At 41.6% G+C, this 1,153,433-nt stretch overlaps 2 protein-coding genes and 1 pseudogene across 12 annotated transcripts; 2 read left to right on the top strand and 1 right to left on the bottom strand.

The window, feature by feature from the left end:
- The first annotated feature begins 203,289 nt into the window (after positions 1–203,289).
- LOC112445275 (uncharacterized) lies at positions 203,290–203,445 on the top strand (annotated as a pseudogene).
- Positions 203,446–273,279: 69,834 nt separating this feature from the next.
- LOC784285 (pre-rRNA-processing protein TSR2 homolog) lies at positions 273,280–279,483 on the top strand. The gene is made up of 2 exons (XM_059883820.1): positions 273,280–273,319; positions 278,918–279,483. The coding sequence occupies exons 1-2, from the start codon at positions 273,280–273,282 to the stop codon at positions 279,442–279,444; spliced, it is 567 nt and encodes a 188-aa protein (XP_059739803.1). The 3' UTR covers positions 279,445–279,483.
- A 52,092-nt stretch (positions 279,484–331,575) lies between these two features.
- Positions 331,576–865,889, bottom strand: AFF2 (ALF transcription elongation factor 2). 11 transcript variants are annotated; one of them, XM_024988036.2, is made up of 23 exons: positions 784,966–788,460; positions 695,610–695,730; positions 694,338–694,483; positions 686,488–687,351; positions 593,685–593,780; positions 538,631–538,675; positions 505,535–505,621; positions 499,703–499,739; positions 499,382–499,415; positions 454,769–454,865; positions 433,827–433,864; positions 372,633–372,792; positions 369,830–370,837; positions 368,288–368,409; positions 363,630–363,852; positions 359,255–359,526; positions 358,616–358,679; positions 355,589–355,725; positions 351,391–351,462; positions 349,681–349,774; positions 346,861–346,913; positions 340,457–340,647; positions 331,576–336,192 (listed from the first exon to the last, which is right to left on the bottom strand). In XM_024988036.2, the coding sequence occupies exons 4-23, from the start codon at positions 687,289–687,291 to the stop codon at positions 336,071–336,073; spliced, it is 3,756 nt and encodes a 1,251-aa protein (XP_024843804.1). In that variant the 5' UTR covers positions 687,292–687,351; positions 694,338–694,483; positions 695,610–695,730; positions 784,966–788,460; the 3' UTR covers positions 331,576–336,070. The 11 variants fall into 11 exon arrangements, with proteins under 11 accessions (XP_024843804.1, XP_024843800.1, XP_024843801.1 ...); XM_024988032.2 differs by lacking the exons at positions 694,338–694,483; positions 784,966–788,460 and adding an exon at positions 865,576–865,889 and having other exon boundaries at positions 695,598–695,730; XM_024988033.2 differs by lacking the exons at positions 694,338–694,483; positions 784,966–788,460 and adding an exon at positions 865,576–865,886.
- Between the last annotated feature and the right edge of the window lie 287,544 nt (positions 865,890–1,153,433).

The raw sequence follows: 1,153,433 nt of genomic DNA, 5'->3' as shown, positions 1-1,153,433 counted from the left end.
ATGTGAGCACGTGATGCTGTTTCCTGGAGGACAAAGCCTGAAAACTTGGTGTGTCCTTTCTCTCTCATGACTGCTAATCCATGTGGCTATTTCTACAAAGGTTAACACCAAGACTGCTGCTCAGCCCAGCCTTGACCTTCATATTGTCTGTGCTGCCGTCTCCAAACATTTGGATGCATAACCACTTCCTTGGGTTTCCTGCTCCTTCTGCACCCCAGTCCAGTTCACACAGTTCTGATCTTTGCAAAAGGCAAATCTGGTCATGTCACCATTTGTACATCCCTCACAGGCTTTCCTGGTGGCTCAGTCAGTAAAGAATCCACCTACAGTTCAGGAGACCTGGATTCGATCCCTGGGTGGGAAATCCCCTGGAGAAGGGCATGGAAATTCACCCCAGTATTCTTGCCTGGGGAATCCCATGTACAGAGGAACCTGGCAGGGTACAGTCAATAGGGTTGCAAAGAGTCGGACACGACTTAGTGACTAAACCACCACCACCACCTCCAAATGTGTCAATGGCTTCCCAGTGAAATGAGGGCAAGCAGAAAATGATTTAACCTGGCCTTTCTTTAGGCCCTTCATGGTTTTGTCCCTACAGACAGGCCTCCAGGTCCTGATGCCTCCTCCTCTGTCTTCAGGGCCAGCTGGACCCTCACCTCCCAAGAGCCTTCTTCCCTGCTGCCTCTGACTGGGCCAGGTGGCATCATGCCCATCCGACTCCTTCATAGCCCTCAGCTCACTTGTACTTTCACTCTTGCTTTGGGACTGATTTCATTTATATCTGTTTCCCCAGGAAGCTCCATGGGGGCACAGAGTATCCATTTTGTACTCTTATCTCCCAGTGCCTAGTACATGGTAATATATACAACAAATATTTGTGGGATAAATGAGTACCTATGAAGTATTAACATAATTCTAAATGATTAAAATGTAGAAATGGAATTTCCAGGTCAAGGTGTGTGTGGAGGACATTTGTCATGATTTTGGCCACCAACATCACCATCCTGTGGGGCTCTACTTTTGGGTGGAAGGCATAGCCCACTTGCCATTGTGGAGGCACAAAATGTTGGGTGCCAACCTTCCCTGTGGCTCCCTCGTGTCTAGAGAGCAGGTGTGTGACATCAACCCAGCTAGGCAGACACCCTCCCCCCATTTGGCCGTAGGAGGTGATGGTGGCGCAGCACACAGGCTCTGCACCCACAGCAGGCAAGTGGCGGCCACCAATACCTGACTATTTTGTAGTGCAATTTTGGCTATGGTCGTGGCAGCTGCCTGCTCACGTATGTCCCTACCTGAGCCTGAGACTGCAGCCTCCCCTGGGACCCTGTGAGTTACTCCATAGCCTTAAGAAAAAAAAAAGCCAACATCTTTTCTGCTTTCAAGCAACCAGGACTCCTGACTCGTATAAGGTATGCATGTGACAATCTGGAAGCTGATTCCAAACTGGCCTCTGAAGGAAGGCCCAAATTTGCACTCCCATCAGCAGGGCAGTGCACCAAGCTGATCCCTCTCCTCAGGTACACTTTCTGTCACTTTGCAATGACCTTGTTCTCAGGAAAGGGGCATTCCCTATTCATTTCCCTATGTTAAGCCTCTAACCCAGTGCCTGGCACACTTTAGGCACACTCATGTTTGTGAATTCCCATCTCTTTCAGAATTTTCCACAGTTTATTGTGATCCACACAGTCAAAGGCTTTGGCATAGTCAATAAAGCACAAATAAGTGTTTTCTGGAACTCTCTTGCTTTTTTGATGATCCAACAGATGTTGGCAATTTGATCTCTGGTTCCTCTGCCTTTTCTAAAACCAGCTTGAACATCTGGAAGTTCACGGTGCACATATTGGTGAAGCCTGGCTTGGAGAATTTTGAGCATTACTTTACTAGCATGTGAGATGAGTGCAATCGTGTGGTAGTTTGAGCATTGTTTGGCATTGTCTTTCTTTGGGATTGGAATGAAATTAAAAGATGCTTTCTCCTTGGAAGGAAAGTTATGACCAACCTAGACAGTGTATTAAAAAGCAGAGACATTAGTCAACAAAGGTCCATCTAGTCAAGGCTATGGTTTTTCCAGTGGTCATATATGGATGTGAGACTTGGACCATAAAGAAAGCTGAGTACCGAAGAATTGATGCTTTTGAACTGTGGTGTTGGAGAAGACTCTTGAGAGTCCCTTGGACTGCAAGGAGATCCAACCAGTCCATTCTAAAGGAGATCAGTCCTGGGTGTTCATTGGAAGGACTGATGTTGAAGCTGAAACTCCAATATTTTGGCCACCTGATGCGAAGAGCTGACTCATTTGTAAAGACCCTGATGCTGGGAAAGATTGAGAGCAGGAGGAGAAGGGGCCGACAGAGGATGAGATGGTTGGATAGCATCACCAACTCATTGGACATGGGTTTGGGTGGACTCTGGGAATTGGTGATGGATAGGGAGGCCTGGCGTGCTGTGGTTCATGGGGTCATAGAGTCAGACACGACTGAGCGACTGAACTGAACTGATGTTTGTGAAATGAATGAACAAAAGGAATTAAAAAAAACAATTTGAAGAAGACTAAAGGCATCTTGGGGCTCCTCAGGTGGTGCTAGGGGTAAAGGATCCTCTTGCAGTGTGGGAGACTCAGGAGATGCAGGTTCAATCCCTGGGTAGGAAAGATCCCCTGGAGCAGGAAATGGCAACCCAGTTCAGTATTCTTGCCGGGATTACCTCATGGACAGAGGAGCCCAAAGAGTCGACAGGACTGAGCAACTGAGCAGACACACATGCACAAAGGCTCCAGTGCATTAAGAGACACTAGACTTGGGAGGACGCCCAGGCAGCTCGTTATTCCATGAGGGGGTGCTGAAGCGCAGAGCCTGGCAGCCTCTGGGCCAAGGACTCGCAGGTGCCCCAGGGGGCAGGCCTCGGACCCAGGTTCACACACTTCTCCCACCACCTGTGATCCAGTTCTCCGTAGCCCCCCTGCAGGGGCTGCTGCAAGGGTATCAGCTCCTTTCCTTGGGTCTCCCCACCGAGGAGGTAGATTTCAGCTGAAGTGATGTGCAAACGAGCCGGCTCAAAGCTGTGGCGCTGCCAGAATATCACACTGTGAAAGGGGAAAGGCTGGTGACCACCCGTTCGGAAAAGTGCCTTTGTATGTACCTGGAAGATTCACGTGTATGTGTGCATGTGTGTGTTTAAGGATCAAGAGCCGGCCCCTCTATGGCCATATTTTTCATTTCCCTTTATTCTTTGTATTGCTTTCAAATCAAAAGGAAGCTGCAGCAGAGAACCCTTTGCCCCGAGCTGCATATATGAAAATGAACAAGGTTCTGGGAGTCGTGTGTTTTCAATAATGGATCGGCGGTGCAGCCCTTGCTCGGAAATGAAGCGAGACTGTTGCTAGGTTGGAGGTAAGAGGCAAGGGGTGGGGTGGGAGTCCTCATTCCATTGGTTTTACTTTTCCCACATCCTCCAGCTAGCTCTTTAAGTATCACCAACTGGTAGAATAAGAATCAATTCCGAGGCCAGTCTTCTCTCTATTTAAATGATTTTTTTTGACGTTTCCGTCATCAGGGCTTGATAGTTAAAGAAGATTCACAAAGCCGAGTCCATTTGGAAGAGAACGACTGTAAAACTGGGTCAGCAGACGCGTTCCACGTTGGCACGCAAGATGAAATATAACCTTGGTCGGGTCGGAGCTTCACAGCCACAGGCAAGAGCTTTGTTTCCACGTGGCGCACTTGGATTTGTGCCTTTCGGCTGCGATCCTCCCACGCATCCCGGCCCCGGAGGTGTCTCGCCTACAGCACTTGCGAGGCCGGCCTCGCGTTCTGGCCGGCGGTGGAGACCGACTGCGGTTCCTCGATCGACCACTGGAGGCCACTGTGGCACCAAGAACGCGCGGAGGGCGCGCAGTTGGCGGAGCGAGAGTCCCTTAGGAGGACTGGCACACTCACGCACCAACAGTTCTTGAATTCTAGTCCAGGATTTAAAAGATGGTGTTATGAATTAACAAGAAGAAAAGACTCGGCAGATGAAGTGCGGGTCTCAGCTTCCCTGGGGTTGTTTTCTAGCTACTTTCTAACTTATTTTCCCTCTCTGGGACTGGGTCTCATCTGCATCCCACGAGATGCATCCTTTCTGTATGGTGAAAACGCCCTCCAGAAATGACACAAGGGGAAGAAAAACCGCGGCTGCAGCCTGTAGTATTTTATCCCCCAGTACTTTTGCAAAGCAGGATATTTTACTGTTTCTCCAGCAACCATTTTGGCGGCAGGTGCCAGCCACCAAGTGGGCTGCAGGAGTAGCACTACCTGATAAATCCAAGATGCCCGGTTAACTATGAATTTCAGATGAACAGTGAATACGTGGCTTACTATCAGTACGTCCCACATGTCACATGGGTCACGCTTACCTAAACAATGATTTGTTGTTTACCAGAAATTCCAATTTGACTGGGCATCTGGGATTATGATTTGCCCATTCTGCCCACCCTCCACTGGCAGGATGACTCCGGTGGGGTAGCAGTGAGCTGCCCTGAGGGGACTTAGAGCCTGGGAGTAGTTAGGGCTGAAACCAGGCACTGAGAGTTCTAGTCCAAGCTGAGCAGTGATGAGCACCACGTGGTCATTCAGAGAACATATAGGTCCTTAGACCACCTAGCAGACGGGAGTCTCAATGAGCAGAAACAACTAGAGGTATTGGTTGACTTTTCTCTTTTTGTTTACTGCCCTCGATTTAACACCTACACAGAGACACCAGTTTCAGGGGACTTTATTCTGAGCTCAACCGAGTTCAACCACTGATCACCCAGTTATGGCTCCGGTAGGCCCTGTGCACACAGGATGCACTGCTACAGGCCCTGCCTCTGGCATGGACACCCCACAGTGCAAGAACCAGCACTGATGTAAACCTGGGTGGCCTGAGAAGGAGGCGAAACCTGCCAAGGGGCGATTGCCTGGTATTACAGGAAGCAACAGCAGGCATTTTGAACATGGGGCTCCTGAGATCACTGGGGTCCCAGCACATTCCTGCTCACATCTCCAGACTCTTCACAAGGCTGTCCCATCTGACTGGAGGGGTCCAGGACTCAGTGGGGATGTGCCATGACAGAATTTTTGTCTTCTGGTTTTGGCAAGTACATCAGATTCCCAAGGAGCACCCTGTCTCTGGACCCCTCTTTTGGTTGGCTTGAGCCTTTAGATATCTAAGCAGAAACCCTGGGAAGGTCCAGAAGAGCCCACACAGATCAGGGTTGATCCCATTCTACCACGTGGAGGCTGAATGACCTTGTGCAAGCTATGCCCCCTCCAACGTGTCACACCCCCCCTCCCCATCGCCCAACTCCTGGCAGTGTCTGGCCTCTTTTTCCAAGCTCCATGAGATCAGGGACCCTCTTGAAATTGAGGAATCTGCGCATTCCAAGCTGCGACTGCTGGCATAGGAATAGTAAGAGGGAAAGGGGTCTCTGGTCAGAGGATACTTTTGCAAAAAAAAAAGCTAGGTAATAAAATTACTCTAAGTATTAAGGTCTATGGCAGTTATTTGAAACATTTCTTCATTGTTTGTCTGGAGGTTAGGGACTGTGTTTCCATTTCTACCCTCCCAGTACTGACACTGAAACCCTGACCCTGACCCTGCCCACGACCTATGGGGTGACCTGGGACAGATCTCCTTCCTGGGCCTGGGTCACCCCATCTGGGGCTGATCCTGCCCAGCTGTCACCTTCAAGAGTCCTGTGAAAGGCCAGCTCTTCTCCCCACAAGAGCTGTGTTTACTATGAGCAACAACATGATCTCTGGGGTTTATTTTCCTTCTTTATAAACTAGGGTTGGATGAGTTTAGCCTCAAACCAAACTCTCTCTCTCTCTCTCTCTCTCACACACACACACACACACACACTTCCTGACTTCCTGGGGCCACAGGGTCCAGGGCTGGCCTGACACCAGGTCAGCCTGCAGCTTGAGGGCCACTTCCAGGATGGGCTCCCAGCCTGGGAGAGGCTTTCTGGCAGAAAAGGTGGGGTCACAGGGTTATCTTTTGGGTCCTCAGCTCCAGAGGCCAGCCCCTGATCTAGACAGCCCAATTGCCCGCTTCCCTGCCTATCCAGTCTTCAGACCTGCTGCTACAGATTTCTCTCATCTTATTTGGCTTTGCTCTTTTTGAACTTGTTTTGTTCTCACGAGTGGGTCATTGTACATTTCGCTCACTGGAATATCAGATCCAGAAAACAGAGACCTTGTGGTATCTCCTTTACCATGCCTTCTCACAGTCAGCACTCAGATCAGGGCCTCGAGGGTGCTTGAGGAGTATTGGGTTGGCCAAGAAGTTTGTTCAGGTTTTTCCATAAGATGTAACAGAAAAATCTGAAAAAACTTTCTTGATATTTGTTGCATCAATTTTTGATCACTGTCTGAAAGCTTATAAGAGAAACCATGGCAGATGTGAACAGACCTGATTTGAGAGTGAATTCTGAGTCCCCTACCCCCAACTAGCTGTGTGGTCTTCAGATCAGATCAGATCAGTCGCTCAGTCGTGTCCGACTCTTTGCAACCCCATGAATCGCAGCACACCAGGCCTCCCTGTCCATCACCAACTCCCGGAGTTCACCCAGACTCACATCCATCGAGTCAGTGATGCCATCCAGCCATCTCATCCTCTGTCGTCCCCTTCTCCTCCTGCCCCCAATCCCTCCCAGCATCAGAGTCTTTTCCAATGAGTCAACTCTTCGCATGAGGTAGCCAAAGTACTGGAGTTTCAGCTTCAGCATCATTCCTTCCAAAGAAATCCCAGGGCTGATCTCCTTCAGAATGGACTGGTTGGATCTCCTTAGGTAAGTGCATTAACCTCTCTGAGCCTTAGTCACTTCATGTGTAAAATGGGATGATACATCTTCCTGTCTTACTGGGTTGCTTCCAGGATTTGCTCAGACCACTGACGTGTACAGACTTTCCAAACCCAAAGCCTTAGAGAGGTTCTGCTACTGTGACATCACCCGGCACGTGGACAGTCCTTGACACCATGTGCGTCAGCTTGGGGGTTGGTGGCCATGCTGACACTTGGACCCTGGTCTCCTAATCTTTCATCCAGGTGGCTTTTGGTTCACTGCTCATGGTCTCATCAACGTGACCTTGACAAACTATGTATATGTACCCAGGTAGGAGAACAGCTGAATGGTTTTCCCACTGGGAACAGGGAGCCTCAACTGGTGCTGATCAAAGCAGGTCAGACAGGGGCCAGTAAGGGCTCAGAGGCCCGGCCTTGTTTGCTAAAGTATTTCCTCTCATGGAAGGTTCCTGCTGTCCTCATCATCATGTCCCCCTGGATCTGCCGCTAGAGCCCTTTCATTTTCTTCTTTTCCTCTTTATGTGCTGCAGCTGTGTGTGCTGCCCACCTACAGCCTGGATGGGGGAGGGGCCAGCTGTTTCCACACATACCTGCATCTTCCAGGAGTGGCCCAGACCACGTGGGCAGTCTTGTCTCAGGGGGAAGTTGGAAGATTCTCTGCTGGGCCAGGGGTCCCTGCACCAGCCCCCTTTGTTTTGCTGCTCTTAACTCCCTAGGGTTTGCCATCTCTGCTGAGTTTACCTTGTGAATCAACTTGCCCAAATCTGTGGCCTTAGAGTCCATGACAAGAGAAGTTGAAGCATCTGTAAGCACTTGGGCAAATATTTGAACGAGCTCTAGGCTCATGAGTGAGGACTTGAGAAGAATAGGATCAGCTCTGTGATACCAGTTTGTTCTTTTCTTAGCTCTCCTAAAGGCCACAGGAGGGGGAACCTTGGAAATAACTCTCTGTGTTTGTTCCTTCCTGAGTTGCTTTTCTCAGCCCATCAGTGTACAGTACCACCTCTTCCTGTCAGGTCCACACTAGAACCCCACTCTGCATGGACTGTCAAATCTGGGCTCTGGGTGTGCTAAGTCGCTCAGTTGTGTCAGACTCTTTGTGACTCCAAGGACTATAGCCTGCCAGGCTCCTCTGTCCATGGGATTCTCCAGGCAAGAATACTGGAGTGGGTTGCCGTGCCCTCCTCCAGGGGATCTTCCCAACCCAGGGGTTGAATCTCCATCTCTTGCATCTCCTTGCGTTGGCAGACAGGTTCTTTACCATGAGTGCCATCTGGGCTCTGGGAATGTTACTTCATCACAGTTCAGTGTCCTGGGCATGGGTATTCAGGGGGGAATATCAGGAAATGGAGTAGGTTTGAATGGGCATATAAGTGTGTGGTGGGGGTAGGCAGGGTAGGATGGGGCTGGAAGGCACCATTGACTCCAGTTTCAAGTTGCTGATGAGGCATCAGAGGCAGGGAGAACTAGTCAGACTCTGCCAGCTGCTGCCAAAGTCAGAAAGCACGGCCATGTGTTTCAGAGAGGTTCTGAATGCTGTCTGAAGAGGGATGGTGAACAGTCTCTTCTTGTACACCAGGCCCTACCGACTGCAAAAGGCTGTCCAGAGTGAAGCTTGAGAAAGTTTCTGAAGATGCGACTGGGCCTAGAGGAAAAGATCAACTCATAGTGTCTGCAGGGAAACAGGAAGAGGTGGGCTAAGCAAGCATTTACCAAATCTTCATAAGTTGAAACAATGCAAATGAGGAGATGGGGTTGCTTGTCTGAGCTCTACATCAAAAAATTTTATGGCTTTACTAAGTCACTTAGTTCTGTTTATCTATCCAAATATATATATATATATGTGTGTGTGTGTATACATATGGATATAGCTATAGATTTATGATGTATTTTAAGGATTTGGGGGCTGGAAAGTCTGAAATCTGCAGGACAGGACAGCAGGTCAGAAATGCAGGGAAGAATTTTTGTTGGAACTCAAGTCTGAAGGCCATCCAGAGCAGAGTTCCTTACTCCTTAGGGGAACCTCAATCTTTTATTCTTAACACCTTCAACTGATTGAATAAGGCCCACTGACATGGGGGGTACAATCTGCTTTGCTCAAGGTCTACTGAGTTAAATGTTAGTTACATCTAAATAATACCTTCATAGAAAATGTAAAGTGGTGTTTGACCAAACAACTGAGCACCATGGCCTAGCCAAGTTGACATATAAAATTAACCATTAGAGAAGTGATCTCAGAAAACATCTACAGAGGAATAAAAAGAGGATACAGGGAAGGAAAGCAGCCACCAAAGGGTATGTTATGAAGTCAGTTATCACTGAACAATGGGAGCTTAATCCTTCTGGAGTTCTCTAGGTTTTAGAGTAGAACACCTGTCTCCAAGCGGTGCAGCCCATGAGGTGAAGGACTAGGTCATTCATATACCGACTCCCACCAGTCATGGGTTCAGAGTTGCTCCCAGCATAGGGTGAATTCATCATCCTTCAGGCCTGCCCCATGGGCAGGTGGAGCAGACGCTAGTGGTCAGAGACAGTGCCCAGGCAAAGCAACTGGCAGCTGGAGGCAGGGCCAGTGTGCATGAGGGCTGAGGGACAAAGAATAGAACCCTGAAAATGTCTACAAAACCAGAGAAAATAATAGTCACATTCTCAATCACCTTAAGTGAGAGTTTATAACAGTAAAATGAGAAAATAGAAATGAAAGTACTGGAATTTTAGTCTTTATGAACGAGGTACCAATATAATTAATAATTTAATTTAAAAGCTAGAAGTTTCAATTTACCTAAATCTATTATTCCTTGAATATTCCATTTAGTCAAGATTTTACTGACAGATGCCATGTCAGGCTAATTCCTATTCATCCTTCTGATCTCAGAGAGAATGTCTTATTTACTCTGTCCCTTCTGGGTAGGTCAGGTCCCATGTGATATACTCTCAAACCACCCTATTCTTTTCCTTCAGAGCACTTCCCAGCCTGGAAGAAGGAACCATCCCTCTCTCTCTCTCTCTCTTTTTATGCTACTGATACCCCATTACCTAAGAGAGTACCTGAAGCATAGTAGGTACTCAATAATTATTTGATGAAAAAAATGAAGAGGATATAGTGGAAAACCTTTCTTGGAATCCATTATGGATCAGCAATTGTTGTAAAATAAGTTCATTCAATAACTCAGACCAGGATCAGAAGTTATCTTTGAGAACTCGCTTTAATGAAGAGACACTAAGGACTTCTTATCAACATGGCAATTGTTGATTAGTAAATGGGTAGTCTTAAAGTTCTCCAGTGAAGTCCAAAGCTTAGACTTCTTAACTCCAAAGAAATTAAAGCCCACAATTTCTTCTAATTTCTGAGTCTTCTTGATCTCAGCCACAGGCTTTCTTCAGCAGCTGCTGCCTAGCTGCCTTCCCCTGGAGTGGATATTGTTCCTTGGAAGTTGAATTAACCTCTCGTGTGCTCTGCTTTTAAGAATGCCACAACTGTGGCCATGCTGGTCTTCTCAGCATACACTGAGTTGGCCACACCAGGGTAAAGAATTGGTCTTTGTTCCAAGTGCAGCTCATCCTTTGAAATGTTTTAAGAAGGAGATCGACACAGTGATTGATATGAATTTTACACAGATCCTTTAGACTACGGAGTGGAGTGTAATTGGAAGGGGAGTTGAGACAGATGGAAGGAAGACCGGTCGGCAGACTTGAAGAGGTGAGGCTGGAGTGGATGACAAGATGGTGGTAGTGGCAATAGAGGAAGTGGAGGAATGGGTTTAAAGATATTGGGGAGTAAAATCAGCAGAATTGATTTGATATGCAGGATAAAAGAAAGTTCTCTTTTTCATGCAATGACTATGCAGTGCTTTTTCTTTTTCTTCCTTCCCTCCCTCCTTCTTCCCTCTCTCCCTTCCTTCCTTTGCTTCCATGCTTTCATTAATTCTTTCATTGAAAAACATTTACTGAATGCTGCCTGCTGCTGCTGAGTCACTTCAGCCGTGTCCGACTCTGTGTGACTCCATAGATGGCAGCCCACCAGGATGCCCCATCCCTGGGATTCTCCAGGCAAGAACAATGGAGTGGGTTGCCATTTCCTTCTCCAATGCATGAAAGTGAAAAGTGAAAGTGAAGTCGCTCAGTCATGTCCGACCCTCAGCGACCCCATGGACTGCAGCCTTCCAGGCTCCTCCATCCATGGGATTTTCCAGGCAAGAGTACTGGAGTGGGGTGCCATTGCCTACATTGACTCGATTTTTCCTGAACTGTGCTCTGTACAGCAGGGAGATAGAAAGAAGTATCTTCTCTCAGGAAACTCTATCCAGTTGAAGACGCTTGTAACAGTTTCAGACAACTATGTGGTCATAATAATGTCTACCATGTGCTGACTCCTCTGTACTGTGCCAGGCACTTGACATATTCAGTAGGACTTTGGCATTTAGGGGTATATATATTTTATGTCGTTTCAATGACTGTTTCCGAATATGTCAGCATTTGGAACTCTAATGGAGGCACTGGGAGGTTGGTAAATGGAAAGGAGGCTAGCCCAGGATCCAGCATCTGCAGGTTCACATGGTTTTGCCCTTCTCTACCCATCCCTGCCCACAGAAAAGCTCTAATTAAGGATTCAAAAATGCCCATTAAATTTCCCAGTGATACCTCTTTTTTCTGGGGACTCTATGACTCTATGTGTTGCAGTCATCTTTGAACCCTGATTCTGTGATGGCAAGTCTTCTGGGAGTCATAAGTATTCATCATCACCTCTGACTTTCTACTTGTCCCTAGTGGGAGACCAGGATCATGAAAACACTCTTGTGCAGGGAGTGACTGTGATTCACTGGGCAGGAGGAGAGGACCGGATCCCCTCCTTTATCCTAAGCACACCCTGCAGATATTTCACTACTGGAAAAAAGAATGAGGAGGTTTCATTCCCACAGGCTCCACACGGACTTGAGACCATTGTTCTGGCCCCCTAACAATAATGGACTCCTTCTTTGGAGTCTGGACCCCAACTGGCCCAGCTGCTAAGACTTCTGGTGCCCTCATCTTTCCCTTAGCCTCCTCTCAGCTCCCCTTTCTCCCTTCCTCTCTCAATGCACTGAAACCTTGATATTTAGAAATTGTCTGAGTAATGAACTTTGGTAACAACCAGCCTCGGGTAGAATCAACCCAGTGACCTCAAGGGGAAAGAATTTTTTTAAGTGACTTTTTTCTTTTATGTTTTCAAAGGAACAAGTACTGGACTTTTCATTTCACACATCACAAATTTACATCTTCAAAAGCAGGGAAACGTCAACACCTCGGAAAAATGGAGTGGAAAATCTGTGGACATCTGCTTGCGTGGAGTGGCAGTGATCACAGAACTGTGATCTTCTGGACCAGGGCATGACTAGGCTTCAGGGCCTATGACCTAACTTAGAGCCATCTTCAAGCTTCTTAGCTTCGTATAACACGCAAGGCCAGGCATCACATTCCCTGAATTAGGCTGCTCGTGAAACCAGAACCTTATTTCTATAGAAAGTCAACAATGAAGCTGTTGTGTTTGACTCGAGTTAGACAGGCTCAGAGGAGCTCCACTTCCCACGGTGGGGTAGCACGTTCAATGGGGCCTTCATCTCCAGTGCAGCCCACGGAGATGGGAGTCAGAATTTTCAGGTATTTCCTGAGGGCCCCTGTCACAGTTCCCTCTCAACGTGTGCATTCATGGCCAGGTCATTTATCCTGCCTGCCACCTTGGGCTGATGAAAATGTTACTTTGACTTATGGCTTGAGCACTTCCTCAGAAAGTTGTGGACCCCGAGTGAGTTCCACTCTGGACTTTCTTCATGGAAAGGTTTTCATTGTTTATAGTCTGTGAATTTTGGCTGGCGGCCAAGGCCCAAGCCAGAGGAAGGCATTCTCTGTGGGATTTTGCCTGCATCCACCACTATGATAAATATGTGACGTTATTATCAGTATATTTGACTTTCTATAAATGCTTTCTTTGTCTGAGAGGAAATGTGTGTGGTTTGCAAGTTCATACATTGTCCTCTGCTGTTCACTGGTCATCACAGATTCATTTAATTGTTAGGAAATTACTGCAAAAAAAGATTACTGCAAAAAGATTACCTCTTTTTGAGCTCAGATACATCACATGGTGAAGAACACCCAGACCTTTTTGGATTAAGAAAAGCTATTCTTCCAGTAGACCTCTCATATAATTCCTAGAAGATGAGTCCATTGTGCTAAGACCCAGAAGTATAGAAAAGACAAACTTTCTGTGGAGTGAGGCTTGGTAGCAAATAATAGAATTATTATTTACTTTGAAGACAATTGTTTTTTGGGATTGTAACTGAGAGAAGTGATAGAATCTTTTCTGACAGTTTTTAGGACTAAAAGACATGGTCCCGCCTGGTATGGTTTAGGCATTGTGTTGTTGCAGTTTAGGGGGAGGCAGTGATGCTGTCTGGGAAAGATCCCTTGAAGGAGGAAATGGCAACCCAATCCAGTCCTCTTGCCTCGAGAATCTCATGGACAGAGGAGTCTGGCAGGCTACAGTCCCTAGGGTCGCAGAGAGTCAGACATGACTTAAGCAACTTAGCATGCACTGATGCTGTCTAGATACCTATGTGCCATCTAGGGGGATGGCTAGTGGTGGTGGGGTTCCTCAAGAGCAGCTTCTTGGTTGGGTCACCCCATTATAGAGAAGTGATTTTTTAAAAGCTTACTATTACTAGTTTCTTATAAAGGGCCCAACTCAGAAATAGCCAAATGAAAGAGATGCATAGGGTAAGGTATTATTGGTGTAGGGTGTGGCATGGACCTTCTATATTCTCTCTGGGCAAGCCATCTCCCCAGCACCTACATGTGTTCATCAACTGGGAAGCAACAGATGTGTTTTTTAAATCAGTTTTTTTTTTTTTTTTAACTTTCTGGCCGCACTGTGTGCCATGTAGGATATTAGTTCCCTGACCAGGGATTGAACCTATGCCCTTGCAGTGGAAGCATGGATTCATAACCACTGGACCCCCAGGGATGTCTCAAGAAGTGGTTTTGACCCTTTTTTGAGTCATGGGCCACTTTGGGAATCTGAAAGAATTTTTTTTTTTTTTTTTTTTTACTTTATATCACTACATGCTCATATGCACCTGTGTACACATTTATACATGTAACTTTATGGAATTCCTTGAACTCCTAAAGACCTCTCCTAAAAGGACATGAACCCTACATGTAGCCTACAGTTGCTGCAGTCTAGTTCTCAGTCTGAAGCTGTCACATCAGGGTGCCAGAAATGAGGACAGACTTATGCAAACTGAAATATCAGCAAGAAGTCAAAGAATCTATAATGGCATTTCCGTCTTTATAATAACCAGTGTTTTTGTGTCTCCTTCTTGGTATCCAGAGACCTGAGGAGCAGAATCATTATGCCAAATATTGCTTGGAGAGGTGGGTGGCTTGGGGTGGGCATTTTATTCCAGCACTGAGGGACCATGCTGCTCTGTTCCTGTCTTGAGCAAAGACCATCTCTTTACCAAGCTCAGATACAGGATCTCTGTCCTTCCAATGGTGCTGGATATACATGACAATCTGCACTTCTTTGAACTTGATTTTCCAGGCTGATAAGTCCCCTCGATGGATTCATTTATTCTTTAGAAATTTCCTGTTTCCTGGAACCCTGGAGCCATGTGTGTTGTCCAACTAAAGGATGCCCACAGTCTTAGCTTCAAGATCACAGGTATGGAAAGTTCATGAGAGCTGAGGATGGAGCCCATCCCTTGTGTTCATTGGCTTTAGCTGTTCTAGGTGCTTACAAGAAAACTGGAAGGAGCTCCTGACAATTTGATGTGGTTTGTGGCCTTCGTGTTTCCTTTGTGTCTACCTCAGCCCTGCAGTAGAGTTGCACTTGGGACAGGACAGGACAGCAGCCTGTGTGGTCAGGGAGGCTGTGATCTACCATTTTCCCCAGATGACTGATTCAGAGCACATGTATGCCTATTTTAATGTGGTGTGTTTGTACTGCAGACCATATTTCCAGCTACTTTGCCAAAAATCCATCTGAACAGTGTGCCCCACTGGCTTCCATATTTGAAGATCCAAGGGGCCTGCAAAATGAAATAGTTGAATGCCAACTTTGGGGGTTGCATAGCCTCCTGAAACACTGATGTTTGGGTATTCTTTGATATCCAAAAATACCTTCATTGACTCTTGTAACCTATGATGGTAGAAGGATGCCTTTCTAAGCCCACATAAAGACTCCCTTGGCCTTTTCTGAACCCTTAAGGGGCAAGGTTATTTTGGCATACAAGGGCACCTGGGAGAATTGGTCTAGTAGCAATGCCTGAGAAGGGAACCACCAGCCAAGGCTTTTATTCATCAGTAGGTGAGCTGGCCATCTGGAAAGATGATGAGTATCTTAGAACAGTTATTACCTCCCTGTCAAAACCTTGACATTTGAGCCAGGGCCTAATATTTCTAACAATAAGAGCAAAATGTTGCAGACTAATGACTGGTCCTGGAGAAGAAGGAGTATCGCGGCACAGAGCACTTGTCCCTGAGGCACTGCCTTGTATTTTCATTCTGTAGACTAGCCTTACACCTCATAAATCTGTCAGTCTTTTCAAATAAACTTTCTGTTTGTGTTGGGCAAACAATTTCCAGCATTTTATCAGAATGACCTGGCAAACTGGTGAGTCAAGGAAGATTGTATTCCATGCTGAAATGAGGAGAATAAATGAGTTTTTATCTTAACTGATCATTTCTTTGCTACCTCTAATGCTGCACACCTATTAAAAAGCTAGTGTCACATTTCCTTCAGATTGGAGAATTTAAGTTGAATCTTCTCATTTGGATTGCCATCTGGTGTGCTACTAACAGTCTCAGGGAGTAAGAGGCCATCTGTTAATACTTTTTCCAGGAAGCTTTTTATAGAGCAGTGACGTGGCAACTCTCAAAAACACATTGTAATGACTTACAAGATTTTGGCTATCTGTACAAGTTTAGGCTGATATTTTGTTTCTACCAACAGTATTTTCTTCCACAGAAGAGAGACAGAGGAATCAGTAAATATAGTACATTTTCATGCAAAAAAATGTTTATCCCTGATATGTGGAGAGCCATAAGGCTACCAAGTTATCAGTCTTATGGAATTTTAAAAGGAGGATTGTAAATATATACACAGAAGTGATAATAATGATGATGATGATATTGATAGTCATTGAACATTCACCATCTTCCACCCACTGTGCCAAGTGCTTTAAATCCATTGTCTTCTTTTCTCCTTACGAGAACCCTGAGAGGGGGAAGGTCGAAGATGGCAGAGGAATAGGACGGGGAGACTACTTTCTCTCCCACAAATTCATCAAAGGATTATCTGAACACTGAACAAATACCACAAAACAACTTCTGAATGCTGGTGGAGGATACCAGGCACCCAGAAAGCAGCCCATTGTCTTCGAAAGGAGGTAGGACAGAATATAAAAGAAAAAAGAGAGACAAAAGAGTTGGGGATGGAGACTCATCCTGGGAAGGGAGTCATAAAACAGGAGAAGTTCCCAAACACTGGGAAACCCTCTTACCAGCAGGTCTGTGGGGAGTTCTGGAATCTCAGATGGCAACATAACTGGGAGGAAAAAATAAATAAATAAAACCCACAGATTACGTGCCTAACTGCAACTCCCAGCAGAGAAGTAGCCCAGACGCTTGCGTCTGCCACCAGCAAGTGGGGGCTGAACAGGGAGGCACAGCTGCATTGCTTAGGGTAAGGACCAGGCCCGAATGTCCTGAGGACAACCTGAGGGAGCTAATGTGAGATAGCAACCCAAACTGTGGGATAGCCAAAGAGAGACAGGGAAAAAAAAAAAGGAAAGAGAGAGAGAGAACTTTGCTGTGAAAAGCTGTAACCTAAGACACTGCTGGCCTGCTCACAGAACAAAGGACTGAGTGAATACCAAGGAGAGCTAGCCAGCAGCAGACTGGCCCATCCACTGCCTGCTGGAGGCAGGCGGGCGACAGCCAGAGCTGGAAGGCAAGGGGCAAACTCGGCCCCAGAGACGGCATCCTCTACCAAACTGCGAGCAGGCTCCCAGTTGCTAACCAAGTCTTCCTAGGATCCTGGACAGTAGACATACGCCAGGAGCGTCACAGCCAGAGATCAGCTCCCCAGAGGAGACACAGGGCACACCTCAGACGGCGCTCCTGCTGCTCACCCAGGAAACTGAGTGACCCGGACAGGGGAAGTGATAAGACGCACCACACCTGGGGACAGTGCACTTGCCAAGCACCTGGTCACCTAAGCTGCTCAGACCTGGGAAGGGCACAAAATGCAAGCCCAGCCGAGTCTGTGCCCTTGTGGAGTACCCGAGAACCTGAACCTGAGCAGCACAGACCTGGTATGTGCACACAACCCAGGCCCCGCCTTAGACAGTTTCCCTGCAGAGCAACCTGGAGCCTGAGCAATGTAGACTGGGAAAGAACACATGCCGTGAGCGGTGGCAAATCCAGTGTGGCCCAGACACTGTGAGCACTCCCCACATATGCCAGTGACATTGGTTTGCAGTGTTCCTCCCTCCCTGCAGCACAATTGAACAAGTGAACCAAAATAAATGAACAACTTCGCCCTCTTGTGCCAGGGTGGAAGTTAGATACTGAAAGTGAAAGTGAAGTAGCTCAGTCGTGTCCGACTCTTTGCAACCCCAATGGACTGTAGCCTACCAGGCTCCTCTGTCCATGGGATTTTCCAGGCAATAGTACTGGAGTGGGTTGCCATTTCCTTCTCTAGGGGATCTTCCCAACCCAGGGACTGAACCTGGGTCTCCCGCATTGTAGACAGATGCTTTTTTAGATACTGAAGAGATTTGCAAACAGAGGAAGCCAAAATAAACAAAGAAGAGGCTTTGGAAGTGACAGGTGCAACAGATTAAAATCCTGTAGTTAGCACTGGCTACATTGGAAGGGACATATAGACCTTGAGAAGAAGTATAAGCTGGAACAAGGAACTATCTGAAACTGAACTGACCCCACACTGCCCTCAACAGCCCAGAGAAACTCCTAGATATATTTTACTCTTATCATTTTTAATTTTTTTTTAATTTTTAACTTCTTTATTACTCTAATTTTCATTTTTAAAACCTATTACCTTGCAAAAAAAAGACCCTATTTTTATTTTTTATTTTTTTTCCCAGAAAATACTTTATTTATTTATTTTTTTATCCTCTTTATTTTTTTTATTTTATTTTTTAAACTTTACATAATTGTATTAGTTTTGCCAAATATCGAAATGAATCCGCCACAGGTATACATGTGTTCCCCATCCTGAACCCTCCTCCCTCCTCCCTCCCCATACCATCCCTAAAGACCCTATTTTTAAAGTAAATGTCATATTTTATAACTTTTATTTTATATTTCATATTTCATATTTTTCATATATTTTCATAATATTTCATATTTTATAACTTTTCTGATTTTGTTTTATTTTTTTAATATTGTATTTTTGAAAGTCTAACCTCTACTCTAGATTTTTAATCTTTGCTTTTTGGTATTTGTTATCAATTCTGTACCTTTAAGAATCCAATCTTCAGTACCCATTTTTACTTAGGAGTGTGATTACTGGCTTGATTGCTCTCTTCCCTTTTGACTCTCCTTTTTCTCTCCCAGGTCACCTCTATCTCCTCCCTACCCCCTCTCTTCTCTACTTAACTCTGTGAAGCTCTTTGGGTGTTCTGGGCTGTGGAGAACACTTAGGGAACTGATCACAGGCTACATTGGTCTCTCTCCTTTTGACACCCTCTCCTCTCCTCCTGGTCACCTCTATCTCCTTCCTCCCTCTTCTTTTCTCTGTGGAACTCCGTGAACCTCTGAGTGTTCCTGACTGTGGAGAGTAAATAGGGAACTGATTACTAGCTAGATTGCTTTCTCCCCTTTTGAATCCCCCTCTTCTCCTCCTGGTCACCTCTATCTCCCTCCTCCCTCTTCTCTTCTCCATGTAACTCTATGACCCTCTCTGGGTGAGCCCCACTATGGAGAATCTTTTCACCATTAACATTTTATCATCAGTGCTTTATGGATGGAGAAGTCTTTAGGCTACTGTAGGAATAAGACTGAAAGCCAGAGGCAGGAGGCTTAAATCCCAAACTTGATAACACCAGAAAACTCCTGACTCCGGGGAAGATTAACTGACAAGAGTTCATCCAAAAGCCTCCATACCTACACTGAAATCAAGCTCCACACAAGAGCCAACAAGTTTGAGAACAAGTCATACCAAACTAATTCTCTAACAAAGCAGAAACAAAACCATAAGCACAAAAATACAGGAGGCCAAAAGTCACACCAAACCCATAGACACCTCAAAACTCACTACTGGACACTTCATTGCACTCCAGAGTGAAGAGATCCAGCTCCACCCACTAGAACACCACAAGCTTTCCTAACCAGGAAACCTTGACAAGCCATTCATCCAACCCCACCCACAGGGAGGAACCTCCACAATAAAGAGGGACCACAAACTTCCAGCATACAGAAAAGCCACCCCAAATACCGTAGCCTAAACAAGATGAAAAGGCAGAGAAATATTCAGCAGGTAAAGGAACTGATAAAAGCCCACCAAACCAAACAAAAGAGGAGGAGATAGGGAGTCTAACTGAAAAAGAATTCAGAATAATGATAGTAAAAATGATACAATCTTGAAAACAAAATGGAGTTACAGATAAATAGTTTGGAGACAAGGATTGAGAAGATGGAAGAAAAGTTTAACAAGGACCTAGAAGAAATAAAAAGAGTCAATCAATAAAGAATAATGCAATAACTGAGATCAAAAACTCTCTGGAGGGAACCAACAATAGAATAACTAAGGCAGAAGATAGGATAAGTGAGGTAGAAGATAGAATGGTGAAAATAAATGAAGCAGAGAGGAAAAAAGAAAAAAGAATTAAAAGAAATAAGGACAAACTCAGAGACCTCTGGGACAATGTTAAACGCCCCAACATTCAAATCATAAGAATCCCAGAAGAAGAAGACAAAAAGAAAAGCCATAAGAAAATACTTGAGGAGATAATAGTTGAAAACTTCCCCAAAAATGGGGAAGGAAATAGCCATCCAAGTCCAAGAAACCCAGGGAGTCCCAAACAGGATAAACCCAAGGCAAAACACCCCAAGACATATATTAATCAAATTAACAAAGATCAAACACAAAGAACAAATATTAAAAGCAGCAAGGGAAAAACAATAAATAACTCACAAGGGGATCCCCATAAGGCTAACAGCGGACCTTTCCATAGAAACTCTTCAAGTCAGAAGGGGATGGCAGGACATATTTAAAGTGATGAAAGAGAAAAACCTACAACCCAGATTACTGTACCCAGCAAGGATCTCATTCAAATATGAAGGAGAAATCAAAAGCTTTACAGACAAGCAAAAGCTCAGAGAATTCAGCACCACCAAACCAGCTCTTCAACAAATGCTAAAGGGTCTTCTCTAGACAGGAAACAGAGAAAAGGTTTATAAACTCAAACCCAAAACAATAAAGTAAATGGCAATGGGATCATACATTTCAGTAATTACCTTAAATGTAAATGGGTTGAATGCCCCAACCAAAAGACAAAGACTGGCTGAATGGATACAAACCAAGACCCCTATATATGTTGTCTACAAGAGACCCACCTCAAAACAAGGGTCACCTACAGACTGAAAGTGAAGGGCTGGAAAAAGATATTCCATGCAAATAGAGACCACAAGAGAGCAGGAGTAGCAATACTTATATCAGATAAAATAGACTTTGAAATAATGGCCATGAAAAGAGACAAAGAAGGACACTACATAATGATCAAAGGATCAATCCAAGAAGAAGATATAACAATATATGCACCCATCATAGGAGCACCACAATATGTAAGGCAAATGCTAACAAGTATGAAAGCTGAAATTAACAATAACACAATAATAGTGGGAGACTTTAATACCCCACTCACACCTATGGATAGATCAACTAAACAGAAAATTAGCAAGGAAAGACAAAGTTAAACAATACAATGGACCAGTTAGACCTAATTGATATCTAAAGGACATTTCACCCCAAAACAATGAATTTCACCTTTTCTCAAGTGCACACAGAACCTTCTCCAGGATAGATCACATCCTGGGCCATAAATCTAGCCTTGGTAAATTCAGAAAAATTGAAATCATCTCAAGCATCTTTTCCGATCACAATGCAGTAAGATTAGATGTCAACTACAGGAAAAAAAAAAACTATTAATAATAAAAACATATGGAGGCTAAACAACACACTTATGAATAACCAACAAATCACAGAAGAAATCAAAAAAGAAATCAAAATATGCATAGAAACGAATGAAAATTAAGACACAACAACCCCAAACCCATGGGATTCAGTAAAAGCAGTGCTAAGGGGAAGGTTCATAGCAATATAAGCTTACGTCAAGAAACAGAAGAGAAATCAAATAAATAACCTAAAACAACTAGTAAAAGAAGAAATGAAGCACCCCAGGGTTAGTAGAAGGAAAGAAATCATAAAAATTAGGGCAGAAATAAATGCAAAAGAAACAAAGGAGACCATAGCCGAAATCAACAAAGGTAAAACCTGGTTCTTTGAGAAGATATATAAAATAGACAAACCACTAGCCAGACTCATCAAGAAACAAAGGGAGAATAATCAATTCAACAAAATTAGAAATGAAAATGGAGAAATCACAACAGATGACACAGAAATACAAAGGATCATAAGGGACTACTATCAGCAGCTATATGCCAATAAAATGGACAACTTGGAAGAAATGGACAAACTCTTAGAAAAGTATAACTTTCCAAAACTGAACCAGGAAGAAATAGAAAATCTTAACAGACCCATCACAAGCACGGAAATCGAAACTGTTATCAGAAATCTTCCAACAAACAAAAGCCCAAGACCAGATGGCTTCACAGCTGAATACCAAAAATTTAGAGAAGAGCTAACACCTATCCTACTCAAACTCTTCCAGAAAATTGCAGAGGAAGGTAAACTTCCAAACTCATTTTATGAGGCCACCATCACCCTAATACCAAAACCAGTCAAAGATGCCACAAAAAAAGAAAACTACAGGCCAATATCACTGATGAACATAGATGCAAAAATCCTTAACAAAATTCTAGCAAACAGAATCCAACAACATATTAAAAAGATCATACATCATGACCAAGTGGGCTTTATCCCGGGACACAAGGATTCTTAAATATTCTCAAATCAGTCAATGTGATACATCACAGTAACAAATTGAAACATAAAAACCATATGATTATCTCAATAGATGCAGAGAAAGCCGTCGACAAAATTCAACATCCATTTATGATAAAAACCCTCCAGAAAGCAGGCATAGAAGGAACATACCTCAACACAATAAAAGCCATATATGATAAACCCGTGAGTTTGAGTGAACTCCAGGAGTTGGTGATGGACAGGGAGGCCTGGCGTGCTGCAATTCATGGGGTCGCAAAGAGTTGGACACGACTGAGCAACTGAACTGAACTGAACTGATGATAAACCCATGGCAAACATTATCCTCAATGGTGAAAAATTGAAAGCATTTCCCCTAAAGTCAGGAACAAGACAAAGGTGCCCTATTCAACATAGTTTTTGAAGTTTTAGCCACAGCAGTCAGAGAAGAGAAAGAAATAAAAGGAATCCAGATTGAAAAAGGAGAAGTAAACCTTTCACTGTTTGCAGATGACATGATCCTCTACATAGAAAACCCTAAAGACTCTATCAGAAAACTCTAGAGCTAATCAATGAATACAGTAAAGTTGCAGGATATAAAATCAACACACAAAAACTCCTTGCATTCCTATACACTAACAATGAGAAAACAGAGAGAGAAATTAAGGAAACAATTCCACTCACCATTGCAATGAAAAGAATAAAATACTTAGGAATAAATCTTCCTACAGAAACAAAAGACATATATATATATATATATATATATATATATATATATATAACTATAAAACACCGATGAAAGAAATCAAAGAGGACACAAATAGATGGAGAAATATACCATGCTCATAGATTGGAAGAATCAATATAGTGAAAATGAGTACACTACCCAAAGCAATCTATATACTCAGTGCAATCCCTATCAAGCTACCAACGGCATTTTTCAGAGAACTAGAACAAATAATTTCACAATTTGTATGGAAATTGAAAAAACCTCGAATAGCCAAAGCAATTTTGAGAAAGAAGAATGGACCTGGAGGAATCAACCTGCCTGACTTCAGTCTATACTACAAAGCTACAGTCATCAGGAAAGGATGGTATTGGCACAAAGACAACAATACAGAGCAATGGAACAAGATAGAAAGCCCAGAGATAGATCCACGCACCTATGGACACCTTATCTTTGACAAAGGAGGCAAGAATATACAATAGAGAAAACACAATCTCTTTAACCAGTGGTGCTGGGAAAACGGGTCAACCACTTGTAAAAGAATGAAACTAGAACACTTTCTAACACCATACACAAAAATAAACTCAAAATGGATTAAAGATCTAAACGTAAGACCAGAAACTATAAAACTCCTAGAGGAAAACAGGCAAAACACTCTCCGACATACATCACAGTAGGATCCTCTATGACCCACCTCCCAGCATATTGGAAATAAAAGCAAAAATAAACAAATAGGACCTAATTAAACTTAAAAGCTTTTGCACAATGAAGGAAACTATAAGCAAGGTGAAAAGACAGCCTTCAGAATGGGAGAAAATAATAAGAAATGAAGCAACTGACGAAGAATTAATCTCAAAAATATACAAGCCACTCCTGCAGCTTAATTCCAGAAAAGTAAGCAAGTCAATCAAAAAATGGGCCAAAGAACTAACAAACATTTCTCCAATGAAGACATACAGATGGCTAACAAACACATGAAAAGATGCTCAATACCACTCATTATCAGAGAAATGCAAACCAAAATCACAATGAGGTACCATCTCACACTGGTCCGAATGGCTGCTATCAAAAAGTCTACAAACAATAAATGCTGGAGAGGGTGCGGAGAAAAAGGAACCCTCTTACACTGTCGGTGGGAATGCAAACTAGTACAGCCCCTATGGAGAACAGTGTGGATATTCCTTTAAAAACTGGAAATGATATATCTTGTGACCATGTATAACATATAGCAGCTTTATGACAGTAGATAAATTGCTCATTCAGTTAATGTTTCCTGAAACTAAGTTTCCTTGTTTGTAAAGCAAGAATATTAATATCTATTTTACAGTGTTTCATGATGTCATTGTGAAAAATAAATATCATTAAAACATCTTGCACCATGTTTGACACCATGAAAAAAAAAAAAAAAAAACTGGAAATAGAACTGCCATATGACCCAGCAATGCCACTGCTGGGCATACACACCAAGGAAACTAGAATTGAAAGAGACATGTGTACCCTAATGTTCATTGCAGCACTGTTTACAATAGCCAGGACATGGAAGCAATGTAGATGTCCATTGGCAGATGAATGGATAAGAAAGCCATGGTACATTTATACAATGGAATATTACTCAGCTATTAAAAGAATAAAGCATTTTAATCAGTTCTAATGGTGTGGATGAAATTGGAGCCTATTATACAGAGTGAAGTAAGTCAGAAAGAAAAACACCAATAAGGTATATTAACACATATATATGGAATTTAGAAAGATGGTAATGATGACCCTATATGCAAGACAGCAAAAGAGACACAGATATAAAGAACAGACTTTTGGACTCTGTGGGAGAAGGTGAGGGTGGGATGATTTGAGAGAATAGCATTGAAACATGTATATTATCTGTGAAATAGATCACCAGTCCAGGTTCAATGCATGAGACAGGGTGCTCAGAGCTGGTGCACTGGGATGACCCTGAGGATGGGATAGGGAGGAAGGTGGGAGGGAGGGTCAGGATGGGGAACTCATGTACATCCATGGCTGATTCATGTGAATGTATGGCAAAAACCACCACAATATTGTAAAGTAATTAGCCTCCAATTAAAATAAAGAAAAAAAATAAATGCAAGAAAAGATTAAAAAAATAAAGAGAAAGGAAACACACACACACACACACACACACACACACACACAAAACCCCTGAGAAATAGTTGCCATTACTATTCAATTTACAAGATGAAAAAGAATTTGTGCTTGGAGACATTAATGACTGACCCATGGCACAGAATAAATAGAAATATCCAGGACTTGAATACGGTTTTCTTATTTTTTTAGGCTCCAAAGTCTGTGCTATTAATTACTAGCTCTTCTTTCTCATTCTCCTGTGAAAGTTAGACCAGTGTCATTTTTGTAACTGGCTAGATAACAGCAACTCAACTTTCTATTACAAGAAATAAAGGTTTAGATAAATTGATCCAAGACATCTGATGGTTTGGATTAATAACTGTATGGGTCAGCATGGGTTAGGTTTTGATGCAGTTACATATAAGCCTCAAACCTCAGGGGTTTAGCATAAAAACAGATTTGTTGCCCATGTGCCTTGCCTGACAGCTCACAGGAACTTGGCTCTATCCCTGTACAGGCATCTGTGATCACAATGGCACTAGTATCTTCTTACTTCCTTGCACATTTCATTGGCCAAAGCAATGACTTTGTCAACCCCAATGGGAAGTTCAGTTCAGATCAGTCGCTCAGTTGTGTCTGACTCTTTGCGACCCCATGGACTGCAGCACGCCAGCCTTCCCAGTCCATCACCAACTCCTGGAGCTTCCAATAAGAAGATACAACTTAAATTCTCCAAAGGTGTCGAGTAATTTCAGTCCTACTACATGTGTGCCTAGAAGCTTGATTTCTAGCCCTTTGTTCACTGAGTGCTTCTCAATTTGAGACTGAACCCTCAAATTAGAACCCTCCTGCCAATGCAGGAGATGCAAGAGACTTGGGTTTGATCCCTGGGTTGGGAAGATGGCCTAGAGGAGGAAATGCCTACCCACTCCAGTATTCTTGCCTGGAGAATCCCATGGTCAGAGGAGCCTGGCAGGCTCTAGTCCATGGGGACATAAAGAGTCAGACATGACTGAGTGACTGAGCACACACAAGGATACATTTGTATTGGTTGGACAACAGTGTATTTCCATTTTCCACCTAATGTCATTAATTGTTCCTTAGGGATCACACTTTGTCTGAACCAGCCCCCTTTCTCTTTTGAATGTATATCCTATAAACGTCAGAGGATATCTAAATACACAAAAAGACAGTATCTTTTCCATCCAATTGGAGTTTACTTCAAAGATGGCTTCAAATCATATGATTTAATTTTTTGTTATTAATAATATCACAGTATTTAAATTTCAACTATGTATAAAATGTTTTGCTCTAGATTCCCAGTATATTCAGAAGAGACTTTCTTTTTGCATTTCAGATAAGCCAGTGGTGGTGATATCAATGTCATGACCAAGTTTAAAAGACAACTTGAGGGGCAGTTGGGACAAGGCTCAGGTGTCCCTTTGTGTTCATCAGGCCACAGTGGGGAGATGTCCACAGGGACAATTTTTAGGCAAGTCAGCTTGTCCTTGTTAGACAGTATGACTTCTGGAGGATTGGAAAAGTAAGCATTAATATTTAAAATATCTGGGTTTTTTTTTTTTGGTAATGCCACAGGGCATGCAAGATCTTATTTCCCTCACAAGCATGGAGTCTTAACCGCTGGACCACCAAGGAAGTCCCTAAAAAAATCTGTTTTATTTTATTTTTGTTATATTTTATTTTACATCTACTGTTTATGTCTTAAATCCTTCATTGGGGTCTGATTGGCATTAAAAGCTGTATATATCAATATTTAATATAAATAACTTGATGAGTTTGGAGACAAGTATACACCCATGAAACCATTACCACAATCTATGTCATAAACATATCTGTTACCTCCAAAAGTTTTCTACCACCATCTTTATTTATTTATTTATTTTTTTTTGTGATAAGAACACTTAACAAAAGATCTATCTTCTTAGCAGATTTTAAGTATATAATATAGTACAGTCAGCTTCTGGAACAGTGAGAAATGAATGTTTGTTGTTTAAGCCATCTAGTTTATGGTACTTTGTTATAGCATCCTGAACTGAGACAATATCGTGTTTTCTTTATCCATTCATCCTAATGGGTGTGAGGTGACACCTCTCTGTGGTATGGATCTACTTTTCCCTGGTGATAAGTGATGTTGAACACCTTTTCATGTGCCTCTTGGTCATCTGTATGTTTTCTTTGGAGAAATGTCTATTTAAGTTCTTTGCCCAGTTTTTAACTGAATTATTTGTGGGTTTTTTTTTTTTTTTTTTTTGCTATTGAGTTTTGAGTTCCTTCTATATTTTGCATATTAACTGTTTATCAGATACATGGTTTGCAAATATTTTCTCCCATTCTGTAGGTTGTCTTTTCACTGTATTGTTTCCTTTGCTGTGCAAAGGCTTTTTAGTTTGATGTAATCCTACTTGTTTATTTTGCTTTAGTTGCATGGGCTTTTGATGTCCTAGCCAAGAAAATCATTGCTGAGACCAATGCAAAGAAGCTCTTTCCCTGTGTTTTCTTTTAGGAGTTCTACAGTTTCAGGTCTTGTTGTTGTTCAGTTGCTAAGTTATGTCCGACTCTGCGACTCCATGGGCTGCAGCGTACCAGGCTTCTCTGTCCCTCACCATCTTCCAAAGTTTGCCCAAGTTCATGTCCGTTGAATTGGTGATGCCATCTAACCATCTCATCCTCTGTTCAGGTCTTACATTTAAGTATTTAATCCATGTTGACTTTACTTTTGTGTATGGTGCAATAGAAGGATCTAATTTCATTCTTTTGCATGTAGATATCCATTTTCCCCAGCATCATTTATTAAAGATACTATCCTTTCTCCATGTGTATTCTTAGCACCCTCTGGAAGATCAGTTGACTATGTAGTTGTGGATTTATTTCTGGCTTCCTTATTCTGTTTCATTGGTTTATATATCTGTTTTTATAGCCATGTGATACTGTTTTGATTACTGTAGCTTGTCATATATTATGAAATCAGAAGGTGTGTTGCATCCAGCTTTGTTCCTCTTGCTCATAATTGTTTGGGCTATGCGTAGTCTTTGGTGTTTCCATATGAATTTTAGGATTGTTTTTTTCTATCTCTGTAAAAATTGCTATTAGGATTTTAATAGTGATTGCACTGAATCTGTATATGGCTTTGGATTACATGGACATTTTAGTCCATGAACACGAGATATTGTTCCATTTATTTGTATCTGCTCTAATTTCTGTCATCAGTATTTTATAGTTTTCAGTATACAAGCCATTTGCCTCCTTGGTTAAGTGTACTCCTAAGTCTTTTATTCTTTTTTGATTACAAAAGTAATACAGGTTCATTGTTAAAATTTAGGCAAAAAAAGTTGTAAAAAGGAAAAATCACTAATGATTACCAGTGAGATCCCATTAAAATAATAATCACTTTCAATGTTTAGAAAGAAACATAGTTCTTTTATATGCTCTTCTAACTACCCCCACCCTCATAACAAAGCAGTCCCCCTTTGTGTTCTAGAGTGCTGTGCTGTGTTTAGTCACTCAGTTGTGTCCAACTCTTTGTGACCCCATAGACTATAGAAGCCAGGCTCCTCTGTCCATGGGGACTCTCCATGCAAGGATACTGGAGTGGGTTTCCATGCCCTCTTCCAGGGGATCTTCCCAACCCAGGAATTGAACTGAGGTCTCCTGCTTTGCAGGCGGATTCTTTACCAGTTGAGATACCAGGGAAGCCCATGTGCTAGAGTATTAACCCGTAATATTTCTTCAAGATACTTACTGAAATCTGTAGTTGTGTATTTATTTGTGTATTTGTATGTCAAATACATCTGCTGCAGCAGTGTCAATGGCACAGATCAAGTTTATGGCTGAGTAGTATTCCATTGTACATATATACCATATCTTCTTTATCCATTCATTTGTCTATTGGCACCTAGGTTGCTTCCATGTCTTGGCTATTATAAGTAGTGCTGCTGTGAACATTGGAGGTGCATGTATCTTTTCAAATTAGGGTTTTTGTCTTTTCCAGATATATGCCCAGGAATGGGATTGCTGGATTGTATGGCAACTTTAGTTTTTTAAGGAAACCTCCATACTGTTCTCCACAATGGGGGCTCCAGTTTACATTCCCAGTAACAGTGTAGGAGGGTTCCTTTTCCTCCACACCCTTTGCAGCATTTCTTATTTGTAGACTTTTTGATGGGGCTTCCCAAGTGGCTCAGTGGTAAAGAATCCACCCGCCAAGAAGAGATGCAGGTTTGATCCCTGGGTCAGGAAGATCCCCTGGTGAAGGAAATGGCAACCCACTGCAGTATTCTTGCCTGGGAAATCCCATGGACAGAGGAGCCTTGTGGGCTACAGTCCATGGGGTCTCAAAGAGTTGGACATAGGGACTAAACAACAAAAAATAGCAACAGACTTTTTGACAATGGCCGTTCTGACCAGCATGAGGCGGTGTCTCATTCTAAATTTGACTTGCATTTTTTCTAATAATCAGCAATGTTGGGCATCTTTTCATGTGCCTGTTGTCCATATGTATGTTTTCTTTGGAGAAATGCTCTGGCAATGTGGGTTCTTTTGTGGGTCAATATAAATTTTAGGATTATTTGTTCTAGTTCTGTTTAAAAAAATGTCATGGGTATTTTGATAGAGATTGCATCAAATCTGTGGATTTCTTTGTGTAGTATGGACAAACTAAGAATATTGAGTCTGCCAATGTAAGGACACGAGATATCTTTCCATTTCTTTGAATCACCTTCAATTTCCTTCATCAATGTTTTCAATCTTTCACCTCCTTGGTTAAGTTGATTCCTAGGTATTTTACTGATATTTTATTTTTTGATGCTTTTTTTTTTTTCAAAGTAACTATCTTCTTGAGGCAATTGTAAATGGGATTTTTTTTTTTTGGTTTCTCTGTCTGCTATTTCACTATTAATGTATAGAAATGCAACAGAGAGCCTTCCCTGGCAGTCCAGTGATTTAGACCTTGTACTTCCAATGCAGGAGACACAGGTTTGACCATTGTTAGGGAACTAAGATCTCACATAGTGCTGGACATGGCAAAAAAAATTTTATCAGATTTCTGAATATTACTCTTGTATCCTGTATTCTTTGCTGAATTTATTAGCTCTAATAGTTTTGGGGTGGAAACTTTAGGATTCTCTCTTTATTCTGTCCAAGTCTTTTTTCCTGCTTATTTGTAAGCTCTCTTTACATATTAAGGTTACTGATCCTTGTCTTTCACATATATTACAGTTTTTCACCAAATTTGTTACTTCTCTTATTATTATTTATGGTCTTGTTGAGGTAAATAGATTTAAAACTTCAATGTAGTCAAAACTACCACTCTTTTCCTTTATAGCTTCTACCAACTTATGCTTTAAGAATTATTCCTTCCCCTGGGATTAAATAGTCACAGATGGTGACTGCAGCCATGAAATTAAAAGACACTTACTCCTTGGAAGGGAAGTTTTGACCAACGTAGATAGCATATTGAAAAGAAGAGACATTAGTTTGCCAACAAAGGTCCGTCTAGTCAAGGCTATGGTTTTTCCAGTAGTCATGTATGGATGTGAGAGTTGGACTGTGAAGAAAGCTGAGTGCCGAAGAATTGATGCTTTTGAACTGTGGTGTTGGAGAAGACTCTTGAGAGTCCCTTGGACTGCAAGGAGATCCAACCAGTACATTCTAAAGGAGATCAGCCCTGGGTGTTCTTTGGAAGGAATGACACTAAAGCTGAAACTCCAGTACTTTGACTACCTCATGTGAAGAGTTGACTTATTGGAAAAGACACTGATGCTGGGAGGGATTGGGGGCAGGAGGAGAAGGGGACGGCAGAGGATGAGATGGCTGGATGGCATCACTGACTTGATGGACGTGAGTCTGTGTGAACTCCGGGAGTTGGTGATGGACAGGGAGGCCTGGTGTGCTGTGATTCATGGGGTCACAAAGAGTCGGACACGACTGAGCGAATGAACTGAACTGAATGCTGTGTAGCTTGTTTTCCCCTAATGGTTAAATAGTTCACATTTAACTATTTATTTCATAGGATATTTATAATGGTGTAGAGGAGGAACAATAATTTTCCCTCTACCCTTCTAGATTATTGACGGAGACTCTCCTGCAATACAAAACAGATTAAAAGGAGAAAAACAAGCAATTTTAATTACGTATGCACATGTTTATATACAGGAGCCCTAGAAAGATATGAGTCTCAGAAAGGCAGCCAGGCACTTCAGGCTTATGTACCATCCTGGGCTAAGGAAAGGGACACTGCTCTGGGGCTTCAAAGGGGAAGAAGGCCACTCACAGGAAGGTGTGAAGAGGAAATCTATAGTGAATAGAAATTTCCCTGCCATGTAGGAAAGTGTCTCAGATGAAAATAATAATCTTTGGTAACAGCTCTCTTCCTGGCTCAGACTGCTTTCTAATGTAAATGTCTCTACAAAAGGGTAGCTGCTACTCTGCTTTCAGAACTTTTCATGTGTCTGCAGTTTCTGAAAATAATCAGCTCAAAATAATCCTCAACAAAGAGTCACATTTTGGGGTGGCATATTCTTCTGTTCTTCAATGGCATATAGTGTAGGACATTGATTCACTTTATTTTTCCCCATTTTTAACTGATTCTACCAACTCCGTCCAAACTCCTTACTAGCTTAGATTTCAAATCCCTCTTGCTAAAATCTCAATTTATTCCTAATATTCTAAAAGTTTTACTTGTGAACTGTGAGTTTCTTTTAAAATTGTATTTTCCAACTTGTAATTGCAGACATATGGGATACTCTAAATCCTATACATTTGTTTTGTAACCACCTCATTGAATTCTCTTGAGTTCTTATAGTTGATTCTCCTGAATTTCTAAGTAGAGTATGATAACATCTGCAAATATGACCATTTTGTCTCCTTCTTTCCAGTATTACCTTCATTTTTCTTGCTTTGCTATTTGTATATCTATGAATAATTATACAGAATTGGGATTATACAGAACACAAAATTTACATACATGGCATATCTTCATTTAATATAGTGTGAACATTTCCTCATTGGTACCTTATTACTTTAAGAAAACCCTAAGTTTAATACTTGCATAAAATTTCTATTGTATGATATACAATATGATTTTAAAACTTTGAGAGGGCTTTTTCAATTTATTTAACTTTTGACTTTGAAATAATTTCAGATGTACAAAAATTTGCAAAATAGTACAAAGGATTCTCATATTCCCTCCATCCAGTTTCCTCAAATGTTAGCATCTTACATAATTATAGTAAAAGTGTCAAAACCAGAAATTAGCACTGATGCAATATTATTAAGCAATCTACATATCTTATACAGATGCTTCAATTGTTACATTAATATTTTCCTTTTTTGGTGTGAATGAATGAACATGTGTGCATGCTCAGTCATGTCTGACTCTTTGCAACCCTATGAACTGTAGCCCACCAGTCTCCTCTGTCCATGGGACTCTCCAGCTAAGAATGCTGGAATGGGTTGCCATGCCCTCCTCCAGGGGATCTTCCTGACTAAAGGGTCGAACCCCCTCTCTCCTGCATTGCAGAAGATTATTTATCACTGGACCATTGGGGTTTTTCTTTTTCGGTCTAGGATCCAATCCAAGATCACACATGGCATGAAGTGTTCATGTCTCCCTCGTCTTCTATAATCTGGGATGGTCCTTTAATCTTTATTTTCACTGTTTCTGAAACTTTGAAGAAAACTATCCACTTCTTTTGTAGAATGTCGTTGAATTTGGGTTTGTCTGAGGTTTCCTTTATTAAACTCGTATTTTGCATTTGGGGCAAGAATATGCAGAAGTGATATTGTGCCCTTTTAGGGCATCATATCCGGAGAAGGCAATGGCACCCCACTCCAGTACTCCTGCCTGGAAAATCCCATGGATGGAGGAGCCTGGAAGGCTGCAGTCCATGGGGTCACTGAGGGTCGGACACGACTGAGCGACTTCACTTTCACTTTTCACTTTCATGCATTGGAGAAGGAAATGGCAACCCACTCCAGTGTTCTTGCCTGGAGAATCTCAGGGACGGGGGAGCCTGGTGGGCTGCCATCTATGGGGTCACACAGAGTCGGACACGACTGAAGTGACTTAGCAGCAGCGGCAGCAGGGCATCATATCAGGAGGTGGATGATGGTGTTATGTCCCATGCTGATCATGTTAACTTTGATCATTGTTTGCTAGCTTTTTTCACTGTAAAGTTTCTTCTTTTCCCTTAGTAATTCTAAGTATCTTCTGGTAAAATATTTGAGACCATGTAAATATTCTGTTGTTCATCATACTTTAATGTACTAATTTTAGCATCTGCTATTGATTCTTCTTGAAAACTGTGATGTTTGCCAAATGGTGATTTTCTATTTTCATTATTCTGCCTATATTTATGAGTTGAAACAGCTTTTCTTTCTACCTCATTTATTTATTCAATCAAGTATTAATTATTTTATACTTTGTGTTGTACTCCAATACTACTTTATTTTGTTGCTAAGATTGTTCCAACTTTAACCATTGACTCCTGTTTCAGGTTGGCTCTTAAATTCCTTTGGCATGTCTTCATGCTTTTATTCCTCGAACAGTTGCTACTTTCTCGTATATAAGATGCTTCAGGCACATCTTGTATATTTACTGCACCAGTCCATTTCTCCAAAAAGAATGATATTCAGAAATCAAGATGTGGGCACTAAGTGTGGTCATTGCCATTCAGGTCATTGCTTCCAGGTCTTCTCAGTAGACAGAGCTAGAAAGTTCACATGTGTATACACAGACACACATATATACACATTCAGATGTATATTGTATGTCCTATTAAGGATGTATCTTTATAATCACACTTTATTAAGAATGATTATTAAGAACTCATGTGGATTTTAACATGCCCTCTTAACATCTATCAGAATGGTCATATGGCTTTGATTCTGATGTGATGAATACTAATCATAGAATTTTCTAATGAATATCTAAGATAAAACCTACCTGGTCTTAGTAAACTAGTCTTAAAAAATTATTATTTTTCAGGAATTGCTTTGCTGATATTTCTTTTAGAATTTATGCTTCTATATTCACAAATTAGATTTTTAGTTCTCATTTTTGGTGGTTTGTTAGGTTTGGATATAAAAGTTAAGGTGGTTATATTATTTTCCAATGGTTGCCGTAATAGGTTATCACAAACTGGGTGGCTTGAAACAACAGAAATTTATTGTCCCACAGTTCAGAAGGCTGGAAATCTGAAATGAAGGTGTAGATATGGTTGGTTCCTTCTAGAGGCTCTATGAGGGAATTGGTTCTATGCATCTCTCTGTTAGCTTCCGGGGGTTGTCAGTGATTCTTGGCATTTCTTGACTTGCAGACGCATCACTCCACTCTCTGCCTTCATCTCCAGGTGGCTTTCCCCGTGTGTCTCTCTGTGTCCTCTTGTCTTCTCATAAGGACAGCCATTGCATTTAGGACTCACACTAAATCCAGAATGGTTTCATCTTGAGATCCTTAACTAATTATAACTGCAAAAACTCTATTCCCAGATAAAATCACAGTCTGAGGTTCCGAGTGAACATGAATTGGGGCTGGTGTGTGGGAGGGTGCAGCACTATTCAACCTACTACAATGGCCCAGGAAGGTTAAGCGGATAAAATCTTTTATTTTATTTTTCTGCAACTTGGAACCAGAGTTTCCTTGTAGTCATGGTAGCCTAAAAGCTAGGTGTGAGGTTCTTACGCACAACATTTCTCACTTTAAATCACTGATGCTTGCATTTACCGTAGTCTAATCTTTGGCATTCTTTTGCTGTTTAGACTATTTAGTGCCTCAACCATCTTCATAGCTTTTCCCTTGGTTAATTGTATTTTCTCATCTATAAATCTATAAATCACATGTAATCATGTCATTCAACAGTGTTTCTGTTAATCAATGCAGCAGGGTATGTGTATAATATAGAGAGATAAGATTATAAACATTGGCATCTGGCAATAAGCTGACATCTGGTGTGGAGTACCACCAGATACTTCTTATTAATTGATTTATCTTTATAATTGATTTATGCATACTACATAAATACCACTTTTATTTTTATTAAAAAATTAACCATACATTTGTGATGGCTTTAATATGGATTAAACTCTAATCAGCTCACATCATATTAAAGAGCTGCCATTCTCACCATATGCCATAGAAAGGCAGCCTCAACTGTTAGTCCTGCTAGTGTCTCCAGAGGGGCCATTCAAACTCGCAAGATGAGTTGAATTTCAATGGGCATATAAAGTCTTCTGCCAGACCTAGGGAATAACCGAAGATGCCAAGAAGATCAAAGAGTAGGGGTCTGGCAGGATCTGCAAGGAGCCTGTGTGACAGATGGGGAGGTGGGAAGGAGAGTCAGTGGGCAAGGTCATTCTGTGCGGGAAGGGAGTGCAAGCCCCACTTTCTCTTGTCAAGACCACTTGAATGGCCAAAATCTTTTCTGCCCTCAGTTTGGTTTCTATCCAGCCTCGTTTGCAACACCAGTGAGGCTTCCTTCACACCCCGACTTCCTACCAGAGCATCAGGTCCCAGTTTGTAGCCTTAGCTCTGAACTAAGAAATACAGGAGAGAAACATATGATAGTTAGAGGCTCATCTGGCCAGTAGGGTTATTTAATCCAACCTCACCCAAGCCCTTCCAAACACAAGAGAACCAGTCAAGATTGGGAAACTGAGTCATGTGCTTTCTTTGGACACCCTCATCTCCACTTTTTAAATAAATACATGGTAGGTGATCAATTCACGTTCAGTGAGATTTGCTTTATAGTTCTTGGCACAAAGCTGAGCATGCAGGAATAACCGGCCACCATTTTCTCGAATACCCTACTACCTACCGGTCACCTACCTGAGTTATCCCTCTTAATCCTCACAATGATATCAGATGACACCAACCTCTGAAGTTGCTGTGAGCATTACAAGATAGAATCCATGTAAATCACTTACCATAGTAAATAGCTATTAAGAGACTAATTTTATAGGTGAAGAAATGGAAGACCGGAAAGGTTAACAACTTGTCCAAAGTCATACAGTTAGGAAATCATAGAATTCAAATGGTAGCATGACTTTATCAGGCTCAAAGCCCAGGTCCCCACTGTCCTATGCTAGAGGGAGTTTAGTTAACTGCTATGAAATAAAGAGCCTCTTTAAAGGCTGTCCATCCAGGAGCTCACTGAACTGGTTATCTGGCTACACAATTTTACTAGGGAATTTAATACTTACTTAAAACCACTAAAAATTACTATGGTAAAGTTTCACAGTTTCTGGAGAAAAGGTGATTTCATTTTGGCACAGAGGGAGAAGTAGGGGAGAGGCAAAGAGATGGAGGAGAAGAGAAGCAGAAGCCTGCACTGGCTTGCCATGTGCCTGTTTTTCAAATTAGACATTCTTCCATCAGAGTAGTTTGGTGTGTCCTTCTAGGCAGATTTCCATTGCTTGGAAAAGACACAAAAGCTTTTGTTCATCATGAAAAAACTTTCTCCTTCCCACCTACAGTAATTGCCAAGAATGAGCTCTGTTACAGTCATTGTAAAGAAGAATGATGGCCTGTCCCTGCCTAATGCCACGTCTTAGAATCAGGACCAGCTTGAGACACTGCAAAAGCAGCAGTCTCCTGTGTGGGTCAGCGGTGCTGTGGTTTGAGTAGCCTTTTAGATCACTTCTCTCCAGGGAAGGTCCAGAATGCTTCAGCCACTAGAAACAATTGTGTGCTTTTTAAAAGGGCCACACACTCCCTTGTGTTTTGGATGCAAAATCTGAACCCTAGAGAGAAGGGAGAATTTGGTCCATGTTATGCAGTAAGGGTGGCAGAAACGAGGCTTCAACCCGGATCTTCTCACTTCAGTGGGGAAATTGAACCTAATCCAGCCTTACTGAGGAATGCTGAAGAAGGCAACTAGTCATATGTGCTAGATTAACTGTCAGGGGAAACTGGTAAAGAATTGTGAAGAACAAATGTCAAAGGTAGCCTGATAATTATGACAAACTATATCAGAGAAACTACTGTCGAAGTAACAATTGAGGTAAATTCGGTATGCGCTGCTTACTAAAAGTAGGGTGGTGAATAGTGACTATAGCCTTACTTCCATGTCAACAAATATAAACATCCACTGTAATTTGGAGCTGCTTTCTAGCTCCCTGCATGCGTTCAAGGTTTTTGCTTTGCTCAACCATTACAATCAGCTCAGTGTACACTGCGGAATCGGTGTCTTTGGGTCTTGACTTTTTTCTCTTCTTTTCCTCCAACACTTCCAGGCCAGCAAACCGCACTGCAGAGGGCCTTTTCACTTCTTGCCTGTTTGCTATTAAGGACCCAAGAGTTTTTTTTTCAGGTAGTGAGGGAGTAGTCCTATTGACAGAAATAAAACAAACTCATCTTCCCCCATTTCCCCGAGCTCTACCGTTCTCTCTGTCCAGTTGTCTGTGAATTGGGAACAATATAGCTGTTTGATCAAGGTGTCTGCCATCCCTGGCTGGGTTACTGGACAACCTTCCCCCATACAAGGATTTTTGGAGGTCGGAACAAGGATGTATGGGCACCAATGTATGTGTGGTAGGCTGAAAAATGGCTCCTTGAGACATCAGGCCCTAACTGCAGGGACCTGGAAATGTTACCTTCTTTGAAGACAGAGTCTGTGCAGATGTGATGGAGTTATGGATCTTGAGATGAAGACATTATCCTGGATTACCTGAATGGCTCTAAATGTAGTCCCATGTATCCTTATCAGAGGCTTGAACAACCTAAAGGAAAGTAGTGTGAACCAACTGAGTAGGGAATACTGGCCAAAGGACCAGTATTTGCAGGGGAAGATCATGGCTTCAGCTTAGGAGAAGACTGATGGAGCTTGAGTTGCCTATTAGAGGTCCAGGTAGAGGTGGTAAGTAGGGAACTGGATCTTGGGCAGAGGTCCATCTGTGTGCCATTGAAAGGGTTAGGCATTGATGAAATCACTCTGGGGAGGAAGTGTAGACTGAGGAAAGAGAGCTCAGAAGCAGCCTCTGGAGTACTCCAATACTGGCTTAGGAAAGCAAAAAAAAAAAAAAAAAAATGCTTTTAAAAATGCTAAAAATAATAGCAGCTAATCTTTATTAAGGACTTCCCTGATGGCTCAGATGGTAAAGAATCCGTCTGCAATGCAGGAGACCTGGGTTCGATCCCTGGGTTAGCAAGATCCCCTGGAGAAGGGAAAGGCTACTCACTCCAGTATTCTGGCCTGGAGAATTCCATGGACAGAGAAGCCTAGTGGGCTATTAGAAATTAATTTGTACAGAGCCCTGTTGTAAAGGTTTTACTTGTTTTTTGTTTAATTAATTAATTTATTTGTTTCTGTTGTTAGTTGAGGTATGTGGCATCCTTCTAGTTGCAGCCTGTGAACTCTTGGTTGCAGCATGTGGGATCTAGTTCCCCAACCAGGGATGGAACCCAGGCCTCCTGCACTGGGAGTGCGGAGTCTCAGCCACTGGATCAACAGGGAAGTCCCATGGTTTTTGACTGCTGAAAGCTTTCAAGCCTCATTCATCCTTCTTTCCCTTTGGCCTGGTGTCTGAGCAAGTCTGGTGATCCGTCCTGGTGTGCATGTGTTTTAAGTTGCTTCAGTCATGTCCAATGTGACCCCATGGACTGTCGCCTGCCAGGCTCCTCTGTCCATGGGATTCTCCAGGCCAGAATACTGGAGTGGGTTGCCATGCCCTTCTCCAGGACTGTCCTGGCACCACTGGGAATTTCAAACCATGAAAGGCCCAGCCCCCCTCCCCACAAATACCCATTGCAGCTCCATCCCCTCACCACAATAAATACCTGAAGCCATCCACCACCACCTCACTGCTATTTTGCCCTAAACTGAACCTCAACTATTCACCTTGGGGAATCCAGTAAGGAAATTGTGGTGCCATTACTGAAAGATGGAGGGATGGATGCTTAATCTTCTCTTGTAAATGATAATCTGGTTTGCAATAGAACCCTAACATATTACCATTGACTTAAATGATCCATTTCCACCCTGCTTATCCAGTGCTGTCTCCGACCCCTCCTTTCCTCTTCCTTGTTCTTGCTGCTCTTTAGACAATCTAAGCTCATTTCTGCCTTGCCATTTTTATCATCTGTTCCCTCTGCCTGAAATGCTTCTCCCTCTGCCCCTGTCTTTGTGTGGCTTCCTCATTCTCTTCATTCACCTCTCAACTCAAAGGTTATCTGTTGACAGATGCTTTCTCTGGCCACCCTAACTCCAGTGCTATTTTGTCTTTATAGTCACTTTGTTACTCTGTCTTCCAAGTCATTTTCATTATTTGATGATATATCACAGGGAACTCTGCTCAATGTTATGTGGCATTTCCATTATGCCTATGTGCTTACTTCTGACTATCCTTCTTCCTTGATAGAATGCAAATCCCCCTGGATTTTGGACATGTACACACTGCTGTATTTAAAATGGAAAACCACAATCACAGAAAACTAACCAACCTGATCACATGGATCACGGCCTTGTCTAACTCAATGAAACTATGAGCCATGCCATGTAGGGCCACCCAAGACAGACAGGTCATGGTGGAAAATGTGGTCCACTGGAGAAGGGAATAGCAAGCCACTTCAGTATTTTTGCCTTGAGAACCCCATGAACAGTATGAAAAGGCCAAAAGATATGACACTGAACAACAGCAACAATCCATTTTCACCCAAACTCCTCTCCCATTCAAGCTGCCACATTACATTGAGCAGAGTTCCCTGTGCTATACAGTAGGTCCACGTTCAGTTCAGCCACTCAGTCGTGTCCGACTCTTTTCAACCACATGGACTGCAGCATGCCAGGCTTCCCTGTCCTTCACCATCTCCTGGAGCTTGCTCAAACTCATGTCCATTGAGTCCGTGATGCCTTCCAACCATCTCATCCTCTGTCGTCCTTCTCTTCCATCTTGTCCATCATCCATTTTGTCCTTCTCCTGCCTTCAATCTTTCCCAGTATCAGCATCTTTTCCAGTGAGTCAGCACTTCGCATCATGTGGCCAAAGTATCGGAGCTTCAGCTTCAGCAGCAGTCCTTCCAATGAATATTCAAGGTTGGTTTCCTTTAGGATTGACTGGTTTGATCAGTCCCTTTGCTGTGCACCTGAAACTATCACACCATTGTTAATTGGTTATACCCCAATACAAAATAAAAAGTTTTAAAAAAAGTAAATCCCACCGGATCAGGGACCATGTTTGTTTCATTCATCACAATAGTCCCAACATCCAACATAGGGCTTTGCACACAGTAGAACCTTACAAAGTGTTTCTTAAAATAATAAGGAATTTAAAAACTGCAGATTTACTGAAATGAATTTTCTGTATCATACGACATCACATTTTTGGACACAGAGCAATGGAAGGGAAGATGAGTGGCGAACAGAACCCCAAAGAGAGAAAAATAGTAGGAAGTTGGGAGCTTGATGATAATCATTCTGTGAAGTAACAGTATTAGAATGTCCAGGAATCCATGAAGAACAGAAATCAGTGCTGTGAACGGAACCTAAGGAAGCCATTCTCTGACATGCTGTGGTCCAATACATTCTGTCTGTCATCATTTTCACACACTCATGTTCAGTCCTATCTCCATCTCTCTCTCCGTCATATTGCTGCATCTAATAGGGAGCTCACTGAGGCCCTGGCAGCTATATATTTCTTTGTTCCTTAAAGCACCTGCATTACTGTGCATGGGACTATTCCAATTCCTCTGCATCTTCAAAATCTCTCCAGTTTGTGCCAGTCTATACTATGCTGCTGGGTGTCAGCATGCCCAGAAATCTTGGTCACCATCCCTCTCTTGGAAGCATCTGTCTTCTGAAAGCTTCTACCACAACAGAATTCTAGTGTCTATGGCAATCTCTGAAATGATTACTGGGGCATGGCTCAGAGGCTCCAGCCAAGCTGAGAAAGGCAACCCAAGAAGGTGAGTGACAGATGACAGATTGCTGCTGCTGAGTTGGTCTTGAGTTCTGGGCCAGACCTTGGTGCTGAGTGAATGAGTATCAGGTGTCCCCATCTGCACCAAAGGAATGGCGACACATATGCACACTAATCCATGGGCTGTCCAGAGCTGAATGTCCACCTGCATCGGCTACCTTCCCATCAGCTGCTTGCTCAGGCGTGGGTAAACAGAGTGGCTGGCTCTGCTCAAAGCAGACAGGTCATGGTGAAGGTGGGAGAGTGCTGGGCTCTCTGTACTGAAAGGGACTTCAAGCTACCTACAGAACAGCTACCACACAGTGTCTTGGTGTTCACCATCCATTTAAAGGGACATTTATCTTTTCATTCAGTGTTTATTACATTCACAACTTTTAATCACACATTGTTTTATTACCTATTGTGGCCTTATTATGAGTATATATTTTTATTATTTTTGTGTTGCTGCACAGGCACTTTTTGTTACACGTAATTTGTAAGCCTATCATTGTGAAGGCTGTGTGATATTCTATCTATTCATAGAATTGTGGTTTCAACCAAGGGCAATATTGTCCCCTAAGAGATATCTGGCAATATCTGGAGATATTATTTTAATTGAAGCATAATTGACACTTAACATTATATTAGTTTTGGTGTATAATATAATGATCCAATATTTGTATACACTGCAAAGTGATTACCACAATTAGTATAATTACTAGCCATCACCACACAAAGTTATGGCATTTTTTTTTCTTTTCTTTTTCCTTGTGAGGAGGACTTTTAAGATTTAATATCTTAGCAACTTTAAAATATGTAAAACAGCATTATTAACTATAGCCACTATGCTGTACATGACATCTATTTTATAACAAAGTTGGTACTTAAAAATTATTTATTTATTTTGAAAATTTGATATATTTAAAATATTAAAAAAGTTTTTTTGGGTTGCACTGCAAGGCATGTGAGGTCTTAGTTCCCAGATCAGGAATTGAACCTGTGCCTCTTGTAGTGAAAGCATGGACCACCAGGGAAGTCCTAGAAGTTTGTATCTTTTGAAAGGGGTGAAGGGGGTCAGTTATGAAATAAAAAGGCATCACTTTTGGATGCAAACAGTGAGGAGAACCTGGGGCCAGGAAACCTTTACTCCAGAATAGCTTTCCCACTGTCCTAGCGAGAGGGTCTGGGAGCCCCCTGGACAGCCCTGGTAAACCACAGGTCTACGGATGAGGTTGTTGGGAGGCAGGTTGTAATCTGATAGGGGAAGACAAGGCAGGGAAGTGGAGGTATATAGTACCCATTGTTGCTAGGGCCCAGACTGAGTAATTCCCTTTGAGGTTGCTGTCCCACTTTGCCTTGATGGAAATGAATTGTTATGGTCATCCTATTGGCACAAGCTGCACGTTTCCATTTTCAGGGTTGAATAGTAGCACCATGATGTGTGATCACTCACCTAGAGCCAGACATTCTGGAATATGAAGTGAAGTGGGCCTTAAGCATCGCTATGAACAAAGCTAGTGGAGGTGATGGAATTCCAGTGGAACTATTCCAAATCCTAAAAAATGATGCTGTGAAAGTGCTCCACTCAATATGCCAGCAAATTTGGAAAACTCAGCAGTGGCTACACGACTGGAAAGGGTCAGTTTTCATTCCAATCCCAAAGAAAGGCAATGCCAAAAAATGTTAAAACTACCACATAATTACACTCATCTAACACGCGAGCAAAATAATGCTCAAAATTCTCCAAACTGGCTTCAACAGTACGTGAACCGTGAACTTCCAGATGTTCAAGCTGGATTTAGAAAAGGCAGAGGAACCAGAGATCAAATTGCCAACATCCGTTGGATCATGGAAAAAGCAAGAGAACTCCAGAAAAAAAATCTATTTCTGCTTTATTGACTATGCCAAAGCCTTTGACTGTGTGGATCACCACAAACTGTGGAAAATTCATAAAGAGATGAGAATACCAGACCACCTGACCTGCCTCCTGAGAAATCTGTATGCAGGTCAAGAAACAACAGTTAGAGCAGACATGGAACAACAGACTGGTTCCAAATCAGGATTTGGATTAAGTCAAAGCTGTATATTGTCACTTTGCTTATTTAACTTATATGCAGAGTATATCATGCTAAATACCAGGTTGGATGAAGCACAAGCTGGAATCAAGATTACCAGGAGAAATATCAATAGCCTCAGATATGCAGATGATACAACCCTTATGGCAGAAAGCAAAGAAGAACTAAAGAGCCTCTTGATGAAAGTGAAAGAGGAGAGTGAAAAAGGTGGCTTAAAACTCAACATTTAGGAAACTAAGATCATAGCATCTGTTCCCATCACTTCATGGCAAGTAGGTGGGGAAACAATGGAAACAGTGAGAGACTTTTTATTTCTTTGGGCTCCAAAACCATTGCAGATGGTGACTGCAGCTATGAAATTAAAAGAGACTTGCTCCTTGGAAGAAAAGCTATGACAAACATAGACAGCATATTAAAAAAACAGAGACATTGCCAACAAAGTTCAGTCTAGTCAAAGCTATGGTTTTACCAGTGGTCATGTATGAATGTGAAAGTTGGACCATAAAAAAGGGTGAGCACCAAAGAATTGATGCTTTTCAACTGTGGTGTTGGAGAAGACTCTTGAGAGTCCCTCGGACTGCAAGGAGATCCAAGCAGTCTCCTTGGAGATTCTTTAGGATCAGTCCATCCTAAAGAAAATCAGTCCTGAGTATTCATCGGAAGGACTGATGCTGAAGCTGAAGCTCCAATATTTTGGCCACCTGGTGCAAAGAACTGACTCCTTAGAGAAGACCCTGATGCTGGGAAAGAAAGAAGGCAGGAGGAGAAGAGGACGACAGAGGATGAGATGGTTGGATGGCATCACTGACTCAAGTGAATTTGAGTAAACTCTGGGAGTTGGTAATGGACAGGGATGCCTGGCATGCTGTAGTCCATGGGGTCACAAAGAGTCAGACACTACTGAGTGACTGAACTGACTGACTGACTGAGGAGCTCCATGGAGGAGCAAGACTGCCAGTGGGCACATCTCTCGGACCACTGACCATTAATCTCCTCCTGTCTTTTTCCCCCTGAGGGTTTGGCAGACTTGGTATCACACTGTGACCTATGTAGAAAGAGCCCCACACTGGTCCCTGAGCTTCAGATGGCCTCACTTTGAGGAGGAGACAGTGGGATCAAGGAGATGTGACCACACAGAGCAGGTGGCCACCTTCTAGATTACACAGTAGATAGATACCTGGGAAGCGGGAATTCCTTGCCTAAATGGCCACAAGCCCATCTCCAGAGCCTTCACATTCTCCTTTTTGGTGTCTGTCTTCCCAGGGACACACATGTCATTTATGTGTATACCAGTGTGCCTGAGTGGTGGCCAGGAGGTAGCCTTTGGCTATTCGGGGCAAATGGGGATAGAATTTAGAAGCATGAGCTAGTAAGTGCCCATGAGCATGTGTAGAGTGAGGAGTGAGCCAGAGTGAGAATGGAAGGGACTAGGTGGTGGGTCAGTTGCTAGGGGCTGGTATTCTACACTGAAGTGTAGAACTTTGAGTCAGAGAATTTAACATTTGAACCTGGCTTTCCAGGTTGTCTTGAGGGTGTATTTGTTGAGGTAGAAGGATGGGATATTTGGTTATTGCAAAGCTTTCAGAAGGAAACAGGAGAAAATCTTCATGACCTCTGGTTAGGCAAAGATTGCTTAGATATGATTTTTAAAAAAGCAAGCATAATCTGTAAAAGACAAAAGTTACAAATTGGACCTTATCAAAACTAAAAGCTTATGCACTTTAGAAAAAGTTATTTAAAAAAGTAAAGATAGCTTACAGAATTAGAGACAATATTGGCTGATATTATGTCTGATAAGGAACTTGTACCCAAAATACAAACAGGACTCTTACAATTCAGTAATAATAAGACAAACCAATTGATTCAATTAAAAATTCAACATAGAACATTTATGAATGAATAAAGAGTCAGACTCGACTGAGTGACTAACACTACTGCTAATAGTAAGCACACAAGAAGGTATTCAACATCATTAGTCATTCAGTTCAGTTCAGTCGCTCAGTCGTGTCCAACTTTTTGCAACCCTATGAATCGCAGCAAGCCAGGCCTCCCTGTCCATCACCAACTCCCAGAGTTTACCCAGACTCACGTCCATCGAGTCAGTGATGCCATCCAGCCATCTCATCCTCTGTCGTCCCCTTCTCCTCCTGCCCCCAATCCCTCCCAACATCAGAGTCTTTTCCAATCAGTCAACTCTTCACATGAGGTGGCCAAAGTACTGGAGTTTCAGCTTTAGCATCATTCCTCCCAAAGAAATCCCAGGGCTGATCTCCTTCAGAATGGACTGGTTAGATCTCCTTGCAGTCCAAGGGACTCTCAAGAGTCTTCTCCAACACCACAGTTCAAAAGCATCAATTCTTCAGCACACAGCTTTCTTCACAGTCCAACTCTCACATCCATACATGACCACTGGAAAAACCATAGCCTTGACTAGATGGACCTTTGTTGGCAAAGTAATGTCTCTGCTTTTCAATATGCTATCTAGGTTGGTCATAACTTTCCTTCCAAGGAGTAAGCGTCTTTTAATTTCATGGCTGCAAACACAATCTGCAGTGATTTTGGAGCCCAAAAATATAAAGTCTGACATTGTTTCCACTGTTTCCCCATCTATTTCCCATGAAGTGATGGGACCAGATGCCATGATCTTCGTTTTCTTGATGTTGAGCTTTAAGACAACTTTTTCACTCTCCACTTTCACTTTCATCAAGAGGCTTTTGAGTTCCTCTTCACTTTCTGCCATTAGGGTGGTGTCATCTGCATGTCTGAGGTTATTGATATTTTTCCCGGCAATCTTGATTCCAGCTTGTGGTTCTTCCAGCCCAGCGTTTCTCATGATGTACTCTGCATGTAAGTTAAATAAGCAGGGTGACAATATACAGCCTGGATGTTCTCCTTTTCCTATTTGGAACCAGTCTGTTGTTCCATGTCCAGTTCTAACTGTTGCTTCCTGACCAGCATATAGATTTCTCAAAAGGCACATCAGGTGGTCTGGTATTCCCATCTCTTTCAGAATTTTCCACAGTTTATTGTGATCCACACAGTCAAAGGCTTTGACATAGTCAATAAAGCAGAAATAGATGTTTTTCTGGAAATTTCTTGCTTTTTCGATGATCCAGCGGATGTTGGCAATTTGATCTCTGGTTCCTCTGCCTTTTCTAAAACCAGCTTGAACATCAGGAAGTTCACGGTTCACATATTGCTGAAGCCTGGCTTGGAGAATTTTGAGCATTACTTTACTAGCATGTGAGATGAGTGCAATTGTGCGGTTGTTTGAGCATTCTTTGGCATTGCCTTTCTTTGGGACTGGAATGAAAACTGACCTTTTCCAGTCCTGTGGCCACTGTTGAGTTTTCCAATTTTGCTGGCATATTGAGTGCAGCACTTTCACAGCATCATCTTTCAGGATTTGAAAGAGCTCAACTGGAATTCCATCACCTCCACTAGTTTTGTTCGTAGTGATGCTTTCTAAGGCCCACTGGACTTCACATTCCAGGATGTCTGGCTCTAGGTCAGTGAGGGGAAAGTAAATCAAAACATAATGATATATACTTCACACACACTAGGATGGCTATAATTTTTTTAAATGGAAAATAGCATGTTGATGAGGATGTGGAGAAATTGGAACCTCCATACACTGTTGGTGGGAATATAAAGTGGTCCAGCCGCTTTGGAAAACAGTGTGGCAGTTCCTCAGAAGGTTAAACAAAGACCCAGCAATTCCACTCCTAAGTATATACCCAAAAGAATTGAAAGTAAACAAAAACTTGTACGCAAACATTCACAACAGCATTATTCACAATATATGACAAGTGAAAACAACCTAAATATCCATCAACTGATGGATAAACAAAAGGTTGTATAGCCATACAACTGGATATTATTCCTCCATAAAAAAGAGTGAAATACCAGTGTGTGCTCTGACATGGATGAACCTTGAAAGCACGATGCTAGGTGAAAAGTCAGTCACAAAATGCTACATACTGCGTGATTCCATTTATATGAAATATCCAGAACAGGTAAATCCATGAAGACAGAAAGTAGATTAGTGATTGTTTAAGTTTAGGGGAAGGTTGGCATAAGTAGTGACTGACCAGGCCAGAGAGCTCTCTTTGCAGTGGAAGAGATGGTCTAACACTGGAGAGTGGTGATGGTTGCAAAAATATAAATTTGCTAAAAATCATTGAATTGTACATTTAAAATGGAGGATTTTATAGTATTTAAATTACATTTCAATGAAGCTGTTAAAAAAATAAACCCTGAAACCACAGGCCTGCCTAGAATGCGGTAAAATTGAGGAACAGAGGCCTTGCTGCCCAGCAGTTCACAACTTAGAATCTCTAATTCTAATACTAATCTCATTTTTTTTGTTTGTTTGTTTTCTGTGAGTTGCTCATGATAATCTAGATTTCTTCCCAAACTGTATGAAATAAGCTTGGAACAGCTTCTGATGGTAGAAGTCTTTACTTATAAAAAACTAATAAACTGCCCTTGGCCCACCTCTTTGCATCATTATAAACCACACAAGCCCTACAAACAGCTGAACTTCTGCTTGTAATGTGTATAAGTGATGAGGTATGAGGCCTTGGTATGACAACAGTATTTTTAAAGTTTTGCCTTTGTTTTCTTGCTTGCAGTATTCATGATATGGAGCTGGCAATGGGGGTGTTTTATGTATGTGATAAATCTCCATCTATACTGCCCCTCCAGAATGTTTATTTCTTGCCATCACCCGGACAGTCTAGGCAATCTATGTGCTATGTGCGTGTGCTAAGTTGCTTCAGTCGTGTCTGACTCTTTGCCACCCTATGGACCTTAGCCCATAAGGCTCCTCTATCCAAGGGATTGTCCAGGCAAGAATAATGAAATGGGTTGCCATGCCCTCCTCCAGGGATTCTTCCTGACCCAGGGATTGAACCTATGTCTCTTTACATCTCCTGCATTGTCAGGCTGGTTCTTTACCACTAGTGCCACCTGGGAAGCCCAAGCAATGTATAGCATAATTGTATCCTACCATGAAGCTCTCAGCAACACGTTAATGCAGAGCTTCTGAATGCTTAATGCAGTCATTGTTGTTGTTCAGTAGCTCAGCCGTGTCTGACTGCAGCATGCCAGGCTTCCCTGTCCTTCACCATCTCCTGGAGATTGCTGAAGCTCATGTCCGTTGAGTCAGAGATGCCATCCAACTATCTCATCCTCTGTCATCCCCTTCTCCTCCCACCCTCAGTCTTTCCCAGCATCAGGGTCATTCCTAATGAGTTGGCTCTTTGCATCAGGTGGCCAAAGTATTGGAGCTTCAGTTTCAGCATTAGTGAATATCCAGGATTGATTTACTGTAAGATTGACTGGTTTGATCTTCTTGCAAATTTGAATTAATGAAATTAAAATCTCACTTCTTCAGTCTTGCCACATTTCAAGTGCTCGATGGCCACATGTAGCTATAGGCTTCCATAACTGACAGTGTAGATATAGACCATTTTCATCTTTACAGAAAGTTCTTTGAAACAGGGCTATTAATCAAGGATAATAAGAAAAAATATTGTGTCTGGTCCTGCCTCTTTATCCTATAAACAGGGAAACAAACATACCTGTTGAGGAGATAGGATTTTATGAGATTAAATCTGGGCCAAGACATTGTGGATATGCATGTAGCTCCTGGCACTTGCCTAGATTGAATCCTTACACTCAGGCTGTTATCCTCGAGTTCTCAAATCTGACTGTTCCTTAGAATCATCTGGAGAGATTTTCACAGAGACTGAGACAGAACAGTGTTTGAGTGTCTCCTGTGGAGGTACAGGTTAACCTCAGACTGCTTCAGGGGCAGGGACTCTGGGTGCAGTAGACCTGGGTATAGCATAAGCCCTCTTGAAGGAGGTTGCCATTAACCCTACCATTCAGTTCAATCTCTCAGCTGTGTCTGACTCTTTGTGACCCCATGGACTGCAGCACACAAGGCTTCCCTGTCCATCACCAACTCCTGTAGCTTGCTCAGACTCATGTCTGTCGAGTTGGTGATGACATCCAACCATCTCACCCTCTGTCGTCCCCTTCTCCTCCTGCCTTCAATCTTTCCCAGCAACAGGGTCTTTTCAAATAAGTCAGTTCTTTGCATCAGATGGCCAAAGTATTGGAGTTTCAGCTTCAACATCAGTGCTTCCAATGAATATACAGGACTGATTTCCTTTAGGATGGACTGGTTGGATCTCCCTGAAGTCCAAGGGAATCTCAAGAGTCCTCTCCAACACCACAGTTCAAAAATCAATTCTTCAACACTCTGCTTTCTTTGTAGTCCAACTCTCACATCCATACATGACTATTGGAAAAACCATAGCCTTGACTAGATGGACCTTTGTTGGCAAAGTAATGTCTCTGCTTTTTAATATGCTGTCTAGGTTGGTCATAACTTTTCTTCCAGGGAGTAAGCATCTTTTAATTTAATGGCTAAAGTCACCATCTGCAGGGTGAGAATACACAGCCTTGATGCATTCCTTTCCCTATTTGGAACCAGTCTGTTGTTCCATGTCCAGTATTAACTGTTGCTTCTTGACCTGCGTGAAGACTTCTCAGGAGGTAGGTCAGGTCATCTGCTATTCCCATCTCTTTAAGAATTTTCCACAGTTTGTTGTGATCCACACAGTCAAAGGGTTTGACATAGTCAATAAAGCAGAAACAGATGTTTTTCTGGAACTCTCTTGCTTTTTTGATAATACAAAGGATGTTGGCAATTTGATCTCTGGTTCCTCTGCTTTTTCTAAATCCAGCTTGAACATCTGGAAGTTCACGGGTCATGTATTGTTGAACCCTGGCTTGGAGAATTTTGAGCATTACTTTGCTAGCATGTGAGATGAGTGCAATTGTGTGGGAGTTTGAGCATTCTTTGGTGTTGCCTTTCTTTGGGATTGGAATGAAAACTGACCTTTTCCAGTCCTGTGGCCATGGCTGAGTTTTCCAAATTTGCTGGCATATTGAGTGGAGCACTTTCACAGCATCATCTTTCAGGATTTGAAATAGCTCAACTGAAATTCCATCAGTTCCACTAGCTTTGTTCATAGTGATGCTTCCTAAGGCCCACTTGACTTTGCTTTCCAGGATTTCTGGCTCTAGGTGAGTGATCATACAGTCATGATCATCTGGGTTGTGAAGATCTTTTTTTGTATAGTTCTTATATCTTTTGCTTCTGTTAGGTCCATACTATTTCTGTATTGTGCCCATCTTTGCATGAAATGTTCCCTTGGTATCTAATTTTCTTGAAGAGATCTCTAGTCTTTCCCATTCTATTGTTTTCCTCTATGTCTTTGCACTGATCACTGAGGAAGTCTTTCTTATCTCTCCTTGCTATTCTTTCAAACTCTGCATTCAAATGGGTATATATTTCCTTTTCTCCATCGCTTTCCGCTTCTCTTCTTTTCACAACTATTTGTAAGGCCTCCTCAGACAGCCGATTTGCTTTTTTCCATTTCTTTTTCTTGGGGATGGTCTTGACCCCTATCTCCTGTACAATGTCACGAACCTCTGTCCATAGTTCATCTAGCACTCTGTCTATCAGATCTAGTCCCCTGAATCTATTTCTCACTTCCACTGTATAATCATAAGGGATTTGATTCAGGTCATACATGAATGGTGTAGTGGTTTTCCCTACTTTCTTCAATTTAAGTCTGAATTTGGCAATAAGGAGTTCATGATCTGAGTCACAGTCAGATTCCAGTCTTGATTTTGCTGACTGCTTTGCTGGCTGCAAAGAATATAATCAATCTGATTTTGGTATTGACCATCTGGTGATGTCCATGTGTAGAGTTTTCTCTTGTGTTGTTGGGAAAGGGTGTTGAAAGGCAGAGACATTTCTTTGCCAACAAAGGTCAGTCTAGTCAAAGCTATGGTTTTTCCAGTAGTCATGTGTGGATATCAAAGTTGGACTATAAAGAAAGCTGAGCACTGAAGAAGTGATGCTTTTGAACTGTGGTATTAGAGAAGACTCTTGAGAGTCCTTTGGACTGCAAGCAGATCCAATCAGTCTATCCTCAAGGAAATCAGTCCTGAATGTTCATTGGAAGGACTAATGCTAAATCTGAAACTCCAGTACTTTGGCCACCTGATGTGAACAACTGACTGTTTTGAGAAGACCCTGATGTTGGGAAAGATTGAAGGCAGGAGGAGAAGAGGGCGCCAGAGGATGAGATGGTTGGATGGTGTCACTGACGTGATGGACATGACTTTGAGTAGGTTCCAGCAGTTGTTGATGGACAGGGAAGCCTGGTGTGCTGCAGTCCATGGGATCACAAAGAGTCAGACACGACTGAGTGACTGAACTGATCTGAACTGAATGCTCTGGTCACAAAGCTGACCAAGTAAAGCAGACTTTCTGGGGAGTTAGATCAGGCATCAGGTTTTTTATGTACTTATTTATTTATGTCTACCCTAGGTCTTTGTTGCTGCATGTGGGCTTTCTCTAGTTGGAGTGAATGGGGGCTACTCTCTAGTTGTGATGTTCAGGCCTCTTATTGCTGTGGACTCTCTTGTCGTGGAGCATGGGCTCTAGGGCGCATGGGCTCAGTAGTAGTGGTGTTTATCCTTTATCATATTCTGATTATCAATACCATTAGGTTTAAATCTGTCATTTTCTATTTGTTTTCTATTTGTCCTATCTGTTCTTCGTTTCTCTTTTTCTGCCTTCTTTTTGGATGAACTGAGTGTTTTTTTATATTTCCATTTTATCTCCCTGGCTGGCTTAAAAGCTCTAACTCTTAGTTTTATTATTCAGTGTTTCTTGTAAAGTTTATGATATACATTTTGTGCTTATCACAATATGTCTTCAAGTGATATTATACTGTTTCCAATTGTTGGGGTCCTTTAATGGACCGGAACCTGGTGGTCCGGAGTTGACAATAAGAAAGTGAAAGAAGGAAAGAGGCTAATATTCCCTGAGTTATGCAGTTGGCCTTCACGCTCTAGGGAATCAGCCAGTTAGAACTGGACATGGAACAACAGACTGGTTCCAAATACGAAAAGGAGTACGTCAAGGCTGTATATTGTTGCCCTGCTTATTTAACTTATATGCAGAGTACATCGTGAGAAACACTGGGCTGGAAGAAGCACAAGCTGGAATCAAGATTGCTGGGAGAAAGATCAATAACCTCAGATATGCAGATGACACCACCCTTATGGCAGAAAGTGAAGAGGAACTCAAAAGCCTCTTGATGAAAGTGAAAGTGGAGAGTGAAAAAGTTGGCTTAAAGCTCAACATTCAGAAAACGAAGATCATGGCATCTGGTCCCATCACTTCATGGGAAATAGATGGGGAAACAGTGGAAACAGTGTCAGACTTTATATTTTGGGGCTCCAAAATCACTGCAGATGGTGTTTGCAGCCATGAAATTAAAAGACGCTTACTCCTTGGAAGGAAAGTTATGACCAACCTAGATAGCATATTGAAAAGCAGAGACATTACTTTGCCAACAAAGGTCCATCTAGTCAAGGCTATGGTTTTTCCAGTGGTCATGTATGGATGTGAGAGTTGGACTGTGAAGAAGGTTGAGCATCGAAGAATTGATGCTTTTGAACTGTGGTGTTGGAGAAGACTCTTGAGAGTCCCTTGGACTGCAAGGAGATCCAACCAGTCCATTCTGAAGGAGATTGGCCCTGGGATTTCTTTGGAAGGAATGATGCTAAAGCTGAAACTCCAGTACTTTGGCCACCTCATGTGAAGAGCTGACTCATTGGAAAAGTCTCTGATGCTGGGAGGGATTGGGGGCAGGAGGAGAAGGAGACAACAGAGGATGAGATGGCTGGATGGCATCACTGACTCGATGGACTTGAGTCTGAGTGAGCTCTGGGTGTTGGTGATGGACAGGGAGGCCTGGTGTGCAGAGATTCATGGGGTTGCAAAGAGTCGGACACGACTGAGTGACTGAACTGAACTGAACTGAAAGAGGGTCGTAGTATTCCCTGGTGGCTCAGAGGGTAAAGCGTCTGCCTGCAATGCAGGAGACCTGGGTTCGATCCCTGGGTCAGGAAGATCCCCTCCAGAAGGAAATGGCAACCCACTCCAGTACTCTTGCCTGGAAAATCCCATGGACAGAGAAGCCTAGCAGACTATAGTCCATGGAATCGCAAAGAGTCGGACACGACTGAGTGACTTCACTTTTCACTTTAACGAGGGTCTAATCCAATTTATATCACCTAAGAGTTTCTGAAAATCATTTAAGGTTATCAGTACAAATCTGAGTTAGTTAGGGAGTAATATGTTGTCTATTAACAACAAATTCTAAGTAATTATAAGGTGTAGAGGTTTAAATTTTTTCAGGGGCAGTAATTAATCCAGAGTTTTTTAAGCATTGTTGAGCTATATCAAACATGTGTTGAGTTTCTAAAACAGACAGAGCCGAAAAAAATATATCATCCATATAATGGATAACAAGAAAGTCAGGAAAATTGTTTTCTCACAGGCTCAAGGGCTTTAGCTACGTAGTACTGACACATGGTAGGAGAATTCATTGTTCCTTAAGGCAATATAGTCCATTGGTATCATTTATGAGGACCAATAAGATTATGATAAGGGGGAGAGAAAGCGAATCTCTCTCGGTCTAAAGGGTTTAGAGGTATATTAAAAAAGCAATCTTGCAAATCAATAATAATAATGTCTGTTAAGAGACGCCATTTGTTAGATTTCTTTTCATAACAAAAATAGGAGAGTTCCAAGGACAGCAAGATTCCTCGATGTGTTTCAATTCTAATTGTGTATCTATAAGTTCTTTAATGTATATCTGAATTTGCCATTGCATAGGTAAATCCCATCCTATTAAATTAAGGGGTGAATCTATCACATAATGTTTTAATGTTGCAGGTTGGCCTTCTGGTCCCTCATATGGGTAGATTTGAACACTTTGATAAACTTCTTGTACTTTGGTTTGAGAAATTTCTGGAATTTGGCAAGAGATTTTTTGTATAGGCCAGGATTTGGGCCATAAATGTTTGCATATAATAGTAATATCAGATCCAGTATCGAGGAGACCAGAAAATCTTTTACCATTAATTTTGATATTTATATTTGGTTGGGCATATTCAGATACCGATGATGTCATAAAGATTGTTTTTGATCTGTACTGCCTAATCCACCTGTCTGTACATCATTAGAGGAGTTAATAGAAATATAGGGTAAAAGAAATAATTGACCTATTTTGTCCCCCCTTTTGAATTGCCATAAAATCTTAGATGACATCATAATTTGAATTTCTCCTTTATAATCTGAATCGATTACTCCAGGGTGAACAGTAATTTCTTTAGAAGTCAAACTAGATCGGCGGAGTAAAAGACCAAAGGTTTGTAGGGGCAGACTTTTGGAGGTTTTTTATTAGCTTTCTTAGGGCAATCTCTTTTTAAATGGTTCTTATCCCTGCATGTAAAACATCCCTCATTTCCCTTTTTAAAGGAAGCAGCCATTGTTTCAGCTGGCATTTGCATTTTTTGAGTTTCTGATCCTAGATTGCGACAAGCCTTCAAATAATCAATTATAGTCCCTGACTCACAAACTGGAGCGATACCCTTTTGACATTCCTGATTTGCATTTTCATAAGTAAGTGATTTCTCTAGTTGCCTTTTAGCTTCTTTTCTGATTACAGTAAGGGAAATAGCAGTTTCTAATCTAGCTAAAAAAATCAGCATGTTTCATTGCTGCTGCTGCTGCTAAGTCGCTTCAGTCATGTCCGACTCTGTGTGACCCCATAGACAGCAGCCCTCCAGGCTCCCCTGTCCCTGGGATTCTCCAGGCAAGAACACTGGAGTGGGGTGGCATTTCCTTCTCCAATGCATGAAAGTGAAAATTGAAAGTGAAGTTGCTCAGTCCTGTCCGACTCTTAGCGACCCCATGGACTGCAGCCTACCAGGCTCCTCCGTCCATGGGATTTTCCAGGCAAGAGTACTGGAGTGGGGTACCATTGCCTTCCTTGGTAATATTTTAGTGTAGCTAAATAGTAGCTAACTGTAGGTTCCCCTTGAGGAGTAATTCTATCCCAAGCTTCAAAGGCCACTGTTTTTAATTGTTCATGCAACAAAGGAGGGCATTGTATTTGAGCGTCTATAGCATCAAATTGTCCAGTGCCAGTTAACATTTCAAAAGTAATTTGGTTTTGGGGAGTGCCAGCTCGAGCATTTTTGTTAGCATGATCTCTGGCTATGTCTTGAAACCACATTGTCCATTGAAGATATTCTCCTGGTTTAAGGAGAGCTTTTATTAAAGTTCACCAATCATAGGGAATAAAGGTTCCAATAGAAGACACCATAGCATTTAGAATTTCTCTAGTAAAAGATGAATGTGGGCCTACATAGTTACAGGCTTTTTTATTTGTTGCCTGTGAAAAAAGTTAATACCTTCATATTGAGGTATTATTTGCCCTTGAGTATTAGCATTTCTTAAAACTGGGAAGGCGGAAAAATCATCGGCTCCAGAGACTTGTGATTGCAAAGCCAGCGATTCCAAGAGCCTCTGTCGTGAAGGAGAGTGAGTAGGTAGCAATTTTTTGCAAATATGAGTTTGTGCTAAGGACTTATCATTATCATCCAGAAAAGTATTGCCAGTTTTGGTGTCAAAAAGTGTCTCAGGAGAGTTGTCAGAATCATTAAGTTCTAGAAAAAGAGAGACTTTTGGATTCACGCCTTTTGGCAGAGGAGGAGCATTTGGAGCAGCCGGGGCAGGGCTTGTAGAAAATTCTGAAATATTTTATGTTGTTCTAATTGGGCCTTTTGTAAAGTTTCATCATCTAATTCATATTCATGTAATAAGCGTTCTGTCTGTTGTCGAATATCGGGAGGGCTAGAATTGCCTTGAAATGGCAGAATTTCAGCTATAATGAGAGCCCACAGGGGCCAGAAATCAATTGGAATATTTTTTCCCCGTCTGGCGGCTCGTTCAACATTCTCTTTGACCTGGTGCCAAATTTCTAAATTAAAAATGCCTTCATCAGGAAACCAGGGATAATGTTCAACTGTTGTTTGAAGGCAAGCCTCTACTCGTTGGCGCGAAACTGAAAGTCCCTGAACTGTAAATAGATGATGAAGTAAAGTAGAAAAGTGAGGGGGCTTTCCAGCCATTTGACCCATGTCCTTGTACTTAGCAGCCTCAACAGGCCCTGAGTCACTCCGTCTGAAGTGCCGCATATACCAGGCCCCTGTTCTGGGCGCCACTTGTTGGGATCCTTTAATGGACTGGAACCTGGTGGTCCAGAGTTGACGATAAGAAAGTGAAAGAAGGAAAGAGGCTAATACTCCCTGGGTTACGCAGCCAGCATCAGCCAGAAATAGAAAGAGAGAGAGAGAGAGAAGGAAGGACACGGGGACACAAGTCTCTGGTGGAACAAGGGTGCTTTATTGAATTCTGTGTGAGTGTATATACCGTCTTACAAGGTAGCTTCTTCAGATAAAGATCAAAAGACCAAACTTTACAAGTTACTAAAGAAACAAGGAGCAATAGAGGCCATAAGGCCAAAAGGCAATCCATATCAAAAGAGGGTCGTAGATACTGCCTTTCACCATATGGAAGTATTGGAGTTTCAGCTCTAGCATCAGCCCTTCCAATGAATACCCAGGACTGATCTCCTTTAGGATGGAGTGGTTGGACCTCCTTGCAGTCCAAGGGACTGACTCTCAAGAGTCTTCTCCAACTGACTGGCTGACTGACCATATGGAAAGGCTAATGAAGGAAATCCTATACAAGCATCCCATTTCTATGATCTTAGTCCTGGGAGTGGCTTGCCACTCCTCTCGCTTCTGACAGGAACTGATAAGGAATAGAGGGCTCAAGAGAGATAGGAAACAGCACACAGGAATCCTACTGTCAAACATTCCCTGACATCCAATACATATGAGGATCATACAGGAGTATCCTTCAATTTCTCCCCTCCTGACCTTAGTGCTATAATTGTCATACATTATACTTCTACATATATTATAAATCCCCCAGTACAATATTGCTGTTTTTCCTCTTTAAAACAGTCCATTATCTTTTCAACATCTTTACTTATATGTATTCATATACCATATAATTTACCTATGCTTGCTTTATCTATATCACTCATTTGGAAAGAACTCACAGTTTCCTGATATGCTACCTCATGTACCTAGCTGCTCTCTGTCTTTAGGGTAATCACACATTTAATAAGGGTTGTCATTGACTTGTCTTGAAAGCAGAGATCCATGACTTGAATCTTGAATTTTGGATGTGTATTAGATAAAAAAGTTTAACGTTGGAAGACCTCAGTGCAAATCTGTTTGTCTAGCTTATTGGCTGAAGCTTTGTCAAGTCCATTCTCTAAGTCACTTTTGTAATACAGCACCAATAATAAGAAAAATGCCTAGAACAGTTACCAAATTCCCAGACCTTCTCTGTAGCTGCTTCACACGTTTTTCAGGACACTGTTTCTGAAGGAGTCATGAAGTGCTTCATTCTCAGATCAATATTAAGTTTAATAATCACCACCTATTTATTTTCTGTGCTTTCTTAAATAGCTCTAAGGGGCCAAGTCAAGGCACCTCATTTTATTGAGCTTTGCTTTATTGAGCTTCACGGATACTGCATTTGTGTGTGTGTGTGTGTGTGTTTACAAATTGAAGGTTTGTGGCAACTGTGCACTGAGCAAGTCTATCAGCACCATTTTTCCAGCTCTATTTGCTGACTTCATGTCACATTTTGATAATTCTAGCAATATTTCAAATCCTCCGCCAGCAAGAAGATCAGTACATGCTGAAGTCTCAGATGTTGGTTAGCATTTTTTAGCAATAAACTATTTTTAGTTAAGGTATGTGCATTATTTTTTTAGACATAATGCTATTCCACACTTAATAAGCTATAGTATAGTGTTAATGTAACTTTTTTTTGCACTGGGAAACCAAAAAATTTGTGTGACTCACTTTATTGTGATATTTTCTTTATTGCAGTAGTTGGGACCAGACCCACAATACCTCTGAGGTCTGCCTGTGCAGGCTTGAAGATAATTTGTAGCTAAGTGAGCAGGCTGCTTCATCAAAGCCTCCTTAGTGGGAAAGTGGCTGCTAAAAATCTACAAAAAAAAAAAAAAATGAATTCTTACTTTCCATCTGGGAAATACCTATACCCCAGTGGGTCTATAAATTCCTTGTCATTATTATTATTCAGCTTAATCTGAAGCCACTCACTAGCTTTCCTCCCTTCAGATTTTTGCCATCTGGGCTGTCAGCATTTCCTCCAAAAGATTAGCAATCTATTAGTGTGCAGAAAGAATTTATAAATATGTGAGAACTGTGTTTCCCTGGGTTAAATGGGTGACAGTATGTTCCTGTACCTTATCCTTTGCTGCTTCCAGAAGCATCATAATTTCCTGAAATACAACCAGCACGTGCAAGCTCAATGAGCAAATAAAATCTTTCTTTGGTGGTTTTCTAGGACTGGTGTAGGAGGAAAAGCTAGATTTGCTGGTAGATGAGTTTGTGAGAGATGCTTTTGTAATGCCCTGAATAGAAGGCTTGAGGCCAAGTACGTAATTGAACAAAGCTCACTCCAACACTACTGTGTTAGTAAGAGCACATGATCCTTTCTGAGTGAGTTTACAACTGCAGGGCCATTAGGTGGCCATAGTTCCTCTAAGTACTAATGGTAATGGAACATGCTGGCCCACATCTTAGCCACACTGGGGACAGTTATGCCAGGAACACTGCTCACTACTCAACATCATATGGACTATCTTTCTGGACAATGCTGCTCAAGTTAGCAAACAGTCAGCTTGGAAGTTATTCTTCTGAGACTTATTAGCTGCTGGTCTTCCAGCCAAATGGCTTTGTCATGTGTGCACAGAGCACTTTAAAAAGGAAGAGCGCAAGGCACTTGGGAGATTCAGCCTGATTATCTTGCTGCCAGTCGCTTCAAACCCAAACATTAGTTTGTGCCATATCCAGCTCGAGGTGGCTTAGACTTTTTTCGGCAGAACACAGAGGATATTCCATGTTGCATCTTCAGGGGGAGCCATGACAATCTGCAGGGCCTGGGAATAGGATATACCCAGACTGTGTCACAGGCCTATAATTTTCCCAAACATTTGTCCTCCACCCAGCAACCCTGATTCTCCCAAGCTTACGATCTACAGTGGAGATCTTTACAAAAAGCAAGGTGAAGGTCCTGTACCCTCTCAGCTTCATGGAATGGAGGAAGCATTGCAGGAGCCCAGAGAAGACTTGGGTTGGTTCTCAGCAAAGGGGTAAGTAGAAGACTTGGTCTCCAGGTCTCAACCATGGTCACACTTTATCTTATTTCTTCCCTTCCTACTGTCCATACTCCTGGTCTGTTGTCTCACTCAGCAAGGAAAGCCTCCATCATGATTCTAAATCAGTGATGTGAAGGGAGAGAAGAAACCTGCCTTGTGAAGATCTCAGGCAATTTGGAATCAAGTTTCTTGTTATAAATGACAGAAACCTTCCTTCCTAGTAGAAGCATACAAGAGAATTTATTGGAAGGATACTGAGGGAGCTCCTAGAATCAGTGCAAGAACTGCAGGAACCAAGGCAAACCAGGAAACTTCAGGGATTGAAACTGGAGACTTGATAGCCTTGTGTGCCTATATGCTCCTGTGGTCCCTCTCTCTCTCTCTCTCTCTCTCTCTCTCTCACACACACACACACACACACATCTCTGCTTATTTCTTTCCAGCTCCAAACTTTGCTGTTGCAGACGAGCTTTCTTTATCTGGCAGAGAACATGGCTTCTAGCATCCCTGGATTTACAAAATCCCAGCTCGGAGACCCCAGAGGAAAGAGAAAACATCTTTGTTCTCTTGTCAGTGTTTAAACATCCCTAAGGAAGGATTCTGACTTTGAACATAATCCTAGGATTTTAGTTGGCCACAACTTGGCATAACATGACATGCAGCCAATGAAAATGAGACTATTATCAGAGCTGCAATAGTATAAGCAGACTGTCTAAATCAAAACACGTGATGGATTCAAAATCTTCTCTAGTTTTATTTTTAAGAGAATGGGTATTGAGTTTATGAGCCTTCTGAAGATCTGGAAACCATGAATTATGAGGTCATTTTGAAGAAGATGGGGATGATTTATGCAGAGGAGAGAAGGCTCCGGTAGGGTTAAGGTAGTGAGGGATATGAAAACTGTGTCTGTGTGATGGAGAGGAATGAGATTTAATGGATGCTATGGAAAGTGGAATTACCGTCAGTCCCCTACACAAAAATGAATTCCATTCTGAGAGCACGTAAGTCCAATTTGTTCTAGGTCCAACAAAGTTAGCCTAGGTACCCAACTAACACAATCCACTATATAGTACTGTACTGTAATAGGTTTGTAACACTGTTCACATGAATAATACATAAACAAACTCAAAAAATAGAGAAAACATGCTAAGTTTTACAGTATAGTACCTTGAAAAGTACAGTAGCATAATTAGACATCAGGCATCAAGTGAACAGGCAAGAAGAGCTACTGACTGGAGGAGGGAGACGAGGTGGGAGATGGTGGAGCTGAAGGATCACCAGCAACAGGAGATGGAGGGCAAGGTGTAATTTCACTCACACCTGATGTGGATGGTTCAGGTTCTGGTTCCTTGCTGGATTTAATTCTATTTATCCTCTTGAAAAAACGATCCAGTGTTTTCTGAGTAGTAGCTCTTTTTTCATCATAAATGACGTGGTAGCATTTGCAGACTGCATTCTGATCAGCTGCTGCAAACTTTGTGTACCGTTCTACATTCAGGTCCTTTGCCTCAAAAACTACTAGAGTGGGTTTCCATGCCCTCTTAGAGCAGTCAACACATGGAGCTGACAACCTTAGCCTGTAAAGGAAGTTTCAGATCTCCTGACAGGATGATGAGGCCTAGATTCTGAATTTTCACTTCTTTTAAATAGTATCTCTTTTTGAAAGGGTCAGAGTGTGCCTGGCAGGTATTCTCTTCTAGTGGCATCAGCCCCTTCACACTTGGCTGGTTTTGCCCAGACAGTGGAACCACTGCACTAATTGGATGTTATCTATTTTGCCACAGTAGGAAGTAACATAAACAATCTTCAGATTTTCACTGGTGAGAGTATTTTTGTTGTTGTTGTTTTGGTCTTCTCTTTGGAAAATCTCTATGGCTGCACCATTTGGCTATTTGAAGCTTTTGCATGCACTGTAAACACCATCTGTCATAACCCAGGACAGACACACTTCGTGGAATTAGGAATAGAAGCCTGGGTTACAGCTGGATGTGACTTCCTCTGTAGGACTGACATGGTGAATGGGGCATTTGTGGTTCATCTGAGCTTTTGTGTTCATCAATTCAAGATCTCTCTTGCCTGCTGTGAAGATACTGCCTATTTGATTATAAAACTTGCCTTGGAGAAAGCAAGTAGCTGTTTGTTAGTGTATGAGGAAGTCCAACCTGGGAGCTATTTCAAGAGGCCTAAGGAGAGTTCCTTGGTCAAGAAGTCTAGCTCTAGGTGTAGGAGGTGTGGCTCTCTCTCTGTCTCCTTCATCAATATTCTCCAGAGGGGCCTTGTGGGCCCATCAAGCTGGCAGACTCCCCATCTCCCCAACTGGCCATGATAAGCTCTTGGCCTCTCTATCGCAATCTCACCTTGCATGCACATGATCACTGCAGCATCTCAAGCAGGGAAGACTCTACAGTGCAAAGGACTGAGGGCTCCTTTGTTCCTGTACCCCAGGGCCCAGTATTCAGGGTGGCCAAGAGGGTCCTGAGCATCAAGCAGGCAATGAGGGCCTGGAGTGCCTATTCTCTACCAGGCCCTTTGCTACCTGGGGACTAAGGATATGACTAAGCAACACTGAGACACAATTCCACCCCTCCTGGAGTGGACAGTCTAGCTGGGGAGATGCACTGTAAATAATGAACAAACTGAGACATGATCACAAGTTGTGATGTGTTCTTGGAATAAAATTAATTTGCATGACTGTAGAGAATTGTGGGTGGGATGGGGTACCTACTCAAAACAGGTTGCTGTCACCTGTTAGAAGAGATGATATACAAGCTGAGACCTAAAGGATGTGAAGGAGGTAGCCAGTCGAAACTCAGGAAAAGTACTTCAGACAAGTACTGGTCCCCCACTATTATGCCCAGAAATCTTCCTGCTAGAGAGAGATGTACCGAGAGGCTGTGAAGATATGCCCTTGACTTTCAAGGAGAGGCTAGGGCCCATGGTGCAGGTGTTTGCATGCTAAGTCATTTCAGTTGTATCCAACTATTTGCAGCCATGTGGATTGTAGCCCACCAGGCTCTTCTGTACATGGGATTCTCCAGACAAGAATACTGGAGTGGGTTGCAGTGCCCTCCTCTAGGGGATATTCCCAACCCAGGGATGGAACCTGAGTCTCTTACGTCTCCTCCATTGGCAGGCGGGTTCTTTACCACTAGCGCCACCTGGGAAGCCCCCAAAGTACAGGATTTCAGTTAAAATGCTTAGTAGCCTGTGGGCGGAGATGATGAGGGTTTACAGCTGTGCCTTGCTCTGTGCTACTTCACAGGCATATTGTCCTGTGGTCTATGAGGTCTCAGCTCAAATGAGGCCAAAGACATTGATATGGGCAGGTGTCTCCTATTAGTTATGTAAACAGGATTGCACTTGGTGCCCCTTAAGGGCTTGATAGCTCTAAAACCTTTAAGGACTTCAAGGGTCCCTCAGTTTTGCTCTTGATGGTATCTCCACACTGATTCCTGGTAGAGCAAAATTCATCTGGCCAACAGATTTGGCAACATACCAACATCCACAGGAATTTCACATTGGGAAAATATAAGGAAAATAATTCTATTTATGTGCACCTTGCAGAGTGGTCCAAACAGGAAATTTGGAAGCTATCCAATGGCTAACAAAAAGTATTGGATTAATTTAAAATGGTAGTTAGTAATAATAATGATACTGACCAGGGTTCTTGGCCTGCCCCAACCAATAGAAATTGACTAGAAGCCAGGCAAGAAATTCAGGCAAGGCTTTATTGGGTCGCCTGCTGCAGCATGGGGGCCAAAAACAAGTAACAGGTTCCCTTGTTTGCTTCCTGAAGCAGAGTGAGTTGGTTCCTTAAATGGGGTGAGGGTAGGGGTGTATCCAGGGGTCAGGCTGGAGGGGTGGCTTACATGGTTTGCCCATCCCTTTGGTGGTGTTGAGTGCAGGAACATGCTTTTGCTCCCAATCCTTCAGAAATGGCAGTTGGGTTTTTTGATCTTTTTGTATCTTATGGTCCATAATTTGATCCAACTGTGCGTGCATGCATGTGCTAAGTTGCTTCAGCCGTGTCCGACTCTTTGCAACCCCACAGGCTTCTCTGTCTATGGAATTCTCCAGGCAAAAATACTTGCCATTTCCTCTTCCAGGGAATCTTCCTGACCTAGAGATTCAACCTGTGCCTCTTATGTCTCCTGCACTGGCAGGCAGGTTCTTTACCACTAGAGCCACATGGGCAGCCCCTGCTCACACTGTACCTGCATGCAGTTTTTAGTTCTTTGTAGTTTCTTTGTGTTTTGTTGCTCAAGGAGTTGTTTGTCCAGGTTCAAGCACAGGAGTAAAGTGTCTCAATATCAACTAACATGTACTGTGGAATTACTACCAGCACAGTCCGAAGTGTTTTATGGTATTAGCTCATTAGGCCTCTAAGCAGCCATGGTGATGGGTACTATGCTATTGTCATCCCTTGTTTATAGAGAAGGAGGCTAAAGTTCAGACTGATTCACTTGTGCAAGACTATAGGCCAGGAAGTAACAGAGGTACAATTTCACCCCAGCTCCATCTGACCCCAAAGTCAGTGCTCTTAACTACTTGCATTGTACCTTTTGTCTCCATCACATCCACGTCACAGACTGTTATGTGCTTCTCAAAATGATGGTTGCAACATGTAGAGATGCTTATAACTACGTGTGAAAGAGGCAAGATATGAAATTGTAGATATGACCGATCATAACCATGCCAAGCAAATAGCACTTATTTATAACCCAAAAGGCAGAAAGGATTATACCAATGTTAACACTGGTCATTCAGGGATGGAAACACTCAATTTTCCTTTTATCCTCCTCTGTATTTTCCACATTTTCTGTAATGAGCATTTATGAGTTGTGATATAAATGAATGTGTCTGCTATTGAGCTTGTCATTGAACAGGAGAGCAGCAAAGGAAACCCCCTTCCTCTTTTCCCACTAAATTTGTCTCCATTCCATTTGCCTTTGGCCCATAGGTTGTTTATAGTAAGCATAGGAAAGGAAGAGAAGTGAAGGAGCTGCTTCAAATGTTTGACTTTAACTCCTCGCAGGAGGAAGTGATAACTTCTTGCCCGAGTCTTGGAAGAAAAGAGTTTGGTGACAAAAGAATCCTATGGTTTTATATAGTCAGATGGGGAAAAATAATGTTGTTGCCTTTGCTTCCTCTCCACCTCTTTTCCCCAATGAGAATCTGAAGAGTCGAGAGCTTAAATTGAGATGTACCATCATTTAGATTTGGCGGATGAAATCACATGACTCTAGACTTTCCTGGAAAAGAAAGTTTCCTTTGATTAGAGTCAGAAAGCCCTTAGTCCTTCATCTGTGCAGTGATTTACAGAATGAAAATGAAAGTCAGGTGGGCAATTTTTTTGGTTCTTTGATGGTTCTTGTTTAAACACCCAATACCCGTTTCAGAACTTTTAACACTCACTTTGTAGGTTGAAATGGCCTCTCATCTGCTGTGAATCCTAAATTAGCAGGCATGCGGCTGACCAAGATTTGAGTGAGCATGATTACTTTGAGTAAATATTCTGCCTTCATGTTTGATTTCTTATTAAACGGTGTTTCAGAAGCTCTTGCTATACAATGTCCCTATTCATAAGTGTTGTAGTTTATTTTTTAAAATTTCAGTGTTGCAACCTATGTGTCTCTGTGTGCATGTGTGTGTGTGCATGCGTGTGTGCGTGTGTGTGTATTAGTTAAGAGGACTCTTTATATCTAGGAAGTAACATCTTTCTACCATCTCAGTTAAGAATTTTTTCCCCTTGCCAAATGTTTTTTCAGACAGATTGACAAGAGTTACTTTAAAGGTATGAATAATCCTGGTCCTGAAAAAAGCAGGGCAATTTCTTCTCTAGAGTGAAAGAGAGGCAAGTTGAAGGATATTGAGTCACCTAAGACCAGGCTGTCAAGATGTGACTGGCTTGAGTGCCTGGATTTTGGTATTTGAAATCTTTTTGTTTGAAATACCGACTCACCATGCAGAAGCTGTCTCTGTGAAATGGATCTCCCAAATGATGGCAGGAACAGCTTTTTCCTAATTATGAGATGCAGCCAGGCTGTCCATGGGATGACAAAGTAGGCCTGCATCAGCCAGGATGTGTGTCAGGGGAACAGGGGGTGTCTTTGGGTCACTTGGATAATGAGCACTTTGCTCTGGGCTAATGGAGTGACTCTAAGGCCAGGGCAGGATTTAGACGCTTCCGGTCAGGCCCACTGCCATTTGCAGGACCACTGTGTTGCATCCTTGCTGGACCCTGTGCTTGGAGCTCACACCCCCAATTTCACCTGGCTCAGGCAAGGGTGGGGCTTTTCTTGTGCTTCCATGGATCCGTCTGGGAAGATCCCTATGAGACCACCTCCTGTGCCCCACAAGATAGAAACAGGCTGGATTTGCCTGAGAAAGAACATGGTGGATCCATGGCAGAGTGGAGACTGAGCCTCCCAGTCTTATATCTGTTCTCTGAGGCAAGTGTAAGTGTGTATTTCAGGGCTAGGCAGGCAGCTCCTAGGGCCTTGGCCATTCCAGTGCTGGTGGTCAGTATCAGATATCCTGCAGGGACTGACTTTCCACATTCTGATCAGTGAGAGTGAATGTCTGGGCTTCCAGGGCACGATTCTTTCTCTCTCAGCCTTTTGTCCCAGTGGGAGGGGGCTTTGGCGGCCTTGTGAAGTGCAAAGAACTTTCTCCCCTTCCTGCCTTCCCCTACCCACCCCCACCACTGCCAGAGTCCTAACGGACCTCCTGCCATTCTGCCTCACTGAGCATCCTCGAGAATTTCCCATCCACTCCCAGCAGGATGAGGGAGGCTTCCTTGTGAGTGCAATGCTTCTCTCTGTTGCTGCTTGATTCCAACCTCCTTTTATATTTTTAAGAACAGAGGTGGAAGGGACATCAAGAATTGCTTTAATCTAATGAAAACTACCCACCCTCCCAGGGTCCTCCTCTCTCAGCAGCAAAATTTTCCCTAGTTCTTCTTTTTACATTTTTACTGTTTCCAATAAATCCAGAATTCTCTGGTAACAGGTAAAGGTAATTGTAGTAATCACACATTTAATCTGTAATTTAAATTTCTGCTTTCAGGCTTTGCCTTTCTTCTCTGTGAGGTTTTTGTTGTTGTTGTTTTGTGGTTCACTCAAGCCTGATCAGAGAAGGAAATGGCAACCCAGTCCAGTATCCTTGCCTGGGAAATCCCATGGACAGAGGAGCTTGGTGGGCTATAGTCCATGGGGTTGCAGAGAGTTGGACACAACTGAGTGACTAAAGACCACATGCACCCAAGCCCAATCTTCTTGGTTTTGGTCAGGTGATATTTTGACTATGAGGGATTTCAAGTGGTTGTGTGGTTGAGAAGGGAATATGCAAAGCAATCGGTGATGCTGCCTGAGTCACGATTGACATATTTTTCCCTTTCCTAACTTTAAACCTGCAGTTTCAGATTGACAGTGTTAATATTCTTCTGTCTGCTGCCTCCTGGCCTTGTATGGATTGGCTGTGAGGCTGTGTGATGTGCTGTCTGGGCTGCGGATTAGAGGGCCCAGGTTTTCATCTCTAATGCTTTCCTTATGTTTACAGACCTCAACAGTATCTGTGTACAGAGGCACGTATGCGGGTGCCGGGAACTTCTGTCTCCCGGGTGACTGGAGGAGGCAGCTGTGAGCCGCAGAACAGTTTCCAAAATAATAGAGAAACTCAAATGGTTGTTACCTGAGTTTTAAAAACTCTCCCATTCAAGTGAAGTTTCCATCATTAGATGGCCTACCTGGGAAGGCAGATGCGCAGTTCCAAGGGAAATGATCCCACAGAGTTCTGGAATGTTAGTGATGGAAGGAGCCATAGCAGAACGTTTAGGCAGCAAACTCTTCAAGGCATCACGTAGATGGCCAGGTACAGTTGGTGGGGAGGGGGTGCTGCTGGGGATACAGTGAGGGGCAAGCATCCTCCAGTCCAATCCCCTCTCTTGGTGAATAGGCCCCTCAGTTCCCCAGAGGAGGGCACTTGCTTGAAGTCACACAGCAAGTGTGCAGCAGGGCTTGGCTGGAACACAAAACCCCCGGTGCCTAGGCCTTTTATGTCTTAACTCTGCTACTGCTCCTGGCTGTGCTATGGCCATGGTTAAAGTCCCCCAAGTGATCTGAGCATATGCCCCCCATCTCCCCATCTCTCATCATAAAAACTACAGCTTCCATGCCATGCAGATAGATGGCTCTGGGTACCAGTCACCTGAGGGCGTGCTATAGGTCTGCAACTTTGAGTGTGTATCTAAGTCCATAGATCTTCAAAAGAGATGTGTAAAGTCTTCAAAGGAGAGACTAGGAAGGACCTGACAGGGCTCACTCAGGGCTTCAGCTTCCCTGGTGGCTCAGATGGTAAAGAATCTGCCTGCAATGTGGGAGACCTGGGTTTGATCCCTGGGTTGGGAAGATCCCCTGAATAAGGGCATAGCAACCCACTCCAGTGTTCTTGCCTGGAGAGTCCCCATGGACAGAGGAGCCTGGCCAGCTACAGTCCATGGGGTCACAAAGAGTTGTACACGACTGAGCGACTAAACACAGTACAGGGCTCACTCAAGGACAGTCAGCAAGACTCTTTTCCTGTGCTTCCATTGGCCACAGCCCAGCTTAGTGGCCAAGAGGCCACTTTGAGTCACCTGGCCTGTTAATGTCGAGTCTTCAGGATCTTACACGTGGAAAACACTCTAAGTTTGGGCAGAATTGAGCTAATGGGTAAGAGGAGCACTTCAGAGGAAGATGGTGCAATCACTGAATAAAAGGGGCTGGTTACTACTGAGCTTCTGGACCATGAACTTTTGCCCGTGGGCAGGTGGTTTCAGTAACCTGGTTCCAGAAAGCTGGTGCTCCCTACCCTCCCTTTGCTGAGTTGTTTTGAGCATGGATGTGCTCTGTCACATCAGACACTGAGCTGAAGGCTGTTGGGATTAGCAAGCTGCCACATTAGCACATCTTTCTCTTTTCAGAGCAGTGTGTGCCAGTCATTGTGATGGGCAGCAAGACAGTGTTCATTGTGAATTAATTATTAGTTGTCAACTCCGATACTTTGTGGAACTAAGAAGATGCAGGCAGGTTGTAGAATTCCTGCTTGAAAGATACCACAACAACATTGTTTAGAGCAAATGAAACACACTCCATTATCAGAGTCTGCAGAGAGCCTTTCACACTTTGCCTCTGCTGAGAATTCACATCGTCATGGTTGGCTCCTTGCATAATAGCAGGCCAAGAAATGGGATAATTTCATTGTCCATATGTCTCTGAAATGTCTGAAAAAGTATTGTGTTTTCTAAAGAGAAAAGACCCACAAAGGGATGACTTGGGCCTACTGTCCACTTCTAGTTTGGAAGGGTGACCTTGAGAGGTTCAAGACAAGCTTTTTCAAGACGGATTTGGTCCTCATCTATACATACACTGACTAAGTGAACTTTGAAGCTTATGGTGAACTGTCTTGTGAAATGGAACTCTCATCTGACCTGCTGCTGCTATCAACACACCTGTTTTGTTGATTTGATTTTTCCTATGTTCCCATTTAAGGGAGGCACATTTATAGCAAGTGAAGTGACTTTGACACTTGGGTAAATGGGCTTTGCTGACAAGAGATGGAGTGTCTTAGTGGAATTTAGTCTTGGGCAAAGGTCTTTATGAATCAGAGCCCCAGAATTACTATGGTCTCTTGTCTGGGGCCATTTTAGCAGCTTGTGGGTGACATCTGTGGACTTCCCAGATGCTTGCTTTGCAGTTCAAAAAGGAGATTACTTGGGACTTAAACTCTTAGGCCTGGTTTGACATATAACAAAGTAAGAGATTTACTAGAGCGTTGTGGGAGGAAACATTGAATGGCCATATGTGTGGGGATTTAGAGGTGATTCCTTTCCTTTTAGCTTGCTTTCTCTGTTATTTCCTAGAAGGTTTGAGAATCATGCCCATTTCTTGGCCATCATGGCTTTTGATGAGTGATCTCCCTGGCTGGTGGACCAGAGGTCTACATGCTAGAAGTTTTCATGCCTCTAGGGTTGAAAGCCACACTTATAGGATCTTTCCTCAGTGAAATAGAAAACTCTTGAGCCTTGCCACTCAAATGTGGTCTGGGAATCATGGAATCAGCATACTCTGGGAGTTTGTCTGAAATACAGGCTCTCAGGCCCCATCCCAGGGGCACTGAATCAGAATCTGCCTTTGAACAAGATACTGTAGACTCGTTTTGTTCTTGAGAAGCCTGGATTTAGTGATTAAGAGTTTGGGATTTTGGTCTTGGACAGGCTTGGGTTCAAATTCTGGATCTGCTACTTATTTAATGAGATGTCCTTGAGTATATTAATTGCCTGCTATGAGCCTCACCTGTGAAATTGAAACAGGGGTAATAAGAGTACGTGTCCTGTGAGGCATAGGTGATGTCTGCATGATTAATTCCATGTAAAGCACTGAGCATGGGGCCTGGTACAGTGCAAGCCCCAAACAGGGTGGGGGTGGCATGGCTGGAACTGTGGTTGAAGAAGAATTGACTGGTCCTTTCTCAAGGGATGTTTGATTTCTAGGAATGAACTCTGCCCTAAGGAGCCTCTGGTCCTTCCAGTCCAGGAGGAGGTAGTAGAAATTCTCTTTCAGCCAAGGGCAGAGGAAGGAAGTTTCAAGGCACCAAGCACAGTGATGAAGGAAAACACCTTGTGATTCCTCCACTGATTAGGCACGGGCCGAGAAGAGACAGAAGTACCAGTGGACCACGGCTGCAGCACAAGGGGATTGAGCCTTCACCTCAGCACTGGGGGAAGGGAAGCTCTGCAAAGAGCAGATGATAACCTGGATTATTTTCCTAAGGCTGGACCCAATGAGACTCTGAGCTCCCAGTCAAGCTAGAAGATGGGGTCCTGGCTTCAGATGTGGTGAATTGAAAATCATCGCTGATCTTGGAGGAACAAGATATCACCCTGAGTCTTGCTCTCTGATGGGAAAGGCCATGTCAGATTGTGTGTATTGGGGTGACTGTGAGTTTTATACAACTTAGGCAGCCTGTCTGCTGAGAGGTGGGGTTGTGCTCCTATCTTTCTCTAGAAAAATGGTGTAGATGAACTTATTTGCAGAGCAGAAATAGAGACACAGATGTAGAGAACAAATGTATGGACTGCAAGGGGGGAAGTGGAAGGTGGGATAAAATAGGAGATACGGATCCACACAGTGGTAAAGAACCCGCCTGCTAATGCAGGAGATGCAGGAGACCTGGGTTCGATCCCTGGGTCAGGAAGATCCCCTGGAGAAGGAAACGGCAACCAACTCCAGTATTCCTGCCTGGAGAATCTCATGGACAGAGGAGCCTGGCAGCCTACAGTCCATGGGGTCACAAAAGGGTCAGATGTGACTTAACGACTAAATAGCAACAACATGGGTGAGTTAGCTGATGACATTTGAATTCCTATTTCCTGTTGTTTCTGAGGATTCCTGTCCTTTCCAGGCCTTAGATTTTTATCTAAAACATAGGTTTTTGAGGGAGGCTTGATTGTATTCTTTGCAGCCAAAGATGGAGAAGCTCTATACAGTCAGCAAAAACAAGACCAGGAGCTGACTGTGGCTCAGACCATGAACTCCTTGTTGACAAATTCAGACTGAAATTGAAAAAAGTAGGCAAAACCACTAGACCACTCAGGTATGACCTAAATCAAATCCCTTATGATTATACATTGGAAATGAGAAATAGATTTAAGGGCCTAGATCTGATAGAGTGCCTGATGAACTGTGGACTGAGGTTCATGACATTGTACAGGAGACAGGGATCAAGACCATTCCCATAGAAAAGAAATGCAAAAAAGCCAAATGGCTGTCTGGGGAGGCCTTACAAATAGCTGTGAAAAGAAGAGAAGTGAAAAGCAAAGGAGAAAAGGAAAGATATAAACATCTGAATGCAGAGTTCCAAAGAATAGCAAGAAGAGATAAGAAAGCCTTCTTCAGCGATCAATGCAAAGAAATAGAGGAAAACAACAGAATGGGAAAGACTAGGGATCTCTTCAAGAAAATCAGAGATAACAAAGGAATATTTCATGCAAAGATGAGCTCGATAAAGGACAGAAATGGTATGGACCTAACAGAAGCAGAAGATATTAAGAAGAGATGGCAAGAATACACAGAAGAACTGTACAAAAAAGATCTTCATGACCCAGATAATCACGATGGTGTGATCACTGACCTAGAGCCAGACATCCTGGAATGTGAAGTCAAGTGGGCCTTAGAAAGCATCACCATGAACAAAGCTAGTGGACGTGATGGAATTCCAGTTGAGCTATTCCAAATCCTGAAAGATGATGCTGTGAAAGTGCTACACTCAATATGCCAGCAAATTTGGAAAACTCAGCAGTGACCACAGGACTGGAAAAGGTCAGTTTTCACTCCAATCCCAAAGAAAGGCAATGCCAAAGAATGCTCAAACTACCACACAATTGCACTCATCTCACACGCTAGTAAAATAATGCTCAAAATTCTCCAAGCCAGGCTTCAGCAATATGTGAACCATGAACTTCCTGATGTTCAAGCTGCTTTTAGAAAAGGCAGAGGAACCAGAGATCAAATTGCCAACATCCGCTGGATCATGGAAAAAGCAAGAGAGTTCCAGAAAAACATCTATTTCTGCTTTATTGACTATGCCAAAGCCTTTGACTGTGTGGATCACAATCAACTGTGGAAAATTCTGAAAGAGATGGGAATACCAGACCACCTGATCTGCCTCTTGAGAAATCTGTATGCAGGTCAGGAAGCAACAGTTAGAACTGGACATGGAACAACAGACTGGTTCCAAATAGGAAAAGGAGTACGTCAAGGCTGTATATTGTCACCCTGCTTATTTAACTTATATGCAGAGTACATCATGAGAAACGCTGGACTGGAAGAAACACATGCTGGAATCAAGATTGCCAGGAGAAATATCAATAACCTCAGATATGCAGATGACACCACCCTTATGGCAGAAAGTGAAGAGGAACTCAAAAGCCTCTTGATGAAAGTGAAAGTGGAGAGAGAAAAAGTTGGCTTAAAGCTCAGCATTCAGAAAACAAAGATCATGGCATCCAGTCTCACCATTTCATGGGAAATAGATGGGGAAACAGTGGAAACAGTGTCAGACTTTATTTTTCTGGGCTCCAAAATCACTGCAGATGGTGACTGCAGCCATGAAATTGAAAGACGCTTACTCCTTGGAAGGAAAGTTATGACCAACCTAGACAGCATATTCAAAAGCAGAGACATTACTTTGCCAACAAAGGTCCGTCTAGTCAAGGCTATGGCTTTTCCTGTGGTCATGTATGGATGTGAGACTTGGACTGTGAAGAAGGCTGAGCACCGAAGAACTGATGCTTTTGAACTGTGGTGTTGGAGAAGACTCTTGAGAGTCCCTTGGACTGCAAGGAGATCCAACCAGTCCATTCTGAAGGAGATCAGCCCTGGGATTTCTTTGGAAGGAATGATGCTAAAGCTGAAACTCTAGTACTTTGGCCACCTCATGCGAAGAGTTGACTCATTGGAAAAGACTCTGATGCTGGGAGGGATTGGGGGCAGGAGGAGAAGGGGACGACAGAGGATGAGATGGCTGGATGGCATCACTGACTCAATGGACGTGAGTCTGAGTGAACTCCGGGAGTTGGTGATGGACAGGGAGGCCTGGCGTGCTGCATTTCATGGGGTCGCAAAGAGTCGGACACGACTAAGTGACTGATCTGATCTGATCTAGGCTAGATTAATATTGATTTCTGTCACTTGCAACCAAAAGATTCCTGAGCAATGGAGGTGGCCACAGATCTATTCTATGACTTCTGGAAAATACCTAAAGAATGAAGCATGTAACTGAATAGCTGAAAGTCCAAGGATACCTATGAAGAATAGCTACTGCCTCAGAGTACAGGGGACCCAGGCAAGTATCTTCTTGATCATTAACTGAAGGTATTAGATAAACAGGCAACTTGCTGCTGCTGTTGCTGCTAAGTCGCTTCAGTCGTGTCTGACTCTGTGCGACCCCATAAACGGCAGCCCACCAGGCTCCCCCATCCCTGGGATTCTCCAGGCAAGAATACTGGAGTGGGTTGCCATTTCCTTGTCCAATGCATGAAAGTGAAAAGTGAAAATGAAGTCGCTCAGTCGTGCCCGACTCTTAGCAAGCCCATGGACTGCAGCCTACCAGGCTCCTCCGTCCATGGGATTTTCCAGGCAAGAGTACTGGAGTCGGTTGCCACTGCCTTCTCCAACAGGCAACTTAGGTGTCCTGCAAATCAAAAGGATGAGCTGTATTTCCTATAGCCTCCTCCGAAAGAATGGAGGGGTCATGATGTTTGAATTCAGCTCTGCCAATTCCTGGTCATGTGGCCCTCAGTAAGCCACTTCCTCTCTGAACCTTGGTTTCCTCATCTGTTAAGTGAATGGTGATAGTACTTCTTTTATAGGAGCTTTCTGCAGCTAAATAAGGCAGGACACAGGAAAGCATCTAGCATTGTGCCCTCAGCTCTGTAGAAACTCAATGAATATTGATTTTCTTCCATCCATTATTTCCCTGATTGAATGCCATCAAGGAGGCTGTCCTGCCTCTTCTTAAAGAGTGTCTGATGGGGCTATTTATCTATAGAGGCAAACTTCCGAATTTAATCGACAAGTAGCCATCTTCTTTCAGCTGTCCTGTTTGTAATCATTTCCTTCTTTCCTGGTATTTTCCCTGCCCCTCATCACAGAGAATTTCTCATCATGTCTGGATTCCTTTTAGACTTAAAAAAAAGCCTGACATGGGAGTTATTTTTTATGTTGAAGTCTTGCCTCTCCTGGCCAGAGTGATCTTAGAAAGACGACCTTGGTAATGAAGATGTTGTGGATTAAAATCTGCTTTCAAGGTGGGGCTCTCTTTGTTCAAGTGTCTGCATGGTGTTTCTCCTTCGCGGAGATGAAGGATAAAAGAAAAATAAAATCACCAGGCATTTTTGTTTAACTATGCCATTGTAGTTTTATAGTAGTTTTATTACCAGAATGTATTTAGATATGAGGATTCTGAGAAGGCTGTGAAATATATTCTAAAGCTTTGGGGGCAGGCACGTGCTCTGAGCTGGTTACTTCGTGTCTGTCTCAGGAGAATTATCTGCCAGGCTGCAGATTCTGACAGAAGGCGCTCTGCCTTTTATAGTCCTGCTCTCTGAAGAGAGAGGTGGAGGAGGAGAAGATTCTGGAAAGTCTCTTGCAGAAGCCCAGCAGAGCTCTGTGTTGCTTTCAAAAGATGTTTCCAACTCCTTTTCTTGCTATTAAAACTACCTGTAAGCCAAGCGGCCTGCATAAAATGAGGGAAAAGGAAATGAAATCCGTTAATCTTGCAAGACAGATATTTATTATCTGAAAGCCAAGTGACACCTTCAAATTGTGGCCTCACATTCTGCAGAGCGAAAGGCTGATGCCTGGGGGAGCTTCTTTCTGATAGGGGGCTGCACCTGCCTCCTGAAAGAGGACTGGCCTCAGCCAAATGTCATCTCCACGAATACTGGCCCAAAGTTGCAGTTGCTGAAGTTACTGTTGATTAAAGATCCATGATAAATGTCACAGCTATAAGATCAGAGCCCTGAATCTCAGAAGCCAGTCTCTTGTGAGATGTCACAGGAGTGTCACCCACTCCCTTGGAGTACTGATCTCTGGTCTGGGCGAGGCAGTGAGTACACAGGGTATGCGGGAGGTAGTGCCAAGTAGGGGAGGGAGCACTGGAGATGGAGTCTGTGGCTACTAGCAATTTGTAAATCACAGAGAGTGCAAACAGCCTCTGTTTCTCAGCACAGAATCATGCATTCTGGACTTAAATGAGCTGAGTTCAAATCCCAGCTCCACTGCTCATCAACTATGAGATCTTGTGCAGTTTACTCAACCTCTCTGCCTTAGTTTCCTCTTCTGTAACAAGAGAATAACAATAGTATCTACTTCAAAGGATTGTGATACAGAGTCAATGAGTTCATACTTGTAAAAGATCTGGGGCAGCCTCTGGTACAAAGTGAGCATCTTATTCACTGTCTGCCAATTAAATGTCTTCCTTGTTCTCCTGCTTTTTTCATACCAAGTCTGTTCTCAGCACGTTGGAGATAGAGACACTGAGGTTCAGAGAGATGAGAGGATTGGTCCAAGGTCATCCACCTCATCAAGGCCAGCTTGAGCTCTGAAATACAGGCCTCTGAACCTGTCCTCGGAGAAGGCAATGGCACCCTACTCCAGTACTTTGCCTGGAAAATCCCATGGATGGAGGAGCCTGGTAGGCTGCAGTCCATGGGGTCGCTAGGAGTCCGACACGACTGAGCGACTTCTCTTTCACTTTTCACTTTCATGCATTGGAAAAGGAAATGGCAACCCACTCCAGTGTTCTTGCCTGGAGAATCCCAGGGACGGGGGAGCCTGGTGGCTGCTGTCTGTGGGATCACACAGAGTCGGACATGACTGAAGTGATTTAGCAGTAGCAGATCCTGTCCTGTGCCCTCCCAGCCCGCACCTGCCACTCTGCAGTCCTCAGTGCGAGGCTGGGTGAGGTAAGCCTGCAGGAAAGGGGCTTGTAAGTGAAGTCACTGTGTTCAACGTTAGGATCTATTAGAACTCTGTGCTTATCACATGCGGCTGCTTGAAGAGATCTGGGCCATTGGATAGTAAGACTATTCAGATATGAACATCTCACAACATTCCATTTTCTTGAAAGCTGCACCCGAGTCTACGGAAGTTCTAAGAATGACTTCAGCACTGAGGGCTGTTTGTGTTACTACACCGAGGATGGGGAGGCCTAGGAGGAAGAGCTGGAGACAGAAAGCAGAGACTCTTGAATAGAGCCTAGCTGCAAAGCCTTGGCTGCTGTGTGGCGGTGGCTGCACTGAGGGAAGGTCCAAGTTTGAAGGAAGAGGGCTCTCTTGGGATGCGGGTTGCAAACCTGAGAAGGACTTATGGTTAATCTTTGCATTTGAAGGGCTGAATGGGACATCCAAGACTGCTTGGTTCAATTTCCCTCTATCCCCAGGGAGGCATCCAGCCCCTGAGAGATGGAGCACGGTCCAAGGACCCTCGGCAGTACCTCCATGTTCCTCAAGTGACTTTCTTAAGGTGAGTTGGTTCCCTGGGACCCATGGATGAGAGGGTCTAGGCTCCTTGGTAGTTTTAGTTCTTATTGTCATCCAGTCAAGAGTCTTTTAATGTCTTTCCCTAGAACCTTCACAGCTTTGGGAGTGTAGGAGAGCACTCCCACAGCCAATCAACCCAGAGATCATGATGTATCAGCATAGAAGCTTAGCGGTGTGGACCAGGCCCCATGTATTCAACCAAGTGCCAGCTTGTTTGGTCTTTGGTTAGCTGGCAGGCCAATCGCAATGACACTCTTTGTGTTCCTTTGAGCCACACATTTTCTTTTCAAAACATCACCATACTGTTTGAGAAAAGGCAATAACTCTAAGTGTGGCAAACATTAACAATGGTTCTGTATGTTTTTGGAAAGTTCTGTCTCCTTCCTGGTCTGGGCAGAGGCCAACTAGAAGGAGCTGTCATCTCAAAGCTGGCTAATGACTGGGAAAGACAGCCTGGAAGTTGCTAGAAGGCAGTCTGTGGTGGCAGTTGGGCCCCCCCTCGCACTGGCCTGTGGAGTAGTGCCAATGCTCCCCAGGGCGTGGGATTGGTCCTTGCAAACAGCCAGCAAATAGGGCAGAAAGGAGTCCCGGGAAGCCTGAAGTGTTGCATCACAAAGGCTGCATCTGCCTGCTCGTTCACTGTTCCCTAGAACTAACTCACCCTCCTCCACAGGACTCAAGGATATTTCTGGAAGACAAAGCACATCACAAGCAGTCCGGAACCCATCCGTCTTAAGGTAGAAGGGCCCATAGAGGCTGGCCTGCTCCGACTTGCAGGCAGAACTGGGGCTGCCTACTGCAGTTTTGCAGGTGGTATTCCTTATCCAAAAAGTTGCCTTCCTTTGGGTTACATGCCTTTTAACTTGGCCTCTCGACCACTCACCACCCCCCTCCCTGGGATGTGCACCTGCTCTCAAGATAGAGTCTCCCACAGAACAGACAAGAACAAAATCCAGTCCACTCAGGCTTGAGAAATCCCAGGGATGCTGGGGAGAGTTGGGACCTCCTTTTAGGTCACTCTTCCAAGAATCAGTTCTCTTTGGCCAAATCCTGGTCCTGCAGGCCTGTGCACCTGGGTACCAGGGCCTGGAAGGAGCTTTGCTGAGGGGAGGTCTAGAGGAGGTCGCAGGGTGGCAACTCAGTGAGAGGCCCCTGGGGTGAGAAATAGACCAGCAGCCTCTCTAGGTTTGGTGGCCAGCAGATTCAGAACCAGGACATGGCAGGGACATGCTCTGAAGATAAGAAAGAGGGCTCAGATGGGAACAAGGACAGAAAGTGTTCAGGAGGGAAATGCTGTGCTCTTTCTTGACTGGTCAGAAGTCACTTAATGGATTGAAACCAAATCTGGGCTTTATACTCAGAGGCCTGAATAACAGTGTATTTATTCTATGGACTTATATCCTCCATCTGCTACTTACTGTGTGATCCTGGAGAAATTACTTAACCTCTCTGTGCCTCTGTTCCTTCCTTTGTAGAATGTGGTCATCATGAGCACTAAGTGAAGTAATCCATGGAGCGTTTCTAGCACAGAGTGGGTGCAGAGTCTGAGTTCAATACATCTTAGCTGCTGCTCCTGTCATTTGTTACTCCCATGAAGTTTCTGTCACTAGTATCAATGTCTGCCATTCAACAACAATCTTGCCTTTGGCTTCTCTGAGTCTTCTCTTGGTTCTGCATCCTAGTTTCCTTCATTCTTCATCTGACATGATTTCCAGCTCATTCCTCATCCAAATTATGCTCTCCTCCCTCCCTCCCTTCTTTTCTTTTCTGTGCCCGCCCATGAGATTAGGTGCTGGACCCAGGGCAGTGAGACTGGCAAACTTGACCACTGGTGGTGAGGTAATAGGGCAGGGCTCTACGAATCTTAGGCTCAGACTGAAGCTGTTGTCCTCTTTCTGGGTGGGGCCTTAGTTCCTGCAGACAAACTCAAAGGTACTGTTACGTACATATCCCTTGATGAGGAGCCAGCTCCTGCTTTAATCACTGTACTATTATTTCTTGATTGCTCCCCCTTTGTTTCTGCTTCCTATCCCTTCCGTGGTTAGCAGCTGTTTGAATTGGCTGGAAGCTGAGGCCTTTTTCCTAGAAGCCAGAAAAGGGGGACACAAAAAGGCTTTGGGACCCAGGAGGACCACACAGGGTCCCACTGGATTTCAAAGCCTTCACATCACCAGAGGATCATCTAAGAGAGAGTTAACATTTCTTTGTTATCGAAAAAAGCAGGGAAGATCTAGAGGGCAGGGAGGGGACTAGTGCCTGAAAGCAACGAAAAACTTACTGAGGGGTCCAAAGAGCCAACAACCTTCTTTAGGGAGAAGTGAGTTTCTTGAATTGGAGGAATGCAAGCAGGGCCTGGACTAGCCCCTCACCTCTTTAATATTTATTTATTTGGCTGCACTGGGTCTTAGTTGTGGCACTTGTGAACTCTAAATAAGTTGTAGCATGTGTGATCAGGTTTCCTTACCAGGGATGGAACCCTGCATTGGGAGCTCGGAGTCTTAGCCACTGGACTCCCAGGGAAGTCCCTGGACTAGCCCTTGACAATGATGTTGCAGAAGGAATTCAAATATCAGAGGGCACAGCACTGGCTGATCTGAAAAGCTCACCTACCTCACCCCTTTCTCTAGACTTCTTGTTGCTCATTCAATAGCTGGTGTTCTTGTGAGTGCAAATGATGTGTGAAGTTAACTTCTGATCTTTTCTGGCACAGTGCAAAGTTGTGCAAGGCTTAAGGAAATACTTAGCTCCACCTAGCAAGCCTTTCCCAAGTCAGTATTGGGGAAAAAAATAACTCCATTAGAAGTGCTAAATGAGGACCATAATGAGATATCCAGAGTCTTGCCAAGTGAATTTAATCGCTTTCTGATCCCAACAGCCACACAATTCAACTCTTTCTTAGCATAATTAAGCAAGTGACAATGAGGATACTATTCTAAGACACGGTAATGAGATGCCGAGGGGCCTAAATTCAGCTGGAGGGGAATTCCTATTAAATATTTATTAGATATGCAAGTTCTTTAATAGAAAAAATAGAAAAGGAAATTTAGTTAAGTGAGGTCCATTTCCTTTGAAATTAAACTGTTAAAAACAGAAGCTGCCAGGTCACTTGCAGGCATCTTCATCATAAAACTTCTTAGGTGAGAGGAAGCCACAGAAAAGGTGACTTAATTAGGAAATGATGGAAATTGTTGGCTGTGGAGTAAAGAAGGAAGAAGTAATGAGATAGTGGAGTGGGGTAGGAGTGTGGTGTCCAGACTTGTGTTTGAATATGAGCTTGGAAATCACTGCTGCTGCTGCTGCTGCTGCTGCTAAATCGCTTCAGTCGTGTCCGACTCTGTGCAACCCCATGGACGGCAGCCCACCAGGCTCCCCTGTGTATACACATGTGGGTGTGCATCCATGTGTGTGTGTGTGAGAGAGAGAGAGATTGGGAGAGAGAAAGTGCAAGGTCAGATGGAGTGCTTTACGGTTAAGGTTTGATCCCTGGGTTGGGAAGATCCCCTGGAGAAGGAAATGGCAACCCGCTCCAGTATTTTTGCCTAGAGAATCACATGGACAGAGGAGCCTGGCGGGCTACAGTCCTTAGGGTCGTACAGAGTCAGACACGACTGAAGTGACTTAGCACCGACAGTTAAGTGCAGTTTCCTGCTCTGTAAAATGGGTTTGTTCATATCTGCCTCACAAGGTTATTCATAGGACTAAGAGTGATACTGATTGTGAAAGTGCCTTAGAATCTGGAAAGCTCTGGAAAACATCTGGGTCATTGACTCTGAATCTCTGCAAGAGAATTTCCTGGGGTGCTAGCAAGCTTCTAGCAAGTTCAAGCCCCTTCTCTGGTTGTAGCTCCCAGGAGAAAGATCAAATTGGCTGGAAGACTGGCTGTACATTGATTTTTTTTCTACCAAGCAAGAGTTAACTTTGCACACCCGCAAGGATCAAAGTCCCACATTTCTCCAGGGAATGTGACTCAGTATGCAAATAACATGCAGGCTCCAGGCCCCACCGGGAAGGGGACTGCAATTACCTGCCTCACCTATATGAGAGGCGGACTAGGGTGGGGCTTCACTCAGGTCAGCCCTTAGGAGGCCTGTGTGAGCATGCACAGACCTGTGTTTCAGATTAGTCTTCATCTTCAGAACAGAGAAGCTCTTTCAGAAAAGTTTATCTTCCTTGTTTTAGGAATAAGGGCTTCTGCTGAGAAGCTTTAGGTCTCTGGAGACAGGAGTCAGCGTGGTAGAAGGACACTGAAGGTCTAGCCAGGTGAGGGTCACATGCCTCTCAGCACCAGAGAGCAGGAGGTCCCAGGAAGCAGATTTTTCTAATGATGGCAGCTCCCTTGCTTACAGGAGGATCCACTCCTGACAGAACCCCCGCCATCTCTCCTCTCTCTACCACTAAACTTCTTGATCTTAAAAACATGGAAAATTAAAAATATACAAAGTATAATAGTTTGATAAACCACCATACACCCAGCTCCCTTGCTTACAGGAGGATCCACTCCTGACAGGAACCCTGCCATCTCTCTTCTCTCTACCACTAAACTTCTTGATCTTAAAAACATGGAAAATTAAAAATATACAAAGTAGAATAGTTTGATAAACCACCATACACCCATACATCCAACTTTGACAATTATCAACTCAAAGTCAGTTTTATTGCATCTCTGGCCCCATCTATTTCCTCCTTCCTGTATTATTTTAAAGCAAATCCCAGACTTCATGAATCAAGTAGTCCATAAACATTTCAGTATGTATCTCTAAATACATGAAATACTTTTATAACAACCAAAATACCATTATCAAATATAAATAGTGCCGTAATCTCTTAATACAATCGAGTAGCTCTTCACTGTTCAAATTTCCAGTTATACATAAGTGTGTGTACATGTGTGCACACATGTGTGTACATGCATGCACACACACACACACACACACACTACAGTTTGAATCAGGATCCAAATGAACTCCAAATTATCACAATCAGTTAAGGTTAATATGTCTTTTAGAACTTCTTAAAATTGTGGGAACCCTCTTCTTTTATCCCCCCCCCATAATTTATTTGCTAAAGAAACCAAGATGTTTTCCTGTAGAGAGTTTCACAATCTGGACTTAGCTGATTGACTCTCCTCTGCCCTTAGTGTTTCTTATGAATTGGTAGTTGTATTTCCAGGCTTGATCTGATGCAAATTTAATTTGGGAGCAGCAAAAATGATGTCATAGATGATGTTGGTCACCCCACATCCTCTCCAGGTGCCTACTTATTTCTTGGTGATGCTAGCAGTTCTTATTGTTCAATACCTAGATACATTGCTTCATTACCAATTGTGCAGTGGTATTATTCTAACTCTAATGACTTCATTTACTGGTTACAATACTTCTTTTTTTAAAAAAATTTTATTGGAGTATAGTTGATTTACAACGTTGTGTTAGTTTCACATGTACAGCAAAGTGATTCAGTTATACATATATTCATTCTTTTTCAAATTCTTTTCTCATGTAAGTTATCACAGAATATTGAATAGAGTTCCCTGTGCTATACAGTCGGTCTTCATTGTTTATCTATCTTACATATAGCTACAATATTTCTATAAAGAGAAATTTCTCTCATCTACTATTTGGTTTCCCAGTGGTTTAGTCCATAGAGAAATGTGGAATTAATACCCAATTCTTTCTCTAATTATCAATTTCCAAAATAATAAATTGGCTCCCTTTCATGGTACTAAAGTGACTAAGTAGATTTTTTTAATAAAGAAATTGTGAGTTTAAATATATTTTAAGTCCATTGCAGTCATTATTATTATTAAAAAATTTTTAATTTATATCAGAGTAAAGTTGATTTACAATGTTGTGTTAGTTTCTTTAAAGGCTTCCCTGATAGCTCAGTTGGTAAAGAATCTGCCTGCAATGCAGGAGACCCTGGTTTGATTCCTGGGTCAGGGAGATCCACTGGAGAAGGGATAGGCTACCCACTCCAGTATTCTTGGGCTTCCCTTATAGCTCAGCTGGTAAAGAGTCTTCCTGCAATGCGGGAGACCTGGGTTCGATTTTCCCATATAGGTTATTATAGAATATAATTTCTCTCTGCCACCAACTACACACACAATTATAGTTCCCTGTGCTACAAACTAGGTCCTTGTTTTTATCTATTTTATGTATTGTAGTGTGTATCTGTTAACCCCAAACGCTTACTCTTCCCACCACCTTTCCCCCCTGGTAATCGTAAGTTTGCCAAACCATGAAAGTCATTATTTTTTGATATTCAAAGTAGCCCATCTTTGGCCAGTAGAAGCCTCTTTAAGTTGGTTTCCTGGGTTCTTTGGCCCTGATCCCTGTAGCTTTTGATTGTTTCCTTTTTCTCAAATAGAACAATGTTCTCCAGATTCATCTTGTACATCTTCTGCCCCAGAGCTAAAACCAGCCATTTGTCCAGGAAGCCCTTGTTCCTTTTAGTGATAAATGATATTTCAAGACTACAATCTGCATTTTAAGGATGCCCCATTGCTACTGGGATTGTCATTCTTTCTAGAGCTTTTCAGCAGAAGAGTTGCTATGCTAAATGCTAAGTCACTTCAGTCGTGTTCGACTCTGCGTGACCCCATAGATGGCAGCCCACCAGGCTCCCCCCTCCCCAGGATTCTCCAGGCAAGAACACTGGAGTGGGTTACCATTTCCTTCTCCAATGCATGAGATTGAAAAGTGAAAGTGAAGTCACTCAGTCGTATCCGACTCTTAGCGACCCATTGGACTGCAGCCTACCATGCTCCTCCGCCCATGGGATTTTCCAAGCATGAGTACTGGAGTACTCTTGCCTTCTTCCAGCAGAAGATTTAGGAAGTGTATTACTATTATTTTTAATTAATTTATTGCTGCACCCAGGCTTTCTCTAGTTGTTGTAAGTGGGGTCTTCTCTCTAGTTGCTCTGTGCAGACTTCACATTGCTGTGGCTTCTCTTGTTGCAGAGCGCAGGCTCTAGGGCAAGGGCTCAGTGGTTGCTGGGCTTAGTTGCCCTTTGGCATGTGGAATCTTCCTAGACCAGGGATGGAAGTTGTTTCCCCTGCATTGGCAGGCAGATTCTTAACCACTGGACCACCAGGGAAGTCCGAAAGTGTATCATTTAAAGTAAAATATAGCACGAGTTCATAATGATACTTCCAATTTAAATTCAGAACTACAGAGCATTTATGTAACATCTTCTATTAATATCTTACATCTACATCTCCTTTTTTATATACTAAGAATCCCAGGTTTCAAGGCCACTGGGGATAATACAATTAAAATATCACACAACTACTTTTTCAGTTTATCTCATCATGCAAACAAAACTGTCTCAGAATAACAATACTAATGCTACCTCCGCAATATGATCTTTATAAATAATTTACATATTTTTTATAATTCTTGTACTTACAGCAAATCTCACTAGGGATCTACTATCAAATGACTGTGTTTAAAAGTCATTGGAAATAATTTCTCTCCGCCACCAACTACACACACACAATTGGGTTCATCTATTTCATTTTGCTTTCAGTTTGGGAATTTCTAGTTTGTGGAGTTATTAATGTTCTTTTATGATTATGTGATATGGTTACATGATTCCAAAGTCAAGTCTGTAAGCCAATACATATTCAAATGATCTAGCTTCTATCCTTGCCCCTTTCATCCTGTTTCCTCTTCAACTTATAGGCAACCATTAAAAATAAAATCTTAAGGCTCATCCTTCCATTTATTAATGTTTTAACCTGAGAATATTCATCTGGATGAGCTTCCCAGGTGGCACTAGTGGTAAAGAATCCACCTGCCAATGAGGTGACATAACAGAAGCAGGTTCGATCCCTGAATGGAGAAGATGCCCTGGAGGAGGAGATAGCAACCCACTCCAGTATTCTTGCCTGGAGAACCCCATGGACAGAAGAGCTTGGCCATGGGGTTGCAAAGAGTCAGACACGACTGAGTACACACCCGCACACATTCATATACATATGTCTTTTTTTTTGGTTACACTGGGCAGCCTGGGGATCTTAGTTTCCCAACCCCGAATTAACCCAGAACCTTGGCAGTGAAAGTGTTGAGTCCTGACCACTGGATAGCCAGGGGATTCCCCATATATGTGTATCTTCACATCGCTCCTTTCTCGCAAAAAAGATAACGTGATATGAACCTTTTCTACACCTTGCTTTTTTTCCACTTAAAAATAGGTCCTGGAAATCACTTTATAGTATCTTCTCATTTGTTTAACAGCTCTGTGAGTCCTTCGTGTGGGTGCACCATTGTTTGTTCAACCAATCCTCTATCGAGGAACATTTGGGCTGTTGCCAGTCTTTGCTTTTACAAATTGTTCTGCATCAAATAGCTCTGTGTATATGCATTTTCATATTTCTTGCCAGTGTATCTATGGGTTAGATTCCTAGGATTGGTATTGTCAGGTCAAAAGGTAAACACACACATATTTTTGTTAAATATTGCCACATTTCTCTCCATCAGTTCAGTTCAGTTCAATCGCTCAGTCGTGTCCAACTCTTTGCAACCCCATGAATCGCAGCATGCCAGGCCTCCCTGTCCATCACCAACTCCCAGAATTCACTCAGACTCACATCCATCGAGTCAGTGATGCCATCCAGCCATCTCATCCTCTGCCGTCCCCTTCTCCTCCTGTCCCCAATCCCTCCCAGTATCAGAGTGTTTTCCAATGAGTCAACTCTTCGCATGAGGTGGCCAAAGTACTAGAGTTTCAGCTTTAGCATCATTCCTTCCAAAGAACTCCCAGGGCTGATTTCCTTCAGAATGGACTGGTTGGATCTCCTTGGAGTCCAAGGGACTCTCAAGAGTCTTCTCCAACACCACAGTTCAAAAGCATAGATTCTTCGGTGCTCAGCTTTCTTCACAGTCCAACTCTCACATCCATACATGACCACTGGAAAAACCATAGCCTTGACTAGACAGACCTTTGTTGGCAAAGTAATGTCTCTGCTTTTCAATATGCTATCTAGGTTGGTCATAAGTTTCCTTCCAAGCAGTAAGCGTCTTTTAATTTCATAATTTTACATCCCTGCCAGCAAGGTCAATAGCATGTACATTTTTGTTTAGTGGCTGTAATTTAGCCTTGCCTGCTTTTTCTGTTGTTGAAAAACCAGTCACAAGTGTTGATAGTGAAAGACAGGAGAGAAGGAATGATTTGACGTACAGACTCTGGAGTTGAACTGCCTGCATTCCAAACCTTGGCTCTGCTACTTAGTAGCTATGTGTTCTTCAGCAAATTACTCAACCTCTCTGTGCCTGAATTTTCTTATCTGTGAAATGGGGATGTGAGGAAAACTTCTTGAAAGGGTTGTTCTGGTTGATCACATTAAAGCTTTAAGCAAACAAGTGAAACCTTTTGTCCTCTGCCTGGCCAAATAGATATTAGTTACATGTTTAACACTCCTTGTAAGAATTCTGAGGTGGGTATCATCAGCTCCTGTGTAGAGCTGAGAACTCAGGCACAGAAATGAAATCATTTGTCCTTGGTCACACAGATAGAAGAGGGGAACTGAGACTCAGGCCTGTCTCCCCCCGCAATCCATGCTACTGGGCAATGTCACACTGCTGGCTTCCTGTAAAGGCCTGGTCTGGGAGGAGCTGGGGCACAGGAAGCCAGGGATAGTCCAGGCTCCAACCCGCTTCCAGCAGCTGTCTTGGGTACCACCACAGCAGTCTTCCAGGCCTGCCATGCTCCCTGCTCCTCACTCTGGGGCTCAGTTGGCCACATTTCTGCCATCTCTTAAAGATCCAGTGGGCTGTTGTGAGCAGGCACCCAATGAAGAGTGAAGACTGAACTTGGTTTTCCTGGCACCCCCTCCCCTCTGTCTCCTCACGAGAAGCCATTTTAACCCTTAATGAGGGGAGAACTTCCTCCCCTTAGGCCTTTGCCCACCTGATTTTCCAAAAGTTAGCAGAGCTCTCTAGATTTCAGGCTTTCCTGGTGGCTCAGCTCCTAAAGCTCTGCCTGCAATGCGGGAGACCCAGGTTTGATCCCCTGGAGAAGGAAATGGCAACCCACTCCAGTACTCTTGCCTGGAAAATTCCATGCACACAGGAGCCTGGTAGGCTACAGTCCATGGGGTCACAGAGAGTCAGACACGACCAAGCGACTTCACTTTCACTTTTCTTTTCTCTAGATTTCACCTCTCCTCTCTGGTACTCCTACCACACAGCTACCCCATGTCCCCTGACCCTCTTGCCTGGCTTGATCCCAAGGTGACCTGGAGGCTTGCATGCTCAGTAAATATTTTTTCTTTGAGTACACATGCAAGAGAAAGTGTGGTGGATGGTGAAAATTTTTCTGTGTGTAATTGACAAACAATGCTCTGAGTGATAGGCAAGTTGTGGCTCCCCATAGGGGTGACAATTTGCTCCTTGCTGCATGGTTTTCAGGCCGGGCAGCCCAACTGTGCTTGGTGGGTGCACCAAGCAAGCCTTTCCCCAGGTGTGGGTAACTGAGACAAGACAGGAATTTAATGCATAACTCACTTTTTATTATTAAAAATGTTTTGTGGAGGACTTACACAAATCATGAACATACCCACAAATCTCTGTGATCTTTCATCTCCTACCAGAAGCAGGTCCAGATTTGGAAGACCTGAAGCTTACCAAATTTGTGTGACTCTCTTTAAGTAAAGCAACTTGAATCACAAATGCAAAATTCGGTACAAAATTCAGCTTTTATTTAGAAAGGAAAATAAATCACAGAAATCACAAATTTGGAAGGCTGACAAATACCACAGACATCATAAAATCCAGAAAAGTAGCACAATATTTTTATTAAGCAACTGTCTGACATATTCTTTAATCACTTGTGCATATGACAATTTTATAGTATTCTCTATGGAGAGACTTGGAAGATAATTTTTCTTTCCTCTATCATTATTGGTTGGAATTTGTTTCATATCATTTTTAGTTTAAAAATCCTTTTTTTCCCTCCCAGCTTCACAACCCTTTGTTGGTAGTTCATCTAATTACGGATTGTTTCTATTGTCAAATTTAGGAAAATCTTTCTTGCTCTCTTTGAATCTGTATGTAAGATTTGAAAAAATTTTCCAAAGACTAACCTTCTGACTAGGTGCACTATAGCCCTGATTGTTTTCCACTACTGCCCACTTTTGGTACAAACTGCTATAGGATGTGTGCCCAGACAACATGACTTCTGTACCATTATGTCATGGCTTCACGTGAGTCAGCCTAGTGGATGGTACAGACGTTCCACAAGTCATTCCTACAGCGAGATGCTTAGGGATAATGTAACTCGTCATGGAAGTAACTGCAAACCCCATAAATATATCTTCAGTTCAGTTCAGTCGCTCAGTCATGTCCGACTCTTTGTGACCCCATGAATCGCAGCACGCCAGGCCTCCCTGTCCATCACCAACTCCCGGAGTTCACTCATACTCACGTCCATTGAGTCAGTGATGCCATCCAGCCTCTCATCCTCTGCCGTCCCCTTCTCCTCCTGCCCCCAATCCCTCCCAGTATCAGGGTCTTTCCCAATGAGTCAACTCTTTGCATGAGGTGGCCAAAGTACTGGAGTTTCAGCTTTAGCATCATTCCTTCCAAAGAAATCCCAGGGCTGATCTCCTTCAGAATGGACTGGTTGGATCTCCTTGCAGTCCAAGGGACTCTCAAGAGTCTTCTCCAACACCACAGTTCAAAAGCATTAATTCTTTGGTGCTCAGCCTTCTTCACAGTCCAACTCTCATATCCATACATGACCACAGGAAAAACCATAGCCTTGACTAGATGGACTTTGTTGGCAAAGTAATGTCTCTGCTTTTCAATATGCTATCTAGGTTGGTCATAACTTTCCCTCCAAGGAGTAAGTATCTTTTAATTTCATGGCTGCAATCACTATCTGCAGTGATTTTGGAGCCTCCAAAAATAAAGTCTGACACTGTTTCCACTGTTTCCCCATCTATTTCCCATGAAGTGATGGGACCGGATGCCATGATCTTCGTTTTCTGAATGTTGAGCTTTAAGCCAACTTTTTCTGTCTCCACTTTCACTTTCATCAAGAAGCTTTTTAGTTCCTCTTCACTTTCTGCCATAAGGGTGGTGTCATCTGCATATCTGAGGTTATTGATATTTCTCCCGGCAATTTTGATTCCAGCGTGTGTTTCTTCCAGTCCAGCGTTTCTCATGATGTACTCTGCATAGAAGTTAAATAAGCAGGGTGACAATATACAGCCTTGACGTACTCCTTTTCCTATTTGGAACCAGTCTGTTGTTCCATGTTCAGTTCTAACTGTTGCTTCCTGACCTGCATATAGGTTTCTCAAGAGGCAGGTCAGGTGTTCTGGTATTCCCATCTCTTTTAGAATTTTCCACAGTTGATTGTGATCCACACAGTCAAAGGCTTTGGCATAGTCAATAAAGCAGAAATAGATGTTTCTCTGGAACTCTCTTGCTTTTTCAATGATCCAGCGGATGTTGGCAATTTGGTCTCTGGTTCCTCTGCCTTTTCTAAAACCAGCTTGAGCATCAGGAAGTTCGTGGTTCACATATTGCTGAAGCCTGGCTTGGAGAATTTTGAGCATTACTTTACTAGCATGTGAGATGAGTGCAATTGTGCGGTAGTTTGAGCATTCTTTGCCATTGCCTTTCTTTGGGAAACTCAAAATTGATCTAACCTAAGTCAACTTCCTCTAGCTCACTCCCCAAAATGTGTGAGGCCATTCCAATGCCACCTGACACAAGGGGAAAGGGGGGTGACAAGAAAGTCAGAGGAGAAAAGAGCAGTAGGCTTAACCAGCTGTCATGAAAAATCTTACTTTTGCGAATTTAACAAAACATATGGCCTTGTGAACACATTGTAATGACCCTGTGCACACACACCTCTTCTCCATCCTGTCAATCTCTGGGTCCCTAGAACTCATACAAGGCATGTCAAATTGTTTTTGTTGTTGTTGTTGTTTTAATTTTTCGGCCGCACCACATGGTATGTGGGATCTTAGTTACCTGACCAGGGATCGAAACCATGCACGCTGCAATGGGCGTGTAGCATCTTAACCAGTGGACCTCCAGGGAAATCTTTTTGAATGAATGCTTTCAACTTCTGACCTAATATGTTTCATGGACCAAGATTTAAAGAAATTAAAAGCTTTCTTCTATCAGTGATTTTCTATTAATATCTTGAAGACCTTGGGCATTTTATTAGGGATAAATGTTAGCCTCATGCTTCAGGGTGGAGACTAGGGTTCAGTAATCAAGCACACAGGGTGTACAATTCAAAGAGGCACTAGATGTCTCACTCTCATCCCACTAGTCCCAGTCTGGTCGCAGGCTTCACCTCTTCTAGAAGGCTCCTTGGGGTAGTGAAAATATTTAGTTAATATTGAAAATAGAGTGTGAGTCCTTACCATGTAGCCAAATGGCAACCTTTTTACTGAGAGAACCTATAGGAACATAGTGTTCTTTGTACCATAAGGGACAACATTCTGGATATGAGTACTGGAAATGTATATAGCACACAGAAGACTAACACCATTCGTGGCTAAGACTCCAGGCCCAGGCATCAGCCCAAAGGCAGAATGAAGAGCACATTTAATCCTCTCACCACAAAGGCATGAATGAGCTTCTCAGCCTGAGTTCAGAGCTCTCCTAGATGGATGGGGAAAGTGCTGTACCCTCCTCTCCAACATGGTGGAAAAGGCGTGAGAGTGCAGAAGGGAGAAGTGAGAAGTTAAGAAGGTTGCTGTATGACAGGGTAGTACTGGGATGGCCCCTGTGTTTTACATTCCTGGCTGCAAAGAAGTTGTGATCACCAAGGAGTCAATGCCAAAGTTCCCTCCATAACCTCTGATGATCATCATGTCACTAGAGGAGGGAAACTTTATATATGGATTCTCATTTTCTGGGTTCCTGGAATTACTCTTAAATTTTCAAATATGCTAGAACCAACCCAAAATGCATTTCACTTTTCTTTCCTTGTTAAACAATACAGGGAATTCCCTGGCAGTCTAGTGGTTAGGACTTGGCACTTTCACTGCCATGACCCTGGGCTCAATTCCTGGCCGAGGAACTAAGATCCCACAAGCCTCCTGGCATGACAAAATAAAAAGTTAATTAAAAAATACACACTCACTGGATATAATGTGTTAATAAAGCGTGAAGAAGGAAGAAAAACTACTCATGATTTTATCACTCAGACATAACCATAGGTAATATTATGGTGCATTTTATTCCAGAATGTTTTGGATACATAGCCAACCTGCACATGCATGCATGGAATCCAATTGATTTGTATACCACTTCTTTGACTAACTATATTTCGACCATCTCCACATATCATGAGATTAAATGTGATTTTTAGCAGCAATGTACTATTCTTATGTATGGAGGTACCACAATCTAATCTTCTGTTGTTGAGAGTATAAGATCTTTTCACATTTTAATTTGTTTATCTAATAGATTCCTTAGACTAGATTCCTAGAAGTCACCTTTGACTGTGTCAAAGGTCATGAGCATTTTTAGGGCTCATAAATAAATAGGTACTCTTATCATTCCCATTATACAGATGAGGAAAATAGGAACAGAGACATTTAACAACTTGCTACAGGTCACACAGCAAGTAAAAGGTAGAGCCAGAATTCAAATTGAAGTAGTCTGACACCAAAGCAACCACTGCATTGTGGAAGGGTATTGACTTTGTGTTATAGTGGCTACAGGTATTTTTACCCTCTGTCATTTGTGTCTTAAATTTTGCTGGTGATATTTTTATATGGAGATTTTAAATACATATCTGTGGGCAAATTTATTAATATTTTTGCTTTATGTTTCTTTTTTTCATGTTTATAAAATCTATAATATCTCCATCCTATGAGCTGGTAAATATTTACCCATTTTGATGGACTATTTGATAGCTTTCTTTTAAAACTTGACTCTTTAACTGATGGGAATATTCTTGAATGGAAGAGGTGAGGCAAAAAAGTTTTCATTTGTTAGTAGTTATTTGATATTCTGCCACCGTTATCAAATCCTGAGTGTAGAATAGAGATGGTAATGATCTCTATTCCATAGGATCATTGTTAGATAAAGTGAAAAAAAAAATTTAAACATGCACACACACAAAGTTAAAAAATTAAACAAACACCCAACAGGAATTAATTCTCTTTCTCCAAATCAGTCTGCCCTACTCAGAAAAGGTTTCTATGGCAATCATATATTTACATGCCTCTCTTCTGTACTTGCTTCCTTGTCTAGAGAAAAGAAGGGTCCTTATCTAGTTTTGCAGTCTTGAGAATTTTCTGATTTCTCCTTGAAACATTTTATGAGCAGTTTGAAACAATTTGAATAAAGTTGACTTCTTTGAAAGAGTTATGTGCTTCATAAAGAGCCAGTACTTTTGCTACTTTGTCTGGGGGATGATATTTAAAACATTGATTCATTTATGATGATGAATTCACCTATTGAATTAAAGAAATCAGTGTGTTCCAATTTGTTACCCTAATTATTTTGGTGGAAAAAAAGATTGACTTTGTATTTATCTGTTTCTTCCGTTTTGTGAGTATTATACTGTGGAGTGACCATAATTCCAGTGGGTATGTCACTTGAATAATCACAAACACGATGGTCTAAATAATGGTGGCATCCTCAATACTTCCCTCTACTTCAACACATCACTACGTTCTGTTGGTTCCACCGCCACAATATAACCTCTATCCATCTGTTTTTCTCCCACTGTTCCTACCCTGGTCAAGTCACTATCATTCCTTTTGGACCACAGCCCCTGCTGGCCCCCTGCTTCCATCACTGACCCCAAGCAATTCATTCTGCATGCAGCAGCCTGGGGTGAGCCTTTTCATATGCAAGCCACATCTTGTCATTCCTCTATTGAAAACCTGGCACTGGTCCTACATGTCAGTGTTTAATCTTAAGAGTGTGGTCCTTGGACTACCTGCAGAAGAATCACTTGAGATATTTTTTTGTTTAAATATGAATATCTGGGCCTTGCCCAAGACCTACTAACTGAATCGCTGTGGGTGGAGCCCACGGAATCCTATTTTAAATAAGCGTCTTGAGTTAGTCAGTTCCCAAAGAGATCCAAGTCCTTTCCAAGAACCCCTAGATGCCAGCGACCTTGACTTTTTCCTGTCATCTCCCTGCTGGATCTAAGAAAGGGCCTGGCACAGAAGAGATGCTTAGGCTCTCTGGGTTGAATGGCCAGGCTGGGGGGTACAGATGTGTGCATATTTGAACGAAAGCTTGAGGCAGGGTTCCAGACAGGGATGTTCGATTTGCTTTGATATTTGAGATCTTTCCAACTCTGCCTTTCCTTCTACCTACCATTACTCCTGCCACCCCTTCCTCCCTCCCACACAGCCCTAGGTCTGCCTGGCCTGACTGATTCTGGAATCCTTGATTCCCATAAGCCTTATGTACGGGTTTTCCATTACTGTATAACATACGACCACAAACTGAACAGCTTAAACTGACACATGTTTATTATCTCCTGGTTTCTGTGGATCAGGAGTCTGAGCACAGCTTAGTTGGAGCCTCTGATCAGAGTCTTACAGGCTGAAATCAAGGTCAAGGCTGAGAGCTCTTTTAGTGGTTTGACTGGGAAAGAATCAGCTCCCAAGCATCAAGATGTGGGCAGAATTAATTTCGTCATTGCTGTTGAGCTGAGAGCCTGAGCTTTTTGCTGACCATAAGCCAGAGGCCACCTGAAGTTCTTGCTGTGTGGTTTCTTTAACATGGCTGCTTCCTTTATCAGGGCTTCTGTGGTGGCTCAGATGGTGAAGAATCAGCCTGAAGTACAGGAGACCCAGGTTTGATCCCTGGGTTGGGAAGATCCCCTGGAGAAAGAAATGGCAACCCACTCCAGTATTCTTGCCTGGAGAATCCCATGGACAGAGGAGCCTGGTGGGTTATTGTCCATGGGGTTGCAGAGTCAGACACAACTGAATGACTAAGACTTTCACTTTCTTTTATCAAGGAGAATCCTCCTTCCAGTCTGGTGAGTTGGAGTCTTACATAACAAGATAACTGTGGGAGTGACCTTTGGCATATTCCATAGGTTGGAAGCAAGTCATACGTACTACCCATGCTCAGAGCAAGCAAAGTAGGCAAAGACATGAATACCAGGAATTGGAAGAAGCATTGGAGGTTACCTTGGAGTTTGTCTGCCACACCCTTGTCGTTGCATTGCCATTGGCCCAGGGACTCCTTCAGAGAAGGCTGTCTCTTCTGGCCCCACATCAGCATTAGTGAGATTTTCAGCCATCTTGTCCTGAGACATTGCCTCTTCACATTCTAAGACTTCCACCAGGATGTGCGGTCACGGTGGGTCCAGTACCTTAGGCCCATCTAGGTCTAGCTCCTCTGGGTTGGTGACTGCATTGTGCTACCAGCTCTGCCCCTCTGGAACACATTAACCCAGGTGAAGTCAGTAGCCTTCCACACAAGGTGATTGGGAGGTGTATGCGGGGAGCCCAGGTTCACATATATGCATATGTATATATGTGCCTGCTGCTAGTTAAAGCAGTCCTGGGCTCAGGGGCTACTGAGATCTTGTACTTGGGTGTGGTCCAACTGGAAGAGTTCTAAGAAGCTGAGGATTGAGGGGAAGCCTTGATTTCAACTTATGGAGGAACGCGGAGCTAATAAAAAGCCAGAGAAAATAGTCTAGAAGGCTGCCAAACTGGGGCCCCAAGGCCAGCAGAGATGGGGTGCAGAGCCTGATGTGGAGTACTGAGTGGGAAGCAATGGGTGATGTCATAATACACAAAGGACCTGCAGGATGATGGCCCTGTTGCTCAGATATGATGAGTGAATCTTTTAAACATTTAATTTTACATTTTCATGTCAAGTATCTTGACTAAATGAATTGCCTTTAGACACACAGTGTATGTAGGAATCTGATGTTCTGTACAATCTAAGCTTGGGTTCAGGTCAGATTGTGTTCTTGACTCGACAAGAAATGTAGAATAAAATAGCACTAAAAGCAAATGATCTTGTTTTCTGGAACAAGTGCCTCTTTGAAGGGCCATCCGGCCATCATTCTGTTCAGGTAAAGATTGTTCAACTTGTTCTCTCTTGATAGATCATCTCGCGGAGTCACTGGGTTAAACATTGAGCCTTGCACAGTCTGATTTTTGAAACCTCTTCTACTTTCTCCTTAGTGGGCCTCCAGATGGGCTGGCAGTTGGCCAAATCAGCTTCAGAGGGCAGATAGTCTAAAATGCCTGTATGCACTTGAATGTTTCAAAGGTCTTTAAAAGAATCAGTGAACAGTGTGTTAAGCAAAGACAAGCACTTGGGCGCGTCACCAGTGTCTTGTTCTGCAAGCTCTATTAACTGAGTCATGTAGGCCCAGGCTGGGAAACCTGATTTTGAAACCATGAAGATGTCAGAGGTTTGGGCTGCTTATTGGCAGTGACGGGGAGGCTTCCACAACACAATTAGCATCATTTTTAAAGAATAAGCCCTTGGTCTGCAACCTTGAGGGGCAGCATCTTTTCACATGATGCTGTTTGAGCTTCCACTGACCAGTTCAGATGCCTTTCTGACTGAGAATGACATTTTACCTCAAATAGTGCTGCCAATTGCCAGGCCAGGGAGGGAGTACTCTCCATGTTTGAGTGGAAAGGGTTTTCCTGCTGGAATAGAGAAGAAATAGATGCCAGGCAGGCAGAGGGTCCTCCTCCATCACCCAAGCCCTATCTCAGTGGAGAGTGGTCTCCTGCATTGAGGTCCTCAACCCAGAATCTGAGAGTCATCCTTGACACCTGTGTCTTCCTGGTTTCCTGCAGTCAATCCACCACTCAGCTCTGGAGAGTCTGTCCTCTAAATAACTTTCCCCTAGTCCAACTTCCTTCCTCCTCTCTGCCCAGCCATCATTGTCTCCTCTCCTCGGGACAAGAGTCTGGTTTCCCAGTTGGCTCCATTAATCACTTTTAATCTGTTCTCCATTTAGTGGCTCCGGGGACCTCTTAATGCATATCTGATTGGTCTCTTTCTCTTTGCTTAAAACCTTACAGTCTTTCTATGATCTTTGGGCTACATCTTCAAATCCTCAATACCACCTCCATGGTCTCTTTTGTGTCTGACAGCCTCACGGTGGGCCATCTCCCCCTTTACTGTCTGCTGTCCAGTCCCACAAGCTGCCTTGGGATTCGTCAGAAGATGTGTCTTCCTTTCTGCTTCTGGGCCTGCCTTCTCACGTGACTCTTTTGCATGAATACCCCTTCTACTCTTTTTTATCTAGTTATCGCTCATCGAGCCTTAGAAGTGTTACTCGAATGTCACTTTGTCTAGGAAGCCTGTGTGATCCTCCTCCGAGATGAGGTTCATCTTGGCTGCTGTTGGGTCTCCTGGCAGCGAGTGCTGGTGCGTCATAGCACTAATCACCAGGGTAGCTATGTCATTAATTGGGCTATTAATTGTGTAATGACAGTCTCCCTCTATAGAGCATTGGCTGGGAAGACAGAGGACACGTTGTCTTGCTTGCTTGGTCAGCCTGGCACCAAGAACAGGACCAGTGAGTGTGTGATCTTCAGCAAATTACTTAACCTTTCTGAGATTTTTCACTTGCAAAATCGACTGTTCTCAGGATTGAGTGAAAACATAGTTCACATAATTAGCCCATGATGGTTATTCAACAAATATCAGTGTTTTCTCTGAACAGGGTCAGAATCCTGGGAATTGATCACTGGAAATTCTATCAACCTGGTTAAACATTTCAAAATTCATCCTGCTAACAAAATGCAGTGTTATTTGGATGGGCCAGTGTCACTTGGAGTGCTGGATTAGGAATGTCTCCCTCTAGCCCTGCCACCGCCCCCAGAGTACAACTGAGCAATGCATGCACGCATCCATCCATTTCCTGAACAAATATTTATGGAGTGCCTCCTATCAGTGAGGTGTTGGTGCTATTAGAGCAACCAATATTGTCTGTGACCTCTTACAGCTTATAGTTAGCTCCCCTCAATGATTTTGCTTTCTTTTTCTATTTTGTAAGAAATTGGCTGTGATGCCTTTTCTTTTTGTGTTTTGGGGTTTTTTTGGCCACACCATGCAGCATGCAGGATCTTAGTTCCTTGGCCAGGGATCAAACCTGTGTCCCATGCATTAGAAGCACAGAGTCTTAACCATGGGGTCAGTAACAGAGTCTCAACTGTTGGATCTTGTTTTCATGTCACCAAATAAATGGCTTGACTCTTCTGGATCTGTCCTGAGACAGCCCTAGCTGTGGCTTGTGACATGGTGTGGGGGACACTTCAGCTCTCCTATTTCTGTCAAAGCTATTTTCGTCTCCAGATAAACTTGCACTGGGATTTTAAAACTCTATCCACTGTTGTTCTTCTTCGTTTCCTATCTCCATCTTGTGCCCCGTACCCTGGTCCTCTTCTGAAGCACACCCGAGATTGCCTTCTTTCTTATGATGTGTTGGCAGATAGGATGCATGTCTTCATCCTTAGAACAACAATTATTTGCGGAATGTTAGGAAGATAAAAGAAAAGATGGGAAAGGCAAAGGAGAAAAGGAAAGATATACCGATTTGAATGCAGAGTTCCAAAGAATAGCAAGAAGAGATAAGAAAGACTTCCTCAGTGATCAATGCCAAGAAATAGAGGAAAACAATAGAATGGGAAAGACCAGAGATCTCTTCAAGAAAATTGGAGATACCAAGGGAATATTTCATGCAAAGTTGGGCACAATAAAGGACAGAAATGGTATGGACCTAAAGAAGCAGACGATATTAACAAGAGGTGGCAAGATGACAAAGAAGAACTATACAAAAAAGATCTTCATGACCTAGATAATCCCGATGATGTGATTACTCACCTAGAGCCAGACATCCTGGAAGGTGAAGTCAAATGGGCCTTAGAAAACATCACTATGAACAAAGCTAGTGGAGGTGATGGAATTCCAGCTGAACTATTTCAAATCCTGGAAGATGATGCTGTGAAAGTGCTGCACTCAATATGCCAGTAAATTTGGAAAACTCAGCAGTGGCCACAGGACTGGAAAAGGTCAGTTTTCATTCCAATCTCAAAGGAAGGCAATGCCAAAGAATGCTCAAACTACTGCACAACTGCACTCATCTCACAGTCTAGCAAAGTAATGCTCAAAATTCTCCAAGCCAGGCTTCAACCGTACATAAATCGTGAACTTCCAGATGTTCAAGCTGGTTTTAGAAAAGGCAGAGCAACCAGAGATCAAATTGCCAATATCCGTTGGATCATCGAAAATGCAAGAGAGTTCTAGAAAAACACCTACATCTGTTTTATTGACTATGCCAAAGCCTTTGACTGTGTGGACCACAAGAAACTGTGGAAAATTCTTAAGAAGATGGGAATATCAGACCACCTGACCTACCTCCTGAGAAATCTGTATGCAGGTCAAGAAGCAACAGTTAGAACTGGACATGGAACAACAAACTGGTTCCAAATTGGGAAAGGAATACGTCAAGGCTGTATATTGTCACCCTAACTATTTAACTTATATGCAGAGTACATCATTAGGAATGATGGGCTGGATGAAGCACAAGCTGGAATCAAGATGGCCAGGAGAAATATCAATAACTTCAGATATGCAGATGACACCACCCTTTGGCAGAAAGCAAAGAAGAACTAAAGAGCCTCTTGATGAAAGTAAAAGAAGAGAGTGAAAAAGTTGGCTTAAAATTCAACATTCAGAAAACTAAGATCATGGCATCTGGTCCCATCTCTTCATAGCAAATAGATGGGGAAACAATGGAAACAGTGACAAACTTTATGTTTTTGTGCTCCAAAATCAGTGTAGATGGTGACTACAGCCATGAAATTAAAAGACACTTGCTCCTTGGAAGAAAAGTTACAATAAACCTAGATAGTATATTAAAAAGCAGAGACATTACTTTACCACCAGAGGTCCGTCTAGTCCAGGTTGTGGTTTTTCCAGTGGTCATGTATGGATGTGAGACTTGGACCATAAACAAAGCAGAGTGCTGAAGAATTGATGCTTTTGTACCGTGGTGTTGGAGAAGACTCTTGAGAGTCTCTTGGACTGCAAGGAGATCCAACCAGTCCATTCTAAAGGAGATCAGTCCTGAATATTCATTGGAAGAACTGATGCTAAAGCTGAAACTCCAATACTTTGGCCACCTGATGCAAAGAACTGACTCATTTGAGAAGACCCTGATGCTGGGAAAGATTGAAGGCGGGAAGAGAAGGGGTCAACAGAGGATGAGATGGTTGGATGGCATGGACTCGATGGACATGAGTTTGAGTAAGCTCTGGGGGTTGGCAGTGGACGTGGAAGCCCAATGTGCTGCAGTCCATGGGGTCTCAAAGAGTCGGACATGACTGAGTGGCCTAACTGAACTGAGGAAGATAAGGCATCTGGTGGGCGAAACATGTCCTCTAGGGTACTGAAAGCTGCTCTGTTTGCTTTCATTCCTTACCCTGTTTCCAAGTGGGCAGCATGGCTTTGGTTCTGAAGCCTGTTTGCATTTCATGGTGATTTGCGTTCCCGACTCTTTGCAACCCCGTGGACTAAACAGTCCATGGAATTCTCCAGGCCAGAATACTGGAGTGGGTAGCTGTTCCCTTCTCCAAGGGATCTTCCCAATCCAGGCATCAAACTGAGGTCTCCTACATTGCAGGGGTGTTCTTTACCAGCTGAGCCACAAGGAAAGCCCATTAAAGACACAGAGCTATTGGAATATGAGAGAAACTTACAACTACAAGGAACCAGAGTTCTCTCCCTTGGTAATTTTCAAGAATGTGGATTTATGACATTTTTGGGTGGATCAAGATCCCTTGACTAAGAAACACACATACAGAAAACTGCTTCACTGAACAACTCACACCATTGTGTAGATCCAGGCTTGTGTGAGCCGCCTTGGGTCCACGTCAGCTGGATGGAACCCCCCTCACCCTGAGTCCCCCGAAATTGTGGACCAGGCCGGTTTGCAAAATCTGTCAGCCATTAGTCCCTTGCAGAATCATCTGACTGTGAGGAAAGGAAGAAACTTGTCAGTACCCCATTTATTTATTTTGGAAGGAGGTAACAGAGCACCCATGTGTGTGTCTGGGTTGGAGTTCATTGGTTTTGAGGGGGAAACCTTTCCTGTGGGGGAAGAGCCCCATTCCTCCTCTTTTCAGAAATGTGGGGGCCTCTCCTGTGACAGAGTCAGTTTCCTAGCTTTGCCTCTAATGGAGTGAGCAGATTGCAGGAAGAATGCGATGCTGCTCAGTAAATTTAATGACTTTATGAAGATAAATGTTTCCCTTCCGAGGCTCCTTCTTGTCAGAATACATTTAATACCACCATTCCTTTGAGAACTAAATTCCTGTAGCACTTTGCAGCATATTAACATGTTTTTCTCACCACATGAAATTGCACTTCAAGCAAGAAATAATAATGTTTCTGCCTCCCCTTGTACATTTTTATTACTGCCAATGAATAGGAGTAAATTAACTATTATGGCTAACATTATTCACGGGGACAAATTCCTAACTCATTTTACAGAGAATAATAAATAACAGAATGAATAAGATGCCTTTAATTTCACATGTGAATTATCAAAGATTCCTCAGACTAGTGGAAGAGAGGCCGTCTTGTTTATACACAAAATATCAGTATCCAGCCAGTGCTGAGCATCACGATGTGTGTCACCTAAGAGTCACCTTCTTGTGGCTACACACATAACCAGGCCGCCCCAGGTTCCTGAGCTGGGGAAGCCAAATTCCTAGTCATCGCTCATCCTCAGCTACCTAACGCACACTCTAATTGTACACTCAAACAACTATATTTAGCTTTTACAAAATCGAGTTCCCATGTCTATCCAGGCATTTATCACTTCATTCCATAGGCAACATAAAGACTGGGCATATCTGGTTTCCATTAAGGACATTGCAAGGCAAATTCCACTCAAATGGAAACTGCTGAAGTCCTGGCCAGTGGCTCTTTCATTCTGAACTGCCTTCCACAGCCCAAATTCCAGTACAGTGACACAATTTGAACGCCTCCTATAGCTTGTTCTAATGGGATTTTTGCTGTACCGTAAATTGTCAAGAACCTGAGAGGTACAAGCAAGCAGGATAATAGGGGACAGAACAGCATACACACCCTTCTGGAATATCACTCCACTTAATGGCCTTCCCAGCTCTCTGTGGCTGCACTGCCGCAACTGTGCTATCTTGGCCAGACCTCTATTGAGCAGGGACCATGTTTGGGTGCAGAATACCAATGTGAGGGATTGCCAATATCCTGGAGAGAATACATGCTGCCTGGTATCCTTGGTTATTGGCCTAAAGGGGCCACAGGCAGAATGTCTGCAGGGGTGGGGGTGGGCCTGCAGGAAAAGAGGGTGGGCCTGATGGAGAGGAGGGCAGGCTTCAGAGTTCCACCAGCCAGGCATATGCCAGAAGTAGATGTAGGGAGGTGGGAAAAGGCAGGAACACTTGTGCAGGGAGTGAGGACTCATCATTTCCATTTGGCCTGTGTCATCTTCATGCATACCATGAATTCAGATCTTCCCCTAAAAACATGAACTTTCTGGACCGAAGTGCAGAACTTTGCACTAAATTGATTAAGCTTCTTCTTCAGAGTTTCAGTTTAGCAATTCTTCCTTTCAAATGAGCATGTGTCCTTATACTTTTCAACATATGGGGTTGACCAAAAATTTCGTTCCAGTTTTTCCTTAACTAACATGGTAGAATTCATTACAATTGTGGGTGCATAGGTTATAATTCATTGTAATTGTGAGTGCACAGTACACTCAACTGCACTGTGAAGTATAGAATTGGCCACATATTCTTTTTGGAAAATTGGAAGCAAATTTTGCCTTTTCTATTCTTTTGGTGTCATTTCTAGTCTTTTGGGAGAACTACCTCAAGGATTGACAGACTACAACTATTTCCTCTCTATCTTGGCCAGTTGCCAGGTCAGGAGATAGGAACTTATTTAGAATAACTTACAGGGGCCCTTTGGTAAAATGCATATATTTCTGATTATAAAGTCACTGAATAAAATTTGGAAAACACAATAAAATAAGGAAAACGTTAAATCACCAGTGACGCTAACTCCCTGAGGTCCCTTTGTTACCATATTTGTCTGTGTTCTTTCAGTATTTTTCTGGCACATACAGATGTATCATGCTTGTATAAATGGGTGCATTTTTCTAGTTATTCCCATAGGATACATCTTAGAAATAAGTAGAAATATTGACTGAAACAGTATAGATTTTTAAGACTTTTTACATCACTTGTCAAATTGCCATTCAGAGAAGTCTTACTGGTTAGTACTTTGACATTATCATTGCAATACATTTATTCCTGCCCCTCTGTCAATTGTGTGTATTCTCATGCTTAAAATCTTTGTCAATGTGATAAACAAAAAAGAAACATTGGTGTCTCATTTTCATTTTGCATTTCTCTGATTGCAAGTCTCATGGGGCATTTTAATGTTTACTGTAGGATGTATGTGTTGTCATTGTCTATTTGTGCCATTTGTCTCTTTTGTGATTTTTTCTTATTGATTTATGAGAGCTTTTTGTATATTAAGGATACACAGTCTTGTCTTATTTGTTGGAATATTTAGTTTTTCATTTGCTTCAGATTCTTCTGTAAAATAGGGATGGTTCTATGTATTTTACAAGGCTGATTTGATGGCTAGCCATCATGAGTAATGTCCCTCACACAATGTCTGGGATGGTGGATGCTCAGCATGGGCTAGCTATTACTGTTGTTGCCATGGATTAGATTTGTAATCCACACTGTATAGGTATGGATGTTTGGGCATTTTCCCCACAGCCCAGGTCTCTATACAGGAAGCTGTGACACTGAAACTGCCAGCAGACAAGCAAAGAGCCCCATCAACTTCTTCCTACAGGGCTATTCATCAGGGAGGCTGACTTTAAGGGATGGCTTCAGCTGGAGAACACAGATCTTGGTGCCAACAAAAGGATCTGCAGAAGAGGCACAGCATGCCTATGGAGTAGATGCTGTCACCACTCCTACTTGACTACAGAGGAAACTCAAGCACAGGGAACTCAGGCACCTCCTCAGCATCACACAGTAGCTGAAGCCAAGTGTATGACATCTCAGAAACCAGCTACGGGAACTTGCTCTCTGTGCTGAGGATTTCTCAGCCATAAAATGAAGAGGCTTTAGTAGGCAATCTCTGAGACCCTTGGAACTCCAGCAGTCCTTATTTCTGAAGAGCATCCGTGAGTACAGCCCTGATTCATTAGCCATAAAATTCATTGTATTGATTCACAGTTGCCCAAGGGCATTTTGTGTCCTTGCAACTCTTGCTTCTGTTACTTATGTTGCCAGTGCCAAGGGGGTTGGGAGACACAGGAACAAACTTCCTTATTTTGGATTTGATTCCTCATAAAAATCTGTTCTATAATACAAAGTGCAGATACTACCTCATAGGCTCACCTAACTCAACATGTACCAACTGCACTCAGCTTATCTTCTGGCCCCAGAGCTATTCCTTCTGAAAGAGCATCTTGGCTCCCCATCTCAGCATTTCTCGTAGTTTGTAATTATGCCTGTCTTGGTGGTGTTATTTGCTTGATGTCTGTCTTTTCTGGGATTTCTGCCCATCAGGAGGTGAAAAGTGGTCCCTCAGTGTAACTGTGCATTTTGACCCTGCCTTTATACACAATGCTCCATGCAATATTGTACTTGTTGATTTAGTTCTCTATCTCTGGCCAAAGACTGTGAACTCCTTGAGGACAGGGCATGTTATACACTGAATGTGTCCCCACCACCACCACCTCAATGCATATGCTGAAGCCCTAACCCCTAATGTGATGGTATTTGGAGAGATTGCATAGAGGAGGTAATTAGGTTTAAATGAGGTCCTGAGGGTGGGACCCTCATGATGGGGTTAGTGCCCTTACAAGGAGAGACACCAAAGAGCTTGCTCTCTCTTTCCACAGGTATACACTGAGGACAGGTAACATGAACACCCTGTGAGATGGCAATTGTCTATAAGCCAGGAAGAGGATGCTTATCAGAACTGGACTGTGCAAGACCCCTGATCTTGGACTTCCAGCTTCTAAAACTGTGAGAAAATGGTTTATGGTATTTTGCTGTGACAGTCTGAGCTGGCTGACATAGGGCACCTTTTCCTTGTCTTTGGCCTTCAGTTCCCAGTACAAAATAGCTGCTCAGTATTTTTTTAACTGACATCAAGTAGACGCTCAGTAAAAAGTAGGTGCTTAAGGAAGGATTGGCTAGCTGAGAATCCTAGCCATACTTCAGGTTAGAGCTGACATCCCAATCCCCCTCAATACCAACAGAGCAGCCATGGTCCCTTCCTCTCAGCATACCTGTCATACATGATACTGAGAAAGCTTGACTCTGGACTGATTTCCCTTCTCCAGGCTCCTGCTGGGTAAGTGTGAGAACCACTTCCCAACATGAAAGTGGCCAGGAGCCAAAATTGATAACAAAACATCAGACTATGTTAGACCTCTCAACAGCTTGTTGTAGCAATTATCCTCCCTACTGTAAGAGCAATCCGAGTCTCCCAGAAAGAAGTCAAGGGTTCTAGAAAGAGACACTCTTGTCAAAGACAGGGTTACCAAAGATCCTCCTGAGAGTGCCCTGGTTTGGATGTCCCCTAAATTATGTCCAGCTCAAATGAGGACACAAACCTCTTCCCACAGTTTCTTGTGGCACAGCTGAGGCAGCCTGCAGTCTTCAAGACAACAGAACACCAAGAGAGCATGGCTAGGATGCCTTACCACATGCAGGCTCAGGAGAATCCCAAGTGGCTGGTTCTCCTTTGCCCTTTAGCCCAGGATCCTTCAGCTCCAGCATGTCACCATAGAGAGTGCCATCAGATTTCTGACTGCAGTTGAGTGGCTCACTCAACAGATAGACCATATCCTGCCCCAGCCTGGAATGTGCCATTTTTCCAAGCAGCTGTGATGCCTTTGAATGGGGAATTTAAACCAATGTCTGGGGCCTAGGTGAACTCCCTGCTACTAGGACAGCTATGTTTCTAGGAAGTACACATGCCCTTTGCATCCCCGACCCCACCGTTTAATTTTAAGTTGCAACTTGATCCTGATACCTTGAATTTCAATCCAATCTCCCCATATTTATATCTCTTTCTTCCAGAGTGAGAACTGTGGTTTCCAACAATGTCAAGATATTTACCCATTTGATTAATGCACTACAAGTAGTTTTGGAGTTGTTGCACACATTCTATTATCCACAACAGGCCTACTCAATTGAATTTCAGCTTCATTGAGAACAGAGGCACCACATCATTAGTGCTAGATGAGGGTAGAATTCTCAGTTTACTGTTGGGTCTTTTTTGACACCCAGGGTGCGTGGGGATTCTTTTTTTAAACACATTTATTTTTAATTGGAGGATAATTGCTTTACACTGTAGTGTTGGTTTCTGTCATATGTTAACATGAATTAGTCATAGGTATACATATGTCCTCTCCTTCCTGAACCTCCTTCTCACCCCATCCCACCCCTTTAGGTTGTCACAGAGCAGTGGGTTTGAGCTCCCTGTGTCATACAGCAAATACTCACCAACTGTCTATTTTACATATGGTAATATATATGTTTCAAGGCTAATCTCTGTATTTGTCCCACCCTCTCCTTCCCCTGGGTGGGGGGGTTCTTCCTACTACTGGGTGAGGGTAGAAGTTCATGCTCTCCACTTGGTCTTCACTAATTCACCTCTGGTTGGGTGGGGAAGGAAGGTGCTATTACCACTCGGCACCTGGCACAGAGGGTGGGGCTGATTCCTATTCCTATCCAGAGGATGTGAGAATCCTGGCAAGGAGTGAGTGGGAGGAATCCCTTTTTACCGCAGGGCAGGGTTGGAGTTCTGGTCACACCTCCCCCAATGTTCCTACTCCCACCATGTGGGGGTAGCCTTGTGTATTAATCAGGGTTCTCCAGAGGAAAAGCACCAATTACATGTGTGTGTATCTATATGAGGAGGTTTATTATAAGGAATTGGTTCATATGACTATGGGGGCCAACAAATCTGCTTTGGGAAAGCCTACTCTTCTTCACCCCTTTTCTCCACAGCTCCTGGGATCAGCGAGCCAAGCCAGTTTCTTGCACACTGAGGCTGCTGCCAAGGGAGGTCACAGGGCAGGCCTTTGTCCTATATCCTGTCAGGCAGGAGTAGGAAAATTAGAAGTGAGAAGCTCATGACACTGAGGGTCAGGCTTGTCTGTGGTTGAGATGAATTATAGTTGTGTCAGGGCAGTCTCACATGAAATACTCTTTTAGGCTTTGTGAGGAAGGCAGGTTGAAAAAAATTTTTTTAATTTAATATCACTCATCACATCTAAAGGTTTGAATGGAAAATACTTGGGGCTGAAATGCCTATTAAAACTTTAAATATCACTTGGGGCCTGGCAGACATGGCCTGTACCACCAAAAACCCCACAAAGGTTCTTCAGGGTCCCCAGCCTGGCTTTGCCACCCTTGGCTTTGATCTTTGCTCAAGGGAGTTGAGTCATTTTCTTAGAAGTTCCCAAGTGAGAAGAGATACTTATAGGATCAACTCTAACCTCTTTAACATGGTGCAGATGGACCTTGAATGGTCCAAACTTGGCCTCTCTCACTCAGTACTCCAGCTAGTAGAACACACTCCTAGTTCAAGAGATTGCTGGCTCTGAGTCTCTCCTCCCATAACCTCTTTTGCCTGGAGCTACCCTCCCTCCTCTGATGGCTGTCCACCTGGTCAATGGCCACACCTGGGAATGGTCCATCTTCAGTAGAACCTGCTCCCTTGGAGCCCCACACAGAGTTTTCTCCCAGTGTTTCCTCTGCTTTCGTTCCCTGAGGTCTCAAGGGAATGTTCCTTGAGGGTGGGGATTGTCACTGCTTTATCCTTAGAGTTCTAGTGACTGGCATGAGGTGGGATCATGTGGATGAGGACAGGAGGCTCAGCCTTGGAGATTTGGAAAGGAAAACAAAAGGAATCACAGGTGTAGCACAAGCACTGTGTCAGTAGTTTTTGCCAGTGCAATTTTCTTTTGCTAAGTGTGATTTCAGACTCTAAAATGTCAACAGCTAAACATCACATCATTTGGATCAGCAGGATTGATCCATCATGAACAAGACTGGTTGGTTTCCCTCTTTTTCAGAGAAATCTTCCTGGGGAGAGCTGCTTGGGGGACTTAGTCATGTCCTCTAAGGATCAATAGCTTGCCAATTTTGTTCTGTACAGCAGTGTCAAGCACTTTTAAACCACTTCCACTAGTATTATTAGATCTTTCTGAGTCAAATATTTTTTGTAGTACTGCAGTACTGTAGTACTGTCCTCTTAATGCAGCCAGGCCTTTTTTTTCCCCTTGAATTTTTTTCTTTGACTCCTGGATTAGTATCAGACATGCTCATCCTTTGGCCTGTACTCATCCATACACTTCCTGTTCCCAGGGTCTTTTCCATCCTGTAACATCCTGTCACATCTGGACCAGATAGGACTCTTTCCAGTTGATCTAGTTCAGACTTTTCCCAGCTTTATTGAGATATAGTGGGCATATTTTAGGTGAATTTGAAATATACAATGGGTTGATTTGATATACTTAGATATTTCATACTTTTAGTAACTCAGTGACATCACATCCCATCTTAGATATTTCATACTTCTGGTAACTCAGTGATATCACATCCCATCATTACCACCCTTTTTGCAATGAGAACACTGAATATCTACTCATTTAGCAACTTTCAAATATATGAGACAGTACAAGCTACTGTCTTGACCACAGAGCTTCCTCTGTTTGAGAGATCCTACTTCTCCCTGTCCACATGGCAAAATCCTTAAGCCTTCAGGTTTCAACTTTTTCATCATGCTTCTTAAAGCATCTCTTATCTCCTCATTCTTGCTTCAGTGTTCTTTGTTTGTGGTCCTATATGCCACTCTTTTCCAGTACTGAGCTACTGCTATCTTTTGGACTGATGCTGAAGCTCCAATACTTTGGCCACATGATACAAAGAGCTGACTCATTGGAAAAGACCCTGATGCAGGGAAAGATTGAAGATAGGAGCAGAAGGGGGCAGCAGAGGATGAGATGTTTGGATGGCATCACCAACTAAATGGACATGAGTTTGAGCAAACTCCAGGAGATAGTGCAGGATAGGGAATCCTGGTATGCTGCAGTTTATGGGTTGCAAAGAGTCAGACAAGACTGAGTGAATGAAAAACAAAGAACCATTAATATGAGATCTGTCCTCCTAACAAAATTCTCAGTGTACAATACAGTATTGTTACCTATAGGCACAATATTGTACAGCAGAGCCCCAGAACGTATTCATCTAGCATAACTGAAAGTTGATACACATTGGATAGATCTGCCATCTTGAAAAATGCTAGTTGATTTGCCTGTCTCATCTTGAATACATCTTGAGTTTCTTGGGGACAAGGGCTATATTTTATTCACCACTGTACCCTCAATGCTGGGCAGAATTTGGTACTGGGTAGCTGCTATCATCAGGATTCAACTGGAGAAGCAGAAGCTAAGTAAGATGTGTATGTGTGTGCGTGTGTGTGTGTGTGTATCTCACAACTATACTATATATTAATATCTTATATACAGTAGTATACAGGGAATTGACTTATGTGGTTGTCCAGGCTGGTTAAGCATGTCTGTAGGGCAGGCAGGCAGGAAGGGGAAATCACAAGCCAGCTGGAGCTGCACAGGCCCTGGCTGAAGCTTGTTATCCTCAGGCTGCAGTCAAAGGGGACAATCCTGGGCAGGTTGAAGCCTTGTGAACAGGAGCTGTTTGATGTCTCTGCCTCAGGGAAGGCGTAAAGCTTCTTTTAAGAGCTTCCTGGATTAGGCCAGGCCCACCTAGCATAATCTCCCTTGGGTTAATTTACATCTACTCAGTATGGAATTTAATCACATCTGAAAATCCCCTTCATGGTTGTACCTATATTAGTGTTTGATTGACTAACTGGGAACTACACTTGAGCCTAACTAAATTGATGTACCAAAATGCTGTCAGAGTGCTCAATAGATGATTCTGGAAGTAAAGGAAGACTGGTTGAGGTCAGTACAGGGGAACAAAAAGGTGTTGAAGTCACTGCAGCCAGCAGAAGAAAATCAGAGTCCATGGAATCATTGCTGACAGTGCATGGCTGTTTACAGCTCTGTGTGGAGGACCAACTGAAGGCCAGGTTCCTAATCCATCTTTGCGGCTTCCAGGGCCAGGCCACATCTGATCAGCTTCTCTGCGTGCTCTGTGTGCCACAGGCAGGCCGGACTCAGGCCCACATCTCCCTATTTCTGCTGCTTTGCTTTTGGTCTGTTGTTTCTCTGTTTGCCTCCTGTCTCTGCCAACCCATACGCTCCCTTTGGGTCCTTCAAGGTCTTTGTTTAGAACTTTTTCCCAGTTAGAGAAGACTGCAGTCCTCAAGGGAGCCCTGGCCTAGGGCATCAGGCCTCCAGCAGTGCCAGCCCCCAAGGTCTGTCTCGTGTTTCTGTGTGGCCTCGCTTTCTCATCCATGTTGAACTGAAGGCTCCACAGATCCTGGCAGCTTTGAATTAATACAAAGAGTTTCAAATAAAGCATCCTTATTTCTTAAGCTACTGGATTCTGTAGCCCATGTTCAGAGGAAAGAAAATTTGTCTTCTAATTAGGCTTTAATGAATTGGACTTGACCTTTGAGCTCTGTTTTCAACCTTGAGAGCAGGCCATGAATGTGTAAATTCCAAGGCTTGATTTAATAATAAAAATCACTTCTGTTTGTCTCACATTTTTACAGCTTTCAAATTATAATGCCTTCTCCTCTCTCACTTGAGCTGGGGGCAGGGGGGTGGGCTCTCCCATCTTACAGATGAAGAAACTGAGAATTGGAGTGGTCCAGGCCTCTGTTCGGGATCACTGAACTTGTCGAAGGAAATCAGTGACTCCAGGCGGGATCTCCTGGCTCCTGTTCCAGCTTTCTCGGAGGAGGATGGGGAGCACGCCGGTGGGGAGATAGCACTGAGCACTGGCTGGCGAATGTAGCCAGGGTTTGGGTTTCGGGGTTTCCTGTTGCCCCTGCTCTGTGTCCTCACCTCCCACACCAACCTTCCTGGCAGCAGGGTGTTTTCCCAATATTCACTGGGACACGGTGACACATCTTCCAATATTTGCCCAAACCAATCTGCTTGTGTTTTGTCACAGCAGTGGCTCGAATGTGCCTGTGGCAACTTTCTTTTCTATTCTTGGCTCTTGTCATAAATTATTTGACATGTTTTCTTACAAAATAGTTAGACTGGTCTGTAGAAGCTGGAGCAGTAAAAGATAAAAATGATGGCTTTGGTCACCAGACTGTTAACAGCACTTCAGGATCGAGGAGCCCTTTTCCATTCTTCATTTTCTTTCCAGTGCTGGGTGTCTGATGATCTGCTTTTGAGTCTGCAGTGATACTTGGGACAAATAATGGGGAAAGGACTGTGGTTCTCTCAGCCATAGAGTCAGTCCCTGCTGGGCGGCTCATCCTGGGACAGGCTTGTCTCTGTGGCTGTCATTGCACTTTTCAACCCATGGAAGCTCCTTTATTTTCCTTCTGACCTTGCAGAATCCTTGCCAACCTTTCAGCCATGTGTCACCTTCTCTGGGGAACCTGCTCAGATTACTCAGTCCTTGCTGAGTCACCAGGGGAACCACCTGCCTGCATGCACAATGGATGGAGCCCTTTACTCTCCCTGGGTCTGCTCATGTTCCCATGAGAGAGGCAGGGCTGCCAACTTCTTGCCCATTGTACAGTCAAGGGGCCTGGGGCCCAGGGAGGTGACATTTTTTTTTCAGGGTCACAAAGGTGGTGTAAGTGGTAGGATCTAAATGATTTCTGCTCTCCATAGCCCCTTCCCTGCCCTCATCATAGCTGTGTAAGGCCAATCACAAGAAGGCTTGTGGGCATTGATTGCTGTGCTTCTGGTGTCCACCTTGGGTGCTGTGCCCAACACTAGGGTGCCTGCTGGTGAAGTCTTTGCTCACAGGCTGAGTATTTTTGGATTTCTTTCCACGAGCTCTTCCCATGTCACTCTCCCTTCACCATTAGATGGTCCACCAAGAGCATTTCACACATGGGTGGACTCAGGGCTGCCATGTCCTTCAGAGAGCTTGAGGGCAACCCCTTCATGTCCTTGGAAGAACATAGTCACAGAGTGGGAGGATGAATTTCCAAGGATTACTCAGTCAGGCTGGGATGTGAACCCAGATTCTGGCACTTTCCTCAACACTGTCCGCCCTCATAATTAGAGACAATCTCCTCTCCTTTTAATTGCTAATCGTGTGTAAGTGAGGTCAAAGGGACTAGACTGTATGCTTTGTATTTACTCATTTATTTTTAGTCAATTGCTGATTTATCTATGTAACATTTTATTTTGTATTGGGGAATAGCCGATTAACAATGCTGTGACAGTTTCAGGAGAACAGTGAAGGGACTAAGCCATGTATATACATGTATCCCTTCTCCCCCAAACTCTCCTCCCTTCCAGCCTGCCGCATAACAGTCTAAACCGGTAGGCTTTTAAAAGATGGGATCCAGATCACAATTTTCACCCTGGAAATTAGTTATCCAGCGCTGAGTCACTAAGTTTAGTGGCTTCACATGACTATGGTGTATTATTTCTCACAGCTCTGCAAGTTGACTGCGTGATTTTTTGCAGATCTTCCTTGGGCTCCCTCATGGGGTTGGATTTAACTGGTAGATGGGCCAGGGGCTGGCCACAATGCTGGGGTGAATGATTGTGACTGGTCCCTGGGCCTCTTCACATGTTCTGTTGCTAAAAGATGTCCTTTTCATTATTGGGGACTGGAATGCAAAAGCAGGATGTCAAGAAACACCTGGAGTAACAGGCAAATTTGGCCTTGGAATACGGAATAAAGCAGGACAGAGACTAATAGAGTTTTGCCAAGAAAATGCACTGGTCATAGCAAATACCCTCTTCCAACAACACAAGAGAAAACTCTACACATGGACATCACCAGATGGTCAACACTGAAATCAGATTGATTATATTCTTTGCAGCCAAAGATGGAGAAGCTCTATACAGTCAACAAAAACAAGACCAGGAGCTGACTGTGGCTCAGATCATGAACTCCCTATTGCCAAATTCAGACTTAAATTGAAGAAAGTAGGGAAAACCACTAGACCATTCAGGTATTACCTAAATCAAATCCCTTATGATTATATATTGGAAGTGAGAAATAGATTTAAGGGCCTAGATCTGATAGATAGAGTGCCTGATGAACTATGGACGGAGGTTCATGACATTGTACAGGAGACAGGGATCAAGACCATCCCCATGGAAAAGAAACACAAAAAAGCAAAATGGCTGTCTGGGGAGGCCTTACAAATAGCTGTGAAATGAAGAGAAGTGAAAGGTAAAGGAGAAAAGGAAAAATATAAACATCTGAATGCAGAGTTCTAAAGAATAGCAAGAAGAGATAAGAAAGCCTTCCTCAGCGATCAATGCAAAGAAATAGAGGAAAACAACAGAATGGGAAAGACTAGAGATCTCTTCAAGAAATTTAGAGATACCAAGGGAACATTTCATGCAAAGATGGGCTCGAAAGGACAGAAATGGTATGAACCTAACAGAAGCAGAAGATATTGAGAAGAGGTGGCAAGAATACACAGAAGAACTGTACAAAAAAGGTCTTCACAACCCAGATAACCATAATGGTGTGATCACTGACCTAGAGCCAGACATCCTGGAATGTGAAGTCAAGTGGGCCTTAGAAAGCATCACTACAAACAAAGCTAGTGGAGGTGATGGAATTCCAGTTGAGCTATTTCAAATCCTGAAAGATGATGCTGTGAAAGTGCTACACTCAATATGCCAGCAAATTTGGAAAGCTCAGCAGTGGCCACAGGACTGGAAAAGGTCAGTTTTCATTCCAATCCCAAAGAAAGGCAATGCCAAAGAATGCTCAAACTACCGCACAATTGCACTCATTTCACATGCTAGTAAACTAATGCTCAAAATTCTCCAAGCTAGGCTTCAGCAATATATGAACCGTGAACTTCCTGATGTTCAAGCTGGTTTTAGAAAAGGCAGAGGAACCAGAGATCAAATTGCCAACATCCGCTGGATCATGGAAAAAGCAAGAGAGTTCCAGAAAAAACATCTATTTCTGCTTTCTTGACTATGCCAAAGCCTTTGACTGTGTGGATCACAATAAACTGTGGAAAATTCTGAAAGAGATGGGAATACCAGACCACCTGACCTGCCTATTGAGAAATCTGTATGCAGGTCAGGAAGCAACATTTAGAACTGGGCATGGACCAACAGACTGGTTCCAAATAGGAAAAGGAGTACGTCAAGGCTGTATATTGTCACCCTGCTTATTTAACTTCTATGCAGAGTACATCATAAGAAACGCTGGACTGGAAGAAGCACGAGCTGGAATCAAGATTGCCAGGAGAAATATCAATAACCTCAGATATGCAGATGACACCACCCTTATGGCAGAAAGTGAAGAGGAACTCAAAAGCCTCTTGATGAAAGTGAAAGTGGAGAGTGAAAAAGTTGGCTTAAAGCTCAACATTCAGAAAACGAAGATCATGGCATCTGGTCCCATCACTTCATGGGAAATAGATGGGGAAACAGTGGAAACAGAGTCAGACTTTATTTTTTTGGTGCTCCAAAATCACTGCAGATGGTGACTGCAGCCATGAAATTAAAAGACGCTTACTCCTTGGAAGGAAAGTTATGACCAACCTAGACAGCATATTGAAAAGCAGAGACATTACTTTGTCAACAAAGTCCATCTAGTCAAGGCTATGGTTTTTCCAGTGGTCGTGTATGGATATGAGAGTTGGACTGTGAAGAAGGCTGAGCACCAAAGAATGGATGCTTTTGAACTGTGGTGTTGAAGAAGACTCTTGAGAGTCCCTTGGACTGCAAGGAGATCCAACCAGTCCATTCTGAAGGAGATCAGCCCTGGGATTTCTTTGGAAGGAATGATGCTACAGCTGAAACTCCAGTACTTTGGCCACCTCATGCGAGGAGTTGACTCATTGGAAAAGACTCTGATGCTGGGAGGGATTGGGGGCAGGAGGAGAAGGGGACGACAGAGGATGAGATGGCTGGATGGCATCACTGACTCGATGGACGTGAGTCTGAGTGAACTCCAGGAGTTGGTGATGGACAGGGAGGCCTGGCGTGCTGCGATTCATGGGGTTGCAAAGAGTCGGACACGACTGAGCTACTCAACTGAATTGAACTGTCCTAACATGGTGCTAAATTAAAACTTCCGGGCCTAAGCTCTGATGTCAGTGCCACTTTTACCACATTCTTTTGGGCAAAAGCAAGTCACAGGCTATTCCAGGCACAAGGAATGGGGCAAATCAACTCGACTTGTTGATGGGAGGAGGGGCATGTGTTTACAGGAATGAGAAAAATTATTTGCAACCTTTTTTTTTTCCCAGAAAATCTACCACAGAGGGTATTCAATGACTGTCGGTGAACCCCTTGGTTAGGGATGTGGGTAAGGGTCAGGCAGACAAAGAGAATTAGTGAAGTTATTGATGAATGAACCAGACAGCAATATGACTTGGCATATGGGAGAAGACAAGAGTTGAGTTGTGACAGTTTGGTTGGACCAGATCATGTTGGCCTAGTGGGCCCCATGGAAGAACTCAGGCTTTCTTTTGAAGACTGTAGGGTTGAAGGAGTACTTCAAGCAGTTCAGTTCACTCGCTCAGTCATGTCTGACTCTTTGTGACCCCATGGACTATAGCACGCCGGGCTTCCCTGTCCATCACCAACTCCTGGAGCTTGCTCAAACTCATGTCCATCGAGTCAGTGATGCCGTCAAACCATCTCATCTTTTGTCATCCCTTTCTCCTCCTGCCTTCAATCTTTGCCAGCATCAAGGTCTTTTCTAAGGAGTCCATTTTTGCATCAAGTGGCCAAAGTATTGGAATTTCAGCTTCAGCATCAGTCCTTCCAATGAATATGCAGGACTGATTTCCTTTTGGATTGACTGGTTGGATCTCCTTGCAGACCAAGGGACTCTCAAGAGTCTTCTCCAACACAACAGTTCAAAACCATCAACTCTTCAGCAATCAGTTTTCTTTATAGTCTTGCTCTCAAATCCATACATGACTACTGGAAAAACTATAGCTTTAACTAGATGGACCTTTGTCAGCAAAGTAATGTCTCTGCTTTTTAATATGTTGTCTAGGTTGGTCATAGCTTTTCTTCCAAGGAGCAAGCGTCTTTTAATTTCATGGCTTCAGTTACCATCTGCAGTGATTTTGGAGCTCAGGAAAATAAAAAGTGTGTCACTGTTTTCATTGTTTCCGCATCTATTTGCCATGAAGTGATGGGACTGGATGCCATGATCTTCATTTTTTGAATGTTGAGTTTTAAGACAGCTTTTTCACTCTCCTCTTTCATCAAAAGGCTCTTCAGTTCCTCTTCACTTTCTGCCATAAGGGTGATGTCATCTACATATGTGAGGTTATTGATATTTCTCCCGGCAATCTTGATTCCAGCTTGTGCTTCATCCTGCCTGGCATTTTGCATGATGTAGTCTGCATATAAGTTAAATAAGCAGGGTGACAATATACAGCCTTGACATACTCTTTTTCCAATTTCGAAACAGTCTGTTGTTCCATGTCCAGTTCTAACTGTTGCTTCTTGATCTGCATACAGATTTCTTGGAGGCAGGTAAGGTGGTCTAATATTCCCATCTCTAAAAATTTTTCCACAGTTTGTTGTGATCCATACTGTCAAAGGCTTTGGTGCATTCAGTAAAGCATAAGTTGATGTTTTTCTGGAATTCTCTTGATTTTTTTTTGATTCAATGGATGTTCGCAATTTCATCTCTGGTTCTCTGCCTTTTCTAAATCCAACTTGAACATCTGGAAGTTCTTGGTTCACATACTGTTGAAACCTTGCTTAGAGAATTTTGAGCATTACTTTCTGATCCTGAGTTGTCTTAGCTTCTTCAAGCAGGGCATGGGCATAATAAGGTATACATTTTATTTTTGATACATTTGTGTTCTAGCCAGATGTCCCTGGTAATAGAGTAGGATGAAGAGGGACAGAGCACAGGGATATCAGCTAGGAGGTTGGTATGGTGACCAGTAGAGAAGTGGTGAGTGTTTGATTTATGGCAATAGCAGAGGAAAAGGAGAGATGGCTAACTTAGACGATATTAGGGAAGTAGTCCTACTTTGAAAATATTTTGTAAACTTGCACTTGCCCCCAAATCAGACTGGATAATTCATGAGGGATGATTGACTGGGAGGCAGGAAGTCTGGTCTCTTCACTTGACTCCTTTTCCATACTATTACTATGAGAGCCTTCTGTCAAACCTTTCACTCAGTTATTTCAAAACTCATTCACGAGGAAGGCATGGTGCAGCCACTTCATACCTTGCCTGCCTCTCAGGGTATTCCTGCACTAATGTTCAGGGGCAAAAGCCCAGGCTCTGGGTCTGTACACCTTTTTACTCTGTGTTTAACATGTCTTCACTGATTCCTTTTAAAGAAGAAAAGTGACTTTTACAAGAATAGTAGCTAAAAGTGACTCCATGTTTGTCCTTTCCTGAGTCTTCTGAGGATGATTTATCACAGTTCTGCCAGCCAGACTTGTATCCATGCTGGTGACACAGGAAAAGTGATTGAAAGTCATCTAGTCCAATCCATTTTCTTTTTAAAATTTTGCTTTTTAATTGAAGTGTAGTTGATTTACAAAGTTCTCTTAGTTTCCTGTGTACAGCAAAGTGATTCAGTTATATATATATATGTATGTATCTATTGTTTTTTAGATTCTTTTCCATTATGGGTTATTACAAGATATTGAATATAGTTCTCTGTGCTAAACAGTAGGACCTTGTTATCTATTTTACAGCTGCTAATCCCAAGCTCCTGATTTATCCCTTCTTCCCCCTTCCCCTTCAGTAAACATGTTTGTTTTCTATGTCTGTGAGTCTGTTTCTGTTTTGTAAATAAGTTCATCATATCTTTTTTTTAGTTTCCACTTATAAGTGATATCATACGATATTTATTTTTCTCTGTCTGACTTACTTCCCTTAGTATGAGAATCTCTAGGTCCATCCATGTTGCTGCAAATGGCATTATTTCATTCTATTTTATGGCTGAGTAATACTCCATTGTGTGTGTGTGTGTGTGTGTGTGTGTGTGTGTGTGTGTGTGCTTTTTTATCCATTCATCTGTTGATGGACCTTTAGGTTGCTTCCATGTCTTGACTATTATAAATAGTGCTGCTATGAACACTGGGATGCATGTATCTTTTCAAATCAGAGTTTTCATATTTTCCAGATATATGCCCAGGAGTGGGAATGCTGGGTCATATGGTAGTTCTATTTTTATTTTTTAAGGAAGTTCCATAATGGCTACACCCATCTACATTCACATCAACAGTGGAGGAGGGTAGTCCAATCCATTTATTTTTGAGGTTGGGTATACTGAAGAGGGGATTGGACAGGAAACTGGAGGAAGAGTGTCATATGGGCAGTTCACAGAGGCCCCAGAGCCACACTCTGGGAGGCAAAGCAATGACTCCATGTCTTCCTAAGCAATGAAAAGTTGTCCTCTTCCCTCTGTGCTGCTCCATGCCTTGCACCAGGCCAGAGCATTCAGACATTTATTAAACTGCAGAATGAGCAAAGTCTTCTGGGAGAAAAGCCCCCTGTCCAGATGAATGGGCTCTCAGGTGACCTGGCCTTGAGATGACTCTCACTCTTGAGAATGCCACCTTCACAGATTTCTGTGAAACAAGCATTGACGATGGGTGGAAGGAAAGCGGGAAAGTAGGCAAGAAAAATATTTGCATCTGCTACATTTGTCACACAAATCATGAGGCCTTTATGTCTAAAGGGAGATCAGAACCCTGTTTACAGAACAACTGTCAAGGAGTGGAATGATTTAAGCACAGAGGCATCTGGTTTATTTTATGTTTGGTGTTTTCCTGTAAGATTTGTAGTCATTGGGAATGATGGGTGTGCCAAAGCCTGGGAAAGGAAGAGAAAGCCCTCAGATCTCCAGAGACTACTGAAAGAATGATGGAAAGGCAACCGCAAGGTGCGGTGCTGGCTCTATCTGGATGATGCTGATCATCACCGACATCATGAGCAACTACCGTGCGCTGGCCTTTGAGCTCAGCTCTTGATGTGGATGATCTCATTCAGTTTTCTCTACAGTTCGGTTAAGTAGTCATGTTAGCTTCCCTGTCTTACAGATGAGTGGTGAAATAATTACCCCCAGAACACATCAGTGGAAAGACACAGAACTGGGATTCAGAAATCTGAAGTGAAAGGGGTTGGATGCCTCTGTATTCCTAGACAACATTTTACTAACCCAACCCCTTGGCAGTGTTCAGTAACACGGATCTGAGACCTATTTCCACTACAGAGAAGCTGTGTGATCAAGGGAAGGTAGCTTAACCTCTCTGAGTTTCAGGTACCTCACCACTAAACTGGAGTTAAAAATTCCTGCCCTCCCCCTTTGCAGGATGAGCATAAGACTACAATTAAGCCAATTAAAAGCATTTGGGATTGGCCAAGTACCATATGTGTGGCAACTAGGAGAGCTGATTATTGGCTTAGGACTCTGTGAAATCCTCAAGAGGAGGGGCCAGGCAGGCGCCCAGGAGCTTACAGCCCCTACTGGGCACAGCTGGTGTAGAGCAGGGAGCTGCCAGATGCGGGGGTAGGGGTGGGGGTGGGTGGGGGGTCCTTGGAGACCATGTGGTCTCAGCCCTCATTGTACAGGTGAGACCAACAGAGCCCAAGGAGAGGAGGGACTTTGCTTAAGGTCACATGGCAGATGCTTTTCATTTACCTTTCTCCAATATGTACTATTTAATTTCAGCTTGGCATCGCACAGTTCCTGTCTCACTGAACTCCTCCTTTGCATGATAATCAGTTCCGCAAATTTTTACAGTGTAAACTGAAAGATAAATGGTCGTGGCATTTGTTAATACTGTAAACACCATTTGTTGGCAAACGATAAGCTTTATTGATACCCCTAATGTATGTATTAGCAAGAACAATGCACCATAAAATGTTAACATCTGCCAACGCAGTGCAAACAATTACAAGTAACTTTCATTTAATGCAGAAATTATGCAATCACAAAAGGTATGCCTGCAAATTAATGTGACATGGAGCCAGGTTTATGCATTGAGAGGCATAAACAATAATTTTATACAGCAAGCCAGGAAAAGTTCTTTTAAGCATCTTTGTCAAAAATGACTCCCTGACACCATATACAGGGGAAAGTCTGGGAATTGAGATGGTTATTAAATCTGACCTTGATCAGATTTTTATTATGTCAGAAAAAAAATGGTTCTTAAGAGAGAGAGTTGTCATGGGATTAGAGTCCATCTACAGCAAGATGTTTCCATGGCAACAAATCAAACACCATTTCCTCTGACTCCAGTCTCCTGCTTCAGAAGTATGAACTTAGCATTGAATAATTAGAGTGAGACACAGCAGTGTTGTGTAAAGACAAAAAACAGAAGAATCAATCTGGAGGCAGTGAATTATTTTAAAATGGCAATTAACCCCATCACAGTGACTATCTGCAGCTCACGCTGGCCATGACAGGTCCCACGTAGATATTTGGTTTTACAAATTGAAAGCATAATTTTTTGTCACACACAACCTTAAAAAAAACCAAAGCCAAACCATAATTCTACCGAAATTAATGAAGTCTGAAAGTTATGGTGAAGGCCATAATAGAAATTCAGAGCTGCCTCCGAGTCTGCAGTCGGTGGTAGCATGCCAGATGCTACCTTACCTGAATTCTCCCCATGTTGGAGGGATCTGAAAACATACTTGATACCAGTGCGTGGTTAGTGTCCCACAACCAATGAGCTATCTAAATTCATAGGCTCCGATGTCACACTCCTAAAATCTTAGTGGAAAGTTAACCTGGTGCACACAAAGCCACTTAGAACTTAGGGAGATACCTATGCCTTTTAGCTTCTTGGTTGGCTTGCCGTATCATGAACTAATTGCGTTAAGGGCATATTGTTCTTCCAAAGAAAATGTATCTCAGGAGCCAATCTGGTAGATGGCATCTGAGGTTCACTGCCAGGCTGTGTTTTTCCCCAGATGTTTTCCATTTCTTCCGGAAATGTTTCCTACCCACAGGGAGAGATGAGAATCTGAGATCTGCATCCGAGTCAGGATGCAAGTTGTAATGAGTGAATTCATCAACGCAGCACATCCATTCCAACCCCGTCTGTTTCTATAATGGGTCTCTGGGCTGGGGGCTCTAGCTGCTCCTTCAACACACTTTGACTCAATCCTAAAACTTTCTTATCCTCATTTATAGGTCACACCCAAGTCCTTGCTGTCAGGGACCAATCCCCTTCCCGTCCCCCACCCTGTAGCACCGTAGCACCCCGCCTCCATCACCCATTATGTTGTTTCTTAGCTGTGTGCAGGAGAGGGAAATTTTCCTGTAGATAATTTCTACATCCAGAGGAAAGGTTTTGTGTACTCATCTAGAAAACCACCAACTCTGAGAGGACCAGAAAGGGCCTTGATGAGAAACTTGTGGTCTTGATTCAAAGGCAGAACTCAGCCTGTCTTAAGGCAGTTCTTTGCATTTTCCTTGTTTTTCTCTATTTCCAGGATGCCTTGTTGTTACCTCTTTATTGTGCAAACTTGGGCTGGCCGCTTTGGGTTGGGAAGCATGCGAGAGCCCTGGAAACTTACTTCCAAAGATAGGAAGCCGGGGTGGGGGAGGGTGGAGTGAGGAATCCAGAAGCAGGCCCATTCATTCATTTTTTCATTCCCAGTTATTCATTGTTTCATCCCCAGTTATTCATTCATTGGATAAACACATATTATGTGCTCTCAGATAGGAAGCACCCCAAGGTGTTAATCCAGAGAAGAGGATGAATCATGGAGCCAGGATGCCCAAGCATGGCTTCTTAGCAACCCCCCATCCCCTGGCTCTATTTGGAGGGTGATGCAGACTCATCCTCATGAAGGAACATTCCCTCCCTCCATGTCTCCTAGGGTGGAAGTGCTGGGTGGGCTTGTCAATGAAGTTAGATGTGAGATGAAACAGGAGAGGCGTTTCCCAATTTACATGACTATGAAGCCTAGTCCCTCATCCTCCACAGGTTTGGAAAGGAGCCCTGGCCAATAGTTCCTCAGGGTGGTCTGTACGGAGTCAGATGGCTACTATTAGTCAATTATTGCACAGATAGAAGCCCCAAAGAGTGCAGACATCAGTTTAAATCCTGGTGCTGTCTCTCGCTGGCTGTGTGACTCAGGGTGAGTTACTTCGCTTCTCTGAGTCTCAGTTGCTACAGTTGTAAAATGGTGTTAATATCTGCCTCACTGGATTGTTGCCAAGAGCATAGGAGATAAAATATTAAGGTATTCAGTGTGGGACCATACAGCTCAATACATGTCAATAGAATGCCAGTCAATGAATTGGTTGTCAACTGCATTTTCTGGTTAGATCTTAAAATAAGGATGACCGTGAGGAATTTCTGATGATGAATCTACCAGAGGCATTATTTAAAAGCCAATGTAAATGGGTAGCTTATAAAAATGCATTATGCTAGCATGACATCTCAGTTCTCTAAAACATTTTGTGGCTGAGAAAGTTAAGATAAACATTATTCCCATGTTCCCTTTTCAATTCCCTTTATAGCATGAAATCTCTTACATGCAAATTGGTAGATACTTTCAAAAATGGGACAGTGACTCACTTAGGTGCTTGACCTCACGCATTTGAAGGGCCTCCCGATTTCTTTTATTCCAGGACAACTTAAAAGCCATCTCTGTTAATGGTGCAATAGTTACTCTAGGTCTATTCTAATGCCTTTAATAACAGTTGGCAGTTAGAGAGGTGACAAATGCAAGTGTCCCCAGACAAATTGTGTGTCGTGGGTCTTGCTGAGGGAACATTTACAAAGGTTGCTTTTTCGTCAAATGGCTCACTGACAAGCATCCTGGCACAGGGTCGATGACTCCCTTGGGGAAGAGGACACACCTCTGTAGAACACGCTGTTCTCTTGGGACTACTGTGAGTGCCAAGCATCTGAGGGCCCCTTCTCCTGGGTGACAAGCAGCCCTGGTCCTCTGCCGTGTGCCAACTCTCAGCACCTAAAGGGCTGGGACACTGGCCTCCATGGACCCTTCCTCACTCACCTTTTAGGGTTCCAAACTCAGCTCTGCTGTTACCTGTGCAGTAGCCAATCAAGAAGGAGAAAATGGAAAACTCCTCCCACCCCACCCCCATACCAGCCCTGCCCCTGAACCCCAATAACTGGAGTGGTTCCAGCCAAGATCATGCTCTGCTGGACATGACCACATTCAGAAGTCCCTCTTATGGCCTCCATGTCAGAGTCTGGACTTGAAGTCTGCTGTCCCGTCCACCTCCCAGCCAAGCAGAAACAGGAGTGAGCTGCGGGTGACAGGTTTCCAAGGGCAGACTGCCAAAAAGTAGGCGGCCACACCTGACAGAATAGGTGGCGACTCAGTAACTGCACAAAACTTGTTCTTCAATACAACACTGAAGTGCCACCCCCCCCAACCAAGAGCCTCTTGTGTGGAGTAAGGTGGGTCTCTAGAAGGCCCCTGCAGACAGCACCCAGTGCCCAGCTGGTGAGGGGATAAAGGTTACCAACTTCCTGGTAAGATCAGTAAGCTGACATGCTGGATGGAAGGGAATTGGCAGAAAGAAGACTGGGCCTGGCCGCGTCATGAGCACGGAGTTCTTATAAAATGCTGGAAACTGGGGAGCGAGTTCTAGGTCTGCCTCTAATGCACTATGTGACTGTGGGTAAGTCCCTTCTCTTTGTGCTGCCAGTTCTCCTTTAGAAAGCCTTTGGGGTTCATATAACTTCACTGATCATTGCTGACCTCTGACCTTTGGCTATACTTGCTACTAGGGATTGCATTGTGTCCTCTGTCAATTCATATGTTGGAGTCCTAACCCCCAATATCTCAGAATGTGACCTTATTTGGAATTAAAATCCTTGTAGTTGTGATAAAGTTCAGATGAAGGCATCAGGGTGGTCTCTAAGCTAGTACGACTGGTGTCCTAACAAGAAGGGGAATTTGAACATGGAGATCGGCTTGCAAGTAGGAAGATGGAATGTGAAGATGAAGGCACAGACCATGATTATCCTGGCTGACACCTTGATCTTAGACTTCTGGCATTCAGAACTGAGACATTTCCATTGTTTCAGCCACTGAATTTGTGGAACTTTGTTAGGACAGTCCCAAGACACGAACCCTCCACAGCCTACGATACAGCCCAGACGATCTCCAATGGTCCTGCCATTCCTGAAGATCCGAGTCCCCTTTAAGGGTATGTGCTGCTCCTATCTCCTGAGGGCCCCACACAGGGCTGTGTTCCTTGGTCTGGTATTTGAATTTGGTGTCATTCCAGTCCTGCCCAATTGTTGCCAGGTGTGTGGCAATTGATGCAATCACTTTACTGTATAGCAGAAATTAACACAACATTGTAAATCCACTATATGTTAATTAAAAAGAAAGCACTCCCAGGAGCAGGCACGCTGAAGTGCCCTAACATGTTAGCTCTTCCCTAAAGGAGAGGTGTGTGTGTGTGTGTGGATGTGTGGTCATATACAAGCACACAGTGGGTTGTGAAGGAGAGTGGTTACAGTGCCTGACACACAGTGGGTGTTTAGTTTCTGATGCTGTTAGCAATCCCTCCCCTCACCCTTCCACAGGTCTTGAAAGCTTCATCTCTCCAGGGAGGGCATATTCATACAGGGTTCAGATGCTGCCTTAGAGTCCTTCTCAACATAGCACTGTTGGCAGATACCCCAGTCATTCAGAACCAGAGTAAGGTGAATCCCTTCAGCTGTTCCTGATGAGGCGGATCACTAGGTCGCCCACTAGCCTAAACAGTCAGGACTCCTGCTTGGGGACAGTCCAGGGTATCAGGCCTGGACAAACCTCTGGTTTTGCTCAGTCATTGGAGGCCTCTGTGAACCCTTCCCCAACCTGCAGGGAGTGGTTTGTGGGGTGTGGGGCTGAAAAGCAGGCCCAGGAGACTGTGTGATGAGGCAGGCTGCTCCCCACTGCCCACCCCTCCTACCAGAAGAGCCACCCAGAAAGATGATCTCATCAAATAAAAGAAAAAAATGATCCCTCCATTCCTCTTAAATGAGTGTTTATATGATTTGGGGTAACGAGAGCAATAATGATTATATTGCTCCAATAATAAAAATTGAGGAGCCTCGTGCATCTGAGCTGACCATATGGGAAGCATCAGGCCTGGCAGCAGGGGCACCGACTGAAGAGCTGCCACGTGGTGAGCACAGTCAGGGTGGAGGAGTCCCCCCCGCCCGTGCCTTCTGGGGACCATCCTGGCTCTGGCTGCTCTCAGGAGACCTCATGATTTCACTAAGATCTTCTTCAAGCCAACAAAACCAGATAGAGGCTCTTGACCATATCCCCATGCACACCTCTCTTGGCACAACCCTGGGATGGCCTTCAGAGTCGGGGATGACCTGGGGATGCAGGAAGCTATGGTCAGCAGCTGGCCTCTGCCTCCAACAGGACCAGGCTTGATCTGTTCCTTTCCCAGCAACTGAGGACTCTCGCCAGCCTGGGAGCCTGTGCACGCTGGGGGTGGAGCTTCCTGAAGGACCGCCCCCACGCTCTTCTCACTGCTTTCCATCAGAATCTCACTTGTCTACAAGGTCGCAGGTGACATTTCCTCAAGCTACCTTTCCTGGAACCATCTCTCACCACCTCCCTATCCCATCTAAACTAAGTTCACCCTGTGCTTTTTGGAACTCTCTTGAAGAGCTCAGCAAGTCCTTTTGGACATTCAGAACTGCTGGGGGCCCAACTGTTCATTATACTGTGAGCAGCTTGGGGGCAAATATCCTGCTTCCTGTCTCCAGAGTTCTCCAGGGGCTGAGTTTTCATTTCTGAGCTTGGCTGTCCCAACCCTGGCTCAACAAGGTGGGCTGAAGTGGGGTCCTTACTGGCCTTGCACTTCCCACCCTGTTGCCTGGTGTGAAGGCACCCAGGAAGGAGAGGCCCCAGGACTTTCTTAGGCCTGGTAATCTCAGCAAGGTCCAAGATGCTATCTGATCTAATAAATAATAGAACTCTAGTTTTAGAAGGGTCTCAGAAAGCAAGGGCTTCCCTGGTGGTTCAGATGGTAAAGAATCTGCCTGCAGTTCGGGAGACCTGGGTTCAATCCCTGGGTTGGGAAGATCCCCTGGAGGAAGGCGTGGCAACCCACTCCAGTATCCTTGCCTGGAAAATCCCCATGGATAGAGGAGCCTGGTGGGCTACAGTCCATAGTGTCAAAAAGAGTTGGACACAAATGAGCGACTAAGCACAGCAGAAAGCAAGCCGTGTTACTGCTTATGTTTGAAGTAAGGGAACAGAGAGGGGGCTGTGACTTGTCCAGGGTCATACAGCAAAGTCATGGTAGGAACAGGAAGAAAAGCAGGTCCCCTGATGCTGTGTCCACTGCGTGGTACGTTCTGCCATATCCCTTAGCCAGTACCCATGGCCTAGAGGCCTGTGCACTGGACATGGGTGTGTCTGGGAAAAGGGCTTGGCGATTTCTGCATTCTGCATGTAAAGTTTTTAGAAAGCCATTTATTATGATTCGTAATTGATTAATGTAGAATGCCCTTTCAGTATGTGAAGTGAAATTGCTATAAATAATTCACCAGATTCTCCATTTGACTGAGTATGTAAATTGTTAAAGGCGAGATTCGCGAGCAGAATGGCAAACTCCTCCTGGTGGAAATTCTCTGAATGATGGTTGTCTGTGTTGATGAGAGTGTGGTCAGAATGGTCCAGGGATTGTGCAAATGGGAAAAATGTCCTGGGGGTTGCTTTGCCTGTCATTTGCTGACTGACAGGCTCACTCCTCCCCTTCTTCATTCATTTTTTCATCCATGATGCATGTGCTGAGTGCCTATGCGTCCACGATGCATAGGCCAGGCCTCCCTGTCCTTTGAAATCCTGCTTCCCCTCAGCAGGGGAAATTCTGTCAGGCTATGGAATGGGATTTGTTCCCTCATTTGTTCCCTCAGTCACTGCAGTTCCCTCAGAATCATCCCTGTGAAAGACAAAGTTTTGTCCTTAGAAGTGGCCATGGCAGCGTCATTTGTAAAAATGGTATATGGAAGTTAACGACATAGGGCTGCCAAATCACTCAGGGCCCATCACTGATGCAGCAATTAAAACAGCCGACTGTGAAGACAATTAAGAAGCATGTAAAATGCTTGTGATCAGTGAAAAAAAAAAGCCTTCTCTAAAGCAGGGTTGTCTAGACAGCATTCTACCCATGTAAAACTGAGTACCTGTGAACAGGGGCTGGAAAGAGGTTACTCAAAATGGAAGTGATGATTTTGTTGTGGGAGGAGTGGTCCTGAATCCTTCTGTGTTCCTAACTCCATGAGATGTCACTTAATTGGTTTTATTTATTCACTTACAGGGAAACAAAGCCCGCTGTCTGCAGTCAAGGCGCTGTGCTGCAGCTCTGGTCTGCTGCCAGCAGATGGAGATGGCCTGCTTTCTGTTTTCTGGCAGTCAGGCTATCAGCAGAAAAGGCTTGGTTTCAGCCTGAAGTTCCTGCAGATTCTCTGCATTTTTATTCAAATATCTAACCATGACTGCTCCAGCACCCGGGGAGCCCTGGAAGTTATTTCTGATCCTGTTATTTGCCTTCCAGGGAGCAGATCCAGGTTTTATAAGGCCAGAAGCTTATAGAATTTGGGGGACCTCTTTGAGAAAAATAATTCAAAATCATTAATACAAAATCAAGTGGAAGGCCTTGAAAGGGGGTCCCCGCAAATAAGGACTGTTTTGCTGAATCTTCAGTAGCTTCCCAATCAATCCCCCGAAGATCACTGCTTTCCCCCAGTCCATCTTGCCTGGGGAGTAAGGGCACTGCCTGAGGGGAAACCACGAGTTTCTTGGGGGGGGGCAGGGTTGGTCATGTCTTCATTTCCATCATTGTCTTTCTTCTTATTAGTACAACACACAGTGTCTGGTAGATCCTCAGTGATGGCAGATTATAGGAAAAGAAGCAGAAACACGATCTAGGAGGAAGTCTGGAGCTCAAACCCACTTTGGGGGAAGGGGAAGCTTGAAAATGATGCTTCTCTATTCTGTTCTTCTGAGGACATGTGCTGGACATGGGTGGCAATGGTCAGAAGGGCTGCTCTGTGGGTTGGATCTTTTCCTTCCTACCCATCAACTACCTGGTCCAACTCATGTCTGGGTCCCAGAAGGTCTGGATTATGTATTCTTGTTTATGTATAGTTTAACCCCTGGAAGACCCCTTCAGTATGAAATAGATAAAGGAAGCATTTCCTTTCAATTCTCCTATAGGCAGAATTATACCCATGATTCACCTAGATTGCCCTGTCTCATTTCCTTCCTGTATTTTATATACAAGTAAGTCCCAGTCTTCCATAATACAAGGATTCAGTGGTTGGCTACTTTGTTCTTACTTTTCTGACCATAGCAATAGTCAATCCCTTGTTATACCCATGGTACCTCTTTCTGGCCTCATATCACTGCTTATTCTGGCCTATGGTAATTCAACCAGCATTGGTCTCTGATCCCAATAATTTTTATAAGTTGTCCCTAGGGATAACTATACACTGAATAGGCTTCCCCATTGTCTTGCCCTCCTCACTATATTATTTTGGTTAGGCTAGGCTTCAGTAGTAAATAAACCCACACATCTAATGGCTGAACACATGAAAATTTATTTCTTGCTCATGTAACAATCCAGGATGGTCCCAGATTGGCAGGTAGCTCTGTTTCACTTTGCCACTTAGAGGCCCAGGCTGAAGGAGGCTCTGCCTTCTCTAGTATGTGATTTTTAGTCTCTCCAAGGTTATCTCCAGCTTAATCAGACAGAAGGAAGAAGGCATAGAAGAGTGCAGGTTGGGGGATTTTAATAGGCAAAGCCTACAATTGGCATACTTTGCTTCGACTCAAATTCCATTGGCTAAATCTCAATCACATGGTCACATATAATTGCAAGAGATGCTGGGAAATGTAGTCTTCTTGTGTATTTAAGAAGAAGAAATCGATTCTGGTGAACAGTCTTTGCCACACCATGTACAGCACAGCAGGTATAGGTTGAGCAGTCTAGATTCCTTCCAGACATTAATTTAAAGATATTGGAATAAAAAGGTCTTTGCTTCTCTCTGAAGCCAAATTAGGGGGAAAAAAGAATAAGAAACAAAAATGAAAACTCTGTTTATGTTGAATTGGAAACACCTGTAATCCTGAACCACAAAAATAAGACAGTATGTCATACACAGTGAACATTGGCTTGAAGTGATGGGGACACCGATAGAGGACACATGCCTTTCCAGATCTTGGGAAGAGCTGACAGAGCACAGAGCTCTCCAAAGTAGACAGTCTACTCTGTGGGCAAATCCAACAGCTCTTTACTTGGAACAATAAGATTGGAGTGCATGTTTGACTACAGGAGCCTCCTCAGCCCTCTTGGATACTTTAAAATGGTAGAGACGTTAGTGGAAATGACTGAGAAAACTCACAGATGTCCCATCTTTGTAGATGTACGGTGTGTGGAGGAAAACTTGGTGGGTATTAAGCAACTCAATGGCAGCCATCTTTATTTGGTGTGTGTGTGAGCTAAAAACAAAGAACAGTTAAACCACCTCTTGATCATTCACTATCACACACAACACACATCTACACACCACTCCCCCCATCTTCTCCCACAAGACCATAAACTGTAAAGGACTTTACTGGGAATCAGGGGATTTTCTGCTAACCCAGAACATTGTCCTGGCTCCGCCCCCCCCCCCACAATTCCATTCAAATATCTGTTCTAGGGAGATTTCTGCTCACTTGAGCAGAATTCTGCTCATTTGACCAATAATGGAAAAGGAACCAAGAGATCCACACAAAATATTACAAAATGGTGGAAAATAATAGGACAAAAAGGCAAACTAAGCCTACATAGTATGAGCATTTTGATACGGAGCTGATGAAAATCATGAATATATAGTTGTCTAAGAATACAAATAACGTAACAAAAAGTCCTATGTGAAATAAAACCTCAATGCAGAGGTGTAAGGAATCAGGAAAGGCAGCAGAAGGAGATTAAAATTGAGCTGACTGTATTTAGGGCACAAAGTGGAAAAGAAAACTAAAATCAGAAACTATACCTGCCTTGCAAATAGACAAAAGGATATGGATGGCAGCCTTGAGACAACTGAGCAAAATGAAGTGGAAAATTTTTTAAGTGATTAGAGAAAAATTGTAGATATGGAAGACAGGCAAAGAGAAACAACATAAGCACAAATGTTTTCTTGAAGAGAAAACCGAGAAAAAATGAGAAAATTTTCAAAGATGTAATTTTTAAGTCTTTCCTGATATTAAAGAAGATTTGCATCTAAACTGTGACAGGACACAGGGAAACTTAAGGAAAAAACAAGATTAGCATATAACCATAGTCTGGTAAAATTTCTTGAATTACAAGATAAAGGGAAAAAAATCCCATGGGCACCCAGGTAAAAATGATCAAATTACTTATAACAATAAAATAAAATGCACAATTTGGCTTTAGACTTATTGAACATTAGATGACAGTGAAGGAATGCTTACAGAATCTTCAGGAGAAGACAATATGACCCAGTAATATTTACCAGCTAAATTGCCTTTCAGTTATATTGGCAAAAGGCAAGTATTTCCAAATATGCAAGAACCCAGGTATATAGTTCTCATGAACACTTTTTTGAAGAAACTAGTAAAAGATGAAATTAAACCAAAAATGAAGGGTAGAAGCTGTGGCAAAAACAAAAGTAAAACTGTGGATAAAGATTATAACAATTAAGGGAATTACCATTAAAGACAAAATGTCAATGTAGCCAAACATCATAATGGAGAAATACTAAAATAATCAACAAAAGTTAGGGGATATAAGGGAAGGGAAAGTGATTTTGTACATATAACTTAGCTTTCTTATTTTTCATAATAGAGGCTGAAAATATTTTTAAGAGTGACAATTAAAATTTAAAAAATATAAATATTTAAACAAATAAAGCTAACTACTAAAAGAACTAGAAGAAGAACTAAGATAAATAGCATACACCACAAAATTGAGATGGAGGGGAGGGGAAGTTAGAAATAGAGGTATATTCATTTAGTTTATTACTGTTATTGAAGAGTAAATAGATACTAGCTAAATAAATAGAAGATTACATATATAAAATTATTCTTACAGACTTTCACTAGAATTAGAAAGAGACCATACACCTTTGAAAATAACAGAAGGAAATACCATACCAAACAAAGCAGAAATTCAGTTTTTAAAGTTGTAACACTTATAGCAAACATATCGACTATGTTAATACACAGAATAAGTGATTCTCATATTGAACTGACAAAGCAAGGCCCCGTTAAATACTGACTACAGGATACTTACCTAAATGGATTGACTCTGAAAAAAGTAAGCAAAGGCATATAAGACAAATGAAAATTAAAGGAGAGCAAGACATCTGAAAATTACTATTAGGCAAGTATTAGACAAGGTTGAATTCAAGGAAAAACAAGACAAAGAAGGGCAGAATACAATACATAATGAAAGTCTAAAAGCAATGAATATCTATGCATTAAGTAACATGTCATCAAAAGTTATAAAACAAAATGTAGAGGAATACAAAGCAAATTAGAAACACTTACAGAGTAGGGGTTTTAAATTTAGCTTCATTATTCCATGACAAATAGTCAAAAAATAAGTAATTGTAGAGGACTTCACCAAATTTATAAGGTGTATTATTAAACTCAAGTTTTAAATCTACCTGATTAATGGTTAATCAATAGGTAGATTGATTCTATATTCTGAAATTAGAGAATATATCTTCTTTTCAAGGGCCCTTGGACTACTCACAAAAACTGATTGTATATTTATATTACAGAGGAAGCCTTGATACCAAAAAAGATGCTAGATTGTCTGTTGCTCACTTGGCATCACCCTCAGCCCTTGGATGCAAAGGGACTACATTTCTCAGAATCACCTGCCCTGCAAGTGTTCCAGGGTAGAGTTGGCCAAATGAGAGACACTCTCCTGAGATTTAGGAGACCAAAGGGAAGCAGAGATCAATTGTCTCTGGAAATAGTACAATCAGACACAGGGACAAATGAAAGATTCATGGTGGCTGCTTATTGATAGTCTGAGAACTATCACTTCTTTTGCTGCAGGGGAGGAGTTTTTTCAGAGATTCTTGAGAATTTCAACAGCTTCCAAATAGGAATTTGAGCAGGGAAAGGCAACCCACCTCAGTATTCTGGCCTGGAGAATTCCAAGGACTGTATAGTCCATGAGGTCTCAAAGACTCGAACACAACTGAATGAATTTCACTCACTCACTCACTTCCATGTTTAAGACTTGGATCTTCGGTATCTGCTTCCTGGACCTTCCAACTGCAGATTTTACTGCAGACTGCACTAACAACTTTCCCCAAATTTAAATAAGCCCAGATTCCTACATTAATTCAAATAATTCAAATTAATCTTTAGTCAAATGTATCGATCTTTTGCATAATGAATAGTTGTTGGCTACCCAGAATTAATTTTTGTTTCATTCAGTAATAGGCCCTAATTTTCATTTGGAATCCACCCTTACCCCTTGTAGTAGTATTGCAATAATAACTCATAAAATCCAAATAATTCCAAATTAAAACAAACCCAGATTTCTAAAGTAACACTCCTGGGATGTTTCAGTGGCTCTGTTTTTCTGAGTGAACCCAGATTCCTAAACACAAAAGAAAATTAAAATCAGTGTGTCATGTGAATATAGATATAAAAATTCTAAGTAAAATGCTAGCAAATGGAATTAATATTTGCAGATGTTATACCTGGAAAACCTGAGAAAAACACTGCAAAGCTATTAAAAAGTAAAAACACTTAATAAGATGTTATTGTTATTCTTCAGTTGCTAAATCGTGTCCAACTCTTTGTGACCCCATGGACCATAGACCACCAGGCTCCTCTGTCCCTGGGATTCTCCAGGCAAGAATACTGGAGTGGGTTGTCATTCCCTTCTCCAAAAAATCTTCATGACCTAGGGCTCAAACTTGGGTCTCCTGCAGTGCAGGCAGATTCTTTACCACTGAGCCACCAGGGAAGCCCATAAAACTAATGTACAAATATTAATAGCTTTCCTTTACTCAAACAACAGCCAGATTAAAAATATAGAGCAGAAGTCAACAAACTTTCTCCTGTAAATGATCAAATAGTAAATATGTTTGACTTTGTGGGGCATATGGCCTCTGTTGCTGCTGCTGCTAAGTCGCTTCAGTCGTGTCCAACTCTGTGCGACCCCATAGACGGCAGCCCACTAGGCTCTCCCGTCCCTGGGATTCTCCAGGCAAGAACACTGGAGTGGGTTGCCATTTCCTTCTCCAATAGATGAAAGTGAAAAGTGAAAGTGAAGCCGCTCAGTCGTGTCCAACTCTTAGCGACCCCAGGGACTACAGCCCACCAGGCTCCGCCGTCCATGGGATTTTCCAGGCAAGAGTACTGGAGTGGGGTGTCACTGCCTTCTCCAATGGCCTCTGTTATGACTACTCAGTTCTGCCACTGTAATGCAAACACAGCTGTAGAAAACATGCAAGTGAATGGGTACGGCTATTTAAACATTATTGTAAGACTTTATTTGCAAAACAGCAAGTGGGTTGGATTTAGCCTGCGGGCCACAGTTTGTCTATCTCTGATGCATCAATAGAACAAGGAGAGAAAAGACAAACTAGAAATCATCCAAAAAAGGATATTAAAGGAAAAAACAAGAATAAACTTAACAAGAAATATGCAATGTTTATATGAGGAAAAACGAGGGACATAGCAGAAGATGGGAATATATGGAAAGACATATCCTGGCATTGTATAGAATGACTCAATACTACAAAGATGTCAAATCGCCCTATGTTAATATATAGATTCAATGCAACTTTTGAGGCATAAAATCAATTTAAATAAACAATATCTTCAATATTTAATAGTGTTTTAGAAAAACCTAGACATGGCAAAAAGTAATAAGAAAAAGCAGGTCTCTGCCAAAAGCAAAACCAAAAGTAAAAAGACATTGGAGGAAAGAATTGGGTGGGCTGAAAGCCAAGTGGCAGCAGCAGGATAGAAAGGCAACATCTAGCCTCTCATAGATCCATAGAAATGGAATGCACTTTCACACACTTGGAGGAAAACTGTTCTGTTAGGCTTATGGCCAAAGAAACACTGCTCAGGTGCTTAAAAGTTCACCTAAGATGCTGTATCACTCCCCAAGTTAAAAAGATGTAATAGCGGCCACCAGAAACATCAGCCTAAGGTGGTCTTGGATGAGGAGACACTGTAAGTTCATCCTAGGGCAATAATAATAATAATAATAATAATAATAGATTAACAGCACTTTAAAAAATAATATATTTATCTATAATTTGGTCTTAGTTGCAACACGTCAGATCTTCATTGTGCTGTGTGGGCTTAGTTGCCTCACAGCATGTGGGATCTTAGTTCCTCGACCAGGGATCAAACCTGTGTCCCCTGCATTACAAAGTAGATTCTTAACCATTGGACCACCAGGGAAATCCCTCAATAGCACTTTTAAAGCATTTTTTGCAGGCCCTTGGTGGTTTAGATATGTTAACACACTTAATACCTCATAATAACTCTATGAAGTGACCATTATTATACATCGGGTAGGAAAATGGTGACAGTGAATAAAAGAGTTAAAGGAAAGGTATATAAAGTTTGTGGAGAAGGCGATGGCACCCCATTCCAGTCCTCTTGCCTGGAAAATCCCATGGACGGCGGAGCCTGGTGGGCTGCAGTCCACGGGGTCACAAAGAGTCAGACACGACTGAGGGACTTCACTTTCACTTTTCACTTTCATGCATTGGAGAAGGAGATGGCAACCCACTACACTGTTCTTGCCTGGTGAATCCCAGGGACGGGGGAGCCTGGTGGGCTGCCGTCTACGGGGTCGCATAGAGTCGGACATGACTGAAGCGACTTAGCACACATGCATGCAATGTAGATATCTGATCATGAAGTTGCTTATCTCTATTGTTTATATATGAAGGAGGTAAGGAGTATGGCAAAGTAGAATCTCAGTCCCGTAGGCCCCCCTGCAAGCAGCTGGACTCAGGGTAATTTAGGCAGCCTGCTGTAAAGTTTAATCTCCTGTTCGGAGAAGGACATGCAACTGGAAGGCAGCAGCTGAACCCTGGCAGCACCTGAGGTTACATGCTTGTCTCAAAACAGTCCCTGTTGTGAGGAAAGCAGGTACCAGGGGATGTCATGATTGACATGGCCAAGTCTGATTATATCCAGGAGGCTTTAGGCTTCTAAGCCATGCATACTGCAAGAGTAGAGAGGGGTGGATCCCAAATGAAAATTGTGGCTTATTACTGGATGAAGCAAAAATCAATTCTGGATAGGCCAACAAAAACTATCTGTTATGCAAAAGACTGACAAATGTGCCTAAGTAAATATTAATCTCTGCAAGGAGATCAAACCAGTCAATCTTAAAGGAAATCAGTCCTGAATATTCATTGGAAGGATTGATGCTAAAGCTGAAGCTCCAATACTTTGGCCAGCTGATGTGAAGAACTGACTCGTTGGAAAAGACCCTGATGCTGGGAAAGATTGAAGGCAGGAGGAGAAAGGAATGACAGAGGATGAGATGGTTGTATGGCATCACTGACACCATGGACATGAGTTTGAGCAAGCTCTGGGAGTTGGTGATGGACAGGGAGACCTGGTGTATGGCAGTCCATGGGGTTGAAAAGAGTCAGAAATGACTAAGCAACTGAACTGAACTAAAATGTTAATGAGTTCTACATAGAAAAATATAAGCAAAGTTGAAATATAAATGATAAATGGGGAGTAATAAATTCTAAAGTATGTGGGTGATGAAGTAATCTCATTAATATATAAAGAGTGCCTGTAAATCAACAAGATAAACCTGTCACTCTTCTGCTAAAACCTCCCAGTTTCACCCCATCTTACTCAAAGTCCTTATAATAACCTGCAAGGCTACTTGACCTGTCATGTGTCCCCATTCATCTACTGCTCCCCTCCACTTTCTCATTCTGCTTTGGCCATACTTGCCTCTTCATTCTCCTCCAACAATTCTTACCTCAGGCTTTGCTTCTCCCTTAGTCCATTCTAAAGGAGATCAGCCCTGGGATTTCTTTGGAAGGAATGATTCTAAAGCTGAAACTCTAGTACTTTGGCCACCTCATGCGAAGAGTTGACTCTTTGGAAAAGACTCTGATGCTGGGAGGGATTGGGGGCAGGAGGAGAAGGGGACGACAGAGGATGAGATGGCTGGATGGCATCACTGACTTGATGGACGTGAGTCTGAGTGAACTCCGGGAGTTGGTGATGGACGGGGAGGCCTGGCATGCTGCGATTCATGGGGTCACAAAGAGTCAGACACGACTGAGCGGCCGAACTGAACTGAACTGAATTAGCCTGTAATGCTTTTCTCTCAGATGTCTGTGTAGCTCACTCCTTCATCTTTAAGATTCCACTCAAGTGGCACCTTCTTGATAAAGACCTCCATGTCCATCACATTTACAAATTGTAACCTTCCCACTCCACATTCCCCACCTTTCTTACCCTGATTTATTTCTCTCCATGGTTTTTATGTATAAATGTGAGAGTTGTACTATAAAGAAAGCTGAGCACCGAAGAATTGATGCGTTTGAACTGTGGTATTGGAGAAGTTTCTTGAGAGTCCCTTAGACTACAAGGAGATCCAACCAGTCCATCCTAAAGGAAATCAGTCCTGAATACTCATTGGAAGGACTGATCCTGAAGCTGAAGCTCCAATACTTTAGCCACCTGATGCAAAGAACCAACTCATTTGAAAAGACCCTGATGCTGGGAAAGATTGAAGGCAGGAGGAGAAGGGGACAACAGAGGACGAGATGGTTGTATGGCATCACCGACTCAATGGACATGAGTTTGAGTAAACTCTGGGAGTTGATGATGGACAGGGAAGCCTGGCGTGCTGCAGTCCATGGGGTCGCAAAGAGTTGGACATGACTGAGCGACTGAACTGAACTGAATTGATGGTTCTTATCATCAGACTGTGTTGCTAATGCTTTGTTATCTGTTTCCTACCACTATATGTCACTGCTGTGTCCTCAGTGCCTAGAAAAGTGTTTGGCACGCAATAGGAACTCAGTGAATATTTCTTAAATGAAAGGATGTGAACTGACAGTTCATAGAAATGGAAAGCAGATGAATTTTACTTTTAAGTGTGTATATAGAGCTGTTGCCGGAGAAGGCAATGGCACCCCACTCCAGTACTCTTGCCTGGCAAATCCCATGGACGGAGGAGCCTGGTAGGCTGCAGTCCATGAGGTCGCTAAGAGTCGGACACGACTGAGCGACTTCACTTTCACTTTTCACTTTCATGCATTGGAGAAGGAAATGGCAACCCACTCCAGTGTTCTTGCCTGGAGAATCCCAGGGATGGGGGAGCCTGGTGGGCTGCAGTCCATGGGGTCGCTAAGAGTCGGACACAACTGAGCGACTTCACTTTCACTTTTCACTTTCATGCATTGGAGAAGGAAATGGCAACCCACTCCAGTGTTCTTGCCTGGAGAATCCCAGGGACAGGGGAGCCTGGTGGGCTGCCGTCTATGGGGTCGCACAGAGTCGGACACGACTGAAGCGACTTAGCAGCAGCAGCAGCAGCAGAGCTGTTGCATTGTTTCTAGTAGTGCTGTGGATTTCCACAGGATATATGTACTGGAGTTTATTTAACTGGTCCCCTACTGAGGAACATTTATGTTGCTTCCCATAGTGTGCGATTACAGATACTGCTGCATTGTAGGAAGATGGTAATCTTCTCAGCAAATGTTGTTGGAACAAGTGGATATTCAAATGCAAAAAACCTGAACCTTCACCACTACCTCACCATCAGCAGAAACTGACTTTAAATGAATTACATACCTAAATGTCAAACCTAAAACTTAAAAACTTCTTGAAGAAATTAAAGGAGAAAATGTGACTATGGCTTGGGCAAAAATAATTTTAGGTATGACACCCAAAGCACAAGCCGTAGGAAAACCAAATAATGTGGACTTTGTCAAAATTAAATATTTCAGCTCTTTGAAAGGTACTATTAATGAATGAAAAGACAAGGCACAGAAAATATTTGCAGAGCACATATCTGACAGAGGCCTTCTATCCAGAATACATAGGTAACTCTCAAAAGTGTATAGTAGGAAGATGAAAGCCCTCTCCTGGTAGCCTGGCACCTTCAGGGACTGAAGCTTGTGTTCTAGAGATCTGCTGCAAACAGTTACATCATTCATTCATGTAGCAAACATTTGCTGAGTGTCTACTCTGGGCCAGACTTTATTCAAGCACAAGGGATACATCAGTACACAAAACGATCATGGAGCACTCATTCTTGTGGGAAGAGGTTGGAGCAGTATAGTTGTAATCTAGTTAGACTTAAGTCATCCAGATAATTGCATCTTCAGTTAACATTTTCCACTGCCTGACAAGACAGGAGCCTCAGTAACATGAGGTTTCCTTTCAAGTTGTGGGCATCCTTAGGCATCTGAAGTCAGTCTTTCCTCTGTCCTCGTGTATTAGAAGGATTTGATAGTATACACCCCTTAAGTCTAGTCCTCAGAACCACTGTCTGTCAAGCCAAGCAAAATTCAAGCACCTTCAATTTAGGGTACAACATGTGAATCTACTTTAGTGTGCTTAAAAATTTAAGGGTAACATGGTTCATGCACATCCATATTTTGCCAGATTTATTCCACACTCTACAGTCAAGGATGAATATCAGGTCATGGGATTTGGAACTTGAATCCTTCACTGGGAATTCTTTAATACAGCCTTGCCTGTTCTTGACGTCAGGCAGTGCCATCTTAGATTGCTCTCCTAAAGATCAAGGTCCCTTCAGTTGAGCCTCTTTTACTCATCTTGAGCCCAACTGATGTGTCATTTCTGGAAGTTGAAACATCTCATTATTTGTCTTAGTACTCATCAGAAGCCAAGAGATCCCCAAGGGAAATATGCTACCCTAGGGGAAAATAGATGGTAACGGCCTCTGGTTTTCTGTAGGTGTTGGCATATGGTACTTGTGTGGTTAAAGTCTGTAGTTCGAACAGCCCCCAACTAGCACTTTAGAAAATTTAGATTTATTCCAATTATTACTAATTACTACATGCATGCTTCCTGAGTCTGTGTATCCAAGAACGGACAAATCATCCTTCCTGTTGACTTCCACTGCCCCCTCAGGAGAATTCAGTCTGATGGACACACAGCAAATACATGTGAAGGCTCCACACTTCAATTAAGCCACTGGTCCAACCCATCTAATCCCTGCAAAGGGCAAATTTTTGACATTCCAGAGGAGACTGGGAGTGGTGATGCAAGAAGATTTTAAAGATCTCCAGTAGCCAGTGAATGCCTACCCAGCTTATGGAGCCAGGGTAGCTGTATGCTGTACAGGCTGCTTCACTGGACTAGTGCATCTGTCAGTGTAGGGAACCCCCATGCGGCACTCATACATCACTGTGATGCAGAGGAACTACCTGATGCTAAAATAGCATCTGCTCTCATCACTTCTGGCCCTTTATGGTCCCTTCTACTTCTTTATAGTAAGTCTTATTGCCTGCCATATTGTTTGATTTTGATAGTTAATTTATTTATAAATTAACTCACTCAGAGCTCACTTCCTTAGGAGCAGGGACTTTTTTCTGCTCGCTGATGTCTTTCCACTCTTTAGCACAGTGCCTGGCCCATAGTAAATGCTCAGTAAATATTCTTGAAGGAAGAAAGAATGGAAGGAAGGGAGTGAGCGAGAGAGAAGGGGGGAGGGATGGAGAGAAGGAGGAAGGCACAGATCCTTTCCACTGTGAGGGTGCTCAATCTCTTCACTTCTGACAAAGCTGGCTTCATGGACCAAAGGCCAGAATTTGGCCCATGGAGTTGCCAAGTCCCTGCTTGAGCCCCTTGCCTTAGAATTTCTCAGAAGCTCCTCCCCTTTGGTGCCAGGCAGTGGCAAGGGATTGCTGCTCCATTGTGCAGATGAGCAAAAACATGTCATATGGTGAAAGAGGACCTCACTCCTTGAGCTTTCTGCAGGTGACTCCCCAGTGGCTATGAAGGGAGAATGTCTATCATTCTAAAAAACTCTCTCTTTCCCATGCTGCATTTCTTCCCTTATTAACTCTCCAATGCTTTGAGTTGGGTCTGCCCCCACTGTGAGCTCTCAGAAGATGTTGACTGACTAGCTAAATTATGCTATTGATGTGGCTTAATTAATACTAATGACTTATCATGAGAATTACAGATATGTACCCATGTCTAGGAAGTGTCAGTGACAAGAGAATTAAGGTGTCAGTTCTCATAAAACATGAGCAAAAATCTCTTCAGGGTAATTGGAGACAGTTACCTTCTCTCCTAGCAAAAATGCCCTTGAATTGTGTTGGCACATCCTTGCAAATCTTGACTCTCTAGTCTTCTTAGGTTTGGAATGAGCATGGTAATATTGAAACTCCACATTCCACACTACCACACAGTTCTCTGTGAAAGGATAACAAGAAGGATGTGGATCCAGGTGGCAAGAGTACTTGTGTTCAGGAGTGTGTTGAGCAGCACTGTGGAATGGTTGGCAGTGCAACTGAGCAGCCATGGGTAATATATATCCAGACAGAGGAATGTATAGATTAGCATCCGGGGGTTAATTTCACTCTGCAGATAATTAACATGTCCTTATTTTGGAAATAAATGCTTCTGCAGTTAAAAATAAATGTATTTAATTAGTAAAAGCGTTTAGTTCTGAAGTGGGAAGTGAATGTACTAATGGAATAAATGGTTGTATAAACATTTTATATTCCTAACCCAAGTTAAATGCATCTCCTTCAAGCTATATATGTGGGAGGTGGATCTTAAGTTGTGAGAACTCATTGCCATCAGGCTTCATGGCATGTTCCTCGTGCCAAACTGAAGGTCAGGATTGCCCAATTTGTCTGAGTCCCTGTTCCAAGTCAGTGACATCATTCTGGCCTGGTTGAAGGTTGAGTCATCCCATGTGGTCAAGGTCATGTTGCTCTCTCCAGAGGTAACCTCCCTCCCTAGCTGCCTATTGGACATGTGCACCCAGCTGGCTGCTGAGACTTCCGGTACAAACGGGTCAGGACAGGTCTCTGCAGCCCTGTTGCCCCCAAGCCCCTCCAACCACACAACCCCCAACTCCACAGGGCTCTTCCTCCATTCATCATTTCCTGTCCTGGCTCTTTGTAAAGCTTAAGTCACGTCTGACTGGACTCTTGCCTCCCACAGTCAAATCAAGCCCATCTTCCACAGTTCACCACCATCTCCTTGACATCCGGACCTGCCTCTACCCTGTCACTACTGCTCCAGCTCTGTTAAGTCCATCTCCTAAATGTCTCCTCAGTCATCATCTGTCCGCTTTCCCCCATGTCTTTTAAATTTTTTTTAAATTTACTTAGGGCTGCACAGGGTCTTCATTATCGTGTGGGCTTTTCTCAAGTTCCAGTGAGCGGTGGCACTCTCCAGTTAACATGTGTGGACTTCTCATCGCGGTGGCTTCTCTTACAGAGCACAAGTGCTAGAGCTCAGGCTTACTTGCCCTGAGGCATGTGGGATCTTCCCAGACCAGGGAGCGAACCCATGTACCCTGCATTGGCAGGTGGACTCTTAACCAGTGGACCAGAAGGAAGTTCCTCCCCATGTCCTTAACTATGGTGGTCTCCTCTTTGTCCCTCTGTGCCTAAATCTTGCCTTCTGGTCTGCTCTCCACATGGTTTCCTGACCCAGAGTTGATCGTGCCACACTCCTGCCTGAATTCTTTCATAGACTACTCTCCCCCTCCCATCAGTATTAAGCCCCCACCTTATGGTTGAGCCCAATGTCTCACACCTTTCCAGCATGTATCTCCAGACAAACAGCTTCCTACTGTAGCCTGCAGAAATTTCCACGCTCTTCACCATCAGTGCCTTTGCTCAGACCATTGCTTTGTCCTAGGATGATGAGTTCCTTGGGCCTCTAACCTTGATTCATGGGAGGGGCTGTGGGTGAGTGTGGCCATGGATCCCAAAAGAAATTGCTCTTCCCTACCCTATTCCTTCCCCTACAAGAGCAGTGTTTAGCCTCTGGGGACTCCTCCTGTGGATGAGTCTATGAATATGTGGAGGGGGTGCTCTTCTCTTCCTGAAGCTCTCCTTGGACTTGGCTTATAAACTGGTCTTTTCTTTTATACTTGCTCCCAGACCCCAGAGTTCCTAAGAGCACCCCAGGGTGAATATCCTGCTGTGAGGTCTACTTCCTGAGTTGGCTTTGGGCTAAAGGTTTCCTTCTTACCCCAGATTCTGTCCTGGTGGTAATAGGAGAATGAGGCAGTTCTGCCTGTCCTCAACCCACAGCAGAGGAACATTAGATAAGAGAACCCCTGAGTTCTGCCTCCTCTTTTTCTGTGTGATGGAAATAACCTGAGCCTCCCTGCTGGGGATCCCACATCATATGCACACAAGCCATCTGCGCACACACAGCAGCACACCTGCACATGGCTGCATGCACACACAGCCACTCCTCTGCCCTGGACCTGGGCTGAAGACAGCAGGATCCATTGAGGTACAGACCACAGGAAGGTTCTGAGGAGTCGTTATCATGCACCTTGCAATCAGAGCTCGGGTGGGCAAGCAAGAACAGAAGTCTTTGAGATCCAGCAGAATCAGACACTTGCACTGCTGGAGAGTGCCTGCCTCTGGATCAGGGACAAGGCCCAGCCAGGATCCCTGGATCCAGTAGAGTTCATTTATTTTATAAATATTTATGGAGCACCATGGAGAAGGCAATGACAACCCACTCCAGTATTCTTGCCTAGATAATTCCATGCACAGAGGAGCCTGGTAGGCTGCTATCCACAGGGTCACAGAGAGTCAGACACAACTGAAGCGACTTAGCATGCCTGCATGCATTGGAGGAAATGGCAACCCACTCCAGTGTTCTTGCCTGGAGAATCCCAGGGATGAGGGAGCCTGGTGGGCTGCCGTCTCTGGGGTCACACAGAGTTGGACATGACTGAAGCGACTTAGCAGCAGCAGCAGTATGGAGCACCAACTACTTACCAGACACTATTCAATCTAGGCAATGAGGGCAAAACTATGACAATGACAGGTGTGATCTTCCATGTCACTTATATTCTTGTGGAAATAAGAAACACAAGTCAATTGCCAAGTCCTGTTAGTCTGCCTCATAATAGCTCTGAAGTCTACCCATTCCGCTCCCTTATGCTGCTGGTCCTTTGGTTCATGGTCTCATCATCCTTATTCATTCAACAAATATTTATTTGGGACCTCAGAGTGCCAGCAGTGTGCAAAACAGACAAGTCATGTTTCCTAGACTTAGAGTCTAGTCAAGGGAGACAGATACCAGCAGGTGACTTCACAGGGTAGATCTTCTCAGATAACAGTCTGTCCAGGGAAACTTGAAGACTAGAAGGAGAAGGAGAGCAAGGTCAGTTCTTCAGTGTCAGTTGATGACCAGGAGAGGCTTGCCATGAGCTGAGTCTTGACAGATGAAGGGATATCCTCTAGGTGAACAGAAAAGTGGGCCCTTTAGGTTCAGGGAGCAGGAGGGGCAAACACACAGGGACAGGGCACAGTCTGGGGTATTCAGGGAACTGCCAGTACTTTAGTGCAGCTAAAAGATCAAGGTGGCTGATGGGTATGGCCACAGCCATGAAAAAGACTGAGCCAGAACTCGGCTGGTTGCCCTGGAGGGATTTACAGGAGGGATTGCTGAATGAGGCCAGCAAGGTGAAGAAAAGTATACACAATATGGTCTCAGTTTTGTAAAACAATGACCAACTGACCCAAATGTATTTATTTGAGCCTGTGTGTGCATGTGTGTCTGTGTGCACATTTATCCAAAATGATTATGTGAGCATGTAGAAAAATATGGAAAGGCATGGTCCTGCTTGACAGGTGTTATAGAGGATGAGGCAGAAGTGAGTATGTGATGGCAGAGGGAGAAGAGTAATGCAAAAAGGGAAAGTGATATTAAATGAGTGAATAATGCCATGCATTCACTTATGAATAAGTGAATGAGTGGATCATAGATTGAAATGACAGGAGTCATAGGAATCTGGCTTCCTGAGTTCAGTGAACAAGAGTCCACCCTGGGGTGGGAGTGGGCTGGTACCAATAGTCTAGCCGTGAACCTGAAGGTCTTTGCCGGGGTCCAGGGACCTAAGATTTGGGATAAGTCCAGGCTTTTTCCAGAAGCCAGAGGAAGGCCAAGGCTCACAAACACCTATTGGTAACCAACAGGAGTCAGTATTGTGTGACAGCTGACACATGTTTGCATTGGGATCATTTTGGATTGGAGTCCTTGCTTTGCCTCTTATGAGCTGAGTGACACTGAGTCAGGAACTCAGCCCCTCAGTACACTTCTCCATTGCTTCAGTTACAGATTAGAGATCAAATTATCACCTCCCTCATGGGTTGTTGTGATGACTGAATGAGTAAATGTATGTACATTGTTTTGGATGGTGCCCGGCATATAGTAATCACTCCATAAATGTTACCTAATAACTATGGCAGCAAGAATCATTTCAGAGTTGAGAGTGCTTACTCTGAAGAATACTGGAACTTTACATTGCAATTAGACTCAGAAGAAGGGGAAGGAAAATAGTATTTACTCAATGCATACTGTATGCCAGGTAGTAATACTTCTCCTCATAGAATTTTCAGGACAGTTCTCTTGAGATTATGTCCACTACACAGGTGTGGGCACTGAGGCTCAGCGAGGGGAAGTAACTGGGCTGCAGTTACCCAGCCAGCAAGTGGCAGTGCTGCCACTGAATCTCAGTTCATCTGATTCTGAGGTCCTCTCTTCATGGACTTCATCCTTATACAAATGGTATCCAAACTCACAAGTCCAGCTCTAAGTCAGGATAGACCTTGACAGTGATGAGGACACTTGAGCTGGGGAATGATTGGCCAATGGGGAATGGGTGCCTTCCTGAGGCATTGACTATCTCCTCTATTACCCGCTTTGGGGACTTGGACTCAAAGCTAGAGCTGCTTTCTCAAAAAAATATCCATTCCAGCAGAAGTACATGACAGCGTGTGGACTGCTTCAGGGATCTGTAACACTCTTGAAGCCAGTCCCCAGACAGGTAAAAAATTATTGCTGGGTGGGGAAAGAACCCTGTGGCTTTAGAGGCCTCCTAAGCCTTCTCCTTGAGGCTTTCTTCTTTCTAGTCACCTGCTAGCAACCCAGTATTTCAAAGAGGGAGACTTCAGAAGTGATCCAACCCCCTTTAGTTTACGGGTGTAGAAACTGAGGCCTGCCGCCTGAGAGGAGTGATGCGCACCAGCCTGCACGGACCATTACCTGGCATTTTGCAAATGCTGTACCTGCACAGACTCCGGAGAAGGCAATGGCACCCCACTGCAGTACTCTTGCCTGGAAAATCCCATGGATGGTGGAGCCTGGTAGGCTGCAGTCCATGGGGTCACTAAGAGTTGGACACGACTAAGCGACTTCCCTTTCACTTTTCACTTTCATGCATTGGAGAAGGAATGCATGGCATTCCCACTCCAGTGTTCTTGCCTGGAGAATCCCAGGGATGGGGGAGCCTGGTGAGCTGCCGTCTCTGGGGTCGCACAGAGTTGGACACGACTGAAGCGACTTAGCCGCAGCACAGACTCACTTGATCCTTTTTATGTATTTTTAAAAAGGAGTTAATTTTATTTATTTATTTTGACTTTGCTGCAAGTTATGTGTGATCTCCATTCCTGGACAAGGGATCAAATCTATGTCCCCTTCATTGGAAGGCAGATTCTTAATCACTGGATTGCCAGGGAAGTCCTTTGCTTAATTGTCCTTAGACTCTGGGTTCCCATCTGGCTCTGCCAATTTACTACCTGTGTGGGTAAATGACGAAATCTTCACAAGCCTTGGTTTTATTCAACTGTAATCTGAGGATAACTCCCAGGGCCGTTGTGAGGATTGAGATACTATGCCTGTGTCTGGGCAGGTGATGGCCTAAAGATGCTACATCCTGCTCTGTTCCCTGTCGACTGGTTCTCTTTGATGGGATGGAATGTCACCCACAACAGAGTGAACACATCCAGGCCCACAGTGGGGGGGCCTTTGAGGATCTGATTTGGGAGCAGCACCAGGGATACTCACATTTCTAGATACCCACGGTTCATGGGACCTTTGGCAAGGTGCATACAGGATGAAAAGGCTTTGTCTTCCAGAGCTTTATCCTGATAGTGGAGCAGATAGAGGTAGTCATGTAGGGACCACAGAGGGAAGGGTCTGTAGAAAAATTCAGGGAAACAGCTATGAGACCCCAAAAGGTGGGGCTGGGCAGTGAAGGCCAGAGAGCTTCAGAAATCAGATGTGAGCCAATCCCAGTATTGAGCAAAATGTATGATGGGAAAATCCCAGTAGAATCAACAGTTCTGTGCTCTAGCCAGTAAAGCTGATGGCAACCCTGGCTGTCTTTGAGATGCTGTCCTTCCACCGGCCCAGCCTTCCCTGAGCCACACAGATGACTTCCAGTGCCCCACCCACTTTGCACTCACGAGTTGCCTAATGGCTGATTACTCTCTGCCTCGTGGCACAGCCAGGGAAAAGGGCAAGCAGAGTATGGGATTGCGGCCCAGCTGGGTTCTTTGTTGACAATTTGTGGCTACTGCTTCATCACTAGAGGCCCCTGTGTGTCTAGGGATGCCATGAGGAATGCACTGGTGGAGTAGGGGGGAAAGGCAGCTCCACCTTTCCCACAGCTAGGTTGCTGTGGAGGTGAGAACACTAAGAGCTAAGGAGTTGTGCTCACTTTGCGCGCAGAGTCTTCCCCAGCCAGCAGTCCTGGTGCTGGAGCCTCCCACGCAGGCCTCGGCGGGGCTGGCCATGTGACCCCAGCAGGGCTGTCGGATCAGCTCACCCCCCCCAAACCCCTGGTCCTCCCCTCTCGCATCCAGTGCTGAAGTGAAGGCTCTCTGGGAAGCCAAGCTCCCAGCTAGCAGAGGTCATTTTAAAATAACCTGCAGAAGTCCTTTGAAGACATCGCTGTCATGGCAGATAAAGGAAACTTAGGGGCTACAGCATGCCTGGATTTTTAAAAAGCATCTGACAGTGTTGGGCTTGGAGATGAATGGGCAACATGGGTAATGGGGAAGGCTGGTAGGTGGTGTGAGGGCTGAATTAAAAATAGCACCTGGCCCTTTTGTAAGTGTGTCTTTGAAGGGTCTCTCCTACAAAATGCCAATGGCTACACTCAGTTTCTCTCAAGCCAGACTCGTCCATGAGCCCATTTATTTCTTGCCAACAGAACTTCAGCCTATTCAACCCAGCTTCAGGGCTGGCTCCATAACCCTGACCTTGGAAAGGGCACCCCCGGGCACAGCATTTTGGACTCCCAGCTAAGACTCCTCCCATGCAGGGCTCCTGCTTCTGTGTTCTCCTTCACCTTAACTATTGAATACAGTAGCGCAATAGGGATGCAATATGATGTCAAGCCTATGTATAACCACGCCCTCCCAAGATCTAATTAACACCTGGCAACTGATGCTCACTGTGGCAGCAAGTCTCAAGGGCCACAGGGACTGAGGGCACTGGAAAGACCCCTTCCACGTGATTGCACTTGTCCTCCAGTATCTCCTGTTTGAGAAGCGTGGCTGTCACTGACAGAGTGCCGAACTGGTGGTGGGAGAGCAGGGTTTGGGTTGTGTCCCATCATTTGCTAGGAGTGTGGCCTTGAACATATTACCTCCCTTCTCTCCACCTGGTTTCCTGATCTGTGGGGTGATGACTTCTGTGATTCCTCTCACTCCGAAGCTCTATGATTCCATCCTGACATTTCTTTCTGGACCTACCTGCATAAGAATCACCTGTGGGTAGAAACAAGCAGATCCCTAGGTCCCTGGCCAGGCTCCTGACTCAGCATCTGAGGGCAGAGCTGGGGAACCTACACACCTAACAAATTGCCCAAGGATTCACAAGTTCTGCAGAATTGGAGAACCACTCTGCCCTTGCAGCAATGTGGTGCTTTGTAACCTTTTGGGCAAGGAAATCTCTGTAATGTGAAGACCTCCTGGGGTGCTGCACCGCACCTCCTTGTGTAATGTAGAAGTATATTCACAGGTAGATTGCTAGCTACAGTGGGTTCTGTTGCTTTATTGCCTGTGAAAGTGGGGCTTGGCCTCCCTGGCTGGGTGTTGTGGGTTAATAGAGTGCCTACCTACTGGGCATGTCTTTGTTCCCTTCATGCTTCCATCTTTTTCTTAAATTGAAGTATAGTTGATTTACAGTGTTGTGTTAATTATTGCTGTACAGCAAAGTGACTCAGTTATACACACACACACACACACACACACACACATACACACACATGCATGCACATGCATATACATTCTTTTTCATATTCTTTTCCATATGGCTTATCCCAGGATATTGATTATAGTTCCCTGTGTGATAGAGTAGGACCTTGTTGTCATGCTTCCATCTTTAAAGGCCAGCTGTGACCTTTGGTTTCCATGTAGATGTCTACTCATTGTGCATGGAAAAGGGATTTTGGGAAAGGCCTGGGCTGTTAGTGAGGTTCTTAGAAAGCCGTGAAGAAGGGAGCAAGCTGGAGAGAGAGTCACCAATGAAGGCTGAGGGTTCCTGGGAGGGGAGCCTCTTCTGATTTACTTCTTTTCTTTGCTCCCTTGCATGGTACTTGGTGCAAGGTGGGTGCTCACAGTGTGTTTGTTGAATGAGTGACCATATACACCATCATCACCCATACACTCACGCACATACACACTTTTTCATCCATTCAAGTTCTTGCTGCATGCCAGATGTTTCCAGGCCCTTTAAGAGCCACCCATGTCCTCCTTGGTGTGTGTGGGTCTCAAGTGAAGTGCCCTCCTTCCCTTCCTCCTCCCAGGAAACACGTGACGCCTTTACTGGGCATCCCAGGTTGGGGGAGGGGATGAGGGGCTGCAGCCATGGGAGCCCACCCTCTGCTCTCACTGTCCTCTCCCATCCTTTCAACTCAGGGGTGGCAGATGACCCCAAGTTTCCCCTTCGATGCCTCGAGATGCCAGGAGACAGCAAGTGACTTCTGCTGTTCTTCTATTTATATTTTTAATTACAAGTAACTGGGGACAGAGTGAAACATTTTAGCAATTTAATCTTAGTGTAAAATCGTGTATTTTCACTTCATTAACTAAAAGGGAAATCAAATGGCTTATCAAAGGTTGAGCTTCCCATTGCATACGAGTCTGAGATTCCTGAAGCAGGATTTGTAACATCTATAAAAGGCCCTTGGCTGTCTCTGGGGACCACCGGCTTTATCATGCTGACTGCAGCATCATCCAATGTCATTTGGACATGGAGTTGGGCGGGTGCACTGGTGGCAGTCAGCCCTGCCTGCTGGCTGGGCTCCTGAAGCTGGTGGCATCAAATCTCTTTTGAGTCACAGAGAAGCAAGCAGAGGCTCCAGCTGTGTATTAAGTATCTACAGAGGCAGAACAATATCACCCCACAACCTAGTGGCTTCACACCATGAACAACTGTTATCTCACAGTTTGTTTGGGTTAGGAGTCAGGGTAAAACTTAGCTGGGAGCCACTAACTTGAGGCCTTTTAAAAAGTTGCCGTCATGATTGCTACAGTCACTTCCAGCTTTGACTAAGGGGGCCAGTGATCCTCTTCTCCGCTCACTCACATGGACCTCTCCAAATGGCTGTGTCCTGGCAGGGCAGCTGCCTTCCCCAGGAGGAGTGACCCAAGAGAGAGTGAGAGAGTATGAGAACTTAAAGAAAAGAAAACCACGATGGAAACTAGACTGTCAATGATCTAATCTCAGAAGTTACATGCCATCACTTCTGCCACATTCTGCTCTGTTAGAAGTAAGTCGTTGGGTCCAGCCCAAATCTAGGATGAGGGTATTATTCAAGGGACATGAATACCATGAGGAGGGACCACTGGGTGATATCTAAGAGGCCACCTTCCATACCACTTTCTGCCATTTGCAAGGGGACCTGGGAATAGAAGTTATCATCGAAGACGGAGGAGTAATTGACACCCTCTTCAGACCTTCCTTCAAACAGTCTCCTTCTTTTCTTCTTGTCAGGACTTCTCTTCACCTCCAAAACATTCTCACAGGGTGCCTCACCAATTTACGGTGGAAACAAATCACCTTAAAAATTTTGACCTCTTGAGAAACTCAGTTGTGCAGGTAGTGTCTGGTGATGAAAACTGACAGAGGTCTCAGTGTCTCAGTGTGACAAAGTGTGCAGCAGTCCTTAAAAAGCATAGTCCCTAGAGATGGGAGGATAGAGGATGGGAGAACCATCAAGGCTGACCAAGAGCCACTATTGGAGTTTTGTGAGAAAGAGGAGAGAAATGGGGTGAGTAGTGACCACAACGAGCAGGTTTCAGATGGAAAGGTAGAAAGATGACTCGGGGTATTTTGTTGCATATGCTATAGTAGGAATTTTCCTCCTTGTCCCCTCTACTCTCTCCAGCCTTCTCCAGGGTCCCTTAGGAAAGTTCTGCCTTACTCCTCAAAGCATTCTGGAGTTGGGTATGTTATTCGTTCACTGAAACACTGGGCTGAGCTTAGCCTCAGAGTAAGCCAGTTTCCTTCCAGTTACAGATTTCTTTGCTTTCAGGATATGCCTTGAGGAGCAGATCTTAGTCATCACTCCACCCCCTTGATATGGCCCAGTCTTGGCAAACCTGGACTGGGTATCATAGACTGGGGAATGTTTGTGGGGTCAGACCATACACTCATATCCACATCTTTCTATGGAACATCTAGCAGGTACCAGAAACAGTGAAAGGCTAGAGGGGAAGCAAACAACACAAAACAGCTCTTGTCTCCTAGGGATGGAAGACAGTGGACAGAGGAGCTAAGACACGATGACATAACAAGAACACAACATAATATAGCATGTACAGGAAGGGTTAGGAGATGGTGTGAGGGTTGAGCCAGGAGTAGCATGACTTGTGGCTGTGGGTGGGGAGAATGTGAGACTTACTGGAAGCTGGACTTGCAGATGTCAAGGGAGCAGGATTCAAAATCAGTGTAGAGACAGACACAAGCATATTATTGTGGGAAGCTGGGATCTTCCCAGCTTGGGAGGCTTGGGGTCCACACTCAACTGTAATGGGGGGAAGGGTAGAGGTGGCAGCATCAGTTTGAACTTCTATCCAGAAAGCTTTGAAAGCCACACAAGGGAGCTTCACAAGTCTTCAGAGGGATTTAATAGGTCCATTGTGCTTTGCTCGGGTATATGTCTGGCAGCTGTCTGTTGAGGGGGGTGGCTAGAGGTTTGGTCATAATCTGGGTTAGTGGGACTAGACTCCTGGATCAGGAGAGTGGTCAGGGATGTGGACAGGAAGGACTGGGTGCAAGAAGCAAAGCAACTGCTGACTCCCTGGGGTTTGGTAACAGGTGAATTCAGGAGGAAGGAGGAGGCCTAACTGGCAGGCTTGAAGCCAGGATTGCTGGGAAAAGGTGACTGGAGACAAACACAGGGAGCGCTAATTAGAAGGCCTGGGGGCTGGCCAGCTTTGTGAGGATGGTGCCGAGGATGCTGTTGGCTGATCTAGCAAATGCAAAACCAGGTATCCAGTTAAATTTGCTTTTCAGATAAACATTAAATAAGCTTTTTGTATGTAGAAGTATAAGCCATACAGTATTTGAGATAAGCATAACTGTCATGTATGTATACTCAAAATTTATTCTTCATTTGTCTGAAATTCATATTCAGCCTCCTGCCTTTTGCCTGCAGCCCTAGCTGAGCAGCCCTGTCACCTGGGGATCAGGCTTGGCTTCCTGCCGTGCTTCTTTCTGGAGAGGAGGTCAAGCAGCAATGGTTAACTGTGTGGGCCCTGGAGTTAGAGCATCTGAATTTGAATCCGCTATCTGCTGCTTATTACCTGTGTGACCTCATGAAGTGACTCAGCCTCCCTGAAAGCTCATGTAGGAACTGGGGAGAATGAGTCCTATCTTGACCACCTACCAGGGCAATTGTGGGGGCCAAATGAGGCAGCAGCGTGTGGTAGCACTTTGAAAACCATGTGGCATCTCGAGGCAGTGTGATGGTCCCCGTGTGGGTTGGCTATGGATTGGAGAAGTAGGCTGAAGAAGATGAATACTTTGGCCTCATTAAGAAACCTGCTGGCTGGTGTGGGATTTGGGGCTCTAATTAATTCTAAATATCAAATACTGAGTGGCAGCTTTTTCTTTCTTCTTTCTGGAAGCTGGGGGAGGGGAGGAGAGGGGAGCAGACTGGCACTGTCCACGCACTCCCACCTCTGAGACTTCATCACGTCTGAGGGAGAAATATTCTCCAAATAGCTTGTGCTTCATTTCCCTGAAGCTGTCACACAGCTGAGACCAGAGCTCCAGGTAGTCCCAGGTACCTGTGTCATTGTCACACTGCCATTCCCCGAATCCATTTCTGCTCCTCAGCTGCCTAACTCTGGCAGGGGGAGGGACCAGGAGCCTGAATTCAGAGTGCATCTCTCCAAAGGGGTGGGGCCTTAGAGGCAGGCAGGGTTGTCAGAACACAGGGATGAGACAGGCACTCAAACCGATCACAGCCTGGCACTTGAATAGAATTCCAGGGAAAGGGCATATTATCAGAAAGCAGAGGGGTGGCAGGTATAAGCACAGAAAGTGTGTGTGTGTAATTGTGATTTTCCTCCAAAGCTTAACAACCAAGTCAGGGCAATGTGAAAGACAGAGCCAAGGCAAATGATGGCAATTCTCATTCCTTTTATTGCTTGAGCTGTGCAGTGGTCACGGCAAAACCAACCACAAAACAAAGCCACAAAGTACAGAACTCCACAGCCTGTTGGCAGATGCAAAGATTCCCTATGTCAAAATGCTAGGACCCTAGACGTGGTCAGATGGCTGTGTGTGTGGAGGGAGGGGCCATTTGTTTCTTGCAATGAATTCAGGAAGGAATTTTTCCTCTTTTGGCAATACAATGCTGTCCCTGCTCTTTAGATTAACCTTGAAATCTGGTATGGGCAGAATTATGATTCCTCACCCCTCAATCTTATGTTGAGATCCTAATCCCCAGTAGTTCAAATAGTGACTGTATTTGGAAATAGGGCCTCTGAAGCAATGATTAAGATAAAGTGAGATCAAGGAGAGAGGCCTCAAAAGAAACCAAAATTGCCACCACCCTGATCCTGGACATGGATGGATCCAGCCTCCAGAACTGTGAGAAGATAAATGTCTCCAGTTTAAGCCCCCCAGTCTGTGGGCCTTTGCTCTGACAACCCGATCAAACTAATACAGGACTATCCCTGGCTGTTGTTAGTACAGTTGTGTCCCATACAGTTATTCGGGGCTTACAGGGATGTACTGGTCAGAACTTTGCAGCGTCTCAAACCACTAGATAAAGACTGGGCATCTTCTTGGCACCATAATTTTATTTAGAAATTTCAAGGGAAATGGTTTAGATTTAAAACCCCTACGAGCGTATCTTATAGCAGAATGTCAAAATTTCACATGAATATTTAAGACATGGTGAGTTACCATGAGTTTGATGGTACACTGACTCGATGGACATGAGTTTGGGCAGGCTCCGGGAGTTGGTGATGGACAGGGAAGCCTTGCAAAGAGTCAGACACGACTGAGTGACTGAACTGAAATGAGTTACCCTAAACAAACTTGCTGTTTGCTTCTGGAAAAATATTAAGATTTAAATCATGGAAAAGCTTTTAAGCCAGTGTTAAATGTTGCTGTTCAGTGGCTCAGTCATATCTGACTCTTTGCTACCCCATTGACTGTAGCATGCCAGTCTTTCCTGTCCTTTACTATCTCCCAGAATTTGCTCAAACTCATGTCCATTGAGTCAGTGATGCCATCCAATCATCTCATCCTCTGTTGCCCCCTTCTCATCCTGCCCTCAACCTTTCCCAGCATCAGGGTGTTTTCCAATGAATCAGCTATTTGCATCAGGTGACCAAAGTATTGGAGTTTCAGTATCAGTCCTTCCAATGAATATTCAGGGCTAATTTCCTTTAGGATTGACTGGTTTGATTTTGCTATCCAAGAGTCTTCTCCAACACCACAATTCAAAGCATCAATTTTTCAGTGCCCAGGCTTCTTTGTGGTCCTACACTCACATCTGTGGATGACTACTGAAAAAACCATAGCTTTGACTAGACGGATCTTTCTTGGCAAAGTGATGCCTCTGCTTTTTAATACGCTATCTAGGCTTATCATAGCTTCCCTTCCAATGAGCAAACGTCTTTTAATTTCATGGCTACAGTCACCATTCGCAGTGATTTTGAAGCCCAAGGGGGAAAAAAAAAAACCTGTCACTGCTTCTGCTTTTTCCTCTTGCATTTTCCATGAAATGATGGGTTTGGATGCCATGATCTTAGTTTTTTGAATGTTGAGTTTCAAGGAAGCTTTTTCACTTTCTTCTTTCACTGTCATTAAGAGGCTCTCCCTCTCCCTTTTCACTTTCTGCCATTAGAGTGGTTTCATCTGCATAGCATGGCTCATAGCTTCATTGAGCTACACAAGCCCCTCCACGATGACAAGACTGTGATCCCTGAAGGAACAGTGTTAGGTGACTAGGTGATGAGGATGTAATGAAAGGTTTTGATCAGGGAATCTGACCTGGATTGTTTCTGTTCTGCAATATTCTAGGTATGTGCTTGCTTCTTAGACAACATTTAATCAAGACACCAGTAATTTAAAACCCACAACTCCTACCTGAGATCAGGAATGGTTAAGGTAGGGTATGAGGGTGGGAGAGGAATTAGGCAGAATGTTTAGCTGTTTATTTTTTTATTGGATTTCTTGTTGGTACCTGTGATGGTTAATTTTATATGTCAACTTGACCAGGCTAAGGGATTTTCAGTTAGCTAGTAAAACATGATTTCTGAGTGTGTCCACAAAGGTGTCTCTTTTGGAAGACTAGTATTTGAATCAGTGGACTTGAGAAAAGAAGATCACCCTCAACAATGCATGAGGACATCATCCAATCCTTTGAAGGCCTGACTAGAACAAAAACTCAGAGGAAGAATGAATTCAGTCTCTATGCTTGAGCATAGATACATTGAGGAAACATTGAAACATTGAGGAAACACAGAAATGTTGAGGAAGCATGCATCGTTTCCTGTCATTGGACATAGGTGCTTCCAGTTCTCAGGCTTTTGGACTCAGACCATGACTTCATTGGTTTTTTTTTTTTTTTTTAATGTCAAGATTTTCCATCAGAAATAATCCACTTTACAAATGAATTGTCTTTATTTTTTCTCTTTTAGTTAATTAAATTTTAATTGAAGGATAATTGCTTTACAGAATTTTGTTGTTTTCTGTCAGACCTCAACATGAATCAGCCATAGGTATACATATATCCCCTTCCTTTTGAACTTCCTTCCCAACTCCCTCCCCATCCCACCCCTCTAGGTTGATACAGAGCCCCTGTTTGAGTTTCCTGAGCCATACAGCAAATTCCCATTGGCTATCTGTTTTACATATGGTAATGTAAGTTTCCATGTTATGAAAGAGTAACATCATCTTCTTGATTTTCAGGCTCTTTGCACTCAGACTGGATGACACCACCAGGTTTCCTTGATCTTCAGCTTGCAGACAGCAGATCATGGGACTTCTTGGCCTCCTGTAACAGTGTGACACAGCTCTTACTTTATATAACTATATATATATATATATAGTTATATGCTATTGATTCTGTTTCTCCAGAGAACTCTAACACAGTGCCCATGGTTGTAGAAGATGGTAAGTTATAGCAGAGAGTATGGCAAAGATGGATTGGATACTCACCACTTCTGCTTTCTCTCCCTGGACACAGAGGAAGACTACATTTCTCAGGCAACTTTGTGGTTACCTTGGGGCATATGACCAGGTTCTGGCCAACAGTATGTGGGCAGAAGTGACAGTGTGGCATTTCTAAGCGTGGCCATAAAGTTTCCTGGACAACTGTCCACGTTCTCCTTGCCCCTTGTTTAGAGATCGTGGAAGCTCTCTGTTGAAGACTGCAGCATCACAAGATGGAATTAACCTTGATCTCTGGATCACTATGTGGAAAAGCACCACCAATGAAAACTGCCCAGTCCACATTTGATATTGATGTCAATGAGGGATTCATCTTTACTGTGTTAAACGGCTGAGATTCAGGGGTTGAATGTCTCAGCAGCTAGTTCTACCTGTCCTGAGCAATACAGGAACAGAGAGCTTTGATGATTCATCAAATAATTATTGAATGTCCATTATATTCCACCTACCATGTTAAGTGCTACTGCTGCTGCTCAGTCGCTTCAGTTGTGCTGACTCATTGCGACCCTATGGACTGTAGCCTGCCAGGCTCCTCTGTCCATGGGATTTTCTAGGCAAGAATATTGGAGTGGGTTGCCATGTCCTCCTCCAGAGGGTCTTTCCAACCCAGGAATCGAACCTGCATCTCTTACATCTCCTGCATTGACAGGTGGAGTCTTTACCACTAGCACCACCTGGGAAGCCCATGCTAAGTGCTAGGAATGAGCCAATCAGACATGATCCCTGCACTCTGAATGTCCAGTTCCACGATTGCACAGGTATAAATAAAATTTCAACTGTGGTAAGTGATAAAACAGAAAGGTACATGGCTTGGTGAGAATGTATAATAAAGGGGTTTGATCTGTTCTGTTGGGGAGGGGACTAAGGATGACAGTGACAGCTGACGTGTCTGGAGGATGTGTAGGCATTACCTAGGGTAAGGAAGAGGGAAGTGCTTTCCAGGCAGAAGGAGCAAATAGCTTGTGTGTCAAACTGAAAGGAGGCCAGAGGGGTTGATTCTTTGGTAATTTTTAGCTAGAGTAAACTGCTCATTAGTCAAAAACTTGCTCATTTGATTCTTTTAATAGCATCCCTTCTTCATCATTAGGGATGAGCTGCAGGAATGCCTTCATCCACATTTCTTATTTACCAGAGATTCTAAGACAGAGAAAAACAAATGTCGTGAGAGGGAACTTTCTGAATGGATCCCTTGGCATAATCAGGGTTCCATTTTAATGATAAACATGAGCTTCTCATTTGAAGCTATTGTAGTTTATCACATCAGAGCCAAGGATTATTGACACTAAAACCTCAACAAGGTGTCACAATCTGCTTGGGGACCCCTTAATCCATGGGATATTGATACCACTGACCATAACAACTTCTTCAGAGGGGAAATAAAATAACTGTATGATATTGCTGTGGCACAATAAAAATGGAAGTTGTAAATTTGACAATGTGAAATAGTTTATTTTCTTTTTTATAGAACAGATGTTGTCTGACCTAGAAGAAGGAATAATATTATAGGAATTGTGATCAGTCTGAAGTAAAAAAAGGGATGTCTAAAAATAAAATACAAATAGCAGCTGCTTGAATTGTCTTCCTAATATATCACAGTTGACAGCTCTTACTTTTTCATTTGAGTTGGGATTTGCAAGGAGGTGTTTGGTTGGGAAGATTGTTTCAGGAGGGCATCCACCATGTGTGGCGCATGGCCCCTTCTGGCACCAAGAGGCCTCATAGTCACAGGACATCTCTGAAGGTCTGGCATTAAACCCTGGAACCGAAAGCAGTCTCAGATCTGTGAATCAGAGACTCTCAAGAGCCCACATCTTTTGCCATGGCATGCCCTGGCTTTCTTTCTCTTTCTCTTCCCTCCTGACCACTGATTTTGATGACACACTGACATGTAGATTTCCATTTTTACACATGGCCCCTATTCTCTACCACCATCTTATTTCTTCTTCACTAGAGGATCTCAGGGAAAACTGGAAAGAGGAAGAAAATGTAATTATGAAACCACTATAGTTTGAGAACCATGGAGAAACCTTTCAATTTATGGTTTTGTTCCATTGAAACTTGCTATTAGTTACAGACAAATAACAGCTATTGGTTTACTCACAAGATAATGCAAGCCTGTCTTGTTTTGGTCTCCTCCAGCTGAATCTACTTTAGGAACATCACCTTTGGGCTCTGACTTGCTCTCTTTCCTGGGATTATCTTTATTGGAACTATCAACATGGAACCACATGGTGTGATTCTGGGTCCTATCCTTCAGCCCACAGGAACTAGCTATTCCTTGAGGACACAATTCATGACACCCTCAAGCTCCTGTCAGTTAGGTCTCCCTCCACAATGGTTACCCAGACCATGGCTTCCCTGGCTCCAGTAATGATCTGTTCCCTTGAGTCCTGCTACTGGCCTTGGCTTCCTTGGACCTCTTTGTAGCAGCAATCTCTTGATCCATATCTGAACTTGCTTTTCCTCCTAAACCCTTCCCCCAGTCTCTCACTTCAGCCCTATGGAATACACACACCCAGCCCTGTTTCTTTTCCTCCACCCAACATGTCTTGCTGAATACAGCTCCTAAACATCTGTCTACTTTCCTTCCATTCCCTGCTATCTCTACCTCAGTTCAGGCCTCCATTATCTATTGATGTTGTTCAGTCACTAAGTCAAGTCCAACTCTTTGCGACCCCATGGACTGCAGAATGCCAGGCTTCTCTGTCCTTCACTATCTCTTGGAGTTTGCACAAACTCATGTCCATTGAGTTGGTGATGTTATCTAACCTTCTTGTCTCTTTACTTGGACTATTTCAACAATCTTCCCATGTTGGTAGAGTATTTCCTCCTTTAATCCATCCTCTGCTCTTTCTGGAAGCCAGAGGGGTCTTTCTAGAATGAAAATCTAACCAGCTACTTCCTTGATTGAAACAACTATCCATTACTGCAATGATAATTCAAACTTTTAAATGGGGTTTCTTGATCAGGCTCTGGCCTGTTTCTCCAGCCTCATTTTTTGTTTCTTCCTCCTCAGTCAGACTAGACTTGGCTCTCAAAGCAGACTAAACTTCATTAGGTCCCCATAATGTGTCTTGTTCTTATTCATCTCCAGGCCTTTGACCATGTGCTTCCCTTTGCCTGCAATCTCCATTCCCCTTCATCTGACACAGTGTTGTTGTTTTCTCTGATCTCATCCTAGATGCCACTCTCCCCATTTTAAGTGTTGGCTTAGCATCTTACCTATCTTGATTAGCATACTGATCATGATTAATTTGGGGCTTTCCTAGTGGCTCAGATGGTAAAGAATCTGCTTGCAGTGTGAGAGACCTGGGTTCAGTCCTTGGGTTGGGAAGATCCCTTGGAGAAGGGAAATGGGTACCCACTCCAGTATTCTTGCCTGGAAAATTCCATGGACAGAGGAGCCTGGTGGGCTACAGTCCACGGGGTTGCAAAGAGTCAGACACAACTGAGCGACTTTCACAATGAATTTAATTGGGCTGTATGTATCTCTTCCTGCTACTTTGTGATCTCTTTGAAGTCCAATGCCACATCTTCCATGCTATATTCACGGTCCCTTACATCATTTCTTCCCACAAGGAGATCACAGAGTTGCCTGCTACTTTGGGTACAGCAAATGTTTGTAACATAAATGGAGGAATGACAACTGAGGAGCAACTTCCAGGCATGACAATTGGATGCCCCTGTCCAGTGCCCTGGTGCTTCTTTTTCCTTCCTGTAGATGATAACATGGGTCCACAGGCAAGTTCTGCATTGCAGAAATTGGGAGGTCTGGTTGCCTTGCTGTTGGCAAAAGGCATGGGGATCCTTTTGGAAGTTCATATATTTCCACTAGGAAGTCTTGACAAACAGCCTGTGCTCTGCTGTAGTTGACATTAAAGAAGACCAGCAAGCCATTTTTTAGATGCCAGAGCAGCTGAAATTCAGATCACGGTAGAACAGATACCATCCATTTTTATTTTTATACAAATGTGCTGAATTCCATCCCTTTCTCTGGGCTGCTCTGTCACAGGGGAATTCATGATGTTCACTGGCCATTTATTTGTCTCTGGCCTTGCTGTTCCCAGAGGGAGGCACGTCCTTTGGATTGATGGCACAATTGCTGCAAAGGGTACTATTTTCAAGTAATATCAGGAGGCTTTTGTATTCTGTGGCTCAGTGAAACCAGGGAGATGCAGCTTTGGTTACAGAGGGAAGGAAGCTTTGATGATTGCTAAGCAAACCCCAAGTAATCCTGCAGCCTCCTGCTAGGATGGAAGGTTGGGATTGGAACAGAGCCAGAGGGCGACTCTATTTGTTAGGTCCTGACCGCCTTGATGCCACAGATATTTCCTGAATATCTGTTATGTGTCATTATGTCCTGTTCTCAGGAAGCCCCTTAGTCTTTACAATATGCCTTTTCAACCCATCTCTCCCTCCCCCAAAAGAAGGTTTATTTTCTCTTCCTTCTTCCAGCAGAATTGGCAACCAGAGGACCCTTCTGAGCACTCTACAATTTGGGACAATCACAATAGGTCCCTAGGGTAGCTGGAACCCAGTAAAGTTGATGGGAAAGTGGCACTGCCAGCTGCCTGGGAACCTGTGAAGGGAATAGCAACATACTGACCCTTTTCACAGCTGCTGGAGATCACATACTCTCTCTCTGCACCCATGGCCAGGGTTCATGGCTCCAGGTGGGATTTCCCTGAGGACTTTGCATGGGCTGCTAAGGAGAAGCTTCCACCGGCTGTTCCCCACTCTAAAGTGCTTGCTGACTTGTGCCTGTGTCTGTGAGTGGGAGGGAATCCTAGAAATTCTGAATTCAAGCAAATTCAGATTAAACAGGTTCCTTTCAAATTGTGTATGGTTTATGCCAAACAAAACTTGAATTCATTCCTGGAAGAATGATTTGACTGTTTTCTTCTGTGTCCACTTGTACTGTATTTCATCTGATTTATTCTTACCAATGCTCTGTATTTTTAACCTTTTAGCCTCTTTAGTGGAGTTACAAGACCAGTCTGTATCAAAAAAAGGAAACTGAGTTTCCTGTTTGTTCATTCTGCACTCATTCATTCACAAATGTTTGTTGAACCCCTTTTGTGTGTCAGGCACAGGCAGAGAGGTGATAAGAGTCAAGGTCCCTATCCTCAAAGATCTTGCATTTTTTGTGGGGGAAATAGATAATCAATAGTCATGGTAATAAATGTAAAATTGCAGTGATGACAAGTTCTGGTCCAAGGATCAGGAAGGGCTCTCAGAGGAAGTACTTTCATGATCAAATCTCTTAAATCCTCCAGGATCTTCCTCTAGGTAGCCAGAGATGCTAGGACTGGCCTCAAGGACAATTGCACGGAGACAGAGTTCAGTTTTACAGACAACATCACTGCTCTTGGCAAACGAGGGGAATGGCCATGTGGCGAGTTTGTGGAGTAGCTTACAGCAGGTGTCAGCTTCATTTTAAGTATACATTCCCCATTTGACATTCCATCTGATAACAACTTGAGCCAAACTTTTGGGAGTATATTCCCTGTGAAAAAGTGAGTATCTATGGTGCTCACTTCCACCCTCAACTGGTAACAACATTCCTAAATTTCCTGGCTTCTAATTTAGCAGGCTTTCAACTTGGCCTCTCCATGGAGGCCACAAGACATAGTGGAAAGAAAAAAAAAATTTAATTAGGCAGGTCTGGATTCACATTTTGGTTCTGCTTCCAAGTGTGATCTCGAGCAAATTTCTTAACTTCTCTGAGTTTCAGTTTCCTCATGTGTTTACAGTTCAGTGATTTTTATTGAGTTTACTGTGTTGCACCACCATCACTATAACAGTTTTAGAACATTTTCATCACATTTTCCTCATCTATTAAAGGACATGAATAATACTATTAATATCAATAGGTTTTTATAAGGATGAAATGAGATCTTTATAAAAATAGATACTTCTGTGTTTGTAACACAGAAAATGTTTTAAAAGAATGGTATAGAAGGTGACTTCAGCAAAATACCAGAATAAGAAAATCTAAAACTCTGCCACTTGAGAAAAAGAATGAAAAAAGGCAGTACTATGAGAATCAACATTGGAAATATGCAAGTTAAATGATTTCATCAACCCAGGGGAACACTTATTTTTAAAAGTACACAACTGAATCTCAGTAATAGCAGCAAGCTTTATGATATTTTCATTGACTCTAGTCCAACCCAAAACCACCCATTGCAGAGATAGTCTTGAAATTAACAGTCCATATTCCTGATTCTAGAGGGAGCAGAATGTCATTATTTCATCTGTCTGGTGGTTCCTTGGAAGATCTACTCAAAAGCTTTCTGTTTATTTTACCTGACTCAGAAGTTATCCAGTGCTAAATTTGCTACCCTGGAACATATATCAAAAACACTTACAGGCAAATATTTTTGTCTCTGCTGCTTGAGGCAATTGGTAACAACTGGGACAAACACTAGACTAACCAAAAATGTTTGGGGGAAAGGCTGGGGGTTGAGATGTCTATAAGTGTTATATAAAGCTCCCCAAATTGATATCATCCAGTTTTAGCAAAAGGAAGAAAAATGAACAGGGCCTCAGAGACCTGTGGGCCACCATCAAGTCTACCAACATTTGCATAACAAGAGTCCCAGAAGAAAAGGAGCGAGACAAAGGAGCAAAAAGAACATCTAAGGAAATAATGACTGAAAAAATGCCCAGTTTTTGGAAAAACATTCACCTGTACATCCAAAAAGCTCAACAAATTCTAAGTAGACTAAACTTAATTAAATTGGATGCATCATAATCAAATTGTTGAAAGACAAAGATAAAATCTTGAAAGTGGCAAGAGAGAAGTGACTCCTCAAATATAAGGAAGCCTCAATAAAATTAATAGTTGATTTCTCACCAGAAACTATGTGGGGCCAGAAGACAGTGGGATGAAATAGTCAAGGTGCAAAAAGAAAAAAGTCTTTCAACCAAGGATTCTATATCTGGGAAAACATTGTTGAAAGAAATTTAAGAAGACCTAAATAAATGGAAAGACAATCCATGCTGATGGATTAGAAGACATTAATAATATGATTAAAATGACAATACTCCCCATATTAATGTAAAGATTCAATGCAATCTCTACTAAATCTATCTACTAATCTCATCTATCACAGAAATTGACAAGCTGATCCTAAAATTCTTATGGAAACGTAAGTGAACATCGATAGCCAAAGCAACATTGTAAGAGAAGTACAAAGTTGGAGAACTCACATTTCCTGATTTGAAAACTTACTACAATGTGTAAGTAATCAAGACAGTGTGGTAGTAAGTATAGAGACAGACATAAAGATCAATGGAAGAGAATCAGGAGTTCAGAAATAAACCCTTACAGTTACGGTCAATTGATATTTGGCAAGGATGGCAAGAAAATTCAATGGTGAAAAATAGTCTTTTAAAGAAATGGGACAACTGGATATCCAGTTGGGAAAAGAATGAATGTATCTGTACTTCACACCATATACAAATATTTACTCAAAATCTATCAAAAACCTAAATATAAAAGCTAAGCACACTATGAAGAAAGTGAAAAGGTAATCCACATAATAGAAGACAATATTTGCCAACCATATGCTTATAAGGGATTTGTATCCAGAACAAAATTTTGTAATAAAAAGACAAATAGCCAAATTAGCAAATAGACATATTAATCTTAGTAGATATTTCTTCAAAGGAGATATGAAAATGATCAAGAAATACATGAAAAGATGCTCACCATCATTAGGGAAACACAAATCAAAACTACAATGAGATATCACTTAACACTCTCTAGGAAGGCTATCATTTTTTTAAAAAAGGAAAGTGCAAGCATTGGCAAGGATGTGTAGAAATTGGAATCCTTATACACTGCTGGTGGCTGTGTAAAATGATGCAGCTGCTGTGGAAATCCGTTTGGCAGTTCCTCAAAGAGTTAAACATAAACCAGCAATTTGACTCCTAGGTATATATCCAAGAGAAATGAAAACATATGTCTGCACAAAACTTGCATGCAAATATTTAGATTACCATTATCCATAAAAGTCCAACTACTCAAATGTTCATACAGTGGAATATTATTCAGCCATAAAAGCATTAAGTACTGACACAGCTACAACATGGATGAACCCTGAAAACATTACGCTGAGTGAAAGGAGCCAAACACAAAATCCACATATTGCATGATTCCCATTTACGTTAAACATCCACAATAAGCAAATCCATAGAGACAGAAGGTACATTAGTGCTTGCCAGGGCATGGGGGTATAGGGAGGGGAATAGGAAGTGACTGCTAACAGGTAAGGGTTTTTTTTGAGGTGGGGTAATGGAAATGTTCTGGAATTGGATTGTGATAATGGTTGTACAACATTTTGAACATACCAAAAAACGCACATTGAATTGTGCATTTTAAATGGTGAGTGTTATGTTATATGAATTTTATAGACTTTATTTTTTATTTAAATTTTATATTCATGGAAAACTGAGCAAAAGTACAGAGATTTCCCATATAGTCCCTGTCCCCCACCCCCTAAAACATACAACCTCCTCCAGTATCAGCATCCTGTACCAGAGATGTACATTTGTTATAATTGATGAACCTACACTGACACATCATAATCACTCAGTCTCAGAGTCTATAGTCTATAGTGGAACCCATATCTCCTATAGTTTATAGTAGGGTTCACTCCTGGTGTACATTCCATGGGTTCCAACAAATGTTAATGACATGTCCCATCATTAACAGAGCATAGAGAATGGTTTTACCATGCTACAAATCTGTGCTCTGCTGATTTGTCCCTCCCTAGCCTCTAATCCCTGACAATAGCTGTTTTACTATCTACATAGTTTTGTCTTTTCTAGAACGTTATACAGTTGAAACCATATAGTATGTAGTCTTTTCAGATAGGCTTCGTTCACTTAGTAAGCCATGTGAATTTTTTCTCAATAAGAAGTTGCCCAGAAAAAGGGGTGGGACAAATCATAGTAATGCCATGATGTTGGTGGTAGTTATTATTGCAAAAACTCCTCAAGGAAAAGAAACTAGAAATAATTTTTCACTCAACATTTGTTGACTTACTACAATATGCATGGAATAATATATTCAAATATAAATAAGGCAAGATGGCTCAAGGCACTTAGTTTAGTAGGTGAGAGAGGCACATAAAGAGAAAATTAAATTATCAGTTAGTCATTCAGCAAATATTTCTTGGATGCCTCCTAAATGCCAAACCACGTATAGTGTGGCAAGTGTGGTCACGGGATGTCCATCGGGGCATGTGAGCCGAGCGTTGGGGGAGAAGACAGCACCCTGGTCAAATTCACCCAGGGGTGGGGTCAGTGTAAACATGACACTCTGGAAGGGTTAAGGACATACTGGATGGAGCAAGTCTGAAACAGTGGGTCAGGATGGAGAGGGTACATGAGGATACTTAACCCAGAAAAGAGAAGGCTCGGTGAGAACTAATTGCTTTTCACTAAGTATCTGATCCCCAGTGAGCAAGGAGCAGTCTTAAGGGGTCAGGCTCATGGGGCCAAGGTGAGGCACTGGGAATAGGTGTGATGTGTCGTTCTGGTGGATGGGCAAGGATCCGAGGGGCTGTACTATAAGGAGAGGGCCAAGGTCAAAGCAGAAAATAAGTCTAAAACAGGGCAACAGCTTCAGGGCCAAGACAGGAACAGAAGTTGAAATTCAAAACCAAACAAGGGTGAAACCCAGAGTGGGTGAGGAGAAGGATTTGCGAGTAGGGGAAGCAAAGTGACTCCACGATCTGGAGACAAATTACCTTCATTTGAGTTTCATAGCAAGTTCAGCCACTTGCTAGCTTAATGACCTCGAGCAATTCACTTCACTCCTCTGTACCTCAGTTTCTCCAACTGGAGATAGCAATGAAAGAAAGTGAAAGTGTTAGTCTCTCAGTTGTGTCCGAGTCTGTGACCCCATCTACTGTACCTTGCCAGGCTCCTCTGTCCATGGAGTTCTCCAGGTAAGAATACTGGAGATAGTTGCCATTCCCTTTTCCAGGGACTGACCCAGGGATAGAACCCACATCTCCTGCATTGCAGGCAGCCTGTGCCTGACAGGAAGACACAGCTTGGAGAATGGAGTCAAGGAGAGCCCAGGGGTTGCCATTTAACCACAAATTTCTCTCCTCCTCTCCTAACAGTTCTACCAATAGAACTTTCTTTGGATGTCCAAGCCCCTCTCAGAATGTAAATCCATTTCATCAAGTCCTTCTAGAATCTGAAGATTACTGATGAAATTGGAGTTGCAACAGGGGCAACAGTGACTAGTAGGAGGGTCTGTAACTGTGGTGGATCCAGAGGAATGCTTCCCACCAAGGCTACACAATGGAAACACCTGGAGCTTTTGTACTATATGAATGCCTGGGTCTCACCTCCATAGATTCAGAATTAACTGTTGGTGTGGATTCTGGCCATAGGCCTGTTTTCAAAAGTTCCCCAGTTGATTCTATTGTGTAGCCCGGGTTGAGGACCACTCAGCTAAAGATAATGGCAAAGCAAGAGCAAGTGGTCTAGACCAAGTAGTCAACCTGGGAAACTTAAGTAGTCTCCATTTCTTTCAGTTCACCACTTTAACATATGATATGCATGACACCATCCAGAGCAGTGACCCAAGCAGCCTGGATGCATGGGCTGGCAAGTACCACCAAGCTTCAGATACACAAGAGCCTCTGACTGTGGAGGTATGGGCTTTCCCTGGGCAATGTCTGCTGCAGAGAGCCAGGAGCCTTGCTGGGTGCTTCCATGCAGATAGTGGTTTACAGGATTAGCTCTTTGAGTGAGTAAATAATGAATTTGTAATGTTAATTTGGAAAAGGATTTGTTTTGCTGAATTCATTTATTTTGGGTTATTTGCCTTAAGAATGTTGGAATGTGTTTATAACAAAGAAGACTAGATCTTAACCCCCTTTTAATTTATTAGGCATATAATTGTTTTGGGTGGTCAAACAAAGCTTGATTACCTGATGTGGTATAATGTGGCCATAATCTGATTGCCACAATCTCTACAAATGGTGATGTGATATATGTGTGCAACCATCAGCTACCAATCTTCTAAACATGAGCAAATGGACAACAGCAGGATTTTAGCTTCCAATCTACAAAAGCATAAAGTGTACCAACTTTCTAAGCCAAGGAAAAAGCAACACATGACTTGCCAAGATTCACAAAATTGACACTCTGTGCTGTCTATAAAATTATGTTAAGATTAGCCTGTAGTCTTCAAAATCTGAGATGATAACCCATCTGAAAATTGCCACTGGTGGCTCTTGGAAAAAATAAATGTTTGCCATATGGCTGAGGGTGCCTTGCCAATTTACTATAAATTTCCCAGTCAAGGAGGCAGATGAACCACTAAAGTCCCCTCAACCATCTCAGTAAGAGCTCAGCTTGTCAAGACATGGAATTGCTTAGGACCAGGCTACTTCTGTGATGGAATTATCCTTGAGTGTGGCTGTCATGCACAGCAATTATAACGTGGGGAGCTGAGAGAGCACTTAATCTTAGAGAAGATGTGCAGTGTGGGTATGTAAGGTCATGACCTGGCTCCTGTTTCTGGATCTTCCCACCTGTGTCTCTATATATGAATTTGGAGCTCCCCTTTCTTCCATCCAGCAACTGTTATGAAGTGCCCACTAAATGCAAGGTATTGAAGATTCAAAGATGAGTGTAATATGGTCATTGTGTTTGAAGCCCTCATAGTGCAGCAGTAAGTTTAGGTATATAGATCAATGTAATAGAATAGAGTCTAGAACTTGACACCCTTATATACTGTTCTCCACCACTAATGTTTTACCTTGTAGAGAATGTCACATAAATGGATATACCTTTAAGATTCATCCACAGTGCTTTTAAGATTCATCCAAATTGGCACTTATATCAGCAATTGATTCCTTTCTGTGGTTGAGTAGTATTCCACTGTATGGATGTCTTGCAATTTGTTTAGCTTTTCACTTGCTAAGGGACATTTGGATTGTTTTCATTTTATGACGATTATAAATAAAGCTGCTTTAAGCATCAATATACATGCTTTCATAAGGATTTAAAATCTAATTTCTCTGGGGAAAAATGCCCAAGAGTGCTATAGGTGGATCATATGGTTCGTACATAATTTGACTTTATTTTAAAAAGCTGCCAAACTGTGTTGCAGAGTAGCCATACCATTTTTTAATATAAATGTATTTATTTTAATTGGAGGTTAATTACTTTACAATATTGTATTGGTTTTGCCATACATCAACATGAATCCGCCACAGGTATACACGTGTTCCCCATCCCAAAACCCCCTCCCTCCCCGTACCATCTCATTTTTTAATGCCCTCCAATGATGTGGAAGAGTTCCAGTTGCTCAGCATGTTCTCTGTCAGTATTTTTTTGTTTGAGACATCCTGATAGGTATGTAGTGATGACTCATGGCTTTAATTTGCATTTCCCTGATGGCTGGTGATGCTGAACATCTTTCCATGTGCACATTTATCATTCATATATCCTGTTTGGTCAAGTGCTTGTTCAGATCTTTTACCCATTTTCTAATTGAATTGTTTGTTTTCATGTGGTTGAATTTCTTTCTATGTTTTCAGTGTAAGTCCTTTATCAGGTATGTGATTTGAAAAATATTTATCCCAGTCTTTAGATTCTTTTCATTTTCCAAGCTTTCATTTTTGGTGAAATCCAATTTGTCAACACTTCCTTTATGGTGTCATGCCCAAGAATCTGTTTCTTAATTTTAGGTTACAGAATTTTTTTTCCTGTGTTTTCTTCTAAACATTTTATAATATTAAGTTTTACATTTAGACTGATGTTCCATTTAATTTTTTTTAATAAAATGTGGTTTAGGGAGATTGAGATATTTAGACTTTGTGGGGAGTGGGATAGGGTTGTTCATTCTGTTTTGCTTGCCTCCACATGACCAAAGTTTCTAATACCCTTTGTTGAAAAGATAACCTTTCCTCTGTCAAAAATCAGTTGAACACATTTGTGAGGGTCATTTTCTGGACTTTTTTCAGGTCCATTGATCTATGTGTCTATCCCTCTGCCAATATTACTGTCTTAATTGCTGTATTATAGCTATAAAATAAGTGTATATATATATATATATAGTAAGTATATAGATATAGTTCTGACTATTTTAGTTCCTCTTGCTTTTTCATATAAATTCTATAATCAGCTTGCCTATCTCTACAAAAAGCCTTTCTGAGATATTTATTGGAATTGCACTAAATCTGTAAAATAATTTTGGGAGAACACACATTGTTATTGTTAGTATGTAGAGTCTTCCAATCCATGAACATAGTTTGTCTCTCCATTTATTTAGGTTGTCTTATGTTTTTCTATCAGTGTTTATAATTTTCAACATACTATTCTGGACATGTTTTGTCAAATTTATACCTACATACTTCATTAAGCTGTTATAAATGGTATAAGTTTAAAATTTGGGTTCCTAAATGTTCGTTGCTAGTATGTAGAAATATGGCAGAGTTTTGTGTGTTGACCTCGTATCCTGTGCCTTTGATGAATTCACCTAATAGTTCTAGGAGGGTTTTGGGGTAGATTCCTTGGAATTTTCTGTGTAAGCAATCACATCATCTGCAAATAGGGTTGATTTTATTCCTTCTTTTCAATCTGCATGCCCTTTAGTTCTTTTTCTTTATTGCACTAAATCTTTCAGTATGGTGTTGGATAGGAGTGGTAGAAGCAGACATTCTTGCCTTATGCCCAACCTTAAGGGGAAAGCATTCGGTCTTCCTGGAGAAGGAAACGGCAACCCACGCCAGTATTCTTGCCTGGAGAATTCCATGGACAGAGGAGCCTGGCAGGCTGCAGTCCATGGGAATGAAAAGAGTCCGACATGATTGAGTGACTTTCACTTTCATTTCACTTATTCTGTCTTCTACTGGTGTGCTGTTAACCGTAAGTATTTTTATGGTTGCCCTTTATCAGATCAGGAAGTTTCTATCACAAATGTATGCTGGAGTTTGTCAAGTGATTCCCTTGCATCTATTGAAAGAATCATGCCATTTTTTTTTCTTTAGGGTGTTAATATTGTGGATTTTATCCAGAGATTATTGATTATTGAACCAACTTTGCGATTTCAGGATAAATCCCACTTGCTTGCAACATTATTACTTTTACATATTGCTGAGTTTGACTTGCTAATATTTTGTTGAGAAATTTTGCATTCATGAAGAATATTAGGCTGTATTTTCTCATAATTACTTTCAGCCTCATAAAATGAATTGGGAAGTATTTCCTTCTCTTCTAATTTTGGGAAGAGATTATATAAAATGGGCTTTATATCTTCTATAAGTATTTGGTAGAAGTCATCAAAGAATCCATCAAGGACTACTGATTTCCTTGGGGGAAGTTTTTAAAATGCAGGTTCAATTTCTTTCATAGATATAGTGCTATTTTGATTACATATTTTATATTTGATGAGTTTTGGTAGACTGTAATTTTCAAGGATTGATTCATTTTGTCTAAGTGTTTATGGGGTTGTCAATTCAAGAATGCTGAAGTGGTTTCCCATTCCTTTTTCCTGTGGACCACATTTTGGAATGTTCAATCTACCAAACAATTGACTCATTACATATGCTAGAAAAGTAATGCTCAAAATTCTCCAAGCTAGGCTACAACAGTACGTGAGCTTAGAACTTCCAGATGTTCAAGCTCGATTTAGAAAAGGCAGAGGAACTGGAGATCAAATTGCCAACATCCATTGGATTGTAGAAAAAGCGAGGGAATTCCAGAAAAACATCTACTTCTGCTTCATCGACTACATGAAAGACTTTGACTGTGTGGATCACAACAAACTGTGGAAAATTATTGAAGACATACCAGATAGCAGACCACCTCACCTGCCTCCTGCAAAACCTGTATGTGGGTCAAGAAGCTACAGTTAGAATTGGACATGGAATAACAGACTGGTTCCAAATTGGGAAAGGAGTATGTCAAGGCTGTATATTGTCACCCCGCCTATTTAACTTCTATGCAGAGTACATCATGTGAAATGCTGGGCTGGATGACGCGCAAGCTGGAATCAAGATTGCTGGGAGACATATCAATAACCTCAGATATGCAGATGACACCACCCTTATGGCAGAAAGCAAAGAGGAACTAAAGAGCCTCTTGATGAAGGTGGAAGAGGAGAGTGGAAAAGCTGGCTTAAAACTTAACATTCAAAAAACTAAGACCATGGTTTCCAGTCCCATCAGTTCAATTCAGTTCAGTTGCTCAGTCGTGTCCGACTCTTTGCGACTCCATGAATCGCAGCACACCAGGCCTCCCTGTCCATCACCAACTCCCGGAGTTCACTCAGACTCATGTCCATTGAGTCAGTGATGCCATCCAGCCATCTCACCCTCTGTCATCCCCTTCTCCTCCTGCCCCCAATCCCTCCCAGCATCAGAGTCTTTTCCAATGAGTCAACTCTTCACATGAGGTGGCCAAAGTACTGGAGTTTCAGCTTTAGAATCATTTCTTCCAAAGAAATCCCAGGGCTGATCTCCTTCAGAATGGACTGATTGGATCTCCTTGCAGTCCAAGGGACTCTCAAGAGTCTTCTTCAACACTACAGTTCAAAAGCATCAATTCTTCGGTGCTCAGCCTTCTTCACAGTCCAACTCTCACATCCATACATGACCACAGGAAAAAACATAGCATTGACTAGACGGACCTTTGTTGGCAAAGTAACGTCTCTGCTTTTGAAGATGCTATCTAGATTGGTCATAACTTTCCTTCCAAGAAGTAAGCGTCTTTTAATTTCATGGCTGCAGTCACCATCTGCAGTGATTTTGGAGCCCAAAAAGATACAGTCTGACACTGTTTCCACTGTTTTGCCATCTATTTCCCATGAAGTGATGGGACCGGATGCCATGATCTTCGTTTTCTGAATGTTGAGCTTTAAGCCAACTTTTTCACTCTCCACTTTCACTTTCATCAAGAGGCTTTTGAGTTCCTCTTCACTTTCTGCCATAAGGGTGGTGTCATCTGCATATCTGAGGTTATTGATATTTCTCCCGGCAATCTTGATTCCAGCTTGTGTTTCTTCCAGTCCAGCGTTTTTCATGATGTACTCTGCTCACTTCATGGCAAATAGATGTGGAAACGGTGGAAACAGTGACAGACTTTGTTTTCTTGGGCTCCAAAATCACTGTAAACAGTGACTGCAGCCATGAAATTAAAAGATGCTTGCTCCTTGGAAGAAAAGTTATGACCAACCTAGACAACATATTAAGAAGCAGAAACATTACTTTGCCAACAAAGGTCCATCTAGTCAAATCCATACATGATTTTTCCAGTAGTCATGTATAGATGTGAGAGTTGGACTATAAAGAAAGCTGAGCATGGAAGAATTGATGCTTTTGAGCTGTGGTGTTGGAGAAGACTCTTGAGAGTCCCTTGAGCTGCAAGGAGATCCAACTAGTCCATCCTAAAGGAAATCAGTCCTGAATATTCATTGGAAGCACTGATGCTGAAGCTGAAAATCCAATACTTTGGCCACCTGATGCAAAGAACGGATTAATTTGAAAAGACCCTGATGCTGGGAAAGATTGAAGGAGAGAGGAGAAGGGGATGACAGAGAATGAAATAGTTGGATGGTATCACTAACTCAATGGACATGAGTTTGAGTAAACTCCAGGAGTTGGTGATGGACAGAGAAGCCCGGCGTGCTGCAGTCCATGGGATTGCAAAGAGTCGGACATGACTGAGTGACTGAACTGAACTGAACTGAGGCTCGCTCAGGGCTTCCATGCTCTGGTGTCTTGCTGTCTTTCTGACTTCATTGGCCACCACTCTCTTCCTCATTGCCTCCACTGAAACCATGCTTGCCTCTGCTGTTCCTCAAATAAGCTGATCCTCCCCTTGCCTCAGGGCCTTAGCAAGTGCTTTTTCCTTTGCCTAGAATCCTCTTTCTTCTGGTTTCTCTTCCCCTCCTTCATGAAAGTGAAAGTTGCTCGTCGTGTCTGACTCTTTGCAATCCTATGGACTATACAGTTCATGGAATTCTCCAGGCCAGAATACTGGTGTGGGTAGCCTTTCTCTTCTCCAAATGATCTTCCCAACCCAGGGATCAAACCCATGTCTCCCATACTGCAGGAAATTCTTTACCATCTGAGCCACAAGGGAAGCCCACCTTCATGGTTTTCCTCAAATGTTACCCTCTTAGGGAGGACTTGCCTGCCCATCATGTTTAAATTTATAATCCTTCTCTCTCCCAAACCTTTATTTCCCTTCTCTGCATTATTCTTTCTAATAGTAGTTTTCACCAAGTAACATACAATGTAATGACTTGTTTACTACATTTAATTGTCTGCCCATACCCCCACTGGAATGTAAACTCTCAAGCAGGCAAGGATCTTCATTTTGATCTTCAGTGTATTCCAAGCACCTATCAAAATGCCTGATTCTTGAAAAATATTTGTTGAATAATGAATGGATGAATGAATTCCTTTTACTACTCTTTGATGCCTCAGCAAAAATAACATTTGTTTGTAATAAAACCTACTATTTATTGAGGGTCTTCCACTCAGATGCTGTATGTGTTTCATCTTATTTAACTATCCAAATATATCTGAAAGATAGGCTGTATCATGTGTATTTTACAGAGGAAGAAGACTGCTACTAGAGAGAATACAAAAGGAGAGAGAGGTTAATGGCAACGATTTGTTGAACATGTGCTACTAAGTATCAGCTATTATCCCAATAGCTTACCATGTTCTAACTCAATTAATCCTCCTAAAACTCTAAGTGTTATTATTTTTATCATTTTGCCAATGAGAAAACTGAACCATAGTGATTTTGAATGACATGCCTAGGGTTACACCACTGCTTCAAAGTGGCCTTGGGGTTTGAACACCGCCAATGGACTTCAGGGCCCAGGCTCTTCTCTTGTATGCCCTAGTGTAATCTCAAGAAATGAGAATCAAAGATAATGATGCCTAAGTTTCTGGCTGTTGCAGTTGGGGATATGTTGATGTTACTACAGAGGTGGACGTGGCTTTGAGAGGAATCCAATTGGAGTAAGAAAAAAATCAAGTGTAGTTTGGCCCATTCAAAGATGTTTATGAGATGTTCATGATGATATTCATGAGACCTCCCAGGGGAGATGTAAAGACAGCAGTAGACTGGAGACATCAATTTGGAAACCATGTGCATAGAGCTGGTATTTAAAGCCATAGGGATGGATGTAATCATGGTCCCTTGTGTGTCTGTGGTATGCACACATGTGTTGTAGCTAAAGGCTGCCTGGGAAAGAAAGAATCTATCCCAAATGTATGAATGAAGCTGTCCTTGGAGATGAGTCCAAGCCCAGCTTTCATGGGATCCCCTAGCTACCACCATGCTGAGCTGGAGATGGATCGTCTTTCTGTCAGCATTGAAAAGCACCTCCCCTTCTTTCCAGCCATCTCTCAGAACCTCTAGTTTCAATTATCTGCGTTACAGTTCCTGTCAAAACCCAGAGGAAGCCATTGATATTCAAGAGTGCCAGTTTTAGGGAATTCCTCCAATGTTTCAAAGCTGTATCCCTATATCATTCCAGAACTCCAGGAAGCTACAGACCTGGTCTCTATCACTCTGTCCCCCAGTGGAATTGCCTTCACAGAACTATAGCTTAACATTATACATTTGGGTTTTCCTGAGGGTCCACATAATAGATAGCATATGTGGACTATTGGTTCATTTCTTGGGTAAAAAGTTCTGTTAAATATACCATCCATTATGTGACTCAAGTTCCCTTAAGCAAAGACCTAGGCAACAAATTTTTCTGAAAGTTCTGAAATGAGAAACAGGTTGTCTACTTGTTTTTGTGAGCTGCTCGAGGTCCTCTAGGCCATCACCTGTTTATCTTCACCTTATCTCTCAGGAACCCCAGAGTTTAATTGGTGCTCATTTTAAATGGTTTCTCTTCATCTAGGTCAGGAGTCACAAACTGGGACCCAAATATTGCATATAGATGATTAACATTCAGCTAGCTTTGTATTTAAAAACAATCACATGGCTTTGGGGATGAATATATCTACATGTAGAATATATATATACATTTAAGAACCTCTCAATTGTCTTAAATGTATCCTGATTTGCACATCTATGCTGCCTGCCTGGTGCCTGTAGAATTTGCAGCCTCTGACCCAGATCTTTCCATGTCATCATTTTTCCTCCCCTCAATTCCTTATTAATACCTGGCCCTTCTAATTCATAGCTCTTGTTTAAAATTTTTTCATTTCATTGTATTGCCACTCAAATATTGTGTTTAGGTTGCCTAAAATCCTTCTGGAGAAGTAGATTACCAAAGGACAAAGCAAGGGAGGAATAAACTGGGAGTTTGGTATTAACATATATACACTACTAGATGTTGGTGTTGTTCAGTCGCTAAGTCATGTCTGACTCTTTGCAACCCCATGGACTGCAGCACTCCAGGCTTCCCTGACCTTCACTATATCCCAGAGTTTGCTCAAAATCATGTCCATTTGGTCGATGATGCCATCCAACCATCTTATCTTCTATTGTCCTCTTCTCCTTCTGCCCTCAATCTTTCCCAGCATCAGGGTCTTTTCCCATGAGTTGGCGTATTCAATTGGGTGGCCAAGCTATTGGAGCTTCAGCATCAGTCCTTCCAATGAATAATCAGGCTTGATTTCCTCTAGGATTGACTGGTTTGATCTCCTTGCAGTCCAAGGGACTCTCAAGAGTCTTCTACTGTGCATAAAATAGATAATCAACAAAGACCTACTGTATAGCACAGGGAGCTCTACTCAGTACTCTGTAATAACCTATATGAGAAAAGAATCTGAAAAAGAATTGATGTATGTATATGTTTAACTGAACCACTTTGCTGTACTCCTAAAACTAACACAATTTTATAAACCAGCTATGCATATGCTGTGTGCTTAGTCATTCAGTTGTGCCTGACTCTTTGCAACCTCATGGACTATAGTCCTCCAGGCTGCTCTGTCCATGGGGATTCTCCAGGCAAGAATACTGGAGTAGGTTGCCATGCCCTCCTCCACGGGATCTTTCCAGCCCAGGGATCGAACCCAGGTCTCCCACATTGCAGGTGGATTCTTTACCATCTGAGCTACCAGGGAAACCCAAGAATACTGGAATTTGTAGGCTATCACTTCTCCAGGGGATCTTCCTGACCCAGGAATCAAACTGGGGTCTCCTGCATTGCAGGTGGATTCTTTACCAGCTGAGCTACCAGGGAAGCCCTAAATCAGCTATACTCCAATATAAAATAAAAATTTAGAAAACTCAAACTTTGTTTACATTTCCACATACATTTTCATTTCCAAGGCTAATTATTTGAGGGATTGCTTCCATCTCATCACCACGTGAAACTGTGTTGGAATTCCCATAAAGGCTCAGCCAACAAGCACTTTCAGAGCTCACATGGTTCAGGGTTGCCAAAGAACTGAAGGAAATGTGGGGGGCCCATTCCTTGGGAGGATGACAGAGACGTGAAATGGAGGTAGTTTAGTTGAAAGGGCATTTCTCTTAAGGATCCTATTATGAAACTGGAGGGTGAATATTAAGATTTATTAGTTAGACTAAGACCCTGTGCCTTCTGAAAGATGGTCAGCTGATGACAATATTGATAGGTCCTGTGTCTAGGTGGGTCATCTCACTTTTGTCCCCTGGACTTTTTTGCAACTGTGTTCAGTGCTAAGCTGGGTATCCAGGTTGGACTCTCTGCTCCTCTTTTCCTCTATGAACATTTTTCTACCTTGTCTTAAAGGGCAAGAACATGGAAAGCTGCCATCAAATTAGTGAACTTTGTGAAGTGGGTAGTAAATAGCCTGTGGATTAGGAGGCTCAAAGAAGGATTTACAATGATTTGTGAGTCATTGATCTCGCCTCTTTTCAGTTAGCAAGGATCAATCAGGGATTTCTTTACAACATGTGTCCCACCCACTTCACACATGCTTTTGAGGTGGCCAGGTCTGAACAGCTCAGCGGCAGCAGGGATGTTGGGGACTATGGAGTCTAACTCCCACCTAGTGTCTGAATACCTGGCTATTTTCATCTTGCTTCTGTTGGAATGCCTCAAATGATAGAGAATTCACTACCTCATGAAGTGTGGATTCCAGTGTTGCACTTCTTTAAATGTTGAGTGTCTCTTCTGTTAAATTAAGATCTAAGTGATATAATGGAAAGAACACTGGCCAGTGTAGAGGACAGAACTGAAGTCAAGATTCAGTCTCCCCTTGCCTAACTCTTGGCAAATCCCATTGTCTCTCCAAGGCCCAGTTTTACCAGTCTTAGAGAATAATTGCACTTCTTCATGGCATGGGCCTGAGTATTCAAGGAGACCATATAAGTGTATGTCCATTGTGTGGGACAGTAAAGGAGTTCAATAATACTTGGTTTAGACTCTGCATTTCCAATGCAGACAGTGCAGTTTCAATCCTAGGTCAGAGAACTAAGATCCACATGCCATGTGGCGCAGCCAATAAATAAATAAAACATAAAATCTTTACATGTAGTTTGAGCTTTTCCTCTGGGACTCTGGTGTTTACATACAATCCCTTCTCCTTGTGATGTCCCCACTAATAAACTAAACACACTGACAGCACACCCATCTGGAACCATCACCCCACTAGCTGAAACCCTGGCCATCCTGAAAGGCTTTCCTATGCTGTGAGTTCAGACCCTTCCTTTCTCTGATTGACCTTCTCTGGACTTGGTCTACTTTGGCACAGCAACCCTAAAAGCGTGGGACCCAGCCAGGGTCCCCATATGTCATGCAGAAAAGCTTACCCACTAGCCAGAGTCTGTCAGCTCCAGCCCCAGGTCTAGCTAGCTTAGGAGCCCATGCTTCCACAGAGCCCCTCTCTCCTTGTTGAAAAGCTCTTCAGTCATATTATGGCCTGATGGCAAAGATGGCCTGCAGCCTCCAGGGATAGACCGCTTGCCAGCCTATCTTTAATTTTAATACTTCAATTATCCTCTAGTGCCTCTTTATGGCTGCCATCACTTTCTGCTAATTTCTTGATTATTCTGCCCAGTCAGTAGTAGAGCCAATCTTCTTCCGTGTTCCCAATTTTCATATCCTTTAACTGTAATTAGCCTTTATCAGACTCTAGATACTTCTCATCAGAATCCAGTCTTTAAATAGCAGACCTATTGGGGAATGAGGGGCTCGGGTTCTAAGCAGCCCTGATATGGAGGCCCTGTGGAAACCTGGCTGATTCTGTGCCAGTCACTCCTTACAAAAGGTGTGAGGTTGGTGGAAATATCTGAGACTAGGGGCCAGGCTACTTTCCTCTGACGTTGGCTGGTTGGGTAGCCTTAGGTCAAAAAATATCTCTCTCTGTACAACCTGCCTTACCTGTTTTAAGATTTTCTATGAAGACAAAACTGAATTCACTGATGGAGAAATGTTTTGAAAAGCACAAGTTCTGAATTTATTCCAGGCTTGTATTACCATTAATGATCACCAGCGAGCATCTGATGGGCTGTCTGTGAGTGCGGCTAGGATGTTTGTTCATATATGGGCCACTAGGCATGAGGCTGGGGCCTCAACTGGTCTGAATCTACTGGTGCTGCTGTGGGTCTAGGGTTCCAGGCACAGCCTTTTTGGTGAGGGCTTACCCATTCAGCCTTTACCTTACCAAGCCTACCTCACCAGTGTGTTTGAGATCTAATCTTTCCTATCCATACTATTGTTAACCTGCCACTGGCTTTAACCAGGGCACAGCCACTTCTACTCTATCCAGAACCTGAACTCCAAGGGTTCCCCTCCCATTGTTGGGACTCCATTTCTCTGACTGCTTCATCAGTAGTCAGCACCTTCTCTCTGATTTCCTCATATCCTGACCCATCCTGCACCTAACATACATCTCAATGTTCATGATATATCAAGACACATCCAGAAATGATGTGTAAGCAGATATTTGGAGCTTCCATGGCCCAGTCAAGATGACACTTGAAATTAGCCATCACAAGTCCACTCCTTGTCAACCTGGCACCTATACACATCTTTGTAAACCATACTTAATCTTCAAATGAATAAAATATTAAGGTTGTCATTCTGTTTTCCATGATACAACTATCCTGCACACAAGTGAACATGTGTCAAGTCCTTTCCCAGAAGAGGAGGTAAAGTCCTTGAGTGATGTGTACTGTCCTTCACACACTGTCACTGAAATACTATGATGGAAAATTACAACAATGGTGACCTGTGCAAGCCAGAGCTTTCACGTGACATCTAGTACTATGCAGTGCTTTATGCTCTACCAAAGGTTTTTGCTCACATGTGAAACAACATCTAGTCCACTTCAGAATGAGCTAGAATGCCAACTTCTAGAGAAGGCGTTTAGTGATGTGAATGCCAAATTTTCTTTGCCTTTTGATAAGCTGGATAAGATCCTATTAGAAGCTTCCTATAGGAACCAACAGATGCTGTGCTGAAGATTGTGCAAAGCAGAAGCACAATGCTCCCTGGGGATGGGTTACACTCACCTCAAATCAGACCGATAACAAATGAAATTTATTTCAGTGACCAAACTCAGGGTCTCTGGATCTCAGGAGGGCTGGTGGGAGATGGGTATACAAACAAATGGACTACAACGTGCAGGTCTGTGTACCCTTTAATTTTCTAACTCTTTGTTTCAATATTATCTTATCAAAGCTGATCCCTTTGTGACTGGCCTTGCTGTTGTCATGTTTTACATTGTCTTAAACCTAGCTATTGTAAAATTCTGAGAGATCAAAAAAGTGGCAGATCCTAATACTATAGGGAAAAAATGAGCCCCTGGCTCAGATGGTGTGTTTGAAAGGGTATTCTAGGGCCTTAGCTCTTGGAGTTTCACAACTGGGCTTCTAACCCAGCTTTTATGTTAGTGAGGGCCTCATCTACCTAGGTTTCTATGGAAATGTGGCCAGTTTCCCCATCCAGAGTCTGGTTTGGAGCAGATTATGTGTCTAGAATGTCCATGCCTTAGTTGATAAGATTGAGGCTAGTGTCAAGTTGCCATGGCAGAGCCCTCAGCTTGCAGAGCTGGTAGTCCACCCTGGCGATCCCTTTGCCTTCAACCCAGAGATTCATAAGGTCCAGTGGTGTTTTCAGATCTCCAGGTAATTCTGAGCATTCTTGGATCCTGAAAAATGATGCATGTTCCATATTCTTCCCCAGAATCCTTTATTTATGCCAAGTGCAATTCTTGGTACAGCAAAGGGAACATTATTATACAATTAGATTTTTCTGTGCTCCTTTTGTGGTTGGTAACATACACAATTTCTCCTTTAGCCCAGATTTAAACTCTACCTTAATTTACACATTATTGAAAACATTACAAAGCATAAATCAGTTCAATTTTTGAAAGTTCCTGTATGATATTTTGAGAGCAACCAAATTCCCCTGCTTGTCTGGACTCTTTCCCACCACCTGCCCCAGCTCGTGGCAGGCTAAATAACTGTGGAGAAAAAGCAGATTTTCAGCTGCGGCTCAGATTACCCTGTCACCCTTCCTGCGTGGCAGACAGATCCCTGCTGACATAGAGAATGAAGACAAGAAAATTACTTCATTATAGTGTGTCCTGATCAATTACAAACGTCTAGGAGTTGGGTCTGTCCATCTGCTGCTCTGAACTGGCCCTGGATGTAGTTCTGGGTTATGAAAACAAGGGTTGTGTTGCCTTAGCCCCCAGGAAGGAGTAACCGAGAGGTTTTCATATTCCCAACTGGGGTTGCAACGCTGTGGCATGTTCCTGTTGGAGTCAATGTGTTCAAGCTGGACAGCTTTTAGAAATTGAATTTACCCTTTTCTTTCCAAAGATCCAGAGGAGGGAGGGCAAGTGGCATGCTCAAGGTAACAGCATAAAATGGTATTGGAGTTAAGTCTAGAACACAAAGAATGCATCAGGTCTCAAATATTATACCCTCAAGAGATGGCAATTGATGTTTAATTTTACCAGTAACCACTTCCTTTTGCTCCCTTCCGGAGTCCAGGGTCCTCAGTAGCACTCACCTCCTTCATAATGTCTGAGAGCTCTAAGCATGCAGGAGCCTGGCTTCCTGGTTTATGCCAGTTGTCCCCAGGTCATTCTTCATACTGTCAAGCACCTTCTAGCCCTGGATGTATGTTTGTTCACTTAATTTTCACAGCAACCCAGTTATCTTCACCAGTGCTTAGAGAGGTGACATAACTTACCCTAAGTCACACAGATATTAGATTATTATTACCTAAGAGCCAGGTGTGGTTCAGAGAGTTACATTTCAAATGTTAGAAAGAGAATATATTGCACTATTTTGTGTATTACCTAATACTAGGGCAGCACCCCGTCATCAAACAAGTGATGCTTCTGCAGTAAAATGTGTGAATATTCACATTATGTGGGATAGATGAAGATTATGACTCTCCCTGGCCTCAAGTTCAAGTTGGGTTTTGCTTTAGTTATAAACATTCCATGCTTGGATCTATTTAAAACTGTATGGTGCAGACAGGCAAGTGAGGACTGGGGTTGCTGTTCTCAGCATAGCTCTCACTGTTTCCTCTCCCATTTGTCCCTACAGCTAGCTGCTTGAGTCAGGGCCACCATCACTTCTCACCTGAGTGTTGCAATATCCTGTCCTCAGACCACAAAGGTGACAATGAGGAGACTTCTAGAAAGTAGGAGACTTGCTGGTATCACAAGGGCCTCTCTGGTCTTTGAGTATGTTGAGTCAGTCCCTCATATCCAGGCTTTCCCAGGCTCTATGCTCTTCCCTTAGAGAATCATTCTTCCTGTATCCCAGGATGTCAGTTGCCAAGCATGTGTTTCATCACTGGACAAAAATAGGCCATCAACTTAGCCACTGTCTGATTCAGTTTGCTCTTAGGTCATTGAATTGCATTCACCAGCTTCAAGTGAGATGGATCTGTACCACAAACAGCTACAGGGTGAAGGGAGCTGGGTCATAGTCGTGTGGCTTGGTGAGTCATGAAACACATCAAAAGGCCCTGGCTGTGTGGAAGAGAAACCTTTGCAGAACTCAGCACCTGTGATCTGAGACCGGTGTCCACAACTCTGAATTCAACAGCATGGTGGTGTCTTCCTGGATACTGCCATCTTTGGCCTTCTGAAGCTGAAAGTGTGATTCCTCTTGCTGACAGTATGAGTGGCTTAGGTAAAAATGATTCTTCACACGGGGAGAGCACTGTCCAGAGCACAAAGACTGTCTCTTCATAGCGGCATGTGATTCTCACATCAGCCCTGAGATGGGCATAGGCTTTGGCAACCTCCCTGCAGACAGCTTTGGGGTACACTCAAAAATACTGTATTATCTGTAGAGGAAAAACATTAAACTGCCACACACGCTAAGTCACTTCAGTCATGTCTGACTCTTTGTGTCCCTGTGGACTATAGGCTCCTCTGTCCATGGGATTCTCCAGGCAAAGATACTGGAGCTGATTGCCATTTCCTCCTCCAGGGGATCTTCCTTATCCACGGATCAAACCCGGGTCTCCTGCATTTCAGGCAGATTCTTTACCATTGAGCCACTGGGGAAGCCCTAAACTGCCATACCTAAATTCTTCTATTTTTCAGTTAGTACACTAGTAGTTTAGTACTTAAATTATTTCCTGAAGAAGACCTACTAAATTGGGAAAATTCAAAGTATGGTTGTGCAGTGGTTATGTTTTGATGGTAGATGAATTGATGTGGGTATTAAAAGATTATAAATAAATCACAATTATTATTATAGAGATGACAAAAAATAAACATCTATAAACTGATAAAGTGAAATTGTGTGCAAAAATACTCTTATTTCATTTATTTATTTGGCCATATGGTGTGGCTTGTGGGATCTTAGTTTCCTGACCAGGGACTGAATCTGAGCCCTTGGCAGTGGAATAGTGGAGTCCTAACCACTGGACCACCAAGGAAGTCCCCCCACATGCTTCTATTTTACACAGAGTGAAAACCAATGAAAACCTAAATACAAAGTCAATAGCCACAAAGAGCTAAGTTTTCCTGAGCAGGCTACACAAGAAGAAATATAAATCTATGATGAGGAAATGTACATAGAAGTTTGACTTAACAGGTGAAGCAGATATAATATAAAAGTATTGCAACATTTAAAGCATTTTATATATTCAAAAACAAGAGTATAGTTTAAATAAATGCAATTTATTATATCTCAATTATACCACAATTACAAGACACGAAAAGGAAATTATAGCAACGGTCAATAATCCATAGAAGCTCCCTGGGGACACTTCAGTAGGAGTGGACCATTCTAGTAGGTGCAATTAACACATGACACTCCAGCCTTCAAGGCAGCCCAAGGATGCCTGGACATGAGCTATCCGCCACTTATAAATGACATCCTCTGCAACCCATGGCATTTGAGCTCTCCAGAAATTTTTTCTGAGGACACAGTAATTCATCTAAAGCCTTTGCACTCAACTGTATTGCACTTTTATTTACTGAATTCGGCTGCACTGGGTCTTTGTTGCAGTGTTCAGGCTCCCCTAGGAGTGTGCAGGCTCAGTAGTTGTGGTGTGGGCTTCTCTAGTTGCATATGCGATCTTAGGAATTGAACCTGTGTCTGCTGCATTGGCGGAGAAGGCAACGGCACACCACTCCAGTACTCTTGCCTAGAAAATCCATGAATGGAGGAGCCTGGTAGGCTGCAATTCATGGGGTAGCTAAGAGTCGGACACGACTGAACGACTTCACTTTCACTTTTCTCTTTTATGCATTGGAGAAGGAAATGGCAACCCACTCCAGTATTCTTGCCTGGAGAATCCCAGGGATGGCAGAGCCTGGTGGGCTGCCATCTATGGGGTTGCACAGAGTCGGACACGACTGAAGCGACTTAACTTAGGTGCTGCATTGGAAGACAGATTCTTTACCACTGGACCATCAGGGAAGTCCCACCTATATTGCTTTGATTTGTGGTTTAAGACATGTGTCAGGGCAGGACTATGACAGTGTGTTAGGGCATAAGCCTGTCACAATGTCTTTCTTGCATACTGTAAGTACTCAATCACCATTTCTTTTTCTTTTTGCTTGGAAAGAGAGTTGAAATGTTTCAATGTTTGCTCATTTAAAGCCATTCATATTTTACTTCATAAAATAACAAACTAACCTACCAAGGTTACATCATTTTTACTTTTAGGGTTAATCAATGTCACTGGATTAGTTTTTAAAATATTTTTCCCTCTGATCACAGGAATGTCAGCCCTTTCAAATGTTTTCAGTGTTTCCTCAGACTGACACCTCAAAATTTACAGTTTATACCATCCTGTCATTTGCTTTTGATGAAATGACTACAAAAAATAAAATAGAAAGGATTGCTGTATTGTTTTTTACTGAAACCAAAGAAATGGATTTCTTTGGCAAGCAGAAATCTATTACTGATGCATTCATTCATTTTGTACTTTTCTTCCCCAGGAGAGTCACTGGGGACCCTAGATTCTGTGCAGACTTCCCCTACCTGTTAATGACTTGTTCCAGAAGTTTGAGCATCTGAACCATAACAGAAAATACCACAACCCAACCAAGGAGAGGAATAGCTATTTCCTGTTCTCATGGAAATCTACTGCTATGGCTCATTCCCTCATCACTTTCTCCCTGAGCCTCAGTGCGGAAAGGGGTAAGGAACAGAATTCAGTGTGAAACTAATTTGGGTTCTGATACCTGCTCCTCCACTTGCTCATTATGTGATCTGAACTGAGTTCTGAATGTCTTGACATGTCAGTTTCCATCCAAGTACAATGGGGTTTATATTGGTAAAGACTGTGGGCTTACATGAAATAAACTTGTGTGGAGAACGTGGCCTTGTGCCTGGTGCTAATGGTGGGTGCTGTTGTTGGCGGGACAAAGAAGGTCATGTTGAATTTGTCTAGTTAGGCCTCTTGGCCAATGGATAGGGCTGGACTGTGTAAACATCTGCGTGGGCAAGTTAATTTCCAGTAGTGTGAAATTGCTGGGCCAGAGGGTATGTGAGTTTTTAATTGCTATAGGTAAGTGCCACACTGATCCCTAGAAAGATGGCATCTCTTTACACTTTCACTAACTCTGTGTGAGAGGCCTGCTTCCACCTGGCTGCACCAGCATGGAGTATAACAGAGCCTTGTGTTTTGCTGATCCACTAAGCAGAAAATGATATTGTATGGCTTTGAGGTACATTTCTGTGTTTGTTCGGGAAACCGAGTGTATTTTCTTGGTCCCACATTAAGAGAACCATTCATTTGAGTACTCTGGTTGTATTCAGATGCCGCTCTACTGGGTTAAGTGTGGGGGATGCTAGACCAAGGTTGTCTTTGGGGCAGGGCAGCTGTGTGTGCCTGGGGACCTCAAAGGCCCATAACAAAACTATTTCCCACCTAGTCAGGCTGAGTGTGTCACAGCCTGTGCCAGCTCTCCTGTCTTTGGTCCTGGGGGGAAGGTGGGGAAGTAAGGGAGAATTTGAAATTACTCAGCTGAGAAGTCACAGAAATGGACTCAATTCTCATCTCTGCCATTTACTTGGCATGGGATTGTGGGCAAACCACCCATGCTTTCTTAACAAAGTCATGAGGGCAGAAAGGGGCTAGGGCATCTCCTTTCTACCTAGGGCTGTCAGATAAAATACATGATGTCTACTTAAATTTGGATTTCAACTAAACAATAAATAATTTTTTAGTGTAAGTTTGTCCCATATAATATGTTTTATTTCCTTCTTTTTTCCTTTTTTTTTTTTTTTTTTTGCTAAGTTTGGAAACCCAAGCTATAGCACCATTTCTGTGTATACTTTTTGTATCCTCATTTCAGTCTCTCTGAGCCTCAGTCTTCTCCTCTGGAAAACGGGACTAATAACATGAGCCCTGAAGCCCTCAAGGGAATATTGTAGGGGTCAGATGTGTTGATGCACATGACACTGGCAAATTATAAATATCAGGTGGCCTTACCAGGATTTATATATGGTGTAGTATATGCTATAGTATCCAGCAGAGCTGGCATTAGAGAGGGGCTCCTGCAGTGACAACACCCCTTGCTCCCTTTGTCCTCACCAAACAATATATAGGAAGTGTTTGGGAAAAGTATGGATTGTATCTCGTTGACTATGGTATGTATCTCCAATACAAACACAATAGAGTTTCATATTTTACACTAAATAAGCACTTGGGTTTAAATATAACTCTTTCTGTTAAATCGATATTTTAAAAAAATGTCGGCATGGGATAATTATTTTCCCTAAAGAGCACCAGGAATCCATTGCAGCCTCCTTCCTGCTGAACAGTGTAGAGTAATAAAAGGTCTATCACCCTCAGAATGCTTATTACGGTGACAAATCACTAGGAGAAGGGGAAAATGATTTAGTATCTGCTCAACTCCGTTTATTCAGATCCTGCACATTCCAAATCTGAGGCACACAGTCCTGGTTGGAGGGCAAGTGGGAAGCAATGGTTTGGGCGGAAAGGTACTGGGTCAGTTTTCCACCTGGATATCGTTTTCAAATTGTAGCCGAGCAATTAAATTTTTTATTACCAAAGTTTGATCGCCTCCCTCCTGCCACCTAACTCTCCCCAAATAGCAATTCTCTTGTCTTCTCATCGAAGCGAGCTGTGCTATAACTTTAAGAGCATGAAAGCGAACGTGGGGAGGAGGTCAGTGTGCAGGGCACCCAGCAGGTTTGATGTGTCAGTGGATAAATGATGGGACCACATCTGGAACAGTTTGGTGAATAAATAAAATGTGAAACCTCATATATCACTACCCACCTTCCAATCTGTAAGGGAAAGAGCAAATACATTCTCTAATGACCTTGTAAAGCACATAAAAAGTATTGAATAAACTCTAGAAATTTTGTGGCTCAAAGTGTCCATATTATATAATGAATTGAAGAGTGGGAAAATCCTTGAAATATCAGATGAGCCTTCCTCATAAAGTGCTGCTTTAGTTTATGTGTTATTTACTAGTCCACACTTGCAGAGCACTGAATAATGTAATTTAGATTTTAACTTGGTGTCATAGAAACACTCTTCTTGCAGAGATGTTCCCAGAGGAGTTTTTATATCTACACCTAGGGAAGATTCTTCTAGATTTTTATGGCTTTGTCTGCTACAAGATTCTGTCATCTACAGTCCTCATTAATTGGTGCATATTTCCAGTGCCATTAGCTTTAGGAAAACTTTGGGACAACACAGGTACAGGAAATTCCATCTGACAAATATTCATCAGAACTGAGGTGCCCCTCAGGACAGGTTTGAAAGGGGGAGGAGGCCGGAGGTGACATGTCTTGGCTCTGTCAAGGATCCATCACACATATCTGCCTAATATTAGACAGCAACCGGTAAGCACATGGCGTCCTGACCCCTGCCCCAGGAGACCTAGATTCTAGTCTTGATCTTGCCCCTAACTTTCTGTGTAACCTCAGACAAGCCTCTTCTCTCCCCACTTCTACTTTTTCATCTGTAAAATAAATGAGGGTGGCCCTAGTGCTCACCAAGGGCCCTCCCAGCTCTGGCATTTCTCGACTCTGATTTGTCAGGTGGGACAGGCAGCAGCTGTCTGACCAACAGGTAAGTGTGACCATGGTACTGAGAGACACACGGGCAGGTGAAGCCCTTTTGAGATTCTTTCAGTGACCATAAAAGAAAAGACTGTCTGAGTCAAATCTTGGGCATCTCTGTCATTTTTAAGTATCACATGCTCCCAGGCAGTTCTGTGGGTAGATCTAGCAATTCAGAGCCACAGTCATCTTTCAGTTAATATTGTTAATGAAGGCAGGGTTGCTCTGGAGGATCTGACCGAACTTTACATGTGTTGGCCCAGTGCTATTGTCTCACACCTGGTCTGAGGACGTGGGAGGCCAGTTGCCCTCCCTTCTCCTTCCCCAGCCCAGGATTTTGGGTCACTCTCCTGCAGAAAGTGTGCCTGGTTGTGGCTGACCACTCCAGAAGCCTGGCTCAGGCCCTTGAAGGAGAACCTGACTTGCTCTCTTTTTTTCTCTCATTCTCTGTCCCACTCCCATTCTTCTCTCTGTCCCACTAGGATGCCTGATCTGGGGGAAAGCTTCTGACTTGCAGGTCTCTTCTGGGCTGTTGAAGAAGGATTTGCTAATGTGATAATGAAACCCTTGGTCATGACTCCGAGTGGCTTTCTCTTTTGCACGTATTGAACACATCTGCAAATAATCAGTTAAGGATGCAATTAGACAGTTGTTTCTCCAAATGACAGATGGTCCACTCACTCCTATAATTGTACCAGCAGTTGAGTATTTACAGGTGTATTCTGGACATTTCCCATCAGACTGCCGTAGGAACCACAGATAGATATATCCAGAGAGAAAGTTTGGTGGGAACCTTTAAATGGCCCATCCCTTAATTACTCTGTTGCTCTTATTCTGTGCTTCCAATTGGAAAATTCCTATCTGAATTGCCCTAGGACTCTGGGCATGTCTCTAGACAGACATCTTAGGATTTGGAAGAGAACCCCATCTACTAGTGAGACAGGACTAGTGTGGCTGTCTTTTTTCTCAGCACCATCGTAAAAGTGCAATAACCTGGAGCTGTTGGGCCACATGGAGACTCTTGGTGAGAGAGCCAAGTCCAAGTGCTAACTCTGCTCCTGCTGTCCATGTGAACTTGGGCAAGGCAAGTGACTTTATCGCTTTGTCTATCTAAAGTGGAGACAGAGTCAGGCAGATTAATTAGGGTGATGTTTATAACATGTCTAAAGTGTGAAATGCTCCTCTAGTACTTTATGTACAGCCACTCCTTTACAGAAACTGTTGCTACATCCTCACTTACCCTGTGGGAATTTCTCTCATAGGAAAATTAGACTGTTTTCTGTCCAGATGAGGAAATAATGTATATAAAAGCAGATCCTGCTATAATAGGAATCCATGTGTTGGTTGAATGCATGAAAAAAGCATTACTTCTTGGATTAAAAATAAATATTGGAAGATGAGGGAAGATGACAGACAATGCACATTTTTCACAGTTTTACCTTCCCCCCTGAGGAATGCACCCCATTATCTCCCAGTATGACCAATTGCAGTGTGCACAAACTCAGTGAAAGGGAAGGGAGGGGGCAGTAAGGGACAGGGTGATGGTGCCAGTGAGAAGCATTCTTCAAGTACCAGAGTTAGGTGCATTCTCCCCACTCACTCTCAATGTCCAACCTTGGTGAGGAGGTTTTACAGGGCATAGACTGAACTGTATTTGTTATTATTTTTTAAATTTTATTTTATTATAATTTATAATGTGTTAATTTCTGCTGTACAACAAACTTACTCAGATATATGGAATTCTCCAGGCACAAATACTAGATTGGGTAGTCTTTCCCTTATCCAGGGGATCTTCCTGATCCAAGGTTTGAACTTAGGTCTCCTGCATAGCAGGCAGATTCTTTTCCATCTGAGCCACCAGGATGCCCATAAGATACATTATTTTACATATCCTTTTTCATTATGGCTTCAGTTCAGTTCAGTCACTCAGTTGTGTCCAACTCTTTGTGACCCCATGGACTGCAGCACGCCAGGCTTCCCTGTCCATCAGCAACTCCTGAAGCTTGTTCCAACTCATGTCCATCGAATCAGTGATGCCATCCAATCATCTATCTCATCCTCTGTCATCCCCTTCTTCTCTTGCCTCCAATCTTTATTATGGCTTATCACAGGATATTGGATGTAGTTCTCTGTGCTGTACACTAGGCCCTTGTTGCTTACCTATTTTATATATAGTAATGTGTATCTGTTAATCTCAAACTCCTAATTTATCCCTCCCCACCTTTCCTCTTTGGTAACTGTAAGTTTGTTTTCTATGTCTTTTGATCTATTTTTGTTTTGTATCATTTGTGTCATATTTTAGATTTCACGTATAAGTGATATCATATGATAATCTCTAGGTCCATCCATGGTGTTAACTGCAAATGGCATTATTTCATTCTTTTTTAAGGCTGAGTAATATTCCATTTTATATATGTATCACATCTGCTTTATCCATTCATCTGTTGATGGACATTTAGTTTGTTTCTATTCACCAGTTGTTTTGAAATAATGCTCTTTGCAGAAGTCCAGGGACAATCATTTCTTGCTAGAATGAAGAATCAGGTTTTGCCTTTTTCTGGCCCATTGAGGGGCAGATCTCAGTCTACACAGGCTGACACTGCAGCCCAGGAGATCATGTAGCAAACCTCCTGTGGGATTACTTAGAAGGGACTGGATTTGTGGCTATGGCTTGGTGTTGATGGATGGCATGATTTTAGTTCCTCCAGCATGAGTGCCGCTCCTTCCTTGAGTCAAGCCTGTGAGCAGCATGCTATTACAGAACAGCTCTGAGTTGTGCTACTCTTGTGATGAGTTTGTATTAAACTGTTCAGCCTTGGAGGTTAGCCTTTCTGGGACCAACAGTGCCATTTATTGTGAGGCATAAGGTCTTAGTGTTTCCCAGGTGGCACTAGTGATAAAGAACCTAACTGCTAATGCAGGAAACACAGGAGATGCAGGTTCAATTCCTGGGTCAGGAAGATCCCCTGTAGAAGGAATGGCAACCCACTCTAGTTTTCTTGCCTGGAGAATCCCATGGACAGAGGAGCCTGGTGGGCTATGTCCATAGGGTCACAAAGAGTCAGACACAGCTGAAGTGACTTAGCATGCAGGAGGTCTTAACCTGGTTGTGCCCTGGCCCCTCAGTGGTCTGCTGAAGCCTATAGTTTCAGAAAGGTCTTTAAATGTATAAAATACAGGAGATTAAAAAAGGAAGCAATAATGCTGAAACATATTTATAAAATGTTTTAACACACTGTGATACAGTAGCATATGTACTTCTTTATCAAGGATTTTTGAACAATGACCGTAATTTTAGAGGGGAAATAGCTATCAAATTACATGAGTGATGATTTGATTTGTGGAATTTTTTTTGAAGGGATAGCAAAAGATTTAGTGACTTGTTTTTAGATAGAAGAATGCCCTGTAAGATCATAATGGGTAATGAGCTGCCTCATTCCCAGATCCTGGAAACAGGGATTCTCATTTGTTAAAAACACACACAGACACAAAAATACAAGAAAATACAAATATCTAATACAGAAATTCCAATTCAGTTATTGCAATGCCGACCTAAGAAGAGGGACCAAGGTAAGCCAAGGACCTTTTGCTTTCATGTCTTCTTGGCTTTCAAAAGCCTCAGGATGTACCAGTGATTTGCGGTGCCTCCTTCCATTGCAGTGCAGAGTTACCAGAGATCATGAACTCCTCGCTTCAGGAGTCCCAGACAGATTGCACATTGCCTATATTTCCAGATGGATTGCTAAGGCTTACAGTTTATAGGTTCCCCCCATCCCCTCAGTCCAGAAGAAAGACCCCTTTAATCTTAGCACAGCCATTCCTACCACCATCACCGTGCCCACCACAGTCATCATCCTCATCTCCATCATCATTCCCACCACCATGACCATCCCCACCTCCATCATCATCCCCACCACCATGACCATCCCTGCCTCCATCATCATCCCCACCACCATCACTATCACTGAACCGCCACTGGAATATAAACTGCTGCTATGTTCATCCTCAGGGCCAGACCATGTTAAGTCTTTCTTTCTCCTAGCAGCTCCTCAGTTTACTATTTGGCAGAAAAAAATAGCATCTTCTGGAGCTCCTGGATTGTCAGCACAAGAAGAGAGTGCTTTGTGCCCACTCACATTTCTCACAGCAGCCAAGGCATGGACTGAAATATGAACATTCAAATCAAGTCTCTTTTGCTCTCTTCAAAAGTGTGGCTGGGGAAGGAGAAGGATTATGCTCCTGAGAATCATCCCTTTTAGGCTGTATTACAGTAGAAACATTGTCCTGGTCAGGGGCCTGTTTCTAAAATATTCCCAGGACTTTAAATTTTGAAACAGAAAAATGTGAAAGAAAGTTTCCTGTTATAGTTGGCCAAGGCAAACACATGGCCAGGCCCTCAGAAACTAGAAATCACACGATCATACAGACGGACTCAAGGGGATCACCACAGACCCTAAATGGAAAACTGCTTGCTCATGCAGAATGTGAGACTATGGAAAGCAAATGTGGTACCTTCCCCCAACACCTCCTGACCTCCCTGATTGGGAAGATTTATTAAAGCATCAGGCAGGGAAACACAAAATTGCCTTTAGGGACCAGCTAATTTCATGTTTTTGTTGCTGGTAAATAAGTCCATGCTAGATATATGTACCCATCGTGTCTATGGAAGTTTCATTGGTAGGAAGAAACACCAGTTCTTTAAAATGTTTAGGAGACTTCTGTGTCAAGTCCACTCTTTCTCACTATGTCTGGGCATCTGAGGTGTCTGAAGAGGTCTCCAGAGTCTAGGGCCTGTTTGAAATGACCTTGAGAAAGTCTTGCATGAGAGGACCTGGTCAAGTATTTGTTGTCATCCAGAAAGGGGTCAGTGACAGAAAAGTAGTCGTTTCCCATCATGTCAGCAATCAGGCCATTCGAGGAATGACCTTCCTCCCTCCCCAAGCCCAATCCCATATCGACCTGTAGCCTCTGGCTGGGCCATTTTGGAGAACTTTGCTTGGCCCACAAAGAAGAGATGTCTGTGGGACTATCACCATCACTCTGTTGATGAGATTTCTTCTGGTTCTTGCCTAATGGTAGACTCCTCAAATCTACTATGCTCAGTTCAAAAGTCACATTCTTCCTTATTGGTCCTGGACCAGTAAGATATGCCTCACTGGGCCAGACTGATGGCCTTCCCAGCCCCTGATTTCTTTTGTTTAAAAAAAAAAAAAGCCAAATTATTTTTTAACTGAAGTATGGTTGATTTACAATGTTGTGTTAGTTTCAGGTGTACAGAAAAGTGATTCAGTTATTTATATGTGTGTGTGTATTCTTTTTCAGACTCTTTTCCCTTATAGATTCTTACAGAGTATTGTGTAGAGTTCCCTGTGTTATACAATAGATCCTTGTTGATTATCTATTTTAAGTATAATAGTGTGTATGTGTTAATCCCAAACTCCTAATTCATCCCTCCCCCACTTTCCCCTTTAGTACCATAAATTTGTTTTCTATCTGTGGGCCTATTTCTATTACAGTTCATTTGCATTTTTTTTAGATTCTGTATACAAGCAATATCTTATGGTATTTCTCTTTCTCTGACTTACTTCACTTAGTCTGGTAATTCCCAAATACATCCATGTTGCTGCACATGGAATTATACCATTCTTTTTCTTGGCTGAGAAGTATTCCATTGTATATATGTACCACATCTTCTTTATCCATTCATCTGTTGATGGACATTTGGGTTGTTTCATGTTTTGGCTATTGTAAATAGTGCTGCAGTGAACATTGAGGTGCATGTATCTTTTCAAATTATGGTTTTTCTATGGACATATGCCCAGGAATGAGAATGCAGGATCATATGGTAGTTCTTTTTTTAGTTTTCTAAGGATCTTCTATACTGTTCTCCATAACCAGCCCCTAATTTCTGACATGAGTACCATGTGGGTCCAGGGTTGCTGAAAATTTGTAGATTTTATAATACACCATCCTAGTGGATGCTCTTCCTTTAGTAGATAGCAAAGATTATATATTTTTTAGAATAATTTTCTAACTTAAGTAAGTAAAATGTCTAGTGAAAAGAGTGCCTTTTTTCATGTTTACATAAAGGCTAGCAGAAGCCTTGGGGTGGATCATCCCCCATAATGCAACTGTGTATCCAAGCTGCCTATCAAACCGTATGACACTACAATGAAAAGGATTTATCTGCAGGGAAATCAGAGGCCTAGCCGGGACAAGAGAGGTGCCCAAAGTTGCACAGCAGAGCTGGAGTTGGCACCCTAACCTGTCTCCCTGTCCTCTACCCTTTCCACTGTACCCATTCAGTACCTCTCACCAGTGCCTGTACTCTAGCCCTTCAGTGTGGTGGATCTGTACCAGGGAAATGTGGATCATAGACTTGACCACAAACTAGATTTTTTCACGATTTAAGACCCTGAGCCAGTGCACTGGTGGAGGGAAAACAGGAGGCTGGCACAGGGTGGAGTCAGACCATATCCTAAGAACAAAGGGGCTGCTTTGAAGAGTTTTTTGCACAGAGATGACACTGTCTGGTTGGCCTATGATTGCTTCTGCTCCCGTTACCTCTTCCATGTGTCACAGCAGAGGGAACCAGGCTGAGCATGGACCTGTCCTGAGCTTATTTGATTGTTGGCACCTTCATCCTATGGGCCCACTTCCATATGTTATGACCAACAAATTCCTGACCCACTTGCCATCTGAGTTTCTTCCCATTCCCAGGAGAGGCCACTTGCCTCCACTCCCCCTGCTCTGTCCTAATGAGGCAGCTTACAAAAGGCCTCTTTCCCTGTGAATGAATTGTGATTCCTCTTGCACTGCCTCTTCTCCTTGAGCGTTTCCTACCCAAAACGAAGCTTGGTTCTGGCCTCTTTTTCGTCCGATGGCTCCTCTAACTCTGGCTAGTCTCAGACCTGCCTCCAGGTGAAGCCTCAGAGAGCACTGATTCCATCTTTATATGCCTTGTGACTTGTCAGCCTGGAACATTTTGCCATTGTTCCCACACCCAATTAGACTATTTTGAATTGTAACCTCTGCAGACCAAGACTTTGGCTTTTTGTCCTTGAAAGTTGTGTTTACATCTATTCCTATCTCTAAATGACTGCTCCCAGCCACAGACACAGCAGTTCCCACACTTACATTGAAAAATCGCTGTCCAAGCCCCTCTCTGTTTCTCTCCTGACTCTGCAGGGGCACAAGGCACCCTTGATGGGTCCTGAGGCTCTGGCTTGTGAAAGCCTTACTGGCTGCAAGGCTGACTTTGGCCAATTATGTTCTCAGAAGAACGTTTTTTAGCCCTTAGTGAAGTGAAAGTCACTTAGCTGTGTGCGACTCTTTGCGACCCCACGGACTATACAGTCCATGGAATTCTCCAGGCCAGAATACTGGAGTGGGTAGCCTTTCCTTCTCCAGGGGATCTTCCCAACCCAAAAATAGAACCCAGGTCCCCCACATTGCAGGCGAATTCTTTACCAGCTGAGCCACAAGGGAAGCCCAAGAACACTGGAGTGGGTAGCATATCCCTTCTCCAGCGGATCTTCCCAGCCCAGGAATTGAACCGGGGTCTCCTGCATTGCAGGCAGATTCTTTACCAGGTGAGCCACAAGGGAAACCCTTACAGACCTCTAAGTTAGAGTTTAACATTTCCTATTGATGTACAAAGAAAACAAACCATTAAACGATGCTCATTGTTATCTATTTATATAGTGAAACTTCAGGAATAGACACACCACCCAAGAGGGGAGAAATGGCTTGATGCGTTTTGGCACATCCACTTAAGAGAGCACACTACCTTAAAAAATGATGATAGTGATGGTGTAGAAAGAGGCAAGCAAGTCCACAGTAAGTGTAAGTGGCAAGCAATGAACTTCTGTGTGTGACTATCATAGCTGGGAAAGGTTTGTATGCCTGTGGGGAAGATCTGGAAGATAATATAAAAGGCAAAAACAATTATAACCAAAGTACCCAGTAACCTACAGTTATGAGGTACTTTTATGCACATTATTTTATCAAATGCTCACAACAACACTGGGAGGTCAGTCTTCTTCTGCTTATTCTGCAGCTGCACAGTGCATTTCTAGGAAGTGGCAGGTTCAGGACTCAAAATCTAATTGTCTTCTGGCTATAGAATTCTCTTTTATTCCTTTTGCTGGTGGAATCACAGGAGAATTATTTTGCTTTTGATTTCCGTAATGTTATTGATGCAACAATAGTCACAATAAGTTTATACCTGGAGAAAAAGGAAATCAGGGACATCCTTCATCAAAGAATTCAGTGAGTGTAACCCAGCAACCATGACTAGGAGAACATTTTGTGAACTTTGTTTTTTCCCCCATGTTGCATGTTTCTTATCCACTACCCCCCCCCCAAATCTATTTGTTATAGTGATGAGCAGAGAAGCCCTTACTTAAGAAAGGAAGGAAGGAAGGAAAGGAGAAAGGAAAGATGGAAGGAAGGCCCAAGGGAAGGAAAAAAAGAAGAAAAAATGTAAGAACTTGTAGCTTACAGGTTTATAACCAGGCTCACTTCCTAGCCATGTGACTTGCTGTAGGTTATATGGGGAGGTGGCAATGGAGCTAGGGTAAAAAGCACCTTTAAAATAAGTGATTTGAAGAAAACCCTAAAGACTATCCTTTTTCAAACTTTAGAAAATAACATTTTATGTAGAAAATATATCAATGTAAACCACTCAGAAGCCATCTCTATCTTGGGGGTATAATGTACAGCACGGTGACTATAGTTAATAATACCGTATTATATTTTAAAGCAGACAGCTAAAAATTCTCCAAGCCAGGCTTCAACATTATGTGAACTGTGAACTTCCAGATGTTCAAGCTGGATTTAGAAAAGGCAGAAGAACCAGAGATCAAATTGCCAACATCCGTTGGATCATTGAAAAAACAAGAGAGTTCCAGAAAAACATCTACTTCTGCTTTATTGACTATGCCAAAGCCTTTGACTGAGTGGACCACAACAAACTCTGGAAAATTCTTAAAGAAATGGGAATACCAGACCACCTGACACGCCTCTTGAGAAATCTGTATGCAGTTCAGGAAGCAACAGTTAGAACTGGACATGGAACAACAGACTAGTTCCAAATAGGGAAAGGAATACATCAAGGCTGTATATTGTCACTCTACTTATTTAACTTATATTCAGAGTACATCATGAGAAATGCTAGACTGGATGAAGCACAAGGTGGAGTCAAGATTGCCAGGAGAAATATCAATAACCTCAGATATGCAGATGACACCACCCTTACGGCAGAAAATGAAGAGGAACTTAAAAGCCTCTTGATGAAAGTGAAAGAGGAGAGTGAAAAAAGTGGCTTAAAGCTCAACATTCAGAAAACGAAGATCATGGCATCTGGTCCCATCACTTCATGGCAAATAGATGGGGAAACAGTGGAAACAGTTAGAGGCTTTATTTTGGGGGTGCTCCAAAATCCCTGCAGATAGTGTCTGCATCCATGAAATTAAAAGACGTTTGCTCCTTGGAGGGAAAGTTATGACAAACCTAGACAGCATATTAAAAAGCGAGATATTACTTTGCTGACAAAAGTCCATCTAGTCAAAGCCATATTTTTTCCAGTAGTCATGTATGGATGTGAGAGTTGGACTATAAAGAAAGCTGAGCACCGAAGAATTGAGGCTTTTGAACTGTGGTGTTGGAAAAGACTCTTGAGAGTCCCTTGGACTGCAAGGAGATCCAACCAGTCCATCCTAAAGGGAATCAGTCCTGAATATTCATTGGAAGGACTGATGCTGAAGCTGAAACTCCAATACTTTGGCCACCTGATGTGAAGAACTGACTCATTTGAAAAGACACTGATGCTGGGAAAGATTGAAGGTGGGAGGAGAAGCAGATGACAGAGAATGAGATGATTAGATGGCATTACCAATTCAGTGGACATGAGTTTGAGTAAACTCCGGGAGTTGGCGATGGACAGAGAGAGCTGGTGTGCTGCAGTCCATGGGATCACAAAGAGTCAGATATGACTGAGCAACTGAACTGACCTGAAGACAGTAAATCTTCAAAGTTATCACAAGAAAAGACTATAAATCTGCATGGTGATGGATGCTAACATGTTGGTCATTTTGCAACATATACAAATATTGAATCATTATATTTTATGCTTGAAACTAATGTAAATATTATATTAATTATACTTCAATAAAAAGAAATTCATGAGTCAAAATTTATATATCCTTTCAGCAGCCTTATCAGCTTCCCTGATAGCTCAGTTGGTAAAGAATCCACCTGCTATGCAGTAGACCCTGGTTCGATTCCTGGGTTGGAAAGATCTGCTGGAGAGGGATAGGCTACCCACCCCAGTATTCTTGGGCTTCCCTTGTGGTGCAGCTGATAAAGAATCTGCCCGTAATGTGGGAGACCTGGGTTTGATCCCTGGGTTGGCAAGATCCCCTGGAAAAGGGACAGGCTACCCATCCAGTGTTCTGGCCTGGAAAATTCAATGGACTGTATAGTCCACGAGGTCACAAAGAATTGGACATGACTGAGTGACTTTCACTTTCACTTTCACCAGCTTGATACCTAATAACATGTAATAAAATTGAATCCACTTTATTAAAAAGAAGACTGTCTAGATTCGCAATTGGAGACCTCTTAATTTCATTTGAAAAACTTATTAATTTGTCTAAGTAAACAAAATGCCAAGTAGAAAAGGAGACCTTTTCCTATTTGACTCAGCATCATAGCTCTTTTTGCCCCTGCACAGAATGGCCTCAGACTGCATGATTCTCCTTTTCTTTGACTGCCAGTTGCATAATAGGGTGCAGATGCCAAGCACAGACTGGTGCTCAGATTATTCCTCTTTCAGAATTCAGTTCTGAAACTTTCTCATTGTGCATTTTTGGGGAATTCATCTAATCTCTCTAAGTCTCAAATTCATTGTCCCTTAAAAGGTACGGTGATAGAAGATGATGGAATAAAAAGCCCCAGACTTTGTTCCCATACAGAGATGCCAACCTTACAACAATATCTGATCCAAAAATCCTTTATGAGAATTCCAGAAATCAGCTAAGACATTGCAGTACCTTCAGGCAAACACGAATCCAAGAACAGTCACATTAAAATCAGTGAGAAAATCCACAGCATTTAATCAGAGAAAATACCTAACTTATAGCTTCTCCCTTGAGAGGGAAAGAGAAAAGTGCGTCTGATGTTCCAGCTTTTGGGAGAGCTGCCTGAGGGACTGGTTTCTGATTTGTCTGACTCAGAGCAACGATGGAGAACTGGCATACTTTGGATGTCTGAGAGCTTCTAAGAACAGAGGGCTCAGTGGCTTGTTGCCCCAACAGAGAACCTGCAGTACTGCACACAAACACTAGAGGCAGCAAGGGATTATGAGCTTCTAGAAAGGAAACATGCTAACCTAACTGGGAAATTTCATACAATTGTTAGATAAGAGGCATCCCCAGAAAAAGATTGAGAGACATATGGAATCTCTCCATGCTGATGGCTGAAATTCTTCCCCTGTGTGAAGCCAGTCCATAAAGACCTGGAGAGTTGGCTGTTTTTTCAAAATGTACAAATTCCAACAAAAGAAAAAAAAAATGAGGTATATAAAGAGACAGGTAAACATAGCCCAATCCAAGAAACACAATAAATCCCCAGAAAATGACCCTAAAGAAAGAAATCTATGAATAACCTAACAAAGAGGTAAAAATAATCAATCTTAAGGAAACAATGAATTATAAGAGGTCATAGAAAGACAGTTGAATGAAATCAGGAAAATGATGCATGAACAAAATGAAAAAATCAGCAAAGAGATAGAAATTATTTAAAAAGTAATAAATAGAAATTATTGAGCTGAAGAATACAATAATTGAACTGAAATTTCACCAGAGGGATTTAATAAAACTTGATCAATCATAAGAAAGAACCAGCAAGCTCGAAGACAAGTCATTTGAAATTATCAAGTCAGAGGAACATAATGAAAATGGAATGAAGTGTAAAAAGCCCAAGGAACTTATGTGACACTATCAAATTGGTTAATACATACATTAAGGCAATCCAGGAGGAAGAGAGAAAGAGAAAGGAACAGAAAGCTTATTTGAAATAATGGCTGAATATTTCCCCAAATTTAAAAACAGAATTATTGCAAGATAATTGCTTTACAATATTGTGCACATTTCTCAAATGTGAAAATGGAAATGAACATCTAAATTTTAAAAAGTCAAAGGACTGCAAAGTAGGATGGACACAAAGAGGCCTACACCAAGACACATTATAACCAAACTGTCAACGTCACAAAGAAATAATCTTGAAAGCAGCAAGATAAAAGTGACTCATCACGTACAAGGAAGCTCCCATAAGATTGTTAGGGAATTTCTTGACAGAAATATTACAGGCCAGAAGGGAGTGAAGAGGCATTTTCAAAATGCTGAAAGGAAAAAAACGATGCTAGCCATGAATATCATATCCATCAACAGTGCCCCTCAGAAATGAAGGAGAAATAAAGATATCCATTCTTCCCAGATAAAAGCTGAGAGTCTATTATACCTAGAACTGCCTTACAAGAAATGCTAAATGGAGTCTTCCAAGTTGAAACAGAAGGATGCTAGCTAGAGAGCAAAAAGCATACAGAAATACAAAACTCTCTGGTAAAAGTAAACACATAGGCAAATACAGAATCCTGTAATCATATAGTAATGGTGCCTAAACTACTTTTAATCCTTGTGTAGAATTTAAATTATAAAAGTATAAAATAGCTATAATCATAAATACATGCTAATGGTGTTGAACAGAAGCAATTTCATAGAGCATCAACATCATACAATACATTCTGTGACTCTGGTGGATCAGGACAAGATCAAAACTACTTGTAATCAAATCTGAGCACAGGCAGAAACAAGAGCATTGTTCAAACTACTAAATGGACTGAACATCTCACTATCCTGGGGGACGTGAATAACTGCTGCTTAAAAAAAATTTACAGCCTTAGCCTCATTCTGTTTTTCCCACCTTCTAGATAAATATTATTATTCTCAGTCATAAAATTACCCCAGTTTACTGATAGCATCCAATTCACAGCAGAGTCCACTTCTTTGAACCCTTCCCAAAATTACCTACTGAAATCAGAAATGTTATAACGACCGCTATCTGTCTCTTATGTTACATCACACAGATCCCTATGGTATGTGATCACCTCATTGCAAAGAGTCAATAACGCTGATTTCTTTAACTGTGGATGTGCTCCTGATGGTCTCTATTAGAGGAAATCAACAGGATTGACCCTGCCAGGGGCAGCAGTTCAGAGGTGTCTCTAATGACAGTGTATTTCATTGAAACCTACCTCCTCCTCAAAGTCTTTCTGGATTTACCCAGTCGGAAACAATCTCTTCCTGCCCCACCCCCACCCCACAGCATTGTTGCAGGGTACTCCATTGTCACTCTGGTCTCATTCTCCCTGGAATATATTCTGGGAGACATCAGAGCCTTATGGGTGTTATAATCCCAGGATTCTGGGTTCAAATTCTAGAACTTCCCTGCATGAGCTGTGACCTTGGGCAAGGTACTACATCTGTCAAACCTCACTTGCTTCTGCTATTAAGTGAAGAAAATGATCATGCCTAACTTGTTTGTGTTGTGAGCATTCATGAGATAATGTGCACAAAGCATTTCAGCAGTGCCTGCACACAGTAAATATTAAATGAATTGAAGCTGCTATTAGTATGTTTACTTACACAGAATTCTTCATTCCTGAAGATTTTTAGACTCACGGGTTAAGGGGACTGAGATCAGGAATCATGCTCTTCAGGTTGATCTAAGGCTGTAGAGACTCCCACCAATGGGTTCCTCGCCTCATTAGACAACTTCCATTTGCCCTAATCTCCACAATGGTAGAGGTATTGCTGATGCCTCTGTAATATAGAGCCTTAACTGGCCTTGGCTTTGTGTGGGGTAATTGCAAGGCCAAATGTACTGATCTTGACCTTGCTTAACCCTTCCTTAGCTTCTTTCCTTTCTCCCAGGCTTCCTTACCAGACTCTCAATTATTTTGTCTTTCTCTTTATCTCCCCTTTCTTTTGCCTTCTGCTGGTTTCCTCTTTTCTGTTCTCTTTCTTTCACATTATTGTCAGTAGGAATGACCCCTGATTCAGATGCACTGGAACTAAAACTAACACTGATGCTAAAAAGACACAATGAATTTGCATTACCTAGATTGGTATATGAAGGGTTAGATTTGGGAGAGGTAGCTGTGTACAAAGCTGGATGAAATAAGTCCTCAAAAGTGGTTTAAGCATAGTGCCATGGGAGGTCAAAGGAAGGAATGTGAGGTGCAGTTCATGGTGGCTACATAGAGAAGGCAGTCATTGAACAAGCTGGTAGAGGAACAGAAGAGGCCAGAAAGAAGTCTTTGGAAGGCTTTTGCAACAGTCAAATCAAAAAGTGTTGAGAGACTTAGGGAAGTGAGTGCAGGTAGGAATGGAAAGGAGAAGATAGATGAGAGGCTTGAGGTACAGAGTCCACAGAATATAGTATCATGCTGGATGGGCTCGAGCCTAAAACTGAGCTCTGAGATCAAATGCTATGAGGTCTATACCTCTCATAAGTTGGGTGCCCTTGGGCATGTTACTTCCCCTCTGGTGCCTCAGTTTTCTTATCTGCAAAATGGGGACAATAAATGTCTACTTCATAAGACTGCTATGAAAACTAGATTTGAGGAAACATTCTCTTTTCTTATCTTTCAATGTGATAATTCTGTCAAAAGTATATTGATATTGTTACCAGGACAACAAAGTTAGGGGCAATGATTGCAGCAGTTGGAGGTCTCAGGCTGCTTGAAACACAGGATCAGTCTGGAAAGTTCTCACTCAGTGGAGGCATTCCTGTCCTTGTGGGAGACCTTCATGGAGCATCTTCACCCCAGGGCTGTGGAGGATGCTAAAAATCTTGGAACAGGACTCCAGCAACTGGCCATACCCAGCCTGAGGCCCAAGGAAGGTTTCAGCCTGGAAACAATTCTGTCTGTGGAAATGAGGGGAGGGTTCATTTCTGCAGTGGCATCTTATGACAGAGCTCCCTAATCAACCCATCTCCTCACATTCTCTAACTCTGAAAGGACAACATTCACACATGATACTTAAAAAAAAAAAAAAAAAGCCTTTAGAACTATTAAGTGGCAACAGAGCATGCGCCTTCTTTATTCTGAGTTCCTTTTCCTGCATGACTAATTGGGACTTGAGAGAAGCATGGGGCAGCACACCTGTTTCATCTGCTGTGATCTCTGCTCCCCAGAGATTGTGTTCACTGTGCGTGAAGAGGAGAAATATGGAAATTGGCATGAGCAACTGCTTATCATTCCTCTCCCCGAATCAGGTCTAGCCCCAACCTAGGAAAGGATATGCTGAAATTCATTAGTGCTGGTTTTTAAGAGGGAGTAGCAAATAGGTTGTTTTAAATTGTTATGACCTGGGGCTCCAATGCCTTCCAAATATTGTGAAATATCCACAAAAAATAATAATAATTAATAACTAGAACCCACCACCTACATTATGCCATGGAACATTGCCTGTAACTTAGAGGCTCCTGTATTCCCTGTCCCTCCACCTCCACCCCAGAAGTAACCTTTCTCTTAAATTTTCTATCTGTCATTCTTTTGCTCTTTTTCATTTTTGCATTTGTACACTGGCACTCTAACCAGTGTATTGTTTAAATTTTAGATTTTTTTATTAAGATAACATTCATTTATAACTATAATGGGCTTCCCAGGTGGCACAGTGGCAAAGAATCTGCCTGCCAACACATGAGATGCAAGAGACTCAGGGTCAATCCCTGGGTCAGGAAGATTTCCTGGAGTAGGAAATGGCAATCCACTCCAGTATTCTTGCCTGGAAAATTCCTGGGCTGGCTACAGTTCATGGGGAGGAGGAGCAAATGCGCAAAGGATCTATTGAGGGAATGCCTAGGAAGGGAAAAGGGGAAAGAGCAGAGAGGTGTAAGCAGAGAGAGCCTTCAGACCTCAATGTTGCTCTGGACTCTGTGAAAGGAGAGAAAGGAAGAGAACTGAGTAGGAAGAGTCTCAGACCGATGAGGTTTTCCTGTATCAACTCCACAGTTAGAGATGTCCTGCCTCTAAACAGGGATGATCCACCGCTAGTACCCCTGTAATGCTCAGCCATCGGCCATGTTGTCTGCAGCAGGCTGTCCTGAAGGGAGGATGAATGGCACACTTCTGTGGTTGCCACAGTCATTGGCTGCACCAATTTATGCTCCCACCAGTGGATGAGAATTCCTATTTCTCTACAATCTTGTTGACAGTGTTGTCAGACTTTTTAATATTTACCAATGGTTTAATATTTACCAATCTCTACATATGTGAGAGAGATGCTTATGGGTCATTTATATTTAATCTTCTGTAAACTGCCTATTCAGTTCTTTTCCCCATTTTTAACCTATTAGGTTGTGTGTATTTTTATGATTGATTTGTAAGAGTCTTTTATATATTTTGGATATGAAGTACTTGTATGTAATAGCAGTTATAAACATTTATAGATAGATATCATTAGGTAGATGTTTTTCTACCTTCTTTACTGAACCAAAGATCTTAATTTATGTATTTATTAGTTGATTTCTTTATAATTTGTGCCTTTTGTAAGTTGTTTGAAAATTTCCCTACTCTGAGGTTGTAAAGATATCTGTCAATATTGTTGTCAAAAGTTTACATTGTTTTACAGTTTGAAAAAACTAAGATCATGGCATCTGGTCCCATCACTTCATAGCAAATAGATGGGGAAATAATGACAGACTTTATTTTCTTAGGCTCCAAAAATCACTGCAGGTGATGACTACAGCCATGAAATTAATAGATGCTTGCTCCTTGGAGGAAAGGTATGACAAACCTAGACAGCATATTACAAAGCAGAGACATTACTTTGCCAACAAAGGTCCATCTAGTCAAAGCTATGGTTTTTCCAGTAGTCATGTATAGATGTGAGAGTTGGACCATAAAGAAGGCTGAGAGCTGAAGAATTGATGCTTTTGAACTGTGGTGTTGGAAAAGACTCTTGAGAGTCCCTTGGACTGCAAAGAAATCAAACCAGTCAATCCTAAAGGAAATTGATCCTGAACATTCATTGGAAGGACTGATGCAGAAGCTGAAACTCCAATACTTTGGCCACCTGCTACAAAGAGCTGACTCATTAGAAAAGACACTGATGTATAGAACAGTCTTTTGGACTCTGTGGGAGAGGGAGAGGGTGGGATGATTTGGGAGAATGGCATTGAAATATGTATAATATCATATATGAAATGAGTCACCAGTCCAGGTTCGATGCATGATACTGGATGCTTGGGGCTGGTGCACTGGGACGACCCAGAGGGATGGTATGGGGAGGGAGGAGGAGGAGGGTTCAGGATGGGGAACACATGTATACCTGTGGCGGATTCTTTGATATATGGCAAAACCAATACAATATTGTAAAGTTAAAAAACAAAATTAAAAAAAAAAAAGAAAAGACCCTGATTCTGGGAAAGATTGAAGGATGGAGGAGAAGGGGATACAGAGGATGAGATGGTTGGATGGCATCACCGACTCAATGGACATGAGCTTGAGCAAGCTCCAAGAGTTGGTGATGGACAGGGAGGCCTGGCGTGTTTCAGTCCATGGGGTCTCAAAGAGTTGGACTACTGAGTGACCGAACAACAACGGTTTACAAGCAAGTCGTTATTACTTCACTTGGAATTGATGTTTTAGTATGCTGAGATAAGGATCTAATTTTACATTTTTATTTATTTGAATAGCTAATTTGTCTGTAATAGTTGTTTAATGATATTTTTCCCAGTGGTCTGCAATGAAAATTCAGTCACATATCATTTTAACCTATGTGTAAGTTGATTCCTGGCATATCTGCTGTGTTCCACTAGTATATTTGCTTATCTTATCACTTCTTGGCCTTTTGGTTAAGATCAGGTGTAGTATATTTGCTTAAACTGGGGCCAATACTAAACTTATTTTTTATAGTGTAGATTAAAATTCGATCTTGATATCAGGTAAGTCTCCCTACCTTGTTCTTCTTTAGGAGTGTATTGACTATTTTAAGATATTTGCTCTTTTCATATAAAATTTAGAATCAATTTAACTTCCTCTGGGAAAAATCAGAAATTTTATTGGAATCACCTTGAATCCATACACATTTGATCAAAACTGCATTAAGTTCTTTGCAAATCTCTTTAATGTCTGGTTTAATAACAGATAGTTTGTCATAACTGCTTTTGTATTCAATCTGTTGCATTATATTGTTTTGGCTGAAGTATCTATAAAAGAAATCTGGCCTCACACAGATACATAGTTGGAAAACTGATGTATATTCTAATAGCTTTTTTATGTAAATGTGGATATTCTTTTATATTTTACCAAACTCAAGTTGTAGTTTCTTAAAATTTAAAATGTGTACTCTGAAACCATATTAATGAATCTTTCATATTCAATTATATCCATTGATCACACCAACAGTGCACAAGGTTTTCCTTTTCTCTACTGCCTCACTTAAACTTGTTATATGTTGTCTTTTTGATAATAGCCATTTGACAGGTGTGAAGTGATATCTCATTGTGGTTTTGATTTGAATTTCCCTGGTGATTAGTGATGAACATCTTTTCATGTGCCTATTGGCCATCTGTATGTCTTCTTTGAAAAAATGTCTATTCAGGTCCTCTGCCCATTTTTTATTCAGATTGTTTTGTTGACATTGATTTGTATGAGTTCTTTATACATTTTGACTATTAACAACTTATCAAACACATCAGTTGCAAATATCTTTTCCCATTCAGTAGGCTGCTTTTTGTCTTGTTAAAATCTAAATTAATAAAGGTGGAAGACTACAACACCTAGAGGTGTATATGAATAACATGTTTCATATATTTCTGTTTCTAATTTTCACACTTCCTTTACTAGAGTTTTACTAGATACAGTTCAAGATTGTGGCTCTGTAATATCTTCAGTATTCTGTTTAGTTGATTAAGGTAAGAATGATATAATTTAACTTATAGACAAGTAGATAATGTTATTAAAGCTAATTTTACAGACCAGTATTTTTACCCAGATAAAAGTTCACCTTTTAGGGTAAGGGAGAGATAAATTAGGAGTTTGGGATTAACAGATACAAACTGCTATATACAAAGTAGATAGCAATGACCTAGTGTATGGCACAGGGAACTATAATCAATATCCTGTAATAAACCATAATGGATAAGAACATGAAAAAGAATATATATATATATATATATATATATATATATATATATATATATATGACGGATTCACTGTGTTGTACACCAGAAACTAAGACAACATTGTAAATCAACTGTAGTTCAATAATAATAAAGAGTTCTCATTTTAGACAGAATTTTGCTGACAATGCTGCTCATACTATGGGATAAGTACTATAACTGTCTCTATTTTATAGATTAGAAGATTAAGGCACAGATATCTTAAATAACTTACCTAAGATAACACAGCTAGTAAGTAGCAGAGCCAAAAATTGAAGTCAGACAATCTGGCTTTGGCATTCACGATTTAACCATGATGCCTTCACAGCAGGCTTCCCAGATGGTGCTAGTGGTAAGGAACCTGCCTGCTAATGCAGGAGACATAAGAGACATGGGTTCAATCCCTGGGTCTGGAAGATCCCCTGGAGGAGGGCATGGCAATCCACTCCAGTATTCTTGCCTGGAAAACCCCATGGACAGAGGAGCCTGGTGGGTTACAGTCCATGGGTTACAGAGAGTTGGACACAACTAAAGCAACTGAGCATGTTCTTCACAGCTACTTCATCTAGTTCCACAACCTAAGCCACAGCAGAAATTATATTGGCCTAGAAGAGTTTCAAAGTGCCATCAGCCATACAAAGCACTCATTCATGTTCTTTGAATAAGTTCTGAGGATCTATTATGCAGCATGGTGACTACAGTTCACAATACTATATTGTGTACATGAGAGTAACTCTTACCTGTTCTCACCAAAAACAAAACTAAAATTCACACTAAATACACGAGGTGATGGAGGTATTAACCTTACTGTGGTATCATTTTGCAATATTCACATGTATCAAATAATCACGTTTTGCACCTTATACTTTGACATTATATGCCAATGGTACTTCAATAAAGCTGGGAAGAAAGTAGAATGGAGTAACTTATAGAGAGTAATGATTTAAATTTGAGTTGTTTTCTCAAAGTTCCTCAGAGCTGTGGCAAAATGCTCATAGAGAAATGGCATAAGGAGAGATGGCCTTCTTTTCCTGGGGCTGACAGTATTTACATACAAGGCTTTTTGGAGATTTCCCAGGTCCACTTGGTTTTCCAACTAGTTGTTTTCATCGCTGATGATTCCACGTAGGCTCTGCAAGGACAACGGCTGTGCCCATTTCCTGGACTGCCCGTGGATGTTTACTGCATGGAGTGAGAAATGACTTTTGCTGTGATAGTTTCTCTGGTGCCTCTGGCATAGGACAACACCTTTCCATAGACCCATAAATTCAGGAAGAAGGCAGCCTCTCTTAGAATTCTGAGTTACTTCCAAACTAGGGAAACTGAAGGAAGGATCACAAAATTGCCTACAAAGCAGCGCCTCATGAGTTGCAATGATAATAAAGAGCAATGACTCAGCAGACCGCAACCCACACACAAAGGCATAGAGGCCCCTGGCAGGGCTCCTCAGAGGGCGGGCCTGGCTCTGGGACCCACAGGGAAGATCCAAATTGGCCTTAGGATATTTTCTGGTAGATTTTGGCTTGAACCTACTCCATGTGACACCCTTGTTCTGTTGTATATGCAACATCAGGATATAGAAGACGGAACAGACAAGCCCTAATCTTTCAAGTGTGCCTGTTTCCGAATGCCATGACAACCAGCCCAGGAAAACATTTACCCTTTCTCACACTGTTTCCCGAAGTGTGCAGGTGATTTACCACTGACAACACTCCTATTGAAGCCTATGCTTTTTCTGGCCAACATGTTTGAAAGCTGCATTGAGTCACTGCCCTGGATCTGGTCCCCTGCAAACACTCTCTGAGATGAATCAAATATCGGTGGACTCTAAGCCATGGATTTTTGTTCCACTGTGCCAGCGTGGTACTTCACAAATTATAAGGTCAAATCCATTTATCAGCTGATTCTAATGATTTTGGTAGATGCTCGTCCTACTAAGCATGAGAAAACTATGTGAGCTTTTATAGTCAGGTGAGAAACTAGTGTTCCAAAGAAGTGAACTTCATACTTCTGGAAACTAGAGATTTTCAGACAGATTTTGCTCCTTTGGGGTTTGCTATTGGAGATGTATTGACAAGAATTGTTTCAATTACACGATACAGGCACTGCACCATGAGACCTGCTTTGTGATAAGTTTTCAAGAATCAGAGGGCTAAGGTTGTAATATGGTGGTAGCTTCCTCTCAATGCCAGAATATTCTTATGGCAGGGGATTCAGAGCCTCCCTGGGAGTAGATTGGGAACTGGGCTTCAGTATCAGTGGTTTTCAATTGTGGGAGAGGTTCAAAAGGAAGAAGCTACCAGTTACTGAGCTCCTACTACATGCCAGGCGTGATGCTAGGCCCCTTATGTGTATAATATTATTCAATTTAGATCTTAAATTGACACCACAAGGTAGATATTATTTTCCTTATTTAATTACTGCTTTTAAAACAAGTGATAATCCATCACAACAGGCTAAATTTATTCTTATATTTTTGCTTTCAGTTAAGTTTTAAAATATTTATGTATTTATCTGGCTGTGGCAGGTCTTAGTTGTGGCACACAGCATCTTCAGTCTTCATTTGGGCAAGCAGGACTTTTACTCGTAGCACATAAATTCTTAGTTGTGGCATGTGGGAACTAGTTCCCTGGCCAGGGATCAAACCTGAGCCCCCTGCTTTGGGAGTGCAGAGTCTTAGCTGCTGGACCACTAGGGAAGTCCCTAGTTAATTTTTAAATTGAAGTATAGTTGATTTACAATGTTGGGCTAGTTTCTGGTGTACAGCTGATTCAGTGTTACAATATGTGTGTGTGTGTGTGTGTGTGTGTGTGTATCTATATCTTTCTTCATATTCTTTTCCATTATGGTTTATGATAAGATATTGAAAATTCTGTCTCTGTGCTATATAGTAGGAATTTGTTGTTTATCTATTTTATGTATAGTAATTTGTATCTTCTAATCCCAAACTCCTAATTTATCCCTCCCTACCCTCGTTCCTGGAGTAATGGACAAATTTGGCCTTGGGGTACAGAATGAAGCAGGACAAAGGCTAAAAGAGTTTTGCCAAGAGAATGCACTGGTCATAGCAAACACCCTCTTTCAACAACACAAGAGAAGACTCCACACATGGACATCACCAGATGGTCAATACCGAAATCAGATTGATTATATTCTTTGCAGCCAAAGATGGAGAAGCTCTATACAGCCAGCAAAAACAAGACTGGAGGCTGACTATGGCTCAGATCATGAACTCCTTATTGCCATATTCAGACTTAAATTGAAGAAAGTAGGGAAAACCACTAGACCATTCAGGTATGACCCAAAATCAAATCCCTTATGACTATACAGTGGAAGTGAGAAGTAGATTCAAGGGATTAGATCTGCTAGACAGAGTGCCCAAAGAACTATGGACAGAGGTTCATGACATTGTACAGGAGGCAGTGATCAAGACCATCCCCAAGAAAAAGAAATGTAAAAAGGCAAAATTGTTGTCTGAGGAGGCCATACAGACAGCTATGAAAAGAAGAGAAGTGAAAGGCGAAGGAGAAATGGAAAGACATACCCATTTGAATGCAGAGTTCCAAACACTAGCAAGGAGAGATAAGAAAGCCTTCCTCAGTGATCAGTGCAAAGAAATAGAGGAAAACAATAGAATGGGAAAGACTAGAGATCTCTTCAAGAAAATTAGAGATACCAGGGGAAAATTTTTATGCAAAGATAGGCACAATAAAGGACAGAAATGGTATAGACCTAACAGAAGCAGAAAATATTAATAAGAGGTGGTAAGAATAGACAGAACAACTATATAAAAAAGATCTTCATGACCCAGATAATCAAGATGGTGTGATGACTCACCTAGAGCCAGACATCCTGGAATGTGAAGTCAAGTGGGCTTTAGGAAGCATCACTATGAACAAAGCTAGTGGAGGTGATGGAATTCCAGTTGAGCTATTTCAAATCCTGAAAGATGATGCTGTGAAAGCGCTGCACTCAATATGCTGGCAAATTTGAAAACTCAGCAGTGGCCACAGGACTGGAAAAGGTCAGTTTTCATTTCAGTTCCAAAGAAAGGAAATGCCAAAGAATGGTCAAATTACTGCACAATTGCACTCATCTCACACGCTAGTAAAGCAATGCTCAAAATTGTCCAAGCCAGACTTCAAAAGTATGTGAATGATGAACTTCCAGATGTTCAAGCTGGATTTAGAAAAGGCAGAGGAGCCAGAGATCAAATTGCCAACATCTGTTGGATCATTGAGAAAGCAAGAGAGTTCTAGAAAAACATCTACTTCTGCTTTATTGACTATGCCAAAGACTTTGATTGTGTGGATCACCACAAGCTGTGGAAAATTCTGAAAGAGATGGGACTACCAGACCACCTGACCTGCCTCCTGAAAAATCTATAGGCAGGTCAAGAAGCAACAGTTATAACTGGACATGGAACAACAGACTGGTTCTAAATTGGGAAAGGAGTACATTAAGGCTGTATATTGTCACCCTGCTTATTTGACTTATATGCAGAGTACATCATGAGAAATACCAGGCTGGATGAAACACAAGCTGGAATCAAGATTGCCAGGAGAAATATCAATAACCTCAGATATGCAGATGACACCACCCTTATGGCAAAAAGTGAAGAAGATCTACAGAGCCTCTTGATGAAAGTGAAAGAGGAGAGTGAAATTTTGGCTTAAAACTCAACATTCAGAAAACTAAGATCATGGCATCTGGTCCCATCACTTCATGGCAAATAGATGGGGAAACAATGGAAACAGTGACAGACTTTATTTCTTGGGGGGGGGGGCTCCAAAATCAGTGCAGATGGTGACTGCATCCATGAAATTAAAAGACGCTTGCTCCTTGGAAGAAAAGTTATGATCAACCTAGACAGCTTATTAAAAAGCAGAGACATTACTTTGCCAGCAAAGTTCCGTCTAGTCAAAGCTGTGGTTTTTCCAGTAGTCATGTATGGATGTGAGAGTTGGACTATTAAGAAAGCTGAATGCTGAAGAACTGATGCTTTTGAACTGTGGTGTTGGAGAAGACTCGTGAGAGTCCCTTGGACTGCATGGAAATCCAACCAGTCCATCCTAATGGGAATCGGTCCTGAATATTCATTGGAAGGACTGATGCTGAAGCTGAAACTCCAATACTTTGGCCACCTGATGCGAAGAACTGACTCATTTCAAAAGACCCTGATGCTGGGAAAGATTGAAGGCAGGAGGAGAAGGGGACAACAGAGGATGAGATGGTTGGATGGCATCACTGACTCAATGGACATGAGTTTGAGTAAGCTCCAGGAGTGGTGATGGACAGGGAGGCCTGGCGTGCTGCAGTCTATGGGGTCACAAAGAGTCGGACATGACTGAGCAACTTAACTGAAATGGACTGAACTGAACCCTCTTTTCCCTTTGATACCTTAAGTTTGTTTTCTATGTCTGTGAACCTATTTTTTTTTGTAAATAAGTTAATTTGTATAATATTTTACATTCTATATGCAAATGATATCATAAGATATTTGTCTTTCTCCGCCTGAGTATACACCTATTAGAATGGCCAAAATCTAAAACACTGATAACACCAAATGCCTGTGAGGATGTGGAGCAATAGGAACTCTCTTTCTTTGCTGGTAAGAATGCAAAATGCATCTTTGGAAGACAGTTTGGTACTTTTCTACAAAACTAAATATAATCTTATTTAGAAACCCAGCAGTTTGCTTCTCAGATATTTGGAAGCTTCTGTTCACATGAAAACCTGCACAGGGATGTTTATAACAGCTTTATTCATAATTGCTAAAACTTGGAAGCAACCATGATGTCCTTTAGGAAGTGGATGGATCCTGTGGTCCATTGAGGTGATGCAATGTTATTTTGTGCCAAAAAGGAATGCGTTATCAAGACATGAAAAGGCATAGATGAAAACTAAGTGATATGAGATGATTTGGAGAGGCTATAAACTGTGTGATTCCAACTATATGACATTCTTTAAAAGGCAAAACTATGGAGACATTATAAGATCAGTGGTGTCAAGAATTAGGGAGGGAGGGATGAATAGGAAGATCACAGAAGATTTGCAGCGTAGTGAAACTCTTCTTTGTGATACCTATGATAGTGGATACGTGTCATTTTACGTTTGTCAAACTGCATAGAAGGTACAACACCAAGAGTGAACCCTAATGCAGTCCATGGACTCTGAGTGATAGTGTTGTGTCAGCATAGGTTCACTGATTGTAACAAATGTACCACGTCGTTTGGGAGTTTAATAGTGTAGGGAGTTGGGAGTGTATGTAGGCAGGGAGTATATGAGAACTCTGTGCTTTCTACTTGATTTTGCTGTGAACTGTAAACTGTTCTAAAATATAAAATAAATTCAAAAAAAGATTATAGTGAAACAATAAATGAGACAAGAGGGCAGGAAATTTAAGAAACCTCCCCATGTTTACACAGTAAGTATTGTTTAGAAGTCAAACTACTAGTAAAGATCATGGAATGCTCTTAATTCATGTAAGGTCTGAGCCTGCTGGCCTGCATTCTGGCTTCAACATGGGGAGAAGGGTCTGTGAACTAATCAAGATTCTTCAAAAAGTTGTGTAAAAATATATGTTCATTGTTCTGGAGAGAATCCACCTAGCTTTCATAAAAATTCCCCAAAAGTTAAGAATCACATTGAACTCATGATATGGGGAATAGCTCCATGGATAAAGGCAGGAAGCCAACTTTGGAAACTATTGAGTATAATCAGTTTGAGAGTAATGGTTACAACATGTTCCAACCTGTCTAGGTTAGGAATGCTTAGAAAAGTAGAAGTGTATTATTCGTGTTTGCAGCTGGAGCAGCACACTATAAGATGAGAACTTCCTAAGGTTGATATTTTCAGGGCAAATTATATTCTCTGAATATACAAGAGCTTCTTATGTGGTCATTGGAGACATTACTTTGAGAAATTCAAGTTAGATTTGTTAGAGAAGAAAAGGATGTTAAAATTCCACATCTTTTAATGTACACAAGAGACAGTGATTCTGAGAGATGAAGAAGAGCTTGTCCATCAAGCAAGTTAGTAGCTGAGTCAGAAATTAACCAAGGTCTCTCACCTCCCAGGCTAATATTCTTTTCAGAGAGGTAACTTCTCTCACCCATTATATATTACTTCTCTGACCAATTATATCCAAATGCTTATTGGATATTTCTATTCAGATACTCCTCTCAGGCAGTTCACACACAGCACACCTAAAACCAAACTCATCATTACCCTTCTGCACCTCTCAACACATCCTCTGTTAACTTCCATCTCCACTCTCCCTTGTCCCCACAATCCCTCAAGCTGCTGCCAAATCTCTCTGCTATCCTTATGTTCCAGTTATCTATTGCTTCATAACAAATATCTCAAGATAGTGGCTTAACATAACAACATTTATTTTGCTCATAAGTATGCAGTTTGAGTAGGGTTCTGCTCTATTTGGCCTCAGCCAATTGCCTCTAAAGCTGGAGGCTGAAATCATCAGAGGGCCTATTCACTCACAATGTCTTGCAGTTGCCCACAAGTAGCCTTTCCATGTGACCACATGGCTTACTCACATCATGCTGGCTGAGTTCCAAGAGCAAGCATCCCAAGAGAGGGATGGAATGGGCAGGTGGAAATCATATTGCCTTTTAGGACCTGGCCTACATTGTGAAGGCAGTAACAAAAGCCTGACAGGTTCAGAAAGAGGGGAAATACACTCCACCTGTCGGTAGGGGAGAAGCAATGTCCTGCAAGAGCATATAGTCCAAAATATTGGTAAATTATTTTGAGATCATTCTTCAAGGCACTAGTGTCTGAGAGCTACTTCCTATTTTGGGATTTGGAGACTACTTGTTTAGTTTTCCAGAGCTCAAAAACAAAAGTGTGTGGTGTTAGTATTACAGAATGGCAGTGCTAATCTGATTTCCTCATTTTTCTCCATAAGATCTAATGATATACCCGCTAGAATGTCAAAGAACCTTACATATACTATAACGTCTAAGTTACATAGTACCAGTACCATATAATCATACCAGTATCACACCATATGATACCAGTACCATATTATAATCACTACTACCAGGTGGAGTAGAGTAGAAGAAAAGTTTGATTATACATACATCTAGAGTCTCTTATAGCCCTGAGATTCTCCAATTTGTGGAGTGAGCAAATGGCTTTTGGTCCATCAATTTTCACAATTTTAGTTCAATCAGAAAAATACTTTATTGAATCAAGTGTATTAAAGTAGGTATCAATCTCACTCTAGCTGCTCAGAATCTTTCAGATTTCTTTCAAATTGGAAAATAACTATCTATACTGCTGCTGCTCTAGATAAACTTAATCATCTCCAAAAGTTTGGTGAAGGCTCCCCAAAGCACTGGAGCTATGATTCAGCGAAGGTCCAGAGAAGGAAACTGAGCAAAGTGACCCAGTTTCTTTCCAGGTTCCAGAGGGAAGCCATTCCCTAGCCATGCGTTCCTCAACTTTAGTACATGCCAGGGAGATGGTCTTTAGCAGATTACATTCCATTTGTGCAAATTCCCCACACTATGAAGTCCACAAGGGAAGACTGGTAGGTCGACAATTATTTTGATCTCTGTTTTTCGTAAGGACTTGACTCTTGGAACGTCAGTCCATTAGTAGTGCTGCTAGAGACTTAAACAGCTCAAGGATCATTGAAATTTAGATTGCATATTTATCTAAAGTATCTCTCCAAAACTTTGTAAAGATGGAAAAGAGCAACAACTGGGTAGCAAAGGTCAATTTGTAAAACACTATGACACTGACTGGTTCAAGCTAATTTTCTGAGCTATTAAAATCTCTGTTAATGGAATTTTTATTTAAATAGGAGTTTAATATTATGGATTGACTCCCTCCCTTGCTCCTAATCTCCCACCACACCCCCACCTTCATCCCAAACAGAGACATACACCCTCCTGCCTCACAAAGACTGAAATTGATTAGTTGAGCCCTGCAAATAAATACATTAACCACATTAGGGCCAACTTAAAGAAACAGTGTTTCTCAAAGTGCAGGCCTCAGACCACTAATGGGTCCCTGATGGTCTCCCTCAAGTGGTTCTGAGAGAGTATCATAGTTTTATGGAAAAGGCAATGAAATTAATTCATTCACATATATTCCCAAGATTAAAAATATAAGATCAATTATAATGGTCACAGAAATTCTTTAATGTTCCTAAAGATCATTAAAGTCTTAAGGGACAGAATTATCAGCTTGCCTTGCCTAATCATTCAGTTACAAGATGGCTGTTTGCTTTTGTATGTTATTTCCTGGATGTTATATTTTTTGTTGTTTCCGTTGTTTATTGTGCTCATATGTCCTCAATTCAAAAAACTGAATCAATGACTCTAAATGGTCCAATGAAGTATAAAAGAACTCAAGAAAATAGTAATACACATATAACTAAAAATAGTGTAAACTTAGTGAGCAGGACTCAATTACAAATATAGACTGTGTATCTGTGTGTTCTGTAACAAGTAAATGTGTGATTTTGCTTTTCACATAAGCAGCCAAAAAAAAAAGAGAAAAGTGTGACTAGGAAATATGCTGATGACTAAGTTTAAAAATAAAACTTTGCATGAGGGTTTGCATAAAGGTATCACAGCTTTTGCGTCCTTTTTTAACAAATCACACAATATTGAATATTTCCAATGCAAGTATATTATAATGCTTTTTTAGTAACAAATTAATATTTTTTCATTAAAGCAAAGAATATGCCAAACTAAAGGTGCATTATTCAAGGATTTCCACCTTATAGCAGAATCAGGATGTGACAGAGGCTCCTAGAGGTCATTCAGATCCGTGTTCCCCTTTCATTTGCAGAAAGAGAAATTGATGTGTTAATTGGGTACATGGACAATCAGAATAAATACACAAGTGCTCAGTTTCTTTGAAGCCATGTATCATGTGACTGAATTTTAGCCAATGGGATTTGAGGGAAAGTGATGCATGCAACTTTTAGGGTGTATTTTTAAAGGGACACCTTTCATCTCTTGCCTGAGATGTGGATGTGGTGGTGAGCCATCTTGGACCATCTAGGTGAGGCCAACACTTGAGAGAAGGCAGGATAATAGGCTAGGAGGAGCCTTGATCTCTGGATGACTCGCTGAAACAGAGCCTCCGGGGCAATCTTGAGCCTTCTAAAAGTCCAGACTATTATATGAGATAGAAGTCAACTACTACTCTGTTGAAGCCTCTGTTAATTTTAGTCTTTATTTCATGGAGTTAAGCACATACTCAGACTTAATACCCAGGTATAGGCTATTTGATTGCCCAGAAGATTGCAGTAGCAGCTGCAAATTTAATGACAAATATTCTGTTTAGACAGAAAGAATAAAAAAGGTGTTAAACAACACTGTTGGATATTACAAAACATCAACTGCAAACAAAAGGAAGAGCAATTACTATCACGTGTACCTGAAAGCAGGCATTTCACACTATACTTAAATGAAACCACTGATTTAGAGCATAAATCAACTCTTGGCATATGTGTGGGGCATATATGATTGTTGCATTCAATGATTTTTATTATTGTTCTGTTTATCACTGCCAACCCAGAGTACAGAAGGAGAGTGTTTTTTCTTCATTTAGTTAGTGATTATTTTGTGAGTGATGATTTTAACTGGGGAAAACAGTGCATCTGGGTGAGTCTTGGTAGAGAATCTGTGATGTGTACAGCAAGGAAGGGTGTTGGAAAACAAAGAAATTAAAGGTTGTGCCTGAACACCCGAGCAGATTTATTCATGGAAAACAACTGATGGTTAACAACCTGTTTCCTGATTGTGTCTCAGTTTTTAAAGGAAGTGTGACGATCAGAAATATGATCAAAACATGGCCTTGGATTTCACTTCCTTCTTGACTATTGTGAGATGAATTAAGCAGTGAATTCAAGACACTGCTTTTCTAAGTTGAAGTATGATGGCTGTCAAGGGACAAGATGCTACATGTGTTAAAGAATGTATATGTATGTATAACTGAGTCACTTTGCTGTACAGCAGAAATTAACACAACACTGTAAATCAACTATACTTCAATTTTAAAGTAAAGATGCTACATGTGTTTTTGCAACAAAGGATGGGCTCTCTTCAAGACACAAAAACAACGCCAGTGAAGACCATTCTGACTTTGAGAGACCTGCTCAAGTGGGGCATTTTAGTGATCGGTTCTTTAACTAGAAGAGTCTGAATTGACCCCCTTCAAGGTGAAGTTGGCATGATGTTTTGTATGAAGATTAACATCCAGAAATTCCTTAAAGCAATTGTATAGCACAGAGAACTCAGCTCAGTGCTCTGTGATGACCTAGATGGGTAGAAGGGAGATTCAAGAGGGAGGGGATATATGTATATGTATAGCTGATTCACAATGTTATACAGCAGAAACTAACAAAACACTGTAAAGCAATAATATTCCAATAAACTTTAAAAAAATCTTATCAGAATTTTAAAAAATTATTATTTTTATTTTTTTATTGGAGGATAATTGTTGTACAATATCATGTTGCAAAGAGTTGGACACGACTGAGCGACTGATCTGATCTGATCTGATCTGATGATGTTGGCCTCTGCCATACATCAATATGAATCAGACAAGGTATACATATGTCCCCTCCCTCCTGAACCCTCCTCCCATCTCCCAACCCATCCCATTAGAATTTTGATGAGAACTGAACAAAATATGTAGACTAGTTTCAGGAAAATTCACATCTTTATAATGTTCACTTTTTCTTTCCAGGAACATGGTACATCTTTCTTTCCATCATGTCATATTTGTACTTTATTTTTGCATACTTATCTAAATATAAGTAGGAAGTTATACAACTAACTATAGTGTTGGATAAGACTCTTGAGAGTCCCTTGGACTGCGAGGAGACCAAATCAGTCCATCCTAAAGGAAATCAGTCCTGAATATTCATTGGAAGGACTGATGCTGAAGCTAAAGCTCCAATACTTTGGCCACCTCATGCGAAGAGTTGACCCATTGTAAAAGACCCTGTTGCTGGGAAAGATTGAAGGCGAGAGGAGAAGGGGACAACAGAAGATGAGATGGTTGGATGGCATCACCTACTCAATGGACATGAGTTTGAGTAAGCTCCAGGAGTTGATGATGGACAGGGAAGCCTGGCGTGCTGCAGTCCATGGGGTCACAAAGAGTCGGACATGACCGAGTGACTGAACTGAAATGATGGACTATAATCCCTGTACTGTATTACTTATTTTGCTGAACTACAGCATCAAGAATTTCAAAAGTGACTGTGGATTGAAATCTTTCTGAGTCCAAGTATGCCTGGAAATTATTTTACCTTTCTGCATCAAAGCTTATTTGGCTAGGGATAAGATTCAAACTAATTTTCATTTTCATTATCTCATTATCCTCTAACTTCCAACATTATTGATGAGAAGTCTGATGTGAATCTGATTCTTGTTCTTTTGTGTGTACTCTCTGACAGCTTTTAGGGTTTTTTATTTATCTTTGGGATTCTGAAATTTCACCAGGACACATCTAAGTGAGTGTTTTTTTCATTCATTCTCTCTGATACTTGGTAGTCCTTTGTATCACTAAAGCGTCATGTCTGTCTTTAGCTCTGTGAAAATTTCTTCCATTATTTCTTTATTCTTTTCCCTCTGTCATCTCTCTCATATCTTTTTCTAGAATTGTTATTGGAAACAGTTGCCCAGTTAATTACCCCAAGAGTTATCCTGGAGCCCCTCCAGCTACTTCTGTCTATTGTCTGTGAGCTTGGAATGATCTCATGTGCATATATTGGCTTTAGTTTCAGTCCAATCTGCTTTTTATCTTCCAGAGATTCCTGAACATTTCTGGTCTCCTGATGGCAATCTTTCTTGTTTATCAGCACTGCTTTACATTTATTACCTTCCTATAAAACATATTCTTCTGTACTTTCTAATGATGTTAGGCAGAAAGGGTTGAAGAAGTATGTTCTTAATCTGCTATCTTGAGCCAAGCCTCCACTTTATTTTTGTCTTATTGTAGAGGATATGATTTATGTTGGCTCACGACCTTTGGAGAACTAGGCAGTTTTAAAATAACAAATACATAAACATAAGTAAACAGCATAGAAATTATCAAGATATTGCCTGTTCATTTTCCACTAACCCCTGAAACTTTGAAAGCAGCTGGTTCTGTGTTATATTGTGAACTGTCTGGGGGCTTGTGTCCCAAACCATAGGGGCTCCAGAGGAGGGATATGGTGATCTCTGTGTGGCAGAAGATTATTCCAGATTCCTCAAGCCCACAAGTGGGAGGAAGAGGTAGATTATAAGACTCACCCATCAAGGGATGACATCTATTTGTTTCATTGGTATATTACTTGTCCCAGAGCCATATCTATTGCTCAAAAACTGAGTGGAAAAAAGCACTCATTGCCCAGCAAGAAGGTACCAGTTATGCCTTCATGCTTCTCTTTTCCTGCTCCTCTTTTTATTTTAATGTGGTCAATTGGTTTCTTTTATTTTTTATTTTATTGAAGTATAGTTGATTTGCATCCTTTCTTGCTCTTATATTGATGCCAGAAGGAGAATTTGACCAGTAAGACCCTGCGGATGGGTTTCCCAGGTGGTGCTAGTGGAAAGGAACCCACCTGCCAATGCAGGAGACAAAAGAGATGCAGTTTGATCCCTGGGTCAGGAAGAGCCCCTGGAGGATACATGGCAACCCACTCCAGTATTCTTGCCTGGAGAATCCACATGGACAGAGGAACCTGGTGGGCTACAGTCCATAGGGTCGCAAAGAGTCGGACACGACTGAAGTGACTTAGCATGCACACACCCTGTGAATACAATCTCAGAGGCAGCCGTGTGTGAATTCCTCTTCCAGCAGTAGTCAGGGTACTTCCCCTATCCAATGGCAAAAAACAAGAGCTAAACACTCACTTAGTGCTTACTCTGTGTCACCTTGTGAGTGCTTTATATGTGTAACCTCATTTTATGTTTACAACAATCTTCTCAGGCAGGTGTGATGCTCTTCAGTTTACAGATGAGAAAACTGGAGGTTGGGAGCATTAAGTTGTCCGTGTTCATATGGCAGGAGAGCTTGGATTCGAACCTAGACATTTGGGTTTTGAGATCCATATGTGGAACCAGTATGCCACCCTGCCTCCACGTCGGATCATTTTTAGTACCCTTTCTCCACCTGATCTTTTAAAATGTCTTGAAGCCTGTCTGTGGAGCAATGACCTTGATTCCAGAGTCTCTTGGGGCATGGCTTGGAGGTGCTCACCCTGGTCTTCTATTAGCCAATTCCAAGAAGTCAAGACACCGAGTCAGATCTGAGCCAATGCACTGTGGCCCAATGCAATGTTCCCTCCAACGAAGCTGTCTTGCATGAAATATTATGGAGATCTGGTTGTAAATTCTCCTCATAAAAATCTGCAATAAATGGAAACAATTTCTGAAGTTATTATTAGTAAGGAAAAGTCATTGAATCTGTGTTGCACTATCCTTTAGAAATGATATGATACCTCTGTTTATTGATTTATGGGCCACACATTTGTGCATAAACGATTTTTTAACTCTGTCACATACCTCATAAAATGAGCAGGACCAATTTACAAATGATGTAACAGTCTCTCTTCTCCCAGAGGAGCTTTCTCCTTCCTGCCTGACAGACTCAGTGCCTTAAACCCAGCAGCCCATCTCTTAAGCATTCATTGTTGGCTGTGATTATTTTTTCAGGATTGTGCTCATCACTTTTAACCATATTTATAAGGAGCGAGATATTATATTAAACCAGTGGATTGATGCAGTATTTAGATTAAAAACATTCCATTTTTGGCTCCACTTTGCCATGTTTCAGCCAAGTATACATATATCTATGAAATGCAGTTTAGATTTTCATTCACTTCTTGCTGGTTTTCTGCTAATTCATTTTCCCTTTGCTTTGTAGAAGATTCCCTTCTGTCTGGACATTTTCAACTCTTGAGAATTCCAGTAATATATGCTCTAAGAGAGGCAAATAATCCCACAGATGAGTCAGGTAGTCACATTCAAGGACAACAATCTGTTAGAAGTTAGCACAGTGTGTGTTGTAAGGATGCCATCTTGGCCAACGCATGATAGAGGAACAACTAACTTCATGTTTTAATGATCTGAAAGGGCTGTTCCTGTGCACAGCCCTGTTCCTTAGATTTACAGATTGGAAACTGGGGAGGGAAATGTGTCTTGCCTGGAAAAGGTTAAAATAGATTTGTAACCAAAGAGATATGTCTAAGGGAGATTTTTTTTTTTTCCTTTGAGACTTAAATAAGCTAAAAAAAAAAACCTGCCCTTCACTTAGATGGATTGAGTCCAGGTTTTCCCTTTTTAAAAAATAATTGAAACTGGAGACCCCCACCTCTAAGAGCAAAGGTCTGCTCTGAGGAGTTCTGTGTATGCGAGATCAGGTTTCCCTTGCAAACAGGATTGGATTGGAAACCAGCCTGAACCGACCTCCCATCCCCACCTCACCCTGCCCCCAACCTGGAAATGAACCCAGGGAATCACTTCAAAGTCTCAAATCTTCAGTGTAACTAAAGTACAATAGCCCTCCCCCCACCAAAAAAAGTGGGCTATCTCTAACACTCTTAGAAACTGAGCTAGCTCCAGCTGGCTGGAAGCTACATTTGTTGGGACTAAATATAAGGAGAATAATATGAGTTACAACTCAAAGGAAAATTTTACACGTGGGCTTCTTGAGTGTATAGCTTTCGTCTATATTGATCTGACTAACGATTATCCACTTTGCAAAAGAAGTAGCAGATTTTACTCAGCAGGATGGGGGAAGGGCAAACCTACTCTAAATGGAACCTACAGATCCTTCATGTGTGTCTGTGTGCGCATGTGTGTGTTGGGGTGGGCGATGTGTGTGGAGGGTGGGCAGGATAGGGATAGTGCGATTTGAGTTAAATCTCTTGCAATCATTTTCAACTTGACAACAAGATAACATATCCCTGAAGAGCCTTGAATATCAGCAGAAGCTAATTATACAGTGGATGGGCTGGGGCCACTCTGTCTTATCATCTCTCTCTGCAAACTCTGCATTTTAAAAGTCTTCCAACCAACACAAAGACTACCTAGCACACTACTGCTACTCAAAAGCCACTCCAGTGATGAATCTCCTGAGGGACACCTTCTGCTACCTCCTACCCCCCATCTCTCACCCCCACCACACACAACAGGCTTCATGATTACTCATGTTGTCAGCATCTGGAAGGCAAGTGAACATCTTCCAAGATGAAACAGGTCTTGGGGTTTTGGTTGCATAAGTGAATTGTTAAGTGACTTTGTCTTTTCAATCCACATGCCTAAGATGTAAATGCAATAAAGACATTTGTCTGCCAAGTCAGACTCCAGTCTTCTCATACCCACTGCTCCCAGAGACTTCAGGGTAGCTATGTGTGTTCTTGAGAACAGAAATGTTTTCTTGTTCCTAATTTTTTATTAATTTGCTTTCAAAAGCTTGAATTTCTGATTCAGGGCCTAGAAGTCTTAACAAGAAAAGTACAAAAGGCAGTGGAAATATGAATCCGTGTTTCCACCACACAGAACAAAAAGATTCAGGTTGAAACTGACTCAAAGTGGAATCCCATTTGAAAGTAGAATTTGCAGTAGGTACCAATGGCCTTTGAGTATCTGTGGGGAATTAATTTTTTTTCCAAGTTACAAATAAGGGGTTCTTTGGATAAACAAAGATTTGAGGGAAAACATACTGAAACTGCTGTCAATCCGAGACAAAAATATTCAGAGTGGTAATGAGAGACATTTGGAAGAAATAGCATTGCAGATCTGAGTGCTTGATTTTAAGGAAGCAATCTATTTTTTTTTTTTCTCAAAGAAAACCTTTTGAACTTTCAGAACTCCATTCATTTGTGTTGATCCAATTTTTCAAGGCTAAAAAGGCCATCTGGGTGAAATTGACACTCGTTTTTGGGCATACATTACATGTTAGAACCAGATTACTGTTTTCCTGAACCCTCTCCACTGTTTCTTCCTCACTGATGAGTCATTACATTGGGAGTTGCCACCTCAGGTCACCCGAGAAAGTCTCCATAGATCACTGTGGCTGGAATCTGTCACTTTTGACTGGCCCTTGTTTTGAAGTCTGGGATCTGGTGTTAGGGATGTCGGCGCCTGTTGATCTTTCTGCTGGAAGTCCTGGCATGGACTACTTGTTTAGCTTTTAGAGCCTTTTGGTTGATTAGACAGAGTGATTAAATCTCCCGGATATGTTCACTTACATTTAATGTTCTCGGACATTAATTTTAATGCTCTCTAAATGACTTGGCTTGAAAAGGTGTTAAGTGACCTAAATGGATAGAAAACAGCTCAGGAACCTCAAACAGGCTTTCCCCTTGACTTGGTTGGGGGAGTTTCTGAACCAGAGACCTAGTGGGGAGAAGTCATCAGTATATTTTTCCATCTCTTCTTACTGGCAGGAGGCTACTGGTTACTTGGTTTATGGGAAGGTTGTGAGTGAGCATGGCGTGATATGAAAGGGGAAACTGATTGCCAAACGGGCAAGCTTCAATCGCAGTGCATCCCTCAGACATTATTGAGAGAAACATTTCATTTCTGAAGATAAATCTGGTTTAACTACTAAAAAACAAAGCAATTTCCCCAAAGAGAAGTCATTCTGTACGTGGCTATTTCTTTTCTCTGCTGACCCCAAAGAAGGCAACAATTTTTAATCTCCCAAAACAGCACGGTTTCTGTGACTTGCCTTTCAGAATCAAGTATTTCATATTCAGCTCGCATCTCTGGGCCAGTTGTACCTGAAAATCACATCTGAAGAGGAAAATGTCAATTGACCCTTAATAATTGGCATTAGCTAAAAAATGATTTCTAATCTATGGTGACTCTACTGCCTAGAGTTCTCATTAGATCACCATCAATACATATTAAACTGTGTGTTAAAATCAAGATCATCCAAAAAATATTTTAGTTCTTATTTAATGGCATTTGAATCATTGTCACATGTGATAAAAGAATGAGGGTTGTGTGATTCAGCTAATGACATCTTAACTAATTTGAAAAAATCTTACAAAAGAATTCCCAGCTAATGATGATGGACTTGCTTCGTTTTGATAAGTAAAACTGTTGTCAGAAAAAGTTAATAGAGAAATTCTGTTTCAAAGTTACACTCTGTTGATTTTATATAAGCACGTCTTAAGTTTTCTAAAATCTATGTTACATAAAATGACATTTGGAGGACAAATTATGGGTCTTTTGGTTTAAAAAGCATTCACTGGGTAGCCACTCGGGACGGTTACCAGAGATGCTGACAGGGAGAGGACAGAATTATGGAGACTAGTGCAGCCAGCAGGCAGGCACATGAATAGCAATGCTTTAAGATAGAAAAGATACATGCAATAGGGGGAGTGTATACAAAGTGTTAGGGACACATAGAGAAGGAGAAGTTTCATTCTATGGTGGAGATAACATTAGAGGTTGGTATGAACCAGAATAAGATGGCAGGGAGCCCAAAGGACAAGGGAGGAAGTTACAGGAGTGACCAGTTTGAACAAAAGTGTGAAGACATGAAAATTGATGATCTATGTTATAAAAGAAGGTGCTGTGATACAAAGCTGAATAAGTAGCTTGGGGGTCAATTGTAGGACAATGCTGGATGTTGGCTGATGTGACAGTTGAATGTTACTCTTCCAGCCCTGCAGGCATACAGTCAAATAGTTAAAGTCAAGGAATGTGATGCGTCTATAATACTAGGCCCAATGTGGTCAGTTGGGGGAGCTGGAATGAAAGAGGGAAGTAAGGCTGGCAAAAGAGAAGGGAGGCTAGTGGGGTCGGCGGGTGGTAGGGATTAATGGAAATGTATTACCAAATTCAGACTTAAATTGAGGAAAGTATGGAAAATGACTAAACCATTCAGGTATGACCTAAATCCAATCCTTTATGATTATACAGTGGAAGTGAGAAATAGATTTAAGGGCCTAGATCTGATAGATAGAGTGCCTGATGAGCTATGGATTGAGGTTCGAGACAAGGATCAAGACCGTCCCCATGGAAAAGAAATGCAAAAAAGCAAAATGGCTGTCTGGGGAGGCCTTACAAATAGCTGTGAAAAGAAGAGAAGCAAAAAGCAAAGAGAAAAGGAAAGATATAAGCATCTGAATGCAGAGTTCCAAAGAATAGCAAGAAGAGATAAGAAAGCCTTCCTCAGAGATCAATGCAAAGAAATAGAGGAAAATAACAGAATGGGAAAGACTAGAGATCTCTTCAAGAAAATTAGAGATACCAAGGGGACATTTCATGCAAAGATGGGCTCGATAAAGGACAGAAATGGTATGGACCTAACAGAAGCAGAAGACATTAAGAAGAGGTGGCAAGAATACACAGACGAACTGTACAAAAAAGATCTTCACAACCCAGATAATCATGATGGTGTGATCACTGACCTAGAGCCAGACATCCTGGAATGTGAAGTCAAGTGGGCCTTAGAAAACATCACTATGAACAAGCTAGTGGAGGTGATGGAATTCCAGTTGAGCTATTTCAATCCTGAAAGATGATGCTGTGAAAGTGCTCCACTCAATATGCCAGCAAATTTGGAAAACTCAGCAGTGGCCACAGGACTGGAAAAGATCAGTTTTCATTCCAATCCCAAAGAAAGGCAATGCCAAAGAATGCTCAAACTACCACACGATTGCACTCATCTCACATGCTAGTAAAGTAATGCTCAAAATTCTCCAAGCCAGGCTTCAGCAATACGTGAACCATGTACTTCCTGATGTTCAAGCTGCTTTTAGAAAAGGCAGAGGAACCAGAGATCAAATTGTCAACATCCGCCGTATCATGGAAAAAGCAAGAGAGTTCCAGAAAAACATCTATTGCTGCTTTCTTGACTATGCCAAAGCCTTTGACTGTGTGGATCACAATCAACTGTGGAAAATTCTGAAAGAGATGGGAATACCAGACCACCTGACCTGCCTCTTGAGAAATTTGTATGCAGGTCAGGAAGCAACAGTTAGAACTGGACATGGAACAACAGACTGGTTCCAAATACGAAAAGGAGTACGTCAAGGCTGTATATTGTCACCCTGCTTATTTAACTTCTATGCAGAGTACATCATGAAAAACGCTGGACTGGAACAACTACAAGCCGGAATCAAGATTGCCGGGAGAAATATCAATAACCTCAGATATGCAGATGACACCACCCTTATGGCAGAAAGTGAAGAGGAACTAAAAAGCCTCTTGATGAAAGTGAAAGAGGAGAGTGAAAAAGTTGGCTTAAAGCTCAACATTCAGAAAACGAAGATCATGGCATCTGGTCCCATCACTTCATGGGAAATAGATGGGGAAACAGTGGAAACAGTGTCAGACTTTATATTTTTGGGCTCCAAAATCACTGCAGATGGTGATTGCAGCCATGAAATTAAAAGACGCTTACTGCTTGGAAGAAAAGTTATGACCAACCTAGATAGCATATTTAAAAGCAGAGACATTACTTTGCCAACTAAGGTCCGTCTAGTCAAGGCTATGGTTTTTCCTGTGGTCATGTATGGATGTGAGAGTTGGACTGTGAAGAAGGCTGAGCACTGAAGAATCTATGCTTTTGAACTGTGGCGTTGGAGAAGACTCTTGAGAGTCCCTTGGACTGCAAGGAGATCCAACCAGTCCATTCTGAAGGAGATCAGCCCTGGGATTTCTTTGGAAGGAATGATGCTAAAGCTGAAACTCCAGTACTTTGGCCACCTCATGCGAAGAGTTGACTCATTGGAAAAGACTCTGATGCTGGGAGGGATTGGGGGCAGGAGGAGAAGGGGACGACAGAGGATGAGATGGCTGGATGGCATCACTGACTCCATGAACGTGAGTCTGAGCGAACTCCGGGAGTTGGTGATGGACAGGGAGGCCTGGCGTGCTGCGATTCATGGGGTCGCAAAGAGTCAGACACGACTGAGTGACTGAGCTGAACTGAACTGAACTTGGTTTTGGTTTTTTTCTTTGTTTATTGAAGTATAGGTGATTTACAAAGTTGCATTATTTTCAAGTGTACCACAAAGTGATTCATACATATATAAACAATCTTTTTCAGATTCTTTCCCCTTACAGGTTGTTACAAACTATTGAGTAGAGCTCCCTATGCTATACAGCAGGTCCTTGTTGTTTATCTATTTTATGTATAATAGTGTGTATATCTTTATCTTTTTTATGTGTGCATATGTTAATCCCAAACTCCTAATTTATCTCCCACCCCTCTCCCCTTTGATAACCATAAGTTTGTTTTCTATGTCTGTGAGTCAGTTTCCAATTTGTATGTAGATTCATTTGTATCATTTTTTTTTAGATTCCACATATAAATATTAGAATTATTTGTCTCTATCTGTCTGACTTACTTCACTTAGTATGATACTCTCTAGGCCCATCCATGTTGCTACAAATGACATTATTTCATTCTTTTTAATGGCTAAATAATATTCTACTATATATATGTACCATGCCTTCTTTATCCATTCCTCTGTCAATGGACATATATGTTGTTTCCATGTCTTAGCTATTGTAAACATTGCTGCTATGAACATTGGGATGCATGAATCTTTTCAAATTATGATTTTCTCTAGATACAAATCCAGGGGTGGGGGGGTGGGGAATTTAGACAAAAGAAGCAGGTGCCTGACATTTGTATGGTGAATGATCAGCACAGATACTCATCCATCCATCAACCTAGGTGATGGCCATGTGCCTTGTATGTGCCATGCACTGGACTCGAAGCTGCAGAAGTAGAGGAGAGTAATAAAACAGTGCCCCTAGCCCTCAGGGGCTCACAGAGTGTGAGACAAAGACATAAACAATCCATTCCCATGCAAAGGGGTCAGTGCTGGGCTCTGGGGCCTGTAAAGGTGGCAGCAAGGAGGGCTGCCTTGGGGCAGAAACATGAGCTGGATCTCATCTCTGTGAAAATCAAAGGTTTGCCAAGGATCACAGTGTTTACAAAGAGGAGCCTCCAAACCACCTTAAGTGAAAATCACAGTATATGTGGCCCTGCAGAGTCGGGACTGTGTAAGGGAAGGAGAGGGGCTTCGAGGAGCTTCAGGTAGGATGGGCTCAAAGATGAGATGGAACTGAATGGGGAGGAGAGGCTGGGCATTGTAATAAGGAAGCCAGAAAGCAGAGAATATATCTTTCCTTTCTTCTCAGGGCAAGAAGCATCTGACCAGATATTACCAATATCTATTTTGAAGGCTTGGAGTGAAGGATCATGGAATCCATAGTTATTTAAAAAATTTTTTTCATTGTGATAAAATATACATAACATAAAATTTGGCATCTTAACTATTTTAAGTGTACATTTGAGAAATATTAAATTCATTCACTTTGTTATGCAACCATTACCACCATCCACCCTGTAACTCTTTTCATCTTGTAAAATTGAAACTCTACACCCATTAAACAATAATTCCCAATTCTCCACTACCCCAAGCCCCTGGCAATCACCATTATACTTTCTGTCCTTATGACTTTGACTACTGTAAATAGCTCATTCAAGTGGAATCACACAGTATTTGTATTTTATGACTGGCTTATTTCACCTAGCATGATGTCCTCAGCGTTCATCCATCTTGTAGCATGTGTCAGAATTTCCCTTTTTAAGGCTGAATAATATTCCATTGTGTGGATGGACCACATCTTGTTCATCCATTCATTGGTCAATAGATACAGATTACTTCTGCATTTTAGCTATTATGAATAATGCTGCTATGAACCTGATCATACAAACACTTTTTCAAGACAGTTGTCCATTCTTTTGGGTATATACCACAAAGCGGAATTGCTGGATCGTATGGTAATTCTATTTTTAATATTTTGAGGAACTGCTATACTGCTTTACATAGCAACTGTACGATTGCCACCAAGAGTGCATAGGGGTTCTAATTTCTCCAAATCCCCATCAATACATTGTTTTATGATATTTTGATAGTAGCGTCCTTAGGGTGTAAGGTGGTATCTCACTGTGGTTTTGATTTTCATTTTCCTGATGATTAGTGATGTTGAGCAGTTTTTCATGTTATTGGCTATTTGGATATCCTCGGGAAAATGTCTATTCCAGTCCTTTGCCCATTTTTGAATCAAGTTGTTTGGAATTTTGTGGTTGAGTTTTAGGGGTTATCTACATAGTCCAGATACTAGTCTCTTATAATATATATGATTGCAGATATTCTCTCATATTCTGTGGATGGCCTTTTTATTCTTTGGACAGTTTTTTGATGCACGTGCTTGCATGCTAAGTTGCTCATTTGTGTCCAACTCTTTGTGACCCCGTGGACTGTAGCCCACCAGGCTCCTCTGTCCATGGGATTCTCCAGGCAAGAATACTGGAATGGGTTGCCATGCCCTCCTCCCGAGTATCTTTCCAACCCAGATCTCTTATGTCTCCTGCACTGGCAGGTGGGTTCTTTACCACTAGTGCCACCTGCGAAGCCCTTTTGATGCACAAAACTATAATCTCACAAAGTCCAGTTTGTCTATGTTTGTTGATGTCATTGTTACCTGTGCTTTTGGTATCATATCCAAAAAATCATTGCCAAATCCAATATTGTGAAGCTTTTGTTTTGTCTGAGGTCTGACATTTAGGTCCTTGATCCATTTTGAGTTCATTTTTGTATCTGTTTTAGGTAAGAATCCAATTTCGTTCTTCTGCAAGTGGATAGTCAGCTTTCCCAGCACCATTTGTTGAAAAAGGAGGCCATGACTAGTGTCATTAATTGTTAAAATGGATTTGAACCAGTCATGACCCCCACCTGTTTCTGTATACTTTGGAAGAACAAAAGAGGGAGCACATTTCTCAACCCATCCCAATCCATGTGACTAAAAAGAAATGACCCTGACAAGATTTGAGTAACTCACAAAGATGGTTTGCGGAAGACATTCTGAACACAACACCCTGCTTTTTTCAGGTTACCCATCACAGCCCTTGGACCTTCTGTGTTCTCTTCTTTCCCCAGCACTCCTGCAGAGCTCCTGCAGCTCTCCCCATGGGGAATTGCTGTCCATCTCTGCTCAATGTTTGTCTGCAGTCCTAACTAATTGCTAGTGGCAGGTCTGAGATTGGGCTTTGATTGCCTAGAAACGTGTCAGTTACTTGATGAAGCAGGAGGAATTAACCCTTGAGTGTCTGTAGCCTGGCCATCAGGAATGTGTGTAGGAACCACCCTCATATCTGTTGGTGAGCGCAGCCACAAGGCTTCACCTCTTGCAGCCCCTACCATTGACATAGATTAAAACTGGGGTGTCAATTGAAGCTCTAGTGAAGGGGACTCTCAGGGGTTGAGGCTGAGGCCTGTTGAAATAAAGGGAGGTAATCTCCAAGATGTCAAACAAGCCCATGTGTGTAGAAAGGTCACTGCTGTTTTTTACTGGTGTCACCCCAAAGACACAGTCCTCAAATAACAATTTTTGTGAAATGGAATGAAAACTTTACTTCTTTTCTTGACAATTAATAAGGATAATTGCTTGCTAAGTAAAATGCACAAGCCAGTTGTTAGACTGCAGCATCAACTTTCAAATTGCACTCAGCACTCTCCACTCAAGACACTTGATAGGGTTTAAATAAACAGTAAAAAATAGGGTGCTCAAATAACATGCTTTTTGTAGTAGATGAAGGTAACCATAGCCTGTCCTTCCAGCAGCACACAAGTCTTGGGTTTGGCGTCCTGCTGCATCATGTAGCTCAGCAATAAAATAATGACAAATCAACAGTTCCTATCCATTGAGCACCTACTAAGCTTATACAGTAAAATAGAAAGGCATGATTTTACTTAATTGTTTCAGCAGCCTTCAAGGTAGACATTCTTCTTTCTCCTTTTTACAATGGGGGGAAATGAGAAGAGAGAAGTAACTTGTCTGCATTCACACTGCCAGCACATCCAGGTCTCACTGCACTATCCTAGGCTGCCATGGAACTGTGTGACTAGAGACAGACCAGCCTGACAGTTAAGGACCATATGCTCATGGCCTACTCCTTGCTCTATGTCTCACCTTCTATAGTGATGGCCTTTTAGATGTTTCACCCCTTCCTGATCTGGCTTTTTGCAAAATTAATCCTCCCTAGAATAGAGAGTAGAGTTAGAAGAGGACATGAGGAAGACCTTGGGGATCCAGGTAGCCTTCTATTTCTTGACCTGGATGGAGTTCACTTTGAAATCCATCAGTTCTTATAATTTTGTATGTATGTCATTTTTGTTTAGTTGCTCAGTTTGTCTGACTTTTTGCAACCCCGTGGACTGTAGCCCACCAGGCTACTCTGTTTGGGATTTCCCAGGCAAGAATACTGGAGTCGGTTGCCATTTCCTTCTCCCAGGGATCTTCCTGACCCAGGGATCGAACCTTCGTCTCCTACATTGACAGGTGAGTTATTTACCACTGAGCCACCAGGGAAGCCCCTTTGTATGTATATTGTACTTTAAAAAAATCTTACCCTATTTTCCTCTGATTTCTGTCTCTTTGATTCACACTTTGAATCGATCATTCAGTTTCCTGCTAGCTGGCCAGGAGAAAGGTTCTATGACAAAGTAGCAAGAGACTGGATGCTACATGGCCAAGTGGCCCACACGTAGATCAATCTGGAACTTCTGTTGAGTATTGTGTGCTTTAAATTATTGAAATAAATTAAGCTGTCCCTACAATGTGGCCCTATCACAAACTGGTCTTTTGCATCAAATCCAAATGATTTACTCCAAGCCCTGGATGTGCTCTGGTCAGACCTATGAGCAAAGCCTTATCATTTGTATGAAGTGGCTTCTAAAACAGAAAATTGGCTCTTTGGGATACTTCATAGCACATCTCACTTAGAAAAGGTCAGAAAGCAACTTACTGCATTGATTTACCCCAGGACCAAAGTCAGATAAAAGTTTATGTAAGGGTAAGAGTGTTTCTCTCCTCACTCTTCATTTCCCAAAGGGTATGGAGCAGTGCAATGAATTCCTTTGGCCCCACGGAACTCCCAGGGCACATTAGCAAAAGGGTGGTGGTAACTGATCCTCTGATGTTTGTTGAATATCACATATGTGCTTGGGCTTCCCAGGTGGCTCACTGGTAAAGAATCTGCCTGTAATGTAGGAGACCTGGGTTCAATCCCTGGATTGGGAAGATCTCCTGGACAAGGAAATGGCAACCCACTCCAGTATTCTTGTGTGGAAAATTCCATGGACAGAGGAGCCTGGTGGGCTAGAGTTAACAGCGTTGCAACAAGTTGGACTTGACTGAGCAATTGAGTGCACACACACAGTGTTAGTCACTCAGTCATGTCCGATTCTTTGCGACCCTGTGGACTGTAGCTTGCCAGTCTCCTCAGTCCATGGAATTCTCTAGGCAAGAATACTGGAATGGGTTGCCATTCCCTTCTCCAGTGGATCTTCCTGACTCAGGGATTGAACCCAGGTCTCCTGCATTGCAGGCAGATTCTTTACCATCTGAGCCACAATATTTGCTTAGCAAATATATTCTCCTCTTGGTCCTGGCTAAGTAAGCACATTTATGTCCATTTCACAGATCATGAAAATGAAAACCAGAGCAAGAAAGTAGTTCACCAAGAACGTGTGAGTTGAAGGTGGCAGAACATAGTTTAAAACTTAGCCTATGGTATTATATACCCAAATCACTTAGAGGGAGGATATAGGTAGATGAATTGAGTCAAATAACTAATTATCATTCAAATTAAAATTTGTCTCTCTTAATGCAAATTAAAAACTACAATGAGGTACCATCTCACACTCACACATTACAGTCAGAATGGTCATCCTTTAAAAGTCTAAAAATAACATGCTGAAGAGCATGTGGAGAAAAGGGAACCCTCCTACATGGCTTGTGAGAATGTAACTTTATATAACCACTATGGAGAACAGTATGGAGGTTACTCAAAAAAGTAAAAATAGAGTTGCCCTATGATCCAGCAATCCACTCATGGGCATATATCCTATGTTCACAGCAGCACAAAAATTGACAGTTGCCAAGACATGGAGACAACCTAAATGTCCATCAAAAGATGAATGGATATAGAAGATGGTATACATATATGCATGCATACATACGTGGACTTTCTGGGTGGCTCAGCAGTAATCTGCCTGCAATGCAGGAGATACAGAAGATGTGGGTTTGATATCTGGATCGAGATCCCCTGGAGGAGGGCATGGCAACGTTCTCCAGTATTCTTGCCTGGAGAATCCCATGGACAAAGGAGCCTGGCAGGCTATAGTCCATAGGGTCGAAAAGAGTCAGACACAACTAAAGGGACTTAGCATGCATGCACACACACACATATGCACAATGGGATATTACTCAGCCATACAAAAGAATGAAATAATGTCATTTGAAACAACATGGATAGACCTAGAGATTATTACACTAAGTGAAGGGAGTCAGAAAGACAAATATCCTGTGATATCACTTATATATGAAATGTAAAATATGACGCAAGTGAACCTATCTGCAAAACAGAAACAGACCCACAGACATAGAGAACAGACTTGTAGTTGCCAAGGGGGAGGGGATGGGAGAGGATGGTTTGGGAGTTTGGGGTTAACAGATGCAAACTAGTATATACAGACTGGATTAACAATAAGGTCCTACTGTATAACACAGGGAACTGTATTTAATATTCTGTGATAAACCATCATGGAAAAGAATAGGAAAAAGAATGTGTATGTATGTATATATATATATATATGTGTGTGTGTGTGTGTATATATATATATAGCTAATGTATAACTAAATCACTTTGTTGTATGGTAGAAATGAACACAACATGGTAAATCAACTATTGTTGCTGTTCAGTTGCTCAGTCGTGTCCGACTCTTTGCGACCCCATGGACTGCAGCATCCCAAACTTCCCTGTCCTTCATTGTCTCCTGGAACTTGCTCAAACTCATGCCCATTGAGTCAGTGAAGCTATCTAACCATATACTTCAACTTAAAAAAAATGAAAAGGAAAAGAAAAGAATCTGTCTCTCTTGTCAAAAAGAAACTTTGACCACATTTGTTTTGCATATTGACAAGCAGAAATTATAAAGACTTGGAATTGGAGGATTTAGCTCCTGACTCTGCCCCACACTGTGGAACCTTGGATAAGTCCTTTTATCATTTTAAGCCTCAATTTCTTTATCTGTAAAATAGGGATAGCAAAGCCTACCTATCTCACAGGGTTTTTAAGAAGATCATATGATATAGGACAGTGTTTTAAAATAAAATAATGTTGTTGTATGTGAAGGAGGAATGATGGGAATACAAACTAAACAGTGACAGCACACAACAGGGGCAAACAGCAAGTATTTCGGGGGGAGGGTCAGAAGAGGGAGCAACCACATCTGGATGTGGAATACAGAAGACTTCCTGGGGGAACCAACCTTTGAATGGAGTCTTGAAGGATGGAAGAGATGTGAATATGCAGCACTGGGTTGGGGGCTGGATGTGAAAGAGGGAAGGATGAGCTTAAGCAGCAAGTTAAGGCTTGGAAATCCTGTGATGTGTATGGGGAACAGCAAGCAGCTTAGTTTGGATGGAAGAGATACTACATGAAGCGGGGGATGATAACAGCAAAATATTGATACAGAAAGGTGGTGCTTTTGAGCTGTCTAGACTCCCGTGAAGGATGATTTTGAATGCCAGGACAAGGCAGTAGGGCTTTTTTTGTTTTTAATTGCAAACTAATTGAAACCTTTGAAGGTTTTGCCATGGAAGTGGTGTGAGTAAGGAGGCCTGTGCATAGGGCTGTATTTCAGGAGAGGCACTCAGCCATCGTGTGGTGAGTGGCAGCACAGATTCAACCATTGGGTAGAATGGCAGGGGTGCAGGGACACTCAGGGAGATCACTACAGTATCCCACCAGGGGGTGATGCTGACTGGAACAGCCACAGAAGATGGAGCAGCCAGTAACATCTATACAGCTTAGAAACAAGATGAGATGCAGAGAACAAAGAATAGGAAGGAGCCAAAGATGGTTCAATGCCTGGGGCCAGATGAACAAGCAGGGTGATGATGCGATGGTCTTTAGTACATAAGAGACTTCAGACCCACTGCTAGTGTCTGGAGAACTGAGCCTCCCAGTCTGGGCACGCGGGTGAAATTGCTTCTACTACTACACGGGGACAAATACGTAAAAAATCACTTAAGCTTGGGTTGAATAAAACCTCTGTAAGCAGAGCTTCTCCATTTTATGGTTGTTAATAACATAGTCACAATTCCATCTATCAAAATAGCTCCCAATAATATATTTATATGTTAGTCACTCAGTTGTGTCCAACTCTTTGCGATCTCATGGACTGTAGCCTGCCAGACTCCTCTGTCCATGGGATTTTCCAGGCAAGGATACTAAGTGGGTTGCCATTTCCTTCTCCAATCTGCAAATCACAAGTTCCAGCATGAGTGATACTGTAGCTTGCTGCTACACAGCCCGCTGCTCTCTGGGGGTTAATACGCTGTGAAGACACTTCTGCATCTTTAAACGAACGAAACACATTTCCTCAGACCTCTGGCCTTGTCTCAGTCCCACTGTTAATATCATAGACTCAGCCAAATGCTATCAGAGAAGTATGATTTATACATGAAATATATTGTCAGAAATGGTTGGGAAAAAATGCATGAGGGAAAGGGGCATTTCATTTGTCTTCATGTAGCTGTTTAAAATCAGCGAGAGTAGCAAGATGACTGGATTCTTCAATAAACCTTTGAGAAAGCATTAGGAAACTGACATGACATCTCTTGATGGACCATTACTACCTGCTTCGGATGCCAAGTACTTTCATCCACTCCAAAGGTATATTAGATTAACGAGGCAGGAAAGGTGGACCTGGGAAATAAAAGCATCATCTAAGCATGGCTTTTATTCTTTGTTAATCATCCCCTTTTTCTTTTTTCTCCTTTCCATTTCAAAAGTTGCTCTGGGCAGAGTGAAGCCTGCTGGAGTTTCAGGAATAAAAAACCCATGCTATTGGTTCCCCCTGGGTCTCCCTGATTTTCCCCCCTCCTCCCAGGCCGAGTGATGACAGTTTGAAGTTTGTTGTTGGGTGGCTTCTCCCAGGTGCTTTCCTCCTTCCAACATCCCCTTTTTGCTGAGCTTCAAATGGGTAAATGAGGAGTCAGTGGGCATGTTGTGTTGTTGAAATAGAAACAATGGCTTTTCAAAGGCATGCCACCGAGGTTTGGAAGGTGGCTGAGGGGCATTTCCGGGACCAAGGATATTTCAGCAGTGTGTGGCGAGGGGCTCTGTTCAACAGACCTTGGGCAGCATTCAGGAGACTTTCAACTCCAAACTTTGGCATTTATTTCATGTTAAAGGGGGCAAGAAAAGAAATCGGGAGCATTCTTCAGACGCGAGTCACCAGGAACCCTGCCTGTCTTCTGCACGGAAGCCTGTGTTAATCCGTACAAAATTGATTTATGTCACTGTCGGTGATGTGCTCATGTGGAGACCAGAGAGAACCCCATCGAGATGAAGGACTGCTCTTCATGCTGCATTTGGATGAAGAACTTAACACCAGAATTGCCCTGCTCTTCTCCCCCTCTCCTTTCTTCTGGGAAAGACACATTTCTGGTGTGTTACAGAATAGTGTTTGCTTAATGATGCCCTTAATGAAAATCCTTGATCAATGATCATTTGTGGGCTTCTCATACAGGAAGCTTGAAAAGCACAATCATTTAGCTAGTAACTATTTTCTCAGGCAAAAGGGGGGAAAATCAATGCTTCAGGTCTGGTGAATATGACAGAAAGCTATGGATGGATGAATGCTAGCTAGACAAAAGCTGCTCATGAGGATGGGTGAGGGGGTGTAAACCAAAGTGATCATTGGCCAAGCAGAGATGAAAAATAGTAAGAGTGAATGCCAGTGTAAACAAATGAGTGAAATGCAATGAGAGAGGAAATAAAGAGTGGATTGGGCAGCAAGGGCATACGCACTGAAATCAACAAGTTGGGAGACAAAACAGGAAAAAGCACAATGTGGAGATCAAAACCGAAATTAAATTGTCTATAAAGGAAGACAGCAAAACAAGGTAAATGGTCATTAAGTCATCAGACACTTGGCAGGCAGGAATTCAATCAGGAATTCAGTGGGGAGGGAATGCTGTGGCAGGGGAAGGGCTGCAGGAGAAATCCCTCCTCTAACCCCCACGTGACAGGCAGGGACCTCAAGAAAGGAGGAGGGAGTCATCTCCAGCACACAGTCCACCAGAGACTCCGAGGGGTGAAGGAGTGGCCAAGAGGTCTGCAGCCAAGCAGAGCATCCTCCACTTTTTGTGAATAAAACCCAAGACCCTTTAGGTCAACACATAGTCTGCTGGTCCTCCCACCCCTACCTTACCTCTAAAATTGTGTATATGTTTTCATGAGTCCAGAAGGCTCCAGTAACTTTGCATTCTGCAGTTTGCAATAGAAAGCCCATGGGTTCCCCACTCCCCACCTTTTAAATGTTCAATTATAATATTTAAAGTTGTTGTTGTTCAACTGCTCAGTGATGTCCGACTCTTTGTGACTCCCATGGACTGCAGCACGCCGGGCTTCCCTGTCCTTCACTGTCTCTGGGAGTTTGTTCAAACTCGTGTCCATTGAGTCAATGATGCCATCGATGATGCCATAATATTTAGAGTGCCTTTTCAAATTCCACAACTCCAGAATCTGACATGCCCCCACCTTGGGGGAATGTAGCCCCTAGTCCTCACTGAGAGTCAACGACCTAGTGTATCTTTGAATAGATCCTAAGAGCCAATTAACATGAATCTTTAAAGACAGATTCTTAGAGTTATCAATATCCTTAGTATAACATTTCCCTTTAAAAATGGAGAAACTGAGGCCCATGGTGATGTCTAAGCTCAGACTTGCAGTTAAAGGCTGAATCCTGAGCCCCAATTGGCTATTTCTGCCTCTTTTCATTAATTTCCAATTCACCTTGGGGTGAGTTGAAATATAACTGGGCTTGATCTGGAAATAACAAATCAGTTAAGCCAAAAAATCTTGTTGCCTAAATTATAGAAGAAGATATGGCATCTGTCTGCTTCAGGATCTCAGTGTAACACAGAAGCTGGGCCTCTCACCTGGCACAGAAACTAGCACATTCTAAAAGTGCAGAAGATACCTAGTGAATAAATGATGGATAAATTCAGAAGTGATCATGAGCAAGCTGCCTGGTTTAGCACATGGCTCACGGTACCCTCTTTCTTGGGTGAGCCTCAGTTTTCTAGTTGGTTCAGAAAGAGCAATGGTGTTCCATCTCAAGCAGTCCTTGTGAGGATCAAATGCATGTGGAAGTGATTTGTAAACAGGGGAATGAGAATATTATACAGAAGAGCCCTGTGAATTTGTTTGATAAGAAGCCCAGAGAACAGAAATAAAGTCCCCTCCTCCTCCCCCACCAAATGGAATTATACAAATCCTCTTCCCACTGTGAGTTCCCTTCAAGCAAAATTGTACCGTACCTAGCTTTATCTCTGTATACTTACCCATAAATCCGTGTGAGTAGATGTGAGTCATTCCCGATAGAGGTGGGGAATGTAGGGAGAATGGAGCTTATGGGGTAGGGAATGAAACGGGAGAGTTAGAACTATGGAAAACAGCTCTAAAATGTGAAGCAAAAATTTAAAGGCAAAGATATCAAAATGAACCACAGTCCCTCACATCTTGATAACACCATGCCTAACATGATATTTACATGATAATTTTCTAAAGTGTTAGTCCTCTTGAAAAGAAAAAGCAAAAAGGGGAGAAATGAACCTTTGAAGAATTAGGCAAAATAAGAATAGACAAGCACAGTTACCTGTAATTAAACTGAAGTATGGTGTGAATGAGCTATTCTTCTTCCTTTAGCCTAGACATATTTATTTAATTACACACATGCCTATATTAAAATACTAGTGTGTGGCATTTGCAAGGCAAGCATATAATAATTATGGCTTGGTTTGCAACAAAGCATTGGTTTGATGACAAAGGGAAGAGAAATTAACATGTGCTTTGAGGTGGGTGTTGGGAGCTTGGGCAAGACCCAAAATGTGGAAGTAAACCACATGACTTTAATCAATGAAAGTTCTTGAATGGAGAACTAGACATAAAAATACAATTACCTCCTCCATATCACGTATAACACAGCAGCACAAATGTAGAAACCTTTAATTGGCAATGCTGGGAGACTGAGATCCATGGAATTTCCAGTTAGTAAAGGTTGGTGTGTGTAAATGAATTGGCCAGTCTCATGTCTCTCATTTGTGTTGCATAAATTCCTGTTGAGATCTTTATTTAGTGGTCTGTCTTAACTGCTTTATTTTTGTGAAAGCAGAAAGTAATGGTAAGGGTCTTTCATTGCTACTTTGGTTCCTTGAGACTGTTTTAGGATAGCATCTGTCAACCAGTAACCTCAAAAAAGAACCCACCATCATAATAATCTGCTGATCAAGCAAAGTCTGATGTAATGTAGGTTATGCAGTGCAGAGGCATGATTAAGATTGGACATAGTTTGTGATATATTAATAGTTTGGAACTGGTAGACATAGTGAGGTGAGAGTTTTGAAGCAAGCCTTGAAGAATAACAATCATATAAGTTTATTGAAAGACCTATCTTTTTGAGAAGGGAAAATCCTCCAGTGAGGATTACTTGAGTATTCTTTTGTTCAAATAAATGAATTTTAAACCCTTGAAACATTCAAAAAGCTATATTTAATTTCATCTTCCTGGATAAGAATTTCATGGAAAGTAAATCATGTTCTTAATCCAGTTAAACTGTATGCCTATAGGTAGTTTCAGTTCTCCAGTGGCTGAATTGAGGCTGAGAGTCTTGGTTTCAGGTAAGATGAAGTCACCACACTCCACCCTGTCTCTCCTATTGACTGTAGCTATAAAATTTAGACATAATACATGGGTCAGCTATTTTAGGGTTTTGTAAATAGTCTCCTGTCATTCCATGGAGCAGTGACCCAGAGCACTACTCAGTTTCAGCAAGGAGAACATATCCCCTGACCGTCCCCCTTTTTATAGAGCAGACATGAAGGAGTAGTCTTGTCCATGGAGGGGATGCTACACAAGACACTGAGCAACAGGCAAACTGGAGTTGGGGTGCCAATGGTTTACAGGAGTTTTCTGGGACTGCTAGCTGCCCAAAGGAATATTACAATCTCCACTGCAGGAGTAAAGAAGATACCAGTCTCATGGAAACCTAGTTTTGGTACAGTCCCTTCCCTTCCAGGAGAAGAGGGAGCCCTCATCCCCGGGTAGTTCATTCTTTGGGCAACGGAGGGTGAACTATTAAGGTCATAGTCTGATAGTTCTGCTCCTTGCACTTCAGGGGCTACCACAGTGGCCTAGACCAGGGATTAACCAACTTTTTCATAAACGGCCAAACAGAAAAGAGTTTTGGCTTTGTAAGCTATATGGGCTCTGTCACAACTATGTAATTCTGCTCTTGTAGCCTGAGAGCAGTCTTCAGCAATATCTAAACAATTCATAAACAAATGACTATCTGTATAGTCATTCCACTAAAACTGTATATACAGAAATAGATGGGGGGCCAAATTTGGTCCATGGCCATAGTTTGCTGATCTCTGGTCTAGGCAAGAGATTATGTTGCCAATTTACTTTTGACAACAGTGCAAAAACAATTAAGTGCAGGAAGAATAGCCTTTTCAATAAATGGTGCTGGAGCAATTGGACATACATAGGCAAAACAATAAACTTTGACTTAATTTTTCTACTTTATATAAAAATTAACTGGAATGTATCATAGATCTAAATGTAAAACCTAAAACGGCAAAAGCTTTGAAAAAAAAAAAAAGAAAAATTGGACTGAATTTAGGCAAAAAATTCTTCGACACAACACCAAAAACACAATCCCCAAAAGAAAAAAATGATAAATCAGACTTCATCAAAATTAAACATTGTTGCTTTGTCAAAGGCCCTGTCAAGATAATAAAAAGGCAATCACAGACTGGGAGAAAATATTTTTAAAACACATATCTGACTAAGGATTTGTATGCAGAATACATATTGAATTCTCAAAACTCAACATTAAGGAAACAACTTAATTGGGGAAAAAATGGGCAAAATACTTCAACAGAAACATCACCAGTGAAGATATATAGATAGAAAGTAAGAACATGAAAAGATTATCAACATCATCAGGCATTAGTAAAATATAAATAATAAAAATATATATAAATAATAATGTTTACAAACCTATTAAATGACTAAAATGAAAAAAAAATTAACAATATGAAGTACTGGCAAGAATGCAGAAACACTGGAACTCTTATGTATTGCTGATGGAAATGCAAAATTGTAGGGTCAACACTGAAAAACAGGCAATTTCTATATAGTTAAACATATACTTTCCATATGGTTCAGCAATAACCTTTCCCTAGAGAAGTGAAAAGTTATGTTTACACAGCACCTCACATCAGTAAGAATGGCTATCATCAAAAAATCTACAAATAAATGATGGAGAGGGTGTGGAGAAAAGAGAACCCTCTTGCACTGTTGGTGGGAATGTAAACTGATAAATTTAATAGTCACTATGGAAGACAGTATGGAGATCACTTAAAAAACTAGAAATAAAACTATTATATGCGGAACACATGTATACCTGTGGCGGATTCATTTTGATATTTGGCAAAACTAATACAATTATGTAAAGTTTAAAAATAAAAAAAATAAATAAATAAATAAAAACTACTATATGATCCAACAATCCCACTACTGGCCATAAACCCTGAGGAAACCAAAATTGAAAAAAAAAAAACACATGTACCCCAATGTTCATTGCAGTACTATTTACAATAGCTAGGACATGGAAGCGACCTAAATGTCCATGAATAGTTGAATGGATAAAGAAGCTGTGGTACATATATGCAATGGAATATTACTCAGCCATAAAAAGAACACATTTGAGTCAGTTCTAATGAGGTGGATGCATATAGAGCCTATTATACCGAGTGAAGTAAGTCAGAAAGAGAAAAACAAATATCGTCTATTAACACATATATATGGAATCTAGAAAGATGGCACTGATGAACCTACTTGCAGGGCAGCAGTGGAGATGCAGACACAGAGAACAGACTTGTGGACACAGGGGAATGGAGAAGCTGGGACGAATGGAGAGAGTAGCATAGAAACATATACACTACCATATGTAACATAGATATCCAGTAGGAATTCGCTGTATGATTCAGGGAACTCAAACCAGGGCTCTGTGACAACTTAGAGGAGTGGGAGGTGGGAGGGAGGTTCAAGAAGAAGGTGACATATGTATGCCTATGGATGATTCATGTTGATGTATGGCAGAAAACAATGCAATATTGTAAAGCAGTTATTCTTCAATTAAAAATAAATAAATTTTAAAAACCCAACCAAACAAAAAAGTTCTCTTCATGCATCACACATGACCTGCACATGAATGTTTGAATCCATTCATAATCACTTGGGTAGTCAACTGGAAACATAAACTAGTCCTTCAGTGGGTAATTGAAAGAAATTGTAGTACACATACACACTGGAATATCACAAAGCCATAAAAAGGGAAGATCCATTGATACACACAACTTGGATGAATGGCAAAGGCATGCCAAGTGACAGAAGCCAGTTTCAAAAAGATTGTATGTTGTGTGAGTCCATTTATATGACAGTCTTGAAAAGATAAAACTGTAGTTGTAGAGAACAGATCAGTGGTTGCCAGGGTCTAGTGTCAGGGGAGTGTCATTATAAAGGGATAGCAGGAGTGAGAGGAGCTTTATGTAGTGATAGAATTGTTCTGTGTCCTGATTGTGCTGGTAGTTACATGAATTTTTATGTGTGTTAAGGTCTTCCCTGGTGGCTCAGTCGGTAGAGTCTGCCTGCAATGCGGGAGACCCAGGTTCAATCCCTGGGTTGGGAAAGTCCCCTGGAGAAGGAAATGGCAACCCACTCCAGTATTCTTGCCTGGAGAATTCCATGGACAGAAGAGCCTGGTGGGCTACAATCCATCAGGTCGCAAAGAGTCAGACACGACTGAGTGACTAACACTTTAACTTTCATATGTGTGTTAAGATTCACATAATTCAGTTCAGTTGCTCCGTCATGTCCCAGTCTTTGTGATCCCATGGACTGCAGCATGCCAGGCTTCCATGTCTGTCACCAGCTCCCAGAGCTTGCTCAAACTCTTGTCCATTTCACATAACTATACACCCTCAAAGTCAATTTGACTTTAACTTAAAATAAGCATCTTCCCTGGTGGCTCAGATGGTAAAGCGTCTGCCTACAATGCGGGAGACCCAGATTTGATCCCTGGGTTGGGAAGATACTCTGGAGAAGGAAATGGCAACCCACTCCAGCACTCTTGCCTGGAAAATCCCATGGACGGAGGAGCATGGTAGGCTACAGTCCATGGGGTGACAAAGAGTCGGACATGACTGAGCGACTTTACTTTTTTTTGTGATTCAACCTATAAAGCATGTTAATGCTTGTATGATGATTTTTTAAATAAATAAATTTATTTATTTCTTTTTGGCTGTCCTGGGTCTTTGTTGCTGCAAGGGTTTTTTTAGTTTCAGAGAGTGGGAGCTACTCTGCAGTTGTGGTGCATGGGCTTGTCATTACGCTGGCTTCTCTTGTTGCGGAGCATGAGCTCTAGGGCCAGTGGGCTTCATTAGTTGCATCCCCTGGGCTCTACAGCACAGGCTCAGTAGTCATGATGAAGGAGGAAACAGACAGAGCTGGACTCCATCTTAGGCCAGGCTGCGAACATTAGGCTACACGCACGGTCACCCTCCCAATGGACTCTGAATTTTGTGCCCAGTGTCTATAGAAATGGCATACCAATGGAAAACCGGACCCCTGGATAAAAGAGCCTCAGGACTTGTACTTGGACTCTCCGTTGCCTAAAAGAATATGCCAATTATCTCTGTAACAGAACAAAGTGGTAAATTCCATTATGTTTATTGGGATATGACCACAGGCCTGTTGACAAATATCCACTGTTTATCTAGTCTTGTGACACATGAATCATGGGTTAACTTTGATCGTATCTCCCTTTTACCTTGTCCAGACTAGTTTCAAGGAATTTGGGGAGGTGGGTTTGAGCAAGTAAAGGTTTTCACAAAAACTGGTCGGGGTCTTTGGCTAAAAGGAGACTCTGCCTTGCACCCACCAGTATAACAAACTGCATTCCACTATCTGCATTGTCCTTCTGAGTGAATTTGTTTCCTGGAACGTGTGGCTACAACAGTGACACACGGGCTTAGTTGCCCTGTGGCATGTAGGATCTTCCAGGACCAGGGATCGAACCCTTGTCCCCTGAATTGGCAGGCTGATTCTTCATTACTGAGCAACCAGAGAATTCCCTATATGATCATTATTGCTATAATATATCTCAATTGCTTTTGTTAGCAAGCAATTTCCAAGTTAATAATTTTTAAAATAACAATAGCCAAGACCTTTGGGATGTTTTCAATAAAATTGGGAGGAAAAAAAAAAGTGAAAGTGAAAGTCACTCAGTCGTGTCCGACTCTTTGCAGCCCCATGGATATATAGTTCATGGAATTCTCCAGGCCAGAATGCTGGAGTAGGTAGCCATTCCCTTCTCCAAAGGATAGAACCCAGGTCTCCCACACTGTGGGCAGATTCTTCACCAACTGAGCCACAAGGGAAACCCAAGAATACTGAAGTGGGTAGCCTATCCTTTCTTTAGTGGATCTTCCTGACCTAGGAATCGAACCAGGGTCTCCTGCATTGCAGGCAGATGCTCTACAAGCTGAGCTACCAGGGAAGCCCTGTAAAAATTTGGAGAGATTCTACAAAAAGAAAAATCAAAGTAATTGAGTCTGAAGGAGGTTGAGTAACTTACCCAGCTGCCACTTCCTTCCCAGGCATTTTGTTGCTATCACTGAAACTGAGCAGGACCCTGTGGGACTCCTGGGCACAAAGCCCTTTCTGTGTCCCCCTTTTCTTGTTTGTAGGGAATAGCCTTCAGCCTCCAAGAGCATCCCTGAGTTCCAAAGGGCAGATCTGAACTATCCTAATCAGGGAAGGGAGAGAATGCAGAGACAAGGGAGGAGCAGTCAAGAAACAATAATGCAATCTTGGGCAGGGTCCTGGTTCCACCTCAAGGGAAACACCTAAAGATATCTTTTGTGCTCTTTATAGAACTAAAAACCCCGATAAATGGAAAATGTCAGCATTCTATTCCAGAAAACCTTGATAAGCTCATCAGGAGACCAACTGAGGGCAGATTAAAGGAGTGCAGGCCCTGATCGTTATCAGCAACCCCACCCTTGAAAATTTCAATAAAACTCCTCATCATGTCCCCATCAGGTTGGGACACACAGTTTTGAGGGGCACTGTGTCCCTCTTTGCCTGGCAAAGCAATAAAGCCATTCTTTTCTACTTCACCCAAATCTGTCTCTGAGATTCAATTTGGCACCTGTGCACAGAGGCTGGGTTTTCGGCATCACGAGGCACAATGTCTCCCCAGCATTAAGGGTCAGGTAGCACACCAGTTAGTTACCTGGGCAGGAACTTGGCCAATTTGTTGCAGGGATCAAGCTTTCCTGCACAGCATGCTAGTTCACCCCTCCACCCTTGAGAAACTCAGTACCTTCCTTTCCCCTGCTGACAGCCCTGACTGAATACATCCCTTGAATCACCCAGTGAACACACTTTTACAGCAGTGATTGCTTGCTACTCCAAGGAGAAAAAAAAATCTCTTAGAGCTCATTTTAGAGCAAATTAATAACATCAACAATAATAATTACTAATAGACATTGCTATTCTTTTACATCAAATTATATTTTGCTATAAACCAGACCTAAAATATGACTTTCTCTTCTAGTGAAAGTCTTAATTAAAATGATGCATTTTAATATACTTTGCTATAAGATATAAATTATGTCTCCTCCATTCTTGGATTCTTCCCTTTAACCATCTTTGCTGTGCAGCGTTAAGGAAGAAGAAAACTGGTGATTAATAAAGGTGAGAACAGGTGGCCACATTACTTCTAAAAGATCAGTAGTGTCATAATTTCTTAATTATTATTATACTCTGTAAAGGGTTTTAAATACGTGATGATATATTTCTGTCTTCTACTTCTGGCACCCTCTGCTCCTGGCATTCCATTTCTTTTGGAATAATAATTAATGAGAAAGGAGGTGGAGTTGTACATTTTATTCCTCTGGTTTGCGTCTCTGAAGTAACCTTCCTGTCACATTTGCTATGCAAATGCACCGGAGCTGCCTGTATTTTCAGCAATATGGGAGGCTGAATCTCCGAATGACTTGAAGTACTTTTTTGGAATTAACATTTTATTCCTGAAAGCAGAATTTTCCATATGTCTTTCAAAGAAGCAGATGAAAGCTGCATAATTGCTCTGTTTTCATGAAGGTGAATGAACCAGTGAAACATTGAAAGTCTCAGACAATGGAGGGAAAAAAATCAACTTGTCTTTTCCTCTGGAGCTGGTGTCTGTGAAAGGGTACTCCACATACGATTAGCTACGGAGTACCTGCTATCTCAATAACCACCCACTTAGTTGGATAAGTGTCCCGCCTGTCCAGATAAGGCCTGCGCTTGATTAAGGAAAAATCATTCCTTGTAAATACTGGCCTGTGCAGCCAATCAAATGTGGAGTCAGACTGTCTATTATAGATCTGTCAATCTTGTCTGTTTGCTTATTAAAGTTTCTTTGGCAAACCCAGTGGGCTCCCTTTGGTATGCTAAGTAGTCCTAAAGGATGCTTACATCTTGGAGTGAAGTTACAGGCCTTTGAATGACTCTAGGAGAGTGGATGGTCTTCCCCAATTTACCATTTTGTTCCAAAAGTTTGTTTGTAAGTCAGTTGCTTGAAACTGGAGAAGCATTTTTCCCATGGAAACAATGTTACAAATGATGAGAAGGTTCACAGGCCAGTGGGTAAAAGCCTATTTAACGCAGAATATGGCTGGATTATAGGGCCCATAGCACTAGGGAGCCAGGCGCCATTAAAATAATTGTTTTCATGGGAAAATGTGCTCCCCAAGCTATTTGTGGATGCTGGGAGCAACTCCTCAGCTCTTTCTAGCCTCTGGCAGCTGGAGCCTAAACTCCCCAGTCCCTCTTTCCTTCAGCTGGAAGGTGGAAAGTCCTGGAGGGAATCAAAGAGAAGGGGCATGGGAGGTTCAGGGGCTTCCACAACAAAGTTCTATGATAGATTGGGTGGCCAGATGAGTAAATAAAGATTTGGGGTGTCTAGTTAAAGTCTACTTTCAGATAAACAATGAATACTTTTTCATATGTGTTCTGTGCAAGATTTGGGACATTGTTACACTTTAAAAAGTATTTGTTATTCATCTGAAATGTCAATTTATCCTGAGTTTTATATTTTATCTCACAACCCTAGGTAAGGATCACAAGCTTGGTGTGTTGCCATGGCTGCAAGGATGCTGGAACAGAAAGGCAGGGGTTTAAGAAGGAAGAAGGGAATCTTCAGAGGTCAAGGAATGCCTCTTCAGAAGCAGTAGAATGCTGCGGTTCCATAGAAGGGAACATTGCGGATAACTCAAGTTTATAGGCTTCAGCTCAAGAATGCTTTTATTTGATCTCTTTCTGTTGGAAATGTTTCTAAAGCATAGTACATGCTTCCTTGCCCTCTTAAAAGGATGAATATAAATTCATCTTGATGATTTCAGAGTTACATTATGACCTTGGGAAAATTATTTAACCCTTCTGTGCCTCAAATTCCTCATCTGTAAATGAGGATATTAATATTACCTTCCTCATTGTTTTGTTATGTGGGCTAAATCTCTTAATCTGTGTAAAGGGTTTTCAATGGTGTTTTCTGGGTATTGTTTATTGTTATTTTATTGTCTTCTAATTTACCTACAACCAGCAAAGCACTCAGTGGAATTTTTTGCCTGAGAAGTACATAGTCCCAGATAACTTTTTCCTTCTCTCTCTGTCTCTCTGTCTCTCAACAGTGCCATTTTCAATGCCATGGATAGACCTAGACACAGTCTTACAGAGTGAAGCAAGTCAGAAAGACATGTATCACTTCCTTTAATTTGTATATTAATTGTTGCTTTTCTCTTTGTGTACAGGCCTTAATGCTGCTAAGTTGATGCCTTACTTTGTATAACTGATCACATGAAAGCCTGAAGTTTGCTCTGGCTTCCCACAGAGTATAGAACAAGTAGAGAGATATATAATAATTTACCCCAAGCATTTCATAATGTAAATGCTCCTCAGATTTTATATTTTTTTATATTTTATAATGTAAATGTTCACTTTATAGCAGACCCCCTATAGAAGGTAGCCTTCCAAGATAACCCCTCTCCTGTGATCCCCCCATTCTGGTATTGACGACTTTGTATAGTCATTCCCTTTAATTTGAGGGTGAGCTGGACCTGATAACTCACTTATCATTTGTAGAATGGGGTTAATGTGATTAGGTATCATTCCCAAGATTAGATTACAGAAGACCATGACTTCTGTCTTGCTAGCATTCTCTCTTGCTCAGTCACTGCATCACCCTGAGGAAAGCCAGTCGCCTTGTTGTGAGCCACCCTAGGAAGGAGCCCATGTGACAAAGAACCAAGGGAAGTCTCTGGCCATTAGTCTGGGAGGAATTGAATCCCATCAGTAACCTCTTGAATAAACTTGATCCAACCTCAGTCAAGCTTTAAAATGCCTGCAGTACTGATTGGAACTTGGTGACAGACTCTGTGCCAGAAGACCCCAGGAATAAGCCATGCCCTTATTCCTGGCTCACAGAAACTTAGAAATAATGTGTGCTATTTTAAGACATTAACTTTTAGAGTTATTTGTTTATACAGCAATAGATATAATGTACTCCCATGTATGTATATTCTACAATTAATCTTTTACTATACTTACTTTATCACTATACTTGTATATTCACCTATCTATCTATCCTTCTACTCATCCATCAATTCATCATGTATGGTTTGTTGTTGATGATGATGACTGTATACATAGCTATTTTCACTTCTAGATTTATGGCTGTGTTCCAGATGCCTGAGGGTGAACACTGACCTTTGGATAATTAAAATAATAGAGGGTTTGATTCTTCCTAAACTCTAGGTCAAGGACTTCCCTGGTGGCTCAGTGGTAAAGATTCCACCTGCCAATGCAGGAGATGTGGGTTTGATCCCTGGGTCAGGAAGATCCCCTGGAGGAGGGCATGGCAACCCTTCCTAGTATTCTTGCCTAGAGAATCCGATGGACAGAGTAGCCTGGTGGGCTGTGGTCCATGGGGATCACAAGAGTTGGACATGACTAAAGTGACTGAGCACACACACATGTATACACTATGGGTCAAATGCTAATAGTCCCATAACCCAGGGGCATTATCCAATAATTTAACCTTGAAAATGAGGCTTTTGCTGCCAAGCCATGTTTCCCACTCTGCCTTGTGAAACTTTATATAATCTATTCATTTATTTATTAATCTTTCAACATTCCATATTAAGATGTGGCCATCTTTCAGTGCTTCAGCCAAAATATCCGTTCTCTCATTCTGTTCCAATTACTACTACTGCATAGTAAACTACCCTAACCAACCTATGAAACAACAACCATTCATTATTTGTGCTCATGGAGTCTGTGGGTCAAGGACCTGGACAGGACACAGTGAGGATTGTTCCACATTTTCTAGAGCCTTAGCTGGGAAGACTCATATGACCAGGGAGACTTGAATAGCTGATGAGGAACTGGAATTACCTGGAAGGTTGTTCACTCACACATCTAACACCTGGGCTATGATGTCTTCGAGGGTAGATGCAGCTGGGACAGGTGACTAGAGCACCTACATGTGAACTGCAACTCATCATATGACAGCTGTTTTCTGAGAAGGAACATCCCAGGATGGAGCTTTCAACGAAAGCAACTATTTCAAAAGAGGGAAGATCCCCTGGAGAAGGAATGGCAACCCACTCCATTATTCTTGTCTGGAGAATTCTTTGGACAGAGGCAACAATAGTCCAGGGGGTTGTAAAGAGTCCGACATGACTGAGCAACTAATGCTTTCACTTTCAGGCAGAATCTACATGGCCTTTTATGAACTGGTCTTAGAACACAGTGTCACTTCTTCCATACTCTCTAATTGTCAAAGAAGTCACAGGCCCACCCACACTTAAAGGGAGCATGGACTCCATATCTCAATGGGAAGAGCGTAAAACAATTCACAGCCATATTTTACCACTGTCTTAATTTCCCTTGACAGTTTTTTTTTTTTTTTTTTTTTTGCCCACTAGTAAGATATCTTGGAAGACTGTCTGCCAAAATGGTTCACACACCACTTTTAGACAATCACAGGAAACAACAGTTGACTCAGTAAACAATGTAATTTCCAAACTGCAGCTGTTATATGATACTTGAGAAAATCGACAGAAGTAACTGATGACTCATTTGCAAATTTAGGGGAATAAAACTTGTTGACATTACAGAACATGTTGCCGTCTCTTTCTTGACTGTGAAGAAAGCCACAGCTGAAACACAGAAAACTGTGTTTTGAATCATATTTCTATGGGACCTTAAAGTGTATATGTACATAATAGTCTCGCTATGACCTCAGGCTTCTCTTTTCGATCCTAAATCTGCTCATTCAATGGCTTGACCCACGTCCACTTATTCAAGTAGTCCCTTCAAAAACATTTGTTGTAGAGAACAGAATTGTGGTTGCCAAGGGGGAGAGGAGTGGGGGAGGGATGGAGTGGGAGTTTTGGGGTTAGCAGATGCAAACTATTATATACACAATGTGTAACCAATAATGTCCTACTGTATAGCACAGGGAGCTATATTCAATATCCCATAATAAGCCATAAGGGAAAAGAATATGAAAAAGAATGTATGCACACACATAGGTATATATATATATATATATATATATATATATATATATATATATATATTTGAATCACTTTGGTGTATGCAGAAATTAACATTGTAAATATACTGTGAAAGTGAAAGTCACTCAGTCATGTCTCTTTGCTACCCCATGGACTAAACAGTCCCTGGAATTCTCCAGGCAGAATACTAGAGTGGGTAGCCATTCCCTTCTCCAGGGGATCTTCCTAACACAGGGATCGAACCCAGGTCTCCCATATTGCAGGCAGATTTTTTACCAGCTAAGCCACCAGGGAAGCCCACTATACTTTATAAGTCCAATACAAACAGAAAGGCAGTGGACAAGTAAAATATCTGATATATACAACGAGAATATATACTAAGTATGAAGGAAAAGGCCAGGACATTCTAAGAGATAATGGGGAGACCTGCTTAAATAAGATGGTCAAAGAAGTCTTTTCTGGGGTGGAGACATTGAAGGTGAGCTCTGAAGAATTAGAGTGGAAGGGTCAAGTGAAAAGTGGAAGAGAGACAGAGTAAACAAATTCTCATAGGTCCTTTATAATGGACAAAAGATAATGGTACTGAATGAAGTATAAGCTAGGGTAAGAAGTTTGCAAGGTTTTAAGTCAGAAACAGAATATTTCTTTCCATATCAGTAAACAAGGATGTCAGTCATGAAGGATTATAGCTCTCCAAAGTGAGCCAGAGAGCCTGAGAAAATTCAAGAAAGAATAGAGTATCTGTCATCTAGCAGCCATCAGAGTGCAGCCACTCCCTGTGGAGAGCCCTGAGGAAACTCAGGATGTGAAAACATAGGAAACTGGCCCCAGATAGCTGAGGTGCATATCAAAGGAATGATTTCAGTGAGCCTAGACTCTTACACAACTTTTCTTTAATTAACAATAATCTTTTGACATTCAGACTACCTGCCCTTTGTTGCAAAAGTCCTATATATCCTAGCTCTCCCCTTGCCTTCTCAGAGCAGTTTCCCAGAGATCTGAAACACTGTCTCCTAAGGTGCAGTCCTCATTCTGCCCCAAATAAAACTTAACTTGCAGTTCTCACATTGTGCATTTTTTTTTTCAACATAAGCAAGGGAGTGATATAATCTGATTTCTATTTTTCAGTGATCACTGTCTGCAGTATGCATAATTGAGTAGAAGCAGTAAGGGTGAACACATTGCTTGCCTCTTCACTTTTAATGAGGTCTTTTCATATGGCTCAAACAGTAAAGAATCTTCCTGCAAAGCAGGAGACCCAGGTTCAATCCCTGGGTCAGGAAGATCCCCTGGAGAGGGGAATGGATACCCACCCCACTATTCTTGCCTGTACAGTTCCATGGACAGAGGATCTTGGTGGGCTACATACTATGGGGTCGCAAAGAGTCAGACGTGACTGAGTGACTTACACTTTCACTTCATTTTTCATAAAAATCAGTTTACTGTGTTCCAACTTATCTTTTCCTTGATTGTTTAGTGCTTTTTGTATCCCATTTTTAATTATTTTGAATTCTCAGTCTATGAAGATATACTCCAATATTAATTTCTAAAAGCTTTATTATTTGCCTTCACATTTAACTCTATGACACACTAATAATTGACTTCTGTGCATAAATGAGGGACAGGCCCAATTTCATTTTTCTTTTCAAATATGATATAGAAAAATCCTCCCATATTGTTCTTTTCAATTCATATTCTTGGCCGTATGCCTTTTCATATGCATTTAGAATCACCATGTCAGGTTCTACACCTCCTCCCCACATACAACCCTTTGTTGAATAGAATTGGCACTGAATCTACAGATTGTTTTGGAGAATTAATTAATTAATACATTTGTAATGTAGAATCTTTCATTCCATGAACATGGAATATCTCCCCATCTGTTTCCATATTCTTCAATTTATCACAATATTATTTTACAGTTATCTGTACAGATGACTTGTATTTTTTGTCAGATTATTCTTACATTTTGTATAACTTTAATGATTTTTTGGAGAGTTATGTTTTATTTGGAGGGAATTTTTAGGAACTTCAAGCCTGAGAGCATCTCAAGTAACCCTGAGAGAACTACTCTGAGGAGGCAAGCAGGGAGCAAGGATATATAGGAGTTTGCAACAAAGGACAAGTAGTCTGAACATCAAAAAATTATTGTGAAATAAAGGGAAATCAGATATCCCAAATTAAGGAATTTAGTGCTTTACTATGTATGGGAAGATGCAAGAGTTTAGCTCACTGAAATCATTCCTTTGATATGTACCTCAGCTATCTGGGGCCACTATCCTGTGTTTTCCCCAGTGAAGGGGACCTCAGTTACCTTTGGGGACTAAAAATTTTGCCTCACGTTGGGATCACCTGAGGATTGTTTTAAAAAAAAATTCTCATGCCTGGCACTGACTTTTAGGCTTTCTGATTAAATTACTTTCGTCACTATTCCTGATCATTAGCTCATTCATACCTCGAAGTCTTTGCACTTGCTGGGTCATCTGACTGTAATACTTTCCCCAGATCTTCACAGGGCTGGCTCCATTGCCAAATTCTCTGTTCTGTTCAAAAGCCATATCTTCATAGACACTTTCCTTGACCGCTCTCTCCAAAAATGGCGCCTCTACCACCAGCCTCACTTACTGTGTCATTCACTGACCCCTCACCCTGATTCATTTTGTTTCATGGTGCTTATTAACCTAGGATATTATATAGCTGTGGTTTTTTACCTGTCTCCTGACTAGACTGCAGGCTCCTTGAGGGCAGGATCTTTGCCCAATTTGTATCCCCTGTACTAGGTTGGGTAACTAGCTTCTAGAAAGCTAATAACATATGCCACCCTGATGCCTGCTTCAGTGGGGATTTATCATCATTACTGCCATGTTATTTATGCATACCCTTGAATGTCATGCAAACTACAGGATGAGATTATAAATTAGTGTTCTGTGCCTGGGGTTAATGGATGTTCTTGGTCTCCCTCCATCAATCCTATTCTTCATCCCAGCACTGAGAGTCCCACTCCTCCTCCCTTTGGCCTTCAGGCCAAACATTTCTCTAAAGGATATTGATGTAGATCAGAGTTCCTTTAGGAGTCGTGGAAGTGAAAGTCACTCAGTCATGTCTGACTCTTTGTGACCCCATGAACTATACAATCCATGGAAATTTCCAGGCCAGAATACTAGAATGGGTAGCCTTCTCCAGGGGATCTTCACAACCCAGGGACTGAACCCAGGTGTCCTGCATTGTAGGCAGATTCTTTACCAGCTGAGCCACCAGGGAAGGCCATAGGAGTCATATCCATAACTAAATGTTGACACGCAACCTGATTAAATTCTGAGTAATTGAGCAATTCCAGTCTAGGATCTCTTCTTCCAGTGCTTGCATGCTAGATTTTTTTTTCTACAAAAGACAGTAGTAGCCCTTGACTAAGATCTGCTTAGTGGAATCTAATTTTTATTGCATCCCCAGCCCCTGCTTGAGGAGGGTAGGATACATGCCAGTTCTCCTAACTACCATGATACCATACATGATTTCTCATGTTTAGGAGATGAGGCAAGTTATATAGGTTTTTTTTCCAATTGTCATGTCAGGAACTAGAAGAAAACAGACACTTATTGAGTATCTTGTCTGTGCCAGGCATTGTGCCAGATGATTTTACACATGTTATTCATCTACTTTTCAAAACCAACTGGAAGTTAGAAGTTCATTTCACAGGTGAAATGACTTGCTGCAAGTTTCCCAGCTAAGAAGTATTTTCTCAACTTGGATCTAGTATAATTAGGTTCTAATGAATATTTTTGAATGATTGACAGAGGAGTGGAGGTGGGATGAGAGTCTGGGCCCAACAAAAACCTAACCTCAGACTCTGTTCAGCTAGAGAAATGGCTGGAGAAACCCCAGGGTCACAGAGGCAATGGCATGAAGGAGGCCTGTGATCATTTATGTTGTCCATCCTAACTTGGCAGTAATTATACATTTTTTGCAAAAGTTGATTGAGAAAATACAGAATGACAATAAACTACTTCAGACTCAGTTCTATTTTGAAACAAATGTATGTTTTATTTATTATAATAGTACTATAGACAGTTGTTGGAGGAGGAAATGGCAACCCACTTCAGTGTTCTTGCCTGGAGAATCCAAGGGATGGCGGGCCCTGGTGGGCTGCCTTCTATGGGGTCGCACAGAGTCGGACACGACTGAAGCGACTTAGCAGCAGCAGCAGCAGCATAGACAGTTGAAAATGTGTGATATGTATGTAATAGTGATCAAATTATTAATAGCCTTCACGTATGCTGACTCCTGGGTACATATGATTGTTTATCTCTATTACATGGATGAGGGAACTGGCAGGGCAAAGTGAGGAACCTGCTAAAATATCAGAACTGAGATTGAACTCAGGGGTCCAGCTTCAAGGCCATGCTCTTGACCACCTAGTATAGTACCTTTATGAAGCGCATGTGTGATGTATTCAGTCCAGGATTGATGCCCACTTTCCATGCTGAACCCTCTGCATTAACACCAAAGACCCACAGTTTTGCAGGTTGGGAAACAGTGGTCTCGAGTCCAGGCCAATGAATCTACTTCTCTCGTGCATCTCCAGTCACCGCCCTCTGCCACTTCCTCTGGGCCCAGCACAGTATCAGGCACACACATAGTATGTGCCAGTGTGTGGGGGATGATGCACAAGGGGACAGAATCATGAATGACAGACATGAGCTCAGTCAAGTAATCCTTTCCAGCTAGGAAATGTGGGACCATCCTCAGCAAACCCTAGCCATCTCAGCTAGAAGCTGCCTGGAAATCAGCTGGCTGCAGTCTCAGTAGAACTTGGAGATCCACGGGTGAAGTCCAAAGTCTGGGCTCTGCACTTTATTCCCAATCTTCTCTTACAGCAGCACCTCCCCCTGGAGCCTGCAGGGGTCCACGTTGCACTTGAGTTGTGTTTGAAAGCGTAGGTGATTCAAGCGGCCTTTCTCCATGCTTCTACACTTCTAATCTGCCTCGTTTAAGGGGAAGAATGATATCTTCTAACCAATCATGAAAAGTAGGGGAAGATGGCAGGGTAGTGGGATCCATGCCCCTGACTCTTCTGGTTCGGGGAATATCATCTGCTATAACATGAAATTTATCCTCTTAAAATGCTCATTGAACACTACATTATTGTCTTCCATGGCATGACAATGGACAGCTGATCCAGAGTTTTGTTATGCTGCATGACTGAAACTCTGTTGCACAACAACCCATTTCCCATCCCCCAAGCTCTACTCCCCCAAGTAGAATGGCATCCACCATTCTACTTTCTATTTCTGTGAGTTTGACTACTTTAGGTCCCTCATAGAAGTAGAATCATGCAGTATTTGTCCTTCTGTGACTGAATTACTTCACTCAACATGATGTGTACTGTGCTAAGTCACTTCAGTCATGTCTGACTCTTTTGCACCCCCATGGACTCTAGCCCACCAGGCTCCTCTGTTCACAGGATTTCCCAGGAAAGAATACTGGAGTAGGGTGCCCTTTCCTTCTCCAAGGGATCTTCCCCATCCAGAAGTCAAACACGCATCTCTTGCATCTCCTGCATTGGCAGGCGGGTTCTTTACCACTAGTGCCACCTGGGAAGCCCCATTTCACTCAGCATAATGGCCTTCAATTTAATCCATGTTGTCACATAGGATAGGCTTTTATTTTTTAAGGCTGAACAATATTCCATTTTATGTATAGACCATTTAAAAAAAATCCATTCATCAATTGATAGATATTTAAGTTGTTTCCACCTCTTGGCTATTGTGAATAATGCTGCAGTGGACATGGGAGCATAAATATCTCTTTGAGAGCCTGTGTTGAATTCTTTTGGCTATATACCCAGTAGCGGCATTGCTGGCTCTCACGACAGCTTATTTCTCATTATGAAGGGAGTCTCCATACTACTTTCTATAATGGCTTTACAAATTTACATCCTTAGCAACCATGTATAAAGTTTTCAATTTTCCACATCCTTGCCAACTCTTGTTATTTTCTGGGTTTTTGAGTTTATTTGTTGATTTTTAAAATAATGACCCTAGTGCTAGTGGTAAAGAATGTGCCTGCCAATGCAGTAGACATAAGAGATGTGGGTTTGGAGAAGGGCATGACAAGCCACTCCAGTATTCTCACCTGGAAAAATTTCACGGACAGAGGAGCCTAGTGGGCAACAGTTCATGGTGTCACAAAGAGTCAGACTGAGCAACTGAACATAGCACAAAATAATGACCATACTAGGAAGTGTGGTTCAGTCTTATTATATTTTTTGCCTACTGCATTTTTGCATATTGCAGGAGTGGGGCAAGATCCTTAGAGGCAAGAGAGACAAAGTACCATGGGGGACACCACATGATTTCGTGGCTTTTTTGTCTTTGAAAGGGATTTGTGTTTACTTTTCTGCCTTCCCAGTGTGGACCATATTTGTTTGTACTGTGACCTTATTCCTGATAAGGAATAGAATAAGAATCAATTGCCTTCCGGAGATTCATGCACTTATGGGAACTGGTCTCTCTGATGAGAGAAAGCTGTGTTGAGGGTTGGAAAAAACTGGCCCAACTTGCCTCAGAGATTGCTCTCTGATGACTGATATTGGACTGTATTTTCAGTTAAATGGGCCTCCTCCTGTTGGTGAGAAATGGTGACAATAGTGGTTCACAAACCAGGTTCAAGGCTCCAACAACTGAAAATGGGCTCTTTCCTTTTCTTTCACATGAAAAGTCAACCACTCCTGTGAATGCGCCTCTCTGACTACAAGCCATAAATGAAGGAGCCTGATTCATAAATGAAGGACTGTTTCATAAATGAAGGACTGATTCATCCAGCACTCCCAGGAGCACTGTCACTGGTCAGAATTGAAATGCCCGCCAGAGACAATACTACCAATGGTCACCACTGCCAAGCCCACTGTCACGGTGCTTCAGCTCTAGACACTGGTGGAGGGGGGGTCGGGAGGTGGGGGAGAGGGACAACAAAATCCATTCTCTTCCAAATTTCAGATGTTCCTGCTCAACTCATTAAGAGAAATGCTGAAATAGAAGCAGACATGGGAATTCTAGTATGAGCTAGTGCTTTTGTGCCAGGAGCCACATAAGAAGCAGGACTCTCAAGCTACTCCTTCACCTTGGAAGAGGCTTAGCGGAGGACACAGTGCAGAGGGAGCTGCTCCAGGGGAAGTGTCCGGCAGGTGCAAACTGTGCATTTCTGTAATTGGATCACTTTCGACTTACAACAGGAAATAGAGAACATGGCTTCTGTTCTGCATGGCAGGTGAGAGCTCCAATCTGTTAGAAAATGAAAAGTATGAAAGGAGTAGCTGTGGGTACCCTGAACATCACCCTCAAGAGCGTGTGGTCATTAGAGTCTGAAATCTGCTTTCTCCTATCCCAAAGGCTGTTAGGATGGATGGTGAGAAATGGGCTTTCCAAAAAGGGCAAAGCACTTCCATGTGGCTTGAACTGCACATGGGTGAGTCCAGGGCAGTTTCATCTGGGGTCCCCACAGCCTTGATGCTTTTGGAGTCTGACTTGCTTATTTTGCTCCTTCCCTTTCCTCAGGTTAAAATGTGTGAGTATTGAGGCGAAATTTCATTCAGATGTAGCTGAATCATTTAGTATGATAAAAAGGTCTAAGGGCCTTTTGACATCGTGATAATTGACAAAACCTTCACTAGCCCCTTTTTTCTGACTCAGAAGCAGAGCCACCACTGCTTCGGCTTCATTTCCGAAGTTTGAAGTCCAGAGTCTTCGAGGAGCACAACTCTGGCAGGAAGTTCATATTGTCCCCTTATAGGGCTGCCCTGGGTTTCAAGATATGGGTTCAATCGGTGAGGGAAGAAACACATTTCAGATACATTAGGAGGCCCCAACAGCTGGCATCCTGGTTTTGCATGCCTGCCAGATTGGGGAAAACAATAGAATGGGAAAGACTAGAGTTCTCTTTAAAAGACTTGGAGATTCCAAGTGAATATTTCATACAAAGATAGGCACAATAAAGGACAAAAACAGCAGGGACCTAACAGAAGCAGATGAGATTAAGAAGAGGTGGCAAGAATACACAGAAGAACTGTACAAAAAGTTCTTAATGACCAAGATAACCACAACTGTGTGGTCACTCACCTAGAACCGACACCTTGTAGTGTGAAGTCAAGTGGGCCTTAGAAAGCATTACTGCAAACAAAACTAGTAGAGGTGATAGAACTCCAACTGAGCTATTGTAAATCCTAAAACATGATGCTGTGAAAGTGCTGCACTCAATATGCCAGCAAATTTGGAAAACTCAGGAGTGGCCACAGGACTGGAAAAGCTCAGTTTTCATTCCAATCCCAAAGAAAGGCAATGCCAAAGAATTTTCAAATTGCCACACAATTGCACTCATTTCACATGCTAGCAAAGTAAAGGTCAAGTCCTTCAAGCTAGGCTTCAGCAATATGTAAAACGAGAACTTCCAGATATACAAGCTGGATTTAGTAAAAGTCAGAGGAACCAGAGATCAAACTGCCAACATCCATTGTATCATAGAAAAAGCAAGGGAATTCCAGAAAAACACCTACTTCTGCTTCATTGATTCCACTAAAGCCTTTGACTGTGTGGATCACAACAAACTATGGAAAATTCTTAATGAGATGAGAATACCAGACCACCTTACCTGCCTCCTGAGGAACCTGTTTGCAGGTCAAGAAGCAACAGTTAGAAGTGGACATGGAACAATGGACTGGTTCCAAATTGGGAAAAGTATGTCAAGGCTCTATATTGTCACTCTGCTTATTTAACTTATATGCAGAGTACATCATATGAAATACTGGGCTGGATCACTCACAAGCTGGAATCAAGATTGTCAGGAGAAATAATAACCTCAGATATGCAGATGATACCACTTTAATGGCAGAAAGTAAAGAGGAACTAAAGAGCCTCTTGATGAAAATGAAAGAGGAGAGTGAAAAAGCTGGCTTAAACTCAGCATTCAAAAAACTAAGATCATGGCATCCAGTCCCATCACTTACTGCAAATACAAAGGGAAAAAGTGGAAACAGTGGCTGATTTTATTTTCTGGGCTCCAAAATCACTGCAGACGGTGATTGCAGCCATAAAATTAAAAGATGTTTGCTCCTTGGAAATAAAGCTATGACAAACCTAGGCAGTGTGTTAAAAAGCAGAGACATCACTTTGCTGACAAAGGTCCATCTAGTCAAAGCTATGGTTTTTTCCGGTACTCATATATGGATATGAGAGTTGGACCATAAAGAAGACTGAGCACTGAAGGATTGATGCTTTCGATTTGTGGTTCTGGAGAAGACTCTTGTGAGTCCCTTGGACAGCAAGGAGATCAAGCCAGTCAATACTAAAGTAAGTTAACCCTGAATATTCATTGGAAGGACTGATGCTGAGGTTGAACCTCCAGTAATTTAGCAACCTGTTGTGAAGAGCCGACTCACTGGAAAAGACCCTGATGCTGGGAAAGATTGAGGGCAGGAGGAAAAGATGGTGATGGAGTATGAGATGGTTGGATAGCATCACCCACTCAGTGGACATGAGTTCAAGCAAACTCCGGGAAATAGTGAAGGAAATGACACGCCGCAGTTGATGTGTTGCAACTTACCAACTGAACAACAAGAACAACAACCACAGGCATAACAGAAGGAAAGGTTTGTGTGCTTGAAGACTTAGCAGTAGGAGCCATCTAGAATGAAACACTGAGTGTCCATCAATGTATACAAAGGATAATACACCAAGATCAAGTGGAGTTTGTACCAGGAATGCAGGGTTGGTTTAACATTTGAAAATCAATGTAATTCATGTCATTAACAAGCTATAAATTAAATGAATATGATCATATCAATAGATGAAGAAAGAGTATTTGACAATATACAATGCACGTTCCTTGGGCATTCCTGGTGGCTCAGTGGTGATGAATGTGCCTGCCAATGCAGGAGAGGGAGGTTCGATCCCAGGGTCAGGATGATCCCCTGGAGAAGGAAGTAGCAATCCACTCCAGTATTCTTGCCTGGTAAATCCCATGGACAGAGGAGCCTGGTGGTCTGAAGAGCAGGGGGTCAAAAAAGAATCAACCATGACTAAGCAACAAGCAAACATTCCTCACAGAAACTCTTAAGAAACCAGAAATAGATGAGAAAATTCTCAGCCTAAACAAAGGAAAACAAAAAGCCTTAGACACTAGAGCTGAATTATAAAGGTTTTAGGCAATAAAATCTCTCCCAACAGTAAACAGTGTATTCCACACAAGAGAGAGGAGTAATTTTTAATACCCATTCAATAGAACAATTTTCTATTTATAATTCACAAAATAAAGGAAATAATAATGTCCAGAAAATAAACATAGTATAAAATCTATTGATCATTTTATATCTAATTATAATCTGTAAATGTGTAAGGGAATTTTTAAGAAAAAATACCTGAAAAGATACAGTTTAAGCAGCCCCAATTAATATGATTTTATTTTCTTTGTTCCATAGTCTCAAAATAACTGACAATTAATGAATTTCACTATAAAGCATATTTTTCAACATCAGCAAGATATTTATGTTCAAATACAAGAAGATGTTTTACTTTTCAAGCTCAAAAATTTTGTACCTTGCAGTGAGTACTTTGTTTCACTGATTTAGACATAAATAAAAGCACATTGTGTGTCTTTACCTTGACAATCTTTATGGTATCACTGTGTATTTAGAATCAACTGTTTGAACGTGGGGTGTCTCTTAGTACCTTCCCTCAGGGACTGCAGGCTGTGCAGGAAGTGGTCTCAAGGCCTTTCAAACTATTAAGGATGCTCTGTGGAATGGAGCAGTGGTAACCATGGCGGCCTGTGTTGATGGCAGCCATCTAACAGGGACTTATCTTAACTAACTCCCTCATAGAAGATAATGAATTTTTAAAGATAACTACTAAAACTGTGGTTGTATGAAATTATATATATATATATATACACACACACACACATATATATATACACACACACATATACACATACACATATATATACTAAAATTTAGTACCTTGTGAATAATACATAAAATATTAAAACGTGACATAAATGACAACAAACTTTAAAATTTAAACCAACAAAATTTGGTTTTGCAGAGGAAAAGTATTTAATTACTGACATTATTTTAGAATACTGGATTATGGAGATGGTAATTAAAACAGAAACAGCTTTGATTTGGTTTTATTCTTGTAATAAAACTCTTCATGGGCAATGAACCCCAGTATTGCCTGCACTGGATGTGGATCACTCCCCCTGCCCCACCTGTGGGTGTCCACTGCTTCATTCTAAATTCCTTAGCTGCTGCTAAGTCACTTCAGTCGTGTCCGACTATGTGCGACCCCATAGACGGCAGCCCGCCAGGCTCCCCCATCCCTGGGATTCTCCAGGCAAGAACACTGGAGTGGGTTGGCATTTCCTTCTCCAATGCATGAAAGTGAAAAGTGAAAGCGAAGTCGCTCAGTCGTGTCCAACCCTCAGCGACCCCATGGACTGCAGCCTACCAGGCTCCTCCATCCATGGGATTTTCCAGGCAAGAGTCCTGGAGTGGGGTGCCACTGCCTTCTCCGAAATTCCTTAGCAAAAAAGGGCCTAATCAATGTTGGCTTTGTGACCTCCAAAAACCCCACTATTTTCCTTCCTTTCTTCCCTCCTTCCTCCCCCTTCTTTCTTTCCTTTTCTTTCTTATTATACAATTGTTAAAGTTTATCTTCCACTTATAGTTATTACAAAATACCGGCTCTATTTCCCATGTTGCAGAATACATCCTTAAGCTCATCTTACACCTAACATTTTGTGCCTCCCACTCCCCTACCTTTATATTGTCCCTCCCCCTCCCCCTCCCCTCTGGTAACCAGTAGATTGTTATCTTTATCTCTGAGTCTCCATTTTTGTTATATTTTCTATTTTATTGTATTTTTAGGTTCTATGAGTGACATCATAGAGTATTTGCCTTTCTCTAAGTTACTCTACTTAGTATTATACCCTCCATGTTGTTGAAAAGGGCATTATTTCATTATTTTTATGGCTGAGTAGTATTCCATAGGTCTTTCTTGGTGGCTCAGTGGCAAAGAATCTGCCTGTCAAGCAGGAGATGTGGGTTCAATCCCTAGGTAAGGAAGATCCCTTGGAGAAGGAAATAGCAACCCACTGGAGTATTCTTGCCTGGAAAATTCCATGGACAGAGGAGCCTGGATGGGGTCACAAAGAGTGGGACATAACTTAGTAACTGGACAACAATGAGTGCCCCATAGTACATATATGCCACATCTTTATCCATTCATCTATTATATGATGGACATTTAGGTTGCTTCCATGTCTTGGTGAATGGTGTGCTTCAAGGAACATTGGGGTACATGTGTCTTTTGAATTAATGTTGTGGGTTTTTTAAAAATATATAACCAAAGTGAAATTGCTAGGTCATGTGCTGTTCTATTTTTAGTGTTTTAAGAAATCTCCATACTTAAAACCACCATTATTTTACTCATAAGGACTATCTTTCAGTAAGCAAGATTGAGTTTTTGAGGCTGTTAGTTGCTGACATCATATCTTGAGGTGTAATAGCACTACTATAAGGTAGGTGCCCTAGGAGCAACTACTTTGTATGCCTTTTTAGGAAATGGCACTGCCACCCCACACATGACACGGCTCCCCAGCTAAGTTCCCACCTCTGCACTCTCACACAGAAACACCAAGTCCTCTGCCTCTTCTCCCATAGTAAGTTTATCTTTGGGGCTCAGTCTGGACCCAGTTCTTCCCCCTACTTTCTGGCTAACTGGACCTTCTGGTCCCATCTCCAACTCCACAGGACCCATCTCCCTCCCTCCTCACACACATGCCTTCCCTGCCCTCTCTGCGCCACACTATCTATCAGAGAGCTCAGAGACATACATAATTTAACAGCAGGTTGATTTTATTTACTTTTCCTCATTAATGCTGCTGTTGGTATAAGTTTCAATGTCTGTACTGTTGGTCATTTCTTAATGGTGAGACTTCTGAAGATTTCTGAGGTCTTTAGCCATGCTCTGAGGTCCCTGGCTGCCCACTGGTCCAGCTGGATCGGCAGGGGTCTCCATGATCTCTGGGACCTCCTCCAGTTTGTTCTGATTCAGCTCTTCGTTCACCTTGGAACACTGGCTACAGAACTTTGAACCTCTGATTTTAAGTTTCTTTGAGGTGGCAGTTTTTTGAGAAGCTTTGTTGGCCACTTTTTCTTGAATGTAGTTATTCATCTTCACGGTTGCCCTGGTCACCTGGAGAAAACAAGAGAGGGAGCACAGAATGGCATTGGTTTAGGGAAGAGGGTGAAGATGGATGGGAATGACAGCTTCAGGAGAATGGGTGTGGGCAGAGAAGGGGTATGTGCCAGGCAAGGACAGGGGAGGGGGTCTTATGGGATGGTGTCAATGGGCAAGAGGAGCTTGGGTGGATTCAGCTCGCCTTGACACTTCCTTTGGACCTCAGTTGACAGGAGGTCTTCATCTTTTTGTCCTGGGTGTCTGGAGTTGGCTGCTCCATAACCTCTCCAGAACTTTGTGGCTTCCCAGTCACCTTGGTCATTTTGAAGTCTCCCAGTGGTCTTCTGCAGAGCCCCTGAGCACCCCTATACATATATACTCCTCCCCAGAGGGCCACACCCTTATGCTTTATGAGGTCAGCAAGTCATTTCCCCAGTCAATGGTGGCCCTGGGTGAGCCTTGACATCACAAAGCCCCATCTTGACACCTCTAGGGGAGGATGGAGAGCAACTCAGACATTTTGGTGGGAGAAATGAGGCATTTTTAATGCCCCTAAAGAGCCCTCCAAACTCACCTGCCATCCTCATCTCTCTAAGTCAACTCTGATGTGTCACATGGCAGGGAGAGTGTGTCTCCTCCAAACCTTGCCTCACAGCCACACTATTCAGAGTTTCATTCTGTTCTCTCACCTTTCACCATTATCTAGTTTTTAATATCTTGCCTAAAATCCTTCCATGGTAATTAGGCTGTATTTAAGTGTCTGTGGAAATGAGAATCACTCCACTTTTCTTGTACAAGGTGGCCTTAATGCACCTTTAAGAATTTAATTCTGGGCCACCTACCAGAAACCTTTTCCATCCCACCTCCTTCTCTCAGTGTTCACATAGCTCTCCTCAGTTTTCTAGTTTCCAGTCTAAAACCCCTGTCTTCAGGCTGTGAGACTGTACTGAATACACTTGCTTTTGCTCCATTTGCATCTGTCTTGTTTCAAGTCTAGGAGTCATGGTCACTTCACTAGGGGTACTACCCAGGCTTGGGTTTTAACAGGGTGATGGGGATGAGGCAGATAAATGCATGCTTCAGGTTGTTCTGGGTGATCCCATTCAGGAAATGACAACCTGAGACTGATTAGCATTCCCAGGAAGGGGTGGAGCTTGCCCAGAGGTGTGTGAGCCTCGTGTGCAAAGGTTTTCTCAACATGTGCCTGCACAAATCTCTTTTCTCACCTTGTTTTCCTGCTGGCAGCTCCATTGGAGCTTACCTCACGGTTGAGACCATGGGGGAATTCATTTCCATGAATAGCTAACACAAGCTTCCAGCTTCTTGGAGGAAACACTGAGTAATCATGTCCTGCCCATCTAGTTCCCAAAGTCTCTCTTTAAGGTTGTTGGCTCTGGAGGAAAGGGGAATGAGTTTGTGTGCTTCACCATACTCCTTGTGTTCCTAATTGGCTAGCAGGGTCAGCCAGCCTGAGGTGTGCCCGTGGGGACAGTTTTTTGGCTTAGTGGGACTTCCTGGGTTTCCTGTGAAGTGCTCACTTCCTAGTATCCACTGGTTGCTTATTCATGCAGGATGAATCACAGTGTCTAAAATTTAAGAGGTAGAACAAAGCACACCAAAAACAAGCCCAAATGATGACTCTTAAAATCTTTAGAACAAGGAACCTAAAACCTGATAGAAAAATATGAAAAACATACAAGCCACAACAGTTTATAAGAAAAATGTAGCACTGACCTTTAACTTTATTAAGAAATGTTTAAAAGACATGAGCAGCCAATTCACAAGAAAGGTATGGAACTAGCCCCTAACCACATTAGAAAGATATTTAATCTCAGTAAGGTAAGAAAAATCAAATTAAAATTCCCTTGAAAAATCAAACTGACCCAGAAGTGGCCTATATTTTAGAATTTGCAGACAGAGACATTAAAATACTTGGAATAATTCTGTTTTGTATGTTCTAAAGTTAAATAGAACAGTATGAAAAGGCAAAATGATAGGATACTGAAAGAGGAACTCCCCAGGTCAGTAGGTGCCCAATATGCTACTGATATAGATCAGTAGAGATCAGTGGAGAAATAACTCCAGAAAGAATGAAGGGATGGAGCCAAAGCAAAAAGAATACCCAGCTGTGGATGTGACTGGTGATAGAAGCAAGGTCCGATGCTGTAAAGAGCAATATTGCATAGGAACCTGGAATGTCAGGTCCATGAATCAAGGCAAATTGGAAGTGGTCAAACAGGAGATGGCAAAAGTGAATGTCGACATTCTAGGAATCAGCGAACTAAAATGGACTGGAATGGGTGAATTTAACTCAGATGACCATTATGTCTACTACTGCGGGCAGGAATCCCTCAGAAGAAATGGAGTAGCCATCATGGTCAACAAAAGAGTCCGAAATGCAGTACTTGGATGCAATCTCAAAAAAGACAGAATGATCTCTGTTCGTTTCCAAGGCAAATCACTCAATATCACAGTAATCTAAGTCTATGCCCCAACCAGTAACGCTGAAGAAGCTGAAGTTGAATGGTTCTATGAAGACCTACAAGACCTTTTAGAACTAACACCCAAGAAAGATGTCGTTTTCATTATAGGGGACTGGAATGCAAAAGTAGAAAGTCAAGAAACACCTGGAGTAACAGGCAAATTTGGCCTTGGAATACGGAATGAAGCAGGGCAAAGACTAATAGAGTTTTGCCAAGAGAACGCACTGGTCATAGCAAACACCATCTTCCAACAACTCAGGAGAAGACTCTACACATGGACATCACCAGATGGTCAACACCAAAATCAGATTGATTATGTTCTTTGCAGCCAAAGATGGAGAAGCTCTATACAGTCAACAAAAACAAGACTGGAAGCTGACTGTGGCTCAGATCATGAACTCCTTATTGCCAAATTCAGACTTAAATTGAAGAAAGTAGGGAAAACCACTAGACCATTCAGGTATGACCTAAACCAAATCCCTTATGATTATACAGTGGAAGTGAGAAATAGATTTAATGGCCTAGATCTGATAGAGTGCCTGATGAACTATGGAATGAGGTTCGTGACATTGTACAGGAGACAGGGATCAAGACCATCCCCATGGAAAAGAAATGCAGAAAATGGCTGTCTGGGGAGGCCTTACAAATAGCTATGAAAAGAAGAGAAGCGAAAAGCAAAGGAGAAAAGGAAAAATATAAGCATCTGAATGCAGAGTTCCAAAGAATGGCAAGAAGAGATAGGAAAGCCTTCCTCAGTGATCAATGCAAAGAAATAGAGGAAAATAACAGAATGGGAAAGACTAGAGATCTCTTCAAGAAAATTAGAGATACCAAGGGAACATTTCATGCAAAGATGGGCTGGATAAAGGACAGAAATGATATGGACCTAACAGAAGCAGAAGATTTTAAGAAGAGGTGGTATTTAAAAAAAAAAAAGAAGAGGTGGCAAGAATACACAGAAGAACTGTACAAAAAAGATCTTCACGACACAGATAATCACAATGGTCTGATCACTCACCGAGAGCCAGACATCCTGGAATGTGAAGTCCAGTGGGCCTTAGAAAGCATCACTATGAACAAAGCTAGTGGAGGTGATGGAATTTCAGTTGAGCTCCTTCAAATCCTGAAAGATGATGCTGTGAAAGTGCTCCACTCAATATGCCAGCAAATTTGGAAGACTCAGCAGTGGCCACAGGACTGGAAAAGGTCAGTTTTCATTCCAATCCCAAAGAAAGGCAATGCCAAAGAATGCTCAAACTACCGCACAATTGCACTCATCTCACATGCTAGTAAAGTAATGCTCAAAATTCTCCAAGCCAGGCTTCAGCAATACGTGAACCATGAACTTCCTGATGTTCAAGCTGGTTTTAGAAAAGGCAGAAGAACCAGAGATCAAATTGCCAACATCCACTGGATCATGGAAAAAGCAAGAGAGTTCCAGAAAAACATCTATTTCTGCTTTATTGACTATGCCAAAGCCTTTGACTGTGTGGATCACAATAAACTGTCGAAAATTCTGAAAGAGATGGGAATACCAGACCACCTGATCTGCCTCTTGAGAAATCTGTATGCAGGTCAGGAAGCAACAGTTAGAACTGAACATGGAACAACAGACTGGTTCCAAATAGGAAAAGGAGTTCGTCAAGGCTGTATATTGTCACCCTGGTTACTTAACTTATATGCAGAGTACATCATGAGAAACGCTGGACTGGAAGAAACACAAGCTGGAATCAAGATTGTGGGGAGAAATATCAATAACCTCAGATATGCAGATGACACCACCCTTATGGCAGAAAGTGAAGAGGAACTAAAAAGCCTCTTGATGAAAGTGAAAGTGGAGAGTGAAAAAGTTGGCTTAAAGCTCAACATTCAGAAAACGAAGATCATGGCATCTGGTCCCATCACTTCATGGGAAATAGATGGGGAAACAGTGGAAACAGTGTCAGACTTTATTTTTTGGGTCTCCAATATCACTGCAGATAGTGATTGCAGCCATGAAATTAAAAGACGCTTACTCCTTGGAAGGAAAGTTATGACCAACCTAGACAGCATATTCAAAAGCAGAGACATTACTTTACCAACAAAGGTCCATCTAGTCAAGGCTATGATTTTTCCTGTGGTCATGTATGGATGTGAGAGTTGGACTGTGAAGAAAGCTGTGTGCCGAAGAATTGATGCTTTTGAACTGTGGTGTTGGAGAAGACTCTTGAGAGTCCCTTGGACTGCAAGGAGATCCAGCCAGCCCATTCTGAAGGAGATCAGCCCTGGGATTTTTTTGGAGGGAATGATGCTGAAGCTGAAACTCCAGTACTTTGGCCACCTCATGCAAAGAGCTGACTCATTGGAAAAGACTGATGCTGGGAGGGATTGGGGGCAGAAGGAGAAGGGGACGACAGAGGATGAGATGGCTGGATGGCATCACTGACTCGATGGACTTGAGTCTGGGTGAACTCCGGGAGTTGTGATGGACAGGGAGGCCTGGCGTGCTGAGATTCATGGGGTCGCAAAGAGTCAGACACGACTGAGCGACTGGACTGAACTGAACTGAACTGAACTGAAAGTTAAATAGAAACCTGAAAACCATAAAGTAGACCTAAATTGATCTTATAGATATGAAAGCTGTCACGTCAGTTGACAAAAACAGTGGATAGAATAGATGACAGATTAAACAGGGAAGCTGGTGTAAACTGTGCACTTGAAGAGGTGGCAGTAGAATGTGTCCAGAATGAAGCACTAAGTCCATCAATATATACAAAGTATGACACACCATGATATATTGAGTTTTGTCCCCCAACCCCCAAGAATGCAGGATTGGTTAAACATTTGAAAATCATTCTGTGTAGTTCATCTTACTAAAGAACTAAATAGGTACTGAAGCTGAGCTCCAATATTTAGACCAATTGATGTGAAGAAGTGACTCATTAGAAAATGCCTTGATCCAGTGAAAGATTGAATGTAGAAAGAGAAGGGGATGACAAATGCTGAGATGGTTGGATGGCACCAGCCATGGACATGCATTTTAGTAACTCTGGAAGTTGGTAATATATTGGGAAGCCTGGCATGCTGCAGTCCCTGGGGTCGTAAAGAATTGGACATGACTGAGAGACTGAACAGAAATGAACAAAAAGAACTAAAAATGAAAAGCTGTAGGGTCATCACAATAAATGCAGAAAAATAATTTGATAAAGTCTAACATCTTCCTCTATTGGGAAGATCTGCTGGAGAAGGGATAGGCTACCCTCTCCAGTATTCCTGGTCTTCCCTGGTGGCTCATATGGTAAAGAATCTGCCTGCCATGCGGGAGATCTGGGTTCAATTCCTGGACTGGGAAGATCCTCTGGTGGAGGCATGGCAACCCACTCTAGTATTCTTGCCTGGAGAATCCCCATGGACAGAGGAGCCTGGCGGGCTACAGTCCATGGGGTCACAAAGAGTTTGACATGACTAAGTGACTGAGCACATTGTGTATAAAAACTCTCAGAAAACTAGAAACAGAAAACCTCCTCAAACTGATGAAGATAATAAACAGTATAACTAACATCACACTTACCAGGGACCAGGCTTGATCACTCAAGAGCTTTTGTGCAGCAGAGTTTTATTAAAGTGGGAGAGAACAGAGAAATCTTCTGACATAGACATCAGAAGGGGGACAAAGAGTGCCCCACTGCTACTCTTAGAAAAGGGAGTTATATACTTTTTCAATTGGTTATTACAATAAATCAAAAGGATGTCTCAAGGATGTAAAAGATCTTACTGGATCCACTCACACAATTTACATTTTAAGATGACAGGATTAGAACTAACAATAGAAAGATCTTACCAGACACACTCCCACAGTATACAAGTTTTAAGATAACAAGATTAGTCAGAAGGTTTTTGTTAAGGAGAAACATATCCTTGAGCAAGATACAAAGCAATGCAGAAAAAAAAAAATGTTTGTCCTTTTCTCCTCCTTGAGAGCCTCAGACTCCTTTCTACTTCTCGAGGGCCCTGGGCCTCTTTCTCCTCCTTGGGGATCCTGGACTTCTTATCAACCTACCTAGGAATTGACTCTCTCATTCCCCCCTTTTCTTTTAGGAGAATTATTTTACCAAGGGAGAGGGGCATTGTTTTCATTCCATAATTACTTCCTGCTGCTGAGGGGCATTGTCCCTAAATTTTTGAAGCAACATATTCTTCTAACCCTCATATTGAGGATCTCTGATTCAGGGGTCCCAAATAATAGTTGAAGGAGGCTGTAGCACTCATAGGAACTTGAACAACCATTTGTAACTTAGAAGCTTTCAAACGGTTAGAAACAAATCCCGTTATACAGTTACAGATGTAAGGTGAAATAGTCATTAAACCAAGTTAAAATATAATCAAAATTAAAAGTTACATTATGTCCATAGTTACATCAGTCCATCTTAGGACTGTTAGATGTCATCAGATCAAGAAGAGACGTCACATTTGATTGGTGTTGGTGAAGGTATATGCAGAGTTGAAGAAAGTCCTTCCCTTGAAGCAGAGAAACCCTCCATGTGAAACCTTTAATTGATGATGAGGGGAGCACTCCGAAGACCCAGCAATTAGACCAATTATGGAATGCAGCATAAGAATGAGCCTATGACAGGAAGGCATTGTCTTGAATGTCAAATGGCAGACTCAGGACTTTTGGAGTCAGCAGATGCAGGCCCACATAGATTATCAGGTCTATTTGAAAAGTAAAAGGTGAATGCATAGAGGATAAAGACATGAAATAACATTGTTTTAGTTTTGGTCAGGGTGCCAGCTTTTAACTCAAGTGTGGTGCACCCAGGAATCAATTCCTGGCACCTTGACAGCTGTGGGAGAAGAAAGAATAAACTGGTAAGGGCCTTCCCAGAGGGCCTTAAAAGATTGCCCTCCAGATCCCAATGTTTTTATCAGGACCTTGGTGCCTGTCTCAAACAGCAGCTTGTTTGACTCAAAGGCTGGGTCAGGAGTTAGCCTCCTGGGAATGTCTATTGAAAAGCTAAAAGTTTAGTCACATAGTTAATTTCAAGGCTTCAGGATCTATGAAGGATCTATGATATCTATGACAATATCTGTGCACAAAAACGGTCTACCATAGAGACAATCCCTTCTTAGGAACAGTTCAAGCCCTTGTTAGAGCTATGGGTAAAACTTTAAACCAACTGTCTTGTGTTTCCTGAGTTAGCTTACACAGATGCCTCTTAATAATGTCATTAGCCTTTTCAACCCTTTCTGAAGATTGGGGTCTCCAGAAACAGTGTAAGTGATATTTTATTCCTAGAGCTTTTGACACCCCTTGAGTTACAGTAACTTTAAAGAAAGAGCATTGTTGCTCTGAACTTTAGAGTTTAAGATCCCATTCATGAGAAGTCAGTACAGTAAGATTTTGTCCATTAGTAAACTTATGAGCTTTAGGCATTAGCAAAACAATAGCAGCGATTTCCCTTAAGAAATGTGGCCATAGCCTTTTTTCACTAAAACTAAACTCCGATCCTGTGGGCAAGCTCAAAGTTGGAGCCTGCAAGTGAGCAGTTTGAAGAGTCTTAAAAGCCTTTTGAGTCTTGGGGGACCAAACCAGCTTGTTGGTTTGGCCCTGCTGAGTTTCAGTTATAAGTTTATATAAAAGCCAGGCAAGTTCCCCATAACCCAGAATCCAAATGCAGCAATAGCCTGTGATCCCCAAAATCCTCTCAATTGTCTTAAAGTCATATTTGGCTTGTTTAGGAATTTCAGACAATAAAGTATAAGGATTAGGCACCTATTATTTGTATATCTTGAGCAAGTCTTCATTTATCATTTGACTTTTTCACACCCAAAATAGGAGTGTTGGATGGATTATTACAGGAAATTAATAGCCCCTGTTCCTTTAAATTTTAAATGATGGATTTTAACCCTTAACCTCAGGATTTAATGGATACTGCTTTTGATGTGAAAATAGGTGAGGGTCATTGAGCTTGATAATGATAGACACAGCATTTTGTGTTCTACCCAGTTTTTCCATCAGTCCACACTCTAGGATTTACATTTTGTTCAATTAAGGGGAGAGAAAGAGCAGGCTCCATATTCATGAAAACAGAGGCCTGGACCTTGCTCAGTGTATCCCTCCCCAGAAGGGGTGAGGTAGACTCTGGCATGATTAGAAACTCAAGAAAGTAGTACAGAGTCCTAGTTGCAGCTTAAAGGACAACTAAAATAATAACATTTGACTCATCCAGACAGTCCCATTATAGTAGTGGATTGGAAAGAAAGCAGACCAGGGGCTTCAGTGAGCACAGAGAAAGTTACTCCAGTGTCCAAAAGAAATTGACTGATTGGTACCCCCTCCACAGTAATTAAAACCCAGGGTTCCTCAAGTGTAATTAGGATGGGAGGTTGTTGTGGGGACCCTGGGGCACCTTCAGTCCCAATTGTCTTGAGAGTCTGACCCCTGGGGCCTACACCTTGGAGGGCAGTCTCTTCTCCAATATGGTCCTTTGCAGACCAGACAAGGAGCTGGGGCATCTTAGATGCCTGAAGGCAATCCCACTTGAGATGCCCATCCTTTCCACAGTAATAACAAGTCCATCCCTTTTCACCTGGCTTCCTCTGGATATTTTTCCTCAGGCTGTTTCAGAGCAGGTCAAACAGCCATTGTTGGGGCTTCAGTCTATTGCCTGGTTATTTATTTATTTATTTATTTTTTGGCTCTTATTTTCCTCCTCATATTCTCTACCATAATATAGTATCTGAGCTAGCTGCAACAGTTTTTCTAAAGACTGATTTGGTCTGATGCCTGTTTTAGTAGCTTACAGCAGATATCTGGAGCCGACTGAGTGAGAAATCTATCTTTCAAGATTATTTTTCCCTCTGACTTTCAGAATCAACGTCAGTAAACTTATGGAGAGCCTCCCATAGTCTATATAGGAATTTACCAGGAGTTTCCTTCTTTCCCTGTTCTATGTCAGCCAATTTAGCATAGTTTAAAGTCTTAGCACGTGCTTGCTTAGGTCCTTCAAGAATACATCCAGCAAACCGGCTCTGTTATTGAAACTGTTTGGCTCCCAGTAAGAAGGAGGGCTATTTCATGTTCCCTTTTTTCCTTGCCTCACGCTTAAGTCATTCATCTCCAAAAGCATTTCAGTTAGTTCAGTCACTCAGTCGTGTCTGACTTTTTGTGACCCCATGGAATGCAGCACACCAGGCTTCCCTGTCCATCACCAACACCAAAAAGAGTAGCTTCCCCTAAAACTTGAGTTTTTGAGTCAGGAATCAGCGTCTGCCCCAAGGCATACATTACATTTCTCCAAGAAAGGTCATAAAGTAAAATTAGTTCCATAAAGGCTTCTATGAACTTTTCTGGATCCTCTAGATAGTGTTGACCACAATTGGTACTCCTTGCATTTCTACCAAGACCGAGGCAACCCCTCCTGAAAGGGTGCCCCTATTCTCAGCCTGTTCAGTTGGGAACCCCAAATACAGGGTCAAAGTAAGAGGACAGGAGGCAGCTGCTGTAGGTTTCATACTCAAATCTGTACCCTTAGGACATAAGTCTGGCATGTCTTGCAGAGAGATAAAGAGCAACACATATGGCACTTCTATCCATTTCTCTTGTTTTCTACAGAACCGATCTAATTGTAAAACAGTATTATAATTAAGAGACCCTTCAGCTGGCCAGTGTTTCCCGTCTCACAAAGGATATTGTGGCCATTCAGTATCACAGAATATCAGGCATGTCTTTTTAAGTTCGGAGGATCAAACTTGTCCCAGTTTTTTAAAAATACTTTTTAAAGGATTGGTTCTGGAACTTGTAGCTCCCGTCTGTAAGAGAGAAAAAAGTGGCATCCACAGCCATGGCTTCTTTCCACTGGAGGTGTCCCTCTCTGCTTTAGATGGGGGTGTAGACAGACTTTCCACCAAAGCTTTCCTTCCCTGGCCAGACTTAGTCTTTCCCTAACCGACGCAGGCACCTTACTCATCCCTCCTGGTTCTACCACTGAGGAAGGGTGGAGATGCATCAAGGTAGACCTGATGGCATCCCAGATTGATTTTCAGTTCCTTACCACCACGACCTTTGTTTAATTTGCCCTTTTCTTCTGATGCCACTCAGGTTGGCACAGAGTAGATTTCCAGAATGTTTCCCAAGCTAGGACTACTAGGGGAAGCATCCATCTTACATGTGCCCATGCACATTCCTGAGTACCGTCCTGACCATAGTAGAAGTGGTGAGTCATAAAGGGGTGAACAACAACCAAGATGTCCCTTATGAGTGTCACCACAGCAGTATATATGAGGTCAGCCAGTGAGGAAAAAGTGATTTTTGTCCTCAAGCTACTAGGGTCAATGCTTCCAGTTCATTTCCACAGCTTTCACAAAAGAAATATCTAAAAAGTTGAGACAGAGGCCATTCAAGAGCTTTCTCTGGTCTGTTAAGAGCTAGCACTACCAAAGGAAGAAGCCCACTGCACTTGCAATCTAACCAGGTCCTGCAGTTCCCTATCTGTGTCCTCAAAAACCTCATGGTTACCAGCGATGCTTGTATCCACACAGATCAGAAGCACAGCCATGACAAAGACTCACTTTTAGGTTGCTGGCCCTTGAAGCAGGCAGCCAAGAGATGGACCTCTAGCCTGAGAGACGTTCCTGGAGCTAGAGCCCCGCCTCACTCCCAAACGTGCTCTTGTAACTTTTGGCTCCTAGCAAGGCTAGGCACTTCTATACAAGGGGTCTAAGTAAAAGTATACAGTAACTTCATGGATCACAAGTCCCTTGGAAGTCTATGATCTGACAGAGTAGGTTAGTAGTTCTAATTCCCCACGCAATTATGAAATGGTCAAACAGACCAGGAAAAGGTGATCAAGAAAATAAAGTTTGGACCACACACTTTGCCCATTTCTGGCCACTCCCTTCACAGGGACCTTGGGTGTCTCTTGGCATTGGCAGGTCCATATAAACCCCTGACAAGGCTCCCCTTTTGGGGGCTGCCTTCAGTCATTACAAGGCACCTCAAAACCGCAGAACAGGACTCATCAATTGCTTCACGCAGGGCATGTCATTCATTCACACAAGCACACCAAAGAGTTAGTAAAGTAAAGCAGAAAACGTATATACTGAGAAATCAGGGAGGCTAGAGCTCTGAACGTTCTTACCTTGTCCTGAAGATCCCAGACGAGCCCCCAAGAAGATAGATTATGGAGAGTGATGTCAGATTCGTGATCTCCAAAGAAGAAGATTTAGCTTTAGGTCCAGGGACCAGACTTGACCACTCAAGAGCTTCTGTGTAACAGAGTTTTATTAAAGTGCAAGAGGACAGAGAGAGCTTCTGACATAGACATCAGAAGGGAGACAAAGAGTGCCCCACTCGCTACTCTTAGAAAAGGGAGTTATATACTTTTTCAATTGGTTATTACAATAAATCAAAAGGATGTCTCAAGATTGTAAAGATCTAGACCCACTCTCACAATTTACATTTTAATATGATAGGATTAAAACTAACAATAGAAAGATCTTACCAGACCCACTCCTGCAGTATACAAGTTTTAAGATAACAAGGTTAGTCAGAAGGTTCTTGTTTAAGAGAAACATATCCTTGAGAAGGATACATTGTTATATTAACTAAGACAAAGCAATGTAGAAAAAAATGTTTGTCCTTTTCTCTTCCTTGAGAACCTGGATCCCTTTTTCCTCCTTGGGGACCCTGAACTTCTTATCAACCTTCCTAGGAATTGACTCTCTAAGTAGAAGACTGAGTGCTTTTCTTCTAAGATCAAAATAACAAAAAGGTGTCCACTCTCATTGTACTGAATTTCTGTCCCTGAAATCATATTAGAAAATGTATGAGAAGTTATCCAGTTTGGAAAAAAATTAAACCGTTTTTATTTGCAGGCGACATCAGTGTAGAATACCCAATGAAATCTACAACAACAACAAATAACAAAAACTAAGAAGTAATTTAAGCAATGTTGCAAGATATACAGTTGATATATGAAATCCAATTAATTATTTTCTATATAGTAGGATAGACAATTGAAAATTAAAATAAAATAGTAACATTAACAATAACATTTAAGTATGAAAAACTTAAGAATCTGGTAAATATATATGAAAGGCAACAATGCAAAAAAATGGACAAAAGATTTGGACAGGAAATTCACTAAATAAAGATATACAGATGACAACTAAGCACTGCACACCAAGATGATGGCTCTAGTGAGAACAGACAAGAACAAGTGTGATGAAGATGTGAAAAAATTTGAACTTTCATACACCATTTATGGGAATACAAAATAGTATAGCCCTGGTGGAAAACACTTTGGAAGTTGCTTAAAAAGTTAAACATTGGGTTACTATATGACCCAGCAATCCCACTCCTAGGTATACACCAAAAAGAATGAAAAAAATGTTTATCCAAGGACTTGAACGTGAATGTTTATAACAGTCCTCTTTCTAATAGTCAAAAAGTTGAAGCAACTCAAATGTCCACCAACTGGTGATCAAATAAATAAAACGTGCAATGTAATATTATTTGACCATAAAATGAACGGAGCTCTGATACATGCTATAACGTGCTATACCTCTGAAATGATTGTGTTAATTAAAAGAAGCCAGGCACAAAAGGCTGCATATTGCATTATTCTGTTCATATAAATGAATATGTCCAAGATTAGGTAATTCTCTAAAGACAGAAAATAGAGTAGTGGATGTGAAGGGCCAGATGAAAGGAGAAATGGAAAATGTCTGCCAACTGTATAGCGTTTCCCACTGGAGTGATGAAAATATTCTAGAATATGGTAGCGGTTATGGTTATGTAACCTATGCATAAATTACAAATCAATGAATTGTACATTTTAACTGGTAAATTCATGGTACATGGACAACATGTCAATAAATAAAAAGCTAAAAAATCTCACTAAACTTGACTTCTATGTCCAGGAAAATTACCCTTCAAAAATAAAGGAGAAATAGATATTGTCATATGAACAAAAAATAAGACAATTTACTCTTAACAGTTATCTTGTCTGTAAGAAATGTTAAAATAAGTTATTTCCACCGGATAAGATGATATTAAACAGAAACTATGAGTTAAGAAAGAAAAAGTGTCATAAAATAAATAAATAAATGAAAGTAAAATAAAATGAAGCATTTTTCTTATTCTTAATTGGTAAAAGATAAATGCTTGTTTGGGCTTCTCCATTTTTACTTTTCACTGATTATGAATCTTCATAATTAAAGTCAGTTTCCTGTACACAACATATATTTTGGCTCAGCAGTAAAGAATCCACCTGCAATGTAGGGGCTGTAGCATACTTGAGCTCCATCTCTGTGTCAGGAAGATCCTCTGGAGGAAAGCATGGCAACCCACTCCAGTATTCTTGCCTAGAGAGTCCCACAGACAGAAGAGCCTGGAGGACTACAATCCATAGGGTCACAAAGAGTTGGACATGGTTGAAGTGTCTTAATGCGCATGCACAAATGTTCGTTTAAAGCAATTACAGCATCAATTGTTTATAACAAATGAATAAGTATATGGCTGCAATATCACAAAACAAAGAATGAAAGAACTAAGAATACTCCACTAATTTTATGAGAATTGATATAATGTCATTTGAGGGTTCAGTTCAGTTGCTCAGTCGTGTCCAACTCTTTGAGACCCCATGGACTGCAGGATGCCAGGCCTCCCTGTTCCTCACCACTCCCGGAGTTTACTCAAACTCATGTCCATTGAGTCAGTGATGCCATCCAACCATTTCATCCTCTGTGGTCCCCTTCTCCTTCTGCCTTCAATCTTTTCCAGCATCAGGGTCTTTTCAAAGAAGTCAGTTCTTTGCATCAGGTGGCCAAAGTATTAGTGTTTCAGCTTTAGCATCAGTCCTTCCACTGAATATTCAGGACTGATTTCCTTTAGGATGGACTGGTTGGATCTCCTTGCAGCCCAAGGGATTCTCAAGAGTCTTTTCCAACACCACAGTTCAAAACCATCAGTTCTTCAGCACTCAGCTTTCTTTATAGTCCAACTCTCACATCTGTACATGACTACTGGAAAAACCATAGCTTTGACTAGACAGACCTTTGCTGGCAAAGTAATGTCTCTACTTTTTAATATACTGTTTAGGTTGGTCATAACTTTCCTTTCAAGGAGTAAGCGTCTTTTAAGTTCATGGCTGCAGTCACCATCTGCAGTGATTTTGGAGCCCAAAAATATAAAGTCTGACACTGTTTCCACTGTTTCCCCATCTATTTCCCATGAAGTGATGGGACCAGATGCCATGATCTTCGTTTTCTGAATGTTGAGCTTTAAGCCAACTTTTTCACTCTCCTCTTTCACTTTCATCAAGAGGCTTTTTAGTTCCTCTTCACTTTCTGCCATAAGGGTGGTGTCCTCTGCATATCTGAAGTTATTGATATTTCTCCCAGCAATCTTGATTCCAGTTTGTGTTTCATCCAGCCCAGCTGATATACTCTACATAAAAGTATAGTGCATATATGTAAAGCACATCTACATATAAGTACAGTACATATATGTATAGTACACCTACATACATGATTTACTCTACATATAAGTTAAATAAGCAAGGTGCCAATATACTGTGTTGACATACTCCTTTTCTTATATGGAACCAGTCTGTTGTTCCATGTCCAGTCTATTGTTCCAATTGAGGGTGGGCATATATTATTTTAAAATGTATATTGTAAGTCATATTTTAACACTAAAATTTTAAAAAAATGAAATACATGTTTTTTTTAATCAGAAAAGGATCTAAACTATAATCATAAAAAATGTTCAATTAAAATAGGAGAAACAAGAAAGAGACAGAAAGAATCAAAGAAAAAATTGAAAGTAATGAATAGAAAGCAGTCACAAAGATGATAGATCATTAATTACTCTAAATGTGAATTCTCTACCTATACCAGTCCAAGGCAGAGATTGTCAGAATGGATAGGACACAACAATAGCAACAACAAAACACAAAACCAAAGTACATGCTGTGTACAAGAAACCCACTTTAATTATGAAGATTCATAGTCAGTGAAAAGTAAAGATGGAGAAAACAACATCATGCCAACACTAATCAAAAGAAAGCTGGAGGGCTATCTTAAATTTAGACAAAGCATACTTCAAAATAAAAAAGATTAACAGGGGATAATGAGGGACATTATATAATGGTAAACAAGTTACTTTTACAAAGACACATAGCAGTCCTTAACATTTATGTACCTAACAACAGAGCATCAAAATCCATGAAGCAAAATGATAGAACTTGAAGGAGAAATAGTCCACCATTACAGTTGGAGATTTCAACTCCTGTGTCATTAATTGATAGATCCAGCAAGCAGAAAATCAATAAAGATATGGATGGCCTGAAGGGTACTATCAATCAACTTGATCTAAGTGACATTTATAGCATAATCCATCCAACAACAGAATAGACATTCTTCGGAGGTTCACATGAAACATTCACCAAGGCAGACTACATTCTAGGTCATAAAACATACCTTAAGAAATCTAAAAGAATAGAAATCATACAAAGTATATTCTCTGACAAAACTGTAATTAAACTACAAATCAATAAAAGAAAGAGGGCTGGAAAATCCCCATGTTTGGAAATTAAAATACACGCTTCTAAATAAACCATGGGGCAAAGAACAAGTCTCAACATATTGAACTAAATGAGAATGAAAATACAACCTATCAAACTTTGTGATAGAGTTAAAATAATATTTAGAGGGACATTTATAGAATTACATGCAAATATTAGAAAAGAAGAATGATCTAAAATTAATAACCCATTTCTATTTTAAGAAATAAAGAAAGAGGCTCTTAGGGACTGCGGTCTGCACATCGCTGGAGGCCTGGCCCACCTTGCAGATCGCTGTGGAGAATGGCTTTGTGCACAGCTGGGAGAAGGCTGAATGGCTGGGGAGTGCAGTGGAGGAGTACTTCTTCCACAATGCTGACTTGGAGCTAGATGAGGTGAAGGACTTCCTCAGGGAGCTAATGAAAAATGAGTTTAATACAGTTGTGGGGGGTGGGAGTCTGCCCCAGGTGAGTCAGCAGCTACAGACCATGTTCCACCACTTCCAGAGGAGTGATAGGGCTGCTCTGAAGGTGATGGCCTCTCTCATCACGCAAAGAAAGTGTAAGGTCAGAGTCAATGGACTGACTACAGCCAGAGAGACTGATGAGGATGATGGTGCAAATAGCATGAAGGAGATGGAGATTGCAGCTATGAAATATGGGGCAGCTACAGATGGGATCTGCCCACAGCCTGAACACTTTGGTCCAGACTCCCAGACTATTAAGGAAGAGGATAAAGTGGAGGATGGCCAGACCAGAGAAAGAAATGAGTAGGGCTGGAAACGGTCTGGGTCCTTGTTTGCTTGGGACTTGTTTGTAGGGTTTTTGTTGGAGGGTTGCAGACCTCTGTACTGGTTATCTCATCTCCATTCTCACCCCATTCCCTCATCCAGCTTCTTCCAGGGGGGCAGAAGAATCCAAGGGTCCTTGGTCTTGGGGTTATCTGAGTGATAAGATCTGGTTTCCTAGCAAAGTGTCTCTTGGGTGCAGTTAGTGTGAAGAAGGAGGGATGAGTGCTATGGCAGTGACTGGGGGAGAAGCTAATAACTGGTAGGCAGGGGAATAGTAGGCAGGGGAATGTGTGAAAGGAGAGGACCAGAAGGAGAACCAGTGTTCCTGCTGGGTAAGGCATGGTGAGATGAGCTTGCAAATGGAAGAGAGATTAGTTGAAGATGCAAACCAAAGTAGTTGTGGCACCTCTCCCTCTCCCCTCCTCCCAATCCCCCACCCTCACACAGAGCAGCTCTATGCTCCTGCCCAGAAATTGGAACCTCCCAGGAATGTTCCCTTCCTGCAGCCCAGTATCCAGATCTGGGTTCCTTTAGGATGTCTAAGTCCTTGCCTAGGTAGTGGCCTCAAGGTCCCTTGGCTTTGTTTTGTCTCCTCCAACCTGTTTTCAAATGCCTCATCCCATCAAAGTCCAGGGCTGAGACTTAAGACCTCAATAAATAATGCCTTATTGTATTTAAAAAAAAGAAATAGGGAAAGAACAACAAATTAAACTAAAGTAAGCAGAAGAAAGGGAATAATAAAAAAATAAGTCAGAAATCCATGAAATTGAAAACAGAAAAATATTAGGGAAAATCAAGAATGCTAAAAGGTGCTTCTTTGAAAAGGTGAATAAAATTGATAATTTTCTAGTCAGTCTAATGAATACAAGTAAGAGAGACCCAAATTACCAATATCAGGAATTTTAAAAAAGTTCATCAGTACTGACCCCATGGATATTAAAAAGATAGTACAGGAAAGCTGTGAACAACTGTACAGCCACACAAAGTTAATAACTTAGATAAAATGAACCAATTTTTTGGAAGGCACAAATTATGAATATTAACTCAATGAGAAACAGATAACCTGAAAGTATTATATTCATTAAAATAAATTGAATTAGTACTTGAAAACCTTCCAAAAATAAAGAACACCTGGTCCAGATGCTTATCCTTGTATGTTCTGTCAAAAACTTGAGGAAGACTTAATACCAATTTGACAATATCTCTTCCAGAAAATAAAAGAGGGAACACTTCACAATGCATCTTATGAGGTAAGCATTGCCCTAATATCAAAATAATAAGACATTTCAAGATAAGAAAACCATATACTACCATTTCTCATGAACATAGATGTAAAAATTCTCAATAAAATACTAGCAAATTGAATCCAACAATACATAAAGAGATTGTAATGGATTGTAACTAGGTGGAGTTCATTCCTAGAATGTACAGCTGTTTTAACATTAATAAATCAATCAGTTCAAGTCAGCATATTAACAGATTGAATAAGAAAGGCAATGTGATTATTAATGTATGCAGACAATGCATATGACAAAGTTCTACATACTTTTTGATAAAAACTCTCAAAAGTCTAGAACTAGAAGGGAATTTTATTATCATAATAAAGTGTATATATATATATATATGTATATGTATATATATATATATATGAAAAACCTATAGCTAAATGATACTCAATGGAGAATGACTGGATCCTTTCTCCCTAAGATAAGCAATAAACAAGGATGTCCTCTCTCACCACTCCTATTCAACATTGTACTGGAAGTTCTAATTAGGTCAATAAAATGAGACCAAGGAATAAAATGTGTAGAGACTGGAGAGCAATAATTCCTTCATTCAAAGATATATGATTGTCTATAGGAAACCACAAATACTTCACAAAATACCCCTGAAACTAATGAGTGAATATATGAAGATGGCAGGGTACAACTCAATATACAGAAGTCAAATGCTTTCCTATATGCCAGCAATGAAAAATTCACATTAGATTTTATAGGAAAACAGTACTTATAATAGCACCCCAAAATGACATACTAAGGTATTATTAGTTTAATAAAGTATGTGTGGGATCTGTGCACAGAAACAATAAAATACTGATAAAAGAAATCAAGCTAGATCTAAAGAAATTGAGAGCTAGTTCATGTTAATGGATTATAGGACAATATTGTAATGAGACCAGTTCTTTTCAATTTGATCTGTAGGTTCAGCATAATCCAAATTAAATACCTAGCAAGGCTTTCTTCAGGGAAGGTTTTAGATATTGTCAAGGTAATTCTAAAACTTACACAGCAAGCAAAAGACCTATAGTAGCCAACACAATCCTGAAAAAGAAGAACATGATCCATGAAATGAAACGTGAATAACTTTGACTTTTTTACTGACATTAAAATATTTTGCTCTGTAAAATACACTCTTAGGAAAATCCAAAGTTATAACTTGTATCCAAAATACACAAAGAACTATTAAAGATCTGACCCAATACCTCACCAAAGAAGGCATAGAGATAGCAAATAAGTATGTGAAAAGAGACCCAATATCATCGGTCATTACGGAGTTGTAAATCAAAACAACGAGATACCACTAACACATCTTAGCATGGCTGAAATCCAAAAAACTAACAATTCCAATTGCCAGTGAGGATGCAAAGCAATAGAAACTCTCATTCATTGCTGCAGGGAATGGAAAGTGGGACAGCCACTTTGACAGTTTGGCAGTCCTTTGGAAAGTGGACTTACCTGGTGGCTCAGACAGTAAAGTGTCTGCCTACAGTGTGGGAGAGCCAGGTTCAATCCCTGGGTCAGGAAGATCTCCTGCAGAAGGAAATGGCAACCCACTCCAGTATTCTTGCCTGGAAAATCCCATGGATGGAGTAACCTGGTAGGCTACAGTCCATGGGGTCACAGTCAGACACGACTGAGTGACTTCACTCACTCACTTGGAAAGCTGAATATACTTTTATCATACAATCCACCAATGGTGCTCCTAGATATTTACCCAACTGATTTGAAACCTTATTTTACACAAAAACCTGTACACACATGTTTATTCATAATCAGTCAGATACAGTTTATTTATGGAATGTATGAATATTTATTCATAATCATATGAATAAAGCAGCTTTATTCATAATCCCCCCAAACTGAAAACAACCTAGATGTTATTTGGGAGGCAAATGGATCAACAAACTGTGGTACAGCCAGCAATAAAATGCAATTCAATGATAAAAAGGAATGTGCTATGAAGTAAACTAGTCTGCAAAGGATACACACTGTATGATTCAATTTCCATGACATTCAGAAAAAGACAAGAGACACACAATAGCTGAGTAGTTGTCAGAAGTTTGGGGAGGAGGTGACACTGAATAGGTGAAGCACAGGGGATGTCTTATCTTAGGCTCGTGTAACTATTCTATGGTACAGTAGTGGTGGATACACAGCAATGTGTGTTTGTCAAAATCCACAGAACCAGACAGCACAAAGTATGAATCTTTTTTTTAAATTGATTGGTAGATCACAAACCCCAACTGGCAGACTGTGACGAAATAACAGTATTACAAATGTACAAAATACCTGCACTGAAGTGGGTAAGGGATAAGGGTGCTGACCTAAGTAACTTTGGAAATGAGTGGAAGTGTTAAGTCTAAAGACAAAAAGAACTGTACACAGCACTGTGTTCTAGTTGAAGTCGTTTCCCATTATGTGAGTTAACAATTCTCAAATCCCTGTTCATGTATAATGTGTTTAAAAAAATAATAAATGAACAGCATATGGTATGAGCCATATTTCTCAGTGTTTGAGTGAGAGGATACAGACAACCAAGGAAGGAAGGCTGGAATGAACCCCCTGGCCCTGGAATAGAGTCAGAGACAATAGTGCAAACTCATGTTTAGCTTGATATAGATATGGATGGAGATACATGCACAGATCGACAGATAAATAACTACAGATATATTAATATGTATATACACAGGTTCATATGTATAGATATACTACGTGCCTCTCTCCACTAGAGAGACAGACTAGAAGCAATGACACCTTCATAGTAATAAGCAAACCAGAATTTAGTTTCTAATTCCATTGTCCAAAGAAAGAAACCAGGGTTCCTTTGAGAAATGGCAGATTCCAGGGCAAGGGAAGGAAATATGTAAGACTGGCCTGGAGCATCTTGTAGGGCTATAAAGTAAGGAGATGCTCAAAAATACAAAAGGATCGGGACATGTCAAAGTGACATAGGAGCCAACCTGAAAAAGCTCCCAATGGCCAAAACTGAAACTAAACAATGCAATAAGTAAGGGAATATTAGATTATAACTCAAAACATTAAATAATCATTCAAGAGTCTATACTGACATAAATAAATGATTGAATCAAAAATTAAATGAAAGAGAACAAATCTCCCTTACAGAAGAAGTCCAATATTTTATATAGTTACTACCCTCACAGGGAAGTAGAGCATCACTCGCCATCCCTTAACTGTAGGCTATGTATGGCGACTTCCTTCCAATGAGGACAATATGAAGAAGAGGAAAGCAGTGGAGAAACCTGATGAACACTACCTCGGCCAGGTGACTGGGGTCAAAGTCAACAGTGAAAAGTCATGTTGATAATATGTTCTGTTGGTATGCTGAAATGCAAAATTATACTTTGCCTCTGTGATCTTCCTCCCCAAAGCTCATAAGCCCTGTCTAATCTTCTGAAAAATATCAGATAAATCCCAGCTGAGTATCTTTTGACAAAATACCTGATCAGCTCTCTATAAAACTGTCAATGTCACCAAAACAAGGAAAGTCTGCAAAACTATAACAGTCAAGAGACACCTAAGGAGTCATGACAACTGCACCTAATCCTATAGGGCTTCTGAGTCAGAAAAAGGACATTGAGTAAAAACTTGGGAAAATCTGATTAAAATATGGGCCTCAGTGATAATAATGCATCAGTAATGGTTCATGAGTTGTGATAAATGTACTAATGTAAGACATTAACAATTGGAGAAAACTGACGTGGAATACAAAAGAACTGTTTGTACTATCTTTATAATCTTTCTGTAAATCTGTAACTATTCTAAAGTTAAAATTTAATTTAAAACAAAAAATAAGGTATAACTGTGTTCCATTTGTTCCTAAGTAGCTCCTGTGTGCTGTGCTCAGTTGCTTAGTCATGTCTGAGGCTTTGTGACCCCACAGACTGTAGCCCGCTTGGCTCCTCTGTCCATGGGATTATGTCAGGCAAGAATACTACAGTGAGTTCCCATTTCCTCCTCCAGAGGATCTTCCCAATCCAAGGATCAAACCAGTGTCTCTTATGTCTCCTGCATTGGCTTTACTATTGAGACACCTGGGAAGCCCAGAACACCTATGCTGCTGCTGCTGCTGCTGCTGCTGCTAAGTCACTTCAGCCATGTCCGACTCTGTGCAACCCCATAGACGGCAGCCCACCAGGCTCCCCTGTCTCTGGGATTCTCCAGGCAAGAACATTGGAGTGGGTTGCCATTTCCTTCTCCAATGCATGAAAGTGAAAAGTGAAAGGGAAGTCGCTCAGTCGTGGCTGACCCTCAGCAACCCCATGGACTGTAGCCTACCAGGCTCCTCCATCCATGGGATTTTCCAGGCAAGAGTATTGGAGTGGGGGAACACCTATAATCTCACCCATTTTAAAGGTGAGACTACCAAGGCTTCTCAAGGTAAACTGAGTAGCCCAATATCATAGAGATTTGTACATGAGAAATTAAACCTTCAAAGCACACCCCAGTTTTCCTTTCTCTACCTTAATTACAGGAACCAGGTCATAGAGAAATGCTATGATTTTGTAACTCCTGTTTGGTTTGCATATTTGGATTATGAAGTTGATGGTTCTGCTTTTGTGATTTTTTTTTTTTCTTTCTGGGTTTCATAATCTGGAGGTTTTCTGACAGATAAAACTTGAAGAGACGACAATAAAGTAAAGATCATTGTTTTGCACAAGATGAAATCTGTATCCTTCTTCTCGGGGGAGAGAACAGAATGGTGACATGATCGCTTCCAGGCTGGCTCAGAACCAAGAAGCAGGAGGCAGAGGCTACTCTCTTGGACCAGCCTGGGCCACTGTCCAGCCAGAAGATGCATCCAGCTCCAAAATTCTCTTCTTCTCACATCTTCCCATTCAATATAGTCTTTTCCAAGGGAAAGGGAGTTCATGGCCCCAAAGATTCTCTGCATTCCATATATTGACTATTTCCACTTCTCTCCCCTCTGGGAGTGAGTTGAGATGGGATGCAGGGTGGAGAGGTGGAGAAAGGGGCAAGTGTCTCTTTTTTCCTTCCCTCAGGAGACAGCAGAGTCAGCGTGACCACAACACCCTTGTCCTCCTCGTTCAAATTTCCTATGGCACTAAATGTAAGTGCACCTTCAAATCGCCCCTATTTACAGAAGACAAACTGAGGTTCGATGGTGTGAAATGACTTGTCCAAGGTCACACAACTAATAAGAGGGACAGAATTAAGGATGGGCCTAGAGAATATACTAGCAGATGGGCAGAGGGAAGTTGAAGTAAAAATACATGCCTTTTCTCTCCATTTCCTCAATAAAGTAGGAACACAAGAGGAAATAACTGTCATCATGAGGTTTGGGTTGACGAGGCAGCCAGCTTGTGTAAAATGCCAGACACCCGAGAGTGTCCTTGTCAGGTATGTGTGCAAGTGATGTAGAGTGCAGGTCCAAATCAGATACTTCAGGGCAATAGAACTTCTGTCCCTAGTTTGAAAGAGACAGGCAGAAGGAAATCATATAAACCAGTTGTGTGACAAAGCCACCAGTTGATTGTCTGATATTTTTCACTTTTCCAGTGATTCTCTTGGCACTGATATAGACAGCCTGAGGTCAGGCCCCCAGGTCTGTAATTACACAGGCCACAAAGTCGGTGCTTTCCTTAATTACACAGGAAATGAAAGATAGGCGGATTTTTTATTTTTTCAACCTGAATTATACAGTGTGAACTGCCAAAATGTGCAAGACAATGCCAGTCCTCTGGACTTGGCAGCCTGGATTTGTGTGTGTGAGTTGCAGCGCCTTGATCAACTCCTGCACTGAGCCTACCTGGGAATTACTGCCTCCCCTTCCCCTGCTAGCCAGTTTGTAATGTGAAATATTTTATTACCTAAATGCTTTTTGAGGGCAAATACGTTACTTCCCTGTGTTGAAAATGCAATTGATCTCCTGCTGAACATCAGCCATAACATTTAACTGCCCTGAAATCCTGATTCAATGAAAGCTTAGTAATTTGACTTAAAAGGCGATTATGGCATCTCAACTGAGTTTTGCATCCTCTTCCCTCTATACAAATTACATTGCCATTGAGTAGGCATTTAAAGGGAAGTTAAAAATGTCCATCCATGCAGAAACAATTTCTCAACTCAGGAAGGAAGAGCTATTAGGTAGCCAGATTGTCTCATGGGCCCCAAACACTGAAGGGCCTAAGTATGACAGCCCGTCAGAGCCAACTAGATGAGCTTCTCACCTTGCTGCTGGGCCTTGGCCAATGAGGATCTTAATGACCACCATGGTGATCAAAAGAGTAGAAGTCCTTCCTAAGTTCACTGAATTGAGTAAGCCGTGGTGTTCTTTCCAGATGCGTTGGTAGTGAGGTGGATCTCCTAAGAAAATCAACACCAACAAAAATGATGGAGCTCTGTGAAAGGCAGAATAATGGCCCCCAAAGTTATCTATGTCCTAAATCCAAGACCTGTGAATATGTTACCTTACATGGCTGAAGGGAATTTGCAAATATGAATAAAGTTAAAGACCTTGAGATGGGGAGATGATCCTGGACTGGCTTGACTCCAATCACAAGTCCTTAAAAGCAGAGAATATTTTCTGACTGTAGTCAGCAAGAGATGTCACAATGGAAGAAGGGTCAGAGAGATGCAATATTGTTGACTTTGAAGACTGACGAAGGAGCCATAAGCCAAGGAGTGCAGACAGTCTCTAGAAGCTAAAAAGAGCAAGGAAACAGATGCTCCTCCAGAGCCTCTGGAGAGGAGCACAGCCCTGCTAATACCTCTATCTTAGCCCAATGAGACCCATGTGAGACTTCTGGCCCCCACAACTGGAGGATAATAAATTTCTGTTGGTTTAAGCCACTAAACTTCTGCTAATTTGTTCCAGCAGTCATATAAACCAGTACAAGCTCAGCTATTGATCAACAAAGACCTGGTCAGGAAGCTTATTCTCCCTACTAGAGGACAATAATGATGCATCAAGGGATAGTCTGTGCCTTTCTAACCAGTAGAAATGAATTCTAGAATGAGTAAAGCGGAGTTCAAGCCAACCATCAGGATTTTGTGAAACAGACACACATCCAGTCAGTTGTTTGGACATTGGACCGTCTGAGCCCACACAACTTTCCAAAGCTCACTGGTCCCTTGCCCAGGCAGTTTCTAAGGCAGATATACCTCCAATAACAGGAAAGGAAAACTAATATCAGGAGAGGGAGAGGAGGCAAAACAAAGAGGTGCTACCAAATGTTTTTGGCTCAATTCAGACTATTTGAGTTTGAAACCCCCTTTAAATATACATTTTGAGTTTTAATGGCTTAATCTAAAAATGTAGTCTCATAATATGCATCTTTTATTCTCCCTGAGCATATTATCTAATACCTGCATTTCAAATTGCCCTAAGTGGTTGACATGCATACACATGTACATACACACACACAATCACACACACACACATATAATCACTCACATATGCCAATGTGCCAAACCGGGTAAAAGCAATCTTGAGCTTCATTCTGTGAAGAACAGAACACGAATGTAAGCAGTCACCCAGAGCATGGGTTTAACGGACACTGTCATTTTCTCCAATTTTGCCCAAATGAGGTTTTCTTTTTTACAAAAATATCATGTTAGAAGCTCTTTCTTAAGATGTTTGTATGTGCGGTTGGATTATTCATTCTCTATTCACAGAGCCATCCTAATCTACTGTGTAACAAGAGTCTAAAAGCTAATCAATAATGGAACACAGCTCTGCCTATGGAAGTACCCGTGGCTCCTCCGAGAGGAAGCTACACCAGAGAGTCAGCCTCCGAGGGCAGTTCCAACTTTATGTTTATTTTATGATGACTCAACTCCATGTGTAATTCTTTGTATTGTCACTTCCAATTATTTTTGGAACAAAAACACCAGGGAAACGAGTTACTCATTTCAAAAAGTGCATTCATATTTGATAAATAGCTTACAGATTAGAGAGAAGATGTTTACTGAAACCAGGATTCAAAGAGCTTTTCCTGGGGATCAGGCTGACTCGCTAGATAAAGGATGACAAAGCTGCATCACCCAGATCGTCTGAAGCTATTATCTCAGGACTGTGATGACTTTCTCGTGAAGGCAGTTCCCTGGGAAATAGCATTATGACAATAAGGCTTTCAGGGGGTTCTGGCCAGAGGCGAGACCCTGGGAGGCCTGCAGCCATCCCCCAACTTCCTGTTCAGCATCTCTGGTGATAGAGGGGTCAGGGCCTCACCAACTTCCACCTTTATTGTCTCATCCTTCAGTGCCTGGCTGCCCCTAGCATCATGCACCTCTGTTCCTGAGTCCTCAGTTCCTCTCCCATTTCCAATTCAAGCCACAGCAGAGATTTGGGAACCAAGGCATTATTTCTCTGTGCCCTATAAAGGTAGAAACGAAAACCCTCTTCTTACTTACACGCTTCTATTGGTATATTTAGCTATTGGATTGTCTCAGCCTGTTCGGGCTGCTATAACCAAATACCACAGATTGGATGCTTTATAAATAGCAGAATGTTATTTCTCAGGGTTCTGGAGACAGGGTGTCCAAGATCAGTGTGCCACATGGTCATGTTCTGGTGAGAGCCTTCTTCTGAGTTACAGACATTGGACCTGCTTTTCCTCATGCGAAGGAAGGGGTGAGGGATCTCTGCTCAGCTTCTTTTATAAGGGCACTAATCTTTTTAAAGGGCTCCATCCTCGTGATCTAATCACTTCCCAAGAGTCCAACCTCTTAATACCATTACCTTGGTGGTTAGGATTTCAACATATGAACTTGGGGAAGACACAAGCATTTGGACCATAGTGTGAATTATTTACCATAAAACTTTGCTAAAAAAATAGCATGCTTCATTCATTCACTCACTTGTTCACCTGGCCTACATATACTTTCTCAGTGTTATTTTCTATGCTGGGATATAGACCAGATGATGGGGTTCCACCTCATTTACATAACTCATTTCCCCAAAAATAATGCTTCTCCTGTTTGTGGTGTTTTTTTTTTTTTAATCTTAATCTCTGTTGACCTCAGTTCACAAGCAGAGGGCAGTTTGTCTGGACTGGGAAGATGACTTAGCAGCATCTCCTACATCAGGGTTATTTTGCTGATTGAGAAACTGAGTAGCTACAGGAACCTCATTCCAGCTGCGGTCTAGAGAAGGATTGCTGGAAGACTTGACCTCTTTGAGCATCTACTTCATAGGGCTGTTTGTGAGCATTAAGTGAGTAAATACACATTAAGTACTTAGAATTATTCCTGACTTGGAACAAATGCTTTGGGAATGAAAGATACTATTTAAAATTTTGAAAACTTGGGACTTCCGTGGTGGTCTAGTGGTTAAGACTCCATGACATGGGCCCTGGGTTCGATCTCTGGTCAGGGAAATTAAGATCCTACATGCTGAAATAAATAATTAAGACCTGGTCTATTCCAAGTGCAGCCTGGAGCCAAACAGCTGCCCAACAGGTCTGAGGAATCCTAGTAATTTTTTGAGGAGGGACTAAGCTCTAGCAGGCGAGGAAGGGTTTCTGTCTGTGGTGGTCTGGCCATTCAAGGCTGATCTAGAAACACCTGCATTGGCTCTAGGATGGAGACCTTGGCTTTTAGGTCTTTCTATTGCTGACACCAAGCCCTGCAGCTTGGCAAATGCTGTGGCAATGTTGAGGAGTCATGTGGGTTGACTCAGCTCAGTTCAGTCACTCAGTCGTGTCCAACTCTTTCCCCCCCTCAGGCTTCCCTGTCCATCACCAACTCCTGGAGCTTGCTCAAACTCATGTCCATCGAGTTGGTGTTGCCATCCCACCATCTCATCCTCTGTCATCCCCTTATCCTTCTGCCTTCAGTCTTTACCAGTATCAGGGTCTGTTTTAATGAGTCAGTTCTTCACATCAGGTGACCAAAGTATTGGAGTTTCAGCTTCAGCATCAGTCCTTCCAATGAACATTCAGGACTGGTTTCTTTCAGGATTGACTGGTTGGATCTCCTTGTGGTCCAAGGGACAGAGGAACCTGGAGGCCTACGGTCTATGTAATTGCAAAAGAGTTGCAGATGACTGAGCAATTTGAGCACACATACACAAAATATATTAAGGATGTAATGGTACTATGCTAAGTGCTTCACATGTACAACCCATCAATCTTCACAAAAACTTTGTGAGCCTGGTCCTCTTATTCATATTTTACTGATAAGGAAATTGAAACGCAGAGGAAAATTATTTTTCTAATCACATGCTACTATTAGGTAGAACAGAGAAGGCAATGGCACCCCACTCCAGTACTCTTGCCTGAAAAATCCCATGGATGGAGGAGCCTGGTAGGCTCCAGTCCATGGGGTCGCTAAGAGTCCGACATGACTGAGCGACTTCACTTTCACTTTTCACTTTCATGCATTGGAGAAGGAAATGGCAACCCACTCCAGTGTTCATGCCTGGAGAATCCCAGGGACAGGGGAGCCTGGTGGGCTGCCATCTCTGGGGTCCCACAGAGTCGGACACGACTGAGGCGACTTAGCAGCAGCAGCAGCAGCATTAGGTAGAAAGGGTTGAAATTTGAATCTGGAGTTTTTGGACTCCAGAAGCCATCCCATCATTATCTTTCCCAATGAGACTACATTCTTCCTGAGAGCAGGAGCTCAATCAGAGATTTTCTCAAGATCCCCACCCTACTCAAGTGAGTCCAAGGTGACTGACAGCCTGGTCAGCCAGAAACCTTCCAACACTCGGTTCACCCCCAAGACCTCTTGACTGGATGCTGGTAGGGATCAAGCTGGAGTCAAGTGCTGGGAGATCCCAGTCTTCACTCCATGGGGTGGTTTTTTGCCTTTTTAATGGCTTTGATTGTTTTACATGCATCACAGATTGTAGGTACCTCTTTCCAATTTAAATGGGAAGATGATTGGTTCCATGTTTGAAGCCTGTTACAAGACTGGTGATCTTTATCTCATCCAGGATAAATACCGTTATGGTTATTGAACCCATCGATCATTAAGGTGTAGCTGAGTCTTCTTGACTGAACAGGTGGCATGTTATGTTACTAATAACGTGTTAATATGGGGGAAAAAAAAACTTTTAGCTACAAAAGAAGGGCAAAGTGGGAGTCACTTGTGGATTCCTGGTGAATTTGGCTGCCATTTCATGCTAAGCTTAGAAATCAAGGTAGCATCAGTGTGAACACAAGTCCCTTAGCAATCAGCAATACTGTAGACATCACTTCAGAATGGTTTTGTATTCAATCAGAATTGCAGCACAGTGCCATGGTTTATAGTGTACTTCTAAAAAATTGTAAGAAACACATTAACATAAAATTTACCATCTTAACCATGTGAAAGTAGGCAGTTCAGTAGTGTTATGTATATTCACGATATCTAAAGCAATCTCCAGAACTTTTGCATATTGCAAAGCTGAGACTCTATTCCAATGCTGTAGCCACTCCACATTCCCCCCACCCCCAGCCACTGGCAACCACCATGCTTCTGTCTCCATGAATTTGACTACTCCAACTACTTCAAATTAGCAGAATCATACAGTCTTTGTCTGTGACTGCCTTATTTCACTGAGCATAGTGTTCTCAAGTTTCATCCTTGTTGTACCATGTGACAGAATTTTCTACTTTTTTGAGGCTGAATCATAGTATACTGTGCATATACACTGCATTTTGTGTGTCTGTTGGTCCTCTGATGCACACTTGTTGCTTCCACCTCTTGTGTATTGTAAATAATTCTCCTATGAACACAGATGTGCAAATATCTCTTTAAGATATTGCTTTCAATTCTTTTGGGTATATACCCAAAGGTGGACTTGCTGGATGATAGGGAAATTCTCTGGTTAATTTTTTGAGGAACTGCTGTAGCATATTCCATAGCATTGACACCAGTTTATATTCTGCCCCTTAGGGGTTACATTTTCTCCATATCTTCACTAACACATGTTATTTCCTATTTTTTCATAGTAGCTCTCCTAATGGGTATGAGGATATTTAAGCATTTTAAATTTCTTTTTTTTTCTGTAATAATTTCTTAACATATGAAATGTGGACTACTTTACAGAATTTCATCAAAATACTGAGGGACAATATACCCTGTGTGTGTGTCAGCAGTACCTCTGGGAGACTTGGTCTGCTTACTCTGGAGGAAAGCCCCAGTAGTTGTTGTTTTAAGTTATTTTAATCTTTACCTCTAATGCAAAAGTCTCCTTCTCTTTTTTAAAAAAATTATTTATTTATTGGAGTATAGTTGATTTACAATGTTGTGTTAATTTCATGTATACAGCAAAGTGATTCAGATATATATATATATATATATTCCATATGGCTTATCACAGAATATTGAATATACTTCCCTTTGCTGTAAAGTAGGATGTTATTGTTTATGCACTTTATATCTAATAGTTTATATCTTTTAATCCAAAACTCTTAATTTATCCTTTCCCTGTTTCCCCTTTGGTAACCATAAGCTTGTTTTCTAAGTCTATGAGTCTGTTTCTGTCTTGTAAATAAGTTCATTTGCATCATTTTCTAGATTCCACATATAAGCAATATAATATAATATTTGTCCTTGGCTTACTTCACTTAGTATAATAATCTATAGGTCCACCCATGTTGCTGTAGGTGGCATTATTTTTTTTTTTTTTGGTGGCTGAGGAATATTCCATTGTATATATAGACTACATCTTTATCCATTCTTCTGTCTGTGGACATAGAAATCTCCTCTTCTTTGATGCTCTCTGTAAACACTGCAAGGGGAGCGGTAACTGGCCCCTGGCTATGTGGCATCATATTGCTGTTAGTCGTCTACATGTCTGTCTCTCTTCTCTAGCTTCTGAGCAGTGTGAGGTAAGGTGGCTATTTTTCTAACACCTACTAGATCTGAGCCCTTTGCTCTAATTCACCTCAGGGCCTGCTTAGCTCTGCGCTGTTTCTGGGTGTGTGTCCACACAGTGTAGCAGTTATACATGTGGGCTCTGGAGCCAGACTGCCTGGGCTTGAATCCCAGCTCTATTATGATTTGCTTTGTGACCTTGGACAAGCTACTACCACTCTCTGGGCCTCAATTTTCTCATATGTTAAATGAGGATAATAGTATCAATCCCATAGCCTTGTTATGAGAAGTACATTAGCTGCCATGTGTAACATGCTTAGAACAATCCCAGGACATCACAGATACTCACATTTGTCAGCTGTTATTGTAGCTGTAAGGAGCCATCACTGTGTTCCATTCCAATCCAGTGGTCTGAGTCCTGGTAGCTGTGTTCTGCCCTGATTCCCTGGGTCTATCCTTAGAAAAGGTGGATTCTTAGATGATAAGTAGGTAGTGGCCTTGTGGAAGGCAGCAAAGGGTAAGGGGACATGAGCTCTCTTTAAACTGGCATTTCTGAGTCTCCTGGTTAGAGTCGTCTCTCTGAGCTACTACTCCTGGGTGCTTGCTGAGATTGTTTTTGTGGGGATTGTAGGTGGGCTGGGAACTAAGATGGGACAGGGCCAAGATACTCTCCAGAGAATAAAACAAAAGTTGCAAGATAAATGTCTAGATTCCTAGCCTAGTTTTGTTAATTTCCCCATTGCTATTCTTGAGTCCTTAATAAAGTCCTATAAAGTCTTATGTAAATGCGCCAGCCATGTCTCTGTTGCGGGCAAAGTCCCATGTCTACACTCAAGCCAGAATGATGGATAACAGGACAGGCCCACTGCCACCATCATGCCCACTCTCAGCCTCCAACAAGGCCAATGTATGAGCCACATCAGGAAACCATCAGAAGGTCAGATGATGAATGGGGCTTTTGGGTTTCAGTTCAGGGTAAGGTATAGCTTGGAGAGTCAATGTTTTCACTTGAAGGGTCTCCCTCTCGTGTGAGGCTTGTCTTAGTCAGCTCAGGCTGCTCTGAGAAAAATATCATACAATGGGTGGGCTTAAACAACCCAATTATATGTTTCATAGTTCTGGAAGCTGGAAATCCAAGATCAGGGTGCCATGATGGTTGCTTCTGGTGCGAGCCCTCTTCTTGTTTATAGATGGCTATCTTCTTATTGTATCTTCACAGGGAAAAGACAAGGGCTGGTTGTCTCCTCAGTGTCTCTCCTTGTAAGGGCTCTAATCTCATCCTGAGGGCTCCACCCTCATGACCTAATTGACTCCCAAAGGCCCCACCTCCGATACCATTATGTTGGGGATTAGGGCTTCAGCATATGAATTTGGGAGGAATACAGTCAGTTTATAACAGGGATTGCCAGCCTGGAAGGATGTAAATTTTATATTGTTAAAGAAAGTAGCAATTTCCTTAAAGAAGTCAGAGCCATCAGTACAAGTTTATGAATACAATTTCATTTATAACTATTCAATCTTATGGTGGCAAGACTGATCTTTAAGACTGGCTGGTCTGCCCCTCATTTCCTAGTCAGAAATGAAGGCTCAAAGAAGAGAAGCCTTACTCCCAGGCCCAAAGCTAGAGACAGTAGAGCTGGGAGGAGGACCCAGGCTCTTACACACTTTCTACTCTACCTAGATCTGTCCCAGGCTCCCCAAAGAAGTCACAGCAGGAAAGTCAGTTGACATCATCTTGGCCAAGTATTCCTAGCTGGGGACACATGCAGTTCAGGAGCTGCGGCTCCCAGAATTTTTGTGAAGACACTACTCCTTTCCATGGACATTTATCTTTGAGTGTAGATTAAATAATAAAGACATTTAAAGTGTTTAAAAATCTAGTTTTTTAATTAAAGTATCCTTATTTTTTTTGCTGATTCTGTTGCCCTGCAGGCATCCTATTTCCCCACATCCAGATTCACTAATTTGAGCAGTGATTTTGGCATTAGGGGAAGAGGCAGAGACAGTCTACATCTGCACGAAACACATCACATTATACCTGGAGCCCCATACTAATAACAGGGAACATTTCTTGAGGCCTTCTGACGTGGCAGGCACATAGGATTTTACCCGGATGAATTCATTTAATTCTCATGACAACTGTCTATGTGGGAGGTGAGTCAGGTTTCCGCCTTTTGCAGATGAGGAAACTGAGACACACAGAACATAGGTAACTTGCCCTAAATTCACACAAGTGCTGACAGTGCGTATCATAAATTCTTAATAACATGCTCTATTCTTACATGATTATTATGATTATTACTGTTGCTGAAAGTTTTGAAGTAAGATGTTGAATCTGAAGGATTGTTTAGACACTGCATCCAGGCCCTCACTTTCCTGATGGAGAAACAGATCCAGGAAAGGGAATGGGGTGAGGGCATGGAAGTGGGGCTCGTGACTCTAAGATGGCACCATGAGCTTTCCCACCCACGACTGCCTCAGGTCGAAGGACAATTCAACATGAGGCATTTTAAAGTCACTTTACCTACCTCCTCCCTTGCTCGTCAAGAGCAGCGTCTGAGGACTGAGGCTGGGTGAAAATGTGCTTTTCAAAACTACTCCACAAGACTGCTGGAATGACTGTATCAGGAAACCCTTGGAAATGAGAGTGGAAAAGACGTTTTTGTTCACTCTTCCATGAGTAAGAGAAACAGTGACCATAACTCAGATCATACCAGGAAGATTTAGTATCACATTCGTTTTTTCCAGAGTCCTTTAGTTTTTTAAATCTCCTTAATTTCAGGACCTTTTCCCCACTGGCCCCTGACCATCAGCTCTGTGATTTGAATGGAGTCCACTCTGAGGCCTGGCACCCTCAGGGAAGAGCAGCTCCTCTTTGCAAATGTGGATCATCACACAGAATGCAAAGCAGTTGAAGATTAAGAAAATTTAGTGGGAGTCTTGGGAGCTTTCTGAACTTTTGAGGATTTATCCAACATGAACTTTTACTCTTTTTTCCAGTTCATCCTCAGCTAATAGAAATAAACCAGTGAGTGAAAGTCTCTCAGTCATGTCTGACTCTTTGTGCCCCTATGCACTATAGGAATTCCCCCATGAAATTCTCCAGGCTGGAATACTGGAGTGGGTAGCCTTTCCCTTCTCCAGGGGATCTTCCCAACCCAGGAATCGAACCCAGGTCTCCCTCATTGCAGGCGAATTCTTTACCAGCTGAACCACAAGGGAACCCCATAATCTCTGTAGACAATACCTTTCTGGCGAGCTGACCTCCCTCCCTCAATGCATGCAAACACACTGCACTTTCAGGTTGCAGAAAGTGCTCTCATTTTAGAGACGAGGAAAAAGCAATGTGCTTTGAGGGACAGCATGAAGGTCGGATTCTAAACTCTGGGTCAGCCTCAGACACAGGATACACCTCACCTTGGGACACATTTCCCTAAGCCAAGGTCGTACCAGGATGGGAAGAGCCCTGTGCTTTCTCCAAACACTACAAAGGATCAAGGTGATGCTGCCCAGGTATGAAGGCCTGGGTTCCCATCTCAGATCCATCACTTTCTAGCTGAGTCACTTAACTTCTAGGAGTCCCTGTTTTGTATAAAACAATCTTTACACTACTAATAAGATGACCACTAATAATAAAAGCCCAGTAGTGAATATTAGTTGAGTGCTTATCCTGAGTTGAGGATTTTTGTTTTTCTCAAAACTTTTCCTGGGCTGTATCATTGAATATTCCCTGCAATTCAATGAGCAAGGTAATGTTAAGTTGAATCATACAAAATTACCATTATTTGACCATTTCTGACCTACAAAAATACAATTTCATAGAATTAACCTAATACAGCCTATTTTACAGATGAAAAAACTGAGGCATATAAAAGCTAAGTAACTTGGACCCCAAATTCAAGAGTTATAGAGGTAGTAAGAAATGATATCTACCTCTCAAGCTTGTCTTAAGGATTAGGTGAGATGATGCATGTAAATCACCCAGCACAATGCCTAACCAGGTTAATTGCTCAATAAATAATAGCTACTATTATTGATCAATCTCTGCTGAGGCCAGGGTCAGCTACCTAACTTGCAATACCCAGAACAATTTAAAACTTGAGGCCCCTTGTTCAAAAGTCAGGTTAAGGTGCCATTAAAGTAACAAAAATATAAAACTTATTTCCTTTCTCCCACCATCTCTCTGGACCTATACTGGTGATCTTTATTTATTCTTTAATGTCACATTCACTTGATACTTGTGAGGCAAGTATAGACCCTTGAAGGTGCCGTGAGGGCACACAATGCCCAGCTGCCAGATTCTTTCTCCCACCTAGCTGGCAGATGTCCACACAGGGCCCTGGCCTGGGGCTTGAGGGCAGGAAGTCAAGCTGGGCATTTCTCTTTGCCACCCAATCACCACTCCACCTCCATGGCATACAGGAGACTTCCACTCCAGGACAGACTCAATCCCTGGCTCAAGGCAGATACAGGCTCACCTCTGCCTACTTGCTGAATATATTGTGATGCTGCCAGCCTGGAGTGGGGACTGTAGCTGCCACATCCCACCCTGACACTACATAGTACATGCATGCCTAGTTCTGCCCTTCCCCCTGCCTACTCCCAGCTCCAGCTGGGGATAAAAGGCAGGAGTGGTTTCTGGGAGGGGCATGGAGGGAGAGGCCAGGTGGTGCCCAGGAGGACCAGGGCCCCAGAAGCAGGGAGGTGAATGAGGGATGGGAGGTGAGGTGAGGTGAGGTGAGGCTCCCAGGTTTACTAGCCCACCAGACTTCACTTACGAAATGTAAAGTCAGAGATGAACTGATTTAGAATTTCAAGACAGTGGCCAGAGAACATTAAGCCAAGCCCAGAGCCCTTCTCAACTCAGATGCGTGGGCAGCTACCCAGAGTCCCAGCCCATGGGTCTGGATTCCAGGCCAAACCCCCTCCCCCATTACCTCCACCTGGCTACTCCAGGCTTCTAACATCTCCTCAAGCATAGACCAAAATGACGCTGTGAATTTTGGTGAGATGTAAACTCTTATTTCTTCTGTCATTCCTGTGACAAATAATAAAACCCTCTACTTTGCATTTCCAAACTATAGGAAAGAGTGTCACTCCTCTCTATGGGAATGACTCCTGGGCCCTTCAGCAGGCCTCATTCTAGCTCCCTATTGGAAAGATGGGCAATGCAGAGGCTCACAGAAAAGGCACTGTGGAGTTTCGCTAGTTAAAATGGTTGAAGCACTTTGAAGATCTAATGTGCTACATTAATTCTACATTCCATTATTACTAATAAATGCTCAACCTTCGCACATCGGAATATCTGGAAAGGGACATTTGATTCATGATGAGTCAAGAGTGATTTAAAATGTTGACCCTAGCTCTAAGCATAGCCAGAGTTTTATGTGCATCATATAATGCAATAATTGCTATGGTAACTGCTCATTTATATTAATTAGAGGAGTAAATAGAGTTCCGTAATATATATTCCAGACTAATGCCGAGAGCATAAGTAAGATCTCCCCATTGAAAGGTTTAATTGATGCACTTGCCTTGTAGGAAAATTTGCTTTTTTTTTTCCTTCATAGGTATATTTAGCCCATTTAAAGCAATTTTCTTTTATTCTCCATCTCCCTTCTGCCTTGCACTGCCTCTGGGATTCCAAGGCAATTAGCCATTTGTGTGGAGAAAAAGAAGGCTTAATGTGCAGCAATCCTGAGATATTTTTGCTCTGTGAGCACTGGAGACATTTCATGAGTAAATAACAGGAACCGATCCTTCTGAAGCCTTGGCCATTGGAGCAAATCTTCTAAGCATGAAGCGCTTAAAAATTTACACCTAAGTCATCAGGTGATCCTAAGCCTGAAATTGGAAAGACGATAGGTGAGGCCTATTCTCTGCTCCAGTTCATTTGATTCTCAAATTTATCAGGAGGAAAATGGGAAACCTGAACTACAATAGGACATCACCTGCACGCATTTCTCAAGAGGATCTCTGTATGGCTGTGATGAGCAGAGCTCCCCAGTCTGAGTGGTACAATATAACACAGGTCTGGGTTTTGCTCCTACTGTGTGTTCACCAGGGGTCAGCAGAGTTCCTATACTGGTCACAGCCTTTCTGAGACTCAGGACAATGGAGGTCTCATCTCAGCATGAGATCTCATCATAACCTCAGTAAGAGGAGAATTCAGCAAATTTCACCCAGAAGTGGCAAGTTAACTGGCACTCATATCGCATGGGCCAATAAAGTCACATAACCAAACCTAGCTTCAAAAGAGGGCTTCCCTGGTGGCTCAGCTGGTAAAGAATCTGCCTGCAATGCAAGAGACCTGAGTTCGATCCCTGGGTTGGGAAGATCCCCTGGAGAAGGGAAAGGCTACCCACAGTATTCTGGCATGGAGAATTCCATGGACTGTATGGTCCATGGTGTCACAAAGAGTAGGATATGACTGAGCTTCAAAAGAGGGTAGGGAAGTGTTGGAGGAGGATAAAAAGGGATCATACCGTATTCAACAACTCTATCCCTCAGGATTCTAGAAAGATAAAGGTAGTTTTTAAATTTTGCTTTTCTTTCATATTTGAAGAAATATCTTTATTGTTATTATTAAAAACATGTCATAATGCTAAAAACTTACGAAAACACAGAAAAAGAAAGAAAACAAAAATCACCAATAATCACATGATAAGCACTTGTAGGCATTTGAAAATCTCTCTTCACCCTTTGTCTTGTTTTGTTTTGCTCTGTTTTTCTTCTTTTCCTGAATCTAAAACAACATGAACTTCACTGAGCATTCTCATGTCTCTACTTTTTGGTCTTAGTTTGGTTTGTCCTCTGGCCTCTCCATAGGCCTCTCTCACTCAGACCATGTTGATTTCTTCCTGTTTTCCTCTTGATCAACCTGGAAGGAAAAAGCCCTCAGTGAAATATCTATAAATAAGCAAAACTTTAGCTGATATTTACCAGTGTTTATGGAATAATTGTCTGAGATTTTACATCAAAGGCCTCCAACTCTTTCTTATGACTTCCCAAAGCCCCTTCCAGGAAGGAAGTGTGGGAGGGAGAAGCTCTACCATGAGTGTTGGTGGAAGCCTCTCTTATTTCTTACGTGAAAAAAACATGTTTTTATCTTACGTTTAGACTTAAATGCTATACCAGTTTATCTTGATATGAACTCTTGTTATAGTGAATGATTTTGCTTACTCCCAGGCTATAAACTTTTAAAACATATTAACTTCTCATTGACTTTTTTTTTTTTTCTGGATTAAAATTTTTATTTTATTAAAAAAAAATGAGGTATAGTTTATTCATAATTTTATATAAGTTTCATGTGTACAACATAGTGATTAACAACTTTTAAAGACTATATAGTTACTATAAAATATTGGCTATACTCCCTGAGCTGTACAATATATATTTGTAGCTAATTTTATACCTTGTACTTTATATCTCTTAATGCCCTACCTCTGTCTAGCATTTGTTCCCCTTTCTTCTTCTCACTGTTAACCACTAATTTGTTTTATATATCTGTGAAATCTGTTTTGTTGTATTCTCTAGTTTATTTTTTACATTCCACATATAAGTGATAACATGTGCATTTTTCTTTCTCTGACTTATTTGTCCAAGCATAAAACCCTCCAAGTCCATCCATGTTTCTACAAATGGCAAATTTTCATTCCTTTTCATTGACATTTTAAAAATTAATGTTATTGGAGTATAGTTGCTTTACAATGTTGTATTAGTTTTTGCTGTACTGCAAAATCAATCAGCCATACATAGACATGTATCCCCTCCTTTTTGAACTTTCTTCCCATTCAGGTCACCACAGAGCACTGAGTAGAGTTCCCGGTGCTATACAGTAGGTTATCATTAATTATCTATTTTATACATAGTAGTGTATTTATGTAAATTCCAGTCTCCCAGTTCTTCCGACCTCCTTTCCCCCTTTATATCCACACATTTGTTCTCTATGTCTGTGTCTCTCTTTTTGCTTTATAAATAGGATCATCTATACCATTTTTCTAGATTTCATATATATGTGTTAATATACGATATTTCTTTTTCTCTTTCTGACTTACTCCACTCCATATGACACTCCATAGCCCACCAGCCTCCTCTGTCCATGGGATTCTCCAGGCAAGAATACTGGAGTGGGTTGCCATTTCCTACTTCAAAGTATCCTCCTGACCCAGGGATCAAACGCACTTCTGCGGCTCCTGCATTGGCAGGTGGATTCTTTTCCACTAGCACCACCTACACTTGGTTTATTCAAATCAGAATCCAAATACATTATAAATTTATACTAATATTGCAATTCAAACTCAGGATTATAGGTTTTATACTTTTTAAAAAAGTATGTTTCTATTACTGCTGTCTTGTACAGAAAATCCCAATTGCTAATGACATTGACATAAGTTCTTACTTGCTTTATAACCTATTGATAGATAAATGTATAATAGATTCAGAAGAATAATACCAATTTAAAAAAAAATTCATTTATTTTTGGCTCCATTGGGTCTTAGTTGCAGCATGTGGGCTTCTCTCTAGTTGCGATGTGCAACATTTAAGATCTCACTTCCTTGACCAGGGATTGAATCCATGTTCCCTGCATTGCAAGGTGGATTTTTAACTACTAGACCACCAAGGAAATCTTCAATGAAACCAGTTTGTCAATTACCAATATGATAACTGAAGACAGTACAAGAAGTTTTTTGTTTGTTTGCTTGTTTTGCTGTTCTGGGGGTTTGGGGTTTGGTTGTGTGTTTTTTTGTTGTTCTTGTTTGGTTAGGTTTTTTTTTTTTTTTTGATCCTAGAGTATATCCCACTAGGGATGAACAGTGAAATTACTGCCACTTGGAACAATTCCATTCTGTGTGTTTCTGCCACCGACTCAATAACACAGTTCATTTGTTCAAGTTCATTTTCAGTTTATAGGAATGGTTTTCGTTTTCAGTTTCATTTAATTTTGCCTTATAATTAAATTTAAATTATAAATTTTCAAAAAATTTATATCATTCCATTCAATATGCAATCTGAATATATAAGTCCAAGAGGTATGACTTTTATCTCTTTACTCTCATCCTGTGTCCCCTCTTTCCCTATAAGGGGCCATTTGAAAAACATTATGATTATTTTTTGTGAGCTATAGTTGATGTACAATGTTATATAAATTATAGGTATACAATACAGTGATTCACAATGTTTGAAAGTTATACATCATTTATAGTTATTATAAAATACTGGCTGTGCTGTACAAATACATCCTTGTAGCTTATATATTTTATACATTTGTTGTTGTTGTTCAGTCACTCATTCACGTCTGACTTTTTGCGACCCCATGGACTGCATGCTGCACACCAGGCTTCCCTGTCCTTCACTATCTCCTGGAGTTTGCTCAAATTCATGTCCATTGAGTCAGTGATGCCATCCAACTATCTATCCTCTATCACCCCCTTCTCTTCCTGCCTTCAGTATTTCCCAGCATCAGGGTCTTTTCCAATGAATCAACTCTTCACATCAGGTGGCCAAAGTATTGGAGCTTCAGCTTCAGCATCAGTCCTTCCAATGAATATTCGGTGTTGATTTCCTTTAGGATGGACTGGATTGATCTCCTTTGCTGTCCAAGGGACTCTTAAGAGTCTTCTCCAACACCACAGTTCAAAAGCATCAATTCTTCAGCACTCAGCCTTCCTTATGGTCCAACTCTTACATCTGTATATGACTACTGGAAAAACCATAGGTTTGATGATATGGACCTTTGCTGGCAAAGTAATGTCTCTGCTTTTTAATATGCTGTCTAGGTTTGTCATAGCTTTTCTTTCAAGGAGCAGAGATCTTTTAATTTCATGACTGCAGTCACCATCTGCAGTGATTTGGGAGCCCAAGAAAATAAAGTCTGTCACTATTTCCATTTCTTCCCCATCTATTTGCCATGAAGTGATGGGCCAGATGCCATGATCTTAGTACAATTTTATACACAATACATTGTATCTCTTAACTCCTTACCCCTATATTTCCCCTACCTACTTCCTTCTCCCCACTGGTAAACACTAGTTTGTTCTCTATATTCATGAGTCTGTTTCTTTCTGTTGTATTTACTAGTTTGTTTTATTTTATAGATTCTACATATAAGTATCATACAATATTTATCTTTCTCTACCTCACTTATTTCACTTAGCATCAGTTCAGTTCAGTTCAGTCACTCAGTCGTGTCCGACTCTTTGCGACCCCATGAACAGCAGCACGCCAGGCCTCCCTGTCCATCACCAACTCCTGGAGTTCACTCAGACTCACGTCCATCGAGTCAGTGATGCCATCCAGCCATCTCATCCTCTGTCGTCCCCTTCTCCTCCTGCCCCCAATCCCTCCCAGTATCAGAGTCCTTTCCAATGAGTCAACTCTTCGCATGAGGTGGCCAAAGTACTGGAGTTTCAGCTTCAGCATCATTCCCTCCGAAGAAATCCCAGGGCTGATCTCCTTCAGAATGGACTGGTTGGATCTCCTTGCAGTCCAAGGGACTCTCAAGAGTCTTCTCCAACACCACAGTTCAAAAGCATCAATTCTTCGGTGCTCAGCTTTCTTCACAGTCCAACTCTCACATCCATACATGACCACAGGAAAAACCATAGCCTTGACTAGACGGACCTTTGTTGCCAAAGTATTGTCTCTGCTTTTGAATATGCTATCTAGGTTGGTCATAACTTTCCTTCCAAGGAATAAGAGTCTTTTAATTTAATGGCTACAGTCACCATGTGCAGTGATTTTAGAGCCCCCTAAAATAAAGTTTGACACTGTTGCCACATCCATGTTGTTGCAAATGACAAATTTTCATTTTTTTTTTTAATCTTTTTTTCTCTGTGCTGACTTTTAGACGGGTTCTTCAGTGTTATCCTCCAGGTTACTAATTTGCTGTTTGACTCTTACCTCTTTCCCATCTATTGAGTTTTATTTTAGTCTCCATATAAGTGCCTCTCTGTCTCTGTCTCTGTCTTTGTATCTGTCCCTCTTTCTATATGTATTTTCTATATATATTCATATATCATTTCTATTTCTAATGTATAAATATTTTATTTCTCCATATATCTTTTTCATAATTTGTTGTTCATTTTATCAGTTACTCTTCCCTTTCTCTTTCTGTTGTTGTCATTTAGTCACTAAGTCATGTCCAAGTCTTTGCGAACCCATGGTCTGTAGCCCTCCAGGCTCCACAGTCCTTCGGATTTCCCAGGCCAGAATACTGGAACAGGGATCTTCCTAAACCAGGGATTGAACCCCTGTATCTTGTATTGCAGGCAGATTCTTTACCACTGACCACCAGGGAAGCCCTTTCTCTCTTAGAGGACTAGAAACATACTTATTTGAAAGTCCCCATCTCATGATTTTGCACTTGCCTCCATCCAGGCTCCCAGGCCCAGAGTCTAGCATAGGGCTCCCCTCTCGTCTGTGATACTGGGACTATTGCAGGTCCAACCATAAGACCATGAGCATCCTGGCCCAAGACTTGGATGAGTAGTTTATTCTGCTTCTCTGCCTGGATGTTTGGTGCAGCTTTATATAAGCGGTAGCTGCAGGTACAGTGAATCATTGGTTTCAACCTCTTTTCTCAAGCAGAAAGCCTTGCTCCTTTTCTATATTGTGTGCTGTATTCCTGTACTCATGACCCATCAGGTAGTGAACTCCTAGACACTTCTGGTTGCTTTCAAAACCAGTGCCCTGTGGACCCTTCTGGACACTTCATCCCTGCTCACTACTTTTTCTATACCATTTTAAGTCCAGAGATGTTATTTTGTTTTGGAGTGTGGCGATATATTCTTTTATATTTTCTCTCTATGTGTCATTTCACATTGGTGTGTGTGCAGAATGGGACAGGAAAGGATGATGTGGCCAGACATCTGAAAGTATGAACTTACAATGGCATCTCCAAATTTTTCTTGGCAAAAATACTCTTGCATTATCATTTTTTGTATAATGGTGAATCAGTGTTTTCTATCTTTTTTTATAATCTGCTATATACTGAACATTTCCATGTGCCATTAAATATTCTACAACAGCACACTTCTATTCATGCTGCTCAAACTGGATTGTTCTTATCTGCATGTATATCCCCTGCTAGACTATGATACCTGAGGCTTCGATGAGGCTTTGTTCATCTCTTTCTGTATCCCCAGGGCCTATCACAGAGCAGGCCTCAGGGAATAGGTATTGAATGAATGAACGAGTCAATGAATGTGAACTTTAACTCAATGTGTGCACTTCAAGTTAGACTTATTGTGTAATTGCTTACAGGGATGTTCAAGCATGGATAGCTGAGACTATTCCAGGCAAGGGGACTAGTGATATATTTAGAAGATGAAAACTCAGTTGGTGATGAAGGTGTTACTTTTCATGCTGTCTCTCTTTGTCTTGCTCATATAACTCCATCATTTAGCTCTGTAGTGTTTCTTGGACTCTGATAGCTGTTGTTGTTGTTTGGTTGCTGTTCTGTCACTAAGTCGTGTTGGTTTCTTTGGAACTCGATGGACTGGAGCACTTCAGGCTTCCCTGTCCTTCACTATCACCTGGAGTTTGCACAAATTCATGTTCATTGAGTCAATGATGCCATCCAACTGTCTTATCCTCTGTTGCCTCCTTCTCCTCCTCCTTCAATCTTTTCCAGCATTGTGGTAATGCATCCTAAGGCCCACTTGAATTCACACTCCAGGATGTCTGGCTCTTGGTAAATGACCACACCATCATGGTTATCTGGATCATTAAGACCTTTTTTGTATAGTTATTCTGTGTATTCTTGCCACCTTTTCTTAATATCTTCTGTTTCTGTTAGGTCCTTGACATTTCTGTCCTTTAATGTGCCCATCTTTGTATAAAATGTTCCCTTGGTATCTCCAGTTTTCTTGAAGAGATCTCTGGTCTTTCCCATTGTATTGTTTTCCTATTTCCTTGCATTGTTCATTTAAAGAAGACTTTAAAAAAATCTGCCCTTGCTATTCTCTGGAACTTTACATTCAGTTGGGTATATCTTTTCCCTTTCTCCTTTGCTTTTTGCTTCTCTTCTTTTTTCAGATATCTGTAAGGCCTCCTCACACAACCACTTTGCCTTCTTTCATTTCTTTGTCTTTTGGATGGTTTGGTCACCACCTCTTGTACAATGTTATGAACCTCTGTTCACAGTTCTTCAGACGTTCTGTCTACCAGATCTAATCCCTTGACTCTATTTGTCACATCCACTGTACAATCATAATGGATTTGATTTAGGTAATATCGATTGGCATACTAGTGGTGTACTATTGGTTTTCCCTACTTTCTTCTATTTAAGTCTGAATTTTGCAATAAGGAGCTGATGATATGAGCCACAGGTAGCTCCATGTTTTGCTTTTGCTGACTATATAGAGTCCATCTCCATACAGAGTCCAAGTTCTCCATCTTTGGCTACAAAGAATATAATCAATATGATTTTGGTATTGACCATCTGGTGATGTCCATGTGTAGAGTTGTCTCTTGTATTGTTAGAAAAGAGTGTTTGTTATGACCAGTGTGTTCTCTTGACAAAACTCTGTTAGCCTTTGCCCTGCTTCATTTTGTACTCCAAGGCCAAACTTGCCTGTTATTCTAGGTATGTCTTGATGTCTTACTTTTGCCTTCTAATCTCCTGTGATGAAAAGTACATCTTTTTTGGTGTTAGCTCTAGAAAGTCTTGTAGGTCTTCATAGAATCAGTCAACTTCAACTTCTTCAGCATCAGTGGTTGGAGCATAGACTTGGACCACTGTGATGTTGAATGGTTTACCTTGGAAATGAACTGAGATCATTCTGCTGTTTTTAAGATTGCACCCAAGTACTGCATTTTGGACTCTTTTGTTGACAATGAAGGTTATGCCATTTCTTCTAAGGGATTCTTGTCCATCAGTCCGTTCAGTCGCTCAGTCATGTCTGACTCTTTGTGACCCCATGAACTGCAGCATGCCAGGCTTCCCTGTCCATCATCAACTCTCGGAGCTTACTCATACTCATGTCCATCAAGTCAGTGATGCCATCCAACCATCTCATCCTCTGTCGTCCCCTTCTCCTCCTACTTTCAATCTTTCCAAACCATCAGGGTCTTTTCCAGTGAGTTGGTTCTTCGCATCAGGTGGCCAAAGTATTGGAGTTTCAACTTCAACATCAGTCCTTCTAATGAATATTCAGGACTGATTTCCTTTAGGATGGACAGGTTGGATCTCCTTGCAGTCCAAGGGATTCTCAAGAGTCTTCTCCAGCACCACAGTTCAAAAGCTTCAATTCTTCACCACTCAACTTTCTTTATAATCCAACTCTCACATCCATATATAACTACTGGAAAAACCTTAGCTTTGACTAGATGGATCTTTGTTGGCAAAGCAATGGCTCTGTTTTTTAATATGTTGTCTAAGTTGATCATAGCTTTCCTTCCAAGGAACAGGCGTCTTTTAATTTCATGGCTGTAGTCACTATCTGCAGTGATTTTGGAACACCCCCAAATAAAGTCTCTCACTGTTTCCGTTGTTTCCCTATTTGCCATGAAGTGATGGGACCAAATGCCATGATCTTAGCTTTCTAAATATTGAGTTTTAAGCCAACTTTTTCACTCTCCTCTTTCACTTTCATCAAGAGGATCTTTAGTTCTTCACTTTCTGCCATAAGGGTGGTGTCATCTGCATGTCTGAGATTATTGACATTTCTCCAAGCAATCTTGATTTCAGCTTGTGCTTCATCCAGCCTGGAATTTTGCATGATGTACTCTGCATGTAAGTTAAATAAGCAGGGTGTCAATATGCAGCCTTGACATACTTCTTTCCTGATTTGGAAACAGTCTATTGTTCCATGTCCAGTTCTAACTGTTGCTTCTTGACCTGTATACAGATTTCTCAGGAGGCAGGTCAGGTGGTGTGGTATTCCCATCTTTTAAAGAATTTTCCACAGTTTGTTGTGATCCACAGAGTTTTGTTTGTTGTGATCCAAGCCAGGCTTCATCGGTACATGAACAGTGAACTTCCAGATGGTCAAGCTGGATTTAGAAAAGGCAGAGGAACCAGAGAGCAAATTGCCAACATCTGTTGGATCATCAAAAAAGCAAGAGAGTTCCAGAAAAACATCTACTTCTCCTTTATTGACTATGCCAAAGCCTTTGACTGTGTGGATCACAACAAACTATGGAAAAATTCTTGCCCATAATAGTAGATATAATGGCCATCTGAATTAAATTCGCTTATTCTGGTTCATTTTAGTTCACTGATTCCTAAAATGTCAGTGTTCACTCTTGCCATCTCCTATTTGACCATGTCCAATTTACCTTGATTCCTGAACCTACCCTTCCAGGTCCCGATGCAATATTGCTCTTTATAGCATGGGACTTTACTTTGACCACCAGACATGTTCAGTGTTGTTTCTGCTTTGACCCAGCCTCTTTATTCTTTCTGAAGCTCTTAGTAATTGTCCTCTGCTCTTCCACAGTGGCATATTGGACACCTGTAGACCTAAGGGGCTCTTCTTCCAGTATCACTTTTTTTTTTTTTTTTTTTGCCTTTTCATACTATTCATGGGGTTCTTGACACAAGAATGCTGGAGTGGTTTGCCATTCCCTTCTCCAGTGGACCACATTTTGTCAGAACTCTCCACCATGACCTATCTGTCTTGAGTGGCCCTGTAAGGCATGGCTCATAGTTTCATTAAGTTACACAAGGCTGTGATCTATATGATCATTTCAGTTAGCTTTCTGTGATTGTGGTTTTTGTTCTGGAGGATGTGGTATCATAGTTCTTGGGTCTTCTGTCTGCCCTCTGATGGGTGAGGATAAGAGGCTTGTGCAAGCTTCCTGATGGGGGGTACTGGCTGTGGGGGAAATGGGTCTTGCTCTAGTGGGTAGAGCCATGCTCAGTAAATCTTTGTTCCAGTTGTCTGCTGACAGATGGGCCTGTGCTCCCTCCCTGTTGTTTGGCCTGAGATGACCCAGTCCTGGAGTCTACAGGCTCTAGGGTATGGCTAGTGGCGACCTCCAAGAGAACTTATGCCAACATGTGCCTCCCAGGCCTGTTGTTGCCAGTGTTCTCATCCTCACAGCAGGTCACTGCTGACCTCCTCCTCTGCAGGATACCCTCAGTCATGGGTAGGTCTGGATCAGTCTCTTGTGAGGTCACTCCTCCTTTCACCTGGGTCTTGGTGTGCACAAAGTTTCATCCTCCGAGAGTGTCTGTTTCCCACAGTCCTGTGGAAATTCTGTAATCAAATCCTGCTGTCCTTCAAATTCAGATTCCCTGGGGGTTCCCAGTCCCTTTGCCAGATCCCCAAGTTGGGAAGTCTGATGTGGGAGCCTAGAAGCTTCGCAACAGTGCAATAATTTCTTTGGTATTATTGTCCTCCAGTTTGTGGGTCTCCCACTCGGTGAGTATGGCATTTGATTTTAATGTGATTGTGCTCATCCTGCCATCTCATTGCAGCTTCTCCTTTGTCCTTAGATGAGGGGTATCTTTTTCTGGTGGGTCTTAACGTCCTCTTGTCAATGATTGTTTAACAGCTAGTTGCAATTTTGATGGTCTTGCAGGAGAAGATGAGCACATGTCCTTCTACTCCGCCATCTTGGTAGTCCTCTGATAGCTGGGTGACCACAAAAGCAACAATAACACTTGCTGAAGATTCCCAAGGTTGGAGTAAAGCCAGGACATTTCCTTTTGGGATGAGTTCTTGTGTTAAAACAGCTAACAATGAATTGTCCTTTCTTGTTTTCTAAGGCAATCATGCTATGGCTGGAAATCCCAGAGTTCATACCTGGGGCCCTCTTGACAGCTACTTTCTGACTAAGACTTTAAAGTTCTTAAAGATTCCCAATTTAATTTCAGATTCTTAATGATCTTCATGGTCTTTTTCCCCATTACAAGTGTGTATCCCTGTAAATCTGGAAGCTGCTCAGCATGGATGCTGTCAACCACTAAAAATGTCAATATGTTTCAAATAAGTATTGTAGTATCTTGTAAAAGTCTGTTCTTCATGAAAATCCCCCATTAAATCAATATCATCCATTATTAGAGTCTATCTGCTGTATTTCACAGACAAATGGTTACTATGAAGGGCCAAGAAATCATGTAGTCAATCAAAGCTTTGCCTACGAAAATCAGGGAATGCAAATCAACCTCAGTACCTCTCTCCATCTGTTTCTTTGGCCTCAGAGTTAATCGCTCATTGTTCTAGATCCTCTGTTTCTGAAATAGTTCCTGAACTTTGGGGGAATTTTGTGGAGAACTGAGACTCTGCTATCTGAACTTAGAAGAGCAAAGTCAGTTTTTCACTGTACAGCTAGAGATGCAAACAAGCTAAAAGACAGACCTACCACTCCTGCTAATCCTTCTTCCCTGAGCTGTGACATCCAGGGATTTGGTATTTTCACCTACCTCAGTGCTGTTGCATCTCAAGCTGCAGCAGCCTTAATGAGGTCACTAGTTATCACGATGCTAGAAGACACACTTGGAGAACTTTAACACTGTATCATGCCCATTGTAAAGGTAAGACATATAAACTTGGGCTGTACATTTTGGGTAACACTTGGTTCTCTAACAAACAACACCCCCCCGCCCAATGTCAACAGTTTAACACAATCAGTGTTTCTCATTCCAGTAACAGTGCACCATGCACATTGCTGACGGGCAGCTCAGTCGCTTCCAACTCTTTGCAACCATATGGACTGTAGCCCCACCAGGCTCCTCTGTCCATGGAATTTCCCAGGGAAGAATACAGGAGTGGGTTGCCATGCCCTCCTTCAGGGGATCTTCCTGACCCAGGGATTGAATCTGCATCTCTTATGTCTCCTCCATTGGCAGGTGGGTTCTTTACAACTAGCACTACCTGGTAACCCAGAACCTTTCTATCTTGTGGCTATGCTACAGCTAAGACCTCAGACAACTCTCCTTCCAGCTGACAGAAGTGGAAATAAAAGTTTCACAAGTCCTACCTGCTCTTTACCCAGCTTGGTCTGGAAACAACTGACTCCCATTCCATTCATTCCATTGATGGGAACTGGTCTAACCCCACGTAGATGTAAGGAGAGCTTTAAATCCAGTCTTGTGTTGTAATCCCTCCCTCAGACATGAATGAGCATGTCATCTGTGCCAGTTCCCATCCCTCAGGAGATCATCTAATTAGGAGCACTTTCTGACATTTTTTAAGATCCCCTTCCTGTGCGTGGGACTAGCCAGGGCCAGCAGTGCCCCCTAACCATGGTATCCCAGGCCTGGGATAAGTCCTTGGTGGTTCTGATCACTACAAACGCCTTCCTTGAAATGTCTTAGTCCCCTTCCAGGGACCAGTCAAATGGGCAGTTCCATCTGAGAAGGGCACTGTGATTCTGGACGGAGACCCAGGCCGGTCCCAGTCCTCATTTCTTATTTCTGTGCACCCTTCAATGATTTCACTATGGTACCCTCACTCTGGATTGTAGGGGCAACCAGAGGCCCCAAGAAGCTCCTGGACTCATATCCATGGGTCGTGTTGTGTGACATTTCTTTCACAGCATTGTGCAAGATTGGGTTGTGATAATTATGTGACATGCTGGCTTGATGTGACTCTCATTTGTGACTGACACAAGATGAATTCAGGGCTCTGGGCTCTTGTCCATCCACCACCAACCATTGGGCTTGAGTTGAATGTGTGAGTCTGTTTATGGGCCCTTGATCATCTCCAGTCTGTAGCAGCTGGGCAGGAGGTAGTAGCAGGAGTGCTGATGTGTCCTCTTGTCACCAGGATACCATCCCTTCTGTGAGTCTGTGACATTTGTGAAGAACTCATATGGAGGTGATGGTTGCCTCATTTCTCCATGGGCCCTTCTGATAAATGTTCTCTTTCATTTACAATCATTTGATGATGTCACGTTCATTCCTTACATAAATGGGACCACTGTTCTTGCTCTAAAGATAGTATCCTCAGCTGTCCTCTCTTCTGGTGGTGGTATGTGGAATGCAGGGTGTGTTCAACATGGAGAAAGTTCCCATTCTAGGAATGCAGTGATTACATCCTGGAGAGCTCAAGAGAGGACATAGTTGGAAGATGTGCTGTTCTCCATTTACATTACAAAATTCAAAGAACAAATTGACCAGAAAACGACTTATCATTTACACTTTCCTACATAGTCTGGGGAAGGCTTGTGTTTGTGGTCATCGTCCATGAATCATAGTCACCATGTCTGAGAGTCAGTTCAGAGATGGTGTCCACAGGTGGCCTGATGGATCATGGCAGCATCACCATGAATGGTGTAGCCAGCATTGAGCTGATGACATCAGGGACCTGCAGAGCCATGGCATGTGAGTAACAACAGCAATACTTCCTTTTCTTCTTAGTGGGAGATGTTGAATTATCCATGCACCATGCCCTAGACAATAAGGAACACGAAGAGGTGGTTCCTGGACATGAACAGGAAGACATGAAGCCTGAACCCTACATGGACCCCACATGTACTGACAGGACAACAAGCACACAGGGAACTCCTTCTTCTCTCCCCATTGTCCTAAATCTTAAGCACCAGTTCACTATACTTTGAACAGTGATTCAAAGGCCCATGAAGTTTGTTGTACCTGTTTTTCATCAAACTGTTTGTGTAGAGAGGAGTCCAGCATCGGCCAAGCTGGGGAGAAGGTCTCCCACATCAGATATGACCCCCGTATTCCCCAACACCCACATTGGCTGTGCCGGCTTACATGAAGCTCAGAACAGGGGGAAACCTCCTAGCAGGTCGCCATGTCTCCTGCCCATGGTTCCTGCTTCTTGTGCGACCTCTGTGATCTCCCTTTGAGACATGGAATTTGTTCTCATGGTGGCTTTCCTGTCTGAGGCTCTCTGGAGAGAGGCTCCTTGAGGATCCTTCCAACCCACCCTTCAGGTGCAGCCTCTCTGCCTGAGGGGCCTCCCTTGCCTTCTCCTCTGTCACTCAGATTTCATTAGGCCAGCATCACCAGTAAGTGCACATGAAAGAAATGACCTTGCCAAGAAAAAGAGTGGAGTTTTCATTTTCTCAACCAAGTTCCCATTTAGTGAGCGCTTTTAGGACCACTGCTAGTCGTTGAGCGTGAATCAAGCCAGTGGCCCTAAAATGTACTGCTCCTGCTGCTGCTGCTAAATTGCTTCAGTTGTGTCCGACTCTGTGCAACCCCAAAGATGGCAGCCCACCAGGCTCCCCCATCCTTGGGATTCTCCAGGCAAGAACACTGGAGTGGGTTTCCATTTCCTTCTCCAATGCATGAAAGTGAAAAGTGAAAGTGAAGTCACTCAGTCGTGTCCAACTCCTAGCGACCCCATGGACTGCAGCCTACCAGGCTCCTCTGTCCATGGGATTTTCCAGGCAAGAGTACTGGAGTGGGTTGCCATTGCCTTCTCTGCCTAAAATGTACTAGGAGTGTTTATATTCTTCACTATGCACTTGCAGTTAGCAAAAAAAAAAAAAAAAAAAGCAGTTTCACTTAAGAATGTCCTTGATAAAGTAGAAAAACAATTACTAATCTTATGAAAGCTCAAACCTTGAGTCTGTGTCTGGCAGGAACTCTGTAAAGCCATCATTATGTGGCGTGGTACCATTGTTGACTCAAAGTAAATAACTTGTGCTATTGAGCTATGAGCTAAACAGGCTGGCTTTCATTTTTTCATGGAACTTTATTTTTTCTTTTTTCTTGACAGAATGAGGGACAGACCATGGTTATATAGAGTTGGGCATTTAGTAGATATCTTCCTGGAAATGAACAAAGTGAGCCTGTCACTTTAGGGAAAACAACTGGTACTCACCTTTTTCCAATGATAATATCTGAAATTTCCAGCAAAAATCAGAAGTTTGGAAAACTTGGATTCACCACTGTGAGCTTGATGGTTTCCAGGACTTAGACTCTCCCCATCAGATTGGTAGTGCTATTAACAAAAGTGACCTGTAGGTATCGCATGGCAGAAGGGGTCACCATTTGGAAGATGGGCATAAGTCAGGGCACCAGTGTTTTCCAAGTGACCCGTGCGCAACATTACAACATCATGATGGCTCAAAAGACCTATTCAAAGTGAAAGAGAGACCAGTGGATTTTAACACGGCAGAGTGTAATTTTTTTTTATCACTGTGGTTTCAGATCTGTATTGTTACTAACTTTTCCAAAACTCTTCCTGTTGTTGACATTCTCATGTTGTAGCAGAGAAGAATATCCACGATTATCTGAAAATCTATTTAAATAGCTCTTACTTTTCCAAATGCATATCTGTGTGTATTTTCCTCTTAGACTTCAACTAGAACAACATATTTTAACAGATTCAGTGCAGAAGGAGAATATTAAAAGTTTGCAAGACTGTAAAATATTATAACTCTTCTCTTGTCGCCAAGTTGTTTTTATTTTGGAAAATAGAGTTATTCTTCTTAAAAAAGATGTTATTTATGTTACCAGGTACAGAGTTTCTTTTATTTTAAAATGAATTAACACATTAATATTTTTTAATCTCAGCTTTAATATTTAATAATAGATGATGCTGGATGTAACACACATAATGCACATAAAAAACTACAAACTCTTTGGGGGTCCTCAATAATTTTGAAGAATATAAAAAGGTCCCATGTTAGGAAAAAGCTTGAGATCTACTGTTGGAGAGGAAGGAGTGAGCCGTTAAAACCCACAGATCACTTAGCACAGGTGGTGTGGGAACCTCTTGTCTGCCTCTGCTTGAGGAGGGCAGCCTGTTGCATTCATTTCTGTGTCCTCCACATTTGGCATAGCACCTAGCACATAGAGGGCATCCTGTGACTGTTGAGGTCATGGAGAAATAAGTGGAGAAAACACTGGAGAGCTTCAGAGAAGACGGAGGCTGAGAAGTCTGGCAGATCATGAAGTCAGGCCTGGATGGGACTCACCAATGAGCCTGTACCTGAAGCCCCAGTCCAGCTCCTTGACACGTGTTGCCTATGCCTTTGGCTTCTCTCAGGCTGATCCCACTGGCCAGGTTGAGTCATAGATACCCTGGGAAGGACTGTCACAGAATGATGAAACCTCATCTGATGTGCTTTGCTTGGCTCTGTAGCAATGACACAATTCAAAGGGAAATGGGCATCATCTGGTTGCTGCCACCATACTCACCAGGTTCACACAGGATCTGCATGGACACATGCCTCTGAGTGGAACCCACTCGGCAACAGACAAGGCTTGACATTGTGCCAGGGTGACTTATTTAATTGCTTCTGGCCTGAATTTACCTGCATCATGCATGCTCTGTAATGACCACTGTCATGTGCAACAGGCCAAATACATTAATCAAGTTCCCACGTAGACAAGCTAAGGACCCCAGCCATTCCTGCCACATAGGTGTAGAAAGGTTGCCACCCTGAAAAGGTCTTTCATGGTTTGGCTGGGCCAGAGCCTAGCACCCCAGACAATAGAAATTTTTTAATTAGACAGAAATGTCTCAATATATTTTAAAATATTAATGCAGAGCCATAAAAGCTTTGGTGCATTTGGAATTTGGGCAATTGTTTGATGGGGCAGCAGCTGAAGTCTGCCCAACGCCCATAGGAACTGGATCATTGAGAAATATGCCCCTAGCTTTCTAGGCCAGAGAGCAGCTGCCAGGTCTGTCCTGTTCCTGCATATTCTTCCAACCGACTGCTTCCAAATTAGCCTACGTATGTGCTTTTTAATATCCTCCCCACCATGAACTTCCTGCCTTATAATCTTAACATCTTCCCTATGAGGAAGACCTTCAATTTTTCCGCCCCTCACCTTGGACTCACTGGGTGCTAATAAGCTCCCAGAAACTCTCATGGGGATTGGTTTTCTGCCTGACCCCTCTGTGGTCCCCAAACCCCTCTCTTGGCATGAGCTGGTCCTTTATTGGCCATTGTTTTATTTGTTTGTGGAAGGACCTTGATGGCTTTTGCACGTCCCTCTGTAGTAAACCAGGCCGGAGTGGAAAGGACCAGAGACTTGGGTGTGCTGGTTTTGGCTGTTGGGACTTGTGGGGGAGGGGTACAGCAACCCTGAGCTTCCCAGGCCTCATACAGAACTTCCTCCCAGGGAGATTTGGGGCCCTGCAAGGCCAGTGGTTTATGATATCATTTGGTATTTAAGCGGGACGTGATAGCCTGTTTGTGGGTGATCTTTTTGGGAAGCTTAGCTTTCTCTTTCAAAAAATAAGTGTGGCTCCGAGAAAGGAGGTATTAACTAGACAGAGGAAACAGTAGGAGATTTTCAGGTAAGAGTCCCTTTCAGAGCATCAACTCTGGGCAAGGCCTTGTGCTAACTGCCAGGAAGAAGGAGATGGGGGACATAAAAGTGTTGCATTTGCCAGGCAGAGATGGAGGGCTGGGCATTTCAGGTCAGGAGAATAATGTGGTCAAAGAGGATATTTTCTTTGGAAAGTGGAAAGTGGTTGGGTATGGCTGGAGTGGAGTGCATGTCTGAGGGACAGCTTGGGGAGGTGGGTGATGAGAGCTGAGATCAGTGGAAGACTCAGCTGGAATATTTTGTTCTAAGCTGTGTGGACCCACATGCACTGCCTTCCCTTCTGGTATCATGGCTGGACCATCGGTTCTCCCGTCCAGCACACAGCTCCCACTTTTCCGATCTATCCCCTCTCCTACCATCCTCAATGCCTGCTTTAGCAGCACTGACAACAGCATTAGAGAAGCCAGCTGAGATTGTCCTCTGCCTGTCTTTGTCACCTGAACAGAATCTCCACGACCTTCACTATGTCATTTTGTTTGGTTGTTCAACAATGTTGTGTTAGTTTCAAGTGTATAGCGAAGTGATTCAGTCATATATATATATATATACACACACACATGCATCTGCTCTTTTTCATATTATTTTCCCATTTAGGTTATTACAGAATATTGAGCAGCATTCCTTGTTGGTTATCTAAATATAGCAGTGTGTATATGTCAATTGCAAACTCCCAGTTTATCCCTGCCCCCACTTATCCTCTGGTAGCCATGTTTGTTTTCTACATCAGTGACTCTACTTCTGTTTTGTATATAAGTTCATTTGTACCCTTTTACAATTTTTCTACATATAACAAATATCATAGGATATTTGTCTTTCTGTGTCTGAGTTACTTCACTCAGTATGGCAATCCCTAGGTCCATCCATGTTGCTGCAAATGGCATTATTTTGTTCATTTTCATGACTGAGTACTATTCCATTGTATATATGTACCACATTTTCTTTATCCATTCCTCTGTCAATGAACACTTAGGTGGCCTCCATGTCTTGACTATTGTGAATAGTGCTGCTATGAACATTGGGGTTCATGTGTGTTTTAGATTAGAGTTTTGTCTAGATATATGCCCAAGAGTGGGATTGCTGGGTCATATGGTAGTTCTATTTTTAGTTTTTTAAGGAACGTTCACACTGTTCTCCACAGTCACTGTTCATTTTGTCTTTTTGTTTGCAGTGATCTATTCTCAACACCTAGATAACTCAAAGTGCTAAGAAAGCACTCAACCAATGGTTTCTGAATTAAGTTAATAACTGTTCAACAAAAGCCATTGTCAAACACCTTTGAGAATTTGAGGGTTAACCATAAATCATCCCTTTCCCCTGGTAGCTCAGCTGGTAAAGAATCCACCTGCAATGCAGGAGACCCTGGTTTGATTCCTGGGTTGGGAAGATCCCCTGGAGAAAGAATAGGGTACCCACTCCAGTATTTTGGGGCTTCCCTGGTGACTCAGACAGTAAAGAATTCACCTGCAATGTGGGAGACCTGGCTTTAGTCCCTGAGTTGGGAAGATCTCCTGGAGGAGGGCATGGCAACCCACTCCAGTATTCTTGCCTGAAGAATCCCCATGGACAGAGAAGCCTGGCGGGCTACAGTCCATAGAGTCACAAAGAGTTGGCCATGACTGAGTGACTAAGCATATCCCTCTTCCAGGGAATTTGAAGAGTCTTTAATATGCTAACATGCAAGTGAGATATGATGGTGGCTTGAACCAGAGTGGAGGCAGTGGACGTGGAGACAGGAAGTGGTATTGGAGGTAGAGTTCATAGGACTTACTGATGCATTAGACGTCAATGTTTATGGCAAGGGGAAAATGCAAGATAACATGTGTGTGCATGTGTGCACGTGTGTGTGTCTGTGCATCTGTGAGTTCCTGAGTTGATTGCTGGTCTATTCAATGAAGCTCTAAAGGAGCTGGTAATTGGTTGGACAAAATGGGGGGAAAACAGCTGGAGAGCAAGGCAAGGGCCAGGTTCTCCAGGCTTTGTCAGGTCATGCTTAGGCTTCTGGACTTTATCTTGGGCTAATGGGGAGTCTGTGAAGGATTTGAAGTGGGGAATGGTATAATCAGATTTGCATGTTAGAAAGATGCCTCTGTTGTAGTTCTGAAAATCACAGCCTCTGCATTGTGCCATGACCACTCTATTGGGAGAGAAAATGTAACTGTGATACAGTGCTGGTGTGAGCCTGGACCACTGGGGAGTGTGGGTATTGAACTCATGAGGGGTCCAGTCATTCAGAGGGACCGGGGTTCAGTTGTACTAGTGGCTGGGTGGAGGGGTGAGGCTGGCCAGATGTGCATACATCTTCCAGCTGCAGACGTCAGAGCTGGGTGAGCACTTAAGATACATCCGTTCCAACCCCCTTCATCTGTCAACAGGGAAACTGAAGTTCAGGAACTATGCATAGTTGGACTGTACGACTGCACAAGGGGAAGAGGACAGCCCAGCAAGGAGGAAGATGGGAAGGCCACCCAGAGTGTCCGGAGATCTGCTTTAGACCTCTCGCTGCTCCGAACTCCCTGGGCCTCAGTTTCCCTATCTGAGCAATGAGAGGCTTGGGCTGGGATTCAAATGCACCATGTGGTCCTTGGCTCCTCATCCAGGTTCACCTTCCCCAGTCCCCACTTGTCACCCTGCCCACGATGATGGGCAAGGGTGAGGTTTCCAGGACAACAGGTTCAGACTGTCTCCTTCAGGATCCCATGGACCACCAGGAGCATCCAAGAAAAGCAACCAGATCCAAGCCCTGGGAATGCAATGAGGTGGAAAAAATAAGTCCTACCTGCTCCAAAATTTACACCTGAGCAAAAAGAAAATTTTATCCAAACAGCAAAGCTGCTAGGCTGCAAGTTTAATAAGCTATTAAACAGCACCATCTGAAACCTGCAATCAAAGCAAAAACACTGTAAAATAAATCAAGAGAGATAAGAAAAGATTTCACATTGTTAAAAGTTTATGCTATTTCTGACTTCCTTAAATGTTACCATTAACCTGGGAGTTAATCAGAGTTTTTCATTTACCCATTGTTCAGAGCCATAATGATCACTTTAACAGGGTAAATAAAAAGATCTAAAGAAGCAATAAACTCGAGTGTCACAAGTGGCAATCATCTACCTTGCCACGCTCCTGCAGTACAAAGCGTTGCACAGCTGGAAACAAATGATTCCTCGGAACACTGTAAATAACCTCCAAGCCCACTCCTAATTAAAGTGAAGCTCCACTTTCTCATGGGCATTGAATCTATGAACCAATTAAGGAAATATCATTTCTTTCCTGAAAGGGCTGTTTCCCTCCTTCCCTTCCTCCCTCCCTCTCTCTCTTCAACCCCCTCTTTATCTCCTCTCTCACTTGCTCTTTCTCTCTCTAAAGACTTTCCACCAAATAGCTGGCCCCCTGATGTTCCCATACTGTAGTAATGAGACATCCCTGCTTTAAGCAAATTTTGCACCTGTAACCTGCAGAAATATAGCCGTAGCATTTGAAAAATTACCTCCATGCTGCACAGTGCCATGAAAATTTATCTTTGAGATGATTTTATTGCATGGTTACCCTAGGCAATTAAATCAATAAATCTTAACTGTCAGGAAGGTTGGCCCCATGCCAGAAATAAATGAAATGCGCGAAATCAGTAAATAAAAGGTTCCTGACAACTCATTCCAGAAATTATTTAGCAGTTGGGGTGGTGGTGGGGTGGTGGCTTCTGTCTCACTCCCCAGCCTTTATTGACATGCTTTCTGAGAAATGATTATGCTAACAAACAACAATGGCTCCACTACAAAGAAGTCAGAGTTTGCTGGGCCATAAATTATAGGCCCTGAAAGGTAGGAAGGAAATACAGCCACATGGGCAGAGGTGGTGGGCCAGGCCCCGGCTGGGTTGGGGACAGGTCCAGGGAGCAGCTGGCTTCCTGATTCCCCAAGGAGGCCCTAGCCCTGTCTCTCCACCTCTGCTGCTACAGCCTCATCCCACTGGCCCTTGCCCTGATGGGAGATGCCCTCTTCTGCAGGAGCTCAACTTGCTTGTCCTGACTTGTCACCCTGTACCACCTGTGGTCTGCTAGCAATCTATCGGTCTAAGCAGGTTTACCCTTGTGGGTAAGGTTTGTCTGCTGGTCCCAGAACCAATCCCAAACCCAATCCCACATGTGAGTGTAGTGGTGGTGCAGGGTGTAGGATGTCTCTGTTAATGATCATATACTTAGGAGTGATTTCTCCTGTGTTATACCCTTTAAATGGGTTCAATACTGGGAGATATCTTTTTGACCACCCTCCCTCTTTTCCAGATGAGAAAACTGAGACTTGGAAAGGTTAAGTGATATGTTCAAGACAACTTGGCAAGCAGCAGAGGGGTGATTCCGATCCATGTCAACCTCATAACTCTGAATCATGACACCTCTGCTGTGCATAAGAGCAGGTCTCATGGACCCAAGTTGCTGAGAATGGAAGCCAGTGTCTGGACACTCCCATTTTCGCCTCAGCTTTCAGGCTTTTTTCTCATCTCAATTTCCCTTCCCTGGTGATAGATGCAATCAATGAAAGGTCCTTCGGGGGTGCCCTCACAGAGGAGACAAGTGCTAAATGGCACTGTTGTGTGGACTGTGAAGCTGATGGGCATGTTTGAGGGCCATCTAAGAGCCTGAGCAGAGCCCGTGGCAAGTCCTACCACAGTTCTACCCAGTCCTCTGTCCCACAGTTGACCACTAGTTCCCACAGTGGGCTAGGGAGGCAGAGGCTGGGCCTTGGGGAGCATTCTTGAGGAAGAGAATGGACTCAGGAGGATTGTGTCGAACTGGGAATGAGGTGGGCACTTCCCCAAGGGATGAGGGCTAAGCCCATTGAAAAGAAAGCCCACAGAACCCACACGGGAGACAGCGTTGCAAGAACACAGCTCCAGAGGGGATGCAGAGCCCAAGGGAAAGGGACAGAAGTGTGCAGGAACTTGAGACAGAGGCTCGGAGGAATAAGGCCTGGCCCCTTGGTGAGTCTATCTGGGGAGTACAGCTCAGCTCTTCTGGGAGGGCCTGGGAAGCAGGGGCCAGGAAGGCAAGTTGCCCCTGACGAGTTCCCAGGCCAAGAAACCTCCAATTATCCTAGGGCAGCTGCAGCTGTAGTCAAAAGGAAAGGCCGCTTGGGCTGCATGTCTCGCATGGAGACCCTGAGGCCCCTGCGGGAGTTGCAAGGTGCTAAAGCCAGTATACCACATCATCATTATGCAGCCCCTGGAAGGGGAGGTGGCATCGGATGTGGATATTTCCCCCCTGCTTTCAGGCTGGTTCTCCTCTTTGAGCTTCAGCTAATGTGAATCTCTTTTTATAATTGCTGGCAAGTTCCCAGGGCAGATCATTCCCCATCAGCACATCATGAGAACCAAGGTGGTTATTTTCAAATTAATGGTTTGAAGCAAAACAGGGGCATTGTTTTTGAACTGGGGGCTGAGAGATGGCAAAGGTACAGTGTCTAATAACTAAGTGCAAACTCTGCAATGACAGCCACAGGATTTCAAAATAATAATAATAATTTGCATTTGATAGCACTTTTCTTCCAACTAATGAGCTTAACACAATTAATTCATTAATTTGTTATGCTCCTCTAAGTAGCACAGAAGTAAGGCTTGCTTGAATAGTTTTCTGCTTGGAGAAACTAAGGCAGAGAGAAAAGGCCTACATGGATGGCAGGGTCTGAGTTCCAGAAGCTCCAGGTCCACTGCTCCAGAGGTCATGGGGAGGGCGAAGAGTTCACTGAGCAGGAGGTGGTCTTCTGGGGCCCAAGAGATGTGTGGTGGGTGGGAGGCTAAGACAGCCCCCCCAGACCCCCTCCTACAGTGTGCATGCCCTTTGGAAGCTCCCTTGAGTGCTCAAGTGAGTGCTAAGTCATTTCAGTTGTGTGATCCCATGGACTGTAACCCACCAGGCTCCTCTCCCCATGGGATTCTCCAGGCAAGAATGATTGAACCCATGTCTTTTATGTCTCCTGCATTGGCAGGTGTTTTTTTTTTTTTTTTTTTTTTTTTTACCACTAGTGCCACCCTTGAGGGTGGGCCCAAATCAAAAATCAGATTCTCTGGGGGTGGACCCCAGGAATTGGTAAGCCATCCAACCCAGTCAAGGTTGAGGTGCCTCTGCCCAGAGGGCTGGAGATGAGCTGGGCCCTAAGTCCAGAGCCTATGCAGAGTCTCCCTACCCCACAGGCTGGAGGGTGGTGGCTGGGGGGTGCAGACAGTAGGGTGCGAGCTAGGCCTGAGTGATCAGGGGCTCCAGGGTTGTCTAGGCCACCCTTGAGGGGAGCTGGCTCTTTCCCAGTGAGAGCTCTGCTTCAGGATGTGTTTGGTGGCTGGTGCAGGACTCGGTTCAGTGAGTCGAGGCCAAGACTGGGCCAGTTTAGGGGGTGTCTGGGGTGCTAGGAGGCTATCAGGAGGGGACCCCATGTGGAGTCTACCACCACTCCCTGTCACTTGATCCTTCAGGATTCTTTCTGCCACCTGGATGTAGTGAGTTCAAGGGATTGGCGGGGGGTTGGGAGGCAGGTGGGGATGAGGGCTTGGGGGGTGGGGGCCTGTGAGTGAGGAAGAAGACACGGCCACCAGGTAGCAGTAGCTCACAGCAGGCTTCATCTCAGGGCCCCTCTGGCACGTTTTTGTGTGGGGGTGAGGTGTCCCTCATAGGATGAGACCTTCCGGAGGCTTCCAGCTTCCACTCAGGATCGGAAGAAAACAACAGAATTCCCAGGAGGTGGTCAGAGTGTGGGTGGAAGTATCTCAGTGATGTGCTCAGTGCCTTGGGGTCTTTAAAGCCCCGGGGTTCTCCTTATCCAGGGCAATCCGATGTTGGGCAGTTTCTAGGCTCTGTAAAGCATGCTCTCCAAAGGGAAAAATGTGCTTCTCTGGGCTCTACCTGAAACAAATGGATGTGTAAAATGTTTGAGCTTTTCATCAGCGGGCTTTTGAGCTAACCAGTTTCAGCCAACAGAACCTCAATGAGGGACGCTCTCCTCCTGCTCCCTGGATTATGCTGTGTCCTCAAAGTCAGGAATTCTGAGAGAATCTCAGCTCACCACCCATCAGCCTCTGCCCAGGTCCAGCCCTGCCCAGGACAGTGTTTCCAGAGAGGTGCAGCCGCCCCTTCTCGGGCTAACCTCACATCTCTGGGTCACTGCAGGGTCTGTCTTATTTGGGAAATGAGAATATGTTCAAGTGAACTGTGGTCGGAACTATCTGGGAAATTCCTGGAGAGTTACAAAAGCGGGGGACACATTCCCTTTCCTGGAGAAGAGGACTCTGAGCTTGGGTTCCTACTGGATGTTTTCTCTAGGGCACTACAGTCACCATCACCTTCTATTCCCTCTTAACTCTCAAATTCTTCTTCCCCCACCCCAAGGAAGTGGGTAGAATGAAGGGTGGAGAGCCGCCACTAGAAAGACAGGGCTCGAAGGTCATTTCCTGCCTTCCACTTGCCTCCTGGTCCTATGAGTCTCAGTCCCAGTAGACCCCCAGTTCACAAGCCACACAGAATCCATCCCACGTTCCAAGGGCCTGGAGAATGCATGTCACTTTCCAAGGTCCATACCTGAAACTTATGGGCAAAATTCCCCTTAAGAAATTACGTAGATCCTACTTGTATCACAGCTAAAGATTTTAGATTTTATTTCCTTTACTAAAAAGGGGGACAGGGGACAAAATCGCCCACTAAGCCTGAAAGGTGTTTCCTGGAGAAACTCACAAATCTCAACATATTCTTGGACCAAAGCAAGAGTCTCAGTGCTTCCTGCCTCCACTCTATGCCTGTGTGGAACATTCTGCCACATCTACCCAGTTGTGGCACAGCCCCAGCCAGCGAGGCAACCAGGTGGTTGCCCCATTAACACCCTCAGGGGTGAAGTTTGCTGACCTTGATAATGGCAGCATGTTGGGGGAAATTCTTTTGGGCAACACAGTCCTCAGAGTTGCCAGGAGGGGATGTAGGATGAGAAACACCTACATTGACGACAGCTTGCTTATCTCTGGAAAGTGGGGAGAATATTGATATTATCAACTCCATTTTGTAGAGGAAGGAAGTGGGGCATAGACAGGTTAAGAGTTTCCTTTATCAGGCAGTAAGAGCCTGACCTAAAAATCCTCTTTCAAAGCCCAGGACACTTGCTCCCCAGGGATGTTCTGCCTCCCTTCTGTGCATACGGGTCACAGGAGTTAAGCCACACCAGGTCTGCCTTCCAAGAGGACTGATTTAAAGCTCAGACAGCCAAAGACCTAATCATGACCCCAACCAGAGCGTCCAGCTGGCTGACAAGATGGTGCTCTCTCTTCTATTTGCTACTTCCAGGCATAAGGAGTCCCATCTCACCACCTCTCTCCTGAGTTGCTGTCTCCAGCCAGGTCCTGATCTCAGTCTTCATGGAATGAGGCATTTCTGGAAGACTGGCCCCAAGGCCTCTCCTTTAGAGTCCTCTGACTCTAAAGGATAGTAAGAAGCAGTAGATGGTAATGGTTAAGATCAAGGGCTTTGGGGCCGTACTGTCCAAATTCTGATTGTGTGACATTATGCAAGCTGCTTAATCTTGTACCTCTGTCTTATCATCTATGGAACAGGAATATAATAGTATTGATACTTATCTCATAGGGTCATTAGAGGATTACATAAGTTAATATAAGAAAGTGCTAGAACAGGGCCCAGCACACAGTAACCACTACATAAACTGATCAGTTAGCATAATCCCAGTACTCCAATTTTGAAAAATGTCCCTCTGCCTTTTTCTTCCTGGGTCTTCTCTGCATGCAGGCTCACATTTACCTAGGCATGATTATAATTTATGACATCTGTTTTTTCGAGTGAAGGCGAAAACAACTTGGTTGCTCAAGAACAAATTTATACTGTTTAGCTCTATTTACTCAGATTAAACATTTCTTCATTATCTCCTAAGAACAATGCTCATATTTACCGACATTGTGGACTTCAAATTATGGAAAGAATTTGGAATGCTTGGTGATAGTGTTACAAGCTTCAGTTTCAGCCACAGTTAGCTACAGCAGTGTTCTTACCTGGATTATTTCAGCAGGGTCAGAATATCCAGCCACGCCAAGTGCATTTCACTGGCTCACAGGAAGTTCAACTCAGCTGGTTGTTAATTTCATGTTCACATACAAGTGCTTTGTGCCGTGTAGTGTCTTAGCATTGCAGTTGCTCATTTTGCATGCCTAGGGAAGAGATTCTTTATAAATGAAAATTCTAGGTAGCTGAAACATCCTTGGCACTGCCTGGAAAATGTTAAACATTTTGAAGGTAATAGTTCTAAATGTTTGGCTCTCCTGCCTTAGTAAAAAGGATATACGTAAAATAATTGAACTTTTTCCTGATGACTTGACATCATTATTGTCACCTAAAATGATTGCTTATGCTGCCCTCCCAGGCCAGTGACTGCACGCCTCCACCAGAAATGGCCATAGTCATTGGCTGTGCTTTTAAGTGAGTCTAGCTTTATAATTTAAAAACCATTGCAATTATGACTTTATATTTTGCAAGCCTTTTTGTGCTGTGTACTAGGAACTCAGATAACTAAACACTTGATCATGTTCTCTTCAATGGGCTTTGAATGCTAGACCAAGGGTCTCTCGTCAAATGAATTGGCTTTGTGAGAGTTATTCTCTTTCTGGCTCTGTTTTAAAGCTGTTGAGGTAATTGGATGGGGGGTTGACTATGCCTTAGAACACAAAAGGAGTGGTAATTTGGTACTTATGGCTGGAAAGTCTGTAAGCAGAATCATCTACATGTCTGATATGAGATTTTCATAAAAATTTTATTTTGCATTTTTCAATAATTCAATGCATTGGCAGTATAGTTAATGCCTCTATGAGAAAAACCAACGCGCCAGCTTAGCTAATATAATTTTTACAGAGACATCATGTTGGAAAACAACAAAACTACATGAAAACGTTTGTACACAGAGTTACTGTACTGAGAACAAAGCACCAACAAAATGCCTGTGCGCCACACATTTGAAATGCAAAGCAACACAGGCAGATACAGTTTCCTTCACATAAAGCACATGAAACCAGTTTTGAGGAACCAGGTACCATTTCATTCATTGCTTGATGTTTGAACAGTTACCTTAGTCGATACAGAACATCAGAACTGACTGAAATTCTGATGAGATGAGCATGCTTGTTAAGAACAGTGACAGTCAGTGAATCTGCAATGAGTATGAATATTAGAAATCTGCACCCAAGAAAAAGTGATTCAAAAGCTGAATTGGATTTTGGTAAAACAAAGGAGGTGCTTTGTGAGTGACCATCAAATTTTTATGGCCACTTGGGGTGCCCCCAGTGTGAAAAGGGTCTTTCACTAGGGGTAGAACCTCTCAGGAACCAGGCCAGGCTATTTCTGATGGTTCTGCTCATCTACTGACATGGAGGGAGCCCAGGCCAGGACACTAGCCTCAGGGAACTGAGCTGCAGCTCAAGGGCAAGTTCACACCAACCTTAAGGGCTCAACTCAGCTCAAATGCTGCAGCCTGCATCTTTCTGCCTCCCTGTGTATCTTGGCCTTTGGTTTTGTCTTGGAAACTTAGCTGGATTTGAACAGAGCCTCTTGAGCTTCCCTAGTGATTTGGACGGTAAAGAATCCATCAGCAACATATAAGATGGGGGAGACGTGGGTTCGATCCCTGGGTCAGGAAGATCCCCTGGAGAAGGAAATGGCACCCCACTCCAGTATTCTTGCCTGGGAAATCCCATGGACAGAGGAGCCTGGCAGGCTACAGTCCATGGGGTCTCAAAGAGTCAGACAGGACTGAATGACTTTCACTTTCACTTTTTTCCCCTCACAAAGGCCAATGGAATCCATGCAGTTGAGCCATAACACCATGATAATAGCTTCCGAGGGAACAGGAGTTTATATTTCAAATAGCCTTCACATAGCAATGGAGCCATGGCCTTCCTGGAACTGTACAACAATGTTTTTCAAGAAGAAAAAGCTAAAATCCCATGAAGAACAGCAAGCCAGACGTGTTGCACATGTGTGCCCCCCCCCACCCACACACAGACACAGATGACATGTTCTATGTGGGCAACTCTGGCTAGCCACAATTGTCCAGTGACACAGTGCTGGTGAGCCACCCCCCCCCCACACACACACAAAGCATATGATGACAATTAAATTCCCTTTTGTATCCTGGTTACTCAATAAATATTTCCATGACACTTAAATATACAAACTTTCTGTTTAAAATATGCATGAAAATGTCTTCTTATTTTCAAGAAGGAGAGAAAGTTTTATAGAGTCACATCTTCATTTACAACATGTGGGGGGATTATCTCTCTGGTTTTTATATACAGGCTAATATGAATGTGAGGAGATACTTCAAATGAGCACACAAGACAGGAATATGCCTCTAAGATACAAAGCAAACACACACGCTATAGACCAGGCAGAAGACACCCCTGATAAGTCTCGGGCGTATTTTTCAAGTTTCAGTCAAATGAGTACTGGAAAAACATGGAGTCATTTGTTAAACTGCATTCGGTCTCAAACGATGTTAGAAAAGTGCCCTTTGGTTCTTCAGTGTGGGGCGTGGAAGGGCCACAGGGATAGGGAACATTCCTCTTTGAAAACCCATCAATGTCTGCTTAGACTCAGACTTCATTCCTGGCCTGATCTGATGCAGATTTGCAAAAGACTCCAGATTTAAATATTTTAACAAGGGAAGGAGAGGGGAGAGAGAAAGAGAGGGAAAGACAGGAGAAATACACAGTACGGTCAAAATATTTCTTCAGTCAATAATAACAAACCCCTTCAAAATAAAAAAAAAAAAAAAAAGGAAAAAGAGGAAGAAAAAAAAAGAAAAAGATGAACCTAAAATAAAACCACCTTGACTGAAGAGTTCTGGGAAATTTCTGGAACAGAAATTTGTGCTTCACATTTATCATGGTTACAGCAACATCTGAAAATGTTTGCCATCGCCAGGCCTCCAGCTAAAGTTCATTGAAAAATCCTGATGTAAAGTGTCTCATCTGCCTGCAGCCACTGCACTTGCTCCAAAATGGCATCGTCAAGGTCACAACACTGCTCCACAAGGTTCTACAACCGGACAAATGAATTCAACAGATGAGTATACTGCCATATGATAATGCAGTTGTTATAGTATCACGGTTTCAGAATACAGCATGCCTCTCCAGGTGGCATGTTTGAAATCAGAACACTTATTTTTATTAATCTGTTATGTCTTAAAAGAAAGAACAAGTTACAGTTGAGAAGCTCACATTGAATTCAACTATTCGTTTAGAGACAGAAAGAGCCCAAGCAGGAAAGTGAAAGCCAGAGCCAGATAAGCAAGACAGAGAGAGACAAGGAACAGCCACAGCCACCACGATCACCAGCACAGAACAGAACAGAAACCAGTCTCTTCTTGGAGGAGCCTATGGATATGGCAGTCAGCCCATCAAGTGTGTTCAGGGGAAGAATCAGAGGGATCTTCTGATCCCCAGGGGCATTCTGAGCACAGTAGCTCCACCAGGCTCACTTTTAAATGGTTTATTTTATCCAAAGACAACACTACATCAAACCATTTTTAGAAGCATTATTTATTCTGAGTAAAACAGGAATAAAAACAGCTATTTGTGGAATTGAACAAATGTGGGGGATTTCATCTCAGATGTTTCCCTTTCTAAAATACCCAGAGAGTAGAGTCATCCAGGAAGAAAACTACTTGACAAACTGTCTTGAGGCAGAATCAATCTCATTTGTAATATTTGTGGGTGAATATGATTGATTCATGAGGATGGTTTTGAAATAGAAAATCACCAGATGATGATGAAGACATTTCTAGCTCTCTGTCTCCATGCAAACTGGTCCATGGCCTTGGGGGACACCAAGTCCCCGTGTGAGTGTGACAGCAATTAACCAGACCCAGATGGGACCATACCCAGTCAGGACAAATGTTGCAGGAATACCATGAGGGGCTTGAAGAACCCCCTGCTCAACCATGTTATCATGCTGGTCACAGAAAGAACTGCAGAGGCAAGGGAGATAGAGAGGGGCCGGAAAGAATGCATAAAAGATACGGGTATCCTTCAGGGCTAACACTTGACTGTGGACACAGGCCCAGACAGATCATGGAAATGTTTAAAGAAAAATAGGATTTTACAGCAAGTTCTTCAACCTTTCCAGATACAAACCTCTTATTAACTGTAGAAGATTCATGGGACCAGGAGAACAGGTCCTTTGAGACTTTCTGTTCTATTCTCAATTGATTTATGATGAGGTCTAATTTGAAAAAAAAAAGATTTTGTGTGTGTGTGTGTTTTTAACAAAAACCTCGTTGTCTTAGAAAAATACACTGCACTTTATGTCTTCTTGTTTGTGTCACTGCTTTCTTTATATTGGGTAGAAAAGGGAATTGTTTTGCTTTGGATGATAATTTCTAAATATTAATCATGGAACTGATCCAGGAGACATTTTAGTTTTATTTCAGAGCAAGGATAGTAAATAGATACTTTAAATTAAAACATATGCTAAATAACTTCAATTACTAATAGCAAAAGCAAAAACCTTCTGAACAACAGGGAGATGGGAGAATTACTGAGTTGCCATATAGTAAGAAAACAACACAGTGCATTTTGAATTGTGCTTTCTCCACAGAGGGCCTAATGTTTTCTAACTAGATGAAGGCTGTCATTAGTAGGAGCAATAGTAAATCATTTATCCAAGTGACAGTTACAAGTTTGAAGTACTTACTTGGGCATTTTAATAATAATAAAATGATAATAATGCAATAATAACAATACTCACCTATCTTTATTTTTAACCAACCATGACAGTTTTCTAAGCGCTTATTTCACTTCCATTTTACCTTGCAGATGTGGAGACGACCCACATACTCCTGCCAATGCATCTGTGCTTTGGGCTCAAGAGGGCTTCATTCTCTCCAGCTTAAAACCCACACCTCCAGGGTCTCATCATAGACTATCCACATTTCCTAGAAGATTGACCCATATTTGAAAATGATGTAATAGTTTGTCATTAAAGTGTGTGTGTGTGTGCACAGAACATAAGTGTGAACTCTGAGACCCTTTGATTGGCTGCAATCAGTTCTGTGTCAGAGCTGGTTTGCCTGGTCTCCCAACTTCACGTCTATCTCTTTCCAACTCTGTGTTCAGTGACGTGGCTGGAAATAGGCTATGGTGGGAGCGGTTACACCATGGTGATTAGCAAATGCTACAAATCAACTGCTTTCTGTTCTTAGAGAGCTTGTTAAACGTTTAAGCAATGGATCACTGGTAGCATGTTGAGCAGATCAAAGGAGAAGCTAACTCTGGATCTGGGCAACATGATACCAATTCAGCCTCTTTGGGGGTTTCCCCAAGGCTGCTTCCTGCCCAAGGGCTCCTCTCCCATTGATGTCGTAAGTACTGCAGAACCACAGAAGGGCACCAGCATCTGGGGTAGGGGGGGCATTTGGCTGGCCTTGTGCACCCTGCTGGACCCTAGGCTCTGAGATGTTTCCCCTATTCAGAGATACAAGGGTGATGCAGGCCAGAACTGAACAGGTTGCAGTTCTGATTAAGCGCCTGATCCGGCAGCTGGCTTCATGCTGCAGAGGCTGGAGAATAATGATACCCTCAGTAGGAGCACACTAGTCCCAGCTACAAGCATCCACAGGGACATTCTTTCTTCACGAGGGTTCCCAGTTGGTCTGCACGTGGCACCTGACCAGCAAGTGCTGGTGGGCCCTGGGGGTGCTCCCTGCAGCATTGAGCCAGGGGCCTGGCAGCAGGCTTCCTGTGTTCCCCCTTCCCTCCTCAAAGTCTGGTACAAAACGAAGAGCCAACAAAATTGAGGTCACTGGCAAAAGAGTTTGAAATTTTGAATGATTTTTATTAAACACCATTAGTCTACACTGCACAGTTAATGAAACAGCAAAGCTCCAATCTCTTAGAACGATGATTGATCATGGATCGGAACAGCAGTTCTGTGTCCCCTAAACCCATGGTGAGCCTGATGGAGTCATTACCATCTCAGGTCAGAAGCAGAAAGGGGCAAGAACTGCAGCCTGGTCTGGAAGGGCTTCCCTACCCTCTAACCCCCACCCCACCCCCTCAGCCCTCCCCACAATGCAATTTTCTTTGAGTTGATGGATTACAGACGGAAACATGATGCTCTTGGGAAAGGGGGCTTCTAGGCTTGTGAGGAGGAGAACGGAAAAGGAATTCATACTTTTTCTTTCCCCGAAAATATCACATGGTAGGATTGACGTCTGAGACCAGCCTGTCCGATTAGCCTCCTGCCAGGGTCATTGCTGATTATCAATACACAGATGCCAGTTCTGTTGTTGGAGTTTGCGAACACCAAAGAGCAAATGAATCAGAGTTTCATTATGAGAATAAGGCTGTGCGAGTGGAAATGAGAACAACAACAGCAACAACAACAACAACAACGATAACGACGACGAAGAAGAATTTAGTCCGCCAGTCGCACAATAGAGCAAGCGACAACGGGCTCCATATTTTTTCCCCACAGAACTGAATCTGGGGGCGTGGAATCGACCCATCCATTCAATGCTGTGTAGCGCTAGTGTCTCGCCACACGTTTTCTCAATGGGGAGGGTGATGCTTCTCTAAGCAAGCAGTTCATTGCCTTACTGAGTAGTCCTACCCAGTGATCCAGTTTGGTGTCTCCCACCTGCCAGCTCGTGCAGGTGAATTTTATCATGTCTATTGCGAAATATGTGAGGACTCCACCCCCACATCTACATAGATTCTGCCTTCAGAAATGCTTTCCAACTTCAACCTCTGGGATGCAAATTTCAATAAAACACAATCCAAATTAAATAACTTTGAGAAAGATATTGAGAGGACAAGTATCTTCCCAATGAAGACGCAGTACAATACACCTAGTAAGGTGCTATTCAAAGGAAAATTCATCCATTTGGAAACTCAACAAAACACATTTCAGCCAATGGTTTCAAATTGAGCAACTTGGTTATCGACCAGAGATTTGAATCATTTAATGTCATTACATGGAAAAAAGGCATCCCAACCTCAAGTCTTTGAAAAGTTAGCAGCAGCTAATCTGCTTTTCCAATTCTGTTATCCAAATAGAAAACTACTAGCATTTTCCCAATGAGATTATTAAGTAATTAACAGTCTACAGGCTGGCTAACAACATGCTCACGGCTAAATTCTACCCCGAGGAACACACTAGTATACTCTTTTCAAATTAATCCTACCTACTGAACTCAGACAGTAATATGACAAAACCACTAAAAAATCCAAGGTTAATTAAAATACAAAGCCAAGCCAATATCATAACATAAACTTGTCAAACTCTCTGTGGTTGGAGCTTGGGTGACAAGTGAAGGCATAGTGGTGGCCCTATGTGGGTCCCGTTTGCAGGGCTGAGATCCTTTTGTGAACTTGCTCGCTCGGTGGAGCTGCCCATTTCTTTGCCCATGACCCTAACTCCATGTGCTTTCTGTGAGATGTGTCTCATCAAGCCTCCATCACAGTCTGAAGCAGGATCTCTCACCACCATCCACATGTCTCATATCTCTCCCACAAACTGGTATACTGAAGAGGTTTACTTGACAAAATATTATTTCAGTCCCTCAAAATGCTGCACACCTACAACACACATCACCATTTACAACGTGATGAAAAGAGTGCCTAGAAAACAGCAACAATCCTTAATCAGGAAACTGAAAGATGTCTCATCTCCAGGGAGAGGAAGGCAATTCATCCTCCATGTTTAATTGGTTTCTGCTTTACAAATGGGTCTGCTAAATAATCAGGTGGTGATCCTGAGCTTGCCTGTCAGGTTTGATCATCGTGCTGCTGATCTGGACACACTTTACACTCAGCCACCAGAGATGACACGTCAGGCAGCAGGCAGGCTGCTCTGCTGTCTCCCTGTTGTGTGTCAGGTAGGTAGAACGACTCACTGAAACTAGAGATACGAGTCTTTCATTCATGAGGCAATATACTTGTATCCCCAGGAAACTGTCCCTGTCTAGTTCCTGGAGGTTGAATTTCAAGAAGAATCTACTCATAAATCCATGATGGTCTAGGATCATGGCTAGATTGAACATGCAAGTCAGACCAGTGGGCTTCATTATATAGTCATAGTTCGGCACTCCACCTGGTAAGCCGTGGGAAACAAACAGAGACCTTGAGTCACTGCAGAGCCATCAGCTTCATCTGTGTAAGTGACACCCACTTTGGGTATCTGGAGTCGTTCATAGGATCATGCTCCTCACTTAAGAGGTTCAGAAAAGATTTCTTTTGGGTTGCATCGGTCAGTGTGTGTCTGTGTGTGTTAGGGTTGATGCTGAGACTGCCAACGTCCAGCTCAACCACACTGGGGGCATGAAAAGTGCGGGGTCAGCTGCTTGGATGCTCCCAGCTGTCGTCTTCACAACGTGGCCTCAGCCACTGGAAAACAACGTCCACAGCCCTTATAATACCACAAAGGGCCTTCAGCTCAAAGATGACCAGAGCGGAGCTCAAATCTGGCTCTTTTGCAACTGGGGATAATAGCTAACCTTGACAGTGAGAGTGTAGAGGGGATCCTTTGCTATTCCTATCACTTGCATGACTTGCTTTCAAAAATCATACAAGTTTGCATCTTTGATGGGCATGTATCTATTATTTATCTGGTCATAACTCAGTGAAAAGAATCCAATAATTCAGCTGATGAAAGGCTACATGGAATTAGATACCAGCAGGTAATTACAAGGAACTAACTAATGTATGGATAGTTTTTACCATGTGTGTGGGATTCTTCTAGTGGGTTGGAACCCCAAAGATGATATTTACATTGTGATGTTTAGGGACACAAAATGAATGTAGAGGATCATAAGGGGTGGGAATAGTCTCAAGTGACTCTGGAATATCTCCAAATCAATGGAACTGTTCCCCATCTTCAGAGCTCTTTTAAAACCACCCTAGGGTGAAGCACTACCCCAGCTCATTTTTTGTTAAAAGACTAGCTACAACTTAAGAGAGTTTGGAATTTTCATTGGGATTTTCATGGAAATGATTCAAGATAATATAGACGAATAAAATCAGTGATTGTATTTCAGTCAAAAGCTAATGAGCCAAAATCAAAAGAAACAAAAGAAAAAGGTAGAAGAAAACAGAAAGAAGCCAAAAGAAATTCTGTAAAATAGCAAATGTGATAATAATTGGGGAAGTCCATATTTTAAAGCCATTAGGAAGCAAACTGTATATGACTACTTCTAGTAGTGAGAACTTGACTTTGGTTTCCAGAGATTTGAGCAAAACACAGTTAAAAAAAAAAAAAGTCCTGCCAGTTATGGACCCACCAATCAACTGCAAAAGAGGCAGATGTGTGCATTCCCTGGACAGTTGCCAGAGCCCTCTCATCTCTCGTCTCTAAACTGGGTTGTAGCATCTAGGCTACTAGGGCATGCACCACTGAACTGCCCTTCAAAGGAGAGCTTTACACAAAGAGAATCACGGGTGAGGATTTACGCTTCAAATCATGGAGTTCAAAACGACTTATGCCAGCTGATGCCTTAAAGTTGTTGATATAAATGTTGCCACTCCTTCTCATCCTTGACATTTTTCAAATAGAGAGTCAGGAAAGGGATACTAACTAAAAACTCCTCTGGCTGCATGCCAGAGTACCGTTCCAGAGTGGCATTGCTGTGCTCATGAATTTTCTTAACACTCTTAACTTTCCGATGTTGCTAAAATATCTAACCAGTGGGTTTCAACAATGAAAATTCTCATCTGAAAACTGAGTCTGTGGGAATCACAAAAGTTTAACAACGGATACTGAAATACGTTCTTATCTGGACAGAACAGCACAGTTTGGGGAATGGCTACTGCTGAAAATTTGAATCTTTGCAGGTCCTCTGTGTCTGCGTTCATACATAGACATATACATGACATATGACATATATATATATATATATATATACACACACACATACACACACACACACATATATGTATATATATATATATATGACATTTTGTTTCACTTCTCAGGAACCTGTTCTCACAATTGCTTTCCATTCTTTCTTTTGGGTAGTGTGGGCCTAAAAAAATACTGTAGGGACTGTCATTCCATCAAGCACAAAACGATGGTGGGATCTGTGAAATGCATAGAAAATACAGAAAAATGACTAAGTGATAAAAGATACACTGCTCTGAAGGTGTAGTGTCCACTTACAATGACTTCTGTTTTTCACAGATATCAAAAGAAGCATCAAAACATACATAATCAAAGAGAACTTTCCCAAATGAGTGGAGTTCCACCAGTGCCCATCGGCGCTCTGGTAGAGGTAGCGTGATGGGTGGCAAGGCTGGAGATGGGGGCACAGCCACTACAACAAGTGGGCGTCGATGCGCAGCCAGCACAGTCCCTGGCGAACGTAGCGGACGAGATTGGTCATGCTGCTGTGCTGCGTCAGGGGCCCCATCAACGTGTCCAGATCGCCAAAGAATTCTGAAAATCAGAGCAGACCTTAGTCAGGCCTTTAAATGACAGCAGGGCCATAAGCAGCACCCCAAGCACACGGGCATTGGATGAGTTATTCTTGGTTCATTCATTCATTCATTAGACATCAATTTCCAGAGTACCTACAAGGTGATCCAAACTTCATATGGATATTAAGCACTATGGTTTTAATCTTTTGTTAGCTCCCCAAACTCCATAGCATAAATCATGTCTGTATTACTGTGATTAAGAAAACACAAATTCACTCAAATCTGTTAATTCATAGTAAGTTTTTTCAAATTACTATACATTTTTTTAGACTGTGACCTCTAAAAATACAGTACAATCCTGTGGAGGTTTGTGAGATACACACACATATATCACAATATGCATATATTACACATAAAATATATTTGCCTATATATTTACATATATGTTTATAGAAACATATATAATATTTATAATTGAAAATCTACACATAAAGTTATATATCTAAATATATTTTATAAAAATATTGAATTTATATTTTTATATATTATAACTTTATAGTTAGAAAGATGTCTTTATACAGAAAATGGTATATGATACCAAGCTGTTTCTCATTCTGTGTGTTATGCAATTGAAAATACTCTCTTTTCCTTTTGTCTAAATGAAGTAACTTCACTGATGTTTCTTGGCTTGATGTAGATATAACCAGTGAGCCTCGACCAGCATTAGCACCATCGGTATCTAAGGCCAAGTCACTGTCTAGGAGGCATCTGACTTGGTTCGTCTTATTCCTTTAGGGAAAGAAAATAACCTGTAAGGATCTGTCACACAGCATGTCCCCTGGCCCCCTGGGACATGGATGGTAAGAGTGCCTTGCTGATTCCCCCGCCAGCTGACTCAGGCAAGGAACAGCACTGAGCACCCCCTGCCACTAAGCAGTGGGACCAGAGTCTCAGCCTGTCTGCTTTGGGGTAGGGTGGGGGGAGTATATTGGAAAAATTCTTTGATGTTCAGAAACCAGCTAGGCTTCCCCTTTGTATGTCTGAATTGATTGGACTGACACTGTATTGATCTCCATAAGAAGCAGGCTCTTGTTCATGACAAAATGGCTCCTATGCTGGCTGGGGGTGAGGTATCTTTGCGGAGGGAGAGGGAGGAGGTGTTGGAGACTACCCTAAAGTGGTTGGGATGCTCTCCTGCCTTCCTGTAAAGCAATTTCCATGCATGGATTATGTGTGCTTGATTGCTCAGCAGATGGTGTTTCACTAAACAATGCATTGATTTTTCATGTTATATATAACATATGGGCTCCTTCTCCATGTATCAGGTTCATTTGATTATGTGATACTGTTTAACCTGTACTATGCAATAAAAGTAATTTCTGCTGATAAAGGAGTGAATTATTTTGGGCACTGAAAATACCGTCTTCTGTAATACAATATTAAGGGAAATGTTAAAGGATCCAGTTGCTGTTGAATGAATGTGAATGAGATGCCCCTTGGGTATTCTGCACACAGCCCATGGTGGCATTCTTAACTAAGTACCCAGGTCACCACTTTAATAAGTGCTTCAAGTTGGCAGCTGGGAAGATAGGGAACTGGGCTTCTAGAACAAAGGCCAGAGGGCAGAATCAGCCCTATTGGCCCATCTTCTGCAATGAGCCATCTGCAGCTATACAGGCACACAGACAGGGGGCAGGGGTGGAGACCTTCCACTGGAACAGCCAACCTCAGCAATTTCTACTGCATGACTGGGTGGGAAAAGGTGCACATACATGGTGGTCTCTGGGGGGAGGAGAGTTTCACTCAAAAAGGAAGCGCCTCAGTTTCCACATATCTATGGGGACAAGACAGATGTGGGAAGTCCTTCACTCTGAGCAGCTCAGAAATGACAAAGTGTGTGAAACTCAAGGCCGCAAAAAGAAGATTCTAAACTAGGTCCTCTGTCCAGGCCCCTGAACAGCCTCTGGACCATGCCGGCAGGGTGCAGTGCGTTTATGCTGGTGGAGTGACAGAATCATGTTGACTCAGTACGCAGGGACTTGAACAACTCCCTGACACAGGTGCTGAAGACAAGATGAGTACCATCTCAATCAAACATCAGCCCAGCCACTACAGTGCTCCTGGAAAGTTCTGTAGTAAATTTAGAAGGAGTTACTTTACCAGATTTGAAAATGTATGCAATTATGAAGGAAATCCATAAATATTGAACTGCCCTCCAGTTGCCAGTGCAACATAAGACACAGAAGAGTGGAGGAAGATAATCTAGGCAAGACTTGAGATGCTTATGCCTTCATGAGCAATTCTAGAACTCGTGGATTGGCCTACTTGTCTGGGCCAGTTGTCTTTGGATTTTCAGAAGCTGAGGGAAAGTTAAGAACTGTCTCTTACTCAGATAACTGAGAACTCACTGAAGGTTTCTGAGGATGCATTATTAATTCTGCCCTCTAGATGGGCAGTGCATCCTGTAAGTTAACAGCTCAGACTCTGAAATCTGATAGTTCTTCATTCAATTTATGCTTTTAATATGATGAGCTGTGATATCATGGGTGAATTTCTGAACCTCATTGAGCCTCAGTTTCTACATCTAGGAAATGGGGATAAATGAGATGACAAATGATAAAACAGAGTACAGCGCCTGGTATGTAGAAACTGCTGCATGAACACACAGAAACAACACATGCAAATAACCCCAGGACTCTGTTAATAGTTGGGTCGAGGGTTTAAGTCCCAAATTATGGAATATGCTTTGATAGCCACAGAATCTGAATTATATGTCATCATATGGAATAAGGAAAGAGAAAGAAATATTTCTGGGATTTCTACCTTGCACCTGATATTTTATGCTAGCTGATTGACAAATCTTGTTTTATTCCACCCATCTCTTATCATCCTTGTGGGTAGTTTCATTGTCATCCTGTCTTCATTATATCCATTATAGAAATGGAAGCTCAGGAGTAGCTCACGGATTTCAGTAACTGTCTGAGATCACCCAGCCAGTAACTGACATGATTCAAGCTTAAATGATAAGGCTTCAAAATCTGCACCCTTTCTAGTTCTGTGGGACTGTTCCCCCACCTGCTGAGTGATCCCACAGTAGAGATGCAGCCCGGAGAAGGGGCCAGTAACTCATAGGAACTTCCCTCTGCATCTCAGTGGCCTGCAGCTCCAGCCTGATTCCATGAAATCCCTGTTACTGCCTGGGACCCAAGCCCACTCCATGCAGCTTGTACCATGTCATGTCCTGGCAGGAGCCACCAGGGTGTGTGGGCCATGAATTTTTTGTCTGTATCTGGCCAGATGTTTCTGTTGCTCTAAAACTCGGCTACTCTTTGCAATCTGATCTGAAAGACCCACATCTGTCCCCACCTTAACTACAGTGGGTCTTTTGCTAACTGCTGCTCCAGAATCATCAACGTCCACTGAATGGCCAGGGCCAAAGTATGGTTTCTTTGAACTTACTATCTTCATTAGGATAGTGAGACTTCAGGGTGAACCTGGGTGGCAGCTAGGGTCACAGATGCAGCATGAGTGGTGGAGGACCACTGACTCAGCCTCTGGTGAAGCAGGGTCCTCCCTGCATTTGTTTTGCAGCAAACCTCATGTGTTCTTATGAATGGGGCCTTAATCCTTCATTCAAAGTGTCAGTGGGTGAAAAACACTAGCTGAGCCTTGATGCTGGTTTCTGAATGCAAGCCACATTATCAAGTGCCCTGGAACTGATGATTATTATCTTCAATAATTAAAAAAATATATATTTTGGCTGCACCATGCAGCATGTGGGATCTAGTTCCCTGACCAGGGATTGAACCTGGGCCCCTTGCACTGGAAGCTCAGAGTCTGAACCACTGGACCCCCAGGGAAGTCCCTGGAGCTGATGAATACAATGAAGATAGAAGGCTGTGGTGCTACCTCACTTCTCTTAAAGAAAAAAAAAGCCAATAGTATCTTGATCCCAATTAATTTGCAAATCATTCTTTTTTGCTTTGCTTTGTTTCTCTATGTTGATCCTTATCATTGAGTGAAAATCTGGAAAAGACATTTGACAATACATCATAATTCATGTGACTTTAAGTTTTAAAGGAGAACTTGAGTCTAGATCTTTTCACTCTCTTCACAAAAACTGGTCACTGAGTCAACCCTGATCTCACCCTCTCTTCCCTCATCTAGCCTTAGAAATTAGACCAACAGAAAGAGAAGGTCATCATGAGAAACTCAAGCCCTTCAAAGCAGGTTGAATCCACCATGGCCCGAGAGCAACCAGGTGAACAGATCAGCATACTTACCTTTGTTCTCTCTTGTCAGTTTGTCAGCCATGTCCCAGTGTTCATAGCCCCGTAACACATTGCTCGTGATGTTGACGTGGCTGGCGGCCATGTGGTGAATGCGCTGTGGGATGGTGACTGGGCCGTTGTTACAGTTCCCCATTGTGTTGATGGGAGAGACGTTGTTGAGAGACACTGGGGATGGAGTATTCCTGGGGGATGGGAAGAGACAGGCCTTGTTAGGCTGCTAGGGGAGAGTGACAATAGCATTTGAGCCCTGCCTCATACTGGGACCTTTTGAGGACGTGATTTGCCACAGTGAGGTTTGGCATGATGAACACCTATGAAGCTTGCTCTCGCATCCCACCAGCTCTTCTCAGAGGACATCCTACAGCTTTCACCCACACAGTAGTTTTCCCTCTCCCCACTGTTTCTGCTTCATCAGACCAACCCACCCAGGGCTACAGTGCCAGGCTGTAGAAAGAGCCATCCTTCTCCTTTTCTAACTTTAAACACAGAAGTCTGACTGCCTTTGGCAACCATTGATGACTCTGTGCATGTTGCTACTTTGTTTTAAAATACCAGAGAGAGAGCTGGGTGAATCTTTCTCTGGCATTAATTCTACCCACAAATGTAGCTCTTACTTTGAATACATATAACAAGTCTTTTGATGTTCCAGAGAAAGAATCAGCTCAGAGTTATGATGCTTTCTCTACCTGCTGCCAGAATGGATATTGGCACTTAGAAAAACTTGATGTGCTATATTGGTCTGTTATCAAAATGTTTTGTGGAAACCACAGTGACAGTTTGCTCCAAATACAGTCACCACAATAAGCAAAGTATGATCCTTAAAAGGCCCCCAAGGAGCAGTAGTAGGGAAGCTGGAAATAAGTAAGATTCTAAATATCACTTTAGGATTCTTTAAGACCTGCTACAGGATGGCTGTTAATTGCTGACAGTTCACCTGCAGACTGGGTTATAAAGAAATGTCTTGGGAATTCCTACTTTGGGCAGTATCATTGTTTGGAGATAGATTTTTGTTTAATTCTTTAATATCAGTAACAAGAAGTCACCTGCTGGCTGCACTTTGCATGGAGGGCGAGGACTTAGGTCATGGACAGTCCCAAAGGCTGGGTTGCTGCCTGTGCCTACCAGCCAGGTCAATATACATCTCTGCTCTCCCCATCTTCTTTCAAACCTGGCTTTGAATGCCCAGTAAAATGCACTTTATTATGATTGATCATTTGGGGGAGTAACAGAAATGGGAGAAAGCTGTTTCTGGGACTCCTTCTTCCTCCAAACACACTACTCCCATCATCAGGAACCTTCTCTCACTCTCCCTCCACTTTACCAGCCACTTGTTGCCAACTACATTCCAGGGTGGCTGTATTCCTCAGAGCCAACCTGCTCCTAGAATACATGTGCACCCTGACAGGCACCCATAGAAGATTTGGGGGAACAGCTACCCCCATGTACCAAAATGCTGAAGTGGGGATGACTCAATCTGGGAGCAATTGAACTGATATGGTCACATGAGATTCACACAGGCTGTCCATCATGACAGCTTTGGTCCACTTCTACAAACAGAGTATATCTTCTGGTATATTCTAGTATGAGGGTTAAAGTGAATCCCCACAATTGCTCTGCACTTGTGTGATGTAAGAGGGTGTGAAGGTTTGCCTGCTCTGTTTATAACTTCTGAGATGTGTGATACTTCATGATGGAAAGATTTATTTTCAAGGTAGGGTGGGGACAGAGGGATAGTTAAACTCAGGGACCTGGGCACAGAAGGTTAACACAAAAGCAGTGAATGCTGGATTTTTTTTTTTCATGGCAGGTTGGAAATGCTATTATCTAGTCTCTCTCCTCAGAGAAGGCAATGGCACCCCACTCCAGTACTCTTGCCTGGAAAATCCCATGGATGGAGAAGCCTGGTAGGCTGCAGTCCATGGGGTCTCAAAGACTCGGACACGACTGAGCGACTTCACTTTCATGCATTGGAGAAGGAAATGGCAACCCACTCCAGTGTTCTTGCCTAGAGAATCCCAGGGACGGGGGAGCCTGGTGGGCTGCTGTCTATGGGGTTGCACAGAGTCGGACACAACTGAAGCGACTTAGCAGCAGCAGCAGTCTCTCCCCTGTCCCCACCCCAGTGGTGCTCAATAATCCTTAAATGTCAATTTACAGCAAGAAAGGAAAATGTCCTCATTTATAATCTCTAGAGAAGATCACAAACATTGAGACGGGGACCATGTGGTGCTTGAAAAGTTCTGGAATCCCAGGGACTGAGACTCCAGCCTGGGGCTCCTGAGCCCCTCCCCTTGCTGGAGCCTTCATGGACTGCAAGAAAAGGCTAGATTCAATGATTTCCAACTATGCCCAGAAATCTCAAGGGGAAACACATCACCTCTGTTTACCTCATATTTCCTGAAAAGGCCTTTTCAGTTTATAACATTGAGGAGCTGGTGAGGGGCTTTCTTTCCTTTCCACTTGGTGCTTTCTTTTAAATAATCAGTGGTGGAGGCGAGGAGAATGAGGGCATGGTTTGCCTTTGGTCATGACTGACCTGACATGAGGCTCTGTGAGCTGATCTGGTGTGGAGAATGCCTGAACTCCCAGAACACCACATCATACACGTGAAATCCACCAATCAAAGCCTGCCTAAGACAGTGCTCCTCTGGCTGGAAGGGCTGTTGCAGTACTCCTCTTAGTGTGCCTTCAGCTCCATCTTGGTTCTCCCCACAGCTGGGGCTTCATTCTTGAGTTCTCCCTCTGTGGATCTGCTTCAGATTTTATGCTTTTCTTCATGTCCACGGCACATGGCCATAAGTGTGCACACACCAGCACAGGTTTCCACCACCCACAGCAGGAGCAGTCTAGATTCCCACCATCCTCTCTTGCCTTCCAGCCACACTCGCCCCCTGCTGCCCCTGGTAGTCACTAGCCACGCCCCTATCTAAGAAGGTGGTGGTGTCTGGCTGCTTGGAATGCACTTCCCCCAGGGATCTGCATAGCTCATTCTCTCATCATCCTTCCCTAATGTCCCTATTGAGGATCCTCCTCCCCCAAGCCAAGCAGCCCTTTCTCTTCCCCTTCCTTGTTTTAATTTCCTCTAAGACATTTATCATTTAGCATATGCATTCTTTTTCTACTGTCTTTTTCTTCTGAAAGAATGTGAAATAGACAGGAATTGTCTATTTCATCCAGTGCCATTCCCAGCATATAGAACAGTGCCTGGTATACATAACATGTACTTAATACCAGTGAGATAAGTGAATGGAGTGCCTTCCAGTGATCTCTCTGTTATTATATGGTATCCACTATGTATGAGGTGCTCTGGAGAGGGAAGAAAAATAATGTAGAGCAGCACACGGATAGGGGATAAATACTTTGGTAAAATGCCTGGCAGAGTGTCTCATACACAGTAGGCAGGCAACAAATCTTTGATGAATTAAAGAATGAGCAATTCCTTATTGAAAAGAGCAAAGAGTCTAATGGGGAGAAGAATCCATTAATTTCTGGCAAACTAGGATAAGTGCCAAAAGTGACGTGTAGACCAAGAGCTGTGGGAGTTCTAGGGGGAAGATCACTTATGTCTCCCAACTTAAAAAGGTAATAATGATAACAAAGCATGGCAGTGGCAACAACTGCTATTTGTTAAAGTTGCTGTGCACCAAGCATGGTGCTCTGGGCTTCACTGATTATTATCTCTAAGCCTCATGACAACTCTGTGGGTGAGTTTCTGCTGTCACTGTTTCACAGATGACAAGAGGGCTCAGAAAAGATCACTTCCTTTTTTGAGAGCCACACAGCAGATGGCCAAAGAGCTGCGATTTGAAAGGTCTGTTTTCCTGCAAAGTCCATTTTCCTTCCATTCCGCTAACTTACCTCCAAGTCCTACCTTCCCTCTACTAGGTTTCCCTTGATGTGGGTGTCCACCTCGAGCTCACCCTTGAGTCCATGTTGGCTTGTTCCTACTACTCTCCCTGGGCTCTTCCCATGTTTGCACAGGCATAGCCCTCCCTAAGCTTGGGGAGAAGTTTTGCTTGATAGAAATGTTCCCTCCAGTGACAACCAAAACTCTTTGCAGTCCTTTTATTGGCCAATGTCCCCAACAAGGGGAGATATCTCTTCTCTTCAGACCCTTTCGATATAGCACCCAAGGCCTCCAGTGTACAGAAACAGCTCTTCTAAAGGCCTCAAATGGCCTTGTTCTTTCCTCCTTCCATAGCCTTCTTTTTTATTCTCTCTGCCTGACATCTGGGACTGCTGCCCCTCCCTTTTTTAGTGTCTCCACGATGTGGTTACCATGACTCTCTATTGGGACTGAAAGCACTGGTGCACCCCGTTTCTGCATGGCCTGTGAGCTACAAATGTTTTGAAAAGATGAACATATGCAATCAATTTGATGAATGAGAACGCTACATTTGAACCCCAAGAACACAAAATTCTATTTTTCCAAAATTCCTTTCTTCTCCTTAACAAACTTGTATTCTAAAACTGCTATTATATTCTGAATTTCATCAGTAAGATTTTTGTGGAAACTTGTTTTATCTCATATTCTTTTTACGTAACAACCTCAGTTTTTTTCTGGACTGGCAAAGCCCCAAATGTGTATTATCTGGCTCTCTGCAGCAAAAATTTGCTGACCCTTGCTCTATCTCGAGTAGGTTTTTCTTCTTCTTCCAACTTATTCTTTGCACTGTCTTCACAGTCAGGGTCAGGGGAGGCTTCTTCTGGAAGGATCATGAGAGGTCTGGTGTGGGGCCAACCATCCTCATCCACTGGGGGATGCAAGTTATAGTGCTGCTAGCAGGCAAAGAAGCCCTCCTTGGCCACCCAGGGAGGCCCAAGATCTCTTTTTCTTGGGTGTCCACAGAACTTTGTTCAGATCTGTCCCCTCCTGCCACTGGACCACGTGCTTCTGGAGTACACGGAGCCTATGGCATTCAGTGCATCCCCAGCCTCTCATAGGGAAATGCACCCAAAGTATGTGCTGAATGAATGGGCTGTAACCCCTGGGCAACCGTTTTGAGTTGCCTCATTCAAAAGCTCTCTGACCTACCAAAAGGAGTGTGCTTTCTTCAGATAGAAGCTGCTTTAAAAAATCATTTCAGGAGGCTTTTAATGTGACTTCACAAGCTTAGAATGTGTTTGAGTTCTTTCTGCAGAATTAAAAAACTTTTTCCCAGTGATTCTTGAATGGGTGCTTACCTGAATTTGCCCTTGCTTTACTCCGTGTTCAGAGAAAACAGCTTTCTCTGGGCCTGTGGTCTCGCTTTTGTCCGTCAATATAAGAGAGAGACCTAATTCAACAATTTAAACGGTACTTCCTTTCAATAGAGTAATTGAGTTGGCGCATAGTTTTTAATGGATCTGTTCCCTCATTCTGAATGTTTTTTATGATCTTAGAGTTCACAGTTTCACTCCTTTGGGAGTGTGCTTTGTAGATATTTATAAAGCGGCAAAGGAGACTATTTCACTGTTCAAGAAAGTGTTTTGATCAGAGACATAAGAATTTTGAAGTGGTGAAAAATGGGGGGAAAAGCAGCTCTTTTCAAAAGAATACATCTACTGGTGGAAAGTGGGCTTGCAGTGGTCAGAGAGGTATTGGACTCAGGAGAAACGAATGCTCAGGTAAGTGTGGGCACATAGCTAGTTCAGGGCTGAGACAGAACTAGGATTCTGAATTGCCCTCTGAAAAGGAACCTCTCTTCAGAGGAGGCTCCGATGTCATTGGGTCTGGCCTTTCATTGCAGAGAGAAAGGGCTCTCTTAACTTTTATCCTTGGAATTGAGGGCAGCCTTGGGCCTGGGTCAACTGGTTTACCAGCTCCCACCCTGCTGCTGGAGGCCTCAGCTCCTCCAAGCAGATACGGCTCTAAGGACAGTTGTGGAGTGGGTGAGTTCATTGAGCCTCAGGCCGGCAGTATAGTAGATGCTTTTATATTTTAGGGCAGAGTATTTTAGTATTAATATAAAAATCATCATGAAGGCTCAGATAATTGGCTGACGAAGTGCCTTCACATTTTCAGCACTATTATGCCTTCGGTTTTATTAAAGCACTTACCATATATCAATGAATATTTCATTGGTCTTTCATTACTGAGTGAATCATTGAAAAATCACTTCAGTGGAGGTAACTCTACCCTGCCTCCCCGAAATGGCATGGTGCTTGCCATCTCATTAACTGATATTTTTATGGCCGTCATTTGGCTTAAAGATCAAATAGTGAAAGAAATTTGGAATCACATCATGTTAAAATTTTCTGTCCTACCATTAGCAGAAACCTGACTAGAATTCTGTGTGCACCCAAATTACTGTAATCTCAGAATTAACCTTTGTGCCTGGCTTGTCAATACCAAATATTTGGGGTCTATTCAATCACTAATTTTCATGAAAAAGCAATTTTCAGAAGATACTTACTTTCCATTGCCTACCCATGGAGATGGTATCTGAGCGACTTTTGAAGCATTTTGCTAAAAGAGAGAAACAGAGAGGGAAATGAGGACATCTATTTTGTGTTTTATTAATTCAGAAACAGATGGAAGTGTGATTTAGAGTACATTAATATTGATTGCAGCATTTTGGGATGCCTCCTGTTTCGTTAGCAGAGCTGGGATGTATGTGCACGTCAGCACACCACGATGCACACTCGATGAAAATAGCTGGTTAGGATAATTAGTGGGCTCCAATCAGGACCGTGAAAGTCACTTGATGAAAGATCTTATATACTAAAAGGCCCAGTGAAATCAGACTCAGTTCTCCAAGAAGTGGTTTAATTATCCTCATCTGAAATTTATTCTGCAAAACAAGCTCTTCAGAGTACAGACAAGCTTTTCACCTTTAGCTCCAGTTGCAAACTTTTTCCCTGGGATGCAAGTTGGCTTATCATTTCTAAAATCCCAGGAACTGGCCAGAACCAAGCAGCAGAACCAAGCAGCCAGAACCAAGAACCACACACTGTGTGTGTGTCTATGTATCACCTGGATTTGCCATCATCACGTACATATCCTCATGGCTGATGGTTTTCCCTGTTGAGCAGTGTAACCGGCTCAGGGCTGCCCTGAAGTGGAATGCTAAACCTTCTTTTCCCTCTGATGGGCCGGTTTAAAGAATGGGCCTCCTTGAAAAGGGAACCCTCCTACACTGCTGGTGGAAATGTAAATTGGTGCAGCCACTATGGAGAACAGTATGGAGGTGCCTCAAAAAACTAAGAATAGAATGGCCATATGATCCAGCAATCCCATTTTGGGGCATATATCAGGAAGAACATCTAATTTGAAAAGATACATCCATCCCTATATTCACAGCAGCACTATTTGCAGTAGTCAAGACATGGAAACACACCTAAATGTTTGTTGACAGAGGAATGAATAAAGAAGATGTGGTACATATATACAATGAACTATTGCTGCCACTGGCAGCAACATGGATGGACCTAGGGATCAACATCATACTAAGTGAAGTAAGTCAGAAAGAGAAAAACAAACACCATATCACATCTCTTATATGTGGAATCTAAAATGACACAAATGAACATATCTAAGGACTAGAAATAGACTCACAGACATAGTGAATAGACTTGTGGTTGTCAAGGGGGAGGGAGTTGGGGAAGAGAAGGAATAGGAGTTTGGAATTAGCAGAGGTAAACTATTATAAATAGGACGGATAAACAACGAGGTCCTACTGTTTAGCACAGGGAACTATATTCAATATCCTCCTATAAACCAGAATGGAAAAAGAACATGAAAAAGAATGTATATGTGTGTATAACTGAATCACTTTGCTGTGCAGCAGAAATTAACACAACACTGCATATCAACTATACTTCAACACAATCCATTTTAAGAAAAGAATGGGCCTCCTCTTTTTTCATGGCTGTACACTTGTGGAGCATGGGAAATCCTGACACTCAGCACCGCCTCACTAGAAAAAGATCAACTCATTAGAATGACCTCAGCAGGTGGGAGCTTCCCGTTTTGAACCTCAAAGAAGCTCAACGCTCTGCCAGAGGAGTGAGTTACTTAACATCAGTTTGGTATTTTGCAGTGCACTGAACACTGCGCAGAACAGGCCACAGAGAATGGAGGCCAGGGCTGTGGCTCAGAGTGCCCTCAAAGGACCAGCATCAGCATCACTCAGGAACTTGTTCAAATGCCCATTCTTAGGACCTGTCCCGGACCACCAGCGTCAAGACGCCTTTCCAGAGCCCAGGTGGAGACTGTAAACACATGGTCAAGGGCAGCTGCTGCATTTGACTGCATTCACAAGCACTAGCTTTATCATGGCCACACCACATGAGAGCTGCTCTTTTCCTAACTGAGTGGGCATTCCCGCATAATCGTGCACCCCTACCCACTGGCTTTGAATGTCTGAGGTAAGGTCAGGATTTGATTCATTTCAAACAACTGCTTTGATGCAACTGAGCCATGTCAGCTGACGCACTTGGCAAAAAATAATATGACTAAATAAATAAAATTATCCTTTTCTTTCAAGACCTGCCCAATAGCAACCTTGAGCCCTCAACTCTAACACATGATCAGCAATGACGGGTGGAAGGAAGCAGCAGAAGGTCCACGGAGCCTCAGCCAATGACACCCGACATGGTTGCCAGGCCCAGCTCCAGGCTTGCCGTTTTTATCTGGGCTTGTTCCCACGTCTTGGCATTGCATCTTGTGGTTCAAATATTTCATTTTTCTTGCAAATCAAAAACACCAGCTCCCTGAGTGGATGAGTTTGTTTATTTATTGTTGGTTTATTTTGACAGCCAAAGTTATCAGTTGTCTTCAACTGCAACCACTATGTTCAACACTCCCCATGGCCAAAGGGCCCCTGGGGGTGTGGCTGTGCCCTCAGAGCCTAGGGTGGCTGTGGTGACTGCTCTCACTGCTGAGAAATTTCTAGGCTGGCATGTCATGTAACATGAGCCATGTTCTGCAGGCAGTCCACAGTGCAGGCAGAAGGGATCACCATCCTGACTAGACCCAGGAAGGCGCCCAGGCTCACTTGTTCACTCCAGAGCATCATCAGGGGATTGAACTATGGTACCTTCTCTCCCTGGAACTGGATCAAACCCAAGCTCTCTGCTGAGCTCCAAAGGAGAGGTGAGACGGCCATGGCCAGCCAGGATGCAGAAAGTTCAGCCTTCAGCTGTGACAACCGTGACATTTCATAACATGCCTGCCATGTCTCATTAGTGATTTAATCACCCAGGACCTATAAATTACACAAAGTACATATTACCTTAAAATATTCCATCAGTGATCTGGAGTACTTCATGGCATGGTCCTTCTTCAGTTTGAACATCCTCAGGTAGAGAAGTGACAGGCATCTGTAGCTGTGATGATGGGGAAAGGAGCACATTAATGCCAACACTTCCTCAGACCTATTCATTAAAAAACAGCTCCCATCTGCAGCACCTCTCCTATGGTTACCGAGGAACATAAGTGAAAAAAAGAAATTTTTTTAAAAAGAAGGAATAAGCATAGTACAGGGAACTATATTCAACATCATGTGATAAACTGTAAACCATAATGGCAAAGAATATGGAAGAGAATATATATGTATAACTGAGTCACACAAACTGGAATCAAGATTGCGGGAGAGATATAAATAACCTCAGATAAACAGATGACACCACCCTTAGGGCAGAAAGTGAAGAAGAACTAAAGACCCTGTTGATGAACGTCAAAGAGGAGAGTGAAAAAGTTGGCTTAAAACTCAACATTCAGAAAACTAAGATCATGGCACCCAGTCCCATCACTTCATGGCAAATAGATGGGGAAACAATGAAAACAGTGAGAGACTTCATTTGCTTGGGGTCCAAAATCACTGCAGATGGTGACTGAAGTCATGAAATTAAAGACATTTGTTCCTTGGAAGACAAGCTAAGACAAACCTAGACACCATATTAAAAAGCAGAGACATTACTTTGTTGACAAAGGTCCGTTTAGTCAAACTATTTTTTTTCCAGTAGTTATATATGGATGTGAGAGTTGGACCATAAAAAAGTTGAGTGTGGAGAACTGATGCTTTTGAACTCTGGTGTTGGAGAAGACTCTTGAGGGTCCCTTGGACTGCAAGGAGATCAAACTTGTCAATCCTAAAGGAAATCAGTCCTGAATATTTATTGGAAGGACTGATGCTGAAGTTGAAACTCCAAAACTTTGGCCACCTGATCTGAAGAACTGACTCCTTAGAAAAGACCCTGATGGTGGGAAAGATTGAAGGCAGGACGAGAAGGGGACGACAGAGGATGAGATGGTTGGATGGCATCACCAACTCGATGGACATGAGTTTGAACAAGCTCTGGGAGTTGGTGTTGGACAAGGAAACCTGGCATGCTGCAGTCCATGGGGTCACAAAGAGTCGGACACAACTGAGCTTCTGAACTGTACTGAACTGTCACTTTGCTGTACACTAGAAATTAACACACCAGTGTATATCAATTATATTTCAGTAACATTTTAAAAAAAAGAAAAAGAGAGTTCACAAAAGATGGAAAAAGGAGGCAGAAGGTCAAAGTCAGGGAGACATGTTAAGATACATTGCTGACTTCTTGATGGAGGAAGAGGCCCTAAGCCCAGGAATGCAGACCTCCTCTGGAAAAGGCGGAAGTGGATTCTCCCTAGAGCCTCTGGGAGGGAAGCAGCCATGTTGATGCCCTGAGTTTAGCCTAGTGAAACACACTTCAGACTTCTGACCTTCAGAACTGCAAGAAAATAAATTTATGTGGCTTTATTTTTTTAAAAAAGAAAGGATAAGCATTAAAATTCCATCTTGATAAGAGTATAAATGTGGAGATTAGATGTTTAGTCAGCAACTGAAGAAATCCATTAGTTAATTTTTCAGAGTTTAGCAGAAAACAGGAATAATGATTTAAGCAGCTTAAGTTGAGTTTTCAAATTTTTTGCGACATTTCAGCTATTTCCTGGTCACCTCCATGAGACTTACCATAGTACAGCCAGCTTTTTGTCCCCATCTGAAGCCAGGGGGCTTGCAAAATTCTTCAGCCTCATGGCATACCTTTGAAGAGAAAGGACAAGCTCAAATGGAATCTGTCTGACTGTTCATAAAGCCCCAACACCATTGGTATTGTCATCACTTGAATGAGCTAGGCCCACATTGGTTCTGGCAGGAGGACTGAGAAGGCCATGTGGGCACAAGAGTGCTTTCCTGAAAACATTCACAAAATGATGACCACAGGTGTGTCACAATAGCACTGATGTGACCAATGGAAGCTCGCTCTGGAGAAGCCAGTTAAATTTAGAGCCCATGCTCTAGAACAGTGCTGTGGAATTACTGTGGGTTTCACCTGTGTATAAATGCTGGAAAAATAATGTTTCTAAGAATACTCCAGCTAAACAACATTATTATCTTTCCACGAGAGATGGACACAAATGTCAGTCTCAGTTGAATTTTTGACACCTGCGGTAAACAATCACACAATGATGTCTGACACGAGCATGGCGAGGCCTCCGACACAGTTATAGAGGGCATTTCTAATGGCTCAGGTGTGGAATATATTCCTGTAGGAAGTGGTTTTGTTTTTTTAAGGGTGGTCAATTTCACAGCAGGTGAAGGTCTGAGCACCCCTAATTTATGGTGCTTGCATATTTTGTCTTTCCATTTTCTTTAATAGTTAGCATTCCACACCAGGGCAATCAAAGGTTGAATAGTTCCCATTTTTGTTCTTTGAGCTGAGCACATTCCATTCTGGGCATTTAGACTCTTGAAAATCAATTCATTGCATAAAATCATTGTCTGAGCTTTAATGCAATTTCACAGGAACTCGTGGTGGAATAAGTAGCAGAGTTTACTGTTGCAGAAGGAAGCTGAAGATGTTCAGGCAGCCTGGACTAGCTCTTCATCATGACAAGGCATTGGTGAGCCCACACTTTCAGCAGCCTCCCTAGAACACCATGCCCCCTATCACCCCGCTCTCCCTATTACTGCCACAGTTCTGTCCAATGAACATTTTCTGACAAAAGGACTCATGCACTTGCTGTGGGTTCCTCCTGTTGTTGCCATATTAAGCAAAAAGGGTTTTTATGGCATCATAAATCTGTGTTTGACAGCTGGATCACTTAAATGTCAGTCATTCTGGATCACTTAAATGCCAGTCGTTGTGATGCCCCACTTGTTTTCACAAGTATATTTCTACTGCAGATTCCCAAGGCTGAGAGCAACCAAAATTACTTCACTGAAAAACATAGGGTGCTCTACCATTAAGGAGAGTATAGTAAAAATCTCTTCGGCATAAAATTTGCTACTAAAAACTATGTTCTTATTACAGTCACCCTCTAATTGCAGCCACTGTTGAAACGCCTTGATAGTGGAGTTCCAATTGCTTACATGGGCAAGAAGACTTAGTTGCCTCAGTTCATTTTATTCCCAACTGAAATTTCTCTCCAAAGAAAATTATACACACACATACACTAGGCAGAAAATATATAATTCTATATATAGAGGGCACATAAAGGATTGCACATAGAACTGGTGAAATTTGGGGATAAAAGACCTGATGACATCTGAGCAAGGTGGATGGAATGTACCAATGTCTGTGTCCTCCATGATCTTGGACTAGAGCTATGCTGGACAGTACCATGAGGGGATATGGGGGGAGAGGGACACATGAACTTCCCGTATCATTTCTTACAACTGCATGTGAATCTACAATGATCTGAAAAGATAGTTTCAAAAGACTGCCTTTAAAGTGAATGTCTCTAAGTTATCCACTGAGTTTTACCAGGTTCCACTGAAAATATACCCTATGGGGGGAGTAAACTCTCATATCATGGAAAAAACCTGCTTGGAGAAAAAGAAAAGAAATTGTAAATAATAAAAAGGGAAAGGAAGTGTTTTCTAAAGGAAATAAATATTACTCAGTGATTCACATTGTATTTTTACCAAAAATGAACTGTGAGGTTTTGCTTTTCTATTCTGAGTGCATGTGTAAGAAAAATATGTGTGTGTGTGTGTGTGTGTATATATATATATATATATATATATATATATATATATATATATATATAACTGTAATTGGGGGTGAAGTTATGGGTGTTATTTCACCCCCAATTACAGTTATGATCTTGTTTCCCTTCCAAGTTGGTCCACATGCAGAAGCATGCTTTTTGTGGTCAGAAATGTAGTGAGTCTATAACTCATAAACATTTTCATGCAGCTACATGGTCTCCATCACTGCTGCATTTCAATGGCTGCAAATTATTCTGTTGAGAGTACTGTGATGTAATTAATTACCCTTCTGTTATCGATGATTTGCTTTGCTTCAAATTGGGTGCTATAACATAGGCCAAACTGAACACTCTATGGATAACTCATTCTCCTCTTACAATTCTTTTCGTCAGTACGGGAAGTTCAGATTTCTAGAATTAGTGGCTTCAAAGATATGAATGCTCACTTCTATAGGTTTTCCCACACGATGCCAAATTGCCCTCAATTTACAAGGATCAATTTCCATTCCCACCATCAGCATGGTAGAGGTCCACTTCACCATAATTTTGTGTGTGTGCTAACATTGTGCTTTAGTGGTTAATTCGTGCCCAACTCTTGTGACCCCATGGACTGTAGCCTGCCAGGCTCCTCTGTCCCTGGGATTCTCCAGGCAAGAATACTGGAGTGGGTTGCCATGCCCTTCTCCGCGGGATCTTCCCAACCCAGGAATTAAACCCCGGACTCCTACATTGCATGCAGATTCTTTTATCAACTGAGCTACAAGGGAAGCCTGTGCTAACATTTTTACATTTCCTTGTTAATTTAAAAGTGCCTTAAATTGTGTTTGGGGATGAATAGAAGGTGAAGCTTTTCTTCTTGTTTATTCATTAAAGTTTCCCTTCCATTTTGATTCCTCATTTTTTCCCAGTATTTTTATCTTGTACATCTTTGAAAATTGCAGGCAGTCTTGGATAGACACTGAGAAATCAATTTCCCCTTAAAAGCTACAAATGGCGGTGGCAGCTTTCACATAAAGTAAGTCTGAGAGATACTTTATATGCTTGTCAGAGCAGCGAAAAGCAAAGATGGCTGCCTGGCGTGGCAGAGTAAGGCTGGAACTTTCCTCATCCTTTCCCTACTTCGGCGGCTTTAGCTAAATCTTATGAGTCTACGTAATCATAGTTTTTGTTGTTTTTTCCTTCTTTATAATGGTTCCCATTCTTTTGATCTTTTCAAGTGCTTTCCTCAGAAAATATGCATGCTTCAGTCTGATGCCTGTCTGAAGGTTTAGGTACAATTGTCTTCAGATTTGTAACAGTTTATTGCAGATGCAAGAACACAATAAAAAGCAGGCCTGGCATTATCAGCTAATCGAGCCAGAGGTGCCTGGGATATAAGGGCCTATCATGTGAAGAACTGCTAAGTCAAAAACCATGATGTTGTCCATCCAGCAAATGACGGTGAGTGCTTATCCACTATTCAGAGGTGGATGAAATTCTTTTCACAAATACCTACAGATTACAGGAAGGCACTCAAATGCGTATCATTTCTTCTCCTTTCCCTTCTTACAGGAATTTTTTGATTGCCCACAAACTCCACTGCACCAAGACCAACAGTCCAGAAAATTTCATTCAAAATGCAAATGAAACCAATAATCTCTGCTGTTAATACACCATTCCCTAGTGTCAGCCTCTTCTAGGCTTCCCTGCTACCAGCTTGACTGTCCCTCAAATTCTAGATGCCTGGAAAGTCTATTCCACCCCTGATGTTGGAACAGTGCCCCTCTCTTTTTCATAACAGAGGCAGAAATTCTTAGAAAACATGATTTATAACAGAAATCCCAACAGGACTGCTTTCTGTGAATTATGAAACTGTGCTTTGAAAAGACAAGGGCCCGCTTGACACCATGAAATGATGATCCTTTATTTCCACCCACTACCTTTCCATTTTATGAATATCGCAAATTATAACACTCACATTAGAACCTCTGAAGGGGATAACTGATAAAAAGCAGTGTCCATCAGTTATAAATTTTCCATGACATGAATCAAATGGCAAAAACTAATTATGGTAACTTCTGAGAAGAAGGTGCCTTGGATGAATCATTACTAGGTGGAAAAGATATTTTTCAAAAACACAGTAGCTTCTAATTATGAGTGGAGAGAGCTTAGGAAGAAGGTAGCAGAAAAGCATGAACCTGAGGAGTTCCACAGTCTCGGAGTACATGGTGTATGGAGACTTGGCTTCCAGAGGGTCTCTCTCCATCGCGTTGCCACATTCAGTGAAGGACAGGGCTGCATCCGCGTAATTCACGGCTTTGCCAAATTTCTCGAACTGAAACAGGAAGAAGACTCATCATCATGACAGTTCCTCTTCTCTCCTTCATCGAAAGCAGTGGTGCTCAATCCTGGGAAACTTCACACCCCTCCCCCAGGGAACATTTGGCAATGTCTGGAGACCTCTTTGGTTGTCCCCATTAGCGATAGGGGGCATCTAGTGGACAGAGGCTGGAGATGCTGCTAAACATCTGCAATGCCCAGGACAGCTCCCATTGTGGAGAAGTGCCTGGCTCAATAGTGCCAAGGTCGAGATATGGTGGGGGCAATTAGGAATTTGTCTCGACAAGGATGTAACTTATTTCAGGTTCTGTTGTCATGACATGGAGGCTGGGTGAGAAGAGAAAACTGTAGCCAAGGTATCATGTCTTTGTGGTATTCCTATTTTTGTTATCTTTTTGGTGGAGCAGAATTCAAATCACTGCCTTGACTAGTTTCTATTGACCACATTTACTAGACTGGTCATCGTAATGTCCTTAGAACAGGGATCCCCAACCTCCAGGATCTAATGCCTGATGATCTGAGGTGCAGCTGATGTAATACTAATAGACATAAAGTGCACAATCAATGAAATGTGCTTGAGTCATCCTGAAACCATCCCTGCCCCCCTCCCCATTCCAGTCTGTGCAAAAATTGTCTTCCAGGAAACCGGCCCCTGGTGCCAAAAAGGTTGTGGATCGCTGGTCTAGACAAAGTTTGCAGTGAAACTCCACTTTTTACAAGCTTCCTGGACAACTAACACATCTAGTCTTTCCTTGGAACTCTAGCATAGCATGTCAACCCCATCCCCAGGAGAAGAGTAACAAATGGATGCTACTGTCATGAAAAATGGGAAGCTGCAGTGTGACTGGTGACAATAATCACATCACTTTCATTGTAAATGATGGTCTGAAGTAGTGAGTCAAAAAGCTCCCAAATATAGCACTACTAAATATTTTAGTTTAGTAAAATTTTATTGCAAAAGGTTTTAGCCCTGATAATGGTCACGATTAAACTGACTTAGACATACTGATTTCTTTTTTATGTGTAATGAATATTATATATGACAGTTTTATAGTGAGTATTTTATAACAGTATTTAACATTTTCAATTTTTGATAGCTGGATGGAAGAATTTCACTAATATGGAATTTTATGTGAAAGAACCAATAGAATGCAGATTGACCAATTTTAATTTTCTTATATACCTTTTATCAAAATATTTTCTATGCAACTGTGAAGGTTTCAATTCTCAAAACAGCAGAGTAGCTGTCTCTAGCAAAGGATTAAGTACAACTATAAAATGATGAGTTACAAGTCTTGCAGAATCTCTTGCTGTAAATGACTCTTTTTACAATAAATGTTCTTCCCCTTTTATGTACTGCAGGAATTTGGTGCTTTCCTTTCTGTAAGCTGTTGTGGAAAAACATCAGTTTCAGCCCAATTCAAACTGATTTTATGAAAACCTTTGTGTATATATGCAAGTTATCTCCTTCTTCTCTTGCCTTACAAGATAACTTCCTCAGGTCATCCAACTCTGATTGGCTCTCTCCTGTGGAAATTAAGGAAGCCAAAGGAAATCTGGAAATCAGGAAATCTACATCCTGATTTTTGAAACTGACTTTTCATTCACAAACCCATAGCTGGAAGGATCCTTAAAAACCACCTGGTCCAAATCCCTATTTTTCCAAAAGGAAAAACTGAAGTCCAGAGAGAGGACTATATGGGCCATAGTGCTAATGAGTGGCTGAGTCACACCCTCTTCTGGGCCTCGGTTTCCTTATTTATAACTGAGGGGCTTGAACTCCGAAGAAGTGTCTAACTCTGGTATAGATGTAAGACTGGCACAGACATCTTCCTCTGAATGAGTATTGCTCAACCTTCCCCTCCCCCCATTATCATTCCCTCCCCCCTCCCCTACCACTCAGTGAATTTTTTTAGACTTTTTTTCCCACACACCCCATTGAGATTTTAATACTAAAGATATACCAATTATCTCCTTATGTACTGTGGCCCTTGAGAGGGCAGTGGATGGTGGCCACTCACAAGTGATGGTGCAGAAACCATTGTGGTCCTTCATTATAGCCCTCCCAGAGGCAAGCAGCACGGGGCAGCCAAGTCTTGGCTGGACACAATGCAATGATGGAGGATATGATTTTTTTTAACCCAATGGAATTGAACAGACATCTTAAATTATGCTGGGCTTTAGTTGAAGGTGGGGATTCTGAATTCAGGGTCTTCTCTAGGGCAGTGGTTCTCAACACTGGCTGTACTTGGGAATCACCTGGGAGTTTTGACACTCACATCTGGTCCCACTCTCAGAAATTCTGATTCCATTTCTCTGGGGTGTGGCCTGAGCATGAGGGCTATTTTAAAGCTCCCCAAGTGACTGTAACACACACGATTGAGACCCTCTGTTAGGTTGCTTAGTCAATCAAATAGCTCTCTGTGCCTGGTTTCTCCTGGTCTAGGTACCCACCACCCTTGGAGGCAGCAGGGCCAAGTGTCCTGGGAAATCCAGAAACCAGAACATACTTTCTCTGTGCAGGGCCCTAGGTTATCTAATGCAGCAAGCAGTCAAGTTTTTTCTACAGACCTGAATTTCCCAAAGCCAATGCTTGAGGCACTTAACCAGCTCTCAGCAACTCTCTCCCTGCCTACACCAGTTTGGAGTTCATTAGAAACCATGGGAGCACCCACCTTCTCCAGGGCAGTTTCAAAAGTCATTTCAAATTCAATTGAAAGGTAGCATAAGCCTCGGCACCTCTGAAGTTGGAACAAGGGGAAGAAGAGTGGGAAAACCAAGAATGGCAGGGCAACATGGCGCCAAGAACTTGGGGACTCTGCACCAGGCTAAGGAATTAACCAGCTCCAATCTCCCTATGTCAGAGCAGCAATAAGGAAACCTACCAGTGCATCAGCTTTGTGCTTCAGCTTCTTAGCCTCTTGCATGTAATAATCAGCATTGTGAACCCTAAACAAACGAAATGAGCTCATTCAGAAAGCAATGTTTCATCTTTTCATTAAAAGACTGAATTGTCATACTTTGGGGGGCTATAAATCCATTCCTATACAATGCCTTGAACAGGGCTGATGGATGCTTGTCACGCATATAATAACCAAGCTTGAAATAATCCAGTGAGTGAGATCAGTTCCTAATGGCCCATTAGGATAAATACCTACATCCTCCAACCCAACCACTCAAGTTGCCCAAACAGATCCAATGGAATCTAGCTGTAATTCTCTTTGTTGGCACACAGTTCTACCTGAGGACATGGGTAAGCAAGGAGGACTAAGCAACCTAGGATTCAGCACCTGCCTTTGGAAACAGTAACAGAGCTCTGTGTTTAAAATCAGCCAATGACATTTCTAGGTGGGGATAAGGATGTATGTGAGGAGGAGGAATATACTTTTAAGGCTATACGAGCTGCACAGCTGCAGCTAAGGTCTTATTTCAGGTGACATATGCATGGTGCTCGAAAAGCCATACTGCCCCCACCCCCATCCACTGCTCCCCAACTGGGTCCAGAGAATCTGGGGACAACATACGAGTCATCAAAAGTGAGCTTGGGTCTCCGGACATTGGTGGTGCTGGTGGACAGAAGGGGCAGGGCCGCCCACGATGTCATCTCCAGGTGACTGCTATCCATGAGGCCAGTGGTGATGGCGGAGGTGGTGGTGGAAATGGTTGTGGTAGTGGTTGTGGTAGTGGCCGTGGCAGTGGCTGTGGCAGTGCTGGTGACAATGGCAGTGGCAGTGGCAGAGGCGATAGCAGTGTTGGTGACAGTGCCAGGGGCTGCCTTTTTTGGAGTGTCTCCCTCCTGGGAAAAAGGAGGACAAAGAGTTTCCATTAGGTTCAGATTTTTAGAGTATGTTTTCATAAATGCTTTGCATGTCAATCACCCTAGGAAACAAGGCGAGAGAAAAGACAACAATGCACATGGCTTGAGGATACACAGGTGATCCTGGTATATGTCATGAACTCTGGCAGTCACCAGCTTTTCTACGATGACACCGAACACCAAGCCTCTTGTTACTCTGCAAAATGCCAGATCTAGTGCAGCAAACCAGTCATCCCTGGGCCATGAACAAATAAACCAGGGTTCTTCCCACCATGCCTTCCATCTGAGCTGCTCTGCTTTAATCATATTTAGATATTGAAGTTCCGTAAATTATTTCAAAACAGAATCATGCTCCTGAAACTTTTTGAAAACCACTGCTCGATTTCATCTCATATTTCTCCCTCTCCATTACCCTCACCCAATCCATTACAAAGTCCTATTCACTCCCTCTCTCCAGTGTCTCTTACATCTGTCCCTTCGTCCTCTGACACCTCAAAGGGCAGGCTCTCATGACTTCAGACCTGACTTCACCCTTCCCAGCTCCCTTCCACGAACCTGTCACCACACTGAACTCATTGTGATTTCTCCACTGTCCTGCTTTGGTTCCCTTGAAGCCTTAGGGTAGAAAAAGCCTCCTCCTCATTACTTTCTTTCACCTTGCTATAATGTATTGTATTTTTCATTTTTAAAATAGAAGTAAAATACACATAATATCCAATCTACCATCTCAACCATTTTAAAATATCCAGTTCAGTAGTGTTAAGCACATTTACATTGTCCTCCAACCAATCTCCAGGACTCTGAAAAGCTGTAACTTTGTGCCCATTAGACCATAACTCTCCATTGCCATCTCCCCAGGCCCTGGCAACCACCCTTCTAATTTCTGTCTTTGAAAATCTGACTCCTTGAGTTACCACATGCAAATGGAATCATACACTATTTGTCTGTGACTGGCTGATTTCATCTAGCATGACATCCTCAAAGCTCAAGGTTGTAGCACATGGCAGAATTTCCTTCCTTTTTAAGACTGGGTAAGATTCCACTGTGAATTTAAACCGTACACTGTTTAACCACTTCCCTTCATTTCTAAACCCTCCTTATCTCTCTTAATACTCTCAGTTCAACCCAGATCAACAAATGCCTTCTCAGGAAAACTGCCTATGTCTATGGCTGGAAGTGCTTTAAACCTTTCTTGTCCCTTTAGAGATGGGTCCTTTTGAAGAAGGAAATGTCAACCCACTGCAGTATTCTTGCCTGGGAAATCCCATGGACACAGGCTCCTGGTAGGCTACAGTCCCTAAGGTCACAAAGAGTCGGACACCACAGTACAGACAAGGAGGTGGGAGAGGTGTGTCTCAAGCCTCCCCTAAGACACCAATCAGCAGCTATTTTGTATCTAAGTTCATCGAGCATGTTTCATTGTTCACCTTAGAGTGAGAGCCCTTTCAGCGCTGGGGCCATCTCTGATTTGTGACACACACCCCGACACACCCTGTCCCATCACCCCACTGCCCAGTGTGCTCAGTGATTTGCTGACTGCAGGCCTACCGGCCTTAATCAAAAGGGTCACTTTTCAGCTAAAAGTCAAATGTGAACATTTCTTATATCCATGGAAGTCTCATCTTTTCCACTTCATCCCAAACCTCCAAATTATCAAAATTCTCACCATGATGAGCTCATTATGATAACTGTGCTGAGAGACTGCACATTTAAAAGTGGTTATGATGGATATTGAGAAAATTGTTTCAAGTCCATCACAGATTTTATTCAACCCAAACGCATAAAAACTAAGAGCTTTCTGAACTCCTAAGCCAGCTCCACACTTCTATTGCTAATGCCCGAGGGCCCAGACCGAACAGCAGGCCAGCCCCAGTGAGAGCGCCATGTGTTTCTATGACCAAGATAGGTGACAAGAACCTTGAAACACCACGTCCACCACACAAATGGCACTGATGTCAGTCCTGGCACTTCTGACTGGAAATGACTGCGTTCAGCCACAATCATCTAAGTCATATAAATACGTCCTCTGTTGACCCTCACCCATCCACTGAGTCAATAAACAGGACTTCATGGTTACATGGAACAGAGAAGACTCTAATAGTGCAAAATGGAAAACACTTTTGGAACTGGAAGAAGCTGTATAGATCACCTAGTCAAATCTACTCATTTCATGGACTCAGAGAGGTGTCATAATTTGCTCAAGGTCACAGAACAGATTTGTTGCAGTGTTAGCACTATGTTTCAAGCAAGTCTCTTAATTTCCACAGTCTCTCAGATTGCAGGCCATGGCCAAAGAAGACATAAGGAGTACTAAGTCATATCATGGAGAATTCTAGTGATTTCCTTAAGAAAATGATCCATTTCTAGGTTTTCTAGGTGCAAATGTAATCATATTTATCAGATTTTCCCAGTAGTTTTGAGAGCTTTCAGAAATGCCTTTGCAGATCCTCTTATTACCATTGTCATAAGAACATACATGTTAAGCACCTAATTATTTGTGACCATGTACTAGGTGCTATATGAACAGAATTGCCTAGATAGGTAGGGCATGTGTCCTCCAAAAGCTTGCAGTAGAAAAAGCCTCAGTTGAAGTTTATCACATTAATTATATTCAGTATGAAAAACAGGACTGATTTCGTAATTATTGCTTAGAATAGATGGCTTCATTCCTAACACTGTAACTCAGCATCTTTAAATGTGAATGCAAATATAATCTGGGCACACATACATCCAAATTTCATTTGGAAAATCACAACTTTATAATAGAGCCATTTCTTTATATCACCAATAATATTTACCTAGGTATGTATGTCATCTAGTTATCTCAGATGATGCAGGACCATAAATTGTGGTCCTTAAAGCTCAGAGGCCTCATGGCTTTTCATGAAGTGTTAAATGGGTGCTTTTGGTTCAGGGGCTACCAGATTGGTGCTAGACATTTGAAAACTCATTGATTTTCACTTGTTTGCTTTTTATATTACATTTGAAGGATCTTGAACTGCAAGGAGATCCAACAAGTCCATCCTAAAGGAAATCAGTCCTGAATGTTCATTGGAAGGACTGATGTTGAAGCTGAAACTCCGATACTTTGGCCACCTGATGCGAAGAGCTGACTCATTTGAAAAGACCCTGATGCTGGGAAAGATTGAGGGCAAGAGGAGAAGGGGACGACAGAGGATGAGATGGTTGGATGGCATCACCGACTTAATGGACGTGAGTTTGAGTAAACTCTGGGAGTTGGTGATGGACAGGGAGGCCTGGTGTGCTGCAGTCCATGGGGTCGCAAAGAGTTGGACATGACTGAGTGACTGAACTGAAGGATCAAGTGCGTACGTATTTGCATATACATGCATCTACACGAAAAGGCAGATAGATTTGCCATTAATATTCACTAGTGACACTATCACTCATGGTTTCCATGGTTCATGTACATATACCTGGGGCAGATAAAAATACATTGTGTATGAATGTGAAAAGGGATACAAATTCTCAATCATTTATGCTAATCAGGCAGCAGTGCAGAAAATCCAAAGGACAGGAAAATCCTTTAGTCGGGCTTAGAGAACCACAATTGTGTGATTTTAGCCACAGATTTGCCTTTTAAACTCCATCCTTTTGAGTCATTATTTTAAAACACAATTCATATCAGCCAAGTTGGGTGTGGAAAGACATTAACTTGGAGTTCCAGCACCAGTTCCCTCACCTTGAGCAATTCCATCCATTTGGCCTTTCACTAAAGATTCTGTGCCTGCCATGTGCTGTGGTCAGCATTGTGTAAGTGTCCCCCAGCCCCAAGATCTGAAGGGATTGGACCAAAGGATGTCTGAGGCCCTGAATCTCTGCATAATCATCTGTTTGGAGAAGTAAGACTGGAATGAAAAATTCATTTGAAGTTAACAGAATCAAGATTGGAACTAATGGAGAGTTTGTGTATTTGTGTACACACACACTTATATTAATATTTTCTCTCTGCCCCTTCCTTCCACCCCCCTGCAACATCTCCATGAGGTCAAGTTGACTTAGATAAGCTGGGTCAACTTGTTTCTACCTGACAATGAGAAGATTCCTTCTATGATGCTTACGTTTACAGCTATCCCTTTGAAAGTAGCACAGAATTTGCCTTCATTCCTCTTAGGTTTGGTCGAGGTGATCTGTCCAATCAAAGGAATGGTTTTGTCTCGACTGAAGGGACCATTATTGCCGCTGATGTTCCTGCGACGTGGAGGGTCCTCTGGCAGTGGGGAAAGTGGAGGAGGAAACAGCTTTTCTTCTTTTCTTCTATTTGCTCTCCTGGATGAATTATTTCTGTGTAAACAGAAAGTACAGGGTGTCAGAAAACTCTGTCTCTATTCTGATCTTTTGCATGATGCTGCTACGTTTAGCTAAAGTAATATGTTGGTTGATGGTCCTTTACCTGGGGTGGAGTATATAGAAAATGCGTAGACACATAGATGTCTATAGAGAGGTGGCCCTCCCTAGAGATTGAGCCATAGATAAATGCAAAAATCTAAGAATAAGCACGGGTCTTTGAAACAGAACTCCATGATAAATGGAAATGTCTAATGGTGTGTTGCCCCAGTGTGATATTTGCAACCTTTCAAGATTACTGTTAATTAGATTTTTATGGAAAATCCAATGCAGACTTTAATCCCATCATTTTTTAGGATGGTTCCTACTTATTCTGCTCTAGGACTTAACTGCACAGTCACACAATAAATGGTACAATAAACAATTAGTGGAAGGATATTTTCTTAAGAAATACAGTACTTAGACATTACCCAGAAATAAATAATGCACTAAATACTTCTGGGACACACTGGAAATTGTATATTCCAACTGTTCTACTGGAGGCATAATGAGCCCCTGACCTTAAGTTGTTATACTGAAGTACTGATGTACTCCGCTTTACAAAACTCCATTTGAAAAATATTTTGTCATTTTGCCACAAAATATATGTGGTCCTAGAAGTGCTCCCATGCTTCCAAACTGATTTATCTGCCCATTAAACGGGCATCATCAAATAAACTGAGACTTCAAATAAAACAGAACAACTAAAACCTTATGCTAGCTGCTTAACATGGTAATTGGGCCATGGATTTTTATTTTAGTTACTGTCTTCGACTAATCAATGAAGATTACTTGAATTTTAATCTTTTCTTAGACAACTAATATTGCACTGTGCAGCCATTTACTTTTCATGATTATTGACTAAAATTTTCAATAGCAAATTAAGTCAACAAGAATTTATGTTTTCCTCTTGGTCAATTTCAGTCAGTGTCTAGAAATATAGATTTACAATATCTCAAAGCAACAAATCAAAGATGAACAAGCACTCAAGTGTTTTGATTTCCTGAAATGGTAGACACCAATGCAATCCCCTCATTCCACTTCTGCTGTGTTGCCCAAATTTGCCAGTTGTAATAATATTTGCTATCTTCTCTGTCTTCTGTTTCATAAACACAGTCCTATGTCAATTTCTGTCAGGCAGCCAAATTTTTAGAAAATTCACTGTTTCTGTCATTATTTTAATGGATTAAAATTAATTACAAAGTATTTGTCAGTGGATTTTTAAAATTGCTTTGACATGGAGAACCATTTTAACATAATGATGAAGCCTGATGAAAATAATGGTGAAAATACAGGTTAGGATGCTTTTTGACGAAGATGCTCCAGCAACATCAGACCACACTGAGTATAATCGTTACAGAGGAATTGCACTTTGGAGAATTTACATGGAAAGAAGTCAAGTATTGCTGTGGCATCTATGGGAGTGACTGGTTCCTTACCTATGACCACTTGACCACTCCTGGCCTACCTGAACTGCTGGAGAAGGGGATGGGGGCTGCAAGGGGAAGAGCTGTTCCCTAGAGGCAGTCAACCTGCCACTGGCCATAGTCATTGGGCTAGGTCCTCCCATCTGCCACTGTACACAGTACGTCATACACAGTACAGTACATTTGGTGCAGTGGCCACTGTCATCTGGCCCCCTTTCCTTCTGCATGATAGCGACCTGGAACCATGAGGCCTTTAATAACTTCCTGGGTGAAAGATACCCAGGGGGTATTTTCTAGGGACTACTCTGTTCATTATGACTTCTTACTATAAGGGCATCTTTTGTATAGGCCAGAAGAGGACAGAAGGAAAAAAGAGTATCCCCTTTCATGCCTCAGAGGCTCTTATGATGGTTCCAACTCCAAAGAAGGGAAAAGGAATGCATCAGTGCCCTTCTAGGTGATGATGGGAAACCCTAGTTGTCAGGCTGGCGTAGCATCCTTCGCTAGGTTTAAAACGCTCATTGTGAAAGTGAATTTTGTATCATGAAAATTTCCAAGGATTTGAAAGGTCAACAAAGCACCAAGGAGCAGAGAAAACTCAAGGAGAGGGCTCCAAGGAGAAGAGCTCCAAGAGGCCTGTTCTGGTTTCCTTCTCCCTCAAATCTCGAAATTTTCCCATATAAGAACCCAATTCAGGTCCTTCCTGAATGGTAAAGGCTACTAGGTAAACATTGCTCTCCTAGACAGAAAGATCATAAGGACCATGAGGTGAAACACCGTTTTATGAGAACATATTTGGATTAAACATTTGCCTAATACTCAATCATCTGTCTTCTATGAAATGGGGAACGAGAGGGATTACTGGGTCATTGAAGCAGGCTTGTAATGGGGACTGATGGTGTGGCAATATCCCACAGCCCTCTAGCTCTTCCTTGTGCCTTTTGGTGGCCTGGCCCAAAGAGATGAGAGCCTGGGAACCGAGGAGGTACCACCATGTCTGTCCTGTGCTGTGCTTAGTCTCTCAGTCCTGTCCAACTCTTTGCCACCCCATGGGCTATAGCCTGCTCAGCTCCTCCATCCATGGGGATTCTCCAGACAAGAACAGTAGAGTGTGTTGCCATGCCCTCCTCCAGGGGATCTTCTTGACCAGGGATTGAACCCAGGTCTCCCTCATTGCTGGTGGATTCTTTACCACTGAGCCACCAGGGAGGCCCAAGAATACTGGAGTGGGTAGCCTATCCCTTCTCCAGGGGGTCTTCCCAACCCAGGAATCGAACAAATAGGGGTTTTATGCATTCCAGGTAGATGCTATACTGTCTGAGCCCCCAGGGAAGCCCACCACCATGCCTGGAAGCAGGGAAATAGGCTTCTTTCCCAATGGTTAAACACCATCCTTCCAGGGCCCTCCTACTTTCCAAGGAGGAACCTAAAATGACATCCTTGTAGTGGTGGTACCTCCTCAATAAGAGGGCTGGCTTGCTCTACTAGAAGAGTGTCTAGTTCTGAGAACTCCAAGTATCTGAAGGGATCAGTTCAGTTCAGTTCAGTTGCTCAGTCATGTCCGACTCTTTGCAACCCCATGAATCACAGCACGCCAGGCCTCCCTGTCCATCACCAACTCCTGGAGTTCACTCAGACTCACGTCCACCTTTCATATCAAATTATACCGTGGAATATAAATGCATGTCACAAAGAGCTATGGGTCCTCAGGGAGACAGCAGCCTGGGACCAAATCTGGGCTGGCAGGTCCTGGCAGCCCATGACCAAATTTCCTTAGTTTATCGAGCAGATCTAGTGGTCATTGATCTTTTCTTACCTTTCATCTCTAAACAACAAGGATCCAAACAAATGTAAACTGATAACTTATTTCCAACATCTTATCTGTGGCAGACCGATGCCCTGTCACTGATGTTAAACAGTAATCTGTGAAATCCATTGTTAGCAGCAGTTAGCCAGATTGCCTCTCCACTCTGGGCTGCTAATAGGTTCCAAAACTGGTCGTTGATGGAAGTTACCTCTAATGCTGAGTGAATTTATGACAATAATTATCTAAACAGAATAGTTCCAGGAGCTGACATGTTTGTTAGGGAGGGCTTCCCTGGTGGCTCAGACAATAAAGAATCTGCTTGCAATGAGGGAGACTTGGGTTTGATTCCTGGGTTGGGAAGATCCCCTGGAGAAGGGAATAACTACCCACTAGATTGTTAGGGAAGTGATGTGTGAAAGACAGAAGAACTCTGTCACCATGCTTGGTAGGGAAGGCTGGAGTCCTGTAAGTGAGTAGGGGACAAGGAGGCCTCCTGCCTGACTGGCACCTTCTGCAAAGAGACAGACAGGAGAAGAGCTGCCAGCTGATTGGCATTAATTTGTCCACCCCGAGCTGGCTTTTCCCAGCACAGAACTGCCTGGGGGTGTGGGGCACTCCTAGACAGCTCATGTCCCTGGCCTCCCCAGACATGTCATCCCCTTGGCCTCTGAGGAGTTCAGGACAAACTTGCTGGTCCTCAAGCTTCATATGAGCACTATGATTTGACAGCAAAGAGGAAGCCTCTGCTGTGTCATTCTGTTGAGGCCAAGGGAGATGGTTTCATCCCTATCAGAACTGGAAGTTGCCCAGAGGGAGGTGATTTGGCTCAAGGGGCAGGTGTCCTTTAAATTGGTTTACTTCCTTTTACCCTTCACTCAGTGCTAAAAGTCCACTTTGGCCGATTTTGGCCATCCATCTGAGTTGGAGTAAAGAAATGTTGCTAAAAAGCTCAAGTGGTCACCCAAACCTTGCAGCCTGAAGGCCACCGTTTATCCCACCTGTGTTAGGCTGGTGGCCAGAGACAGCTGTCAGGACAAAACTGAATGACTTCTGTTTCTTACCTAACATTCTTTTGGGATAGGACTCCCTACCCTCAAGGGTTCATTTGAGATTTCTTAGAAGTCCAAACCAGCAAAGTATAGAATCAGGGCAAACTCACTCTTTAGTGCTGGGAGGCTTCTGGGGGGGAGCTGGCGAGATGCAAGGTGGCAGCAGGCAGATGGTGGCTGCCTCCTCCAGGCGCTGCTTCTTCTCAGGGATTTTCCCTGCAACTTCTGTTGGCTTTAACAGGAAAAAAAGAATACACAAAGTTTGAAATCCATGGAACAGGTAGACATTTTAAAACAATAAGCAAGGGAGACAGTGTGCTTCTGTTTTAAGTCCTAGATTAGGTAGGAGCCTTAAAAGTACACCTTTGATCAGATGGAAAACTGATACATCTTGCCCCGCCTACTCCAACCAAGAAGCTGGCATCAGAGAGGGTGAAGCTGTGATGTCACCCTCTGATCGGGGGGCACAGAGATCTCATACCAGAAGTAAAGAGAATCTATCATTTTCAGACACTTCCAGCAACAATACCCCCACAAATGAGTAGTTTAGAAACCAACACTGCAATTCTAACATGGCATAAGTCCTGTCCAAGCAACATGGGGGTTGGGGGTAACACACAAAGGTCACGTGTACAACCAACAGTACGCAAGGAAATTAACCATGTGCAAGGCACACCTTTGGACCTTCATGTATTGGTTCTGAAGGTACACTTTTACTCCTAGTTGCACTGCTGTCATCACTAAGAGCAGGGAAACAGTGATAGGGCAAGGGCCCCAGACTTTGTTCCCTATTTTGGAATACTCTCATTAGTTAAGGTGGCACCACAGCTCAGAGATAAAACCACCTGTGAATCTTTAAAGCTGAACGATGACTTAAATCATCATTGCAGGAGTTCCCAAGGCAGCTTATTCAAAATATTACTCAAGAATCACCATGAGATGATGTTATGCTAAAAATGTACTGTGACACCCAGAGATGCATGCAATGAACCTACTGGATACAAACTCAGTTCCCCAGATAGATGTGCAATGGAAAAGGCCATTCTGGGTTTCACCTTCTGATTACATTTGTAGCCTGGGAATCCAACCCAAATGTCCTGCAGGAGAGATTATCATGAGTCAAGCCAACCACACAGGTCAGGGGGCCAAGCAGGCTGGACAGAACCTGTGTCTAGTAGGAGCCAGGGTAATCAAAATGGAACTGGGTGGCAGGGATGTTTGTATGTAGAAATTAACAAGGCCTAGAGGATGCATTTGACCTTATGAGTCCTGGGTGCCCTGCTGCTGCCGGCAGGAGACTGTAGAATAGTGACCTATGAATCCGGGAAGCAGGAGCAGCTTAAATAGCCAACCTGACAGACTGGCTGCCTGGGGAAGGAGACTTCATATTCTTTGTTGCTACACATCATAATCCCTCAAGTGCCATACTGGAAATTCTTGACATTGGTTATAAAACCATGATTATCTCTAACACTTCCTCCCTGGTCATCTCAAATACTACATTCCCCAGGGAAAGTATTAATATCTGTGCTTTCACCAAAGACTGCAATCCACTGCCTCCAGCCTGCTGGAAACGGAGACTCAAGATCAAAGTAGCCCAGACAGCCACTGCTCCCGATCACGTGGCTGGCCAGAGTGGGTGGACGGCTTACCTTGTGCTTACGCTTGCCCTTGGGGGCGGCTTTCTCTGCAGGCACCGCAGCCGTCTGCCGCTTGGGCTTTGAGGCTGTCTCCTTGTGGTCTAGCTTGGCTGACGTTGCCTGGAGTGAGTTCTGGCCAGGCACTCGAGACAGTAGGTCAAGGTCAATCTTCACCCAGAGATTTTTCAGATTCTCCTGATCTCGGACAGGAGATAGAACCTCAGTTTGTGTGACAGGGACCGGTGACTGAGTAGGTTCCTCACTCGGGACTGGTGGGTTGTTGCCATTGCCACTGCTGAGAAAGCTGCTGAGGGTCAGGCTGGCCCCTCCGGCTTCCTTGGATTTGGTCGTGTTGCCCCCTGGAGCCATGCATGGAGGCAGGACTTTGATCTGCAGGGGCTCTTCCTGATCCGTGTTGGAATCAGATGTAGACGAATCGGTCTCAATGAATTCCCGGGACTTTGGAACCGTCTTGCCAGGCCCTCGGTACTTTTTCTTCTCGGGAGCCAAGGGGATGCTGGCCCTCGGTTCTTTCCTGGGAACCGGCTTGTGGGCAACGGCTTTGCTGCGCCCTCTAGGGAGGTCAGGAAGCTCCCCGCTTTCCTTTTCTTTGGGAGTGCTGCTGGTGATATTTGGTTTGGGCCAGGTAAATTCCTCAACGCTGGTGTTCTTCTCGACCCTTTTGGGCTGTTTTTTCCCAATTGTCCTTTGAGATGCTGTCTCAACAGTTGTGGACAACTTATGCTTCAGAGCCTTTGTTTCTGGAGTTTTCAGGGTGGGTCGTGGACGGGCTTTCTCCCTGATAAGACCAAGGAGAGGCCTCTCTTTGGGTTCAGGCAGGACCTGGCTGGGGTTTGCCTTCACCTTGACCTGGACTTCCATTGGCTGAATGACTGGAGGAGGCACAGAAATCGTCTCCATGGGTGTTTCATTTTGGCCACAAATAAAAGATTTGTTTTGAGAAGTCACTTTGTTAAGCCATTTGTCCAACTGCCACTTGTTAGTGGAGGGCGGCTCAGGCTGTGGAGTGAGAAACGGTGGCAAGAATGAATGTCACCTTTGGGAAGAAGTCAGGAGGACCTTCAGTGTACTGACTGTTGCCTGGTAAAAGCTTTGGCTGTCAAGTGACCATTCACACATTTAGAAACATACGTGAAATTCATATCTATCACATTCCCTAGACAGCCAAATACTTTACAAAGTGGCTCCACTATACAAAGTTCCACTCTTTTTCTGAAACTATCCCCTACTCTGGCCAGCAAGGAAAGAATTTTTCACAGAGAGTTTTTCCAGAGAGTGGGTAGAGAGCTGGGGAGGGAAACCAGTTCCCAAAATCTTTTGGTGGGGCTCATTACTCAGCCTCTCACCATGAGGCTGAGAGAATGATCTCTGGTTCTGAAAAGAAATGTGAGTGTGCCTCAAATGTAATTCAAAAGGAAAGTCTTTCTCTGCTAAAGTGTCAGGGCCTCCTATACGATGTTGTAATTTGCTGCAAAAAGAAGAGGCCTTTTGTATTTTTACTGAAGGATGAAAAGATTTGACTTCCAAAAAAACCACTGCACTTTCCTTGGTGTATGGGCAATAATCAGTTTATGTGGACATGCTTGCAGACATTAGCATCTGCTGTTAAGCCATGGAAATGATGCGTACAATTCAGGTGCTTGATTCCCAAATCTGAATTCTGCCTGTTGAACTAAAAGAGCCATCATTTTTTATTAGAACTGCTCTGTTTTTTGCAAGCCATCAGTTGAGGCTTATGGCACCAGCCAATAGAGGATGACAGAATTCAAAACGTTTTGAGTAGCCATGATTCCAACCGGCACAGAGCAGTGGCGGGTAAGGGTCGAGGCCATTGGAGCAGCTGCTACTGTTGGCAGCAGAGCTCGAGGTTAGGGGCCCCAACTCTCGTAGCGCACACCCTGGTTTCAGCCCTTCCTGTGAGATTATGGGAAAGTTCTTTCTTACCTTCTCAGAACCTTATTCTTTCATCTATAAAATGGTATAATGATAGCCAGGACCCCATAGGGTTGTCATGAGCATGAAATGAGAAAATGCAAGTCACGAGCTTCTCATGGAGCCTGGCACATGATCCACATTCACGAAGCGTGGGCTCTTACAAACAGCAGTAATGTCACTGTGGCATCTTCTTCTGTTATTCTTTTCTGACTATTGACAAACAATGTGTCCAGAGCCATTGAGGGATCAGCTTGCTGTACGAGGTGCCGGCTCAGGAGAACTGAGAGGCTGGCAGTCAAAGAAGATGGAGGGGAAAGGCATGGCTTTGATCTCAAAATTATAATTTTGGTGTTTTGTGGGGCTATGTTAAATGTTTTCATGAATTACCATTGAGTACATTTGAAAACTATTCTTTGAAAAAAAAAAAAAAAAAAAAACCTGTGACCTTTCAACCATCACACTTCTTGGATCTTACTTGCCCAGTGACAATTCATCACTTCAACTTAGAGGAAGGGGTGGTGTCCCCAGACCTAGAAGTGGGTCTTGACTTGCTTCGTTGGTTCTCTCGAAAGGGAAGTTTTGAGCTCAGTGATCACTATTCCAGTATAATAGTAATGGGGAAGCTCAAGGCTCAGAGTAGCTGAGTGAGTCACATGGCACATCAGTCACATGGCAAGAAATCTCCGTTAGAAACTTTACAAAGACATGTGTTAGAAGAAAAAAGCCCTATCAAATACCTGAGTGCTTTTCTGAAGTATTTAGTGTGCCGAAGTCATGACTGTGCTGGAATGTTATTATTATCGCATTATTGTGTGTGCATGTCGGGGGTGCTGTGTCGGGGCCCTGGCTCCTCACCCACCTCTGGAGTGGTCACTCGCGGCGCCTCATTGGCTTCGCTGTCAGTGGTGCTGCTTTCAGTGTCTGAGTCAGACTCTGAGCTGCTCTCTGAGTCACTGGAGCTGCCGGATCCCCCACTGGTGGGCGCTGCAGGTGGGGGTTGGGGCGTGGCCAAGAGTGGGCTGAAAGGAAAATGACACCATTGATTGCCTCTTTTACTCCCAAACTGGCTGGAAAAGAGTCCAGGTGGGCATGAAGACTGATCATCTGTGAGGGCCAGGCGGAGTGGAGTGTGCCGTTCCATTTCACAGATGGGAACTATGAGGCTCAGGAGGCCCAGGGAGTGACCCACAGTCCCAAGTTGTTTTTTTTTCCTTTCTTTTTCTGTTAAGATACATTTTCAGTTGCTATCTTGTTCAGAAATCCCCAGATTTGTATAGGGGCTCTGATCTTAGTTATACGTGCAGTACAGTCCTCTCAGTAAGAAGGGGTGAGTTGAATCCTCACTTTTGTCATAGAAAACTGAGGTTCAGAGGAGGGGGGTTCTTGCTGCAGCCTCACAGCTAGATAGAGGTGTGAAACTGGGAGCATAGCCTCCCAGCTCCCTCAAAGGGCAGGGTTGAGTAAAGTCACTGGCAGCCAGGTGCCCAGTGCCCAGCCCCAAGGTGAGCAGGGCTGACTGTGTTACCATGGAGATGAGAGGGCACACTGCACAGCCTCCTCCACCGGAATTTCTGTAACCTCTTCAGACAACTCCAACTAGGAAGTATGATCATACAGGACCAACCATCTCTAATGGCTGATTTTAAATCTGTAAAGCTGACCAAGCAAAGCACAAGGAAATTGACACCATTTGCCACTCTGTCTTTATTGATAATCCATGTTCTTCCTTACTAATCGTTTGCCCTCTGTGCCCCATAACAAATCAACCTCAGCTGTCTCTTGGCACTTTGGGGTATGTCACTGCCTTTCTGTCCTTTTGCTCATCATCTTTGGGGGCTAGTTTTCCTGTTTTTGCTCTGACATGGGGTTCTAAAGTCGAGGGAGGGTTCTCATCTGCCTCTGTCTCATCAGCTCAGGCTCCTCTTTGGAGAGAAGTTTAAATCACAGAGAGGGGTGGCCTGGGGGCCAGAGCATCTTTGCTACAGTGCTGGACTGGTCCTCCTACCTGTCTGGCTGGCTGTCTGAACCTCACTGCCTCTCAGACTCCCAGCTCCTTGCCTGGCTTTTCCCAGAAAACCCAGTCCTGGCCCTGGAGGACACCTGGTCTTGTGGCTCCACCTGCAAGTTTTGGCAGAGAGGGACTCCAAGGGCCCTCCTGTGGCCAAGACTCTGGAATCACAGACCATTATTCCTCACCTGCCCCGACTTCATCCTCTTACCAAAGCCTCATTTTCAACATAATAGCTCTTGCCTTGGAAGGCAGAGGATCCCTTTCAAACCAGCATGGGCGCCTCGTCCAACTCGGAGAGCCTTTTCCTTACATGTGCCTCGTGCCCCCGAAGACGGCCCCTTTCGTCTCCCAGGTAGCTATTCTCTTTCATATAGCCAAAGCTCCTTTTAAAAGGCTATCTGCTAAGTAAATGCTATCTGCAAGTACATTCGTCTGCCAAATACACCAAGTAATTAGGAGAAGCAGAAGAAACAGGGGCCTACACCCCCTGGGAAAGTGTGTGTGTATGTGTGTATGTGTGTGTGTGAGAGAGAGAGAGAGAGACAGTGGGGCCAGGGATCTATATATACAACTCAGTGTGCCTCGTTCTCTGTATTCCTTTGCAGTATAATGAATCCATATTTAAGAAAAGTACCCTCTAAATCTAATCAATTGTTTTTGTCTTTGATTACTAACTAAAGACTGAGGCAACAGATTTAAGTCAGACTAATCCAGAGGCTTGCTAACTTGACCTCAATTCCCCCCAAGTAAAGTTTCAGATACAGCATAGAGCATTGGCAATACTGAGACTCCTAGCTGGTGGATTGACAGTTAAGATCTAATGTGTACTCCCATATTTATGATTTTCAAATGAAAAGACTGTTTCCTACTTTTGTTTCCTATCTATGCATTAAATTCTGGCTTGTGTGTGTCTATGTGTTTGTATACAAGTGTTCCTTATCCAAAGACTTTTGGAAGCAAGATGAATTTTTATATTTAGATTTTTAATTAAACAAGTCATATGGTAGCTATACCACATCTATAATACCCCCCAGTGGATTCAGGGTAGCATCCTTTAATAAAACTCATTAATACTGCTGCAGTTAACAGTCACAGTCATAAAAACTTGAAATTAATACCTGCACAACAGTTTAGGTCAGGTTTTGTCATCAAATGGCTCAAAGTCACTGAAAACAACAGTTGTCCAAATCTTCTGAATTTCAGAATTGTGATTAAGAGATTGTAGACATGGACAGAAATCACATATGAAAAAAATTAACTATTTTTATGAGTAAATATAGATATACAGACACAGATACAAAATAAAGATGACTTGAAACCTAAGCGTAACCTTGACTGAGAACCAGTGAAATGAGGCCTGAAATTATTTTCCCTAAGTCTTCTTACAGGTAAATGTATTGCCGTGTTCTCAGGAAGGATCCTACGGCCAGTCAACGTTGACAATGACCACTCAGGGGAAACAAGTATAGAAAGAACAGGGAGAGGTACACGAGTTTTTCATACTCACACTGATGGACATAAATACTTGGGGATGAGGGGGGCGGTGGACTTGAATTCAGAGAGGACACCATGAGAACTCAAGTTGGGGGTGAAGGACTTCAGCATCTTAATGAGAAAGAATTGCTTTCTCCGGGCAGTTGCACAGTTGGAAACAAGGAAGAGTCAGCATTGGTGGGAGGAAATGGCATTGCTTAAAATGGAAGTAAAACTGCCCTCCGCAGTACATTCCTCTGCCTCCACTATCCATCTGCTCTTCCCATGGTTGGTGGACAATCTGGCTGCACCCAGCCTGCTAAGGGACATAGGGCACACCTCTGAGTCTGACCCTCACTTCCTGTGGGCCCACCTTGCACCCAGCTGGGGCCCCTCCGAGGGCCAAAAAGTGAGTACAAATCCAAAACACTGTCTTCACAAGCAGGACAAACCTCAATATCAGGATTGACTGAGGACCACATTCTTGTCTAGAATCCACTGTGGAGATTTCAAGTTAGCAAATCATTACCATATTTCACTTTCAGTTCTTCCCTGAAGCACGTTAGCTGTTCAGTTAGTTAAATTCCCACTTTTGCTACATTTACTTTCATGTGTCACTAATTTATTTTTCAAATGTATATTAAACTGGCTATGAGCAACACTAGGAAACACAACTCTTGATTCCGCTGAGAAGATGAAGGACGAATGTGCAATTTCCATATTCTTCATTTATCAAACTGCAGTAGAATTATTTCCCATACACCATTTACTCTTGTATTTTAATAAACTGCTTTTAAAAAGAATGCTAGTGGTTACAACAAAGATAATAGATGATATCAAAAATCATTAACATTTAATATATTAAACTATCTACTCTATAGTCTGTAAATATTAAAAGTGTACTCTGTGACTTCACCCTGAATGTAATAAAACTGCTCAAAGGACAAATGTGGACAACTTCAAAGTGAACTGTTCAACCTTTTCAAAGATCAGATTTTGCTACTGTGTTCACTGGGGTGAGCAGTCTGTACCAAGTGTAGCGTAGCCTCATTTTAATCCTAACCCCATTCAGTAGGTCTTCATGGTCATGGGCCAGACTAAGGGCAAAGAAGTTGGCTTAGCAAGTCAATGATCCTAGTGGGGAAGTCCAGGGTGAGGGAAGGGGATCAAAAAGCAGGCCAGTGAGGGAGAAGTTTGGGAAGCCTTTAAGATGCCTCCTCCAGACAGCATTGACCCTGGTGTGGAAGGCTTGTGAGCACCAGGGGAACAGATGTCAGTCTCTCTAAGCTTATACTGACCGAGCCTCTTCTGCAATAAAAGGCTGAATATGTGATACTATAAGATAGTCTGGAAGCCATATGAAGGAACAGGGACTTCTTTGCCTGGAGAAGATTCTGGGGCAGGGAGGAGGGTAGTTCATGTGACAACAGTCTTTAAAAACTGGAAGGTCTGTTCAGTAAGGGAGTGGGCTAGCTCTGAAGGCCTTCCAAGGTAAAACTAGGATCAATGAGTTTGAGATGTAGCCAGGAAAGTTCTCACTTCAACATCAGAAAAGCCTTAAAAAATCTACAGTTGGCCACAGGAAGAAGCCATTGCTTTGTAGGCCTATGAGCTTGATACCTTTAGGTGAACAGATAGCTGGCAATTAAGATTCCTATTATTGATCTACAATGGAGTTCAGTGATCTTTAAAGTGTCTTCCAACTCAAAGATTATGATCCTCATGAAACAAAAATGTGTAGGGGATTTTAGGGGAGACTGTTTGGACCTTAGAGAAAATTGTGAGGAGACCTTTGCCCAGTCATCTCATTAAGGCAGGTCTGAAATGACCTACTCTTGGCAACACGGCTCTTATATGAACCACAGAAGATTAAAGCTGCCTTTCTGCAGGGCTATTTCATAAATCAGACTTTTCACTAATTCAGATTAACAGCCTACAGAAAACCAAACATCTGCACCAGTGCTATCTGACTCGATTCTTAATTTCACTGTAAATTCCTCTCTCAGGAGATAAACAGGGATGATAAATTGGCCATTCTGCTCAATCAAGCTGCATGGGCATCAGAAAGGAAAGGTTCCAGAAGGGGTAATGACTTTCTAAGTGGAAACATATACAGGAAGGATTTGACAAGCAAGTCCACAGGGTATGGATCTTGGCAGCATATTTTACAAGACCCCGTAATTGCCAAAGAGACATAGCATGAGATGCTTGATGGGGGACTCTTGTATTAAACCCTTGTCTTTGGTTGAGACTTGTAAAAATTTCATCAATGTGACCCTTTTCTGGTTTTATGGAGATCAAATGTCTATCTACAAGATAATTTGAAATGCTTCTTTACTTGATTCCTTCATTAAGTTGGAAAGGTTTGGCCCTGGGGCAAAGGAATCAACATTTTTACCTGATCTTTCCTCTCTTCCTCCTTTTCCTCTTTGAACTCTAGGTCTAAAAACTGAAACAATCTATTGGATTTACCACAGTAGGCCACTAGGGGTAGACACTCTGAGCCCTGAGCCTGTTCCAGTCAGAGGATGGGAGGAATTTATTTTGGTCTGAGTTAGTTAGTAGCTTTGAAATCTACCCCACCCACCCCAGAAAATCCATTCAGCTCAGTTGTCCAATAGAAACTGTGAGTGAAGTGAAGTGAAAGTTGCTCAGTCGTGTCCAACTCTTTGCTACCCCATGGACTATATAGTCCATGGAATTCTCCAGGCCAGAATACTGGAGTGGGTAGCCTATCCCTTCTCTAGGGGATCTTCCCAACCCAGGGATTGAACCTGGGTCTCCTGCATTGCAGGCAGATTCTTCACCAGCTGAGCCACCGGCTGGGGGTGGGGGCGGGTAGGCAGAAGCATAATACATAAGACAGACAAAACCAGGTTTGCTCTATTTCTCCCAGCAGCTTTTCCTCCTCCCTGGATGGCCCCTCAGCACACTTTGAAAATAAAAGACTGCATATACCAATATTCTCACAAGCAACTCAGGATCAAGTATGTTCTGTGTTAATGCAATGATGCTACTGATGAGCAGATTACCATCCACTTGTAATTGAAGCTACACTCTGGCATGGCTCTGAGGAGATAATCTTTGTCCAGTGAGTGTGTACACTGGGAATTTGTCCTTTTGTCTGATTCTGGTGTTTGAAATTGAGTCTGCTCAATTTACTTGCAAAACATAAGGTGATGTACACCTATCCACCCACATTCATTTTCATGGGCGAGTTACCATATGTGATATAGATTAAAGCCCTGACTGACTGAAGAGATCTGTGGTTGGTGAAAATGATGATCAAAGATGTCCACACTCCAATCTGGAACCTGTGAACATGATACCCCATGTGGAAAAAGAGGTTTTGCAGATACAAATACATTCAGGATCTTGAGATGGGGATATGGTCCTGGATCATTTAGATGACCCCAGTGTTATCCCAGGATCTCTGGGAACCAGAGCTTGGTGTAAGGAAGGCTCTAGTAGATTACTGCCACAGCAATGGGCAATCAAAGTGGTTACAGCTTCCCAGGAAGCTGCAAGTTGACCATTTGAAATTTTCATGATAATCAGAAATGAGTAGCTCCTCACATTTTTTAATCACCAGCAGTTAGGTATTTCTCCTAACTTACCTGGCATCTTACTTCCTTTCTGAGACCATAATGCTGAGTGATTTTGGCAATGGCTTTTCAGAGTTACATTTGACTCACAATCTATCATGGCTTTCTTACCCTTTTGATGGACTGACTAGACTCAGCTCTTGTCTTCTTTTCCTGCCTGTGCCTTTTCTCCCATCTTCAGTCACATATGTAAATAGCTACATTTTCCCTATTGGTTTTAAAGAGGTAGCTTTAGTTAATTTAGAGGAGCATGAGATTGGGAGTCAGATGATCTTTTTTGAATGTCACCTTGGATACTTTATTTTTGTGTGACCTTAGACTAAGCACTTGCCTGGAAAATCCCATGGACGGAGGAGCCTGCTAGGCTGCAGTCCATGGAGTCGCGAAGAGTCGGATACAACTGAGCGACTTCACTTTCACTTTTCACTTCCATACATTGGAGAAGGAAACAGCAACCCACTCCAGTGTTCTTGCCTGGAGAATCCCAGGGATGGCAGAGCCTGGTGGGCTGCCGTCTATGGGGTCGCACAAAGTTGGACACGACTGAAGCGACTTAGCAGCAGCAGCAGCAGCAGACTAAGCACTTAACACAAGCATCTCAGTTTCCTCATTTGTAAAATGGGGTAATATATCACATAGGCTTATAAGAGGACCAAGCTAGGAAATTTAGGTGAGAGAACTCTATTAACAAGTACTTCTCAAACTTTAATGTACATTAGAATCACCTGGAGATCTCCTGCACGTGAAGATTTTAGTTACAGAGGCCTGGAATGGGTCCTGAGTTCTGAATTTCTAACACATTCCCAGGTGCTACAGATGGTCCTGGTCAGTGAACCACACTGAGAGGACCAAGGGTACAGAGGCTATTCAGATATAAACTGCTGACAAAAAATAAGTTGGTGATCTGGACTGGAAACTAATGGCTAAAATACAGTTTTGAGATCAACTGTGGATTTTTCCTCCATAATTATTCTGCCCTTCTTTAGCAACAAAGAAAGTTGACTGCCTTATATCACTTTGAATCTAACCTGATCAAGTTGAAGCTCTCTTTGGGCAATTATTCCTGAACAGGTTTTATCAGAATCCTTCTAATAAGCACTGACTTCAACTTATAATTTTCCTGAGACTACTTGCCTGCACCTGTACTTGACCAAGTACATAATTCTTTCCTCCAAATGTGTCCCAAGGGTCACCAGGGCTTGCCACTGTCCCCGCCAAGTGTCAAGGTGGTATTAGAGTACATTCATGGTCATGGCTGGGGCCCTAAGCATGATTCATAATGGCTAATAGAGATGGAGGTGTTGGAATTCCAGCTAAGCTATTAAAAATCCTAAAAGATGATGCTGTGAAAGTGCTGCACTCAATATACCAGCAAACTTGGAAAACTCAGCTGTGGCCACAGGACTGGAAAAGGTCAGTTTTCATTCCAATTTCAAAGAAAGGCAATGCCAAAGAATGTTCAATTGCACTCATCTTATACTCTAGCAAAGTAATGCTCAAAATTCTCCAACCAAGGCTTCAACAGTACATGAACCAAGAATTTCCAGATGTTCAAGGTGGATTTAGAAAAGGTAGAGGAACCAGAGATCAAATTTCCAACATCTGTTGGATCACAGAAAAAACAAGAGAGTTCTAGAAAAAAAAATCTACTTCTGCTTTATTGACTACACCAAAGCCTTTGACTGTGTGAATCACAACAAACTGTGGAAAACTCTTCAAGAGATGGTAATTCCAGACCACCTTACCTGGCTCCTGAGACATCTGTATGCAGGTCAAGAAGCAACAATTAGAACTGGGCATGGAACAACAGACTGGTTGCAAATTGGGAAAGGAGTACATCAAGGCTGTATAATGTCACACTGCTTATTTAACTTATATGCAGAGTACATCAAGCAAAATACTGGGCTGGATGAAGCACAAGCCAGAATCAAGATTTCTGGGAGAAATATAAATAACCTCAGATACATAGATGATACCACCCTTATGTCAGAAAGCAAAAAGGAACTAAAGAGCCTCTTGATGAAGTCAAAGAGGAGAGTGAAAAAGTTGGCTTAAAACTCAACATTCATCCACCTCATTAGAATTGATTCAAATGTATTCTTTTTAATGGCTGATTAATACTCCATTGTGTATATGTACCACAGCTTTCTTATCCATTCATCTGCTGATGGACATCTAGGTTGCTTCCATGTCCTGGCTATTATAAACAGTGCTGTGATGAACCTTGGGGTACATGTGTCTCTTTCAATTCTGGTTTCCTTGGTGTGTATGCCCAGCAGTGGGATTGCTGAGTCATAAGGCAGTTCTAATTCCAGTTTTTTAAGGAATCTCCACACTGTTCTCCGTAGTGGCTGTGCTAGTTTGCATTCCCCTCAACAGTGTAAGAGGGTTCCCTTTTCTCCACACCCTCTCCAGCATTTATTGCTTGTAGACTTTTGGATAGCAGACATTCTGACTGGCATGAAATGGTACCTCATAGTGGTTTTGATTTGCATTTCTCTGATAATGAGTGATGTTGAGCATCTTTTCACGTGTTTGTTAGCCATCTGTATGTCTTCTTTGGAGAAATGTCTGTTTAGTTCTTTGGAGGTGGATGAAACTGGAGCCTATTATACAGAGTGAAGTAAGCCAGAAAGAAAAACACCAATACAGTATCAGTTCAGTTCAGTTCAGTCTCTCGGTCGTGTCCGACTCTTTGCGACCCCATGAATCGCAGCATGCCAGGCCTCCCTGTCCATCACCATCTCCCGGAGTTCACTCAAACTCACGTCCATCGAGTCGGTGATGCCATCCAGCCATCTCATCCTCTGTCATCCCCTTTTCCTCCTGCCCCCAATCCCTCCCAGCATCAGAGTCTTTTCAAATGAGTCAACTCTTTGCATGAGGTGGCCAAAATACTGGAGTTTCAGCTTTAGCATCATTCCTTCTAAAGAACATCCAGGGCTGAACTCCTTTAGAATGGACTGGTTGGATCTCCTTGCAGTCCAAGGGACTCTCAAGAGTCTTCTCCAACACCACAGTTCAAAAGCATCAATTCTTCAGCACTCAGCTTTCTTCACAGTCCAACTCTCGCATCCATACATGACCACTGGAAAAACCATAGCCTTGACTAGACGAACCTTTGTTGGCAAAGTAATGTCTCTGCTTTTCAATATGCTATCTAGGTTGGTCATAACTTTTTTTCCAAGGAGTCCAATACAGTATACTAACGCATATATATGGAATTTAGAAAGATGGTAACGATAACACTGTATGCAAGACAGCAAAAGAGACACAGATGTATAGAACAGTCTTTTGGACTCTGTGGGAGAGGGAGAGGGTGGGATGATTTGGGAGAATGGCATTGAAACATGTATAATATCATATATGAAACGAATCGCCAGTCCAGGTTTGATGCATGAAACAGAATGCTTGGGGCTGGTGCACAGGGATGACCCAGAGGGATGGTATGGGGAGGGAGGTGGGAGGGGGGATCAGGATGGGGAACACGTGTATACCCGTGGCAGATTCATGTTGATGTATGGCAAAACCAATACAATATTGTAAAGTAAAAAAAAAAAAACTCAACATTCAAAAAATGAAGATCATGGCATCTGGTCCCATCACTTCATGGCAAATAGATGGGGAAACAATGGAAACAGTGACAGAGTTTATTTTCTTGGGCTCCAAAATCACTGCAGATGGTGACTGCAGCCATGAAATTAAGAGACACTTGCTCCTTGGAAGAAAAGCTATGACAAACCTAGACAGCATGGTAAAAAGCAAACATTACTTTGCCAACAAAGGTATGTCTAGTCAAAGCTATGATTTTTCCAGTGGTCATGTATGGATGCGAGAGTTGGACTGTAAAGAAAGCTGAGCGCTGAAGAATTGATGCTTTTGAGCTGTGGTGTTGGAGAAGACTCTTGAGAGTCCCTTGGACTGCAAGGAGATCCAACCGGTCAATCCTAAAGGAAATCATTCCTGAATGTTCATTGGAAGGTCTGATGCTGAAGCTGAAACTCCAATACTTTGGCCACCTGCTGCAAAGAGCTGACTCATTTGAAAAGACCCTGATGCTGGGAAAGATTGAAGGCAGGAGGATAAGGGTACAACAGAGGATGAGATGGTTGGATGGCATCACCGACTCAACGGACCTGAGTTTGAGCAAGCTCCGGGAGTTGGTGATGGACAGAGAAGCCTGGCGTGCTGCAGTCCATGGGGTCGCAAAGAGTCACACATGACTGAGTGCCTGAATTGAACTGAACCAAATAGAGATGGAGCATGCGCGATGCACCAGGAAGCAAGTTCAGCACCTTTCCTGCATCTCCTCTTTCAGTCCTCACAACAGTTCCCCCTGAGTCCAATGCTCTTACTACTCCATCTTATGGCTGAAAATACTGAGACTTAGTACCAACAATATCAAGCTGAAAAATAGATTTAAGGATACTTTCAAAGGAATGGAAAAAGCCAAGGTGTCTGGATCCCACCTCACTGCAGTATGAAATGATATGGCAGTGTGGAGGGGGCCAGTGTGTTCCCAGCAAGGCTGGCCAGTGCTGGCTAATAAGCCATTTATGTCTTATTTTTTTGTCTATTCAGTTGCTAAGCCATGTCCAACTCTTTGCAACCCGATGGACTGCAGCACACCAGGCTCCTCTGTCCTTCACGATATCTTCCAGAGTTTGCTCAAACTCATGTCCACTGAGTCAGTGATGCCATCCAACCGTCTCATCTTCTGTCATCCCCTTCTCTTCTTGCCCTCAGTCTTTTTCAGCATCAGGATCTTTTCCAATGTCTTGAGAACATCACAACTTGCATTAGGGAAAATAAAGCAGTATTCAAATTTTTCTAGAAATAATTAAAAGTCATCCTGACTTCTTTGCTATTGGTCAGAGCTGTTTCAACAAACAGCAAGCAGATGGGGGAAAAATCAATACAGACAAGTATTTTTTGCCTTTAAAGTCTATTTTTTAAAATGGGGGCAAGAGACAGAATGAAGGTAAGCAAGTGGATGGAACTTGGACTCCCACGACCCTGTCTCCAGCAAAGCAGAGAATGAAAGGTTGACAGCTCACCTTCATAAGAAGCCCAGGGACGGTCAGAAGTCAGGAATCCATAACAAAGTCAAAGCCTTCCCATTAGAACTCCCTCAGTTACAAATCCTAGGTGGAGCAGGGAAGTATTATGACTGGGTGACTTAAACCCAGAAGCTGCTTCTCTGTAGGAATCTCCCCATTGTGTCTATGGGAGTGGTCTGGAGATGGAGCCCAACTTCCATCAGAGCCCCAGCCATGGGCAGTCTGAGTCCCTAGAGGAGTACAAAGCAGGCTGCTGAGAGGCTCAGAGCTGCGTTTTCTTTGCTTGAGTTTTTTTTTTTTTTTTTTTTTCTGTTGCCCATAATACTCAGAGCTGCCTCACAACTGGGAAAGCAGGCATCCCTCTTCCAATACCCCTAGACTACATTTCTTCTTTGATGTCTCTCAATGCCAATCACCAATCATCAGTATTGTCTGCTCCCCTTCACATCTGATTTGTTACCTGATATATCAGAGACACTTGATTGGAGGGTAGGCTTTTAAGGCCAGAGGCTTCATCAACCACACACAAACTCTGTACGATGTTTGGTATGCCTAAGACCCCCTAGAATATAGCCATAAAGAGGTCTTCTCCACGCCCCTCTGGGAGAACTGTCCCTGGGTGCACCCACTGCCTATGGTCCCAATAAGCAGTCATCATTGTATCAACCAGACCAAATAACTTTTAATTGCAGAGCACTTGATAATATTCCAGTATTTTCACTCCTATGACCTCATTTGATTGCTACAAGAACATTGGACAGGGACAGAGGGAGAGATGGAATAGGTATCCTCCTACTTTACCCATAATGCTCCAGGACCTTTTAGCCAAAGTCATGAGGCTGGGCTCTGAGTGAGGGAGGGGGGGATGATTTCTTCAGGCTACTGGGACTCTTTCTTAAACTGCAAGTCTAGCTTGAGGAATGGAAAAGAATACAGGAACCAGTACAAAATCCACCCTGTAATCATACCAAAAGGCAACCAGAATGCAGAATTAATCCCAAATGCTTTCTTTAAGTGACCTAATGAGATGCGTTGCAAGAATTCAGTGTTCAAAACACTGAAGGCCATCCACCTGTAGGCTAAGAAAACCTTGTTGCATTTGACTCCTTCAAATGTCAAAACTCACTGAGTCTAGAGGAAAATGTTTCCAGTTTACAGATGATAACTATTTCCACACAGAGTAGTAGTTTGTAAAGATTAAATAGGGGAAATGTAAGTGACTTTTATGCTTCACATCCTTGTGTTTATTCAAAACTTGTATTTGTCTTTAAATAGGTAATAAACATGGTACTGAATTCAAAAGCTACAGTAAGGGATACAATGGAAAGTACATCTTCTGCCCCTCTACTGTCATGTTATACAATTTCCCAATGTTCTCCACTATTATCAGTTTCTTATGTTTCCTCCAATAACGAAGTGAAGTGTTAGTAGCTCAGTCATATCCAACTCTTTGCAACCCCATGGACTGTAGCCTGCTAGGCCTCTCTGTCCATGAAATTCTCCAGGCAAGAATACTGGAGTGGGTTGTCATTTTCTCCTCCAGGGGTCTTCTCAACCCATGGGTTGAAGCCAGGTCTCCTGCATTGCAGGCAGATTCTTTAACCTGGATCTCCTACATTGCAGGCAGATTCATAATATTCTATGAATATTGCTAGGTATGCTTTTCAATGAAAGTATTTTAAATTATAAAAGTAGAGCTTTCCTCATGGTCCAGTGGTTAAGAATCCACCTGCCAAAGCAGGGGACATAGATTTGATCCCTGGTCCAGGAAGATCTCACATGCTGTAGGGCAACTAAGCCCATGTGCTCCAACTACTGAGCCTGTGCTCTAGAGCCTGGGAGCCACAACTACTGAGCCCACACAACACAGCTACTGAAGCCCGAACTCTGCACCAAGAGAAGCCACCACAATAAGAAGCCTGCACCCTGCAACTAGAAAGTGGCCCCAACTTGACGAAACTAGAAAAAGCCCGCACAGCAACAAAGACCCAGCACAGCCCAAAAAATAAATAAATAATAAAAGTTATTCCTAAAAAATAAAATTCCTGTATATGGGATGATAGGGCATTCGATGAATGGCATTCCAAGTCATATATACAATTTATAAAATAAAACTTCTACAGTTTCGTTACTGAATGTGCCTTCATTCTTATGTCTGAAATATACACATGAGCATTGCAGGACCTAAGTGAAAGGCAAAAATTGCAGCTTGGAAAATTGTGGTGTCATATCCTAGTGTGAAGAAGAGGCAGGAATGTAGCCCAGAGCCGTGAGGGGCAGAAGCTGCTCTGGGTGAGACCAGGCTGCAGGTTCCACATGAGGAAACAGTTCGCCGACTGTTCTCCACCAGGACACTGCTTCAAGGTGTGGTCAACACGCGATGGAGCCATTTCCTCACACCTAGAAACTTGTATAGGCCCAGCAATCAGGCTTTGTAGCTCTTTGTCCCAATTGCCATCAACAACCCTTGTCCCGCCTACTCCCTGCTGCAAATCAGATGTTCTTGCCATACTTTTCACTCCATGTTAGACTGAAAGCTTTGATTGTTTTGTACTTGGTCCCATTGACAATATACAGCTTGAGATCTCCTGGTTTCAGAATTTGCCATGACCTCCTGGTGAGGAGATGCAGTTTTTTTTCCTATAGGATTTTCAGAGCTCTTTTTCCATTACCCCTCTACTTTAGGACAAGTCTTTATTTCTTTCTCTTTATTTCCCATGCCTTTGTTTACCCTGTCTATTCTGCCTAGAATGACACTTTTTCTTTCTCTTTTGTTTCCTTAAATCATCTTTTAAGCTCATATTCAAATACCATGGATCTTCTCTATGACTTTAATTCTCCCAGATATTTCCCTGTTTTGATTTCTTTTCACTAACTTCATCACAGTTTATCACTTAATTATTTTCAAATTATGACACTGTGCTAACATTTTGCCTGCTAACCTAAAATTGCACATGCCTTGATGGCTGGGGCAAGACTATACCATCACTCTGTGTATCCCTAGGCTGACTGGCAAAGTAACTTGTATATACTCTTCTTGTTATGAAAAAACACTCTGAATGGCCTCACAATGAACAGAAAATTAGCACAAACAAGATCACCTGGTAAAGAACAACACGTAATTATGAAATGTCTATGGACAGCTGACTCTCAAAAGAAGTCATACTTGGGCCAGCCCACCCAACATCAAAACATCCTGATCAGAATTAATTTGATGAACATAAGCAAATAGGTTGCCCGATGATGGATTTGTAACCTTTCAATTGGTTGGATGGCTGTTAGCCCAACCTTTCCTTCAGCTTCAGTTCCACTGATAAAATATAACATATTTGACTGGACATGTGTGCATGCTCTGTCACTCAGTCGTGCCTGACTCTTTGTGACCCCATGGACTGTAGCCCTCCAGGCACCTCTGTCCATCGGATTCTCCAGGCAAGAATACTGGAGTGGGGTGTCATGCCCTTTTCCAGGGGATCTTCCCGACCCAGGGATTGAACCCTCATTTCCTGCTTGGCAAGTGGATTGTTTACCACTGCGCCATTTGGATAGACAGTTTCAATGTAATTGGTATCTTGAGCAATAGCTGTCAATGGGGTGCAGAGTGCAATGTACATGCATGAACATAAGAAATAAATGATGTGGCTCTTACTGAAAATGAATGCTATCTATACACAGACTTTCCCACTTTTAATTAAAATGGTGATTCCGTTATTCTGATTTGTCTGAAACGTGAGCTACCCTCATCATATCATTTTGATACATTAACCAGCCTGGTCTACACTGTGCATGATATTAACTCCCTTTCTAGTTGATGGTTTTTCTAGTGGCATAATTAATTTCCTCATGGAAGAAAAAGTATTCAATCAATTTGGGATTAAATTTGAGGTTGAAGGACTTTCACAAAAGACAGAACTAAATCTCCTAGCCCACATGCATTGCTAATTATGACATACTCACATTAAGAACAAGAAGGTGTTCACTTCCCATGATAAATGGGCCTGAAAATCATCCCCAGCATTTACAATAAATCACAAAGATCATTAATAAACAGGCAGGGAGAAAAAAAGACAGTTTCTACAAGAATTCACTCCCATTCTTTGCCTAAGACTATCAATGTCATGTTTAAAGCTGACATCTTAAATCTTCTCTACAGAAGCCCTCTAAGTCAAAAAGCCCAGCTATTTTAAACAGAATTTCCTATGCCTGTTATTTTGAATGACAGCAAAGGAAATACTGGATCTTTAATCCTGTAATGCTATCTGCCTGAAAATCTTGCCTTCCAGCTAACAGTCTCCCTTCTCATCAAGGCTAAATTAAAGGAGGTCAAGTGTAAATGAGAGAAGAAGAGGGGCCCACACTTTCTTCATACTCTGGGAGCTCCTTTGATCTTAAGCCTAACATGCTTTTGACGCCAAGAGGAAAAGTCTGATCATGGCCACCAGAAATAAGATAGCTAAGTACAGGCAGCCTTATTCAACATAGATTCCTGTATGTGGAATGGCAGGGTTTACACTTGAATCTAGATCAATGGCAGTAAGAACAGCAATCCTGTATGACAAACGAACCCAGAGCCACTTAAAAGCTGACCTAGAAAGAAATGGAAACAAATGTAGGCATTTCTCCAAGAACTTGCAGGATCTGTAATAATGACAGACTAGTAATAACAAGGTCAGGGTGTTTGGTTTTGTCATTAAGAGGAATTTGTCATGTGGAGGAACTTGTCATGCAGAGGAATTTGGGACATTTAGCCATTCTGAAGAAGGCAGAATCTAGAATAAAAAGGATTAAACAGACAATTAAAAATACATTCAGAAATTAAGCAAGTTACATTTGTGGTCATGTGAAAACCCGGGAATCTGCCTATCCTGAGAGCATGTCAGTAGCAAGTCAGCATTATACAGGGTCCCTACCAGCTAAGCCCAAACAAGTGTACATCTTAGGAATTACAGTGAAGAAAGGCATCACAAGGTGGGGTTGGGGGCCGGGGTTTTAAATGTCCAAAGCATGAAAAATATGCTCACTTACAAACCACATGAGATGTGTACTTTTAGTGAGATATGTTCTCTAGCCTGATGTCAAATTCCACCAGCCTGCATTACTTGGGCTTTATAATGACAAGACCTATATATACTACTCTGCTGGCTGGAAACTTGGGCAAAAATTTGGTGGGCAAGTATATGCTAAAAATGTTCCCTTTGACTACAATTATATTTCACTATGTATTTCAGACAACTATGCCTACATTCAAGGTATGTTAATGATAGAGAATGTGTGTACCCAAGTGTGAATGTGTGTACATGCCTGTGACTGCGTGGATGCATCTATTGGCTAAAATCCAAGATGGCTGATACCAAGACAAGTAAAATAATTTCAGCATGAATTAAGTTAGTTGCCTAAGGGATCCTCAGATGGCACTAGTGGTAAAGAACCCGCCTACCAGTGCAGGAGATGTGGGTTCCCTGGGTCAGGAAGATCCCCTGGAGAAGGAAACAGCAACCCACTACAGTATTCTTGCCTGGGAAATCCCATGGACAGAGAAGCCTGGTGAGTTACAGTACATAGGGATGCAAAGAGTAAGACATGACTGAAACAACTTTGCATGCACACCTAAAAAACAATATTGAGAGAAATACCATTCTTCAAATGAGGTGCACAATGTTGATTTTAAAAGTAGTGCTGCTATTAATTGGCTAAGAACAGAAATGTTGACTTCTGTAGCACACACTGGGCATTAAGTCATCGAATAAAGAAGATACTGTTGTTGTTCATTGTTTACATTAATATTCATGTGGGTTCTAGCCATGTTTTGATAGCATGCACAAATGTATATTCACATGTATGGAAAGTCAAATACTATTAAGGTTCTCATCATATATGCAAAAATTAGTTGTAGAAATAAGAATGTATAAAGGCAAAAAGTCCAAAAGAACTGAACTGGTGGCTATTTTTCTATGTGTCAAATGACTCATTAAATATTCAAGGTAAATGTCAACTCTTTCAGTTAGCCATGAAACTCATGAAAAGTGGTATGCTTCCAATATATGGAAACAACTGAAGTGTTCATTGACAGATGAGTGTTTAAAGAAAATGTGTTATCTATTTTGTTGTTGTTCAGTCGTTGTGTCTGACTCTTTGCAATCCCATGGACTGTAGCACACCAAGCTACAGTCTATCAATCAATCTATCTAACGGATAGGAATATTATTCAGCCTTAAAAAAGTGGGAAATCCTGCCATTTGCAACAACATGAATAAACTTGGAGGATGTTATGCCAAGTGAATAAACCAGACACAAACAAAAATACTACATATTCTCACTTATATATGGAATCTAAAGAAAAAATCCAATTCATAGTAATGGAGCATAGAATGGTAGTTTCCAGGAGCTGGAAGGTAGGTGAAAAATTGGTCAAAAGGTATAAACCTTCAGTTATATGATGAATATGTTCTGGAGACCTAATGTGCATCATGGTGGCTCTAGTTAACGATACTGCATTGTATACTTGCAACTTGCCAAGAGAGTAGATCTCAAGCATTTTCACCACAAGAAAAGGTTATCAGATGAGGTGATGGATGTGTTTGTTAGCTTGATTGTGCCAATCATTTCACAATGTATGTGCATATGAAAACCTCACATTGTGTACCTTAAATATATACAATTTTTATTTGTCCATCAGAGTTCAGTAAAGCTGGGGGAAAAACTGATAAGCTTCCGATTGGTCATAGGACAATGATAAATTCCTGATGCTGGAGCTATGGTTTCTGTAGAAGCAACCTACTCTTCCAGGAGTATAAATGATCCAGTATAGACCTAGGATTTGATGACATCTTTGATATTTTCAGTAATTAAACAAATCTTGTCAAGAAAAAATACCAAAGTATAGCATTACTTTTTTCCTTATTTCTTCTTTCCCCTCCTCCTCCTTCTCTCTTTCTGGCATCTTACTTGTAAAAGTCTCAATATTCATAATACTGTTCATTTTTAATGGTCCTTTATTTCTGAATTGTATTACAAAAGGACCTGACGAAGTTCACTTATAGAAATGTTTCCAGAATATTTTTTAAAATTATTTGAGTCAGAATGGGAGAATTTTTTCCCCCAATTCCTTCTAAATATCATGTTTGCCTATAGAAGGAGGTGTACTAAGTCACTTCAATCATATCTGACTCTTTGCAACCCCATGGACTATAACCTGCCAGGCTTATCTGTCCATGGGATTCTCCAGGGAAGAATACTGGAGTGGGTTGCCATTTCCTTCTCTGGGGAATCTTCCTGACCCAGGGATCTAACCTGCATCTCTTAAGTCTCCTGCATTGGCAGGTGGGTTCTTTACCACTAGCGCCACCTGCGAAGCCCTATAACAGGAGAATACTATGCAAAAGAACAACTCAAAATTTAAAAGTTTTTTAACATTTCTATTTCAAATAGTTCTTAGTTGACTCCAACCTAGAATGAGCAGGGAGAAAGAATCCAACCTCCTATAATTTGCATATTATGAATGTCGTTTGAGAAGGGCAAGAAAGGGCATGGCATCAACTGCAACATGAAGAGATGTTAATCACTGCTTTTCTTGCTGTGCTTTTGCTTTAGAGGTTGGAAGCACAGCCTGTGTTAATTGTGTTTCCAAATTGTACACGGATCTGCAAGAGGAGACCAAAGCCACTTTTGCTCCATGATTTTACTTTCCTTTAATATGATGGTTTATACACTGTAGTTTATTCATGTATTGGTCTGATGCTTTTTATGAGTTGTGATTCAACATAGGTTCCTTTCGAGTATGGTGTTTTATAAAGATATGGAGAATGTAATATAAGTCTGATACAATTATGGTTATGTGCCACACAAGACAATACTGTAAATATGAGGAGAGTCTAAAAAGCTGCTTAGCAAAATGATCTTAATATACAAGGCAGTGTGAAAATGTAAGAGGAATCTATAATGACAATGAAGATTAGCCATTTGCTCTCTAACCTTATTTACAGAAGCAATCAGAGGTATTCAGGTCGAGTTAATGACCCTGTCTCCAATTAATTCAATTGTCTACAAACAACACTGGTGCAGTGGCTCTCTTCAAGTCTGCCGCACAGTCTCAGAGGGAATACATAAGACTCCATTAAAAGTGACAATAATAATGCATTTATTACTGAAACGCTATTGTATTATAAATAAATTCCTCATGTTAAATTATGCTCCATGCTTTAACAGAAATTCAATTACTGAAATAATAAAAAGATGGTGTATTTGCCAAGTGCTTGGACTATAATCTGGCTGCTTTAGTTACCAGCGGTTGGCTGTTTTGCAATTTTTCCTTCATAGACTATTTCTTTTGAATAAATGCCAGACTTTTTCATACACATTTTATGAACAAGTTGCAAAATGAAATTTTGAGCTTTTGAATCCAATTATGAAAGACATAACTAAATCTATTATTGAAAAAAAAATCTAGTAAGCCCTTTCTGCCGTTGTTCAGAACTGTCTGGTAATTGAGGTAAGCACAGGTGCTGCTCATTATGGACCATTGTGCACCATCTGAATTCTGGGAACTGTAGAATTCAGATGGTTTCAACTCTGTTTGTGTGAATAACAAACAGGCCTGATTCTGCACTTGTTTGTACAAGCTTGTACACAGCTCATTTGGGACTTCGAAGACACCTGCTTACCCTTTGAAGCCAAAACAGTATCATTTATGTTCTGGCTATCCTTTCCATGACAATTTTGCAAAAGCAACAGATTTTGCCTGCTCCCTTCCTTCCCACCATCCCCTCCACCATGCAGTAACTTCAACACACCCTTATCTTCAGTGATAGAAAAATGAGTAGAGTTAAGCTATGGTGATTATCCAATAACAAGAGAAGACACAGAGCTGTATGACATGGGCAGAGGGAAACAAAAACCCAGCTTTTCTCATGAAAGAGCTTTGACAAACCAACTGTCTCAGATGCATGGGGGATACGGTTTATTTATATTTAGGACAGGAGATCTTTTTCCCCTTTCTTTTGCCCTTCCTCTGGGTTCTCACATTTGTCTTGCTAATGTCTTATCTCTTTGTGTTTTTTTTTTTTTCAGCTTTATTGAGATATAAGTGACATAACATCATGGAAGTTTGAGGTGTATAACATGGTGAGATGGATGTAACAGAGGTGTGTAACAGAGGATGAGATGGTTGGATGGCCTCACCGACTCAATGCACACGAGTCTGAGCAACCTCTGGGAGATGGTAAAGGACAGGGAATCCTGGTGTGCTGCAGTCCATGGGATTGGAAAGAGTTGGACACGACTGAATGACTGAACAACAACAACATGGTTATTTGGTATGTGCATATATTGTGAAATGACGACCACACTAGGATTAGTTAACACCTCCATCACTCCATCAGCTCACAGAATTACAATGTGTGTGTGTGTGTGTGTTTGTGTGTGTTGAGGACATTTAAGATCTGCTCTATGTGTCATCTTCAGATGGGTCATCTGAAAGCAGAGAACCTTATAACACAGAGACTTGTTCCCTGGTCTCAGAATGCAAAGGGAAAATGACTTTTACCTATGGTCTCTTCCCCTGTACCCCAGGGACACAGGCCAGGAGGCATCAGTTAAGTTGGCTCCCCTGAGGACAATGGAGCCTGCACTGCAATCCTGAGCTTCTGAGTGACGTCACATGCCCACCTGAATATCCCAGCCCTGCAGTAGCTTTTCGGTGCTATAACTAACTTTAATTATCCAATGACTTGGCATTGTCTCATTTCACTGAGGTCTTACCTGCTGTAAAGATAACACCCAGAAAATAATGTAGTAACAAAGCAGTAGTTCTGCTGTACAGCAGAAAACAAATCTAGATTATCCTTCTCTACAACTCGCACTCCACCCAAAGTGACTACTCATAAAAGATGACATTCTAAAACTCCATGTTTTAATGTCACAAATTGGGTGAAAGACATAAACTTAAAGATCTCATGAAACCCCAAATGGGGCTTGCTCATCCAGACCGTTGCAGGCCTGAAAGGTGAATGAACAGAAAATTCCAGAATGGTTTCTGTTCCCCTGGGTTCATCAACAGTATCCTGTACATGGTTCCTTTTCCATGGCTGCCTTAGAAAGGGGAGGGAGTGGGGAAGTCAGGGGCAGGGTGGGCGGCGACCAGCACAGTAGAAGAACAAATTCAACAATCTTAATTCCTCATAGACTTTCTCATTTATGTTGAAATTCCAGTGTGCTGAACAATAAGAAATACACATCTGTTAAAAAAAAATCTCATGTTTGTCAATCCTTATGCTGGGAGTTTGATTTCATATAAGCATAGGAAATAATTGAAGATGGAGGGAATGAAAAATAAAATCAAGAGAAGAAATTATGGATGCAAGTTTTTAGGCTCAAAAGGTCTACTAGAAGACATACCAATTCACTCACAGTGTTTATAGAATCTGGAATGTAATTCTTCCACTTTAGCAAACACTCACACTCCAAGGTCCTAGAGGAGTCCAGTGCTGAAGCAGAGTAGGCAACCCATGTCCGTTGGCAAAAGCATAATGGCATATTATTCAATGTACGGCTACCTTGACTCTTTGTTACACGTTTATTTACCTTGTCCATTGGGCAAAGTTTCAGTCATGACCATGCTTAATAAAGCCAATCAAAGAAGTGATCAGCCAAAGTAAGTTCCTACATGTCAGATATGAAATATGCCTAATGTGGTGTGACAGTGGTCCACAGAAGGTGCCTTGGAACCTTACCTGTTTGTTCCCTTATCATTATCACAGAAAGTGCAAGAGAAAGCTCTGCAGGAATATCAATAATTTGGAAACCCTCATAGACAATATTCCACTGTGTGTCTCATTTGCACTTTAAAAAAAGCTGCCCTCCAGACCTTATGTACTTTTAAGATTTATCTGAAAGATACATGAAGAAGACTTCCAGCCAAAAAAAAAAAAAAAATGTACATGTTTAATGGAATTAGATCTCTAGGCAAGAAAATGTCAAAAGAAAAGGGGAAATATTAAAGCGAATGTGAGGTACTCCTTTCCACAGCTTTCCTGCTTTGATAAATATCTTCTGGGATGTCATTTACTAGAAAGTCATGATTTTACAAAACAGGGGAGAAAAAAAGCTAGAGTATAAAATATACTCTCTTTATTGCTGAAGTAAGTTGCTATATTCACATTTCTCTCTGAAATCTGCTTTTGTCAGCCAGAGGCCTTGATATTTGCCTTTATATCTGCCTTTTTATCATTCATATTGAAAACATGGCAATTATGGTGAAATACTCAAATTGCAGGCAAGCTTCTGATTACATGGCAGGGACATGGACGCTGTGCTTCCTCCTTTCCTTTCCTTACGCCTTCCTCTAGGGGGAGTTGAATTCACCTGCAACTGAAGATCAGAGTTGGGGTGGGGCTCTGCTGAGAGGGCTGCGGGAAAGTCCGGGAGACTTGCTCTGGAGAATAGAGATCACCATAAGCATCACTCCTGAAAATGAGCTACTGAAATAGAGAAGAATGGCAGGAATGTGAAATCTGGGCTAAGAACTGTCTAAAAACGCATGGATTCTTAATACACATATAATTTCAAATGAGAATAAAAGATGAAGTGCATTGTTAATCTATTAATAACCCATAGCTTACAAAAAGAAAGTCTCAAATATAACTTCAGAATAGGGGAGATTTCTCTCTCTTCTGAGTTTGGTGCCTGAGTGCAAGAGCTATACACGTTGTTAGGATCTGATGCATATACGTCTTTTGTCTAACATGCTCTTACTACCAAAATCTTTTATTACTCTTACCACCCAGATTTTATGTCATAATGATAAGACTCCTAGTATTTCATTTTATCCAGTTCTTAATATGTACCATGACTTGTCCAGGATCTCATAGCCAGTAAGTGGCTAGGAGGAAACAATCCCACTTTTTGGTTGTTTTTCTGTTTGTTCGACCAGAACACAGTGTGAAAAGTTTTGCTCTATTTTAGCCAATCTTCTATCCATATGTGTACTTTCAGACAGATCTATTGGAAAACAAGTACTAAATTATTTAAATGCATGCTTTCATAAACTTATCTGCAGCCTTCTTTAATGACAACCGAAAAGGCATAATGTTTAGGAATAGCAATGATGAAGATGATGGTGGTGGTGGTGATAGCAGTGATGATGCTGATGGTGGTGGTGGTGGTGATGATGACTATTTGTTACACTCATATTCTGTTCCAGGCCTCATGCCAAGCACTTTTCATGAAATCTCAATCCTCACAACAGCTTTATGGTATACATACTGTTATCTTCATTTTACAGGTGAGAACACTGAGGCTTACAGAGGTGAAGCAAGTTGCTCCCAGATTTGAATGAGGGTCTTTCTGATTCCAAAGGCTGTGATCTTTTGCAAAACACTATACTGAATTGACTTGGGGTTAATTTCAATATGTAATTTAAGTAAAATAACTATCACCATCATTTATATTTCTGGTTTTGTAAATGCTCAGTTTGAAGAGGCAAATGGCCTTCTAATAAAATTTCATAATAACAGCAGAATCATAGTATCATAGAATCATACTGCTATAAAGGATCCTGGGAATTCGTAATCCATGTCTCTCTGAATTCTCAGAAGAGAAACTGAGGCCAATTATTAGTATGTTAAGTGAACTGAAGGTCATATGGGTGAGTCAATGAACATCCCAAATCCCCATCTTGAAAAAATCATCTGGGGCCATTCTATTTTGATGGTAGGCAGGAGCTGATGACTACAGACAACCCAGAGAGAAAAAATACTTTATTTAAAACAAGCAGCTATTTTATTTTGAAAGCTGGTCAGTGATCAGTCACAAACCAGGCACTTGACTGACTCAAACATATAAAAACATAACAGTGACAACATGATGTGTGTAGCTGTATGTGTGGGTATGTGCTTAAAACAGAGAATCTGATTCCACAGGTTTGGGGGTGACCTCATATCTAGATTTCTTAACAAGCTTCATAGGTAATTCTGTTGTATGTCTAAATTGAACAGCGACTGGCTTTAGAGAAATGTCCTTATTTCTTGGGGGGCATTTCTCCTTTAGTATCAGTATTAGAAAGATAATAAGCAACTAACATTCTTCTAGTCTTGTATTATAAAAATTATTCACATATTTCTATCTGGTTTACCATGTTGTTAAACATGATTACAATGATTTATAAATAGCAATAGCATTTTTTGCAACTGCTCAGAGTAAAAACATTGGAATCACAGGCTAAAAATTGTGGATTAATTCTTGACTTGTATATTTTTTTTATATCTCCATTCAATCAAACTGTTGACGAATCTGATGTGTTGTTTCAAAATATATCTCTAAATTCACCCACTCTTTTTAACCCTCACCACCATTACCCTGCTCCAAGCCACCATCATTCTTACCTAGATTATGACAATAGTCTCCTTACAGAATGTTCCCTTTCTTTCCACTCCTGACTCCCATAGTCACTCCTCAATAGCCACAGTGTGATCATGTTATGACATAAATCAGATTGCTCCTAGACTGAAAATCTTCCAGTGCCTTCCAACTCAGAGTCAAAGCCAAAGCCTTTCCAAGGGCTACCTGCTCTTGTACAATGGCTCCCAGTGAACACTTCAACCTCATTCTCACTCTGCTTCAACGGAACTATCTTCTTTACCGTTTTGAGGGACACCAGATACCCTCCTGTCTCAGGGCCTTTGCATGTGCTATTGCTCTTTTCCCCAAATCTCTGTGGGTTCATTGTCTTGTTTCCTTTAGATCTTTGTTCAGATGCCAGCTCTCTGTGGGGCCTTCCCTGACCACCCCATTTAAACCTACAACTCAACTCCATCCCTCTCGAGAAAAGCACTCTCCCCTGATTTCTCTCAGTAGCACTTATCACCTTCCAACATGTTTTTTATCACAATATATTGATGTCATATTGTGTCTGTTTATACCCAATAGAATGTCAACTCAATAAGGACAGAGCTTTGGATTGTTTTTGTTCCCTGCTGTGCCTCCAGCTCTTACAACACTGTGTGGCATCTAGGAGGTGTTCTGTAAATATTTGATGCTTGAATACATGTGAATCAATGTGTGTGTGTGTGTGTGTGTGTGTGTGTGTGTGTGTGTGTATGTGCATGCTAAGTCACTTCAGTCCTGTCTGACTCTTTTGCAACCCCATGGACTGTAGCCCCCCAGGCTCCCCTGTCCATGGGATTCTCCACGCAAGAATACTGGAGTGGGGTGTCATGCCGTCTTCCAGGGGATCTTCTCGACCCAGGGATTGAACGCATATGTCCTATGTCTCCTACATTGGCAGGCAGGTTCTTTACCACTAGCACCACCTGTGAATCAATGTAAGTGTGTGTTTTGTGAATTAGGTAAGGTTGGTGGATTCAATGACTGACACAGGAATGAATGCCTGCTTAGTGAGCAACTATGCTATGCTAGGGGCTGAGTACCTAACACAGTAACTGTAACCCTCACAGCAATTCTCTGAAGAGATGGGACCCAGTTGAACCCAACTGGAGGGAGAGGATGTATGAGTTTGATGTTGCAGGGCAGGCAGGGAAGGTTCATCAGAATGTATGCAGATGGATCCAGCTTCCAAGACACCAAGACTCAGGTAGCTTGAGTAACCTTGCCTGAGATCACACGGTTAATCATTGGAAGAGCTCCTGTTCAACTCCAGGTTGGCCTGACTCCAGAGCTCTGACTAATATGCAGAAGGGAGAAATAAAGAGAGTGGAAGGTGCCCACATGGCTCATTCATTCCACACCTAAAAAAGAGTGAGCTGCCCCAAGAAACCTAGAGTACCATGCTAAGTCTTCAGTCGTCCAACTCTTCGTGACACCATGGACTGTAGCCCATCAGGCTCCTCTATCCATGGGATTCTTCAGGCAAGTATACTAGCGTGGTTGCCATACCTTTCTCCAGGGGAATCTTCCCGACCCAGGGATTGAACAGGCATCTCTTATGTCTCCTGCATTGGCAGGCGTATCTTTACCACTAGTGCCATCTGGGAAGCCCAAGAAACCAAGAGCAGCCCTTGCTTGTTTCTAATCTGGAAAATTCCCAGGAGTTGAAGTGGCCTCCAACCATACCCAATCTAGAACTATGCTACCTTCAGTCCCATGGGATTCATCCTCAAAAGTAAACCTAAAATCATAGCATGCACATGGAAGTTTAGAGAACTGCACTTGGAGAATGTCTCATCTGTTCCTTTGGCTTTACAGCAGAATAAACTGGGGCCCAGAGAGGGGAGGCAAGGGGGAAGATTTGGTGGGAGATGGCTGGTCTCTTGGCTTCCAGTGGTGTCTACTATATATTCGCCATACTGAGGCTGACCATGGTCCGAGTCGTGTTTCTTGACCTCAGCCATAGCAGTAGCAGCAGCAAAGAAGACAGAAATAAAGCCCCACTTACACATAAATAGCAAACAAATGACACAAATGATTGGGTTTAAGGATGAACACACTGTGATCACGTCTCCTTTCCTTTTGAAGTGGATCTTGCCCATAACAGTGTTTGGGCTAGTCCTCTGGTGCTTAGCCAGTCCAAAGACTCTACTCTCTCTTTGAGAAAGAGAACCCCACCCCCACTCCAAGTATGATACAGTACTTGGAGCAGGATAAAACCACTCATTTCACCCTTCTTTTTCTTAATGATCCCAAAGGAAAATAAGATAATTTGTCTTCGTCTTTCTGAGTCATGTTAATAAATTTATTTCAACAAAATTACTCATTATAGATGATAAAAGTGGTGCGAGATGTGGAAATTAGAAGATGCTAGTGTGGTGTGATTTGTTTTTCTAATGACTAAGGCCACCAATTAATTGGAGAAGTACTATTTATAACTGTACCACTCTGATAAATGGATTATAGTGACTATTAAAATTTTCACATTTTCCCCCTTTGTACTCTAAGAAGCAGAGCTATTGTTTAAAATATCAGTGCACTGCTGTAGGCATCGACTGTGAAATAATTCGGTATTGACAATGCAAGTCACAACCATGGCTTGTGTATGAATTTTCAAATTCTCCTATTAGCACAACCACTTGGAAAATGCACGTAGTCTTCAAGGAAATGAATGAAACCCATTACTCAGAGGCATTTGCAGTTTGCAAAAATTTCACTCATCCTAAGAGTCCCCATTTGAAGTCAGCCAGCCACAGCTGCCGAAATAGCACTGCTTCAGTGGCCAGGGGACAGGAAGTGCTGGGTTATTTAAACCTCCAACATCCATAGATAGGTTACTCACAAGATGACAGGCATTTTTCCAATTCCACTAGGCAGGGGCCTCAAAGAGTCTTTGCTTTATTTGTGACGTATGTATATGGGTTGGGACCAATGCAATTGAAATCCACAGGTTATAACACCAGGGGTGAATGGGATGGAGGACAGAGAGGGTGACTTGCAGGCGTGGCACTAATTGGCCCTGGCTACTTGAGGATTGATGCTTTTGAACTGTGGTGCTGGAGAAGACTCTTGTGAGTCCCTTGGACTGCAAGGAGATCCAACCAGTCCATCTTAAAGGAGATCAGTCCTGAGTGTTCATTGGAAGGACTGATGTTGAAGCTGAAACTACAATACTTTGGCCACCTGATGTGAAGAGCTGACTCATTTGAAAAGACCCTGATGCTGGGAAAGATTGAGGACAGGAAGAGAAGGGGATGACAGAGGATGAGATAGTTGGATGGCATCACTGACTCAATGGACATGAGTTTGGGTAAACTCTGGGAGTTGGTGATGGACAGGGAGGCCTGGCATGCTGCGGTTCATGGGGTCACAAAGAGTCAGATATGACTGGATGACTGAACTGAACTGAACTTGAGGCAAACTGGTTTCCACGCTGCAGAAGGAATGCCAGGACATCCGACTCCACACAGGTCACAACAGACTCTCTGCTAGCCCCTGAGTACCTCTTTTCCAGCATAGAGATGGCAAGGGTCCTGCGTGACTGCCATCTCCATCCTTGCCGAGAGCTGCTGGTGTGGATAAAGGTGAGAAGTTCCCAGATGGTCAAGGGACTTTCCCTAATGTCCCTTGGAAGCCGGGACATGTTGAGGCCCAGTGTGTTATCCATCTTCCCAGTCAACATGAGATGAGAATGAGAATAATCTCATGTTAGTTTATAGCTTCTTAGAGTTTACACATCATTTGGACAAATAACATTATTTCTTGTTCCTTGAAGTATCCTTGTGAAGGAGTCAGTGCAGAGATTATACCCCCATTTACCAATGAACAAACTGATGGTCCTGAATGAAACTAGACTAGTTCAAGACCACAGAGCTAGTACAAAGCAGTGTGAGGATGGCCTGGGTCTGTCAGATACTTGGCTTCTTGTGGCAGAGCTCTGATGGAGGTGGTGATGCTGTGTGGCACAACCGGGCAAGGTGTGCTGGCTTCATGCTTTTAAGTGGTCCAGGCAGTGGATGCCCACCCACTTCGTGAACTTGGGCTTGACCCATTGGGTAGGGCCTGGCAGATGCTGGCTATGAGCTCTGGCTGGAAACTTCCAGAAGGCTTCTGGACTACCTATGAATCTGGGCCTTTTTCCATCTTTGGTTTTGCAGGCAAGGAAAGGGGATAACACCCACTGGACCCCAGATTCTGGACTGGCCTCCAGTCCAGTGCAGACTAGAGAGCCATCTGCAGAGAGCACCCTTTAGTCACAGGATCAGGCTGACCAGACATTGGTCAGATGAAAATAAAGACCTGCATAGACTGGCAAAGCATTAGCTTATAATCGACAGTGAATCATAAAGATTCATGTTGAATAACTTGCAAATGTAATCTAATTAGTTTTCTTTACTGTTTGGAGAGATTAATTTAGAGCCAGCACAAGAAATGCAGAATACTACATAACCAGGAGATCTTTTGGCTTCTATCTCCAGTCTGGGAGAACTTGAAGATTAAATCTCAGTGTGGCAATATCAAGAGTGACCAAAGTAGCAAGATGTGTAAGGTATGTGGCTCTGGCCATCAAGTGGAGGAAAAGCCTAGTGTCCTGGTAAGACCCCAAGTGGGTAACCCAAGCAAATTTGGGTTGGATTCTCAACTACTATGAATTAACCTTCTAAACCTCAGCTTTTTCCTATGAAGGAAGAGGACAGACTCTTGCAGAGTTGCTGAGCTAATGAGAGATGAGGCATATAAATGTGTCATGCCCAGCAGTTGCTCAGCATAGACAGCAGTATGCCTGTGATGTGGGAGGCCCGGGTTTGATCCCTGGGTCAGGAAGACCCCCTGGAGGAGGGTATGGCAACCCACTCCAATATTCTTGCCTGGAGAATCCCATGGACAGAGGAGCATGGCAGGTTACAGTCACAAAGAGTTAGACATGACCAAGTGACTACACTTTCACTTTCACAGCTGGGATTACTTTCTAAGGCGAGCTATGTCTGCAGAGTCTGACACAATGGACAAGGCCAGCTGTCTGACAGTAGGAAATACCCAGGACAGCCTGCCTCTGCACGCCATCTTACAATCTTAGAGTCTCTACTAGCTCCCAAAAGCAGATCCACACTTTTATATACTCATTACACAACTACTCATCCATCATTTGTAAAACTGTTTTTGAAAGATGTAAATGAAACATCCTGAGATGATGCCCAAATTTGTTCCCAACAAATGTTCTAGGGTGGCAACTTCCCATTCTGTGGCTAAATGAACCCAAGAAGCACTAATTGCTTTGAAGTTAATAAAGACTTTATTGGCTTCAAATAATTGGTGTTTGTTTGGCTGCTATGATTATAGCTACACACTCTCTCCGTAATGTAAGCTGGCAGAAGTTTCTACCTTTTACAAGTTTTAAATCCCAATACAATTGACAGAAAAGGCTATAACCACAAATTGGTTTGCAATTTTCCTCTTTCTTCCCAGCAAGTCCTGTATGGTTATATTATGAACCTTGCTTCACACAAACTGCTTGTGACTTTTATGGCCCTTGTGTGATCTAAATGGCTATCTCATAAGATATTCCATTGCCGCTTCTTTTTCAATTGCTTTTACTGTGAAATGCCCTTGTGGAGAGTTCCAGGGACCATTTCACACTCTTATGGTATTGATTTGCTAAATCTGATGATAAGTTTATATTTAAGATACAGTATTGTATATTAACAGAGTGGGAAGCTTATGAAAAACAGAGCCAAAGCTTCCATGGAGGAGATGTTGGATACCATTTCTATGTTCTAGGATACACAGAAAATCTCTAATCATCTTGGCATTCATCTCATAAACTCAGCACATGGAAATACTGCCCGAAAAATGACAATTTGGTCTACTTAGTCATTCTTTCTCTAATGCTGTTACATTCAAATGAGGTGCAATTTAACTGGGAAGATAGAAAAACACTGTAACATCATTTGTTCAGTCTACTAAAGTAGGAAGCTTTGCAGGGCTTTTGTTATAAACATTTCTCATGACCCTCCATGAAAGAAGCCAACATCTGGCTGGGATGTGGAACACGAGGTTGACTGAATAGCTGTCTGGTGCTCAAAATAATAACCAAATGCAAGAGACTAGTCGGTGGCCTCGCACCTCTAGTCCAGCCTTCAGTTATTTCTGCCTTTGTTCTACAGACAGTGTGATGAGAGCAAGGCTGAGTTTCAGTCCTGGAGCAAGAGGAAAGGAAAGACTCTGAGGAAATGGGTAAGAGTGGGAAGGCAGGCAGAGAGGAAAAAGAAAGAGAAAACATAATACAAGAGAGAAAGGGGAGAGAAGAAAGTAGAAAGGGAAGGATGATTTGTGGTAATAGAGTCCTTTATTTAAATAGGAAAATTATGAAGCTTATTGGCCTGGCTGCTCTAAGGTCTCTGCCAAGACATATTTCCTATCTTGAACCCTGCCTCAGCTGCACTCTCTCTCTCTAAAGAATTCTCCAGACATTGCATTAGTAGTTATTAATAAATGTCTATGTTCAAGGTCCCAATTTCTCTTCCTTCCAGAATCTATTAGCTCTCTGGATAAATTGAAAAGTGTAAGTCTCAAGCCTACCATTAAAAAAAAAAAAACCCTCAGCATTACTCAAAGTGGCACCAAAAGGTAAACCGATGACTAGAATTCATTAAAAAAAAAAAAAAAAACAACAACTCAAACACATCACTAAAGAAAATGAGACCTTAGGGCTCAGGGTTGGAGAATATTAAATTATCAGGGAAGAAACAGAACTGTGAGGAGGGCACCAACTGATTGCTTTGTACAATTTTCAATCAGAGCATCAGGGGAGAACACTTTACTTTACATGTGACATCAAGTTTTTTATTCTAAGAGGTCACCCCAATAGATCCACCAATAAGCTTCCATTTGAGCAGCAAAAATCAATGAATATGGATTGAAGTGGTATGCAAGATTCAGTCGCTGGGAAAATGGCAAGGAGGTCATTGCAATTGGGGAAGGCTTTGATGTGGGAATGAGTGTATTGCAGCAAACACCAGCAAGATGGACTCTACCCCATCTCCTCTATAATTATGAGCTATAAATTCCACTCTGTGTTCTCCATATGCTACATCTTCATTTAGAAACCACAGCCACTTCCATCTCAGCTCTTCAATGAAACTGATTTCCCCATAGATCCTCAACAAGAATGACTCATGAACTTGAGAGACTTCCCTTTCTATTTTGCATAGGAAAGGTGATGTGACTTGAGGGGTTGTCTACCTTCTGAATTACACTATCGGTCAGCTGGTGCCCATAGTAGGGAGCTCATGCAACCACTGTGAAGCAGAGTGGGAGAATTTCTACTCACTGTTTTCATCTCAGAAGAGACCAAATAAAAAGACTTGTCAGGCTTTGATGTGGTGAGGCTGCTTTTGGCAAAGGACACCAACACATACTTTGTTATTTTCTTTTATGCCATAGCAAGTTTAGAACAAAAATGGAACTTTCAGTCCAGCCTTGATGCTTCCCTAGCCCTGATCTTACTCTTTACATAAAGGCACAGTTCATGGGAAGCAGGAGAACTGCAAGACAAGGCAAGGAAAATACTAGAAACATCTGACCCATTGAACTGTAGCATCTTTTGTAGCAAGTGCACTAAGAAACCGCATCCAGCAGCTTCAGCAGATGTTTAGCCAGCACTTACCATATATCAGGGATTTTTATCAGCATGATAAGGGGCATTATCTTATTTTAGAAATAAGGAAACAAAGCCTGAGAAAAGTTAAGAAAATCACTCAAGGCCAAGTCCGGAGCTCTTACCACTGAACCTGAACCCAGCTGGTAGGCTTTCCAATAGAGGGATGAACATCACAGCAGACACTTGCATAGCTAACTATTCCAAGAATGCATATCAACTCACTTAATCTCCATCACAGCCTATGAAGCAGGTCCTACCATTATTCCCATTTTATAGATGAGGAAAGGGAGGCAAAGAGAGGTGTAGCCATTTGCCCAAAGCTACCCAGTGGGGAGGGCTTCCCCAGTGGCTCAGTGGTAAAGAAGTCACCTGTAATGCAGGAGACCTGTTTGATCCCTGGGTCGGGAAGATGCCCTGGAGGAGGGTACGGCAACACACTCCAGTATCCTTGCCTGGAGAATCCCATGGACAGAGGCAGGCTGTCCATCCCGGATGGAAGGCTACAGTCCATAGAGTCGCAAAGAGTTGGACATGACTAAAGAGAGTGAGCATGCATGCACACACCCAGTGGGGAAGGAACAGAATTAAGTTTTGAACCCAGACTTCAAACTTCTTTAGACTATGCCTTGGGTTCTTTGAAAAGCCTTGCAGAGGGTCTGCACTTCTGAGGCTAGGGCCAGTAGCCAGTACTTTGCTGTGAAGGTGACCTATTAGCATCCCTTAAGACAAATGTGTGTGTATGTGTGTGTGTATCCTAAAGGCTGAGATCAACTTCACTATTTATTTTATCCATTCATCCAAACAAACATTAAATGTCTACCTTGTGCTAGGCATTTACTCTTCATAAATTGGTTCAAAAAAAAAGGTCAAACTATTTTTCCAATTTTTCTAATTTTTTCTAAAATTTAGAGATGATAACACTGTGTCCTTAGGATGGTATCTTTAAAATTCGGGATGAAACAACTAGATATCCTCAAATTTATCCCTGTGGCTGTCCACTGACAGGAAACTACACATTAGCAGAAAGGATCCATAGATTAGACAGGATGAAAGCTGCCTGGAGCCTTACAGCCCAGCAGGTGCTTCTCTCATTGGAGTCAAGAGAAAATGGAGGCTAACCAGACAGCTACTCTTAAAAGCTAATTGCTAAAATAATTCCATCTAATAGTATGCAGATTCCATGTGGACCTACTTTTTATCACTGTCTGTGGAAGGGTTATGTCTGGATGTGTGTGCAAGTGTCTTGTTATATGCATTTACTTATTGAATAAATCTTGCTGAGCTCTTTATTGATACTCACCCTATGAAGAACCTTCTGGTAAAATCTGAGAGGGGTGAAGAGCACAGAAATTAGAACTCAACAGAAGCAATGCAACTCCACGTTACCCAAGGGTTGCTGGAACTGGCAGGATTTGTGGGGGAGGTTTGGTTTCATCCTAACATTAAAAAATTATTCTCTATTACACTTGGGTTGACATCTATCCAGAACTGGACGCTTCTGTGTATCTGAGCTCCCCTCCTCCACCCCACAACAGAACTCCACTGGCCAGGGACTGGCATCCTCACTTCAGCCTCTGCTTCAGGGTTGAGCAGAGTAGAAACTCAACACATTTCAATTCCAGTCCAAGAATCATGCAGAATGCTTTCCTGGGAGAGGTTCTAATTGTCCAAGTTATCTCCATTTGCAGAATCCCATAAAAATCTAGCATTGCTGATCTAGATAGCATGAGATGCAGGTAAGAACCTGAAGCTAAACAGCTTTGCTTCAGTGACAGAAAATTCATGTTTGCTGAAAGTACGTACACATGCATACACAAATATACACACCATGGATTTTTCTGTAGGTCGCATTGTAGTCTCTTTTCATTAGCTGGAAGGTTTAATCACTATCTTTGATAATTAATTACGTCCCTGAAACAAATCAAAGTGCAGACAGTAAAAGGGTTTCACATTTTGAGTTCCCATAGTCACCACTCTACTAAGAGGATTTGAGACTCATCCATCTATATAAAGGTGAGATTCAATTCACTTTTTATAGAAAAATCTAAAATTTGGTGGTCGTTTCTAATGTTATTATCTCTGTCAATAGAACTGAAGTCTTCAATGTAACTAGGCCCCATGTATCTGCCAACAACTGCCAAAGTCTCAGCTGTGGCTCCATTTTGACCTATTCTACCTTTTCACAAAAGAAAAACAGCCCCAGAGAATCCCCCTTCACTTTCTTTTCTGTAAGAACTACTACACATGAACAGTTGTCTTACTTTTAAGGTCTAGACATTCACCAACCTGATAAACACATGCAATCAGATAAGCTTTTGGTTGGATTTAAAATGCAATTTGGGTACACTGTGGATTTCCTGGCAGAAAAGAAAACTCTTCTAAGTAAAGGGTATATATGTCCTACAAAGCAAACAAACCTGTGTTTTCTTAGGAATTAAAGGATTTTTCGAGTCCCTAGGCTCTCTCTGTGGGACCGTGTTCAACTCGGCTAATGCATGCTGCGATTTTTAACATGCCTATATTTTAACTATCATGCATGCTTTGTTTTTACTTACTAGTGACTTAGATATGCTTTGCTGTGTTTCTGTTCCCAAATTTTAGCATGCAGTAGTACAGTTTACTATTCCTGTACTTACATCTCATATCCTAAAGCTGACCCTAGAGGTAATATTGAAGAATGGCATCTTTAGTGAAACCACCTTGTAACAAGGTACTATTACTAGCTCAGAGACAAAACTTCTTGTGCCAAGCATATGATGTACAAAAGTAAATGATTTTAATCCCCCAATCAACAAAGTCCGATAAAAGCAATCTCTAATTGCATCAAACTATAATTTAGTCTATTACATGTAGACCATCATAGTATAGATTTGGTTTTGAGGCATCAATTCCCTATAGTTGTTGTTATGTGAATGGTATTATTTGTTTGGTTATCTGAAAAATGTCTCTGTACTTTATAAGGGGCACCTGTGTAACAATGAGCATGGTGAGGGCCAAAGGACATTCATACATGGAGAGTGCCAGCCGATTGCTTGTTTTGGCTCCAAAATCTGCCAGTGAAATCTGGCAGAGCCATGTGCTTCCCATAATAAACTTGCTCTACCACCCGTGGCTATTGGATTCCCCACAAGCCAATGAGCTCTTTTGAGTTTGAAGCAAGAGAATATACCTTGGCAGAGAGGAAGCATCACAATGAATAATGAATGAGCTCTCCCCATTGCTGGTGAGGAGGGAGGGGGGATGGGAGGGGTTCCTCACTTTGAGGGGCAGGCAGAAAATTGGAGAACAGGGACGGTAAGTGGGAAATGACTTAGACTCCAGTGTTGATGTTTTGCTGAGAACATCCTAATCACCAAGGACAGAGCAGGGATGTCTGCGTGCTCATTAATAAACAGCACTGAGGTATCTAAACCCCCTAGGCAAAGTCATTCTTGTATCTGAAAAGACAAAGGGAGGGAAAAGAGGGTCCTTAGATATGAACTACAGCTTCCCACATGGCTCAGTGGTAAAGAATCTGCCTGCCAATGCAGGAGATGCAGATTCAATCCTTGGGTCAGAAAGATCCCCTGGAGAAGGAAATGGCAACCCACTCCAGTATTCTTGCCTGGAGAATCCCACGGACAGAGGAGCCGGGCAGGCTACAGTCCATGAGGTTGCAGAGTCGGATACGACTGAGCACACATGCATGCACAGATATGAACTTCTTTTTACTTTTTCTTGTTTTTCCATAAAATATAAGAGAGTAAGATGAAACAGATTCATCGAATTCCCCCAAACTGAAACTAAACTCCAAGAGGACCAAATGGTGTGGCATTTGAATTAGTCTTTAGCCACAAATTAGCACCTCTTAAGAGCTTCATGCTTTTGAGCCATTGATTTTTGATAAATCCTGATTAGCAAATGTGAGAACAGATGTAGGTGTGCCAGATGGTTTTCCCAGACTTACTCAGGTCTAACTGCTAGACTTTGGGCCAACTAAAGCTGAGAAAATTAAAGAAATAATTTATTCTCTTTTTCCTGACTCTAGGGATGGTTCTCGTTGTGCCCACTAGTTCAGGTGTTGTGTGCGATGCCATCCATTTGGAAGAGAAACACTTATGCAACTTCCAGGCCAAAAGAAATATACCAAGGGAAGGAAAACAAAAAATAGTTTCAAAAAATTAAAATACGCTGGAAAACAGGGAAAATACCAATTATCAGCTCTCCGAGATTTTATGAGAAAATGTTTGATTCCTTTGAGCCAAACAGTGTTTACAGTTGCAGCAATGAAAATTCTAATTTTGTGCTCTAATGAACACAAAACGATCCACACTCAACCTTGGCAAAACTTATAATGACTGTGTAATTGAAGTGACTTTGTCATATTAAAATATTTCATAAAATTATAGAAAAATGCCAAGAAGTAAGAACACGGATGGGGAAGCCTTGGATATGTGATACAATAGCAATATCCACCCCACCCCCATTTTATAAGTAGAATGAACAGTTTATAGGATTGAAGAATGCATTTCATACTTCACATGAGTTTATCAGCCCATAAAATGTTAGATCCACATAATTTTATTATATTTTTAAACATAGCAAGTAATACTTTCTTTTGTTGCAAAGTCTCTCAATATACTATAAATGCTATTAATTCCTCCTTGCTATACATTTGGAATGTAGGGAAGGGAAGATTTTTTTTTTCTCATGGTATTCCCTAGTTAGAGTCAGCTAGTGGTTCTCGTCCACAATGGAGGCTGTGGGGACTTGCAGTTTCCAGCATAGTTGGAAGAGAAATCCAAATCACAGTGATTCATGAGTGTAAACACACAGGCTTGGAGAGGTCCTTGATTACTCCCTAGTTCACAGACAACTGAATAGATATGAGGCCTGATTCCCAATCCCCTTCTCTTAGGGTTCTTGGATTCAGAATTGGACATAACCATTTCTGCACTGCTAAGGCTTCTGTCTTTGTGTCACATGTGCAAAGTCTAAATACCTACTCTTTGGTTTAGCTTTTAAAACTGAAACTGTTTATACAAGTAAAATGAGTTAAAACAATGTGTAATTGGGATCCACAATAGCAAAAAAAAAAAAAAAAACAAACCCTTGAAAAAGAACAAATTGGGAGGAACCACACTTTCCAATTTCAAAACCTACTACGAAGCTATAGTAATCAAGATAGTGTGGTACTGGAATAAGGATAGCTATATAGATCAATGGACCAGAAATCGTCCAGAAATAAACTCTCATAATTATGTCTTTTCAACAAATAGGGCTGAGACAATTGTGTTTCTACATGCAAAATAATGAATTTGGACCTCTTACCTCACACCATATATAAAAATCAAATCAAAACGGATTCAAGACATAAAAATAAGACCAAAAACTCAAAACTCTTAGAAAAAAATCAGAGGTGAAAACCTTCACCACCTTGGGTTAGACAATGGGTTCTCAGATATGAGACCAAAAGCACAGGAAACAAAAGAGAAAAAATCGGTAAGTTAGATTTCAAAAAAATTAGAAACTTTTGTGCTTCAAAAGACATCATTAAAAAGTTAAAGGACAACACACAGAGTAGAAGAAAAGTGTTGCAAATCATATATGATAAGGGACTGGTATTGAAAGTATGTTTTAAAAAAAGAAAACATATAAACAATTATCACAGTTTGATAACAAAAAGACAGGATCTGAATAGGTATCTCTACAGAGAAAATATAGAATTGGCCAATAGACACATGAAAAAATGCTTAACATCATTAGCCATCAGGAAAATGCAAATCAAAACCATAGAGAGATTACACGTCACACCAGCTCAGATGACAATAAACAAAAGGCAGATAATAACTGTAGAAAATAGTCTAGCAGGTTCTCAAAAGTTCCTCTGTCCATGGAATTTCCCAGGCAAGAATACTGGAGTGGGTTGCCATTTCCTTCTCCAGAGGATCTTCCTGAACCAGGGATGGAACTCAGGTCTCCTGCATTGTACGCAGATGCTTTACCGTTTGAGCCACCAGGGAAGCCTTGACAATAAACAAAAGGCAGATAATAACAAATATTGGTAATTGTGTCAAGAAATTACAGGCCTCATACACTGCTAGTAAGAATGTAAATGATGCAGCGACTGTAGAAAATAGTCTAGCAGGTTCTCAAAAGGCTAATCATAGAATTACCATACGATTCAGCATTTCCATTCCTAGGTATACACCTAAAAGAATGACTACACAAAAACTTGAGCATCAATGTTCATAGCAGCACTATTCACAACAGCCATAAAGGTGACAGCAATCCAAATGTCCCTAAACTGATGGCGGGACAAACATGATGTGGTCTATCATCTACTGATAAAATGGAATATTAAACAGCCATAAGCAAGGTCTGATGCTGTAAAGAGCAATATTGCCTAGGAACTTGGAATGTTAGGTCCATGAATCAAGGCAAATTGGAAGTGGTCAAACAGGAGATGGCAAGAATGAACGTTGACATTCTAGGAATCAGCGAACTAAGATGGACTGGAATGGGTGAATTTAACCTAGATGACCATTATATCTACTACTGTGGGCAGGAATCCCTTAGAAGAAATGGAGTAGCCATCATAGTCAACAAAAGAGTCTGAAATGCAGTACTTGGATGCAATCTCAAAAACGACAGAATGATCTCTGTCCATTTCCAAGGCAAACCATTTAATATCACAGTAACCCAAGTCTATGCCACAACCAGTAATGCTGAAGAAGCTGAAGTTGAACGGTCCTAGGAAGACCTACAAGACCTAGAACTAACACCCAAATAAGATGTCCTTTTCATTATATGGGACTGGAATGCAAAAGTAAGAAGTCAAGAAACACCAGGAGTAACAGGCAAATTTGGCCTTGGAGCACAGAATGAAGCAGGACAAAGGCAAATAGAGTTTTGCCAAGAGAATGCACTGGTCATAGCAAACACCCTCTTCAAACAACACAAGAGAAGACGCTACGCATGGACATCACCAGATGGTCAACACTGAAATCAGATTGATTATATTCTTTGCAGCCAAAGGTGGAGAAATTCTATACAATCAGCAAAAACAAGACCAGGAGCTGACTGTGGCTCAGACCATGAACTTCTTATTGCCAAATTCAGACTTAAATTGAAGAAAGTGGGGAAAACCACTAGACCATTCAGGTATGGCCTAAATCAAATCCCTTATGATTATACAGTGGAAGTGAGAAATAGATTTAAGGGACTAGATCTGATAGATAAGAGTGCCTGATGAACTATGGATGGAGGTTCGTGACATTGTACAGGAGACAGGGATCAAGAACATCCCCAAGAAAAAGAAATGCAAAAAAGCAAAATGGCTGTCTGAGGCATCCTTACAAATAGCTGTGAAAAGAAGAGAAGTGAAAAGCTAAGGAGGAAAGGAAACATATACCCATTTGAATGCAGAGTTCTAAAGAATAGCAAGGAGAGATAAGAAAGCCCTCCTCAGTGATCAATGCAAAGAAATAGAGGAAAACAATAGAATGGGAAAGACTAGAGATCTCTTCAAGAAAATTAGAGATACCAAAGGAACATTTCAGGCAAAGATGGGCTCAATAAAGGCCAGAAATGGTATGGACCTAACAGAAGCAGAAGATATTAAGAAGAGGTGGCAAGAATACACAGAAGAACTGTACAAAAAAATTCTTCACGACCAAGATAATCACGATGGTGTGATTACTCACCTACAGCCAAACATCCTGGAATGTGAAGTCAAGTGGACCTTAGGAAGCATCACTATGAACAAAGCTAGTGGAGGTGATGGAATTCCAGTTGAGCTGTTTCAAATCCTAAACGATGATGCTATTAAAGTGCTGCACTCAACATGTCAGCCAATTTGGAAAACTCAGCAGTGGCCACAGGACTGGAAAAGGTCAGTTTTTATTCCAATCTCAAAGAAAGGCATTTCCAAAGAATGCTCAAACTACTGCACAATTGCACTCATCTCACATGCTATTAAAGTCATGCTCAAAACTCTCCAAGCCAGGCTTCAGCAATATGTGAACTGTGAACTTCCAGATGTTCAAGCTGGTTTCAAAAAAGTCAGAGGAACCAGAGACCAAATGTCCAACATCTGCTGAATCATTGAAAAACCAAGAGAGTTCCAGTAAAACATCTGTTTCTGCCTTATTGACTATGCCAAAGCCTTTGACTGTGTGGATCACAATAAACTGTGGGAAATTCTGAAAGAGATGGGAATACCAGACCACCTGACCTGCCTCTTGAGAAACCTATATGCAGGTCAGGAAGCAACAGTTAGAACTGGACATGGAACAACAGACTGGTTCCAAATCAGAGAAGGAGTATGTCAAGGCTGTATATTGTGCCCTTCTTATTTAACTTATATGCAGAGTACATCATGAGAAATGCAAGGCTGGATGAAACACAAGCTGGAATCAAGACTGGTGGGAGAAATATCAATAACCTCAGATATGTAGATGACACCGCCCTTATGGCAGAAAGCGAAGAGGAACTAAAGAGCCTCTTGATGAAAGTGAAAGTGGAGAGTGAAAAAGTTGGCTTAAAGCTCAACGTTCTGAAAACTAAGATCATGGCATCTGGTCTCATCACTTCATGGCAAATAGATGGGGAAACAGTGGAAAAAGTGGCTGACTTTATTTTTTTGGTTTCCAAAATCACTGCAGATGGTGACTGCAGCCACAAAATTAAAAGATGCTTACTCCTTGGAAGGAAAGTTTTGACCAAACTAGACAGCATATTAAAAAGCAGAGACATTACTTTGCCAACAAAGGTCTATCTCATCAAGGCTATGGTTTTTCCAGTAGTCATGTATGGATGTGAGAGTTCGACTGTGAAGAAAGCTGAGCACCGAAGAATTGATGCTTTTGAACTGTGGTGTTAGAGAAGACTCTTGAGAGTTCCTTGGACTGCAAGGAGATCCAACGAGTCCATCCTAAAGGAGATCAGTCCTGGTTGTTCATTGGAAGGACTGATGCTGAAGCTGAAACTCCAATACTTTGGCCACCTGATATGGAGAGGTGACTCATTTGAAGAGACTCTGATGCTTGACAGATTGATGGCAGGAGGAGAAGGGAACGACAGAGGATGACAGAGGATGAGATGGTTGGATGGCATCACCAACTCAATGGATGTGAGATTAGGTAAACTGCAGGAGTTGGTGATGGACAGGGAGGCCTGGTGTGCATGGGTTGCAAAGAGTCAGACATGACTGAGTGACTGAACTGAACTGATACAGCCATAAAATGGAATGAAGTACTGATTCATGCTACAACATGAATGAACCTTGCAAACATGTTGCATATTATATGATTTCATTCAAATGAAAAAGGAAAACCCATAGAGACAAAAAGTAGGTTAGTGGTAAGGGCTGAGTGGAGGGCTAAATGGCAAGTGACTGCTGAATGGACACAGGGTTTCCTTTTAGGATGATGGAGATGTTGATTGTAGTGACTGTCATACAAATCTGTGAATATATTATGTGAATTACATCTCAAAATCAGTTCAGTTCAGTTCAGTCACTCAGTCGTGTCCGACTCTTTGGAATCCCATGAATCGCAGCACGCCAGGCCTCCCTGTCCATCACCAACTCCCGGAGTTCACTCAGACTCACGTCCATCGAGTCAGTGATGCCATCCAGCCATCTCAGCCTGTCGCCCCCTTCTCCTCCTACCCCCAATCCCTCCCAGCATCAGGGTCTTTTCCAATGAGTAAGTATTGATCACTGAGGAAGGCTTTCTTATCTCTCCTTGCTATTCTTTGGAACTCTGCATTCAAATGGGTATATCTTTCCTTGCCTCCTCTCATCTCCATGGAGTTGGTGATGCCAACCAACCATCTCATCCTCTGTCATCGCCTTCTCCTCCTGCCCTCAATCTTTCCGAGCATCAGGGTCCTTTCAAATGAGTCAGCTCTTTGCATCAGGTGGCCAAAGTATTGGAGTTTAAGCTTCAACATCAGTCCTTCCAATGAAACCCAGGACTGATCTCCTTTAGGATGGACTGGTTGGATCTCCTTGCAGTCCAAGGGACTCTCAAGAGTCTTCTCCAACACCACAGATTAAAAGCATCAATTCTTCGGTGCTCAGCTTTCTTCACAGTCCAACTCTCACATCCATACATGACTACATGAAAAACCATAGCCTTGACTAGACGGACCTTTGTTGGCAAAGTAATGTCTCTGCTTTTGAATATGCTATCTAGTTTGGTCATAACTTTCCTTCCAAGGAGAGATAAGAAAGCCTTCCTCAGTGATCAATGCAAAGAAAGAGAGGAAAACAATAGAATGGGAAAGACTAGAGATCTCTTCAGCTACAACATCAGCCCTTCCAATGAACACCCAGGACTGATCTCCTTTAGGATGGACTGGTTGGATCTCCTTGCAGTCCAAGGGACTGTCAAGAGTCTTCTCCAACACCACAGTTCAAAAGCATCAATTCTTCAGTGCTCAGCCTTCTTCACAGTCCAACTCTCACACCCATACATGACCACAGGAAAAACCATAGCCTTGACTAGATGGCAAAGTAATGTCTGTGCTTTTGAATATGCTATCTAGTTTGGTCATAACTTTCCTTCCAAGGAGTAAACGTCTTTTAATTTCATGGCTGCAGTCACCATCTGCAGTGATTTTGGAGCCCCCCAAAATAAAGTCTGACACTGTTTCCACTGTTTCCCCATCTATTTGCCATGAAGTGATGGGACCGGATGCCATGATCTTCGTTTTCTGAATGTTGAGCTTTAAGCCAACTTTTTCACTCTCCACTTTCACTTTCATCAAGAGGCTCTTTAGTTCCTCTTCGCTTTCTGCCATAAGGGCGGTGTCATCTACATATCTGAGGTTATTGATATTTCTCCCCGCAATCTTGATTCCAGCTTGTGTTTCTTCCAGTCCAGCGTTTCTCACGATGTACTCTGCATATAAGTTAAATAAGCAGGGTGACAATATACAGCCTTGACATACTCCTTTTCCTATTTGGAACCAGTCTGTTGTTCCATGTCCAGTTCTAACTGTTGCTTCCTGACCTGCATATAGGTTTCTCAAGAGGCAGGTCAGGTGGTCTGGTATTCCCATCTCTTTCAGAATTTCCCACAGTTTATTGTGATCCACACAGTCAAAGGCTTTGGCATAGTCAATAAAGCAGAAATAGATGTTTTTCTGGAACTGTCTTGCTTTTTCCATGATCCAGTGGATGTTGGCCATTTGATTTCTGGTTCCTCTGCCTTTTCTAAAACCAGCTTGAACACCTGGAAGTTCACAGTTCACATATTGCTGAAGCCTGGCTTGGAGAGTTTTGAGCATGACTTTAATAGCATGTGAGATGAGTGCAATTGTGCGGTAGTTAGAGCATTCTTTGGCATTGCCTTTCTTTGGGATTGGAATGAAAACTGACCTTTTCCAGTCCTGTGGCCACTGCTGAGTTTTTCAAGTTTGCTGGCATATTGAGTGCAGCACTTTCACAAAATAGCTATTTTTAAAGTGTGTCATCATCTAAATAACACCATTTTATATGTTTAAAATAGAGAAAAAATTTAAGAGAGCAATAGACATTACAGGAGATGCTGATCTACATAAAATTGATATTCATATTGATGTAATTCATCATGCCATAACTCCTGTTTTCCGATCACTTTACCTGCTTAAAATGGGCTGGGGCTTGAAGACTCTGCTTAGGTTTGCCATCCAGTTGATTCAGACCAGTGGCCCCTTTAGTGACCCCCTTGGTAAGTTAATGAACCTTCCAGGTTGTGCCCCCCAGTGACTCCATATATCAACAGCAGTTTGGCCAAAGAAACTTGTTTCTGGCTCAGTGAGATATTGTCAAATGAGTATGAATTTGCTTAACTTATTAATACAACCTAAGTTTACTGATCCCAGCATGTCTCTAAGTAGATTTTTATATTCTTTAGACAAAAGGCTTCCAGGTCAAATATGCTTGGGAAACACCACAGTAACTTATATTCCTCTTCTGAGATATGCACAATGCCCATTAGAATATTAAGGGTTGGGACTTCTTTGGTGGTCCAGAGGTTAAGGCTCAGCACTTCCACTTCAGGGGGCACGGGTTCCATTCCTGGTTGGGGAACTAAGACCTCATATTCTGTGCAGCACAGTTAAAAAAAAAGACTCAAAATTCAACTTAGAAGAAAACTTTCAAACCCAGCATTCCCCATATTTATTTGATCACTCTGCACCAAACACACACACACCCACACATGCACCTGTTTCTTTTGTTTCCTGCATAACACCTATTATCCTTCAAAACAGAATCCATGGACCACTCTTTGGGAAACACTAACTTAGCCCATCAACAATTGGTGAAAGGAAGAGAAAACTATGACCTTGAAGGTTTCAGCATCTGAGTACATTATTTTGTTTTATAGCATCACATTGTTGCATCACAAAAGCCAACACGGTATTGTAAAGCAATTATCCTCTAATTAAAAAGTCAATGTCAAAAGGGCATCTCTTTAATAAATGGGTCACTGCACTTTTGTTATCCAAGAAAAAAAACATAATGCTAAAATACAAACAACAGTGTTTTCTAACCTTTTCCACACCTTGGTCCACACAGAAAAGGACTGGAATAGAATGACTTGTAGTCAAGAGACCTCAGGGCTCCTGGGTCCTGCCAGCCCAAGTGTTACAAGGATCAGTAGACCTGAATTTCTGCAATGTATGCCACTAAAAAAATGTGGGGAAGTTCTGTTTTAAAACACCCATTGCAAAACCACCCTAATCTGGATATTCGAGAATTTGTGTAGAGACTGACTATAGTTTCATTGAAGTGGTAGGAAACAGGTAAAGCATCAGTTCAGTTCAGTTCAGTTCAGTTGCTCAGTCGTGCCTGACTCTTCATGACCCCATGGACCACAGCATGACAGGCCTCCCTGTCCACCACCAACTCCTGGTGAAACTCATCTCCATGGAGTCGGTGATGCCATCCAACCATCTCATCCTCTGTTGTCGCCTTCTCCTCCTGCCCTCAATCTTTCCCAGCATCAGGGTCTTTTCAAATGAGTCAGCTCTTTGCATCAGGTGGCCAAAGTATTGGAGTTTCAGCTTCAACATAGTCCTTCCAATGAACACCCAGGACTGATCTCCTTTAGGATGGACTGGTTGGATCTCCTTGCAGTCCGAGGGACTCTCAAGAGTCTTCTCCAACACCACAGTTCAAAAGCAGCAATTCTTCAGGGCTCAGCTTTGTTTATAGTCCAACTCTCACATCCATACATGACTACTGGAAAAACCATCGCCTTGACGAGATGGACCTTTGTTTGCAAAGTAATTTCTCTGCTTTTCAATATGCTATCTAGTTTGGTCATAACTTTCCTTCCAAGGAGTAAGCGTCTTTTAATTTCATGGCTGCAATCACCATCTGCAGTGATTTTGGAGCCCCCCAAAATAAAGTCTGACACTGTTTCCACTGTTTCCCCATCTATTTGCCATGAAGTGATGGGACCAGATGCCATGATCTTAGTTTTCAGAATGTTGAGCTTTAAGCCAACTTTTTCACTCTCCTCTTTCACTTTCATCAAGAGGCGCTTTAGTTCTTCTTCACCTTCTGCCATAAGGTGGTATCATCTGCATATCTGAGGTTATTGATATTTCTCTTGGCAATCTTGATTCTAGCTTGTGCTTCATCCAGCCCAGCATAGGGTTGATTAAATACCAAATTGTCAAATCCAGGAACACAACTAGGTTTTATGAGAAGTGAGATTCAGCATGGTTGCACCTACATAGCTAGGTGTTTTTTCCCATCTTTAGTGAGATATAGTTAACATATATCATTGTGAAAGTTTAAGGTGTATAAAGGGCTTTTCTGGTAGCTCAGTTGGTAAAGAATCTGCCTGTAATGCAGGATACCAGGGTTCGATCCTTGGGTTGGGAAGATCCTCTGGAGAAGGAAATGGCAACCCACTCCAATATTCTGCCTGGAAAATCCCATGGACAGAGGAGCCTGGGGGGCTACAGTCTGTGGGGGTTCAAGGGTCAGACATGGCTTAGGGACTAAACCACCACTACCAAGGTGTATGACGTGATGATCTGACATATTATATTGCAAAATACCACAATAAGGTTAGTTAACATATCCATCACCTCAAATAATTACCTTTTCTCTTTTTTTGGTCTGTGTGGTGATAACTTTTAAGATCTACTCTCTTAGCAACTTTCGAGTATCCAGTATAGCATTGTTAACTACAGTCACCATGCTGTACAGTACATCCCCAGAACTCATTCAGCTTAAAACTGGAAGTCTGTACTCTTTGATCACCTTCACCCATTTTCCCTGCACCTGCCTCCTCTGGCAGCTGCTTATCTACTCTCTATTTCTATTTTTTTTTTTTTTTTTTTAGATTCCACATATAAGTGAGATCATACCGTATTTGACTTTCTCTGTCTTATTTCATTAGCATAATGACCTCAAGTTTCACCCATACTGTCAAAAGTGACAGGATTTTTTTCTTTTTTGTGTGGCTGAATAAGATTCCATCAGATATAAAGTTGACCCTTGAACAACATGGGTTGGAACTGCATAGGGCCACTTATATGTGGATTATTTTCCCCACTAAACATGTACTACATGACGCACAGTTGGTTGAATTTGACTGTAGTTATACCTGGATTCTGACTGCATGGAGTGGTGATGGGAGCCCCAAACCCTCTGCTGTTCAGAGTCAATTGTACATACATCACATCTTCTTTATCCATCCATCTGTTGATGGGCACTTAGGTGGCTTCCATGTCTTGGCTATTGTGAATACTGCTGCAATGAACATTGGGGTGCATGTATCTTTTTGAATTATGATTTTGTCTGGGTATATTCCCAGGAGTGGGATTGCAGGATCTAAAAGGTAGCTAATTTTTTTGTTTTTATAAAGGCAGTGTTTTATTTATTTACTTATTTTTATTTCTGTCTGTGCTGGGTCTTCTTTGCTGTGCACAGGCCTTCTCTAGTTGCAATGCTCGGGCTTCTAACCATGGTGGTTTCTGTTGTTTTCGAGCCCAGGATCTAGGGTGTAAGGGCTTCAGTAGTTGCAGCACATGGGCTCAGTAGCAGGGGCTTAGTTGCTCCGAGGCATGTGGGATCTTCCTGAATCAGGAATCGACCTAGTGTCCTCGGCACTGCAAGACAGATTCTTAACCACTGGACCACTAGGGAAGCCCTTTATTTTATTTATTTATTTTTTTTAAGGAACTTCCATACTGTTCTCCATCGTGGCTGCACTTCCTAGGTGGTTCAGTGGTAAAGAATCCGCCAATGCAAGAGATGTAGGAGACACAGGTTTGATCCCTGGGTTGGGAAGATCCCCTGGAGTAGAAAAAGGCAACCCAAGTATTCTTGCCTGGAAAATTCCATGGACAGAGGAGCCTGGTGGGCTACAGTCCATGGGATTGCAAAGAGCGGGACACAACTGAGTGACTGAGCACGCACACACACACACACACACACACAGGTAAGTAAGCATCTAGAAATCTGAGCAAGCAGGATTCCCATGCAAATGGCACAATAAGAACTGTTCATTGTGATGATCTTGCATGGTCTTCCTAAATCACGGAAGAAGGATTAGATTATGTGTTGCACTGTTTCTGGATCAGGGTATCGACATTCTTCTAACTCCTTGAAAAACATTCTCTCTATATGTGGTAGTTTCATTAATCAAATTATTTTGATTAACCAGAGCACTTCAGACATAGAAGTTTTTTTTTTTTTTTCAAACACAGACATTTTGTTTTTATTATTTATTTGCTGCTTTTATTCTTGTTTTGGGGAACTTGAGGTATATTGAAGATTTTTGTAGCAGTAAAAATTCTTTCAAGGATCAGATTTCAGAAGCCTTCAAAAATGTGCTTTCATTTGAAAGACAAATCCAATTCGACATGAAGTTTCATTATGAAGAAACTGTTACATGTGATGACACTGGTTATTGAAAATTGAAATGAAGTGAGAGGAAGCTAACACCGACGTGTATGAGATTCTGCTTTCTTTGAATGACACAAAGAACTCAATATATCTAATCATCTCCGTTATGCCCACTGGGGACTGTGCTCTGGAGATATTGCACAGGGCTGCTTCTTGATTGCTGAAAACCCAAGTATTAAGCCATATGTCACCTACGTCAGTAGTTAAAAGAGCTTTCTGTGACTGCTGGATCCTGGGAATTGTTTTACGTTCCTTCTCTTGGTTAAAGTAAATCTTAGTAATAATCTGGGCACAAAATTCATAAAAGAATGGCCCCAACCAGTCAGCACAGACTGACATTTTGGCTTTTACACTTAATGTCTGAATTATTTTAAACCGAGTATTGGGCACTGGGCCCATCATCTCCGATCAAGTTTTCTTGTACTCTGATCAGTGCTAAGCAGAGAGACTTTGAACAGCTACACAAGTTGCTGTTGTCTTCTTCCTAATATAGATTTTGCCTAAGAAGTTCAAGGGTTAAGATGTAGTATATACTTTGAGCATCCACTCTGTTCTGTCTCCTGCTCTTGTTCATATAACTATCTTTTCCATCTCCCCCCAACCAACTCCCCAATATTCATGAATCAAATAAGCTTCTGAGTACCTTTTCTTCAGTCTGCAGAAGCAATGTCACCCCAAGGTTACCAGAGCCTTGAAAGATGTGTGGCTTCTCCATCAGTTTCCCCCTTCCTCTCCTCCACCCTGGAGGTTCAATGTATCCTGTCTATACTGTTTTCAGTTTGCCCTTGCTGGAGTTTGGGAGCTGAGCTACATTTCTGAATTGGGGTCTCCTGTTCAGTTGGGCTGCACTGTTCTGTCAAGATAACTCTGGATTCTCTTTATAATTAAAAACGTCAACAAGCAGGAAATGATTGATGGATGAGCCATGCCTACTAAGGTAGTGTGAGAGCTTCCCTGCTAGTGTCACCATCCCCCTTCCATAATTCTGCCCTGTCATCCATCCCAGATCTGCAACCAGTGCTATATCTCTGTGCCGAATTGCTTTTACGATCAGCAGATGAAGTAGAAACTACAGGGAGTCCTGCCACGACGAGTCAAATACTTAATGTGTATGTTAAAAGCTAGAATTTGATTACTGACCTGTTAGTCAATAAGTTCCCAAAACAATTCAAAGTAAATTTCCTTAATCTGTCTGGTCCTTTCACCCTGCTGGAAGGATTGCTAATGAATGTGCTGCCTGAATGAACAGAAAGATGAAAGATTGCAAACTCACACAGCAGCGGCCTGGATAACATGCCACAGGCACCAGAAACCAGTTCGTCCCGTGCAAAGTTTCCTCTGGAGTACATTCCTCATCCAGCGATGATTTTCCAATAAAATCAGCCTCGATTTTTGCAAGCATAAGCGCGATCCCCGAGGGAGGAGATCAGGCAATTCAATCCTAGGAAATGCTATATGAGGCAAAATGAACCTTGAAGCAGTGTTATTTCCTGAAAACACAGTCTTGTTTTTTAGTTTCTTTCAGACACATCGATATTCAGTGAGGAATTTGTTTTTTAAACTCCATCCACTGAGATGTGACCAAAGAATTTAATTACTTTCATATTCATGAAAATAATATGAGATGAAAGTAGGCTTGTTTCGTTTCACTGCTCCACAGAGTTATTGTCTAAACCCTTGTGGCTTAAAGCCCAGCTCCCTTAGAGATGCTCACTTTGGGACTATCAGCCAATGGTGACCAAAGGCTTCTTCATGCTGTGATGGTGAAGTGTGTCAGGGAGGAGGAATGGAGATCAGAAGTTTGTCATATTTCCCAGCACTAAGAACAAGGACAAGCATGTGGGTGTCCCATCCTGCTAGTTTCTGAGCATCAAGATGGCCTTTCAAAAACTCAGAACTATCATGTGTTGTCAACTGTTAACTGAATGACCTCTCTGTTTTCACTCAGTCACATTTGACTCTTTGCAGCCCCATGAACTGTACCCGCCAGGCTCTTCTGCCCATGGAATTCCCCAGGCAAGAATACTGGAGTGGGTTGCCATTCCCTTCTCCAGGGGATCTTCCTGACCCAGGGATCAAACAAACATCTCCTGTATTGCAGGCGGATTCTTTACCATCTGAGCCACCACGGAAGCTCCTTCATTTCCCCCACCACACATTCCCTTCAAAATCCAAAGCAGGACTATATCCTGAGAAGGGTGGGTAGAGACCAGAAACTTCATCTGAGATGGAAAATTCTAGCTCTGTAAACACAGGACAAGTAATGTTAAAATGCCTCAGCGTTAAGCCTATATGGAATATTGATGCTTTTAAAAGAAAGCTGGTTTCCTTTCTAGGAAAAGTTAGTAACTCACATGAGGACTAACAAGGATTCAGTGATTGTCCAAATGGCAGTATAAAATCAGGCTTCCTGTGAGACTAAACTCATACTCATGAACCACAAGAGTAAAAGTTCAAAATCATATCCATAGACACCTGCACTCATTGATTCAACAAATACTGAGCTCCTACTGTATGCCAGCTTACAAAGAGTTGGACATGACTGAGCGAGTTAACACTTGCACTGGATGCAGGCACTGCTGAGGTACTAAGTTTCTTTTTGTTTAGTCGCTCAATCCTGCTTGACTCTTTGTGATCCCATGGACTCTAGCCTGTAAGGCTCCTCTACTGGAGTGGGTTGCCATTTCCTGCTCCAGGGGATCTTCCTGACCCAGGGATTGAACCTGAATCTCCTGCATTGCAGCTTGATTCTTTACCACTGAGCCACCTGGGAAGCCCTCATTGTCTTGATTAACCACTTTTTCAACACCCATGACTCTAAATCATTGTCCTGGATTAGTTTTCAAAACTTCAACCCCAATTCAAAGGTCTGCCACCCATCACTAAGGACCAGCAGAAGAGCCTCATGTTCATGGTGGAACTCCCCAAGAGGATCTTCCCACTGTCTCTGTGCCACCGTGATGTCACTGAAGATGGGCCCAGCAGTGCTTAGCTCTGTGATTGCAGGATAGACCTCATTTGGGTGGATTTAAAAACATGTATCATTTTCTAGTTGCATCACATATGAACACAGATGTTTCTGTACTAGGAAATAGTAGATTCTTCCTGTATCTTTTAAATGTCCTCCTCTACAATCTTGTTTCAATCACATCAAATTCATCTTCAGAAGTAGGTGGGGCTTAAATTATATATGAATGAATGTATGTGTTCAGAGAGAGTATATACAAATCTACAGAGATCTTCAAAGCAAGTGCCAGCTGGTCTAATTTGCTTAGTAAACCCACACATCTTCTTTTGAGGGCAATTTACCTTTCACTTAGCCAATATGGGTAGTAATACACATCTCCAGCTGGTGGCAGAGAGATGAATAGGGTGTGCTTCTCCAGGGAGATGCTGTTATTAGCAGATTCCTGGACACTCTCATTGTAGGATTTGATAACGCAGAGACCAATGGGTGTGGAGGAGCTCCCTGATTGTTCAGGGCTTCCCTGTCAGTAACTCACAGGACTGCCGTGGAGGTAGACAGCCATTCACTCCCTGAAGCTGCTAACAAAATAGGCAAAATGCCTTGTGTTTTCTGAAATACTTTTCTGACTACTTGAACCCCACATATGGGAATGTGGGACTAAGAGAAGGAGGAAAGCAGTCAAAATATTAGGGGGTGGTGAGGACAGAGGAATGGACACTGAAAAAGAGATCTGCAGCATCACCAGCAATGATTCTGTCTCGGATTTACTTATCATGGACCATGAGGGTAGATGGATGTACAGAGTGTATAAATGTATGTGCATGTAAAAACTGGATCATAATGTCACCCAATCTATTGCCATGCTGTAAATTCTACAAATGGAAACATTTTCCTGTGGAAGAGTGATTTTACCTTTTTTTTTTTTTTTTTTAATGTCGACTCTCTACATAACTGCTGTTGGTTTAGGCAAAAGCTTTAATAAAGTAGAAACTATGTGTTTCTTATTTCATTCCAGGGCCAAAGTAAGTCATTCCTCTGTTCTCAGTATCCCCAATCTGGTAGTCAACTAAATAACTTATGACCCCTGGCTCCTGACTTTAAATGTGTGCTGTGGTAGATGGAAGATAGATTTAGTGTCCAGAGCCCTGTGCATGTTACCAAGGTGGCATGTGTCATTTCTCTAGAAACAAAAATAGCCCTACTGTGCAAAGAGTCAGACACGACTGAGTGACTTTCACTTCACCACTTCACCACTGTGCTTACATTTGTAGATTGATAAAAATACATTCAGAAAGAATTTTTATATTTGTAGAACAGATTCAGAAAATGAAGCTAGAATAATACTGTTATGTGTCGTGCCTACCAAAAACACTAAGTTTCATTGTAGTCTACATGTTTGAATAACGTGAAAGGCACTGTGTGAAATTTTTTTTCAAATGTAAAAAACAATCCAGGGTCCGTAAAGACACAAGGGAACAGCTGGAGGCTCAGAGATGCCCTGCAGGAGCTCAGATTTACATAGGATTAGCCTGATGTAATCAGAAAGATTTGATGTCTATTTCTCTGCAAACATTTTTAAAAGGGTGCCTTATAGTCCATTCCTAACTAATTCCCACCTTTAACTTTCTAGAACTAAAGAATCCTTTTAGCATTTTCTTAATTGTGTCTACTGTGCTACTATCCTCTCCATGCCCAAAGTGGGGCCCCAGTCTTTGGCAGTGTGATACTTCTGGTAAACCTGGTGTTTCCTGCTCCTGTGATATACACCTCCTTTCCTTAGCTGCCTTGACCTCCCAGATGCTGCTCAAAACACGCATGTGCTTTTCTGTTGTCATGCATTTTGCAAGTGTTGTTCTCTTCTGAATGGTTTCACCCCCACTGTTCACTGGGATTCCTGCATCCCAATCTCTGAGGATGCTGCCCGCGCTTCAGTTGCAGAGCCTGTGTATTCTATATGGTGACGATGGTCCATTTCCTCCCAGAGAGCGCAGCTTTCCTGGCAGAGACTTTCCTTAACTCCTTTCTCTATCAACGGAGCCTGGCACAGAATAGTTGCACAATTCATGTTTGTAAAAGAACACATGACATGATTTGTTGGAATCTTGAGCAGACCAGCCATGAGCTTCTGAGTTTTCAAGTTTTCTGAAAGATCACTGAATGGTAATGTTAAAATTCTAGGTGTAAGTCTTACATCTCAAAAACTGAGTTGGGGCTTCCCTTCTGGCTGAGTGCTAAAGAATCTGTCTGCCAATGCAGGAAACATGGGTTTGATTTCTGATCTGGGAAGATGGCACATGCAGCAGAGCAACTAAGCCCATGCACCACAACTACTGAGCCTGTGCTCTAGAGCCCGGGAGCTGCAACTACTGAGCCCTCATGCTGCAACTACTAAATGCCACGTGCCCTAGAGCTCGTGCTCCGAAACACAAGAAGCCACCACAATGCGTAGCCCCTGCTCACCGCAACTAGAGAAAAGCCCAAGCAGCAATGAAGATCCAGCACAGTCAACATAAATTAAAAACAAAGACTGAGTTGACTTCTGTGCATAAATTAAACAAACTCATCCATTCTTGTCTAAGCAGCAAATGCTAATAAGCTCAGAGTTAGAAAATACATGCTACTTTATGAATTATTGGATGGCAACGTGTTTTGCGAATGTTGTCCCTTAAAATGTGGCTGAATTTCCTTTAAAAATCGTTTGATTGCACCTTGGCTGGCTAGTTTGAAGCCATTGTGCTGCACCAAAAAATGGGTGCTTTTATTTCTATGCTTTCTATTTCTATGTTATTGTCATGGTTCTTAGTATCAATTCACCACTTAAAGAAAAAAAAAAGGTTCTCACCAAACTCTTAGAAAGATGAATGCTGATAATGAGACAAAGCAGCAAGCCTGAAGTTTTGCAGAAACTCTTTCTTATGATGGTTAAAGTCCCTGCAACTGTGCTGAGTCATTAATTTTTGAAGCATTTCTTGCCATATTCTCAGAAACCAAACTGTTACCAAAGTTAGATAGTAAGACTTTTAAAGTCAGCAACAGATTTACAGGCATTGAAAGTTTCCATGTGGGTGCCAGCAGGTGATGAGAACAAGGTGGTGGGTTCAATATGGAGGGAGCTGCTGAAATGTCAGGGTTCTGGGCATTCAGCTCTCTGGATCTCAGCTGTGTCCTCTGAGATGGCCTAGGTGATGCAATTCCAACCACCAAGGAAAAGGCGGGTGTCCAGAAATCTGTTCAAGTTTCATTAGCTGTCAAGATGACTGCTAGAACCTTCTGCCTCCAATTATAGCTATCTGGATAACATAGAGAGCACCATTTATTTTACAGAGCTGTTTAGAAAAAGGTTTTATTGTTATCTTTCCTTGATAGCTCAGTCGGTAAAGAATTCGCCTGCAATGCAGGAGACCCCAGTTTATTTCCTGGGTCAGGAAGATTAGCTGGAGAAGGGATAGGCTACCCACTCCAGTATTCTTGGGCTTCCCTTGTAGCTCAGCTGGTAAAGAATCCGCCTGCAACACAGGAGACCTGGGTTTGATTCCTGGGTTGGGAAGATCCCATGGAGAAGGGAAAGGCTACCCACTCCAGTATGCTAGCCTGGAAAATTCCATGGACTACAGTTCATGGGGTCGCAAAGAATCAGACACAACCGATCGACTTTCACTTTCATTTCCCTTTAACTACCCTTAAAATGGCCAGAGCTGATTGGAGGTCCACTATACTTTAGTTGACATGATAGAGAGCACACTGATGACTTCTGGCTTCAGGGATTTCATTCCGAGGGACCCAACCTTCAATGTCCCTGACCATCATTGAGAACTGCTCCTCAGGACACCTACAAGTGATAAAAATCATTGAGAGTATGACACTTGTAATACACACAGGAAGTAGTCTATCATTTCAGACCTGGGGGATTTCTTTCTCTTCTGTGGTTGACTTTTTCAATAATCTGCTCATCTTAAATACTCCTGTTAGAGACTGGATACCAATTTTTAGGTCCTAGGTTTCCCAAACTACCTACAGAGGCCAGGCCTCCACATGGTCCTTTTATTTCACATGGACCAGAGCATCTGATTCTGTGTCCCATGAAACATGGTGCTGGATAAAAGTGCCCTCTGCTCCAACACATTTGGGAAAACTTGGGTAAGGCAAAGATAAGTTGGCCAACTCAGGACCTCCCTGAGGCTGCAGTATTCACAAGGCAGTCCAGGAAGGGGATGGTGCAATGTCTGCCAAAGCCCCGTGGTGCTGGAGCCTTTTGTTCCTAAGGAAAGCAATCCCACCTGACTCAGCAGAACACAGTGCAGAATCCAAGGCCTTAGCATCCAGAGAGGGGGATGTTCTGCATGTCTGTGATGTGTGTGTCCAAGACGACCAAAGAGATATGGACTCCAATCACAAAATCACCTTTGTTCATAGGGCTCATCTAAGAGGCTCGACCCAACATCCTCGAAGCTATATTAATCTAACATATTCCTTTAAAACTTAAACAATGTGGTTTGTCCCTCATTTCATGAATGCATAAGGCAGAAATTAACAGAAAAAGTATTATGTGTATATGTCCATGTGTGTATATAAATACATGTATTGTATATGTGTAATGTTTATAATGCATGTGCTTGTATGCATCTCCATGAAACTAACATCAAGTATTTCCTCAAATAAACATCACTGTAAAACACAATTTCAAGCTTTGGCTAATGTTCAAGAGGTGTAAGAACCATATATATAATGTCGCTGAGGTCTGTAGCAAGGAAGGGACATATCCAGTCTCATACTATGAGCTAGTGTTAGGTTCAGGATTAGACCCCAGGTCCAGGGGTGGTTCGTTTATGCTTAATAACTAACTAGCGGACTAACGATGAGTCCAGTAAAAAGGTAGAGGTCTTCAATGCTGTCCAACTCTACCAAGCTCATTCTTTTATCCGGATAAGCTCTGAGGGCCCTAAGCCATCATTTCTTTGGAGCCTCAGTTTCCAGCCGGTCCCTTTACTGTCTGCCACCTCAGCACCAGTTTCTCAAGCCAGCACTCTCTGAAGTCCTGGTGCTAATGTCTCTTCCTCTGCTCCCCTCCCCCAGCTTCTCCAATAGTGATAACTGGAAGCACTTCTGTCTTGAGAGCTTCCCATGTACTTTATCTGTCCCCCACTTAGCAAACCTCTCTCTATCTTGTATTTAGTTCTTTACAAACCGATTCTATCTCTCCTCGTGGACTCTAAACTCCTCGAGGGTAAGACCTGTGCCAGATTTATTTTTAATTCCCTCAGCATCTATCACAGTTCCCGGAATGCTGGAGATCCTCAATAAATATTCATTGGATGAATAAATGAATAATGTACACACATCATGGTCAGGAAAATCTTCGTGGCCATTTGTCATTTTCAATAATGAAATCACCATATCTGTAAGATGGATAGGTTCCTAAATAAAGCTGTAATTTCCTAAGCAGAGTGGATTCAGATCCTGATTTGTGAAAGACAACCATCACGTTGTTTAACTTTGTTAACGTGTAAATGCAAGGAAGAATTTTATGCTTGATAACTGCTTCCCCTTCCACCCCCTTCTCTCTCTCTTTTGGTAACAGATGTCAACCTTGGTTAGATTCAACTCAACTTATTAGTGCATGGCTTTTAGCCAAAAGCAATTCACATTTGCAGAAGTGTACTATCACATATGTCTTAATAACAGAAATGTTTTTTAAAAAAATGTATGTGATAAGTCACATATGGTAAAAGAAATCTGTACATCTCTCAGGCCTTATTTCCACAACGAAGCTTGAAGATAATTGCTGCAGAATGTTCACATACAAGTGAAAGTCTCTCTGACACATTAAAGAGGCACAGTTTGAACATACTAATCAAGCTTTGATACTGGCATGGTTCCAATTGACTGATAAGTACACCAGTATCTCTTGTCCTGATCACTGATCTTAAGAATGCACAATTTTGATTCTTATCCTCAGAGGTAATACTGAATGCTTCAAGGTAATGTCATTAGTGTATCCAGGTACATTATGTGCTTATATTCACTAAGCATATACTTAATTTCTCCTTTGTATGGAGTATAATTAACATGTACCACCCTCTCCCTATGGTGATGAAAGAAGCTTACAACCATGAAGTTATTAAAAAGAAATTAAACAAGTGGTTGAGAAATAGGGAGGGAGGAGATGAAGCTTTAGAGAAGAAAATATGCAAACTAAATAATATTGTGAATCATTTACCCTCACTTGAACTGAAAGCTTACTCAGCCTTAGTTAAATCTTGGGAAGTAATAGAATTATAAAAAATGGCTTTTGCAAGATATCCATCTACACACAACTTGGAAAACTATCAGTATACTGTAGCTGTGTGTTGACTAGTTTCTGAGGCATCACTGTCCCATGAATGGATCTCATATCCATGATGATCTTCAAAGATCTTGAATTTGGAGTGGTTTCTATACTCTGAATGAGGATTAGGTGATACATCGGCCCCAGAAAGTTCTGAACACAAGATGAGAGCTCAGTAAATACAGTACCTACTCAATGTTTTTGGAGAAGGAAATAGCAACCCACTCCACTGTTCCTGCCTGGAAAATCTCACGGACAGAGGAGTCTGGTAGGCTACAGTTCATGGGGTCACAAAGAGTCAGACATGACTGAGCCATTGAGCACTCAGTGTTTTAGAGGGCAAAAAGAGAAAGGGTTCATAGTTTAACACTCACCATCAGAGAAAAGCTTACATGTGCACTTTTGCCTACCTGACTAGCCAGAGCAGGGGTCAGCAAACTGTAAAGAGCCAGATAAGAATATTTTTGGTTTGGTGGTTTGCACAGTCTCAATTCTGTCACTGTAACACAAATGGAGCTACAGACGATTTGGGAACAAATGAGTGTAGCTGTGTGCCATAAAACTTCTTTTATGGACACTGAAATTTGAACTTAATATAATTTTTACATCTCATGAAATAGTCTTCTCTTGAATTTTTTCCCCACCACTTGCCAAACTCTGCACCAATCACACATAATGATCATCTGTACCTATCTGTGTTCATCCTGAGTTGTAAACGCCTCTAGACCTCCACTTTTCCAACAAGGCTGAACATTCTTTCCAATGTATGCTCCCACAAACGATTGTGTGTTAATTCTCATATACAAGATCAAGCCAATAACTGGTCAAAGGCAATGCAGTTAGTATCAATGTGGTAATATTTTACATGTGGCATGAGTCAGAAGACTCTTGAGAGTCCCTTGGACAGCAAGGAGATCAAATAAGTCAGTCCTAAAGAAAACCAACCCTGAATATTCATTGGAAGGACTGATGGTGAAGCTGAAGCTCCAATACTTTGGCAACTTGATGTGAAGAGCCGACTCACTGGAAAAGACCCTGATGCTGGGAGAGATTAAGGGCAGGAGGAAAAGGGGATGATGGAGGATGAGATGGTTGGGTGGCATCATCTACACAATGGACATGAGCTTGAGCAAACTCAGGGAGATGTTGAAGGACAGGGAAGTCTGGCATGCTGCAGTCCATGGGGTCACAGAGTCAGATACGATTTAGCAACTGAACAACACAAGTCAGAAGAGACGGACACCTTGCTCAGTTACAACACAAGAGCCCTTCAGTCCTGATGCTCCACTAGGGTCTTATTAAGCCTCCAGGCTAGGTTCCTGAAAGGATTGCTTTCTAGGACGCACTCAATTTGTTTACTTGTCTATTAATTAAAAAAATGCATATCAAACCCTAACCCTACTTTGGGTAGCTGTGCATTATGTCTGACTGAGACATATTAGAAACGGAAAGAGGACTGCCATACACAAAACTTTTTAAAGCCTTGTTTCTGCTTTGCCATCAGGCAGTGTAATTGAACCATTCTCTGAGCTGAGATTCTTGTCCCTGAGCTGAGGTCTTGAAGAAGCCTCTCTTTTTAGAGTCCTCAGACGGTTGTGGCTAGGCAACTGAATTAGGTAGCAGGTATTAGGTACCAAACACAATAAGACACTCAGACTCACACTGAGAGTGGTATCTTACTTAATTAGAAGACAATTTTAAACACCTACCAGTTGGTTGTGATTTAGGCTTATTATTAGATTTTCAAATATATTTAAAAATAAAATATTGTTTTATGTTCTATTAGTAATCCTTTGGCTCTTCTACTTTTCCTGTTTTCTCTTTACAACATTCCTTAAAGTGATAGACATTAGATACAGTCTGTACTGTGAATTAACCAGAACTCATAAAAAATGTAATTATCTGTAGGGTAGAATTCTCACAAGGAATAGACAGAAAACTGGTCCTACTTCCTGGCCATTAGAGTATGATTAAACGCAGCCCTGTATGTTGCCAATGGGCTGTCTTCTGCATGCAAAGATGGAGCTTGGGATTCACTTCCTATTGGGCACGCTTGAACTTGGAGATGTTTGTCCCACTGAGGGCCAGATTTACACTCCTCCAGTCCCTGCCCCAACCCTTGTGACCTAGGGCATGCATCTGCCTGTGGGTGGACTGGAGAAAGGGGTACAGTTGGACTGTGGGAAAGAAGATCATTAATGGCCCACGGAGGGACTCAAGTTCTGGCCTTGGCCTCATTAGCACCATCCTCTAATCCACGGAGCTTGCCTACCACAGGCTCGCAGTAGAGAAGCCTTCCAGGCATAGACAGAAAAGAAATCAGGCTGCAGAGACGATTTCACCCCCTATCAAACAACCAGACAACAATTGGGCTACTAAAAATGCTCCCATAAACAACTATAGCAAAATACATCTCCAGACCACAGATAGCCCTCCAGAAGCTATAAAAAACTGATAAGGAATATTCTGAGGCCTCAGAAAACAAAATTTAAACACAAAGTACAAAAGAAAACCTTTTGGAAAAATGAATTGGAACTTACATTTAATGGTGTGCTAAACACAACCCTGGTGATTTGGAAAAGTTAATTACTTTTACAAAACACAAGCAGCCCTCTGTCATTGGCATTAGCTGATCCATTCTCCCAGAAACTATTAAAAATCCAGTGTACTCCCAACTATATAACTATATATATCCAACCCTATCAATAGTAACATTAAATGTGAATGGATTCAACAATCTAGCCAAAAGGCAGAGACTGCCAGACTGGGGAAAAAACAAGATTTAACTATATGCCATCCACAGGAGACACACTATATTAAAAGCTACAAATTAAAAAAAATAAATCAATGCACTTCTATTTCTGCATTTGGTATCTACTATAGTGGAAGTTGGCTGACATAAATTAACACGTTGTAGTTCCTAGAGACGTGATGTTACTTGACCCGTAGTAACCCAGCAAATAGAGCAGGTCTTCCCTAGCCCACATGCTGGTGGACTGGTATGCATCATAACATGGTAATCAGATGTCATGAAGCCAAATGACAAGACAGACATCTTTAATTGCAAAGTCTCCCTTCTGGAGGAGACAGGATGTACTATATTTAAAAGACTGCTGTGTGGCTTGTTTATAATTTAAGAGTGTCTCATAAAATGCCTTGGAAATAGCTCTCTGTTAGCTAGAAAAACCTTCAGTTAAATATATTTTTATGAGCTTTTCATTAACAGAGTGCCGAGGCCTTGATGCCGAGGTGCCAAAGCTCCCCACGTGGCTGGAAATCACTTGGCACATTTTTAGTCACTTACGTCTCTGTCATAGGTCCAAGGTTTGCAATTAAAAATGTAATCTTTTTAGCATGTGCAAAACCCAAAGGCTTGAAGTACTATGCATTGAATATGATTATAATAGTATTTGGCAACTATTCATGGATGGCACATATTAATTTATGTAAACCAGGCATAACTTGGAGCACTTTCTCATCAGGACCACAGGAAAAATTGAAAAGCTGGTCCCTGCTCATTGAAGGTTTTTTTTTTCCTTGCTTGTTTTGGTTTTTGTTTTTAAATCGTCACAAATAGAGATGAACTCAAAATCAAGGTCTCTTTTATGACCTTTTTCACATGCTTGGAGTCCATTCAAATTAACATTTCCAACTAATAAAAAAAATAACTTACTTCACAGGATTATTCTTAGGTTTTGCCTTTTCAACAGCCTGTGAACAGAAGAAAAAAATGCAATTAGACAACATTAGCAGGCATAATCTTTGCAACTAGTTACCAAAACAATAAGCAATATAAAATGCTCTTCAGAAACATGAGGAGTTAACCAAGGCAGGCTGCTGGAGATAAGCAGACTGGAGGTGCAGAAAGCAATTTCCGTCTCCTGGGGAGCATGGTTACCAGTCCAAGTACAGCTTTCAGACACAGGCAAGCATAGCCACAGTCGCCTGGGAAGTTCAGCGGTGCCCATGCGAGTGGGCCCTTAGGCTCATGACTCCTTCCTCCTCTTCTCATCTTTTCCTTCCATATTTTTTAAACCTGAGCCCTCTGCTTCTGGAAAACAGAGATCATGAAGAACTCCCCCACTCTACTCCATCCTTTCATGTTCTGGAAAACAGCTAATTTCAAAAAGGACCACACTGCTGTCCACATGCTGAGACTCAGTCCATCCTTCCTCCTGACGCCCCTAAATTTTCTGCATGGTTTGCCTTTCTATTTGGTCTGACCATCTGTTGATCACTGTAAAGGGACTGATGACTTACAGAGATCTTGTCTCTTGGGTAAAAGAGGACAGAGACTCTGGTTTATTGTTTCTTTTTTTCTGTTTGTGTGTTTTCAGCTCAAATAAATTGAGATGTATACCCACTAAGGAGAGACCAGGTGTTTGAAATGGACCTGTGAACTTTGTTTATGCTTGACTTAGGACTGAAATTTTAGAATGAAAACTATAAGCTCTCTGTGTCTGTCTGTATGTTTATATGTCTATAATTCGGAAGAGTCTTTCCCTCTAATTATGTGAATATGCAATATTTTCCTACCTCTGGATAATACTAACCAATTAGATTTTATTTTATTTTATTTTTTTTACATATTTACTATTTTTTTTAAATTTTATTTTATTTTTAAACTTTACATAATTGTATTAGTTTTGCCAAATATCAAAATGAATCCATCACAGGTATACATGTGCTCCCCATCCTGAACCCTCCTCCCTCCTCCCTCCCCATACCATCCCTCTGGGTCGTCCCAGTGCACTAGCCCCAAGCATCCAGTATCGTGCATCGAACCTGGACTGGCATCTCGTTTCATACATGATATTTTACATGTTTCAATGCCATTCTCCCAAATCTTCCCACCCTCTCCCTCTCCCACAGAGTCCATAAGACTGTTCCATGCATCAGCGTCACTTTTGCTGTCTTGTACACAGGGTTATTGTTACCATCTTTCTAAATTCCATATATATGCGTTAGTATACTGTATTGGTGTTTTTCCTTCTGGCTTACTTCACTCTGTATAATAGGCTCCAGTTTCATCCACCTCATTAGAACTGATTCAAAAGTATTCTTTTTAATGGCTGAGTAATACTCCATTGTGTATATGTACCACAGCTTTCTTATCCATTCATCTGCTGATGGACATCTAGGTTGCTTCCATGTCCTGGCTATTATAAACAGTGCTGTGATGAACATTGGGGTACACGTGTCTCTTTCCCTTCTGGTTTCCTCAGTGTGTATGCCCAGCAGTGGGATTGCTGGATCATAAGGCAGTTCTATTTCCAGTTTTTTAAGGAATCTCCACACTGTTCTCCATAGTGGCTGTACTAGTTTGCATTCCCACCAACAGTGTAAGAGGGTTCCCTTTCCTCCACACCCTCTCCAACATTTATTATTTGTAGACTTTTGGATCGCAGCCATTCTGACTGGTGTGAAATGGTACCTCATAGTGGTCTTGATTTGCATTTCTCTGATAATGAGTGATGTTGAGCATCTTTTCATGTGTTTGTTAGCCATCTGTATGTCTTCTTTGGAGAAATGTCTATTTAGTTCTTTGGCCCATTTTTTGATTGGGTCATTTATTTTTCTGGAGTTGAGCTGGAGGAGTTGCTTGTATATTTTTGAGATTAGTTGTTTGTCAGTTGCTTCATTTGCTATTATTTTCTCCCATTCTGAAGGCTGTCTTTTCACCTTGCTAATAGTTTCCTTTGATGTGCAGAAGCTTTTAAGGTTAATTAGGTCCCATTTGTTTATTTTTGCTTTTATTTCCGATATTCTGGGAGGTGGGTCATAGAGGATCCTGCTGTGATGTATGTCAGAGAGTGTTTTGCCTATGTTCTCCTCTAGGAGTTTTATAGTTTCTGGTCTTATGTTTAGATCTTTAATCCATTTTGACTTTATTTTTGTGTATGGTGTTAGAAAGTTAGATTTTAAATCCCTTACACTAAAGGAGCTTTATTGTGATTGACTTAGAGATAAGAGATAAGTATTCATATAATTGGCCATTCCCAATACTTCAGAGGGGCTTCCCAGGTGACTCAGTTGGTAAAGAATCTGCCTGCAATGAAGGAGACAGATGCCAGTTTAATCCCTGGGTCAGGAAGATCCCCTGAAGGAGTAAATGGCAACCCACTCTAGTATTCTTGCCTGGAAAATCCCATGGACAGAGGAGTCTGGCAGGCCACAGTCCATGGAGTCACAAAGACTCAGACATGACTAAGTGACCCAGCATGCAGGCACACACACCATATTTCAGAAATATCCTCCTCCTCCACATACACCTGCTTGGCTTATGACAGGATGGGGAGGGAAGCACAGAGGGAATGGTCATGGGAACATCTGGGGATTTTTAGATCTAGGATGGGAAACTCTATACCCTGTATTGCTCCAGCCACCTGGCTGCACCTGCTTGGTGATAGAAAGGCCAAAGTACCCATTTCTAAAATCATTTTTATTAGTAGATACCACAAAAAGGCAAGAGCTGACAGACAGCTCCGATCAATTTCCTTCCATGGAACCTTTAAGAAAACACACACCAAATCATCGAAATGAGGAAATCTCTGGGCCTCTCGGCCTGCGTCCCTTAGACATGGAGCCTGGTCCCACTTTATTGCTGAACCCATTGATCTGTGTACAGTCCATTTATCATTCATGAAAAGAGCTAGTGATCTTCACAGTATATTAGAAGAAACAACTCAGATCATCTGTCAACAGCCCTCTTATTTCTGTTTCCTTCTCCACAGGGATTGCATCTCCTTCGATTCTTCTGGAATTAAAATGTTGCTAAGCAACACAGCTGGGGGTGCTGATGGCAGAATGGCTACAGTCTATCAAACTGTTTAAGCACCTGGAGGGTTTTAGTGATGATTTTTTTCATACTTCTGTAGCATAATTGTGTAATCAGAACCAAACTTGTACTCCCCCAGATTCTTTTAGACTGTAGAAATAACATTCAGAATGGTAAGCGTTGAAGCAGTGGTTCGCCAACCTCGAGGTTCTTCAGACCCTTTTAAAAGGTATACACTTGGAGACCTTTATATTTGTGAACCCTGGAGTGGGTGATGGCTAAGAGATGAAGAGAATACTGTTACAAATTCAAAGGCAGAAGCAACCATGTGTAACAGAGACGATTTATAATCTAACATTGGATTGACATTCCGAGTGACCAGTGCATAAGCATATAGAAACTTTCAATCCATAACAACAACCCAATGCACTTGGAAGCAATTTGTTTGAAATCGATGAAATGTTTCCTCAGTTTAGACATTATTGTTGGAAATCCAAGTCCTTTTCTTCCATTAAGTCTCAGATTCTATTGTTAGATAAATATCCATTAATATTTGGGTACTTTTTCTTCCCTGGTGGCTCAGAGGGTAAAGAATCTGCCTGCAATGCAGGAGACCCAGGTTTAATCCCTGGGTCAGGAAGATCTCTTGGAGAAGGAAATGGCAACCCATTCCAGTATTCTTGCTGGAGAATTCCATGGACAGAGGAGTCTGGTGGCTACAGTCCATGGGGTTGCAAAGAGTCAGACATGACTGAGTGACAAACACTTTCACTTTTCACTTTGGCTTGATAGGCAAAAGTTATTTTCTCACCATCTGTGCCTGAGGTTGAATTTTCACAAATGGTGGAATCACAAGAAAGTGAGGGAATGAGGTAACAGGTGAAAATGAGGAAACAAGGACAGTGTCTGGCTGGCCCGTCATCTCTTACAAGTGTTTAAGATATGAATGCCTATCTCTGAGCAATCCCTTAAAGGGTGCTGAAAGGAAGAACCAGTGTCTGGCAAGGAGTAGGGGCAAGACCTTGACTATCACTACAGAATGTAGCCAGGCTGCATACCCACGTCTGCCTTCTCTACCACCTTTTCTCCCCCACTGCCAGCTTGTGGAATAAGACATGGCGGTGGGCTGAAGAGAAGCCATTGTGGGAATCACATGAATCTACTTTTCCAAATCCCTTAAAATCCAAACTAATCTGTTCCTGAAGAAGAAAGGTTACCATGAAATAATGGGCATGGGGTTCCAGTGGTTTTCCTTTTTTATTACTATTATTTTGGCTGTGCCACGGGGCATTCAGGATCTTAGTTCCCTGACCTGGGATGGAACCCGTGCTCCCTGCAGTGGACTGTCAGGGAAGTCCCTGTGGTTTCCTTTTAAAGCAAGCTGGATGTGATGGGCTGAGCATGCCACTGGCAGGAGATGGGAAGGAGAAAAATCAAAGTGACATTGCTTAACCTAGCTTTGATTCAGTGACATGCTTTTGAAAATGTCCTCTCTTCTCTGTGCATCAGGACTTTCAATTAGACCCAGTTATTTCCCTCTGATCAGGAGGTACATAATCATGTTCAAGGCCAGTCTCTTTCAAACATATGTCTTTTTATACAGCCATTATAGGAAAATAACTTCATTCAAATTAATTTTTTCTGGGTTGCTTGGCTATTGATGGAAAATATCTATGCTCAGAGGTTTTCTTTTTTTTCCCCTTTGGTATTTAACCCAAGATCATTTCAGAGTCCCCACAGCTCTAGTCAGATGCTCTCCTGTCATCTTCCCATGTGCTCATCTCCAAACGATATGGTTGCAGGGAATGTCTTCCAGGCACGAGAAACAGCTCATCATTTGTGTTCTCCACTTTCACTGTATTTTGACTTTGTTTTATATATAATATAAGGAATTCTTAAGAGACTACAAAGAAAAATTAAGTGAATTATTTGTGTGCAAAATATACATTAATACTTTAGGGCAAATAAAAATACTTTAAGGGAAAATAATTAAGTCTACAAAATATACAAGGAGAAAATTCCTCTTTTGAAATCTTGGGACAGGAAAAGACGAGGGAAGTCAAAGTGAAATGATACAGCGTTAAGTCAGTGAGCATTAAGAGGATTACATATTGGGATTACAGCTAATTTTGAGTTTAAAAACATACATTAAAGTAATTTAAACTGATTGGAAAATGGAGGTTAGATAGTTAACACTTACGCTGCTTTAATTTGTAATGTCTATATGCTTTTTAAAACCTATATTCTACTTATTTGCTGTCATGTTTCCCCAACATGATACTTATCTTTCCATCAAGGAAGTTCTAGCCTAAGATAGGATGATAAATTAAGATGTTAAAAACCATAGTCCAATATGGTGCAATGAGAGGCAATGAGCTATATGTGGAAAGAATGCTGTGCTAGAAATCCACAAACCTGGGTTCTATTACCAGGTTTGCCATTTCCTAATCATGACATTTCCATCATCATGACATTGGTGACGCAGTTAACACCAGTGAACCTCAGTTTCCTCATTTTAAAAATGAAGACCATCATTCCTGCCCTGTCTACACCAAGAGTGGTTGTGAGTAGCCAACATCAATGACAGTGTTCTAGAAAACACAGCATACTAAGCAAAAAGGTGCATCTTGATTGTGACTGCATTCCACATGGGAATTGGTATTGGTGCATACATTTTTATTTTAACTAACTGAATTTTTAATTGTTGATTTACAATGTTGTCTTAGTTTCAGGTGGACAGTAAAGTGGTTCGGATATATATTATTTTCAGATATTTTTTCATTATAGTTTATTACAGGATATTGCATAGAGTTCCCTGTGCTACACAGCAGGTCCTTGTTTTTTACCTATTTTATATCCAGCAGTGTGTATCTGTTCATCTCGAACTCCTTATTTATTTCTCCCACAGATTCCTATATTTTTTACAGCCAGAGAGTTGATAGGCTTTCTGACCACTGACCAGGTTGCAGTATCAAATCTACGCAGTTAATCCAACTAGGATTATAGAAGCCATTCTGCTCCTCTCTCCATATCAGTAGTAGTTCTGGGCTGAACAGAATGCTTCTGTCTGCAAAGTCCTACTTGAGAAAGACTTTGATGTGTTTAGATCCTGCCAGACCTAGCCCAGCAGGAGAGAGGGCCCTCTACCTTCATACAGGCCTCCGAACCTCGGCTGGGGTTTGTGTTGGTGGTAGAGAGGTCAAGACACTTGAGATGCTGTGGAGGCACAAGTGCATGCCACTCTCCTCACTCTCTCTTCCCCTACAAGGAAGCCTAGGAAGCATCATTCTTTTCTGGGTGACCCCTCCTTTAGCTGTCCCTCCTCTCATGGGCTTCCCTGGCAGCTCAGTTGGTAAAGAATCCACCTGCAATGCAGGAGACCCCAGTTCAATTCCTGGGTCAGGAAGATCCGCTGGAGAAGGGATAGGCTACCCACTCCAGTATTCTTGGGCTTCCCTGGTGGCTCAGCTGGTGAGCTCAGCTGGTAAAGAATCCATCTCTAATGAGGGAGACCTGGGTTCTATCCCTGGGTTGGGAAGATCTCCTGGAGAAGGGAAAGGCTACCCACTCCAGGATTCTGGCCCGGAGATTTCCATGGACTGTATAGTCCATGGGGTCGCAAACAGTCAGTCATGACTGAGCAACGTTCACTTCCTTTCCTTTCATACCTTACTCCATCAGGAAGGCTCTTTGCTTTTGCACTAACATTTGACCCTGAGGTTGGGAAGCTCCAGGGATGAACTTCCTCCATGATATAGGAGCTCAAGAAATTATATTCCCAGGGAGAAGAAGTTGTCTCCTTCCAAGGAGTGCTCATGACCTAATTCTTCCATCATTACCAGTGTTGTACTCTTGGTGGTATCCTGCTAAGCAGCAAATTTATTTCCTCAGGAGGAATGATGTGGCTAAGGACATGCTTAAGTTGCTCCCTCATTAAATCTAACTTCCTAAAAAGAACGGCCTTGTCTCTCTGTGAGGTAGAGAATCCTTTTGCTGCACCAAAGCTGAAGTGACTCAAGGACCACTCTGAATTACATGAACCATCAAATGTAGTTCTCATGAAAAAACAGAGAAAATGAAAGAAAAAGGAAGGAAGGAAGGTGGCTCTCTATTGAGTCCCATCCTCCTGTGTAGACAGAACATCATATTTCTTTAGGGAGACAAATCTACCTAGAAAGCACTTAGGAAATTTTGCTAGTCATCTGCTATATACTGATTGAACTTTGTCAAAATTCTTTGGTAAGGTAATCCTGCCCTAGTTATTAATATCATGCTGTGTTATTCTAGTTCAATAGACATGTATATTATAGTCACAAAAATATTTAGAGGATCTTTTGGGGCTTTTAAGAAGCATGAGCTGAATATTTATATCCAGACTTATGCCATTATACCCGCTGAGACTGACAGAAAACAAACTCAGTGCAGTATGTTTCCTGTTCGTCAAAAGTAAGCACGCAGAAGGCCTAGAGCGATTGAAGCCATGGATTCATTTTGCAAGGCTACAGAGTTGGGGACTGCTTATCTTCTTAATCAATAACCATACTGTCAGTGAAGCATAAAATGTGATTCTATTACTATTGCTCTACATGCCTTTTACATTCCCTGTTTATATGTTTGTTTTTTGTTACTAGCAGATACACCCAAGTTGCGTCTATATATTACATTTCTTGATTAAAAAATGAAAAGTCAACCTTTCAGATAATTTCAAATAACTAGATATTATACTTCATGGAAAAAAAGAGACGAGCAGTCAACTGCATTGGTTTTCTGTTTCTATGTTTTATCTTTAACTTTTCATGGGGCTGCTCTGCGAGACCTAGCCATACTTTTATCTAATGGCATGTGTTGGTAAATTGAATTGATTGCCTAAGTTCAAAAGAGAAACTCCTCTATGAACAAATGAACTCACCATTAGGGTATTCAGATGGTTAAAAATCAATACCTACAGAATTGGTTAAATCAATTAAAGAGACATATCCTGAGAGCACTTGCCCAAATATAAAAATGATTTGCTTAATTACAGCATTTAAATAGAGTTCACTGGAATGAGTGAAACAGCAAGAGGCTTATATCATATCCTATAGGCTGAGTTATCAGCTGGCAGCATGCACACACAGCCAGGATTGCAGCTGAAGAGGAGAAAATGGCACTCAGCATTTCACAACACCTGGATGCCTGCCTGAATTTCTGACACTACACCCAGGTATGGCAACACATCTTCCCTAGCTTTGGGGTATCAGGCTACTCCCATTTTAATTTAATCCATTAAAAAAGCTTTTAATTATTTGTTTACTTTTGGCTTGCTGGGTCTTCACTGCTTTGCAGGCCTTCTCTAGTTGCAATGAGTGGGGGCTACTCTCTAGTTATGGTGCTCGAGCTTCTCACTTCAGTGGCTTCTCTTGTGGAGCACACACCCTAGGCACTCAGGCTTCAAAACTTGCAGTTCCCAGGGTCTAGAACCCAGGCTCAGTAGTTGCGGCTCATGGGATTATTTGCTTTGCAGCATGTGCAATCCTCCTGGACCAGGGATTGAACCTGTGTCTCTCCTGCATTGGCAGGTGGATTCATTACCACTCAGCCACTGGGGAAGCCCTAAATCATTGTTTTTGATGCATATATAAGGCAGGCCTGTGCTGGACATGATGGGTGCAGGATTTGAATTTTGACAGGCAGATACTGGAAGAAATTTGCTTCAGGTGTCTGGCACCTAATAGCCACTCAATAAACACAGACTGGGTTAAATATCTGGGTCTGATTGTGGAGTCTGAGAGCCTGACTGCTCTGGGTATGAGACAGTGTCGGTAGGTAACCAGCTCTGTGCAGAGGAGAAAAGAGCAAAAGCTGGGCTCCAGGATCACATGTTTCTGGATCCATCCTGCAGCTGCCCACGAGGCTTGACTTCACACCCCAGTGAAGAGGGAGTGCAGAGCAGACTGGACACGGTACATGTCCATTCCTTCTTCACTCTTCCTGCAACTATAGCCTCACTGGAGACCTCTTATTTCTCATCAGGACAATAGCTCTGGCCTCTTCTTTGGGCCACTGGTCTCCCTATTGTTACCCCATTGTATGCTCCCTTTTGATCATGAATCCTTCATGGCTTCCCAAGTCTCATTGAATTCTTGATCATCTTCACCCTCTCATGACCGTGCCAACACCAGTTGAATAAAGGCCTTGTAGTGGGTCCTACCTGTCCTTACATGTGTATTTCACCAACAGGGCAACCTGCAGGAGTTTTTTTTGAGCATCTTGTCCAAAGATGATATGATAACAGAATTTAGAAGTGCCAGCATTCCATGAAAGCTTGCTCCCTCCAGGCTAGCTCTTTTGCTGGATATAAAACCCTTCAGTAAGATTCACTTGTCAACTGGAAATTTTGTTTATAACTCAAGTTTTGGTATATTGTAACTTCATGAAAAATGCACTATCTTTGGTGAAGAAGCACATTTCACTCCTGAGTCATCTATTCACACTAATTATTCTCTAAGTGGAGTAAATATGGAGACACGAGGCAGAGCATCTCAGTGTTGGCTTCTTTATTCTCCATATTAGAAGGGCCAAGGTAAGTGGCATTTGATTACTCTGTTCTCCTGAGGTTTGTGGATTTGAAAATTCAATTTTCTTTCCCCTAGCCAATTGAAGCCCTCTCGCCCTGATACTAAGGAGGCCCCCCTCACAAAATGGCCTGTGTCCTTTGCTGGGAGACAATCAAGACCTAATAGAGGCTCTCTTCTTACTATGTGTGGGACCAGGGAAATGGGAAGCATATTTTTAGTGTATAGAGGTACTCAATAATATGTTTTCCAAAACCTACATGGGAGTGAGTACTGATGATGCATTTTCAGTACTAGCATACTAGCCTGTTCAGGGTTTCTGTCCCTTTAGAGTGTGTTCTTTTTTTTTATTATAAATTTATTCATTTTAATTGGAGGCTAATTACTTTACAATATTTATTCTACTCTGGGCAAGATGCTACAGCCATTTTTATTATCAATCTATATTATAAAACCCAGTAATGTTTCCACTCGAGTTTCTCCTTTATTCTCATACTACGACCACACTCACAATACTCTGACACCAGACGTGTGTGGGCTCATCCCATACCAAGTACATTTCTGCAACGCCAGCTGGGTATTATACCATGTAACTCAATTCTGACACTGTCTACCTGGAGAATCACATACAACCAGTTAAGGGCTCAGTCTCATGAGACTGCCTCCCCCCGCCTCAGATACCAGTTGCCAGCCCAAGTTGTCACCTGTGCTTCTGAACAATTGGCTTAGACACCAGAGGTTCCAATGGCCCCCTCTTTGGGTTTGATTAATTTGCTAGAGTGGCTCAGAGAACACAGGGAAACAGTGACTTATGCTTACCAGTTCATTAAAGGATATGGCAAAGGATACAAATGAACAGAGAGATGAAGAGAGACATAGGGTGAAGTCTAGGAGGATCCCACAGGTAGGAGCTTCTGTCCCTCCGGCACTGGGGCATGTCACACTTCATGTACATGGATGTGTTCATCCACCTGGAAAGTCTCTGAACCCCACTGTTGTTGTTTAGTTGCTCCGTTGTGTTAGAGTCTTTGTGAGCCCATGGACTGTAGCCCACCAGGTTCCTCTGTCCATGGGACTACCCCAGCAAGAATACTGGAATGGGTTGTGATTTCCTCCATCAGAGGATCTTCCAAATCCAGGGATTGAACCCATGTCTCTTATATCTCCTGCACTGCAGGTGGATTCTTTAACCCTGAGCCACAGGGAAGCCCTCTGAATCCCACACTATTGGGATTTTTTGTAGGCTCCCTTACATAGACATGAGTGACTTCTGACTCTGTTTCTAGCCCCTCTCCCCTCTGTAGAGAATGGAAGGGTAGGGCTGGAAATTCCAAGCTTCCAATCATGGCTTGGCCTCTTTGGTGACCACAGTCCAGGAGCCCACACAGTCATCTCATTAGAATAAAAGACGTCCCTATCACCCAGAGAGCAAATATTAGAAAAAAAGATGCTCTTATTGGTCTTACTACTTAAGAAACTAAAAGGAATTCAGGAGCTCTGTACCGGGAACCTGGGGCAGAGACCACTATGTATTAATATATTTTCTGTTACCTCACAGTACAACTGACTTCTCCATGCCTCAGTGTCCTTGTTGGCTGGAATAAGGACTCTCCATGACCATTTTAAGGTCTGGTATGCTATATTTTAATATACAAAACTATTTTATTCCAATATATACACACACACATATACATACATGTATGATTCAGGGATAAATACGGAATCTCTGTTATGGAGTTCACCTCTATTAGCAAGAAATAAGATCTATCAGCAAATTTATAAATGTTTATATCTAATGTTTCAGAGATTCCTGGGAACTCCTTCATGACACATAGGCTACACCATGCCATACATTTTGGAAAGGCCTGCTGTCCTTACCTGCCCATCCCCTTGAATTTTGAATCCTTAACCTGGGATTGATAGCTAATCTCAAATTTGGATACATGTTCTGTGTGTTTACAATGCTTATGCTCTTTGCTCTTGCTAAATAAATAGAAAAAAATAAATACACCTGCTTAAGAAGAAGACAGATTCTGCTTTCCATTCACGACAAGGTGCTTGGGTGTTTTCAGCCTGCCTGCTAGATTTTCCAGCAGATGGCATATATTTGGGGGGACAGAATAAACCATTCCTAGGCCCTAAACCAAAGCCCCAGTATACTTTTCCAAGCCAGCAGCTAAATTTTAAAATCTTACATTGTCAGTGTGACCAAAAGTTTTATTACTGGAGGCATTCATACCACTCTAATAGATGCTAGGACCACCAAAAATTAGGTACACATGGTACACTGCCTGGGGGTTGTTAGCTGATGACTAAGACCGAACATTCAGGCTCCAGCCATGGATTCAGGACCCAGCTGGGGCAATGAAGGGGCCTAAGGAAAAGAGCCAGAGAAGGCAATGGCACCCCACTCCAGTACTCTTGCCTAGAAAATCCCATGGATGGAGGAGCCTGGTAGGCTGCAGTCCATGGGGTCGCTGAGTCGGACACGACTGAATGACTTCACTTTCACTCTTCACTTCCATGCACTGGAGAAAGAAATGGCAACCCACTCCAGTATTCTTGCCTGGAGAATCCCAAGGACAGGGAAGCCTGGTGGGCTGCCGTCTATGGGGTCGCGCAGAGTCGGACACGACTGAAGCGACTTAGGAAAAAAAAAAAAGGAAAAGAGCAAGCTTGGACCAAACAGAGTGAAGGTGAGAGTAGTGAGAGGACCAGCGCGACCCAGCCGCTTCCTTCAGGCCAGCCCAGCCCAGCCACTTCCTTCCTAGCCCAGCCTAGGCAGTGACGAGAGTAACATGGTGCTGTTCCTTCCAGCACTTTGACTCACACAGACTTCATGATCCTCAGCTTCGTGGAGGTGGCTGTTACTCCCCTCCCGCCCTCTCTACAGAGGCAGATATGTGTCATGTGTTCTTTGTGGACAAAAGGCTGTGGTCATTCATGTCCTACAGGAGAGTTATTGTTTCTGAAACAACAGACTGTACCCATTTTTGTTTCCACTTGGACCTTGGGATAAGCAGTACATCCTTACCAATGTCTGATGTACAGTCATGGTGAGAAAACGTTCAGCTAAGCAAAACAGCCATTGGGTTTGCCATGGAAATGCTCATAGATGGACAATTCATACGTGGTCGTGGACATTAGTCAGGATTGGGTCATCAGTGGTGATGGACACAACATGTGTGAAAATGTGCTCCTCTGCATCTCTGAGTGTTCAAAGCATTGTATGGCGATTACAATAAAAAAGACAATCTATGGAGATTACAAGTCAAAATATTTCATACTTAATGTAGAAGACCTAATTACAATGAAAAAATTCAGCAGGTTTCTAAACAGTCACAGACTTGCCTGCAGCATATTAAAAATCACATCATACAAGCCCTAAGCAGTTTCTTATTAATCTAGTCTCTATGCTAATACAGCCAAATGGGAAACACAATCTTGGGAATATGAAGGCCAATGTTATTCTATTAACCTTATATGTTATCCTATTTACTTTCCTGTCTTTAATGAATAAATTAAAATATCTTCTCATTCTCTAATTGCTGGAGAGTTAAGAGTATGACAACGTATGGATTTTATTCTGCTACCTTCTGCAGCCTGAACAGCCTGAATGTCCTCATTCTGCGTGGGATTTCAATGAAAGGCAATGACAGATAAACTGTTTACATTAAAAGACTCTATCAAAGTTATTTTGCACCTGGTTTCCTCCTAATCCATCTGCTGTTTCTATAGCTCTGACAGGCTGATCTTTCTTGCTGTGGATGCCACATAGATGTCATTATGGAAGAGGCCTTCCCCAGCCTTTCTGCGTATAACAAAGTAAATGGAAATGCAGAGAAATCTTGGGGAGGTAACAACTTGTTCAGCATGATAAGGGAAGAACTGTGGCTAAAAAATCGGAACCATTACAGCAGGGTAGAGTATCTGTTGTCACAATGAATGAATTCACTATAGCACGTCAGGGGCCAGCTGAGAGAGGCAGTAAAATGTATGCCCTCTGCCCTTTCCATTAGCAAACTTTAATCAGAAAAGCAGGCCAGAATTTCTCTTGGTCGCTAGGTTTGGAAAGTTCAGTATACATCACAGGTGCAAGGAATGCATCTCAAATCTCCCAGAATGTTCAGGTTTTCTTCTCCCATGTAAATCACTTCATGTGCAATTATCAAATAACAGTGGGCTTCACAGGTGGTGATTCCCTGGTGGCTCAGATGGTAAAGAGTCTGCCTGCAATTCAGGAGACCTGGGTTCAACTTCTGGGACAGGAAGATCTCCTGGAGAAGGAAATGGCAACACACTCCAGTAATCTTGCCTGGAAAATCCCATGGATGGAGGAGCCTGGCAGGCTATGGTCCATGAGGTCGCAAAAAGTCAGACATGACTGAGCGACTTCACTTTCACTTCCCAGGTGGTACTAGTGGTAAAGAATTTGCCCACCAATGCAGGAGACCTAAGAGATGTGGGTTTGATCTCTGGGTCGGGAAGATCACCTGGAGAAGGGAATGGCTATCCACTCCAGTATTCTTGCCTGGGAAATCCCAAGGACAGAGTCCACGGGGCCGCAGAGAGTCAGACACAACTGACACAACATTCATGCATCAAATAGCAACCTACTCAGTGAAAGGGCCCCACCATAAGAACAGAAACTAACAAACAAAAACAAACCCAGTATAACACCCACACTGGTGTCAAGAAACTGGATTAAAAACAAGCTGTTTTGTGTCTGTGAGGTAATTAGTGATCTTCAGATAAAAAGTAAAATTATGAAGTGGAGGAGAAGAGCTTCAGGACAATATTTTTCTGTAAATGATAACAGGCTTGAGGTGCAGCTCTGTTATTAGCATCTGTTGAAAAGTCCACACATCCCCAGTTACATGCTTTGAATTGAGTACCTCATTTCTAAGGGCAATCCCTAGGCGGAAAAAGAAAGAAGATTGGTTTAAATAAAATTGGGTACATCGGAGCTACTTACAATAATGTGTCCAGACACAACTCATTAGAATGTCTTTGTGCTCAAAGCAAATTGAAATTGTTCAGTTCCGTTTTTAAAGCACCAACACACCACTCCAAGCTTTACCTAGAGTCCTTTAGCTGAGACTGCCACTAATTGAACATTTCCACCATAGTACCCATTTTCTGAATTTCTAACTGGGTTAAATGAACTCACCTAAGGTTTCAGTCTCATTCACATTAATCATTAAGATGGTATTAATATTAAAATTCTCTAAAGGTTGTTTCTAACAATACCTATTTCTTTTATGGCTTTTATAATGCTAAACTCTGATGCTGCTAATGTCAATCGGAGATGATTAGGTCACCAGAGAGCCATGCCCAGATATAACTTGGCATCAAAACCCAAGTATCACAGACTACCCTACTGCCAGAGTTTAACAGACATTACATGCTTCGAGCTGCATAAATCAAGCATCAGGATAACATTCAAGGAAATATCAAGAAGGTATTTACCCACTTCTATGAATATGTACCAGAGGGGGCTCTGGAGTTTGGACACTACACATGCTAGAAGCCTTTGGAATTGATCAAGTTGTGGATAGCTTAAAACTTTAAAAACAGCAATTTTAATAAACCTCTCCATACAATTTATTTGTTAAAAAAATATTTGCGACTGATTAGGTGGCTTATATTGAAAGAGAAGCACTGGGTCTATATCTTTAGATCTTTTATTGAACTGCAAACACAGCATCAATAACTGCTTCTCAGCTGTAAATGAAAATTGATTCAAGGTTTAACCCCTCATTTAATCCCAAGAAATAGAAGAAGGAAAATGGACCAAAAGGAAAACCGCAGGCTCAGTGGTATGAGGGATGAGGGTGTGCAGAAAACCCCACACCTACACTTGCAGGAAGCCCGCCCTACTGGGCTGTGCTACTCTCCAGCCAAACCCCAGGGGACTCACCACAGTGTCACTGCCCACCCTCCATGACTGGCTGGAAAATGGCAACCCAGTAAGTGTTGGATGGGGAAGGCCGTTGCTGGGTTTTATATTTATGATGCCAAGAGTGGCAGCTGAGAAGGAAAAATACAGTCAGCTAGGTAATGGACATACGGAGCCCTCCCATCCCAACCATGTTACTTTTTAAAACTTTTATTGAAATATCAGTTCAATTCAGTTCAGTCACTCAGTCGTGTCCAACTCTTTGTGACCCCATGAACCGAAGCACATCATCATTGATTTACAAAATATATATGTATCTATAACTGAATCACTCTGCTATACACCCAACCATATTATTGATAGCTGACTTCAAAAACAAAACAGAACTCATTGCAACATGTATGTTCATGCAGACTAAATTCAAAACACTGCATCCAGTTCAAGCATTGTTCTTGAACATTCTAATGTCCAATGCCAACTTGAAGTTATTATTTATTTCCCATTCATAGGAAGCCCCTGAGAGAAAACCAGGATGACTACAGCTTCACAGTAAACCCTATAGTCTTTCTCTAGGGCACAGCAAGAACTCAGAAAGAGAAATAAGAACTGGTATGACTCAACTCTGCACCCATGTTAGTCCTTTGAAGAAAAGCTCTGTTTTAGACATAATTTTCCTGGAGGACTTTGGGCAGTGTCATTGGCAACCTGGCCTTTCTTCCTGGGATATCTGGGTTAAAACTCGTCGGGGCTCAGAGGCGAGGAAGAGTCATCCATACCCAATAGATGTTTTTGGGTGCAGTTAGGACATTCAACGCAGTTCCTAATAGATCCCACTGAATGCTAAGGCCAAAATGAAGGGCAAGATCTATTTACCAATGGACCCCTAAGAAGGGGCTTCCAACTCATGTTTAAAAGGGCCATAAGGAAGGACAATGACCAATTTGTGTAGCGATTGTGTTTTTCAAAGCATTTTCTTATACACAATCTTCATCTTGTCCTCAGAGTTAGATGAGACTGGTTATTCCAGTTTATTAATGAGATTAAAGTCCAGGCTGCTCTAGTCGAAAAACCATGCTCTTTTAAAACTATTTTTTTTTCAATTTGTGTTAATTACAGCAAAGTGATTCGGTTATATATATATATGCTTTTTCAGACTCTTTTCCACTATAGGTTATTACAAGATACTGAATAGAGTTTCCTGTGCTATACAGTAGGTACTTGTTATTTATCTATTTTATACCTAGTAGTGTGTATCTGCTAATCCCAAGCTCCTAATTTATCCCTCCCCAATCCTGTTCCCTTTAGTAACTATAAATTTGCAAAAGCTATGCTCCCAATGACTACATTTACAATTCCTCATGGCAAGGTGCACACAGCTAATATGTGTTAGGAAAAGACAGATCTTTTCATTCAAGTTTGCCACAAACTGACTCTTCTCCAGATAGTTAATTCAGCAACTCTATTTCACCTTCAATTCCTCGCAAGAAAAGAGAAAGTAATGTATCTTTTCTTTCAAATATGAGACACTTTAGATCATTAGTAGTAATAGTAACAGATGATGATGATGTAAAGAGGTGAGTACTAAGTGCTGACCATAATTTCACATGATTTGGCCTGTATTAATTCACTTACTCATTGAACCTTCACTATGATCCAATGAAGAAGGAGCTATTGTTACCTCAATTACCTCCATTTTATAGATACTTAGGTCTTTATCCCAAGATCACCAGACAAGTGACAGAGCTAGGATTCAAGCCTGTCAGACTACACACCTATGCTCTTGCTCACTCTCCTCCATGAGGCCACCTGTGTTCACCTATGGACTCAGTTGCCTCCCAAACTGTCCCAACCAAGACAGTGAAGTGCAGTGGGGTATGTGGAGAGAGTATGCAAACTTTTAACAAATATTTTCAGGGTACAATCACCAGGGCTTTTTAACTGAAACCATGTGCATATATGATCATGCATCTCTGACTTTAAAGAGTCACCAGAAGGTAAAATATCTTGTAAAAAATATATTTATATTCCTGGGTCTCCATAGCTGAGCATTTAGCATCTTTAATTTGTATGTATGTATGAAGATCTTCCCCTTAAGGCTTCCTGCTGTATTTCCCTGTTTGCAGGAGTAATACTTAGCATTTAAACACATCCTAATGGTTCTATTGGTGTCTGTGCAGAGGACCCACTCAGAACAGCCAATACTGCCATGGAGGGTGCCCATAGAGGGGCAGGGAGAGGGCACAGCATTCTGATTAGGAGAGAACTTGGAATGAAAGGTCAAATTAGAAGCTGACACATCTTGAACCCATGCTTCCTCTTCATACAAGCATTTACAATGCATTCTTTCGGGATTCTTTATATCACAAACCATAGCATATGGTCTTAGGAGCTTTGGGGAAAAGATTCATGTATACTCACCAAATCTGGGCAATTTGGGTCTCCTTAGGTGAGCACAGGTGCAATGATTATGAATGAGATGATCTGAAGAAGTCTCCAGAAAGCTAAAGGCTTTTTTTTTTAATTTAACTATGTGTGTCTGAATGTAGTTACTGGGTTCTGAGAAAGTTTCTATGCATAATGCCGGCTCAAACCCATGGAGTGGTCTGATCCCTAGGACACATCATTTATCGCACCTGTGCATTTGTTTGGATGCTTTCCCTCCAACCATCCTGCCCAAAATAGAATGATTCTGCAATTCCACAGCTCGGACTGGAGGCCCAAATCTACCACTAACATTTGCCATGAGGTTTGAGTAAGACCAACCACCTAACTTAATGTCTGGCACAGATCAGTGGGAGTGCTCAGAACTTCTAATGTTGCTGGAAATGTGATGGGCTCAATTAAAAGATGAGGGAATAGTACCATATGACCTATGTGGTGCCATGTTATCTCATTGGAAAAGAAAATGATTTTGGTTGTTCCTCGGTAAGTTGAACATAAATTACCATATGATTCAACAATTCCATTTCTAGGGGGGAACGACTGAAAGAATTGAGAGATTCAATTCAAAAGAACTGAAAACAGGTGTTCAACAAGAACGTATACACCAAGGCTCACGGCAACTCTATTTCTGATAGCCAAAAGGTGGAGCCCAGTGTCCATCACTTGAGGAATGGATGAACAAAAGGCAGCAGAATAGTATTTAGCCATAAAAAATGAAAGTATTGATCCAGGCCACAACATGGATGCACCTAAAACACACAATGCTGAGTGAAAGAAGCCAGACACAAAAGGTCATGTATTGTATGATTTCATTCAAATGAAAAAGGCAAATCCACGGAGACAGAAAGTAGACTAGTGGTTGTCAAGGGCTGGGAGGTAGGGGAGCTGGGGAGTAGCAGCTCAGTGTATGATTTCCTTGTGGGGTGACAAAAATATTTTAGAACTGGTGTTGGATCCACAAGCTTGTGAATGGACTCAATGCCGCTGAATTTTAGACTTTAAAATAGTGGATTTTATGTTATTTGGGTTTTATCACAATGACAAAAAAAGGAAAATGATGTTAACCCATGCATTTTTGAAAAAGAATATTTGGTCCCAGAAAGCCAGAACTCATCAAAACTTGGTGTCACAGCGCCTGCCTTCTACCACAGGAGCATTGTCTCCTGACCTTGAGCCTTCGGGCTTCGTAACTAGTCCTCAGACTATAAGGAGGGTTCATTTGCAAATGTTTATAACTTTATGCCCACTTCTTGCTAGACTCAGTTAGAGGGAATAAGTTGTTATTTTGCCTTACTTTAGATATCCCAGGTCGACTCCCTCTTCAAATGAGAACCTCTGTTGGGGAAGGCATGACCAGGCCAAGGGCAGTGTGCCATGGAGCACCACAAACTCACCAGCAGGGATTACCTGAGGGTCAAGGCATTGACACACTCACCTGAAACATCTTAAACCCCTAAAGGATTCAGGACAACTGACCTAATGCCACTTCTTCAGATAAATACAGAAAACAATAACTCGAGAAGCCAAAAGAGCAGACTGCACTTGCATAATCACATGAAGAAGTCAACCTCCAAACTCTACTTTCGCTTACTGTTGATGACTTGCTGGAAGTGGGTTCATTAAAAAGTCATGTTGCATCTGTCAAAATCAATGACCTAGGATTTTTTTGGAGGGGTTATTTGCCATTATAATGTTCTGGTCACTGGCATATTAAACACTGAAAGCAGGAGTGGCACACACGGGAATGTAAGTGTGCATTTTCCATTTGCTCTGGAGCCCAAGTAGGAAAGGGATTGCTTGCATTCAGGAAACATACCACAAGCTCCTGGGAGACAAAGGTGCTTGGTCTTTATAAAGCATCAAAGTTACAAAGATGCAATTTTTACATATTATCCAAAATACAAGCCGAATAAAGTGGAGAAAATAAGGGAGAGGGGAATTTTGGCCACCTAACATTGAAGATGTACTCAATTTTAAAATTATACTAAATGGTAAGCATTCTCGTGGGGTCAACAATTATAGATGAGAATGGAGTCGGTGAGCCTTGGACAGTTTTTCCTAAGGTTTTCTTTGCAGGCTCCTCACAAAATATTTAGTGAATGTGGAATTCTGTACTGGTTAACTACCTTGAAATACTAGCGCTTGAGCATGCCTTGAAACACCCTGGTTTCAGTTTTATAAACTCAGCAGACTTCACTATAGAAAGAACATGATTAGGTCTTAGCTTTTTTTTTTTTTTCCTAAGGTAACTGTTCTGTGTTTATTTGAGATTCTTGGGACACCCAGGAGGACCCCACAGGCAAGACAGGTTTCTGTCCTAAAGGACACACATGAGCATCACTGATACTACACACTCCACTGCCATTCTCATGATTCATATATGACACCTGACCTTTTTAAATCAACAGGTCTGGGCTCATTGGAAATGCTGCAAACACACATTCTTGCCGTCTAATTTGGTGTTAAGTCCTGTAAATATTAATGATGCAAAATGGAAGAAATCAGGGTAGCAACAACTTTTTGCCAAATGTCTTTTGCCTTAAGGCTCATGTGGGTAGTCACATTTATACTCTAAGGAATGGATGAGTCTGGGTGCTAAGTCTTGGCTGGAGTCACTATGGGAAAGTTACACTGCACTCAAGACCATACTTAGCCCAGGATAGGGAAAGACGATCTGTACTGCTTTTGATGACCAGTAGGTGTATATGGTGAGGAGGGAGCAAAGGCAGGGGTGAAAGCAGTGAATTTTAAGAGCTCAGCATCTCTTCACTGAAAGTGTGAGCTGAGTTGACCTGGTCCAGAACACTCTGCCTGCCCTTGCTTGTTTCCCTTGCTCCAAAGCCCAGTGATGAAGCAGCAGGTAGGCTTGTGGATGGCAAAACCATTCCAGTTCCTTCAGCTCCCTCCCTGCCGGTCCAGAATGAGCCCTATGCTGTTCCTACCTGGTAGAGCTCAGTGGCAGTGCACTGAGTGGTCAAGGTCTTCATGGGCTCAAGGTCATCTTCATCACTGCTCAGCTTCAAGTCATCTTCAAGCATCCTACAAAAAAAAAAAAAAAAAACACCAGTGGCACTGACGTTAGAAAGCGTCTTTTCTAAATCATCCTCAGATACATCTTGAGACGAGGATAAAATATTGATGCTCCAATCTGACAGCTGCAATTCTGTCAAAGGTGCAGAGGGAACCAAGATTCTTTCAGCTAATTAGATATTTGAGCTCTTATATTTATGTCTGACTCTGCACACATCCTCCCTCTCTACCTTCCCCTAAATCAAGGGGAAAAAAGGACTATTTCAGCATCTCCAGAGATGACTGGAGTCTATATATTTTTACTACTGAAAGCGTAATAAATGTACTGATCAATCATTGTGGAGGCAGAATGTGGCGGTGGATCTCTACAAGAAAAGATGCTTTGAGTCTCCCATGAAAGAACAGGGGCATGAGGGCAGCCCCTGGCTGCAGAGGCTGTTGTTGGAGCCTGCTGGGGCTCTATGGATGACCGAGGCAAAAGGCCCAGTGAACTTCCGTTGCCTTCCAGTGCCCTCTGCACTGTGGCAGCTCGGTGGCCACAAAATAGCTGGGTGAGAAATGGCTCGTCATTAACCTTTTGATATATGACCGATCTCTTCCTGTAAAATTTGATCCCAGAGATGTAAGCCCACGATATGTATAAGAAATCTTTCTCTCCTAAGGCAAGGTACCTGAAAAATATGAGTGGTCAGAATTTGGGTGATGAACTAGCACTTTCAAAATTGTTTATCGAGCAGGCAGAGCCTTTCTGTTTCTATAGGGATATTAATTCCAGTGCCACCCGCTTTCTAACTCCAAACTTGAGCTACACCATGAAGAGTGACTTACTGTCTTAGAATTCCAGTTACACTCTTTTCAAAGCCCAACTGGTGTTACTATTTTTATTTCTTAAACACAAGTTTTGACCTCATCCCCAGGCTTCAAGTGGAGCCAGCCCCAGCTTCGCTGGACTGATTACTAGTTTCTGAGCATACTTGGCTCTTTCTTACTTTCAGACTCAGCATCAGGCTCCACTCCCTGGCTAGAAGTCCCTTCTTCAACTCTGAAAGTTCTATTTTTTCCTAGACAGCTCAGTCAGATCCCACCTCCTTCACAAAAGCTTCTGAGAAAGAATCTCCATCTCAGAAAGAATCCTCTTTCCCTCTCCCCCCTGCCAGCTCTGGCTGATCCCAGCACTGGCTGTCCACTGAGCACCCCCCAGTCCGCAGGTCCCATGTACACAGGTGTGGCAACTTATCCACCTCAGCCTTCCACACAATGTCTTCCCAGAAATGATGTAGCCCACCAGCCTCATTTTGCAGACAAGCAAAGAAAAGTTCAGGGAAGCCAAGTGTTTTGTTCAAGGTCACACAGCTAATTAGTGCTACAGCCCATCCTAAAACTCCCATCTCCTGATTCCCACTTGTGTGCATTTTCCAGAAGGTAAGCTGGAAGGCAAAAAGCAACTTCTAATTTGATAACTAGGAGAGCACATTATTTTGGAGGTTATGTCCAAATGTTAGAAAGGGATTCAGGTCACAGTGGGTTTCAGAAAATCTCCAACGAAAGTCCAGTTCCTCCAGTTTTGTGCTCAATAACCTAAGACCAGAATGTGTTCACTGAAACTGGAAGATGGATATAAAGGATGATTCGTGGGAAAGATAGTTGTTAGAGTTGGTTTCAGATGAGTGAAATTTGCAGGATTTATGACTGTCCTTCAAGAGACTAGTGGATGTTTGGAAGATTTTAGAGAAGTAGACAAAATGTATGTTACCATTTCTTTTGAAGTTGCAGGCTTATGACTGAACAAATAATTCTTTACAACCCATTGTGGTAAATGAAGACTGTATCATTCTCATAAGGAATAGAACTCAAACATTTAAAAACGACCTGTGATGGGCTTCATTTTCTGTGTGTGTGTTCCGGTAGGCAACGTCTATGTGTTAGTTTACATGTAAGGGTTCAGCAAAATAAATGATAAATGTTTAAATGATTCTAACCCTTTAGAGAGTCTATTTCTGTGTCAGGGAAGGTGCTAAGTATTTGATTGTTGTTATTGTTTAGTCGCTCAGTTGTGTCTGACTCTTTGCAACCCCATGGACTGTAGCCCACCAGGCTCCTCTGTCCATGGGATTCTCCAGGCAAGAATACTGGAGTGGGTTGCCATGTCATTCTCCAATGGAATCTTCCCGACTTAGGGATCGAACCCATGTCTTCTGCATTGGTAAGCAGATTCTTTACCACTGAGCCACCAGGGAAGCCCTAACTATTTGACTAGCAGCATGTAATTTGGATCTTATGAGGGAAGTTCTCAAAATAATAATTAGCCCCATTTTCAGGTGGAAATTATTAGCCCCTTCTGGAAAGTGGGGCTACAGTGAGGTCTAGAGAGGTTAAGGAACCTGCTCACGGTCACACAGCTCATAAATCATGGCGGCAAACACAGAACCCAGACCATCTCCAGCCATAACATCTCCAGCCAGAGTATGTAATGTTTTATTAGAGGATGTAACTTACAAAGGGAAGAATAAGAAAGAAAATCAACAGCAACAACAATCCCACAAAACAAAACTGACGTGGAATCAAAATGTTGAATTCAACTGCAGGTTAATTATAAACTCTGATACAATTGACAAGTCATTTACGTCTCTGTACCTCATCTATGTCCCTCATCAGTTAAATGGGATAATATTAATAATTAAACTCCTTGCAGGGTGGTGGCAGTGAGCATAACATGAAGCAATGTATGAGGAATGAAAACATAAAGCAATGCAGTTAGTTTGGAAATAAATTGCCAGTTAGAAATAACTGTTACCAAATCATCACAAGCAAAGTCTTAGTGAGACTTTGTTTCTCTCATCTCATTTTGCCAACCAAACCAAAGTTTGCTGTGGTGACTCAGGAAATGTCTCAGGGGTCTTTAAGATCCAGAAATGGGCTCATGATCTTTAAGCTACTCTCCTTCAGTTAGAACCAGGGCATGGAGAGCAGAACTCAGCACTGATTCGACTCTCCAATCAACTTGATAAGATCTTAACATGGAAATGAAAGGCCCTCCAGTGAACAGTTCTAGAAATAGTCGGCCAATCTGTATAATGATTGACATTAAACACTTCCCGTGCAACAAGCTTGGTGTGGAGCTGGTTGTTAATAAAATAAAGGACAGTCTGATGCATAGATTCAAGTCCTGGCAAACACAAGTCAAGGAAATGACTAGAAAGGCAAATGATCATGAGTTATCTCTGGAGGTGTTAAGCATTCATTTCATCCCACTCCTTCCCTGATCTATTAAGCTTTATTATTGAATCTACATGTACTTGTTTGCATTTCCATCTCGAACTAATGCTGAACATTACTCTAGGGAAAGTGGAGGATTATTGAAAGATTTGGGATTTAATTATTATAGCAGCACCATTCATGCCCATTGCAGTTCAGGTGGTCTCAGCAGAAAAATGGTAATCTCTTTTCATGAGATTATAGTTCCAGAGACAGATTCAGCACACACTGGAGAGCCCCATATGTGAACAGACCACACTGAGGTGAATGTCTGCCCACGTGTGTGGTCATCAACAATGACAACAACAGTTGTTCTCCCATTTCTCAATTACAGTAAATCCCTACATAGAAGCCTTCAAGTTGTGAACTTTCAAAGATGTGAACTTGCCCCTGTATGCCAGCTGTTTGACTATACTATTGTACTTTTCCAGGTACTATTCTGTAAGATTAAAAAATGTTTTCTTTATGTTTTGTGTGTTTGTTTTTAAGTATTATTTGTGTGAAAAGTGAAAGTGAAAGTTGCTCAGTTATGTCCGACTCTGCGACCTCATGGACTGTAGCCCATGGAATTCTCCAGGGCAGAATACTGGAGTGAGTAGCCTTTCCCTTTTCTAGGGGATCTTACCAACCCTGGGATCGAACCCATGTCTGCCTCATTGCAGGTGGATTCTTTACCAGTTGAGCCACATGGGACAGTTTTGTAAACCTACTGCAGTACAGTACTGTACAGTTGATCATTTTAGTTGGGTACCTAGGCTAACTTTGTCAGACTTACAAATAAATTGGACTTATGAACACACTCTCAGAACAGGGGGACTTGCTGTAGATGAAAACAGAACAAATCAGTGATCCTTTGTGACTTCAGATGTTTTTTTTTCAGGATCTAGTGCTTCACGGGGTCTGCCTTTGTGTGAAAATTCTGTTTTCATTTTATCTATGACATCATTTCTTGAGTATTAAATAAAATAATTCATTAGATTGTGTCAACAAAAACAAGTCCTGGTCTAGAAAAGCTTAGATGCTGAAGGTTGGGACAGATGAGATGGGATGAACAAAAAGAAGACTTGGGAGGCCTTGGAGGAGGAAGGAAGAGCCATGTTCAGGGTCTTCTCTGTTCCTAATTCTCTGGGCCTTGAGCGGATCCTGGTGGCCTCAGAGGGCTCTTGGCACCAGGAAACCCTAGGACACTATGGTGTGACAGGCCTCATATTACTTGCAACTGTAACATCTGTTGTCTAGAAACCTTGCCACTTCACAGAGTGGAATGCTCAGGTGACTTTGAAGTGGAAAAAACAGAGAGCTTGAAACATTATTCCAGAAGGTTCCATGAAAATGAAGCCTTTAGTTGTGGCAGCTTGAGTCTCAGATCAAGGGCTTAAGAGTCAGACACATCTGAGTTCAAATACTGGATTTTCTAATGGGTTTGTAGTCTTGAACTAGTTAATAAAACTCTTGGAATCTAAATTTTCTCACATGTTAAAATGAGCAATAATAATACCTATTTTGGAGAAATTTTGGAAGGATTTCAAAAATAAAGCTTATACAAATTGCCTTGGAGTCAATACAGGTGGCTTTTGCTTTCATCTTGGCTATTATTACTATTGTTGCTATTAGTACCTGAGCAATGGTGCTGTAAACATTTGAATAATACCAAGAAAGTTCTGATGGTAACCCAAAGACTGGCAAAGGCATCAGCTAGCAGGCATCATTGGAAGCCCTTGACCAGGTGAGGAGAGGTTCAAAGATCCTTAAGGAGTTTGGGAAGTTTCAGGGTTTGGATTTATTCTTCTACAATGTTCTAAACACGTCGTGGTTGTTTTGGGTTTCCTGAAATCCTCCAGAGTGACTAAGATCCCCTGGAGAATTAGAAGGCCAGTTGCAAGAGGAAATACCTAGGTAGTTCCAAGTGAGAGTTAAAAAAAAAAAAAAAAAAAAAAAGGCCTGTCTTTGATTACCTGCTCCTATATCTGCAAAGTGACCTGTGGACCCAGAGAAAGAGGTCAAGGATGGCCCCCATTGGACATTGTGCTCACCTTGGGTTCTGTCTTTGAGCCTACCACTCTCAGGAGGTGGTTCCAAGACACGCCTGACTTTAACCTTCACATGCAAGACTGGGCTTCATGAGCTGTTACTTGACCCAGAATCCTTGCTCAGAAGCAACCTTCTGAACCCCGAGTGGTTCTGCAGCCTGCACAGTGCCTTTCTGTGAATTACAAAATGAGGCCCCTCTGGGCAGACAGACCATCAGGTGCACTACTTGATATGGGCTGGATTCTGGCTTCCAGAATGGAAGTAGCTGCCATATTGGTGGATGATGCATAAACGGACCATGGCTCTTCCAGCTGGAAGTGCCTAAAGCGTTACCTCTGTCACCTGTCACCCAGAGGAGGTACCTACAACATCGCCCATGTACGGCTACAGCCTTTGTCTCGTGCTGTCAGACATTTGTTTCTACTGTAGCTTTAACTATTTTCAGTTCTACCAGTTAGGAGTTGCCCTGTGCTATCTCAGAGCTTCCATCTGGCAGCCTGAGTGCTGTTCTCTGTAGCCCACACTTGGACACTGGACGTGCAATGGGCTTGGGAGGTAGTTCCATTGTGTGGGGGAGGGGAGGAGGCTGTTTCAGTCAGGTTTTACGCACTCAAAAACTGAGAACCATAGCTTCTCTCTCAATTATTTTGGGGTTTTCAGGGGACTAGCTTAAATTACCATTGTCCTCATAAATATTCATAGCTGATAGCAATCAGAGTAAGTGTATTCATTTTTTTCTCCAAATGAATAACACAGCAGAGCTGGGCTGGGCATTCCAGAGAGTCCAGGGGTGCCTGAAGACCTGAGCTTTCTTGTCAGGCAGCCTCTTACTGTGGACCCTTTTCTAGAATAGTATCTTAGTCTTACTGACTCCTTAAAAGACACTTCCTCTTCATAAAGTAGGTTGGGGAAATGAAATATGACTGGACTAGAACTACTCAGGAAATTGTCTATTTCCCTACCTAGTGCTGTGTAGTCTCGGCAGCACTGAAGCATTTGTGGATAGTGAGGCAGGCGATGAGGAAGAGGCTGTGATATTTTTCAAAGGATTCATTCTGTTTCCCCAAGGTAAAGGCTCTTTTCTCTGGAGAAGCTGCATTTAATTTTCTCAAGGTTTTAACTTAAAAGTCCGATTTTATGACCAACCCACTGGGAATCCTGGAAATTCCGAGTCTGAGGGCTGGGGCAGTGACAAATAGTTTGAAGATCAGATTGTATTCTATGGGGATAAGTCTCCAAGATGTATTAGGTGGGACCTCTAGCCCAGTGTCACCCAGTGGGTCCACAGCCTGGGTCCCAACTAGATCACGCACCCTTCCATGGACATACAGACCAGAGAAGGAGTATCTTTTATAGATGATGGTCTTCTTGGGGTTTCAGAAAATAGGGCATCTCACAAGGTTACTCTGGTTCCTTAGTGAGAGAATTGAGAGGTCCCTTAGGGACCATCTATCTAGTCCAGGGGTTGGCAAACTGAGGCCTTCAGTCCAAACTAGCCTTCCTTCTGCTCTTATACTGCCTGTGAGTTAAAACTGGTTTTACATTTCGAAATGGTTGAGAAAAAATCCAGAGAAGAATAATATTTCATGACATATGAAAATTATATGGCATTCAAATTCAAAGTCATATTGTAACATAGTCACACCCATTCATGTATATATTAACTGAGCTTTTATGCCACAGTGGCCAGGTTCAGTAGCTATAATGGAGAAGATAGGGCCCCCAAAGCCTGAAATATTTACTATCTGAGCGTAATAAAGTCTGCTGACTTGTGCTGTAAACCAATGGTTTTCAAACTTTCCCATACCCAAGATTCCTCCCTTGCCAGGTGAAATCGTATTAGGAATTCCAAATAAAAGAGTCATTCTGCTTGGCTCACAGCCAGGTTTGGGAACCTCTGGGGTACCCCAGGGATGATGAATATATTGTGAAAACAACTCATCTGGTCAAGTCATATGTTGGGGGTAATTATGGCTCCATGGATATTATACAGGATTTTGTTAGAGAACATGAGTTAAGTTACTTAATTTTTCTGAACCTCAGTTTACTTCTCTGTGCAGTAGGCATAAAAATAATATCTATCTCAGAGATTCAAAGGATGCAGACTAGTCTGTTTGGCTTGAGTCCTGAGTACATACATACAAGGCAAAGGTAGGAAACAAAAGAGTAAGTATCTGACTTCTATCCACACGCATGGCATGTATGGATTTATATCTATACCATATACATAAGCCCAAGCTCATAGAATGAGCCTTGATGTATATGATTATTGACTTGTATCAAACTGCCACCTCTTCAACCTTGGACTTCTGTTGAATTGATCACATAAATTCAGCACAATACCAATTTTCTCCTCCATGGGATTTATTTTGAATTTGATTTTCATTTTCTTGGTATATTTCTCTGGGTTATGACATTTTCTCCAAATGTGGGAACTCAAGTTATCATGCAAAAGACAAACTGCCTAATAGAATTCAGATGGCTTTCAAGAATGTTACACACACCCAAACATTATTGTATCATTTTTCAGGGTGTGTGTGAAAACATCTAAGAGTGGATTTCCCTAGAGAAGATCATAACCCAGTGGGCCAACCTAGACCTGACAACAGCTTCTGGGATCATTCCAAAGGGAAAAAGAGAATCTTTTGTTTTAAAAAATATCCCAAGCATACAGCTTAATAGTAGATGGTGCCAACTCTTCAGTAGGACTGTCCGAGTCATCTTGAATGAATTGTGGAGAGTCATTCATACGGAGTAATAGGGATTCATTCAGGATCATTTACTGGGCTTGGTATTTGTGGGTGAGACAATGTTGGAGCACACAAGAGCACAGATTTTGCAGTTGGGCTGTGCTGAATTTGAACCCTAGTGCTAAAACAGGCTTCTCTGGTGGTTCATTCAGTAAAGAATCTGTCTGCAATACAGGAGACCTGGGTTTGATCCCTGGGTTGGGGAGATCCCCTGGAGAAGGGCACAGCAACCCACTCCAGTATTCTTGCCTGAGAAATCCTATGGAGAGAGGAACCTGGCAGACTACAGTTCATAGGGTCTCAAAGAGTTGGACACAATTGAGCAACTAACATTTGCACTTTCTAAAGCATACTGAGTGTGGACTAGGGCAAGTTATTTATCATAGCTTCAGTTTCCTAATCTGTACAATGGAAGCAATAATAGTACCTATTTCAGAAGGCTGGTATGAGGATTAGGTGAGATTATGTATGTGAGATGGTTGGTAGACACTCTGTGATTACTGTAACTATCATTACTACTTGCCATGACTGTGCTTGCCCCTGGGGAGGCAACAGTGAGATGACATGGCCTCTTCCCCTAAAAAAACTCACACCTTAAGAAGGATAAGACTTGATAAACAAACAATAACAATGTAATGTTGTAAGTTCAATGTTAGAGGCATGTAAGAAGGGACTCAAAAGAAGGAATGTTGATGTCTACTCAGAGAGTCTGGTGAAGGCTACCCAGAAGCAGTAGTCTTTGAGCAATGTCTCTGAGGCAGAACGAACTGCCAGGGGAGGAAGAAGGAAAGAGCAGCCTAAGGAGAACAAGCAGAAGTAACAAGAGACTTGAGGTTTGGGGAAGAGTGGGGCACTTGGTCTGGTTGGAATATACTGTGTGTCAGCACCAATGTAAAGGGCTGAGTCTAAGGAGGTAGGTTGGGGTGAGACCAAACCAAACCTTACCTCATTCTGAAGAAGAACAGAGAGAGGAAAGAACCACAGTTTTTAAGCAGGAGAGGGACATGGGGAGCCAGACGTAGAGATCTCTGAAAGCAAAGGACCCATAGATGGACTGGGAGAAGGAGGCAGCACAGACATCTGTGAGACCACCGTTGTCATAGTCCAGGGAACCAGGACACTGACAGTCAGCTTGGGAGAGAGAAGGGACCAGATTCTACAGAAATGTTGGAGTTAGAATCAGCGGGGTTGGGACACTGATGATCCTGATGCCCAATGTCTTCCCAGCCACTCTGAGGGCACTGAACTCTGCCCATCTCCAAAACACACACACACCCCTCACACTAGGCTGTCCCTCTCTGTTCACGAGTATCTCCTGCTGCTCCCATGGCTCGCATACCTGCCCTAGGACCAGGGGAGGGAACGGTCTCTCATATTCAACCTTCCTCTCTCTGAAGACACGACTCATAAATTCCATTCCCCACTGATGAGGTAAGGCAGATGTCGTTCCATGAAGGCTCCTTAGAGCAACCGTGGCTGAAAGAGAGCAGAAACCCCTGTGGTTCCTGCCAAGAATGTCCCAATCACACAGGGCACTTCATTACTTCTCTCTTCCCATCAGCTCCTAATTGTTAAAGGATTAAGTAAAGAACTCCTTTATCGAGCTGGTCCATTAATCTCCATCTAAGGAAACTCTTCAAAACTGAAAATATTAAGGTGCTATTAAGCACCCTACAACTGGTGCCTGCTGGCAGTCCCTGTGCTTTCCATGAAACTTGATGGGAGCTGGGGGCTGTTCTTAGTGAGATCCTTAGCTGCTGATAACACAGCACTGTAGCTTGGAGTGCTTTAAACTGTTACTCAAACCCCTTTCTAGAGAAAGGTTGTCAAAAAGGACTGTTTACCTGAACTGACACGGCAGATAGGATTTCCTGGAGGCCAAAGCATAAATAATCCACATTGTCTTTCAGATTGTTGAAGCACAATAGTCAAACCTAACCATTGAGGCCTACATAAAACCTTGACAGCAATGTTGCTCGGTTGCTTATGAAAAGCTCACCTGATTGATATGTTCAGCTCTTTCTTGCATCAAAAGAACACCCTCTCCAACAAACACACATACCCACAGTTTGTTTAGGGTAAAAGAGGCAGATTGTCTTCTAACCCATACTGACAGTGTTTCAACCCTATAAAATCCTACAGCTGGACTTTCTTGGGGCACACAGAGCCCAGGGTCCCTATGAGTGTCCCATCAGGTGAGCACAGATGAGCACCTGTCAGGCAACACATATAAGACAGGGTGAAGCCCGGGTGATGGGACTGCTAAAGATCCAGCCAGCTACTTTTAGAGTCAGGCAGTTACATACTTACATAATGAAAGCAAGGAAGACCTACGAGCTGCCCCTAGATCTTTGACCCTCACACCAAAAAGGACACCATCAAGACCACTGGAACCGGACATTGGCAGAGTAAGCAGTCTGTGGTGGAGAAGCCCATTCTAGACCTCAGTTAAGGGGTTTTATGGGCTGCAGTTCTCTTCCTCGGGGTGTGTGTGTGGGGGTGGTGGTGGTGGCACAGAATGTTCTATATCTCCCCAGTCCCTGGGAAGCCATGGGAAATTGTGTCATGACAGGCTCCCAGAGGAGACGGGAGGGGAGGCAAGTGGGAGATAGCCTTGAAGTACATCTCGAGATCGTCTTGTGCTCTCCCGTTCATGAAAGATCACTAGGTGTTCTGCCAAGACTCAGATTATCTGTGGCTCAAGCCTCGGCCTACACAGCCTATTTGAATATCTGTGGGGTGTTCACAGTGCCTTGGCAGGGCTCTCCCCCTACACTACCGGAAATCCTAGTCAGTGGCTCCCTGCTCCCTATGGGACCAGCTGTACAGACTTGGGGGCCATGCTGAATACGCTCATTTACGAAGTTTTCCCATCAAACATGATGCCCATATTGTACTTCATTACTATAAGCGGAACAACAGCTAATGGACTTGTCTCTGCTAGGAGTGATGAATGTGAACTAAGCCAGCCATAGCTCAAGTACAAGGACACACATCTTCAAGAACTAGCCTGTGTTAGAGTCCTCAGAGACCAGTGACTTGCCTCTTTGCAGAGCCAGCTGAGTTGCATGTGGTTTCTGAGCACAGGCAGGGGTTGAGTGTAAGGCCTGAGTCTGCTCTGCAGTCAGGCCCAAGTTGAAACCCTCACTGGCTGCATCACCTTAGCTCAAATCCCTTGAACTTCCAAGTGGGTCCTTGGTGAGAGAGGACTCCTAACACTAACACCTTATAGGATTGCTGTAATTATTAAATGAGACAATGCTAGCACATGGGAATCACCCCACCTTTATCATCTATTGTGATTATTGGCTCAAGATAACTCAGCCTGGATTATCCTGAATACATTAGATGTCATTTTTACTTGGAACCAAGTAAAACTAGAGAAGTGTGTTTTCACGTTAATGTGAAAGTTGCAGAAAGGAAAAGAACTGTACTTCAGCCCCAAATAGTTTTCTCACATCAGAGGTAGAAGTAGATCCATTTTTTTTAGTACAAAGTCTATTAATATTATATCAACATTATCAAATCTATAAAATTCAAATATACATAAAATAAAACTGAACTGCATATCATAAAATATTAATCTACCAGATTTCAGGAGTGCATAAAATGCTTGATAATGAGAAGTCTATTCGTATACTACATCATGTCATTGACAAATAAAATGATAAAAAAAATACGATCATCTCAACAGATGCCAAACACACACCAGATAAAATTTCATGCCTATTCCTGATTCAGAGCTTTAAAAACTGGGTAGAAAAGGATCCATCTTTTCTGGATAAGGACTATGTAATGGAAACTATCAATCTAAAGGTATGTTTTAATAGGTAAAAACGTTAAATCAATTTTTAAACTTGTATTTTAAAATAAAACTGGAATCACAGATGACTGTTTCAAGTGTTTCTAAAAATCTGTATTAATGTTGATTCATTGGGTAGGCAGAAGGAACACAAACAGACTAATATCATCCAATGACACCATTTGTTCTGATAATTACTCCAATTTAAACAGTTTTGAGGCATCACATATGGCTTCCATGAGGAATTCTTCCCATGTAGGTAAAGACAAAATTAGAAAGTCACAGGAAAACCCTCAGGTTCCACTTCCACATTTCCTAAAGTATTAATCCTTTAAAAACACATCACCATTGTATTGACATTTGTGTCTGCCTACAAGTTTTATAAATGTAGAGATGCTGGGTAACTTGATAGAAAATTTGATCCTATTGTTTTAACAAAATGAGAATTGTTTTAGAAGGGGCTCCACAGTGCCTGGGCATAAATTTCCCCTAAGTAACAGTATGAGGCAAGCATTTTCTCCAGGGAATTCAACATTTATGTTGATGCACTTGGCTGCAGAGCCAATCCTGCACTGGCTCTAATACAGAGGAATTTTCTGAACATTTTGAGTAATGGGACTGAAATAATTTAACAGCTCCTTCTGTGCATGTTAAATTAGTTGCATGATAAATTTAGCTTCTGCAGAAAACTTGTTTACACTATAAATTACAGCACATGGCACAATCACATTGATGTGGAAAGCCAGCCATGTTGAATCATTTTGGCCATCTCTCTCCAAACTTCAGCCTGGTGCAAATGAATTATCTGTGGCTCACCAACACAGTGTGGGTGTTTCTTAACCCTGGGATCCTGCTGAAGCCATGTAAAGCCAATATCTTAGAACTTCCATTGACTCCAAAAGAAAAGTTGAAGTTCTGAGATGAAAAGATTCTCAAGATAATGAGTGACACACAGATCTAAATTGTTCTGTGTTGTTGTTCAGCTGCTATGTTGTGTCTGACTCTTTCCAACCCCATGGACTGCAGCACACCAGGTTTTATGTACTACCATTTTATCAGTGGATTAGGAGGGATTGACTTTCTGATTCTGAAACACAGAAATAACCCAGATAATTAATGAATAAGAACTCTGGTAAGTATAAGCTCCCAAGAGGTATAAGGCCATACAAAGGAGAGAACAAAGATTTGGAAATTGCGTGGACTAGGGGTCCAGTCTGGGCTCTTGCATTTACTAGCTGTGCAAATGTAGGCAAACTGATTGACCTCTCTGAGCCTCCATTTTTGGCTCTCTAAAACAAGGTCCCTGATATCTATTTTGCATGCATTTTGTGAAGAGCAATGTGAAAAGAGTATGATGGTGAGTGCTTAATAAATGCTACCACTTCTATTATGGTATTAGGACAAATTGGATCCTGGTTCTTATACCAATGCATTCAGAAGCAGTATTAAAAGAATCCCTGCATATGAAATTACCAGATCTCTGGTTGAACAAAGCAGTTTCAGCCACAACAGAGTCATAAGTAGGTTTTACATACTGTTGGCAAACATATTAAGAAATTGGAGGTCTATCCTTTCATGATTTGCCTTAAGTAAGAAAGTGCCAATTCTAAATATTTGTCCCAACACTAGGCTATTTCTATCCTATTGTTCATAGACTCATTTGTGGTATATGGGCAGCTAGCTGTTTAGATAGAGAGAAAAACAGAAAGAGCTATAAATATAGACATGGAAAGTGGCAGATCCCAATACTGGCCAGGAATTATCAGTTAATTTCTAAAACTATAAAATATATTTAGAATACAAGTGTAATCATCTGAAATAAAACAGCTCCAGTCATTCTAGGAATAACACGTTAGTCAATTCAAAGCTCTTTGAACATCACACTCATTAGATGTAAACTAAGGGCTCCAGGGCTCCCACCTTGCCTCGGTCTCACCATGAATCTAAGTTGGCTGATCCTAGTGAATGATCACAAGACTTACTGAGGTAAGTTCACTGTGTGCCAGACACTCACTCTGCCACATGTGCCAATGGATCACTTCATTGACTCTTTTTAAAAAATCTGGGAGGCTGCACTTGTAGTTTCTTTTTTTAGTTAAGGAAACTCAGAAAAGTCAAGAAATGTCTCCACAGAATGGGAGAAAAACAGTTGTGGTTCATATATCTGATAACAGTCTAGTATCAAAAATATATAAAGAAGCCTGGAACTGAAACCATAAAAATGCAGGCATGAAATTAAAAGACGCTTGCTCCTTGGAAGAAAAGCTATGACCAAACTAGACAGCATATTCAAAAGCAGAGACATTACTTTGTCAACAAAGGTCCATCTAGTCAAAGCTATGGTTTTTCCAGTAGTCATGTATAGATGTGAGAGTTGGACCATAAAGAAAGCTAAGCGCCAAAGAACTGATGTTTTTGAACTGTGGTTAGAGAGTTAGAGAAGGCTTAGAGAAGAGTTAGAGAAGACTCTTGAGAGTCCCTTGACCTGCCAGGAGATCCAACCAGTCAATCCTAAAGGAAATCAGTCCTGAACATTCATTGGAAAGACTGGTGCTGAAGGTGAAGCTCCAACAATTTGGCCACCTGATGCAAAGAGCTGACTCACTGGAAAACCCGGATGCTGGGAAAGATTGAAGGCAGGAGGAGAAGGGGATGACAGAGGATGAGATGGTTGGATGGCATCACCGACTCAATGGACATGAGTTTGAGCAAGCTCCGGGAGTTGGTGATGGACAGGGATGCCTGGCGTGCTGCAGTCCATGGGGTGTCAAAGAGTTGGACATGACTGAGTGACTGAACTGAATTGAACACAATTAAAAAATTGGCAAGGGATCTGAATGGATGTTTCTCCAAGGAGGATATACGAATGGGCAACAAGCAGGTGAAAAGATGCAGAACATCGTTAGCCATGAGGAAATAGACATAAAGTGAAAACAACTGAAATATCCATGAAATGATGAGTGGACAAACAGCACATGGTATAGCCAGAGCATAGAATATTATTCGGCCATAACAGGGAACACAGTACTGGTACATGCTACAACAAAGAGGCATCTTGAAAACACTATGCTGAGTGAAAGAAGCCAGATACAAAAGACCACATGTTGAATGATTCCATGTACATTAAATGTACACAATAGGCATAGCTATAGAGATAGAAAGTTGATTACTAGTTGCCAGGGGCTGGGGGTTTGGGGAGTGAGGAATGAGTACTCATGGCACAAGAATTCTTTTTGGGGTGATGAACATATTCTGGGATTAGACAGTGGTGATGATGGCATAAGTCTGTGACTACCACAAATCACTGAATTGTACACTTTAAAAGGTTATTTTATGGTACCTAAATCTCAATAAAGCTGTTTTTTTTAAAAGTCACACAGCTGGGTGAGTGGGAGGAGGGAGAGGTGAGATGACAGCCTGCACTTGCCTGATGCCAAAGCCTATGTCTCTAACCACTCCACTAACTGCCCTGCTTGATGGAGATTGACAGGAGCTCTCACATACATTACAACTCACATCCATGGAGAAAACTGCCTTGAGAAAAAGAGCTATTTTTCCCCACACACAATCCCTTTCTCCTTCCATTTTTTCTATGTTAAAACTGCAGTTGATACAGCCAGCAGAAGCTTCACCAGGGGAAAAGGGCTTTGTCTTTTCCAGGGGAGACAAAGCATTATATTTAAGAGACAGCTCTCTGGATGGTGTGGGGACCAAGCCCAGAACCCTTTAGCAAAGATGCTCTGTCCCTCTCTGACTTTAGAATTTCCAAACCAGAGGGTAGTAAAGACAGGAATGCATCTGCACGAAGGTCTCCTCTCACAGGACAAATCACCTGTCCTCTCGCAATGAACCCATAGGCAGGCACGTGTGTCATGTGGCCTGACGGTGTGGACGAGGTGATTTAAATAGACAATTAGGACCCGTGGCAGGAGGCTCACATTTTAGTGGTTACAGGAGAAGCCAGGGTGAGGATGTAGATTTGGTGCTCACTGATCGTTATATACAGAGGTTCATTAAGCACAGGGAAACTGGGACTCTAAAACTCCTTTTCCATATTTTGAGGTGGGGAAAAGGTTCTGGCCTGATGTGTAGTCTGCCCAGGACTGTGGCAATTTCTCTTCTGTTGAGACCTCTCCATGCCCAGTGCTCTGCTACCTAATCGATTTTCCAGATTCTGACACATGGGATTAGGTAGGTGGGCTCCCATCAGGACCCCACACTGGTGATGTGGTTCTTACACTCATGCAAATGTTAGATCACAAATCCAATTTAAACCGGGGTTCCCTTGAGCTGAGAGATAATTTGCCTTTAATCCTCTTCCGGTTGGCTATCATCTAAGCTTCCCCATTTGAGACATGACACTGTGAGAAATGTCCACAAGTCTTGAGCGCACTCAGGAGTCCCCAGCACACACACACCCCGCCAGGAACACTGTTTCTAACCATAGACTTTTAGGTCTTGACCCAGACCTTAAACCCAACCTAGATCTTGCTGCTATCTCCCTCACCACCCACCTTGCGTTCCCAGACCTGGTCAAGGAAACCATCCACGGCTGGTTCAGGGACGATGCCCTGCCCTGGGATCTGCCCCTCTGACTGGGGGTTCTGTTCACGTGGGGAGTATTTGGCCACCCTGTCGGTTTGGGGACCACAAGGTAATAGGAGCTTTCCCCTCTCATTCTTTATGCCTTTTGTTATTTTTAATCACCTACCTATCAGGGCCAAATTGCCTTGTCACTGCCTCAGAGCTTGCATGTGACAGAGGGAGCTGCTATTGCTAATGCGTGCCGTCACTAGGGCACGTTTCACTTGCCTCAGTTTGACAGCCACACAATAACCACCTTTCCGCGAAAGAAAACTGTGATTTAGTGGGGAGAGAATGTGGGGCAACAGCCAGATTTGTCTCTGGGTCTCCAGCGGGCTCTCTTGGCACAGCCTCCAACCGCAAAGCCCAAGAACGATCGGCCCCCAGGAAGAAGACCGGTCTGAAGGGTTGCTTCAGAGCTGCTGGCAGAGAAGGCGGGGGCTGCTTCCTCTGAATGCACTGTCTCCACAGGAGAAAAGCAAATCTGTTTGTTTTTTTTCATTACTTTCTCCATTGCCCAAGTAGCGGCTGAGCAGCCTTTTCTTAACTTGGTAATTGCAGTAACAATGTTATCTGGAAATTACTGTTTGCAGATGCGGCCTGAGTCAGCTCCCTACACCGGAGTCATTCTGAGAGGGCGGAGGAGAAGGGAGCTCAGCGTGGCTTTCCTGGGTTGGGCGGGTGTGTGTGTGGGCTGGGGGAGGCGCAGATTTCATGTTCGTGAGGCTTCCCCCTGGCGGGGTTGGGACAGAACCCAGCAGCCCATCACTACGTCCTGCCATCTGAAGGAGCCCATCTAACAAAGGTCATGAGACCGGTGCCATGAAGGAAAGGGAAATTCAGGCAACAGGCTGATTATGGGTACCTCTGCATGTGACCATATTTGGAGACAGGGTTTTTACAGAGGTGATGAAATGAAAGTGAGTTCATGAAGGTGGGCCCCCATTAGACACAACTGGTGTTCTGATAAGAAGAGGAAATTGGGATACAGAAATACCTGTATATGGATGGTGATATGAAGAGATAGCAGCATGAGATGTCCATCTACACAAGCTCAGGAGAGAGGCCTGGAACAGATCCTGCCCTCATAGCTCTCAGAAGGGACCAACAACTACTCACACCTTGATCTCGAGCTTCTAGTCTCCATAACTGGGGGACAATGCATTTCTGGTGTTTCAGCCCCCAGCATGTGGGACTGTTACATCAGCCCCAGCAAACGAATACAGGATTATATCCAGGGCCTCCAAATATGTGGATTGGAGGGGAATGGGTATCTTTTTACTCTTTTCACATACTCGCCTTACCACCTAATGACCTGGGGAAAGAAGCAGTTGTTGGGGGGGGGAGGTGACACAAACAGGCTTGCTCAAAGAAAGGAGCAACTGAGGTGATTGGGGAGGGGAATCCCAGGGACCAGTTTTCTAAAGTGAAAAATAAGTGAAACTTGGGTCATCTGAGCCTCTCAATTGCCATATCATCTCCAAAACTAAAATGTAAGCAAACTCCAGGTCACACCTCACCCTGTTTAGGAGGGTCTTCAAGTGAAGAGAGAGTATTGTTATTTTGTTTGGTAATCCTCATTGATTTTACCTCTATTCTTGTCAGTGGTAAAGCTGAGTGTGGCTTCCAGTGACTTCTGATAATGCCATCTGAGGGCAGATTCTAACTCTTTAAATGAGTAGTATTAACTTTAGAACTGAAAGCATTCTTATAGCATGGATTTGTCCCCTAGAGAGCTTACCATGTCACCCTTTTGGCACACACTCGGCAGACCTTAGACTAAGGGCTGAGTCACACAGCGTGAGAGGTGAAATGCCAGAGAGTATGATGTCAGTGAAAAGCCCAGCACAGAATGCAAGATAATCACTGATGCCCGAGGCACAGCCAGCAACGGGGCTTATCATTTTCCCGCCAGGAGTGATTGAGCATGCGGCTGTAGACATAGTTCTGAGCTGCCCTGCTTGGGCTGCTCCATGCGGGCCATCCCGCCTGCTTTCTCTTCCTCTGCCTGCCCATCTGCAATGACACTCATCCCCCTGAGCTCCTTGCTTTTCCGCTCTTCTTGGGAGACACCATCTACTGCCCTGCCCCCACATCTCCATCTTCAGCCCAGACATTTCCCTGAGCTCTGGACTCACAAATCCAGCTCTCTGCTAGACAGTTCCACAACCATGGCCCACAAAAACCTGGAGTCCCAGAAAGCAAAAATTAAACCCATCATCTTTAGCCTCCTCCTCCTCCTGGTTTGTTTCATTTAAGCATTCATTTTGTTTTATCTATCTGCCCATCCACTGTTGTAGTTAAATACACATAACAGAAAGTTCACCCTTTTAAAACAAACTATTTAGTGCTTTTTAGTGCATTCACAGTGTTGTGCAGCCACCACCATTATCTTATTGCAGGATATTTTGAGCACTCCAAAAGGAAATCCCATTCCCTTTTCCTATCCCCCTCCCCCACCCTTGCTTCTCTCCATCCCTAAGCAACCTCTAACCTGCAGCCTAACCTCTAGCTTCTCTTGATTTGCCTAGTCAGGATCATACAATAGATGGACTTTTGTGTCTGGTTTCTTTCACTTAGCACAAAGTTTCTGAGGTTCGCCCATGTCATTGCATGGATTAACACTTCAGCCCCAAGCTTCACGTTCTACCTGTCTCCATACTGTCACCATCCACCCATGTTTTAAAGCAAGAAAACTGGCTGCTGCTGCTAAGTCGCTTCAGTCATGTCCGACTCTGTGTGACCCCATAGATGTCAGCTCATCAGGCTCCCTCATCCCTGGGATTCTCCAGGCAAGAACACTGGCAGTTACTTCAAAATTTCTACTCTAGCCCTCAGATCATATATCTTGTCAATCACTTACTCCTCGTGATGGGACCACAGACCATCCTTTCTCTCTGTATCCCCTCTTCTTGACTGACACCTTATCAAAAGCCTTCAGCATCTCTCTCCTGGGCCACAGTGATCTTTCTATAGCATGACTCTGGCCATGTGACTCTACTTGGAGGGTAGCAGTCTTGGGAGGTCTAGAATCTGTAAGGGGGTGTGGCCTTGAGGGAACTGGGGCCTGGGGCCTCTGGAGGAGGTTCTTTCACAGGTCTGGAAATGGGCTGGTGGGAGGGAGTGACTGGCACCAGAATGTATTGGGACTTGTGTGGGACTTGAATGGGATCTAGGGTCAGCATCACAGCATGCTCCCAGGATTCCTGGTAAGAGGAACATCCCTTTGCCTTGGGAACAAGAGGTGTTTATGCAGCATCCAGAGAGCCTTCTGGCTGGGATGGTCAGGTGTTGGTGTGCCACCCTGAGGGATGACTACAAAAGAAGTACTTGAGAGATGAAGTGTGCCACATGAGGTGCAGGCTGGGAGGAAAGAGCAGAGCTCATCGGCGGTACTGCCATCTCCTCTGTCTCTATAACATATGAGCACATCAGAACCCCACGTAACTACCAGGTTGCCCTCTTACACTTAAAACAGGACTGTTCATGTGAAAGAAAAAACTGTTGGGCTCATCTACATGCAGACTATGCTGGTCATGAAAGGCTACTATAATTGTGTTAGTTGGGATGGACTTTGTTCTGCTGAATGCATTCCAGCTCTTCTGAAAGTCGCTCACTCACCACAAGGCCCCACTTAGGGAGAGGGCTGCCTAACTTTACCAGCCTGTAGCCCCGGAGCCTTCCCACATCCCTGTCACCAAATGCTCCCTCCCTCTAGCCACTGTGGGTCCTCCCCAGATGAGCTCTTCCCTAGAGAACTGCCCTTAGCAGACAGAGCCACCTGGCTCTTGGCTAGGAAGCCCCCATCCAATGACTAAGGCACAAAGGTCCTCCATGGGATCAGGCTACACCCAGCCTCTTTGCTTGGCTGTCTTCTATCCATCTTCTATTTCTTAAAGGTTTTTCCTTAAACACACATTCTTAGGAAAGGCCAGCTTCTAGGTATCCTGACATCAAACCACCCTAACTCCACATATGGTGTCTCACACCCATGGGTCTTGTTGATGGGAATTCTTTGGGTCTATTTCATTTTTAAGATCTAATCCCTCAGTCTTTTTAGGAGAAAGTAAGGGCTTAATCCATATTTAATATCCTCTCCAGCTCTTCAGAAATGTACACCATCATGCTACAACATCAGAAAAATCTGTTACATTACTAACAATGGTTTTAATTCATTCTTTGAGTTGTTTATTAGCACTAAATTAAATAAATGCAAAAATAACAACTTTTGTATATTTCCCAAGTATGCAATTATATAGCAAGAAGCCTTTGCTGAAATGTCAAACATCTTTCCACAGAGTTTCGCTTAATATTTATTAAAACAGGGCCACAGACTCCTTTATCACATGCTGACTCTCCACCATCACTTGTTCTCGCGATATTTCAGCCCTCTTCCAAGGCTGATGGTACTTCCCATTTTACAGATGCGAGTGATTAGAGACAGAGCATTGAAAAGATGTATCACACAGCATGTTGCTGAGGTCTGCACCAGTACAAAGCATCTTCTATGTTCTATACTACTGTGAACATCTAGAATGTGCTGAGATTGTTTTTCTCATCCAATACAGCTTCTTCTTTTTTTTTTTTTTTCCTTTTTGCTTCTGCTTCTTTAAGCAGAGACAAACAAACCCACAAAAAAGTGCCTGTCACTCTGCTGTATTGTTTTTCCACTAATTATGCTTTATTTAATTAAAAATAAAAGCCAATGTATATCCTAGGCAAAGAATCTTACTAAGTTGACAGCTTAGAAATGTGAAGCCTCTCTTTGTTTAGGGGCACAAATAATCCTTGAAGACTAAGAGCGTAAGTTTACCTACATTTCCCTCCCCTTGTCCTGGAAAGAACAGCTCTGGGAGTCACGGGTGGGGGGTGTCATAGAAATAACCTTGTCAATCCTTTCTGCCAACAAGGGTGCTAATTAGAGCCAATTAAGAGCCTCGTTTTTTGTCTGTGGAACATCTGTCCATAGGCATTGAACTCTAACACCCCGACTCATTTTATCAAGCCCCAAAATATCAGAAAGCATTTCATGTTGGTCCCTGCTAATGCAGCTTGATTTTCAACTCATAAGAAGTTCCGAATTCTGTTTTTAGTCAGGATCCGCTACTATATTCCTGTACACTCTCACCGTCATTCATACTTACTCTATTCAGAAAGAAAAATCTTCGTGAGGTGTTAAGATGCCCTGATCAAGAGAAGTGGCAAAGATAAAACCATGGGAGACCCACGCTTCTTGTTACCCTATATTCTGCTTCATTTTTCTAAAAAGTAATGTATTGTTACCTAGATAAATGGTCTTTGTTTTCTCTCTCTCTTTTTAATCCTGGTGAGGTAAAGGCCAGTGTAAAATAGCTTCTTTTTAATTGAACCTATTCTGTGTATACAGTGGGTCCATAAAAGCGCCTCCATCATTAGCGTTTGGTCATGCAAATGAAGGTGTCCTGCTGTTTCTTTCTCTCTTTATAAAGTGCCCTTTCAATCAATGTTTGGGACAGGACAGGACCCTTGTGACTTGCAGCTTGTTTTATTCTGTGTGGCCAGGAGAGAACTTCATTCATTCCAGGGTAGCTTTATAATGACACATTATCACAGACGGTGCCTACGCTATTTCTTCCTGCTGCCAAGTATGTGGTATATTTTCTGAATTCACTGCAGACTAGGAAATCTGTTCATTTCATCTGGCAAAGATTCCTTTAATTCGGCTGTTTTTTTAGATTCCATTATGAAGCCTTTTGTCCTTTCACTTCAAAGTAAACAAACACACTCATTGATCTTTAGAGGACTATCAAATTTTACTGTAAAACGCATTATTGCCATATCATTTTCTTCAGTTCTCTAATAATGTTATTTCACATTATTCAATTTGTGACCCGCCTCATGCAGTGAAATGTCATGAGTCTTCTCAGAGTGAGTGAGAGTCTCACAAGAAGTAGAAAAATAAATTTATTTAAAACAAGATGGAGTTCTGACTGTTAACACATTATAAATTGCTCTATTTTAAATGTCTGAACTGGGCATACTTAAAATCCAAGGGCATATTTCATTAACGTTTATGCAATTTTTCAGGAGACTTTTCCCAATGTTACCACTCTTCATCAGATGAGAGAGCTTGTCAAGAAAAATTACAGTTAATAGTAGTTAATGGTGGTGAAATTCAATGGACTTGTTTCTATTTTGTTTTACTTTTGCTGGAAATAATGAAAGTATTACATGCACAACCCTTATGTTGTTTGCAAAAATGCATCCAGTTCCAATGGTAGGTAATAGAAAGCTTTATCTGATTTATAAAACAATCTATGTAAACCTACTTTTATGTCTTATTTGATTCTCACCATTAGCCTGAGCTAGGAAGTATTCTAAAATGTATCTCACAGCAACAATTGGATGCACTATGCCAAATTAATCTGCATAAATCTATACCTGTGTATAGGACAGTGGAATGCATGTTTGTGAAAAAGCAATACATTCAGACTGCTGTGTAGGTGGAATCTGGGGAAAAGTCAAACCACCGGGCTTCACCTCAAATAGAAATATTCACTTCTCCAGAGGCAATACACATTGTCTATACTAACCACACCATTGAGTCTTCTATGTCTCCATTGCAGGGAGGCCGTTCCACCCTTTTTTGGCCAATCTCAGGTCGCTGAGTTGCACCCCAACCAGTCGGAATTGGATATCCCTTTGAAAAACCACATCCACTCTGGTATTTTAAGGTATGTCAACTGGCAGTATGACATTCAATCAGCATGCTGCCTGCTTCTCTTTGAGTAAAATATCCCTCATTGCTATGTACCAAATGATGAAGACGTGCTCAGAGGGCACTGGACCTTAATAAATGACAGAGAGAAGCAGCAGTGAAGCCCTGAGCCCTGGTGTGATACTTTTCCATTTATTTCTTCCTTGGCTTTCATCAGAACTCAGTCTCAGAGAAAGAAAAGCAAAATCAGGAATTTATACTCCAAGGCCAGATCTACCCTCGGATGCATTTGCTGGCATAATTTTATCTAATGGCAAACCTAAAAATCTCCCAACTTCTACAAATTGAACTTCTACTTCTCTTTGTAAATGAAAATGTGTGTGTGATGTTGCTACTATCATGTCTGACTCTTTGCGATCCTATGGAACATAGCCCGCCAGGCTCCTCTGTTCATGGGATTCTCCAGGCAAGAATAGTGGAGTGGGTAGCCATTGCCTTGTCCAGGGGATCTTCCTGACCTGGAGATCGAATCCACGTCTCTTATGTCACCTGCATTGGCAGGTAGGTTCTTGACCACTAGCACTACCTGGGAAACCCTGAATTCCTTTTCACATGGCCCCTGGATTTCCAGCCTCAATCCCACCCTATCCTCTTCTCCCTGTGGACAAAGCAAAGTATTGGGTTGGCCAGAAAGTTCATTTGGGTTTTTCTGTACCATCTCACAGAAAAACCCAAACGTACTTTTTGGCCAACCCAACATGAGGACAGCATAAGAAGGCTCAACTGGCAGTAAGAAGCATCCTACAAAACTTCACAACTTGGCAAGGTAAGCTGTGTCTATGGATCTACGCTCAGTAAATCCTCAAAGAATAACCATGAATCTACATCGGAAGTTTACTGGTGCATCTTTTATGCCCTTGAAAAAGTAACTTGCTACTCAGATGATGGTTCAATCTGAGATACCAGACTTCAGAGAATAAGCAATCAATGCACAGATTTTGAAAACACTAAAGGTGACTAGATGGCCACTTCCTAGTCCAGTTACCAAGATAATGTAAAGAAGAGCTCTGATGTCTGGACAGTGAGTTTAGCAAGATCACGTGTGTGACGGTCACCATCTTACCTCACCCACTTCCAACCTGGAGGAGGGCACAGTCTTACAAACAGGAGTACTGTACCACTCTCTCAGAGCACTTTTTATTTTCATCTTTGCTATTTTGGGTGTGTACCTCACCCTCCTATTGCTGGATTTCTTATTTTAACCCTACTAGTATGCTGAGAAACATGGTATTTACAAAAATGCATCTGTGACACCTGTGCATAAAATCAGTAGTGATAACGATGCTTGAGAAAATCTAAAGGCAGAGAGTTAATTTCTGAAATAATATTGAATTTCTCCATATTACAAAGTAGGTGTTATAATATCTTCCAAATACAATCACTGTACCATCTCTCTACAAATTTTGCAAGCTGCCTGTTACTCAGTATCCATCAAGAATAAATACGAGAACAATATATAATTGATGATGGCAGAAAGAACCAACTAATCAGAACTCATCTCTGCTACCCATCAGTATTTTGGGTGCTTTCATATCCAATCAACTAATTATCTACCATCAAGCCTCACACAATGTGCGTGAGATAAGACATAATGAAAATTATAAATTGCTTGTATGTTATATTCATTATTGTAAAATGTGTTCCAAACTAATGTTTATGTCAATAAAGTAATTAAAATGATAATTAAATGGAGTACTGTGTACACAGAAACATCTTGTTTTAAGTGCGTAGCTCAAAAGACCAGAAATACCAATGTAGGGGTTATAATCCCAGTTTAACTACATCGTAAATATTCCTCATAATAGGAGATCTGTTATCAAGAAAGTACTTAAAGTTAAGGACACATTCTTGGCCTCGTTGAAAATATGATTTGGCTGTATGGAAGGGAATACATCAGCTCTGGAGGACTGGTGTTTTTAGAGCCAAGCAGCACACAGAAAACAAGGGCAATGTGGGGAATGCTTTCCTTTAGACTCTGGATTGGTGTGATCCAACCTCCCTCCCTACACTGAAAAATAAATTCTCTTTTAATTGTGTTTTTTCTCAATCTAAGGTTATGCAAGTTTGCATTCTCAAAACGCATTCCCACAGAGGGAGGAGGGAAGCCAGCCAGCTGGGGCAGCCACAGTTTGAAGTGGACAATCCACCCGCTTAGATTTGAGAGGTGACTTCATTACTGCATTTTCAATAATAGCAGCATTCAGAATGGTCTCAAAAGTCACCAGGATAATAGGACTATTATCTCTCTCGGCAATATCTAATAAAAAGCTCTTAAGCACATCCAGTCCCTGGTTTTATAAAACATGCAGTAAATGATCTCCCAAGAATGTTCGGTGAGTCGGCAGCGTTTCTTTCTCTATTCAGCCAGCTTTTCTCCCCTTGGTGGGGGAAGATGATGGGCAGTGTTGGAGTCAGCCACCCCTGAGACAGCTTCTAGCTGCAGGTGGTCTGCAGGAGGAAGGAAAGGCTCCCACCAAAGAAATCTTTAGGAAGAAAGTTGGTGAGCTTTCAGAACACTCTCCATACTGTGAATTCAAAAATAAAGCCTCCATGATTTTTTTCATACAAATTGTCATTTCACTAAACTGCCTAAGAGGACCATTTGATTTTAAACATCCTCTCTGATCTGGTGGGGCAACTGGAGGAGAAATAGAGTGAGGGTGGAAAGATAAAAAAGGAGTATTACCACTCCAGGTACATGTCGAAGCTGTGTCTAGATATATGATATATGTACAGAGAACTCCACGATGATGTTGTTCTCTGGATGGGCACAGCCCAAGTTATGCTGGGCAAAAAAATTCTATGGCCAATTCATAGAAACCTTTTCCATTCTACACCCCTATCGTAGAAACACAGCTAACATTAGCATATTAAAGGCCCAAAGAATTCCTACAATGAAAAGACTCATTAGGTTTTTTTAACCCGCTGTTTTCCAAATATATTGGATCATAAAACTCCTTTTTTTTCTGAATAACAGCTACTATTCTATGGTAATCCTTTTATACTAATATTTTATGCTAAAGCACTTAGGAAAAAGTGAAATTTAGAAATTTCATATCTAAAAGAATTTTACCTTACATATCTGCATAATTGATAGAAAAGCGAGGTTATTTTCTTTCCCTCTGAATTGATTTGTCTCAAATATTCACAACATTTGCATAGCGTAAATAAGACTATACAGCCAAAGTTTCCAAGGGAAGTTGTTTGACACTAATAAGATTTTTTTTTAAGTCACAGTAAAAAACTCTGATTTTCAATTAGGCGATGACAACCAACGTGCTGAAATTCTCAAAGTAATCACCCAGAGCTACATTTATGACTCTCCCACCAGACCGGTCACAAATGAATGCAGAAATAGACCTTTTAAGTGGAGAAACTCACTGTGTTCCTGGAAATTCTCTGAGAATCAGTCTGAAATTAGTGCTCTACAAATCAAAGACCCAAAATTTATCCTGTATGATCGATCAGCTCAGCAAAACCTTTGATAAAGCTGTTCAAGCTGAATTCCATAGGGAAGTTCAAAACTGTGTTTGGCCAAGTGATGGTTTTCCTTTGTTTCTGAGGCTGCTTAATTTCATGCAGACGAAGACAAGTTTCCCAGAGATATCGTCTTAGAAGACAAGCAAATCCACAGAATGTCAATCTCTGTGTTGCTGTCAGTTTTCCTGCGTGGTCTGACCCTCTCTCTAACGGAGACTAAGCACCTCTGTTGTTAAAAAAGCCAAGCCATCAGCACCTGAATGAAAGCATCACAATGAATGCAGGGAGCTCAGCCCTGGCTCCTTTTTCAATGGCATTTTGCTCTATTCTAAATGACGATTCCAGGTAACCTTTCCACATTGTCTGCCAGGGTTCTTTAGAGAATTCTTGATCTGAGAGATGCTACACCACGGCTCTAGTTACTGATCAGTTCATTTCACGTTGGCTGTGAATACTCTGCACTCCAAGGATTACATTCCATTCCCAATGTTAGTCATAATAAAAATGGCTCTAATTTTGTCCCTAATTTATTGTTAGAGTTTCAGCTCATGGAATGTCCGTGAACCAGGCAAACTGAAGGGGGAAGAAGGGACTGAAGGATTAGGTTCCCATGAGAACAAGAACAAGGCTGTGTTTGATTGACTGCTGTCGAAATAACGGCATTTCTCTAATTATGAATGAGCATTATGGAACCACCTCTGAGGCAGCCTGTGGCATCTCCATCTCTACTTGTGTTAGTGAAAGCTGCTGGACTATATATAATTAATATTAATGATGAGTACACTCTATAAACTATGGACCCTGATTTTTTTAAACATATTTTTACCTTTTTATGCTATACAAGTGAGCATCACTTTGCACAATAGATTTGTTTCTGGAAAGTGCATGTAAATTGATGTTTTGAAAATCAAACCATATTGTGAATGCATGAGATGAACTTACTATTTAGAGGAAACCTGCAGTGAATCATTTTCAAAGTGAAGGATTCTTTTTAAGGGTAAAAAATTACCTTTTTATCTGTTTGGAAATATATGCGAGAATTTTGTGACAGGTTTGCTTCAAGTGGGAAAACATCTTTCTATACGTCCTTTCTTCTCTCCCACGTAAAATTGTGAGCCATAGTCATTCAGTGATAACCATCATTCAGCCAGACTACACTGGGATGGAGCGGGCACGTGGATGTGCATATTCTCAGGTTTTCATTATGAGAGACTGTCATGATTTGTCAACTTTGTCCCTTGCTTTCTTTTGCAGAGGAGGAGCTATTGAAATGCTGTTTCTGAGAAACACTGCTTTGAAACCTTTGTATATATGCACCATTCACGTTATGGAATTAAACTAAGAAAATAGCTTCAAACTAGGTTCAAACGGGGGAAATTTTCTTATGGCTTTAAACTGGACCTGGTTTGACATGCTCTGATGTGCATAATGTCTCATTATGTCTCATCACACTTATTTACATGGAATTAAAAGGCAACAAATCTGACCTGAACCATGATTTTAAGAGTCAAGTTACTTTAGTTTAGATCTAAAAGTTTTAGCAAGAGTAATAGAAGAGTGTTCTATAAAAATACTTCCTATTATTCTATAATTTTGGAACAGGGCTTCTAGGAATTTAATATAAAACTCTATGCAAAAGAATGGTCTTCAGGAGCCCTGCTCTTCCACAGAGGTGGTCTCTTAACCAGAATAATTCAGGCTGTCCAGAGGAAAAAAATCACTCTCCAGAACATGGAAATTCATTCACTTGTACTGATACATTTATTTTACCTACAGTTTCAGGTTCTTATAATAATAGAGGTGCCAGTAGACAATAAAAGTGATGCCGGATTCTAAATTAGGCTACAGATTGGAAAGATTTCATTGAACCTCCTTTGATTGTGTTTTATATTTAATTTCTGTCACATTCACAATCAAATTGCTAAAGATAATTCTTTGCTCAGAATTTTTATCTTCTAAAAGTTTTAGATCTTCACTTATTATACCACTTAACTAAATTCCTTATAGTATATTTTCCTAGCAAGGGAAGAAAAACAATTAGTCTGTTGGGCCTGAAAGAGATGTTCTAAAAAAAGACACATAAACAAATATTTTTCAACACTGCCTATCTACTTTATGGTGATATACTCTTAACCCAGTGCTTAGGACTGAGCCAAATAGTACCTCAGTGGATTATTTATCATAGTTCACTCAGTAATGTGTTTACTGAACTACTGTTACAAGTATGTGCTGATATATTTTGATATACAGTATGTCCTACAATAGTGTGTCTTCTGAAATTTCATTCTTATTTTTAAAACCTATTTGAATGTTACTTTACCTTTACTCTCAGCAAAAACAAGCTTATTTCTCAAGGGATTCAAAGTCAAGTCTGATCATAATTAAAGGCAGAGTCTGAAATGTCTTTTAAGACCAAGGAAACAGATATGCAGCATCAGGAATGATTCGACCAGGCAAGGGATTAGAGTGCTTATTTCACAGAATGGTGGTGGCTTGTTCATGAAATTTTATTCATTTTTTTTCTTGTTGTTGTTATTCAGACGAATCCTTTATGCATGCCAAAAAAAAAGAGAAAATTCAGAAAAGGGTTCTGTGTTGCTTGATTAGAACACTGCCAACGTGTTGCTCTAATATTTCAGAAATAGTCATTCATATAGATGTCAACCAAGCAATCCACAATTATGAAATTACCCCAGTGGTGATTTTACCGAAGGTGAGAAGCTATCCTGGGAATCAGAGACAGAAAACATCTTGGGTCAAGTTCTGGCCCTCTGTTATCTCTGAGAAGGTGTTGCATTTGCAAGACAATGGAGTCTGGTAGATTCCAGGATTGGCAGCAAGGTGGCATTTCAGGAGTCTCTTACTGGAGTCAGCCTGACATAGGCTCAAGACATGAAGACACCATTATTGGCTGGAAGAACTTAGTTTCCATTCATGAACCTTAGTTTCTTCTGGGTAAAATGTGGGTGAGAGTGGTGCCAACATCTCACTGGATTGTGAATATTCAATTAGCTAGTGGACATAAAACATTCAGCAGAGTACCTAGACATCGTTAAGTCCTAGCTTTTTTTGTTTTGTTTTGTTTTTAAATAATCACAGGATTAAAAGCACAAGTGTGGCTGTGATAAGATGCTGTAGTGAGCTCCCAAGAAGAAGAAAGTGCTTAGTTCCCAAAGTGGATGAATTTGACACATTTCCACTATTCTTCATTTTTACCCTTGGGTCCTGGGGTAAGTGAGTCCACAGAGGAAAGGTTCATTCTGGAGAGGTCTTCCTTGAACTGGGAGCCTCTGGGAGAATTCAGGGAAATGGAAGGAAGGACTCCCCAAATGACTGAAGAGTGGAATGCAGCATAAAGGGCTCTGCCTCAGAGCATACAGTAATAATGACAGTATTAACTTTAAGCATAAAGAATAAAACAGTTAATGTCTAATGAGAACTGCCTATGTATCAAGCACTATAATAAGCAGTTCAATCATTTAGTGCTATCATGCAGGTGCTATTTTCATCCCCATTTTACAGATGAAGAAACTGAGTGACAGAAAGGTTAAGTAGCTTGGCCAAAGTGAAGTGAAAGTCGTTCAGTCATGTCTCTTTGTGATCCCATGGATTATACAGTCCATGAAATTCTCCAGGCTAGAATACTGGAGTGGGTAACTGTTCCCTTCTCCAGGGACCTTCCCAACCCAGGTATCCAACACTGCAGGCAGATTCTTTACCAACTGAGCTATCAGTGAAACTGGGACTTGAACTCAGGTTCTGAAGCCTGTCCACTTCAATCTCTACATTACATGGATTTCCATGACTAAACCACTTAGACACACACACGTGCACACACTCACATATTTATATTTCTTCTTATGACACTTCTCAATATGGATTGAGGAATCTAAAAATAAAAGATCTCAAAAAATGTAATTTTTAATTCAGAATAGCTGACACCTTCTGGATCCTTATTTGACTATGTACTATTCACTCGAGAACAATTTCTGGTTATCTACTATGCAGCAGGTTGTGTACTAGTTGCTAAGAAAGCACAGGTGAATCCATACCACCCTTGTCCCTAAGGAGAGATTTGTAAACCTATTATGTCAGTAGAGCCCAAGGTGTTACCTGAGGTTCTAGAACCCTCTCAAGGGGAATACTGGTAGTGTTTGCTGGGCTTTCCTAAGCATTTCTTGGGTTGTAGGAATATCGCAATTCCGTCATCATACCCCCAGTCTCCTTGGCACACAGACTGACCAAACCAGGCTGAAGAGACACTCAAGGGATACGAGACGTTATCCCTTCAGGTCTTCAGCCAGAGCCGCCCCTCTGTGGAAGGCGAGAGTTCCTGTTGCTTCACATCCCTCCCCCAATTACCTGATATCATCCTGTTGCCTCCCATCCTTTCCCCAGCTACCTGATATCGTCCAACAGGATGAATATTTGCTCTCTGTTGTGTGGGAAAGAGTCTGCCAACTTTCCCAGAGTGAGATCATCACTTCTGGTGGGAAACTGCTCCTTTCAGAGCGTTAAAGAGGTATTTTTTAATGTGTTGCCTAAGAAACACATTCCAATCCTGTTGTAGCGTGTCAAAAAAAGCCCAATCAAAATTTTTAGAAGCCTGTTATGGAACCACAGACAGAACCCACAACTAATTATAAAGCCAGAGTCACTATGAACTGCTTGTCTTGAGAGAGAAATACAAAAGGAAGGATGGAGAATTTCTGGAATTTCAAATTCCTCAATCCCTCATCTGCTTCAGTGGTGAGAGGCCCCATATTGCTTGGTTCCTACTGCCCTCGCTTTGGGAGCAGCTCTTTATGCCACTGGGCAAATCAGAGCCTGCCTGCTGTCTTGATCTGCAAGTCTGTCATGTGCCTGCTCTGTTATTTCCCTCCTCTGCAGAATCCTGGGCCCAGTAGCCTGTGGTTTGACAGTGGCTGCCGTTTGGACCATGGGCCACTGAGGTTTGTCTGCAAAGGACCGCCCAGGAGTATCTTTTCTCAGTGTCTTTACATCTTTTCTGTGTCTCTTGGCTTCCTGCCACCCTGAATATCACAACTCTCTGTGAATACTATACATTGAACTGACGCTGATTTAAATTTCATGCAGAAAACTGCTCTGCTTCAAACCACAACCATTTTTTATATTTAAAAAATTCATCAAGATATTATCTCTTTGTGCCACCCTCCAAACACACACACACACACACACACATACACATACATACCAGACAGAAAGGCAGATTATTTAAATCAAGAGGCTGTCTCTAACAATCTTAAGTGACCTTTCTTCAAAGTTCATGGCAGCAGTGAACTTTTAAATTTCTTGTGACTGTCAGGATCTAATTTTCAAGGTATGGTTACCACAGTAGCAACCTGGAATTTTACTCCAGTTGTAAAGGTCAAGACAGGTCACTGGCTTCAGGTCCTCTTCAACCTCAGAATAAAACAGCCCCTCTCCTCAAAAGCATGAAGATAGGGTAAATCTAACTCCCAAATTCCATTATCTAAGACAGTGAGATTGAAAAAATGTATGTGATTAAAAACAACAACAACAACTACTCAGATTCTTCTTCAAATGCTCAAACTGTCAATGAACCAAATAATGAATGATCCTTTGTGGGTGGAGCATCCAGAAGTGTGCTGGGGACATCTAAGCTAAGTAGAAGAGTGGTCCACATACAACTGGCTTCTGGTCCAGCATCACTCTCTTGTCTGCATTGGGAATTGATCCTTTGATCCAAACCACATCAACAAAACAATTGTGCGAAGTAATGGCAGATACTAGCAAAAAGAGAACTCAATTAGGGCCCAAGAAGTGGGACCGAGCCTTGCGACAGTGAGTTGTGTGAGCTTAGGGCCCATGCTTATGCCATCTGAGCACGACTTTCCTCAGTGATAACATGAGGCGAGAATTAATGCCAAATGATGATTGGCAAAGCCCATTCAGGAGTCCCCCGATGTTGGTGCATTTCATGATGGAGTCTGAGCAACAGCACATCTCTGTGTTACATCTGTTGAAACAAAGGCTCAGAAAAATGCCAGGTGACTTCATCAAGTCACATGGCAGGAAGAGTGAGAGCTGCAGTTTGAGCCACCTGGAAGTGCAGGCCCAGCAGCTGAGGCCCCCTCCTCTGTCTTCTGGCTCCCAGAATTGAGTCAAGCCCAAATGTAACAAAGATAATGCCCTGTGTGGAAACAGAAGATGTCATAGAACCAGAAGAGTATTGTCTGTCTCTGTACTTAATTCATAATTGTTCAATTGAAACTTTATACAAGTGTCGAAGACAGGGCCTCAGAAAGAAAAGTTAGAGTTTTGTACGCCAAGAATCCTAGAGTGAGATTCTGTCTTCAATCATACCTGGCTTTGTCATCTTGAAACAGTCATTGAAAGGCTCTGAGATGCAATTTCCTTCTCCATAAAATCAGTTTCCTTTTACAAAGGGGCAGTGAAGACAGCAGGTGAGGAAACAAGTGAAGTAGAGAAGTGTGGCACAGCCAGAGGACTTCAAGCAGGCCTGGTTCCAGCATTATCACCGGCATTGGCTGTCTGTCCGTAGGTGTCTGGGGTGTTTGCTAGGTGCCCTCTTTGAGCCTTTGAGAGAGCAATCTTGGGAGTGGAGATGATGACATCCCACCTCAGAGATGCTGTGAGGATGACACAGCTAATGCTTGTGAAATGTTGGCCCCAGCGCCTGGCCCACAGATGGTGCCTGCAAATGATGACTCTAAGGACTTCCTTGGTGGTCCAGTGGTTAAGAATCTGCCTTCTAATGCAGGGGATGCAGGTTCAATCCCTGGTCTAGGAACTAAGATCCCACATATGGCGGGTCAACTAAGCCTAGGCACCAAAAGTATAGAACTCTGTGCACTGCAACTACAGAGCCCTTGTACTGCAATAAGAAAAGCCCTCATGCTGCCACTAGAGAAGTCCCTGCATACCACAACTAGAGAGAGAACAAACCTGCAGCTGCAAAAAAGACCCACCACAGACAAAACCAAAGGTGACTCTTCATGACACAGGCACACAGCTCACATGCAGTTAGTCTGCTTCCCTTTGGCCCATGTTACATGATATATGAGAATGATTTTGGAGAAATATAGAATGACCCTTGCAATTTCTAGATACTGTAGACAATTTCTAGAAATTACAAGCACTACATCCTTTTCTGGATTTTTCTCTTGAAAATATAGACATATCCCACATAGTTATGATACTGAGTTATCTAATGGGGATTTTTAAAAAGTGGGCAACTGTTGCAAAAACGAGGTAACTCCTGAACATAGGCAGTGGTGGTGACAGGACTGTTGGTTGCTCTGTAAATCATGACCTTCAATGACCTTTGCTTCCTCATCCCTCTCTCAGGCACCCCAGAACTTCGCTGAGGACCAAGTGGTATATTAGGGGTTGTACTTGGATGCCAAAATCTCACAGGGCAGCAAAGAAAAACAACTGTGTCCCACTGGGTATCACAAAGCATATTCCAACCCCGCCGTTCTCTGTCCCAACACTGGCAGCACATTTGCAAATGTCAATCAAATAGTTTTGAGACCTTTTCCTTTTCTGGTCTTCACATAGCAGTGGAAGCATGAACCACAGAAAAAGGCATTTCTATGATTTTTCTACTAATTTTGTGGCTATGATCATGCAAGCACCTGCCATGTTCTACTGACATTGCTACCCACTCATTAGTAAAGTAGAAGGGCTTTTCAGCAGCTCTGAGAAGATGTCAAGAGCAGACCACTTAAACAGAATGTTCCTGATACTGTAATTGGGGCAAAGTATGTGGCTGACTGTGAAATGTTTGATAGGATGGAAAAGCAGAATGAATAGCTCAGAAGCAGGGTGGATATCCATTCTCATCTATTCCAGGTTCAGTTGGGTAGGGTTTCGTTTTGTTTTTTTGTTTGTTTTTTTCAGGAGGGGTTGTTTGTTTCTTTTTAATTTCTAGGAATGATCCATGGGGCTTTTTGCACTGCAGCTATATTTTCTTCACCTGATCCTGGAAGACTTGTCTATGCTCTGACTGATGAGTTCTGGCCCCATAGCATCTGGAGAACATGGGGACAAGGCAGCACACTCTGATGAAAGGCAGAATCCGTGCTTCCAGGCCCAGTTCCACCACTGTGTAGCTGGGGGAGTCTGGTGAATATCTTTCACTCCCTGAGCCTGGCTTCTTTGCACCTGGCTATCTAATAGGATTGTTGTAACACTCACATAATGTTAATATATTGTGTGAAAGTGCTATCAAATTCGCAATCACTGGGCATGTGAAAAGTAGTCCTGGTCATGGTATTTTACAACCTAGTAATTGATAAAAGAATGTGCACATCTGTGCAAGCATCTCATTAGATCAGATGCATTAGAGGGGTTTGATACTCCGGGAGACAGGATGTGCACATGTGTGTGTGTGTGTGAGAGAGAGAGAGAGATCAAAACATTACATTCAATGATTGTTCTTGCTCAGTTGCTCAGTCGTGTCTGACTCGACCCCATGGGCTACAGCACATCAGGCTTTCCTGTCCTTCACTATCTCTGGGGAATTGCTCAAACTCACGTCCATTGAGTTGGTGTTGTCATCCAACCATCTCATCCCCTGTCATCCCCTTGTCCTCCTGCCTTCAATCCTTCCCAGCATCAGGGTCTTTTCCAATGAGTCGGCTCTTCATATAATGTGGCCAAAGTATTGGAGCTTCAGCTTCAGCATCAGTCCTTCAATGAACAGTCAGGACTGATTCTCTTTAGGATTGACTGGTTTGATCTCCTTGCAGTCCAAGGGACTCTCAAGAGTCTTCTCCAGCACCACAGTTTGAAAGCATCAGTTCTTTAGTGCTCAGTCTTCTTTATGGTCCAACTTTCACATCTGTACATGACTACTGGAAAAAACATAGCTTTGAGTAGACGGACCTATGTTGGCAAAGTGATGTCTCTGCTTCTTAATACACTGTCTACGTTTGTCATAGCTTTTCTTCCAAGGAGAAAGTGTCTTTTAAATTCATGGCTATAGTCACCATCTGCAGTGATTTTGGAGCCCAAGAAAATAAAGTCTGTCATTGTATCCATTCTTTCCCCATCTCTTTGCCATGAAATGATGGGACTGGATGCCATGATCTTAGTTTTTGGAATGCTGAATTTTAAGCCAGCTTTTTCACTCTCTTCTTTCACCTTCGTCAAGAGGAGCTTTAGTTCCTCTTCATTTTCTGCCATTAAGATGGTGTCATCTGCATATCTGAGGTTATTGATATTTCTCCCGGCAATCTTGATTCCAGCTTGTGCTTCCTCCAGCACAGTACTTTGCATGATGTATTCTCCATATAAGTTAAATAAGCAAGGTGACAATATACAGCCCTGACGTACTCTTTTCCCAATTTTGAACCAGTCCATTGTTTGATGTCTAGTTCTGTTGCTTCTTGATTTGCATACAGGTTTCACATGAGGCAGGTAAGGTGGTCTGTTATTCCCATCTCTTTGAGAATTTCCCACAGTTTGTTGTGATCCACACAGCCAAAGGCTTTAGTTTAGTCAATGAAGTAGAAGTAGATATTTATCTGGAAATTCCTTGCTTTTTCTATGATCCAAGAGATGTTGGCAATTTGATCTCTGGTTCCTCTGCTTTTTCTAAATTCAGCTTGTACATCTGGAAGTTCTCGGTTCATGTACTGTTGAAGTTTAGCTTGAGGGATTTTGAGCATCATCTTGTTAGCATGTGAAATGAGTGCAATTGTCCAATAGTTTGAACATTATTTGGTATTGCCCTTCTTTGGGATTAGAATGATAACTGACCTTTTCCATTCCTGTAGCCACTGCTGAGTTTTCCAAATTTGCTGGCATACTGAGTGAAGTGCTTTAACAGCATCATCTTTTGGGATTTGAAATAGCTCAGCTGGAATTCCATTAATTCCACTAGTTTTGTTTGCAGTAATACTTCATAAGGCCCACTTTGACTTCACATTCCAGGATGTCTGGATATAGGTAAGTGATCACACCATCGTGGATATCTGGATCGTTAAGATCTTTTTTGTATACTTCTTCTGTGTATTCTTGCCACCCTTCTTAACCTCTTCTGCTCCTCTTAGGTCCATACCATTTCTGTCCTTTATTGTGCCCAGTGTTATTTTTATTTTGGTCTCTTGCTTATTCACTTGAAGCAACTCCCGCCAGCCTTATTTGTTTCACTCCCATTTACTGTTGAAAATCTCTAGGAGAACTTAGAAATAGGGCCATCAATTGATAACACTGGGAATAATTAAAAATTTTTTAAAATAAGGTTGTAAAATAAAGCAACTTTTCAATAAAATAAAGCAATTTCCACATTGGTAAGCATGAAAGGTGATGGACAAAACTGTCATAAAAACCAACCCAAGTATTAGTTCTGTTCTTTTTACTTTCATATATGAAAATAGAGATTTCTAGAGAGAAATGTTGTTACCATCACAGGCTACCGAAATCACCCTTGTTGGAATTGCTAGGAGTGGTGAAGTCCCTTACAGGTTTGGACTACCCGACCTCACCAAAGGAAGCATCTTCCAGGCATGTGACAAAATCTGGCTGCTGGCCCTGAGCTGCTGCTGCTGCTGTTGCTGAGTCACTTCAGTCATGTCCAACTCTGTGGGACCCCATAGACGGTAGCCCACCAGGCTCCGCCGTCCCTGGATTCTCCAGGCAAGAACACTGGAGTGGGTTGCCATTTCCTTCTCCAATGCATGAAAGTGAAAAGTGAAAGTGAAGTTGCTCAGTCGTGTCTGACTCTTCGTGACCCCATGGACTGCAGCCTACCAGGCTCCTCCGTCCATGGGATTTTCCAGGCAAGAGTACTGTAGTGGGGTGCCATTGCCTTCTCCAGGCCCTGAGCTGAGGCTGAGGTATCTACAGAGTATCCCCATCAGCACCCATGAGTATGTGCTGTGTCAGAGAGCCTGACTCAATGACAGTGTTCTGATCTAATCCTTTCCCTGATAGAAAGCAAATGACAGGGTCCATTTTAGCCCACACTGTGCTTGGGCTTCCCTGGTGGCACAGTGGTAAAGAATCCACCTGCCAATGCAGAAGACACAGGGTTCGATTCCTGGGTTAAGGAGATCCCCTGGAGGAGGAAATGGCTACCCACTCCAGTATTCTTGCCTGGGAAATCCCATGGACAGAGAAGCCTGGTGGGCTACAGTCTATGGGTCACGAAGACAAATGACTGAGCATGCATGCAAGTGTTCAGTCTACTTTGGTTTGATACCAGGGAAAGATCGTAGGTGAATTCCAAGGGGATGGCTTAAGTGCATGTCAAGAGTATGTGCTCTGGAGTCTGTCCAATTGTGGTTCTATTACTGTGGCCCATAGGGTGACTCACTCAAAATCCTTGAGTTTTGGTTTCTGCTGCTGTAGAATATAAGGTGCTGACTCCCATGGGTCTGTAAAGAGCGAAAGTTCCTGACATACTTGCTGTAGATGCTCAGTGGGCAGGAGCTGGTTGAGATACTGGTGTTATCCATGGAAGTTTTCACTAACCTGTGGGCTCATTGGTGGGGAGTGTGCATGGTTTCACTATGAGTTACTACCCTGCGTTGCCCAGAGCCTTACACATAATAGGGGCTCCAAGCATTTTTGTTGTAAGGAATGAAGTAGTGAATGAATGAATATAAATATGGATGCAAATCAGGTAGAAAAGATGACATACTTGACTTTTTCCTGAGAGAAAGATGTCTGTTTCTAATTACAGACATGTCTCAAAATCCACCTGAAACATACAAATCTTGGGCACCTGAACAAAGACACAAAAAGCAAATCTGATCTTTCAAGATTTATGCTCCCTGAGCACAAACATCTATGTTTGCAGCTTTTGTAATGAAAGCAGAAATCCACAGCTCCTGTCAAAAGTGCCCCAGTTTTCAGTCTTGGCACCCGTCAAGCACCAGCAGCTTCAATACTTCTTGACGTGCACATTGCAAATGCCAATATTGCTTGTTGTCACATTAGCCAATATACAGTCCTCAAAATAAAATCCTCTTGATGTCTGATTACTCTTCTTAAGGACCTCATGCTGATTCATTTCAAACTGTGAATTACCTTTAATTCACAGCTTGAAAAGGCTGCCAAATTTTGTTTTCTCTGCTCCCAGGTGGCTGTCCCTGATGTAGTGGAGAACTTCCAAAAATATATTAAGTCCTTAGGAAAAGTTGGCATGCTCTAAGATGCAGGGCATACAAGATGGGTTAAATGCAAGAGTTGGCATATGTCTCAGTTTGAAAGTTGGAATGGCTGCGACCAGTGACAGTCACCAAGATTACCAGTTTATTGGGAGAGTTTAGTTTGGCTTTTGTAAGCCTTAAACTTATTAGTAGTATTTCTAAATTCCAAGTACCAAATCATCTATTCTGATTAAGAATTAATCTGATTATGAAAATAACAATCATTTTCCCCCTGCTTCATTACACATTTATTTTGCTCCAGAAATTGTATCTAAGTAGAAGACCAAATTAAGTGCTTAGGAAAGAACATATGAAATTGCTCAAATCTCAAATCAGATTCTCAAAGGAAACATTTTCCATGATGAAAGTCTTTGTAGAAAGATGGTCAAAATTTTCTGCATGTTTTTTGTGTTTTGGAGTTTTACTGATAAAAAAAATTGTTTAAAAATTCATCTAAGAAATTATGTAGCACTTGCTACTGGTCATATCAAACTAGAAAACAATCTTATTATCTTTCTATTTCCTGTGATAACGAAGTCTTCATACCCTATAGAGAAAAGATGAGAAATAATGCTCTTTCAGTTAAATCAAGCAACTTTAACCAGGTTTGGAATCATCAACTTCAGCTCTTCAAGTCTATTTGAAGGTTTGTGTCCAGGTACAAAATGCCAAATTTGGTGACCAAATCCCTGACTGCATCAGATTCCACAAGGAGGGACAACTCAGTGGGAAAAGAGAAGGCTTTGAGCATGCAAGATTTCCCACGAAGAGCAATGTAACTTACTCTGCCCTCCTGTGTACTCATAGCTAACATGTCTGTTCAAGATAAACAGTTTGTCCTCCCACTGAAACCGTGTATACTTCGTAAGGAGGGATGATATTCTAATGTCATTTTTCTCATCTGTAAAATGGTAATTATTGGGAGCCCCTCCAGGTTGGCATGGACTGTAGCCCACCAGGCGCCTCTTAGACCCTCTTTAAAGTGAAAAGTGAAGTCGCTCAGTCATGTCCGACTCTTTGTGATTCCATGGACTATAGTCTGCTAGGCTTCTCTGTCCATGGGATTCTCCAGGCAAGAATACTGTAATGGGTAGCCATTTCCTCCTCCAGGGGATCTTCCTGACCCAGGGATCAAACCCAGGCCTCCTGCATTTTAGGCAGATTCTTTACCATCTGAGCCACCAGGGAAGCCCTGCTAAATATAATAGGGTGGTGTATATAAAAGCACCTGGCATGAGACCTGACACCTAGCCTCACCCATGATCCACCAGCAGAGTGATTATTGTCACAAATGTCTACCATTCCTGTGAGAGTGTAACTTCCTGTCCTCCTATCTGGTGCTACATTCAAGAATTTGTCCATGTGGTATGCATTGTTGTCACCCACAGGTAAACTGGCCACAACTAGACTCTTTTTTTCAGGCCTTTTGTCAACTGTCTGGGTCCATGGCTGGGAAGTTTTCAGACTTGTAGCTAGTGCCATAAATGAAGAAACTGGTTTCATGGCAAGGAAAGAGCAGACTTATGGTTACATTTCCAGTGGTCATGTATGGATGTGAGAGTTGGACTGTGAAGAAGGCTGAGCGCCGAAGAATTGATGCTTTTGAACTGTGGTGTTGGAGAAGACTCTTGAGAGTCCCTTGGACTGCAAGGAGATCCAACCAGTCCATTCTGAAAGAGATCAGCCCTGGGATTTCTTTAGAAGGAATGATGCTAAAGCTGAAACTCCAGTACTTTGGCCACCTCATGCGAAGAGTTGACTCATTGGAAAAGACTCTGATGCTGGGAGGGACAGGGGGCAGGAAGAAAAGGGGACGACAGAGGATGAGATGGCTGGATGGCTGGATGGCATCACCAACTCGATGGGAGTGAGTTTGAGTGAACTCCGGGAGTTGGTGATGGACAGGGAGGCCTGGCGTGCTGCAATTCATTGGGTTTCAAAGAGTTGGACACGACTGAGCAACTGAACTGAACTGAACCTTTATGTTGGGCTTTTGTGGAAACTATCCAGAAATTCTCAACAGCACGACCTAAAACACAGGAGACACCTGATAAAAAGGGGGTCTGCATGATTTCCAACTTGACAGAATCCAAATGCAAACAACCAAGGATGACAAAGGAAATACCCAAACATCCATATATGGAGCTGCCATCTTCTCACTGGTCCTTACAAAATGAGCTAAAGTCAAGGCAAGACTAGAGGGATACTCTTGAGTTCATGGTTGCTGTCTGAAAATGATTGACAGGAAGAATTTGATCTGTCCCTATTCAGGATGGCTCATAAAAGACCAACAAAGTCATGTATTTTGGTAAAGCTACTGCACTGACAAATAATTGACAAGCTGATAGAGTCAACTAGATGAAGACATCTAACTCAATGAAGAAAATTCAAGTTTTTTGGATTTGATTTCCATTTGCTCCTCCATTGTTCTTTAATGGTGCCATAAAGAAACTAGAAGGTAACCCATTATCTGGGGTGTCCCTTCAATCTCTGAATCTTTTCCCTGAAATAAATGGGTGCTTTAGAGGCAGGACAGACATGGTATCACTGTAGAACTACACAACTCTACAGCCTGAGAAATACAACTTGACCTTCAATAGCCCATGTCCCACTCTTCTGGGGGGAAAAGACCATTTTTGAAGGAGGCTAGAAACTCCACTGGATTTAGAAGACCTGGGTGAGGCCTGTTCCAAGACTATAATACTCTGACTTATACAGGCTGAGGGAAACAAAACCTTCTGGGTCTTCTTTCCTCCAGAAATTATTAAGGGTTTACATTCAATGAACTTTGAGGTTGAGTTGAATTACTAGAAAGTATAACTGTTTACATTTGAATTGTGGCAAGTGTTTGCATGTATACCAGTATGCATATATACATATGTTTGCTATTTTGCCTCATGTCCCTCAAGGGGCTCTATCTCTATACTCTGAAATAAAAATAAATTCCCCCTTGATTTAAACTTGAATCCTCTCAATCCAAGGTCAATGCTTTCCCCCAATGCCATCAGTGTCATGGAACAGAGACTCAAGCCTGGATCTTGAAACTCTCCCAGTTGCATGCTCTGGCCTCCTGAGAAGTTAGGGTTCCAGCTGGAACAGGTAGGATGTCACCACTTAGATGGACACCCTATAGAAAGCACTGTGTGTCAATGGAGCATGCTGGGGCGAGAAGAGCTTCCATCTTCCCAAGGCCAGTGATCCCGCTGCATCACAGAGTCTGGTTAGTTCCGAGCTTGCACTCGGGGAACCCTGAGCCGGTGTTTTCAGTCCTGGTGCTGATCCGTGTAGTCCTTATAAACAACCCAGGCCCAAATGGAAGATCGGCATTTCGTCATTTGGGGAAATGAGGCCAAAATGAGGAAAACAATCAAGTAGTCCAGTAGCAAAGGGGCTTTGATTTACAGGGCTCTCATGTCTTCCTACTGCAGTGAGGGCTAGGGGCTTGCCCAGGACATTCGTAAGCCTTAGGAGGGTGTCTCTCCTGCAGAAGGGCTGTCTTGGGGCTGCTTCCCACCAACCTCCAGCCACTAACAGTCTGTCTACATGCAGGATGTTCTCAGATGCCTGGAGGATGACCTTGCCAGACGAAAAAGCCTAGAAACTGACTTAAAAAGCACAGTGTAGTAAAATAAGGGAGAATGACTATAATGGCTAAGTTGATAATAATTTGGAAGCTAAAAGTGAAAATAATTATTATAGCTCTGATCTGTCCTGTGTTAAACCTATACCCTACCACAAGAAGGTCATTTATTCCAGCTGGAGTCTGACAAACAATGCTTAGACTTTAGATCAAGCAACTAAAAGAAGAGGGGTTCACTCAGTAAACAGACTCAGTGTCTTCCATTTTTATCAACAAGGCCTATAGAGCACATTAGCCCTACTAAGTGCACTGTATACCCAGTGCTACTGTCTGCAGATGCAGCCTCTAGCTATAAACCACAATTGACAAGTTTATTTCTGTTAGTTACAAACTACCGAAATACTGCATTTTATGGTCTATATGGAAATCAGCATATTTCACAGCAGGAGCCTAAAACTCTTGCTTTAGGAGTAGAATCATTTTACAATGGAAAAAAAAATATTCTTATAAGTTTTCATGTTGGGAAACCTGCACTGATTTCCTGAATGCTCGACTGTGTGCGTGTGTGAGTGTATGCGTATGTGTATGTGAATTATACTGGCTTTGGAATAAGAGTGGAGCAAGTTAGGAGTAGAGGTAAGGAGAATAAGGTTTATTGTCTACTAGGATAACAAGGGGGACGTCAATGCAAAATGATGACTGGAAAAGCTGGAATGAACAATATCAAAGATGATTTTGGGACTTCCCCGGTGGTCCAATGGTTAAGAATCCACCTTGCAATGCAGGGGACGTAGGTTTGACCCTTAGTTGGGGAACTAAGATCCCACCTGCCATGGGGGAACTAAGCTTGTGTACCACAACTACTGAGCCCATGCGATTTGGAGCCTGCAAGCCACAACTTGAGAGAAATCCAAGCATCACAACAAGGACCCAACACAGCCAAAAAAACTTTTTTTCAATTACCACATTTCCATGTAATTTGGCCCTTAAATCAAGGTTATAGTTTTATTTTCCTCTTTTCTCTTTTTCCCTGGATTCTTTAAATGGAGAATTCTGGGGTATTGAAATGGAACCTTGACTTATAAGGCACGGATCAGGCCAGAAAACCAAGAGGACTGATGATGAGGTCAGCGTTTGTGGGAATTTAGTACTAAACAGAACTAAGACCATGGAAATACCACTGACTTTCTCAGAGCCTTGGTCTGTTTGGGAGTCATTCCCAGTTGTTTTGTGCAATTATTCGTGATCTTCCAAAAGGTGAGCAATTCACTTCAAGTGTGCCATTAGGCCACTCAAATGACGTACATTATTTCATTTTGAAAATTTTCAAGTATGTGACTATTACTCACACAGAAAAGTTGGCTTCCATTTTCTATTATTAGGAATGAAAGAAGTTGTGAGAGAACTACTCCCTTGATACGCTCTTGGACAAATGGATATTACAAAATCTACAATAGTTAATCTGAGGAAATTGGTTTCTCCAGGCCCCTCCTTCAGTGAACATTAGTAAAAAATGAAAACAGTGTGGAGTGAATTGCAGGGCCCTGGCTTCTGAACCTAGTATCATGCAATCTCTTATTCCATCTCTTGCTGGCTGCCCTTGTTTATCTTTAATATACAGTCACCAGATGACCTGTGAACAGCGAGGTCCCAGGCTGACTGGCCAGAACAATGCACTCAAGCCCTCATGTTCAAACACCGCTACTTAGGTGGCTTCTTTCTCCATCCTAGTCAGTGGTGGCTGAATGTTACATATAAAGATGTCTGTGGCTGAAGTGACACAATGCTCAAACAACTAGACAACTGAAGACTCACAGTTCAAACAACTCACATAGCTCAAACAACTCAAGAATCACAGTTATTTTTGACCCAGCTTGTATCTACAATGCTAGAGAGCCTAATGGTGATTTCATTCATTTTGGCCATTATTGGCTTATCGTGGGAAGTCTCACTCTCCCCTCTAATCACAGTCCACATTGTTAAGAGGCAAGTTTCCTATTTTCAAGGAGCAGCAGAGAGAACAAGATTCCCTCAGCACCAAAGCACATTTTCCTTGCCAAATGCCCCTGAAGAAGCCTGTTTCAGAAATCTGAATACTCGGGACTTGAATGGTACTCACTTTGTAGAAGCTCTGCTGGTCGGGTCACTCCACTCTGAAAAGAAAGCGCACAGACATTTACTGTCCACGTTTTCTACTGTCAAATGATAATTCTGAACAACATTGGTTTTGAACATGCAGCCCTTCCAGTTACACTTTTTCACAGAATCCTGCCATGTGTAACAGATGAAGTAAAAAGGAAACCAATTGGATATATCACAATGTGACTTTTTCTTATTGTTATTTCATGTTTGCATGATATTAGGTAGGAAAGAGAAGAAAGTGAGGGAGGAGAGGAGATAATGGTTTTGACCAAGAAAGATTTTTTTTCAAAACACTTACTTTGTAAGGCAAATCCTGGAGTCAGATGTTGGGATTCCTATAAGGAAGAACACAGACAATACAAACATTAGTTAAATGATACAAAAGAAACAAAAGGTCTATTTGTTACTGCTGAATATATAACTTGACTAATGTTGGCAAATAGGAAACCACTGTTAAGGAGTCCATTAATTAGGTTACTGTCAGTAGCTCTACTTAAAGGATAGACATTTGCCAGCTAAACCTGCTACAACTTGACCATAAGTGCCATTTTATCAGAATTACACATAAGACTGGTATCTGTTCGGAAATGTGTGCAATGTGGGAACAAATGACCCATGTGTGAGATTCAAATGTATAATTTCTCACTTAGCTAGGCAATGATGCCTCTATGGAAGTAAAGGGGACTCGGTTCAAACAAAGGATCATGACTTTGGTAGAGGTATAAATAACACTGTAATTAGCAGACTGGCTCAGTTGTTCCATTTTATAGAAACAAGTCCAACTTTCTACCTTGACGGTGACACATATGTAATAGATGTCTCTTATTTTTACAAGAAAAGTATTCTTAAAACTTCATTGCAAAGTTGGAGATGTATAGGAAGCAATTCCAACTATGCGAGTGGAGAATGTGATCTAAAGAGATTTCAATTTTACTTGAAAGTCACCCTCAACGTGACTTATAAGTGTGTTAAGAAATCTGGATTTGCACACATCAGGCCTTCTGGGAGCATGGACACATGTGTGGAGGAAGGAGGGAATTTCAAAGGCAAAGCAACTGTTTCCAACCAGAGACAATGAATTCAAATAAATACAATAATTAATTATATCAAGAACATACACACACACACACACATATAGACACACACACATGTCTACATAACTGACTCACTTTGCTGTTCATGTAAAACTAAAAAAACATTGTAAATCAACTATAGTTTCAATTAAAAAATTCTTTAAAAGAATTATATCAATCTGCTGCAAGTAATCTATTCTTTAAGCTTAATCTTACCACCCTATAGAGTAAAAATAAGATCACAGCATAATATTATGTAAAAGAAGTGAGCTAGAATGATGATGATGTTGTGTTTAAATTGAAAGTGAGTTTTCAAATCTATGTAGCATGATTCTGTTACTCAAGACACTTATCTTCTGGCATGATCACCACACCAGAAGATGAGCAGAAACTCCACAAGACATGAGAAAGGCCTCTCAAGCAAAGGGCTGACACTAAGCCCAGGTAGTTTGCTGCTCAAGGGCTTCTCCACCCTACACTGCCATCCTTTCCCCAGTCTGCTAGACAACTAACTTTTGAGAAAAGACCCTAATAAGCTTCGCCATTTGATTCCCACCCCTTAGCAAATTACATGGTGAGGAAGGGGAAACATTTCTAAAAACACAGCCACTAGAAACATTGAGACATGAAACCTGACAGCACAGGGGGCCAAAGCATATGACACAGCACAGTCAGAACTGAAAATACACCAGAGTCTATGGCCATTTAATATACAGGCAAGCATTCCTAGCCATGTCAATAGCTCCCGAGGACACAATTACAGCATAGTATAATATTACTTGGACTTCCTTGGTGGCTCAGATGGTAAAGAATCTGCCTGCAATGCAGGAGACCTGGGTTCGATCCTTGGGCTGGGAAGATGCCCTCGAGGAGGACATTGCAACCCGCTCCAGTATTCTTGCCTGGAGAATCCCATGGACAGAGGGGTCTGGCGGGCTACAGTCCATGGAGTCACAAAGAGTCAGATGCAACTGAATGACAAAGCACATAATATTACAGCATGCTGCAATAACTAAGGCTTCCCTTATGGCTCAGCTGGTAAAGAATCCGCCTGCAATACGGAAGACCTGGGTTCAATCCCTGGGTTGGGAAGATCCCCTGGAGAAGGGAAAGACTACCCACTCCAGTATTCTGGCCTAGAGAATTCCATGGAGTATATAGTCCATGGGGTTGCAAACAGTCAGACACAACTGAGCAACTGAACTGAACTAACTGCTGGAAGGATAGCCTTTTGTTATCCAAGAATTTCAGTTATCCAGAGCATCACATTTCCCAGAGTGCCAAATAAATGAGTAGTTAACCATTTGTTCATAACTATATGCTCATTATTTAAAAAACAAATTTCATTACAATTGTATAGGACAAGTTTGGTCTGGCATAGCTTCAGGAATTAAACAACAGCATTCAGAGTCAAGTAAATGGTATCTCTGATTATGGCCAGCCTTTGTACTGCTCCCAGAAATCTGGATTGAGTTTTTACCCTTCATCCACGTATCGTGGACATCAGACCCAAACAGTCAGTTGTTTGAGGCTTCAGAGCAGTGATGCATGAAACAAATTGGACGGTTATATTTTTGAGTGAATTTGACTCAACTGTGTTATGTATTCTTGATACAGTTTTTAATGTTTAGCTGGGTAAGACTGTTTCAAACCAGAATTCCAAACCAATGAAATATCTTTGGACATTACCCAAGTTCCTTTGCATACATACCCAATCCTGACTGAAAAATAGCTTGGTCATGGGGAGAATTTGCATTGTTCATATAGTAATTGTTGATTCACGTCATACAAATTTTTTCAAATGTCTGACTTTGATCTGTGCATTTCTTGTATGGACATGTCACACCAATAATTTTAGGAGTAGAATATAACAATGCCAAAATGTTTTCACAAACTTATGTCAGGCTATTTTAAATAATAGCCTTAATTGTAAAATCAGAGGCTCCTGTAGGATTTAGATTCTAAAGCAGGGGTTGGCAAACCTCTCCTATAAAGGGCCAGACAGTAAATATTTTAGGCTTTGAGGGGCCTATAGTGTCTGTCATAACTATCTAACCTTGCCATTTTAGTGTGATGGCAGTCATAGATAAGACATACATGAATTGGTGTGGTTAGATTCCATGAAAGCTTGATTTATAGACACTGAAATTTGAGTTCCATATCACTCATAGCATCTCATGGCATTCATATTACTAGTAATTTTCATATTCTTTGGAAAATCTTAGCCATTTAAAAATCTAAAAAGCCATGGGCTGTCATTTGCCAACTTCTGTCTAAAGGGACTTTCCCCAAGGGACATAACTAGCTCCCTCAATGTGGCATAGAGTTTTTCCATTTTCCATCTGAAAATATGGCATTTCAATTTGAGATGGATAAGTAAATTTCACTAAGTTGAGGACTTTCAAGCGTATTGGTTTTTGTAAGTTTATAGAATCATAGATTATTTGGCCTGGAAAATCCACTGGAGTTACACATAGCACACATGTTCATGCACGCACACACACACAGTACAAATGAGGAAACTGATGCTTAGAAGAATTTGGACAGAACCACACAGCCAGCAAATGGCAGAACCAGGATTAAGAACAGCCAGGTCTTCAGCTCCTAAGACCCTTTCCTCCATGAAAGCTCTGTAGTGAAAGGAAGAAACGGATGCTTTCTGAGAGGATGGTGTCACCTAGTCCTGGTGCAAGCACAAGGAAAGGACCAGCACCCCAGGTACATGTATTTGCTGGAGAATACCCGCGTTTTGGAAGATGGAATCTGAACTGGTGCATCTATAAACTGGTGTGATAAACATATCACTAGAACACCCAGAACTAAAGACAGGCTCACTCATTTATCAGCTGAGTGATTCTGAACACATTTCTTGACTGTGTGCCTCAGTTTTCTCCTCTGTAAACTAGGGACATTCAAATTACCAACATAGTGCATGTGTACATGCTAAATCACTTCAGCAGTGTCCGACTCTTTCGCAAACACATGGACTGTAGCCCAACAGGCTCCTCTGTCCATGGAATTTCCCAGGCAAGAATATTGCAGTGCATAGCCACTCCCTTGTCCAGGGGATCTTCTTTACCCAGGGATTGAACCCAGTCTCCTGCACTGCTCCTGGATTCTTTACCACTGAGCCAATGGGAAGTCCGCCAATATAGTGAGGATTGAATTATTTACTATGTAGTCAGTGCTCAGAACCAAGCGAGGTACACAACAGCATTATATGCGCTATTCATGTTGTTATTATTATTTAAAATGTACTTTTCTTTCAAATCAACGTTTTGGCAGGAATCAAGGGAAACAAAAGAGTGGCTGGGTAGCCATACTGGTTTCACCATTTTATCCCACTTGCGTTTACCTTTATCGTGGGGTTGATGGTAGCACAGATAATTGACAGAAAATGCAGATCAGGCCTGATTTCAAATTTTGCACTTACTATAAAAGCCCATTTCAACAACCAGTTCTACTGTAAACACTTGCAAATGTCAAAATTGCGACTTGCATGAATTATCTGCAAAATTGGAAAAATATAGCTGAAAACACTGCAATCATTGTACAAATGTTGGATTCAACACCTGAAACAGATGAACTGATCACTTGGCTGCGATGCCAGGGAGAAGGATATCAAACCCAGGGCAGCCTGACCATGGAGAGTTGGACTTCAGGAAGGAATGACACACCATGGACCCTGCTCACTTAGTTCTGATCCCTTTCAAAGGTGGAAGGGGATGATTAAACACAGTTTAGGCCAATGTTACTCTCAAAACAATGACTCTAAAATTAAAGGATGTGATTGGGTTTCTCCTACAAATAAAGTCCAATATCCTTTGTTGGCATTCAAGGCCTTTCCCAAAGATGCACTTATGTGCCTGGGGTTCACTTGAGACCATATAGTCTACATCCCACCATGATCTCTCTAGGTGCCTTGCTCTCCTGTTCTGCATGGAGAGTTCTTCTCTTGGGCCCTTCTCTACCTGTCAAAGTTGTAAGCAGCCTCCAGGTAATGTCACCTTTAAGCACTTGGTCACTGCCCCAGGGAGTATGAAATCCTTCTCAGGGCCTTTATTCTCTATTAAGGCACATGCTACATTGCTTTGTCATTTCATGTTTTTCTTCACCCTTAACTTTATTGTATGTCCTCGGTAAGTGGTTTCTGAATAAATGGATGGATGGGTGGATGGACAGATGGGTGGATGAATGGGTGGGTAGATGAATAGGGAGATGGGTGGATGGATGGATGGGTGGGTGGATGGAAGGGTGGGTGGATGGATGGATGGGTAAATAGATAGGTGGATGGATGCATGGGTGGATGGGTAGGTGGATGGGTGAATGCATGGATGGCTGGATGGGTGGGTAGATGAATAGATGAATGGATGGATGGATGGATAGATAGCTAATTGGATGGGAGAAAAGAAGACATTATTTTTTCTTTTAAAATGTGTTATTGGAATATCCACAACTACTCAGGCATTTTTAAAAATAATGCTGAGAAAAAATTCTTACTGAGAGCAAGTGAGGAAAAATGTATATGAAACACTTGACATATATGTTTCATATATTTCATTTATATGAAACACTTGACAGTTCTACACTAGAACTGTAGGAGAAAAGGTTCTGTCAATATGATTTGTTGGCATGTGAGAATCTGTCTGCTTGTGGGCGAGGACTAGAAGTGATACATGAAAGTGAAAACTGATCCATTAGGCTGAAGAGTACTGGGTTTTTTAATTAAAACAGTCTGGGATGTTGTTCCATCATCTATTGGGTCTTTCTTAAGGGGTGAGTTCACTCTTCTCTCTGGTCCATCAGCTCAGGGGACAGTAGCTCAGCCAGTGGTGGTGCTCTAGGAATAATGATCTACAAGCTAGCATCTGGTGGACATTCTCTTAAAGACGCTCTTTCAATAAATATGCTATTTGTATTAACATCCTGAGGGACACGAAAGAGTCTAGATATTATGGCCGTAGAACACCAAGGCCACTTCTGTTTTTAAGATTCCAATGGGAAGATTGGTATAACTAACACCATAGCAAGGGAAATGGAGCAAGAAGATCACTGACCTGTCCTGGGATGGAAAGTGTGCTCTGCTCAGAATTTCCGGGAGTATGCATGGCAGTGAGAGGAGTAGGCCAGGGATGGGTCATCTCCTGATGAGGAAAAACAAAGCAACTTTATTCGCAGGAACTTCAAAAAATGAAACACTTTCTTGGCACTAAACATGGTAGGCCCTTTCTATATACTTACTGACTTAATTGGCTTAAATTTTTTCAGGGGAACTTAAAGTCATTCAGTCCATTCCCCTGCTCCACACTGCTGCTTAAAGCCTATCTTTGAGACAAAGGGCCATTCCACATCCACTTGTACATTGCCAGTGATGGGGAGTTCACTACTGTTCAAAGCAGCCAGTTTCATGTTCAGACAGCCTGATCACACTATTCTTTCCAGCCGGGAGCTAAAAAAATCTGTCTCCCAAGAGGTTCTACCTCAGGATCGCCCTTTGGAGCCACACAGAACACATTGTTTCTTCTTTCTCCTGACAAGCTGTTGGAAGACAGCAGCCTGATCCCCTGGTGCCATCTTTTCTCCAGTCAGAGACATTGGAAACTTGTTCATTCATTGATAGGGAACCTTCAACTTCTCTTCTAATGCCTGAATTCTGTGTTCTGTCAACTATCTCAGGTGCTCCCAGGAGGGACTCAGGACTGCCTGGGGCTCTTCTGACTCATGATCTCCTGTTTCAGGTGTGATCTGCCAGCTCAGGGCAGGGCAGCACGATCACCACCTCATTCTGGATGCTCTGATATTCATTTCTCTTGATGTAGCCTAACTGTTAGTGACAAGTTTAGGACCATGCTATTGACACAGTGCGTTTTTGAGCTGAAGTCTTAATGTTGGCATGGCCCCTCAGGTGCCCACTCTCCACGAGCAGAGAGGGTAGGTCCTCAGTTCTTTTAAACACTCGCTTTTAAAAGAGGTGCTGTTCAAATCTTGCTGGAGTCTTAGGACTCACGGTACGTTCCCCAAATAGTGAGGATAATTAAATCACATGCTCGACATCCCAAGAGAGATGACAAAGTTTGTGAAGCTGGACGGTGTCGGACTATGCTGGATTCATCAAACATTTTGGTATATGGACATTAAATCTAAAAATCAATGTAATGATGGAAATAAAGGCAAACTTGGGAGGAGGGGATCAAAGTTTATGAAAGGCCTTTTTAATGAGTCAGTTATATAATACTTTTCCCCAATCTTTATGGGTAACATAATTAGTCATTTCAAAGGTAATATTAATAAGAACTCTCAGGTAGCACTAAACCATGTTTTTTTTCCCCCTTCTATAATTATCCAGTTCAAAAAGAGTCTTTGATGTCTGAAGAGCTGTAATGCAAGAAGATACTTCACAGATTCATTCACAGCGGAACCGCTGAAGCAGAATCTGTAAGTATGATTCAGAGGAGCCCTGACACAGATTGGATTCTACCTGGCACTATTTAAAAGGAGGCGGTAAGTACATTAAAAATGCATACCAGATTTAAAGGGGATGCTTAACCTACTTAAAAGATAGACTATTTCCAAGTGTTTTCTAGTTGTGCATTTGTATGCAGTTGATAACATTCATGACAAACGCTACTTATGTATTCATCAAAACTGGTCCAATGTAACTATACATGACAACAGCTTCAAGCTGAATTCTAGTTACTCTGTGTCTTTAAAATACACAGTGATTTCTTTGAAAATTTAGATAGTGTTTCCTGAGTAAGACCGGTCTTTTCCAATATTAGTCTCATCATTTAAAAGACACAGGTCCTATTGATACAGTAAGCCTCAGCCTGGGATAAGAGTGTTGTTTCTTCAGCAACCGGGGAGGAAGCTTTGATCAATGAGAAACTTAGTTATCCATACCTTTCCACCACTGGCTTTAGAGGTGTGCATCTGGGTTTATTCAAAGGTGTTTCAGACACCTAGATGGATGACTCACTTCTTGAAGGTGTACCCTCTCCCTCAGGTCTGCTATATTTACTTAGTGGCAGAATCTGATCCTGAATTACTTTTGGAGTGTGCTTCTCTGCTGGCCAATCCACATGAAGCTACATATACTTGCACATTTTCAATGATGACTGAGTCACTGAAATTGTGAGATTTCATGAAATGGCAAACTGGCTCCATGGTACCATCAATGCATTTGATTAAGACAGGGAGGAGGCAGCTGAAAGGAATATAATTTACTGAAAGACTATCTTCAGCAAGGAACCTTGGCATAAGCTCTTCCGCTTTCAAAATGAGTTAGACCTAGAACGTGTGCGAAGCTCACAGCAGATTTTTCATTGTAATTCTTTTCATTCACACTTGAAGGATATTAATCTATTTTTATGTTCTTGTTATTCCCAAGATAAGAACATGCACACCCCCTTATCCAACTGTAGTAATCTGCATGTTCTTCAAGTGGGAATGAGCACCTGCTCCAAAGTGTTGCCAAAGCTTTGACAACATGCTCCAGGGCTGAGCACCTGTACTCAATATCAAGCATCACTGCTCCGTTAACCACAAAAATTACACACGCATGCACGTGAGATTGGTCTGAAACTCCATCTCTGGGCTCCTATGATCCTCCCTGAGAAAGATAAAGCAGGGATTCATCCCTGCACTAGGCCATCAATGTAGTGGAGGTTCTGAGACGTGGGGCCTCACACTGGCCAGAAGCGACTGCCGGGGACCAGGTACATGGCACAGACTCTTTCCATGACACTAGATGCATCTCCCCTTTGTGAGGTCAACTTTGGTTTATGGAGAAAGGACTAAGCAAGCAATGCTGTTTTATTTTGCAGTACTTCACAAGCAATAGAGAATTCTATGCAGTTTCTAAAAATAGGGCAGATGCTTACCCTCCTGTGATCTGAAGACTCCCTAGCCAAACACAGAATAAATCAGAAAAGGCCCATTTTCCACTAGCAATTATTTTCCAACCAGATCCTCCAGCACTAGGGCCTGAGCAAATCCAAAACAGCTTGTGGGGAGACTTGCTTTGCCTGACTTAGAAACAGAAGCTGGGTGCTCCACACTCTGAGGGGCAGAAATAGTCAGAATTCCAGACCCTGCTGGTCTCAGTTATGTCCCAGATTAATCCAACACACAGCTGGCTGTTTTTACAAGTGTCTACTCTGTTGGCCAAGCCTTATCTCATTCACCTTTCTATCTCTAGTGCCTAGGACATAGTAACTGGCTATTGTGAGATATTATTATTAGTCTCTGAAGTTTCTATGTGTGAATTATCATTATTATTAACAATAACAAAAATATCAAGATTTATCTAGTCATTACAAGTGTGTCAAAGCTCCTTTCTTTCTCCTGGGTCCTGGTGCGCACAAGGTTTTGTTGTGCCCTTCATGGCAAATAGATGGGGAAACAATGGAAACAGTGACAGACTTTATTTTCTTGGGCTCCAAAATCACTGCAGATGGTGACCACAGCCAAGAAGTTAAAAGACGCTTGCTCCTTGGAAGAAAAGCTATGACCAAACTAGACATCATATTAAAAAGCAGAGACATTACTTTGCTGACAAAGGTTGGTCTAGTCAAAACTATGGTTTTTCCAGTAGTCATGTATGGATGTGAGAGTTGGACCATAAAGAATCCTGAGTGCCGAAGAATTGATGCTTCTGAACTGTGGTGTCGTTGAGACCACAAGGACTCTTGAGAGTCCCTTGGACTGCAAGGAGATCAAACCAGTCCATCCTAAAGGAAATCAGTCCCGAATATTCATTGGAAGGACTGATGCTGAAGCTCCAATACTTTGGCCACCTGATGGGAAGACCTGACTCATTAGAAAAGACCCTGATGCTGGGAAAGATTGAAGGCAGGAGGAAAAGGGGATGACAGAGGATGAGATGGTTGGATGACATCACTGACTCAATGAACATAAGTTTGAGCAAGCTCCAGGAGATGGTGAAGAACAGGGAAGCTTGGCGTGCTGCAGTCCATGGGGTGGCAAAAAGTTGGACAGGACTGAGCGACTGAATAAAAACAACAAGTGTGTCAGCCACTTAGTTCCCACACTTGGCCTTTCTGTGCCATAAACTATAGAGGCAGGGATTAGCATCGCATTCATTGGGCAGATGAGGAAACAGACGCAAAGAATTCCCTTTGATGGATTCCCTGCATTTTTGTTCTACTAACTTGTACTCTTATGTACCAGTCACCAGGATCCAGAAAGCATTAAAAGTCAAAGTTCTTCCACAAAGAGGTCACTCTGCTTAACACTAAGCTATCAGCGAAGATTTCACTGTGCGAGGTCCTGGGAAAGGCTTTGTGGTGAAGGCAAGAGGAGCAGTGTCTGTGCATGTACATGTGTCTCTGTGTGGTGTAAATAATGATAATAATACTGATGACTTACGTTGGGGCTTTGGTTGAAATGAATGCTTTCAGAAAAATTATCTCATTCAATCAATAACTTAAACATATAGAATGCCTGCTTATCAAAATTGCAGGTGACAGTAAACTGTGAGCATTCAAATTCAGAGAGATCCTGCAAAACTGGCCTGAAGCTGATGAGATGAATTTTAACAGAGGTAAATGAAAACTGCAATTATATTCCACAAACCAAGTGTAAAACTGTAAAATGAGAAAGACTTAGTGTAATTCATGGCTAAAACCTCAAATATTTTAGTTAACCCTTAAGTCAATTTGAGGGATTTGGCAGTTCTTTTGACTGCCAATGCCAGCTCAGGTGATATGTAGGTTAGCATGATGCTCATAATGTGGAAGGCAACTGTTGGTTATACCATAACAGTGCATTGTACAAGACAAGAGTTTACCATCCTAGATGACCCATACCAGCAGGGGCACTGGAATACTGCAAGCTCTTAAAAGGGATGGTTACCAGAACCACCAGAGCTTTGAAAGCTCATCACACTTATGAATGCCCTTCAAGAGAATGAGGAAAGTTTAGTCTACAGGAAAGGGAAGTTGAGGGAAGGTCTGAGTGGTGCATTCAGATACCTGAAGGGAACCCACTCTGTGGACCAAGAGGTTAGGACAAGCCCTATGGATCGAAGTTACCAGGGAAATAATTTTAACTCTAACTAAGGAAGAATTTCCAATCAGGTGAGCTTTCCAACCACAGAGCCTACTGCTTCAGAAGGCAATGAGTAACCCATCTCTACAGGCAAGACAGCCCCTGCCTAGGGTACCAGAAAAGGGATTCCTATAAAGTTGGGGGGCCGGGTGGGGCTCATGGACTAACTACATTGCCTTATATAATTGTGCGATTCTATTCTTTTTCTCTGTAAAATCAATGATATTGATGAGATGATACAAAACTGAATCTGGAGCAGTAGGATCTTTCACATGACATGTAAACATGACTGATCAAACCGGCTAAGGAAATTCATCACGGTCTTGGGGGTGGTGGGCAAGTGCCAGGGGAGCCTACTATCTCACAGTGAGACAGCGAACAACCCAATTCATCTGATTATTTGCTCAGGTCTCGGGAAGTCCAACAACGGTGGAACCATAGATTTTCCTGGGCGTCATAACTAACACTCCTACCAAACCTCTCCTGTAGTCTCAAAACCCTGTTCCACTTAATTTAATGAATATTCTTCTGTTTGGAATGCTCTTAAGACAGCCTCCTGAGCTTGTATCTCTGATGTCTATGCAAATTCTGGTTAGGAAGAAGTAGAAAATCAACTGTTACATTAAACAACTTCCCAACAATGAGCCAACACACAAAATGCAATCCACTAGGAAAACAAACAAACAAGAAGCTAAAGTTTCTAACAGTAGAATATGATTTTTAAAGTTTCTAACAGTAAAATATGATTTCATTGACATGTATAGAAATTCTGGCAATATTCTTTCAAATAAATAATTGACTGTTTTATTCAAAACTCCTTAGTACTGGCAGTTGTCTCAGGGAAGCTGGAAATTTTTTCCATTGGCCCTAGGAGTGTACATGCAAAACATCTAGCTCACACAGGCTGCCTTTGTCCTGGCAGCCCCCAAACCAGGGTTCCACTAAAAAAGAGCCTGATTCTAATTTACAATTGGGGAGCGATTATCAGTGACCCCGAGCTTCACCATGTGCTCATTCAATCAATTCATCTTCTTGCCATTGCCAAATGCAATCAATTCCATTTCATCTACTGAATATAATGGGGATGTGGATGGCCATAGGCAGGGCTTAGCCATGCAAATTCCTCTGGACCGGTTACTCCTCAGGCACTCCACATTTAAATGCTACAAAGAAATACCACAAAAGGCAGCAAAAGGGGGCAAGACCACCATAGTGACATACTGGGCAGAGTTCAACCAGATCCATCAAATTCTGCATATTTTAGCAAGAGCAACACAAGGCCACAGCCCATGCAACTAATTGGATGAGCCCTCAATAGATGAGCCCTCAATTGATGAGCAATCAATAGATGATTGCTTTGAAAATATCAATCCTTATCAGGACATTTATCTCAATCAGTTGAACCCATCAAAACAGAAAATGGGCCAGCCCAGTAGGAAATGTGGTTAGATCGAAATTGCCTTCTTTGGTAAAGTCAGTATTAGCACGAATTCAAGAGTAAGAAATTTAAGAACTGGCCATTGAGAAATGTTTTGGGAAGATCAGGAGGAGGAAACCTCGGTGGAGAGCTTTTGCTTAAGAGTCCAATGCAGGCATCAGAGGAATCTGATGTTACCCAAAGGCCATTTCTTAGCTTTTTTTTCACCCCGTGAATCTGTTCTCCTCATTTGTAAGTTAACTTGGAAATGTGTAAGCTACTCTTTTCAAAACTATTTTTTAACCTCATTGTCAAGTGTTTAGCTCTTCTTTTTCAAATTATTTTACCATTAAGTACATCCAAGTGACCATTATTTAAAATATACTGGTTTGATTGTATCTATGTGTGTATATCCATCTTGCTGCAGATGCCATTATTTTATTCTTTTTTTATGGCTGTGTAGTATTTCATTATGCATGTATGTGTGTGTGTATACATACATATATATGTAAATTTTCTTTATCCATGCTTCCAACCCTGGACATTTAAGTTGCTTCCAACCCTGGACTTTTAAGTTGCTTCCATCTCCTGCCTATCTTAATAGTGCTGCAATGAATATTGGGGTCTATGTATATTTTCAAATTATGGTTTTGTCCAGATATATGCCCAGGAGTGGGATTGCTGGATCATATGGTAACTCTATTATTACTCGTTAAAGGAACTTTCATACTGTTCCCCATAATGGCTGCACCTAATTACATTCCCTTTTTCCTACATTCTCTCCAGCATTTATTATTTGTAGACTTTTTGATCATGGCCATTCTGACTGGTATGAGGTGATACTCATTGTTGTTTTGATTTGTATTTCTCTAATAATAAGCAATGTTCAGCATCTTTTCTTGTGCCTATTGGCCATCTGCATGTCTTCTTTGAAGAAATGTCTATTTAGATCTTCTGTCCATTTTTTGATAGGACTATTTTTTAATATTGAGCTGTATAAACTGTTTGCATCATTCACAAATATTTTCTCACTTTCTGTATGCTGTCTTTTTGTTTTGTTTATGGAATACTACTCATCCATTAAAAAAAGAATGAAATAATGCCATTTGCAGCAACATGGATAGACCTAGAAATTATCATACTAGGTGAAGTAAGTCAGACAGATTAAAGGCAAATATCATATGACATCACTTCTATTTGGAACCTTAAAAAATGATACAAATAAACTTATTTACAAAATGGAAACAGACTCTCAGACATAGAAAACAAACTTATGGTTACCAAAGGGGAAAGGTTGGGCAGGGGATAAATTAGGTATTTGGGAGTAGCATATACACAACAACAAACTGTGGAAAATTCTTCAAGAGATGGGAATGAATACCAGACCACCTGACCTGCCTCCTGAGAAATCTGTATGCAGGTCAAGAAGCAACAGTTAGAACTGGACATGGAACAACGGACGGGTTCCAAATTGGGAAAGGAGTACATCAGGGCTGTATATTGACACTCAGCTTATTTAACTTATATGCAGAATACATCATGTGAAATGCCGGGCTGGATGAAGCACAAGATGGAATCAAGATTTCTGGGGAAATATCAATAACCTCAGATACACAGATGACACCACCCTCATGGCAGAAAGTGAAGAGGAACTAAAGAGCCTCTTGATGAAAGTGAAAGAGGAGAGTGAAAAAGCTGGCTTAAAACTCAAGATTCAAAAAATGAAGATTATGGCATCCAGGCCCATCACTTCATGGCAAATAGATGGGAAAACAATGGAAACAGTGACAGACTTTATTTTCTTGGGCTCCAAAATCACTGCAGATGGTGACTGTAGCCATGAAATTAAAAGACACTTGTTCCTTGGAAGAAAAGCTATGACAAACCTAGACAGTGTATTAAAAGCAGAGATATTACTTTGCTAACAATGGTTCATCTAGTCAAAGTCATGATTTTTCAGTAGTCATGTATGGATGTGAGAGTTGGACCATAATGAAGGCTAAGCGCCAAAGAATTGATGTGTTCAAACTGTGGTGTTGGAGAAGACTCTTGAGAGTCCCTTGGACTGCAAGGAGATCAAACCAGTCCATCCTAAAGAAATCAGTCCTGAATATTCATTGGAAGGACTGATGCTGAAGCTCCAATACTTTGGCCACCTGATGCGAAGACCTGACTCATTAGAAAAGACCCTGATGCTGGGAAAGATTGAAGGCAGTAGGAAAAGGGGACCACAGAGGACGAGATGGTTGGATAGCATCACCAACTCAATGGACATAAGTTTTAGCAAATTTCAGGAGATGGTGAAGGACAAGGAAGCCTGGTGTGCTGCAAAGCTTGGTGTGCTCTTTAGATAAACAACAAGGGCCTACTGAATAGCATAGGGAATTATATTCTGTATATTGTAATAACCAGTAATGGAAAGAATCTGAAAAAAGTATATATATATATACATGTATATATATGTTATATATATAAATATATATAACTGAATCACTTTGCTGTATACATGAAAGTAATACAACATTGTAAATAAATTATGCTTCAATAAAGAAAAAAAATGAATTTAAATATACTGGCTGGAAACAATTTCCCAAGCTTTCCTAATGTTACAAACATATTTTTTGGTCTTTTTTTTTCAGAGCCATATTACTGGGCGGAATGACATGCTATATCCTCATAGCATGAGATATTTCTTTATGGTTAACCTCCAATTTGCACCTTCCCTCGCTTCTCCCCTAGCACCATCCTAAACGATCTACATTTTATTTCATTCATTCTAAAAACATTTATCAGAGTGTCTACTCTCTAGGCTTCTCTGGTGGCTGGGCAGCTAGAGCTAGATGAAGTCCAGGCTCAGGGTGTGTATGGACTCTTGGTAGTTAGAATCTTTATAATCAGAATCAGTGTAAGATAATGACAATTATTAGTTATCATTCAAAGTGAAAGTGTGTTAGCTGCTCAGCTGTGTCTGACCCTTTGCAACCCCATGCACTATAGCCCACCAAGCTCCTCTGACTGTGGATCTCCAAGCAAGAATACTGGAGTGGAGAATTCCCTTCTCCATTTGCTTTTCCACATTCCTTTCTCTCCATTCCCTCTCCACATTTCCTTCTCCAGGCCATCTTTCCAACCCAGGGATCGAACTCCTGTCTCCTGCGTTGCTGACAGATTCAAAAGTAGAACTAAAATAAACTTTTCAGAGTTTTTTTTTTTTTTTTTAAGAGTAACATGCAATATGTTACCATCTTCCAAAAATTACCAAAGTGATTTGCTGATCTTTCACTGCTGGACAAATACACAGTGTACATGCACCAACAGAGCAGTCATTTAGGAAGCCAGCTTATGCTATAAGTGAAAGGCACTGGAGAATGACAATTCCAGGCAAATGGAGACAGAAGGATACATTTCTCTCAATCAAAGACTTACACAAGGCATTAGTATTCCATTTCTGAGGGCGGCTGTAGCTTTTCAAACATTATAGCATTCTTTAGTTTACACTTATCATATTAAGAAAAATGATAATGAGTTCATGACAACTGCTTTGAAAATGAACAAAGCTTCAGTTGCTGAGGAAAAAAGAAGTAATATCTATTTTCATGGAAAGAGGCCTCCAGTGAATGACTTGGCTGTAGCTTTGCTCTCTCATTATTTCTGAGCTCAGTAAAAATAAAGCAGCAGACCACTAATACAGCTGAAACTTCAGCCAATATGATTTGCATGGAATTGTCTATTTCAGTCTGAGAACTATAGAATCGCAGTGCTAGGGGCCGAAAGAGAAGCGGTTTGTCCCATTCACATGACATTAACTCGCAAATTGATCACAAGATGTCAGTCGAACTGAACACCACCAGGCCCACCTTCCCGCCACACACACTCCCCCAATAAACAGAAAAATAAACCAACAGAGGCATCAAACTCTTTGCAATAGCCTGAATTTAACATCAAAACCACAACTAAGCCCCAGTGAAATATTCAGAGAGCCCCCTCGGAATATTCCAGGCCCGAGAGGCTGAGTATTCCTGAATGCCTGGACAGCCTCTCCTCTCTCCAGATTAGTTTTTTTCTGCAATTATTTCAAATAATGGGAAATAAATGGTTTCTTTATTCCACACAGAAGTGGCACAAGTGAGAGTCCTATCTTTTTCTAAAGGCATGTCTGACTAATGGAGAAAGAGAACATTCTCACCTCAGTATAAAAAGCACCAGGAACAGGTGGTATGGGAGGAAAACCCTGCCCCATAGGCTTGCTATAAAGCTTCAGTCCTGTGTTCAAATCAGCCAAGAAGGTTCTCTCTGCCTCAGGAGAAACAGCCACTTGCCAAACTGCATAAGCAAGGAAAAGCTACTGACACGACACATCTTTGGAAATCATAGCACGTAGCAATGAGATAATTCACACCAAGCATTTGCTAAGCAGAAATCCAATCCAATACTTGGATTTCACGCCCTAGTCATTTTTTTTTTTAATAAAAAGTTAACAATTGCACTTGAAGTCTATCATCAAAGTGTCTTTTATTAAGTGTTTCCCATTGAACTCTGAGGCATCGACACCTGTACTCTCATTTGTTCACCACGAGGAGGAGATGCCTAATGACACCGTGGGAATCCATTGCCCATGGATATCTCTAAATCCTCTTTAAACCTGTATGTGTTTTCCACCTAGACCATCTCTTGGGGTCACCAGGTCGATACTTTATTCCCTGTTATAAATTTAGTAAAGCACCACAGAGAAGGTTGGAAGCTGGGAATGCCAAGCCCTTTCCTGGAGAGGGTACAGCGAGGGAAAGTCACATTGGGCTCAAGATAAATAAATAGCACGTGGAGGACTCTCCCGAATAAACTGCCTGTCTTAGGCCTCGGCTTCAGACTGTGGTGTGTAATCAATTTGTATTTCTTGTCCAAAGCCGAGGGTCAATGGTTTTATAGCGGGCTCTAGTCACATCTTTCTTCCCCATGCTAGGGTAGTTTGCCCCTCTCTTCCGCTTGCTCATGCTCCCCTCACCTCTCCCTCATTTGCTTTGAGAAAGGAAAGAAATGTGCAAAATCATTTTTCAAAAGTCCTCGTCAGGGGTCTGCAAGCTACCCACAGAGACTGTTGTATGGCTGACAGAAATGAACATGGCAGGGTCTCTGGGCTAATTAAACAAATGTGACAATTTGAAAAAGCTGCTAAGTGCCTTGTGAAGCACAGAATGGTCAAAAATGAAAAAGAAAAGAGAAACTTTGCACTGTATTGATGACATGAAAGGGGCTTACACATTTAATAACTAAGAAAACCATCACAGGGGCAATTTAAACTCCTCAGCAAAACCAGATTGGGAGTCTGTGAAGGCTTGAAGCATGGAATTCATCATCACACTTGGAAAATATTTGAACTTGCTGAACAACAATAGGAAGAATCACAGTAAAATCCACTAGACACTTTCGTGTATCTAGGGGATAGAATGAACCAAATTCCATTTACATTATCGTATTTAATCCACTCAAGAATCTGAGGAAGGCATTTTTCTTGTTCTCATTTCACAGATCCAACTCCTGAGTCTCAGAGAAGAGGATTTGCTGGCATAAAGTCATATGACCAGCATGCGCCATGTCAAGGACCAGCATCCAGGGGTCTGGCTTTGCACACTGAACTTTTTTCACCACCATCTTACTCCATAAGGATGGGCCCTCTAAAAGGGAATGTTGTAGAAGGTGTGGCAGGAACCAGGCTTTCTTAGCTTCCTGTATGCCAAGGACACCTGGGTGGTTTGAGGAGGTATCTTATAATTGTTTGGAAAGCATGGCCCTTACTCATGCCACTTTCTCAAGTCATTGTCATATGTGAGGGCTGTACAACCTGGATGGCAAGTTGAAGAAAACAAGTTAATCTCTAAGGAACCTGGATTTATTAAATGTACCTTGTCACCAGAATACAGTGCCATGAATGGCAGTTCACAGGACTTAGACAATATCAAGGTCAATACTCCAGCTCTAGGGTCCCTTTGCATTTCATGTGAACAATAAAGGACAGAAACAGTGTGTATCTAACAGAAGCAGAAAATATTAAGAAGAGGTGGCAACAATACACAGAAGAACCATACAAAAAAGCTCTTAATGACCCAGATAACCATAATGGTGTGATCACTCACCTAGAGCCAGACATCCTGAAATGTGAAGTCAAGCGGGCCTTAGGAAGCATCACTATAAACAAAGCTAGTGGAAGTGATAGAATTCTAGCTGAGCTATTTCAAACCCTAAAAGACGATGCTGTTAAAGTGGTGCACTCAATATGCCAGCAAATTTGGAAAACAGCAGTGGCCAAACAGGACTGCAAAAGGTCAGTTTTCATTCCAATCCCAAAGAAAGGCAATGCCAAAAATGTTCAAACTACTGCACAATTGTACTCATCTCATGTGCTAGCAAAGTAATGCTCAAAATTCTCCAAGCCAGGCTTCAACAGTGTGTGAATTGAGAACTTCCAGATGTTCAACTGGATTAAGAAAAGGCAGAGGAACCAGAGGTCAAATTGCCAACATCCACTGGATCATAGAAAAAGCAAGAGAGTTCCAGAAAAAAAAAAAACAAAAAACATCTATTTCTGCTTCACAGACTATGCTAAAGCCTTAGACTGTGTGGAACAAAACAAATTGTGGAGAATTCTTAAAGAGATGGGAATACCAGACCACCTGACCTGCCTCCTGAGAAATCTGTATGCAGGTCAAGAAGCAACAGTTAGAACTGGACATGGCACAATGGACTGGTTCCCAATTGGGAAAGGAGTACGTCAAGGCTGTATAGTCACCCTGCTTATTTAACTTATATGCAGAGTACATCATGCGAAATGCCAGGCTGGATGAAGCACAAGATGGAATCAAGACTGCTGGGAGAAATATCAATAAACACCAATATGCAGATGACACTACCCCTATGCCAGAAAATGAAGAGAAACTAAAGAGCCTCTTGATGAAGGTGAAAGAGGAGAGTGAGAAAGCTAGCTTAAAACTCAAGATTCAAAAAACAAAGATCGTGGCATCCAGTCCCATCACTTCATGGCAAACAGACAGGGAAACAACGGAAACAGTGACAGACTTTATTTTCTTGGGCTCTAAAATCACTACAGATGGTGGCTGCAGCCATGAAATTAAAAGACACTTGCTCCTTGGAAGAAAAGCTATGACAAACTTAGACAGCATATTAAAAAGAAGAGACATTACTTTACCAACAAAGGTCCGTATAGTCAAAGATATGGTTTTTCCAGTAGTTATGTATGGATGGGAGAGTTGTTCCATAAAGAAAGCTGAGCACCTAAGAATTGATGCTTTTGAACTGTGGTGTTGGAGAGTCCCTTGGACTGCAAGGAGGTCAAACCAGTCCATCCTAAAGGAAATCAGTCCTGAATGAAGGACTGATGCTGAAGCTGAAGCTGAAGCTCCAATATTTTGGCCAGCTGATGCAAAGAACTGACTCACTGGAAAAGACCCTGATGCTGGGAAAGATTGAGGGCAGGAGGAGAAGGGGACGAGAGGATGAGATGGTTGGATGGCATCACCGACTCAGTGGACATGAGTTTGAGCAAGCTCTGGGAGTTGGTGATGGACAGGGAAGCCTGGTGTGCTGAAGTCCATGGGGTTGTAAAGAGTTTGACATGACTCGGCGATTGAATTAAGGGTCTCTGATAAGATTCCATCAAGTCATGGGTCATCTATAGTCTATGGAGCTGTCCAAGACCTGATGTGGTCCTTTCATTAAGCATGTACCTTAGGTGAATATCTCAAGTGATGCACAAGCTGGAGAGGGTAGGAAAGGGAGCGTGAAAGAGAGGGAGGGAAAGAGGGAGTGAAAACGAAACAAGTTCTGGAATTTGATAGTAGTGCTTTGAGGGGGAGGGCCCTTCCAAAGGCTCCTATGCTCTTTCCTTCCCAGAGCCTGGGGATGAAGGCAGCATCATTCCCATTGAACTTGCTCGAGGACTGAAGTGCAGCTGGGCACTTCCCTGCACTGCCCACAAAGCCTAGCATATATGCCTGAAATGTCCCTCATCTCTCTTTGGCAAGAAAATATTCCTTATCTCTTTCTATCTACTTAGCCTGATTTTTGGTTCTTTTTTATGTAGTAGGGGCACTGCTCAGAACTAGAGTAACATTTGACCAATATATTCTACAGAAATCTCAGGTGGAAATTATTCAGATATACTCTAAACATGGCAAAAGGTACATAGTTAAAAAGGTAAAACTGGACTTGGTTTTATTTGGTAAGACTCAGAATAAAGACCTAAAGCAGATCTTAAGAGATAATCTAGGGACAGTTTTGTTCACCAGAACTTTCTGCAATGATGCAAACACTGTATTTTGTTTTCTCCAATGACTACCACTGGCCACATGTGGCTTCTGAGCATGTGCAGTGTGCCTAATGGACTGAGAAACTATACTTTTATTAAAATGTAGCTAAATTTAAATAACCAACCACATGTGGCTATTACCATATTGAACTACTCAAAACAGTCAACGCTTCAATTTTACAGATGGAAATTGTGAAGAATGTAATGGTTAAGAGACTTGCCAAGCGTTATAAAATAAGGCAGTGGAAGAAGAGTCAGGAGAGCTTTGAGGCCCCTTGATGCCCAGTCCGCTGTCATTGCCACCTAGCTTTCTTCTCAATCCCAGTTCTCCCAAAGACAGGCGCTATGCAGTCTTTTACTCTGTAACACAGACCAGACTCTGACAATATCTGAGTGGAGCCTCTGTATCAGACCATTATTCACTTTTGTATAGTAAGTACTGGATGTGTGAGGCTGTAATGGGTGCCCTGCATTAAAGAGCAGGAAAGAAGCTACAGAGTTTGAGGGTAGACAAGCTTCTCAGGTTTCTTCCAGTTCCAACAGGTCCTGAGAAGCTGAGAGCAAATTGAATAAAAAACCAATCAGAGGCCCAGACAGCCATGCTGCTTTTGTCTGCCCTATTTGTAGACTGGCCTCCATTCTTTATTTTGTGATTCAGCCACTTCTAATTAACCTAGTACCAGGAGAGAGCTGGGTGAGTCTGTTGGTGTTGGCAAATTCATCCCCGGGATGGAGGACTTTGGGGCTCTGCTGTGTTTGACACCATTTTGGCTGTGAGGCTGAGAGTGTTAATGGAAGCAACACAAAGGCTTCCAGCAACAACATGGTCGGGGAAAGTCACTCTGGAGGAAAGAGCACATCTCATAGAAGCTTCTTTCTTATGAGCACAATAATAATAAACACAGTGAATGTTACCGTGTCTCCTCTCTCTGGGTATAGGAGCATATGGGGCCCCACCTTGGCCTTTCATCAATGCCTCATTTAAAGCAATAATGCCAACATTATTGAACTTTGAAGAGCAATAGTAAAAATAGTCTCGAGCAACGATATTAAATAATAATTGGAAATAGAAAAACAGCACAAAAAGCAGGGCTAAATATATTATTTGGATAAACAAGAAGTGGGGTCATTATAATGTCTAATATTTGTATAAATATTCTACTCACTAAACACTATTATTTGCTTATTAATGTAAAATATCTTCATAGAAAATCAAATAATTATTTTATTATCTGTGGGTGGAAATAACACTATGAAGTGATTTTCTCTAACCATTTATCTACAAATTTAAGTCATTCAACAAACACAGAGCACCTGTTGTATGCACTTTTTATACACCTACACTTATTACCTTTGTGTGCATATGTCTATGTGTGTGTGGTGGGGAGGGGATGCTGGGCTGGGATAAAGGGACAGAGAGATGAGTTTGACACTGACTCTACTCTAAGGGACTTCACATTATACCATGAGAAGCAGCTCCCCCAATACACAAAGGTGACAGGTGTAGATGCAGAAAAAGTGCTGAGGGGACCCAGGAGATGAAGAGACAGATTGCTTTCATTCAGACAGTGTTAGAGCTTCAGAGAAGAAGTGACCTCTGTGTTGGGTCTTACGTGGTGTGAGCAGTAGTTCATTAGGCAGACAAGAGTGGATGGGGTTCCAGGCAGAGGGAGAGGCCAACACAGAGGCCCATGGAACAGGGGGATGGCATATCTGATGAAAGGAAAGAAGTCTGTGGAGGATGGACAAAAGGGCACATTACTGGGAAAAGTGACAAGAGATGAGGTAGGCCTGAATGATGCCATAAAGGATGGACCTGGACTGCCAAGATCAGGATTTGGGACTTTATCCTCTAGGCACTAGGGAAGCACAATATCTCTGCTTGAATATCTTTGGTGACAGAGACCTCACCTCCCTTCAATCCTTAGATGCACAACTTAGAGCAGGGAGAGAGGGAGGAGCTAACATTAATTGAGCTTCACATATATCATCTCATTCAACCCTGTCACTAATCCTGAAAATTAGGCAGTAATATCCCAATTTTGTAAATGATATTCAAGAATGCTTAAGTTACCCAAGAATGTTCAGCTGGGGAGAAGAGCCAAGCTCCACTTTCTTAACCATGTCTCTCTAGAACATTCTTCCTTTTATTGCTCAACTACTTATCCCCCTGTACCTGCCCCTCAGGGGTTCCATCATTTGATGTTTCCCAGTCTAAATCCAGCCTCTGAGTCTCACTTCCACATGGTAAGTCCCTTAAGCAGCTACAGCCTTCTCCCTCTTCTAGTTCAATTTCCTTGTGGTGAGCTTATCTAGTCAGTGATTCTGATTGTGAATCCACTCACTATTCTGCTTAGTCTTTGCTAAATGTATTTTAGTTCAGCAGCATGCATCTTAAAAACTTTTAATGAAAGTAATGTAAATCACAGAAGTTGAGAAAATTTAGAAAAGAAAAAACTCACCCAAAATCCTATCACTCTAACACAATAAGAGCTATTATGTCAGTTTTTTTCTTTAGTTTCTTTTATTCATAGTTTTATATATCTATAAAATTTAAGCACACAAAATGTTATATTCTGGTTTTTAACATTTAACATTATATCATAAGGTTTTTTCCCCATGTTGTTACATCATCTTCAAAGCAACCTTTTTAATGGTTAATTCTTTTTCTGAGTGTATAACTCAGAATTTGCCTAACTATTCCCCTATTGTTGGATATATGAGCTTTCCTGATGGCTCAGTGTAAAGAATCTGCCTGCCAATGCAGGAGATGTAGGTTCGATCCGATCCCTGGTCCACAAAGATCCCCTGGAGAAGGAAATGGCAATCCACTCTAGTATTCTTGCCTGGGACAAAAGGAGGACAGAGGCCTGGCAGGCTACAGTCCTTGGAGTCGAAAGAAGAGTTGGATGCAACTCAGCAACTAAACAACACATCAGATATATGGTTAGTTTGGTTTAGTTGCTAAGTCATGTCCAACTCTTGCGAACCCATGGAATGTAGCCCACCAGGCTCCTCTGTCCATAGTATTTTCCAGGCAAGAATACTGGAGTGGGTTACCATTTCCTTCTCCACATTGGCTATATAGTAGCATTTTTTACTATTACAAATAATATTGTAATAATCATGTAGTTATTTAAGGATTTGAATTTCCCCCATGGCATATGTTGCCCAAAATGGGATGATAAATTATTAATGTCCCTCTAAAAACAAGGTGGCCAACATAAATAAATGGGGAGGAATACCATATTCATGAATCAAAAGATACAAGGTAAAGATGTCAGTTCTTCCCAAATCGACCTACAGATTCTTTGTAAATGTAGACAACATGTTTTTAAAATTCGTATGGAAAGGAAAGGGAACTATAATAGCCAAACCATTTTAGAAAAAGAACAAAATTGGAGGATTCACATTACCCTATTTTAAGAGTACACCATGAGAAATGCTGGGCTGGAGGAAGCACAAGCTGGAATCAAGATTGCTGGGAGAAATGTTAATAACCTGAGATATGCAGACGATACCACCCTTATGGCAGGAAGTGAAGAAGAACTAAAGAGCCTATTGATGAAAGTGAAAGAGGAGACTGAAAAGGTTGGCTTAAAGCCCAACATTCAGAAAACTAAGATCATGGCATCTGGTCGCATCACTTCATGGCAAATAGATAGGGAAACAGTGGACACAGTGGCTGACTTTATTTTTCTGGGCTCCAAAATCACTGCAGATGGTGATTGCAGCCATGAAATTAAAAAACACTTACTCCTTGGAAGGAAAGTTTGACCAACCTAGACAGCATATTCAAAAGCAGAGACATTACTTTGCCAACAAAGGTCCATCTAGTCAAGGCTATGGTTTTTCCAGAGGTCATGTATGGATGTGAGAGTTGGACTGTGAAGAAAGCTGAGCGCCGAAGAATTGATGCTTTTTACTGTGGTGTTGGACTCTTGAGAGTCCCTTGGACTGCAAGGAGATCCAACCAGTCCATCCTAAAGGACATCAGTCCTGGTTCATTGGAAGGACTGATGTTGAAGCTGAAACTCCAATACTTTGGCCACCTGATGCAAAGAGCTGACTCATTTGAAAAGACCCTGATGCTGGGAAAGATTGAGGGCAGGAGGAGAAGGGGATGACAGAGGATGAGATGGTTGGATGGCATCACCGACTCAATGGACATGGGTTTGGGTGGACTCTGGGAGTTGGTGATGTACAGGGAGGCCCGGCATGCTGTGGTTCATGGGGTCACAAAAAGTCAGACACGACTGGGTGACTGAACTGAACTGAAGACTAACTATAAAGCTGCAATATTCAAGACACTATGGTATTGGTGAAAGGCCAGGGATACGGACCAATAGAAGAGACCACAGAGTCCAGAAATAGATCCATATAAATAAGGTCAATTTACTTCTGACAAAAATTCAAAATCAACTCAAGAGTGAAAGATAGTCTTTTCAACAAATGGTGCTATAACACAATGAACAAAATAAGATTAAACCTACACCTCACACCACATACCAACATTAATTCAAAACAGATGAAAGACATAAATGTAGAAAATAACATTCTAAAACTCTTAGAATAAAACATGGAAGAAAATTTTTATTACCTTGGGTTAAACAACAAGTTTATAGTCTTGACACCAAAAATCACAATCCATTAAAGAAAAGCATCATAAATTTGGCATCATCAAATTAAGAACTTTTGTTCTTATAAAGGCCCCATCAAGGGAATGAAAAGACAAGCCACAAACTGGGAGAAAATATTTTCAAATAACATATTTGACCAAAGATTTATGTCCAGAATATATAAAGAACTTCAAAATTCAGCAAGAAGATAAAAAAAAAAACTGATTTTTAAAATGAGCAAAAGATGGAGAAGGAGATGGCAACCCACTCCAGTGTTCTTGCCTGGGAAATCCCACAGATAAAGGAGCCTGGTGGGCTACCGTCCATGTGGCCGCAAAGAGTTGACACAGCTTAGCGACTAAACAACAGCAAGATAATAATAAATAATAAAAAGCAAACTAAGGAAAAAAGAAAAGGATGGAACCTGTATAGGCAAATGAAGATACGAGACTATCAGCAGAAAAAGGGCTATGAGATGTTTTATATAAACTTCATAGTAACCTCAAAACATAAATACCTCAAAACATAAATATAAAGCAGAGACATGAAGCATAAAACAAGAGGAAACTGAAAAAAAAATTGTAGAAAACCACTAAACCAAAATGGCAGATAGAAACATAAGGAAAAGGAAAAAATGGACATTTAGAACAAGAAAACAAAAGATAAAATGTCAATACCAAGTCCTCATCTATTATTCATCACTCTAAATGAAAATGAATTGAATCAAAAGATTCAGGGTGGCTGAATGGATTAAAATACAAGATCCATATACTGTATGTTGCTTCCAGGAAACTCACTTCAGTTGTATAGACTGTGAAGGGATGGATGATGATACTCCAAGCAAATTTCAATCAAAAGAAAGTGGGTATAGCCATATTCATACCAGAAAAAACAGACTTTGAGCCAAAAAAAGAAACAAGAGACAAAGACGGATGGTACATAATGATAAAGTGGGTAATTCATCAAGAATACATAACAGTTATTAATATATATGCACATAACATAGGTGTACCAGATATATAAAGCAATTATTAACAGTCTTCAAGGGAGATATTGACAACAACACGATAATAGTAGGGAATGTTAACATTCCACTGGCATACATCAATGTATAAATCACCCAGATAGAAAGTCAACAAAGAAAATAGAGGCCATAAATGAAACATTAGACCAGATGGATTTGAAAGGTTTCTACAGAATATTCCATCCAAATGTAGCAGAATATGCATTCTTCTCAAGTTCATATGGATCTTTCTCATGGGGAGACCATATGTTGGGACACGAAACACATCTCAATATATTTAAGAAGTCTGAAATGATATCAAGCATCTCTTCTGATCACAATGGTATGATACTAGAGATCAACTATAAGAAGAAAGATGGAAAAATCACAAATATGTTGACACTGAAAACACTCTACTGAACAACTACTGAGTCAATGAAGAAATCAAAGGAGAAATCAAAAAATACCTGAAGATAAATAAAAATGAAAATATGACATACTACAATGTATAGAATGCAGCAAAAGCAGTAATAAGAGGGAAGTTTATAGCAATACATGACTTCCCTGGTGGCTCAGACAGTCAAGCGTCTGTCTACAATGTGAGAGACCTGGGTTCGATCCCTGGGTTGGGAAGATTCCCTGGAGAAGGAAACGGCAACTCACTTCAGTACTCTTGCCTTGAAAATCCCATGGACGGAGGAGCTTGGTGCAGGCTACTATCCGTGGGGTCGCAAAGAGTCAGGCACGACTGAGCGACTTCACTTATAGCAATACAGGTCCACCTCAACAAACAAGGAAAATCTCAAATAAACAATCTAAACCTATACCTAGAGGAATTAAACAAATAACAAACGAGCCCACTGTCAGTAAGAAGGAATCAGTAAAGATCAGAGTGGAAATGCATGAAAAAACGATTGAAAAGACAAAAGATCAATGAAACTAAGCTCTGGTTCTTCGAAAAAGATAAACTAAATTGACAAACTTTTAGCCAGACTCACTAAGAACAAAACAAAGAATTCTGTGATAAATAAAATCAGAAATGAAAGAGAGAAAAAACACTGGACACCACAGAAAAACAAAGAATTTAAGAGAATATTATGAACAGCCATATACCAATAAATTGGACAACATGGAAGTGATGGCTTTTCTGGTATCTCAGCTGGTAAAGAATCCACCTGCAATGCAGGAGACACTGGTTAAATTCCTGGGTTAGAAAGATCCCCTGGAGAAGGGATAGGCTATCCACTCCAGTATTCTTGGGCTTCCCTGGTAGCTCAGATGGTAAAGAATCTGCCTGCAATGTGGGAGACTTGAGTTCAGTCCCTGGGTTGGGAAGATCCCCTGGAGGAGGGCATGACAACCCACTCCAGTATTCTTCCCTGGAGAATCCCCATGGACAGAGGAGCTGGGTGGGCTATAGTCCATAGTGTTGCAGAGAGTTGGACACAACTGAGCGACTAAGTACAGCACAGAAGAAATGGATGAGTTCTTAGAATTAGACAACGTTAGAATTTGGCCAATTCTACCAAATATTCAAAAAAATTTAATGGGAGAGGGAGAGGGTGGGAAGATTTGGGAGAATGACATTGAAACATGTAAAATATCATGTAAGAAACGAGTTGCCAGTCCAGGTTCGATGCATGATACTGGATGCTTGGGGCTAGTGCACTGGGATGACCCAGAGGGATGGTATGGGAAGGGAGGAGGGAGGAGGGTTCAGGATGGGGAACACATGTATACCTGTGGCGGATTCATTTCGATATTTGGCAAAACTAATACAATTATGTAAAGTTTAAAAATAAAATAAAATTAAAAAAAAATTTAATGCCTATCTTTCACAAACTCTTACAAAAAACTAAAGAGAAGGGAATGCTTCCTAACTCATTTTGTGAGGCCAACATTACCCTGACTCCAAAACAAGACAAACACAACACAAAAAAGAAAATTACAGGCTAGTGTCTCTGAGAGCATAGATGCAAAAATCCTCAACAAAATATTAACAGAATCCATCAATACATTAAAAGGATTGTACACTGTGATCAAGTGTTATTTATTCCAGGGGTGCAAGGATGTTTCAACATCCATAAATCAATCCATGTGATACTCAAATTTAGTGGTGAGCACGCTGTCGTGTATACAGAAATAAAAATAATATTATATAGTGTTATAAGCCAATGTTACCACAATAAAAATTAATTTTAAAACTGGGCAAAAGATTTTAATGGAAGATATACAAAAATAAAAATAAGCACATGAAAGAATGCTCAACATCTTTTGTCATTTGTGAAATGCAATGTAAAACCACAATGATCTGCTACTATATACCTATTTGAAAGGCTTACGTAAAAAATGACAACAAGATCAAGCAATGGTTAACAAGGATGTGAACATCCTTGTTATGAACTGTGTCTCATATAAACAGCCACTCTGGAAATGGTACAGCCATTCTGGTAAACAATTCAGCACTTTTTATAAGGTTAAACATGCACTTGACCCAGCAGTCCCATTCTTAGGTACATAACAAGATAAGTGAAAACATATGTTCACACAAAAATCTGGACATGATTATTGATAGCAACATTATTAATAATCACAAAAAACTAGAAGCAACCCAAAGATTTTCCAATGTATGAAAGGATAAACAAACCATGGTACATCCATGTAATGGATTCTCACTCAGAAAGTAACAAACAATTGCTATGTGCAACCACCTGAATGAATTTCAAAGTTATATGCTAACTGAAAGACTCACTATGGAAAGATTACACACGGCACTGTTTACACGACACTCTGGCAAAGACAACACTGTAGGGACAGAGAACAGATCAATGGTTGCTAAAGGAGGAGAGTCTGACTGTACAAGGGTAATGTGAAGGAATTCTTTGGGATATTGGAATTGTTTGTATTAATATTCTGTTAAAAGTGGTGATTACAGGAATCTGTGCAAAATTTTAAACTCAAAGAAGGGTAACAAAAAAATAAAACAAATTTTACTGAATTTAATTTTTTTAACATGCTGGCCAGAAATCAATACCAAATGCCAAATGTGGTCTAAATAGAACAGAGCCAAGGGGCGTTGTCTCCTTCTTATTGCTAGGTGTTCTAGATGAGGGGTCAGCCAACTTCCCCTCATAGGCCAAATCTGGCCCCATGCCTGTTTTTGTTGATAAAGTTTTATTGTCACACCATCACAAGCATTATTTTCTATGGATGTTTTCATGCCAAAATATAGTTGAGTAGTCTAGACTGAGATCATATGACCTAAAAAGTCAAATGTATTTATAATCTGTCCCTTTATAGGAAAACTCCCCTTTACAGGAAAGCCCTGCTCTAGATGCTTGTCTTCAGTTAATACATTTTTAGATAGCAGTATATGTTACTGCTAAACTTTTTCTGGTCTAAGAACATTGGTGGACTCAAGTAAATTACTATATAGTTATACTTCTATGAAATTTCATTCTATTAGAATTAGTCCATCTGGTAAGCTTTTTTCCTGAATTTGACCCATAGCATTATCAGCAATCTCACCTAGCTTCATTGTTATCCACTGGGTCAGGGTCTGAGCCCTGTAATAATCACTTAAAATCTACTCTTTCAGCCCTCTATCCTCATGGTGAAAGGCAGAATACAAAACAGTTAACAACATGGATTCTGAAGCCAGAATGCTTGGGTTGAGATCTTACTAGTTAGCTGTTGAAAAGTCACTTAAGCCCAAAGTACTTCCATTTCATTACGTGTGGCTGGGGCAGGGGGTGGGGGGAGGCTGATAACAGTATTTGTTCATTGGTATGATTTTTATATGAGTTACTATATGTAAAATCCTTAGAACAGTGCCAGGTACCAAAAAAAACCTGTTATTTAACTGCTTGATATTATTACTAGTGTGCACATTCCATTCAGAACAACCTGAGTTCCAATCCTGTTTCATCTGTTTAGTAGCTATATGATTAAGTGATCTGGAGCAATTTATTCAGCTTCTTTGAGGCCTCGAGGCTGCCCTTGACCCATTAATCAGTGGTCTCTGAAAATGAGCTGAACACTGCTGGAGAAAAATCACACAATCTACAAATTGGAACCTGTACAAATTTTGTCTTCAGGATCAACCTGGATCCTTGAGGTTGCCTCATAATGTATCATTTAGCTAGCTCCCGCTCTCTGTTTCAATGACTATTTCAAACCTCCAATCTCCTCAAACTTCTGAACTTTCCCCTGACTGCCTCCTACCCCTGCCAGCTTATCAGGAGACAGGCTGGAAATGAAAAATGTAAAAATTCTCCCACAGTTACTTCTAATATTGATATTTTATGTGTTTTTAACCTTTCACACATTTGGAAATAATATTGCTGTACGGTGTGAGGAAAGGATTCAAGATTAAGGTAGAGAGAATAAAGATGTTTAGAATATCATTTTCCTATCTCAGAATAGTATGACTTTCCATTCATTTAATTATTCTTTGGTATGTCTCCTAGTACTTCGTGTGTTCCTATAACTCTGGCACATTTCTTGTAAATGAACACATAAGATATAAATGAAGTGTTTTTGCCCATTGTTTCTTAGAGTTAGTTGTGTGCTATGTCACTTCAGTCGTGTCTGACTCTTTGTGGCCCCATGGACTGTAGCCCACCAGGCTCCTCTGTCCATGGGATTCTCCAGGTAAGAATACTGGAGTGGGTTGCCATGCCCTTCTCCAGGGGATTTTCATGATCCAGGGATCAAACTCACGTTTCCTAAGTTTCCTACACTGGCAGGCAAGTTCTTTACCAATAGTGGCACTTGGTTGCTTTACATATAAAGATGATTTCTATATATTTATTTTGCATACTGAAACTGTGCAAAATTGTATTGTTCATAACAATAGTTTTGGTTAATTCTCTTGGGGTTTTCAGGAAAATAATATATATATAATCTACAAATAATCATTTTACACATTCTCTCCTGTTTTAATACCTCTTATTTCTTTAGTTTGTTTAATCACCTTGGCTAATCTCCAGAACAGTATTAAATAATAAGGATGATAAAGAATATCTAGGCTTTTTCTTAACTATAATGGGAATGTCTCCAGACTTTCTCTGTGAAATGTGACACTAGATTTTGAGTTGAGATGGATATATTTTATCATATTAATGATGTTTCCGTCTATTTCTATCAAGTATAAGTGTTGAGTTTTATCAAGTATCTTTTAACATTTACAAAGATGATCATGTATTTTTTTCTTTCTTATTCTACTCATAAGAGACCTTATATTAATGTATTTCTTAATATTGAACTAGCTTTATATTCCTGGAATAAAATCCACTGGTACATATCCTTAAAATACTATCTGATTCTCTTTGTTAATATTTCATTAAAGAAATTTGCATCAAGATTCACAAGTGATATCATTCTGTAATTTTCTTTTTCATATGCTGTTTTTGTCAGATTTTGGTATCAATATTATGTATTAGTTTAGCTTTTCTAAGAAAAATACTTTGCAAATGTTTCTTAGTCTATGTTCTGGAACAGCTGAGCCACATTATACCTTAATGGTTTGGTTGAATTTCCCTATGAAATCTGGGAGAGACGGTTTGATTTCAGTAATGGGCAGGATTAGTCTCCATTTCATTGATAGTGATAACTCTATTTAGATTTTCTCTTTTGAAGTCAATTTCAGTTGATTATGATTATATTTCACTAGAAAAATCATCTATCTCATCTAGATGCTTACATTTATTTGTACATAGGTGAGTAAATTGTTATTCATGATTATTTAATTTTCTCTGTATCTGGGAGGTTATTTTTCTTTATCTTTCCTTGTTTCATGTTTTGTGCTTTTGATATTTTTTTTCTTGATAAGGATACCAAAATTATTTATTGCTGTTACTCTTTTTGAGGCAAAAATACAGATCTTAAGTGTGCTAATGCTAATAATTTTCTGTTCTTAATCCATTACTTTGCAGTTCTGTATTTATGCACTTTTTAAATAGTATCTTTAAGCTCTTGTATCACTATGTGGCTCTTGTCTTTTAGATAAAACTGCTTCATTTTCAAACAGTTCATGCTACTTTACTGGTCACAGCTTCAATTTGTCCCGTAGCTACATTCTTTCTGCTACATAGTTTTGCATAGCTCTTGTACTGATTCTTTTTTGATTATTAGTAATTTTTTTAGGGACAGGAATTCTTCCTGGATCAGTTATTTGCAGGATGTGTTTGTGGCAGTAAGGGCCATAGTTTAATACCAGACTAGCAGGCATTCACTTCTGAATTTCAGGGTGTGTGACCAAGTGTTTGGGCTTTTACTTCTGCTTTATCATGAGACATCAGCTCTGCAGGCTGCTCTCCAGCAGCATCTGGCTCTTCCATCTTATCTTAGCAACAAAGTGCTTTCCACAAATGTGGATTAATCGTGTAACTTCTCTTTCAATTTTGCCTTTCCTACTTCTCAAAATCTGCATGTCTCAGAGTTGGTCCACAGAACTTCCCATCACAAACCTTTAAGCCCACTCCCATTATTGCAATATCATTTTTGTCTTCTGTGGTATGCCACTGAAAATCAGTGCCTCATCATCTATGCCCCAGATCTATGACCATGGAATCACCTCTTGGATTCTTCCCTGTTTGATCTTTACAAAATTGTGACTTTGGCTTATGGATGTCTTCTAGTTAGAGCAATTATGGAGTTTACATTTCTTTTTCTCATTCTCCATAATACTTTTTGGTGATCAAAAAGAGAGTGGAGCAAATCATGCTTGATACTTTCATTACAACTCTAAGATGCCTATCAAACTGATTTTGAGAGGCTACTCTCCCCATGCATTTTTCAGAGACACTGGTTTTACCTTTACACAGATGCAAACAGAGTGGTTAACCTCCTTGCATTATAATAGTTTTCCCAACCCAATCCCACTAACACAGCTAGGACAAAAAGACTGGTTCTTAAACAACAGTTGGAAGCTATTACTTCTTTCAGATAAGCCTAGACTGCTTTTTGGCAAACTAATACATCATTTCATTACCATCCCAGTACATCCCAGATAGAGAAAGCAGGTGTAAATTCTACATGTGGCTTAAATTCTCACCTGCTTTCATTCAATTCAATAGAAAATAATAAATCACCATATTCAGAAAAAGAAACAGATTGACAGAAAACAGACTGATTTTTATACCATACCCCAAATATATACAAACTCATATATTTACTCAGCTATTTTAAAGGGCCTACTCTTGCTCACTCCCTGGACAGCTAAATGCTGAATTGCTAAGTTACTGGTATTTGACATCATCTCTTCCCTGACATGTCCTGGGTTTGACAGGTTCCCATGATTCACTGGGCCAGTCACCTCGTTACTCATGTTCCTCATTTACCCAACAACGTCTGGATAATCATTTAAAATTCACATCATACACTAGCTGCAAACCCTCAGATTCCACGTGAAAATATTTGTTCTGCTTGACAGGCTCTAAGAGCATTTGGGAGCCCACTGGATGGCTTACCTATATTGTTCACATAATAGTTGTTATAATTAAATTTATCATCTTTCTTCTGGGTTGGTTTGTATATAAGAAAAGAAGAAATGATTACTGGGAGGCAAATAATGGGTAATATCTCTTATGGGCCAATTTGGTTCCATGAATAGCTCACCTCACACATGCATAGTATGTATTAAGTCCATTAGTGCTTTGAATTAGCTTCAGAAAAGGTAATACTCCACATAATTTACCCAGTCAAGGGCATTTTCACCTGCTGACAAATTTACATATTTCCCAATGTCATTAGGTAAGAGCTAGTCATCAGAATAGCGAGGTGCAATCAGTAGTTAGTTCATTTATTTGACTTCATCAATGTTAACATTAATTATAGTCTAAATTATATTTAGCAATTGTTGTCTTTCTTAGACAGGAAACTATATTACTATTTCAAGAAACTATAATTTTGAAAGTCCACAGCAGAATAGGATAGATGCTTTTTGAACCATCCTGGAAGGATTAGTATTTAAGATGGCTATATAGAAAATCGTTTGCATGACTCCAATTTGAATATTATTTATACATTAATTTGACAGGATATAAAATCAATTGCCTAATTATTGGTTAAATTTATCAAAGAAATTCTACTGAAAGGTGCTTGATTATGCTGCATAGTTATGATAATATAATCAAATTTCCTTTCAGACATAATTGTCTGACCAATTTTGCTTCCAGATCCAATTTTCCCCCTCACTCTTGAGATGGGCTTTTTCACTGTTTCCCCTTTAAAAGTAAAAAAATAGCAAGGACTGTACATGGTCATCCTGTAATATTTGATAAGTCCTTTCCATGCTAAAACTGTGTACTTAAACACAGACCTAATAAGCAGAACTGCGATAACTTAGAATGCTGTAAACACAGATCATGCTGCAATCAAAAAGAGGTGCCCATGTCGGTGTTTACAAACCTGATCCATATGGCAGGAAGAGATCTGTAAGATGCTACAGTTTATCAAATCAAGTTCCCTAAACCCTAGCTAGCAAATTCAGCATCCCTCATAAACAGTGAATTACCCATACAGATGTTTGCTTATGAAATTATCAACTATGGAAGGTACTCTGCTAGGAAACACAATCTGTTCAGCGTCAGATTGAAGAGAAGCGCTGTATCTGCATTTTTGACTCTTGAAAGGATGTAATTGATAGTCTGTTGATATTTTTAAGTAAATTCTTGCTAAGAACAAATAAATCATCCACTGCAGAACAAATAATCATTGAGCATGCATCCTCAGCTAGTAGCATTTAGTGCATGCTGCTCTCCTTGGCTTAACTCTACCAGAAATGATTACTCTAGGACCCATAAAACCCTGCAGAGCTAGAAAAGAAGCTGCTGCTGCCACCCAGATTATTACATACGAGCAGCTTAGGAATCCCTCATATGATAAATGAATTGTAACTGCAGAACGCCATCACTAGGGCCAGAGTTGTTATTATTTTTCATTTCTGTTTGTACTCGAGGGTAGCTTGACTCTAAAGAGAAAATGACATGCTGATGGAAACAGGTACGCAGGATTGACTGCACTGCACAGACTGCTGCTTTTAAGTTTCTGATCTGTAAAATTTATAATAAGCAATAATATATTTGACAAGAAGCAAAGCCATCTGAATTTCCACAGCTTGTCTTATGGGAAAAGGGCAGGTGGCAGGAAAGGGCAGGTGGTGGGAAAGGTGTTGTGGGCTGGTATATTCTGGTTTGTTGGAGAAACTATGTGGAATTATTTTGGCATAATTGAATGTGTATGAATTAAGGAAGCAACAGAAGCTGAAATGAACTGTTGGTTGGTGCCATTTTAATGTCAATCATAAAATAGACCAGAGCTTATCAAATAAGGATGGGTTCAGGTAAGTCAACAGGAACAGAAAGCAGAAGGAATGGACAGCATGAGGGTCACTGAAGCCAGTTGTTTTCCCTGGGAACAAATTACTAAACTTCTCTGGATATCTATAATAAGTAACTAATAACACAATCTTTCAGCTTTGTTGTGAAAAGTAAATGACATGAAGTACTTAAGAACTCTAAATGCATAAAGTGGCACAGTACTATTAATATTTTTAGTTAGTAGCAGTAATTTGTTATTGCTACAGTTGTATTATCTGAAATGAGATTTGAAAATATTCAAGATGGTGGGAAGAAAGAACTCATTTCTAAGACTGGCTCGAATTACATTAGTTTGCTGAGATCCCCAGTTACAGTTGCTGGAAGTTAAGTCTGCCAAGCCACCCAGGCCATTTGTTTTGAATCCTGAGCTTCTCGTTGTAGGTTTGTGACAGGGCAGTGGACAGTTAAGTGCAAAGTGCAAAGTGAAGATCACATTCTCCTTCTGCTTCTGCCATATTCTAGCCTTACCCACAGAGGCAGGACATGTATAACCTCTCTGGGCCCCAATTTCCTGAAATAATTAGGGACTACCGTGTTTCCTGTGATCAAAATAAGAGAATGAGGTTCAAGTACTCTGAAAGGTGGTCACGTGCTAGGACACAAGGTCACCATATCAGGGCAAGTGGGCCTTGGAAGACCAGAAAACATGGGCTTTGGGGTAGAATGAGAAGCAGCCCCAGTGTGGGAAGAGAAGGAGGAAAGTGGGTCTGAAGGGGAGAAATGGTGAGAGGAACTTTCAAAGGAAGCCCCCTAGTTTGAATTTGAACAGAGTTTTGAAAAGGGGGGTGGGGCACCAAAATCCAGTACATTAGGCCAAAGTATTTCCATTGCCTGAGTACTGAGGGGCTGAGAGCAGAGACAGGCCAGTTGTGTCGCACTTGGTTAGTTAAAGACTGACCCAGTGTGAGATGAAGTGGCTTGGTCTGACGGGCTGTAGAGGGTAAAGGGGGGGAGTCAAGGACGTGGGGAAATTAGGTGAGTGGACAGAGGCGCTCTCTCCACATCACACACACCAATAGTTCATTGTGCACACTTTACAGACTCTTTCATGGTGGGGGGAGGGCGGTGGGGAGGATGAAGAATGATGCCCTGTTTCCCAAACAAGGAAAGTGAAAAGCCCTGCAGTTAGGAAGTGATATCATGTCAGGAGCAAGTGGAGGCAAGATCTCATCTGGAGCTAGTGTACCTTCCTCCACAGAGCCCCCTTCACTGAGAAAGAGAGAGCGTGACCTCGCTCTGCACTCTGCTTAGATGGAAAAGTGCTGAGGCGGTCAGAGAGAAGAGGAGAGACAGAGAAAAGTTATCTCCCCACCCTCGCTAGAAGGAGGCAGATGGGGAGCAAGGTGACCACCAGACTCACTGTGGAATTGTCCACAGGGCTCCAAGGCCTGCAAACAGGCACGTGAACTTGCCAGAACAAAAAATGTTCAGTAAGCACTCTGTTGTGCCATGTAATGTGGTTTATAAAAATTTAAGAATAAGCCATAAACTTCAGAAAGCTGATTTTTATTCCAAGCATGGGGATTGAAATGTGTCATTCTTCAATAAAGGAAAGCCTACTCATTAACGGTATTGTCAATAAAACAAAACAAAACAAAAAAGCCCCCCAGAATTCTATACAATCTATAGCCCTTCAAAAAAATAAAAAAGCCATTCCTCTAGATTCTCTTTCAAGAACAACAGAAAGTCTTTTGTTACTTTCTTAAAGGGTGCTATCTTTTATGAGCTTATTAAGGCAACTACTTTTCTTTCCGTGTTTAAGTGACATTCTGTTGTTTCTCTAAGTGGCTCTTCCGGCAGACTGGAGTTGCCAGGCTCCGCCAGGTGTCCAGCTGTCTTCCCTAGCTCAGTCACTGTATGGGCCACCTAGGCACCAGGGCTGGGCTGCTCTGAAGTGCAGAATTTCAACTGTCACAAATGAGGTGGTGATTGTGAAATGGGTCTGACATTCTTTGGGGAGTTCAGAAAAGACCATGGCCTTAATTTGGAAAAGCAAGACTCCTGTAGGGACTAGATGGGGAGGTTTATTTCAGCATCACCTTTTTTTAAAAAGGCAGGTGGCCAGGACCCTCACAGTCTGGTGTATTGGGTACATCAGAGACATCTACACCTGAGGCAGGGAGCAAGTGGCTGGGTTCCCAGGGTGCATCACACTGTGGATTTCACAGCAGCTGCCCACATTCCCTGCCCCCCGACCCGGATCCTAGGGACAAATGCCATCAGACTCTTCTCTTTAACAGTCAACAACAACGATCGATCTTGGGCTGAAAAAAGGCACACGAATATTCACAGTAGGGGAAATCAGATGGCCAGTCAGCTAGATGACAAACAGGTTTCTGCTCTTTTTATTCCTTTGGGTGTATTTCCACAGGGTTTGCTTCCAGCACTAAGGCACTTAGCAGGGGATGTGTTGGGGGAGCAGAGGAGACTTGGGTAAGTGACTAAAGGGGATGCAGCATTTTCACTGGCACAGAGGTTGTTTTCTTTCCTCAATGGAAAGTTGGCACAGTTTTCTCTGGGCCACACTGACCATTTCTCATAATAAGAAGCATTTATATACAGCTAGACAGCTTATAACAGGATTAGGACAGGCATTATTGTCCTCTTTTACAGACAAGGAAGGGAGATTCAAAAAGATGAAGTTATCTGTCCAATCACAGAAGTGACAACTGGAGACAGAACTCACTCCACAACTCTGATTCTTCATCACCTTAAGATGCCAGCAGCCAGAGATGGGAGGGAGATACATGCTTCTGCCTTGGCTTTGGTTTTTCCTTTTGGTTTAATCACGTATTTTGGGAGAGGTCGTTCCCACCTTTAGCAGCTCTGTGCTGCCTCCATGCCATTCTCATGAACCAAGTCACATCCATGAGGAACATTTCCCACAACTTGCCATCATTCTCACCTCTCTCCTCCCCTCCCTCCACCCTGCCACATCTCATCCATTCATTACAGGCCACGATCTCCATGACCCGGTCCCATCAATGATGTAACATGGGCAGCAATGGGGCTGACCTGAGATCCCAGAGAACAAAAAGGCAAAGGTTGCGGGTAGGATGCTTGAATAAGGAATGCTTCCCAAAAGAGGTGGGATGTCTCTGTTCAAAACCTCAAAAGAAAGAGCCAGAATGATGCAAGAAGGGGGCAGATCAGGAGACTAGCTTGACTAGAGAGGGAGAAGTGAGAAATGAGACAGGAGATGTAAACAGAAGAGTCTTGAAGTGGAATGCAAGGATTTCCCCATCATGACACTCCTGGAAACAGAAGAGGAATTACTTTAAGCAGCTTAGGCAGATATATTACTTCATTATTCAAAGGCAGAGAAATAGAGGTTTAAACTCACCCGCAAGATTTCTTCAACACAGCTTGGGTCACTGGGAAGGCTTACCTAAAACAAAATAAGCAAACAAAGAAAAGAAAATGAAGCATAATCTAGTTATTCTCAGTAAAGCAGATAGTGTAATATTTTACCTTGTGGGAAAAAATGTAAAGAAAGTAAATACAGCAGTAGATGTGGATTTTCCTGCTAGTAAATACAATGCAGTAAATATCAGCAAATGGCCAATTTTGTTTTCCTTTAATGAAGCAGTAAGACCACACTGCAAGATGCGGAGACAGTCTTGTTCTGTCACCAATTTGCTCTGAGATGTGGAGCCATCCTTCCCCATCACCTGGGCTTCTCTTTGTTCATCCTTCCAAAAAAAGAGCTCACCTTCCTGATCTTTGAGGCCTCTTCCACTCTCTGACATAGAAGTTCACCATATTATTCATAACCACAGATTTGTAAAAGAAGGCAACTATATGAAACAGTTTTGTGACTAAATTAAGTCCCCTTTTAATTCAGGAGTCCAATCAGATGCCTACAATTCTTGTCCAAAACACTAAGGCCAAACTCTTGTATAAATTGCATGCTTGCCCTCGTACGCAGAATCTTACAAATATCCACACCGAATGCCATGGGCTTTTTTTCTCAGTGTGACTTACACCTTTCTAATCAATCAAAATTCAACCAACTAGCAGAACTGTACTGAGGACTTACTCTGCATCTGGCACATGCATTTTCCTCCAGGAGCTCCATAGTCGGTGAAAGCAAGAAGTCAAATGCCAAAGAGTGACATCAAATCAATAGCTGGGCGTGATGAGGGACCTGGGAGTGGGACCACTACCTGGAGGAAGGCCTACGGGGCATGCTGTCGCCTGCGCAGGTACGGGCATTCCCCAAACTTCCAAACTCTCTTCTTCACACCTTTACCCACTCCAGGTTGGCAATTTGATCACCTCCACTTCCCTCCAGTTCCAATAGGGAGAGCATTTGGTTTTCATTCACTGCCTTGGGAGGTGAAAGGCCAGTCCTGTAAAGAGAGTACTGCCACAGGGGCTATAGGTTCCAGATCTCTCACAAGGGCAATTAAGTCCTAATCCCCTAGTTACTCTGATAGATTCAAGTCTAAATACAACTATATTTGGGGAAATGGGGGAGAGAATATGGCATCAGTTGCCCTCAATCTTAAAAAAATACAATTATCAATAAATATGAAATAAGTGTAACAGTCACTCCTGTACATACTGATACATTAATTTCAACCAATGTGTATTCTTCTTCTTTTTTTTCTTCTTCTCCATATAAAAGTTGCTGCTCTAAGCACCAGAAAATCCCTAGTGGGGATTAGAGAGTCACCAGCAATGAGGGGGCCATCTAGCCTGAGTCAACTGGTATGGTTCCAGTGTACATGTGTTACTCTGGTGTCCAATTTCATCCTCAAAAATGTCCCGATTTGGATGATAAATTATATAGTCATCCTTCCAAGAACACAAATACTTGAGTGCTGAGTGGGAAGTACAGTAGAAGGAAAGGCTGACAAACTGGCCGGGCAGACATTGTAAAGAACTTTAAATACAGGTTTTTGATAAGCAACCACAGGTGGTTTGATCTAGCAGAGTTGATTCATTCATTCATTCAACAAATCTTTTTTTAAGGGCCAGGCACTGTGCCACCAGGCTTGTGTTCAACAAAGATGCAATGGGAAGAAGCAAAAGGAGGCACAGTTTCTCCCCTTGTGGAGTCTGCAGACTCAGGAGGAAGGGAGGTGTGAAGAATCACAGTTAACAGACCATTATAACCATTCCTGCAAAATGAAACGTTCTGTGTCCAAATAAATGTAGACCAACTTCCGTCTTGGCAGTCCATGATGCAGATTAAAGGCTCTGAGACATCTATCAAATCAGTTTAAAGCAGCATATTCCCAACTCTCTTGACATTGAATTGTTGGGGTTTTAGTTCTCTTTTTTTTTTCCAATTAACAATGATTACTGTTCCATAGAATGGGTGTTTGCAGAATATATGCTAGAAGAGACTGGTCTAACATATTACAGGATTATAGAACTTAACTGATGATTCATAACAGCAAATAAACTCTCATTTCATTGCTCAAGGCTCCAGCAACTGTATTTTCTAAGATAGTTGTTGAACTAATGTATATCTTCCTGAAACACAAAAGTCAAAATGATTATAGCCAAGACTTAAATTTTCAGTATAGCTGTTGCACTGAATCAGCTGGGCTGCCCAGGCTAAACATATATGGCTCAATCTCACACAAAAAAAGTCTTATTTTTTTCTTTTTCTATGCAAACACACAAATGTTAACTTTGGAATAAAAATAGGAAAAAATATCAGAAACATGCAGACACAGCAAGAATATTTGCCTGTGCGTTTAAAGAGTTGGGTGGGAGGCCTGGCTCTATCCCTCAGGAATAGGACTTTATCACCTAACCCTCTGAGTTCCAGTTTGCCCAACTATAAAAATAAAATTTAGTAAAATAAAAGAACGATAATAATAATACCAGCTGTTTTAAAATCTCACAGGGTTTCTGTGAGCAGCAAATGAAATATAAGGTATGCAAACCTGCTTTGTAACCGGAAAAGACCCATGTAGTGCGTCAGGTTATGAACCTCTGCCCTGCTGGTCTCCTAACCGCATCTTCCGAAGCCCAGTCTTCTTGTCTGCTCAAGGTAAGATCTGACTCACTCTTGCCAACTGCAAATATCATCTCTACACCTGGTATTATAAATATCCATTTCCTTATGGGGAAATGCTGTCAAAATACAAAGAGTTGTGGACTCTGGGGAAGAACTCTGCAGACACAGGCAGGCAAAGAAATATGCATCCATACCGAGTGTTCAGATTTTTTTTTTTCTTTTTCAGAAAATACTGGAATCCAGCATTGACATGGAGTCACCAGTCCCACAAACTCATCTAGCCCTGCCCTGCGGATCTTTTCACCGCCAAGACCACATTTGAGCTGTATTTCCCCCCTCCCCTGCAAATGCTTTTGAATTAACCAGCGAGCATTTCCTCTGTGCCTAGAAGAGTGCTGGGCGAGGGGGGTCAGCGACACAAAGAACTATCAGACTTGGCCACTTTCTCTCAGAGGTAAACGTCTAGATGGGACAGGAAAACAAACAATTAGAGACCCACCGGGAGGTACATTGTCAGGTGCTGGTGACAAGGGTAATAGGATCACATTCATTCGCCCGTCCGCCTATTCATCAGTTCTCCCATTTATTTCTTTAGACAACAAATCCTGATTGAGCTTACACTGTGCTCAGGATGGTTCCATGGGAGGATTTAAAGACACCGAAGGCAACGTAATTTCTTCCTTTGCGGCTGCACGTAACTTGGGAGAGACAAACAGTTACGGAGCAAACAGACAATACGGAACAGGAGGTCTGACTTGGGTGTCAGGGAGAGAGTACCTACCGGGTTCACGGACAGAGCCACATCCGACAGGAGCTCCCAGCCGCCGAGGTCCCCACCGTAGTCCTCGCCCCACAAGGGGGTGAGAGGCCCAGGATCTGACATGGCCGAGCAATGCCGGGCCACGCTGCGCTCTGGACAGAAGCTGGGCTCAGGCTGAGGGCTTGGCCCCGGCTGCCCGTTGCTCTGTCTGTCTGTCTGTCTCCCACACCCCTCCTCCTCTCGCAGGAACTGTGGAGGAGTCACTCGGACAGGTGTGACAGGAGACAGGAGGAGAACTAGTGGGGACACTGGGATTAGAACTGCTGCCCGATGAGTTGCCAAGCAGCCGCTTCATTCCAGAGCCACCTTCCCTCCCTTTCAATGCACTCTTGAGTATTCAGATAGTCCACAAAGCGCAAGTTAGCCACTCAGAGCCTGCGTCCCTGTGCATCCCCCTCTCCGCCCCCTCCTCCAGGAGCAGAAAGCAAGCGGCATGCCGCCCGGGAAGCTGTGCTCTCACTCCTTGCCCCAGACGACCCTCTCTCTCAGGCTGGGCACGGATGTGGTCCTCTGAGGGCTAGGAGGGGCGGGCGTCTGCGTCGGGCAGGTGTGAGTTGACCAAGAGCCCTCCCAAGTGCCTACCCTCTCTGCGTGTGACAGTGCAGGCGGCCACCGCATGTAGCCACAGGCAGACCACGTGCAGATCATCTGCCTGGTGATCAAGACATATCCTAGGAAATAATCAAGGTACCTTTAAATCATCAAATATTCAATTAACTGAAGCAACAATAAATGAATTGCATAGGATATTTTAATCATTCTGGAATTAATCAGTTTGGAGCATACTTCTTGGCGATTAGGGTAATACAAGATATCAAAAATACCCTGATTGTGGCATTGAGAGACACTAATAGAAAACATGAAGATTCATGTGAAACATTAAAAGAGTCATGATCATCACATAGTTAACTGGGGGGAGTGTGATGCGTGTCTCTGAGCACATTATTATTAAGGGATTGCGAGGGAAGAGAGGTCAGTTTTTCTAAAATCATCCTTTTGCCATCAAAGTGCCCTATTCTACCCACATTTCACCTTGACAAAGACTTCCCCCAGTGAAAGTCACAAATCTCACGTTTAATTGCCAGTGAATGCCTGGATTCTCCCAACAAGCGCAAGTGACACTGAGTGACACATCACTAACACCAAAATCCATGCTACTGGCCCAGTTAAACAATATCCATGACTGACACTGCTGGCAGCTTCCAAACTAATTCCATTTGTATTTTCAATAACAAATTGGCACATTCATCCGCATGATTGACAGACATCCCCTGACACGGCATTACTAACAAAATGCAAACAGGTTATGATATTCTACTAAGAAATGAGTTTTCCATCTTTTTTAAATGTTTAACCCTCATGATCAGTCATTTGTGCAAACAAGGAGCAGCAGCCTCTGAAGTTCTATTTGCACAGGATTTGAGATTTCCTTATCTGTCTTCCCCATCCAGCAAGTCCCTGATAAGTTCAGGTTAAGACCTTTCTGTCCCTGGTTTCCTGTCACATCTTAACCTGGCCCTGTTCTAGTTTGTATGCATAAGTCTCTGGTTAAACGGGAACAGTTAATATTACATAAACTGCAGACAGAAATCCTCAAGTGATAGAACTTCAATCAAAACAAAAAAGATTTCACAACTGTGACTTGGTCCAGCCAACCAGCTCATCTTCCCATTTCATTTTAATATAGCAAAAGTCCTGGGTGTCCAAGGAGTTGGTGTTTAAAATACTGCTTCCAGCTAATTTTAAAGGGTATCCCATGGTCAAAATACCTCATGTAAAGCAAGCTAATATTCACTATTCCCTCTAAGAAGAGAAGCAAGAAAAAAATAGAGCATGAAGATTAAAGGAATTTATGACTTAACATTTTAAGCCAAGTACAGGAAGTGACCCTGTGTCTAGAACCTTACATGGAACTAAAACTGAAAAGAAGGACTCAGCGATCACATTTTATTTATTTGAGCAAATCAATAGGATCATTTACCATATTTTCTGGGGGTGTAAATAGCATGGGCTTTGAAGCTGGACAGACTTGAAATTTAATCCCAGCTCTGATACTTGCTCTGTCAACTTGGGCAAGACACTTGAACTTCTTTGAGCCTCTGTTTCTCTGTCTATATAAGGGGAATAAAATTCCACTTCAAGGACTGTATGAGGTTGAGATGAAGTGAGGCATATAAAAGCACCTTAGCCTGGCAGTGGGTGCATCTGAAGCCTCCATCAGCACCTTTTATTCTAAGTTCCCTCTAAGGCTCTTGGAAAGTCAGCACCCTGAGCCTTGGGACCACTGAGTACCTAGTTTAGTCCCCTTGGAAACTGGCCCTCATGACATCTTGTGAATGCCATTAATTGTGAAATCCTACTTGGGGGCCCAGTGTATAACGAGCCTCAGGCTGCTGCTCCATCTGGTGGCTCTTACTGAAGGTGACAAAGGAGGCTGGAGATGGGACTTGAGGGGGTAAGACAACAGAAAGCCAAGGGGGAGTGGGGGCGGGGTGGGGGAGGGGAAGGGTGGGCTTCATTAGGTATGGGCAACAGCAGAATGCATATGCAGAAAGGCCCATCATCAGCCCGAGGAGGACCTAACGGCAGATGGAATTTAAAGTGAAGAGTGCTTAATTCAGTGGGCTCTGAATAGCCATTAGCTCACTGTCCATTTATTTGGTCTAATAACTAGTTTCTATAGAAGAATGAGGTACAAACGGGGAGGGGGGTGACAGTCTTAAAGAAAAATAAGGTACATGTCTAGAAAGATTACACTAGGAAACCAAGAGCCCGCCTGGAAGATGCTGGCTGCCTGAGCCCCAGTTCCCCCAGGACGCCCTGCCTCTAGTCACCTGAGCTGGGCAGGGAGGTCGCTCTGTTGGCTGTCTCTGCTCCCAGACACATGCCTGGGCTGTGCTGAGTGGGCTCCCCAGGGACAGAGCCCCTCCCCCCCCTTTCTCCAGGCCTCATCCAGGTGCCTTAATCTCACTGCTCTCACTCAAGCTGCACCCTCCTCCTCCTCTCATTGCTGGCTTCCCACACTCTGACCCAATTTGCTTGCCCCTTCCTGCCTGTGCTCTTCTTAGCCTTCTGTCTGCCCTCCGTGTCTGCCCTACAACCCAAAGACCTTCCAGCCATGGTCCCTGCCTTTTGAAATTCCTAGGCATGCCCTGGACTCCTCAGGGCTCGCAAGATGCCCACTTCTGGCCAGTCCAGGTCCTAGTGCTGAAATCAAGGACCATTTAAGATCAAAGTCTTGATTCCATGAAATCCCTACTTAAGGCACTCCTATTAACATTACTGGCTATCTTGTGTGCAGGTCCATGATCTCTTCTAGTAAAAGAAGATACTGTAAAAATACAGATGTGCAGAGTAGAGTCATGTAAGGCAATTTCTGAACCCCTATCCTTGGCCATTGTAAACAAAGTTAACAACACATGATCTAAATATATAAAAATGATGCATCAGGAAGCAAATTCACTTTTGAATTTTGTCCACTGAAGAGTGAATGTTGGGGTTTTCAGAGTTTTTTTATGCTCCTGACAGTTCTAGGGACAGAGTAAGCTCTCATACTTTGGAACAATTGCTGATAACTATGATCTTAAAAAGTCATTAAAAGGAAAACATCCTGATAGTCAGGAAATACTTCCCTGTCCAAATTTTACAACTAATTAGATGTATTATTTGGGACAGTTCATTTCCTCACTCTCCAGGTGACACAACCATGGCATGGGATCTGTTACAAGATTTGGTGCCTTGTACTTCACAAAACTAATAGGAGGTCTACATATAATTACCCCTTCTTGTTCTGAAAGGACATTACAGAAGCAACAGCCAAAAGATAGGAAGGATATAAGTTCCAAAAGTTACGTATCTGTTATACACAATATGACAACAATCTTATGCCACCATCAAACAAACTCACACATACCATTGGTCTTACATTTCCTATTTCGCCACAGAATAACAGCACCTTCACCTTGGACCAGTTGCCAAGCAAGATGATCCTCTCAGTATATTTTGGGTTCTATGATTTTATTCACCTTCTATTTTGTCCTGTTCTATTACATGTATTGTACTCTATGTAGTATTCACTTCCCAACTCCAGTGATTTTCTCACTGAAGCTAATTGTCAAAACCTGGGTGCATTTCCTCTTCTCTCACTGACAGTTTTCAAATTCATGGAGAATGCAAACTAATTTTTGTACTAACTAATACAAATATGAGAAAGCAGGCAAGTCTTATGTAACATGACAGGCAGCATACCTGTACCATAGGCCTCATCTGTGAAACTCGTTTCACACCTCAGTCATCCTAAGATGAAACTGAACCAGAAGACCATTTACTGTCCCTTGTGTGAGGAGTCCACATTCCATATGGCACAGCATCTGATCCATCTTGCATGATGCATTTCAAAGCCACCCATGAATTCTTAGGAGCAGCCAGGGAGGAAGCAAGCCAAGCAGGCAAGTGTGGTGTCCCAGGAACCTGGAGAAGAAAGTGCTTCAAAGGAAAATAAACCATTCAGTGAGATAAGGATGCAGAATGGACAGTTGGGTTTGGTATGATCTAGACCATTGGCCACACTGGTCAGAGCTGTTTCAGTCGCATGCTGCAGATGTGAAGCTGACTGGAGCGTGCTAAGAAAGGAGTGGGAGGGGTAGATGCAGAGAGGGGAGAAACAATTCCTGCTGTGACAGGGAGCAGAGAGATGGGGTGATAGGATGTGGTGATGCACTATCAAGGTTCTTCTTTGTTTTGTAAGAGGGATGATATTAAGGCCTATTTATATACCAATGGTGTAACTCAGTGGAGAGACAAAAAGTATCGCAAAAGAAAAAAATGCATGATTGTCAAAGCAAGTCCTTGAGCAGGAGCCAGCAGACTAGGACACAACTGGAGAGGCTGGCCTGAAAGAAGAGCCTGGATACTTCTTCTATTGTAACAGGAGGGAAGGCAGAATGCTTTAGGTACAGAAGCAGTTGGCTTGGAGAAATTAAAGATGAGAAGATGAGGGGGTACTTGTCTGATTGTATCTATTTTGCTCCATGAAGTATGTGGCAAGGTCATCAGTGGAGAACGGGGTGGTTATTGGAAACATGAGGAGAAAGGTAAGGTGGAAAATGGTTCTGTTGGAAAATAGGAACAGGGTATGCTGGGAAAGTATAATAGAACTCTCTGGCAATGTTTAGGGCAAGAAAGAGCGAGTTATCAGTGAAACACTAAAGGAGATGCTGTATGCCCTCAGTTTGGCGATAAAGGAAGGAGGAAGTGGGGGAAAGGAGAGAATTGGAGGCCAAATAGCCCCTGGAGATTTAGAAGGAGGTGACACTCTGCTCCCCACCATTAGCCGCTGCACTTTGCAACACTGATTAGCTAATTAACCACAGTTCACAATCCTCCAACTGTTCTCATCTATAAGGGCTTCCTTCTGAATGGAACAAGCAGAGCACCCAGGAGCAGGAGTGATGATTTTCTGGGATCCCACAGTGGTGAATCTCCTCACATTACCCAGAAGCCTGGATGAAGGGAAGCCCTGGGCCAAAGATGGCCCCGGGCCTGAGGAATGCCTCTCTAGGGATTAGACGAATTCAATTCTGTCTGGCAGGAAGTAGAGATTTTGATTAAACTGTATCCTCCTGTCAGAGACCATTCTCAGATAACATAGGAGTTTCCAAATTGTTTAAAGAGCTGTTTTTAAGTACTCACATATTTTGTCTTTAAGCAAACGCTTTACCCATTTACTATGTTAGCTTGAAACATTTTAAAATACGATTATCTTCTCTAATACATCTTGGATTGACAAATTCTTCTACGGATTTATGGTTTCTAAAAGATACAAGACTTCCTCACCGGAGGGGGGTGGAGGGGAACAAAATGGGAGCTCAGGTTTTTCTGGTAGCTTCTGAAGACATTGCCGCAGGCATATGATGGGGTCTTAAATTACGTGCTATAACTCCATTTAGAAAAGAACCTTTTAAATATGTATCTTTGTCTCTTATTTTCTGAGAATCTTTCAGAAATGAAAGGTCTTCCCTTGACATTCACAATCCCTCACCTTAAAGAAACACCTCTGTCTTCTAAATACACGGCTAATGACTTTAAATGTCTCCTTTAAAACAAGAAACCCAGATTTCAGTTTGATTTTGCTCTAGCTACATTTTCCTTAAAGCAACATCAGTGGAATAGACTTTATAAATTGTACCCACACATGTCCTCAATAAAAAGGTGACAACAGAATACACTTGGTAGAAAGTGGCTCCACTTTCAGACTAACCTCTAAGGAACTTGGCGCCTTCTTGACTCTCTAAATCCTGCACTTAGGATTGTCTTAATTGCCAGTGGATGACACCGTGATGCCACAGAAACAGACCTACAATTGCTCTTCTCTGACAGTGATGATCTGGGAGAACAAGCCCTGTGCACACGAAGTGAATCCTCGCCAGCTCCCCTATTATTTATAACTCTAATTAAAACACTTTTATCTATTAATGCCAAGTGACACTACTAAATATATTCAGGGAAGTTCACATTTTTTTCTAGACTTCTGAAATCTCTCAGATCTGTGGTTTAACTGCTCACTAAAATGAAACGATAGCTAAGAATAACTCCCTTCCATTAGATTTATAAATCTCATTAATTAATTCTACATCTCCAATGGTGTAGAGACCAAACTCAATGGCAAGATCTAATTAAAGAGAAGTAAAAAAAAAAATGTTAAGAAACAACACTGAGATTGAAACACAGAAGTAACTGTTTAGCCTCAAATTAATGAGGCGCTATGCTAAGCAAGCATGTCCATTAATCCCTAATGAGGATTTTAAACACATTAAAACTTCCTAATACAAAATGTTTGCCTTCCTTTTATCCAATAACAAATAAGCCAATAATTTTCTGGCTCTAAATGACACTATTAACTGTCACGGCATGTTTTATTTGACAAACCCTCCATTCAAATACTGTAAAACCAATTAATTTGCCTGCTGTGAAATGTGTTTCTTGATAGCTTTTATGTGATTTTTTTTCTTCTCAAAGAAATGTAAATAGGAGGTCCATGTAGGTGCTTGGCTTTGCTTTAAAAAAATATGCCACCATAGCTATAGGTTGTCTCGCCAGTTTGCAATTCAAATAAGTTAAAAGACAACCTCCATTTTCAGGTCACAATCCCAGATTGGTCTGAAAAGGAAACCTTGTCAGAGTAATATTTTGATTACCACGAAGAGGGTATCATATTTGAGAACGGACAGTTGGCAAAGTCACTACTTTGTTCAATAATAAATAATGATTCACGACCCTGGCTCTTACCAACCTGGCATGGTTACCTGTCTCTGGCTTCATCCAGCCTTCCCTCAAATACACCTGCATGTGTGTCCAGGAAATAGCTCTCTAAAATTGGAGTTTATTCCTGATGCTTTTATTTGAAAACACCATGATGTGTTACATTTCTTTGTTGGCAGAAAAAACAATTGAGCAAATACAAGAAGTTCCCATTTCTTAAACTTCCCCTGGGCCTTACTTAGTATCTCCAGTTAGCTATAGTATCTCCTTAGCTAGTATCCCCAGGGTCCCTTCTGCCCAGCATTTATGGGACACTCTGAAACTCTTGGCTCATGGAAGGACGTGGCACTTTTCCAGAAGGTCACTCTGCAAACACAGACCCTTGATGCCATGTCACTGTCCACTGAAGATCAGAGACAGAATGATACATGGTGTCCCGAGTTTTATGGAGCTAAACAGTTTACACCAATTAACATGAGAAGCATATGCAGGGCCCCCACAATCCTAGCTAGTCTTGCTTCCACATGAAAACCAGGGACTGATGATTTCTTAGCTGTGAAAGTAGGCAGGATAAACAGACATGTTGGAAGGTGTTTATGATTCCAGGTACAATGAAAACAGTTTACTGATACAAATAAAATACATCCAGTGAAATAACCACACTTACTCCTGACCAGGATCAATGTGTTGAGGTATGTCCAAATGTGCCGCTTGGAAAATCTGTTCACATTAAGAAAATTGTCCTAAATGAAAACTATACATCACATCCACACTATGCACAGTACAATGCACTAAGTGTTATGGGAAATTCGGTAGATGATAAAGAATAAACGTCCCACAGGGAACATCTACTCAAAAGTAGACAGGACATACATACCAAAAGTGAGAAATGATAGTATAAGTTAGCACATATTTCCTGATCCCTAAATCAGGCACATGCACAGAAGGGGAATTTTAATTTGGGGATGACATGACTTAGATGGCCAAATATGGGAAAGTCCAGACTATCTAATAAGAGGAGGATGAAAATGATTATATCAAATCAGGACTCTCCTAGAAATCCCAGACAAAGCAGTGATACTACTTTTAAAAGACAGATGAATGGTTTTGACAATACCTGTAACAGGAAGTTGCAGGAGAAGAAACTGCCCATGGCTCTGGGGTAGTCAGGCAAGGAAGTGGGACCTGACCTTAACTTTGAATAAGAAGAGATGTATATAATGAATATGGCACTGTATAACTTTGGGCTAGCCACAGCTTCTCTAGCTATAAAATCATAGGGTTAGCTAGAATCTAGGCTCTAAAGCAACTCCAATCCATTAAAATGAGTTTCAGTCTGTGGTCCAAAGCAAATTAATTTCAAAACTTCTACTTATGTTCACCAGTTGATCTCTAGTTAAAAGAAGTCTCCAATCAAAAGCTATAAATTGTACAGGTACAGAGCCTGTGCCATAATCTACAGAAGTACAAATGTCAAGTCATCCTGGCAAATATTTTCAACATGGAAGCAGATAACACACTTTTAATGTTTCAGTGGAAACATTAACATGTGGACAGTACCATTTCTCATATCAGGGAGACTGCAATGACAATTAGATGTCATTTTCAAAAATAACACGTTGGCCCCAAAGACAGAGTGCCTCAATTATATGAGGGCTGCTTGTTGAGTTAGAAGTTCTTGCTGAATGGTAATGAAAAGATAATCTATACTTGGCTAAGTTCATATACTTGAAGTCAAAGCATGTAGTAATGGCTCTGGTTAAAAAGCTTTTGAAAAGTCCCAAAATAGTTCCTACATCTTCCATTTTTAATCAAGATTTGGGAATGTACTGGGACCACCAGACGTCAAGTGTGCTTGCAACCTTTTCAACTGTCAGACCAGACAGATTTTTATCTTCTGCGAATCAACCCAAAGCCTCAAAGGGGCAGTGCCAGAGTGCGAATCCATTTCGCTAGACAGTCATTGAAATTATAATTCAAAGTTCAACTTACTTTCGCATTTTCTACCGCAATACTTTTGGCAGCCCAAGGCAGAAAGTCGAAACCTGGTTTCCAATGGAGACCACTTTCAGTGGTTTCTAAATGTTGGCAGCAAGAATTCCTTTTTGTCAAATAGATCAGCAGTCACTAGCTTTCATTAATTTACTTTCAATGACTGCAGCTCAGGCTCAGGAAGCCTTTCTTTACCTAAGGATGTTGACCTGCTGTTGGACCCCATCATAAACAGGCACGAAGAGACACTGATATATTAGGAGGTTGAGAAATTCCCTCCAGTGGCCTTTGTGGACTCCTCAACTTCCATTTATTCTCACGGAGGCCATGAGCACAAAAAACAAGATTTGTGGTGAAGACATATAGCTGGAATCTATAAAAGCTCCCAACACAAGATAAATAAATCCACTGATATATATTACACTATAAAGTGTTATTTGAAGATCTTTAGAATCACTTTGAAGGTATTTCTTCATTCAAATGAATTATCATAAAGAAGAGGGACTTTTTAAATTTAAAATGATACACCAATTTAAATGATACAATTATGAATACTTCATGTGTATTTAGTTGGGTACCTGAAGGGCTCTGGGCTGAGGGCTGGCTGTAAATAAAAATGGATTATGATCACACTAATCTTGAAATTATCTAGCTGAGCACTTAGGTATACTTCTAAAATGCATTTCATTAATTTCTAAATGTTTTGTCTTTGTTTTACAATCTGTGCTCAAAAGGAAAGCATGACACCTTATCAGGGTGCTACAAGGCTTTTAGGCAGCATCTAACATCTATTTTGTCAAGATAAGCTTCACAATTAGCATTTTCAATATTCTCAGTTTCTCTTCTCTCTAAATGATAATCTAACCCCAAGTGAGATCTTCCAAATCCTTAATGTGAGTAAATTAACCCATTAATTCAAAACTCTAAGAACAGCACCCTTGTGGCATATGAAAACAAAAGGGATGAGGCCATTTATATGATGGTGATATTAAGAATATGTTTTACTAGTATTGCTACTAAGACCAAGGCTCATACACATAATTTCTCGGAAATTTTGATCCTTGCTGGATTACAAAGTCCTTTCACATCATTTCTGCTGCCCATCTCTGCCCTGTATCATTTGTTCCTCATGACAATCCTATGAAAGTAGGCAAAGATGATACAATGAGGGGGTCTTCCTTGGTAGTTCAGTGGCTAAGATTCCTAGTTCCCAATGCAGGAGGCCTGGGTTCCATCCCTGGTCAGGGAACTATATCCCATATGGAGCAACTAAAGATCCTGTATGCCAGAATTAAGATCCCATGTGCCGCAACTGAGACTGGTGCAGCCAAATAAGCAAATAAGTAGATAATTAAAAAAAAAAAAGAAGAAGATACAATGAGTTTCATTTCAAAGATGAAAAAACATCCTTGACTTCAAAAGGTTACATGACTTGTCTGAGGTTTTATGACCACTTAGTGGTGAAGGCTAGCCCCTGGATTTTCAGCTTCCCAGTCCAGTGTGTCTTTCACTATTTCATGTTTCTAGTCTGTAAACACAGACTTACTCACAGAGTGCCCACTAGAGCCTGAGGAACTCAGAAGCCAAGTATGTGAACCACAGTGAAGGTTCCCTTCTAAGATGAGATGATACTCATCTCTGTTACAGGGCAAATAATGTCATCACCAATTCCAAACTGGCTACCAACATACAAGGCAAAAAACCCCTAGGGATCTAAAGTGAGATGTCCAAAATGGCACATTGAAAAGTTAAGGGAGGAGAAAGAGCATCTTGAGGAACATCACCTGTTCCATCATGACTCAGAGTCTGGGCTTTGAAGAGCACCTGCTACAACAGAGGATGAGATGGTTGGATGGCATCACCGACTCAATGGACATGAGTGTGAGCAAGTTCCAGGAGATGATGAAGGACAGGGAAGCCTGGCATGCTGCAGTCCATGGAGTCACAGGGTCGGACACGGCTTGGCCACCGAACAACAACAACATCACTAGTAGGCCAGCTCCTTCCTCTAGCCAGGCCTCCACCCTCACTAAGCACTCAGGACTCAGGTTCAAGGGTAAGTCAACACCTCACTCCTCTGCTAATTGTTTCCTCCTTTAGCTTTTGCTTCTCGGCCATTTTACAACCAATTGAAGGAAGTTCCTACAGGTTCACTGGCTGTCCAGATAAGCCATAAAAACTGGCTTGCCACACACACCTGAATCTGTGTTGATTTGAGGAGTCATGGATCGGTGGGAAAATGAACTTATTGGCTCCATGTCAAGGCTGGAATGAAGAAAGACACTTGCTCATTCAACACAACATACCCTTCCCCTTTTATCATTCTACTCAAGGAATGGAGAGATAGCCAAATAGAGCTGGCATGGGCAACGCTTCCATCCTGAGAAATTTGGTTACCCAGAGTAAGATGGACACATTGAAAAAAGCCTGCTCCTGATAGCCATTACAGGTAGACAGAGGCCTTTGGTCCAAAGCATTAAAGCTCTGACCATGATCTATTTAATTTGCTGGAGGGCAGAGAGGAGAGGGACCAGGTAAGAAATCAAATAACTATGATAAATGTGCCATCTGTCCCATGCAAAGCTACTGGTTCCTTTTCAATGGAACACTTTCCAGTTACTTGTCCAATAATGGATACATTCCTTTCCCGATAGACTCTTAACAAAGAAAGGGCCCTGGAGGTTATACACTCCAAGCTCTAATGTGCAGCCCATTTTAAAGGATGGGGACAAATGAAGTACAGAGAAGTGAAAGGACATGCCCAAGCTCACACAGCCATGCAAATGGAAGGCTTGAGATTGCCTTTGGTCTATTGGGCTGAAAAGGTCAAGGTTTTGTTGTCATATTACACAACCACTGCTGACATAGTTCCCAAGACAGGGGACTCATTTCAAGATTCTATTTGATTTAAATCAATTTATTTTAATTCAATGAAGCAACTCAAGAAGCTCTGAGCTTCTTCTACTGGAAGATCTATCCACACAGTCCCCTTTGTATTCTGTTGGGTAGTGAGGGCAGGGGAGTTGTGTCTTACCTCTGAAAACGATATCTAAATGGAACAACTCTTCAAAAAGTTTAAATAGGGTGATGGCATGATGATTATTAAGACTGTGATGAAAAAGTGTCTGAGAAAGCAGTGGACAAGCAAGAGCAGAAGAGGGAGGAAAAGTCTGACACCTTTTTGATAGGTTTGCTCTCCAGGCATTCAGCAATGCAGAATCCCCTCGCCACCCCCTACCACCTGCCATCACCACCAACAGCTTCATCATCAGGAAGTCAGAATCCAGCTTTGCCTTGAGCCAGGTATGTTATACAATAGGCTGGATGGAGCTCCAAATTAGATTCTTTCTCTGTAGAACACAGTGAAGTTCACTGGGACATATGGGTCATGGTCATTGCCTTGGCGTCTATAGCACCATGTTCAGTCTAAACAACTGAGCCAATCCAAGCAAGGAGATGAGGAAATACAAAGCAAACAAACTGGAAATATTGAGAAGAGAAGGCTAAATGAATAAATCTGTTTTGTAAATTATGACTTAAATGCAGAGAATAACAGTAATTGTTCACTTCTAGAGAGACATTCATTGGAGCAAATGCCCCCACTTCTGTAAATGATCCACCCCTGACTCCTATCTAGTGGCATTTACTTCAAAAGTGAAATTGGGCACATTAAGTGGTATTTCTGAAAGGTTAGGCAACTGTTTAATCTCCTTCCTTTCTTTTCCTTGTCTACCTAATTTCACTAATGTGGCCTTAACACCCAGCCCTTAAATGGAAGAGCCACATCAATGGGGAAATGATCAGTTTCAATGGGGCTCCCTAGTTACACATCCAGTATATGCCATCATCCAAACCCTGGCCTAATAGCAACCTCCAGGCTTAGTCCATCCAGACTCTGGAATGAATGCTTGGTGGCAGCTGCCCCCAGGGCACACTGAATACTACCTGCAGATCACCTGAGCATTGACATTTTACATAATTATTTTCACAATGCTTACAATACTGAGTTTGAGGTAAGGTGCAAAAATGCAAATTATGTGTCAACAAATTGGTTGTTATAGTTTTACTATTAAAATCATCATATAAATGACTATTGTTGAGTGCTTAACAATGGGTCAGACTGGTCTGGTCCACTTAATCTCCATGACAATAGTATGATGTAGGAATCATTATCCTTATTTTATAAATGATGAAAGTGAGGTTCAGAGAGGATAAATAATTTGCCAAGGGTCACACAGTTCAGATGTGATAAAGTCAAGTTAGAAAACCATGTCTCTATGACTTCAAACCTGTGTTCTTATGTTATAAGAAGATTGATTCTCAATTGTATTATCAAAAAGTAAGGGATATAGTACCCCCTATTAAAAAATATGAGTTCTGCTATTTTCACTCTGCAAAATTCTTGTGTTGTGCCAATATAACATAATGTAGTGAACATGAAATACAAGTTGGAGTTCAATGAGCCCAATTTTTCCATTGTTCTGATGAGCCTAAGGTTATATATACATGGCTCTGTAGGATAAACAAGATAATATGGTTATTTCTTTGCTTTCACAACTACTATGGCCAATAAAACCAACCCAATTTAATCTATATAAAGTACAATGTGTAGCTCAATGAGCTATTTCATAAGACCTCAAAGAGAAACTGATTAAAGTGGCCAGGAGATAATTTGGTGCCATTTTCTTTCTATATAACAAATTAAGTCAAACCAGAAGGTAAGATTATGTAGAGACTGCTGAATAAGGACAAGCAATTCAGGAGTGAGAGTTTAAAAAAGATTTAATTGACCTGCTGTGGCTTTCTGTATTTGAAACTTTGGTGTTTGTCTCAGCAAACGGTGTTTGTCTTAGCAAACGTGAAACGTGAAATGTGATAATGTATTATCGAGACTAAATATGCATCAGTCCACAATTGATCATTTAAAGGCAAAATGGAGCCTCAGGAGAATTTCAAAGCCTAATTTTTCAAAGGCTGCCTTTCTCACATGTTCCCACTAATGGGTTTACTACTAATTGTTTAATCCATTCGACTCTAATCAGAGAAAATATACTCTTTCCAGTATTATTATCACCCAAAGCTTTCAAAGTGAAGAGATCTTGTAGTCCAATCATGTTTGAAATGCTTCTTTGACCTTGATCATGGCCAGGCTGACCCTCTGCCAACCAGTTTCACTCTGGTCAATTCAAAATACCAATAGAATTATATTTCCATCTCTGTTTCTGGAGATTTAGGTTGGACAATAAATATATCTCATAATGGTCCTGCCTAATTCCACCCATAAGTGGGAACTTTTTAATTGTATGGGTTAGTATGGGAGGAGAGGGGTAGCCAAGAGAACCCTACAGGTGAGGTCAGAGGACTCTGGTCCTAGTCTTCTCTCTAGATCTCTCTCAGCTTTTTCACCCATGAAATGAACAGACTGGAGGAGCGAGTATCTCCAAATTTTCAGAGCTTCCCAAACTAAGATTGTGACTGGTGATCAAATAGATTAATGATACCAATCATCAGTAAGACTGTAAGTACTTTTATAGTAATGTACAAGTAATGGTATCTTTTAGGAGGGCATGTTATGTTTTCATCCAGAACACTCCATAAAGGCTAGGCTGTTAAACCTTTATTTTGTCAAGGCAACTTTTCAGAGCCTCAAAATATGCCATTTGAACCATCCCTCACTATTTATTCAGGTAGTTGGGAGCCATTTTTCATCAAGTGTCATTTATCTGGCTGTGTGTCTTGTGTGAATCACCTCTGTTCTCTGGGCCAATGTCTCCTCACTACAAAATGAAGGGGTCTGATTCTCTCTGCAGTCTATTCTAGCTTTTATATTATATAAGGGCCTATATAATTATGATTCTTAAAGCCTCATGAAGTTTTATGGTGAAATCATCACCTTTGGCAATAACCAGTATTACTGTCCTAATTCAGGGGACACAGACCCTATTAGAACAGTGGTACGATCAGCCAGTGGGGGAAAAAAAATGGGACCATAGAAAACTCAAATTCACCATCCTTTTCCTGTGCTGAGTTCCCACTCATTTTCTGGGGTCTAGATAAGAGCTGCGAGAGTAGATTTGGAATTTCTGAGATAAGGTACATGTACATAGTTTATGAAATTGACAGACTGCATGTCTGTAGAGGAACATGTTTTTAGGATACATTTCAAAGCAGTTTAAAACCAAATAACAATCATTTCAAGAGAAGACAGAAGATCATATTCTTCAGCAATTCTGGTGGGAAATATACCATCCCAGCTCCTAAATTCATCAAGGAATTAATGCCTTCCAGGAGTGTCATTTCCCTTCTTAGAACAGATTCAAGTGGGTGTCACTGAGTTCAGCCTCTTTTGTAATTATTCAGGAAGTTGTATACATGGGCATAATAATCTGGGCAAACACACACAGGCCACACAGGCAAGGCTCGAGTACGATGCTCAGAAATTGTTTTAGTATGTTGGAAAAAAAAAAAAATCAACCACAGTAAACAAAGCAGCTTAAAACCTGAAACAGATGTAAATCAGTTTTTAAAAACCCAAGCGAGTAATAGGTGAGTTGTTTACTCTGAGAGGCCCTCCAGGGCTGGGCCACCACAATCCTGGCCCCCAGACTGCAGGAGCTGATGGGACACACCGAGAGCAGAGCAGCCGCTGAAACAAAGAGGGCCTCATTGCCATGCCAAGCACAACACCCTTCAGATGTGATGAGAAACGTGACTGAATGACAAACGGGGCCTGGGGAAATTTCAAAATATGACCACCCAAGCATACAGAAGAGGGGGGCGAGGGCAGGGGCAGGACGGTGGCAAGGTGGGCCGACTTGGCACAGAGAAAGCCGGTTTAGGCCATAAATAGAAATAGTCATGGCCCCTGGGACCTGGAATCACACAGATTTCATATGAATAGGGATCTGCACAGACACAGTTCTTGAGACATGGCTTTGTGGAACTCCTGAAACCAGAAAACCTAATAGGAGGATGGCTCTCAGGCTTCATTTTTCTTGCATTAGGCCGTTTAGTATGCATTTTTACACATTGTTCTGTACTGCTTTCAAGTGAGAATGAAAGCCATCACCGCCTATGGATAATGCTGACAAAAGATAAACAACTGCTAAAGTCTCCCCCAACCCCACCTAACCAAAAATGAGTTTTCTGTGAGGTCTAAGTCAATTAGAATGTGCAGCCAGATGTACCGGAGCTGGGCTTAGTAGGCAGAGATAGATCCACTTTTAGATAACACCAATGATGATCTAGCCATCCAATAAGAGGGCTCACATTAGGACCGGGAAGCTGAAAATGAACCAAGTCCCCTTAACTAACATAAGGACTTTCTTCTTCCACCAAATGTGCTCCTGTATTTTTAAAAGTGTCTGGTTCAGTTGCGAAAGGACAAGATATTAATAACTGAGAAAGAGACTTTGCAAATTCCTCTGCTCAGATCAATATGACTCCCCAGCTCTGGAGTCTCCTTATTGATGACAACCTTTTTCATTGTAGTGATTAGAGATTCAGCAGCTTTAATCACCTTCAACATGACAACTACACACAGCTATATCTGTGTGATTTACAGCAATTGACACAGTGTTCAAAATCAGTGATGATGAGGTTGGTTTTTTGGTGTTAGTGATTTTCTGATCTATTTCAACCAAATAGCAAATGATGCACATTAAGGCACTGTTGCAATGTTGAGACAAGGAGGCAAAAGGAAATCTGGATTGGATTTTTGACACTCCTGTGCTAATGAATTGAGACTAGAATGAAGAACAAGGTCAATGTGAACTTTCAATTTTCCTAGTCTCACAAGTGCCTATGTCCTGCTTCTGAACTATTGGATGTTGTGGCCAATCTATGATACATTATTGTTACAGGAAGTTTTTTCTTTTGTTACAGAATAACGCATATTTATGAAATTTAGGAGACATGTTTCAGTTTGGAGTCATGATAAAACTGGTGTTGCCTGTCCAAAAATAAAATATCACATCTCAAGGAGGCAACTTAGATTGCTCAAACACACACACACACACACACACACACACACACACACAGGGTCATAGTATTGATTGTTGTTCAAAAAGTCAGTTTAGAAAGCTAACTAACTTTTGACACCATTCTAAACCACTGCCCAAAGTCCTTCCCATCACACAAGTATTGGGCATAAAACTAAGAAATGCGATGACAAACCACCTTAACAAAGAAGTTGAAAATCTAATTCTAGCCAACTGTTGTGACTAGACACATCCATACATTCTTTTCATTCATTTATTCAGTAAACATCTGTGAATAATAACTACCCTGTAGTAAGCATCTATTATGTGGAGGTACATGATATATACATATATGTCCATGTAGGTGTGCTATAATGTTCATAATACCCATGATACAGGAATTTAGAGAGGGGATTAGACTTAGACCAGGTAACTGGCCCATGAGTAGAAAGACATGAGATTAGAACCCAATCTGTTGGTCTCCACCACTTCAGGCCCATTGCTTCTCCAATTGCAGTCCAGGTATGGCACTAGACAGTTATGACTTTCAAAGACATATAAAACACAGATCATATCACTTATGGTCATTGTTATGGGTTGAATTGCGCCCCTTCCCCAGTTCATGTTGGAGTTTTAATCGCCAGGACCTCAGAATATGACTTTATTCGGAGATAGCATCTTTTCAGATATAGTCAAGCTAAAACCAGCTCAATTACTAAAGGCCCTGATCCAATATGACTAGCATCCTTATAAGAGGAAAATTTGGACAAAGACATGCATAGAGGGAAGACTATGAAGACACAGGCAGAAGACAGTCAACCACAAGCCCAGGACAGAGGCCTGGAACAGACCGTGCCCTCATGGCCTCCAGACAGAGGACCCACACCTTGATCTTGGACTCCCAGCCTCCAGAATTGGGGGACAAAACATTTCTGTTGTTTCAGCCCCCGGTCTGTGGGATTTCCTTACAGCTGCCTGAGCAAATTAATTCAGTCATATAGCCTAGGTGGTGGGATAAGATGACTAGGTGAAGGCCTGCACTACAAGGCAGGCTATGGAACATGACCAAAGAGAGACATGAACAATATTTTAAAGGCAGGAGGGATACAGTTAATGCCTGGGGGAGGCGGGAGGGGACAACAGCACTGCAGGGTTAATTTCTCATATTTACAGATTAAAATGATAACAATAGAAATAATAACAGCAATAACCATAATGATAATAATGATAACAAATCACAGCCACATTTACAAAATACTTAATATGTGCTCAGCACTGTGCTAAATGCTGCACAAGGATTATCTCATCTAATCCTCACAGCAACCCTGTGACGTGAGTTCTAGCAGTACCCCTATGTGTCACTGGGCATCTGTGGGGCCCCAGACCTGGGAAGTAGGGGTGGTGGTGCAATCCTGTTTCCCATACAGCGGTGATACAGAGAGTGTCTCTTCTTCTAGATCAAGCCCACAATTAGGGCCTCCCCTTGTCCTTAACCTCTGTGCTCCCTAAAAAGGTTCTGCTGTATTGGTCACAGACTTACGTGTCTTATGTGTGATCCATGTTCGTTTTGACATTGGGCTCACAAACCAGTGCTAATTATTTTTTTTTTACAACTGACCTGCCTTCCTTATAGCGGGGAGGGTATGTAGAGATTCTCCTAAGAGAGCCAGTGCCTTAAAGCTAGGCGTGTAGACCACAAAGTCAAAATAATAAATAGATGTTGATTGCTAGAAGGGCCTGAGGTACAGTGTGCATGTGGCACATGAAGCCTGGGAGTCCCACATTGTGTACAAGTGGGTCTCTGGCTACACAAGCCCATAAACATCTCCCCTGCAGCCCACTCCTCACCCCCCTCCACCAACTCATCTTCTCTTCCCTCCCTTGCAAGCACACAAGCTCCAGATCATCAAATGTGTACTTGGCTGTGAACACTCATTTTTAAATTTACCAACTGTGTTATGAAACTAACAGATGGTAGTGACAATAACAGAAACCTATAGCTATGCTGACCATATCTTTCCAAACAAAAAAGTAGAAATTATCATCTGAAAGTTCTTTGTTGTGTGTGTCTGTGAGGGAGTGAGAGAGAGAGGAGAGAAATAGAGGTAAGGGGGGAAGGAGGAAGTTGAGTATATTTGTTTTGTAATTCTTACAAACTTCATTCAGTTATCATATAATGTAAAATTCATATAAAATATATTTCATTCAATCAAACCTCTTCTATAAACTGGGCACTTTGCTAGGTACCAAGACTTTGAGAGTTTGTGGAATGGCTTCATAACCTGGGATCCATGAATGGGCCTAAAGGGGTCCGAAATCTATGCTAAATTGTGTGTACACGCCTATGTGCGTTTTCTGGCCAGAGGTTCTGTCATTTTGATCAGACTTTCAAAACAGACTGCAATTCATCAGAAGTTAAAAACTTCTGGTTTGTGGGATTACTGGGCAGAATATCTGAAATTAGGTCAGTCTTGACAAACTGAGGGCATATCTACTGTATATCATCCACAGCACGAGATACACACTGGGCTCCTGACCCACAGACACAGAAAACTCCAGCATTTATCAGAGTTGTCTTGAGACTGGGAAAGCTCTTACCAGTGCCTTGCACCCAGCACACAAGTGAAACGATGCTGAACCAGGTGAGGACAGGAGCCAAAAGGTGGAGTGTGGGTGTGGCAGGAGTCCCTATTTCAGTGCTACTGACATAAACCATCAGAATGTCCCAGAAATCACCTAAATTTCACTCCCAGGATGCATCTTACCCTAGAGGTGGAATAAATATTTGGATATTGGATTCAGAGAAATAAAGATTCCTAAAACCTTATGGGTGACTGGGAAAGATAGTAATAAAACCCCTGCCTAAAAGCTAATCTCACCAGGCAGAGGAACCGTCAGTGAAAAGACAAGTAAGGCCAGCTTCACAAACAAGTGTGTGTGTGTGTGTGTGTGTGTCTGTTTGTCCTATCTCTGTCTGCTGTGGGGCTGGGCCCAAGAGAAGCCAAAGCATAAACAGCTGAATTCAGTCAAATATCTGATTGTTTCTCAAATGTATATGTTGAGTTCCAAGTGAAAGCTGCACCAGATTGAGCCCTGCTGATGGCCTGTGGCTTTGTGTGTGTCCCCCACTTATGTCTGTCTCAGAGAGGAATGGCCCAGGCCTGGAGACAGTGGGCTGCTGGGGAGTGGCTTTTGCACGTGTAATTAGTCACGGTGCACCTGTACCTAACTGCATTAACAATGAACACAATTACACACACAATTGTGGAATTGCCCCCACTATTTGAATAATTAGTAAGCTAACAACATGATTTGCAGGTGCAATTGAGCAATTATGTACGGTTCCAAAGTGGAATATGCATATTTAGAGGCTTGGAAGAGGCCCATTACTAAATCTTGTTCCAAATGGTCAAATTAATTTTATTATTAGAAGGAATAGCACTCGGCGAAAGGTATCTAATCCTTAAGCACTCCAGCACTAGGTGCTTTGAAAGGGTGCATCTGAATCCTGCAGGGATTCAGCTGCAGGGTTCAGTAAACACAGCCGGCCCTGCAGGAACACTGCCACCCTGCACCCTCTCCCCCAGCCCTGCCTGCCCCAGCCTGGGGTGCCCTTCCCAACAGTTTTTGCCTCTCCTTTAAAACGCTGCTACTAATTCACTTACTCCCTGTGGCTTTCCCTAACAGAGCCCTCTCTCTCTTGAGTCTTGGGTTGGGTGACCCAGACCAGTACTAGAGGCTGAACAAAGACATCACTTCACCTGCCTCCTGCAAGGAAAAGGCCAGAAAATGCCATGGCAGTGCCAGGTGATACCCACAGCCAGGCCCCAGTGAGCAGGGCAAAGCCAGGAGTGACAACACTGTCAGATTCTGGCAGTCATGGCTGGCACCTTCCTAGTTCTCTGACATCAGGCACAATGTCCTCCATCTATTCTGCTCTCTTGTCACCCTCAGTCTCAGTGAGTGACTCGCTGGCCACTGAAAAGGACATTCACTTAAGGTGTGGGTTTCAGACAGGCACCATGGCAAAACCAATTGGGCCCATTACTGTGGACTGCTCAGGAAGAGAGTGTGGAAGCTAGAATGTGCTGGACACCCATGCAGAGACCAGGGTAGCTGCTGCTGCTGCAACCACTTCACAGTGCCCACTCTGTTCTCAAGTGGCCCAGTGCTTGACTCTCCTGTTACCTGACAGATACCTTCAGGAGAAGCTACAAATCCCGGTCAAATCTGTACATAGTTCATCAGTACTGCCCAGTGTGATGGCATCTAAAAAGAAACAGAAGAAAAACCCACCTATGGTCTAATTTGAATTTTTGGAGGTCCTCTGCAAATGAAGGCAGTTCTTCCTTCTAGAGATAGGTTAAAAAGTCACATCTGTTAAATGTCCATCAACAGAGGGATGGATAAAGAAGATGTGGTCCATATATATGATGGAATATTACTCAGCCATAAAAAATGAACAAAGTAGTGTCATTTGCAGACATATGGATGGACTTAGAGACTGTCATATAGAGTGAAGTAAGTCAGAAAGAGAAAAAAATACCACATATTAATGCATATATGTGAAATCTAGAAAAAAATGGTAAAGATGAACCCATTTGCAGAGCAGAAATAGAGACACAGATATAGAGAACAAACATATGGATACCAAGGGCAGAAGGGGGATGAAATCGATTGGGAGATTGGGACTGAAATATATACACTACTATGTATGAATAGATAACTAATGAGAATCTACTGTATAGCACAGGGAACTCTACTCAATACTCTATGGTGACCTAAATGGGAAGGAATTCCAAAAAAGGAGGAGATATATGCACATATATTGCTGATTTGCTTTGCTGTATGGCAGAAACTAATACAATATTGTAAACCAACTATACTCCACTAAAAACACCAAAATGTCACATCTGGAGATGGTTATTACCTTCTAGAATGAGCATTAGTCATCTGCAGGAGATGTGTGCTTAGTGCTATATGTAGCAGAGGTCAGAAGACACAGGAGGCATGTGCCTGCTCTTTGTCCTTTGTTTAACTACCAAGAGGGTTTGGGTTATGTTTTGCTTTTGTGTTTGTTTTCTGAATGCCAATTTTTCTTTTTAAAGCACTGAGGGGAAAATGTCAATAGCTTCATACTTCTGTCATCCAGCCAATAAGATTCAAATAGAAAGACATTCAGATCAAAGATGGGAAGAACCTTTTTTTTTTTTTTCCTCCCCACAGTGTTCTCTCCTCCATAGCATGGCAAATCAGAAATGAAGGCTGGAACAAGGATCATTTCTAAAGATTTTGGTGTGCTAAAAAGTGTCAATCCACTTTTCCTCATTTGTACTTTGGCTAATTTTTACGGACTGGGAAAATGAGTGGAGACAGAAGATAAGCTCTGTGTGCTAAGCTCTTTCCAACAAGACTCCAGGAAAATTATTATTTGGGGATATTGGCATTTTTCAGCCATCTCAATGCCATTTTTTTTTTCACTGTTCAGCTGCATGAAAAATTACCTAACTGGTTGGAATAGATTTCTTGACCCACGTATAGCTACATTAAATGGTGTAATTTAATGCAATCTAACTAAATTAGCACCAATTAGACAGGCTAAATTAAAGGGCATGTCACTAATAAATTTTATGCTAAACATATTACTGATGATAAGCTCACTAAAATGCATAATGAAATAAAATATTTTTTAGCTTAGTTTAGTCCCAATCATATCTGAAAGTCTTTAGTATGAAATATATCAAGCAAAACACTTACTTCCTTACAGAGAAGTGGAAAAATAATGCTCTGCTCTATTAACTGAGACTCCAATTTGTTTTTATGTTTGTTATTATGATTTGAAAATATTATTTCCAAAACATTTCTCCTCAGGTGGAGTCAGTGTCCTAACCTTTAAAAGGTGGTAACATTGATTGGTCTCCAAACTCATTCTAGGGTACAGATAAGATATAGTTTCAGACAGCATTTGAAAAAACACAGGCTTTTAAAAAATACTAGTTTCTCAGTCAGTTCAGTTCAGTCGCTCAGTCGTGTCCAACTCTTTGCGACCCCATGAATTGCAGCATGCCAGGCCTCCCTGTCCATCGCCAACTCCCGGAGTCCACTCAGACTCACGTCCATCGAGTCAGTGATGCCATCCAGCCATCTCATTCTCTGTCATCCCCTTCTCCTCCTGCCCCCAGTCCCTCCCAGCATCAGATAGTTGGTCTCAATTCTGCCATTTATTGGTTGGATCTGCTTTGTGGCAGAACCCAAAATGGTCTCTGAAAGGTCTATCCCTGTCCAATTCTCTGAACATTAATTTCTATGGCAAAAGATGTGATTAGGTCAAGAATCTTGAGAGAAGGAGCTTATCCTGGATTATCTGGGTGGGCCCTAAGTATCAATACAATCACATATAATCTTACAAGAGAGAGACAGGAGTTTGAGGAGAGACACAGACAGAAGAGTAGAAGACATATAAACACAGAGGAGAAGTTGCTAATGGAGATGGAGGCAGAGATCAGAGTGATGGGGCCATAAGCCAAAGACTGTCAGCAGCCAGCTGGAAAGACAAGGAATGATTCTCCCCTGGAGCCCCCAGAGGGCGCTGCAGATACATTCAGCTTTTATTCCTAACCTCTAGAACTCTTAGAGAATAAATTTCTGTTGTTTTAAGCCACTCAGTTCGGGGTAACTTATTACAGCAGCCATCAGAAACTAAACAATTTGGACCTCACTTTGCTCAGCTAGAAAATGGGGTTAGCTAGCCTCACAGATTCAATGTGATAAGCTTCCAAATGAGTAAGACTAAAAAAGGGTAGTGCTTACATAGCACTTATCATGTGTTACTGAGGACAGCAATAGACACATTAGCACAGGGGTCATAACTATTCCAGCCTGTCAGTTTCAGTAGTTCTAATTTTATAAGCTATTTTCAGATAATGCGAAAGAAATGCATCTCATGTAGAATTTATTTGCATAACTTGCAGGAATTTGTGAACTGAAAGAAGTGAACAACTCTTTCCTGGCCACGTTAATCAACTTTTATAACAAATGCCTTTCTTGATATCAACCATATCTAAAAGAACAAAGGAGGTTCCACTACAAGATGGAACTTTTTACTGAAGGCAGATCCATTTGCATGAATAATCACTCAAAATAAGGATGTGTTGATTGTTCATAATTACAATGAATCAAGCCAAAGAGCTGAACAAATCAATCGATGAAAAATACTCTACAGGTTCCAGTCCAATAAAATCCAACTCACTCTTTCCAATAGCTCAAAAGGCCCCCAAAGTTCATTACATGATGAAACAGTTACTGATTTTTTTCCTGACATTTGGCTTAAGAACAAGAAATAGCACTGGGTAATTGCTCTGCGGAGAGCAGCCTGACCAGTTAGTAATCGACTGCACTTCCAACCTACTGGTCTGAGGCCAAAGAAATGAAATTTCCCCCCAGGCAAAATGACTATGTTCCCCTAAACATAACAGAGAAGGAAAGAGGAATTCCAGGATTATACAGGTTGCTCTTTAACTATCTGGTTGTTCTTTTTAAAGCAATGGCTATCAGTATTCCAATAGCAGTTGCTAACTATATAGTCTACGTGTATTTGTACAGATTTAAATCTGATGGGAAAGACAAGAAAGGTTAAGGAATAAGGGAGGATAAGAAGTCAGCAAAGTGGGGAGAAAGAGGGAGAAGTAGAGGAAGAGAGAAGACCATTAAAGTGTTTGTCACTAAGTACAGGAAAACTGTATGGGTCAATAGGGCATTAGACACAAATCTCTCCAGACTCTTATTTTCTTCCACGTCAGTCTGTCCTCCAACAAGGAGAAAATACTATCTATCTCATGCTAAAAGACAACCATCAGAACTCAAATAAGTGCCAATTGTGGCTGGTGATTGTATATGAGGTTCTTGACATGTCCCTTCCTCCTAAATAATTTGTATAACTTTTAAGTCATTATGTCAATTGTCTGTGATAATATTCCTCTTAAGTTTTTTGGCTGCATTAATTCATTTTTGGAGAAAGCTGGGACATATACCACTAATAGTAAGTGAGTTAAAAAATGAGAGGATATAGACAGTAATCCTGACTCACCATTTCTGACCAATATGTGCTCCTGGTTGTGTCCACAATAACTCAAGATGTGTCCAGCATCTTCATTTGAAGAGAAAACTCTGAAATAGAGGTTTTTCTCCCCAAAGCTCAAAACCGTCTATGTGAAATAACTTATTGAAAGTTATTTCCTTCAATATTTCCTTCATGGAGGTCACTCGTCTCCCACACTTTAACCTTTCCCAAGATGAACGACTTCTAACTGTGATTTCCAGAGAGAAAACTAGTTTCCTGTGAATTTGGGGGCCTCCTCACCCCTGTTTTCTATATATTTCTAATAAGGACGAATATTGGAAAGCTAACATCCTTTCCTAGATGGTTTTCACCCTGCACAAAGAGAAAAAACTACCTTCTGACTTATTTTCCACCAGAAAATCTCCCTGCACCTGAAATGGGAGCCAATTTCACCAACTCTTTGACAACAGTTTTTTTTTTCAACAGCAGCTTTACATCTCTATAGCATACTCATCATTTGCATTTGTCATTCTGATTAATTCTCTTCCCAATTTTGCATATTTCAGGAATGAATCTCATTTACTACTCTGGAGGCTATCTTCTTCATAAGTGCTTATGAAATTGCCCTGGCCCTCAATTTGGTTATAAGAGGCTAGTTAATAAGAGCTGGAATTGGCCTTCATTGGAGGGTCACTTTCTCCTCAGAAAGATTTGAGAAAAAAAAGTAACCACAATTAAATGTATAGTTATTATTACTTTCATAGTTTACCACATGAATTACTTCTTTTTAAAAACAAGATATATAATCGTATTTTATCTTATGACAAGAAGGGCATGGTATTTATATAAAATTTAGGAAATACAGGTAATGAAAAAGAAGACTTTATAGACTTCTACCTAGAAATTACTAGAATTAGCATCTTCGCATATGGTCTTCTAGTGTTTTTGTTTTTAAACATACATATTTTAAAACATAAAATGATTATACCATACATAACAATTGCTCCTTAATCAATGGGTGGATGATTAGATACTATACTTTGTCTTATGTTGGTTTGGAATCCACAGTACAAACAAATGTAAGTTAAAATGTATAAGGCATCTTTTTTCTCAGTCACAATTTTAAGCCTAGATATCTCTTATTTCTTCATTGCCTTCAACTATTTGGAAACTCATGATAAAGAAATCATCACATAGCTTTCATTAGAGGATAAAAAGATTACATCCCAAACAGACTTTTGAAAAGGCTTTTTGATGTAAATTTTAAAGTAACCAAATGTTATACCTGAAATTCATAGGGTGCTCAGGTGAAAAGAAAAACCTTGAAAATGAAAACCACTCTTCTATAATAATCACATGGTATTTTCAACAGCCAACGTTAAACTCATCAAAAACAGCATTTTGCCATTCTTTCCTCTTGGATTCTACATTTCAAACATCCAAGCTGCTTTCAGATGCCTCTATAATCCTTTCTTCATGGCTACACACTGTGATGCATAAAGGATGAGAAATCAAAGTTGTCAGCCATCTGAGAATTTTTAATGTATCAAGCATTGCCTTCTAAATACATTTCTATTTCATTTCAAAAACAAAACATGAGTGATTTAGTCTAAAAATGTCAGTCTGGTTCATTAACCTATAACTGTACCAAAGCAAGAGTCAATTACATTGCCACATCAGATGTGTGTTGAGATAATTACGCTGAAAAGAAGATGTAAGGGTGCCCATAAAAGCAGTGAAATGTGACCTATTAAATAAGGCTGTAACCTATTATGGGTCAAAAAACACATTTGCAGGGCCAGCAGTCCCCTGCCTACATCCAGTCTTGCATGAATTCTGCAGGTGTCTTTTGCAAGTAAACTTTCGATCTTTCCTTTATCAATTTGGGGTCGTCTTCCCATCTTCACAACTCCCAGATATCTGGGACACATGTATGGGCTTCAGAGAACTAACTGACTACCTAAAATTACCTCCCTTGAAATTTATTAAAAAAACCCAAGATAACAAGAGGCCAAGATCCTGCTGTATTAAATAAGCAGGAAGTCATTTGGGTTCACTTTTCTGTAAGTTCTCCTCTTGTAATATTTTGTAGCATTGATTTCCATCTCCAAATGCAACATCTGTTACAGCTAGAGAGCAAATGAGTCAGCAACCAGATTGACTGAAGATCACCTGGTGTGAAAGGAGGAAAAAATATTTACTACTGTCTTTACTTGGATTACTGCCAGTCACAACACAGACAAAACGGTGAAGGGGCTCAAAGGTGGCTTCTATTCTGGGAATTCAATGGGTTGGAGGAATGTTCATTACCACAGTACAATATGGAAATGAGGAGTCATCTTCTTGGAACTACAGATGGAAAAGAGGAGAAAGTGGTAACAAGGGGAGATGCAAGTCTTGGTCCTGTTTGTGGCAAATCATTAGGTCCTTCTATTACTTTGTATTTGAAAACTGATATTTCCTTCTCTTAGATGACACAAAGAAGCCATTTAGTCCCATGCACATTGTACTCCTGTTCTGCCATGTCCATAAAATCATCCACACTGGCGGAGAACTCAACATAGAGTTATAGTCACGGCTAAGGTTACTGATGGTATAATAAGGGGAAAGACACAAGTGGCATCTGGAGAAATCCATGTGCAGGCTTCTTTATGTTCTTTCCCTTCCACAAAGGGCCACACAGAGTAAATTCTGTCCCAACAGTGAAAATGTGGTCACAGGCCTGTGATGCCTCTGCTGAGGGCAGCCCATTGGAGACTTGGCACTCAAGGTGTGGGGGCTGGCCACGTGGGCACTCTGCCTAACCCATACCTAAATTCCAGACTCCCAGAAAGAAAGTAGGTGTTTAACATAAATCACATTGTTTGCAGGAACAGTCTAGGCCCAATGAGCCAAATTTTTCAGTTAGGGAATGTCTTCAAAGCCAAGTTCCCAGAGGCCAGACAAGAGGCTCTTCTAAAGATTCCGGTTTCAATACTGCAATGTTCACTAGTTTTTGCATGAATACACTTGCAATGAAATGCATTTATACTGTATGAACTGCAAATAATTGCAGTGTGCAAACCAGAAGGCATCCCAAGCAGGCCAAGGGAGTCTCCGTGTTAAAATATGTTTTAAAATCAATCCTCATGAGTGGCTTGCCCCATTCAGCCCCCTCAAATGTTGCATTCAAGACTTCTTTGAGGCCTTTCCAGACTACAGGAGCCTTGGTCATCCCTTCGATTTCTCACTGGATCATAGATGACCTTAGTAATATCACTTATGATGCAACTGAAATTTGCATGGGATTCCACCATTCATGGGCTTCCCAGGTGACTCAGCAGTAAAGAATCTGCCCACCAATGCAGGAGACATAAGAGATGTAGGTTCAATCCTTGGTGGGGGAAGATCCCCTGGATTAGGGAATGGCTATCCACTTGAGTATTCTTGCCTGGAGAATTCCATGGACAGAGGAGCCTGGCAGGCTATAGTCCATGGGGCCACAAAGAGTTGGACACATCTGAGTACACACACACACACCACCATTCATCCTTCTCTTCATTATTTTTACTCCACTTGGGGTGCCTTTTGCCCTTGAAACCACATACTTCCCTCCAACTCCACAATTAGAAATGTCACAGATATTTCAAAATTCAGATCAAATATAATTTCCCACTTCTGAGATCTTCCCCAATAACCCTGGATGGAGTTCATCTGTATCTCTCATAGCAGTTTCTAGCTTGAATTATAGTGGTTTGTGCACATATCTTGCCACACACATGATTTTCCCTTCTAATCTGCAAGCTGGATGAAGGCAGGGTCCAGTCCAATCAGGATAAGTTTCTGTTCTCTCAGGCCTCCCCCCACCACACATTACTGACATCTACTCCAGTACTCGCACATAGTAGGCACTACCCAAGTGTATGCTAGATGGATGGATGAGCAAATAACTTGGAAAGGCTTTGAACTGGCCTGGATGAATTTTGTTTTGATAACTGGACTCAGAGAGAAAGGACACATTCACAGGGAAAGCACTGCCTGCAGCAGCAGAGATGGCAGTGTTCTAAAAACGTTTTTACTTGAATGTAAAACGGACTTCTTTGGAATGAACTTCCCATTTGGACAGCTAAAAATCTCGGGATCTTTCTTGGAAGTCAACCCCAAATTTCATATCAGAGTAATGAGAAGGGGCCTAGGTTTGGAAGCTGTTAAATCAATTTCGAGACCAGAGTCGGAGGAACATGGTTTTCCACGTGACTCCAAAATGCCTGGTGTGCTCCACAAATGTTCAGAGCATCTGTTCTGGATTCCCAATGAAATGATAGTCCCAGAGGGGAATGGGAGCCACATCCAGGGTGGAAGGGCAGTCCCTTGTGTACTAAGAAATGGCTCTACATCTCTGACCAAATCACCCAGGGACACATTTGGACATAAAGCAGCAGGCATTAAAAAACTGTTTAAAGTTTATCCATAGGGAACAAGAATAATCACTGTCAGCACTGCCTGACACCCTATCTGTCACCTTAGTCTCTTCTGTTACAGATTTGTGTTCTGGCCATTCATGAAAACCAGTCACCATCACTGCCTCTTCTCCCAGGTATTCAGAAGAGTCCCTGCACATGGAAGGTGCATCTTGCTTTCCACCAAGCAAGTCCACATCGTCAAGGTTTTTATGGCACACCTTTGTGCGATTAAAAAGAAACCTAATTCATGTTTTATAGTATGAGTTTTCATCAATCAAGTTTCCCTCCAGCAGGGTGCCCGCTCCACTTTGTTGAGAGAGATGAGGAGAAGCAGAGTCTCCAAGCAAAGGCTGCCCGTGTGCCAGGTCCATGTGATGTGCACTCCAGCTGCACGGACATCAAGCTCCTTGGCCTCTCTGGAGCTCAACTTTCTCATGTGTATGTGGAGGAGGAAATGGCAACCCACTCCAGTATTGTTGCCTCGAGAATTCTATCGACATAGGAGCCTGGTGGGCTATGGTCCATAGGGTCGCAAAGAGTTAGACACCCCTAACCATGGAAGCAAGTGGGAGGGAACACCACCTCTTTCAAAGGGCTGTAGAGGAGAATTCAAGAAGAAAGTCTGGGATAAAAAAGAAGTGAGATGTAAGCAAGATCTGATTCATAAGTCTGTGTCGTCTGGGAGGAATCACATGCCACTGAATAAAAATAAACAAAATGGGACTTTCCTGGAGGTCCAGGGGTTAAGAATTCACCTTCCAATGCAGGGGACTCGGGTTCAATCCCTGGTTGGGGAACTAAGATGCCACATGCTATGGAGCCACTGAGCCTGTGTACCACAAGTAGAGAAGACTGTGCACTGCAACTACTGAGCCCGGGCTCTAGAGAACCTGTTCTGCAACAAGAGAAGCCTGAGCACTACAGCAAAGACACAGTGCAGCCAGAAAAATTATAATAAATAAATATAAATAAAATAGGGAGGGTAATGACTACCACATGGGCTATTAAAATAATAAAAGTAAACAAAAACATATCCCTGTAACTTTTCACCAAAGCAAAGACATCTTGGTCAGTGTACCCCAAACGTTGCACTTTTGTCTTGTCCCAGTCTCTACCTGAGACAGCAACTTTTCTTTGGAATTTATTCCTCCTGTGATATCTATGGAAAAGCCTTATCTGTAGCCTAAGCCACTTATCTGTAGCCTAAGCCATTAGTCCTCTCAAACTAAAAGGTCCTACAGACCACAATGACTTAGAAATGTGTGTGTGTGTGTGTGTGTGCGTGCATGCGTGTGTGTGTCCACACACACACGCACGCACACACAGTTTTGTTCCATTTGGAAAAAGAACTCACCCGTCAACCAGATACTCTATGAAATCCTCAGTAAGGACAGCAGTTGGGACAGCAGCCTTGCGTCTCTGAGGACCTGTGAGTACAGTTCTGGAGGGGTGAATTAATGAAAACCTTAATCTCAGCTCCTAGTTTGAGGAAGAGGGCCAGCTGCATATACATAGGACACAAGTCCCAGATTCAGGGGCCACAAGGCTTTACTGGTTTAGTCTGGGCAGTCCAGGTGAGGAGATGGCTGTAGTCTACATGATGGATACACTAACAGCCATAGGAACAGAGGGAGGCAGGGCCAGGGAAGACAGGAAGGAACAGCTGGCATGGTGCTGGGAAGGGAACAGAGAAAACTTCAGGAAGGAGACCAGAAGAAGGCTTTTGTACAGCGAGTAAGAGTTCACCAAGCAGGGGAGTAGGGCTTCCCTGATAGCTCAGTTGGTAAAGAATCCACCTGCAATGCAGGAGACTCCAGTTCAATTCCTGGGTTGGGAAGATCCTCTAGAGAAGGGATAGACTACCCACTCCAGTATTCTTGGGCTTCCCTTGGGGCTCAGCTGGTAAAGAATCTGCCTGCCATGAAGAAGACCTGGGTTTAACACCTGTGTTGGGAAGATCCCCTGGAGAAGGGAAAGGCTACCCACTCCAGCATTCCAGCCTGGAAAATGCCATGGACTGTGTAGTCCATGGAGTCACAAAGAGTTGGACACAACTGAGCGACTTTCACTCACTCACTCACTCAAGCAGGAGAGTGGGGAGAGCCCAAGTGCAATGTCCCAAGCAGAAGGAACAACCCAAATGAGGCATGTGGCCTGAGAGAGGCACCAACCAGTGTTTTAATAGCCAGCCTCCTAGGGACCCTGGCCATTAGGAGATAAGTGTTCCGATTATATTATCAAATCTCATTATATTGGAGCCACAATTTACAATCATTCTTTCTATACAATGGGTATGGTTATCATGACTTACTTCACAGAAGCCCTCGAAAAAAAATGAAATACAGTTGCCTTGGATGATATCTGCAAATGTAAAAGGCTATATAGCTGTGTAGTATCACTCATTAAAAAGGCATTCAATATCCTTCACCTCCATTACAAGCCAAGTTGTGAAAATCAAGCTGTCTTATTTCATTAAGAATAAGCAACTGAGCTGGTAATGCCAATAATCACCCTCTATCAAGATGGCTGTGATTTGTTTGTCAGCCTTTTTTAAGTTCTCAGCAAATTCATTTGTTCAGCATGTGGTTTCAGGGATATAGGGAATCACAGGCTTTGGAATGCCTCTCTCCATTAAGACAGGGCTTTAGGATGCTAGAGGCCTTTGTTGGTGAGCCTCTACATCTAAATCTCTCAACTGAAAACTCTCTTCTGAGTCCAGCATTGGAGGTGTTTTGTTTGCTTCTTCACAGTAGAAATCTTCCTGGGATGGTCACATTGATGCCATTCATTACGTCACAGTCATGCTTTCTTCCATGATGTAGTTTTCTCAAAGTCCTTTTACTTAAGAACTTATAAATGCTTAGCTTTTATAACTACCTCTTAATTGACTGCAATCATTTAATCTACATAATCTGCGTTAATACAAATTGGACCTTACGATAAATCATCATTTTTCATTTTGGCCTTGAATATCCTCTTTCCTTTCTGAATGCCTTTTTAAAAACACCAAGTACAATAAAGGAATCATTTCTATAATCCATGTTGGCAATAATTGTATCACCTACATAATAATCATCTGAGAAGTTATATTCAGATGGCATTTGGGATATCTATGGCTGTGATCCTTAAAATCAGATACTAGTTACTTTCTCTTCTGCTTTTTGCCCTTTGGCCAAAACTAATGAAATAAACAAAAACAGAACCCAAACAAAAATGTGGTGACCAAGGAAAAATAATGCTACCCATAATCAAGGGGAAATCCACACGTCTGTACTTCTGGCATTTCTGAGCATTGGAAAATTCTGAAAGAACACTAAGCAAAGAAAGCTGACAATGATCAGGATCACAGAATTAGAGAAACCTTGGGCAGAATAACCCTAAATAAATAACCCTTGACAGATCAGAACCCTCACAGCTTCTGAGGAAGAAAATCTACAACCTCACATAGCAATCCTTAGCAATGTTACAAAGGGCCCTAGATGGCAAGGCATTCAATGTTACTCTAGACATAACTCTGATATGCTATGCAAAAAGGGGTTCTATAAACCCCAATCCATCTACTTTTGGAAAGCAACTAAGGTATACTTTGCTTATGCAGAGATAAAACTCTTTACCCACAATAAGGAAGTAAGGGACTTTGGAAAAATATTCCTTTGGTGTGTCTGGGTCCACCTCTCTTGCCAGAACCGATACATTTCCAACAAAGATGGCGTCAGGCATTTCACAATCCACAGTAACATGCACCACAATATAATAAAGTGAATCTAATGGAAAAGAATGAAATTACCCCTAAGCAGCCTTGGAGATCTAGGTAGGCAGTTAAGCCTACCACCGCTATTGAAGAGACTGGAAGCTTCATCTTGGAAGAAAGAAAAGTTGAGAAGGAAAAAAGAAAATAAGAGGAGAGAAACAGGACAAGAGATTGAGAAAAGCAAAGAATACAGAGTAGTAGAGCAATAACTCAGAAGCCCCAGAACTTGGGTCAGCACCTCACCCTGCTTCTCTCAACTGCTGGGATCACTGGAAATGTCACTCAGTCAAAGAGACTGATTCCAGTGAGGAATTCAGGAACAACTGTTTCAAAAGGCTTTGTCAATGGGAAGCAAAATTTCCCTTTGAGTACAGTCATTCAGAAATAGCAAATTTGAACTTCAAGATGAAAAAACAGGACTGTTTCACAAGGTCTTTTGACATCTGCATTTCTGAAACTGTCAAAAACACTTATTGTACATGCCAAGTGAATGACTGGACCCTTAATTTTTATAATGCATGTGTGTATGTAGGTACACATACAAAAAGAGACTTTGCAAAAGGAGATGAAAGGCAGATTCTCACAAAAAGAAACAAAACAAAGTCAGCAAAATTATACTAAGCCATCAACAGAAAAAAAATGAACATAATTCTTATCACTGCTACTATTAAGGCTGTATTCTTGAACTCACTTCCTGTTCTGATCTTGAACAAACAGGCAAATAAATCTGCATGTCCAGAGTTCAATTATTTAAACAACTTATTTTACAGCAAAACCCAGAATTCATCAAAACTGGCATCTTTTAATGCTAATTCTAATTAGAACAAGCATTGCATTTTGTATGCTTTCCAATTATGCATGAGAAAAGTCAGCATAAGTGTCGTCTCTTATCATAATTATCTGTTTCTAATTTCAATTTTGGCTATGACTTTGCACTCAGTGATGTAAATGTAACTGTTCCTGTCAGATGAAGATTAATTTGATTTAAGCCCTCTTTGTTCTAATTATATATTCTATTTCTGCTCACTATGCAACTTTCTTTCTAAGCCACATCTGTATTTTATCACAACAATGGGGAATTCCTTTAGTATTTAAAAGGCAACCATAAGACTTCTTTTTGGCATTGTTATGACAATTTTCATTAAGCCTTTGCCAAAGGATTTAATATTTCAGCTGACTAATCTACAGACCAATGTAATTATTATTTGAATATTAAAGCATGAACTTTTCTGAAATGAAGTATTTAAAAGTTATTGCTCTAATTACTCCCTCCACTCCAAGGAAAACCTTCTGGCTGTTAGTTTATTCCCTGAGAAAATTCCTTTATTGGGTGACACCTTGCATGCCATGCTTCTAACTGGCATCACTATAGACAGGGTAGTAAGAATTAAAATTAATCACTTGGGTATCAAAGCTATGTATCTGGAGATCCAGAACCTGAGCATCACTGCGTTCATCCTCAGTTTCTGTTAGTAATTTCCTGCTTTGCTCTTTCATAAGCATAATCAGGTAAAAAGAAGTGGAAGAGAGCAAATCAGACCTGTCATAAGGTCTTCTCACTCATTCAAATTAGAAACCATTTGGGGTGTGGCATCATAAAAGAAGGACTTCCCTGCCGGCTAAGTGGTAAAGAATCTGCCGGGCAATGTAGGAGACACAAAAGACTCAGGTCGAACCCTGGGTCAGGAAGATCCCCTGGAGAAGCAAATGGCAACCCACTCCAGCATTCTTACCTGGGAAATCCCATGGACAGAGGAGCCTGGCAGGCTACAGTCCACGGGTTGCAAAGAGTGGGACATGACTGAGCAACTAAACAACAATCATAAAAGAAACAACAGTTCTTGGATTCACTGACAGATCTGAATTTTAACCCTCCATGAACATGTTCTACACTTATCTCAGAACCAGGATTTGGGGTTTGGGGTTTTACTTCCCTAGAAAATCCCAGGAGGTAAAACATGAAGTTTTAGTAAGCCTCTTATCCTTCTCCATCAGAGGGAAGACTGAAAACCACAATCACAGAAAACTAACCAATCTAACCACATGGACCACAGCCTTGTCTAACTCAATGAAACTATGAGCCATGCTGTGTAGGGCCACCCAAGACAAATGGGTCATGGTGGAGAGGTCTGACAGAATGTGGTCCACTGGAGAAGGGGATGGCAAACCGCTTCAGTATTCTTGCCTTGAGAAACCCATGAACAGTATGAAAAGGCAAAAAGATAGGACACTGAAAGATGAACTCCTCAGGTCGGTAGGTGCCCAATATGCTACTGGAGATCAGTGGAGAAATAACTCCAGAAAACATGAAGAGACAGAGCCAAAGCAAAAACAACACCCAGTTGTGGAAGTGAATGGTGCTGGAAGCAAGGTCTGATGCTGTAAAGAGCAATATTGCCTAGGAACCTGGAATGTCAGGTCCATGAATCAAGGCAAATTGGAAGTGGTCAAACAGGAGATGGCAAAAATGAACGTCGACATTCTAGGAATCAGCGAACTAAAATGGACTGGAATGGGTGAATTTAATTCAGATGACCATTATATCTACTACTGTGGGCAGGAATCCCTTAGAAGAAATGGAGTGGCCATCATAGTCAACAAAAGAGTCTGAAATGCAGTGCTTGGATGCAATCTCAAAAACGACAGAATGATCTCTGTTCGTTTCCAAAGCAAACCATTCAATATCACAGTAATCCAAGTCTATGCCCCAACCAGTAATGCTGAAGAAGCTGAAGTTGAATGGTTCTAGGAAAACCTACAAGACCTTCTAGAACTAACATCCAAAAAAGATGTCCTTTTCATTACAGGGGACTGGAATGCAAAAGTAGGAAGTCAAGAAACACCTGGAGTAACAGGCAAATTTGTCCTTGGAGCACAGAATGAAGCAAGGCAAAGGCTAATAGAATTTTGCCAAGAGAACGCACTGGTCATAGCAAACAACTCCTTCCAACAACACAAAAGAAGACTCTACACATGGACATCACCAGATGGTCAACACTGAAATCAGATTGATTATATTCTTTGCAGCCAAATGGAGAAGCTCTATACAGTCAGCAAAAACAAGACCAGGACCTGACTGTGGCTCAGAACATGAACTCCTTATTGCCAAATCCAGACTTAAATTGAAGAAAGTAGGGAAAACCACAAGACCATTCAGTTATGACCTAAATCAAATCTCTTATGATTATACGGTGGAAGTGAGAAATAGATTTAAAGGACTAGATCTGATAGACAGAGTGCCTGAAGCACTATGGACAGAGGTTTGTGACATTGAAAAGGAGGCAGTGATTAAGAACGTCCCCAAGAAAAAGAAATGCAAAAAGGCAAAATGGCTGTCTGAGGAGGCATTACAAATAGCTGAGAAAAGAAGAGAAGCTAAAGGCAAAGGAGTAAAGGAAAGATACACCCATTTGAATGCAGAGTTCCAAAGAATAGCAAGGAAAGATATGAAAGCCTTCTTCAGTGATCAGTGCAAAGAAATAGAGGAAAACAATAGAATGGGAAAGACTAGAGATTTCTTCCAGAAAATTAGAGATACCAAGGGAATATTTCATGCAAACATGGGCTCAATAACGGACAGAAATGGTATGGACCTAACAGAAGCAGAAGATATTAAGACGAGGTGGCAAAAATACACAGAAGAACTGTACAAAAAAGATCTTGATGACCCAGATAATCATGACAGTATGATCACTCACCTAGAGCCAAACATCCTGGAGTGTGAAGTCTAGTAGGCCTTAGAAAGCATCACCAAAAACAAAGCTAGTGGGGGTGATAGAATTCCAGTTGAGCTATTTCAAATCCTGAAAGATGACGCAGTGGAAGTGCTGTACCCAATAGGCCAACAAATTTGGAAAACTCAGCAGTGGCCATAGTACTGGAGAAGGTCAGTTTTCATTCCAATCCCAAAGAAAGGCAATGCCAAAGAATGCTCAAACTACTGCACAATTGCACTCATCTCACACACTAACAAAGTAATGCTTAAAATTCTCTAAGCAAGGCTTCAACAATATATGAACCATAAACTTCCAGATGTTCAAGCTGGTTTTAGAAAAGGCAGAGGAACCAGAGATTAAATTGCTAACATCCAGTGGATTATCAAAAAAGCAAGAGAGTTCCAGAAAAACATCTATTTCTGCTCTATTGACTATGATGCCAAAGCCTTTGACTGTGTGGATTACAACAAACTGTAAAACTCTGAAAGAGATGGGAATACCAGACCACCTGACCTGCCTCTTGAGAAACCTGTATGCAGGTCAGGAAGCAACAGTTAGAACTGGACATGGAACAACAGACTGGTTCCAAATAGGAAAAGGAGTACGTCAAGGCTGTATATTGTCACCCTGCTTATTTAACTTATATGCAGAGTACATCATGAGAAATGCTGGGCTGGAAGAAGCACAAGCTGGAATCAAGATTGCCAGGTGAAATATCAATAACCCCATATATGCAGATGACACCACCCTTATGGCAGAAAGTGATGGAGAACTAAAAAGCCTCTTGATGAAAGTGAAGGAGGAGAGTGAAAAAGTTGGCTTAAAGCTCAACATTCAGAAAACTAAGGTCATGGCATCTGGTCAAATCACTTCACTGGAAATATATGGGGAAACAGTGGAATCAGTGGCAGTCATCATTTTTGGGGGCTCCAAAATCACTGCAGATGGTGACTGAAGCCATGAAATAAAAAGACACTTACTCCTTAGAAGAAAAGTTATGACAAACCTAGAGAGCATATTACAAAGCAGAGCCATTATTTTGCCAACAAAGGTCCATCTAGTCAAGGCTATGGTTTTTCCAGTGGTCATGTATGGATGTGAGAGTTGGACTATAAAGAAAGCTGAGTGCCAAAGAATTGATGCTTTTGAACTGTGGTGCTGGAGAAGACTCTTGAGAGTCCCTTGGACTGCAAGGAGATCCAACCAGTTCATCCTAAAGGGAATCAGTCCTGAATTGTCATTGGAAGGATTGATGTTGAAGCTGAAACTCCAATACTTGGGCCACCTGATGTGAAGAACTGGCTCATTTGAAAAGACTCTGATGCTGGGAAAGATTGAAGGCAGGAGGAGAAGGGGATGACAGAGGATGAGATGGTTGGATGGCATCACCAACTCAATGGACATGGGTTTGAGTAAACTCCGGGAGTTGGTGATGGACAGGGAGGCCTGGCTTGCTGCAGTCCATGGGGTCGCAAAGAGTCAGACATGACTAAGTGATTGAACTGAACTGAACTGAACTGAAAACATGCAGTATAATTCAATTCAGCAAATATTTTTTGATTGCCTACCACACTACCAAGTACTAGAAAATATTTCAGCAGGAGAATATGGGCAAATCTGGATTTGCCAAAAGTTCAAAAGCATCACCACAGTTCAAAAGCATCAATTCTTTGGCACTCAGCTTTCCTTATAGTCCAACTCTCCTTGAGCCTGTAAAATGCTTTTAGATTCTCAATACCCCAGAAGATTTTTGAAAATTCATATCTGTTGATTTGAGTCTACATGGTACATTTATTTGAAAATATAAAGTAATTCAGCAAAGTACGTTCAGAGTTCAAGAAGTAAGCTAACCAGAAAAGCTTCATCAGTCTGGGTTGTGAAGGTCAATGGCTTCATGTCACATGCACTTCTATGTGATATTTTATAAGTCAGTCTTGTTCTGTCACAAAATGTGAGGCTGCTTGAGAAGATAAACATAATAGAATGACATAAAAAACAGAACAAATATAGACGGTGGGATTAGATTAAGATTAAGTAACCCACATGCTTTCTACAAAAGTCTGGATAGTCACTCCAGGGGCTCAAAAAGGAGGCGCTGTTTCCTGGCAGCCAGAGTAAAGAGGGGCTCCCAAGAGGCTGGGAGATGCAGAAGATGCTGACATGAGAACCAGCCAATTAGATACTCAGGATGAACCCTTTTCTTTACACAGAGAAACTTGCTTTCCTGACTCTTCAACAGCTCATGCCTAAGTGGCACCATAATATGGTAAACTGTACAGTGAGGTTCATAATTGGCAGACAAAGGTGTCAGGAGCTAACGAAGTCTAAACTTGCAGAGAACCATATCACTCACTTTCTCAGTCATATACTAATTCATTCAACTGTTTGTCATCTATTCATCAAACATGGCTAAGTTCTCCTGTGCGGCAGACACTACGCTGAGCACTGGGGCAAACACGATGGAAGATCCAGGTTTTGTTCCCACTCCATGAAGACAGTGACAGTATCTGCTGTGTTCACTGCGATGTTCCCAGAACACAGCACAGAGCCTGGCATAGAATTAGGGCTCCATAAACACAATGGCAATCCACTCCAGTACTCTTGCCTGAAAAATCCCATGGACGGAGGAGCCTGGTAGGCTGCAGTCCGTGGAGTCGCGAAGAGTTGGACACAACTGAGCGACTTCACTTTCACTTTTCACTTTCATGCATTGGAGAAGGAAATGGCAACCCACTCCAGTGTTCTTGCCTGGAGAATCCCAGGAATGGGAGAGCCTGGTGGGCTGCTGTCCATGGGGTCACATAGAGTTGGATATGACTGAAGCGACTTAGCAGCAGCAGCAAACATTTGTGGAAGAAATCAATGAACGAATTTAGAGTCAGTGAATCACAGGAAGCTGAACTAACATCAGGGCTTGAATGGAACTGGAAACAGCAAGAATGAATTCTTTCACTTGAGGAAATATTGGAAGAGGCATTGGGGCTTGTTTTTGACAAACAGTTGAAGGGTGTACAGTCACAGTCATCCAATTTATTTATAACTCTGTGTCCCCATCTCCAACTAATATAGATACAGAGGCCTAAGCTATAAGTATGATGATTTTTTCTTCAAACAGCAAAATACCAAAAAATATCGATAGTTTAAAAATATTAAAAAAAAATAATACAGAGAGGGAGAAATATTATATGGCATCCCTTATATGTGGACTCTAAAAAGAAATGGTACAAATGAACTTACAAAACAGAAAAAGACTTACAGACTTAGAGAACAAACTTAGAGTTGCCAGGGGGAAAGGGATAGTTAAGGAGTTTGGATGGAGATGTACACCTGCTCTGTTTAAAATGGATAACTAACAAGGACCTACTGTACAGCATAGGGAACTCTGCTCAATGTTATGTGGCAACCTGGATGCAAGGGGAGTTTGGGGGATAATGGATACATACATATGTTTGGCTGATTCCATTTGTTGTTCACCTGAAGCTATTCCAACATTGTTAACTGGCTGTACTCTAATACAAAATAAAAAGTTAAAAAAATATTGCAATCCCTAAATGTTTCCAAATAGCTAAATATTTCAACTGTAGTTGAAGCTATAACCACCCACACTTTTTTTTTTCCTTAGGAAATATTTATTTCTGTGATTTTAGAAAAACAATCAAAGCCAACTTATTTGAAAGTACAAGAGCAATAAAACATTTTTTTTTTTAAATTTCTCATGGGCACCTGTTATGGGCTTGACCCTGAGGATACAAGAGGGAACACAGCAGGTACCACCCACACTTTTGTCTATAACATTGCTCTTGATTATCATCACAAATCCAGGAAGAGGCAGGGAGATATAAAGCTGTTTTCAGATCAAGTAACTGAGGCCAGAACACACAGTGTTATTCAAACGTAAGACTATGCTTTACATTTTTCTTCTAAGGCTGCATGGATGGAGAAAGAAACGTGGAAACAGCCAGAAGCAGAAGAGTTACACTGACATCTTCTCTTGGCAAATAGAGGATCTTAGGTTCTATAATTGTAGGCTTGGCACTGCATGTAAGCTTAATATAGGCATATTGAAAAAGCCTGAATATGTATATTTGGAAGACATGATTTCAAACTTTAATAAGAGCTGCATATGCTATTTACTGTATTGACAAACTCACCAACGGTGCATTGCTTAAGGCACTTTGAAAATGCTCTAAGTGTTCATTCAAGTCAGTGAAGGATATAAACTCTCAGGGTGCACTCTACACATCAGAGTATTTTACTCTTTGACACACACAAAATTTCCAATTTCTTTTCAGGGATTTTGCTTCTTCTCAACAATACTAACAGCTGGCCCTGTCATTGTGCGGTAATTCATAGAGTCCGTCCAGCCGTGAGTATGCAGTTGGCACTTATTCCTCTCTCCCTGTTGATACGTGACAATGACTGAAGGCCATATTTCTCCCTGAGGACACACTGAGAGACTCTGTTGAAAGCCAGAGGAAGTGTTTGTGAATTCTGTCAGAAAAGAAGGAAGAAAGGTGACATCTCTGATTCACTCTTTATGCTGCTTTCTGTAATTAGGTAATAGCAGTGGGAATTAGAATTCTTTCAGAGAAGGCCCATCAGAACTCCACTTTGGCTTTTGAAGCAGCTCCATTCAAGGCTGCCTCCCAGTCTTCAAGAGGTATGTCACTGTTTTCATTCTAAACCCTGGCTTGGGGAGGTCCTAGTTTGGTTATTCGGAGAAGGCGATGGCACCCTACTCCAGTACTCTTGCCTGGAAAATCCCATGGACGGAGGAGCCTGGAAGGCTGCAGTCCATGGGGTCGCTAAGAGTCAGACACGACTGAGCAACTTCACTTTCACTTTTCACTTTCATGCACTGGAAAAGGAAATGGCACCCCACTCCAGTGTTGTTGCCTGGAGAATCCCAGGGACGGGGGAGCCTGTTGGGCTGCCGTCTGTGGGGTCGCACAGTCAGACATGACTTAGGCGACTTAGCAGCAGCAGCAGTTTGGTTATTAAACCTGGCATATTAGGTAGGTCTCAGCTTGGGAGTGAGAGACTTTTCCAATCAGATGAAAATTCCAATTTTTGTGCATTGGAATGAAGAAAATCACAAATGGCCTAGTTTCCATGTTTTGTTTTTTAACTTTAACATGCTATTTATTGTTATGGAAAGGGTAAAATTGGTTTTGGGGCAGACAGTTTGGTTAGAAAAATGAAGAAGTGCTTTCAGGTGAATTTTCCACCCTCTCTGCTCTCTACGTGTGGCTCAAAGCACTGACGTCAAGAAATTCTCTTTCAGAAACACGGAGGAGCTCTGCAGTTTGCATTAGTCAGCTGCTTAACGGGTTCTTTCACGAGGAGCCTGAGAATTGATAAAATTACTGGATTCACTTGGTGGGACAATGATTTCTCATCCGAGACAGAGCGTGGCTTGGGTTTCTCATAATCACAGGACGTAGGAGAAGTGAAGTGAGACCCAGATCAATGTCCCTGAAGCGACTGGAATCTATTTATGATGGATATAGGGAGGATCGGGGGCATTTCCTTGAACAAAACCATCTATAGGATAATGTAATGATCCTTCCATCCTCAAACCATAATGAAAAATGTCTCTACAGTTGATTTCCCCTTCTGTGATTTGGAATCAACACTGTGCACAATGCATTCTGTGATTACAATAATGTCAGCTAAGAACAATGGCAGAAAATGCCACTTTCAGAACCACATTGCTCCTCCAAACACATTGCACCCTCATTGTCACGCTGTGTTCATTCCTTCTTATCTCAGTAACAATCCTTGAACTCCATTCACAATATTTCTTGAGCAGCCAAAATCCTTCATTATTTCTGGTTTGGGTTTCAGTGTGGCTTTTGGTCATAGTTCAAAAGAGATAAAATGGGCCCCAGAACCCATAAAGTCATGCAAATAATTAAGTCCAGTATGAAAACTTTTGAAAGTTCCTGAAGGAGAATGGGTTATAATTTTGTAAATATCTTCAAGAATCACGTGAGCCAAGACAAAGACTCTTCCACAGAAATATACCTTTCTGGAAGGGCTCCCTTCATATGACAAACCAGCTGTCTGACATTTCCAGGATCCATGTCCAGTGACCCAGTGACATCAAGAGAAACAAGGCAAACAACCGTTCTGCTTTCTCTGGGACTATCTAGAATAGCACTGAAAATGCAGAACATACCCAGGACATACTCTTCTACCCAGACATACCCTCCTTCCCTGGCAGCAGGGGCTGAATCACTGCCTGGGCCTAGGCTCAAGTGGCAAGAATAAGGAGGGATAGGGTGTTCTTATTTTTGAGAGACACCCTGTCCACAAAACTTCCTGAATGGCAAATATTCAGCCTTATACACTGGAACATCTCCAAATGCATCAGTAATAGCTAACAGAGAAGTAAGGGAAAATATTTTGGAATAAACACTTAGAAACTCCTGATATCTTTAAATTGTCAAAACAGCAAAACTTTTCAGGGGATGCTAAAAGTCTGCAAATAACAAATGCTGGGGTGGGGCTGGAGAAAAGGGAAGCTTCCTATATACTGTTGGTGGGAATGTAAATTGGTGCAGCCACTATGTATGCGTGCCTATGTGCTAAGTTGCTTCAGTCATGTCTGACTCTTTACAACACTAAGGACTATAGCCTAGTCTATAGGCTCCTCTGTTCATGGGGATTCTCCAGGCAAGAATACTGGAGTGGGTTGCCATTTCCTTCTCTAGGAGATCTTCCTGACCCAGGGATCAGACCCATAACTCCTGCAGCTCCTGCATTGCAGGCAGGTTCTTTACTGCAGAGCCACCCTGGGAGCTGGGAAAACAGTATGAAGGTGCCTTAAAAACCTAAAAATACAGCCACCATATGACCCAGCAATACCATTCCTGAGCATATATACTGAGAAAACTCTAATTCAAAAAGATACATGTACCCCAATGTTCACAGCAGCACTATTTACAAGAGCTAAGACATGGAAGCAAACCTAAATTCCCATTGACAGATGAATGGATAAAAAAGATGTGGTGTCTATATGTACAATGTAATATTCAGTCAGTTCAGTTCAGTTCAGTTGCTCAGGCATGTCCGACTCTTTGCGACCCCACAGACTGCAGCACGCCAGGCCTCCCTGTCCATCACCAACTCCCGGAGTTTACTCAAACTCATGTCCATTGAGTCAGTGATGCCATGCAACCATCTCATCCTCTGTCATCCCCTTCTCCTCCTGCCTTCAATCTTTCCCAGCATCAGGGTCTTTTCCAATGAGTCCATTCTTTGCATCAGCTGGCCAAAGTATTGGAGTTTCAGCTTCAGCATTAGCTCTTCCAGTGAATATCCAGGACTGATTTCCTTTAGGATGCACTGGTTGGATCTCCTTGCAGTCCACTCAGCAATAAAAATGTTCATAACCCCCGATCCAATATTTCCACTTCTAGAATTTTATCCTCTAGGAAAAAAAGCCAGACCTGCATAATACTGCTTACTGAAGTTCTATTTACAATGCTGAATAACGGAAACCTGAAGCAGGAGACCTGGGTTCAATCTCTAGGTCTGGAAGATCCCCTTGAGAAGGGAATGGCTACCCATTCCAGTATTCTTGCCTGGAGGATCCCATGGACAGAGAAGCCTAGCAGGCTATATATAGTCCATGGGGGTCACAAAGTGTTAGACATGACTGAGGGACTAAACAACAACCATGTTAGGAGCATGACATAGTAATCTATATATGTGCTAAGCCATGTCCGACTCTTTGTGGCTTCATGGAATGTAGCCTGCCAGGCTCCTCTGCCCATGGAATGCTTCAGACAAGAATACTGGAGTGGATTGTCATTCCCTTCTCCAGGGGATCTTCCCATTCCAGGTATCAAACCTACATCTCTTGTATCTCCTGCATTAGCAGGTGGATTCCTTGCCACTAGCACCAACTGGGAAGCCCAACTCTATATATTAATATATTGTTTTCTAATTAATATTGAATGTATGCTGCTCTAAAATTTAAATATCTGTGTGTGTGTGCTTAGTCGTTCTGTCGTTTCCAACTCTTTGCGACCCTATGGACTATAGCCTGCCAGCGTCCTCTGTCCATGAGATTCTCCAGGCAAGGATATTGCAGTGAGTTGCTATTTCTCCTTCTAGGAGATCTTTCCTACCCAGGGATCGAACCTGGGTTTCCTGTGTCTCCTTGCATTGGCAGACTGATTCTTTACCATTGAGCCACTTGGGAATCCCCAATATGTATATATTACATGTGTATTATATATACATGCATATGTATGCATGCATATGAAAAAGAGAAAGTGTTAGTGGCTCAGTCATGTCCAATTCTTTGTGACCCCATGGACTGTAGCCCACTAGGCTCCTCTGTTCATGGGATTCTCCAGGCAAGAATACTGGAGTGGATTGCCATTCCCTTCTCCAAGGGATCTTCATGACTCAGAGATCCACCAGGGAAGCCCATGCATGCATATATGCTCACACATATATGTATGTATATATATGTGTGTATTACATGCATATTATATATACATGGGGCTTCCCTGGTAGCTCAGACAGTAAAGAATCCACCTGCAATACAGGAGATCTGGGTTCAATGCCTGGGTTGGGAAGATCCCCTGGAGGAGGGGATGGCAATCCACTCCAGTATTCTTGCCTGGAAAATCCCCACGGACAGAGGAGCCTGGTGGGCTACAGTCCAGAGGGTCTCCAAGAGTTGGACATGACTGAAGTGACTTACCATGCATGCATATCTATGTCTATAATGGAATACTATTCAGTCATGAGAAAGTAAGAAATCCTGCCATTTGCGACAACATTGATGGACTTTGACAGCATGCTGCTAAGTGAAATAAGACAAAGAAAGACAAATACCACACGGTATTGCTTATATGTGGAATCTGAATGATAAAAAGTCAAACTCATAAAAAAAAGAGTAGAAGAGTGGTTGTCAGGGGCTGGGGCTGGGGAAATAGGGAGAGGCAAAAGGGTACAAACTTTCAGCTATCGAGATGAATAAGCTGTGAGGATCTAATGTAAAACATGGTGACTATAGTTGATAGATAACACTACTGTATCTGAAATTTACTAAGAGAATAGAACTTCCTCACCAAAAAATAGAAAACTACAGAGATAAATATTTGAGGTATGGATGTGTTAATTGACTTGACGGAGGGAAGTCCTTTCAAAATAAATATGTATATCAAATGATTATGATGAATATACACTTTAAATTTATCATAATTTTATATGTCATACCTCACTAAAGCTGAAATAAAATTAAATTTGAAAGGAAAAAAAAACAGGATGTGGACATTGATTTTAGAGGAACACGACAGGAAGAAACTGGGAAGTGATGGAAATGTTTATGGCGTAGATTGCTGTGATGGTTCCATGGGTGTATACTAAACCCTAAACTCATCAAGTTGTATACATTAAATATGGACTGCTTTCAATGTGTCAATAAAATGGTTTAAAAATTTGTTTAAATAATTGAATATAGTACTGGCCACACCAAAAAGTTATGCTGCTGCTAAGTCGCTTCAGTCGTGTCCGACTCTGTGCGACCCCATAGACGGCAGCCCACCAGGCTCCCCTGTCTCTGGGATTCTCCAGGCAAGAACACTGGAGTGGGGTGCCATTGCCTTCTCTGCAAAAAGTTATATCCTGAGGCAATATTGCCATAGAATGAAATTCCCTATATACGCAGAATGGAATTGGAGGGGATAGACTTCTACAGTTGGATTTCTTCCTATTCTTCTTCCCTTTTGGAAGACCAGAACTTGTCTTCAGACCCTTTCATTGAACACTATGTACTCATGCAATGGCTCCCTGACATTTCTGAACATTCACTGTGACCAGGGTCAGTGGGTCAAATGGAATGATGAGAGGTTGAGTTCATTCCTTATATTTAGTATCTCAGTTTCACATGGCGGGGGGCACCCCAGGTGGCTCAGTGATAAAGAATGTGCCTACCAGTGCAGGAGACACAGGAGATGTGAGTTCAATCCCTGGGTCATGAAGATCCCCTGGGGAAGGAAATGGCAACCCGCTCCAATATTCTTGCCTGGAAAATCCCATGGACTGGTGGGCTACTGTCCATGGTGTTGCAAAAAGTTGGACACAACTGAGCGACTAAGCACCTAGCACCAGTTTCATATATGCTACTTGCTTTCCAAAACTAACTTCCAAGAACAGACATCGTGCAACACTGTCACATGAGCCCTCAAAATATTCATTCTCAGCCATCTAGATCTAATCAGCCAGAAAGCGAGGAAGCTTTCACCACAAAACATTTGTTTCACTGATTTTACATTTAAAATTCAAAATTATACTTTCAGTCACTGTCCCCAGGCAGGTTTCAATACTATTCAGACATGGTAAGTAAGTACTCAGATTCACTATTATCAAGATAACATAGGGAAATAAGTCAATTTTTAACTGTCTTCTTTTTTATTTCCAATAGTTCTTTATTAATTATAAAGGACACAAATAACCACTATCACATGAAATGTTAACCTCCCAAAGGCATCAAACTCCGAAGACTCATACTTCCCCAGCTAAGATGCAAGCATGGATAACTCTTTCATACGCGATCCCAGTTCAAGGCACATGGCACAATGAGGAGGGGCATTTACTGTACTCATCCAACTGTTCTTGCTGTCTGCTAGCTTCAGTCAGCTCTGTTCTTTGGCCAAGGCAGCTCTATTTGAACAGTATATAAAACCATATAAACCATAAGGTATGGTATATAAACCATATAAAACACAGCTAACCTTTTGTGCTAAGTATTTCACAAGGTTTATTCTGTGTAATCCTTACTGATTCTCTAAGGTAGGTGCTATTATTATCCCCATTTTACAGATAATAAAAATGAGACTCAGGGCAATTAAATATCTTGCCCACAGGAGTATGAGGCAGCCCCTGGATGTAAATGCAGGCTGTTGTACTCCAAAGCCTAGTATATTCTAATCCTCTTACACTGCTCCTCACTGATACAGGCCCACTCTTTCAATATTTTGTCAACCCCAGTACCTCAAACTTGTAAATAATCATTAATCATAAACCTGACATCTAGTCGATATTCCAACTTCAGGTTTGACCCCTGGGTCAGGAAGATCACCTGGAGCAAGAAATGGCAATCCACTCCAGTACTCTTGCCTGGAGAATTCCATGAACAGAAGAGCCTGGCAGGCTACAGTCCATGGGGTCACAAAGAGTATGATATTATATATTATTTATAAAATATCAATTAATAATATATAATATTTTATATATAATCACCAATATAATAATTAATATTTATATACTTAATAATATATTACATATATAAGTATTAATTTACATAAACATCTACCCATGAATATAAACATATACATGGATATTTCACTATACAATATTTTTAACAATGTTTACATATTTTGGATACTGTTGTTAGAAAATTCTAAATATTTCCTTTGCCTAAAGAATAAGATGCTGTCACTGTGGTACTGTGATCTTACTTCAGACTATCTGCAGATGTGCAATACCTCTTCTGTCTTTTATGTTTTCTGTCGAGAAATTTGGCCCATAGAGTCAAAAATCAACAAAACATGCAATTCCAGCTCACTGTAGAAGCTGTCACCCTCATCAGTTTGTGATTTAGTGTAACTTGAACAGGAACTCTCGGCTAATTTGTTAAGGAACAAATACCCTGGGATCCACAGCTAGGAGGTCAGACCCAAGGCTCTAATTAACATAGATTGGGAAAAACAGAAATGTTTTTCTGTAACTAAATATCATAATTAAGCACAGACAAGATTAAGCCTTGAACTGCCTCAGCATCACAATGATTTCCAAACAGAAGTGAAAAAAGTAGTTTCAGTCATGATCAAGACAGGAGTAAATACATAACATGGAAAGAAGTGACTGAACATGAGAGTTTCTGGTGTGAGTGCAGGTAAAACAACAACCTGATGCCAAGGTGGAAAGCGAGCAGGAAGTTTCAAATATTAATCTATCCCCTTAAGTCAACTTGCTCTGACAACTGCAAAAATGTAATCACCACTACAATCAATATGAAAAAACCCCATCTACAAGCTTGAACCCAATCAGCATGTCCATGTCTTCATCAGATTTAGCCACAACCCATAAAGATGCTATGGAGACAGCCCTGTTACTTATTTCATCATAATTCTTTGTATATTTCTCTTAGCCCTCCAAATAGATTATGATTTCTGGGGCGAGGGGGACAGGGGTTAACATATTATTCCTCCTGTATTCCTTAATGGCACATTTAAATTGAACAGTTTCTCAATAGGAAAGAAAAGGGCCTCTACTCATAAGAAGTTACCACATTTCAGCACTTTTACACAACCACTTCAACAATGGGTAATGGTTCCCTCAACAATGTATAACCAATACACTAAGGCCGAAAGGATTTTCTAACAGGGCTCCACCCTACTGGTTCTGGGAAAGGAAATGGGGGAGGGGCAGAGCAGAAAGAAGGGTCAAAGTTGACTCATTCCATTAGTTGGCATAAAGAAATGTCAGATGTTTGGATGCATACAAGGAGCCCATAAACAGCCCTTGGATCCTCAAGGCAAACAAATAAATCTTCTCCCCCTCCCCCCACCCTTTTTTTCCCTCCTTTTTCCACCACCACAAGAATTGATATTTTGTGATTTCCAGTCGCTTCAGAGATAAACCTCAATTTTTTAGGGCGTTATCTTGAGGGGTTGGAGAGGTTTAAAACCCAGAAAATAAGATCAAGAGTATTCTGGTCCCCAGACTGTTACCATGAAACTCCTTCTGAGATCTCCAGGGGTTTTGATTTTACAATGGCTATTTCTAAAGAACGAGTATACATATGAGGGCAATTCTCAGGTCAAGGGCATGATTCTGATGGTCTTTGCTACATGGAAATTTATAAAGAAGAAAAAAACCAGATACCAGCTTTCATTTCCCAGAAAAAAAAAAAAAATACTTTTCAGAGATCTGGAAAACTAAATCAATTCCCCAAAGTTCCTTAGGACTCTAAGAAGCCAAACACAATTATTGGTAATTAAAAGTTGAATTAATGCTTATTAAAATTAACTTATTAGATTAATAGAGATAAAAAAGTCTTAATGGTATGGCTGCTAGTATGTATTGCTTACTATACGTAGGATAATGAGGGCTCATATAATCAATGTGTATTGTACATTAGTGCTCTTTTATAGGATTTGGAATATCATTTGACTAGGTCCAGTGATTTTGGAAGCTTACAGCTGTGCTTTCTGCTTTCCTGGTCTACTCTTGATCGCAGCCCTGATTGATTGAAAGGGAAGATCTTGACCAGAAACAGAAGGCCCACATCGCATTGTTCCTTCAGGTGCAAAAAAACAAAAAAAGCATTTGGTAAAATACAGGGCCATTTTGGAGTTTACATTATGTACATCTTAGCTAGAAACATTTAGGAAGATTGGAAGATGATGACTTTTCCAGAAAGAGTGGGAAAGGCGTTTGAAAGTCTTAAGTGGCAGACCAGGTAGGAATGGCTTCCATGGAATTTAGAACAAACCGTCAACGTGGTATCAGTGATCTAGGAAAAAAGTTTTCAGTTCAGGGCATTGTATAGACCCTCAAAGTCCACTAGCCATCCCAATCATAATCAACAACGACAAGGGGCCCTCTGCCACCTGGTAAAATGCAGGATACACATCAGCACTCCAGGAGACCAAAATAGACACAGCGCTGTCTTCCCTGAAAAGACCAATGTTGATGCTTTGCCAACCAAAGAAATCAGAAAAGCTATCACAGGAAAAAAATGCCAGACTAATGCGATAAATAAAGATGTGCCACAGCATATAACTGGAGAAGGCAATGGCACCCCATTCCAGTACTCTTGCCTGGAAAATCCCATGGACGGAGGAGCCTGGTAGGCTGCAGTCCATGGGGTCGCTAACAGTCGGACACGGCTGAGCGACTTCACTTTCACAGCATATAACACCAGACGCATACGTGACAAAATCAGCTGGGCCCTGTGACTGGGAGGTGGCTTCCTAAGTCCATTTAGGTTATTGACTCAAAAGTTTCCTCCAGCAATATATAATTGTGCATACAATTTACCCCACAGTGTATAATTTTCTGAGTCAAAACACAAACTTAAAAATAGCTGCAAAACTATCAGAGCAGTTACAATTCTCGGATTCTTTTGAAGAATTTAAACTAGCATTATCAACACTCGGGTGCAGTTATTTTTGTAAAACAAGAAATAAAGGACATGTTTCATGACTTCCAGACAAGGAAAAAAAGAAGATTATGCATATTATAAAACTGTGGACTTGAGTGATTCTGGTCGAGTTTAATTTCATCCTATTTCTTCCCCCACAGACCAACAGCTACGGCACCACATCACCCCCCCAGGTCTTAGCGCTGAAAAAGGAGAATTGAGCCTTACTAATGGCTGCTCAAGCACTCCCGACTCTGGCTTTTGCATCTGGGCACAGGGGGTGAGGTGTCCTGGGAAAGGAGAAGCATCGGCTTCAACGGGACTCTGGGAGGAGAGAGGGGATTTGAACGTTGTTAAAAGGTACAGTTTTTTAAAAATGGACTCGATGTCTACAAATCCTCTTCTTAATGAAGAAATCATTGAGAAGTTCTTGGCAGAACGTCAAATCCTGCATTTAAGAAGACAATTAAAATGTTATAATGCAAAAACTATAATTAGAGACATATCTGTGCAAGTAACACGCTACTTTTCTTCTCTGCCATTAAAAGAAAAACAGGAATTTTTGCCAATGGTCATTAGGGTCTTCACCAGATAATGTTGCCTTATTGAGGAGATGGTTTCAGCTGCCACAAAGGTTAAATTAAAAAACAGCAAATGCCCCAAAAGGGCTATGTCCTTACATCACTGTTTAAATTTTCACACAACATGATTAAATCAGGGGTGTGTTGTGGCTCCTTCAATACTAATGTGACCATGACATTCTCTCACTTGAAATACAGTTTTTTTCTTTAAATTGGGATGCTCTTCAGGAATAAAACTAGATGTGCAAATTCCATAGTTGTTAAATGAGTTGTTTGATCCCCCAGTGGTTTGACTAAATTGCCCCTTTCAAGCCTGCCTTCCTCACTCTACCCCCTTCCCCTACTCTCTTCCTTCTACCTATAAACACTGAGAAAGCTCATCCTTGGTCCAAGGAATCATGCTGAGTACTGGACATATGGAGATCGGTGCACAGTCTAGCAGTGGATAAAGGCTAGAACTCACAAAGTCCATATAATAACTCATTGGCTCTGTTGTATTTGGAAGGCAGCTATGAATTAGTGGAGAAGAAGGAGTGAGAAAAGTAGGGCCTGGAGAGTGAACAAACAGGTCATGGTAGAATCCAAGAGGCCTCATTAAGAAGGTGAGGGATGTCTATGTCACAATTATTTAGACATGTGGCCACCCAAAACAAGATGGTGGCTTCTGTATTCAGAAGCTTCTGTGTCCACTGGTACCCACATACACAATGATGCTCAAGTCACATGTGCTGTCTCCCAGAGCTGGCTCAGTACCTTCTCATGCTCTAATGTGCCTTCTCCTAGAGGAAAGCTGACCCGGCCACACACTGTCTGCCATGGTCAGTAGGGCATCTTAGAGCTGTGCAGAAACGTACCACGAGTCTAGGAATCCTAGTACCACACTCTCACATTCCCGGGGCAATTTTATTTGAGAAATACCATGAGAGCATAGAGGGAAAGATCTCACTCTCACATATATCACAATGCAGCTAATGAATTAGCTGTTCAGAAGAGTCGGACATGACTGGGCGACTGAACAACAACAAGATGGGGGAAAGGACCCAAATGGCTATCCAGCTAATTTATTAGCTGCACAGCACTTCAAATCCAGCATTGTGAACTGGCCACATGTGACCAAAGCAAGTCGGTAACTGCATCAAAAATGTCAGTGAGACTAGCAGTTCTGTACAGAAACTGGCTCTTTCCTTGAAATATTAGGCAACCGTGCTAGTGCAGAATATTAAACATGTCTGTGCTGTAAACATGGTATCTTTATGTACTTTCAATTATGATCTGTAAACACTCGAGAATTGGGAAATATGCATAAATTGTTATACTTGGTTCAGAGAATGAAAATGAATCCTGTAAATGCTTGCCATCAAAAGAGGAGTCAAGGGTATGCTGCTTTATGGAGGCAGATTGATATACAGATATCTCCAGTTCAAGTTGCTCAAGGTCTCTCAGGGAGATGAGACACAGACATTAAGAAGCTAAAAAAAATATATATGTATGTGAATGTGTCTATACACACACACACACACACACACACACATATAGTATAACTGAATTGCTTTGCTGTACATTTGAAACTAACACAATATTATAAATCAACAATATTTCAATTAAATAAATAAACATATAAAAGAATAACAAGGCAGGTTGTGACATGTGGCCTAATAGTGAGAGTGCTAATAACAGAAACAGACAGAAACAGAAACAACAGCTACCATTTGCTAAGTGCTTATTGTGTGCCAGGTACTGGGCTCAATCTTCTACCTCCATTATCTCATTTTCAATTGTTGCAAAACCTCTATGAGGCACTCATTATTTCTAGTTTGCAACTGGGAAATGTATGACTTAGAGATGTCCATTGCCCTTCTCAATGTCATACAGTTAAGTACTTTGTACAATCCAGATTTAAATCCTAATCTGGTGCAAGCAGAAGACAACTGGAAGTGCAAGAAGGGAGTCTGGGAGAGATGGCACAGGTCAACTACCTGGTTAAGATAATTGACACACTGGGAATGAAGAAATCTGATGGCTGAGTTTGCTCATGGTCAAAACACTGAAATGATCCCGCAGGCTGGGGCAAGGAAAGACACTGGATGACAGACGGGAAGGGGAGATGAGAACAAGCAACACACAATGGCAAGCAAAGAGTCCTCCAAAGAGGGGTGGGAAATGTTCCCCCCTCACAAAAGAAAATCAAGAAAGATGAGATAACAAAAGGGATCACTCTGAATGAATGTTAGAGGTGTGAGATCCAACACTGTGGTGAGGAAAGTGCCCACAATGTAAGGAGGGGAGGTGACAGGAGTGAAGGGAGGAAACAGAAAGATTTTGGCTCAGATTCCATATCAGTATCTTATTTGCTACACTCTTAATCACTTAACCTTCTCAAGCATCAGTTTTCTCATCTGTAAAATGGGCTTCAATGCCAGCTACCTTGTAGACGCTGTGAGAAAATGAGGAAGGAAAGTGTGCTGCATGGGGTTGTAGAGCATTGGGTCTGGGTTCAGGGCAAGTGGGGTCGCAGTGCCAGCTTGGTCACTCCCACCCATGTGGCCTCGGGCCATTCTTCAGACGCTCCAGGTTTTATAAAATAACTGGCCTGCCCAACCCCACTCCAGTACCCTTGCCTGGAAAACCCCATGGACGGAGGTGCCTGGTAGGCTGCAGTCCATGGGGTCACTAGGAGTCGGACACGACTGAGCGACTTCACTTTCACTTTTCACTTTCATGCATTGGAGAAGGAAATGGCAACCCACTCCAGTGTTCTTGCCTGGAGAATCCCAGGGACGGGGAGCCTGGTGGGCTGCCATCTATGGGGTCGCACAGCGTCAGATATGACTGAAGTGACTTAGCAGCAGCAGCAGCCTGCCCAAAGTAGGTGCTAAAGGACTGTGGAACAGATGTTAGTATAATAATTAATGAAATTAAAATCTGCAATTAAACTAAAGTCTACTCTCAAAAAAAGTCAACAAAATATGCAATAAAAACAGACTTGTCAAGCAACATAAATTTCACTATCTTGAACAATTTTCAAGCAGCAGAATGATTACTTTGTGTATAATCTCAAACATGGAATGCCAATACACATGCAATTCTATTTAGGAGAATAGGAAAATGAAGATGTATTTGTGGCTGAACTTTGGGCTGGGGTTTCCCCTTTTAAAATGCTATGAAGCACAGCTTTTACAGTTCCTCTGAAAATTAGAACAAAAATGGGAGAAACTTTTCCCAAGCCTAAAGGATATTATTCTTGGCAATAAAGAACCATGAAATTAATGAGCTGTCTACTAAAGATCTACCATTAAAAATGTATATGAGAAAACCGGTCTATGCAAACTCCATTCCCTCCACTTGTAAACGCTATCCTGGGAGTTAAACTCAGCACTTAGGAAAGTTCCATTAACTGTTGCAAACTGCCCAGATCTCAGTCAGCTGTGAAAGATGCATTTGTTCTCCCCTCCCCCACCACCGGCCTCCAATGGGAAACGTGCTTTTCCAGAAACGTCCACCGCTGTCTCCAAACAGGGTCCCATGTGCTCCCATTTGCTGACAGGTATGCTCCCTGACCCACTGCACCCCCCAGCACCCTCCCTCTCTAAGGCACAGCACCCATCCTCTGCAAAGAATGGATGGGGGCCCATACTAACAGGCCCCACTCACTGCTTAGACTGGAAAATGAGGAAATGCTAATGAAATTGCTTTTATGGGCTGATATTCATGGATGGCAGAAAGGGACGTTTTGGAATGAGTCCAGGATTTGCTCTTCGGGAGAATTTCAGCTCCCGGCCAAAGCTCGGTGGCCAAGTGCACACATGGGCACACCCATGCCCACACGCGCAGTCCATAAAGGTCACCAAGCACTTGTTAACCTTGAAGGGAAAAGAGAAACCTCAGGATTTCCCCCCAACAACATTCCGAGCCTCTTGTAAATCATATTCATATTCATACACTTAAGCATTAATTTACATACTTAATTTCTGACAGGCTGACAACCGCAGCCCTTCTCCCTCTCAATGTAAAGTGAGAAGTGAATTGTTATTCAGTGTATCCGTTACAGTAGTAGTGGCACTAACTGTATTTTATATAATGTGCTATCTGCACAAAGGCAGATAAGAATTTGATTTAACATCCAATTAAAAGCCGTCATTGAAAAATTACTTCAAATAAGCCTTTTATTTTCTTTAATCAGTCTTCAATTCAAGCCTTCCTTGGACCTACTGAACCAAGCATCAGGACTCATGAATTTTGATTAAAAAATTTGAGCCCATTTCTAACTTAAGCAGATTTTTTTTGTTGCACTGTTTGATAGAAATTTAATAAATCTATGAATCCTAGCCAGCATCATTTATCATCTTTTTTTCCGCAAGACTGGCCTATTATACCTAGGCAGTAAATTATGAGGGAACCAGCAAACCAAAACTTTTCAACCCGTTACTGAAGAAGAGATATAATCACTTGCATTGAACCATATAATTATAGTAGAATATGAAGCTCTGAAACATTAGGTCCTGTTTTGAATATGTAATGTCCATGATTTGAAAGCCTAAAAGATTTCTAGCTGATCTAATATAACTCAGTTTAGCATCATATTAAAGTATTGGTTGTTGATTAAAATAACAGCAAGAAAACAACAACAACAACAACAACAACAAAAAACCCTGCAAACAACAAAATATTCCCAGGCAGAAATATTTGGGATGCGACCCTGGGCTGTGAAAGGCAAATGGAAAACCAAAACCCTTCAACTTCATGCTTTATAGTTCATGTCTTATATATAAAGGTTCAAACTGTGTCCCTTTCCCTGGCTCTCTGAGCTAACAGATTGATTTCTGGCATATATGCTCAAGGTTGTACTTGCATCCTTCAGAGAGTTTTAGTGGGCTTAATGTATATTCAAAAATTACTAAAATTAAGAAAAAAAAAATATCTATTAACCTTCTTCTGTGAGTCAGGAACTACACTGGGCCTTGAGATACAGCAATAAGCAAGACAGGCAACTCAAAAAAGTGGCACCTGGGACTTCAGTGGTGGTTCAGTGGTTAAGACTCTGTATTTCCACTGCAGTGGGCACAGGTTTGATCCCTGTTGAGAAACTAAGGTTCCACATACTGTGTGGTGTGGCAAAACACACACACACACACACACACACACACACACACACACACACAAGTGACACCTATAATGCGTGGTAAGTGCTTTGTGAGGATACCAGCAAGTCAAGGATCAAGGGAGACTTCCTTGCAAATGTCATTTCAGCTAGGTCTTGAAGGGTGAGCAGGAGTTCGTGAGGAATAGCCTACTTTCCTGCCAACATAAGTTTTCTCGATACCTTTGTCTCTGCATGTGAATCAGAAAGGCTTCATGCAGAACCAGAGGATCACAGTGAAATATGTACTTGAATGAGCTTTGTGTTTTTCTAAGTGAAAGTCACTTAGTTGTGTCCAACTCTTTGTGACACCATGGTCTGTAGTCCATGGAATTCTCCAGGTCAGAATACTGGAATGGGTAGCCCTTCCCTTCTCCAGGGAATCTTCCCAACCCAGGGATTGAACCCAGGTCTCCTGCATTGCAGGCAGATTCTTTACTGACTGAGCTATCTGGGAAGTTTTTTCTAACAGAAATAATCAAATGTCTAAAGCTTCTCTTGTGTCCAGGAACCCCACCCCACTCTGTCTGCCTCTCTGCCAGCATACCAATGACTACACAGGCTGAATTTCCTTCTTTCCAAACTCAACTGATCCTTTCACATTTCTGTGCTTTGGTACAATCTATTTCTACCTACTAGGACGTCATTCCCAACCGGTTTCTACCAGTGAGTTGGCCCTCAGTCTTCAAGAAGCAAATCGAATCTGAGAAACCATCCCTGATGGCAGAGTCCCTCATTGCTTGAATTCCCACAGCATCCTGGCCATTTCTCTGTTAGAGGGCATGGTATTACCATGGCTCATTTACTTGTCTGTCTTCTACATGAGACGGAAGATATCAGGGAATGCAGAATGAATGAATGAATGAATGAAGTAAATCGATAAAATGCCTTAAACCTCTTACTATGCTGTTTGTAAGTCAGTGGTAATTCCTTTGTAGAAGGGAAAACACTAACCTAAATCCTTTAGGCAGGGGTTTAATGTGCTCCAACAGATAAATGGCATTGATCCTTTTAGCAAAACCAACACTCGGATTGATACAATGAAAATAAGAGAAGGGATTCCGTCTGGCTTTGCAACCTGTGTTCTCTTATTCATCTTCCAAAACACTCTGAGTATAAAGGAAGGCGAATGATGCTATGAAATATTCATTTTTAAAGGCTTGAGAGAGAAAAGGTTAGTCCATAGCTGAGTGAAAACTAAGCCACATCTTATAAACACGAGCCGGTATCCAAAGGAGAAAAAGAATTTTCAATGAAAAACCTATCTGGGATCCAAGATTAATGAAGAATAGACATAAGAGAGAAGACTATGCTCCTCGTCTGCCTGTAGCAACATCACACGCTACTAACAAAGGAGCCATTTCTACTGATATTTCTTCACTTTCAGCTTTAGCTACTGTTGTTTTACATTGACAAGCGACACACTGCATGCTTTTTTTCCTGCCAATAAAACAGTTTGACTGTCAGCTTATATCTACTGGTTCTTAGTGCACATATAGGCAGCCTACAGTCCATAGGGTCATGAAGAGTCAGACACAACTTAGCAACTGAACAACAATTGTCATAGACACTGCAGGCCTCAGGATTTAAAGAGATGAGAGCAGTAAACATTAACAGTCATATAAAGGCACTGGTGCAGGAAGTCTGGGTTAAGTTTCAAAATACTTTTAAAAACATTTGCCAAAGTCTTTGTTTCATTTTAACCAATGGACATTTCAAGTAAAATAAAGTCGATATGTTGCTGATCCATTTTAAATTAACTCATCAAAATGTTGTTTTGCAAGAAGCCAAGAAGCACTTGACTTCTAGAAGAAATCCAGGGCAGGGGAGGGAGGGTGGTCCATGGAGCAAGTGGTGAGTGGAAATTAGAAAACGTCTTCCACTTCCCCATATCTGCCTATGGAACATCATATGCTCACATGTGGTCAGCCATTCACTGTATAGAATACAATAGATGGACAACAATTTTAGAACTTGTAGGTCTGGGGAGATCAGTTAGTCCAAATCTTTAGACAGTCCAACATTTTATTTATTTGTTTATTTTTTGGCAGTGCCATATGGCATATGGGATCTCAGTTACCTGATCAGAGATTGAACCTGTGCCTCTGGTTTTGGAAGCATGGAGACTTAATCACTGGACCATCAGGGAAATCCCAAGACACTCCAATGTTTTAGAGAGGAAGGCACAGACAGGAAATGACTGGTTCAAGGTCATAGAGTGATGAGAAATATGCAAACATGGAAACCTAGGAGTGCTGATCATTAGTTGATCTATAATACAAAAGGACATTGATAAAGGAAAATTTACCAGAGCAATAATCTGCAAGAGCCCATCTAAGTAAAGCAGGGAGCTGGGCACAAAGATCACCCCTTGCCATGCCATATAGAGACAGCTTGGGAAATCCTAGTTTGTCTTTTACTTAGCTGAAGTCCTATATGTTAAAGGATCCAGAATCTTCATTGAATCCTCCCTTCACCAGTGAGGGGCACTCCTACTTTATAGATAAGAAACCAGAAGGTGATTATGACAAGTCTGGGGGTAAAAAGGAAGCCAAGCCAGCTTAAAGCCAAACGGCTATAGAGACTCCCCCTCCATATCTTTCTTCTTTGGACCTGATGCAAAAACAAAACAGAAACAAAAAGGAAACACTAAGGTGACTCTTCCATACAACAATACATTTTTTTGTAAATATTCAAAAGTGCTTAGAACATTAGCAAATGACATGTTTCCATTGGAGCACTGTTACCTTGCAAAGGGGTGGCACATGCTAGAAGAAAGGCACTGAGAGCTTCAAATGATAATTCTGAAGCAATCAGATGACATGGGATAACGTTCATGATACTACTTTAAGAGGAGCTAAACAAGGTGCAAAGCTGATTGCAATGAAAATCCCAATTCTTGTCTCCTAGATGCACATACATGTACAAATAAGCCATCAGGGCAATATTTCTGGGTGGTAATATTATGCCTTAACTTTGTTTTCTTCTATATACCTTGTATACATGCAGAGTACTTAACATTATATAATAATAAAGTTTTATCAGGAAAAGCAGGTAAGACACTTGGTTACAAGCCAAGTTCTAGCCCTAACCCCACCTCTTACTGGATTTCTTATGCTGTTACTATACAGAAATCCCAGTAAAGTGAAAAGAATGTAATAAAACCACACATTTACAGATTTCTTTCTATACATTTCTTATGAACACGTTTATTTATGCTTCTACATCCTGTTTTAAAAGTCTTTCAAAATAATCCATTCTCTAGAGGCTCAGGTGGCTCATCTGTTAAAGAATCTGCCTGCAATGTGGAAGATCTGGGTTCAATCCCTGGGTTGGGGAGATTCCCCTGGAGAAGGGAAAGGCTATCCACTCCAGTATTCTGGCCTGGAGAATTCCATGGACTGTGTAGTTCATTGGATCGCAAAGAGTCGGACACAAATGAGCAACTTTCACTTCAACTCTTTAAAAAAAAAATCTTTCAAACTAATCCATTCTATATTTAGTGGTTTTTTTTTTTTTTTTTTCCATTCTTTGCCAGGATGCCACACCCCTAATCACTTAGGAATCTACCTGTGATAGAAACCATTGAAGGACTCCATTTTCAATCATATAATTAATATGCCCTCCCGTGATCCTCAAACAAAGGCCTTTTTACAGATCACATTAGAGCTTCTGCCTTTTCTACATGGGCATATCCTCAGTGTTGTTGGGTGAGTAGACCTGTTTAGGAGATGAAAGAACTCAGAGACCTCCAGTAAAATGCAGAGAGCAGAAAGAGGAAGAAAAGAGGAAATTCATCATGTGTACCCCTCTGACATATTCACAAACACACCCACCCCTCACCCACAGTTCAAAGGGTCATTACTGAATGTAAGTTTTTATTGTTTAACAGGACATGGAGAGTGAAACATCCACACACAGGAAAACACTGTCAGGTATGCATATGCATTTTATCACAGAAGTCTTGAAGTTAATACATTGGAACATATGGAGCTACAGTCTTGATTGTAACTCATGTGCACAAAGAGAAATGCATCATCTCTGATGGACTGCATTCATTTCTTTAAATATAGGAAAAAGGTGGAGATATTGGAAAAACAAATTTTAATATTCTAATATGTACCAACCCTTTGACCTCTTTAAAAAATGATAAACTATGATAGGACCACTATATGATTTAGCCATGTTCCACCCCCAGTGCAGTGTTACTGTGTTTTAACAAAATGCAAGAGAGAATGAAATAAAAAACACAGACTGTGTTAAAATTCCAAAGAGCTAAATGCAGGACTGAAAGGCAGAATAACTAAAGAAAGGATAGTTATGTACAAAAATAGCCAAAGAGCCTCAAACAGAACTGGGTATCAGACAATCTTAGATAATATTTTTGTCCTCATTCTTGCAGGAATAATTATTTTACCAGCTCTTTGGGTTTTCTTACCATCAAAGATAACACACTGTAATGCTTGCTTTAATGCCTAAGATGTATGTGGTTCCCACACAAGTCACTTGTTCTGATCTGTCAAGCCACTGTAGAATTCAACAGTCTATTCTTATCTGAACCTCCCCCTAAAGAGTTTGGGTGATCTAATTTATAGCTGTAGGCACACACTGAGATTTTCTTCAGAGTCAGGTTCTAGTGCTCCCACTTGCTTGCTGTGTTACTTTGGAGGAAATAACCATCTCCTTCTCTGGATCCAGGTTGACTCACCCATCAGACACAGTAGGTGCTCTCAGAGGGTTTTTCCCATTGTCATACCTGTTTCTCTATATATATTCAAAAAGTTTGAAGTCACACAAAAATATAAAGGCAAATAACTTATAGAAAACCAGGTTCAAAAGGGACTGTTTGGGTAGATTGGTCTTCCCTGGTGGCTCAGCGGTAGAGAATCCACCTGCCAATTTAGGAGACGTGAATTCGATCCATGGGTCAGGAAGATCCCCTGAATGAGGAAATGGCAACCTTCTCCAGTATTCTTAACCTGGGAAATCCCATGGACAGAGGAGCCTGGTGGGCTGCTGTCCATGGGGTCACAAAAGAGTCAGACATGACTTAGCTACTAAATAGCAACAACATTTTGGTAGACAGTTTTCATTACCTTCATTATTTGGTGGAAGTAGCAGGGAAAGGGGCCTCTTTTCATTGGTAAACACTGAGCTGGACTTTTAAAATCTTGATTTCTAAAATGGTTTTGGTGAACATGCTCAACATAAAGACAATGGGCAACCAAGAGAAGGGCCTGTCCTTAGTAGCTATCATCTGTGTCATTTTGGGATTCAACAGGGAAAGATGGAGTGGGAGTTTCCTTGATGTAGTGAAGAGATCACAAGGTGGGAAGTCTACGTGGACTTGGGCTTGAATTCTGGTTCCATGCTTACTTCATGGCTTTGGGAATACTGGCTGATCACTCAGTGGAAATCTAATAGTCCTACTTCCTAGGGTGTTGAGAGGTTCTAATGAGATGGCAGGCATGCAGACCTAGCACAGTGCCAAGCACATAGTTGATAATCAGTAACTTTAATCCTAGTCTCTTCCATTTTCAGTGGCTCATCTCAAAGTACCACTATCCCCATCGCCCCTGCTCCAAACTTGGGTCAATCTCCTGAGCTGAGATCAGATAAGATGTCAAGGTCAAGAGCCAAAGAAGGGCCTCTTATAGAAAATGACTCCATAGACAACATCTGGGAGCAGAGTGGTTACAGAGCACCCTTCCTATGAGAGCCTTGTGTGGCCCAGGATGTCCCCATGGAGTGAACAGAGGCTTCTAGTCCCACACTGTTTGATTTCTATAAGGTGATGCCATGTAAGGATATTTACTAGTCTTACTGAGAACAGCCCTGTTGTTAGAACTGAGGCCACACATGAAAATAGCTGGGTAGGTGTTGGTCTCCTTCCCTTTAGATTATAGACAATACACCACACAGCTACATAACTGGCTACTTTTATCTCCCTGAACAAATTAGCATTTGGTCAGGCCCACTGTCAAATTAAGACATTTCCCTGTGCTTGGTGAGACTGAAAGCCTCAATTTCCAAGCATTAATTGTATCTGCTGGTGGGTGGTGCCTCTACTGGTCAACACCATGGCAACACTCCAAAGGGGAAAGAAAACAACCTACAGGCAGAAACACACAAGTCATGGCATCTCTGGAAGTGTGGCTTTTGCTTTCATCAAATTGGATTTTTGCTCATCAGCAGTGTTCTGTTTCATTTTCAGAAAAATCCCTGTATGGACCCCTCCATGTCAGGGATCATATATAAGCCTACTGAACCCCTCCCCCACCTGCAGAGTACCAGCTCAGTTCCTTAGATGAAATAACCATTCATTTGGATATTTACAAAAATAGAAAGAAACGTATACTAGGCTTCAGAAACATAGTATTTTATGGCAGAAAGATCATACAGTATTTGGTACCTAAGGTGACAGTGCTAGGGACTTGAGAGTTGTGTCACAAATATTTTTGACTAAGTTCATGACAGTTTCACCTGTCCATAATCAAACATCCTAAATGGATAATGTAAAGCACGTGGGCAATATGTGGCATGAGTGGTGAAAATAAGCCAACATTTGACAATTTTATTCTTGCCAGTTCATTGATGGGAAGAAATAGTGAACCCACCTCCAGATGAAACCTTGTAGGGAAAAGAATAATTATTATAATTGTTTGAGGTCGACCACTGTCATTGATGGAAAGTTAACTGCATGTCTAAACCAGGGTCAGTAATAACCTCTTGACCAAAGATCAAATCATGCTTCCTCAGTTTAAATCACATCTTTTACCACTGTAATTTTAGTCCTGTAATTCTGGATAAATTATCTAAATCATCTATACTTAAGTTTCCTCATTTTACTGTAAGTGTCATAATTGTGTATTAATTGATGTAGGATTAAATGAGTTAATAAATGTAAATTGCTTAAAATGGAAAAAAAAAAACAAGTCATTTCTAATATGGTGCTATTTAGACATAAGGAGAAAGGAAGCCACAAACATTCATTCAGTATTGTTTGACTACAAGAGTGGTCTGCTTATTGATTTCTTCCTGCCTTTAGTGACAGGTAATTAACCTGGATAAGCATGCGCCCTTTGCTCCAAATACATTCTTCATCTTAAACAGAAACTTCCAAATAAATAATCCTTGAGAGTTTTCAAAAAAATAGTATGGAGTGGACATCTTCAGTCCTCCAACTAATGCTAAGAGGCTGGTGGGACAGATATCAGACTGTCCCATTTTATATGAGATAGAAGATCAAAATGCTGAAATGATTGACTCCAAATCACAGTAATAAAAAAAATGAGCACCTGGGGCTCACTGCACCCTGGGGCTTTTGAATCTGTATTCAAACTGCCTTCTAAACCCTTCCTTTCTAAAGAGAAACAGGGCTTTCTGTTCAGAAGTAAGTGCTATGTCCCAAATGCTTCCTTTCTTCTGTTACTTCAAAGAGAAGGTGGAGGTTATGCTCTGAAGAGAAATTCTACTTCTTAGCTGCTTGAGGGTGGGGAATAAACAGTGAACCAGTGGTTTGATTTCAAGTCAAGGCCAGTCCCACACTCTCAGAGACTAAATCTTCCCATTCCTATTAAAGCAACCCATTTGGATGGATTCAAATGTCGGCCATCTTGGTTTAGGTCCTTTGGGACTGCTCCTTCACCAGAAACCAGCTGGGAAGGTGTACTGGCAACTTGGCTCAGTACGGCCAAGTCCTGATGTGTAGACACGTGCAGAGAAATGCTGCTCTGGAAGGCACCTGAAGAAGCTCAGGGACAGATCCTTTGGAGTCTTTGGGGGGTAGAGAAGCATCAGGGAAATTCAGGCCACTGGAGGAACTGGATGCCACACCTAGAGGTCATAGTTTCACTGAAATGACTTGTTGGAAAGAGCTGATTTCTAGCAGAGTGGCCACTGGGGTCCCACCCATACAAGAGGATTGTGCAGACAATCCTCTTGGCTCCTGAACTCCTCATCTTGGAGTCAGGTGCTTCAGCATTATCCAGGGTGCCAGTGGCCCAAATGGAGTTTCTTCCCTAGCCTCCCTTCCTGAGGGCACACCACCATCAGAAAGTCACGTTTCTTGGCAGTGTGGGGCTCAGTACTCACTTAACTGAATTTCCTATTTCATCTGTTTTTTGGTGAAGGACCAGTCTAAAAGGACCTAAACCAAGGTAGCAACATTTTTGCTTTGTTTTCTATATATTTTTTAATTGAAGTATAATTTATTTACAGTGCTGTGTTAGCTTCAGATATACAGCAAAGAGATTCAGTTGTGTCACACACACACCCTTTTACAGATTATCTTCCCTTATAGGTTATTATAAGATACTGAGTATAGTTTCCTGTGCTACATACTAGGTCCTTGTTGTTTATCTGTTTTATATATAGTAGTGTGTATCTGTTAATCTCAAACTCCTAAAACCTGAACTGGTATTAAGTCTCAAGAATAGTTTCACTTGTTTGTTTGCTGGTGGCAAAGCTGACATGCACCATTGGCTTTAGATGTTTTTTTTTTTTCTTTCAGCCTAGCTAATACTGGCCAGCCAACTCCAGACGTTTTGAGAAACGCAGTTCTGACGTCAACATATCACAACACATGTGCGTCTTGTGAATGAGTACTTTTGCCTTTTGGGGAGAGGGCACAGGGGAGTAGGCTGGTTTCCTGAAGTAAAATGTAATCTAAGTCTTCCCTGAATTTGGCCAATTTATTTCCTTAACCCACTATAATAGCCTGAGGTCAGTTAACAAAGGCATTTTGTCCTCAAAGTTGCCATAACCATCTTGAAAAATAACAAAGCAAAACACACACACACACACACACACACACACACACACAAAAAAACAAACCCAAAAAACAAAGCACCTTTCAGTCACTGGGCCCTTGGGCCACAGGCAAAGAGGTCTGCCAAGCTCTGAGACACTCCTGAACTTCATCTGAGACCCACAGACAGATAGGGAAACTCACCACTTAGCAGTCTGAGGAGCTTCGAACATCCTCTGAGCTGGTAACGGGAATTCTCAAGGCAACTTTGGAGGTTGCATTTGTCTTATGAAATGAAATTCTGTGAATTCAATGAAAATGAATCACAGAGGATTTGCAAATGAGAGGGAAGCCATAAGGGATTATTGCTTAACAAAATAGGGTCACCCTTTTATTACTTCTGAATGTTTCCTCATATTTAAAATATTCAGTACTGGGGGGGGTGTTGACTTTTCTGAAGATCTTGAAGTATGTTAGCAGACGTATTAGCAATGTTATTAATGATAATTTCATGCCAAGAATATGCTAGCACTCACACAAATGCATTGAGCATTCCTACAAGGCAATTACCATTGATGGCAAGAATTATTCTCCCTGTTTTACAACTGGTGAAAAGGAAACCTAGAGATACCAAGTAATTGTCCAAGTGTACACTGGCTGTGACATCGGCAGAGCAAAGTGGAGAGTTGAGATGATACGTTCCCAAGTCAAGCCAATAAAAACCAGTGATTGAAAACTGCCTCCATCCCTGCCATCACCCGGAATTAGCCAGGATCAGTCTCTGTGTGGATTAAATGTACTGGATAATTGTTCTCATTCCCCCTTCCAGCCCTCATCACTTCTCCCTAGAACCACTGCAATAGCTTGCTGGTCTGTTTCCCCATCTTCAGGCCCCTCCAGACCCAGCCCCACCTGCCACCAAAATTCAAACAAAGCCTGAGCATGCTGGTCTCCTTCTCACAAACCTCTACAGAAAAGACTATAAGCTCTGGAGGGGACATTGAGACCTCCACCATCCACTCCATACTGCCTCATCTCCTTTCACATGCTCTTCTGGACACCATGCCCATCCACCTCATTGTGCTTTGTCATTGTTCCTCCAATGAGAAATGGCCTTGCTCCATATTCTACCCATCAATAGGAATCACACCCTTCAAGGCCTCGCCCCAATCGTGCTCCTCCTCAGTCCCTTCAAGCAGAAGTCTCTGCTTCCCCAAGCTCTGCAAGCCCAGGATTTCTCTTCTACCTTTATTTTATACATACATCCTATTGGCTTGTTTCCATTTCTGTTCTCACCCCTTTTCTGATCCACCCATGAAACTGTAAATTCCTGGTGAGCAATAACAATGTCTAATTCATCTTCATGTTTCAGTGGGGTTAGTGCAGAGCCTAGAACACAGGAAACACACAATAACCCTGTGTGTGTGCACATCAGCCAAAGATACAAAGGTGCTCTCAGTCATAAGACACAAAATCAAGCATACCCAAAATAATCCAAACATTCTTAAATCATGAAATTCTGATTCCTTCTAAAAGCTTAAAACTGCTCAGTGAATGAAATCTGCATGTATTTCGTCTGTCTTAGCTCCTAAGGAAAAAACATTGTTAAGTTCTGTATTGAATTTTACAATCTTTGCCCATTCCCCAAATCATTGATTTACTCAATGACTGGATATTTTTTCCATTTATCAGATTTCTCGAGCTGCATGGAACTAGGCTTAGAGGCACTTTGGAATAACGTGCTTATAAGTTACTGTCAAAAAGGATTTCACAATTGGATCTGCATTTGTAAGCACACCATTAAAATATGCTTTAACATGACCAGAACATTTTCAAACAGCTGGCATATTCATCTAAAAACATAATTAGTTTTCAATAAAAGTTGCTTTTTATTACTCAGGAAAAGTTCTCCGGTGACTTTTAAGGATCTGCCAAGTGAAATTTCAAAATGAAAATAGATTATCCCTCCTGGCCAGGGGCCAAGTGGAATGAAACGCAAACACACGAATTTGTGCCAAGTCCTAGACGCGCTGGACCAAAGCAAAGTGGGGAAGTGCCCGCCTGGGTGTAGTGTTACAGAAACACGCCCATTGTCCTTCCCAGCTCCCCAGAAAAGTGTCCACATGGGGCCTCTGGCCTGTGGACTGCGCCAATTTTATACCCTCTCTTCTTGCTGGCAGGAAATGAAAATGGGTTCAGGAGACGGCAGAGATGCCATTAACAAGAAGCCAGGTCTGGGGAAGGCTACAGTCTGGAGATTTGTTGTTAAATAGCCTAAAACAAAGGAAAATGGCCAGTCAACCTGGCAATGTGATGAGGGAAACTCTGTTTGGAATGAGAATTGCATGCAGCTTCCATCCTTAGCTAGCTGTGCATCATCAAACGATTAAGAGAAGGAATTTGGTCATTTTGCTGTATCCATGTTTTCAACCTGCAGTACCTTAGAGCAGCGTTTTCTTTTTGTTTTTTACTAGTGAGGCAAACAGACCCAAGAGCCTTGTAGGTGACCATCTCTGTGGACAGAAGTGTTGGCCAGCCCCAAGCTTCTCCCGTCCCTCTGACATCCAGAGGTCCTATCTTCAAGCCCAACTAGCTCTGCCCTCTGGATACTATTTGGTAAGTCTTTCCAGGTCTGTGTCTTGCAACTTCTTCCCTGTTCCAACAGCTCTTCTATAGCACTCTACCAGAAACATGGACACCGTCAACTACCAAAAAAACCTACAGAACATTACCTCTTCCTATAGGAACTCTGCTGATCCTTGAATTGAAAAGGTGAGAAATATCTGTAACAGAAATTTCAGCCTTGGGACACTCGGAGGCTGTAAACACAGCTACCAAAGAACCATCTAGGCTTTCTATGTCGGAAGCTGTTTCCATGCTGAAGCAAAATGAGGGGTTGAGAGTTCAAAAGCTAGCCCTGAGGTTGGAGTGAAAAGCATGCAGAGTTGGAAATCAAAGTATCTGTATTTGAATCTGAACTCTGTTGTTTCTTGGGAGTGATTGTCAGTATTTTCCAAGCTCCATTTTTTTTTTTTTTTGACCTATAAAGTGGGAATGAAAATGCCACCTTCAGGGGACAGTGGTGGAATCCACGGGATGATGCTTCATAAACTATAAAGTGCTATGTCATTATGGACCCATTTTTCCCCTTTGTCCATTCATCTTAATTTCCAAATGTTCTAATGTCAAAGCCAATTTCTCATTAAAGGGACTGCAATTTAGCATTCATAGTCATTTGGAGCAGCAACTACCAATTCTTCAAAGTGTTATGGTCTCAAATGTAATGTGCGCAACTGGCAAACAAAGTCTTATCTGGAACCTCTGACCTGACTCTCAGATGCTTAGATGGTCATTTTTATAGGACCATTTGTCTACTGATATATTTCTATTGTTAAATGGATCTTAAAATTTAGTAACTATGTATGTTGGAAATGTTGGGCAAAAGAGCTCAATTCCTACCAGTCAGATTTCATAAACTGTGAACAAAAATGCCTCCTTCTCTACCTCAATTTACAAACTCTTAGCAGTTAGTTAGGTAATTCCAGACAGATGATTTAAAGGAGAAAGGTGCAGATCTCCAATCTCTATCTTATTACGTTTGAGTACGGTTAATGACCTACCTAGATAGCATATTGACAATCAGAGACATTACTTTGCCAACAAAGGTCCGGCTAGTCAAGGCTATGATTTTTCCAGTGGTCATGTATGGATGTGAGAGTTGGACTGTGAAGAAAGCTGCATGCCGAAGAATTGATGCTTTTGAACTGTGGTGTTGGAGAAGACTCTTGAGAGTCCCTTGGACTGCAAGGAGATCCAACCAGTCCATATGGAATTTAGAAAGATGGTAACAATAACCCTGTGTACGAGATAGCAAAAGAGACACTGATGTATAGAACAGTCTTATGGACTCTGTTGGAGAGGAAGAGGGTGGGAGGATTTGGGAGAATGGCATTGAAACATGTATAATATCATGTATGAAACAAGTTGCCAGTCCAGGTTCGATGCACGATACTGGATGCTTGGGGCTGGTGCACTGGGACCACCCAGAGGGATGGTATGGGGAGGGAGGAGGGTTCAGGATGGGGAACACATGTATACCTGTGGCGGATTCACTTCGATATTTGGCAAAACTAATACAATTTTGTAAAGTTTAAAAATAAAATAAAATTTTAAAAAAAATTTTTAAAATAAATAAATAAAGGAGATCAGCCCTGGGATTTCTTTGGAAGGAATGATGCTAAAGCTGAAACTCCAGTACTTTGGCCACTTCATGCGAAGAGTTGACTCATTGGAAAAGACTCTGATGCTGGGAGGGATTGGGGGCAGGAGGAGAAGGGGACGACAGAGGATGAGATGGCTGGATGGCATCACCGACTTGATGGATGTGAGTCTGAGTGAACTCCGAGAGTTGGTGATGGACAGGGAGGCCTGGCATGCTCTGATTCATGGGGTCGCAAAGAGTCGGACACGACTGAGCGACTGAACTGACTGACTGACTGAATGACCTACTGGTCATTATTAATTTTAAATGAATACTAGACAAACATCTATATCTGACTATAAAGCCTTCCTCCTACCTTTGAGGCCACACTGGGAACTCTGCTAACCTGTCCTACAGGGGGACCATGTATACTCTCAGGAATTGTACTTCCTGTGTGTCCCCTCTCATGACACCATCTCAGTCACGGCAGGCGCTCAGGTCCACTCAGACTTCTGGCCAGAGTTATGTTATATCTGAACCGATGCCCCAGGCCAGGTTGCAAAGTCTCCTAGGGGAAACTGAAGAAGGAAGTCAGTCAGCTTTGTAAGGTAAGCTGCTAGGATTCCCTACACTGATAGGAAACTTTCCCTCAGTGGTGAGGCTGTTTTGCCTGCTTGGGATACTGAACACCCTCAGATTCTGGGAATCTGAAATTCTGAAAGTCACTAAGAAGAGTGGGCCTATGAGACCAGACCCCAATAAAAGCCTTGGGCATTAAGTCTCAGAACGGCTGCCCTGGGCCCGTCTCACATGTGTTGCTGCATTTTTGCAGCTAGCGACAGAGTGTTTGTGTGGCCCGTCATGGGAGGGAAACAGCATAGGAAGCCTGAATATGGATTTCCCCAGTGTCCTACTGATTATCTTTTCCCTACAGCCCTGGCTGTATAGCCTTGATGTGCTTTGAGAATAAATATGAGCCATGAATATGACTATATGCTAAGTCCTAAGAGCCCTTCTAGCAAGCCAATGACCCCTGGCTGATCTCAAAAACCCCTGAAACCATCCGCATGTGGCCATTACTGAGGACAACTGGCCTGTTGCCCTTCAGACACTGGATTATTTTTACATAAAATTCTTCAAAAATATATTTGCTGCTAGTTCTGCATCATACTCTAGACAGCATACCCTTAGCTATCTTGAAAAGCCAGGAAAGCAAATTAAAGTGACCCAGATACTCTGTTTACAAAGGTTTCAATTTGACAAATAAAACAATTCTGAGTTGCTCAAGTTCTTCTAACTAATTACCTTTTGGGGGGAAAGCTATTAGAAATTACAGATGTCTAGACTAATTCCATTGATTATTACAAAGGGAAAGAAACCATTCAGTAAGTGATCATTTGTGTTGAATAAGAAAAAAAAAAAACATAGGAAAAAGTAGGAAAAGGGAGAACTGTACTGAAAGTTTATCAGTGCTGCACATCATGTCACAAAAATGAAAATGTCCTGAAGAGACCAGCCATTGCCATTTCTTAGTGAGCCAAGTTTTCTTAGGATGCAGGCTTCATCTCTGCTTGTCTGAGGAGGGGACAGAACACCCTTTAAAAGGCTGTGCTAAGTTTCTGAGGCTTCCCAGAGATCTCTGGAGCCTGATTCTGCTTTTCGTTTTACTGAAAGGGAAATCATTTGCTAAAGGAATATCCAATCTTCCAGACCCAGGATCTGTACCCATAAATCCTCAGGAAAGGACCCCAGCAGATATCCACAGCCAACTCCACCTCCAGGGAGAGGGCAACATCTGGGTGGGCAAAGCTGAGAAGGCCAGGCCACTTGGGGGTGACACTGGTCCCAGGCTCCCTGCGGTAGGGCTTTGGGACTGGTTTCTGTGCTCCTCCCTGCACATCTAAGGGCCTCTCCTGGGACTGATGGAACTGTTGATGAGTATGGCTAGAGTGGCTGCTTTCAGGTGTTGTGGAAGGGTCCAATGCCACCCTTCCAAGTTCAGTAGGATCAGCAAGTTCAGTAGGCTGGTGTCTCCTGTTGACTCAAACTACTGGGTGCCAGCTGTGCCTATCTCCTCACTTGATTCATGAAAAACTCGCTCAGAACCCAGCCATTGTCTAGGGCCAGGATCATAACATTTAGTGGTGGCCCATTAACAACTAAACACACACACATACACATTAAAAATAAAATGTGGCTCCCAATAATAACAGTGCAAATTTAAATGCTGTATTAACTCCTACAACTTCTCTTGCCTCATTGCCTCCCATGGCTACTCTACTCTTATGAACCAGTTCAGTATTAATACCTTTACTGTTCCTCCCAATATTTATTGAGCATGCTACTCTTGAAATCTGTGACATTGAAACTAGTTGTCTTCTGTTCTTGACCGTATTCATTCTTAAGGTTTGGAAAACTGTACTCAAAGGTAGGTGGCATCACTCACTAATTCTGTGGCCTTGAGCAAGCCATTTAACCACTCTGTTACTCGGTCTCTGCGTTTTAAAATGGGGTCACAAAGTCTCTCAGGCCATGTCATTGGAAAGATGAAGGATAATGTATATAGAGCTCATCAAAAGCTCTCAATCAATGAGAGTGACTACAGATGTTGTTGATAATATTATTTTTGAAATTATTTTAACATTCCTCCTACAGCGATGATGCAATTTATGCCAAGATATCAACCTTTGTCACAGAGTATGAATGTCCAGAGTATGAATTCAAAGTACTCTCTCAGAGGAGGAGCAACCTAGTGGGCCTTTGGGTACCAGACCCCAATCTACTTTTTTTTTGGCACACGGCTCGTGGGGTCTCAGTTCCCTGACCAGGAATTGAATCTGGGCCCTCGCAGTGAAAGCCTGGAATCCTAACCACTAGGCCACTAGGGAACTAGACCCCAGACCTGTACCGTGGGCTCATTTGTTACCAGGATCTAAACATGAGAAGTCTGCCCCAGCAAAGAATCACAGCAATCCTTCTAGTAAGGCCATTCTTTTAAACAATGCACCAGACGATGCTGGTGTGTATAAAGGCCCATGGAAATCATGCGGATGTGGGACACTTTCATTTGCCTTTGTCCATATTCCAGGATGATTTACAATTAGTCTTTTTTTTCCTGGGAATGGAGTAGAAAGAAGTGGCTGACCTTGAGCTTGGTAGTTGGTCAGACTTGCCCCACCCTTCTCAGCTGTTTGGTAATTAACATGGCTGTGTAATTAATATGAGGCAACGGGCCCCTTTCCTCCCACCCCTCCTTCACCAAAAATAAAAAAGGTGTTCACACCTGAATACAATTTTGGTTACAGAACAATAAAGGACAGGTGACAGGCCCAGCTGGAAAGCCTCTTTTTCATTTTCCTGTGGCCACAAATCAGACATCTCGGGCTCACAGCAGGACAGGCTCCACTGGCAGTAATTGGCACCATCTGTAGCTGTCAGAGCACTGGCTGGCATTCCAGCATTCCATCTTTCCAGTCAAGGCATTCATCACTCGTCCAAAACTCAGCCAGCTGACACTGAAAGATTAACTTGCATTGATTTGCTTGGCTAAACTCGCCTGAGCTTCAGTTGGTACCGAGCATTCCTGTTTAATCGCCAGCCCCATCACAAGATGTTTACAAGGTGATTGTCTACGGAAGGTTTGTTTGTGTGTTTGTTTCCATTCCCCATCTTCTGCCTAATGTGTTCTCAATAATTAGACTTTGGGAAATGGTGAATTAAAACAGAGACACGTGAGCACAGCATACAATTCCTGCCAAATGCCAAGGCCCGTGGGCTGTATAATTAGAAAGATTCTCTCCTTATCTCTCAGTTGCATTAAATTCCTCCTTCATCACAGTGTTTGTAGGTGGTGTAGAAGATGTTTCTATCTGAAGTTCTGCCAGAGGAGACGAAGGGGTCGGTCCTCTCAGGGGTAACTCGCCGACCATGAGGTTGGCCCACCTCTGCCTCTCCACTCCCCAGCCCCCAAACACTTGCTGGCCACCTTCCCTGGGCTGGGCCCAGCACTAGACCTGAGGGCCACAGACAGGCATGAACCACAGGCCCTTCTCAAGCCCTCGTTGTGTGATGGAGTGGAATCCGAGTTGACCAGGGCTGTGCACACTGGGCTGTGTGAAATGGCGGGGAGGTAGCAAGAGCTCTCTAGTTCTGAAGCTTGAGAAGAAGCAGCACCTATCACAGAGCAGACTGTTTCCTGGATGGGATAGCTGAGTGATGAACATTGAAAGGGAATTAACAAGACCAGGAAACTCAAGAAAGGAAGGAGTTCCTCAGAGCGACAGGGTAGAGCAAGGCATTGAACATGACATAGAATGCTGTCTTTGAGGCTCTAGAGGACATAGTTTAGCATGACGGGAATGAAGGGTGCTTATGGGGAAATGGCACCGGCGGGTGGAAAGGTGGGCTTGTGTGGCATTTGTACTAGACCCAGGAGTCTGAAGGCCAAATACTTGATATATTTGAACTGTGGTGTTCAAGAAGACTCTTGAGAGTGACTTGGATGGCAAGGAGGTCAAACCAGTCAATCCTAAGGGAAATTAGTCCTGAATATTCATTGGAAGGACTGATGCTGAATATGAAGCTCCAACGCTTTGGCCACTTAATGTGAAGGACTGCTCATTATAAAAGACTCTGATACTGGGAAAGACTGAAGGCAGGAGGAGAAGGGGATGACAGAGGATGAGATGGTTTGATAGCATCACCAACTTGATGGACGTGAGTTTGAGCAAGCTCTGGAAGTTGGTGATGGACAGGGAAGCCTGGCGTGCTGCAGTGCATGGGCTCACAAAGACTGAGCAACTGACATGATGCAAAGACACAACTGAGCAACTGAAATGACTTAAAGAGTCTAAACTGTATCATATCCAGTGTTGGAGAATCTCTGAAGGGGTTTTCAACAGGGGGTCAATGTGCTCATCTCTGTGGTAGTATGGAGGGTCCACAAGGGAGAAGAGGCTGGAGGCAGAGAACCATATGAAAAAGAAGTGGCTGTGTTCCCAGCAGGAAGGGCACAGGGAGACGAAGATCAGCTCGATCGCCTGTAATGATGGACCTTTAAAGAGGAGCTCATGGAAGTGGGAATAGGTAGGATGTCTAGAAGCTGTTGCAGCTTTCATTCACACAAGCCTGAGTGAAGGCAAGGCCAGTTCTCATGTTGAAGAATAAAGCACAAGGAGTCAGCCATTGTGAGTCCCAATGTCACATGGCTTGGGCACATGTCACAGAGCCCACCATACCAGCAAAACCTCCCACCATGCTCAAGAGCAAAACTTCTACTTTTCCAAGCACATTGGAGAAGACTCTTTAGAGTCCCTTGGACTGCAAGGAGATCAAACCTTAGTCAATCCTAAAGGAAATCAACCCTGAATATTCATTGGAAGGACTGATGCTGAAGCTGAAACTTCAATACTTTGGCCATCTTATATGAAAGTGTGAAAGTGTAAGTCACTCAGTCATGTCTGACTCTTTGCAACCCCACGGACTATACAGTCATTGGAATTCTCTAGGCCAGAATACTGGAGTGGGTAGCCTTTCCCTTCTCCAGGGAATCTTCCCAACCCAGGGCTTGAACCCAGGTCTCCCGCATTGCAGGCAGATTCTTTATCAGCTGAGCCACAAGGGAAGCCCAAGAATACTGGGGTGGGTAGTATATCCCATCTCCAGGGGATCTTCCTGGCCCAGGAATCGAACTGGGGTCTCTTGCATTGCAGGTGGATTCTTTATCAGCTGAGCCACAAGGGAAATCAAATATACCAAGATTGAGAGATGGAATTCTCCAGGCCAGAATACTGGAGTGGGTAGCCTTTCCCTTCTCCAGGGGATCTTCCCAACCCAGGGATCAAACCCAGGTCTCCCACATTGCAGGCAGATTCTTTATCAGCTGAGCCATAAGATGTGAAGAGCCGACTCATTGGAAAAGACCCTGATGCTGGGAAAGATTGAAGGCAGGAGGAGAAAGGGATGACAGAGGATGAGATAGTTGGGTGGTATCACTGACTCGATGGACAAGAGTTTGAGCAGGCTCTGGGAGATGGTGAAGGACAGGGAAGCCTGGCGTGCTGCAGTCCATGGGGTCACAAAGAGTCAGACATGACTGAGCAACTGAAGAACAACAGAGAACATCAGTGTGCTACTTCCTGAACAAAACCTCTCTTTCTTATTCTTTCAGCTCACATAATGTCCATCACGTACAAGCCCTCCTTCCTCAGTGCTGCCTACTAGTCCTTCAGGATTCAGAGCAGCACTCAGCACAGAGTAGGACCTTCCTAGCTACTTGCTGCTCCAGGTGAACTGTGCCCCCCACAAGATACATTAAAGTCCTCACCCCCAGTTCCCCTGAATATGACTGATCTGATTTGGAAACAGGGCCATTGAAGATACACTTAATGAGGTTTAGATTAAGTCATAGTGGAACAAGTTGGGCCCTAAATTCGATATGATGGAAAATTTTACAAAAAGAAATACAGACACAGACACGCAGAGAGAGACAGACCACCACGTGACAATGGAGGCTGAGAATGGATGGAGGCCAAGCCGGAAGTGCTGACGGTTAGTAGTCAGGGAACACGTGGAGGCAACAGAAGCTGGAAGAGGCAAGGAAGGACCCTCTCCCGGAGTCTTCGGTGTGAGTGTTTCTGCCATCACCTTGACTTTGGACAGCCAGCCTCCAGAACTGTGAGGTGATACATTTTTGTTTTTGATGTCACTTGGCTTGTGGTTCATTTTTACAGTAGCCCTAGCAAACAAATAAACTTGTGAACTGAAACAATCAAATAAAATAATGCCTTCTCCATGAAGCTTAACTTTTCTCTTCAAGCCTGAAATGATCCATTCTTAAACCCCCAAATGATTCATCAGTTCACAGTCCTTCCTTGCTCTCCATTGCTAGTCTTAGGTGAATGGTACTCTCCTTATAGGGGGCTAACATAGACAACCTATCTCCTGGGACCATAATAATAATTGCTCTCAGTTATTAGTAGATTCCATGTGACAACCGTTGGATGAATATTCTCTTGTATGATCCTTACATCTGACTTTAAACGCACTCATCTCATTTGCACTTAATGATCACACCACAAGGCAATATCCAATATGTCCACTTTACATGTGAGCAAACAGTGGCCCAGAGAAGGGCTTTCTCCAATGCCATGTAGCAAATAAGTGGTAAAGTCAGTTAGGTTTCACTCCACAGCCTGTACTCTTCACTGTCATGTTCAAGTTGCCATTTCTCTGTATAGAATTATTTTTCACTTTGCCCAGTTTTATTTGGTTTTATGCTATATCCTCTGTGAAAGATTCCTTTATATTGTGGAACATATTTGCTTTGATCATAAAATATACTCTAAAAGTCACCCTCCACCAAATGAGATGAAATCTCTTAACATTATAGGTTTTAAGCCTGTAATGTCAAGAGGAAATTCAATGTGTTGTTACCCTGGTAGATTGTAACCAACTCAGCTTCCTGAGATATGGGAAGTATTCCAGGGTCCTGAGAGAGGTTATATAGATATGGATATAGATGTAAATATATCAATATAGATTTTTCCCCATCTGAGCATCCCAGAAAACACACATTTCAAGAGAATAATCCTAGATCTATTTCAGAAAAAAAAAAAAAACCAAACACCCCACAATTCCCAAGACCTCCCTTGGAAAGCAAAGCAAGTGATAAATTGCAAGTCTCACTTAAATTGCCACCCTCTTACTTGACAATCTAAATAAAATGTTCTTCTGTGAATGAAGATGTAGGAGTCAGAATAGCATGACAAATCTCTGTTTATATAGTTATTATCAAAATATTACTAACAAATATGCTTCCATCATCTTTTGGGGAGTAATTGATGGCAACATGAATGTTTAATTTGATACATCAGATAAAAAGCAATGAGGAATAGCACATATGTTGCTCTTCCTTCCACTATTATCACTGTTACTCATAAGAAACATTTATGGAGCATTGACCATAGACACTTATTAAGCTCAAAGGGGAAAAGACAAAGAACCAACAAGAGTTGCAAACAAAAGATGAAATAGATGTGTATATAGGAATACGGATAGATGACTGATGAAAAGAAAGGAAGAGGGGAGCAAGGAGATGGTGCCCATGGGTATGGATTTGTGGCCTCCAGAAATTCCCAGAAATGAGAGCTCCTTTTCCATGAGTTGCCCAGCAACAACCTCTCCCCACCAAAAAGAAATAAACACTCTTTCTTTGAAATATAACTCAGCAGCCATTTCAGGCAGGAGGATCACTGTGGATGGGATGTACGCTGTCTATCACTCTCACTGGCAAACCAAGCCAAAGATGGCAGTGGGAGAGAAAGTGGAGTTGAAGGGAAGAGTTAGATAAAAAGACTACAGAGAAGAGGGAAAGTGCAGGAGGGGAAGAGGATGAGGGGAAGAAAAGAGGCAGGGAGAGAACATAGAAGCAATAGTCCAAAGCCATCTAACTGGGCACAATGAGTGTTCTGTAACATTCCATATGCTCACTGCCAAGCATTGCTCCTTGCAGCTCATCTGTATTTCTTACCAATGAGCATCTATTATGCGCCAGGCGCTCAGCTACATGCTCACATATGCTGTTTCATAGCTATTGTCATTGTTGGTATTGAGAAAATAACAAATCTAGGTGATAATGAAGACACTAATGATGACCTCAACCCTGTGATGTTAGCTCATTCCATCATTCTCAGATGCATAGGCAGTTAAAGAGCAGATAAATGGCTTGTTTTTGTTTTGATCCCCACAACCACTTGGTGGGACAAGGATTACTGTCACTATTTGAAAGAGGAGTAAACAGAAATGATCCTTCAATGAAATCTCAAAATGATATCCACTTTGTTTCTGTCCACTGTTATGACTTGAGGGTTTCAGATGCAATCCACTAAGCCCTGGTTTTCTTTAGTTCTATAAGGGACAGCCAGCCGGTTCTCACCATCCCCACTCCTTTGACTAATGCTTGTCTGAGCTTCCTTGCTTAGTGAGCTGAGGAGCCACAAAATTTTACCTACAAGGAAATGAATTTAAGCCTGTGTTTTGGATACTGTTAAGCCAAAGGAATCATCTCACTCTGATGAACAACTCACGGTTTTAAGTATAAAGAGGGAAGAAAGCTCCTCAAGGCATTGGCTGGTGGCAGATCTTCTACTCATAGTTCCCATCTTCCTCTTGAAGAAAGTCAGGAACATGGAGCCACCTTTAGAATTTTGCAGACCAACAGAAAGAGGTGAAGCCACTCTTCTACTGGAACACACAAATGTGACACTGTGATTTTCCTCTGGGTCCCCACCACCAAAACTCATATATACTGATCCAAGCAGCCTAGGTCTGCTGCTGCTGCTGCTGCTAAGTCGCTTCAGTCGTGTCTGACTCCGTGCGACCCCATAGACGGCAGCCCACCAGGCTCCTCTGTCCCTGGGATTCTCTGGGCAAGAACACTGGAGTGGGTTGCCATTTCCTTCTCCAATGCATGAAAGTGAAAAGTGAAAGTGAAGTCGCTCAGTCGTGTCCGACTCTTAGAGACCCCATGGACTGCAGCCTACCAGGTTCCTCTGCCCATGGGATTTTCCAGGCAAGAGTACTGGAGTGGGGTGCCATTGCCTTCTCTGAGCCTAGGTCTACTGGCCCCCCAAAGTACTGTGGACTCACCATGTTCTTCATTTTAGGTGACAGCAAAGAAGCCAATCATGACATCACGTCAACTTCAACCCTGGGTTGTGAACTTGCCCTGTCCATTCGTGGACACATGAGTGCTCAATTTCCCAATCAGACAGGGTCCCTGGTCGATCCTAGGACCCTGTATGCAATTACTTGATATGTGTAACTAAAAACACAGTTGGTTTCTTTATCCATTTACTCAGTGGAACCTAACTGAACTCCTAGTGTGCTCGCTCTCTCTGCTGGTTGCCTGGGCACAGAGATGACCAAGACATGTAAGAAGTCAGAGTCTCTACATGTGTGCTGTGATAAAATAAAACAATCCTTATCAACATATAAATACCAACAGATGCTCTAGAGAGGAAGGATATAAGATTTTAAGTTTTCTGAATTACAGCTTTTATATTTGATGACTAATAACAATGACTGGGCGTGCTGCAGTTCATAGGGTCGCAGAGTCGGACACGACTAAGTGAACAACAACAATATTTTTTATTTATGTAAACAAACAATAGTTCTCAATGATTTTTCACATCTTTGATTCATATGATCCCTAATATTACCCCATGAGATAGGGAGGTATAGTATCTTCACCTCTAGATGAATATGTTCCTTCAGCCCTGAGGTTAAGTGTCTTGTCCAAAGCTGTCTAGCTGACAGACCCAAGGGTTGGGCCTCAAACCCACACTTCTCTTCCTCAATCTCCTGTTCTTCTCAGGTCACCTGATTGCCTCAATTTTAATCACCCTAAAAAGAAACCCTGTAGTTTTTAAGCAATCATTCCTCATTTTCCCTACTTCCAGCCCCTGGCAACCTCTAATCTGTTTTCTGTCTCCATGGATCTGTCTATTCTGGGCAATTCATATAAATGATATCATACAATACATGACCTTTTGTGTCTGGCTCCTTTCACTTAGCATAATGTCATAAAAGTTCATCCACATTATAGGAAGAATCAGTACTTTGTTACTTTTCATGGCTAAATAATATCCCATTGTATGGATAAAGCACATTTGTTTATCCATTAATTCACTGATAGACATCTGGGCTGCTTTCAGTGTTTGGCTACCATGAATAATGCTGTTTGAAGATTTGTGTACAAGTTTCTGTGTGGATGTGTTTTCAGTTCTCTTGGATACATACCTAGGAGCGGATTTCTAGGTCAAATGGTAAGTTGATATTTAACTTTTTGCAGTATTGCCAAACTATTTCTCTCTTTTTGCCTAGCACTTAATACTTTTCTTATTAATTCTATGGTAGCAAAATGTTTCATCCTGTAATCAAAGGATGCATGCTGCAAGAATTTCACAGTGCAGACAACATCTAAAATCACATAGACTGTCTAAAATGAAAGCCTTCCACAGACAACTTCGGTGGTGAGACCTGGGCAATAAAGATGATCTGTCCAGAAGATGAGCTCTTGGAGAGGTGATGTGGCCACATTTAAAATCTTGGTTCATAGGAAACAGATTGAAAAATTTCACGCCTAGGCTATCAAACAGTGAATTCATCCATCTAGATTCCAAAGTCTATACAAGGACAGCTACTGACTTCAACCAAATATCACAGATTCTCTTTGGACATAAGTGTTTGCGTGATCCTTGGCCTCTTTTAACACATACGTATAGACTGTGTTGGGAGATGTGCAAGAGCCTTCTCTGTGGTCTGCTCTCTATCACCAGAAGATGGGGCCTAGTCTGGCAGCATCAGGGAAAAGCTGCACTTAAAAGCAGTCTGTGTGTGTGTGTGTGTGTGTGTGTGTGCATGTGTGTGCATGTATTCATACACATGCAAAAGTTTGGAGGGACTGGGGAAATACACATATACATACTGAGCTTTAGGCTTTCTTGGAGGAACACCTACTGAACTTGTTCTCCAGAAACTGAATTCAGTAATAGAAAAGGTACTAGAAGAACATGGTTATTGAAATCCATTTTCACACATCACCTGGTGATTATCCGAGATCCCTTGCTGTTCAACAAACATAACACATCCTTTCCCATCTCAACACTTCTATCAGTGCCACTCTGCTAGCACAGACCGGTTTTTTCCACCCTCTACTGCTCAAGGTCACTGAGAAGCCTCCTGAAGGTCGCCACCATGGTGAAGGCATCTCAGGTTTCTGCTGTTTTCTGTCCTCACTCTTTACCCTGCATGCTCATGCTACACTTCACTTATCTTTCTCTGATACCTGTCTTCATCTTCAGTCTCCTTCCTCACTCCATCCAGACTCTGAACTAATTTGAGGGCAGGAACTTTGACTTACTCACCTCTCATTCCAGCTTACAGCCATTCAGTAATATTCACTCTTGCATTTATTCACTTTTTTAAAGCAGTATGTGTCAAGCACTGAGATGGTTAATTTATGTGTCAGCTTGGCTGGGAACATAGTAGTGAACAAGACACATGAAACTCCTGACCATAGATAACTGAAGAAGATCTATGAGATTCCAATTGTGATCAATGGCTGTCCACATAGAGACTTTGGATCTAGAAGATGATATTCTGAGGGAAGGAGACTGTAAACAGATCACTGACATAAAATTTTGGTTCTTAGTAACCTTCTTATATTAGGGCCATGGTACACAGTGTTTCATTTTGAAGAGTCTGCATGAAGATGCTTCATGAACACCAAGTTGCAAATAGTAGGCAAACCACAGTCCCTGGAGCCATCTGACAGAACCCAATTGAACTAGCATTATTTTAAAATCAAACCCAACTATGTCAAATCAATAAAAATCAACTTTAGTTCAAACATGAGTTTCAGAGTTTTTTATCTTAAAGAATACGCATCACAACTAAAGCCACAAAGTAGAGATGCAAATATTAGTCTAAGGAGGAAGACACAATCTAAGGGAGCATGTTTAAATAATTAGGGAGCAACTATACATAAAGACACAGACCCTGAATCTTCCTTTAAAAATTGGTGTTCTGGATATTTTATCTTCCTAGTACCATCAGTTCAGTTCAGTCGCTCAGTTGTGTCCGACTCTTTGTGACCGCATGAATCGCAACACTCCAGGCCTCCGTGTCCATCACCAACTCCTGGAGTTCACCCAGACTCAGCCCATCGAGTCAGTGATGCCATCCAGCCATTTCATTCTCTGTCATCCCCTTCTCCTCTTGCCCCCAATCCCTCCCAGCATCAGAGTCTTTTCCAATGAGTCAACTCTTCACATGAGGTGGCCAAAGTACTGGAGTTTCAGCTTTAGCATCATTCCTTCCAAAGAAATCCCAGGGCTCATCTCCTTCAGAATGGACTGGTTGGATCTCCTTGCAGTCCAAGGGACGCTTCAGAGTCTTCTCCAACACCACAGTTCAAAGGCATCAATTCTTCGGTGCTCAGCCTTCTTCACAGTCCAACTCTCACATCCATACATGACCACAGGAAAAACCATAGCACTGACTAGACGAACCTTTGTTGGCAAAGTAATGTCTCTGCTTTTGAATATGCTATCTAGGTTGGTCATAACTTTCCTTCCAAGGAGTAAGCGTCTTTTAATTTCATGGCTGCAATCACTATCTGCAGTGATTTTGGAGCCCAAAATAAAGTCTGACACTGTTTCCACTGTTTCCCCATCTATTTCCCATGAAGTGATGGGACCAGATGCCAAAGCAAAAACAATATCCAGCTGTGGATGTGACTGGTGATAGAAGCAAGGTCCGATGCTGTAAAGAGCAATATTGCATAGGAACCTGGAATGTCAGGTCCATGAATCAAGGCAAATTGGAAGTGGTCAAACAGGAGATGGCAAGAATGAATGTCAACATTCTAGGAGTCAGCGAACTAAAATGGACTGGAATGGGTGAATTTAACTCAGATGACCATTATATCCACTACTGCAGGCAGGAATCCCTTAGAAGAAATGGAGTAGCCATCATGCTCAACAAAAGAGTCTGAAATGCAGTACTTGGATGCAATCTCAAAAACGACAGAATGATCTCTGTTTGTTTCCAAGGCAAACCATTCAATATCACAGTAATCCAAGTCTATGCCCCAACCAGTAATGCTGAAGAAGCTGAAGTTGAATGGTTCTATGAAGACATACAAGACCTTTTAGAACTAACACCCAAAAAATATGTCCTTTTCATTATAGGGGACTGGAATGCAAAAGTAGGAAGTCAAGAAACACCTGGAGTAACAGGCAAATTCGGCCTTGGAATACGGAATGAAGCAGGGCAAAGACTAATAGAGTTTTGCCAAGAAAATGCACTGATCATAACAAACACCCTCTTCCAACAACACAAGAGAAGACTCTACACATGGACATCACCAGATGATCAACACCGAAATCAGATTGATTATATTCTTTGCAGCCAAAGATGGAGAAGCTCTATACAGTCAGCAAAAACAAGACCAGGAGCCGACTGTAGCTCAGATCATGAACTCCTTATTGCCAAATTCAGACTTAAATTGAAGAAAGTAGGGAAAACCACTAGACCATACAGGTATGACCTAGTACCATAGCAATTACTTAAAAGTTTACATATTTCTTCAATCCAGATACAACATGTCAACAACTGTCGTTAAATGCATCATAGAAATGGAATGTTCCTGCAGAAGGTTTCATTAAGTCTAACATGATTTACAGGACTTAAGACACATTGTGGGGAGATTTTCTATCATAGCCACAAGTACTCCTGGGATAGCCTGACCCACTTGAAATTGTTTTAGCTCCACTATTACCTGGGTCACAACTGATAGCAGCATATATCAATTACACTGTAGTCATTTAAAACATGCTTCCATGCATCTGGTCACCCAAAGAGTCACCTCTTTATATTTTCATACCCTGGAAGCACCACTGTAACAGAACTCCTTGAACAGGCTCAGATGAACTCATTTACCTAAATAAGGCCCTTAAAAGACAGGCTACTAGGAAATATGCCCTGAAGATTGCAAATGTTTTCTTCCTGCCATTTCTGAAGGAGATTTTTCAATCTTTTTCCTGCTTTCTTCTCAGCCCCTTCTATTTGAGAACTGACTACCTCACATTGATTCCTGGACTAGTGTCAATAACTAGGCAGCCTTTTCAAGTTTATTTCTGCTGATGGATAGAAGGGATCATTTAGATGTCTATAATTAATTAGGCTGACTTTGGTGGTTTCCGGAATGTAATTTATTGTTAGAAATTTTGCGTATCTAGTGCAATAGGAAGCACTGGAAATTCTATACTAGAGGCATTTCCTATGAAATCTACTGCTAATTATTTAAGATCAGGGCAAACTGTGCATCCTTCGTGGCAAGGCTGATCTCCCCCATCACTGACAGTACTTGTTCCAGGACACAGGGTGTATAGGAAATTCTCTTACCAAGGTTGACGTTATCCTATCAAGGGAAAGAACTAAACTTGATGCATTTTTTTATTCACCAAAATGCCACGTCTAGCTCATGTCACTCAAAACTCTCCATGTTACTTATAGTCAAATCCAGGATGCTTACAGATTTCCTGTTAGATGCTTCACGACCTGCTGTCAGCCCAGCCTCCACCTTCCTGTTGCCCCCTCGAGTGCCTGCTCCACCCCCATTAGCTTGCTTCTATTTCTTGCACACATAGCCTTGCACGTGCTGTACCCCTTGTCTGGCAGGCTTTTGCCACACAGAGTCCCATGCACTCAAGGCTCATCTTTCGGGGCCTATACTTTTTGTTGTTGTTTAGTTGCTAAGTAGTAGACAACTTTTTGTGACCCCATGGACTGTAGTCAGCCAGCCTTCTCCATCCATGGGATTTCCCAGTCAAGAACACTGGAGTGAGTTGCCATTTCCTCCTCCAGGGGATCTTTCCACCCAGGGATCAAATCTGCATCTCCTGCATTGGCAGGTGGGTTCTTTACTGCTGCTGCTTAGTCGCTTCAGTCATGTCCAACTCTGTGAGACCCTATGGACTGTAGCCTGCCAGACTCCTCTGTCCATAGGATTCTTCAAGCAAGACTACTGGAGGGGGTTGTCCTCCTCCAGGGGATCTTCCCAATCCAGGGATTGAACCTGGATTGTCTGCATTGCAGGCAGATTTTTTACTGCTGAGCCACCAGGGAAGCCCCCACTAGATGGGGAAATGGTGGGAACAGTGGCTGACTTTATTTTTTGGGGCTCCAAAATCCCTGCAGATGGTGATTGCAGCCATGAAATTAAAAGATGCTTACTCCTTGGAAGGAAAGTTATGACAAACCTAGACAGCATATTAAAAAGCAGAGACATTACTTTGTCAACAAAGGTCCATCTAGTCAAGGCTATGGTTTTTTCAGTGGTCATGTATGGACGTGAGAGTTGGACTGTGAAGAAAGCTGAGCGCCAAAGAATTGATGCTTTTGAACTGTGGTGTTGGAGAAGACTCTTGTGAGTCCCTTGGGCTGCAAGGAGATCCAACCATTCCATCCTAAAGGAGATCAGTCCTGGGTGTTCATTGGAAGCACTGATGTTGAAGCTGAAACTCCAATACTTTGGCCACCTGATGCGAAGAGCTGACTCATTTGAAAAGACTCTGATGCTGGGAAAGATTGAAGGTGGGAGGAGAAGGTGATGATAGAGGATGAGATAGCTGGATGGCATCACCGACTTAATGCACATGGGTTTGGGTAAACTCTGGGAGTTGGTGCTGGACAGGGAGGCCTGGTGTACTGCAGTTCATGGAGTCACAAAGATTCAGACACGACTGAGCGACTGGACTGGAACTGGAACTGGGGCCACACCCCAACATCCTCACTCCCTTCTTGTTTTCCATTGCACTTATCACCATCCTGAATATTCTATAGTTTGCATAAGTATTTTATTTTCTTCTCCCATCCACACCCCTCCGTGGAATATAACATGGATGAGGGCAGGGACTTGGCTTGTTTTATTCGTCATTTTATCTCCAGTGCCTAGAAAAGTGACAGGCACACAGCAGGTTCACAATAAAGACTGCTGACTTAATGAACGGATGAAAATGAACATATAATAGTACCTCTGTTCAAATGACACCAATCTGTTAAAATGTTAAATTCATGAAAAACTATGTGTTATAGATAATTTTATGTTTTTTAATTGAGGAAGGGGTTTAACGTTTCATTCTGACCATTGTTCACCTTACAGGGCAGGGATTCCAAACTGAAGAGGCTGTCTAGGTAGAGAGGCACACGTTATTTCAAGTTTTACATTGATGATAAACACAGACCCTATTCTTCCAAATCCCATGATTACTTCTTACATCTGTGAGTTGAAAAAGACTAGAATATAATCTCTGGTGAAGTAATCTGAGTAATCTTCTAGGTGAGGATGAGGCAGGTATAACCAAGTGCTTGAAACCATTACTCATCTTCATGTCTATTGTAGGTGGATCATGGTGGGAGATGCTTCTTAGCAATGACCATAGACTCTAGTTCAATGGATAGCTGAGTGACCACCACCACCTCCACAAAAATCCAGAAGTGTAGATGGGGTGAGGAGGGAAGAAGGGTTGGTATAAGACCAAATGGCAGAACGCTCTTGAATTTGTCCCACACGAGACATTCAGAAGACAACATAGAGAGCATTTCTCTAGCAAGAGGCCTGTGTTAAATGACACTAAATGGGCCTAGCACATACCACTCCTTAAGCAGCAGTAGTGGCTCAATCCAATTGATGAAGTGCTTCCATTTAAAGTTATTAATTGTGATAATGGCTTGAACTCAATAAAAGGGATATATTGGATAAAAAGGAAAGCTGAACAATATTGTCTTCATTAGCATAAAATCTTCCAGGTTCCCCACTGCACCTTCCAAGGGGAATGGAGAGACGCCTCAATTTTAACCAAATTTTTATGGTTTTACAGCAGCCGTGGTTATGCATGAATTTCAGAATGCATTTGCCTGAAAATTCATTATATGAAACATTTATCCCATGAATAAATTAGAGACTCTGAAATACAGTGCAATAAAACTTTTGCTGCTAGAAGAATTTTTATGGGTGAAATAATGTGAAAATTAGTAACATCAAATATGATTCCCCTTAACCTAGACTAGTCCCACACACAATTATTTTGACATGGTCTGTCATACATAATAATGTAGATTTTGAAATAACGCCGTAGAAAAGACTTGTAACAATTCCTAACAGAATTTAGAAATACATGATGAATCACTAGGTGAGGAAAATGGCAGTTTACCCATGTGACAGAATGATTTTTTTTTCCCTAGAGCCAAATAGAAGAGTTGCTGTTCTCTCTTAGAGATTTTGTTACCTATGACACATTCAAGCAAGGGTAAAACTATTCTACGTGGAATCAACATCTTCATTCTTTGTTTACTCACTCTTGACTTTGCTGTCTAAACTTGGAATATTAAGCATTTTAACAATTATATTTCACTATGGTTGGCACAATTAAACACACATTAATGTCTGTAACTTCATCAGGTGTAATTTGTTAATCAAAAAGGAGGTTTCTAAATAATTTAACAAGATATAAAAACAGCAATCAGTACAAAGAATACTAAAATGATCCCTGTCATTATTTTCAAGATATATAATAATGATAGGTCAGCAAGCCAACTGGCCTAAAACTTCCATCCTCCCATCCTATGGAACTGTGAAGATCTCACAGATGTAAAAACACAAAAACTCCCTCTGCTGAATATGGCTTATGCCTAGAAGATAAAACTGATTATTTAAATAGAATTTAGCAAGGGAAAAGACATAAAATAAACCCACTGTGCAAATGATCAATGTGGAAATAATACACTCTCCCAACACAATTTTCCAAAATTCAATATGTATTTTATTTCCCCAAATACTCTATTGCAGCATTTCTGCTGGATACTGAAAGTTTTGGAAATGATAGCGGTGCTGGTTACACAACACTGCAAATGTACTTAATGCCATGGAACTGTGCATCAAAAAAGGATTAAAGTGGCCAACTTGATGCTTTTATAAAGGACAGAAATGGTAGGGATCTAACACAAGCAGAAGATATGAAGAAGAGGTGGCAAGAATACACAGAAGACATTCTGGAATGTCAAGTCAAGTAGGCCTTAGGAAGCATCACTACGAACAAAGCTAGTGGAAGTGATGGAATTCCAGTAGAGCTATTTCAAATCCTGAAAGATGATGCTGTGAAAGTGCTGCACTCAATATGCCAGCAAATTTGGAAAACTCAACAGTGGCCACAGGACTGGAAAAAGTCCGTTTTCATTCCAAACCCAAAGAAAGGCAATGCCAAAGAATGCTCAAACTACTGCACAATTGCACTCATCTCACATGCTAGTAAATTAATGCTCAGAATTCTCCAAGCCAGGCTTCAGCAATACGTGAACCGTGAACTTCCAGATGTTCAAGCTGGATATAGAAAAGGCAGAGGAACCAGAGATCAAATTGCCAACATCCACTGGATCATGGAAAAAGCAAGAGAGTTCCAGAAAAACATCTATTTCTACTTTCTTGACTATGCCAAAGCCTTTGACTGTGTGGATCACAATCAACTGTGGAAAATTCTGAAAGAGATGGGAATACCAGACCAACTGATCTGCCTCTTGACAAACATGTATGCAGGTCAGGAAGCAACAGTAAGAACTGGACATGGAACAACAGACTGGTTCCATATAGGAAAAGGAGTATGTCAAGGCTGTATATTGCCACCCTGCTTATTTAACGTATATGCAGAGTACATAATGAGAAACGCTGGGCTGGAAGAAGCACAAGCTGGAATCAAGATTGCCAGGAAAAATATCAATAACCTCAGATATGCAGATGACAACACCCTTATGGCAGAAAGTGAAGAAGAACTAAAGAGCCTCTTAAGGAAGTGAAAGAGGAGAGTACAAAAGTTGGCTTAAAGCTCAACATTATGAAAACTAGGATCATGGCATCCGGTCCCACCACTTCATGGGAAATAGATGGGGAAACAGTGGAAACAGTGGCTGAATTTATTTTTCTGGGCTCCAAAATCACTGGAGATGGTAACTGTAGCCATGAAATGAAAAGACACTTACTCCTTGGAAGGAAAGTTATGACCAACATAGACAGCATATTAAAAAGCAGAGACATTACTTTGCCAACAAAGGTCTGTCTAGTCAAGGCTATGGTTTTTCCAGTGGTCATGTATGGATATGAGAGTTGGACTATAAAAAAGCTGAGCAATGAAGAACTGATGCTTTTGAACTGTGGTGTTGGACAAGACTCTTGTGAGTTCCTTGGACTTGAAGGAGATCCAACCAGTCCATCCTAAAGGAGATAAGTCCTGGGTGTTCATTGGTAGGAATGATGTTGAAGCTGAAACTCCAGTTTTGGCCACCTGATGCGAAGAGCTGATTCATTTAAAAAGACCCTGATGCTGGGAAAGATTGAGGGCAGGAGGAGAAGGGGACGACAGAGGATGAGATGGTTGGATGATATCACCAACTCAATGGACACGGGGTTGGGTGGACTCTGGGAGTTGGTGCTGGACAGGGAGGCCTATCGTGCTGTGGTTCATGGGGTTGCAAAGAGTCGGACAAGACTGAGTGACTGAACTGAACTGAACTGATATAATTACCACAATGAAAAAGTTTTAAATGCTAGCTATTTATAAAACCATAAGAATTTAAATGTTTCCATTCATCTAAGCAGGAAGATAGAAAGAACCCTGGGAAAATTATAAATGTTGCTCTCAGATCTATATTGCCTGTATGATGGATGGAAACTGCTATCAAGGGAGGCAGAGAGGAAGGGTAGTGGGAATCATCCGTTTTCCAAGAGATCCATTTTATCACTGCATATGTTTTTAGAGCCTTATTTGTCTTCAGTTCTGTGGTGCCATTTTTTTCATCCAAGTCACTGATGCAACGCGAATAACTTGATCAAGCTCATCACAGGTTAAATGCCTAATTTCTAATCTAGAATCTTACCTTTAAATCATGACCAGCCTTGGAAATTTTATGTTATTTAATTGGATCTCAATTTCCAAATCTGTTGTCTGAGGAATCCTTTCAGTTCAAATAATCTACGACCGTTGTAGAGCCTCTGATCATCATGACAATGACATATTTGAGATTGAGTGTTTATAGATAATCAATCCAGTCTCCTATCAGGCTTTGACAATTTATATTAAGCTTATCACTGACTCATGGCCATTAAGTATCTTAGGAAAGTCCTCTAGAGAGGGGCTGTCTTAAAAGCTTTCCTTCAAGCAGTTCAAGTATTCTAATTCATATTTTACAGGAAAGGCAATTGAAGCAATATAGGTAATGATGTCTTCCGAGGTCAGGGAACATGCAGACTGTGGAATGGGTATTAGAATGCAGTTCTCCAGGCCACTAGTATGTTACCATTTCTGGTATGCCACTCTGCATAGCTATGTGTGCATGTGCGTGTGCCTGTGTCTGTTAGTTTCAACAGCAAAGTCATTACAAGAAGCCATTACTCTACTATATACCTTATACACGAATATTTACTGAGTGATTACAGCATGCCACATACTATCCATGTGACTTTACATAATTATATAATTTTAGCCTTAGACCAACTCTATGAGATAGCTACAGTATAGTTTTGCAGAGGTGGTACATAATAGATTGTGTTTTACCCTGGGAGGTGCTCACATTAAAAAGACCAATTCATGCAGTCAGGAAATAGACATTTATTGAGTGCCAGCCACTGTGCTAGATTCTAAAGATATATGAAGGCATGTTTGAAAATAGTCACTGTACTTATTCTAACCCTATCTTTTCACATTCAAGTTAATAGCTGTCAGTTAAATGACTCCAGGACATTTGGCTAAGGATCCACTTAACCCAAAATTGGATTAACCATAAAAGCTAACTCATAAAATCTTGGTCTGAAGTGGTCTGGTTTGCATCACACTTCTAGACTTCTCTTTCAAACTGAAGTAGCTGCAATATATTCATTTAGATTAGAAGAAAGGCAAAGAGTTAACCTGCAGAAGATCTGCTTATTGCTTGTGCATTTCCAACTGAGTTTACTTGATCAAAGTATGTAAGAAAGTGATTACTTGTAAAACTCATTCTTCAGTTGGACTACAATGGTGTATATGAGTAGTTGTCTCTAATGGAGTGACATGAGGCAATGTAAATCTTCATTTTTACTTGTTTTTATTCCATGGCATAGCTTTATAGGATGCTGTAAATATCTCTATGTTAAAATATACAGTTCAGGCTCTAATCCATGCAAATTTACAGACAAGCTCATCTATAATACAGGAGTCGCCTCCTTATCCATGATTTTGCTTTCTGGGGTTTCAGTTACCCTCAGTCAACCAGAGACCCATAATATTAAAGTGAAAATTCCAGAAATAAACAATTCACTAGTTTTGAATTGCACACCATTCTGAGGAGCATGATGAAGTATCATGCCATGCTGCTCCAAACCCACCCAGAATGGGAAGCATCCTTCTGGCCAGTGTGTGCCTGCCATTAGTCCCTTAGTAGTCAGCTAAGGTATCAGATTGATTGTCGTGGTATCACAGTGCTTGTGTTCAAGTCACCCTTATTTTACTTAACTATGGCCCCAAACTGCAAGAGGAGTGAAGCTGGCAATTCGGATATTTTCTTATTGTGCCTAATCCATAAACTACATGTTGTCATAGGTATGTATGTAGAGGAACAAACATAGTATACATAGATTTCAGTACTACGTGCATTCTCAGGCATCCACTGGTGGTCTTGGATTGGACCTTCCTGCAGATAAGGGGGAAATCCTGTATTCTGAGGATTTTTAAGGATATAATTACCAGAACGTTTTGCAATGACCAGGCATGCGTGAAAGAATAAAATATCAGATTGCTAACGATTCAGTTCAGTTCAGTTGCTCAGTCATGCCTGACTCTTTGCAACCCCATAAACCACAGCACACCAGGCCTCCCTGTCCATCACCAACTCCCAGAGTCCAGCCAAACCCATGCTCGTTGAGTCGGTGATGCCATCCAGCCATCTCATCCTCTGTGGTCCCCTTTTCCTCCTGCCTTCAATCTTTCCCAGCATCAGGGTCTTTTCAAATGAGTCAGCTCTTCGCATCAGGTGGCCAAAGGATTGGAGTTTCAGCTTCAACATCAGTCCTTCCAATGAACACTCAGGCCTGATCTCCTTTAGGATGGACTGGTTGGATATCCTTGCAGTCCAAGGGACTCTCAAGAGTCTTCTTCAACACCACAGTTCAAAAGCATAAATTCTTCGGTGCTGAGCTTTCTTCATAGTCCAACTCTCACATCCATACATGACCACGGAAAAAATCATAGCCTTGACTAGACGGACCTTTGTTGGCAAAGTAATGTCTCTGCCTTTTAATATGCTGTCTATGTTGGTCATAACTTTCCTTCCAAGGAGTAAGCATCTTTTCATTTCATGGCTGCAATCACCATATGCAGTGATTTTGGAGCCCCCAAAATAAAGTAAGCCACTGTTTCCACTGTTTTGCCATCTATTTGCCATGAAGTGATGGGACCAGATGCCATGATCTTAGTTTTCAGAATGTTGAGTTTTAATCCAACCTTTTCCCTATCCTCTTTCACTTCATCAAGAGGCTCTTTAGTTCTTCTTCACTTTCTGCCATAAGGGTGGTGTCATCTGCATATCTGAGTTTATTGATATTTCTCCCAGCAATCTTGAGTCCAATTTGTGCTTCTTCCAGCCCAGTGTTTCTCATGATGTACTCTGCATATACGTTAAATAAGCAGGGTGACAATATACAGCCTTGACGTACTCCTTTTCCTATATGGAACCAGTCTGTTGTTCCATGTCCAGTTCTAACTGTTGCTTCCTGATCTGCATACAGATTTCTCAAGAGGCAGGTCAGGCGGTCTGATATTCCCATCTCTTTCAGAATTTTCCACAGTTGATTGTGATCCACACAGTCAAAGGCTTTGGCATAGTCAAGAAAGTAGAAATAGTTTTTCTGGAACTCTCTTGCTTTTTCAAAGATCCAGCAGATGTTGACAATTTGATCTCTGGTTCCTCTGCCTTTTCTATATCCAGCTTGAACATCTGGAAGTTCATGGTTCACATATTGCTGAAGCCTGGCTTGAAGAATTTTGAGCATTACTTTACGTGTGAGATGAGTGCAATTGTGCAGTAGTTTGAGCATGCTTTGGCATTGCCTATCTTTGGGATTGGAATGAAAGCTGACCTTTTCCAGTCCTGTGGTCACTGCTGAGTTTTCCAAATTTGCTGGCATATTAAGTGCAGCACTTTCACAGCATCATCTTTCAGGATTTGAAATAGCTCAACTGGAATTCCATCACTTCCACTAGCTTTGTTCGTAGTGATGCTTCCTAAGGCCCATTTGACTTCACCTTCCAGGATGTCTGGCTCTAGGTGAGTGATCACACCATCATGATTATCTGCATCGTGAAGATCTTTTTGTGTAGAGTTCTTCTGTGTATCCTTGCCACTTCTTCTTAATATCTTCTGCTTCTGTTAGGTCCCTACCATTTCTGTCCTTTATTGAGCCCATCTTTGCATGAAATGTTCCCTTGGTATGTCTAATTTTCTTGAAGAGATCTCTAGTCTTTCCCATTCTATTGTTTTCCTCTATTTCTTTGCATTGATCACTGAGGAAGGCTTTCTTATCTCTCCTTGCTATTCTTTGGAACTCTGCATTCAGATGCTTATATCTTTCCTTTTCTCCTTTGCTTTTCACTTCTTTTCTTTTCACAGCTATTTGTAAGGCCTCTTCAGACAGCAATTTTTCTTTTTTGCATTTCTTTTTCTTGGGGATGGTCTTGATCCCTGTCTCCTGTACAACGTCATGAACCTCTGTCCACAGTTCATCAGGCGTAGTGCCAACAATGATAGCCAACAAATGCAACTATAAATTAATACACCTTAAAAGATTTGAGGTCCTGCACAGTAATTCTGAAAGCATGGTTTATTCTTGTTATTTTTTAAGTTTACTTTATGTTTTCAGTCATTTGAAATCCCAGCCCCTGACACCATCACCATTAAAATTCGAGAGACAATCCTTTAGGCATCTTTTTTTATGTTAGCTGTTCTTGGAAATAATGACCGGCATTGCAAAGTCTGAAACACAATGAAAACACCATGCCATTGGCTGGAAGTTGAGCTGAATGGGTATGCCGCAGTCTAAAGAAACACTGGTATTGAAAATGGATAGATTTGGGTTCAAATCCATTATTCTGTGACCTCAGGCCAAATAATTTCATACCTGCAGCCTTGGTTTTGACATTAATAACATTAGGACACGGATTTTTTTTTTTTTTTTACTGTACTTGCTTCAAAGAATCACAAAAATAAATGACATGACGCATACAAAAACCTACCACACCTTGAGGCACATACGACGTACTCAATAAATGTAATTTACCTTCTTTTCCCTAAATGACCAAAAAGAAAAAACAATCTGTTATTTCAAATTCTGTAATGGTATACTCTTTTTAAGGCAATAAATATGCCAAATTATGTGACTGAATTTCCAAACACAAAAGTGCCAAAGAGATTCGATTTTGGAGAACTAAAGCAGATTAATATGTTAATGATTACCATACATGAATCCTAGTCTCTAGAATAGATAAAATTTTATTAAAAGATATCTTTGTACAAATATGGAAAGCACAGCCATTTTAATTCTCAAAGAAATGTATTGAGAGGAATGTCTGAGGTCACCTTATTATTATTTCTAGAAATAAGAATTAGATTGTCTCTCTGTAGTTTTTTAATGCATTCTGAGATTCTTCTAACAGTCTAGGCTCTTCCAGTTTGCAAATTGGACCTATTGGTATGAATCTAAAACCAAATTTAAAGCTAGAACAGATCAAAACTTTCTAAATTCAATGAAAACAAATCACTCCAGCCAACAACTCCAAAGCCCTTACTATGGATGCAAGTGACTCTCATAGGCTCTGTGGACACAAGCAAAAACAAGACATAATCTCTGCCCTCAAGGAGGTGACAGACTACTGAGAGAGGCAGCTTGGCTCTAAAACCAGACAGACGAAAGAATGTTATCTATCCTAAAATAAGAATCTTCTGTCTATGTGTAAATCAGACATCCACATTTGTAGACAGTTACTGTTTAAATTGGCTGATGAATTTTCCCCACTACACTTAAGAGTGAGTTTCATTCATGCACTGTGGAAGAGCCTTGCAAATGGGCAGTGAAGCAGAAATAGAAATACAGAGAGCCATATTCTTTTCAAATGAGTTCTCCCATTTTATTCTTTCTACGCTAAAAGCTATTCATGGGTTACAAGCTAGATCTGACATCAATACACCCCATGGTCCTAACCTGAAGATTTTCAGTCTGGAAAATGAAACACACAGCTATTTAAACGTATCTGGGACAACTCAGTTAAAGTGCAGGCATTATAGTCGTGGGAGTTCTGCTTACGTTGTGTGTGCCATTAACGAGTGACAATGTGTGGGTTTCTCAAAGTAAGTTCATCTTACTGTGATATGGAGCTTCTATGCTAAGAGGAATGCTGATGGACATGACAGTGGGCGATCGTTCACAGAAATCATGAACATCTCCTTCTCACCTATGCTCCTACTGCTCCATATGCCAAAGTTAAACCCTTGTTTCCTTGTTAGATGGACAGGGTCCAAGGAAGAGATAAAGCCAAGATCGCCTCAGGGAGCACTCACCTCTGAAGTTGCAACTGTGAGGCAGGGCTCTGAGAAACAAAGTTTCCCGAGTTCATTGGAGGGTGTGGGTGCTTCTGATGTTGACATTAAGAGTGTGACATCAGAAGCCAGATACTTTATAAACCCAATGAACCAATGAAGGGGGTGGAGAAACCCAGTTGTTGGACGGAGGATTAAAATGTCCATCAACAACTTGAGTCCATAAATACTGTATGAGCTGATACAGAGCACCCCTCCCAGACACAGAGAACCATGTGATTGCAGGGCTGAAACTGTGGTCACCTCGCTGAAATCCTCTGGATTCTCTTGAGCAGCCTCTCTTATCAAAGAGCTCTCGAGTTCATGTCCTTCCCCCGATAAGGAACTCAGGCTTCCTGTGCCTCAAGCTGAGGCTTCCATTTCCGGACACTCAGACAAAATCGGCCTCCCTGGAGCTTTCCGCAGATGACTGGGATTCCATCCCTCAGAACCACCCAAAACAAGCTTACTTCCTTCTTCCTTCCATTCGACAGACTGTCAGCTGTAGGCTGAAAGCTCTCCTGTTGCCCTGAGTCCTCTGATTCTGCTTCATGTGATAAAACTTGGAGCCCTCCCCTTCCTCCTAACTCATTCCAGTTTGTGGTCCCATTAACTGTGGGGCACCCAGGCCTCAGTGAAACTCTCACGTCACAGTTTTAAAAGTACAGTGCTAACTGCAGTGACCACTGTCCTTCTGCAAGATTCTTTCAACTCACCAATTATGAGGCTGCCGTTTTGATCACAATAAAGCACAATATCCCACAAAAACCATGAAGAAGCTGACTGCCTTCTCCATAAAGTCATGCCTATTACACCTTAACCTTCTGCTACTTACTTGGATCCCATTTAATTTTAGTAGATTTAATGTACAAATATTTATGAAGTACCTACGTTGCAAAGGAAGGATACAGTTAGGGATTTGGGATACCTTGATGAGTACAACAAAGGACCTACTCAGGGAACACATACTCTAGAAGGAAAGACAGAAGTGCTACCATAAAAAATTAAGGTGTGATATATGTTATGACTAAAATATTCAAGAAGGTCTAAAGAAGAAAGCATCGTCAGCTCTGCTTAGGAGCTGTGGGGACGCTAAAAATGGCCCAGAAGAAGGAGGAACTATTGTCAATGACTTTAAAAGGTTAATAGAATTTTCTTGTTGATATTTCACAGAAAACCACAAAATTCTGTAAAGCAATTATCCTTCAATTAAAAAAAAATAAATAAAGTGGCAAAAAAAGGTTAATAGAATTTTGATAGAAAGTTATTCCAATGAAAGTAAATTTGTGCCAAAGCACAGAGGTGTGAAAGCATTAGTGAGCCCAAGGACACTGCAGGTGGGAGCAAAGGCTCGTGGGTGGATAGAACTAAAGCTGCTGGCTGAGGGTCTGGATAACTTTGGACTTTGTTCCACAGGAAACACCATTCCATCCAGGGTTTTGAGCAGAGAACTAAATGATGAGACATGTTTTTGAAAAACAATCATCAATTAAAGAATATGAAAAATGACTTAGATGGAAGAGAAAGTAGAAAACTGCTAGCAGGGCCACTCGTCAGACAGGCTGTTGAAGTCATTCAGACAAGAGGGGAGGAAGCTTGGGCTGAAGAACTAATGGAGGCGAGGGTGGCTGGGGGCGGAGCCATGCGGGTAAATTGATGGACATGAAATGATTGGGTGTTGAGGGGAGGAGCCTGGAGGCCTGTGGAGATAGACGGTGGTCCTCCAGGACACAGAAATGGGGAAAATGCCATTATAAGAGAAAACGGAGCTATATTTTTTCCAACTTATACAAGGTTCCATTAATAATCATATCTCATTCTCTAACTGTAACTGTTAAGAATAAAATAGTTGTTTTTTTAGCATGTGTGAAGCATCCACGTGAAAATATAACACGTAGTTGGAAATTTAAGTGTGGACAGGAGATCTGAGTAGGGTATCATCAACCTGGGTGACAGGGAGAGGACCATATAGTTCACCCTGGTGAATTCTGTCACATTAGACTCACCATGGACATCCCACCTATCCAGTGGATCAGTCATTACAAAGCAAGGGATTTACCCACAAACAGCTATGAAGCCAAAACGAAATGTCAAAATCCATGACTCACCTAGGATAAACCTACAGTTTTACTTTCCAGGGTGAATGTACCTCAAAGGCTGCACACAAGTCATGAGGGTCATTTTCCCTGGGACCTGAATCCAGCCATAATATTGGAAACAGGTTTCATTTTAAAGGAACCATTCGGTATGGCACATGTTCTCTGTTTATGGATGGGAGGAGCAGTTCCTGTTTAATGATGAGTACAGGGCAAAAAAGTAAACCATTCCCTAAACTATCCTGGTCAAAGCTTGGCATTACTTTGTTTTCATGGCCCTGTAATATGAAAAGAACTTTGGTATATAATTTGCTCCTGAATATAGTAGATATTAGAGTAGAAAAATAGCATATTGTTAAAGGCAACAAGAAATGCTGACAGCAGGACAGAGAGGTCTAAACGCCTTGACACCATACGCTGATTAAATACTTGTATATGTACTTTTGTTTGTTCTGGTCCTCTAAATCTCTGTCTCCCCCTGACTGGTTTTACCATAAGATAAAACAACCAAGTCAAATACAATATATAAATACTGGCACCTTTCAACCTCACTTTTCATCCCAAGCCTAAAAGGCAGAGAACTTCAGTGGGTTTCCTGGCTGTTCCCAGTGAGTCTGGAGCGGTTTGTTTACCTAAGATGGAATCATGGGCAAAGAGTTCACTACAGCTCTACAAACAAGCTAAAATTATGACCTGATGCCATTGTTTCTCACAATCCGAAGCTTTGACGCAGCCTGTTAGCCCTTTCCAGTGTAATTGGATATGAAGCCACTCTTGTTTAAGATGAGTTAGGAAGATTTGTCATTCATTGGGTGGGTTTGGGTAATTCTGCTGTTTAGGTTTCACTGTGTCCAAGTGACTCAGAAGAATCCTTGGCAAGGGAATGACAAATCAGCCTGGTCTTGAGACACCAGCAAGGGCTTTCGTGGGAGACCCCTGACAATGTTAAATATTCCTTCACCAGGTGAAATGAACCACCTGTGCCCCTACTGAAACACTGAAGGGAAAGAGCATTAAGATTGGAAAAAAAAACAGGACTTCCCTGAAAGTCCAGTGGTTAAGACTCCACGCTTCCACTGCAGGTGGCATAGGTTCCATCCCTGGTTGGGGAACTAAGATTCCATGTGTTGAATAGCATGGCCTCCCCCCAAAAAGAGATAGGAAAAACAAGAACAAATTAGGGATTGGTTTGGCAGCATTTAAAAGAAAAAATATCACTTACAGAAAAATGTGCCTGGAAATGGTGCTTATTTCTTCTGTTCCCCCACCAATGTTTCTTTAATACCATTTCTACATTTATGCCACATTGTGCCCAGTTTTCAACAATGCACATCATTCTAATGGAGCTGCTGTGACTCAATATTTCTGACAAGGATCAAGTAAAATTTCCTATTCTGAGCAATACAGTTCAACAGCTTTAAGTATGAGGAAATTTAGTTAGGAGGTTTGGCTTTTTAAAAATGAACTATAGTTATGATAGAATCCATTAACCAATTCTAAATTAAAGTGGAATTGAAATAAAATTATAGAACATGTATAAAAGAACATGTGACATCCACATGGATACCAAATGAATCCATTATACTAAGTACTTTTCCGGTAATAGCAAATGAATTCATAATGATGGCACACTTAAGATCAAATGAAACCTAAAAATATAAATGTCAAAATATCTATACATGGTTTCTTCTCATAATGTACCTTTTCATTGCACAACAAATACAAAGTCAAAATGCTACCATGTTGAGGAGTTTAGTCTAACACTTCTCACTTGTGAATTGGGTTTGATGATTATAAATGGAGTTTTATGTAAATCAGAAAGATGATAAATTTCATGGGTTTGTCATGTCAAAGATGGCAAATTTCACAGTAAGTCACAGGCTAACTTACAGAAACACAACCACAAATAAAATCAATTTAACTGCTAAGTAAATTACTCTTTGGGATTATAAATGAGTGCATGAATGTGCCACAAGGTAATTCCATATGATGCACTGAAACTATATTCTAAAGCAACAAGTCTAGAAAAAAATCATCTTCAGGAAAATAGTGATCTCCTCTGGGTAAGCATACTGATCATTTAAAAATATTGTTGCTATTTCTGAACATCTCAAATCATGGATAATCATTGCAGATAATCAGTGTGTTCTATTTTCAATGCTGAGTCCCTGTGGATTAGCTTTTTCATTCAGGCTTTATATGGATTCTCTTAAAGTTCTGTCATTTATCATGGCAATAACTAATAGAGCAATGAACACATTTTTCTTTTCCTTGAAGGAGTGGATGTCAGACAGATGGAGGGACCTACACAGTTTTTAAAGTCTTATAAAAAAAAAAAAAAAAAAGCATGTGAAATGCTAAAGCTGGCCAGTGTTCACCCAGGCATTGAGAGACAGGTCAAATATTTTTCACATGTAAGCTCAGGCTCATCAAAATGCTTACTAGCCCATCACTGAAAACACAATTTCGTCTGCCCATCCAAACACCATTTTTTTCTAAACCTAGGAGGTCCATTTCAATATTATGAATATGACATAATTGTTCTGCCAGCATTACAGATTTTCATACAGCCGAGTGGAATTTATAACTGAGGCAATTTACCATAATGGTGTAGGCACATGGGCACAACACACACACACACACACACACACTCACACACACCCTATCATGCTATCTACAAAAGAATGTCTTTCACAGAATACAAAGGACAAAGGTCCTACATGACTAACTGAAATTCTATTAGGGGAATTCTAGTTAATCTGGAGCTTTCTAATCTCTAAGAGTTAGAAAAATTTCTAGCCACAGAAAAAACATTTTTGATAGGACATTTGCTTGCCAATTAAATCCTCAGGAGTACAGCAACAGAGTAGGGCTAAATACAGATAATATAATTTGGCCTGTTGTTTGCACAGCAGTAAATTAGAATCTTGAAAAATAATTGAGTCCACAGATGTTCTTTCTAAACAACAACAGAACAATTTTTCAATGCTCTTCTGCACTTATATTCCAAAACACCCCTTGTGAGCGTCTTCCTGGAAGCCTTGGCAAAAGGCCAAGGTCAGAATAGCTTATGGGGAAGAATTGAGCAGGGAAGGGGAGTCTGCAGAGGCAAAGGGGCTTCAGAGGCAAGACAGGAGTGGGGGCTGGGTGAGGAATATAGTGGTCCCTAAGAATGGGATCTCTCCACTTCCACAGCACACCCCTCTTTAGATCAATAGGGGCTCAAAGACTCTCTAGGGGAACTCCATCACTTCAGGTGCCTGATACATTTAATTAAGCTAAGTAGAACGAGCACCTACCCTAGGTGACAGCCTGCTTGCCTGGCCCTGTTGCAGAGAATGCTAGTTTGAACAAAGCATCAGGAAGTAGAGATTTGGCAATTTTGCAGTTCATCTGTTCAATCAAAGTGGCCAAGGTAGATTATTTTTTGTCTGAATTATCAAGTTTGGCTGTCTCTGTTGATGAAATGACCCAGATAATTGCCAAATCTCCATTTCACCAGTCTCCACGACCCAAATATGTCACCGATCTTTTGAGGATCACATCACTTACCCTGACACTTTCCCCATTTGTTAAATAAGATGAACAGCGCCTGACATCACATCTCACTTAGAAAGCAATATGTAACCTTCAGGTGAAATGCATAAATTACTGTGTGTTTAAGCTTTAACAGAAAATACAAAGACAAAGACCAATACAAACAAAATTTGATATTAAAACCTTGAGATGCTATTGTCTATATTTAGTCTTTATTTTGTCCTTCCTTAGAAATACTGTCTGATTTTGCAGCACTCTTGGTGAGTAAGCTGCTTTCCAAAGGAAACATATGGCAAGTGAAAATGCAAAGGCAGGGACCCACCAGTTTCCTAGCAGTAGTGCCTATTCTGGCAGCTTGTCTAAGGACAAATTGTGGCTTTCACTGTGCTAAATTTCTAAAACTGATTTTTCCCCCTGAAACACCCAAACACAGACCCAGTGTGAGAGTTCGTCATGATCTACCAAGAGTCATGACTTTCCCTATCACTTTATTCTGACTTTGTTATGATGGCACTTGGCCTCCAGATACAGCCTTCCCAGCTCTTCCAAGTATCAGTGCCACCCACATAGCATTATAGATGCCTTTTTCAAATCCCACTCCTACATTTTCCTTGACTGCTGTACACATGATTAGTCATTATCGTAGCAGCTTACTCTAAGCCAAAGATATAAATGTGTCTGGAATCTGACTGGCAGGGGTGTCATAAAACAGTGCAGACTGAGTGTGTATGTGTGTGTGTGTGCACGCACATGCACTCACACATATGCGAGTGTGCACACACCCAAATGCATGAGGCTGCTTTCTACCTCTCCCTAGGGAGAAGCAGAAATATATTTTTCTCATGATAAAAAGCTAGAATTGATTCCCATCAATCAATCAAGCCCTGTCTACCCCTATCCATCTCTCCCCACAGCAGCAGTCAGCAAACTCCTGAAATGTTTACTCGAATTATGGCCTTGGTACTCCATCAGAAACAGTAGCATTATATCGACTTGAAATGTGGCATATCAAAAGTTGAGGTCCATATAATACTACACACTCCAAAACCCCCTGGGAAAAAGATTTTCTCACTCTCATCAATTGGTGTCAATTGATCTCTCTTATTGCGAAATAAACTGCAAGACTCCATAAAAACACATATCTGCTTTCCTTGGTTTTAAAGAAATTCAGTCCTATATCAAGTATACAATCTAGGTTAACATACTAGGCAGAAGAAATACTGGAATTCAAAGGACACTCACTGTTTCAGCTGCACATTTCATTTTATTTATATCCTAAGAGGGAGGCGCACATCTGTAAATATTTTCAAAGTTTCAAGCACAATGCAGAGAGACTGCCTACATTATCATATATGCAGGGCACGCAGTCTAACATTTGTTTATGCAAACCATATAATTGGAAACTCTGTCCATTTTCTGCTTGTGCTAAGTATTCTGTGTATAAATACTTTTTCATAGTAGCTAAATAGGGTTTTTATTTAGGTCTTATCACCTTCATATTACATATTCATTGATTTCTAAACTGCCTTAAACAGCTCTGTAGCTGGGAAACATTATGAATTCAGCTTTGGCACCTTGGTATTAAATTTGCATAGCAGGTCACGCGTCGCTTGACATACATGCAAAATTGCACTGTGGCTATTTTATTACAAGCCACAAAAGATATTCAGAAACTGCATATAGCATCAAAAATAAATTAAAATGGATCAAAGACCCAATAGGAAGCCCCATTTTTTATTGTTTTGTGATGTCTAAAGCCATTTAGATGTTCTAGTCAATAAACAAAAGTTAGACTAACAATTTTTAGTCCTCCTGGTTTTATATTCTAATTACCAAAGGTTAACACATATTTTTTTTTAATCACATCAGGACCAACTTTAGTTGTAGTTAAGAGTTAAATATTAAATCCCTTGTACTATGATGCCTACAATTACATGTCTACTCTAGATACACACGTGTGTGTTTGTTGCCAAAATAAAAGTATGTTTCATTGCAACACATTCAGCATTTGTACTTCTGAGGGGATTTGGCATTTATTAAAAGTGTATCAACATCCCTTTAAAAATTACCTGTCCTGGTATTTTATGTTCAAATATATTAGCAAAACATTTTTCTAGGCTAAAACTATGACACATATTACAAAAGAGCTGTAGTTGTATCATTTCTAGATGTTCTGAAATCATGCTCAGTAGACAAAAGACTGAGAGATCTGGGTTGGACTCTGGTCTATCAGAGACACAACACCCCACCAGGTCCTTGTGAACCCAATGACTTCAGCTACTCAGGTATGAAGACTATTCATCAAATTGGCAATGTTCATAATAGTAAATATACTTAAACTGACTCCTTTTAAAAAGGAACTATAGATAAGATAAATGTCTCCTGTTGGAGAGGAAGGAGAGAGACTGAAAAATGGGAGGAGTAGAAGGCTTTTCAAGCAAGAGAAAGTGGTATGAACAATGGTAGGGAGAAAAAAATGTGCCAGAAGAGTCTGGGGGTTGCTGGATGGCCCGATCTGGCAGCTGTAGAAAATGTAGTGGCAAGACATAAACACAAGAGCTGTAATTCCCAACTTTATTCATTCATCTAGGACAGTAGCCCTCAGTCTAGAATGCTGACCCTCTATAGTTAGAGAAGCTCTTTCAACTGAACTTGATTACAACCCTGAGTTGGCCCTTGAATCAAAGGATATTATTTAAATGGGGTATCACAAATTTTGGTACATCAAAATCTATGTCATAATTTCACCCATAAAATTGTTCATTCATTCACAAATCTTTTAATCCAAGGCCAAGGCTTTGGAGCACAGATCACAGGCTGGGCTTCCACCACATACTTCTCACATAAACAAAACCTACAAGGCATCCTCAATAATTTCTCCTTTGAGATTCTTTAAAAATGAACTAAGAACTTAAAGACACGTAAGAGGCAATGTGAGTGCAAAATCTTTTAGATTGTTATAATTTTTCCTCAATCTTTAGTGACTGTCTCCTCAATGCCTATTTTGATTGCAGTTTTCTAATCAATTGAACTTGACTGTTGTGACAGGTTGAAACTTGTGGGAATGTTGGGATGGAGGGAGTGTGTTTTGCATGTGGGATGGACATGAATCTTTGGGGGCCAGAGACTGGACTGTGGTAGATGCCCCAAAAGATGTCCATCTCAATCCCCAGAACGTTTGAATATGTGACCTTATGTTGCAAAAGGGACTTTGCAGATGTGGTTAAGGATCTTGAGATGAGGAGATTGTTCCAGACTATCCCACACCAATATAATCACTAGTCCTCTAAGGTGGAAGAGGGAGGCAGAAGAGTCAGTGTAAGAGAAGGCCACATTACACCATGAGCAGAGGCAGAGCGGGGCATGTGAGGATGGGAGCAGAGGTCAGAGAGAGAAAGATTTGAAGTTAGTACACTGCTGGCTTGGAAGACAGAGGAAGGGGTTATAAGCCAGCGAATACAAGTAGCCTCTAGAAGCTAAAAAAGGCAAGAACCAAAATTTCCCCTAAAGCCTCCAGCAGGAACAGAGCCCTGTTGGCATGTTTATTTTAGCCTGATAATTCCCATCTCAGATTTACGATCCCCAGAAATCTAAGAGAATAAATGAATTGTTCTAAGCCACTAAGTTTGTGGTCATTTGTGACAGCAGCAATAAGGAACTAATAAAACTGAGTTTTTCCAGAATATTCAACTTCATTTCACACTCATTTTTCTTTGCTTTGTGCAGTTCTGAATTAAATGACAGAATTACAATATTAGGTACAGCTGGCATTAACAGGACTGGGAAAAACAAAGACAATGAACTCCCACTTGCCAGACAATTCAACTGGCAGGAGCAGAAGCAGCAGGTGGACCTCAAGTTGCCTCAGGCCATTACTGCAGACATCAGGGGAGTAGATTCCCCACAGGGCATAGCGTACTGGCTAATCTTGCAAGTTCTCAACTGGGTGAGGGCAAGTGAAGGTAGCTGCTTCCCTGGTATTGAGTACTGGAGCAAAGGTTCTTCCCATTCCTACTCCTTGCCCTGCTCTTAAAAGCACAACACTGCCACAAGATACAAATATCTTTTGAGTAGTGAAGTAAATCTGCAATAACCCGGTGTACCAGACAGCAAAAGAGACACTGATGTATAGAACAGTCTTATGGACTCTGTGGGAGAGGGAGAGGGAGAGGGTGGGAAGATTTGAGAGAATGACATTGAAACATGTAAAATATCATGTAAGAAACGAGTTGCCAGTCCAGGTTCGATACACGACACTGGATGCTTGGGGCTAGTGCACTGGGATGACCCAGAGGGATGGTATGGGGAGGGAGGAGGGAGGAGGGTTCAGGATGGGGAACACATGTATACCTGTGGCGGATTCATTTTGATATTTGGCAAAACTAATACAATTATGTAAAGTTTAAAAATAAAATTAAAAAAAAAACTATATTTAAAGTTTGAATTTGGAATGAGGAATTTTGATGGATTCCTTAGCCTGGTTGTAGATCACTGATAGAATGGTATACATTCGGGAGTTAACTGGAGCTGTGCCTATGAAGATATGCAGTTGTTGTTGTTCAGTCGCCAAGTCATGTCTGACTCTTTGAGACTCCATAGACTGTAGCTTGCTAGGCTCTTCTGTCCATGGGATTTCCCAGGCAAGAATACTGGAGGGCATTGCCATTTCCTACCCCAGGGGAATCTTCCCAACTCTGGGATGGAACTTGTGTCTCCTGCATTGGCAGGCAGATTCTTTACCTCTGAGTCACCAGGGAAGCCTATGACAGTGTACAGAGAGACACATTAAAAACTCTTGAAAATCTTCACAAGCCCTAGTCCCTGGCCCTTGGACAGAAACAGAGGTCAGAATCATTCCAAAATAATGTAATGTTTTCCTGGAGTTTGTTCTCATGAGATGTGGTAGAAAATTTGGCATTATAAGACAGCTAAGCCACAATGGCTGTGAAAAGAAGGGAAGCAAAAAGCAAAGGAGAAAAGGAAAGATATACCCATTTGAATTCAGAGTTCAAAAGAATAGCAAGGAGAGATAAGAAAGCCTTCCTCAGTGACCGATGCAAAGAAATAGAGGAAAACATTAGAATGGGAAAGACTAGAGATCTCTTCAAGAAAATTAGACATACCAAGGGAACATTTCACGCAAAGATGGGCTCAATAAAGGACAGAAATGGTACGGACCTAACAGAAGCAGAAGATATTAAGAAGAGGTGGCAAGAATACACAGAAGAACTGTACAAAAAAGATTTTCATGACCCAGATAATCACAATGGTGTGATCATTCACCTAGAGCCAGACATCCTGGAATGCGAAGTCAAGTGGGCTTTAAGAAGCATTCCTATGAACAAAGCTAGTGGAGGTGATGGAATTCCAGTGGAGCTATTTCAAATCCTGAAAGATGATGCTGTGAAAGTGCTGCACTCAATATGCCAGCAAATTTGGAAAACTCAGCAGTGGCCACAGGACTGGAAAAGGTCAGTTTTCATTCTAATCCCAAAGAAAAGCAATGCCAAAGAATACTCAAACTACCACACAGTTGCACTCATCTCACACTCTAGTAAAGTAATGCTTAAAATTCTCGAAGCCAGGCTTCAGCAAGACGTGAACCATGAACTTCCAGATGTTCAAGCTGCTTTTAGAAAAGGCAGAGGAACCAGAGATCAAATTTCCAGCATCTGCTGGATCATCGAAAAAGCAAGAGAGTTCGAGAAAAACATCTATTTCTGCTTTCTTGACTATGTCAAAGCCTTTGACTGTGTGGATCACAATAAACTGTGGAAAATTCTGAAAGAGATGGGAATACCAGACCACCTGATCTGCCTCTTGAGAAATCTGTATGCAGTTCAGGAAGCAACAGTTAGAACTGGACATGGAACAACTGGTTCCAAATAGGAAAAGGAGTACGTCAAGGCTGTATATTGTCACCCTGCTTATTTAACATATATGCAGAGTACATCATGAGAAATGCTGGGCTGGATGAAGCACAAGCTGGAATCAAGATTGCGGGGAGAAATATCAATGACCTCAGATATTTAGATGACACCACCCTTATGGCAGAAAGTGAAGAAGAACTAAAAAGCCTCTTGATGAAGTGAAAGAGGAGAGTGAAAAAGTTGGCTTAAAGCCCAGCATTCAGAAAACTAAGATCATGGCATCCGGTCCCACCACTTCATGGCAAATAGATGGGGAAACAGTGTCAGACTTTATTTTTCCGGGCTCCAAAATCAGTGCAGATGGTGATTTCCTTCCTTACTCTTTGGAAGGAAAGTTATGACCAACATAGACAGCATATTGAAAAGCAGAGACATGACTTTGTCAACAAAGGTTCGTCTAGTCAAGGTTATGGTTTTTCCAGTGGTCATGTATGTATGTGAAAGTTGGACTGTGAAGCAAGCTGAGCACTGACGAATTGATGCTTTTGAACTGTGGTGTTGGAGAAGACTCTTGAGAGTCCCTTGGACTGCAAGGAGATCCAACCAGTCCATCCTAAAGGAAATCAGACTGGGTCTTTTCATTGGAGGGACTGATGCTGAAGCTGAAACTCCAACATTTTGGCCATCTAATGCGAAGAGCTGACTCAGTGGTAAAGTCTCTGATGCTAGGAAAGATTGAGGGTAGGAGGAGAAGGGGACGACAGAGGATGAGATGGTTGGATGGCATCACCAACTCAATGGACATGGGTTTGGGTAAACTCCAGGAGTTGGTGATGGACAGGAAAGCCTGGTGTGCTGTGGTTCATGGGATCGCAAAGAGTTGGACACGACTGAGCAACAGAACTGACTGATGGACTGAAGCCACAATGGAGATGTTTCGTCAAGAAAGCATCTCTTCTTCTAAATGTACAAATGTCCATCAACAGACAAATGGATAAAGAAGATATGGTACATATATACAATGGAATACTACTCAGTTATTAGAAGGAATGAAATAATTTCTTTTGCATTAGCATGGATGGACGTGGAGATTTTCATAATTGGTGAAGTCAGTTAGACAAAGAAAGACAAATAAATTAATATGATATTACTTATATGTGGATTCTAAAAAATTAATACAAATGAACTTATTTACAAAAGAGAAACAGATTCACAGGCTTAGAGCATGATCTTATGGTTACCAAGGGATGGAGGGAGGGTGTGTGGAAGGGATAGTTAGGGAGTTTGGGATGGACGTGTACACACTGCTATATTTGAAATAGATAACAACAAATATCTACTGTACAGCACAGGGAACTCTGCTCAATATTCTGTATTAACCTAAATGGGAAATGAGTTTGAAAAAGAATAGATACATGTATATGTATAACTGAACTACTATGAGGTACACCTTAAACTAACACAACATTGTTAATCAAGTATGGTAGTGGTGGTTTAGTCACTAAGTTGTGTCCAACTCTTGAGACTCCATGGACTATATCCTGCCAGGCTCCTCTCTCCATGGGATTTTCCAGGCAAGGATACTGAAATGTATCACCATTTCCTTCTCCAGGGGATCTTCCCAACCCAGGAATTGAACCCAGGTCTCGTGCATTGCAGGCAGATTTTTTACCGACTGAGCTATGAGGGAAGCCAAGGAAACCCATGATAATATACAGAGATCAACTATACTCCAATATAAAATAACTTTAAAAAAAGAAGTGAGATCAAAAAGAGAGATTTGTTTGTGTCTTGTAAAATGAGTCTTTTTCTACATCTCATTAAAGTACTTTCCTTAGGTCAGTACTGTATGGTCTGATAATGCCATGGTCTGTATTGGTCTGTATGGTCAAATAATGCCATGATGTTAGCATCAGCTTTTGTCTTACTTACATCAAAAAGCTCTACTTTCAGGTAAATTCTACTGGCTCATGGATGGCTTACCTCCCATCTTGTCCTGGCTTTCTGACAGCTCGCCCACCTGATGAAACCTAACAAGAACCACTTTCTCTGGAGTACAGCTTTTTTAAAAGGAACAAATTCATTCAAAGTGTTATTACAGACCACCATATGAAATTCCCACATTCTTAGCAGTTTGAAAAATGTTTAATTTATGTTTATGTATTCTTACTCAAAATGTTAGTTAACAGCCTGTAGGGACCCAGTAATAGGACCTTTTTTTCTTTTTTATGTTTATTAGCTACATTAATGACTGTTTCTGCAATTCTACTGCAAAGACTTTCGTTAATGAATGCCAATTAATTCTGAAATGATTTTAAACAAAGGGTGATGAGAATAACCAATCAACCATGACAGTTTAGAGAGCAAGGAGGCTGCTGTGGCCTAAATTTCCTGCGTTGATTATTTGCTGTCAGATGGTACTGTTGTTCATCAGGCCTGTCTTCAGACTCTATATACACGCATTAGATGAGAGGATCATGATCTCAGACAGAGTTGGGACCCTGTCTCCAATGGTACAGGTTCTATCATGACCAGGTATCTGTACCATCCAAATGGCCAGCTTCACTACCTGCCACTAAATGGGGTATGATAGTTCAAATACTGCTTTCTACTTAGGAGACACTCGAGAGATATGTGTAAAGTGGAAATGAGGCTAGAAGTAAAACCTAGTCGACATAAATGGTGACTGAGTGGACAGGTTGCACGGTTGTTAAAAATGTGCTTATAATGCACCATTCATAGTTCAAAACAGACATTCTATTTTCCACTGTAAAAATTAAATAGAAATTCTCAAAACCCTTCCTAGAAATGTTTAAGCAAGTAATTTTCCTAAACCCATTCATTATAATTACATGACAATTGCAGTATAAATGCAAAATGCTTACGTGTATGTATCTCTTCAACATTAGAACATGAAAACATTCAAATAAACCCCAGGTGATCTGAGCCCAACAAAGGCAGTATTTTTTTTTTTTTTACTAACAAGATTGAAAATACTAAAACATTTTGCTCAAGTGTAGCTTTGGAACTTTAAGAATTTCACTCCCATCCCTGCCCACCCCTCCCTCCCTCACCTGGCAAGGTTGGTGGACATTAGACTATAAGCAACAATCCCTTCAAGTTCAAAAAGAGTAGGGCCCTAGAGCTCTGACTTAGTTAAGGGTCTCCTCCAGCTAACAGAGACTTCTTCATAAGGCATCATCAATAGGCTGGTCTTTGCCAACTGCACAACTTTCTGTCCTTGGGTATTTAATTTTTAAATAGGACTCCGATTTGACTTGCGTTTTGAAGGGGTGGCAGGAGGAGAGGGACTTGAATTCAATGTCAGTTGTCACCAAATGACAACTTATTGCCAGAGGAGACCAGTTGAAAGAACAGATTTTTTTCTGGGAAATTCAACAGTTTCCCCTCCATTTGAAAGGTACAACCAATGAACTTTGGTTCTCACGAGTATACAAAAGAAAGAACTATGTCCATATATAGAAAATGATGGCCCTTCCTCAAGTGGCTTGGTCCAGAAGGCCAGAAACAAGTATCAGTTTGGGTCAATTGAAGAAGTTAAAATGAAATGACACACACATCAGGCTACTCCAGAAACAAATGGTGGAAGAACTAAAAATAGGCATGAAAAGTCATAAGTGAAACATCTATTAAATGCACCACCATCAATGTTAAGATCACTCTCCATCAGATGCAAGGGATATGCATATTTATATAGAAACATGTGTCCATGTCATGTCCCCACTGTCCCAGATCCCTGCCTCTATTCCAGACAGAAGCACACAGTCCTCCAACAGCTGGCAGAGTTGGCTGCTGGTTGGTCTCAATTGAGTCATCTTTCCTGGAATAGCCCTAGCCCTAAGAAAGTCCCTCGTCCAAAGATGCACCCACTCTTTGGGGACAGCCAACATCCAGTAACTGGTTGATGCAAGGGTTTAAAGGCCTGGCACGTGACTTTCATTCAGGACAACTCTGAAGGGCTATTTCACTTTCTTTCCTCTTTCATAAGTTTTGGTTCTAAAAACACTCCTCAAAAAACTTCCCATATACAAATCTCCATCTCAGAGTTGACTTCCTGGGGAAACTGATCCATCTAGTCAAAGCTATGGTTTTTCCAGTAGTCATGTATGGGTGTGAGAGTTGGACTATAAAGAAAGCTGAGCACCAAAGAATTGATGCTTTTGAACTGTGTTGTTGAAAGTCCCTTGAGAGTCCCTTGGACTGCAAAAAGATCCAATCAGTCCATCCTGAAGGAAATCAGTCCTGAATTTCATTGGAAGGACTGATGGTGAAGCTGAAACTCCAATCCTTTGGCCACCTGATGCAAAAACTGACCCACTGGAAAAGATCCTGATGCTGGGAAAGATTGAAGGTGGGAAGAGAAGGGGAAGACAGAGGATGAGATGGTTGGATAGCATCACCAACACAATGGACATGAATTTGAGTAAACTCCGGGAGTTGGTGATGGACAGGAAAGCCTAGCATGCTGCAGTCCATGGGGTCACAAAGAGTCGGACATGACTGAGCAACTGAACTGAACTGAGCATCACTATAGGTTAATAGTATCCTTTTGTCTCTGCCTACTTATATGGCACAACATAAGAATGTAAATAGCATATGCAACTATATCTTAGGTTTTATATGGTTATATATAATATATGCATAGCACTAAAGTAAATGTGATTTTATATTGCTAGAAATGAATAGTGCATGATTTTAAAAATTTACATAAAACTCCACAAAACCAAAAGTGGATATTTAAGTTTAATTTACCTTAATAAAAACATCTTTTCTGAACAAAAACATGGGTATGGAAGGAGCACATAGAAAAACAGGGCAAAATTTCCAAAATATCATGTACAGCCCAGGGGCCTTGAGAAACAAATTGGTAATGCTGATCAACCTACTGTGTTCTACATGTTTACCTTATTATAATAGAGAGTAATCCCAGGGATTTTGTTTTATTTGAAATTGTAAGGAAAATCACTTATCCCTCAGAGTAAAAGCAAAAATACTATGATGAATCATTCTTTGAAACTTTTCACTGCTGACTTTTAGGCCAAGATTCCCATGCCCATGAAATGATGATGTTATCTGAACATTTAAGAACCTTATAAATTCAGATGAACATGGGGGGACAGTTTTACCTTTACTTTTTTTTTTTTTCAGGAAACTCTTGTAAACCCAAATTGCTATATGTGATCTAACTCCAGTCCTTTCTGAAGAATGCTTGTGTCACATCTACAAATCATGCAAGGAAGAAAATTTTTGAAAATTAAAAATGACATAATTTTAGACTCTGATTTCCAAGACTATTTTTTCTAGGTAAAACAAATGTTTCTGGCTTAATTTTTTCATTAATAATTGCCATTGCCTCCAGCTGGGATAGAGGCCACCTCCAGTCAATTAGTAATGGCTATGTTGCCATGGGCTCTAAGGCTTTACTCAGGCACCCAGGGAATGAGTGCTGCTATCAATTGGTCATCACTGACAGCCAACTCTAACATACAGGATATAAGTCTAACCTCCTGAGACAACACAGAATTCTCTCTCATTGCATACCATTTTGCCCAGCACATCCGATAATCCAGCCATAGCAAACTACACTGGCTCCATGCACCACCGTGCACTCCCTAGCCTTTGTGTATGGGCTTCCCTGGAGGCTCAGATAGTAAAGAATCCATCTGCAATGCAGGAGATTTGGGTTCAATCTTTTGGTCAGGAAGATCCCCTGGAGAAGGTAATGGCTACCCACTTGAGTATTCTTGCCTGGAGAATTCCATGGACCGAGGAACCTGCTGTGCTACAGTCCATGGGGTCATAAAGAGTCAGACACGACTGAGTGACTAAGCATGTAAGCACAAGCCTTTGTACATACTGTGTGCCTCATTTATACTCCCCTATGCTTGTTAAATAAATGAATTAAAGTAGGACATATATTTACATTTTAAGTCCGCATTTCTTAGGGGTCCTAGGCCCAAAACATATTTCCAGTACTAGTCAACAAATCAAGAAGGGAGGCTTTATTAAACAATAGCCCGTGGGACAAGAAGCACAAACATAGTGATTATTCCATCCTCTGTTAATTATTTTTACCTTTCAGGGACACTATCTAGGACTGTCTTTAAACATGCATACTATGTTTCCAGCTCTCATAACCCTCTGTATGAAAGTTCCAATTATACTGACCCATTTGGAACAATATAGCTTAACAAAGAGCTTTAGATCCTGTTTTGGTCAGTTTATGAATTAAAGACCCACTGGAAATGAGGAGAAAAACTACTGCTATATCCATAGAGTCAACAACAAAACAGTTTCAAAATTATTATGAACCTAGCTTTCCAGAATATTATCTATGGGTCCACGAGGGCTTACCACACACTAGTTGCTATTCTAAACATGCTACATTTCTAAGCACATTAAACCAACTCAATCTCCACACTCCTTGGAGGTAGGATCTAATATCATTCTAGTTTTCTGGATAATATAACCAAGGCCTAGAGTCATGGTTTTGGAGCTGAAATGAGTCCAGGCAGAGGAACCAGAGATCAAGTTGCCAACATCTGCTGGATCATCAAAAAAGCAAGAGAGTTCCAGAAAAACATCTATTTCTGCTTTATTGACTATGCCTAAGCCTTTGACTGTGTGGATCACAATAAACTGTGGAAAATTCTGAAAGAGATGGAAATACCAGACCACCTGACCTGACTCTTGAGAAACCTGTATGCAGGTCAGGAAGCAACAGTTAGAACTGGACATGGAACAACAGACTGGTTCCAAATAGGAAAAGGAGTACGTCAAGGCTGTATATTGTCACCCTGCTTATTTAACTTATATGCAAAGTACATCATGAGAAACGCTGGGCTGGATGAAGCACAAGCTGGAATCAAGATTGCAGGGAGAAATATCAATGACCTCAGATATGCATATGACACCACCCTTATGGCAGAAAGTGAAGAAGAACTAAAGAGCCTCTTGATGAAAGTGAAAAAGGAGAGTGAAAAAGTTGGCTTAAAGCTCAGCATTCAGAAAACTAGGATCATGGCATCTGGTCCCATCACTCACTTCATGGGAAGTAGATGGGGAAACAGTGGACACAATGGCTGACTTTATTTTTCTGGGCTCCAAAATCAGTGCAGATGGTGATTGCAGCCATGAAATGAAAAGATGCTTACTCATTGGAAGGAAAGTTATGACCAACATAGACAGCATATTAAAAAGCAGAGACGTTACTTTGCCAACAAAGGTCCGTCTAGTCAAGGCTATGGTTTTTCCTGTGGTCATGTATGGATGTGAGAATTGGACTGTGAAGAAGGCTGAGCGCCGAAGAATTGATGCTTTTGAACTGTGGTGTTGGAGAAGACTCTTGAGAGTCCCTTGGACTGCAAGGAGATCCAACCAGTCCATCCTAAAGGAGATCAGTCCTGGGTGTTCATTGGAGAGACTGATGTTGAAGCTGAAACTCCAGTACTTTAGCCACCTGATGAGAAGAGCTGACTCATTTGAAAAGACCCTGATGCTGGGAAAAATTGAAGGCAGGAGGAGAAGGGGATGACAGAAGATGAGATGGTTGGATGGCATCACCAACTCGATAGACACGGGTTTGGGTAGACTCTGGGAGTTGGTGATGGACAGGGAGGCCTGTCGTGCTGGGGTTCATGGGGTCGCGCAGAGTCGGACACGACTGAGTGACTGAACTGAACTGAACAGAGTCCTGCAAAATTCATATGTTGGTATCCTAACCTCCAGCATCTCAAAATGTAATTATATTTGCAAACATGGTCTTTAAAGAAGTAATTAAGGTTAAATAAGGTCAGTGTGATTGGCCCTAATCCAACAGGACTGGTATCTTTATAAGAAGAGATTAGGACACAGGCACATAGAGGAGAACCACATGAAAACCTGAGACCAAAACTGCCATCTACAAGTCGAGGGGCCTTCAGAAGAAAGCAACTCTGCCAACACCTTGACTTTGGACTTCTAGCCTCTAGAACCATAAGGAAATAAATTACTGCTTGTTAAGTCACCCAGTCTGCAGCCTAGCAAACTAATACAGACATGAAGTACATTGTTGAAGGTCATACAGCTAATATGGGATTCAAACTCAGGTAGCTTGGTTCTTGAGTGAATGCTCTTATCCACCATGCTCTACTGTCTCTCAGCTGAGATGCTCAGCCACCCTCCCGCAAGTGAGGGCTGGCAGAGTTCCAAACACTCTGACATGATGCAGAAAGATGGCTGAACTGAGGGTCATGACACCTAAATCCTGTTTCCTGATGTTTTTACTGGTGCAACACATTGCTGCAAGGAATTCCCTGATGCTCTTTGGGCCTCATTTTACTCAAATGCCTAAGTGAGAGGTTTGGACTAGATGGCTTTCCTATGGATCCTTCCTTTATTCCATGTGGTTCAAGGAGTCAACAGTCCAAATGGCTAAAGAACTGATTGTAAGGATAGGTCCAGTGAGAAACCAAAAGTTTTTACCCAGGGTACTGAATAAAAACTTATCTGAATCATCCTCTTTCCCAATTATTTGATGACTACAGCTGCATTTACCAGGTTCCCTCTTGCTGACAATCCTTCTCTGCAAATGTCAGTCAGTGCAGGCAACCATCCCCTTTCCTCTAGAAGAGCTATGATCCTAGGCAGTTTTTCTTCTGCCATCTGGGTCACATGACATGAGGGGCCCATTGATTCAAACAGCCCTTCCATTGGATTAGCTGCCAGGCCTGGTTGAGAAAGGCTGAGTCTTCCAGTAACATTTTAATTTCATATCTCATCTGCAGGTATGTCTGGAATTTTATGCACACCAAGAATCCTTTAGAGACTGCACACAACGCCATTCAATCAAATACACCAGAGAGACAATGGGTTATTGATAATGTTTCCCAATGAACAAATAACCAATAGATCCCATGCATCTATAAGGTGACAAATGTTCCAAGGTCAGCCAACTCTTTTCTGAGTATCCAAGTGTGCTCTACAGCAGCAAGCCAACTCAGAGGAGTTAAGGATAAAGTTTTCCAAATATCCTTGTAAAGAGTAAATGATAAGATTTGATCATGTAAAGATGGCATTCTGCTAATAGGCACATATGAAACAGGTAAAATAGCTTTGGGTACTGAGGGTAAGGGCACAGCCCTCTGCAACCGGCAGTACCACTGACATCACTAAGGGACATCCGTAGTCCACCTCTGGTGTCCACAACAACCTAGTGGCATCGCTGCTCGAGCCAACTCAGCTGAACTAGAAAAAGGGAGATTCGCTGCCTGGCAGTGGTCTTGCAGAGCACACATGCACTTAAAACCTGGGGCCTCCCCAACACCCCAGGAGCCCACTGTGAGAATCTCACTCCCATACATATGAAAACAGGCCTTAGGCAGGACAATTGTCTGCCAGACTGCCTGTATCAGAAAGGCAAGTGTGAATTGAACTGTGCCTGCTCAAAATTATATGCGGAAGCCCTAATCTCCAGGACCACAGAATGTGACTGTGTTTGGACACAGGGTCTTTAAAGACATGATTAAGTTAAAATGAGGTCAACGGCAAGCCTTCATCCAATATAAGCAGTGTCCTTATAAGAGGAGACCAGGAAACAAAGACACATGATGGGAGACCATGTGAAGACACAGGGAGAAGGTCCAGAAAAAACCGACCCTGCCTACCCCTTGATCTTGGATTTCTAGCCTTGATTTTGGGAGAAAATAGATGTCTGTGTTTAAGCCCTCTGGTCTGTGGTACTTCGTCCTGACAGCCCAAGTAGACTAATACAGCAAAAACACAGTGGCCAGCATTGACTGGGCCCCGCCGAAGTGCTAGGTGCTGTGCAAGGTGCTGGGTATACAGTGATCAGCCACCTGATCTACGCTCTCTGCTTTCAAGGAGTTTCCAGGCTATTGGAAAAGAAACATATATAAAGAGGCAATCAAAATAGAATGTGGTGAAGAGGAGTGCCTGACTTGGGAAGTCTTCCGAGAGAGTGTTAAGTGCAGAGTGAGGGCAGAAGGCAGTGGATGAGGAAGTGCTGAGAGAAGAAGCCAGTCGTTGCAGGTCAGGTCAAGGCATTTCCAGACATTCATCTATGTCCTTAGGCACTGGAAGGGACTAAAAGCTCAGCCTGGTTGTCAGGTGAAGAAGGTACAGTGGGGACGGGCGGGACCAGAGGCCAGAAAACCAGGTGCAGAAACCAGGTGAGACACAATGCTCAGCTGGTGTAAGGTGAGGGCCAATAGTTGCCAAGTGAACGAGGGAGGGAGGACTTGACGGTAGATGAGAGAGCAGGAGGGAGCTCGAGGGATGCCGCCAGTTTCTGGAATTGACAGTAGTGCCATCAACTGTTCAGTGCTGGCTGTGTTGTGTTGGGGGTGCCTATGAGAACATCTGAGTCCAGATGTCTCCATGGCAGCTGCATATGCATATCTGATGTCTAGCATGTAGCAGGTATTCTACAGAGGACAGGGAGGCAGGTGGCGGGGAGGAGGAGAAAGGCGGAAGGTCACGAGATTTACCCTACATTAAGTCTGAATCCATCACCCTGCTGGTTTTCTTTAAAACTTTCAGTGTTTCAACATCAATGTCCACGAAACCCGTTGGCACACCTCCCTACATCATGAACTGTGTCACGAAGGGAAAACCCTGTATAGAAAGAGCCCAGGAAGTTAGAGACACAAGCCTCTGCTTTCACAGCAGGAACAAGTAGAAGGGAAATCAAAGTCTCTAGATAATGAGCTCTTACCTAAGTACCAATATCATCTTAAGGAGCAAACTAAATATGTAGAAAACTCTAAATCTCATCAACTAAATGACATTTGAAGATGCACTTTTTAACATTATTTTTTCTACTATGAAAGGCACTACTAAATTTTCTGCTGCTCCCAAATCAACACGTTGATGTGCATCTAATTTGACTTTAATTAAAAATTAAGAAACAACACCACCACTGTGAGAAAACTTTCAATATCTGTCATCTCTGTTAAGTTATTTTTAAATGTCTAAAAAGTTCAAACCCATCCCAAAATGGACAAAATTACAGGTTTTAAAACAAGCTGTTGGCAAGATATTTTTTAAAGAGTTGAAACTGAAACCTGATAATTTTTTTTTTAAGAAATGGCAACCCTGTGATATAGAGGTGGTTAGTTATTTACTATCTCTCTGTTCCAATGAAAATGCCAATGAATGTTTTATGAAAACAAAACTGATGATTCCTAAGTCTGAATGAAGTCAGGAAAATTGCCCTCGTCATAAGTGACTGCTTGAGCATTAGACTAAAGTGTCTTTAGAGATCACATCAACTTTTTAAGCCCCCAGGTCTTTGTATATTCCTTCGATGCAGGCATGCATAAAAATAAAGATTTTACCTGCCTGTGTATCTATACCTATCTTGTTTCTAAAACATTTTTGCTTATTAAAGGAAGGTGTTCAAGCTGTAGCTGCTGCTGCTGCTGCTAAGTCACTTCAGTCGTGTCCGACTCTGCGCGACCCCATAGACGGCAGCCCACCAGGCTCCTCTGTCCATGGGATTCTCCAGGCAAGAACACTGGAGTGGGTAATCTGTAGCTACCTAATAAATTAATTAACCAATGGTTTGATAGTAAATGCAAAGATAAATAAGGCATAGACCCAGCTCTCCCATGAATTATGATCCATGCAGCCTTAGAAAAAAACACAAAGAAACCCAAAGTATCCCAACAGAAGGAGCCTTCACTAAGTGTCATCAAGCATGGGACAAAACTGTACAGGATTCCAGGCATGGGAATCCTTCCAAGGAAGAGAATGAAATGAACTCTTTTTTGGAGGTGATACTCTGCACGGGGCATGGTTGGACATGGTCCACATACCAGATGTTATTCTCACCCACAGCTGGAGAAAGTGAGGTTCAGAGATGCTAAATCACTTGTCTGAATGTCCTTCAGCTGAGGTCAAGTGCCTGTTGGACTGGTTCACGTCCCCTTTTGCTTTGAAAAGTGTCCCACTGAGAACAAGAACTCATATGGTTCTATGCACTCAATATTTAGCACAGAATGGGGTGCTCAGTTCCTGCATGTGGCAGGATTCCCTGATTCCATATGGACAGCAAAGAGAAGGGCCCATCGCTGATGTAAACTCCACAGCATTTCTCTATCCAAGTCTATTATCCATCACCTGGAAAATGAGATCAATGACTTCACCTCATTCCATAATTTCGGCTTCAGATATATATGAAATTGTCAGGAGTTGGTTAGGATGCAAACCATCACAGAAACTTACCATTTCATTATCATTTTTATTAGTTATCACAGAATCATTTCAATTTTTGCTAAAAATCATAGATTTGAACATTTCTACCACCAATATTCTACTTAATTCTTTGTCAGCAGTCTCTGAAATTGAAAAAAAAAAAAAACACAAAAAAGAAAAAAGCATAGGCTTTTGGGCTTCAAAGAAACAAATGGAAATACATACCTATGTGTGAGTGTGGGGGAGGGTGGGAAAAAGAGAGGAGTGGAGGGTGAGAGAATAGATTTTCTTACCAGGACACATTCTATATTAAAGTTCCAAAAGTTTACAAAATTGTTAAATAGAACTGCAATTTAAAAATGAAAGATAGTCATATTCTGGTAGGAATCTAGGAGGGAGCTATGAACTACATGAAAGATATTTGGCAGTTTTGAGCATTAAATTCCAAAATCCTTACACACATGTGAATGTAAACTCGGAAATGGCTCACATTTATATTGGCAGTTCACCAGAATTGTTGTTATTCATTATAAAAAAGAATAGCCATGTGTTCAATGGTATTTTATCCTTCAATTCGAGAGTTTGGGGCTTTCATTTAGGTATTTATCATTCTGAATACCTTATCCAATGTTTAAAAAATCAAACTCATCCCAAAATTAAGTCATCACTTGAAGTAACTGTGCTAATCAGGAATGAAACCTTAACATTGCTATCAAATAGTCTACATGACCCTTTGGCATACTCCGCTAGGTCCTGCCATGAAATAGGCACAACTCACTAGGTTGAGAACATTCCTAGTTTTGTTTAAATAACGCGGGAAGTAACTAGTATGAAGGTAATTATTAAATTCCTTTTAGCCACTGGTCACAACCCTTCCACCTCCTTCACCCACTCTCCTGGCTGGAGTCAGCACCGGGATCTGAGTTCACCATGACCTAACAGATCACTCCACACTGCTCAGTATTGTGGTTCAGAGTCAATTGGCTTGCATTGGTGTGGACTTTAATTTGGGTTTTAACACATTTCATTTGAACTTAAGCACCTCCAGAAGTGCCTTTAGACAGAAATGTCTAACCTGGAATCCTCTTCTAATTTACGCTACTTGAATCGGAAAAGCTTATTTTTTTTTTCAAGTACACATTTACTTCCACTTAGCCGCTGGAGTTAAGAACTGCTTTGGTTTCTAAACATGTATAATACAGATAATGCCTATGGAAAAACAGGTTCTAACAAACTCAAGGTTAAAAGAGAGCAAGGTTAGTCAAAATGAAGACATTTCCCTTTTGAGTGTATTGTACAACAAAGTGCAGCTGCAATGACCTGATTTCTACTTTACCAAATAATTACAATTGCATTTCTCAATTTAGCTACTGGGGTGCTCACTCTGGAAATTGATACTTGCTGACTGAGGGACACTTTCAAACTTAGAAGCACCACTCTGACATTTTGAAAATCAAATACGTGTGTAGGTGGCCAGGCATAGATTTGTTCTAAGTGCCTTGCCGCTGTTTTGAGTGGTTACAGGAATTTGTGCTCTGAATAGAGGGCCCAGGTTAGGAAACTGGGACTCTGGCTCATTAACAGTGTGCTTACAGGTGATCCCTTTAATCAGTCAGACTTGCTATCTCACCTTCTAAAACTGTTTTGCAGAAATGTATTCCATTTCTCACAAATGCTGTTGGGGCTCCCATGTAACATTGCAAAAACATTCTGTATTTGAAGCCACACATACAAATTTAAAGGTCAACCAAAAGCTTCCTTCAAAATCAAAACTATTAGACATGGCTAAATTCAAAGAAGCTGTAATTCTAAGGGCTGACTCTAACCAATTCAAAAGCCTTCTGATTAGTAAGGGGTAAGTCTAGTCATTCATTATTTTATAACAATAATGATTCTACTTTTTAAAAAGATAGCCTCCATCATGTCCTCTCAATGATGATGCTTTTACATTTTTAAATGCTTTTCAGATCTAGCTTGTACATCAGTCTATCTTCATTTAAAATATTTGCAAAGGCTTACACACAGGGTAACTTCTGGGCAGCTAGGTATGGGTGGAAGTAATATATGTCAGGCACAAATTCATTTTAATGATGAGAAGTCAACAGAAAGCAAGTTTCTCTTGGACAAGTTGCCTCATAAGGAGAAATGCTTTAAATAGTTCCCCAAATCTCAACAGCCAGCACAAGTCAGTGATGTCAGAAAAGTGGTCTTCTGAGAGGCAACAAGCCAACTGAAAGTCTCTCACCCTTGGAAGGGCTCAAGGCTAAACGTTGACAAGGGATAAGCAAAGCATGTGGGGCTGGTGTTTTCTCAAGATGAAGGCTGAGTGGAATGAAGGTCAGCCAGGTTTGGAAACCTTCCAAACAAGAACTGCAGTTACAACTTAACAATGCAGATGGGAGAAACAGGCCCTGGATACAAACTCTATGCTTAAAAGACATATCTCCTACCTAACACTGGTATGAGCAAAATTAACATAGCAGTCATTCAGTGCCACTCCAGACCCTGCCCCCTATCCACACACAAAAAAAGTAAAATGGAAAAAAGTAATTCCACATGGGCAACTCGGAGTTCATAAACACCCCAAGTTAGAGTTCAATACACGGCATTTTAACCTCAAATGTCAATCCATTCCGTTAGACTGATATGGTCCTGCTAATAACACCACAGTGATTAAGAACACACATGGCACTCCTCTTGGACAGATGAAAGGGTCTGGGAAGCTCTAGCCTTGCATGCACAATTCACTTTACAGTTTAAATAGAGCTTGAACATCCATGACCTCAGTATATTTTCATATAGCCTTTTAAGAAAATTAGAGCTGGGATTCCTTCTCCCTCTGATAGAGGTGAGAAAGATTCAGCTCAGAGAAGGGATTTGGTATGTATGACCAATATCAGAAGACCCCAAACCTCAACTTAGATCAGCTGGATGATGGATGGTCAAGTTCTCTTCTGATCCCTCCACTCAGTTCGCCTCCAGCAAGGGTTTGGTGTGGCAAGACGCATATCCACTGTCATTCCCGTCCCTCCAGAACTATTGTCCTTCTAATAATAACAAAAATGGAAATAATAATATCTGCTATTTCCTGAGCAGATATTTTTCAAGATAGTTTACCAAAGACCTGAGGTTTAGGAATTACGGCCTATCCAAATCACCAGCCAAAAAACTCTCTGAAATAATAGAGGTAAGGATCATTTAATATAAATTTTTGATTCAAAAGTACAGAGTTAACTATTGTAAACCAAATCACAAGAATTTTGTTTTGAAAAAGCATTTCCTTTTTCATGGAAGTGAATAAGCATGCCTTGATCTATAATGAAGATTTCAATCTTGCTATATCAGTATCCTTGCTTGAAACGCCTACCATCCTCCATCCATCCATCCATCTATCCATCCACCCACCTGTTCACCCATGCACCCAGTCACCAACGTACAGCTATGAAATACCTACTTGGTGTCTAGTCTTGGACAAGACCTCATTGCTCTTCTCTAGTGCCTGCATTTTGCATCTTTCTCAGGAGCGGACTGGTCCAGCAGCCCTTTCTTGCTCAGGTAATCTGAGAAACTCATTCACATGACTCTTGGCTGTGGCCCACGGTGGCAGGGGGCCGTTGCCACTTCCATTCAAAGGATTGTAGATGTCAGGAACAAGCTTAGCCCACACGGTGTGTGTGTGCTAAGTCTTTTCGAATAATTACTCGTTTTATTTTGGACAAAAAAAGTGCAAAGCAATGAAAAGCTGAATGGAAGGTCTTTTGTTTGTGTAATGAGTATTTATTCTACCAATTTTCTTAAAATTAGGATTACATATGTTTAAGCCCTGCAATCAAAACGTTCACCATACACAAAGCCAACCTGAGTCACCTGTATGATGACCAGCTGAGTAACTTTTGATTTGAAACCCAACCACCCATTGCCACCCTCCTTTTATTCCTTCACTAAATATCATGTTTGTAAAGCTACAGAATAAGTTTGTACAACAACTACAGTATGCATTTGTCACCTGCTGCTTCTGTTCTGTTACACAGGTTTTTGTGTGTATATGTGTACACATTTGGGTTTGTGTGTGTGAGTATGGGTGCTCCTACCTAAATCTTGAGGTATCCATCAGTACATCAAAACAAAAACATGCCAAACACAGATGATGATCGTGGGTATCTGTGAAAGGTTTGAAAGCACAGAGCCCTCAGTAGAGGGGGAGACAGACCCTAAAACCCCATGGAGCACATGACGATCAACATCCAAATAGAAGGCTCATTTTAGAATTTGCTTATGTTAGGAATCCAGTGTGGGATTCTATTTGTTAATTTCTCTTTTAAATATTGGGGATTCTTTTAAAGCACCAGTAGTTTGTTGACTGGTGGGACTAGAAAGAGGAGAAAGAGCTCTCAATAAAATACCCTAAGTAAGCCCCAAGCCACTGCTCTCAGCATTGTGAGAAGCAGCATGTGCCTGGCACCTAGCCATGGACCCATGTGACTTCAGTGATCTCATGTGATGCCTCAGTACCATGAAGTAGGGGTCACTGTCCTTGCTTTATAGATGAGGAAACTGACACTCTGAGAGCTTGAGAAACCTACCCCAGTCACAAAACTAGAGGCGATGGAGCTGCTGTTCAAATATGGCTCTACCGTCCACCATTTTCCTCCATTATACCAAAGGTTTCATTTTGTACACATGGATTCCTCGAAGGGTCCACAGATTGTTTTCAGAAAGTCTAACCAATGGTATACAAAACTGGGTATATCCTTTTGCCCATTTTGCTGGATGGGATAGCTATATATTTCATCAGCTTCTCAAAATAGTCTTGCTGTTATTGTTTAGTCACTCTGTCAGGCCTGACTTTGCAACCTCATGCCTAAGACCACACAAAACAGTGAGCTACAGTGACTTCACCCTAATGCTCCACAGGACCTGGTGCACATGGCAATACTTCTCTAGACCAGCCTGCACCTCTACTTCCTCTGGCCTCCCATAGCACTCTGCACATTCCCTGACATTTTACCTTGCTTTGTTACTTGAATATGAATCTCAGCTGCCTTGCTAGAAGTAAATTTCTGGAATGTAGGGCACAATCTTGCTTAACTTCGTCTCCCTCAAAGCCCCAGAACAGTCCTCTATACATAAGTGTTCCTTGACAAAGGTCAAAAGAGGCTGATTTTGTGACTGGTTTGTTATCAAAACTGTTCTTACTTCTCTTCTTGCTATTGGGTCATCCAATTCCCCTCATCCAGAAACCTCACCTCTTCAAATCCTAGCCTGCATTGTTGGCCAGTCTCAGGGCCTTCATCTTCAAGAAAGGGCTGCATGCAAAATGCCCTGATATCTGTACCTTGTTATCACACAACTGAATATACATGTTCTTCTGACTACCATCTAATTGCCTCAAATATACTATGGACTCATCCATTCTTCAGAGGCCTAGTTAACTTATTCGGCACATGTTTAATGAACACCTACTCTTTGCCAAGAACTCTGACTGGAATTGGCAAAAAATCCAGTCATCTCTTCTTCTAACACCTTCAGATACCTGATAAAGATTGAAATTACATTATGCATGTAGATGTGCCTGATACATAATAAATGAATGAATAACTATCCATCTTACCTTGAGATTGCTTTTGTTCTTCCTAATAGTTCAGAATGGGCTCATTTTATTCCTTCCATCTTTAGAAACATTGATTTGCTCTGAAACTAGTGTGATTGTTCAGGATTATGGGATTTATTAAACTTAAAAAACACTTTCTAATTAATTTACAGAGTTAATAAAGTAATGACCTTCATATTTATATTTGAAATCTGGAGTCACATAAATGGCACTGAGAATCTTCAAATAAGCTGAAGTTATTGCCTCCTTGCCTTGGGGATGGAGGTGTCAAAGCTGATAATTCTGTGACCTACAACCTTGGGATTTTACATACCTAGGAAGGGAGGAGAGCAGGGGTGATGGAAACTTATTTTAAGAAGAATCAGAATAAGAAAAAGCAGTGTGGACTGTTCTAATGAAATGTGTTTAGTTTGGCAAGGTGAGCGGGTCGTGGAGCTTCCACTCGGCATCACTAACATCTTAGCTGTCCAGGATGTTACCCAACCAACAGAAAAACTGAGGCCATTCATCTGGGATGGTATTCTGTCAGGGCCCTTCCACTTCTCAAGAGTCTTCTTTTTCAAATACTACACAAATGAATAATTAAAGAGGAGACTGAAAATACATATTAAGAGTTTTCTTAAACCATGTTCTCAAGGCTTTTTTAATCCCATTTAAATTTTAAAGGTAATTATATTGCCTACTGCCAAGAAAGTTAACACTAATTATTGCAATAAATAATGCTGTACAGGTTAAATAGAAAATGCAAAGACAAAAATGCCTAATGGCTTATTCAAAACAGGAAGCACAACACTGTTATTCTGAGCTTGAAGTGCTATCTCCTCTTGATTTATGAAGATGCAATTTTTTAAAAACTTCTCTTGGTGAAGCTTCTTTTTCCCTATACCATTTGACTTTACTACAAGATTACCATTAAAAAATTAACGGTCATCTTTGCTCAGCAGTGATTAAGTGTAATTTTGGCTTGTTTTATTATACGGCTTTTATGTGTATATTGTTATATGGTTTGGAGAGAAATATATTTATGTCTACCTATGTAAATCACTTAAGGAATGATGTAGCAATTAAAATCCACAAACTAAATCTATTATTATGTTTGTTCATAATTTATCTCCAACTCAATATGTATTTTAACATGATAAAGCATTGCTATATAACACATGGTGATTTTTAACAGCAATTTGCATTAATTCTACTTAAGAGTTGAAACAGTAATAAGAAAATGTAGAAAATGCCTTTTTATTGTGGTTTTGCCTGTGTAGAAAGCACTGGCATTCAATCTTTCAATCTTGCCAAACTCTAAAGGCTAATTTCAGGAAGATTCAATAACACACTGCAGCTGCAATTTCATTTCTTTTCTTCCCAGAAGGTGAAATGAACATATTTATGTGGTGGGCATGCTGCTTCTTTCATAAGTCAAAATACAGAAGCAAGATGTTGTTTTTTTCCTATGACTAACATATTTGCTGGAGTGTCCCAACTAAGGACTTTTATCCATAACTTTGAGTTGTGGAAAGTGGCCAAGTGCCACTTTGCACTTGATTATTTTTGATGCACATGCTCTCACATGAAGTTATCATCTGTGGCTTTTAAGGACTTTCCCATTCCTGGGTGAGAAATGTGCAGCCTAAGAGCTGACTCATTTGAAAAGACCCTGATGCTGGGAAAGACTGAAGGTAGGAGGAATGAACATATTTATGTGGATTGAAGGCAGGAGGAGAAGGGGATGACAGAGGATGAGATGGTTGGATGGCATCACCGACTCAATGGACATGAGACTGAGTAAATTCCAGGAGTTGGTGATGGACAGGCAGACCTGGCATGCTGCAGTTCATGGGGTCACAAAAAGTCGGACATGATTGAGCAACTGAACTGAACTGAACTGAAGAGCCAACTAATGCAATTCTATTAAGCCAGTTGACATTGTTGGCTTTGCAGACTCCTTCCAGCATCAAGAGTCTGTAATTCTATAAATTGCACCATTGTTCTTTAAGATGCTGATGGCTTTGTTCTTTGAACTTAATGTACTGAGTTACAAGTCTAGAGTTCAAGGCTCAGCTCAGTAAGTAGTCATGGTGTGGTCTTCGCTGAGACCTCTCACACCTGCTTTCCATGTTCTTCACTGCAAAATGTGAGGCTCTCAGCTCCCAATCTCTCCCTGTTTAGAATACTTTCTGAACAGGAAAGTATCAAGAAGTTACAGAGATAATTTCAAACAGTTGAGAAAAGGAGTAGATAAGCAAAATAAGGTAAATATATTATGATTAATTCTCCAATAATTGAAAAACACAATTTTAATCCCAGTAACTATGAACTGCAAAAATGTTGTAAACTCAATTCTAGTCCTTTCTTCTGCCTCCACTCCAGAAATTCATGACCTTAACTGAATGGCAATCTACATGTCCACCAAACAAAGGCAAGGAAGTTGAGCTGAACAATTTTCCAGGTAATAATTTACACAGATGGTCAGTTGTAATAATCCTACACCAAGTCTACCAGGGCTTGCTGGTGCCTCAGATGGTAATGAATTTGCCTGCAGTGCAGGAGACCCAGGTTCGATCCCTGAGTTGGGAAGATCCTCTGGAGAAGGGAATGGCAACCCACTTCACTATTCTTACCTGGAGAATTCCATGGACAGAGGAGCCCAGTGGGCTACAGTCCATGGAGTCACAAACAGCTGGACACAACTGAGTGACTAACACTTTCACTCTCATGTCTGCCAAAAACAAAAGATGTGTTTTATTACTAAAGATTATTTCTTAGAGTGGGGGGTTGGGGAGAATGATGCAGGGTTGGAAGTTAACCCCAACTCTCTATTTGAAGCAGATGCCCTGTGTACACAGCTTGAGTCCAAAGGGGGAAAAAAAAACTCAGGAAAGATCATAGCAAAGCCCACAGCTATCACTACAAGAGAAACGCAACTGGTAATGTGCTCATTTGACTTCCAAAAATTACAAAATACAAAACATAATTTAACATTTAATATACTCAATAACTTATAGGAAAATTCACTTATTTTCTGTGCTTTCTAAGAAAGTATTCAGCATATTTCCCTATGCTTTCTAAAGTACTAATAAAATCTTTATGAGTTATTAATTTTAAGTGGTGAATCAAAAAAGGCCATTTATAGGAAATCCTTCATTGGAGCATAAGAAAATAATCATGATTTTTTTCAAACAAAGCTTTGAACAAACAGCACTGTGCAAACATTAATCAAATATCATGACATTCAAAGCCTATAATATCATGACAGCATGACGATAAAAGAGATAAAAGAAGAAGCTTTTCTGCTTTGTGAAGATTTGTGTGTCAAAGAAAAGAATCTTAGATAATGGTGTTTACCAGCCATTGGTTGCCCTAGCCTGAAACCTGAGTCATTTTAGATCCTCTCAGTGGGCTTCCTCTCAATGGCCCATCTAATTAGTCACCAAATCTCATCAAATCAACTCTCATCTCACCAAATCTGCTTCATTGACTATTCTAAAGCCTTTGACTGTGTGGATCACAACAAACTGTAAAATTCTTCAAGAGATGGGAACATCAGACCACCTTACCTGCCTCCTGAGAAATCTGTATGAAGGTCTAGAAGCAACAGTTAGAAACAGACATGGAACAACAGACTGGTTCCAAATTGGGAAAGGAATATGTCAGGGCTGTATATTGTTACCCTGCTTATTTAACTTATATGCAGAGTACACCATGCAAAATGCTGGGCTGGATGAAGCACAAGCTGGAATCAAGACTGCTGTGAGAAATATCAATAACCTCAGATATGCAGATTAAACCACCCTTATGGCAGAAAGCAAAGAGGAACTAAAGAGTCTCTTGATGAAAGTGAAAGAGGAGAGAGAAAAAGCTGGCTTAAAACTCAAAATTGAAAAAAACTAAGATCATGGCATCCGGTCCCATCACTTCATGGCAAATAGATGGGGAAACAATGGAAACAGTGAGGGACTTTATTTTCCTGGGCTCCAACATCACTGCAGATGGTGACCGCAACCATGAAATTAAAAGACGCTTGCTCCTTGGAACAAAAGCTATGACCAATCTAGATAGCAGATTAAAAAGCAGAGATAGTACTTTGCCAACAAAGGTCCATCTAGTCAAAGCTATGGCTTTATCAGTAGCCACATAGGGATGTGAGAGTTGGACCATAAAGAAGGCTGAGCACCGAAAAATTGATGCTTTTCAACTGTGGTGTCGGAGAAGATGCTTGAGATTCGCTTGGACTGCAAGGAGATCCAACCAGTCAATCCTAAAGGAAATCAGTCCTGAATTTCATTGGAAGGACTGATTCTGAAGCTGAGAGTCCAATCCTTTGGCCACCTGATGGGAAGAACAAACTCATTGGAAAAGACCCTGATGCTGGGAAAGATTGAAGGCAGGAGGTGAAGGGGACGACAGAGGATGAGATGGTTGGATAGCATCACCGACTCAACGGACATGAGTCTGAGCAAGCTCTGGGAGTTGGTGATGGACAGGGAAGCTTGGCGTGCTGCATTCCATGGGGTTGCAAATAGTCGGACACGATTGAGCGACTGAACTGAAACTGAATTAGGCATCAAATCTCATCAAATCAACCTTTAAAATCTATCTCAGGGCTTCCCTGGTGGTCCAGTGGTTAAGAATCCACCTTTCAGTTCAGGGGTACAAGTTTGATTCCTGGTTGGGGAGCCTTGCCCACATGCCTCATGGTTAAAGAAACAAAACATAAAACAGAAACAAAATTGCAGCAAATTCAATAAAGATTTTAAAAATGGTTCATATTAAAAAAAATCTATCTCAAAATTGGCTCTAATTCAAACTGCTAGAATTTCTGGCCTGGAATATTTCAACAGCCTTCTCAGGGTCTTTCTGCCTCAAACCTTACAAGCCCTATCACACTGACCACCCCTTACCCCCATTCCCCAGGCAATTCCCCCACCAGCGTGACTTTTCTAAAACATTATCTGCTATACTTGTAGCATTCAAAGTCTCCTCCTTACCTAGAGCTGACATGAAGATCCTGATCTTCCCAAGCAATATCCCCTCCTAACTCCCCAAACACAGCTGATTGTTTTGTGTCTCATGAATCCCAGGAGTCAATGGGCCCACTTATAACTTGATGTGGGCTTACATGGTAGGAAATGCCTGTACAGCCACTTCTTCACCAAGAGAACTTCTAATCACACTGCAAGGTACTTCCTCCTTTAAGAAGCTTTCCTGAACATTTCACACACCCTTAGTCGCTCTCTCCACTCCCACATAATACTGAACAATCATCTATTAATATTATATTTCACTGTGATTTTTCTGCTTTTGTGTCCATATTCCCTGACTTAAGCTACTTAAGATCAAGCAACATGCCTTCAGCATTTCAGTTTTCCAGCTTTTAGCACAATGGGAGGAACACAGTAAATAAATCCAATCAATCAATCAATCAAAGAAGATATGAGGTCTTACAGGCATTCTCTTCTAATGGGTCTTTCCAACAATAGATATAATAATATTTTCAGATTTAAATCATCCCAATTCATAACATCAGGCTGAATATAAACAACTTGAAATATTACACTGTTGTTTATATGTTTGTCCTTGGGCCAGGTTTTGGACTTGTATATCCAAAAAAAACTATTTTCTTTGAGACTTATTTTAGGTGGATTGTGGATTCAGACTTAGCTCTCTCATATGGGTCCTTTTTACCCATCAATCTTGCCTGGGAAGGGATATTACATCTTCCCATTTTTCCAAGGATCCTGAGGCCACATTTGTTCAAATACATATCACAGAGCCGCAGAGATATTGTTTCCGTGTCTCAATACAAAGGAGAGACCATGTGACAAGACTCCACTCAGAGCAGCAACATGGTCTTCATTTCCAGCAGGTGTCCAGGAGGGCATATCTGGATGTCCCTTGGGAAGCTGGCTCCCCCAGTAAGTTTGCATCAAGACCTGAATGAACAGGAGATGATGACAGGCAGAGGAAGGTCTGCCATAAAGCCAGGGTCATCTCCTTAACCAGTTTCAGAAGTCATCAGTCCCACTGTAGCCTATGTGAATGATGATGCCTAAAACTGCAAGATGGTAGCTACTTCTCCCTTTGCCAACCTAGTTAATGAAATTGCAACACAGCTGTAACATTCTTCAATGATACAGTCTTTAAGCAGTGGGCTATCAGATTCATTCATTTGGCTAAGATACGATATCTTTTTTTTTTTTTTCCCCATGCATCTTAGCTTGAAGCTTTAGCTCAACCTCATTTCACCTTTGAAACCTCAACAGAATAGATCCTTTCCTCCATTATTTCTTCATTCCAAGTCACCTCAAAACTTAGATACAGTACTGCCTTGGAGGCTGGGCAAGAACTTCATGAAGTACCAAGAAAGCCATCATTCTCTAGCCTTCTCCTCCCAGAATTCCACTGGCTTTCTGTGGTTCCCCTAGAGAGACACACAGACAATGGCACATGTATATGTACACATGCATACACAATACCCCACATGCCAGTTACAAAGAGTCTAAGAGGCTTCCACAAACCAGCGGCCTTTTCATTCCATTTAATCCAAATTCTCAGGCTGTGTGAGAGGACTTGCTATTCCTCGAAACTTGGAAATCCCTCCCACCCCACATCCAAGTCAAATACACACTTTAATCCTCCCAATCCATAAGGGATTCCAGAATCCTAATTGTGTTTACACTAGGTTCTTTTCCCTAGACAAAATGATATGATCAGCTTCCTTTTAGTGGTTATCTCTGAGATCATCTCTGTATCCTGTGATTCTGAGCCCAGCGTGGGCACACAAATGGTCCCCTGCCCTAGGGGCTGAGCCATGCCAATTCTAAGAAAGCAAAAGATCAAATGCCCTTCTTCCCATGAGTCAATAAGGAAAGAGAATCCCCTTGAACAGAGATGTGATTTGTGGTGTGAAGACTATTTATAATCCTGAGTATCAAGCCTTCTCCTCCATCTGCTTATAAGCCTGAGGGAGCCTGTCTTCAACTGGCAGGTCCTACCTCCACTATTGACACACCTCTCTTAACTCTAGGATTCTGCAAGTTGCACAACTGACCTTCTTCACCTCTCTACTCAAAGCCATCTTCCTATTGATGACAAGTAGAGCAAGCCAATGTTTTTTGTCTGAAGCTTTGTCTTGATCTAGGCCACAAGTCAGCACATTGATTTGCAAGTCACATGTAGCCAACCACCTGGTTTTTTTTGTTGTTGTTGTTGTTGTTGTTTGGTATGGCTCACAGGCTAAGAATGGTTTCTACATTGCAAGATGGTTGAAAGAAATCAAAAGGATATTTTGTGACACATGAAAACAGAGGACATTTGAGTTTTGGTATTCACATATAAAATTTTGGCATATAGCCTTTCCCTTTCACTGATGTATTGTCTATGGCCGTTCTCATGCTACAGTGACACAGTTGAGGATCTGCCTCAGACTGTATGGCTTACATGACTGAAAATATTTACTTCATGGAAAAAAATTGCCCACCTAAGCTCAAGCTCATAATCAAGGCAACTGCATTGAAAAATTATTTTTTCTCTATTACTTAATTAGAAAGAAACATTATAGTTACTATTCTAAAGGATTTTTAAAAGTCACTTCTCCACAATTGGATTTAACAGTTTATCCACAGTCAAATTTAAGAGCTTAAAGAGAATCTGGCTCAGAACCTTTGAGGAGTAAACCTGATTTTAGTTGTGAGGTGTGGAAGCCCACCTCCCTCTTGTGGACTGGCTAAGGTTTTTCCTAATGAACTCTGCTGGCCCCCCTCCATCTTCAGTCTGGGAAATGTGAAGGATTGCAGTTCTCATAGTGGGTTGACTGATGGCCCCCTACAACTCATGTCTACCTAGAACTTCAAACTGTAACACTACTTGGAAATACGGGCTTTGCAGATGTAATTAGTTAAGGATCTAGACATGAAGTCATCTTGGATACAGAGTGGGCCCTACAGTCAATTACTGATGCCCTTATAAGAAAAGGAGAGGGCACAGAGAGACATACAGAGAAGAAGGCCATGTGGAGACAAAGGTGGAGAGTGTAATGATGTGGCTACAAGCCAAGGAATGCCTGGGGCCACCAGAAACTGGAAGAGGCTAGGAAGGATCCTGTTCTAGAACCTTTGGAGAGTGCTCAACCCTGCCAATATATTTTTGGATTTATAGCCTCCATAACTGTGAAAGGATAACTTCTGGTGTTTTAACCTGCCCAGTTTATGATACTTTTGTTACACCACGTATGGAAAACTAATATTGTGTTGGCCAAAAAGTTCATTTGCATTTTTCTAACATCTTCTGGAAAATTCTGAATAAACTTTTTGGCCAACCCAATATATCTCCCATTTCCAGAATATGGTAAAAATTTCAAAGACCTTTCACAACTATTTAGTTCATGGATTCTCAGTGATTTTCTGAGTAGGCAGTATATGGATTCCCTGTCCTCTTTTGCTAAGGTACAGGGAGACTTACCTATTCAACATGTAGATAAAAGCAAGGGAGCCTTCCTGTTCCTTGCTGACTACTCTTGGAATTCAGTGATCTGTAAGTTTTTCCCATTACTGTACTCAGGGGGGCCTCAAACATTTGAGATACATGTTGTTCCTCCTATAACAATTCTTTACATGCCCACTTTTAATTGATCCCTCATTCACATCTAATGTTTATCTAGAATATAGTTGTTTCAGCTGCAGAAATCCAGATTTTAGCTCTGTTGTCTGAGCATTCTGCTAAAATTATCCTACCAAATAGACAAAAAAACAAAACTTTATGAACCAAGAAAAGGTCCTCTAACAAGTTGTGTCATATGTTACTCATTGAGGAATATTGCAAAAACACTACTTCTCACCATATTTGTAAATCAAAAACACATGAGTGTAACCTGTACTACCATAGGGAAAATTGCTCTGTTGGAAGGTTTGGCCCCTGACTTTTGAAATATGAACCCATCAGGGGAATTTCAACTTAAGCTGGATTCAGCTCATTATTCTCTTGCCCCTCATGTGCCATTAGAGAAGCTGATTTTAGAAAATTAATCCATACATATTAAGCAGCACACTGGACACCAAATAGCATCATGGAGATAGCACTAGTGACCTGGGTTCTTATCCCAGCATTGCCATTTGCTGACTGAGTGATTATAGGTTAGTAACTCTTACTTTCTCTGAGTCTACATGTCTGCCCTTGTGAAAAGAGAATGATGATAATCCCAGGCTCTGTGAGAATCTAGTCAAAGTAGGATGGCTGGGGTTTGGGGAAATGGGGAGATATTGGTAAAGGGGTACAAAGTTTCAGTGATGCAGGATGAATAAATTCTAGAGACAATATATAGCATGGTGGCTCTAGTTAATAATACCATATTGTACACTTGAGATTTGCTAAGAAGATAGATCTTAAGTATTCTCACCACATGTGCACACACACACACACACACACACACACACACAATGGTAGCTGTGTGAGGTGATGGATATGTTCATTAGCATTATTGTAGAGGTTATTTTACAATGTTTATGTATATCAAAATATCAAGCTGTACACTGTAAACATATACAATTGTTAGTTGTCAACTATACCTCAATAAAGCTAGAAAAATTATATGAAAATGACTTTAAACTCTAAGTATAAAAGGCAATAGATTTTTGTTATTGTCACCTATATTATAAACTCTATTCAGTAACCAAAGCATAGCACTTTTTAAAAAGATAATTAAAGATCATTTGCTTTCATGTCAATTAAAAAATGCTTAGAGACTTACAATAGCCATAAAGACTTTTATAACTCCTCTATAAAACCCTTCACATTCACTATTTGGCATGAATCAATATGGTTATCTACCTGTCAATTTTTCTTATTCTTGAACACAGAATGTGAGCAGTCTGTTTTATGACTGACTCAGAATGTACTAAGCTAATCGATATATCCAGTGATAACAGGATGATTTGGAACACACGGAACAAAAGCTTATCACTTTACTGCATACTGAATCTGTCAAAATATTTTCCTAGAAGTAATGTGAAAATAGAAGTTCTCCATCTTTCATTATGTTAGTGGGTGGTGACAAAAGTATTAGCAGGCTATTTCCTGAGTGTACAGTTTGGTGTTTTCCAGTGAAATGCAGCCTATAATTGTTTTATTATTTTTTTTCTTTAAAAAAAATGAGTTGAAATATACTAATAATCCAGGAGGAATTGGCATCCAACCCCAAAAGAAGATCCAATTCTTGTTTGCCTGTATTGACATAGTCTTCAAAATCTCCCAAGTGTTCTGAAGGATGGTAGTGAGCGGCAGGCAGGCAGGCCTCACACCCTCCATGTCATTCTGAGGCACATGCTCTTAGAGGGTAGGTGGGAGGGAGGCAATGGCTGAAGGAAATTTACAAACAAGGTGGCCTTCACCTTAACCACAAAGGAGAAGCATATCCTAAGAGATGTACGGCTAGAAGAAACCTCACAGATGAGCTAATCTAAACACCCCCAATAACAAGAGGCCTACACTGGTAAAATCACTCAAGTTCACCAAGCAAGTCCAGGCTAGAATAGGAACCACAACTCAGCAAACCTCATTCAAACTATACTTTGTGATACACCACACATTCATCCCCATAATACTTACTTCCAGTTAGCTCACAAAGAATTAATACAAGTACTAATAAATCATGATGTTTTATCATTATTAGTGATGATTTAAATTGGCATAGTATAAAAATTAAAGGTTTTTTTCATATTAAGAATAAATCAATCTTTCCAACTGGAAAAAAAATGTTCAAAGTGACAAGGGATTTACAAGCACAGAACTCCAAGATCATTGCATTGAACCAAATCATTGAAATTAATTTTAAAAAAATGGAATGTTGAAATAGCTAACTTGGTTCTGGGATGCTAATGGTGGAGTCAGTTACATACAGCCTTAGAAAAGAAATATATATATATATGCTAAAGAAGAGGACTTGAGGAAATGAGAAGGAAAAAAAAAAAGAGAGTTAGGTATTTACATAATCTTTAGGAAGCCAAAGTTGACCTCTCTTCCTGAGTTTGGCTAGAGAGAATGAAGGGAGATGGGCTAACAGAGGACAAGGGAGAAGAGTGGTTTAGACCAACCATTTCAGCACGACTTTAGAGCCTCCAGAAAGCATGTGAGGAAACCGATGCCCACAGAACAAGAAATGTGATGTGCTTTCAGGTAATGGAATGGAGAACACAGTAGCTCAGAAATAACTGCTCAAGTCGGTGACAGTGACTGGCCTGAGTTCCTAGGTCAGCCCCCATGAAGCCACTGGGATAATGGAGCTTCAAGTCCAGCATCATAGTCTGGATGCCACATCGCCCAGGCATTCTAGACATTACCAACTCTGGCTTTCTGAGCTCTGTCTCACTCTGGTCCCAACCCGCAGTTGCAGACACAGCAGTCTATCATCAGAATATATCTCGCATGTTCTTAACTTTTTTTTTTACCTGCAAGTCTCTCCACCCATCACTCATTTGCATACATGTGAACTGTTCTGCCCTCCAGATCCCTCTTCATCTATTGTGATTCCACCCAGTATTCAAGGTCAAGTTCAAAATCTATCTTGCTTTGTAAATTTGTATCATCTTTTTAGATTTTGTATATAAGTGATATCATATGATATTTGTCTTTCTGTCTGACTTCACTAAAAAGAAACAGACTCACAGACTTTGAAAACATTTATGGTTACCAAAGGGGGAAGGGGAGTAAGGAAAACTTAGGATCTTGGTATTACCATATAGACACTGCTGCTGCGTCACTTCAATCATGTCCGACTCTGTGCGACCCCATGGACAGCAGCCCACCAGGCTCCTCCATCCCTGGGATTCTCCAGGCAAGAACACTGGAGTGGGTTGCCATTTCCTTCTCCAATGCATGAAAGTGAAAAGTGAAAGTGAAATCGCTCAGTCGTGTCCAACCCTTCTTGACCTCATGGACTACAGCCTACCAGGCTCATCCGTCCATGGGATTTTCCAGACAAGAGTACTAGAGGAGGGTGCCATTGCCTTCTCTCACTATTATATATATAAAAAAAGATAATCAACAAGGACTTACTGTATAGCAAGCTTTACTCAATATTCTATAATAGGAATATAAGGGAAAAGAATCTGTAAAAGAATACATATATGTATATGTATAACTGAATCACTTTGCTGTACACCTGAAACTAACACAACATTGTAAATCAACTCTACTCCAATATAAAATAAAAAATTAAATTAAAACCTCTATCTTGCATTCCATCTCTGTGAAACCTTCCAGGGTTACTTCTATGCATCACTTTCTGGTGAGACAGCTTTATGAATGTGAGGAGGGTCTCAGCCACCCCTCCCCAAAACATCTTTTTGAATTATTGAAATATGACAATCTTAATTAAATCCTCTCCTAGCAGCTCTGACCTCTCCATCACAAAGAATGTGAGGCTCCAAGTCCTACTTCCATTATTGACTATTCTTTTCAGATGCTCAGTGAAGGTCACTTCATTCACCTTAGGGGGACACTAAAGTTGAGGCAGGGGCAGATAAAGAGGTGTGGTAAGGAAAAGGAATTTTAATCCCAATGAGATCAAGAAATTGGAAGAGTTAGTCCAAAGCATAAAGAAAAAAGTAACCACTAGATAATGGACTGGCAGAGAATATACAAAGCTTTCTGGTTCTTATACTTCAATGGAATAAATCTGAAGGTCAAAGTCTCTGCTGGCACCCTTGAAATGTGAGGCCTTTCCAAGGTGTCTCCAGTTTTTACCAATGAGGTGGGAATTACACCAGTTACAGTCATAGACTGAATACTATCTTATTTCCATAAGAATGGACAAAGAAATAAATTCGCAATGTATATCAAGTAAAGAAATGCTTAGCATGGCTTGCACACAGCAGCTAAATGGCCTTCCATTCTTTGAAGGATCTGCCTCAGTGGTTTCTGTGTAGCTGCTCGGATGCAACCAGTACACGAATGGTAAGTTCCCAGCATTCTCTATTGTTCTCGCATGAGGGACCTGAGCTTCCTATTCACTTACAATAAATAAAGCTAATTACCCCCCAGTGTTCACTGCATCTGATATAAAACAAAGCAAGCGCAGTCACAACTGTGAACAATAACTTTTCAGCTGGTTGACAAAGCTAGCCACTAAAATAAGCTAAAGCCAAATCCCATTATTCATATCAGTTTCGTTCAACTTTTCTAAAGGCTTCCAATTTGGAGGCAGTTGGAGCCTCAGATAGTTTTAGGTCACAGCCAAGAGCACCTTGGAGGGCAAATGATCCTTTATGGTGATGACACTCTACACATTCTTACTGTACTTCTGAAAGCCTATTGAGCTAGAATGAAAATGCTTAATGTGTCACTGATCCTTCCATTTGCATGGAATTATTTACGTCCCAAAAGATACTAATAACACATTGTACCAAAATGCAAAACTATCTACACCAGATTTTTTTTAATCCTAATGAAAAAAGAAGCAAAACATCTGTAATTAAACCAGGTATAACGTTACATTTATTAGCAAATTCATTTCCTAATAAAACACCACCTGCGAGCAACCCTCAGTTTCCACTTGATATAAATAGGTCTTTTACTATTTTCAGATGTAGTTCCCCAAAAATTCTTCTAAGTGCAACTGCAGAACAGTTTTTTTTTTCTTTTGGTTGCCTGGAATGATAATAGATTGTTTTTAAATATGTCATTTCTTTAAAAAGCATGATTCAATTGAAATGCTGACCTTTGGCAATAAAGTGGGTTGGATTTTATTAGTATTTATTAATATCATTATTATCAACACAGAAATTATAAGAAGGAAGGAAACTTTCAAGGATGGAAACTAAAATGTCCCCACTATGTAAATAAGTATAGACACAGCAACAAATATGAGCACACACGCATGTACATTTAATTTCAGTAATCGTTTCTGGTCTCTCAACACACTAATATCATCATATCTGCTTATTTGTATATCTTAGAATGTCTCTTTTTCCTGATGATTCAACCCCTTACTGCAGCCAAATGCACTTGACAAACACACATCAGCCTCCTAGCAAGAGCCAGGAAAACTCAAAGAAATATCATGACCTCTCTATGGACAAGCTTTTTCAGTAATAATTCAAAATAATGCTACAAGTCATCAAAGATGGCTACTTTGACTAGGGACTCAGAACCTCACGCTTGGAACTCTTGGCGCCAGGAACTGGGGCTGAATTCTAATGGTAAGTGCTTTTGAAAAGTGCATCAAGATTTAATAGGATGAATTTCCAGACTTGGTCAGAGTTTTAGCCACATCAATTCCATTAGGTTCAAAGCTCCATAAGGCCCCACCCTGTCTATATTGCTGCCCATGTTTTAATCTACACCCTTCTAAATTGTCTCTTAGGCTAGCTAGCTTCTCATTCCCTTTCTGCCTATTTTTGGTTTCCACACTGCCCTTGAAGCCTGTATATTCTCCTAACCTTAGGGGCCCAAGCTTTTCTCCAGCCCTCCCTCAAGTCCTTCCTAGAGACCCATATTATGCGTGCACACAGGCTGCTCCTGGGTCATCATCTCTAGAGCAGATGACAGCTCAGACTCTTTTTGGAAATGTACATCTAGTTGGTGTACCTGAGCACTGAGCGAAAACACTGGGTTTCTTCCATATCTGGGACAACTGTGTTGTGAATGTGTAAGAGAGAAGATTACACTGGAGTGGATCTCACTGTTTCTGTGCCTCTTGTTCTGTCAGTGAGGTGTTGATACATGCTGCCAGCTCTTGATGGGCCAGTGCTATTATTTCCAAACTAGTCCTTAGTCACGGAACTGCCATGTAAAGAGGGAACAGCAGCAGATACCAGGACAAGAGAAGGGGCAAGAATGGGAGGGGCAGCCTCCCATTAGATGCCCCTTCTTTCAAAGTAGGTTGCTTTCTGCCTTTTAAGTATCACACTCCTGTATTAAGTCATCCAGGGAAAATGAAGATTAGGATTTCCAAATGACCATGCAGGACAAGAGCAAAGTAAGGCACAGGCAGTCTGGGTGAAACTAAGGAAATATATCCGAGGATGGATTTTCTAGCGAAGGTTTACCTTTGTCCGCATATTTGATTAACACTGTGGTTTAGAAAATGTAATCAAGTAACCATTTTTGAAGTTCATTCATTCAACAAACATTTATTGAGTATCTACTATGTGTCAGGTGTTTGCTAGGCACTTGGGATACAGAAAAGAAATGAGATATTCCTTGTCCTCAGGGAGCTCACAGTCTAATAGAAGAGACAGACACATAAATGAATAACTACAATACAATGAGAGAAGAGCCAAAGTGTATAGAAGGCGCTTGGGTGAGCCCAGAGAAAGGAGCTTGTCCTTAAGCCTGGTGGCATCAGTGAAGCATTTATGAAGACAGTGATGACCGAGTAGACTTGAAGAAGAAACAAGACTTCACTGGGAAGATTGAGGAGCAAAGGGAGAGACAGTCTAGGTTGAGTAGACAGCAAGCACAAAAGCAAGGAAGTGTGACAAAGCATGCCATGATGGGGAGCCACAAGTCTCTCTGCATGGCCAAGATCTCATCTTCATATGACGAAGCGGTGAGATATGAGATCAGGTAAGGAGTACGAAATCACAGAGTGAAGAGCACTGAATGTGGGACTAAGAAAGTGGACTTTTTCCTGGAAACAATGAGAAGACATGGAAGACTCCAAGGGAGGGAGTGACATGATCAGATCTTCCCATCAGATCAGCCTAAATGGAGAATGGTTTGAAAGAGAGGTGAGACTAGAAGGGGGGACACCAGACAGGAGATGGCCTAGGCAAGAGACACTCACAGGAGCTTGGAAGGTGGTGAGGGTGAAGAGGCCACAGACTGGAGAGATACTTGACAAGACGTGATGAGGGATGAGAAAGACTTCCTCAGCGATCAATGAAAGAAATAGAAGAAAACAATAGAATAGGAAAGACTAGAGATCTCTTCAATAAAATTAGAGATACCAAGGGAACATTTCACACAAAGATGGGCTCAATAAAGGACAGAAATGGTATGGACCTAACAGAAGCAGAAGATATTAAGAAGAGGTGGCAAGAATACATGGAAGAACGGAACAGAAAAGATCTTCATGACCCAGATAATCATGATGGTGTGATCACTCACCTAAGCCAGACATCCTGGAATGTGAAGTCAAGTGGGCCATCATTACGAACAAAGCTAGTGGAGGTGATGGAATTCCAGTTGAGCTATCTCAAATCCTAAAAGATGATGCTGTGAAAGTGTTGTACTCAATATACCAGCAAATTTGGAAAACTCAGCAGTGGCCACAGGACTGGAAAAGGTCAGTTTTCATTCCAATCCCTAAGAAAAGCAATGTCAAAGAATACTCAAACTACCACACAATTGCACTCATCTCACACACTAGTAAAGTAATGCTCAAAATTCTCTAAGCCAGGCTTCAGTAATACGTGAACCGTGAACTTCCAGATGTTCAAGCTGGTTTTACAAAAGGCAGAGGAACCAGAGATCAAATTGCCAACATCCATTGGATCATGGAAAAAGCAAGAGAATTCCAGAAAAGCATCTACTTCTGCTTTATTGACTATGCCAAAGCCTTTGACTATGTGGATCACAATACACTGTGGAAAATTCTGAAAGAGATGGGAATACCAGCCACCTGACCTGCCTCTTGAGAAATCTGTATGCAGGTCAGGAAGCAACAGTTAGAACTGGACATGGAACAACAGACTGGTTCCAAATAGGAAAAGGAGCACATCAAGGCTGTATATTGTCACCCTGCTTATTTAACGTATATGCAGATTATATCATGAGAAACGCTGGGCTGGATGAAGCATAAGCTAGAATCAAGATTGCTGGGAGAAATATCAATAACCTCAGATATGCAGATGACACCACCCCTATGGCAGAAACTGAAGAAAAACTAAAGTGCCTCTTGATGAAAGTGAAAGAGGAGAGTGAAAAAGTTGGCTTAAAGCTCAACATTCAGAAAACTAGGATCATGGCATCTGGCCCCATCACTTCATGGCAAATAGGTGGGGAAACAGTGTCAGACTTTATTTTTTTGGGCTCCAAAATTACTGCAGATGGTGATTGCAGCCATGAAATTAAAAGACGCTTACTCCTTGGAAGGAAAGTTATGACCAACCTAGACAGCATATTAAAAAGCAGAGACATTATTTTGCCAACAAAGGTCCATCTAGTCAAAGCTATGGTTTTTCCAATAATCATATATGGATGTGAGAGTTGGACTATAAAGAAAGCTGAGCACCAAAGAATTGATGCTTTTGAACTGTGGTGCTGGAGAAGACTCTTAAGAGTCCCTTGGACTGCAGAGAAATCCAACCAGTCCATCCTAAAGGAGATGAGTCCTGGGTGTTCATTGGAAAGACTGATGCTGAAGCTGAAACTCCAATACTTTGGCCACCTGATGCGAAGAACTGACTCATTGGAAAAGACCCTGATGCTGGGAAAGACTGAAGATGAGAGGAGAAGGGGACAAGAGGATGAGATGTTTGGATGGTATCACTGACTCAATGAACATGAGTTTGAGTAAACTCCAGAAGTTGGTGATGGACAAGGAGGCCCGGAGTGCTGCAGTTCATGGGGTTGCAAAGAGTCAGACACGACTAAGCGACTGAACTGAACTAACTGAACTGATGAGGCATGATGATACAAACAGCAGAACTGTCTGAGAAATGAAACAATACTCTAAACATGCATCCAGAAAATACAGCCAACAGCCCCAGTCCTCCCACCCCTTGGGTGCCCATCATCCCACGCAATCAGTGCATCTGCTGAGCATGAATAAAGGAAGAAGAGCTGGAGGGCACATAGGGTCAGACTTCTCTAATTCAGACACCACTAACTTGGACTCTGCGACAAATCAGACACACTGTGACTCCTAGCGAGTGAGAATTTCAACCTACTTTCTTCCTCTGTGTCTTTTCAAGCCTTTCGTCACCAGTAAAAGCAGAGGTTTCTTCCAATCAAGCGCTTGAGATGCAGTAGACAGCTGCTTACATGGTGGCCTCTGAGGGGCACCCAATCTCTACCCCCCACCCAGGGAGCATAAGGCCTGGGATCCAATCATTAAGCGATTCATTCCTCTGGGAAAGGTTTTTGTCCCCCTGGACTTCCCTTTTATAAGGCAATGCTTCCTGAGATAGGTAAAATTGTTAGTCATTCTAAACCCAGTGGGATTTTGGTTGAGGATCATGCTTTTGGCTTTGACAGAAGGGATCAAGGTAATACAAGAGGGTTAGGTAGGCACTTGAAGAAGGTGATGCAGAAGGTAAGACTGAGGGAAACGGAAGTTAATATTAAGGTCTCGCCATGGAACAGCCCTGCAAGTGCTCAAGAAACTATGGTTCTTAAAGAATGCCTTACACTTCTGTTTCCAGAAAATCACACTTTCACATCCTTGTACCTTAAGAAACTTCTACATTTTATGTTTCTGATATGCTATCTGTTAGTGAAGGCCTAGGGTGACCCACTATCTTTTCATGTATCTCATCCTGCTTAAGACCAATGAAAATCTCCAATGTGATTCATTTATACGTAATATTACTACAAATGCTGTCTCTGAAACTATTTTATAACTCCAACTTTTCATTCACTCAGACAGACCTTGTCTTTTATCATTCCAAATTATGGAGATTTAGCTGTATTTGCAGAGTGTAAATAGATCAAGTCACAAGCAACAGAAGATCAAGACTCTGACCTTGAAGAGTCTCATCTACAGCTCCAGAAGGTAAGTAAGAGCTGCTTGGGAAGCCCTGATTATACAGGTTAGAGCAATGAACTAAAAAAAATAAATAAGAAGAAATGAAACAAAGCAAAACTTTAAAAATTACTTACTTCACTTGTTTGAAGAATCGTGAACTTTGGCTGTTTAGTCTTTGAACTGGGTGCACTGGGTTTGCCATCCAAGAGTGATCCAAACGACAGATTCCCAAAGCTGTTGTCAAATTCAATCGAAGGTTTCAGTGTGGGAGAGATGTCCGGGGCCTGGTCCTGACCATCCATGGGTCGGACATAGGCGGTTGGTTTTTGCTGCCCCATGCTTGTTTTGCAGTAAAGCCCTGGTGGGAAGTTTTGAACCGAAAGGCCACTGCTGGGAGCTAATAGAGACGAGGCAACTAGGGGAGATCCAGGCGCTTGCACTGTAAATTCCGCTGCTTCTGGTGAGTTGGACTGATAGATTTCTTTGAAAGTATCCCCTCCACTGGACTTGAGAGTATTGTCTTCCTTTGCCAGTGGGTTTGATTCTTCAACTGCTCCAACTTGAGGCTGTTCAGCTGGGTAGACAAAGAAGTCTTCCAATCTGGCTGGGGGCTGGTCTGGGGTTGGCGGCTGCATCTTGTTGGGCTGACTAGTGACTTGGCTGGCTGCTACAATGCTAGTGTTCTGACTATCTCGTGACCAGTCAGGTTTTGACTTCCGGTTGCTGTGTATTAGAGTTGAATTCAGTATCACGACAGAAGGTGGAGGCATTGGCGCCGAGGAGTGAGTGTTGTCCTGCTGGTGCACTGGGACCATTCGGTGCTTTTGTTCTGGAAAAAAGCTGGGTTCATTTTTGTTGGTGGGAGTCTGGGGCATGGAATTCTTTGGGATTCCCACTAGATGATTCTGATTAGAATGGTTAGTTAGCAAATCCTTCATTTCATCGTAATTTCCCAGCGTGTTCTGGACTCGGTTCGCGAGTGCATCACCTTTGTTTGTCTAAAATAACAAAAAGATGGGGGTGGGAGGAGAGAGAATGAATAGGTTTGTGTTTCCTACTGTTCATGTTTCAAACCGATGTCCTAAGTAGACTAACATATAGGGTTCTTTAAAATTCTCATGCTGCCATAGAATTTCATACTTCTCATGTTCAATGTAAGAAAAAAAATCAATAACACTATTGAAAGAGCCTCTTGGAATGAACTGTGTGATGAATGTCTATATACTCCCTGGCCTGTTCTTAAATATGCTCATGGGGTGGGGGAGAGTTTTAAATTATGTTGCCTATGAATTTTATTAGCAAAATAACTTATTTTAGGTCCAATGAGTTGAACTGCTACATGCTACACTTTAACAACTTCCACTTACTGATCATTGGAATTATAATAGAATGTTCAATTAATATTTGTTCTTGACATATAATGTAGCCCTTTGTGCTACATTATACCATGAAAATTCTTAGCCCTTTGGATAAGGAAGTCAATTAAACTGTGCTATCATGGCTATGTTCAGTTTAGAAAAGGCATGGGCTTAAACAATAACAAATTGAGCTAACTTATGACTAAAGTGAATCCAATTCCTTTTAATCAAAGAGTGTGTAAATTATTGGTGTCTGCCTACATATTCTGGGGACAACCATGTTTACATATTGGTGATTCATACTCGTTTACTTTGAAATGGTGCAATTGTTCATCAACAGTGACTCAAGCTCGCCTGTGTCTTTTCAAGGATTTAGAAAAATTTATTCAAGAATTTAAGCTGTTGTTTAAATTAAAACAAAGTTAAATTTTAAAGTGAGGCTGGCAACTACATCATTCTATGGACAACACCACCTACCAAAGTGGTTGTGATTGTTTTTTTAAATAATTAAGATTTCCATGAGCTTTTGTAACATAGTAAAGAATAGCTTTCATAGCTAAAAAGTGGAGCTCCATATACTTGGAAATGACTGTCAAAAGTTTGGCTCTTCATCTTTGAACATGCCTTTTTATTATTCTCTTTACCTGCCAAAGGTGTTATCAAAACCAGCTGCTGAAGTCAGAAAGGCAAAGGGCTTCTTGCCTAGGCTGCACTACCATTGCAATGAAGGAAAGCTGCTTGCATCTGTGGAGCCATCTGGCAGCAGGGCCAGTGCATGGGGAAAATGCCCACCCTGGTAGTCTCCTTGTCCCAAGGGTCAGATGCATGTTCTCCATGAACAGGAGGGGATGACCTTCTCCTCATTAGTATGACCACCATTGGAGATTTACGTTTAACATATAAGGTTGCTTACTGCCCTTAACAGTTAATGTGGAGCCCAGGAGTATGCCTATTCACACCAGACATCTCAGGCTAAGCCTCAGATGTATGGCTGAGTGCTGTTATCTGTAAATGAAGATGGGAGAGTGTGTGAATAAATAGAGGGTGAAGAGCTGGAAATGAATGAAATCACACAGGGAAAGGAAATGAGGAATGAGAAGATAAGGCTCAGGAGGGAGCCCTGTGGAACATCAACCTTTAAGAGACTAGGAGAAGACCATCCCCTTCTCCAGGGAATCTTCCCGACCCAGGGATCGAACCTGGGTCTCCTGCATTGCAGGCAGATTCTTTACTGTCTGAGCTACCATCACCAGGCTCAGGAGAAGAGGAGGAGCCAGCAAAGGATAATGAGAAAGAGCAACCAGAGAGGGAATCAAGCTGAGAACCTTGGCCTCATTGTTAGCATAACTGCCACAGATTGTATATAGTATTCAACACAGATCACATGGTAAATCATATAGGACACTTTCAAAGAAATGAGGGCATGTACAGAAATATGATTTCAAAGACTAAGGAAAAGTATGCAAAATGTATACTGAGGGCTCTGTGGGGGATGGGAAATTTTAGAAATCAAATAAATACCTGTCAGTTTCAGTTTTCTTATCAAGAACATCTTATACTGCATCACATACAACCTCGGTGCTGAAGAAGTGATTAAACAATTACAGTTCCAAATAATCTTTACCTGAATAATCACTCCATTTTCAGAAGTGCATTTAAAAGGCCTAATTTAATAAATAAAGGGAGAAATCACTTTTATTCCCTGAAAGTCCCTAGGCTTTTCAATTTTAAAGGCAGAAATTATTTTGCAGCTAAGGCAGGAATAAACACATTGTACACAGTGTTCTCCTTCAATGGAGTTGCACAACGAACCAGCTAGGCAGTAGCCAAATCCAGACTCTCTATTCAATCCCTAAATTCAGAACAAAGAGATTTCATCGTTGTGAAGGCCCAGTAGAATTTGATGCACGTTTTTAAACTTGCAGGGTTGTTCTGGTCCCTGAAATAGTTAACCTCTTACGTCAGATGACTGCCTAATAAACACTAATACTTGCTGTCTTCAAAGATGTGACCCAACAAGGGGAAACAAGACCATTTTATTCCTCATTTTAAATGCTTCCATTTTTACTGTCTCCTTTAATGAATAAGATAAGCTTCCTACATTAGACAAAGAGAATTCTATAACCTTTACCTTTTGGTCTTAGCTACCAGGAAGCTCAGTTATTGACCTCTCATTGAAAGTTCATTGAACTTTCGTTGAAAGACAGTTGTACTGGAATAAAAACTTTGCCCCCTGATGTCACAGAGAATGCCATAGTATCTCAAAGTTCTGAAAAGACATTCATTCTCTCTAGGCCAACATCATCAGGACTCAAGAATCTCAAGGCCCACTGGTTTGCCAGTAAGCTAGTCACATCCCTGTTCCTATTTTAGCAGTAAATAAAAGGGACATGTTCATTTTATCTTCAGTGGAGAGATCCTGGTTAGGTTTTAACATCTCTTCAGTTTATTGTTATACTGACCTGGGTTTCTGATGGTTGCTTAGAAATTTTTTTTTTTCCATCTCCAGGTTTTAAAATATGCTTGAAATTAGGAGAATTTCTAAGCTGGCCAATGTCTAAAACTGTTGTGTACATGATTAAAATTAGAAGAAAACTGAAAGTTCTGAATAAAATAGAAAATTCACCTCCTACTGTTCAAGGTCTACTACACTTGTGATTTCTCTTCCAGCACAAAACTATGAGCTTTTCGTCAAGACTAGAGACCACCTTTTATTCATCATACCCTCAACACTTAGCACCATGTCTGGTGCATATGAGGTCCTCAGCAAAATGCTGCTAAATTGAACAGAATCAAATAATAATTCATACCCTGTTTATATCAAAAAAAAAAAGGATTTGCAATGGCTTGGAGTCAAAGGTACATAATTAGAAAAGCAAAAGTTAAGCTAATTTGGTTACTGTGATTGAATATCAGATTGAGCTGCTTGGTAGCTAAAGGCCAACAGGAAATTCTCATAGCATATAGAATTCTCTTTGTCTGATGGCAGGAAGCACATCCTAATTCATTAAATGAAACCCATGTTTGCTGGATACCAACAAGTGAAAAGGGATTCCTCTCACTGGTTTGGTTTGGTTTGGTTACAAGAACCTTTGGGGAAAAAAATAGGTCTTTTTTTCAGTACCAGTTTTACAAGAGATGCAAAGATGTTCCTCACGTTTCCTTATGATGACTAAAAAGCAAGAGCACTGGACTGCTGAAGTCTAACTCAGTGCATGTCTGCACATGGAGTTAGAGGTCAGGCTCACAGCTCCAAGTGTGGGGCTTTCCTGTACACTAATGGCATAACGGATGAAGCTGGGATAACCTGGGGGAGTGGAAGGAGGTCAGCTCCCTTCGACTAGTTTCCCCACACAGCAACTGTCAGAGGGACTTGTGACTGGAACTGGATAGCAGATAGTTCAAGGTTGAGTTCACTGGAGACAGTTTTGAGTTGCTGATTGACGGAAGATCCGTAACAGACGTGCTGTGGCTACAAGTAGCAATTACCAGGGTCATTCTTCAGACACACACTGGTAAATTTCAAACACTCAAGAGCCAGGGTGAGGCATGAAGGACACATAGACACACAGCCTCAAGAAGTCCACCATTCAACAACCTCAAAATAATTAACAATACAGACCAGGTGGTCACCACAGGAGGTAGGTAACTGTCAACCAGTTTTTAAATTTCTCAAGATGTCAAGATGAGATCCACTGGATAGAAAATCCATTTATTTATACTTGCATGATGGATGCTCATTATATACCATAGCAACTTCTGGCTCACACTAAATCTTCTTCATCCTCCAGAGTCTTAGCAACCCTTTTAAGTAGCAAGGGATTCTTAGCAGTCCTGATTGCACATTATAAGCATGGCAAAAATGGAAATTTAGCCATTTCAATCAATTATAGGCTTCTTTCAATTTGGCCAATTCTTTACTTCCCGTTCTAGATAATTGATTGATACCTTAAAGGTAACCTCCACAGCCATTATTTTCTAAGTAATCACAATTTCTCAATCATCAAGGAAATGCATTTCCAAGTATTTTCAGGCATAAATTACGTGTCTGGTTTGTGGCTCATGACTAACAGCACTCCTTCATTTAAGCTTTTTGCCTCTCATTACTTTGAGAAACGCAGAGTTGCCTCAGTTTGCTTCTAATGTTATCTACAAATCAGTAGTATAATTTCATTGCAAGACTAATGTGTTAGGAGATTATGGTACCAGGGTATTTCTTTTTAATAAAAGTAGCAAAATAATTTAAGTTTTTGGGTTTATTTTTTTCTTTTATTTCATTATGGCTAATGTATGTGATTTAGTAATTCCTTTTTTTTTTTGAACTCTAATATTTTTACAATTAATCTCTTTAAGCTGTGAGTTGCTATTTCTTTCTCTAATTATAATAACCATGATACCTTGAATTTGTACAGCACATTACATATTTCAAAGCAAGGCTTCCCCTGGCTGTTTGGCTTGATTCTCACAGCCACCATGTGAGTCGGCAGAGCCGTTCTGGTCTAATCTGCCTTCTACGTGCCCGGACCCAAATGACCATGGATAAGCAACTTAACGTCTCTGTGTCTCACTTTCTTCATTCTTGTTGATCTGTGAAGAGCCATAAAATGTCAGTTGCTATTGCTATTAACAGGTATCATTTTTTCTATCAGGTATTATTATTCACTTCAGAGACAAGGAAACTTTAGGTCAGAGAAATAAAGTTTCTTCCCTAAAGTGACACAGGGTAAGCTTATCGGGTCTTCTGACTTCCTGTCAGAGGGTAAACAGCTTCCTGTTACAGGTAAAGAAGCACACTTATGGGGATATAAAGCTGCAGAGAAGCCACCTCAATTCCTGAGCTTTGAATTCCTCATGGGAAACATGAGGAAAATGTGTAGCCAGTTGCTGTAGGGACTAAAGAAGCATCTGTAGAAAGTTCTAGCACAGAGGAGGCACTTGGTACATGCCAGTTCCTCGTCCTTCCCCATCTTTCCACACTAATCTACACATGTCAAATGGCTTCATATTTCTCAAGCACTTTTGAACACATCCTTTTCTGCAGCACAGTACAAACTCAGATTTGAAAGTTACTAATATAAATGAAAAAAGCAGCCACAAAGGGATGTTACCCACCATCACCCCAATTGAGAGGTGGTAAGCATTCTTTCCACTCTGGGAGTAATAGAAGTGAAGCCAAGAAAGGACAGCAGGTCCTAGGGACAGGTGCTCATTGGACAGTTTATGAACTACCAATGCCATCAGATAAGCAATCAGGTCATGCTTTAAGATTTAGAGTAGCAAGAAGTTTCCTGAAAGTCCTGATGAACCACCAGGAATTTTGATTTTTAATTTTGCAAGCATTCCTGCCACAACCCTCAGCAAGAGTTGTGTAGGAAAATCTTCATTTCTACAGTTGACGTGGGCCAGCTCTAGAACTCCCACTGCCACCAGCATGTCCAGATATTTCAAGGGTGTCCACACCAGTTGGGTCTAGGGAGCTCTTGGAGGTGTACCTCGCTTCTAGTATCATGATATAGGGAAAAGGAGAAGCATACTGCCCAGTGATCTCCCAGGGAACCCTGAACATGTACACAGCATAAGATGGCAGTCAGTCATCAAAGCAACAGTGAAAAAAAGACAATGACTAGGTCATCAACTGTTAGCATTATTCCTTTCCTTCATAGTCTCTACTCCAAAGCAAAGGCTCTTCCCCATCAAGAAGCCTAAAGGCACCAGGCTACTAATCACACATCAGGCCTGGCCTGGCCTGGCACTAGACTAATAGTCCCATCTGTGTCTCTACCTGACAGACTCCTGTTGTATCAAGACAGATGGCTTTTGAAAACTTCTGACAATGTTGATAACAGGTTCTTTAACTGCCTACTCAAAATGACACTATTTACATCTAAAAATAAGTATTCAAAAAAAATAAAAATAAGTATTCATCTACATTACAGGCTTATTAATAAGAGATGGCATTTCCCTTAAAGGTACAAGGACATTAACTCAACAAGACTTTAAATTATAAAGGGGGAAATAATTAAACTGCTCTACACCTCATAATAGTGTCAAGTATGGAGTAGATACTGAATTTTAAGAATGAGCCCTTGACTAAAGCTCATTTTTCTAACCCATTGAAAGATAAGAGGTGAAACTCAGCTGGCCATTCCTCTTTCTCAAGGAGGGATAAGGTTGGGAATTCCCTGGTGTCCAGTGGTTAAGACTCTGAACTTCCACAGCAGGGAGCATGAGTTTGATCCCTGGTCACAGAATTAAGTTCTTTCATGCCGCATGGTGTGGCAAAAACAAACAAACAAACAAAAACACCAAAGAAGGGAGGAGGTATCTGTCATCCTTTGACCTCGCTTCCATTTTCTGAGAAAAACGGAGGCCACAACTTCTTGTCTTCCACACTCCTTCTTTATTCTCATCCTAATATTCCATTCCCACTTTCCTACCCAAGGCTCATGACTCAACACATGTTCTCAATTTTGTATTTACTCATCTGCTCTGGGACCTTGCTCTGCTCATCAGTACCTCTCCCTCCTGTGTCTTCACCCTTTAGTTTCCCTTCTCTCCAATCCACCACTCCCCACACTTCCAACATCATCTTTACAAGTCTTCATCTGTCTTTGCCATTTCCTGACCTTAAAATTGGCGATGACTTCTCTTCATGTACAGACTCAGGTCCAGACACCTAGGTATTCAAAGTCTTCAGGCATCTGTTCTCCTGCCTATCTCTTCAGCAGTTACCATGCAGTCATGCCCTCACTCATTCATGATGATCTCTGCACTGGACAAGGAATTCCTTGGTCAAACTAACCATATCTCACCACGTACACATTCAATAGCAATACAGAAAGTAAACCAATTGAAATAGGAAAAATGGATCATTAAAAATTACACTACTATTGACAAATTGAAGACTAGTAGTCTCTTTGTCAGACTTACCAAATTTGGAAAGCACCTGAGCATCTCAATCAAGAGCTTCTTGCTTAGTCTGAACAGGGCAGCAAAGACTCTGGTCTCACTAGTCACTGATCCAGACAGCTCACTGTCTACATCAGTCAGTATCCCCTAAATGGTGCTCTTCTAACATTACAGCTCTTAATCATTTTCTCTATGGTTGTTTTACCTCTTACACCATTTTTGTTTCACTGAAGAAAATTACACTGCTACTAAATTTCAATAAAATCCAATCAGCTGCTAGCAATTCAACAGGATTCTTCTCCCAACCTCCACTCCAAATAGAAAGTTCAGAGGCAGTCATTGTGAAATTGACACTTGAAGATTAGAAGTATGATCTTTATTGGACCTACACACTAGCCAGAAGTCCATTAGAAAATCAACCAAGCTACACTACCCCCTGTGGTTGAGGCAATCGCCTAACCCATGATTATTAATCACCAGCAAAAAATGATTGGCTTTTTCCCTTTGTCCTAGAACAGTGATTTTCAAAGAGCCCTCAAACCACTGAACAGCTGCTAACAACCTGAAATGGAAACAGCAGTGGCTTTGCGATGGATGGCACCAACTGGGAGGAGACACAGACATCTCCACTGACTTTCTGATGAAGTCTTCAGGGGCTGCCTCGCTGATGATAATCAAAGTGAGATCAAGCATCAGGGGGCTTTCCTTGCTAGAGGTAGTGCTGGGAAGGAAAGAATCCCTTGGAGACAGGCAGTTTCATAAGTCCTTTTCAAATCTTACTGTGTTCCCCCAAGAAGATGGAATTTGTCTCTGAAGACTTCCTCAGAAACTTGTCATGGCCCCAAATACACAGGTATATATTTCATTCATAAAATAGATTCTCTTGGAAATGATTTGGGTGTTTTAAAAATAGATTGTTGATTAGTGCATTCAAAAATATAACAAGCAACCATTTTGCAGAAAGATAAATTACATACATATTCAGCTACCTTGTAGGGCTCCCCAAAAAGATCAAAGCCTGAAGAAAAGAGATCGTCTTCTTGCTGGACTTCTTGATTCCTCCGCTCCCATTCCCTTTTCTTAAGTGCATTACGGTCTTGTTCATAGTGACTGATGTGCAAAGAAAAAGACAAAAGGAGACAAAGATGAATTAGTCATGGAAGCCATGTTATCAATAAGAAGAAAAAAACCAAGTTGAGGCTACCCAAACTGATACTGTATTGAGAGCCAACCTCCTTTTCTTTATTCCTAGTAGATTACAGATCCTGACCAGTTCTTCAGAATCCGAAAGGAAACAGAAATTGGCTTATGAGACATTGTAGTCATGACCATTTAAGTACGGTATAATCCACTTCCCTTGTCCTGGCTTGATTACTACAGCCTACCCCGAAGTCAGTCCACTGTGCAAAAGAGTACTGAATTCAGGTTTCACTGTGTTGCCAACTATCTAGGGCTCAGAATTCACAGATGTCACCAAGTCCAAAGGGAAAGGAATTATCAAACACATTATTGCAGATAAACGGGAATTCTGTCCTGAGCCCACAGCCAGTATTAGTCTGTTGTAATGAAGTCGAAGGAGAAGGATTTCCCTGACAGTGGTTAGTCCTAACCACTGGACTTGGACTCCAAGCTTCAATCACAGAGGGCACAGGTTCCAGACCTGGTTAAAGAACTACGAATCCCACATGCCACATGGCATGGCCAAAAGAAAAACTCAAAGGAGAGTTTAAGAACATCTTTGAAAGTCCACAAAAAACCCAAATCACCCAGTGAGTCACACTCCTTTTGTTTTTGTTGTTATTCTTCCCACAGTTTGCATCATAGGTGACTAGAAGTCTTTTAGGGGGTCTGGGTTGATCAACAAATTGCCATTAATGAAAAGAGATGCCAAAAGATTTAAATGACCTTAAGGCACAAATGTTTTATGAACACTATGTTACTCTGACTCTCATCACATTTCAGGCTTTCCCTTTGGAAAATCAGTACTATATCAAAGATACATTCTGGGTCCTTGGACTTTATAGAATGGAATACTTCCTCAATAAGAACACAATTATTTTCTTCATCATACAAGACTATGTGTATTAAACTATAATCTGTAAGTCTCCCACTGCTGCTGCTACTGCTAAGTCGCTTCAGTCATGTCCGACTCTGTGCGACCCCATAGACGGCAGCCCACCAGGCTCCCCCGTCCCTGGGATTCTCCAGGCAAGAACACTGGAGTGGGTTGCCATTTCCTTCTCCAATGCATGAAAGTGAAAAGTGAAAGTGAAGTCGCTCAGTCGTGTCCAACTCCTAGCGACCCCATGGACTGCAGCCTACCAGGCTCCTCCGTCCATGGGATTTGCCAGGCAAGAGTCTCCCACTAGTGGGCTTTATTTTGTTCATTGGGTTTTCCCTCCTGCTTTTGATTATAATCCTACTCAAGGTGAGCACACATACGCTGGGAAAATTTTAATTATATACATGTACATAAAGTGCCTAGAAGGTGCTGAATTAATGCTGCTTTCCTTGCTCATGTTAATACAGGTATCCCCTGCTTTCCAAATGTTTGCCTTAAGCCACTTTTACAAGAGACCTATGTTAGTACCTATTTGCGCTAACCAAAAGTAATTCAAAGGGAATTTTCACTTTTACAGAAAACATCATTCCCTTACTAATGTAGGTCTTTAATAAAAGCAAAGTAGCATAATGAGAACTTTCAGAAAGTGGGGGATACTCTTCACTTTTACACCATTTTGCTTATTAAAGTTTTTATAGTAACACTCTACTTTCAGCTACCGGATGAAACCTGTAATGTCATGTGAAGATTTAATTAGGTAATTAGCATGGAAGAGAACATAGTAGCTAAAGGAACTACAAGAGATATACTGATATAATATATAAGTACAGTCAACAGGTTTTGAATACATTTCAAACCTTAATACCTATCACTGGTAGCCTACTTTGCCCATGCTGCTGCTGTTGCTGCTGCTGCTGCTAAGTCGCTTCAGTCACGTCCGACTTTGTGCGACCCCGTAGATGGCAGCCCACCAGGCTCCACCATCCCTGGGATTCTCCTGGCAAGAACACTGGAGTGGGTTGCCATTTCCTTCTCCAATGCATGAAAGTGAAAAGTGAAAGTGAAGTCGCTCAGTCGTGTCCGACTCTTTGTGACCCCACGGACTGCAGCCTACCAGGCTCCTCCATCCATGGGATTTTCCAGGAAAGAGTACTGGAGTGGGGTGCCATTGCCTTCTCCACTTTGCCCATGAGTATCACATAATGTTAATTTACAAAATAAGAGCCCAGAGTATGTGATATCCATGGCAGTTTAACTAGATATTGGTATAGATGGAGTGGAAGAGGACAATACACTTAACCATCCACCTTTCTCCACAAGAATACTTGAACTGACAAACTCTAAGTGACTTTGACAGTTTTATCTCCTGTATAAACAACACTTCATTTCCCCATTTTAAAATCATGGCAATGTTTATAGGATGTTTGGGCTCAGTGATAAAGAAGCTGCCTGCCAATACAGAAGATGCAGGTTCAATCCCTGGGTCAGGAAAATGCCCTGAAGAAGGAAATGGCAACCCACTTTAGTATTCTTGCCTGGAAAATCCTATGGACAGAGGAGCCTGTTGGGCTACAGTCCATGGGGTCGCAAAAGAGTCAGACATGGCTGAACAACAACAACAGCTATCCTTTCATAATGCAAAAACGCCAGGTACAAAAGAGCTCCCTGGATCACTCATGAGTATGCCCAGCAAATGTTATCACTGCCTCGGAAAATCAAAGATCATCCAGAGGTCCACCCAAAGCCTAGGCCCTACATCTGGGCCCTGCCTGGTCAAAAAAGACACCGAGTCCAGGTACTGGAAGCTGGCCCATCCTTCACAGCCTAGATGCCATCCACAGATACTACGTTTGTTGGCATCACCTGTCATTTCCATTCACAAGTTGAGATCAGAACCCCAAACCTCTTCCATGTGACACAGTGTCTTCGTATTGGATGCTGACGTGTGGTCAACAGTAACATTTTGGGTGCGTGAAGGGTGGAGCACAAGACTCAGCATCATGTACTGGCCATGTGTAACCCAAGCCCATCATCAATTTGCCAAAACCGAACAATGATGGGGTGTCCAGGGTGGGATGGGGGACAAGTTAAAGCAATATTTAGTGGGAGCGGGAGGCTGGGAGGAAGGTTTGCTGCAGAGAAGAAAGATGCTTCATTTCTTTGCCCTCAGCAGCCATGACCCTCCACGTAAACACGAGCACCAAAGCGTCATGCTTCCAAGGAACATGAGCAAGATGTCGGTTTTCCATTCTATGCACCTGACAGCCCAGAATGACAGGCCCGGGGATTGCATTTCATTCTCCCACAAGGAGCATGGCAGGACTTCGGTCTCTTGGCTTTGCAAACTACCTCTCTCCGGCTCTAAGGGCCAAGATAATTAAAATCCCGAAGGAAAGAAAGGACAAGAAGAAAGGACATGTGCTTCAACATGCATGACAACCCTTTCAACGGCCGGCACTCAGGGCACTTGGTGCTTTCAACCCAGGCTGGACATGTTAGGAGGCTCTCGACTGCATTTTGCATCAGTTCATTAAGCTACCAGATTCCAGACGAGAAATCTGAATAGTAGATTGAGCGTGCACATGGGTGTTATCTGTGGCGAGCAAACTGCCTGCTGCATTTTTTAACACATACAACAAAGAACAGTTAATTCTCATATCTCTGGCGAGAGTGAATTTCATCTCCATTGAGTTCTGCTGCTCCTGGAAGGCAACCAACTCTCTCCAATTTTTTCCTTTCTCACTCAGCACGGTGTTGTACTGAAAGCTTCACCCGATGAGGTATAATGAGGAACGAACTATATGGTGATGAGGCTTTCACAGTACAGAACGTCACTGATTTCTGACTGAAACCAAAATGACTAATATGAAGCACCAGCTAATTAAAACCCCATCTATGTATTTAGCCTCTTGTTGCACCTACTGCAGTTTATAATCACGAGGACCCCTTTATCTACTCAATTAAAGTTCTTCAGATTCTGGGAGGTTGTGTTTGAACCTGTGAGCCCCACAGAGACCACAGGAAAGTCGATGTCTGTCCCTTGAAGATCTGATGCCCTGTTACACGCCTAGGCTTGTCTTCCCATGAAAAAAAGGCAGGGGGTTGCTCCGTGGCCCATGAAGACATGCTCAAGCCAGAAATCAGAATTCATCCCCACGTTACTGGTCTGAACAATTCAACTTTCCTCACACTGATGAAGGCAGAGTGAACTAGTCCTCTCAGTGTGAAAACTCACTTTCACATTAGGAAGTTGGGCCCCAAAGCACAAGTTGAGGCCTCTACACTCTTAACAAGGAAGAATGTTCTTCCAACTGTTTCCTACAGGATAGAAGGGAATTTGGCACATTATGGTGACACTGAACACTCAAAATCCAGGGGGAGGGCCATATCAGGGAATGGGACCAAGAGATACAAACTACTATATGTAAAATAGACAAGCTAAAAGGATCTTTTATAGAGCACAGAGACTATAGCCAATATTTGATAATATCTCCAAATGGAGTATAATCTATAAAATGTTGAGCCTGTCATGTTTGACATCTGAAACAAATATAATATTGTAAATCAACTATATCTCAATTTAAACATGCATTTAAAAAAAGCCACCTCAGTTTACTCTTCATTGAACAAAGGCCTTGGTTTTTTCTCTGTACAGCCTATCTTTTTGGAGTCTCTGCTTCACTGACATCTCTACTAGCTGACAGAGAAACGACAGAAAAAAGAACAAGCTCCATTCAACTAAATACAGTTAAGTCACCAAGACCTTGAACTACACCAGTTGGAGCTGCATGGGTCCAGTTACATGCGGGTTTTTTCAATAGTAAATAGTAAAGTACCACACAATCCACAGGTGGTTGAACCCAAGGTTGGCTGTATCCACCGATGCAGAATCACAAATAGAAAGGGACTGAAGATACAAAGGGCTGGTGCCCCTTAGCCTGCCTTGTTCAAAGGCCAACTGTACTCTGTTACTCATTCCAACACAAGGCAGTGATGAGAAGTTACTCTCTAGAATGGATCTTTCATATTAGCTCTGGTTTCACCCACCCATTGGTCTCCCTGGCCTCCAATTACAGAGAACCTGCCCTCCTAACACAAGAGGGAAATATGACCCTCTGGATAGGAATGGAGCCAGCCCAAGGCCTCATCAGGGGAGTGGCAAAGGAAGATGCCAATCCGTGTCTCTTTCATCTTTAAGTTCAAGTGATTTCTTCTTCTCTCAGATATTCTCCTATCTTCATCCTTAAACCAGATCTTGGACTCAGGCAATTCCTACTTTCATCATTAGAAGCCACAGGTGCATTTGTGGGGAGATAAAAGCTAGGACACATGTAAATAGCTTCACTGAGATGGAGGAAGTTCAATTCTGCTGTCTTCATTAGCTCACAGCAGTAGGACACCCGGGCTGACAATGCAGACTCAGCTGTCACCATCATCTTGCTCTTGTCTCTTCATTTTCCAGATGAGGAAATTGAGCTCAGAAAGGCAATGGGCCTCACAAGATGTCTGTAGCAGAACTGTGAGGTAGAACTCAGGTTTTCTGATTCCCAAACTAGCCCTCTTGCTAATACCCCAAGGTTTGTCCCTTCTGACTCCATGTTTGCATCACCCTCAAGAATAAATACTAGTCCCATTTACACTGTTGGTCAACTTTCCTTAGGATGGTATTTTATTGGAAATTGCCAGTAGGAAAAACTTAGGAGTTTAATTTGGATGCAAGTGAGTATAGAAAAACCATTAGTTTCCTTATACCAAAATGTACAGAGCCTAAAGGGATTGTAAAAATTAACTACATCTGTGGGAAGAAGCTGAGCAAGTGAGAGTAAAAACCAGTTTAAGTCCATTTGGTTTGTATATTTCATGAAGTTTAATCATCACTGCTTACCTAATTTGGTTATTTTACAAAGCTAGTTGGGAAAACATTAAAAAAAAACTGGTATTTTAAAACAAGGTTGTTTATACTGCTAATATAGGATTTACAGTAGTAACAATGTACATGGAGGTAAATAACTCAGTCTCACTTGTTTTCTAATCCAGCTGGAACTAAAACACCTTTATTTTGGTTAATGTCTTTGTAAAAGCATAAAAATACATATTTAATTCACCCGAGGGAAAAACATAAGCTATAACTCACTCTTTGTGGTTCTCCTGAATGAATTTCTGCCTTCTATAAAATGTGTGGATATTTATGTTTACTGCATGTTCCAGAATTCCAAGTGGTACTTTTTTTTTCAATCCATTTCCAAGTTCAGTCACTCAGTCATGTCCAACTCTTTGCGACCCCATGGACTGCAGCATGCCAAGTTTCCCTATCCATCACCAACTCCCAGAGTTTGTGAAAACTCATGTCCATCAAGTCAGTGATGCCATCCAACCATCTCATATTTTTTTCAATATCTAGCCCTATTTTGAATTTAACACTGATCTAATGTCTATACAGCTTCTCTCAGTTTTAAAAAATCACTCATTATTAGAGAAATGCAAATCAAAACCACAACGAGGTATCATCTTGCACTGGTCAGAATGGCTGCCATCAAAAAGTTTACAAACAATAAATGCTGGAGTGGGTGTGGAGTAAAGGGAACCCTCTTAAACTGTTGGTGAGAATGCAAACTGGTTCAGCCACTATGGAGAACAGTGTGGAGATTCCTTAAAAACCTGGGAATAGAACTGCCACACAACCCAGCAATCCCACTGCTGGGCATACACTCTGAGGAAACCAGAATTGAAAGAGACACATGTACCCCAATGTTCATTATAGCACTGTTTACAATAGCTAGGAAATGGAAGCAACCTAGATGTCCATCGGCAGATGAATGGACAAAGAAATTGTGGTACATATACACAATGGAATACTACTCAGCCATAAAAAAGAACACATTTGAGTCAGTTCTAATGAGATGGATGAAATTGGAGCCTGTTATACAGAGTTAATTAAATCAGAAAGAGAAAAACCAATATGGTATATTAATGCATACATACAGAATTTAGAAAGATGGTAACGATGATCCTATATGCAAGGCAGCAAAAGTGACAAAGATGTAAAGAACAGACTTTTGGACTATGTGGGAGAAGGCAAGGGTGGGATGATTTGAGAGAATAGCTCTGAAACCTGTATATTACCATATGTAAAATAGATGACCAGTGCAAGTTTGATGCATGAAGCTGGGCAACCAAAGCCAGGGCTCTGGGACAACCCAGAAGGATGGGGTAGAGAGGGAAGTGGGAGGGGGGTTCAGGATGGGGGGACATATGTATGCCTGTGGCTGATTCATGTTGAAGTGTGATAAAAAGCCACCACAATATTGTAAAGCAAGTAGCCTCCAATTAAAATAAATTAATTAATTAAAAAGAAAACCTCTGCCATTTAATACATTCAAAATCAACTTCAAGTTAACTTCTCATTGTATCTGCTAATATCCATGAGCATTTCAATGTGAAGTGCTATTTGCAAACTAGTCTAAAAAGCTAAAAACAGGCTATCATTATTTTGCACAGATAGGGAAAAATACAAGAGAACCTTGGATCTGGAGATATGAACATGACCTTGAAAATGGGTTTCTAATAATATTGGTAGAACCTCTAATGTTAAATACATACAAACATACATACAACCACTCTCTTCAGCAAATGGACCCTCATCCTCACAGACAATGGTTCTCATTAAAAAGAAAAAAAAAATCAAGATAGGAATGAAAGGACAGAAAATACACGAGACATTTACTCTCCACATCCAGCTGCCCACCCAGTCATGCCAATTTCTTTAGGTCTTAGGGAAGTAGGCCAGTGCTCATTCTGAGAGTTCCCTTAAATCTGTGCTTCCAGAAGTCCTGCATGGAAACAGGTTTAATATTCCCCTGAATATTGGCACCTTGAGGAGACCCCAGTTCCTCTACTTCTGAAAGACGAAGCAGATTCAGTTCACCCTGGAGGTTTGTCAAATCCAGTGGGGTCAGGCAGATAATTCAGGAACCACCCCTAATGTTTTATTTTTGTCTCACCTACCCTCCTACCCTCCTTCTCTTCTACTCCCCACCCAGTTTTAAAAATAATTATAACAACTCTATTGAGATATAATTCACAAACCATTCAATTCACCCATTTCAAGTATATAACCAGTGGTTTTCAGTATATTCATAACATTTCACAACTATCACCATGATATAATTTTAGAATATTTGTCTGACTCCCAAAAGCAGCCATGTACCTTTTAGGCATTACTCTGCAACCTGAATCCTCCCTTCCAGGCCAGCCCAAAGCAACCACTAATTTCCTTTCTCTCTGAATGAATTTGCTTTTCCTGGATATTTCATTCACATGATGTAGGCTTTTATACCTGACTTCTTTCACTTATCAAAATGTTTTCAAGGTTCATCCACGTTGTAGCATGGATCAATACTCCATTCCTTTTTTTTTTTTTTTCATATCTAAATAATATTCTACTGTTGGATTCCTGGTCCTAAGTTATACCATGCTCATTCAGGAGGTTCAATATTGTGCGTTGATAATGATTTAACTGGGGTTCTCTATGTGTCCCATTAGACATTTTACTCTTTAAGGAAAAGGTCCATGACTTCTAAGTCACTGACAGCATGCTACAGCTGAGCACAGTAAATCTTCTTATATATAAATAAGCAATGCTAAATATAGATATTGTGAGGAAGACACTTTTAAAAAGTATTTGACTTTAAGCTTAGGGCAAAATTATTTTGACTAGCCTACCAAACTCCCCAAATGATGCAATACCTCTAACATACACCAACTCAAGGTGTGAAGATAATTGAATATATCTAGGAATGGTAAAAAGGCTTCCCAGGTGGCGCAGTGGTAAAGAATCTGCCTGCCAGTGCAAAAGACACAAGTTCGATCAGGGACAGGTCAGGAAGATCCCTTGGGGAAGGAAATGGCAACCCACTCCAGTATTCTTGCCTGGGAAATTCCATGGACAGAGAAGCCTGGTGGCCTATAGTCCATGGTGTTGCAAAGAGCTGGACATGACTGAAGCGACTAACACACACACACAGGACAGCACAGAACAGTTGATCAAGGTGGGTCATCAAAAATCTCAACTCCCTGCTTCAGATGATCTGAGCAGAAACCTCAGCTTGGAGGGGGCTCTTGGAGCATGGTAGATACTCAGATGGGTAATGATTGGCAACAGTATTGTAAGAGTGCACAAAATTTTCATTTTTGAGTGGATTCCATTTTAATGGAAATGCCACTTTTTTATAGAATGACCATGACTCTGGCAACCCAAAGGTCTGCCTGCAGTTGTACTCAACATATCAATAACTTTCTAGAAGTCTGTTAAAATGCACTTTAAAAGCAATCTTTCCAGTAAAATTAAATTCTTTTGTCCTTAGACAATATCCCTGTCTGATGGAGAGAGAGATCTGTCTCCCTAACAAGTGTTCTTTCCCTCCTCCACCAGCAGCCCAGGTTGTGCCTTATCTCCTTTGAATCTTCCTTCAAGCACCCTCCTCCTCTGTACTCAGGGACCACACGGTACAAGAAGACACCATTGCACCATAGATATCTATGCAGCCGGAATTCCTTTTCCGCTTTTGTGATATTTTCTTAGCCTAGGTGTCTGATTTCCATTTTCATAGAAAATTGTTTAAAAAGAACTCTAGTTCTGACCTATCCATTAAAAACGAGACTTCACCATCACTCCTTCTGGCTCACCGACCTATCGGTAACACAAACCAATGTCTTACAAGCATCTAACATTCTCTGTGGCCATGCCGAGAGAGCTGCATAATTGCATGACTCAAAAGCTTTCAAAAACACTTCCTGAAGACAAGTAGGGGCCCGGAATGGATAACACAAGCCAAGTAATATACACTCTGAGAGTGAACACAGTAAGTATATTTATGTATGTGTTTCTCTTTGGATTGCTTCAAAAATTAAAACTAGAGAAAAATCAAAATGATAGAATATTCTCACTGCCCCTCTTGTCAGCATCTACCCTGTTCCCCAATGACAATCAGAAGTAAGAATTTTCATTGTCCTCTTTGTATTCATCCAGTGCTTCCTCCTGTGCTTCTTAGTGTCAACTTGAAATTATCTCATTTCTAATTCTCTCTTTGAATGAATCAGAGTCCATGCTAATGCTGAGCTTTAAAGAGCTGCAAGATCTAAATCTTGATCCTTCATTTTTCCTAATCAGAAACGGTTCCGTGGATCCATGCAAGAGGAGGCGGTGTCCCGCTTTGATTATTCTTAGTGGTTTCAACTCTGCCTCGTGGCAGGCAGGGTGCCTGGCCTGGCCCTCTGCCCCTGATCATCCCTGGTCCAGCCTCTGAGGATCCTGGCGCTATCCCACGGGCCACGTCCCCTGCTCAGTACCTGTTGCTTCTGCTGCCAACCTACACAGAACAACTCTGTCTTTCAAATTAGGAAAAAGCTGCCTGAAGTCTTTCCTCTCCATCCCCATTAAATATCAGGAATTCTTTTCCAAGTCAAAGTCTTAATATAACCTGGCTTCTCATAAATGACACTTTTAAAAGGTGTTTTATTTTCAGTGAGCTATGAGCAAGACGAGTTCAATAACTACTTAATTTAAAGCAATATTTTCTCAGAAACTGCATTCTTAATTACTTTTAAACTAAGGAAATTAATGCTCTTAACAAGCAGTTTACAATTGACAGTCATAAGCGGACTCCATTTTCATGTCTCACCAAACCCTTTGATCCATGTGTACTCACTAAACTCGGCCCAGGCAAATTCCACCCCCTAAAGGCTTCCTCTTTGGGCCCCTGCCCCTCCCTGGCACATCCACCCCATGGAGCTCCAGCCTGAGCACACAGCTGGGGCATGAGATGGGGACCATGGCAAAGAGCCCCCGGGCACTGTTTGCTTCTCCTGCCTTCTGCATCCTCATGACTCCAGGCTCCTTTCCCACCTGGTCCCATGGACCTAATTGGGACTTGCTCCTGGGTCACACTTCTCCCTCTTATTTTGATGAGGTGCCAGACAAGGTGCTACCGCCTCTCCCCCCATTTTGAATTGAAGTGTATTCCTTCAATGCTCGTATAGTGGAGTCCCGACCCCCAGGACCTCCAAATGGGACCTTCTTTGGAAATAGGATCATGCAGATGTAATGAGTAAACATGAGATGTCATACTGGAGCAGAGTGGTCACTCATTCACCATGACTGGTGTCCTTATACAAAGAGGAAACGTGGACACAGAGAGAGAGAACCACATGGGAAGATGAAGACAGATGGGATAGTGCTTATACAAGCCAAGGAACATGCCACGTGGCCAGTAAACCACTGGAAGCTGGGAGAGAGGCCTGGGACATGTTTTCCCTCTCAGCCCTTGGAGGGAACCAACCCTGCCCAAGCCTTGAATTCAGACTTTGAGCTTCCAGAACCAAGAGAGAAAAATCTCTGTGGTTTAAGCCTCCCAGTTTATGGGACTCAGTTATGGAGGTGCTGGCAGACCCCTTACACCCTTGGATGGCATTACTGAGTCAGTTCACAGCCCTCACTACAGTAAATATGAATAATAAAGACCTTAGAAATGATCTATTTTACTCCAGGGACATGACACCCACCCCTCTCGCTTCAATCCCAGCGCAAATCTCTTTAGACTTCCTATTGGGCTTCTTTTCCCTTTTCCTGCTCTAAGAGAACCATGGGTGCTAAATGAAACTGTCACTGGAGAGGAATCATGCATTTCTGCTTCCCATTTATTTGGAAACGTGCCATGCTCAGTGTTCAGCTCTCAATAAATATTATTTGACTGAATGAATGAACAAATGACAGATAAACATTTTTATCTGCCCAAGTTCAGTGACAAATGTTGACAAAGCTATTAATTAATTTGTCTATTTAATCAACAAGCATTTATTGGGTGCCTACATCACACCACAGACCATGTTTGGTGCTCAGAAAAAAAAAAAAATAAGAAATAGTATGAGTCTTCAGGAAATTCAAAGGCCAGGAGAGGAGGCAAGTCCATTCTAAAATCATCACCATGCAGGGTAACACACATTGTAGCCATAGGAACAAAGTGTCCTGTGCACACTCTCAGGTTGGCCTGGGGTGGAGAGGCAAAACCAGGCTGCTGCGGTCCAGGCCTTGAGCAGAAGAGTCCCCAGTCTACACATCAGCTTGTTCAAGTACACACTAACCAAGTGACACTGAAGAAGGTCCCATGGGACAAACACAGGTGAGTAAACAAGAGATGAAAGATGCAACCAAGTTCAGTCTCTCTGACTGGCCGTGTTTGGCAAAACTGGCCTACAACAGAGGTGGGAAGACAGCAAGATTTGCTGCTGTTTGAGGAAGCTGGAAAAGGAGTTTGGTCTTTGCAAATGCTTGGATTCAAGGGTCAAACCCAAATTGCACTTGTGATACCCAGTGAGAAGAAGAGCTGCACACAGAGAAATGGATGATTGAGATAAGCATGTGAATGGTGAGCTCATAAAGAATAGATGAGATTTCCAAGGGAAGCGTTTATTGTTTCCTGTATTTGAGCACATTGTCTCTCAATATGATTAGTTATCAGTCTCAGTTATCCAAAACTGGTATGAAATAAAGCGTTTACGCAGTTATGCTTCATTGATGTCAGCTCGGGGAGCATGAAAATCTCCATGAAGGTGGGTAATTGATGTGTAAATCAGAGCTCAATCACTCGGTAATAGAAATGGTCCCACTGAAAATATGCTTGTTGAACACAATTGCTGAGAAGCCAGAGGGAGGGAGAGAAGGAGGGCGGGAGGAGATAGAAGGCTTATTTATCAAAAATGATAATAACTGGCAATTTGGGCAATTTCCCCTTCAACGGAGGGCTGCTGTCAGAAATGCTTGCAAGCAAGTTGTGACCAATGCATCCGGATAGTTTCCTTCTGTTCTAATGAACTGTTTCTGTTTTATTTAAGTGCTTGGAGACCCAGTTGTGGATATTTCAAAAGTGAATTAAAACAACACGTTCATCTTTTCAAACATGACACACGTTAATGACATCTGTGATAATAATTTGGTTAACGATGCTCATTCTAGGTATGCTTGCTATTGTTATTAAAATCCTTCTGTCGCTTTGCACTGGCTCTCTGAGGAGCAGTGAATGAAAACGGACAATACCTTGCAATTTAAGATTTTAGTATCTCACATTGAAACCTAAAGGACTTCTTATTGTTGATCAAATAACAGCTCCTATTTTTATCATTCTAATCATCATTATCTTTATTACTACTTAAGATGCCATGATAGTGGTGAGTAGCAGATTTTTCTTCCGCTCTGCTGTCTTCATGGAATAAAGAAAAAATTCTCTACAGCAAATACTGCCACTGTAGGTGTAATAGCCAACATGTCTGCCAATTAATATAAGAACAAAAGCTCCGGGTTTTCGTTTTTTACCAGATCTTGAGACAAATGCTTGAGTCAATACAAGAGGCAGGTCTGTCCTTGGCGTCTCATCCAGGGGATTCACCCATCAGTACGTAAGCCATGCTTAAGTCTCAGCACAGTGCCTGTGCACATCCCCATCTGTACATAGTAAGCAGGTTCCACGTGGCATCGGTATAGATATGCCCTGCTGTGGAGGTGAGGGCCCTCTGCTCACTTGAGGTTACCAGCTCAACCCCATTTAAAAGCATGCGTGTGCTGACGGCTTGTTTCGTATCTAGAGCTGGGCCTTCACCCAAGTGTCCACACCTTGACAAAATGCCTGCCTAGGAAAGACTGGCACTGGGTGCTAAGGTGGAGGAGCAGAGAGTGGGGGCTGGTTGAGAAAGGCTTAGTCTTATCATAGTGGTGTAATTTTTTTTGTCGGTGAGTGGATTCATATATCATTGATCTCCCTACAAAAAAATAAATGCATGCATCTGGTGTATACCAGGATTTAAACATTTGGCTTCTCTCTTGAAAAGCAACAGACCTTCACATTTGCATGGTACTTGTCACTTCACAAAGCACTGCCACAAGTCTGATCTGATCTGAGACTTACAGCAAACTTGGCAAATAGGCCGGCTGGGCACTATGACCTCCCATTTCACAGACGAAGACACTGAGACCCAGAAGGGCTGACTGCCCAATGTTCACACTGTCGCTCAGCTAGTGAAGGGCAGGAACAGAAACGAAGACAAGCTGTCTGTATGCAGGAGCAGTTAATTTTTTTCCTACTATAAGACTTTGTGCTCTAACTGTAAAATGCTTGTTAATTCTAGAAAAGTTGCTAAGTGTTAGAGCAAAGGGTCATTATTTTAAGGGTTTTAGAAAATAGCTTTTGATGGATCATCATTATTAATGCACTAATAATCCATAAATGTGCCTTTGTAGAAAAACAATGAAATGGAGAGACGCATACCAGATGGATGCAAGGAGGAGACTCTCTAGTGGAAAGACCTCAGAGAGTGATTTTGCCACCTAAAGTTTGAACGACCTTGAGCAAGTCACTGGGCTGCTCACAGTCCTCCAAGAGCCACTGATCCAGAAGAACACACAGTATGGGAGGAGGAGATGAACTATAATGGCAAATCGAAAACTGCATGAACACGGTAGCCCCTAGCCAAGCTGAGCATGGGCAACATGCCTAGTCTGAACTGAGCTGTGCTATAAGTATAAAATACACATTGGATTTCAGACTTGGTATGAAAATAGTATTAAGTTTAGAATTAATAATTTTAAACAGATTCCATGTTGAAATGATATCTGGCATACATTGAGTTCAATCAAGTGTTATGAAAAGCAATCTCACCTGTTTCTTCTCACGTTTTAAAAATGTGGCTACTAGAAAATTGAAACTAAATGAATGTGAATTATGTTTGTGGCTCCCATCATATTTCTGCTGGGCAGTACTGGCCTAAAAAGAGAGATTTTTCTAGGTCTACTGAATAACCCACTTCACATAAACCACATTGGTTTCAGTGCTCTGTCTCCAGACAACAGAAGACCCTGTGCCTTTGGGTTCATTGCAACAATCTAACCTATGTGATCCTGTTCTGCTATTCCCCCTTCTCTATTCTCATTTTTCCCCTCCATCTGATTTTCATTTAGACCTTGGGCACATATGCCAGTGTTTATTTTCATGACTGCTGTATTGTCTAATTGGTGCATTGTTGATCAATAATATGTGAGGTTTTGAGCTCTGTTTGTGTAATATGTTTAATATGCTTCTACCCAATGCACCATATGGAGGCACTGCACTGTATATTATGAGTGTATTAATGCTAAGACTCAATTGAGTATCACTGGTGCATAGTAAACAAGTGAAACAAAATTATGCTAAGTAGTTACTGAACATCGTGGTCCCTAATATTTGTAACGAGCATTGCAAACACTGTGCTAGCATGTGGGCCTCAGCACCCACCCTTCTCTGAAACTTGCAGTGAGCCTAAGCACTATTCAGGCTTAACGTAAATATCATTTTACAAGATGAAGGTATTTTTCAGGTAGAGAAACTAGAGAGAATAAATAATAGAGTGGAACTTAATCTACCAATAACGGTGTCTTTAAGTCGAAACTTGGTGCGATTGTAAAGCTTTTTATGCTTCTTTTCTTCCCCAGGTGCTTGGAGGAGCAGGGAAGAATTTTGATTAGCAGAAGCCACCAGCAGTTTCTTTCTACCTGTTTCACATATATTTCACACATTACTTTCAAGACTCCTCAGTTTACTGATATTTTCTTGGGAAACTGCCAACCAATCTGTAGCAAAATTAAACTCTGCCTTTTAATATAAAACAATCATTGATTAGCACACACTGTTCAAGCCAGATGAATCAGCAGCCTGCAAGGATGAAGCATTTTATCACAGTAATACACCATTCGAATGCACTGATAGATGCATTCATTTGCTGCTGGGCACCACGACAGGGAATAACACAGGCCCACACTCAGTGGCACTTCACACTCCTGTTCTCCAGCACACAGTGTGCTCAAAAACAAGAATGTCGTCAGATGAACAATCTACGATGATTAGTTGAGTTTCATTTGTTAATTACAGATTCAACAAGAACTGAATGGTGAAGCTTTCCCAGTATCAGCTACCCATTGATCCATAGCCCCTTACATGTTCAAGTAGTACTGGAAATCTAATATAATTTATTGTTACTTAGAGCACTGATTGGCTAGAGGAATTATACTTCAATAAATGATGGCACTGCCATTGAATCCGCCTATAATTGCTTCCATTCATCGTAATGCAAGGAGATGATCAACTTCAAGCTTCAGCTGCTTCAAGTTCCACAGTGTGTCTGTAAGCTAATGGATGTTGAATATGATGCTGATCTATATTCTGTGTTGCTCTAGATGGACCTTTAGAGAGTTATATATATGCCACTCGTATATATTGCACGTCTGTAGATTTCACACAGGTCTATAATTGATGACCACCTAGTGGACTTGCCTCCAAGGAAACAGGTGGGATTACTCTGCCAAGATTGGGCCAGGGTACAGATTTCTCAGGTACATTTGGTCCTTTACTGCTCTGTCCCTCATCCAGCGGACAAATGGAAACTTCAGGCTATTCATTTCCTTCTAGAGTGGCTCTACCTAGGGCACAGTGACACAAAAAAATTGTGCCCAGAGGTTTGTGACTCATCTTCCTCATTGCCTCCTTGAGCAAGCCGCACCTAACATGGTACCTTCCATCCAGGCTGGGTATGGATTTGCTCGTCTCAACTCCTAGCACTCTGAAGCTCCTCTCCCACCTCAGGAAACTGTCCACTGCCAAACAGAAGGTGAGTTTCTTGAGACAGGCACTGTGTCCATTTCCTATTGGAGCAGTTACAAGTCAACACAAACATGATGGCTTCTAACAACACAAATCTCTTATAGTTCTGCAGCTCTGATGTCTGAAATGGATCTCCCTAAGCTAAAAACAAAGGTGTCAGTAGGGCTTGTTCCTTCTAAAGGTCCTGAGGGAGAGTCTGTTTTCTTGTCTTTTCTAGCTTCTAAGGGTTGCCTTCATTCCTTGGCTCACAGCCCTTTCTGGCATCTTCAAGAGCAGTAGCAGAGCATCTTCAAGTCTCTCTCTCACCTCTGCTTCCAGCATCACATCTCTTCTGACTCTGACCCTCCTTCCTGCCCCCCTCTTATGCAGACTCTTGTGATTATAAGAACATCCAGGAACATCTCCCCAGCTTAAGACCCTTTACTTAATCACACTTGCAAAGTCCCTCTTTTAAATAACATATTCCCAGGTTTGGGGGCATTGGGGCTTCGGTGCTTTCCTGGTGGCTCAGACAGTGAAGAATCTGCCTGTAATGCAGGAGATCTGGTTTCTATCCCTGGGTCGGGAAGATTCCCTGGGAGGAGGAAATGGCAACCCATTCCAGTATCCTTGCCTGGAAAATTCTATGGACAGAGGAGCTTGGTGGGCTACAGTCCATTGGGTTGTGAAGTCAGACACCACTGAGTGATTAACACTTTCACAGGTTTGGGGGTTTAGGACATGGACCTTTGCAGGGGGATATTCTTCTGCCTACCAAAGGTACAACACTTGCATCACTCTTATCCTCCTGTTGCCTAAGACCATTACATGACAAATATTAGGGCTGAGATATTCTTAGCAGAGTTGAATGAACTCATAAAAATGATTCATTAAAGCTTTCAAATGTCTCTTCTGAAAAGTATCTCACATGTGAAGAGCACCCAGTGGGTGAGGCCCCTGTTCATCCACACCTGCTCTGTCACGTACTGCCACTTCAGCTCTCCGAGGTGCAACTTTGCTCGCCAGTAAGTGTCTCTGGGAACTGCTGTGACCCTCAAATAAGAGAACATATGTGACTATGCCTATGAAGGTAAATGGCTTTCTCCATGATATTCAGCATCATCCTTGCATCACTAAGAGAAGAGACACTAGATCTTGGAGAGAGGGACATAAGAGGGAAAGGTCCCACTTGTATAGAGATGTAAGGTGTTATTACTCAGTAAAACTAAATAGAAATAACCATCTGAAAGTGACCTGAAACTATGTTTCCTATTCATATGCAAGCAGCTTAAAAGACTGACACAAGACATTGAAATTACTTCAAATAACTAGATGCTCAATTGCTCAAGATAAGTGGGGCCACACTTGCCCTCTTATGTGGTAGCTGAGTACAACAATACAAGATGGATTCGTCATGTTTACATATTCCAGCAGGATGAAATCTGTGGTTACGCATTTATAAAACCCTACACATTAACCCATCAATTTTATTGATTAATAAGAGGGTTCTGTGACATTACAACAACAGACATGACAATACATCTTCCCACAGAAGTGAAATTATCCTGAAAGGCACCACACACCTGCAAAACACTTTATTGTGGTTCAACCGGGAGCGTGAAAACAGGAGAAAATTGAGCATGAAAACAACCTTCAATCAAAGGGTCTTTAGAGGGGATGGAGATCAAAGCCTTCATTTTCTATTACAGGGAAAATCAAGTACAAAGAGGACAAGCGGGTTGCCCAATGTCATCCACCTGGTCAGAGCCTGGACTTGGACAGGAGCCCCGGTCTCCTGACTCTTCATGGAGAGCTCTCCTCACTGTACCATGCTTTGGGCTTCCTGACCCTTATTCTGTGCTCTCAGCTCACTGCTTTGGCAGAGAAACGGGAAGTGGAAGAGGAAGTGAAAGGAGTGTGCCCTTTCTCCTGTGGTTTCTAAGAGGAGGCCAGACATATCAAATGGGTTTGGGAATGTGTTCGTGAATCACTAAACAGGACTCAGCATCTGCAAGCAACCCACTGCATGTGAAAAGGCTGTCATATTCCAGACTGTGTGGGATTCCTTCTGGAGAGGAGCAACTTGGAAGCTGCCCAGGAAAGCCCATGGTTTGGCACAAGGCAGAGAGAGTTAGTAAATAAAAGAGGTGTGGACTCTTTGGCCAAGCAGGGCCTTGAATGTCACCTTGGTGACTGGTGTCTCCGTGCCGTATAGTATGCACAGCCTGAGGCCACGGACCTGGCTGAATGTCAGGATTGGTACACTCCAGTAAAGAATCTGTCTTCAATGCAGGGAACCCAGGTTTGATCCCTGGGTTGGGAAGATTCCCTGGAGAATGGCACCCCACTCCAGTGTTCTTGCCTGGGAAATCCCATGGACAGAGAAGCCTGGTGAACTACAGTCCATGGGGTCACAAATAGTCAGACACGACTGAGCAACTAAACACACTAACACGACGGAAGGTCAGCTGCATCACTCCAATATCCAGCCTGAGTGTGTGTGCGCATACACACCCACATCTGAGGGACAAGGCCGATTTATAGGAGAGCCTCTCTGAAGGGACAAGTCCACAGAAATCAGTTCCCCAAATCCTCTTCTAACAAGTGGCAAATGCATGCTAAGGGTGCTCATGACCTCATAGGTTGGCCAGAGATCCATGTCCACATGCCTGTGGCTGGGTGAAAACCCTGCCCCTCCTGGCCCTGCACCCAAAGTTCGGAGACCACACCCACTAGCACTTGCTGGGACTTTTTACAGCACCCCTGAAAGTGAAACTGTAAGTTGCTCAGTCATGCCCAACTCTTTGCAACCCCATAGACTATACAGTCCATGGAATTCTCCAGGCCAGAATACTGGAGTGGGTAGCCTATCCTTTCTCCAGGGGATCTTCCCTGACCCAGGAATTGAACCCGGGTCTCCCGCATTGCAGGCAGATTCTTAACCAACTGAGCTATCAGGGAAAGCCACAGCACCCCTGGAACCCTGATTTTGAGGGTTTTGAGAGGAACAGATATGTCATCCACTTGCACTACACCCTCCAACTGACTCTGAAAATGCCCTTTACAACATCCTTTCCAAGGAATCTAAGGGTGTTTGACCCTGCCATTTATTTTTACATTTGCAAACTGATAAACCTCAGGGAAGTGCACATGGGCTTCTACCTTGATTGAAGTCTGGAGACCTGGGTTCCCATCTCAGATACATCACTCACTAGCTTGGTGACCTCAAGCTAATTACTTAACGCCTTTGGACCTCAGTGTCCTCACATAGAAAACACAGCATTTGTACTGGATAATTTCCAGGGCCCTTCTCTAATTGCACTCACCTTCTGGTAACTTCCTCTACCTCCTCTGACTGTAAGCTTGTCCCTTTTGCACCACCCCTGAGCCAGCCTAGCTCCTGGCATGCTCATCAAGGCCTCACAGACTCCACTACCACCCAAACTAGTGGATGGTGTTGTGTATGCACCTAAGTATCTCAATAAGACTGAAACCAGACACACAGATGACCAACAGGGACACGAAAAGTTGCTCAACACCGCTAATTACTAGAGAAATGGAAATCAAAACTATGAGGTACCACTTCACACAGGTGAGAATGGCCAGCATCAAAAAGTCTACAAATAAATGTCAGAGAAGATGTGGAGAAAAAGGACCCCTCCTACACTATTGGTGGGAATGTAAATCGACACAGCCTCTATGGAAAACAGTATGGAGGTTCCTGAAGAAACTAAAACTAGAGCTGAAAGGCTATTGCTGAACCACGAAAGACACTGGCATTCTTGGCCTCCGTAGGAGAAAAATTCAATACCGGGCCAGAGACGAGGCTTGATCGCGTGGAGCTTTTGTGTGATAAAGTTTTATTAAAGTATAAAAGAGATAGAGAAAACTTCTGACATAGACATCAGAAGGGGGCAGACAGAATACTCCCCTGCTAGTCCTTAGGTGGATGTTATAGCTACTAGCAGTCTGCTAATTAAAGAAAGGAAATGTCTCAAAACTCAGAGAATGGTACCAAGCATCTTACCCACAAGATGCATTTTGAGATAATCTTGGCACCAAGTGAGTCATCCTGGGCCATAAAACGATTGACATGAATCTTGAAGAAAGGCAGATTCCCATACAAATACATAGTTTCATTAACATAGATTAGGAGAACAAGTATGAGTATAACTTACTGGTTTGTCAAGTCTTTTCTGAGCCTTTAGGCAGAACCTACTTGAAGACAGAGTCTGGGGAAATGCATAGTACATTAACATAGCTTAAGACAAACATTAAATGCATTGGTTAGCACAGGGTTTGAGAAAAGTTAAGTTTAAGGGGAGCCAGGTGTCATTATGGCAACACAGAATTTTAAGAGAAATCTCTTTTTAAATTTGTATAGAGAAGGGGAAAAAATGTTACACTAGTTTGTTTCTTCCTGCCACTTAAGAGAGAGATTAAAAAAAAATGTCTTACACTTGCAGCCTATTTCCTCCATTTGGAGACCCCTGGCCTTTCTGACTGTTACCCTCTCAGAGCTACCATATGATCCTACAATCCCACTCCTGGGCATATATCTGGAGAAAATCATGGTTCAAAAGGATATATGCATCCCTGTGTTCATCACAGTACTGTTTACAATAGCCCAAACATTAGGCAACCTAAATGTCCATCGACAGATGAATGGATAAAGAATGTAGTAAATATATACAATGGAATACTACTCAGCCATAAAAAGGATGAAATAATGCCATTTGCAGCAACATGGATGGGCCTAGAGATTATTATGCTAAGTGAAGTAAGTCAGGCAGAGAAAGACAAATATCATATAACAATCACTTATATGTGGAATCTAAAAAAATCATACAAATGAACTTATTTACAAAACAGAAACAGACCCATAGACAAAGAAAACAAACTTATGATTACCAATGGGGAAAAGGTTAGGGGGAGGGATAAATTAAAAGTATGGGATTAACAGATATATACTACTATATATATAACCAAAAAGGACCTACTGTATAGCATAGGGAACTATATTCAATATCATATAATAACCTATAAGGGAGAAGTATCTGAATAAGAATACATATATATGTGTGTGTGTTTATGTATATGTGTGTGTGTACATATGTGTACATACATATGTGTATGTACATACATACATACATTTGCAGGTGGGTAAAGAATACACCTACAATGCAGGAGGGTCAGGACATGCAGGATCAATCCCAGAGTCGAGAGGATCCCCTGGAAGAGGGTATGGCAACCCACTCCAGTATTCCTGCTTGGTGAATCCCATGGACAAAGGAGCCTGATGGGCTACAGTCCATGGGGTCGCAAAGAATCAGACATGACTGAAATGACTGAGCACAAATTAACTATACCTCAACTTAAAAATAAAAAAAGGAAAAAGAAAAAAAATGGACAGAAATCAGCCAGAATACAAAGTGTACATGACCACAAAACCCAACACACAAGTATGAGCTAGAACTGCATGCTTAGCAGTGTTTATTTCATATATCAGAGTCCATTGCTCAAGTTGCCCCAGTCTCAGTATTAGATAACCCCCCATCCTCTGGGTGTAATGACTACCACACTGTAATTCCAAGTCAAAGTGTATCCTATTTTGAATTCTACACTCCCAATCTGTTTCCTAGTATAAATATTATACTATGTAATGTGTAAATATTAAAATTTAACTTTAACAAGTTGAGTCACAGTCACTGGAATTCGGCCAAGACTCTAACACTTTTTCATTATTTCCAAAGAAAGACCAATTTAAGAAATGCAAGCCAGTTCCAATTCACTTCAAAATTTGGCTTAACGTCAAAGACATTTTAATGACATTCTGCTTAAGCATTAAACATGAAGGTATTTATATGATTATTAAGTTAGCATTTAAGTTAGATAGAAATTAGTTTGGGATCTGTCACTACTGGGCTCATAGTGCGGGAAACCCAAAATGATAGCCTCGTTTCAACACAATCAACGGCTCACAGAGGCAGGCTTTTAAACAGACACTAAAGACACAACATTGTTATCTATCTATGCTTTATCTGCTCCTTTCCTGTTGTAGGAACATGGCGCTGCCACAGCGAGCTGGTGACCTTGCATGTAAGCAACGCCGTGACCCACAGCTGATGTGACTGTTAAAAGCCTTGGGATCCTCTGAAAATATGAGAGGGCTTGAGGCCTGTGAGGAGCTGCCCTGAGGCCTGTCCCACTCACCTCCCTGTCTCCTCCAGAAGACTGTGAGGAGGCAGTTTTTCATCAGTTCTTGGGTTCTGGACAATCCACTCCCCAGCCCCCTTTGAATGGTGCTGTGGAGTGAAAAATCCCTTACCTGCATCTAGAAGGAACTCTTCAGCCAAGGGGTATCCCATGGCTCTCTCTGCTTCCCTTTAAATGTGTGGGGTGCGGGGGTGCGGAGGTGCGGAGGTCGAGCCCTGACCTCTTTGGCTCATCCTTCATCCCACTGTCTATGGAAGGACTGAAGCAGCTCAATCTGAAGGGGTCTTGCTGTACTTTTTTCCAACCAGGTCAATCAGCCTTTGTCTTGTCCTTGTCTTGTGTGTGTGTGTGTGTGTGTGTGTGTGTGTGTGTGCTTGACAGTCACATGTGTTATGCCTCTATGAAAACTTCCTTAAAGCAATCTTATGCAAAAGTAGGAATCTGTTTTCTCCTTTCTTCATGGGTAAAAGCAGAAACAGTTTATTGATATAATCTTACTACACATTCTTAGCTGGAGAAGGGTTTCTTCATTCAGCATTGAGTGGTCAGTCTTCAAGCAAATCAAATTCTCTAGAAGCCTGAACCCTAATAAAAGGGGAAACCCAAACCCAGCATTCTGAAACAGAGGGGTCAGTTGGAAAAGGTGGCAGGATCCTTGTCCTGAGGTGGAAAGTGAGAAGGGAGCCAGCGAGCCACAGCTACTTGGCAGCAGTGCAAGGTACTGTGTCTTGTGGCGAGGAACAAAGATTAACAAACTCATGGTCAATGACCAAACAGCTCTGATCTCCTGAGAGAGAGAAGATGAGTTCATCTGCTCACGGCTTCAGGAAGAGGGGGCGACCTTGGATCATGGGGAGAGGGGAGGTCTGGAAGGACAGCTATGAAGACAACCTCAGGCTGAACAAGAGACTTGCCCAGTAGCAGGGAGGAAGGGCCCAGGAATGTTAGTGAGGATGAATCTATCCAGACTTTGCCAGAAGGTTTTCCTTTCTTTCTGCCCAGAAACCTGAGTGAAAAGAAACAAGGGTGTCTGTCTGGCTAGGGACAGGAAGGTTCCAGAAGGGGCAGGAGCCTGTCTGCAAGGTTCCTCTGGAATGGGACCCTGCAAGCAAAGGGAGGTGCCCAGGGAAACTTTGTAACCTTGACCTAGAGCAGATTGGGGAGGGGGATGGAGTGGTGGGGGGCAGCTGTCCCCCATCTTGGCAACATCCATCACTAGAGCCGGCACCCAGGTGGCTTCCAGTGTTTCCACCTGCAAGAATGCTGCTGCTGCTGCTGCTGCTAAGTCACTTCAGTCGTGTCCAACTCTGTGCGACCGCGTAGACAGCAGCCCAATAGGCTCCCCCGTCCCTGGGATTCTCCAGGCAACAACACTGGAGTGGGCTGCCATTTCCTTCTCCAATGCATGAAAGTGAAAAGTGAAAGTGAAGTCGCTCAGTCGTGTCCGACTCCTAGCAACCCCATGGACTGCAGCCTATCAGGCTCCTCCGTCCACGGGATTTGCCAGGCAAGAGTACTGGAGTGGGATGCCATTGCCTTCTCTGCTGCAAGAATGAGGGCGGGCCATCTCTGAGGACAACAAAGAGAAATATTTCTCCAAAGGCCTCTAATTACACAGGAAGCACAAATGCTGTTTATGTCCCCAACAACTGGTCCCCACGCTTATCCAGAAAATCAAAACTGAAGCCAGCCCTCCACTCTGCAGGGCATTTAGAAGTCCAGTGAGGAACAAAAACCCTCACTGAGGGTGTTTTGTAGGCAATCTGCCCCCTCATCAGAAAGCTGTCCAGACTCACAGGAAGGCCCCTCAGGAAGTCAGTCAAATCTGTTGCTCTGACTCCCCACAGGGAGCATTTCCAGGGGGCACTAGCACATTCTCAGGGTGTGCTCAGCTCCAAAGATGCAGACATGGCTCACAACACTGGTCTGTAGATGCTGGTTGGAGCAGCTGGGGATGCTTTGCCTTAAAAAAGATAAGACTTGGGGGGCTCTGCATTTCCATCTCTGAAGGGCACGGGAGAGGGGACAGAGGTGACACTGGAGCTCCAGCACAGGTGGCAGGACTGCTAGATTGGGAGGGACTGAATCCAATAAGAAGGCAAGAACCTAAGAGTCTTGGGAAGGCTACTGGCTTCTGCAATTGTCATTTTCAGATTCTCCGACGACAGTGTGAGCCATACTCCCTGGTCAGTGTGAGATGGAACCCATATTCATTAAAAAGCTACTTTTTTACAATTCTTAGAGGTGCCTGGCCCATCTCTGCTCTGCAGAAAACTTGGTAAGGGACCACGATTCTGGCAACTGAGCTGAAGTCTCAGTATTAGCTATGCTTCACTCAATGAACTATGTATCAGTGTGCCTTTGATCTTAAGAAAATACATACTGGGATTTTAATTAAATTACACATTTACGTATTACCAGCTGGAAATTAACTTAATAAACAATTTATTTCAATCGACTTATAGGAACAGATTAATGGTGCAATTCATCAAATATTTGACTTTTTAAAGTTTTGATTCATTAAAATAACAATTTGCCACTTGAAAGCCTATAAAGCTTTATCTCAAACTCTGAGGCGTAACTGTGGCTGCCTCTATTCACAATATTAGGAGCACATAATATTTACAGTAGAAAGTATTCTCAGAGGTCAATTGGTCCTATCCCCTCATTTACAGATAAGAATAAACTGAGACCCAAAAAGTTCATCACCTCTTAGCCCTGTAATTCCCCACCCCCCACACACAAATTCTCACTATGCTCTTGTAAATCACATGAGGACAATTAATACTTTTATGAGGTTTCTATAGACCTTAGAAAATTGTTTTAAAAAAGGATATATTTTGTGAAATGCATATTTTATTTCAATAGGTCTAATAGAAATAGCAAAGCTAGTGCAGGTGATGGAATTCCAGTGGAGCTATTTCAATCCTGAAAGATGATGCTGTGAAAGTGCTGCACTCAATATGTCAGCAAATCTGGAAAACTCAGCAGTGGCCACAGGACTGGAAAAGGTCAGCTTTCATTCCAATCCCAAAGAAAGGCAATGCCAAAGAATGCTCAAACTACCACACAATTGCACTCATCTCACATGCTAGTAAAGTGATGCTTAAAATTCTCCAAGCCAGGCTTCAGCAATATGTGAACCGTGAACTTCCTGATGTTCAAGCTGGTTTTACAAAAGGCAGAGGAACCAGAGATCAAATTGCCAACATCCACTGGATCATCGAAAAAGCAAGAGAGTTCCAGAAAAACATCTATTTCTGCTTTATTGACTATGCCAAAGCTTTTGACTGTGTGGATCACAATAAACTGTGGAAAATTCTGAAAGAGATGGGAATACCAGACCACCTGATCTGCCTCTTGAGAAATCTGTATGCAGGTCAGGAAGCAACAGTTAGAACTGGACATGGAACAACAGACTGGTTCCAAATAGGAAAAGGAGTACGTCAAGGCTGTATATTGTCACCCTGCTTATTTAACTTCTATGCAGAGTACATCATGAGAAATGCTGGGCTGGAGGAAGCACAAGCTGGAATCAAGATTGCCGGGAGAAATATCAATAACCTCAGATATGCAGATGACACCACCCTTATGGCAGAAAGTGAAGAGGAACTAAAGAGCCTCTTGATGAAAGTGAAAGTGGAGAGTGAAAAAGTTGGCTTTAAGCTCAACATTCTGAAAACTAAGATCATGGCATCCGGTCCCATCACTTCATGGCAAATAGATGGGGAAACAGTGGAAACAGTGTCAGACTTTATTTTGGGGGGCTCCAAAATCACTGCAGATGGTGATTGCAGCCATGAAATTAAAAGACACTTAGTCCTTGGAAGGAAAGTTTTGATCAACCTAGACAGCATATTAAAAAGCAGAGACATTACTTTGCCAACAAAGGTCCGAGTAGTCAAAGCTATTGTTTTTCAGTGGTCATGTATGTATGTGAGAGTTGGACTATAAGGAAAGCTGAGCAACGAAGAATTGATGCTTTTCAACTGTGGTGTTGGAGAAGACTCTTAAGAGTCCCTTGGACTGCAAGGAGATCCAACCAGTCTATCCTAAAAGAGATCAGTCCTGGGTATTCATTGGAAGGACTGATGTTGAAGCTGAAACTCCAGTCCTTTGGCCACCTGATGTGAAGAGCTGACTCATTTGAAAAGACCCTAATGCTGGGAAAGATTGAGGGCAGGAGGAGAAGGTGACAACAGAGGATGTGATGGTTGGATGGCATCACCGACTCAATGGACATGGGTTTAGGTGGACTCTGGGAGTTGGTGATGGACAGGGAGGCCTGGCGTGCTGCGGTTCATGGGGTCACAGAGTCGGACACGACTGAGTGACTGAACTAAACGGAACTGAATAGAAATATGATAGTTATTTTTAAAAGTACATTTATATATGTTGTAAATGCTTGTTCCTATGGGCGATGCCAGCTAACACATCAAAAAGAAGTTCAAGTAAAACTGGCATCTTAGCATACCAAGAAGTGCCTGCTGGAGACCGCCACAGTTCATCTGCCAAGGCAGAATTGAGTTTTCCACTACAGTGCAGCTGTTACATCAATCCAGAGAAGGTGGCAAAGTCTTGAAGAAACTGCTGCTCTATCTTTATGGCAATTAGCATCTCATTATCTAGAAGCCTTGGCATGCTGCTCCAAAGTCCTGTCTCCCAGCTACCTTCTGTTTCTCTGCACTTTAAACATGAATGTGACCCCTCTGGCTCTAAAGAGGCCATGAATCCACAGCCCTGGGGACTTTAGTACTCTGTGCTAAGGCAAGCTATGCAACACAGGAGGCAACCCACTATGCAAGTATGTTTCCTGAATGACCAAAGAAAGTAGAACAAGTGGGGGCAACTAAATGACCTTTCTAATCCTGGTTCTCAGGCCTGGCAAATATCCTGGCAAATACTGTCAAAGTAGTTTGCTTCCTCTTCTTCTTTCTAATTCTCATTCCCTCAAACTCATCCACAGTATGTGACACTGTTAAGCAGTTCCACTTTGGGGTGGGTCGTATATTACATGATTAATTTTTTCAAATTGTAGATATATATATATATATAAACTATAACTTATGTAGAAAATTTACCATTTTACCCATTTTCAAGCATACAGTTCACTGGCCTTGAGTATACTCACAAGGTCGGGGAGCCATCACCACTGTCTACTTCCAAACATCTGTCCTCCCCCACTTTCCTGGCACGCTCATGCCTGGCTTCTGGAAAGTGGAGACCAGCAGCTGTGCATCCTGACAGCGCCTGCTCCTCCATCCCATAAGTGACAAAGTCCCCAAGCCTCTCTCTGTACCTGCTGTCTCTCTCCAGTCTCACACTTTCCCACCTCGGCCAGTCTCAAGGCTCGGAGGAGGAGTGCACATAAAAGATTCCTGCCCTCCTGAACTCAAGCCCCCACATCTCATCTGGCTGAGAGGCCTCTCTGCCTGACCTTCCAATGACTCCATGTTCCTATTGTCTACCTTTCTGCCCCTGCTTGGTCCTCTTCCTGTGCTGTTCATTCCTTTCATCGATTTCACAGTCACCCGGGCCTCTCTCCCCTCCTTTGCTCTTTCCCAGGCCACCCTCTCCTCCTTCTAGGACATGTACATGTTTCCAGGCCATTTCACCTTCAGAAGCCAAACCTTCCCATCAGTCCTAGTGCTATTGCTCTCATTCAAGTTTCTGTTACCTTTCTCTTCCAAGTACTCACACACTCTCCTGCCTGATTTGACAGCATTCAGTCTTTTCCAGGCCAGTGGTTATGAAATGGACCCAGTCTGTCTCCCCCAAGTATCTCTATCCTGGGCCCAGGAAACTTGATCTTCATCCAGTCCTTCTCCATCCAACCCTGCCCCAATCCCTCCACTGTCGTGTCTCTGTATTCATGAACTCCCACCTGGAAAGACCCTTCTTCTACATGTCTAAACAAGGACACCTCTTCCATTCAGTCTTCTCTGATGTCCACGCCTAGCGTGTGCTCCTTAGAGCATGTTGAATGGAAACCTCCGAAAGATCTGGCCCCTCAGAACCTGTGAACAGGAACTTATTTGGAAATAAGGTCATTTCAGTATAGATGGCATCAGTTAAGGGGGTCAGTAAAAACATCCTGGAATTCCTGGGCCCTATGTCCAAGTACATGTGAAGACACTTGATGCCAGTAAACTGTATACTTGAATACTGTTCAAATGGTGTTCTAATCAGAGGGAGATTGGAGTCACTGAGAAGAGGGTGATGTGAAGACAGAGGGAGAGATCAGACTGATGTGGATGCAAGTCAGGGAACACCTGGGGCCACCATAAGCAGGAAGAAACAGGCAATGATTCTATCCTAGAGTCTTCACCAGATGCAGGCCCTACCAACACCTTTATGTTGGACTTCTGGCTTCCACAACTGTGAAGGAGACACAGATATCTTATTTAAGACACCAGGTCTGTGTCAATTTGTTATAGCCATCCTACGAAATGAATAAACCTCTCCTTCTCAGAAATCCTAGCCCTTAACTTCCTTTTCCTTTATAATGCATTTTTCTCATCAGCCCCACCCCACAGACCACAGCGAGTGGTCTTCAGTGAGTATGGATGTTCACTTAATATCATTGAGCAAAAGAGAGAAAGCAGGAAGGAGTGAAGAAGAGGCCTCAATCCACTCCAGTAGGGGGAAGAGACTTGCGCGTAAGCTGGAAAGCAGAAGGCGTGTCTGAAATTGACACTCCTCAGCCCTATGCTGAACCCAAACATCCAATCCAAAGTAAACAGTACAGAGATGACATTTGAAAACAACACAACCTGGCATCAATGTCTTTGTGGTCCATGATGTCTGGGATTAGGAGCTGAACCGAGAAGAGGCAAGGGAGTGGCCAAACTTTGAGGCTTACCTTGGGACAACCAAATTTTCTGGAAGAGTATTTCCTTCCAAATTAAAGAGGGAAACTCTCATTTTAAAAATCCATTTACTTTTGTCTTGGGCTAACAATATAAAAGAAAATGATCAGGGCTTATTCACATAACCCATGCACCTCTGATTTTTTTTGGGGGGGGGTTATAGCAGCAATAATTACCTCTGAATGAGTTTTCCCCTAGAATTAAATGACTGATGGGGGTTAATGGCCCTTTGGTTTTACTGTGGGTCATTCACTCCCCTGAGTCTGTCATTAATCCCTACTATCTGCCCTACTGAAACAGGTCATCGCTGATAACTGGCTTTTGTGCTTAAATTGAACTAATGCATTTTACCTTCTCCTTCGAAGTCAGAATGGCTGAAGGATCCTCTATCTTTAGGAACAAAGGTATTTTTCCAACAGTGGAAAGAAAGCATGAGTTTTTTTTTTTTTTTTTTTTTTGCAGCATATTAGTATGACTAGAGAAATGAAAGAATCTGAAGTCTTTGATGTCCAGTCCAGAGGCGTAAAGGACATGCAGTACTTGATCACTAAATAAAGTGTCTTCCGATTAGCACGAGGCAAGATGTGACTGATAATGAAGCTGATGATGGGGCATGCTCTTTCTGTCTGCAAAGGCTGATGATACTCCTGTGCTTTGAAGTTTCCTTTTGCTCCTTTGACCTTTTATAGGGGAGAAGTGGGTCAAAAGTCACCACCACTAAGTGTATCTATCACTGACAAAATAACAATTCCACAAGTCACATTGGTTTCAGAAGTGCCCAGCACGTTCAACTGGTGACAGACACATCAATCTTGCCGCTCAATGCCTAGAGGTCTGAATTCACAGCTAAAGACCAGACCAGGCTGCTGGGCTGAGAGATCCAACTTAGCTTTCCCTTCTTTGGAGTAGCTCATCCCTGTGGACAAGCAAAGCCTGCACAGGAAGCGAATTACTAGGACAAATTCAGTGAAGAGTGGTAGGTCCCTTCTGTGCCTGCATGGTCAGTCACTCAGTTATGTCCGACTCTTGTGACCCCGTGGACTGTAGCCCACCAGGCTCCTCTGTCTACGGAATTTCCCAGGCAAGAATACTGGAGTGGGTTGCCATTTCCATCTCCAGGGGATCTTGACCCAGGGATGGAACCCAGGTCTCCTGCATTGGCAGGCAGATTCTTTACTGCTGAGCCACTTGGGAAGCCCTAGGTCCCTCCTAGTTTCAAGGAGGTTGCTCAAAAGCCTAGTAACCCTACAAGGGGCAGGTCATCTGATTAACATGGGAAGGGTGAGAACAGTGGAGCAAATGAAGTTCCTAACCAGAGATTCAACATTTTGCAAGTGATTTGTGGTTTCCTCTGTCCACTTGTATTTTGTTCTCAGCTGAGTACAAACAAAATTGAAGACATCCTGGGCAGTTTTTGTAACTCTGTTCTGAGGTGCCTCTATTTTTCTGAATATGATTTTAAGATGCAGATAATCTCCAAATATAAAGAGGATTGTCATCATATAGAGGAAATTAGACACATGACAGAAATTTTAGTTCCAATCTGGATGTTGGGTGCCCTGTAGTCTGCTTTCAGCAGCAGTTATTTTTCTTATATTGAAAGTGACTGTGAATATTATTTTGGCATTATAAATCCTATTGATGTATAAGCAAAATGAAATGTAAAGAAAAATGGAGATTAAGTGCATTGATTTTGAACAATCTAGTCTTAGTTCCTTCTGATCATTACTGTCCTATAAAAAGTAGACCTATACCTAAAGGGAAAAATGTAAAAATCAGTTAAAACTCATCCTTTTATGATCAGAAAATGAAATTTGATCTGCATAGGCAATATAAGAGGTATATTGATGTAGGTTTAGAAAGTAAAATAATGCTGGCAATATGGCTACATTGCCTTTAAAAGGTGGAAGCAACTTTAATGATATTATATTCAGAGAAATCTTAAAAAAAAAAAAAAAAAAAAACAACTCATGTTGGAACCAAAAACATTTAGAGCTAGATCATTACAGTTTTGTATGTACAATAGTTTTTGGGAAAAGTACCATCCGAGCCACCAGGGAAGCCTCAAAGGAGAGCAATCTAAATGAAAGAGTGGCTGGTGACAAGTTTAGAGGTGTTGATGGGGGAGGGGCTGCGGACTGCAAAACCTCTGCTGATTCGAAAGAGCTTAACTTTGAGAAGACTCATCACTCAACACTTCAAAATTGCCCAATAAAACACAAATTTTAAAGACTTGGCCCTTTAAAAAATAAAGCCTATCCTACAATATTGATCATTAGCTTGCTACGTCTAGAGCTACTGGTTTAGAAACAACTTAAGAATTAAATTAAATGTGTGGCATTTGTCAAATTGCACTTACAGAATCACGATCTGAATATAAAACTGTCAGCTTATGGCAGACCTTCCACCGACCCTGGAGGCTGTAAAGGGCACACGTGTTGGCCAAATAATGAAACTTCATGTTAAAAGAGGCCGGGTTTCCACAGGAGCTGTGCTTACTTCACAGACTATGAAAAGCTGCAGCTTCTTTTATGCTCATGACTCTACCCTATGTAGGTCTTCCCTACCTAGGGTTATCTGTTTATCTTTATTATTTTACTTACCTTTATTGTTATAGCTTCCCCTGTTCCTCAAATTACTTGAGGTGGTTTTAAACATATGATCATTCATTTTAGACCAAGTGGAAAAGGAACATATCTTTATTCAAATACTGGAGTGGGAGATATATACACACTACCTAATGGACATGATAATACATCCATATAAAACATTAGAACTAAAAGAAACTCTCCTCAGTCTGTATGGTGAGATGGTAACGAGGCTTGTGATCACTTTGTAATGTATAAAATATTGAATCACTATGCTGTACACCTGAAACTAATATAATATTGTAAGTCAACTGTACTTCCACTTTTTTAAAAAAAGGTAATTTATGCAAAGCACTTTGTAGACTGTCTAGCACATTGTAAGCTCAATAAAAAATGGATTATTCTTAAAAAAAAAATAAATAAATAAATAAATAAAAAAAAAAATAAAAGAAACTCTCCAATTCCTAGGTTCCTCCTTCAGTCAGTCTCTGCTAACAGTAACATGCATCTTCCCCATGCCAGGTACTAAGGTCAGCACAATGGAACGAGAGGAAGCGTGCATCATTTCACCTTTTTGAGGAACATGGGATTGCAAAGAGTCAGACACGACCGAGCAACTATGCACGCCTTCCTACATATCTTAAGTACAATGATGTCTTTCAAGCTCTAAGCTTCTCAAATGTTTCGAAAACAAAGTCTTTGTGAGTCTTTTAACATTGGCTTGGCCAAAAATTTCATTCAGGTTTTCCCTAACATCTTATGGAAAAATACAAACGAATCTTTTGGCCAACCCAGTATTAGTGACTATTCACAGTCTTCTGCATGGAAGTCAACTCAAATCACTAGCTAAGAGAATACTTCATCTGGACTTTTCATTTTACTTGTGAGAAGACTAAGGGCCAGAGAGGGGGCACTGATTTGACCAGAAAGACAGTTCAGATCTCCTGAGCCCTACTGTTATGTTTTATGAAGCCATCATAAGCCTTTAAGGCTAACTTGAAAGCTTTTTATTATGTTTTTAATTTTGGGCAACTCCTCCTAGAACTAGTGGCTATACAATGCATCTCAATTATGCCACCAACCCCGACTTCATCCATCCCCTTACCTGGATGCCAACTCACAATGTCTTTGAGGTGCTTACAGTATAGTTGGAAGGAAAGGTTAGTGACGATTGAGCTGGTGCACTGTACTGAGCTCGGCTGGCCAACAGTGTGCTGAGTGCAAGGATCAAGAGAATGAAGCTGAGACATGGAGAAGAGGAGGAAGACAGAAGCAGGAAAACACAGCCTAGGTCACATTCTAGCACAGCTGTCTAGGCACCGCATCAGCACAGGTTATTGGTAATGGACTTCTTCTACGCTGAAGGGTTCTGGGACTCATGACAGAGAATCCAGACTTAGAAGGCCCCAACCCTTGAGGACAGAGACTGAGCTTGGTTTCTCTGCTCCCAGCACTGAGTACTGCACCGTCAGAGAGAAGGTGAAATTCTGTGTGTCAATTTGGCTAGACTATGATACTCAGTTGTTTGATCAAACACTAGTCTAATTGATGCCATGAAGGTATTTTGTAGCTGTGATTAATGTTTACAATCAGTGGACTTTGACTACAGATCAACTTCCATAATGTGGGTGAGCCTCAGCCAATCTGTTGATGACCTGAAGAGCAAAGACTGAGGTCTCCAAGAGTAGAAGGAATTCTGTCTCAAGACTGCAACAGAGGAGTTCTAAGTTTCCAATCTTTGGACCCAGGACTGTAACATAAAGTCTCATCCAAATTTCCAGGCTGCTGGCCTGCCATACAAATTTCAGATTTAGTAGCCCCCACAACTGCATGGGCCAATTTCTTCAATCTCTCTCTCTCCTTGTCTGTAAACTTTTTACATACACATATAGATAATATCTCCTGTTGTTTGTTTCCCTGGAGAACCCTGACTAATACAGTGCTCAACCTGTGTGCACTGAATAAACAGAAACCACTGACAGAGCTCTCAGAAGGGCCCACCTCAGCTGTGCCTCCACTTCCTCCTTCAGCATCATGGTATAGATACATAAGGAACACATCGCACCTCACCTTGACTTTTTCCAGTTTGAGAATACATAACTTTTTAGTCACTCAGGAGCTATATTTTAAGTAAAGAATTGACAATGTTAAAGGGAAAATAGTTAAAATTTTAAATACTTAAAATGTTAAGGGGAAATTAGTGGTCCAGACTTATTGTTCCCAAAGTTATTTGACATCATAAAATAGTAACTGTAAGTCATACAACATGAACCCAAGTAAATCAGATAAACCTCTACATCTATATTGAGTTGTTTATTTTCTGTCTGTCCCACAAGAACGTAACCCCCTGGCTGATGGTTGTTCGTTTCATTCACGAATATGTTCCCAGCACCTACCAGAGTACCTGATACAGAGTAAGTGCTCAATAAATAGGATGAATACACCAACAGATTATCTTAACTAATTTGCTTAAAAAAAAAAAAAAAAAACGCCCAACAACCATTGCTATGGGGCACCTCCATAGAGTACTTGGGCACATCTATTCCCAGTAGTTGAGTTGAATGCTTATCACAAGGATTTTCTGTTTGTTCTCCAACTTGTTTATGCCAGTTGTATTTGCTTGCATGATTACCTAACTAAACAAATACTAAGTAAATACTGATTTTAAAAGAGTGGAAAAACAGACTTACTGTTAAAAACTGAGCTTAATGATTGGAAAAACTTCTTTTTTTAATAATCACTGCTGCTGCTGGTGCTAAGTCGCTTCAGTCGTGTCCGACTCTGTGCGACCCCATGGATGGCAGCCCACCAGGCTCCCCTGTCCCCGGGATTCTCCAGGCAAGAACACTGGAGTGGGTTGCCATTGCCTTTTCGGAAATAATCACTAATTGCTGTCAAATTAGTTGTGGATTAGACAACTGTCAAGGATTGCTTTAAAAAAAAAAAAAAAACGGTAAAAAATTCAGAAGACTTCAGGGATGAAATGGCCTATTAAGGGTCTTTAAGCATTTGTTGCCCTTCAAAGAAATAAACTGGAAATGGATTATGCTGTGGTTCATACATGAGTCAACATGGAACACTAATCAGACACCAATGCTTTAAAAAATAGCATATAAAGACATATGCTACACATGTTAAGTTAAAGTAAAATATTTTATATATTACCATCATTCAGTAATTCCCTTCTCTGACTTTTTGATTAGTCAACCAACTACTGGACCTGATCTCATCCAATAGGAGGGCATCTGCTCTAATACAGGGATCATAGTTCAGAAACAGGATGTCCTTACCTCCTGCATGACCAGGCCAGCTTCTGAGACTGCCTCTTCTGACCCCAGAAGTCTGTTTGGTCCATAAATATTAACTGCCTTGGACAGCTCTCCTGTGAGTGCTTTCTATCATTAGAACACTCATTGATAGCACCAACAGAGGGCAGACCAGGAAAGAGAAGAATTGACAAGGCCCATCCATCCTTTCTGGTATAAGTCAGCAGCTATGATAAAGGCTTTCATGAAACATGTGGTTACCACAGTTGGGGCTAAAATTTGGACAATAAATAGGCATTGCTTTTACATTAGGGACAAGAGGGGGCTGAAATCTACAGATGAAAAAATAAAAAAAGAGCCCCTGCAGAGGCATGGGAGCTAAGACCCAGTAGAGATGCAAACTAACTTGCTCAAAATCACAAAGCATGATCACAATCTTAGCAGAATCCAGCTCTTCCAATCTGGACATCTTTTGCAGAGTAAGGCCATTCTAAGTCACAACCCAAAATCACCATAAAAAGAGGATCTGGCCATATTCTATATTGAACCCATAACTATGCTAAGTGATTCAGAAATTAATCAGGCGAGAAAAAAATGCAGCAATGTATAATTTCAGTGTCTCCTAAATTAATGGATTAACACAGATTTTTTTTTCTATGATCTTAACCTTATACTTAGAGGAGAGTTTCAAGGTAGAGCTATAAAGAAGAATGCAATGAGAGAGAAGAATTCTTGGGAAAATGAAAACAATGTTTATCACAAACCCAAGTCTCCTGCCATCTTGCTCAGTCCCTTCACATTTGCCAGCCACAAACCACCAAGTATGAATTTCCTAAGAAAATCACTTACTAGACCAAAATCACTTACTAGACCACAAGTAGGAATGAGAGATGAGCCTTATTTTTGACAACCAGTGAGTGGCCTGAGGCACAGTTCCCCAAGAAAAACGAACGCCTTTGGCTCCTGTCCTGGTGATGGTTCTGCCCAGACCGAATATCAGAGTTTGACAAAACTGACTATATCTGCACGCTCATGTTAGTGATGGGCTGAGGACTCAGTCCGCCCAAGCTAAGCACTAAAGGACCTGTGTTGAGGTGGTAGTTACTGTTATTCTCCTAAATGATGAACTTGTAATCACATTGAGCAAAATGCTTTGTCAGGACAATAATCCCAATTAAGAATTTCTTGACAAAATTGCTAGAACAAACAAAAATGTGCTGGTAGATCACACAGAACTCAGAAAAGCCTATAGTCGAGTGTGAAACAGCAGTCACAATTGGGTGAGTCACCCAGAGAGGCAAGATGGCAAAAAACAGGTGCTATGTATTTCGATATGTATCTTCTCCTTGATTTCTCTATGGAGCTGGTGTAGCTGGGAGCTCAGATACACAGACAATACATCTTTCCCACGTGGCTGTTTACAGAATATACATGTGGGTTATGCTGTAAGTCCCCTGCCTTGTTGTTGATGTTGGTTTAGTTCTCTCAGTAGTGTCCATCTCTTTTTCAACCCCAAGGACTACGGCCCACCAGGCTCCTTTGTCCATGGGATTTCCCAGACAAGAATATTGGAGTGGGTTGCCATTTCCTTCTCCAACTCAGGAATCAAACCTGAGTCCTCCTGCATTGCAGGTAGAGTCTTTAATGCTGAGTCACAAGCGAAGCCCAAGTCCCTTACACAAGAACCTTCAAATTGTGAACTTTCAAAGATGCAAACGTGTGTTCATGTGTCCAGGCAAGTTAAGTTAGTTCACAGGTCTGGTGTACATTGTCACATATATGCATCCTGTACAAATGGTTGTGCTTTTGTGTACTTTACGGTACAGTACTATATAGAGTACAGTAGTGCAGTGTCTTCATTTCAAGCCCAGGATGTCTGGAAGAAAACATAAGAGCAGTGGTGATGTGGCTGGTACTGCTAAGAAGTGCTGCTGTTGTACTGTACTAGTGCACCTTTCAAGGTACTGCAGTGTAAGATTAAAAATGTTTTCTCTATCTTTTGTGTTTGTCTTGTATGTGTTATTTGTGTGAAAGGTATTACAAACCTATTACAGTGCAGTACTATGTAGCTGACTATGTTAGTTGGGCACCTAGGCTAACTTTGTTGGACTTATGAACAAATTAGGCTTAACGAATGCACTCTCGAAACAGACCTCATTCATATGCAGGGGATAGACATAGAGAAGTCTTCGATTAACACTGCATTTCCTCTTTCACCCATTGCTCATCTTCTGGCCACCCTACCACCTTTTAGAAGATTAGGAGCAGGAATGAAAGTTGGAACTCATTTTTCTCTCCATTTCTTTGTCAACAGCTCTTCTACACAGATTGTACAGCAAACACATTGGAGCTTTCTGGAAAAATCAGTTCAAGAGGGACAGTTGGGGATTTCATTTGCATCGTGCAACCTCAGGGCTCAGCCATGCATTTGGTTAAAAGTCCCTGCTCCAGTCCAGTTCAGCATCCACAGCCATGGCCGGCTCTGCCTTGCTGACGTTGGCACTTGAGCCATTTGCAGTAGTCCTAGGATAAGAGAGGTCAGAAGGGACTCCTGCAGGACAAAGTATTGGATCTTTCTGAAAGCCAGAAGGGATTGTATGTAGGGCTATTTGTGGAATCCTCCAAAACTCCTAGCTTGAGGGATTTCAAAGAGGAATAACCAGCCTTGGTGAAGGAAAACAGAATATAAGACACTGAGGAAGAAACAGAAAACACTCATCATCTCAATGCCTCCAAAATCCTTGGGTATTGGATTCGCATTGAACAGGTTTTGCCTCTGAACAGTTGGGCCCTAACCCCCCTCAGTAGCATGGATAATCCTCTTATCCTGATGGCAGTGAGTGGGTCTATGATCAGAACACAAGGGGCTACAAACTGTTAAATTCCCAAAGTCTTGGTCAGTAGGCATCCATTTGGGGTAGAAATCACTTCTGTGTATGACTTACCCAAGTCTTCCAATGGCAGAATCCACTTGTTTGGTCCAATTGTTTTTTTCATTTAAACATTACAACCAAGCCTAAATAAACCCTCCCAGGTAAAACGAGGCCCCCTTGTAAAATCTACCAGGTACCAATTTCTGCTGATTTCATCAGACAGGAAAAGATCCATAAAAGAATGAAAAGGTACATTTTTAAAAAATTAGATTCATTCAGTCTCAAATCTTATAAGCTTCAATTGTCCCATAATAAGAAAATGAGTTATGTTTACTGGCTCAAATGGATATTTAGAATTTTGTAAAAGTTAGTTACAGGAGAAATAGAATAAATACAAATTATATGTGTGTGTATACACACACACACACACACACATATATAGGGAGAGAGAGAGCGAGAGCTGTGTGTTTATTGTACATACTCGACATACTCTCACCGAATGTCACGTCTCTTTAAAGGTTTATTGCTTTCTCCCTGTAAGATACTTTTCAATGGAAAGCAACATTTTGAAATTCAAAGCTTTATATCTTAATTCAGAAGAACTATGTTGGATCTCTTCTGGCAGCTGATCTTTCTAGTAACAAAATATTAGGGCAGCCTGGGGATAGATATTTTCTATGAGGTTCTTATATGTGGAGTTCATCAAAAAGTATACAGGAGAAAGATTTTACAAGTAGTAATGTAAGGCAACTGTGGATCACATCAACATTAAAAAACCCAAGTGTCTTTAAAAATGCTGCCCTTTCATTTTAAAATTTTGAAACCCATGTTCTCAGTTATTGTATCCTCCAGCAACTTACCCACAAAATGCCAAAACAACATCAAAGTAGGATAAGGGATCCCAGAAAGGACACTTGCATGGTAATTTTTATTAACAATTTCCATATGCAGGGTAGAGCAAAGCAGATTCACATAATTTTGGGTAGAAATGGGGTCTCAGCGGTTATAGGGTCCCAAATCTTCCATGGGCCCCCACAGCTTCCAAAATTGAAGAAGCCAGATCTCTAGAGAAGTTAAATGAGTTTCCAAAGATGACACAGCTAGTGAGTGGTGGGAGAAGGATTAGAGCTCAGGCTTCCAGACTTGCCCAATATGGTTTGTCTAATGAATTAGCATAACCAGTGGGAGACCCCAAATGGCATTTCAGTTGGACACCTCTGAAAGTGATGAGCCTTCCCTCTCATCAGTGAGGAAAGGAGGGGGGCAGAGACAGATGAGGGAAGGAAGGACAAGGCAGGCCTGTCACTTTCTGTTTGTGCACTTGGGTAACCATGAATGAGTTAACGCATGCAGAGTAGAATCTTAGTCTGGGTCTCTACAATGCCAGACATCTGGATGAAAACTGAAATTTTTTCATCGAAACTCCAGATATTTACAAATACATGTTTTCATCTAAATATTGGATTGTGCATAGACAAAGCTTAATGTAGGTAAGTGGAAAAGAGAAAAATCATAAATCTCCATGACTGGGTGAATTATTGCCTTTGGTTGGGGAGGGGAGCCAGGGTGGTATGTTCTGTATGCATGAAGCATTTTGAGATGTTTGCTGTGATGGATATTTTTAAACTCTTTCTAGCTATACATAGAATGCAGAAATTAACACAAGAATGTCTTAATTGGGCCTATTTTATATACAAAAGAATAATGGGCTAAATGGGTTGGAATGAATGCCATATTTATCCTTTAAGGGAGGAAAGACATGATGATTCACAGGCTGTGAAGCCAAGAGCATCCAGCCTTCTCATGAGTAGAATAAATATATCTCCTTTCATAATATTCTGCCTTCTAGTCCTTAAAGGCCCCCTAAAGGCACAAATAGAAAAGAGATGGGAAAATCGGAAACGATTCATTTTAATTTCACATACCGTAATTCTCTTTTGGGGATTATGATGCAAAGCCATGATAATGGGTTGACAACTCTGTCTAAACTGGAAAATGCCCAGAATGACACTGCCAGTGTAAAGTTCCACTGTAACTCTTTCCAGCCTCTTACATGCAAGTCAGTCAGTGACAAAGAGGCTCAGCAATAGTGCCTGAGCTCAGCAGAGCTTGTCCTTGGCTTCTGAGAGCATTCTTGGGGTTTATGATTCTGTTTACTGTGTATTTACTCTCTTAACCAAAAATGGGCTTGAATTCCCTCAGCAGGGAAATGACAGGAGGAAGAGGCAGGCACAGATTGTACCAGGTGGCAAAGGCCATATAAACTTGCTGCAGACACTCAAGAACTGATGACCACATTTTTCGAGCTGAGCAAAAAATAATTCTAGTTAACAGAAATGAACTTTCACTGGGAGAATATAAAAAGAAAGCGAGTATGGGGAAATGGCATATATCTCTTGCACAGAATCATTCATTTGAGAAAATGGATTCGTTCTTTATCTTTGCCTGGAAAGAAGGGTAAGAGGGAATTTTGGTAAATGTTCACCCTACAAGTAGGGGAACATTCCTCAGAGGGGGTGCAAACTGGACTCCTGTATCTCATTTGTTAAATCTGGCCCACAGCATCAGATCCACACACGAAATTAACATACACTATTGTTCATCAAAAGGACAAGTCAGCTTTCCATCTAACTCTACAATGCCTGTGATTTCAGAAAGGCATAGGAGGCTAAAAACAAATAAAATATAGCTCATCGGTGTCACAGGTCCATGTGACGCTGTGTTCTTGCAAAGTTGAATGTAATTTAAACTATCGTCAATTTCCACCTTCTCATTCACCATCATTTTTAAAATGGTTGGTCTTTATTTCCAATTGATCACCAATTGATAGTTTATCCTGCCCATTCAGTTCTGTGTCTCAGATGTGCTCCCTCATCCCCAGCCTTTCCATTATCCTTAATGAGCTGCTAACTCTTTATATATTTTATTTAAAGAAATGTGCTCAGACTTGCTCATGCCAATTTTTTCCTAAGCTGGATATATGGTTGTTGTTATTAATGTAATGAACTGGTGCCAAAGCACCAGGCTAGGATTTACAGGACCATACACATGAATGAGACATAAATCGCTCTAATTCAGGCTAAGAACAAGAATTTTTTAAAAGGTGCCAAGTGCTGCAGGAACATAGCAGATGATTTTCCCCTTGGCAAGAAGGACCTAGAAAACTTTCTCAGAAGAAATGGGGATTTAAGGTGGATCCTGACAGGTTAGTTAAGGCAAATAATGCAGGGAAAAGCATTTCCAAACAGGGAACAGCTGAAGGAAAAAAGGGAGACTAGAGCACAGGATTCCCAAGAGACTGTGATGGGAGACAAAGCTGTGCTGGGGTTCAAATTCCAAGCCCAAACATCTGGTCTTGATTTTGAATGAGAGGGAGAGGGGTGGAAGGCTGCACCCTTACTGAGCTCTTATAGACAGATGGCAGAGCCGGAGTACACCTCTAAACGTCTCCATTGTAAAGGACTTAGGGTGAATGGTTTCTTTGGCTTCGTCAAATAAGGTCAACCCTCAGACAAGGCATTTCATGTTCATTTTCACTCGCTTCAGCAATTCTTTCCTAGGACGGCATCTTAATCCATTTCTTCAGACGAATCCCACCACGACCTCCCGACAGATGCCTTCAAGATTCTGCACCTGCAATTGGCTAATTGCCAGCACAATAGGCCACTTGAGCCTTCAAAATTAAGGATTTAACGATAAGTGGGGAACGGCAATGATAAATGAAAAGCTGTATTCACACTTCTGATTTCTATGGCCTCGTATATTCGAGAGTGTAAAATGGAGGCAGGCCATAATGAAGTCTAAAAACGATCCTTATGGTCACCATTGAGTGTCCCAGAAAGAACCTCTCCAATTTACAAATGTGAATGAAAGACCATCTTAAAATCGGCGATGTGATCATTATTAGAGCCTCAAAAGGCAGCTTGGACACAAATACAGCAATTATTCTGTAACTTCAGTGGAGGACCACCACCTCCCTTTTTCCCCTTCTCCTTTTCAAGGGCCACATTTTTAAAAAGCGCCTATCATGAAGGCTGCATTTTCCAGGGCCTCAAAAGAGCTGGGGATTTTCACCCACAGGCTCATAAATATGTGCACATTACCTATGTCTTTTACTGAACAGAAAATCGCCTTGTACCAAACATCCAGTCCTGTCTTCTTGTGTAAGTGGGCTGCCACCAGAGAAGAAGCAAGTCACACACCCAACTCTTAAAGAGGCCACAGACCTAGGGCAGAACCTCCAGAGATGTTTTTTCCTCCACATTCAGTGTCTGTCTTTAAAGTCTCCCCAGTGGCTACTATGGCTGTATAGACTTTTCAGTTTGGCAACAATAGCAGCGGCGGCAGGTCTCTGGAGACAGTGGTGCATCTTTCATAACTTTGTTAGACTAGAGAGTTGATGTCCTTATATGGGAAGCATCCTTGGAGGGAATGACAAGACTCCCCTTACAGAAACAGTGCTCAAGAAGAGAGGGCTTTGGGAATTCCCTGGCAGTCCAGCAGTTAAGACTCTGCACTTCTAATACAGGGTGGGAGGGTCAGGTTCGATCCCTGGTTGGGAAACTGGATCCCACATGCCTCATGGCCAAAATACCAAAACATAAAACAGAAGTGATATTGTAACAAATTCAATACAGAGTTTAAAAAATATTTATTTTTTTTATGTGGACCATTTTTAAATTGTTGCAAAGAATCTGACACTACTTAGTGACTGAACAACAACAACAAATTTTTTAAACCAATACAATATTGTAAAGTAAAAAAAAAATACATATTTAAAAAAAAAAGAAGAGGGGACTTTGTTAACAGGGGATTCAGACATATTCAGCTGGGGAAACAAATTTTCATTGATTCAAAATCTCCTTAGATGGGTCTCGTCTGTCCATATAGACTGAAGCTTAGGCAAGGTCTCTATTGTCAGAACTCTTAAGAGGTGTCTGTCTAGCTTAGCGTAGAACTTACATGAACTTCTGTATAGTTGTGCAGTCTTAAAAATGAGCCAGGACATCATTTTCTATAGGAGATAGAGGGGGGCCTCCATGTGCAAGCTAAGAAATTAAATGTCAATATATGTAAATGACATAAAGTGCCTGATTAAAAGCACAGGAAAATAAATCCCAGAAGAAAAGGCCTGCAAAGCTAATCCCTATTCACACACAACTGCTATCCAGAAATATGTATTTAAGGCTTACTGGGTGCTAAATGCTGAGTGGAGAGTTTGCCAATGTGGAAGGTCTGGCCCTTGATCTCAAGATTATAATTATTTGGAGAAATAAGACCTACGGACACATAAAGATGATTAACCAAATTAGACACCTCCTCACAACTGCCAAATGAGGGCTATAGATCACTACCAGAGGTCTCAGAAAAGGGAAAATCCTTGAAGGCTGGAGTGGGCTTCATGGAGGAGTCGAAACTGGAGCCGCGCGAGATGGGCAGGATGTTGGAGGCGGCCTGGGGACAGAGATGCCACGAGATCCCAGGCTAGGACAGCACCCAGCCTGCTCAGGGGACGCCGAGCACCCGAACCTGTCTAAAGAAAGAGCCAATTTAGGGCAGCAGAGGAAGACAAGTTGGGGAAAGTCAAGGTTTTTTCTGGGGGGTGGTGCATCTTGTTTCACCTTGTTTTATTTCCTGACCTTTCACTTGTTATTTGATATCTCCCACTGACCATGTCACACTACAGCTTTTTCCTATTTGGAAAGAGACAACAGGAAGAGAAAGAGAGGACAAACAGAAAAAAGCTGCAGTACCACATGGTCAGTGGGAGAGATCAAGAAACCTCTGGATTGACCAATTCTCAGATTTCATCCGGTGTATCATCATTAACCACTTTTTATTTACATAGAAATCATCCTCCAAGGTGCTTATGGCATTTCAAGAAAGGTATTTCACTAAACCTTAAGGAAACGGGAAGATGAATGGGCGTTTGAGCCAGTCCTTTACAAATGAAGAAAATGGGGGTACAAGGTCAGTTGTATGTGTGGCAGGCTGGATCAGTTCAGTTCAGTCGCTCAGTCGTGTCCAACTCTTTGCGACCCCATGGACTGCAGCATGCCAGGCCTCCCCATCCATCACCAACTCCTGGAGTTTGCTCAAATTCATGTCCATTGAGTTGGTGATGCCATCCAGCCATCTCATCCTCTGTCGTCCCCTTCTCCTCCTTCAATCTTTCCCAGATAAGGGTCTTTTCCAATGAGTCAATTCTTCGCATCAGGTGGCCAAAGTGTTGGAGTTTCAGCTTCAGCATCAGTCCTTCCAATGAATATTCAGGACTGATTTCCTTTAGGATGGACTGGTTGGATCTCCTTGTAGTCCAAGGGGCTATCAAGAGTCTGCTCCAACACCACAGCTCAGAAGCATCAATTCTGTGGCACTCAGCTTTGTTTATAGTCCAACTCCCACATCCATACATGACTACTGGAAAAACCATAGCCTTGACTAGACGGACCTTTGTTGGCAGGCTGGATCATGTCCCCGCAAAAGATGAAAAGTGAAAGTCGCTCAGTCATGTCCGACTCTTTGCAACCCCATGGACTATACAGTCCATGCAATTCTCCCGGCCAGAATACTGAGCCTTTCCCTTCTCCAGGGGATCTTCCCAACCCCGTGATCAAACCCAGGTTTCCAACATTGCAGGTGGATTCTTTACCAGCTGAGCCACCAGGGAAGCCCCAAAAGAGATCCACATCCTAATCCCTAGACATTGTCATCCTGTTACCTTACCTGGCCAAATGGACTTTGCAGAGGTGATTGATTAAGTTATGAATCTCGATGTGTTGAAATGATCCTGGATTATCTGGGCAGCCCAATGTTATCACATGGGCGTGTCTAAGAGTAAAGCAGAGTCCTGAAGGAAAAATGTTGGAAGCAGGGTCAACAGCCAGGAAACACTGGCAGCCTCTAGGAACTGGGGGGAAAGGCAAGAAAAGGGATTCTCCCCTAGCGTCTCAGAAGAAACACAGCCGTGCAGAACCATTTTAGATTTCTGCCCTTCAGAACTGTAAGATAATATATGTGTGTTGTTTGAAGCCACTAACTGTGTGGTGATATTACAGCAGCCATTGAAAACTAATACTGCCTATGTGTGTACACACATACTCCTCATTTTCATAGATTTATGATGCTAATCATTAGAACACAGTACCTGATTTTTTTAAAAAATGTGACTAACTATAGACAAGACAAGAAGATATTGATTGAGAGCCATCCAGAAGGAAGAGGTGACAAGCCAGCTTCTCTCAAGAGAATGCCTTCCAAAATTCAACCACCTTCCTGGCAGTGTCACCTTCCAAGGAATAACATCCTCAGGGTCATGCCACTCTCAGAGCATCAGCTGTTGTCAATTCGCATGAATTAGAAAGCTGTATCTCAAGAATGCAGCATGGAGACTTCTCCATTGCCTAGAGCAACAGGTACTCAGCCAAGGCCTTCCCTGCCTGCTGGCACACTAGACCCTGAATGTTCAAGCTTCAGCTGTCTGTCTAATCAAAGTCATGTTATGTGATTCCTAAATGGGTGTGTTTCCTATTTCCCACTGGGAACACTAGGAAGACAGAGTAACACGCTGTGCTGAGTAATAAGAATTTTAATAAGATACTGCTTTCAGGGCTCACTCATACGGTTTCTTTAAAGGCTTTTTTCTTCCTTAGCTTTATTTCCTGTTTAACAAGCTCCCTGAATTACCTTTTAAAGGGAAGGCATTGTTTATGTGGAGACTAAAATATATGAAAAATAGATTTTATTCTAACTCTTGACACAGAGGACATCACAAAGGCTGATGTGACTAGTGATAACCTGATGCCATTTTTCAAATGCCAGGTGGTAGCAGCACCTGGCATATTGGCTACATCAATTCCCAAGCTTCTCAGGCACATTACCTGCTAGACATGCAGTTGGAAAGGCAGAAATTCACTTGACGGAATCAACCCCCAGCTGATTCCATAAATCATTCATCTTGCAGACTACAAAAGAAGAAATGCCATATCTTTTATGCTCCTTCAAAATAAAAGGTAAAAAGCAGAAAACAGAAGTACAACTCTCCAGACCCTCACTAAATGTTAATTATTGGCAAGGACCATTGTTTTCTGGGTTTTTTTTTTTTGTTTTTTTTTTTTTTTGAGAAGAAATACATAAAAAGCCATCACCTGCCACTGAACACTGAGAGGGCAGAGAACAACATGATTAAGTAGAATAAACCCTGAACCAGGACTCAGGCATCCTAGATTCTCTTAATGGATTGGCTGTTATTACAAGTTGCGAAGTCATAACACACAGACCATTTGCACCACCTGAGACTCAGTACTAAGTCATTTCCAATCAGAAAATGAACATCAGCAATGATAATAATGCACCCATACTATGGATTAGGCTCTCACTCTCTCTTTGTGTGCAGTCCCAGTTCTTAGAACAATCCAGCTGAGTTTACAAGATAAGGGATGTGAGGTTCTGTGAAGTTCAGATCACTCAGTGGCAGGGCCAGGAAAGCACTGAGGAAACAGCCAAAAGCTCTCACGTGTCCTGCTTTGCACTCACTCCGTGTCTTCCTAAGGACATGCTGGATGTGGGAGGGGCAGGCCACTGATCTCAGAGAGAAGTCTCATCTCCTTGGCTGGAAGCTGCCTTTCCAGCGAGGGAGGGAAGGATCAGATGGGGTGATGGTCCTCATCCTTGTTCCCAGGGTGGGTCACCCGGTTGTCTGTGTCTCGGGGTATAGGCTCAGCCAGGGACTGCATTTCCTCTGTCCTGGTTCTGATGCGCAGGCTGAGTTGGGAGCATGTGGGAAGTAGGGAAAAGTCTGCAAGGGAAGTCCTCTGGCAGCTCTGCTTTGACAAGAATTAAGATGTGCAGAAAAGAAGGAATGTTGTCATAAAGTTCCCCAAATTTAGTCTTGGTTCTGGATGAAAAGCTAAGAAAAGAGTGAGAACCCCTTATAATCCAGCCAATCATACACAGAGGTTCAGATGGGGCACAGAACAAACAGCATCCCAGAAACAAACCCATGAACATTCAGAGCAACAGAACCCAACGAGCATATAAGGCAGGTGTTAATACTATTCCCCAAACCACATTTCCACGGCATTTCAAATATTTATAGGTTGTTATAAATTAAAGCAAGGTCACATATCAAAGAATGAAAATCACCCATATTAAATTAATCAGAGATTTTAGAAAATTATACATTGCACATGGCTGAGTATAATCCATTTAATGTTTCAATGTCATGGAACATTTGCTTTATAAATAAAATATGAAAGTGATTAAGATCCCACAGACCCTCAGGAATATTACAAATCTACATGAGACCCCCCTAAGCTCTGGATTTGTATCTCTGGATTTGGGTTAGTGGAGAAAAAAATAAAAAATCATGCAACTGAATTAGATCTCACTAGTTGGTGATGCTCCAGAGGAAAGTCAATGTCAGCATGGGGAAAAGTGAAATTCAATATCCCAGGTCCTAATACTCTGATTTCCTACAACAGAATTCAAATTTTACCCTCAGCTCTGTAAGCTCAGTTGCTGCTCTCCTTTAATGGAAACTTAAGTGCACATTGAAGGCAGGATTTGGCCCAAAGACTTGCTACACTGCACTAAACATTCCTATTGTTAAAAGCACCTTTACACATATATGCCAACTAAGATCGAATTTCAGGACAAGATGTAAAATACAGGCGTCAGGGGCAACTGCAGAAGAGTTTAAAGTATTTCACCAACTCATCTACCAAAAATAAACAAACAAAACCCTTGCCTCCTCCAGAGCCAGGCAACTTTCCCAAAGTCACCAGGCAGCTGGAATTTCCCAGCGATTCTGTGGACAGCAGTCCCTGTTTCTCAGACTTCAAATTCCCTGTTTCTCAGATTTCATGACACCCTCCCCATTCCTTTAGAGAGATACTTCATGGTTTTATATATCTTTTAAAAAAAATTAAAATTAATTTTGCTTTGAGAATCTTCGGATAACTTTATTACACCATGTGGGCAAATCCATTGATGCACTGGGGCATGTTCAAACTAGGGCTGAGAATTCCAGAGTTAGCCTTGCCAGACTATATAATCCAATAACCAATCATGACTCTGTTGTTAACCTTCCTAATCAAATACCAGATAGAGAGAGAGGTCAGTAATGATAAGGACCCAAGCCTCATGGGTCTATTTCCCCCTGGGTCTCCATAAAGACAACAAGGCTAGATTACAGCTGTATGTTGACTCCTAGAGCACATAATGGAGAAGGAAATGGCAACCCACTCCAGTGTTCTTGCCTGGAGAATCCCAGGGACGGGGGAGCCTGGTGGGCTGCCGTCTCTGGAGTCCCACAGAGTCGGACACGACTGAAGCAACTTAGCAGCAGCAGCAGCAGTGCACATAATACAATGTCCTCTTTACAGAATATGTTAAATATTCCCTTTCAGCTGAAGTTCTAAAGACAGCAAGGCATCATCAACTTCTTACAAGAACTCATCCTATTCTTCCTATTAGAAAAACTGCATGTGGCGGATAAAAGACATTTTCAGTCCAAACCCTCTTCTAGGTATGATCAGACAGCAAAGGCCTACAGGCATGCTACCAGTATAGAACTTCTGGAAGAGAAAATAAACCACACAGAGTTTTAGAACCGTGTCAAAGAGACTTGTTCCCCTACAATGAAATACAAAATAAACTCATTGATATGAATTTTCAGACGATGAAAGAAACAGTTGGTAGTACATCATGTATCCGTGACACATAGGACATTCCTCAGGCATTTGGAAAGAGTGGTGGGTGTGCTACTTTGATGTTGCCCTCTAGTCTGGATGAGCCAAGTCATCAAAAGATTTTGTATCCCATTCTAGAAACAACCTGGGATAATGCAAAGAACCTGGGTTTGCGGATCTGGAAGATTTGGGTGAAAGGTTCATATACTAGCTGAGTGAGCGTGGCAGTCAGTTACTCCACCTTTCTGAGATTTTGTTTCCTCCTCTTGGAATACTCAGCTCACAGTAAGATCTCAGTGATCTTTTTTTCCATCTTGATGCATGTAACCCTAAAAAAGTGCTTGTCACATGAAGCCAAATTCTTATCATGGCCTTAGAGCAATAGAGGCGTCGAAGGCCCAGAAATGAGGTCAAGTGCCCTCAGAATGAATGCTTTTTTTTAAAAAAAGAGAGCAAGTTATTTATTTCACTCTCATTAACTCAAGCCTAAATAAGGAAAAATCTCATTTATGTGGCATTGTGTCAACCAGCAATCTCTGTTAATTGGCACTGCTGTGTGTATCTCTTCTGCAGTACAATGATAATTGAAGGCTCATAATCATGACCTGGAGGTACTTCAAAATTTGGAAAGTGAAGTCATTCAGTCATGTCCGACTCTTTGCAACCCTATGGACTGTAGCCTACCAGGCTTCTCCGTCCATGGGATTTTCCAGGCAAGAGTACTGGAGTGGGTTGCCTTTTCCTTCTCCAGGGGATCTTCCCCACCCAGGGATTGAACCCAGGTCTCCTGCATTGTGGGCAGACACTTTACCCTCTGAGACACCAAGTGTCACCCAAATCGGCAAAAGACTCAATTATATCCAATCAAGTTTTGGCATTAAGTGACTGAAAATGGGGAATCTTTGTATGGTACAGAAATTGAAAAAAATTTGCTTCAGGCCCTTGGTATGTATCTTAGCTTGGGCTGCTATGCCAAAAATACCATAGACCAGGTGGCTTTAACAACAGACATTTATTTCCCACAGTTCTGAATGCTGGAAATCCAATATCAGGGTGGCAGCATGGTCAGGTTCTGGTGAGGGCCCTCTTCAGGGCTGCAGGCAGCCACCTTCTTGTGTCCCCACAGGAGGTGAGCACAGAGGAGGCAAGTCTTTTAAGGGCGCTAATCGCATTCAAGAAGCTCCACTCTCATGACGTCATCATGACTTCCAAAAGGCTTCACCACCAAATTCTATCACATTGGAGGGAAGGGCTTCAACATACAAATTGTCGGAAGGTATAAACATTCTGTTCATAACAATACACTATGGCTTGGGAACATAATGTAAAATATGAAGGCTGCTAGAAAGTGAGCTGGTTTTAAAAAGTGTAATAAATCTATCTGCAAAGCTGACTTAGTTTCTTTTATTATTTTGAAAGAACATTAGACCTTATAGAAAAGTTGCAAGCATAGTACAGAGAATTCACGTACATCCTCTGCCCATAATGTTAACAACGTACATAACTGCAATACAATTATCAAAAGAACAGGGAGTCAAAATTATTAAAACACCATTACATTTCACCAGGTTTCCTCCTAATGTCTGTTTTTGCATTACAAGATCCCATTCAGGATTCTGAATTTATTTAGTTGTGTCTCCTTGGTCGCCTCCAATCTGTGACAATTCTACATCTTTCCTTGTCTTTCATGACCTTGACTTTTTTGATGAATACTGGTCAATTATTTTGCAAAAAGTCTCTCAATTTTGGTTTATCAGGCATTTTATCATGATTATATGGGGGTTATGAATTTCAGCAAGTATACCACAGCAGTGACATTGAAGTTATCGTAACTTTTCTCAGTACATCACCACAGGGAGTTGTGATGTCAATATGCCTTATTACTGGTGATGTGAACCTTCATCATTTGTTAAGGAGATGTCTGCTAGTTTGCTAAAATTACTATTCATTTCCTTTGCAACTGATCAAAATTTTGAGGAGATACTTTGAGATTACACTAACATCTTGCTTCTTCTCATTCATTCAAAGATTTTAGTATCTGTTGGTGGATAATGCCTACCACAATTATACCATGGTTCTTCTCAAATCATGACTTTGTATTTCATTCATCATTCATTAACTCAATTCACAGCACTATGGACTCATGGATACTTATTTTGTTCTATGAGTTATACCCCATTACTATCATTATTTATTTTATTGTTTACATTGTCCAGGATTTGACCATTTTGCACTTTTACATGTTGGTTCCTGTGACCTTTTGACATGCCTTGATCATTTTTTAGACTCACGTACTTCTAGCACCATAAGATCATCCAGACTTACTTTATACTTTTTTTGTCCCAGCTGAAATCAATCACTTTACAAAGTGTTCCTGGCTCAACTTATTAAATATAGCATTTTGAAACTAAGATCTGAGTGCTAGGTACTCTCACTGCTATGAGCATGTTATTTACTTTTAGGCTCTCAACAGCAGATCAAGCTAGAAAATACAATATGAATGTACACTATCTATCTATCAGCTATTCATCTATCTTCTATTTATCTATCTAAAATACATGAGTTTATATTGATACTTCCAATTTCAAGCTTGATTCTAGCTTTTACTCTTTGCTTGTTTGTAACTCCCTTTTCCAACAGTGAGAAAACTATACTTGTTATCTACAATATACTCACATGTTTGATCAACCTTAATATACATATAGTTTCAGAACTATGAAAATACCTGGGCCTGGTGCTCTTTTGTGAGGTAATTCATTAATAATGTTCTCTATTTCTTTTATGGATATTGATCTGTTTAAACTTTCTAAATGATCTAACTTTAGGCAATCCATATTTGTCTAGGAAATTATCAATTTTATCTAAGCTTAAGTTTGCACAGATGTCAGAATAGTCTCTTGTGATTTGTTAAATTATTTTTTCAAGTGGATATTTCTTTATTTTCATATTTCACTTGCTAGTTTTGCTTCTCCTTTGATAAGTTCACTAGTGATTTCTCTATTTGCATAATTTTTTAAAGATATGGATTTTGATTTATGGATTAGATCTTTTTTTTTCTGTTCTCTATCTCATTATGTTCCATTTTAATCTTTGTTACTTCCTTCCTTGTGCTTTCTTTTGATGTGCTTTGTTGTTCTTTCCCTAGTTTTTGATCTGGGTATTTTCCCATTTATTTCCAGTCTTTCATTTTTATTAGTAAAAGTGTTCACTGCAATTAATTTTCCTCTGATCATTGTCTCAAATGCATCACATAGATTTTTATATGTAGTTTTTTAGCTTCCATTTTTTTCAATCAATAATCTTTGTATTTCCTCTTCCATGCAGGAGCTGTTTAACTGGAACTTTTAAAATTTCTGGATAAAAGTAGAATTCTAGTTTTTATTAGTGGCCTCTAGTTTTATTACATTGTGCTTGGAGAGTCTTGTGTATACCATTTCTACTTTATGAAAATGATGGTGTTTGCTTTGTGACATAATACATAACAAATTTTTTTGTGAATGTGTCATTACATGAAAGTGAAATTTTACACTTATCAACTGAGGAAATTCCCCTTTCAAGAAATAATCACAAAGCACAAAAAAACTGTAAGCCAACACTGAAAAAGAATGGTATATACTCAAAAATTATTATAAAAAAGGCATCTGAAGATATGAAAAACCACCATGAATCAGAAATTCAGAAATTAAACTTCTAAATGCACAAGAAAAACAGAAAAGAATGAAAAGTGAGTTGATGAAATACAGGAAAGATATGGAAGAAATCAAAGTATCAAATAAAGATGCAGAGGGGAGAATATATTCAAATAACAATTTAACAAGAGATATTGAAGAAAGGTAGGAAACAACCAAGAAAATGTAAATGACACAGGGGAAAAAAAGTAAAAGTATTAAAGAAAAAGTAGTGGAAATGGAAGGAAGGCAAAGAAAAAATAATATTCATATGACTGGAGTTCCTAGAAAAGAAAAACAAAATGCTGGAACAGATAACATTTAAAATTATAATGCAAGAAAATGTTCCTAACATAGATAAAGACCTAAATCAATTCACTGAATGAGCTCACGACATACTTGGGAAAATTATCCAGAATGATCAGTGTAAAGATATACGGTAGTAAAGTTACTAGATTTGAAAAACAAAGACAAAGTTTCAAGGCCTCTAGACAAAAACCATCAAATAACTTACAAAAGCAAGAGAATGAGACTGGTATCAGAGTTTACAAAACCAAGGGAACAGTGGAGCAGCATTAAAAAAAAAAAAATTCAATGAAATAAAGTCACTAGATTTTGTATCTAGCCAGTATGCAATTCAAGTCTGTTATATCAAGGCTACAGACAGAAAAATGTCTCATCATACATGAAGTTAGGGAATTCTGCGGTCGTCAGCTCTTTTTGAACTTTTTTTCAGTCTCCCGTTGATCAATGCAAAGCCTTGTATCACAGCAGGGGTGGGGCAGAAGCCTGAGATCATGTGCTATGATTTGGCAGTTTTTACCTTTTTACTTAACAGCCTTTTCACATTTTTGGCATTACCTTTCTCCCAGTGATGCTGGGTGTCTGGTTTAGTGTAAAACTTACTTTTCTTCTGTTGTGATTTCTCATGGTTTGTGGGAAAATATTTCAAGATAGCCAGCTACGCTGCTGACATTTGCCCTCGGATCAGTGTAATTTCTGACTTGACTTAAATATGTCACACGAGAAATTTTACATTGAGGGGGGTCCTCATCAGTTATTTAATAAAATTCACACAAAGTTTCAAAGCTGTCTGTCTCCTAATACTTGGTTGTTAAGTATCTTCTGAGCATGTATTAATGATGAACTGTGCTCATTTTATTGGCATTAGTTCCTACAGATTACATTTTAAAAATCTGTGGAATAGCTGCTATTATCCACCTTTTACAGATGAGGAAAATGAGGCACAGAGAAGCCAATTAACTTGCCCAAGGATCCAAAACAAGGCCATTCCATTCCAAAGTTGGAGCTCCTAGCTCTGACTCAACACTGCCCACTTTTTTCATCCTCGGCTTACTACATGGCCTCAACAGCCACACACAAGTCGCCCTTAATTCCTCATGTTCCCTCAACCCCCTGAGCAAGTTTCATATTTCTCTCCTAAATGGATTCCTTTTTCCTCCATCTGTAATTCCATGACTGGTCCAAGCCAGAATCAACTCTCATCTGAATAATTGCCTGCTTCCACTATCACCCCCTCCAGTTCATTCTCCACACTGAAGCTGGAGCAAATTTTTATTAATAAAACAGAAATCAAATCTTGTCACTGCCTGACTTAAATTCTGCAGTGGTTTCCCATGGTGCTCAGAATGAAATCTATCTGTCCCTGCCTACTTCCCTCCTCACTGCATCTCATACCACACTCCAACTCCAACTCAACTCTCTTCCTGTCAATACTGGCCTCCTTTCTCTTTGTCAACAATGTTAAGCTCACTCACACTTTAGAACCTTTGTCTTTGCTGTACAGTTGGTGCCATACTCTTCTCTTGGCTCTTCCTTCAGATTTCTGCTCAAATATCCCCTCCTCTGAAAGACCATTCCTGAGCACTCTATCGAAGGTAGTGCCTCCACTCCTCCATCTCACCCAATCCCTCCCTAGCACATTAGCCAATGCTTCTTCATCCATGGCAGTTACCACCTTTTGCTGTATCTTGCCATTTACTGTATCCTCAAGAGAAAAGAACACCTTTTTAAATGAATGATGCAAAGAAATAGAGGAAAACAATAGAATGGGAACAACTAGAGATCTCTTCAAGAAAGTTACAGTACCAAGGGAATATTTCATGCAAAGATAGGCACAATAAAGGACAGAAATGGTAGGGACCTAACAGAAGCAGAAGATATTAAGAAGTGGCAATAATACACAGAAGAACTATAAAAAAGATCTTCATGACCCAGATAACCAGAATGGTGTGATCACTCACCTAGACACAGACATCCTGGGGTGTGAAGTCAAGTGGGCCTTAGAGAGTATCACTACGAACAAAGCTAGTGGAGATGATGGAATTCCAGTGGAGTTAGTTCAAATCCTAAAAGATGATGCTATGAAAATGTTGCACTCAATATGCCAGCAAGTTTGGAAAACTCAGCAGTGGCCACAGGACTGGAAAAGGCCACTATTCATTCCAGTCCCAAAGAAGGGCAATGCCAAAGAACGTTCAAACTACCATACAATTGCATGCATTTCACATGCTAGAAAAGTAATGCTCAAAATCCTTCAAGTGATGCTTCAACTGTATGTGAACGAAGAATTTCCAGATGTTCAAGCTGGATTTAGAAAAGGGACAAGAACCAGAGATCAAATTGCCTACATTTGTTGGCTCATAGTAAAAAGCAAGAGAATTCCAGAAATACATTTACTTCTGCTTCATTGACTATGCTAAAACCTTTGAATGTGTGGATCATAACAAACTGTGGAAAATTCTTAAAGAGATGGGAATATCAGACCACCTTACCTGCCTCCTGTGAAACCTGTGTGAAGCTCAAGAAGAAACAGTTAGAACTGGACATGAAACAGCAGACTGGTTCAAAACTGGGAAAGGAGTACATCAAGGCTGTATATTGTCACCCTGCTTATTTAACTTATATGCAAAGTGCTGTGCTTTGTTGCTCAGTCTGACTCTTGGCACCCCATGGACTGAAGCCTGCCAGACTCTTCTGTCCATGGGGAATGTCCAGGCAAGAATACTGGAGTGGGCTGCCATTTCTTTCTCCAGGGGATCTTCCCAACTCAGGGATCAAACCCAGGTCTCCCACATTGCAGGTAGATTCTTTACCATCTGAGCCACCAGAGAAGCCATCATATGAAATGCCAGTCTGGATGAAGCACAAGCTGGAATCAAGATTGTCAGGAGAAATATCAATAACCTCAGATATGCAGATGACACCACTCTTATAGGAGAAACTGAAGAAGATCTAAAGAGCCTCTTGTTGAAGGTAAAGAGAAGAGTGAAAAAGCTGGCTTAAAACTCTACATTCAAAAAATGAAGATCATGGCATCTGATCCCATCACTTCATGGCAAATAGATGGGAAACAATGGAAACAGTGACAGACTTTATTTTCTTGGGCTCCAAAATCACTGTGGATAGTGACTGCAGCCATGAAATTAGAAGATGGTGATGGTGAAGGACAAGGGAAGCCTGGGGTGCTGCAGTCCATGGTGTCGCAAAGAGTTGGACACGACTGAGTGACTGAAGAACAAGTACCTAGAACATGGAGCAGACAGTAGCCACTCAATATAAATTTATTGAATGAGGAATGAATAATCAATATATTGGCCATATTTTGTATATCAATAATGGAGAAATCAATTCAGTTCAGTCTCTCAGTCATGTCTGACTCTTTGCGACCCCATGGACTGCAGGACTCCAGGCCTCCCTGTCCATCACCAAGTCCCAGAGTTTACTCAAACTCATGTCCATTGAGTCAGTGATGCCATCAAACCATCTCATCCTCTGTCATCCCCTTCTCCTCCTGCCTTCAATCTTTTCCAGCATCAGGGTCTTTTCAATGGAGAAATAGGGCCTAACAAAACATCTTAGTGCTGCCTGCTGAAAGAAGCAAGCTGTTAGTCTGCTTGGTTAGAATTGGTTGTTAGCATACTGAGACATGGAAATTTCTGAGTCATTTGGATGGTTTATGGAACTTTGCTAAAATCTTCTAAAATAAACTATACTTAGAAATTCATAATATATGGATTTCAAGTGTCAAAGCCATTGCTTGAAGAAGTTCTGACACTCTAATTGGAAGGGGGGAAGAGATTCCTATAATACATGCACATGTCATTTACACTGAGTGCCAAGTGAGGGCCACAGAAGTTAAGTGCCAAAGGAATTTAAAGGAACTGGGAAATCCTAAAGGCAGACAAATGGAAAACTGATGGGATGGTAAAGGGTTAGAAAGTTTTTGTATTGGATTTGTGTTTCTTAAATGTGCATTTGGGGTAAACCCATTGAAGAGTTACGTATATGCCAGATTCTTCTAAAGTGTGAAAAGTCTCCTCCGACCATGTTAGGAAAGTTCAGAAAGGCTTTGCCCTTCCTGGGGTACAATTTAAAAACATGAAGCAGATAGCTTGCTAAATAGTACCCCTAGTGGTTTCAAAGAGTTCCTTCAGCTTTTTTAGGATGCTTCATTCCACGAGCCAGGAGTAGCATCACAGTTCTGATAACATGATTCCTCACTGATATATGTGCTAGATCTGTAATTATAACTAGTACTTAAGTAGCAAGATCTTCCCACAGAGCAAAACAATGACCCCCCAAAAAAACTGGATTTTTTTTTGACTATCCAAAGATTTGAATTCAGAGATTGAATATTTCCAAAGATTTTTTTTTTTTAATTCTTTAGGGGAGGTTCACCCTAGTAACTAACTCATGGGGGTCAGCTGGGAGTTTGGGGGTGGTGGACATGTAGAGAGGGAAGGAGGTGAATTCCCAAGAATGGTCATTGAGGAGCATGTAGAAGTCTATTCCCCCATATCAGGAGAAGAGGTGAATTGTCAGCAAACATTTCCTACACCTGATATCTTTTGTATGGCGAGCTGCACATTTAATAACGAAGCAGCTGCCACTACTGAACGATTAATCAATACTGGTAAGCTGACATCCTAAGAACTGCTGAACTGAAGCTTTTCTTTCCCTCCCGCATTTACAAATAAAGTGCTCACTATTTGACTAAAGCCTGTAGACTTGATCGGAAAATATCAGAGTCCTATTTAAATGACATTTGCAGAGAATGAGATTTTCTTCTGGCCACTGCTCCTTATCGCTAATAATAACATCAGATTAGTGGATTTAGGCCAGCGGAAGAGCAGTGCCTTTTCTGATCCCTTCTTAAAGCAGCCCTTTCCATCTGTCTCATCAGGCCATCCCTCCCCTATTCGTTTGGGCCAATGAGCAATTGCTCAATGGTACTTCATTGATACCGGGCAGGCTATCTACCTAAAGACGTATTGTGTTGCTAGATTCTGCACAAGACTTTCTCAGCTCTGCTTAGTTAGCCTAGAAAGATCAAAACCCTTGCAATGATTACAGGTGCAAATGTTCTTCTAGGGCATTGGTCCCTAAGCTTTTTGGCACCAGGGTTTCATGGAAGACAATTTTTCCACAGACTGGGGTGGGGATGGTGTGGGGATAATTCAAACACATTACATTTATTGTGCACTTTATTTCTATTATCATTACATCAGCTCCATCTCAGATCATCAGGCATTAGATCCCAGAGGTTGGGGACTCTTGCTCTAGACAATCTCTACCAAAAGTTGATGAGTAGCAGGACTTAAAGCCAAAAACTTTACTTTCAACTGACAAAGCTTTTCATTTGTTTAAGTTTCACCTGGCCGTATTTCAACTCATCAGATACAATGATTTTTTTTTACATTTAGAGAAGGCTAAAGTTGTGATGGTTGATTGCTTTGGGGAAGAAAAATCCTTGACCAAATGCACACTTGCAAACTTAGATGATTATAGGGAAAACTGCCTATTATTATTTTTACATGAATCGTGCCACTTTGAAGACCGCACGCAATTTACAAGCAAAAATGCCAGGTCTCCCAAGAACAATTCAAAGTATTTCTAAAACTCTATCATAAATAACTACATTTAATTTCCTTTTTTAGCATTTGGCACTTTAAAAGCCCTTTAACAATTCGCACCTATGCTACTTAAGTTAATGACTGGCATTTCCTTTTTGTAATGCATATGTAAGTCTGAGGACCTTTGTGAGCCTGAGATAAGCCTGGAGACCAAGAGACCAGGAGACTCCGTATGAAGCCAATGTTTCAAGATCATACTATTCACCCATCTTGTGCCTATTTTGTTTTTCAATAACGTCTAGTTCATTCTTCACCCTGACCAAAGAGTATTTCTGTGTGGTACAGAACCCCGTGCCAAGCAGAGCCACTTAGAGCCAAATGCTTTGACTTCATCAGGCCATACGGCCTGAACTGAATGTAGAGAGGTTAAAGGAGACTGCTTTTTGGAAACAGCACTAACCGACACTTAAAAGGAAAACCCTGGATCTGATGTCCAACTGCTTTACCTACATATTTTTCAACGCATTACACTGTTAACAAAGTTACACTAAAAGTACAACACAAGCAATCAAAGGCTACTTTTATGGAAGGCATGCATTCAACTGTCAAATTTCTGCACATCGCATGTCATAAAATCAGTAATGCATCCTGCATGTGACAATGTATCTTCATTTCACAGGGTCACAATAAGTACATGGCCAAATTTTACTCAGGATGTCCACAGACACTGAACCACGCAGCATCTGCATTTGCAAACAAGCCTGGGCCAATTTGGAAGAACATCTTCGAGTAACAAGGGCTTCCCAGGTAGCTCAGGGGTAAAGAATCTGACTGCCAACGCAGGAGACACAGGAAACTTGGGTTTGATCCCTGGGTCAGGAAGATCCCCTGGAGGAGGAAATGGCTCCCCACTCGAGTATCCTTGCCTGGGAAATCCCTTGGACAGAGGAGCCTGGCGGGTTACGGTCCATGCGGTCACCAAGAGTCACACACGACTGAGCGACTGAGCACAACAACAAAATGAAAACACACACACTTTTGAGAAAGCCCTAATGATTTTGGGAGGATGGATGTGAAATGAAATAAATCTGATCATTTTAGGTACAACTCAGATAAATATAGTGATTTTTTAATAATACAAAGGGAAGTGTAATTGGTCAAAATAAAGTTTACAAGGTTTATAAAAAGTTTACGAGGTTTCTATCTTTATAGTCAACAAGAATGAAATTCTCCTGGACAGTAAATGTGAACACTGCACTGCCAGGTACCCTGTTAGGTGTTAGTCCCTCCTTTTTGTTGTTTATAAGCCGCTGGTGAGAGCGGTGGGAGTTTTGTTTATTTTGCTTTTCTTTTGTGTGACCCCTGCTCTAAGCCTATGATGTTCCCTAAAGGAAGAAATAATTAGGCCTGGCTGTTGGGCTGAACTCAGGCCAGGACAGAGAAATTCGTGCATAAACAGTGTCTACCAGCTGGCACTGACACAGGAAGGATATTGGTCATTTTACTGTGTTTTGGTTTGTGTGGGTTTGATTTTTTTTTTCATTCCTTTTTCCTTTGGAAGAAAGGGAGAGGAACTATGTCCTAGAAAGTGCCAGGATCTTCTCTCCTGCTTAAAGGGCCATGCTTTCCTGTTGTCACATCCAGAGCTGGCTAGAGTGCATCAAAAGTCTCAGAGCTGGAAGCAACCTGAGAGATCATGGCTGAAACCGAGCCGATGGATTTTTTTCTCTTTCTTCGACTTTATAAGTTACCATCCTATTCTTCTATGGTTTCATTCCAAAAAAGGTTGAGGACCTTCAATGCAAGAACTTTCCCATTGGATAAAACATGATTAGATGTCTGTATATCTGAAGGTGACATTTCACACACCCAAACCAGCAATGCAGACATTTGCCAAAGTGGAAATGATAAATTGAAAGTTGCCCTGAACCCTCACAGGTGGTGTGAGAACAGCACGATGGACTGTTTCAATCTTCTGAATCATGCATGGGCATTATCCCTATTAATAGATGAAACCCCTATACAGTGGACTTCCTTATGGCTCATCCGGTAAAGAATCTGCCTGCAGTGCAGGAGACCTGGGTTCTGTCCCTGGGTTGGGAAGATCCCCTGGAGAAGGGAAAGGCTACCCACTCCAATATGCTGGCCTGGAGAATTCCATGGACTGTATAGTCTGTGGGATCACAAAGAGTTGGACAGGACTGAGCGACTTTCACTTTCACTATGCAGTAGTGAACCATTACCTATGATCAAACTCATTTTCCCTCAATTTATTTCTGCATAAAATGGAAAGAGTTTCCGATTAGCAGGGCGTGAGGTGATCCAGAGTAATCAGAGGCCCATGGCAGAAGAGGTACTCAACTGCACCTTTCGCTTTGTGACTCCTCAGGGGGGTGATTATCTCCTGATAATCATACACCCCCACCCCATTGTGCCTTATTGCTTAATTAGCCACTGCCTGAAATGCAGTTCTGTTTGCATCAACTTTATGTCTGCTGTAATTGCCCTGAGTTGCAGTTCCAAGATGAAAAAAGTGGCTCAAATAACTACATATATTTCGTTTGATTAAACATGAAAAAAATCATTCAGGGATTAAAGTGAAATCATTTTACTCCTGCTGATCATGTTCAGCAATTTGAAATTATTTTATGATCCCGATCAATGTAATTAATGAGAATGGCTGTTAATTAGTTACACTAGCAGGTGGGCCATGAAAAATGTATTCACTTAATAACACCATAGAACAACATGCGATTAAGGGTTCCTGGGTGGATTTTACCTGGTGCACAGGGAGGAAGTCACTGGCCAGCTCCTTGGCACTGCCTTCTTCACTCACCTCTGCTTCCCCATCTGCTTCTAGCGCCTTTCTTTGGCAACACACCAAAACAGCAGGGCTGGAGAGTTTTCAATGCTATTAAGCAGTTTTCAGCTTAAAAGTTTCTTCTCTATGTGGCAAGGCTTTGGAGCAGAGGTTCCTGGTAAACGCCACCAAACCAACTGGAATTTCAGCCTAGGAAATATGGCAGCTCTTTCATCCTTAGCAGCATTATGCCATGTTGCTAACCCTTTCTCTAGAGGCCAGCTGTAGTAACCCCTTGGTTGTGCCTGGGGACAGGCAGGAAGTGTTGACATCACATTGTCACTGAGTCATTCATTACTGACCCTGAGTGTACTAGGAAGTGTTCATTGTCACAAGATATATCGCAATCCCCGAGGAGCTAGACAATATATACGGTTATCGCCATCACCATGTCAGTTGTCACTGTGCAGTAATACATAAGGAAGTGAAAACAGGAACAAATATTCCAATATCCTCCCAGTTAAAACTACTGAGTTGCGCCAATGATGTGAACGTCTACAAATATCTGTCAATATAATTTGCCTGTACACTGAGTTCTTCAGTTCAGTTTAGTCGCTCAGTTGTGTCTGACTCTTTGCGACCCCATGGACTGCAGCACACTAAGCCTCCCTGTCCATCATCAACTCCCGGAGTTTACTCAAATTCATATCCATTGAGTCAGTGATGCCATCCAACCATCTCATCCTCTGTCATCCCCTTTCTCCTCCCACCTTCAATCTCTCCCAGCATCAGGGTCTTTTCAAATGAGTCAGTTCTTTGCATGAGGTGGCCAAAGTATTGGAGTTTCAGCTCCAACACCAGTCTTTCCAATGAACACCCAGGACTGATCTCCCTTAGGATGGACTGGTTCTATCTTGCAGTCCAAGGGACTCTCAAGAGTCTTCTCCAACACCACAGTTCAAAAGCATCAATTCTTCGGCGCTCAGCTTTCTCTCACATCTCAGTCCAACTCTCACATCCATACATGACTACTGGAAAAACTTTGACTAGACAGACATTTGTTGACAAAGTGATGTCTCTGCTTTTTAATGTGCTGTCTAGGTTGCTCATAACTTTCCTTCCAAGGAGTAAGCGTCTTTTAATTTCATGGCTGTAGTCACCATCTGCAGTGATTTTGGAGCCCCCAAATATAAAATCAGCGGTTTCCACTCTTTCCCCATCTATTTCCCATGAAGTAATGGGACCAGATGCCATGATCTTAGTTTTTGGAATGTTGTGTTTTAGGCCAACATTTTTACTCTCCTCTTTCACTTTCATCAAGAAGCTCTTTAGTTTTTCTTCGCTTTCTGCCATAAGGGTGGTGTCATCTGCATATCTGAGGTTATTGATATTTCTCCTGGCAATCTTGATTCCAGCTTGTGCTTCATCCAGCCCAGCATTTTTCACTAAGAACACTGAGCTCTTAGATTTCATTAAACTCTGCTAATTGGAGGTTAGGGTGTGCCCCACGGTTCAAGGTGTCACTAGGTGGGCTAATTGAGAGAGCTGAAATGCCTGGAATCCTTGACAGAAGAGGTAGAGACATCACAGATCCACTCCATGCTCTTTTCAGAGGCAACCTCTCAAGTGCCCACTATATTCAGGTTGGTTCCATTGGATTTGAGAACAATTAAAGGAGAGACCTGGTCAGAAGAAGGGCTATTTGTGCCGTTTTCCTGTTCCCTGAGCTACACAGTCAAACCTAGTGGCCCTAAAGTGGTGGGGTGGGCTCCCTTTGGTGCACTGGCAACCGTTTCCTTGGTTTCTCCTTCAGAATTAACATTTAAGGAAGGCTTTGCTTCTCTGCTGGTGGACTTTTCATCTTTTTTTCACTCTCTGCTTCTTTTTCCTTCCTCCCTTCTTTCTTTCTTACTGGTCATCACCTGCTTAGTAGAAGTTTCTGTTGTTACTTGGTTCATTTTCTATCTTAGGGTATTTTCTATTTTTGTATTTTCCAAAGGAAGCAGCAGATGCTTGGGATTTTATCCAATGTCTGTACGCACATGGAGATAAAGCATCAAGTCCTTCCAAAAAGATTTGTGAAGATGAACTGCTGTCTCCCGCTCTGCACATCACCCTGGTCTTCCTCCCTCTTCTCAAGAGGCAACTAGTGCAACTTTTCGTCTGGTCATTTTGGGATCACTTGCCCCCCTTCCTCTGAATAACACAACTCTATTGCTGTTTCTCGATTTTCCAGTTTCAGGTATTTTCTACTGACTTCCCTGTGCAGAAGATGAGCACTTAGCCTTCTTCCTTTCCCCTTCGCCAATCGCACAGTGAAGTTCTTTCTATCCCTCTAGCTTTCCAACATATTTCTATCAAAAGCTCAGTTACCTGAACATTTATTTTTACATCCTTAATATGCTATTCTCCACTAAACCATATACCATGCCATGATTTTCCTTTCCTGCACAACTCTCTGGAGTTCATCATCTTTGGCTTGTTTTGGTGTTTGGCTTAATTTTCTGTGCACTTATCAGTGATGAAACCCCCAACTCTTGACCAATTTCATCTTCTTGATAAATTTCATCCACCGCTTTTGGACCTGCTCTAACCTAGTCTGGTCCCCTCCTCATCTGGGCTTCTCTCTGCCATCAGTTCAGTGAGTCAGTCAGTTCACTCACTCAATCACGTCCGACTCTTTGTGACCCCATGAATCACAGCATGCCAGGCCTCCCTGTCCATCACCAACTCCCGGAGTTCACTCAAACTCACGTCCATTGAGTCAGTGATGCCATCCAACCATCTCATCCTCTGTCATCCCCTCCTCCTCCTGCCCCCAATCCCTCCCAGCATCAGAGTCTTTTCCAATGAGTAAACTCTTCGCATGAGGTGGCCAAAGTATTGGAGTTTCAGCTTCAACATCAGTCCTTCCAATGAACACCCAGGACTGATCTCCTTTAAGATGGACTGGTTCGATCTCCTTGAAGTCCAAGGGACTCTCAAGAGTCTTCTCCAACACCACAGTTCAAAAGCATCAATTCTTCAGCGCTCAGCTTTCTTCACAGTCCAACACTCACATCCATATATGACTACTGGAAAAACCATAGCCTTGACTAGATGGACCTTTGTTGGCAAAGTAATGTCTATGCTTTTTAATATGCTGTCTATGTTGGTCATAACTTTTCTTCCAAGGAGTAAGCGTCTTTTAATTTCATGGCTGCAGTCACCATCTGCAGTGATTTTAGAGCCCCCCAAAATAAAGTCTGACACTGTTTCCACTGTTTCCCCATCTATTTCTCATGAAGTGATGAGACCAGATGCCATGATCTTTGTTTTCTGAATGTTGAGCTTTAAGCCAACTTTTTCACTCTCCTCTTTCACTTTCATCAAGAGGCTTTTTAGTTCCTCTTCACTTTCTGCCATAAGTGCGGTATCATCTGCATATCTGAGGTTATCGATATTTCTCCTGGCAATCTTGATTCCAGCTTGTGCTTCATCCAGCCCAGCGTTTCTCATGATATACTCTGCATATAAATTAAATAAGCAGGGTGACAATATACAGCCTTGATGTACTCCTTTTCCTATTTGGAACCAGTCTGTTGTTCCATGTCCAGTTCTAACCGTTGCTTCCTGACCTGCATACAGGTTTCTCAAGAGGCAAGTCAGGTGGTCTGGTATTCCCATTTCTTTCAGAATTTTCCACAGCTTACTGTGATCCACACAGTCAAAGGCTTTGGCATATACAAGAAAGCAGAAATAGATGTTTTTCTGGAACTCTCTTGCTTTTTTGATGACCCAGCTGATGTTGGCAATTTGATCTCTGGTTCCTCTGCCTTTTCTAAAACCAGCTTGAACATTTGGAAGTTCACAGTTCATGTACTGCTGAAGCCTGGCTTGGAGAATTTTGAGCATTACTTTACTAGCGTGTGAGATAAGTGCAATTGTGCGGTAGTTTGAGCATTCTTTGGCATTGCCTTTCTTTGGGATTGGAATGAAAACTGACCTTTTCCAATCCCGTGGCCACTGCTGAGTTTTCCAGATTTGCTGACATATTGAGTGCAGCACTTTCACAGCATCATCTTTCAGGATTTGAAATAGCTCAACTGGAATTCCATCACCTCCACTAGCTTTGTTCATAGTGATGCTTTCTAAGGCCCACTGGACTTCACATTCCAGGATGTCTGGCTCTAGGTGAGTGATCACACCATCGTGATTATCTGGGTCATGAAGATCTTTTTTGTATAGTTCTGTGTATTCTTGCCACCTCTTCTTAATATCTTCTGCTTCTGTTAGGTCCATACCATTTCTGTCCTTTATCAAGCCCGTCTTTGCATGAAATGTTCCCTTGGTATCTCTAATTTTCTTGAGATCTCTAGTCTTTCCCATTCTGTTATTTTCCTCTATTTCTCTGCCATCATGCAGCAGCAAATATTGCCTGTGTTGGTGCTCCTGTTTCCTGTACACAAGCCATCCTGTTCCTTAATTTATTCTTTTATTTTGCTGAACAAGCTTCCCAGGTGGCTCTAGTGTTAAAGAATCTGCCTGGTAGCGCAGGAGCCATAACAGACTAGGGTGCAATCCCTGGGTTGGGAAGATCCTATGGAGGAGGAAATGGCAACCCACTCTAGTATTCTTGCCTGGAGAATCACATGGACAGAAGAGCCTGGCAGGCTACAGTCCATGGGGTCGCAGAGAGTCAGACACAACTGAGCTTTCACTGTCACTCTGCTGAACAAAGACATCTGATAGCTTACTGACTGGTTGGCAGTAAATTTTGCTTTGTGATCCTGAGTGTCTGAAAATGTCTTCCTACTACCCTCCCACTTGACTGAGTATTTGGATAGGTAGGACTCTTACGGTGGAAGGGGTTTTCCTTGAGAAGTGCCTTCTAGCTTCCAGTGTTGCTATATAGTCAAACCCATTCTGATTTCCATCACTTTGTATGATACATGCTTGCTCTCCTGCGTGCACTCTCTCTCTCTCCTCCCTCCTTCCTTCCATTCCTTCCTCCCCCTCCATGTCTCTCCCTCCTTCCCACTGGAAGCTTCTGGAAATTTCTCTTTATCTCCTTTTGTCTGGAATGTGACAATGAGGCCTGGGGGAACCAGACTGGCACTCTCTGAATGCAGTGGTGCTGGAGGCATATGATCACTTATGTTCCTGTTAGGAGGGAAGAACCCCAAGACAACCATCTTCTGCCTTACCCTCTCCCCCATTTTCTGCCAGGGGGGGGTGAGATGGAAGGGTCCAAGAGTGAGGGAGGGGAATTAGGGATCTAAGGTCTTACACAGCTTTCAACCAGTCCTCTATATTTTAAATCTTATTCACTCCCACTTGCAGGGAAATCTGGTACCACCAACTACTGGGCTTTTAACAGCTGTGTGACATGGATCAATTATCAGCTTTTCCCTCTGCCAACTTAGGACTACAATTCCTAGATCTGGGTCTAGGTAACTATTTGTCCAAGGTTTTCAAACTTCCCAAGTTTTGTTATTTCCTCTCCCATCTTCCAAGTCCTTTGGGATTTATTCCCTTGAAATGTCCCTTTATAGTAGTTTTAGTGTAGTTTTGAGAGGGAATGAAATTAGATGTATGTGATCAATCTACCACTGAAACAATTCAAAGCAGCTAATTCACATATGACAATCATAAGCCTCTCTCTCTCTCAAACATTAATTATGTGCTTGATATTACACAGTTAGCTTTGTAAACTGAGCAAGAACCTGAAATTGAGCAGACATAAACATAAATATAAAGGAGGTCCTGAAGCGAATGTCCCAGATGCATTTCTGAATTGATTCCAGACCTTACTGAGCCTGGCCCAGGCGGAATGGCTCCAAAGGGCTGTCCTGTAATTCGAAGTGAGGCACAGAGTCCATGGATGTTGAGGGCATCCTACTCACAGTTGTGCACACATGTCCTCAGCTCTTCAGCTGAGGCTGACATCTCATCAGCTGAAATCCCCAGACTGGTCTTCTTCCTACTATGATCACTGCTAATAAACCACTTCACATGCATATCCTTGTACAGTTTACAGAGTACTAAAATATATATCGACTCATAGAAACCATCATGATGGTGGTCATCTTTACTTTCCACAATGATGGTTAAGAGCTTCAGCTCTGGACTCGGCATCACCTGGGTTAGAGTCTGGCTTTCACATTCATTATTTGTATGACCCTGACCCTGGACAAATTAGCCACTGTCTCTGAGCTTCCTATATAATGGAGATGGCTATCATATTCAAACATCCTGAGGGTTTGAGGAAGACTGAAAACAATCACACCTGCGAAGCAGTCAGCATGTGGCTGGTACATGGGGAGCCCTGGATACATATTAGCTATTACCCTGATTCCCATTCAACAAATGAAAATCCTGAGATTCACAATGGGATGTTACTCAGCCACTATGACGGTCAAAACAGGGTCATCATATATTAACACATATATGTGGAATCTAGTAAAATGTATTCAAGAACTTTTTTGCAGGGCAGGACTAGAGATGCAGACGTAGCAAACAGACACATAGACAAGGCGGGAAGGTGGGACAAACTGGGAGACTGGGATTGACACATACACACTACCATGTGTAAAATAGAGAACTTCCGGGAAGCTGCTGTATAGCACAGGGATCTCAGCTCGGTGCTCTGTGATGACCTGGGTGAGGGGGAGGACAGGGTGGAATGGGAGGGAGGCTCAAGAGGGAGCAAATACATGTATACATATGACTGATTTACTTCCTTGTGTAGCAGAAACTAACACAACATTGTAAAGCAGTTATATCTCAATATTTTTTTAATTAAAAAACCTTTTTAAAAAGGGAGTTTTTAAATGAAATGGTTTATCAAAGTTCACAATGCCAACCAGGGACAGAGACCAGGCTAAGAACTCTCGTCTTTGACTCAGAACCTCAGGCTACCACACACGTGTTTCTCAAGGCTGGATACACAATCAAATTTCCCAGGGAGCTGGGGGAACACCTCCACGGAAAGGCATTCCCCAGAGATTTGGACTTAACTGCTCCAGATGGATTCTGGACACGAGTGTATTTCCCAGGCTCCCTAGGCGAGCTGATGCTACGTCCACATTGCAAAGCTATGCTCTTTACCAAACTCCCTCTTCAGTTCACAGGTGGCCTTGAACTGAGTATTTCATCTACCACCAGGCCCTTATTCACACCTGTGTTCTAGACTCTTGGTCAGTACAGAGAAATGTGATCCTGATATACTATTTAGAAAAAAGTGTTAAACAAACATAAAAAGTGCTGCCCCTGCCCACTATTTGACCACTGCAGGAACTCGCTGGTCTCAACAAGTCCTAGCTGGTCAGAAATGAGTAGAAATGAGCATGTCAAGTTCCAGCTACGGTCTTGCCAAGTTTTCCTGAACACACGGGGAGGTCATTCTGTGTGGTCAGCCTGGGCCCCCTACAGGGTCTGCAGAATGATCTATTGCAAACACTGTTAGGGCAGGCTGAGGAGCTGAACTAAATTATCTCAGACAGGCTTCTGGTCTTGCAAGCCAGAAGGATACAAAGGGAAGCTGGATAAGGGGGCAAGGGGGAAAATACCTCATGGCCACTTTGTGGGGAAAAGAAGACAGAAGCGGAAAAGCAATGGGCAGCCCAATATCACTGATGTCAGGGGCTGAGCACAGCTGAGAGCACATGCAGTTGAGGAGGTCAAGGTCACAGAACTGACTCCCCGGGAGGTACATAGCTGTGGGGGCGGGGAGGGGTAACCTGGGGGTCCAAAGAAAACTCAGGACCCATCACATATGGTCAGGCCAGCCTGGAGCAGGCCCAGAATCCCAGAACCTCACATTCATATCTTTAGCAACAAACGAAAGCTGCCGTCATACATTCAGGGAAACTTCATGAAGGTCCAGCTGGAATTTGACATGTTCCATTAACAAATGTTTCTCTTCATTTTTGAAAAGTGCACTTGGAAAAAAAGTAGATTTCCTATTAATGGGCCATGGGCTTAACAAGCTTTCTTTCCATGACCCTCAGCATAGTGACCTTGTCCACACATGAAATCAAAATAAAAGGACCAAAGTATCTTCTGTGGGGTGAAGAGAAAAATGGCTCAAAGGAACATCATCCTTCAAGGAGCTTCTTCCATACTAAACCAAAATGAAGCTGCAGGGCCTTCACCTAGTTCCTCCAGCCCCGGGTGATTCTCATTTGCCCATCTTGGAACAAAATCTGCTGTTCACAGAACTGCAAGCCCTAGGCAGCATCTACTGGCCTCTTAGGATAAAAGACAATTGGCAGCGTCAAGCTCCTGAGCACATTTTCATAATCAGCCTGATCATGGGTGCACGGCAGCTGCTCGATTGATGGTGTTAGACAGGGAATAAAGAGAGATGCCAGGAGTAACCTCAGATCTGACATAACGAGGCAAACATCAGTCATTTGGCTAAAAGGCTCATAAAGGCTCCATCAGCTGTGACACTGGCGTCTGTCTTAGGCAAAGCTAACAAGGAAATGTGGCGGTAAGCGTCTTCGTTAGACAGGAACAAGTTGTGAGTGAGCTGCATTATTAACGGGAGGGGAAAAAAAAGAAGTCCTGTTGAAAATGGTGTGTTGTCTTGCTCTGATCAGAAATGATAGGTCCATGTTTTGAAACAATTGTCTGAATGGAAAGATGTTTGTTTCAAACAGTTCCACTTCATTGGCCAAATGCTCAAGAGCACATAAAGTTAGTACTTCAAAGGGGGCGCTTCTAGAGAAGGCCACGTGACACAGAACGTCATCTTGGCCCTCTCAGAAAAGGAAGCTTCTTCGCTAATGATGCAATAAATCCAGTACATGCCTCGAAGGAGTTGATCATGGTTGGAAGCCATTACATAAGGATTTAGATAATAATATACATGCCACAAGAATCACCAACATATGCCTGGCACTTTTTGCTATTTAAAGCACTTGGAACTGTATTTGGTCTCAAGCTTAGTGAGAAGAGCAGGGTAGAAATGACTATCAGCTTGATTCCAGACAGAGAGAAACTAAGGCTCTTATAAGAGAATTAACTTAGCTGAAGACCCAGAGCTGTTAGGACTGGGGCTGGGTCTGGAACCCAGGACTCCAGCCTCCAGAGCTCTGGAACTCTTTGCCCTTACAGTTGAGCCAGGGGGACAGACTTGTGGATAAGCTTCCAGACACATTTAAGTCTTCTCTCACTTCAAGCACTGCCTACAAAACTTGACATCAGCTAACTATGATAACCTATGTTCCCCCTGGGCTTCCCTGGTGGCTCGGCAGTAAAGAATCCACCTTCCAATGCAGGAGACACGGGTTCAATTCTGGGGTTGGGAAGATCCCCTGGAGAAGGAAATATGCTCCCCTCCAGTACTCTTGCCTGGGAAATCCCGTGGAAAGGGGAGCCTGGTGGGCTATAGACCATGCGGGTCACAAAGAGTTGGACAAGCCTTAGCAACTCAACAACAACAATTTTCCCCTACTCCTGGTGGCTCATGTGTGTGGCTGGACCTTCGATTAAATATTATCTTTTGATAGCACCACCAGTGACAGCTGCACAGCAAGAACAGGAAGCTCAGGGGAAGGAAAATTAGACTGAACAGTTTTAGATGAGGATTGTTAATGTTTTGATGAACGTACAAGTTCATTAATATGGATATCTCTGTAACACCAGGTTAGCAGCAAGAGTAATTAAAAGAGAAAGAAAAAGAACCATCTCCTGCATTGCAGGCAATCAGAAACAGGGGTTCTAGAATATAAAGTGCACCCCCTCGCTGACCGGCATGCATAAATACTCTGAACGTAACATCTGTGTGGCTTCCAGATGATGATCCAGTCGTTCTGCACATGTGACCCTCCCCCTGCCTATGTTTACCCTTCTATCAAATCATAATGAAAAGTATCCATTTTCCTGAGTCTTGTGGGTAGGAAGCATTTCTTAAAGAAAAGAAACAAATTAAAGGTGAAAATTCCTTACTTTGGTTATTGGTTCCCCTTGGGCTCTCTTCTGCCTCATCCTCATGATTCTCTGGGGCTTCTAAAGAGAGCAACCCCACACTCTGTGCCAGTCTGGGGCCCTGAGTGAGGCAATGTCAGTGTTCACCACCAGTTCTTAGCAGAGAATGGGGGTAAGAGAGAATGTGTTCATGGAGAATCACCAACATTCCCAGGGCTCCAGAGATGAAAGGCAGAAAGAAAAGAGAGGGGGGGAGAGAAGGAAGGAAAGAGGGAAAGAAACACCTAAAAGTGAACAGAGAGCGTGGCACTCACAGCACATGGTGCAGAGCCAGAAGCCAAGCCTGGGCAGATGCCCACTCATCAGGACAGGAGAGGCTTAAAGAGACACAGAGATAGAAAAGCAGTGGTGTCTTGTCTAGGCCCCCTGAGCAATCTAATCTTTAGACAAAAGGGAAGGTCTAATTACATATTGATGGATTTGCTTCTTTCCTTTTTTTCCGAATAGCCAATGGCTGTCTCGTCTTCTCAGACAGCCAGCAAATCCAAGAATAGCTCTGTTCACACTGCCAACTCAGCTCTCAGTGGAAGGTAGTATATTTTAATGTCTATCCAACTGCGTGTTTTGTGGTAATGATTAGCAGATGTCTTTGCTAAGGGAGAACTACACTCATGTTCTGGAACCTTCTTGATGTGGAGAGCAGTTCTGTGACCCGCCTCGGTGCCGAATCCACTGGTTTTGCTGAAAGGTAAATGCTGCAGCGTTTGATTGGTTTACCTTCCTGCATTTCTAGGTGGGTTCCTCCATAATGTGGCCTTTTGAGGTTACAATCCTATAAATTAAGCATCTGCCTCACAGCTACACTATTTATATTGGTATTTTTTTCACAGGTGACTTTCTACAACATATTTGGGGTAACAAGATTGTTCTTTAGTGTAATATGAAGCTGGTGGAAGACAGCCTAGTTATTAAGGAGCTGGTGAGATTTTCCTAGCAAGAAATGCATACTCTAGAGCCCCAGGTGATAGACTAAGTGGCAGACAATCCCAGGGCTTCCACAAACCTACCTGTGAGTGGGTGCATGGATTACACGGCCACCCCAAGAACCCGGATGCAGTGGTATCTACACGAAACACAGTACAAACCATATTTCAAACCTCATAACATGCCAACATGCAAATAAATAAATTCTCCTTTCCAAATGTCACCAGCTGGGTGATTCCCACGCAGGCGCTGCCGTATTTTCCTGAAAGGGTAGAAGTGACAGTCACCCTCCTCTAAGTCTGAGCTCCCTGGCTTGTGCATTCATATTTGGAACCTGCATGGAGTAGCCCTTTGGGGATAGGTATTAATGAAGAAACGTGCTCATGCCAGAGCCTACTCTTTCTCTGAGAGCGAAGGGTACAGTCTGTTCAGAGTGGCTTTTTAATTTCTCACAATTAACCCTGCCAGAATTAACATCCATGGCACCAGTGACAGCAAACTGAAAAAGTCACATCAGCACAGAGCAAGGCCCCTCACTGCCTCCGTGTTTCCCCCTTCTGTTGAAAGAGGAAAGTTCTTGAAGCCTGCCACAGTGATTGTCTTGTCACTGCACTGAGACCTGCTGGGCTAGGTAGGAGCAGGGCACTTTTCCAACTCTCCTGCTGTGAATTCCAACCTGGTTTGGCTCTTCACTGGCCATGTGCCACAAACATCCATGGATGGCCTGGGCTCTGTCTGTTTTAGTCAATGACAGACAGAGGCCCATCTGATCTGCACGGTGAGCATGGAGGGCCGAACTCTGAGTACCTCATTGCATTCCTACAAGCCTGACTGGTGACTCTCCATTGAAAGACAGACCAGGGGTCCTAGTACACACTTCAATGTAGCCTCACATCAGTTCTCTCAAACATTCCAGGGCTGCTGCTGCTGCTATTGCTAAGTTGCTTCAGTTGTGTCCGACTCTATGTGACCCCATATACTGCAGACCACCAGGCTCCCCCGTCCCTGGGATTCTCCAGGCAATTCCAGGGCAGATGATTAGAAAAAAGAAGACAGGGGCCCACAGGTGACCAAATAAACATGACTTTGCCCTGGTAAGTTAGTGTCAAGTGTCTCATGCTTTGATATTTCTGTCTTCACTTATAGCACAACTTTTCCCAGTGAAAGGAAAGCCTACTCATCCATTTACACTCAAGTTGTGATTTTTCTCGCATGCGGACAGGAAATGATTGGTCTGGGGGAAAAAAAGTTCACGTTACCATTTATCTTGAATCACTGAACAACTGCACGGCCTCACAGTGTTCTTTATTGGAATCTAGAAGTCATAGGTCAGTCCCTTCTCTTGCTTACAGAATGTTCCTCCTGGTTTGATCTCTTGGTGCAAAGTGGCAAATTCAAAAGTCAGAAGGGCTAACAAAGGGGAGGCCTGATGAAGTGACAGCTGTGGGACTCGCACTGCCTGCAGCACAATCAGGCCTCTGCCAGGTTCCTAAAATGAAACTCTTAAAGCAACAGCACTACTGAGGCTCCATTGTTTCAAATAGTGACCATGGCTGCCTCCCATAACTGCATTAGAGATGTCTACATTTGACACATATGAACAAATATTGCTGCTTCTGTATTAATATTGACATTTTATGAACTTGGAAAGTTATGCTATGTATGCTGCTGCTGCTAAGTCACTTCAGTCGTGTCCGACTCTGTGCGGCCCCATAGACGGCAGCCCACCAGGCTCCCATCCCTGGGATTCTCCAGGCAACAATATTGGAGTGGGTTGCCATTTTCTTCTCCAGTGCATGAAAGTGAAAAGTGAAAGTGATGTCGCTCAGTCGAGTCCGACTCTGCAACCCCATGGACTGCAGCCTACCAGGCTCCTCCGTCCATGGGATTTCCCAGGCAAGAGTACTGGAGTGGGGTGCCATTGCCTTCTCCTATGCTATGTATATGTCCACACAAATACATGTACTGCCCAAGAGCTGATGCTGGAGACAGCAAAAGAGCATGCTATTTTCCTGCTGTTAAAAATTCATTGTAGCACCATTTACAACAGCCAGGACATGGAAGGAACCTAGATGTCCATAGACAGAGGAATGGATAAAGAAGCTGTGGTACATATATAGTAATGGAATATTACTCAGCCATAAAAAGGAATGAGTTTGAGTCAGTTCTAGTGAGGTAGATGAACCTAGAGCCTGTTATACAGAGCAAAATAAGAAGTCAGAATGAGAAAAAAAGATTGTCCATTAACGCATATATATGGAATCTATATATCAGATGGTACTGATGACCCTAGTTGCAGTGTGGCAATGCAGATGCAGACATAGAGAACGGACTTGTGGATACAGGGGTAGGGGAAAGGAGAGGGTGGGATGAACTGAGAGAGTAGCACTGACATATATGCACTACCATGTGTGAAACAGATAGCTAGTGGGAAGCTGCTGTCTAGCACAGGGAGCCCAGCTCAGGGCTCTGTGATGACTTAGAGCAATGGGGGGATAGGAGGGAGATTCAAGAGGAAGGGGATATATGTATACATATAGCTGACTCGCATTGTTGTAGAGCAGAAACTAACACAACATTGTAAAGCAATTACACTCCAATTAAAAAAGAAAATTTAAAAAGTCACTAACGACATCCAAAAAAACAGTGTCAGGACTTGTGAAGACACCAAAGCTGACATACACTGCTGCTCCCTGAACACGACCTTGCAGACTGCCTTTGAGGGGAAGCAGAACTCCATGAAAATCAGACGTAATCAACAAGCCTGCCTGGGACGTCTCCTACTGCCAAATGTATGCAGGCTAACCAGGAGGGTATGGGACGTGAACACACAGACTTGGACTAACATCTAAGAAAACACTGAGTGGACCTCTAAGCATGCATGGAAAACAAACAAATCTCTAAACCAATACATCTGCTTTTTTCAATAAGAGGGCTCAGAACTCTGAATTCTATCTGTCCTTTCTCAAAGGTGTTTTGGGTGAGCCAGGCTGTGCAGTCGAGTTCAGCCACTTTCCACCCTAGAGCTTCTTTCCCTTGGCAAAGACCTGAATGTAACTTCAGAGTGATGTTTCCTTTTAAGGACTCAAACTTTCAGGACAGGCCCTTTTTTTGTGATCTAGTGCTGTAATGCTCCACAGTTATGCACTGCTGTGTGCTTTTTAAGGGTTATTAGCCCCTGTAAAGCCATACTTTCATAATCTCCTTTCTTTTTTCAATTATGAAATTTACTACATATTTCATGCTGCATATTACAAAAATTCAGAAGCTACTCACGGGCACTTTGATCAATAAAATATTCATACAGTAAAATGCATGCTTTTTCATCATGAGTAATATGTTTAGAAGTAATTTCCCATTGGTCATCCACTTTTGGAGTGGTCGGCCTTTCTGGCTTTGAAAATATCGTTAGGATCAAGGTAAAACTAATAGCTCCTGCCTGTACCTACCAATCTTTTAAAATATGCAAAGTGCTGGTCACATTATGTTACAAGTGTTTTTGTTTAATACAAAAGCCATCTCCCCTTCTAGGTTGTCTTAGTCAGTGAATCCCTAGCAGAGGGACAGACGAATGTGTGAGCTCCAGTGTAGAAGACAGGCAGTAAGAATCTCCGGCTGGGGTTGTAAGAGTAGTGGGCATTGCCACCTCCTTCACTGCTGGATCCCCAGTACCCAGAATAGAGTGCCTCCTAGAAGGTGCCCAGTTCACAAACATTTCTTGGAAGAAACTCAGGAAGCAGGGAAACAAAAGGGAGGGAGGAAGACAGAGAGGGAACAGAGAAAGAAGAAAGGGAGGAAAGAAAGAGAGAAGGAGAAAGGGAGGGAGAAAGGGAAGGAAGAAAGGCTGAACTTGATGTGTGGCTTTGGGCAAGTCACTGATCATCTAAGCTTCACCCCTCATTGGGTCAAATGAGGAGGGTGGACCAGATTATTTCTAATCCTGCCACCTCTAAAAGGTGGATTACCTCTATGATTTACAGAATTACATCTATGATTCTGAGATGTAAATTGTCCACTGATGTCAATGGAATACAGATAATAAAAAAGTATTTTGCTCACTCATGAATATGTAAAAGTATTCAGAAGAGCACCCCTTATTAGTCCAGTATCTGTCCCATTTTCCAAACACTAGAGAATTCTTTATTTCAAATATTTAAACTGCACTGGAAAGATGAACTGGGTATATATTTGCTTAATTTGTAGACTGACAGAGCTCAGATTCATAAGTGTTTCCATAGGTTTACTAAAACACTTATCACTACTCAAGTTCAACAATTTCAGTATCATCCTCTTGAAATAATGTATACTAATAAGAAGAAAGAAAGCTCATGTCTCCTGAAATGAACACATGTGGAATATCAATCTCCTGAAACTCACAAAGCTTAAAAAGCATTTTCATCATGGTGTGACTGAGATTATCTTCTGCTATTTAAAGCACTGCTGCCACTAATTCCCCCACTTCCAAAATGGTCATCTCCCAGAAGTGAGGACATTTAAGTTTCTCCAAGTCTCCAAAACCACTAGAAGTCAAGGCTAGTTGATACTGTGTGTTTGCAGATCTAGTACTTATATTACAACATGAATATTTGCTCAAGTTTAGAAAAATATTCTAAAATCATACAGTTCATCTGAATGCACATCTACCAAAACCAGGTTCCTGGTGTGCTCACAGTTGTACGGTATCCCAATGAGATGCTTTCTCCATTATATCCCACTACAGATGCTAAGGGGCTTCCCTGGTGGCTCAGCTGGTAAAGAATCCACCTACAGTGAGGGAGACCTGGGTTTGATCCCTGAGTTGGGAAGATCCCCTGGAAAAGGGAATGGCTACTCACTCCAGTATTCTGGCCTGGAGAATTCCATGGACTGTATAGCCTATGGGGTGGCCAAAAGAGTCAGACACAACTGAATGATTTTCACTTCACTTGATAGATGCTAAAGGAATTGACCAGAAGTGAGGAACTAGCATTATTCATTCATCTGCTTTGTCCTAGGGCCACTGACCGACTGGTATCTCTTTACTTCCCTCTCATTCTATGTCTCTGTCTCTCTTTCTCTCTGTCTTTTTTGGTCTCTCCTTCCCTTTCTCTCTCCTTCTCTCTTTTCTTCATGTAACAGCAGAAGCTGGTTAAGCAATGATTTAACTCAAGGGAGTTCATATAAATACCACCCCCCGACACAGACACCTATACATTAATTCGAAGTCACCAATAGCACTCCATTACCCACAGAATAAATTCAAACTCCTTGATCTGATACCTAGGATCCTCCACTTAGAAGTTGTGTGACCTTGTACAAATCACTTAACATCCCTGTGACTCAATTTGCCCTCATTTGTCAACTGGGGATACCAGTGATACTTATTTCACAGAGTTGGTGAGAGGAGTAAGTGAATAGATACATGGAAACCACATAGAAGAGTGACCAGCACACAGGAAGCCCCATATAAATATTAGCTTCTATGTTGCTCCCATCACAGTGGAGTCTCAACATAATTTGGGGCTCTGTTTCTGACTGCTCCCATCTTGAACATTCTGGCTTATTCATGCTTCTTAAGGTATAGCCCCTGCTTTCCTACCTTTGTGCTTTGTGCTATAAATAGCAAATATTTATGGAGAGCATATTATGTGCCAAGCACTGTGCTAAATGTTGCATGGATTACCTCATTTAATCTTCACACCATCTCTGTGTGAAAGGCACCATTCTCCTTCCATTTTACCGACGAAGGTAACTGACACATGGGAGGGTAACAGACTTGACCATGCATGCATGCATGCTAGATCGCTTCAGTCTTGTCCAACTCTTTGTGACCCCATGGACTGTAGCCTGCTAGGCTCCTCTGTCCATGGGGATTCTCCAGGCAAGAATACTGGACTGGGTTGCCATGCCCTCCTCCAGGGGATCTTATTGACTCAGGGATCCTGTGTCTCTTGCTTCTCCCTCATTGGCAGGTGGGTTATTTACCACTAGTGCCACCTGGGACTTGACCATAACAACTGTGTTAAAAGATGGCAGAGCCAATGGTGAAATCCAGGTAGACCAGCTCCCGTGCTCTCCTCAAAACTACTGAGATATACTGCCTCTGTTGGTACCCACTCTCTGTCCCACCTCCCTCCACGGCTTTCCCTACCCCTCACCTATCCGTGTGCTCTGCAAATCATCTCAAATCTCATCCTTTGGACATCCGCCTCCCAGGCCAGTCCTTGGAGCTCTTCAACTCATGACCTCCTTGGAAACTGGGACGCTCCATTTATCGTATAATTATCTAATATCCTGGAACAGAGCCTCTGTTTTCTTGAATTCTGAAAGATCTGACTTTCTTTTTGTTCATGTTTGGCTTCTTTCTCCAATTAGATCTGATGCTCTTTAAGGTCAGGGCCTGCATCTCATGTTTCTTTTATATCCTAAAGAGCACTTGGCACAAAGTAGAAACTCAGTAAAAAAGTGATGATTTGATTTAACCCCCGGGACACATAACTAGGTCAAGCTGACCTTGGCACCACTCTTTTGCAGCTGTTAAGCAGACGTAATAAAATTCAGGTTTTCAATTCTTTCCTTGATTATTCAATTATTACATCAGCCATTTTCCTAGTTTTCTCTTTTGGATGATATTGTTTCCTCTGTATTATCTGCTATCAGTTTAAAACGTGTCCTGGATTCTGGAATTTGAAAATAAGTTTCAGAAGACAAAATGACCTTTTTAGGTAAAGAAGCAATAAATTATTTGAAATTCCTTTATTAGAGCTTTGTTTAATTAAAATAAGCTTTAAAATGAGGACAAGCTCTATGAACTGATTTGGAGTAAGGTCCAGGATAATATTTTCAAGTGAAAAGTTCTAACACTTGGAACCATGTTAATGTTTCACAATGATTTCAAAAGAAGAATAATAAATTCCAAGACTCCAAAAGAAACAAATGAACTGAACTGTATTTCAAATAAATAACATAACCGCACTGTGCAAGGAGCTGGGGGGAGACAGTTTTTACAATGTACCTTTAGGCTAAAGAAAAAAAATCTAAGTAAATGCTGTATTCTAGTCAGTAGGCTTCTTTTCATAGTGCCATGGGTTACCAATTCTGGAACTTCTTTTGGTGTATTCTAGAATTGAGCAAATAATATATGGAAAGTAATGGGATCCAGGTTTTTTTATATCAGAAAATAAGATTATAAATATGGATAAGGAAAAGGACAGAGTGAACTCTGTGGTGTCAGATGGTAATTAGAGGAATGAGTCCAAACTCATGGTTTTTAACGTGTGGTGCCTATGTGTGTACAATATATACATATTGAAGTTTATATGAATATATACTGAAGTCTACATGAAAGACAGATAAATACAGAAATGCATAATAGATGTATGAATACATGTGTGTATGTACATACGTATACATCTGTACACATGTATGTTCTAGCTTTATCTGCTAAAAAGGCTTAGAACCAATTGCATCTTAGTAGCAATAAGCACATGGAGTGCCCAGAGCTTGGTTTTTAAATGTCATTTTCCACTGAAGGTCTTCTTTGAAAAACAGCTGATTTCAGGGCTGGAACAGAGAAAGTACAAGATGACCCAGGGTATTTTATGCATAAAGTAAAGAAAGACTTAAAGAATGATGGAGTTGTGTCAAAAGGACATGCAAACCACGTTATTCGGGCTCTCACTCAAACTGGGAACAATTCGAGCATCAAAACACATAACAATAAAGGATTACAACCCATTGAAAAATGTCAGAATCCACAGTGAAAGACAGGGAAAAAAAGGAAGGGAAGGAAGGAAGGAGGGAGGGGAAAGGGAAGAGAAGAAAGTTTGTCTTCACTGTAGAGAGCAAACAGAAATATCAAAAGAACTATGAAATTTTAAAAATCAGCATTTGGCATCCACCACAATAACTGATTCAATGGAATCATTAATGAATCATCAACAAATGCTAATTCAGTGGATTTTAATATATTCACAAGATTGTGCAGCCATCACCACTAATTGCAGCACATTTTTTATTACTCCAAGGAAAACTCTGTACCCATCAAGCAGTTACTCCCTACTCCTCCTCCCTCAGTTCCTGACAACCACAAATGTACTTTCTGTCTCTATAGACTTATTTATTCTGGACATTTCACATAAATGGAATCATATAATATATGGCTGTTTATGACTGGCTTCTCTCACTTAGCATGATGTTTTCAAGGTTCATCCATGTTGTAGCATGTATTAGAATTGCATTTCTTTTTAAGGTAAATCATAATCCATTTTATACATACAGCATAGTATTTTTTATCCATTCATGAACTGATGGGCATTTAGACTATTTCCACTTTGGGGCTATATGAATAATGCTCATGTACAAGGGTTGGTGTGGATGTGTGTTTTCAATCCTCTTGGATATATTCCTAGGAGTATAATAATTTCTGGATCATATGGAAATTTTACATTGAACTTTTTGATAAACCACCAAACATTTTTCCACAGCAGCTGTACCACTTTATATTCTCACAAACAATTTATGAGGACTCCAATTTCTCCATTTCCTCATCAACACTTCTTATTGAATATCTTTTGGGTTCTAGTCATTCCAGTGGGTGTAAAGAGAGATCTCATTGTGGTTTTGATTTGCATTTCCTGATGATTAATTATGTTGAGTATCTTTTTATGTACTTATTGGCCATTTGTATATCTTCTTTGATGAAATGTCTATTCACATGCTTTACCCATTTTTAAATTGGGTAGTGGGTGAAGCTTTGAGGAGAAGCAAGATAATTTACATAGTCTCAAAGTATCTCCCTACAAGATACTTATAAATTACCAAAGAGAAAGTACTTACTTTACATGTAGGAATCTGTACAGGGGAACACCTTAACGTGGTGCTCAAAGTTAATCTTACCAGTATGGTACGAGCCAACAGTATGTGCCCCCTGACATGAGGCAGTGAGAAGAACAAAAGCTCACTTCTGTGATATTACTGCCAATAGTACATAAGCTGAATCTAATCATAGGAAAACGTCAGACAAACCCAACATGAAGGACACTCTGAAAAATAACCAGCCTGTAATCTTCAAAAATATGAAGGTCACAAAATAACAAAGAAAAACTAAGAAATGTTTCCAGATTAAAGGAGACTAAAGAGGACATAAAGATTGCATGTAACACATGCTCCTCAAGTTTCTATTACTATAAAAGGACAGTATTGGGAAAGTTTATAAAACCTGACTATCTCTAAATTAGAGAATATATTATACCATTATTAACTTTGTTTATGTAAGAGAATGTCTTTCTTTTCAGGAAATATACATTCGACTATTTAGGGGTAAAGAGTACCATGTTTATAACTTATTCTCAATTCAGAAAAAGTTAGATAAATGACAGAGACAGAGAAGAAAGCAGATGTGGTAAAATGATAACACCAGGGGAAGCTGGGTGACAGGTATATCGGAATTCTTTGCACAATTCTTGCAATTTTTCCGTATGTCTGAAAGCACATGTATATTGCAATTTTTCTGTATGTCTGAAAGCACATGTATACCTGTGGCGGATTCATTTTGATATTTGGCAAAACTAATACAATTATGTAAAGTTTAAAAATGAAATAAAATTTAAAAAAAAAGAAAAAAGTGAACTTTAATAATAGTGTATAGCTCATCTTTCTTGTTATTTACATTAAGATTTAAGTTGTTTAATTTTTACCCACTAAGTTCTTCTTTTTCAAATATAGCTGTTAGGAGCTTTTTCCTTCAACAAAGTTACTAACTTCAAGTAATTTCCTTAAAAAAATTCTGGCCTTTCCACAACTCGATTAAACCATCATTTTAAAGAACATGAAAATTATATTTTTCATTTGAACAATTTTTACCTTAAAAGAAACATCCAATGACCTGAATTTTGGGGGGAGGGGATTCTTTTACAAAAAGTGCATGTGCTTACTCTAAGGATAAGCCCCCTAGAAGCTGAGACTCTCACAAGCCGAGCTCAGTGTGATAAACACAGACCTCAATGGCTCATAACCAGTAGCAGCCATCTGGCAACTAGGAAGCATTGGGCACAAGGACACTGAGTATGAACAGACAAGTTCACCCAGGCCAATCTGGCCCTTCTTGGAGAAACAACTTAAGTGCTAGTTCCATAGCAGTACCTTAGTTATAAGCAGCAGAGCATGTCTGGCTCAGATTGAAGTCTCTGAGCAAATACCAACTTGGCAGGCGAGGAGATAGCTTAGCATTGGAAAAATTTTAAAGCCACATGTTATCCCTAAAATATATGCTAGAGATTCAGAGCCCAAAGGAAATTAGCTTAACGTAACTGCAAAAGAAATGCTTCCCATCTTCTCTGTGTCACCCCCAGCACAAGAAGAACCCCACACCGAATCCTGCCCTTTCTGCTTGTCATTCATAGCACCTCACAATACTGACGCTAAAGAAATATTCACATTTTATCATGGTTGTTCAACTACCTTGCAGACTGAATGCAATAAAGCCAAGCCAGTAGTTTCATGACAAGCTTTCTAGGCACAGTCACAAAACATAAAACTATCTTTAACCTGGTTTCCACACGCTGTGTACCATGATCGCTCTTTAATTTTATTTAGTCCAGTTTTCATGTAGGTCTGTGTGCATCAAAAGATTCTTGCTATACTATTATGTTTAACAAACATGAAACAGCATTTATGTTGGGGGCATAAATGACTAATAGCATCATTTAAATATATTACTACAGACAACTCTCTTTTTACAATGGCAAATGACAACAATCACTTTATTTTTCCGAACACGGGTGGCTATGATATACATGTTGCTGATAAAAGCCTGTTATTCCCTGAACTAAATTGTGCTTGGCCTTGCACTGAACTCAGAGAAAATTGTGCACATGCAGCTCAGGTAAAATTTAGCTCCACAGAGATGCGTGTATGACTCCAATGTTATTTACAGACAAAATATATTGGAGACAATCTGGTAACAAATACAGAGGCTATATTCAGCCATTTCAGTCATCAATTACAGACAAACTTGGATTTTCACTTCAACATATGGAGACTAACAGTGGTGCTTAACTGTCACAACAAAAACATTTTTATTTCGAATTACTCTTTGATTGTGTCTGCGGCTGCATTTCTGATCAGAGACACATTTTCCATAAGTTTACAAGGGCCCTGGTGTCTGATCCTTCAAAACAGGTCAGCTACAGCTCTCGTGCGGCATGGCTCCAGGGGAGCTGACCCCAGCCTAGAAACAAAGTCTGCAACTTAGGTAGTACTCAAGCTCAGCCTCTGGGAAAAGGTGTCATTTCCTGGGGAGCTCCTAGAGCAGGTCTCCAGGGGAGATCTTTTCACTTGTAATTAATTAAGGTGACAGTGGCCATTTTGGGGGGAGAGGCATATCTTTCTAAAACACTTGCTTAAGAGTTCAGATTCTAGTAATATTTACATCACTGGACATTCTCTACCTTTTTTTTTTTTTGTTCCTTCAGTGAAAAGTCCTACAGTGAGAAATTTCAAAATAGCCCCATTTTTAAAATCAATATGTTTCACAGTCTGTATTTAAATATCTTTGTCTTGCAGAGTGCTACCTAGGTGACAAATCTGATGTCCCATGATGTGGTTTTCTTTTCCCCAAACTAGACCACATCTAGAGGTCGCCCAAATCACCCAAGGTCAGAAAAAAAAACCAGCCTGACAAATCTTCACAGAGTTTGAAATGGAACCAACAGGGCTAGGAGCGATATGGGGCAACTCCTTCATGCTAGACACTGTCTAAAGGGGTAGGGATAGAAAAAGAAAGAAGAAAGGTCCTTGTCCTTAAGAACCTTGCAGTTTCACACACCTGCCGGGGCTGGGCAGAGGCTGCTCACAGGCATCTGGTTCTGTATGGGAGGGGTGGGTACCACGAGAAAGAAGAGATGATCCTCAAACACTACCTTCCCAGATCAGTAGGAAAAAGCTAGAAAAAGTGATGAGGGAGAGGGAAGGTGCTGGGCCGCCATTGTCCTTCAGAAACAATGAAGGAGAGGAAGGATTGGGGTGAGGGAGTATAAAGACACGGCCTTAAGGATACAGCAGAGGAACCTGGGAATAAGTCAACAAGCCCTTGCAAACAGGTAAATTGCATAAACACAGCTCACATTTCCAAAACCAAAAACCATGAGCAAAATGATACCAGAAAGAGCACTTGGAATTCGAGGTATTTGGAATTTTCTGACTGAATCAGTTCATATATATATATATATTTTTTTTAAAAAAGGCCAAAAAGCTACACTAAGTGCAACACAAACACATGACTAAATCGAAACTGTAAGATAATGCACTGACTGCGGGACCAGAGAAAGGACTGGGGGCTTCTGCTGCAGCCTCGGCACAGCGTTTGGTAATTCCAAAAAGAATCGCAGAGGAGCTGCAACTTATCAACAGATGGATGGAAGCCGGGCCAGCAATGCAGTCGGAATCCTAATTAAAGCCCAGGCGCAGTCTGAGAGGTGCAAAGGAGGTGGGGCCTCAAGCAAGTGAGACACTGTGGCATTGTTGTCAGGACATCTGGGGGAAAGACAATACAGCTGCACGAATTCACCGGAGCGAAAGGATCTTCCGAAGACAAGAGGAGAATCAAGGGCTCCAAGGAGGACCCCACGGCTCAGGGGTACTTGGCAGGCGGGACCACAGAACCAAATAGTCCACATTTCCGTGAGAAAGCCCATTTTTTAAATGCAAGCAGAAAACTTGAAGTAGTAACAAAAATAGGTCTTTGCTTTCCTTAATCCTTTTTAATCTTCTAGTCTTGGTTAATGGTCTTGCTAATCACTTCCTTTATCAGTCTAGGAAAGCAGAAGCTTGGGAGTCTTAGACACTGAAGCTGTTTGTGGAATAAACCTGAGCAAATAACAGTATAACATGGTTTATGAAACCAGAGGGTTTGTACTCTATAAATAACTTCCATTTATTTTTATTCTTTACACGTACACTACTACTGAAGACTGGATGATAGCTTTTTGCTCTTGCCTGGTTGACTTCTTACACACACACACACACACACACACACACACACAAGGTAATGATGATATTGATTCTGAAGAGACACTTTTTGAGACAAATAAAAGAGCCATGCAACTGCTCTAACAGAACAGTCTATAAACTTCATGGGAAAACTGTAGTCTTTTTGGTGAATAGCAATTGTCTAATACTTGAAAATCCTCCATCCTAATATCACCAGAGGTTTGGGGCAGTGTTAGAAAGGATGTGATACCTTAGAGATACTCAACACAGTGAGTGGTCTATGCTATTTTCTTGTAAATTAAGTTCTACATTTTCTCTTTAATAAAAAAGTAATAACCTGTGATCATGAACAGCACTAGAGAAAGTATGAAAACAGAAGTTTGCATGTGAAAACATCTCAATTAAACAGAGTCCAAATACACAGGGAAAGAAACCAATTAAGTGATTCAAACACGAAGATACGAAAATAATGTATGATGAAGCATGGATTAGTTTCATACTCTTCAAAACAAACATATAAATAGGCCCATATTCACTGCATTGAGCTTGAGGAATTGGGGAGAATGCATTTGTCTTTAGGGGACAGCCACCTCTTTTGGTTAAATGTTATATTCAAAATGTGCCTAATTCTTATAATCCAAATATGTGGCACTGCTTGGGTTTCCATGACTACTGCTCTGAAAATCATATTAATTATTCAAGAGGTCCATGCCATTCTCCCTGCATGCCCTGAGGAATGCTGGGAACTGCAACATACCGTTAGAAAGGGAATAGCTGTTAAACAGACTGCATGACCAAACCTAAATAGGAAAGTTATTCCCTCTAAGTCCTGACATCGTCCTGATAGCATTAAGCAGTATTATTTAAACTCCTTGAAACAAAATGCAATGAGCAAATGCAAGAGTTTTGCTTCACATTTAATATCTTTACAATCTTTGTAAGACCATAAAAGTGTAGCCTCTGCTCATTCCTCTGATAGGATCTTATTTTCAACCAACTCGGTTGCCTTGCATAGGACAGCACTCATTTCTATGAAACTTTCCCCTCAAAGGCTGCCATTTCAACACTGCAGAACTTGGAGGAAATCAGATAATCAAGTTAATAAGACAAATTGTGACTAGGCAGCTGGGTGCCATACCCGCCAATGGCTGAATACCACAATAACCATAATTTGTACAGCCTGTGATCTTGCCTTCATCATAAATAACATTATCAAAGCAGAGGCAGGGAGGTCTGAGCGTAGTCAAGCAACATGCACACTGCTACTGATTTCCTGTCAAAGCTAAACTCACAGTGTCAAACCTGCAGCAGGGCAATGAGGGGTGTTATCAGCCCAATTACTCAAAGATGAGGAGGGGAGCGAGCAGCTATCACTACATGCTCTTGAGCTCCTTCAGGGTCACAGATGCTTAGATACAACATTTGCATTTATTTTCATTTGCATTTATTATAATTGTATATTGCATTAGAGTACTGTGTAATGCTTATATGACATGTTATATTATTATATATCATTTTAGATTACCAGATATTATATTATCCTTTGTCTTTATTAGTAAAGGAGACTGATTTTCAAAGAGATTACTATTGCAATGAGACACGAGTCAAAATTTCCAAGTAGAAGTTCCAAGGTCTCTAATTTAAGACACTTACAGAGATTTACACACTTATTCAGCTTCATTAATACTGTGTTCTTATTTATCACGCACATACAGGGTGGAAAAAAGGAGTGCAAATTTTCCAGAAGCAAAGAATGTGAGAGAAATCAGGGTGATTTGAATACACTGAATTCTGCACTGCATAATCTTGTAATCAAATTTCAAAATAATGTGATAAAAAATTATACCCTGTGGAAATGTAATCACCTGCCACAAGTGATAAAGAAATAAAATCAAATGATATGTAACAATTATCTAAAACATAATGAACAGTCTATTTGCTAATTAAAGGGAAAACATATCGTGTATTATAATTACTATTCAATATTTAGTAATATAATTTCTCTATAGTTAACTTATGAGCCTTTTTGTGAATTAAATGCTGATGGAAAGGAGTGAAAACTGTGATAAATGCTTACCCCACAAATAAACAGCCTTTATTATTAATTATTCTTCCCATCAACCAATTACCACTCAAATTGTCAGAAAGCTAATTACAGCAGGAAAGCCAACTTGCAAAATCTATTTAGTGATATTTTAATTCAATTCAACTACTATCTATTGAACCTGTTAGGCAAAATACTCAGTGCTGTTCAAGACAAAAGAAGTATGGCTCTCATTTACTGAGGGGCTTCGTGTCCTTCTCATGTCCCAGGCATGGTGCTCAGCTATGAGGCACACACAAACACCCCCAGTCCATCAGCACTATGCATGTATTCACTAATCTGCACAATATCCCAACAGGGGCAGGTAATACTTTCCATAAGGACTTCTGAAACCCTGTTTCATCATCTCCAAGATGGAAATACTAATGTGTACTTCTTAGTTTTTTGCTGAGCCTTAAATAACAAGGTAAGTAAAAAGCATGGTCCAGTACCAGGAAATTGTAGTTATTATTAGATATTAACAGGTGAGTGAGGCTAAGGTCAAAGCCACTTGGCACTGAATTGTTCAGTCATTTCACGAAACATGCAGGCAGGGAACAGCACCACCGATTCAGCCCACCATCCCCTGTCGGAGAAGCAGCATATTCAGTCACATCCCCTTCCATGAACAGTTTGACCCAAACAAGAATAAACAAGTTGCCGGGCTACAGAACAAGTCCTTGCGTTCCTATTATAAAGAGCAATTTCCAGGTCACTGACGGGGATCAAAGCGACAAGACCAAGAGCTGTGGCCAGGGCTAAGTTTGTTGTGCTGCTGCCTACAAGAGGCCATGAATCATAATGAAGAAGCCACTAACTTTGGCTTTGTCAACACCAGCACTTCTAGGGCTATTCAATCAGCTCCATTCACAAAGCCCCAGTACTCCCTTTTGTCACCAGGGTGGAAGAGCCAGAAGTACTCCACATATCAGACAATTTGGTTCATATATTGGTGAGAATTAAAGATATACTGTCGAGAATGAACAAGCTATTGCAGATCACTGCATATTTTCATGAGCCATCAGGACACAACAGACAGGTTACTGATTTTTAGGATTCAGACAATAATAAAATCTAGTTGTGGCTAAATCCTTACTGAACATTATTTATCCTCTCTTTGGATGATTCAGGTCATCATAAACCCTGACACTGCTGTGGGAAATAGAGATTGGGCTAAATCTCCACTATCCTTCTGATATAACCTCTATTTATTCTCTTAAAAGATTGTTGGCTTATTCTTTGTCTCTTCCTTATCAGCGCAGAGTACATGAGGCTAAGGGGGAAAAATACAGCTCTATGCTTTTCAGTATGGATTTCATGAAATGAAAATTTGCCAAATATTTTTAGTTACAATTGTCAGATCAGAATGTGACGGTTAACACTGAGTTTCTTGTTAAATTATGACTTTTCTTTCTCCTCAAATTATACAAAATATTCCAATGTTTGGCATCTTTTAAGCTTCACTTTCTAGAGGATAAAATTTAAAATCTTGACATTATTGAACCTAAACTTGTTTCCAGGACTGCAAAAAACACTAAAGTTCCCCATGTGTGGAAATAAGAGAGATGGTAACCTTCCTCCGCACATGCTTTAAAAAAACCAACAAAAAAGTAACCCATAATAAACCTGATGTTTAATTCAAACAGATTCTAATTTCAATGTCTTTTCTATGCTATTCTTGGGGACAAAAATTTTTATCACCATTTTAAAGAGCACAAGGTTGGTATCGACTTGCATTTCACAGACACACATAAGAAGCTATACAGTAGCCTAGAATTCCAAGTTCCTCTCCATTCCACAATCTTTCCCCCAGGCTTTTAACTCACCACACCCATCTGAGGCATTCTTTATCTAGCTTTCTCCCCCTCTAGTGGAGGTGCTGGGCACCAGGGTCCCAGAGGCTTAAAGGAGGCTAAATCGATTGTCCAACTGGAAAGACAGCAAACCACTGCGTGTTGACTGCCACTGCTCGCTGGCCCAACACTGAAACCTTTCTGTCTATCTTCTTCCGGAAGACGGTGACTCTTATCTAACTAGACTGCTTAATGTGTTCCAATGTGATTTCCCTAACAAATTTCTAACTCTGCCTGCTATTTATTATCACTATGCTGTAGCAATTCTAAATGCCAGTGATAAAATACCCCTCCTTGGAAAAAATTGTGTTGGGCTAAGTTGTAAGCAAAGAATCTAGGTACTGTTTCAATGAATCATCAATGAACAGTAAAACTAGCAAGTGAAACTTTTTTTGGCAATGGAACTGTGTACAAGCCTCTGTGTCCTTGTACTTTGAAGTAAAATGCTGACTCAAGAGGTGATGATTGGGAAACGTAAAGATGTAGAAACAAAGAAGTGCTGTTGGACTAGGGAACTGGTAACAATTTAGACTATAATTCTGCCACATAGCAGAACCACCCCCAAACTCCCAGTTCCCTGAAAGATACAGATAAAGGCTTGACACACATTCCTAAGTTGTTTTCACAGGAAGCAGACCCCCCTCCAGATGAAAACTACTGACCACAAGAACATAGACCCTAGACTGGCTGAAACCAGAAGGTTGATGATATTTGAAACTTCACCTTGATGCCAACGGATTCAAGAACTATCCACAAACTGATCACGCCCTTGAACACTATAAAACTCCCCACTACCCCCTCCAGGGTGGGTCACACAGTCTTTAGGGCATTAGCCCACTGTGGCCCCCTTTGCCTGGCAAAGCAATAAAAGCTACTCTTTTCTACTTCACCCAAAAGTCCATCTCCATATTTCTATTCAGCACTGGTGAACAGAGGCTGAGTTTTGGCAACAGAAACAGTTTTACTGAGATATAATTCATAAAAATACAATTCACCATTTTAAAGTATAGACTTCAGTGGCTCTTGTACAGTCACAGAGATGTGCACTCAACACCACTATCTAGTTCCAGAGCATTCCATCACCCCCTCCAAAAAATTCTTGTACCTATTAGCAGTCACCCTCCATTCGGCCCTTTCCCCAACTCCTGGTAACTACTCTATGGATTTGTCTATTCTGGTTATTTTACATAAATGAAATTGTACAATATATCACCCTTGGATCTGCCATCTACCGCTTAGCATAACATTTTCAAGGTTCATCCATGTTGTAGCATGTATCAATACTTTATTCATTTTTGTGGCTGGATAATATCCCATTGTATGGATAAAATATTATTTTGCATATCTTTTCATTAGGTGATGGACATTTGCATTGTTCCTATATTTTGGCCACTGTGAATAATACTGCTATGAACACTGGTATACAAAGTTTTGCGAGGACATATGTTTTCAACTCTGTTGGATATATAACTAGGAGTAGAATTGCTGTGTCATATGGTAATTCTAGTATTCTTGCCTGGAAAACTCCATGGACAGAGGAGCCTGGCAGGCTGCAGTCTATGGGGTCACAGAGTCAGACATGACTGAATGACTGAGCACAGCACAGCAAAGCAAAGTAACTCTGTGTTTAACTTTTTGAGTAACTGCCTAATTTCCACAGTAGCTGCACTTTACATTCCTATCAGCAATGTATAAGGATTCCAATATCTTTGCATCTTTACCAACACTTTTTAGTGTCTTATCTCTTAGAGCAGTGCCATCCTAGAGTGTGTGAAGTGGTAGCTCATTGTGGTTCTGATTTGCATTTCCCTGATAGCTAAGGATGTTGAACATCTTTTCATGTGTTTTTTGGTCCTTTGCATACCCTCTTTGGAAAAAAATCTATTCAGAGGTTTTGCTCATTTTTGACTGGGTCATTTCTCTTTTGATTATTGAGTTATATTTTTTCTTTATATACCAATACCTCATCAGATATGTGCAAATATTTTCTCCCATTCTAAAACATCTTTTTACTTTCTTGATGATGTTGTTTGAAGTTCCCTATCAATTTTTTGATAGGTGCTTTGGCACTTACCAGGTGGACCAGTGGTAAAGAATCTACCTGCAATGCAGAAGACACAGGAGATGCACACACATAATTTTAATTAAAATAATCTCTAATGCCTCAGGCCGAATAATATTTTTTCATAGTTTCTAAAAGTGCTTCCTATATGTAGATGGACCTAGAGATATAGTTTTACTAACAATGACCCTCTGACCCCGTGTTAATCCTTAGTTAGTGCCTGCTCAGTCACTCAGTCATGTCTGACTCTTTGCAACCCCATGGACTGTAGTCTACCAGGCTCCCTCTGTCCATGAGATTTTCCAGCAAGAATACTAGAGTGGGTTGACATTTCCTTCTCCAGGGGATCTTCCCAACCCAGGGATCAAACCCATCCCTCCCGCATTGCAAGCAAGGATTCTTTACCCCTGTGCCACCTGGCAAGTCCATCCTAGTTAGTTAGACTGGACCATAAATACTTTATGAGGTGTCCATCTGTCCTTAGGACAAAGAAATTCCTCAAACTTCCCAGAAAACTTTTTGTAGCTTTACAATGATCATGCTGCATTGTGAATACCTGCTTTTGAGCAAGTAAACTCAGCACTTTTTTTAAAAAATTGGTGTTATTTGGCCAGGAGGATTTGGGTTAGCAGCTTTTCCCATAGGAATGCAGTCTAGCTGCAAGACTTTTAGAAATCCTCTCTTTAATCAATACTACCTTTTACTTTACACTCCAAGACAGCTGTACCATCTGGTTTCCCATTAAATTAAATTTGTCTAAAAGTTTAAAATTTCTTGCTATCATTTGGATCTAGTTAAGCTTACCAACTCAGACTAAGTACACTGAGGGGCAGGGTAGAGAGCAATCCAGGCTGAATTTGTAACCAAACTGACTTTCAGCATATTTGGAAAGTAATACTGCAGTAGCTAATTAGGCATGGTCATCATATCCCTCTTAAGGATCCACAGAAGCAAGGTCTCAGGTCAAGTGGCCAAACTGTAGGGCCTGGGAAACAATGAAGTAGCCCACAGGCTTGGAGTTGCTTTTCTCATCTACAGCTTCATATGGACCACAAGTATCAGAAGCATAGCTGCACATAAACATCTGGGATGACAGACTAGGGATTCAATTATGTCTGTCTCTGAAAAGAAACACTATGTTGGACCCCTAACTCCCAAGACCTCAGAATCTAACTATTTGAAAGCAGGGTCTTTACAGAGATGATCAAGTTAAGATGAGGTCCTTAGGCTGGACCCTAATCCAAAATGACTGGTGTCCTTTAAAAAAGCGGGGGGGGGGGGATTGGGACACAGAGATGGGCATGCGCAGGGGAAAATCCATGTGATGACACAGGAAAAAGGTGGTGATGTGAAAGACGATTAGCGTGATGTATCTACAAGCCAATGAACAGCTGAGGCTCTTTCTCTAGAGCCTTTGGAGGGAGCATGGCCACACTAACACCTTGACTTCAAACTTCTAGCCTTCAAAATTGGGAGACAAAACAGTTCTGCTGTTCTAACCCACAAACTCAGCTTGTGGTGTTTTGTCATGGCAGCCTAAGAAAATGAATTCACAGCTCCGTGCAGCATGCAAAGGAAGGACTTTGGGTATCTCAGGTGGAAGGATTGTGGTCATTCCAGTGCTGCTGGCACGCCAAGACCATCAGCACAGTCAGTAGTAACATCTTGGAAATGAAAAGGAACAATACATGGTATACACCCCACATTTCTTGTCTGAAGATGCACATTTTTACTTTACTAAATGTTCTGAGACTTTAAGTCTCATTCTGGCTGTGTGTCTGGTGTGTAATAAAGGAAGAGTAATGGTTGTCTGGGTCGAATTGATGAGGCTGTGAGCTAAATAAGTCAAGAAATCAGTGAAGAAATCATCACCGCCTTCTCACCCCCAACTCATTCTTTATAAATAATGAGGATGTCTTATTGGGTGATATGAAATTTCATCATAGGCATATTGAAGGGCTATAACCACGTAGGTATTGTGAGGCTGTGTAACTAGTGGGGATCAAAATAAAGCTAAATGACAGTGATAATGACTGTCTGTAGATTATAAATCACTGCAAATATATACTAGGCACTTTGGGTTGGTAGAAACTGTAAATAATCTGCATCCTGATCCAGTCAAATTTAAGCCAAATACTGCTACAATGAATCAAGTCTGTACTGCTATAAATTAATGAGGCCAGTTAAATAGAGGCAAGGATTCTTTCCATTTTATCTACCATTACCCCTTTTTCATACATTGCCTGTAGGATGATATTACACACAATTGTGTGGGAAGAAAAAGATCACTGAAACAAATTTATCAAGACTTGTTTGGTAAGCATTACATTCTTAACTTTATTTCATGATATTGTCATTTATTCATTAGGCAGCTATCTATTGAGCCCTTATTACATGTAATAGGCAACCAAGGCACACCCAGTAAGAAGAGCTTCTAAATAATGATGTCAGATGAAGCTGATATGGTGACTTCAGCCTGAGAGGTCAAACACACACAGTTCTCCAGAAAAGCTTTGGGTCTGTCACAACAAATCTAAAGGTTTTTTTCATCTTAAATACGTATAAGGACTTAAGAGATTTTCACCCAAACTTTACTCCCAGGGAAAAAGAAACCAAAACAAAATGTGTCTAGAAAACACATGGTATTTCTCATTCCATGTATGTCTCCAATTTAAGAAAGTTTGCTTACTTTTCTGACAAAATATATTTTAACAAAAATTTAGTTCTCATTGAACAGCAGAAAAACGATGGCTGAAAGCTTGGTAAAAAAGAACTGCTCAATACTAACCTGTTTACTTTTGGGGTAGGGGAAAAGGAATGTGGCATATATTATGTACTTCTTTTGTGCAGAGTTTTCTAGAATTCTCTTAAACCTTATAGAACCCTAGGAGGGAGACACCTTTCTCCTCCATCTCCTCCTCCTCATCATCATCACCATCGCCATCATTTGTATTATTACCATTTTGTAGATGAGGAGACTGAAGTTCAGAGAGGGGAAGTGACTTCCCTAAGGTCACACACCCAGCAAGAGGCCACTTCATACTCTCCCACACTGCAAAATGCTGCTTCAAACTTACAGCTTCAAGAAAGGTATATCCAGCTTTTAACACCTCCTCATTATATGTAGTCTTGTACATTTGTCCCAGTATTTTATTGCTGTGCTTAGTCACTCAGTTATGTCCGACTCTTTGCAGCACCATGGACTGTAGCCCGCCAGGCACGTCTGTACATGGGGATTCTCCAGGCAAGAATACTGGAATGGGCTGCCATGCCCTCTTTCAGGGGTTCTTCCCAACCCAGGGACCGAACTTGGGTTTCCCACGTTGCAGGCAGATTCTTTACCGTCTAAGCCACCAGGGAACCCCAGTACTTTATTAGTGAACGTGTATTATGTTTATGACTTATAGACTCCTAAATACCCTTCTTTTATTTCATAATCTTCTCCTCCTATGTCTGTGTTTTCCAGTGATATATTTTAGATCTGAGAAAGTTTATATTTCAAAATGATTCATTTTGTTCTGCCAACTGCAAGGCAAGACTGCAATAAATGCATTCTTGTTGATCAAGAGTGTATTTGTGAGCAGAAAGAAATACTATCTGAATTTACATTGTGTTCTGGGACCACCACCAACTAATACATTGACATGCCAATATACTGGATTGTTTACATACAAAGTAAATGTCAAACAAAGGGAAAACCCTTTTGTCAGTTACTAGATATTCCTCTTACCTTCTGGGACCTGTCAAATTGAAGCAAAATGTGCCTGCTTCATCCTGTCATTACATTTGACCTAAACTTCATTTAAAAGACTGGAGAATTCATTTTAAACCTGTAGTATTGATTAGGCTTTAGAAAAGTATTTGCCTTGGAATTTGATTTAAGTCTTGCTCAACATTCACTTGTCAGGAAGGTAACAGCTTTACAAATGAAACCAAAAAGGAGGCATTTCATTCTAATTTCATTTGAAAAAAAAAAAAAAAGATTTTATAGAAGGAGACAAATTGGAAGAGCAACAAATTATCTTACCATCAAGGGCTCAAATGCCTGCTTTTGCCAGTTTATCAGTTATCTGGGCAGGAGACGACCAGGACATTTACTGCTCGATGGTAAGGAGCACATTGAAAGGCCTGTTGACAACTGATATAAGAGCTTTCCTTATGTTTATCTTTTTCTTCTTCTTTCAACAAGAGATTCCTGTTAAGAGTCTTACTGGCTTTATGATGCTGAGCGACTGTGGACCGCAGCCCTACTCAGCCCATGGGGAAGCTGGGATTTCCAGCAAGACGTCCCCTACTGCCAGTGAGATCAAAGGGCCACAGACAGAGGCTCCCCCCCGCCCGACAGTGAATCTTTAACCAGCCCTCTAGTGTGCTGGGGACTGCTGAGCTGGCCTTACCACCATGTACACTTGAAAGAACACCTCGCTCCTCCTGATCGCTACTGGTTTCTATAGAAACAAGAAAGAATCTGTTCTTTTGCGAAAATTTTCCCCTAAAGCTTTTTCTAGCACTGTATAAAACATTTATTTTTTGCTATCACTCTCCTCCATTTATAGCATCATTTAACCGATCAAAGAACAATGGGCTGAGTAAAGATGAGCGTGTCCTTCGTGTTCAGAAATCAAATCTTAACGTGCATTAAGCAGCCATGGTCAGTTCATCTCTCCTGGGTCACTTTAAGACTCAAGTATTTTAGAGTAAATACTTGAAACAATAGTGTATTGGAGAGGGAAAAGGGGTCAACAAGGTATTTACCCCACCACAGGCTGACTTTTCCACTTCAGAATACTTCAGCAGTTACAGTATTTAAATGAACTCTGTCTCATCAGCATCACCATAAATTATCCTTGAAAACTCTATGGCTCCTGACCACAGGAACATGAGTCATGGCCTTGATGCCTGTGTGGCTTAGCTTTGAGATAACAACTGGGTTTCCCTGAATTATTATCACGTGCCCTTCTCCAGGGACCACATTTGCTCAAGAGTTGCTAAGTCTAGTAAATATTGTATCTGTCCTCTTGTAATCATCAAGCAAACAGACTTTCCCTCCATCACAGAAAACCCCCAGAGCTGTTAGGTCATGAAAGAGGTACTGAACTAGGGTCGTGCTTAAAAACTAAGAATGGGAATCTCTGTGGCATAAATCAAGATTAAATCCGCTACCTGGTTGCATGTGTCTACTCTTCTATCACACTCCATTCATTTATTCCTGCCTCAATAAAAATTGAGTGTCAACTATTTGCCACACATGGGGTTTCAAGCACTGTAGGTAACATGTGGCATTGAGCAATACACACAGTCCCTGTCCACCCGGAGTTCATAGTCCAGCATGGGAGACAGGCATTAAACAAATACTCACACAATGAACTACAACAGTAAGAAAACCTATGAAGCAAAAGGACCGACTGCCTAAGAGGGACTCTAATGTAGGGTCTAAGGGGTCACAGAGATACCTGGGTGTTTTTCTAGCACATTGTTTATAAAGAGATATAAAGTAGGGTTTTCACTTCAGATGAAATTAACTTGAAATTCGTGCACTGTAAAATCGTGGAACTGTCAGAGATCTTGAGAGGTGAATGGCTTCAGATGAAAATTATCCTGAAACGTGTACCTGTTTTGCAAAATCACGGGACTTATCAGAAATTTTGACAGGTGAATGATTCAGCTGTTCAGGATAATGGCTTTCTCAATCTGGAAATTCTTAAAAATGAAGGCTTTCAGACTTTGGTGGCTCATCTGGTGTTTAAACATATTATAACTCTGAGAATTGCATCTTAGCTACCAAGATATCGAAAGGACCACATCATAAAGTAACTCACCCATAAAGTGGTCTTAAACTCGGAGAGGAGGGGATGCAACTGCACTAAAATGCTGTATTACATGCTCTGAATCCAATACAGACTGAGCACCAGAGTCTGAGGACTAACTCTCTACTCATAAAACACATAAACAATAAAATAAATACTTGGTATTCATGGTGATCCGGTTTTGCTATTCACACGACCATAATCATTTTCATATTTTTCATTCTTTTGCTTTTATTCTGAATAAAAGTTGGTATCTGGTTAAAAAAAGAGACACTTACAAATGTATATTGATAAAGGGCATGAACTTTGAAATCAAACACACTGAGTTTGAACCCTAACTGCACCACCTATTACTGTATAAACTTGGGTAAATCATACAACATTCTGAGTCTTGGTTTTGTACCTGTGAAATGGGGATAATAATAACTCATGAGGTTGTTGCAAATGTTAAATGAGATAATACATGTAAACTATTTGGCACAGAGTAAACATACAGAAAACAAAGGCTTAGGATATGCACACACCTGAAAATGCACTTTTAACTGACCTATACTTTTATACATATTTTATAAACATGTATGTGTGTATTTCTTCCTACCTTATTGCTACTGTGAAAATAAAGGAAACCTCATTTAAAATGGAGTCAGGAAGCCCTGAAAGAGGACTCTCTGCCACTGCACTACCACTCTCTGCCACTTGCAGACCTCAGCAGGAAGAAGTGTACCTTATATTTACAAACTACAAGAAGTTTACACATTCTTGTTGGAGGAAGAGAGATTTTCTCTTGGCCTAGCAACAGTCCAGCCAATAAGAAAACACCACATTTAGCCAATCAGAAGTCGCCACCACCTTGAACTCATGCTTTACTCCAATGAACTTTCATTGTAAACAACCCTTCCCAACCTCCTCCTTTCCTCTATAAAAGTATGCTCCTCTTCTTTGTTCTCCAGGCTTGCCTATGGCATGACATAGTTTGCTTATGCTGACTGCAATTCCTCTGCTATTCTCAAACTAATTTTGCTGGTAAAATAACTAGCTATTTTATTTTTAAGGTTGACATTTCATGGTGTCAGAAGTGGGATCCAAAGATGACAATCTCCTGAGGAAATAATGACTCCTAGAACTGTCTGGAGTACCCACTTGAGCAGCTCGTACTCTCTCCCTCTGTGAGTTATCTTTTTCTATTAAATTGAGTAAGCCTTTTCTTTGATCCAAGCTCCCTTCCTTTGGTCAAGCTCTCTGACTTTATTTGGGACCAGTTTTTGTTTTCATGAAGGCACTTCCCTTTCTGGTGAGTACTCTTCTGTTTTCTAAACTTCAGAGTTTTGAGCAGTGGGATCAAACTCTCCTCAACTATCTCGAGAGTGTCCCCCTTCTGGGACCCCAGCTGGTTTTATGTTTAAAAGCTATGGTCCCTCCTTATGCACATTTTAACTAAATGGACCAATTTGACCAAAATAATTTAGAATTCCAATGGCCATTATGGGGAACTTTTGACCTCCCCAAATTTGTTTTTCTCAAAACTAAATTAGAAGACCACATCTCTCAAATTACAGCTCAGAGTAGGCAATGGCACCCCACTCCAGTACTCTTGCCTGGAAATCCCCATGGACGGAGGAGCCTGGTAGGCTCCAGTCCATGGGGTCGCTGAGTCAGACACGACTGAGCGACTTCACTTTCACTTTTCACTTTCATGCATTGGAGAAGGAAATGGCAACCCACTCCAGTGTTCTTGCCTGGAGAATCCCAGGGACGGGGGAGCCTGGTGGGCTGCCATCTATGGGGTTGCACAGACTCGGACATGACTGAAGCAACTTAGCTGCAGCAGCAGCAGGAGGCTTCCAAATGCATTCAAGACTCTAAAATCACCTCTTTACAAAATACTATTTCTAAATTAATTGAGGAAAATAAACAATTGGAAAAAATTAAAAAGCTACTAAGGTCTCTTTTCGCCCTCCCCTACCCTCTATGTCTCCAGGTACACAGGAGCCATCTTGTGCCAAGGTCTTTACCCTGGTGCCATTTTCCTTTTTTCCTCAGTGCTGTTCTACCTTCTCATTCTATTCTTTTCACTGAACTTCCTATTTTCTATGAACTTCTCCCTACTTCCACCTTACCTGAACCTATTAAAATCTTCCCTTTTAAATTAGGCCCACTGAAGATTCAAATGATAAATCTGTAATTTCTTGTGTTCCTTGTACTAATGCTGAACTACAAGCTATAGTCAGATTTTCCCAAAGTAATTGAGGATCCCCACAAATTTGCTGAGGAATTTAATATGGACATTCATACTTATCAGCCTGGTTTCTCTGACTTATATCTGCTATTTCACATGCGTGTCAGTGAAGATCAAGCTGAATACTGGATTAAAAACTGCTAGTTGGGTAAATCCAAAAGAGTTCCTAGGAGTACAACCAGGAGGCCAATTCTCTATTATATGATCAAACTCCGGGAACTGCCAAGTGACACCATTTGGCAACTTCTAGGCCTTTCCCAAAACCTATTAACTGAAATGAGATTCAGACTTGAACTCAGAAACCCAAATGAACCTCTGCACAACTATCACAGTCAACTCCAAATTATTTTTAAGGACAATTCTGGTCTATGGATGTTGAATCCACTCAGGTAGGCTTTAACTCTATGTTAATTAAGGGCTAAACCAGGATCTTTCTCTTCCAGTTAAAATGACCAGGGTGGAATGGGAAACTACATCTATGCCACATTTAATTAATTTAGCAAACAAGTTTGTCTAAATCCAGCATGATTCAACTAAAAGGAAGACCACTAAAATCTTCACTTTCTAACTCCAACTAATGGAGGTCCATAAACAAATAAAACAAACCTCCTGGTTTTTCAGCCATCACTGCCAAAAGCCAGGACATTGGGAAAAAGACTGTTACAAGTTTAAGCACTCCAGGTACCTTCAGCCCTCCAACCAGCCTTTCCAATGCCCTCCTAACCCCCAATGATGGGGCTTTGAGGAACTACAGCGTGAGTGCATGCTAAGTCCCTTTAGTAGCATCTGACTCTTTGCAACCTGATGGACTGTAGGCCTGCCAGGCTCCTCTGTCAATGGGCTTCTCCAGGTAAGAATACTGGAGTGGGTTGCCTTGCCTTCCTCCAGGGGATCTTCCCAACCCAGAGATCAAACCTGTGTCTCTTATGTCTCCTACACTGGCAGGCAGGTTTTTTACCAAGAGGACCACCTGGGAAGCCTTAAGTGTGCTTCCAAATCCTCCCTCTTAATCAGCTTGAAGAAATCACTCTCTAGATTGGGAATGAATATTTCTATGACCTTAATTGACACCAGAGTTACACTCTCAGTGCTTTACCCCACTGTTATTAACCAGTGCCTGCCTCAGAGTATTAAAAAGGTCAAATAGTGGTGATCCCAAATAAAAGTCAACAGGTTCTTGTTTCTAAAAGATGGGGAACACATGTATACCTGTGGCGGATTCATTTTGATATTTGGCAAAACTAATACAATTTGTAAAGTTTAAAAATAAAATAAAATTAAAAAAAATAAACCTATCTCTTTCGATTTAGGCCCTCTAAAAGATACCCAGCATTTGCTCCTTAGTTCCCCCACTCTTACTCATTTTCTGGGTTGAGATTTCCTAGAAAAATATTCTGGATTTTCTTTCTCCCCAAAAATGGAGAATAATTCTAGAATTTAATAACAACAACCAAAATAGCCACCTACTTAGTGAATCATATGACCCTTGAACATCTTTTATTTGCTCCATCTCTGATGGCTGCTGCTGCTAAGTCGCTTCAGTCGTGTCCAACTCTGTGCGACCCCATAGACGGCAGCCCACCAGGCTCCCCTGTCCCTGGGATTCTCCAGGCAAGAACACTGGAGTGGGTTGCTATTTCCTTCTCCACTGCATGAAAGTGAAAAGTAAAAGTGAAGTCACTCAGTTGTGTCCGACTCTTAGTGACACCATGGACTGCAGCCCACCAGGCTCCTCCGTCCATGGGATTTTCCAGGCAAGAGTACTGGAGTGGGGTGTCATTGCCTTCTCTGTCTCTGATGGCACTGAACCTAATTCTAAGGAAACTAATCATTTGTCCCTATAAGATCAGCTGCCACCTCCTTATGGGCAAAATCCTCAACTGATATTGGCAGATCCCTCCTATTAAGATGCAAATAGATCCGTCAAAGCCTCTCCCCAGAATTAACCAATACCCTATAAATAAAGAGGCCCTCCAGGGCATTAAGCCAATAATGGATAATTATATGGCCCAGGGTCTCATTATCTGGTACACTAGTCCCTGCAACAGGCTTCCCAGGTGGCTCAGTGGTAAAGAATCTGCCTGCCAATGCAGGACATGTGGGTTCAAGCCCTGGGTCAGGAAGATCCCCTGGAGAAGGAAAGGCAACCGACTCCAGTATTCTTGCCTGGAAAATCCCATAGAGAGAGGAGCCTGATAGGCTGCAGATCATGGGGTTGCGAAGAGTTGGACATGAAATTAGCAACTAAACAACAAAAATGGTCCCTGCAACATCCCTGTTTTACCTGAAGAGAAACCCAAAGGCCAAGGATGGAGATTTGTCCAAGATCTCCAGGCCATAAACTATACTGTCATCCCTTGTCACTCTGTTGTTTCCAATTCCAATACTTTTGCAGCCTCATACCCACCAAAGGCAAATTTCTCACTGTGAGTGATTTATTAATATGTAGCACCTTCTTTAGGATCCCTACAGATAATGCTAGTCAATATCTCTTTGCCTTTATTTGGGAAGGACAACAATATACCTGGACAGTAATGACCAAAGATTTTACCAAAAGTCCTTCTTACATCTCACAAATCTTGAAAGCTGATTGAGGTTATATAAAATGTTCTGGAGGCTCTACTTTATTACAGTATATAGATGACTTGCTTCTCTGCTCCCCTTCCCAGATCTTTTTTTAGGAAGACAGCATCCACCTGTTGAAGCTTGGGAGAAACTACAGTTTGTTCAAACCCAAGTTCGTTATTTGCGGCACCTGGTCATGGGAGAGCAGCTGGGCACCCAAACCCAGATAAGCTTCATGACATCCTGAACTTCCCAAAGCCCAATACCAAACTCAGTTTTGAGGTTGGGTTGGTTATTTATTGTTAGAACTGGATTCTGAACTCTTTCACAGCCCAGTCTTTATATGCCCCACTAAAGAACAGCAAACCTGACTCTTACTGCTTGGGAAGATCTGCATGACCCAGCTTTTAATACATCTTCCTACCCATGGACATTCTAATTATCAACTTTATATTGGAGAAGGAGACAAGTACTCTCGGAATAGTCACCCAGAAACACGGGGTTCACCAATACCCCATAAGGTACTACAGCCAGCAGACAGAGCCTATGGTATGAGGACACTCCTCACCTCGGAGCCATTTCTGTCACATTCCTTTTACTTAAGGCCACCAAGAGATAGTCATGGGATCCCTTCTAACCATCTTTGTACCCCATGCAGTAGAGCCCTCCTGAATTCTCATCAGTCTCAAAACCCTTCAGCCAGTCATCTTACTTTCTAGGAAATCCTCATAGTAATCACTCTTCATATAACTCTCTCATTGTGATCACCTTAGTTCTGCCACCCTTCTTCCCTCCTCTAAGGACTACACTCCTCATGACTGACTCTGACAGATCATCTTTTGCCCCCTTGCCACGATACACAGGAAACTCCTCTAACCAATGCTGTTTTCATGGTTTACAAATGGTTCTTAAAGAATTAAAATGGTAAATATTGTGCTGGATATGTAGTTTCAACTCCTTTTAAAATCATCAAGGTGGGACTTTTGCCTTTGGCTACCTCAGCCCAACAGGTTGAAATATATGATCCTACTTGGGACAGAATTTCATCAAAGGGCAAAACAGCAGACACTAAATATGCCTTTGGAGTAGCCCATGACTTCAAAGTGCTGTGGAAACAGCAAGTCCTCTTTACTTCTAGTGGCGATAAAATTTTCAATGGCTCTTATGTCCATTAGAGGCCACATTCTTGTCAGCCACTTCAGCTATGATTAAGGTCCGTGGGTATTCCAAACCTGACTCCCTGGAAGCTAAAGGAAACCACATTGCTGACATTTCCACCAAGAATGCTGCCCTCAAAGGAATGAAAGATCAAACCTCTGTCATGTCCAAATTGACAAATGATAACCTAGAGAAATCAGTTTGAGGAGCCCAAGAATTGGCTCCAGAAAAGGAAATAGAAGATTGGAAATCTAGTAACTGTTGGCTCAATAAAAGGGAGAACTCTGGTTTGGGCCAAGTAACAATCCGGTCTAGCCAAGGACTCTAAAATTCTCATTACTGTATATGCATTAAACCATTGGTCCACAGATAAAATGATAAACACAGATAAAATGATCAACACTGGTGGGAGATAACAATAAGGCCACAAAAAGTGCCTATTTTGCTTGTCCCATCTGCCCAAAACATATATAATTCAGGAAAACCTGTTGGCAGTGTTCCTGAACGCTTTAAATTGTCCAATGGACACTAGAGGTTTGGGAAGTAGATTTTACTCAATTTCCCCCATCTCATGGATATAAATATGCTTTAGTCATCGTTTATATGTTTTCCCACTGGGTCTAAGACTTCCCATGTAGACAAGCTACTGCCTCTTCTGTGCCTAAAATTCTTTTAGAAAAGATTATCCTTACCTGCGGAACTCCTCTTGAGCTCCATAGTGACCAGGGAACTCATTTTACTGGTCAAATATCACAACAAGTCTGTATTGTTTGGCCAGTCCTACCGCATTTTCACCACACTTCTCACCCTCAATCCTCAGGGCTGGTCTGATGCACTAACGGCAACGTTAAGACTCAATTCACAAAATTTGTGAAAAACCTTTCCATTTGTAGTACCCTGGCCAAAGGCGCTGTAATCAGTCCTTCTAAATCTCAGGTCCAAACCCTTATGGAACCCATAAAATCTCACCTTTTGAGATAATCACAGGATGCCCAATGCACCTGGCTTCTGCTTCTTTTGATCCACAACTGATAAAAGGAGATCAGACTTCAATATTGTAAAGGCTTAATTGCTTGCTTCTGTTGAAAATTACCATGTTTTAGAAGTACAGTCTTTTCACAGTGTCTCCCATCTTTCATATTCTCTGGAGACGAAGACCTTAAACATCACTCCTTACAACCTAGAGATTTCATCTATTGGACAATACACCTCCAGAAAGACTCCCTTCAGCCCCGTTGGGAAGGCCCCTATCAGATACTATTAACCAATTGTGTTGCCAGACTCCAAGGAATACACACTTGGATTCACGTATCACATCTAAAGAAAGTGTCAAGCCCTGGCTGGACCTGCACACAAACTGCTGACCTAAAAATACAAATTTTCAGAACTTGAGGTGAACAGCCATTGAAGGAGGCAGCTTTCTCAAGATAACCAGACCAGGCCTGTATACCCATTTTTCACTGTTGGTCCTCACTTGATTTTCTCCTTCTCTTTATTGGGAAGACAATACTCTTACCTGCCTTTCCAATCTCCTAAGAAAGGAGGAAACATTTCTGAGTGTTGGATCTGTCAGCAGAAACTCTGATCTGTTCACGATGTTGGTGATCCCTTGATTTTATCTGTAACCAATTTCTCTTTAGTCCCAAATGCCACTGTCAATTATACTCACTAGCCTATGCATGTTACCTATCTGGTTAGACTATTACAGCCAGGTGTTCCCATACGTTGTTTCAAACATTCTCTAACAATAACCATATTAGTGCAGCTGAACACCTCCACCTTTGCACTCTTTTTTCTTATTTTTAAATACAACCCATTACCTTGGGACCCAATCCTTCTGTTGACTCTGAGCAACATCAATGAAATAGAAATCATTGTAATTGAATGCTCTCAGGGCCATAAACCTAGTTGCAAGCATATGAATAACTACATTGTATTTGCATCCTTAAAGTTTGGTAAACAGGTTAGAATGAAAAAAGTTAACAAATATGACATTTTTATCATTATTAAAATAAAATGGAGAAAGCTAAAGATAGCAAAAGAACCTAAAAGCTAAAGCTAACATCCTCAAATGACTATGTATTATAAATTATTATGGCTACCAGTCAATCCTAAAAGAAATCAACCCTGAATATTCACTGGAAGGACTGATGCTGAAGCTGAAGCTCCAGTATTTTGGCCACCTGATGGGAAGAGCCAACTCAGAAAATATCTTGATGCTGGGAAAGACTGAGAGCAAGAGGACAAGGGGGCAGCAGAGAATTAAATGGTTGGATGGTATCACTGACTCAGTGCACATGAGTTTGAGCAAACTCCAAGAGGTAGTGAAGGACAGGGAAGCCTGGCATGCTTCAGGTCATGGGGTAGAAAAGAGACATGACTTAGTGATTAAACAACAATAACAATGACCTTAAATTTTTTTCTGTTTCCTAGGAGTAAAAACCTAATCATCTCTGATAAAAATATATTCACAAATTTTTGCTGCTGCTGCCTTTAGGGAAATACTGACTAAAGTGTTTGAAAGAATCAGTCTCCTACAACCTAAGAAAATACAATACAGGGGAGATAGCATGAGTTTTTATCATATATATATATATATGTGTATATATATATATACACATATATATGTGTGTATATATATATAAAATAAATAACTTAATGTTCCTTCAAGCAGAGAAATGTTCAATTATATACTATGGCAAACTCTTAGGCTGTAGTCACAAAGTCAAGCACTGAGAGTTTCCTGGGTTGACAATAACTGGCCAGTCATTAGCATAATGCTCAACAAAACATAAACCAGAGGAAACATGAAGGAAGGAAGGTATAAGTTCAGCTTGGAGAAATCCAGGAAGGCTGCTTGGAGAAGGCTGCGCTTGGGTTGAACATTGAAGGATGATTAGGTTAGCAGTGATGGAGAAGGTGAGAAAGACCTCTTCCTGACCACTGGAAGAGCAAGAGTAAAGGCACAGATGAGGAAGGAAAGAACAAAAAATAAGTAATTACAAGTATGAAATGGCAGAGCAAAAGGTGTGGTGAGAAACGGCAGATGAGGCCACATCAATGCCTCCAAAATAGTATGCTGAGTACTCTTAATGCTTTTTTCTCTAATCAAGAAAGAACTACCAAATGCTTTGTAGAAAAACACCTGTCTTCCAGACAGTTCATTGCCTCTCTTGCATCAAATGAATGAGGCAGCTCCTCTATAATTAAAGGCATTTTGGACTTCACTTTCTTACCAATTTCTTTATTAGTTACTGAATACAGTCTAATGATGGAGAAGGAAATGGCAACCCACTCCACTATTCTTGCCTGGAGAATCCCATGGACAGAGGAGCCTGGCAGGCTGCAGTCCATGGGGTCTCAAAGAATCGGACATGACTGAATGACTTCACTTACTTACTTACAGTCTAATGATATAGTATATCTGTCATCCTAAGTGCCTTAGACATGACCAAAATGTATATTTAAAATATATCTGGGATTGAATTCAAATGATCAAATAGAGTTGCAATTTAGTCCTAAAACACTGCTACTGCCAGACAGGTAACTGTCACGATGGATTTATTAAGTCTTTCCACAGTAAAAGAAACATCATTTACAGCATGTTTGCTGTTTTCTTCAATTGTAGCTTTCTGGGTATATGGAGGTTTCTGTGTCAGTCTGCAGAGTTTCCCTAACTTGATTAACTTTTTGGTATCACCTTCAGTTTTGTGTTAACCTCTGGAAAGAAGAGGTAGACAAGTTCAAAGAGGGTCTGTTGTCATTCCTTCCTGCCTTTCACCAAGCATTTACCAAATGCCTGTCATGTGCCAGACACCAACTTGGATACTCGATGCACCAGAAGATATAAGAAAGTGTTCCCACTCTACCCTCAAGCAGTCTTGTTGGGGAGACAGCCTAGGGTGAAATTCAGTACAGAGATGTTTGCAGGTTTACAAATGAGTGCATGGAATGGAGGGGTAAAAGGTTTTTCCCACTGGCTTGCTTACAAACAGTTTTATTTTGTTCTTGTCTCACCAAAGATAAAACTTCAATCACTATTTTGCAAAGGCTAGTCCTTTATTATAGAAAAAAAAAAACATTTCAAGAGCCTGTAGTTATATAGACATAAAGCACCACACTCCGCCTGGCCACTCAAGACAAAAATTGAGAGGATATGCTCAATTCCTCCCTTTCAGTCAACCTTCCCCCTCCAGAGACACACATGGGATCCATCAGCAACCATTACTGACTCCACCTCTAACACCTCTCCTGCATCCATGCACTTCTCTCCATCCACGTGCATCATCACTCGCCTGCCCCACTGCAACAGCCTCAAGATCTGGCCTCCCTCCAGTGTGTTCTCCAAAGGTGCCCTTATAATATGTGAATTGCCTCATGATATTTCCCCCTTCAACTCCTCCAATGGCTTCCCACTGCAGATGGAATAAAATTCAATTTCCTCATCTCAGTCTTTGAAGTACCCACCAATTTGGTCCTTGTGTACCTCCATGACCTCAGCCTCTGGAAGGTTACCCTCCTTAACAAGGTTCATTTTTTTCCTCGAAAAAGCCAAGCATGCCCCTTCCTCAGGGCCTTTTGTATTGTGCTGCCATCTCCTTGAAGAGCTGCCTGAAGATCCTTGCTTCGTTGGCTTCTTCTCATCATTGAGGTCTCAGCTCCACCAGGGTCTTCTCAGACCACCCGGCTATAGTCGGCCTCCTCCACTTCCGTAACTGCATCACACCATCCAATCTGACTGTCTTCAAATAATGTACAGAAATCGAAAATGAGAGCATCTGTTGCTTTTTTCACATCTGCCCACTCGGACTAGAATGTAAGCTCCATGGAAACAAGCACCAAGTTCCTGGCACGTTGGGGAAACCCCTACCCCATCTCTGAACCGCCCCTCCCCCTGCCTGCCCCCTGAGCTGGGACTGAATCCTTCTTAGGAAGCAAGATGGGCATGGGAATGGGGTCACCAAGGGCACATCATCACCACTCCTTGAACCTGACTCCCTGTGCACCCTCACAAGGAACAGTCTCTAGAAGTGGTTCCCTCCATGGGACTCGTGTTTCCCAAACAGCGTCGCCACCTGAACCAGGGCTGTATATAGGAATCACCATGGAAAACAGGTCAAGTTCTCAAAGACTCAAAGGCTGATTTCACTTATTCACTGAACTCCTTCTTCACTCAGTTGTTGTTTTGAACAACCATGAAATATTTTTGAGTACCTACTGAATGTCAGGCTGGCACAGTGGATACAAAGAGCCTAAGACATGGCATTGATCCTCAAGGAAGCCAGAGTCCTCTGAAAGAGGAAAATACTGCAAACAAATAATCACGCTGTCGGGAGAGCTGCAGAAAGTGTTAGGGAAGCCCAGAGGTAAAATACACTGTCACCAAGAAGCCCATGGAGGGGGAGAGAAAGGAATTAGGAAAACTCGAGAGAGGGGGCATTAGAATTGGGCTTTCAGGGTGAGCAGGAGGTACCCAAAACTCAGTCATCAAGTACATTAGAATTTTAAGGCAAATTCTTAAAAATCAAAATTAATGCAATTTTTTTTCCTTTTGCCTCAGGCTCCAATGTCCCTGAGAACATTCTGATTCTGTCATCATTTAAAAATTAGATCTTTTTTTTTTCATTGTGGATTTTTTTTAATTTTGATTTTTCACAAAGACTCTATTAAAATATTACTGTCTCAATGACTGATGCTACCTGAAATGCTGGGTTGGGGTGATGGACCTGCCTCCCCCTAGTCATAGACCTTCCCTAAGCCAAGCAATGTGTGTGATGAGGGGTAGACAATCAGTCCATTTTTCCACCTAGTCAACTAGAACAGACCAACAAGAACTACTAAACTCACTTCCCTGGCACTACTTGGCAGAGTCAAACCTGGCTTCTTGATGTAGGAACCTCACTGATCACTCGTGTATACTTAGTCGCTCAGTCATGTCCGCCTCTTTGTGACCCCATGGACTGTAGCCCACCAGGCTCCTCTGTCCATGGGATTCTTCACGGACAGAATGCTGGAGTGGGTTGCCATGCCTTCCTCCAGAGGATCTTCCCGACCCTGGGTCTCTTATGTCTCCTGCATTGACAGGGGGGTTCTTTACCAATAGCGCCACCTGGAAATCCTATGTGCCCTCTATTATCTAACACACACAGGGCACCAAGAACTGAACACACAGCATTCAACAGCCAGCTCCCTGGATTTCTGGTGTCTGTAATGGCTTTCCTCTAAGTGAAGTCAGTACTTCAAAAAAATGGTCATCCCTCCTCATCAGAAAGTTGAATGGCATCCATTACTATTTTCCTCCATTTTACTATATGAATACATTTGGCACTGGTAAAGAAGCTCCCTTTAGCTAAGTAAAGCTAAAGAGCTGGTGCCAGTCTCTTCAAGGGGGAGGGGGGATAGAGTCATTTCCAAGAATTCCAGGCTATAATTTTTACATTACAATCTTATTACCAAGAGGTGGTTTTGTTTGGCACATCCCTTTCCGTTTCTTATACATTTGGAGACAGACATGAGAGCACATGTGCTCTCTATTATTTCTTCTAAATATTCCTCTTGTTTAAAAGGGGAAGGTGGGCCTTGGGAACCCAGCTTGATGACAGAGCTGCTATAGATAGGTCTGTAAATGAGCCTCTGGCTTCTGGCTTCAAAGATACAGCATGGTGAGCAGGGAAAACACTTAGGCCCACAAAACTGCCTCTCACTCTTAGAGCTCATAACCTCATTGATTTCAGTCCGGATTTATGGCATCATTTGTTCCTGATAAGAACTACTCGCCTGCAAAACTCTACCAGGAGAAGGTAAAATATAACCTAGCAGGGCAAACTAGAAAGGGAAAAGAAAAATCAAACCAAGTGAGGACTTGACAAATTCACTGCTCTTGCTCTGCTTCTTTTGTTCATTTAATACAACTTGCTCTGTAAAACTGGCCTCAACAGTCCCAGTTTTTGCCTTCATCCTCCAAGGGACCAGCTCAAATGCTGGGGACCAATGAGCTGTGACTCTATCCAAGACCCACGTGTTTGTTAAAGGCAGTTAAGCATCAGATGGGGTGAAAGCTTACATCAGCCCGAGTTCAAATCTCACCCTGGCCCTTTATGAGCTGTGTACCCTGGGCAAGTTACTTAATGTTGGCACCTTTGGAAAAGATGAGTGCCTAAGGTTCTCAAAAAGCCATGGGTTAATGAAACATAGCAAACACACTGCCTGAGTCATGGTAAATATTCAACAAAATGCTACTACTATTAACAGACACTTTTGAGAATATTTACATTCATTTATATAAAGATATACTTTAGGAACTGTTCTTAACAGGTACAACAGGTCACGACAATTTTTAGTGTCATGACAGTCTACCACTGAGAATTAAGAAACCTCCTTTTATTTAAATTGAGTAGAATCATAAATTAATGAGGCTCTTCAGATAACAAACTAGCAGACATTTGACATTCAAATGAATGCCAGCACCTTCCAAGCAGCACCATGAGGAAACTGTACCCTGTTTTCAAGGAGACAGACATTGCTCAACCGAGTTTGGAATTCCTCCGAGGGAATTACCTTCAAGAATAGTTATGAACCAGGCATGAAAATGAGGCTCATTATTTTCCAGTTCATTCATTCTTCAGTAAAATGTGTATTCGACCTTATCAGCCTCCTTACTGGCCAAATCTGGCTCCAAATGACATTTGGTTGTTTCATGAAAAAAAAAAAAAAACAAAACAAAACACTGCTCTCAGGAGATGAAAATCTGAGGCCGAGAATGATATTCAAAAAGAACAATGCACAGATTTCAAAAGCCACTCACAAAGACAAAATTGCCAACTCTTACCAATCTGGAGGATATCACTTTGGATAGAGCCAAACTCAGGCTGGACAGGTACCTTTGTTCTGAACGTGGCTGTTAAATATCAGCCACTTTCCCGTTAACATTAGGAGACCTACAGCCATTTATAGCAAGTCTATTTCCTAATTAAACATTGTGACCATTTCCACTTTTTGAAAATTATTCTCTGCCTACTTTGAGCATCTACATAGAAACAGCAATCTCAGCAATAATAATCCCTCTGAAATCATCTCTTTTTAAAGTTACCCTAAAGTGCAAAGGCCATTCCACTGAGATCTAGCCAGATATATAGAATGCAAATATTTTTGAAGGAAACAGTACACAGAAGAAGAGAACTTCTTCCATACAGGGTTAATAACGAAAATGCTGATATGACCTTAAGGATGGTGGCACCCTGAACCAGTGCTATAATTAATCTAAATGTACTGTAATTACACTAAATGTTACTTCTGTAGAATAGTTCCAAATCATGTGGTTTTTATGCTTAGATAACATGCAGTTTATTTCCAATCATGGATGTAGGCATGATTTGCTAAAGGAACATTAGGTCTGGAAGCAATATCTTAATCAAATCAGAATTTTTTCTGTAAAACAAATCTTTGGCTTTTGAAGAATTAGCAGCATCTAATGCCTTAGGGTAGAATGTGAAACTGAGCTGAAATCCCCATCCCTGGATCTCTCCCTCTGCCCTCTGGCTTCCAGTCACTCACGAGTACATCCGTGTAGCCTCCCACACTTTCTGTGCTCATAAACCACCAGGGCTATGTCTAAATTACACCTGAAAACTCCGTGTAGAAAATCAGTTGTATGAAAGTTCACCTTGTGTGGTTTATTCATTTCTTCAGAACAGAAGCTGGTTCCTTTTGGAAAGTACTCGTTTAAACAAAACCTAATAGCAAGCATCAGTAAATTAGAAGGTTATTGGTATGTGCATAATTTCATGCATAAAAACTGAATGAATATTCCAGGGCTGAAAATGCAGGCTCTTACACATGCAGAAAATTTTTTTTGGTGATGCTAGTGTTTCATGGGAGGACTGACTGGGATGGGACACAAAGTCATTGGTTGCTGTCATCTTTCGGTTTTGTGGTTTTTCTCCATGCCCATCTCCCCAGTGTTGGGAGCTTAAACAGTTTTGTCACTGTCCCCAAAAAGAAATGTCAGTCTTGGTTTAGAACATATCTTGACGAATCCAAGCCTGGTGCTCCAGTCAGGAAGCAGAACTTGTTACATATGGAAAAGGTGGAGGAAACCACGTTCTCAGGGCAGAACTTCCACTCACTCTAAGACAATATGTACTTTCAAACACACGTCAGATGAGGGGGCATTCTCCCTCTTCATGGTGCACATCAATGATCAGGTATTCAGTAGATGAATGATGAGAAGAGAAAGGGCAAAACATAGGTTCCAAGAGAGCCTAGAATCCTCTTGCTGTCCTTTCACTAGCCTTTGTAGCAACAGTGGAATCAGCCATCTCCACCAAAATTCTCCTGAACGTGCTCTGTTCTTAACTGGCAGGAGTTCAGTTCCCCAGACTAGAACACTGTGAGCTCTCACACAATGTGTGGAAGCCAGAGGCTGGGCAGTGAAAGAAATGAATCCTGGGAGCCAGGTGATCATGGAAAGTGACACATGATCCCAGAGGTCATGGAGTTGAACCCATTATTCTGCAGGTTGGGGAACAGGCACAGAACAGTTAAGTGACTTGCCCCAGATCACAAAGCCAGTGAGTGGCAGAAAAAGGGCTAGAATCCAGATATCCCAACTTCCAGGCCAGGGTTCCATTTGTGGGGCAGCAAGAGGCCTCACCTCTGTAGGTGCTGAATCAGCAGAGCACCCTGGAAGTGCTTCACTGACTCTGCTGATGGTCATGGGCAGCAGTCCACCCACTGGCCCATGTAGCCGTCCAACACACATCTAGAGCAAACATCGTGTGCCAGGCTTGGTGCCAATGGTTACACTTCAGTGACGTCAATCAAAACTGAAACCCAGGCAGCACTGTAGAAGGACTGCGTAGAGGAATGGGGTGACAGACTGAGTATGGTATAGTCCCTAAGCGCAGAGAGTCTGAAATCTGAAAGGTAAAATGTGGCAAATGCAAATTCAACCCCAGTGTCTTCTCCATTATCCCTACAAGTGAACAAGTTATTCTGGTTTTATTTAAATACTTGAATAATCCCAACTATTGGTAAATATTGAAGAAGATTTTCAAAATGTTTTCAGTAGGAGTGAGACTGTGAGGGGGTCCCCATTCTACCTCTCCACTGCTACCTCCCTCCACTAATCCCAACACCCCGACACACACACCAGGCACATGTAAACCTGACTGAAATCTCTCAAGTCTTCCCCAGTAGCCCATGGCCTTTCTCAGGTCTGCTTTTCCTCCTGAGAAAACAACTACTGTTCACTAACCCCTCAAATGGATATCAAGTTTTAGGAGGCTACAGACCATGCTGTGGTATCCCTAGCAACTAGCCCAACATCAGGCACAGGGTAGGTGTTTTCAAGTATCTGCTAAATGAATGAATGCAGGAGCCAATAATGGTAACAGATTTTTAACAATCTTGTTTGATTTCTTGTTTGACATCTCTGGTAGGTAAGTATCATTATCACTGTTTTACAGATGATGGAAAAGAGGCCCAGAGGTGTGATCAATTGGCCCAAGGCAGGACACAGCCAGTAAATGGTAGAGCTGGCCATCAGTCTGACTGTTAACTCTTGCTCTATTCATTCTTAGTCCCTGTTCTTTCTCTGGTCCCTTTGCCTCATCAATTTCTGACCATGTTTTAAAGGTGTTCCAGAAGTTTCTTCTAGCCCAAGAGCTGTGTCATATTTCTCTGAAATGGTGCTTAGAAGTATCCTCTTCCACTGGCTTGTGAGCCACTCTGGGGCCTGGACAAGGTGGTTTTTTTTCTCTTGCAGTACTCCAAGGATGCCCTGTACTTAGAAAGCATTCAGGAATATTCGTAGAAGGAAACTGAGGAGTGAGAATGGGGATGAAATGAACAGCTCAGGTACAGTTTGGGTCTTCAGATCGTGTCACATGTCTGCCTCTGTTCACAGGGACTTCAAATTCAGTGTCACTGGAAAATGGAAATCCAGGGAGAGCATTCTGTTTGAGCAAGTCGCTATTTATCCAGCTCCTGCACTTTACTATAGCCCTTTCAGAGACGGTCATAGTAAACTTGATGTTACATGTAGTTAATACATTTTTTTAAGTCAGCATCCTAGTTGAGATGTTATAAGTATAAACGATATATCAAGTTTCAAAGACGTGTTACCCAAGAAGTATAAAATGTCTTGTTATAATTTCTACATTAATTTTCTGCTGAAATAATAACATTTTAAATACACAGAATTAAAGATAGAGTATCTCAATTTCACCTGTTTCTTTTTTTACTTTTTCTAATGTGGCTACTAGAAAATTCTAAATGACATATGTGGCTTGCATTGATTGCTGTTTGGTGTGATAGTCACCTGGGTGCATGCAATTGTCAAAAATTATACTGAAGACTTAAGATCTGTGCATTTTATTGTGTGTGTTAAAGTTCAGTTTTAAAAAATCACACACATACATACATGGCAGAGAGAGAAAGATGGCTACAGAAGAATCTTAATCTTTTTTTCATCCTCAAAGATTATTCTTACATAAAGGGGAAAACCACCCTGTGCATTTTTAAAATCCTATTAGATGTTAGGTCTTTGGTGCAATTCCCTGCCTCACCACCAAGATCAAACTACTGAGGGAAAACTCTCTCATTTCCTATTGTTTTGCTTTACCTCCCACAAGGCAACAAATACTCAGAATGGAGCCAAGACCCTCATTGACTTAGCAGCCATCCCCACAGAGGTCATGAGTAAGGGATGTACTGATTTCCACATCTAGAGGTAAACAGGCTTTGAACAAAACATATTTGAGATAACTAGAAAACCAGAAAGTCTTCCGTCCTCCTAGATTTGATTTTTCATTCATACAAAGGAATCTGCACTGTGAAGCCAGGACTGAGTCTGTCATATTAAATTTTGTCCCTCCACCTGAACACAAAGCAGCCAACTGAGCAGCCCAGCGAGTGGGGTGGGCCATCAGGAACCCCGCTCAGAACATACTAGAACCAAAGACCCCACTTTCGCCCTGCTTGCCTGGCAAAGGCTATGTGGCCACTGCACCCTCATGGCTGTGATTCCACGGGAAAGACGGGGTCCTTGGCCAGAAGCCAGCTCCCACTGGGGCCATTAGTCCACCAACCCTCTGGCCCAGGAAGACCCTGACTCCAGAAGGGCCAAGTGGCCAGTTCTGGCCAGCCAGCCAGCAAACTGGAGCTGGCACACATGGGGCAAGGCCACAGGTGTGGGGTCTTCACACCACGATTCAACTGTAACCTTACCGCTCACTGTCTATGAGTTAGAGGGCATGTGGCTGGATCAGGGGTACCTGAGACCAGCCTCAGGAACAAGGTCTCATTCACTAGAATTCACTCATTTATTATATCAGTATGTATACAAGTAACATACAGTCATTGTCAAGCAACATCAGAAATTTCAAAGAAGTCCAAAGAAGAAAATCCAATGCCCAGTATATGGATGTGCCAAATTTGATGTGTTTCTTCTGTGACTGCTGAAACTTTGGACTGTTTCCCATTTTAGGCCTGCTTTATGATTGAACTTGCTTAAACACAGCCATGGAAATCAACTCCCTACCTCTGCAAGGAGACTTGGGCATTTAAATATCTTCTACAAATGTACACCACAAAGGTCTTGATTCCTGATATCACTTCTTTTCACAACATTCACATGGAATTTCTTGGTTAATATTGCATTTGTTCTCAATCTTTAACATTTTACTGACCCTGACATACTTCACTAGGCTAAATCTGAATTCTGTCAACTCTCATTCTAACAAAAATCCAGTCTTGGAGATAAGAAACAATTCACTAGGGGCTAAACAATAGCAAATCAATATCTTCAAGTTAAAGGACCATTTTGGAGCCACAGAATTATATGGGAGAGGGAAAATCTTCCTCCAGTCCTTAGAGGAAGCTATTCGAAGATGCTTAATAAACTATTAAGCATATCGGTTTCAATAACCAAGAGGGAAAGGCAGGAGCCTCCTTTTCTGATGCTGTCTGATCAAAATCATGAGTTCTAGAAATAGCAACTAGGGAAAGGAAGAGCCAAGAATGGTCAAACCAGAGTTTGAAAAAACTCTTCACAAAACCTCCACTGTCTTATGATTATCTTCATGTACTAATGAGGACTGATTGTCATCATCCAGGTTAAGATGCAAAATGCTCACTAATCCTCTGTAAATCTTGCTTTGGCATATCCAGGCCTGGAATCCACAACTGAGAGAGTATTACCATGTACCCAGGGATCAGAGAGCCACAGAGACAGCTACAGGCCTGGAAAGATGAACCTATGAGGAAAGGGAAACAAGGCTGTGATGATACAGCCAGAAGTGTAGACCAAGGGAAGAATTCATAACTTCTTTCAAACACAGAAAGGGTGGTGAGCAATGGCAGAGATTAACTTAAACACTCAGCAAACAGAATAAGAAGAAATTGATTTATCTGTGACATGAGGAAATTGGCTTAGCTATAGTGGAAAATATCCGAGTGGCTGTCCATCCTTTCTTTCATCTGGGCATCCATTCCACAAATAAACGCTCAAAACTTACTTGCTAGACAATTCAATATGGTTCCAATAAAGGCTTGTTCACATATGTGAGCCCCTGCTATTTTCAGTTAAGAAAGGAAATACAGAAATAATTGCCATAGCCCCACCCTCAAGGTTATGAAAACTTTCTCAGGACACCTTTGGAAGCAAAGGGCACTTCCATTTCCCTAGAATGCCTGCATGTGTGCTAAGTCACTTCAGGCATATCCAACTCTTTGTGACCCTTTGGACTATAGCCCGCCAGGCTCCTCTGTCCATGGGATTCTCTAGGCAAGAATACCAGAGTGGGTTGCCATTTCCTCCACCAGGGGATCTTCCCAACCCAGGGATCGAACTCATGTCTCTTATGTCTTCTGCATCGGCAGGTGGGTTCTTTATCACTAGCGTCACCTGAGAAGCCTTGCCTAGAATGGTTAAGCCCTATATTGTGAGGACAAGTCAGATAATCTCTAAAACTTCCTTTAAGTTGTATGAAGCTTACTGTTTAACAAAGCAAAACAAAAAATTATAAAAAACAAATATTTTATACCAATCAATTTTTAAATGAGAGATTATATTTGAAGTCTTTTAAAAAATGGTAGAAGAGAGGAAATCAAAGGATCAAGGAATTAGAGCATTATATGAATTCATCAGCAAGATGTACAAATCTCTTTTATCAACACTGTTTTTATGGAACTAGGGGAGTAACACTGTTGATCTATTTTTAAAATGTAATCCATTGTTCACCTCTAATTTTTTATCAGACAAAATGAGTGGCTTAAATCCATGAAACAAAGATCTTTGTAAAGTTGGGGAAAAAAAGTAAAAGATCTATCTAGCCAGTGTACGTGAAGGCACACACATGTAAAAAGATGACATTTTGAGCCTTGTCCTGAGTCTACGAGCTAATTGGTGAGAATCCATTCCATTAAAGGTACTCCTGTCTTATGGTGATGCTGACCAGAACACTAGACATGTTTCAAAGGAAATGGGAAATGGCTTCTTTATATGGCCGCATCCTTAGACATGTATGAACACTGCAGAAGCAGGCAGAGACAAAATGCAAATCATGAGAACTCTGTTTATGGCCATCACTGGAAAGGAGTGTCTGGAAATCAAACATTTTCTCCAATCTCCCCACCACAGGATGTCTGCTGGTGAGACCCACTGGGCAGAGGGCACAGTTCGATGGCCGTGGGTGGTGGTAGGAACAGAAGGAATTGATCTCGGCCCTCCAACCCAGGAGTGTCCCAAAGCATGACATGGAGATAGCACAAAGCTTGCTGAGCTATTTTAGGCAACCGCGATAGACTTGCAATGGCAAGAGGACTGAGTCAAATGGGCCACACAGCACTGTAGTCCTGCTTAGCACATGGCCTCTGATCAAATCGCAAGGAGATGTCCAGTGGCCAGAGCTCGGCAGTGAGAGCAGACAAGAGTGACAGATGGAGGATGAAGAGGAGGTGGGGTTCTCTTCTTGGGACACTGCTAGCTGGCTGGGTAGCACCAAAGCAAAGGTAATGCCTCCAGCTAAAATCCTGTTTCCAAGGAAGGGCTTTTTTCTTTGAACTTGGTTAAACCTGGACACTTGAAAAGTCAACATTTCTCTCTTGAACACATCCAACTTCATAGAGGAGCCTGGGAATCAGACCCACATCATGGAAACTTCCTGGGTCACTGCTCAATGACCCCACATTCTTCTAGGAAGTATGTTGGGAGCTCTGCTCTTGAAAAGTATTCACAGGCCTTCCTGAAAGGTGAGAATAAAGAATTTCCTTCCTCAGAACCACTGTGGGAGTGAAACGAGAGAAGGTATAGAAGACGCCTAGCACAGTCAGGGACCCATGGCAGGGGCACTGGTCCTCCACATGTCCAGGTCTCTCCGGCCTCTGTGGCAGGTGGGTCACTGGTAGGTAGGGACACATGCCTTTTTACATGCACAGTAGCCAGGAACAATATTTCTCAACGTGCCAAGGGCAGAGCCTCAGAATGACCCATGTGCAGAGGCCTGGGCCACCCCCCATATCAGAGAATCAAAAATTCTCCCGAGGGCTCCAGGCTCAATCCTTAGGCCCACTAGGGCTTGAGACCCATTCAATCAGGATGGATCCCAAGCACGCACATAGTTCCCTATTCCAGATCATTTATATTACACTTTCAAACAACTATATTCAGACAGAAACCTCCACTGAGGAGAAATGGCTCATTCCAAAACCACAGGGAGGTTCTGAATGCCTATACTTATAAATATATTGATTGCTAAAACCATCACCTTCCCTTTTCCAACTAGTTGCCAAACTGGACTTCCTGGTCCCATCCCTCTGACTCAGGACATAAATGAAATTGCCCTAGACCACAGGTCTAATGCCCCTCCCTGCTCACTTACAGTAGCTCCTAGGGTCTGCATTCTCGGCCTGAATAGCCAAGGTTGCTAACAGTGTGGCCACAATGCTGCATGCTACCCTCACCTTCTGCTACTGTCTGCCTGCAGCCAACAACTCCCTACTCACATACACACTCATGCACACACACACCATGGACCCATGGTCTCCTGTCACAGTCCCTCTCTTGCAGCCAGCCAAATGAATATGCAACAGCTCCCTGGAGATAGATATAGATATAGATATAGATATAGATATTTTGCCTTTTTCCCTCTGTAGCTTCTACTTAAACTGTCCTTCCTTATCTCCTCATGGACAAAGTCAATCTCAGGGCCATTCTGCATGGGAAGGGAGCAGCCCTTCCTTTGATTTCCCAGCAGGCTCTTTGAAGCTCCTGGTAACAGCTCTTAACTCTGTCTACTTTTATGTGATTGTGAGCTGTCTCATCTCTCTGACCAGAGTGTAAATTCCTTGAAGGCAAAGTCAATGTCTTAGTCATGTGTTTATTTTTCACAGCCCCTTGCACTTACTAGCTGCTCAATAAATGCACATCTGGTAACACACAAACAATTGTGCTTACTTCCCATGCTAGTAAGGTTATGCTCAAAACCCTTCAAGTACAGCTTCAATAGTTCTCGAATTGAGAACTTCCAGATGGATACAATAGACAGTAGGTCTTCAGAATTCTCTGGCAGTCCAGTATGGGTTAGGACTCTGCACATCCACAGATGTGGCCCAGGTTTGATCCCTGGTCAAGGAACTAAGATACCACATGCATGGTCCAAGAGAGAAAACAATAAACGCTGAGTCTCAAATTCAGTTCTGGCTTTAGTTTCTTCTTGTACATTCTTCTCCTACATGGGGAGCAATGCAAAACACATATGGCAGCCACTTAAAAGCTGGAGATGCCATTGGAGAACACTGGCTTCTATCAAGGAAAAGCAAAACGAAAGATTGCTAAGTGTGTGGTCATCATCAGAGTCAGTGGTGTGTGTACACACATCCATCTTGAGCATCTCCTCCACATGAGGAACAGTGCACAAGATTAGTTTATGTCTTTAGCCAACCAGACAGAACAGCCATTTACCCAGGCCATCTAGGAGGGCAGGTGCCAACTGTGTCCCCAAAGCCACTGCTATAAATGCAGATATGTTGGTTCTTCTAAGTGATTCTGTTTCCCTTTAAACAAAAATGAGAGCCAATGAAAACTTGAAAATCTGTAGAAGAGGAAAAGGTTTGGCAAGGTTTACAAGCTATATTTAAATCAAAGGTGGCTGTATCTGACACCATTTAGGACTATTAATGGTACTTGAAAATATTGATATCACTTTTTATGTACAATAATATAATTAGCAGTGCTATTACTACTATCTTACCTGTATCACTAACTATATCTCTATAAACATAATTTACTAGTTGGGAAAAGTGAAGAATATTTTAAAATAAATATATCCCATGGCATCAGGCCAAGGTATAAAAGATTACATTCTAGTAACAAAGAATACTACCTACAAGTTAAAAGTTTCCTGATGCTAATCAACATACTCATCACACAGTACGTTTCTAGCTCTGGAGGTGATGAGGCCCACCATTTCTGTTTCCATGTCAGCTGTAAAAAACAGGCACAGTACAGAATATCTGTTGTTAGTTCTGGTTAATTGACAGGGAAGGAGCCCATGGCAAATACTCAGCCCTGAAAAAGTATCCCTAACACAAGCAAGATCCTAGACACCCAACAACCATGATGTCAGCTTGAGATCTTATCACTGTGTCCACAAACCAGGTGATATAAGGATAAATAATGTTCAAGGAAGATTCCAAAGCAAACGTAAATCCTGTTGAGAACAGAGTTTGAAGGTTAGACTCTTACTGCAAATACACATGGCTAGAGTGATTGACCTGTGAAATACTCTTCCTGGTGGTATTATGAAAAACTAACACCCCCATCACTATATATAAGCTATGAAGCCCCAAGGAAAGCTAATTTTAATACAGTGTTTGAAAGATAGGTTGTCCTAATGCACTTTCTTGTTAGGTGAAAGACTTGAAAAATTTTCATTCCATGCCTTATTGTTAAAATTCCTTTGAAAACGTGTCATATCCCTTCTACTTTTCTGCGTTAATAAGACCAGTAATAAGGTATGTATCATCCTGTACATGCAGATGGGGAGCAGAACAGAATAAGTCTAGCCTTATTCCATGACATAACAGAGAAATAGAATCCAGTTCAACTTAGCAAGTATCTATGTATTTATTTATTGTGCTTAGAACTGAGATGAATACTGCCTGCCCATGCTGGGAGCCACTGATAGCAATTGTTTCCTGATCTCCTGAATGTAAATAAAAGTCAAGAGTAGAAAAATGTCAATTTGGATTCTCAGTTGGCTGGTGTCCAATTAATTGAATTGTCACCATACTTGTAGAATGGACTAGAAAAAAATTTTCATAAGGTACCAGAACCTTAATATTGCCTTGTTCTCAGAGTTCAGGTACAGGGGTCCCAGATCTATTAATACATCAGGGGCCTCTGGCGTCCACTCGCAGGGCACTTTGTGCTTGCCACTGTTCACTTGCCTCACTGACTATCTGCCCCTCACCAAGCAGGACAGTGCCTGTCACACAGCAGACAGCCTTCATACATCCATTCATCCATTCCCCTGTGAATGGCTGTCCAAGGCTTAGGGCACCATTCTCCAAAGGGGTCCCCCAAAGGCAGCACTGGCATCACCTCAGAGCTTATTGTAAGCATCCATTCTAGGGCCCCACCCCAAACCTAATGAGAGAGTCTGTGGAGGTAGGGCACAGCGCTTGACTGTGCAGACTGTCCCATGGAGCCATTCGCTCTGCCAACAGCCATACAAACAGAGCTCAGTGGACTGACTCCCAGTCTCATGTCTTTCTCACTAAAAACTTTGTGAGAAGATGACTTCTTAGAAATTCCTGAGCCTGGTAGCATGGCAGCTGGCAAAGTCTCAAAATATGAAAAAAAAAAAAAGATTATTGTTCGTACAGAATTGTCCTATATCATGCAGAAGAAAATACTAAACTTGTGAGCAATGAACATGTAGGGGAACTTCGCTGTCACAATCTGCTCTGCAGCAGCCCCAAAGCCTTAAACAAAGACTGGGATGCAGATGTGTACAGACAGGCACCCCCATAAACAGGTACCCATTTTGAGATTCTGACTCAGTCTCAGTGGCAGAAAGTGAAAGTCGCTCAGTTGTGTCTGACTCTTTGCGACCTCATGGAATAGTCCTTGGAATTCTCCAGACCAAAATACTGCAGTGGGTAGCCATTCCCTTCTGCAGGGGATCTTCCCAACCCAGGGACTGAACCCAGGTCTCCTGCATTGCAGGCAGATTCTTTACCAGGGAATCCCAGGGGATTTTGGTGGCAGAAATTCCCCACCAAAAAGAGATAGAAACTCACCTGCTTGTCTGTTTTTAGAGCATCAAGTCATTTCCCACCTAGGATCCTAGGATGATTTTTTTTTTTTTTTTGCCATGCCATGTGGCATGTGGGATCTTAGTTCCCCAACCAAGGATCAAACCTATGACCCCTGCAGTAGAAGCCCAGAGCCCTAAGCACTGGACCACCAGGGAAGGCCCCCCTCTCAGGATGCCTTTAAGAAATAGTTAGAAGTAAAGAAAGAAATCATGTGGGTAATGCAAACACGGAATCCCAAGGCAATGCCACCCCACTCCAGTACTCTTGCCTTGAGGATCCCATGGACAGAGGAGCCTGGTAGGCTCCAGTCCATGGGGTCGCTAAGAGTAGGACACGACTGGGCGACTTCAGTTTCACTTTTCACTTTCATGCATTGGAGAAGGAAATGGCAACCCACTCCAGTGTTCTTGCCTGGAGAATCCCAGGGACGGGGGAGCCTGGTGGGCTGCCGTCTATGGGGTTGCACAGAGTTGGACATGACTGAAGCGACTTAGCAGCAGCAGGAAAGGGTTCGTTTAACTTTAAAGCAGTAAGTATTTTGTTCAGGAAAAATGTAACCATAGAATGAGTTTGGGCAGAGAGGCCAAGAAATACAATGCAATGCCTGATGCAGAGGATGGCCCTGTGAGTCTTCCTGCTTACTGACCATTCACTTCAATTTTGAAAGCGACAACCTCACCTCAGACAGTGGCAAATCCTCAGCTTAAACAGACTTGCCCTTTTATATACTTTTTGTCTTTCCAGCTCCCTCCCATGGGAGGTAATTAGATGCTGTGGCTTAAAAGACTTCTGCCTTCATGAAACATGGAGGGACAAAAATAAATAAATGAAAGAGATGGTGGCAGCAAAGGGTTTGATCACCTACTTTAACCCTGTTCATAAAGAGTGGAAAATAAGATGAGCAGATAATTGAGCACTCAGCTGAAGCATCTATCCTCAAACACCTTTTGAGCCCAACGGGATTTTTCACAATACCACCAAATAACGATTCTTGCATGTTTATCAGCAGATGCTGAAAGCTGCTATAAAAAATATCACCCTAATCATTGGGGCTAGTAAATAACAATAATGGCATCATTCCTCCAGAGATATCCCCTGAAGAACTAGGTCATTCTGTGTCTTCCAAATGGTGTCTCTCTGCTCCCTCCTACTGCATGCTATCCTAGGAAGGCTTTAGAACCTTGTCTCACAAAAGTGGGTTCAAATCCCAGGTTTGCCAGATCCTCTGGGACCATAGGCATGCTGCTTTGTGCCCTTCAGCCTCGGTTCCCTGCCTGTAAAACGAGAAATTTAATGCTTACACACAGGGTAGTTGGAAGGCTGACAAACACGTCTCTAATAAGCCAAGAACATTTGGGTACTGGGGCTCAGTCAAAATCAGCCCCGGCAAGCTAAATTTCCAATGACAGATGAATGGATAAAGAAGATGTGGTGTGTGTGTGTGTGTGTATACAATGGGATACTACTCACCCATAAAAGAATGAAATATTGCCATTTGCAGCAACATGTATGGACCCAGAGGTCATCATACTCAACGAAGTTAAGTCAGACAGAGAAAGATAAATATCACACGTTAGCACCTATATGTGGAATTGAAAAAAAAACTGATACAAATGAGCTTATTTTCAAAACAGAAAGAAAACAGACTCACAAAGTAAACAAACTTATGATTACCAAAGGGGAAAAGAGTGGAGAAGGGATAAATTAGGAGCTTGGGATTAACAGATACACACTATTACATATAAAATAGATATGGTCCTACTGTAGAGCATAGGGAACTATATTCAATATTGGGAAATAACATATAAGGGGAAAGAATGGATATGTGTAGATATATGTATATGTATAATCGAATTACTTTATTGTACAATTGAAAATAACACAACATTGTTAATCAACTATGCTCCAATATAAAATAAACATTTTTAAAATGGATATATGCATATGTATAGAAGAACCACTTGGCTGTACACCTGAACTAACACAAAATTGTAAACCAACTATACTCTAATATAAAATATATGTTTTTTAAAGATCAGCTCCCTTTCCATTCTTTTTCAAAAGTAAAGCAAAAGGACGTAAGCTTTGCTCATTTGCTACAAGATTTAGGTTTCAATGGACGTCAAGCTTTATCATCAGAGTGCACTAAAGTGCGACATCTACGTCACCTGCAGGTCTTGTGACACTGCTGGCAGCTCAGGGGGTTGGGCTGGGCTGATGCTGGACGTCTCTAACAAGCTACACCAAGCAAGGCTGGCACTGCTGATCTATGAGTTGCTTTGAACAGCCAGGGTCTAGAATTCAGGAAGCCCACACTCCAGCCACGGCTCTGCGTGCAGAGTATGAAAAGTTGTCGGGAAAGTGTCAGGAAAGCATTAACTCACACTATGATGCCAAGGCCAGGTGGTGAGATTCGGGCCTGAGGGGAATGTGGGATTTCATTGCAGCTCTACCCCAGGTGATTCACCAAGTGATGCGGGGGACCCAGCTCCATTTCCACACGTGGGCTCTGGTGAAGAAGACGGGGATGGCCCCCAAAAATACTGATGGCTGGCTGAACTCTCATCAATGTCCTTGTCCTTCTCGTGCATTTCTGTAACAAATATGTACTGAATTGCTCTTTGGGGCTAGGCTCTCGCTCCACCAAGGGAAACTCATAAAAATAAGACGAGAAATATTCTTAAGTTTCAGTTCCCATCCCACTTCCTACTCTCCTCTGACTGCCCTTCAGCCCACCAGAACGTATGTGCACAGATGGATACCAACCAAAGGGGGGCGCTGTGGATCCACTACCTCCCTTTTGAAAGAACCATGCCCCAGTGTAGACAAGCTACCTTGAAGTGTGTAATCATTACATGTGCAATGCACCTTCACTCCTGGGTCTGAAAACTCCATTTGGGGGCATGCTAGGATAGTGAGCTGAGGCCTGGGCTCCTGGGGGCAAATTTCCTGAGTACCTCCATGACTCGGCAAGGGACCAACTGCACCTCCCTCTAAAGGAGAAAAAAGTCAAAGTGTTAGTCACTCAGTCGTGTCTGGCTCTTTAAGACCCTGTGGACTGTAGCCTGCCAGGCTCCTCCATCCAGGCAAGAATACTGGAGTGAGTTACCATCCCCTCTCTAAAGGAGAAAGTATTCTAAATGCGGCTTGGGAAATGATGACTTCCTAAGGGCTTAGGACCCAGGTCTATGTCTTTAAGGACACTCTGCTTTGCCAAGAAGTAGACACAGGGCTTCCCAGGTGGCACAGTGGTAAAGAATCCACCTGCCAAAGCAGGAGACACAGGTTCAAACCCTGGGTTGGGAAGATCCTCTGGAAAAGGGAATGACAACCCACTCCAGTATACTTGCTTGGGAAATGCCATGGACAGAGGAACCTGGCTGTCTACTGTCCATGGGGTGGCAAAGAGTCAGATACGACTTAGCAACTAAACAAGACTTCACTCAATTTGACTATGAAAAAAAAAAAAAAACACCTTTTTTTGGAGGCAACTGAAACCACCCATAGACCATGCTTCCTGGTGCTGCATATATGACTCGTGTACCCAGCAATGCCTGTCCTCAAAATAAATGCAGAAGTAGCAGACTGTGCTCCTAGGAGCCAAAACTAGCACACAACCATTGTTGAACAAAACATGCCTAGCTCTGGTTAGCCTCTGACTAAAGAGAGATTTAATGATGGGTGGCATACACTGAGCACAGAATACAACACAAGTCATTCATTTTCCAAAGAGCTGTGCTCACTAGAGGTTGGTTTCCTTTTCCGGTAAAGAATACACGTGGAGAAGGCACACGTCATAAAGCAAAGGTTCCAGGAGGATGGAAGTGTGAAGCCCACTTCCACCCAGCTCACCGCCACTCCTTAGGCCCTTTAGGTTCATTGAGCACCAGTTCGCTCATCTGTAACAGGACCACAGAGCCTGCCCTGTGTACCTACTGAGCCTGAAAGAGCTCTGTGAATTCTGAAATCCGCTACAAATGGAAGCTCTCTCTGTTACCTGTGGAACAGAACAACATCTGCTATAACTCGGTTTGTTTAAAATTAACCTGATGTGCCAGGCAATGAATGCAGACACCAGCAGAATGGTAATAATATGATATGCCAGACTGATTAAAATTTTAACTCTGCCATCCACCCCCATCTCCTTGGAAAGTTAATGAATTAATGAATCTTTAAAGGACAGTCAGGGAGGCCTTAAAAAAAAGATGCCTTTCTGAGAAAGGAGAGAAAGTGGTGGATTACAACTTAATGGCTTCAGAATAATGGTAATTTCCCTATTTTCTTCACTTCCCTTAGCTCAGCTAATGGCTTCATTAATGGCCACGCTCCCCAGAGAATAATAGAGGCCCTTGTCACATCCATCATAGTCACGTCACAATAAAACCAGTTAAATACAGTCCAGCTCCTTGTCCCATGCCAGTCAACATGAAGAATCAGAATTAGGAGAACCACCCGTACGAAAGCTTGTAAGTTAAATTTCTTTTAACAATAAGCGCGCAACAGGCTACTGGTAATGCAATGTTAAGTGTATTATACATGCCATGTTGAAGAGACAGCTATGGCAACAATCAAAAAGCTGTGAGGATGAGCTTTTCTTTATTACAAGTAGAACCACAATGTCTTTTTATTTCCTTCCTTTTAGTCTGATCAGAGTAGCATATTTTCTCACAATTAGCACAATCATGTCAAATCTGCAATGTCATATCATAATCTAAAATGTCACTTCATAAAATCAGGCTGTTTGAATGACTGAGTTCTTTCTTTTCAAAAGCATCTGGTGTAGCTGAAAGGTCTTAAATCTGTAGACCTTTCCTTTCCCCTTTTTTCTCCATACATCTTGGCAACTTTCCTCAAGGATATCAGTGATTCTTATTAAACAAGGTACACAGTATGGCTGCTTCATAGCTCTGCATTGGAACTAACAGGATTCTGGAAGCTTCTGGAGTATGTCTTGGTGTGTGTTTGGCACACCGTTGGAGGAAACCGATTTTCCCAGTACTCAGGTTTCTCCTGGTAGTTAGGACGTTTCAGAAGCTGCATTCATTCACTTTGGGCCACTAGGGCACTGTTAAGTGTCCTGAAGCAATAACTAACTGAATGGGACCCTGGTGACCTGAGGCCAACAGGGAAAGCAGCTACCAAAAATGCTTCATTTACTCCCAGGAAGTGGTGTCTGCTCCAGGGAGGGAGGGGCTGGGTTGATGTGAATTATACTCCAGGAAGATCTCTGCTGTGAGGAGTAGAAACCTGACATCTGTGACTGGAGCGGCTTTTCTTTGTTATATTTTGGTCCTATCTTACAATGCAATTTAATGGGATTTATTCTTTCAGAATCAGAGAAAATGAAAAAAACCAGTCAATCTTGAGCTGGTCAGTGATGGTCTTTGTTCCTGCTGATATCGTTAGCGTTTCCCCCTCTGGCACGCAGCTCATGGCAGATAACGATTTGTCCCTTTAATTTTAAGAATTCAGAAGGTGGTGCGTATTTGCAGTGCTTCCCTAATCCCTCCTTCTGGCAATGTAAATATGAACCAGCTGGACTTGGTAAGGTTTTAGGTATTTCATTTTCGTCCTCATCTTGAAATACTGTTTATATTTAACATTTCTCTTTATTAGCAAATGTAACATATAAACCCCTTTGCCATTCTCTTGAGTAACCCCAGATTAACGAAAGTGCACATACTTTTGGCAGATGCCTTACAGTTATTTCTAATTGAAACAAGCTGGTGTGGTGGGCTATGGGAGAAGAAAACAAATGACGTCTCATATCTAGCGACTCAGATCGTGTCCTTCAAGTACAAGCAAAATGTAACACTGAAACTTTCAAAGTGACATGTGGCATTTGCCCTTCATCAATGGGAAGCAAATGGTACTCTTTGAAGTTGTGAGGGCAAGAGTAAAAGCTACTAACCTGAAGACACGTATGTCCAAACTGTAAGCTGTGTGAAAGTCACTCAGTCGTGTCCGACTCTTTGTAACCCCATGGACTACACAGTCCATGGAATTCTCCAGGCCAAATATTGGAATGGGTAGCCTTTCCCTTCTCTAAGGAATCTTCCCAACCCAGGGGTCGAACCCAGGTCTCCCACATTACAGGCAGATTCTTTACCAGCTGAGCCACCAGGGAAGCCCAACTGTAGGCTAGGGAGGGTATATTTCAATCTTAGAGATTCTTGGGTGGGGGGAGGAGTGAGGACTCTGGTGGAGAATTTCAGTGGATCTATTCTGCTTCCAGTCCACATTGAGTCTCATCAAAATAATAAAAGCAAAACATAGCTACCAGTATTGACCACCACATGAATGCCAGGTATTATGATTTGTGTGTAATGTCTTTTATTGTGCCCATTTCACAGATGAGGAAACTGAGAGGCAGTATGGCACAGGGGAAAGAGAATGGCCTTGGAATCCCAGGGAGCTGGCTTCCAGTCACACCTCAGGCTCTCTCTAGCTGTATGATACTGAGTGGGTCAGTAATGTCTCTAGTTGTTATTGGTAAAATGGGGAAGATAATTCTTACCTTCAGGGTGGTAAGCAGAGTTAAAAAAGCAAACAGGTAAGCACAAGGTATATAATAAGGCTTAATACATGATACTGATTTCTCTGCCCATAATTATCCTACAACAAACTAAATTTGAAGACTGCCTAGAGTTTAAGAAAAATGACAGTTCTATAACCCACCACATGTTTATTGGAGGGTCAAAAAAAAAAAAATCTAGTTGGCAGAGGCTGTCTGTTTATCTGTGTGGAGCCATAAAGATTCTGTTTAGCTGAGAACACGTCAAAGAGGGACCAGAAAGGGACATGACTGACAGAGGGCAGATAGTTTGAATATCAAATGAATGTCTTCAGAGTGGATACTGCATAGCTATTAAGGGAAAGAGGATGGTAGCAAAGAGAAGTCACGGGACTTTAAGATCAGCCACACCTGCATTCAGACCTGGAGCCATTTCCTTAGCTGTGCACCCTGAGTGGGGACTTCCCACTCAGCAGTAATGTAGGAGATACAGGAGATGCAGGTTCAATCCTGGGTCAGGAAGATCCCCTGGAGAAGGAAATGGTGACCCAGTCCAGTATTCTTCCTTGGGAAATCCCATGCACAGAGAAGCTTGGTGGGCTACACAGTCCATGGGGTCACAAAAGAATCAAACATAACTGAGCGACAGAGCACACATGCGCGTAGCCTGAGTGATCTCTTTTCTGAGGCTCAGTTGTTTCATCTGTAAAATGGAGGTTGTCTTCATTTAATAAATTCTAGTCAGGACTAAATGGGATAAGGCACACAGGGCATCTAGCACTAGATTTTGCCCCTGTAAGGATTCATAATTAGTAATTTGGGGATTGAAGGTTGCTTTATCACTTTTTTTGGCTGCACTGGGTCTTTATTACAGTGCACAAGTTTCCCATGGAATGTGGGATCTTAGTTCCCAAACCAGGGATTTAACCAACAACCCCTGCATTGGTAGGCAGATTCTTAACCACTGGACCACCAGGGAAGCCCAGTCTTTTTAAAAGCTGGTCTTGACAGATCAGGATCCAACTGGTCTGCCAAGCACATCAATGGGCTTTGCATTTTTTTAACCCCTGGACCACACTTGGAATAGCAAGGCTGTAGGGCCCGTTAGAAGCACCAATGTACTTCTCAAACTTTCAGTTCAGTTTAGTCGCTCAGTCGTGTCCGACTCTTTGTGACCCCAGGGACTGCAGCACGCCAGGCCTCCTTGTCCATCACCAACTCCCGGAGTTAACCCAAACTCATGTCCATTGAGTCGGTGATGCCATCCAACCATCTCATCCTCTGTCGTCCCCTTCTTCTCCTGCCTTCAATCTTTCCCAGCATCAGGGTCTTTTCAAACAACTCAGCTCTTTACGTTGGGTGGCCAAAGTATTGGAGCTTCAGCTTCAACATGAGTCCTTCCAATGAACACTCAGGACTGATCTCCTTTAGTATGGACTGTTTGGATCTCCTTGCAGTCCAAGGGACTCTCAAGAGTCTTCTTCAACACCACAGTTCAAAAGCATCAATTTTTCAGCACTCAGCTTTCTTTATAGTCCAACTCTCACATCCATATGTGACTACTGGAAAAAACTTTGACTAGACGGACATTTGTTGACAAAGTAATATCTCTGCTTTTTAATATGCTGTCTAGGTTGGTCATAACTTTCTTTCCAAGGAGTAAGTGTCTATTAATTTCATGGCTGCAGTCACCATCTGCAGTGATTTTGGAGCCCCCCAAAATAAAGTCAGCCACTGTTCCCACTGTTTCCCCATCTATTTCCCATGAAGTGATGGGACCAGATGCCATGATCTTAGTTTTCTGAATATTGAGCTTTAAGCCAGCTTTTTCACTCTCCTCTTTCACTTTCATCAAGGCTCTTTAGTTTTTCTTCACTTTCTGCCATAAGGGTGGTGTCATCTGCATATCTGAGGTTATCGATATTTCTCCTGGCAATCTTGATTGCAGCTTGTGCTTCTTCCAGCCCAGTGTTTCTCATGATGTACTCTGCATAGAAGTTAAATAAGCAGGGTGACAATATACATCCTTGATGTACTCCTTTTCCTATTTGGGATTTGGGACCAGTCTGTTGTTCCATGTCCAGTTCTAACTGTTGCTTCCTGACCTGCATACAGGTTTCTCAAGAGGCAGGTCAGGTGGTCTGGTATTCCCATCTCTTGAAGAATTTCCACAGTTTATTGTGATCCACACAGTCATAGACTTTGGCATAGTCATAAAGCAGAAATAGATGTTTTTTCTGGTATTCTCATGCTTTTTCAATGATCCAGCAGATCTTAAGGGGTTAAAAAAAAGCAGATCACAACTCAATAGATCTTGAAAACTGTAAGCAGCCTCTGGGGCTCTGACCCAGATCCAGTGAACCAAGAAAGTCTGGGGCTGGTCCCAGCAATCTGTATGTTTCTAGTTGTCCGGGGTGGGAGGCGGTTGGAATTGTGTGAGGGCCAGCACCTTTCACATAGTAAACATTCAGTGTGCGTGTGCTTAGTCGCTCAGTCATGTCTGACTCTTTGCAACCCTGTGAACTATAGCCTGCCAGGCTCCTCTGTCCATGAGATTCTCCAGGCAAGAATATTAGGGTGGGTTGCCATGCCCTCCTACAGAGGATCTTCCTGACCCAGGGATTGAACCCAGGTCTCCCACACTGCAAGTGGATTCTTTGCCATCTGAGCTACCAGGGAAGCCCAAACATTCAATACATACCCCATAACATCTGTTTGATTTCAACTCCTGGTGAAGAGTTCCTATATCAGAAAGGGTAGATTTTCTTGGATTGAGTCAAAGATCTGTCAATGTCTCTAAGAGACTCTGATAGTAGGTGGGAGGTTGGTCTAATCACACCTCAATCCGCCTCTGGGGGAGGAGAAAGATGGCCCACTTCTGAGTCTATCTTAACTTACTTCATTACAAACCACCTACACCCCATCACGTCCTGTGCGGGAACACAAGGACATGGCTATCAGAGCCTGCCTCACAGAAAATGCCTCCTTTCCTATCATTAGATGTGAGAATTGTTTAATCTTATGCTACTGATGGGGCCATTTCTGCTTTTCACTAACCCACTGCCTTTTCCCCCTCTTCTCTCAGTGCTTCATTTCAGGAGGATGGGACAAAGGGGTCTCCCTCATTATTCCCACGTCCCCAACAGAGCTGAGCTCTCTCCACAGCTGGGAGCTAAGCAGCAGGGAGGAGACGCAGAGCTGCCGCCAGGGGCTGGCCAGAATGAACCTCAGTCAAAGCTCCTAGAAATAAACAAGGACCTCCACTGCGTGTTATTTTCCCTGAAGCGCCATGGTAGGATCCAAGGGCTCCCAATTACATAAGCATTCTTGAGATAGAACATGGTGGACAAACCAAATTTAGGCATCTCTTCCTCCTCCTCTAACTTCCAATCCCTCAGCTTCCATCGCAGAGCAGGCTCTCAGTGGCTTACACCTGAACCATGCAAATCATCTCAGAAAGTCTTATCTTTGATCTCTTGTAACCAAGGGCCTGGATGTTCGGAAAATGTTTGTCCCTGTGTATACAGACCACTGTCCCAAGCTCTGTCCGTCCTTGAACTTCACTCTTGCTTCACCAGGCCCTCTTTTTGATATCTGTTGCCCTTTCTACTGAATTTGCTTGCAGGATATTAAGAATTTTCAGTCTCATGACTACATTTAGAAACAAAAGCAACTTCCCCCTAAAGGTTAAATAATTCCGTTTTTGTACTTTCTGTTAAATTTGCTCAGACATCTTACCAAAATATTTTTAAATGGTATCACACACGTTCTGTGCTTGTGTTTGCATGTGTCTCTAGATGCGTGATATCCTTTGAATATCACACAACCTCTGTGGAGTGGGCAGGGCAAAAGTTACCATTTGCATTTCACTGCTGGGGACACCAAAGTCCAGAGGGGTGTGAGCTCTACAATCTTTATTCTATGGCCTGGCCAAAGTCACACAGCTTTTCAGGGGCAGAACTTTGGCCTGAAAGTTGCCTCCTCCCTTTTAGAGGTCCTGGGCCACTTCCATACCTCCAGGTCATGCTGAGCAATTGTTGATGAGGCTATTTAGCAAGAATATTTAATTTCAGGACTATCAAATTTATTTTTCACGGTGAAGGTAGGCATAAATATTTTCAATATCTAACTTAGCCACACAAAAGATATTTTGATTTGTCATCTCCTTATCTGTCTGTCTAAAACATCTCAGCCCCTAGTCAGTCTGCAGTCTTTCAGGGGTCAGCCTCCCTCACCCGAGGGTCCCCAAAGGCTCCCGAGAGATATTTTCACCTAAGTTAGCAAGACAGACTCATATGCCATTTGGGGGCTTCCCAGGTGGCTCTAGTGGTAAAGAACCTGCCTGCCAATGCAGGGGACATAAGAAATGAGGGTTTGATCCCTGGATTGGGAAGATCCCCCCATGGGTCACAAAGAGTCAGACATGACTGAAGTGACTTAGCATGTACGCATGCATGTGGTCTTACACAAGCACAGAATTCCCAGAGTAGGTGGCATTTTGAAGAAGTGCCTTAGCATGCAAGGGCACTAGCTGCCCAAACTTGCCTTTTCTGAGTAAAGTTTCCAGTTTAATTAAACTTTTCCTTAATTAAAATGCAAATATTCTAGGACTTTAACAATAAATTGTTTACACCAGACTGATTAACAGCCCTCAAAGGCTTTGGAAAAAATAGTTTCAATTGCAAGCTATAGATTCAGATTTCACTGCTCACTGAGATGGGTAAAGATCTTTTTTTTTTTCTATTGGCTTAGTCTGTTTTAAACAAAAGTGCAGATGTCATAATGGTTATCTATGAGTCACGTACAGAGACCAAAGAAAAAATTAGGCCAGGTCAATATCTCCTCTTTTGGTTTTGAAATAACTTTTACAGGACCTGGGGCAGCAAGGTAAAATGAAAAAACAAAGCTGCATGTAAGTTAATGCTGTCTATGAAATGCCAGTCTCCAGAGTTCAGATGTACTGATAATTCTTAATCAAAATATTATCTTTAGAAGAATAACCACAGTGATAATGGGAGCAGTGATCATGATGAAGTATTATGGCAAGTCTCTGTGTCAATCACCTCACAATCAAGAGTCCTATGTCTTGGGTACCATTAGGTATCTCCATTCTACTAATGAGGAAACTGAGGCATGAAGAATTGAAGCAACTTTTCCAAGGTCTCCTGGCCAGTAAGGGGAAGAGCAGGCATCTGCATTCTTGTCTCTTGAACCACAGAGCCATGTTTTTTTTTTATCATTTCTTTATACAACCTCTCAGGATGTCCCTTGTGGAGCCATCCTATTCCAGTGAGCAAACAGATCACGAGACGGGATCCCTGATTTAGAAACAAAACAGAACTATGCTGGCCAATCTAGGATAGCCTAGAGAATTTCATCAAGTTGTGAGGATCTAGACTCCTGGGAGGTAGACAATGAATACAAAAGAAATAAAACTTTATCAGACATCTTTCAGTACCTATCAAAGTAGAAGTAGTTTTATTCTGTCATCATCAACACCGTGTGTCCCAGGAGTAGCAGCTAACCTCTATTAAGTGCCTTTTACGTGCCACACAACAATTGGTTCGATACTTAAAACAATCTTAAAAGGTGGATACTGTTATTTCACAGACACGGAACCTGAGGCCAAAAGACCTAAATTACACATCCATGACTGCACATCTCAACAGGGGGAGTGCTATCGGGTGCTAGAGTTAGATCTTTATCCAACACGTGATGCCTGCTTTGCAAAACCTTGCTCTATTAGCTAAGTCATACGTCATCTGTGCATTTACACATCCTTTACAGATTTCCAAAGAGCTTCACCATGGATGAGGATACATGGGCACAGAGAGTTTTGAACAACCTGCCTAAATCCAGGAAGCTAGTGCTAGACAGAGGTCTTTGGTCTCTTGGCTCAGGACTGGCCCACCATAGCATCCAGTTATCCTATCTGAGGAAGGCAACAAAGCTCGGACCCATATCCCCATATATACCCCTTTCACCAAAGGCTAAATTCCTCTCAAATCCTTTGGCTCGACATGACCTAATGAGTTAGTGTGAATGAAATTTTCAAAGTCCAGATCATGTTCTAAAATCTTTTTCCTCCGATGAATTTAGCTGGAGCAGAGGGAAATCTGGGCTTCCCTTGTGGCTCAGCTGGTAAAGAATCTGCCTGCAATGCGAAAGACCTAGATTCGATCCCTCGGTTGGGAAGATCCCCTGGAGAAGGGAAAGGCTACCCACTCCAGTATTCTGACCTGGAGAATTCCATGGACTGTACAGGCCATGGGGTCCCAAAGAGTGGGACATGACTAAGTAATTTTCACTTAAACAACAGAGATTACAATTTAAGTGTGGCTTGTAAAAGAAAACCAAAGGATGTACTGAGCTGTATGTCAAACCATAAAATTTAACTGAAAAAGTGCTTCAGGAGATTTATCATTCATTATTAAGATATTAAGTAACAAATACTGAATATAATGATTTACTCTTCACATTTTTCTGAGTACTGATATATTTTAACCCAAAGCAAATGAAATCGGTTTTGAGATTATGGAAAATAAATTTATGAAGGCAGTAAAACTAATCAATTTGTAGATCTGTCTTGCTAAAGTTCTTATTAGAATAATGGTATAAATATGACCTTAGTGGGAAATCCATAACATATTCTCCTTATTTCAGTTAAACTCTCAGGAAGATCACTTGCTATGAATCTAGATTCCCCAAATTCATTGCCAATTAGAGAAGCTAAAATGAAATACATTACCAAAGATTGACATGATCTACTCAACACCACAATGCCACATTTCAACATTAAAGCCATTACCAACGCTTGCAAATCATGAGTCACACACTCCTTCACACAATAATTTTTGGCAAAAGGAAGGATTTATTTTCCTTTCATAATTATCGCATCAACATGTTTAACCTTTGCATCTGAAAAATGCAATCTGAATTTCAGAGACAGAAAGATGGCCTTGAGTTCTGTTCAGAGATAACAGAACAGGTCTGCAGATTCCTATTTCCCAAACAAATGGGTTGAGATGATGTCTTCCAAAGTTAGCCCTCTGGGAACCACCACTGAAAACTGGCTAAGCTGCTCCCAAGACACCAACACTTAATTTAACTTACGTTTGATAGAGTATAATGATGGTGTGCTATTCACTGCTAAACACAAACACACACACAGGAGTGCATTCAAGCACGCTATATCTGCTTGAATATTCCTAAGTGATTTGGGAAAAAACCATTATGTGCCCAAATAAAAACACACACAACTGGTTTTACCAAATCAGGGTTGCATGTCTCATCCACAAACCTAGGAGGCATCCATAATTACACTTACTTCCTAATATTCTGCTCAAAAGACTGAGTGAGATGCCTTGACCTCTTGCTACATTCTACTTTTTTCAAATATTATTAACTACATCTCTCAGGCACTCTCCGTTTACCTTTATTTGTTTCATCTTTCTAAAGTAACTTTCATAAAGAATGCCTCTGTTAATGGACAGAAGCTCTATTTTTTTTCTGAATGAACGGCCATAAATCCATGCCTTGACCACTCTTTCTGTGTGTGTTTTGGTTGTGGTGCATATGGTTAAATAAATCTTACTGAAATGCACAATAGTGTCATCTACAACCAATTACCATCAGCAATTGCTTTGTAAACACTCAACAATAAAACAATTTATTTTAGTGAACAGAGTCTATGTCAGTCCAACATTAAGTTAAAAAATAGCATGGAATCCACCTCAACCACAGTAGTGCTTAATTGCTACTCAATTTGCATAATTTATACAAATTAATGTAGACTCAATAATTAGCATTTTCATATGGTTTATTGGAATCTAAAAGGCATAACAGTATGGTCTGTTAGCAATCTGAACATGTTTAAACAATATGTTTTATGAGTCATTGGCATCTTAAGTTAGCTTTGCACAAAATGGGAATAAAAAAAATGTACAAATGTCAATTGGTATGTCCTGCCTTGCTTTGTTACTAAATCTAGATTTCAGTGATGTACTTTTTGGTGGTGGTGATGAACTGATTAAAAACCACCATCAAAGAATGTTGACAACACTTGAACAAATAAGACAGGCAGATGCTTGTCCAATATTTTGTTTTTTAAAGGGCAAATCACAATCTCTTGTAAATACTTATTCTTCCCACATGCTTACACAAGCATTATAAAAATTAAATAAAAATAAAAGTTGAGGAAATCCAGCTGAATTCTGTAGATTTTAAAGCAACCAAATATCTGATCTCTGGTAATACAAATACTGATATTTCCAACTTACATAGATGGACAGATGCTGTATTGCATAGCATGGGGTGCGTGCTCAGTTGTGTCCGACTCCTTGTGACCCCATGGATTGTGGCCTGCCAGACTATTCTGTCCATGGAATTTTCCAGGCAAGAATACTGGCGTGGATTGCCATTTCCTTCTCCAGGGGATCTTTCCAACTCAGGGATTGAATCTGTGTCTCTTGTGTCTTCTGCATTGGCAGGCAGATTCTTTACCACTGCCCAACCTGGGAAGCCCTGCTGCTGCTGCTGCTAAGTCACTTCAGTCGTGTCCGACTCTGTGTGACCCCATAGACAGCAGCCCACCAGGCTCCCCCGTCCCTGGGATTCTCCAGGCAAGAACACTGGAGTGGGTTGTCATTTCCTTCTCCAATGCACAAAAGTGAAAAGTGAAGTTGCTCAGATGCTGTATAATCAACCATAATGTTTCCAAATATAAAACCAATACTTGGAAAAGCATTAACCCCTTAACCACCCCTCCATATTTGTATATTACTGAAGAGTCTGCTGCTGCTGCTGCTGCTGCTAAGTCGCTTCAGTCGTGTCTGACTCTGTGCGACCCCATAGATGGCAACCCACCAGGCTCCTCCATCCATGGGATTTTCCAGGCAAGAGTACTGGAGTGGGGTATCACTGCCTTCTCTGACCTAAGAGTCTACAAGTGCTTTTTCACCTACCCTGCCTTCTAGGACCTTCGCAACAATCCCATCACACAGATGAAAAGATTCAGGCTCATAGAGGTCCCATGTACCTCCCTGTACATCAGGCTTTCCCTATAGGAAGTGGTCATGCACAAATGAATGCATATTTATTAATATATTCCTCTTGCCCTAGTGGAATTCATGGTAACATTCCTGGTGATGCTGAAGAATATTTCATCTTATATAAGATACAAAGGACAGGTTAGAAAACTGAGATATATATCATTGCCACATGAAAGCTACAGTAGGAAAATTTCCAGATCGTTCACTTTACTTGGTCATTTTATTTCTGCCTTCTTTTGTGAAACTAAATATCCTCCTAGTAAATTCAGTACTTTGTGAAGACTATTTCAGATGGGGGAGGGAGAGATATTGCAGCACCTGGATTCACCTCCACCTCACCATCCCAAGGTCCATTTGAATGTTATATTCTAACTTGTACTATATATCTTTGCTTTCATCTTGCTGACATGCTTTTAAAAAAGAAAGTCTGTTTTAATAAACAGAAGCTCTATTTTTCTGAATGAAATACCATGAAAACCACTTTTCCTGTGTGTGTGCCTATAGAGAAAGAAAAACCCAGGGCAAGGTTAATATCTATTTTCTACTTTTCCTTATCATCCATTCCCAGAGGACTTAGCTGAGCACCTTGCAGACAGTAGACTCTCAAACATCTGCTAAGTGACCCAACAGACAAAAACCAGAGATTTTCAGCTTTAAATACTCTCACAAAAATAGTCAGGGCACCACACCTACAGCATTCCTTGCCGTGGGCCAATTCATTTTACACAAGTTCCATCATGGACCAAGTACAACCGTTATTTGTTTCCCTGAATTCCGAGCTTCCAATCTTAAATGTTGAGGCTGAAATCTGAGGGGTAGACGTCAGCCCCTGCTGGAAACACAGGGAAATGCAGCTTCACTGTACTATACACTGCAATCAGGCTAAAGGCAACCACATCAAGGAGATCTCAACACAGTTAATTCTCTCAGAAGACATCACAGGGAAATAAATACAGTGGTGACACTTGTCGGGTCATCTACTTTGGAAAATGTCTTCAGCCCAATGAAACAGGATATTCTTGGGCATTTTCTTAGTGCAGTAATAACTTTAATAGTAATGATGCTAATATGTATTGAGGAGTTATTACCTGCCAAGCATAAGATTATAGAATAATTATAGCTACCATTTATCGAGCACCTACTCTTATGTTGAAACCAGCAGCAAACCTGCCCACAGATGACCTGAAAAAGATAATAATTATAACAGCCGCTAATATTTCTTGAGTGTTCAGTATGACCCACGAACTGTTCTAGACGCTTGACAGGTATAAATTCGGAATCTGCTGCTGCTGCTGCTGCTAAGTCGCTTCAGTCGTGTCCGACTCTGTGCGACCCCATAGACAGCAGCCCACCAGGCTCCCCCGTCCCTGGGATTCTCCAGGCAGGAACACTGGAGTGGGTTGCCATTTCCTTCTCCAATGCATGAAAGTGAAAAGTGAAAGTGAAGTCACTCAGTCGTGTCCAACTCCTAGCGACCCCACGGACTGCAGCCCACCAGGCCCCTCTGTCCATGGGATTTTCCAGGCAAGAGTACTGGAGTGGGGTGCCATCGCCTTCTCCAAATTCGGAATCTAACACTCGCGAAAGCCCTGTGAGGAAGGTCCTGCTATTGCCACCTTCCAGGCATGCTTCTTGGTATTTTTACATATTCAATAGCCACAAGCACCCCATGAGCCAGGGTGACAAGGAAGCAGTGAGCTGTTCCCAGAGAACCACTTATGTCTCTTCGTTTCCAGCAACAGAGGTTAAAAAAAGGCATTACAATTTTGTTTTAATAATCTTTGAGACCACTTGGTAATGCTTAGGAAAACCTGGATGGGTTTCCAAGATGCATCCTTCTTCGGTTTGGAAACCTGGTTGGTGCTGAGGGTACCTGGAACTTCAAAGCACCTTGCCACATGGTGGGACCCCGCCTATTAGGGGCATCATTCATTTCCCCCTCTTGCCCCACTGGAGGATCTGGGCACATCAAAAAGTGGTTGTTCAAAACTCATTTTGCATCAGAGACAAGAGAATAAACACGCACCCGATTTATCACTTTCTCAAGCTCAGTTGTGATATGTTAACAACCATCAGTTAAACAAACAAATGATTAGGTTTGGAAACAGAAATGTCAACACAGTGACTGTCTACTCATTTCCTCCTCGGCCAGTCGCCAGGGCTGTGTTTATCTATACCTTGTGTTTGTGTAGAAAGGCCCCATTAAATAGAAACAGAAAAGGTGCCTGAGAAATTCTCTGATCCCCCACCAGAAGCTGAGGCCCAGGGCCAGCGGGTGGCAGCCTCTTGACGCCTAGTCGACACAGCCACGTGTCACCCATGAAGGATGAGGAAGACTAAAGGAAAGCTTGGCCGAACTGGCACGAAACTTGTGGGGCTGGCTGCAGCCATCACTCTCCCAGCTCCCGGCTGGCATGGATTTTCTTTTTCTTTTTTTTCTGATTATTATTATTTTTTATTTCTTATTTATTTTTTTTTTACTTTACAATATTGTATTGGTTTTGCCATACATTGACATGAATCTGCCACGGGTATACATGTGTTCCCCATCCTGAACCCCCCTCCCACCTCTCTCCCCATCCCATCCCTCTGGGTCATCCCAGTGCACCAGCCCAGAGCACTGTCTTATGCATCGAACCTAGACTGGCGATTCATTTCACATATGATAATTTACGTGTTTCAATGCCATTCTCCCATATCATCCCACCCTTGCCCTCTCCCACAGAGTCCAAAAGACTGTTCTATACATCTGTGTCTGTTTTGCTGTCTCACATACAGGGTTATCATCACCATCTTTCTAAATTCCATATATATGCATTAATATACTGTACTGGTGTTTTTCTTTTTGACTTACTTCACTACAGTCCATGGGTTCACAAAGAGTCGGACGAGACTGAGCGACTTCACTTCAATTCGCTTCACTCTGTATAATAGGCTCGAGTTTCATCCACCTCATTAGAACTGATTCAAATGTATTCTTTTTAATAACTGAGTAATATTCCATTATGTATATGTACCACAGCTTTCTTATCCCTTTGTCTGCTGATGGATATCTAGGTTGCTTAAATATCCTGGCTATTGTAAATAGTGCTGTGATGAACATTGAGGTACACGTGTCTCTTTCAATTCTGGTTTCCTCAGTGTGTATGCCCAGCAGTGGGATTGCTGGGTCATAAGGCAGTTCTACTTCCAGTTTTTTAAGGAATCTCCACACTGTTCTCCATAGTGGCTGTACTAGTTTGCGTTCCCACCAACAGTGTAAGAGGGTTCCCTTTTCTCCACATCCTTTCCAGCATTTATTGCTTGTAGACTTTTGGATAGCAGCCATTCTGACTGGCGTGAAATAGTACCTCATTGTGGTTTTGGTTTGCATTTCTCTGATAATGAGTGGTGTTGAGCATCTTTTCATGTGCTTGTTAGCCATCTGTATGTCTTCTTTGGAGAAATGTCTATTTAGTTCTTTGGCCCACTTTTTGATTGGGTCATTTATTTTTCTGGAATTGAGTTGCAGGAGTTGCTTGTATATTTTTGAGATTAATTCTTTGTTGCTTCATTTGCTATTATTTTCTCCCATTCTGAAGGCTGTCTTTTCACCTTGCTGATAGTTTCCTTTGTTGTGCAGAAGCTTTTAATTTTAATTAGGCCCCATTTATTTATTTTTGCTTTTATTTCCAATATTCTGGGAGGTGGGCCATAGAAGATCCTGCTGTGATTTATGTCGGAAAGTGTTTTGCCTATATTTTCCTCTAGGAGTTTTATAGTTTCTGGTCTTATGTTTAGATCTTTAATCCAGTTTGACTTTATTTTTGTGTATGGTGTTAGAAAGTGTTCTAGTTTCATTCTTTTACAAGTGGATGACCAGTTTTCCCAGCACCACTTGTTAAAGAGACTGTCTTTTCTCCATTGTACATTCTTGCCTCTTTTGTCAAAGATAAGGTGTCCATAGGTGCATGGATTTATCTCTGGGCTTTCTATTTTGTTCCATTGATCTATATTTCTGTCTTTGTGCCAGTACCATACTGTCTTGATGACTGTGGCTTTGTAGTATAGCCTGAAGTCAGGCAGGTTGATTCCTCCAGTTCCATTCTTCTTTCTCAAGATTGCTTTGGCTATTCGAGATTTTTTGTATTTCCTTACAAATTGTGAAATTATTTGTTCTAGTTCTCTGAAAAATACCATTGGTAGCTTGATAGGGATTGCATTGAATCTATAGACTACTTTGGGTAGTATATTCATTTTCCCTATATTGATTCTTCCAACCCATGAACACAGTATGGACTTTCTGACACCCTTGGAGCAGATCAGCTTTTTTCAGCTGCTCATGTGAAAACCTTGATATTGAGTGAGATTTCATTTGTGGAATCTCTGACAAAATTTGTATCAATATAATTTTAGGTTATGAGTTTCTACTTTATGAGCAGAGAAATGAAAGTGAAGAAACTACAGAAGCAAAGTCTCTAAAAGAATTTATCAGCATGTGGTATTTTCCAGTTCAGTCATTTGAATGGTGTCTGTATGGATGTGCACACAGGCTGGGTATCTTCCTTTTCTTTCCCAGCTCCACAAAAAAACACATTAAAAAAAATAGGGGCCACTTGCATTCATGGTAAAGTTGAAGCAAATTCCTAGTTGAAGCAAATTTCCTAGCCAGCTGTGTAATCCTCTGAATGAAAAATAGCACCTAGGTGGCTTTTGAAATACCCTGGATTAAGTGAGTTAAGAACCAATAGTTTCTTTTAGAAATATTCATTGTTTTAAACAACTATAACTACTAACAGAAAACAATAAACTGAAATGAATCCAAAATGTTACTGGGAAGGCTCTGTCTCCCCACCCCTTCACCAGTTCTAGAATGTTTTCTGGTCCAGATGATTCCTATAGCATCATGACCAGTGCCAATTTTCACTCTCTACCTTTCAAGACCCTGTGAGCAGGAGTCTGTCTAGGGTCTCAGGCTGGACACCAAGAATACCATGAGGATTTCTGTTGTCAAAAGTAGGACGGGATGACTAGTTTTACAAAAGTGAAGAAGTGAAGTGAAGTCACTGACTCATGTCCAACTCTTTGCGACCCCATGGACTGTAGCCCACCAGTCTCCTCCGTCCATGGAATTTTCCAGCCAAGAGTCCTAGAGTGGGTTGCCATTTTCTTCTCCAGGGGATATTCCTGAGCCAGGTATCAAACCCTGGTCTCCCACATTGCAGGCAGACGATTTACCATCTGAGCCACCAGGGAAGCCCTTTACAAAAGTATGTATCTAAATTCCACTTTAAATAGGAAGCCCACTACACTCAGTTAAAAGCAGTATACAATTTATTAATGTGCTAAAGATTTCCCAAAGCTGATTATACATAAACTAAGGTATACCTGTGAGGGCAAATATCTAATAAACTAACAAGTCACTCCAGTTTTTATTTGCCCTTTTGTTTTTCCTTTACTATAGGTGAACTTACTCTTGCCTGGCAAATCCCATGGATGGAGGAGCCTGGTAGGCTGCAGTCCATGGGGTTGCTAGGAGTCGGACACGACTGAGCTACTTCACTTTCACTTTTCACTTTCATGCATTGGAGAAGGAAATGGCAACCCACTCCAATGTTCCTGCCTGGAGAATCCCAGGGACGGGGGAGCCTGGTGGGTTGTCGTCTATGGGGTCGCACAGAGTCGGACATGACTGAAGTGACTTAGCAGCAGCAGCATAGGTGAACTTAAGAAGTAAAGTGAATTACCATGTTCTGTCCTCTCCGCCTGGCACAATGGTTACCTGCTCATGCTACTTTGGATATATCAAAGAAGCTATAATCTGCAATTACAGGACTATTTACCTATGGTTTGCAGCATCATCACTTTCATGGGCCACCCAGAGGCACATGGTCACTTTAGAGCTGGTAAAGAGAGGCAAGGGAAGGGGCAGTGTGTATGTACATTGCCCGTCAATTGTTTTTATGCAGTCCAGAGAGGCATGAAGTCAACAGGAGAAATGCAATCTAGAGGTCAGCTCATCTGAGCCAAAACCAGAGTTAAGGCAAGCAGTCAAGATGGCCTTGCACATGTGTGCTTAGTCAAGATGGCCTTGTGCTCAGTCACGTGTGACTCTTTGTGACTGCATGGACTGCAGCACACTAGGCTCCTCTGTCCCTGGAATTCTCCAGGCAAGAATACTGGAGTGGTTTACCATGCCCTTCTCCAGGGGATCTTCTTGACCCAGGGATCGAACCCATATCTCCTGTATTGCAGACAGATTCTTTACCCACTGAGCCACCTGGGAAGCCCCCATATAGGTTTATACCTTCCATTCAGTTGTCACATCTCTTTAGTTTCTTTTAGCCTGGGCAAGCTCTTCTGTTCCTTTCTGGTTTTCATGACCATGACAATTTTGAACAATGCAGGTCACTTATTTTGTAGAATGCTCTTTAATTTGGGCTTGCTGTCTGAGGTATCTTCAGGATTAGATTCAGGTTACACACATTTGGCAGAAGTGATGTGTCCTTTTCAATACCTCAGTCAGGAGGCACATGAAGTCAATATGAGGGTGGTACCTTTGATCACTTGAGGAAGGTAGTATCTCCCAGGATTCTTTACCCTCAGATTACTATTTCTTCCTCCTGACATTAATATATGTTTTGTGGGGAACTACTTAGAAATTATGTAAATATCCCATTACTCCTCAAACTTTCAACCACTGTCTTTAGATTCCATCAATGATCCTGCCTGAATCAATTTCTCACAGTAGTCTGGGTTAGTACATGTGGACTGAGCACATAAATAAGTATACTGTGGATAATGAGAGCTAAGTCTCTCACTTTTATAGAAGGGAGTTACAAGTAAGAAAAGGAGGAAGACTGCAATGTAGTAGTATGTGTTTGAAATAGGTGGTATCCCTATGTCAATATGGTGTGTATATATATATATATATATATATACACACACACACACATACATATATAGAAACATATATATACATATATAGAAACATAAGTATGTGTATAAGTATGTGAATATGCATATATAAATATCTCCTACCTGTGTCTGCAGAGTGGCTTAGAAATTATGACACTCTGGTAATAAAATGCACACCTGGCCTCCACATTTTGTTCTCTAAAACCATTTTCCAATAAAAGGAATCAAGGGTCCTAAGAGAAATGGCTGATTTCAGAGCTGTAGTAGAGAAGCACATGATGAGCCTGGAGCTATTTTTTATGCCAGAAATTAAGTGTTCAAAGGACACAGAAGCCAACTTGAAGGTGCTCCCATGCGTGAAGTCTGAGATAATTTATACATCAAACAAAAAAAAATGAGGTTGTGGCATTGTACTATAGTTTTGTAAGATATTATTATCATGTGGAAAACTGGATAAGGGTACACAGGATCTCTCTATATTATTTCTTGCAACTGCAAATGAATCTACAATTATCTCAAATTTTAAAAACAAATAAATATAACTCATGATAGTACTATATATCTATATATTAACTGACTGAATAAAATAATAATCCACTGATTAAGTACAGAAACAAATCCAAGAGTGAGCTTAGAGTAGAAACCAAGCTTTTTGCCCATTTTTCCTCTTCCGTTTCTGCCAATATTTTCTTGTGCTCTGAAGATCATTTCATTGAATCAAAACAATTCCTGCAACTGCTCTCAGAAACATCTGCAGATGTCACCAGATCTAAGGGTTGGTCTCTCTAAGTTGTGACTGGTATGCCTTGGTGATTTCAGAGTCTTGGAAGTCGTGAACTTGGCAATGAAGATCTGGTACTCTGCAGAGGTTCTGAACATCACAGCACTCAGGACTTCCAGATCCTCATGTCATTTTAGCCTGCTAACTCTGGGTCTTCATACACACATATGGAAATATAGTCCTGTTGCTTCCTTAATTCATCTCCAAACTGGATGAATTATTCAGAATGTCCTTCCAGTCTTCGGCTGTGGATTTCACAATTCGTTTGTTTTTCTAACATCTAAAATCTTAATAATTATGGCTCAGATGTGATCCCTTTCAATGATACTAAAAAACACATGAGTGTTAACTTACAACCTCCATCTCTTTATAGTAGTCATATCTATAGGCAGATAGTGTTGAAATCTATAGCCAAAGATCCAATATCTATTTATGAAGTCTTCCATTCAGATTATTTAAATATAAACTATTTCTATATAATATAGATAAGGAAAATGCCCCAATCTGACTAATGTCACTGTTCTCTCTGAAAGTCGGCTCATTCACTGGACTGAGATTATCACCCACATACTTATACATTGGTAGTTTAGTGATAAGTGTCTCAATTTTGTTTATTCTTTATAAGCTTTAACATTAGCCAGACCTTTTTGATTAAAGTCAATATTAGCTGTACAATATTGACATTGGCTGTAGTTTAGATTTTAAATGTTATGTCAAAGCTCTTTTAATGTTTTATGTTTGGTTATGGAAAGGAAGAAAAGGAAGGCAGTGACTGACTCTTAATTACATTCTCTCTCACACACACACACACACAGAGACACACACAGAGACAAATGAAATTTTTGTACTTACTTGCTTTTATACAGTTAGCATGGCCAATATAGCAGGAAAATATTACTCAAACTATTTCTTCCTAATAGAATTCTGACATCTCTGTTTTTCACTTTTAACAAGCTACAATTACAACTGCAGTTGAATCTTTCTGTATGGGTAATTTGCATTCCAAAAATACTAGAAAATTCAACTGACCTAATTTCTCAAAACTCGTTACTTTAGAACAACACTTAAAAGGGAGAGGTGCCCACAACAGTTGTCGACAAGTTGACTGAGTACTTCATAAGTCGTGGCTCCAAATGGTGATGTGGCAGCCACAGCTCCGAGTCAAGAAGACAGGCATGCTGCTTGCTGCTTGCAGAAGCCTGGGTATAAAATGCCTCTTAGTTTCTGTATGAAAACAGCCTTGAGAATGAGAAAATGTTCTTTACACCTGGCTTCTTGTGTAGTTGTAAGTTTGTCAGTTCAGATTTTGTCTCTACATTTCCTTTATGGTGGAAATATTCTGGAAAATTTGACACGACTAAATGTGCATGGAAATCAAGTACCAGGGATCCTTTTTTCAGTCCCTCTGTATCTTTATTTATGAAAACGTTTTCAATTGAGGAGAGGGGTTGTGCTAGGAAAAGAACTCAATTCTACAGCCAAATTCATGAGTGAGACTGACACTTTAAAAATAATTTCCTTTGGGAATTCCATATGGTACATTTGGAAAGGCAAATTTTAATACTAAGTTCCTGGGGAAGTACTTATCTGAAAGGCAATGAAGAAATGAGAAGTAAACTAAACCATTAGCCTCCCAAAATAGACTATTTCTGGAAAGTATAAAGTCATACAAAGCCTTGTGGAACAATATTTATAAAATGGGCAAATTAAAAATGGGAAAGGTAAAAATATATGACTCCTGCTCTCCCTGGGGGCATTTATGTACTTTTTAACCTCCCCTCTCCCAAATTGAAAGTCTAGGTTAAAGTCTGTAGGAGGGACACAGAAAATTCTCAAACCACCATCACCACGATGACCACCTCAACCACACACAGAGTACTTTAAGCTATGTTGCTGACTAGTACTGAAATGCTAACAGTAAGTTTAAATGGCAAGAAACAAGGCTCTTCTTCTGTGGTGTCCCATGCTTTGAATGTGAATCACATTGACAGCTAAGAGCCACTTTCAAAATCAAAGGGTCTGGTATACAGAAGAGAATTCTCTCCCCTCTCCCACCCTCCTCCTCCCGGCCCAGATGATGACCCTCAGGAGTATGTTATTTCTTTCTCAATCTGGAGGAACTGGATCCACAGATTTTCTGAAGCAGTGAGAAGGCTGAAATCTCTGTTATGAACTACACGAAAGATAAGCAAAGAAGTTATAATTCACTTTTAAACTTGAAAAAGTTTAAAGCCACCAAGGAACAGAGATTAATATTGGGGGATTATTTTAGGAACAGGCATTCCCAAATTTTTCTTTTTGCATGAAATCAAACCAAGCAGCCTTCGACTTTGATCTGAATTTCAGGACCCTTCTTATAAATGGCTGCTAACATCTCTATCTGTGCTGCAAGAGAGCTATTTTCGCTTGAGCTCCATGGTATATAATTGAAGTCAGAGTTTTAAATCACTGGGCCATCTGTCCTTAAGCTGTCACCAATCATACATGGAGGAGCATATGTATAATGAAAATAGACTGACAAACTTTTTGAGTTTACATGCTTCTGAGTTAATTAATCCTCTGTCCCACACATTTAAGAGATTCTTTAACAGTATGTTTGATGAATCGATTTCATTACATGAATGGGGTATGTGTGTACGTGTATGTTTTACAATGTCACTATCACAAATCCAAAGGAAACCATGCAGTTGACTTAACATTTTCACTGAAAATGAAAATATATCATTTTAATCACATACAGAACGTAGATCTATTGGCCTCGTTTTGCTCATTTGGTTATTAATGTTGAAAATACATATTAACATTAACAGAATAATATCTCACTTTCATCTTAATAAAGATTTATATGCATATACATCACCTTTGCATTCCACAAAGATGCTGCCGGGAGCGAGTGTTTTAACGACTGGAGTCAAATTCCAATTTCACCAGAGATGTTTTCTCCATGTTCTCATTGACACGAAATTTCGGTCTCAGCAAAGTTCAATGATTTCTCTGTGCCTAAGTTTCTCTCTCTCTTTTTTTTTTTTTTAGTCTGTGTGTGTGTGTGTGTGTGTGTGTGATGACATAGCCCGGTTCTTTACACTAAGGTATTGGGATGGTTCATAAATGAATATATGCCAAAAGGCTTAAGTTGCAATAAATGAACATACAAACATGATCATATCAACAAGATAGGAATATCTTAATAAAATCGGGTTGCTGAGGGTTTTTGACAAAAACTGGGACAAAGCTAGTGATGCCACTGGCCTGAATCACTGGAAATACACATGAACCGTAAGAAACGGTGCAATTTTACAATGCAAAGGAACTGCACCAGCCACTGTACATTAAAAGTCTTTTGAAAGCCCTGATGTGCATTTAAAATTGGATGCCTACTCGCTGTAGCCCTAAAACAAATAGTAAAACAGTGAGTACAAAACTGACAAAGTCCTGCAGCATGGTCCCCCAGCAGGAAGGAACTGAGGTTTTCCCTCAAAGCCTTTTTTTTTTTGTCCTTTGTAGACATGAGGTATGCCTGTTTCCATAAACAAGACAGCGCATGCCCACCGCTTGAGACAAAATGCCCGAGAAAACACAGAGAATGTGAAACTGTGCTTATCAACAGATGGGTTGGAGATGACCTGGTCATCATGCCCCACACAAATGGGTGCACAGCCTTGTCAAGTGCTCCTGTGACAGCCACAGGGTTAAAGATAGTATGCTGCACACCTGCAACTTTTGGGGAAGAAGTGAAGACTTGAGGTCCAGCGGGGTAACCCAATTTCCTCTTGTCATCAGGACAGGTGGCCAGCAAACAGCAACCACAGTTTGACTCTTTTGCATGAGATTTTTTTCAGGGCACACTTAGGAAAAGAACAGCGGGGGAGGCTAAGGGCGTCCAAAGGCATGCTCAAGTCCCTTGGGGCCCAGGGAAGCCAGCTGTGGGGTCTGGACAGCCCTCAGCACCCCAGGCAAGGTGCCCTGGCAGAGATCACAAGGGAAACTCCCTGTCCCTGTTGACTGCCCTGATCTGGCAATGGCATGAACTCTGCAGAAAAAGGATGGAACAGAGGGGACTGCAGGCTGGTCGTTGGGGGAGCAAGGCCTGGTCCACAGACGCAGTGCCTTCCCAACCTGTGCTCTCTCCCTCTTCTACACGGAATCCACACACTCAAAAGCAGAAAAATGAGAATTACAATGAGGTCCAGTCTGATTTGAAATATTCAAGTGCAATTCCCCGTGGCCCCAACTGAGAACTTCAGTGGTCACGTCACATCACTGGCTCTCACATCAGGACAAGTCCAAGGACTGGCATTAGCAGGGTTGGAAATCCCTGAAGATCTCTCTCTCTCTCTCTATTTCTCTCTCTCTCTCTCTTTCTCACACGAGCGCGGATATATAACTTGGTTCTAGACCTTCTTAATGTTTATGATCTAGAGTGACTATGTCTTGTTAACAAAAATGACCTCATATGAAATATGTTTAAGTGTTAATTCCTGAAAGCAGAAATACTATTTTTTTTATTTACTTTAATTGGAGGCTAAAAGTGCCCCACCCCACCCCACAGGCTGCAGAACCTGAGTTACACCTGAATGTACCTGAAGCTGGAGTGTTTGTTAGAGGCTGCACTGGGTTTGCCGTTGGCCAGTCCTCTGTGTTGTAAGAGGGGGCAGGGAGGGTAACAGTGGCACCATCCAAGGCTCCTTTGGGACGTTACCTGGTCTGGTATTCTGCCTCTACCCTCCCTTGTCTGTGTCTTGTAAGGCCAGCTTCTCCCAAACCACAGCCCGTGAGCAGGAAGCAGGTTTAGGGCCGCGTCTATTCAAAGTTCATTTCCAGTGCGTAGTAGGCCACACACAGAAGACAGACTGCAGCGGCCTGAGCCATGGGTGTCGCCTTTATGCTCCACTCAACTGTTTGACTTTCACACAAAGACTTCTTCTCAGGGGCGCTGTTTGGGTCATTACAGAATGGGCTTGTCAGAGGGCTTTGTAATTGTAACCATAAACAAATTACTTTAGGAAAAAGACCAGAGCCACCAGCAGCCAAAAAAGATTTGTCAAGACTGTTTCTGATCATTTTATATCAGATTCCTTATTAAATGGAAAAAAAAAGAGAAGTAACTGCAGGTGAAGTGATAACCATTTTTGCAAAAGCTTTAATGTCTACAGTAAAAGACACACTATAATGAGGCATGGAAGTTATTTCCACTTTAAGACCTTTAATTTCAGATGGCGAACTAGGACAAATGCCTTCCCTCTGTGAAGAGCTGAATGAAAGTTCTGGTAGAGGGGAGTCAATTCCCTGTTCCATTTTAATTTATTTAGAAAGCATTCTATTACATTCAAAACAGAGGCAGCTGAGCTAGTGTTAAGAAGAACCAAAAGAGGCCTGTTAGCTGTAAGTCTGGTCAACCCAGCATAGAAACATGGCAGCCCAGTATCTGCCACCTGAAGGCCCCTGACACACTAATGAATTCAGAAGTGAACTTGATCTGTTTGGGCATTTATGCATCATATTTTATCCCCTGGCCAAATACACCTTTCTTGTGGGAAGTGGGAGGGAGGTTGGTGGGAGGAGTTCTAAAAAGCTTATTTTTTTAAATGCACAGATGCTTCTAGAACATCAAATGGCTCTTACAAACAACATTTTGATGAGTTAAGTGTAAATGAATCAAAAACATATGGATTACATTTCCCTCTGAACACAGAGGGGTCTCAAAATTAAAGAAGGGGAAAAGGGCTTGAGGCAATATGCATTTGGGTTTCCCTGAACGCAAAAGTATTTGAAAATAGTTCTAGGCAGGCAGTAGGCCCAGAATGCACCCTGGACATTAATGGATTTTATACGTTTGAAAAATGTTGGATAGTTAAGGTTCCCTCTTTGAAGCATCTCAGATGTAAGTTTGTTTTATTTGATTATTTTTTCCCTTCAATGCACAAGTGTTCAGGGCATCTGGCATTGATTATGATTATTTTATTCTAAAAAAAAGTGTTTAAAATAAAATAATGGCATAATTTGTTTAGACAAAACAGTCCTCAACCAGACAAAGGCTAACAGAGTAAGAAAGGTTGTTTGTATATACGGAGGAGGGTGGTGGGATATGGTATCAGGGCCATATATCTTAAGAGTTCAAGTTTCACAAAAGCCTAGAATCCACAGCTAGCTTAGGGAGGCATGCACGTCTGTGTGTGTACAGATATGTGTATATATACATGTGAGTGTAAGTACCTATATATATATATATATATATATATATATATATATATATGCACACACACACACATATACACAGATAGGTAAACATTATTAACTTATTTCCTTAGATAGGTCTTGAAGGGCCCATTCTACTGCTATATGCGGAGTTTGTAGCCATGGACACAAGGAACAGTTCAAATCCCTCTTTGAATGTTTAAGTTCTCTTTTTATCATTTTTGCTTTCTTAAATTTGTAGTCCCTTCTGCTTTGTATTATTTTCACATCTATACAACTGGAGGACAGAAAGTCATTACTAGCCAATCTGAACTGGAAATGGCTATCAGGGATTTCACCAAAAAATGTGTTTAAAGACTGCAATATTTATTCCATGATGTGACAAACCAAGATGAAAAAGATGTGTAGGTTTTATTTCACAGATACACAGGAAGTGAGTGGAGAAGGAGGAGATAAATATCCATTCTCCTTTGTGGAGGATGTTGACGCATCACTCCTGACCAGAGAACGGTCAACACCTTCTGTAACAAGTCTGTCAATAGCAAAATGGAGTCAGGCTCCAGCACGAAGCCAGGAATGCAAAAGTGAGGAGTCTGGGCAGAGCAGCCACTAGCTTCTCTGCCTCTATTTATATAAGGTGCCATTAAAATGCCAATAGGAGGCAATAGGAATTAATAGGCTCCATGTGTTGAGCTCACAAATGAGCCAAGAAAAATTTTAAAAGCCTATATGTGTCAGTGATTCCCAATCCTTTTAATTAAAACTTTTTTTTTTTTAATTTGGACTGCTGATGCTATTTTCATGGTTTGTTGTATTTTATGTGGCAGTAATCTTCTTCATGTTTTCCTGCTCACATTTCCTCCCCCAAATCAGGCAAAACATTGTGAGCTCTCTATTTTTGAAATTTAAAGTGAATTTAAGGTGATCTGATGTAAGCATTATTTTCTGACAATTGCAAGCTTGAGATTCACAGCCAATGTGCCCTCTGCTGCAACTTTTCTCCTGAGGAATTTTAAAGCATCATAAAAACTCAGCAGTTGAAACAACCTCAAAGGTCATCTAGTTCAGCCTTTATCTAATGCTGGAATCCCCTCTACAGCATTCCTGATAAGGGTCATCTAGTCTTAGCTTAAATACCAGACATGTATACTTCTCTACCTAAAACTCCACAAGGTAACATCCACTCAAGTGGAAAGTGACCTGACACCACACACTATCCCTTCCCCTCCCCATCAAAGTGCAGTCATCTGTGGGGTCATTGTTCTGGGCAGAGCAAAGAAGACGCTTATGCTCTTGAAATAAATGACCCACAGTCATTCTGTCTCTTGTGGGAGGGACAGACCACGCCAAGCACTGCAAATACAACAGACCGCAGCCCAATTGCATACAATAAACTTCTTAATGCACAGGCTGTCATCTGTCATCCACGCTGATACTCAAGGTGGCCCTCTGGAAGAACACAGCTGGCTCTGTTCGGTCTTATTAGCAAAATCCACACTCCAGTGCCAAAACTTGCCCAGAACAAAATGGAATCTAAAGTCTCTTTAAAAGAGTATTCGCCCAAGTCAAGACGAGTCTTGAGTCTGAAATCTAAACTGAATATTTCTAAAAGGCATTTGGTAGCAAAAAAAAAAAAAAAAAAAAATTCATCTTAGGATGCCCCATGAAGAGCTGTGAAAAAGATGAGTGAAAAAAATTCTTTTCCAATTTAGAGTCCTTTTAGCAAAAAGACTCAATACTGTACAGCTGAATTCAAAAGTTGACAATACTCATCAATAGTGCAGTACAGGAAGTGGTTTGCTGAATACTGACGGAAAGGTTGCAGTAATCAAAAATTTGGTGCAATGTCATGGGGGCTAGATTTTGACTTAAGCTCCCTCTCATGCAGCAGGTGGAAATAATGAGTACTAGACATTGAAGAAATTACTCAAGGCAGTGCTGGGTCAGCCTAGCTTCCTGGCAGCCAAAAAGAAAGCCAGATGCCCTGTGCCATGCGTTTCACCATATGATTGATGACTCAAGCCCTTTCAGAACAGTGTCTTTGGAAATGGTTTGCTGTGGCTCCAGCCAATCCTCTTTGTCATGTCAATCTCCTTCACGTAAATCTCCTGCAGGAATCAACCAGGGCCCTGGTCCTGAAGGCTGGGCAAGGAGTATCTGTTTTTGTCATCTTAAAGAGGGCTGTAATCCCTGCAATTGGAAGGATCTTCAGATATGACCTTGGGTGCCTTGCAGAAGCAATGGACCTCTGCCCAACTCTCATCCTAGTTTAAGCATTTAATGATCTGGCTCCAGGGGCCATGTAGGCAATGGCCACATAAGATCTCCATGGTGGAGGTGGTGGTTTAGTCACTCAGTCGTGTCTGACTCTTGCAACTCCATGGACTATCAGGCTCCTCTGTCCATGGAATTCTCCAGGCAAGAACTCTGAAGAGGGTTGACATTTCCTTCTCCAGGGGATCTCCCTGACCCAGGGATCGAAACCAGATCCCCCCACATTGCAGGCAGATTCTTTTATCATCTGAGCCACCAGGGAAACCCTAAGATCCCCATAACACTTAAGATTTTACCCATTGCAAAGGTTGGCTGTGGCACATATTGCAAGGAGAGTGGGACCATTCAAGAATGTAGGGTCAGAATGGGATGCTATTCAGATCCAATCCCTATCTTGGAACAAGATGCTCCAGCCTGCCAGGCCTGGCCACCTCCGCTCCACATATCTATACAAGGACAACCATGAGTCCCTGCAGGTCGTTATCTTCATACTGGAATGTTCCACCCTGAGAAATGAGAACACAGTGAACACAGGAGGGCTGCCCTCAGACCCAGGAGGGCTGACGTGAGCCAAGGCAATGATACGTCCTTTGTGTGGCTTTCAGGGAAGAACTAGAACCAAGGGCTGGAAGCTTGAGAGGCCTTTTCACACAGATGATGGAATGTGTAGCTGAACTTCCCAGACAGGAAAGAACTGGCTGCTTTGAGAGGAGGTTTTATTCTCCTCCCATTTTCTGGTTTGCTTTTTGGGCTGACAGAAGCTGGGTAAGCACTGCTAGGGAGAGCAAGGGAAGGGCATGGCCAAGGAGCTGGCTGAGGCCCCCACTGAGGCCCCATTCCCCTGAAGGTCTGAAGCTCTAAGAAAAGCATGGGGACATGGACCTGGGAGCCAGTGTTCCAGAGAAGCAGACCCACATCTGCTCTCCCTCCACCATCACACAACTCTAAGGAGTTCACGTTGATTCATGAAAACTGATCCTATTCCTCTTTAGATTTTTATACCTTTTCCAATTCTTACAATTCAGGTTTTAAATGGGAGATTATCATTATGGGGAAAAAAAAAAAAAACTGAGGCACACAGAGAGCCTTAATTTTCTACTTAATTGTCATGGAGGAAGGCTTCAATACCCATTGTCTATTTATGAAAATTCTGCCTTATTATTAAACTCCATCAACACCAACAAGTGTGGCTTAATTTGCCAAGGCAAAACGGCTAGAATTTCCAATGTCTTTCCATTTCGTTGAAAATGAAGGTCTAATAATTTGACAATTTAAATTCAAGATGCCTTCTTGGATTTTTAAAACTGATGGAGCATAAATCTCCATTAGCCACAAGAGTTTTGGACCTGAAACTTGGAATTCATTGAAACAGCTTGCAAGATATTAAAGGCTTCTGTCCCCAGAATATGTCTTCTTTTTTCTTTTTTTTTCCAGTGAGGAAACAGAGCAATTTCTCTATTACCCTTTCAAAATAAGCTTACGAAATGTAAAAACTGCTTCTTTTTCCTCTGAAAAAAAAAAAATGTTTCCTTTTGTCAAATCTTCTCATTCAGTGTCGGCTGCCTCATTCACGACAACCTTTTAAACATTCCTCTCATAAAATGCATAAATAGTCTTCAGGAGAAATTAGTTAAATGGCTCCCAGAAAGCATTGTTGTTTTTCCCCTTTCAAAAAACTGCCATAAGTATCCCAGCTCACTAATAGAGGGTAAACAAGTCTGAAAATTTATCGCATGTAACAGATATGATTAAAAGGAAGACAATGAGGAGGTCAATGATGCTCATGTGATGGGCAGTCCTGTTCTCAATGCATTAGACCTACCCAAAGAAGGGAATAAAACTGCAGCTACTAAGCCATTCATAGGAATAAATGTCAGGAATCCAAAAGGCAGAGACGGAAGGGGAGGTGACAGAGCACTAAGGAGTCAAAAATAACATTGGGCTTCTCCAGGCCTATTGAGAGAGAAGCCCAAAGTCACAGGAGAGGCAGAGTGAGTTAAAGGATCGATAATATACAGGCCCATTCAAGGTGGAACTTCCCCACCCCCAACCACACCACCAACATGGCTGGAACTCCTTTTGAGAAAAAAGTAACATCAGAACTTCATTCAGGAAATCCAGGTGCTGGAACGCATTTGAACAAACACGAATTCACAAATCTCCATTTCATGACCTACCAGCCATACCACCCCACACAGCCCACAAGGTGAGGCCCAAGTTCACAAGTAAGACTGGGACACATTTCAAACTCGCATAGCATGTGGGGAATAAAAGGAAAGAGGAGACTGCAGAAAACTGGAAAAGTAGCCCTAACACTAGCATTGCCCCTTTTCTTCTGTTTTTGGCAACTTTTTGTTACCAGTATTTACACCTCTGAGGTTTTCTGGGTTTTTGTCATTGTTGTTGTTAAATGAATGTGTGTCCATGAAATAATAAAAGCCACAGGAACCCCCGATAACTTGGACCATATCTGTGGAGTCATGTAGGCACATTCACTCAGTTACTCTTCCCCTTTCTAATTCCTATGAACAACAGAAAAAACAAAATTAACTAATTAAAGCTCAATGAAGATTTACGAGGGGACTTGTTTCCCACCTTCTGCCCCTGTAGTTGGGTGAGGCAGCTTAACTAAAACATCTCTGAGAAATGCCATGAGCCATGAAGTTTCTGACTCGCGTATCATTTATGATACCCCTGGGGAGCAGGCCTGCCTAAGAAAACTGAGGCCCGGCACCCCATAAGGTTCTCATTACAAATAGGAATGTGCCAGGCCAGATGCACTGGGGGTTGTCAAGCTTTGCAAACTCTCCCCACCAAAAAACTCATAAATTTTGCAGAATATATTGCTTTTCCTTGGATTTTTATGATTATGTTCAATTTCAGGAAACTTACCCCATACTTCATCATTTGCCTTCGTTTTTTAAGAGTTATTTGACGTCCACAAAGTTCTACGGGCTTTTTACTAATCGTGTTTTTCAAATCTTAAAAATATAAACCTACATATTTCCAGCCAGCCATGAATTTAAAACCTCCCCCGCCACCTTCCAATTTTGGTGTGCAATTGCAGGCTGAGCAGATTTCAAAGTTTTTCTATTGGACAAACTCACCTTTCCATCTTCCATGGACGTAATGAACCGAAATAAAGATGACAATAACAGCGATCAGAGTGTACAAGGTAGTCACATCTCGGGCACTAAAACTGGATGGTGGAGGTGATGTTGTGAGGCACTCACAGCCCAAGGAAAAGACTCCCCAGCTCCAGGGTCAAGGGTACAAGCATAACTGGTGGGCTAGAATTGGTCTGGGCACCTAGGCAAAGTTTGGTGTACTCTCACATTTTAACATGGTAAAGTGAATTTTAGGGATTTTAGTCCTATTTTACTAAGTTTACTTTTCATAATACATATTTCAGATTTGATACTTAACCAGTCTCAAATTGGTTACCAACTTAAAATGCAATCTTTCAGTTGATTGTGTGCTAAGAGCAGCAATGTCTATAAACACTTGTGCATCTCGCTGTAGTAATGGCAGTTGTTAATGCTACACCCAAAGCAGTAAGCCTTCTTTACACACCCAAGAAACCCAGGGTCAGGGCAAGGCCTACATGATCCAGTCCCCTCTGATGAGATATGTAAAGATCCCACTCTACTACAAACGTTCAGAATAGGAAGACACTAGGGAGCCAGATGTGGTCCTGTGCTAAATCAGATTAGGAGAAGCAGACAAAATCACAACTTTATTCAATGTGTCATTTATTCTGGGTGACTAATGCATTATTTGTATGAAGTTAAAATTGAGCTTTGAGAAACTATGAAATAAATCAAATGCCCTACTTTATGTAATTTTAACAGACAGATCCCATTAGGATTCTACTATGCGTAGCTGTTGGTTAAAATCATTGACCAGTATCCCTACAAATTAATCAGCTGAGGTAATGCTGGTGCTGCTGTCACCATTTGCGACTAACCTACAGTTAAAATTCACTTTAACTTTTCAAGCCTCTTGAGATAGGTTCATCACATTTCAATTTTTTTCAAAATAATGTGAGTAACTGCAACTGTTTACAAAAGCCTGTATGGTATAAGTCTGCCATGGGTGTCATTTTTCAATGGCAGTAGAGTGTGCATTGGCATTTCATTGTAATTTCAGGGTAAAATGCTAATCAGAATCCAGCCATAACAGTCTTCATCATTCTTGATAGGAACTTTATCCCTCGCAGTCTGAATATACGTGCACCACTGAAGTTTAAACTGTTTTAGAATTGCAAAAAACTAATGAGCCAAAATGTCTAATTATACCAAAAGGGATATAGTTAATATTTAGCAGTTTTTTTTTAAAGACTGTCATGGCTCTTGCGTTCCTCCTGGATTGTTAATACTTGGATATGTTTCCTTTCTGATATGAGACCTAATTTATTAAAAACTCGTAAGTAAAAAAAAAAAAAAAAAAACTCGTAAGTACCTAAAATTTCTCCTCAAAATATGTACCTTAATGTCAAGCTAATTTAACTGTGTACTTTATCTCTACAAAAATGTCCTAGATTTCTTTAACGCCTTTTATCTTTCTTTCTTGACTTGAATCTCGTGACCTTTAAATGTATACTGTAAAAACAATAAATAGCATTTAGAGGGTTCCCCCCCAAGATTAACTTTAATTAATCTTGAAGTTTGAAGTTACCCATGAACTCTGAGACAGCTGATGTCCAACTCTTTGAAAGCAGTGGGAAAAAACATCTATCTTCTGGGGATGCTTGCTCAATAAGGTGATGTGTGTAAAACATGGAACACAGTGCTTGGAAATATGCTACTTCTCTTATGCTGGCACTCAAACCATCTTACAGAGTGCTGCAAAATGAACACACAGGGAAATGTTCCTGCACATCCTTGAGATGAAATTGCAATCTGAATCCTTCAGAGGCATAAAATGTGTTTGGTCTAAAAATATGTTGCACGTTGCATGTGTGTGTTGCTCAGTCATATCTGACTCTTTGTGACCCCATGGACAGTAGCCCACCAGGCTCTTCTGTCCATGGGATTCTCCAGGCAAGAATACTGGAGTGGACTGCCATTTCCTCCATCAGGGGATCTTCCCAACCCAGGGATCGAACCCATGTCTCCTGCATCTCTTGCACTGGCAGGCAGATTCTTTACAACTGCGCCACCTGGGAAGCCCCAAATATGCTAGGAAAATCCAAATCCCAGGTTAGCCTCCAAAGCAGGAGCTATTTTTAAAAGAAAGAAAGACGAACAAAAAACAAATAAGGCATCTACCTCAGAGGAGACCATGGTATAAAAGTGGGGAGAAAAATATTGAGCAAATGTTGAAGGCATGTTCTTCTACCACCACCCACCCCCCCACTTTGAACTAGAGGAAAGCCTCTTTCTGGTGACAATAACAATTTAAGACACCTTTTTTTTTTAAAAAAAGTTCACAAAATTACCCTCACGGTATTGTTGTATATACTAAATGTAGGTATACCTCGCAGAAAGAAAATGCTCTGCGTAACTACCTAAAATCACAAAACTGGTAAGTTTAGGGTTGTTAGGAGCGATTACTCTCATCAACAAAGAATTCCCCGCAGGATTTCTGGCAAGCAAGATGCACATAGAGAGACTGACTTTATAAAACTTTAATAAGCATGCTGTTTCAGGAACATATCTACCTGTACTGGCCTGTCTGACCACCGTGATTTTAGCTCTTCTCTTAGACCTCAGTCTGCACCTCTCAGCTCTGCTCACAAAGCTGATCACACAAAACATTAAGCAGGTTACTGTATATCAAACAGTATACTGTGTGCCACTGTTCTAAGCAGTGAAGCTGCAGTAGTAAATCATACCACCCCTAAAAAGACTCCACCTTCATGGAGCCCATATTGAATGCATCTTCCTCCCAAGCACTGAATCTCATGCTTACACCAAAGAGGAGCAGAATTGAGTGTCTCTTGCTGAAGTAGATATCAGGCCAGTTAGATCTTGTATATGGTTATGGATGAAAACCCGATGCTGGCTTGTAAATGCTAAAGAAGAGTGACAAAGGCCTCGTCAGCCTCGTCCGCTGCCAAGCCCCACGGCATGCAGGGCTTGCCACTACTTTAGCATCTCTGCCAGGGTATTATCATGGGCAAGCAGTGCAGTGAAGGATTCACACAGCCTGTGTGTTCATTTCAGCTCTGCAGCCTACTCTCAGTTGCCGAACCTCTCTGTCCCAGATTCCATGCCCTGCAAAATGGGGAACTCAGAGAACACAAATCAGAGCCTGTCACAGAGGAAATGCTGGCTCTGATTGTTATTTTCACTCACTATTATTAATATGACTTATTATGATGGCTTCCCACCTAGACATAATATTTGGAAGACCTAGTGCAATGCCTGAATGACTCAGATAAGCAAAGGATGGTGCACCTTGGATTGGCTTCATTAGGCTATTACTCTGGGCCAGACACTAACTAGGATTACATCAATAAAAGACATGTTCTCATCCCTCTAAACAACTCAGATGCACTGGAAATCTAGTCAGGGCAGCGTGGCAGCTCAGAGGAGGGGTATCTAACCCAACGGGACAAGAGTATGTGAGTTTAGGGGCAGAGAAGCAGAAGAATTATAGCCAGTGGCTTCTCCAAGACAGAGCTCAGATTCAAAGGAGGAGACAGCCAGACAATGAATTATTTGGTGGCCATTATAAACATAGACATAAATGCCAATCAGATGGTACCAAGGCACCAACTTACCCTTTAGGGGAAAAAAAAACGGCAAAAGGAAAAACATCAATACACACCTTTCAGAAAAATAAGCTAATAATTTTTTCAAAAGAAAAAGAACAAAAGAACAAATGTATCTGGGTACATCTCAAGAGCCACAATATATGCATCTTTCAAAAATAGCAACTTTGCCAGCAGTGGTGCCAATTGACAAACATTTGTTTCAACTGATTCGGGAAAACAAACTTTAATTTGGTATTTCTTTGAAGAATGCTTGCATCAATATTTACATAATTCAGACAGTTAAATAATTGTCCAGAATTTTGTGGTTATCTCACAGCCAGTGGTGGTCAGTGGGTGATGACAATACTCTGTTCACATAGCAAAACATAACTTCAGCAATTATGTGATGACTGTGAGTGACTATCCAACCAGATAACTGTGGGTCCAAAGACAGCTGTTGAAGAGCAAGTGTTGGCTGCTCCTGGTCTTCTAAACAGCCCACATTTCTGGTTTTCCATTTCACTCTTGGCCTTGAGGAAGACTGCTTCTCCTCCTCTAGCCCACAGTCTCTCTCTCCCTGAATTCTTACTTTACTTACATCCATGTCCTACTATTTCCCCCAAACTAGTTCTACATTCCAATGTCAAGTCACTGGGGCCAGAGGTCACCTTCTACATTCCTTTCCTCTCCCCCTAAGAGTGACTGCCTAGCAAAGCACTGGGCACAGAGCTGGTACACGAAGTAAACACCTCTGTCGTGCATGCTAAGTCGCTTCAGTCACATCCAACTCTTTGCAACCCTATGGACTGCAGCCCACCAGGCTCCTCTGTCCATGGGATTCTCTAGGCATGAATATTGAAGTGAGTTGCCATTTCTTCCTCCAAGGGATCTCCCCAACCCAGGGATTGAACTCAAGTCTCTTATGTCTCCTGAAGTAGCAGGCAGGTTCTTTACCACTAGCACCACCTGGGAAACCCTGGAAACCATTCTGGAGAGAGTGACAAATACTGAACCAGGGCACAAGGGCTCCAGACCCAACCCAACAATGTCACATGTGGACTATACATCCTTGGGCAAGTTATTTCCCCATCCTTGGCCTCAGTCTCCTCATCTGTACAATGAAGAGGCTGAACCAGATGATGGTGAAGCCCTCCAGTCTTGAAACAGGTTCAAGGAATTGATTAATATCTACACACCTAAGCCAAGACTTCTGCCAGCAAATAAGTAATGGCTAATTGATGAGACCTCTCCAGGATTCCATGGCACTTCATCAGAAACATCCATCAAGCTGGAATTTAATTTAGTTACTGTGGCTGTGCCGACCTGGTGTGAAACCACCAGTCCCTTTGGAAAATTAATTTATTAAAAAAATTCATTGACTGACATCCTGGAGGGAGAAATAAAGCCTCTGCAATTGCATTTCTCATTGTTCAGCAGACAGTTAGGTCATCCTGTACATATTGCCACAGTCAGAAGGTTAAACTGTCCTCAAAACACACTCCTTCCAGCAGGGTGGTTTGATCAAATCATACTAGAGACCCAAAGACCAAGGAGACGTCAGACTCCTAAGAAAGTTCTCCTGGTGACTATCAAAACCCAGGCTGCAACTGCAGTGCCACTACAAGATGAGTAGGATTTTATTTTTTATTCATATAAAAAAGAGACCATTTCAATGCTACTGACAGGAGATATGTGGCCTCCAAAACACAAAATTTGGATTCCAGAAATAGGGTTTCATCAATGCCACCATACATACCTGCTATTGAGATCTGGTTTTCACTGAAGCTGGTCGATGATACAGACAACTGTTATTTAGAAATCTAAGAAAACAAACCACTCTTTATGGGATGGAAGTGATGTGTTTCTTCTTTTCCTTTTCTCCAATAAAATGAACATTGAAAAAATAAACAGATGAGCGATTTCAAGTTTCCTTAGCTATTTCCCAGTGTGTGGCCTTTACACCTTCCAAGACCAGCACACGCCTATCAAACAACCACATCAAAGATAACTTTCAATCACTGGCTGATTTTCTTTTCCAAATGAAGCAAAATGCACAGGTATATGAAAAATAGCATTCCATAAACTAAGCAATCCATAATAAAAATCAGATTCTAGCTGGAGGGCTAGTGTCAGCTCTGCTTAAATCATGCCATTTTATTTAAGCACTCAGATTATTTTTCTCAGCTCAGTAAGTAGGTGGATGTTAGCAGCTAAGGTCATCGAAAAGATTTACCTTAAAATAAATTCAACAATTCAGAGCATTGCCCTCTCCATGGTATAAAGTGTGCTTCGCTTTGAACATGCATATAAAATTTCATTAAAGTGCAACATAAAAGTTTTACATTAGAGGAACCCAGTGCTGGACCTTTGTTTAACAGTCATGATAATTTATGGCGTGGATCTGCTACAGTTAAGTAGAAAAACAGCCTTCTCATGATGAAATACAAGTCATAAAGGCTGAAACTCAAGGAAAGCTGGAGGAATCCCAAGCCTCCGATCAGTCAATTCTTCTTCAGATTTTTATCACACATTCTTCTTTAACGTTCTCCACACAGATTGAGACACAATATAGTCCTGGACTCCTCAACCTTCAAAGCTGGAGTTTGCAGTTCTAAGCATATCTTAGAATTTATAGGAATCTGGTTTTCTTTTTTTAAGCACACGGGTAAGTAACAGGAGTTCTAATTTTGCCTTTTCCTATTAAGCATTTTTTGGGTTACCATCATTCTTTCTCATTCCTTTCCTCAAAAGAGACCAGACTGGCTAAGAGACCTTCAAAAAATTACAAAACAATTGAAACACTATCAAAGAGGTAGAGGGGTGGTATTACCACCAGAACTTTTGCAACTATCTTTGAATGACAGGAGTATTTGCATAGACCACTCTTGGAGCTGATGGGGTTCTCGTGTTAACAGATGTTTCTTGAGCACTTGTAATGAAAAAGGCACTGTCCGAGATGATGTGAGAGGGTGTGTGAATATTTAAACACAAATGACTTAATGCAACAGTAGTGACACAGTGAAAAAAAACAATAAACAAAAATCCTAAGACCATCCACACACTGAAAACTTAGGCAAGCCAGTTAACCTCTCTGAACTGCCATTTTTGCCATCTACAAAATGAAGCCAGTAAGACCAGTCATGGAAAACCCACAAGGTTATTGTGAGGATCAAATCAAATGACAGATGTGGTAAGTTACAAAGCTTTGGAAATAAATGCAATCTACCCCTTACACCCAGCATTGAGGCTTCCAATTAAGTAGACAGATATACCGTGGTCTTCTTTAAGTTCAAGTACTGAATCTTCAAAATTAGGGTATTTGAACTTAAATAGACAGTTCTCAAGGATTTGAGTTTTGCCATATATATATATGGAAATTATATATATATATATATATATATATATATATATATATATATATGATACATACTATACATATATGAATGGAAAATTACAACATACATATATTATAATGTGCTATTCATACCTTCTCATTAAAGAAGCATCCATAAAAAAGTGCTAAGAGATTGTATCATTACATAAACTGCTCCTTATTTGATTAAGAGAAAAAAGCAGAGTTCCATGGCTAGTTGATTACATGGTCATTCCACAGCAATTTTTTTTTACACAAGCATAACATACACAATCCAATCCGTTTGTTTCAGTGAGAGCCAAATGCTCCAGCTCACCCAGTAACAATAAATATTAGGCTATAATAATAAAAAATAGGCAATGAGAGTGTGCGGGAAGGCAATTAAGCTGGAAAGTGGGAGACGTGGATTTCTGATTCAGCCCTACCATTGATACAAATCAGGCTGTGTGAACTTAGGTGAGTCAATCAACCTATCTAGCGCTGTTTGTTCGTCTGGAAAATGGGAATAACACCTGTGCATTCTAATGCACAATGATGGAAAGAGATGATGTACAAGGAAGGATGGCACCTGTTGGAAAGGCTCAGATAAGATGTCAGTTGCTGATGCAGACTCAGGGGTCAGCTCCATCTAGGCTGGAATCTGAACTGCATAAATGAGGAGCCAGTGCCTCCATTTCTTCATCTAAAAATGGAGGTCGTATTAGGACCCATCTTACAAAGTTGTCTAAAGGATTAAGTAAAATTGAGTATTTAAAGCATGAGCTAGTCAGTCATGTTTGGGGCACTGAGTAGATACCCAAATAACAGCAACAATGATGATGATGCGACTTATCACATACACGGGTGAAACACACACATACACACACTCCTCAAAAAGATTTCTCCAGATTGTGGTCTTGGGTTCTTATATTAGCAATAAACTTCTTTCTATTCTCAGTAAACAAGTCTTAAATCTCTTTCTTTATCCCACAGGAATCAGAAAAAAACAAAATTAAGAGTGAAAAATGTACTCACTGTACCAATTGTTTTGTCTATGTGACAAGCTCATCAAGCATGTGGCGGTTTCCCTTTCTGAGGTACAACCTACAGCTATAAGCTCATGGGAGTACAGTTCCTAGTTTGTTCCAGAGATGGCCATTTTATTGGGCTTTTATGATTTTTTCAATTGTGTTAAATATGTGCAGATTCTGCATGCAAGCAATAGTCTTAGCTAAGAATAATGGGCATGAAATAAAGGTTCAGCACATTAAAACCACTTCTATTCAACAATAATTAGCATGTTTAAATACAATATAATTTTTATCCATCTACAACATGCTTAAATGTTTGGAATCTCGTTTATGTCTATAATGACAGATTCATATTTGAGGCAGTCATTTTCAATCTTGATTTGTATATTTTAGACTTGTTAAATGCTTGACTGAATCATTAGCAAAACAATTCATGTATCATTAAACTGATTTCTAACATGAGATAATTTTCTTCCTTGTCCAACAGACATGCGTTTTAAGATTTACAGAGATAGCATTTATTCTTTGGGGGGTTTCAGCCGGGTGTAGAGCAGACCTTATCAGTAGCTAATTTCACCACCTTGAGTCTTACTCTCCACCCCACCATAAGCTCAAGCTCAAGCGGTTTTCGGAATGAAAGCTTAGACACACTGGAGAATGAATATTGTACCAGCAAGAAAAAAGAGACCACTGACTGTCTCCATTTCATTGGAAAACAAACAGAGGGGAAGGGGGAAAGATAAATAGATGCAGGTAGAGAAAGAGAGACCCTAGCGACCTGTAGGCCTTGGTCAGAACAAGATCCAGGGGCTACCCCTCGGCCCCCTCCACATTCCTGCCAACCCCAGGTAGAGGTGGGCTGCCTTCTCAGTCTCTCCCTGACATTCCCATTCACCAACAGGCTTCTGTCATTCTTTCAGAGGATGGAAGAGAAGGAGGCCTCCCAGATCTCTGCATGTAGAACGGGCAGAGGCAGCCGGGCTGCCGCCATGCATGGGCCATGCCCAACTGAAGCTGAAACAGTTCACTTTTGTCTGGAGAGCAGGGTCCCCGCCTCCCACAAGGCTGAGGGAACCTGGGCAAAGTAGGGGCCGCTGGGGCAGCGAATGAGGGGGAGGGGAGGAGAAGCCTGGCCCGCACATGGCCCCTTCCCAGCCTAGACAGCCCCACACAGACCTTTGAACTTTCTATTTATCTAACAGTTTAGTGAGTTTAACTCTCTTCCTGTATAACTGCCCGTTTGCAAGCTTGCCTCTAATTAGGCTACTTGTGAGACATCACATAAAAACTACAAACCATGGATGCTGGCCTCTGTCCTTCACAGGCAGAAAGTCGGCCACTGTCATCCTGGCTTAACTACAATTGTCATCAAGCTTTGGAACATGGTGATTTTGCTCTCGTGGTGATTTGCTTGTCCATTTTTATTTTTCAGTGTGAGCCCCTTCCTGTATCTGTCTTCCCTTCTCCTGTATCTGTCTTTCCTTCCTTCTGTCTTTCTTTTTCAATAATAAAATGATGATAAGCACCCCTGCAAAGAACCTCGGCCTGTCACAAAGCAACATCTCATCAATACGGGAGGGGTGCCTGCCAACAGAAAGGCTGGACACTTGGCAGGCCCTCAGATCCTGCTGGTAAAGGAGTCCAAATCTAGCCACGTGATCTCCAGACACCTCAAGAATTCATTTACTGGGTTAGCAAGGCAACTGTATGCAATGATTTAAACGATCAAATTTGATTATTTTTTCCTTTATCCTTTTTTCACTTTTTAAGAGCAAGTGGTATCTTTGGTGCACACAGCCATCTGCACCTTCCTCTTTTCAACAGAATGGTTCATATTAAATTCAGACATAGGTGAACACTGCTCATTCACCCAGGAATCTTCAAGAATGAGAGCTTTGGCCCTTTAATCGAGTCGAGAGCATGACCCATTAAGAGATTCTTGTCGTGTATGAAGTCCAGGGCTCTGTTCCGTTACTGCCGAGCACTCTTAGCCACCCAGGCTGGGAAGTGTCACCCATGCCTCGTGCAGCACATTTGCATTCCTCCTGAGGAATGTGGATGTTTCTAAATGGGCACACACTTTTTGTTTACTATAGTCTACTGTCTGTAAGTGACACATATGCCTGTTTCTGTAAAGTCTTTCTCCATTAGATCTTGGAAGATGAGTTTGTTTTTTAGCTGGCCTGATCCGGTTATTATGTCAGACATATAAGGTTGCGGTAGAGATGGCTCAGAGCTCTCTGTTCCACAAGTGAATGCTGAGAAGAGGTCCAATGGAAATGAGATCCTTAACTTGGCTGGTGCCTTTTTCCTTCTAGGCCTCCTTGGAAGGTTTGGGGTGGGGAGCAATGGATGCCATCACTCTAATCAACGACTTACTCCCCAGGAGGGGAAGTAAACATGTAATGAACATGCCATTGCCATGCTCTGGATATGCAAGAGAGTTTGGAAAGGTACAGACTTTCATTCAAGGCAATAGCAAGCTCTTTAGTTCACCCACTATTCACATTTCTGTTCCTTTTCTCTGTGGGGGTGTACAACACACAGATGCACAACCGCAGCATTACAAATGTTTACAAACACAGATGTAGAAGGAAGCTTGCCTCTCACAATCGAAGGAGAAATTTTCCTGGGATGTGTGCACAGAGGGAAAAGGCTGGCTGATTTATGCAGACATGTTATACTAATTCATCAGTATTCACATAATATCCATGGAGTGTCTGAGTCCACATGTTTCTTAACTGATGTGGCACAGTTAGGCATCTAGAGGAAATCAGGTTTTGCATTTTCCTTAATATAATAAAAGATAGTTTCCGAAAAGGGAGAGAGATGTATTCTTCTGAAAAGACAAATCAAAAGAGCCCACCCGTTTAAATATGCAACTGCATGTGCCTAAGATTAAACTGAAATTAAAATAGTATAATAAACATGTTTTTAAAAAACCTAATACATTGTATATATGTTTAACATTTGAACTACGCCCACAAAAGCAATTATAACAACGTCTGTTAATGATGTTACCCACACCGTATATTAGGCAAATTGTATGCAAATAGTAATGCTGTGGTTATCAGGTGCCTGCAAAATAAATTAGTGAAACAGAGTAAAGGCTGTGTGCAGGAGCGTAATATTTAATGGAGCAGTAATTTTATTGTGATCTTTACTTTTAAATAACAACAGCGTGGTTATTAAAAATTGCAAAATGTTCTTCTGCAGAGCTGATAAAACCCTGCATGGTATCAAAAATGCCTTATAGATTAATACTGATACAGCGTGATTTGTGGCTTCAAGGATTTACCCCGAATTGCTATAAAATAAAATGTTTTAAAGTTCTGATTATCTTGGATTTTCAACTAAAGGAGTCATGATTGGCATAATGAAGCTATTGGCTAAGAGTGTGACCCTTTTCTAAAGAAGGAAATTGCCTAAAATATCACATCAGCGAGGGAAATCCTTGTAAAAATACACAGCATTCAGAGTCAACGGCTGCCAGGAGTTTAACGTTGCAAAAGATTTCGCACTGCCGGTCGGTACTATAGATTATTCCAACTCCATTTAAAAAGCCAATAGCGAAGTGTGCAATTCTAAGTCTAAGGCGCTACCGCAGTGCCTTCCCCTCATCTAATTCCATAGGCTGTGGGGGCAAACTGATAGGAGAAAATGTTATGACAAATGAACAGTGATAACGTTGGTGCAGGAGGTGAGGCTTTTGTAAAAGTTAATAGATATGTGCATCGCTGTTGATGCACGCGCGCGCGCACAGCACGCAGAGTAACAACTTTCCAGCTCTCAGTCACCTCTGCACCGTCTTTCACAGACAGCCCTCTCGGCGACAAGTTGACGGTATTTGGAGAAGAGCTGACTAAACCTTTGAATCCGAGCTGGGTACCCATGACACAAACGGGTGGCTGCCTCCCAGTGGGGGGTGGGGGGGCGGTGGTGCGGACAGGACCCAGGGGTTAATGAAATGTGCTTTGACTTCGCAGCAGCCAACTTTAGGGGCCAACTTCAAAACCCCGCAATACTGAAAGCCAACGCCGCAGTCGGCCCGGACCCCGGGGTCCCCCACGCAGTGGCCCCCGAAGCCGCCGCCAGGCTCCCGATTGCGAGCGGGTGGAAGGGAAGGTGTGCGCACCGCGCCGCGTGGGGACCGAGGTGGCGGCGGGGGCGGTGGTCGCCGGGGACGTGGAGGGCCGCCGGTGACACCTGGCCGCTGCCTGTCCCCCCGCGACCCGCCGTCAGCGTCGGGCACCTGGGAAAGTTGGGGGCATTTCGAGCGGCAGCATCCGGTGCGCTGGGAGGCCGCCAAGCCAGCTGTTAGAGGAGAAAATCCCGGGCGGAGGTCGCGCGGCTCAGACCCCGGACAGCAGTGCATCCGATTTGGGCCAAACGCAACTCTTCGGACTTGGAGTGCAAAGCGACGCCTTCCGGACCCGCATTCCCCCCTCATCCGCACCTACCCCCACCCGGGCACCCGACCGAGGAGTCGCGGCGGCTGGGGCCAGAGGTGGCCGAGAGCAAGTGGGAGGGCGTCCGGGGCGCCCCCACCAAGCCCCGGCTCCTCTTAACAAAGGCGGAAAGCCCAGCCCCAGCGCGGGGACCCGCGCAGCAAAGGAGAAGGCAAAAAGCAACACCTACCACTGCTGCTCCAGGTCCCAGTCCCTGAAAAAGTCGAATAGATCCATAACGGCCGGGCGGCGGCGGTGGCGGCGGCGGGCGGGCGTCCGTCGCTGCTCGCGGCGGGTCTGCGCGGCTCTCGGCGCGGCTCGCGCGCTGCTCTCGGCAGTCCGGATCTCCGGCCCTCCTGCCCGGCTAAAAGTGCCCGGGCCGCATGGGCGGCGAGGGCGGGCGCCGGAGGTGCCGGGTCCTGAGCTTCGGGGCGGTGGCGGCGGCGGCGGCAGCGGCAGCGGGCGGGCAAGTGCCTGACCGCCCGCTCGGGTCTGCTCGGTCCGCGGCTGCCCGCGCGCCCAGCGCCCCGACGCTGCGGCGGCAGGCGCGGCGGGCTCGAGCCGGCGGGGCCGCCCGCCTGGCGGGCTGCGGGCTGGCGGAGGCGGTGGCGGCGGCAGGGGCGGCCGGGGCAGCGGCAGCGGCGCGGCGCGGCTCGGCAGCCGGGGCGGCAGCGGCGGCGGCTGCACAGGCGGCGGCGGCGGCGGCCGCGGCAGCATCACACACTTACACACTCACAGGGGGCGGAGCCTGGACAGCCCGAAGCCGCGACATGGAGCCGGCGTTATCATCCCCGGATCTGGCAGGGGCTCGCCCCTCCGTCCGCGCCGCCCGAGACCCCCCTCTGTCAAAATCAGCTGGTGGGAGCGGCCGCAGACCTGGGGACTCTCGCCCTGGGGCCCGGCCGGAGGGGCAGCTGCACTGAGGCGGGCGGGGGCCCGGCGGGGCCAGGCGACCTGCTTCCGGAAGGAGAACCTCTCTCGGAACCCCCACCTACTCCCACCCCTGCGAGTTAAGATTCGGAACCCGAAAAGAGCGCACAAAGTGCCGCGGGGATGGGGGTCCACCCCCCGCTGCGGCGCGCACAGTCCCTGCCCCGGGACGCTTCTTGGGACCCCCGACCACTGGGAGCAAACTTTGGTGGGCCTGAGCATCCCTCGGCCCCGCAGCGCACAGCCCTCGAGGCCAGGAAGAAGAAGGCGGTCACCTTCACCTTCCCCGGAGCCGCTTGTCTGCACCCAGGCCGGCCAGGCATGCCGCAGTGCCGCCGTGGCCGCACTGCAGGGCGCGGTGCGCACCTAGTAGGTCCGCAAGCTCTGGGCCCTGGATTCTGTAGGCTGCAAGGGTCGGCATAAATGACCACCCTGGGCGATCCTCAGGTTCGCCTTAGGACCCTGGAAACTGGGTGGCACTACCACCTTCTAGGCACAACCACCACGTGCCTTGGGCAGAAGGCGTCAGCACTCCCTACTCTGGGAGATGGGAAATCCCACAGAGTGTGCCCACTGTCCCACCCTCTGGCTGCCTGTCTCCCTCTGGCCAGAGAGTCTCTCTCTGCATGCAGCCGCCTCCCTCCCTTCAGCCTCCACTTGTGGTCCAGGACCGGTGGACCTCTTTAGCCAACACCCTTGGGAAAGCTTTCCCGGCCTCTGATGCCCAAAGCGGCGTCAGAAGGGGCGGAGTCTGACACTTCGGGGAGCAGGAGCACCCGGAGTCCCAGACCTTCCCCAGGTCCTTGCGCAGGCAAGATAGTATTGGCGCATCATTGAAATTCTAAGGTGAGGACCCTCTAGCAAAGCGGTAGACTGAGTGCTGACAAGAGCTGGGTGCCAGTTCTGACTCTGATTCTGTCACTGGCTCTGCGTGTGACTCTAGCAAGTCTCTTCTCTGAGGCTCGTTTTGTAAAAGACAGAGACTTGACAGAGCCGCCATCTGGCTCCTGCACCTCCAGCTTTCTGCTTTCTATTTGAACATGCTTCTCTAATATTATCTCGTATTCTCAAAATCATCTTAATAATTTCTCTTTACTTTTTTTTTTTTCCGGAGGAAACTGAGGCTCTGAGACTGGGTAATTTGCCCAGGATCTGACATTTCTCCTAAAGGGGGAACAGAGATTAGAACGAAGCATCTGGGAAGCCCATTTAGGGAGGGCTGAACTCAGTGGAAGGTGCTACAGCTCCAAGAGGTGGAGGACTTGAGAATCTTAGCTTGAAGGAGCCCCGAGTTCCGTCTCTCTCCTATTCTTTGTACGGGAAAAAGCACATCACCCACATACACAGACAAGACACTAAGATTCTGCAACTCTGGCATCCGATGATACTTTGCTTTGTTTATTTATTTTCCATAGGGCCAAGTTCTTAACAGAACTAGTTAACTGACTGCAGATCAACCAATGGGCAGCCAAGGGAAGACTGCATTTCAAATCGCCTTTTCAGTTTGGCTACTTGTAAACTCGTCTAGTCAAAGACTCCAGGGCAAAAGAGCTATTGGTAAAAATGGTGCCAGAGATTTTCAGATTCTGTCTGTGCCTTCTTTACTTGTGGAGTTCCAGTCTTCAGCTGGAGACTGTGAGCCCTTGAGGCAACAGAGACTTCCTTGCTCAGATCCACAGCTCCCAACCTTAATTCCCTTAGTAAATGATCCTCCAATTGGATTTGATTGCTAATAATGATTGTCGCCTGGGCTAATGCTTGATCTGCTTGAAAATCTTTAGAGGAAAACCAGAACATCTACAATTAACATTTAAATCGTGATTATGGTCACTTTGTATCTGATTCACTTTTCTCGCCAGATTATATTGATTGGAGGAAGACAGAAAAAAATTATGTGCTAGATAAATAAATTTTCAAGAGAACTAAAGCTGCTCCTTTAAGAGTTCCAGACCCCCATCACCCCACTGGTGCACTTTCTTCCCAATCAGCGGGAGGACCAAGCAGAAGCAGAAGGAACCAGCGAGAGGCAGCACTCGGAACAGAAGTGCCTGCGGGAAGGAGAGAAGAGACAAGTGGTGCCGGCTGCCATTTCAAAAAAGGGGCTGGGGCTTTTCCTTCCAGAGATCAAAACCAAGAGGGGAGGCTGCTCTGGGTGGAAGGAGTTCCCACTCCCAGCCACCCTCCTGCAACAGGGAGGAAGCTGGGAGAGGCAGCTCTGAAGGGACCAGGCTATCTCTAAGGCCAGCCATCCAGCCCAAGCCCAGCTCACCGTCTGAACATCTGCTCCTGGGCAGAGGACAACCTTCACCTTCTCTCTTCCTCCTCCTCTTCTTGCCCATTCTCAACTCTAATGGAGCCAGGAGCCTTAGAACTGGGCTCTTCAGTGAACCTTCAGACAGCCATCCAAGCCCTGTATCCTCCAGCATACTGGCAGGAGGGAAGGAAAAGCAAGTTGCAGGGAGAGCAAAATCAACAGGAAGTAAAAAGGCGATCTGGAATCAGAGCTCACTGCTGCTGTCACTCTGGCAGCTCTGCCATCTAGTTCCCACAGGTCAGGTTGCTGCCCTCTCATTCCACTCTCTGGGGCATCTTAGCAAAGGTGGAAGGTTCCTGTGGCTCAGGCTTCTGTCCTGGCTTTGCCTGGAAAAGCCCCTCTCCGATCTCACAACACAACTCTCAGCTCAACCCAGTATTTCTGCAGTTGTAACCTCTCCCCTTTGACCCTGCTCTCTGTAGGCTTCTCCCACGCTCTCTCTTAGGGCCCCCTCCTTACCTCACCAATCTCCTCATCAGAGACCTCCTGGAGGACCACTGGGTCAAGAGCAAACCATTGTTTCAGAGAGGACAGAATCAAAAGTAAGACTCCATGGCCCAATCTCTTGAGGTAAAACCAGAAATCATTCTAAGAGGCTTGATTGTATGCAAATGATGATTCTCAGACTTTCTGAACTGGGATTTTGGACTTGAATTACTTCAAAGGAGTTTAATTTGGAGTCTCCAGGTACTGATCTTCATTTCAAAGAACTGGAACTCCTCCATTCTTATAGTTGGAATAAAGGCACTGTCATTCTGAATCTGGTAGATAGTGTCTACAAATTAAGATTAATTTAAGAAAATTTCACTGTGAATGTCAGCTCCACGAAATGAACAAACTGACAGCATATGATTCATGTGTCATCCTATCATACCTGTGATTTCAACTTAAAATATTAAGTATTTGTTTCTGACCTGGTGTGCAGTCAGGCTGAGTTACTTTCTAGGAGAAAATTATGATCAAGGTTACAGCTCATCTGAGGAAGATTGAAAAATTCCATGGGCTCCTTTGGGAAGTATCAACTCCCATTACTGGGGATCTCCCTCTGGTAGTGCAGCATGGTACTGCTGTGAGTTTCAGTGGACCAATTAGACTGTGAACATGGGGCAGTTTCCACACATGATCCACAGTATCTAGAACAATCCTTTACGGAAGGAGCATCTTCTTTTCTAACTTCAGAGAATGTCTGTTCTTACTTGTTTCATGTCAGTACTTCCAGAACCTGTAAGTTTTATTAGGTCCCATTTGTTTATTTTTTCCTTTTATTTCTATTGCCTTGGGAGACTGACCTAAGAAAACACTGGTACGATCTATATCAGAGAATGGTTTGCTTATATCATCTTCTAGGAGCTTTATGGTGTCACATCTTAAATTTAAGTCTTTAAGCCATTTGGAGTTTATTCTGTGTATGGTGTGAGGGAGAAAGACCATATAATTTTATGTCAGTCACTTCTTAACTAGGTTTACAGTACTTGAAGATGATGCTATTCAGATTTTATATGCTGTATTGCTATGATTCCTTGTACATATTGAGCATAACAATAAACAGAGATAACATGGATTGAGTCTTTTTACATATCAGACAGAGTGCTCAGCATTTTACAGACATTATCTCATTTACACCTCACCATAATTCTCTCAGGTAGTCACTAGTATCACACCTATTTTGCAACAGGAAACTGAGGCTCTAAGTGGCTCAGCACTTGCCCAGAGTGACAGCTCACAAGTGCTGTAGCTGGGTGCTGGCCCCAAGTTTATTCCCTACCTAAGTACCTGTATTTATCCAAGCTTTCCCCAGTGTCTCCATTCTGTCCGAATGAAGGGTTTCATATCACTATACCCCAGGGAAAGTAAGCAAGGAAAGAACCATCATCTCTATTTGACAGTTGAGGAAACAAGTGAAGTGACGTTGCCAGGATCACAAGTTGGTAGAGCTGCTGAGGCGGGGGGCGGGCAGCTGTCATCTAGGCACAAGTTCAGTGCTCATTCTGTGAACCACGTTATTGTTTATAATCCCAAGGCCACTCTAGTGAACACTCTGGAAGTCTGGGACTGCAGTGGCATCAGTTTACTGTTGGATTAAAAAAAAAAAAAAACTATCATGGTGCAATTTCCCTGATCTCAACTGTGGCTGAATTGGGGGAAGGCAGTTGGCTGACCCGTGCCCTCATATTAAAGTCAGTCAGATAGGCAACAGGAAGCAAGAAGATGGTGGAGTAATTCTTGCTTCATCATTTAAGGAGACTCAGATGGGCTTTTTTTCCTGGAGATTAGAAATCTAGAGCTAAGATACCTCTTCAGTCTACTGTGCGGGAGGGCATGGTAGTGGGCTGCTGGTGGTGATGGGGAATTCTTCTGGGCAAGACTGTGTAGCTGGGGAACTGCAAATCTGTGGCTCTCTCCTAACTTCTCGAAGGCTCCACTCCCTTGTCTATAAATTCAGGGCATTGGGAACGACTCCAGCTCTGACATTCTATGCCTCTTTGATTTGAAGTCCCTTTACTCAACCTTCCGTCCATGACCAAAGCAGACTGCTCATTTATAGTGATGAGGGAGGTAAAGTGAAGACTCACCTCCATTACCCAGATCCATCATCTCCATTCCTGATCCGGTGATTGAGACATCTGCTTCCTGCAGCTCAGAGCCCTGTCCCCAGGCTGCCCTTATAAACCCATTCTGCACTGTGGCTGCCAAGAGTCTCTTCCCAGAGCCCCCTCTGCAGGGTTGAAGGGCTGGATTCCAGAGGAAAGTCAAGCATTCTCCCAGCAGCCAGAGAGGGAACCTAATGTATACAAAAGTGCTTTGTAAATGGTAAAAAGCCCCATATAAGTGCACGCTCTCACCATCCCTAGGGTTGCTATCTCAGAGCTTTCTCTGTCAGCTGAGGTCAGCAGTGTTGAGTGTGCTGGCTGTACTTGTAAGGTTTTCCTTTCTTTTTAGATTTTTATTTCTGTTTGTTTGTCTGGCAAATGGGGACACATGCCATGGGTCCCAGAGCCTGGTTAATAAGTTGTAAGTTTTGATGCTGTCAAAACAGTATTAAGAAGTTTAAGCTTCTTTTTATGCACCAATCATTTTTTGGAGGCAGTTCAGGCCACTGATCTTCACAGTGAAACTTTTAAAAGTGATTTTGTTTAAGACTTCCCATATCTTAGTATCACATGAACCTGGATTTTCTATTAAGTTGCTAACAACCAAATCATCACTAATGACATTAGAAGAAACGAAAAGATCACTTAAAGTCAACTTTTAGCTGCTTCTGTCTATTTTCAGAAAGTAGAATGCACTGATAAGGCCCTCCAGCTTTGAATTATTCTTTTTTCAGCCTTTGTGAGGTATAGTTGACAAAATTTGTACATATTTAAGGTGTACAAGGGGCTTCACTGGTAGCTCAGATGGTAAAGAATCTGTCTACAATGCAGGAGACCCAAGTTCAATCCCTGAGTCAGGAAGATCCCCTGGAGAAGGGAATGGCTACACACTCCCATATTCTTGCCTGGAGAATCCCATGGGAAGAGAAGCCTGGTAGGCTATAGTCTATGTGTTGCAAAGAATCTGACATGACTGAGCAACTAAGCATGCAAAGTGTACAAAGTGATGGTTTGATATGTATATATATCATGAAATGATAACCACAATCAAGCTACTTAGCACAGCCATCACCTCCCACAGTTGCCATTGTGTGTGTGTGTGTATATGATGAGAACACTTAAGATCCACTTTCTTAGCAAATTTCACGTATACAATACAACATTATTAACTATGGATACCATTAGATCTGTATATTAGATCTCTGTACATTCCTTCTACATTAGATCCCCAGAACGTATTCATCTTATAACTGAAAGTTTCAGAGATGGACATATAGTACAATTTTTCCCTGGAAGAAGGGAGAGCAGAAGCTTCAGCCTAGGGAACTCTTGCCTAATCACATGACCTCCTGGGAACTGCTGCTCCAAAGAGGCCATGCTGATCCCACTCCTTTTCATATACCCAGACAACACGATAATTCAAAAGGATATACGTACCTCAATATTCATAGAAGCACTATGTACAATAGCCAGAACATGGAAGCAACCTAAATGTCCATTGATGGATGAATGGATAAAGAAGATGTGGTATATGTCTACATTGGGATATTACTCAGCCATAAAACAATGAAATCATGCCATTTGCAGCAATGTCGATGGACCTAAGTAAGTCAGAAGAGAAAGACAAACACCATATAATATTGCTGGTGTGTGGGATCTTTAAAAAAGGCTACAAATAAACTTATCCACAAAACAGAGATAGAGTTACAGACGTGGATACTGAGGGATAAGGTAGGTGGGGGTGATAAATTGGGAGATTGGGACTGACATGCACACACTGCTATATATAAATAGATAACTAATAATGACCTATTGTACAGCACAAGGAGCTCTACTCAATGCTCTGTAATGGCCTATATGGGAAAAGAATCTAAAAAACTATATATATATATATATATATATATATATATATATATGCATAACTGAATCTTTTTGCTGTACATCAGAAACTAAAACAATATTGTAAATCAACTCTATTCCAATAAAATTTAAGAGAAAACAAACAAATGAGAAAACACAAAGAGGCCATGGTGCCTTTCCACTCAGTGGTTCTTTCACAGCAACTGAAGCAGATCATGGAGAAGAGACCCAGGTTGGCCTGGACCATTGCAGATGCGTGGTCGAGAAGGCTTTCCACCACTCACCCAATGGCCCCACTTGGGCCCTTTTTCCCTTAACTTCCAACCACTTCAATGAATCAGGTGCCTCTGGATCCACTGCCAATGACAACAGGATCTACTGTGAAGCCTCAAGTGCATCTACCTGGGGGTCCACTTTGCTTTGCTCTAAGGGATCTAATTAAAGGATGTCTTCCAATCCCCATAGTATCTTCACAAACTTCTGAGGCACTACAGCCAAAAGTGGGACCACACTCCTAACCAAGCTACACTCCAAGGTGTCCCATTTCAGCCTCAGTAGTATTTTCCTCATGTCAACTCTCCACACTTTGTGATTTATTAGATCATGACATTTTCAAAGTTAAATTTAAATTTATCAGCAGGATGGTGCCTCCAACATCACCTTTTTAATTTCAACCAGAGCTTAGTTTTATATACCATGGAATCATAGGCTATCAGCATGACCAGGAAACTTATTGACTATCTCTAGACCAACAAAAGCCCAGATTGCTCACCAAGATCATGCAGCTAGTTACATCAGAGTCAGAACTATAACCAGATCTCCTAAGTCTCAGTTGAATATCTGTCATGCAATCCTGAAATTTTAAAACATTGCAACTGGCACTATTCTTAATTACATCATAAAATAATTGTTATTTGACCTATTAATTAAGGAAAATCTTGACCTTTGGAAAATACTCAAATTTCTACATAAGTGTCTGTAAGATAATTATTGATGTTTTGTTTTGGTTTGGGGTGGGGTATTTTTTGAAGGTCGATACTCTCTCTAGTCAATAATCATCAACAAGTGTTCATTAAGTTCTTAAAGTTCCCAAGTACCGCAGACACTGCCCCATAGCACTGCTCGAAACAAGAAAATGGTAAGCTCTACTTAGAAAAGACATCCAATTCCCTTTATTTAAAGCAGGTCTTCCTGGAATTAATTATACTGGCTCTATTGAGTGTAAGGTGCCAAAGTATCAATCGTTCTCAATTAAGAAGAAAACCAAAAGCAAAGCCACAGTCTCTGGAGAGGGAAATGTTCTGGCTAGACTTCCGTTTTCCATCAATCTCGTCAATAATGTGTTTTCTCCAACATGGTACCTTTTACAGAGTATATGTGGGTGATAAAAATCTTGCCAATGTAGGACCCATACACAGGCTGCTTTCTGTTTCCCCAAATCCATCCTTTCCTTTCTATCAGGATAGAATTTTTCCTTCTCCATTTTGCTTTACCTCATTATATTTGGGCAAGTGTTTCGTCAAGACCAACTGGCAGTAATATTCTATCTCTGAGACAGGCAAAACATTTGCTTGCTTTTCTTCTCTACTTCAAGTGTATCAGAGACAAAGGTGATATATGTGAAGAAAATCTTTTCCTTTTTATTTTTACTCCTGTAATCTCATATTCAAGAGCTAGTGAAGGATGCACAGATACAGTTTGGCTCAGAGTATCTGCCTCCAATCTAAAGCAATTATTAGCGTGTAGATTTTTTTTTTTACAGATTCATCAACCTATATTAATAGGCTTCCAAGTAGCCGATTAGAATCTATGCATAGCACTCACCAAAATGTAATTTCTAGAAGTTCACTGGTAAGATGATGATAGAAACTTTCTCTAAGAATTGTGCTTATCATTAACATTTTTTAAAGTTAAAGAGGCATCAGGATGGTTTATAGTGACAAGAAGTTCCCAGTCTCTAGGAAGCTTGAAGATAACCATAAAACAAGGAGCAAACTTCTCATGGTGAGTCCATTAGTCAAAAGACCTGGTGGAATATAAAACCTAGGGCTTTCTATAAAATAGGAGATAATATATATAAAACCTTCCAAAGTTTTTTGAGTTTTCAGGTGCTAAAGAGTGTGCCTCCTAGCAAAACAAAAACTACATAGGTAGCATTCCCTTGCCTTAGGAACAATATAAATATGTCCTAAATAAACTTTGATGTATCAACATGTCAATATCAATATTGACATATGATATACAAAATTTTAGAAATTGCTGACAACCTCACAGAAATGTTTAACTAAAAAATATCCTTATTATAGGACCTCTGTCTCCTGGGTCAAATCCAGTGCTCATTCCTCTCCTTCACATGCTTGTCCAGAAAACTCTCCTGTAATTGACATCCTCTGGAAGAGTGCTGAGTGACTCCTCCATAAGAGGCTACAGCCACAAGAAGAAATATTAATACCATTCATTCATTATAGTCTGTTTACAAAATATTTGTAGTAATCCAAAAGAAAAGTTTTATTTTGTTTTACTGAAGGTAAAATGTATATTACACAAGTATATAAGCATTATGTTTCTGAACTACACAAAAAACAGATACATAGGTAGAAGACAAAAATCAAATATACCAAAAAGTGAACAGTAGTCTCTGTCAGGAGGTGAGAAAGTGACATTTTGGTGATCTTTTTTCCTCCACATTTCTGTGTTTTCCAAAGTTTTTATAATTCTCCTGTATTACCTTTTAAACTTAAAAAAAAAAAAAAAACTTACAATAAGCTTTAATATGAAAATTTTAATTATGCTCTAAAATTCAATTCAGTAGGGCCTCCTCAGAATCCCCCAGGGTCAATTTCTAATTTTTGGATATCAAGAATCTGCCTCCTTTTCTCTAAGAGATGGATATTAGGAGATTTCAGAAAGACTCCATCAAAGGAAGTTGAAAGAGGTGGGGGAAACCAGGAACAACGTCTTTGTTGCTCTTGATGCAAACTTTTTAGAGTTCCATATATTCATGTGCATGCATGCTAAGTCGCTTCAGTCGTGCCTCTTTGTGACCCTACGGATCGTAGCCCACCAGGCTTCTCTGTCCACGGGATTCCCCAGGACATACTGGCATGGGTTGCCGTGCCCTCCTCCAAAGGATCTTTCCAAGCAGGAATCAAACCCACGTCTCTTACCTCTACCTACATTGGCAGGCAGGTTCTTCACCACTTGTGCCACCTGGAAAGCCCCCATATATTCATATTAACGTCAAAAACTCAGCAAAAATTCCTAAAAGAACCACAGAGCAACTCAAGTCTGCAAACAGAAATTATCAAAGTGCAGGAATTCCAGTCTGCCTGTCACACCAAAGGCTTAAGACTGTCCATTACCCCAGGTTATCTCTGTATTTCCTGAGAGGGTAGGTTCAGTTTTCTTTTTAACTTAGTAGGTTTTTTGTTTGTTTGTTTGTTTTTCCCATCAGGATGATAGCTTCAGAAGGGGAGTATTGTTGTCTCTCTTTTTGGTTTTTTACTTTTTATTTTCAAATGACTTTAGACATACAAAACAATTGTAAAAACATTATGGAAAGCTGCTGTATACCCTTCATTCAACCAACTTCCCATAATGTCAACATCTTATAAATGATCAAAAACAAGAAATTAAAATTGGTACAATACTAGTAACTAAACTACAGAAATTATCCTGGTGTCACTACTTTTCTCTCAATGTCAAATTTTTTCTGTTCAAAAATCCAATCTGAGATCCCACTTTGCATTTAGACATCCTGTGACCTTAATCTCCAATCTATGATGGTTCCTCACTCTTTCCTAGATTTTTGTGACCTTGGCTGTCTTAAAGAGTACTGATGACTTATTTGGAGAATGTCCTTCAATTTGGCTTCATATTATATTTTCTCATGTTTAGACTGAGGTCATGCATTGCTGCCAAGAATATTACACGAGTAATACTGTACCTTTCTTAGTTCATGATACTGACTGTCTGATTATCACTATGATCACGTATTTAAAATATCCGCTGGGTTTCCCACCAATTCTGAAGTAATGATTTTCCCTTTGTAATTAATAAATATCTGAAGGAAGATACTTTCAGACTATGGAAATCATGTTTCTCCTCAAATCTTTGCTCACTAATTTTAACATCTAGCAGTGGATTTTGCTGCAACACTTATTACTGTGATGTTATCATGGAAATTTTTATTTCCCTCTTTGCTTCTACAGTTATTTTAAAATTGTTTTGCCACACCAGCTTACAGGATCTTAGTTCCCCGACTGGGGATTTAACGTGGGGTCCTCGGTGATGAAAGCACTGAGTCCTAAACACTGGACAGCCAGGGAATTGATGCTTCTACATTTATGATTTGGCATCATTCTCTAAGGAAAAGCTGCTCCCCATATATGGAATTATTTAGACTCACAGACACGTATTTTATGAGTTATAATCTAACACTGTCATAATTTCTTTGGTTTCTCTCTCACATTGTTTCACCTTTGGCCATGGAGAGCTCTTCCATTTTTGGAATCTATTTTCCTTCTTATGTGCATCATTATTTTTCATTATCACAAGATGTTCCAGGCTTGTCTTGTATTTTCTTTGCTCCAGCTCTGGAATCAACCATTTCTTTCAGGATCCCTGACTTATTTTATGGGAGCAAGGTATTTAGAGACCAAGAGACCACGGTACAATATCTCTTTCATCGCTACTGGGGTATCACTGCACCTTGATCCTCTCTGTAGACAGAGCTAGGAAGCGTGTGTGTGTATGTGTGTGAATTTTCTCTTTTTGTCTGTTTTCCCATTATTATATTGGGTTCTTGCATAGTTTGTTCCTCAGTTTTTAAGAGTTATTTACATAATGGCAGAAGCCTTTTTGCCCATGGTATACATTGCAAATATTTTTCTCTAAGTTTATCATTTGTCTTTGATTTTGTATATACTGTTCTTTGCCATGGATTTTTTATTGTATGTAGTCAAGCTAATTGAACTTTTATTTTATTGGTTCTGAATTTTGAGTCACATTTAGAAAGGCTTCCATACCCCAAGGTTAAAGAGGTGTTCATCTAGTATTTGTCCAGTACTCACATGGTTTCATTTTAATCCCTATCCATTTGGAGTCTGTTCACATTTTTTACGTGAGATGAGTATATAATTCATCTTTTTTAAAATGACTTCCCAGTTTTCCCAGAAATACTTATGAAAAAGCTCTAATACTTTGACAGCTGATGTGAAGAGCTGACTTATTGGAAAAGACCCCGATGTTGGGAAAGATTGAAGACAGAAGGAGAAGGGGGCGACAGAGGATGAGATGGTTGGATGGCATAACCAACTTGATGGACATGAGTTTGAGCAAGCTCCGGAAGTTGGTGACGGACAGGGAAGCCTGGCGTGTTTGCAGTCCATGGGATCTCAAAGAGTAGGACATGACTAAGCGACTGAACTGAACTGAACTGAATCTGATTTAGGTATCTATGCTATACTCACTTCATAAAAGGAATTACAAAGATTTTCTTCCTTTTCAGCCTCAGGGATAATTTACAGTGCATTGGAACAAAAAGATATTTGAAGATTTGGTAGAATTCCCCAGTAAAACTGTCTGAGCCTGGTATTTGGTTTTTTTGGGGGGTTGGGGGCAGGTGGTCGTAAATCCTTAAAATTTCTTTCTTCTATTTAAGATTTAAGCTTTCTAAATCCAAAACTTCACTTTCAGTAACCTGAATTTTCATAAGAAATCATCCATTTTACTTAGTTTTTCAAGTATATTTACATAGGTTTAAAAAGTAATATCTCAGGCTGTATTTAGATTTCTTCCATCTTGTCATTACTTGTTTTGTACAATTTTAATTTCTCCTTTTTTCCTTTAGTTATTGACTTAATTTTGACATTTTTAAAGGAAAAATCTTCAATGATTTTGGTTTATTAATTCTACTCTTTTTCTGTTCTATGCCTCATAAATTTGTTTTTAACTTTATTATTTTCTTCCTTGTTTGTTCAATTTTTTGGTTTGCGTCTAGTATTTTTCTAGTTTTTTTAAGGCAAGCAATTAATTTTTTCATTTTTATTGATTAAAGTGTATAGTACAATGAATTATTCTCTGATCACTGTTTTGAATCAATTCCATAGATTCTGACATGTAGCACATTCAATGTAGTTATTGTATTATTTTAATTCTGTAATGTAAGCTTAAATATTGAGTGTCTATTTCACTCAAGAGCTGAGATAGTTTTAATAGCTGTTCAATTTAAGATTGAAAAGCATTTCCTGTCTTTTGTGTTTTTTTTTTAACAATGTCTACAGGATTTTCCTGGTGGTCCAGTGTTTAAGACTTTGTGCTTCCATTGCAGGGGGCATGAGTTCAAAACCTGGTTGGGGAATTAAGATCCCTCACACTGTGTGGTGCGGCCACAAGTCTATTTTAATTAAACTATGATTAGAGAGTGTTGCATGTAATATTTTTATTTTATAGAAGCTACTGATATTTTCTCTACTTTCTAGCATTGATCAATATAATGCCTCTGCCATGGTTTATTGAGAGAATGTGTATTTGCTGTTATAATGGAATTCACTATAAAATCCACCCAATTGATTATGTTATTTAGATCTTCTTTCTACCTACTTAATTTTGTTCCACCTCATCTTTTTTTGTACTGGGAGGGTTTATTCATCTCTCCATTATTAGTGTCATCTCCTGTAGTTTTTGCTTCATGAAGGTGGTTGATGTCTTACTTTGTGCATAAATATTCATAACTGATATATCTATTGTGAATTATGACATTGCACTAATATGTATTCTTTTGCCTATAAAAAACCCACTTTAAATATAAATAAATGAATAGACTAAAATTAAAATAAGTAGAAAAATATAACATGAAACTACCAACTAAAAGGAAGCTATATTAACTTCAAAGAAAAAGCAGACTACAGAACATTATCAGGGATAAAAGGTGACATTATATAACAATAAAAAATCAACTCTTTAAGAAGACAGAACAATCTTAAATGTTTATACACCAAAAACAGAACTTCAAAATACATGATGCAAACACACTGATCAATCTGAAAGGATAAGTAGACAAATCCATACTTAGAGTTGGAGACTTCAATATTCCTCTCTTAGTAATTGATAAAACAAGTAGGCAGACAATCAGAAAGCATCGAACTAGCCTGAACAACACTATCAACCAACTCTACCTAACTGATATTAATAGAATGCTCCACCTAGCAACAACACAATATACTTTCTTTCTAAGTGCACATGGACTATTCATGATGACGGACTATATTCTGAGCCAAAAGACAAAACTAATTCAGTCAAAAGAATAGAAATAATAAAGGCATGTTCTTAGACTGTAACAGTTTTTATATAGAAGTCAAATAACAAAAATACCTAGAAAATACACAGTATTTGGAAATAATATACTTCTAAATATCCCACAGGTCAATGAGGTATTCTCAGAGGAAAATAAAAAGGTATTTGGAACTGAATACAAGTAAGAAGACAGCATATCAAAATCTGTGGGACACAGTTAATGCAGTGGCAGAGGAAAATTTTTTGCAGTAAACATATAAACTGGAAAAAAAGATCTAAAATTGGTAACTTGAGATTTCACCTTAAATAACTAGATAAAGAAGACCAAATAAAACCCAAAGCAAAGAAAGTAAATAATAAATGTTAGAACAGAGATCAATTATATTGAAAACAGAAACAGAATAAAGAAAAACCAATGAAACCAAAAGATGGTTCTCTGAAAAGAGTAATAAAATTGATAAAACTCTGGCCAAGAAAAAACTAACAAGAATAAAGTCATCTACTACTTTACATTTAATGCTTTGTGGTCTGAAATCATCTTTGTCTGGTATCAGTATGACTATCTTTTTTAAATTTGGGGGCCAAGCACCACAGCCTATGGGAACCTAGTTCCCCAACTAGTGATAAAACTGGAGCCCCCATCTTGGAAGGGCAAAGTCTTTAACCACTGGACCACCAAGGAAGTCCTAACTATCTCCTTTGATTGCCATTTGTCTGCTATTTTTTTATCCATCTATTTATTTTTAGCCTTTCCAAGTCAGGTTGTTTAAGGTCCAGCTTTATATACGGCTTGTAGTAGTATCTTCTGTTGTGAGCCAATGAAAGTAAAGTGAAAGTCGCTCAGTCATGTCCAACTCTCTGTGACCCCATGGACTATACAGTCCATGGAATTCTCTAGGCCAGAATATTGGAGTGGGTAGCTTTTCCTTCTCCAGGGGATCTTCCCAACCCAGAGATCGAACCCAGGTCTCCCACAGTGCGGGCGGATTCGTTACCAACTGAGCTATCAGGGAAACCCAGCCAATTAAAGTGTTAATTAAAAATTAACTGGGGAATTCCCTGGTAATCCAGTGGTTAGAACTAAGCACTTTCACTGCTGGGGCCCAGGTTCAATCCTTGATGGGGAAGTAAGATTCCACATGACATGTGGCTGGGACAAAAAAAAAAGAATTAATTGAGTTACTTGTTTTCATTTACTGATATTATTAATTTTTTCTCAAATCTGCTTTGATATTGTATCATTAATTTTGCTATATTTCTGTCTTTCTCTATAAGATATAAATTCTTTTAAAATAATTTTCTTCTATTGTGTACCACTAGATCATCGAAAAAGCAAGAGAGTTCCAGAAAAACATTTATTTCTGCTTTATTGACTATGACAAAGCCTTTGACTATGTGGATCACAATAAACTGTGGAAAATTCTGAAAGAGATGGGAATACCAGACCACCTGATCTGCCTCTTGAGAAACCTATATGCAGATCAGGAAGCAACAGTTAGAACTGGATATGGAACAACAGACTGGTTCCAAATAGGAAAAGGAGTACATCAAGGCTATATATTGTCACCCTGCTTATTTAACTTATATGCCGAGTACATCATGAGAAATGCTGGGCTGGAAGAAGCACAAGCTGGAATCAAGATTGCCGGGAGAAATATCAATAACCTCAGATATGCAGATGACACCACCCTTATAGCAGAAAGTGAAGAAGAACTAAAGAGCCTCTTGATGAAGTGAAAGAGGACAGTGAAAAAGTTGGCTTAAAGCTCAACATTCAGAAAACTAAGGTCATGGCATCTGGTCCCATCACTTCATGGGAAGTAGATGGGGAAACAATGGAAACAGTGTCAGACTTTTATTTTGGGGCTCCAAAATCACTGCAGATGGTGGTTGTAGCCATGAAATTAAGATGCTTACTCCTTGGAAGGAAAGTTATGACTATATAGCATATTAAAAAGCAGAGATATTACTTTGCCAACAAATGTCCGTCTAGTCAAGGCTATGGTTTTTCCAGTGGTCACGTATGGATGTGAGAGTTGGACTGTGAAGAAAGCTGCTACTGCTGCTACTGCTAAGTCGCTTCAGTCGTGTCCGACTCTGTGCGACCCCATAGATGGCAGCCCACCAGGCTCCCCTGTCCCTGGAATTCTCAAGGCAAGAACACTGGAGTGGGTGAAGAAAGCTGAGCATGAAGAATTGATGCTTTTGAACTGTGGTGTTGGAGAAGACTCTTGAGAGTCCCATGGACTGCAAGGAGATCCAACCAGTCCATCCTAAAGGAGACCAGTTCTGGGTGTTCATTGGAAGGACTGATGCTGAGGCTGAAACTCCAATACTTTGGCCACCTCATGCAAAGAGCTGATTCATTGAAAAAGACTCTGATGCTGGGAGGGATTGGGGGCAGGAGGAGAAGGGGATGACAGAGGATGAGATGGCTGGATGACATCACCAACTCAATGTACATGAGTTTGGGTAAACTCTGGGAGTTGGTGATGGACAGGGAGGCCTGGTGTGCTGGGATTCATGGGGTCACAAAGAGTCGGACACAACTGAGCAACTGAACTGAACTGATTGTGTACCAAAGTTTGTACTTTAATTTTATATATACTGTTGTTGTTACACTTCTTTGAAAAATGTACTTCCTGCCTGGATTTCTCACTTCACCTTTTACTATTTGGTTTACCTGTTTGTTTTCCAATTCCTTTAAAATATACCTGTTGCCTATATGCATGCCTGCACGCTAAGTCGCTTCATTCATGTCTGATTCTTTGTGAGCCTATGGACGATAGCCCACCATGCTCCTCTGTCCTTGGGATTCTCCAGGCAAGAATACTGGAGTGGGTTGCCATGCCCTCCTCCAAGGGATCTTTCCAACATAGGGATCGAACCTGCATCTCTTATGTCTCCTGCATTGGCAGGTGGATTCTTCACCACTAGTGCCACTTGGGAAGCCATATTGCTTATATAGCAGAGAGCTTTTCCTCTTTTCCAGTATTATTTCTACTTTGTCAAAATTCATAATTCTTTGCATTAATAATCTGCCATCATTCTTACTTTTGGTCTTAGATATATTTTTATATGCTTACCATTAGTTCTTTTACAGAAGTTTCCCAGTAGTAACATGATTGGATGAAGTTCATCCCCTAGTATATCCTCAAAGTAAGCTGATGACTTCTGAATTCCCTGAGTTCTTGTATGTTGAAAACTATTCTTCTACAGTCTTGAAACTCAAAGGACAGCCTGACTGGATATATACTTTCTTTCATTGTTTTTCTTTTAAATGTTGCTCCATTGTTGCCCTGCTTTGCATGTGGTTTTGAAAAAAGTGAAAGTCAGTCTAATTGCTTCATATGTTAATTGATTTTTTTTTGTCTGGAGCCCTTGAATATTTTATTTTTGTTTTTGAAATCTAATACTTTTATTGGATCATGTCATGGAGCTGATCATTATCTATTAATTTCTCTAGGTACCCATGGGTCATTTCAGGTCTTTTTCTATTTCTGGGAAGTTTTCTTGCTTTATCATTTTAAATCTTAGCTTGGCATCAGTTTTTCTGCTTTTTTTTCTCCATGAACTCCAATAACACAAATATTAATCTTTGCCTTTGTATCTCTTCCCTTTCCACTGTCTTCTCTCTGACCATTTTTACTTATTTCTTTGTGGCATTTTTATCCTCTTGTTTTTTTTAATCCCTTCCTTTTGAAATTTTTCATTTCAACCAATTCTCCCTTCCTTGAGCCCTTTCTAAATTTATTTTTCTTTTGTGAGATAATTTTGGTTTTTTCTTTCATTATTTCCAAAGTCCATTCAAATCTCTCTATTTCTCCTTATTTTCAATCCATTACTTCTTTTAGTTTTTGAATTTGATTCAACATAGTTTTTTAAAACCTTATTAAGATCTTGTTTGAGTATATTTTTGGATGTGTGGTGGATGACATATAGGTTTTTTATGCTTCGTGTTTTGTCTTGTTTTATTTGAAGAGTGATATTATCCTCAGTTCATGTATATAATATTTTATTTCCTGATTTTCTGCCATAGCTTTCTTGTTCATTTTTATGGTATTAAGGCTTTTTACAAGACTAATTTAATGGTGCCACTATTGACTGAATTGTGTTCCCTCAAAATTTATATGAAAGTGTTAGTCGTTCAGTTAAGTCCCACTATTTGCAACCCCATGGACTCTAGCCCACCAGGCTCCTCTGTCCATGGAATTCTCCAGGCCAGAATATTGGAGTGGGTAGCCATTTATTTCTCCAGGGGATCTTCCTGACTCAGGGATTGAACTCTGGTCTCCTACATTGCAGGCTGATTCTTTACCATCTGACCCACGAGGGGAAGCCTTATATGTTGAAGCCCTAACCCCCAGTGTGACTGTATTTGGAGATGAGGTCTTTAAAGAGGTAATTAGGTTAATAGAGGTCTTGAGTAGAGCCCTCATTGACACAGAAGATGGCCACGTGAGGATACAGTGAGAAGGCAGCTGTCTGTAAGCCAGGAAGAGAATTCTCAGAAGAAACTGAACCCTACCAGACTTTGTTCTTGGACTTTCCAGGCTCCAGTACTATCAGAAAATGAATGTCTATAGTTCAGAAGCCACTCAGTCTACGGTATTTCTTGTGATAGCCCAAGCTGCCTTAATACAGGCTTTGCTCTACTGAAAGAAGAGCATCTAATTCTGTAGTGGTGGTGGCTGTTGGAAGTTTTTAGGTCTTGTGGTTCTCTTTTTCTTGCAGGACCCTAAACTTCCCCCTTTTCCTTTTTAGTCCTTTTGAATACTTCCTTCCTTGTTGTGCTTTTTCTTCCCCCATCAAAGCTATGAATGTTGAAAACTGCTCATTCACATCATGCCTGTCCTTTTACATCATTCCTCCTTGTTTAGATAGGGCTTGAACACTTTAAACCACATGTACCCCCTCTAAATCATGTATAATTCGAAGTTCCTTCTTTACAGTTCAAGCTCTGGTCTTCCTAGAACCTTTTACTTCTAGTATTTTCAGACTCAGTGTGGACTTAGACATTCTGGCATTAGATTTACAATAAACTTGAGACCTTTTGCTAACTTCTCTGTTCGGTTTTCCTTTAAGATTTTTTTGGTCTATCTTTGTTTGCCATAGAGCCTCACAGTAGTCCAGGCAAGTGCCAGAACTATAACAGATCACACCGTGGGAATTGGTGAATTTTCTCTTTTCACTTACAGTTGTTTGAAGTTTGGGCACATTCTTTGTCTTCAAGTTATGCTAAAGGCATGGTTTTCAAAAAAAAAAAAAAAAAGGCATGGTTTTCATGTTGTAGTTTCTCAGTCATCAGTTGGCTCCAACTCTTTGTGACCCCATGGACGGCAGTATACCAGGCTTCCTTTTCCTTCACCATCTCCTGGAGCTTGCTCAAACTCATGTCCACTGAGTCGATGATGCCATCCAACCATATCCTCCTCTGTCACCCATTTTTCCTCCTACCTTCAATCTTTCCCAGCATCAGGGTCTTTTCCAATGAGTTGGCTCTTTGCATCTGGTTGCCAGAGTATTTGGCTTCAGCATCAGTCTGGTTTTCATGTAGATTCCCTTTCAAATATCTTTTTTTTTTCTTTTAATCACTGTGGTAGCATGTATTAGGAAGCAGGTAGTTATGCTGTAATCTTTGTCATATACCTGATGTCTGTGTTTACTAACTAAAAAGCAATTTAAGGGTGCTTTTTATTCCAAATTACAAAAAACTAACTTTGCTCCCTTTTGCAGATGGGAATAATAAAGAACAGCAATGTTCCTACAATTCAATGGAGAATAAAGAGAATAAGGTATAAGGATTTAAAATTGGGGTAGGAGGACTACCCACTGGCAAGAGACAATTTACATTTTAGATATAAAAATTATGTCTCATGAAAACATTCTACCATCAGACATATCCTTGAAGTATACTTTGTATAGCTTCTTTGGCAAACCAGGAGCTAGAAGTCATGGGTATTTATATGGAAAAGTATCTTCAGATTTCTGAAACTGTCATTCAGTCTTGGGTTATATATTCATTGGGAATGTTTTTGGCTAAAAGTAACTAATACCTGATGAATATTAGGTGAAAGTACAAGGATATTTACCTGCCATTTAAAAGCAGGTATGAAGTAAGGCAGCCTCATAGTTGGGCAGATAGCTCAACAATGTCCTCACGGACTCACGGATTTTGGCTCTTTTCATCTCTATGTTACACTCAAAGTGTATAAATGTGTAGGAGGTGATGATGTCTTATCAGATCATAGTTACAAGAAGGCTGCCATAGCTTCAGACATCTTGTCTGAATTTTAGTAGAAAGAATGAAAAGGAGAAGTCATATGTGTCTTGTTATCAGGAGACAACAAGCATTCCTCCAACTCATACAACAGATTCTCTCTATGTCTCATTGTCAGAACTGAATCCTGTGGCCAAACCTCACTTTCCAGGATCTACAGGCAGCAGTGAAAAGGGAGTTGAAAATGGCTGTTGAATTTGCCAACCAGCAATATCTGCTAATGCTTCCAGAATAGTTGTCACTAGGAGTTCTAGAAAATACATCAAAGGATATTATCAGCTCAAGTGCTTCCAAAATAACAGCAATTGTAACTAATCCTTTAAGACTACCTACTATAACCAAGACATGGAGTTTCAAATGTTTTCTCCTTCTGACCAGTCTGTTTCACTTAAGACTAAAGTGACTTGAGGAAGGGGTACCAAGCCACACCCAGATGTGTGGGTGTTTGGAAAGGTGACATGGAGTGTTCAGTGGAAGTGTGGGGAGTTTGCATGTAAAGCACAGCATATAGAAACAGTGACACTGTCTGACCTGAGTGATTAAGAGGCTGAGAATGTCACAGTGGTATTGTGCCACTGGAAAAAAAGATGAGGACAAAAATGACATGATTCCTTCCTGAGTAACATCAATTGATAATACCTAGAGCACACTGCAAATTCTGGGAACTGAATTGCAAAGGCTATTAATGGTTTATAAGCTTTCAAAATGAGGGAACTTCAATTGGGGAACAACAGTGCATCCGAATAGAATTTAGAAGGTCAAAGAAACCAAACCACTTTTCATAAATTATTAACTAAACAATGAGACATAAAAACTGATTTAGGTATAACCATTAACATATAACACTTAAGAATCCTCCTCCTCTTCCTTCTAATATGATCCATTTCCTTATTTATCTGTTTTGACTTCAGTGTAAACTCCGCCAGCTGGCATCCTAGTGGAGTATAAACATTCTATAGTTATTAAACAACAACATGTCATATATTACATTTGACATAAAGATAAACAACAAACAGTTTCTTCATTCTCTTAGAAGAATAGCAATACCTTTTCTCAATAATAAGAATCCAGTACAACTCTCTGGTATTTTATGGTTTGCAAAACTCTTCCATTTTACTCTCACAAGAAAACAGGAGACATTTCTCATCTACTTTGCAGATGAGAAACTTGAACTCAGAGAGGGGAAGTGACTTGTCCAAAGTCCTCTGGCTTCTTAGTGAAAGCAATAGGGTTTGGCCTCAGGTTTCCTGGGTCCTCACCCATTGCTCTTTCCACCCCTTCAGGCTATTTCCTGGACCACTTCATGGGTCATTTTGAAATGATGTGCTTCGGACTTGTTTACTTCCTCTCTCATGCTGCAAAACTTCAAGTCTCAATCCTGTGGTCTGCTTGGAACCAATATTTCAAAGGAATTAATGCAACATCAAGTGTTTTGGCTCACTGTTCCTGTCAGTAAAGAAAACATCTTGTCATTCTTGTGCTAGCTCTCATGCTTTTCCAGTTGGACATAAGCTAGACAGGTCCCAAAGGCAAGAACTGATTGCCAATAGCACAATCATGATACTATTTACCTATAAAAGCAATGTCAACAGATAATACAAAAAAACAATAACTCTGATATTTCTGTCATAGCCATGTAAGGTCAGATGAAACCAAGATAGATAGAAAAACAAACCCCACTGTTAGACTTTCTTCTTCCTTCTCCTTGGTAATAGGAAGGTGAAACCAAAAACATCAAGAAAACTTGTAAAATTAGTATTAGGCAATGATACCATTCAACTGAGATACTGCTTAAAGGTATTGACTAAATATGTTCTTAATGGACTTCTAAAAAAAGACCCAGAGTAAAAAAGTGAGAATGAATTTAACCAAAGTTTACAACCAATACCAGTTTCCAAGTTTGTCTTGGATGAACATAAACTTATTTTAAGTCTGTATGATTTTACCTAACACGATGACTAGTCTCCAAGAAAAATCTTATTAAAAGGCTTAACACATTACTTAGACAATACATAACATCTCCTTAAGTATTTTTCTCAGATATGCAGATTCACTTTTCCATATACAACAGAGTTTGAGAAAAGGCATTTGAACTTTTCACAGATACCTGAAGAATGGTTTTCTAAGTTAATCATGGCACAAACACAGTTTACTTAGTTCACTGTGCCCAGCTATTCAGAGAGATGCCAACATGTGCACAGGTGCTGAAGTGCTCTCTTTTCTTTGCCCTCTAGCATTCAACTTTTTTTTGAAGTATAATTGATTTACAATGTTGTGTTAGTTTCAGATGTACACCATAGTGCTTGATTTTTTTTTTTTTTGCACATTATATTCCATTATAGCTTATTACAAGATCTGGGGTATAATTTCCTGGGCTATAAAGTAAATTCTTGTTGCATATCTCTTTTATGCATAGTAGTCTGTATCTGTTAATCTCATATTCCTAATTTTTCCTTCCCCTACCTCCTTGTCCCCTTTGGTAACCACTGCTTTGTGTTCTATGTCTGTGGGTCTGTTTCTGTTTTTTGTTTTTTTTTTTTTTAATTTTTAATTTTAATTTTTATTTTTTAAATTTTATTTTATTTTTAAACTTTACATAATTGTATTAGTTTTGCCAAATATCGAAATGAATCCGCCACAGGTATACATGTGTATATAAGCCCATCTGTATTATTTTTTAGTTTCACATTTGGTGGCTCAGATGGCAAAGAATCTCCCTGCAGTGCAGGAGACCTGAGTTTGATATCTGGGTCAGAAAGATCCCCTGGAGAAGGAAACGGCTACCTACTCCAGTATTCTTGCCTGGAGAGTTCCATGGACAGAGGAGCCTGGTGGGCTACAATCCATAGGGTCGCAAAGAGTCAGACACAACTGAGCTACTAACACTTTCATCAGTGATATCATAGAGTATTTGTCTTTCTCTGTCTGACTTATTTCACTAAATATAAGGTTTTGTAGGTCCATTCTGTTGTGGAAAATGGCAATATTTCATTTTTGTGGCTGAAGAATTAGAATGCAGCTTTTAATGAATTTTCACCCAAATCTATATATCTAACAGGTATTTTTATTTGAAAAGCAGAACAAAAATGAGTAACAGAGGAAAAAGAAGAAAATGGAGGTCAACTTTTCTATCCTCTGGTCTTTTATCTTTATTTCAACCATTCCAGCAAGATCAGCCTCTTATTTTCACTGTTTCAACATCAGCTAGGTAATTTTTGTAACAGCTCCATATGGAAGATGTACATGTTTCCTGGCTTAAGTCTGCTCATATGTGCATGATTCGACACCAAATGGCAATTGCAGCCAATGCTCCATAACCCATAAAAGGGAAAGGAATTGTAGTACAGATAAATCAAGATGTCTGAAGCCCAAAGTCATTTCTATTTGGCTTTGGAAGTGTACTATCTTAGGTTAGGACATTTTGTCTTTTAATTTATCCTACTTTCCTAATTCTGTCTCATGTTTTTAACTTTAGTCGGTATCCCCATTAAACGAGACTGTAAACAATTCCAGTTAATGGGAAGAGATGGTCTGGGAGAAAAGCGAATGGGGTTGTGAGAAGATGATACAGGCACTACGAAAATTAACTCAATTCACATAGGGGAGAAGATCTAGGCTAGGCAGGAGTTGACTCTATTATACTATAGGCAGAAGGTGAGCGTTATATCCGTTCACTCTTGTTATGCCTTCATAACTGAGGGGAGCGTCTTACCATCTACAGAAAGCACAAAGTATTTATCTGTGTATCTAAATCCCTTATTGCATTATTTTGCTTTTAATCATTTACACCTGTAAATGACATAGCCTATGATGAAGCAAAATAAAACCAAAAACATCTAGAAAAACACTACTATTGGGGGAAGATGCTGCTTTGGGAAGAGATCCTTGTGGTTCTCCTCACTTGATATAAGTAATAAATCCTTCCTTCTCCTCTTTCCCACCACCCCACTGCCAAAAAAACTGTACTATTAGCATTAGGCAATGAAAGCATTCAAATGAGATTCTGCTTAAAGGTACATCAGGGAAGATTTAAATAAGCTCAGCCAGAATTCCAAAAACAGAAAGGAAATAAATTTCAATATTATGTGCATCACTGACTCAATGGACATGAGTTTGAGCAAGCTCTGGGAGTTGGTAATGGACAGGGCTGCATGGTGCGCTGCAGTCCATGGGGTCGCAGAGAGTTGAACACGACAAAGCAACTGAACTGAACTGACTCGATTCTGTGCATAAGTTGGGGAGATTTTTACAAATAAAAACGCCTCACGTATTATGTGTGCTTCTACCATGTGTTTAAATTCTGTGGCTTAGATACTAATATCTGTGTAGAGCTTGATGAAAATCCAGTAAACTCAACTGAGGTAATGACTATCTACCAGGGGCCTTTTCAATGCCAGACATGTGGCCCATGCCTTCCAATGCTTGCCCTTCTCCTCTTGGGTTCACCCAATCTCTAATTATCAGGGTGGATGTTGGAACTGGGGTTTCCTTTGTTACCAGATCATTGTGTTAGTATCAAATTTTTCCTGTCCAGTGTTCAATGTCTTTTAATCAAGTTTTTGAGCTATGATTCATATGTACATTAATATGTGAAATTATCAGAAGCTATATTCAAGAAGGCACAACATTAAAGGTAAGACAGAGGCCTGTAGAGATACAAATCAATCAGAGGAATTGTCTGAATCAGAAGGTGGCACACAGCTTAGCTGCCAAAACAATTCTAGGCTTAAGGGTTTAAGGTATCTTTGTTCCAATGACACACCGATCTCTGGATTAAACCTTTTTTCAAAAACAGTATCCAAGATGTTCTTGGAGATTTCTTGTCACTGAGAGTCTTATGCCTGACATATTTATTTCATAAAGTGAGAAATAGCACCACATGAAAATAGCTCGAATGAGTGTTATCTAGCTCCTTTCTGGGCAATGAAATGACCCTGCCTTGTTTTGTTCTGGGAAACCTGCCAGATGAGCTTTGAAAGGCGAACAGAGCGGAGGTGACTCGCCTGGCTGGGTGGTTCATTCTGACACAAACCCGGCAGAAGGCACATTGTGTGCTTCCTGTCATTTGGTGGAGACCAACTTGGTCCTGTATTCTTGCTTGGAGAACTCTATGGACAGAGGAGCCTGGCGTGCTACAGTCCATAGAGTTGCAAAAAGTTGGACACTACTAAGTGACTGAGCACACATGCACACAACTTAGTCCGACTTTACTGAGATCTGGACCCGCACAGTCCCTCTAGGCCTTAGGGTGCTAAGACTTGGCCGAGTCCTAGCTCTGTCACTTGCTAGCCTCATGAACTTGGGTAAGTTACTACACCTTCCTGGGTGGGCTTCACATCCCTCATCTATGAAGTGAGGAGAGTAATAACCAACGCCTAGCATGGTTGTGACTATTAAAAGAACTAAATATGCATCTCAGGTGTGACTCTCAGGCCTCAACACAGGTGTGCAGGATTTGTGACTTCTTTTTCTATAAATTAATTCTTTTCTGATCCCTATTTTTCTCTGTGGCAGACACATTGTCTCAGTCAGTTCAGGGGTTCTCTCTCCTCACTTAGCACTGGGGTGCCGGGATGAAGTGCATCCAGTCATGGGAGGGAAGTCTCCTTCCCTGCTGGCGTCTGTACAAGCTGCCACTGCTCTAGCCCTCACACCCCACTGTGGACCCTCTCCCCACCCTGGCTCTTTCTCAGCTGTGAATTCTGCATCAACTGATTTTTTGGGCTGCTCTTTAGCTGACGGAGACTGTAAGTCTGCCTCTGTGTCTTCAGCCTAGGGACCTCCCCCCAGGAGTTTCTAAACTTTTTCTCCTGAGTCATGCTGGGCTAGGAGGAAAATTACCCTGGGGCTTGCTAACACCCAGAGCACCATCTACAAACTGCAGCATAAGTCATGTGTGTTCTTGAAATCCCAGAACTTTCCCTCAGTTCCCATAATCCTATCCTCCTCCACCCCCACCTCAAAGCTGGGGATCTGGGTCAACATCTCAGGGACAGACCCTCTTGCTTCCCCTCACTCCCTCTCCTTTCCCCCCACCTAAGAATGATCAGCACTGATAGAATGATGGCTATTATTATACACCATGTACTGTCTTAAATACAAACTGAATCCTCAGACTAACCCACTGAGGTATATAGTACTGTTATCACCATATTGCTGACAGGGAAATGAGGCATAGAGAGGTTAAGGGTCTTGCTAAGCTCATGAAGCTAGTAGGTTGTGGAGAAGGGATTTGAATTCATACGGCTTGTATCTGCCAGTCATGTTTCACCTCTCAGAGAATATATATCCAGGGAGTGGGTAATGGGGAACTGATTCGGAAATTCTGAAGCTCAGAATTTGGATCTCATTTCCTCAGTAGCATCCTTTCACTATGGCCATGAAGAAAATGGAATATGGGTGTAGTATTTTATGTATAAATATATATAATATGTATGTATGTATATGTTTGTATGTATCAGTTCAGTTCGGTCGCTCAGTCTTGTCCAACTCTTTGTGACCCCATGGACTGCATCATGCCAAGCCCTCCTGTCCATCACAAACTCCCGGAGTCTACCCAAACTCATGCCTATTGAGTCAGTGATGCCATCCAACCATCTCATCCTCTGTCATCCCCTTCTCCTCCCGCCTTCAATCTTTCCCAGCATTAGGGTATTTTCAAATGAGTCAGTTCTTCACATTAGGTGGCCAAAGTATTGGAGTTTCAGCTTCAGCATGAAGCTGAATGATTTTCCAATGATTACTCAGTACTGATTTCCTTTAGGATGGACTGGTTGGATCTCCTTGCAGTCCAAGGGACTCTGAAGAGTCTTCTCCAACATCACAGTTCAAAAGCATCAATTCTTGGGTGCTCAGCTTTCTTTATAGTCCACTCTCACATCTATACATGACTACTGGAAAAACCATAGCCTTGACTAGATGCACCTTTGCTGGCAAAGTAATATCTCTGGTTTTTAATATACTCTCTAGGTTAGTCATAACTTTCCTTCCCAGGAGTAAGTGTCTTTCAATTTCATGGATGCAGTCACCATCTGTAGTGATTTTGGAGCCCAGAAAAATAAAGTCTGCCACTGTTTCCACTGTTTCCCCATCTATTTCCCATGAAGTGATGGGACCAGATGCCATGATCTTCGTTTTCTGAATGTTGAGCTTTAAGCCAACTTTTTCACTCTCCTCTTTCACTTTCATCAAGAGGATCTTTAGTTTTTCGCTTTCTGCCATAAGGATGGTGTCATCTGCATATCTGAGGTTATTGATATTTCTCCCAGCAATCTTGATTCTAGCTTGTGCTTCTACCAGCCCAGCGTTTCTCATGATGTACTCTGCATAGAAGTTAAATAAGCAGGGTGACAATATACACCCTTGACATACGCCTTTTCCTATTTGGAACCAGTCTGTTGGTCCATGTCCAGTTCTAACTGTTGCTTCCTGACCTGAATATATATAAATGTTGTTGTTTAGTCACTCAGTCATGTCTGACTTTTTGTGACCCTATGGAATGTAGCCCAGCAGGCTCCTCTGTCCATGGGATTCTCCAGGCAAGAATACTACAGTGGGTTGCCATGCCCTCCTACAGCGGATCTTCCCAACCAGGGATCAAACTCGTGTCTCTTAAGTCTCCTGCAGGCAGGTTCTTTACCACTAGCACTACCTAGGAAGCCTATCTTAACATTAATAACAAATATTTTAATGACAAGATTCTGTCTGCCTTATATATTTCTTTAAATTAAGGAAAACATCAAGCTCATGTTTCCATCACTCCTCCTTATCCTTTCATCCAAAGCTTAGAAAATTCCAGAGAAAATAGTGTACATTTTAACAAGGGCCACCAGGTTGTCTTTTCTGAGTCCAGCCAGTTGAGGAGATCACCACAGAAACAAACCTGGGACCTGGCCCGTAGCAGGCCCTCAAAAATAATCTTTAACTGATTGTGAGACACCAGAAAGGAGAGAAGATGTCAAATGAGGAAGTTCTCCATGCCACATGCTTGACTAGACAGTCACACATGGCCAAGCACGTTTCCTGAGCCCACTGTCACTGTGTTTCACTGACCCTGTGGGCATTTGTCATCTCCAAGGGCTCAGGGCCCATGTTCTCCTCTTGAAAGATTTTGGTTCTTTGCCCTTGTCTTCCTAGAATCACCCCAAAATGGCAATTAGGTGTTTAGCAAATGTTTTTTGATGGAGACAATGTTGTGCTGAGTGGTCAGTAGGCCGCGGCACCAAATTTTACAGCTCTCTGCTTTGGTTATTTTGTTAGAATGCCAGAGATGGCTGAGGAGCGTGTTCTCAGGTCCTGGATGAATTGATTCTGGTAAACTATTGACACCTTGGAGAGTCCAGTCGTTGTCTCACAGCTTTAGAGAACTGATGAATTTTTAGAGCTTCAAAGAGGAACAGAATGCTACCACCAGCTCAAAATGCAGATACACACCTCTGCCAACTCCCCATTACAATTCTGTCTCTCAAATGGAGATGAAATGCAGTGCCAAGATGTGTCATCTGGCGTCGTGTTTTTGTAATGTGGACAAATGTCGACAAAATTTGTGTGGAGGCTCAAAAAATCTAACTATTTATGAATTAAAATTAAATTTCAGTTTTACCAGGGGTAGAAACCTTAATTGCTGAAGCTGGATTCACTGTGCTGTTATCAAAACAGCAGCACTTTCTTCCTGCAATCAGCAATTAAAAGGGAGAATGAAAAAAGTGGCCTCCTTAAGAATCTGCAGTGCATACCAAGCCCAAGCCAGGTGCCTTCTGCACACCCTCTTCATGGGCACTGCACATCAGAGCTGATAACAGCCGAATGGGATGATTTTAGACTGTCTACACTGGAGGCAATTGTTACATTTCAATCAATCTTACAAATCCATTCCCAATTGCGGAAGGCACAAACTGATATTCTGTCTGCAAAATGCATGTGTGCCTCACCATGTTAGCCAGGATCAGTCCCTTATCCATTCTGATCCACATAACATCCCCCTCAGGACCTTCAGACCCATATTCAGGAAGCAGAGGAAGCCAAAATCTGCCTATATTCAGTCCTCTCCAAATTGGACTGTTATCACTACACTGGGTAGTATGCCAATAACCATTATATCTTCCAAATTCCTGCTGATGGGCTATCTGAGTCTCATGATTTACATTCACACTTTTATATCAAAGTGTACCCCATATGCATGCTTATAAAGTCATTTCAATTTAGTGAATTAAGTACAATAGGTATGGTATTTATTTCACTGACAATGGCCCCCTCTCCAGTGGGTCAGTTATACAGATAACACTGCCTTGCCATGGGGAGAATTTGACTAGAAGGATGATGTAACCACTCTTGGAAAGTTGTTTACAGAAAACAGACTCACAGAAACATGAGATGAGTATATCTTGGAGCACATATGCCCAGAATTTTGTCCCAAGAATTTAGCCCTGCATTTGGCCACATTACATATATGTGGTTGATCCTTGGGAAGCACTTGGCACAGAAAAACATTGCAAACTCAAATGCACGAGCCATTTCTTCCTTAGTATTCTATCAAATATTGACAGCAAATCTTTGTTTCATCTGAGATGGACTCCCTAGGTTCACAATGGCCAGTTCCAATATTTTCTCAAGCTGCCAATTCTATACACCATCCACAGTTGACTTCTCCCTCTGAATGACTGAGATGAACTTTTTCTTTCTATTCTTCATAGAATTCCTCTCTGTCTTGCTCATCTCTTCTAGGATCTCTCTCTGTTTCAAACCTTTCTCTCTAACTCTACTCCCTCCTTGCCTACTTACTCCTTAACTCTTAGTAGGGTTTTATGTTCTCAACATGTTATTGAAATTTCTTTTGCACATCAACCTTGACTTTGCCTGATCCAATGTGCTCTTCCTTACCGACCCGTGATAATACTGACATGCCCTGTTCCCTTCTAGAAACTCTTCTTTCCCCTTGGCTCTAGAAATCCTATACTAAAGTATTTATATTCTCTTCTTACTCTTCTTTGTTTTTATGGCTTCCTCTTCCAAGCCTTCATACTTCCACCTCTTTTCTATTCCTTTTCAGAAGCTAGAGTTTCTAAACTTAGAAATAAAGAGAGTAAACAAGATTCAGACAGTTTATTCTCTGAATAAACAAGCTTCAGAAAGTTTTAGGAAACCTGGGTGAGTTTATGCCAGATTGTGTTTGCATATGCACCTGTGTATTCACTGGGGCAAAAGAGTCCAAAACTTTCATCAGATTTCAGAAGGGTCCATGATCCTCCAGAATTTATTAACTCCTGTTCTTTACTTCCTCCTTGGGTAATTTCATCATCCTCCAATGCTGAAATGATAGCCTTCTAAATCTTAATTTTCCATCTGACCTTCTTCCTTTTCTTCAGTCCTTTAAGTCTAGCTGACTCTTAATGTGACCTCCTAATATGCAGTAGTATTACTACTACTACTACTACTACTACTAAGTCGCTTCATTCGTGTCTGACTCTCTGCAACCCCATGGACTGCAGCCTACCAGGCTTCTCCGTCCATGGGATTCTCCAGGCAAGAACACTGGAGTGGGTTGCCATTTCCTTCTCCAATGCAGGAAAGTGGAAAGTGAAAGTGAAGTCGCTCAGTCGTCTCCGACTCCCAGCGACCCCATGGACTGCAGCCTACCAGGCTCCTCCATCCATGGGATTTTCTGGGCAACAGTACCGGAGTGGGGTTCCATTGCCTTCTCTGACAGTAGTATTAAGTATTAGCGAATATACTCAGACTAACCAGCCTCACTTAACTAATCTTCCTTGCCATGTTCACATTGGCAGCTCTGTACAAAATAGAAAAAGTGCCCCTTTCTTGCAGGCACAGCACGGTGGGTACATGGCTTAATAATGTGATGGTACTTTTTTGCAGTTTCTGCTGACTTTTTGATGAGTACTCTCATCATGCCAAGCCTGATGTATATAAGCTCATATCCAAGCATCTTAGTCTATCAAGCCCGTTCATGATCCAGACTAACCTTATGCTTTTAGCATTATAATCCACTAATCCCCTCCACTATGCCTTCTCTCCAGTCCAACTGGTCTGCTTATTGTTGCCTGGATACATCCTATACATCCCTTCCTCTGTATATTCATCTATCATATTTTACACGCCCAGAATCTCTGCCTCCTCAACATGTTTGACTGAGTCCTCTATTCTTTCACACTTTCATCCTAGCTCTACTTCTATGAAACATTCTCTACCCACTACAGTTTTCATTAACTTCACCTTTGTATACAATCTGATAGTTCCTACCATCTATCTCATACTGCTGACCACCCTCACACCTTGGTCTTTCACTCCTAATGCAGTACCATAGGACCTTGCTGGGCTTCCTTGGTGGACCAGATGGTAAAGAATCTGCCTGCAATGCAGCAGACCTGGGTTTGATCCCTGGGTTTGGAAGATCCCCTGGAGAAAGAAATGGTAACCCAATCCAGTATTCTTGCCTGGAGAATTTCATGGACAGAGGATCATGGTTCTCCTCTATAGCCAGGCTATAGTTCATGGGGTTGCAAAAATCTGGACGTGACTGAGCGGCTAACACTTACACTTTTTCTCCAGGATCTTGTTACTCAAAATGTGGTCCATGGACTAAAAGCATGGATATTACTTGGGAGCTGGTTAGAAATACACACTTGTATACTCCACTCTGGATTGACCAAAAAAGAATCTGAGTAAAATGTTAAAACATAAAAAAATGAAAAACAAGATCTTTAGATGATTCTTACAAATGATAGAGTTTGGCAGGCACTGCCCTCCACTATGCATTTGTAGTTGTTAAAATATTATAGTTTTGGTTCCTGAATATTCCTTGCATTTCATGACTTCTTGATTTCTCTATTATTGCTTCTCAGAATCAAATATATACTATGAAGATTCTCTTATTTCTCTCTCTCCCCTCACAAGTACAATATCTGAACTACCTTGGTGTTTTACTGTTATTAATAATTTTCTACATATCTCTTGTATTAAAGTGTGTTTTGTGGGGAGAGATTTTAACTCTTCTGCTAGATAAGCTCTTTGAGGACGAGAGGATTTTGTTTGTCTCTATGTCCTTGAAACTTTGCCACAGTTCCTAACATCTAGTAATTAATAATAAATGCTTGTTGAATGAATGATTTCATCGTAAATCTATTTGAATTGTGGATGTGCGTGAAAGTTACTCAGTCATGTCCAATTCTTTGCAACACTATGGACCATACAGTGGCCAGGCTCCTCTGTCTGGTGGACTTCCCAGACAAGAATACTGGAGTGGGTTGCCATTTCCTTCTCCAGGGGATCTTCCAGACCCAGGGATCAAACACAGGTCTCCTTTCAAAATAGTCTCTTGCAGGCAGACTCTTTACCACCTGAGTCATTGGGGAAGCCCCTTTGAATTGTGGTGTTCACTGCAAAAAAAATGTGATAGATAATTGACCATGGGTCATGCTGTTCATAATTGCAGTGTTTTTATTTTTCAAGCCAAATATTAATTATCTAAGCTAGTCATGCTGTTTCTTAATGACTTTTAAACCTGTACTGCCACAAATACAAGACTGCATGAATTTTTAACCATCTCCAAGTAGTTTGTAATTAAACACCAAGTGATTCAACTTACCGAGTCAATCAATCCCTTAGTTTGTAGCTTGATTTTCAGCACTGAAGAGCCAATCAAGAAAGTTTTAAAAACCTTACCAAACCAAGCAAACAAAATCTGAGGATCAAGAAGTACAAAATAGTATCTCACCACAAATTCTGGGTCTGGATGACCAGTAATGAAAGGGAAAAGTCCAGTAGCCACTCAAGTTAATCAATACACTGACTCATCTACTCAACAAATTCTAGATGAATCAGAGACCTTTTAATTTCAAAGTTTATGACTCATGTCTCTTGACCTCTGTGAACCTAATCACAGAAACTAAATGTAGAGGAGGAAACTAAATGATCCAAATCCAGCCTTTTAGCAGAAAGAATAAAGAGTTTTTGAATTAGAAAAAATCACCTGTTTTAGAGGCCTAGCAATTTAAAACTTACTTTTCCAATTACAAATGACCAAAACCATCTGCAGAAGAAAGATTGGTTTGTCACCGGTTTCTGCTTCTGTCATAAACCACACTGGAGTTTCTTTTCAACATCAAAATGAATTTGACTTAAATTAGAAAGTGATTCTATTCATAAAAGGTATTTTGAAGGTATTTTGTTTACTGCCTACCACCATTTTGGAAGATTATTTATCTGTGAGACTGACTTTTGAGATGAAAACTAGCTACTGCTCTAGGTTCTCCATTGCTAATGCACACAGATGCCACTAATTGGGCTAGTTAGGAGAAAAGCCAAAGAAGCAGGAAATATCTTTGGTAAGAACTGTATCTTATGAACTATGGGGGCAGGGGACAGTAGGGCATAGTGACTAAAAACCTGGTGTTGAAATTAGACCAATATGGATGCAAGTCGTGATGCGGGTGATACTGGCTAAGCTCCTGGGCTGTAACACGGGGCTACTAACGGTGCCTGTAGGATTAAGTGATGAAATGTGTAAAGTGTTAATCAAAGTAGCTAGCACTGAGTGAGTTCTCCAAATGGGGACTTCCCTGATTGTTATAGTAGCTGTTTGTAAGGCTCCATCTCTGACCCTGCCTTTCCCATGCTCATTGACTGATGGGCATACTGCTTTATCCACAGATTCTTCCATAAACAGAGTCTTTTGGAGGATCACTTGATGGGTCATCATCTGTCCTTTTCTCGAGGCCACTGCCCTCCTCCCTTCATGTTCACCCTGTGCTTTAACTGACAGCTTGTCTTAGTCTTGCTTCTTTAGATCTTCCCCCTAGCCACTGCCCTACACAGCTTGAGCTGATCTTGCTGGTAAGTGATCTTCACTCTAACCCTACTCTCCCTCTAGACCTCCACTTAACTTCCCTAACCAGATCTCTAACCAAAGCCCTTAACCACAGGAAGGTGAAGAGAGGCACATGAAGACTAGCACAGGGCATCTAGTGCACCATATCCCAAATTATGCTCTTCAGAAGCTAATCCTGCAAGTTACTATGCAAGAAAAGATAGGTTTTCTGCTTAAATAATTTTGGAAAGTTTTGTATGCTATTTACATCTTAGACATCCACAGTTCATCTTTATATTTAGAGAACAGGACATACAAAGTTAAACAGAACACTGTATTGTCAACTAAAAGACATTTTTGTCTTCTGGAGACACTAGTGTAGTGGGAAGTAGAATGGGCAAGGACACTTGCATTATGGTCCAGCTTATATTTATTACAAAGTAAAGCAATCAAGATGCTTACAATAACTTCAGTTCAGTTCAGTTCAGTTCAGTCGCTCAGTCGTGTCCGACTCTTTGCAACCCCATGAATCGCAGCACGCCAGGCCTCCCTGTCCATCACCAACTCCCGGAGTTCACCCAGACTCACGTCCATCGAGTCAGTGATGCCATCCAGCCATCTCATCGTCTGTCGTCCCCTTTTCCTCCTGCCCCCAATCCCTCCCAGCATCAGAGTCTTTTCCAAAGAATCAACTCTTAGCATGAGGTGGCCAAAGTACTGGAGTTTCAGCTTTAGCATCAGTCCTTCAAAAGAAATCCCAGGGCTGATCTCCTTTACAATGGACTGGTTGGATCTTCTTGCAGTCCAAGGGACTCGCAAGAGACTTCTCCAACACCACAGTTCAAAAGCATCAATTCTTTGGTGCTCAGCCTTCTTCACAGTCCAACTCTCACATCCATACATGGCCACAGGAAAAACCGTAGCCTTGACTAGATGAACCTTTGCTGGCAGAGTAATGTCTCTGCTTTTGAATATGCTATCTAGGTTGGTCATAACTTTCCTTCCAAGGAGTAAGCGTCTTTTAATTTCATGGCTGCAATCACCATCTGCAGTGATTTTGGAGCCCAGAAAAATAAAGTCTGACACTGTTTCCACTATTTCCCCATCTATTTCCCATGAAGTGATGGGACCAGATGCCATGATCTTCGTTTTCTGAATGTTGAGCTTTAAGCCAACTTTTTCACTCTCCTCTTTCCTTTCATCAAGAGGCTCTTTAGTTCTTCACTTTCTGCCATAAGAGTGGTGTCATCTAAATATCTGAGGTTATTGATATTTCTCCCGGCAATCTTGATTCCAGCTTGTGTTTCTTCCAGTCCAGCATTTCTCATGATGTACTCTGCATAGAAGTTAAATAAGCAGGGTGACAATATACAGCCTTGACGTACTCCTTTTCCTATTTGGAACCAGTCTGTTGTTCCATGTGCAGTTCTAACTGTTGCTTGCTGACCTGCATACAAATTTCTCAAGATGCAGGTCCGGTGGTCTGGTATGCCCATCTCTTTCAGAATTTTCCACAGTTTATTGTGATCCACACAGTCAAAGGCTATGGCATAGTCAATAAAGTAGAAATAGATGTTTTTCTGGAATTCTCTTGCTTTTTCCATGATCCAGCAGATGTCGGCAATTTGATCTCTGGTTCCTCTGCCTTTTCTAAAACCAGCTTGAACATCAGGAAGTTCATGGTTCACGTATTGCTGAAGCCTGGCTTGGAGAATTTTGAGCATTGCTTTACTAGTGTGTGAGATGAGTGCAATTGTGCAGTAGTTTGAGCATTCTTTGGCATTGCCTTTCTTTGGGATAGGAAGGAAAACTGACCTTTTCCAGTCCTGTGGCCACTGCTGAGTTTTCCAAATTTGATGGCATATTGAGTGCAGCACTTTCACAGCATCATCTTTCAGGATTTGAAAGAGCTCAACTGGAATTCCATCACCTCCACTAGCTTTGTTCGTAGTGATGCTTTCTAAGGCCCCCTTGACTTCACATTCCAGGATGTCTGGCTCAAGGTCAGTGACCACAGTATTGTGATTATCTGAGTCGTGAAGATCTTTTTTGTACAGTTCTTCTGTGTATTCTTGCCACCTCTTCTTGATATCTTCTGCTTCTGTTAGGTCCATACTATTTCTGTCCTTTATTGAGCCCATCTTTGCATGAAATGTTCCCTTGGTATTTCTAATTTTTTTGAAGAGATCTCTAGTCTTTCCCATTCTGTTGTTTTCCTCTATTTCTTTGCACTGATCGCTGAGGAAGGCTTTTTTAGAACCCCCAAATCCCAATAGTTCATGCTAGTATTAGGAGATGCTGGTGCCAACACTGCCAGTCTCTGCGGCAAAAGGAAAAGAGTTCTAGAGGGTATGGCATTGGTAACTGAGTATTCAGCCCAGACATGTGTGTTACTTCCACTAACTATTGGGTTGGCTAATAAGTTTACATTTTTTCCAGAAAATGTTATGGAAAATCCTGAACAAACTTTTTGACCAACCCAATACTTATTGGTGAGTATCAGTCACACAACCATAACAAGCTAAGAAATGCCATCCTAGCAGCTACATGTGAGGGGGAGAAGTAGAAACATTTGGTGAGCGGTATTAATGACTACCACATGGAATTGCAGTGTTGACATCTGTAAAATGGGGAGGAGAAGAACTTGTGAAGATTAAATGAAATACAAATTTAAAGTCTTTGGAAAGTGAAAAGTACTCTACTTCTGAAGGATCACTATCAAGGTGGCTCATAGGGTCCTGGCTTTGATATCAAGATAAGAACATGAGTCACAAAGGCACCACATGGAAGGGTAGGCAGCTAGCATGGTAACAAAGAAAACAGGATTATCAGGAATGGGACCTTAATAAGACAAACTTATGAATAATTACCAAAGAAATGGCAGCAATGAGAAGTATCTAAAAATCATAATGAAGAAGTTTGCTAGACAAAAAGAAAAGCTTCAGTCCACTGTGTCCAAAAGATCACATTTTGAAAATGAGTATATATGAATTAATAATGTTGTACCATAATTGCTCATTGAATTAAACCACAAAGGAAATCCTGTTTTTATTTAGAAATATAATCTTCATAGACAATTCTTCCTCAGGCAGACACTACATGCTGTTTCCATTTACAAAAAGTATTAACTGTCATCTATCCTTTTTTCCCCCCACACAGAAATTATACAACTCAAGCCTTTCAAGATGGAATACATTTGTGACACCTATTGTTTTACACATTACAGCAGATTTCAATAGTCTGGATTCAAGAAATGCTACGGTTCCATTCCATTTGTCATCTTTCATTCCTCCCTTAACAAACATGATGTGTGTGTGCTTGAAAATGATGAATATTTAAAGTGCAGTCCTTACTAAAATACTGATTATGATAAATGCATCAGAAGCAGATAGAGTAGATATTTTCTAGAAATGTGGAAAATCCTGCTTATAATCATGTTCTTTGTATTAAGATATCCACGTCTAGTCTTTTTGTTTTGTTTTGTTTTAATGATGCCTTAAATGTTGCAACTGAAGTGGATACTCCTGATGTTTTCAGGCCTTTCAGGGACTATCGAATACCTACATGTAGTATCACAGAGTTTGAATCTGGCCAGGCCTTTTAGCCCTGCTCATTAACACTCACAGGCCAGGACCACAAACAACTGCATGGATCATGAGGGGATAAATGCATAGGGAAGAGGCAAAGATGGAAAGGAGGTAAATTGAGAAGTGCCAATGCCAGTATAAAAACCCCCATAAGATGTGAAAAGCAATCAAGGAGCATGAGATAGTTTGTAGACTGTTGTTTCTGCCAAAGCCCCAAACCCCACAGTAACATTAGGTATTTAGTGGAAAAGTTTGCAGGTACCATGGCGATGCCTACAAATATAGCAACCCACGCCCCGCCCCCCCACAACCAAAAGCTGAACTGTGGTCATTACAAAGCTCAAGAATCTCTATAGGAAAACAAAAATACACAGCACCTTACAAAGGAAAAACATTACAAAGTATGGCATCCTATTACAAATGATCAGGCATGTAAAGAGGGAGAAAAATACTATAGAGAATGAGGAGGAAAATCAACCAACTGAAACTGACCCAGAATTAACACAGATGACAAAATTAGTATTAGGTTGGCTGTAAGATGTTACGAAAAAACCTGAACAAATTTTTTGGCCAACCCAATAGATCAGGACATTAAAACTGTACTCCATATGCTCAGTATTCTTGCCTGGAGAATCCCATGGACAGAGAAGCCTGGTAGGCTACAGTCCATGAACTCACAAAGAGTTGGTCACAACTGAGTGATTAACTTTCACTTTTTTTTTCCATATGCTCAAGAAGCCAGAGGAAAGACTGAACATGTTAAATAAAGAAGTGAAGCATATAAAAAAGATACAAATTGAACTTCTAGAGATGAAAACAATGAAATATACCTTGGATTAGGATTAACAACAGATTAGACATTGAATGAGAAAAGATTAACCAATTTGTTAGACAAGGAAATAAGAATCATCCAAAGTGAAACCTAGAATTAAGCCACCCCCAAAGTAAGCAGAGCATAGATGAGCCATGAGACAACTTCCACCTGCCTAGTGTCTATGTAATTGAAGTCCCCAAAGAGAAGAGAGAGGGGGCAGGAAACATTTTGATGAGTTAATCATCAAAAAATTTCCAATTCTGACGTAAACTATAAACCCACATATCTAAGAAAGGGGCCACTGAGTAATCCAGGTGAGAGTCCATAGTTGTTTGGAGTAATAGCAGTACAGGTAGTTAGAATTGGTTAGGTTCTGGACATATTTTGAGGGTAAACCCAATAGGATTCCTTGATGTGTTGGATTTGGACTGTGTGATGGATTCAAGGATCACTCCAAAATTTTTGATCAGAGGAACTGGAGAGCTGAAATAAAAGACCCAGTCAGACTAGGAACCATCAGCTCAGATGTGAGCCAACAATTTTTCAATTTTCTGATGTAGAGATCTATTTCTGTGTTAGTTTTCACTGCTAGCATTTGGTAACCAGAGCAACAATGAGTAGGTAAGATGAAAATTACTCACAGGGTATTTCCAGGCACATAACAAGTTCAAACTTCCAAAATGGTTTTTGAATGGGAATCTCTAGAACCTTTTCATCTGATTTAGCTCCCAGCCCCCCTCACATATAAAATGGATGCTCATCAAAAATGCAGTTATCTAAGCATCCAAATGTTATGGTTTGCCACTTCATAATCATTACATCATCATTAGAAACAGAGAGGACATGGAATACTGTGTACATTTCAGCACCAGCAGCCTATCAGAATGCAGTGTCCAGGGCTTCTTGTGCTGTTACCTATTGGCTGTGGCAGAATGGTTTCCCCACATCATTTGCAACCCTAGAACATTCTATGCTTCCAGGTCTTGCCTGGATGTGTCCAGGAACTCATGTGTCACCTTCCAGACTAGCAGTAACAGAGGAATGGCAGGGACCATTTCTTTTGTTTAGGTGAAGTGACTTCATAAAGAGGATTCAAATATGACAAAAGAATAGAAAAATTCAGCATCCCGATATTTCATTGTCAATATATTTATAAGTGGATGATATGGCAATCATATTTCTCATCATTACAAGAAAGTAAGAAAAATAGTAACCAGATTCTTTTTGCTAATTGAATGAAAAGGAAACCTTGAGGGAAATAGGCATACTTTTGCCATTTGGAAGCTTCCCTACTATGTTAGACTCAGGGGCTGTGATTTGAAAAATCTTTCTGGAGCTTCACTATTAACCCACTGGAAGAATGAGGTCCCAGACAATATTCTACTCTACAACAAATGCAAGTGGATCTGTGGTAAGGGGTCAGTGTATCAACATGAAGAGAAGCTATTTTGTTTTATTTTAGAGTCTTTATTGAATTTGTTACAATATTGATTCTGCTTTATGTTTTATTTTGTTATTGTTGTTTTGGGGGGTGGGTCACAAGATATATGGGATCTTAGCTTCCCAAAAAGAGATTGAACCTGTACCCCCTACATTGGAAGGCAAAGTCTTAACCACTGGACTGCCAAGGAAGTCCAAAATATAACCTATTTAAATTAAACAAATTTCCTAAAGATCTATAAGGCACTGTGCAGAAACGGAGAGTAGCAGGTGGGAGTGGAGTGGCTGTGGTAAAGGTTGAAAGAGAAGAAACTCAAAGACTGATGAGAACCCTTGCCTTACCAAGTCTCACATGCTAGTGGAGAAACGGGCACACAGACAACCCTACTGTGAGATAAAGATTGACTGGTGCCTGCGGCTCCTTTTAGGGTACCCTCCTGATGGAGATCAAACCAGTCAATCCTAAAAGAAAATCAACTCTGAATATTCACTGGAAGGACTTATGCTGAAGCTGAAGCTCCAATACATTGGCCACCTGATGCAGAGAGTTGACTCATTGGAAAAGTTCCTGATGCTGGGAAAGATTGAAGGCAGGAGGAGAAGGGGGCAACAGAGGATGGGATGGTTGGATGGCATCCTGCACTCAGTGGACGTGAATCTGAGCAAACACCAGGAAACACTGAAGGACAGGGAAGCCTGAAGTGCTGCTGTCCATGGTGTTGCAAAGAGTTGGACACAACTCAGCAACAGCAACCTGATCACTCAGGGTTAGTTAAGCTCACAGACTTGTTGCTCAGAAGTCTGTGAATCAGTCTTTACAGTCTGACTTTTTAGGACAGGGATGATGGACCACAGTGGCCTTTCTCTACATTGTTGGGCCCAAGTCCTTCCCAAGAATGTCAATAGGCCATCCTAGCCAAGAAGAGGTTAGTCAGAACATAGCTGAGGATCTGTGGGCTTAAGTGAAGGAAATTGTGCAGATTCCCACCCAAACCAAATGCAGACTGAAGTGAAACTTTTCTTGGGTCTGAAAAAGTTTCATAACCTTCCTCAGGATGTATTTTATTTTCATGCCCTGTTTGCATGCTTCACAGCCTTCCAGCTCTACTAAAAGCAGAAGTGCCAAAATACTTTAATGCAGTTTCTTCTTGTGGCACTGGAAACCAGCTGCTAACAGTCAACAACACGGCAGGAAGAGGGTACAGACATTCCTAAGAGACTGGAACCTTCCCTCAAGGAGCAGCCACATGATCTGGCCATGACTTTCATGTTTGCCTTTTTCTATACTAGGCTTTGAATTTATGGAGGAGATCCCTTTGGGATCCTAAGGCATTCTGTGGGTAAAGAGACATCGATTTTCCATATGTAAGTTGAGAAAATTGAAATGCAGAGATATTCTCTGTCCCTAGCAGAGCCCAGGGGACAAGGCTGTAGGTCCATTATTGATTCCCACGTAGGGAAGCTTCTCTTTAAAGACTGGTCATTGTTACTTACCTCACTTCTGTGGAGACTCTTGTGTTCACTCATCAAACTATTGCATTTTCATCTGAAATGAATTTGAGAAAAGGATTGTTAAATCAGGAGCTACAACTGACTGGCATCACCGACTCTGTGGATATGAGTTTGAGCAAGCTCCAGGAGTTGGTGGTGGACAGGGAAGCCCAGCGTGCTGTAGTCCATGGGTTCACAAAGAGTCGGACGTGATTGAACAAGTGAACTGAACTTAACAACTGACTGGGGTTCTGTAAGACATTGGAATTCTCTTTCCCTTGTTAATGACACCATCATTAATCAATAACTCCATTCTCCCACCCCCAAGATTGAAAGAGAGAATGTAGGAAAGGATAGGAGGAAGTCTTTGGCACATTTTTCCCAAAGTAGGGAAATTCAGCTTTTAACTTGTATTCACCAGCAGTGGCCAATGGACATGGGAGTGAGGGGTGGAGTTTCCAGAAGAGAAAGAGTCTGGCACATTCAAGGGAGCACGACTCTGACTGGAATACATGTGGAGCACAGAGGCAGAAACTACATATCAGATCCAAACCTCAAGGGTCTTATAGCCCACCTGAGGAATCTAGAGAACCCTGAGGAGGCAACTGAAAGGTTTTTTTTTTTTTTTTTTTTTTTTTTGCATAAAGGGAGAGTTGCCTGGTTGTGTTTTGTTTTTGCTTTTTAATGAGGGATGGATTGAAGGCAGCACCTCCAGAGTCAGGTATTCCAGGTTGCAGTCTCAGTGAAACATGAAGAGTTAGGGAAGCAAGTATGGGAGATAGGGATGGATCCATTCACCTCACAGAGGTGAGTGAGTGTTTGTCCACTGTCCGCTAGGTACTGGTCTTGACACCAAGTAGAAAACCAGCACTCTCTGCCTGGGGCTTGAACTGTGATGGGGAATGGGAGGAGGAGGTGATTCCACTTTTTCTCCTGTCACACCTTGAGGCTGAGTTTGGTGTGCAGTACAGCCTCTCCCACTGGACTATGAGCAACTTGAAAGCAAGAGCAATGTCTCAGTTCTCTTGACACCTCTGACACTAGCAAGAATACCACTCTGGACATAGTATGTGTTAAGTGTTAGCTGGAGATTACTTATTGTGCTATTATGAGAATTAATGAAATACACTTCATAATGGGCCAGAAAAAATAAGTTCATTGCATAAAAGGCATGTGTTGACTCTTTGCAACCCCATTGACTCTAGCTTGCCAGGCTCCTCTGTCCATGGGATTCTCTAGGCAAGAATACCAGAGTGGGTAGCCATTCCCTTCTCCAGGGAATCTTCCTCACCCAGGAATTGAATCTGGGTCTCCTGCCTTGCAGGCAGATTCTTTACCATCTGGTGGCTACAAAAGGCACTAAACCAGCCCAAACAATTTTGGATGGTTCTTCCATTCCAACCTTACAAAGTTCAACAATTTATATGTGGAAAGACCCATTTTAAATTTCTGTGACCCTTCCTCTAAGTGCTTCAAGGGGATCAATCTGCTCCCACTGATCCCTGCCAATTGCTTCTCACTACTCTAATATGAAAATCATTTGTGTTTATTTGAATAATATCCCTTTTCTCCTCTAAGGTTTTGAGCTCCTTGAGAGCAGTAAAGATTTTGCTTCTGCTCACCACTGCATTCCCAGCAGCTAGCATAGAGGCTGGCACAGAGTAGACACTCACTAAATATTTACTAAATGCATGAATAAATGAACAGATGAATGAAAGACCAATTAATCCCAACTGGAGAAGCTTTGCAAAAACTTCCTCGGCATTTGAGCTTGGCCTTGAAGAGGAGGAGGTTCTTCCAAAGTGTGTGGGAGAAGGGGCAGGGACCTTCTTGTCAGAAAGACTAGAATGGGCAAAGGCCCCCAAGGGTGAAAACTGTACAGAAGGTTCAGGGAACAATGAGTGGGAACAGGATGTGTGCAGGCTGGTGGTGGGCAATGAAACTGGAGAAGTGGAGACCACGCAGTGGAGGGGCATGAAAGCACCAAGAGCCACTTCCATTTACAGAGAGCAGAGCAGGGAGCCTCTTGACATGCATCATTTCTCCTACTCAAAATAACCTGGAACAGTGGTTCAGCAAATGCGATCCTGGGTCCAGGAGCATCAGCATCACCTGGTAACCTATAAGAAATGCAGCTTCTTAAGTTCATCCCCAACCTACAGAACCAGGAGCTCTGGGAGGGGCTGGGGGTGGGGTGGTCCCAGTACTCTTTTAGCAAGCCCTCCAGGGGCTTCTAAGGCAATGTGAGTAACACTGTCTTCTAAGTAGGAATTCCTATCTCATATTGTGCAGGTATAAAAACTAAATTCACAGAGGTGCAATAACTTACATAGATCATACAGCCAATTAATGGTGGAGTTGCCCTGTCTAACCCCCAAGACCCTGGTCTTCAGATATCATAATGCCTTGCTCCAGGCAGGGCATATTTTTCCTGAAGATATTGGTGAGTCACACAAGTTTTATGGAGGGGAATGACTAGATCGCATTTGTAATTTTAGAACTTTCATCCTCGCAACGTAGAGGGTGGATTGGAGGAGAGAACTCTCAAGCAAGAGAATCAATTCAGAGGCTGTTGGTATAGTCCAGGCAAGAGATTAGGAGGGTCAAGTGATTGCCATTTCATGTCTGAGAGAACTGGGGCACAAACCTATTTTTGTAGCCGCATTTACTCTTAGGGCTTCCCAGGTTGCACTAATTGTAAAGAACCCACCTGCCAATGCAGGAGACATAAGAGATGCAGCTTCAATCCCTGGGTTGGGAAGATCCCCTGGAGTAGGAAACAGCAACCCACTCCAGTATTCTTGCCTGGAGAATCCCATGGACAGAGGAGCCTGGTGGGCTATAATCCACAGGGTCGCACAGAGTCAGTCAAAACAGATGGACTTAGCACACTACAGCATTTATTCCTACAATGTTGAAGGGTAGTGTCTCCTGAGATAAATCAGAAATGCTTATTCTGACTTATGTATCGTTTATCTCCAGAGTTAAAACATAAATACCTTGGTGGGGTGGGAGTGGTTAGAGATCCAAAAAACAGGAAGGGAGAAACCACTGACCTCCCACAGGGAACCAACACGTAAATACTTCATGCATGTATTCTTAGGCCTAGTGGACATGACACCTACCCAGTGAACTCATGCATTCACCTCTTCTAACTTCTAAAAGCTGCTTCTCTTCACTCTGGAATTTGCTTTTCTCATTTTTTTTTTCTCATTTTTACTGGAACCTGTGGAAGATTGGGCTTTATTAGTCCTCAGGTCATGGCCCATTATCACTAGCCTGCACAAGGCCCTTTTCTTGCTTTATATATTTACTCCCTTTCAACACCATCTCCCAATATCATTTCCCTTTGGCTGCGTGGACAACCATTCTTATGTACTCAGTGTCTATCCTTTTATTTACATGTGTTCTTATAAAATACAGAGAGTCATCTTGTATATATAAACTTTCACTTACATAAATGGTATTGCTTTATAGGTGGCATACTGTTTTGTACTTTTTTTACTCAACACCAGTTAGATTCATATGGTCTGTTCCTTACTGTTGCGTGCTATTTCATGGGGTGCTTACTCACACCACGTCTTGCCTGTCCACTCCCCCGAAGGTAGGCACATAGATTATCGCCAGGTCACCACAACCACTGTGATTTTTAGCGCTGCCCTGAACATCCTTGCAAGTGTCTCCCATCGACCTTTTCAGCTGCACACCAGGAACTGAACTGATAAGTCATGGAGTACATGTTTAATTTCACTATGTATTACCACATTGCCATCCCAAATGGCTGATCCAGTCTCCACTCCTGCCAGTAGTACCTGAGGGCTACTAAACCTTACATCTTCACTGATAATTGGCATTTCTCACTTTTTAAAGTTTATGTTTCCCATTGGGTGATCTCATTTTTATCATTAGTGAGTTTGAGCACCCAGGTCGATAGGTGCCCAATATGCTACAGGAAATCAGTGGAGAAATAACTCCAGAAAGAATGAAGGGAAGGAGCCAAAGCAAAAACAATACCCAGTTGTGGATGTAACTGGTGATAGAAGCAAGGTCCAATGCTGTAAACAGCAATATTGCATAGGAACCTGGAATGTTAGGTCCATGAATCAAGGCAAATTGGAAGTGGTCAAACAGGAGATGGCAAGAGTGAATGTCTACATTCTAGGAATCAGAGAACTGAAATGGACTGGAATGGGTGAATTTAACTCAGATGACCATTATATCTACTACTGTGGGCAGGAATCCCTTATAAGAAATGGAGTAACCATCATGGTCAACAAAAGAGTCCAAAATGCAGTACTTGGATACAATCTCAAAGATGACAGAATGATCTCTGTTCGTTTTCAAGGCAAACGATTCAATATCAAGGTGATCCACGCCTATGCCCCAACGAGTAATGCTGAAGAAGCTGAAGTTGAACAGTTCTATGAAGACCTACAAGACCTTTTAGAACTAACACCCCCCAAAAATGTCTTTTTCATTATAGGGGACTGGAATGCAAAAGGAGGAAGTCAAGAAACACCTGGGGTAACAGGCAAATTTGGCCTTGGAATATGGAATGAAGCAGGGCAAAGGCTAATAGGGTTTTGCCAAGAGAACACACTGGTCATAGCAAACACTGAAATCAGATTGATTATAATCTTTGCAGCCAAAGACAGAGAAGCTCTATGCTGCTGCTGCTGCTAAGTCACTTCAGTCGTGTCCGACTCTGTGCGACCCCATGGACGGCAGCCCACCAGGCTCCTCCATCCCTGGGATTCTCCAGGCAAGAACACTGGAGTGGGTTGCCATTTCCTTCTCCAATGCAGGAAAGTGAAAGTGAAGTCGCTCAGTCATCTCCGACTCTTAGCAACCCCATGGACTGCAGCCTACCAGGCTCCTCCATCCATGGGATTTTCCAAGCAAGAGTACTGGAGTGGGGTGCCATTGCCTTCTCCAAGAGAAGCTCTATACAGTCAGCCAAAACAAGACCAGGAGCCGACTGTGGCTCAGATCATGAACTCCTTATTGCCAAATTCAGACTGAAATTGAAAAAGTAGGGAAAACCACTAGACCATTCAGGTATGACCTAAATCATATCCCTTATGATTATACAGTGGAAGTGAGAAACAGATTTAAGGGACTAGATCTGATAGACAGAGTGCCTGATGAATTATGAATGGAGGTTCATGACATTGTACAGGGGACAGGGATCAAGACTATCCCCACAGAAAAGAAATGCAAAAAAGCAAAATGGCTGTCTGAGGAGGCCTTACAAATAGCTGAGAAAAGAAGAGAAGTGAAAAGCAAAGGAGAAAAGGAAAGATATAAGCATCTGAATGCAGAGTTCCAAAGAATAGCAAGGAGAGATAAGAAAGCCTTCCTCAGCAATCAGTGCAAAGAATTAGAGGAAAACAACAGAATGGGAAAGACTAGAGATCTCTTCAAGAAAATTAGACATACCAAGGGAACATTTCATGCAAAGATGGGCTCAATAAAGGACAGAAATGGTATGGACCTAACAGAAGCAGAAGATATTAAGAAGAGGTGGCAAGAATACACAGAAGAACTGTACAAAAAAGATCTTCACAACCCAGATAATCACGATGGTGTGATCACTCACCTAGAGACAGACATCCTGGAATGTGAAGTCAAGTGGGCCTTAGAAAGCATCACTACGAACAGATCTAGTGGAGGTGATAGAATTCCAGTTGAGCTATTTCAAATCCTGAAAGATGATGCTGTGAAAGTGCTGCACTCCATATGCCAGCAAATTTGGAAAACTCAGCAGTGGCCACAGGACTGGAAAAGGTCAGTTTTCATTCCAATCCCAAAGAAAGGAAATGCCAGAGAATGCTCAAACTACTGCACAATTGCACTCATCTCACACACTAGTAAAGCAATGCTCAAAATTCTCCAAGCCAGGCTTCAGCAATACGTGAACCGTGAACTTCCAGAGGTTCGAGCTGGTTTTAGAAAAGGCAGAGGAACCAGAGATCAAATTGCCAACATCCACTGGATCATGGAAAAAGCAAGAGTGTTCCAGAAAAACATCTATTTCTGCTTTATTGACTATGCCAAAGCTTTTGACTATGTAGATCACAATAAACTGTGGAAAATTCTGAAATAGATGGGCATACCAGACCACCTGACCTGCCCCTTGAGAAACCTGTATGCAGGTTAGGAAGCAATAGTTAGAACCGGACATGGAACAACAGACTGGTTCCAAATAGGAAAAGGAGTACGTCAAGGCTGTATATTGTCACCCTGCTTATTTAACTCATATGCAGTGTACATCATGAGAAACGCTGGGCTGGAAGAAGCACAAGCTGGAATCAAGATTTCTGGGAGAAATATCAATAACCTCAGATATGCAGATGACACCACCCTTATGGCAGAAAGTGAAGAGGAATTAAAAAGCCTCTTGATGAAAGTGAAAGAGGAGAATGAGAAAGTTGGCTTAAAGCTCAACATTCAAAAAACGAAGATCATGGCATCTGGTCCCATCACTTCATGGGAAATAGATGGGGAAACAGTGGAAACAGTGGCAGACTTTATTTTTTTGGGCTCCAGAATCGCTGCAGATGGTGATTGCAGCCATGAAATTAAAAGATGCTTACTCCTTGGGAGGAAAGTTATGACCAACATAGATAGCATATTCAAAAGCAGAGACATTACTTTGCCAACAAAGGTCTGTCTTGTCAAGGCTATGGTTTTTCCAGTGGTCAAGTCGGGATGTGAGAGTTGGACTGTGAAGAAAGCTGAGTGCCAAAGAATTGATGCTTTTGAACTGTGGTGTTGGAGAAGACTCTTGAGAGTCCCTTGGGCTGCAAGGAAATCCAACCAGTCCATCCTAAAGATCAGTCCTGGGTGTTCATTGGAAGGACTGATGTTAAGGCTGAAACTCCAATATTTTGGCCACCTGATGGGAAGAGTTGACTCATTGGAAAAGATCCTGATGCTGGGAGGGATTGGGGGCAGGAGGAGAAGGGGATGACAGAGGATGAGATGGCTGGATGGCATCACCAACTCAATGGACATGAGTTTGGGTAAACTCTGGGAGTTGGTGATGCACAGGGAGGCCTGGCATGCTGCGGTTCATGGGGTCACAGAGTTGGACACGACTGAATGACTGAACTGAACTGAACTGTGGTCTACGTGATCAGATTGGTTAGTCTTCTGTGACTGTGGTTTTCATTCTGTCTGCCCTCTGATGGAGAAGGAAAAGAGGCTTATGGAAGCATCATGATGGGAGAGACTGACTGAGGGGAAAAGTGGATCTTGTTATGAAAGGCAGGGCCATTATCAGTAAATTTTTAATCCAATGTTCTGTTGATGGAAGGGGTTATGTTCCCTCCCTGGTATTTGACCTGAGGCCAAACTATGGTGGAGGTAATGAAGATAATGGCGACCTCCTTCAAAAGGTCCCATGCACGCAGTTGTGCACTCATTTCCCCCGACCCTGCAGCAGGCCACCACTGACCCAGGCCTCCACCAGCGACTCCTGGACACTCATATGCAAGTCTGGGTCAGTCTCTGCTCCTTTCTCCTGGGTCCTGGTGCACACAAGGTCCTGTTTGTGTCCTCCAAGAGTCTTTTTCCCCAGTCCTGTGTAAGTTCTGGCAGCTCTATGGTGGGGTTAATGGAGACCTGCTCCAAGAAGGCTTATGCCATACCCAGGTCTACTGCATGCAGTAGAACCCCTGCCGCTGCAGCAGTCCACTGCTGACCTGTACCTCTGCAGGAGACACTCAAACACAGTCCTGTCTCAGTCTCTTTGGGGTCTCTGGGTTCTGGTGCACACAAGATTTGTTTAAGCCCTCTGAGCATCTCTGGTAGGTATGGGGTTTGATCCTAAATGCAATTTCCTCCCTGCTACCATCTTGCTTACTAATTGATTATATTCTTTGCAGCCAAAGATGGAGAAGCTCTACACAGTCAGCAAAAACAAGACCAGGAGCTGACGGTGGCTCAGATCATGAACTCCTTATTGCCAAATTCAGGCTTAAATTGAAGAAAGTAGGGAAAACCACTAGACCATTCAGGGATAACCTACATCAAATCCCTTACTATTTTACAGTGATAGTGAGAAATAGATTCAAAGGATTAGATCTGATAGACAGAGTGCTTGAAGAACTATGGATGGAGGTTAGTGACTTTGTACAAGAGGCAGGGATCAAGACCATCCTCAAGATAAAGAAATGCAAAAAGGCAAAATGGTTTTCTGAAGAGGCCTTACAAATAGCTGAGAAAAGAAAAAATGCAAAAGGCAAAGGAGAAAAGGAAAGATATACCCATTAGAATGCAGAGTTCTCAAGAATAGCAAGGAGAGATAAGAAAGCCTTCCTCAGTGATCACTGCAAAGAAATAGAGGAAAACAATAGAATGGGAAAGACTAGAGATCCATTCCGGAGAAGGCAATGGCACCCCACTCCAGTACTCTTGCCTGGAAAACCCCATGGATGGAGAACCCTGGTGGGCTGCAGTCCATGGGGTCGCTAAGAGTCTGACACGACTGAGCGACTTCACTTTCACTTTTCACTTTCCTGCATTGGAGAAGGAAATGGCAACCCACTCCAGTGTTCTTGCCTGGAGAATCCCAGGGACGGGGGAACCTGGTAGGTTGCCGTCTATGGGGTTGCACAGAGTCGGACACGACTGAATCGACTTAGCAGCAGCAGCAGCAGCAGCAGAGATACATTCAAGAAAATGAGTGATACCCAGGGAACATTTGATGCAAAGATAGGCGCAATAAAGGACAGAAATTGTATGGACTTAACAGAAGCAGAACATATTAAGAAGAGGTGGCAAGAATACACAGAAGAACTGTACAAAAAAGATCTTCATGACCCAGATAATCACAATGGTGTGATCACTCACCTAGAGCCAGACATCCTGGAATGCGATTTCAAGTGGCCTTAGGAAGTATCACAATAAACAAAGCTAGTGGAGGTAATGGAATTCCAGTTGAGCTATTTCAAATTCTAAAAGATGATGCTGTGAAAGTGCTGCACTCAATATGCCAGCAAATTTGGAAAACTCAGCAGTGGCCACAGGCCTGGAAAATGTCAGTTTTCATTCTGATCTCAAAGAAAGGCAATGCCAAAGAATGGTCAAACTACTGCACAATTGCACTCATCTCACAAGCTAGCAAAGTAATGCTCAAAATTCTCCAAGCCAGGCTTCAACAGTACATGAACTGTGAACTTCCAGATATTCAAGCTGGATTTAGAAAAGGCAGAGGAAGCAGAGATCAAATTGCTAACATCCATTGGATCATCGAAAAGCAAAAGAGTTCCAGAAAAATATGTACTTCTGCTTTATTGATTATGCCAAAGCCTTTGTGTGGATCACAACAAACTGGAAAATTCTTCAAGAGATGGGAATACCAGACCATCTGTCCTGCGTCCTGAGAAATCTGTATGCAGGTGAAGAAGCAACAGTTAGAACTGGACGTGGAACAACAGACTGGTTCCAAATCTGGAACTCCCGGCAATCTTGATTCCAGCTTGTCCTTCATCCAGCCCAGAGTTTCTCATGATGTACTCTGCATATAAGTTAAATAAACAGGGTGATAATACACAGCCTTGACTTACTTCTTTCCCGATTTGGAACCTGAACATGAGTTTGAGCAAGCTCCAGGAGTTGGTGATGGACAGGGAAGCCTGGCATGCTGCAGTCCATGGGGTCATAAATAGTCAGCCACGACTGAGAGACAGAACTGGCTGACTGATTGATGGACTGTCTTGCTGGGTCTTCTCCTTTGCCCTTGGATGTGGGTTATCTTTCTAGATGGCACCATTTCCAAAATATACCTTGAATCCATCCACTTCTCTTCATCTCTGCTCTAGCCTGTAGAATATACCATATAGTATTTTGTATTGCATATATGCATTTCACAACATGTAATCATTTTAGTTCATTTGTCTATTTATTACCTATATACCACATTACAGTGTCATTTCCAAGAGGGCCACAATCATGTCTGTCTTGGTTACCACCATGCCCCCAGGACCCAACACAGTGCCTGGTGTTTGTTAAATATTTACTGAATAAAGGATCGGTTTCTTTCCTTTTGACTCAACTCTTTCAGAAGCTGAGAAGCCAAACAACAATCAGAATGTGAAGATATTGACCACGTGTAAGAATTGCTCCTTAATACTTTTTTAAAGCTCCATATTGCCTAGCATATTATCCAGCACTTAAAGCACCCAAGATAAATGGTACTGAAATTACTGCACATATACAGTGCTTTGAATATGTTGGCAATGGTTTCTGTGTCAGTATATGACTTTAAACATCCATAGAACTTCCTCTTTCCTTGGGGAGATTGCTGCTTACATCATGGCTAATGCTCGTTTAAAATATTAGAGTATAGCCCCAATTATGAAAGCCTCTGGAAGACCATCCCCCTGAAAAGAGCTGGGTTCTGAAATGCATGAAAAATAGCCAGAGAAATGAGCAGTAGACATGGCTATATCAACCATGGGTTTGCTTGGCCACTGAGTACATTCTTTGTTTGGCAGATCTGCTTTGCATCTAGGCAAGAGCTAATTTCCCAGACTAGAGAGAGCTATTCAGAAAGAGGAGGCCGTATGTTCTCTGGGTGAAGGAAGAGGAGACAAAGCAGTGACAGTGAGAATCGAACAGACCTCACCACAGTGGCTACAGAGCTACTAGAGAGGGCTCTCAAATACTGGTGTGCTTTAGAATCACTTGGGGTAAATATGTGAAGATGCAGATCCTCTGGTCCCATCACAGGTATTATTTTGAAGGTCCAGGAGTGGGCTTGGGAATCTGCATTAGCATACTAAGGGATTGGACCACATTTCAAGAGAACTCATACGAGAGAGAGTGATCCAAACCACAGTTTAGAACAAAGAGTAAAGATACATTTCGTAATGGCTTGGCTGGCTTTACCAATGAACAGAGACTCAGCTTCAGACAAATAGTAAAGGACAGAGAATGGTCCAGGGACAAAGATAGATTGTCTAAAGCCAAGAAACATAGAACCTTCTAGATCTAGGGGCAAAGGGAGTGACCACAAGGTCAGCAAAGGTCATGAAGCTTGAATAATTCGGTCCTCGAGGCTCTCTTCTTCCAAACTGGATCATAAGCTTCTCTTTCCATAAACAATTATTCTGTTCATTAATTTTAAAAGGATCTAATGCATTGTTTTGCACAAAACCAGCTCTCCACAATGCTTTGAATTACTGACTTGAGCACAAGACTTTATTTACTAAATAAAAGGCTCTTATATAGCCTTTTGCTTGTAAAGATGATAATCTGAGAGATAAAATGTGTGAGTGAAACTCCAAAATATTTTCAAAATGATAGATAATGAATCTTGATAATAGAGAATAAACTAATATCTAAAGTTCCAAAGAGCCAGACATTAAGACATGAGATAGGGATCAGGGTGGGCAAGATTTCTTAGAAAATATCAATCTTGAGCTGGGTCTTGACAGAAGCAATGGTAAGTTCAGAATCTTATATAATATGAATGCAATATAAGAGATATAATAGGACATAATTGACAAAGAGAAGGAAGGAAAAAGAAGAATGAAAGCAAATCTAAGACCAAGGATGAGACCTTCACTCTCATTTATGTTCAGAGATGGACACAGATATGGGTAGGAGGACATGAGAGATTTTTTGGAGTCATATCTTTTTAATATTCTCTTTAAACTATCTCAATTCCACTTCCAAGATGCTATGCTCCTGGAATGGTAGGCTCTCCAAACTCAGTCATCTTTTAATTCCAATTGGAATTAAACAAAAATCCAAGGAACTTAGGGCTTCCCAGTTGGTGCTGGTGGTAAATTACCCACCTGCTAATGCAGGAAACCAAAAGAGACTCAGGTTCAATTCCTGGGCCAGGAAGATCCCCTGGAGAAGGAAATGGCAACCCACTCCAGTATTCTTGCCTGCAGAATCCTAAGGACAGAGAAGTTTGGCAAGCTACAGTCCATGGGGTCACAAAGAGTCAGACAGGACTGAAGCAACTTAGCACACACACACGCACCAAGGGACTTAACACACAAGTTTTGAGTAGGATTCTAGATTATGCCTTTAGAATTTCCTGGGACAAAAGTTGTCCCAGTCCCCATGGGCTCTTCAGTGTGACGGCTGTTACTCGGGAGCCCACTCCACAAGGCAGCCTCATATTCAGTGCTTTCACATGTCCCTGCAGCCTTCCTTCTCTGAGATCTCCCCACATCCCAGCCCTGCCAGCAAGGTGGTCCAAGGTATACTTCTGATTTCCAAAGTAAGAATCCCTGAGTCAAGAAACAGCCAAGACAATCTACCTCAAATCCAGAAGGTAGTATGAAATTTAGAGAAGAGGGCAAAATGATGTGTATATCTATATCTTTATGCATACACAGATAAAAATATATTCATATTCTTTCTTCTTTCATAATTACAGCAATGAAATTTCTGGTCATGGAATTTGGCTGGGCCCTCCAAATATTGGCCAAAAGCTCTCTAAAGGCTTCAGGAGGCAAATTGCATTTATAAAATAAAACATTGACCATATTCATTCACTCCTATTTTATATTTATATGGTGACTTTTGTACTAGATATTCAAATGTGCTTCATTATGCTTTATGACTGTAATTTGCATACTGAAATAATATTTGAACTGAGGCACTTGGGAGTGATTTATAATGTTTTCAACAGTTCCTGTGCTTTCGAATGAAGGCGATATGGAGCTATACAATCGGAGAACTTGAACTGAAGTGTTTTGTCTCACTCCAATCCAGCCTAAACCTTTCATTAAAAATGATGACTTGCTAATAATACAAAGGGCCCAGCAGCCTGGTCATTATTCTGATTGGGCGAGGTCGATCTTCTGCAGCTGTACCTGCTACAGTCATGATGGGCACCTTCCTGGCTCCCTAGGTTTAAAGGCCACCTATAATCCTGCTGCCAAGGTCTCCAGGCTTCCAGCTGGAGTGGGCAGATCCAGAGTTGGGGGTTGTTAGACACAGGAAATGTGGAGTTCCTGAGTTGCTTTATAGACTCACACACCTTTTCTATAACATGAAGTGCCAGGACTTGTTAGGGTACCTCCCAGTGACAGTGCTCACAGAGGGTCTATGTGACCACCCACCTCAGCTCCCGGTACTGCAGCCCCTGTTTGCATCTTTGCTATGGTAGGCTTCCATGGGGGGATTCTTTTGAGAAAGGACTAAGTCTCTAAAAAACAAAAGCTTGAAAACCAATGGACTACATAGTGTAGAAATTTCTCTACATGTCCTGGCATGTCCTGTCCTTGGTAGCAATTCTGACCCAGGTATCCTAATTCTCCAGGAGTTGGGTTTCAGCCCTATTACAGAGTGAACTGTATCTTCCCGGATTTCATATGTTAAAGCTCTAATTCCAATGTGACTGTATTTGGAATAAGGCCTTTAAAAAGGTAATTAATTAAAGTTCAATAAGGTCTTAAGGGTGGGGCCCTAATCCAATAGGACGGGTATCCTTACAAAAAGAGGAAGAGACACCAAGGGTCTATCACACACAGAAGAAAGGCCACGTGAAGACACAGTAAGAAGGTGGCCACCTGCAAGCCAGGGAGAGAGGCCTCAGGAGAAACCAAACTTCAGGACACTTTCTTGGACTTCCAGCATCCAGAACTGTGACAAAATAGCTTTCTCTTTTAAAAAACACTTATCTGTGGTATTTTGTTAAAACAGCCCTAACAAGTTAATAAAAGACACAGTGATTCAACATTTAACAATTATTTATTGAGCACCTCTTATTTGCCCAGCTATGGAGCACATGGAGAGACAATGGTAAAGAAAATAGACACAGGGACTTCCCCGGTGGTCCAGTGGTGAAGACTTTGCACTTCCAGTGTAAGGGGCACAGTTTTGATCCCTGCTTGGGGATCTAAGATCCCAAATATGATGCAGCCAAAAATAAAAAAATGATAATAATTAATTAAATAATTGCTGAATATTTAAAAGAAAAGAAAATAGACATAAATGCTGATTTTTAAGTCACCTAACAAGAGGCTGACTCAGGCACTAAATTGCCCTGGCTCTAATACTGACTCTCTATGTGGCCTTGGGATAGCTATTCAACCTCTCTGTGTAGATTTCAACATCTACAAAATGAGTATGGTATCAGTAATAATTGATGTTGGAGTTGTTGTGAAGGAAAAAAGAAAGTATTATATGCAAAGGAGTCTTAATAGTATCTGGACAGTAGCAACTGTTAGCTAGTATTATTTTTACAATGTTATCTACAAGGGCAAAATACCAAACATATTACCTAATTCCAGGCAGTGAAAAGTGCTAGGAAGAACAATAAAGCACAGAGGAGACTGAGAATGATGGGAACAGGAAAGATCCCCACAGAGGTCTTTTAAGCATAGTCCTGAATATTTATTAGCTGTAAATAAACTGAATTCAAGTGAATAAATTAAATATCATTCTGATTAACCTGAATGAGCAAGTCATGTAAAGAACATTCCAAGCTGAGAGACTATCAAGTGCAAAGGCCCTGGGGTTAGGAAGATATTTGGAATGCTATAGAAAGCAGGAAAATTTCAGGGTATTAAGCAATATGAGCAGTGGAGAGAAAGGATAAAATTAGGTCAGGGAGAATAGGAGAAACTAGCTAATAGAGGAGTTGATTAGGTCAGGATTCCCCCAACTTCCCTGATATGCATGGCAATTACCTTGAGCCCCTGTTAAATAAACTGATTACAAGGGCTTTTCCTCTAGAAATTTGAATTCAATAGTGTCAACACATACTATATGGGAGGTGCCATGTGGAGCACTAAGGATATGTCAAAAGAAAAAAACCCACAGACAAAAATTTTCTGTCTCAATGAGGCATAGTCTAATAGGGAAGACAGAATATAAACATCTTTAAAATCATATTGTACATTAGATATTGGTCCATGGGTTGCAACTGTGTACAGGATGATCAAGTCTGGGTTGGGGATAGACACTGAGGAGTTGTCTGCATGTAGATGAGGACTGAAAGCTGTGAGACTGGCTAAGATTACCAAGGGGATGAGCATAGATAGAGAAGAAGTCCAAGGACTGATTCTGGGCCACTTCAGTGTTTGGAGATTGGGGGAGTGAGGTGGAGTCAGTAAAAGAGACTGAGGACAAGTAGCCAGCAAGTGAGTGAGGAGAAAAAACAAGAGTCTGGTGTCCTGACTGTTAAGTGAAAAAGGCATTTCCAGGAGAAGCAAATGCTCAGCTGTGTCAACAAGTTGTTTCTGGGTCAGGTAAGAAGAGAACTAAAAATTGTCCATGAGATTTGGCACCAAGATCTTATGAGTTTAACAGGAGGGAAGACAGGCAGGTGGATGGGGTGGAGTCTACAGAAACTCTTCTGACTGCCTCCATTTTCTCCAGGGAGAGGAAGCATGGTTATCAGGTGAAAGTTAAGATGGAAAGGAAGAGATAGAAACTTGGGGAGTGAGAAGAATGTATGAAATGGTCATCTTGGGCAGTGGAGAGTATAAGACCTAACAAATAGTGCACAACTGCTGAGCAATATTAAGGGTCCACTTTAGGCACATGACTGTGAAATTCAAGTAAGACCAGCCAGCATCTTGGTGAGGTTTTCCCTAGTCATTTACAGTTGCAAAGTAGGTGGTAGTCTTCCTAAGAAAAGTGATAGGGGAGCACAGTTATTGAGGATATATACACAAAGCAATTATAGTGCTTGACCATGGAATTCAGGAGGAGAGAGGATATGAGATGGGTGAAAGACAGTGAAAAGTTTTTAGAATCAATGGGTGATAGGGTCTGCTATGGTTGAAGAGATGGTTGGCGATCAGGCAATGGAGGGAATAAGCCTTGAAGATAGAAAGTGGTGGGAAGAGAATAGGATGTAAAAAAAAACTGTAGTTGTAAGGATTGTGGTTATTTGTTACAACATGAGTAAGGGTATGGCCATGGATCCAGGTCACCTGAGGACAGAAGAGGTCAAGAAACTGAGAGGCCAGAGTGTCAAAAGGATTAATTATGTCACTATTGAAATCACCAATAATTAATACGATAATTAATACAAGAGTAGTATTAGAGAGTGACAGTGAGCTAGGAGCTAAACTCATCAAAAAAGAAAAAAAGAAACTAGGTCTAGTCACCCAAGGACTGGGAGAAGAAAACAACATTTTGGTACAGGGGAGATACTGTCTTTTGGAGTGATATTAAAAACTTTTAACAAAAACTCTGGATAGTTCTTACCTCCAGGATAGTTTCTGAAACGCTGCCCAGGCCATGTTAAGGACTTCAGATGTTATTCTGAGTGTGATGGGAAGACATTGGAGGAGTCTGAACATGGAAGGGACGTAATGATGTTCATTATGATAAGTAACCCATTTGGACCATAAAGAAGGCAGAGCACCAAAGAATTGATATTCTTGAATTGTGGTGCTGGAGAAGACCTTGGCACATCAAGACTCTCAAAACTCTTGAGAATTTGGACTGCAAGAAGATCGAACCAGTCAATCCTAAAGGAAATCAACCCTGAATATTCACTTGAAGGACTGATGCTGAAGCTCCAATACTTTGGCCGCCTTATGTGAAGAGCCGACTCATTGGGAAAGGACCCTGATGCTGGGAAAGATTGAAGGCAGGAGGAGAAGAGGACGACAGAGGATGAGATGGTTGGATGGCATCACTGACTCAATGGACACGAGTTTGCGCAAGTTCCAGGACATACTGAAGGACAGGGATGCCTGGCATGTTGCAGACCATGGGGTCACAAAGAGTAGGACATGACTTAGTGGCTGAGCAACAACAACAACCCAGTTTATCCCAGCAAGTGCATTTTTACCCCTATCCTTAATTTTCTCACTAGACCTCTCCTCACCAATCAGTGGCCTGGTTCCTCATTAATCAACTACACTTCCAAAATTTGGGCCACTGGACCAAACTCCCTATCCTTTGTTGTCATAAATTAATTTCCAGATCTTGCTTGTACTTTTGGACTCACATCCCAAAGTGACTGGGTCCCTAACATATCCCTATCTCCAATCATTTATCCATGCTCCCCTGCCAGATTCCCTGGACTCATGGTTCCAACCTTGGGGAGCCTTGCTGTGATTCAAATTTACATCTGTCCTGGGCTATGTACTACGTTGGGGTCCCCCCATGGCTCAGCTGGTATAGAATCTGCCTGTAACTCAGGAGACACAGGAGACATGTGTTTGATGCTGGGGTCAGGAAGATCCTCTGGAGAAGGAAATGGCAACCCACTCCAGTATTCTTGCATGGGAAATTCCATGGACAGAGGAGCCTGGAGGGCTACAGTCCATAAGGTTGCAAAGAGTCAGGCTAGCTATGGTGGAGGAATGAAATGGAAATGTGGCAAATTTGTCATTTCCCTGACAGATAATTGTAGAAGTCATTAACATAGTCATAAATTCACTCATAAAATAATTAATAACTACAGCCACTCCTGTAGGCATTAGAGATATAACAGGGAAGAACCCAGACAGAGGCCCTGATCTGATGGGACTTCACAGTTAGTAAAAGAGACTGAAAATAAGCAAGTAAATATATATATATATATATATATATATATAAGGTAATTTCAGAAAGTGCCATGTGCCTTAAAGTTAATAAAATAGATATCTGGTAGACCTCTATGCCAAGCATTGTTTTAAGTGGCTTAATCTACTTAGCCTACTTAATCCTTACAATAATCTCATAAATTTGGCACTTATCACATGTTATAGATGAAGAAACTGAGGTTCAAAAAGATTAAGTAATTTACATACTTGGGGAAGAAACTTGATTGTGTGTCTGTTTCTTCCCCTGTAAAATGGGAATAATAATAATAACTATAACTACACCATAGAGTTGTTTTTCTGATGTAGGGACTTTATGTATATAAAGGAATCAGAACAATGCCCAGTACATACTAAGTGATAGCTACCATTACATGTTACCGATGAAGAAACCAAGTTTCAGAAAGGTTAAGTATGTTACACATGAAGAAGTGAAAAATGGCAGCTGTTCAACGAATATTTGCTACCTGAAGGGCAGGACTGAGGTCCTTACACAGCTTCTGCTCCCTGCCAAAGCCCATGTCCTTGGTAGCACTGCATCTCTGTGCACAGTCAATCAGGAGTTAACTGTGGGCTAAAAATACATTTTATTTCAGCTCTATTCTCCACGCCTAGAGATACCCAGCAAACCGTACTGAAGAATTAGGACATGTGCAGTGTTAAACTGTGGCACAAAATCACAAGGAAACAACTAGAGGAGGGAAGGGCATTCAGTAACATGAGAAAAAAGTGAGAAATAAGCAATATGTCTCTGTTTTTCTCATCGAATTACTTGCAGTATCTCATGACTGTATTACCATTTCTTCAGATTTTATCTAAAGAGGAAAATAATAACGCATATGTAAGCAGGGCTTGATGAGCTTAAAGTAGACTGAAAGGACCTAATTAACAGTCTCAGTCCCAGGAAGAAGATCTTGCAGGGTTTGTCCAGGCCTAAGTTTCCCAATTCTCTACAATCAAGGATTCTGCTAGATAAAATCTGAACCAATATGAATCGACCTGAACTCGAAGTCAGGCTAGAGGTAAGCTCTCAGACAATGCGTACTAGCCTGCTCCGACTTCTCAGAACTAGCTGGGGGTGACACAACAGCCCTGTGTGAATTACCAAGCTCCCCAGCACTGTCAGATCTGTAGCACACGAGACAGAAGGCGAACTTCAGGGCCTTAATTCTAGCTTGTCACATCGAAGAGTCCACAGCCCAAGTATCTAGTAGTCAGAGAGATGCCTTATTATTCTATGATTTTTGTGCTGTGCTGTGCTTTGTCACTCAGTCACGTCAGACTCTTTGAGACCCCATGGACTGTAGCCCTCCAGGCTCCTCTGTCCATGGGGATTCTCCAGGTAAGAATACTGCAGTGGCTTTCCATGCCCTCCTTCAGGGGATCTTCTCAACCCAGGGATCGAACCCAGGTCTACCACATTGCAGGCAGATTCTTTACCATCTGAGCCACTAGGGAAGCCCAAGAATACTGGAGTGGGTAGCCTATCGTTCTCCAGGGGATCTCCCAGACCCAGAAATCGAACCCAGGTCTCTGGCATTGCAGGCAGATTCTTTACCAGCTGAGCTACCTGAGAAGCCCAGGCATATTCCTATCCTGAAAACATTCATGTAACAACCATCTAAGAACCAAGGAGCTTTCAGCAATTTGAAAGGTGTCTTGCTTTTGAAAAGCATTGCCTCCAAGGAAAGAAACAGGTGTCCTTACTTCATGGCATTCTGGGAATTAGAGCAGCCTTTTCTTTAAAAAGAAAAGACTCCCCTGCTGCTTAAAACAAACTTTCTATAACCCTCCACAGACAGTGGGATTCCCTGGTGGCTCAGATGGTAAAGCATCTGCCCACAACATGGGAGACCTGGGTTTGATCCCTGGGTGGAGAAGATCCCCTGGAGAAGGAAATGCAACCCACTCCAATACTCTTGCCTAGAAAATTCCATGGATGGAGGAACCTGGTGGGCTACAGTCCGTGAGGTCGCAAAGAGTCAGACATGACTGAGCGACTTCACTTTCTTTCCACCATTTTATTTCCAGCATTTAATTTGAAATGTTTAATAAATCGCCCATAAACAATACTTTCTAAGATGCTTGCAGCAATAAACTGGCAAAAAAGCAAAGAAAGAAGCAAAAAAAGTTGGACTACTAGTCCCCAGTGGAAGCCGGTAAGTCAGTTTCCTTTGCATCTTACTTTCCTGGAAAGACTCACACAAATGCATAAAGGTCTAGGCTCCTATCCACAGGGCTGTTAGGCAGGGATCATTTTGCCTGGTATTCATTTGTCTGCTGTATCCCTCCACAGACGGCAGGTCTCCCTATGGTCAAGGACCAGAGTAACTCATCTCTGGCTCCTTGCTCCCCAGATCACAGACAAAAAGAAAAGGGAAGAAGAGAAGTGGAACAGAGGGAGAAAGGGCAGGCAGAGAAATAGGGTTGGTCCCTGCACAGTGATACAAGTCCCCGGATAGGGTCTTCCTGCTGCAGTTTGCCCATCCTAGTTCTGTCAAGAGACAGAGTGGATTGAACCAGAAGAGCTTCTTGAGCCTCCCAGAATTCTAGTTTTAAAAGAAGATGGTCTTCAATAGCTCTATCCAAAGCAGAACACTTTGCAGGAAAAGTGAATGCTTTGGTTACATCATTCTCTCCTTCTCCTGTAACCTTGCTCCTATAGCCATGTAGAGCCCCTGTGAAGACCACACAGGTCACAAAATGCCCAGAAAATGGGCACCAGAATTAACCAGGAATTTGGTACTCTGTGAATCCTTGGGGCAGCACCCCCTCCCTTATTTTAAGCCTTCTATTGTCTTTTTCCTCAATTGTAAAAATTTACTGAGTGCATACTCTTGATTGAGAATAGACGTTTTTCTATTGCATTTGAAACTATCAGCCTCATTGCAGGCAATGTGTCTCCAAACCTTAAGTATTAATAGAATGACACCCTTTCTGAAATTTCCATCTCACCATTGTGTAGCGGTTTCATATCTTTCTCAAGGCAACCTTAGAATTTTCCAGGCTTTGTGACAGCGACTGATACTGTGAGAAGCAGCTCCTTCTGAGAGCCAAGAGAGGCATCTGCTACAAGCCCCCTCCAGCTAGGGAGCTGGGGCGGCTTTCCCCCAAAGCTCCAATGTATTCAGCTTTCTGTGCTGCCAGCGACTAAAGCTGCCTCAGAAATGATGTCTCAGTGTGGAGTCGTCCATATTATTGTGCTCCCCCAAAAGACCAGGCAGCCTCTCAGTAATTTAACCAAAGGGATTGTGAAAGTCAGCCATGAACTCAGCGGCACTAGACCAAAGGAGAGTAATTTGGTTGAAAGCCACATTGGATATCCTGAATCTTTTTTTTTTCCACTTAAAAAAGATTTTATTAAGTAGATGTAGATGTGCTGGACTCTGTCTTTCTAGCAGCTTGGTAGGGTGTTTGAAAGAAAGTGAATTAAAATATAAAAGGCATTTAGAAGCATCCCCGGTACTCAAAGAACTAAATGTAAGTTCCATGAGGAAAAACACTGTGGACACCATCCACCTCTACCTCTGGCAGGAGTGGGGTAGGGGCAGGAGAGGTGTCTGGTATGCTGATTCAAGTGCACAGAGCATGGCACATCATAACCAAATGAATTATTTGATTAGCAAAGAAGTCAAATAGAGACCTGGGGACTTCCCAGGTGGTCCAGTGGCTAAGACTCCATGCTCCCAATGCAGGGGGCCTGGGGTTCAATCCCTGGTTGGGGAACTAGATCCCACATGCCACATCTAAGACCCAACACAACCAAATAAATAAATATTTATTTTGTAAAAGTAGTAGAAACCTGAATGAACCCTCAGGAAAAAGTCATTACCACAGTGCCTTATAAACCTATCTGGACATTGGAGTTACCAGGCCACTTGTTAACAATATAGCATATCCAGCACCCACCCCCTTGTCTCCTTGGACAGCAAGGTGATCAAACCAGTCAGTCCTAAAGGAAATCAGTCCTGAATATTCACTGGAAGAACTGATGCTGAAGCTGAAGCTCCAATACTTTGGCCACCTGATGTGAAGAACTGACTACTTAGGAAAGACCCCGATGCTGGGAAAGATTGAAGGCAGGAGGAGAAGGAGACGACAGAGGATAAAATGGTTGGATGGCATCACTGACTCAATGGACATGAGTTTGAGCAAGCTTCAGGAGTTCGTGATGGACAGGGAAGCTTGGCGTGCTGCAGTCCATGAGATCACAAAGAGTCAGACACGACTGAGTGACTGAACTGTACCGAGCACCCACCCTTGATTTTCTCCCCACCATATCTATAAAGGAGGGGACTGGAATCTCAGTTTTCAATAATTTTCTCTGGGGAGTATTTTACTTGAAAGAGTACAGTTGAGTGGTTTTGAGTATAGTCACAAAGTTGTGCAACCATCCCCAGCGTCCAATTCCAGAACGTTTTCATCTTCCCCACAAGGAAACAGCATAATCACTGGGCAGTTGCCCCTCATTCCCCCTCCTTCAATTCCAGCAACCACTAATCTACTTTCTGTCTCTATGAATTGGCCTATTTTTCACACTTCATGTAAATGGAATCATAGGATGTATCTGGCTTCTTTCCATTTGCACGATGTCTTCAAACCTCACCCATGTTGTTACATGTACCAGAATTCCATTCCTCATTTTGGCTGAATAATATTCCCTTGTGTGGACATATTGTGTTTTGTATATCCATTTGCCAGTTGATGGACATTTCGGTTGTTTCCATTTTTGGACTATTATGAACAATGCAGTTATGAGCATTCATTGTGTGGGCCTATTTTAAATCCTCTCACAGTGAGTAGTGATGGCTGGCAGAGATCAGTGTCCTGGAGTTAGGGAAAAAGAGCCAGGATTTGGGGAAGGGCCAGACTCAAGCTCAAGCAAGGAGTCAGTGCAGGGATGTATCCAGAGCCCAGAGCTCTTGAGTTCCCAGCCAGGACTCGGTCCCTGCCGCACAGTGGCCATCTTGGTCAGAGATTTGTGTGAACATTTCAAAAATATTTCTTCCCAGGAGTTTGAAGGAGTACAGAGGGTAAGCTGCCATATCTGAACACTCTATAATGGGTGAGGGCTTGTCAGCCACTGGCTTGAGTAACTGCTTCTACCAAACATTTGTAACCCATTGGAAAAAAATAGTTTCTTGGGGACCTTCACTCATTTAGCATGGGTTGAAGAGTGGACATTACAACCATTGACTCATCTACCTGGAGGAAGTTAAAGTCACTTCCATTTCTCTGCCAGATACCCTAGAGTGGCATTGAGTGCTCTTTTTCTTGGAAATACTCTCCACCTGGCCTCCTGCTATCATTGCTGAACTTGAACATTTGAAGGAGAAACAGTCTGCAATCGGGCCCCAATATTTCAGTGCAGCATGACTCATAGGGGCAAATGTCCATTGGGGACTTATTTTCTAGGCACCAAATACTGATTGAAGGTGTAGTTAACTATGTATGAAATTTTAGCTTCCTCGATTAATTAGAGGCACTAAATTATGGCTGCTCCAAAAAGGAGAAAAGACTTTATGAAAATTGAACCTCTTAAAGGGAATTCTCCCAGGTTAAGAGCAATAAACTACAGCAGCCTGCAATAATGATGACCTTTAGCAAGAACAGCTAACTTTCCTGTTGGGGAACAGGTATCAAAGGGCTTGACTTGAGGTTGTGCTAAAAGAACTGGCAAAAGGCCAAACCAGTTAGGCTGGACCAGCTATTACTCCTTAATGAAAATGGGACTCATCCTGGTTGTTTAATCAGCATTCACAATATTAACTACATTCGTCTTTCATTGTTTTTTTTAAAAAAGAGATCTGACAATAAATATATTTTGTGTTAGTCAGCAGCTATTCCTTCTGAAAACAATCTGAAGATTGAAGAACACCCAGTAGAGAATAGTCAACAGATACTTTGAATGAATGAATTGATGATGGGTTTACTCAGGAAATAGACTCTGTCCTTGAAAGCTTGTGGTGACCATAAATGAAATTCTAGAAAATTTCCAAAGTGACAGTAATTGACATCATAGTAATGGTTGTGGTTCAGTGGCTAAGTCATGTTCGACTCTTTGCAACCCCATGGACTGCAGCACTCCAGGCTTGCCTGTCCTTCAGTATCTCCTTCAGTATTCATGAGTTTGCTAAACTCATGTCTATCAAGTCAGAGATGCTATCCAACCATCTCATCCTCCGTCATCCCCTTCTCCTCCTGCCCTCAATCTTTCCCAGCATCAGGGTCTTTTCCAATAAATATTCAGTCCTTCCAATGAATATTCAGAGTTGATTTCCTTTAGAATTGACTGGTTTGATCTCCTTGCTGTCGAAGTCATTCCCAAGAGTCTTCTCCAGCACTGCAGTTCAAAAGCATCAATTCTTCAGTGCTCAGCCTTCTTTATGGTCAAACTCTCATATCTGTGTATGACTATTGGAAAAACCATAACTTTGACTAGATGGACCTTTGTCAGCAAAGTAATGTCTCTGCTTTTTAATATGCTGTCTAAATTTATCATAGCTTTTTTCCAAGAAGCAAGCATCTTTTAGTTTCACGGCTGTAGTCACCATCCGCAGTGATTTTGGAGCCTCCCCAAAAAAAGTCTGTCACTGTTTCCACTGTTTCCCCTTCTATCTGCCATGAAGTGATAGGACTGGATGCCATGATCTTGTTTTTTGAATGTTGAGTTTTATGCTAGCTTTTTCACTCTCCTCTTTCTTAGTAATGGGAACTCCCCAACAAAGAATAGAATTATTCACAGAAGTTCCAAGGATACACGTGAAAACATCAGAATGGGGTCAGGGTCAGAAAGGCTTCTGAGAACAAATTGATCTTGAACTAGACTTCAGAGGAGGAACAGTAAGTCAGAATCTTCTATAAATGAATATAAAAAGGTATTCATAGATTACCCATTTAATAATAACAGAAGTAACAGAACGGAATTGATGTAAAGGTGGAAAGAGAAGAGCAAAAGCAAAAGAACATGAGTAGGAATAAAGAGACCATGCAAAGAGGTCAGAAAAATTCAGGTGCTCTTTTTAATCCCATGATCCTCTGCTGGCCCTGCCCTCCATTGGTAAACTTACCCACAGGCAAGCCAGTTTCCACTTGGGGGCTCCATGCAGCTGACACTTGGTGCCTAGTACTGTCCTTAGACCAGATGCACAACCTCCATCTCACAACAATATTAAGTGTTGCTGCTTGCTCTGGGCCTGTTGCTCAGACACCATACTTCTATGCTTAGGATCCATGTTCTGGATATACGAATTGGTGACTTTTGTCAATGAGTTGATCTGGGCCTACAGATCAGCTTCCTGTTACCAGCTTCTCTGAGTGCCAACATCCAGCTCTGTGTTTTCCAGGACTGTTTCTCCACCAGGTTGATTGCTCAAGCCTCTGAGACTCACCCGTTTCCTCCTGGCATTCATCTACTCCCTGGGAAAGTTGCCACTTCATGATGCTGAGTTTCTGTCCTCATTCCAGCCCTGAACCTCTAGACTTGACCTCCATACCTGGACTAATGATGACTGGCAGCACAAATCCTATACAAAATCACCTCCTAGCTAGAGTCCTTTACCACCTGGTCCTTAACACTTAGTGAACTCAGCTAGTCTCCTTTCTGCTCACTATGTAGCCTGTACCACCAGCCCTGCCTGAGACTTCAAGTCTCCCAATTCTTTCATCACTTATCTCTAAAGTATAATCACCTACTCACACTTCTAGGGATTCGTTCACTGACTAAATATTCTTTAAGCACTTACTATGTGCCAGGCACTAGGAGATGGGGACAAACATGGAGGATCCAGTCTGAGGCAAAGACAGATAATCATTGAAATCACTTTATAGGTTGTTGCATCAGCATCTCCACCCTAGGCAGTTACTTAGGCAACGAGACACTGACCTCTCATTTTGGAGTCCCCTGGGCCCACTGAGATGACAGCTGAGCACCCTGCCCAGTAAAGGGACTACACTCAAAAAGGCCAGACAAAGGAAACCCTTCTCATTTTAAGGCTTCCCAGGTGTTTGTGTAGCTAAGTGACAGCCATTAAGAGGTAAGCAGCCTGGTAATGGCTTCCATTTCTTCTGCGCCTACAGGCCCCCCAGGCAAAATCTTGGAACCACTAAAAAGGAACAAAGGGGACTGACCCAGCTCTGCATAAGAGAGTAAATACTACCTCCACGGTGTTCCTGGGTCAGCTGGGCTGATCACTGGAATCAGGAAATGTGACTCTTCCTTAATAAGGATGTAGACAACCCTGTTTGGAGAAGCTGTATGTGTCCTTTGGGGATGTGCATAGGTCTGTAAACATGCTTGTGTCTCTTTCCAATAAGTACCCATCAGATCACCTGGAAGGCAAAGGCATGAAGTGAGCCTTTCAGTCCAGGGGGAAGCTGTCACAGGGCCTGACAGCAGAGAGCTGTCACCTGTCTGGGGGTTCTGAGGAAGCCCCTGACCTATGCCCCATGGTTTATTCCCAAACAAGACCTCAGTTTGGGATGTGAGCTGTGGGCAGTCATTGTTGCCCAGTGGGGAAGGCATGGGTTCTACTGAGGGCCTGCTCAGTCCCTCTGGGTAAGGGTGACCATCTCTAAATCTGTGTGGGGGCCCACACATGAGATATGATGGTGGAGGTACTCTCTGTGGAGATGGGGGCTGTGCAGGGCTCCAGCCTGAGGACCATGAAACATTCCTAAGCACTGGAGTGAACCCACAAGTGGATGTCCTATGAAAGCTTATGTAAGCTTTCCTGTTGAAATAAAATTCATTTTTTTGGTGGCAAGCCAAGACAAATTTAAACACAAAAATTTTCTCTGCTCAGCCAGGCCTCTTCCCTCCCCTTCAGTGTGTGTTGTTCATCTGCATTCACCAGACTTCCTTAGGACACGACATACCTTCTTAATCTTATAGAGTCACGGCGACCCACAACTCAACTCTGTAACTCCTTAGGAACCTACTTTCCTCATTAATCTTCTAAGAGATCATGATGACACACTACTCATTTAGTACATGTCGATCTGAATTGTGTAAACTATCAATAAGTCATTTGACACACAACTCTTTGTCTCCAAAACTTAGATAGCTGTGCTTTGATCTTTAACAGGAGGAATAGTCCTCAGAGCTTCCTGAAAGACTGTCTCCTAAGTTATAATCCTCAGGTTGGCTCAAATAAAGTTTTACATTTCTTTCTTACATAGACTGTAGATTAATTTTTTTCACTGATAGTCACGTGGACTACAGAAACAGTCCTATGGGAGCTGCAGCCAGTGGAAATGGGAGCAGCAAGAAGGTATAGGCAAGACAAAGGAGCAGCAGCCTCAGGAATACACAATGACCACTCCTTCCTTCCCAAATATTCCCACCAAAGATACTCTGTTCAAGAGAACTATATGCATGTGTTATTCAACATAGTGTGATCTCTGTGAGATGCTGTGTTTTGCAATGAGTGGTACACACACTATTGTCTCTAATGACATATACTGAAAGAGTGCTTAACACAGCCAGGTGCATGAATGCCTCCCTACAGTGGTATCTGTGTGAAACTGTTTAGAATCACCATACTTCAGTAAGGGACACACAATGAAACCATTTCTCACAGAGGTGCATGTGTACTCAGTCGTGTCTGACTCTTTGCAACTCATTGGACTGTAGCCCTGCCAGGCTCCTGTGTCCATGGGATTCTCCAGGCAAGAATACTGGAGTAGGTTGCCATTTCCTCCTCCAGGGGATCTTCCGGACCCAAGGCTGGAAACTCTGTCTCCTGTATCTCCTGCATTGGCAGGAATATTCTTTACCACTGAGCCACCTGGAAGCCTCTTTCACAGAGCTAGGCATACAAATGATTCATTCTGGTAAAATCTCTGTGATACCCTGTGTTTCATAGGATACTACTTTTTTTTCCATGTACTACTTTATTTGAAGATAAGTGTTGAAACTCTGTTACAGAGCTCAGGGCACATATTAGTGTGTATGATGATATCTCAGTGGAGTGAGTGGTGTGAGGTATGTGTATGACTTTGTTTCATGATTTGTGTTAAAATATTGTGTTTAACCACCAGAAGCATATGACCTGTGAAGGGATGAACTCTCACTTCAGGGAGGTGAAGATACACAGAGAGGCCTGCAGTCACATCTGCCATGGTCCTGATATAGGGGTCATCCCTAAAGACTGGACACTGAAACTGGGCCAAAAGGAATGAATAAGAAAAGAACCTGTTTACTGGGCACTTGCTATGTGCCAGGCTTTACAGGCTTTACATTTAACCCACACAGAAGGCATCTGTGTGTCATATTGCACAAATGGAGAAACTGAGGCATAGAAAATGTAGGTAGTTCTCCTAGATTCTGAAGCTGAAGAACTTGCTCTTGCCACCAGGATGCTACACTGCCTATTGAAATTAAATTGCACAGAGGTGGAAAAGGAGTATTTGGGGAAGAACAAACAAGGTCCAAAGGAGAGAGTCTGAGGTGTGTTCAAGGAACTGAAGAAATGTTGGCATCACTCAAAGCCATGCAGTTCATGGGAGAAAGTTTGGGTTTATCCTGGAGTAACGAGAAGTCCTTCAATAGTTTTGAGCGGGGCGGCGGGGTGGGGGAGTAGCGTGACCATTTCTGTGAGAAGAGGTGGGATTCAAGAACTATTTTGGCTTTGAAATAAATAGAAACTTGGTGATTGACTGGATAGTCTCCTCCAAGAAGGAGATAGAGGTTGGTGGAGGAAGTGTGAAAAGTTTGTGAAAAATTGTGTTTCACAAGGTTATGTGTTCAGTTCAGTTCAGTTAAGTTCAGTTGCTCAGTCGTGTCCGACTCTTTGAGACCCCATGAATCACAGCACACCAGGCCTCCCTGTCCATCACCAACTCCTGGAGTTCACCCAAACTCATGTTCATTGAGTCAGTGATGCCATCCAGCCATCTCATCCTCTGTCGTCCCCTTCTCCTCTTGCCCCCAATCCCTCACAGCATCAGGGTCTTTTCCAATGAGTCAACTCTTTGCATGAGGTGGCCAAAGTATTGGAGTTTCAGCCTCAGCATCAGTCCTTCCAAAGAACACCCAGGACTGATCTCCTTTAGAATGGACTGGTTGGATCTCCTTGCAGTCCAAGGGACTCTCAAGAGTCTTCTCCAACACCACAGTTCAAAAGCATCAATTCTTCGGTGCTCAGCTTTCTTCACAGTCCAACTCTCACATCCATACATGACCACTGGAAAAACCATAGCCTTGACTAGATGGACCTTTGTTGGCGAAGTAATGTCTCTGCTTTTGAATATGCTATCTAGGTTGGTCAAAACTTTCCTTCCAAGGAGTAAGCGTCTTTTAATTTCATGGCTGCAATCACCGTCTGCAGTGATTTTGGAGCCCCAAAAATAAAGTCTGACACTGTTTCCACTGTTTCCCCATCTATTTCCCATGAAGTGATGGGACCAGATGCCATGATCTTCGTTTTCTGAATGTTGAGCTCCTGAGATTTCAAGACTAATTTGTGGCCATAGCATAACACAGGCCATACTAATGCCAAAGAGAATTAAAATGACAGGAGGGTCTAGGACAGAGCTTTGAGAACTAGAGGAACACTGGGCAACAAAAATTGTGCAGCAGGACTTCCTTGGTGGTTCAGTGGTTAAGACTTCACCTTCCTATGCAAGCAGTGCAGGTTTAATCCCTGGTCAGGGAGCTAAGGACCCACACCCCTCCTGGCCGAAAAACCAGAACATAAAACAGAAGCAACACTGTAACAAATTCAATAAAGACTTTCATAATGGTTCACATCAAAGAAGTCTTTAAAAAATAATAAAATTTAAGAGAAATTGTGCAGCACCTGCCAAAATAGTAGAAGAAGAACTAAGATCATGGTAGACTCTGAAAACAAAGTTATTGAGACAGTAAAGCATGATGGCATGCTCAAAAGGCATGGAAGTTCTGCTGAAAGGTAAAATCAGATGAGGGCAGAGGGGTGTCTGTTGGATCCCACAACCCTGAAAAAACTGGAAAGATTTAAAGAACGAATTGGAGGGGAGGAGTCATGTATAATATGTACAGCTTATTCATTCATTTGTTATATTACAACAAATAAATGAGGCAATAGTTGGAGGAGCATGTGGGGTCTACAAGGGCTTTTAGTTTTTGTTTTTAGATGGGAAACACTTGAGAATATTCAAATTCTGATAGACCCAAGCAGTAATGAATACCATGCATACAGGTCACTGGCTAAGTACTTTTCATGGATGGTCTCATCGAAGGCTCACAGCAACCCAATAAGGTGGTGCTTGTTCACAGTTGATAACTGTTGACAGTTTGAGGTCATGGTGGCACTGATTAAGAGACTGGCCCAGGATCCCACAGTTAGTAAGTGACAGAGTCAGAGTGTGAACTCAGGTGGTAAGAGCCCTTGCATTTACTCCCTTTGCTCTAGAGACAAAGAGGTTAAAGATAAAGGTGATAGGTTGATCCATGGCTTCCTAAAGATCCAGAGTAGGCAGGCAGTAGAGGTACCACACCTCTCTATGGAAACAGCAAGTGTTGGGGAGAGGGGGGGGACAGATGCTGTCAAACACGTGAATGGGGTGGTGAATTGTTGACAGAGACTGTTTTTTGATGGTATCTATTTTGCCTGTAATGCAAGAGGCTAGGTCATATATCAAGAATGAAAGGGTTAAGTGGGGGCACGCCCCTTGAGGAAGGCAGAAAAGATCTGAAACAGTGGGTACAGCGAGTGAAGGAGTAAGCTGTGTTGAAGACCCACTTGAGGTTGGTAACAATGAATTTAAAGCGAAACCAACTTGTCTTGTTGTATGAATTCTTCCAGCAGTAAGCAGCTGTGGATAGAATAATAGCAGCTAACTTAATTGAATGCTTAGCATGTATCAGGCATTGTGCTAACTACTCTACACGTGTTACCTTATTAAATATGCTCAATAATTATGAAATAGGTTCAAGTGCTGGTTTGAAGAAGTCTGCTAACTCATATTATTTCAGGTGCAGCTGGACTGTTTCTTTCTCACATCCCTACATCATCAGCCATCAAGTGCTATTGACTCTTCCTCACCATTTCTGGGTCTGGTATCCTCTCCCCTTCATTACTGGTGGCACTCCTCCAGCCAGGCACTCTGACCTCAAGCCTGAATGACCACTGACCTCCTCATTAGCCTTCTCCTTTCCAGTCATGGCCTTCTTGTGCACATCTTTCATATGGCTACAAGGATAATCTCTCTTAAGGAGAATTTTGATTAGATTCCTCCATAGGCTCAAGAACCCATAATGGCTTCCCACAACATCTTGAATCAATTCTCAATTCCTCAGATTAAGATTTAAGACCCTTCATCAACTAGCCTCACTATTTTTCACCAGTGTTATTCATTACTCCATGCTATTTTCTGCATGAAGGTGTGTAAAAGCAGAGATCATTCATGACTGTGAATCTTAGGGGCTCCATGCTTTTATCAGGTTTTATGGCTGCGATATACACTTGTATGTGAAAATACTCACTAATTTGAGGAATCCCGCCTGGGTCTTTCTCCTAAGTTTCAGTTGGATACATCTCAGGATGTTTAGGCATCTACAACTCAGTGTCCACATCTGACCTCCTCTCCCTGAAACCCTTCTGCTGGCCCCAGCCTAGTACAGTTATATTCCTCAAATCAGCCAGTGACACCGCCATCCACTCTGTTGCTCAAATTAGAAATATGCAAATCATCCTTGATTCCTATTTCATTATGTCTGAGGTATTATATACATAAAGTAAAATGAAAACAATTTATATATAAAGCTCAATGAATATTTACATATATAAACACCTATGTAACCACCACCTGTATCAAGATATGGACTATTTGTAGTACCTAGAAGGTGCCCTAGTGCCCCTTCCCAACATCCAAAGATAACCACTAGTCTGACTCCATCACATTTGATTAGTTTTCCCAGCTCACATGAGTGGGTTCGCACTGTAGGTACTCTTTTGTCTTTCACTAACTTTCTATCCTTGAGAATCATCCACATTATTGCTTTTGTCAATAGCTTGTTCTTTGTGTTGCTCAGTAGTGTTCCATTGTATGTCTATTACCCAAATTCATTTATCCATTGCACTGTTGATAGACATTTGGGTTGTTTGTGGACATTTGGCACTTTTGTGAATAACAACGATATGAACATTTTTTACAAGTTTTTGGTAAGCACAGCCATTTATTTATCCCAGGTATATATCCAGAAGTGGAACCATTGAGTCTCAAAATATATATGTTTACCTTTAGTAGATGCTATCAAACAATTTTCCAAAGTTCTTGTACCAATTTAAACTTCTACAGAAGTATATGAGAGGGGTAATTGTTTCACATTCTTATGAACATTTTGTTATTGTAGCCATTTTAGCCATTCTGGTAGGTTCAGTTCAGTTCAGTTCAGTCGCTCAGTCGTGTCCGACTCTTTGCGACCCCATGAATCGCAGCACGCCAGGCCTCCCTGTCCATCACCAACTCCCGGAGTTCACTCAGACTCACGCCCATCGAGTCAGTGATGCCATCCAGCCATCTCATCCTCTGTCGTCCCCTTCTCCTCCTGCCCCCAATCCCTCCCAGCATCAGAGTCTTTTCCAATGAGTCAACTCTTCGCATGAGGTGGCCAAAGTACTGGACTTTCAGCTTCAGCATCATTCCCTCCAAAGAAATCCCAGGGCTGATCTCCTTCAGAATGGACTGGTTGGATCTCCTTGCAGTCCAAGTGACTCTCAAGAGTCTTCTCCAACACCACAGTTCAAAAGCATCAGTTCTTCGGTGCTCAGCTTTCTGGTAGGTGAGTAGTGGTATCTCATTGTGGTTTTAATGCATATTTACCTAGTGACTAATAAGGCTGAGCACCTTTTCATACTTTTATTGGCCATTTGAAAGTCTTCTTGTTAAGTGATTATTCAACTCTTTTACCCAAACCTTAAATTGGGTTGCCTTTTTTTCTTGATGTGTAGTATTTCTTTATATATTCTAACATGAATTATCCAGTAGACATAGGTATGTGGGTGTCTTCTAGTCTTTTGCTCACCTTTTCACTCTCTGAATGGCATCTCTGGATGAATAGAAGTTCTTAACATTAATGAAGTCAATATATCAATCTTTCATTTTATAGCTTTTACTGTATGTCACATTTAAGATATGCTTGCCTACCTGCATCTTCATTTTGATTTCTCCCTCTCCTTCAACTCAACAACTAGTACCAATTCCTCCATAAACCATGCCTCCAAAATAAATTCCAATATGTTCAGTATTTTCTACATCTACTGCTATCATCCCAGGTCGAGCCACCATATCTCTCACCTAAGCTACTGCACCAACTTCCTAACTAGATTTCCTATTATGAGAATCCTTTCCAATCCATTCTCTACACTAGCCATAATGACATTTCTGAAACACCACTCTTACCATGTCTCTTCCTTGCTGAAAACCCATGAATGCCTATCCATTTCTCCTGGAGTCTTCTAGGCTATGGTTTTTCATCCCTCTTTTGTTTTGTCCAGTGCCACTCTGCCAACCTTATTCTCCCAGCTCTTTAACTTACTATGGTGATATAGTGATTTTGTTAGTTCCTTGAATGTGCCATATACTTTCTTGCTTGGGACCTTTGTTCATGCTGCTTTGTCTTTCTGGAATATCTTCCATCAATACTCTATGTTGTGTGTTTAGTCCCTTAGACTCTTTGTGACCCCATGGACTACAGCCCACCAGACTCCTCTGTCCGTGGGGATTCTCCAGGCAAGAATACTGGAGTGGGTGGCCATGCCCTCCTCCAGGGGATCTTCCCAACCCAGGGATCGAACCCAGGTCTCCCCCATTGCAGGTGGATTTGTTACCATCTGAGCCACCAGGGAAGCTCTCAATACTCTACCAAAACTGAACTAATCTACTCATCCTTGATAGATAGATTACCATTGTATTCAACTTCTCTGAACACTCCTTGAGTAACCAGAAGTGGGCCTGATGCCCCTTCTAAAGGATCTCATAAAACTTAATGCATACCCTCATCACACTGCATTGTAAACAACAGCTTATGTGTCTGTCTCCTTCACTAGACAGTGAGCACCTTAATGGCAAGGACTCTGTCATTCTTTTCTGTATCCTCAGCTCTGACCATAGTGTCTGACACATCATAAATGAGAAAGGAAAGAAAGAGAAAGAAAGAAAGAGATGCAGAGGGTCATAAAGATGGAGAGAGGGAGGAAGGAAGAAAGAGACAGGTCCATACCTAGGTGGTATTCTCCAGTCTGCAGTATGGTCCTATGCCTTGCTAAGCTTCTAATAGGAATGGCCTGTCATCACTAGCACTAGCACTACACACCCCAGTCGTTGTTTCTAGGGAATCCAACAACTTTTTCTTAAAGCTGAGAGGAAACAAATGTGACCTTAACCCCCAAAACTCCAGGGAACGACTAAAGGCTCTTTTAGAAAGCACTTATTGAGGTAGAAAACTAAGGGGGAAACTGGCCAAAGATGGAGAGTGAATTGCTGGAGAATATTTCTGAAAGTGCTAAGGATACTAGATAATTCCAGAAAGGAGCCAACTCAGGGAATAAAGAGAAGAGGGCAAACACAGATGATGTTCTGTTTGGAGAAATGTCAGAACATGGTGGACAGATGGGATGTGAGGAACAAAGCATACTTAAGAGCCAAAAGTTACTCACCGAAGAAAATTTGCTTCTTTCCCCCACCAAGAAGTCTAGTTTCTTTAACTGTTAGATAGCCCATAATTTAGTTCTCATAGGAGACAAAACAATGCAGCTCTGGGCCTTGTCGACAGGATGAAACCAATGAGTCACTGGCCTTGAGTGGAGCAATGTCTGCAATGACAGCGCCTCAGCATAGCAACCTCAAAATACCAGGAGAATATCTTTAGTGACATGGGTTCCCTTCTGTGAAGGTCCATAGCTGGGAGTGTAAAACATAATGAAAGTGAAAACTGATTGCCAGCCTCCCTCACTACTAATGCTGCACTCCATTCACTCGTCCAATTCCACAAATATTTACCTATCACTTACTATGAGCTGAGCACTGATTTAAGTTATATAGATACCACATCAAACAAGATAAAGTCTTATGGAACTAACATTTAGGTATACCAAAATAAGCCCCCTAAAACACCAAGTAAACTCAAAAGATGATTTTAAGGAATAATAAATACTGTGACAAAAATAAATAGTGAATCACGATGTTTTCAGATATATTTAGCAGAAACACAAATGATTGAAACAGTAAAATCATGCATTATCTCACGTCACAGGAAATCCAGAACTAAGACAGGCTCCAAGGTTGTTTCATCGATGGCTCAACAATACCATCGAGGATCTGAATAGTCTCCATCTCTGCTCTATCATTTTAAGACTGGCTTCATTCTCTGGCTTGGAAGCAAGATGCTGCTCCAGTTCTAAGTATTAACAGGAGATGGGACAATGTCCAGGAGAGTGAAACATCCTTCTACTCGGCCTCTCACAAGACCAGAGAAAGGTTTATTGTGCTGCTAATGAAGCTTGGTGAAGCTTTGGATCCTTCATGGGCACCAACTCTTTCCAAAGCCCTGGGGAGGGCCTAGCAATGTGTTCACATGGTCATAGGTTTTTGTAAAATTTTAAAAGATAAGAGATTTTAACCACTTTAAGTTAAGTCCTCTGTCTCCTTCCACTCACATCCCTTCTGTCCCACTTTCCCTTATGACAGGTGGCACTGGAATGGCCATGGGAATTTTGGGGATCTTACTAGGGGAGAGCTGACTTGTTGATACATTTAGTATGGATTGAGCGATACAGTTTTATGTTTTCTCAGTTACTTTTGCACATACTTAACTTATCCCACTGACCACTGCAGTGCCTTACATTGTATCATGAAATGAAGGTGTTGGACAAAAATCATATCATGGTATTTTAGGTCCTACCAAGCCCAGCCCCAGAAACATGTGGATTTTGAAGAAGAAACAAGGTACATTCAGAGCTAGAAGCTAGTCTGTGGAAAACTGTTCCAACTATCAAAAATGTAAACTTATAAGGGAAAACTTGGTTTTCATTTAAAACTAACAAAAAGGAAGTTCTCATTCATCAGCATGATCACTAATTATAAACATCCAAGGAAAAACCTTGGATTTTTTGATTTCCACTTAATGAAGAGGAATGAAACACATAGGCATATAGGAAAATATTTAAAGTAAAATTTTTTTTGACTTGCCATGAAATTAGGACATTGACTAAGAAAATATAAAACTTGATTTGCCACTACTAGGACATTCCACAAACACGTGCATGAATGTGATCAATTCATAGTGACCTCTGCCTAAGAAAACCTGGAAAGTCTTTCATCATATATGAAAGAAACTTGATAGAGGTTTTCTCCAAATATGACAGTTCCAAAAATCTATTTGATGTTACTAACATCAAGCGGTAATGCTGAAAGCATTGTTTTTAAATTGCTAATGATGAGAAATAAAAATTTAATCACATTAGAGAAAGGGACTAGTTCATCTTTGCAAAGAAAATATTATACAATCATTATCCTTAAAAGAGGTGATCAAAGAATATTCAGAAAAAAAATTAGAGTAATCTGCTGGGTAGTTGTTCTGCTAATCTTGTGAGATCAAATTTCACAAAGCCCTTAACTTGTGATATATTGTCTCATCTAAATATCAAGTTTTAGAAATAATTTTATATTTGCAATTTTGTATTGTTTTTCACAATGAATACCCACCTCAAACTATGAAAGCTGCAATTCCTACACCACCTGAGTGTGCTACTCGAATGAGAGGACCACTTTCCCAGAGTCCTGTGGTAGGCTTGTCCTCGTGTCTCATCCTATCCATCTTTTCTCATACTTACCCTCTACCCTCTCGGTAGAATGTCCCAGCAGAAAACCTTGCAACCATAGTGATTGGTCTCATTTGAAGCTGATGGTCCTTACCATACATGAACACTTAATGTTGCCTGGCAATCATATTTTCCTAGTCCAGTCTCTCTTCCACTGTCCTGGAAAATTCTTTTATAGCTTCCTTTCTTTCCTCATACCTCCCACCCTTCTTCCCAGAGCCCCATCTTACCTGGTGACCTTGCTTCCTATTTCAATGAGAAAACAGAAGAGGCTTTCCATGGGCTCCCACCTATTAATACTTGCATTTGCACCCAGATCCTCTGCTCAGATGCTATGAATGGAGTGTGCAGTAGACTTTGTCCCCTCTCACAGAACCAGAAACTTTGTTCCTACAAATTTCTCCTCTCTCCTCCATCTCAAGTTCTCCTCTCTTGGATCATTCTTATTAGCATAAAAATATGTTGTTATTTCTCCCATCTGACAAATTTTTTTATTTTATTTTTTAGCTTTACAGTATTGTATTTAAAGCCTAAACCTTCTTTTGACTCTAATTTCCCCTCTGGGCATGCGTGCTGAGTCATGTCCAACTCTTTGAGACCCCCATGAACTGTGTAGCCTGCCAGGCTCTTCTGTCCATGGAATTTTCCAGGCAAGGATACTGGAGTGGGTTGCCATTTCCTACTCTAGGGGATCTTCCTGACCCAGGGATTGAACCTGTGTCTCCTGCATTGGCAGGTGGGTTCTTTACCACTGCGCCTCCTGGGAAGCTGATTTCCCCTCCAGGTACTACCAAATTTCTCTCCTCCCTTTTTCAGTGAAACATCTGAAAGACTAGCCTATGCTCCTAGTCTTCAGTTTCTCTTCTATTACTTCTCTTTCCCATCCCTTCCAATCAAACTCACCCTACCTGTAACCCAAATGCTCGTCAAGCTCAACAGTGACTTCTATGTGAGTAAATCTGATGGTCATTTCGCCATTTCCATTTGACTTGACCTCTCGGTAGCATTTGAAACAATTGATCACGTTGTTCTCCTGTAAACACTTTCTTCACTTGACCTGCAGGAGCCCATATTAGTTTTCTTTCTACCTTTCTGATCATCTTTCATGTTGCCTTTGCTCGTTCTCATTTCCTGTACATCTGAGCTTAAGGGTTCATTTTTTAGTCCTTTTCTCTTCTCCATCAAGTCAGTGTCATGGTCCTATCAGCTAGTCTCAAGTTTAAATCATCACCTAAATGCTAGTGGCTCTCAAATTTATATCTCCAATCTGGATCCTTAGAACCTCTATAACCAATTGTTATTTGACATCTCCTCCTATATATGTCTAACAGGCATTTCAAACTTAAATGTCTGAAACGGAACTCCTGACCACCCCAGCCCACCCTGCCCCCAAACCCAGCCTATCGTGCCATAAGTCTGTTTGGACATATTTTTTGTTTGTGATACAAAAATATGTTAAACTAGATGGCTTACAAACAACAAACATTTACACCTCACAGTTCTGAAGACTGAGGAGTCCAGGATTATGATGCTGGCAGATTCAGTGTCTGCTGAGACCCACTTCCTCATATATGGCTGACTTTTCACTATAACCTCGCATAGCTGAGGGGCAACAGATAGGACTCTGTGGCATCTTCTATCAAGGAACTGATCAAAATTATGAGAACTGTGCCCTCATGACTTAATCATCTCCCAAAGGCCCCATTCCTAATACCATCACCTGGAGCCCCACCTGGGATTTCAACATTTACATTTTTGAGGGGGATATAAGCATTCAGACCATTGCAGCTTCCATTTGCCTCATCCAGTTACTGACAGCAAAATAATCTTGGCATCATCATTGACTTCTCTCTTTTATTTGTTCCTCACATTGAATATATCAGGAAATTCTATTGGCTATACCTTAAAATGGGGTTTCCCATGTAGCAGTAGTGGTAAAGAACCCGCCTGCCAATGAAGGAGACATAAGAGACACTGGTTTGACCTCTGGTCAGGAAGACTCCCCTCGAGGAGGGCATGGCAACCCACTCCAGTATTCTTGCCTGAAAAATTCCATGGATGAAGGGGCCTGGTGGACTACAGTCCATTGTATAGCAAAGAGACGGACACGACTGAAGTGACTTAGCATGCACAGATGCACACCTTAAAATATAGCCAGAATCTACAACTTCTCACTTTTTACTGTCACCACAGTCATCATCTCCGACCTGGATTATTGCAATAAACTTCCAGTCACTCACCGTATTTTGGCCCTTGGTCTTTGCCTCTTTCCCCTACTAAAATGTAAGCTTCATGAAGGCAGATATTTTTATTTGTTTTGTTCATTTCTATATCCCCATGACATAGGACAGTGTGCATAAAATACCTGTTGAGTGAAAAATGAGTTTTCCAGAGTTGGTTCACATGCCCATTCCTCCATCAATCACTGGCAAGGAAAATGCAGTAAGCTGTAGAACAAGCATGCCCATCCCTGGACCTCTTCCCTTAAGACTCAGAGGGGTAAATACATGAACAAAATCAGTGTCCTCTTAAGAAGGAAGGGGGAGCTTCACACTATGCAGGCAACTGGAGGTGGGTAAGAGCAGAGCAATAGGGAGGGTGCTTTACATAAGGTAGAATGCTGGAGAGGGTGAAGAGAAAAGGAAGCCCTTTTGCACTGATGATGGGAGTGGTGCAACCACTATGGAGAAAGGTGTGAGCTAGTGGCAGGTATCTCTGCCCTCTACCTGTTACTAAGCAGAAATTCTCAGGTCCCCAGTCATGTGATTGAAGTCCCTCAGAGTCATGCAATGCAGTGGCCCTGCCTGAGGTCCCAGCTTCTCTTACATGCACCTCTTCTGTCCTCCCATAGCCTAGACCTACTGTTCTAGGTAGGTCCAGAACATTCTACATGACCTCTGATTTGCCTTCCCCCACCCACTAGAAGTCAAGCACCTCCTGGAAGTTTTCCTGCCTCTTTCTTCTCCTTCACATCACTGGTGCCTTTACAGTTTGTGACACACAGGAAGTTGCCAGTATTTTGTAAGCAAAAGATGGGTAGATTCTCTGGATGGTAAAGGCCAGGGTTGTCTCCTTTCAGTAGCCACAACATAACTACTCAATAAATGTTCATTACACTGAATCCTGCTATTTATACAGAGGCCTTCTGTGAGGCCAGAGGTCACTGATGTCATGGAGATTTGCACTACAAAACCCTGACCAGGGCCATCCTTCAAAGCTGAACTTTCCCTCCTGCTGCAGCTGGAAGGTGACACCTTCTGATGACTGCTCTTTAACTACAAAATCTGTCCAAGCACCCTCCAAAGGCAACTGTTTCAAAGAATCATACTCAAAGAGAAATGATACCCACACCAAATCATTTCCAGCTCCCATGATATCCAGATAAGCATTATGAAAGATGCAAATAAATACCTAAGAAATTTTCCAAAAAATATCCAAACTTAGTAACATCCCTACCCATTGGGAACTAAAAGGGTTTTGTACCCTTTAAAGAAGATGGGACAAGTGATGGGAGAAAGCATGCTCCCACACAAGAGAATGCCCAGAAAGTACCAATCCACTTGTCATTTGTGGTATTGATTCCAATCACCAAACAACTTACCTCTGATTAAATTATTTTTGTGTGATTATTGTCAGTATTTGTATTTGTCCTCCCATTCTATCTGTCTTAACATATTATGGTCTTTAGTATAATTTATCAAATTATACTTCAAAAAAAGAAGCCAAGGTTCATTCCTGTTACGGGTTAAGTTGTGCATCTCCATATGATTGAAGTAAAGTCCTAACCCCTAGTATATCAGAATGTGATCCTATTTGGAAACAGCTTTGGTGTATATGTAATTAGTTAAGATAATATTATACTGGATCAGGGTGGGCCCTCGTTCAATGTCATTAGTGACTTTAAAAAAGATCTTCATGACCCAGATGACCATGTTGGTGTGACCACTCACCTAGAGCCAGACATCTGGAATGCGAAGACAAGTAGGTCTTAGGAAGCATCACTACAAACAAAGCTAGTGAAGGTGATGGAATTCCAGTTGAGCTATTTCAAATCCTAAAAGATGATGCTGTTAAAGTGCTGCATTCAATATGCCAGCAAATCTGGAAAACTCAGCAGTGGCCACAGGACTATAAAAGGTCAGTTTTCATTCCAATCCCAAAGAAAGGCAATGCAAAAGAATGTTCAAACTACCACACAATTGCACTCATCTCACATGCTAGCAAAGTAATGCTCAAAATTCTCCAAGCCTGGCTTCAACAGTATGTGAACCGTGAAATTCCAGATGTTCAAGCTGGATTTAGAAAAGGCAGAGGAACCAGAGATCAAATTGCCAACATCCACTGAATCATTGAAAAAGCAAGAGAGTTCCAGAAAAACATCTACTTTTGCTTTATTGACTACGCCAAAGCCTTTGACTGTGTGAACCACAACCAACTGTGGAAAATTCTTCAAGAGATGGGAGTACCAGACCACCTGACCTGCCTCCTGAGATATCTGTATGCAGGTCAAGAAGCAACAGTTAGAACTGAACATGGAACAAGGGACTGGTTCCAAATCAGGAAAGGAGTACATCAAGGCTGTATATTGTCACCCTGCTTATTTAACTTATATGCAGAGTACATCATGAGAAATGCCAGGCTGGATGAAGCACAAGCTGAAATCAAGATTGCTGGGAGAAATATCAATAACCTCAGATACACAGGTGACACCACCCTTATGGCAGAAAGTGAAGAACTAAAGAGCCTCTTGATGAAAGTGAAAGAGGAGAGTGAAAAAGTTGGCTTAAAACTCAACATTCAGAAAACTAAGGTCATGCCATCTGGTCCCATCAGTTCATGGCAAATAGATGGGGAAACAGTGGAAACGGTGAGATACTTTAGTTTTGGGGGTTCCAAAATCACTACAGATGTAACTGCAGCTATGAAATTAAAAGATGCTTGCTCCTTGGAAGAAAAGCTATGACCAACCTAGACAGCATATTCAAAAGCAGAGACATTACTTTACCAACAAAGGTCCATCTAGTCAAAGCTATGGTTTTTCCAGTAGTCATCTATGGATGTGAGAGTTGCACTGTGAAGAAAGCTGAGCGCTGAAGAATTGATGCTTTTGAAGTGTGGTGTTGGAGAAGACTCTTGAGAGTCTCTTGGACTGCAAGGAGATCCAACCAGTCCATCCTAAAGGAGATCAGTCCTGGATGTTCTTTGGAAGGACTGATGCTGAGGCTGAAACTCCAATACTTTGGCCACCTGATGCAAAGAACCGACTCATTGGAAAAGATCCTAATGCTGGGAAAGATTGAAGGCGGGAAGAGAAGGGGACAACAGAGGATGAAATGGTGGGATGGTATTACTGACGCAACGGACATGAATTTGAGCAAGCTCCAGGAGCTGGTGAAAGACAGCGAGGCCTGGCGTGATGCAGTTCATGGGGTCACAAAGAGTCGGACAGGACTGACTGAATGAACTGACTGAGTGATTTTAGGAAAAGAGAGAAAGTTGGGCACAGACATAGAGACAAATGGGGAGAAGGTCATATGATAATGGAGGCAGTGAGGGGAATGATGCAGTTTTAAGCCAGGGAATGACAAGGATTGCCAGGAACCACCATAAACTAGGAAGAAGAGAGGAAATATTCATTTCTTGAGTGAAGGATTGTTACTAAAGGTGAAGCTCTAATCCTTTGGCTACCTGATGCAAACAGCTGACTCCTTGGAAAAGACACTGATGCTGGGAAAGACTGAGGGCAGGAGGAGAAGGGGACGACAGAGGATGAACAGTTTGGATGGCATCATCAACTCAATGGACATGAGTTTGAGCAAACTCTGGGAGATAATGAAGGACAGGGAAGCCTGGCATGTTGCAATGGGGTCTTGAAGAGTCAAATACAGTTGAGTGACTGAACAACAACAAAAGTCTTTAGCGGAAGCTTAGCTCTACTGCACCCTTGATTTTGGACTTCTGGCTTCCAGAACCATGAAAGAATACACTTTTGTTGTAAGCCATCAAGTTTGTGACACTTGGTTATAGACTCTACAGAAAACTAATACAATTCCTTCTCAAGATTTTAAAGAAGTAGAAAGGAAACAAAGAATAACCAAGAAGTAGTGTGGAAGTGCATTTGGAAGAGCCCTGGGTTAGGCAGTCACATGACCCAGACTTGAGCCTGACTCTCTGTAATGTGTGATCCTATACTGTGTAAAATTGTTTCCTCCACCTATAAAATGGGAAGATAAAACTGCCTGGCCAGCTTACCTTACAAGAGTATTATTATTATTGTCTGTGATCTATCCTGAATATCAAATGAAATAACACATGGAAGACATTTGAAATTTGTAAAATCAATCCAAATGTGAGGTGTTAGTCTTTGATTTAAATACATTTAAATTAGATTTAAATAAATCCAGTGAATTTGGCTTGTTAAAAACAGCATTTTACAAAAACTAAAAATTGGAGAATGTAGGTCCGCTATGAGAGACAGGAGCCCTGGTGTTCTGATTAAGAGGAAGGAAAAATATTTAATTGGTCCCAGGTGGATTCACATGTCTGCATACTGAAACATTTCTTGTTATTGTTCTTTTGTTAACAATTCAGGATGTGAAAAATTAAGCCTATCCATTTTTAAAAATATCTGAAATAATTCTTTCACTCCCTTGGCATTATCAGAGGAGAGTGAATTACTACTACCTCTAAAAGAATTTCATTTTCTATAAAACATATCCTTTTTCCAAATTTAAGTGACACCCTCACACAAGTCATTCATTTTTAGTGAGTTTTAGTCACCACCAACATTAAGAATACATATAGAAAAGATCCCATTAGTATAAATTTTCAAGTCTTAAAATATAACACAAAAACAGAAAATGACTCATAATTGGCTAAAGGTGACCCTTAAATATACCCCAAAATGGAAAGTTGAATCATTTTCCTAAATGACAAAGAGGGAAGAGATCTAGCCCATTTCTATCCTCAAGCTCAGTTCCTTGAACAACTCCACTCATCACATATGCATATAAAAGAGCAGGGAAGAAAACCCTTTAATGTAGGGACTAAAAATAGATAGCAATTGCTTCAGGATCTGCTGACACTACCTGTTCCCTGTGATACTGAAGGACTCATGTTTTTGAGGACAAAGACTTCCAGGTGCTTTCTATATATAGTATGTCATCTTGGCAGGTGATGACAAGATATCACAAACCAAACCACTACAGAGCTTTTTTCCCCCATTACTCAAGACTATTCAACTATTAATTAATAACTGGGATGACAGAAGATACGTGTTTGAATAGAATAAGCATCAAATAAATGTTTGTTGCTGTTATTGACACACTCAAACTGGCAATGCGAAGATGTTTAGTGTACATTCCAAAACTCATAATCTCCCTGCTTGGATCACCTTTCATAAACAATGATGATGGTGACTACAATGATGAGGATGAAGATGGTGATCAAAATAATAGCTAATAATTGCTGAGCTGACTCTTTGGTAAAGATCCTGATGCTGGGAAAGATTGAGGGCAGGAGGGAGAAGGGGCCGACAGAGGATGAGATGGTGGATGGCATCACCAACTTGATGGACATGAGTTTGAGCAAGCTCCAGGAGTTGGTGAAGGATAGCGAGGCCTGGTGTGCTGCAGTCCATGGGGTCACAAAGAGTTGGACATGACTGAGCGACTGAACAACAATTGCTGAGGGCCTGTTATGTGTCAAAAGCTACACTAGAGATTTCCTGTGTCCTTTATATTGACTTCAATTCAATGTAAGAAGATGAACACCCAGAATGCCACTAGGGCTCTGAAATTCTATGTGACTGCCTCAGTGTCACGCAGCCCAGACAACAGCCCAGGTCTGTGTGTGTCCCAAATCCACAGTGCTTTCAACTAGACAACTTCTGTGACCATTTGTGCTTTTTATAAAAAATTTCTTTATAACAAGATGAAAAAATATTCACCATTTTTGGTAAGTTTGTTTGCTCATATCCATGCTCATGAAATGATGTCATTTTCATTATACAGATGAGGGAACTGAAGGTCAGAAAGACTAAGTAACCAGACCCACACCACAGACCTAAAAAGTGGAAGAAGCTGGAGCTATACCTGGATCCCTCTCCAATGTCTATATTTTTACTGACTGATCTCTTTTAAAAAAGAAAAAAACAGTGACCTGTTCATTCTCACCTCTCCCTCCCTCTGTCTTCCCATTACCAGAACAGACATCTAAGCTACCAAAACAAAAGGAAAACAGATAGCCAGGAAATGGTCAATATCCCAATCCAGGCCTGCCCTGGTTCTAGATATCCCAGCATAAGAGTAAACATTTCAAGAGAATTAAGATACTAGCCAAACCCTTAGAAAGGACCATCCTGAGAAGATGTGTGGAGGTAAAGAGTATATAAAGAGCCAAAGACCATAAGAGAAGCTAGTGAAGCTCTCTCCCTGCCCTCTGAGCATGTGCCCTGCTCTGCTAAGTTGTTCAGTCATGTCCGACTCTTTGCAACCCCATGGACTGTTGCCCGCCAGGCTCCTCTGTCCATGGAATTCTCCAGGCAAGAATACTGGAGTGGGTTGCCATGCCCTTCTCTAGGGGATCTCCCCAATCCAGGGATCGAACCCAGGTCTTCCACATTGCAGGAGGTTTCACAGCATAGTGGCTGCCAAATAACCAAAGCCAAATAGATTCTTCCAGAAGAAAGTGGCACAAAGTAACCAGAGGGGCTTAGTTACTGGAGTTATGTGACAGCAGCTTAGCACGTATGCATGCAATGCATGTAAAGAAACCACAGTGTTTTGTACATAATAAGTACTAAGTAAATATCAGTTATTATGACTAATTAAATGACTACATTAGGCCAGCCATATGAAATTACCATTTTTGTAGGTCAAACAGTCAAATATTGGCAATTCCATATTATTCAATCTAATATATATATATATATATATATATATATATATATAATGAAGACCTAATGTTCTTCATTTATAAAGAGCTCTACAATGTTGAAAAAAACCCAGTAAGGAACTGAGCAAAAAATATAACCAGGCAGTACACATTTTAAATGGCAAATAAGTGTATGAAAGCTGTTGCATCTTACCAACAATAAAAATATTGGATTGGCCATAAAGTTTTGTTTACATTTCCCCATAGGATACTATGGGAAACCTTAACAACCTTTTCGATCAACCGAATATATAAATTCAAAGAACAATAAGATGTTTATACTTACATCAGCATTCATTGTTGACATTATATAAAGTATATTCAAAGCTATAGGTCTACAGGCACTCTCACATACAATTGGCTCTGTGCTGTGCTTAGTCACTCAGTCGTGTCCAACTCTTTGTGACCCCATGAACAGTAGCCCACCAGGCTCCTCTGTCCATGGGATTCTCCAGGCAAGAATACTAGAGCATGTTGCCATTTCTTTCTCCAATTGGCTCCATAGTACAGTGGTTTAAAAAGCATGGATTTCAAGAATCAACGTGCCTGGATCCTAATCCCAGTTTTATCAGAAAGCTATCTGTGTGAATTTGGTCAGATAATCATATCTTTCTTCACCTCACTTTCTTCTTGCAATAAAGTGAGGATGATAACTGGCTCTATCTCATAGTAGTCTGTGAAGATGAAATAAGTTCATTTACATAAAGCACTTAGAATAGGATCTGGCTTAGAGTAAGTACTGTGTAGGGGTTTTGCTAAAATTGTCATTATTTTTATTGTTGGTGGAATTAAGTCACTGACCCACTTCCCAAGGCCCCAAATCTGAAAGTCACTCTAGATCACATCCATCTCCAAATGATTAAATTATTCCACTCAGTGTAAAACTACTAAAAAAAATACATTCATATCTATATGTCCATCATGACTGCCATTCAGGCTTTCAAAAAAAAATCTCCTCATCATCCCATAATTTCATAATTACTTTAAATTTTCCCTGTATCTCCCCTGCCCACTAATTCTTTTTTCCATTCTACTACCTAGGTTTTCTTTCTTAAACCCCACATGGACCACAGGCTTCCCTGGGGCTCAGTGGTAAAGAATCCGCCTGCCAATGCAGGAGATGAGGGTTCGATCCCTGGATCAGGGAGATCTCCTGAGGAAGAAATGGCAATCCACTCAGTATTCTTGCATGGGAAATCCCATGGACAGAGGAACCTGGGGGCTACAGTCCATGGACTCTCAAAAGAGTCAGACACGACTGAGTGACTTTTCTATTTCTGCTTTAGAGAAGATGGAATTCCCTTATAGAAACTCAGCCAAAATCCATCTAGCTGTTTCTCTGGCTGTACCTGCATCCCTCAGGGCTCTGTCACAGATATGAATGATGTGCTATGTATCAGCCAGAGTCTGTATCTCAGGCTTTTGTGTGGAAAGTAGAGGTTGCAATAAATTGAGAAGAAGTTCTTGGTTGGCTTTGCAAGGGAGAAATTCTCTTCTGTGTGCATTGCATTCTGAGTAAGCCGAAGTCCCAAATATAGGAAAATGTTTGTAAATATCAGCTTCTGGATTGACAAGTATACACTATTGTCTGTAAAATAGATAGCTAGTGGGAAGCTGCTCTATGGCACAGGGAGCTCAGCTCACTGCTCTGTGATGACCTAGAGGAATGGGAGAGAGTCCAAGAGGAAGAGGATATATGCATACTTGTCTCAGATGGTTAAGAATCTGCCTGCAATGCTGGAGACCTGGGTTTGATCCCTGGATTGGGAAGATCCCCTGGAGAAGGAAATGGTAACCCACTCCAGAATTTTTGCCTGGAGAATCCCACAGACAGAGGAGCCTGGTGGGCTGCAGTCCATGGAGTCACAAAGAGTCGGACACAACTGAGTGACTAACAAAAAGTAAAAAAAAATAATAACTGATTCACCCTGTGGTACAGCATACACTAACACAACATTGTAAAGCAATTATACTCCAATTTTAAAAATCAACTTTTTTCAGGAGATTATTTACTTTCTCTGTTGCCCCTACCTAAAAAGATTATTTTCCCACAAAATTATAGCATATTCTGTGCTACCTTGAAAGTGAACAAATTAACGTAATGATTGGCCATTTAGCAAAAGAAAAATCTATACAAACAACTGAATCTACTGTTGGGACTGTCACATCAATCAGTAACATCTAGACAAATATTTAGCACAATTGTATGAAAATAGGATAAGCAGATGTAGATGTGTGATAGTGAAAAGAAGACGGAGTTCAAGATCAAAGAGAGATGAGTTTAATTCCTAACTCCACCATTTCTAACTCTGACCTTAGATCAGTTCCTTATGCTTTTGAGCCTTTGTCTTTTTCTTTTCCTCATCTGTAAAATGGAGAAAAACAAGATTGTAATGATGAGCAAAGGAGATGGTGTTTATGGAAGTGGCTTATAAAGACTTCTACAAACCTCAGCTATCAGACTTCCCTGGTGGCTCAGTGGTAAAGAATCTGCCTGACAATGCAGGGGACACGGGTTCAATCCCTGATCCACGACGATCCCACATGCTGCGGGGCTGCTAAGCCCGTGTGCCACAACTATTCAGCCTGTGCTCTGGAGCCCGGGAGCCGCAACTACTGAGTCCATGTGCCACAACTACTAATGCTTGAATGCTCTAGGGCCCTTGCTCACCAAAGCTAGAGAAGAGCCCCATGCAGCAAGGAAGACCCAGCACAGCAAAAAAATAAAGAAAGAAATAACAGTAAAAAAAAAAAAAAAAAAAAAGCTTTTGTAAAACACTTTAGCTATCATTATGCTTAAAGCAGGAAGGCATTTAGGGCTGACTTAGTACAATTTCTTTCTTTTACCAGTGAAGAGACTTAGGCTTAAAGGAGAGCTCAAACAGCTAGTGTGTTTGAACCTGGGCCTAGAACCCATTTCTCTTGTCCCCTGCACTTTTGCTTCCTCCTTGACAAGGGAAACAAAGTACTTCAGTGTCTCATGGAACCTTGGACTGAATGGATTATATGCTTTGGGGCAGTGAGTCAGCCACTCTTCCTGGGGAGAAAAACAGTTTTCTTAGTACATACTCTTCTTAAGAGCACTTCTCTAGACTTACCAGAGAACACATTCAATCTACTGAGTCACTCTTACCTCACAGCTCAGTGAGTCAGAATCGTTATCTATCCCCATCAGAAGTTCAATTTGTTGTCGGGAATAAGATGAAATGAAAAAGAGACACAGATGCGCAGAGAGGACATCACTGGCTTATCCTTGGGGCAAAAGCAATTTGAATAGATGAGCACTAAAAAGGAACACAATCATTAATTTTGCTCTACTGTTGGTGCCTGCTGTAGCAATAAAATGGTAAAACAAACATAGAGAGTATCATCTGCAGTACCCAGGGGCCAAGCGCTGGCATCTGTGAGAGGTACACAGAGAGGAAGGGTAGCTGACAGGAAGATACACAACGTAGATGCTCGTATCCATCCTACTAAGGACTATGACCTTAGACATGTCCTTTAACCTCAAGGAACCTCTGGTCTGTACAGTGAAGGATGATGCTAGCTCTGTCAGCCTTCTAGGACTGAGTAAGGTTCAAATGCAACACAGGGATGATGTGAGGACTCAATAAGATAAGAAATCAAAAGCCCCCACTCAGTGCCACATGGTCAGTTGCCCTCAATAAATATTAACTACTGTTATTACTGTTATAATTCAGTTTGTCATTGTGTAGCACTTCTCTTTTTCATAGGACTCCTTCTCCACAGTGACTAGCAATAAAGCTTTTATAGTAAAAGGGACCCCCAGTTAGTAAGAGGTGGGGATAAATCAGGCAGAAAAGAGAGGTCAAAGTTCAGAGGCCATAGAGCCTGGTGGTGAAGAGGATGGCCCATGGGTCATGTGGATCAGTTATTAGTCGGGCAATGCCTCCTACCTGCATCAGCAGGCACAAGGCACTCAGCCAAGCCATGCTTCAGTCTGCCCGTTCCTAAGCTGAGATCACAGGCTGTATTGCTTGGGGCTGTTGTGAGGGTTAAATGAGATAGAGGATTCAGTGCCTCGAATGCCTGGCACAGAGAAATCATTGGATAACTTGTTAAAGTGAGACAATATACATGAAAGCACATTGTAAACTCTGAAGTGATATAAACATGTAAGAAATTTTTTTATTATAACAAGAACAAAATCCTATGTAAAACACCAATGCTTAGTTAATTGCTTAAGTGTTATGGGAAAATTCATTATCCTGTCCAAATGTAAAACAAGCTCATTTACAGCAGTTTCCCCTACAGCTGTGCCAGTGATGAGGTGGGGAATATTTCAAGGTTTCTTTTTCAACACACAGCTGCTTTATGTATTATTCTCAATTTTCTCCAATCTTTTCAATTTGATCCTTTGGACTGCAGCTTTTATACTTTGAAAATGGCCAGACTAGCAGACACTTAGTGAAGGTAACAGGCAAATGCGGAAGTGAGCACTCCAAAGCGAGTTAGAATTCACATGAGGTTCTTTACTCCAAAAGTTTCTCCCAGATAAATGTTTTGAAATCATTATCCTTCATATATGGAATATTCCAGAAAAGAAAGTTCATTTGCCCTCAGAACTTATTTTAGGGATTTATTTTTATAAATAGCTATTGTTATTTTTTTAAAAAGGAAAATAAATGTTATGGTTAAGTAATATTTTGGGGAAAAAAAAAGAGGGATCTAGATGACCAAGAATCTTAATAGTTGTAACATCATACTGCTGAGATCTTGGTGAAATACACACATACACACACACAGATACACACACATAGTTAAATTTGAATGATTTCAAGACCTCTTTGCTTCAATTTTATCGTCAATCTTGGAAATAAAGAATTAAAAATGAAACGCACCCAGAAGATCACGTTAGTCTAGACTCCTATCCAAACTAGAAACTGCTTCTAGAGGCTCCCAAGCAGATGCTGTGTCCTGCATACAGCACCATCCAATGACAGAGCAGCCTGTTCCAGATCCATTGCTAGAAATGGGTGCCTTGCAGAGTAGCCAGAAATGGTACTAGCATTTCTCTAGAGCAGACTGGTTGGGAAGAGGAGACTTGTCTTGAAAAGGCACTTGCCAAGCAAGCATGTTGTGCTTACCATGGAGTGTGTGTTTACTTGACGTGGCTGGGGAGTGGGGAAAAGCCATGAACCTTAAAGTTGACTAAAAGTCTTGTTCCAACCACCCACTGATACCTCCACTGCTCCAAGAAATTCCCGTCTTCCCAGTTCTGCCCTGGGCAGAGCATGTGTGTGATATTGCTGGTTTACAGAGTCAGTCAAAGGCCTAATGCCAGGGGTTTTGAATATGTTAAAACTAGCTTATACAAATAAACCATTCACTAAATCATCATGATTTCCATAGATCAGTCATGTTGAGGAGATTCCAAAAGGGGGGACGGTGGATTCAAGCAGCAAGAGATATTGTCAATAAAAATTAATTAAGAAATTATATATCAATCAATAATCTTCTAAAGTCTTGTAATGACCTCTGCTACTCTATTTAAGCATAAATAAGATAATCAACTATGCTACCTATCTGGAGATTAGACCTTTTCCAATTAACTTGGCTTAATTAACTCTCTAAGGTACTGAACTTTAGATGCCTCAGATGCTGTACTCTAAGATTATTACAACTGGAGTACTCACAGAACTTACTGTGATTTTTATCACTACAATTATGTTTGTTCATGAGACAAATGGAATTCAAAATTTAAATTCATATGTGTGGTGGCCTAAGGAGTTATAAGATCAAAAAATATGAGCCCAATAAAGACAACTGAAATAAACCAAAATGAAAGACTCTGGAGACATATTTTCGTTCCCTCATTAAGGATTATAGGAAAGGAAGATACTTTGCTTGTGGGAACCGTATGAGGTATGTCAAGTGGCCAGCTGAAATCATTCACCTTCATATTCCCCTGGCTCCCTATCTCATGGAGACAATGCCAGTAGATGGGAACATCCTCAAGTTCCTTTCCACATTCCCATCTACCTTGGTACCCCTTCTTCCTGCCTTCCCTGTGAGGGAAGGCATAGTCCTGCCTTCCATTTAAGTAAGGCTCCTCCCTCCATAGGGACCTTGCTTCATCACACAGCCAATGTCACTCTGAACCTTCAACCCCTCTCTCTCTACTGGCTCCTTCTCTTTGTTTAATACAAAGATTTGATGGTAAGGAATCTGCCTGCAATGCAAGAGACCTGGGTTCAATCCCTGGGTCAGGAAGATCCCTTGGAAAAGGAAATGGCAATCCACTCCAGTATTCTTGCCTGGAGAATTCCATAGACGAAGGAGCCTGGTGGGCTACAGTCTATGATGTCAAAAAGAGTCGGACATGACTAAGCGACTAACATGCACTGAGCCAAGAAACAACACACTCCCTTAACCTTCTCCAACTCTAATGCTATCTTCCTGTTTCTTGAAAGATTTCTCTGTATTCCTTGTATCCCCATTCTCCACAACCTCAGCCATGCCTCACCTGCCTGGAGTCTGACTTCTGCTCCCACCACATCACTGATGCTGCTCTCACAGAAGTCTTCACAACTTCTTAATCCAATGACCACATCTCAGTCCTCACCTTTTTTTTTTTTTTTCAATTGAGGTCAAATTCACATTTAGATAAAGTTAACCTCAGATATGCAGATGACACCACCCTTATGGCAGAAAGTGAAGGGGAACTGAAAAGCCTCTTGATGAAAGTGAAAGAGGAGAGTGAAAAAGTTGGCTTAAAGCTCAACATTTAGAAAATGAAGATCATGGCATCTGGTGCCATCACTCCATGGGAAATAGATGGGAAAACAGTGGAAACAGTGGCAGACTTTAATTTTGGGGGCTCCAAAATCACTGCAGATGGTGACTGTGGCCATGAAATTAAAAGACACTTACTCCTTGGAAGGAAAGTTATGACCAACCTAGATAGCATATTCAAAAGCAGAGACATTACTTTGCCAACAAAGGTCTGTTTAGTCAAGGCTATGGTTTTTCCAGTGGTCATGTATGGATGTGAGAGTTGGACTGTGAATAAAGCTAAGCACCGAAGAATTGATGCTTTTGAACTGTGATGTTGGAGAAGACTCTTGCGAGTCCCTTGGACTGCAAAGAGATCCAACCAGTCCATCCTAAAGGAGACCAATCCTGGGTGTTCATTGGAAGGACTGATGCTGAGGCTGAAATTCTAATATTTTGGCCACCTCATGTGAAGAGCTGACTCTTTGGAAAAGACCCTGATGCTGGGAGAGATTGAGGGCAGGAGGAGAAGGGGACGACAGAGGATGAGATGGCTGGATGGCATCACCGACTCAATGTACATGAGTTTGGGTGAACTCTGGGAGTTGGTGATGGACAGGGAGGCCTGGTGTGCTGCGATTCATGGGGTCGCAAAGAGTCGGACATGACTGAAGGACCGAACTGAACTGAACTGAACCATTTCACAGGGTACAGTTCAGTGGCATTTAGTACTTTCATTTTCTATCCTACTGAAAAGAGGCTCTATAACCAATAATCAGTCTCTCCTCAGACCGCCCCCTCCTTCCCCTCAGCTCCAGGCAACCAAGAATATGCTTTCTTGTCTGTATGGATTTACCTATTGAAGAGATTACATATATGGGGCATCTTTAGTGGCTCAGCAGTAAAGAATCTGCAATGCAAGAGCCACAGGAGATCCAGATTTAATTCCTGGGTCCGGAAGATGCCCTGGAAAATACTGAAGATACCCACTCCAGTATTCTTGCCTGGAGAATCCCATGGACAGGGGAGCCTAGTGGACTACAAAGAGTCAGACATGACTGAGAGTCTAAACAACAACAAATTGATGTTGCTTCTTTTTTGGCTGGTCTTCGTCTTTTTTGCCCTTTCAGAGGCATATGACACTGCTCTCCTCCCTTATCAATCCTTTGTTCCCTTGCCTATTGAAGTGGACCACTCCTCCACCTCCTCTGACTTCTCTCCTCTTACTCTCTTCTGGGCCCCTTCAACATCCATGTTCCCAAGAATCCAGCCTCAGTCCTCTTCTTTTTCCACTCTCTGCACTCTGCATCCCTATTCTATCACACCACCTACCAATGGCCTAGGCAACATCTTGTTCTGTTTCTAGTACAGATCAAGGTGTACTATTCCCAGGATGTAAAGAAAAGTGAAACAGGAATACCTGGGACCTCAATCTGCAAACTATGCTCAAGATAGCTGCAGAACACTTTGTTGACTCCCAATCTCCCACCACCCAGAAAAAGCCAGACAATGGGAGACAGAGAAGGATCTGGAACCAAATACCTCTCATAATACCCTCCTCTCCACTGGCACATTTTCTACCCTTCAAACCACATATACACAATATCAATTCAGTGGAGAAAGAAGTCAGAGGATGTGTCATGTGGACAGAACAATTGGTTGACTCAATTTTTCATTTTTCAACCTATTGCTTTGTTGTCAGACACAGCTTCAGTGCAAAGTTTTAGCAGCAGGGAGAAGGTTCCATTTCAGCAATTTAAGCTCTTATTTTCTTTTCCCCTCCTCAAACTGACTCACCTTTGGCTAAAAGAAATATACAATCAGCACACATTGACTCAAAGGACTATGCGATTTACATCTTAATGCAGAGTAATATGTCTCCTTGCAATTCTCTTGCAAACCACCTATTGTGGCACATTTTTGTCTTTTGCTTTTGGTTTCACTCTATTTCCTCTTTGTGATTTTAACAAGTAACAAAGATCAATGCTTTAGGTTTTGCACGGAAGCTCTGGACAAGGTTGTATCAATAGAGTTTCTTTTGCTTCTAGCCATTCCCCAGGGGCCAAAAAGGACAGAAGTCATTAGGAGGGTGCTAGTGTTTCAGGAGAAGCATTTCTGTTGATATTAATAAAACTAATCAGAAATCATTCTTTCAACATATAACAAGAATGTCTACCATGTAGTCCCATAGCCCTCTTGACATGCATCCCTAGTATTACAATTAACGTACTGAGAAGAAATGCTGTTCACCTTTTTCTATTTTTCCTCTTTAGACTGTGAGCTTCTTGGGGCAAGGACCATGTCTTGTCAATTACTGTATCTCCTATGCATAAGTGCCCACTCATTCATATAGGTCATTGATAACTATTTACTGAGTGCCTACCAAGTGCCAGACGTTTTTCTATGCACTGGGTATTCAGCAATGAATAAAACAGATAAAGATCCCTAACACTTCTGGTGTTTACATTCTCAGTGTGTGCTTTGGTGGGGAGAGTGGACAATAAACAGGAAAATAAAATATGCAGTATGTTACATGACGGCAAGTGCTATGGATAAAAATGAAATGGTGGAGGGGGTAAGAAGTGGGGTGGATATGAATGTGGTACTTTTCAATAGAATGGTCATGGGAAGTCTTACTGAGAAGGTGACATTTGAATGAAGACCAGAAGGAGGAGCAGGATCAAGCTTCCTGTGTATGGGAAAAGTATTAGAGGCAGAAGGAACAACAAACGCAGGGGCTTTTAGAGGCAATTGTAGAAACTTGACTTTTACTGTAAATGAGATAGGAAGCCATGGGAAGGCTCTGCAGGGAATGAGAGGATCTGACTTATATTCTAACACATCCACTCTGGCTGCTTTGAACAGAATTAAGTGCAGAGGGTAAGAGTAAGGCACGTAGGTAATTTATGAGGCTACTGTATTAATAACAATTCAAGCAAAAGATGATGCTGGCGTGGACCAACATGGGAGAGGCAGAGGTCAGAAGAATGGTCGAGTTCTAGATATATTTTTAACAGAATATTGAAAGGATTTGCCAGAGGATTGGACATGGGCAAGAGAGAGAAGGGATTGAGGCAGGACTCGAGGTTTTTTGACTGGGAAAATGGTAGGAGAGAATTGCCATTTATAGAGATGGAAAACACTCCAGAAGGAGCATATTTGGGGAGTGAAGGATCAGGAGGTCAGTAGGAGTTCTGTGAAGCTGAAGACATCTACTAGACACCAAGGGAGGGATGGTAAGCAAACAGATGGAAGTCTGCACTGAGAGCTCGTGGGAGAGGTCTCAGGGAGAGAGAGATATGGGCACAAAGATGGTATTTAAAGCCATGAGCAGAAGGAGGGGAGGAGTGCAGATGGAGTAAGATAAAAAATGGGGAGAAGAGGGTGGGCCAGCAAAAGAAACTAAGAGGAATGGCTAGTAAGGGAAGAGAAAGCTCAGGAAACTGTGGTGTTCTCAGTGAGTTTCAGAGAGAAGAAACTGATCAACTTAGTCAAATGCTTCTGGTGGGTCAATTAAAATAAGAACTTGGAGTGGATCATTGGGTTTAACAGAGTAAAGGTCAGAGGGGACCATGAGAAAAGCCATTTGTGTGGAGTTGAAAGGCTGAGACAACTGGATTCTAGGGAAGATGAGAGAAGAGCAAGTGACCATCCAGGAGGAGAGAAAATGGAGATGGGGAGCACAGGCAACTTCTTTTGGGAGTTTTTCCTGTTTTTACTCTGTTGAGAGGTAAAGAAAGAGTGGTAACCAGAGAGGAAGGTGGCATCGAGAGTTCTTCCTTAATTGAGAAAAACTGTGATATGGGGATGGGGATGCAAATGATCCAGTAGTGAAAAGAAAATGGGTGATGCAGAAAGGAGAGAAAATGATGATGCCAAGGTTCCTGACCAGCAGGTGAGAAGGGAGGAGTGTAGTGTAAGAATGACCAACTCTTGGACTTCCCTGGTGGTCCAGTGGTTAGGCCTTGGCACTTTCACTGTTGGGGCCTGGGTTTGATCCCTGGTTGGGGAACTAAGATCCCTCAAGCCGAGCGGCATGGGAAGAAGGAAAAAAAAAAAGAGAGAGAGAGATAATAAAAAAAGAATGAACAACTCCAATGAGAACTTCCAATACCAGGTGTCAACTACAAATTGGCACTTGCCAAGGGACATATGCCATCTGCCTCTGAGGAGACTGATCCCTGTGCCTCTCCAGCTACTGACCTTCAACATGCCTTGAAGACAGTTCAGGGTGGACAGTGAGGCACTCTTTGCTCCAGGAAAGCTGGTGGAACAGGGCTTTAGATAGCTGGATATTTTCAGGAACTGATTTCATGACTCCAATCCTTGCATCTCCTTGTATCTAGAAAAGCACTAAATCCCTTCATGGTGACATCAGCTCCTTGTGACTAGCAGAAAACCTTTTGCAAAATAAGACTTTGATTGCATGAACTCCCCCTTCACCAAAATCGTATATACTGTCCTTCCCCCGATACCTCAGAGCTATCTGAGGTGCTGTCTCCTGGGTTGCAGGCCTCATTTTGCCCCAAATAAAACTTAACTCGCAACTCTTACATTGTGCATCTTCTTTAGTCGACTGTGATGTTTGCATCTCTAAAATGAGACTGGTGGAACTCTCCAAAATGCACGTTCCATGAGGGCAGAGGCGTTTGTATGCTTGGTCCTCTACTATATTCCTGGTCCCTAGGATGGAGCCTGGCACACGAGTTTAAAGACATCTGTTAAATGACTGACCGACTTGTCTTTAGTTATGTGATAATGAAAGACCTCAGTGCTTCAAGATGGGCAAAACAGTGCTAGAGAGTTTTGACAACAAAATGTAATGTATCCTGCCATCAGGGTTTGGATCTTCAGAAACACACTATGTATTATCAATATACGTTTATGCTTTTATTCATAATCTAAAAGTGCCAGGAAAGCAGATGTTTGGGAGACCTATAGGCAGCACTACCAACACTGTCATAAACATGCCTTAAATTTATATTCAAAACCTAGAAAATGATGGTTCTGGAAGCCACAGTCATTGCTGGGAAACTGTTAAGGAAGTGTTCTGAACACATCTGTTAAACCAAAGCTGCAGCTTAAAGTTGTTGGGAGAAGTTGGAAATTCCATTCTTTGAGGAAAGTGGAAAACTCAGTTCACAAAGAGGAAGACTTCTTAATTCATAGTGAGGAAGACTTCTTAAGCACGGTGGCACAAAAAGACATGCCTTGTGAACACAGAGGAGGGAGCCAGGAGAAAGCGACGGGCAGAGCAATTTCTGTTTCTGGCTGATTGAAAAGGACTATAAGACCTTGAGAAGGACAAGAGAGAGCCTGGATTTTGTGGAAAACCGCGTGTAGTTCAAAGATGGGAACACAGGGCCACCACTGTGCTCCTAGGGCTCTGTGCCAAAGCTTCATTCACCCTCTCTTGCTTATTTTCACAACTGTGGTACTACAAGACATACATATAATTACCCACAGACCAGGGGAGGAGGGACTTCCCAGGTGGCTCAGTGGGTAAAGAATCCACCTGCAATGCAAGAGATGCAGGTTCAATCCCTGGGTTGGGAAGATCCCCTGGAAGAGGGCATGGCAACCCACTCCAGTATTCTTGCCTGGAAAATCCCATGGAGAGAGGAACCTGGAAGGCTACAGTCCATAGTCAACTGAAGCAACTTAGCACACACACACACAGGGGAGGAGGCTTCAAGATGTTATAGAAGTGGCCCACCTCTGGCCTTGCAGCTAAATAAGTGGAAGAGTTCAGCTGTGAAGCCAGATATTTTTATTTCCTGGCTGCATAGCCACAGTACCACTCCTCCTCTACAAATCATTCTCAGTGTCAAATGTTTATCCTTTCAATCTTATTCTACATAATTAGCCACTTTACCAGTTAATGGTCACTTAATTTGCTTCTTAAAGTTAATATGAATTTTAGGGGGTGGGCAAAGTTTGGTTGGGCTTCCCTGATGGCTCAGATGTAAAATAAATCTGCCTGAAATGAAGGAGACCTGGGCCAGGAAGATCCCCTGGAGAAGGAAATGATAACCCACTCCACTATTCTTGCCTGGGAAATCCCATGGACAGAAAAGCCTGCCAGGCTACAGTCCATGCGGTCACAAAGAGTTGGACGTGACTGAGCGACTAACCACCCCCCCCCCACACACACACAGGTTGGTTGGGTTTAAAAGCAGTAGAAATTCTCAGCAAGACTCTTGCTTAAAATATATGAATCTTTTGTAGCTCAACCAAGATGAATTTAACTGAGTCATCAACTGTCACGTAGCGTACCCTAATTGCAAGAAAAGCATCTAAGGAAAAGTCTGAGTACTGAACTTGCAAAGCTACAGTGCCAAAGCCATGCTGAGCACTGCAGACCTAAGAACATCCTTATTTCCCTTCTTGAGAAATTCTTGTTTGCTGACAAACATATATTAAGGTAAGAAAAGGCTAATTATTATGTTTTTATGAGAACTGAATTTTGCATTCAATTAACAGATTAAGTTGTTCCATGTTGCTAACAGGCTGTGTTCTCAATGAAACCAAATATTATGACAATTGCCAAGTTTATTTGATAGTTTATTGTATGAATGCTAAAAGTCTATTTTACTGAGTCTTTTTTTTTTTAACCCCAAATTAGTTTCTGACTCAGGCCCAGGTTTTAGGTATCATGATTTCCCTGCCATTTTTGACAGTTCTGGGATTCTCCTGGTATGCATTTAGTTTGGTTTCTCCTTTATAGAATGATGCTCCAGAGCCTAACAGGCTACAATGGTTGGCTGACTTGGGGGAACCGCCTCCCCACACTTCAACCATAGCAACGGAACCATGAGAAAGATGGTAGAGCACGGGGAGGCTCTGAAGAAGCCTGGGACAGAGCCTGGCTCCAGAAGTGAACCCAAAAATCCACTTCAGGACACCAGATGCTCCTCAGCTTTAGAGCTAGAAAGCTCCTTCTCTTTCATGTAGTCAAACCTGTTCATGTTGTATGTGGGGAAACTAACAACAGCCTGCATGTGGTCACACAGGGCACCGATGAGAAGGCTGAATTGGGAACCTGGGCACCTGCCTCTCTACCTAGGTCTCTGGAAATTGCTTCCCCCATCCAGGGGCAAGTTTTGTTGGGAAATGACAACTATTTTCTTCTTACAACATCTACATTGAACTGAGGGTGCATTAATGCCATTTCCTGCCCTGGAGGTCAAGCTTTCATGGCACTTTGTGCTTTAGAAGTAAAATAGGGTTCCCTGGGTAGAGGTGGGGTTCTTTGGAAGGCCAGGAGGCAGAGAAGGTCTCCTGGAAATAATAGTCAAAGATCCCCAACTGACCTGAGAGAAGCGAAGAAAGCCCTGAATCTTCTGTGACTTTATCAGAACTCATTAAAAAAAAAAAAAAAAGATTGTGATTCCTTCTGAGAAAATATCGGTGCTTTCTTATTTGATTAAAGGGCGACTTCCTGTTTTCTGATACACACACTCATGCCATGGAATGATGATCTGTCCCATTAATCCGCAGTGACCTAGGAGAAGAACAAGATAAAGCTCCTTTCAAAGTGGCTTGGAAGCGTTCCCATGAGATACAGATGGAAGCCAGTGATTTTCAAAATTGTTCAGAATAATTTCACAATGTCGACAAAAGCAAATATACTCTGCTGCTGACTATAAATTCTCATCCATAAATATATTTTTCCAATGAATCTACTGACCACCCATCTCGTCTCTGAATTCCCATCCTACGCGAATGAACAGCCCAGACCCACACAGAACACCCCCTACATCTGGTCTGAGCCTCTGTCTCTGCAGCTTTACTTTGTCTTTATGAATTTAGTACGATCTTGCAGTAAAAACAAGATCACTATCAATTTGTCTGATGTCCCCTGCAAGCAGCTATAGGACATTATAAATTCTCTCTCAAGACCTTTCCCCTCTCACTCTAAGGGATATAAACAGAGTTATTCTAAACCATTTGCTATGTTTTGACATTCTTTTCAGAATAATTATCCTAACGCATCCACAAGAGCAAAGGAGGACATAAAAGATAAGACTGCCAGGGTTTAAGGCAAAGATCAGTTAAAATATCCAGCACTTGTCAAAAATAATATTTAGAAAAAAGAACTCGCCCCCAAATATTTTTATGCTGATCTCCACAAGATTGCAAAGGTCAGTGGGCCAGAACACACGCTGAACAGCAGGTTAGAACAGAGAGCTAGACATCCAGTCTTGTGTGAATAAAAGAATGTACTGCATCAAGAACTGTGTTTTTCTTTGATGAAAACATAAAAATAAAAAATTAAGTGTCCCAAAGATAATGAGTTTGTGGCAGTTAGTCTGATTCCAGATGATGGAATTCACTAAACAACTTAATTTATAAGAAATCCAACTTAAAAAAAAAAAAAAAAGTGCCAGCCCGTCCAGTTTGCCTGGTACTTGGTACTGAGAGGCAGGATCAGTTAGTAGGTTCAGGGGGAGCTGAAATTTGAAGCTAAATAATCAGACTCCAGTGCCAGTGCACTTAATCAGGAGTGCTGTAAGAAATGGGGATCAGATAAAACTCAGAGATGGGATGTGTGGTCACTTCAAAGATATTTACCCACTTTTTCCTCTAAGTTCTATTTTTTGCCCTTTATTAATTTCTCATTCAAGTTTCTCAAGTCTGTCCTGCAGATACCCCATCCTTGAAGGGCAATTCTTTGTCATCTCTTTCATAAAGAGGTTTCCAAAAAGACAGTGCTTGTGTGTGTGTGTGTGTGTGTGTGTCTGGGAATATTTATATTTATACAGAAAGAACATTTACATATATTTAAAAATTTCTTCTCTTTTTACATTTTCTTTATTTTTTAAGTGGTAAACAATCACTTTACAATTTTGTGTTGGTTTCTGCTGTACAACAAGACAAATACATCATAATTATATATTTTTATATCCCTTCCCTCCTGAGCCTCCTTCTCCTGCCCCATCCCACCCCTCTAGCTTGTTATAGAGCACCAGGCTGGGCTCCCTGTGTTATTTAGCAACTTCCCACTATTTTACACATGATAGTGTATATAGGTCAATGTCACTTTTACAATTCGTCCCACCCTCACCTTTCCCCACTGTGTCCACAACTCCATTCTCTACTAGGTTCATCAGGACCATTTTTATAGATTCCATATATATGTGTTAATATATGATACTGCTTTTTCTCTTTCTGACTTACTTCACTGTGTATAAGAGACTCTAGGTTTATCCACCTCCCTGCAATACAACTGACTCAAGTTCATTCCTTCTTATGGCTGAGTAATATTCCATTGTTTAAATGTACCACAACTTCTCTATCCATTCATATGTTGACACGCATCTAGGTTGCTTCCATGTCCTGGCTATTGTAAATATTGATGCAATGAACATTGGGGTACACATATCTTTTAGAATTGTAGTTCTCTCAGAGTATATGACCAGTAGTGGGATTGCTGGGTCATATGGTAGATTTATTCCTAGTTTTTTTTAAGGAATTTCCATACCTAAGGATAAACCTACCTAAAGATACAAAAGACTTGTATGCAGAAAACCATAAGACATTGATGGAAGAAATCAAAGACAACACAAACAGATGGAGAGATATACCATCTTCTTGGATTACAAGAATTAGTATTGTCAAAATGACCATACTGCCCAAAGCAATCTACAGATTAAATGCAATCCTATCAAATTATCAATGGCATTTTTCACCAAATTAGAGCAAGAAAATTTCACAATCTCTATGGAAACAAAAAAGAACCTGATTAGCCACAGCGATCTTGAGAAAGAAAAATGGAGCTGGAAGAACCAACCTTTCTGACTTCAAATTATACTACAAAGCTACAGTCATCAAGACATTATGGTACTGGCACAAAAACAGAAATATAGATCAATGGAACAAGATAGAAAGCCCAGAGATAAACCCATGCACCTATGGGCACCTTATTTTTGACAAAGGAGGCAAGAATATACAATGGAGAGAAGACAGCCTCTTCAATAAGTGGTGCTGGGAAAACTGGACAGCTACATGTAAAAGAATGAAATTAGAACACTCCATAACACCATACACAAAAATAAACTCAAAATGGATTAAAGTCTTAAATGTAAGTCCAGAAACTATAAAGCTCTTAGAGAAAAACATAGAAAGTACACTCTGACATAAATTACAGCATGATTCTCTCTGATCCACTTCCTAGATTAATGGAAATAAAAACAAAAATAAACAAATGAGACCCAATAAAAGTTAAAAGCTTTTGCACAGCAAAGGAAACTATAAATAAGATATAGTTGTTTATATCTTATTTATATCTATAGTTGTTTATAGTTGTCTTTAAACAAAAAAAAAGACAACCCTCAGAATGGGAGAAAATAATTGCAAAGGAAGCAACTGACATAGGGTTAATCTTCAACTATATATGCAGCTCATGCAGCTCAGTATCAGAAAAACAAATAGCCCAAACAAAAAAAAAAAAAAAAATGGGCAGAAGACCTAAACAGACATTTATTCAAAAAAGACATACAGAGGGCCAATAAACCAGAGGAAAAAATGCTCACTGTCACTCATTATTAGAAAAATGCAAATCAAAACCACAATAACGTGTCACCTCACATTGGTCAGAATAGCCATCATCGAAAAATCTACAAACAACAAATGTTGCAGAAGGTATGGAGAAAAGGGAACCCTCTTACATTGTTGATAGGCGTGTAAGCTGATACAGCCATTAAGACGGTTCTTTTATAGGACACTTGTAAACTGAATTGTCTCTCACCAAAAGATATATTGGAGTCCTAATCCCCAGTACCTATGAATGTGACCTTTTTTGGAAACAAGTTGTTTGTAGATATCATCAAGTTACGATGAGATCGTAATAGATTAGTGTAGGCCCTAAATCCAATGACTGGTGTCCTTATAAGAGGAGTGGAAATGTAGACACAGAAACACAGACACACAGAGGGAAAGGCCATGTGATGACAGAGGCAGAGATTAGAGTGATGCATCTCCAAGCCAAGGAATACCAAGGATTGCAGGCAACACCTAAACCTAGAAGAAAAAGGAAGGATCCTCCCTCTAAAGGCTTCAGAGCAGCATGGCCCTGTTGACACCGTCAGACTTCTAGCCTCTAGTACTGTGAGACCAGAAATTTCTAATGCTATAATCCACCAAAGTTTGCTGCAATTTGTAATGGCAACCTTAGGAAATTAATAGACACTTGTTCTGGCTTGCCTTATGGAACAAAGTTAGTGTCCCATTGAACAAAAATTACTTTGGCTTTTCTGTTTAAGAATGGAGTTGTAATACCAAGCCATTCTGGATGGATGCCCCAAATGTGTAATCACATCATTTTTTAAAACTTCTCATGAAGCTGTAATTATGTTATAGTGTTTATTCATAATAAACTATCTAGAGATATCCACTATGCAGAATGGACCTTCAAGCTAAAGTATTTGTTATTTGTTACATTAATTCCACTTGCTCCCCTGGGTTTATCATTTTTCTGTTGTTTTGCTTCCTTAGAATCCTAGTTTCTACATATCCCCCTTTGCTCACTTTGGAACAACATGAGAACCATTCCTGGAAAACTGTTCTCCACATGGAGTCAATTGCAAAAATAAACTTTAACCTTCTGAAACAGATCTTTGGTAAGAAAGAATTCCCAACATCTATTATTTCTTTTAAAGGGGTTTCTTTTCATTAACACCAGGTACTTCTTATTGCTATTCCAGTAGATTTGATTTTGTAATGCTGTTGATAAAAGTATGTACTTTATCTATTTCATACCTTACAACTGAAAATTGGGAAGTGATATTTAGTATATTACTTTATGGCCAATATACCCTGGACTTTTGTGATAATAATCTGGTTATCTTATTATCCAAAATGTATTTAAACACACACACACATAGCATCTTGTCTTTTATACTGTAAACAACCAGCTAGCATTATTATTCAGTATAATTTTTGTGATAGGAAACCAAAGAACCTGATTAACCTAGTTAAGTGGCTTGCTTGATCAGTGGCTTTATCACAGATGAAAATATTGCCCAACCTCTGTATGTAAAAGGTATGTCCTTATGCAAAGTGGATGTAATACACAAATTCTTAACTGATGACCTTCATAGTTTTATGAAGAGATTCAATCAATGAAGGCTCCCAAAGGAATACCTGATCCAACATACCTCCTCCACCTACTAGCTGGGGAGTTTCCCTCATTGAAACTCTCAGCATTTAAGTCATTGTTGAAGGTTACATATCTAACATGGAAGCATGAATCCAGAAGTCTCCCATTAAATATGAACATGTTACCAGAGAGGGGAAGGAAGAGTCTGATTTATATGTACTCTAGCCATCTCCTGTCCACATATCAGGATGAATTTGTTTATCCTATGATATATTTCACATGTTGGAATTCAGAGAGAACTTTTTGGTGAAGGATGATATCCAGTAATGAGGGGTGGGAGTGGAAATGATGCCCTAGCAGGTCCTGAATAATGACACTGAGGGTGAAAATAGAAAAATAGTTAATAATGAACTAGGAATTCCCTGGCAGTCCAGTGGTTAGGACTCTGCGCTTTCACTGCCAAGGGCCTGTGTTCAATCCCTGGTTGGGGAACTAAGATACCACAAGCCCTGAGGCACAGCTAAAAAAAAAAGTTAATGATGAACTAACACAATCTCTGCTATTTATTCACTTATTCAGAACTCTCTACTTCTACCCTAGCCACAGACTTGCACAATGAGCTTTAAGCCTGATGTTACAACTATAAAACTGTATTCCACACGGTATGACAAAATATATAAAGATCAAGTGCTTGAGCTTCTGCCGTGAGACAGATTCAGATTTGAATCCTCTGTATGCTATTTACTGACTGTGTAACCCAGGGCAAGTCCCTTGACCTCTCTGAACATTCAGTTTTTCATCTGTAAAATGTGGATGATGAAACTTCCCTAATAAAGTTGTTATGAGAATTACATGACCTAATGCTTAACACATTATCTTGCACATAATAAGCAATAAATAAATATTAGGTATTATTAATGAACCCAAACCACACTAATTAGCATTTGCTCCTGATGGTCAGTCACTGAAGAACAGACCAAATGGCTGATTAATTGATCCAGTTCAGCCCTTGAGAAGCCTAAGGTAACCTTACCCTAACTATTTATGGGTCAGTTATATCACCTTAGTAATCAAATAGGACTTTTACTTGTCTAATTCACTACCATCAAATAAAACAGCTAGCAATTAGCTACAGTACAGGAAGGTTTCAGAAGATTCAAGCAAATACATTTGGTTGATTAGACTTGGGGAGGGCATTGTGTAGGAGTGCTGCTGCTGCTAAGCCACTTCAGTCGTGTCTGACTCTGTGTGACCCCATAGACGGTAGTCCACCAGGCTCCTCCGTCCCGGGGATTCTCCAGGCAAGAATACTGGTGTGGGTTGCCATTTCCTTCTCCAATGCATGAAAGAGAAAAGTGAAAGTGAAGTTGCCGTGTCCGTCTCTTCACGATTCTATGGACTGCCGCCTACCAGGCTCCTTGGTCCGTGGGATTTTCCAGGCAAGAGTACCGGAGTGGGTCGCCAGTGCCTTCTCTGGTGTAGGAGTATGCAAACACTTTATTGTACTCTCATTTTTTGGCTTCTTGTGCACATTTGGAGACTATCCTGCATTATTCTTAGCTAGGTTGGCTTTGAGATGGTTGGGTTCCCTCCCCTTTCAGAGCTGAAAACATTGCAGAATTTTTTTTCTTATTAAGGTAAATGGACTTCTGATATAGAAACCATAGGGAGCTCCAGGAAGGTTCAACTGAGATACCAAAGTGTTTGGTATTCAAAGTCAATGATATTGTGATGCATGTAAGTCAAATCATTATGCTGTACACCTTAAACTTAGTGCTGTATGTCAATTAACTCCCTCCAAAAAAATCAAACAAAGGATATCAATAGGGAGGAAGAAAGTTTACCATACACACCTCCAATAAAAGACAACCAGTTTGGGGAAAGTTCTCAAGGGCAATGACAGTGGATTTCAAGTATTTGAAGACCTCTCCAGTGGAAGATGGTGTAGATCAGCTCTGATTTATTCCAGCAGGGCCAGTAAGTGGAAGGGCTGGCAAGACAGATTTGATAAGGCTGGATTGTTCCAATGGTGAGCTCCCCATTGATGAAAATGTATGAACAGAGGCTTGATGACTAATTCTTAGGGAAATTGGGGGAAGAATTTGTTTCTTTGGAAAATATTGGTCTAGATAATAGTTAAGTGTCTTTCTAAGATGGTATTACCCAATGACTCCATAACGAGCTAGAGAATCCAGTTATTATTTCATTATTTCAGGGGCCTTCCATTAGGTTTTAAGTCACCTTATGGAAAATTCCACGCCAAAAAAAAAATGATGAACTAATCAAAGGAATAACTGCAACATATTTTATATCCATTAAGGCACAGTTATTCATTCCAGTTTAAATTACTTTTTAAAAGAAGTAAATAGTCTATAACTAGTACTGGGATTATACAAAGAGTATATGCTATTTGCAGATACGTGAAGAAGGAGGAAGAAAAATATGCCCTAATAAAATTACAGCTCATAAGTTTCAACATTAAAAACCCTGATTTAATTTTATAATCCATCCTTATGAAGTCACTGAAGATTTGTAAGCTTTTGCCTAATGAGGATCTATGATATAATGGTCATAGTACTCTGAGGATGGAGGGGCAATGTACCTCGAAAAACATTTGAAAATCCATTTAATTATATCAGGGCCCCTGATAAGCATTTATGAATGCACACACCAAAAACCAGAGGTGTGATTTGGGATCACAAATCATCAGATGAGGATTAGAAACAAAGCTAAGTAAAATTCTGCTTTTCTCCTCAAATGAACAGGACTGCCTCAGTTTAATTCAAGTTTTGGTTTTCTTAAGGAATAACCCAATGGCATAGTGCTATTTTGAACAAATCAATTGCCTAATTTCTCCTGCTGAGTCCTTACCATTTTGCAAAGCTAGTAGACACACTACACATAGTTCTGCAGAGATCCATTGCAGACAATAGAGACTCTGCTGTTAATCCAAGTGAAGAGGCTGGGACCAACAGCATCCGAGGCTTCCCACACGCTGCTGTTTGCACCTTAGGTGTGATAAACTGAATACTAATTAGTTTTAACACCTATAATTAGATGGTTTATTCATGCTGTTGTATTTTTCCTTCCCTAATTTGGTTTCACAGTTGTCACTTACCAGATCATTGCCTGAGTTTTGGTGGCTATGTTGATAACTTCTTACAGCCTCCACCATTGGTCAGTGCTTATTGGTTGAATGAACTAACACTTCTGGCTCACTGCGATTGCCTCCTAAAATAGTGTTGCTTCTTCCATCCTTAATCACTTACAGTCCATTCTCAACACTGCTGCCAGAGGGCTTCTCTTAAAAGCAAAGTCAGATCATGGCCATGCCCTTCACAGATTCCTCCAGGAGCTCGCATTTCACTCAGGATAGGGATAAAAGCCAAAGTCTTACATGAGGCTTGAACTGGAAGATCCCATAAAGCAGCAGTCCTCAACCTTTTTGGCACCAGGGATCAGTTTCAAGAGAAAGACAAGTTTTCAATGGACTTGAGGAGTGGGGTGGTTTCGGGATGATACTCATAAGGAGTATGCATTCTAGATCCCTCACATGCACAGTTCACAGTAGTGTTCGAGCTCTGATGAGAATCTAATCCCACTGCTGATTTGAGAGGAGGTAGAACTCAGGTGTCAATATGAGCAATAGGGAGCAACTCTAAATACAGATGAAGCTTTGCTTGCCCACCCACCCACCTGCCACTCACCTCCCGCTATATAGCCTGGTTCCTAATAAGCCATGAATTGATACAGTCTATGGCCCAGGGCTGGGGACCCTTGCTACAGTCCTGCCGCTCCATTCTCTCTCTCAATATCTCTCCTACTACTCTCTCTTTCATTCACCCTATCCTGCTGCCTTAGCTTTCTTGGTATCCCCATGGCTAGAATGCTCCTGCCTTGGAGATTTTGCACTGGTGAAGCTTTTGCACTACTAGAAAAACTCTTCTCCCAGATATTGCCATGACTAACTGTCTCATGTGTTTCAAATGATTTTGCAAATATCACCTTGACTATTCTACCAGAAATTGGAACACTATTGCCTTGCTCTTTCCTATGGGTATGTGTTTGTGTGGGCTCAGTTGCTCAGTCCTGTCTGACTCTTTACAACCCCATGGACTGTAGTCCACCAGGCTCCTGTGTCAATGGGATTTCCCAGGCAAGAATACTGGGATGGGTTGCCGTTTCCTTCTCCAGGGGATCTTCCCAATCCAGGGATCAAACCTGGGTCTCCTGCATTGGCAGGCAGATTCTTTACCACTGAGCCACCTGGGAAGCCCCCCTCTTTTCTCTACTTATGTATAAATCCAATTTTTAAAAATGCACAAAATCTATATTCTGAAAAATAAACAATGATGATGAAAGAAAGAGAGGAAAAAAAAACTAAGTAAGGGAGATACAGACTATGTTCATGAATTGGAAGACTCGTCCCAGATGGCACTAGTGGTAAAGAACATGCCTGCCAATGCAGGAGACATAAGAGATGCAAGTTTGATCCCCAGGTCTGGAAGATCCCCTGGAGGACAGCATGACAACCCACTCCAGTATTCTTGTCTGGAGAATCTCCATGAACAGAAGAGCCTGGCAGGCTTCAGTTCATGGGGTTGCAAAGAATCACACACGGCTGAAGCAACTGAGCATTCATGCACACACATAGTAAGGATGTCAATGCTCCCCAGATTCATACATAGGTTTAATACAATTCCTATCAAAATGCCAGAAGGCTTATTTTGTAGATATAGAAAAGACGATTTGAAAATATATATGGAAAGGTAAAGGAACAAGGAAATCAACCCTGAATTTTCATTGGAAGGACTGATGCTGAAGCTGAAGCTGCAATATTTTGGCCAACTGATGAGAAGAGCTGACTCATTGGAAAAGACACTGATGCTGGGAAAGATTGAGGGCAGGAGGAGAAGGGGATGATGGAGGATGAGATGGTTAGATAGCATCACCAAGTCAATGGACATGAATTTCAGCAAACTCTGGTAGATAGTGGAGGACAGAGGAGTCTGGCATGCTGCCACTCCATGGGATCACAAAGAGTTAGACACAATTTAGCAACTGAAAAACAACAAAAAAGGAACAAGAACAGCCAAAGCAATTTTGAAAAAGAATGAAGTGGAGGAACCATTCTATCTGATTTTAAGACTTAGTGTATAGCACTCAAGAGAGCATGGTACTGGCTGAGGAATAAATACATAGACCAGTGGAACAGAATAGAAAACCCAGAAATAGACCCTCCAAGTATGACCAACTGACTTTTAACAAGAGAATATGAGAATTTAATGGAAGAAAGATAGTCTTTTCAACAAATGATGCTGGAGAAATTGGATATCTAAAGGAAAACAAAACCCTTGTGGCTCAGATGGTAAAGAATCTGCCTGCAACACGAGAGAACCAGATTTGATCCCTGGACAGGGAAGAGCCCCTGGAGAAGGGAATGGCTACCCACTCCAGTATTCTTGCCTGGAGAATTCCATGGATAGAAGGAGCTGGGCAGGCAACATTCCACAGGATCGCAAAGAGCAGGACACAACTGAGCAACTAACATATACACACTCAGGCAAAACACAAACAAACCCACGATTCTGAATCTAGATCCCATTTTATATAATCTTAGCTCAAAATGGACAATAAACTTAAATGCATAACCTAAGAAATAAAACTTTTAATAGATAACTCAGAAGAAAGTCTTCATGACATAGTTAGGAGATGAGATTTCAAACATGGCAAAAAATAAGTTGACTTTTGTAAAAATTAGAAACTTTTGTTCTGTCAAAAACACTGTCAGTAAAATAAAAAGACAAACCACAGATTGGGATAATATACCTGTAAACCACACATCCAACAAATTACTTGAATCCAGAATATGCCAAGAACTCTAAAAACTCTATAGTAAGAAAACAACTACCCAACTAGGAAATCAGCAACATGCTTGAACTGAAACTTCACTGAAGAGGATATAAGCAAATAAACACATGAAAAGATGTTCATCAGCCATTGTGGTGGTGGTTTATTGCTAAGTCATGTCTGACTCTTGCAACCTCATGAATTGTAACCTGCCAGGTTCCTCTGTCCATGGGATTGTCCAGGCAAGAATACTTGAGTGGGTTGCCATTTCATTCTCCAGGAGATCTTCCCTATTTGGGATCGAACCCTTGTCTCTTGCATTTCCTGCATTGACAGGAGGGTTCTTTACCACTGAGCCACCAGGGAAGCCCTCATTAGTCATTCAGTTCAGTTCAGTTCAGTCGCTCAGTCGTGTCTGACTCTTTGCGACCCCATGAATTGCAGCATGCAAGGCCTCCCTGTCCATCACCAACTCCTGGAGTTCACTGAGACTCACGTCCATCGAGTCAGTGATGCCATCCAGCCATCTCATCCTCTGCCATCCCCTTCTCCTCTTGCCCCCAATCCCTCCCAGCATCAGAGTCTTTTCCAATGAGTCCAGTCTTTGCATGAAGTGGCCAAAGTACTGGAGTTTCAGCTTTAGCATCATTCCTTCAAAAGAAATCCCAGGGCTGATCTTTAGAATGGACTGGTTGGATCTTCTTGCAGTCCAAGGGACTCTCAAGAGTCTTCTCCAACACCACAGTTCAAAAGCATCAATTCTTCAGCACTCAGCTTTCTTCACAGTCCAACTCTCACATCCATACATGACCACTGGAAAAACCATAACCTTGACAAGATGGATCTTTGTTGGCAAAGTAATGTCTCTGCTTTTAGGTTGGTCATAACTTTCCTTCCAAGGGGTAAGCGTCTTTTAATTTCATGGCTGCAATCACTATCTGCAGTGATTTTGGAGCCCCAGAAAATAAAGTCTGACACTTTTTCCACTGTTTCTCCATCTATTTTCCATGAAGTGATGGGACCAGATGCCATGATCTTTGTTTTCTGAATGTTGAGCTTTAAGCCAACTTTTTCAGTCTCCACTTTGACTTTCATCAAGAGGCTTTTTAGTTCCTCTTCACTTTCTGCCATAAGGGTGGTGTCATCTGCATATCTGAGGTTACTGATATTTCTCCCGGCAATCTTGATTCCAGCTTGTGTTTCTTCCAGTCCAGCATTTCTCATGATGTACTCTGCATAGAAGTTAAATAAACAGGGTGACAATATAGAACCTTGACGAACTCCTTTTCCTATTTGGTGATAAAAATGAATGAGCTATTAATCCACATAACATGGACGAATCATAAATGTATATTGCAAAGTGAAAAAAGGTCAGATAGACTATATGTTGTCTATATGGTCTATGATTCCATTTATATGATATTCTGAAAAAGGCGAAAATTTACGTATGGAAAACTTATCAGTGATTGTCAGGAATAACTGAATGCAACCAGAGCTATACAAAGGAAGCTTTAGAGTGATGGGTCTTTTCCTTCTTGTCAATGGTTTGGATGCATGACCATAGAAATATATATAACAAAGAATGTATGCAAATAAAAAATTTCAAAAAGGATTTCAGAAGAAACTAGGATGGAAAGCAGATCAGTACAAACTAGTCTATCTAGGGACTTCCCTCATGTCCACTGATTAAGACTTCACCTTCCAATGAAGGGGGTGCACATTTGATCCCTGGTTAGGGAGCTAAGATCCCATATGCCTTGTGGCCAAAAAAGAAAAAAAAAAAAAAAAACTAAACCATAAAAAACCCACAAGCAATACTGTAACAAATTCCATAAAGATTTTTTTTAAATGAAAAGTGAAAGTTGCTTAGTTATGTCTGATGCTTTGTGACCCCATGGACTATAACCTGCCAGGCTCCTCCATCCATGGAGTTTTCCAGGCAAGAATACTGGAATGGGTTGCCATTTCCTTCTCCAAGGGATCTTCCCAACCCAGAGATTGAACCCAGGTCTCCTAGCATTGCAGGCAGAGTCTTTACCATCCAAGCAACCAAAGAGTTCACATCAAAAATTTTTTTTTAAAAAGCATATTGAAATTTTAAAGTACTGGCAAGGATACAGAACAATTGTTATCACTCAGATACTACTGGTGTGAATTTAAAATGTTACAGCCACTCTAGAAATCAGTTTGACAGTTTCCCATGAAATTAAACATAGATAAGACATATAACCCAGTAATTAAACAACTCATTGAATTATTCATGGGCATTTAGGTTAGAGAAATGAAGATGTGTATCCAAATAAAAATGTGCACATAAATGGTTATAATCACTCTATTAATAACACCCCAAACTTGGTTTTTCCAGTGGTCATGTATGGATGTGAGAGTTGGACTGTGAAGAAAGCTGAGCGCTGAAGAATAGATGCTTTTGAACTGTGGTGTTGGAGAAGACGCTTGAGAGTCCCTTGGACTGCAAGGAGATCCAACCAGTCCATTCTAAAGGAGATCAGCCCTGGGATTTCTTTTGAAGGAATGATGCTAAAGCTGAAACTCCAGTACTTTGGCCACCTCATGTGAAGAGTTGACTCATTGGAAAAGACTCTGATGCTGGGAGGGACTGGGGCAGGAGGAGAAGGGGACGACAGAGGATGAGGTGGCTGGATGGCATCACTGACTAGATGGACATGAGTTTGAGTGAACTCCGGGAGATGGTGATGGACAGGAAGGCCTGGCATGCTGCAATTCATGGGGTCGCAAAGAGTCGGACATGACTGAGCAACTGAACTGAAATGAACTGAAATGAACTGAAACTTAAAATAAAACCCATGTGTCTTTCAATGAGCAAATAACTTTTAAAAATTATACTATTAATATATCCATACTGTAGAATATGACTCAGCAATGCAAAGGAATGAACTATTGATATACACAGCAATTTAAATGGATCTGGAGGGATTTATGCTGATTGAAAAAAGCCAGTCTTCAAGGATTATGTAATATATGTATTTCTGTGACATTTTAATGACATTCTTGAAAAGACAAAATTTAAACTAATAATGGGGAAGGGATCAGTGGTTGCCAAGGGTTAGAGGTAGCATGATAGAACAATTCTGTATTTTGATTGTGGTGGCAGTTAAATGAATTTATAAATGGCATAAAATTAATATAACTGTACACCAAAAGAATCCATTTTGCTCTATGTTAATTCTAAAAATGGGCTTCCCTCATCATTCAATGGTAAATAAAACTCCCTTGCCAATGGAGGAGACACAGGTTTCATCCCTGGGTCGGGAAGATCCCCTGGAGAAGGAAATGGCAACCCGCTCCAGTATTCTTGCATGGAAAATTCTATGGAAAGAGGAGCCTGGTGGAATATAGTCCATGGGGTCACAGAAGAGTCAGACACGACTGAGCGACCAACAACAATTCTAGAAATAAAAAATAAAGCCATACACCAAAGAATATGGCACTTTATATATGACTGTATGCATATTGTAGTTCAATGGAAAATGAAGAAATTTCAAAAGAATGTAAAAATGGTGTCATACTTTAATGTCTACAGTTTAAATTAAAGTTAAGTGATGAAAAAATATAAAGCCCATACATATGGGGCTATGCTAGTTGTATTTTTCCTATTGATTTCTACTTATTGCCTTGAGCTGACTGCAGTACTTTGAAATGTGTTTAGATTTGCTTTTGGCGAAAGGTGTTGTCAAAGTTTTTAAATATTCCATATGTGCATGAAAAGAATGAACATTCTAAAGCTGTGAATATTCATATTTTATATATAATCTATTAGGTCACATTTGGTTAATGTGTTGCCTAAATATTTTTCTTTAAACCAGAATAGGAGTAAATAGGAATATACAACTCCTTGTGATAAAAGAATCACTTATGGAAAATTTTTAGCCTGAAGATGAAGGTAGTTTCTTCCCCAAAGGATTTGTGTACACTTCTGCCATGTGCTTGGGAGCATTACCAGTCTAGTACCATCTTCAATCAAGTTCACAGCTTGATATTTGAACAACTCAGGCAATGCAAATCCAGGCTATGTGAGGACAGGACCATGGCCACAATTCTCAGTGACAAGTTTTCCTTCTTATATTTCCACTGCCCTTGCTAATCCTGAAGAAGAGTGCCTTTGGTTTCTACCTTCCATCAGAGTATAATCCTTTGAGATTCACATTTTCTATGGGGGAGGGTTTGTCACTAGTCTCCCCCCACCACCACCCTGGAACACAGCCCTTCTTTCTACCTTGACTCCTGACACTTCCTGTTGCTTTAGCCTGTGCCTTGCCCACCTCGATTTTTGACCTCCTGACCCTTCTCTGGTGTCCCATGCCTGACCTCTGTTTGAAACACCCAGCTCTTCTGTTATCTGAGGGGCAGCCATTCAGCCAGAGCTGGATGAGTGTTGTGACAGCTTTCCTCCTCACTCACTGAGTTACTGAAGTACAGGATATGCAAACACAAAACCAACATGACTCTCTGCCTCAACTGAAGCAGTCTAGGTATCAGTGACTGGGCTTATGTATTAGTTTCCTGGGGCTGCCATAACAAAGTACCAGAGACTGGGTGGCTGACACAACGGAAATGTATTATTTCCTCACAGTTCTGTAAGCTGGAAGTCCCAGATCAAAGTGTCAGATGGATTGATTTCTTCTGAGGCCTCTCACCTTGCTTTGTAGACAGCTGTCTTCTCCCTGCATCTTCACATGCTCTTCCCTCTGTTTCTGTCTGTGGCGACATCTCTTTTTTTAGGACACCAGCCATATTGGATTAGGGCCCATCCTAATGACATCATTTTAACTCAATCACCTCCCAAAGACCTGTCTCCAAACACAGCTCTGTTCTGAGGTACTGGGAATTAGGATTGCAACACGTGAAGTAAAAGGGAAAATATTTCAGACATAAGTACTTACATCAAAACCAAGGAATTCTGTGACCTGCCCATGTTACCACACCAATCTCACCAACATGAATTTGCCTCTGTACCACCCAGGTTTTGGCAATAAGCAATTTTACCTTGCACGAGCATGATGTGCCATCTGCTTCTCAAGGCAAGTCTTGTCTGTTATGAGAAAACTGGCAAGCTTCAGTGTAAAAGTTTGAGTTCCAGATATTAAATATTAATTTGTTATTTGAAATGCTTACCAAAGTTATGAGTATGTTCATTACAAGCCTCGTAATTATATTTAATATTCACTAATGAAATCAAAGTCCAGGAGATTATGAGGGACAGGGAGGCCTGGCATGCTGCAGTCCATGGGGTTGCAAAGAGTCAGACACAACTTAGTGACTGAACAATGAAATCAACAGGGTAGGATTCTATCCTCAGTTCTTTGGTGCTGAGAGTAGAATCTCTGGTTTTGTTCTCCTTGTCTTTTCCTCCAAGTAGCTCAGTGAACCATACAAGACTGTAAATATTAAATCCTGTGACATGCTTAATTGACAAACTATGGAAAAAATGTTTGCCGATAGCTATAAATGACGTCACATGCTCCAGAGGAACGATGTTTCAGTGGAAAATAATGTGGCAATAATAAAACACACCAGTTACATTGAAAACAGGAAGGCATTCGGCTGAAAGAGAAAAAAATTGTTTCACAGCACGGAAATTTTGATGGAGAAATTGACTTTAAGTAGGCTTAACACAGAGGGTGTGTATGTCAGCACTAACAGTCGGCATTTCTATATTTTCATCAAACATTATTCATGGCTTCAAATAAATATTTTCTATTTCTTCCTGTATTATAGAAAATCAGTAGTTATAAACTTCCCAGGCTCCCCAAGGAGAAAATGGCTACCACTATTGAGCACACCTCCACCAAGTCCTGCCTGCATCCGCTCATCTCACCTGCAACTCCATCCTAGGAAGCTGGTACAATCCTTCTCCTCAGTTCATCACTGAGAAAACTGAGGATGCCATTTGAATGATTCTCCCACAGTCACACAACTAGGAAAATAGAGGAGCTGGGGCTTGAACTCCACTCTGATTCCAAATCCCACATGTCAATATTTAACCACTGTATTTAACCTCTTCTTGATCCCACATTTCCCCAAGTATACAATGCATAAGATACAAATGAACACCTTGGCAATATTCAGAAAATATCATATCTGGATATATTAGGAAAAAAATGAAGCTCTGTGCAAACAAGCACAGATGTCAAGAAGCTAATTAGCAGAAAAGTGAACTCTCACTGCTTGCTATGTCCAGACACTGAGAGGGTTTGTTGTTTTTCTTCATAGACCATCAGAGCTGGGAGAAAATACTTTATTGTTTGGTAACTTCAATGGCCTAATAGACTATTAGTTGAAAGGTACTGCACAGTAGTTGGATCTACCAATTATTAGTTAAGGAAAGTTCTAGCAAAGTTATCTTACAGTCAATACTACTTGTTCTTTTAAAACATTGAAGAGTAGTGTCAACTGTTTCAATGTCACCTTAAGTAATAACAACTGGAACAAAGAGAAAAGAACAAGATGCTGCTTACAACCTAATTGTTCAGACTACTTCATGGGAACACAGAGGCGTAGAAGACCTTTTTCCTGTATTTCTTTTGAACAAAAGAGGTCCAATAATTGGCTATGCATTGAAAATCTGCAGAAATAAATCACATGTATGGAAATTCTTGCCTTGGGTTTGCTTGCCAATATCAACGAGTGTCACTGAAAACATCTGCAATGCACAGAAGTATATTGAAACAGATATTTCAGATTCCAACTATGGGACAATTCACCGGGAGGAAGAGTCAGGAGACCTGGGTTCTAATGCAAGGGCTATTCACACCTGACGGACTTCAACCAATCATTTCTCAGGCCTCAGTTTCTCTACTGGAAACATAAAGCATTAGACAAATCATCTCTCCAGGCCATTACAACTCAAGTGTGCTGGTCTTCTGAGCCCCTCTCTGCAACGTCTTTCTAGGGGCTGAGCTTTCTGGGACTAGTTGGAGAGCTTCGTCCCCATGCCCAGATGTGACAGAAATGCAAAAGGAAATGCTTTCTTTTGGTGACTGGCTCTGAGGAGAGCTCCTCAGACAAGAAGGAGTATATTATTTGAGTGTTTAATGGTGTCACAAACACATGCTTTGACAAAGCAAGAGCTCTCTCTCACTCGATGAAAACAATTGCTATCGCTTAGTGAGATGGCACATTATCAGCATCAACAGTTTACTCTGGTATCAGCACCAGCCACTCAAGCTGGGCTCAACCGTCTCTCCGTGCAATTCCCTATCTTGTCTGATTTTTGCTTTTGGGTTTGCTATCCTCCCGTTGTTCTTTGGCACAGCATGGGAGCAGCTTCTGATTCTGTTTGTTGCCATAGGAATTGACTTTCATATGGATACTTACCTGCTGCTCCTCCAAAGGCACCAGGCCTAGAATGTGGTATCTGGGAAAATTGCGGCTTGGGGCTCCAGGCAGCTGGCCACTCCCCAGTTTAAGAAAAGTAAGCACCTAAGAATATGTAAAGTTTAAAAATAAAATAAAATTAAAAAAAAAAAAAAGAAAAGTAAGCACCTAAGATTTGAAAGGTAATTCCATTTTTCAGCATGCAGGCCATCTGTGTTTTTCCCATCCTCCTGAAAACATATATTCCAGAGAGTGATTGTTTTAATTTGCAAATAGGGAAACTAAGGCACAAAGGCTTTACCTAACTTGACAAAATTCCCACAGAAAGTTAGTGGCACTACTGGGGCTTGAGCCCAAACTCTTCAGTTCAGTTTACTTTCATTCCATTAGATCACTGTCTCTGATTTTAGAGTGTGTAATTCCAGGACCACAATAACTTGCTGCTGTAGACAATTAGGGAAGTGTCTTACCTAGTTCAGGGCTTGGCAAACTACTGCCAAAGCTGGCCCACTGCTGTCCTTTTAAATAAAGTTTTATTGGAACACAGCCACACCTATTTGTTAACACTGTCTCTGGCTGCTTTTGCACTGTGATAAGAGAGTTAAGTAGCTGTGACAGAGACCATGTGGTCTGTGAATCTGAGAATATTTACTACCTGGTCCTTTACAGAAAAGTTTGCTATCCCCTGGCTTAGTGGGTAAAAAGTTGGACTCAGAATTCACATATACCAAGATTAGAAATTTCATCCTGCTACTGTGAAGTTGTGTCACATCAGAAGTTACTTGCCCTTCCTGAGCCTCAGTTTCCACATATGTAAAATGGGGTATATCACCTGTGTCTGACTCATAAGGTTGTTGTTTATCCCTTAGTAAAATTAAATGAGATAATGCATGCTTACAATAATATCTGGCATATGGTACGTCATCTCTCAATGGCAATTATTGTTACTTCTGAGAAATATTAGGCCCTCTCTGAGAGTGGTTTCTCATGGCTAGCTGGGGTGCATTCAACTGGCTGCCAAGAAGCACAAAATTTTCCTAGATTCAGTGCAAAAACCTAAAAGCCACGGCCTGCCTGCCCCTCCTTCATATTCCTCTCCCTCATGGCCCCCATGGCTCCCCAGTCATCTCTGCTATAACTGAACCCACTTCTGATCCAGCTTCTGAGCTTAATTATCGTTACTCAGGCCTTCCCCCTGCTAGTTAAGGACATTTGACTGCTGCTTCTGCTTGGACACTGTTGCTATGCTTGGGATTTCCACCCCCAATGGTTCGGAGGTTTAGATCAAAGTGTAGCCTGTGACAGTGAGTAGAAGAGGGGGTGAGAGTGGTGAATTCTAGTGTAGGAATGAGGCCCGAGTCACAGATTTATTGTACATGTTGATCTTTCTGTGCATGTTTCTGGATCTTTGAGTTATCTTGGTGGTATAGGATGACTGATCTCGTATATTCTGAGCTTTTACATCAGAAATAGGTCATTCCATGTCTCAGCCAGCTCAGAGACTCCATGGGACGAGTTGTAAGTGAATGTGATCGCTGCTCTCCTAGAAGTGGCCCCTCAAAGCTGGGGTTTATTCTACACTTCCTGGACCTCCTACTAGTCCAGGGTGAGGCTATCACTCATGACAAGATCTAAGCCAGCAAACAGCTCCATCTTTTCATCATCATCTTTTTTTAGGTTTTTCCCCCCATTGGGAGGCAGACATTTTAAAACGATTCATTGTATCAACCTGCAATTAAGTATTTGAATAACTTTCTTTACTAACTGCACTTCTGGAGTAATAATTAATTAAATTTTCCCTTTTAACAAAATGAATTCTAAAAGAATCGGGGAGCTCCCAATCAGTTTCTTGTCAGAGTGAGATGGTCTCAAGTTTCTCAATCTGTACCATGGAGGCGATGATAGTCAGGGTCTCAGGATTGCTGAGAAGATTCAGTGAGGTCGAACAGAGACTGGCATGCAGGGAGAGCCCAAGACCAGTTAGCTATGACAGTTGCAAAGATGAGGCTAAATTACCAGTCTAAAGCCCGAATTGATGGACTCAACAAAAACTTCACCCCAAGGTCAAAGCACTTGTGGCTTTGGCTGCCTGCACAGTCCTAGGGGGATTATATATAAATCCTCTGTCAGGTTTGGAGCGCTTTTGTTTGTTTTGCTTTGAGACTTAGCCATTCCCCCATTTCTACCCTCTTGGTGTCCAGAGGCCTGATCTAAACCCTCTCAAGCCAATCTTTCGAGGCTTTACAACTTGAGGTTAAAAAAACAAGTAGTATTTTTGTTTCCCATGACACAAAGATGACCGACCACCTTTAATTAATCCTCAAGTATCTCCTTTCAGTTTCAGGATAGGTACAAGGAGTTTCCAGAAGGAAGTTGGTCTTTTGTTTCAGTATCCCAGCATTTAATGACTATGTCTAGGATGATCTATTTACATCCGTTAAGGGGGAAGGTGGCAAGCAGTGTAATGAGGGGCAGAAACTTTGACTCATGTGGATCAGTCTTCTGCCCCTTGGTCCTTTCACTCTCTGAGCCTCTGTTTTCTCGCCTAAAAAATGTGGATTATGAGAGCCTCCAAGGCGATGGCACCCCACTCCAGTACTCTTGCCTGGAAAATCCCATGGACGGAGGAGCCAGGTAGGCTGCAGTCCATGGGGTCGCTAAGAGTCGGACATGACTGAGCGACTTCACTTTCACTTTTCACTTTCATGCATTGGAGAAGGAAATGGCAACCCACTCCAGTGTTCTTGCCTGGAGAATCCCAGGGACGGGGGAGCCTGGTGGGCTGCCGTCTATGGGGTCGCACAGAGTCAGACACGACTGAAGTGACTTACCTTACCTGACTTTGTACACTGGATGGGAGAAGGAAAGCAGACAGAGCACATCTAGAGCAGCCCTGTACAGGGGACACTTGGAGGAGGGAGAAAGGGGAGGTCAGGAGGCACCTCTCATTCCCTTCCTTCTTGTCTGCCTCCCTGCATCCTTTTCCCTCTCAGCCTTTGTCTTCTCAGACTGACAAGCCCAGACTTCACACTGTGCCCAGTCAAGAGATGTCTTGGTTAACTTCAATCCCACATCTTCAGGGAAAAAGCAGGTATCCTAGGAACTGATGAAAGTGAGCTAACTAAAACAAAACAGTGTTTTCTGCGTGATCAAACACATGTAGCTCTTGGAGTGTCAGTTGAAGATGATGCCATTTCACAATCCCGTGGCCCTCTTTAAGGGTCCTAAGGGGAACATTTATCACCTTGATCACTGTGGATCCCACACAAGCTTCTCGGAGTCTTCGCAAGTTGGCTTCATATACATTGTGGGTCGTGGTCCAGCTTCATACGGGATGCACCTGATGCTCAAATCACTCTGGAGAAGCTGAAGCCAGGGGTAGAAAGCTCACAGGCTGTAAGGCCTCAAGAAGTGTTCCATTTTCTAAGAAGTTTCTCCTGGAAGTTTGCTGTAAGGAACAGTTGAGGACAACATCAGGGCCAAGCCAGCCCAGACAGCCTATTCCCTCCCAGGGGCATGTGGCTTCCTTCCTGTTGGACTTTCTGCATCGCATCAATATTATGCCTATGCAGTAGTCCACTAGGGCTTCGTAACCAAGTCCCACAGACTGGGGGGCTTAAAGAACAGAAATATATTGTCTCCCAGGTCTGTAGGCTGGAAGTTGGAGATCAAAGGTTTGACAGAGTCAGTTGCTTCTGAGGCCTCTCTGCCCTGTTTCTTCACGTGCTCTTCCCTCTGTGTGTGTGTCCTAATCTCCTCTTCTTATAAAGACACCATTCAGATTAAATTAGGGCCCGGACTAATGATGTCATTTTAATGTAATTACTCTTTAAAGACCCTGCCTCCAGATACAGTCACATTCTGAGGTGCTGGCTATTAGGACTTCCACATAGAAATTTTGTGGGATCTGGAGTCCGGGGGAGGGGGTGTGATTCTGCACATAACAGCTGGCATGCCCATACAGAGTGAGCCCAGGGCCCCAGCCCCAGCCTCACTGAGGTTCTTCCCATGGCACTGCCTGCCCTTGGAAATACTAGTTGCTTTTTCCTCCTCTGCCTGTCTCCTCCCTTCCGAAAGGAGACCTTGTTCTTTGGTTCCTGAAACTTCCGTTATGGGACTCCCCCACTCTCCCCAGCTGCAAAGGATACACAACCAAATGGCTCTGGGGTCACTCAGTCATGACCTCCTTCTGACCTTTTCCTAGTGGAGAACAGGCCCTCTCCGCCTTGCTTTAAGGTCTTGAAGATTTGAGCGTAGCTTAAAGTCTCCTAGTACTTAGTTGAAAAAGTGCATGCACATGGGGCATAGCGACTGCCAAGGGATATTTGAGCTTTTCCAGGACAGCCCAGAGTTTTTTAAAAAATCCAATCTCTTTGTCAGACCACATTTGAAATTACACTTCGTGGTTTGGGATTTGGGAAATGTGGTCACTTGTAGGTAGGAGCTTACCTCTTTAGAAGCATATGCATGATTATGTATAATAATGTACCTCCCGAAGACACATAATGAATGATAATTAAGATATTTACATTAGGCACACGTGCTTTCAGCTCCAGGGCTCCAATTCAAAACGCCAATTGTCCCTCAATATAAAATGAGATTCATGTCAAATCTTCCTAGAACTTCACTGCAAATGTTTTCTTTCATCCCTAGGAAGTCCAAAGAGACAGGCTGGAATCAGAGCACTGGTATATCACCCATCCAGAATTTTACAGGTAGTCCAATTTTCAAAGTATGTGTCCCAGTTTGGGGTTTGGAAAATACAGTATTCATAATTTCAAAAATAATTCAACAATGAGATTCAGTTAACTGACTTTTTAAATAGTCAATCCACGTTTTTAAAGAACCCACCTGGTACACGATACAATGACAACCACTGCCTTTTTAAATGTCCTGTCAAACTGTTTTCCCCCTCCCCCTTTCCCTCTCACCCATCTCCAAAAAGGAAAATCTCAGGTCACCTTTGGCTACTTAGGTATTTAATAATAGGTATGTGAAGGTCTGTCATTATCTTTCCTATTTCCTGTATGATTAATATATTTAAGGACCTGTTACCATGCATGCCTCTAATAACCTTACTGTCATTTCTTTAGATGATGGGCTTTCCTCAAAGCTCAGTCAGTAAAGAATCTGCCTGCAATGCAGGAGACCCAGGTTTGATTCCTGGGTCAGGAAGATCCCCTGGAGAAGGAAATGGCAACCCACTCCAGTACTCTTGCCTAGAGAATCCCATGGACAGAGGAGCCTGGAAGGCTACAGTCCATGGTGTTGCAAGAGTAGGACATGACTTAGTGACTAAACCACCACCACCATAGATGATGGAAGAGAAATGCCTAATCTTCACTTTAGAAGTGCAAAGAACATTCTAGAATATATAACTTACAATTCAATTAAATATATCTGTGTGTACATAGTCTTTTACTTCAGTTGTGTCTGACTCTGTGACCTCATGTACTGTAGCCTGCAGTCTCCTCTATCCATGGGATTCTCCAGGCAAGAATACTGGAGTGGGTTGCCGTGCCCTTCTCCAGGGGATCTTCCTGACCCAGAGATCAAACCCATGTCTCCTGTGTCTCCTACATTGCAGGCAGATTCTTTACCCACTGCGCCACTGGGGAGTTCCTATTCTATGTATTTGATGAGGTCTCGGGCAAGGAGAAGTGGTCTTGGAATAGAAGTAATGAGGTATTATTTTATCTTTTTCTTCCAATATTTAAAAACCTTCAAATCTATAGCCACCTTGAAAGACTTCTACAACAAACAGCATTCAAGTGTTTTGGAATGAGAAAAGCAATGGTCTCTTTCTGATATTGCTCTAGTACACTGACCAGGCGAGCTTGCACAGAGGCATTCCATTCTCTGTCCTGAACAGTATGTAGCTAGATTGGACAGCTGTTTGTAATCTGAACAAAATGTATCTACTTCCTCAGCAAATGACTGTAAATATTAGAGTGTTTTTCCTCAAAATTTCCAAAGGTCTTTGCTGATTAAAGACCACTGGTCACTCAGCCCCATGACTGGCCCCACTGTCTGTTTCAATTCCAGCCCATCCACTCGTGTATCTGTCTTCTCCTTCCAACTCCACGGTCAAGCATTTGGGAATGTGAAAATGTAAACTCCAGGGAATATTTAGTTGCTACCTACCAAAGACAGTTTAATGAAGCTGGAGGAATATTTTTTAAGCAAATGTCACAGAGAACATCAAGCAATCTGAGGTAACCTTGTTAGATGGAGAAATAACTGTTTTCCCTTTTATTTAGCTCCTGATTTCTGTCAAGTTTGAATAAATCATAACACAAGGTTATTTCAGTTCTTCCTGATGCAAATGCAAGGCAGATTACTAAAATTACAAAATACAGGTGGTAAATTCTGGTGGGTGAGACCAGAATCCCTATCAATTGATGCCCACCCAAATGAGTCAGAACTCTGGAGGGGTACAGAGGCTACTCCCCAAAATATTCATTTTAAATGGTTTGTTCATTATGAACAAGTCCTAGCTCTGCATCTGAGGAAAATATGTGTGCATATTAATTATACCATTTATAATACAGAAGGTAATCATAGCTTGCAAATTCTAGACTCTGTAATTCAAAGACTTCAAGGAACTTTATAAGCATCAATTACTTCTTTCAATTCCCCTGTGAAACAGATACGTCCCCGTATATCCAGTTATATTTATTAACAAGTACTTTACAAACTTTTTTTAATTTTGGTTTTAAAATTTATCTTGAATATAAACTAGTGTGTATATATGATAATACTTTGCATATAGATAAAACACTTTTTTTTTTCCTAAGAGCTCAGCATAGTTATATCTTCACAAAAGCCTTTGAGGTCGACAGAAGGAAGCCCTATTGCTCTGGATTTCTAGATGGGAAAATAGAACTTAGAGAAAGACCAATCCTCTTTCTTATTCCAGAAAGGAGACTGGGCAAAAACCAGTTTCTTGCCAGGAACTCAGTTTAAGAACCACATTCTCTGTAAGCAAAACTCAGAACCTGAGGAATAGTCATTGCTTTTCTGATTGTAGCCAGACCTTAACTGGGAAAAATCTAATTTTCTCATTCTAAAAAATAGTGCTTAAAAAGAAAAACATTCTTATTCAACTACTGTAGGAAATACCAACATGAATTGTACATGGTGCCAGCTCTACAGGAGCTTCTCAAATACCCCTGAAAGAAGGAAACCCTGTTGACAGGATATACTTTATGTCATTACATGAAGGTGAAGGTGATGGGGCCCAGGTCCCCCATGGGCTTCCATAAGAGCCCTGTCATTTCAAGTAAAGAAAATCAGCCATGTTTATGACTCTTCTTCAGTCCCTACTTTTAATGAACAGGATTGCAAGATTCCCTCCAAAGCCCTAGACAAGTCACAATTTCCTTGTTTCAGTTACACCATTTTAAAAGGAAGTAACAATCTCCCAGGGCATTTCATGAAGACAGATTCACAATTACCAAACACTTTGAAGATTATAAGTGTTGTATAGTATCATGTACCCTTAGTCAGAAAATTCTGCAAGACTTAAATCCCTACATATTTCTTATCCTTTATAATGCATTGAATCCCTTTAGGGTGATTTGAAATGAAATGTTTACTTGACTGTCATCCAATTCTAGGCAGAGAAAGTATTCCTCATTAAGATCCAAGATAAAATGTAAATATTTCTATTATTTCTTTATCTTTATGCTAAATTTAAAATCTTTTGTTGTATTGAGTCAGAACCATTAAACTGAATGACACTTTAGAGAGCAATATTTTCTCTCATTTTACAAGTGAGGAAATTGAGGCCCAGAATGAGAAGGGAAAGGATTTGCCAAGGGTCAAATAGTAGGACAATAGCAATTTTGCTGATTCTTTCTAAGTTCCATGGTTTTTCCAAAACACCACTTAACCAGGTTCTTTGAAGTATAATAAAATACAAATTTATAAGATGATGAAAATTTTTGATATTTAGTACATATACTGACACATGTACACATGCCATAAATTCATTCTTCCCCTTCTTCTTTTATCAACCTTATCCCTTCATAGGCCTTGCTTCCTTTGTCACAAAATTAGAGGCTAGCAGTGAGAATATTCTCAAGCCCCACCCAACACATTTGCATACATACCTATTCATACCTGTCATACCCCACCCCTTTCTGCCCAAGGGTAGCAAACTCTCTGGACTTACCCTCATAACATTCTGACCCATCACTGATATGTTCCTCTAAGCCTATAAAAATATTCATGTCTCACTCATCTACTTTTGAAAAACCATTCCTTAATCCAACCTCCCTTTCCCACATTCTAGCTTCAATCCTGAATATTCAACTACCTGCTCATCTACATGTAAATGTCCCACAGACATCACACATTCAACTCAAAGACTTAATTCATCCTCTCCTACTGAAACTTCCTTGGTCCCTGGTCTGCCCTTCCCAGTAAGAGACACCAGAGAGCTACTCAAGTTAGAAGCCCAGAATAATCCTTGATTCCTTCCTCCCCTTGAAGCTCCTCATCCAAACACTCAGCTCTAATGAGACCATGCCTTTCTACTTTCCAGATGGCATGTGACACTTGCTACTTAGACATCACTCTGGAGCTTGTGTGAAATGCAAATCATAAGTCCCATTCCAGATCTGTTGAACCATAACCTGCATTTTAACACTTGGCTCTTAGACACAAAGCTGTGGAAGTGTTGCCTTAGGCATTGTTTGTGAAATACACAAGACCCTCCATCTTTGACCAGTCTCATCTGGCATGCTCTTGTGCTGCCCTGATTCTCCAGTCACAACAGTTTTCCAAGGTCCTCTGAGTCCCCATGCTCCCCTCCCTCTCAAGGCTCAAGATGCTTCTGAAACACCTTCTGGAAAAATTAGAACATTTTGGCCAAGGCAACATAATAAAATAAATATTTAAAATATATCTATATATAAAAATGCATAATCATAGGCTTCCCCAATGGCTCAGCAGGTAAAGAATCTGCCAGCAATGCAGGAGACACAGGAGACTCAGGTTTGATTCCTGGGTTGGGAAGATCCCCTGAACAAGGGAATGGCAACCCACTCCAATATTCTTGCCTGGATAATCCTATGGACAGAGGAGCCTGGCAGGCTATAGTCTATAGTGCTGCAAAGAGTTAGACATGACTGAGTGACTAAGCAGGCAGGCAAGCATATATAATTATATACATCTTTCTCACACACACACATATGTGCACAACCTATTGTTCTGTTTGTCTGGAGAACCCTGACTAACTTATGCAGTATAATGGGAAAGAAGGTGAGTACATGGTTCAAATGCTGGTATTTGGGGAGAGATGATCATGGAAACTTGCAAAAGTTCTCTTTGTACTGTTTTCAATGAAGTTAAAAAAAAAAGTAAAGTCACTGACTGAGAGCGAGGATGGGGCAAGAGGTATTGAAGGACTCTGGAAAAAGAATGTGTGAAACTCATCTGGGAAAGGGGAGGTAACAAGAGAGCATCACTGGACCAGTTGAACCTCTTGGCACTGTCCACCTAGATCCCCACTGGTATGTGCGTCCCTCGACTGTGACCTTCTCTGCTGGAGCACCAGGTCTGCTGCATCTCCCATGCAGCTTTCTGTGCTTTCTCCTGGTAGGTGTTGAGTACTAAGCTTTGAACAAATGAAGGAATCCAGAAATGAATGTGAGACTCTGGGTAGAGTGGCAGTGAAGAGTGTTGCTGCTGTTGTTCAGTCTCTAAGTCATGTTTGAACTCATTGTGACCCCATAGACTGAAAAATGCCAGGCTTCCCTGTCTTGCACTATCCCCTGGAGTTTGCTCAAACATGTGTCCATTGAGTCAATGATGCTATCTAACCATCCCATCCTCTGTCACACCCTTCTCCTCCTTCCTTCAATCTTTAGTAGCATCAGGGTCTTTTCCAATGAGTTGGCTCTTCAAATCAAGTGGCCAAAGTATTGGAGCTTCAGCTTCAGCTTCTTGAGCTTCAGCTTCAAGATTGGAGCATTAGTCCTTCCAATGAATATTCAGGGTTGATTTCCTTTAGGATTGACTCGTTTGATCTCCTTTCTTCCAAAAGGCTCTCAAGAGTCTTCTCCAGCACCACAGTTCGAAAGCATCAATTCTTCAGCACTCAATCTTCTTTAGGGTCCAACTCTCACATCTGTATATGACTACTGGAGAAACTATAGCTTTGACTATACAGACCTTTGTCAACACAGTGATGGCTCTGATTTTTAATATGCTGTCTAGGTTTGTCAGAAAATCAATCCTTAATATTCATTGGAAGGACTGATGCTGAAGCTGAAGCTCCAATACTTTGGTCACCTGATGCAAAAAGCCAACTCACTGAAAAAGATCCTGATCTTGGGAAAGATTGAAGGCAAGAGGATAAGGGGATGACAAAGGATGAGATGGTTGGATGGCATCACTGACTCAATGGACATGAGTTTGAGCAAGCTCCAAGAGATGATGAAGGATAGAGAAGCCTGGCATGCTGCAGTTCATGGGGTCACAAAGAGTTGTAAATGACTGAGTGACTGAACAACAATAACAACCAGGTTTGTCATAGCATTTCTTCCAAGGAGCAAGCATATTTTAATTTCATGACTACACTCACTGTCCACAGTGATTTTGAGGCACAAAAAATAAAATCTGGCACTATTTCCATTTTTCCCCCATCTAATTGCTATGAAGTGATGGGACTGTATGCCATGATCTCAGAGTTTTGAATGTTGAATTTTAAGCCAGTTTTTTCACTCTCCTCTTTTACCCTCATCAAGAGGCTCTTTAGTTCCTCTTAGCTTTCTGTCATTAGAGTGATATCATCTGCCTATCTGAGGTTGTTGATATTTCTTCCTGCAGTCTTGATTCCAGCTTGTGACTCATCCAGTCTGGCATTTCACATGATGTACTCTGCCTATAAGTTAAATAAGCAGGGTGACCAGATACAGCCTTGATGTAATTATTTCCCACTTTTTTACCAGTCCTTTGTTCCACATCCTTCTAACTGTTGCTTCTTGCCCGGCAAACAGGTTTCTCAGGAGACAGGTAAGGTGGTCTGGTATTCCCACCCCTTTAAGAATTTTCCACAGTTTGTTATGATCCACACAGTCAAAGGCTTTAGTGTAGTCAATGAAGTAGAAATAGATGTTTTTCTGGAATTCCCTTGCTTTTTCTATGATCTAACAGATGTTGGCAATTTGATCTCTGGTTCCTTTGCCTTTTCTAAAACCAGTTTGAACATCTGGAAGTCCTCAGTTTACGTACTGTTGAAAAATAGCTTGAAGGATTTTGAGTATTACCTTGCTAGTACACAAAATGAGTGCAATTGTATGGTAGGTTGAACATTCTTTGGCATTTCTTTTATTTGGGGTTGTAATGAAAACTGTTCTTTTCTAGTCCTGGGGACACTGCTGAGTTTTCCAAATTTACTGGCATATTGGGTGCAGCACTTTAACAGCATCATCTTTTAGGATTTGAACTAGCTCAGCTGGAATTCCATCACCTTCAATAGTTTTGTTCATAGTGATGCTTCCTAAGGCCCACTTGACTTTGCACTCCAGGATGTCTGGCTTTAGGTAAGTGACTACACCACTGTGATTATCTGGGTCATGAAGATCTTTTTTGTATAGTTCTTTTGTGTATTCTTGCCACCTCTTCTTAATCTCTTCTGCTTCTGTTAGGTCCTTGCCATTTCTGCCCTTTATTGTGTCCATCTTTTCATGAAAATTTCCCCTTGATATCGCCACTTTTCTTAAAGAGATCTCTAGTCTTTCCCATTCTATTGTTTTCCTCTATTTCTTTGCATTGTTCACTTAAAAAGGCTTTCTTATCTCTTCTTGCCATTCTCTGGAACTCTGAATTCAGTTGGGTATATTTTTCCCTTTCTTCTTTGCAAGGAGAAAATAAATATTAATTTTTTCTTTTGTGCTCAATTTTCATCTTATTATTCATGCGACAGGACTATCTGCTCCCAATTTATAACAGTGAGAGAGTCTATGAAAATATTGACCCAATCAGCTTGAACACATGAAGACAGCACATATAACTTGTTTTCAGTTTAAGCAAAGTCAGTATACAAAAACCCATGCTTATAAAATCAGTGGTGAGATTCACAATACAGAAAGCCAGTGCACTTTTCAAAACCTTGTCATGCAATAGGGACTACATTCTCTTAACTCAAAGCTTCATGATATTTGTATCTGTTTGTAATCTACTCCATTATTTTCAGAAGCACATCTATGACATAAATGAGAACATTACCAGCAGCAGCCTCCAGCTCTTACTGGGAATGAATCGGTATGCTCGAGAGCACCATTTGGATTCCAGATTATTCTGAGGCAGGCCTGTCACAGAGCCAGTCTTTTCCTGGAGATCACCCGTGGATGCCAAAGACAACTCTTTTATGAGAGCTAGAAACCCTGGCAAGGAATGAATGATAGCACAGTAACTCATGCCTGGTAGCTGGTTCTTGGGAATGCTGGAGCCAAAGTTCCATCCCCACAACTAGGTGAGAATCAATTCAGAGCAGTTCAGTGAGGGAAGAAACATATTATGATTCTGTGTTCAGTTCCAAAATGTTACTTTAAAGAAATATTTATATCATTAATTAAGTCAGGGGCTGTATAAATCTTATGTGCTGAATTATCATGTAATGAAGCCATTGCTCAGAATTCTGATTAACCCACCAGGTCAGACAATTTCTCCTGAATGCTTTATAGTGATAAATAGCCCATGAAGTGCTCCGTGTGGCAATGACCTTCCTCATTTCAAATGTCTTGCACAGTCAAAGGGGAAAACCCTCGTCTTGCATGTGAATTCAATACTCAACTCCATGGTCAGCCCCAGCCCACCCGTCCATGCCTTTCAGCCCACATGGCTTCTTCTGGTGTGCTAGTTCAGGACTCTGCTGAGCAGATCTGCTAAACCTCACTTCAAAAAAGGCCTCTTCTAAGAAGTCTTGGATTAACCCCTTCAGTATCTCCCCTTGAGCTCTTCCTTCTCAGCTCTTATGTATTGTAGTTGGACTGCATTATTCTGCACTTAGCACACTGCTTTGGCCAGTGAAAAGAGAGATGGAAAAGTGATTCTATCAAGGTGGGACTGGAACATAGAAAGGAGCCCGGAAGATGGCAGAGGAATAGGACAGGGAGACCACTTTCTCCCCAACAAATTCATCAAAAGAACATTTGAATCCTGAGTAAATTCCACAAAACAACTTCTGAATGCCAGGAGAGGACATCAGCCACCAGAAAAGCAGCCCATTGTCTTCAAAAGGAGATGGAGAAGTCTTGAGGCTACTGTAAAAATAAGACTGAAAACCAGAAGCAGGAGGCATAAGTCCAAATCCTGAGAACACCAGAGAACTCCTGACTCCAGGGAACATTAACCGACAGGAGCTCATCAAACACCTCCATACCTACACTGAAACCAAGCACCACCCAAGGGCCATCAAGTTCCAGAGCAAGACATACCATGCAAATTCGCCAGCAACACGGGAACATAGCCCTGAGCTTCAATATACAGGCTGCCCAAAGTCACTCCAAACCCATTGACATCTCATAACTCATTAGTGGACACTTTATTGCACTCCAGAGAGAAGAAATCCAGCTCCACCCACGAGAACACTGACACAAGCTTCCCTAACCAGGAAACCTTGACAAGCCACCTATACAACCCCACCCACAGCAAGGAAACTCCACAATAAAGAGAACTCCACAAACTGTCAGAATACAGAAAGGCCACCCCAAACACAGCAATATAAACAAGATTAAGAGACAGAGGAATACCCAGCAGATAAAGGAACAGGATAAATGCCCATCAAACCAAACAAAAGAGGAAGAGATAGGGAATCTACCTGATAAACAATTCTGAATAATGATGGTGAAAATGATCCAAAATCTTGGAAACAAAATGGAATCACAGATAAAATAGCCTAGAGACAAGGATTGAGAAGATGCAAGAAAGGTTTAATGAGGACCTAGAAGAAATAAAAAGAGTCAATCAATAATGAATAATGCAATAAATGATATCAGAAACACTCTGGAGGGAACCAACAGTAGAATAATGGAGGCAGAAGATAGGATAAATGAGATAGAAGATAGAATGGTAGAAATAAATGAATCAGAGAAGAAAAAAGAAAAACGAATTAAAAGAGGACAATCTCAGAGACCTCTGGGACAATGGTAAACGCCCCAACATTCGAATCATAGGAGTCCCAGAAGAAGAAGACAGAAAGACCATGAGAAAATACTTGAGGGGATAATAGTTTAAAACTTCCCTAAAATGGGGAAGGAAATAATCACCCAAGTCCAAGAAACCCAGAGAGCCCCAAACAGGATAAACCCAAGGCGAAACACTCCAAGACACATATTAATCAAATTAACAAAGATCAAACACAAAGAACAAATATTAAAAGCAGCAAGGGAAAAACAACAAATAACACACAAGGGAATTCCCATAAGGCTAACAGCTGATCTTTCACTAGAAACTCTTCAGGCCAGGAGGGCATGGCAGGACATACTTACAGTGATGAAAGAAAAAAACTTACAGCCCAGATTACTGTACCCAGCAAGGATCTCACTCAAATATGAAGGAGAAATCAAAAGCTTTACAAACAAAAGCTGAGAGAACTCAGCACCACCAAACCAGCTCTCCAACAAATGCTAAAGGATCTTCTCTAGACAGGAAACACAAAAAGGGGGTATAAACTCTAACCCAAAACAATAAAGTAAATAGCAACAGGATCATACTTATGAATAATTACCTTAAACATAAATGGGTTGAATGCCCCAACCAAAAGACAAAGACTAGCTGAATGGATACAAAAACAAGACCCCTACATATGTTGTCTACAAGAGGCCCATCTCAAAACAAGGGACACATACAGATTGAAAGTGAAGGGCTGGAAAAAGATATTCCACACAAATAGAGACCAAAAGAAAGCAGGAGTAACAATACTCATATCAGATAAAATAGACTTTAAAACAAAGGCTGTGAAAAGAGACAAATAAGGACACTACATAATGATCAAAGGATCAATCCAAGAAGAAGATATAACAATTATAAATATATATGCACCCAACATAGGAGCACTGGAATATGTAAGGCAAATGCTAACAAGTATGAAAGGGAAAACTAACAATAACACAATAATAATGGGAGACTTTAATACCCCACTCACACCTATGGATAGATGAACTAAACAGAAAATTGACAAGGAAACACAAACTTTAAATAATATAGTAGACCAGTTAGACCTAATTGATATCTATAGGACATTTCACCCTAAAACAATGAATTTTACCTTTTTCTCAAGTGCACACAGAACCTTCTCCAGGAAAGATCACATCCTGGGCCATAAATCTAGCCTTGATAAATTTAAAAAAATTGAAATCATTCCAAGCATCTTTTCTGACCACAATGCAGTAAGATTAGATCTCAATTACAGGAGAAAAACTATTAAAAATTCCAACATATGGAGGCTGAACAACACGCTGCTGAATAACCAACAAATCACAGAAGAAATCAAAAATGAAATCAAAATTACAGATAGAAATGAATGAAAATGAAAACACAACAACCCAAATCCTGTGGGACAGTGTAAAAGCAGTGCTAAGGGGAAGGTTCATAGCAATACAGGCATACCTCAAGAAACAAGAAAAAAGTCAAATAAATAACTAACTCTACAGCTAAAGCAACTAGAAAAGGAAGAAGTGAAGAACCCCAGGGTTAGTAGAAGGAAAGAAATCTTAAAAATTAAGGAAGAAATAAATGCAAAAGAAACAGAGACCATAGCAAAAATCAACAAAGCCAAAGTTCTTTGACAGGATAAATAAAATTGACAAATCATTAGCCAGACTCATCAAGAAACAAAGGGAGAAAAATCAAATCAATAAAATTAGAAATGAAAATGGGGAGATCACAACAGACAACACAGAAATACAATGGATCATAAGAGACTACTATCAGCAATTATATGCCAATAAAGTGGACAACTTGGAAGAAATGGAAAAATTCTTAGAAAAGTACAACTTTCCAAAACTGAACCAGGAAGAAATAGAAAACCTTAACAGACCCATCACAAACACGGAAATTGAAACTGTAATCAGAAATCTTCCAGCAAACAAAAGCTCAGGTCCAGACGGCTTCACAGCTGAATTCTACCAAAAATTTAGAGAAGAGCTAACACCTATCCTACTCAAACTCTTCCAGAAAATTGCAGAGGAAGGTAAACTTCCAAACTCATTCTATGAGGCCACCATCACCCTAATACCAAAACCTAACAAAGATCCCACAATAAAAGAAAACTATAGGCCAATATCACTGATGAATATAGATGCAAAAATTATTAACAAAATTCTAGCAATCCGAATCCAACAACACATTAAAAAGATCATACACCATGACCAAGTGGGCTTTATCCCAGGGATGCAAGGATTCTTCAATATCTGCAAACCAATCAATGTAATACACTACATTAACAAATTGAAAAATAAAAGCCATATGATTATCTCAATAGATGCAGAGAAAGCCTTTGACAAAATTCAACATCCATTTATGATCAAAACTCTCCAGAAAGCAGGAATAGAAGGAACATACCTCAACATAATAAAAGCTATATATGACAAATTCACAGCAAACATTATCCTCAATGGTGAAAAATTGAAACCATTTCCCCTAAAGTCAGGAACAAGACAAAGGTGCCCACTTTCACCATTACTGTTCAACATAGTTTTGGAAGTTTTGGCCACAGCCATCAGAGCAGAAAAAGAAATAAAAGGAATCCAAATTGGAAAAGAAGCAGTAAAACTCTCATTGTTTGCAGAAGACATGATCCTCTACATAGAAAACCCTAAAGACTCCACCAGAAAATGACTAGAGCTAATCAATGAATATAGTAAAGTTGCAGGATATAAAGTCAACACACAGAAATCCTTTGCATTCCTATACACTAACAATGAGAAAATAGAAAGAGAAATTAAGGAAACAATTCCATTCACCATTGCAATGAAAAGAATAAAATACTTAGGAATATATCTACCTAAAGAACAAAAGACCTTTATATAGAAAACTATAAAACACTGGTGAAAGAAATCAAAGAGGACACTAATAGATGGAGAAATATACCGTGTTCATGGATCAGAAGAATCAATATATTGAAAATGAGTATACTACCCAAAGCAATCTATAGATTCAATGCAATCCCTATCAAGCTACCAATGGTATTTTTCACAGAGCTAGAACAAATAATTTCACAATTTGTATGGAAATACAAAAAACCTTGAATAGCCAAAGCAATCTTGAGAAAGAATGGAACTTGAGGAATCAACCTGCCTGACTTCAGGCTATAGGACAAAGCTACAGTCATCAAGACAGTATGGTACTGGCACAAAGACAGAACTATAGATCAATGGAACAAAATAGAAAGCCCAGAGATAAATCCATGCACCTATGGATACCTTATCTTTGACAAAGGAGGAAAGAATATATAATGGATTAAAGACAATCTCTTTAACAAGTGCTGCTGGGAAAAGTGGTCAACCACTTGTAAAAGAATGAAACTAGAACACTGTCTAACCCCATATGCAAAAATAAACTCAAAATGGATTAAAGATCTAAACATAAGGCCAGAAACTATAAAACTCCTAGAGGAAGACAGAGGCAGAACACTCTCCAACATAAATCACAGCAGGATCCTCTATGACCCACCTCCCAAAATATTGGAAATAAAAGCAAAAATAAACAAATGGGACCTAATTAAAATTAAAAGCTTCTGCACAACAAAGGAAACTATAAAAAAGGTTAAAAGACAGCCTTCAGAATGGGAGAAAATAATAGCAAATGAAGCAACTGACAAAGAATTAATCTCAAAAATATACAAGCAGCTCCTGCAGCTCAATTCCAGAAAAATAAACGACCCAATCAAAAAATTTGCTGAAGAACTAAACAGACATTTCTCCAAAGAAGACATACAGATGGCTAACAAACACATGAAAAGATGCTCAACATCACTCATTATCAGAGAAATGCAAATCAAAACTACAATGAGGTACCATTTCATGCCAGTCAGAATGGCTGCTATCCAAAAGTCTACAATCAATAAATGCTGGAGAGGGTGTGGAGAAAAGGGAACCCTCTTAAACTGTTGGTGGGAATGCAAACTAATACAGCCACTATGGAGAACAGTGTGGAGATTCCTTAAAAAACTGGACATAGAACTGCCTTACGATCCAGCAATCCCACTGCTGGGCATACACACCAAGGAAACCAGAATTGAAAGAGACACGTGTACCCCAATGTTCATTACAGCACTGTTTATAATAGCCAGGACATGGAAGCAACCTAGATGTCCATCAGCAGATGAATGGATAAGAAAGCAGTGGTACATATACACAACGGAGTATTACTCAGCCATTAAAAAAATGCATTTGAATCAGTTCTAATGAGGTGGATGAAACTGGAGCCTATTATACAGAGTGAAGTAAGCCAGAAAAAAAAAAAAAAGAAACACCAATACCATATACTAACGCATATATATGGAATTTAGAAAGATGGTAATGATAACCCTGTATGTGAGACAGCAAAAGAGACGCAAATGTATAGGACAGTCTTTTGGACTCTGTGGGAGAGGGCGAGAGTGGGATGATTTGGGAGAATGGCATTGAAACATGTATAATATCATATGTGAAACAAATCGCCAGTCCAGGTTCGATGCATGATACAGGATGCTCGGGGCTGGTGCACTGGGATGACCCAGAGCGATGGTATGGGGAGGGAGGTGGGAGGAGGTTTCAAGATGGGGAACATGTATACACCCATGGTGGATTCATATTGATGTATGGCAATACCAGTACAATATTGTAAATAATTAGCCTCCAATTAAAATAAATAAATTTATATTTTAAAAAAATAAAAAGAAAGAAAGGAGCCCAAATCACTGTCATTGCCAGAAGCTCCCAGCTTCATGACCAGTTCTTCCACTTCAGTGGTTCTTAACCTTCAGGGACCAAGGAGCCTCCCTAGGCCTCTTATAAAAGCAGGAGGTCGTCTTAGAAATTCATTCACAAACAGACATGCAAAATGTCACCTCTGAGTTTCAGGGAGTTTATGAACTTCCCACGGAGCATGCATAGGCCCCAGGTCAAGAGTTACCAATAATCACCCTTCATCATGAAATGATTTATGTGACACTGACTTGAGAATCATTTTATGAAAACATCTGGCATATCATTGGTTGATCTCCAAGGTTCTGCTTGGACCCTCTCCTGACCCCACTCCCTTCAGGTGGGCTCACTCGTGCCCTAGGCTCCCACTGCTTTCTCTAGTTGTGGGTAACCATTCACTGCCCCCTTGGTGGGACAGACAAACGTTACAAAGGCTCTATGCAGAAACACACACTTAAGCCCACTCGGTGGGGCCCCTAATGGCCAGCGCTTTCACATGCTACCTGAAGTCCATCCACAGACCAAACATGCAGAATCTCTGATGTAGAGGGAACCACATCTTGTACCAAGTGGATTCAGGCATATGGTATTTTAACGTGGGGTATAACTCTATTTCTTTGATTTATAGAAACGAATCTTAAGCTTTCAAACAGCTATATAGTCCAGTTTCCAATCTTCATGGCTTCTTACTTCATTACAGAAATCCTGATCAAGCTTCCAGTGGCAAAAATGCAGGTGACTCACATACAACTCAGCAGAGCCCAGTCTCGTCCCCCAGGCTCTGCCACAGCCCTCTTGGGAACTATGAGTGAGCTTTCAGGCAGACCTTGGCCCACCACGCTCAACTGGGGCCTAAATCACCTTGTCTCATTACCCTATTAAACCCCAAGTCTTTTATTTTGGTGCTATTTACAAGATAATAAGATCCAGCACAGCTTAGTCATGAAAAAGATCTATTGCCTCTAATGAATTCTAATTTTGCAAGCAGCTCCATCTTATATCAATAGCTAAACATAATATTACTGGCTTGCCTTTACCTTGTTTGTCTGTAAATTTGATGCATTTCTACTCTTAGCAATAAATATTCATACTCTAAGCTAAATGGGTTTTACAAATGCAGCCCCTTCATGTGTGAAGTAGGATGCTAAAATTGAAAGAATATGAACTCCAGAGTCAAGAGGAAAAGTGTTGAACTCACTGCACTGCATGTCCCAGCTGCGTCTTACATTAATCATTGAAGTTTTCTGAGCCTCAGTTTCATAATCTGTACAATGGATCTAATAAGGCCCTCTTTTAAGATTGTTTTGAGGATTCTAATGAAATGATGGCTTCTGAAAGGACTTTATTGATTTGAAGTGCTATGAATTTATAATAACCATTTCTTATTTACTATTTAAATGATTTTTGAAAGAACAAATGACAAAAGTGGGTGGAAATAATTAATGATCTTGAGCACCACTCTATACAAATATTAGAGAGAATTCACAAATTCTTTCATTATTATTGGTATTAACCTTTAAGAATAAAAAAAAAATCCGGTCCCATCACTTCATGGGAAATAGATGGGGAACAGTGTCAGACTTTATTTTTTGGGGCTCCAAAATCACTGCAGATGGTGACTGCAGCCATGTAATTAAGAGACGCTTACTCCTTGGAAGGAAAGTTATGACCAACCTAGACAGCATGTTAAAGAGCAGAGACATTACTTTGTCAATAAAGGACAGTCTAGAAAAAAAAAAGAATAAAAACAGAGCATTTGGGGCACTTTCTTAGTGGTCCAGTGGTTAAGACCGTGTGCTTCCACTGATAGGTGCATGAGTTTGATCCCTGGTTGGGGAACTAACATCCCACATACCAGGTTGTGGGTGGCCACAGAAAATAAATAAATAAACACAGCAATATAGGTGAGACAAAGTGAAACAGTCACAGGCTAAGCAGCAGGGCTTTCACTTGTAATCTCAGCTCTGGCAGTGATGTGCCAAGTCACTTAATTGCTTCTTGGTTCAGTTTCCTCATCTGCCAATGGAGCTAATACCAACTGCTTAATTTATCCAAGGGGATTAAATAGACTTTAAAAATCAGAAAAAAAAAGCTGGAGAATGGTAGCAGGGTGAGGAGGGGATACAAAAGTAAAGAATGAGGAGCAACAAGAAGGAAGAGGCAAAAAAGCAGGTAATGCTGCATCTGAGAGAGCTGCAGGCAGAAAGGAAGGCAGAGAAGGAGAGAAGATATGAAAGCCTTTGCACGGAGGAAAGTGGGGAGGTGGTGAGTGGGGATAGTCCTTCAAGGGAAGATTTGATGAGCGGGTCTACTTCCAACGGTACACGGAGATCCTGTTCTGGGGACACAGATTACTAATCCAATTGGCGGGAACCCTGGGGACATATTTGTCGTAATTAAATTCCCAGAAAGTAAAGGCATTTGATATAAGCTTCAGATCAGCAGAAGAATTGATTTTAGAAAGTGCACTGAGAGAAAAAGCAGCAGGATGGTTTAAGGAGGATTCTGTGTGGTAGGTTCAGGCAATGTCTTTGGTTTTTTGAGGAGTCAAATCATAGATGCAGGAAAGGTTCAACCTAAAAAAGAAGAGGCTGTGTGACATAGGAAGAGAGTATGATTCGGATTTGAGGTCGGGACTGTCTAATCTAATGTGAGAGGGAGAGTGCTACTGAGTTCAATTCAAGGGCATTTTTGCCTTGAGCACTTCCTGTGCTCCAGGCCTTGGGCAAGATATTAGTGATGAGACTTTTCAGCTACTTGACAAATATTCACTGCACATCCGGTTGACATCAAGTGTACAGTCTCATTCTGTATATCTGCGTGACTGACACCAGTACTGTGCTCCTCCCAGCACCTGGCTGGCCATCTCTGGCTGCAGACACAGGGAGGGCCACAGACACACAGAACAAATAGAAAAGAAGAAGGAAGCTGAATTTCAGCTTGCAGGGAAACAAAGAATAAAAATAGAGAAAGAAGCTAGGGAGAAAGAGGAGAGGTGGGGACAGGCAGGGCAGGCTCAGCCTTCCCTGGGAAGAGAAGGTTCATCCATAGAGGAGGCAGCAGATGGAGGTAGGGCAGGTTGGGGCATCCAAGAAACCCAGGGAGAAGAAGAGAATGGAGATGAGCCCATAGAGAAGGGCCCAGTTTGAGAAGGAAGAGGCAGAAGGAAGGGTAGCAGGTAAGTGGAGGCAAGAGGAGGAAAGATGGGAGAGGTAAGAAGAAACCTGGAAGGGCTAATTAAAATAACACCATGGGGTAGGGCTTGGGGGTGCATCTTAGAACAGGTAGTACAAATAATTGGAAGCTCAAGACAGAGCCTGTGGGGCTCTGAGAGCAAAGAAAAAGGATGTAATTTTAGTGTAAAAAACAAGACTGAATACAAAGAAGGACATGTATTATGTATGAAAGGACGTGGCTTGCAGGCTCTTTGCAGTGGTCAACAGGGGGAGGAAGTCAGACAGGAGAGGAAGTTTGTCTGGCTCACATCATACAGCATATCTGAGACCGGAGCAGCACATGTATGTAGAGAGATGTCTATGATGCATAACCTTCTTTATTGCAAGAATGAAGTGGTTCTTGACTGAGAGCAGTTTTGTCCCCCAGAGGTCAGATGGTCATGACTGGAGTAGGGTGGGTGCTACTGGCATCTAGTGAGTAGAGGCCACGGATGCTGCTAAACATCTTACAGTGCCCAGGAACACCCACACACCAAAGGTTAATGGAACCAAAAGCATCAGTGGTGCCAAGGACAAGAAACCTTGGTAAGTATTCTCATCTCCACGTGGAATCGCTATTCCTATGGATGGTGGTGACAAGGGGTATCTTTCAACCTCCTAATGAATGTAAACTCAGTTCTCTGTCCATCAGAGAGAGTCTCTTCTGGGTTAACTCAGTACCTTTGGGTAAAGGCTCAGTGTTACAGGGTTTCCAAGCCTAACCTTATATATCAATCTCCCCAAGATGGTGACAGAGGTAGATATGGGGTTCCCTCTGTGGCTACTCACTAGCCTCTACAGTAATGCCCCCAGATATCCCCACTCTATCACTGAGCACCTTCCTGGCATCCAATGATGAGATTCAGGGCTTGCAAAATGTAGAGTCCATTCTCATGGGCCAGTGCTGGCCCGATGCTGTGTTCCACATGGATGACGTGGCTCTACCTCAGCCTATGACTATCCTTCAGGTCCTCAGAGTCTCAGCACATCCTCCATTCAGCCCCTGGATTAATTTGTCCACCTGCAGCTTCTGCCCTGGGGCCACCTCTCCCCTCCCAACAGTGGTCCCATGGCAGACCTGTTGGATCTCAACATTCAGGGCCCTTCCAGGTCCTCCACTGGGATCACATGGAAACATCTGGATCCCTCTGTGCCAGGCAGGAACAGAGGGACAAGTGGCTCTCCCTTGTGCATGGATTTCTCCTCTATTATGATTGCTCCTTGTTGAGGAGGAGCTCTCTGAACAGTGGTCTTCCAGGGTCCTAGAGAGAAAAGATGGCTTCAGTCCAGTCTGTTGTCAATTCTTCCTTAAACTTTGTAGGCAACACTTTGGTCAGACCTCCACCTCTCATCTTCCAGGTTGCACTAATCAATATGGAGTGGCTGGTAGAGGTGGCACACCGCTATCTGATTTCTTACTCATACTTTCACTTCTCTCTCTGGCACTTTTCAGTGTACTCCACTTTTGTTCCTTTGCTTGCCTCATAGATATTCTGGGTTTTCTCAATTGATGCCTTAGAGTAAAGCTCTAGGGCCCCATTTAAGAAGTCTTGCCCCTTCCTTTGTTTCTTCCCTTTCCCCTCCTCACTCTATCCCTCCCTTTTGCCATTCTTTCTTTCCTTCCTTCACAGCCTTATTTAGATATAATTCACTTACTATATAAAAGCTACCCTTTTAAAAAATAAAATTCAGAGGTTTATAGTATATTCAGTGTTATACAACCCTCACCACTATCTGATTTTAGAACAATTTCAAAAGCTCAAAAGAAACCACACATCCATTAGCAGTTCCTATTCCACTCCCTCTACAGTACCTGGCAACCATTATTCTACTTTTGGTCTCTACGGATTTTCCTAATCTGGACATTTCACATAAATGGAATCACACAATACACAACGTTTAGTGGCTGTTTTTTTCACTTAGCACAATGCTTTCAAGGATCATCCCTGTTGCAGCCTGTACCAGAATCCATTCCTTTCTGTGGCTGAATAATATTCCACAGTGCTGACAGATCACATTTTGTAATTCCAATCATCAGCTGATAGACAGGTGTATGGGATGGTATAAATAATGCTTCTATGAACATCCATATCTGGGCTTTTCTTTGAACATAGATTTTCCTTTTTCTTGGGAATATATCAAGGACTGAATTGCTGGGTCATAGACAACTCCATGTTTAATTTTTGAGGAACTGTGACACTTTTTCAAAGTAGCTGCAATATTTTATGCTCCCACAAGCAATGCAGCTTTAGCCCTGTATCCACACCAGCACTTAGATGATCAGTCTTTTGCTATAGTTGTCCAAGTGAATATCACAGTTTTTCCTTTTGACATATAAAAGGAATTTTGGAAATTTAGTTTCCTGACTCTAAAGGCCACTGTCTCCCAAAGGACGTAAACATACCTAACTTGATGATGGAAGCCTAGTAATGACTATTTTTAAAAAGTAATGCTCCTTTTTGAAGCACTGAAATCCACTGATTTAATGGCAGAGGGTGATGGAGGATTTAACAGGGCATTATGATTTTAGAAGAAGGAAAGGTATATTGCTTGGGTACTTGATACACATGCACACAGATATGAGAGTGGAAAAGATCAACATTGGGAATGGATATCACCCTTTAATCCCTAAAATGTGTGCTTGTTGTTGTTGTTGTTCAGTCACTCAGTTGTGTCTGACTCTTTGTATCTCTATGGACTGTTGCGTGCCAGGTTTCCCTGTCAGTCACCATCTTCTGGAGTTTGCTCAAATTCATATCCATTGAATCAGTGATGCCATCCAACTATCTCATCCTCTGTCATCCCATTCTCCTCCTGCCTTCAGTCTTTCCCAGCATCAGGGTCTTTTCCAATGAGTTGGCTCTTCACATCAGGTGGCCAAATTATTGGATCAGCTTCAGAATCAGTCCTTCCAATGAATATTCAGGGTTGATTTCCTTTAGGATTGACTGGTTTGATTTCCTTGCAGTCCAGGGGACTCTCAGGAGTCTTCTCCAACACCACAGTTCAAAGGCATCAATTCTTCAGTGCTCAGCCTTCTTTAGGATCGAACTCTCACATCCATACATGACTACTGGAAAAAACATAGCTTTGACTATACCGATCTTTGTAGGCAAACTAGAGAATGAAATGGCAAACCACTTCAGCATTCTTGCCTTGAGAACCCCATGAACAGTATGAAAAGGCAAAATGTATGGTAAAGAGGGAAGAAGGCAATGGCACCCTACTCCAGTACTCTTGCCTGGAAAATCCCATGGACGGAGGAGCCTGGAAGGCCCCAGTCCATGGGGTTGCTGAGGGTCAGCCACGACTGAGCAACTTCACTTTCACTTTTCACTTTCATGCATTGGAGAAGGAAATGGCAACCCACTCCAGTATTCTTGCCTGGAGAATCCCAGGGACGGGGGAGCCTGGTGGGCTGCCGTCTATGGGGTCTCACAGAGTCAGACACAACTGAAGCGACTTAGCAGCAGCAGCAGCATGGTAAATAGGAGATATATCACAGGTTTCTTGATTGAAGAGTGACGGTGGGAGGCAATCATTAATTATATCAATGAAAAAAGGATGATAATGTTGAAAGCAGCAAAAACATGCCAAAGATTTAGAATTGGCATATATGAATCTGGAAATGAAGGCTATCTACCAATATCCTCTGTGGAAAAAAGTTACCAAAAAAATAAGTAGGTTAGCAGAATGACTGGGAAATGAATACTAGAATAGGTAGTGTGTAATCAAAAGGGAAAGGGCCTGACTTTTCTGATTATAGTCTAGTAATAACTGAAATGAATTTCTCAAAAGACAGACACTTGACGTGGATATAGGGAACAGATATACACTACTATTAGAACAGAGCAGAATTTAAATTATGGTGATAGAAAAGATCAAAGAACATGAAGCTTATGTGTTTTCTAAGATGTTAGGGAGTGGTAGGACCTGCTCTGAGAATACAAAGTTGTCAAGGTCTCAAGATATGCACCATTAAGAGCTAGTCTCCAGGATGAACTCTGTGAAACTCTAGTATGGGGAACTGACCTATCTTAGGAGAACTGAAACCTGGTGTGGTGAAAAGAGAAAAAGCTTTTGATGTGGGTTTCTAGTCTGACTTTATAAATTGGACAAGGAGTTCATTCTCCCAGAATGCTCATCTGTAAAGGGTTAATAACAATAACTATCTTAAATGTTAAATTGTTGATTAATTGTTGGGTGATACAGCATCTGTAAAGTATCTAGCACAGGGTAGGCATTTGTTATATAATAGCTCTTGGTGTTGCTATTGGGTTTGACAACAGTTTTTCACAGAGAGATGAGGGATATAAAAAATTGGATACCACTGGCATTATTGAATGTGAGCTACATTAAATTAGCAGCAAACCTAGACCCAAGATCAGGCAAGGCTATCAGCGGGACTTATCCAGAGATAACTGGTAGGCTTGAACTTGAGACACAGTAGAAAATGTACACAGAGGGAGATTAGAAAGGATACTATGGGGAAGTAAAGAAAAATTAATCTGATCCTCAACAAACCTTGACTTTCTCTTCCAGTTGTGGTGAAGTGACCACCCGGTTTAAAGTAACCCCCAGAACTTCTTACCAGCCAGTCCCACTTGCATCATTTCCCCCACCGCACTGGTACAGTCTATCTAATACCTCTATCTAATGCCAGTGTCACAAGGGAAGAGTTTTTGCCTCTGTTGTTGACAGCTCTACACTCTGCACAGAACCATACAAAACACATATAAGATACTTAAAATATTTCAAGAGAGGCGAAATGACTTAGTCAATGAATAAATAAATGACTTAGTCAATGTCAAAGCAATTACATGCCCAGAATCGACAGTCAGAAAAGTTATAAAAGTGGGTGGGAAGAGAAATAAATGGGAAGTGAGGAGTGAGGCAGAGCCTCACTGTTGAAGCTTTAACCCCCAATGTGATGGTATTTAGAGATGGGGCCTTTGGGAGGTGATTAGGGTTAGGTGAGGTCGTGAGGGTGGGGCCCTCATGATGGGATTAGTGCCAGACACCAGGGAACTCACTCTCCCTCTCTCCATGCACCCAGAGGAAATACCACGTGCATTCACAACAGGAAGATGGTCACCTACAAGCTGAAATGCAAGTCCTAACTAGTACCCAACTTTGCCAACACCCTAATCTCAGACTTCTGGCCTCAAGAACCATGGAAAATACTCTTCTGTTGTTTAAGCCATGCAGTCTGTGGTATTTTGTCATGGCAGCCTGAGATGACTAAGACATTTAGTATTCAGCACCCAGGGATAACTTACACTATACAGAGTGTATATCTGGACCCAATGTCAACTTTTTGAAAACTTGAAATTCTTACTTGGCTGAATCTCATGGGGTAATCTCCACTTTTCTACACTTGCACTAGGAGGTTTCCATTTTGGCCCAGGTCATTGTTTCCTTTGACCAGCCACCCCAGTCACAGCTGACTGAGTTGATGTGTTACATCACTGTGGCAAGAGCAGCAGAAGAAAGGCAGCATGGATTCAAAATGTCTAGAGTAGGCTTACATTGCTGAAACAAAGCACGGACCTATAAACATGGGACACAAATGGAAAAGTGTCAGGGCAGAAGAGGCACACATAGAAGAAGAGTTCATCAGAATCTTTCACAATTGTGTATAAGGGAAGATGATGCTAAAAGACATTGGTGCACAGGAATAAAAGTGGCAGAAAAGAAGTGAAATCTGGAGGCTTTGGCAGTTTGTCATGAGGAAATTATAAGACTTGTAAAAAAACATTCTGACACCAGTTCCCTGGTCACTTCATGGCTCCCTTCAAAATATGTAGGCTTGCTAGAAGGGACCTCTGGCATGGCATTTATAGTTAGAAGGCAGCATGCCAACAGAGAAGTGAGGGCTGAACATTATCAATATGGAACTATTTGAGAACTTCATATTTTAGTGCTTCAAGATTATAAGAAGGCTGAAGAAGGACTTCCATGGTAGTCCAGTGTTTAAGACTCTGAGCTCCCAATGCAAGGGGCACAGATTTGATCCCTAATCTGTGAACTAAGATCCTGCAGGTGGCACAGTGGTAACAAATCTGCATAAAATGCAGGAGATGCAGGTTAGATCCCTGGGTGAGGAATATCCCCTGGAGAAAGAAATGGCAACCCACTCCAGGATTCTTGCCTGGAAAATCCCATAGACAGAGAAGCCTGGTGGGCTACAATCCCTGGGGTCACAAAGAGTTGGACACAACTGAGCAACTGAATGTGTACTTTGTGTCTGGCTTCTTTTGGGCATCAGTATCTTTTAAGCCTCTCTGGATAGTTCTAATGAAGTCAAAGAGACTTTGAAGATGGTACTTTTTATCATCTATATCCATTTTTTATTATGTCTCTTTCCTTCTTAGTGTATGAGTTCCTTGAAGGTAGTGTGTGTATTAGTTTCTTAGTTATGTCTGACTATTTGAGACTCCATGGACTGTAGCCCATCAGGCTCCTCTGGCCATGGGATTCTCTAGGCAAGAATACTGGAGTGGGTTGCCATGCCCTCCTCTAGGGGATCTACCCAATGCAGGGATCCAACTTGGGTCTCCTGCATTGCAGGCAGTTCCTTTACTCTCTTAGCCACCAGGGAAGCCTTCATTGAAGACAGTCATATATGTCATATATTTGTTATACTCTAAACACCTGGCTCAGTATATACCCCATACTGTTAATTCAATAATTTATTTAAAGGATGAATAAACAAACACACATGACACTTTATAAAAATCACCTTTTATGGAGTTCTGTATTTATTACAAATTCTATTCCTTGGGAATGGACAAGTATCAAATTCTTATAGACTCCTGGTATGGCCTATCCAAGGCTTTCTGGGTGCCAGGCACTGTTCTAAGAATTTTGGATATAGTTGTAGGAATAGAACAGAGAAATTTCATATCTTCATGGGGCTCAAAGTCTGGTAGAGGAGTCAGATCATGAATAAGTATAAAACTTAAGAAAATTTTAAGTGGTGATAAGTATTTAAAGACAGTAGACCTGAGTGATAAGAGGTGCATGGGGAGTGGAGAGAAAAAGGCAGACTGTTTTAGACATCTGGGCCGGGAGAACCCAGGCCCTCAGATTGATCTCATATGCAGACGCCAGCTCCAAATGAAACTGTCAGACAGAATGTACAAAGTACAGAGAAAATTGTTAATCAGCAATTTAAAAATAATGATGTGTTTAGTCACTGAGTCGTGTCTGATTCTCTGCGGCCCTGCAGCCCTGCCCGTGGAATTTTCCAGGCAAGAATACTGGAGCAAGTTGCTGTTTCCTATTCCAGGGGTTACAAATAATGAAGACAACTTTTAAAATAACACTGTATTCAACAGAAACAGCATAGTGTGGCAAAAGAACAGGGTCCTAGGAATCCAAGCCAGTTCTATATGAAAGTGCATCATTGCCATGGGCCATAGAGAACCAATGCATGATGCCCTCCTTGAGTCCAATGGACACAACAAGAGCAATACAAGAGAAAATCTGCATGGAGGGAAGAGACCATCTGAGTGACAAAGACTTTTTGATTCCTGTACCAATATCCTAGAATCTTATTTCTTGCCTAGACAAATATGGATGAAGTGTCCCTCTTCCCACTGATGTCATACAATATTTGTCTTTCTGAACATAATAATCTCTATGTCCATCCATGTTGCTGCAGATTGTAGAATTTCATTCTTTTTTATGGCTGATTAATATTCCATTGTATATATACATACACACAAACATTTTCTCCATTCATCTGTTGCTGGGCACTTAGATTGCTTTCATATTGTGGCTATTATAAATAGTGCTGCTATGAACATTGTGGTACATGTATCTTTTCCAATGATGTTTCTGTTCTTTCTGGATATATACCCAGGAGTGGAATTGCTTGTTCATATGGTAGTTCATGATACCAATTCTCATCAAACTGGGTATTGAAAGAATATATTTCAACATAATAAAGGCCATTGATCATATAAAGGCTGAGGCACACTGGATGCAGAGAAACTGAAGATATAGTGAACCAGATTTTGGAAATAACTACAACAAGAAGTCTAAAAAACAAAGAAGTCATTTTCATCTCATCAGTTCTAGATGAAGAGATCAAGCCCTGAGCCTTTGGATTGGGCTCACTGATTCCAAGACATAGACTACCAGAGAACTAACCCTAAGGAGTATCAAATAGTGAGAACTCACACAAAGGAAACCACTCGAATACAAGAACTGACGTCACCCAACCACCAGTAGCACTCTGTGCAGGATGCCTCATCTAAACAACAAACAAAACAAAAATACAAACCCAATCATCATCAGACAGGATTGCCTATCAGAGGGAAAAAAAACAAAAAAACAAAAAAACAAACAAAACTCAGCACAAATCTCAGCCTATACAAAGCTTACACAAATCAATGGACCAACCTTAGAAGGGCAGAAACCAAAAGAAAGAAAGAATTCAACCCTGAAGTCTGGGAAAAGGAGATCTCAAACACAAGAAGTTAAAAAAAATAATGAAAAGGCAGAGGAATACTATACTACACAAATGAAGGAACAAACTAGAAACACAGAAGTCCAAATTAATTAAGCAGAAATAGGCAAACTTGAAAAAGAATAATGGTAGTAAAGATGATCAAAAACCTTGAAAACAGAATGGAGAAAATGCAAGAATCAATTAACAAAGACCTAAAATAATTAAAGAATAAACATACAGAGACAAACAATACAATTACTGAAATTAAAAAATACTCTAGAAGGAATCAATAGAAGAATATCTGAAACAGAAGAACTAATCAGTGAGCTGGAAGATAAAATGGTTCTGAAGATCAGAATAAAGGCCATTATGACAAACCTACAACTAATATGCTCAGTGATAAAAAGCTGACAGTCTTTCCTCTAAATTCAAAAACAAGACAACAATGTCCACTCTCATCACTGCTATTTAACATAATATTGGAAGTCCTATGCACAACAATCCAAAAAGAAAAATAAATAAAATGCATCTAAATTAGAAGGAAAGAAGTAAAACTATTTTTCAGATGACATGATATTTTATATCAAAAACCCTAAAGTCTCCACCTCAAAATTATTAGAACCAATAAATGAATTCAGCAAAGTTTCAGGATACAAGATTAACACACAGAAATCTGTCATATTTCTACACACTAATAATGTAATATCAAAAAGAGAAAGTTTTTTTAATAACATTTAAAATCATGTTAAAGATAAAATAAAATACCTAGGGATAAACTTAACCAAGAAGGTGAAACTAATACTCTAAAGACTATAAGACACTGATGAAGGAAATTTAACATGACACAAAGAAATGGAAAGATATTCTATGCTCTTGGATAAGAATAATTAATATTGTTAAAATGGTCATACTATCCAAAACAATCTACACAGTTAATACAATCTCTATCAAAATACCCATGACATTTTTCACAGAACTAAGAACAAATAATCTTAAAAGTCATATGGAACCACAAAGCACCCTGAATAGCCAAGACAATCTTGATAAAGAAGAACAAAGTTGGAGGATATCACACTACCTGTCTGCAGATTCTACTACAAAGCTACAGTATTCAAAATGACATGTGTGGATGTGTGTTCAGTTGCTTCAGTTACGTTTGACTCTGTGACTTTATGGACTGTAGCCCACCAGTCTCCTCTGTGCATGGGATTCTCCAGGCAAGAATACTGGAGTGGTTGCCATTTCATTCTCCAGGGGATATTCCTGACCCAGGGATCAAACCTGCATCTCTTATGTCTTCTGCATTGGCAGGAGGTACTTTACAACTAGCACCACCTGGAAAACCCATAATGGACATACAACATTGTCATTTCACAATATTTATTTATATCAAATCATCATATTGTACACTTTAAACTTATAATGGACATATAGCATTGTATAAGTTTAAAGTACACACAGGGCTTCCCTGGTGGTCCAGAAGGTAAAGAATCCACCTGCAATGCAGGAGACTAAAGTTTGATCCCTGGGTCATGAAGATCCCCTGGAGAAGGAAATGACTACCCACTCCAGTATTCTAGAGGAGCCTGGCAGGCTTCAGTCCATGGGCTTGCAAATAGTCAGACCCGATTGAGCGACTAACACTAAAGTGTACAATGTGATGATGTGATATACATATATATTGCGAAATTATTACCGCAATGAAGTTAGTTAAGAAATCCATCATCTCATAGTTAACTTTTTTTTGGGGGGTGATAACTTTTAAGGTCTACTCTCTTAGCAACTTTCAAGTATCCAGTACAGCATTGTTTTAACTACAGTCACCATGCTGTACATCAAATCCCCAGAACTTACTCATAACTGAAAGTTTGTACCCTTTGCCCATCTTCACCCATTTCCCCCACAGCCCATCCCAATCTACTCTCTGTTTCTACGAGTTTGTTTTTGTTTTGTTTTGTTTAATTTTTGGCCATACCCCGAGGAAGGTGGGACCTTAGGTCCCTGACAAGAGATCAAATCTACATCCCGAGCATTGGAAGGCAAAGTCTTAACCACTGGACCACCAGGGAAGTCCCAAGTTTGGTGGTTTTCTTTTTAGATTTCACATATAAGTAGGATCATACAGTCTTTGTCTTTCTCTTATTTCACTAAGCATAATGGCCTCAAGGTCCATCCATCTTGTCACAAAGGGCTGGATTTCCTTCCTTCTTATGGATGAATAGCATTCCCTTGTGTTTATATACCACAGTCTCTTTTTTAACTTTATTGAAGTATAACTGGGAATAATTGACAAACATGATAGTATGCATTTAAAGTCTAAAACATGATTTCATATACACATATATTGCAGAATGATTACTAAGATCAAGATAATTAGCACAATCCAACAGCTCAAACAGTGAACTTCTTTTCACTGTTTGAAAAGAAGTGTGTTTGAAACAGTGTGTATGTGACGAGAATGCTTCAGACTACTCAGCAATTTTCAAGTACACAATACCATATTATTAACTAGAGTCACCATGTTGTATCTTAGATCCTTAGAACTTATTCTTCTTATAACTGAAAATTTCTGCCCTTTGACTGGTTGTTATTCAGTCACTTTGTCATGTCTGACTCTGTGACCCCATGAACTGCAGCATGCCAGGCTTCCCTGTCCTTCACTATCTCCTAGAGTTTGCTCAAACTCATGTCCATTGAATCGACGATGCCATCCAACCTTCTCATCCTCTGTTTCTCCCTTCTCCTTCTTCCTTCAATCTTTCCCACAATCAGGATGTTTTCCAGTGAGTTAGCCCTTTGCATCAGGTGGCCAAAGTACTGGAGCTTCAGTTTCAGCCTAGTCTTTCCAATGAATATTCAGGGTTGATATCCTTTACGATTAACTGGATTAACCTCCTTGCAGTCTTAGGGACTCTCAAGAGTCTTCTCCAGCACCATACTTTGAAAGCATCAATTCTTCAGCACTCAGCCTTCTTGATGGTCCAACTCTCACATCCACACATGGCTACTGAAAAAAAAAAAAAAAAAACATAGCTTTGACTCTACAGGCCTTTGTCAGCCAAGTAATGTCTTTGGGTTTTAATATCCTGTCTAGGTTTGTCATAGCTTTTCTTCCAAGGAGTAAGCATCTTTTAATTTCATGGCTGCAGTCTCCATCCAAAGTAGTTTTGGAGTCTAAGAAAATAAAGTCTGTCACTGTTTCCATTGTTTCCCCATCTGTTTGCCATAGAGTGATGGCACCAGATGCCATGATCTTCCTTTTTTGAATGTTGAGCTTTAAACCAGCTTTTTCAATCTCCTTTTTCAGCTTCATCAAGAGGTTCTTTAGACCCTTTTTGCTTTCTGCCATAAGGGTGTCATCTTCATATCTGAGGTTATTGCGATTTCTCCCCACAGTCTTGATTCCAGCTTGAACTTCATCCATTGGTCTTTATGTTTGTTTTGTTTCCCACAAAGTTCTTTGTACTCAAAGTGTTGAAGAAAACAAAGTCTCATATAAATGTCTAATGATTTGGGGTATTGGGAAATATCCCATGTTGTTTTTAAAAATTTTTATTGGAGGATAATTGTTTTACAATATTGTGTTGGTTTCTGCCATACATAAACATGAATGAGCCACAGGTATACATTTATGTCCCCTCCCTCTTGAATCTCCTTCCCATCTCCCAACCCATCCCACCCCTCTATGTTGTCACACAGCACTGAACACCCCGTATTTTAAAGACTATATGTACCCCAATTAATTCATGCTTTCTATTACACTCAAGTCCAATCATTGACCTTCTATTCATTTATTCTTGGACTAATTTTTGAGATTTGTATTAATAGTTGCTTAATTGGCTCTGTCCAAAGGTTATTTTTCTACGTTGGGCACCAGCTGAGAAGGTGAAAGATGTACTGAAATAAGAAGGGAACCAACTGAGAGAGAGAGAGAAAGAGAAAGAAAGAGATTGATTGATTAGTGACCCATAGGACACAACAGACTGTGTTTAGGGGTAATAATTAGGATACTGGAGTTCACAGCATGAGAATAGTGTGAAAAACCTGGAACTTTACTGTGTATTAGCTAAAGGCAGGGATACTAAAGATGAAGAATCACCCCATATCCCAAGCAATCAATTGTTCTTTCATTTATTCAAGGATGTTTTGAAAAACTCCCGAGGCACATGGTACCCAAAATGTAACCACAATACTAAAAGGAACAAAAATATTGTCACAAGATTAGGTAAAGTATTAAATTGTGTTCATTTTACTCAAATGAAAGGCCTAAAAATAACTATAATTTGCTTGCTAGCCTTTATATTAAGCTCAACATCATTTCCTAAAATTTAGGCTCCTTTGTTTTTCTTCAAAGCAAATATTTCCTATATTGGCAGGAATATAATCTCCTGTAAGGATAATCCAACTCTAATATGTGTATACATTTTCCCTCTGTGGGTCCCAAACCTTAATTTATTAATATATCAAGTCATTAAGAACATGACTGATTGATTTAAACAATTAAGAAAACACAGGGGGAACAATTTTGCATTGATAGAGAATGAACAAAAAATTCAGTGAGTCATTTCTATTTTCAAGTCAATAATACATTTACAAATGACATTACTAACATTTGTAGTAGTACATAAACTATGACTAGATTAATTATGAATAGTTAAACCTTTATTTATAGCTGTTGTCAACTCCACATGTCTTAGGAAAATCCTTAATCACCCACATTACAAATTGCCAACTTGTCTCACTTCTGCACAGAAAGCCATTGTTCACTGGTGAAAATGTGAAGGAGAAAACGTCAGGCAATCGAATCAGAACATCCTGATAAGTCCTTCCTCCTCAAGGCAAACAAAACCTTTACCTTTCAGAGCAACAAATCAGCTTCTCACTGGACGCTAAAGCTATTAGATACTCTTTCAAAGCCCAGAGAAGTGCTGCAAGTTGGACCAGGACTAAGCCTTTCCATCTCTGTGCCCCCAGAGCCCAGCACAGGGCCAGGCACAGAGCAGACACTATGTAATTGGCTGTTGAATGGGGATGAATGACGTCATTTGTATATGAGGTACGAGGACAACCTCTACATCAGAAACTACACGTAACAGAAATACATTCTGCCAAGTTAGTAAAACATTGTCCATAGGTCCAGTACCTTGGAATGCAAAACCAGAGCAAGTTGCAGGAGCCACTACCCAAGGGTATTGTTCAACTCTTTCATTCTTTTTGTCTCTCAACATAATGCACAGGACACCTCCTGTGTCCAAATCACCTGGTCCAGTCATTTCTACTGAAGCACAGATGGCCATAGAAACAGAGACTGTAGCACGAAGCTTAGGTTGTAATCTATTGGACCTATTGTTCACTATTGTCTATACATATTTAACAGACAGTATTAACTTGTCTAAGAATATACTTATTCAAGAGAACCACCCAGACAGAATCACATAAAACCACAACACAGCCCTCTTCATTGTACTTTGGTCAATGAAGGTGTGCAACAGACTATATATAATATGATCTCATTGATACAATTTTCACTGCACTTGTAATGTTTTTACCAGCTGAAAGGAATACTATAATGGAAATCTAGCTTTAAAATTCCATACATTAAATCATGCAATCTAAAGATAACAACATTGAACACTTCTGAGTCCCTTCATCTTTCCAGTAATAGTGCCATGTTTTTAAAAGGCTTCGAAAGAATGCATATAAATTTTGTTAACCTATCTCCCCAGGATGTTCAAAGAACAAACACCAAAAGTAAAACACCAATAATTTCCTCTTGCTTGGCATAAATATGTACTCATCTTGGTGGAGTTTTTTTACTGTATGGCAATTCCATAGCATTTTAGTCTTTGGGCCTCAAAACAATTCCCAAGTTTACATACTTTCTACTCCTGTACTTTGATAGATGACATTCTAGTCTAGGTCAAAGGCAGCCCATTTCATGGTCCAGCAATGATATTTTCAGGAGGGCATATGAACAAAGCCATTTACTTTTATATCCTTCTTTTAACAATGGCTCCTCTGTGCTAGCAGCTAGAGTCTCAAAGATGAAGCAAATGAGGTTCCTGCTCTTGAGGGGCAACTCCTAACCCTAATTCCAAATATTATCCTAACCTTGACTCACAGAAGTATGCAAACCCATACATTTCAATGAGCTTAAAAAACAGCAAGTAAAATAGTACACTATACTACAGCTTGTCAAACATTAGTCAAGAAAAAAACATTATACCACAGCTTGTCAAACATTAGACAAGAAGGCAACCTAAAAGTTCAGTCTAATAAACGTATCAAAAACAGTGGAAAATACTGAAGTCTACTAGTGTTACCACCTCTTTAATCTTCTCTAGCATGTGAAAATAGTGTAAATACTTTATAATAATCTTATAAGAATCATTTTAATAATAAATAAAGTTCAAAAATATTAACACTATTTACTTCTAAATAGTATGAGAGTTCAGAATATTTATTCTGGATCAGACTGCCTAGGTTCAAATCCTACCTTTAAAGTTAACTAGCCACACATGGTCATGGTCAAGTTTCTTAACTCTGAAGTACTTGAGCTTCTTCATTAGGAAAATGAGGATAATAATACATATGTAACTCAGAAGGTTACTTTAGAATGAGATGAGTTAATATACATAAAGCAGTCTGATCCAGGATAAATGTTCTTAACCCTCATACTATTTAGAAGTAAATATTGCTGTTATTTTTGAATTTTATTTTTATTAAAATGATTCTTATAAAGCAATTATCCACCAATAAAAATAAATAAATACATTTAAAAAATACTTCCCTGGTAGCTCAGCTGGTAAAGAATCTGCCTGCATTGCAGGAAACCCCGGTTTGATTCCTGGGTCAGCAAGGTCCACTGGAAAAGGGATAGGCTACCCACTCCAGTATTCTTGGGCTTGTCTGGTGGCTCAGCTGGTAAAGAATCCACCTGCAGTGCAGGAGACTTGGGTTCAGTCGCTGGGTTGGGAAGATCCCCTAGAGAAGGGAACAGCTACCCACTCCAGTATTCTGGCCTGGAGAATTCCAAGGACTGTGTAGTCCATGGGGTCCCAAAGAGTTGGACATGACTGAGTGACTTTTACTTCTTCACTTTAAAAAATACATTTCCTACAGCACTCAGTGTACCCTAATAACTGTGCTAGAAGCCAGGGTTTCAAAGATGAAGCGTAGAAGGTGTCTGTCTCTAATCATGACCCTAACCTTGACTCATTCACATATGCAAACCCATAGCTTACAATGCAACAGGGCAAATACTAAGATATCAGCATGAATAGCATGACAGGGTGCCCTTCATTCTTCATCTATGACACTCACTGGCTTTCTCTCTCTCTTTCTACCTTCAAAAAATATTCAACAAAATGTCTCAAGTCACAATTTTTGGGGAAGACATTGTTTTAAGCATTTGGGATTCATCAGTGTTCAAGATGAAAAAAATCCATGTATGTGGATCTTATACTTTAATGGGAGGTGTAAGACAGACAACAAATACTCAAGTTAATTCTATATGTTAGAGAGTTATAAGGACTAAGAGAAAAATAGACCACAGTGAGGCCTGATTGGATATAGGTGACATTATAAGTAGGATAACTTGGGGAGGTCTTGCTGACCTAGTAAGACATGAGCAAACAGTTGAGAGCTGAGGATGGTAGGTCTGAGGACACTGGGGTGAAGACTGTAAGTGGTCCAGACAAAGGGACCAGCTGAGTAAGGCAAAGGCCCTGATGTAGCAGCATGCTTGGTGGGCTCGATGGGCAGAATAGACTGAGTGGCAAGAGCAGCGAAGGAGGAATAATAGGAGAGAAGGTCTGAGAGGTAATAAGATGGCTGGACCAAATTAGGCCTCAGCAGCCACCACTGGTGACTTGTACTCTGAGTGAGTTGGGAGACCACAAGAGGATTTTGCATAGATGAGGGTCATGCTCTGATTCACATTTTATCATGAATTCTGGCTGCTTTGGGAAGAATCACTGGAAAAGACCCTGATGCTGGGAAACATTGAAGGTGGCAGGAGAAGGGGACAACTGAGGATGTGATGGTTGGATGGCATCACTGACTCAATGGACATGAGTTTGAGTAAGCTCTGGGAGTTGGTGATGGACAGGGAAGACTGGTATGCTGTAGTCCATGGGGTTGCAAAGAGTCAGACACGACTGAATGACTGAACTGGCTGACTAGGAGAAATAAAGTGTTGAGGAGGGGAGAGCAGAAGAGTAGGAGGTTACTACAGTGATGTATTGATAGGTGAGAGATGATGGTGGCTCAGACCAGGCTGGCAGAAGTGGAGGGTGAAGAAATGCTTAGACTGTGGAATATGCTTTGAAGGTATAGAAAAATAGGACCTGCTGATAGCCTGGATGTGGGATGTGAGAGCTTGAGGTGACAAAAGGTGAGTCCAGGGGTTTTGGCCTGAGAAACTGTAGAAATGGTCCATTGAGGGCACGGGGCTGGAGAAGATCAGGATTAGTTTGGGACCTGACAAATTTGAAATGTCTCCTAGCAACTTCAGTGGAGATGCCCAGTAGGTAGGCAGTTTTGGATAGATTAATCAGGAGCTCTAGAGGAGTCCACACTGGAGGAGCCATCAGTATGTCAATAGCATTTCAAGCCATGAGATCATGAGCAACTAAATGTAGACAGAGAAGACTTTCAAGCTCCCATCATTTCTCCCACACACATTATGGAGGGAAAGGAGCCACATTACTATTTCAGATTTATGGACAGACATAGCAGTGAGGTAGGGATCCAATGAAAAGGCACTTCCTTTATGGTAAAGGAAGCTGGTCTCCAGGACTTGACTCTTGTGTCCAAGAGCAAATCCTTTCAATTTTCTGTGTATCAGGTTATTTATCTGTAAAAATGGGCATAGTGTCACCTGCCCTGCCTCTGTCATGCACTCTGGAAGGCTTAAAAGAGATTGAGAATGGTAAAAGTTTAAAGTGAAAAGCTCTGCCCAGAAGTCCAGAATACCCTTACCTTGGCCTGTGGGGCTCTGCCCTCGGATCACTTGACACAGCACACCCTCCTCCACAGGCTGAGTTCTCAGTGTCTCTGCAAGGTCGCAGGAGACCTGTGTTCTAACCAAGGGACATGATGTGGGCCCAAGGATTCTTGTGGCTTCAAGGAGCATATGGCCGACCAGGTCTTTGCTCTCGCCTGCCACTTCCTCCTTTCCTTTTATCTGTAGACTGCACTCAAGATAAGTCAGAGTGGGAAACTGACCACCAAACCAGAAGACCTTCCCTGGAGCAAGTGAGGGCCAGCAGGGTACAGATGAGCAGTGCACCATTTCCCTCATTTACCAATGAGGTCACTGGCTCAGAGAGCTGAAGTGACATGCTTGTGGTCACAAGGCAGTTAAGTGACAAAGCCTTAAGGTTTGCTTGCCATCTTCCAGATAAAAGGTTTGAAGTTTTTGCCCAGAAGGAACACATTAGGCCCTGGAATTTAGGCAACAGCTGGGCATGTATGTCTGAGCATTTGCCAGAAAAACACATGCAAATCCACAGGATGCTGATTCACTGGCAAGAGATAGTAAGGATTTTCAGTCTTAGAAAAAAGTTATGTGGACACACTTTTCATTCATTTCACGTTCATGGGGTGGGGGTGAGGGGCAGCATGGCTATTCAACCCTCAGAGTAAAGCTTCTAAGACGGGACGTTGCCTATCTCTCAACCAGAGACCAACAGAAATAACTGCCTTCAGGGCCGAGATATCATACCGAGATTTCAGATGAAAGTGCAGGCCAGGAAGTGGCTTCTGAAGCAATAGAAAGTCTATAAAGACAGCTTGCAGCCTTTCCTGTGTGTGCGTCTGTGCCTGTGTCTGTGTGTGTGTGCAAGTGTGCACACATGCTCCAAAGAGCAGGGAAGGATTGAATTAAGTGGATCTCTTAGTATATTTATTCTACCTAGAAGCAAAATATCTTTTCCCTATTTAAGTTTCCAGTTTTTCCAATTGGATGTGACCTTAAAAATTATAGCAGTAAATTTCACTTCTGATAACTAAGTTAAATTTCCAAGATGCAGAGGGTGCACTATAGAGTTCTTAAAAAGTTACAGCAAATTCTATGAGCATATGATCCACTGTGGATACTACTCCAACAGCAGGCTTCAAAAACAATATGAACCTTGCTTTGCTTTTGCCTTCTTTTAATGTCATTTCAGAAAGGTAATACACTTACATAGCCAAGCTGATGACAAGGTCTCCAGCATACACTAACCAGTAGTGTCTAGAGGGGGGACTGGTCACTTACTTTTCATATAAGTAGCTGAGGAAATTACCTGAATTTGAGTCAAGGAAACACACAAATGTGCTTGTCCTGATGAAAGGCCTGGGAAAGCTCATCTGTCAGCTAAGAACAGAGTCTTTTTCTCCTTTGCCAGGGGATGCGCCAGATGAAACTGGGCCCAATTTCCCAACCTAGGACCTTGCACTCATAATATTCTTTTACAGCACTCTAACTTAAAAGCTAGTCATAAAATCAGGGGAGTAGACATAGATATTTTTTTTAAGTATTAAAGATAGATAATAAAGATAAATTGCAGAGTAGAGAGTGGTTTCAATCTTTCTTCAAGTGTGATCCCTAGGATGAGAGATGGAAGGGAAGCATTGTAGACTAGAGACCAAAGCTTGACTCCTGATTCTGCCCTTTCTTAGCTGTGTGACCTTGAGCAAATGGACTAACCTTTCTGAACTTTAGTTTACTTCTCTGAAAGGGGCAGTGGCCTACTAGATAAAGTTGTGGCAAGGATTCCATGAAGTCACAGCATGTGAAGCCATAATCCATGTGCTCAGAAGAGAGTAGGTCTGCAGTTAGTGCTACCTGTTAATGTCCTCACTGTGAATGCTTTAGACAGAGTTCGTCCCAGTCACTCTGTCAGTTTTTAAATGCTTAATTACATCAGGAAAGATTGTAAAGCAAATATTTCCAATCTCTTGCTGCTGTCTCTATTCCATTCTGAACCGACAACACAAACTCTCCCCTCCCATTATTTTTCATACAGAAGCCACAGTGATCTTACAGAAATTTGCCTGTTGAAAATCTTACAATGGGGACTTCCCTGGGGGTCCAATGGCTAAGACTTCTTGCTCTCAAGGCAGATGGCCCAGGTTTGATCCCATGTCAGGGAATACATGAGGCAACTAAGCATTCACATGCTGTAACTGAAGGTCCTGGTAAAGCCAAATAAATAAATATACATTTAAAAAAAAAATATATATATATATATATATATATATATATATATATATCCTGCCATGGTTCCCATATCAGGAAAAAAAATCCAGATCCTCACAAGGCTCTCTAAGGTTCTTCTCCAGCCTGACCCACCACCCAGGACTTCTGCAGACTTGCTTCTTACTCCTCTTCTCTCTCTCACCCCCACAATCTCTTCCAGGCTGTTCTCCAAACTGGCTAGCAGAATTCTGCTCTGGGTTCTTTGCATTTGCAGCTCCTCCTACCTGAAATACTCTTTTCCCAAATAGCCATTTGCTATGCTCTTTCCCCTGGATAAGGAAATGGTAACCTACCTCAGTATTCTTGCCTGGGGAATCCCATGGACAGAGGAGCCTGGCGGGCTACAGTCCAGGGGGGTCACAAAGAGTCAGGCACAGTAAGCATGCACACTCCATGCTTTCTCAGCTCCCTGAGGGTCCTGCATAAACACCCTCTTAGCTATGAGCCTTCCCTACCATCTACTGGTCTACAGGAAAGAGCATCTCCCAACCCAGCCTTCTCTCCCTACCCAGCCTTGATTAACTTATTTCCATTGGGACTTCTCATCTGACACACTATTCAGTGTTTTTGCTGATCTGTTTCATGCCTTCCCTGTTAGCAGAATGTAAGCTCCCTGAACACAGGCACTTCTGTCTCTGTTCATTGGTCTATCCTGAGTGCCTAGAACAGTGCCTGGCCCACCATAGGGACATAATATGGATTTGTTAAATGAAGGATTAGGAAAAGAAGCAAAGAAAATACCTAGCATTACTTTTCAGAAAATTAAAATGGTATTAATTAACAACGTGAAACTGTCATTGCTGAAATGAATCTGATAAGTACTAAAAGCAATTGACAGACAAAGCAGGGATAGCTCAGTGAGTGCTAATGTACTGCTGATTCAAACGGCATGTCTGAAAATGAAGGCGACCTATAGGATAAGCTGAATTGAATCCTATGAGACCTGTTATCTACATGCAGAAACCCTGACAGCTAATGTTCTAAACTCAATGAAGAGAGAGTTGGGAAATTCAGCTAGAGGTTCTTAAGAAGAATCTATTTGGTGTGAAGACTCAGGTCTCCAACAGAGAGGCAACAGAGCCCAGCCCCTCAAGACATGGCCAGAGGACCAGCAGCCTCAGCATCCCCTTGTAGACCCTCAGAAGTGCACACTCTCAGGCCCCTCCCCAGGCCTGAAGACCAAAAACCTACATTTAAACAGGCCACATGGGTGATATATCTGCACACAGAAGGTGGAGAAGGCCTGGAGTAGAAAGTAGTGTTTGAGCTCTCACTCGGGATCAGAATCACTGTTCTTCTAACATACTTGCCATAAAACTCCGGAGAAGTCCTGCAAATCCCCTGAACCTTAGTTTTATCATCTGTAAAGCAGGAATAATAAAAGCACCCCAAGTCCTAGGCAAACAACTATAATGATGATAGCAACAAAGATGACAATGGGTAACATGTACTGGGAATGCACCGGGCAATGTTCTCAGCACTCTTACAAGTACTTTATTTATTTAAACCTCTCCATCCACCTGTGAGGGCTTCACAGGTGGCGCAAGTGGTAAAGAATCTGCCTGCCAATGCAGGAGATGCTAGAGATGCAGGTTGAATCCCTGGGTTGGGAAGATCACCTGGAGAAGGAAATGGCACCCAACTCCAGTATTCCTACCTGGGAAAGCCCATGGATGGGGATGCCTGGAGGACATGGGGCCACAAAGAGTCAGACACAACTGAGCACACACTGAGCACATCCACCTGTGAGGCCTGTGACATTGTTCCCATTTTATAGTTGAAGAAAGGGAGGCCCAGACAGGTTATGGGACTGAGCTGAGGCCACTCTGCCATGAAAGCACAAGGCCAGGATTTGCTTCACTAAGGTAATTGCAGGTATGCTCTTGACCCAGTGCCTGGCTTAAAGCAAGTGATCCCCACTGGTGCCTGCCATTAAGGTCTTTTTGCTGTCATTCAGATCAACAACACAATCTCTTCCCTTTGCTTGTTCTTCCCTTCCCACCTCTTAAGGGGATGGAAAGCCTTCTGAGATAAGTGAAAGAAAACAAGTGCAAAACTCCTCACATTGCATGTTCCCCTTTTTGTAATATCCATAAACTATATATATATATATATATATATATATAGAGAGAGAGAGAGAGAGAGAGAGAGAGAGAGAACAAAGTCTACAGGATATACACCCTACATGGTTAACCGAGATGACTACCTCAGATGATGTGGGATTATGGAGGACACTCACTGTCTATCTTGTATGTTACTATAGTCCTCATGACTTTTTAAAAGACCAAACACATCTGTAAGCAGAAAATCAATACAGTTATTTAGAATAGAATGTGTGTATTTTGAAACCTGTAAATCCTTCTGTGGGCACCATTATTATAATTCTTATTACAGACTTTGAAGAAAACTAGTGTTCTGTGGGTAAGAGCCATTTCACTCTCACTTAATGCTGAGCTTTGAGAGGACAGGAACTGTACATCACTTCCTTGTACCCCTGTATCCTCAACATACAGACTTCAGAGTAGGTGTCCCAGAAATGGGCATACAGTGTGACTGTATGCCCTTACAGTGTGTAAAGGATCTTTAGATTGGCACCAAACAGTGGGCTTTATTTTCAGAAACAGAATGAAGGTCCTAGCTTCATACACAAAGGCCAGGTAATAAGCCCCACATCATTGGGTGTTTATTGAAAGTGAAAGTGAAGTCGCTCAGTCGTGTCCAACTCTTTGTGACCCCGTGGACTGTAGCCCACCAAGCTCTTCCGTTCATTGGATTCTCCAGGCAAGAATACTGGAGTGGGTTGCCATTTCCTTCTTCAGAGGATCTTCCCGACCCAGGGATCGAACCCAGGTCTCCCACATTGCAGGCAGACGCTTTAACCTCTGAGCCACCAGGGAAGCATGTCAAATTGTTTTACAAAGGTGCTTGCTATTGGCCAAGTTATACTGGTGTCATATCTTATTTAAACATATCCTTTCAGCAAGTTGACATGAAAAAAAAAATATATATATATATGATCCGGACCTAGGCTGTTTAGGATAGAAATACAGATAAAAGAGAAATGTGTCATTTCTTTCTAGACCAACTGTGCTTATTCATTTTCACCAACCCACCTGGGATGACACACCCTCCCCCAGGCCCCCAGTGGCTCCTTTTGAAAACTGACCCATGATTTGAAGTTCTTCAACCCAGGGAGAACTCTTCATTTCCACTTGCTATACCTTTTCCTCAGGCAAGAGGACATATTCAGAGCAGAGGAGTACCTTACCCCAAGCATGCTTCCGTAGGACATACCAGGTATGGTTTTCCCAGCACATCATGCATCAGGCTCAGTAGACAGAACACTGGACCAGGAGTCAAGAGACCTAGATTTTTTTAGTATAAATTTATTTATTTTAATTAGAGGCTAATTACTTTACAATATTGTATTGGTTTTGCCATACATCAACATGAATCTGCCACGAGTATACACGGTTCCCCATCCTGAACCCACCTCCCACCTCCCTTCCCATACCATCACTCTGAGGCATCCCAGTGCACCAGCCCTGAGCATCCTGTATTCTCCATCGAACCTGGACTGGTGTTTCGTTTCACATATGATATTATACATGTTTCAATGTCATTCTCCCAAATCATCCAACCCTCGCTCTCTCCCACAGAGTCCAAAAAGACTGTTCTATACATCTGTGTCTCTTTTGCTATCTCACATACAGGGTTATCATTACCATCTTTCTAAATTCCATATATATGTGTTAGTATACTGTATTGGTATTTTTCTTTCTGGCTTACTTCACTCTGTATAATAGGCTCCAGTTTCATCCACCTCATTAGAACTGATTCAAATGTATTATTTTTAATGGCTGAATAATACTCCATTGTGTATATGTACCACTGCTTTCTTATCCATTCGTCTGCTGATGGACATCTAGGTTGCTTCCATGTCCTGGCTATTATAAACAGTGCTGCAATGAACATTGGGATACACATGTCTCTTTCAGTTCTTGTTTCCTCAATGTGTACGCCCAGCAGTGGGATTGCTGGGTCATATGGCAGTTCTATTTCCAGTTTTTTAAGGAATCTCCACACTGTTCTCCATAGTGGCTGTACTAGTTTGCATTCCTACCAACAATGTAAGAGGGTTCCCTTTTCGAAGAGACCTAGATTTAAATGCTGTCTCTGAAACTTGGCTGTGTCAGTCTGAGCAAGTTATAACCTCTCATTAGCTTATAATATCATAACCACTTACTAGCTCTGTGTCCTTGGGGATATAGGATCCTGTAAAAATTGTCTCACTTCCATGTACCTCAGTTTTCCCATCTATAAAACAGAATAACAGTAGCCTTTTCCTCATAGGACTCTTGTGCTAGTTGAAGGTGCTTTCTGGCACTCAACAAGTGCTCCTAGAATGTTAGCCACTACTGTCAAACGCTATTTTTTCTGTAGGTGGCCCTTTCAGTTCACAGAGAGTATTGGTAACCACAGTCTCATTCATCCTCACATTCCTCTTGGAGGTAGTGGTGGTGCTAGCATCAATATCCCTTTACATAAAGGAGAACAATGCTGAGAAGGGTTCATGGACTGACCTGAGGCTACACGACAAATTTACAAGCCTAAAATCTGAGCTTCTTCCTAACATCCCCTCTGCTCCTGGATTCAATTCAAAGCTATTTCCTGGGTCCTTGCCCCTCACTGGGGATAGGGAATCAGGCCCCATGCTGGTCCTGCAAGAGATCAAAGCTAGGTCAAAGACTGAGAATGCTGTGCTCAGTGCTATGCTGCTGCTACTGCTGCTAAGTCACTTCAGTCGTGTCCGACTCTGTGCGACCCCATAGATGGCAGCCCACCAGGCCCCGCCGTCCCTGGGATTCTCCAGGCAAGAACGCTGGAGTGGGTTGCCACTTCCTCCTCCAATGAAAGTGAAAAGTGAAAGTGAAGTCGCTCAGTCGTGTCCGACTCTTAGCAACCCCATGGACTGCAGCCTACCAGGCTCCTCCATCCATGGGATTTTCCAGGCAAGAGTACTGGAGTGCACAGTGGGACAGATAACATCAGAAGTTGTGCTCCAGACCACATGAGAAACCTTACCTGCACGAGCCAGTCTTTATGCTGTGAAATGAAAATGTTTATACAATGTAAAGTATCTCTTCAGAAATATCTCTAGAGGGGAAAAGAAGATAAAAAGATAATTCAGCTTCAGGAAAATATTCCTTCCTTTTCCGTATGTGGGCCATATGATGCTCCCATGACCCTATTCCTCCGAAGAAAGAAAATCACATGGGTGGGTTTATAACACAGGTTCCAAATGCTCTAGAAGGTCACAGGGCAAAGGCTGAGGAAATGCTAAGAGACAGGATGTCTTAGAAGCTTCCAAAAGTAGGCAAATTCAAGAAATATTGTATGACACCCCTTATACATGGAGTCTAAAGAGAAATGATACAGATGAACTTATTTACAAAACAGAAAGAGGCTCAGACTTAGAGAACAAACTTATGGTTCCCAGGGGAAAAAGATGAGGGGAAGGGATAGTTAGGGAGTTTGGGCTGGGCATGTACATATAGTTATATTTAAAATGGATAACTAACAAGGAACTGCTGTACAGCACAGGGAACTCTGCTCAGTGTTATGTGGATGGGAGGGGAGTTTGGGGAGAATGGATACATGTATATGTACATATACATCATATATGAGTCCCTTCACTGTTCACCTGAAACTCTCACAACATTGTTAATCAACTATAACCCAATACAAAATAAAAAGTGTTTTTTTGTTTTGTTTTGTTTTAAGTACACGGACTCAATGTCACAGAGGAAAGAAAGGGCACTGTGAGCCAGGAGTTTTGGTTGTGGCTCTGCCACCAGCTCATTACACACCCATACATGAGTCATTTCTTTCTGCTGGGGCTCACTGGCTCCACTGGTTGGTCTCAAAGGGCATTTCCAGTGCTAATGTTACAGGATATGATGATATCCAAGAATCTCTCAAATATCTGCTCTTTAATAATGGAACTTTTATCAGGAAAAATCATTGTTGACTAGCGTCTTGAGGATGTTCTTGGGAATATAACAGAATTAGAACAGGAATCATTAGGCAATAGGATGTTTCTCATATTCTCTTTACAGGGATCTTTGCCCTTCAGCTTCCCATTTGTACCTCCAATTAAATTAAGGATGTTAGTTCTATTTGTCCCAAAACAATGCCACACACAATAAATAAAGCTTCCTGCTTGCAGCTGGCTGTGTAAAAACACCTACATAGGAAAACTCATGCTGTGCTGTGCATACAGCTAAATCGAATCTATAGTTATGTAAGCATTCCCATAGAGACAGCAACCTCTCTTCTTCTTTTCTCTCTCCTCCCTCCCTTCCATCCTCCCCACTCCCTACCTCATGCTCATCACCATTTAAGAAATGATTTGGCCTAGTTAAATGGCACCAACACTCTCAAGCAACATATGCTATGATTCTTTGCAACCCCATGGACTGTAGCCTATCAGGCTCCTCCATCCATGGGATTTTCCAGGCAAGAGTGCTGGAGTGGATTGCCATTTCCTTCTCCAGGGGATCTTCCCAAACTAGGAATCGAACCTGGGTCTCCCGCATTGCAGAAAGACGCTTTACCATCTGAGCCACCAGAGAAGCCTGATTAGTAAGATCATAATGAGCCAAATCCATGCCCTCCCAGCTTAAAGGGTTGGGCTATCTTTTCCATCTCTTTCCAAGAGCCACGCTGGCCTCCCTTTGCAGCTGCTCTCAGAGAATCAGTCAGCTGCACTCGGACTTCCACAATCCCAAAGAAGCATCTCTTGCAAGTGGAAATCTGGCTCTGCAGTTTCCCATGCCTACCAGGACACATCCCTCCACCAACTCTCAGGTGAGCTTCTCTCTCCATCCTGGATGGAGGCCCAGCTGAGTGGGCAGGTGGGCAGCTGTGTGAATAACAACTCTCCAGGTGTTTTGTTGCTTCCCTTTACCTCTCCCCAGGCTCTGGGGGTTGCCCCAGGATGGTCCTCCTATGTGTTTCAACAATAATGCAGTCTTTTCCCATACATGCTCTTCCCATGAGAAGAGGGGTCTTACAACTCCCAACCCCAAGCAACTCCCTTTTCCCTCTTTCTTCTCTCTTCGTCTTTCATTCTTTTTTAGGTCTTTCTTCTTTTTCACTTCTCTATGATTTTGACAATCTGAACTGCTCTAGACAGTCCTGTTTCCAGTTTGAATGCTCTGAATGCTCAATTCCTATCAATCACCATCATCAGCACCATAGTTCACATTTGTTGAGCACTTATCATGTGCCAAGTGCCAGGCTAAACCTTCCCTTTCATTAACCTGCACACCCTAAGCTCCTGGCAGGGGTAGCCCATTCTACAGGTAAATTCAGTGAGACAGAGTTTACAGAGAGTTTAGGTATTTTGCCCAACATTACATAGCTAATAAGTGACAGAACCAGGATTCAGAAACAGATCTGCCTAGACGCCACTATACTATATGGCCTCAATTACTGTCAGACCACCTGGCCTACAAAATATGCACCCCAATACTCTGGATTAGATTTATGTGGGCTGCATGGGCATTCTCAGTCATACCAGAGAAGTCTGCTAAATGAAATCCAAAATGCCTAGGAGTAACTTTAATTAGAACCATGTGAGACCTACAAAAAGAGAACTGTAAAACTTTACTGAGAAATATATTAAAAGAGACTTGAATAAGTAAGGAGACATACCATGTTCTGCAATTGGAAGGCTGAATGTGGTAAAGAGAAATCAATTTGTTCTTAAATTATTTATAATTTTAGTTGAATTCCAATCAAAACACTAACAGGATTCTTTGGGGGACTTAGCAAAATGATCCCAAGATTTAGTAGGAAAAATAAATGCAATAAAAGTGCACAGAAAACTTTTGAAAAAGAAAAGTAATGAAATGGAATGGAATTAGCCCTGTGCTTGTGCTTAGTCACTCAGTCATGTCCGACTCTTTGCGACCCCATAGACTGTAGCCTGCCAGGCTCTTCTGTCCATGGGGATTCTCCAGGCAAGAATATTGGAGTGGGTTGCCATGCCCTCCTCCAAGGGATCTTCCCGACCCAGGGATCAAACCCAGATCTCCCACTCTGCAGGTGGATTCTTTACCATCTGAGCCACCAGGGAAGCTCAAGGATACTAGAGTGAGTAGCCTATCCCTTCTCCAGGGGATCTTCCTGACCCAGGAATCAAACCAGGGTCTTCTGCATTGCAGGTGGATTCTTTACCAGCTGAACTACCAGGAAAACCCTGGAATTAGCCCTATCAGACATTATTATTTTTTTTTTATAGTCTACTGCGTTCAAAATACACACTATACATCTACAATTATTAAAAGACTAGGATACCGGAACAAATTTAGACATACAAATCAATGGAATCCTATATATCCCCAATGCTGATCCTACTACATATTTGAAACTAATACTGATAAAGAAGGCATCTCAAAAAAGGAGGAAGAAAAAGGTTAGCTATGGTTTTTCCAGTAGTCATGTATGGATGTGAGGGTTGGACTGTGAAGAAAGCTGAGCGCCAAAGAATTGGTGCTTTTGAACTGTGGTGTTGGAGAAGACTCTTGAGAGTCCCTTGGACTGCAAGGAGATCCAATGAGTCCATCCTAAAGGAGATCAGTCCTGGGTGTTCTTTGGAAGGAATGATGCTAAAGCTGAAACTCCAGTACTTTGGCCACCTCATGTGAAAAGTTGACTCATTGGAAAAGACTCTGATGCTGGGAGGGATTGGGGGAGGGAGGAGAAGGGGATGACAGAGGATGAGATGGCTGGATGGTATCACCAACTCGATGGACATGAGTTTGAGTGAACTCCAGGAGTTGGCGATGGACAGGGAGGCCTGGCGTGCTGCAATTTATGGGATCGCAAAGAGTCGGACATGACTGAGCGACTGAACTGAACTGAACTGAATAAATGATATTGGAAAATGTGGTTAAATATCTCAGGAAAAATAAATAAAATTATTAGTAAACAGCATTAAGTAATTTTTAGATGAATTATTGAATCAAATGTTCACAAACTTCAAATGACAAAGCCAGAATAAAACAGAAATAAGTATTTATCAAATCACTAATAGAAATAAAAATTTCTAAATTTAGAAATAATGGAAGAATAACTTAGAAAATTAATACATTTGACTTTTTACCTATTAAAAACTTCTCTTAAGACCAAGCTATTCAATCACCTCATAATTAAACATAAAAGGCAATTTGAAAACTGATAAAAAAAATTCATAATAAATAGTCTTATTTTAACCATTTAAATAATTCATACAAAATATATAAGGAAAGCACTAATACTCAAATAACCAGATACAAAACTGAACAAACAGTCACTGGATACAGACTATATTTCAAGACATGTGCTAGACACTGGAGAATATAAAGTTTATAAAAACCGATCTGTCTCTTGAAGTGCTTAAAATCTACAGAGAGATTAAACATTAATTTTTTTTTTTTAATTTTAAAAAGTGGCACAACCAAGCATCAGAGTTGTGATGATAGAAGCCTGAATGAGGTAGAAGTGTAACAAAAGGAAGGTTTACCAAGTTTGGGGAACTCAAGTTTCATGGAAGAAGTTTTGAAAGATGAGTAGATGTTCCATAGTTGTACAGGAGATGCTGCGTAAGGATATTTCAGAAAGAAAGAGCAACTTTAAGTAGATCAAGAGGCATGATGTGTGAGGTTAGATGAAGGTGAGATTTTCAGCTGGAGCCCACTAAAGCTAAACTTATAGGCCAGAACATGGCAGACCTTACCTTTTATTTTCTAGGCAATGGAGAGTCCAAGAGTTGTAAGTAGGCAAAACTATAAACAAATATGCATTTTAGAAAAAACAATTGTGACTTCAGGAGAAAGGATGCATTGGAGGGAGGCAAGATCAGAGGTCATGAGACCAATATGGAAGTTGTGAAAGCAATTCAGGTTATAAATGGTAAGAACCTGGCTTAAGACAATAGCACTGGGGAAATAGAAGGACGTAATTCAAAAGGTGTTGTGGATAATCCATAAAAGAAATCTGAGTGGTTAATATGGAAAAAAAGTAGAACTATCAGTAATCAACAAAATACAAATTAAAATTTTTTGAAGATATCACTTTTCAAGATATTATAGGAATCAAAATATTTTAAATGCAACAATATGGCATACTAACAATTTTGAAGTTAAACCTACTCTTATATAGTTTCAATAGCCACCTAATTGTCAACAAATATAAAAATGGTTATGTTAACTGTGCTAAATCCACTGGATGGAATATTATGCAACTGTTACAAGGATACTTCTAAAAATTTTGTAATGACATGGGTAAATGTTCATGACGTGTGTGTGTGTGTGTGTGTGTGTGTGTGTGTGTGTGTTAGTTTCCCAGTCATGTTGGACTCTTTGCAACTGCATGGGCTGTAGTTCACCAGGCTCCTCTGTCCATGGAATTCTTCAGGCAAGAATACTAGAGTGGGTTGCCATTCCCTTCTCCAGGGGATCTTCCAGACCCTGGGGTCAAACCCAGGTCTCCCACATTGCAGGCAGATTCTTTACCGACTGAGCCACCAGGTAAGATCATTCATGACATAGACATCTACAATTATACATTGAGTCAACACTTACTGATCACCTACTATGCACCAAGCACTGGGCAGAGGATGGTTATACAGCAGTGAAAATTATATAAATGGTTCCAACTCTCATGAAGCTTAGTCTCTGGTGGATGAACAACAAAATGAATAATTCACTTAAATCAACAATAAACAATGGTGTGGAATGCTATAGAGAAAGAGACCATGGTGCTATGACTGAGAATAAAAGGTAGGATGGGGTGAATATACTGAGATGAAGCAGCCAGTGAAGATATCTCTTAGATGGCAGAGATTTACAGATGAAAAGATAATAGACTTGTGAAGATCAGTTGAAATGGCAGTCAAGGCAAAGGAAAAAGACAGTGCAAAAGCACTGAGAGGAAAACACAAAGGCTGAGTTTGATTAATTGAAAGAAGATAATTTGGGAGCAGTAAGAAAGTAACAGGGATGATAGAAGAGAAAAGTAGAGAGGTGAGCAGAGGCTTGACCAGGCAGGGTTTTGTAGGTCATGGCACAGAGTATTAGTTGAATTCTAAGTGCAATGGGAGGATAATTCTATTTTTTATTTTTTGAATAGGGAATATATCCAGATGGTTCAAAAATCCAAACAGTATAAAAAAGATTTACTTTTTTGATTAGTGATGAATCTTGCTCTCTCTCAGCCCTTGTACTTATCCACTGGATATTTTTCCCTACTCATCCACAAGCAACCATTTTTTTGGCCACACCATGGCTTATGAGCTCCTACTCCCCTGACCAGGGATTGAACCTGGACCCTCAGCAGTGAAATCATAAGGTCTTAAGCACTGGACCACCATTGAATTCTCTCACAGGTAACCATTTTTATTAGTTTCTTATGAATCCTTTCAGAATTTCAATGCAGATACAAATACATATTGTTGATTTGTCTCTATGTCATATGCCAGAAGTGACATGCCATATATACTCCTCTATACACTGATTTTTTTCACTTGATAATATATCCTAGAGCTCTTTCCATTTGTAGCACGGCACATTTAACCAGTCAATGGTTAGCTATTTAAGGATTTTTATCACATAATATGATTTATCTTTTAGAAAGATGATTATGAATATGTAGGGAATGGGTTGGAGGGGATAACAGTTAGGTAAAAAAGATATTTCTTAAGCCCAAGGGGTAGCAATTGAGTTCTAAAGGAGTGAGTCGGTTCAAGATATAATTTAGAGTAGAGAAGGCTGGAGTGGGTGATGGACTAGATGTGAGACATAAAGGAAACAGAGACATGAAGGATGATTCCTTAGTTTTTGGATGGAGTGACTGGTGGAGAGTGGTACCATTTGCTGAGATGGGTAAGACTGAGGAGCAAGGAACAAGAAGAGGAAGTCAAGATCTCCCTGGAGACCTGCTAGGTTTGAGATGCCAGGGAAACGTTCAGGGTTGAGATGTCAAGTAGGCGTCAGGATGTGTGAACATGGATCTTAAAGAAGTCTGTGCTAGAGATAGAAATGTGGGACATTTCTGTTTGTCAATTATATTTAAAGTCATGACAATGGGTAAAGTCACTGAAAACATGAATGCAAAGTAAAAAGAGAAGAAGGGGAAGACCTTGGCTCTGCAGAATCCCAACATTTGATGGTCAGACAAACGACGCTTAACAAGTCAGAAGTGAATCAGAGGAAACCTAGGAGAAGCCAAGGGAAGTGAGAGTTTCAAGAAGGAAGTGGTTGACTGTGTGGGCTGATGAGAGCAAAGAACGGTAAGTTAAAAAAAATAAAGCAAAAAATTGGAACCATCCTGAATTATACATATGTGTGTGTTTATAAACTATTTGGACACACATATATACATATATATACATATGCAAATCTATATCTACATATACATATATGCATATATTCTGATGCATAGAAAATAACTGAATAAAAATCTTCTAAAAAACATTATCAATGATCAACTTTCAAAGGTCAGATTATATGATCTCTCCTTTTGTCTCATTTTTTTTATGTTTGCCCAGTTTTCTATAATGAATATTTGTGACTTTTGTAATGGAAAACTGCATTAAAAAAATAAGAGGTTTCTTAGCTGATCTTGAGGTGGCCCTGACTTGGAGTAGATATGCAGTATGAATAAGGATCTTCTAGAAGCCTGTGAAAATCATTTCTGTTGGGGAAATGAAACTCGTACCTTCTGATAGGCTTCCCCACCAGGTGGATGCCATGTGGATGGAGTGTGGAAGCAGGGCAGGAGAGGAGACATGTGAGTTAGGGAACCTGGCCCTTTGCAGGATCTGCTCTAACTGGATCAGAATCACACTGCTATGGATCTTATGCTGAAAGTGAAGCAAACTAAGACCAATTCTTTTCAATGCAAGCAAGCTGCTGCTGCTGCTAAGTCACTTCAGTCATGTCCGACTCTGTGCGACCCCATAGATGGCAGTCCACCAGGCTCCCCCGTCCCTGGGATTCTCCAGGCAAGAACACTGGAGTGGGTTGCCATTTCTTTCTCCAATGCAGGAAAGTGAAAAGTGAAAGTGAAGTCTCTCAGTCGTGTCCGACTTTTCACGACCCCATGGACTGCAGCCTACCAGGCTCCTCCATCCATGGGATTTTCCAGGCAAGAGTACTGGAGTGGGGTGCCATTGCCTTCTCTGATGCAAGCAAGCTAACCTTATAGAACTCAATTCAAGCTGCTGCCAATTAGAAGCTGCCTCTAAAATTTGCACTAATTTGCCTCTGAATTCACACGCATCCCCTTGTCCACTATGGCCCTCAGTAACTTAGTGAAACAGAGTCCGAAGGATGCCATTCTGAAGGCAACAGCTCTGATCTACTCACACATTTCAGTCTTGCCCCTTTCAGACACCACAGCAGTTGCTGCCTTGACCAATCCAAAAAAATATTCCCCTGAGCACATATGGAACCCCCATCGCTAGTCATCTCTCCAGATGGCCGTCATGCTGCATTTAGCTAGCATCCTGTCAAGGTGGAGCATTTCTAAGAAAGCCCCTGCTTTTATTTCCCAGAGCAACGATTGCCAAATTCGATCACTGCCTAGTCTGTTTTGGCAAGACAAACAATCCTACAGACCTCCACCCAAAGCTAAGCCATTGCCAACACCCCTAACAGCTAGAAGACTCAATGGGAAGACAAGTGTTGCCTCTCACAGGCACTGTCCCACAAAGTACCTCCCTCATTTCAGTATCTGTAGGAGGTTGAATACTGCCTCCTCTGCCAAGATGCCCCTGATCTAATCCCTGGAACCAGTGAATGTGTTACCCTAGAAGTCAAAAAAGAGCACTGTTGTTCATCATGGATTTTTTTTGGCAGTAATTTTGAATTTTAAAAAATATTGCATTAAAATGTTGTTAATCATCAAAGGAAATGACTCCATGATCAATAGTGAGTTTTGAAGCCTTCTTAAATTGTGTGTCCTAGGCAAGCACCTCATATGCCTCAGCCTTGTCCCAACCTGGCAGAGACTAATAGAACTAATCACACTATTATTTAATTATCCATTTCTAAGTCTGACTGCTCCCTAGACTGTGATCCCCTAAAAGTTCAGACCGTAGCATATTCACCTCTGTATGCAAAGGGCACAGGATGGAGGAGGCACCCAATAAATTTTACATGAATGCATGAGAACCAGTGAGAAGTATTATCTGAGTTTTCATCTACTCAGTATTCTGTAATACCTTATATGGGGAAAGAATCTAAAAAAGAATAGATATATGTATATGTATAACTGAATCACTTTGCTGTATACCTGAAACTAACAAAATATTGTAAATCAACTATACTCCAATTTAAAAACTAGAAATGCATATAAATGAGGTGTTTTTAATGCCCAGTAAAACATAGGATTGTTTAAATGGATATTTAGTAGAAATGTTCATTTCCAAGTGTGAACACAGGAACATAGAAATGAGCATCTTTAAGAACCGGCCTCCTTACAACTATAATTGATGTAAAGGAAGATGGCTGACCTTCATTCTTCTGAATGCCCCTAGGTAATGGATCACAAGAGGAACAACAGAGAATGCCATGCTTCTGCAGAGACAAACTTCAGTTCAGTTCAGTTCAGTCGCTCAGTCATGTCCGACTCTTTGTGACCCCATGAATCGCAGCACGCCGGGCCTCCCTGTCCATCTGAGCTATCTCAATTAGGGGGGCAGTTTTATTTTGTACTTTCAGGCTACATACAGTTCATTGAACACACTCCCCACTCTAATGCTAATTTTGATTTCCTTACATTAGCTTTAGCTCTTTTCACTATTTTATAATTATCTAGTCTGTAATTTTCTAGGCTTGTCTGAAATCCCTGCTATGGTATGTTCATTCACAGGAATCCAGTATCTCTAGGAGCCAGTAACACCTGTGGTATGCTGTATTTGTATAAACATAATTTCATTTCTCTCTTCTCTTCCTAGATTACCTGCAGTGCACTCCAAGACATGAGACAGGTAGCTTGTTGAATTCACAAATACCCTTAATTAAATTAGAAGATAACTTCAAGGTAGTTCAAAGGCTGGAGTTGAACACTAAGTCTTAAGTTGTCAATTCTAAATCTTTGCTGCTTTGACACCATTTTCTAATAACCACAGGACAGGCCAGAACTGAACAGCAGCTACAGTTGGCTTAATGAAGTTTAGGTAAATTGGCTCATTAATACCGCTTTGGAAGGAACTTCCATTTTCTACATCACAAGACATGATTCTTACCATCTTTCAGCAATAACATTAAAATCTTTTATATTTCACCAAGATGCCAAGTCACAAGAGAGTGTGGAAAGTCCAGAGGTTCTTCTGATTACTTATAAAATGCAACTGCCATCTTCTCTGTTCTCAGTGTGGGACTGCAAATAGCATCTGCCTAACTGTGACTGGGAGCCAGCAGCCGGTTGCCCTCTGTTTGGAGTTTTAAGTAAATGGTAATTAAGAAAAGAAAGAAGGGGTGGCAAGTTGAATTGAAGGCTCCCTAATAGATGGCATTCTTCCTACTTAGAGTGACATTTACAGCATACATTTGCCACCTCATTGTTTTCTGTATGACTTAGAGGGAAAAAAAGAGTCAAATTAGTGTAAATCTTTGGTGATACAAAGACTTGAACAGACTTGTTGAAAATGTCAATCCAACCAGGCAGTCATTATTGATTACAAATGATTATAGCAACACAGTGATATTTTGCATTTCTATCACACTTAAGATCTTTTGAAAACACTTTGAGATTTCTTTCTCATTGAAAGTCCTAAAAGGACATTTCTTGCTCTTGTTTCAAGTTTTAAGAAAGCATTTTGACAGGATCAGCGGCTGCACTTGTGCAGCTTCTCTCGCTCACCTCTCCAACAACCCAGACCTGTCACATCCTGTCTTTATTTGACTTTGTAGGATTTTTGTTCATCATGAAACTTTTTACATTCACTTTGATTTTTTTTTTAAATTTTACTGAATTTAGGTGGTATCATCTTGATGATTGAGTTTGTTTTTATTTTTTTGCACTCCTTCAATTTAGCCCCCAGAGTGGAGTGCCTCACTCACCTCATCCTGTCCTCAGACTCGATGCCTGACAAGTAGCCTGCACGGAATAAATATTTGTTGGGATGGCCAAAAGGTTCGTTCAGGTTTTTTCATACTATCTTTTGGGAAAACTCAAAACGAACTTTTCGGCCAACCCGATATAAGGTCCACAACAGACGTAAGGTCGTTGCACCTGAACTCTACAGTCCCCAATAACATAGGAAAATTCACTGAAGGAGAGGGAAATGGGGGCACGAAAGGGAGTCACAGAGGGCCAGAAGCAGCCTCACCAACACCCAAATGTCACTGTTCCAGCAACTACGAGTGGCTGCTGCGGTCACTGTACGGTGCACGCCCTGGGTTCTCTGGGTGCTTGCACGTGGGACTGGCAGGGGTCCAGTAACAGTCAGTGAAGAGGCTGCAAAATGGAGAGGAGTGACTAGCTCCCCTCTGCGGCCCCGATACGGGGGTCACTCCTGCTACAGCCGGCATTCTTTTCTGAGTTGTACAACACACACTTCTCTTGATCTATTTGGATCTTTGTTTTTTGGGTATGGCCAAAGCTCCACAACTGAGCACATGTCCAGAGAATCTGGCTGGTTACGGCTGGACAGCAACCACCGACCTCTTTTAGGATAGCCACTCTCCTAGTCAATAAAAGCTGTCTATTTGGAAAAACTGAGCCACTGCCTGAAATGCAAACTTGGACTATGCTCGACCAGAAGTACTAACACAACCATCCTCTTCAGTAGAATTTCATAGACTATTAGTTCAATCTATGAAAGAAAGAAGGAGCACAGAGTATCAGCCACCACACAGAGAAAACATAAAAGTTGAGAAACAATGTATTTCATAGTAGAGGACAGAGGAGCCTGGTGGGCTACATACAGTCCAAGGGGTTGCAAAGGGTCAGATACAACTTAGTGACTGAACCAACAACAAATGTTTCACAGATGAAGAATAAAGATGGTAAAATACTAAGAAACCTAGACAGTCACCAATTAAAGCTTATAAAAATGGTTTTCAGACAAACCAAGTTCACACTCTAATTTTTATTTTGAATGCTGACAAAGATAACAGTTAAGTTGACCAGAATTGTATGCTATGTTGGAGGACAATGGCAAAGAGGCGGGGAAGGAGTAGGAGGTAATGGGACGTACATAAGAATGAAGTTGATTCATGCTGATGTATGGCAAAACCAATACAATATTGTAAAGTAATTAGCCTCCAATTAAATACATTAAAAAAAATAATGAAGTTGAATAGACTTGGATTCCAGGCCCGGTCAGCCACTGACGATGAATAAACTCTGTCCTGCAGGACAGAGGAGTAAACACATGTGCTCAGACAGCCATGTGGAACCAGAAGTCCCGAGGCCATGTTCCAATTTTAACTACAGTGTTTTCTTGTCTTTCCAATTTTTTAGTCGTATGTTTACTCTATCAAACTCTCTTTAACATTCTGTCCTTAACCTCCAGCTATAGATCCCACCACAGGCTCACCTTTGCTTTCTTTCTGGTGAATGAAAATGGATGCTAGGGCTGGGGAGACAAGTACTGGTCTGTGCCCTCCATGGATATTTCATTTAAGATCCTCAGCAGCTTTATGAGGTGAATAATATAAGAAGAGATAAGAAAGCCTTCTTCAGCGATCAATGCAAAGAAATAGAGGAAAACAACAGAATGGGAAAGACTAGGGATCTCTTCAAGAAAATCAGAGATACCAAAGGAACATTTCATGCAAAGATGAGCTCGATAAAGGACAGAAATGGTGTGGACCTAACAGAAGCAAAAGATATTAAGAAGAGATGGCAAGAATACACAGAAGAACTGTACAAAAAGGAGCTTCATGACCCAGATAATCACGATGGTGTGATCACTGATCTAGAGCCAGACATCCTGGAATGTGAAGTCAAGTGGGCCTTAGAAAGCATCACTATGAACAAAGCTAGTGGAGGTGATGGAATTCCAGTTGAACTATTCCAAATCCTGAAAGATGATGCTGTGAAAGTGCTGCACTCAATATGCCAGCAAATTTGGAAAACTCATCAGTGGCCACAGGACTGGAAAAGGTCAGTTTTCATTCCAATCCCAAAGAAAGGCAATGCCAAAGAATGCTCAAACTACCGCACAATTGCACTCATCTCACATGCTAGTAAAGTAATGCTCAAAATTCTCCAAGCCAGGCTTCAGCAATATGTGAACCGTGAACTTCCTGATGTTCAAGCTGGTTTTAGAAAAGGCAGAGGAACCAGAGATCGAATTGCCAACGTCCGCTGGATCATGGAAAAAGCAAGAGAGTTCCAGAAAAAACATCTATTTCTGCTTTATTGACTATGCCAAAGCCTTTGACTGTGTGGATCACAAGAAACTGGAAAATTCTGAAAGAGATGGGAATACCAGACCACCTGATCTGCCTCTTGAGAAATTTGTATGCAGGTCAGGAAGCAACAGTTAGAACTGGACATGGAACAACAGACTGGTTCCAAATAGGAAAAGGAGTACGTCAAGGCTGTATATTGTCACCCTGTTTATTTAACTTATATGCAGAGTACATCATGAGAAATGCTGGACTGGAAGAAACACAAGCTGGGATCAAGATTGCCGGGAGAAATATCAATAACCTCAGATATGCAGATGACACCACCCTTCTGGCAGAAAGTGAAGAGGAACTAAAGGGCCTCTTGATGAAAGTGAAAGTGGAGAGTGAAAAAGTTGGCTTAAAGCTCAACATTCAGAAAACGAAGATCATGGCATCTGGTCCCACCACTTCATGGGAAATAGATGGGGAAACAGTGGAAACAGTGTCAGACTTTATTTTTCTGGGCTCCAAAATCACTACAGATGGTGACTGCAGCCACGAAATTAAAAGACGCTTACTCCTTGGAAGGAAAGTTATGACCAACCTAGATAGCATATTCAAAAGCAGAGACATTACTTTGCCAACAAAGGTTCATCCAGTCAAGGCTATGGTTTTTCCAGTGGTCATGTATGGATGTGAGAGTTGGACTGTGAAGAAGGCTGAGTGCCGAAGAATTGATGCTTTTGAAATGTGGTGTTGGAGAAGACTCTTGAGAGTCCCTTGGACTGCAAGGAGATCCAACCGGTCCATTCTGAAGGAGATCAGCCCTGGGATTTCTTTGGAAGGAATGATGCTGAAGCTGAAACTCCAGTACTTTGGCCACCTCATGCAAAGAGTTGACTTGTTGGAAAAGACTCTGATGCTGGGAAGGATTGGGGGCAGGAGGAGAAGGGGACAACAGAGGATGAGATGGTTGGATGGCATCACTGACTTAATGGATGTGAGTCTCAGTGAACTCCAGGTGTTGGTGATGGACAGGGAGGCCTGGCGTGCTGTGATTCATGGAGTCGCAAAGAGTCGGACATGACTGAGCTACTGATCTGATCTGATCTGAAGATCCCCACTTGCCAGATGAGGAAGCAGAGGCTCAGAAAACCTAGGAACTAACGTGATGCCCTGTTGAGAAGCAGCATAGCATATGGGTTGGGACCAAACTCCCTGGTGTCAGACAAATATATATATGGAAGAAGATTTAAGGGAGGTGGGAGATACATTTTTGGCAGAGCCCCTGAGAGGCTCCAAATTCAGAGTCAGAAGATAATAGGAGCAAAAGATGGCTGTGGGGCAGCAATCGGGGTGGTCACCTTAGAGAACTGACAATGGGTAACACAGCCAGTTGTTCTCTGCTCCCCTTCATGTACACTAGTAGTTAACTATAACATATGCTCCAAGCTTGCCTCCCAAGAACAGTTTCCTTATCAGAGTAGAATATCTGTCTGGAGAGGACCAACAGTATGGGTGTTACCATAAGTAAAAAGGCAGGGTACAGATTAGGGTACACTACACCTCATCTGGGGAAGAAAAAAAGAAAACAAGGAAAAGCAACCCCACCAAGAAATGAAATACATTAAAGTCTTCTACTTCTAGAACAAAATCTGAAATACTCTGAAACACTTCCAAGCCCTCCTTAATCTATCACTTCTGTGGAGGACTCCTCAGTCAGCCTACCTTCTATCCACTAAGACACCATAAAGAGAAGCTGCCAATTGACCAGCCCAGCTCCCTTCCACAGTCTACATTCAGTACTCCCAGTCCAGAGAACAGCCTGTTGAAGATATGTACACACCCTACTATAAAAGAAACTCACTCCAGCTACTGTTCTAACCAATGTACTTCTTCATTCATAAATATAAAGGACCTTCTCTGAACCATGTCACTACACTTTGAAATATGAACTGCAGAGGGATTGTAGGGAGGGAACAAGGATAGAAACAGGGAGTTAGGTGACTATTGGAGTGTGCTAGGAAAGATGACGGTCTTTCAAATGAGGGTGTTGTACTAGAAGAACTGAGAATTCACCAATTCAGGATATATTTTAAAGGAGGAGTCAATACATTCATCTAAGGGCAGAGTAGGGTGCAAAAGGTAGCCATCTGAGACGACTCTGATCTCAGAGTATGGAGTTTGATGGGTGAAAGTGAAAGTCGTTCAGTCGTGTCCGACTCTTTGCAAACCCACAGACTATACAGTCCATGGAATTCTCCAGGCCAGAATACTGGAATGGTCAGCCTTTCCCTTCTCAGGGGATCTTCCCAACCCAGGGACCAAACCCAGGTCTCCTGTATTGCAGGCGGATTATTTACCAGCTGAGCTGCAAGGGAAGCCCAAGAATACTGGAGTGGGTAGCCTATCCCGTCTCCAGCAGATCTTCCCGATCCAGGAATCGAACCAGGGTCTCCTGCATTGCAGGCAGATTCTTTACCAACTGAGCTATGGTAATAGTGCCATTTAATGGCAAAAAAAATGGAGAGATTTGCAGGCTAGACATGAAAAACTGTTTGACAGGTTTAAGATGGCAGGTAGACACACATGTATCAAATAGGTAATTAGATGATGAGTCTGTACTTCACAATAGAGGTTGTTTGTGAGGATCTATATTTAGGAGTCATTAAATAGCATTTAAAAACATGAGTCCAATGACTCTGCTTACATCCAAGTATCCATTATTATGAATGTTTATTGGTTTTCAATGTTTAGAATTAAGCTATTGAGAAGCACAGAAAATATATTAGATAGAACCACAGGAAATGTCTGGGGTTTGGCTATTTTGATATACAAAAATGATAACTTCATATGATTCAACTCAGCAGTCACAGAATAGATTGTAAATGTTATAAACCTTGACAACATAAAAGTAATGACATGGGAGACAACCATCAGGAGGCAGAGGGGAGAAGGGGATGTGGTGATAGGTGTGCACCTGCTAGCTTCCTTTGTTTACAAGGCATGCAGCAAATGCACAGTGTCAACACTGGATGAAACAAGATATAGAACTAGATGGACATTGTTCAAAGTTTGCACATGAAATCACTGCAGGGTTCACAGGTTCGATCCTTGGTTGGGAAACTAAGATCCTGCAAGCTACACAGCATGGCCAATTAAAAAAAAAAAAAAAAAAACAGTTTGCAATACATTTGATGGAAAAATAAATATTGAAATAAAAGATGTTGAAGGAAGGAGAGATGTGGAAAATAGTGTAGTATGTGAAATTCCTCATTTGTCATTCCAATAGAAAACATAGCTACTATGTAATATCGAAAATTGACAAATCAACAAAGAGTGTCATATTATTTATCATTTTGGTGATGTCTTCCAGAATCTTTAAAACCGTTAAGTAGCTTCTCTGGGAAGTATACTGGAGGAGGTGAGAGTTGGCGAGACTTTACTTTTTATGTTTTAAGATTTATTAGAATTTTTGATATGTGCATTATTTTATAACAATGATGATGATAAACATGACAATAACAGCTTCCACTGGTCATATTCATCTTCCTTTCACCCTTTTCAAAATCAAACGATGCGTCATGGCTACGGTCTCTGCGACTGGCTGCGCTAATAATCAACCAGTACCACATGGCAGGTCCTTATTTTGTCCATTCAGATGCAGAAAATCACCAAATGTGACTTCTAATATGGATGCTATTCATTGAAGATCTGGATCCAAGACCAGGATGTCTCTTACACCAAAAAAAAAAAAAAAAAAGATAAAAATTTGAAGTTCCCTGTGGGACTTAATCAGTCCCACTTCAAAACAGATGGCTGCAGTTTTGGAAGAGCTGTAGTAAAAGGTGAAATTGGTTAAAACCCAAAGGAAGTTTGTCCTCATGATTTCTAAACATACTTATTACAAATTTGAATGTCACCATCCCTTTAAACCAAATTTAACGGAACACGTAGTTCAGTTTCCCAATATTGGTTGTGTGACACCTCAGAGTGCCTCTGATTATCTTAAAGAGAATGTTAAGATTCTATTTGTCCATCTGACAATAATGCATGTTCACTTTAATGAGAAATTTAACATATACATGTCACTTACTACTCTGATTCAGAGTTAAGGGGCTGGCATGAAGGGTACTGAACACAGCATCTCAACTACAGAAGAAATGGAATCCCTAGTTCACAATATAGATTGGATTTATATGAACAACTAAGTTCCTGACCACCCAGAAAACTATTTATTTGTGCTACCAGTTCCTTACTACTATTAAAATTCTACTTTCCCTCATTTATTTTGTTCAGTAGCTAGTTTATTAAATTATCTAAGTTCCAAAATATATACCTACCTTTCCCTTCATACTGAACCTTACCCTTGGCTGTAAATAGAAGCATCCAGAAGGTCTTTGAGAGTTGTTCAGTTTTTTATTTATTCCATCTCACAGAAGGAAAAGAAAACTGGACTACCTCCTCTCTCCATAGTGAATGAGGATCACCCATTCCTCTTGACAACAATGGCATCTGCCTTGAGGCCTCCTGTCTATCCTTAAACAAAGAGAGAAAAATCCCATGGTAAAATGCAAAGTCTGGTTACTATCAGCATCTCACCCTGAGGGTAATTTTTTCTGAGGAGAATCAGTCTCTGAAAGATAAAAGACAATTTATCAACTTTCTGCTCTTCCTTCTGGGTTTTCAGGACCAACCTGTCGGTAGTAATGCTAGCAACTCACTTGTCCAGATAAAACTATTTCTCTACTGCCCTAGTGCCTGAATGTCTTCAGGTGGAGCAAAGTCACAGTAAAGGAAGTAACAGTATATTTGCCTGGTTCTGTGAAGGTACGACTTTCCCCCTCAATTTCTTATTTTTTCAATCCTACAATATTCTGAAACCCATTATAATAGATTTCCAAGGCTGTGAATTCTAGCTCCCAGAAAGCTAGGAAAGATTGGTCAGAAACCCATTGGGTTTGGAACCAGATTTTCTCTTCCTGCCCTTTCTTGGTGTCATTTGAAGGTCTGGTTGGTACACAGTGCTTCCAATCTTATAGGGAGCCGTCTTCATAACTCATCTCTGTGGTTTTCAATAGCAAGCCTTCAATCTGCACACTGTGATAACCAAATTCACCCACGCACCCGAGTCGGGGGTAATCCATGTGAAGTCTTAATCACTAAAATAATTCTTGTCTGGGCCAGTTGGATTTTAGCGCCAATGAACCTGAGGTGGGAACAGGCTTTTAGCTGGTGCCTCCTGTGAGAAAGGGAGCTGGGTCAGCACATTAGTGAGCTGTGAGGGCCAGGCCCCTGGTGAGACTCCGAGCTCTGAAGACTCAGTGTCACTGTGTAAATGGCTTTAAAAATACATGTTTGGAAAAGCACCAAAATGTTTTAGTCACTTGATTATGGTAAGACAAAGTCATTTTATAGCCTTCATACAGGAAAGAAACAGCAAGACACAAGGAAAAATCTATTCAGCACCTAGAAGCAAGCAGAAAGCAAACAGCGCTGTTAGGTGCTGGGAGCGGATTCACGTAACACCAACCATTAGACCCTGGTCTTTCACAAGCAAGAGCGTTTTACCAGTGTTTAGAAGTGAAAGTGAAGTTGTGTCCGACTCTTTGCGACCCGTGGACTGTAGCCCACCAAGCTCCTCCGTCCATGGGATTCTCCAGGCAAGAATACTGGAGTGGGTTGCCATTTCCTTCTCCAGTGTTTAGAGCCCTGGACTATTTTCTCCAAGTCGATTCCCCCAGTTAAATGCTTCTGCCACGCTAGAGATGGCCAACCAACCCTCCAGAGTTTAGAGAGATGTGAAGATACAAAAATACACTTCACAAGGTACCCTCAGGGCTGAGAGTAAGAGGAGGGAGACAAGAGAATCCTGCAACTCCGATTTTGTTCCTTCCAAAGATAGAATTTTAGTACACTGTATGTTCTCTAACTACAACTTTCAACAAGGACAAACTATCTTTGGAATAAAATAACATTCTGGGTGTTTTGCTAGCCCAGGGTTTAGTAACATACAATTGCAACAGTCGATAGGAAGAAAAATCAATCTCCTGAAATTTGAAAACATAGACACACACACACACACACACAGCCATAGAGACCTCTCCATAATAGGAGCTCAAACATTTCAATCTAAATTAAATCCAATTAGAAGTAATCATAGTGGATCATATTAAACTAATTCTTGGACAGGAAAGATTATAATTTTAAATGGCTCCATAAAGCACTAATGAAATAAAATCATTTATTTCAATTAAGTAGGCCTATAACCAATACCTAAAGGTCAGTGGAAAACTGCCAGGGTGGCTATTCCTCTCCTCTGCCTGAACCCCATTTGAGCCATAAGAGCCTGGGGTTCTGAAGCAAGATCCACCTGTGATGAGGCTGAGCTGGAAACCGTCTGTCATGCCAGACTGAGCAATGGTAGAGCTTAGTAATGACAGGAGTTATTACCTCTCAGGATGGATGTAACATTACATTTCAGGACTTAGGCACATAACGTCTATTATTACATCTCCCTTTTGTACTTGATGTATTCTAGTCAATGGTTCTGCAATTTCCCAAGCAACTTCAGCTTCTCTAAGAAGCCTTTTTAATGACTGGGCCTGACCTCTTCCTTTCCTCCATGCAATTGAGAGCTAACACACACTAATCTAAAGCTGTTTTGCCTTTTACTCCTAAAGCACCTATTTAAGGGGACAGAAATTAACATGACTTCTCCTTTGTGTTCATCATTTCTAAAAGTGCCACAGACTGACAGCTTGAGAAGCCTAGAAAAGTAAGCCACCTTTTCACTATCCAGCAGGTGGCTGTTAATATCTTCAAAGTGAAAGTAAAGTGAAAATGTTTATCACTTGATTGTGTCTATCTCTTTATGACCCCATGGACTGTAGCCTGCCAGGCTCCTCTGTCCATGGGATTTCCCAGGCAAAAATACTGGAGTGGGTTGCCATTCCCTTCTCCAGGGGATCTTCCTGACCCAGGGATCTAACCCGGGTCTTTCTCATTGTAGGCAGATTCTTTACCATCTAAGCCACCAGGGAAGCCCATTAACATCTTATCTCTATCCAAACTTAGAAGACCTGGCGTCTAATGCTAACTGCTACCCCAACCTTGCTGTTTGTATGACCTTAGCCAAGTCATTTAACTACTCTGGGATTTAGTTTGATCATGTATGAAATTGGTGTTTCCTACTCACATCTGCTAGTTTATGGCTCCTCTAAGATGCTGCAGAACTGGAGGGACACCTGTTGGATACAGAGCTCTCCCCCATTTTTCCTGAAGCAGCTCTCTTTTCATCCATACATATAATGGGCTTTCGTGCAAGGTCTTGGTTTACAAAGAATTCTGCCATGAAAAATTTTAAATCACTGGCCTTTAAGGTCCAACAATTCATGAATCAATGAATCTGTAACTTTGATTCCAATAAAAGAATCAAACGATGAATCTTGCAGAGAAAATATCAACTTGCAAATTAGGATAGGTCTCCCATATTCTACAGGGGAAACTTAATATCTGGACAATGACAGTCTCTTTTTCCCTCCACATACTATGATGAAGTGATTTTTAATTGATTCAAGTACACAACATGGATATTTTTCACTGAAGAAGCTGAAATCATTGTCTCATCAGCATCTTAAACCCTCCATCAATCAGTCTACTATTCTCATCTTTTGTTTGCACCCCCTTTTTTTCTGAAGAGGTCAGATGTGTGCTCTATTTTATAACGGCCCAATCCATTTTTTTCTCTGTCTAGTTTACAAACCAGAAAAGGTAGATGCTTGAGGGTAACAGAGACAATTGTCATCCACACTGGCTCTGAGAAAGGACTTGAAGGCAAAAGCCTCTATCTGACCTAGAGATTCCTGATGAGTCATTTAATTGCTTGGAGATCCCCCATGAAATCTGAGAGAAAATGAAAGCAAGTTCACCTTTAAAAACTCTACTTTGATAGTATCTTACCTTCTAAATGAAACAGGGATATTCACAAAGGCTCTGTTATTTTATTCATCTCTCTGAATTCACACACACATATTCAGAGATGTACCTGTGCTCCCTACTTCTGCATAGTATTCCTTTAAATCACCTAATACATAATAGCTCCAGTACCAAAAAAAAAAAAATTGATTAAGGGGTTTCCTTTTCAGCATAACTGTTAAATCAGCAGCTCATCCAATGATCAGAGGCAGAATGTAACAAGTTCCTGATAGAGTTGTGTTCCCTTTGAGAACAAGTGTTTTTTCATCACCCTCTTAGTCACCTAATTTGACTGAAATCTAAGATCTTAATACATCAGTCTTGTTAATTCTCTTGCCAGTACGTAGGAAATTGAAGCAATAAACCACAACTTGTTTGTAGTGGTGTTAACATTATTAAGTACTCAGCTAGCTAACAAGAGCCCCGTTTTTCCATTAAACTTCAATAGCAGCTTCATGCATATTTAGCTCTTTGGCACTTTTCTTATTTTCCCCCTGATGACTTGTTTAAAAAGTTGACCTCAAATTCACTACACTCCACTTCACTGTTTGTATAATCAAAGTTATGACATATTGCTTTAGCAAATGGCTGTTGTCTTTTTATTACTATTTTTTAAACACTATTCAACTGCTAGTTCTCTATAAGGACATACATAGCATTTTTTCCTCATTATGCTAGTTAATGGAACTGGACCTTGAAATTACAGTACTGCATTTCAAAAGATGGTATTCCAATGGTTAGGCTTTTCAAATATAGTGGGTGATTTTTATTATTGTTATTATTGTTATCATTCTTACTGAGTTGCTGTGGGAGTTGCTTCCACTTTCACCTAATCGATCAGTTTGTTCCACATTGGGTTCTTTGGTAGCTCAGATGGTAAAGAATCTGCCTGCAATTCAGGAGACCCAGGTTCAGTCACTGGGTCAGGAAGATCCCCTGGAGAAGGGAATGGCAACCCACTCCAGTATTGCCTGGAGAATTCCATGGACAGAGGAGCCTGGCAGGCTACAGTCCAAGGGCTCTCAAAGGGTCGGACATGACTGAGCAACTTTCATTTCATTTTTCACATTTCAAAAGCTTCAATCTTGGAAGGCACATTGGCCTTTCTGCCTACTGTCACATATGTGAAAAATACTATGGCCTTGGCATCAGGCCATACCTATAACTGATGGCTCAGATATAACCACTATGTCATATGAGAAGAGACAAGACAAGTAACTTGCAATCTCCATGACTAGTTTATTGAAGGTTAGTGGAAAACTTGTGGACTGGTATCTAACGCTATGTCTTCACATTTTTAAACTCTATGCTCATAATCTTTCTCCCCAAATTAGCTTCCTCACTGGGCTCCCCATTTCTGCCAACACCTCATTTCTGCTACCCTCTCAAAACTTTGGGATAATCCTTGTTTCCTCCAGGTCCCTTGCCCACTACCTCTCCGGTTATAAAGTACTATCCATTTCCTCTTCGCAATCATTTCCTCATTCTATTTCTGATAATGCCACTGAAGTCCAGGTCTTCATTACTTGCTCAAAGGCACCCAGACTGGTTTTCCTGACTCTAGTCTGTCACTCAATACATGCTATTAACAGTAGCAAGTCTTGTCTTCCTAAGACACACTTTTGTATACAGGCAATACAGTTGCTCAACAAATATTTATTGAGTACATAGTATGTGCTAAGTACTACAATGGGCTCTGGACTGACAGTGATAAGCAAGGGAGGCATGGCCTCTTAATTCTTCGAGTTGTATTACAGCAGAGAAACTAGATGTTCATGTTCATCCCCTCTCAAAATCCTCCAACTGGCCCTCACTAGTGAGCACACTGAATACAGTATAAAACTCTTAGTGTAACATTCAGGGCTCTCCACAGTGTGGCCCTAAAATACCTCCTCAACTTTATTTCCTACTATTACCCTACACAGAGAAGGCAATGGCACCCCACTCCAGTACTCTTGCCTGGAAAACCCCATGGATGGAGGAGCCTGGTAGGCTGCAGTCCATGGGGTCGCTAAGTCAGACATGACTGAGCAACTTCACTTTCACTTTTCACTTTCATGCGTTGGAGAAGGAAATGGCAACCCACTCCAATGTTCTTGCCTGGAGAATCCCAGGGACGGAGGAGCCTGGTGGGCTGCAGCCCATGGGGTCGCACAGAGTCGGACACGACTGAAGCGACTTAGCAGCATTACCCTACAAGAGTCCTGTATACTACCTCTCTATTCATTACTCTTTAAACATGAAAATCCTCCTTCTCACCAACTTGGTCTTAAGCAACTTGAGGTCACATAGCCCTTGGATACTCAGAACTCCACATGGGATCCTTCTTATGATAGAAACTCAACCAATGGTTGTCATTGATAAGAAGACATTTTGCATCTTAGTCTCTCATTCTGAGATGTCCCTACTATGTGCTCCCTTGGCATCATGGAGCCATCTTTGTCCTTGAATTTAGCACACTGTGTTGTGATTATCCATAGGCTCCATTAGAGTATTACTAGCTTACAGAAAACAAAATCCCTTCTCCTTTATGTCTGTTTACCCAGAAGCTGCCATATTGCCTAGCACATAACAGGGTCTCATTAAATGGATAAGTAAAGGAATGAATGAGCAGAGAAACAACATTACCATGGCAAATTTCATGCTCTCTGGAAGTTATGGATAATCAACTGGGTAGCAAAAGGTATACATTTACATTAAAAATGAAAATAAGATCAGAATGACTTCATCAGTCATTCAGTTGGTGCTAAGCTATCATGCAACTGGTCAAAGGTAAGTTTCTGTGTTTCTTGAAAATGTACATTATCAATATATGTATTTACATTTACATCTGCATACATACACATTTATGTCTGAAAGGACTTATTAACTGCTCAACTAACTGCTGCCTCAAATAATACTCATTTGGAGAAGAACATGGAAGCTATAGTTTTAAAATAAAGGAATATGAACAAAACCCATAAGCTTTACAAAGTCCCAAAGGGAGTTCCAAGGTTAGAGCCGGATGCTATTACTAGCCACTATATATCATTCAAATACAGCTTTTAAGGAGGAAACCATAACCCATAGGGATCAAGTTGAGGAATTTGCAATTCATCATCTGTATTTTGGAGTCGAGAACTCCAGTCTGTCCAACCCCATTAAATGCTCACTCTCTCATAAACATGCAGGCAGCCCAGCTAGTTAGAAACATGCCCAGGATCACAGTTTAAAATGGATAGCTGAATTACATACTTCTTGAGCATTATATATTTGTGTTTTCTAAACATTTAGCAGTTTCTGAGAGTTGCCAGACAAAAGATTTTCCTGATTATTCTCGAAGCCTAAACATTATTTTAAGGCTTTCATACAATGAATAAAAACAGTACCTATCTAAATACTTCTTTCCTAGGCATCATAATTTATTTCCATTAATACCTCCCCAGAAGTAAAATTATCATCTATATTATATCATTTATCCCTTCTATGAACTTTTTTAGAACAAGTAATCTGCTTCCATATTGTTTGTTTTTATAGGATATGTATGTATTACTTTTGTAATCAGAAAAACAATGAAGTCACTTTCAACTGGGAAAAGGCAAATTAAATGATCAAAATTTCATGTAGTATTTTAATAGAGCTATTAGCAGAATTACATATGGTGCTGAAATCATTATGAAATAAGGAACAGAGACATGGAGAGGATAAGAAAATAGTACAAACAAGGAGAGGAAAAATGATTTTGTGCCCATGTATGATCTGTCCAAAGATAATAACCAGAATGAAGTACTATAACTGACAGTGAAGGGCTAGCAATATAGTTACAGAAAATGGGGGCCCTATCCAGGTGATGGCTCATGCAGCAAACGCATACCTGTGCTTTTAAAATATGGTAATACAATTTCCAGAGTTCAGTACTTGTATTGTGTTTAAATGTCTTCCAAGAAGACAGAGAGATGAGTGAGGTCACCTTAAAATCTCTCCCCCAAATCACCATTAATAATGCTATGAGACAATCAGGCTGGTGTGCTGCAGTCCATGGGGTTGCAAAGAGTCGGACATGACTGAGCGACTGAACTGAACTGAACTGAGACAATCGGGGGGAAAATGAGTCTTCTCTGCAACCAAAGTAAAAACAGAAAACGATCATATTATATATTTATTTAGACATTTATCCATCTTCCATACCTGTGATGCAACCAAACAAAAAACTGCAATAATCAAGATGAAAAAAAATTAATCAGAAGCACTGAATATACTAGACATCACAGAAATCTTTATTACTGAAGTAAACAAATCAATGCAAGACATATCACTAAAGTGCTCTGTAGAGATTAGAGAAAAAATAATCATTGTGGAAGGTAGGTCACACAGCCTACCTACCAGTACCAGATGTCTCTGACATAGTAAATGGAGAAAATGAATTAGAAATAATAATCAAGGTTATAATACAAGAAAGCTTTCTCATTTAGAAAAATTACTGAGATTGGATATCGGAGAACCTCACCATGTTCCATATTATAAACAAAATTATGAAACAGAGATCAGTATATATCCAGATATGTCCTGGAAAATTGTTGAAAAGACTCCTGTTGGCATTCAAGTAATAAATAAACACTCAAATCAAAGTAGCCATGCTTTACTCTTAATGAAAATCACCAAAAGACAAAGGAGCAATATCCACAGGATTTTGAGAGAGTAGGTCATTCTGGTGACCTAAGAATTTAGACTCAGCAAAGCTTTTGCCTTATGATCCAGCAATCCCAATGCTGGGCATACACACTGAGGAAACCAGAAGGGAAAGAGACACATGTACCCCAATGTTCATCGCAGCACTGTTTATAATAGCCAGGACATGGAAGCAACCTAGATGTCCATCAGCAGATGAATGGATAAGAAAGCTGTGGTACATATACACAATGGAGTATTACTCAGCCATTAGAAAGAATACATTTGAATCAGTTCTAATGAGGTGGATGAAACTGGAGCCTATTTTACAGAGTGAAGTAAGCCAGAAAGAAAAACACCAATACAGTATACTAACACATATATATGGAATTTAGAAAGATGCTAACAATAACCCTGTGTACGAGACAGCAAAAGAGACACTGATGTATAGAACAGTCTTATGGACTCTGTTGCAGAGGGAGAGGGTGGGAAGATTTGGGAGAATGGCATTGAAACATGTATAATATTATGTATGAAACGAGTTGCCAGTCCAGGTTCGATGCACGATACTGGATGCTTGGGGCTGGTGCTCTGGGATGACCCAGAGCGATGGTATGGGGAGGGAGGAGGGAGGAGGGTTCAGGATGGGGAACACATGTATACCTGTGGTGGATTCATTTTGATATTTGGCAAAACTAATACAATTTGTAAAGTTTAAAAATAAAATAAAATTTAAAAAAAAATTTGGAGAAAAACAGTGATGGAAAAAAAAAAAAAAACATGTAAAAGTAAGAGAAGGGTAGCCTGAGGTCTTCAAGGTCTTAGATAATGCACCAGGCCCAATAAAGAGGTGGCCCAGATTACTAAGCATGAAAATAAGGAGATGAGGCAAGAGATGATACCAGAAATGTAGTGCTTACTTTCTCTTTTGAGTAATGAATGGGGAGCCTTTGAAGGTGCTTAAATGGTAGTGAGCAGGGAGACTAGTCACATTAATCCAGAAGAGGCAGGGTACTAGAAAGAAACAAAGATACCAAAGTGGTCATTTCTTTTTGTTTTGTTGTCTTGTAAAAACTGACTCAGACACATGTGTAATGAATCAGGTGGGGAATCATCTGATAGAATTTGGCAAGAAAAAGTGTTAGATGAAGTAGTTTTCTTATGAGGACCATAGCTGTCTGGAGGCAGTACTATGAGGCTAGATTGAAAAGTGAGAAGTCAGAGGCCAGGTCTTGTTCTCCTGTCTTCAGGACCCATCAAAGTGCCTGACACAAAGTAGGCACTTAATAAATGCTTATGGGATAAACAGATGAAGAGAAGAGCTCCAAAAATGGTTTGCCCAATTGCGACATCATTGGAATGAGTGTGTTTTTATCAAGGAGACTAGTCTGAAGAATGATACTCATTTAGAGTGAAAAAAATTCTGGTTCTTTGGTTTAAAAAAAGGTAAAGGACAAGAAAACAACCCTTTAATTTTGTAGTCAAAATTTGGAGTTGATAATTTTACAACTAATATACCAAATGTCAAATATTAGCCAAGTAGAAAAAAGAAAAAAGATCAAATTAATTTGTTGCATTTAATTAACTCACTGGGTTTGAGAATATATTCCTAGTCTAAAAGCTAGCTATTGTTTAATTAGGTCCTCCTGCATTACAAAATGTCATAAACCAAGAAAAATGGGATGAACCTGCCTATATTATAAATGCTTCACCAGTGAGTATCAAACTCAGCTTGGAAATGAAGCAGCTTTCATTGACTAAGAGGCTGTTCTCAACACAGAGTCTCACTTGTACAGGAAGGAAATCTAATATGTTGCTACTTATTCTTCCTTTAATCTGTCTTTAGCCAGGATGCAAATTCTTCTAAAACTTCTCAAATGTCAATTTTCTATAGCATATATAACAAGCACCAAATTGCATTCTATAATAGTTCCATTTGCTCTACCAAGATTTATTGCATACTCCCATATATACCACCCCTGTTGAGGAACACACATGGTGGGCTATTTTGCAAATAGGAAAGCCCTAGCAGGTCAGGCAAATCATCCATCCAGTCTGGTATGTGGGGCTTCCCATAGTAATTTCTTAAAATAGATGATATTTCTTTGAAAATTTCTACTAAGTTCAGCCTTTGATTTCAGCTGTGGGATACATCAGAAAATGTTCTTTCAAAAAAAAACTAGGCAGAACTGACAACGAATAATCAAGTCTAAATTATAAAAGCCCACCAAAGAAGGTCTTGGCTCAGTTCTTTGGCAAAGAACAGCATTTGCTGTGAAGCAATGAGATAACAAGGGACTCCTTTTGTTCCTGAGCAACTTGAATCCCAATAGAGTTCAGAAGACCAACACTTTTTCTATAGGGTGGATACTATCCCGTGGGCTGAGTTCATGTGAGTATGAAGTGCTCAACTTGTGCACCTGACTTCTCCCTGTTTCGTACCTCCTTCTAGATACCCAGTGAGACACACTGTATAAAAAGCACAGTCTGAACTGTCACCTTCAAGTGCAGACTCTGAGCTTTTCTATAATTCTCTTCTCCCATTGCAAATTAGGTTTGGATTTTATAAAGGGATTTCCCCCTGCTAGTATTTAGTGCCTGATGCATAGTATCTGGGGCTTTCCAGGTGGTGCAGTGGTCAAGAATCTGCCTGCCAATGCAGGAGACACAGCAGACATACCCTGGAGTAGAAAATGGCAACCCACTCCAGTATTCTTGCCTGGGAAGTTCCATGAACAGAAGAGTCTGGCAGGCTACAGTCCATGAGGTCACAAAGCTCCAGACACAACTGAGACTGAGCATGGATGCATAGTATCTGCGTGGGTCATTATTACATTATAGGCACAGCATGAATTCAAAAGAGCAAAATGACATTCTCCCTTTTTTAGAAGAGGTAAGAAACTAGATTCAAAGTCCCAGAAACATCTAATTCAGGGGCATTGACCTTGATGTTATAGCCAAAACATTTTAGGTCTTTTTTTAGGCTCTGCCCCTGCACATGAAAACTAAACACAGGGAAAAAAAAAAAAAACTATCCTGGGAACACTGAGAACAAACACTGGGATTAAATATTTCCCAGGGATAATTAGCAAGTTGCAAAATCAAGTATGGTATGCATAGGAGACTTCAGAAGAAAGAGAGAAAGGGGGGAAGGGTAATGCAAGGGTGCATTTTCATTATGTAGATGTGGACAAGGAATTGCTGCTGGCATGGAAAAAGTTAAGGAGATTCTGGGCAAATTAATGAAGTGAAAATGAGATTAGTTAATGAAGTAAGCACCACAAAGTTAATGAAGCAAGGACCGGTAGAGCTCATTTTCAAAGAGTAACTCTGTACATGCAAATTTGGAGCCTGGCCTCTGTATATTTTGAGACCCTGGCTACTATTACCCAAGCCGGAACCATATAATATATTGCCCATGACACTTCCCTTCAAATAATATAAATAAGCAACAGATCTTCAGATCTCTGAGCCATGGCTTTATTTTCATCCCACTAGAAAGACTGGCATCGGATCGAATGAGACCAAAAGATTAAAGAATAATAAAAGAGGGAGCAGATGAGAGAAAGACTGATTGAGACAATGACAGTGCCGCTTTAAGCAGTTTGCTCACTGGCTCACCCACCAGGGAGTGTGTAAACACAGGTGGCCTTCCAGTAAGCAAGACTTTGGAGAGACGCTAAACTGGGCTGGACTGACTACACAGTCTCAGATTCTCAACTCCATCCCCATTTCCTGGCTCCATACTCTGCTTCAGGGTGATGCTGCTGGCAGGCCCTTTTCCCTGCTTTGACTCCATTTTAGGGTGACCCTCAGGTACCCCAGGATCCCCTGCTTCCCCACTGGGGAGCAGAAACACCCATGACTTGAACCCATACATACCACTCATTGAATGTTTTCTAACATGGCCATGTGGATTACACATGCTGTCCCATTTGCCTCATGACATTTCTCACAACAACTCTATCAGGTCAAATTTCTTCTACTTTTATTTTGTGAATAAAACAAAGGCCCAATGAGATGGAATAGTTTATCCATGGATACACACATATTTGTAAACAGCTCTGTGTGTAACCATCTTCATATATATATATAAAGCTAGACATGAGCTCCTATTGATGTCTCCAACTTCAATTCATTATCCCATGGATCATTCTAGCTTTCTCCCTTTGCTCATCTGAATTCCTCTCATTCCAACAGGGAGATCCTGGTGCCCATCACCTGCCATCCATTTACTTTGCAGGGCTATTCCAGGATATATGTTTAGTAGTATCTGAATTGTTAATCCATGAAAAAGTGGAAGCAGTGGCAGATTTTATTTTCTTGGGCTCCAAAATCACTGCAGACACTGACTGCAGCCATGAAATTAAAATACACTTGTTCTTTGGAAGGAAAGCTGACAAATCTAGACAGTATATTAAAAAGCAGAGACATCACTTAGCAGACAAAGGTCCATATAGTCAAAGCTATGGTTTTTCCAGTAGTCATGTATGGGTGTGAGAGTTGGACCATAAAGAAGGCTGAGTGGTGAAGAACTGATGCTTTTAAACTGTGGTGCTGGAGAAGACTCTTGAGAGTCTCCTGTGCTGCAAGGAGATCAAACTAGTCAACCCTAAAAGAAATCAACCCTGAATATGCATTGAAAGAACTGATGCTGTAGCTGAAGCTCCAATATTTTGGCCACCTAATGCAAAGGGCCAACTCATTAGAAAAGATCCTGATGCTGGGAAAAACTGAAGGCAAAAGGAGAAGGGGGCAGCAGAGGATGAGATGGTTAGACAGCATCACCGACACAACGGACGTGAATTTGAACCAACTCTAGGAGACAGTGAAGGACAGGGGAGCCTGGTATGCTGTAGTCCATGGAGTCACAAAGAGTCGGACAGGATTTAGTAACTAAACAACCACCATCTCTGTAGTAAACAACTTCTTAGCTAGAATTTAGTGCTTATGGCCATATTCTTAAAAATTCCACAAATTTCCAAAGTTACCCAGGTCAGTACCTTCCTCCCCATCCCCTACAATGAAGTGACTTCATATACTTATCAGTGCAGTTAGAGTCTTCTATGATGGTCTGTGTTCTACCCTGGGATTCTCCCACTTTCAAGATGATTTTTTAAAATTTGTGTACATTAAGGTTTATTGTTTGTGTTGTAAATTTCTGTGGGTCTTGATAAATAGATAGTCAAATACACCAGTATAATATTGCACACAATAGTTCTACCATCTCAAGAATATTCTCTGCACTTCATCTAGTAACCCTCCCTTTTCACCAAATCCCTGGAAACCCCTGATCTGTTTCCTGTTTCCACAGTTTTGCTTTTCCAAAACTGTCACTTTTCAGCTGATTTCTTTCACTTAGCAATATTCACTTAAGATTCATTCAAGTTTTTGAGTTTATAAGAATCTTCTTTTAATTTTTTTAAAAATTTATTTATTTTATTTTTGGCTGCTCTGGGTCTTTGTTGCTGTGCACAGTCTTCTTATTGACGTGGCTTCTCTTGTTGAGGAGCACAGGCTCTAGGCCACTCAGGCTCAGTAATTGTGGTGGATGGTCTTCATTGCTCCATGGCATGTGGGATCTTCCTGGACCAGAGATCGAACCAGTGTCCCTTGCATTGCAAGGCAGATTCTTAACCAGTGGACCACCAGGAAAGCTCTATAAGATTCTTATTCTTTTTTAATACAAGGGATGTATGATTATATTTTATTTATTTATTGCCTCATGGCACATAGGATCTTAGTTCCCTGACCAGGGATCAAACCTGAATCCTCTGCATTGGACGCCTGCAGTCTTAACCACTGGACTGCCAGGGAAGTCCCAATAGTTCATTCTATTTTTTTAAATCACTGATTAGTATATCACTGTCTGGGTGTGCCACAATTTGTTTATCCATTCACCTACTGAAAAGAACATCTTAGTTGTTTCCATTTTTTTGTGATTATGAATGAAACTACTATAAACATTCAAGAGCTGTGGACATAAGTTTTCAATTCACTTGAATAAATATCTAAGAGTGTGATTGCTAGGTCATACATATGTTCAACCTTATAATAGGCCACCAAACTGTCTTCCAAAATGGCTGTACCAGTTTGCATCTCCACCAGCAATGAATGATAGTTCCTGTTCCTCTACATCCTCACAGCATTTGGTGCTGTCAGTGTTTGGGATTTCAGCCACTCTAATAGGTATGTACTAGTATCTCCTTGTTGTCTTAATTTGCATGTGCTTATTGGCCATCTGTGTATCTATTTTGCCCTTTTAAAAATTGCTTGGTTTCTTTTCTTGCTGTTGGGTTTCTTTATATGGTCTTGGCACAAGTCTTTTTTTCAGATGTGCAACTTGCAAATATTTTCTCTTAGTCTTGGCTTATCTTTTCATTCTCTTACATGTCTTCTACAGAGCAACTTGGAAAAAAATTTTACAAAGCCTCTGCTTTTCACCAGTTTTCTGTGTCTCTTCATTTTAACTGTCTGTCACCAGTGAATTCCAGAGTCCTCCATCTCTCACCTACTCAGGGCCTCAGATGGTGCCAATGACAAGAATGAAAAATGCTTTTGGCCAAAGGATTTCCCCACTTGGTAGCACTCCCATCTTTGTGAAGAGTGCCCAGGGAGCACATCACATTGGCCTCCTTACTGTTCATCAAAGAGGCCAGGAAAGATTCTGTCTCAGGGCCTTTATACTTACTATTCTTTCTGCCTGGGATATTCTTCCACAGACGTCCTCTTGGGTCAAGTCCTCACTTCCTATAAATCTTCCTTGAATATTACCTTCTCATTGAGGTCTGCTTTCCAGAACTCTGGAGACCATTATTGCCCTAGCAACCAATCAGGAACCATTTCGGAGTATATCCAGCACTCATTCTGGTGCAACCGAGAGTGATGAGCAACTCAGATGTGTGTGCTATGTTGCTTCAGTCGTGTCCGACTCTTTGTGACCCTGTGGACTGTAGCCTTCCAGGCTCCTCTGCCTATGGGATTTCCCAGGCAAGAATACTGAAATGCATTGCCATTTCCTCCTCTAGGGGATCTTCCCAACACAGGGATGTAACCGCATCTCTTATGTCTTCTGCATTGGCAGGCGGGTTCTTTACTATAAGCACCACCTGGGAAACCCCAGGAGCTACTCAGGACTTGTAGGCAAATGGAGGGCCTGTTCTCCCACCTCAGGAGGAAATATTATAAGGGAGCCATCCAGTGAGCAATTTCTCAAGTGTGTCCAGATACTCACTTCAGTGACTCAAAAGCAGTGCTGATTTTCTCATACATGTTCTTTAATAAAGTTGGGAAGCTAAGTTTTAAAGAATCCGCCTGCAATGCAGGAGATCCTGGTTCAATTCCTGGGTCAGGAAGATCTGCTGGAGAAGGGATAGGCTAACTCACTCCAGTACTCTTGGGCTTCCCTGGTGGCTCAGCTGGTAAAGAATGCACCTGCAGTGTGAGAGACCTAGGTTCGATCCCTAGATTGGGACATGACCTAATGAGTTACTGTGAATGAAATTTTCAAAGTCCAGACCATGTTCTAAAATCTCATTTTCCTCTGATGAATTTAGCTGGAGCAGAGGGAAATCTGGGCTTCCCTTGTGGCTCAGCTGGTAAAGAATCTGCCTGCAATGCGAAAGACCTGGATTCGATCCCAGTGTTGGGGAGATCCCTGGAGAAGGAAAAGGCTACCCACTTCAGTATTCTAGCCTGGAGAGTTCCACGGACTGTATAGTCCATGGGGTCACAAAGAGTTGGACACAACTGAGAGACTTTCACTTCACTTCAAGCTAAGTTTTAAGCATTTGAATTTTTTACCATGAACTCCATATAGCAATTTTCATTTTGAATGGGGAAACATGAGGTCAAGAGATACTTTTATTTTCTAAAATGATTTCCCATGAACAAAGGTTTGCTCGCCCCTGGAGGAAGGCATGTGATTGCCCTGTCCAGGACAGAGTTGATTGGGGTCATTGACCACGCTTGGAAATGTGATTGGTTCTCCCATGCACATGGCAAGAAAAGCAAATAAAAAGCCAGATGTATGTCACAACTCCCTGCCCCTACCACATAAGAATTTTCCCAGGCCCACCCACTCGCTTACCTCTGAACCCATGACCTCTGACCGCGCACCGCCTCCCCCCGAACCCAGCTCCCTTCTTCTCTGTCGCCACAGTAACTTCTCAACCTTTCTCTATTTCTAATGACCTGCTCTGGTGTCCTGACCTCAGCCATGACCCTCTCCCTCAGGATGCACCCCTCGTTGATTTTCCTGGCCCCAGATGTTCTGGGCAAGACACACTTCCCCCACAGACTTCAGCCTTGAAGAACCCCCACAGCTGCAGCCAGGCCAGGCTCTCCCCTCCCTGCCAGGACTTCCTCTTCATTCATTGCCTGAGTCACATACCATTGGCTGCTCCAGTAGTAAATTGTGCCCTGTCTTTTTTGTAGAGGATTTCTTATTCACAGCAATAAGGCATTTGGGTTTGGGATATACAAGATGGGGGCTAAGAGGAAACAGGAGAGATTTTGCAGGAAAGAGATCAGAACAGCTTGCTTTAGCAAGGATTTGGGCTTTTGTTTCCCTGACTCTCCAAATCCTCGTAGCTATCCAGTACTTTCCAGTTTGGCGCATACTTTCTCATTCATGAAGGACATTAATTTCTTGAGTGAAGAATGGCCGAATACTAACTATGGTAATCCCTAAAATTAATAGCCGGAAGTACAGGGATGCTTGCAAATATGTTGACTGGGAAGCAAAAAAAAAAAATTCAAACTGCTCTCACAATAAATGATGTCACTTATCAGTTTCCTCAGATCAAGAATGAGATCTTCAAATGGTTAAGTTCCTAGGAGTCTTAATTGCTTTGACAATGGCATCTGAAAGGTGATAAAACACGAAGAACATAAATAAACATAATTAAGATTGTAAGAAATTTGCAGCTGTAAGCTCATATTATAGGCTGCCTGAGCTTAATGGTGTTCTGTGCTTTCATTCCTTTGAAAATGAACACAACCTTCCCATTGATACCCTGTCTTTCTGTAAGGTTCACCACAGTAACAATAACCATCGCTAAAGGAATAAGGCAACAGAAAATCATATTCTTGGGAGGCACATTTATATTCCAACAAATAGTACAAATATATTTATAGAAACCTAAAAGTGAATTCAAGAACAATGAGAAGAATAATCTTGTTTGTCAGGCAGCAAACAGCTGAGTGCTAGAAATCAGGGTTCCTAAGTTCTTATAGTCAAGGTTTAGTGGCTTTAGGAGATACAAAATTAGTTTTCCTTTCTGCAGTCAGTAAGCAGCCTACATATCCCATTTGGGAGTCAGCTTCTTCAAACAGTCCTCAAGGAAATGCACAGTTTATGGGAAAGCCTTTGGGAAGTTCATGAGCCTTCAGTGACACAGCAGTGTTACTGTGGCCACAATGGATGTATGTGGAGCCTGTCCTGGGACGTGGCCCAGCCTCCCTCAGCATCTCTCAGGACAGACGTGGCCATCACCTCCACTGGAACTTCTACATATGGGGTGAGAGATTGTTTTGGACAAAAAAGACAGGGCACAATTTACTACTGGAGTAAGCAATGGTATGTGACTCAGGCAATGAATGACAAGTGGCCAACTCAATGATTTGGGGAAAGGCAAACTCAAGAGGTATAAGGAATATCCTTGGGAGAAGGGGCCTAGGCTTTGTAAGGTTTACTCGAAGATGAATGCATTTTGTCTTTAAGTTACTCTCTGGAAGTCACCCGAGACAGAAAGAATCTACTGTTCCCTTTATCTACCTTGGAAGAATAAAGGACTCTATTGGCACAGTTCAGTTCAGTCGATCAGTCATGTCCGACTCTTTGTGACCCCATGGACTGCAGCATGCCAGGCTTTCCTGTTCATCACCAACTCCTGGAGCCTACTCAAACTCATGTCCATTGTATCAGTGATGCCATCCAACCATCTCATCCTCTGTCATCCTCTTCTCCTGCCTTCAATCTTTCCCAGCACCAGGGTCTTTTCCAATGAGTTGGTTCTTCACATCAGGTGGCCAAAGTATTGGAGTTTCAGCTTCAGCATCAATCCTTCCAATGAATATTTAGGACTGATTTCCTTTAGGATGGACTGGTTGGATCTCCTTGCATAGCTATTGGCACAGCTCATCTTAAAACCTGTGTGCATGCTCAGTTGCTAAGTTGTGTCCACTTCTTTGTGACACTATGCACTGGGGCCCATCAGGCTCCTCCATCCACGTGATTGCCTAGGCAAAAATACTGGAGTGGCTTGCCATGCCCTCCTCCAGGGGATCTTCCTAACCCAGGGATCAAATGTGCATCTCCTGCACCTTCTGCATTGGCAGGCGGACCCTTTTACCACTGAGCCATCAGGGAATACCCTAGACACCAGAAAGTGATGGGGGCTCCTCAGCCATTGATGGTTTTGCAATCAGAATATCAATGGGACCCAAAGCCAAAAGTGGCTCTGCCTAGAGATACTGTCTACATAATTAATGTCCAGCTTTGGGTGATCATTGATGTGGCTGGACACTTGATATAATTTCTTATAGACACTGGTCCAACCTTCCCAGTCTTAACCTAAATGACTGGAAACCTTAGCAATCATAAGAATATGTAATGGGGTTGTCAGGGACAATTTTCTGGAGCCTGTTTTGTGCAATGCTAATTGTCAGTTGGTTTTACATTCATTTCTGTTTGTGCCTGATTGCCCCATCCCTTTAATGAGAAGAGATTTATTAACTAAGTTAGGGGCCACTCTGTTTCTGGAAGGGCAAAGGAACCACCCTCATCATCAAACGATTTTAACGGAAAAAAGAAAGGGACAGCTTGAATCTGAAGTTGAGATAAAAGACTTAATAGGCCCTGGAATGTGGAATATCGAGGTTCCAGGTCTGGCCAAAGAGGTCCAGCAGTGGTTACTACACAATATCCTCAAGAAATAGCTGTTGTTCATTGTAGGGGACATAAGTCTCAGATTCCCAGGTCTGAAATTGGAAAGGGAAATCACTGAGCTGACCAAGAAGCAAAGAAAGCAGTTTACATACCAACAAATAAAACACAGGCAGTTTTAAAAGTCCTAAGCTTGATAGAGGAAATGTCACAACCTTGCTATACCAAAGAAGAAAGCTGGGCTAAAAATAGGGGGTTAATAAGTCTAAGGGGATGGTATATGTTAGATGAAAAGATTATGATTGCACAAGCTCAGCAATGGAAAATAATCAAGGTTTATATGAAACTACCCACTATGGGCTATCTGGGCTTCCCTGATAGCCTAGTTGGTAAAGAATCAGCCTGCAATGAAGGAGATCCCGGTTCAATTCCTAGGTTAGGAAAATCTGCTGGAGAAGGGATGGGCTACCCACTCCAGTATTCTTAGGCTTCCCTGGTGGCTCAGCTGATAAAGAATCTGCCTGCAATGCGGGAGACCTGAGTTCGATCCCTGGGTTGGGAAGATTGCCTGGAGAAGGGAATGGCTACCCACTTCAGTATTCTGGCCTGGAGAATTCCACGGACTGTATAGTCCATAGGGTTGCAAAGAGTCGGACACGACTGAGCGACTTTCATTCATTCATCAGGGAAACCCATTTATACTTCCCACAGTGGTAAAGAATCTGCCAGCCAAGCTGGAGACCTGAGTTCAGTCCCTGGGTTGGGAAAATGCCCTGGAGTAGGAAATGGCAACCTGCTCCAAAATTCTTGCCCGCAGAGTTCCATGGACAGTGGAGCCTGGTGGGCTACAGTCCATGGCGGTCGCAAAAAGTCCAACAGGACTGAGTGACTAACACTTTCACTTCTTTCACTTTTGCACCTAAACCAGCCCCTCCAGCAAAGGGGTAGGAGATCACTGTGAATGGAGAAACTATGACCTAAAGCAAATTTGAGTTCTTTCACCTAATAATTCAGGTTTTACTGTGTTAGGAAACATAAAATGGGGTGATGAGCCATTAAGCCAAAATAAATGCTGGTGAACTGTGGCCATCAAGAAGCAACCACTGAAAAGTCATCAAACAAATAAGCAGCACTCAGGTGGCCAAGGCATAAGGCAAAGAACAGTAGCAAAACACTCCCCATCTCCTGTGGGTAGGAGAGGTTAAGAATCTGCAATGCAAGGTTTATAATGAGAACAAAGGAAATTATTATAAAAGACATAGTTCACAAATGATTTCCCTCTGAAATCTCCAATAGTCTTTCTCTCTTTTTTTTTTTTTTTTTTGGCTGCACCCCATAGCTGGTGGGATCTTGTCCCCTAAACAGGGATCAAACTCTGGGCCCCCTGAAATGGAAGCGTGGGATCTTAACCACTGGACCAGCAGGGAAGTTCTCCCCTCCACTAATATCTCTTGCTGCCAAACTTTCCCTTCCCTCTTCTCACTGCTCCTCTTGTTATGGCTCTTGTAATGTGCTATGTACTGTGTGCTAAGTCACTTCAGTCATGTCCAACTCTTTGTGACCCCGTGGGCTGTCACTTGCCAGGCTCCTCTGTCCATGAGATTCTCCTGGCAAGAATACTGGAGTGGGTTGTCATGCCCTCTTCCATGGAACCTTCCCAACCCAGGGATCAAACTCCCATCTCATGTCTCCTACATTGGCAGGCGGGTTCTTTATCACTAGTGCCACCTGCTCTTGGAATAACAGAAGCCAAACCAAGGCCTGGCTTCAGGATGAAATAAAGGTTACCAGGTAACTATATCTGCTGCCCAACACAATACTGGAAAAGGTGGACTTTTCTACCGTTGTGATCAATTCAGGGACAGGCAATGAGAAGCTTCCTCACCTCAGGTGAGAACCATGCTCCAATTCAGTGGAGGATCCAAGCTGGCTTGGCGTTGGCTGACTCTACAACTAAATTTGGTTATAACAAGTCCAAGACATGGTCCAGGCACTTCTATGGCCCTGGAATGTCATGATGGTGTCTTGGAATAAGTACACTGATGGCTACTTGGAATAAGTACACCACCAACTAGGTTTGGGGACTCTGTCACAGAGATTCCTGCTGGAATGGCAGTTTTATTCTGGGAATTGGAGTGTGAAACCTGCACCTTGAATTACATACAGACAGTGACAGCAGGCACAAATCTGGTTTTCAGGGAAAGAGAACTGGGTTACCCTGTCACTATGTTACCTTTGTAAGCCAAGGACAAAGGAGTTTTCTCAAATTGTTCTAGGAAGCTCACATATAGAGCCCAAAGCCAGCCTGACACATAAGGAAGAAGTGTTTTTGTGCTGGGCTTTCCACAATCCCACCCAACTCTCTGCCAAAGCTGAGGCTTTCTGGGCCTCTCCAGGGGCGGCCCCAAGGACATCAGGCCAGGAATTTAGGAAACCATGTGGAGACAGAACCTGAGGTCGGCTTTGGAATAAATGAAACACAAAGAGGAAAAGGTTGGTACCCACTCCAGAGGTAACTGCCATTTGGAAGCACATCTGGTCCAAGTGAGTTCAGGAAAACAGGGTTCAAAGATGGTGCATGGCCCATGAGCCACCAGTCACACAGACCATGACCGTCATTACCTGAAGTTACCACACTCTGGCACTGAGGGTCCTAGCTTTGTATGTGCCACTGACCCTTTCCAGCATCAAATAGATGTATCCAATGTCTAAAATTTCTAAAATTTCTTTCTTCAGCTTCCCTTCTTCTCACGGCCCTCAGAACCTGTTGTCACAATGATTACTGTCCAGCTTCGAGATGCTTCACTAGTCAGGCTCCCGACCACTGTCAGCAGGCCTCTCTCCAGTAGTCACCTAACTGTTCCCCCTGCGCCCCCATCACCCTCTGTCTTAGCCCATTCAGGCTGCTGTCACCAAGTACCACCAATGGAGTGGCTTCTAAATAACAAATGTATTTCTCAGAGTTCAAGGTCAGGATGCCAGCGTGGCGGCATTCTAGTCAGGACCTTCTTTGTGTTGCAGACTACCAGCTTTACAGTGCAACTTCACAAGATGGAAAAATACAACAGAGGGCTCTGGCCTCCTCTTCTAAGAGTCCTAATTCATGACAGCACCACCTCATGATTCAATCATCTCCCAACGGCCCCCATCTCCAAATGCCATCCTCTTCAGGATTAGGATTTCAACATGTGAATTTGGGATAGGGGACACAAACATTCAGTCTGTCACATCCCTCCTGAAATCTACTTCCCAGAGCAACCTTCTGAAAACAACCCTACTTCCAGGGTGCCAGGTCCCAGGACTCAAACGTCAAACAGACCACCAGGCCAGCAGGTCTTCCTCATATCCTTTCTCCAGAAGTCCCTTCATTAAATGTAGGCACAATCATCCTTGGTGCCAGCAACAGTTTTATCTATGTTTTAAGATAGAGGAATATGGGGAGCTGCCTTTGCTAAGAAATCTCAGAAGTAAAGCATGAAGCTTGGTGTTCTTGAGGGACTGAATGTGCCAAATGCATGTCTGCTGATGTCTGATGATGGATTTGTCAAACCACCACCACCTTTTGACACAAATGAGATTCCTGAATTTTCAATAAAAGGGAAGAAAGGAGGCAAAAAAGATAGATTGTACACACAATTCTTCTTGGAATGAAATTTTTGATACTTAATTTAATTTTTCCCCTCTTAGGGAGTGGTGAGGACACCCAAACCCCTCTCCTGGAATCCAATGGCTCCACATGGATATTGCTAAAGAAAAAAGAACATGGATGTAATTTTCAGGGAAAAATAAAGGAGGTGGGGAGAGGGACAGGGAGGAAGAGGGGGACAGAGAAGTTTTTCCAGGCCCCGCATTAACATTTTACCATACTAGTTTTCTAAAGGTCAAGTTATGGAACCATGGCCATAGGAGCTGCCTAATATGCTGACTCCTAGAATTAGTTTAGCCATACAAAAGATTTTAAATCCTGTTATTCATCCTCCTGAACGCATTTTAAAGGTATCAGGCACATCTCCTTTTGGAAAGTTGAATCAAAAAGTGATGACTAAAACACTCTTTGATAGCTCCCATTAAAAGCATGAATATTATCTGATGATATATATTTTTATCAAATGGCCAAGAGACCAGATAATAGTGCAAATTTATACAACTGCTGGCATCACAAGGTAGATGATCACAAGCCAAGACTTGTGGAATCTACGTTGACAATGTCTCTTGAATCTAGATCTCCTTTCTCCTTCTTAAACCAGTACCTCTAGTCATGTCCTTATTAACTGCACAGCACTGAAGCAATGACTTCCAACTAGGTAAGGACCGCCTACTTCCAGCCCCATTGATTATACTGGGGACAGTAATCATCCAAACGCACAGCTTTCAAGTGGTTATGCTTCTGCTCAAAAATCTCCTGATTCTCCATTTCCCACTGACTTTTGTACAAGTTCCTCACTGTGACTGTTAAGCCCTCCCCGATTAGGCTTCGACAGGCTTTCCCACCCTTATCTTTAGCACCACCTCACACTAGCCTCATATGTCAGCCATATACATTCCTAGCTCTTCCCCAAGTGTGTCCAGTGCTTTCTTACCTTCATGAACTTATTCAGTATTCCCTCTGTCAAGAATACCAGACCTATCAATCTCTGCCTGCTAAAATCTGATCCGTCCTTCAAGGTCTTTCTCAAATATCTTCACCTCCCTGAAGCATTTTCCCTAATTGTAACAGAGAAGTTGTTCTGAACTTCTATAATGGCACTCCTTACTGAGACATTTCTCTCACTCCTTCCCCACCCAACCCAGTGGTGCACTTGTACATATTTAACACTAGACTCTGGGGGGAAAAAAGCCCTTATTTACAGTGTTTGCCAATTTCCATGATGGAAATATTTCCACTGTGGTCAATCTCAAGTTATCAATCTGATGTCACTCACTGAACACAGAGTTATGAAGAAAAAAATGTTTGGTAGTAAACAATTATATAGTATCTCCACCATGCAGATACAATAGAGGTTAATACTCTCAAGAGTATAGACAATAATAAAATAGAGGAAAACAACGAGAAATGAATGAATTATCTGTTTTCTTTAAAACATATTTATTATAGGCTTACATAATCTAATTTTCAATAATAGATGTGTTTAACAACCTGTTCTCAAAATTCCTAAAAATTTAATGATGAGGTCTTTTGAGCTGGCTCAAACTAGATTCAGCGCATCTCTGCTACCATTCCCCATAGAACTATACAGGCTCCTTGCAGGAAGATGCCATATCTTTAGTCATATCTGTGTACCCAGCTCAGTACCTTGGACAAGGCAGGTTCTGAATAAAATGTTAGAATACTGAAAGCCTTGTATATGAAACCTAGCCCCAGTATGGACAGCTGAATCCATATCTTTGAGGGAAGATCTAAAACAAGCTATCCATAAAGACCAAGAATGGAGGGAAGGGCTTGCATTGCTGGGTAGAGGCTCACAGTAAATTCAGCACCAGAACAGAGTGCAATTCGGTCTTGGAGGCCTGGTTTTATCACTGCAGGAATTCTTTGGGTTATTTTTATTTCATTTGTTGGAATGTCCCCAAGTCTAAATCAAGAACGGGGAATGCAATGGATGAGATAAAACTGTATAAGGAAACTTCCATGTGCTGTTTCAGAGGTACCAATTCCAGCAGTAGGGGTAGCTCAAAGGGACAGAGGATGGTGTTGCAGAGCTCTATTGCTACAGAAATTGTTTGGACTCCAACATTCCCACCTCTCCCTACATCAGTAAAATGAGGCTGCAAAATAAAGATACATTGCCTTTCTTTGTTTTGGCCACACAGCATGCAGTATCTTAGTTCACCCATTGTTAGAACCCCTGCCCCCTGCAGTGGGATCAAGGAATCTTAATCATTGGACAGACTGCCAGGGGAGTTCAAACATTACCTTTCTTTGGAAGACTTATACACAGAACGAAGAAGAACCAATTGATAAAGTTAAAGTTACATTTATATAGAACAACCATTTCCTACTTATATGTATTTTTCTCATCCTGTAGGAGGCCAGGTTAAACATATTGAGAGTCTAGGTATTTGCATCTTTACCCAAGTTCGGTTGGGATTCAAATATCACAGTTCAGCTTTGTTGTTTTGTATTTTAACAGTGCTCAATTGCTACTTTCCCCTATAGGATAGTAAGAGGATAACTAGCAAAATGTAAATTCACTGATGGGCTTCCCAGGTGGCTCAGTGGTAAAGAATCTGCCTGCCAATACAGGAGATGGAGGAGATGTGGGTTCTATCCCTAGGTTGGGAAGATCCCCTGGAAAGGAAATGGCAACCCATTCCAGTATTCTTGCCAGAGAATCCCATGGAGAGAGGAGCCCAGTTGGCTACAGTCCATAGAGTTGCAAAGAATCAGACGTGACTGAACAGACTGAGCACACACATATACACACACAAATGCATTGACCTCCTTATATAAAACACATCAGGGATGATTAAAAGCCACTAGGAATGTCTAAGTCGAGAGAGTACAGGGTCTATTAGAGTAGGAGCTGAGAGTTCTGATTTATAAAACCTCTCCCAGATAATCCAGATGCCCAGTAAGGTCATCATAGCCCAAGGGCATATGGCTTTAGTAGGAAACAGGTATCTGAACTCACTGCTCTGGGGCATGGACAAGGACACTAACTAGAAGTCAGGGAAGGACTACCAGGCCCCAGGTGATGCTGGGGCCTCTGATGTCACTATGGCCCCTTCTCCACAGAACTGTGCTTTTCCTCTGGCCATCCTCACTGGCCCAAGTGAGTATGGGGGCCAAGAATTTGGATGATTGAGCTAATCCTGAATTTTACAGGGTAGATGTCACAAAAAAAAGAAGAGACACATGTGCCAAAAGGCAAAAAGGATCATTGGAAAGCCGGACCATTCATGGCAGTGAAGCCAAGATGGGGGGTAACTGGACCAGATGTCAAATAGTGATCAAACAAACAGCAAAAGGTTCATATATCTGAGTTGTCCCAGACAGAGAGTTGCAAGTGTTCCAATAATGGAACAAATTGCAATTTTTAAAATTAAATCTAGTCTAATTTTTAAAATTAAAATAAAAAATTTAGTTCCTCAGGTGCATTAGCCAACCACATTGAAAATCATATCAAGTATTTCCAATGAAAACTTAGCATCAAATTAAGACATGCCATAAGTACAACATACACTCTGAATTTTAAGCATTTTGCATAAAGTAAACAAAGTAAAATCTCTCATTAATACTTTTGTAAATGGATTCCACATGGAAATGATAATACTCTGGGTGTGTGTGTGTGCTTACTCACTAAGGTGTGTTCAACTCTTTGCAACCCCATGGACTATATAGCCCATCAGCTTCCCCTGTCCATGGGATTCTCCAGGCAAGAATACTGGAGTATATTGGCATCTTCCTCCTCCCTAGGGGATCTTCCCAACCCAGGGATCAAACCTGTTTCTCCTGTGCCTCCAGCATTGGAGGCAGATTCTTTATCTGCTGAGCCGTCAGGGCCTCATACTTGGCTAAATGTTATTAACATTTTATTTTTTTAAGCAGGAATAGAGAGGTAAGGGTGTGAGAAAGAGGACAGATGAGTGGAGTGGCCAGAGAATGAAATGCTGCTGTTTCCATTTTCAAGGGGATATTGATGATGAATTTGAGAAGCACCTAGAATATAGATGCTCATAGGTGCCTCAGTGGTACAGTAGGTAGCACATCAGTCTCATAGAGTGTACATGCTCATGAGGCTGTAAGGGGCCAGAGAGACATGCCTGGTGGGTGGACTATTGGCATGAAGACTGAAGCCACCCAGGACATGGTTGGGCTTTGAGTAGAGAATAAGCCCCTGAGGAGGAACTGTGAGGGCAGGACCACAGCACCACAGGTGACTGCCGGGAGGTGGTTCAGCACCAGAGTGATGGTGTCTGCCACAAAGGAGGATAAGAAGTTGTGTGAGAGGACTACAGTGGTTCCCAAACATCTATCTGCAGGCTAATCCCTAGAATTTAGGAATACTGATTTATTGGTAAAAAGGGATCCTGCATATATGATTAAATTATGGATTTCGAGATGAGATTATCCTGGAATATCTTAGGCAAGCCCTAAATGACATCACAAGAGTCCTGCTAAGACAGAGGCAGAGGGAGACAACCAGAAACACAGAAGAAGAGAAGTCAACGTGCTTGCAGAAGTGGAGATTGGAGTGATCGGGCCATAAACCAAGGACTGGTGGCAACCACCCGGAAGAGACAAGGAATGATTCTCCCCTAGAGCCTCCACAGGGAGTACAGACCTGCCGACATCTTGATCTCAGCCCTCTGAAACTATTTAACACTTCTAGCCTTCAAAACTGTGAGAAAATACATTTCTTTTGTTCTAAGCCCCAAAATTGATGGCACTTGGTTGCAGCACCACAGGAAACATGTGTCAACGGGGAACTGGGGAAAGGACTCCTAACCCCATGAACAATGGGCAGCTCCTATTGGAGGCAGGTTTGAAGTGAGGAGACCATTCCATGAAGAGGTTGTTTCTGTAAGGAAAGCAGCTAAGCCCAGGTCAAAGCCTGCAATGGGGCCCAGCGAAAACCACTGGCAGGAAGGTCAGGTTGCCAAGGGAGTAAAAGTGAAGAGAAGGAAACACAGAGGGAATGTGGTGACAAGAAGGCAGAGAGGAGCTGGCTGGGGAGGCCTTGCAAGGTGGGCACTGGTGGAGCTGGAAAGGCCACAGGGGTAACAGCTCACTCTATTTGATAATCTGGCACTCAGCTGCCCCTCCCTCTCACTGGGGAAGTCTGTCCCGGGCATCTCTCCCAGCTTCTAGTGCTTGCCAGCAATCCGTGACACTCCTTGGTTTATAGATGTGTAACTCCAATCTCTGCCTCCATCTCCATGTGACTCCATTTTCTGTGTGTCTGCATCATCTCCCTTCCTTATAAGAACATGAGTCCCTGGAGGCAGGGCCCACAGAAAATCCAGGAGTATTTCATCTCAATATCCTTAACTAATTACATTTGCCAAAACACCATTTCTAACTAAGGTTACATTCTGAGGTTCAGGCTGGACACAACTTTTTGAGGGACACTATTCAACGAACTACAAATACCACTTGTAAAGCACTTTATGCCGAGTATGTTTCTAAGTATTTTATTTGTATTAAATCATTTTATCCTATGAGGTAGATACTATTATGATTATCCCTGTTTTATAGATAAGGAAACTGAGGTACAGGGAGGCTAAGTAACTTGCCTGGGGTCACACACAGCAAATACTAGCACTGAATTCAAACCCAGTCTGGCTCCAAAAGCCATGTTCTAAACCACTGCAAGAACCTTCTCTAACATCAAAACTAACTTGGAATCTAAAAAATGACACAAATGAACTTATTTACAAAACAGACTCACAGACTTAGAAAACAATCTGATGGTTACCAAAGGGGGAAGGTTGGAGGGGGGACATAAACTAGAAGTTTGAGATTAGCATACACACACTACTATGTATAAAATGGATAACCAACAAGGATCTACTATATAGCACAGGGAATCGTACTCAATATTCTGTAAGAACCCACACAGAAAAAAAATCTGAAAAAGAATAGATACATGTATATGTAAAACTAAGTCACTTTGTTGAACCCCTGAAACTAACACAACATTATAAATCAACTATACTGCAATATTGGAGAAGGCAGTGGCACCCCACTCCAGTACTCTTGCTTGGAAAATCCCATGGATGGAGGAGCCTGTTAGGCTGCAATCCATGGGGTCGCTAAGAGTCGGACACGACTGAGCGACTTCACTTTCACTTTTCACTTTCATGCATTGGAGAAGGAAATGGCAGCCCACTCCAGTGTTCTTGCCTGGAGAATCCCAGGGATGGGGGAGCCTGGTGGGCTGCCGTTTATGGGGTCGCACAGAGTCAGACACGACTGAAGTGACTTAGCATAGCATAGCATAGCATACTGCAATATAAAAGTTTTTTTAAAAAAGAAAACTTGATTTCTATTTTTCATGCCTCAACACTTCTTAGCTTGAAACCTGACTCAGCCACTGGAACTTACACTTGTGATTAGGCAGAATCTAATCCTTAAACTATTAGTTTATTGCTGGAGTACAGCAATGAATCATGGAGCACAGAAACATGAATCATTAATTTGCTAATTTTTCTTCCTTGTTGCAGATGCCAACTATGTGGTCCTGGATAAGTCAATCATTCTCCATGGATCAGTTTGCCAATTCATATCTACTGAGCACCTACTATGTGCCAGGGCTTCCCTGGTGGCTCAGATGATAAAGAATCTGCCTGTGGTGCAGGAGACCCTGGATTCAATCCCTGGGTCAGGAAGATCCCCTGGAGAAGTGAGTGGCTACTCACTCCACTATTCTTGCCTGGAGAATTCCATGGACAGAGGAGCCTGGTGGGCTACAGTCCATGGAGTCACAAAGAGTTAGACACAACTGAGCGACTAACAATTTCATGTGCTAGACAATGGGCTAGGTACTGAAGACTCAGTGAAGCACAAGGCAGGCAAAAGCCCCTGACATGCTAGACAATAAATGCTAGTGAGAGAAACAAAGTAACCAAGGAATCACCCAGGTCCTTTAATAATTATGCAAAGAACTGTGAATGAACACGCAGTACGGACATTCTGGAGGCAAATGGCAGGAAGGCCTAGCTCCATCTGAGGAGTTGGGGAAGAGGTCTTTGGACAGGATCATTCAAACCGAGACTTGAAGGATCTCCACAAGATGGGAAAAACCTTTCAAGGCAGAAGAAACCAAAGGTCTGAAACTGAGAATTGAAAAAGAACAGAGTAGGTTCAAGAGTGGAGAATTCTGAGAAAAAGTGAATATATGTATATGTGTAACTTCCCTGATAGTTGGTAAAGAAACTCCCTGTAATGCAGGAGACCCCAGTTCCATTCCTGGGTCAGGAAGATCCACAGGAGAAGGGATAGGCTACCCTATCCAGTATTCTTGGGCTTCCCTGGTGGCTCAGCTGGTAAAGAATCTGCCTGCAATGTGGGAGAGACCTGAGTTTGATCCCTGGATTGGGAAGATCCCCTGGAGAAGGGAGATTTCCAGACTTGAAGGATCTCTGCAAGTTGGGAAAAGTCTTCCAGGCAGAGGAAACCAAGGTCTGAAACTGAGAATTGAAAAAGAACAGAGTAGGTTCAAGAGGGGAGAATTCTGAAAAAGAGTGGATTTATGTGTCAGTCAGTCAGTTCAGTCACTCAGTCGAGTCCAACTCTTTGCAGCCCCATGGACTGCAGCACGCCAGGCTTCCCTGACTATCACCAACTCCCAGAGCTTGCTCAAACTCATGTCCATTGAGTTGGTGATGCCATCCAACCATCTCATCCTCTATCGTCCCCTTCTCCTCCCGTCTTCAATCTTTCCCAGCATCAGAGTCTTATCCAATGAGTCAGTTCTTCACAACAAGTGGTCAAAGTATTGGAGTTTCAGCTTCAGAATCAGTCCTTCCAATGAATATTCAGGACTGATTTCCTTTAGGATTGACTGGTTGGATCTCCTTGCAGTTCAAGGGACTCTCAAGAGTTTTCTCCAACACTACAGTTCAAAAGCATCAGTTCTTCAGCGTTCAGATTTCTTTATAGTCCACCTCTCACATCCGGACATGACCACTGGAAAAACCATAACTTTGACTAGATGGACCTTTGTCGGCAAAGTAATGTCTCTGCTTTTTAGTATGCTGTGTAAATTGGTCATAGCTTTTCTTTCAAGGAAGCCCAGATATACATATATGTATAACTGATTCACTTTGCTGTACAGCAAAAACTAACACAGCAGTGTAAACAAACTATACTCTGATAAAAATTTAAAAAAAGAAACAGAGTGGAGAGCTCTGAGCAGCTGAAGAAGGAGCAGAGGTGAAACAAGACTGAGGACAATGAGGCTGCTCAGGATCACAAAGGTGGTACTCCCCACCAAAAGAGTCCTCTGAGTCTCAGTTGCCTCATCTACAAAACCAGAGCTGATCATGGTGATCACCAACAGTTGTGAGGAAGGGTCATTGAGCTAGCACAGGTGAAAAGACCTAGCATAGTGCCAGGAACAAAGAAGGGACTCAAGAAATATTACCAGAATCTCAATCCACGGAGAATGTCTCTTGAACCATCACCTAATAAAATCTGATAACCTTAAATCCTCAACCCTCTTCTTCTTGAGGGCTTGGTGAAGCTCACATTCAACACCCTATGTACTAAAATTGCTAAACAGATGATATAAATTGCTTTTTCATGTTACCAAAGTCTTCTTAATGAAACAAAGAAACCTGAACATAGTCACATTTCAACAGCACGTGGCCTTGTGTCATTCACAAGCATAATGTTTTCAAAGACCTCACTACACATGACATCAGTTATATTAAAAATCATTGATTCCTCTAAACAATTATTCTGTAATCATGATAATTATTATATTAGGGGCAGACAATCTAAAGACAGACAATCTCAAGACAGAAAAAGTGAGCCTGCTCCACAATACATTTTGGGGGGCAGGGAGGTAGCATACCAAATTTAAATTACACCATAGGCACTTTTTAGCATAACATGTACTGTATATTTTTGCATTTCAATAAATCCATTTTCCCCTTACACATAACACTTGGTAATTCAGAGAAATGTATCTTAGCAGCTCCCAACTGCTGCTTCCTTAAACTGGTTCATGGGTTTCTCTCTCTCTCTCTCTCTCTTTTTAGTTAAGTGAAAACTAAGAGCTCTCTGGGAGCAAGAATAAACCTGACTGTCTTTGAGAAAAAGGAATTCCTTTTGTTTCCCTCCCCCTCTCTCAAAATCATATCACATGCAATGGAACTATCAGCTGAATTTATCTGTAATAAAGTGACCATGGGAGGAAATCAAGAGAATAATTTCTGTGAAAACTGCCATGTGTGGTTGTCATTATACCACATCAATAAGAAATCTTTCTACACATCCTATTTTTTCCCCAGAGCAAGGAGAAAGGCTCATTACAAATACAACCTCTGCTGCCAAACAGATGGGTGTTCAAATCCTGGCTTTACAAGCTATAAGCTCCATGGCAAGGTGATGCTGTGTGACTGCCCAGGCTCAGTCACAAAGGTCATGCACCTTTTATCTGTGCAAGTGAGCATTCATGTACAGAGCTATGAGCTTCCCTGTAAGAGTCTGCTGCACTGTGAGGAAGCCCAGGCCACAAGGGGAGGCAAGGTGAAGGTGCTCTGGGGGCGCTTCTTGTTGGAGCCATCCCCGTCCAGCCACTGGAGACAGAAGCAATGGCATCAGAAGTACTCCAGACCAATCTATACACTAGCTGAATGCCATTAAAGAACATTAGTTGATGCCACGAGGAGGAAAAGCATCACCTTAATTCTTGGCCCACAGGATCTGGCAGCTTAATAAAATGGTTGTTAATTTTAAGCCACCAAGTTTTGGGGTCATTTATTCTGCAGTAAGAGTAACAGGGGCTACAGCTTCCCAGGTGGCACTAGTGGTAAAGAACCCACCTGCCAATGCAGAAGATGCAAGAGACGCAGGTCTTCCTGGGTTGGGAAGATCCCCTGAAGGAGGGCATGGCAACCCACTCCAGTATTCTTGCCAGAAGAATTCCATGGACAAGAGGAGACTGGCGGGCTACAGTCCATAGAGTCGCACAGAGTCATACACAATTGAGTGATTTAGCATGCAGCACAATAGTAATAGAAGAAGCAATCCACGTAATCATCATCTCACAGGGCCCACAAGCCTTTAGAACCCTCGGCTACAAGTCAACAGGATAGGGGTCTGGAACTGTGGCAACAATGGGCCCGAATATAGGATTTAACCTGTGCTGGGCAGTGTTCTTACTGATTTCTATCTATGAATTCCTCTAATTCGCACAACAGGCCTGTGACGTAGGCAGTATAATTATTCTCACTTCACCAGTGAGGGAAGTGAGGCACAGAGAGGTTAAGTGACTCACCCAACTTCCCACAGCAAGTAAGTGATAAAGCAGCATTGAATACAAATGCTGTGATGCCAGAGTCTCTGCCTTTATGCATCCCATCATACAATATCACTTGTGTCAACAACGTACATCAAGTATGTACGAGAAACCTTACTGAGGTGCCAGGACTTCCTGAAAACACTGATTGGCTGGTAGGAAAGCCTTTATGATGGCTACTGAGCTGGCCTCCTGGTCTGCTCACCAAGTCCATCCAGAGTGGTGTTCCTGATGGCTCAGTCGTGGGCTCCTCTGCCTCTGGATCAGTCTTCAAGCTCAGAGGGTGCTTACTGGATTTCCTGCAATTCATAAAGACCATTTTCCTTTAGAGCACAGAGACCATTGCCACTCAGTGACAGCTCAACATTGATAATGTTACTTCCAACTGAGCTTTACTGGTACCATCTTAAGTGCTGTGGGAGAGGCAGACAATAATCGTAGCTAACACCTACTGAGCACTGTGCACCAGGCAAGTCTTATGCTCAGCATTTCACATGTAATATCTCCTGTAATCCTCACAGAAACAGTGGTCCATGATGCAGCAATATTGTTTTCAGTGCAGTTCTACAGAACAGGCAACCGAAGCTCATGGAGATAAACTGACTTGTCCAACATCACATGGTAATTAAGTGAGACGGTCAGCATTTAAAATCACATCAGTGTAACTCTAAAGCCAGTATGCTCAACTAGAGCCATGAAACTCAATGCACTGCCTTTCCAATGAAAAAGAGATTTGCAACCTAGTGGATTATAGCCAGTGTGAGTTCCCACACCACCATTCCTGGGTTCCATGCCTTTTGCTCTCGACTATCCACTTCTCTCATCTGTAAAATAAGGATAATGAAGATATTCTCTTCCAGTCCTCAGTCTATACCCAAGAGAAATAAAAACATTTATTTACACAAAAACTCGGAGAAGAAAATGGCAACCTACTCCATTATGCTTGCCTGGAAAATCTCATGGACGGAGGAGCCTGGCAGGCTACAGTCCATGGGGTCGCAAAGAGTTGGACATGACTGAGCAACTTCACCTTCACACAAAAACTTGGATGGGAATGTGTATGGCAGCATTATTGACAATAGCCAAACACTGGAAACAACCCAAATGTGCTAGTGGAATATTATTCAGCCATACAAAGGAATGAAGTATGGTACATGCTACTACATGGATGAACCTCAAACACATTATCTTCCATGGTAGAAGCCATGCACAAATAGTCACACATTACATGACTCAAGTTATATGAAATGTTCAAAGTAAGGAAATGTATGGAGAAAGAAAATAGACTCATGTTTTCTAGGGGTGAGGGGAGGGGTACTAAGGAGTGACTACTATTGAATATGGGGTTCCTTTGGGGGGTGATAAACAGTTCTCAAATTGCTTGTGTTGACTGTTACACATATCTGTAAACACACTAAAAAATAGTGAATGGTATACTTTAATAGATGAATCAGATTGTATGTGAATTATGCCTCTATGAATCTGTGTAAAAAAAAAAAAAATACTGCCTCACTGCCTTAGGTTGTTTTTTGGCATAAATAAATAAAGTACCAAGAAGCATGCCTGGCACAAGATCAGCTCTGAGCACACGTTAGCTGTTTTTACACTTTAAAAGGTTAGAAAGAATGTACTAGAACAGACTCGGGATATTGGTTCTTGTTTGGGCACCACAAGAAATCACATTCAATTTTCACTCCCGATTTTATTGTGTTTTCCTGAAAGTCGTTAAGTCCCCTTCATCCTGTCACCTGAAACACACAGCTAGAAGTGCCAAGTCGCCCAGGAGAAATGAGAGAAAAACAGAAGCAAAATAAAACCAATATTTTGGTGGGAAATACCAACTGCAGTGGGAAAAGACCTCATCCTGTTTGTGTTTAAGGAATCGATTAATCCTCAGGGAGATGCTCTGCCTATGTCTTGCCTGGGTGGCCCCTCCTCCACGCCTTGCCCTCCCTCTCTCTCTCCTTCAAAACCTTGAGCTACTTCCTCAGCCAAATAAATCCTGTTGAAATCTGCAAAGCAGAAGTTCACATACAAGATAGGAGCAGACATGTTGCAGCAACTTACGACAGCAACTTTCCTAGTGCGTGGTCCTAGGTAAATCCCAAAAGAATGCCCCCAAAGCAGGTGTTGATTGGCTGAGGGACAGCTGTAGCTGTGGGATAAAAAAAGGACAGCTTTGGAATCTACACAAATGGCCCTGATGAACCTATTTGCAGGGCAGGAACACAGCTGCAGGCGTAGAGAACAGACATGTGGACACAGCAGGGAAAGAAGGTAGGATGAATTGAGAGAATAGAATCGATGTATATGTACTCCCATGTGTAAAATAGATAGCCTATGGGAAGCTGCTGTATAGCACAGGAAGCCCTGTCTAGGGCTCAGTGACCATCTTGGGGTTGGGGGGGTGGTGGAGGGGGATGGAGGACAGAGGAAGGGAGGCTCAAGAGGGACAGGATGGGGCTTGCCTGGTGGCTTAGTTGTAAAGAATCCTCCTGCCGAGACACGGGTTGGATACCTGGTCCAGGAAGACCCACATGCTGTACAGCAACTAAGCCCATGTGCTGCAACTCCTGAACCTGTGCTCTAGAGCCTGGGAGATGCAACTACTGAGCCCACACAACACAACTACTGAGGCCTGTGTGCTCTAGAACCTGTGCTCCACAAGAGAAGTCACTGCAAGAAGAAGCCCATGCACTGCAACTAAGAGTAGCCCCAACTTGCATAACTAGAGAAAAGTTCGCACAGCAATGAAGACCCAGCACAGCCAAAAATAAATAAATAAAAATTTTAAAAAGGGGGAGGGAATATATGTATACATATAGCTGATTTATGTTGCTGCACAGCAGAAACTAACACAACATTGTAAAGCAATTATATATCCAATTTAAAAAAATAAAAGAAATGACAGCTTTGTGCTACCTCTCTCTGCACACCACTTAGTTTCTACCACAATCCTAGCAGCAAAGGCTAACAGGAAATGTAGAAGTATTTCAAGAAGCTGAGGAATGAAATTGCACTTCTAACCTTCCCAAATTTCTTCTTTTTAAATCGGAGTATAGCCGATTTACAATGTCATGTTAGTTTCTTCTTCACAGTAAAGTGAATCAGTTACACACACACAAACACATATATGTATATGCATATACATATATATGCATATACATATATATATGTACACACACACACACATATATATACATATATATTAGGGCTTCCCTGATAGCTTAGTTGGTAAAGAGACCCTGGTTCGATGCCTGAGTAGGGAAGATCCCCTGGAGAAGGAAAAGACTATCCACTCTAGTATTCTGGCCTGGAGAATTCCGTGGACTGTATAGTGCATGGGGTCCCAAAGTGTAGGACATGACTGAGCAACTTTCACTTTTACATATATATATATATATATATATATATATATATATATATATATATATATATATATATATATCTCCACTCTACCCAGTCTTTTTAAGATTCTTTTCCCACATAGGTCATTACCTATGTGGTATACAGTATTGAAGGCAATGGCAACCCACTCCGTTTATGGGGTCACAAAGAGTCAGACACGACTGAAGCGACTTAGCAGCAGCAGTAGCAGCATACAGTATTGAGTAGAGCTCCCTGTGCTATATGGGTAGGTCCTTATTAGTTATCTATTTTATACACAGTAGTGTGTATAGTGAAGTCGCTCAGTCATGTCCGACTCTCTGCGACCCCGTGGACTGTAGCCTACCATGTTCCTCCATCCATGGGATTTCCCAGGCAAGAATACAGGAGTGGGTTGCCGTTTCCTTCTCCAGAGGATCTTCTTGACCCAGGGATCAAACCTGGGTCTCCCACATTGTAGGCAGACGCTTTACAGTGTGAGCCACCGGAGAAGCCCATATGTCAATCCTTATCTCCCAGTTTATCCCTCCCCACCCTTTTCCCCCTTGTAACCATAAGATTGTTTTCTATATCTGTAACTCTATTCTGTTCTGTACAATTCTTTTTTGATTCCACATATAAGCAATGTCATAGGATATTTGTTCTCCAAACCTCTTTAACTTTATGGAAATAAGACTGTGTTCCTTGCAGCTGTTTGCAAGTTGGGTTTCCTTGTCCTTGATCTTGTATCCTAGTAGAAGTTTTCTTCAACACCAGCACATTACAGAGGACAGGGCTCAGATAATCTATTCTCCTTGGATTTTGTAGGTAGAGAAGCTAATTTAAAGAAGGATTCTGTCCCAAAATTCCACTGGTCAGTCGTTACCTTACATGGTAAGCTCACCAGTCCAGCTCAAAAATGGTTAACTGACCCACAAGGAAAGTTATGACCAACCTAGACAGCATATTAAAAAGCAGAGACATTATTTTGCCAACAAAGGTCTTTCATCTAGTCAAGGCTATGGTTTTTCCAGTGGATGTGAGAGTTGGACTGTTAAGAAAGCTGAGCGCCGAAGAATTGATGCTTTTGAACTGTGGTGTTGGAGAAGACTCTTGAGAGTCCCTTGGACTGCCAGGAGATCCAACCAGTCCATCCTAAAGGAGATCAGTCCTGGGTATTCATTGGAAGGACTGATGTTGAAGCTGAAACTCCAATACTTTGGCCACCTGGTGCAAAGAGCTGACTCACTGGAAAAGACCCTGATGCTGGGAAAGATTTAGGGCAGGCGGAGAAGGGTACAACAGAGAATGAGATGGTTGAGTGGCATCATCGACTTGATGGACATGAGTTTGGGTGGACTCCAGGCGTTGGTGATGGACAGGGAGGTCTGGTGTGCTGCAGTTCATGGGGTCGCAAAGAGTCAGACACAACTAAGTGAATGGACTGAACTGAACTGACCTACAGGTAGCCTAAATAATGATATTTCCAATAGCAGGGTCACAATTCCTCACCTAAAATGCTTTCTGCCTAATGTTTCAGAAATAAGAACTATCTGGATTTCAGCAATGGAGCTCAATATATATACTTTATATGATGTAATGCCCAATTGGGATTGGGAGCAGCATCCAGTAATCAATACAGTAAATAACCTTCCTGAGGTGAAGAAGGTGATTTCTCAGATGAAATAGGATAAACAGTTTCTAAATAAACTTACAGTCAGTGCAGGTCAACTTTTGCCATGAAACAAGTTTGCTGGAAACTTGCCAAAAGATCCAGCTTCCTATCCACATTGGATTTCAGAATTATAGATGAGAGATTGTGACGCTATACCTTCATGTACACATTACCAACTATTCATTCCTGGGCAATTTCCTCACCTAATTGGGCCTCATTTGCCTCATCTGTGAAATGCAATAATAAAGGAGCCAATATGCAGAAAGCTTTGAGCAGTGCCTGATATAAAAAGAGCTCAAGAAACGTTATTGCACCTAAGTGTCTATTGACAATCATTTATCTAATGGTTAAAGAAGTTGTGATATATATATACATTGTATATATATAGTGTGTATAGATATATATATGTATGTATATGTGTATGTATATATATACTATAAATAAATATATTTATTATAAATATATTTATATATAATATATACACCTATATTTATATATATTTATTTATATATATTATATATATATATTATATGTGAATAATATATAAATAATATTTATATTTATATATAATATATTATAAATATATTATACTATATATAAATATATACTATATATATTTATCTAATGGTTAAAGAAGTTGTGATATATACATACATGTATATATATATAGTATATATATACATGTATATATATGTGTATATATGTATGTATATATGTGTATATATATGTATGTATATATATATACACATATATATGTATATATATATATATATACTATGCTGCTGCTAAGTCGCTTCAGTCATGTCCAACTCTGTGAGACCCCATAGACGGCAGCCCAGCAGGCTCCCCCATCCCTGGGATTCTCCAGGCAAGAACACTGGAGTGGGTTGCCATTTCCTTCTCCAATACATGAAAGTGAAAAGTGAAAGTGAAGTCGCTCAGTCATGTCAGACTCCTAGCGACCCCATGGGCTGCAGCCCACCAGGCTCCTCCATCCATGGGATTTGCCAGGCAAGAGTACTGGAGTGGGCTGCCATTGCCTTCTCCATATATATACTATATATATATATATATATATATATATATACACACACACACATACACAGTGGAATATTATTCAGTCACTAAAAATGGTATTTCCAATTTTGATATTTTTTAAATTATTTTATTTATTTTAATTGGAGGCTAATTCCTTTGCAATATTTTAGTGGTTTTGCCATACACTGACATGAATCAGCCATGGGTGTACATGTGTTCCCCATTCTGAACCTCCCTCTCACCTCCCTCCTCATCCTATCCCTCAGAGTCATCCCAGCGCACCAGCCCTGGGCATCCTGTCTCATGCTTTGAATTGGAACTGGCAATCCATTTCACATATGATAATATACATGTTTCAATGCTATTCTCTCAAATCATCCCACATTCACCTTCAACCACAGAGTCCAAAAGACTGTTCTTTACATCTGTGTCTCTTTTGCTGTCTCGCATATAGGGTCTCCTCCTTCCATGGGATTTGCCAGGCAAGAGTACTGGAGTGGGCTGCCATTGCCTTCTCCGTATATATACTATATATATATGTATACACACACACACACACACACACACACACACACACACACACACACAGGAATATTATTCAGCCATGAAAAATGGTATTTCCAATTCTGATACTTGCTTTTTTAATTAAATAATTTATTTTAATTAGAAGCTACTTACTTTACAATATTGTAGTGGTTTTGTCATACATTGACATGAATCAGCCATGGGTGTACATGTGTTCCCCGTTCTGGACCTCCCTCTCACTTCCCTCCTCATCCCATCCCTCAGGGTCATCCCAGTGCACCAGCCCTGAGCATCCTGTCTCATGCTTTGAATTGGAACTGGCGATCCATTTCATATATGATAATATACATGTTTCAATGCCATTCTCTCAAATCATCCCACCCTCACCTTCAACCACAGAGTCCAAAAGACTGTTCTTTACACCTGTGTCTCTTTTGCTGTCTCACATATAGGGTTATTGTTACCATCTTTGTAAATTCCATATATATGCGTTAGTATACTATACTGGTGTTTTTCTTTCTCAATTATTTCACTTTCATGTTAGGCTCCAGTTTCATCCACCTCATTAGAACTGATTTGAATGCATTCTTTTTAATGGCTGAGTAATATTCCATTGTGTATATGTACCATGGCTTTCTTATCCATTCATCTGCCAATGGATATCTAGGTTGCTTCCACGTCCTGGCTATTACAAACAGTGCTGCAATGAACATTGGGGTACACGTGTCTCTTTCAATTCTGGTTTCCTCAGTGTGTATGCCCAGCAGTGGGATTGCTGGGTCATATGGCAGTTCTATTTCCAATTTTTTAAGGAATCCCTGCACTGTTCTCCATAGTGGCTGTACTAGTTTGCATTCCCATCAACAGTGTAAGAGGATTGCCTTTTCTCTGCACCTTCTCCAGCATTTATTGCTTATAGACTTTTGGATAGCAGCCATTCTGACTGGCATGAAATGGTACCTCATTGTGGTTTTGATTTGCATTTCTCAGATAATGAGTGATGCTGAGCATCTTTTCATGTGTTTGTTAGCCACCTGTATGTCTTCTTTGGAGAAATTTAATTCTTTAGTACATTTTGGTTCTTTAGCGAATTTTTTGATTGGATTGTTTATTTTTCTGGAATTGAGCTGCGGAAGTTACTTGTATATTTTTGAGATTAATTCTTTGTCAGTTGCTTCATTTGCTATTATTTTCTCCCATTCTGAAGGCTGTCTTTTCACCTTGCTTATAGATTCCTTCGTTGTGCAAAGGTTTTAACTTTAATTTAGGTCCAATTCATTTATTTTTGCTTTTATGTTCATTACTCTGGGAGGTGGGTCATAGAGGATCCTGCTGTGAATTATGTCAGAGTGTCTTGCCTATGTTTTCCTCTAGGAGTTTTATAGTTTCTGGTCTTACATTTAGATTTTTAATCCATATTGAGTTTATTTGTGTGTATGGTGTTAGAAAGTATTCTAGTTTCATTCTTTTACAAGTGGTTGACCAGTTTTCCCAGCACCACTTGTTAAAGAGATTACCTTTTCTCCATTGTTTATTCTTGCCTCCTTTGTCAAATATAAGATGTCCATAGGTGAGTGGATTTATCTCTGGGTTTTCTATTTTGTTCCATTGATCTATATTTCTGTATTTGTGCCAGTACCATACTGTCTTGATGACTGTCACTTTGTAGCATAGTCTGAAGTCAGGCAGGACGATTCCTTCACTTCCATTCTTCTTTCTCAAGATTGCTTTGGCTATTTGAAGTTTTTTGTGTTTCCATACAAATTGTGAAATTATTTGTTCTAGTTCTCTGAAATATACCTTTGGTAGCTTGATAGGGATTGCATTGACTCTATGGATTGCTTTGGGTAGTATACTCATTTTCACTATGTTGATTTTTCCGATCCATGAACATGGTATATTTCTCCATCTATTTGTGTCCTCTTTAATTTCTTTCATTAGTGTTTTATAGGTTTCTATATATATAGGTATTTTGTTTCTTTCAGTAGATTTATTCCTAAGTATTTTATTCTTTTTGTTGCAATGGTGAATAGAATTGTTTCCTTAATTTCTCTTTCTATTTTTTCATTGTTAGTGTATGGGAATGCAAGGGATTTCTGTGTGTTAATTTTATATCCTTCAACTTTACTGTATTCATTGATTAGCTCTAGTCATTTTCTGGTGGAGTTTTTAGGGTTTTCTATGTAGAGGATCATGCAATCGGCAAACAGTGAGAGTTTTACTTCTTTTCCAATCTGGATTTCTTTTATTTCTTTTTCTGCTCTGACTGCTGTGGCTAAAACTTTGACAACCATGTTGAATAGTAGTGGTGAGAGTGGGCACCCTTGTCTCTGACTTTAGGGGAAATGCTTTCAAATTTTTACCATTGAGGATAATGTTTGCTGTGGGTTTGTCATATATGGCTTTTATTATGTTGAGGTATGTTCCTTCTAGGCCTGCTTTCTGGAGGGTCTTTTTTTTTCCATAAATGGATGTTGAATTTTGTCAAAGGCTTTCTCTGCATCTATTGAGATAACCATATGGTTTTTATCTTTCAATTTGTTAATGTGGTGCATTACATTGATTGATTTGTGGATATTGAAGAATCTTTACATCCTTGGGATAAAGCCCGCTTGGTCATGCTGTATGATCTTTTTAATATGTTGTTGGATTCTGTTTGCTAGAATTTTGTTAAGGATTTTTGCATCTATGTTCATCAATGATATTGGCCTGTAGTTTTCTTTTTGGGGGCATCTTTCTCTGGTTTTGGTATTAGGGTGATGGTGGCCTCATAGAATGAGTTTGGAAGTTTACCTTCCTCTGCAATTTTCTGAAAGAGTTTGAGTAGCATAAGTGTTAGCTCTTCTCTAAATTTTTGGTAGAATTCAGCTGTGAAGCCATCTGGTCCTGGGCTTTTGTTTGCTGCAAGATTTCTGTTTACAGTTTCAATTTCTGTGCTTGTAATGGATCTGTTAAGTTTTCTATTTCTTCCTGGTTCAGTTTTGGAAAGATATACTTTTCTAAGAATTTGTCCATTTCTTCCAAGTTGTCCATTTTATTGGCATACAGTTGCTGGTAGTAGTCTCTTATGATCCTTTGTATTTCTGTGTTGTCTGTTGTGATTTCTCCATTTTCATTTCTAATTTTGTTGATTTGATTCTTCTCCCTTTTTTTCTTGATAAGTCTGGCTAATGGTTTGTTAATTTTATTTATCTTCTCAAAGAGCCAGCTTTTAGCTTTGTTGAGTTTTGCTATGGTCTCCTTTGTTTCTTTTTCATTAATTTTTCCCCTATTTTTTATTATTTCTTTCCTTCTACTACCCCTGGGGTTCTTCATTTCTTCCTTTTCTAGTTGCTTTAGGTGTAGAGTTAGGTTATTGATTGATTTTTCTCTTGTTTCTTGAGGTAAGCTTGTATTGCTATGAACCTTCCCCTTAGCACTGATTTTACTGAATCCCATAGGTTTTGGGTTGTTGTGTTTTCATTTTCCTTCTTTTATATGCATATTTTAATTTATTTTTTGGTTTCTTTTGTGATTTGTTGGTTATTCAGAAGCGTGTTGTTTAGCCTCCACATCTTTGTATTTTTAACAGTTTTTTCCCTGTAGTTGACATCTAATCTTACCTCACTGTGATCAGAAAAGATGCTTGAGATGATTTCAATTTTTTTTTAATTTACCAAGGCTAGATTTATGGCCCAGGATGTGACCTATCCTGGAGAAAGTTCCGTGTGCATTTGAGAGAAAAGTGAAATTCATTGCTTTGGGGTGAAATGTCCTACAGATATCAACTAGGTCTAACTGGTCCACTGTATCATTTAAAGCTTGTGTTTCCTTGCTAATTTTATTTATTTGATCTATCCATAAGTGTGAGTGGGGTATTAAAGTCTCCCACTATTGTGTTACCGTTAATTTCCCCTTTCATACTTGCTAGCATTTGCCTTACATATTTTGGTTCTCCTATGTTGGGTGCATATATATTTATAATTGTTATATCTTCTTCTTGGATTGATCCTTTGATCATTATGTAGTGTCCTTCTTTGGGTCTTTTCACAGCTTTTATTTTAAAGTCTATTTATTCTGATATGAGTATTGCTACTCCTGCTTTCTTTTGGTCTCTATTTGTGTGGAATATCTTTTACCAGCCCTTCACTTTCAGTCTGTATGTGTCCCTTGTTTTGAGGTGGGTCTCTTGTAGACAACAAATATAGGGGTCTTGTTTTTGTCTCCATTCAGCCAGTCTTTGTCCTTTTGTTGGGGCATTCAACCCATTTACATTTATGGTAATTATTGATAAGTATAGTCCTGTTGCCATTTACTTTGTTGTTTTGGGTTTGAGTTGATACCCCCTTTCTGTGTTTCCTGTCTAGTGAAGATCCTTTAGCATTTGTTGAAGAGCTGGTTTAGTCGTGCTGAATTCTCTCAGCTTTTGCTTGTCTGAGAAGCTTTTGATTTCTCCTTCATATATGAATGAGATCCTTGCTGGGTACAGTAATCTGGGTTGTAGGTTTTTCTTCTTCACCACTTTAGGTATGTCTTACCATTCCCTTCTGACCTGAAGAGTTTCTATTGAAAGATCAGCTGTTATCCTTATGGGAATCCCCTTGCGGGTTATTTGTTGTTTTCCCCTTGCTGCTTTTAATATTTGTTCCTTGTGTTTGATCTTTGTTAATTTGATTAATATGTGTCTTGGAGTGTTTTGCCTTGGGTTTATCCTGTTTGGAACTCTCTGGGTTTCTTAGACTTGGGTGACTATTTCCTTCCCCATTTTAGGGACATTTTCAACTATTATTTCCTCAAGTATTTTCTTATGGCCTTTCTTTTTGTCTTCTTTTTCTGGGACTCCTATGATTCGAATGTTTGGGCATTTGACATTGTCCCAGAGGTCTCTGACGTTGTACTCATTTCTTTTAATTCTTTTTTCTTTTTCCCTCTCTGCTTCATTTATTTCCACCATTCCATCTTCTACCTCACTTATCCTATCTTCACAGTTACATGGAGAAGAGAAGAGGGAGGAGGCAGATAGAGGTGACCAGGAAGAGAAGAGGGGGAATCAAAAGCGGAGAGAGCAATCTAGCCAGTAATCAGTTCCCTATGTGCTCTTCACCATCTGGAACACTCAGAGAGTTTCACAGAGTTACATAGAGAAGAGAAGGGGGTGAAGGAAGGAGATAGAGGTGACCAGGAAGAGAAGAGGGGGAGTCAAAAGGAGAGAGACAGATCTAGCCAGTAATCGGTTCCCTAAGTGTTCTCCACAGCCCAGAACACCGAGAAAGATTCACACAGTTGGGTAGAGAAGAGTAGGTGGAGGGAGGAGATAGAGGTGGCCTGGGGGAGAAAAAGGAGAATCAAAAGGGGGAGAGAGCAATGAAGTCAGTAATCACACTCCTAAGTAAATATAGGTACTGAATACTGAATTCTTAAAGGTACAAAATTGATAACATATACCTAAAAGCAAAGATTGAAAATCTAGAGTAGAGGGTAGACTCTCAAAAATACAATATTAAAAAATCAAAACAAAAATCACAAAAATTATTTTAAATATATATATATGAAATTTATATAGCTTGCTTTACAAATAGCATCTTTTTTTGGCAAGGTAATAGGTTTAAAAAATGAAAATTAAAGGAGTAATAAAGAACTTTAAAATTTAAAAAAAATTTAATAAGTGATAGTAAGGAAATATATCTAGGAATTTCTTTGGATCTGTTGAGGGCAGTGTGTGGTCTATTCAGTTTCAGATAGTTCCTTTTTTCAGATTATACTTCTTCTCAAGGTCTATAGGCCACTTCCAATGTAGTCGGTTCTAACTACAGGGTTTCAATCTGTTGCACCTGTCACTTCCAAAGCTGTTCCCTCTTCTTTGTTTATTTTGGCTTCCTCTGTTTGCAAGTCTCTTCAGTGTCTAATTTCTGCCCTGACACAAGGGGGTGAAGGTGATCACTTATTTAGGCTCACTTGCTCAGTTGTGCTGTGGGGAGGAAGGAACACTGCAAATAAATATCACTGGCATGTGTGGGGAGTGCTCACAGTGTCTGGGCCACACTGGGTTTGCCCCCAGTCACAGCGTGTGTACTTTTCCAGTCTAGTCTGTTCAGGCTCCAGGTTGTTCTGCAGGGGAACTGTCTAAAGCAGGCCCTGGGTTGCGTGCATTACCCAGGACTAAGCTGCTCAGGTTCAGGTTCTTGGGTACTCCACAAAGGCACAGACTTGGTTGGGCATGCGTTTTGTGTCCTTTCCAGGTTTGAGCAGCTCAGGCAACCAGGTACTTGGCAATCGCACTCTCCCCAAGTGGGCAGTGCATCTTATCACCTCCCCATTCCCAGCCCCTCGGTTTCCTGGGTGTGCAGTGGGGGTGCCATCTCAGGTGTGCCCTGTGTCTCCTCTGGGGAGCTGATTTCTCCCAGATGTCAACCATCCAGGATCCCAGGAAGACTTGGTTAGCAACTGGGAGCCTGCTCACAGTTTGGTGGAGGATGCCATCTCTGGGGCCGAGATTTCCTCTCACCTTCCACCTGCCTGCCTCTCTGCCTCCGGCAGGGGAAGGGGCCAGTCCGCAACTGGCTAGCTCTCCTCTGGTGTTCACTCAATTCTTTGTTCTGTGAGTGGGCCAGGTTGTGCCTTATAGCTTTTCGCGAGAAAGTTCTCTCTCTCTCTCTCTTTTTCCCTCTCTTTGGCTATCCCACAGTTTGGGTTGCTATCTCACGTTAGCTCCCTCAGATTGTCTTCAGGGAATTCAGGCCCGGTCCTTACCCTAAGCATGCAGCCCGCACCTCCCTGTTCAGCCCCTGCTCCTGCTGGCGGACACAAGCATCTGGGCTACTTCTCCCCTGGGAGTTGGAGTTAGGCACATAATCTGTGGTTTTGTTTTGTTTTTTTCCTCCAGGTTATGGTGCCCTCTGAGATTTCAAAACTCCCCACAGACCCACCAGTGAGAGGGTTTCCTAATGTTTGGAAACTTCTCCTCCTTCACAACTCCCTCCCCAGGACAGATCTCCATCTCTAACTCTTTTGTCTCTCTTTTTATCTTTTATGTTTTGTCCCACCTCCTTTCAAAGAGATTGGGCTGCCTTTCTGGGTGCCTGGTGTCCTCCGCCAACATTCAGAATTTGTTTTGTGAAATTTGCTCAGCATTCAAATGATCTTTCGATGAATTTGTGGGTTAGAAAGTGGTCTCCCCATCCTATTCCTCCACCATCTTCCAATTCTGATATTTGTTAACAACATGCAAGGAACCTTGAGGGCATTATACTAAGCAAAATAAGCCAGATAGACAAAGACAGATACTATATGCTCCATGTGTATGTGGGATCTTAAGAAAACAATACTCATATAAGAAGATCCCACTTGTGGTTCCCAGAGAAAGGGGGAGGGGAGTGGAGGAACTGGATGAAGGTGGTGAAAATGTACAAACTTCCAGTTAAAAAACAAAGAAATACTAAGGATGTAAAGCATAACATGCTGATGACAGTTAATACTGCTGTATGCTTTAATGAAAGTTAAGAGAGTAGATCCTAAGAGTTCTCTTATAAGGAGAAAAAACAAAATCTCCATTTCTTGTTATCCAATCTGTATGAGATGATGGATGCTAACTAACTTTGATCATCATTTCACAATGTATGTAGTAAGTCAAATTTTTATACTGTATGTCTGAAACTCATTCAGTGCTGTATATCAGTTATATCTCAATAAAACTGAAAAAAAATTGAAAAGAAAAGGAAAGGAAGGAATTCTAAGTCCGTGGTTACTGCTGCTGACTTCATCTTTAGCATCACTTCTGCCCTCCATGACAGTAGGAACTGGAAGAGACCTAGATAGGAGGATTTGTTAATTTTCCATATCTGCACAGTAAAGGCATATCTTTAGGTTCATCACTTTCCAGGTGTTCTCAATCAGCAACAGAAAAACAGTGGCCACATTGAGGCAAGAAGGGCAGCTACAATTCAGTATTTTGCAGCACTCATTTATATGTCTGAGGTGTCTGGGAGTCAGGGGTTTAAACACTAATGTCAGTGTAGCACAAGCTGCCCTTGGTTGAGCCCCAAAACATGCCCAGCACTGCACTAGATAATTACCTGGTGTTATGTCGGTGATCATGGACACTGCCCTATAAAGGCAGTATTGCTGCCATGACTTAGAAGCATTAAGCAGTGCCCAAGACCATGGGGCAACTAAGAGATGGCAGCCCCAGGGTTCACCCCAGTACCCTCTGACCCCCAGCCCCAGTCTCTTTCCTTTGCACTACTTCTCTGGAGAGGGCTGAGACTGGCCCACTTAGTCAACACAAAATGAAGGTGACTCTAACAGGGCTCAATTGAATCACCTACAGTGCTCAGAACACATGCCTCACAAGGAATAACAAATTACCTACACTGATTCTCCTGGTTCTGAGACATATTAAACATAGTGGGGTGTATGTGCATGTGTGTGTGGTCTTTAGGAGTGGGGGTAGGGAAGCTGATTATTCTTACAAAGTTTCATTATGGTTTAATTATTTTTTTCAAGAGATAAGCCCAGAAGGCCTTTGTTTCAAATATTATTTCTAATTATTCATGGCTTATGAATGCAATCACAAATAAGGGTGAGAAGGTAGGTTTATTATTTAATCAACTGCATAAAAATGATGTACCATTCAAATTTAAAAGAAAAGAAAGTAATTGTATAATTAAAGGCCTAGTCAGATAATGAGGTCTCTTTGGCTATATCTATATCCCAAGTCACTAAAACTTGTGAAAAATAAAATAAGTGCAAGAGTGAAAACCTGACATGCATGGTTAGGGCAGATGCTGGGGTCCACTCAGGGGTTTCCACGAGCCCCTTAGAGGTCATACAAGTCCAAAACCTTGTGCTCTGAAGCGAATCCTTCTGAAACCCAGCTAGGGGACCACACTTCGAGTGATAAGGAGCTTACCACCTTCTGGGATAGCTTGTTCCTCTGTGGGACAGCCCAATGGGTCAGAAGCCATCAATTTGTGTGATGTATGTCGCATGATTTCTAGACCTTTGTCACCCCTCCGTCTGCCCATTTTTGTAAGCTGTCTATAATGCAGTGTTTCTCATACTTGGCTGCATAATAAAAATCATTCAGAACTCTTTTACAAATCATGATGCCCGGGTCAAACTCCATATCGGTTGGGTCAGAATCACCGGAGATGAGCCTCAGATGTCACCCCAGGGTATTTTGAATCTTTCTGGGTGATTGTAATGGGTAGTCAAATATGAGAACCAGAGCTCTAAACCATCACTACTCAAGACTGGCAGCACCAACATGACCTGTGGACTCAGGAAGGCAGGATCTCAGGCTCAGCTCCAGTTTTACAGAATAAGAATCTGCATCTGACAAGAGGCACTGAGACTCCTGTGCACATTACAGTGAGAGAAGCCAAGCTGTAAGGTATACTCTTTCTTGGTCTTGTTTAAATATATTGTTTTGTTAGATCTTAGGCTTCATTCAGTTCAGTTCAGTTATCCTCAAAAAAGGCAAGGTCCCTTTTGACTCAAGGTTTGCCACAAAATTTTAGGGCTTCCCCCAGCCCACTCCTTATCCATTTCAGGGTTGACTAAATTCTCTTTCTAGCTCTAGAGCTGGACCCTGGTCATCCAACTCTGATGGGTCTAACAAGCCTTATCTAATGCACTGTTACCTAAAGTCCACTGTCATGTTCTTAGGGTTCTGTAATTCCATAATAATGTCTTAAAGCAGGAGTTTTAATTCCAATCAAAAGATTTAAAAAATTATATCACCTATAAGCATTTTACCAACTATCTGGATGACCACCTCTAGCTGGGCATTGCCTTCTGATTTCAGCTCCCATGTTGGCTTTTGTCTTTACAGTCACACTGGTGCCAATTAAAAATATTTTAAGTGTCTCAGGCTAATGAGAAAATAACAGAGACTGGCCTAGGATATAGAGCCAGGATTTAAAACTGATCTGTGACTCTATAACCTATGAGGTTGTTTGTTGGTATTTTTTTTTTTTGGCAGCCTTTGCTCTCAAAGCACAGTGTCACCCTGACCCCATGCTGAATTACCTACCAGACACCTTTCTTCCTTCTCTGTGTTCTCCCCTGAGATCAAGCCCAGCCACCAGCATGGTGCCTGCTTCAACCACTATGCCTTTGCCCCATCAAAGTCATTTTCAATGAGCTCATAATGTCATGAGAAAGAACTATATGACACTCAGCCTTGGTTTTGCTGTACCAACCATGGAGACACTTAAACTTCCTCACCATGAAATGCTTTGTTTCCCTTGAAGAAATAGTAGTGTCTTTCCTTAGAAACATGATTTGTGTAACTAGATGTATCTGAAACTGAGATCAGATGACAAAATCTCCAGGATCCTGAAGCTTTATAAGAATTTTTAGTTGTGTATTTTCATTAGTTATTATAATCTAAAGGAATCACTTTCATCTGGTGGCCACTTCATAGCTAAGTATTAGAATAGACTCTCAAAACTCACACTTGAGTTTTAATATAAGAACTTTGGTACCAAGTGAAGGTCAAATGCCATGATGGAAGACCAAGAGAAAAGAGGGTAATACAAAGAGGACCAAGGGCAACAAGGGTGGAGATGCCACATGGCCTTGGTCCTATAGATGCAGCAAGTACCCAAGATGCTGCAGCAAAGCAGGCACTGCACACTCACTCTGCAAAGAGATGTCCCTGCCAAGCTGTTAAATTAATGGTATTTTTAAATATGTAAAAGGTGAAGTTCTCATTAAATGACATTTTTCTACATTAATATGTTGTATTTAAGGATATTAAATTTATTGTTTCTTCAAATGAATACATGATAACCCAAAATCTGCTGCTGCTTCTTAGTCACTTCAGTTGTGTCCCACTCTTTGTGACCCTATGGACTGCAGCCCACCAAGCTCCTCTGTCCATGGGATTCTCCAGGCAAGAGTACTGGAGTAGGTTGCCATGCTCTCCTCCAGGGGATCTTCCCAACCCAGGGATCGAACCTGGGTCTCCTGCATTGCAGGCATATTCTTTACTGTCTGAGCCACAGTGAGACACCCCAAATCTAGTTCTCTGTTGTAAAGTAAAAATTAATGATTGGGACCCAGATGATGGTTTGCTATGTCACAAAGGAAAGGAGGGAGGGAGGGAAGGAATTGGAATCTAAAATTACCAAATTATATTACTACTGAATTCAATAATAAATATTGAAATTTAGCAAAAATCATCTACCACATCACAATAGAGATCATCAGCTTTTTCTCTCTTAAAAGTTCTATAAAGACATTCAAGAAAGGATGAAACACTAGTCTGTTGGCAGGTCTACTGTCAAAATCCTGAGGTAATGTCTACCAACTGCAACTGCCAAGTCATTGACACTGGACGGGACAATACAGTCCATGGTCCATCCTGTGCTACACAAATAGATTCAGAAATGCCTTCCTGTTGTCCCCACTGGTTCAGCTATGCTAACAAGAAAACTGGTCATTGTCCCTCTACTCCATGGGGCAAATTTCTATATAGTCAAAATGCTGTTCTCCACTCATCCCATTCATACAGCTCCTCTTTATTCAGTTAGTGAATGCAATTCCCAGAAAATACCTGGATAGGAAGTGTGTTGGTGGGTCAGGTGACAAATGCAAGGGTACATTGCATCCTGGGAGGATTAGGCTCCACGAGTACATTGCTCTAGGTCAGTGTTTTTCAAATTGTGGGCTGGGACCCATTACTGAAATGTGAAATTCGTTTGGCTGTCATGTCCTCTTTAAACAAAATAAAATTAGAGAAGAAGGAATCAGAGATCATCTCACATAGTATAAGTAAGTACTGTCATATAGAACTTGTGTTTAAGAGATTGTGTGTATATGTGTTTGTGTTCTAGATGACAGTGTAAAAGTGTCCTTCATATGAGCCCTGCTTTTGTCAACTAATACATTAGCACTTAGTCTAGTGTTGTTTTATCTGAAAATTTGGTGACCATTTCTGTGTTGTATACTGAGAGTACGGTAGGATGATTACAAGGATGGCATCTGGAGCCCAGCCACCATGTTGCTAGCCTTGTGACCTTGGGCTCTTTGTTTTGCCTTTCAGTACTTCTGTTGCCTTACTGGTGAAGGGATGCTAACAATACTGCTTACTCATACAGCTGCTGTAAGAATTTAATGCGTGGATACATGTAAAGCAATTGGAACTGTACTTGGCTTGAACTAGGTTCTATTTAAGTATTCGTATTATTAGTATAAGCACGATTGTTTAACCCAAGTCAATGGACAGCCTCGTGTATGATGGTGTAGCCAAGTGCAGAGCTTCAGGGGACGCCACTTAAAGATCTCCCTCTACTTTTACATTGTCCCAGTAATCAACATGGGATGTAGTGGCTCCACCAGCCAGAAACTCACTTAATGTACTTCCAGACAGTATTCATTTCTCCATCTTCAAGATGCCATAAGAGACCCCAGCACCCTGTTCTCTTTACAGTAAAGTCCAAGGCTCCCACAATGACTGAACAAATTGACGTGCCCCCTACTTCCCATCGCCTGCCATCCCCCTCCTCCTCTCCCTTCACTCTCCTCCTGGCTCAGTCAGCTCCAGGCATGCTGGCCTTCTTGCCAGTTCTGAAATGCCCACCTTTACAATTCAGGATCTTTGCACTTGCTTGTCCCTCTGGTCTGGATGCTCTACCCAGACACACATGTGTCTTGTTCTCACCCTTCCTTCAGGTCTCTGTTCACAGGCGCCTTATTAGAGGGCCTTCCCTGGTCACCCTATAATAAATAGTATCCCCTGCTCCATCCTCAGGCTCCTGTGGTCCCTCTAGCCCACAGCACTTAACATCAGCAGACATACAATTTGGTTGTTTAGTTTTCTCTCTTCCCCTCTAGAATGTCAGCTCCAAGAAACATGGATTTTGGACTGTTTTGTAAACTGCTGTACAACAAGTACCTAGAAGAGTGTGTGGCACAGACTAGCAGATAGTAGTGATTTAATAAATATTTTCTGAAAGAATAAATATCAAACACTGTGCAGAAAACTTAATGTATTAAATATTACATCTATAGCATTCTGCTGACCTAAGGGTCCAGTAATAGCCTTGTAAACTCTTTTTAAAGGCATTAAGTTTAGTTTAGCATGACTTGCTCTCAGTGCCCATGGAATTTTATAGATAATAAAACAATTCTTTGCTGTTTTGTGCAACAAAGTACACGAAGCCCTATTAAACACAACTCTGCTGCATTTGTAGATTTCACCGCAGTCTTTGATTTTGTTACCAGAAATCAGCTCCGGCCTGATGGCCTTGCCGCATCATTGGTAGGCATCTCTTAGTTCTCCTTTAGCAGGTTCTCGCTGGCACCCCTGATAAAATAATGGCAGGAATTTCCAGTTCTTTGACCAAGGGTTGAAGCAAGGGCATATCATAATCCAGCTTCTACTCAACCTTCACCTTAATGACATACTTAATCTTGAAATCAGATTACAAGGTATTTCATTACCTCAATACAATTTCTAAATCGCTGTTGTGTGTAAGATATAAAATTTAAGTTTTAGGTCTGCTTTTATTATTCAGTTTATTTACTGCAGTAGCTATTCCTCATGACTTTTCTCTGCTCTTTATATTTTCTGTCTCTTTAAAAAAGTGAGTATCCCCAGTCCTGGGCTGGCCTGCCAAGGTAGCAGTGAAGAGCATTTCAACTTGTTGCTTGGACACGGGATCCTAAAAAAGCACTGAGTGGATACTACTAATCATCCTTGTTTGCAACTTTAATGTGTAAATCAAAACAATACAGACTAAGCAGCTGTGAAACTTTTTCCATCTTAACAAATATTTTATAAAACAGCCAGCATAATTTATTCTATAAGATCCAGGGTAATCATCTAATGACAAATTGTCAAAGCTATGATACCTTGCTCAGTATTTTTCCTCACTCAACTTTATCTAGAATCTCTACCCTCATGTTTGCTAATATTTTATAACAGCTTATAGCCTTTACAATTCCCTATTTTTCCCTAATTTTTATGTAATTTTTGTCTTGTGTAAAATTAGTAGTGTAAATATATCTAAACATATTCACTTAAGAATATGTTATATATATATATATATATATATATATATATATATATATATATATATATATATATTTCCAGGTGGTATGATTTACTTAAAGAATCCTCATTAAATATTAATTACCCAAAAAGAAAATTGATGATTTGGAGGGGGCAAACCAGCAATTTGATGAGCTCTATATTATCAGTCAATTGATTGGCACTGGGTACTTAAATAGCAGCTAGGTATTTATTTTAACTAAGCACTTTCTGGGAAATGACATACTAAGACATTAAAGGCCACAGTCACTAAAGCTGGAGGAGACAGACAGAAACTCTCTTGCATCGAAGGGGGGCCACTTAATCGATCTTTCTCTAAAACACTTCCATGGTAATATTTAGTGACCCAAATTCTATCTGAACAAAGGAATGGGACTGGGACAATCAACAGAGTGCAAACCTGGCAACATTACAAAATGGTTCCTAAAAACACTTGTGTTTACCAACACCACCACCTCTCAGTACCTCAGAAGCACTAATTCAGTCTTTTTGGATTTATATCAGACTCTGTATTCATGGGACCATAATAAAATCTAGCCATTTTCCCTCGAGAACTAAGTCTTAAATTTATGTTGGTTTCTGTTTCACAATAGGAAGAACAAATTTTATGAATAATTTGTGTGTTGTGTCAGTTCTATTCTATTATCTTTGATTTAAGGGTCAGGGTAGGCACTAGCTTATTAGTTAAATCGATTTATTGAATCTCTACAATGCACAATGCCGTGACCCAAGCAATGGGAATACCAAGTGAATACAACATAGTCCCCATCCTCAAAGAGATCACAATCAGTTGGAGTGGAAAGAGGTGGAGAAATAAACATGTAAGCTATTTTAATTAGTCTTCAGTATAATCATTACTAAAAGAAAGGACGAGCAATGTGCTTTGGGGATCCCAATAGGGATCTTGACGAATTAATGCTGGGCAGAGAAGGATGAAAAGGCACTCAGGGGAGAGGGCGCAGTGGGAACAAACTGATAGGTATATGAGCCAATGGAGCAGAGTGTGAAAGGGAAATGGTGAGGGACAGGACAAAAAGTTGTCTGGGTCCAGATCTCCAAGGATCATTAGTGCCATGCAAAGGAGTGGGGACTTTACCGTAGAGGTCAAGAGGAGACATTGAAGGACGTAAATGGGAATTGGCCTAAGATCATGTCTGACGGTAACAGAATATACATGTTTGGGGGCAGGGAGGCTGTTAAAAGAAGTTTACATGACCCTGGTCACATATTAGAAAGTAGGAAGTTTTTTAAAACATGCCTATGCACCAACCCATGTCAGAGCATTTGCAACTAGTATCTGGAAGTGATCTCAGACAACAGGATGGTTTCAAATTTCCCCTAGATGGTTCCAATGAACAGCCAGAAATGTGATCTCCAGGGACTCCAACAATCAATGAGGAGATGTGCTTGTATTAAAACAACGATAATGGAGATGAAGAAAAAAGGAAAGAGGAGACCAATGAAAGAGACATTGCTAATGTAGAATTGAAGAGGCTCTGGTTGAATGGATATGAGAGTTGAGAGAGATTCAAGAGTCAGACGATGGTTAGGTGATAGTGTCTCTCATTGCCCATGGAGAGTCCCAAAAGAGGAAGAGGTTTTGATAAGGATGATCATGAGCTGGGGCTCAAGCATACAGAATGGAAGAGGGTGTCCATTGAAAAACTGCATGTAGAGAAATGGAGTTGAGGTGAGAAGTGGAAGCACAAAGAGATCTTTGATCACATACCCGTTTGATGGAGTTGCAGACAGAATGCACATTGACTCAGTACTCCTTATGTGCCCAGAACTACTAGCATGCCACATATCATTTCCCAGGGCTTCCCTAATATCTCAGTTGGTAAAGAACCCCCCTGCAATGCAGGAGACCCCAGTTCAATTCCTGAGTCAGGAATATCTGCTGGAGAAGGGATAGGCTACCCACTATTCTTGGAATTCCCTGGTGACTCAGCTGGTAAAGAATCTGCCTGCAATGTGGGAGACCTGGGTTTGATCCCTGGGTTGGGAAGATCCCCTGGAGAAGGGAAAGGCTACCCACTCCAGGATTCTGGCCTGGAGAATTCCATGGACTTTATAGTCCATGGGGTCACAAAGAGTCAGACATGACTGGGCAACTTTCACTTATTATTTCCCAGGTAATTGTGGAATAATGAAAAGAAATTAGTTGGGAAAGCTTACCTTTCAGAGACAAACCTTCATAAGCACAAATATTTATGTTGGCTGTTCATTAGAGTCACTGGCAAGACTTTTTAAAACCTTGATGCTTAGGCCACATGCCAGACCAGTTAACTCAGAATCACAGGCAGTGGGACGCAGGCAACAGTAGTTTCTAAAACTCCCCAGGGGCTTCAGATAAGTGGTCAAGGTGGAGGACCACTGCATTACAGAACTCTATTGCTGAAATACCCTCACTTCCATGATGGAAGGCAATGCCAACCAGAATCCCCTAGCCTGGGTAACCCACACACATGTGTGAAGCCCTACTTATACACAAAAAGATCCGTTTCTGGAAATAACTAAAAAGTTTGGGGGCTAATTTTAACCACTCATTATATTTTGCAGGCATATATTTCAAGCATCTATGTGTATTGAATTCTTCAACTACTGAAGCCTGAGCTATTATAGACCCTATTTAAAACCTAGAGAGGATGATTCTTTTTCTGAAAACAATGCTAAAATGTTTCCAGCTCTTACACTCAGAGATTGACTGTAACTTAATTTTGCTTCAATCTAATTTCTTTTGAAAAATCCTATCGTATGTACTCTTGACTCTATATGTCTTGCAATGGCCTTTGGCCAAAAGCAATAAAATTCTGACCTGAAGATATATAATAAGAAGTGCTCTGTTGCTCTTTCCCTAGCACCCTAATAAAAAAACACAGCTGTATGAGAAAAAGTCTTTACACTCTTTTTATGACACCAAGTCAGTGGCATTTCCCCAGGTTGATGGTGAGAGTTTTAAAAACATAGAAAAAGCAAGCAGTGACACAGAATTCTCCTCTCTGTGCATTTTTCCTAGAACTGGATTGTGCCTAGGTCCTGCTGAAGAGAGGGATCTTCAATCACTCTTTAATAAGTCTTGAGACTTCCCTGGCAGTCCAGTGGTTAAGACTCCCAGCTACCAGTGCAGGGGACATGGGTTCAGTCCCTGGTCAGGGAACAAAGATCCCACATGAAGTGTGGCCAGAAAAAAAAAGTCTTCACCAAGCTACTCACCCAATCCATAGCCAGTAAGCCAGTAATGTGGGACCCCAGGGGCACCTAAGACATGTAGGATTAATACTGGCTAAGCCTTCTAGTAAGACAGATGGACCTGAAATGGCCTTTTGAGATCAATCTCACCCTATCCTTATACGCATGTCCAAGTGAGGTCCAGAGAAGGGCAAGACCTTGTACAGAGTCCCACAGGATCAGAACCCAGTCCTCCTAAGGCTTCACCCCTCTTCTTTCTATTTGGATTGAAGTGGATCCCAGACATCCAGAAAGACAACAGGACCTAGCTCTAGAGAGGAATTCACCCCAGTGATGATGATCACAATGATGACGGCCACTGCTGAATCTGAAGCACATGATTCTGGGCAGGACCCCAAGCTCCTAGTTGTGATTCTAGGGCTCTCCCTCTAAAGCCAGAGTCACCTCACCTCCACTGGACAGAAACTCAGGCCTCAACATGTGAAGTGACCTGCTTTCCAGGTGGCTGAAAGCTGACACTCAGGCCCACTTTGCTGTCCTCATGATTTGATGGCCTGGAGACACCAGCAGAGCAGAAGGAGCTGGGGATTCTGCCACACATGAGCTGTGTGACCTTGGTGAATCACCACCTCTTAGAGCTTCAGCTGCCCTATCCAGAAAATGGGGCAAATCATAGCACACGCTCCAAAAAGTTGGAGGATCACACCAGAACAGTGCTTCCCCACTGGGGGCACCTTGGCTCCGCCCACTAGAGGACAAAGTCTGGAGGTGTTTTCAGTTGTCAGGACTGGGCAGGGACTGCTATGGGCATCTAGTGGGTGCAGATCATCGATCCTCTCGATATCCTACAAGGCACTTGACAGTTTCTCACAACAAAGAGTCATCTAGCCCCAGATATCAACAGGGCACAGCACAGCTACTGAACATGTCGGTGTTCAGTAAAGGATGGTCCCTTTCCTTTTCCCTTGGCACCTACAGGCAAGCTCTTGGTGTCCAGAGGACTTGCTTACAGAAACCAAACTCCCGGCTTGGTCTGCAGAAATTTCTTTTCTCCATCCACACAAGTGAATGTTCAACTGAGATTCCCAAGCAAGGATTGTAAACTACACCGATCAAACATATGTCCTAAAAAGCCATTTTGCCCCAAACAGAAACCAATTTCTGCAGAAATAAACACCTCTACTAGTTTGCAGTTGGGCAGTTTCCCTGCCTTGTCACCCAATTCCTCTATGAGACACATAGCCATGGCGTTTACTCCAAAATTAGGCACCAGGCTCTGAAAACTTGACTCTGAAAGAAAATAGGACCCAGAGACTGGTGGAGATCAGCTGGGGAAATCCACTTTTTCCCCCCAATTTTATTTATTTATTTATGGCAGGTCACATATTGTGGCTCAGACAGTAAAGAATCTGCCTGCAATGCAGGAGAACTGGGTTTGATCTCTGGGTTGGGAAGATCCCCTGGAGAAGGTAATGGCAACCCACTCCAGTGTTCTTGTCTGAGAAATCCCATGGACAGAGGGGTCTGGTGGGCTACAGTCCATGGGGTCGCAAAGAGTTGAACACGACTGAGCAACTGACACTCACAAGCTTAGTTGCTCCATGGCACATGGGATCTTCCCGGATTAGGGACTGAACCCATGTCTCCTCCATTCTTTACCAATGAGCCACTAGGGAAGTCCCTGGGGAAATCCTTCTTGCGATAAAATGCACCTGAAGACAACTCTACCAAGTTTCTCCATGTGAAGTTTTGGCCTAACTACCTCAGATTAAGGGGCTTCCCAGGTGGCTCAGTGGTAAAGAATCTGACAGCAATGCAGGAGTCACAAGTTCAATCCCTGGGTCAGGAAGATCTCCTGGAGAAGGAAGGGGCAACCCACTCCAGTAATCTTGCATGGGATAATCCCATGGACAGAGGAACCTGGTGGACTCTATAGCCAATGGGGTCACAAAGAGTCAGACACAACTTAGCAGCTAAACAACAACAACCTCAGAATAAACACTGAGATTTTAGACACTAGAAGTTGTGTCAACTTGTCTTGAGCCACCAGTATCAATTTTTTTAATCATGTCTTCAAGGTGTGTGTCTGTGTGCCTGTGTGTGTGTTTGCCAAAAGCAACAGGTCTTAACACATTTAGTACGAAGCCTATTGTTTAGAACTGGCTCGTCTTCACTTTCCACAACAGTAGGGAATTCTTCCAGGTATGTGGGAGGCAGGCTGCTTGGAGCCATTATAATGCTTATTCCCGGCATGATCTCCTTCATTAAATAATCTTTTAATGCAACATTAATAGTAATTACAAGATTATAGTTCAAAATATTTGATAACAGCCCACTATGGAGCTGAAATATTACTGTTCTTTTCTCTAAAGAAGTCAGTGGGAAGCGGGCCTCCTGCACAGCACTGCCAATACAGTACCCAGACACTGAATGAGGTGAAGGTTTTGCTATTCCTCCTGAACAAACAGACTGCTTCAGCTCTTGAAAAGGTAATATATGAATGGGGCAATACCCAAAGCAGTGTAGCTGTTTTTAGAAAATACACACACACAAACACACACACACACACGTGACACAGTCACGGACACAGACACATGGAGATAAGTAATTATTTCTCCTTTCCATACCTTTATGGCCACCATCTCTAACTTAAACTTTTTCATGGAAAAGTAAATCAATTCATCGTACCTTTTAAAAATATCTTATTTATTTGGCTACACCGTGCTGGGTCTTAGTTGTGACACACAGATTTTCCATCTTCCTCGCAGTGTCTGGGATCTTTAGTTGTGCCATGCAGGAACTTAGTTGTGGTATGTGGGATCTAGTTCCCCGGCCAGGAATCAGACCCGGGCCTCATGCATTGGGAGCACAGAATCTCACCCACTGGACTACCAGGGAAACCCTCATCGTACTTTCAGATATCTTAAAGCATCCTCTCTCTTACCATCACACTGTCTCAACAGGACCATTTTCTCATTCAAGATGCTATTTTTGAGGAAATGAACAGAACTCAGGACGCATCTATTGTGCAGCAGTCCTTCTTTCTTAGTGATGTGTATAAATGTGAGAAAAAACTTTGCTGAATGTGAACTGGAAGGTGGAAGACCCTCACAACAGAACCCTGTGCCTGGTTTGTCCTCCCCTCGCTCTCCTCACTGACGGCCCTGAGCGGCGCCCACGGCTTGCCACCTGGTGGAGTTGCCAGTTGCTGGTGTGGCCACTGACAGGTGCACCCTCCACCATTGAGTCCTTCTACCTCATTTTAATGTCCATTTCTGTAAGGACAATGGTACATCCTCTTGTCTCCTTCCAGCCCATGCTTGCCCAGAGACGTGTTCTTAGCCCAGGTCTCCCCGGGATCCTGGATCATCACTGGAGGATTCTGGAAATGAATCTTTCCCCAGGTATCAGATGGATGGGGACTCACTGATCTTGCCCACATGAAGCGAGGTGTCAGGGAGGCACAGAACCCAGCATTCAACAACAGTTAGACCCTCTGAAATGTGACAGGGAGGAGAGCTGGGTGGGAAAACCAATCACTGTGCCAACCTTCATTTTACTGTTTCAATGGACATGAACTTGGGCAAACTCTGGGAGATAGAGGACAGGGAAGCCTAGTGTGCTGCAGTCCATAGGGTCACAAAGAATCAGACGTGACTGAGCGACTGAACAACAACACCACTCCATCAGCTGCTATATTTTTGGAGAGATCTACATCTGCCAAGGGACAGCCAAGTGAACAATCTGAACTCTGCTTGTGATCTATCCTGGTGTCCCTGTAAGAGGGCAAAACCTTCATTTCACCCTGTCAACACGAGCCACATGGCTGCTGAAGAACGCCTGAACTCTGTCACTGGGTCCTATTTCCCAGATGCACTGCCATGAACAAATCTGAACTCCATCCAAGTGTAAATTAATCAACTTCATGCTCTCTCCATATCTTAAGATTTCTTACAAATGAAGATACAATTTCCCAAATGAGGGCTCATTATACTGAGGTGTCCAAATCTCACAAACAAAAGCCATCAATATTGGGCTTTATTCATTTTACTGAACTGTGTTCAAAGAAACAGTATGTTTATGGGGCTCTTTAATCTATTTCATTCTCCTCTATATTCACAGGTTGATCTCTATGTAATATCAGGTTGTAGTAAAGAGGTATCTTAGACATAACAATGGATCCAAGAAGGATGGCTGCCCCCTAAGTGACCCGAGACATAAATTCCAAGACAACTGTAATACTATGGCTCATGTGTTTGTGTGTGTGTGTATCATTGACTCCCAGTAGTCTCAGATGTACATAAGTTGCCATAATTCTCTATAGTTTATCAAAACTTTCCCATTATTCTAGCCATCCCACATTCCTGGATATTCTAACAAATTTCTCTGCAGTTGCATAAACTCAGTCTGATCCAGTCTCTTCAGATGCTTTGTTTTGTTTTTCATCATGACACACAATATATGGGATCTTAGTTCCCTAACCAGGGATCAAACTCTCGACCTCTGCATTGAAAGAATGGAGTCTTAACCACTGGACTTCTGGGGAAGTCTGTTGTTAATTGTCTCTTTTTAACTCAGTCTCTCTTAGATCTTCCAGATTCTCTCCTACTCGCCTTCTCTTAAAGATGGTGTGTAAGAGGGCTGAGGGTCATATGATACTATGCATATTTGTTTCCTATACTGTGTAACAAAATACCACAACCTCATTGGCTTAAAATAAAACACTTTCATTATCTGAATGTCTCTGTGAGTTAGACGTCTGGGTACTGCCTAACTAGGTCCTCTGCCCAGTATCTCACAAGTCTACAATTAAGCTGTTCCTTAAGCTGCAGCTGAGGTTTTTCATCTCAGGCTAAACTGGGGAAGGATCGGCTTCCAAGATCACTTGGACTATCGCCAGAATTTATTTCTCTCTGGTGGGACAATTGATGACAGCTTTCTTCTTCAAAGTCAGCAACAGGGCTAAGAGACTAGAGATAATTTGCAAGATGAAGTCTTACATAATGTAGCATTATCACAGCCATGACATAACTTCATTGTTGACATTATGATGGGAGTGTCACCCCATCACCATTCTGTTGGTTAGAAGCAAATCACAAGCCCCCACCCCCACCACACTCAGGTGGAGAGTATTATACAAGGTTGTGAACCAGCAGCTGGGACACAGGGGGACCATCTTAGAGCCTCTTTGTCATATTCATGACGGCAGTAGCAAAGACAGAGTCTGGGGTCCATACAGTGTCCCCCAGATCCTAGCAAGTATCTCTAGCAGAGCACTGTGCTCTGCTCCTTGGCCTGATGACATCTGCTCATGTAGACTGAGCTCCATCTGACGGTTTGGGGCAACCAGCTCACATCCATCGTCATTTTCCTCCAAATTGGGTTCCTCATTCAGAAAGTCAGTTCTGTTCTAACTCCAGGCATCCTTGGCCCGACCTCACTCCCTAGCTCAGGTACAGCAATCTTCCAGCTTCTGCAGTCCGTCCACAGGAACTCTGGTCTGCCTGCCTTCCTCAGCTAGTGCTGCACTGCTCCTCCCACAGCACTGGTCCTCCCTCAGCATGTTGGCTGTGGCCCTGGGTAGGCCTTCCACCAGTCACCTGAGGCCTCCTGAAACTACAACAAGAATACCTTGACTCTACCTCCTGAGGTTTCCAGATTCCTCCATACCAACTCAGAGACTTCTAGATGCCCAACTTACTCTAACCTGCATTCCCAGAGAGTAGGAAAACAAAGACCCCCACATCGAACTCCTTCCTCCCCTCCCCTCTCCTTTCTCCACCAGGACCAGAAGGAAAAGGTTTTCTACTTCTTTTCTCATATCCTGAGTTCTATTTTGAGAATATAGTAAACATCCATGATCCAGTCAGCTGTGACCAGTTTGTCATATGTTAAATGAGAGCTAAAGGGATTTAGGAAATCATTTTCTCTCTCAACAGAGAAGGGCTTTCAAAACAATGCTTTTTCTCTGGTTTTAAAATAGTCAATTTTGAGACTTAAAGCTGATCAACAACCTCTTTGCTTTGGGCAGCTTTGGCCCTCTCCTTCCTTGAGGCAATAAACCTCATGACTGACTCAGTCTTGGAAGTAGAAATTTGAAAGAGGAATGATTTAAGGGAAAATAAAAATGTATTCACAGAAATACATATATGTACACACACACACACATGAATGCACACACAATCCAAAATGTTAAATATTAATAGATAAATGTGGTTGGTAGAGTAATCCTTTCAAAACTGATTTCAAAATGAAGTGCTAGAACCCCATTGTGTTGAAATGCTGTAGAACAGAGCTCATCCAGTTAGTGATTCATATCATCATACCAGTCGCTCAGTCGTGTCCAACTCTGCGACCCCATGAATTGCAGCATGCCAGGCCTCCCTGTCCATCACCAACTCCCGCAGTTCACTCAAACTCATGTCCATCGAATCAGTGATGCCATCCAGCCATCTCATCCTCTGTCATCCCCTTCTCCCCCTGCCCCCAATCCCTCCCAGCATCAGAGTCTTTTCCAATGAGTCAACTCTTCGCATGAGGTGGCCAAAGTACTGGAGTTTCAGCTTTAGCATTATTACACTGCCCCTATGTTGATCCCTCCAGTCTTCATGGTGCTGGGTTGAGACCTGAGGCAGTCAGGCCCCTGGGCCTGTCTTTTCTGATCATGTGCAGCTTCTTCTGGCTACCCATGAAGGCTGAAAAGACACTATTACAGTCTAGCTGTTCCATCGTGTGAAAAAGTTGAGGAAGCACTGCTCTAGAATGCCATTGCTAAGACAGACCCCTAAAACAGCTGAATATTAAGCATGGTAATATCCATTTGTTGTTTTACAATTTGTTTTGTGAGAACAGGCTTTAATCATATATATCCTGCTTCTAGGTTTGGTTTCCAGTTGTGACTGGTAGTCTGCACTCCACCATTTGCATTTTCTCTTGGTTTTCTTAGTTGGTGATTAGTGGCAGTAACAGTGTGTAGAAATGATTTTTCCTTTATACAAAACTAAGTAGACCATATAATAACATCACCTGTGATGCTGGCCTCATCACCAGTGAAAGTGAAAATGTTAGTTGCTCGATCGTGTCCAACTCTTTGCAAACCCTATGGACTGTAGCCCACCAGGCTCTTCTGTCCAGGGGATACTCCAGACAAGAATACTGGAGTGTGTAGCCACTCCCTTCACCAGGAGATCTTCCTAACCTAGGGATTGAACCTGGGTCTCCCACATTGCAGGCAGATTCTTTACTGTCTGAGCCACCAGGAAAGCCACCACGGAAGCATTACTACTGGGTTCTTACCAAACACAGTAATGTGAGCTGAAGATCCAGGTTGTCTAGGATGGGCTGGGAGTGGTACCACTGGGGGTCATGGGAGGGCACTACTGGATCTTGGTGCCTGTCATAGGAACCTCTTCTCTTTGACCTCCACCTTCAATGCTTTTGCTCTGTTTTCTGTCTCCCTGACTAGTTCCAGCCTTACAGTGGTGCTATTGAGTCCCAGTCTAGCCAAGCAAGCCTATGGGGAAGTACCACCATTGTGTCGGCAGCTGGCATGAACACGTCTGCAGAGCCAGGACAATGACTCATGGTTGTGATAATAGAACCTTATGAGTCTAGTCTTTGACAGGATGTGGTGCACTCTACAAACACTCCCACGTGGGCCTTCTGAGTCTGGAGCCAGGATGTTCAGCAAAGGGTAGCATTTAAGGGGAAATCCATTTATTGACTCTGTGTGTACAATAATGAGTGAAAAAATACCTCCTCCCCTCAACATCCACATGTGCATGCGCACACACACACATGATAGGATTTGGGGCTGAAACATGAAGCAGTTGTGCTCATTTTAAAGGAAGTTTTACCAAAAAGAGTACAAATATCCTGGAGCATGGGGAGTCCCATAACTTGACTCGTCTCTAATATCCATACCCCACTCCCCATGTTCACCACGGCATGGAGCTTAATGCTGCCTAGAAATCACTTCAGAATCTCACACCCCCTAAATATAATGAAAAACAGGATAGGGTTTTCATGAAAGGAAAAAAATCCAAATCAAAGCAATCCAGCTGCCCAGATCCCAGGGAGCTCATAATGATAGTCATTCCTACAGGAAGCAGTAGACGGAAATCTTTTTAAAATGATAATTTATTTGCTATATACATATCATTGAGGATGAGGAATTCTTTCTGCATGAAAACCCAGCAAGTGGCACCTCATTAAACAGGACCTAGACTTAATCTAACTTGGAACAGATAAAACAGAAAGGATTCATATGAAGCTCTCCAGCCTGGGGGCTTAATCTCAGAGCTACAGAGTATAATGAATGAATTAAGTAGGGCAAGTGATTAACAACAAAGAAGTGATCATGTATTATTTTTTAAGCTGAAATATTATTGAATTTAGAGTAACATATTCGTTGTTTACAGACAGGGTCAGGCTGTGATTTTTCTGAAAGAGACAAAAGGAGAGAGAGAGAGGATCGTGGATGGAAGCTGACTCTAAAAAGAAAACATGAGTAATTTCCAATCTTTTAGAGTACAGCACCTTATCTTGTTGTTATTTTATTTGATGTCCCACTTATCTCCTCTCTCAAAAAATGCTGTGTGGTTATTTAAGAAGCACAGCCATTGAAAATTCATTCTGTAGCATGCTGCTGCTGCTGCTAAGGCGCTTCAGTCGTGTCCGACTCTGTGCGACCCCATAGACGGCAGCACACCAGGCTTCCCGTCCGTGGGATTCTCCAGGCAAGAATACTGGAGTGGGTTGCCATTTCTTTCTCCAATGCATGAAAGTGAAAAGTGAAAGTGAAGTCGCTCAGTCGTGTAGGACTCTAGCGACCCCCATGGACTGCAGCCTACCAGGCTCCTCCGTCCATGGAATTTTCCAGGCAAGAGTACTGGAGTGGGGTGCCATTGCCTTCTCCGTCTGTAGCATGAAGAGGGTAAAAAAAGTCACTAGGTTCCACAAGTTAATTGGAGGCAGTTGGGGATATCAGCCAATGAAAGATGGAAATGTCTCTTCTAATATTGAGATACAGCCATGACACTGAGAAAACAGTGAAGGGAGCCATCTTAAAAAGTAAAAGATAAAAACAGCAAACCAATGCAAGTTATTTTGGTGACTGTATGAGGCCAATCATCTCAATGAGAGAAAAAGAGCAGTTAATTTGTACATCGAACTTTAGTTGTTTGCACATCAAATAGCTAGTTCATTTATTTTTTCACCATTCTTGCTGGTAATATTTATAACAAAAAGCAGATATATGATCATCAAAACTTATTTGTTCTCATTTGGGGCACCAGTAACTGGGTACGTAATACATCTTTTTTGACCTCATGGTTGGGTAGACAAAGGAATAGGTAAATGAATGAAGGAAGAACTATGCCTTCCACATGAGTAGAAGTGGTCGCTTTGTTGAGTTGAGTCACAACTATTTCAGTATGTCTTAAATTTTCCCACTAAAGTGCCCTAGCTGCAGAAGGGTCTAACTGTATTTTCCTGTGATGACACCAGCAACAAGCATGAACTATTTTGAAGTATCCTATTTTGACCTAATCTTCCATACAAATTTTGCTTTCACCTATTTAACAAATATTTATTAAAAGCTTCATGTATGGATAGATTCAGAATATGTCTATGTCTGAGTGTTATTCTTTCTACAGACTTGAGTTTTAAAATGTTTCATGTCTACTTTCCTCACACATGATTCACATAGAGATGGTTAAGTTGTAAACTGTCTCAAGCCCTTTGCAGAAATGTTCATTGAAATGTTTTCAATGAAAGAGTTTAAATAAATGTTTTAAAAGTAATTAAGTGAACATTTTATCTCTGTCCATGAAAGCCAGCAATGGGGACTGTGTACACAGATTGTACCAAGTGTGGAACAAGAAAATGTCTGGCAGATAATCCTATTCATTGATTTGATATGTACAAATTCAGGGCAGTCCCTTACTCTGAGGGGCTAACCGGTACCAGGCAATACTCCTGCTGATTAATTTCTCTCTCCTAGGATTCTGAATAAAAAGTCAAAGAGTTGAAGAAGAGAGGTGCCCAAAACTCCAGAAAGAGAGAAACACTCCTCATCGTGCTTCAGGCCCACAGGTGGTGGGGCCTTGGCATGTTTGGGCAGAAATGTTCTGTAACCAGGCTATGATCTAGTCGCCCCAAAGTGACATGCTCCTTCCAGCGAACCTGCTGAGTTAGATCACACAATCTTCCAGAGAAGTAGTCCTGCTTTCGGTTATGTCCCCAGTGCACCTAATCCTGGGTGCTGACACAGTCCTGACTCCATGAGTCCTACTGTTTATTGCCAAAAAGATGCAGGAAGCAGTTTGAAGAGCTGCATCCCCGAGGGAGGTGGAAAAAGCACTGATTTATTCTGCTGTCCTTTCTATTCTGGGTAATTCAAGTCAGCTAATGTTTACCACCGACTCACTATGTGCCAAGCTGTTCTAGGCACTATAGCGCCTCTTCTCACGCTTTAATAAGATTCACCCAGAGATTCTCTAAAAGCAGATTCTGTTTCAGTACTTCTGGGGTGAGATCTGGGATTTCACATCCCTAGTGAGTATTCGCGGGAGAGCCAGTGCTCCTGGGCCTTGGACCACACTTTGAGTGAAAGTGAAAGCGTTAGTTGCACAGATGTGTCTGACTCTTTAGGACCCCATGGACTATACCCCACCAGAATCCTCTGTCCATGGGATTTCCCAGGCAAGAATACTGGAGTGGGTTGCCATTTCCTTCTCCAGGGGATCTTCCCAACCCAGAGATCAAACCTGGGTCTCCCGCATTGTAGGCAGATTCTTTACCATCTGAGCCACCAGGGAAGCCCCAGATAAGAAGATATTGGGTTGGCCAAAAACTTTGTTTGGTGTTCTCCATAAGATTGTATGGAAAAAACCCGAGCAAACTTTTTTGCCAACCTAATAAATACAAAGCATTCCTTACCTTGGGCTTCCCTGGTGGCTCAGTGGTAAAGAGTCCTTCTGCCAATGTAGGAGACACATGTTCAATCCCTGGGTTGGAAAGAACCTCTGGAGAAGGAAATGGTAACTCACTAGTATTCTTGTCTGGGAAATCCCCTGGACAGAGGAGCCTGGTGGACTACAGTCCATGGGGTAGCAAAGAGTTGGACATGACTTAGTGACTGAGTATGGACACTTTCCTTACCTTCAAGGCATGTATAATTTAGTTGGCTGGGATGGAGGAAGCTTAAGCCTGAAGACAGGCTTAAGGCTGAAGATTATGTTGGGCAGCTCTCGCACAAAGATTCTGGGAGATCCCTTTGAGGAATGGGAAAATTGTGATACTGAGTGAGATGACTGAGTGACTGACTGAGAGAGGATGTGAATAGGTATGTGTGTATTGGGAGCTGGGGAGTGAAGTAAGCAAGTATCATTGCGGGAGGTATACAACATAACCTGAAGGATGGTTGGAATTCCAACAGGTGAACACATGGGAATAAGTATCAGCCAAGATCACAACATGAGCAGATACATGAATTTAAGACAGTGTCAGGTGTGTTTAAAGAAGGGCCAATATTCCTGCATGGTTGGTGCAGAGAAATAACTGGAAATATAACAGGATAGGAATCGAGGACCAGGTGGTAAAATGCTTTGAAAACCATGATGAATGGTCTGTACTTATTTTGATAGCTCACAGGCAGCCCTTGAAGGTTTTATGGCAGGAGAGTGACACTATGAGACCTCTTGTTTAGGAAAACTTGGCAATGGCTACAGAATTAGAGTTGTGGTCCCTGGCCCAGCCCCATCCTCCTAATTCTAGAACTTGTGAGAACTGAAGGCCTGCTGCAGGCTCACTGACTTAGAAAAGCTGGGGGTCGAGCCAGCCCTCTGTCTGAATAAGCCTTCCAGGGGATTCTGATGCACTTCAAAGTGTGAGAGCCATGAGATTAGAGCAACAGATCACATTCAGAGCTGCATGCTAGAATCAAAAAATGTAACAAAAAGTTAGTCCAAGGATGATAAGTTCCCTAACTAGAGCCATTTTCTGGGACAGAAAACATTGGCTAGGGTGACTTCCCTGGTGGTCCAGTGGTAAAGAATATGCCTACCAATGTAGGGGACACAGGTTTGATCCCTGGTCCTGGAAGATTCCACATGCCATGGGGCAACTAAGCCCATGCACAACTACTGAGCCTGTGCTCTAGAGCCCATGCTCTGCAACAAGAGAAGCCACCACAGTGAGAAGCCTGAGCACCGCAACTAGAGAGTAGCCTCTGCTCGCCCCAACTGTAGAAAAGCCCTGACAGCAATGAAGACCTGGTGCAGGCAAAAATCAATAATTTTTTAAAAGAAAATACTGGCTATAAAATATGTTGCAGAGGAAGGCCTTTCATATAAGATTGAGCAACCTGCATATAAATAAGGGAGAAATTCAAAGACTAATTTCAAGGACTTAAAGAAGGGAGAGCATGCATGCATGCTAAGTCACTTCAGTTGTGTCTGACTCTTTGCGACCCCATGGACTATAGCCCACCAGGCTCCTCTGTCCACAGGATTCTATGGGCAAGAATACTGGAATGGGTTGTCATTTCCTCCTCTAGAGGATCTTCCTGGGGATCAAACCTTCATCTCCTGCTTTGGCAGGCAGGTTAGGGTTGGTGTCAAATAACACTATCTGCCACAGAGACATTCAAAAAGCAAAGTAGAAAAAAAGTCATGAGATTCAGACATTTGAGCTTCATTAATAACCCTCAAGACAGCATTTTAGAGACATGCTGAACCAGTGTTAAGGAAGTATAAGTAAAAAGGATCAACCACTCTTGATATACGCTTTCTACTTCTTGGAGATTCCTTTTCTGACCCCAAGAATACTTCACATCACTCTATTACATCTTTTGCTGGCACCTTGTACATCTCCTGTTTAACTGCTCCCCACATGCTCCATTAGAGTGAGGACCATGTTTCATCTTTTCTGACCATTGTATTATAACCCCTAGATTATCTGATACACAATAGGCATTCATTAAATATTTGCTTAAGTTAATATACATCTGAACATTCTTAAACTGTGAAGTGAGCTGTAGCAGAAAGATTCTAGACTTCAAAGTAAGAAAAACCTGAGTTCCACTTTTGGAAGGGACCTTAACTGTCTTATCTGACAACATCTAAAACCCAGTGTAGTACCTAGTACATAACAAATTTATAATAATAATATTGATTAATTAATTAAATGAGAGATAACAGTAGTTTAATAGGTACCAGGGTTGTAGGAAACTTATCTTGGGAGGGAAGAGACCCAAGTGTGTTTGAATATAGAAGGGAAGAAGGCTGAAAGTGAAAGAGACTTGTGAGAGACATAATAAAATGAGGTTCCAGAGGAGGTAGGAGAGACAAGATCAAGAACACAAGAAGAGGTGTTACCTTGCAAGAAAAAGGCACTATAATTTGAGAGTTGCAAATTAAGAGAAAAGTAGACTTCTGCTTTTGCAACACTGTGAATAAGATACTCTAAATAGCCCTCCTACTTCAAAACTCCTAAATGCTGGATGAATTATAACAATATATTTTTAAATGCATTGCTGAGCTCACAGGAAAATCAGGGAAACCCAAGCTGGTGGAGTAGAGGAAGGACAATGGGAAGGGGAAGAGGGGAGACAGGGGATGAAGAGAGGCAGGGGAAGGCAGGAGGAGTTGGAAATAGGAGAAGGAGAAATCTGAAAGCAGAGCAGAGTAGCAAGCAAATAGGACCCAGTCTGACAAGAATCCAGCAACCTAGAATTTTGGGAGCTAGAAATGAGTTTGAATCCTTGGGCTTAGGCAAATGGAAAAACTGCACTGAGATCCTTACTTAAACCTGACCCTCCTGAAGGCACACCCTCATCAGTGAAAGGCAGTCCAGAAACAAAACCTGGTAGCCTGCAGAGCAAGGCCACAAAGAAACCCTTCTTCACCTCAGTAACAGATGAACAGAAATCAGTAATAGTAATAGCAGTAGGAGTCTCTACTATACCCCAAGAATTTGTTTCTAGAGATCTGCTTCAGAAGGAAATTGAAATTTTAATTTATTCAACCACCATGATTGAGAAACACCAAGCCTAGAAGTTATTTCAGTATAGTAGCACCTTGGTTAACCAGCAAAAGCACATAAATCATCTATGATTGAAGCTTCCTCAACCCAGATCTACAGGAGTCTCACAGACGAGTAAGTTCAGCTAAATAGAAACACACAGTAATAATCACCAACACACAAGGAACAAGTTACAATGAACAAGACTCAGAAGAAACAAGAAAGGACAAAGTTAAACCTTTAAGGAATATAAATATTACTATAAGGGAAAATAGACAATAATATGAATCTTGAAAAAACAACACAGAAACAAAAAATGGGAGAAAATAAGACTATCAACAATGAACATGAAGATATGAGAATTAAAAACAGAACTAAAAATAAATACAACCATTCATATAAAGTTTTAATGGGTGGTTTAAGGAACAGATTAAATATAGCTAAAGATAGAAATGATAAACTAAAACAATGATTGGAAAAATAATCTATACTATAGCACAGAGAAAATATGAAAGAGAAGATAAGAGTTCTGGAATACAGTATAAAAAGGTTTAGCCTAAGTCTACTCTGAGGGGAAAACTAGAAAGAATGGAGGAGAAGCAATGTCTGAAAAATAATGGTTGAGAATTTTCTATAACTAGAAACTCTAATCTGCAGATTCCAGACGCACAACGACTCCTAAGTAGGAAAAAGAGAGAGAGAGAGAGAAATCTATACCCAGACACATCACAGGACAAAGAGAAATCTTTTAAAGAAACCAGAGAAATACCAACAATGGAAGCCAGAGGAGAGAGTAATAAAAATTTCAACATGCCAAAAAGTGCCTTACCCAGAAAAATATATTACAAGAATGAAGGAGAAATAAAGACATTTAAAAATAAACCAAAACTGAATTTACCACCAGCAGAGAGAGATTCACTAAAGGAAATTCTACAAAAACATATACTTTGAGCAGAAGGGTAGTGATCACAGATGGAAGGTCTGAGCTGCAAGAAGTATTAAAAAAAGAAATAGTAAATGTGTGGGCAAATGTAATGAGCACTGACTGTCACTAGTCATGACATCTAGTAGGCTTAAAAACAAGACAGAAATAAAATATTTGATCATAGTATAAGTTGGAAGGAGGATGAAAGGAGTAAAAATGTCTGACGTTCTTTGTACTCCCCAGGGGAAAGGTAAAATTATTCATTGCCATTAGGCTTTATTAAGTTTGATATGCTTATGATAACCTAAATTAATAGAAGTAAAATATATAATTAGCATAGTAAATATAGGGCATATAACTTCTTAACAAGTAGATGTGGGAAGACAGAATGAAAATACAAGCATGCACTCTGAAAGGTAGCCATTAATGCAAGGAAAATTAAATAGAAAAGGCAAGACTAAAGTATAAAAACAATAGGTTTTTTTAAACTCAAATATGTCATTAATTACATTAAATATAAATGAACTAAATGCTTCAGTTAAAAGTTAACAATTGTCTGAATTTTTTAAAAAAAAACTATCTACTAGTTACAGGAGACTTATCTAAAACATACGATGAGGGGACTTCCCTCCCTGGTGGTCCAGTGGCTAAGGCTCTGGGTTCCTTATGCAGGGGGCCTGGGTTCAATCCCTGGTTGGGGAACTGGATCCTACATGCCGCAGTGAAGATCAAAGATCCTGTGTGCTATAACTAACACTGGGCACAAATAAATAAAAATAAACATTTTTATGTTTAAAATGACAGAGAGGGAAAAGCTGCACTGTGCTGCTGCTACCTCAAAGAAAGCTGGAATCATTCATTAACATCAGATAAAATCAACTATTAGGCAAAAATATTACTGAAGAGAATCACTTCAAGCAAGCCAGCAGAAAAGTGGGCAAAATAGATTAACAGGCATTTCACCAAATAATAAACACGAATAGCCAATAAATGTGGGAAAATCCCACTCTCTTTAGTAATAAGGGAAACACAAATTAGAACCACAATGAAGTATGATTTTACAACAGCATATTTGTAAGACTTTCAAAGTCCAACAAGACTAAGATCTGGTAAGGCTATGGAGCTGAGAGAAGTTTGTGTGATGCTGGTGGATGTATTAACTGATGTTGTTTTTTAAAACAGTTTGGAATTTTCTTGAAAAATTACTGACAAATGTACCCTAAAACTCATTGTTTTCTCTCCTAGGTGTGCACCTAAATAAACTCTTGCACATGAATACAAAGACGTATGTTTGAGTTTCACTAGCAGCAAAAAAAGTATGAAACAATCCAAATGGCCATCAAGGCAAGAATGGATAGTTAATCATGTTACACTTATTTTTATGAAATACTGTGTCAATGGGAATAGATGAACTAGAACTACATGGATGAACTGCACAAACATAATGTTGAGAAAAGCAACTTGCAGAAGAAAAAAGAGGCAGTATGACACCACGCATATAATGTTCAAAAGCATAGACAAGTAATCACATGTATGTGATAACATTATAACAGAAAGTAACAGAAATGATTAAAACAAATATTCAGAGCAGTGCTGGCCACTGTGGGGACAAAGAGGGCAAAATGAGGTTGAGGTGGCACACAGGAAGCTTTGGTGATGTTTGTAATGTTAGTTTCTTAAGCTTCAGGAGGGGTACATGGGTGTTCATCACAATTTTCTTTATGTGAGTGTGTGTGTGCTAAGTCACTTCAGTCATGTCCAACTCATTGCAACCCCATGGACTGTAGCCCTCCAGGCTCCTCTGTCCATGGGATTCTCCAGGCAGGAATACTGGAGTGGGTTGCCACGCCCTCCTCCAGGGGATCTTCCCAACCCGGAGATTGAACCCACATCTCTTACATCTCCTGCATTGGCAGGCAGTTTCTTTACCACTAGTGTCACCTGGGAAGCCCATCAATTTTCTTTATACCCAATATAAACATTATTGAGTGAGTGAAGTCGCTCAGTCATGTCCGACTCTTTGCGACCCCGTGGACTATAGCCCCCCAGGCTCCTCCGTCCATGGGATTCTCCAGGCAAGAATACTGGAGTGGGTTGCCATTTCCTTCTCCAACAATGTTTATAATAATAAACATTATTATATCTGTCTATATATTCACTTGTGTATCAAATAATGGGTTGGCCAAAATGTTTGTTCAGGTTTTCTGTACCGTCTTGAAAAACCCAAATGAACTTTTTGGCCAACCCAATATAACAAAAAATAGAGAGGGTAATTACACAGAAAAGGACAGTGGTCAGCTGTGCATGGTGAGAGGCATCATGCTCAGATTAGAGGCTGGTGGAGAAGGACGAGCACGTAGGACAACCACTGTGGGTGTGGGGAATGTCACAGGAAATCACCAGCTTTCCAAAATACTTCTGGGGAAGGGCCCAGAGGGCTCTCTTGGGCTCTATGCTGACAAAACAAATCATTATTTTGCCACCCCTTCCTTTCCTGACTCTACACACTAATAATCATAGCCCTAATACTCATACCCAGTGGCCCTGTGGTAAAGAATCTGCCTACCAGTGCAGGAGATTTGGGTTCAATCCCTGGGTAGGGAAGATCCCCTGGAGAAGGAAATGGCAACACACTCCAGTATTCTTGCCTGAAGCATCCCATGGACAAAGGAGCCCAGTGGGCTACAGTCCAGGGGGTTGCAAAGAGCCAGACCCAACTGAAGCGACCAAACAAAAAACAAACAAACAATACTAATAACTGCTATTTGTTGAGTGCCAACTATGTGCCAGATACGTTATATATGTATTATTTTCTTTATTTTACAGATAAGATAACTGAGGACCAGAGAGTTTCAATGGTTTCCCCAAGCTGGTAGTAGCCTTAATAGGAGCATTCATAATTAATAAAGTTGGGAATCAAACCCAGGTCTCTGCGATGCCAATGCCTGGTGTGCTTACCATTGTATCCTTCTTCTCCTCCATCCCACCATCCACATCCCTTGAGGCTGTTTTCATGCTAATTCTGATTTCTGCTTATGGTTGTGATACCAGGGAAAATGGGAAGAGAAAAAGAAAAAAAAAAAAACTTGCCACAGCAAAGTAGCAGCTACAAAGGTCAGGAATAAATCCCCAAATCCTGTCGGGTCTTTTCCATGAAAGTTATGATATTATTGACTTTTCATGAATTTATCTGTAATCTGGGTGCACAAACAGTTGGAGGAGAGGAAAGTGGCTGACATAACCTTTTAAATTTCACCCCATAATTAAAGGATGGGTTCTTACTACCGCAGTAATAAGACCTCCTACCGTCGCCCTGCCTGTACTAAATCTCCAAAATGTTTGTTTCAAGCTTTCTGTCTTTCTCTATTGCACAGATAGCTGTGTTTCCCTTATGCCTCATGTACCTAACCTGTAATGTCATTTGAAACACACAAAGGTGTAATAACACTCTTCTGGAGTCAAGCCATGCACTGCAGCCCAGACCTGAACAAGAACCCTGGATAATGAATGACTCATTATGGTCTGTCTCATTCTTGGTTGAAAATAATCTTTCAATAACGAAATAACAGATTATACATAAGACACATGCTTAACTGGAATCACGGTCTCTAGTTCTAGCAGATAAATTCTGAAAATGTTGCTGATAATCTGAGACTGAGTTGGTTGGTTGTTTCCTAAGTGTTATCTTTAATAACAGAGAGCCTCGTAAGCTAATGTCATCTGTCCCCTAGTAGTCACATAATTCAGAATAAAGTTTGGGTTTGCAGAAGACAGACATCAGGGGAAGATATGGGAAATACTGATTGTTTTGCTGGCCAAGGACGAATTTTGCCCCAGATTTTCTGTATTCCCTGTCCAGAGTTGGAATGAATAAAGAAACAGAACAAGAAAGCTTTAATTGACAATATAATGCCCACAAGCATCAACAGATGTGCTCCATTGTAATGAAGCATGTGGGTCTAATTTGGCATCACTAACCACTTGGAGGATCTCCTTGCCGAGTTCTTGCAGGCTATCCTTCTAAACCTATGTTTGGCTGGCACCTGTGCCCTGTTGAAACTGGCATACCACCCTATGGGTGGGCACAGTGCCACCCTAACAGATGGCCATGAGAGTCATCATGCCAGAGAACTACTATTGTTTCTAGCAAGTTTAACTTAACAGCAATTGGAATCTCAGGGAAGAATGGCAAAATGGTGGTCTACCTTTCTGTGGAAGAGAAACCGTGATGTGTCTCCAATTTGTATTTCGGAGTCATTTCTTACACTAAATGAAAACTGACAGGGGAAGAAGTGGCACTGAGACAACAGTGTACCTGTCCCAAGGTGCTAGCAAAAAGAACAGTAAGACATTTCAAAGGTCCACAATAAATTCAAGACTCTAGTCTCCTACAGCCCATAAATAATTCAAATCCAATATCATTAAAAGTAATACTTTCAAACATTGTCACTAGAATTAACTTCCTGCTTGGTCACCTACCTCGTTCTGCTCCTATTGATAAAACACACTTGTTCTCTTAACAATGCATATGGGATTTGGAGAACATTTGGGTTTCTGAGGGAGAAGATTTAATTTTAAAACTCACGTATTTCTAAATGATGGTTGGAAAATGTTAGATGTGAAGCCCAATATGTGCTTGAATTTTGTCAAAAATTGTCAGGCTGGATAGCAGAAATCAACCTGAAAATATTATAAATGAATGCGCCAAACTGGGGAAGGAAACCCCCAAGATAGGAGGGAGTGTGGGGACGTTAGTAGTAGCTGAAGAAAAAGGCTATATTTAGGGTGCAAAAATCATGCATAATATGGAAATAGAAACATATGGTTTAGGTCATATACTCACAGATTTCCTTCCAAACTTATCTATCTCCTTTACTCAAATAATAACTCAATGACTTAACCCCAATCAACACCAAAGTTCTGTGTAGGGCTATTTAGAGTCAAAAAGAGAGCTTATCTTTTATGAGCATCTCGATCCCTGGGTGGGGAAGATCCCCTGGAGAAGGGAATGGCAACCCACTCCAGCATTCTTGCCTGGAGAATCCCATGGACAGAGGAGCCTGGTGGGCTAGAGTCCCTGGGGTTGCAAAGAATCAGATACAACTGAGGGACTAACACTGCATGTCAAGCATTGTGGTATATATTTTGCAGGTAGTCCTTATTTTACACAATTCTGATATGCACAAATTTGAGTCACCTCAGTTCAGTTAAGGGACAATAGTCCCCAACAACACAGTTCGAATTTCAGTTATTACAGTTTACGAGTTGTGAGTAATTACATGAAGTACAAACTTCACTGCTAGCTCTTCAGCCCATAAATCACCACAGAAATAACACCTGTGCCTCATGACTAGTGATGAATTACGTCACTTCTTTCAAAGTCTGTGGTTGGTCACTGAGTGTGTTATTTAGTTCAAGGACATACAGCAAAGTGTGTCCCTGTTGTGTTGCCTCCGTCTGGGCTATTGATAAACCATGAAAAGTAGTTGTTCTGGAGCAAGTGACAGTGGTGAAATTTTCACATCAAAGAGACTCTTGGAGATATTTCACTATACTGAAAATACAAAGTTTAAAATACTGAAAACTGATCCAAACTTGAAAAAGAGTATGACAACTCACCAAGGCATAGAAAAGATGGTTGCTCCCTATTGTAAGTTACACAAGAAAAAGGCAAACACTGTTTAGAGTACTCTCGATACTTCTTTAGTAAAGAAAAATTTAATAAAGACTTTTACTTGCAATGTTTCTACTGTTTTAAATCATAGAATACTAAATACATATTCATTTACAGTTTTATTTAATTCCCCTATATATTTGTAGCTGACAATAAAAGAGTCTGCAGTGTTTTTACAAAATTTTTAAAGGTCACAGAACTGTCATGGTTTTCCCATTAATCAGTGGGAACATGTGGCATGGTTTCACCTTACCACTTGTCACTTGTATGGTTCTGCACTACTGTGCAAAGCAAGGACTGCCTTCTATTATTTCATGTGAGACTCACAAAAAGCCTTGGGTGTAGGTATATGAGCCAAATGTCACGGGGGAAGATCAGGGAACTTAAGTACCTAGCTAAAGGTCAAAGAGTTTAGAGATTATAAAATCATATATAAGGTAGGAGGCACTCAAAAAATGTTCTCTTCAAAATGATATAAACATACCTAATATGACTGGCCTCAAACTTATGCTTTTTCTAATAGGTTATACAGTCTTCTAAAGTAAATACAAAAATTACATTAAATACAGTCTAGAAATAGAACCTACCATATATGGTAATTTTATCATATGTACATATATAATAAATCATTTAGGAAAAGAATTATTATTTAATAAATCATATTTGGTTAACTGGATAGCAAATGGGAGAAAAGTCAAGATTTTTAAAAAGTCAGCCTCAACTAAACTACTAAATTTTGTGTATGAGATGAAATCAAAAGCTACATACTAGTTAAAACTCTTCCTGATTCTTCATATCAAATTCAATTCAGATGGATCTAAAATATAACAACAAAAAACAATATCATCAAGGTTATAAAAGATCATTTGGTTAAATTTTTCTCAAAAGCTTGAGGTGAGAAATGCCTAACATGTCACAAGAACCAGAAACCATAATTTAAAAGTCTGGAGAATTTGAATATACAGAGATTAAAAATTAATATAGAGTTAAACAACATCTCAAAATTTAAAGGAAAATGACAAACTGAAGAAAATATTTTCAACCACATGATAAAAACAAAAGAACTAATTGTATTTTAAGAAGCTCATTGTATATTGGTATTATATACAATAAGCTCTTATAAACTGAAAATGTAAGAAGAAAAATATTAAAACTGAAAAAAATGCCAAAAGGTGTTTTATAAAATAAGAATAGCAAAGCAAGTGGAAAGCATATGAAAGTATACTCAACTTCAATAATCATCTAAACAGCACAAATTAAAAACTGCAATTGAATATTTTTGCTCACTTATTTCCCCAGTAAGCAAGCGTGAATTCTGTCAGCCCCAAGGAGGCAAGCACAAAAAACAAAAACCCATATTCATAGCAATGTTATGAATAGGAAAAAACTAAAAAAATTCCAAATGTGGACAGGTTAAATAAATTACACACTGGACTAGCATGTAGCCAACAAAAAAGATGATTTTCTTTTTTTGGACATGGAAGTATGTCTGCAAACATCCCCCACTTTCTGAGTTTTTTCAATGATAAAAGTAGGATACAGAAATAAATATAAAGTGTGCTACCGTTTACCTAAAACATGTGCACACTCTCTGGTTCTCCATTGATTTGCACCTAGTGTACAGATCCATGTGACTTGGCATTCTGAAGCACAAAACTACAGATTTGCATAATATATATTTTATTATTTGTAGAAACACTTAAATATTTGTTCCAAACTAACAGGTCAATTTCTTTCAATGGACACTAATAAAAAATAATAGTGAAAATAGGAGTTAACAAAGTAAAATGTAGAAATGCCATACTTGGTGCAAAGAAAAGACGTGATCTACCCAAAGTCAGCAACATGCAAAGAAGTCATCTGAATGTTAGTCTAAAATGGTGATCTAAATAATGGAAACTCTTCTAATAGTGGCCATGTGTTACTACTAAGGCACAGGGATTGTAAAGGAATGGTGACATGGACCACGGCTGGCTGTGAGCTCTTCACTGTAAACAGTCCAGAATTGCCTCAGCAGATCCCCAGAAATGAGACTCACCAAACTTAATACAGTAGATAACTCTGAGATATGCTACCCAGTTTTTTTGTTTTTGTTTTTGTTTTTATTTCAGCTTTGTTGAGGGTATAATTTACAAAGCTGTAAGATATTTAAAGTGTGTGTAGTGATGATTCAATATACAGATATGTTGTGGAAAGACTCCACACTCTTAGCAAATTATACAATACAGTGTCATCAACTGTAGTAACGTTTCACATTAGATGCTCAGACCTTATGCATCATATAGCTGAAAGTTTTGTACCCTTTTACCAAGTTCTCCCAATTTCCCCCTGACAACCACTTTTCTACTGTGTGTTTCTATGATTTTTACCTTTTTTTTAAACACTCCACATATAAATGATACCATAAAGTATTTGTCTTTCTTTGTATGACTTATTTCACATAGCATAATGCCCCCCCCCCCACCCGGTCCATCCATGTTATTGCAAATAGCAGGATTTCCTTCTTTCTAGTGGCTGAAAAACATTCCATTGTATGCATATACCACATTTCTTTATCCATTGGTGGACTCTTGTTTCCATATCTTGGCTATTGTCAATAATACTGAACATGGGGGGTACAAATATCTCTTTAATATCGCTACCCATTTTTATGTGAAACTTCCTTTATAGCACTCCTAAGAGAATCTTACCCAATCTAAAATTATGTTACTTTGAGGAAAGAATGGATAGATTCTGCCAAGTCACTTATTTGTAAACTTTGTTAGTATCACTGAGTTTATTTTGGGGGTGTGAATATGCCTATCTTGACCCCACAAAAGGGGAGATTCAAATAATTTCTTTCAATTCTGAATTTAATGTACTGTTTCTTTGTTTTTCAAGCCAGCCCTGGTCTTGCAAAAGCAATACCGCAAGGCCTGAGGTTAACATTATGCACAGGATTAAGTTATCAGAAGACGAAATGAGGTTGTTCCTATTTTCCTGGGTCATCCTTGTGCCTATGCCATTTATTTATCTAATAAGAAACCACACCTGAGGGCTGGCCTTGAGAGAGTACAATCTGCCCTCTTCCTACCCTGCAGGCAGTTCCTTTCACAAACTGTCTTTGATTTCTTATTTTTAATTAGCATGTTTTGCTTAATAAGTGGCCAAACGGCAAAAGTCATTCTAAAGGTAAGTCCCTGAGCACGGCAACTGTCCACATGGACAGAGAATCATCAACCTGGTTCCTAGTTGCATACTCACATCTGGGCAGATATAGCAGAAAAACAATTTACTTTCTATCTTGGGTTTAAATAATTACTTAGAGGAAAAGGAGGAAAAGGAAAAGGAAAAATGATGTCTATTTGATCATAACATGAAAAGTCATTTAGGAGAAAGTGGTCTTCCAGTTGTTTGTATTTTTTTTTTAATCAAAATGGGTCCAAAAGTGGCCTGGCCCGCCCCTCCCTGCCTCTGCTGTGAGCCCAGTGGTCAGAGTTGGACCTTGAGGGGTCAGCCAGATGGAGTGCACCTCCCAGGCAGCTGAGAGAACAGAGAGCACATAGTATGGGCCGAGGTTTGAGGGAAGGGCAGAGCCAAGGACTGGAGGGCAAAAACAAAAAAACAATCCAAAATACAAAAGCAGGGACTCCCCTGATTGTCCAGTGGCTGAGACTCCGCAGTCTCAATGCAGGGGGCACGGGTTCCAACCCTGGTCAGGGAACTAGATCCCACATGCCGCAAACTAAGACCTGGCACAGCCAAATAAATAAATATTTTTAAAATCCAAAAGCAGAAATCTAAAGGAGAGGCACAGTCAGAAACAGGTTCTGGCCCCAAATATAGGACTTAACTTACCTTTTAACCTTAAACATGCTACTTAACTTCCTTGAGCCCCAACTTTTTCATCTATGTATGCATGCATACTAAGTCACTTCACTCGTGTCTGACTCTTTGCAAACCTATGGACCATACCCGCCAGGCTCCTCTGTCCATGGGATTCTCCAGACAAGAATACTGGAGTCGGTTGCCATGCCCTGTGCCAGGGGATCTTCCCTACCCAGGGATCGAACCTGTGTCTCTTATGTCTCATGCGTTAGCAGGTAAGTAGTTTACCTCTAGCGTCCCCTGGGAAGCCCATCATGTCTCATGGGGCAATTAAAGGAGAGAACAGAGGGTAGGGAAGAGAAAGGACAATTTACTCAGAGGCTATGGTATGTTCCTAGGTGGGAGGGTTGGAGCATGAGGAAGCCTTGGCGTGACTTGGGTTTTGAGGACTGGAGGGCAGGGTGTGACATGTGGGAGATGGATAGAGGAGGGTGGTGAGAGTCAGGGCCGATTAGGAAGGTAGGAGGCAGGTGTGAAAGATTCTGAATGCTGTACAAAGAAGCTTCTCCTCTAGGCTGGGTTTCTCCTCTGGTCTTTGAATTTTTATAAGCAAGTAAGTGATCTGATCAGATCCAGGGAAAGGAGAAGGAATTTCTCTATAGTATGACAGTTTAAACTACACCAAACTTCTCTGCAATGCAATGTAAACATTTTCAGAAAAACAAATTTAAATTACTTAAAAGCTGCAGAAGCCTCATGCCTTAGATATGCTGTTCATAACATTAGATGTATTTGATAATTACTCAGGGTAGATTCATTGTCTAAAAAAACACAAGAGTCAATCCTTTAAAAAAACAAAACAAAACAAAACAAAAAATCATTTAATAAAAGAGCTTTGAGAAAACAGGCAATGTAAGGACAACAGACAAGCAAGAGACTGTCTTTAAGTAGATGAGAGTAAAATTGAATGGGTTGTTTTTTTTTTCTTTCAGCTTAGACATGTTTATTTAATTACACACATATCTATTTTAACACACTAGTGTGTTACCACATCATAACATTTCCAATTCAAACTGAGAATTGTCGAGAGTATGGTTTAGCACTTCACAAAACAACTGCATATCAACCCATTCAGGCAAACTATGCCCTATTGCTTTCACAGTAACCCAAAGACTCCACACCCCAAAATGCCAGGACATAGAATAATATAAGACCTCAAAGGGAAACAAAAAGAAGACTGCCAGAAATTAAAACATATGTTTCCCCAAAGCCATTGAGATGTACGAAGACAGGAACACAAGTCTGTGAATACAGTTCACTTACAAGAGATGGCACAGGCATGGTCCTAACAGCCCTGGAATAGGGAACATTTCTCTATGGAACTGGACTATCTCCCTATCTGGAAACTTGATGCTGTAATATTTTGACTACCATGTGTAACATTTTATTAACATTCAACAACCTTTGAAAATAATTGCCTTCTCCCAATAAGGAATCTGTTCGAAAGCAATCAGGTTATATAGTTATTTCCCATTCCACCGCAACCCAGAGTAAAGGCCCTTCCTATAATGCACACGTTGGGGGAACTGGGTTCTGAATAAGGGACTTTCCTACATGGTCATGTTAACACTGCCTTGTGTAGCACTCAGCCCCAAAAGGATGTTGTACACTTACAACACATTCTTCACCATATGCCAAGACCTTAAATCATCTGAATCAAAAACAAGTGCTTTCCTGAGGCAATATCAACTATTAATCACACTATCGATGAAAGTCGGCAAATCATATTTCCCCACTTTCTCTTCTAATCAGGGAATCCTTTAAAAAAGCATTTAGAAAATTATCCTCAGTAACAAAACACAAAAGTCTGAAAGGCTGAACAGGAGGGTGCTGAAGAGGTTAAGGTACGTCTTCCCGGGGTCCATACCAAAAACATAATATTAGATATGAACATTAATGTGGGCTTCTCATTCTCTATTTCAAATTAACATGATGTTCTTTCATTAGGCAAGGAAGCGCCAATGTAAATCAAACAAGAATAGACTCTTTCCCTAAATAATAAGTGAAGAAACATGACAGAGTAGGAAAGTACCAAATTAGCTACAAATTTTCCATCTCATTGTTTTCTGTAAAATAAAATTTTATAACGAACACGCTCCATACAAGCTGTGCCGGTAGGTCTCGCTTCCAAAAACACTCACAGAGCAGTAATAAAAACCAAGCATGAACTCTAGGACATCTGCTATGGCATTGTTATCAAATGCAATCATTTTGGTCACAAATCTATACTCACTTCAACTTTTTGTTGAAATATTAGTTTGTCTGCAGCATCTCCAATCTGGCACGCGAGGACTGACAGATGCTCTGCTTTCACCTCAGCTTCAACTTACACGGCTCCTCATTATACCAGCTATAGCTCGGCAAACTATTCCTCTGTTCTGGAAGGAGGACAAAATGCCATCTGTCTCTGCACGGTTATCCAAACGAATACTGCAGTGTGAAGAAACTAGGCTCCAAATGGAAGGATGAGGGCGAGTTTCACCTTAGCCATATCCTATCACAAATTAGATGTGTATGTGTGTATGTAGAGAGGTATGCATATTTACATGTACACATTCTATATACATGTTTGTACTATACATATAGTAGCATGGGATCACCGCTCAAGTTTCCCAATTATCGCATGATGTGAACATTTCCAAGCCAAAAGCATGCCTCACCGTTCCTAGCTCTATCCATAACCTGTGCACTTTACATCATGTGACACTAATGACTAGCCACAAGGCAAAAGATGTCCCCCAGAGAAAGATTTCAAGGTCATTCTGCAACTGAAAGCAGGTGGGGAAGCCTTACTATAAAAACTGGGCTAGATTTAGAGACACTGTAGAGAAGGAAAGGAGGAAATGTTTTTACGGACATGGAAGGACAAGTGAATTTCAATCCAGTCTCTACCCCTGCAAGTCGGGGTGAGGGGTGGCAGAGGAGGAAGGCAAAGAGGAGGAGGCCAGGGATAAGGATGACACCACAGAGCCCCTGAAAATGCTGCTGCTGGCTTTGTGTTTTGTGAGCCCCAAGAGTAGGACTGGGGGTGGGAAGACACCAGAGATAACTGCAGAGCAGACTCCTTGCTGCTGCTGCTGCTGCTGCTAAGTCACTTCAGTCATGTCTGACTCTGTGCGACCCCATAGATGGCAGCCCACCAGGCTTCCCATCCCTGGGATTCTCCAGGCAAGAACACTGGAGTGGGTTGCCATTTCCTTTTCCAATGCATGAAAGTGAAAAGTGAAAGGGAAGTCGCTCAGTCGTCCCCAACTCTTAGCGACCCCATGGACTACAGCCTACCAGGCTCCTCTGTCCATGGATTTTCCAGGCAAGAGTACTGGAGTGGGGTGCCATTGCCTTCTCCGGAGCAGACTCCTTACCTGCCACAAAATGTGGAACTTGAACTTTCTGTGCGACTGTGTGTTTGGCTTTGCTTCCCATGCTTCTGTAGATGTGCAGCACAGAAATGGAAAAGAACTTACAACGTGGAGAGGAATTTCATACTTCAAGAAATTCAAGAAGCTCTTTAAAGCCAGTGTTTTCTTCTGCAGAGACGCCGCGAATCAAGACCAATTGGGTTAAGAATCTTGAGATTTGAAGACTCTGACTTAGGGGATATTCAGCCCTTTACTCCTGAACCTCTTGACATTTAAAGTTGCCTGCTCAGGGCCAACAGTATATTCTCACTAGCTAGCAACTGATAGGAACCTAAGGCCTCCTGACGTCCATATGAGGGCCCAGTCATTTTCAAACTAAGTCTTCGTCTAGACCCCTAACCCCAGACATCTGTCTAAAAATTTGACAAGAATTAGAAGTCAAAATGAATGCTGTTGTGGTTTTTTTTTTTCACTCCAAAGTTAATTGGTTTGGATCTGTTTACATAACCTTTGGTTTAATTCTATAGTTTTTGTGAAATGAGATTCTGAAAGCCTTATATGAAAGCTATCAGTCCAATTCCCATATGGGTCAGTGAACTTCACTCCATCACATGTCACAGCCGCATGCTGTCCCCTCACCCCACTGAACCATCTGGCAAATGGTGCTGTTGGTCACCACGGGAGCTAAGAGGAAAATGTGGCCAGATCCGTACAGCCCATCCTTGTGGCTGTGAGGGACGATGGGAAATCAGGAGAGCCATCTTGAGACATGCAGGACAGCTCATTTCATTTTGCTGGATTTTCCTCTCCCACATTGAACTTCATTCACTGGCATCATGACTGCCAGAGTTGTCTGCAGTTCCTGGGTTCACCTGTAATTAACCTGTAATGATAAAACTCTGTGGATTTGTAGTGATGTTAGTCTGTTTTATTGTCATCAAGGCAATAGAAACCCTGCCAAGAGAAAGGTTTGCCTCGACGTGGAGGCAGATTTGAAGGAAAAACAAGCACCTGTGCAGGGCCAGAAGTCCTGCTCTGCCTCCGGACAAAAGCTGCCGCTGAGACAGGAAGCCCACCCACGTCAGCCAGGCCATCCGTAAAAGTCCTCGGCTTCACCTTGCAATCATCCCCCTATTGCACTCTGGGCACCTGACTGCTCCCTGCTCCTCTGAACTCTACTCTCCTCCCGGACTTTACTTTTCTGACTCTCCTCTAGCTCTTTGTGGCTCCTAGCCTTCTTTATTAGCAGTCCCCTTGGAGCATCCCTGATACTCACTTAGCTTGCCTCTGGCCAGACCCATTGTGCTAGGCTCAAAAGCAGGATAAGGCTGGAAGGGCTTCAGATAGAAAGTCCGGAGATCTGAGCTCCAGCCCCACCAGACCACTAAAAACAGCATGACCTGAAGCAAATCCACTACTTTCTTGGTATACGTGCTTTCTCCTTTTTCAGATGGAGATAATTACACTGATCCCACCTCTTTCCACAGGGATATAACAGTGCCTGGCACAGAACAGGCACTCAATCCATATTTACTAACACATGGAAAGATTAGAAAGTGAGAGTGTTGTCCAAGGCTAAGGTGATATGAAAACATATCTCCATAGCAAAAGAGTTTCAAAGTTTCATGCTTCTCAATTGTTGTTTAGTCACTAAGTTGCGTCTGACTCTGCAACCCCAAGGACTGTAGCCTGCCAGGCTCCTCTGCCCATGGGATTTCACAGGCAAGAATACTGGAGTGGGTTGCCATTTCCTTCTTTGGGAATCTTCCTGACCCAAGGATCAAACCTGCATCGCCTGCGTTTCCTGCATTGCAGGCGAATTCTTTACCACTGAGCCACCAGCAAAGCCCATGCTTCTCAATATAGCATCAAATCTAAAATGGTAGCAATTGCCAAGTGATGGTCTTGTACATAAATATGGGTACATTAACAATGGTGGTTTAGTCACTAAGTCATGTCTGACTCTTGCAACCCCATGGACTGTAGCCCTCCAGGCTCCTCTGTCCATGGGATTCTCCAGGCAAGAATACTGGTTACCATTTCCTTCTCCAGGGGATCTTACCGACCCAGGAATTGAACCCAGGTCTCCTGCACTGCAAGCAGATTCTTTACCAACTGACTTATGAAGGAAGCCCAAAGTGAAAGTGAAAGTCGTTCAGTCATGTCTGACTCTTCACGACCCCACGGACAGGAAGCTCTTAATGGCTAATATTTATTAAGTGCATATTAGGTATCAGGTAATAGTCTAAGCACATTACATGGATTAATTCATCTATCCCTTACCACAACCGCACAATACTGTTAATTGGGTTTTACTTATGTGAAACTGAGGCTCAGAGATGTTATGCAACATGCCTCAAGTCACCCACACAGGGGATAAATGAGAGCACAGGGATTTGAGTCCACACTGTCACTGGTTTCAGAATCTGTGTGTTTTCACGATGCCATTCTACAGCTGAAGGTCAAAGTAAAATAGGCAGCAGAAAATATACTGGGTTGGCCAAAAAGTTCATTTGGGTTTTCCATCACATGTTCCTGAAACACCTGCATGAACTTTTTGGCCAACTCAATAAATTAGCTAATCACAAACCAGACTTATGTTGATGTCCTAGATCCCAATAACTAAACAGAAAGCAGAAACCAACTACAGTTGAGCCTCCCCAACACAAAAACTACAAAACTAGAGTCAGTATCAATAACCTTGATGACAAACATCCCTTTAAAAAGCAATCCTTTTTTGCTATCAGTCTACATGCGGGCATATTAAGGCACCATTCACTTTGTGTCATATACTGTTTGCAGGACATCTGCTACATTTTTCCTTCATTGTGTAAGGCAGTCGTGAGAAGGTAGAAGGATCAGTCAACTTAGAGTCAGAAGGGCAGGGTTATGGTCCTTGCTGGCATCAATCACCCTCTGTTTCTCACTGGTAAATTAAGGAGGTTGGAACAGATTTCATATTAAGCTTCTGCAGGGGCTACAATTACATGGTCTTAGAATGCTGAAGTTAATATTATCCCTTGAGCTTAAATGGGTTGAGGGCAGAGTAGAGGGGAGCCTCAATGTTCTGAAACACCAGAGAAGGCACTGGAAAATCCACAGAACCTCAATCCAGAATAGTTTGTAGTATCAGCCCCAAATACTTTAAATTTCTCATGGCAATAATGGGATTTAACTTTTTATTTTGAATTGGGGTATGGCCAATTAATAATGTTGAGAGGTTTCAGATGAATAGTGAAGGGACATGTGTTCCTTGTCCCCCAAACCGCCGTCCCATCTGCTGCTACATGACATTGAGCAGAGTTCCCTATGCTATATAGTAGGACCTTGTTGGTTATCCATTTTAAATACAGCAGTGTATACATGTCCATCCCAAACTCCGTTCTTATGGTTCTCAGTGCTTACTGAATAAAGAAATAATTCCAAAGTGTGTGCTCTCATTGTTCTTGATGCTGTCACATAATTTAGTGAAAATTTGAAGCAAATATTCACATTTTAGAATCAAGGAAGTGGGAATTTGCTGAAGGTGAGTGAGTGGCTTCCCCAAATCCACAAGAAAAAATAGCTAGGAAATGGGAGAATCCGGCACGTTCCCAATCCTGACCTTCTTACAAGTTTTTCATGTTATCTGTCAATTATGAATTACTCTTTAAGAAAAAGAAAAAAGGAATCTTTGTGGAACATTACTTTAAGTGATGGAGCTATGTGTCTTGAGCTCATTTTCAACTTTGCTGCCATCCTCTCACACCTCTGTAAATGCAGACACATATACCCAGGCTATTGGCCTCCTGAGTTTCAGGTTTAGAGTCATTTGAAATCCCTACTGCAAACCCCAGCCCGGCATCACTCATTCACAGCACCGCCATGAGAATCACCCATTGAGCGTTAAGAGGCATACCAGGGTCTTGCGTGCTCTTTCAGTTCCTTCCATCAATTTCATGTATTTCTTATTAATATAAAAGCAAGCACATTCATGCTGAAAGACATTTAATATTATAAACTCAAATGGATAACTTTTTTGGTCTTCATTGGGTAAGAAATTAATAGAAATAAAGTATATCTTTTATTTCCCATACACTGCAGTTTTATAAAACTGTCAGTGTTGGTTATTTAGGATGGAGCAAATACATGATTTCCATTGAAATGGTATGAAAAGCAAAAGCAGTGTTAGGAGTTTCACAGGTTTCATTGATTGGCTTTATAGAAGGAAGTCCCCAACATCACCACACCCTCCACAGGGCATCCTTGGGCATCGCTGGCACCATGCTACTTAAATTAGCAAATAATTCTTGTTGCTGCTGCTGCTAAGTCACTTCAGTCATGTCCGACTCTGTGTGACCCCATAGACGGCAGCCCACCAGGCTCCCCCGTTCCTGGGATTCTCCAGGCAAGAACACTGGAGTGGGTTGCCATTTCCTTCTCCAATGCATGAAAGTGAAAAGTGAAAGTGAAGTCGCTCAGTCCTGTCTGACTCTGAGTGACCCCATGGACTGCAGCCCACCAGGCTCCTCCGTCCATGGGATTTTCCAGGCAAGTGTACTGGAGTGGGGTGCCATCGCCTTCTCCGAATAATTCTTAACAGGAGCATATAATGGCAGACTATGACCCGTCATCACTGAGTGTGATCGGGGGGCTTACTCCTGAATGAGGCCACTCATAGCACAATCCAGGGCCACTCCCACAGTGTCAGACCTCTTTTCACACACATCTGACAGGTCTATTTCTCCCACTCAACAGAAAGCTCCTCAACTGAGGCGCCCTCTTCTTACATCTCTGTGCCTCTGCGCCTAGGCTCTATGGGTCTGGTGCCTGGTAGGTATCCTGCACAAGTTCACTGAATGAATACAGGTGGACTCTCTAGACACGGTTCATCCCTTTTTTCTAGTCTTCAAAGCAGAAAATTCAAAAAGGCATTTCAAATGCCTGTCTTTACTGCAGCTGCCTGGTTAAATCTGCTCACTTCTCATAGAGGCCATCTTTTTGCTTCAGTAAGGCACACATCTGACAACACGAGTTTACCTCTAAAGTGGAGTGGCTCCATTTCAAATGACAAAATGAGATGGCCAGGAAGACTGGACTACTGCAAAGCAAACTGTGATCCAAACCGCAAAGTGGGGGTCATTCTCTTAGACTGGATCTTCCACAACATTCCATCCAGTTCCTGTGATTTGCATTCTTTGTTTAAGCACAACAGTTTGGGGAAGCTCTTCTCAAACCATTCACTCACTTGGGAGTTATTCCTTCTCATTTTTATTGATGCAATTACAATATCTTAAAATTCTAAAGGATCTTTACTCAGCCATTAAAAAGAATACATTTGAATCAGTTCTAATGAGGTGGATGAAACTGGAGCCTATTATACAGAGTGAAGTAAGCCAGAAGGAAAAACACCAATACAGTATAATAATGCATATATATGGAATTTAGAAAGATGGTAACAATAACCCTGTGTACGAGACAGCAAAAGAGACACTGATGTATAGAACAGTCTTATGGACTCTATGGGAGAGGGAGAGGGTGGGAAGATTTGGGAGAATGGCATTGAAACATGTGAAATGTCATGTATGAAACGAGATGCCAGTCCAGGTTTGATGCACGATACTGGATGCTTGGGGCTAGTGCACTGGGACGACCCAGAGGGATGGTATGGGGAAGGAGGAGGGAGGAGGGTTCAGGATGGGGAACACATGTATACCTGTGGCGGATTCATTTTGATATTTGGCAAAACTAATACAATTATGTAAAGTTTAAAAATAAAATAAAATTAAAAAAAAATTCTAAAGGATCTTGATCCCAGTCTTTCACCCAGATTAGAATAGAATAGAAAGAGCATGGTCTTTGGTACCATGTGGTAGGCACAATTTTAAGATGACCCCCACTGATCCACATCCCTGCATAATCTCCTACTCTTGAGTATGCGCAGAACCTGTAACCTATTTCTAATCAGTAGAATGTGGCAGAGGTGATAGAATTTTGCATATGTAACTAAGGTCCCTAATTAGTTGACTTTAGTTAGTTGGAAGGGAGATAATCCTAGGTGGACCTGACCTAGCTGGGTGAGCCCTTTAAAGCACGATCTCAACTCTCCTGGAAGTCAGAGACTTGAAGGACCAGAGACACTGTCTCTATTCATTGCTGGATTAGCAGAAGCAAGCTGGCATGTATTCTACAGACATAAGAAATTAATTCTGCCAACAATCAGAGCCTGAGAGTGGGTCCTTCCCTAAGTGAACTTCCAGATGAGAATGCAGCCCAGACGATACCTTGATTATAGTCTTGTGAAACCTTGAGCAGAGAACCTAACAAAGCTACACCTGAATGTCTGACCTACAGAAATTGTGAGTTAATAAATGAATGTCATGTCAAGTTGCTATGTTTGTGGAAATTTGTAATGCAGCAACAGAAAACTAATATAGCATCATATACACCTGGAGTCCAACGCTAGCACCACTTCCTCCTATGCATGTATATCACTTCACACTTTGGACCTTAGTTTCCTAATCTATGTAATGGAGATTATGTCATTATCTTACAGGCCCATTGTGAGAAGCAATTAATAAAAAGAATACTTGTTGAATCCCACTCAATGCCAGGCATTGTTCTAGTTGCTGTCACTAGTGTTTGAATTCTATAAGATGATATTTGGCAAAACTAATACAATTTGTAAAGTTTAAAAATAAAATAAAATTTAAAAAAAAGAAAAAAACTAAAAAAAAAAAAAAGAATTCAAACACTAGTGACAGTAAACAGTTTAATATATGAATGAATAAGAACATATGATGAAAATAGGATGGTGTGGTAGAGGGTGACTAGGAGGCACACCAATTAAGTGGCTGAAAAACTCTCCAAAGAGGTGACATCTTAACTGAAATCTGAATGACAAGAAGGAATCCATTGTGTGAAGATCAGAGGGCAGGGTATTTCAGAAAGACTAAAAAGCAGATGCAAAGCTTTCAAGTAGGAAACAGTTTGGTGTTTTTGTGGAACATCAAGAAGACCATGGAGGCTGAAGCAGAGCAAGCAGAGTGGAGAGAGGGCAAGGATGAGGTGGAGAGGTAGGCAGGGGCCACATCATATAGAGCTTCATAGACCACAGTTAAGAAATTGCTCTTATCCCATTTTCCAGTGGAGGGTTCAGCTCCAGTGAGTGGCAGTATCTGATTTCTATGGTTATAAAATCACTCTACTGCTGTGTGGTACTTGGACTAAAGGATTGAAGAAATGAAGACAGAAGTATTCCAGATGGTTGTTCAGTTCAATAAACGATTTTATCAGTGATTAAATATAGATTGAGGCCCCACACAAAGTGAAATGCCATATTGTTTCCGTGTTTTCACCCCCTACCCCTCTTATTTTCTGACTCAACCAGCAAGGCTAGAGCAGGAGGTTTCTTTTATAAGGTAACAAAAACACTATGCTTAAGTGAACTCACAAGAGCTAAAACATCATGTGAAAATGACAATATATTAGGGTGAGACGAGGATCCAAAAGGAAGGATGTCAAAGCCCAAGGTGACCAGAGAAATGAAAGGAGGCAGGCTATAGAATAAAGGAGAAAAGAGTCAAGGTCAAAATCAAATGGGGAATGAGTAGGAGGACAGCCTAGGTCAGGGGTCCCCAACCCCCAAGCCACAGACCAGAAACATCCCATGTCCTGTTACAAACAGGACCTCACAGCAGGAGGTAAGCAGTCATTGAGTGACTGAAGCTTCCTCTTCAGGGTACATCATGAGAAACACTGGGCTGGATGAATCACAAGCTGGAATAAGATTTCTGGGAGAAATATCAATAACCTCAGATATGCAGATGACACCACCCTTATGGCAGAAAGTGAAGAACTAAAGAGCCTCTTGATGAAAGTGAAAGACGAGAGTGAAAAAGTTGGCTTAAAACCCAACATTCAGAAAACTAAATCATGGCATCCGGTCCTATCACTTCTTGGTGAATAGATGGGGAAACAGAGGAAACAGTGACAGACTTTATTTTGGAGGGCTCCAAAATCACGGCACATGGTGACTGCAGCCATGAAATTAAAAGACGCTTGCTCCTTGAAAGAAAAGTTATGGCCAACCTAGACAGCATATTAAAAAGCAGAGATAGTATTGTGCCAACAAAGGTCCATCTAGTCAAAGCTGTGGTTTTTCCAGTAGTCATGTATGGATGTGAGAGTTGGACTATAAAGAAAGCTGAGCACTGAAATAATGCTTTTGAACTGTGGTGTTGAAGAAGATTCCTTTTTTTTTTTTTCCTTTTTTTTTAAAATTTTATTTTATTTTTAAACTTTACAAAATTGTATTAATTTTACCAAATTGGAGAAGATTCTTGAAAGTCCCTTGGACTGCAAGGAGATCCAACCAGTCCATCCTAAAGGAAATCAGTACAGAATATTCATTGAAAGGACTGATGCTGAAGCTGAAACTCCAATACTTTGGCCACCTAATTGAAAGAACTGACTCATTGGAAAAGACCCTGATGCCAGAAAAGATTGAAGGCAGGAGAAGAAGGGGACGACAGAGGATGAGATGGTTGGATGGCATCACTGACTCAATGGACATGAGTTTGAGTGAACTCCAGGAGTTGGTGATGGACAGGGAGGCCTGGTGTGCTGCAGTCCGTGGGGTCACAAAGAATCAGACACAACTGAGTGACTGAACTTAACTGTATTTACATCTGCTCCCAATCATGGCTCACGTTACCACCTGAGTTCTGCCTCCTGTCAGATCAGTGGCAGCATTAAATTCTCATAGGAGCTCAAACCCTACTGCACTTGAATCCTCCCGACACCATCCCCATCCCACCCTAGTCCATGGAAAAATTGTCTTCCACAAAACCAGTCCCTGGTGCCAAAATGGTTGGGGACTGCCAGTCTAGGTGATCACTGAATATCTAGAATCTTCAAAGATATTCCACAGTTTCCAGATGGAGCATGCAAATGGGTTAGCTGAGTTTGAAGGGCCAGGCAAAACAAAAAAGAGGCATATGTGTGCACATATATAAACATGTGTGCATATTCATCATTTACCTGGGACTTAAATGGATGAACATGAAGCCTAAAAATAGAATCAGTTTCCCTGGGAAAATCTCAAAGAGTTTTAGCAAGCTGAGGAGTATCATTAAATACAGTTTTGTGTGTGTGTGTCAGAAGTGTTTCTGTTTGCCAAGGCACTCCATTAATTAAAGATATTGTGTGATCTTAGACCCAGTCAGTAATTCCACCTTTAACATTCATCATGAGCCAAAAATGGAAAGAAACCAATGAATTGTGACTTAAAACATCTCACTAATACATCTGACATATCCAGCAGGTGAACAAAGAAAGGGCTTTGACAGCATGGAGTGCTAAACAAATACACAGTAATAGAGATAACCATCTCCCCCAGAGGGCCTGGGGCCCCAATGACAGCCTCGCTCTTTTTCGAGAAATAGTAGGGCAACACCCAAGAACACTACCTATTGCCATTTCCAGTAACAAAAGCCTCCAAACACTCCAAGCTTCTTGTTATTTTTCGTTTACAATAAACTTTCCATCACTTAGAATATAGATACTGCTAAACCAACAGACATATCTTAAGTGTATGGTCCATGGGGACAATTTTCTTAGGCCTAAAAAAGGTTTTGTTAAGCTTCATTACAAATGATAAAAAAAAAAAAAAAAAAAAACATGAATACAGGAGGGATATCAGCTTCACTCTAGGGCTTTCTCAGCCTGTATTTATCTGTTTGTAATTCTTTCTCATGAAGTCACTGTATTTGGGTCTGATCTTTTCTTGTTTCCCCAATCCACCCTCCTCCCATCCAAAACCAGTCCAATACCATATTGATTTGTTTTTCATACTTACATGTGAGCACAATCATAGGTTATAAAGAAAATCTGACTAAATAAGTCAATATCAGATCCATAGCCATCTATTGGTACATAAGAAATAGTCACTCTCCAATGTTTATTCTTCAGTGCAAAAAGTTTATTCACTATTGAAGAGGGATTGGCAGGTCACATTCAAGTTTAGAAATGTGAATTCAATTACCTGAGGCCACTTAAGTGAATTTCCACTTAAATTTGGTGTCAGCTCAGAAGTTCTAAGTCATTTCTGACTAGTTTTTGATCTGATGGAAACATTTAATCAATTATCAAAGAAATTAAATTATTGACCAGCCTATTAAAGTTTAAGGATATGTACAGAGTGGCATTTCTAAGGGTGAATCCAAGGGGGTATATTTGTGTAAAATAAACAATTTTTTTACTTCTGTGCCTCTTCTTTTAGGCTCTGAACACCATGAAGGCAGAAACTGCCTTTCATCTCAGTGGCCCTCATGGCAGAGTGGGTGACACATATTAGGATCAAAAGTAATGCTGTTCAACTAAGGACTGTAAATTCAAGGTCTATGTCCTGAAGTTCTTATATTTGAATAGAGAAAATTGGGTACACATGCAAACTGCAATAATATAAGGCAGTTGATTAAAAGTATCTTATGCCTAGAACACATTAAATGCAGTAAAAATACACGAGATGAGGAATCACTTTAGGAGGGGGTAATATGCAAAGAAAGTCACAGAGAAATAGAATTGGGTCAGATTTCTAAAGATGAGTGAATATGGTTGTAAGAGATGAATATTCTAAATACTGGGGATTCTAGGAGCAAATGCAGGTAGGTAGGAAAATCCAGTGCATATTCATGAGATGAGAAATATTCCAGATGCAATTAGACATAATGTTGGGCACATGGAAAAGAAAAAACTACAAAAGTATCTGAAAGGCAGATTTTAGAGGTCCCTCATACCAGGTTAGGAATTTGGACACTACTGTATTAAGTAGTCAATTTGGTAGAATTTTACTCAAGAGTCACTAAAGATTTGTGAGTAGATTGACATAAATTACAGTAACTACTTGTGAGAGATATCAACAGAACTGAAAGTTATATCTAAAAGTTAGAGAGAAAAAAATACAGGAAACCTCAGATGAATCTACATAGGGAACCACATGAGTTACATACACGGAGTGATCAAACATGGAGATAATCAATCCAAATAGAAGAAAAACTCAGGTACAATCAAAACCACCTATGCATCAGAGCGAGTGACACGGTAATAAATAAGAATGAGCATCCTCTAAAAATGCTAATGTGAGTAACCACAAGAATTCAAAACAAAAACCACTATGAGATATTCAATATTTTGTCAGACACATGAAGGCGATCAGATCAAGTCTAAATTTTATGTCCAAAGTGAAACTTAAGCATGCAGGCATCGCAAGTTGAAATACACACGAAAGGAAGATGAGTGTGATGACAGGTGAACCCCAGCTCCAGCACTCGGGGACCTGAGGCTACCCACTTAGCTTCTCTGACCCTCCATATTAGCAAAATAATGATTACAATAACAGGCATCTACAGAGTTGGTGTATCAAATGAGAAAATTCAAGCGGAAAGAACCCTGCGAATTGAAAAGGCCAAGCTTAGTTCTTCTCAGAAGCTGATGTGTCCTTAGAAATCACCAAGGAGCTTTCTTTCTTTCTTTCTTTTTTTTTTTTTTTTTAATCATTTGGCTGTGCAGCACAGCATGTGGGATCTTAGTTCCCCAACCAGGGATCGAACCTGTGCTTGTTGGCAGTATGGAGTCTTAACCACTGGACCCTGAGGGAAATCCTACTAGGGAGCTTGTTTAAATGTACATTCCCAGTGCCACTGCCACAGAGACTTGGGTAAGCAGGATGGCAATAGGGTTCTGGGGTTTTCTTTTTTAAAAAAAATTGTGGTTTAAAAAACAACATAAAATTGACCATCTTCACTGATTTTTTAAGTGTACAGTTCGGTAGTGCTAAGTATATTCACTTTGTTGTACAACAGATTTACAGAGCTTGATCCCCAGCTCTCTGCTTCCCTTCCCCCCAAGCCCCTGACAACCTCCTTTCTATTTTCTCTTTTTATAAATTCGGCTTCTTTCCATACCTCATACAAGTGCAATCATATAACATTTCTTTTTTTGTGACTGGCTTATTTCATTTAGTCTAACATCCTTAAGGTCCATCCAGGTTACAGGATGGATCACAATTCCCTTCATTTCTTAAAGCTGAGTAATATTCTATTGTATATATATCAAAATCACATTTTTATTTATCCATTCATTGGTTGATGGACAAATGGATTGCTTCCACCTCTTGGATATTATGAATAATGCTTCTATGTACATAGATGTGTAATATTAATATTTCATGATCTGTCCATTATTTTGAATATATACAAGTAGTGTTTCCAGATTACGCAACAGTTTTTTTTTTGTTTGTTTTTTTAGGAACCACAATACTAATTTCTACAGCAGCTGTACCATTTTACATTCCCACCAGCAGTGCACCAGGGTTCCAATTTCTCCATATCCTTAACAAGACTTATTTTCTGACTTTTTTTTTTTTAAATAGCAGCCATCCCAATGGATGTGAGGTGGTATCTCTTTGTGGTTTTATTTGCATTTCTCTAATTCTCTCTCTAAAGGGATCTGCACTTTTAATATGTTTGCCATTGGTTCCAATGGAGAATCACATTTTGAGAAAATCTGCTCTAGATAAACAATGGTTGCTGTTTTTCAATGAGTATGAGGGCCATGAAGGTGACCATTGCTTTTTCAGCACAGATACTAGAGAAAATCCAAGACTATCCTTCTAAACTACATTATAATTGCACTAAGAACTTATTTCCTAAATTCATCTAACAATTGATGCTGACTTTTTGCAATTACTTTCTTGTTACAAGCCACTGGCGTGATGCAAGTGCAAGTTTAAATCACCCATGACTGACATTCATCACTGCCCATTCATCTAACTGGTAAAGACAGGTATGTATATAAAGAGCATCTTGAAGAATATGATTTTTATTCATGAAATGTTATTTATACTACCCATATTTTCCAACAAAGAGAACATTTCTCCACTCATCTCTTTTCTTTTGGCCACAACCACTATTTTTAGCTCACCAGCATCCTGACCCACCCCCAATTTTAATTTTCTGCATAATTTGTATGTGCATTCATTTTATCATTGGAGTGGGAGTACCAGTCCAATCCATGATATACTCTATACTACATACACCAAGAGATTTTTCTCCCTTTGGGTATAAAATAACTTGATCTTTGCACAAAAGTTCATGGGAATAACCAAACAAAATTGGGAGGGGGGTTATCTTGGAAGTTGAAGAACAGTAAGAATCTTCACTAAAAGCTACATTTGGAAAATAATTATCAAAACTTAGTATGTACCAATTACTCATAGATTCAAAGACCAGAATATTCTAGTCACCACTTCCTGTAAAAAGAATCCTTTTGATCTAAAGTATTTTCAAGACTGAAGTCACAGCCAGAGCTACAAATAAATTGAAAGACTAACTTATTCATTATTTCTTTGAGTATTTTCTAAGCCTATATTGTGTTCCAGGCACTGTGATAGATGCCAGAGATAGAATAACATTTCCGTTCTAAAGAATGGTGTTTCATCATTGAAGAATCATGCTTGACCTAATAAGGGGCATCTATTTTCCAGTCTAAGTGTTGCTAGATCAAGCTTATTTAGCTTAACCCAAACAATAGACCACACTCTTGCCTTCTTAATCTTTGCCCACCTATACACATCTCTTTGTTCTGTCTTGCTCACACAGACCTCCCTATTTGCCCTTAGTGGTAATATCCCTATGTTTACTTCAGTTCAGTTCAGTCACTCAGTCGTGTCCTACTCTTTGCGACCCCATGCATCTCAGCACACCAGGCCTCCCTGTCCATCACCAACTCCCGGAGTTCACTCAGACTTACGTCCATCGAGTCAGTGATGCCATCCAGCCATCTCATCCTCTGTTGTCCCCCTCTCCTCCTGCCCCCAATCCCTCCCAGCATCAGAGTCTTTTCCAATGAGTCAACTCTTCGCATGAGGTGGCCAAGTACTGGAGTTTCAGCTTTAGCATCATTCCTTCCAAAGATATCCCAGGGCTGATCTCATTCAGAATGGCCTGGTTGGATCTCCTTGCAGTCCAAGGGACTCTCAAGAGTCTTCTCCAACACCACAGTTCAAAAGCGTCAATTCTTCGGTGCTCAGCCTTCTTCACAGTCCAACTCTCACACCCATACATGACCACAGGAAAAACCATAGCCTTGACTAGACGGACCTTTGTTGGCAAAGTAATGTCTCTGCTTTTGAATATGCTATCTAGGTTGGTCATAACTTTCCTTCCAAGGAGTAAGCGTCTTTCAATTTCATGGCTGAAGTCACCATCTGCTGATCTTCAATTATTAATTTTTTTTTCTTTCCATAGGATTGAAACCTATTGCATAAAAAAAAAAAATAAGCTCATAATACATTAAGGCAGTATATCACATCTAAGTTAAAATAGTACAAGGAGTGCTTGACTTCAAGGATAGAAATATGAAAAACAATATAAACTATATTATGAAGTCAACAAGATCTAGGTAAAAGCCGAAGGAAGTTAATGGAGAAAGTTTCTGGACAAAGACCATTCATCTGTGTTCCCAGACACAGCCCCTTGCCACCACACAAGAAAAGACAGTTCCAAATTTCCAATCAGTGGGAAAGTCCATGCATTAAGAATTTGGCTGTTACCCAAATAGATATTTTCCCAGACAGGTGATCTTAAATTACATTATTTTGCTTTAACATGGTCTGGCAACATAGAATGACATATATGTTTCGCTTTGGAGAAGTATGAGGACGGTCCTTTGGGGGTCAAAGTTCCTGGGGGTAGGGTAGGGAAGAAGTTCAGGCTGCTGGTAACCACGCTGTAAAGAGAATTCTAGGCCTCAGTGTTGTCAGAAGCTCCTCCATAAATCAGTAACTAACCCAACATTAAAAGGCAAGAAATCACTCTGAAATAGGGAAAATTCTTTTTTCCATCTGAAAAGAATACTTCCTCACCAGCCTTCAGCAATTCTTTCCCTGGAATCCCAGCTCTCTAAAAAACCCACCATGGTGGATAGGAATGAAGGCCTAGGAATCATGCCTGTTGATGACATCTTTGGTAATAGAGTTAACCGAGAGCGTGCCAGTTACTGCTATTTCTCCTTAGTTAATACTTGGCACACTAAGGTTTCAGTGAGAAACCAAGATGCATTACCATTTTGTAACAAAAATTAAAAAATCAGGGAGCTAAGAAATGTATTCAAATCTCACATTCATTCACTGCTGTGTCTGGAAAAGCACATGACTAATGACTCTGTGTTTTCAGCTGAAGTATAATCTCATTCATAATTGAAAAAGAAACCCACATAGCTACCAATAAGTTCTGGTAGTCTATGCAATTTTAGGCCCAGAGAAGCTGGGGTATCTGAGTGGAAAGAAGGGGGGTACCCACCAAGCATTCTAGAGAAAGGGTTGGCAATCAGAGAATACAGCCTACTAATGGTTGTAAACTAATGGTTTTAAACAGGACATGGCCAGGTAGATCTAGTTACATTGTTAGAGTGTGCTCACCTTTTGTACACGTTCTTACTCTTGGATGAAATTACCCGCCCCCCCCACCCATTGGATTCACATATCTGAGGCGTATTCTTGCAAACACAGTCTCTTCCACAAACTATTCCACAAATTGCTCAGTCTTACAGGCCATGTCACCCTACAAAGTATTTCAGATTTGAGTTGCTGTCTGCATATCATTTGACATACAGTATAACATCTTGCTGGTATTTATCTTCTATCCATATATTTCTTCTTTCCAAACTGGACAGTAAGTCACTTAAGTAGTTATCCCCTTTAGAACAGCCTTAAAACGTGGTTGCCCTTCTCTCTCTCTTTCTCTTTTTTTTTTTTTTTGCTATTTTATTATTTATAATTTTTTTAATTTTAATTGGAGGCTATTTATTTTACAATATTGTATTGGTTTTCCCATACATTGCCATGAATCTGCCACGGGTGTACATGTGTTCCTCATCCTGAACCCCCCTCCCACATCCCTTCCCATCCCATCCCTCTGGGTCATCCCAGTGCACCAGCCCCAAGCACCCTGTCTCATGCATCGAACCTGGACTGGTGATCCATTTCATATATGATAAAATACATGTTTCAATCCCAATCTCCCAAATCATCCAACCCTCGCCCTCTTCCACAGAGTCCAAAGGACTGTTCTATACATCTGTGTCTCTTTTGCTGTCTCACATATAGGGGTATCGCTACCATCTTTCTAAATTCCATATATATGCTTTTTTTTTTTTTTTTTTTTTTGCAAAAGGGTTTTGATAAAATAACTGTATCCAGCATATGTTTACTGTGACCTTCAAAAGCACTCGGAATATCTCGTATCTTTTAGTTTCCTGATTTTCACTAGTTAGTATACTGTATTGGTGTTTTCCTTTCTGGCTTACTTCACTCTGTATAATAGGCTCCAGTTTCATCCACTTCATTAGAACTGATTTAAATGTACTCTTTTTAATGGCTGAGTAATACTCCATTGTGTATATGTACCACAGCTTTCTTATCCATTCATCTGCTGATGGACATCTAGGGTGCTTCCATGTCCTAGCTATCATAAACAGTGCTGCGAAGAACACTGGGGTACACGTGTCTCTTTCAGTTTTTGTTTCCTCAATGTGTGTGCCCAGCAGTGGGATTGCTGGGTCATATGGCAGTTTTATTTCCAGTTTTTTAAGGAATCTCCACACTGTTCTCTATAGTGGCTGTACTAGTTTGCATTCCCACCAACAGTGTAAGAGGGTTCCCTTTTCTCTGCACTCTCTCCAGCATTTACTGTTTGTAGACTTTTGGATAGCAGCCATTCTGACTGGTGTGAAATGATACCTCGTTGTGGTTTTGATTTGCATTTCTCTGATAATTAGTGATGTTGAGAATCTTTTCATGTCTTTGTTAGCCATCTGTATGTCTTCTTTGGAAAAATGTCTGTTTAGTTCTTTGGCCCATTTTTTGATTGGGTCGTTTATTTTCCTGAAATTGAACTTCAGGAGTTAGTTGAATATTTTTGAGGTTAATTCTTTGTCAGTTGCTTTGTTTGCTATTCTTTTCTCCCATTCTGAAGGCTGTCTTTTCACCTTGCTTATAGTTTCCTTCGTTGTGCAAAAGCTTTTAAGTTTAATTAGGTCCCATTTGTCTTTTTTTTTTTGCTTTAATTTCCATTACTCTGTGAGTTGGGTCATAGAGGATCCTGCTGTGATTTATGTCAAAGAGTGTTTTGCCTATGTTTTCCTCTGGGAGTTTTATAGTTTCTGGTCTTACGTTTAGATCTTTAATCCATTTTGAGTTTGTGTGTATGGTGTTAGAAAGTGTTCTAGTTTCATTCTTTTACAAGTGGTTGACCAGTTTTCCCAGCACCACTTTTTAAAAAGATTGTCTTTTCTCCATTGTATATTCTTACCTCCTTTGAAAAGATAAGGTGTCCATAGGTGTGTGGATTTATCTCTGGGTTTTCTATTTTGTTCCATTGATTTATATTTCTGTGTTTGTGACAGTACCATACTGTCTTGATGACTGTGGTTTTTTAGTAGAGCCTGAAGTCAGGCAGGTTGATTCCTCCAGTTCCATTCTTCATTCTCAAGATTGCTTTGGCTATTTGAGGTTTTTGTATTTCCATACAAATTGTGAAATTATTTGTTCTAGTTCTGTGAAAAATACCGTTGGTAGCTTGATAGGGATTGCATTGAATCTATGGTTTGCTTTGGGTGAAAGTGAAAGTGAAAGTGAAGTTGTGTCCGACTCTTAGGGACCCCATGGACTGCAGCCCACCAGGCTCCTCCATCCATGGGATTTTCCAGGCAAGAGTACTGGAGTGGGGTGCCATTGCCTTCTCCGTTTCAACCCTAATCCAGCTTTGGGTAGTATACTTATATTCACTGTATTGATTCTTCCGATCCATGAACATGGTATATTTCTCCATCTATTTGTGTCCTCTTTGACTTCTTTCATCAGTGTTTTGTAGTTTTCCATATAGAGGTCTTTTGTTTATTTCAGTAGATTTATTCCTAACTATTTTATTCTTTTTGTTGCAATGGTGAATGGAATTGTTTCCTTAATTTCTCTTTCTGTTTTCTCATTGTTAGTGTATAGGAATTCAAGGGATTTCTGTGTGTTAATTTCATATCCTGCAACTTTACTGTATTCATTGATTAGCTCTAGTAATTTTCTGGTGGAGTCTTTAGGGTTTTCTATGTAGAGGATCATTTCATCTGCAAACAGTGAGAGTTTTACTTCTTCTTTTCCAATCTGGATTCCTTTTATTTATTTCTGCTCTGATTGCTGTGGCCATAACTTCCAAAACTATGTTGAATAGTAGTGGTGAGAGTGGACACCCTTGTCTTGTTCCTGACTTTAGGGGAAATGCTTTCAATTTTTCACCATTGAGGATAATGTTTGCTGTGGATTTGTCATATATAGCTTTTATTATGTTGAGGTATGTTCCTTCTATGCCTGCTTTCTGGAGGGTTTTTATCATAAATGGATGTTGAATTTTGTCAAAGGCTTTCTCTGCATCTATTGAGATAATCATATGGCTTTTATCTTTCAATTTGTTAATGTGGTGTATTACATTGATTGATTTGTGGATATTGAAGAATCCTTGCATCCCTGGGATAAAGCCCACTTCGTCATGATGTATGGTCTTTTTAATATGTTGTTGGATTCTGTTTGCTAGAATTTTGTTAAGGAATTTTGCAACTATGTTCATCAGTGTATTGGCCTGTAGTTTTCTTTTTTTGTGGCATCTTTGTCTGGTTTTGGTATTAGGGTGATGGTGGCCTCATAGAATGAGTATGGAAGTTTACCTTCCTATGCAATTTTCTGCAAGAGTTTGAGTAGCATAAGTGCTCGCTCTTCTCTAAATTTTTGGTAGAATTCAGCTTTGAAGCTGTCTGGTCCTGGGCTTTTGTTTGCTGGAAGATCTCTGATTACAGTGTCGATTTCCATGCTTGTGATCAGTCTGTTAAGATTTTCTA

This window comes from Bos taurus, chromosome X, assembly GCF_002263795.3.
Source record: "Bos taurus isolate L1 Dominette 01449 registration number 42190680 breed Hereford chromosome X, ARS-UCD2.0, whole genome shotgun sequence".
NCBI classification, from domain to species: domain Eukaryota; kingdom Metazoa; phylum Chordata; class Mammalia; order Artiodactyla; family Bovidae; genus Bos; species Bos taurus.
The sequence above is the reverse complement of the archived record's forward strand: the minus strand, read 5'-3'. Positions and strand labels throughout refer to the sequence as shown.

Coding starts and splice junctions, on each gene's coding strand:
- AFF2 (XM_024988032.2), bottom strand. CDS start 865,622: ATGGATCTATTCGACTTTTTCAGGGACTGGGACCTGGAGCAGCAGTG. Junction 363,853..368,287: donor AAGCCTCCCAGCACTAAAGA/GTGAGTTTGCCC, acceptor CTGTTTACACAG/AAATAATTCATCCAGGAGAG. Junction 359,527..363,629: donor TCAAAGGGATAGCTGTAAAC/GTAAGCATCATA, acceptor CCTTTTTCCCAG/GAGGGAGACACTCCAAAAAA.
- LOC784285 (XM_059883820.1), top strand. CDS start 273,280: ATGCACATTCCTGAGTACCGTCCTGACCATAGTAGAAGTG. Junction 273,320..278,917: donor TCCTGACCATAGTAGAAGTG/GTGAGTCATAAA, acceptor AGAGGCTCTTAG/GGACTGCGGTCTGCACATCG.